At 45.7% G+C, this 1,153,433-nt stretch overlaps 1 protein-coding gene across 4 annotated transcripts; it reads right to left on the bottom strand.

The window, feature by feature from the left end:
* Window positions 1-237,934: 237,934 nt before the first annotated feature.
* Window positions 237,935-920,147, bottom strand: APP (amyloid beta precursor protein). Of its 4 annotated transcripts, XM_069636377.1 has the most exons (17): window positions 919,862-920,147; window positions 737,751-737,918; window positions 668,375-668,504; window positions 603,881-603,993; window positions 595,594-595,787; window positions 547,909-548,096; window positions 507,603-507,770; window positions 463,648-463,781; window positions 449,647-449,721; window positions 432,968-433,126; window positions 429,954-430,082; window positions 414,485-414,584; window positions 383,260-383,481; window positions 315,612-315,665; window positions 280,590-280,690; window positions 272,817-272,963; window positions 237,935-238,940 (listed from the first exon to the last, which is right to left on the bottom strand). In XM_069636377.1, the coding sequence occupies exons 1-17, from the start codon at window positions 919,919-919,921 to the stop codon at window positions 238,839-238,841; spliced, it is 2,244 nt and encodes a 747-aa protein (XP_069492478.1). In that variant the 5' UTR covers window positions 919,922-920,147; the 3' UTR covers window positions 237,935-238,838. The 4 variants fall into 4 exon arrangements, with proteins under 4 accessions (XP_069492478.1, XP_069492480.1, XP_069492479.1 ...); XM_069636379.1 differs by lacking the exon at window positions 507,603-507,770; XM_069636378.1 differs by lacking the exon at window positions 315,612-315,665 and having other exon boundaries at window positions 919,862-920,120.
* Window positions 920,148-1,153,433: the final 233,286 nt, after the last annotated feature.

The raw sequence follows: 1,153,433 nt of genomic DNA, 5'->3' as shown, positions 1-1,153,433 counted from the left end.
CGAAAAGGCGTTCGATTCTGTGGAATGGCCCTTCTGGTTCAGCGACCCCCAGGCTACCATACTGGTGGGATCGGCGAGGTCCTCCCCCATCAGGTTACAACGAGGCACTAGACAAGGGTGCCCGCTCTCGGCGTTGATCTTTGCCCTAATAATGGAACCATTAGCGTCAAATCTACGGTCCCAGCAACTCCACAGGGGCCTCACCATTGGCCCACATAGGCTGATTATATCTTTATACGCCGATAATGTGGCGCTATTTGTACGAGATCCCCAGGAAAATCTTAATCCAGTTATGAGAGAAGTCATCAAATTCGGGGCAATATCGGGCCTAAAAATTAATCATACAAAATCAATTATATTCCCACTCACTCCCGGTACTAAACCATTCACTGACGATTACAACTTCGCTTGGGAGACCTCAAAGGTGAACTACCTGGGGATACTGATGTCGCTAAACTACCATGAGGTATTTCAAGATAACTATGAAGCAGTAGCGAAAACACTGCAGGAAAAAGTAAACCGTTGGAAAGCACTCCCACTGATCCTATGTGGGAGAGCCTCCCTAATCAAGATGGTGATATTGCTAAAATGACTATACCTATTCTCCAACATCCCAATTTTTATCCCACAATCCTTTATGAAGAAAATTAAAAGCCTAGTTCTCAACCTACTATGGGCGGGCAAACCGGCCAGAGTCGCTCACTCAACACTAACACTCCCAGTGTCCAGTGGCGGACTGGCCCTTTCCGATTTAGAATGATACTTCTGGGCGGCCCAGGCGCAATTCCTCCGCTTTTGGTATGCTACTTATTTTATCAGACCACACGTGCAAGTAGAACGGGCATTAGGAAAGCCCAATTTATTAAGGGCCGTTTTCATTAGTCAGCTCCCAGTGCCTATTAACATTATAAACGTGGTTCTAGCGACATACAGGGTATGGAAAAAACTTGCACGAAAATACAATGTTCAAGTGAGATACTCTCTCCTCCTTCCAATCAAATTTATTCCAGGGATCCCCTTAACCTCTGAAAAGGTCTTCCACCAATGGGTGGAAAAGCTACAAATAAAATCGCTTGGAGACCTGCTCAGTGAAGACTCCTTCATCACACCCCAACAAGCAACTGAAAGACGGAGTAACACGCCCCTGGATAAGTTCATCTACTTTAGAACCAGATATACCCTACAGGCTCTATTCCCCACGTTCCCGCAACAACCTCCAACATGGCAGTTACTACACAACGTGGTCCAAGCCCAGGGTGAAGGCAGACTAGTCTCACAAATCTATAAATCCATCCTATCAGACACGGTTTCCATCGATACTCGCATGAAAACTAGATGGGAGAACTCCCTCCAGCTAACAATCCCAGACGAGGAGTGGGCATACATATTGAAACAAACCCAAAACATAGCCCTTAATACACACCTAAAGCAAATACACTTTAACTATCTACATCAGGCGTACTTCACCCCCAAAAAAAAGAATAGACAACAACCGGACCAATCAGCAAAATGTGAAAGGTGCGGATACCCATCTGCAGACTTCGTCCACCTTGCTTGGGACTGCCCCAGACTTACCCCATTGTGGACACAAATCCTCCAGACCACAAAAGCAATAATAGGAGAGGAAGTGCAACCCATCCCAACGGCAGCACTGCTTGGGATGGCGAAACAACTCTCACCCGGAATAAGGAAACTGGCTGGGTTATTACTGACCCTGGCTCGAAGAAGAGTTGCCATGTCATGGGGCAGAGGACCGGCGCCGTCGGTGGCACACTGGCGTAAGGACATCCTGTACTGTCAAGACGTTGAGTCGGAATTTATCAAAACACTTGCATGCCCCCCAACATATGGGGGCCTCTAGTGACCTTTTTGATCAACAAAGCAATCGAGAACTCTTCTACGACTTTGTTGGGTAGATGCAGTCCCCAAAACTCTGCTTTTTGATCCACCGAGGTACAGAAACCGGCGGCGGTTCAGCCAGTCTGCCAGAGGGTGTCATTACAACATTGACATTGGTGGTCCGGGGTGGAGGTGGGGGGGTTTCGGGAAGGCACTGGGGTTGATCACCCCAATAGGGGTGGAATGTTCTGTAACTGTTTCCTTTGTTTGTAAAATCTCCCAAAATAAAGTTCTTAAAAAAAAAAAAATTATTGAATACTTTTTAAGGAACGGAGTTGGACCAAATGCTTATAGGATCTAGGGCATAAACTACAAATGATAAAGAAGTATCTAAGAAGTTAACTGATACTTTTGAACTTAATGTGCATAGTCAGCCAATATCACGTCACCCTCATGCCATGGGTCATTGTTGGTCAAATACGCTATTCATCTTCTGGCTTCCTTTTCCATGAACAGGGCCAGCCACTAACTTTACCTTTATTCGTGCAGTCTGTCCTCTCGGGGCTAGGGGTGCTGAGACAGCCCTCACTAGAGTAGCTGCTGTAGGTTGGCCAAAACGTACGCTAATTCTGCCTAGCTAGCATGGTCTGCTTGCATCTATGAATGGTTTGGGAGTGCACTGGCTTCCTTCAAAATGCCTCCTTCTTTTCCTAAACCTCTTAACCCTTTTGTATAGTACTTCCAGGGAACTGGCCCTCATTAGGGCCCTTTGGATTGGCTAGGATTGTTGTGCTTTTGTGTAAGGGTTTGAGATGAGTTTTCTTTTGGTACCTCCTTAACGGATATTTAAATCATGCTGATGGATTCACTCTACTTTGGTTAATTTGGAGCTGTCCCATACCATGCTTTCTACATCTCCAGGTTATCTGATTTATTCACGGGAGTCTGCAGCATTCCACAGGCACCGGAAGGTTTGTATTGGCGGCTCAATAGCTCTACCCGACTGCGAGGACCACAGCCCTCCAAACTCATCTGATTGTAGTGAACGTGATTTTCTTGTATCCTGATGCGCTTGGCTCTCTGAGTCATAATTAGAATGAGTATCACATTTAATTTGGTAAAGATTTATTTCAAAGCCTTGTGTCAGGGCCAATATCAAAAAGTATCTTCTCTCATTGTGTAGACTGGCTTGCTGTGTCTCTTGTTTTCAATGGTCTAGGTAGAGTATAGGTTATAGATACTCTCATTTATTGAAAATTAATGTTCTACTTTACAGGTGTTCATGTGTCTTTTTTTAAGACTCCCAGTTAGCTGATCTTAGCCTTGGTTGTATTTCTTGTTTGAGTATACTAGTTGGTAGACCTCTTCTGCATGCAATTGTATCATTGGCACTAACAGACCACCAGGATGCGATTACAATATACTACAATATTTTACATAATACATTGTACAATATACACCATATTACAGAATGCTTGTTGGTGCACTGCTTCTGTGTATGATTATAATCACATCCCGGTGGACTGTTTGTTCGGCACTAACTGACCACCAAGATATGTTTACAATATACTACAATATGGTACATAATATTGTGTGCAATATATAATAATTACAATATACTTTCTGGTGCACCACTTGTGTGTGCGATTGTAATTGCATCTTGGTAGTCTGAGTATAGTATAGCCCAACATGAAACACAAGCAAAACTAAGGTTACCTTATTGGACGTCTTGGTCTGATCTTGGTTTTCTGTGATTAATGCACTCCATACAAAAATATGCAGTTCTAATGTCCATAAAGGATTGAGCTACACATGGGTATTGTTTATTATTTTGTCACCCATGTTCGCTGGTTATACATGTGCCATATAACTGTGCAATTAATATGTTCTCGGGGTTACATACATATATTTAGGTAGACTGAGTTTTCAATTATTAGGAACATCCAGACTTTTTTTTAACATATTGCTGTAATTGCCTTTGGACTCCCATTTTTGGGAGTACTCCCATATGGCTAATAGGGACATTGTCATTTTAATGACATTAACCTCACACTTGCCACGGGAATGTCATGATGTCATACATTTTTCAGATACAATGATGTCATCGCATTACCTCAATGACATTACATCATCACGCACAGGGCAGCCACACAATTTTAGTGCTAACTCATATATATGCAGGCAGCTCTTGCCGATAGGTTTCGGCATGTATATTATATGGGCCATTGCAGTATATTTAAAGTAGATTGGTAAGTCATTGAACTTCCATCAAAAACCCTTGGAATACAGTATACCTTTGCAGCCACTAGCATTATACAATATGCACTTGAATGAGACCATTCTAGTTGTACTTTTAGGAGTTAGTGTTTCTTCCTTGCGTTTATAGATTGCAAATGAAGCGTATGGTTTCCCCATTGTATCCAAATGATTTTTTTTTTAATACCTGTATGGTACCTTTGTGTACACATTTTTCTGCAACACATATATGTATGCATTTTCTTTATGTTCTTAGATGTCCACATGTCACATAGGAATGTAGGCATGGAGTCGTTTGGCTCTTGACCTTTTGATGTTTGATGTGCATTACAAATATGGGTTTATGATAGATAATAATTATTTTTCTTTTCTTTTCGGTTTTTCTTCTTAATGATAGTTTGGTTCAGCATCTTTCACACATTATATCCTGAGGACTTTCTCCAAAATGCACTGGCTTTTTTGTTTTGTCATGTGTCTTTCCTTTGTGCTCTGAACTTTACTGTAATAAATTAAAAATCTGAGCGCCATCTGGTCTGGTGCAACATCATTAATGTTTCCAATGCTGATGTTAATTATCGAGAATCAGTTTGATACTAATATGTGAGCTCACAGCATCTAAGATGTTTTCCTCGGTTCATATTACAATTATTTAGTTGGCCAAGTATGTAACAGGCATACTTACTTTTGTGTTCCTTGGAATTCTAGTAATTCTTTTACATGAGATTTTCATTATATTGTAATTTTCTATGTCATGTCCACCCTCCTCTCTTGGATTTTAATGCCTTATAAAATGGACACATGTAAACCTTAAATTAGAAAATGAAGTTTGAATAAATACAAGTACTTATAACCTACAATCTTCCTGAATACAAGAGACATTACAAATCAATCTACACAATAAGATTAAATACTGAATATATTTAATAAAATAAAGTAGTATATCCAGTACGGAACATGATTATTGTCCCAGATGAAGCACCTTTGACTGAAACACGTGTAGTCATTATACATTTTTGAATACTTCTTTAGCAAATTAAATTTGATATTCTGTCCGATTATAACTCAGAAATCAAGTGCATCAGGATACAACAAAATCCATTTTATTGTTCTTCAATTACAATTAGAGTATAAATGCCATTTTGTATCTCATATTGCTGGCAATACATTAAAATCATTTTTTTGCCATAAAGATTTTCTAAACCCAACGCCAAGTCAGTCCTTTTCTCATACCCCATTTCATTAATCTCATTTAATTGTCAGTTTGCAAACTTCTTTGTTTCTTCAACTCATCTCCCAATGATATGCCGGTTGGCTTAGGGATCAGCCGGTTACTAGCCACATAGAGTCTAGCAGGAAGAGTGGTGGGAATATTATGCGCCTGCTTGCTTCCCAGCTGTAAAGCAATATTAGGTGAAGCAGCCTGTGAGCCAGGTCTTAGTGTTTGTAGAGACATCCTTGCTGTCATACTCTTGGGGTTCTTGAAACTTCGTAAGTAACAAACCACTGCATGGAGGAGGTGCATAGCCTGCAGGATCCTACTCCTTCCACCCTCTGAGATGCAAAATGAGTAGTGACCGGACCAAATGAGACCATAGCGGCTCGGCACCACTCACATAACAAGATGGGGAGTTGTTGCAATTCACCACACATTGCACAACCTTTTTGTCTTCTTGAGTCAGTGATTTAATACACCAATACAACCCCTACATATCTTTCTTTGGCATGTTTCTGCTAAGCAAATAACATCACCCCAATAAAATATGAGATTGTAAATCAGAGGGATTCTTATAAAAAGAATGGCCTGGAAAATCATAGATAAGTTTTAATCTCTAATGTGTTCCAGGAAAAAGTGTTCTAAGAAAACCTTAGAAAAGCCATGGCCGTATTGACACTCTGACCGTCTCTGAAAAGGCATGTTTTGGAGTATTCTAAGGAAATACAAAGATTTCTGACATGCCAAATGGTGTTGAAAAGCATGGGGAACCCTGTAGGTCTTGCAGGAATCATATCAAAATCATAGTGCTCTAAAATACTTGCATGTAAACCTGTTCTTAACATAATTGAAAAATCAAAGAATGTCCTATTGAATGTAGGAACAGAATAGGCTATTTCAGTTCACACTGTACACATGTCACAGTGCCTCCTACTATCCTTGCCTGGAAGTTGACTATAGTTCAGAACAAAGGACTGACTACGAGTAGGCAAACCAACTGGAAGCTTGAATTGTTGTGGTCTCCAGCTTGGAGGGCTGCACTATTATATATAGCGCTATTAGCAAAAGACCAACAACTTCTTATTAGAGCGTTGAGGCATGTTTACCAACCACCATCAATGTTATGGTTGGATCAGATAATGAAAGCAAAAACCCTTCAGTATCAGTAATGGGAGAGCACAAAAGGACAATTCAGATAACAATATGCAAACGGCACAGCGCCACCTAACGGCCATCTCAGGAAACTCTCCTCCAGCTCAAAGAAAAGTACTATGAATATGCAAATTAATTGCAAAGCGTTCTTTTTGCTCCACATGAGATGAATGTCATTGCATTGGAAAGTTTGGATTACTTGGGAAGTCTCAATATTTGATTCATTAGATATATTGAAAAGCTTGGAAAATCCCTTGTATTGCTCTCTAATATATTTCAGCCAAAAGCATAGACACACCAGACTTTTAAAGTGAACACACAGCATGGCTTAGCTTAAATTGCTAAACGGGGGAGGAGTGGTGTGCAGTAACTAAAGCATCATATATCGGCCTCCTTTTCCACCTCGCTCTTTTGGTTCTAGCCCAACTCACAGTGGCCATTTCACTGCATTTCGTGAAACTGCCATTCCCCTCATTTCTTAACAGCATTTATTGGGGCTGTGAGGTTAGTGTATATGATAAATGAAATATTAGGAAAGTTGGAGGCTTGGGGAAGCAGTGGGGGGCTGTAGAAGGTTGCATGAACAGGTTGTCCCCCCATAGAAATGCTGCAAACAAATAAAGGGAATGCCAGTGGTGAGTTCGAATCTAGAGGCATGTGCCAGATCCCAAGTGCATCTTTTGTTTCTTCTTGGGTGAAAGTGAATTGTTGAACTTCTTTTCTATTATATTCTATTCTATGCCAGTTTAATCAAGACATTATAAGAAAAAGAGGTTAATGGAAAAGAATCAGCACATTTTGATTGTGTTCAGAGAATTAATTTAACTCTGCTGTCATATTTCCAGACAGCTTGGGATATTAAATGAAGTTTATGAAACATAAATGGTGCCATTGATATAGCAAGCATTTATTAGAAAATGTCTTGTGTACTAAACAATAGTTTTCTGAGAATCTGGATACATTCATTTTGAATGTGAATTGATGCATGTTAAAAGCCCAACACAAAATGACACTTTCAGGTTGGGGGGTTTCAACACTTAAATGTTTAAAGATAAAGGGCCTCATTCTGAGTATGGCGGTAAGGGATAGCGGCCACCGCTAACGAGAGCGGTGGCGGTAATCCCTTACCGCCATACTCCGAGTTCCCTTTGCGCCATGGAGGTTTTAACACCTGCTTTTAGCAGGTGTTAAAAACCATGGCGCTAAGGGACCTTGATGTTAATTACGCCACCGTAATTTACGGTGGCGTAATTAACGCCTTCCCCACTCCCATTATGCCCTATGGGGCAAGAATGGGAATGGGGAAGGGTAAATGGGGATTGGGGAATTACCGCCCCGCCAACCTTGGAATGGGGCGGTAATTCCGCCATCCACCAAGGCGCTGCCGGTCCGGGTACGGCGTCAACCAAGGCGTTAATAGCGCCATTGGTTAGCGCCGTACTCGGAATGAGGCCCAAAGTTTATGATTTACTTCAAGAATTGCATTCTAGATTTTAATTCCAAGCTTCTCTTCACAAGCCTTCTCTGCCTACGGTCCAAGACTATGCAACCGCCTCAGCATCAGACTCGCCCCCAGTTCCTACACTTTAGAAAATAACTCAGTCCTCCTCAACACCTAGGGCATCATGTCACTACCTGACTCACTAGACACTGCCGCCCCTCTCCTCCCCGCCAACCGACAGAGCTGTACCCCTCCTCTGTGCCCCTCTGCACCCTACCACCGCTGTATATCCTTCATGCACCTGTACTGTTGTTTACCTTTGTAAAGTGCTCTGTTATGTATCTGTATTGTTGTATACCTCTGTAAAGCACGCTGTTGCTTCTCAAAGCTAGGTCCAAGCTCAATAAATACCATCTTAATAATAAATAATAATAGCAAGTCCTCTTTGCTCCAGTCCTTTCCAATCCAAACTGTAATTCTGCACATATAAAGATACCATGCCGATATGTGTTTCTCCTGAATGTTCCCACAAATAGCAACCAGCCAGCTATGGATCCAGCACAATTCAACTCTATATTTATGTCCGAGAGCTGGGATGCCAGGGTTATCCAACAAAGATACAAATCTGGGATTTGTGTGCATGGGCAGGAAGGGGGACTATTAGGATTTCCTATGAAGTCACAGCTCGGAATATAAATCTCAGGGCACGTGTTACAAGTGCACAGGCCCAGACATATCTATCCCAAAAAGAAAAACGACTTGATGGAGTAAGAGTCCACCCATGGAGAGGCAGTGAGCATGCACCAAGCATTGTGGCGGGAATCTTTTATTGTACCTTTTCCACTCATTAGTTCCATGATCAGAAAGGGGGTCAGAGCCTGCCATAACTCACAATGTGTCATTTCTCTCTAGTTTGCAAAAATTAGCAAACTGTAGAAGAGGAATACGTTTGTCTAAAATGTGATGTGGTTTTGATGCTTACGTTGGTGCTGATGTATGTGTCCTTTTAATAAGTTCAAAAGGTCCCCACACCAAAGAACCAAAGATTAACCTGCTACCAGGGATTCTTCCTCAACTCTTTTCCAAGAACCCTTCATCATCTCTGCAGCCCTAGTGAAAGCCTTTCCTACAGTACCAGCGTGTGCAACGTTTCAGCTGTTTCACACCAACTCACAATTCATCCCGGCTTGCTGACAGGGAAACACATTCCCATTACATGACAAAGGAGACAAAGCAACCTTGCCCAATTTAGATGAATTAAATTGCTGGGCAATATTTGGCATATTTTAGCAAACCTTTTATTACAGGAATTGGCAGCATGGGGCAATTATCGTAGCCTAATTACATTGTTGCATATGGGCTTCAATATAGCAACAAAAAAAAAAAAACGATCTGGTGCCTTAACCAGGTTGCAATGGCCATGGGGCCATCTTAACATCAGGCCACTGCACAGTTACCATCAGGTTCAGTGCTCATAATGGGTGTTTAATACTATTAACACCCAGAAGCAAACCCTGGGGGTGCTAAGAGCAATACATTTGGCGGGAACAATGGGTCACAAGAGCCCCACTTATATGCCAAATGCAGCCATAGGCATGGAGTGTCGTGAGGAGTGGACCAGTGACGCCACAATCTTGAGAGCTTCAGGTAAGAGCAGGTGAGACGATGGACACAGCAGGGAGTGGGATGGAAATTGGCCGGCGGGATCGCCCTGCACAAAGGTTTTGCCACACCCAGGCTTGGATCATGACATTCAGCTCAGGTTAGAGCAACTGATTGGCTAACGCAAACACAGAGGGTGATAAGGGAAAATCAACATCAATAGATAATAGTGTAGAGTCATTTTCTGTATGTCCCAGAAACCTGTGGAAATATAGAGCAGACCATGATTTGTAGCCTATGTTGATTTTTCAGGCACCCTCAATAGTGCAAACAGAAAGCTATTGTGGAGCATGAGGATTTCCAGTGTCCACTTCAACCTAACTACATCCCTTTATTCCAGCATATAGGCATATATTTAAACAGGTCCCCTTGGGGAACAAACTGTAATGTAATGTAAGCAGACTTGTAGAATGCCCTTCTGTCATGATCAGTGGTCTCGCTGCACATGACTCTGTAAGAAAAAAGGGAGTTGGGTGGTGATTAGTTGGACAGTGAGAGAGGCAGATGCAAAACCTGTTGTTTTGATGGATGCAAGTTGGAAGTGCCTGGTTCCTTTGTTCCAATCTGCTTTCTATTGGTTTGGCGGAGGAACTTGGGAGCATGATATTGATATGGCAAGAAACCAAGATCTGATGGACTACAGCACTTTTTGTCCTGTTAGACACTGATGGTGGAGTGTGTGAAAGGGCTAAAGAGGCGAGATTAGTTGCGTTTCGGTTAGTGTTGATGAGCTACTTGCTAGGCCTGTTGCAACCATCTGTGTGTGGCTTCTGTTTGTAGTGTAAGGTGCAAGGAGATCTTAGCAGTGAGTTGGTTAGTCGGGAGAAGGGGGGACTTCGATTTACAAGGTAAAACAACCTGCAACCCTGCACTCTGACCCCAGGCCACTTGCAGACAGGTTCAATTCCTCTAGCTCACAAAAACCACATGTCAATTCCCTCTCTTGTTCTCTCTCCAACTCAAATGGATACATCGTATCCCATGAAGAACACAAACAAGCATCTACAAGTTGGCAGATGAGGGAAAGGGAAATAATAGATGCTAGACTAGGTGCTTGAAGAGGCTTAAAACAATTATATTTAATACCATGCCTTATAATAATGTAGCATTTAATAATTTAGGTGAAAACTCACAAGCAGCTAGGTGTTTTCCTCAAAATCCAAATCAGTTCTCTATGCCGAGAGAGGCAGTTATCCCCCCACACCCAGCATTGAGGCTCAGTGAGACAGACATGCATGCTGCTTGTACTCTTGCTCAGAGGAGATTTGCGTGGTATTTCTTTCTTAAGTACCCTTTTGGGTTGGGTCAAATTAATATGTAAATACATATCAATTACACATCTGCCTATCCAGTCTCCAACTAACAGTCTCACCTACTCTTCTTCATCTAGAAACCTCTGCATCATCTATGACCTTTATCACACCATCTCTACTTTCATCTTCAAAACTGGAACAGCAGCTCACCTCAAGCACCTTAATATTCGTAAAATCAGGCAACTCCTTCCTTTCAACACTACCAAGCATCTTTAAACCCCTCTTGTCTTCTCTAAACTGGACTACTGTGCCAGCATCCTCTTTGGTCTCCCCAACTATGCTTTCTGCCCTTTAAACAAGATCATTAACTTTGCTACCAAAACTCTCTTTGAACTCTGTCACTTCACACCTACTCCCTCGAACCATCACCTGGCTGGATGGCTGATGATGTAAAACAGGGTCAGATTTAAATGTCTTCTCCTGCTTCACAAATCTATCCATGGTAAGGCACCACTGTATCTATCCTCCCCTATCCAACTCTACAAGCCTTCTTGTAATCGCTGGTGTGTCTCCTCAACTACCCTTGTGGCTCCTCGCCCTCCTGTGATTCCTCTCGCTTCCGCTCTTTCTCTCTTCTTGCTCCACTTGCATGGAATTCTCTTCCCCCGGAAATCTGAGAAACAGTCCAAATGGATTTGTTCAAAACCAAAATAGAAGCCTACCCCCTCACCTCTGAGATACCCTCTTAACCTACCCCTCATATGCCTGCTAGCTAACAGTTTTCCCTCGCCTTTAACCTGTCTCTGTCCCTCACTTCCTCTGCCTCCACTCTAGCACTTCACCCATCATGGTCACATTTGAAAACACAGCTCGCGGTATCGCCTACCCGCACTTAGAAATATCCAATGTTCATTATCCTTAATCTATGTATGTCCACTTATGTATTGCCCCTGGTGACTGTTCTATTTACTCCCCTCCACAACCTGGTCCGAATGGCCCTCAAACTAACCCCATTGTAAGAAGATCACTGCTTCCCGTCAAAACTGATTTATCTATTGTACATTCTTTTGTGATCAAAAGAGCATTGTTCTCTCTGTACATGAATAAATACATAACCTCCTCTAATATGTCAAAAAGAGCTGGAGCAGGTTTTTGGACCATTAGGTCATGCTCGGTAGAGTATGTCTCACATTGTTTCTCCATGTATTGTACGAGTTGGGTAACCAACTTGGCAAACTGCAGCTAAGAAAAAATATAGTTATTACACAGACAACAAAGAAAACTGAAAGGGTCACATTGTCTTTAATTTTTGAAGCAGCTGTGAATATTATTATTCTCCCCTGCATGCAAACATGGTCTCTTGAATACATACACGCTTGTCCTGTCCTTAATGCACGACTGCCAAAAAGGAATTCTCCCTTGTGTCATTTCTGCCCGGTGTGCACATCTAAGCTATTGTGAGGCCTAGAATTTCCACCCCTCTGTGCTGCACCTGAACTTTCTCAGTCAGGCTAAATTGAATTCCATTTCCAAGGCTGCCAAATCAGGAAACAGAAGCTTGAGCTCACCTAGTACTTTCAAGGACCCGCCATTCTCCTGCACGTGAGTTCAAACAGCGGCAACAATCAGAGTGTGCCTAAAAGATGATGCAACAGACAAGCTAAAGGAAAAGACTATGGCCCTCATTACAACACCGGCGCTAAACCATGGCGCTATTAGCACCATGGTTGGTGCCAGTGTTGTAACGGGTCCGCCACGGTTCAATGGGGAATTACCACCCCATTCCAAGGTTGGCGGGGCGGTAATTCCCCATTGAACCATGGCCCTTCCCCATTCCCATTTTTGCCCCATAGGGCTCTATGGGAATGGGTAAAGTGCTAAGTACGTACCGCAAATTGCGGTACCGTACTTAGCACCAAGGTCCCTTTGCGGGTCCCTACTTTAACGGCTGGTGTAAACCAGCCGTTAAGGTCGGGTCCCGCAAAGGGACCTCGTAATCAGGCGCTAATGGGTTAACGGCGCGGCAGCCTTTTACAGCGCCGTTAACCCATTAGCGCCAGGGTCGTAATGAGGCCCTATGAATTGAATTTACCGGCACAGCAAACCTTACTATTCAATGCTGGCGAGGAATACATATAATATTTATTATAAGCATCAGTGACGGAGCCATGGAGTAATCCATCAGTGGGTCCTTCATATACATAGAGACATAGGCCACTCAGATCCTTCTTGTTTAACAAACAAAAAGAATGTGTTTTGATGAGAACATTCAGAGTTGCATGAAATCTACACCAGTGACATAAATCACACCCCTTGATCGGGATTCCTGCTGGCATTTCTCATTATTACATATGGGGCTCACATGTGCAGTGGCTGTGAAGATCCTCAAGGCCTTTAAAGTGTTCAGCCTGTGATAACACCTTTTAACAGACCATTTTAGCCACCAAACTCCCAGTATTGTCTGAGCACCCTCGAGCCCCTGCTGCATCCAAAATGACATTTGGGCCTCATTACACGTAGTGCGGTAAACCATGGTGCTACTAGCACCATGGTTCATGCCGGTAATTTACCGGTACCGACTTAGAGGAAAGGGGAATTACCGCCCTATTCCAAGGTTGGGAAGGCAGTAATTCCGCCTTCCTCCATTGCCCTTCCCCATTCCCATTTTTGACCCATAGGGCTCTATGGGAATGGGGAAGGCGCTAATTACGGTACCGCAAATTGCGGTACCGTAATTAGCACCCTGGTCCCTTTGCAGGTTGGTTTTTAACGCCTGCTAAAGAGCAGGCGTTAAAGTACCAACCCGCAAAGGGACCTCGTAGTAAGGCGGTAAGAGTTTACCGGTACCGGTGCCCTTACCGGTACCGGTAAACCCTTACCGCACTACGTGTAATGAGGCCCATTGTATACTAACTTGGAATTCTCCAAATCTGCTTTGGAAAAAGATCTTAATTATCACAACACTTTGGGGCATATCCACCCACTTCTGGGGCAGGGGCACAATAGGCATCTCCATGGACACGCCTCCATGCTCTGTTACCAGTATTGCAGCGATTAAGGCAGTATCAAGGCACATCAAAATAACATAGCATAACATAAGTAATCCGTCGGAATACCACCCAACTGAATTACCTTTACCGGTACTTGATCCTGCTGACTTACTTCCGGATTACCAGTGGCAGTGGCTGACTAAATCCTCATTTTTTCAGAGTACATTAGACTATATGGGGCTTCTTCGGCAGAATGACCATCAGCGAAATGACAGCCTCAATAATTCTGCTGAGTTTGCCAATTCTTCTGCGGAAAGTGTGAGGATTTACCTCCAGCACAATGCTGGAGGTAAATCCCCCACTGCAGGGCCATGCTCGTAGTAATTGAGTCATTTCACAAATGCACAGTGAGACTTCCGTTGGCAAAACAACATGGATCACATTTCTTTTTGCCTTACACTCAAGAGCCAATCTGCTTTTGAAAGTCCTTCAACTAACCTTAAGTAAAACATGTAGAAACAGCAATACAGATCTATCTACAGGCTCTGGTTGAATCTATTTAAATGCTGGAATTTGAAATCCTGCACCCTCGATTCACCAGTTGCCCACCAAAGTGGGATCGCTACCACTTGCTGAATACCCCATACTCTGAGCCAACAAGGAGCGACAGTTCATGATGTCCTACTGGATCTCTCATTCACCTTCAGCATCCGTACCCAGATCCGAGCTACAGCTGATCTGACGCGAGAATGATTATTTCCATTAAACTATTATGGCAGGACAGCAAAACGGAGGGAATGTGGCACACTATTGGGGGAGGGGAATTAGCTCTCGTTCTTCTATTACGAGAATCAACAGGGCTAGGAAGGGCATAGGAGGTAGACTGCGAATACACAAAAAGTACATGCCTTACTCCGGTCCAAAAGGGTGAAATCATATGGCATGTTCAAAGCAAAGGGCAATGGAAACTGGCTCAATGGATGGGCATTGCTTTAACATTTGCGGGAATGCATGTGGTTGCTAGCTTTTTGTGAGATTGGCGTACCCTGTGTTCATTGATGAACTTTCTGTTGTATATCTCCTTGTCTGAGGCTAAAAGATACTTTAATCTGGGCTTCACATACTTTGATCCAGTCTTCAGTAAGCATTGCCACTTCCTATTCTTATCCACATCATGGCAGTAGACTAGTACTGGTGCATTGGTGAATGTGTAGCTGGGACACATAGAATAGTTCTAACCTAGGAAGCTCTTTTGATTCCTTGTCCAGCAAGGCCTCTGTGGTGAGATACTCATTGTAAGATCTGGGAGAAATCTCTAAATCTGGCTGTATTATACGACCAAGGCACATGCAAGCCAAACCAAGTCTACAATTGTGTACAGTTGTTTAAATTCAGGTGATATTATTAATTTCTCTGGCATTGTGGGATGCTGATGTTTGTGAAGACCCTTTTCTGTGCACCCATAAAAACAATTATAGGTGTTTAATGGGGAAAGCAATATTTCCACGATATGGGTGTGTCCATCTGCTTGCTATACATTGTGCTCTCTACACCAAATGTTGCTCTGAGATCTTTCAGGGTTTGTGCACTCACTGGGTGGTGGGATATCTTCTAGGTGGTGGCTGGGTCTGAATAACGTGATTGCCATATTGAGAAGTTCAAGGTTTCCTCTCATGGCTTTTTCTGGGTCAATACTTGCAATCTCCTCCAGTACCGTTCCCAGCCATGCCCATATTTGTTGCGCTATTTCAGGGAGCTGCAACCTGCAGCTCTCCAGATATTTTGAACTTCAACTCCCATGATCCTTCAATGCTGACTGTGCTGCTTGGGGCTGATGGGAGTTGTAGGAAAAACCTCTGGAGAGTGAAATATTGCTCTTAGGTCAGGTACAGCCATGCCTCCAGTGTCCCTCAGTGTCGCACCATACTTTCTTTTAATTTTTGTCTTTTGCTCTTTTCAGAGTAGTCTGCCAAACTGAGACTCTAGTTTAGGAAACTCCCCCTTTTTAGTTTTGCTACTAGTTGGTGTTTTAGCACCACCTAGAAGCCAAAACAGTTGGACTGGAGGACAGCTAGGTGGGAGATGACATGTGAGAAGGTACGCACAGCTTGTGGGTATTGTTTGGTTATTTACCAATCTGGTTATTTATGCTAATCTCTTTTGCCATTCCTAGCGATTACCTGCCCCTCCCAGACCAAAACCTACCCTCTGGGCATCTCTTTGAGACAGCTTTTTCAATAAGTAAAATCAAACCTTGACCTGCCATTGTCTTTTCTAATGCAGTCTATTGGGAACTAATGGCTTAATTGGAACTTTAAATATTCTACTGGTATAGCATATATTTCTGAACCTAGTGTGCCTTCAGACACTTGATTTACATACGATTCTTGCACTGAAGTCCTGTTAAAAAAATTGACAAAGCCAACCATTTTGGCTTGGTTCCATGTAATAATGTCCCTGCAGAAATGTCGCCTGGCAAAAAAGTCACCAACAAATGGCCATTTGATGCAGGGACATTATTACATTTAACATGCGGGGGGACACCCCTGCAGCCCCCGCCCCCCTGACCCCATATATATGGTCACCAGACATAATGTTGCCACAACCTTTTCCCGGCAACATTATGTATGGTGACCATATGTATGGGGACAATATTACCTGAAACCTTTGGCTTGTGTATAAGTATTAGATAGACATTTGCCAGGCACATCTACCATATGGCCAGGTAGTGAAACCATGTTCTAGCAGTTGCGACTTATGGCCAGGTAGTATCATTATGACAGTGCCTGTCACTATTCCATGTCTACACAAAAGCCAAAACTATGTTGCTATGCCAGTGTGTGTTTGTTTAGGCAGGGAGTTCATTTTCAGTGATGTAAGTCTTCCCAATAGGGTGAGGGGCATCATTCTTCATCTATTGCTATATATTAATAGACTAGAGGCTTTACAAATGTTATTTACGTTATAAATCTGGTCGTGATTGGTGGCTCGTAATCTCTGTATATGCCATATATTAATGGTTGTCTTTTAATCACACACGTATGGCATAAGTTTCATAAATGCAGGTTTAATCCTTGGAAAGGAATCAAATACTATCTAGAGCACCAATATCAATAAAGTGGCAATGCAGGTTGTTCACATTCCTACTGCATGGCTCTCCAGATGTTATGGACTACAACAGTCTCCTTGGACTTTTCTAGCTGGAGTTGTGATACCATCTGGAGAGCCAAAGGTTGGAGACCTTTGGATTAGGGGCACAAGTCAGGGATGCATTTTTTTCCCCAATCACGGTGCCAAAGGCCGTGGCAGTGAAAGCTGCCACCGCTATCTGGAGAATAGAGGAGTTGAGGCTCTGCACTGTATATCTGTGTAGGCAGATGTTGTCCACATATATATGGAAAGATCGCAGACATCACTGGCTCCCCTTCTGCAGATGTGTAATGGTTACAGAGTGATTAGGGTTTCAGGACTACCCAATTGTGTTCCCACAGTAGAATTAAGATATGGACTAGGGTTATTGTCCTTCAATGGAAAACTTTATCATTCTACCAGAATATTTCAGATCCCTTTTTACAGACTTAGGTTTTGAAACAAAAGGGGCGCAATGTCCCTCACTAAATGAATGGGATATGAGCTGTAATGGTTTATTAGATAAACTAAGTCAGAGTAAAAAAGGTCTTCTTGAGAACTCCTGCGAGTTAAACAAAAAAAGCTCAGTGGGACTGGAATCAACCGAGGGGTGCTGCAAGTAAATGTTCCCTATTTTATAATGTGACATGTGAAGAGAGATACTATAATATAGGTGAATACGTTAAGTAATGGCCATGCCCGAAACGAAAAGAGATATCATTTCATCAGATTATAACTTAACCTGCTGCCAGTTTACGAAGTGATTGGGTGAGATCACAAAATCAAAGACAGGATCATATTTGCTGCATACGCAGATATAAAAGCTGTACAGAAGCGCCGGAGCATCTTATTCTAGAATGCCCACTGTCCACCGACCAAAGCACTATAATACTTTTTTTCACAATATGAATCTATGTCCAGCATCACATTTCTTGTTGAACATTTCAATTGGGAAACGATTATCATTAACATTGGGAAGTTTGAGATTTGCCAATGAAATGTTTAATATCGTTGAAAACAACAATAATACACGTGTGCATGGGCGCGATATAAATACAATATCATATCATATCATAACAGTAATGGGAAATTGGCTGCAATGTAATAGGATGATGCACAATATGCAGTGTGAACGCATGCTAATGATTAATTATTCTAGTGGAATGAATGAGGTATTAATGGATTTATGTGATGAATTAGGATATATTAGTCAAGTCTTTATGGCACATGAAATGTTGGATGTTCCAGGTTAAGAAGAACGATTTTAAATGCGGTTACAATGGCACGTTAATTCTATATGATGAATTGGAGTGATTTGGCTACTTATTGTTTCAAAGAAGAATTGCTGAATTGGGTGATGAGTTGTGCTTAATGATTTGTTTAAATGGAGGAATTTGAGGCGTTGCACTGCATATCTGCGTTTGCAGAAGTTGTCCTCATATATGTGAAAAGATCACAGACATCACTGGCTCCCCTTTTGCAGATGCTTACTGATTGCAGAGTGATTTCAGAATACAAAATCGGCTTCGCCGAATCAGTAGTCATGGCCAGGGGAAATGAAGGATTTAAAAGGCCACAATTTAAATTACCATTTAGCAAAATGGAATGCCTACCCGGCATCATGAGACTGGGCTTACAATGGCTGGCATTTTCCTTTGCCTTTTTCTTTCTTGCCCTTCTCTACAATGAACGGTGTTGCACCAGGGGCAGTGCCCCTTTCAAGTCACATAAATATGTACTTGGAAGTACATGTGCATGTTTAAGAGCAGAGAAAAACAAGTTAAAAAGAATGAATCACAAAGTATATCAACATAACATTTCCACAAAATGAATACAGTCAAATGAATGCTGGTCTGTTCATGATGCCCCCAAGGGGCAAGGCACAATTTCTCTTTGAAATGCCAAAACCAAACAGGTTCTAAGCACCTTACATCAAGCTTCTTAGCCCTTATATTCTATCACCAGTAGCTGTTCAGGCCTAAGCCAATTATACTTACTTGCTTTTATGTTTAGGGCAATGCTGACATGAAATCGAATCTCTTGTGCTATTTTACACCCCTCAGGGCAGAATGGGTCCTACCACATGACAGTCCACCTGCTTCCTCTTCCATGTGCAATTCATTGTGGTTTTATGCCTAGTTCCAGGGTTGCACTGCTGCACATCTTTCCGTGTGCTCCTTCCCCATTTGTCATAACATGCCATACTATGACTGTCCTCTAGTTGTCGCTGATGCAGTGTGACAACTCATGTGTCATCCAAAGATGTTCTCTGACTGGTGTAAGGAACTCATGGTGGCAACAGTAAAGACAGACACAAGTGATAACAGTTCAACAGTGTTTATTAAATTGTATGAATGGGTGAGAAAAACCACTAATCTAAACCTAAAACTAGGATGGGAGCAAGCTACGACCATCAAATAATAATAATCAGTCCTAGTGGCGTCTTGTCAAATAAAAAGGGCCTATACTAAAAATAACTATTGCCAATCCTTACCACTAAGTTACAAAAAGAGTGTGTGATAATGTTCTTCAGAAAAGAAAGAAGTGTTCACAAAATGGTAAGTCAGGATGGTAGGGCCGGGGTCTCCCTTCCCCACGTTTTAAGCACGAGATAAGGCGGGACTTCTGAGCACAGCACACTCCTTGGCCTCTCCAGCACGAGGTTCACTATTCCATTCAACGATATCAGGACCATCAGGGGCCAAGTCTCTTGTGACCAAGTCTCTTGCCTTAGAAGGCCTGCTGGGCCAAAATACCAAACAAACAAAAGTTCCTTCAGTGATCTTGCACCATGGGTGATTGCTCTTCGCCCCTTGGATCTCCTGCCACTGGGCTCGGATCCGTCTTGCAACTTGGGCCTCCCGCCAGCGGTTCACTACGGCCTTTCACTCTCAATACAATCATCTCAGGTGTATCAGATCTCACCTTTGTTCGTAGATCTCACTTTGTTTTATCACATTCAGGATTTACTTTTATGTTTTCCACTTTGCTTCCCTCTGTCAGGTTCACTCAGCCATTGTTAACACAGCTCATGAATTTCTAAACACAGTTCACGGTTTACTTCATATTTTCAGAAAGTGTGGTTCCTTTTCCCTAGCTTTCTTTCAGCAATGGGTCAGAGACTTTCGATTGCACAGAGGATTTTATGTGACCTGTCTGGGAACACTCTGCCCTCATGCTGCCCTCTCTTAGGGTCTTCTGGGACTTGTAGTTTCACCACAAAACAAAGGGGCTAGCCAGAGTCCTTCAATTGAGCTCTGCTGTGGCGCCTAACCCCTCTGCAACCACCCCCTTCTCTAGGTTTTCTCAAAAGTTCAAAATACAAGATCTTTGTTCGCATACAATGTTGCCACTTGCAACCTTGGGCTGCAATCAAGATGGTACTACAGTATTACAACGTGATGCCTTTTCAATGCAGAATTTATCGGAGTTGCCTAACCTTATTGTGGAAATTGACTAATGCTTCGGCTGAATCCCTTTTGGCCTTGATATTTATGTCTGCAAGACTAGAGTCATCTTGATGCGATCAGGTAATTTGGTCAAAATCTTTATGCTGGCTAATAAATGGCTAAAATTGGATCTTTCTTGTCAGATATGGCCAAGAACAGTCTCTAGTGAATTTGAGTACAAAAAACTCTGCTACAGAGTATGTGGCCTACATCATGACAAGGAAAGACACACCCACAAAATATCTAAAACAAACATTTAACACCACTAGAACAAGGGAAATTAAGGGGCCTGGCACGAGGGGCAAGAAGGAAATGTCTCTGCAGTGAGGGGAACTGAAAACGGTAAGGCATCTGTTATGCAAATGTGCTAGACTGTCACCTCTAAGGGTGGGTGTGTTACTCTCAGCGGGGTTGATGGTAACCATACCTGGGTCTTGCTATGGAAGGAGTTCATGAGTGGGACTAATCATGCTTGCATTATTTTTCTCATCCGCCTATGGAGGGAAATTGCTATCATTTTTTAAATTGTAAATTGAGGGGATGAATTACGAGGCATTTGTCTAACCTTCTCTTTTATTGTATTTTTTATTTATTACATCCAGGAATGTTTTTTACTGCAATTCTGTATGTGAATTGTTTAATATACTATAACACATTGAAATATTACACGGCCACGGTAGTGGCCGTGTAGTTATGGTTAAGTTGCTAATCCCATAGGAAGAACACTTTTTGGGCGGCTTATAACTTTGCTCTCCATGGACGAATCCTCACCAAACTGCAAAAAAAGTATATGGCCCACTCTGCTCATAGGGGGGGGGGTCCCAAAACATCTTTTTTTCCCATAGACTGAATGGGGGAAAAACTTTGCGCACGCCTACAGCCCAAACCACTGGACGGATTTTCACCAAATTTGCGGCAGGAGCTTGGTCCCGAAAGCATGCTTTTGTAAATTTGGTGCCAATCCGTCCAGTAGTTTTCTTTAAAACGCCCAAAAAGTATGTCTCAAGAAATTAGTGATATCTATGTTCGCTCCACTGTCACACTTCCCTGTTCGCTCTGCGGACAAGATACCGATTGGCTAATCCGTAGCGTCATGTGACGCGCTCACTGATTGGAGGTTGAACAGCGTGAAGTACGTCAGATTCTTTTGCTGCGCCTGCCATCTTTCATTCGTGTTTTGGTGTACGCGGACATCGCCACTAACACATATAAAACAAGACACCATTGCACTTGTTAAATTTATGAAATACTGTTTCAAAAGGTGAGGGTTAATGAGCCAATATGGGATTGGAAGCAGACAGAGCACCATGAACCTACCAATTACCAAGAACCTTCCACTGGTCATAAGGAGCCCATACATCCATGGTCACCCCATCAAAACCAGTTTATGGGATACCTTTGAGAGACAAATAGAAACACATCGCCTCTGCCAGCACAGAGGAAAAGAAACTAGTGGAATATGCAAGAGTCCTTGGATATATCTCGTTCTTGTCCTTTCCAAGGTCTTCAAAATGAAGAACCTAGACAAAGACCAACTATATAAACCTCACATAGGGGAAGAGCATAGGAGAAACCAGAAGGTGTCTGACTCACTAGTCCCTGGGGATCTGTCATCCAGGTGGCCAGGACACAGCCATCTCTTTTGGATCCAGTTCCTGGGGGTGGACCAGTGCAGGAGGATCAACTGGATGAGGGGGTCTTCACAAAGTGGGAGTGGGACACTGTATGGTTAGACGTGGTATCCCCATCCCTGTAACACCTTTTACCCTTCTGACATGGTAGGATATTTAGGAACTCAACCCTCCACCCTTTTACAACGCAAACACTTTCTCACAGACAGCCCGCTATGAGAGAAAATGGACCAGCACCTGAGCCGTATACCTGACGTGTCTCAATTCAATGGTCAGCAAGGTCAGGCAATTACTGACCATTACACACACATGACTTCCATTACCCTTCCACACACAGACAAAAGGCGGAGCACGAGAGCACACTTTGAGCGAGGCAAAGTACAGGAGGAAACAGCAGTACCAAGATGGCAGTTTAAGATGAGGAGAAAGTGAAACAGAAGGGGACCGCAAAGAGGGAAGATCCCTTGACCTTTTCAACAAGGAACTGTTACTTTCACAACGCTACGGGAATAGAAAGCGTAAGACCAGGAAACCAGGCTGCGGGATTCTGCATTGTGTGTCGGAGGTACCCGGGGCCCTTCTGCATCGATTATCAAGGAGGGAAGAATCGCCGGCTGCCGAGGTACTGTCCTTGGCTCCAACAACAAAGTACCATCAGTAAAGTCAACACAGCCGATGAGTTGGGGAGACCGATACAAGAACGGTCTGTGTTAAAGCCAAGGTTGCTATCGTCAGCATTGTATGGCGAGCGCTGGAAAGAACATTTATGAAACACGTGTGATAACCAATGCAAGTAAAGTTGAACTGGAGATGAGTGATTGAACTTTGAAACCAAGATACAATACCTTTAACAGAGTGGTCCAGCAACACGTGTGTGCTCAATTGAAGGTCTCTGTAAGGTATCGAGTTGAGAGTTGACAAAAGTGAAAGAGTGGCAAAGGATTGTGAATCAAAGTGGTCCTGTGATGGGTCAAACAAAATCCTGCGCACAGTCGAAAGTCTTTGATGTTGATACAGTAAAAAAAGTTTGTCCGAGCCCGGAAGAGGCAGTTCAATTGCAAACTTTGGCTTAAAGCAGGTTTTGTGTTGCAATAGATAAATTGGTCCGAGTCCAGCAGAGGTTGACTGATTAAAGATTTTGTGTCAAAGTGGATCTGAGCCTGGCACAGGGGGATCCGAGGTGAATAGTAAATCACCTGAGAAAATTGTGTATATGTGAAACACAAAAAGGAAAGGTACTTTATTGTTTGTTTTTGCATCAGGCCCTCTGAAAGAAGAGATCTTGAGACTTTGGCACAGAAGACCATGATGCTGAAGTTTTGAAATACACCCTCATGCTAGAGAACCGAGAGACTGTGATAAGCTTGAGTGTGCCACCTTGTCTTGTGCTGAAAACATGGGTTAAGGCAAGCTAACGGCTTGAATTTCCTGACATATCTTTTCTTCAACACTTTTCTTTTACATAACATTGTTTCTCAAACTATTTGTATTTAGTGGTAAGGATTGGCAATAGGTTTATTAGTGTAGGCCCATTTATTTTGACAAGACACCACCAGGACTGCGTTATTAGTATTTGATGGTTGTAGCTTGCTCCCATCTTTAGATTTAGGATTAGATAGGCATTTTTCAAACCAAATTGAAGTTCATTAAACACCCTTGAACTGTGGTTACTTGAGTCTGTCTTACTGTTGATACCATGCCTTCCTTACAGTGTGAAAGACGATGAGTGCCAATGCAGATTAGGGGCATGCATGCATGCATACGTGAACAGGATCGGTCTGAAAGGGTGGATACAAGATGTGCATCTTAACTCTGTATGTTCCCCTTTGCATACTATCCCTTTGCAATTTCTACATGATGAAGTCTCTATTAACTATCATTTGTTAAGCAGCAGTGAGGGATGATCAAACAGTCCAGGCATATGGACTGGAGATGACAGACTAAGGAGTCGGGAGTGGTATTAATGAAATTTAAAAGGTTTACACCTGAGTAACTGAATGATGATAAGGGGGTGATGTTGTATGTGTTAAATAATAAATGGTTATCCTACAATATAGGCCTTGTCTTGAAAAAACATTACCAAGAGTAAAGCACGCAGCTACGTGGTGGTATGAAACCAGAAGAGAGGTAGAGGAGAGTAGAGGTTCTATGAATGTAGTTGCAGACTGATGTTGTCCATCGATAATTTCTGGAACCCAAGTACAACGCCATATTGGGCTTGTGCTCTATTGAAGCAAAAGGGGGACGGACGACTGCACAAGGATTTTGTAAGGTTTATTTTATATTGGACAGTAAATGATGCTAACAATTGGTAGATTCAGGCTGGATTATTTCCTTTGGTGGCAGAACCAATGAAGTTTTGCAAATGGCTGTCTCTTTCTGCAATGGCACAGACAGGCTGAACATGGTGGTGAGAAAGTTGGCAAGAGCAATTCCAGTTTACATGATTACATCTAGAACAACAGAGCAGCAAAGACACCACCAGCTACCGACCTCAACCGCACATCGGATGTAGGTAAACTACTCAACAAATGATATTAAATATCACCAAATTACGTGCCCTACCAAAGGCATTATATCAAAAGCATATTTTACTTCATATATCACAAAAAACATATTAATTATATAAAAACACATAAAACACTGATAATTACAGGTGTTAATTGAAGAGAGACACAAAGAAACAAAAAATTAGTAAATCACTTTCACCTGTTTCTATATCAAATGCAGAGTAGTCTGGCTCCGCCTATTTCTTGTCAAACTCGGCACGAATGCACTGGCGCGAAAGCGTGAAGCCGGTCTGTGCCAGTCCGTGACGCCCCGGGGCCGCATGGTCGCTCTGTCACGTTGTTGACCTTTTCCTTCATTAAGGTAAACGGGATGGGCTTCAACAATATACTAACTCTCATAGAAAAAGAGAGACTAGATTCGAAACGAAGGTCTGCTGACTATCTGTCTCAGATGCAAGCTGCTAAACTTAAAGCCAAAATTAACCATTTACACACTGGTCCTTCCCCTACGCAGCCCAGGCCTGAGTCTGCTCTGCAACAGGAGACTGCTATCATTTACTCAAGGCTAGATGCTGATTTTTCCGGCACAAATGGCTCTGTGCCTGAAGTGATTCTTCCATCTAGCAAAATGGTACAAACCAATACTGTGCTGAATATAAATCACACACAACAACAAATTGTGTCGTCACCTGCAGCTGAACATGATGTTCTATGTAATAAAACCCTGAAATGCCTAGTTCTGAACACTTGTTCTCTGCTGAAAAATGCAATAGATGTCCCTTCCTATATATCCTCTAATAACATAGATATGTTGTTCTTTATTTGTTTTGGTTTATAAAAACCTTTACAAAGTTCACACACAAAGATACAACCAATACTTTATCATTTGCGTAATCTCACAAATACAAATAATCAGAGACCAAATTAATTACCATACATAATTAATTAAAAAAAACTTTAAAAAAATATAGATATATGTGCCATCACAGAGACTTGGAATCACCCTGCCTCTGGCCCCACCCTAGCCCTGGCTATACCAAAAGGATATAATATCCTGCTTCAGGACAGGTTGGAAGGGACAGGGGGCGAGTCGCATTGATTTTTAAAGAAAATCTCAAAGTATGAAAAGTCGATGTATGTAATATAGCCAGGTGTGACATACTGCATGCCAAAATCAGCATGCATGCTGAAAACACACTTAACATTATTCTTATATATCGACCTCCTGACCTCATGAAAGATTTTAGTAATCAGTTATCTGAAGTACTGTTAACCTTCTTAAAACCATTATCCAATGTCCTATTACTAGGAGACGTAAACTACTGGTTTGGGGACAAGGCTGACCCACAAGCAAATCAAGTAGACACAGCACTGTCAACTTTAGGTTTTTCTCAAATAATCGATGTGCCGACCCATGTGAAGGGACACTCTCTCAATTGGCTGAGCTGTCTTAACATCACTCCAGCTAACCTGAACGTGAGTCCATGCCCTTGTTCGGACCACTTTTTCATCCACTTTGAATTACTATCAGACAAAGTTATCCACAATAGGAAACCTGTCTCTAGTACTATGTGCAGTAGAAATCTAAAAAAAACTAACACCTGAGGCTCTCAACCCCTGGTTTATCACCTTGAATAGTATGATTAAAGACGACTCCGCGATTGAAGATATCACTGGTGCCTATCAAGATACTCTTCGAGAGGCAGTCAACACCCTAGCTCCCATTACAACTAAAAAAATAATTCAGAGGGAAACCAAATCCTGGTTTTCTCATGACCTACAACAACTAAAAAGTACTAAAACCAAGGCTCTTTATATCGGGAAAAAAATCGCTCTTAGAAGCTGATAGAGACTCATATAATGGTCATGTTAGGGCTTATAAAAAAGCGGTGATTGCTGCCAAAAGAGTCTATCTTGATGACAGGATAGCCAAAGCTCAGTCTACACCTAAGGAGCTGTTCAAAGTGTTTAAAGAGTTGGAAACAACCACTAATACTATAGAGGATCCTATTGTTAAAGACACCAAATGGTGTAATCAAATACAGGAGGCGATGGATGCTAAACTTACCAGAATTAACAGAGGCATTGCCTAAGCCAGAGCCACACTATCGCTTAAGAGCTTCAAAGACCCGGCTACCCCCGTTAAATGTTGGGATAACAAAGAACTGTTCTCATTTAAGCCCATCTCAGAGGCCGACCTTACAGTGATAATTCAGAACCTTAAACCATCTAACTGTAAGGGGGACGTTTGCTTGGCACTCACAATAAAAGCCTGCACCTCCTCTCTGATTCCTACTCTCTGCAGGTTTGTCAATGCATCCTTTAGGGACAGTGTTGTTCCTACCTGTATAAAACATTCCTGGGTAACCCCATTATTAAAACAAAACAGATCTTTCTCCTGTCGATCCACTGAATTATCGTCCTATTTCCAACTCACCATTTTTGCTTAAAATTCTTGATAGAGTTGCGTACACTCAACTACCAACCCATCTAAGAACTACTGACATCCTTAACAAGAGAAAATCTGGTTTTTGGGAAAAGAAACGGCACTGAGACTGCACTGCTGGATTTGAAATCTAGGCTCCTTCGCTATATGGATCAGGGTGGCCCCTGTATGCTGATGTTGCTGGACCTTTCTGCCGCCTTCGACCTGGTAGACCACTCAGTTTTGGTCTCCAGGTTGAAGGAGATGGTGGGTTTCTCAGCTCTGGCGGCCGCATGGGTCGCCTCATTTCTCAAAGAACGTCTATGGCGAGTGAGCAATAACATCGAGGAGGCTAACCCCATGGATCTGACGCAGGGAGTGCCGCAAGGAACCAGTCTTTCACCGATTTTCTACAACATCTTTACGGCTCCCTTCCTTGACCTTTTGGACAGTAATGACATAGAGTTCACCAATTACGCTGACGATACTCAGTGTATCATTTCTATCACAGGTATTTTCTCGGCTGACGAAACTAAAATCAACTGGATAAATGCGCTCATCCAAAGATGGATGTGTGTTAATGGATTGGCCCTTAACACCAACAAGACAGAACTTATGCTTGTGGGCACTGATCCAAAAATTCACAAACTGGAAGACTTATGCTTCCAGCTAGTGATTGATAATTGTGTCATAAAGATTTTTTTAAAAAGTTAAGACACTGGGGAATTACTTGGACTGTAATTTGAGCATGAAAGTGCAGGTCAGTAATATGGTGTCCTCATCCTCTTACTATATTAAACTACTTTCTCATGCACGCGCCTTCCTCTCGCAACTAGTAGAGAGACGTTGGCCTGAGCACTGATTAGCTCTAGGATAAACTACTGTAGTAGTCTTCTGATCGTTTTCCAAAATGTGAAGGGAATAGACTGCAGGTAGTGCAGAACAACGCTGTCAGGGTTGTTATGGACAAAAGGAGATCAGACCATATCTCCCTGTCTAGAAGGGAGCTTCATTGGCTTCCTATTAAGGAACGTATTCTCTTTTGCCTCTTGTCCATTTCCTTCAACTGTCTGAAAAACTCTGGTCCTACTTACCTTAATGACGAATTTAGGCTTAAAGCCAGCAATTATAGCCTCTGATCCAATGGTCTCCTTCACCTAATTGTCCCAAAATGCAGATTATCTCAGACAAAGGTTGGAGCCTTTTATTCTGCAGCGCCCATTGCTTGGAACAACCTTCCATTGAAACTCAGAACTGAAAATTCTAACAGAGTGTTCAGGAAAGGACTTAAAACCTATCTGTTTAATTAACCTCTTCCTCTGGCCTGAGATCTTGCCTTCTGGCACTACTTTTATCATCGCTGGTCATTTCTTCTGGACTTCCTGTTTCTTTGTTTCTATATGTTGTTTAGCCCCCTTAAGCCTTAGGGTCCGTGGATTTGCGCTATATAAATTAAAAATAAATAAAAATAAATAGAGAGAAGCCAAATATGACTGATGTGAATTTGTAGTTACGTGATGTTAGTAACATTGATAGGTGACTTAAGTCATGTATATATTTCTACAGAACATGGATTATCAACGTCAACACTCAATTGTGTTTCTAGGAAAAGGCAAAACACTTCAATGAACTGAATTTTGCTGGTGATATACCAAGACCCATTTTCAGGACGCGGGTAATTAGTAAAGAATTATGCTCAATGTACGGAAGCCTGTACATAGCTGTTAGGACCTAAAAACAATAAAAAAAGAGCTTGATTAGGAGATCATAGGGAATGCCTTGTATGTAGTCACGAGTAGGGATCCTACTAACCTTTTATTCATTTCTTTAGGGTGTGGAGGGAGAAGCAGTTTTGACATTAATGAGCACGATCACATGGGTTCGACATCGGAATGAATCCATTACTACAAATAAACAAAATGAACAGGGTACACATGGGTGTTAATTTAATCTCTTTCCATATGTCCAAAGTCTAAAATGAGTTAATCTTCATGGTATGTTTCAACAATTACCGTCTCTAGTAGATGAATGATACAGTATCCCTTCGATTGGTGATTTCAAGGAATCATATTAATTGTGGCTGAAGTGCTTTGAACTACATCACCCATGATGCATCAGTATCTCCTAAGGGAGCGAGAGAAAGACATAATGTGTACTGTCATAATTCGCTCATTGCAGACAAGTCGTGGCGAAAAGATATTTATCTATATCGCATATTACTTACTTGATGTCCGCGTATAAATGCATGTGCGTTGAGGAAAGGGTCAAGCGATATTTACTTATGAAATCCTCTTGATACGCCAATGAATATGATGTTACGCCCAATTAGTGCAAACCTGCACGAAAGATGTAACACACTTCAGGTCTTCCTATCCAGTTAACAACAAGAAGAAGAAGACGAAATGCGCAGATGGAGCTAATAGGACAAGCCTCTTACCTCCAAAGCCCGCCATCGGTAATCGAATCCGAAAGGGTGTGTAAGAATCGAAACAGGACCACAATGGATAGGGTACCGTATGTGCACACGTCGCTAGTTTCGGAGGCCAGCCGTCTATGAACGTATCCGGAATTGTATGCAAAAAACAACAACGGACCACTAGATATCACGCCTCGCATATAGATAGTGAGCCTTACTAGATCTATGATCTCCAACTATCGCCATCTTGGAAAGATGTGTTGTGTATATGTCGATACCATGGAGGACTATGGAAAATTTCTAGTTGTTATAAAATCATCTGTAACAATCAGTTCACTGGGACTGGGCTATATCTCATATCTTTTGAGAGAACCCACATATGTGTGCGGAAATCAATGTAACCGATAGAATTTCAAAGGACATCAAGGCCGGCAACCATTGTGTCTCATTTGGAAAGATATATACTAAATGCAGTGCAACACGGAGACCTCATGTGACCACATCAGTCAAACAACCCATATCTATCAAGTATATTAATTCAAAGAACACATGGGGGATGAATTTATGGAGACCTATAACTCTCAAGGATCAGTACGATCTGTACAGGGCCCCGGATCCAAAGACCCGTGTCACCAGTGGTACAGAGGTGTATGTCCCTGCTCCTATAGGCCCTGTATTATATTGATGGACACATACTGTAGCTCATATCTTTTAAGAGAATCCGCATAAATGTGCGGAAATTAATATGACCGATAGTATTGTAGGGATGGTGAGAGCCGCAACCATTGTGTCTCATATGAAACAATATACTAAATGCAGTATACCAAGGAGATCCCATGTGACCACATCAATCAAACAGCCCATGTCTATCAGGTGTATTAATTCAAAGAACACTTAGGGGATGAATGTGTGGGATCCTATGTCTCTCAAAGTCCACTGTGATCTGTTGGAGTACTGTACATAGTCCCAGATCTACAGACCCATATCACCAGTGGTGCGTAGGTATATATCCATGCTCCTATAGGCCCCATGGGGTGTTAGTGGACAAATAAATTCCATTCTACTGCTACGTTTAATCCGGTGTGGGGGTAGTTTTGAGGTCATAGATCCATTTCTGTTCTAGCTTTTTGAGTGACAGATTTCTATCTCCCCCTCGTGGATGGGTTCTTGTGGTTTGGATGACAAACCAGTATATGTCCTCACATGTGTGTTTTGCCTCTTTGAAATGGGCAACCAGCGGCTTATCCACTGTCTCATTGCAGATTGCTGAACGATGTTCGCCTATCCGCAATTTGACTAATCTTATCGTTTTGCCGACATATATGAGCCCACAAGGGCATCTTATACCGTAGACTACCAATTTAGTGAGACAGTTGGAAAAGGACTTATATTTCCAAAGACGGCCATTCAAATCAATGTGTTTCATGGTACTGGTAAGGTGCCATACAGAGCATTGTCTGCATTGGAAATGCCCATGTACAGGTGGTAAGTCCCACAGTTGGTGCTGATTTGATGTTACATTCTTGTTCACAGGGTAAGTATGTACCAATTTGTCACAAGATTTGGCATCCTCTTGAATGCAAATCTAGGGCAATTTGGTCTGAAGTCCTCTGTTTGAATAATTTTCCAATTCTTAAGTATGATCATTCTTATGTGATTACTTATAGGTGAAAAGGAGGAGATGCATGTTATTCTCTCTTCTTGTGATCATGTTTTTTTATTCAGACTAGTTTCTCGATTTACGTTACGTGCTCGGTTCATCGATCTTTTTATAATGTTTCGTGGATATTTCCGGTTCCAAAGCTTAAGACTTAGATCTTTACTGTTTGTTTTAAAGTCCTCAACCTCACTACAGTTACGGCGAATCCTAAGAAATTGCCCATAGGGCAAATTTTCCCGGAGACTCTGAGGATGGAAATTGCTATATAATAACAGTGTGCTCTTGTCAGTGGACTTTTTGTATAATGTAGTGTCCAATGTATGGTCTTCTTTTTTAAAGATCTTCAGATCTAGGAAAGCAGTACTGTGTGTGTCAGAGGTCATGGTGAATTTGATAGTAGGCGCTTGTCTATTCAACCATGTCAAAAAAGCCATTAAATCTTCCTTGTTGCCATTCCAAAGCATAAACACATCATCGATATAATGATGCCACAACGTAATTTGTCTGTGAACGGGATTAGGGCCAGCGAAGATGACATTTTCTTCGTAATGGTCTATAAAGAGGTTGGCCAAGTCTGGGGCAAAGGTTGCCCCCATAGATGTTCCATGTAGTTGTTGGTAATAGGTGTTATTACACAAGAAAAAATTCTTGGTGAGGGCCAGTCTAATGCACTCCGAGATAAAGTTAGATGGTACTGAGCGGTCTTCTCTCTTCTCGAGATATTGGTGCATCACCTCCATATATTGTTGTTGTGGGATATTCGTGTATAGAGATTCGACATCGAGGGTAACCAAGATGTCCCCTATACATAGATGTAGGTGCGAGATGATGTGGATCATAGTGGTGGTTTCTTAAATGTAGGACGGCATGTTTGAGACAAAGGGTCTTAAAAAAGTATCTGCATAAAATTATAGGGGTTCCAACCGTGAACCAATAGCTGACATTATCGGTCGTCCAGGTTGGGTTTCTGCAATTTTGTGCATTTTTGGTAATACATACAAAGCCGGTGTCATCGGATTAGGCCTGGTCAAATAGGGAAATTATTCTTTGCAGATCCAATTGTGTTTGTAGGCATGCTTCATGAGACTCATTATTTCCTCCGTCAGTGCCATGGTCAGATTGCCGATTAGTTTTCTATAGAATTTCTGATCTCCCAGTTGTTTATCAACCTCAATGTTATATGCAGCTGTTTCCCATAAAACAATACCACCCCCTTTATCTGCTGGTTTTACCACAAAGGAGGAGTTGTTTTCCAGTTGTTTAAGAGCCGTCCGTTCTGCCGTAGTCAAATTGTCTTTATACTGATTTTTGCTTTTGAGATGATGTTGTAATTCTCTCAATATTTTTTTTTCAAAAGTGAAGATTTCAGGAGAGATCATCACAGATGTAGGTGTAAAATAGGAAGGAAGTCTAAGTCCTGTTTTATTATCATTCAGCCGGGTTCCGTCTTTGGCATTGCGGAAGACATATTTGAGCCTCAAAGATCTGAAGAAATTCTTTATTTCCATTTCAGTAGTGAATTGGTCAGCTATCTTAGTTGGAACAAACGATAAGTCTTTGCTCAAAACACTGATTTCTACATCACTCAAGAAGTGTGAACTTTAATTAAAGATGGGCATTACCAGTTTGTCTGTGGGGGTTGCCACTGCCGAGTTGGCATGGTGTGGTTGCCCCATTGTTTGTTCCTCCCTCATCTCCCTCGTCCTTGAAAAAATCTAGGTTGTGGACCCCTCTGTGCCTGACCACCTCTACTCGTGCAGGGTTGTCCTGCTGTGGAGTCGGAGTCACTACTATTTGAGGAGTTTGAAAAGCTCACATATTTGTTGCTACGGGCTTTGTTATTCACATAGACATTTGCATTGACCTGGTTTGTATTTTCTTGTTGAAAGTAGCCAGGATTCAAATACAAAGAGGTAAATTCCTCTTTATAGTTAAAGATGTCTTTCTTGAGTTTCCAGATATTCTTCTCAAGAGTGAAGTTTTTAAATTGTTTTCATTTCCTCATAAATGTCTTCAAGAAGTATCTTGGTCTCAGGTATTATTGATTCTTCCTGAATTTCCTTTTCCAATATTACAAGATCCTATTTTTGTTTTGTGGAATCTTCCTCTGCCGTCTCAATGACCAGGATTACCCAGTCACGTGAGCATTTGTTTGCCACCCTGCTGAAATTGTCCATACATTTGGAGTTGTCCAACAAGACACGAGGGATATTCCTAACTTGTAGACCCTCCGGAATTATAACGGCTTTTAGGTACTCAACCATTAGTTGGCCATGTGATTCCGTTCTGATGAGCTTTTTCTTTTTTTGGGTAAGCAAATCGAGGTCATTTTTGCTGCTAGGTGCGGGTACAGCAGCTGTAGCTACTGGTGGCGGACCTAGACTGGATGGAAGTTCCAGGCATTTTCTATATACGTCATCGGAGAATGACACATAATTTACATTCTCCATAATATGATTTTTGCTCGACCAACCAACAGGGTAGTCCTAAATAGATATCAAAACATGTTTGAGCAAGGGGGGTCCTCTTTTTTTGGGGGGCTGTGGTGTGTGAGGAATGAACATGAACAACAGAGCAGCAAAGACACCACCTGCTACCCAAAATGCTTGGCCTTGGGTATGACAAGCAAATCGTTTTTCCATTTCCATCTGGAAACCCCCAAAGTCATGTAACAATGGGTTATCCTGGCTTACCAATGGTACCGACCAATCCGCAGCACTGCCACTCAGATATGACAAGACAAAAGCAACCCGTGTTAGGAAAAGCCCTAGGTCTGCAAAGGAAATGAAGACGACACTGGTTCATGAATGTTGCGTACTTCTTGGGGTTCCCGACAAATTGTTCAGGTGGAGCTAAAGGAACTGCCCCAGGAAGGGTTATTTGTACTGGATTGGTGGAAGAAGTTGGTACAGGTGCTGGCGGAATGTTAACAGGCAATGGGGTCTGTCCTGCCGGTGATTGGAGCAATTGTCTACTTATTTTGTCGGTACGATCCTTAGTAACAATCAAATCCCTCCTAAGAGCGTTGGTTTCTTGCCTGGCTGAATGTACTTCGGCGCGTAATTGTCCCAACAGCTGAACTAACTGGTCAGTCTCTGAAGTCTCCATGACGCCCAGGTGGATAATATTTTTGAGGCTTTGCATTCTGTTACGCTCACCTGGTATCCACGGGGACGCCACCCGGCCCTGGTTGGATGATTTGCACTCTCGAACCCTCTCCCGGTTCTTTGGTAAGGCCTCTGGTTAAAGATGGGTCTGCAATATAGGAGAGCTGGATTCAATACCAGATTGTCTTTGTTTTCCCACCTCCCTTGGCCTCAACTCCTTCCTCCCCCTTGGGCCTTCTCCTCACCTTAATATTGTAAAAGGTGGATTCTCCGTTCTGCTCCTCGTGGCAGGGGCGCGCAGATGTAGGGGGTGAGCAGCGACCAAGTTACTTCACTGGTGGCAAGCCCACCTGTGGGAATCCAGGCCTGCTACGACTCCGTAGGTTTGCTGCTTTACAGTCTTTATATGCAGTTCTTATGTTCCTCTTTGTTCGAATAATAATGTCTTGCTTCTTTCCTTTTAGGTATGGAAATTTATTTTGGTGTTGTCATGCAGTTTGAAGATGAGCATAGGCCGGTAGGCGAAAGCGCGGTGTGCGCGATGCTGTCCGGTGAGTAATGCGCAATGGGCGGCGCTGTTTCGCCTTTTATATTGCTAACCTGTGTCTTTTCTCTCCTTGCAGGTTGCGATGTTCCTCGCCGAGCACCGTAATGTTCCAGCAATGATACTGACAAGGAGATGACTACCCAGGTAAGAATTGTGTGGCTTTCTTCATTCGGGAGGAAACGTGAGTAAACTCTTACTAATGCTTTCTTTCTTTCTCCTCTTTCCAGGTTATGGTATTCCAGGATGCATACAGTGCCAGATGATGGAGTTCGTACCTTTAGGTGAGTGGAACTGAAGTCAGCGATGGATTGAAGACAGGATACTGTTCCAGGTAAGTTTTGTAGTGTTCTTTCTCTTTCTGCAGGTCCTTGGTTTCAGGTAAACTGGCATCAAAGAACTGGACACGGTGAGCGGTACGCTGCCCACAGCAGAATAACGCAAAGCATGTTCTGCTGTTTGGGTGTGGTTTAAATAGTCTCAGGTGAAGTAGTCCAGGTAAAATAGTCCCAGGCCTGCCACACCCAAAGTAGTCCAGGTAAAGTAGTCCCAGGCCTGCCACACCCAAAAGACTAGACCGCATAGCTCAGTTCCTTGTAACTGAGCTATGTGTGTGCCTCCATGTTGGCTGAACCCTCCAAGTAAATAGTCCCATTCTAATGTTGGTCTTCATGATGGTTATGAGCCTGGTGCCAAAGGCGCCAGGATTGACTCCAAGGGAGTCTTGGATGAGGTTTTAAGGCCTTTGACCTGGCCCTAACATTAAGGCTGACTTGCCAGTGAGGCCAAGGGCAAGGGTCATGACACTTGACCATTAGCAAGAGGAGCGTTACATGTGCTACTTCACTTATGGCAGGGTTACCTTTCAAGACACGCTCCCAAGTCTTGAAGATGATACATCTTGACTCGGGAGGATAGCTCAGGGGCAGCGTACTCACCTTGGAAGCAAGACGATGTGGAGCACCACAGGTTCGATCCCCAGGACCACGCTTAGAAACCTCTGGGTATTGAGCGCGTTATAAATAACCTATCATATCATATCATACATCTGCTTTGGTTGCCAACCCTAAAGTGTGTACTGTTGCTTGGAGCGTAAAGCATTTTTTTTTCGTTGTTAGTTTATTTGAGTGTACTTTGTTCATGCACTTGTCCTCAATATGTTTTTCACCAAATCTTTTATTTTTTAAGTATATGTTATGTGCGTGAGGCTGGGGGCGAATGAGTTGTGAGTAGGTGGGGATGTTGGCTAGAGGGGGGCTTTGAAACCCTCCCCCCCATTTAAACAAACATATCGAGGAAAAGTGCTAGAACAGAGGGCATACAAAGAACCTAACAATGAAAAATAAACGCAGAACCACTTGGAGGCCGGTTTGGTTCGGAGCCTGTAGCACACTGCGGCTCACAACAAAACCAGGACTCTAAAATCTCTGTAGTTCCATGGCAGTGTCTTAAGAATAGAGTAGGTCCCAAGAAGGCCACTTGAAAGGCCCATCTAACAAATGTAGTTCCTGAAAATTAAACAAAAGGTTGATGAACTTCATAGGTTCTTCTTGCATATTTTGTCAGGCCAAATCTCAGCCTTGCCATGAGACTCCTCTTGACCCTCCCTGCTCCACATTTTCTATGCTTGAGTCCACACATTCTCACACACACACACCCACACAAACATACACACACACAGATACACGCACGCACGCATGCACGCGCGTGCGTCGGGTGTGCGCTAAGTTACCCCCCATTTGGAGTGCAGTCAGAGAAGATGTCACAAGAGTACTCCTTCCCACCAGGAAGTGACCCAGGGGCATGGTGTAGTCAGGTAAGGCAGATGGAAAGCCTGCACCACTGTCATCAGGTATTTCCAACCAGCAACTCTTATTTCCTCTGGCCCATGCATGTTTCAGCCAAGCAGATATCAGAGCAGAGCCCTCCAGAAAGGAGAATATAGGATCTAATTCAATGCATACTCCAAACATTTAGGTAGCATAATGGATAGATATACCTAGTGTGAAGGTATGGGTGACTTTATTTTAGAAGTGAGACATGGAATAGCAGATGGTCCTTCATGGCGTCCGGTAGGTTTAGTATCATGGCTTCAGGCAGATGTGTTGCGGAATCGAGGCGGGTCAGATAAATCGAAGACAAAACTTGTTATTGAAACAGTGCTTCCCTGTTGGTACTCCATATAATCATACTACTTGTTGAAAAAAGTAATTTGGAAATTCCCTAGCTGTAGGAATACGTGTATAAAGAACGAAGTGAGCCATGTATTTATTATAATAATAGAAATAATAGTAATAATAATAATAATAATCAGTACTCTTCTACAGCATTTTTTTGCTGCATTGCTCCCACTTCTAAGCACTGTACTTAACCAACTCACTGGTACTAAAAAAGAATGTAACATCAAATCAGCACCAAATGTGGGACTTACCACCTGTGCATGGGCATTTCAAATGCAGACAATGCTCTGTATGGCACCTTACCAGTAACATGAAACACATTGATTTGAATGGTGTCTTTGGAAATATAAGTCCTTTTCCAACTGTCTCACTAAATGGGTAGTCTACGGTATAAGATGCCCTTGTGGGCTCATATATGTCGGCAAAACGATAAGATTAGTCAAATTGCGGATAGGCGAACATCGTTCAGCAATCCGCAATGAGACAGTGGATAAGCTGCTGGTTGCCCATTTCAAAGAGGCAAAACACACATGTGAGGACATATACTGGTTTGTCATACAAACCATGACAGCCCATCCACGAGGGGAGATAGAAATCTGTCACTCAAAAAGCTAGAACAGAAATGGATCTATGACCTCAAAACTACCCCCAGACCGGATTAAACGTAACGGTAGAATTGAATTTATTTGTCCACTAACACAACATGGGGCCTATAGGAGCATGGATATATACCTATTCACCACTGGTGATATGGGTCTGTAGATCTGGGACTGTGTACAGTACTCCAACAGATCACAGTGGACTTTGAGAGACATAGGTTCCCACAAATTCATCCCCCATGTGTTCTTTGAATTAATACACCTGATAGACATGGGCTGTTTGATTGATGTGGTCACATGGGATCTCCTTGGTATACTGCATTTAGTATATTGTTTCATATGAGACACAATGGTTGCAGCTCTGACCATCCCTACAATACTATCGGTCATATTAATTTCCGCACATTTATGCAGGTTTTCTTAAAAGATATGAGGTACAGTATGTGTCCATCAATATAATACAGGGCCTATAGGAGCAGGCACATACACCTCTGTGCCACTGGTGACACGGGTCTTTGGATCCGGGACCCTGTACAGATCATACTGATCCTTGAGAGGTATAGGTCTCCATAAATTCATCCCCCATGTGTTCTTTGAATTAATATACTTGATAGACATGGGTTGTTTGACTGATGTGGTCACATGAGGTCTCCGTGTTGCACTGCATTTAGTATATATCTTTCCAAATGAGACACAATGGTTGCCGGCCTTGATGTCCTTTGAAATTCTATCGGTTACATTCATTTCCGCACACATATGTGGGTTCTCTCAAAAGATATGAGATGTAGCCCAGTCCCAGTGAACTGATTGTTACAGATGATTTTATAACAACTAGAAATTTTCCATAGGCCTCCATGGTATCGACGTATACACAACACATCTTTCCAAGATGGCGATAGTTGGGGATCATAGATCTAGTAAGGCTCACTATCTATTTGCGAGACCCGATATCTAGTGGTCCGTCTTTGTTTTTTGCATACAATTCCGGATACGTTCATAGACGGCTGGCCTCCGAAACTAGCGAAGTGTGCACATACGGTACCCTATCCATTGTGGTCCTGTTTCGATTCTTACACACCCTTTCGGATTCGATTACCGATGGCGGGCTTTGGAGGTCAGAGGCTTGTCCTATTAGCTCCATCTGCGCATTTCGTCTTCTTCTTCTTGTTGTTAACTGGATAGGAAGACCTGAAGTTTGTTACATCTTTCGTGCAGGTTTGCACTAATTGGGCGTAACATCATATTCATAGGTGTATCAAGAGGATTTCATAAGTAAATATCGCTTCACCCTTTCCTCAACGCACATGCATTTATGCACGGACATCAAGTAAATAATATGCGATATAGATAAATATCTTTTCGCCAACACTTGTCTGCAATGAGCGAATTATGACAGTACACATTATGTCTTCCTCTCGCTCCCTTAGGAGATACTGATGCATCATGGATGATGTAGTTCAACGCACTTCTGCCACAATTAATATGATTCCTTGTAATCACCAATGGAAGGGATACTGTATCATACATCTAACAGAGACGGTAATTGTTGAAACATACCATGAAGATTAAATCATTTTAGACTTTGGACATATGGAAAGAGATTAAATTAACACCCATGTGTACCCTGTTCATTTTGTTTATTTGTAGTAATGGATTCATTCCGATGTCGAACCCATGTGATCGTGCTCATTAATGTCAAAACTGCTTCTCCCTCCACACCCTAAAGAAATGAATAAAAGGTTAGTAGGATCCCTACTCGTCTCTCACGGTGCATCAAGCACTATGTGACTACATACAAGGCATTCCCTATGATCTCCTAATCAAGCTCTTTTTTTATTGTTTTTCGGTCCTAACAGCTATGTACAGGCTTCCGTACATTGAGCATAATTCTTTACTAATTACCCGCGTCCTGAAGACGGGTCTTGGTATATCACCAGCAAAATTCAGTTAATTGAAGTGTTTTGCCTTTTCCCAGAAACACAATTGAGTGTTGATGTTGAAAATCCATGTTCTGTAGAAATATATACATCGCTCAAGTCACCTATCAATGTTACTAACATCACGTAACAACAAATCCACAGAAGTCATATTTGGCTTCTCTGCATTTGATATAGAAAGAGCTGAAAGTGATTTTCTCATTTTTTGTTTCTTTGTGTCTTTCTTCAATTAACGCCTGTAATTATCAGTGTTTTATGTGGGATTCATTTGTTTTGTGATATATGAATTAAAATATGCTTTTGATATCATGCCTTTGGTAGGACACGTAATTTGGTGATATTTAATATCATTTGTTGAGTAGTTTACCTACATCCGATGTGTGGTTGAGGTGGGTAGCTGGTGTTGTCTTTGCTGCTCTGTTGTTCCTGTTCATTCCTCACACACCAGAGACCCCCAAAAAAAGAGGACCCCGCCTTGCTCAAACATTTTATGATATCCATGATTACATCTAGGCCTTCCACTCATCATAATCTTGTATTATAGATCATGGGAATACCACATTTTACACCAGGTTTGGATTACATGAATGCCACTTCATGACCTTAAAGTTATGCAAGCAACGCCACTACACCCTTCCCGCATTTGAAGGATGAAGTGCTCAAGGATTCATAGCTGTGCTCAAAATTGTCAGTACGGATGACATCCTAGCATCTTCCAAAACCAATAAGAACAGAAACAGCACACACCCAAGTACTCCATAAACTATGACAATGCCAATTGCCATCAGAATGAAATGAGAGCTTTCAACTACTGAATGAGGTGTTTTTTCAGACTCTGACTTTAGACATCCATTGGCTTTCTTGCCCTTGCTATACTTTCACAAAGACACCAGAAAGCCATAGTTTTGCTTCCAATGGCTTTTAATTTAAGCTAACAGAATCTAAAACCTATGCTAGGCATCCTTTACTCAGACAAGGCAGTACTATATCGGATAAGATCACTCTCAGGTTGGATGGTGTCCTCTGATATGGGGCCAGCCTGCAATTCCCAAGTTTTAATCCTTCCGCGGGGCTTTGTCAGGAATTCAACATTATGAAGTCTCGAAATTTAGTACCAGTGAGTTGGATAAGTACAGTGCTTAGAAGTGGGACCAATGCAGCAAAAAATGCTGTAGAAGAGTACTGATTATTATTATTATTATTATTATTATTATTATTATTATTATTATTATTATTATTACTATTATTGCTATTATTATAATAAATACATGGCTCACTTCATTCTTTATACACGTATTCCTACAGCTAGGGAATTTCCAAATTACTTTTTTCAACAAGTAGTATGATTATATGGAGTACCAACAGGGAAGCACCGTTTCAATAACATGTTTGGCAAGGTTTTTGTGACCTAATCGACTTGGACCTTGGATTATCAACAAGCTTGCACCCACAGATGGATAGTCAGACAGGAGGCATCAGTCAATCAGTGGAAGTTTTGTCTTCGATTTATCTGACCCGCCTCGATTCCGCAACACATCTGCCTGAAGCCATGATACTAAACCTACCCGACGCCATGAAGGACCATCTGCTATTCCATGTCTCACTTCTAAAATAAAGTCACCCATACCTTCACACTAGGTATATCTATCCATTATGCTACCTAAATGTTTGGAGTATGCATTGAATTAGATCCTGTATTCTCCTTTCTGGAGGGCTCTGCTCTGATATCTGCTTGGCTGAAACATGCATGGGCCAGAGGAAATAAGAGTTACTGGTTGGAAATACCTGATGACAGTGGTGCAGGCTTTCCATCTGCCTTACCTGACTACACCATGCCCCTGGGTCACTTCCTGGTGGGAAGGAGTACTCTTGTGACATCTTCTCTGACTGCACTCCAAATGGGGGGTAACTTAGCGCACACGCGACGCAACGCGCGCGCGTGCATGCGTGCGTGTGTCTGTGTGTGTGTATGTTTGTGTGGGTGTGTGTGTGTGAGAATGTGTGGACTCAAGCATAGAAAATGTGGAGCAGGGAGGGTCAAGAGGAGTCTCATGGCAAGGCTGAGATTTGGCCTTACAAAATATGCAAGAAGAACCTATGAAGTTCATCAACCTTTTGTTTAATTTTCAGGAACTACATTTTGTAGATGGGCATTTCAAGTGGCCTTCTTGGGAGTTACTCTATTCTTAAGACACTGCCATGGGACTACAGAGATTTTAGAGTCCTGGTTTTGTTGTGAGCCGCAGTGTGCTACAAGCTCCGAACCAAACCGGCCTCCAAGTGGTTCTACGTTTATTTTTCATTGTTAGGTTCTTTGTATGCCCTCTGTTCTAGCACTTTTCCTCAATATGTTTGTTTAAATGGGGGGGAGGGTTTCAAAGCCCCCCTCTAGCCAACATCCCCACCTACTCATCTACTCATTCGCGCCCAGCCTCACACACATAACATAAACTTAAAAAATGAAAGATTTGGTGAAAAACATATTGAGGACAAGAACATGAACAAAGTACACTCAAATAAACTAACAATGAAAAAGAAATGCTTTACGCTCCAAGCAAGAGTACACACTTTAGGGTTGGCAACCAAAGCAGATGTATGATATGATATGATAGGTTATTTATAACGCGCTTAATACCCAGAGGTTTCTAAGCGTGGTCCTGGCGATCGAACCTGTGGTGCTCCACATCGTCTTGCTTCCAAGGCGAGTACGCTGCCCCTGAGCTATCCTCCCGAGACAAGATGTATCATCTTCAAGACTTGGGAGCGTGTCTTGAAAGGTAACCCTGCCATAAGTGAAGTAGCACATGTAACGCTCCTCTTGCTAATGGTCAAGTTTCATGACCATTGCCCCTGGCCCTCACTGGCAAGTCAGCCTTACAGTTAGGGCCAGGTCAAAGGCCTTAAAATCTCATCCAAGACTCCCTTGGAGTCAATCCTGGCGCCTTTGGCACCAGGCTCATAACCATCATGAAGACCAACATTAGAATGGGACTATTTACTTGGGACTATTTAACTTGGGGGGGTTCAGCCAACATGGAGGCACACACATAGCTCAGTTACAAGGAACTGAGCTATGCGGTCTAGTCTTTTGGGTGTGGCAGGCCTGGGACTACTTTACCTGGACTACTTTGTGTGTGGCAGGCCTGGGACTATTTTACCTGGACTACTTCACCTGAGACTATTTAAACCACACCCAAACAGCAGAACATGCTTTGCGTTATTCTGCTGTGGGCAGCGTAACGCTCACCGTGTCCAGTTCTTTGATGCCAGCTTACCTGAAATCAAGGACCTGCAGAGAGAGAAAGAACACTACCAAACTTACATTGAACAGTATCCTGTCTTCAATCCATCGCTGACTTCAGTTCCACTCACCTAAAGGTACGAACTCCACCATCTGGCACTGTATGCATCCTGGAATACCATAACCTGGAAAGAGGAGAAAGAAAGAAAGCATTAGTAAGCGTTTACTCACGCTTCCTCCCGAATGAAGAAAGCCACACAATTCTTTCCTGGGTAGTCATCTCCTGGTCAGTATCATTGCTGGAACATTACGGCGCTCGGCGAGGAACATCGCAACCTGCAAGGAGAGAAAAGACACAGGATAGCAATATAAAAGGCGAAACAGTGCTGCACATCGGCCATTGCACACCTGACAGCATCGCGCACAACGCGCTTTTGCCTACCGGCCCATGCTCATCTTCAAACTGCATGACAACACCAAAATAAATTTCCATACCTAAAAGGAAAGAAGCAAGACATTATTATTCGAACTAAGAGGAACATAAGAACTGCATATAAAGACTGTAAAGCAGCAAACCTACGGAGTCGCAGCAGGCCTGGATTCCTATAGGGGGGCTTGCACCAGTGAAGTAACTTGGTCGCTGCTCGCCCCCACATCTACACGCCCCTGCCACAAGGAGCAGGATGAAGGATCCACCTTTTACAATTTTAAGGTGAGGAGAAGGCCCAAGGGGGAGGAAGGAGTTGAGGCCAAGTGGGGTGGGAAAACATAAATACAATCTGGTATTGAATCCAGCTCTCCTATATTGCAGACCCATCTTTAACCAGAAGCCTTACGAAGGGACCGGGAGAGGGTTCAAGAGTGCAAATCATCCAACCAGGGCTGGTTGGCATCCCCGTGGATAGCAGGTGAGCGTAACATCAAGGCAAATATGAAAAGGTTGGTTGTTACATAGGATCCAGGAGGTGGAAGAAATCATATTAATTAATTTCGAAAAATCTTTAAGGGAGATTCGAAGCTGTGTGAATGCCAGCCCAATAATTGAAATTTAGTGCATACAAATCTCTTTTCAATGTCTTACAAATTTCATATCTAATTGGTCTGTTTTGACCACCTCCTCAGAGGTAATCATGGAGTTTACTGAGAGGCAGACAAGCATGGAGTGAACTTTTGGGCACAAGCTAAACTCTATGTCAAATCTTTCAAGATGGTGGTGTTTACATAGGAGACGTAGGAAAAACAAGCTTTTGCACGTCCTACATTTTTGTATTCACATGTTTAGCAAATTAACAATACAGATGAAAAACACATCAATATACACACAAGATTGTGAGCACATAACACATACAACCCCAACCCCTACCTTCTTGACAGTACCTACCCAAACAAGAACATTAGTAATTAGCAGAATTTCCAAAATCTCCCCCAAATCTCATTGTACAGTTTGCCCTTGCTCTGACTCCTGTAAATGCCCCTCTCCATAAGCGAGAGCTTCTGTATTTTTTCCATACATGTATCCACATCCGGATGCGTCATGGATTTCCAGTTTCTCAAAATTAGTTTCTTGGCCATCAAGGCCCCCCTGAACAGTAGTTTTTTCTGTGCACCAGATATATCCTCAATTAGGTTTTGTTCCCCCAATATCAGCGTCTCAAAGTCATAATCCAGTGACAGCCTCAGGACTCTATTGAAAATCACAATGAACTCACTCCAGAAGTATCTCACCATGTTGCAGTCCCAGAGCATGTGCTCTAGAGTACCTGTCCTGCAAGTACACCCCCAGCATGCATCTGTATCAGCAAGGCCCCCGTTTACACAAATGTTCAGGTGTCCAGTAGACTCTATGTAAAATCGTAATCTGCCTTGGTCTCTCACCTAGGCTCAAAGAAAAAAGGGCTACATTCTTACAAATATTCGCCCAAAGCACAAAAGACATCTTTTCAGATAATCTTGCTGTCCAACCATCAAGTAACACACTTTTTAGTTTGTATAATTTGGAAGTTTGATGATAATCACTGTGTGTTCTTAATACAATCTCTGCTATATTGGTGTGGCGTAGATCTCCCATTCTTGAGAACATTCTTTTAATGGTACGATATTCTTGGTTTGTACAGTTAGGGATATTTTTGACATGCTTCAATTCGTTAAGTGTAAACCAATTACCTTTAGCCAATAGGTCTCCAATCCATCTCACATCTCTTAGAAACCTTTCATGCCAGAATAGCATGTTATTCCTTTCCTTGATAACAGGGTTAAACCAGATGGAAGAATCTAGATATCGTTAGGGATCACAACCCAAAGAAACAAAGAGCTTCTTCCAGTTAAGCCTTAGGTATTCTGTCAATGGGGAGGGCATAGAGGCCTCTGGACAGGCGAACATATCCACATTAGATTTTAGGAAAGGTACAGCAAACCTGGTTGCATATGCCAGGTGATATGCTTGTAAGTCTGGCACACTTAGTCCACCACTGTCTGCTGGTAATTTGAGTTTCCAGAGTTTAATGCGTGGTGGTTTATCATCCCAAAGGAAATCCTATATTAGTCTATCTATATCCCCCAAACCTGATTTGCCAGAAACAAAGGAATCATGCTGGGGACATAATTAATGTTGGATGTGCTGTTCATTTTTAAAACATTAACTTTCTCCCACAATGACAGGTTGAGCAATTTCCATCCCTCCAGATCCAATTTCAGGTTTGACGTAACTCTCTTCATATTCTCCTTCATAATTTTGTCCACAGTACGTGTCAGCCAAAAACTTTGAAACTGGCATTGCTCCAGATTTGAACCAGTTAATCTTATATACAGACAATCTCCTGAAGCATTCTATTTGGTTAATCAAAGTTGGTATTGAGCTGTCCAGGTCTCCCAAAATCAACAGCAGATCATCTGCATGTAATTACAATATTATGGCAGACACCTCCATGGTTCACTCCAATAATTGTCTCATCCCTCCTGAGTACAGAGGCTAAGGGTTCCATTGCCAACCCAAACAATAGAGGTGATGGGGTCAGCCTTCTCCGGTCCCCTTCTCCAAGCCAAGGGCATCCGAGCAGAAGCCATTTATCAACACAGCAGCTTTTGGTTTCTGCGTACAATAATTTGATTCAGCCTAAAAAAGTCTTCACCAAAAGCCATAAACATCGAAACCATGAAGAAATAATCCAACTTGGTCCGATGAAACGCCTTCTCAGCATCTAACAAAAGGACCACTGCACCCTGATCCAATCTAATTGCCTCTATAATTGTCTGAAGTAATCTCCACAAATTTGTGGCAGCATGTCTCTTTCATGAACCCTGATTGATTTGGGTGCACCAATCTCGGTAGCACATCTTCCAACCGTCTAGCTACTGTCTTCACCAGGATTTTATCAGCATTTATTAGGCTAATAGGTCTGTAACTCCCTGGCAAGGTGGCACTCTTATCTTTCTTCAGAATGATTGATATTATTACATGACGTGTGGTTTTAGGAAGAGCACCAACTTACTTTGAGGCCTTATAAATATTACCTATAAATTCAAACAGTCTGGCATGATCCTATAAAAGTCCATTAGAAAGCCATCTGGACCTGGACACCTCCCTGTATTCAAGCTATTAGCCAATTTCTTTAACTCTTCACTGGAGAACTCAATATCCAAGGTTGTCGTCCCCTGTTCAGATAAAACGGGTAAGTTCAAACCATGCAGAAACCTGGGTAGCTCATTTAGCTTACTGCCATTTGACTCATAGAGCTTTTTAGGAAATGTACGATACTCCTCATTGATTTCCTTCAGATCAAAAGTAATGTTCCATTGGCCTGTCTCAATCGAAGGGATAAATCGCTCTCTCTCCAAGATGTCAAGTCTATTTACTATTAATCTGTCACATTTCTCCCCTCCTCCGTAATATGTACATCTGATGTGGAACAAGGTATACTCAGCACTCTCAGAGACCATTTTGTTGAAATCATATTTAAGCTGTCTGAGAACTCTCTTTTTGTCTTCATCTGGTGATATCATGACTGCATTTTCCAAATCCTTGATTTTCAACTGCAACGCTTTAATATACACATCCTTTCCTTTTTAGTTTCTTGGTTGAAAGCCCAATCAGCAGTCCCCTCATACTACATTTAAATGCCTCCCACACAATTCTTGTTTCCACTTCACCTGTATTGTTCGTATCGATGAAAAACTGTGCCTGTATTACAATCTTCTCGCTCCAATCTTTTTCAACGAGTAAAGAGGTATTTAATTTCCAGTAGGAGCTCCATTGAATCGGAAATGGCAGGAAGATAATCACCTCAATCGCAGCATGGTCCAATATATGAATGCCTTTAGTACAACTCTCTAAATAAAATGAAAGATCAGGAACCTTAGTTCCCAGTCAAAAATTCTTAATGCAAATAGTAACTGGGTTAAATCCCAACAACATGCAGTAGTAACAGGCTTAAATCCCATGATGCAGTAATAACAGGGTTGAATCCCATATGTTGCAGTTCCAATTCTTCTGTTGATTCTCTCCTCCTAGTACTTTCCTTTCTCAAACATTCTTTAGGGAGGAGCTAACACAATTCCTAGAGACTGCAACAGCAATTATATTGGATTCACCTGAACAGAAAGGCAACTTAGCCTCCCAGATGAGTGTTGGCGACACAAAAGCGCTAGGAGGAGAAAGGCAGTGCAAGAAGACAATCAACCCTGTGAACAATTGGGCAGTAATTGGGATTTGACCCTGTGAATGTACTGGACACTTTGGGATTTAACCCAGTAATCTTTTTTTCAGGTAATATATTGACCAGGAACTGGAGTGTGTGCCTCGCCCTTTTTGTTTTTTCATGTACTTTGTGGAGATCCGGACTCCAGAGGCTGCAGTACCGGGGTCATTATGCCCTACATCGGAGAGCCATAATTATGGTTTTCCCCCCTGCCCCCTGTTAAGGGTGAGATGTGTGTTTTTGGAGGGGAGTCTTTTCCTGGTCACCTGAATTGCCTCCTCCTTCCAGGAGGAGGTGGACCTTGCCTGCTGTCACTTGACTGATCACGTGACCCTTTTCTACCATATAGTGCAGCCCCAACCGCCCGAGTGGCATGTGTTGCAGAAACGGAGAAGAATCGCTTCTACAAAACAAACGTTTGCCTATTTGCTGCCTGATTCCCAGCACTGCGAGCTGCCAAGGGCTCTTGCTAAGCAGCGCTCACTTCCAGGAGGAGGCGGAGCCCTTTTCTACCATATAGTGCAACCCCAACCACCCTTGCGGCGTTAAGCCCGACGGTGTCAAGGGCGCTGACTGTTTTGCAGCTGTTTGGCGCTGGAGGGCTCTGGAGGAGTGTGCATAGAAGGTAACTGGCGGCTGCTTTCCAATAGCACACTTAGCGTTAACAGCTGCTTGACGTTCTACCTTTACAACGGTGGCCCCTTGTATTGGGCACATTTAAAGTGCTCCTACGGACACAGGGTTGCAGGGTGTTTCAGTGACAAGTGAGGACCCCCCACAGAAGTGGGAGATTGAGGAATTAAGGAAGGTTATAATTCATAAATAAACCTCTCATTAAACCCAACTAACTCATCTCGTGCCAGCACCCCTCATCTTGTCCGGCTCATTCCTCTATTTTTCCTCTCTTTTCCATCAGGGCAGCAAATGGGACTCCGCAGTTCTCCCTTCTTAGAAAATATGTCTGATCAGGAAGGCTCATACCTGGGTGGAGGGGAGGAATCAGGGTCAGCCGCCCCCAATACTCCTGACCCAACCCCATTTCAGCCAGCCCCTGTCACCGTACACGCTCTTATTCACACGGATGGTCAGCAAACAATGGGGGAAATTGCTTCTACCTCCCTCATTCAGAAAGTATGGAAGCGGGGGTTGAAATATACAATCACGACAAAGAAGATTCAGAGCAGAACAAATGATCACTTTTCCAGGAAAAAGAAATAAAAGCATAAATGATCTAGCTGACATAATTGATAATACATGGCAGCCCCTTGACTGTGCTCAAGAGGGTGAAGAAAGGGCACCCTCTCTAGAAAGGCTCCAGAAAAAACCCCTACCACTAGAAGCACACCAGCAAAATGAGGCAAGACTGCCTACACCTCAGGACCACTCTGATGGTTCTACCGTTACTCCTACAGACGCCTCCTCTTATGCTAGTGATGGCACGTTGGCAGCTTTAAACTATGTGTTAAATTCTCTGGTCTCAGTCTTCGAACTTCTAAAATCGGAGGTGCAAACTCAAGCAGGATTACTGTTGGAACTGTCCAATGAGATGTCCAAGAATGAATCAGCAGTGGTAGCTATAAGCAACATCATGAACACCATCCTGATACCTACTTTAAAAGAAACACAAGTAGAAGGAGTGAAACAAGGGCCAGACATTGCTCAAATCTTCAGTTTACTGAAGGAAGGGACAAATGGAAATGTCGCTACACAGGAGCTCCTAAAAGATCTTCCATTGAAAGTCCTAAACCTTCAAACTTATGGACAGTCCATCAGTGAAGAAGTCCTTAAGGATAATTCAATCTTCGATGACACTCCGTTATCGGAATCAACTTTGGAAGAATTTAGGAGACTTGCTAATGTAGACATAGACGAAGTTGAAGAGATCCCTGATAGTCCTCCGAAAGCCAAGGCTTAGACCTCTCAAGATCCTTCTTCTAGTGAAGCAAATTGGAACCCAGTGGCCTCTCAAAACTTTAAAGGAAGAAGGCGGCAAAAGCAGAAAAAAGGGCGCAGCGCAAAGCCTATAACTCCACATCCGCAGTTGAAAAGAACTCAGAAAAAGTCAAAAAAACAGAAAAACTTAGTCACAAAGAACACAGGAATAAATTAATTTCTGAAAAATCTGGTACTACCAACTGATGAGAAATTGCCAGAAACCAGTGTACCTGTTATACTAGCTTCTGAATCATCTCAAACTACTTCAATCAAATTAGCCCCTGGGAAAAAAGGAAATAAAAAGGGTTCTCCGCATCAAAATACAGGTCCCAAGGGTGCTAGGGTGCAAACATCAAGTATTGGCATGCAAACAGATCCTGCAATCTCCCCAAGAAAGACCTCAAATAATCAATGTCAAAACATGGGTCAAGTAAATATTAAGATCGCCCCAATATTTCTAAATGCACGAAAGGTTCAGAAAGTATCACAGGTTTCCCCCTTTCTCACCTGTTTTCGTTGCCTGATGACTTCTTTAGGCAGAGTCTTCTTTCGTATGGTTCGGGTCTTATACAAGCCCGCTCGGCCATCCTCGGCTTCCAGACTGCATTCAGCTTCGATGTCCGGGATCAAGGGAAACTCCAGGAATTCAGAAAAGAGGATGAGGTGCACGCGGTAGCGGTGCAGGCATTCTGGGAAAGGCTGCACAAGAAGGAGGGAAGGTAATTGGAAGAAGGGGATCCAGGAACCAGGAAACAGCAGAATAGTACAAGGGAGAGTACAGAGCACACGTCCGGTCACAGCTAGCAGCAGTTTTGAGACGCACGGCGCAGCGGGGGTGTGGTTTTTTTATAGAGCATGCTACGTAGAATGTGAAAACTGGTGAGCAGCGTTCTTAGCTTGCTGCCATGTTGGTAGTACTATGGAGTGTAAACCCCGACGTGTCAGGGACCAGGAGGCCCAGAAGGGGCGAGTTCGATGGTTCATGACAGAAAGATAATGCCAGTCTGGAGACCTCAAAAGTGACCACAAAGATCGCTGTGAAATTCCCTCCCATCTTCTTGAAACCAATAGCAAAACCAGTGTCATCTACAGCCATTAGCATCCCCTGTCATTCCACTCATACCCAAGAGGAAGTTTTATTAAGGTCTAAACCAAGTGAGAACAACTGTTGGAATGGCTCTGGGAAATTCAGAAATCTCGTGTCCCCTCCCCCAGGGGAATGGAAGAGAGGGGCAAGTTGGAGCTTCGCCTATCACACCTGTAAAAAAAGATGAATCTGACGACTTCACAATCCCTAAGGCATGGCTTAGGCTCATTAAACAAAACAAGAACAAATCACTCTGTAGATCAGTGTTATTGACTGAGATCAAAAAAATCATAACCTGTTTCTCTTTACCTCAGAGGATATTGAGTATGTAAAGTTCCTGTTGAAAGAGGATAAGTTATTTGTGGAAATCGGTTTGAACTCAAGAAGAGCCCAACAAGCTTTATTCAACAATAAAAGCGAACTTGCCAGAGATGGTCTGATGGTCTATAAGTCAGGGGAGGAGGGCAGCCTTGAGAATCCCTCCAGTATAAAATGGATGGGGACGGAGCATGCAGTCAAAAACGGTGACTTAGCTGGAACATCAAGAGAGTCAGACAGGATCATGGCTGCTGGGTCAAGCATACATGGGAATCTCATTGCAAAACTCCCAGAGATCATCTCACAAATAATTCTAAAACTAGGAGTGGAGGAAAATAGCCTTCAGACAAAGGGGCTTAAGATTAGTTTCCTGGAAGACGAGAGGCCCAAGCTTCCTGAAAAAGAAAAAACTAAAGGAGGAACTCTTAGGGCAAAATGACATTCTGTTATTCCAGGAAACGTGACTCGTCAATCCCATAGAGATAGAGGGCTTCACAACCTTAAACCTTGGGGCCTCGCAAAAACTAAAAGGGAGACCGGCAGGAGGTCTATTAATTGCACTCAAAAATTCCAGTAATAAAGAGATCATACCACTATGCAATAATGCTGTGGGAATCCAAGCCTGTAAAGTAGAACTGGAAATGGATACCCCACATTTCACTGTGGCAATTATCAATATTTACTGGAACCCTGCCAGCTCAAAACTCCAGTATTTTTTAGAAACTTTGGATTCCGTCCTAACGGCGGTGAAGACTGATTATGAGGGAGCCCATATCCTATTAGCAGGGGACTTAAATGCAGATCATATAAACCCTGGGAGTGGAAAATCTATCCAACTAAAGCTGAGTACATCAAGAAAAGGAAAACAGTGGAGGGACTTTCTGACATCATGAAAAGATCAAGGGTGCTGAAAAGGTGGGAGCAACTTCGCGTCAAGGGACCCTAGATTACATTTTTGTTTCTTCCGGTCTCTCAGTTCACTGTCCCAGCCTCATCTTGAACTGGGACGGGGGAAGCGACTATGCAAGTTTGGAACTCGTGTTCCCCGACATGCAGAAATCCTGTGAGAATAATAATACTCAGGAACTCGAAGGTCACAAGGGAAATCTGAGAGTCGTAAAATATAAATATGGGGGAAAAAAGCTGAACAAACTACTTGAAGCAGTTGCATCCTCAACTTGGAGTGATGAATTCCATCCAGAGAAATTTGGGAATTTTGTTTAGTCTATACACCCTCCAAGCGAAACAAAGGTTGCAGGTAAACAAGAACATCTTCATCTCTTCGATGAAGAAATGCAAAAGAAAAAGAGAATCCTGCGACAAACACTGCGTTATATAAAAAAAGGGTTTGACGATCCCATCACTCGCAAGCAAGAACTAAGATTGGTTAAACAAACCTATCGAAATTGGTTAAAAACCCATAAACATCAGAAACTGCAAGAAGATGGTGAGAGAATGCTCTACTTACTCAACGCAAATAATTGCAGAAATGTTTGGGCTGCGCTGAGCCAACTTGAGACCGGCTACAACAGCTCTTTATGTAATCTGGTCCCAGAGCATCAATGGGTGGCTTATCTGTCAAAAATGTTTAAACCAACTGGGTCCATAGACTTCATTTTGCCATCAGACACTTGTTGGTCTCTCACATTCGATGAACAGGATATAGAGGAACTTATATTATCTTCCTCCACATCGAAAGCAGCAGGCCTCAATGGTCTTAGTCCGGCAAACTATCGCCCAATCGCCCTCCCTGATATTGACAGCAAACGTTTTATGCGGCTGTTGCTAAAGGAACTTACATTATGGGTGGATTCCAGGCAGATCCTCTCTCAGCACCAAACAGGTTTCAGAAAAGGGCTCTCTACCAGCCTTAATGGGCTCATTCTGAACCTACTTAGCGAAAAGACCAATGAGAAAGAGGGCACCCCCCTTTATGGGGCTTGGGTTGATCTGTCCAATGCATTTGATCTAGTGGGCAGATCCCTTCTTTGGCGGAAACTCCATAGTTGGGGGATTCCAGCTCCCCTTTTGGCAATGCTCGTGGAGCTCCACAAGAATACCACCATAAAACTGAGGCTGGACAATCTGGGGCACCTGTCAGACGTAATACAGGTATTCAAAGGGGTACGGCAAGGATGTCTGGGAGCCCCCCTAAGGAAACTTCCTGGCCTCTTCATCATTGGCCAGCCCCAGGATAAATGGGAGGAGAATACATTGGCTGGCTTATGCGGATGATCTAGTTCTGCTGGACAGTTCAGCGATTTGTCTACAGCGGCTTTTGTCTAAACTAGGGGAATATGCCACACTAAACGGGCTTCTATTTAATCCTCTGAAATCCAAGATTCTTATATTTAAACATCTCAAAAAGAACTTAGGCTCTAGAAATTGGGTTTTGGATGGAAAAGTTGTCCCCCGTGTTGAAGAACTCTCTTACCTCGGCTATGAAATTTTAGCCTCTCCTGCTCAGAATAAAGTGATTACAGCCATTTTTGACAAAGCTACCAAGATCATTTCCCAAATGAAGAAACTGAATGGAAAAATTTGTAAATTCTCATTACTTCCACTCATTAAATGTTACATAGCCAAAGCAGTCCCGGTCCTTCTATATGGTCTGGAAGCGAAGCCCCTGCTTTGGCATTTCGACTGGAACAAAATCGAGGGTCCCTTGTGGAAAAAATCCTTAAATCTCCCAATGTGTACTCCACTCGTAAGCCTGGTTTGAACTGGGATTGACCTCTTTGGGTTGTCGAGCAGACTGGAAACTTTTATCTTTATACCGGGAAATAATAACAGCAGGCCAGTCCTCCCTTTATTCTGATGTCAATGAACATCTCAAAAAAAGCAAAATCTAAGCAACTCCTCGGTCTGGAGAAGAAAGTGGGAGCTATCCTGCTTAGGCTTGAACTGACATCAGAAACTCTTGCTCTAAATCCCATGAAAGTGAAAAAGATACTAGAAACAAGAGACTGGATCACCACTGCCGACAGAGTAAGGAACCTTAATCCTCCAAATCTCTTTTTAAAGGTGGACAGAAAGCTTGGTACTCTCCCGCGTTATCTCCAAAAGTTTCCTTAAAAAACTATAAGAAATACATTTTTGAGATTAAGACTCAACATAGCCTATATGGGGGAAATCTTGGTCTGAAGAAACCAGGGGAACAAAGCAAAAAAAACTCTGCAGACAATGTGACTCTCCAAGCCAACAATCCCTTAGACATTTGCTAATGGAGTGCGAAGGCACCTGGGAAACAAGACTGTTGCTACTTGGGAGATTTGTGGCTAAAGAAGAGAGTCTATAGCATGATCTTATTTGGGATAGACCACAATTGTAAAGGTTTTGGAAAAATGTTCCATACTTTCAAGTTTATAAGACCCTGGCCACTTATATGAGCATAAGAGGGCCATGATCGCTCTCCCTTTGCAGCCCCTGGTTTTATTGGCATCTCTTCCCCTCGTTTTATTTCTGTATGTATTCATATATTCTTGCTGGTTTTATATTTTACTGTGGTTTTGTAAAGGTTTTCCATTTAAAACCAAAACAAATAAATAAAAAAAATAAAAAAGAATTGTTAAAATGGTTTCACTACAGCTACCACAATTCCTAGTGACTGCAACAGCAATTATTGGACTCACCTTAACAGAAAGGCAACTTAGCCTGCCTGATGAGTGTTGGCGACACAAAAGCGCTAGGAGGAGAACAGCAGTGCAAGAAGGGAATCAACCCTGTGAACAATTGGGCAGCAATTGGGATTTAACCCTGTGAATGTACTGAACACTTTGGGATTTAACCCAGTAATCTTTTTTCAGGTAATATATTGGCCAGGAACTGGAGTGCGCGCCTCGCCCCTTCTTGTTTTTTCAACTCTCTAAATAGTTTGTCGTGGCCAGCCCGGGCATCAGCATTAAATACACCCTTGAATAAGTATCATGGGCACTGGAGTATTGTATGATATGATATGATATGATATACAATGTGGCATGTGATGTGGAGTAAAAACGGTAGACCCTTTCAGATGGGTGCCCCAACCTCCATACATACACTAAAGTGTGTTCAGATATCAAATACTTCAAGGCCGCACCCTGTTGGGCGCTAGCTCTCAACATGCCATTATTACTTTTGTCTAATAACGGGTCCAGAGCAGCATTAAAATACACTCCAGGATGATGTTCTGAGATCCTCTATCCTGGAAAATATCTTTGGAAAAGGGAACGATTATCCGCTATGGTGCATATATATTGCATAATGTGAACATGTACTCTTGCACACAAGTCCTCAATGCAATCACCCCCCCTTATCTCTCTGCTCAGAACTCATGTTCAATCGGATGTTCTTACGTATTAGTATCACCAGCCCTCTAGAACATGAGTCAAACGATGAACCATACACATGCCCTACCCATCCCCTCGGAAGCTTTGCGGTTTGCATCTCTGTAAAGTGAATCTCTTGTAATAAGGTGATGTCCGCCTTTAGGGTATTTAAATGATACGTCCTTCTACTAGTTTTCCACTAAACCCTGAAAGACTTGGTGCAGGCATAGGACTACTGAAATACTTTTAAAAATCCGCCCAGTCCCTTCTGTGTGGATACTGAAAAGAAAGCTAATGTAATTTCTGAGATGCTGCAGTACCTCCAAAACATGAGTGCCTTGAGTGAGACTTCCTCTAGATTCTGGGATGCATTCTATATCTGCCAATGGAGTTGATGAATCAGTCTCCTCAAAATGTTGGTAAGCCTTTTTTCAGGGGTGGTGGGGCTGTGCTGAAAGCTGAATGCCTGGCCAACCATCACCCGAGCATCTTCCTAAGAAAGCATCTTGGGCTGGGCTCGGATGAATCATCTTGGAGCAGAAGTGAAATTGGTTGAGGGCTAGGATCAATACAGTGAATTTTGCCATTCCGATTCCCTACATTTGCTCCATATGTTATTTGAAGGTTTAAGAGAAGTGCTCCACTTAAATGGGGCTTTTGGAAGTCTACCGGCAACAAGTGCATCAATCTGACTGCCCCACCCTACCTATCAGAAACCATATCAAGAGACACCTCAACACACCCAAAAAGAAGTCACTACACCAACCAACTCCGTGTTCCACCAGTCAAAAGAGTGAAAGCCAGAGGCATTGGCTTTCCACACATAGCACCTAAACTCTGGAATGCCCTACCCAGCACACTCAGTGCTGAACCCTCACTTTCCACATTCCGCAAATCCCTTAAAACCACTCCATTCAACTAGCTCTTCTGCTCCCCCACACAGCATAATATGGTAATTATGATAAATGCATCCCAGGAAACCGCTAAGAAATAATGTAACCTTTGACTGTTATGTAACCACCTTCCTATGTAACTACTGAGATGCAAGGTAACATATGACTACCATGCAACCACCAAGTCTTGTTTATACTCTGTAACCAGCAAGACTCTTTGTAACAGCGCCACAATGCCTGAGGGCTGATACGCGCTTTAAAAATGCTAATAAATAAATAAATAAATATGTGGCTGCTATGGAAAAATCGGATATGAAGTCTTGCAAGAAGTCTATATTTCCAGTCAGACAACACTAAAGCAATATGCCCCAAGCGGAGGGGGGCATTACCGACTCAGGTAATGCCCCGGGACCCATAGTTATAAGCCAGAGTGAAGCGAGGGCCTTAACGAAGGCCCCGGGGCATTACCTGAGTCAGTAATGCCCCCGCCGTGAGGTGCATATGGCTAATAGTACCCCGGCCTGCAAGAACTGGCCTGCAAAGAAAATGGCCACCGGGAAAGCGAAAACGGAGTCCATTTTCCCTTTCCATGGCAGCAATTGGGAGCGGCTGCGCTGGAAACAGAAGTGTTCCCAACGCGTCCGCTCCTGAAAAAAAAGAAGGTAAGTGGGCTTGGGAGGTCAGAAGGGAAGGGAAGGGCATCCATCTTTGCTTCGTAGATCTGCGGCATCCATCTTTGCTTCGTAGATCTGTGTACGACACTGTGATCCGTGAAACATGGTTTCATCAATCTTGGGTGGAAGTAAAAACTGGAGCAAAACCGATCAGGTACTTCCACTCACAGTTAGGCAGAATTTAGCAGAACATTGCATGCAGTAAATACTGCCGGGTCCATCATTTTGCGGGCATTAATATCAGGTATCATTTGCAAATACTACCGGGTTTTATTGTTATAGGCAATCCTGTTCGCTGCCAGGGGAAATGTGACATTAAACATTACACAAAAGCGTGATATTTTTATGAAATATATGCAACTGAGTAATCATTAAAGGGATCGTGGGACCATAAAAAATTCCCATTGTGTTACCTTTTAACGTGGCATGGCTAAAATATAAGCAATTCTAGCTTCTGAATGCAAAGTATTCTGCCAAGAGATGTATTTTATGCGAGTGCTTAGCACACTGATATTGCCGCCCAGAGCATGAAAGCATGCCTCTCGAATAGCGGCGTTGGACTGACCATCACAGAAGGTGAAACCTGTGGATGAACAATTCAAACACATAAACATATGGCACATAACAAAAAAAATCTTTATTAAAGAACGGTCTGTTGTTATTCCATTCCAACACATGTCTTTATCCGCTTGATTTACAAGATGATCCGCTAAGAAATGACAATAATACCCAATGGTTGCATACTTGCCAACACTACTGATTTAGGCAATAGGCTACTGCTTTTTAAATAGTCCTACCACCTACAGATTTGGGTGACAGATTCGACCGTTTTTTAAGAGTCAGGGGATTTATGTAGGTGATTTATGTAACTCTAAAACAGGCTGCTTCAGACTAGGCCCATGACAAAGCATGCAACACATGAATTAGTCTGTGCGATGGGGAGGTGGGTGGCTACGTGACTACTTTGATAACCTCAGATCCATCCACTGGCCTGCAACACATTAATTAGTCTGTGTGATGGGGAGGTGGGTGGCTACGTGACTACTTTGATAACTACTTTGATAACCTCAGATCCATCCACTGGCCTGAGATCCACGTGACTGTCCTGCATTCATGTCATAACATACCTCAGGTGAACCACCTGTGGCAGAGGGTAGTGCTATCATGCAGCATCTGCCTAACAGACTGAGGAGGCTATCAGTGTAAGTCTCCATGTCGTGCATTTTTGCACTGCGGGTATAAATATCTTCTGCCCAGGCTGCTGCTACAAAGCAGTGGCAACCGTTCCCTACAAGCTGTGTGTGATCATCTTCTGTGAAGTTAGGTAATTGAATTCAGTGTTAACTTACATGCAGAATTATAACATCTTTCCATGGTGTGCTGCTCGATTGGTTGTGTATTGTACTTTAGAATGCTGCAGTGGTGCCAACAATGTTTTTCAGAATCAACCCATAAGGCTAGGCAATGAAGTCAAAGATATTTGAAAAACTGTGTTGCAAAATTGAAAACAAAGTGGTGGCAAGGTCCAGAGGGGCCCTCGAGAATCACACTGGACTAGACTCTACAGAGTTCTGCACTACTGCTACTTATTCTGACAGCCCACGCTGCCATGATGAGGTATCATTAATCCATGACAACCCAGCTATAGGTGCCAGCTAATATGGACCCACAGGCCCCTAACCCCACCAATAGCAAATTCTCTGGTGCTCAAGGGCTTGGGGCAAGCAGCCTTGAAGCCCTTGTGCTGGTACTAGTACAATCCCCATGTTTTCAGGGATGCTGATGTGTGCAAAGGTGTTTTAAAACTGTAAATCACTGAGGTCTACCTTTGATTTTCTAATTAAGGATTGATATTTTTTTCATGCCACGAGTTGCTGATCAAGTTCTTTAAAAAGAAACACGTTAAGTCTATGACATTGTCACAGGGCTCCACAGGCAGCCCAGTCTTTTTGCTTCTTTTACACAGCCATTTGGCATCTTTTGATTGCAGGGTGCCGTAGACAGCTGTGAAATGAGAAAATAGCCCATTTGTATATGAAGTCACAACTGACTGAGGTGGGTCCATGATCATTTCATGGCACACGGCTTGGTTGCAAAGAAAACGTGTTCACCTTTTTTGCAGGTTTGTACATGTTATTCACATACTGCATAGCAAGATGCATGCCATTATGAAGCATTAACTGAACGACGTCTGTGGCTGTCTCATTTGAGGCATGAAATAATTAGCCAGTCCTGGCTGATGTTATGGTTAAGTTGCGCTACTAAACACCTATCAAATTCAGTGAAAAAACGTTGTTAAAGGGACGTTATGGTTACAAGTAAAACCGAAAAACCCATGAAATTTGCAAGCTATGGTAGGCTTAGCAGGAGTTTGTTGTGGAGCTACTGAAGGATGTTTTCCCTTTCTATTGGATTGCTGGGCGGAGTCTCTGCAAAAGCTGACTCGCACCACAGAGCGGTCTCTGTGTCTAGCAGAGTCTGTTGAGTCCATTGAGGGAGTGGAGGTGTGGACGTGGAGACCTTGTCCCCCTCCTTCCCTCTTGCCCCTGGGTCCCCAATCATCATCATGATTGGTAGCGTTGCACGAGATGCTTCAACGTCCTTGCTGAAGACGAGAGCGCAATGGAAACGTGAATCACCGGTGGAACAAATTGAGGTATTGCCACGTCGGTCACAAGTAAGTCAATATCTTTCATGCTCTAGTGATCCATGGGCAACCGATGAAACAACCAAGGCTCTAACTAAAGCTCGAGACAACACTCAATTCGGCCAAAATTACCAAAGCGCTCAGAGCGAGCTCATAATTGTGGCACACACGGGGGTGGAAGTGGAGACTGTAGTTGCACACCCCCAGCATTTGCCATGGTCTCCTTTACTCGCATCTGTAAACAGTACGAACAGCGTGTGGCCTAAATGTGGAGACAAAAGGTGCACAACCCCTTCCAATCTGGGGGAACTGTTGCATAATAGTAACAGTATCAATAACAAGATGCGGTCTGAGTGTTGTGAAGACGGGAGTACTGAAGGTGGAAATTTATCAAATGTAACAAACCTAAGTCCAGCCACCTACAGCGCGACCACAAACTCAATCCCTGCATCACAAGTTCTTGCATGGCACGTACATAATGAACATCACAACGTGGACATAGCTGACATTAATCACGAAACCCAAAACGAAGAGATACAGTGTAACATCGAGAGTCGGTGTGATATAACTGCTGAAGAGCAAATGTGCCCTTCCCGCACATTCACACCAAGCAATGAGTCGACCAAGCTGAATACCCCGACAATATGCCAGGCAAGCTCTCATGAGCTTGAATACGACTTCAATGTGCGAAACTCCAAGACTGAGCTGATTAAGCCAACCACTGAGGCCGACAATGTTTGCCTACGAATTACACTGGTGACAGTTGCATGCAAACTGCTAACTCTTTGCTTAAATATTCAATTCCCACAGCTCCATTGCAAATGGTGAATAGACGCAGTTCTTTCGAGGTGGTCAACAAACTATTGCATGACCTCACACAACTGAATAAAACATGCAACTCAAAGATCAAAGCCAATATGCTTATTGAAACGGTCATGTGTGATATAATTAACACAAAGGTGATTGAAAGTCAATGCAGAAAATCTATTACAGACACATGGGCGAGTGGAAAATCCAAATGGAGAAGGATAGAGAGCAGTGTATCACCAAAAATCAACTGCTCGCAACACAAGACTCAGAAAGGACCACGTGTCAGTGTGCCAGAGATGGGCTTCGGAGCCCGAACAAAGAAGAACCAAACCAAATCTTCGGATAGTGAGGGGTCAGAACCTTCTGAAAGTCTATCTTCAGACTCCTCACTTATGGAACACCCTTTTCCAAAAATAAGGAGGGCAAAGGCCCAAATATCAATGAAATCACATGCAAAACATGAAAAAATAAGAGTGGAACCTGGTGGAAAGTTAATTATAAGCAACCTGCAAACATTAATAATGTCATTGATGTCCATTTCCATGATGCCATTCATCAAACTGTACGAAACCATTAATGATAACACCAAGGTCCTATCCACATTGGTAGCCCTAATAAACTCTAAGCTCCTAAAACTTGAGGATTGCCATAATCTGAACAAAGGGGTGCAAACTGATCTTAATAAGAAGATTGAGGCATCTTTAAAAACATTGACTGAGCAAAAAAGAAATGACACTTTAGAGAAGAAATTGTTTGCCGAAGTCGCCAAAGAGGCCTTGGCTCTCTTCAAAAACTGTAAAACCGAGTCAGGAAAGAGCCATAGTCTCGTAACTGCCTTAGTGCATGCATCAGAAATAAAGAAGCAAGACCAGTGTGGAATAATCAGACACCCTGGCTTGCAGCAAAATCCCCCAAGTAATTGCAAGTTCAGAAGATTCCAACCCTCCTTTGCTCCGACATATGGCCGAAGGACAAGAAGGTTTAAGTCTGATGGAAACGGGTTTCAGGAGCAATTGTCCCGAAATGAAGGCTAGTCCACCAAAGCCCTCTGAAGACTTGCATGGAAAGAGGCACCAAAGTGATACTTTGAAAAATCCTAAAAAAACAGAGCAACTACAAAGCATCCTTGTAGTAAATCTTAAAAATGCAAGTGAAGGTATAAAAAGTAACAGGAGGTGTCCCTGCATTGGACAAACCGAGGCAGGACAAAAGAGCAATCTACTACTGAGAGATGCTGAAGTAATCTCATTCAACACCGCTCTAAAGCACATTGGGAGTAAAGATAATCTGCCCCTGTTAAATCTCCAAGCTCCGACGACCTCGGGAGTCTCTAAAACCAGCATCACTGGAGATCCGGTGACAGTTAATGATATGGGTGGATCCCTGAGAAATGATCCCAGAGTATTTCCAATATTGAAATGAAGTAATTCTGTGATAGAAAACAAACCAAAAGTAAAACCTTTGATCCAAACCCTTGCAAAGAAACCCGAAAATCAAACGGTAAAGAAGGCACGATGGGGCAATGGAGCAAGGAAATTGCTGAGGAATATAAAATCTGTGACTGTAACAGTATTGTAACAGAAAATAGTATTGGATCATAAAGTGGCTGATTCCAGTGAAATTGTCTGCATTGATGTTATCTCAGAAGAGCTATTAAATGTCGACATATGAGGACGAGTCGGAGGTTGAGACAACGCCGCAAGAAAGCCACCCTTTAGCAAGTTGCCCGGTGAGGACTGAGACCGCCTTGCTCCTGACCAAACAAGTAAGACGGTGTACCATCCTACCTCCTGTGCTTGATTCAGCACCGCTCACAGAAGGACCTCCAAGTACTGCGTTCATCACTCTGAATGAAAAATAGGAGATACTAGCCCATGGAACGCAGGCACAGAACATAAGTGATTGCAATAAAGATTCAAGACTCGCCGCACTTAACCTTACTATTGAAGATGTAAGATATGGTGTCCATAAAGAAAAGGGATCAGGCATGACGGAACAATGCTGTCAAGCCCCTTCTCCAAAAACGGCGAAGAATAACGGGAAAAGACCAGATAACACCAGCAACCGAGAAGGAAGCATAAAATGTGAAAACAAATACTCTATGCTGCACAAGATAATTTTAGAACGTGTGGCTAGTAGTGATAATCTCATCCTGAATCGAAATAACGTAATGAAACTACTCCATTACGTCCCAAGCTTGAGATCAATTGTGTCTGATGACCTGAAGGTCATTGAGTTCTTTGAAGAAGACAGAAACGACAAGGTGGTGCTACACATTAATTCAAAAATCCTTGTGGACACTATTATGGAAGCAAGCTCAGTACTACTGTCTCCTGGATTTGAGGTTTACAAGGCAAGAGAAACAATTCCATATTCTACTAACGAAGAGGGTAAAGCTCTTTAGGCACACAAAACAGTGCCACAAACAAAGATGTCAGGGCAGTGTGACATCAACACCGACAAAAGGAACCTAAAGCTGATGGACCAAAAGCTAACACATTACGACCGAACAGCAAAACACTCAACAGATGGAAATTGAAATAACGGATTATCGAAACAAGTAAAGATCAGCACTGAAGACATAAAAACTATGGTTTGTCGTAGAGACCAAATTAAAATAACTATAGAAGGAGCAAAAACCAAGGAACAACTGGACAGTGCAAGTGTCCGCAAATCGAAAGAGCCAGTCACTCAAAATGAGTCGCAGTGGTGAGCTGCGACTCTTTGTGATATTGGAACACAATGGGCTTTTTCCATTTGTTCCATACACATTGACTGGAAGGCCTGGGGATAGCATGCTTACAGGAGACTTGGTTATGCAAATGTCTGACAGTTGAAGGGTATGAAATTTCATTTAATCTGGCCATAAAAAAGGGAAAGGCTGCCCCATGGCCGGGCTAGTAACATTAATCAATAAAGAAACAGGCATCAGGATCACTGAAACAAAAAATTTGACTCCTTTCATTCAAGTTACAACCCTGGGGAAACTTAGTGCGAGTGACAATGTCTATGAATCCCTGAAGATTCTTAACCTATATTGGAATCATATGGGAGCTGGTAAAAGAGCCTTTATACACCAGGTAACTGTCATATTAGACGAACTCTACGAAGAGGCAAACCATACAAATGTAATAGTGTGTGGTGATCTAAACATTGACTGCTTAAATAACAGACCAGGGCCAGAGATCCAACGAATAAAAGAGTGGTGTGCAGAGATGGATCAAAGAAAGTTATTTATGCTGAATGAAAACACACAAGGTGACATACCTGCAGCCCCGACGTGAAGAAGACTAAACCAAAAATCTATGATTGACTATATTTTTGTGTCAGAAGGTATCCACACTCGCGTTAAAAGCATGAAGGTGGAACCTATGCTTCACAGTGACCATGACATGTTGCAAATGGAGATAACCAGATACTGTGGAACAAGTTCCTCTGTATGAAATCACAAAGTTGTAGTCAAGTCCAACAGAGTCAGATTAAAGCTGAACAAACAAGCAGTATCGCAAATTTCCCACCAATACCGTATAGAGGGAGAGAGGTTGGAATACCAACATCTCTTATCTCAGTTTGTAGAAAAGAAACTTGGATCAAGACACCGCGACTTTGTACCAAAGCATAACTTTGACCTAGAAAGTCTAAATCAAAAAAGGATGATGCGTTGTGAAATCTGAAATGCTCTGCACACGGATACACAAGTATTTGTACTTCAAAAAATAAGTTGCCAAGCAAAGGTACAAAAACTGTCTGAAAGCTCATAACCATCTGATGATGCAAAACAATGCAGAATGAATTCTTGGCAAGCTGAGAAACAGAAACTCAACTGAGTTTTGGCGACTGATCAACCACACGCAGGCACCTCAGTCTGCACTACAAGGCAACATGGTATTGGAGGCTGACTGGGTATCGCACTATACTGATCTCTACAGTAGGAGTGAAAAACAACATACTGCATCTATGACTGCACTTCCGTGGTGGGATCTCACCTTTGCAAAGGACGACATTCTGAGTGTGTTTAATAAAGCAATTGCACGAGAGCTCCTGGCCCGATGGGCTGACAAACTACTCAATTAAGCAACACACTGAAGTATGGGCCGAAATCTGTAAAATCCTATTTCAAAAGGATTAACTCTCAAAGTTGCACGCCTCAGTCCTGGAAAAGGGCAGTAATGGTAATGATCTTTTTTTTATTATACGAGTATATAATCACCGAAGTGATTTTTACAAGAAGATGAACATAAAGTTTCACAGCGTATTTATCCCAACACGAGAATAAATCTGCAGCAACACAAAATTAAGGTAGAAGACCCTCCCCACTGCCGTCATCTATCTATTTATCTATGTCCAGTCCCCCTAGCTCGTAGGTACATGTGCAAAGATCTGGTCCAAGATTTTAGTCGCTGCGATAGACCAAGATGTTCTCAAGCCTCCTATTAAGCGCTCCCACCAGAGATCTTCTTCCCTTAGGTAGGCATTTTTTAGGTGATGAAGTATGTATGGTGATCTAAATTTCTCAGTGCCTGAGCACAGTAATAAAAGGTGCTGTAAGGTTTCACTTTGTTCAGTGTTATTACAGAAACGGCAAGTATTCGTTGTTGCAAGGCCCCTTGTGTACAGAATCTCGTTTGTGGGTAACAAGTTTAGCCTTGCACGTAGTAGAGTGCTCCGAGTTTTCCTGTTTGGATGCCTTATCAAGAAAGGTTGGATTTCATTCAGTTTTCTGATTGTTGGAGGTAGATGTCTAGCTAGTTTGTACTCAGATGCCTTATCCAGTGTAATTATCCAGTCCATTTCTTCCATTCGTGTTTTGGTTTTTGTCGGGTTACCCAAAAGTACTTCCATGGAGCTTCCGCAGATTTCAAGTTGCTGTAGGCACATTAGCTCCCATTTTGATAGTAACATGGATTTACTTGCGTTCATCTCTGCCTGTACCATCATAAAAATTGCCGAGGAGGAAGGATCTTTTATCTTTCGATATAACATCACTGCCGCTCTTTTCACTATTGACTCTAAAGAAGAGAGGGAAAGTTCACGTCTTATCAAGGCGATCGGAGTGGAAGATGGTAGATTCAAGACTGAACGCCAGAACAGACTCTCCAATCTAGCCCATAAGCTGTCGGGTAAAGACGGCATAGCCTCTGCTCCGTAGGTAATAGTTGGAATAACTTTGCCCCTATAGAATTTAATTAGGGGCAGCAATGAGAAGCGACCATATTTGTTGTCCAATATTTTTGCTTGTGAGGCGAGAGTTTTTATTTTTTCCGAAAGATGGTGTTGCATCGCTGAATCTTTGGCCGTGGAGTCAATAAGGACTCCAAGATATTTAAATTCAGTCACTTGTTCGATTTTGTTTGTGGCCAGGTACCACAAATTCTTCTTTGTCTTTTTTAGGTTTTTTCCAAACACCATTATCTTCGTTTTTAGTTTATTTACCTCTAGGTTGTTGGCGGCTGTGTATGTAGACAGTGCAGACAACTGCCGTTGTAAGCCAATTGGAGTCTGGTCCAATTGGATAAGATCGTCTGCATACAGAAGTCTCGGGATCTTTTCTTTACCCAATTCTGGGGGGAATGCTCGTGTGCTAGTTGAAATATCTTTGTAGTCCCCAAAATAAGACAGGAAGAGGGCTGGAGCTAGTGGACAGCCTTGCTTGACCCCTCTGTCAGTTTTTATGGATGACGAGAGTAGGCCACTGGTGTTCAATCGTACCTGCATTGATGTAGAAGCGTGCAAAGCTTTGATAGGCTTCAGAATCTCCTGGGGACAATCCCAACTGATGAGTTTTTCCCAGAGCTTTCTTCGGTTGACTAAGTCAAATGCCTGGGTCAGGTCTATAAATGCCAGGAATAGGTTCCGATTTGTTTCCCGAGCTTTTGCTTTTAAAAGGCTGAGGATAAAGATGTTTATACTAGTTCCTACTCCCTTTTTAAACCCTGATTGGAGAGGGTCATTACAGGGTGCTCTTTTTGCCCATTGATTAAAGTGATCCAGCAGAAGGGAACCATAAACTTTCCCTATAACATCTAGGAGGGCCACCGGACGAAAGTTTCTAGGGTCGTCCTTCCTTCCTTTTTTGAATATAGGGATAATAACTGCTGAGGTCCAAGTCGGCGGGATTGATCGGGAGATGGTACATTTGTAGAAAATTAAACTCAGCAGGTTTGCCCATTCTTCTGGTGCAGATTTCAAATTCTTCACGAGCTAGGGGGACTGGACATAGATAAATAGATAGATGACGGCAGTGGGGAGGGTCTTCTACCTTAATTTTGTGTTGCTGCAGATTTATTCTCGTGTTGGGATAAATACGCTGTGAAACTTTATGTTCATCTTCTTGTAAAAATCACTTCGGTGATTATGTACTCGTATAATAAAAAAAAAAAATGGTAATGATCTTTAAAAAGGGCAATAGAGCTAACCCAAAAGACTATCGACCGATAGCTCTATTCGACGTATTAGGAAAAGTCTATGCAACACTGCTGCATCAAAAGCTGGTTGACTGGGCGACAACATCCAACCACGTTGCCATGAGACAAGCTGGCTTTGTAAAGAATGTCGGTTGCTCCTTAAACCTCCTAATCTTAAATCTGCTTAAAAAGGAGGCTTTGAGAACCAAAACAAAGGTGTATTTTTGCGCTTATTGACTTTTCACATGCATTTGACAGTATTGACTGTGTCAAACTTTGGGATAAATTGAAGATCAGGGGTTGCCCCCCAAGTTTGTTAGACGTGATTAGAGAACTACACACGAATACTAACATCAGGATACGTCTAGATCAAAAAGGAATGCTCTCGGCACACATGAACACTTACCGGGGTGTGAAGCAAGGTTGCCCATTGGCATCTGCATCTGCAATATTTATCCTCTTCATTTCCGACATGGAAGAGGCTATAGCTGGAGTCCACTCCTTTCCACCGAGAATGAACAGGACTCGTCTTAGTTGGTTATTGTATGCCGACGATTTAATCTTGCTGGATGTCACTCCAATCAGCCTGCAAAGCAAATTAGACGCAGTAGAACGGTACGTGGAAAACAACAGCCTCCAAATAAAAATGAAAATAGTCTCTAGTTCCAGATATCTTGGGATGCAGATAAGTGCGAGCATCAATGACAAACCCTGGGCAGTAATCGCTAAAAGCAAGTGCAGACAACTTGCTAGTCAAGCGTTTGCTCTGAACAGAAAGTATGGAAAGTTTTCCTTAAGGCCGTTAATTTACTTTTACCAACAGAAAGTAGCATCGGCCCTTATATATGGTGCGGAAAATGATTTCAGATGTTCACATGAGCTGTGGGCAAAGCTCGAAAATATATTCTGATTCAAAGTGCTTCAATTGCCAAAAGGCACAATAACAGCCTGCATTCAATATGAACTATCTTTGATTTCCATCCATGCAAGGATAAGTTGGAATCTATTGTCACTCTTTCGAAGAACGAAAGTTGAAAAAGAAATTCCACAATTTGAAATACTGTATGAGTCAGATTCTGATAACAAAAATGATTTTCTATCAACTTGGAACAAGTGCTGTGACGAAATGCTCAAAGAATATGACATTGACAAGGATAAACTGCATGGAAATTCCAATTTGGCAAAAAAGAAAATCAGGCAAACTGTCTGGAGCCAAACTGGTGAGCAGAGAAGGAGCTGCAGACACATGAAAGATATTCCTGGCGGGGCAAATGGTTTCAACAAACCACAACACTACGTAGAGCTCTTTCCTGACCAAACTTCAAGATGTTTGTGTATGTGTTTGCGTCTTAACACATTTCAAACGAAAGTGCGACTTCGAGTGTGGACCAAACATCTGAACCTGAAACCACTCTGCAGGTTCTGCGCCAGAGAAGATGAGACACTGAAACATCTCACCTTGTTTTGCCATAAATTACGGTCCATAAGAATTAGTCATCAAGGCCCTCTAATCTTGAAACAGTCGTCTTTATGTGCAGTAGATTGGTGGATGAAACTTTTTTATGGCGTTGACACAAAGTTGACTTTTGCCTTCACCCACTTTCTGAACGATATGGAAAAGTTATTGGCAGTAAACAGTTGTTATGTGATGTCAAATCAACAAAGGCTTCCTTGTTCAGATTGGGACTTTGTGAGGAGTGTAGAAACTTTCCTTTTGTTTCTGTATTTTAAAGGTTTATGAACAAACCAATAAAATAAAAAATAAAAAAAATAGATGGAGTTATCATGTGAATTTACCCAAAACCGGATGTTTTTAGAAATGAAATAGCTGCCATCTTGTTTTTCTGTAGCTGAGAGCGATAACTGAGCTTATAGCAGAGGATGACGGGAAAAGAAAAGTAATTACAAAGCTATATGCAGGTTAAAATTATTTGTAAATGACTTCAGTCTAGAGGTGGAGAGGTTGGTTGAGGACAGCAAGTGTAATTTGGAAGTTATAGAAGGTCCAGGGACCTAGTTTGCAAGAGGACTTTGTTTTGTAGCCTGGGTTATAGCCGCGAAACAGCGTGTAGTGTGGTGGGCAAGAGAGAGGGTAGGGGAGGTGAAGAGGCCATCTGGGGAGTGGGGGAGCTGGCACAGATGAGGGGGCTGCTTGATGAGGGCTTGAGGGGCCAGGAAAATGTTTTTGTTTTATGGCGGTTCTTCCGTTATTCACAGCTATATTTGAGGATATAGTAGCACTACAGATAACTGTGTGTATGAGTAGTTCTGAGCCTGATGCTATATATTTTGTGGTGTCAGTGTTTGTTTCATTTTTAAAGTTATTTGTATAGGTATAGTGATGTTGGGAGTGAAAAATCATTTGGGAGTCTTTTTTATTTTGGCTGTGTGTTTGCAGACATTCTTACATGTGAGACTTTGGAGAAAAACAGAAGAAAATAGTTTAAAAAAATTTATATAAAAAGGAGCATTCGTACTCTAGTTTTAGATGCCACATACACTGTATTTTAGAGTGTGTAGTCTATTCTCACTTACGGTATTATATTGTGTGGCTGTGAAATGTTTGCCTACCCAGTTTACTGTTATGTGTTCTCTGCTTTCTATATCTTCAGCTACTTTACAAAAGTGCATGAGCAGTGTTGTACTGTATTGATATTTTAAGTTCTAACACCACATATAAGCCAAAAAAGGCTACCTTAACTAAGAATGTGTAACCGCGGTTATAATAAACGTCAATGAACTTTACCTGCGAGTATAATAAAAGAAATGTGGGTTATTATGTTATTGTATTTGTGTATTTATATGTGATAAGTAGTCCTTAAATGGGGTACACTGAGTGTAGTAGTTTAGTATATTTGAAGTACTCTTTTGATGTTATGAAGGCACACCACATTTCGTTCATCAGTTAGGTGTACTCCATCATGTCTATAAAAATTGGCCATGTTGAACTGTATGTTGTTGTTTAAAATCCATAATTGATTGTGGCCTCTCGTTAATGCTGAAACTACTTTATTAACATTTCTCCATGATTTCTCAATTTGACCATTAAATGTGGTTGTCCATCTCCATTATTGCATCTGAGTCAAATTGGAAAAGATAAAGATGGTTAAGGAAATAGTTCCATTAGTTTTCCCATGTCTTGTTTGACCATTAAAGAAAGGGACACAGCTCGTACATTCACCAAATCATTGCCTCCACAATGAATTGGTGTGACATCTGGCTGTCCTTTACTTCTCAGACTTAACAATTTTGGAAACACTTGGAACCAACATATTCCCCGCAATCCAAATAATTTAACTGTAAAATCTCTCAAACCTAGGTCCATGTCAATATTTAGTTTCTCACAAAAAGGCAGTAACCAAAACAGCCAAATGTCTCTGATCAGCCACACAGTTTTAAAACCAGCCATGATATCTGAAGGCTTTCTCTGTTTCCAGGAAAATTATTCCTAGTTGGGATTTCTAGTAGTTTGTATGATCAGGGTATGAATGATGTGCGTGTTTTCAAGATTGCAATTGGTTGATGGTACTGTTGTAATTATCCGCGGCTATCCAGCAGCCATTCAGTGCGCAGTGTTGCTACCCATTTGTAGAAGTGGTACCCTGTGCTGCCGCTGCTATGTTTGGGCACATGGCACGTTGTGTGTTTGTGGACGTGTGGTAGCCACTGCTATCTGACATTTTGGGTGGAGTAGCATCATAGATGCATTGAGTGTTTTGGGGGATTGTGAGAGACCAGGGGAGTGGAGGATGACCATGGAGAGTGGAGGGAGTCTGGTATGTGTGTTAGGGACACTTGTTTGGAGTTTGGGGGAATGTTTTAATTCATAGTTTTTGCAAATAGCCACGCTTATCAGCAAACGTTCATAAATGGATTTGTCTATAACCACATGCATGAAAAGCACGTGCTTAGGTGCGTCAACACTTTTTGTCTTATTGGTTGTGTCCATAGGCACAGTTATATTTATAGCTGCATATATAAACATACATTTTCTGTACAATCATCATATTGTTGTGTGGATGATATTGCACATAATTTTATCTCTGTGTGTTATTTTGTGTGCTTAGGTATTAGTTTGTAGAAAATGTACGTGTAGCTGTGGCTACAAGTTAGCTTTGTAGCCACGTTGAATATCCGTGGCTACTAGTGATGCTGGGCAGGGGTTTGTATGTGTTTCAGTGTTTCTAATTAGCTGGTGTTAATGTTGTATATGTGTACTTCTGTGTGATAGGTTGCAGTAAATATGTGTCAGCCATTTTATTAGTGTTCTTAGGATATTTATTTTATTTATTTATTTGTATTTGTATAGCGCACTTGCAGCCCTGAGGCATCGAGGCGCTGTTACAGGCATTTTGTAGGAACATTTAGCTTTGTATTTAAAATGTTGACCCGAAGGTCTCTTAGTTACAGGTACAATCTACATTGCAGGCATGTCTGATCGGAGTTACAAAGGTGATCAGAGTGATCTTAATCAATATAGAATCACACAAAAAGCTTGGTATTGATTGCTTTGCGGAATGCTTGGTGTGACTCAATCATTCTCAAGTCTGTTGGGAGTGCATTTCAATGGGTGGTTGCAAAAGTAGGAAAACTAGAGCCCCCAGCGCAGACTTTTCGCGTCTTGGGCGTGAGAATCATATTGGAGTATCACTTCCTCAGAGGTCTGATAGTGGTGTGCTTGGTGATTATTTCAGCCAGGTACGGGGGAGCAAGTTTATGGAGGCATTTATGTGTGAGGGCGAGGGTTTTAAAGACAATTCTCTCTTCGACAGGGAGCCAGTGGTCCTCTTTTTCTGGTTTTGATTTTAGAAAGTATGAAACTCCCCATTTGATATACTTTCTCATTTTGACTGCAGAACTCACACTGTGCAGTTCATGTTACCTATGATAAAATATGACTGGCATTAATCAGTTTGCCATTGTTTTGTTGAACGTTTCATTTGTTTTGTTGAACGATTCAACCCAAGGGTTTGGCGCGCATTACCAAATAAATAAACAAACAAACAAACAAATTTGATAATATGTTGATGATGGGCCTGTGTGTGTGTGTGTGTGTGTGTGTTTTTTTACTGTATTTGTTAACAATGAAATGGTCCTGCTGTTTATGTAGAAAATGGGTGGGAATAATTGTTGGATGTTGTTTATTAGGAAAGAAAATAAATGTCAGTGACACGCATGATACAGAATCATTAAGTATACTTCCTGCACTCAAAATAAGACAATGGTCACAGATCAGTAGAAACGTGATTTTATCTACAATGATTTTATAATCACTTATGGAGTGTGTTAAAATTCTTTTTGGGGGGGATATGAAAAGGTGTTTCTTTAAAAGAAAATGTTTTTGCTGCTGTGGGGTGACTTAAAAATGTCTATGCTTTCAAAAAATAGATGTGGTTTGCTGAAGTGCGTTACTGTGTGGTTATCTATAAGAGAAAATGCGTTGTCTTCATTTGGGTATTGTTTTGTGAATCCTAGTGTTGAATTTTATGAACAATGTGTGATTGGTTTTATTTTTAAATATGTATTCATAAATATAGGAATGGTATTAGTTGTGCAAACTGCTATTATGTCAAATAGAAATGGAAGGGATGTTCTGGTGCATATTACGCTAATAAATGCAGGGGCAGTATGTACTTAAACAAGGGGAGTCCTGGAAGTGTCTCTAATGGCCTATATCCCAGGTTAGAACCTCAACCAGAGTCATTAGCTCACCATCCTTTCACAGAAGAGACATTTCCACTGCATATCAGTCTTTGTCCTGCCCAGGAGCAGTCCAGCACCAAAATGCCAGGCAATTCTGTTCATAGTTACAGGTCCAACCAACATGAGGGCTTTAATATAGACTGTGGGGCATTATCTGATGCAGGAATGCCCCCTTTGCTCTGGGCTTATTGCTATTAGGACTGTGGCTGATTATACTGGAGTAGTAATAGTGTCTGTATTTGGTTGGAGAACAGCAGCAGTAGTGATGCTTTTTTACAGTAGATTCCTGTGTGCAGATTATAGGCCATGCTTTAAAAAGGAGGTGCAGGATGGTCAGTGCACATTGTGCAAGAAAACAGTAAGACATGGCCCTTGTCACAAATATTGGGAACATGAATCATACTAAATCATGTGGTGCGAGTCTCCTGGGCTGATGTGGATGATGTGTATTGGAAATTGTATGTGAATCCCAAAATAAAAATGCTTGGAGCTGATGTGTTACGTGCATGGTGATTGGCACCACGTCCAGTAGGTGATTCCACCAGTGCGACACTACCAAGAGTTAATGAACCCTAGACTTTGGAAGTTTTGACAACGCCACATGTTCCAGTTTTACCGTCTGACAATGTCTACATTATGAGAGGTATCTGTTGTTGTGCAGAATCAACCTCCACCCATTAAAGGTGCTGCCAGCAACAGCCAGAGTCTTCAAACACCTGCTGGCAGCACCTTTAATGGGTGGAGGTTGATTCTGCACAACAACTACTCACAACTACAGTGAAGATATAACACCACATATAAGCCAAAAAAGGCTACCGCCCGAGTAAAATCATTACTGAGGTATTAACTTGTCCCAATCCTTACTTACACCACATCCCACAGCTACCCATCGGTGTGTTCCACTCTATTAGAAGAGTCATTAGAAATCCTAGAGAGGCTTCATTTTTGTGGCATTGTCTTTTTAGAGTTGTCATTTTTGTTATTTTATGCTTTCCTCACCAGTAGTACATTTGAACATGGCTAATATTGTGCAAGAAAACACAATGATGTGGCCCTTATGTTCCATCAGAAAGCCTTGGGAACATCAATAATGATAAATCATCTGGTGCAAATTTCTTTGGATGATGTGGATGATGCATATTGGAAATTGCACAAGATGGTCTGGCCCATACTTGGCAGCAGCATTTTTTAGCTTATATGTGGTCTTATATTTTTATTGTAGGTGTGAGCGTTGGTTGTGCAGAATCAACCTACACCTATTAAAGGTGCTGCTATGAACAGCCAGAATCTTCAAACACCTGCAGCATTGGAACATTCTATTTAAAGGGTCATTACAAATGGTAGAGAGGTTCAGAGAGGAGGTTTCATTTTCTGTGGCATTATCTTTTTAGAGTTGTTATTTTTGTGATTTTATGTTTTCCTCACCAGTTGGACATGTCTAAAATTGTGCAAGAAAATACTAAGACGCAGCCCTATGTAATATTCCGACAGAAAGCTTGGGAACATCAATCATGATAAATCATCTGGTGCGAGTCTCCTGGGATGATGTGGATGTTGCATATTGGAAATTGCACGAGTACCACAAAATAAAAACGCTTGGGGCTCATGTATTACGTGCATGGGAATTGGCACCAAATTATGAAGATTATCTGTGATCTATGCCACACATGGGATGCTGTGGAAGGTGGTGCAACTAAGGATTGGAATAGGTTTACCTGAATACCACATTAATTGTCATACTTAATATTTTTGAAGTGCCCATTTTTTCCCATCTTCGTTAAAAAAACAAAATGATTATGTGTATGTAGATAAAACATTTATGGCATTAGATATAATGTTATCTATATGTTTGGCTATAAACATTTTGTACTTCTTAATAATAATGTAGGTATGTTTGCAGAAGTCACACTGTGCAAATGCTTACTGTGTTGTTGATGTAAACATCTGTGGATCTTTTGGATAAGCAGACAGTAAGTGTTAGTAAATATTTAAAGCTTTATTTGCAGCGGAAACCCTGAGAGAGTGCATTTGTTGTGTTATTTAGAGCTTGCTTTTTGATAAAGTATTGTTTACCCTCTTACAGATTTCTATTTGCAGATTTAAGAACATCTATAGTTTAAACCATTTTTTATGCATATTACTATTAAATAAAAAAAACATGTAAACTAATAATTTACACATGGGTTTAGGGAATTACTGTCTTTTCAGTCTAAGTGTGTAATATATTGCACATCTGTGTTGCAGAAAATTATTATTTAACAATAAGCTCTGAGCCGGGTGGGCATTATCGTGTTAGCTAATGCCCCAGGGCCCATAGTTACAAATTCAACCGAGAGGTTCAGAGAGAAGGCTTTATCTTTTGTGGCCTTGTCTTTTTAGAGTTGTCATTTTTGTTATTTTCTATTTTCCTTATCAGTTGGACCTTTAAACATGTCTAACCATGAGAATAGCAGCAGTGATGCTTTTTTTACAGTAGATACCTGTGCAACTTTATAGGTCAGGGGTTTGCACATTTTGATGTACATTAGCCTTTGTATAGGGTTCCTATATATTGACATAAGGGAACTAGATGAGCCAATTAATCAAATTAAAGTTCGAAAAAGTTTGGGATGGTTTAATGTAAGCTTCCATCTGCAACAGTTTACAATATGAAACAAACAGAACTTTTTGAATGTCTTTTTTTTCTCCAATGCTACTTGATATACAAATACTACCAGCTGTTAGTTAAAGGTTTTTGGGCACACAGATTCTTTCATGGAGTTAAGATGAATATTTAGCATACCCAGGCACTTCTTCATAACCTTCTTTAATTGCTTTTTCCTCTTTGTGCTGAGCAGGTTTATTGTAAAGTTTGAGCAAGTTATTTGCAAATTCCCTAAGAAAGTGATTTTGTCCAATGCAATTTAGAGATATCCCTGGTGTTTATTTTATTGATATCATTGGTGAAGGACAAAGTGTATGGTTTATTTATTTATTTATTTATTATTACATTTGTAAGGTGCGCCTAACCATTGGGCATCTGGGCGCAACAATCTTATGAACATGGTTACAGAGACAACAACTTAAGAGATTGGTTACAGGTTTGACTTAAGGAAGTGGTTACATGAAATGCAGATCATAGAAAGGCATGCTTAAAGAATATGGTTACAGGGTAGACCTAGTAGCTTTTTAGTGGCTAGGTAACAGACTTAAGGAAATGGTTGCAGAATCAGAATGCTTGAGAGATTAGTTATGGATTTTGGCAGGCTTAAGAATATGGTTACAGGTAATGCAGAGCATAGTGAGGCATGCTTAAGTATATGGTTGCAGGATAGCGTGGCAGAAATGGGTCTGGGCTTAGTGTTGCCACATTGTGTCACTTTAAGCGTATGGTTGCATGTCTTGTGGAGACTTACTTGGGTGTAGGTCCTGGTGCAGGTAGGTGGGTACCGGTCATAATGGGTTACTTACAGGAGGGAGGGTGTAATTTGATGTCTTGAGTAAAGAAGCAGGTTTTTAGTTTTTTGCGAAAGGAGAGTAGGGCTGGGTCCAGTTTTATCTCCAGTGGCAGGGCGTTCCAGTATTTGGCTGCCATTAAAGGGAAACTTTGTCTTTTGTATCTGGGCATGGTTATTTGCCCGAGGTAGGCAGTGCAGGTGGGTCTGGAGGATTGGTTCCTAGTTATCATGCTGGATAGGTAGTGTGGGGCAGTATTGGTGAGACATTTGTGTGTCAGCGTATTTTAAATTTAATCCGGTCCTTCACTGGTAGCCAGTGAATGTTTCTTCTGGTGGTGGAGATATTTTCTGATTTGGGAATGTTTAAAGCAGCTCTTATGGCATTATTCTGCACTGTTTGGAGTTTCTGGATGTTTTTGGATGAGGAGCCTGCAAGGTTTGGGTAGCAGTAGTCAACTCTGGAAAGGATAAGTGCTCTTGCCAGGATAATTCGATTTTCTACTGTGAGGTAGGGTCTACAGGCCATGATAAGTTTGGCTGTGTAGGCAGATGCTGATGTGATAGCATTGACTTGCCGTGTGAGAGTGAGTGAGGAATCGAGATAGACTCCTAGGGTCTTAACTTCTTTGGCGGTGGGGATAATGTTTCCATCTATGTTAAAGGATTGGTACAGTGGTGAGATATTTTTGAGTTTTGCTTGGCTGCCCAGAATGAAGATCTCTGTTTTGTCGTCATTAAGACATAGCTCATTCTGGGCCATCCATGCTTGGATTGTGTGGTAGATTGCATTTAGGGCATTTGTGTCTGTGACGTAGTCTCCTGTGATTGGAATAAGTATTTGGGTATCGTCCGCATAGTTTGTGTGTGTGACGCCCAAATAGTCCAGTTTGTCAAAGAGAGGCTTCGTAAAAGCATGTATATGGTGGGAGAAACACATGACCCTAGAGGGACTCCACAAGTGACTGGTGCGGGGCTAGCAGCTGCTCTAGAGGAGAAGACTCTCGTTGTTCTGTTAGTGAGGAATGATTTAATCGATGCTATGGCATTGTTGGAGAAGTGGGCATTGCTGGCTAAGTGACGGCATGGGATGTTAGATTTACCAGGTCAAATGCTGCTGAGAGGTCTAGAAGTAGGAGGATGGCTAGATCACCTTTATCTCTGATCAGATCCATTTGTGCTTTGAGGTCAACAGGGGCTGTTTCTGTGCCGCGACCCAGGTGGAAACCTGACTGTCGATGGCCCAGTAGATGGTGTTTTTCTAGGTAATTTTGGATCTGGACATAAGCTACTCTGTCCAAGATTTTTAACAGGAATGGTACCGTTGTGATGGGACGGTAATTAGTAGGTACATTAGGGTCCAAGGAAGGTTTTTTCAAAAGAGGCATTACCCAGGCTTCCTTGAGGTTGTCTGGTACTTTATTAGAGACAAAAGAGTTATTTATAAGAGAGGTGATGAACGGTGCCAGGTTATATGCGCAGTCTTTGATTAGGGTCACAGGGCAGATGTCACCTTGGCAGTGTGTAGGTTTGAGACCTTTGATGATTTTAGTAGTTTCCTCTATGCTAATGGTGGAAAACCCAAACTTTGGGAAGGGTTTGGGTGTTGTACGTTTAGGTGTAAGTTGTTGGGGTGAGTTAAGTTTCAATTTTTTGTTGTTAATTGTGTGCTGGAGAGTTGTGATTTTGTCCATTAAGGCCTTTTGTATGTCCTTGCACCAAGCTTGGTCTTTGATACAAAGATCCGGCACTTGCAAGGGTGTTTCTAGTTTTCTTAGGGCTGAGAAGAGCTCTTTTGAGCTGGGACTGGCATTTTCAATGCGCGGGTTGCATGCATTACATTTGGCTTGATGGGTAGCTTTCTTGTAGTCAGAGGCTAAGGAGATGAATAGTTCTTTGTTAGTGATTGAAGGGTTTGGTGGTGAACCACTGAATAAGATGTATTATTGGTTTAGCTTTACAATTTCCCAGGGGGACTACCGTGTCTAGTGCTGATTTTATGGCTTGATTATAGGTGGAGACCATGGACGTAGGGTCGGCTGTCTTTTGGATGCATGTAGTGAGTTGTGGGATCAATGGGAGAATGCTATCAGGAGTGATGTTACACGAGTTGTGGGCCTTTGTGGCCTGAGCTAACTTTGTTGGAAGAATAGTTGCTGGGCTAGTGCTGATTGAGAAAAGTATGGTGTTATGGTCTGACCAAGGGCAAGGGGTGTTCTTGGAGGTGTCTTTAGAGAAGTTGTGGTCAGCGAGCCAGTCGAACGTACGACCTTTGGCATAGGTAGGGCCAGAGGAGCGTAGGGTGAATCCGTGAAATTCAATGGTTTTCGCTACAGTGGAGGCTTGAGTGTCTGCACTGTCATGAAGGCCTAAATTGAAGTCTCCAAGGATGATTACCTTGGACGTGTGTTTAGTGTCTGTGGTTAGAAGGGTGGCAATGTCCCCGTCAATGGAGGAGATGGGACCTGGGGGTCTATAGATGAGATGTAGGTTGAGTGAGGTAGTGGCAGAGATAGTAATTTTAGTGGATAGAAGTTCTCCTAATGTAAAAGGGATGTTGTAATTTCTCTGATGTTCAGGTTCAGTTTGGAAATGAAGGCTACGCCTCCCCCTTTTGCATTAGTTCTGTCCTTTCTAATGATGGTATAACCACCTGGTAGAGCCAGGGCTAATGATGGGCCAGCTGCAGGGTGCAGCCAAGTTTCTGTTATGGCTATGAAATCTAGGTTGTTTGTTGTGATGAGATCCGAGATGTCTACGGCGTGGGCAGGAATTGATCTGGCGTTGATTAAGGCTCCTTTAATTTGACCAGGGATGTTTCCTGGTTTGTTGCTCATTAGGCATGTGATTGGGCCTCATTACGACCTAGGCGAAGTTACCGCCTGGGTCGTACCTTTACCACCATGGCGTAAACTACGTTTACGCCATGGTGGTTGGCGGACTTACCGCCCCATTCCGAGGTGAGTGGGGCGGTAAGTCCCCATTAACCCATTTACCCTTCCCCATTCCCATTTTTGCCCCATAGGGCATAATGGGAGTGGGGAAGGCGTTAATTACGCCACGGTAAATTACGGTGGCGTAATTAACAACAAGGTCCCTTAGCGCCATGGATTAAAAGCAGGTGTTAAAACCTCCATGGCGCTAAGGGACCTCGGAATCAGGCGGTAAGGGTCGGCGTTGTTTACGCCGCCGTAAACCCCTTACCGCCTGAGTCCTAATGAGGCCCATTGTGTGTGTTGATTCTTATAATCTTGGTCCGGTGTGTAATGGTGGTTTTGTCGGTTAGGTTAGTGGCAGTGGAGCTGCTGGTGAGTTTTGCGAGACCTGTGGGGTGGGACCATAGTGTGGAGTTTTGAGGCAAAGAGTGGTTTTTTGTCCTATTTCTGAGTCTGGTGTTTCTTTGGTCACATGTACGGACCGAGGACGCTGTGATTTTTTAAGGTGAGTATGACTCATTGCTAGTTGTTTGAGGCTTAGGTGCTGTTATTTCTCCTATCGCCTAACATCAAATAACACTGCCTTATAAAGCCAAGTGTGCTCTGTGTGCTTACTATTGTAATCATTTCTAAGGTGAGTTCAACTGACAAATTCTAAGTAAAATATCCAAAATACACAGACAAAAGAAACTGCATGTACACGCTATGCACAATTAACAGAAAGCAATATTACTGCAAAAAGAAATAAATACATGTCTACATTAACAAGAGTGCTGTTAACACACACATGTACTAACTTCTTTCTTTCACATTGCAATGAAGACCACTCTCCTGAAAACCAGCAGCATCTGAAGTACAAAACAGAACTCAGAAGAAATCTACTCTTTGCATCCAAAAATGTAAGTGCAATACTGCCATAATGTTGTGACTGTTACTCAAACACTGTAGAATTCTAGTATTGTAGAACAAACAATTGTATTAATCCTGCAGCATTAGATTCAGTATTACTGATTGCCCCTCAGCAGGTGCACACTTTTCATTGTCATCTGAACACCAGTATAGTAAAACACAAATACGAGAATAGCCTTCCCAACCTGAAGTAACAACCCATTGCACAAACACACACCTCTACATACATGCCTACCATCATACTCAGACATTCATGCAGCATGCACACATACATTGCACAACGTCCCAACCCACACTTTCTTTTTTTCTCCAACAGACCCCAAAGAATGCCTACCAAAAAGCAACTCCATAGAAAACAACACAGAAGTAGAGCAAATCAAAAAAAAGTGTACAAAATAAGCATCCACCTCTAGCAGAATTTATACAAAAAGTTCAAACAAAACAGCTAATGCTATCACTAAGTGAAACAAAAGCAGCTTCCAGTAAAGACATGGTGCCTCCTCTTTCAAAATATAAAACTAAACAGAAAGTTATTAAAAAGACTGCAGCTAACACTGCACCTATAAATCTTGTAGCCACAAGTAAGCATACCAACAAATATATTATACAAAAACTGTTCCACCACAGAGTGCTTCAGAACCTTATAAAAATAGAAAAGAAATCATGGTCAACCCTTAAAATCAACCGCAGAAAACTAATCATGGAAGCTCTCATGGACAGTGCAATCCTTCTCAAAAGGAAATTATTTATTTTAGTTTTAAACAGAATGAAACCACTAACAAAACTAACTACTAAACTACAAAAAAGTCTTCTCAATAAACGGAATATCAACGAAGATATCTTTGCAAACATCTGTGGAGGTCAGTGGAGTCACGCCACCAGCACAGAACCATATTTCAATGAAGAAGCATACAAACAAAAGCAAAGACACCCAATTGTCATACATAGCAGTGGACAAGGGTATGAAAAATGTAATAATACCATTATGGAACAAGAAACACTGCTCATAAAAATATTCCCAGAAAACTATCAACTCTCCATTCCACTGAAGGAATGTGTCCAGTCTACAAATGGCAGTGCGCATCAATGTGTAACAAAAGCAATAAATCTTTCACAAACTATCTTCTACATGGTACAGCCAAAAAACTACTCGAAGAAATAAAGCATATCCAGAGATAATATTTTGGAAGTGAAACCCACTTAAAAAATCCAATAGCTTTACAAGCGACTAGCAACAACTTTAAAGAAGGCAAACTTCTACTACACACATACAAAAAAGAAATACTAAAGTTTAAAAGCACATCTGCTGAAGTACCAAACCATGTGGGTGTGTGTTGCCGCAGGTCATTTTATAAGAATAGCACAAAAACTGTAGACATAATGGACAAAATAGAAGACAATGAAGATTTCAAGTGGTTCCAATAAGCTCTCTAACTTATAACAGAAAACAAATGTGAAATTACTAACCCCTAAATACTTTGCAGTTACTGCACTACAAAACTTGGCAACAACCAAATACCTTCATGTGCTATCACAAATAACTTGGAATTATTCCCACTACAATAACCCCTGCAACAACTTAACTTGTATGAAAGCATCATAATTCAAACAGTGCACCCATTTCAAGCAATAATATGCCTTCATCCAAAAACAGCAAAACTACCTCCCTCTGAATTACTGAAAGGCATTTGTGGCAAAGTAGTTTATTTGCCATTAGATCTCAAAGAAAATGTACACACTCTGGGAGTGCAACATCCAATAGATCAATATTTGATTATCTTAGTAAATGGCATACCTGCAAAAGACAAAAGAATTCGGCAACAACTCGTGGACTTACATAAAGTTAGAGAAGCCCTGCACTATCTAAAAGACAACAATGAATACTACAAAGAAAGAAATATTGAAGAAAACCTGAGGGAAACTTCCGAAATAATTCAAGACTCGTCAGGAACTGGTCAATTTCAACTTCTAGATCCTACTACAGAATCCAATATTTTTAGACCATTATACAATTCACCCAAGACACCATAGATGATGCACTGGAAACTTACCAAATGTGACAAGCCAAAGGATCTCCAATCAGCATATGGGAAAAAAGTATAGAAGCATGAGCCTTTCCTCTACTCTTTCCTACTGGAAAAAGGAGGAAGGTACTATGAAAGACCCACACAAATAACAGCATCAGAATACTGCTCTTTACAAATGTATTCTGAAGACCCCAGATTCAGACAAAACGTGGAATACGACTAGAAACTCTATGCTATGGAGTTGCACACACATTAAAATCAGGTACCAATTTTCAAAATATGTCAGCTACACAATAACTGCAAAAAGTGCAAGAAAAAGATGAAGTTTTCCAGTCAAGTATTACAAATCTTTTAGCAAACATGCGTGGTACAAAAGAATACTGGTTCCGACGTCGCTGTATGATAAGAAACCTTGGCCCACCCACTTGGTTTGTGACATTTAGTTGTGCAGAATATGCATGGGAAGACTTACACGATTTTCTACGCATAGCAAACAAAAACAAAACAAATATAGATATAAAAACACAAGGAAAACTCTGCTCTCTAGATCCTGTAAATGTATCAAGATATTTCCATCATCGCTTCATTGCTATGCTACACTTCATTTGTAATAAAACTGTTCCTCCCCTTGGAGAGGTGCAACACTTCTTTTGGAGAAAAGAATACCAAGCCAGAGGAGCACCACACATCCACATGCTTTTGTGGATTACAGATGCTCCTAACTTTGGTCAGGACAGTGATGCCACTGTTTTGCAGTTCATCCAAAAATATTTCACTTGAAAAATCTCTTCACAAACGACACATAGTGACCTTCATGCACAAATTTTACAATTTCAAAGACACAAATGTGGGAAGTATTGTTGTTGCAAATATAAAAACAAAGGGAAATACTACACCAAATGCTGTATTGGTTTCCCTAGACCACTTTGAACAACAGGTCAAGTAAACAACTTCATGTCTTCAGTTAGACATAGTGTGAAAGGTAAATCACCTAAGAGCACATATTACATAAAAAGAACAGAAGGATCAAAATATATCAATGATTACAATGCAATCATTGCCCTTTTATGGAATGCAAATATAGATGTGCAGTACATTGCAGACTATTCCACTGGGATGACATATCATCTGACAAAACACTATCACAGAAATTGTACAGTTTAGGCATAAAAATGCTCTCCCATGTGACTGCTATGAAGCTACAGACCATTTAACCAGTACTGCCTTGTATGGAAAATCTGAAAATTTGGTATGGCTAAGCCTTGTCCCTGCTAAATCTACAAAAAGAGTTCTCAAATCATATGAAGACATGAACTACTAGCCAAAAATGATCCCAACAGCCAAGACATTTTGAAAAACAATTTACTGGACACATACTACCCGAACAAGACTACCACTTTGGAAACTATGCATCTATACCACATAGCCCAAAACTTCACATACAAAAATACAAAATATATTAAATACAAAAATAATATTAAACCAGATGAGAAGAAAAGTAGGTACAGAGTAGAAAATTGTGAAGGCAGCTTAGTGAAACTTACCAACCGAAGCTTAATTAATCATATCAAAATGTCATTAAAAACTCCTCAACATGAAGAAGGTTTACTAGATATCTATGACTCCTATGAAGATGCTTTCAAAGCAAATAAAAGCACTATAACAGACTAAACTTTACACAGTACAAAACAATGTTGCACAATGCAACAAGATGAAGAACTCCAGGCACAACTAGACGTCGACACTCCTGACAGCAGTCAAGCTTCTGTATCACGAAGCCAAGAACCACTTGGACAGCCAATAATAGCAAATGAGACAGAATTAGCCACGACTGAAGTAGAAAACATCATGTGTCAGTATGAGCAATCTACAGAAGACTTTGCTCTACTAAAATCACAACTAAACAATGAGCAACATAGCATTTTCCTAGAAATAACAAAACAAATTGTACATGGTGTGCAGCATGAAACTAAAAAGTTTACCTGTCAAGACTACAAACCTATACTGCTATACGTGAGTGGTCAAGCTGGTTCAAGCTAAACATTCTTAATCAAAATCATCAGCAAGTTCCTCCAACAATTGACAAACAACAAACTGTCAGCTGTTGTAACTGCCCCCAGAGGTTTAGATGCCTACAACATAGGTGGGGTCACTTTACACCGATTACTACTCCTTCCAGTAGAACACCAAAACAAATTAGACTATTACAAACTTTCTCCAGAAGCTGCAATGGAACTACGCAGAGTTTTCAAACAAATGAAAATGCTGCTAATAGATCACCTCAGATTACAAGAGGTCCTGAAAACACACTATGAAGAACTCTTTCGAGGAAAACACATTATAGTTTTCCGAGATCTTCTTCAATTAACACCAGTTAAAGGTGAATCTATTTTTAAAGCCTTAGGGCACAAACTATGCCATAGAACTCTTGGCAGCATAGGAAATGTCAACTTTTGGCAACATTTCCAATACAAAGAATTAACTGAATACATACGTCAGTCTGCAGACCTCACATACGCCAACATTTTAAAAAGTTTTGTTGGTGTACTATCTCAAGAAGCACAATCTATATTAAAAACCAGGCACATTCATACACTCTATGGCCATAAGTCATGTGCTACTGACGTCATGGAAAAATTAGCACACAAAAATGTAAACTGTATGACCTTGATGCCAGCTCTTGCAAGCTGCTCACAATTCAAAGAAACAATGTTGAAAAAAGAAATGCAACCAATCGTTCAAATTTGCTCCACAGACAAACTGGACGTGCATGGTATGACACTACCCATGTGTGAACAAGCCACAGAAAGGCTAAATACCTTAGAAAACTCTATCTCTAAAACAGCTGGTTTGGAGAAAATATTAAAATTATCTTTAAACTGCTGAGTAATGCTTAAACGTAACCTTGATGTGGACCAAGGACTGTTTAATGGAGCACTTGGTACAGTTGTTGGATTTCAAACATACCCACGTGTCAACAACATTCCGTTTGTCAATATTTTCTTTGACAAACTATCAGAAATTAAAAGGATAGGACGCTCAACAGCCCGCTTCCTTCTTTTCAAAGACATGTATGTACGCAGAGAACAATTTTCTCTAACTCTAGCATACACAGTCACTGTCACAAATCACAAGGTATTACCCTAGATAAAGCATTGATAGATATTGGTAGCACAATCTTTAAAGAAGACATGGGCTATGTAGCACTATCATGCTTACATACACTCAATGGACTATTTCTATTCAACTTTGATGCACGTAAAGTAAACGCTGATATTCCTTGCATTCTAGAATACAATATACTGCGTTCACTCTATGCCCGCCATCTGAAAACCTATCCTGTTCCTCAAAAAGCAAAATTTTGTAAAATAAAATGACTTCAGACTCAAATTATGCAGGATCTCACAGCAATTCCTCAAAAGAAATTAAAATAAGCTAATACTTCATCAAGGACCACAACCAAGAAGGATCTAGTGCACAAACAAAGTCAACTACCTCTTCAAAGAAACAACGCGCACTCCGAACAAATGTCTTGGACACAGATCTGTCAGATCCATTCAAATTTTCAAATACAACTGGTGTAAATTGCTATGCAAATGTAGGAATCAATATTCTATTCCAATTGCCACCAATTATTAAAAACTCAAATGAAGGATACAAACACTATTGCCAGGCGCTCCAAACATAAATGTTTTTAGTAGTAACTGTTATCTTCACAGCTTAGTTGCATTTCTTTCTCAACTTCTTAAGGTTTACACCAAATGAACTAATTCAATTCAAGACAAATATGACAATATAACTACTTCCATAACAAGAGGACAATCACTAAAACAGTAAGCACAACCCTAATTTTCTCTTCTTACTAAAATATGACATTAAACTGTGTACCACATATATATATATATATATACATATATATATATTTATATATTTTTTGCCAAACTGAAATCATGTAGTTTTCAATGTTTCTTCTAAACAGAATGTCTCAATGCTTTTCTTCTCTTAAGAAAAATATGTTTTGGTATAAAATGCATTGAAACTTTAAATGCAGCACTTCTTGTCTATTAGATATATATTTTGAAAATACTAAAGCACAAATATTGTAAATAAGTTTTATTTCTTGTTCACCATTTTTACTTTTCAGCGACTGTACAAATTTACTTTCCCTCCTGATGAACCACTAATGTAAAGTGGGGAAACACGTGTTGAGGGCATTGATGTAAACCTTAAGAAGTTGAGAAAGAAATGCAACTAAGCTGTGAAGATAACAGTAACTACTAAATAAATGTATGTTTGGAGCGCCTGGCAACAGTGTTTGTATCCTTCATTTGAGTACTTCTATTAGCTCTGTGCAGCCCTTAGAGCAGCAAACCACAAATGTAGGCAGCACCAACAAATTTAAGAAGAACTAATAACCACTAAAATCCAATCACTCGCTGCAGCTTGACACACAAAGGCTGCTATCTTCTTGCAATTATCAAAAACATTTACTTAAACAGAACAGACCAATTGTGTTTGCAAATATTAGTCCTTCACAGAAATGAAACCAACAATCCTGACAACACTTACAGTGTTTCAGGAATAAGGCAGGAATTGGACTACTTTGCTGGAATGGTCCAATTCACTATAAACACACACGAAGATCCACAAGAATTACTAATGTACTTACTACAAGTACTGGAAAACAAAAACATACCTATAAATGAAATATTCCAGATTTCATACATGTGGAAACCTACATGCACTCTTTGCAGCCATGTGGCACAAGAACAAGTCCCTAATGAATGCTTTGTGTATGTATCCATACCTAACTGTGAATCCATTCCATTTCTGAAACTTGTACAAAATGAAAACCATAGCAGATTATGTAATACCTGTAATTCAGATAATCTCTCCACCTTACAAATACAGACACATAGTAAATACGTAATAGTAATGCTTTTATGTTACAATGCAGATGGTACCAAAAACAACTGCAAGCTGACTGTATTCACACATGGACAAGTATCATTTGGTAAGAAAACCTTCAGAACAATAGGTATAATCTACCACACAGGAGCCACAACAAATGCAGGCCACTACACTGCATATATAAAAAAGAATTGTTGATGGTTCAAATGTAATGATACTACCATTACTCTAAAACAGATAACCGGCAAATCGTGTAAACGCTTATTTAATATGCTTAAAACCAAAATGTAATAACTAATCTGAGTATGAACATCAACAAAACTTCAACTTCAAAACTATCAACAGTTAGAATACGCCAACAGGTATCTAACTGCCCCAAGATTCTTCAAAAAGCAAACAGATAAATTAATTCCACTACAATGAACAAGAAATAAGCAATTAGGATACACCAACTGGTATCTATTTGCCACATTACTACCACCACATCCAAACCAAAAACCATACACCTATTCAATTCCTCCTATTGAAATCAACCAAAGAAATATATTGTACCATAACGTAGAAAAGGTTTTTTTAATCCAGCATGGATTTTTTTCCCACAGACCCAATGATTTTACGAACAAAAACAGAAACTGGGCAAATTGCACAGTACACTGGTTTGAAGCATAGTGCTTGTAAAGTACTAACTTTGAGGGTCGACAAACTACAGAAATATCTGCTAGGCAATGCAATAAATCATTACAAACTACCTTAACTAACATGTGATCTTTTCTTTTATCACAGAGAATGAAAAAACAATGTCTGCTCCTATTTCCCACACCATGAAAAAACTGCATACAACCTCAACAAAGCAAACAGTAAGTATACAATGATGGGAGTCACAAACACAGCAACATAACACACCCATGAAAGCAAACACCTGACCACTCACCACAACCCAAAATATTTGCTTGCATGGGTATTTTATGCTGCAGTGCTTATTGCCAAACCCTACAATCCTGACTGCAAAGCCTGGCCAAAACTCTACATACAGCCTCAACAAAGGAAACAGTAAGTATATAATGATTGGACTCACAAACACTGCAACAAAACACACCCATACAAACGAACACCTGACCAATAAATGCAACCCAAAATGCCTAGAGTCTTCAATACCAACATTCTGAACACAATCCAACAAACAAACTAACGCACATCATCTCACTATCCTATTAACACTATTACACTACTGCCAATCAGTACACAAACTTTTGAAAACATATCCCCTAAGCAGCCAACATGCCACAATCAAAATGTTTGCTAGCATAGGTGTGTTGTGCTCCAGTGGTTGAGGCCAGGGCCTAGAGTCTTGGGTGCATGGCCGAAAGCCTACGGCCTTACGGCCTTCGGCCATGCACCCAAGACTCTAGGCCCTGGCCACAACCACCACAGCATAACACACCCATGGAAGCAAACACCTGCCAAATGACCACAACCCAAAAAACATAACACAACCACCTCAAAACCTGTCCACTTCAATTAACATTCTAAAACAATAATTACAACCAATGCACAAACTCTTCAATACATACCTTATTCACCCAATGCTCTACTAACTTCCCAAAACCAACATCGTATATATTTCCTCTGTAACTTATGTACTGCTTGTAACTACGGTTTCCTTTGCAACTAAGATGTCTGTAACAAGCGTCACGATGCTTCTGGGCTGATGTGCGCTCAACAAATTTGAATAAATAAAATAAAATAAAAATCATAGTATAGTAAAATAGCCAGAAGGGCGCCCAGTGTTTAGTATGTCCGTGGACAACTGCGGTGACCGCGGACACCGTTGATCACATCACGTTCTTCTCTCACCTAAACAAATACCGCCTTTGACCCATCCCTCACTCCCCCACCCTCTCCAGCTACTCCTACACACCAACACACTCCCCAAAATTGGATTTATGCTCAGTTCCACGCCGCGCTGTCCGTGGATATCCGTGGATCCAACATGGCGGGCACATCGAGAGAATGTGACGCACCTCACGCTTCACCCAAGCCAATCAGCGAACATGTTGAGTGTCTGCAGACATGACATAGGCCCACTGACCAATCAGTGTCCTGTCCGCGGAGCGAACAGGGAAGTGTGTCCGCTGTGCGGACATAGATATCACTAACTTTTTTAGACCTACTTTTTGGTTGTTTTAAAAAAACTACTGGATGGATTTTCACTAAATTTACAAAAGCACGCTTTCGGCTCTAAGCCCCCGCTCATGCCGCAAATTTGGTGAATATCCGTCCAGTGGTTTGGGCTGTAGGCATGAGCAAAGTTTTTTTCTCCATTCAGTCTAAGGGAAAAAATAAATGTTGGGAGCCCCCCTATAACTTTGCCCCCCCAGACCAAACCTCACCAAACTTTGCAAAGAAATTCAGAGAGGGCCATATACTTTTATTGCAGAGTTTGGTGAGATTCGTCCAGGGGTAGCAAAGTTATAAGTCGCCCAAAAAGTGCTCTTCCTATGGGTTTAGCAACTTAACCATAACTAAATGGCCGTTACTGCAGGCATGTAATAAAAACACAAAATACAAGCTTATGTGGGATGTTTTGGAATAGATGAGAACACCGATTCTTTTGCTAAAAGCACAATGTCATTGAGTAACATGGGATTTGTTTATTATGCACTTCATGACCAGAAGGTATTCGGAAAAACTGTCCCATTAGTATTGTCATAGCCAAATGAATGCCTACATCAGGCAGTCGCAATGCAAATGAAGAGGGTGATATGGAGAATATAATAAGCCTGTGTAGATTCAAACCCTTCAGCTTGCTTCACCTGTGAGCAGAAGGATTGGTAAATTACCAGACATTTGATGAGTTTGAATGAATGGCCGGAGTTATATAGCACACTTTACTGTGTACTCAGTCTCTAAGCACTAGGCCAATGTCTTGGAGCCCAAGGTATCCTGTACATCAGCACCTTTGCATTGTTCAGTGCAGTCTGTTATTGTAGGACATAGTGACAGAGATATTGCCAGAGGCATGAAGGCAGACGAATATCATAGACCATTGGTGAATGAATAGCAACGAAAATAGTACATATCCCTCCCTCTATATAATCTGTGTTCGTAATACGAGTTACAACTTCTCGATGATTTTTGTTAGATCTACACACCAGAAGAAAGGCTTAGCCCTCCGCAGTTTTTATATGCGTAAATATTAAACACTCTATACACAGCTCTATATAAGGGCCACGGTTCATAATAGCCAGTGTGTATATGTTCAAGCGGGGCCTGCAAAATCCAAAATGCATGTAGTTGCCAGACATCTGCAGGCTGCTGCCTAACATGACAATTTATAATGTAAAGGAGCGGGTAAAATGCATTTTGCAAATACACAAAGAAACGATGGAAATCGTAAACAGGAATGTACCCTGATCTGTGAGCCCGTGTGTAAACAGCTGAGGACGTGTAATTTATAATTGAGGAAAATTAGTCGCATATAGTATAAATAATGCCGCTAATTTTTTTCTTTTCGCATGAAAAGCTTACGTTAAAGTAATTATATAGAACTACTGTTTATAATTTGTGGAAAAAACTCATGTGATTCATTAGCTTGCAAAGAAGTTTGGCCGCCATAGTAACCATGATATCCATCTATTCAAGCACCTATTTTGTTTAAAATGGCCGACCATCTAAGGACCGTACATATAGGTGCTGAAAGGAAAACACTGTGACTCACTTAGATGGCATAAGAGTAAAAAGGGAGTATTTAGCTTTCCCTTGAGATTTATATTTTAAAGTAATCTAGGAATGTGTCTGCAGCACTAACAACAGAACCATAACTCGTTGATTCAAAAGCTTTAAACTCTGATAAGAAATTGCAGAGTACATGTTCTCTATTTGGAACATTGCTTTCCCTTGAGATTTATATTGTAAAGTAATCTAGGAATATGTCTGCAGCACTAACAAAAGAACCGTAACTCGTTGATTCAAAAGCTTTAAACTCTGATAACAAAATGCAGAGTATATGTTGTCTAGTTGGAATACATTTCCCATAAAGTATATCAAGGTTCCTTGTGGACAAAACAAAAAAGAGCATTGGAGAGGTCCCTGTAAAATGATGCCGTGTCTATTTCTGTGCATGTGGTTTTCTTATTTGGAGTGTACAGCTCCCCACCACCTAACTTAGGTGAAACCCTGATAAGAAGCAATGTCGATCATTGCCTGTGTACACTTGCCTTCCCCAGCACGCGGATGAACATAGATTGGTCGTAGAGCTACTCCGGCAAAAGACCCGAGAATTAAACTGCAGGCAAAAATAGAGAATGTGGAAAGGCAAAGGAATGAGGCATGTGACATGGAGAGATCATGTTTGAACACAGGGGAAAGGAGCATGGTAATTCTATGACAAGACTGGAGGCGAGCATTAGGCTTCAACTTCTTTAATTTACTACTCCTCAGTAGTTTCAACAAACCAATAAAAACCAATAATAAACACTGAAAATGTCTCAACAGACTTTTCTTCTTTGGAACTACAATCCCCACAGTCTCTGTAGTCCATCTCACTCCATGCTCAGCTATCACCACTTCCTGCCCCTGAGCCCCTCCTCTTCTTTTACTGCTCTTCAAGCAGATAAGTACTATTTCTCATCATCTCTCTGTATGAGGGGAATGCTAGAGTTTGTTAACATATTGTTAATTGCATATAACTGTGCAGTGCAATAGAACGAGGGGAGAGGCCCTAGGGGAGCATATACATATTTATTATTGGAGTCATTTTGACTAAAGACAAGCGCAGCGCTGCCACGCCATACGCGACCCGGGTTTAGAACGTTACGAATTGCTTTGCAGATCAATAGATTTAAACCCGCTCAGCGCGGGTCGCACTCCCACAGCGTTCTCACCCCGTGCCATATGACCGGCACAGTGGGGGTGCTGCCCGGTGCCGTGGGAGCATGCAGGGGCTCGCGCTGCAACCAGAGAGCCAAAGTCCTCCGGCCCCCACCGTGGGAGAGGCGGGGCCGCATTCAGCGCTCAGACTCCAGAGCTCTCCGGCCCCCTCCTTTGCGGAGGCATGGCCAGAGCAGAACAAGGCACATACACGGACCAGGCCAGGCGGTGATATAAAATAATTATAAAGACATATATAAGCTCACTACAGGAGCGAGGAAGCTCCTAGGTACACGCCCACCAGGAGACCTAAGTCTGGTCGCGAGCAGTCTTTAACGAAGCGCTGAAGCTCCTGACAACAAAGGCTATCAGCCTTTAACATGAGACACAAAGCCCTCTCGGGCACAGAGCTCGTAGAGAAGTGAGACGAGCAATTGACACCAACAGTCCGGTGCAGCCACAATCAGAAAAAGAAAAAAATATATATATTTGTTTTTAAATATACTAATTGCTATTACCTACCAGTACAGGAAAAGCACTCGGTGTGAGCAGTAGTCTCACCAGAAGCACCATATTAGTAAGAGGGTGGGCTTAGACACCCTGGTAGGGTATACCAGGCACACAACATCCTCCCAGAATGTCGGAATTTGAGTGGAGTGAAGAGGAGCAGTCATTAGACCTAGCTGCCAGCTATAAGGAGGTGCTGGGAAACTCACTAATAGATGCAGTGGCTCAAGGGGTGAAACCCTTGCAAGACAGGTTGGAGACATTGGAAGCAATACTACACCAGCCTGCTGATAGCACCTTAAGGACACCACGCACGCTTACTGAACCCTCAGAAGAAGGTTCTAAGGGGAGTAATAAGGCCCGAAAGAGGAAAGCCTCTTGTGACCCCCAGGGCCTGGCGGATGGGGCGAAAGAAAAGGCCAAGGAGGTAGTCGAAGCCTTCGCAAAGCTCCAAGAAGCATATTTGCAGCATCAGACAGTGCCGAACCTCATGACCCCCACTCCAGGGGAAGAAGAGTATGGAGAAGAGAACCCTGGCTAGGAAGAGGAGCCGATAGAAGGAGACTTCCCCTTCCAGGATGAGGATGAGATAGGAGAGGAGGAGGAGGTGAAACCCAGCAGAGGGAAGAGAATCCGCAAAGAGAAACACCTCGAGGAGGTAGACCAGGATATGTTCGACCCGGACAGCATCCGAAACCCGAGGTCATCAGACTGGCAACCATCACCAAGGGTGGCACAGTACATGACCATGATTCTAAGAAAAGCACTCGATAAAGAGGTCAGGCAGCGCCTTCGAGCAGAGTGCCCGAGACCAGACCTTCCCGGGAAGTTAGCCGAAACACCAGAGCTGGACCCCAAGATGCTCACATTTGTATCCAAGACAAGCAAAGATCCCTGCAAGGGTATAGATAGATCTTGGAGGAGTTGTCAAGAGAAGGTGCTTTGCCTAGCCGGTCCACTCGCTAAAATCATGGACCTGGCAGAAAGGGTCAGAGATACGGGGGAAGAAGTAGATCCCGACGCCCTGGCAGGCTGGGCACAGAGAGCAGTATGCCTTCTAGGCAATGCCAACTGCGTCATCGCCTCAGAACGAAGAAGGGGGCTACTACTGAAGATCAACGCCAAACTCAGTGACCTCGCTTCATACGAGGCAGCGCAAGGACTCCTCTTTGGAGAGACTTTCGGAAAGGAAATGGACCGCTTTGTCGGCACTTACACTTCCCTGGAGAAGGCGCAGGCCTCTATCCGCAAGATCTTCCCTAACCGAGTTCTTGCCAGGACCAGTCGCCACAGGGGCCACATCGCTGGTCGAAACCAGGGAGGAAGAAGACCCCGAATCCCGGGGCCCAATACTGGGACACACAGGCAACAGGATTCCTTCTTCCCAACCAGAGGGCGTTTCCCGAGAGGACGCAGCGGAAGAGGATCTGGGCGAGGACAAGGATTCACACAAGGTGAGAGCAGCGCATTACCCTCCAGTTGGGGGGAGATATGGTATGTTCTGGAGAAACTGGCGCACGCTTTCCATCAATGCCTGGGTGTCTCAAATGGTTCTAGGTATGCACTTAGAGTTCGTAGAGCCGCCGGTGCAAGAGCACAAGCCACACCAACAGTGTTTAGAGCGCGCAGAACAGAGACTGCTAGATCACGAGTTATATCGGCTAGCAAAGAAGAACGCCATAGAGAGGTGTTCGAGAGTCCCCTACTTTATAAGCAACATGTTTCTGGTGCACAGGAAGGAGAAAGTGCTAAAAGAACTGAACGGTTGGGTAGCCTGCCGTCATTTCAAAATGGAGGGCATTCATCAACTCAGAGACTCCCTCAGAGAAGGAGATTGGTTGATGAGACTGGATCTGAAGGATGTCTACTTAACGGTCCCAGTAGCAGAGGAGTTCAGGGACTTCCTAGCTTTTCACTGGAAGGGACAGTTTTGGTGATTCAAGACCATGCCCTTCGGGCTTGCATCGGCTCCCTGGGGGAGGGAAAGGGATAAGGTTGATCATCTATCTAGACGACCTACTGTTATTAGCCGAAGACCGGGATTCCCTCATATATCAGACAAAATGGGTCCAAAACCTGCTGTCATCTCTAGGATTCCTAGTAAACGTAGAGAAGTCGGACACCGAACCAGCACTGAGGCTGGGTTTCCTAGGCTTCGTCCTGGACACCAGGAAAGCGACGCTGGAACTCCCAGCTCGGAAAATACGCAACATCAAGAGGGAATTAAGAGGATGGCTACAGAAAACAAGTAGTATCACTCATGACGTTGGCGAGAATAGTAGGGCTTCTTGCAGCTTCCATTCATGCCATATTTCCCGGTCCATTACACTATTGAGCGCTGCAGAGGCTAAAGATAAGACACTTGCAGCAAGGCTTGCAGTATCATCAGTCGATACCTTTGGATCAAGATTCAAAAACAGAACTGGAATGGTGGTTGAAGAATATGGACGCCTGGAATGGGCGTGCCATTTTCGGAGACCGGCCGGACCTGATTATAGAATCCGACGCCAGCCGGCTGGGCTGAACGCGCAAGGTGCGGAGACCTACAGGCAGGGGGGAAATGGAGCGAAGAGGAACTCCGCCTCCACATAAATTGTCTGGAGTTACTCGCAGGGTCCTTTGTGATCAGAACTTTCACGAAGGGGAAAACGAGACTGTGCGTCTTACTGAAGATGGACAACATATAGGCAGTTCGATATATAAACCATCTAGGCCGCACCAGATCCAAGATGCTAGCAGAGTTGGCGAAGGATTTTTGGCACGTTTGCCTGCAATCAGAGACATCAGTGACAGCGGAATACCTCCCTGGGACACTGAACGTAGTGGCGGATTAGAACTCGTGCTACCTCGCGGACTCCAGCGATTGGAAGCTGGATCCAGCAGTGTTTTAAAAGGTGAATCAGAGATGGGGACCGCTACACATAGACCTCTTCGCATCCCGGTTGAATGCGCAGACAGCGGTGTACTTCAGCTGGAGACTGGATCCGGGTGCTCGAGGGACAGATGCGTTCCCACAGGAGTGGAGCAACAGCCCCCACTACGCTTTTCCCCCATTCATGATGCTGAGCAAAGTTCTAGCGAAGTGTCGGAGGGAGAAAGCAGAGCTCCTGTTGGTAGCACCACTGTAGAAGTCACAAGTGTGGTTTCCAACTCTTATGGAGTTAGCAGCGGATCACCCGAGAATGCTACTAGAAGGAGAACACCTGCTCACGGACCCAATTGGGTCATATCATCCTCTGAGAGTAAGAGGGACACTCCCGCTCATCGCGTGCAGGATATCAGGAGACGCTGGGCGTTGCCAGGCATTTCGACGCAGGCTGCTCGGCTCATCGCAGAATCTTGGGCCCGTCCACTTGAAGGAGCTACGACGCGGCTTGGTCCAAGTGGACTAGCTGGTGCAAAGGGAGAGGTGTCCATCCCATTTCTGCACCTGAAGTAATGATACTAAATTTTCTAGCACAACTGTTGCAAGACGGACGAGCGTTCCGCACAATAGGAGTATACAGGTCCGCGATATACGCAGGACATCTACTGATCGAAGGGGCACCAGCAGGAGAACATCCGGCAGTAGTTAGACTCATTCGAGGAGCTAAATTTAAGGTGCCCCAGAACCTCGATATAAGACAGTTTGGGACGTGTTAGTCGTCCTTACACTTTTGGAGAGTTGGCCGGGAAACAGATACCTATCCCTGAGACAATTATTAGGGAAGCTGGCGATGCTTTTATGTCTAGTTTCTTGTAAACGCGTGTCAGATGTGAAAGCGTTGGAGGTAGATAGGAGGTAATTTGGGCAGAGGGCGTAACCTTCACAATTGTGAAAAGGACAAAGACAGGTACTTCCTCAGTGCACTATCCATATTTTCCAAATAGACCTAAATGGTGCGTAGCAAGTTGCATCAAGGAATATGAAAACAGGACTTCTGAACACAGGGAAGCTAGTACCACGCAATTGCATATAGCGCGTAGGAAGCCTTATCAAGGTGTATCCACAGCTACCTTTGCTAGATGGGTTAAGGAAGTCATGTAAGTAGCCGGCATTGATGTGGGTAAGTAAGGAGCACACTCAGTACGAGGGGCTATGGATTCTAAAGCCTTTACGACAGGAGTGTCGCTGAGAGATATTATGTTAGTGGCAGACTGGTCGAATGATCAAACGTTTAAAGAGTTTGATTTCAAGCCGACCGAGAGCCTAGCGGTCGCTGTGTTGGGAAGCTTTGAACAAGCATAATGCTCGCCTCCAGTCTTGTCATAGAATGAATATTACCCCTGCTAACTGCGCAGGGAGTTTTAATTCTATTAAAGACTAGGAGGCGAGCATTAAATTCCCACCCAAGCTATGTATTGTGTATAACATATTTGCATATTATGATTGATGATAATGTATATGATAGTGGCAATATATGGACACCGCCCTGAATTTCTGCTTTATCTTATTCTTAGGGGAAGAGCAGAAGAACAATTGAATTAGGAGACTAGCAGCTGTAGTTGCCTGGAGACGAGGAGGATCGACATTCGGTTTGGAGTGGTTCAAGTCTTCGCTCAGTTGGCAGGACTTAGTGTGGAGTTTAAAAGTGACATTTCAGGGCGAGTAAAAGAGAGGAGGGGCTCAGGGGCAGGAAGTGGTCCTAGCTGAGCATGGAGTGAGATGGACTACAGAGACTGTGGGGATTGTAGTCCCAAAGAAGAAAAGTCTATTGAGACATTTTCAGTGGTTATTATTGGTTTTTATTAGTTTGTTGAAAATGCTGAGGAGTAGTAAATTAAAGAAGTTGAAGCCTAATGCTCGCCTCCTAGTCTTTAATAGAATTAATACTCCCTGCGCAGTTAGCAGGGGTAATCTTCATTGCACACGCATGAAGGGAGAGTGACAGAAAAGAGAAAATGTAACAAGAAGTTGATTAAACACTTAGGAAGGGAGCCATATAGAGCAGTGTGGAAATTCATGAATGGGATCAAGTGGGAAGAACGAGTGGCAGGATTGTGCAGGAGAGCAACATTTGTATCCCACTGAAGAGGGAGACCCATATGTGGCCCTCGTTGCACCTATCCCACTCTCATCTTGTAGGCATCGAAACGAGAGGTGTACATCGTACCTGGGCCCTTCCTTCCTGTCACTGATGTATCGCAGGTGTAAGAACCGCTACTCAGACAACCATTCATTTCTAACACTATGTCAGGGTGTCTGGTGTAAAGTCATTGGCTTTCTTCGAGGTGACAGTCGACTTGTTCCATTGATTGCAGCTGTATCTCCTCAACACTGTCATCAGGATAGGGTCTGAACGGTTGTCTGAGTGAGTAGCGTCTCTCACACTTGTGATACATCGATGACGAGGAGGAAGGGCCCAGGAATGATGTGCACCTCTCGTTTCTCTGCCACCAAGATGAGAGTGGGATAGGTGCAACGAGGGCCATGTTTAGGTCTCCCTCTCCACCAACAATAAATGAGCATGTTAGCATACACAGAGTTACAACTGACAGAAAGGTAGCATGATATTAAGTGTACACTTATCAAACATTTGAGGGTGGGAAGACTTGGCATCTCTGTAGTGAAGAAGTCAAACACGGTAGGTAAAACACATCCAAAAACGCTATTAGAGGAGATGACCATCAAAGCAATGGAAGCATTACACATGTGACACCACTAAAGTAGATGCGCGCCATATTTGAGAATATGTTTTGATACAAATGCAATCTCTGGGTTGATCTCACACATCCAAAATAGCACGGTCTTTGTGACTTATGCATTGATACTGCATACCTAGAGATGGGCCAATACCTGGTGACCCAACTTCAAATAAAAGAATTCAAGAGCTGCTGCAATGATTTTAATCAGTTGCATTCACTTCTGTTGCTCTTTTTTATAGGGCTAGCTGTCCCCCTCCCCCTTATTGATGTGAACGTTAATGACACACACAGGAACATTATATCAGCAAGTGTAACCCAAAACAAAGAACTCTGGGTCCAAAAGAAAAAGATAAACAGGACTGATAATACGTGGAAAACATGGATATGCCAAGTATAAAGCATAGCACACACACACGAAAACCCCTTTCTGTCCTTTGCCTTGTCATATATAAACATCCATGTATCAAAATGTATGCATCATGATTGATCTTTTAATTTAGAAAATCCAGTTGGATTTCAATTAGTTCTCACCTTACTTGATAGCTCCCTCAAACTGTATAAAACCACTGAATAATATAGATACGCGGGAACCATTACAAACGGAACTCGATTATTTGAGTGTTCGTTTTTCCTCTTCCCTTTATGGCTCCAATAATTTTTTGAAACAGGAATTTAAGATGCAACAAACTATCTGAGGTATTTTTAATTTTGCTCAGAATTCTAAACTTGACCGTGTTACACTAATGTTAAAGGTCTTTCTTGGTAAATCTGCGGCTGTGGGATTATAAAGCGCAGATGTATAGAGATTCCTAAAGGCAGAGCTGTTGCAACACATGGAGAACAGATGGTGAAAGAGTCTTTTAGGCTTGCCAGATTCATCCCTTAACTGCGTTTGACACCAAGAATTAGGGTATGATTATAGTGAAGACCATTTTACCATAGCTGTTTGCTTCTAAACACTATTTCAAACAAGAGAGCAGTTTTATTTCTAACGATCCTGAAAGACATATAGAGCAAAAGGCCCAAGGGCATACTGGGGTTTTCATGTTAGAAACAAGTTATCTAGGGCCAATGCATTTTATGATTTAACTGCGCTGGAAATGCCCATTCCCTTTCAAAATAGTAAGAACCATGAGTTATTTTTAATGCTGTTAGAACAAAGGTAAATTTAAATGAAGAATTGGTCAAATCCTTTAACAGAAGGTATGCCTATATGAACCCCCTAACCAGGTGTTCAACCTTATCTGAAATGGTTCGATTTTTTAAAAACATTGAGTATCTGTTAGAAAGGTTCATTTTAATCGTTTAGATTTAAATTAATCAGTGAGACTAGGGATGGGTAGGGATGAGGACTTGTTTTGCCACCGTTGTATAGGTCAAATAGAAACATTGATAAACTTTTTCTTTTTCATCACGGCTTACAATGAACCTTGATTGCTATTTGTAAACCAATCTTACGTGATGGGAATGTATAACACTATCGTTCTACATTACATTCTCTTAAGTGCATCCTTGATACAGTTGCCTGGTCCTTAAAATCTTATGTTCAACGACGATGAAAGTTAGGAAGTGTTTAATGAATTAAATGATAAACAGCTGATTGTGGTGACATTACTAGAGGTGTGTACCTACATGACAATACATGAATAAATCTAAAGTATTTATAACTGGTCTACTGCATCATGTCTATGGCTCACACTAAGTATCCAACAGGTTTTACTCTTTGATCTTTATACACCTTCCATGGGGGATGGGCTGTGTTCATTCATTGTGGGGTGATGGTCAGGGTTATTGCAAGGAATGGATACCATTATAAGGCCTAAATCAACTGAAGACAAAGGCCCTCATTACGACCCTGGCGGAAATCGAAAAACGATGGCGGAAATGCAATACCGCCATCGAATAGCGCTCGGTGCGATCATGACCCGTCACCGTAAAGTACGATGCCATTAGCGACACCGTAGTGAACGCCAACGCTAACTGCACCAAGTACGCGCACGCGCGCCATGCCAAACCGCAATTACCACCATGGCGCAACGGTACGCGAATTCTGACCCTAGCGGACATGCACCTAACGCCACCAAGCACGGCGGAAAGTACCATTCCGCCATGGTGAGAAGTACGGCATCGTGAACCAACCGTAAACGGCCCTACTGAGTGCCTGCACACCACTCCCTGGCCACATTGCACAACTCCTCGTAGGTGCAATGAAGTCACACAATGCAACCAGTGAAATGTACATGTCACCCATGCCTGCCAACGAACAAATGAACCTCAAGAGGGGCCAACGGGAGCTGCAGGGCACAGATGGCACGAATACAGAAGCTACACAAATGGACATGACCTCAGTCTCCCTCCAAGAAACGCACGCAAACACAGGCACCTGTGACCAGCCATATTCTGATAATCACATCATTCCACCAATCCACCTGGCTGACCGGCATCTGTTACACAAAAGCTAATCCCCCGCCCCTGAGCATGACATCATTAAAACAGTCATAATGGCAGCCCTAATCCCTGACCTCACTGGGCTCCGTAGGCAAACGCGCCCAGCACAGTACCACGCAACTATACTCCGAAGCTGGAACCCAATGCAGATCTCCTCACAATACATCGCTCCCCAAATAGGAATATGCCACATCACTTGCAAAGAAGAACGCTACACGGTTCATATCAGAATAGAAATTTAATGCACAACAAATTCACCAAGCCCATACAGCCATTAGGCCATGAACCCCAAAATATAATTCACCATTGTGGGCTGCATCCGCAATAAATGACCAGCTACTTCTTGTGTGACGCCCTGTTCCCTCATGGTACACAGGGCCTACATTCTCGTACGAAAAGGCAACATGGAAGCGCCTCGAACCGCAGGGCCGTCCCATTAGGGAGGCACTAGTCCAGCTGAAAGGCCGAAATGTTGCTCCTAGCCACTAGTACTGCGTAAGGGCATGTGGCCCATTGGCGATCGTCCCATAAGATCGTAATGGTGCTCCACTGATTAACACGAAGCAGCAGGTGTCGGGAGTAAAATCCATCTGCAGGAGTGGCATACAGATGGCAGTGGCAAAAGGGGAGGAGATACCTGTCACCCAAATGAAATGAAAAAGAATAGTATGGGCATCAGAACTGCATTTGAATTACTCACTTCAATGATCACACAAAATCCACAGCCATATGCATGCTAGCCCACTCCAAGGGATCATCACCACCCAAAAACCACTTGCGAATCATAACTATCTATATCGAGGTGAAAACACTATTACAAACGAGTGTTACTGTGCATGCGTCTGTCAAAACAGAATCCATCAGATGGGATTAGTAACGTGCATAGACACAAGTGTCTGAAGGCGCGTCGAGACAGGGAGGGTTCAACAAGGCCAGATAGACGATGGTCCCACTATGGCAGCCCTGCATCACATAGCGCAGGGGAGGTGGATAGATTCCAAGAAGCCCCGTACATGGCAAACTCTGTATGAAATCATCTGTCCATGCATGCATACATCATTCCCTCATCCCGTAATGAAAACGCCTGATTTCATACTCACATAACATGTGAAATTTCCATTGAGTCTGTGCGTTATGCAGCCTGCTAAATCCACTGTGCTCCAGCCCGTAATTCCAGTGTTGTGAAGTAACATGTATTTGGGAACGTCCGGCCTCATCGTCCACTACGCTATTGCGCATCCCATACCATTCATATCAATCATTGCATTCCGCCATGGCCCCTGTCCCAAGGACATTGAACAATAGAACTTTATATTTGCAGTCAGACCTGTGGGCGTCTCCTCGCCGCTAGCTGAAAACCGAAAGCGCTGTCCTTCGAATTCCTCATTTGCAACATCACGTCGAAAAGGCATCTGTGGCCGCTTGAAATCACAAATTAATCCATCTAGTGCGGCTGTGTGTCACAATGGCAACTGCCTTCACTCACAAATGGGACGCCCCGCCCGTCGGTGAACCTCGGTACAGTGTTGCATGAGGGTCCACCGTAACTCGAGTACTACGTTCCACTGACCCTTCGCAAGTCTGTTCGCGACTGCAAAGATAGTATGTGAACCAATGGGACCATAGCAGAATGAACATATCAACCAATATTACACTGCCATCGGGAACAAATACATGATTGTAATAGCAAGATGCCATTCGTCGAATTGCAGCGTTGTGTGCGGGACGTGCTCGCCCAAAGGGGATTGCAGCTTGCACAGGTGGAATGAATCACCACGGGTGGAGGCTATACAGCCTGAAAACACATAAATTGCACACCCAACCCCCTCACACAACCACACCCACTCCGAAATGCTACCGGCAGGACTAGCGATGTTGGCCCTGGGGGACCTGATAGCACTGCAAGTACTCCAACTTCAAGAAGAAGACGAACCCCAACTACTACAACAACCGGCCGCACGGAGGAGACGCAGGAGGAGGAGGAGGGCAAGGCAGGGCCAGCAAGGGCCGCCAGCACAGCCACTACCACCACGCAGGCAGCCCGCAATCCCACGCCTCCGAGCACATCCGTTCGACCTCACTGATGAGCAGATCCACACCCTCTACCGTTTGGACCGGGACACCATAACCGCCATTGTGGACATGACACAGGCTGACCTTGCCAGCATGATAGATAGCCCAACCGCCATCCCACCCCTACTGAAGGTGGTGTCTGTACTCCACTTCCTGGCCACAGGCACCTACCAGCACACAGTCGGACAGTTGCATGGCATTTCACAGCCACTGTTCTCACGGACACTATTGCAAGTGCTCGATGCCCTCCTGAGGCACGCAGACGACTACATCTCTCTACCGCGCTCGGAGCAGGAAATTACGAACACAGCAGTGGGATTCCATGCACTTGGCGGCATACCGGGTTGCATTGGTGCCATCGACTGCACCCATGTGGAATTGGTCATCCCACATGCCATGGAGGCCCAGTACCACAACCGAAAACAATTTCATTCTCTGAATGTACAAATGGTGTGTGACTCCAACAGGATCATTACACATTGTTGTGCCCGATTCCCTGGATCAACCCATGATTCTATGGTCTTGAGGAACTCTACAATACCACGCTACATGGAGCAACACGCAGGGAACAGATCCTGGCTACTCGGTGAGTCTCATTTCAAGCATGATAATGTGGGGTATGTGATGCGCCAATGACCTAGCAGGAAGGGGGGGGGTGCGTACGTAGCAATGGCATTCCTCAAACATCCTTTATTGTCCACATACAGGTGATGCCGGGTATCCACTGAAGAGATGGCTCCTTACACCACTCCGGAACCCACGGGACCAGCATGAGGAGGACTACAACCATGCCCACTCACGTACCCGTGTAGTCATAGAACAGGCATTCGGCCTACTGAAGACTCGTTTCCGCTGCCTCAGCAGGTCTGGCGGGGCACTCCTGTACCGCCATGAGAAGGTTGCAAAGATGGTCATGGCATGTGTCATGCTACACAACATGTGCGTACGTAGAAATGTGCCCATGCCCCCTGACGCAGAACTGCAAGCACCTGAAGATGGTCATGATGAGGGTGGGGATGTGGCAGCACCTCAAGGAGTCTGCGAGGCACAGGAGGGCCGTGACATTCGTCAGCATATCATAGATGCATGCTTCTAGCACTCACGCCTGGTGGCTGATACATGGACACGGAACTTGTGGCACTGTGTGTGTCCGGAACATGCACAATAGGGACTGTACGCCTATAATGGCCTCGTACACAAAGATCAATGTCCACACATCTCATTGGATAATCGTGCATTGTTTATGGCATATGTGAAATCATGTTACACACCCCATCGACCCGCCACCCAAGTGAGCCCAACACACCCCCTCCACCCTCCTACCTCCCCCCCGAACACCAGTGTCCAGAGATGCTCATTGTCAGTGGGCAGTCGCTATTGCAAGCCCCCTCTCCGGGTATCAGGGGCACCCCTGCCTGTGGAGCGCAGGTTCCTCCCTGATCTACGTTGGGGGCTGCCCTGGACGGAACTTGCAACGGATGATGTCTCTGCCTGCTCACGTCCATGCATGTCCCTAAGGGTTTGTGAGAGCTCAGTGAGCACACGGCGCACAGCGGCAAGTTCGGCACATACGTCTTTGGACGTCGCATGCAGTTCCCCCCTCAGGCTCTCGGTGCTTCTCTCCATTTGTACTCTCAGGCTCTCGGTGCTTCTCTCCATTTCTACTCTCAGGCTCTCGGTGCTACTCTCCATTTGTGCCCTTAGTGTCTCTGTACTTCTCTCCATTTCTGCCCTAAGTGTCTCAGTTGATGTTTCTATGTCTGCCTTAGTGCCCCCACATTCATCGGCATGGTCCTTGAGGAGCGTGGCCAGTTGCTGCTGTTGCACGATTACCTGGTCGAGGGACTGTTGCCTCTGCTGTGCCATGGCCATTTGCGGTGGTGTCACAGAGGGGCTGGTCACCTCATGTTGCCTTGCCACAGGGCTTGTGGGGGATGGCCAGTCGTCGTCTTGTGGGTGCCCCTGCGTGGTATCCTCATGGTGTACGGGATGGAACAGACAGGGGGATTGAGACAGGTCATGGATGGATCTGACTTCGACATCCCCGTTTTCTGTGTCGGAGCATGCTGCCATTAATGCAGTGTCACCTATGGTGCTGCTGCCACCAGAAGCAGTGCCTACTGTGGCATCCATTGGGGGGACCTGTGGTGGTGCTGTTGTGGGCATGCTGGGTGCTGGGGTGCCTGTTGGAGTTCCCTCCTGTGTGCTGCCACTTGATTTGTCCTGCTGCCGTGTCTTGATGCGTGCAGCTGAGGTGGAGGGTCTTTGGCCGTTGGTCTTGGCCCTCTTTGCAGGTGTGCTGGTAGGGGTGTCGTGGAGCTCGTCGTTTGAATCGGACCCTGTGGTGGAGTAGAAGAGGGCGAGCGTTATTGATGGGTCTGTGGGAATTGGAATGGCAATGTATCACATGCATTGGGGTGGTACCTGAGGGTGATTTGGGTTGGGGCCTTGGAGGTGGTTTCTTTTTTGTGTGGAGTGAGGGTGCAGTTGTTTTGCAGCCTGCAGTTAGGGTGTGCCTGCTGCACGTGTAGAGGGTGTTTTTAGGATTTTTAATTATTTATGTATTTAATGTGAGTTTTAAAGTGTGCTATCGGGCCTATGTATGTGGACGTTCTCCTGGACATGTGTTACTGTTGCACTATGTGGACACGTGGTACTTCACATGATTGGACATTGTGGTTTTAGCATTGTTTTATTTGGTGCACCTACCTGATTCTTCGGATGTCTGCACTCCTTTCTCCATCCCTCCGACTCCCTCTATACTCTCCATTCCAATGGTGGAGGCACAGATTTCTTCCCAGGGGGTCAGCTTGATGGGTGATTCCGATCCTCCCCCGGTAGTTGTGGCAATGTTGCGGTTGGCAGAAAGTATGCTACGGACGCGGATCCGCAGGTCGTCCCATCGCTTTCTGCATTGCTGTGGGTTGCGGGGTGCGGTCCCCACCGCACTTACCCGCTGTGCCACCAGGGCCCATATGGCCTTCTTGTTCGCAAGTGCCGTCCTGGTCATTTGCGTGGAGAAGACGACGGCAGCATTCTCCTGGAGGGTCTCTGTGAGCACGGTGAGTTCCTCACGGGAGAAGTGGACCTGCCGCTTGCGGTCGCACGCTTTCTTCGCTACTTTTCCCATTTTTCTTGGTTTCACTAGGGTGGATGTCGGGTTGGGATGTGTCTCAGGGTAGTATTTTTAATGGTTGTGTGGAAATAGTGTTTTTATAGGTGTACGGCGTGATGTTTCCCGTTCCGGGACCATGTTTTTACTTCCGTTTCCGTATATTTACGGTCACCGTACTTTCCGATTGCCGCTCATTGCGGTGACCGCTAAGAGGGGTGGCGGAATTGCACCTAGGGCGCCGTACGGCGGCGGTGTGGGCCGTTTTGGGGTCATTTCCGCCATCGCGGACTTTGCACTTCTGCCATGGCGTGGTGCTCGTGCCCGATGGGTCGGAATGAGCCGCACTTTGCTCCGTCGTGCAATGGCGGAAACGCTATTTACGCTATGGCGGTCCGGTCAGTTGCTTTCCGCCAGGGTCGTAATGAGGGCCAAAGTCATAATTAAAAAACACTGCCCAATCCAGGGTTGTTACCTTATATCGGGAACTTTGGAAGCCAAGGAGGATGGCCTAAAATAAAGTGAGCTGACAAAGGCCTTCCTGAAGAGCAACCGAGTCATGTGTCACCAACTATGTCATTTGCTGGAAATGTCTGCCTCTTGCTCAATGTTAGGACAAAAAGAGAACCACATAAATACAAAACACTGAACACCAATGTATTGTGCCCAATCACATTGTAAATATGGTGAAAGTAACTTTTGAATTGTAATTATTTTCGAGGTTGGATTTCACAATTAAAGCCAATGGTGTAGATTAGATGATTTCTTTCAGCCACTGTGCGACAATTCAAAAGGACAAGACTGAGAACCAAACAAGAACTATGCTCGAACTAAATGATAGGCTAAAAATGTACTTCCACAAACATTCCGAGCGTGCTGAATTATTTTGGGAAGAATGTGACAGATACAGAAAAGTCTGGATATTGTCACACGTGAAGCATTCCTGGATTCAGAGTGTACGAAGACAAGGGAACAATGTGTACTTTATATGTCCTGTATTTATATAAAATGTGTCTGATTTGTATTCAATTACTATCTTTAATGCATTTTGGAGTACAACAGATTGTAAAGCCTGTCACAGCCATGTGTGATTTCCTGAGCATCAAGCACAAGAAATCTAAATGACATTTGTTAACATAGAAAACTGTATACATCAATGACTGTTCTTGCAGATGTTTTATTTAAGTGAAATGGCATTAAGAGTCATAGGGACCAACATGAAAGTGCCAATGTGTTCAATCATACATATATTTTACTTGGAATTCTTGAATTGAGATTAAAAAGATCTGCTTCAGTCTGATGATTGAAAGGAGGGGGCACTTGAAACTTCTAAAAACAGGAATTAGAATGACATTGTATATTCACATAAAACTCCTGTCCCAGCCCAGGGTGCTCATGAAGATCTTGCATACAAAGGGCTTTGACAACCTGTTTGGGCTAGTTCCAAAGATTGTATAAACAACCCCATTGTCAGATATCTTTATTGGATCTGGGTCCTCAGCTTCAAAAGGCTTGTCTTGTCAAAAGTCCAGAAAGTTTCTATGACATTCTGTCATAGAAAACATTAATAGCATACAAAGGGAATATGTAGGTGATGAATTGCCACTGCCACCTTCAGGAAAATGTCATCAACTGCACACTAGAAAACCAGATTCATAGTAATATGAGGAGAATGTCAAATCAAATGTTGAATCAATAAATTGATCATCACATTGTGCGATCAGCCCGAAAGTTGGACAGTTTGTAGCTAAAAGTAATAGCTCTCAGAATATGTAAAAAATATATACTTTATCACATTTTGAATATGCAAAAACAAAAGCACAATTATTCAAAGTCGGTAAAGGTGTGCCCCTATGTACAAAACCTAATATTTGATTTATTAATCTTCTATGCTCACATTCAAGGATGGGTAAACATGAAATTAGCATCTCTTCAATAGGGGTGGTTTTTCCTCCGACCCTTGCTGATCATGGGACTGCAAATAAAAACAGACCTCCGTCACAAGGCAGAGGTGGAGCTAGAAAGATATATATTTGCATGCACAGAGAATATAAGATTATTAAGGAGAAGGGAGGTGATTATGGAAAATGTGGGGAGGAACATGGAGGATTGGTCCCAGGCAGAAAGGAGAGGAGTCCATGAAGAGAAGGATGTCCAGTCTACATGGGAGATTGATTACCAAATAGCAACATGAAGAGAGGGTTTGCTTAAAGGCATGGTCTAGTAAAAATGTTATTTAAAAAATAGATAGGCAACATAAAAGAAAATACTAGCATTCTCTTTTTTAAAACTTCCTATGTAAAATGTTGAGCTATTTAAGCTCAAAATTCGCAAAAGCAAGCACATGGGCGCATCCATTTTGTGAAATGGAAGCCCTCCTGTGCTGGCTTTTGCGGCACTAATGAAGGAAAAGCCAGCCAGCTGTAGTAAACAAAAGCTACCGCTGGGAGGCTTTCCCTTCATTAGTGCCGCAAAAGCCAGCACAGGAGGGCATCCATTTCACAAAATGCACTAGCTGGGTTTTTTTTCTACGTTTTCCGCTTTTGAAGCGACCGCAAACATAAATACAACGTTATTGTGTTGGAAAACGCTGCGGTTTTTCTTTCCAAGTTTCTCAGGCTCCTCCGGCTCGGAGGAGCCTGAGAAACTTGGAAAGAAAAACCGCAGCGTTTTCCAACACAACCGCGTTGTGTTTCTTCCTGAATCTGCTTTCCCATTTGGGGCTCTCGGGGTCCCCACGGGGAGCCCGAGAGCCCCAAATGGGAAAGCAGATTCAGGCAGAAACAACGCAGCATTGCGGAAAACAACCGCGTTGTGTTTCTTCCTGAATCTGCTTTCCCATTTGGGGCTCTCGGGGTCCCCACGGGGAGCCCGAGAGCCCCAAATGGGAAAGCAGATTCAGGCAGAAACAATGCAGCATTGCGGAAAACAACCGCGTTGTTTCTTCCTGAATCTGCTTTCCCATTTGGGGCTCTCGGGGTCCCCATCGGGAGCCCGAGAGCCCCAAATGGGAAAGCAGATTTAGGCAGAAACAACGCAGCATTTAGCATTTCCCATTTGGGGCTCTCCGAGAGCCCCAAATGGGAAATCAGCTGTAGGCAGAAATACTATGCGGCATGTAAACACAACCGCGTTGTGTTTCTGCCTGCTGTGGCTTTCACTTTGGGTCTCCGGTGCTACCCCTGGGAGCACCGGAGACCCAAAGTGATAGCCACAGCAGGCAGAAACACAACGCGGTTGTGTTGGAAAACGCTGCGGTTTTTCTTTCGGAGTTTCTCAGGCTCCTCCGAGCCGAAGGAGCCTGAGAAACTTGGAAAGAAAAACAGCAGCGTTTTCCAACACAATAACATTGTATTTATGTTTGCGGTCGCTTCAAAAGCGACCGCAAACATAAATACAACATTTTTAAAGCTGCGGTTTTATTTCTACGTTTTTCGGGCTCCTCCAGCCCGGAAAACGTAGAAAAAAAAACGCAGCTAGTGCGTATTTCTTTAAAAAAATAAATAGCACTTACCGAGATTCAGCTGCAGCTTTCCTGCTCTGGTCTCCGGTGCCCGTCCTCCGCTTACAGCACTAATGATGGGAAAGCCACCCAGCGGTAGCTTTTGTTTACTACAGCTGGCTGCCTTTTCCTTCATTAGTGCCGCAAAAGCAAAAGCCAGCACAGGAGGGCATCCATTTCACAAAATGGATGCGCCCATGTGCTTGGTTTTGCGAATTTTGAGCTTGAATAGCTCAAAATTTTACATAGGAAGTTTTAAAAAAGAGAATGCTAGTATTTTTTTTTATGTTGCCTATCTATTTTTTAAATAACATTTTTTACTAGACCATGCCTTTAAGGAAAGATTTCAGGCTGGCTGTATCACTGGATGGCTCTTCAAAATCAGAAGCTACATTCAAAAAGCAAATTAAACGCACTTCTACCCCAAACTGTCCATATAGATTCATAAGTGTACAATTTGGGAAGATAAATTAAAAGGGAACTGCTGGGAATGCAATTTGAAAACAGGAACACATGTGCTGATATCTCAATGTCCTGTGTTCCATATCTACATTGAACACAAAGTGAGATGTTTATTTAAGTCCCACTCTGCTTTGTATTGAAATGTAATGTGACAATTTCTTTGCAAAACTAAGTACTATTTGAACATGGTTCCAGCAGGTGTGGAGTCCTTTGAACAATAGTGTGAGCCGCGACATACTAAGGGATATCATAATTACTCTAAAGATATCATAATTACTGTAAGGAATCGTGGTGGTACATATATAGCCCCATGGTGTCTGTCACTGTGCAATCAGTTGGAAAATAACATACCAGCAAAATCAGTTTTATGAGTTTCATTAATAGAGATAACCACCAGATAGTCTTGGTGGTGGTGTATATCTTTAGTCACATTGGCAGAGCTTTCTTCTTTATTGATTCTCTGGAGTGTTTCTGCCAGTGGAAGAGTGGGTTATTCTAACTTGACCTAAGTCTTACTTCTATGGAAGTTAGATTTCATGGACATGGATGAAGAATTCGTGTCCCCTGCACATTTGTGGCCAAGCACAATACTTTAGAGACTTCACAGTTTTCTATGGTTAAAGCAGTGTTGGCTGGATAGACATTTGATTGGAGAGTCCAATGGGCGGTTCTTTCCTCTGTCTACAGCTTTAATGGGTGTGTTCCGTTGGGAATGGTGTCCTTTACACAGCATGTATAAGTGTGTTGCTTCCACAGTGAAGTACCTACAGTTCACTCCAGCGGAGAGGCCACCGCCCAAGGACAGTTGTATCCCAGAAGACATCTCTTGGCAGTTCAGGGATGTGCTCCAGTAGTTGTCTACATCTTCCTAGCATGCCCCCATGCTGCATATTCACCCAGGAGCGAGAATCTGCTGATGCAATGGTGTATCACTGGTAAGAGTCACTTTTGTGTCTACTGGCACATTTAAAAGGCATTGTTTTTTGTCTACTTGTGTATGAAGCCAGGCCCTAAAAGGTTGAAATGGATTTCTTTTTCTTAGGTACCGCAACAATAACCATACATTGTTTACGGTCACTTTGCTTTAGAGAAAGTAACTTTCTATGAGATATTTAATAACATCAGGAACATGCCTTTTTGTGGTCCGATTAAACTGCAAGTTATGAGGATAAAACGTTTTTCCAATAGAATGCCTTCATGGCATAATTCACTACCTTTTTTGCTACATCATAATTTATGGAGCGTCACACATCATTCAATGCACATTTTGTGCACCTATCAATCCATAAATGATGTGAAACAAATAAGAGAAAATATACGTTTTTTTATTTGCTGGAAAGTTTTCAACGGTTTAAATATGTATACTCAAGTCCTGATTTGATCATTTTATTTTTCTAGCCTGGAGCTCTCCCCATGATTGAATCCAAGATATAACGAGGAACTTTGAAAACAGCGTGTCCATCAATAAAAACGCTGCTTGTTACCTTCTGAGGCAGATTCTTAGTACCATATAAAATATGAAAAGTGCCATTCACTGATGGAACGACACTTTTATTTGCTCCACATTATGTGCCTGTATTGATATAGCTTCAGATGATGGAGCGAATAAGAAAATGTCCTTTCATCAGCGAATGACAGTTTTGTATTCTAAAGGGAGTTGAGGATCAGGCCTTCAGTGTGCTGAATTCGGGGCTTCTTTCATGCACGGGGTCCTGGATAAACAGTGGCCCTCATTGTGAGTAAAATGGCAGTGTGGTAAAAAGTGTCATTAACAGAATTGCCACACATTTTTCTGCACTGCCATATTGGAAGGAATCATGGAGCAGAACCCTCCATCACTTGGCTGGCAGTTTTCCCTCCATTTTACCTCCCACAAATGGAGGATTTGTCAGCAGCGGTAATTCCTCCCAACCCCAATGGAGTCACAATGGGCAAAAACACCAATCCGAAAAACGGTAACCCAGTAGATAAATCGGATGGCATTTGATGTTGGTTGATAGGAACTCAATTATCTTGCTTTCATTTTAATTAGATGATGCTAACTACCCAGGTCTTTCTGCCCTGCCCAATATAACACAGTGAATCAGAAATGGGTCTGCAGTTTCATTATGAGAGCTCTCAGGAGGACTGACGTGCAAACACTGAACTGGGAAGCTGTAAGAAATGAAGAAGGCAATACGGTGGAGCAAACAGGGGTATGTTCAACAGAGGAAATTAGCAGAAATGAGACTGCACATTATGTGAAAGAAAACAAAAGCAGGGGCCCTGCCAGCACAGGTCCTGGGAGGGGGGGCGCCACCCGTGACAAATAAAAAAATATTATAATAAACGGTTTGTTTTTGAAATCACTCTTCCTTCATACATAAATTATTTCTGTTACAACGTAGCAGAAATAATTTCGTTATGAAGGCAGAACGACTACAAAAATAAACATGTTTTTTTCAAAGTCCAAGGGCTCCCGCAACCCATGACATGGAGGCCTCCAGACTGGAGGTCTCAATGTCATGGGGGGAGGGAGGGTACATTCTATGACTTCTAAGAGAAATAGTATTTTAAGTCACTCTGTCTTCATAAAAAAATGATTTCCTTTACGGTGCAGTCCTTTAACACACTTAAATATATGGGTGACTTGGTGTGCGTGTATGGTGAAAGGGTGCACACTTAAATGTGGCTGCTTGTGTGAGTATGGTGAAAGGGTGTACACTTAAATGTATGTTTGGCTGGGTGTGCATGTGTGAGTATATGGTGAAAGGATGCCCACTTAAATGTACGGGTGCCTTGTGTTCAGGACGCAACAAAACCTATATTTCAGGGTGGGGTTAACCCTTCAAATGTTGGGATAGGCGCGAACTTCAGGGGTGGTGAGGGAGGGGCAAACTTATTTATGTGGGGGCAATTAACTTCTTTATACATTCTAATGAGATTATTCTAATGCAACTTCAATGTTACAAGCAGTTAACTCTCTCCTTTCAGTCTGAAAGCTACCACTTATGGACTGCTGTGAGAATGAGCGGTCTCCTGTCCCCTCTGTATCCTTCCAATTACTCCCCTGGCATGCAAGTGCTACACCCTATTCTTCCTCGTCCCAGTGCTTGTGTATGAGGCACTTTGCCTCATACACAAGTACTGGGATGAGGTAGAGGGACATGGAGGTGATGCTTGGCTTAGTTATCTGTAATCTTCATTAATCCTAATCTCAATCTTCCTTGTCCCAGTACTTACCTATGAGGCAAGGTGCCTCATACGTAAGCAATGGAACAATGAAGAGGGACGTGGAGATAATTCTGAGCATAGGATTTGATTTTGGGGGTTTAGGCAGGAGGTGGGGGGGGAGGGGATGTGTGGTGAGGGGTGGATTGTGCAATAAATTGTAATGGTCAACCGGGTCCATGTTAAGCAGGCCTGACACGTGGATTAGTGGCTAAAGAGGCATTTTGGTGCAGCCAGTCTAGTCAATTCTTAGTTTGGTTTGATTTTTTTAACTAGGCATCTCTGATAAAGCAGTCCTGCTAATTGTAATTACCTGGCTAGACTGGCATTTGGGTGCTGCCAGTCGAGCCGTTTCTTACTGTGGCATTGTATATTTTTCAGGGCATCTGTGATGAAATATCCATAAGTGTTATTGCTTCGACTGGCATTTTGGTGTAAACAGTCTTGGTATGTCTAAATGTGGCCTGTAATGCTTTACTGTAATATGTTGTATCTTGGCTGGTCTACATTGTGCAGCCAGTTGGACATGTTTTCATTGTGGCATGGTATTTTTTCATTAATGAAAGCATTAGTGTCCCTGTGCACTATTGGTCACTTGCATGTATTGGATTTTTTGATTGGTGTTACCAGTGCTCCAGATAAGATTTTGAGGTGTGAGTATTTTATTCTCTATTTTTAAACTTTGAGAGTAAATGTGATTTTAAGAGAGTAAAAATGACCTTTCTCCTTTGTAAGAGAGTAAAATGTATGTGACATCCAGCCGCCGTATGCAAAAACTGTATGGAAATCATTACTATGTGGCAGCTTTCTGCATTGTGACAGAATACACCTTTCGTTATTGCTGGCCATTTGATCTCTCCTGTATATATTTAAATGTTGAAATCACAAAAACCTAGCTAATTATATAGTAAAACAAACATGAATTGTATTGTGTGTTTTGAGATTCGATAGCAGAATTATTTTTTGATGTTTAATGAAAGTCCTAATTTCATGGAGCTATTACTACCTAATGGTATGCCAGTGTTATGACACAACAGTGCAGAGAGGCAAGGACTCCATGCTAAATTCTATATCTAATCTAGTGGTCAAATGGTTATTTATATAGCTCTTTTGGCAAAGCACTGTACATAGAACATATTTATCACAATTAACACCAAACCGAAGTCGGTATTCCTTTATCGACCTCAAATGGATGAAAGGCTGAGCTGGACTTGCCTAGATTCGAACCCGCAACCTACAGACCATGCAAAGATTGCAGCAACAAGTGCTCAACTGGCTGAGCTATCTTATTGGCTAACATCCTTCAGAGGTTGGTTAACTGAGTATCGACTGAGGTATAATAATCACAGTACTTGGATGTATGACAAACTATTAATGAAGCGCTACATAAAGTTAAATACATATCTGGATTAGCTGAGTTTCTATTTCAATTACCAATGTAACTTTCATTTGTTTGTTTTTTTAACAGCGCTTGCACTTCCTGGAAAGTCAGGTTTTGGATGTTTTAATTGTAGTCCTGAAGATTTGAGAGGCTAGAACACCTGTGATCAGAGTAATGACAATCACTAACCCTTGAGCAAAGACTCTGCTGCCACTGACCATTTATAATAATGTACCCCATTTACTGCAAGGATGAATGGATGTAAACTAGACTGTGCGTAGTCATCATTTTACACACTGTTTTTGTAATTGGAGTATAAATTAAACTATAAGTGTAAAAATGATCTGCCTCTGCATGATTATGCACACAGCACCAGAACTCGGAAAAATACAATTGTGCAATACTGGTTTGCGTTCACTGGAAAAAAAGCATAACTTGTTAAAAAATATTAATTCTCAATTACAAATTAGTTTTGTCTCTTATTAACTGTACAATCCTAAAATTCTAGGAAAACATGCACAGTGCTTCTGAAGCTGATTGGAAAGAAACCATTCCTTTTATCACAGTATACAGTTTATTTTTTTGAAAGGCTTCAGAGGAATACATTCTGTTTCAGATGTGGCTTGCAATTACATCCATGTAGATAAAAATCAAAAGAAGCCTTCTGGTTTCTGTCAAGTAACCTGACCTTTGCACTGCCCTCTGCTCTAACCCTGTGTGTAAATATACCCAGGAAAATAATAAAGTTGTCGTATTTACAAGATTTTCATGCGTAAAAAGGCCTAGTACACACCTTATCTGGAGGCCCGGGTGTTACCTTACAAAACAATTGCAAACGCTCTGGTTTATTAGAAATGTTTTCTACGAAAGTTTGCTGTGTAATGCATTAAAACATATTTATATCTTTCTCCTGGTGCAGTGTGTGGCGTACCCTGCATCAGCATGTTCATGAGTATGCAAGTGTGGTAATCTAGACTGGCCCCGAGTGCGGCGTGACCCTTGATTTGTTTCAGAGCTGGAGGGGGGGTCGCAGGGTGGCCTCCACATTTTGTGTTACGCCACTGGCAGGGGCATGCATTATTAACAAAACTAGGAATGTACCATTGGAGACCAAGGAAGCTAGAATGCCACTGATTGCCACTGAACAACCACCTTGCATCATTGGAACTCTTCATGCTGACATTAATGATTTTAGTCGCTGATTCAATCATTGCTTACGCGTGCTTTACCCTATTCAAGACGATCACTGATACAAGACTGCATTGCATCACTGGACTATCTCGAGCAGACTCAACTGTCTGAACGCCCTTGATTAATTGGGAATAGCCAACTGAAAATGTTTTGACATGGACTCGACCCATTGCAAAGTGCCTAGAAGCCTGGCTAGATGTTGGCAGACCCCAAGAACAAGCCTAAGAGGTATCTGAAGTGTTTCTGTCCCTCTGGCCTGCCTTAAACTGCCGGGTGACTATTAACACCCCGTGTTTAAAATACATCTTCAGTAAACTTGATGTAGCTGCTGAAATTGTTGTATGCGGACCTCTGTCTTCTGACCCAGGGTGCCAACTTTATTTCATAATGTCTGCATATCGTGCCTGGGTGGGTTTTTGATTAGTACGTTTGTATTTTTTGTTTAAAATACCCCATCTTTATAGAACCTTAGTTGGACATAATTTTATTGCGATGCCACATTATTATTGCTGTTTGGACGGCTTCGGTACTACCTCAAGTCCCTTGTCAAGGGTATAACCTGGCCTCGGTCCACACAGACACAAGCAGCAAAGGAGTTATCAGTCATAAAGGTGAGCCCGTACGTATTTACTGCATGAGGTACATAGAAAATACTGTACGGTGTAAATATCCCAGATCATAGGTGACCCATGCAGTAGATACAGCATACAAACACACCTCATATTTAGGTGGTATATTTAAAGCAGCATATTTAAAATAAGAGAAATTGCTTCCGTTGCATCATACTGTGTATGTCTACATTACATGTAAATTCGCTGGCAGATTCATCCTTTCTCGCAAAATGCAAGGTGCACCTGCACCTTAAGCTACCCATGTTCAGATAGCTAGCCTTCACGGGGCCTAGATTCCTAAAGCAAGAGTCTTGTGACTGGCTACATGTGCCTGGCATTGGGCGCATATAGGGTGTAGCCATGCTCCTTATGAACACATTATTGATGGGCACTTACTAATGTATTAATTGGCGGTGGTCTCCCACATGCTTGGGGGGCTCCGGAGCAGCCCTACATCAAAGTATTGACCCCCTTCTGCATTTACACCGATGGGCCTTAGCATAAGCATGTGTTCCCTCCTGTACTGGGAACTCAGAAGAGAAAATCTAATAAAAAACATGAATACACCGCCTGGACGTTTCTGTTCTTTTCATGGGGTTGCTATAGGGGATTTGTACACATCCTATAACAGCACTGCCCTCTCCAGTGTGACTTTGACACCAGAGTGGGGGTGCTGGCCAGTGCTGTCACAACACCGACATTATAGGTTTGTGAATAACACTGGTGCTACTGTTTCACAGAGTTTACACTATTCAGCAAAAACGTTGTTTAGGCATTACCCTTGAAACATTTTGAAAAATGGAATCCAGCGGTGCATTTTAAAGCACATTTGACCAACTGTATGGTTAAAATGTGATATTGGATAGTCATTTTCAGAGAACCTGATCCCCCTTCAGAATTGACTTAGGGCTGAAATGTAACCAGAAACAACCAGTGGGCAGCCAGCGGGCCTTGTTGGACTGGGTAGTAATTCACTTGTTTTTTTAAATACATATGTAACAGTTATCTCAACAATTAATCTAATACTTCCCAATTTCTAAAACGAGACTGTAGGTTTTAACCTGATTAAATGCAATTTTATTTCTTATGCACAAAAAATCCTTGGATAAATGACAAGATAGCATTTCCATGATGTAAGTGCATTTGACCATCTGAAGTATTGAGCTGCTAAAGTGCCAGAGAAATTATGGGGACTAGGGATATGGTAATATATTAGACAAGCATTGACATTGATAAGGTAAGCTGTTTAGGCTGCGTAGTCATCCTACCAGGTCCCACACAAACAGACTGGTGAGGTAGCCTGAGGGCTATGGGATGCAGTGGTTGAGTACAGTTGACCATAGTTGATGATGGTCGATCATTTTTGGCAATGGTTAACCATAGGTGCCAATGGACGATCGTGGTATGTGATCGGGTTGGCAGCGGTGGACTATGGTCAAGGATATTGGCTATGTTTGACCATGGATGGCGATTAGCTATGGTTGACAAAGGATGTCAATTTTTAGGCATGGTCAAACACGGCTGGAAATCAATATCAATTGTTTGTCAATGGTGGTCCGCAGTGACCGACCATAGTTGCTGATGATCTAGTCGTGATGGGACTTGTCAGAGTATATGCTCAGTGCCCAACCTTAAAAAACGATGCCAATATATAGAACATTAACTGCCTAACTCTTAAGGGCCTTCAAAGTTAAACACAAGGCAGTGCAGCCAAACACCCTATCTATAACTGTCTCCGCTACGCCTGCTATCATCTCTATATAGCTATAACATTTAGTTTGGCTAACATGTAGGTGGCACTAAAGGGCCACTTAAATAAGCCAATATTAAAAACACTTCAAGAAATACTGTTCCAGAGTAAATACTACTTAAAGAAACAGTGTGTGTTTAGTGGAATAATTGCCACAAACTAGAACTTTACAAAGGAATAATGTGTTGGAGAATATTTTAGCCAGACATGGCTATAAATGTACGTGCTACAGAATACGACAATGTAATGTTCTGCAGCAGTATAAGGACATTGGGCCTCATGACAAGTATGGTGGTAAGGCAACAATGACGCTGGTATCACTACCAGCACCATTGTACCGTACCGCCATACTAGGAGTTCTGCTTGCGGGTGCCCTTGCAGCCACCAGGTCTGACCTGACCAGGTCTGACAGAACATGATGTTAACACCGGTATCGTTATTAACGCTACCGGTGCTACCACCTTCCCCATTCCCATTGAGCCCCATGGGCCTCAAATGGTAATGGGGAAGAATTTCTTGCGGTGCCCAGAAAAGAGCAATTACCGGGTCCGGCAAGGTCGAAATGACCCTCGTAATGAGGCCACTGTCATAGTTACAGTCCCAAAGAAAGACAATTTAAACACTTCAAGCATAAATGACAACATGGCATCTCTAGACATTCAGGCTAACTGGTAGAGCCACTTACAACTGTGGCTTGATAATGCCCAGAGCCAATCACACTGTGCTCTTCACAACACTGTGATTAAATAAGGCTTGATTGATCTTGAGAATAGCCAAATGCATCCAAGGCTCTGCTGATGAGCGCGCATAGACTTACCCACAGCTAGATACCGCTCCAAATAGTACACACCTCCCTCAGAGCAATTCTCTTGATACCCAGAATCTGTCAAGAGGTAATAATCCTCCAAAATGACGCACAGCTGTGCATGTGAGAACCACTAGATTGGACCTCTCAGAAAGCTGTTTGTGACAATACCCAGGTTTAGTCAGATTTTGGTGCACACCACCAGGTTGGATCACTCACAGTTATTCCCAAACTCTTACAAAACTCTGTTCTTTAAAATAGAACTAAAAAAGAAGCTAGTAGAAGTGCTTCAAAGCTAGACAATGGCAGCTGGTAAATTGGTTGCTTTGGGCCTAGTGGCCAACACACAGCCATGCTTTGCGCTCATGTGCTTTCTTCAAGGCTTAATGAATACATTCATAGTTTAACTGTATGAAAAATATGAACTTTTTTATCTTCCCCACCCTCTCTTCCTCCCCTTCATCTGCAGGTGGTTTCTCTTGTTATCCAACTCGCTGACACATCAATCCCTGAGTGTCTGCCCAGCCCTGATGAATGTGGCTTCCACCTTGATAATGCCACTGAAACCGGTAGGCTTTTGTGGCTTTTTCACCAGCAATATTCCAGACAAGTAGATTACCTGCTCAAAACTTGCTGGTTTACCTGGTTCACGATTCCCTCAAATAAGATGGGAATCATCAAAAACTTCTAACTGGATTCTGGAATAACAATGAAAAGACCAGAACAGAAAAAACATGGGAGATTTGAACTTTTAAGAAACTTCGATAGAATTGGATACTACATAATATGAAAAACGAATATGAACATCCAGCAATATCCTATTTTTACGCCCTGTGGATAGAGAAATTTAATAAAGATCTTTTTTCATCTATGAAGCAGTTTTAAAGGAATACCAAGTACCTCATCAGAGGGCGAACTCTAACTCAAAAATAAAATATTTGATCAAACTACCCCCTACTGAATCGACTAACCTGAGTCGTTTTATGTGCGAATACAAAAGGGTATACTCAGGTACGAAACCTCCCCCCCCCCCGGTCCTTTCGTGTTAAGTGAAAAATATGAACACCATGAAAAGAACATTTAAAAAATGTTGGTGGCATGACATAGATAAGGGATGTGAGAACAACAAGGAAAAGAGGGGAAAGCAGAAAACATGCCTAAAGGAACTGCTTGAGAATATTGTGGCAATTTATTAATATTTTGCTATCCAATTTATATGTATGCTATGCCCGTGAGGTATATCTTGTTATTTGCGTGATTTTGTATCTTATTTCAAATTGCACTCAGTATTGCATGCTTTTAATTATTCAATCCGAATATAAATTGGAGGTGCACGTGTTGCATTAAAAAAAGCACCTAATCTCAACTAAAACTATTGTGTGATGTACTCGTTGGGCTAAAATCAGTATATATCATAATGAAATAAATGAGTTATGTTTTGTATAAAGTACTGTCATATCAAGGTTAAGCAATGTACTTAAAACAGCAGATTGATGGAACCACTTTTGTGAATTTTTCCCGGTGGCCAACTGTTGTACAATATGGATCCATGTTTTACTAATTTTTCGTTGATAGCCAGAAAGATCATAAAATAACAAAAATGAATAATCGTCTAAAATATGAGTGGTCAATCCTTATGCACTTCAAACGTGTATGCAATGGCGATTCCTTTACTTTTGAATTTTCCAAGAGATGCTTGGTTGTATGACTGTTTTCTCGCTTAATTACTTGTTTCTAATTCTGTTTCTTTGTAGATAGCGAATGGAGAACTGGAATTAATCAAAGTTCTGCCTTTCTATCATTATGGCTTCCAAAAGCTAAGTGAAAAAGACCATAAAGAGTTTGAATTTTTATGCTGTATGTAATTAACCATTTAAGAGCCTTGGTTATGGACAATAGAAACTTTATCATCACTAATGTCACGAAACCTTCGCAGAGAGAACCTAGAGATGCTCTTCGCAATAAAGTCTTCGCTTAGCTTCGTGGAAGATCCGGGCACGGGGTGGTTCGTTGTTCCGATTTGAATTTCTTGTGCGGGATAGAAATGGACGATTGGTGCGCCCAGGGGAACAGGGATTGTATTTTGGTGGGGTGCAGAGTTAGTACCTTGCCCCACTACTTGAGTTAATGCAAATATCTGCCCAGGGGCTCCTCGACCCTTGGACTAGTGGATTGATTTCGTCCTGCCACCTGAAACAATGAATCGATGGGTTTTTATTGGGTTTTTTTTACACCGTTTCTTATACTGCGCTTCTTTCCCAAATGGTTTGCTTTTTTCTGTTCTGTTTCTGCTATGCATGCTTGTACTGTTTGTATGTTGTGTTTCTTTGTAAGTGCCTCAAGGCCTATGGGCAAAAGCCGGTCTATAAGAAATTTAAATATATAAATAAATAAATGATGGTTATGTTCCATGTTGAGCATAGAATAACATTGGGGCATAATTTAACATAAAACCTTGATATGGCAATTCATAATCAGTTTGTAAGTTATTTGAGTTTTATACTGCACAGATCACCACCATAGTGGTTTTAATGCACAGAGTAATTGAAAATATGCCATACTAAAGCAATTAAAATAAGGAATATACTCATTTACACAAATAACCTTAAGGTATACCTCACAGGTACAATGCAAATATAAAATAGCTAGCAAAATATTAAAAAGTGCTTATAATAATCTCCGGACATTAATTCACCCTTGTATTTTTGGGACATGTTTTCATTGTTGCTCTCTCATCCCCAGTATATGCTTTTCAATTTAAATTTGATTAAGTATTCTTTTCAGGATGTTCATTTTTTATTTCATACACTGAAATTCTAAATGTATTCAGTATTGATAAAGTGCATGAACCAGGCGTTGGACACATTTCTTTGCCAATACTTTCAAAGGAATTGATAATAGTTCAATTGTTAAATATGGTCATATGTAGTGGTGTAAATTATTTATGTAACAAATTCATCAGTACAAATCTTGAAATAAATTATGTTTTGCAAGAAATACTAAATGACTTGGAACAATGTATGTCGACACTCATTTAAATATTTGAATTTGTATGCCTGGGATTGGAAAGATGCTCCATATTATCAATTACCTGCATCCTTTCTATAAGTCTATAGGCATCACCAAATAACTAGCATTTCAGATCCAGTAAAATAGGAAAAAGCTAACTAGACTAACATTTGTGCCATGCAGCAACACACGCTACATGTATGCATAACCAACAATTGTGCTGGCAAGTCAATCCAACTAGCTACAGCACTTATGGTAGAGCAGTAGTGAAAGAAGCAGAAAGTGATACATTCGGTTCCGATAGGTGGAACAGAATCCTCTGTTGATCCATCCTTTTTTCAGCAAAATGTGCCCTAGCCATCACGGACAGGGCCCTTGCGTTTCTCACCTCCTTCCTTTCAAACAGACCTTCCCAAGTGAAAATTGGTCCTTTTCTCTCCTCCACCACACCCTCTTCCTGTGACGTTCCTGAGGGCTCCAGTCTATGGCCATGGCTCTTCAACATCTACCTGGCCCCTCTGATCTCCACTTCCTCCCCTCATTTTCAGTGCTCTGCAAACGACACAAAGCTCTCGTTCAAGCGGTCATCCTCTACCTCCTCCTCCTCCACCTCCCTCATACCAGAGTGTCTTACTGCTATTCAGGCATGGTGCTCTGCCAATGATCTCTGCCTTAATGCCAGAAAGATAGAGATCCTTCTCATTGGGACGCCTGCTCCCTGTTCGCCCCACTCTCTCGCCAGACTCGTTGGGTCCCCTCCCACAGCCACCTGTGAGGCAAAGATCCTTGGTATCATCTTTGACTCCTCTCTCTCTATCTCTCCACACATCACAGACGTTGCCCAAAAATCAAACTACCAGCTCCACCTTTTCAGGGGCATTCTACCTTTCCTCACCTTCCCGCAGAAGCTCAACGTCTCCAGAGCCCTGGTTCTTTCTAGGATAGACTACTGCAACATTCTTTTCCGCAATCTGCCTCTTTCCTCCCTTCGAGCCCTTCAACTAATCCAGAAGAATACTGCAAGACTTATCCTTGGCCTCAAGCCCATGTGCTGCATTTCTCCAGCCCTAAAATCGTTCCCGTTGGCAGCAGGATCAAAGTCAAGACCCATTGCATCATCCACAAGGCTGTCTGGGGCCTGGGACCTCTTTGCATCCAGCTTCCCCTCCCTAAATACCTCCCGGCCAGAGTCCTTTGGTCCTCTGGCTCCAACTCTCTGTGGGTCAAACATTTCTCCAAGCAGAGAGTGGGAGATAGATACCTTTCCTCGGCTGGTTCCTCCCTCTGAAACGGCCTTCCTGCCATCCTCAGACTTGAGCTGGAGGTTCTTGAGTTCCGGAAACTACTCAAGACTTTCCTTTTCTCCTCTTCCTTCCCTCTCCTCCTCCTGTGCTAACTCTCCTTCTGCTGCTGCGACTCAGGGCCAGAGCACCCCCTACCAGTCCCCCCAGCATCCTTTTCCTGCACTTGCCCTCAGGCTCCCTTTCCTGGACTAGCCCAACTTGGTCCTCCCTGTCCACTGCACTTGCTCCCCCTCCCCCTGACACTTACCTCCCCTCCTTCCCTGGGGGCACCCCACTTCTGCACTTCTGCTCCTACACCCCCCCACCCCCATTGCACTTACCACCTTGTCAAGCACTTGCACAATAAGATTGTCACAAGGCCAATAAAACCGTTTTCTTTTTTTCTATTTTGTCATTCCCATGCCCCCGACCGCCCCCCCCCCCACCATCTTGTCTTGTGGCGGCAAGATACATGGCGCCATACAAATATCCAATAATTAAATATCCATATTTTCTTTAACTATGGTAGCCCTGCTGAGAAGTGTTGGTATTGCCCCATTACATCTATAGTCACCCATAATCTAATAGGGTGACTAACAATCACTCCATTTAAAAGAAGCCGACCGAGCAATAACATGTTAGTTTGTTCAAATAAATGCAGGTGATAAGTCCGCTCTGCTCAAGTCCGATTTGTAACATGCTGCAGGTGCACTACCGCGCCAGGATTGACAACCGGGACTTGCAGTTTAATCATACATCTCTGCACCAGGTGCAATTATCAGCTAGACCCTGACAAAGGCGGCCAACCAGGCGAAAATTCAGCCCTAGCCTAAAATATGTAGGAACAAAATATTAACAAAGTTTTGCAGTTCTGGCTAAAAAAGAACGAGTATGCGCTATTGTAAGTCCATTAAGTGTTGCTAAAATCATGTTGCAATGGGTGTTGTTCTGTTATGAAAAAAAATAAAACCAGGTAAGAATATGCTGCAAGCTGAGAAACCTTCCTACCCCAACATAAAATGTTCCAGGGTCTGATATGCATAAAACATCATCAACATGAAAGAGTTCTGCCAGCTGAAATTATCTTCTGAACTGTAAGGAGAAGGGGTTAACAAAACATTGACCCTTCCCAGGCGATCCAGCCTCTGGCCAGAACTAACGAAACATGACATGTCATGATAAAATGCAGTGTTCAAAAGCTCCTGAAGTCTAGGGTGTCAAATGTCAATTCTCTCCAGAATATATGGGGGTGCTGCAGCCCTTCCAGTACCGGTACTTCCAGCACCACTGGCCAGCCCAAGTCAATGCCCGTCTCCGCCCAGGTAGCCCAACTTGAAGGCCCCGATTCTGAATGTAGTTACATGCTGCAAATGCAATTTTGAGAACCACTGCCATGCAGTTTGCATCTTCGATTTGCATTAGGGAGCACTCATTGCACACCAGGATGCACAGAAACATTTTAAGAATCAGGTCCTATTCTGAATAGTGTACAAGTGGGCTGGCATTAACTGTCAAAGGGAAATGTGGCTGTGTGTGTACCCCAGCATGCAAGTCTGATAGGCCATGCATGGCCATTGGCATGTTGCATCCCCATCCATGCATGACCCATTTAGGATGCAAGCTGGCCAACTGCAGCTCTGAATGCACATAGGGGGTACGCCTGCACCTCCCGCACAATCAGATCACCTTGGGCATCATGTAGGGAGCGCTCCACACAAGCTCTCCCTGTTTCCTGTGTTTGTGATGCACAGGAGCTGGAGAGCCATTGTGGGTGCCTGTCCTGAGGTGGAGCAGATACTGGACCAGGGCTGCAAGTTTGTATGTGTGCATGACTGGTGGGAAGGAATGAGTGTATGTTGTTTGGGTGTGCACACAAATGAAAGTTTACGTTGTGTGGGTGCGCAGGGAATTTTATGAATGGTGCACGAAAGTGTATAAATGCATGTGGCTGTTTGTGTGCACGACGGGAGCGGGCCTATGATTCGTTTGAAAGGGAGTTGTTAATGTTCACATTTGATTATTCTGGCATGCCATTGAATACTGGGAATCAATGTTAAGGGAAACATAAGCGTTATGTAGCTTGACTGGACTACATTTCTGAAACCAGTCTGGTTATGTTTTCTGATTCTGGCATGGTACAGCATTTATCACTAGGCATCAATATTAAAGCAAGCACGATAACAGTTATTATGTAGTTAGACGGGCCTACATTGCTGCAGTCAGTCTGGTTAAATTTACTTAATGTGGTGTTTTTTATTAGCCATCAAGATTAAAGTAAACGCTACTAGTTTTATTACGAGGCTATACTGACCTACATTGGTGCAGCTAGCCTGGCTATATTTTCCAACTGCGGTATAACATTTTCTACTGGCAAAGCCAACAGAGTATGTCCTTATTTATTTCTTTATGCATATGTTGCAGTGCACTGAACCCTTAAGTTTGTAGGTGCTAGTTACATTGGCTGAGGATACAGGTAAAGTACATTGGGGTGGGAAACAAAGGGACTTCGGTATCAAATAGTGCTAACAGACACAAATACAATTGCAGGGGTTGGATAGACCGTTTGGGGGAGTTGCGAGTACCGAGTCTCAGAGTCTTAGCACAGGGCGCTGTAGTTGAAAAGCCAGGTTTTCAGGTTTTTCCTAAAGGTCCAGTAAGAAGGTTCTTGTCTCAGGGCGAAAGGGAAATTGTTCCAGAGCTTTGCGGCCATGACCGGAAAGCTTGATCCTCTCGCAGTCTTTCGAGTGAATTTAGGAATTCAGAGCAGGTGACCATTCGTGGTTCTTAATAGGCCAAGTGGGGTATATTTTTCCACTTGACATGAGAGGTAGGCAGGGCAGTGTTGGTGAGGCACCTGCGTGCGATGGGCAGAGTCTTGAATTTCATCCGCTCATGGATCAGAAGCCAGTGGGCATCTTTTCTGGCTTCTGAGATGTGGTCATGTTTGGAAAAGCATAGGGAGGTCCAGAGGGCATTGTTTTGAATTGCTTGAAGCTTGCACAAGTTACGCTCAGAAATGCCTGCAAAGAGGGTGTTGCAGTAGTCCAGTTTGGCTCTGTGATGGCTCTATGGTGAGGTGCTTGGTTGTGCGGAGGAAGGGGGTGCTGCATAGTTTGGCAGGGTAGGCAGCCGAGGAGGTGATGTTGTTTACTTGACTTGAGAGGTCAAGTGTAGATAGATACCCAGGTTTTTGGCTGCGGTAAGGTTTGGATCAAGGTTACAACAATATTGAAGGCTTTGTAAGCTTGATCCATGTTTCGGAGTGTGGTGTGCGAGCTTACAATGAGGATCTTAGTTTTGTCATCATTTAGACCTAGCTGGTGGGTCGCCATCCAATTCTAGATGATCTCGTAGACAGAATTGATGGCTGTGACATCTTGGCGGTAGGTGCCTGAGAGAGGGAGGAGCATTTGGCCTTCATCAGCATAATTTATGTAGGATATGCAATGGACATCCAAGTGGTTGAAAAGGGGTTTTGTGTAAATGTTATACAAAGTGGGGAAGATGCACGATCCTTGTGGGACACTCCAGGTTATTGGCGTGGGTCAGACAGCAAGATCATCCAAGAAGACAAAGGAGGATCTGTCTGCCAAGAAGGATTTTATCCAGTCCGTGGCTGCAGGGGAGAAGTTGGCAGTTGTGGTGAGGTGGTTGCAGAGTGTCTGGTGGTCGACAAAGTCGAACGCTGCTGATAGGTCCTGCATGAGGAGCAGGGAGAGTTTGCCATTGTCTTTGGTGTCATCTGATTGGTTTTTCAAGTCCAGCAAGGCAGTTTCAGTTCCGTGCCTTAGGCAGAAGCCTGAGTGATGGACACACAGGATGTGGTTGTCTTCCAGGTATTGTTGAACCTGGGTGTATGCAGCGTGGTCGAGGATTTTTAGGATGACGGGTACAGTAGTATTGGGGCTGTAGTTTGTGGGGTCGAGAGATGGATTCTTTAGCAACGGGAGGATCCACGCTTCTTTCAAGGAGACTGGGACAGTTTTTGTGGTGAGGTCTGAGTTGATTATTGCGTTGATGATGGATGTGAATGTCTCAGCAAACGCTTTGATGATGGGTGCAGGACAGGCATCCCCCCCTTTGCAGTGGGAAGGCTTAAGACACTTGATAATGTTGGCAACTTTGAGGTCTGATACAGGGCAGAAGTCAAATGGGGTAGGTCGGCTGTGGGGTGCAGAGGGAGGTGTGGTGGCGGTAGGAGGTGGTTTGGTGCGAATAGCCAGTTGCTTGCCACAGATTTTCTCCTGGAGGGAGAAGATTTGTCCTGTGAGGGCTTCTTGCACCTTGGTGCACCTAGAATTGTCTGCAGTGAGGGGTGACTGGAGACTCAAGTTCACACGGGATCGTGAAGAGTTCATGACTGTTGGACTTTGCATGGTCTCTTCTTGTGTTTTAGCTACTGGCTTTGGCAGTATGTATCATTCTTCTCTAGTCTTCAATGAGGGAGGTGAACTGTGCTTTGATGGCTAAGGGCAGTGGCTAGACTTTTTGCTTGCGTCTCCGCATGATCGTTGAGGTCTCCTAAGATCATGATTTTGGAGCTTGACTTGATGGTGGGGTTAATGGTTTGCATCAGGTCCTCCTCAAGGGATAAAATGGGTCCTGGGGCCGGTAGATGAGGTGTAGACAGACATTGTTGGTTGGTGAAAGAGAATTTCAGTCTTTGTGATTGGGCAGTTGTTTATGACCCTAATGGCAAGTGTGTCTTTATAGATTAGTGCGACTGCTGCCTCTGTTGTGAGTTTTGTCGCTGCACAGGATAGCATATATAGGGGGGAATGGCGATAGATAATGCAGGGCTAGCAGCTGGGTGGAGCTAGGTTTTGGATATGGCGAGCAGGTCAAGGTCGTTGGAGGTAATAAGGCTGTGTATTTCAGGGGCATGAGCAGGGACTCATCTGGTGTTGATCAGAGCACATTTGAGAGGTTTGCTAGAGGCATCCACTGGAAGGGATTGTGGAGAGGAGCGAACCTGGTGCTTCAGGGCCAGGGGTGGGTGGGTAACCAGGTACGCATGTGGAGGAGCTTGTTTCTGGTGTGGATTGGGGTGATGATGTGGCAGGAGGAGCAGGGTGCATGGGTGTGAAAGATCTCCTAGTGCAGAGATGGAGGCAATCGTTTCTGATGTGTAGTGGGGGAGGTACGGAGAAAGAGTGCCAGGGTGTTTGCAGGCATAGGAGGCATGAGTGCTGTGGAGCAAGTTGCGCTGAAGCGCTTACCTCATGCCAGGAGTCATGGGCGTAGGCAGGAGCCATGAGCAACGCAGGGTTTGTTGTGCCACATTACGGCACCTAACACCTGCGGTGCACAACACTGCATTCTTTGCCTGCGCAGGCTTCACTGCACTGGGCTTCAGTGCCTGGTCTTTAAGAGTTCGCTGCAGAAATTGGCATAGATTGCATCTGCGTGGCAGAAGTATAGGCCCGACGTACAATCAGCCAGTGCCTTCCACACCTGTGGGGCACAACACCGTGCGCTTTGCCTGCACAGGCTTTGCAGCAGTGGGCTTTGATATCTTGTCTTTAAGCAATAGTCACCAGATAAAGTTTTATATATTGTAAAACTAGCGTGCATTGGTGAAGATTGCATGGACATGTAAACGAACAGCCAGCATAAAAATGTGTTTTATACTGCCGTATATTGTGCGCAAAAGTATCATGGAAATGAGTTAGAAAATGTTCTTGTGCATAGTTTGTGACTTCCATCTTTTGCATTTTTGGATGCATTACCCTACAAAACCGAATGCAAACTGTAGAGCTTTTGACCCAATTTTCCACAGAAAGTATGTTGTAAAATGCACCATTTTAACCCATTGTTTTACAAATGTGTTTGAGGGGAGAACACCTGAACCCTACGTGTTTGCTTTAGTCTCCCTTGCTACTCTCTATCACTTATTAATTCTCATGGGAAAGATGTATGCATTTTCAATTAAACAATTCACCAACCACCATTACTTGTGCGTCCTTAGACTGGCATTAGCTGAATTTAAAACGATGGCGTAACGTGAACACTTTTCAATGTTGCACAGTGGCTTTCTTTTTGTAGGGTTAGTATTAGCCTAATGTAAACTTGCTGTTTAGTGTGTCCAATTTTATGCTGGTGATATTTCATTACAAGCCAACATGAAAGTCACAAATATATGTTACAATTTGCGAAATAAGGAAATAACACCTTGATAAAGGTGTCACTCCCATTAGAAGTGGTTGCTAATCCTTTAAGTGCCCCACCACCACCTCAATCGAAGATCACTGACGTTTTTCACCAAACAGTCTCTAAACTTTACAGTCAAATAGTCAGTAGATTTCTTCCTTCAGCGTAGGCAAACTGTGATGCAGCAACAAGTGCATCTTTACCTTTGACAGATGGGTCCTCACAAGAAGAGGCTCAACAAAGTCCAATGAATTTCTCATTATTTGATGCTTGTATCAGCTTGGAAGACTAAGTTTCGAGGTTGGGTATACCATTTACTAACGTAAGCTCCTCCCCCTGCCTGTACAGGCCTTCGGGGGAATCCCTCAGATGAATCAGCAAAGATACCCAAGTAAGTGGGTAGGGGTTTATCTCGGCCCGAACCTTGTACTTCAAGCCGTGGTGAGGCTTTATAATATTTGCATAGCAGTTACGTCACATTCACTGGTATTGTTGGACATCAAGACCAGGGATGTCATTTCACCAAAATGCCAGGGGTAGCTGAATTGACATCACATGTCCTTTGACCCCTGATGACCTCACAGGAAGTGATGTCATTTGACCCCCCCCCACCTCTAAAATGACATCAATGGAAGTGATGGCACACCGCCTTTCACCCCTTCACAAAACACAAAGTGGCATCACATAGCACTGTCCCTCAGTACAGTAAGAAAAATATGTTTGCAATATCACTGTAATATGATATACATTTCATACAAGAATCGATTACCATATGTAGCGTTAATATTGGTGTGTATTGCCTCATATTACCACATTACTGTGAATGTTAGCAGACGTCCAACACAAAAACCTGGAACAGTGTTCATCACTTGGGCTAAACTGTAAACAGACAGAGAATCTCTAAAGAGTCCTAAACCCCAAAGCGCACATATCCAGTGCCTGCCAAGTGTCTGACCACTGACTGGAAACAGCAAATGACCAGCACAAGTCCAACCTGAAGACAGACAATCAGACGCTGTACCAGTTCATGCTTTTACACTTGGACAATACGCGCAGGGATTTTCTTGTCAATAGTGCACTTTGAACCGTTGCACAGCAACCCACTCCCACTAGTCACCCAGAGCCTGAATATCCCCCAACCATTTTCACCATGGGCACCCCAACATCCACTCCGAGTCTCTAAGGGCCCTCTGTCCACAGCTTTAAATGTCTGACACCCACTCCCAGCCTCAAACACCTTATACCTCCAATGACTTGCTCCAACATCTTCATGTTTACGCAGTGCCACCCTCCAGCAACGTAAGTCTCCAGCATTCGCCAACACCATCAACCTCAAGCAAACTAGCAACTTTAGTCTCCAGTAACCTCCTTCAACACCCCAACAGAGTGAGTCTCAATTACCCTCCTCAAACATCTTATATCTGCATTCAATGCATATTGTGGGATGTATTGACCCACTCCGCTGTGCGATGCGGCATCACCCTGCCAGTTACGGGGAAAGAAACAGCAACAATGGCGGCAAAACCATTGTGCACACCAAAAACCTACAAAAACCTACCAAAACTGTGTGCTTCAGCACACAAAAAGAGGGATACACAACCTGCCATCCATGGTGCATGTGCGGGGGAATAGAGCACACCCTGCAGGAATGTGCCAGTGGGTCCCATGACCAGCAAACAGATTGCAGACAGAGAAGCAGCACTGAGCAAGTGAACCCCCAAAATCTGCCTACAAATGTAATTTGCTTGTTGCTCAAAACTCCAAAATGCTTATAACACAACACTTTTACATTTAAAATCTCACATGGTGCTAAAATTCATGTATCTAATGAATCATTGTAAATATAAAAAGTCCTAATATGAAGAGCAAAACGTTCATCAGAAAACTGGATTGTCTGTAAACTGACAGCATCCATGCCAAAATCTGGGTGCAGTACCCTGGCCTGCCTGAATGACAGCTATCAGAGGAGTTACTGATGAAACTTTAAAAGTGAGCTAAAACTCAAAAGTCTGCTGGATTAGCAAACAGAAAAAGGATTGTTGCCAAAAAGGAATACAGATCTTAGTTGTGTTTTTATCCCAATGATTTTAAGGCTAAGAAAACAATGTATTATGTTTCATGCAATAAAGTAGGTTTTGCTGGATTTAAAAGTTAATTAGCCTGGTTGGGGCAGCAAGAACTGGAAAAGCAGGTTTTTCTCCTGGAAGGAGGGCCTTCCTCTCAGCAGAAACTCACGGGGAGGTGTTAATTGCTGGTTTAACCCAGGCTCTTGTCTATAGAAAGCTAAGGAACAATGGACATCCTCCAACCCAGGATATGGAAGGTGTGAAAGGCCGTAAAACTGCTGCAGCCCAGGAAACTCCCAAATTCGAAAGGAGGGGGCCACCACATACTTCAAGGAGTGACAAATACTGACTATTTGGTGTTGACAGGATATGTAATGGACATTTTTAAAAGGTGTATAACTTATTATCAAAAGGGCTGCAAATTATGAAAATGGCAGATTAATTAACCTAAATTCTAGCACTACCTTTGAAAACTTAGCACAACTGTGTAGCTTATTCTGAACAGGAATGGCAATACATGTGGATTTATGGGGTCTGTATTTCTGCTAGAACACTCATTCCCATGTTAAACACACACATTTGTGGAAATTTGCTTAAAATGTGGAATTTGTGTTCATAGCGAAAAGGACAAAGTTCTGTAGAAAGGTAAAACAAGATCCTACAGCTGCGAGATTTTGATGAAAAGATGCTACAGAAAATATGGCACCTTTGTGTGTAATTTGTATAAAAGTGACTAATGTAGAAATGTGTGTTTAGTGTAAAATCCGATTTTGAGACCAGTGGCTAAAGGTGGTCTCTGAAGACTGTAAAGCAAATCATAAAAGGTGGCATCAGCCGGCCTTGATCCAATCACCCCAAAAGCAAGGCGGAGATGAAGTGTTGACCCGATCCCAGCTCCTAGGGGCAATGCAAAGGCCTATTGCATAGCTTTACCATTCTCAGCTAGGCCTCACATTCTAGAACAGAACCCCAAAAGCCTAGGGGAAGCATCATCATACAGCCGGGTGTGCTGTGAATTCTGAATTGAAACATCCTCAGAACCAAGAAGGGCAGATCCTGTCCAGTCCTGTGCCGTGCTGTGACCAGAGCGCCTTGCTGACCCGGTCTAGTCCGATGTGCCCAGCTGTCCGTACCTGATAGATCCGATTCAATGGTCCAGAATCCTGACAGTCCAAAATCTTAAATCCAATTGTTTTGTGAGTATTAACAGGAAGCTAGAAACTGTTGATTACTGTGCATTATCTTATCCCCTCCTAACCTCTGAACTATCCTTACTTCCATAATCAGTAATATTGTTTAAATCCGTAGTGAATTCTTATTTTGTCTATCTGTAAAAGCATCCTTTTCCTATTCATCTTGTCAACTTTGATCTATTAATTTCATTCGAGTGACCAGCCTAGCGCTCCAAGGTGGACAGCGAGAAACCAGGACTGAGTCGCGGATCACTCCTGACTCTTACCTTGCCGTCCTGGTGGCTTAGCTTGGATGCTCTAGTCCATAGTGAATAGTTTTCTGATTTTAAAACTAAAGCCTCTGTCCAAATCCGCACCTACCTCGCAAAAATGACCTTTTCTAAAACTTCTATAGCTCCCTCAGTTTTTGTGATAGAAATGTAATTTCAACTCCTAGTTGTATCTAACATCCATAGCTATCCATAGCTATCCATAGAACCCAAAACATTGCGCATGAAAAAGATTGCCGCGAATTCTCATTTTGAGAAATTTTTAGACGTGTGAAATAGCTTCCATTTGTTTCCGACTTGGATTTTAAGATTGCAAATATTTTCTGCTGACTAAATCATTGCTTATGTTTGTGGGCAACTGTGCAAAGTGGCTCCCGTAGGAATTTAGAATAATTTAAGCATTTTTCCACACATTTAGAGTTCTTGCTCAGCCACTTTAAAAGTCAATCTGACAGTTGAAAAGCCCACTTTGTTTTTCTCTTTCTGTGTAAGGGGGGAAAGGGGAAGTGAGACACTGTTTGATCTGTACTATTCCTGAATACCTGCTCTCTCCTTCCATCTCTTTGCATTGCCTTTTGGGGGTTGAGGGGTGTTGCAGGGGGAATTTCTAACCATAGTGCTATCTGATCTGAAACCATAACAAAAGTATTATTTTCTGTGCTGCATTCGTTTTGCTCATTACTTATTCCCAGTGTATTAAAGATATTATTCAGCGTTCTGTCACCCCATTGGTGATTGTTGTTTAACTATTAAAATATATATTGTGATTTTGATCTTAAATAAATAAATAATACCTTTTACAAACCAGCCTGATTCCTGGTCCAGCGTGACCCGGGGTATTTTTAAGTAAGCGGTGTGATACGAGTGGGAAATCTTTCAAATAATTGAATCCATATATCAAATAAGTTTTTCCATTGCGCTGTACACTAGGCCAAGAGCAGAGTGTATTGCCTGATTGAAATCCTTAACAAATCTGGGGGCTCGAGTCCAGGGTTTGATTGATTGCCACCCGTGACAGTCTAACAGAGCAGTCTAACCTGCAGAGAAATAATACTTTGTGTGGTGTGAGTACTGTGCTACACTGTATAAGCGCCCCTAAAATAAATACTCTAGAAATCAGGCCTGTTTGCAAAAAGTAAAGTAACCCTGAGATAAGCCAGAAGGAAGTTAATATTTCCAGAATGGCGACCCCAGTGGAAATCAATATTGCAAGGGATCACCTACTGCACAAATTGTTTGTCATGGGTGAATGGGTAGAACAGGACGAACAGGTATGGCTGCAGGGAATAAAACAAGAAGTCACTGAAACCAACCTTAATATCTGGCAGGACAAGGGGCCATTACATCAAGCACTCAGTGAGCTGTACATGACCCCTAAAATTAAAGAGGAGCAATGCAAAATTGCCAAAATAGCGGCCTACCTGTACCTCCACATAGGAGTCATACAGGAAAAGCATGCAGACCATGTAGACTTCACAAAGAGGCAAGGCGAAGCAATGCAGAAAATCCGGAGATCTGTACTCTGCAGAGCAAAGGATCCACCATAGCAAGGAATCTGAAACAGAGGCTAGGCAGTATGCCAAACTGCAAGAAGAACTGACTCTCTTACGGCAAAAGAATGCAGAGCAAGATGCCCAGGTACTGAAACTGCAAAAAGAGTGTCAGGAAAGGTTGTGTAGAGGAGGTCCCAGATAAGACCTGCACCCATGCCCCCCATTGCAAGTTGCCAGTAAGGTACTCGCCGTGGTACGTGACGTATGAGGAGCAAATGAACCAACAGAGAGTCGCACTGGGACTCTGCCCCTTGTACGTAAGGAGATCAATACCGGTTGAAGCAGCCATAAAGCGACAACCCTGAGCAGACAGCCATACCAGCCACTGATACAAAATGAGCAATACCGGCACACTTACCACGAGGAGACCCCTAAAGCCTTAATGGAAGGCCAATGAAAATAAACCAAGGGCCCGAGCAGCCCTGAGAACAAACAGACATGGCTACTGAAAGCATGAATGCCAGTACTAGTAACTGCAAGGATAATGATAATGGATGCAGGGGAGAGACACTGTTAAAACGTAAGAGAATGGTGCCATAAGACTAGATGTAAGCAACCACCCTGCTGAATGTGTGTAAATAAGCTTAAAATGCTAGAGGCTAAGAAATCGATACTGCTTGCAATGCCTAGTAGAAGAGTAGAGAGGCAAGCGCCAACCATATAACTACCTCAATACTGCCTAATGTACAAGTGCGACTCCATTTTGTGAAAGCAGAAATGTACCCAGGTGGCCAAAGGCATGACAGGCCGAGTTTAGAATCCCAGCATAGACCAGAGAAGGAGCGGAATCGAAACTCAACAAAGAGAGGCTTATGCTGGAGAGATCGAGGTCAACCAGAGAAGGGGAGGTGAGCATGAGCTCACGAGACTCCAACTACAGAGAATACCAGCCCGCCCGTGAAGGTCAAGATAAGAGAGGCCCATGCAGGGGCCAAGCGCACACAGAATTAAATGCACAAAAGGTTGGAAACTGAAGCTGTTGAAACTCAACACGTGACCAGACAGGTGCGAAGATGTACCACTGCCTGATGTCATCCAGAACCAGGGGGTGCCATAACTTTTCCTGATAAGAGACTACAGATCCAAGGCCATACCCAGCCAACTAATTGACACACAGCCCTAAAACACTGATTGATGGAAGGGAGGAAGGGTGAATCTTGGGACACTAGGCACCTGGGTGTCTACTCTAAAGCTGCTAATTAATATGGAGATTTATGTTTAGGGGTGTAACTTACCCAATCACAAGGGACCATGTAATCTAGGGTCCAATAGACACTGTAACCAATGAGACGTTGTACTTGTAGTGACGTCAATCACGTGTGGTGTAAAGGGAAGGGCATAGACGCCCACCCGATAAGAGTTATCCAATCCACTTGCATTATTTCCATATACAGATATAGCACCTATACTTAAGTTACCTTTCCCAACCAATTGTATTTCATGATGATTTTTTGTAGAATTAGACGTCAATAATGATGGATTTAGCCCATAAAAGAGGCTGTTTGACTAATGTTCGAGGAAGTCGGGGTGAAGCAGGTGTTCGTGATGCTGCTGATTTCCATAAGCTGATATATGTATCATTAAACGGACTTCCCTTTGCCAATTTACTGAGTCCTGATTATTGAACCTTGCTGGAGTATGTGAATCCTGCACTCTGTCCTCGCATGGTGCAGCTATCTTGTATTACTAGTTTTTGAGGTGAGTACTGACCAATGGGCCCATCAGTAATTTCCTCTCCTCGTCAACACTTGGTAGCGTGAGGATGGTTACGGCCATCGATTAGTGATAATCGATTAATATAGTTATAAAACACTGTTAAACCGACGACACGAAGTAACTCTAGGCCTTCGGTTGCATCACAAGTCCTTTCGCCCTTCCGGCTGAGTAAGCTGAGGAGCTCCCCGTGGACAATTATAGTGTAAAACTCCAAAATATCTGCAGTGGGTCTGAAGGAACCCGCCTTTCCAAGCACAACCCTTCTCATTCCCACGGGCAGCGGATCGGACGAAAACCCTAAAAGCAGGAAGAGAAAGGGGCGGTGATCCTGAAGCTTCAGAGAGGAAAAGAGGCGATCGGTGAGTGAAACAACAAAAACTTGTTATCCTGGCAAAGGTTTTATAGGCCTTAGAGTAAGAAGGGGAAAGGTAACGGAGGGTAGCGGAGAAAAAATAAAGCAGCTAGAAGCAGAGAAAAACTGTAAACCAGGGGGGCACCTGAAAGTAAAATGTAAAGGATACCGGTGGGGCACCGGAGAGAAAAACTGTAAATCAGGGGGGCACCTGAGATGAAAACTGTAAGGAATACCGGGGGGGCACCCGAGAGAAAACTGTAAAATTCGCCTTGTTCATGCGCTTTAAAGAGTGGTCAGAAGGAACTTGAACCCAGAGCCCACACAGGGGGGACGTAAGGCTACGATGTCGTTTAAAGACGTCATAAAGGGGTTCGTTCAAATCCCATGACGGGGTAACAATTAGAAGGTAGGTACACGTATGACCAGCTGGTGTCTGTCTAGTTTGTCAAGCATCAGTCCTATATGTCTTTTTATGTCCTTTATATGTCAAATGTGAAATTGTTGTACTATTCATTAATTGCAATGCATTTTGGTTTTACGCGATTCCGTAATTGAGAGGGAATCGCCACTGAGTTGAGAAGTGTTGAGCAAAACTGCTGGTGTAGAGCTTGGCGGAAAAGTTGTATTGGAGCTTGCGTATGTGGTGCTCCCTCATAGTAGTAAAAAGTAAAAAACGGTGTGAATATTGTTGGAGACGAAACTAAGAATGGAGGAAGTTACCCCGCTTGCACACTTATGCAAGCAGTTGCCAAAGCACGCAACAAAATTGAAGAGATATAGCCAGGAGTGGGTTAAGGGCACCGCAAATAAAATGTTTATGCCGTGGCCCCAGAATGGGTCATTGTCAAAGACTGTTTTACAGCACATGACCACCTTCCTACATGCCACATATAGCTTGAAGAAGCTCGAAAAATGCCTTGCTGTTCTCGTGCTTTGGAAAATGTTTAAACAAGCAAAACTAGAAGAACCCCCCGCAGACTGGATATTAAATGTATGTACGGAGGGGGGTGAGATGCTTCCGCACCACCTGCCCCGCCGGAACCAGTTGTTGAGGGAAGTAAGTCAGAGGGTCTTTACCCACTAAGAGAGTTTAAGGCAGCCACAGGGTATAGCAACCCTGCATATGAGTCACCTGCGTGTAGCAGTGACGAGACGAAAGAGAAGGAACAGGAAATTGACTCGGCCTCCACAGTCCCATGGGGAAAAGAGAGGCGAGGTGAGGCAAGGAAGGACCAGGCACAAACAAGTGCACCTCTAGATAGGGAGAGAGAGGGAAAGAAGCGGAAAGGAACTGATGAGTTAACATGTACAAAGGACGAATGGATGGGAGGGCAGATACTGTTGAAGTTAGATGGAAGAGGAAGTGATGGTGCAAGGCCGAGTGAACGGTCTGATGAGGCGCAAAGAAAGGAAAGGGAAAAAGAAGTGGACATAAGAAACGAAAGGGCAAGAAAGGAGGATAGGTTGCGGCAAGAACAACTATATCGCGAAGAGCAAAGTATACCACTCAGTCGCCCGCAATATGCAGCCTATGAAAAGTACAGGCAGAACATGCTTAGGTTAAAGGAAGAGAAGAGAGTGCACGAAAGAAAGGTAAAAAAGCGAGAAGATGAGGAAAATAGAAGGACAAAGGAATGTAGAGATGAACGGATGAGGGTTGATAAGGCTAGAAAGGAAGCAAAGAAGCGAAGAGAAATGGATGGGAACGTAAACACAGGCAAAGGGCGCAAGATTTCGAATATTTGCAACGGAAGTGAAAAAACCCAATCCTGTTGTAGACTGCGAAGATATAGAAGAATTCTTCCCTGCAAGCGATACGGTACCAGGTACAAGCGGGACAGTTATTGATGATGACTTCGACACCAGAAGCATCGGGGAAGCGATTGATAAAATATATGATGAGATGGTACTGGAACGAATCTCCCAAGCGGGAAGGGAAGATGAGCGCTTAGAAAGTACTCGGCTACATGACACTGAGGATGTCACCCAAAGTAGTGGGAGTAGGGGACGTTCCCTAGATAGACTAGAAGTTGGGCAGAATGAAGTTTATGCAAGAAGCTTTGTAAACTGGGAGTATTCAGAGTCAGACTCCGATGGAGAAGCGGAGGAAGGGGCGTATGGCGAAGGGAGGGGGTGCGAAAAGCAGCACCCAGGGAACCGAGAGATACGATGGTCAGATGCAAGCGTGTCCATAGATAGGACACCGAAGTCCGCTGGACAGTCCAGCCGACATGAAGAGACACCCCATGGTCAGAGGGGGGCGTCAGTACCTGCCTATACAGATAGGCTAAGGGCATTGCCAGGAAGAAGGCAAGGCCGCAACGCTGCCCAGGCAAGAGACCGAGGAGGGATAGAGAAGGAAAAGGAGGATTGCGCATTCCAATTCCCACTGTTAGAAAAGGGGGGAGCACGACCGCAGTATATTCCATGGCCACACATGGACCTAGAGAATCTTAAAAATAAGCTTTCAATGCTGACCTCTGCAAAGTGGATACATGAGCTAGAGAAAATGACGGGGGCGTCACTCTAGCCATAGGGGACATTAAGGGTCTTCTAATTGTTATACTTGGTGAAAGAGCAAACGACGTGTGGAAAAAGGCAGGATACCCCAGGGTAATCATAACTAACACCTCCCATGACGGAGCGCCATTTAACAACTCTAGAGCAGCAGTGTGGAAAGCGCTGCGTACGCTATATCCAGACACATCTGATATGGGAGCTATAATGACTCGAAAAATGAAGGAGTGAGAGGATCCTTTGCTTTATGTCCAGAATTTTCAAGATGCTTGGGTGCTCGAAACGCATGAGTCTTGGACAAAATCTATCCCTGTATTCTACCATATATTGTGCCAAGAGTTGCCTGAACCAGTGCAGAAACAGCTCAAAAAATTGGTAGGAGTAGAAGCTAAACCATGGGCCCGAAATCCAGTTGATGATTGCCCATTACTGTAGATTGTTGCAAGAAAATAATCGGAAGAAAGAGGCAACACTTAAGGGAGAGGAGGCGAAACTAGTGCAAAGGAAGCTCTCAAAGTATGTTCTCGAGGGAGCCATGCTAACAAACCCAGCTGAATCAAGTGCATAACGTGCAACTAACCCGCCGCAGACCAATCAGGGTAACGCGGGATATTACCCGAGAGGAAGGGGATTTGGAGGAAGAGGATGGCAGAGCAATCAGGGAGGCTTTAGAGGTAACCAAGGAGGTTTTCAAAATGTTCAAGGTGGTATCCAGAGTGCACCAATGGGCAGTCCAACTATGTCAGATGGACAGATGGACAGATGGCCCGACCACCACCAGTGTGCTGGCTATGTGGAGTGACAGGACATGTGGCGCGCATGTGCAGAAGCCAAGGCATGTGGCAGAACAACCAAGGGATGGGGACAGGCATGGTGAATCAACCTATTACCCCACAACAGGGCAGTGCACACAACTATACTGTGTTGCAGCAGCAGGCAGCTAGTTTACAGCAAGATGCACAGCAAGTGGTCCAGCCACAGAAAATGGGGAATGTACCGCAGGGACAACCCCAGCAGACACTGCCACAAGTGGTTCAGGGCACTGATTCAGGTGGAGGAAACCCACAGGTATACAATGGACCGAACCTATATATGAAATAGGACGGCTCACAGGGAACTCTGATGTGTTCTATCCTATCAGTGACACCAGACCCTAACAGGGAACCAAGGGTAAATGTCACCATAGGGGGGAAAGACTATTCCTTCTTAGTTGACACAGGTGCAACGCGCTCGTGTATACGAGAAGGCAAGTTCTCCTTGTCCGGCGTGTCAATAGATACCCAGATTTTTACTGGAGCTCATAGCAGAGTTCCCTTTACTGATGCACTCCCAGTCTCTGTAGGGGAGCGCGAAATGAATGTACCTTTATTGTATTTGCGTCTGTCCCCTGTAAATATCATGGGTTGGGATTTGATGACGAAGTTGAATATGACCATCTCATTCACTGAAGATGGCATAGTGTGCTCAACCCCAGGAATGCATTATTCAAAAGTGTGCGAAATGATCAGAGCATACTCTGGACGTGCAGCTATGAGAGCTGTACCGCTGGAGCCAGAAGTATTCACATGTGGGGCATGAGTGCTCATGGCGGGGTTGCCAGGCCTCGCAGAAAAAACTATGAGAACTCCCGATGAGTTTCTATTCAGACCAAGAATACCCATGCACGAAGAGGAGGGATAAGTATTTCCCTTAATGATACACTTTGCCGCAGTGCGAGGAAAAGTGGTATTGGTTGAGGGATATGACGATGAGGGCAGACCATGGTATGCGATTGTCGCCATCGAAGAAGGGTATCGAGTGACTGACATCACCGATGACGATCTGTTCGAAGAACACCCCGACCTAGAAGAGGCGCGGGTGGAAGTGAGTCTAATATTTTGGGTCAAAATTATCAGGCGGGAGGTACCGCAGAGGATGATGTTAGCTTTAGTACGTCCAGAACACTTTGATAACGACATGGCCCCGGTGCCGGCCAAAGTATGGACTACAGGGCCCTATGATGTAGGTCTCCTGAAGGGAGCCGGCGAAGTAAAAATTAAATTAAAACCAGGAGCATTTCTGCCATGGGTACGACAGTATCCCATGTCCAGAGAAGCGGATGAAGGGATTGCAAAGACAATCTCTGCCGTGATGGAGCAGGGCATCCTTGTGACGTCAGAATCGCTGTGCAACACAGTGATTTATCCTGTCAAGAAATCAAAGGGAGGGTCTTGGCGTTTAATCCAGGATTTACGAGCATTGAACGACATAGTCGAAGCCAAATTCCCTATAGTCCCTAATCCATCCACAATTTTGTGCAACATACCCACTGAATCAAAATACTTCACGGTGATCGATTTGAAAAATGCATTTTTCTCGATTCCATTGCACCGTGACTCACAAGACCTGACGTCAATTACTTTCAGACAAATGCGCCTGAAAAGTATGAGGCTGCCACAGGGGTATTGCAAGTCTCTATCTATTTTCAACAGAGTCCTGCAAATGGACCTAAGCAATATTGCGGTGGACGGTGTTGTTTTGCAGTATGTAGATGACATTCTAATCTGCAGCATCACTGAAGAGCAATGCCGAAAGGACTCTGTCCAGCTATTGACTATATTGGCTGAGAAAGGAGACAAGGATAAGCTGCAGTACTGCCAACAGGAGGTGTTGTACATAGGGCAACTAATCTCACATGAGGGGAAAAAGGTAACCCCAGAAAGGGCAGAGGCTATCATACACACGTCCAAGCCGTGCACAATAAAGCAAATGCATAGCTTCTTAGGCTTGTGCAATTATGCCAGAGCATGGGTCTTTGACTACAGCTCATATACCAAGCCCTTGTTACAGGCCCTTAAAAAGGCCCAGGCAACAAGAGAAAAAAGTGAATGGAATGAAGAAATGGAGAAGGGGTTTAAAGAACTCAAGGGGGCAATTTGTAAGGCCCCAGTTCTCGGGATTCCTAATTATGCGGAGGAATTCTATCTGTTCTCTCATACCGATGGCAATTTTATGACAGCAGTGCTCGCGCAGCGAACCTCATTGGGATATAAACCCCTAGCATATTACAGCAGGAGTCTGGACCCGGTCATGAAGGGCCACTTCCCATGCGAACAAAACCTAGCTGCTGCTGCGTTCGCCACTGAGAAGGCGTCATCCATTGTGATGGGATGCTCCATGACATTATATGTTGAGCACTCAATATTCGCCATACTGGAAAAGCCAAAGGGCACGCTGACTTCATAAAGAGCATCAGCCTATGAGGTGATTATCTATAATCCATCGATCAAAATAGTGCGATGCAAAACTGTGAACACTGCTATGTTTATAGCCGAGCCAGTCATAGAGGGGGAACCTGTGCATGACTGTGCAAATTATGAGGAATTCTATGACGAGATCCCCCGGGTAAAGGAAAATGCCCTGGTAGGTGGAGAGATTGTCTTTATTGACGGGTCTTCTAGAATCGATCAAGAAGATGGGCAAAGGTATACAGGCGTGGCTGTGATCAAATACATGGCAAATGGAGAGTTCCGAGTACTTGTCAGTGCGCGAATACCATCTCACTATTCGGCACAGGCTGCAGAACTAGTGGCACTGATACTCGCCATTGAGAACCATGCAGACCAGGAAGTACCAGTGTACAGCAACTCCGCCTATGTGATGTCAACAGTGCACCAGGATTAGCGCACTGGAAGAGGAGGGGCTACCTGCGAGCAAACGGCACGCCAGTGCAAAACGCAGCCTTGTTGGACAGGCTGATAAAAGCACTACAGCTCCCAGTGGCCATAGTGGTCGTAAAATGCGCCGCTCATACCAAAGGGACAGATTTTGTGTCACGTGGAAATCATGAAGCGGAAACAGAAGCCAAACGTATGGCATCCAAAACTGAAACAATCATGGACTTGGAGGTGGCACGTACCCATGAACGAATGATGGTAGCATGAGCCACTCCAGAAGCCTATAGCAATATGGGGCAGTCTCAATTGATGAAGCTCCAGGGGGAGGCACCTCAGGAAGAGAAAAATGTATGGAAGCATTGAGGGTGTTCTTTAAACCCCTCTGATGGATTGTGGAGGCAAGACAGCACTGGTAAACCAGTAATGCCTGTCGCCCTTTAAAAGTAGCACTAGAAAAGTTTCACAACCCCATTCATATGTCAAAAGAAAATCTTGCTGCAACACTCGCGGAGGTCTGGTTTACACCGAATTTAGCAGAGCATGTTGCATTCTTTATGGTAAACTGCATTGTCTGCCAGCAATTCACTTCTGGGCACACATTAAAAGTAGTGATAGGAGTCATCCCCAGACCAAATGGACCTTTCCAGCACCTACATATTGATTATGTCGATATTGTGTGTCCCTTCTCCAGATGGGTAGACGCAGGCCCCTGTACACACCCTGACGCTGCCTGTGCTGCTAAATTCCTGGTGAGGGAGGTTTTCCCTAGATGGGGGGTGTGCGAGGTAATGAGATCTGATAATGGGGCACATTTTGTAAATGCACTATTTGAGCAGATGTGCTTGGTATAAAGCACAAATTCTCGTCAGCGTATCACCCAGAGGGAAACGGGATATGTGAACGGATCAACGGCTTGCTTAAGGAAAGGATAGCCAAGTTGAAGCTCACATTAAGAAAGGGATGGATGCACTGCCTACCACTGCCATTGTAAGCTCTTCGGAACCAGCCAGGCTCCGACCATCATCTAACGCCATACGAAATAGTCACTGGGAGAAGGATGAGGACCCCTCTCACTCACCGAGCTAGATGTGATGCCCAGTCAACTAGGGAGGTTCTGGGAGAGGAGATGAAGGCCTATCTGGATTGTCTCACATCCAGTTCCACTGTCATTCCAGGCCAGCTGCAGCGACGGCAGAAAAGAGATGACACAGCACAAACCACAACAGACAGTGCTGATGCCGACGCAGCTCATAGCCTATGCGTGCCTCTTGTCTTCCCTGGAGATCATGTCCTCGTGAAGAATTTCACAAGAAAAAGATGGGACGAGCCGAGGTTTAATGGCCCGTTCATCGCAGAGGACTGCACCCTGTCAGCTGTCAAGCTCAAAGGCAGAAGAGCCTGGATCTTCCTGAATGATATAAAACTCTTTATAGGAGAGAGCACTCCTACTACATCTTCTGCCGAGGAATCCACAGACAACGGGGAAGGACCACAGCACGTGCAGACAAGATCTATGGCAAGGAAGAAGGACGCATGAGCAGACAAGTTACAAGAAAGAGGAAAAAAAATATATGAAAGTGAGACTTTCAAAACAAGACAGTTCTTCAAACCAAGTGAAATGTGACAAAAGGACAATTAAATGAACATTTAATGTAGCCAACAAAAGAACTTTTGTGAAAATCTTGTCCACGCTGAACCTTTACTTTAGGCATAAAAAAGACAATAAGAAGCACACAAACACCCTGTGCAGCCAAAGGTGCAGGGGAAAAGAAGAAAATCACATACTCATATCAACAGAAGCGCTAATCTCATGAACATTGAAAGTCACACAAAGCATTTAAAGCCTAAGACTCTGATAAGAAGTAAAAATAAGATCAAGACTTTGTTCATGGACATATGGTTCATCCCAGCAGAAGTCTCAAGTGGGATGTGCTCACATATTTTCAGCTGGTAGTACTGTCCTATCCTTCACTTATAACCAGAGAAGCCAGCGTTAGTGAATTCATTCAAGACCTTGCAAACAAGAAAATAATCCGACAACTACTGACTGTCATAACAGAAACTTTCATTACACTACCCGAACACAGCGGAAAAGACACAGATGCTTCCACCACAAGTAATCATTGACGAGATCACATATACTTTGTTCTTCCGCATCATCGAAGAATTTCCAGGACTTATCGGGAGAACTACAGATACATTGACATTCATTAGAGATCCAAAAACCAATTACTTTCTCAACCAAGTGTGGTACAAGCTGAACCACGTGGTTGCAACTCACTCAGCAGGAAAGTGCAAAACTTGTTCACATCAAAAGAAGGGACTGTGATTTGGACCCAGCAAACGAGGCAAATGTCCTTATCACCTGAGGATGCACGGCTGGCACACAACGTTTTATTTTGATTAGTCACAGACTATCCGGAAATGGTGGGGAGACCTGCAGATGTTGACATCATCACCTTTCTTAGGAATTCGGCCAACACCCCACAAATGGGCGCACTCCTCCAAGTCATCATGCTCCAGGTGGAGCTGTCCAATTTCCAGCAAGAATTCCTGAGGAGATTTCAGTGAGACTAGATCTGATCACACTGCAAGAAAAGGCCTGTGACTTTAGAGCTAAAGAACCAGAACAAATGTCAGTCGTTATGCTTTTTGTGTTTTCTTTCATCTCATTGAAAACTTTCTCATTGAAAACTTTCCAGAACTAGTGGGCAGACCCCGCAACATTGATGTGCCTGCCTTTCTTAATGATCCAGCAAAGAATGCCCAATTGAACAGGCTCCTAAGAGCTATTGCATCACAACTCAGAAGCAACTATGGACATCCACAGCTAAGAAGAGCCTTAGAAGGGGGCGTTCCAAAATAATCTTTTTCATCATCCCCAGCCGGGGACAAGGCAAGAAAATAAAAGACACAGTTCTTCATGCTTCCAACATAGGACAGATCGAAAAGAGGAGAAACAAGGATAACTACATCCGTTCTTATTTTTCTTGTTTTGTGCTTTCCATTTGTTCATCATTATCGCACAGGAGAATAAATGGGTGAGAGAGAGACTGTTCATCAACTCGACCTCGAACGACCAAGTGAAAGGAACAGAGACACGAACTTCACTGCTGTGTTTACCTTCTTTAACCTTTTTCTTATTTTTTCCTACATTTTCATATGTTCACTTTTATTTTTATTGTTATTCTTAGTTTTTCAATATTTTATTTTTGCGTGATTTGTAGCGAATCCATCTTTTCATGGTGTCACTGCAAACATTATCCTGCATATCCTCAGGGCCATTACGAGTAGAAAGAGTGCCCTGGGAATGCGGTTCCCACAACAAATGCAGGATGAATGTGATGTGCTGAAAACGGTAGTCTAACCTTTTCCCATAGTCTAGCAAAGGAACTGTACTCCATACTCAGAGACTATCATCATCACTCGCAAGAGGGGGGTCATTGAACAGCACATGGCACTTTAGTATTTGCTGAACTTTGAACAACGAGATCAGAACGAAGAAATAAATAAATAGTGGACTATGGACTTGATTGAAATGGGGGCCCAAAACAGTAACCTAGTCGTGCCACCAGCGGAAGGACGCCCCCGGTTTCCCGGAAGGAGATGCTGTAAACTGTCCTTCAAGGCCATTATATGTATATGCACAGTGATTATTGTAGTATTTTTGTCTCTAATTATCAGAACTGCATTCTTTTTTTGGTGCACGAAGCGTCCCAATGTATGTGCATCCACCAGGTAATGAACGTCTGGGCCCCACTAAAGCACCCAGACCTTATATTGTCATCCCGGTTCCAAGAAAAATTGATGATAAAGCAAATGATTTACAGTTGAATGTAATTAGCAGTAGTATGGATGCACCTGGAGTCACGAATAACGAGAAAAGCTGGAGACAGGGTCAGCACGGAATGAATGATAACATAGCACTGTCCACAGCATGCACCCACACACTGAGTGCACACGAACAAGGACAAGTGTCAATGGCTGAGAGACCCCAGGCCGTACCGATTGAAAGCGAAAAAGTACCTATGAAGCTAATAGCTCCAGAGAACAGGGAACCAAGTGAGGGACCAAACAGGGGTGGCATAACAAAATCCCTCAATAAAACAGAGGATGCCACGAAAGAACTCACTGCGATAATTGAGTATGTGTTCTCACTCATATTTAGAGCAAAGAAGCTACACAAGGAGCTGAGCAAGACAACCACCACAACTGTGATAATGAGCACGCCAGCTCCAATGCCAGAAGTAACTACCGAGCCTACGACACTGCCGCGTGTCGGAAGGATAGTAAGCCAAATGTGGAAGGAGGTCTATAAAAGAATGCACGAGGGAAGGAAAAGAAACGAAGACCTCCCCCTAGTACTGCAGGGCAGGAGATGAAACCTGCCCCTCCAAGGATAATACCCGAGAGCCTGCCTGAACGAAAGAGCAGGACAGATGCATTCAGAGACATAGTGATAGCTAACTACAGAAACACGCTAAGGATCAAGAGAAGTCCATATAAAACCGATAATGAGCTAAACAATTACTTGGACAGCACAGCCCATCTTGGAAACAACATATGGTACCAGCACATGAAGAAAGTAGGACGAAGGCAGTCAGAAGGAGAGTGCTTCGTCTGTGCGCTGCTGCCATACAGCATGGGAAAATCCAAGATCTTTGTGGCTGTAGAGATCGATGTCCCCACAGCATGTCACACGTGGCAATGTGCAACACCAGAGGACAATTTATGGGAAAAGATGCCTCATTGATATGGGCCAACGAAAATGACTACCCTGATGAAGACAGGTTTGTCCAGGACATCAAAACAAGGAACAGGGCGCACACCAAGAATCATGTGATTAGATCTGAAAACCCTGACGTCAAGGGATCAGGAATAAGGTGGGAAATAAACTCAAGACTGAACATCCAAGGGAAAACGGCAGAAGAAGCTCAAATATGGAAGAACCGAGGACAAATGCAGATCTGGGGATCAGTAGTCTCCCCAGATGGATGGGAAGAAGGAGTAGTAATCTGACGAGCTTGGATGGTCCTGGCCAAAATAGGTAAAGCTGTTGACATGGGTCGAAGACAGAGGAGGACCCTTGCAGATAGTACCACTTGAAAACCCAAAACTATGCTTTAGAAGCAATGGCACAAGGAAAATGGGGGAGAATCAGAACTGTGAACGAATATCTGAAGCCCCAGGGATGATGTAAGGAACAGCAGTCTTAATGGACCATTACTGGGCATGTGGATCCAAAGCATACATAAGGCTACCGATGAACTGGGGAGGCATATGCACACTGGTGAACGTTCACGTTCCAGCACTAGTGATTCCAAAAAATGAACTGAATTTGGTCATTTTTCCGAAAGTGGATGCTCACCTGAGGAAAAGGAGGTCTGTGGGAATAATGTCAAGGATGAAGAGAGAGAATTACTTCTCCGCCAAATCAGAAGACGCATTTGGGGAATTTTCTTACAGGTTCCCAAGATCCCAAGCAAACTCCTGCCCAAATCACCCCTCTGTCAGAGTCCAAAGCAAAGAAAATAACACACCAACTGGCCAAAAATTTGCATTATCTTTGCCCCCTTGAGGAAAAGGAGGGAAGGTGTTATGCCCCAGTCCATATACAAGGGCAATGTACAATTTTGGCACTGGTGGACACTGGATCCCAAGCCACCCTCCTGTCAAAAAGCGCCTTTGATCAGCTGAATTCGTGGACAACTTCAGAACTTCGATGGGAAGGAAATTCCTGTCGAGGGGACTGTGGATTTAGACATTAAAATTGGGGAGACACAAGGTGAAGCACCCGGTCATAGTTGTGACTCCAGAGGGCACACCATGTTTACTAGGGAATGACATCCTGCGTAGATTGTCTCCCCTCATAGATTGTGTAAACAACGCCTCTGGACCCAGACTAACCGACCAATAAAATTGAAACATAGTGTCAACCATGTTAGTTTAAATGGTACATGCCACATGGTTGAACAAAAACCTGACCAAATTGAATTCCACTTCCAGAATAACCAAATCCAAGACGTGACAGTAATTGCAGTAGGACAACAAACTGGTGATGGGGAGTCTTCTCTGTTTGTGAAAATCAACCTTTCTTCCAGTCTAAGGTGGCATTCCACACTGGAAGGGAACACTCTGAAATTCTATACAAATTCACAATCAGAAAATCCTACTCCTATAGTCCAAAATGATGAGAAATCAGCTCAAAGCTTGGCTGATATTCAGAAAATTGGAGATCAGAGGTTCATCTCTATTCAGTTAAATGAAGGGAAGGACTCTGTTCTCGCCCGAGTATGCGTGAACAATGGTAAGAGCTTCATCAGCGAGGCCATGTTCCACAAACTCTCAAATGATCCAGCCATTCCCACATTTAAACTGATAGATAAATGGGAAATGAACCTGGAAACACCCAATTTCAAACATCTCCTGCCTAGCAGGTGTATGCTCAAAATTTCCATAGGTAACAAGAGCATATTCCATAATTGTTGGGTCGTGCGAGGTGTCCCTGCTGCATTTTATTTAGGCAGTGACATTCTCAATAGCTTTGCCATTAGTTTGGACCTAATAAACTTCAAAGCCTGGTCCAGATTCACAGGTAATCCCATGGACTTTGATGACCCACAGAAAGCATTTCGGTCAGCTCAACTGCTGCCATATGCAGTTGAAATTCAGATTGTAGAGGAAATCACCATCCCAGAACGGACCCGACAATTCTCACTGGAAGTATAAAGTAAAAGAGGACAGAAACTGAAAAATCCTGACGCCTATGTGCATCTCAATGCTTATTTCCAACAGCAAGGGTTGGGGGTAAACCCAACACCACTAGTCAATATAGAACATGACACCATTCCAATAGAGGTGGATAACAGCGACCTAAAGAGTATCACTCTGGGTGCAGGCACCATTATTGGAATGGCGGTTGATGACCAACATTTTTCCATAGATTAGGTAACAAACTGTTAGGACCAATCCCTAAGGACTGTTTTGACAGTGATAGCGACGGTGACACAACACCAGACAGGATCTTCACCCGGCATAGGGGGAATTTCCTGGTGTACTCTTCCTGCCCTTATGGTAAGGAAGATGTGACCTGTGATTTTAGGAGGGATGAGGTGATTTTTCATGTCCACCAGGACTGCCTTCCCCACCTGAAGCCATCAATCCAAATCAATACTTTGACCAGGGACTAAGCCTCCCAGTTGGAGGAGGCGGCTGAGATAGCCAAACCAGAAGTCTTTCCGGGCTTCAGACAGATGGTTGAAGAGAGAGAGAACTTAGCTGATACCTGTGAGACTCTGGTGCAAAAGCAAAAATTAAAACAAGTTTTCTTAGATTTTCAAGATCTGTTTGCGGTGGACTCATATGACTGTGGTCGCACCGCATCCACACAATTACAATTCCCACGGACCCTGGCATAACTCCTGAAGGTTTCTGTCTCCAGGGAAAGAAAGTAGAAGCACTCCAGAAAATAAAAGACCCCACAACTCTGCGGGAACTAAGGAGCCTCCTTGGACTAACTAATTACAGCAGAAAGTTCATTGAAGACTACGCAGAGATCACGAGACCCCTGATCCATCTGTTGAAGGGGGGGTCAAGTGGGAGTGGGGTCCAGAAAAAGCTGAGGCAGTAAGACAACTCAAAAGAAGACTCTCACAAGCGCCTTACCTAGCTTACCCTGTCAAAAAAAGGAGTTCTTCTTGGAGACAGGGTTCTCGAATACATGCTTGACTGCAGTATTATATCAAAAGCATGACAAGGTCAATAAAGTAATCTCCTATGTGAGTAAAATGTTATATTCTGTGGAGGAAAAATTCAACGATTGTGAGAAGGCACTCCTGGCAACGGTGTGGGCATTGAAGAATTACCGCCCGTATATCCAGGGGGAACACATCATAGTGGAGACTCCACACCAACCTTTGCAATATCTTCAAGGTGACAGAATCCGGCCTGGAAATGTGAGTAATTCCCAAATCACTTCCTGGATTCTGTCAATGCAAGGCTTTCCTGTGGAGGTCAGATATGGCCAAAACAAGACGATTCCCCTCACGCAAGGTCTGGCTGACTTGCATGATTGTGCCAGAGAAAACTGTCTCGAGGACGAAAGTCTTAAAATCAAGGACAACATGGAGGCATACCTTAATTCCCCACACAAGGTCTATGAAGAAGACAAGGGTGAGGGAATGCCCACTGTCTATGTGGATGGGTGCTCCTACCATGTTGACAACAATGTGGAAAAGGACCTTGTGGCCGGCGTAGGGAATGCATGGGTGAATGATACCCCAGAACCCTCCACGGGGTAGAAAATCGGTCCCCAAAGTAGTCAAGTGGCAGAGTTGATGGATGTGCATCAGCCATCCTCACTGCTGTCCAACACCAACTCCACGAACTGGTCATAATCACTGATTCAGATTATGGACGGAACGGGTTTGTGGAGCACCTGGTTAACGGGAAAACCAGAGGCATGCTATGTGCTAATAATAAACCGTTAAAACCTGGAAAATGAATACAAAATATTGATGATCTGGTCACCACGAATGGGATGACCATCTACTAGAAAAAGATCAAGGGCCATTATAAAGTAGAGGTATCAAACAAAACTGCAAATGACCTAGCTGATCAGCTGGCCAAAACCAGAGCTATCCAAGGGGATCTACTTGAGATCGAGTCCCTGTTGGGGGAATTCCAGGACACTGCTATCACTAGGTCCCAGACAAATGCTCACAATGAACTCTCAACTGCACAATGGAGTAATGAGACCCCAGATGGTGATTTTTGTTACATCTCAAAAAGGGATCCAATAATTGGTACGTTTTATCAGCACATTGAAGACCCTGAGAACTTTCCCCTGACGGATACCGAATACATTGGGAAAGAGGACCTCAAGGTGTTGGTGAAATATCCAAAAATGTTCCGAATCCAAGACGGTTTGTTGGTGAGGAGATCCATAGCTGGCCATGACCGTGGGTGGTCCCTACCTCATTCCGAAGCCTGATGCTAAGTCACGTCCATGATGCAGCCACAGCCGGTCATCGGGGGTTTCATACGACATTAGAAATTTTATGAGAGTTAGCATACTGGCCACACATGGGGCAGGACCTCGACCAATACTTGAATGGGGGTCTTGTGTGTGCACAATTTCAGCCAACATCACTCACACATCGTGCTCCCCTCCAAAAGAGGGGGATGACACTGCCTTGGTCAGATTTACAAGTCGATTTTATCGGGCCCGTGATTCGCTCCTCTATGGGGAATAAGTACATGTTGACCGTAACATGCTTGTTCACTAAATGGGTGGAATGTCTCCCGGCCCCAAATTGCAAGGCAGAAACAGCAGCTGCCCTGATGATCAATCACATCTTCTTGTGTTTTCGACTACCCCAAACAATTGAGTCAGACCGAGGTAGCCACTTCACCAGTGAAGTGATGACGAAGATGTGGGAGATACTTGGGGTAAAAAGGAAACTAAACATTGCCTACCGGCGGTCCTCTAGTGGTGGAGTTGAGAGGTACAACAAAACTATTGTGAGCATTTTAAAGACGTTTGTGCAGATTCTGGGCCAAGTTGGGACATTTGATTACCCCTTGTCCTGATAGCCATCAGATCTACCCCTTCTTCTGCAACTAAAATGTGTCCATTTGAGCTGATGACTGGACGAAGGATGGTGCTACCCCAGCATCTGCTCTACAGAACCCAATAGCAGACCTTGATAAATGCCTCCACAACTCATGAGTATGTTGAGAATATGCAAAAACACCTTCAACATGCTTTTGCCTGTGCTCAGCAGAATCTAGAAAGATCTGCTTACAGTATGAAGACCCACTATGATCTCAAGACAACTAAAAAGCAATATCAAGTAAGAGACCGGGTCTACTTGTACAATTTCCAAAGGAACCAAGCCAAATAGTGCAAATTCCTCCCAAGTTGGCGGGGTCCTTTTGAAATTGTGGACAGAATCTCACCAGTCGCCTACACAATCCGCATCCCCAAGGGCAGTTTGGCAGAAGGGGAAGACAAGTGGGTCCACATAAACCAGCTGAAGAGTTGACATCCCAGGCATACTTTGCGGCAAATAGAGGAGCCAACCTGAAACCCAGAAGGGGAAAATCCAGAAACCTAGAAGAATCACTAAAGGTTCACCATGTATGTGCAAGAAGAGTGTTAAGACCAGTAGTAAATATAGATGGGGAATACTGTCAATTATAATCCATGCACGTGTCTTTCTCACTGCTGACATCCCCAAATGACGTGTGGACACAGGAGTGGGAAAATATCCATAACCATGCTATGTTGTATCTTCTAGCATCTGGACTAAGAATCATCCAAAGGGATTACCAAGGAGGACCACTCGGGGACCGGGAGGAAAGACCCAAGGAGCCTGGAGTGCCGCTCCATACTCCCAACCAGAACTAGCAATACTCCTGACCAGAACGGTCAAGGAGAGCGGGTCGCCTACAGCACCGACGGGAGAAGCAGCTGACTTTCTCCACATGGACAAAAGAAAAGAGCATCCCAATCTCCCGACTTCCCCTTGACGGGCAAAACAAGTTGGGAGGGGGGGCTGTGTGGGATGTATTGACCCACTCCGCTATGCTATGCTATGTAGCATCACCCTGCCAGTTAGAAACAGCAATAATGGCGGCAGAACCATTGTGCGTGCCAAAAACCTACCAAAACCATGTGCTTCAGCACAAAAAAAGAGGAATGCACAACCTGCCACCCATGGTGCATGTGCGGGGGAATAGAGCACACCCTACAGAAATGTGCCAGTGGGTTCCATGACCAGCAAACAGAGTGCAGACAGAGAAGCAGCGCTGTGCAAGTGAAACCCCAAAATCTGCCTACAAATGTCATTTGCTTGTTGCTAAACACTCCAAAATGCCTATAACACAACACTTTTACATTTTAAATCTCGCCTGGTGCTAAAATTCAAGTATCTAATGAAGCATTATAAATATAATAAGTCCTAATATGAAGAGCAAAACATTCATCAGAAAACTGGATTGTCTGTTAACTGACAGCATCTATGCCAAATATCTGGGTGCAGTACCCTGGGCCACCTGAATGACATCTATCAGAGGAGTTACTGATGAAACTTTAAAAGTGAGCTAAAACTGAAAATTCTGCTGGATTAGCAAAAAGAAAAAGGATTGTTGCCAAAAAGGAATACAGATCTTAGTTGTGTTTTTATCCCACTGATTTTAAAGCTAAGAAAACAATGTATTATGTTTGATGCAACAAAGTTGGTTTTGCTGGATTTAAAAGTGAATTACCCTGGCTGGGGCAACAAGAACTGGAAAATCAGATTTTTCTCCTGGAAGGAGGGCCTTCCTCTCAGCAGAAACTCACAGGGAGGTGTTAATTGCTGGTTAGCCCAGACTCTTGTCTATAGAAAGCTAAGGAACAATGGACATCCTCCAACCCAGGATATGGAAGGTGTAAAAGGCAGTAAAACTGCTGCAGCCTAGGAAACTCCTGGCTGACAGAAGCAAATTCCAAAGGAGGGGCCACCACATGCTTCCAGGCGTGACAAATACTGACCATTTGGTGTTGACAGGATATGTAATGGACATTTTTAACAGGTGTATAACTTATTATCAAAAGGGGTGCAAAATCTGAAAATGGTAGATCAATTAACCTAATTCTAGCACTATCTTTGAAAAAATTCTGAACAGGAATGGCAATAAATGTGGGTTTATGGGGTCTGTATTTCAGCTAGAATTGTGAAACTTTATACACTCATTCCCATGTTAAACACACACATTTGTGGAAAGTCGCTTAAAATTTGGAATTTGTGTTCATAGAGAAAAGGACAAAATTCTGTAGAAAGTTAAAACAAGATCCTACAGCTGCGAGATTTTGATGAAAAGGTGGTACACAAAATATGGCATCTTTGTGTGTAATTTGTATAAAAGTGACTAATGTAGAAATGTGTGTTTAGTGTAAAATCCGATTTTGAGACCAGTGGCTAAAGGGAGGTCTCTAAGGACTGTAAAGCAAATCATAAAATGTGACATCAGCCGGACTTGATCCAATCACCCCAAATGCAAGGCGGAGATGAAGTGTTGACCCTATCCCAGCTCAAAGGGGCAAGCTTAGCTAAGCCAGCCCATACACCCCTTTGTGACATCATTTTTAAAGGATAAATAGAGACAGCTGACAGCACATAGGGATAGACAGATCCACGCACTTTCCGGATGCTGGTGGAGCGCCCTGCTGTTGAAATCTACATCTTCCTTTTTCCAAACTCCCGAAACTTGGCAAAGCAAAGGCCTATTGATTAGCTGAACCATTCCCAGCTAGGCCTCAAATTCTAGAACAGAGCCCCAAAAGCCTAGGGGAAGTATCATAATACAGTCGGGCGTGCTGTGAATGCTTGCCAGCTGAATTGAAACATCCTCAGAACCAAGAAGGGCGGATCCCGTCCAGTCCTGTGCCGTGCTGTGACCAGAGTACCTTGCTGACCTTGTCCAGTCTGATGTGCCCAGCTGTCCGTCCCTGATAGATCCGATCCAATGGTCCAGAATCCTGATGGTCCAAAATCTTAAATCCAATTGTTTTGTGAGTATTAACAGGAAGCTAGAAACTGTTGATTCCCATGCATTATCTTGTCCCCTCCTAATCTCTGAACTATCCTTACTTCCATAATCAGTAATACTGTTTAAATCTGTAGTGAATTCTTATTCTGTCTATCTGTAAAAGCATCCTTTTCCTAGTCATCTTGTCAACTTTGATCTATTAATTTCATTCGAGTGACCAGCCTAGCGCTCCATGATGGACAGCGAGGAACCAGGACTGAGTTGCGAATCACTCCCGACACTTACCTGTGCCGTCCTGGTGGCTTAGCTTGGATGCTCTAGTCCATAGTCAATATTTTTCTGATTTTAAAACTAATGCCTCTGTCCAAATCTGCACCTATCTTACAAAAACGACCTTTACTAAAACCTCTATAACTCCCTCAGTTTTTGTGATAGAAACAAAATTTCAACTCCTACTTGTACCTAACATCCAAAGCTATCCATAGAACCCAGTGCGATTCTCCCGTTATCGCAAATATCGCGCACAGAAAAGTTTGCCGCGAATTCCCATTTTGAGAAATTTTTACACGTGTGAAATAGCTTCCATTTGTTTCCAACTTGGATTTTAAGATTGCAAATGTTTTCTGCTGACTAAATCATTGCTTATGTTTGTGGGCAACTGTTCAAAATGGCTCCCGTAGGAATTTAGAATAATTTAAGCATTTTTCCACACATTCAGAGTTCTTGCTCAGCCACTTTAAAAGTGAATCTGACAGTTGAAAAGCCCACTTCGTTTTTCACTTTCTGTGCAAGGGGGGAAGAGGGAAGTGAGACACTGTTTAATCTGTACTATTCCTGAATACCTGCTCTCCCCTTCCATCTCTTTGCATTGCCTATTGGGGGTTGAGGGATATTGCAGGGGGAATTTCTAACCATAGTGCTATCTGATCTGAAACCAACACAAAAGTATTATTTTCTGTGCTGCATTAGTTTTGCTCATTACTTGTTCCCAGTGTATTAAAGATATTTTTCAGCATTCTGTCACCCTATTGGTGATTGCTGTTTACCTATTAAAATATATATTGTGATTTTGATCTTAAATAAATAAATAATACCTTTTACAAACCAGCCTGATTACTGGTCCAGCGTAACCCGGGGTATTTTTAAGTAAGGGGTGTGATACGAGTGGTACATCTTTCAAATAATTGAATCCATATATCAAATAGGTTTTTCCATTGCGCTGTACACTAGGCTGAGAGCAGAGTGTATCGCCTGATTGAAATCCTTAACAATATCAACTCTCTTATAACACATTACATCTCAAACACACTCTCCCAACATCTGTAAGTAACTACTACAACATTGTAAGTCTCCAATACCACCCTATATAACATTGAGCCTCAAGAACACACCTCAAGCCCAGAGCTAGGCCAGTGATTATGAATGATTTGAAACATTCCAGCCATCACCTTTCTGTTTTGCTTATTTTGTAAGTAACTTGCAGTTTTTTTTTTGCCAGGTGGGAGATAGAAGGGAAGGATGTGTTGCAGGTCACAGTAATTGCAGTTTTAATTTTTTTAATGTAAATAGCAGCGGCTCCATGAAATCACCCCTAGAAAAGTCATTTTATTATTTTCTTTGGCCCTTTAAATTTTGCTTAATGCCAGATTCTAAGCACTGAAACAGGAACTGAACCCATGTTGCACTGCACCTTCTTATTCCCAAAGCAAATGTGTTGCCTCTGAGCTATCCTTCCAAATATATACATTTTCTGCTTGAGGAAGCAAGAGATGGTTTACCTTCAAAGGCGTAGGGCAACTTCATGCTAATTATCTGACCTTGCATCTATCTAGAGTGAACCTATGATGCAGCTCTGGCATATCTGGGTCAGGTCACACAGTGCCCAAACAGGATTGTTGGCAGAAGCCACTGGTGCACACCCCTCTCATCAAATGCCCAGTGCAGCAGACAACTAGAAACACTTGTTAGATATGTGTAGATATGTGTTCATGCTGTGCTGTACTTCAGACTGCTCTTACCCATTCCCATCTAGCTAGACCTTGCCCCCTACAACCTTCCTGTTGCTACAGTACTGGGTATGAGCTGCACAGACCGCCCCACCACTGAAACAAACCATTTAGGCATTCCTCACTAATGGACTGCTACCCTGTTAGTGATGGGGGCTTCATGATTTTTTCCTGCATCCCTGTTATTTCTCCAGCTAACGAGATCTAGATTCCAGTTTTTAAAAGCTATGGCACATTTAGCTGCATTTACAAGCAGCTTTTTACAGGTGCAACACAGATATCTGCTCTTGGCACTCCCTCTTTGTTCAGTGGCCCAGGGGTTGCAAGGACAAATCTATGGGGAGCAGAGCGGGAACCAAGAGTAGCAACTGCTACCGGTGGCAACCCCCAAATGACATCCCTGATCAAAACCATTTTAAATGGTATAAGGCATTTAAGTATGTAATCAGCATCAATAAAATCAAACACCATCAACGATTCTGAATTGATGAGAATAGACCTTCGTTCTTCTACCTTGCACCCGCAACCGGAAATAGATGGACAACAGTTGACACTCCAAGGTCCGGCTTTGGAGAAAGTAAGGTTGAAGTGGCTGATAGGCTAAGCCATTTAAAGACAAGAAACCCGAAAGCCAAGAGCCATCATAATTCCAAGAAGAAGAAAAAAGTCAAAAAATTGTCTTCCTTACAGACAATATAGGTCCAGAAAATTCTTGAGCAATACACAAAGATCTACTCAAAATCAAGCCCATCAAGACTTAAACGTGGCTACCAACAGTCAATCTGTCCAGGAAGTGATATTGATAACTGATAGCCTAATTGAGGATAGTTTGCAACCCATAACTCAGAAGGAGTCAAAAACACAGACATTGTACGCAACCTGCAACCTCAAGCTAAAAAAAAGAAATACTCGAAACAAAAAGAATACGCTAAAAAAAGTAAAGGATATAAGAGGATACTTCTCGTCAAAGGATAATTATTAGGAATGGAGTGACCCGCCACTTGACTATCACAGTTTAGACCTACCTAGCAAAGGGGCTGACAGTGTTCCCGTCTTGGATGGAGTACGATCTCATGCTGTGGAGGAAACCAGGGTCCTCCCTTCAAAGACTGCTGTGTGGACAAGAACCATAGAGAGCCAGATGGGGAGGTAGGAGAACTGTTCAGGACAGAGGAAAGGTAATTGGGAATTTGAGAGAGAATGGAGTGGGGCAACATACATGTATTCAGATTGAATCCATTTTTCAAGACAATTTGAACTGTCCTCTAAATAGATCTAAAATTCAGGCAATCCTCAAATGTTTACTCTCCATATATGCTCTCTCCTCTTCAGATCTAAAATTAATTGATTTTCATGGTATGTTATGTAAAGCATATTTGTAAAGTGCACGTACACCGGAGGCATCTTGGCGCTAAGAATTGAACAGAAGTCCAAGAAGAGAGAAAGTGGGGAGGTAGATAAGATGGATCTTAAGGAGACAGCAAACAAAGATGGTCTTTAACAGTCCTGAGTTGAAGCAGGAAAGAATTCAAAATTGTGGCTGCTGCAACTGAAGAGGAGCTGCCACCGCTCCTGGCCAGGCAAAAACGAGGGCCAGAGCTCAAACAAGTCCCTTGCAAGCAAAGAGGTCGCGCAGGGATGTCTAGCGAAACTTAGCCTGCAAATATTCTGCACCATGACCATTAAAGGCAGATTGAATGATGCAGGGGGACTTGAAAGATAAAAGTTTGGAAACAGTTAACCAGTGAACGCAATGAAGCATAGGGGAGATATGTGAACCAAAGGGGGCTTCAGTGGCAACGCTAGCACCCAGATTTTCGAGCAGCTGAAGTGAAGTGAGTGAGATAGAAAGGTTGGACAAGAAACAAGGAATGCAGTAGTAGATATGGCTGAGTACAAGTGCAGCGACCACTGGAGCACAGAGATGAGAAGGAAGAAAGCAAAGGACCCCATGAAGGACCTTAAGCGGAAAATTGCTGGCCTGGCAGATCGCACTGACTTGTGGTGTGGTGGTCAGTGAGGCAGCAATTTTAAAGCCCAGATTTCTCACCACCATCACCGGTGTCAGGAGGAGATCAAGTTCAGGGGGTCCAGAAGGAGTAGGTCCAGAACAAAGATGAGGAAGAAGAAGGAGAAAAAGAGTCAGATGCGGGGGATCCAACCACAAGTACTTCAGTCTTGTCCCCATTCAATTTGAGCCAGTTGCTGCCCATCCATCCTCCGACCGCTGCTAAACAACCCCTAAGGTGAGATGTAGCGTCCACCGAAGATGAAGCAAGATGGACAATTTGCATGTCATAAGCATAGGAGTAGCAGGGGAAGACAAAGGAGTGGTTGAGGAGCACCAGGGGCTGGATGTAAATGTTGAATAGGGTGGGTGACAAGGTCAAACCCTGGCGGACTCCACAAGAAAGACTATGAGCAGAAGAATCGAAAGAGGAAAGTGATAGGACCTCGCCCCAGTCAGCCAGGAAGGAGGTAAACCAGGCCAGGACAGGGCCAGAGAAGCCGATGGAGAATAGACAGCTGGGCTGGAGTGAGTGGTCGACTGTGTTGAATGCTGCAGGAAGATCTAAAAGGATCAGAGCACTGACACCCACCTGATCAATAAGCTGATTAAGGTCATCCACCACTGACACCAGTACACTATCGGCACCCCGGCCTGGATGGAACCCGAACTGAAAGGGGTCAAAAGAGCTTAGAAGAGCGGAAACTAGAGATTCCAGAAGTTCCATGAGGAATGGGAGGAGACAAAATGAAAGTTTGTAGAGATAGTAGGTGTTGCAAGGGAATGAGGGCACAGGCCTTTTAACAAAAGGAATTGAGACTATGGCAGGGAGCTGGAGGCGGGAGGGGACAAGGGAAGTGAAGGGCAGTATTTAACATGGGGGAATAAAGGGAAGGTCGAGAGGAAAGTGGATCCCATGTCGTGTGTGTGGGGCAGGTATGCAGAGGCCCCCACGGTGGTCTAACAACTGGCGACGAGGGGAAACGAGCACCAGCAGTATCAAGAAGGAAGAGCCCGGCAGCAGGAAAGCAGGAAGAGCCCGGTAGAAGACCAGTGACTCCAGCCCATAGAGAACCGCCGTGAAGGTGATGCAGCGTGAAAGGGAGCCGCGGAGGAGGGCAAAGAGTGACTGACGGGCTCAGCCCAGCAGTGAAAGGGAACGTACCCCCGCCAGAGGAGGACCAGTGTGGCCAGCAACAAGTAAAGTGCCCAGCAGCGAGAGGGACGGGAGACTGCTGTACCCAGCAGTACGCCGGCGAGACGGGTACGCCGGACAGACAGAGAGCCCAGCAAGACTGCCGCATACGCAGCAAAGAGGACGAACAGTGCCCAGCAGAAAGGAGGGTTCACAGAATGGCGGCTCGCTGGCACGCAGCAGAAGAAACCACATTGGGGGCAGAGGAGGGTTGCCAGTACCCAGCAGGTAGGCACGTGCACAGCACCCTCAGAGAAGACCCGTGACAAACAGGCCGTGCGGTGGAAGAGGAGCACCCAGCAGCCCACACCACGGAGGAAGAGTGGCCGGTGAGTGGAGCCCAGCAGCGAGCAAGCCCTGCTCAGCTGCTAGACACGGTGAGAGGCGCCAGAGCCCCTCACAGCGCAGTCCCATACCCAGGAGCAACGAGAGACATTGCACACCACCTCCACCCCAGTGGGGTCTAACAGTAGGAGCTAGAGAAGGATTTTTAGGAGAGGAATCACAAATGCCTGCAGGGATATTACCTGTAGTGGAGGACAGGTTAATGGCTTGCACCACCAGAGAAGCAATGAACGGCATGATTTCTTTCAAAATGAATAAAGGTATGGAATCCAGAGAGTAAGCAGATTTACGACGACCAATAGCCAAGATAATATGATTGGGGCTGAAGGTGGGAAATTTGTACCATAGCCTGGAAGGGACCAGTTTGGGATGACTGTCCACATACAAGGGCACAGTGGGGTTTCCAAGCAAAATTGTGTTCCCAATTATTTAGATTTTGTTAATGAAGAAGTCGGCAAGCTAGTCACACATTTCCTGGGAGGGAGTTATCCCTGCTAGGCGTCCAGACTTCATAGAAAGGGACCTCACTAAGGAAAAGAGTTTCTTAGGTTTATTAAGAGCTAGGGTAACCTTATCAGCATAGAATGTACATTTAGCCTCTTTGCCAGAAAGATTTTATTGTTTAGAGGCAGTCTGGACATTTCCTTTGCTTTCATTGGTATAGGTGTCCCGCCACTTATGTCCGGCTTGCCTTTGCCTAAGCCGAAAAGATCTCATATGGTTATTAAATCAGAGATAGGGGGTCCTAGGGCGAGCTCTAAAGGATTTGAGTGGGGCCAGATGGTCAGCCACTGAGGTAAAAGCTAGCAAAAGAGCAGAAAGATCAATAGGACTGGCAAAACTTAATTTGTCAAGCAAAAAGACAGAAATATCCTCCCTTGGGACAGAGAGCCAGCAATGTCTGAGAATAGGCCTGACATTAGAGGCCAGATGGCCACCAGGAATGTGCATTAAGACAGGTACAACCGGGTGATCGGACCAGTTACCGGGAAAAGGAGCAAAGTTGAAGTTAATGCTAATTCTGAAGAGACAAAATCCAGGAGTGGGTGGGTTCCAAGTGTGCTGCACATAGCCGAAAATCTTCATGGACTCAAAACATTGGATGATTGAGGGTGTAAGAGGGGCATTGAATTTGAGATTAAAATCACCAACAATTAATAGTTGGGCGAGACAGTTGTGGAGGCTAGGTATTAGCTCAAGAAAGAGCTCACAGAAGGAAGAATCGGACCGGAGAGGCCGATAAACCAGCAGGATGTGGATTACTATAGACACTGATATAGTAAAACGTAGTAGCAAAGCAACACACTTAATTTTATGAGAAAGTGGAAGCGACACAAGAGTACATTGAGATTTATGATTCAGAGCGATTCCACCTCCATGGTGTCCATTTGAACAGATGCACTGTCCACTTTTATTCACAGCTGACTTTTGAATGAGTTAGGGATGCCCATGCATCCCTTTTACAAAGACGTTATGACTCTTACATATTTAAGCCAAATGTAGTGCCAAGCACGAACAAATCAGTAATTATGATAGAGTTTATTTACATATCGCCTATACACAATGTGTTTCAAAGCGCTTCAAGGCAAGGGAGGGAACAAGGGAGGGAACAAGGGAAATACAATGACATTCTTACAGGCCATGAACAGTAAGGATGAGAAATTAACTATCGTACTCGGCCTGACAACATTTCAGATAGTGCAAGAGCTAAGACATAGATAAGGAAGGGAGGGGGAGAGTGGGAAGGAAATGGAAACAGACAGGCGACTACCGTACTAGGCCTGACGACATTTCTGATAGAGCCAGAGAAAAACAAAATTTGAGGGAGAGGGGTGCAGAAAGGTAGGGGAGGAACAAAACATGCGACTGTCATACTAGGCCTGACGACATTCCAGATAGTGCTGGAGGGCGGGTGGGGAGGAAAAAACCAGTAAGGGGAGGGGGGAGGAAACCGACGAGGTTGCTATCATACTACGTCCAGAGACAATTCTGATAGAGTAAGTGCATAGAAGAAAGTAAGGGGAGGAGATAGGAAAAGGGAGAAGGGAAAAGAGGTGAGAACAGAGAGTTAGCAGTCAAAAGATTGGAGAAGCAAGAGGGAAGAGTGAATAAAATTGCAGAAGTCAGCAGTAAGACATAGGCCCTCATTACAAGTCAGGCGTTAAGGGTTTAACGGCGCCGTTAACCCTTAACGCCTGATTCACACTTTAACGCCTGCTTTTTGCAGGCGTTAAAGTCCAAGGCGCTAAGCGACCTTGGTGCTAATTACGGCACCGTAGTTTACGGTGCCGTAATTAGCGCCTTCCCCATCCCCATTATGCCCTATGGGGCAAAAATGGGAATGGGGAAGGGCAAATGGTGAATGGGGAATTACCGCCCCACTCACCTTGGAATGGGGCGGTAATTCCGCCATCCACCATGGCGGAATCCGGCATGGACCATGGTGCTAATAGCACCATGGTCCACCGCCTGACTTGTAATGAGGGCCATAATGTTGCAAGCCAGGATACAATATGAAGATGGGAACAGCATGATTCAGGGCCACCAGTACAAGATGCAAAGGAAGTTCAGCATGTGAGTTGAGAAAGGGTGACGCACCGTGAATGAATGAAGTCCATAAAAGTCAAATCCAGCATTGGCCTCAAGACAGTGATGGTGAAACCAGAATTTATCAGAACAGACTCCTGCAGAAGTGGGGATGAGGGGGGAACAGGGTAGAAGAATGAAGCAAAACAGGCAACACCTGTGTGCGAGGATGGGGATGGCCTGTGGGGACAGAGGGAGTAACACATGTTGATGCATGCTTACCTGCTGTGTTAGCAGGGGTTCGGATCCTGGAACCTCCTGGTCGGAACAGGAATGGCCATTTTCTTCATCTGCCCTTCGCTTAGGACGCTGGGGCGAGAGACGCCCTTGATCTAATAGTTAAGAACAGGAAGGAAGAGGCAGGGCTAAGAAGGTGGGCGGGGCTTAGGCCAGGTGACCTAGATCCACTTGCACCTGCTCCCCATCTGCAAAGGAAAATAGGCTGGAGGGCTCCTTAAGCAGGGAAAAAGAGCGGCAAGCAGGAAGGCAACAGGTGGGCGGGGCTTGCTAAGTGGTGAAAAAGAGCAGCAGGCAGAAAGGCACCAGGTGGGCAGGGCTTAGGCCAGGTGACCTAGATCCACTTGCACCTGCTCCCCATCTGCAAAGGAAAAGAGGCTGGAGGACTCCTTAAGTAGGGAAAAAGAGTGGCAGGCAGGAAGGCGCCAGGTGGGCGGGTCTTAGGCCAAGTGACCTAGATCCATTTGCACCTGCTCCCCATCTGTAAAGGAAAAGAGGCTGGAGGGCTCCTTAAGTAGGGAAAAAGAGCAGCAAGCAGGAAGGCACCAGGTGGTCAGAGCTTGCTAAGTGGTGAAAAAGAGCGGCACGCAGGAAGGCACCAGGTGGGTGGGGCTTGCTAAGTGGTGAAAAAGAGCAACAAGCAGGAAGGCACCAGGAGGGTGGGGCTTGCTATGTGGTGAAAAAGAGCTGCAGGCAGGAAGGCACCGGGTGGGCGGGGCTTAGGCCAGGTGACCTAGATCCACTTGCACCTGCTCCCCATCTGCAAAGGAAAAGAGGCTGGAGGGCTCCTTAAGTAGGGAAAAAGAGCGGCAGGCAGGAAGGCACCAGGTGGGCGGGGCTTAGGCCAGGTGACCTAGATACACTTGCACCTGCTCCCCATCTGTAAAGGAAAAGAGGCTGGAGGGCTCCTTAAGTAGGGAAAAAGAGCGGCAAGCAGGAAGGCACCAGGTGGGCAGAGCTTGCTAAATGGTGAAAAAGAGCAGCAAGCAGGAAGGCACCAGGTAGGCGGGGCTTGCTAAGTGGTGAAAAAGAGCAACAAGCAAGAAGGCACCAGGTGGGCAGGGCTTGCTAAGTGGTGAAAAAGAGCGGCAGGCAGGAAGGCACCAGGTGGACAGGGGCCTAGATCAGATGACCTAGATCCACTTGCACCTGCTCCCCATCTGCAAAGTAAAAGAGGCTGTAGGGCGCCTTAAGTAGGGAAAAAGAACGGCAAGCAGGAAGGCACCAGATGGGCGGGGCTTGCTAAGTGTTGAAAAACCAGAGAGGTTGAAGGGAAGCTAATGTTGTATATAACATGAGGTGTCATGTAAATAAAGTTTCAGGCGTGTTTCCTTGTTCCCATCCAGATAAGGACCATTACAAAGACTGGCACTGCTTGTCCTCTACCCTCCCTATTGAGCACAGTTTACGCCCAAGCTGGTAATGCCCAAGCTGGTAATGCAGAACCATTATCTTTGCCATGTTGGAACACAAGAGGCTATGCCAGCTGCTTAAAAGTTAATATGATGGAACGTTTTTATGAAACTAGAGGCCCCTATTTTTGATGCTTTTAACATTAATATTAAGAACGCAAAAAAGGGTATTCGAAAAAGACCATGAAGTGTACTAAACTGCAGTCAAAACTAACTTTGGGGGTGTCTGTTGTAATGGTAAAAACTGTTTTGCTAATTAATATGCACTGTAACGGGTGGGTGTGAGGACTCTGAGGACGGAACTAGATAACATTTTGTTAGACTAGGCGTCAGGACACTCCCTTGCCCTCAGTCATATTCATCAATTTTGGCATGAATAACCAAGGGGAAGGAGAGAGGTATAAGGTGGTGTGAGAAACCGGAGGGCATCCTCAAATCTACTCCTTAGGAATCTTCTTCTCAGGTGGCCAGGGAAAGGCCATCACTGTTGGATCCTGACCTTGGGGCCGAGAAGCGAGGGAGGATAACCTGGGTGGAGGGTCCTTTGGGATTTGGGGAGGATGCCCACAGACGAGACATCTTATTCCCCTTTTCTGTGTGATTACAAACTCTACCCTTCCCCTTCCTTTATAAGCTAATCAGTCACTTCCCATTGTTTCCCCTCATGCTGACCACTATAGTACTGGGACAAGCAAGAGGCAACTAGGAGTGGTGCACACTGGCCATTTGACCACTCTGGTACTGAGACGAGGAAGATGCCTGGAGTCTGTTGTGAGGGGTCAGGCATGTCAAAAGAACACCAGTGATGGTCAGGAAACTGAACTTAATGACTCCCACCTGGAGTTATATAGCAATTATCATAACTACAAGAAAGAGTGCCGTTAACACAGAGAAAAGAGCTGCAGCAGAGCAGGAGGAATGGAGACTGCAGCCGAACGTTAGGAGACACAGAGACAGATACCCTGTACCACTGAAGTTGTGTCTTGAGACCGGTAAACAAGCCTATGCACTTCACTGAAGGAGTTGTGCAGAAAGCAACGTTACCGTTATAAAACCATTTTGACTTTATGGAAGACTTCAGAAAATAATTGTTGGCTCTGCCCATTTGAAAGTAACCTATGGAAAGAGAGCAGGAGTGTGAAGAAGTGCAATAGAAAGGTGGGCAGGAACAAGACCACCACAAAGTGAACTTTATGAACAGATGCAGTGTAGCAAGGCCAAAGACGGGCAAGAGGTGTGCAACACGTTATGGCAAAGCCAAGAGGCTAACCAGTAGAAGCCAGGGGAGTGCAGAGCTGCGCACAAAGCCAAGAGGTTGTCAAGGAGAAACTAAGTGAATGTGAATCAATACACTGGGACAAGTATAGAAGAACCTGAGTGGGCTGAAGAGAATAGGGTTCTGGTTGCATGACCTGTGATGGGTCGACCCTGTGGTCTGACAACTGCCCCTAGACCAGTGAGCCCTGAATGGTGAAAGTCAAAGACATTGTGAAATAAACCCCAGAAAGCGCACTGTGGGTGAACTGGTGAGGCAAACCAGAAGGAGGGTCAAGTGGACCTAGATTTAAGTGGAACTTTGAAAGATTGAAGCTAATGCAAGTTGGTACGTTGAAGTCTTGGAGAAGGGAACCCTGAGACTTGGTGAACTGAAACGAGTGTCTTGAGGGTGGAGGCTCAAGACTTTTTTTTGTGTGAACTGTGTTGCTTTGAACTAGGGGAAGGGAACCCCAAGGATTGCGTAGAACTGCATTGCCTTGAGCTGGGAAAAGGTAATCTTCAGCATTTTGTGGAACTTTCTTGAACTTGGGGAAGGGGAGCTGATGAGAAGCTCTTGTGCAAAGTCTTTAGAGGACATCTTAAGGGTCGTAGGGTTTGTCATCTTTGACAACTACCAGAGTACTCTTCAGGATGCAACCAATGCCCTTCCACCTTTAGAAAATAAAGAATTCACCCAGAGGCAGGGCACTCTTGGTTTACGCCAGATTTACAAACTCTCATGAGTGCCAAGATGAAATGCTTATATAGATGGAAAACCTATCTTAATGAGACCGATAAAGAGGGTTATAGGTATGCAGCAAAAACATTTAAGGAAGCTGTGATACTAGCATCAAAAGTCTTCTCTTGATGATAGAATTAACAAAGCGCGATGCCAATCAAGGGAATTGTTCAGAATTCTCAAGAAATTAGAACATCCTGCATACAGTACAACAGAGACCATCACTACGGATGCTAAATGGTGTACATCCATTCAGGAAGCCATGTTTGGAAAATTAAATACGACTAAACTTAACAATGAACTTGCCAAAAAATCCATGGCACTTAGAAGATATTACTGTAAGTACTACCCAGAAACTGTGGGGGCAAGATGAACAGCTCTATTTTAAACCCGTATCTGAGTCGGAACTGGCATTATTAATAGAAAACCTGAAGCTGACTTCCTGAAAGGGGGATTGTACCCTGCAATGGTCTTAAAAACATGTTCCCCTTTGTTGATCAGCATCCTGTGTAAATATGTGAATGCCTCTCCCAGTGAAAGTCATGTGTCGGTGGCCATTAAGAATACATGGAATCACAAGTCTGCTTAAAAAACCAGCTCTATGCCCTTTAAATCCTCTGAACTATAGGCCAATTTCGCACTCTCCGTTTTTGCTGAAGATCCTTGATCGCATAGCCTACACACAAGTCATGACGCACCTTAAGAACAATAAGAGCCTGAACAAATGGAATCAGGATTTAGGGAAAACCATGGCATGGAGACCGCCCTTCTGGATCTGAAGTCCAGACTTCTCTGTACCTTGGACAAGGGGCAGGCAGCCCCCCTGGTGCTGCTGGACCTCTCTGCCGCCTTCGATCTGGTAGATCACGCACTACTGATCTCTCGGCTGAGGAAGGTGGCAGGGTTCTTTGGATCAGCAGCCCGTTGAGTTGAATAATTCCTTACTAACCGATGGTGCAGAGTCAGCAGCGCTTTGGCTGTTGCAAAACCTGCTGTGCTTAGGCATGGGGTATCCCAGGGGGCAGGTTTGTCTCCCACTTTTTATAACATTTTTACTGTCCCATTCCTTCACCTTCTAGAGGAAAATATACTTGATTTCACTAACTACACAGATGATAAACAGTGTTGTGTCCCTCTCTCAGGTAATCATACAGAGGATGAGAAAACCATCAATTGGATTTATGGACTGATCCAATGCTGGATGAGTAATAATGGGCTGGTCAAGAACACAGACAAAACCAAAATGATGATGGTAGGCAGTAGGCACTATGGCTAAAACCTGTAAAATGGGAAATGAGTATGCCCAGTTCCGAATTGATGGTTGAGATATACAAACCAAAAGCAAAGTGAAAACTTTGGGGTCTACTTTGACTGTAATCTCAATATGAAGGCACAGGTGTCCTCAGCTTCATACTACATTAAACTGTTGACGCAAGCACCTCCTTTTATCTCTAGACCAAACAGAGATGTTAACCAGGACCATAATTGGTTCCAGGGTTGATTATTGTGGCAGTCTGCTTTCTGGCCTTGCTAAATCCAACATAGGTCGGCTTCAAGTCATTCAGAATAATGTGTCTGGAGATGTTGTTGGTACTCTTGTTCAGAGGAGAATTGCCTAGCATTTCGGTGCTGGACTGCCCCAGGGCAGGACAAAGACCGATATGTTTGGGATATTTCTTCTCTGTGAAAGATAGTGAGCTAAAGACTCTGGCTAAGTCTCTCGTAACTAGGACTAATGTCTGGCAGAGAGACTCCCAGGACCCCCCTTGACAATTTGCATATTTAAGTAAGTTTGGGTCTCACTCTAATTACTAGGGTTATCCAGACGTGGACCCCTTGCTCACTATTCTTAGAGAGGCACAGTTCCTCCTTACTGATGAGGTCCAACCAGACCGAAACACGTGTCTGGGGATGCTGTTGGTTCTCTTGTTCAGAGGAGAATTGCCTAGCATTTCGGTGCTGGACTGCCCCAGGGCAGGACAAAGACTGATATGTTTGGGATATTTCTTCTCTGTGAAAGATAGTGAGCTAAAGACTCTGGGTAAGTCTCTCGTAACTAGGACTAATGTCTGGCAGAGAGACTCCCAGGACCCCCCTTGATAATTTGCATATTTAAGTAACTTTGGGTCTCACCCTAATTACTAGGGTTATCCAGACGTGGACCCCTTGCTCACTATTCTTAGAGAGGCACAGCTCCTCCCTACTGATGAGGTCCAACCAGACCGAAACATGTGTCTGGGGATGCTGTTGGTACTCTTGTTCAGAGGAGAATTGCCTAGCATTTCGGTGCTGGACTGCCCCAGGGAAGGACAAAGACTGATATGTTTGGGATATTTCTTCTCTGTGAAAGATAGTGAGCTAAAGACTCTGGGTAAGTCTCTCGTAACCAGTACTAATGTCTGGCAGAGAGACTCCCAGGACCCCCCTGGACAATTTGCATATTTAAGTAACTTTGGGTCTCACCCTAAGTTACTAGGGGAATCCAGACGTGGACCCCTTGCTCACTATTCTTAGAGAGGCACAGCTCCTCCCTACTGATGAGGTCCAACCAGACCGAAACACGTGTCTGGGGATGCTGTTGGTACTCTTGTTCAGAGGAGAATTGCCTAGCATTTGGTGCTGGACTGCCCCAGGGCAGGACAAAGACTGATATGTTTGGGATATTTCTTCTCTGTGAAAGATAGTGAGCTAAAGACTCTGAGTAAGTCTCTCGTTACCAAGACTAATGTCTGGCAGAGAGACTCCCAGGACCCCCCTTGTCAATTTGCATATTTATTTAACTTTGGGTCTCACCCTAAATTACTAGGGGAATCCAGACGTGGACCCCTTGCTCACTATTCTTAGAGAGGCACAGCTCCTCCCTACTGATGAGGTCCAACCAGACCGAAACACGTGTCTGGGGATGCTGTTGGTACTCTTGTTCAGAGGAGAATTGCCTAGCATTTTGGTGCTGGACTGCCCCAGGGCAGGACAAAGACTGATATGTTTGGGGTATTTCTTCTCTGTGAAAGATAGTGAGCTAAAGACTCTGGGTAAGTCTCTCGTAACCAGGACTAATGTCGGGCAGAGAGACTCCCAGGACCCCCCTTGTCAATTTGCATATTCAGAATAATGCAGTCAGAACCATCATGGATCTCAAAAGAAGGGATGAATGTCTGAGAAGCAAGAAGGAGCCTGCATTGGCTTCCTATAGAAGCCAGAATTGACTTTCGCCTTCTCCTAATGACACAGAAGTGCTTGACAGGATATCGTTATATCCGAGTGAAGTGCTGGAGACAAAATTAAATGCTTGCAATCTTAGATCATACTACACCAACCAACTTAGAGTCTCAGTACATAGCATGACCAAGGTAAAAAAAAAGCATTTTTTTGTGGCAGCCCACATGGCATGAAATGCTCTTCCCCCTGACAGTAGGGAAGAGAAATCAACAGCCCTGTTTTGGAAAAGGCTGAAAACGTTTGTTTAGATAGTGGCCGATTACTGCACTGTCCTGTGACCAGGATCTGACACATGTTTCTGTATCGCCCTGGAATTGGCTCATGTCTGTTTGGCCCTCATTACAAGTCAGGCGTTAAGGGTTTAACGGCGCAGTCGGCGCCGTTAACCCTTAACGCCTGATTCACACATTAACGCCTGCTTTTTGCAGGCTTTAAAGTCCATGGCGCTAAGCGACCTTGGTGCTAATTACGGCACCGTAATTTACGGTGCCGTAATTAGCGCCTTCCCCATCCCCATTATGCCCTGTGGGGCAAAAATGGGAATGGGCAAGGGTAAATGGTGAATGGGGAATTACTGCCCCACTCACCTTGGAATGGGGCGGTAATTCCACCATCCACCATGCCAGACTCCGGCATGGACCATTGTGCTAATAACACCATGGTCCAGCACCGGAGTCGTAATGAGGACCACTTGTTTATTAGTTTTAGGTTTGCTTGTGTTGTTGCGCCCTTAAACCTCCGGGTCAGTGGTGTGCATTATAAATATAATAAAGTAAAGAGGAATCTAAGAGCTGGAAGAAGCTCAGAACTTTGTGTTGATCACCATTTCTTTCATTACTGACATTCCTAGAACTTGTTTAGCTTTAGTTGTGAGGGCAAGGATAGGTTTTGGACAGAGACAGACTTTTAAATTGGACTTTTTGTCTCCGGCTTTCCTTAGTTTCGCTCAGGTAGGGCACTCCCACCTGAACCTTGAGTAAAACAAAGGGAGATTTAAATGGAGACTGCCCCAGCCATCCCACTTGGTACAGACCGTCATCCCACTCAATCATTGATTTTATCTTTGTCTCAACCTTCCTTATAGCTGAAGTATATTCGCTTATTGTGGCAAAAAAGAAATAGTAGCGATAAAAGATCTTTGGTTCTGAAACGTAATCATGGTTTTGGGAACTTAAACAACTACAGCTATATATGTAAAAAAAATGGTGGTAAAGAACTCATCCAGTAGGCTGAGACAACACCTTATTAATATAAGAGGAATTATTCTAGTAGCAAGCGCTTGTTGGATGAGATGGTCGTTTTCAGAGAGGGCATCAAGTTGTGCACCGGAAGACTTTTCAGAAACTGAGTATCTGGTTATGACATCCCAAAGTAAAGAAGGAATGGAAACAATGTCCCATCGATTTAACTCATAAATATCCCTTTGATTTGGAGGATAGAAGGCGTAAATCTGCAATGTGACAAGAATTAAGGATGGTTAATGAGAATATATCCCTGAGCTCCGAGGATCGATTTGACGAACACAGGCGGATAAGACAAAGATAAGACAAAGATACAAAAATTGGCATACTGGCCCTGATTCATGGAAGTGTTTTATAATGGTGCAATCCTATAGGAAAACGTTCCATGAATCAGGCTGAAAGTGTTTAAGGTTCAAAATTACATATATTATAATCTTGAGACATAACAGACATAGCATAAGGACTTTTTTATGTGCAGGGCAGAGCCCAGCCTCTAAGACAAGCCAACAGTATTTGGAATCGGTCTGGTGTCAGCATTTCGAGCGGCTCTACACTTACACGGAAGGAGAGGGAAAATGAAAGCTTACTGTGCCTGTTGATTCTTAGGCCATTAACTTTGAACTTGTTGACTTAGAAACAGCTACAGTAAAACTAACCAGACAGCATATGCAACATGGTATTATAGGGCAATAACACTATGGGCGAATATTTTGCCAGCAATGTTCGCCCAAGTAGTAAGAGGTGGACGGATACCCGAATCATACCATTAGGCATAGTACTCATTTATTTTAAAAAAAAAGGGGGGAGGGTCATAATTCGCCCACAAGTAATAGACCGATTTCCCCGATTGATACTACAAGTAAGGTATTAGCATCTTTTTTGCTTAAAAGGCGTGACCCAGTGGGCTCAGAGGATGGAGAGGCTTAGTATTTATCAAACAGGCTTTCGCAGAAACATGGGAACTGCCCTAAATGGCTTGGTCTGCACCTTATGTCAACTTAAAGCCCTCAGACCGAAGGGGCCAGGCCCTATTTTCAGCCAGTTTGGATATGTCTGCTGCATTTAACAAAGTGGAGAGAAATCGTCTTGGGGACAACTAGCCAATTGGGGTATCCCCTCGCCTTGTTGAATATGTTGTTACTCTTTGACACTGTCAACAGCCTGAGAATACGTCTAGACTCAGAAGGTGCACTTTCTAGGGAAGTCGAGGTCAGTTTAAGTTTAAGGCAAAGGTGCTTTCTCGTCCCTTCCTCATTCATTTACACATATCAGACCTTCAGGAAGAATTGTCTGAATGCAACCTTTCTCCACCCAAGATAGGTCACCTGGAAGTGGGCTGGATGGCATATGCAGATTATGCGATTCTGCTCAACTCCACCCTTCTTGGGCTACCAAAGGAGTCACACATGGTCTCGATTTGTTCGAAATTAAAGACAGGAAATGGTTACATGCCATCGAAGGGAAACTGTGGAGAGTAGCATTGGGACTATTACAATCCTTGCCCATGGCCCTACTGAGATTAGAGCTGGGTCTAAAATCATGGTGGCACACAGATAAATGGAACACATTGATTTTATATTTAAAAATGAGAGAAAGGGGGAAATTATTTACGAAATTAGGGAAGGTCACAAAAAAAGCTGATTACTCTGTTACAATTTACAGCGTGTTGTGAGTGTTATTTATCTGAAGCGTGAATTGATTTGGAAAAGGTGGAATTCAACATTTTTGTTTAACTCCACGCTCCCATGCTGGACCTGTAATCACAGCAATAGGGCGCCGATGTGAAAGCATCAGTGTCCTACCGTGATGAAAACCGCGCATGAGCGGGGAGGTAATCGTAATAGGGTGCTGATGCAAAAGCATCAGTGCCGTAATGTAATGAACGCCTGCTGCCAGCACGTGAGTGGGTGCATATTAAAATAGGGCACCTGCCGTGCACTCTCACATCACGCTAGCTCGGGGGAGGCCTTGAGACTCCCCTGAGCTGGCATGGGGCTTACGTGGCACCCCAGGCTGTCGCCGCCCTGCCCACCCGTGTATGAAGACGGACCTGCATGTAACTCATCACTTCACTCCTCGTTCTAGTTCAGCGGTATTCAAACTCTGGGGCGCGCCCCTGTAGGTGGCCGTGCCCGCATCCATGTGGGCCGTGAGAGGCCAGCATGAAATGTAAATGTAGATTGGAAGAAATGGGCAAGGGCGGCTCACATGGTCAGACTGAAACATGAAACTGTCTCAGGCACCAAAGAAATGTTGCCCGCAGTTGTAAATGGATATTCATTCCTTTAGTCACAGCCTGTTTGAATAGTACCCAAGGGGGTGCTTTGTGTTAAAATGCAAATAAATTGTGATATTTAAAGAATATTTATTCAGCAACAATGGTCAAAATTACTAACTGCATAGTGAAGTAACTCATCAAACTGGCTGACATTGGGCAAAAAGGTGGCCATTTTTACTGGCCAACACTAGCATGTTGCATTTTTTGTCCAGGCATTGCCCTATTGTACTATAGGCCAGTCTGAGCGGCTCATCCATAATGGCGAGGGGGTGTACGCCCAGTGGCCCCCTCATCCATTATGGAGGAGCTAAGGAGCCAGCCCAGTGAAACAATCAGCACTCCCTCAGCTGCTTCTTCCAGCTGAGGGAGTGCTCCTGCCCTGGCTGAACTGTCAAAGGGAAACACTATTTCCCTTTGACAGTCAGTTCAGTTCCCCAGCCACACATGCTCACTGAGCCATGCAAGGCTGGGGTGTTTTGCTTTGTCAGCATTGGATAGCTTATTCGAAATGCTGGCTGGGGCACTTTGCTGGCTGGGGCACTTCATGTCTGTATGTGCGAGGGGGAGCTCCTGCGCCTGCTCGCACATACGGACAGAGCAGCCTGGAGCAGGGTGTTTCAGCACCCACACGCAGGCCAATGCAGAAGGTACGTTTATGTTCATTTTTATTTTTATTTAAATGTGTGTATGGATGCCTGTATGCTTGTGTCTTGAGTGAGTGTATGGTGAAGGATGCTCGTGTGAATGATACAGTGATTGCTGTATGAATGAGTGTGTGTTAGTTTGTTTTGATCCATTGAGCTGATTTTGGCAAGTGCTGGATGGAGGGGGGAAGCAGGGGTGTACAACAAAGGCATTTTAAAAATGCCTAAATGCCTTTGTTGCACAATCCCCCTACTCACCTGCCAAAATCAGCTCTCCTTCTGAGGCACAGTGGAGGCCAGTGGACAGGGTAGTATTTTTTAACTGGATTTCTATCATAGATGTCCAGTCAAACATACCATGCGTTCTCCCTTGGGACCCCAGCGCCTTGCATACACACATAATCATGTTGATTGTGTTAGGCATAGTGGGGCCCAGGGGACAGGGATGGTATCTTTTTACTGTTCATCTATCATAGATTTCCAGTAGAAAATGTCATGCCTGCTCCCTCAGCCCCTCAGCACCAATTGCAAACTGTTTGGCTATTTACCCATTTTTTTTAAGTATGCTCTACAATGTAACATTTTAACCCATTATTTTAAAATAAATTCACGGGGGAAAAACCTCCCTGATACCCCATTGACTGGTTCGGGCACCCTCGCTGCGCTCAGTCGCTATGGCATTTTTGGGGGAAATAGTTATTCCCCTCCACTTAAAAAATTCACTAGCCACCAATGGCCCTCACCTGTGTTGGGAATGGGATGGGGGAAGCCCAATGACTGGTGGGAGCAGGATGGGCGGGAACCATGGGATAGTGGTGGGAGCATGGTGGGGAGAGCCCAGGGTGTGTGATGGGGTCATCCTCTCCTGAAGCCTTTTTGAGTTCTTTTACCGGCACAGAGTTGGGTGTCGCTGCCTCCACCACGAGCTGTACGTGTTCGTCCGCCTCCTCAGCACATGTGGATGGCACCCCACCAGTTCCTTCTTGCAGGTGTCTTGACAGATAGTATGCCGCGTTGTTGCTTCCAGGCCTATATACTAGCGACACACCATACTCTAACAGTGCCAGCATCCACCGTTCTATTCTGGCCGGGGGTTTGGACGATGATCCCGCCAGTATGGGCAGCAGGGGTTTATGGTCTGTGACCACTGTCACTGGTCGTCCCAGAACAGAGTCAGAAATGGCGGCAACTCCACAAGACAGCCAGAGCCTCCCGCTTGATTTGGGAGTACCATTGTTCGGTCTCCGATAGCGCTTTGCTGGCATACGCAATGGGGCGGACCTCTTGATTGGCGTCTATCTGCGTCAGGACTGCCCCCAGGCCAAACAGGGTGGCGCCCACTACTATTTCCGATTCCAGTGCAGGGTCGAAGAAGGCCATGATGTCTTCCACCGTGAGGGCTCCTTTAATGTCATCAAAAGCCGCCTGCTCGAGAGGGCCCCACTGCCAGGCCATGTCCTTTTTTGTGAAAGCTCTGAGGGGCTCTGATCTTGCTGCCAAGTTTCGGATGTAATGGCCACAATATGTGACCATTCTGAGGAAACTCCTCACCTCAGACGTTTTCGGGGGCCCGGGCCTCCATGATGTCTTTTATCTTGCGTGGATCAGGAGACACCCCACCGGCCCTGAATACAAGGCCAAATAACTCAATGGTGGTTCGGAGAAACTGGCACTTCTCCTGGTGCAGGGTCAGGCCCAGCGACTGAAGGCATTTGAAAGTCTTTGCCAGCTTCACCAGGTGTTCCGACTCCGATTTGGCAAATACAAGGATGTCATCGCTAATCTTTAGGTCACCCTCAAGATCTGCCAGCACCCCACGGATGATATTCTTTAAGACTTCGGCCACAGATGGCACCCCAAAGCTCAGCCTCTTGTATCTGTAGAGACCCCTGTGAGTGGTGAAAGTTGTTATGTACCTCGATTCGGGGTGTAGCACCACCTGATGGTACCCTGCACAGACGTTCAGCTTTGGAAAGAACCGGGCACCCTGTAGTTCAGAGATGTCATCAATTGTGGGCGTGAGGTGCCGCTCCCTCTTAATAGCCTTGCTGGGCAGGCGCATGTCCACGCAAATGCAAACAGAGTCCGGTTGTTTCGGTTTCCCAGCTACTATAATCGGAGACACCCATGGTGTCGGGCCTTTCACCTTCTCTATTATGTCCAACCTGAACAAGTTGTCCAGCTCTTTGTCCACCATATCTCTTAGGTGAAATGGGACCTGTCCATGCTTGAGGGCAATGGGTTGAAACGAGTCGCCTATGTGTAGCTTTACCGAGTCACCACCCATTTGCCCAATCCCTTCAAAGAGAGCAGTGTGTTTCTCCAGGAGTATCTGAAGGTCATCAACGTATACAGAATACACAAAGGTGACAATGCTCAGTGCTTCTGCCGCCACACAGCTCATCAGGGTGATGCTGCTGACAGGCATCACGCAGAACCGGGCCCATTATCACAGACCTGCCATGTTTTACGTCTGCAATGAACGCACCGTCTAGCTGGATGGGGTCTGTGCCTCCAAAGGTGAAAATGCAAGCTTTGGGCTTGGTCAGGATAGGAGGGCATACCATGGCATCATAATGTTCATGAGCCATAATGTTCACCGAAGCCCCAGTGTCTACCAATACGGGGACAGAGGATTCCTTCACCAGCACCTGGCTTCGAGGCTGCCTCCTTGTCTTTGTCCTTGATAAGCCTATGCTGGATACAAAGAACACTTTCTCCTCTTCCTCCTCCTCTTCCTGGGCTGGATTGTCCTCTGCCTGGTCAACTTGAGCAACATTCGATGAGCGCTGCTGCCGGAAGAACCTAGCCCCCACCGGACCTCGGGGAACCACCACGGGGGTAGTGGCTCTGCACATTGTTGCATAGTGGTCAGCACCACCACACCTGCCACATGTCTTTCCCATAGCTGGGCATTCTGCTGGATGGGGAATGTCATATCCACACTTGGAGCACTAGTGTTCAGGAGCCGGCCCCTTTGCTCATTAATTCATCCCTCAGCGTCTGGCTCCCCTGCCACGTCCCACTGCACAGACCGCTTCAGCCTTGCTGGGGCGCACCCCAGCCTCCATTCGGGAAGCCCGCAGGTCGGAAACCTCCTGGCACCTCCCGAGCTCCAGAATGCATGGCAGGGTGATGCCGGGTTCTCTCAGGACTTGTCTTCTCAACTTGCCAGATGTGCATCCCTGGATCAGCTGGTTCCTAATCATAGTCTCTGGATCCACCCATGCACATGGCACTGCCAACCTTCTCAACCTCCAATAGAACATATCAAGTGACTCATCTGTCTGGCGTGCTGCCCCCATAAGGAATCTCTCATAGTCTGCATTTGCAACGGGGAGGAAATAGTCATGGAGAGCCTCCTTCCGGGTCGCATATGAGACATCACGTGGCTGGAGTGACGAAAATAACTCATGCATCACTGGTCCTGCACAGTAAAGCAAGGTGGCTAACTTGCTGTCATCATTAGTCTCCATGGTGGTGCTGAAGTACATCGTCAGTCTATCCATCCACATCTTCCAGCGTGGCCCCAGGCTCGAAGGTGCCCCTGAGATATCAAACTCAGGCATTGGTGGTAATGCACCTGGGGGTCTTGCACCCGGTAGTTGTGTTGCAGCCATTGCGGGGGCTGCGCTGGAGGTTGAAAAGCCGCTGTAGGAGATTGTGCTGGAGATTGAACAGCCTCTTCAAGAGGTTGTACAGCCACTACAGGAGGTTGTGCTGGGGGTTGGATGGCCGCCTGAAGGGGCTGTGCTTGAGGCTGACCTTGATCTGGTTGCTGTTGAGGTGCTGCCTGTCCACCCCCATCCATGGCATTGAGCACACAATCACCTTTGAGATACCAAAGGCCGCAACTCAAACTCCTCCTTCTTGTAGGCAGGAAGGTGTTCACTCCACCCCACCCCTTCTCCATCTGGATCCTGGAATGCACATTCAATCTTGCCAGAAGAATGTGGTCAGCAAGTCTCTTCCATCCTGTGGGAGTCCCAAATATTGAGCTAGGTGGGCCCATAGTCTGTCCTACCAGTTTAGCAGGTCTCCCCTGGATCCACCATTCACTCAATGTAAAACGACAAAAATATACAAAATCTTGATCCAAACCACAGCATGTGGTATAAGCAGCCTTCCGCTGCTAAGCGTTCCAAAAATTGGCCTTTGATGGCCTCTAGATGCTTCAGAAACAAAGCCACGGCCTTCCTAGGCCCAGTCACAAAATGGCCACTGACCATGTGGACTGCATCTTTCCCTGCGGCATGTTCGAACGGTGCGGTTGTTACTTAAAACAAAAAGAAATCACTGCGAATACCATCGCCCGGCCCGGGATGCAGTCCAGCCTCGTCGCCACTGTTGTGGTGCGCCAGACGCGCACCCTGATGTCCATGAACCCCCTCCTGCCACAGACCTCACGCAGATATGTCTGTGTGGTTCGGGCTCCCCGGTCGCTATGATCGGCCGGGAATGCCCCCTTTATTTATACTGCATGTGGCCGAGTGCAACCTCACTCCGCCACGTGCATGCAGCCCTTAAAGGGGCAGCATCACACTCTAGTTGAACGCAAGCACACATACGTCTGCCATTCACAGTATGGCAGCGTTATGCCTCAAATCCCAATCACAGCAAATGGCTTCTTTTGATTGGGGTGGCGAGACAGAATGTTAAAAAGCAGGCAGAGACAAGCCATCTTCCTACTTTCTAGCATCTGTGTGATTTTGGTTAGGCATTTATGGACAGATTGGGGCACAATTTAGAAAATCCTCTGCAAATGTCGCTCCCTCCATGCGCGAAAACCACCAGTGTCACCGCCAACATCTAATTATAAAGCAGGCCGAACGGCTTGATTCCTTACTGGTTCCAGCTGTGAAAGGCAGGCGCAATTTGCACATAATAACATGGGTGTTTGCGTTTCCGCCTCTTTTCTGTTCAGGGCGAAACAACGGCAGACAATCTGGATTCCTGTGCCTTGCAATGCCTTTTGCCCATTTCTTCCAGAAAAGACTCAAACTCACACTGAGAAGCCACTAGAGTCTACTCAGTCAGGGTTGTGGCCCACACTTAAAACGAGCACCCATATATTGTATCTTGCCGTAATTAGGGTGCCTAAGAGGATAACATAGCTCAGTGCGTTAATGTGGCTGCAGCAGGTAAAAGAGTGTAACTGCAGGGTCATTGGTTTGAATCTTGATGGGTTACTTCTTTCCTTCATCCATCTAAAGTGATTGTTTGAATACAGTAAAATCCATTAGTATAGTAGTTGTCACCAGCATAATTATGCTGCGGTATACATAAACGAGGGTTCATTTGACTTTCATTACTGAATTAATAATGTAGTCATCCTAGAAACACCCTTTCATATGAATGTTCCTAAATGCAAGACACCAGTTTTGTTTTCCTTCCTCTGTAGCAAACACGGCAGCCATTCCAAGCCACCTTCCCAGCTCTGGGGGCCATGGTGTAAAACTGCGGAGCAGGAAATTACCAGGCCCCGCCCACATTGATAGGGAGTTAATCTTCTCAAACTGGCAAGCTGTATCGGGCTCTGCCTCCAGCCAAGAGGTTGTAACGTTGTCCTTTTTTTATTTTCCAATTTGACCATTTAGCACTTTTCTCAATCGCCTAATTATTTTACTGTATTTTATTTCTTTCGATACTGTGACTACCATAAAGACATTAATCTTCTAACTCCCTTCCAGTCCCCTTTCAAATTCTCCTATGTCCCTTCTGTAGCAGCGTGTGGGAAAATAACGAAGGCTTTGCCTGTAATACAATGCTTTTAATTGCAATGCTTTAAAACACAATCCAGAGAAACGTCGCTTTATGCATCCAATGACGCAGCAAAAAGGCTGCCTAATTCAAGAACAGCTGTTGCAATGAGCCTGCTGTCAAGCGCAGAACAGAGAGCTGCCCTTTAAATGAGAATACACGTTTGCACGTCACAATGTTGAGTTGGCATCAGGGTCCATGATTAAACACTCCAGAAAAGTACACGGTGGCTACAAACACAAGATTAAACCGCTGCTCCACAACCTAACTACCGTAAACGTGGCACTGTGCATGCGCACAGCAGGGTTTTATCATAACCAAGGAACTTGGAGATAGTGAGCGGGGTAGGCCATACAGTGCGTTCAGACCAGGGTGTAAGCCCACTGTTTCCAGAAGCCTGGAAACACACTCTGTATCTACCATCGTCACCATTTAGATTATCCGAGGCAAAATCGCCCTGTCGTGGGAAACGGCATGGTGACTCCACAAGTTATCAATTTTATCTCTCTGGGGGTCAGAGAGCAAGAGCGCATTTTCCAATGTTTGCTCTTGTATTGAGCACGGCTAATAAGCATTTTGCAGCTACGGAACCTGCCAGTCTTACTTTCGCTCAAGCTATTAATGTAAAACACGTGGACAATAAATATACCTTACGAAGAAGGCCAAAAGTACACGGCTTTCTTATACGATTCATCTGCCTGATCAACAGTACAAAAGCTTTGGTCTGCAAACACAGTCGGTCTACATCTGACCACTTCTATGTAGGAATTGTATTCAACTTCAACAGTCAAAAGACTAGTTCGATAGGCTGACAATGGGTGCATGTTTCTCCAACTTCTCATCTGGAATAAGTTACTTACCTGTAACTCCTGTTCTCCAGCATGGATTCACATGCTCATGAATATTCCCTGTCGTCAGACTGAATCCGCGGTAAAAAAAAGATACCTGAAAATGGAATTTCTGCTCTATAGCCAATCACTGTCCTTTGGGTCATACTGCCCTCATCCAATGACAGTTGTCTCCCCTGGGTGCCATCTTCAGATTTGGTGGAGCGTGTAAAGTGGCAGTATGAGCGAAGAAGAGCCACAGAGGGGAAAGAAGGAGGGTTTGTATGTGAATCCAAGCTGGAGAACAGAAGTTACAGGTAAGTAAACTGTTCCTCCTCCAGCATGGGGTCTGGTATAGATTCACATGCTCATGAACATGATTACATAGCAGTACATATACACAACCACGGGAGGTGGCAAGACTCAACAGAAGCAATAAACGTACCCCTGGAACCAACTCACCTCAAACAAACAGGTTGGGCAACACTGGTCGGCCGACCCAGGACTCCTCCCTGGAATCCCTATCGACACAGTAGAATCTTGTGATGGTGCTGGTCAACCTCCACGCAGCAGCTCTGCAGACTCTGGTGGAGTGGGTGCTCAGCCAGCTTGGAAGAGGTCTGTTAGCCAGACAATGACAGTACATGATATAGCTGTAGAGCCACCTCGATAAGGAAGCCTTAGACAGGGCCTTCCTGTGATTTACAGGTCCAGAATTAGCAGAGTTTTGATGTCTTCCAAATGGCCTTTGTGCGTGCCACATAGAACTTCAAGGCACAAGCAACATCCAGCAAATACCACATCCTTTCTGCCGGTGTAGGAGGAATCGGGAAGAAAACTGGCAGAACCAAATCCTCATTGAGATAGAATTCTGATGGAACCTTCGGCACAAAGCAGGGGTGGGATCGCAACACCACCCTCATAGAATGGAAAGACAAGTACGGCTGCTTGCAAGAGAGGGCCTGGATCTCCCTGACCCGCCTTGCCGAGGTGATGGTCACCAAGAAATCCGTCTTCCATGAGAGAAACTTCAAAGGGGGTTGATGCTTTTGTTGAAACGGGGTCCCCATGAGCTTAGTCAAGATGACGTTGAGCTCCCAAGCTGGAGACGGAGCCTTCACTGGTGGAAAAGTCCCAAAGAGGCCTTTGAGGAACTCCTTGATTAGCATGTTCGACCACAGGGATAGCTGACCCAGTGCCCTGGTGCAACAGGATACGGCAGCCAGATGCACCATGATCGAGGCAAGAGCTTGGCCACCCTTGGCCAGGAAAAGCAGATATAGAAGGAACTGCAGAGCTGTGACTCACAGCAGCGTAATACGAGTCCTGCACCACACTGAGAAGAAATTCTGCTTGTGGCTGTAGCACAATGTAGAGGAAGGTCTGGCCATGGCCAGGATCTTCTTGCATTCCAGTAGCAAGGAATAATGCATTGTGTGAGTGTGTTGATCACATGTCGTAGGAGCAGTATCAGATGGAAGGCGTACAAAAAGAGCCCCTCCCTTGGGACAGAGAAGGCACCCTCCAGGCTCCTTAGCTGAGGAAGCCTGCTGGCGAACCTCTGGCACCTTGAGTTGGCCGCTGTTGCAAAGAAGTCAATCTGCGGTTGACCACCCTTGTGGAATAGAAGGGATCGTTGATCTTGACGAAGCTCCCACACGTGGCAGGACCGCAGCTCCCTGCTGAGCAAGTCTGCAAGGGTGTTCTTGGTCACTGCCATGTGAAATGGGACAAGAAACAAACCCTGAAGAATGGCCCAGTGCCACAGGGACTGGGCTTCCCTGGAGAACGCAAACCGCCCTGCTTCCAGATGTAGAACATGGTGGTGGTGTTGTCCATGAAGATCCTCACCACCTTCCCCGGCAGTTGAGGCAGGAATTAATTGAGGGCCCAGAAGACAGCCCGGAATTCCAGGACGTTGATGTGAAGGTCTTTTTTCTCTGGGAGCCAGCGGCCTCCGGTGTGTGATTATCTGGCGTGGGACTCCCACCCTTCCAGGGAGGCATCTGTTGTGAGAGTGGCCTGGTATGTGGGATCTGAAAAGGAGACCCTTATGTAAGATCTGGGCACATTCCCCACCACTGTAGAGCTTGTCGGAACTCCTAGTTGAGGGTGATCTTGTCCGTCCAAGAGCCCGTGACTTACAGCTTCTGTGCATCCAGGAACTCTTGAAGAGGTCTCACCCGGAGCCTGCCAAATGGAACGAGGTGGATGCAGGAGGACATCATGGCCAACAGCATCTTGATGGTTCACACTGTTGGGGATTGTGCCGACAGTCACTGTACCTTCCCCAGGATGGCCAACACCCTCTCCTCCGAAGGGTGTAGCCAGGCATGCGACCGTGTTAAGACAGGCACCCAGGAACAGATCATTCTGTGATGGCTCCACGCAGGACTTCGGATAGCAGATGGAGAATTGGAACTCCGCTGGAAAGTGAATTGTCTCCACAGTGTGCTGGATTGCCAGCGCATGGAGCGGGAGTAGATACGCCAGTCGTACAGATAAGGGTAGACATGGATGCCCTTTAGACGTAGATGCACCACCACTGGAGCCAAGCACTTCATAAACATCTTCAGAGCTGATTTCAAGCCGAAGGGCAGGGCCTTGAACTGATAGTGCCATCCTAGGACCACAAACCAATGTTTTGGATGAATGGGGACGTGAAAGTAGGTTTCCTCCAGGTCCAAGGTTGCAACAAAATCCCCCTCCTCCAGCTGGTCAAGCACGTACAGCAAAATTACCATCCTGAACTTTTGGGATTTCAAATACTTGTTGAGGGCCTTAAGTCTAGGATTGGCTGCCACCCTCCTGACATTATGCGTACCAGAAAGTATCTGGAGGACACTCCGGAGCCCCGGAAGCACTGAGGGACAGGCTCCATCGCCCCCTTTCTTAATATGGCCTGAACCACCTGCAGCAGTTGGACCATGTGTAGTTTGTGACATGCCACAGGAGGAATACGAGGACACCTGTATTGGAATTCCAGGGTGCACCCCTAATGAACAACATTCAGCACCAGTTTGTCCATGGTGATGGTCTTTCACTTGATGACAAAGTTCACTAACCAAATTGGGAGCCCGATCCACGGCCGGTTCATGTCAGCATGGGTGTCTGCTGTCCTCTGCTGCCATAGGCCTGAGACCCTGTAGGCCCCCGAGGCTGTGGAATGATGATGGCGCGTGTTATACCCCTTGGAGGACCTGTTGGACTTCCCTATCGTGTACCGAAAGGACAACCTGTTCTGCTGCAGCGTGCATGCTGTCTCTGTATCCATCTTAATTGTTTGGTGTCTGGGATATTTCAACCCATGCCAATGCACCACACTACATCCCTTTGCCAACGGGGGAAAGAATCTGCCAGAAATGGAGGCGCTAACTCATGTGCGCACCAAATCTGCAAAACTGTGCATGGTTCAGAAATCACAAAGAGGCTGCACATCCTGCCACACACAGACAAAGTTGATGTCAAAACAAGAACTCCCTGTGAGAAAATGCCAGTGGGTGTTGTTGCCGGTCACATGAATCAAGGCCACAAAAGTGGCCTAAAATCCCAAAACGCCCTTAAATACAGCTTCCTAATCAATGGCAACCTTCAAAGTGCTGTTTTGGCGCTAAATTCGGTCATTTCCCCATTGAGCTATTGAAATGCAAAGTTGCTGAAATCACAGATTCTACAGGTGGCTCAGAGAAGGCCAGGCCTCACTGACTGACAGATGCATCAGAAAATTAGCTGTCAAACCTACTTTAAAGTGTTCTTTTTCCTGAAGAGATTGCAAAATGCACCTATTTAAAGCATGTTTGTGAAGGGCTAATTCTTTTAAAATGTCCAAATCCCTTTCTAAATTGTGCTTATATTTTATGTGTGTGAAATGAAAAGACTTTAATTTAAAGGAACCCAGTCTGGAGCTAATCAACTATTTAATTATGATCCGACAGCCCAGCCTGGGAAAGGTTCACATTTCAGCTTGACACTCAACTGCTATAGGAAGGCTTAAGTGATGCTAATGGTTCCCACATAATGACAACAAGGAGCACAAAGAGGCCACATTAGACATTTGTCTCTGGCTGAGCCAAGAACAAAGGACAGGCTGAGCATTGACCTCTGCAGGGAAGGGACAGGATGCGTCCCTCTACACCTCCCTGATCAAAGGGATCGGACAGCTGTTAGTTGAAAGGAGAGAAGAAAAAAAACTCTGAACTTCTTGGTGTTTAAGTTTGTATTTGTGATTAAGTTTGAAACTATTTAACTGTGCAACCTGAAGGAGTATAAATCTAAAAATTGGTAGATGTTAACCTAATTTTAGGCCAATGCTTTTAAGACATTGATGAAATCTGTACCACTTAAGGAACCAAAGTTACAAAAAAATCCTTATGGTAGCAGAACCATTAATGTTGCAAGCCTAAGATTGTATGTACATGATCCACTGATAAACACCCAGAGGTGTACCGAATTAGAAATTATTAATCCAAACTGTTATGATTAAAATTGATGAAATCCCATAGAATGAGAAAGACATCTCTCACAGCGATGGGAATTGGACGCCAGGATAAACCATAACACATTTAATGCATGTGTCGGATCTTAGTACAGGGCATAATTGTAAAAATGTGTATTTATGGGAAAGCTAAATAGTGGTCAAAACCAATGTGGGAGTTCCTAAATCGTATTATAAAGATGACAGCTCTGTTCAGACCGCCAACCAGGATAAGGCAAGGGCCTGTGGCCACTCAAAGCCGTGGGGGTGTGTTTTTGAAATTCTGCCCACACCATAAACTGGGGGATGCCATTTGATAGTATAAATATAGGAACTTCACAACATATAGCACACTGCTTTCAGAACCCCTCCAGATTTCCACGCAGCACCTTGTTCCAGAACTCCTCATCTTGTAGCTGACTCCAGACTTCTTTGAAGATCCAGATTTCCTTGCAGAATCTAGACTTTAGCATTGCTGAACTCTTGCTACCTAGACCCAATTTCAAAACATCCAAAACTTAAAAGAATAATTCTGATTCAGCTTGGCGTGCTACCATTAAGGCTTGCCCGCTGAAACTTGCATCCTGTAATCTGCTGTGTCCAGTGACCAGAAGAGCCCATCCAAATCCAGTCTGAGGTGCAGTCCAAAATTGACCAGAACCACGCCACTGATCCAATCCCTCCAGAAGTGCCCTGCTGCCGGTAGACCTGATCCGACCCAATGACCAGAGCTGATGGTCCAATTTAATTACAAAGGACTAAGTATTAACAGGAAGAACAGTGACCCATAGTATATCTGCATTGTATTATCCCAATCTCAATCCATCCCATCTTTAAATTCAGAACCCTAGTATCACTAGACTACTTCTTGCGCTGATTTTTCTCATCTGTGTTACAAAACCATAACTCCTTAGTGATTTTGAGTAACTAAAGTAAATCTCATAATGAAATCGAGTATTCACCACGTGAATGGTTGCGCTGGCAATGTAGCTGTGAAGATTCATGTGTGCCCTCTTCTTTTTTATAGTCATTAATATAGTGTAATAAAACATATCTGTCATTTTTAAAACCAAATTCCTGTTCCATTTTAGTGCCTATTTTGCAAAAACACCTCTCACTAAAACCTACATAACTTGTTCGGATAGAAAAGAAATTTCAACTCTCACTGATACCTAAGACCCTTACCTACATCCAGAACTAAGAACCGCATTGCGGCACAGTTTATTTGACCCGTTTTTCTGTAATATTGCATAGTAAAAGTTTGCAGCAAATTCACAGTTTTCAAAAGTTTACACGTGTCTTTATCCCATGTCAAAGTGCTTCTTCCATCCCATCCTGATCTAAAGTGTGTACTGTTGTTTATATTATAGCTCATGTGTGTTAGGTACCATTTAGTGTTGCTTTCCTCAGAATCTTTCTCCATTTAAGCTTTTCTGCACCCTTTGGCATTATTTTACTAAACAATTTTCACCTGTCAGTTTAAAAGTGTTATTTTCCAAAAACGGTTTTCTCTCTTGTTTGGGGAGGGAAGATTGTATCTAAACTAGACCTTGTCTTTCATTCCTGAATACCTGCTGATTACTCACATTGTGTAGGATTGCTCATTTTTATTTAAACAAAACTTTGCAGGGGGGATATTAACCTAAACGCTATCTGTTCACAAATCAAAACTGTTTTTTTTTTCCTGTGTTTTCTATGCTGCATCATTATAAGTGAATTCAATTGCTTGACTTATATTCTGAATTGTATGGTCACCGTTAGGTGATTGCTGTCCCATATATATTTAAACTTGTATGATTTGAATATTAAATAAATACATCTTTACTTACAAACTAGCCTGATTCCTGGTTCAGAGTGACCTGGGGGGTATTTTGAGAAGGGTGTGATATGAGTGGTATATCATTCAGAATATTGAACATAGACAAAAATAAATAAGGGTTTCATTCCGCACTACATGCTAGGCGAGACCTGGGTGTGTGCCTGATTTAAATCCCTTACAGGAGCAACTTGTCCACAGCCTTGCCAAACAGATTGTCTCCATCAAAGGGCATGTCCACCATCCTGGACTGGACGTCCACCCTGAAGTTAGTGGCCTTCAGCCAGCTCTGGTGTCGGAGGGCCACCCCATTGCCCATCTGGTGGAACTGTGAGGAATCTGAGGGCATTCTCACTTCTTTCCCCAATATATCCTCTTCTCAGGTGGTCAGGGAAAGGCCATCGCTATCAGATCCTGACCCTGGTGGTGGATATGCAAGGGAGGATAACCTGGGGAGTGGGGTTGAGGCACCTTTAGGTGAAACACAGTATTCCCCTTTTCTAATGAATCTAATACCCCCAAGGTCTTTGTAGGTTACTGTCATGATGCCTAGCCCCGGGCATCTGGACCAAGCACATCAGCTCCAGGAGCAGGCATCCAGATACTTATTAAAACCCAAACAGCCCCAGCCGGGGGCTGTTTGGGTTCAGTCCTGGCACCTTAGGCGCCAGGCTCATCATGGAAATCAGTCCTGGTGCCATAGGCGCCAGGCTCATAGACTTTACTTACCTGATGCAGACCATGCTGCTAGTGAGTCCAAGCCAACATGAGGCCTGGATGGGACTATTTTTCTACAGGGACTATTTTTTACTTGGGCGTGGTTCTATGGAACTTCTTACCTGGAAATACTTTGGAGGCTATTTAAACCACGCCCAAACAACAGCACACGCTTCGCGTTATTCTGCAACCAGCAGCGTAACACTGTAAGCGGATTCAATTCAACACTTCAGCTAAGTCAATGCCTAGTCTGGGATGCTGAGGGAAACGCTTATTGATATATTTTTATGTCCAGTTCGTTTACTCTGGATGACAACCCTTATATAACACCCCTCTCTTAGAATCCCCCTGACCCCACTGGGCCAAGAAGTAGGTTTGTTTTGCAAATTAAAAGGTTTATTTGAAAATTAAACAATATATATCTATCACACTTTTATAGTAAATTAATATTTGATAGCACACTTGTGAGGATGATAGTGATCAACAATGGATAATGTTACAGTGTTACACTTTTTTGATGGCTTAGAAGTGATATAGAAAGGATAAAGTAGCTGAGAATGCTTTTATGGCTTCAAGGACAATGCAATGATGAATTAAAATGCAGTACAGAAAATAAACTTGATATGGCTTCAACAAAAGACAATGTATTCACTTTTCTTTGACAATTCACCCCCCCCCCTTTATGCAAGGTAAAGAGATGGGAGGAAAGCACACAGTTCTCAGGAATGCAATCAAATATAATTCAGTTCCCCCCTAGCAAGCTTAGAGGAAAACAGGTAGGAGTTTTAAACACAGGCAATATACTTTGATGTGGTATGCAAAGAAGTGAAAAATATGCTAAAATGATTTTAATTCCCTCTAGAGGTTCAGGGTGGGTGACAGCTACTTTGTATTAGTTCAGGATCACTTTAGCAATGCTCTATGAATGATTGTCAGGTTGCAAACGAATTTCAGCAAAGGAAAGCAAGGACAAATCTTTTTACACGTGGCTGAAATTAAGCAAAATGTCAAATCGCGGCAAATTTAGTCTCGTGCATCGAGCGCAATTACGGAGGGAGTATGAGGAGTAGCTTGTTGGAAAGCTTAGAATCCCAGCTTCAAAATAAAAGTTAAATCTCGCTTCTATCACAAACGGTTCCGGAGATACGGCCGATTTAGTAAAGGTAGTTTTTCGGATTTTAAATTTAAAAGCTCAGGATGACAGATGAAGTTTTCAGGTTTAAAGATGACAGAATGACACAATTCTAGGAGGCAGTTCTAAATAGGTTAAAATAGTTTGGATTAGATTATTTGAAACTAAGAGATTGGTTTTGGCACAGTGCTAGCTGGGTACTCACACTAGATTTTGGACAGGAATGCGACTTCGTCACGGATCGGGTCAACCGGTTGGACTGGACTCCTGGCGGTTCTCTCGCCACGGATGATCTCTGCCTGGTTCTGCTCACTGGATAATTCTACCTTCTGGGTCAGCTCTGCTAGCAGCACTGCACAGCGGCCTGGATCTCTGGTTCTGACAAAAGTTCTCGGCACTGCACGGCGGTCTGGTCTCTGGTTCTGACAAAAGTTCTTGGCAAAAATTCAAACACCTCGCCCGGCTGTTGAATAGTTTGCAAATGATTTGGAGGCCTGCTGAAAAAGGATTCAGCTTGTGGATTCAGGCATCTCTGCTAAAAATTCTGGAGTTAATTTCTGGTCTCTGTAGATTGATGGATTTTAAGTCTGGATCTCTGGATGTGAAGTCTGAAGTCAAAATGCTCCGCAGAAAGTGAAAAAGAAAGTCCTATCTGGCTTCCAGTGGCTCTTTTTATGTGTTTAGAAAGTGGGTGGGTCGGCTAATTCTGCATGCCCAACCCTCTCAACTTATCATTGGCCAGTTCCTCCTCTCTTCCTTGATTGGGGGAACTGGGTTTTGAGTCAGAGTGATGAGGTAGGTTTATGGTCAGAGGATCCTCCCCTTGTCAAATTGCACACAAATCTATTTCTGATCCAAATACATTTTTATCTATGTACCATTTTTCTAATATTATACGTCCAGTTAACATTTTCTGTAGCACCAAACCATCCGATCCCCGTCTTTGTAAGATGTCGTGTCCACTTATGACAGAATTCTGCCCTTTTCATCCAGATCACGACCTCTAAACCTTTCCAGATTTTACACAAATGTGCACCAGGGATATGAGTTTCAGATGATAAAGTGTCAGATTTTTAACATGCCTACATTTGGAGTAACAACCTTTTTTTCCGCTACTATCCCCAAGAACATACCACAGGGTCCTAACATCTCTTAAAATGTGCACAGAAAAATCACAAGAATGATATTATTTATATAATTTTTACAAGTCCGCACTAGGAATTATCCATCTTTTTAAAATTATGCTCTGGCCCCAAAGGGGTGTGGTTTTCCAAAGCACATGGTGGAATTTCTGGTTTATCCACTTCCCCCAAGCTCAGCTTGCTCACATATGCAGTGTCCATCCCAGTTTCTCCCAAGAGGAAGCCATTTTACGACCCCAATATAACATTTGCCTGAGTCCAGTACAGGGCTTTGTTCAATTTCCTGCAGTCTGCAGGTACCACTCCCCTAATTCAATCAGAGAGGTGTAATCTCCTTTTGGCAGGGGCAGCAGGATGCAGCCAGGCCTGGGAACACAGCTGCTGAATTCCCTCTCCTGTCGGGGGTAGTTGTCAGGCAGAATCCAGTTTCATTAAGCCAGGCTTCAGCTAAATGTCACTTTTGTTCCCAGTTTTTCTTCATTCAAATCAAACTCACAATTTTTACACATGCAGCTAGAATGCTGATTCTAAGTTCAAAACTATGACATTTAACAGTTGCAAACTATGTGACACTCAAAAGTAGGTCACTCATTTAATTTAAACATTTCGATTTTAGTGGTTTTAAATCCAATTTCAGTTAAGCTGCTGACATCCACAGCTCAGCCAGTTTTGTTATAAACATTGTTTTGAGCTCTTCATCTTTCCAGATTTTGTATGCACACAAAACCTAATTCTGCCAGATGTCTGCTGTTGTTCAGTAAGATTTTTGAATATCCTGCAATGTTTGAAATAGGCATTTTGAGCTTGCATTCAGGGAAACAAAGGTGATTTTAAAGCACCTTTTTAGACAACCGCCACTGCTGTTTTTCCTTTGGCACACATTTCACTCATGGCACTCCTGGCCCATCATGCTTGCACTGGTGGGTGGCAGGTTAGGCAACCATTTTGATGTGCGCACAAACTGCGCTGTTTTCCCGGATTCTGGCGCAACTGTGGGCTTTTCCGCCATCTTGGATTTTCTAAGCCCACAACACCAAATGTTGCAGCTTAATAGTCCAAACGTGGGTCAGGACACCCAACAAGCCCCCCCGCCCGACTGCACTTTGATTTCGAGTCGAGGGAGAGTCGGGTGCAAAGGATGTTTTGATCCAGGCGCTGGTATGTCCGCATCATCTTCTTCCAATTCCGTAGATGGCACAGTTCAGCATCTTTTCCTCCATCTAGTTGGATCGATCGGTTCTCCTCGCCGGTCCTGATGGGAATATTGGGCGGTACCCCGGGCCCCTCGGATCTTTGCTCCCGGTCCCCGGGTCATCCTCCTTGGTCGGTGTCCATGGTTTCATCTCTCCTAGGATGATAAAGCAAAGCGGCAATACACATTCCTAGACATTTTTCCACCACTATTAATGGTGTGGCGAACATATACATTTTATACATCCGAATCCATTTTGCAGTATTATTTTTAAAAAATAAGATATAACAGGAAATATTGACATTTGGTTACTATATTTTTGGTATGTGGAATATTTTAGGGTTGGAGCTTTTATTGATCTGGGGCGGCCCCCTCTGGGATTCCAGAGGATTCCTCCAGTTGTTGCAGAGTGTGCCTAGGATGACAACGCTTTAGCTGATTTATATGGACCCACTTATCTTCCCCCTCTGCCAAACTGCCTTTGGGGATGCGGATCTTGTAGGCTACAGGGGAAATTTTGTCTATAATTTCAAATGGTCCCTTCCAGGTAGGCAAAAAATGTTCGCTGTTTGGCCTGGTTCCTTTGGAAATTGTATAGATAGACCCGGTCTCCCACAGTATATACTTTCCTGGAAGTTTTCTGGTCATAGTGGGTCTTCATGCTCTCGGCTGATCTTTCTAGATTCCGCTGAGCATAGGCAAAAGCATGCTGAAGGTGTTTCCTTAAATTCTCCACATACTCATGAGTTATGGAGGCATTTATCAATGTCTGCTCTTGGGTCCTGTAGAGCAAATGCTGGGGAAGCACCATCTTGCGTCGGGTCATCAACTCAAACGGTGACATTTTAGTTGCAGATGAAGGGGTAGATCTGATGGCCATTAGGACCAGAGGTAATCGGATATTCCAACTTGGCCCAGAGTCTGCCACAAACTTTTTTAAGATGCTCACAATGGTCCAGTTGTAGCGTTCTACTGCCCCAGAAGAGGCTGGCCGGTAAGCAATATGTAACTTCCTTTTGACCCCCAGTATCTCCCACATCTTTGTCATTACTTCACTGGTGAAGTGGCTACCCCTGTCTGACTCAATCCTTTGAGGTAGACCAAAACGGGAAAAGATGTGGTTAATCATCAGGGCAGCTGCTGTTTCTGCCTTGCAGTTTGGGGCCGGGAGACATTCCACCCACTTGGTAAACAAGCATGTGACGGTTAACATGTACTTGTTTCCTCTAGACGAGCGAATTACGGGGCCTACAAAGTCGATTTGTAAATCTGACCATGGCAGTGTCATTCCCCTCTTTTGGAGAGGCGCCCGGTGTGTGAGGGATGTTGGCTGAAATTGTGCACACACAAGACACCCCTTCAAGTATTGGTTGAGGTCCTGGCCCATATGTGGCCAGTAAGCAACCTCTCTTAAGATCTCAAGTGTTGTATGAAACCCCCTATGACCGGCGGTGGCCACATCATGGGCGTGACTTAACATCAGGCTTCGGAATGAGGTAGGAACCACCCACTGATCATGGCCAGCTTGGGATTTCCTTACCAACAAACCGTCTTGGATTCGGAACCTTTTTGGACATTTCATCAACACTCTTAGGTCCTCTTTCCCAATGTAATCGGTATCCGTCAGGGGAAAGTTCTCAGGGTCCTCAATGTATTGGTAAAACTTACCAATTATTGGGTCCCCCTTCTGAGCTGTAATCAAATCAGCATCAGGGGTCTCCTTACTCCATTGTGCAGTTGAAAGATCATTGTGAGCATTTGTCTGGGACCTAGTGATAGCAGTGACCTGGATTTCCCCCAACAGGGACTCTATTTCTATTAGATCCCCCTTGGATGGCCCCGGTTTTGGCCAGCTGATCAGCTAAGTCATTTCCAGTTTTGTCTGGTCCCTCTACTTTGGAATGACCCTTGATCTTTTTCCAGTAGATGTTCATCCCCATTCGATGTGACCAGATCATCAATATTTTGGATTAACTTCCCATGTTTCAAAGGTTTATTAGCACATAGCATGCCTCTGGTTTTCCAATTAACCAGGTGCTCCACAAACCCGTTCCGTACATAATCTGAATCTGTGTTTATGACCAGTTCGTGGAGTTGATGTTGGACAGCAGGGAGGATGGCTTGATGCACAGCCATCAATTCTGCCACCTGACTACTTCGGGGACCAATTTTGTACCCAGCGGAGGGTTCTGGGGACTCATTCACCCATGCATTCCCTACGCCGGCCACCAGTTTTTTTCCCCGTTGTTGTCAACATGGTAAGAGCATCCATCCACATAGACAGTGGGCATTCCCTCACACTTGTCTTCTTCAAAGACTTTGTGTGGAGAATTAAGGTATGCCTCCATATTGTCCTTGATTTTTAGACTTTCGTGCTCGAGACATTTTTCTCTGGCACAATCATGCAAGTCAGCCAGACCTTGCGCGAGGGGACTCTTCTTGTTTTGGCCATATCTGACCTCCACAGGAAAGCCTTGCATTGACAGAATCCAGGAAGTAAATCGGGAATTACTCACATTTTGGCCCGGATTCTGTCACTTTGGAGGTATTCCAGAGGCTGGTGTGGAGTCTTCACTATGATGTGTTCCCCCTGGATGAACAGGTGGTAATTCGTCAATGCCCACACCGTTGCCAGGAGTGCCTTTTCACAATCGTTGAATTTTTCCTCCACAGAGGATAAAGTTTTGCTCGCATAGGACATTACTTTATTGGCCTTGCCATGCTTTTGGTATAATACTGCCGTCAAGCATGTATTAGAGAACCCTGTCTCCAGGAAGAACTCCTTGTTTCTGACAGGGTAAGCTAGGCAAGGCGCTTGTGAGAGGCTTCTTTTGAGTTGTCTTACTGCCTCGGATTGTTCTGGACCCCATTCCCACTTGGCCACCCCTTCAAGAGATGAATCAGGGGTCTGGTGATCTCTGCGTAGCCCTCAATGAACTTTCTGCTGTAATTAGTCAGTCCAAGGAGGCTCCTTAGTTCCTGCAGAGTTGTGGGATCCTTCAGTTTCTGAAGTGCTTCCACTTTCTTTTCCTGGGGACAGAGACCCTGAGGATTAATCTCATGCCTCAAGAAATTAACACGGGTTCTACACCACTGTGCTTTCTGAAAGGAAAGTTTTGCTCCGGCGCCCCTCAACTGCGTCAGAACATAACGGATCTCCGCTATGTGTTCCTCCACAGATGAACTTTTGATGAGGACATCATCTACATAAGCCAGGTTACCCCTCGCACCCAGGTTGGGCATGGCCTTATGTAGGAAAATGTTGAATTCATTGCCGGAGTTGAGGTATCCGAAAGGAGTTTGGGTCCATGTGTACTGCTGGCCCCAAAGGTAAAAGCCAGTTTGTATTGGTCCTCCCTACTGACAGGGACAGTCCAGTATCCATTGGTCAGGTCTATTGCTGTGAATACCCGTGACCCCTGAATCTGGGCCAGCCCTTGGTCAATGTAGGGCAGAGGCCATCGGGAAGTATGGACCCGTTTGTTGAGCTCCCTAAGGTCGGCGCAGAGTCTCCACTGGCCGTTTGGCTTCAATATTCCCAGCACCGGATTATTGAAGGTGCTGTTTACTGGACGGATTATTCCCCGGGACTCAAGGTTCTTAATTATTTCAGTAAGGGACTCCATGGATGCGAGAGGCAAGCGATATTGCTTGGACATGGAGTCATACACTGGAGTCATGCCAGGATCCGTGGGAATTGTTGTTGTGTGGATGTCGGTGCGACCACAGTCATATGAGTCTACCGCAAAGAGATCTTGGAAATCTAAGAAAACTTGTTTCAACTTTTGCTTCTGTACCAGAGTCACACAGGCATCAGCTAGGTTGACTCTCTCTTCCACCATCTGCCTGAAGCCTGGAAAGACTTCTGGTTTGGCTATCTCAGCGGCCTCCTCCAGCTGGGTGGAGAAGTCCCTGGTCAGAGTGCCGATTTGGACTGGAGGCTTCAGGTGGGAAAGGCAGCCCTCATGGACCTGGAAAATCACCTCATCCCTCCTGAAGTCACAAGTCACATCTTCCTTACCATAAGGGCAAGAAGTGTACACCAGGAAGTTCCCCCCATGCCGGGTGAAAATCCTGTCTGGTGTTGTATTGTCCTCACTGTCAAAACAGTCCTTGGGGATTGGTCCTAACAGTTCATTTCCTAAATCAATGGAGAAATGTCGGTCATCAACCGTCATTCCAATAATGGTGCCTGCGGCTAGAGTAATACTCTTTAAGTCGCTGTTATCCACCTCTATTGGAATGGTGTCATCTTCTATGTTGACTAATGGTGTTGAGTTTACCCCTAACCCTTGCTGTTGAAGGAAAGCATTTAGATGAATATAAGCATCAGGGCTTTTCAATTTTTGTCCTCTTAACTTTCACTTCCAGGGAGAATTGTCGGGTCCTTTCCGGGATGGTGACTTCCTCTTTAATCTGAATTTCAACTGCATAAGGTAGCAATTGAGCTGACCTAAATGCTTTTTCTGGATCATCAAAGCCCATGGGATTATCTGCTAATCGGGACCAAGCTTTGAAGTTTATTAGGTCCAAACTAATGGCAAAGCGATTGAGAATGTCACTGCCTAAGTAAAAGGCGGCAGTGACGTCTCGCACGACCCAACAATTATGGACTATGCTCTTGTTGCCAATGGAGATTTTGAGCATACACCTGCTTGGCAAGAGATGTTTGGAATTGGGTGCTTCCAGGTCCATTTCCCATTTGTCTATCAGTTTGAATGTGGGAGTGGCTGGATCTTTTGGGAGTTGGCGGAACATGGCTTCGCTGATGAAGCTCTTACCGTTGTTCACACACACTCGAGCGAGAACAGAGTCCTTCCCATCATTTGACTGAACAGGGATGAACAACTGCTCTCCAATTTGCTGAATATCGGCCAGGCTCTGAGCTGATTTCACATCTTTCTGGACTATAGGAGTGGGAGTTTCTGATTGTGGATTAGTAAAGAATTTCAGAGTGTTTCCTTCCAGTGTGGAATACCACCTCAAACTGGAAGGAAGGTTGATTTTCAGAAATAGAGAGGACCCCCCATCACCAGTCTGTTGTCCTACTGCTATTACTGTCACGTCTGGAATTTGGTTGTTCTGGAAGTGAAATTCTACTTGGTCAGATTTTTGTTCAACCATGTGGCAGGTGCCGTTTAAACTAACATGGTTGACACTCTGTTTTAATTTTATTGGTCGGCTAGTCTGGGTCCAGAGGACCTTGTTCTATTAGGGGTGACAACCTTCTCAGGAGGTCATTCCCTAGTAAACAAGGGGTGCCCTCTGGAGTCACTACTATGACTGGGTGTTTCACCTTGTGTCACCCAATTTTGATGTCCACATCTGCAGTCCCCTCGACGGGAATTTCCTTCCCGTCAAAGTTCTGCAGTTGTCCAGGAAGAGAGGTGAGAGGAATGCGGTAATTCTCCCCCCTTCCTGCATTTAGTTCATCAAAGGCCCTTTTGGACAGAAGGGTAGCTTGGGATCCCAGTGTCCACCAGCGCCAAGATTGTACCCTGCCCCTGTACTTGTACCGGGGCATAGTATCTTCCCTCCTTCTCCCCAAGGGGGCACAGATAATGCACATTTTTGGACAACTGGTGGGCGAATTTTCTGGTTTTGGACATTGCTAGCGAAGAGATTTGGGCAGTATTCTGTGGAGAGCCTGGGGAATCTGAAAGAAAAAGTTGGCAACTGGAAATGGTTTTGGGTTCTGGACCGCCCCCCCCCTTTTTTGGAGGCAGTCATCAGGATGGGATTGACCCATGGGATTTTGGTATTGTTGGTTCTGGCATAGAATGATGGGCAGTGACAGCTCAATCCCCACATCTACCCAGTCTGTTGATTCGATTTTAGGTTCCCCTGGTTCCGGTTCTGGGCCGCCCCTGCCTTTTTGGAGGCAGTCACCAGGATGGGTTTGAACCAGGGAAGTTTGGTTTTGTTGGTTCTGGGATAGGGTGATGGGCGGCAACAGCTCAATCCCCACATCCACCCAGTCTGGATTGGAATCTCTTGGGACCCATTTTTCCTTGGGAGGAGTTCCCCCATCTCTGAAGGAGAAGATCCTTTTCCCAGGATCCTCGGAGGATCCCTCTCCCTCAAATTGGAAGCCCTGTACCTCCTCCACAAAGTGGGTCTGTTTGGGTCCTTTGTTTCTCCTACCCCCCCTCTGCTCCTTGGGAGGCAGGCTTTCAGGGGCAGGAGATTTTGTTTCCGGTCCCTGGTTTTCCAGGGGCTGTTTACAAGTTGGGAAGGAAGCTTCCTCCAAGGCTTTACACCCCTCTTCCTCTTGTGCCTCCTCCCTGGGAACCGGTGGGTTATCGGGGTGCTGCCCCCGTCATTGTTCTGGAGCACCAGGTCCAGAGTTTGGGGCATTCTGCGGTGGCATGCTCATCTGAGGGTTCTGTTGAACCCTCAGTATGTGACCCAGATCCCGTGCCATATTTTGGACCTGGCGCTCAAGTTGGGAAACCCGCTCAGGTTGATACAGGATTCTGTTTTTTCCCCTGGGCTGATCCTGGGAAGGGTAGCTATCCCTTCTCTGGTAATACCCCGGGTTGGGAAGATTTGGGTACCCCTCCACCCTTGGCCTCCCCTCTCCCGGATTAGGTTGTCTGGGCTCAGGGAATTGGGGAAAGAAGGATGGATGAGTTTGGGGCTGGAAACCTTGTGGATACCTGGGGAAAAAGGTTCGGCCCAGGGTTTGGTGAATTTCTGCCCTCCTGTGGGAAGTTTGGAGGGAAGTTCTCTGGGTTAGGTGCTTGACTAGGCCCCCCCTTGGGCTGGAGGAGTCCACACATGACCCAGGATGGGTCGGTTGCCCTTGTAGCGGGTACTTACATAATCAGGGGAGCGAGGGACCCCATTTGTTGGACTACCTCCTTGTCTCCCTGTCTGTGACTGGCCCGAGGGCCTTCTGGAGTTAGATTTATTCTGCGCAGGCAGGTTTTTAGGCCCCCCATCTTCAAATCTAAAACGGGGTCAACCTTTACCTCTGCCACCTTGGCAGCAGCAGGGGTGCTGTTGGTTTCGGGGTTTTTCTGTGCATTACTTTTATTTTCTATGGGCTTCTGCACCTCATAGATCCGGGTGGCTTGCTCAATGACCCAGTCTAAAGATCTTTTCTCATGGAAATCTCTCACGAGCTGGGTCATTATGTACTTGGGAAGAGCATGGAAAAATGTGTTGATGAATTCTCTGCCGTCCGTGCACACCCTTCTGGTGGTCTGCGCAAAGGCACGCTTCAATTCTTGCACAAATTCTTGTGGGGCCTGATCCTCCCCACATTGCAAATTGTAGGCTGCCTTGCGAGCCTCTTGGGGATTTCTATGTACAGAAAAATGTTTCAAGATGACCGCCCTATATGTGGACCATCTTGAATGGTTTTGGTCCTCCAGCCCCGCAAATAAACTGGAGTATTCAGGGGAGAATGTCCATTTGACGTACAGGATGCACTTACTGCTGTCCTTCAAATGGAAAGTCTCCATCATTTGCTCATAGAGCTCCAAGTGTTCCCAAACAGAATACTTGGCGTTCTTATGCTAAAGCGTGATGACACTCCTGATGGCCTTAATCTGTTTTAAGGGGTCTTAAGCAAGGCCCTTTTCACCTTATTGGCCTTTTTGGTTCGGGTAACCCTGGTCCATTCATCCTCTGATTCAGAAGCACTGCTCCCAGAGGTGCCCGTCTGATCTTCCAGGTTTTCCCGGATTCTGCGAGCCTCGGAATAGCTGGCAGAATGTGGGGACCTGGTCTCCTGTGTCCTGTGACGCTCAGGAGTCTTCAGATCCCTCCTTGCTACCAGGATTTGATGGGTACCCCCCCACTGACCTAACTGGCCAGAGGTTTTCAGGATGCCCTTAGTGGGCCTACTCTCCTGGGGTTCCCCAGTAAATTGCACTGTACTTAGGTGCCCATACCCGGATGCCCGCCCATCCATTCCTGGGTGGTACTGGCCTACGAGCCCCATCCTTTTGGCTGGATAGTAATCTGCTATCCCTGTGGCCCTGTGCTCATGTGCGCCAGGGGACATGGGGTTGGCAGAGTCCAGGGACTGGGAGAGATGAAGGCCTCTGGTACTAGGGCTCCTGAGGTTATGCTCAGGCGTTTCCCTTTCCCAGCGAACCTCATCTCTATCAGCCCCTGCTCCCTGTTGCAATGCAAGAGCCTGCACTTTGAGTTCCTCAGTTAAGGTCTTACTAGACTATCAGTCTCTCCTGCATGGCTACCTGTTGGTGGAGCCTATCATTGTGCTGGCAGAGAGCCTCATTCTCTCTCTGTGCCCCCTGATTGGTCCTGGAATACTGGGCCAGTCTTTGCTGCAGGAGGGTTACCTCCTGAGTCCCATCCATACTGGCCTGCTCCTTTCTTGCCAGAGCCTCTTCCACCCTCCTGGTGTGCTCTAACAAGTTCTGATGCTCTTTTTGGAGGTCACCCAGCCCCTGGAGGGCCAAGTGATTTTCTTCTGTTTTTCTTTTTAAATGGCAGACTTCCTAGCCTAAGGTGTCCCTTTCCTGACTAAGAGTCTGCATCTGTGCCGCCAGGTCATCCCTTTGCCTTAGAAAGGCACCAGCTTTCTGGCGCTCCTGATCAAACTCTGCCTGGGTATCCAGGTCTTTCAGGATCAGTTTATTGCTCTCTGCCTTTTCCCTATCTAGGTGGCTTTGCAGGGTAACTACCTGTTCAGCACATGCCATATTGAAATCTAATCCAGCTTTTTCTGGCTCTGCAGTAGGGAGTCCAAACCTTCTTGGTACTCCTTCTGCAAGGCCAGAAATCTGGTATCCTGGTCAGACTTTTCCTGTTGCAGGAATGCAATCAAATATAATTCAGTTCCCCCCCTAGCAAGCTTAGAGGAAAACAGGTAGGAGTTTTAAACATAGGCAATATATTTTGATGTGGTATGCAAAGAAGTGAAAAATATGCTAAAATGATTTTAATTCCCTCTAGAGGTTCAGGGTGGGTGACAGCTACTTTGTATTAGTTCAGGATCACTTTAGCAATGCTCTATGAATGATTGTCAGGTTGCAAACGAATTTCAGCAAAGGAAAGCAAGGACAAATCTTTTTACACGTGGCTGAAATTAAGCAAAATGTCAAATCGCGGCAAATGTAGTCGCATGCGTCGAGCGCAATTACGGAGGGAGTATGAGGAGTAAGTTTAGAGCTTGTTGGAAAGCTTGGAATCCCAGCTTCAAAATAAAAGTTAAATCTCTCTACCACAAACGGTTCCGGAGATACGGCCGATTTAGTAAAGGTAGTTTTTCAGATTTGAAATTTTAAAGCTCAGATGACAGTTTTCAGGTTTAAAGATGACAGAATGACACGATTCTAGGAGGCAGTTCTAAATAGTTTAAAATAATCTAATCCAAACTATTTTAACCTAAGAGATTGGTTTTGGCACAGTGCTAGCTGGGTACTCACACTAGATTTTGGACAGGAATGCGACTTCGTCACGGATCGGGTCAACCGGTTGGACTGGACTCCTGGCGGTTCTCTCGCCACGGACGATCTCTGCCTGGTTCTGCTCACTGGATAATTCTACCTTCTGGGTCAGCTCTGCTAGCGGCACTGCACAGCGGTCTGGATCTCTGGTTCTGACAAAAGTTCTCGGCACTGCACGGCGGTCTGGTCTCTGGTTCTGACAAAAGTTCTTGGCAAAAATTCAAACAGCTCGTCCGGCTGTTGAATAGTTTGCAAATGATTTGGAGGCCTGCTGAAAAAGGATTCAGCTTGTGGATTCAGGCATCTCTGCTACAAATTCTGGAGTTAATTTCTTGTCTCAGTAGATTGATGGATTTGAAGTCTGGATCTCTGGATGTGAAGTCTGAAGTCAAAATGCTCCGCAGAAAGTGAAAAAGAAAGTCCTATCTGGCTTCCAGTGGCTCTTTTTATGTGTTTAGAAAGTGGGTGGGTCGGCTAATTCTGCATGCCCAACCCTCTCAACTTATCATTGGCCAGTTCCTCCTCTCTTCCTTGATTGGGGGAACTGGGTTTTGAGTCAGAGTGATGAGGTAGGTTTATGGTCAGAGGATCCTCCCCTTGTCAAATTGCACACAAATCTATTTCTGATCCAAATACATATTTATCTATGTACCATTTTTCTAATATTATACTTCCAGTTAACATTTTCTGTAGCACCAAACCATCCGATCCCTGTATTTGTAAGATGTTGTGTCCACTTATGACAGAATTCTGCCCTTTTCATCCAGATCACGACCTCTAAACCTTTCCAGATTTTACACAAATGTGCACCAGGGATATGGGTTTCAGATGATAAAGTGTCAGATTTTTAACATGCCTACAAGGTTGGAGTAACAACCTTTTTTTCCCGCTACTATCCCCAAGAACATACCACAGGGTCCTAACACCTCTTAAAATGTGCACAGAAAAATCACAAGAATGATGATATTTATATAATTTTTACAAGTCCGCACTATGAATTATCCATCTTTTTAAAATTATGCTCTGGCCCCAAAGGGGTGTGGTTTTCCAAAGCACATGGTGGAATTTCTGGTTTATCCACTTCCCCCAAGCTCAGCTTGCTCACAGATGCAGTGCCCCTCCCAGTTTCTCCCAAGAGGAAGCCATTTTACGACCCCCCCAATATAACATTTGCCTGAGTCCAGGACAGGGCTTTGTTCAATTTCCTGCAGTCTGCAGGTACCACTCCCCTAATTCAATCAGAGAGGTGTCATCTCCTTTTGGCAGGGGCAGCAGGATGCAGCCAGGCCCGGGAACACAGCTGCTGAATTCCCTCTCCTGTCGGGGGTAGTTGTCAGGCAGAATCCAGTTTCATTAAGCCAGGCTTCAGCTAAATGTCACTTTTGTTCCCAGTTTTTCTTCATTCAAATCAAACTCACAATTTTTACACATGCAGCTAGAATGCTGATTCTAAGTTCAAAACTATGACATTTAACAGTTGCAAACTATGTGACACTCAAAAGTAGGTCACTCATTTAAACATTTCGATTTTAGTGGTTTTAAATCCAATTTCAGTTAAGCTGCCGACATCCACAGCTCAGCCAGTTTTGCTATAAACATTGTTTTGGGCTCTTGATCTTTCCAGATTTTGTATGCGCACAAAACTTCATTCTGCCAGATGTCTGCTGGTGTTCAGTAAGATTTTTGAATATCCTGCAATGTTTGAAATAGGCATTTTGAGCTTGCATTCAGGGAAACAAAGGTGATTTTAAAGCGCCTTTTTAGCCAACTGGCACTGCTGTTTTTCCTTTGGCACACATTTCACTCATGGCACTCCTGGCCCATCATGCTTGCACTGGTGGGTGGCAGGTTAGGCAACCATTTTGGTGTGCGCACAAACTGCACGGTTTTCCCAGATTCTGGTGCAACTATGGGCTTTTCCGCTATCTTGGATTTTCTAAGCCCACAGCACCAAATGTTGCAGCTTAATAGTCCAAACGTGGGTCAGGACACCCAACAACGCTCACCGTGCCTGCAGTCTGCATCCAGTCTTCTGCCACGCCCACCTCGAATCTGGAGCTCCTAAAACCAAGAGGAAAGAAAAGGACAAGATTAGAAAACAAACTATTTCGGATTCCTCACCTAGTTTTCGGATCCATCTCGCCTCCGGACCTGGAAAGAACATCATTTCTGTACGCGTTGCATGTCCAACTGCCGCGCCGCGCCATACTCACCAGTCCTCGCATCATCTTTCGATTCGGCATCATTTCTTCACCGAACTCCGGCACCTGAGGGACAAAAGAAAACAACGTGAGCCGAGAAATCCAACAAATAAAATGCTTATCATCATAGACTTACCTGATTACCAGCAGAGGCATTATTCTATAACTCTCCACATCTTCATGTGCCGCACCTGCAAAGGGAGAGAAAACAACACGTTAAACACTGGCAACATTTACCGGACGGCGTCTGGTAATACAGACTCTTACCTGAGCGCCAACAACTGCCACAAGGGGTATCTTCTCACGATCTTAGTTGCAAGACAAGGAAGGAAGGGGGGACAAGAGTGAATCATCGTACATATTGATCTCTATACCAAACCTTGCCAGGAACCAATACTATCCAGAACTCTCCCACGCCTTCAAACCAGTGAAGTAACTGGCATCAACGCGCCCCTGCAACCCACGCAGGATGGAGAGCTCATCATTTAAATACATAAGGTGAGGTTCCTAAAAGGGGATATCGGAGGTAACAAAAAGGGAGAACGAGAACAGTGGGTGGGAGCTATCACTCATATGCACAGGTGGCTAAATCCCTTTCTCCACTTGCAGGAGAATACTTCTACGGATCAAGCAGACGAGATTAGGCGGGCCAGTCCAGACAGTCATCTCGGCACTACGCATTATGATGGTGGAGACCGCAGCTGTCTGGGTCCGATCGACGCCTCTGTGGGAACCAGGTGAGCGTAACAGTTACTACCAGTCCCATCCTGATCTTTTACATTAATCATCTCCCAATAAACACCAGTCAGGTACAGGGACAAAGAAAAGACACACCAGAGCCATACACCCTCTCTTTATTGAATCTTACACACCCAAAAATCACTTTGGTGCTGGGACGAGGAAGAGGCAAACACTGAGGAAAGACTGAAGAAAGACTGTTGGTTTGACAAGGAGTGGTCTAGTCTTTCTGAAACCTTAATTGTTGGGGGGGAACTTAAATTGAGGAAACAATGGCAAGAGACATACTTCAGTTTTCTCTTGGAAACACAGCAGGACACAGGAGAGGCAGAGACCTAGAGACGCTGCAGCAGCAGAGGAGCGGGAACCAGAGAGGCGCCAGGTTGAGACTAGCAGGTGAGCCGGGAGAAGCAGAACCGACATCTTGGAATGCTACAGAGACGCCGGGAGCAGAGAGAAGCACCGTGGGCATTCACAGCTGCAGGAACACAAGGACAGTGCTTAGCAGTGCTCCAGGGAAGGCAGCGAGATGAAGCAAAGTCGTTTCGAAGGGAATCAGAGGCTGGTGAGGCGACGGACCAGCCCCACACCAAAGCCAACAGAGACACGACTGGAAACCAGCAAGTCTGCCCAGAAGGCAAGGGGGCCCAGGGGCGTGTCAATTGCACAGAGGAAGCTAAGAAAACAAATACATTGTTCCAAGAACAGGGGACAGAGGAATTTTAAAGAAGCATTGCCAAAAGTCAACCAGATATCATTAAGTAATACTGAGAGGAATGAATGGTTGTGATGAACATTGTCAAGAGTCAAACAAGCCTTGCCAAGCCGTAAGCAAGCATTGCCAGATATCAATAAGTATTACTGAAAGAAACTAATTGTTGAGAAACGAAAACCTCTATACAAGAGTAAAATACGAAGAAACCTGTAAAAGGGCGCTAGATGCTTCGGTCAAGTGAATTGTAACAGCGACATTTTCCTGGCAGGAGTGTGTACTGGGAAGTTTATGATGGCTTGCACAAAAGAACTATAACAGAAACTAAGTTTCCCGGCAAGAGAGTGTACTGGGAAGCCTAAGATATTTTTTGCCAGCAAAAATTAGTTAAGTGAATGGTGGCAAAACAAGCAATAATAAAGCATCAAAGGCATGTGTTGAAACTGTGACATGAAGCAGACACAAGTAAGGTTGGTCGGTTGCATGACCTGTAATGTGTGGACCGTGTGGTCCGACAACTGAGCCTAGACAGAGTACACCCAGCTAAGGACAGCCACTTTTTGACTGAACCAAGGATGACATATGTGAACTGAAATTGAGGAACTGAACTTAATTGAAAGATAACCAAACCTGAAGTGCTGTGAAGTATCCCAAGGAATTACGTTTTTTTGGAAACATTTAGAGGGCTGGAATATGCGCTGAACTTTTATTTTGAACACTTCTCATTTGATGCCGGCATCCCTACACATTGTATACACTTATATGTGAGGGCAATAACAGGTTTTGGACAGGCAAACATTTTGCTTTGGACTTCTTCACACAAACTATCAGTTTTATTTAGGTAGGGAAATGCTACTTTAGCATAGGGCAAGTTAGGCCTTTTTCCAACCCTCCTTTTTAGTTAATAAAAGTTTATAGCCCAACTCTAGTCTACTTCATGATGCCTTTACAGAACCCGGAATCCACAATGTCCAATGCCACCATAATGGCATGGTTGGTCCGAGGCCACCTCACCTTTTCAGACAGGGCCAGCACCTGGACCTTCTTGTCCTCCTGCAGGAAGCCTAAAATGGGCCAGAGCTTATACCAGAGCTCCCTGTTGTAGCGAGACAGGATGGCCAAGGCATTGGCGTCCATGACGGTGGAGGCCGCGGTGTAAATGATGCACTTACCCATCACATCAAGCTTCTTCCCCTCCTGGTCCAGGGGCACCATGGAAGACGATGGTGAATACAATGAGTGCTTCCTGGCTGCGGCAGAATACACAGATTGGAGAAGGCTGCAATCTCAAGAACCTAGGAGCAGAGTCTGGGACTCTGTACTTCTTCTCCAGCCTCTCTCTTGTGCGGTGCAGTACTTGACATCTTCATCAGGGCCAAACCTTCGTCCCAGGCATCATCCAACAGAGGGATAGACATGACAGTCTTCCGTGAGGACTCAGCCCTGGAAGAGAAACCCCTCTTTCCTCTTCTCCTCTGGCACCCAATTAAAGATAGCTGAGGTCCTCAAAATCATGGTGTGAAAAGAGCCAACCTCATCTGGGGGCAAGGCCCTGGAGGGGTCGTTGGCATGCAGCAGCTCACCATTTGCCGGGACATAGTCATACTTATCGGTATGAGTCACAGTGGTGTCCGTATCAGTACTGGTGGTGGTGAGTGGCGGTTCCTCCACTGCTGGGGTAAAAGGCCAGTGGGGCCGCTGTGTTGGCACTGGCTGACGCTTTGGTCCTGAAGGGTCCTTCAGCCCAGCAGGGCAGGACTTACACCTTAATCCTAGGTGGGCTCGGCCTGGGAGGACTTCTTGCCAGAGGCCTAGGAGGATTGTGGACTGGGCCAGGCACAGGAGCAGCCGACAAGAAGATGTAGAGGGTTGTTTGAATGTCCAAAACCATGTCCCTAGACACCGGCTAGAATTCTCATGGGACCGGCCGGTCGTGGATGAAGCATTACTGCGCCCGGAGGCCAGAGCAGAGGCCTTCCCCAACTTGAGCCACACCACCAACCTGCGATAACAGTCCTCCATCTTCATTGGAAATCCACAGAAAATTTTGCATCCATTCTTGTCATGGTCTGGATGCAGGCAATAAAGGCACTTGAGGTGATGTAGACTTTCTGCAGTCCGCATTTCATGCAGAGTTTGAAGAGACTACTACTTCTCGGACATGGTCGAGATGCGAAGTAGGCCCAAGCCTGAGCCTTCAAAAATACCAACATACTGGAAAAGCAAGATGAGAGGACTCCCACCACTGACATGTGTGATACAAATCTGAAGATGGCCACCATGGGTGGAGCTTAGGGAGACGACACTCATTGGATGGGGGCAGTATGACCCAAAGGACAGTGATTGGTTATAGAGGAGAAATGCAGTTTCCAGGCTAAACAGAATCTGCTTTTCTTTTTTACCCAGGATTCCCAGCCTGACTGGGATTATTCATGAGCATGCGATTCCATGCCAGACCCCATGCTTGAGAAACATATGCTTAAACGATCTTATGGAAGCCTTAACTACCCAAGATCTGACAGAGATATGCAAACGTAAAATTGGCATTCTGCTTTATGTAGACTATTCTTTCTTGGTCAAGTGCATGCCCATTGTGCTTTATCAACTTTTGACCAAAACACAGGCAACACCAGTGATGGTAAGGGGCAGTAATCTGACACCCAAATTGGTGGACAGTCCAGTTATTAGCCCAAATCTGCATCAGATACACCCAGGGACAACAGCCAATCCAAACCCTGACCCAAAATAATTGCATGTGCAGGCCCCAGCTCTGAGAGAAGACAGCATATCAAAGCAGTCAGTCCCTAAGGCTCAGTGTGGGTTGCAGAATGAAGAGGTTCATGTTTGGGGAAGCCTGGAGAGCAGTGAAGGAAGCAGAGCCTGGAAAGATAAATGCAAGTAGAGAGGTGGCAGCAGGGTAGAGCAGTAAGAAGTGGTGAGAGCAAAGAGGAACAAGAGGAGGTGGTGACAGAGGGTGAATATGGGGAGGAGGCGGTGGTAGAAATTAAGGCAGTGATGGAGAAAGTGGTATCAGAGAGAGGGAGAAGACAGGAGGAGGTGGGGAGGATTAAGGGCATGATAGATAATGTGGTAATATCAGGAAGATGGTATGAGGACCCAGGAGTAAAAGTCAGAAAGAGATGGTAGGATTCAAGGGGCAGGAGGAGGTGCTAAAAACCAAAGGGGAAGATAAGGTCATTACATCAGTCATTGGCAGTGACCCAGAGGAGGTAGCATCAGGTGGAGAGTATGATATAGAGAAGATGGAGGGGAATGAAGGAACACCTGAAGGTGGAGGTCGTAGTGAAGGTGGTACATATGAGGTCAGAGGTTTATTATAGAGGTTTCAGTTGACCTAAATATTGCAGCTTATGTAATATTGCGGAGTACAACCAGCTAGTGTGCTGTGTTCTCCTTAGTTAGACCTATTGCCTTGCTCTACAAGAGCTCTTTGTCCAAAATAAGAGAATCTGCCCCAATCCTACAAACAAAAGTGCAAATACCTTTTAAGAAACCACTATTTGCTGCTGAACATAAATGTGTCCATGAACAAGATGGAGCTCTTGTTCTCCAGCATGGGTATTTTACAATGATGCAGATGCTCATGAAAATTCCCCGTCGTCATGCTGGGAATCCTCAGTCATATAAAAAGTAGTTTTGCTTTAAACCTAAAACTGTTTTTCACTTATACAGCCTATTGCTGTCACTTTGGGTCATACTGCCCAAACCAATGACACTCGTCCTTCTAAGCTCCATTCCTGGTGGCCATCTTCAGATTTAGAGGCACATGTGAAGTGGCAGTTGAAACCAAGAAGAGCCACAGATGGGTGTGAGGGGGTGTCCCATGTGAATCCATGTAAGCTACCCAGGCTGGAGAACAGGAGTTACAGGTATGTAGCTCATTCCTTCTCCAGCATAGGATCTTGCATGGATTTACATGCTCATGAATACGATTACACAGCAGTACATAGACAACCACGGGAGGTGACACAGGCTCAACCGAAGCAAAACAATAGTAATACTGAGTAAGAAGGGGTAATCCTCAAATGTACCAACCAGCTTTGTGCAGTGTTTATTGAATACTGACTCACCCGAATAACACAACCAAGTGTTGACAAAAGTTCAGTTTCCAATTAGTATCTCTGGATTTTATTGTTTTATTTATTGCAGTGAGGTGTTCCTTCACACCATTTTTCAAGAGATAGTTCATTCAAAGGTTAATTTCTCTGATTGCCACACTTTTCTCAACACGTGTTTCCCCATTTTTATTTTCAATGGTTCATCAGGAGAGATTATTTTGTTAAAGTGTTCCTGGTTTCACAACTCCAATTATGGTATTTGCATAGTCTTGAACATATTCTCAGTAGTGGCTATGGTTCCCTGTTAAGTAAATCCTTACAATGACTTATAAGTCAATGTATAGCATGGCCATGGTAAGGCAACTGGTGTCCCGTAATTGAACTTTTGTCAGCACTTTATTGAATACTGACTCACCTGAATAACACAACGAACACTGCACAAATCTGGCTGGCGCATTTGAGGATTACCCCTTCTTACTCAGTATTACTATTTGTTTGTGTGGCAGCCACACAATTCAGGACCAACCTCTGCTTGACAACCAGATAACCTAAAGTCTTTATTTGTGGAATCGCCAAGGGACATCTTTGTCAGGCAGCAAAATCTATTTTCTCGAACAAAACAATAGCTCACCTCTGGAACAAACTCACCTCAAACAAGCTGCACAGCACTGTCTGGCCGACACCAGACAACCCTGGATTCCCTGTCGATGCAGTAGAATCTTGTAAAGGTAGGAGTCGACCCCCACGGATCATCCCTGCACATGTTCAGCAGGGGAACACCAGGTAGGAACGCCGTAGTAGCAACCATGGCTCTCGAGGAATGAGCTCTCGGTCCTCCTGGCAACAGCCTGATTACGAGCCGGTAGCAATACATGATACAACCATAGAGCCATCTGGAAATGGAAGCCTTGGAGAGGACTTTCCCCTGCCCCCAATGTACAAATGTCACAAACAACTGAGTTGTGCGAAAATAGTGCACGTGACAAAGTACTTCAAAGCATGAGCTACGTCCAGCGAATGCAAAGTCCTTTCTTCAGGAGGCACAGGATTGGGGAAGAAAGACGGCCAAAACTAAAGGCTTGTTCAAATGAAAGTCTGATGGAATCTTTGGCATGAACGATGGAGGAGTACGCTCTGCATTGCAAAGGCCATTGAAAATGGCCTAAAACTTAAGCTAAATACAGAATCAGGCTGATTTGTTTGACAAAAAAGAAAAGTAAAGGGGCTTCATCGTATTACCCCCATTAAGTATATGAGATTTAAACCCTGGCGGACTGGACCAAGCGGGCAACAGATTGTAAGGCACTCAGCAGCATAGAGCTAGAGAAAGCTACCTAAATAACAGGGGCAGGCAATAGTTATATCAACTAAGTTCAAAAGTCTTAGGAAGGTTAACTAGCCCCTGATGAAGTTCCACTGATTGTTTCAGGAAAGAAAAGATCAAAACATGTTGAGCAAATAAAGGAATTATAGATCTCCTACAAGATGTACAGATCAGTTTGCACATTCAAGGTGGGTCAGAGTTGGTTGCTTATAGCACAATGGCATTTTTGCACACTGCTCTTTAGAATGTATGTTTTTACCATCATGTGGCTTTCAAATGTACTTATGTATTTTACTCTTTTCTGCATATCTGTAACTAGACCGCCAGGTTAACTGGTGATTGATTATGAAATCATTCTTGATTATTAAACTTTGTAAGTAATTATTTGTTTCTGCAAGTGCTTGACTTGTCCAATACTAGCAGTCCAGGTGGGTTTCGTATATTTAGAAGTGTGTTTCACCAAGGACATCCTACCTGATGCTTACCAAATTCCCTGGTATCTTTCACAGTATAATCAAGTTTCTAGTATGGCTGCTAATTTATGAGCTACTATAGTGCAACTATACTCCTGGAATAACTAAACCACAGCAAACATGGCAGCAGATAAATGCCTAAGCTACAATGACCAGTATGTCACTGAACTACTAGCAAATACCTCACTATTTTGCAACAGTATAGACCCCCAACACACCCACGAGCCTCACAGATTGGGCTAATACAAATGAAAAAGAGATAAGAACCGAGCTTCATGGCTCGATTTTATTAGAATACCTAAGAAATGACACAAGTCCAGATTATTCCTGGATAACTAAGAATTTAGATTACAATGGATCTACATAAACAAATGTGGGCGTGATTGGAAGATCATGATAATCGACACAGCAAATGGAATGTCAGAAGAAATACTGATTGAACTAGTGAAATAAAAAGATGACATCAAGAAACTGGTACCCTTGGAAGTCTTTAAGAAATGGCTGAACGAGATCAAGATTGAAATGACAGAATTTAAAGATTGTACAACAGAAAGGATCTGGAGACATCTAAATAACTTCAGGGATGTCATTTGGGCATTGCCAGGGGTCGCAGCTGCAACCCCTGAGGTCTCCCTTGCTACCCCTAAAACAGAAAAAAAGTTTTTCTAATGGTAGCTCATGGGCTGTGGCCAGTGCCATGTGGCTCTTAGTTTTTGAAGTGGCTGGCATTCCTGTTCAGACCTCTTAAAAAAACAGTGGGTTCCACAAGTGTAACACTTTCAGCAGTGACCCTAAATAAGAAAGAATAGGAATAACATAATTTGTCTTTCTGGAATTCTAATCAAAAGACTATCAAGGGTTTGCCTAGTCTTCCAGTGGTACTCAGGCAATCATAAACATCAACAACCAAGTGTACCTCTGGGATACATATTCAAAAGGCTACCTATGGGACAAGTCATAAATTTAGACTGTCCTTATTTCGTGCTGGGTCTCAAGTCCATAGATCCAAGAGAAATCCACACATCTGCACTCTACGTATCCTTGTAATTCGAACAAAGAAAAATGAGTGCATGTGTGACTTGAAACACTAAAATAGGTGCTGTATGCCAAAGGCTAAGAGGTGATCAAGTGAGTATTGATGGAGAGAGATCCAGTACGAACAGGTAAATGCTCTTTACCTAGACAGTGGTCTGTAAATTTGAAGTGACTTTATTGTTCATCTGTACTCGTATCAATCAGACAATAGCTAACAGAGAAAATTAAGCTTCAGTAAGCTTCGGTAGGCTGGCACTTTAGGAAAAGGGCCAGCCTTTTTTAAAGAAAGGATCATTCAATATATACTGCCAAGATCGTTAAGATCAGAAGCACAGTCTCAGATCAAATGCCGAGTATTCGAACGCTTATTGGCCTGGGCAGATCCTTCCCTGTGAAGGTAGCTCAAAATTGGAACAGCCTTCCAATTGAGCTTAAGCTTGAAAGAAACAACAGTGTCAGGAAAAAAAGCTGAAAACGCACCTTTTTAAATGAATAGCAACAAGAGTAGTTTCAGATTTTTAAAATCTAAATATTTGTCCAGCGTTACGTATAAGAAAAACGTCTTTGTCTCTTTGGGCACCCTGATGTTTGTGGGCTGCGGCGCGGTATAAATACGTAAATAAAATCCTGAAATGCCTCAGGGATATGGTGGGCTCAGTGATCTCCCTTCAGGAGATCCACTTGGTCCCAGCCAATGTCCACTGCCTAAGGAACAAAGCCTTCCTGAAACAGTATCTGGCATCCAGCTGCTCCAAATGAGGGGGCACAGCGATTCTACTGACCAGAGGAGTCCTGTTCACGGAATTGGAGGTTCTCAAGAGCTCCGAAGGGTGCTATATTGCTGTGAAAGGCAAGCTGTTTGGCCAGCTTTACACCTTAGTCTCGGTCTTTAACCACAACGAGAAACTAGAGGCCTTCTACCAAGACTTCAAAACAGACCTCCCATTCCTTCAAGGCCACATAATGACGGGAGGGGACTTCAACGGGGTCCCAGACCCACTGATGGACACATATCACTAACCAGAACCAAGGGACTTCAAAATTGCCCTGGCTCTGCTTCACCCCTTCAAAGCCTGTGGAGTTGTACACGACTGGAGAGTTTTACACCCAGACACAAAAGACTTTTCCTTCTACTCACAGGTACACCACACCTCCTCCTGCATCGACCTACTGCTCGTTAGCCCCCAGCTGCTCTCTTTCACAGATGACAGTAATAGGGGTAAAAGTAATCTCTGACCATGCCCCAGTAATCCTGACATCGCGGGTGTACAACCCAGACCCTCCGGCAAAACCTCAATGGTCCCTCTAAAATCCGCTATTAAGTGATCTGTTACTACGGGATACACTGACTACAGCTATCCCAATTACTTCGTAGAACATCGCATCGGGCCACGACAATAGGCCACGAGATGGGAAGTAATGAAAGCGGTTATAAAGGGGAGCTAATAGCCCACACAGCCTACCAAAAGCTTAAAATTACAAGAATACCTAGAAAAGCTCTACGTCTCACCCGCAGCAAGCTCAAAGCGCACTACACAGAAGGAACAGCTCAAACCCTCAGCAGAACCAAGCAAAGCTACTACGCCAACAGCGACAAAGCCAACAAATTCTTTGTTAGAAAATTGGCAAAAGCCCACGCACAAAAACATATTGCAGGCATGAAGGACACTAAGGGGGCAACTCAATATGCCTCTCAGCGATCAACAGAAACAATACATTGTGAAAGCTGCACTTTCCTTCCTCTCAGAAACAGACAGGCAATCCCTAGACTTGCCGATCTCAAACAAGGAGATAGACACTGTAATACAGTCCCTAAAAACCCAGCGCACAGGCCCTGATGGCTTTTCGCCCACATTTTACAAACTTTTCAAAGCCTCCCTGATAAACCCACTAACTGACCTCTTCAATTCTTTACGAGACAGGAACGACAACGCCATACATGAAAGAATCAACCATCATACTCTTATTGAACCCTAGGAAAGATCAGAGAAACTGCACTTCTTAAAGACCCATCTCGCTCTTCTAAACATAGATGTGAATATATACTCCAGTGTACTTGCAAACAGACTAGCAAAAATTCTCCCGGAATTTATTGACACAGACCAAACAGGTTTTTTACTGGGAAGAAGCACTGGGGACAACATCCGGTGGGCAATTAATCAAGTAGAGGTGATGTCAACGGCACACAGTGAGATGGCACTACTATCCCTGGATGCTACAAAAGCTTTCAACAAAGTAGATTGGTCGTTCATGAGCCTGTTCCTGGAAGCATTCCACTTTGGCACTCCCTTCGCAAAATGATACTAGCCAACTACATATCCCCGAGAACATCCATGAAATTGAACCAGACACGCTCAACCGCAATTCCACTCTCATACGGGACAAGACAAGGATGCCCCCTGCCCCCACTTATCTCCGCCGTAATAATAGAACCTTTACCCCATAGAATCTGCAATATCCCGGCCATCCGAGGAGTGAACATAAGAGGTGAACAATACAAGGTCTCCATCTACGCAGACGACGTAATGCTCTCGCTTGCAGATAGCGTCTCTTCCCTAAACACTGTGGCATGGTCAGTACCCACCCACCCCCACAAAATGGGCAGTCAGAGCAAGCCAGATGCCCTCCTCCATTAAGCTCCATACTACATTCCTCAGGGCCTGCACACAAGCATTTGACGACCATCCTCTCCTTAACTAAAACATCTTGGGCGTGGGCTATGAAAGAAGGACATCCCCCCAGAGGGCTGAGCCCAAACTCTACAGTCCTACAAAACCCAGACTTAACCCCAGGCCTAGTAGCGGCTAACTAACAACTGGAAACGAGGAGGGCTAAAGACAATTTCACAATCATACAAGAGCGGCAACCCTCTAACTTTTGAGGAATGCAAAGCCAAATATACCCTACAGGAAACAGACAGGTTTCCGTACACACAGATTCACCATTGGATTTCCCAACCGCAAATTAAACGGAAGCCACTAGGACACTTCGCCCCATAGAACTAGCACTACAGAAAGACCTTGCAAGAGGCCTCATCTCGAGGCTATATAAACCATTACAAGAAGACATGCTGATCGCACATCCCCGTTACATGGCCTAATGGGAAAAGGACCTGGGTACTCAATAGAAGACCACAAATGGATCAACATCTGGTCAAGGAACGGTAAAGCCACAAGATGCGTTTCAGACAAAGACTGCACTTAAATTGCTCTATTAGTACTACCCTCCGGAGCGCCTGCACCATTTTAGGAGCATGCAGGGTGCTGGAGACAGTTTGGGGCACGAGGAACATACCTTCACATGTGGTGGGACTGTCCAGTGGTGAAAAAAGTCTGGGAAGAGGTGCTCCAGACCATTGAATGAATCACGCACCATAGCCTGCCAATGGATCCAGGGGAGATCTTCCTGGGAGCCCCACAGACAACTTCCTAAAGAAAGGACTAACAGCGCGATTGGTAATCCAGCTCCTCATGGCAGCGCGAAAATCACCTTAGCCTGGAAGTGGAAATCACACGCGGTCCCCCTCATACCCCCTGATACCACTGTGGTGGATAAAGGTCTGGGACATCTTAGTAGCAGAAAAAGTCACAGCAGCAAAAGAAGGCACTCAGCACCACTTTACAGACTGTTGGTCCCCCATGCTGAAATATGACCGTGAATTCCAAGCACTCACCTTTCAAACAAAACTGGCGAAACTAGCCCTGCACCCCTGCACCCCTCAGAGATGTGGGACCCGAATGGCAGACCGACAAGAGAGACGCTTAGGGGACTGGGCGGGGGATTAATTCTGATAAAACTTCAATATTGTCTTATCACACAATTATGTAAGTATTCTGTCGCAACCAGCTTTAAATAAAGTTGTTAAAAAAAACGAACCCTGCACTCGAGAAGTGCAACACTTTTTTTGGAGGAAAGAATATCAATCCAGAGGAGCACCACACATCCACATGCTTTTGTGGATAAAAGAGGCTCCCAAATTTGGCCATGACAGTGACGCCACTGTTTTACAGTTTATTGAAAAATACATAACCTGTAACATCCCCTCAGAAACCATAGACTGTGACCTACGTACACAAATCTTACGCTTCCAAAAACATAAGTGTGACAAATACTGCCAACGTAGATATAATAACAAAGATCAATACTCTACCAAATGGCTCCTTGGCTTCCCAAAAAAGACCAAGTAAATAGCGTCATGTCTCCTGTTATGCACAGTGTAAAAGGCAAATCCCTTAACACATACAACATTAAAAAGGGACAAAGCATCCAAGTACATCAATGATTACAAGGCAATCATTGCCCTCTTGTGGAATGCAAACAGAGCTACAGTAAATTGCAGACAATTCCACTTTAGTTGTAAGTTATGTCACAGGCTCACCAAAGCTGAGAAAACAGAGCTAAAAGACCTCTGGGATGATAGATCTGACAAAACACCATCACAAAACTGTACAGCTTCAGTATCAAAATGCTCTCCCATAGAAAATGCGGGTGCTACAAGGCTGCAGACCGTGTAACAGGTATAGCCTTACATGGCAAATCTGGACACATTGTCCTACTATACATTGGTCCAGCTTCATCCCGAAAAGGAGTACCAAGAGATAGAAACAATAGCCACAAATGATCCCAACAGCTAGGACATTTTCAAAACCATTTAATTGACAATTACTACCCAAACAGAAGTACTGCTTTAGAAAATGTGTGTGTACGATGTATCCCAAAACTACTCTGAAAAAACAATGTCACACCAGATGAGACAAATGGCAAATATTCAGTCTCAACTTGTGAAGGAAACCTAGAAAAACTTTCCAAACCCAGACTAATCATATAAAGTTATCATTTAAAGCTGCACAACATAGAGAACTGTATTACATGGCCCGACTGCAATATTTTAAACCTTGGAGAAAAGAACAATTATTAGGTGATTGAATCATTTGAAACTGCATTCAAAGAAAATGAAAGCAGTATAACAAATGCCAATTTCAAACAATACAAATAAATGTTGGACAATGAACATCAACAAGAGGAAGAAATTGAAGCACAACTAGATAGACACACTCCGGAGTGCAGTCAACCTTCCCTTAAAGGAAGTCAAGAACCACTTGGAGACCCACACATTCTAAATGAAGCAGAAACAGCCCTTACTGAGGTGCCCTTATGGACACATTATTCCAACAGTTTTTCAGAAAGCATTTCAAAACTCATTCCAGAACATTTTTCGAACAACATTACAAGAAGCAATTCAAAAAACATTTGGCATGTGCTGTCCGTGGAGAGAAAGGCTCCCCTACATTTTCAGGGAGCAGCCCACATGGTGTAGAATTGTTGCAGGCCACGCTGCATAATAAGTCAATAAGGCACGCAGGCTGGCGCCTTCCACATAGCCCTGAAGAATGTGTCTATCTACAATTTACCACAGAAACCGGTTGGCTTTAGAACACTCTAACCTAGTGTCAATCAACAACTTCACAGGTTAAGACTGTTCCTGTTTCTTTTAATTCCCCCGAAAAAACTGAGCGAAATATAGTATCTAAACTCTAAAATAGAGGAATCTAACGAAGAATTGTATTTTAAACCTGCACCTGCTAAACCAAGAAACCCTAATAAAGAAATGTCTTCATTTGAATACCAGCTGACACATGCCTAGTACTTTGTTACCTAGCATGTGCCTTTTAACACCACAAAGTCCATCAAAACAAGATTGAGAGAAAGACCACGCACGCTGGCTCTCTTTAAACTTTTACAATCAATTAACCTGTGTGGTTTATTCAGTGTGAAAATATAGTTGGGTAACCCACAGTTGGAAATCCCCGAACAGTCCCTCCTCTCGTGTTTTTGCAACCTATTTTCAAAACATTAGGACACAAACATTGCTGCAATACACTTGGCAGCATGGGAAATGTAAATCTGTCAACATTGTCAGTACAGAGAACTAACTCAAACGGTGAACTCACCTATGTTAACCTATGTTAACATTTTAAAAAGCATTAGAACTGGTCTGCTTACAAAAGATGCGAAATCCATCTTAAATAGAAGACTAATCCATGAACACCTGATGTCATGGAAAAATGAACTCAACAAAATCTAAAATGCATGCAATTCAATGAGACTAATGTTAAAAAAAGAAATGCAATCCATACTGCAAATGGGCTCCACAGACAAACTAGCATGACACTCCCTGTGTGCCATCAAGCGACTGCACGACTAAATACCTTAGAAAAATGTATCTCCAAAACAGCTGGATTGGAGAAAATATTAACTTTGGCCTAAAGAGCAGAGTCATCCTAAAATATAACCTAGATGTGGTACAAGGTTTAGTTAATTAAGCAATTGGTACAGTTGTTAGCTTCCAAACATATTCACATGACAAAACCCACATATCACTAATTAGGTTTTACCTACTTTTTGACCATTTTTAAAAAAATGACTGGACAGATTTACACAAAACTTTACAAAAGCACATTTTTGGGACACTGATCCTGCCGCAAATTTGGCAAAAATCTGTCCAGCAGTTGAGACTGTAGACGTGAGCAAATTTTTTTTCTTTTTTCTCCATTGTGTCTATGGAAAATTACACATTTTGGTACCCCCCTATAACTTTGCCCCCCCTGGACAAAATCTCACTAATCTTTACGGAACCAATCCCAGGGGACCATATACTTTGTTTGCAAAGTTTGATAAGGATTCTTCCAGTGGGGGTAAAGTTATGAATCTTTTGATTCGAGCAACGGTTCTGTCTGAAATTTTGGAAGTGATTAAAAACCTGTGGGCACCCCCCCTAGGCTGCAAAGTTACGTAAGGATTTGTTACAAAATTAGAAAGGGAAGCATAAACAATAATTTTCTTGTTGAAAAGTGCAGCCTACTTCCCTTTCATTTTCCCATAAACAAGGTACATTTTTGCCAAAGTGCACAGCCTCAACAGCTGGATGGATTAGGACCAGGTCCGAAACAATTTGGGCACAAAGCGTGGGCTCGTATCCATTCATGGTTTGGGGTTATTCTGTGCAGCAGTTTTTTAAATATTTGACAGAGAAGGGGGTGCCCCTTGCCCAAAAACAGATATAGATATTTAGGGGATTGAGCCGATATCTGTACTTCTCAGACTTAACAATTTTGGAAAAACTTGGAACCAACGCATTCCCCGCAATCCAAAACCATTTTAATATAAATATAAATTAAATATAAATATAAATTCCACGAAAATGATTCCCATTTTAATATAAAATCTCTCGAACCTAGGTCCATGTTAATATTTAGTTTCTCACAAAAAGACAGCAACCAAAACAGCCAACTGTCTCCAGTTAGACACACAGTTTTCAAACCAGCCATAATATCTTCAGTCTTTCTCAGTTTCCACGAAAATGATTCCTAGTTTGAATATTCTAATAGTTTGTATGAGCAGGGTGTGTTTGATGTGGGCGTTTAGAGGTTATTGATTGGTTAATGTTACTGTTCCACTGTTTCCAACACTGGCAGTACTGGAACACTATTTGAAGAGTTATTAAAAATACTAGCAACGTTTAGAGAGGAGGCTTTTCATGAAGTGTCTACAGATGGGCTGCTCCTATCACTAGCAGTACCATTTGGATGAGCGAGATGCCTTCCCAGGATCTTTTCTTTCAGATGCAATGCATCTACGGGAAGTCTTCATCCACCATCCTGGGGTACTAATAGTGTCTTTATTCGGTTGAAGACACACTGGTATTTCGCAACTGAAAAAAGAAAAGAAATAAAAAGATGTCCGCCATGGAATGGGATAAAAAGTCCATTCATCCTTTCGATGGTGGCCATTTAAAACAGTTTAAAAAAAACCTTAACAATCATGGCCACCATGGACCGGGAGAAGGGACAACATAGTCTTTTCCCTTTCCACTATGGGCATTAAATGGATAAAAAAGAAAACAGCTGCTATGGAAAGGGAGAATGGAGTACATGTAGTTCCTTCCCCCCTTTCCATGGCAGCCACTCACAGAACAAACACCAAAGGATGTAGTGTCCACCAGTGCCTTACCTGGATGCCAAGAACCCGGTGAGGGCCAATTAGATTGCAAGAATCCGATTATCCCTTGTCGGATACTAATTGTACTTTAAACTGTCTACTTGGATAACATTACAAAAATGAACACATTCAAGACAGTGTAAATGCAAAACTGTTATGTTATCCGATTACCTATTACGAACAGGTGCGAAGACGTGTAGCTGCATCAATGCAGCTTTCAGAGTGATTGGGCCCTTCTTCAACTTGGCTACAGCAAGATTGATTTAGGTAATTGGTCAATAATTTAGGTGCGAACATGTCTGCGTTTCGGCATACCTGTGCGTATGGAAAACCCATTCTGGTTCGCTATATTGTGTAACAGCAGTTGAACCCCACTCCCAAGCACCCCATTCCTGTTTTCTGTCACTGCTTTTTGTGTCATGGTGGGGTAACTTCTTTGTAAGCCTTCAGGAACTTTTAAAAGCAGTACCTTGATTTATCATTTTTTTTACCTTTCTTCTTCCTATACCTTTTGTATGTTATCATTTTTGGTATTTTAGCTTGTGTAGATATATATATGGGCAGTAGTATTCTAGAAGTGTATTTTAAGATATATTGAGTATAGTCTTTGTAGACAATTACGGTAACACTTTAATAACTTTCTATTCATTAACATTACATAACAATGCAAGCACTTAAAAGTTAAGCACATAGGTAAACAGTTTGTTATGAACATGTTTATTTAGGGGGAATGTGGTTGCAGTTTCTTTTTATTTTACTATGTAGACATGATACATCGTTTTCATTGACCCAATTGTCTGTATTATTGATGTCAATTATGTATGGAATAACAAAACCCTTGAAATTCAAGGAAAAACGTTAGCTGCAGGGACATCAAGGCGAGAACTTAATGCAACCTAAACCTTACGCCCCTGTTGCACAGCCTATGACCACAATGATCATATCACATCACTGATGACATCACTAATCACATCAATTGAAGGAATGTGTTATCGCATGACCCAATTGTTCAATCATCATTATGCGGGATTTCAATTGTGATTGCTCAGAAAGTCTCAAACTTAATACAGGCTCCATGTCCTGCCCTGCGATTTCTATAAGTAGTCCAATTGGGGTCTGTTTTTTTCTGAATTAACCCTTCAGCAATTGGTGGCAAGCATTGGAGCTACTGCTCCTAGATTTACTTGGCATACAGGCAACCTCCATTCTAGAATTGATTTGTCTATGCATCGTCATCAGTTAAGGCAGTTAAGGCTTTCTCAAATCCGGGCATTTCCTAGAGTATCGCGGTCCAAGCGTCAGACAGGCAGTCTAACTGACTCGACGGTTGGAGCACAAATTGGATTTTTTTCAGCATATGGGATTTGACCCCAATTACTAATTGGACTGCAGTAAAGCAGACTATCGGGACTGTGATACTCTAGGAAATGCCCGGATTTGAGAAAGGCAAAGTAATGCCGAAACATGCGTCATCCAAAAGGGCCTAGAATTATCACAAAAATCAAAAATCTACACGCAGACTGACGAATGCTTTAATTTATTTGTTGGGAATAGCATGAGTCATATATGTCTACTATAAATACAACCATTGAAAGCCCTCACAGTATTATGGAGTCGCATGTTACAGAAGTGTGGGTTACATTGTATGCTGAAATATATAAATTGCTGCAAGCATTTGTTGATGCGACGGATCCATGTGAAGAGATTTTTATACAGGGTCCATGCCCGTGGAAGGAGGATATACCATGGGTCATTGGTAAATTGAACCCATCGAGAATGGCATGTCCAGATGGTATTCCCTCATCGGTTTTGAAAAATGATCCACTCCTTTGGACTCCATTGCTGAAAATTTAATTTGATGCTATATTTACGTCCAATCGTATTCCAATCTCATGGACCCAATCTATTATTCCCATATTCAAAAAAGGTGATCCCCTGGATACTTCCAACTATAGGCCTGTAGCCCTTACTGATGCCTCTTCTAAGGGTTTCACAATATTGGTTCATAGGGACTTGGAAAATGTTATTTAACAGTCACCCCTCCTTTCACGTTTCCAAATCTTTTTCCCGTAAAAGGATGGGGACTCCATTAAATGCGACCATACTGGCCCATCTTTTAAACACAAGCATAGTCAAGCAGGTCCAATCTATATGGCATCTCTTGATACAACATCTGCGTTTGACTGCGCAATCAGATCTGTTTTATGGAAAAAACTATTGAGATATAAAATTCCCTGAATCCGGCACAGCTTGTGGCAGTACTGCATAGCAATACATCTTTTAAAATTCGGATCACTCATCAAGGGGCACTCTGAATGTTCTATGCTCGCGTTCAAAGGGGTTTAGCAGGGATGTACTATGGCATCTACCTTGTTTAACCTATACCTTAGTGATACTGAAACTGTGGAACACTGATAAGATGACACCAGTGAGATAGGGCAGCTTAAGACTGCATTGGTTAGCTTTTGCTGACAACCTTATCTTTTTCAAAGTACAGCATTGGAGCTGCAGGCTAAACCAAATCTCTATTTTCAGTATACAGCAGCAGACAACCTGCAATCAAATAAATCCAAGATCGTAATTTTCTCGAAATCCCACAAAATCAAAACAAATTGGACTATGGGATTGGAGGAAATTGAATGAGTTTAGGAAATGAGGTATCTAAGTTACAACATGTGTAATTCTAAATCCATGGGAATGTGGAAAGACTCCCCATTAGTAAAACTTCAACCTCATCACATATGAAATGTTTATATGCCAGTGTGTGTAAATTATTATTTGTTGAAGATTGAGCCTCTCCTACTACATTGATTAGACATGTGCCTATTAGATCGGGGCGATTATTTGAATTGTTTGCAGGGACTGGTTAGGAAAGAGGTGCTTGGTTTTTTCAAGTTCACTGCTTAATGCCATTTTAGGCATGAAATGGGTTTAAATCATTGGTGATTGCTTCTAAACTTTGAAAAATTTCTAGACCCGCCCCGCAATTCACCATTTGAGGACTTGGGTCTAATGCTGGTGGAATCTTCATCTAAATCTGTTAATTTGTATAGGCAAAGAATGTGTTCTCTCCTTTGTGATATTGATTCAAGTGAGGAGGTACTCATCAACCGTCCCTCTCGTGTAAAAAGTTAAAAACTCTAGTCATGATTGGCTCACTACCATTGAAACCATAGGGACCTATAGTCTATACACGGAATATGCTTTATTCCCTAGGAAGAGGGAACATCTCGGCACATATATAAAGGGATTTCCTTGCAACAATGCACAGGCACTTTACATGCGTTTTCGGCTCAATCAATTCAAAACTAGGAACAGACCAAGAATTGGGCATCATTCAAAGAATCAGGTTTAACTACAAGTTCTCGTTTCTTTAATCACACTGACCATCTGGAAATGCTAAGACATTGGATAATTGACTGGATTAGATTTAGGCTATTTAAATGTGCAGTTCATCTAGAACCAGAGTATGCTCAAAATCGTTTTTGGTCCAGACTTATGTGGGGTAAGAATGTTGCTCAGATTTTAGATTTATCTTGTTTTCTTAGCCTATGCAATGGCAAGATTTGTTTTACTGATGTAATTTTAGGATTCAATGAATTAACTAATGCATCTGTTATTTTGGGTTTATTCTGTGTCTTCTATCTGACATTTTTAAGATGTGTGATTATTAGATGAACTGAAATATTTTTGATGAATTTGTTGCATCTATTTTTTTTTTCTTTTTGCATTTTTTGTAAAGGTTTTAACTAAACCAAATAAAAAAATATAATATAAAAACATTACATTACAACATTAACTGGCATTAAGCATGGCCTTCCAGCCATGGTCAGTGTACATGGCGAAATATATATATATATATATTATATATATTTTAACTTACTTTTATTGGCAGAGGTTTACAGCAAACGCATGTGTCAAAGCAAGTAATACATACACTGAACAACAAAAGTAGAACGGCATTAGTAAGAGCAATGAAGCAAAGTGTGGAAAAAATGTGATCGTCCATGTAGGATAGCAATATTCGAACACTTGACTACTGAGTCGGGGACAAGTCGCTTTCAGAAGTGGTCTCCTCTTGGGCATTGAGGTAACTATTGAATGCTGACCACACAATCCTGGGACGTGAGTGGGCAGGGAGCATAGTGAGGTTCTCTTCCTCGCAATTCCGGGACCATGTGAGCATATTCAACCACTTTTGACAAGTCGGGGGGGGGGGGGTAGGGGGGACTTTTCCAGTTCTGTAGGATACATTTTCTGGTCACTATGCAACTTATGTTCAGAAATTTAGCCATGACTTTATATCGTCGTATCCCCACACACCAAACAGGACCCCCAGAGGGTCGGGGTCGACCACTGCTCCAATGATCTCAGTTAATGTCCCTAGGATTTTCTCCCAAAACTCCCCCAGCACACGGCACGACCAGAACATATGGTGATGGTCAGCATTGTCAGCTTTGCAGCGGGGGCAGGACTGTGTGGTGGTGCGAGCAAACCTAGAGATCCTGAGAAGGGTATAGTACAGCCTGTTCAGCAACTTGTACTGCATGGCCCAGTGGCGAAAATTGAGGGAGACTTTATTGGTATGTGAACACATCTTTCCCACATCCAATCGGTGATCTCGTAACCCAGTTCTGCCACACACTCATCAGATACTCTGGGAGGTTGGGCCGGGGCTCATGCTAGTGCTATTTTATAGAACGAGGAGACCACGCCACGAGTGCCTCCTAAATTGGCAATGTATGCAATCTCCGGGTGTCAGGGGGCTCAACAGGGAAGGTGGGCCACACGGCACAAAACGCAGCGCCCAGCCGGTAGTATTGCAGGGTCTCCAGTGCAGTTCCAGAATGGCTGCGTTTCCAGGTCAGTGGATCTATGAACCTACCCTCAGAGTAAAAGTCTGTCAATGCCTGGTAGCCCAGCGCGCTCCAATGTCGTGCCAAGGCTGTGTCATGTGTTGGTTCAAGTCCAGGAAACCCCCCCTACAGGGAGCCATTTATAGTATGGGTGGGATATCGCCGCAGCATTCAGCAGACGGTCCCAGGCATTCAGAGTAGTTCCAACAGGGTCAACGGGAGAATCGGGTAGATAGTGCAGGTGCAGTATCAGGGAAATTATGTTAACTCTGGCTGCCGCCAGAGTCTTCAACTTGACATGCGGGCGGGCTGAGGAGCCAGGGTACCAGTGAGGGGCATGTTGGGCTTGTGTTGCTATCCAGTATAGTGTTAGATCAGGGGCAGTAAATCCCCCTTTAGCATATGGAAGTGCCATATCTGACCATTTCTTGCGCACCGCAACGGAGTGCCAAACAAACTGTGCACACAATTTATGTAGGTTGGTGAAGTATTTCCCCTCCAGGCCAGATGGAACGTTACTGAAGATGTACAGCAGCTTGGGTAGTAGGACCATCTTGACGAGGGAGAGTTTCCTGGCAAATGACAATGGGAGGGAGCGCCACCGTGCCTTTTTCGACTCGGTCAGCTGTGCTGCGGCCAGATAGTTGTCTGCTAGTAGGGTAGTCTTGGTTAGGGATATCTGGACTCCCAAGTACCTGATCCCATTGGGGGACCAGCAAAGGGGTTATTCAGAGGTTGGTTGGTGAGTAGAGCTGGTCAGCGGAAGGGCCTCAGACTTTGATTGTGAACCCTGAGAAGGACCCTATGTGTGTGACATCTCGTAGTATGGGATTAAGGTGAGTGGAGGGATCTCTTATGTACAATAATACATCATCCGCATAGATAGATATAATCTCAGGGGTGTCGTTCAAACATATTCCCTTGCAAGAATGGCGTGCTCTAATATGGTCTGCCTTAGGCTCGAGCGCCAAGGCGAAAAGGATTGGGGAGAATGGGCAGCCCTGGCGGGTACCTCTGAATGGTGTGAACAGAGTGGAGGTTTGGGAGTTGACCCAGACCCTGGCCACCGGAGAAGTGTACAGTAGTTTAATAGATCGAATCATGTTGGGGCCGATTCCCATTGTTTCCAATACCAGCCACATGCATCTCCATGACACCATATCGAACGCTTTTTGAGCGTTGTGTGACCGCAATGCTGTCAGAGTCCTGGTCAATTCGGGACATCACATTGAACAGCCGCCTAATGATGTGGGAGGTGGATCTTAATTGGACAAAGCCTGCCTGGTCCTCATGAACCAGGTACGGCATGATCGGGAGAAAGCGGTTCGCTATCACCTTAGCAAAGATCTTTGTGTCTAGGTTCATGAGTGAGAGGGGCCTGTCAGAACAGCATTCGTCACTAGGTTTGCCAAGCGTCAGTAGTACCATTCTGACGGATCCCCGGAGGGAGAGAGGGAGGATAGATGTGCGTAGTGACTTATCTCAGACCTCCAACACTTTAGGGGCTAGTGTGGCTATGTATTCCTGATAAAATTCATCTGTGAGCCCATCAGGGTCCGACGCCTTGCTCTTAGGGAGATCAGAGATGGCCTTGACAATCTTAGAATCGGAGAGTCCAGTTGATCTCTGGTCGAGGTTGATATACACGTAGTGGGTATCTGATCAAGGACATCCCTCATCTGTTGTTCACTATGTTCCGGGAGTAAGGAGTACAGGTTTGTGTAGAATTCAGTGAATATATCCAGGATCTGTTGGTCTGCCCATCGTGTGACCCCCTGTTCATCCTTGATGGAAGTGATCTGGGCCTGCCCCCATTCCCTTCTTATTAGAGCTGCCAGTGTTTTCCCGGGTCTGTCCCCCTCGCCATATCTCCGGGCAGCTTGTGGGCGGGTATAGTACTGAATTTCTCTAGTGGCATGTGCGTTCACTAATTAAGGCAAGTTTGGCCAGGTTGGATCCTGCCGAACAGTCTCTCTCTCCAACTCGTGTAATTTGGATTTGGAGCGACTGAGGTCCGCCCTTATGGTTTTCAACACTCCTGCCTCCCTAGATAAGGACATTCCTCTGATATATGCCTTGAAGGCGTCCCACCGGACACCTACACAGATGGCCTGGGATGTGTTGCACTCAAAGAAGGACTCAATATCTGCCAATATGTCCGCCTTGAACACAATGTCCCTAAGGGCCGCAGACTTAAAGCGCCATGTAGAGAAATTCAGGGAGGGTGCTCCTAGTTCTATCGATAGGGTGATTGGGGCATGATCAGATAGTGTACGGGTCAGGATCTGTGCTCCCTCCCCCCGGCCCATTACTTTGGTGGATACTAGGAACAGATCAATTCTGGAGGAGCTATCGTGAATTGAAGAGTAGTGGGCATATTCCCGCAGTTGTGGGTGTAGTGTTCTCCAGGCACCTTGTATATTAAGTGTAATGCTGTGTTTGTGTAGTCTGCACGCTGCCCCCGACAGTGGTCTAGGTGTTGTGCCCGTCCTGTCTAGGCTGGTGTCTAGTATTAGGTTCATGTCGCCCCCACAGATAATCTGGACACCCACGTATCCCAACAGTATCGAGGCCACAGTGTCGAAAAAGTCGGGGGTATTGACATAAAGACCGTAGGTGTTAACAAGAAGGTATTCACCATTTACTATTGTACAGTGCAATACAACATATCTACCTTCGGGATTGATATAGCTCTTATGCAGTATGAATTTAACAGATTTGTGGATCAGTGTCAGCACGCCTCTGGCCTGGGTGTAATAGGAAGTGTATCATCTGTTGGGTCCCCATGTTGGTGCCATGCTCCCGGCCAATCGGCCATCAGAATGTGTTTCTTGCAGCAGCAAAATCTTACTACCATGTCTATGAGCATACGCCATAATTTTGCGAGCTTTAGTGTGGTTACTCAAGCCCCGGACATTCCATGACATTACAGTGGTGGGCATCTCAACTGTCTAGGGTACATCACAGTTCATTTGTCATGGTACATGTTCACAGTTCGTACATTCACTCCTGAAGTGCTCCAACATAATGCAGTAAGCTGGTCTACCTCTGCCTTTTCCAGCATAACTCCCCAAAACAGTACCTCCCCCCTCCCCACCGACAATAACTGACATCTGCTTGCACCAAAATACTTGCAGACCCCCCCCCCCCCAACTTGGTTCGATGGCTCCAATGGCTCAACAGGGGCCAACAATCGAGAACCCTTCCAACTTAACCATTGCAATCGCAGTGGGGCACGCTGTTGCCGCACAATCAACTAAATAGGAGAAATGAAGAACTACAACAAAACCTAGAGCTACGGTGTACATACCCATCAAACTTTACCATATGCCAGCATATACAGAAAGCATAACTGGGTTTGGTCTAAGAGTCTCAACCACCATAAGGGTTAATTGTCAGACCAGGGGTGGAGCCCTGTATCCCCACAGCACGAGGCATGGGGATGTGGTAGTCGATGAGTGGTTTGAAAAGGGGGCTGATATCACAAACCTCAGTCAGTTAGCACCACACAATTTGTCATGGGTAAAGCTGGCATAGTAGGCAGTACCATCACATTAATGAATGAATATTAGTAAGCCTATATTGGCATTGTAGTGAACGAGCAAGGTGTCACTCAGTCACTGTGCATGGGGTCTTCAACTGCAGCATGGGGAGTTATCTGCACCTCTATAAATTTCACTGCCTCTTCTGGGACAGTAAAGTAGTACAGTTTTTCTTATAAGGTGAATTTGAGTCTTGCAGGGAATAGCATTGCATAGGGGATGTTGAGCTCTCTCAACAATTTCTTAACACTGAGAAATTGGCGTCGTTCCTACTGTACTCCGACCGAGAAATCAGGGAAGATCCTAATTATGTGGGAGCCAAGGCGTAGTTCACCTTATTCCCGCGACAGGTGGAGAATCAGATCCCCGTCTCTATAATTAAGGATCCTGGCGATAACAGGTCTCGGGAAGTCACCAGGCTTGGGCCGTGGAGATAGGGCCCGATGGGCTCTCTCAACAATGAAAAAGGGGGATAGGTTGGGATTGTCAAGTAGTTCCTTAAGCAAGTTTTCAAGTGCCAGTTCCATACGACCCTTAATAGCATTCTCTGGGACCCCCCAATGATCCGGACATTGTTCCTGTGGGATCGGGATTCTAAGTCCTCACATTTTGCCTTCACGGCTTTCATGTCACGGGTCAGGGAAGCCACAGTGTCCTGAAGGGCATGTAGCCCGTCCTTGTTGGCGGCAATTCTGGCTTCAGCTACCATGATCCTGGTCCCTGCCTGGTCAACCCTCGACCTTAATGACGCAACATTTGCATTGATGTCCAGTTTTTCATGAAAGGAGGCAAAGTTCTTGGCCATGGATTCCATCAATACAGTGAGGTCCGGGGTCGGTGTGACAGAACGCGAGTCGGGTTCATCTAGATCTGGCGAGGCATGCTCCGGTTCTGGTCTCAAGGCTGCCTAAGCAAACTTATCCATGGCACCCACTTTGCCCACCCCACGGGATTGGTTAGACATGGTGAGGAGCGTGATGTGGAGTGGACAGGCACCAGATATTGGTATATGAATAGCCTCTTGATCCAGAGCGGTGGCGCGATATGGGTGTGCCAGGGGATAATGAAGGACCAGAGCAGGGGGACAGGGTGGCAGCAGGGGCACAGCTGTGCTGGTCAGCAGTGAGGATGAGGTATGGCGTCCGCTGTTTCCAGGTGGTCAAGGCAGCGTCCAAGATTGAATGGATAGAGGCTGATGGAGACAGGGGAAACAGGTGAAACAGAGGTGATCAGGAGGTGGTGTGCATGCTGCCTGTTTGCCGCAGCCAAGGTGCGGTTATTCGAGGTCGTGGTTGATCGGGGTCCGAGAGGCTCGCACCAGGGTGTCAAATCACTGAAGAATTGAGGAAGAGAGTAGTGTAAATAGCACAGAGCAGTTTCCTCCCAGGCTATTCAGCCATATATCAAGAGCTCCAATCAAGAAGTCCGCTAGATCAACTCGGGGGCTAATGTACCATTCAAAGGATACCCCAGCGTGCAGGTAAGTCCTGCAGGGTGACGTGAGGGCCGGTGTCCAAAGGCCCTGGGATCAAGGCCTGTAGTGAGACCAAACATTGTCCATGGAGGCAAGCAGTCCACCAGGGGACACTGTGGCTGGGCACAGGGGAGCCAGAAGGCCCCATAGGAGATGTGTAAGGCCAGTGCATGGCTAGTGTAAAGGCGCCGGCAGCACGCAGGTGCCACCACCCCCCCAGCCCCTCACCTGTGGCAATGATGCAAAAGGATCCAGTCCGGGTCCGGAGCTGCCGCGGGCCTCCAAGAACGTTGGCTGAGACGGGTGCAGCTGCAGGTCCCAGAACAAACAGAGGAGGGGAGGAGGTTCCCCCAGGCGGCTGAAGGGTAGTGGATGGCAGACCAGGGCAGGCGAGCAGCGGAGGGACAGCACGGGTGGACCGCTACCCGGGGTGGAGCAGCCCAGGACTGGCGCAGGCCGCTGGAGCGCCGCGGGTTGGTTGGGTTCACGGTCCTGCGCGGCCGGCTGCAGCCAGATGATGTCTAACGGCAGCAGTGATGATGAGGGGGGGTCCAGCCCTCGACCCCACCAATGCCCCTGACTGCGCTCGCCTGGGGAGCGCAGGAGCAGTCAGTGCAGCCCCGGTCAGCCTGTTGACACAGCGGGCGCAATATGCGCCCCATGGCAGCACCACAGCAGCAGTCCGGGGCCCGTAAACCGGAGTGGCTCGCCAGGGTAGGCCTCAGCCCGGGGAGATCCAGCGGCCGCAGCAGGGCACAGAATGTCCGATTTTCTCCCAAACTGGGGACAGTCCTGCCTGCAGGTGTCCGCTCCACACAGAGCTGGGACCCGCAGATAGGCACCGCAGGAAGCCGCTGATGTGAATAGATAGGCGTTGAGGTCGCAAAAGCACCCCCCATAGCCAAATAGATTTTAGCATATGAATGGGTACTAGTCATGGCCTTCAGTTATGGACAGTGGCAACAACCTTCACCCATGTGCACTGAATAATATAATTTTAAAACATAGGCAAAGGCAAAAACCATAGATTTTTGCCTTTACCAGTGGATGCAGCTTATAACCTTGTCCACTGTATATTATACACACTGGTCAGGCACTAGCCATGGACTTTAGCACAATATTGGCAAGTGGCCACAATCTTTGGCTGTGCCCACTATAAATGTGCCACTAGCCATGGCCTTTGACCATGAGCATCTGGTACATCTTTTGGCCATATCCACTGTATATTTGAAAATAATAAAATGCAATAAGCGATGGCCTTCAGCCATGCCCACTGTGTATTATACAACACTAACCAGCCACTAGCAATGGTCTTCAACACAATACTAGCCAGTGGCCATAGCATAGGCATCATCTTTTACATTGTGTCACAGAGCACCTTCAGTGCAGAGGCACAGGGAAGTCTTTCAGATTTCCCAAAGGTTTAAATATCTTCTCTTGGATAAACTACTTTTTCCAAGAGCAGTAAAGTGAAATTGACTACTTACATTATTACCTTTCTAGACCCAGCACACACTATCTTACAATAGAGTGCTGGAGGGGTTACGTATTATCCCCTTTGTCTAGCTTCTCATGTAGCATTTTTTTATGTTACCCTTTTCTCACTGAATACTGGCGTTCGCAGCTGCAGTAAAGCACTCAAGGGTGCCATTTTTGTCAAATGGCACCAATCTTCTTTTTTCACCATTTCTTTGTGGAAAGGTCCTTCTTGAGATTTACTGTGTGTGCCAAACTAGGTTTGGTCCCATTGTTCGCTTTGCCTTTGGCGGGATTCATGAGTGAAGCCCGCCTCTGGCTCCAGGGTGTCTGGGGTAGGCAGGAAGAGAGGGAGGTGCCCTGAACTCCCTGTGCTTAGGCACCCAGGAGACCCAAATGCACTCTGTAGTGATTGGCTGTCTGACTGTCCAGCAAAGACAGCTACCCTGCTGGGTGACTGACAGCTAGGCTTCTGGCTTGGAAAGCAGAGTCAACCACTGGACAAAGGAACCGAAGAAGAACTTGAAGAGGACGCCTGCTGCAACTCCTGGACCGTTGGGTTTGCCCGGTTAAGCATTGCTGCAGTGTTGAAACTCCAAATTCATATCGACAGAGTAGCCCCTGCAAGGACGACTTCTCCCCTTGAGTTGGTGGACCAATCGACTCCAAAGTAAGGCACCTAGACATCCTGTTCTGAGCTGGTAGAATTTCCACAGAGTTGCTTCTGGAAACCGTATAGCCAGGGAGAGGAACACCAGATTGTGTGCGTTGCTTTTAAGCTGGCCAAGAGCTCCAGGAAGATCCTCCGGACTCCCAGGACGCAGGACTGATCGAGCCTGAGCCCCAACAGAGTGCGGGACCCCAGAAGCAAAGAAATTCCATCTCGACAGCCAAGAACTGCAGTGTTGCTATTTGAGGTAGTCGCGAGGAGCCGAGACTCCGAAGTGCACTTGTTGGAAAGATTGTTGGTTGCGAGCGGTAACCATCCCATTGCAGTGCAGGAGTCCCCAGAAGTCCTCCCTCTTGTCCCCACTTTCTCTTCAATACAAAGGTACTGTAAAGTCTGAGAGAACTTACCTCTCATTGTAGAGTTGCTTGCATCTTCTACTGTTCACAAGTCTAATCAGCTTGTGGCCCTACATTTGATTCCTTTCTTCAAAGACTTGTAAAACATTGTGCAAATACTTTTCTACTTACCAACCAGAAGCGCTTCATCTTATATAAGACTTTTGCCCATTGACCTTGGTTTAGCCTGTACTTAATGACTCTTCTTAGGGGATCCAAAAGTATTTGCCTGCTTAAGAATATTGGTGGTCTCTTGTTGTTCTAATAACCTTTTCCTTTTACCAACTTCAACAGTATTCTAAATGCAAACAGTAAGATATTGTCCCCAGCACCCTAGTTATTGAAGTCACCCGAGGGTGTAGGTTGGGTCTGAGGGCCATCCCAAAATGGTCTTTACTGATTTAGAAAATAAGTATACAGTATGAAGTGTATTTGTGTGTTCATTTTACATTGCTCCCTTCTGAAGAAGGCTTACCCTGACTGACACATTAATACATTTTTTTGTTTAAGTGTATATTTTAATACGTGTCACTGTGAATCTCTAACTCCACTACAGCTCACATTGACCATTCTTGAGATAGGCCAGGCTGCTCAACCCGCTACCAAAACTGTGTAGTACGAGGTTGTGTTTCCTATACCTGTAGTCAGAATTGTGTGTAGTGCACCCAAAAGGGTACTGCATACAAACATTGGCTAACAAACACGGACTACTAGCTTTGGCCGTTGGTGCTGTCCAGTGACCCCAGCCTTTGTCATGGCTAAGTCCATGGCCTAAATTGTAAAGGCAATCAAAGTTTTCATGAGCTAACTTATACATTATGTTATGTCCAATTCCAATATTGATGTAATCCGTTATATACAAAGCAATTAGTGTTGTCACCAGTGATGTGTGATGTTATGAAGGTTCTCATACAACAAGTAATTAGTGATGCCATCAGTGATGTGATCTGTGATGTCATCATTGTGGTCATAGGCTGCTCAACAGGGGCACAAAGTTAAGGTGGCTTTATCTGAATTTCAGGGTTTTTTTGCTTGAAGTTCTTACTTTAACGTCCCAGAAACTAAAGTTTTTCCTTGCGGAAAAAAAAATTATTATCTTTTGAGAAAATATATATATTTTTTTTCAAATCTTTCTCACTCCGACCGAACGGCATGATATTGAGCCGCACTACCAGAGTGAAATTCCAATTATAGGTTCCCAGCTCACATGCCACAAATAGCACCACAGTCCAAAAAATAAAAGTTTATCTTTATTTCCAAATATTTTATTAAAATTCCTAGGAAAACTTCCAACCCTCGCCCAGCCTGACGAAAGGTGCCCCACAGATGACGCGTTTTGCTACATCTTACACAAACACACACACACTACAGTGTACAGACATGGCGGTTATAATTATTATAACATGGGCAGAAATGTAGGTCCGTTGTAGAAGTCAATAAGAATGTTTGAGCATTTACTAATGGGGCCAAGGTCCTTAGACAATTGAGGAGATATGCGCTCCCTTTGCATTTGCTAGGTAGGACAGAGTAGTGAATACATCTACAAGATGGTGCCCACACCACTCCCCTACAGTCCTCCCTGGAAATGTGGTGCGTCTCAGGTCGAGGATGGGCCTCAAACCACCAGACTTTCTCACTAGGAAGTATCTGGAATACACACTGGCGCTCCCCATGTGTTTTGGCACAGTCTCTATTGCCACTTTTTCTAACTGCCTCAACCTCTTGCAAGAGTACAGGCAGGTGTTGCTCTTTTCTCAAGACGGGAGTAATGGAGCAGCATTTTTAAAGGCATTCAAGGGTTTGCCCCTGCCGGACAATGCTGATCACCCACTTGTTGGTGGAGATGTTGTGCCACTTGTTAATAAACTGAATGTCGGACTCCCACTGGGGTGCTAAAATGGGGAACCGCACTCTTGACCTGGTCAAGCCGATTTGTGACTCTGCGTCCTGGAGGATGTTCTATGTTGATGCTGTTTTCCCCCCGTCGGTAGGACACTGCACGTCCTCTGTACAATTCTTGCGTGCCGGAGCGTGAAGGTTGGCGGTATGCTGTCCTGTACGCCTTCGCGGACCTGGTCAAACAGTCCTTGGACTAACGAGAGGACTGTCTCCATTGCTGAAGACTACCCAGCAAGCATGCTGTATCAGTGTCCTCTTTTATGGACTGTAAGGTCTCATCTACAGGCTTGCCAAAAAGGTACAAACCTTCAAAAGGTACATCAATAACTTGATTGACCCTCACGGCGAAGGCTTGTGTCCAACCAGCCTTCTCTTCGGAGCACTGCCCTGTTGCCCATTTGACAGAAAACTGAATCCGCAATGTCCAGATCGACCGTAATCGCATTATCAGAGGCAACCTCCCTTACTTAAGGGAGGAAGTCGAAGATGGGTCCCAGTTTATACCATAGCTTTCTGTTGTATCTGGAAAGTACAGCTAAAATGTTAGCCGCTTTTATGGTAGAGGCAGCTGTGGCGATGATGCGTTTACCAAACTCATCCAACTTCTAACCTCCTTGGTCTGGTAGAACTATGCATGGAGAGTAGAGGCTAGTGGACCTTTTCCTCGCTGCAGCAGAAACCACTGAGTCGTGTGAAGGCTGGGAACAAAGACACTTGGGGGCAGAATCCGATATTCTGTACTTCCTTAGGCAGTCCTGAGGGACCGAGAAGGGAGTTTTCATGACCAACATGTCGTCGAGCAGAGGGATTGACATCCGATTTCCTAGAGGACTCTCCTTTGGAGAATGAAACCCGCCTCCTCTTTATGAACCGGATTGAAAAGTTTCCCTGCATGGGTCAACAGTGCATGTAATGAGCAGATATCTGGTGGAGGGTATCTGGACGACAAATCAACATCAGGGAGTTCGCCAGCAGCCGGAATAAGGTCCTCAAACTCCTCTGTACCTTGAGTACCTTGTGAGGTGTCAGTGTCAGGATTAGTATCTGTGTCTGAATTGTGCAGGTAGCCACAGGGATGGAGAACAGCAGAGGCATAGATGGAGGAGGAGGTACTAAATGTGGCTGAGGGCAATGGTGGACTGCGAGAAAGAGCAGGCCTTGAGGGCAAAGGATTTTTCAAAAAAAGGTAGCAGGCGCCCCTCTCCAGAAACAACATGGCATGATTACTTGTTCTGTGGCTTTTTCCCACTTTCAGAGTTTGCAGCCATTGCTTTTTGCTCACTGTACCTTTCACGGATGGGAAATATCTATTTGCATATCAGTCTTTGTCCCGCCCACATGGGCAGTACAGCACCAACATGCTATGGTCATTCCCTTCTGAACAAGAGTACCACCAGCAACCCCATACACTTGAGCCTAGGGAGTTGTTGGAGGCAAACGCTGCTGCACCTCAGAAAACGAGGTGTGCAGAGTAGAAAGGATGTCCAAAGACAAGTCTCCAAACGCTGTTCCCATGGGAGTCACAGGCAGGGCACAAGTGGTAGAGTTGGTTGAGGATCTGCGGGTGGTTGTGGCTGCTCAGAGCAATGATGCGGTCGAGAGCAATGAGGCCTATGTAGAATGGAGTCAGGAGAATCCTCAACCTCCTTCAGATCAGAGGAGAAAGCCCCTACAGGCCCATTATCAGAGTGCCTGTATGCAGTAGTGGAGCAGGTGGTAACGCTCCAGGAACACTCACTGATGACAACGTGTAGAGTGGTTTTGCGTTGGGAGAAAGGCATGAGCTGGTGCCATCTCCTTGTCCACATTTGCAGCCCTGGGGATGGAGGCGATGACATGCGCCTGTGGTGTGGACGGTACAGCAACTTTGGAGGCTGCCATTTTCGTCTTAGTCGATGAGGTTGACGACGCAGCTGTACACTGGCTAGCCATCGATGCAGCAGTTGCCCTTAATGAGATTGTAGACAGAGGAGCCACTGACAAGGTGGTAGATGAAAATTTGGGTCGATAGGCCGATGACTGTGTATTGGTCATTAACTAATGGAGACTTGAGTTTCGATGACGGGAAACAAATATGAATGTGAGCTGCGGAGTAACCGCTCGTGGACAGTGTTTGGCCAGTTGACGGTGCGCGATTCGTCGACGTGCGTCCCTTTTCTGATGAGGAAACCATTGGAGCTGTGGCAGCAGACCCTGCGGTCGTAGACGGAGCCTTGGGTGCCAGCGACAGAGAAAAAGTTGAGGTGTGGGACTCCTTTTCCTTTTTTAGGTCTCTTGCCAAGGTAAGTGTCCTCAGCTGATCTCGACCTCTTAGTAGAGGGAGTATGCCCAATGGATCTGCTGACCCAGAAAGAGGCATGACTTTGTAATGAGGCCGTGTCAGAGGCATTGGCACCTTCCATGACCTGATCTGCAGTCACTGTAGTGGTTATATTGAGTCCTCAGTAAGGGAATTGCATGTCAAAAATATTTGTTACTGGTGTACACGAGATCCTGACCTGACAGAACAAAGATCAAAACAAAAATGTTGAACTTATTTCCAGAAAAACAAAATAGGCAATGGCTGGAAGGTTTAGAATGAATCTCAACATATGGCATTGCTTTGGTCAACCCTTCAGGCCATCGTTTTTCACCTTTTAAGCCATTATAAAAGGAGAAAGACCATATGCAAATCAGGCGCGTTTCGACTCCAAAAGGGGGGAGTCCAACCAGACAGCAGGCATGGGACCCACACCCGGGTATACCCATCCCACACAGGGTGACTATAGAAAAACAATCAATTAACTCACCACACATCCCAAACATGTTCTACCAGAAGGATTGCACACACAACAGGTAGTGGTGGTGTCATAATTTACATTTGAAACCCTATGGCAGTTGCTTCCACTATCACACCCACAGCCCACATTCATCCACCTCATTTACCAAAGCCAACACACAATCCCAACATTCACATTGAATGGTCTGACTTCTCTACTAACACCCACAGCTCCTCCTGTGCCAACATCTTACCGTGGCGATTTCAATCCAGGTATTTCCCACCCAGAGAACAACCCCATACTGCACAGTATCCTCACTTCTCTCCAACCTCACCTAACACATAACCGGCAACACTCTTGACCTTCCTGTAAAAATGTGGTTTGTGTGCAAAATCTAATCGGGGTACAGTGGTCAGATGACTGCCATCTCCTTCATGATCTCTCTTCCACACATCTCCCCCCACCTGCCACACACCTGGTGCTTTCCAGCCAGGCACATAGAAAAGCATCACAAACAGCACTTGCATCATTCATACCATCACCCTTCCCCCACACACTAGTCTCACCTTACTCAAGAATTACAACACTACAATTACCCAGGCACTCAACCAAATAGTACACCTCAAAACACAAAGCCCACAAGCCAAGGTTCAACCATTACTCCCTTACCATCAACCAAGAAATCAGACACCTAGTAAGAGCCTTGCAAAAGAACCCATACTCTACACAGCCAAAACAAAACGAGCACACTTCCTGGATGGCACCCAGCTCAGGCCACACCTAATTTCATCACCCTCCTGGCTCAATAACTTGTCTTTCAAAGGGCACCACCCCCTACACACTCAAAACAGTAATAATCCGCCGCACAAAAAAATGTATTCCTCAACGCCATGCTCCCTGAAAACTACGGTGCATCACAATACAGTCATACCATGCCCGAATCATGGAATACTTTGTCACAAGTCAACTTCAACAGCACATCACCATAAATAATCTCCTAAAAACTTTCCAATCAGGTTTCCGTCCTGGACACAGCACAGAAACTGGTACACTTCACAACTAGGAGGACCTCTACACAATCACTGACAAAGGACGCATACATTTTAGTCTTCCTCAACAGCTCCACGGTTTTCAACACCATCTACCATACCATTCTACTAAACAACCTATCCCACAGGATGAAACTCAGGCACTGTTCAACTAGTTCATCACCGGTCTGCTGACAAGACACGCTTCATCTCCAGGCCTATGGATCCAATCCAGAGAACCACAAGGATCCTCTCGATCTCCATTGCTGTTCAACCTATACATTCAACCCTTCACACTGACTCATAACAACCCACAATATCCTCTTTCATCAATACACAGACCGCACACAAAAATACTTTCAAGTGTCCTCTACCTCAGAAATTCACACCCTCAGACACCGTCTCTCTGCCATCCAAATGGATGGCCACCCACTTCCTAAAACTCACCCCATCCAAAACTGAATACCTCATCTGCTTTCCCCCTTCCCTACCAAACACAAACCAGACCTCCCCATGGACAACCCACACATATCCCTCTCCACACCATTTGAGTCCCTAAGCTTAACCTTCGATTCCCCCACCTATCCTTCGCAAACCACATAGCTGCAGACGAAACATGCACCCTGAGCTACACCTCCTATGCAACATAAGACTCAGCCTTCCTCCTGACTACTTCTGTACAGCAATCCAGGCACTAGTTTTGCCCAAGCTGAACTACAGAAACCACTGGACCCCTCAACACCACTCTCAGCCACTGAAAGTCATACAGAACACAGTGGTAAGACCCAATCTGCACCGATGAAAACATTCACACATCGCCCAAGCCCTCTCTCAATACACCCAGAGGATTGTTTTCAGTTCACTTCCATCATACAGAAAGCCATGCACTGCAAAACCCCATCACAAACACGAAAAGGCCACCTAAAATCTCCTGCACTCTGCAAACTAACCTGCACCAAAAAACAAGCCTTCGCATAAAGGGCACTCCGAGTCTGGCATGCCCTCCCACCGCACTGCACTTTCCATCATAACCCCAGCCATTCTGTTTCCATCCAAATTTTTCTATCCTGTTCCAAAAACATTGTAGCTCCTTTTTTACCTCCTCCCTTTCCAACGTTGCAAGGCACTCAGATCCTATGGGTAGGGCCATCGTGGGATAAAAATGTATATTAAATAAAAAGAATGCCCATCATATCTAGTCAATATTGACAGGGCATTTAAAGCCGTTTTCATTTTCTGAAGGTTCCAGTTTCCAGGCTCTAAAAGTCCATTGTTTAGACATTACATATAAAAGGGAAAACTCACAAATATCCAACTGGAAACGTAAAAGCGTCACATTAACTCCAGGTCTGGGATTTCTCGCTTTTGCTTTTCTCATCCCTCGTATCATAATTATACACGTAGTCTTCAAAATAATCCGACACCAAAAAAGAAAATATGGAACCGCAGCCAGAGTTTTTTTTAAATTTATTTATGTAACACAGTGTAGAAAGCTATCAGTTCATAAGCAATGATTCTGTACAATCATCCTGCAGAAACATTTTTTTTTTTAATTTAAAGAATCCCTGTTTATTTTAAACCAGCAGAGCACTTTTTTCCCCCATGGGCGTGCTCAGAATGAACAGGGATCGGTTTCAAAAATCAAACATACGCAGAAAATAAAATAGTCGTATTTTAAACCTTTGATGCCTAAGGTGTGCGCATAAAACAGGCACAAAAAAACAAACGCATATTCCCATGATTTTCTACAACACAACACAGCAGAAGCAACAATCTGTACAATAAATGCGACTGCAGAGAAAAATAATCCCAGGAACTCGTATGGAATACTCTTTTAAAAAACCTTGCCTTACTTTAAAATGCATAGTGATGTGAAAAATAAAGGTATGAGGCAAAGAGAAGCGTCTAGAACCCCACATACACAGAATGCACCCCCAATCCATTTTTAACGCATATTTGCATTAGGACTTCATTTGTCACATACCACAAGAATAATATACAACTGGCTAAGGAACTACATGATAAATAATTAGGCAAGAGAATCTAGTCATGCACTACTCTAGCTGAATACAGCTGAACTCTTTACAGTACACAACAAACATTCATTAGTAATGTCATGGAAAGACTGAAATGCAGAAAGAGAAAGAATACATTACTGATTTTATTAATTCAAGTTCAGGCATCTACTTGTGTTACAGCACAGCTGTCAAAAGGCGGTAATGAGTAAATAATAAAACAGTGTTTTTGTTTCTCTCCCCATTATTTCTTCTTATATATATATATAACCGAACACCGATGGGCAGTAACGCAATCATTTGCTGTCCAGCTCCGGAGGGGGAGGGGCTTGCGCAGCTTTAGTTCTGCATTTGCTCGAAGAACTTGTACGTTGGGTTCTCGTAGCCGTTTTGCTGCATCTTGGAAAGGTGGCGCTCCTCTGGAGTCACTGCAGCGTCAACCTATCGCGGAGGAAAAGTCACAAAAACAGGGGTTGTTACAAAGTAGTTTGCAAAAGGATGTCCATTACACAGCTCAAAGACGGATCTCTAAAATGATGGAAAGAAGTTGGAGTGAAAAATGGTAATGTTGCTAAATCTGCAACCCGAAACCGATACAATGCTTTAAGTGTATAGACAAACCGCTATAGCCCCAATTTTCCCAGAAGTATGATGAACCAAGATACGGCATTCTATCAAATGACATTCATAACAGAGTTCGGAAATGGATGCTTCAGTTAGTCACCTTAGTATCTATGACTGTTTTTCAGGGGCAAAGCTCAAGATCTGCCAATTAATGTTTTGGGTTTGAGTCTCTCTTGGACCGCCTTGCGATAACCGACACTCGCACTCAGCATCCTCTAAACATTTGATTTGTTTGCATACAATTTGTTAGTGGTAAATGCAATGTTTCAGCTAATCAAATAAAAAAATATCCATCAATTGTTTTAACCGGATAATCCTGACTGCAGGATAAAGTGCGGCATAGAGAACCAATCTATTTCATTGCTCTGAACATTCCCAAAGGGAATGCAATGTTCCCACAAATCCAAAAGGTAACCAACCAAGAAAGTACATTTAATCAAGCGATCAATACATCGAATGCACCATTTCCCCTTGGAAATTTGCCACCTGGGAAAAAAGTTTAAAAAGATAAAACCCCTGCAAGATTGCCACCATGATGGCCTGCAGCACCTGGGGGCAGATCTTTAACAATCTGATGCCTCTGGAAGTAGGAGACGCCTGGCCAATTAAGCGAGGTTCAGAATAGAACGTGGTATACAAAAACAAAAAAGGACGTGTGTAGTGGAGGAAGGAACAAGTTACTTACCTGTAACTGTTGTTCTCCAGCATGGGTCTGGCATGGATTCACTTGCTCATGAATATTCCCCGTCAGGCTGGGAATCCTCGGTAAAGAAAAAATCAGTATCAGTTTCGTTTCTGATCTGTCTTTCGTAGTAGTAACCAATCACTGATATCTGCGTCATACTGACCACAGCCAATGACTGCCATCTCCATAAGCCCTGCCTCTGGCAGCCATCTTCAGATTTGGTAGCACGTGAAGTGGCAGTATGACCAAGTGAAGAGCCGCAGAGGGGTAGGCGGGAGGGTTCGCATGTGAATCCATGCCAGACCCATGCTGGAGAACAACAGTTACAGGTAAGTAACTTGTTCCTTCTCCAGCATGGGGTCTGGCATGGATTCACATGCTCATGAATATAAAAATACATAGCAGCACACACATGCACAACCACAGGAGGTGGCAAAGGCTCAACATTAAGCAATACAACAGCTCAACATTAAGCATCTCTTACCTCCTCACCAGGCTCACCTTAAGCTAACAGGTTGCGCAGCACTGCTTGGCCGACCCTGGACTCCTCCCTGGAATCCCGATCGACGCAGTAGAATCTCGTGAAGGTGTGCGTCGACCTCCACGTAGCAGCCCTGCAGATGTCCAGCAGGGGCACACCAGATAGGAACGCCGTAGTAGCAGCGATCGCTCTGGTCGAATTGGCTCTCGGACGGCCTGGCAGCGGTCGGTTAGCCAACCGGTGGCAGTGCATGATGCAGCCCGAGAGCCATCTGGAAATAGAAGACTTTGAGAGAGCCTTCCCTTGATTCACAGGTCCAAAGTTCACAAACAGCTGTGATGTCCTCCGAAAACTCTTCGTGCGGTCCACGTAGAACTTCAGCGCTCTAGCCACATCCAGCGAGTGCAAAGTCCTCTCGGCCGGCGACAAAGGAGACGGGAAGAAAACAGGTAACACCAGGGGCTCGTTAAGATGGAAGTCCGACGGCACCTTGGGCATAAAGGAGGGGTGTGTCCTAAGCACCACCCTCGAGGCATGGAAAGTCAAGTACGGTGCTTTGCAGGATAGGGCCTGGATCTCTCCCACTCGTCGTGCGGAGGTAATGGCCACCAGGAATGCAGTCTTCCACGACACAAACTTCATCGGTGCGGAGTGCATCGGCTCGAATGGGGGCCCCATGAGCCTAGTCAGCACCACGTTAAGTTCCCACGCCAGGGCCGGGGCCTTCACCGGCGGGAACGACCGGAACAGTCCTTTCATAAACTCTTTCACCAGTCGATGGGACCACAGGGACGTCCGTCCTGTGGTGCTGGTATATCTGGAGATCGCCGCCAGATGAATCTTAATGGAGGCATGGGCTAGCCCAGCCTTTGCCAGCGATAGCAGGTACGGCAGCACTTGAGGGGCCGTAATCCATAGGGGGTTGATCTTCTGTGCTCGGCACCAGATAGAGAACCTCTTCTTCTTGTGACCGTAGCATTTGAGAGTCGAGGACGCCCTGGCCTTTGCAAGAACCTCTCTGCAGTCGGCCGGTATATCGTACCCTCCAAACTCTAGCGCTGCAGGAGCCAAGCCTGCAGGTTCAGCGACGCCGGGTCGTGGTGGAAGACGGCGCCTCCTTCTCTGGAGAGAAGATCCACGTCCGCCGACAGCTTGATGGATGGGGACGTTGACAAGTCCAGAAGGTCCGGGAAGCAGATCTGCCTCGGCCACGCCGGTGCGACGAGGATCATCCCGCACCGGGACCTCTTGAGCTGGTTGATGAGTCGAAGCAGCAACGGCTCGGAGGGAACGCATACAGGTATAGGCCGTCCCAGTGGAACGAGAACGCATCGCCCATGCTTCTCGGCTGGGGAAACCTGCTGGCGAACCTCTGGCACTTCGAGTTTGTCGCTGTTGCGAACAGGTCGATTTGGGGTTTGCCCCATCGTCGAAAGAGTTGATCCACCTGATCCTGGCGCAGCTCCCACTAGTGACACATGCGCAGCTCCCTGCTGAGCGAGTCGGCGATTGTGTTTCTTTTTCCTGCCAGGTGGAAGGGAAGCAGGAACATCCCCTGGGCGACCGCCCAGTGCCACAGATCCTGTGCCTCCTTGGATAGGGCAGGGGATCTGGTACCTCCCTGCTTCCGTATGTAAAACATTGTCGTGGTGTTGTCCGTGAAGATCCGCAACACCTTGCCCTTGAGCGACGGGAGGAACGATTTGAGAGCCCAGAACACGGCTCGGAGTTCCAGGATGTTGATGTGCAGGAGCTTCTCCTCCGGGAGCCAGAGGCCTCTTGCGTGGAGATCTCCGGTGTGGGCGCCCCAACCTTCCAGGGAAGCGTCCGTCGTCAGTCTCCTGGTACGCCGGCGTCTGAAAGTCCTTGCCCGCCGTGAGGTGCGCTCGAATGCCCCACCACTGAATCGCCCGCCGGAACACCTCGTTGAGGGGGACCCTGTCTTCGAAGGTGCCCGTCGCCTGCAACCAACGGGCGTCGAGAAATTCTTGAAGAGGACGCATCCGTAGTCTGCATAGGCACACCAGGTAGATGCAAGAGGACATCATCCCCAGAAGGGACTTGATGGACCTCACCTTGGCCACGTCCGTGGCTAGCAGGCGCTGCACTTTGCCCAGAATGGTCTTCGTCCGTTCTTCCGACGGTGCCGCCAGGCGCCTCACTGTATCGAGCTTCGCTCCCAGAAACAGGGCCACCTGCGACGGCACCAGGTGAGACTTTGGGTAATTTATGGCGAATCCCAGGTCTGTGAGTAGCTGGACGGTCCTCGCAGTGTGTTTGACGGCGAGTTCCCTCGTCCTTGAGCGGATGAGCCAGTCGTCCAGGTAGGGGTAGACGTGAATCCCCTGCAGGCGCAGCCGCGCCGCCACAGGTGCTAGGCACTTGGTAAAGACCCTGTGGGCCGACTTCAATCCGAACGGCAGTGCTCTGAATTGGTAGTGGCGTCCCTGGATGACGAACCTGAGGAACTTTCGGTGACTTCTGAGGATGGGAACGTGGAAGTATGCATCCTCCAGGTCCAGCGACGATAGAAAGTCGCCTTCCTCCAGCTGTCCCAGCACGTGCTGGAGGGTGACCATCCTGAACTTTTGTGACCTGATGTATTTGTTCAAACGACGAAGGTCCAGGATGGGGCGCCAGCTGCCCATCTTCTTCCTGACGAGGAAGTACCTTGAGTACACCCCGGAGCCCCGGAGCATCTTCGGGACGGGCTCGATGGCGCCTTTCCTGAGCATCGCCCGTACTTCCAACAGCAGTTGCGGGACGTGATTTTCCTTCCTGGCCACAGGTGGAACGTGAGGGCACTTCTTCAGGAATTCGATAGTGTCTCCAGCACCCAACGATCGGTGGAGATGGACTTCCACACGCCGACGAACTTCGTCAGCCGGCCTCCCACCGGGGTGCTTTGGTGGGGGCCCGAGGCCACGGCCGGTTCAGTCCTGCTTGGAGGTGGTGGCCTTGCCGCCCTGGCCACCTTGCCGACGGCGGCGAGGCGCTCCCTGCTTGCTGCGACCCCTGTAGGCCTCCTGAGACGAGGAGCGTGCCGCCTGGCGGTAGGATGACGAGGCACCGCTGGATCCCTTGGAGGCCCCCTGTCTGCCTCCAGAGCTCCGAAAGGGCCGTCGTTGCTGAAGGGCTCCTAGGGCGCGGGCCGTCTCCGTGTCCGTTTTTATGGCTTGGAGGGATTCGTCCACCGCCTTCCCGAACAAGTTGCTGCCGTCGAACGGCATGTCCAACACCCTGGTCTGGACGTCCTGACGGAAGTCGGTCGGCCGGAGCCAACCCCGTCGTCGTAGGCAAACTCCGTTGCCCAGCTGGCGGAACCCGGTATCGGCAATATCGGTTGCCACCGTTATGGCATGGTACAACGCTACCTCGCCTTCTTGAAGTATTTCCAGGGCCTTGGACCTCTTGTCGTCCGGTAGAAGTCCAATATGGGGGCCAGCTTAAACCAGAGCTCCCTGTCGTAACAGGCCACGATCGCCAGGGCGTTGGCCGCTTTGATCGTCGTCGACGAAATGACCCGTCGCCCCATGGTGTCCAACTTCTTTCCCTCGCCGTCCGGAGGGGAATTGGACGTTGAGGCTCCTGACCCTGCCGCTTTCTTCTTCGCCGCCGACGAAACGACCGAGTCTGGCGTTGGCTGGGCCCTGAGGCACAGGGGAGCGGTCACGGGGACCCGGTACTTCTTCTCGTACCGGTCCCATTTGGCTGGTGCCGTGGAGGGGTTCTTGAGTACCCACAGGCCCTCCTCCCAGATGTCATCGATTAGAGGCACCGCGATGACAGTCTTCCTCTTGGCCTGCCGGCGCTGATAGAGGAAACCTTCCTTTTTCTGCTCCTCCGGGCAGAGCTGGAACAATTCGGACGCCCTGGCGATCATGGCGTGGAATGAGCCAATCTCGTCGGGCGGAGATGCCCGTGTGACGGGAGACGGGAGACCCGTTCCGTCGTCGTCACCCTCAGAACCCGTCGTCGAGCCCACCGCATCGTCATCTCCCGACTCGTGGGAGGATGAGGAGGGAACTGCAGGACTTACGGGGGCGAGAGGAGGAGAGGGTTGGGTCCTCCGTCGTTTGTTCTGAGGACTTCCCGACGGGCCAGGTTGCGGGTCCTCCGGCCTGGCCCGTGGTAATCTCGTCCTTATCTCAGAGCATAAGGACTGGATCGCAAACAAAATGGCCGCCGAGCTATCCTGAGGCCTAGGTTCCGGCTGCGCCGGAAGGGAAGGCTGCTCTTCCTCGCTATCGTCGTCTTCCTCGGTTATCTCCCGAGGATCTTCCTTGCGGGACTGAACTTTCTCGAATTGTACTTTGAGATTCCTCGCGACCTCGGTCAGTTCCTCCTCCGAGGCCGACTCCGAGCTCGAGGAGGCTACCATGAAACACGCAGCAAAAGCTCGAGAGCTAAGCACGAGGACTCCCAACACTTGAACGTGCGGTAAAAATCTGAAGATGGCTGCCAGAGGCGGGGCTTAGGGAGATGGCAGTCATTGGCTGTGGCCAGTATGACGCAGAGATCAGTGATTGGTTACTACTACGAAAGACAGATCAGAAACGAAACTGATACTGATTTTTTCTTTACCAAGGATTCCCAGCCTGACGACGGGGAATATTCATGAGCATGGGAATCCATGCCAGACCCCATGCTGGAGAATAGCTGTGCACCCAGAGTGCCTTGGGTGTTGCAGTCAGACACCAGGAACATTTGCGTGTAGGACAATACCAAGTATTATGTGAAAAGGCAAGTTGAGGCTACACAGGTGCTCGCAGCTCATTTGTTTTCCTACGTAGATCTCTGAGCCTCCCCCATCATGATTAAAGCTATGATAAAAAATAAATGATGCCCACACTTTAACAGTGAATGATTACCACCAGGGTTTTGGCTGCATCACAGTGCTGTACATTATTTACCAATTGTTTGAGACCTTGTGTTGCATCTCCTTTGAGCACCCATCCAGTCATCTTCCCTTCTTGGGCTGCTTTTATGCACGATACTGTGCTTAGAATTTGAAATACTTACATAGGACACGTTTAATATCACCTCATGGAAATGTAAGTCCAAGGCACCCATCGAAAAAGTGCTCAAAAGACAACTTGCATTACCAATATAGAGTGAGCAGGCAACCATCTTAACATGCCATTTGCAAAAAAACCTAGTGGACAAAGAAAGTTCTTACTAGAAGTGACTTGGACCTTTTTGTCGGTTGTCACATTTAGATTCCTCCAAATATTTGAGACCGCATGCCAACATTTGAAGGTACGGGAAGCTGTGCAGTAAATGAGATTAATGATGCACAGTGGTCTAATACAGAGGGCCAGACACAATCCACTCCCCACCGAACCTGCGAGTGGGTGGTCTGAACCTCACTGTTTCCTCCCCTAGTTACTTGTAGACCCATTGCTGACAGCTGCTCTCCCTACCCTGTATTAGGGAGAATTGTCATTTCTGTGACAATTCCCTTTAAACCTAGAGACACCCAACTCTCTTGTTGAACTCGGGGCCTTTTAATTTTTACTCCAGAGTAAGACTTTTTTTCTATACTCGGTCGTGTGTTTTTTCTGACTAGGATTTTGTGTTTCTTACTGTTTAATGGAGTCTGGTAAACTCCATGGGCATCTGCATTTTGAATTGTGACAGCACCTTTTCTGCAGTGCCACTGAGAAGTTACCTGGAATTCTCTTAATGTTTAACCACATTTTCTTGGCCGAACTACTGTTCCCAAGAATAGTAAGATTACTTTTGTCTTACCTACCTTTTCTTTTTTGGGTCAAGCACACACCACCCTATGTGGAGTGCTGGGGGGTTACATAGTAACTCCTTGATTCCACTTCTCTTGTAACATTCGGTTATACTAACTAACTTCAATGGCTGGTGGCAGTGGTCTCTTTTACACTACCTTTCAGCCATGTATCTGCAGGCTGATTTCTCAGCTGCAGTACAGCACCGAACGGTGACCATTTCCCCAAAATAACCACCCTCCCCTGACCCTACCCAGTCTTCTTTTTTCACCATTTCTGGTCAGTTTGTTCCTTCTGGTCTTTTACTCTGTTTGAATCTGGTTTGAGTCCGTTGTGCATTTTGCCCTAGTCGGGCTTCAACGCTGAAGCCTTCCCAGGCTCCAGTGTGTCTGGAAAGGTGGGAAGTAAGGAAGGGTCCCAAAACTTCCCTGTTCTTTGTCTCTAGGTGTGCCTGAGTGAAACCAGTTCTGATTGGCCAGGTGGCTGTCCACAAGGAATGAATGGAACCTGCTTAAAAGGCAAGGGTTTTGGTACTAGAGGCAGAGTCGACCACTAGCAGACAACATCCGACAAAGACGACGTGAAGCACCTTCTTGGACCGCAAAGTGCCCGGTGAAGCCCTGCAGTTGTTTTGACCCCGTTTTCATTTCAACTGGGAAGACCCGCAAGGGACAACTTCCTCCCTTGGGCTGGTGGGACCAACTAGCCTTAAGACATTTTGGCACAACCCCTGACTTGCTGTAACTTTCCAAGGCTGCAGAAATCCAATTCCCGGGGACACCTGACCATCGAGTGCATTGTCTTCGGAAGTGCAAATCTGGCCAAATAGTCGTGGGCATCCAGGAACGAGGGATCAAGTAAATTCCAACCGAAGCAGTTTGTTGTTCTTCGGCGATGAGAAAAAGGTGACCAAACCACAAAAGGCCACTGAATCAAGAAGAATCCATTGTTGCAGAGTCCCTCTCTCAAGTGCTGCTGCAGAAGCCCGCCAGAAGTCCTCCCTTTTTTCACCAGGAACAAGGGTCTGCTACACTAACAGTAAGGCATCCAGCAGGAACCAATTCTTCAGTTTTCAGGTACTGTGGGACTTGGGGGACATCTACCTTTTGCCAATTGTGGTGCTTCCTAGCTCAGGGGCGGAGGTGTACTATTCTAAACCCTTTTGAGCGGACCTCAAATCACCTGCACTGGCCTCCCAGCTTGCGCTTCTTGAACATGGTTTCTCCTGAGCTTCTGTGATTTTCTACTGAACTACAGACTATTTTAAAACATTTTCTAAGAAGAGAGCATCAGAACTTTGACTTGGCCCATTGCCTTTGGCTGTCCTGGTTCCCTAAAGGCCCTCTTCTGAACCTATTGGCTTTGGCAGTGCTTGTTCTCTTTCAGGTTTTAATTGTTGAACACTTATTGCTGGGATAATGGACTGCCTACATCCCTCTGACAATCTGTTTTTCTACTTACAAACTATGTTCTGAACTGACTCACTTTTCCCTCCTTAAAACTCAATATTGTAATGGTGATCACAAATAAGTGTTATTGCTGACCTCAAATGACATCACAGTGTGCTGGAATATGCAAAACATAACATTTACTCACCCACTTTATTGCTCTTGGTCAGATGAATCCTAACATTGGCATTAAAGTTACTATAAGTTGCTGCTTTTTAAAGATTATCTAATTATCCTTGTGCATATATAAATAAAAATGTATACCATAACTTTAAGTGTGTAAGTGTTTACTTGGATACCTTCCTTTACTAATTTCATTTTATATATCTACAGCTCACATTACCCCTCTTAAGATAAGCCTGGCTGCTCAGTCACTCTACCAACTTGTGTAGTACAGGTTGTCAAGGGTTTTGACCCATGTTGAATCAATAGACTGGGTAGATGTGGGGATGAGCTGTCGCCGCCCATTATTCTATCCCAGAACAAACTAAATCAATAGACTGGGTGGATGTGGGGATGAGCTATCGCCGCCCACATTCACGCCAGAATAGAAGAACTGCGCAGTTGGCACGAGATCACTCCAAAGATACAACCTTCTTGTGGGATGCCATCAAAACAATGTTAAGCAAGGGTCCTATACTATCAAGCAAAAGACCACTCTATTGAAATGCAGTAATTCAAGACAACTCAAAAATGGATGCAGTACCAACAAATTCCCCAAGGTGGCGCTAGCGGTCTAAACTCTGACAGGGAAACTGTATTTAGGAGTTGCAAGAGTGGCAGGGACTTCAAAGCTTGTTGGTTAATTGAAAATCTTAGCCACCTGCTGTTCCCAGAGGCCAAGAGGCTGAGAACTCAACACCCCAGAGACCCACCACAGGAGGCAGGATATCACATGGCCCTTCTGAGTGAGAGGGAGGGGGTTTCCCCTTCAGCCTGGAGGAGAGAGACAATAGCCCCTTTCTGTTGAATGGGGTATGTTAATTTTGAGTGTTTCCTGTCAACAGCCCTCTGCCAGCAAGGAGAGACATGTGATCACTGACCCAACCAGACTTCTGGAGGCGGACCCAAAAACTTTGGGGAGTTGAATTGCAACAAATATATATTTTATAGAAAAAGTGATAACTTATTGTAACCAAATGACAGGAATGTACAACTTTGAGAGTCTTAGTATGGAAAATGCCCTCACGATTTGAGTCCAAACTCCGATTTGTACCATGTTCTGGGGCAAAACCCCGCTAATTATGATTATTGTACACACTGTATTTAAGCTAGAGACATGGAAAGTTACTGGGATATATGTGGAAGGGAAATGTACCTTTGTATAATTTTTGATGAAAAACCAATGTTGCAAAACCCACTAAAATCGAAAATAAGTTGCCATTTTTGAATGCAAGCTCCTAGAAACGCCAGAGTCGGGACAGGGACTATCTTTAGTAATATATGATGTGTGTATGTGATTCCAAACAACTGTGTACCTGGGAAATATGCATTTGGATCAGGAATAGATTTGTGTGCACATTGACCAGGGGAGTGTCATTTCTGCAGGTCATAAAAATGACATCACTCCGACACACTATCCATTCCCAAATCAGGGACCAAAGAATCTATTGACCTATCAAATCAAGAGAGGGGCAGGCTTAGTGATGCTAGCCTCTCCACCCACTTTTTAAAACACATAAAAAGAGACTGCTGGGACAGGTAGAGACATTCAATTCCATTTTCTGCGGGACGCTCTGCCGGGTGACTCCAGACTTCACATCCATCAATCTTCAGAGACCAGAAATTTACTTCAGACTTAAAGCAAGGGCCTAAACCCACAAACTGAGAACTCTTCTCAGCAGGCCTCAGCATCCTTAAAATCATTTGCAAACTATTCCACAGCCGGGCGAGCTGTCTGAATTCTTTTGCCAAGAACTTTTGCCAGTACCCAGAAAGCAGTGTTACATCCAGAATCCACTTGATCCGGACCGGAAAGCAGAGCAGTATCCAGAACCAGAGGCCGCTGTATCCAGAGAGGCTAGACCAGCAGAGCAGAGCTGACCCAGACCGCTGTGAGCAGAACCGGTGCCTGATTGACCCGCCGAGCAGACAGAACTGCCGCCGGACGTGTTGACCAGATCCGTGACGAGGCCTAGTTCAAATTTATATTGCGAGTACCTAGCAGAACTGTGCAGAACCAATCTCTTAGTTAAAATAATCTCTTTCAAGCTATTTTAACCTAAGTAGAACTGCCTCCTAGAAATCGTGTCATCTGTCATTTTTAAAGCTGCACACCTGTCACCTGTCAATTCTGCAGCTGCAAGCTGTCACCTGTCATTTTGAGTTTTACTTTAAATCCGAAAATCTACCTTTATTAAATCGTCCGTATCTCTGGAACCGTTTGGGCTAGGAACGAAATTTAACTTTCATTTCAAAGCTGTGATTCTAGGCTTTCCAACGAACTTAGAACCGACTACTCCCTATACTTTTTCCGCTATCGTGATTTACGCACTCGCGAAATTTACCGCGATTTGCGATTTTGGCTCAATTTCTCCACTTGTCAAAATAGCAGCTCCATTCTTTCCTTTGTTAAAAATCCGTTTGCAACCAGGTAATAACTCAGAGCATTGCTAAAGTGAGCCTGAACTAATACCAACAAGCATCTCTCACTCACCCTGAATCTCTAGAGGGAATTAAAATCAGTTCGCACATTTTGCCATCCATTGCCATCACATTTAAAAGCATTTTGGGCCTGTGTTTCAAACTTCTACCTGTTTCCTCTAAGCTTGCTGGGGGGGGGGGGGGGACTGAATTCCGTATTGTATTTGATTGTATTCCCGAAGACTGTGTGTGTTACTTCCATCTCCTTGCATTGCATATAGGGGGGGTGAATTGCCACCAGGGGAAAAGTGATTACATTGTCTTTTGTTGAAGCCATATCAAGTTATTTTCTGTACTGCATTTCATTCATCATAGCGTTTCCTTGAACCATATAAAGCATTCTTTCCCACCTTATTCTTCTGTTCCTATTCATAAGTTACCTCTTGCTGATTACTGCTCATATTCACAAGTGTAATATCTATTATCAATTTATTTATAGAAGTGTGATATATATATTTATATAGTTTATATTTCTCAAATAAACCTTTTAATTTGCGAAACAAATCTACTTCTTGGCTCAGTGGGGTCAGGGGGATTCTAAGAGAGGGGTGTTATATAAGGATTGTCATCCAGAGTACATGAACTGGACCTAAAAATATATCAATAAGGGTTTCCCTCAGCATCCCAGACTAGGTATTGACTTAGCTGTAGTGTTGAAGTGAAGCCGCTTAACAAGGTCCATATTAGAAGGTGGGCTACCTAATACCAAGTGATAAGTCTTGTAAAGTCCCACACCAGTTGGACTCTACAAATTCTTAACAACTGTTTGATATATCACCACTCCCTTGTTTTTCTGCTCCCTAAACGTGTTCTCCTTATGATTGTAAAGCACTACTTCCCGAAGCAAGGTCCGCGCTGAAAGAAAACCCAAATAATAATACAATTAAAGCCCTGTAAAAAACATGGTTCTGTAGCAAGAAGATCCTGCCGGTAAGCAACTGGATTAATGAGATGGCCATTTCTGTGGCCATCATCCAGAATAAAAACAGACAGAAGCCATTAGGATCCCACATTGCCAGGATGTTGAAAAGGTTCAAAGACCAATGATGATGTGTTTTCTCACTTGGGATAACATACGAGGAAGCCCACCAATGTACATTTTACTCTTTCATACACTAGGAAGAGTGTAAGTTTAAAAAAAAAAAAAAAAAAAGAATGTTGTGGCCAACCAATGGTTTACCTTCCCCTTCAATGCTTCTCACGAGTGATCAAGTAGTTTAACCAATGCCCCGAAGATGGATATTTAAACATGATGCCATACGGAGGACCCTCTAGACAAAGAAAAAAACATTGAGATGCATGCAGAGCACTATTGGCAGTTGGATGCTAGACCCAACATCACTAGGTTGGAGCTGTGCTTCGCTCAGCACTGCATGTTAAAATTAAAACAAATAAATATTACCTGGTTGATCTGGCCATTTGTGCACTGCTGCTGCCCAGGCTCATGGTATGGTGCTACCCCCCGACAGGGAGGGGAATGCCTAACTTCATTGCTGCTTCCCATGCTGTGGATGCCATGTGTGGCACTCCCATTGATTAGGAAGGGAGTGCTGCATGATTGTGTTGGTCCACACCTGCCAGGCAAGCTGCAAATACCCCCTGGCCACTGATGGAATATGCCTGGGTTGAGGAAGGGGACTGGGCACTGCCACGCTACAATTTAACCATTGTCTATCAGATAAGTAACCCGGCCATACAAACTGCAGGAAACTTCCCTACACTGCAGAGTTGCTGGGCTGCTTCGAGTATGTGCAGCCCAGCTTTTAAGGACTCTGGGGCCAGCCAAACACAGCTGCTGCTGCCCTTCCCGCCAGCAGACCATCTAGAAGCAGACAACCCAAGAAATGCAGCAGGTTTTAGTATATATTTATATATGTTAGGATGGATTTCTAAAGCCATACCCTGGGGGAGGATATGAGGAGGTCACACTATGTATAGCAAACAGGGCAGACACAGAGGTTAGCCAAAACCCAATCACAGTAGGTACGTAAGCAGTCAAAGCTTAGTGTCAGGAAAGGTGCGAGGGTGGTCTAGGGCTACAATGAGTAGTGAGAGAAATGAAATGACTAATTATCAACTAAAGAAACAGTACACCAGCATTTCTTGGTCTACCTTTCCTTGCTGGTGATCAACGTTATTATAACCTAGTGATTCTTCCTTAGGGCACTTAAGCAATCAATAGCCTTGCCTTTGTAGCCCACATTAACTTCCCACAGAGGTTCATCAAGGTGATCTCGAACTCAGGAACTCGGTCAAGTGGGGGATGCTGGAGACGGGCAAGAGGCGGATTGTTTAAAAGTAGGCTATAGTGTCAGAAAAGTATATTACTGTCCACCCTGTTAAGATGGATATGTAAAATCAACCCAAGTGGACAGATTCTAGGACACCATCCTAGTTATGGCGAACAGGGAAGCTCAGTTTAGTCAAATGGGCCCTCAACGAGTCCACACAGAAGTGCAGACAGTTCTAAGAAAACAGTTCTTTTAGGCCTTAAAGAATACACCAAGAAATGAAACTAGCAGGTAATATCACACACTACCTTATAAAACCAATATATACATTCACCAGTAGGCTCACGTACATCATTAAAAAAACATACCAGGTGAAACAGGTAGGTAATGTAGATATCATGATGAGAACCAGTCACAATTTCAATTCCTTATCCTTTAGAAATCCATCCCTAAGATTTATGAGGCCTAGTGCCCACAAGCCACAGGTTCCAACACAAGGCTTCCCACAGGTGAGGGTTCTATAAAGGGATGCAGTGGACGCGTGGTTGGTGATTCAGGATAGTTCCAAACTACTACTCCCCACCCCACCCAACACTCCTGTATGTACACTGGCATGACCTGAATTTACAAGGCTAGTAAAGCTCTGTGCCCTTCCCCCCCTTTCTTGTCCCCCCTCCCTACTTTGTGTTGCGTCTTAATCACCTCATGCACTTGCACTACGAGAAATGCCTTAAGGCCTAGTAAGCTAGTAACTTTTTGTTAGATCATTCGTATACCTCAAGGCCTAAGAATGACTACAATATCCCCTGTCACCCTTCCCACCTTGAAGCTCTTTGAAGCATTTCCCTTGTGTATAAGCGCTGTACAAATAAACAATTACAATTACTTCCAAGTACAGCAACAATTGACCGGAAGACAGGGACGTCCTCCCCTCTTTTCCAGACCCAGGGCCAACCCAGGGGCAGAATACATGACCCAGTTTCAACAACCAAAAGGTAAGTAAGGGGGAGATAGGAAGCAAAATGTTTTGCAACCAATATCATCCTATGGAGCCAGAGGGGGCGGGCACAGGTATGCTTACTTACCGCATTGACTATTTTCCCAAGGATCATGCGTCACCTGGGGGAGGAGTGGCTGGGAGCACGGTCTTCTGTCCTTTCTTCGGGACAGGGGTGTCCAGGGATTTTAGGTTCGAGGCTTCTTCAGGTCTGGTGCAACTGCAAGATGCAAGCCCAGTCTATTAAGAAATAGAGACTTCGATGATGCGGACCGGTTCAGGACACTTCACAGGATGGAGGAAGGTGAGTTCCTCCCAGTTGTGGTCAAAGAAGCAGCTCTAAGATGTTTATGGCACACGCTGGCAGAAAACGCGAGGTTCAGGGTTGAATATGGAACGGCGACTATTCTGGTGAGGTAGCCCACGAGAGAACAGATCAGTCCACTGGTACACCAGGGATACTTCCGAAAGGGTCCAAGGGCAAGCGACCTCAAGAAGACGCAAAGACTAGTTAGTCCCACTAGTCCAAGGAGTGAACCACCCACGACCGACTTCAGATATCAGGCAGAGTAGTAGGGATTCTCAGAGCCAATCGCTGGTCCACTGCAGAAGTTGTCTCCGGTTCATCAACATGCTGCTCTTCTTGGAAGAATCCTTGGCTCCAATGTAGACCTGAGGAAGTGCTGCAGGAGCAGTCCTCTTTGCCAAAACTGGATCTGAAAGTGAGTCCAAGCCCGGAAAGGATCTACACCATTCAACTAGCCAGTAGTTGTACAATCAGGAACTACTGGTTTCACATACACCCCAGTAGTGGACATTCTGGCACCATGGTTGTGGACTGGCACTAGACGGTCCCAAACCCCTTCCTGGGTGCAAGCAAAAACGGTACTAAATTAAATGCTGCCACCAGTTTGTCTTTAGGCCCATATAAAAGTGGCCAAAACTCCCATGTGTAAAACATTAAGGCGATATAAAGGTATCCCCATAGCACTGCATTGTACAGTGCTATGTGCAATTTAAAAATACAAGAATTCAAAAGGGAAACAAGGGTTCCCAGTACTGATAGTCTGAAGGACTAGTCAATTTCCCCATAACTAATAAGCAAAAGGGAAGTGAAGGTGACTGACAGGCACCATCCTCACTGAATGGCTTCAGATAGCTAGATGGGCTGAGGGCATTAAGCTGGAACATTGCATCATGATCGGTGATGTCTCATGGAGCACACCGCTCAATCAAATGCTCCAGTTGACAGAGTCCCTAGAGTCCCTCCCTTCTGTTTCTCATCCACCTCTCGAGCTATTCACTCACATCCCCTCCCTCCCCCCTGATACCTTGTGCTCCCTGATTTTTGGTCTTTCTGTTCTCTTTTTAAATTTTTAAACCCTGGAACCCTCTTCCTCTCGATAGTCACTTTCCTCTCTCGCTTCACATCTTTCGTACCTGCTTAATTATAAACTACAGTTTCTTATTTTGTACGTTTCTTTGCAACCATGTAGAGCGTTTTGGTGAAAGCACTTTATACATATCAATAAAATATATCAAAAACACATTGGCCTCACCACTGCAAAAATAAAGACATTTAAAAAGCAATGAAAATAGGGAGACGTTGGTTAAGTTCTTAAATATTTCTGTCCCCTGCAAAGCTGAACCAGAATTCCCATTTGAATTCCTCGCCTCCTATTTAAGTGAAGTAAGCTGGTTTTGTATATTGGACATCTGCCAGTTTGGTGACCTTGCATGGGACACTGCAAGAAAAAAGGAAGGAAGGGATTGGTAGTTAGTGAGATGGGGAGACGGGGCATATGCAAATCCAGTGGTGATTATCCATGAAATCCTAAAGTACCAGAGTACATGGTCGCTGCGATTCCAAGTGGTTAGTGGCAGAAATACTTGGGTACATGTTGTCCAGAGGGAAGATATAAAGATCTAACAAATGGTAGACTGGGCTGTAAGACCTGGTTAGCCACTAGCATGGCAGGGGAATTAAACTAGAGATGTGCTATTGCTCCCCAAGTGTGATGTTTTGAAGACATCTCTCTGCCGTGTGTCTAGTGTAAGGTGGTAAGAGAGGGACATGAAACAATCAGTGGGGCAGGAGAAGGGAATGTGTAATTAAGGACCCCTGCCGAAGGAGTAAAGGTTGAATGTTCCTTTTAAATTCCAGTGTGTTGAACTGGCTTGGTAGTTTTGTGGAGTTGCTGTTCATCCAGACATCCACATGAGGAGTACTTGTTGTTCCAGCACAGTTTAATTGGGGGATGAGGGGGAACAGGGATGGTGTGGCTGGGCATGGCAACAACAGAAATCATTCAGATCTCCAAAGGTCCTCAGATGAGGTGTCATGTATGTGGCATGTTGGTGAGTAAGCAGAGGGGGCCCCAGTCGGATTTGTCCTGGTTTGCAAGCTTAATCCTTGGGTCAGTCTTTGACCAGAGTATCTTTAGATCCATGTACATGGTGTTTATTCAGGATGTAAAAATAAAATGCCCGAGACGTATGACCTTGTTGGGTACGTATCAATTTGGCTCAAAGCTTACTGTAGATCAACGTCTCAGATGTGGGGCTGTCTGGTTTCAGGGGATTAGGTGTAGCCCGGTATTTATGCCAGTCATGCTTGTGTGTCATTTATATAACCAGGTTTTCATAGATTTTAGAAGGGCTACATCCCTCTCTGAGTAGACATTTGGGGTTGAGCTCCAGAGCTTGGTAGAGAGAAAGGGGAAGGGCAATACTTCATAGCATTTCAGATTGAAACTTGCCACTATTCCTAAAGCCAGGTTATGGATCATAGCGCTCTGCTTGGCTTGCAGTGGGCATCAACTGCATGCAATGGGAAATTAATAGAATTTTTTATTGTATCAGACATTTGATCCGGAGCCAGTGGGGCATTCTGAGGGTTGGGATAATGTGTTTATATCTTTAGAGTGTCAAGGGGAGACTGATACAGAGTAAAGGCTATTGGTGTAGTCTAGTCTGTAGAGTTTAGGTGGTATGGTCTGAGTGGGGAGGTCAGTTAAGGCATGACATGCAGGATAGTTCAGTTGGAAGTAGTGCCATTTTATGATGGCTATCAACTGAGCATGAGGAAGCTGTCCATCAAGTATCTAATGTTTATTATGGCAGACAGCAGGTTCCCATTTCTACACTTAAAGGGATTGGTGGTGTGGGGTTTGAAGTTGTGGAGCAGGAAATAATCATTTTGGCTTTTGTTGGATTAAGTTTGTATATATGTCGGCATCCATTGGTCGACATGTGGTAGCATGTACCGCCACCTGGTTTATTTGATGTAAAGTTAAAAGTTTGAAGATGATGTGTGTTTCGCCTGCATAGTTTACACATGGGTTTGAGTTATTAATGAGGGAGCGAGGGAGGGACATGTAGATATTGAAGACAAGGGGAGAAAAGCTGGATGCTCAGGGTACTTCACAGGTGAGGCATGGGGCATGACCTGAAAGGGCCCCTTCCTGGTGTGTGATTTATGGTAATGATTATTTATATAGCCGTTTCACCAAAGCACTGTACATGGAACCTATGTACATACATTTATCATTCCAACCAAAGTTGGCACTCATTTAACAACCTCGGAAGGATGAAAGGCTGAGTTGACCTTGCCGGGATTCGAACCTGTGACCTGCAGATCAAACCGATTGCAGCAGCGAGCACTCAACCCGTTGAGCTATCTTACTGGCACATGTGTGCTGTCTGGTGAATGATGGGATCTAGAATTTCGTGCCATAAGTCAAATGTGGAGGAAGTGTCTAGTAGGGCACATGTAGTGCTAGTATTGTAGTTTTTCAGCGTTCCAGATATTAGAAATTGTAGATGCCACTCGCATCGGTCTGAATCTGTGTTGTGACTCATGGAGGAGGTTGTCAGTAAGAATTACTTTTAGATGAGGTCTGATTCCAGCCAAAGATGGTTGTAATATAAACTATTTCCATAGTGTACACCTCAAACAAGTGTCACTGGCTACTTTAATAACTGGTTGCATTATTACACAAACACAATTGTACTCCTTCTGGCTTGTCAAGATTTGGGCATGTGCGCAGCTGGCAGACCTATTTCACGGACTCACCACTGCTCTATAGGGTAGCCTTTTGTCTTATGGACATGGGCTGATTTGCATTCAAGACAAGCAGCTAACACTTCGAGACTGCGCTTCAATGCACTGTTCTGCCAGTCTAGGACACAGGAATTCCATCTGAATTCTTAAAAGGTAGATGAGGTCTCCAGTCACTCGCCGCTTGGGCCGGGCCAGATCTAAAGTGCCCCTGCCAAGCAAGGGGCATGCAACCCCTGCAAGGAAGCTGCATGTCCAGCTTTTACCTGCCTTACGCGCATCCACCATTTCTTCCTTCGCTTCAGAACCGCGCAGCACTCTGCGCAGTGCCTCCAGAACATGTTTCCTAGAGGCCAGCAAGCACCAGAACACAGGAAGATTGTCAGCTACGCTCAGTGCAATCTTCTAACGAATCATGCACTGGAATAGTTCTAGGTTGCCCCTCTTTCAAATTCTGAAAAGACCCGACAGAGCCATCTGCTATTCTGTTGGTACATTTCCATTATTTCTTAGGTGCAAGTGGATGGCCTGTGCACTGGACCGCCGACTGCGCGATAAGTTTCAGTGCAGTATTAACTGTTTGCCTCAAACTACTTGTATTTCTTAAGTGTGCCATATGTATTTTGTTTACTCTCCATTAGAATACTGTGACTTTTTAATATTGCTTGTGGCCAGGGTCTGTCAGTTTTTATAATGATGCTTACTAAATTGGTAAAGTTTGTTAAATTCATTTTAAAAAACTGTTTTAAATGCTTTTTTGGCAGCTTTTATGCAATCCCATTTACTCCGGGGAAATGCAACATTGGCTTGAATGCACTATCCATAAACAAGGAGGCTGTGCTAAAGTTTTCTTCTCGTGTGCGACTCTGAACAACTGGTGTGGTTTAGTGCTTCCCTATGTGACTCTGCTAAGGGGACTGAAAGCGCTGCACTGTGAATAACAAACCTGCGGGTCTGTGGTCGCGTAGCAGCAGGGGTTGCAATGTTCGCCCCCGGCCCTACAATTCAGAACCCCTTTAATTTGGATTCATAACTAGTTTGTCAACGAAAAAAATAAGACACTGCGCACACACACAATACACATTCAATGATGCAAACACAAACGCATGCGAAAAAAAATGATTTGGAACAAAATGGGTTAATTGCAGAAAAATAACCCTGGTTTATGTGTGTAGGTCGAAACACATTTATGATGTTCTGCGTTCGAACAGCAGTTACAAATGCATGATGAATATTTGTATAGAGCACCATTCCAACCATTTCAAAGCCGCTCCTAGCAGCAAACACCACACACTTAGTAAAGTGCAAATAAGTGGCCATAAAGCATCTCAGTCGTAAAAGCAAACCCTGATGCTGCTTTTGGTGAGCTGCCACCTGCAGGCAATCAGTCAAGTGCTTCATTTGAAATGGGTCCAAATCAAAGTGATTGCTACGCCTGCGTAGCAAGGCCATAGTTCCTAAGTGTATTTTTAAGCGTGTTGTCCTTAGAAGTCATTTAGAGACTGTACGGTTTTGTTAGGGATGGAAGCATGAACAGTTATTTATGTCAGATGCGAGACTACATGCATTCTTAATGCAGACCGGTTATGCTAAAGTGCATCAGCGGGTCATACTGTAGAGTGAACTTGTGCATAATGGCATCTACAGCTAAAACCAGCAACATGTGGTCGTGTCGGTTAACCCTTCACAGGAATTCATTTTGTCAGAGTGGGCATCTGTCGTACGCTAGAGTGTTGGTACTGTTTTATCATTGCTTAACCAAATCAGTAAAAGCTTATCAATGGGGGTTACCTGCCTTGAAATACATGGTGTCTTTCTTAAAATGTAACATTCGGTTTTGCTTTCCCTGGTCTGCTTCATACAGATTCTAAAACAGTGTTATGGTTTATGCATATCTTTAAGTAGCTGGAGGCTCCTTTCAAAAGTATATGGGTCTTACCTTGATTATCTGATACTCGTCTACACCTGTAGCCCTGGGTTGTGCTTCCCTGAATTGCTTTGGTGCTGTTCTAAAATAGTTTCATGAAGCTCTTACCTTAGAAACTGTATTATACACTTCTTAAAAGTATACTGGGTATAACTACTGTTGTTAGGTAAGAGTTGGTGTAGCAACACAGACTACACAACACTTATCTGCTTGGTATTAGGTTACCTACCTTTTGGTATAGGTCTGTACTACACAAGTGGGTAGTGCGACTGAGTAGCCAGGCCAATCTCAAGAGGGGTAAATGTGAGCAGTAGCAATGAATTGTTCAAATAGAAGTAACCAACTCTTACACTCAAAGTTTCAGTTTGAAATAATGTAATATCAATGTTTAAATAAGCGTTGTTTAAAAAGGGGCATGATATGTAACAATCAAATATACTTTAAAATACTTTTCCAGAATCATCACAAGTTAGTGGATACTCTTTAGAGATGCTGTTTACACACTTCCTACACCCACAGGGGACTTCATTCACAATGACAGTAAGGGCATTTATATATCACTAGTTATACTTTGCAGATGAAAGGTTAAAGGAAGGAAAAAGCTTAAAACAGGTTCTCAGTATAGGTGAGGACAATTAATCTTCCAATGAGATCTAGACAAGCTTTTTCGAGCAATAACAGTCTAAAACAAGTTACCACCGATGAGGGACAGAAATATCAACGTCAATGGAGTCTTCAGGGAGCCAGGACAGCCAAAGTCAATTGGAGCACATTCTATGGAGCTGAGGCACTTCTTAGATAGTAAGGCACAAGAATTTTTCTTGCACAAATTTAGAGAGTTTGGTAGAAATCACTTGTGGGGTCACAAGCCGTTACAATTGTGGAAAGCAGAGTTGGAATCAACTAACAAAAGTAGCCAATGCAAGTCTCAACTGAGATGAGCACAGCTAAAGACACTGAGGTAAGTACCCAAAGTCTAAAAAGTACCTCGGGTTTGAAGAAGAGGGGTCCAGCCGGATTATGTTCTGTTGCACCGATGCAGATCCTGTGTTCCTGAGCCTCAGTCATGGGGAAGAGGGAGGATGTCTGGAGGACTCCTGCGGCAGCGGTTTAGAGGTCGTTGGCAGCTACAGGCTTTTTTCAGATCAGCGGCACTTCGCAGTGTCGGCGCACGGTAAACAGCACCACTGCAGATCTCGGATACCGGATGGGCTTCCTTCACTCCTTGAGTCCTGCACTCTGGTGACGGGACTCGAGCTCTGGTCATCCTGCTTCTGCAGGGTCCTTCAGAGACTCCTGAACTTCAGGCCGGATTGCAAACGTTGCACTAGACTATGGATTTCTCGACCCCTGGCACTCAGTTCCTGCAGCAGGGAAGAGGTACAGCCAGTCTGGGAAGATGTCTAGTGGAGTTAGTCTTGGGGTTAGTTAGTCCCAGTAACCCAAGGGAAGAATTCGTCCCCTCTGGAGCTTCTCTTGTCAATTCGAAAAGGTCCAGGAGGATGCAGCAAGCTTCGTTCACGGTTTCTTCGGTGGGTGTTTCTTCCAGTGGTCATCGACAAATCCGAAAACCCTTGCCTTTTAAGCAGGTTTCTCCCATTCATGCACAGCCTGGCCTGTCATGCAAACAGCAAGGTGGCTGTCCTTAAAGGACAGCCACCCAATCAGGACTGGTTGCATTCATGCACTCCTAGAGACAAAGGACAGGGGAGTTTCAGGGACCTCTCTCACAACCTGCCTTTGCAGACACACTGGGGCCAGAGACGTGTTTCAGGACTGAAGCCTGCCAAAGGTAAAACGAACAAAGCGACCAAACCTGATTTGACACCCATAGTAAAACCCAAGAAAGACCTCACAAACAGAAAATGGTGAAAAAAGAAGACCGGGCCATTTTGACAAAATGGTCACCCATGGGTGCTATATTGCAGCTGAGGATTCAGCCTGTGGTAGAAAAGCACAATGGTAGGAAAGTAAACCCCTGCCACCAGCCATTTAAAGTAGTGATGGTAACAACGTTACATGAGTAGGTAGGATAAGGGGCTATTAAGTAACCCCCGAGCACTCCACATAAGATGTGCTGGACTGACAAAGAGAAAAGGTAAGTAAAGTCAATTTCACTTTACTATTCCTGGGAACGGTAGTTCACACAAGAAAAGGTATTTAAACCATAAGAGAAATCTAAAGGATTTCTCTGTCACACTGCACTGAAGGTGCTGTGCGTCACCATACAAAAAGTAGATGCCTATGGAGTTTGTCAGACTCCAAAAACAAACGAAACACAATCCAACTCAGGTCAAAACACATGAGTGTGAGAAAAAAGGGCTCTTGCACTCCAGGGTTAAAATTAAAAAGTCCTACAGTCCAACAAACGAGCTGGGGGTCTCTAAGGTTCAAGGAAATTAGCACAGAAATGAGAATTCTCCCTAACAGTAATGCGTTGTTTTGCTGAAAAAAAACGAAATATATGGGAGGTTAAAAGAAGTGGGGAGGGGGTTGGTGTAGGGGGAATAACTTGGGGAAAGAGAGGGCTGGGGGAACTCCCAAAAATAAAAATAAGATTGTTTTTTCGATGGAATTATTTCAGCAAACATTCCTTCAAAAAAACGTGTGTTGTCAAAAGAACATAGAACCCTATTTGATGGTACGATAATTGCTTTGCTATGCTGTTTCATTAGGCAGGGAACAAGTTACATACCTGTAACTGTTCTCCAGTAAGGGTCAGGCATGGTTTCACATGCTCATGAATATTCCCAGTCATCAGGCCGGGAATGCCCGGTAAAAGAAAAAACAGTTTAACTTTCGAGAAACTGTTTCTCCTATAAACCAATCACTGAGCTCTGGGTCATACTGCCCCGATTCAATGAGTGCCCTCTCCCTAAGCCCCTCCTCTGGCAGCCATCTTCCGATTTGGTAGCACGTAAAGTGGCAGTATGACCAAGTAGAGCCATAGAGGGGCAGGAGGGAGGGATCACATGTGAATCCATGCCAGATCCATGCTGGAGAACAACAGTTACAGATGGGTAACCTGTTCCTTCTCTGGCATGGGGTCTGGCATGGAGTCACATGCTCATGAATAAAGAATACATAGAAACACATACAAAACCATGGGAGGTGGCAAGGCTCAAAAGAAGCAACACTCATCTCCTCACCAGGCTCAACTTCAAGTGAAAAGGTTGCGTAGCACTGCTTGGTCGACTCTCGACTCCTCCCTGGAATCCGTCGACACAGTAGAATTTTGTGAAGGTGTGCGTAGACGTGCACGAGCAGCCCTGCAGATGTCCAGCAGGGGCACATCAGACAGGAACGCCATCGTCGCAGTGATCACTCTGGTAGAATGGGCTCTCAGACGGCCAGGCAATGGTTGGTTAGCCAACCAGTGACAATGATTGATGCAGCCGGAGAGCCACCTGGAGATGGAAGCCTTGGACAAGGCCTTCCCATGGTTCATAGAACCAAATTTCACAAAAAGCTGAGAAGTCTTCCAGAAACTCTTCGTGCAGACCACATAAAACTTCAGCGCTGGAGCCACATCCAGCAAGTGCAAAGTCCTTTCAGCCAGTGACGAAGGCATCGGACAAAACACAGGTAACACCAAGGGCTCGTTGAGATGAAATTCTGACGGACCCTTGGGCATGAAGGAGGGGTGCGTCCGCAGCGCCACCCTAGTCTTGTGGAAAGTCAAGTAAGATGCTTGCATGACAGGGCCTGGATCTCACCTACTCTCCTGGCAGAGGTGATGGTCACGAGGAAAACGGTCTTCCAAGAAAGGAACTTAAGCAGAGCTTGATGCATCGGCTTGAATGGGGCCCCCATGAGCCTGGTCAACACCACAATGAGTTCCCATGCCGGGGCAGGTACCTAGTCCTTTAACTCCTTCACTAGACGTTGCGACCAAAGAGAAGACCGTCCCAGAGACCTGGTGTAGCGGGAGATCGCCGCCAGATGCAACCTTGATGGAGGCGTGCGCCAGCCCAGACTTAGCCAATGACAACAAGTACGGAAGGACTTGAGGGGGGGGGGGTGATCCTCAGAGGGTTAATCTGCTGTGACCGGCACCAAGTCGCGAAGCGCTTCCATTTGTGTCCGTAACATTTCAGAGTCAAGAACGCCTTAGTGAGGGAGAATTCTCAGTAATGTGCTAATTCCCTCCACCTTAGAGACCCCAAGCAACTTTACTGGATTTTGAGGACTTGATTTCCTTAAAGGAGACCCTTTTTCCCCACTCTCATGTATTTTAATGTGATTTTGAACTCCGTTTCTTTTGGTTGTGGAGTCTGACAAACTCCATAGGCATCATCTTTTACATTGTGTCACACAGCACCTTCAGTGCAGTTACACAGGGAAGTCTTTCAGATTTCCCAAAGGTTTAAATACCTTCTCTTGGATAAATTACTGTTTCTGTTTCCAAGAGGAGTACAGTGAAATTGACTTTACTTACAACTTTAACTTTCTAGACCCAGCACACACTATCTTACAATAGGGTGCTGGAGGGGTTACCTAGTATCCCCTTTGTCTAGCTCCTCATGTAACATTTTTATCTTACTGTTTTCTCACTGAATGGCTGGTGGCAGTGGTTTTTTGTTTTAACTACTGTGGTGTACATTTACCGCGGGCTGCATTCGCAGCTGCAGTAAAGCACCCAATCGTGCCATTTTAGTCAAAATGGCCCCGGTCGTCTTTTTTTGCCGTTTCTTTGTGGATAGGTCCTTGAGATTTACTCTGCGTGCCAAACCAGGTTTGGTCCCATTGTTCGCTTTGCCTTTGGTGGGATTCAAGAGTGAAACCTGCCTCTGGCTCCAGGGTATCTGGGGTAGGCAGGAAGTGAGGAAGGTGCCCGAAACTCCCTGCCTGTAGTCTCCTAGGAGACCCAAATGCACTCTGTAGTGATTGGCCGACTGACTGTCCGGCAAGGACAGCCACCCTGCTGGGTGATTGACAGCTAGGCTGTAATTAACGTGAGAGAACTGAATAAAAGGCGAGTCTTTTGGCTTGGAAGGCAGAGTCGACCACTGGACCAAGGAACCAAAGAGGGCGCCTGCTGCAACTCCTGGTCCGTTGGTTTGCCCGGTGAAGCCCTGCTACTTTGCTGAAACTCCAAATCCGTATCGACAGAGAAGCCCCTGCAAGGACGACTTCTCCCCTTGAGTTGGTGGGACCAATCAACTCCAAAGTAAGCCACCTGGACATCCTTCTTAGAGCTGGTTGAATTTCCACAGAGTTGCTGCTTGAAACCGTATAGCCAGGGAGAGGAACACCAGATTGTGTTTTAAGTTGGCCAAGAGCTCCAGGAAGATCCTCCGGACTGCCAGGAAGCAGGACTGACTGAGCCTGAGCCTCCTCTATAGTCAGGCTGCCAGTGGTCGTGGATCCTCTCGCCAGGGAAGGAGGCGCAATCCTGCACCACGACCCAGGATTGCTGAACCTGAGGTCCTGGCTGCTGCAGCGCTAGAGTTCGGTGGTTACGAGCTGCTTGCGGATTGTAGGGAGTTCCTCGCTGTTAGGCAAAGTTTGCATGCAGTACCCTTTAGGTGCACTACACTCAACTCAGACTACAGGTATAGGAAACCCAACCTTTGGTATAAGCTTGTACTACACAGCTTTGGTAGCGTGTTGAGCAGCCATGCTCATCTCAAGAGGGGTCAATGTGAGCTGTAGGGGAATTACACAGATTCACAGTGCCAAGTATTCAAATAAACCTACACCCAAGGTTTCTTGATTAAACAATTAATTTATTTAACAGTCAGTTTGAGCAAGCCTTCTTCAGAAGGGGCAACACAAATACACTCCAAAATACAGCGCTTATTGGGATGACAAACCTTTGTTAAATGTGGGTGCTGGCTGGAGCCATGGGCCAATATTAGCAGTTCTGCTTTTTGTTAATTTCTAGTCATAGTCCAGTCTTTAGGTTTGTGTGCATATGGTTTTATTGGTGTAAACAACCAACAAAGTCAATGTGGCAATTCTTAGACAGACGTGGTCAGAACAAGAAGCCAGTTTGGCCAGAAGTTGTGAAAACAAACAGCCGACGCGCGTTTCAACCAAAGTCTTTCTCAAGGCGGAGGTGAAGTTTGTTTGTTTATTATTTATAATGTGGCAGCAGACTCGTGTTGGAGTTAGCAGCTGGTCCCCCCAGTTTGGGGTGCCAAGTCGAGGCTAGGTGGCCTGATCTGGTGCCGGGACCGGCGACGTGTCCAGTCGTGGTCAGTGGCTGGAGAGATACAATCCCAGGGCTTGAGGCCAAGGACAAGTCTTGCAGTTCTGTTCTGGATTAGTTGCAGTGGGCCCATTTGGGATGGCACACACACTTCCTACACCCTCAGGCGACTTCAATAACTCTGTGGACATTAAAATATTACTGTCGCATTTAGGGCAATATTTAGGATTATGTCAAAGAAAAAGATTATTAGAATAAAACAAGATCGCGCAAATAATCTGAAGCAGGTAAGTACTTTTGGTAACCCCCAATGCAAAGTAGGTTAACCCCTTCCTGGAAGGAGGGCTAAACACAGAGTCAGAGGGAAGAAGAGTTATTCAGGGAGCCAGGACAAAGTCAATTGGACAAAAGTCAGTGAGCTGAAGCACTTCTTGCAGGTAGGTAAAAAGTCTTGCACAATGTTTTAGAAGTCTTTGTAGAATAATAAGAAATCAAAGTAGGGCCACAAGCTGAATAGGCCTGTGAGGTAAAGAAGCCGTTAGCAACTTTACAGAAGCAACCCAGACAAGTCTCCACTGAGAACAAGTGAGGTTACACAACAAGATGTAAGTTCTCTTGTACTTTAAAGTACCTTTGGTTAGAAGAAAAGGGCTTTGGCTGGCTTCTGTTCCTGTGCAGCTCTGCAGATCCTGGGTTCCTGGGCCTCAGTCGTGGGGACAAGAGGGAGGACGTCTGGAGGACTACTGCACTGCAACAGGACAGTCGGCGACAGAAAAGGACCAACTTCTATTCGGTGGCACTTTGCGGTTTCAGCTCCTCGCGTCTAAGCAAATGGCGACACTGCAGACTCTTGGCTGTTAAGGTGGGCTTTCCTTGCATCTGCAGTCCAGCACTCCGTTGAGGTGGCTCAGGCTCAGTCAGTCCTGCTTCCTGGGAGTGCAGAGGATCTTTCTGGAGCTCTTGGTCAACTTTAAAGCAACGCACACGATCTGGTGTTCCTCTCCCTGGCTCTTTGGTTTCCAGCAGCAACTGCAGTGGAAATGCAACCAGCTTCGAGAAGATGTCCTGGTGGCTTACTTTGGAGTTGATTGGTCCCACCAACTCAAGGGGAGAAGTCGTCCTTACAGGGCTTCTCTAGTCGAGGCGAATTCAGAGCTTCAGTATAGCAGCAGGGCTTCACCAGGCAAACCAACGGTCCAGGAGTTGCAGCAGGCACCTCTTCCAGGTTTTTCTTTAGGGTCGTTCGTCCAGTGGTCTACTTTGCCTTCCAAGCCAAAAAGCCTCGCCTTTTATGTAGGTTTCTCCCATTAATTCCAGCCTAGCTGTCAATCACCCCACCCAGCAGGGTGGCTGTCCTTGCCAGACAGCCAGCCGGCCAATCACCTAAGAGTGCATTTCTGTCTCGTGGGAAAATAAACACAGGGCGTTTCGGGCACCTCCCTCGCTTCCTGCCCCCACCAGACACCCTGGAGCCAGAGGCGGGCTTAACTCGTGAATCCCACCAAAGACAAAATGAACAAAGGGACCAAACCTGGTTTGGCGCACAGAGTAAATCTCAAGAAGGAACTTTCCACAAAGAAATGGTGAAAAAAGAAGATCAGGACCATTTCTACAAAAATGGCACCCTTGGGTGCTTTACTGTAGCTGCAAACGCAGCCATCGGCAAAAGCACACTACGGTAGTTAAAAGTAAACCACTGCCACCAGCCATTCATCGAGGAAAGGGCAACATAAAAATGTTACATGAGGAACTAGACAAAGGGGATACCAAGTAACCCCTCCAGCACCCTATTGGAAGATAGTGTGTGCTGGGTCTAGAATGCTACAAGTGTAAGTAAAGTCAATTTCACTCTACTGCTCTTGGAAACTGCAGTTTATCTAAGAGAAGGTTTTAAACCGTTTGGGAAATCTGAAAGACTTTCCTGTGCCACTGCACTGAAGGTGATGGGTGATCATGTAACAGATGATGCCTATAGAGTTTGTCAGACTCCACAACCAAAGGAAACACTGTTTAAATCACATTAAAATACATGAGAGAGTGGGAAAAAGGGGCCCACTCTCTCCAGGTTAAAAAATCAAGTCCTTAAAATCCAGCAAAGTTGCTGGGGGTCTCTAAGGTAGAGCGGAATTAGCAAATTTCTGAGAATTCTCCCTAACAATGTACTTGAGTCGTCGCAGGTGGAGAATGGACCTTCAGCCCCCTGTCTTCTTTCTTACCAGAAATTATCTAGAGTAAACTCCAGAGCCCCAGTGTCGCTTCGGAACCAGCTCTATCGCCCCTTTTCTTAACATGGTCCGAACCTCCAGCAGCAGTTGAGGGATGTGTTGTTCCTGCCAGGCCACCGGTGGTATACACAGACACTTTTGCTGAAAAGTATGTCTATGGGCGAGAGCGTCCAGCAACCATCGATCGGTGGAGATGTTTTCCGACATGCTGACAAAGTTCGTCAGCTGACCTCCCACCGGGGTGCAGGGGTGGGAGCCCGACATCTTGGCTGGTTCAGTGCTGCTTGGATGCCGGTGTGCCACCCTGGGAGCCTGGTTGACGATGGCGGCCACCCCGAAAAGCCTTGAAACGACCCCTGTAGGCTTCCTGGGTCATGGAAAGGGAGGGTTGGCGGTAAGAGGACGATCCACCACCGAAACTCTAAGACCTCCCCGACTTCCCTCCTAGGGGACGAAAGGACGGATGGTGATGCTGCAGCGTGCACAGTGCACGGGCCGTCTCCGTGTCAGCCTTAATGGCTTGAAAAGATTTGTTGACTGCCTTGTCGAAAAGGTTGTCTCTATCGAACGGCATGTATAGGCCCCTCGTCTGGGGCTCATGTCTGAAATTGGTGGCCTTCAGCCAGTCACGACAATGGAGGCAAAAGCCCTTTCCCATTTGGCGGAACCCTGTGTCCGCAATGTCCAGGGCCACGGTGATGTGGTCCAATGCCACCTCACCTTCCTGAAGAATCTCCATTGCATCTACCCGCTTATCCTCGGGGAGGAAATCCAGGGCCGGACCCATCTTGTACCATAGCTCCCGGTCACACCTGGCCAGGATCGCTAAGGCATTGGCCGCCATGATCGTCATTGCAGCCTAGTAAATGACTTTCCAGCCCACAGTGTCCAATGTCTTCCCCTCGCCGTCTGGGGTAACAGAGTTTAATGACGGGTTGAAGGACTTCTTCCTTGCTGCAGCTAAGACCGCCGAGTCCGGCAATGGTTGCGACCGCAATCATTTGGGCGCAGACTCCGGCACTCAATATTTCTTCTCCAGCCAGTCCCTATTCGCCGGGGCTGAGGAGGGGTTCTTCAGAAGTGCCAGCCCCTCATCCCAGACGTCATCTAGGAGCAGTACCAACAGAATGGTCTTCCGCCTCCCGCCATTGGTACACAAAGCCTTCCTTTTTCTTCTCCTCCGAGATGAGCTGAAAAAGTTGACGCATGGGCGATCATGGAGTGGAAGGATCCCACTTCATCCAGCGCAGAAGCCCTTCGTGGCGGAGAGAGTTTGCTGTCATAGGTGTCCGTCCTAGCTGTGTCCACCCCCATGTCTCTAGGGGTGGGGGCGGAGGGAGGGCAGTGACGGTTGGAGCAGAGGCATAGGGCGCCTCCTCCTTTTCTTCAGCGGTGGTGGCCCCAGTGTAAAAGGGGTTGTCGCTGGTGGCTCCTCGACGTTCTCTTCGCCACCCATCTCCTCCGTGATGGTGGGGACGAAAAGAATGTCTTCCTCATTGCACAAAGAAATATCCATGCCCTGTAACTCTTCCCCACACCTCCACCCCCTTTCCTCAAGTTCTGAGGAGGGAGCGCAACCCTGGCCGCCACCAGGGTACCCTGACTGGGACAGCCCCTTTCGCCCTCGAGCGGGCAGCAGCAACCATCTCAATAGAAGGACATCTTGGCCTGGATCACCTGTGCCTTAGCTGGCAGGACATACACCATGTCCTGCCCGTCTTCTCTGGTTTCTCTTGCAGCTTCCCCGGGTTAGCTGACTTTCTCTTGGATGAAGAGCTGGAGCGATGGCTGGAGATTGAGGCTGATGGAGACGATCAACGTGCCCCGACTGTCGTGGGACTCACTTGCGCTGCGACCCCAGCCCCCTGGCTGTTTTGATCCGGATGAGGCATTACCCCTGTGGACCACACGGGGTAGAGGCATTGGCCTTGAGCCACGGTGTCAGTTGGACATGTCGGTCCTTCATCATGCGCTTGGAGAAGCCACAGCAGATCTCACAATCTTCATCCTTGTGTGTCGGGTGTAGACAATACAGGCACTGGGAATGCTTGTCTGTGAAAACATTCCACAAGCCGCAGCTGGTGCAGAGCTTGAAGCGGGAAGCTCAGTCTTTCTCCTCCGACATGATCTGGCACGGTGAAGGCCTGATGGGCTTCTGGAAACTTCAAAGAAGTAGAACACTCGACGATTTCTGCCCTTGAGGGGCAATGAAAGATGCCAAAAAAAGGATGGATAAACGATGGAGCACACAGAATCTATTGAACAAAAAAGTGTGAAAAACGCAAAAACACAAAGACTCCCAACACTTGAACGTGCAGTAAAAATAGGCTTACGGAGAGGGAAGTCATTGGCTGGGGGAAGTATGACCCAGAACTCAGTGATTGGTTTATAGGAGAAAGAAAGTTTATAAACAAAAGTGAATCTGTTTTTTATTTTACAGAAGATTCCCGGCCTGACCACAGGGAATATTCATTCATGAACATGTGAATCCATGCCAGACAACATGCTGGAGAAGGTCTTGTTATGCTGCACTATTTAAATGGTCATATACTTGCTTTCCTAGGCCGCTTCTTTAGGCAAGGCCTTGTTATGCAGCACTATTTAAGGGATCTGAAGGTTTGTTTCCTATGCTTTGTTAGGCCCGGTCTTATTATTCCATTGTTTATTGCTCATGTTTTACTACACGTCTAGGTCAAGTTACAGGATGTCTGTCATGGTGTGACTGATACAATTGTAGTTCGGCACTGAATTCAATTATTTTGTGCCTGCAGCTGCACTGGGACAGGTAGATGCATTGTCAGCTGGCCTCACACACATCTTTTACATGCGGCGTCACTGAACGACTGGCTGAGTTATGCTTATCCGAGACGCCTCACATCCAATCATCACCATACCCAGGCTATAGGCAAGCACAGTGTCAATCCTAACCCGGAACATAGTAAATGCACATTTTGACAATGCTAAACTAGTCTATTTCTCTATCAGAATGTTTTCGAATACTGGGCCACAGTCATCAGGAATTGCAAATCTCCGTTCGGGAGCATATTCCTAACAGTTGAGCACTAATGGCCACAATGTTTTTTGTTGGCGTAAAATCAAACTGTCTGAAAAGCACACAGCTATACACTGTCTCATTGCATACTCGTGATCTGCCAGCCGTTTGCCTCACAGTATTCTCAGCGGAACCTTGGACTGTACATATTCATTTTTTATTTATTTAGAATGCGCCCAACAGCCCATGAGCATATGGGCACACAAACAAAAAGGTCATAATCAGAAAGACAGGACAAAAACCACCAGGATCAATTGAGCAGAAATTTGCAACCAAAATCAAGAGTCCAAGACTGAACTTTTCAGTTTACGTTTGAACTGATTCAGCCATCTAGTGCCTCTTAACTATGGGGGTAATTTATTCCAAAGCGCTGTGGCTGAGTAATCAAAGGCCATATGGCCAACCTGCTGCAAGCTGAAGCAGGGCACCAGCAACAGACAGGAGTTGTTCGACATCAGTATCCTGTGTTCTGGTAGTCAGCACACGCGGTCCTTAATATATTTTGGGCTAGCCCCATAAGAGGCACTTCTGGGTAATAACCAGAGTTCTAAAAGGGATATGAAATCGGACTGGGAGTCAAATGAGCCGACTCCACGCATTCAAGACATGGTCATTAAGAGCCAGACCCTGTACGATTCGAACAGCTCCATTATGTGTGGTCTGCAATTTGATTAGGTTTCCTTGACTAACTCCCTGCCGCAGAATACAACTGTAATCCAGTTTAAGCAAATAACTGCAAGGGCAATCATGGTACAGCTCTGTGTAGATAAAAAAGGACGTATCTGCCCAAGCAGTCAGGCATTAGGAACAACTGAAAACAGTGTTTCGGACAACTTCATAGTCACGTGCATCTTGGTATATCCCCAAAGTTTTAATTTGATCAGATAGCCCAATGTAAGTACCCGCAATATCAAATCTGCTGTAGTCAAGGACACGTATCAAACTGGAAGAAGTCCCCACTAGAAGCAGCTCTGTTTAGCATCATTCAACGCCAGAGAACTAGGTGCCATCCAGCCTTGGATGATTGTGTAGGTTTGATTAATCAGGGATGCATCAGCAATATAGTCACCTGAAATAGGGAGGACAACTTGCGTGTCATCAGCATAGTTTGTGTACATGATGCCTTTTTCATCCATAAGATCAAATAAGGGTTTGAAGAAAAGATTGTATAAGGTGGGCTAGAGGTAAGAGCCCCTAGGACCCTACACTTTATTTCCACCGGATCAGCAACACCCTACCTATCTGACAGAAAGGAGCGAGTCCAAGCAGCAGACTCAGGAGAGAAGCTGGCCCCTTTCTGGAGCATCTGAACCAACAAGTCACGATCTAGCAGCGCAAAAGCAGCAGAGAGGTCCAGGAGGGAAAGATGACCTCTCCGTTTATCCATATACTCCCAGCCATTGTGTTTGCCTTCTTAGTTTTTTTCCTACTAAGTGCCATCTGCCACATTTTGTTAGTTTGCAATATGGTTTATATCTAGTCGGTGTCCTTTTCAAGGCTGGGCTAGTTTTATCCTCTACTACTGCGTTTGATTAAATACTAATCAAATTAATACAAACATTTTTTAAATCACTGACAGCACACCACTGGTCCCCACTCTGCCCTCTCCCATCATCTTTGATCACATCGGTCTCTCGCTTAGGTCTCTTATTAAGTGAGGTTATCTGTTCTCTGTCCTTGTTTTCTTTATATGCACTATAAAATTTCCTTCTGCCATCGCCACATTTTTCAGCGGTATGGTCCATTACGTATCTATTTACTTCATTTCCTCCACAGCTTGGCACTTCGCTTCTGGCCCATCACGAGAGGGTGAAAAAGGATAGCTCATTTCCCTAGACATGACATGGTCGCTCAGTGGTATATTATAATGATCGCTAGTATACAAGACACTAAGGTAGCCTGTAATGCAGTCCTGCAGTTATCCCTACTGCAAGGTCTTCAGGAATACATTATAGTTACACAGCAAGCACATTTTCTCTAATGAAACCACAGAATATAGTTCACAGCTCTTTACATCCATACCAACAGCTGTGCTCAGCAGGTACCCACCTCGACTACACCATGATGGATGGAGGTGTACTGTTTCTTCTTCAGCATCACCAGAGTGATGACAATCACTGTTGCTATGACTACTCCCCCAACCATAAGTCCAATGATTGCACCTTTATTGGAACCAACTTCCTCAGCAAAGAATACCTAGGAAACAAGACAGAGGATTAAGGTTTATTTGCAGGGCTCCAACTGCAATACATGCCATTGATTGCAATATGTTTACACATAATCCAAATCTGTTCCCACACCTATCCAGGGCTCCATGAATCGAGAGGAAGCCAACCCATGCTCTTATTGCCTTGGTAAATTGGAACCAGAATATCACTGCACATCAAAAGAGAACGTTGGACAGATTCAAACGTAGATGGTTTCCCCGTGATTACATAGGGCCTCATTACACGGTAGGCGGTAACCATGGCGCAATTAGTGCCATGGTTGCTGCCGGTATTTTACCGTGTCCGTCTTGGTGGATGGCGGAATTACCGCCCTACTCCAAGGTGAGCGGGGGCGGTAATTCCCCATTCACCAAGGCACTTCCCCATTCCCATTTTTGCCCCCATAGGGCATAATGGGAATGGGGAAGGCGCTAATTACGGTACCGCATATTGCTGTACCGTAATTATCTCCAAGGTCCCTTTGCGGCACCCTACTTTAACGGCTGGTAAAACCAGCCGTTAAGGTTGGGCCCCGCAAAGGGAACTCGTAGTAAGGCGGTAAGGGTTTACCAGTACCGGTGCCCTTACCGGTACCGGTAAACGCTTACCGCCTAACGTGTAATGAGGCCCATAGACTTCGATTTAAAAGTCTACATTTTGATCTACTCAATTGGATCGACTTGCTTTTGACTTTGATGTGCGGTCACTTCCATCCAACACATCCCCCCGCGTCCCCCCCGATCCAATTGAGTTAAGCAAAATATAGACGTTTTTAAAAACGTCTGAAACTACGGCATACCAAAATGCAATTTTGCAACAAACTCAAATTAGCAAAATGAACAGAAAATGGTGAATAGTAACATTAAACTATTAGTTTGAAATGCCCTGCTCGCATTTTCTAGCCACCTGTAATTACAGAGCTGAAATACACAGCAATGAGCAGGTAGGTAACTACATGTGAGAATTATTTATTTATAAACCTAAAACCGGCAAATCTGACATGCACATATGGGCACTGACATTGCTTGTTCAAGATCATGCTCCTCCGCCACAGCGTGGGTGGATAGCACACCAGTAAAGCGCTTGCCTCAGACATGGGACCAGCCGTCAGTTGACAAGTTCGAATGGCCGACCCAGGCATGCGTTATTCTGAGTTTGATGCATTAAATATCATTAAATTTGATAACAGCTCTTACATAACTTCATCGAAATTAGTGGATTTGAGCATGAAACGCTATATAAAAAGAAATATTTTTCATTTTATCCTGATGAGGAAGCTTAGCATTAGAACTACAAGATTTATCCGAATAAAAGAAACTTGTCCTTTGCATCACCAGGGCAGTTGTCTGCTAGTGTTGGGTGTCACAAACCAAACATGCTGGGATTTGAAACAAAATGTAATTGGCAGTAGCCAGGATGTAAAGTGCAACTAAATCACAAAGAGCAATGCGCAGCATTTCATGCATCTATTAGTTTCGTTGCCATACACAGCCAGTAACTCGCAAAGTAAATCCTAAACCACATGGAGTTCCAGTGGTGCTCGGGGAATCCTAGTGAACGCTTTCAAAGCAATTTCTAATATAATCACTACTCTTCAAAAACCAAACCAATGAATACAAATCTATGCGTTTCCCAAGAGAATGCAGCACTGGTCCTATGTATTTTGGATCCAAAGATCCTTCTTCAGGGAAATGTCTGCCCTGATTAAAACAGTCTTTGCATACAGCTTAGAAGAGGTGCGTCCATTTCTGGCTCTAAATTTCAATGAAAAACTCAGTCTGTTGCAAAAGAACGTCCAGTGATTTATAAAATTCCTCTGCGCAATTGAGGATCATGAGGCTCATTTAGGATCAGAGAATCTCTTCACAGTGATCAAGAGAATACCTCATTTTATGCAGTGGCTGTATGGCCACTACAGGTTATCCCTTTCCATTCTGAAAAGTAGAACCCACAATTGATAATGGGAAGATCCAAAGAACAACTCAAAGAAGGCAAAGATATACATACACTGGACACATCTCGCAAATGGAAATTCCCCTTGCCATGTCAGAATTCCTATTTTGGGGATTGTAGTGACACTGTGTTCCCCAAGCATTAGGCCCACGCCCCCCACACACCTTTTTGGTTGTTTCATCTCTTTTTGGCAGCCAGAGGGAATTCTCATGAAGTCCCCCTTTCATTATTTGCCTTTTTTTAACTTCATATAAAAGAATATGTTATTAGGTTCTGTACCAGGTGTTTTGTTTGACAAAATGGGCACCCCTGGGTGCAATACTGCAGCTGAGGATTCAACCTGCAGTAAAAATACACAATGGTAGGAAAATTAAACCACTGCCACCAGCCATTATTTGTAGTGAGGGTAACAAAAAATGTTACATGAGTAAGTAGGAAAAGGGGCTACTAGGTAACCCCCGCCCAGTACTTCCACATAAAATGGGGTGTACTGGACCTACATAGGAAAAACAGGTAACTAAAGTCAATTTTACTTTGCTACTCTTGGGAACTGTAGTTTACCCAAGCAAAGGCATTTAAACCCTACGAGAAATCCAAGGGACTTCTCTGACACTGCACTGAGGGTGCTGTGTGTCACAATACAAAAGGTGATGCCTATGGAGTTTGTCAGGCTCCAAAACCAAAAGAAACAGAGTCCAAATTAGAACAAAAATACAAGAGGGGGAGAAAAAGGTCTAACTTACTCCAGGATAAAAATGAAAAGTCCTAAAGTCCAGCAAAAGAGCTGGGGGTCTCTAAGGTTGAAGGGAATTAGCACAGAATTGAGAATTGTCCCCAACAATGTGCCAGGAGAAATGGAGAAGGACGCGCAGGGAGAAATTATATCCGCATACTGGGGCTCCCCGAGAAATCTGAAGGACCTAGTATGAGCGTTTTCTAGAACAATGGCTGTTGGACCCAGTGGCTCCCAAAAAAAAAACTTTCAAAATTCGTCTTGGTCAAAAGGACCCACCAAATGCTTACTGAAAGACCCATACCAGGGGCAAACCCATGCACAGTGATTGCGAGATTAAACTATAGGGACAGCAATGCGTTGCTTCAAATGACCCATGCCATGGGACCACTCACTTATAACGGGTCATTTGACCCAGTCAAGAAAAGGCTGCAAACTATCATGGTCAAGTATGGACTACTATTTCCAGCCCAGCTAAAAATATACCATAATGGAACTGCCCGACATTTCAGATCCCAAGGCGGCTTGGGAATGAGTCGAGCTGCATCTCGAAAACAGCAAGGCTCCCTTCCCCCTTTTGCCCCCCCTCCCCAGTATCGAAGGGACAGCCTCCCCTGGCAAAAGAAAAACCTGAAGATCGCCTCTTCCCCACCCAGCGGATGATCTAGACACTGTTGATCTGGCAACTGGCACCAAGGGACAGTTTACGTGTCACACCCACTTAAGATAACCGTCCACCCGGGCATATCGCTGTATGGCCAAGGTGGCAGAAGGGAGCTCAGATGTTAAAGAGGGTGCTTTTCCTCAATGTAGGGTTTTGTTTCTGCTTTTATGTTTGGTTAAACCCCACGGTTGGGTCGAAGATATTCGGGCAAGAGGTATTTCGGGTTGGGGTGGAGTAAGGGGTGGGGGGAGTTGGGTTAGGTTCAACATTGATCACGTCAAATTGGGTTCTCAAACTGATATTCTATGGCTATAACAGGCACTCCCACAGTCTCACACATTACGTCAGTCCCATACATCACTAATGTCATACCCACATACCAATGGCCATTACAAGGAGAAGGATGCTTAAACTAGTAACATGGAACGTTAATGTCTTCGGGTCTGGAATAAAAAGATGTATTCCAGCTCCTTAACAGATATTCCCCGAACACAGTTAGCTACTTGCTCGGCACCACTAGGTTTTTGTGATGTCTGGCGAGAGGAACATCCTTGGGAACGTGGTTACTCATTTCACTATGGAGTACACGCGTCCCTCTCCCGACTCGACAATTTTTTTCTACCAATGGCGGTGGCTTATAGGGTACAAACTGCATCCTACTTGCCACGAGGGATCTCGGACCACTCACCGTTAGTGATAGAGGAACTACGTAAAGCACTACCGCCAATGCTGAATAGGCGACTGAATAGCTACTGTCGAGAGTTTCCAGACTTTCAGGAACACATCCAGACCAGGTCTTCCGAATGCTTCGAAATCAATGATAACTCGGTAGAGAGCCCTGTGACACTATGGGAGGTATACAAACCGGTTCTCTGGGAGGAAATGATCTCGTGGGTGGCGGCTCATAGGAGAGCTCAGCTCCAACGGGTGCAAGAAGCTGAAAGGGAAGCAATGAGATGTGAGACAGACTTCTTCACTTTGAATTCTCTGCAGGCTAGTCAGTTGCTTATAGCAGCCTTGGAGATCCTTCGAAATGTTGTCCTGGACAATGCCAAACAGGCCCAATGGACAGCACAAAGTCGCATTCATGAATAAGGGGACAAAGCAGGCAAAATGCTCGCTTGGATTGAGAAAAGGTACAAGGGCATAGACAAGTTTGAGAAATAAAAATAGGGATGGATGAAGCAGTAAAGACAGAGGAAGTAGCATAAGCCTTCGCCAACTATTATACTACACTCTACCACAGCCCATACGAGAAAGAAACCTGGAAGAGACTCAGTGAGGTAATTGTTAGCCTATTATATAATTTGTTTCAACACAGCAAGAAACCGGGCATTCTCCCTCTGTACCTTCGGAAGGCGAACATAGTGGTCCTCCCCCAACAAGCTAAGCCTCCAAAATTATGTGGGTCCTATAGACCCATCTCGCTGATAAACGGAGAAACAAAAATACTAGCTAAGTTATTGGCGAACTGTTGATTACCGGTCATGTGATCCCTCATCCACCGCGTCCAATGTGGATTAATGGCCAAGAAATTGACTTGCATGAACATTCAACGGCTACAGTTAGCGTTGGAACATGCCCCAATGGTGAACGCACCATTGGCACGGTTAGCGAAAGATTTCAAAAAAGCGTTTGACTCTGTAAGGTGGGATAGCATCTGAGAAATAATGGACAGAATGGGTTTCGGAGACGGCTTCATGGCTTGGGTTCGTGTCCTGTATGAGTGACGGATGGCCGAGATCAGAGTGAATGGTAGGATCTCTAGGACCTATCCACTGGAACGGGGAACACGTCTTGGGTACCTGCTTTCCCCATTACCGTTTACCATTGCCATTGAGCCCTTGGCCACGGGGCTCCACCAGTACACTACATTGCAGGGATTCTTGTAGGTCGCAGGGATGGGAGGAAAAGGTCTCGTTATATGTGGACGATCTATTAATATATCTTAGCACCCGAATCACTCCTGCCCCATACTGCGTGAATATGAAACCTATTGTGAATTGAAGGTGAATTGGAGCAAATCTGTTCTCTTCCCGATCCAGGATGTAGAGCAAGTAATCCCTTTGGAATGCCCGTACCAAGTAGAATATAGTGTCTGTTACCTAGACATCCAAATGAAGGTAGACCACAAGTTATACCTTACAGATAACTTGCACCCGGTCACTGACCGGTTCCTAAGAGATGTGAAGGGCCTGCCGCTGACTTTGATGGGGAGAGCTGCCCTATTCAAGATGTCAACCATCCTGCGCCTAATTTATGATTGGCAGAATGCCTCCTTGCGCATCCGTTAGATAGAAATTACGACGATCGATTCGGCCTTACGGAAGTTATTGTGGGGTGGTAAACACCCACAAATGGCATTGACTACACTGCAGCGATCATGCTGGGAGGGAGGAATTGGGCTCCCAAATGCCTGGAACTATTACTCGGCGACCCACATGGCAGTGATCAACATGTTACACAGGCATCCTAATATGCCTGTGTAACATGCATTGTCCGCAAGCGGAGGGGAGGGGAAGTGCCCTCACTTCATTACCTATACCGAAGTGCAGAAAAGACCGCCTCCTCTCCCACATGACCAAGGTGTGGAGAGCAGCCCACAAGTACATTGGATGGGGGAACAAACCAACACTGACCTAACCCATCTGGGATAATTACTTACTGGCTGAACTGCCGGTTCTGTCCAGGTGGAGGGACACAGGGATCAGAACCATAGGCAACAAAGGGGGTGCAATTTCCTGGGGAAAGTAAGTAATTTCCTCCTGGCATGGAGAAGGAATGCCAAGGGGAAGGCAGACATGCACCTGACATTGCAAACCTTAAGAGAAACTAGGTAAGGGAGACATTCCGCCTGACAACTTTCAAGAAACCTTTAATCCTCTGTCCAGAAGGAAGGAGTAATTCTTCTGGACCCAGCAGAGAGTTTATATCCATAGTTGTTTATAGGTGTATGGGAAGGAAATAAGATTTTGACAGAATAGTGGACATTTATAATTTTGGACATTCTGACAATCTCCTTAGTTTATTATTTGAGATGGGGAAACCCCTCTTCGCACTAGGGATAGGTACGTGTTCCCTTTTCGTTTCAACGAAATAAAAGTGTACAGCAACCACTATGTCACCTTTGTGTCGGTCTCGTACTTCTGCACCCTTACACCCCGCTGAAGTTCGGTGCAGTAAAAGCATTAATGGTTCACTTTCAATACAGAGCTGGAAAACGTGATGACTTGCATCACAGCCCAGTCAGGAATGAGAAAACAAGGAATAATACAGAATACAGGCTGAGGCATCTAAAAGATCTGCTTTCCCTTTCCCACAGAAAGGTTCCTTAACAGCTACACTCTAATGCTTGTAGTCCCCTCCTCCCCTAGTTTAAGGTTATCAAACTGAAATAGGACTCTTCATAAGTTAAGTTAGTGTCGGGAAGATAGCTCAGGGGCAACATGCTCACCTTGGAAGCAAGACGACGTGGAGCAACAGAGGTTCGATCCACAAGTCCGTGCTTAGAAAACTCTGGGTATTAAGCACGTTATAAATAACCAATTACATTGTTAATATGCTTTTATGCTGCATCAAAAACAGCACTGTAGTAGTTTGAGTGAATAGGCTTGTCTGTGGAGGGGTGATCTGTGCGCCCGCCAGGGATAGACTGAATTGATCATTCTGAAGGAAATACAATCTGCAAAGAGGAGGGGATTGGCAAGCAGGAAGTAGATGTTACAAGCACAGGGAAGGAATGCTTGGGGGAAGGATTTCTGATTGCATGTCAGTCCTGTTATGTGGAACCTTAGATCCAGTGCTTTGTGAGAAACCTCAAACTACAGCTAGCAGCATTTCAGCCACTGCTCATGAGGTCATGAATCGGCTTCTTGGGAAGACCTTTAAACCAGGAGCTGCAACCTTTTGAGAATTGTTAAAAATATGCACGAAGATGGTGAATATTGAGAGTGAAAACAATTGAGGATGTACGCATGGACTAGAATACATTTAACAACAAGCACTGGGAATGCCAACACTTGTGTAGGCTGGGGAAATGCATTTGCCAGGCACAATCGTAGTGGTATTACCTATCCATCAATGGTACCAGCTGCAAAATGGTGCAAGTATCTGGGCATATAGTAGCAGTGCCTGTCAAATACCTAATACATACACAAGCCAAAACCATTGGCAAAGCCAATGCTTTTTCTTAACGGGCCTTCTAGAATGATACCATAATATATTGACATACAAAAATGTACATTTGTGAAACCTTGCCCACTTACCAATTTCTGATGATGCACTTCATAACCAGAATCCTGTCGGAACTCCGAGTCCATTTTAACTTCGGAGAACTCTTCTGTTTTCATATTAGTCAGACCAGACCCTGTTTAAGATACAAGTTTTAAAAAACATTCAAAGCTGCACAGGAGCACCAATACACAGTCTATTCAAGACTACAGGCTTCGCACAGAAAAAGACAAAGCAGCACGCTCTTACATGAACCAGTAACAACTAAAATTAAGTCTTTGAAATCTACAATTCCTTTTCCAGAAGTTCAATGCTTGCTCTGTTACTCATTAGAACACTGGCAACCATATATCAAGCGGTTGTGTGGGACCAGCCCTACAGATAAGGGGTGTATCAGACACTTTTACTCCCTAAAAATAGGCAAATACTCCTAAAATAAATTTAAATAGAGAGTCAAAATACTCCAACAAAAAACAGGAAACAGACACTGGACCTTGAGCCCCTCTTTCACCCTCACAGCTCCATGGACATGTTTGAACCAGTAGTGCACGTAGTACGACAGGGAGACACTATTATTACTGCCTGATGGGAAGATCTACATGTGCATCATTTAATGTGTATGAATAACTAGGTGCAAAGGAAAAATCATTACAAAAACATTTCAGGTTTTTGAGTTCACACATTTTTACTTGCTTATAAAATACTCCCATTGGGAATTGGAGTAACATTTTTACTCCCTAAAAAAATCATTTTACTCCCAACTTTAAAAATAGGGAGTTAAACACTCCCACTTCAAAGTCTCATCTGGAGCACTACGTGGGACTGTGCGCAAATCTTTCAGTAACAGATCTGCACACTTCTGCTTGCTTTTTAGCAGGCAGACAGGGGCTAAAATAAGCAATTGTAGCAACATGTATGCCCAAGTCCCTTTCTATCACACTTTTGTGAGATTCTTTAACAGTCGAAAATAGGCAGTAGACCCGAAATCCTAAACTGGCCAAAAAACATTGGCAGGATCATTTGACCAAGTTGGGCATCTTCCCCTTCAAAGGAATCGAGGGACTATGGTTTACAGTGAATGGAGAGGTGCATGTAACTCGCTTGCAATGGACAACTAAAGGCATGCATTTCTGAAACGCAGCACACATCCGTGGCCCTACTTGTATGAGAGGGGGAACACAAACATAGCACCTGCCATTCCTACTTGCAATAAGAAGGACATCACTAAGGAGAAACTGCTCCCTTTAATTATCCCCCTTCTTCATAATATGTCATCTAATTCTGACCCTACAGTCCTAGTGCACACCTATAACCTCACTATCCTAAAAGCTCTAAACACTATAGCCCCACTAAAATTGATTGCATAAACCAAAACCACGCCCACATCTGAATTTGTAGTTTACACCTCATTTCAGAGACCTCCACAAAGCTAAAGGAAATGCAGAGGCACATTGGGAAACCACCCAATCTGGCGCTAATAAAAGTTCCCTGATACTGCACCATCTAACTACAAAGAAGATACATTCCTTGCCAAAAAAGATGTCTACAACAATTGCATCTTGCTGACCAAATCTAATACTAAGGAGCTCTTTAAGATCCTTAAAGAGCTTGAGTCTCCCATAGCCCGTCACACCAATGTAACACAGATTCCACCTGGTGCACCAACATCCAGAAAGCTCTTCTTGATAAAATCTCAACATTACAAACTAAAATTAACATTAAAAAAATATATTTTAGTCCCAGATCCTGTACTCAACTCTGCATTTAACACCACAACTTCATCTTACCCTGCCAAACCATTTAGTTTCTCACCCCTCTCCACATGGGAAGTAGAGAACATTATTAAAACGCTCAAACCTAATTGTCAAGGTGACTACTGCCCAGCACCCATCTGGGATTGTCCCAGACAACCTCAAGGATGCCAGCGTTATCCCTATAATAAAAAAAAACCTACCCTTGATCCTAGTAACCCGGCTAATTACAGACCCATTACCACGGTGCCCTTCCTCCTAAAAATTCTGGACAGGGCAGTCTATCTACAAATTCAGGCTTACCTTGAATTGAACAAACTTGTTGGCCTTCGTCAATTGGGCTTCCATCCAAGACACGGAACAGAAACTGCCCTTATTAACTTAAAAACATAAATTGAGGATTTAAAAGATAAAAGGAAAGCTGGCCCTACTTCTACTGCTTGACCTATGGGCAGCTTTCGATTCGGTTAACCACCAAATTTTGTGCCAACATCTTAAAACTGCTGCTCACTTCTCAGACGAAGCCACCTCCTGGATCAGATCATTCTTGGAAAACAGAATCAGGTGTGTCTTTTCACCGACCGCTTCTGCTGAACCAAAACCAGTCCTGTGTGGGGTCCCACAAGGATCTTGTGTCTCCCCGACACTACACAATGTTTACAAAGCCCCTCTTCGATATTCTCTATCTGGGTGTCATCTATAGCAATTATGCTGATGACACCCAGATACTCATCCTCATCACTGGCAACCATGCTATTGACCCTAAAGCACTTAATGTTTACTCTGTCTTCCAGGCCTGGATGGCAAATCATGGACTGTGTCTAAATGATGAAAAAACTGAGCTACTCAGCCTAGGTTCACAACTGGCCCTCGCCTTCAAATCCTTCATTATTGACGGGAATACCATTAACGTCTCCAATGATACAAAACATTAGGTATCTACCTAGATTCCACCCTGTCGCTCACAAGACAAACCAATGTTGTGGTGTCAGCATGGGCCTACACTTGCAAGCTTATAACACCATGTAGAACTTTCCTAACGGCCCCCAACTGCATCATCCTCGCCAGAACCCTTGTTATGGCAGAAATTGATTATTGTAATGCCCTATATTTAGGTACCAGCCAAAGAAACATCAACAAGCTCCAAATCACCCAGAACAATGCTATAAGGGCAGCGCTTAACATCCCTAGGAAATCTCACATTTCTGACACTCACCCAAGTCTACACTGGCTCACTGTGGCCTCAAGAATATCACTCAAAATTCTTGCTTTCTCACTCAAATCCCAAGCTAACCAGGCACCCATCTATCTTGCAAACCGCTTCACTGTCCGTACTCCTAACAGACCCTTAAGATCTGCTCAAGCCCACTCACTGTCAATACCCAGATTCAAGCTCCAGAAAGCAGGTGGATCCAGCTTCCTAGTTCTTGCCGCCAAACTCAGGAACACATTACCTCCTACACTCAGAGCTGAGTCAAAACTTGGCTCATCGAGCAGGACCACACTACGTCATTTATGTAAACCTCCCGCACTTCTACAAGCATCTCTCTTTACCTCTTGTAAATATACTTTCCTACGTTAGTAACTGTGCCTCTGTTATAAATGTTACTCACTCTAGTTAATATTGCCTCTTGTAATGTATGTACTTGCTGCATTTTGCCATTGATGTAAATCACTTTTATTATATGTACCTTTCCCTGTAACCATTGTACCTTCCTTAAGAAATGCACCCACATGCCTTTGGGCAAGGTGCGCAATACAAATAAAACAAATACAAATACTGGTGCATTCCAAGATGCCCGAAATAAAGTACTAGGCTACCGAAGTCATAGTGGCCTGCATGTACATATCCCAGCTGCCACAGGTAAGAAAACGTGTTAAAAAAGCAGGTACACTTTCTTTGCTAGAGGTAGAATTTCATGGTTTCGCCATCAGAGTATGGGTAAGTGAAGAAAGGAAGTAGCTGCCACCCTTGGTAATATGGAAGTCTGACAGAAGATTAGGCAGAAATGTAGGGGTTTAAGCTGCACCTGCTTGCCTCTCTAAAAGTACATATCAGTAAAAAATGTATAGTTTGTAGGCAGTGTACCTCAAGTTTGTGGACGAGACTGCCACCAAGGTGACGTTTTCATTTTTTCTTTAGCCTCAGGTGCAAACGTGTCTCACAAAAAGTGAAATTACTATGTTCAAGTCCCATGATGGACCCTCCAGAGCGGACAAAGATGTACAAGACCATCAAAGTGTATTTTAACAGGATTAATCAACAAGAGGACCTTAGCTGGCACATTCTAACAACAAACAACGATACATCCGGCATAACAAATTGGAACCCCAGACTTTCCCCAATCTAAAACCTGGGAGCCAACACTAGGTTAATTTGGTGCTCCAGAGCCCAGTGACAAACTCTAAATGACTAGCTGCAAATGAGTGAAAGGTTTACTAGCAGCTTGAAACATTTCAAAATCAACTAGCTGCAAACCAACAAGGCCTCAAGTCATTCAATCGGAAATGAAACTGCTAAACTGAACAATTAGGGGGATGGACAACTTGCTGGCTCTACAGTTGAGCTCTTCCAGTTTAGATCGCAAGACCTGGGCTGAGGGTATGAAGGACTGTTATGAGGGTTGTTCTTCACCTTATGCGGAGAACAAATAAAGACAAACTCACAGTAAAATTGTAGAACTTCTGGCTTGATGCCTGACTTGGTGGTTGGTCATAATTTCGAGAAAAAAAAAGTTGAAAGACAAAAATGTCAAAAAACAAATATCGAAAAAAAAAAGTCAAATTCTTTTTTTTTTAAAGTATATATTTATTTTGGGGTCCAGGAATAAAAACAAAATGGGTAAAACAAAAACAAATAAAAGGGGGGTTGGTGGGAACCCCCCCATTTCGAATAAAAAACGTAAAAAAAAATGTGACTTATTTCCGATGATATTTTTTCGAAAAAATGACTCAACATTTTTGTATTCGAAAAAATTACTATAAAACGCCTGACTTTCCCCAGGCATAAATACGGCAGCACAGTCCAGGCTGCACTGCCAGTAAAGGGAGCACACTGGTAAAGTAACATACATCACTCAGTAAGAGAATCGATGTTAGGGAGAATTCTCAGAAATGTGCCAATTCCTTCAGCACTTTTGCTGAACTCTAGGACTTTTGATTTTTAACCCTGGACAGAGTGAGACCTATTTTTCTGTGATTTGGACTCTGTTTCTGTGACTTTGGAGTCTGACAAACTCCATAGGCATCGTCTTTGCATTGTGACACAGCACCTTCAGTGCAGTGGCACAGGGAAGTCTCTTAGATGTCCCAAAGGTTTAAATACCTCGTCTTGGTAACACTACGGTTTCCAAGACCAGTGAAGTGAAATTGACTTTACTAAAAGGTTTAACTTTCTAGACCCAGCACACACTATATTACCATAGGGTGATGGAGGGGTTACTTAGTATCCCCTTCGTCTAGTTTCTCATGTAACATTTTTATGTTACCCTTACTACAATTAATGGCTGGCGGCAGTGGTTTACTTTTTACTACCATTCTGTGTTTTTCCCGTGGGCTGCGTTTGCAGCTGCAGTAAAGCACCCATGGGTGCCCCATTTGTCAAAATGGCCCTGGTCTACTCTCCATGTCTTGCTGGAAAGGTCCTTCTTGAGATTTACTGTGCACGCCAAACCAGGTTTGGTCCCTTTGTCCGTTTTGTCTTTGGTGGGATTCACGAATGAAGCTTGCCTCTGGCTCCAGCATGTCTGGCAGGGGCTGGAAGTGAGTGAGGTGCCCGAAACTCCCTGTGCTTATTCCCCTTGGTTACAGGAATGCACCCAAAGTTGACTGGCGTCTGGCTGTCCGGCAAGGACAGCCACCCTGCTGTGTGATTGACAGATAGACGGGAATGAATGGGAGAAATATGCATAAAAGGCGAGGCTTTTTGGCTCGGAAGGCAGAGTCGACCACTGGACGAAGGAATCCAAAGAAGATCTTGGAAGAGATGCCTGCTGCAACTCCTGGGTCGTTGGTTTTCCCAGTGAAGCCCTGCTGCTGTGCTGAAGCTCTGTATTTGTTTCGACTAGAGAAGCCCTGCAAGGACGACTTCTCCCCTTGAGTTGGTGGGACCAATCAACTCCAAAGTGAACTTGTTTGGACATCCTCTCAAAGCTGGCTGTAGTTCCACTGCTGCAGCTGCTGGAACCAAAGTGCCAGTGAGAGGAACACCAAATGCAGTGCATCACTTTCAAGTCAGACACGAGCTTGTGGAAGATCCTCCGGACTCCCAGTAAGCAGGACTGACCAAGCCTGAGCCACCTCAACAGAGTGCTATACCACATATGCGAGGAAAGTCCAGAGTGGTATCTGAGAGACCGTAGTGGTGCTATTTGCTGAGACGCAAGGATCTGAAACTGCAAAGTTCTGCTGAATAAAAGTTTGTTCTTTTCTGCCGCTGACCGTTCCACTGCAGTGTAGGAGTCCCCACCAGTCCTCCCTCTTGTTCCCACAACCGAGGCTCAGGAACAACAGGATCTACAGAGCTGTACAGGAAAAGAAGCCAGCTGGAACCATTTCTTCTAACCAAAGTTAAAGAGGACTTAACTCTCGTCGTTGTAGCCTTACTTGATCTCAGTTGAAATTTGTCTTGGTTGCTTCTGTAGAGTTGTTTGCATCGTCTACTTCTCACAAGCCTCCCAGCTTGTGACCCTACATTGATTCTAATTTTCCACAAAGACTACTAAAACATTGTGCAAGATTTTCTTTCACCTACAAGAAGTGCTTCATCTCACCTAGACTTTTGCTCAATTGACATTGGCTGGCCTGGCTCCATGAAAGACTCTTACCTCTGACTTTGTGCTTTAACTATTCCCCAGGAAAGGGTTAATTTCCTTTGCACTGGAGGGTTCAAAAAGTACTTGCCTGCTTAAGAATATTTGTTAACCATTGTTTTATTCCGTCCTCTTTTCCTTTTGACACTAAACTCAGTATTGCTCTAAATGTGCCAGTGATATAACAATGTCCACAGTGTCCTAGTTATTTAAGTGACCACAGGATGTAGGAAGTGTCTGTGTGCCATCCCAAATGAGTATATACGGATTTATTGCAACAGAGTGTGTAGTTTTGAAGTATATTTTTGTGTTACATATATTTGCTCCCTTCTATGGAAGGCTTATTCAACTGACTGTTAAATTAATAAATAATTGTTTAATCAAGAAACCTTGAGTGTAAGTGTTTATATGGATACTTGTCACTGTGAATGTGTGTGTAATAACCCTACAGCTCACATCGACCCCTCTTGAGATAAGCCTGGCTGCTCAGTCACTCTACCAACTTGTGTAGTACATACGTTCACCAAAATCTGGGTTAACTATTGCCAAAAGGACAAGGCTGGTGCAGTCTCCCACAGGATACTGCATACAATCTTGCCTAACAACCGCTATGGGTACACAGACAGTTTGCTGCTACTTCCCTGTGGTGGTGTCGGCATCGCTGGATGGGCAGCATTCCCAACATGATTGCTTTGTGGTCATGCCACCACAGAGTGTTGCACTCCAGCTGTCTCGGTTTCACATTTTTGCCATATGCGGTCTTTCCAGCGTTTCGTTCTCCTGTTCAGAGAAGTTCTGAAACTGGCGGGCTTCACGGCTTGCTTCAGCCCCGCCTCTCAGGTGTTCTGCTTCCCAGGGACCTCCCCTGCCTGCGTCTGCATTCCTCTCTCCCTCCCGTTTGTTTCGGGTGTCCTCCCTCTTCAACCAACTTATCACAGTTAATTGGAGATTTTCATTAAAAGAGACAATTTCTCTTTCTTCCTGGTAATGGTAGAAGTTAAACTTTCTCTTCAGCCCATTCTTGGAACTTGCAATTATTTTGAGTATTAGATAGCCCCATATATGCCATCAAGTGTAGTGGGTTATGGAGTACCTCACAGGAACAGTCCTTGGTCCCACTTGCCTTGTCCCCTAGGGAGGATGCTGCAAAGCAGGCTCCCCTCCCTACCTTAATTTGGGGGGGTGGGCTACTCCGTGCGGAGGCAGGTCGAACTCCCTTGATTCGTCACAAACCAGAGTCCACCATCCATGAGGGAGCAGGAGTTCCATGTTGCAAAATCCTAAAGCTTGCCTCTGACCGACCCCTTGCAACCTTCTAGAAAGTCAGATATAGGAGAATGTATGCCCACCTCTAAACTTTATTCCTCAAGGGTATGAGCTCAAGATAAAAGCTCCCTGCTGTGGCATTCTTTCAGGCATCCATCTTGGGAGTCATGTGCACGTATTTTTAGAAATGGCTGTATGAAGGACATAGAAGCAGTCTTATCTCTAGGCTTTACCACTTAAACCCAAAATGTAGGCACAGAGGGATCATCGGGCTAAACCCTAAAAGTAGGCTGTGTATCACAGATTTTGATCCCCAGTGTAAGCTTCCAAAAAGGTGACATCAGGGCTTTGAAGCTCACTCTAAGATACAGTTAACATTCCTTAAACTGTCCTTTGAATGGGGAGCAACAGCATTAGCCACTGAAAGTGAATCCTTGGGTTTGCACAGTTAAAGCAAAGTTCACCCAACAAAGACCCTTTAGCTCGGCTCCCGGGGTGTGTCTCACAGCTTTGGAGACTTGTTAATCTCAGTGTCCCATGGAACAGCCTGCGGCAGCCTTCCAAGGCGCTCTTCCCAGTGCGTAAGCCTCAAGTCAAGAAAGAAAGGCACACACAGCTACCAGAAATGGTCTCTGTTCAGACAAAGCAGGAACCTGACCAGCATAATGGAATACTCATTTAATGTGCAAACGGCAGAGGGGGGGCAAAGGACGAGGTCAGTGTTAACAAACAAAAAACTTAAATAAGCATGAGCCATGCAAGTGTCTAGCCCACTGGCACTGAACAGGGGCCTAGATGGCAAACCCAGTGGGAGGCCGATGAGAGAACAGAACTGTGCATTACAAAATGGGTTCTATGATGACTGCTTGGGAAAATATGTTTGGGGCCTGCTAGGACAGTTTTTCTAAAGTCCTATCAAGACTTCATAAAAACCATATCTGAGGCAGTACATAAGCTCCACTCTTAGTATAAGGCTATACCACCTGAGAATGTTGGTAGCATGGACAGAGAAGCCAGGCTTTTATTAGGAGGGAGAGAGGGTTACAGCTTGGTACTAAGAAACTGTAGCATACATATGGTCCAAACAAACACTGAAACACTATGTGTTGTAAAAAATAAAAGGTTTAAATAGAAGTAGGCCCATATATATCTTGAGGAAATAAGTACTATAAAATATAACTGTATTGAGAATACAATCAGTAGTCAAGGTGAGTCAAACCTACAACATATTTAGAATGGCAGCTATTATTGGGGGAGTAAAACCAGGATATATATATATATATATATATATATTCAGTGAAAAAACTTTGTTAAAGGGACGTTATGGTTAAGTTGCGCTACTAAAAACCTATGAAATTCAGTGAAAAAACTTTGTTAAAGGGACATTATGGTTCAAAGTAAAACCGAAAAACCCCTGAAATTCGGCAGTTATGATAAGATAAGCAACCATAACTCGCGCCACCGTGCACTGCTAACACTAACACCCAGGACATCAAAGAGGACATCACAAATGTCATTGACGACATCACTGATGACATCACATGTCTGGCTCTCCCTTTTTTTCCTTTACTGACATATCTAGGCCACAGTTTTCTTCCGTAACAGTCAGGAAGTAAAAATTGAAAAGGTACTATATTTGTAGACTTAGGGTCAAGTCACATCATATGAAACATATACATAGCGGAAGACACAGGCTTGAAAGAGCAATCCTTTCTGTGCATGAAGATAATCATTAGGGTTATCAGCACTTTCTCATAGTTTTATTTTTATTACTCTACCTTCCCTGTATATGCTCATATTTGTATACATTATACTCACACTCCTTTCCTTTGGGTGCAGTCACATCATGTGATACACATACATATGGTAAGTAGCAGCTTTGAAACAGAGCAATAGTTTTCTCTGCATAAAGACAATCAGTTAGGTTAAGAACTCTTTCTGCTACTTCTGCTTTTTTGTTTACTTCACTGTCCCTGTATATAGTCATATTTGTATGTGTTGTCTCCTCTTTGTGTTTTGTCTGTAATAATTATGTATTAAGTGGGTTTTATTATCTACTTATTACATGTTTCACAGTACGCAAAACTAATAAGAAAGCAGTTATTTCACTATTCAACATGGCAAGATTATGAATATGGCACCTTCATCATGTATGCTGCACACACTGCCTATGTTTCTGCATGAGTAGGTTAGTATACTGGATAGAACTTCATAATAGAATGCTATTTATATCAATGCATTGCTTACTGCACTAAATATCATCAGTGATGTCATCAATGACATTTGTGATGTCATCTTTGATGTCCTGGGTATTAGTGTTAGCAGTGCACGGTGGCGCGAGTTATGGTTGCTTATCTTACCATAACTGCCGAATTTCAGGGGTTTTTCGGTTTTACTTTGAACCATAATGTCCCTTTAACAAAGTTCTTTCACTGAATTTCATAGGTTTTTAGTAGCACAACTTAACCATAATATCCCTGACTTTAAATACATGTAACATACAACAGACTGAACCCCTAGCTAGTGATTTCGATGTCCGTGGACTACCGCTATGTCCGCGGACATATCGAAAATCTGAGCGTGGTGAATGTAAATTTAAATAGTGTACCCCATTTCCCCTTTGAGGTTGGCTCTGAAAAGAGCCTTTTTTTTGCAGATGCTTGACAGACATCTGTTATTTTGTATTTTCTTCCTTTTTTCTTACTTTACTCCTAAAATCTTCACATAACCTTCTCCAAAGCAACCCTTACATTCCAAAACAGCATGGCATTTCCCATAAAAGATAAGGAAATTCCATCTTCTTTAAAATAAACAGCATTACTGGAATCAATATTCTCATTATTACAGAAGAACATACCAGCTCTAAGTTTTGCTGAGGACAAAAAACTGAACTATTGTCCCATATTGCCCTAGGTAGTAATCCAGAAAAAATTACTTTGGCATTTGGAAGGATGTTCATTACTGCTTGAACCAAGTGTTCCAAATCTGTCAACAAAGTAGGGGCACTGACATAGCCCAAACGGAAAGCACCATTAGTGCAAAACTACCACATGGGGACTGCTGATCCTGCCCATATCTTCACAAACTGGTACAATTCCCTGTACATTGCAATCAGGCACAGTGCTCCACACGACCTCCACTCCTTTAACATCAAAATTCTTTGCAACATGCCTGCATTGAGCATACTGTTGTAAACCATGCACAAACATATCTCCGAGCACCAACACCCTGACTTTCTCCACTTCTGCCATCTTCACTACACACAGTCTCTTTGAGCACAAATCCAAAACCTCAACATCTGATTGGCTGATCCCTACAGTCTTCTTTCCATGCTGGAAAACCCCAGATGTAGCATACCCTGTCCGCAGACCGCATAACTCTTAGACAGCCCTTCTACCATTTCCACTTCATTCTCTGTGCCATTCCCTCATTGGATATATGATAGTTTATTTATATAGCGCCTATACACAATGTGTTTCAAAGCGCTTCAAGGCAAGGGAGGGAACAAGGGAAAATACAATGACATTCTTACAGGCCATGAACAGTAAGGATGTGAAATTATCATACTAGGCCTGACGACATTTCAGATAGTGCAAGAGCTAGGACATAGATAGGGAAGGGAGGGGGAGAGTGGGAAGGAAATGGAAACAGACAGGCGACTACTGTACTAGGCCTGACGACATTTCTGTTAGAGACAGAGAAAACAAAAGGTGAGAGAGAGAGGGGTGCAGGAAGGGAGGGGAGGAACAAAACAAGTGACTGATACTAGGCCCGACGACATTTCAGATAGTGCTGGAGGGGGTGTGGGGAGGAAAAAAACAGTAATGGGAGGGTGGTGGAAACAAACGAGGTTACTATCATATTAGGTCCAGGGACAATTCTGATCGAGTAAGTGCATAGAAGAAAGTAAGGAGAGGAGATAGGAAAAGGGAGAAGGGAAAGGAGGAGAGAACAGAGAGTAAGCAGTCAAAAAGAGTGGAAAAGCAAGAGTGGAGCGCGAACACAATTGCAGAAGTCAGTCATAACACATAATGTTGCAAGCCAGGATACAAGATGAAGATGAGAACAGCATGATTCAGGGTCACCATGAGTACAAGATGCAAAGGAAGTCTAGCATGAGAGTTGAGAAAGGGTGACGCACCGTGAATGAATGAAGTCCATAAAAGTCAAATCGAGCATTGGCCACAAGATGGTGAAACTAGAATGTATCAGGACGGACTCCTGCAGAAGTAGGCTGGAGGAGGTTGAGGGGGAGCAGGGTAGAAGAATCAAGCAAAACAGGCAACACCTGTGTGCGAGAAGGGGGAAGCACAAGGGAACATCACAGGGGGACAAGAGAGGTTACAGCTAAGCAGGCACATAATACCGAGAACGTCGTCAGAACACCCCCATTTTGTTTATTTTCAAACATTTCAGGACACCGCGAGTGTTCTTAGAACACTTTCAGCTTGACAACAAACAATACAGACAACGTCTTCAGGACATCCCCTGCGAACATTCCAGGACCCCACATGTCGTCTTAGAACACTTTCAACTTGACACCGAATCCATTCTGTTTATTTACGAACATTTCAGAACATCCGTGTTGTCCGCAGACAAATCGAACACAACAAAAGCGTCTAGCACATAAAAAAATACAACATTGCACCTATCTCATACTCCCCCACCCTCCCCAAACACTCTTACACCAACACAATCCACTAAATACAATTTTTAATCCAAGTTTCACCACGCTGTCCGCGGTCGTCCAGGAAAGCAAGATGGCGGGCGCCACAGAAAATCTGACGCGCTCCGTGCTCCACGCCGTCCAATCAGCAAACACGTTGGATGTCCGCGGACATCGCGCAAAGCCGCTCGGCCAATCAGGGCACTGTCCGCGGAGCGAACCAGGAAGTATGTCCGCGAAGCGAACCGAGATATCACTAATTTTTTTGCCTTACATTTTGGTCATTTAAAAAAAAAAACTACTGGACGGATTTACACCAATTTTGCAAAAGCACACTTTCTGGACCAAGCCCCCGCTCCTGCCGCAAATTTGGTGTAAATCCGTCCAGCGGTTTGGGCTCCATGTAATATATATATATATATATATATTTAGAATATCATCAGTAATCCAAGGGTTGTTGACCACGTCAGTCATGCAGTGACACTCAGTTAAGAATTCACATAATAAACCGACCATGTTACAAGTATATTCCTTGCAACATTGCTTTTTAGAACTCAGTTCTGAGTTAGTAAAACTCCTCATACTTTCTGGAGGGGCCTTAAGTTACTCTATGATAAGTATGAATAGAATAGCTATTTTAGAATGCACTAAGCAATTCAGGGAAAGCAAACCCCATTTACAGTTTAAGAAAGACAGAATGTATGTCAAGGTAAGTAAATGACCTATTGGTGAATAGCCATCTGCTACCTAATAGCTAGTTATACCCAGTATATGTTTAAGAAGTGTACAATACAGTTTCTAAGGTAAGTAAGAATTTTATGAAACTCTTTTAGAATGCAATTCGGGGAAAGCACAACCCAGTGTTACAAATTTAGAAGAGAAGCATCTATTCAAGGTAAAGACCACCTGTGTACCTTTAAGAGGGGCCACCAGCAACTCATAAAACAAGTATTAACTTCCAGACTGCTTTAAATCTGCAGAAAGCCGATTATGGTAAGCAAAACCCAAGGATACACTTTGACTGACAATCTGTTATTCAAGGTAAATAAACTCTATTGATAAGCTTGTTCACCCATTCAGTGAAGAATAAAACAGTACCAATACTTACTACTTTTCAGAAGGGGGAAACATCATTCAATGTTTTACTTTTTAGAGGGGCAGAATGCAACTCAACGGTAAGCATATTCTTAATGACACTTTGTAACTTCTTTCACAGAGATACAGTTACCACACTAACTTCTCTGGCAAGTAAGGACTTTTTCACTTGTTATACTTTCAAGGCGGAATCCTTATTTTATAAAGTCCTTCCCTAGTAAATAGCATGTGTTTTCACAGAGGCAGAAGGACTGTAGTGGTCTAGGAGTCTGCTGGAGGCAGGTCAGAATAGGCTTCAGTTGCAGGAAAGTCAAAGTTCCAGAGCCTATCTTCTTAAACAAGTATTAGCTTCAGAGTTGAAGTGCTCAGGGACCGAAGGCTCCATTTATGGGGTCCAGCATTGGGCTTGGCAGGTGGTAGGGCAAACTCCCAACACACAAATCACCCATTCAGCCTCACAGGAGACAAACCAGACTTCAGGTAAGTATTACCCCAGCCCACAGAGTACCATAGGAGAAAATAAGAGCTTTTGGTGGATGCCTTCAGGATGCAGCAGCAAAGGACCTGGTCCCTCGATTCTTGGTCTGGAGACGAAAGAACTGGACAGGAACTTGCAGCAGAAGTCATCAGAGGAGGCTTCCAGCAAAGGACTCTTCACAGATTCTCACGGCTCTGTGGATTTGGCACCTTTTTACAGCAGCCAGCTAAAGAATGAATATCGCGGGTCAGATTCCCTTCACTCTCTCGGTCCTGCACTCTGGTGAGCGGACTTCAGGAATTTGAATCTTGTCCCCGAGGATCCAGACGGAGTACAACAAAGTTTCAGGTGGATTCGAACCTCGGACAACCATGCACCACACTCAGGCTCGAATTCCCAGGGTATTGGCAGTTTGCAGCCCAGCAAGGTTACAGCACATCGTGGGATGGATCAAAATGCAGGTCTTCTTGCGACTAGTGGATCTCACCAGCCTCTGGGTAGCAGTTTCACATTCAGGACCCCCAAGCCGATTGGAAAGAAGGGGTACATCAGGCTCCAGTTAATCAGTAGGCTCTTGGTCGCTGGAAATCGCTACACATGTCTTTTCTTCATCTTCCTCTTCGGATTCAGCTCTATTGGTGGACTTGTCAGCAGCTTCCCAGTTCAAAGTATTTATCAGGAACTAGAGCACAACTTCTACAAACTCTCTCAGCAGTTTACAGAACGGGGCGATCTAGCTGTCCAATCAGGAAAGACAGCACCCTCCCACCCCCCCATTGTGACTTGGCTCCTTTCAGGCAAGGTGAAAGACAAAGGGCTGCTCCCTCACTTCCTGCCTTCTCAGACACTCTGGAGACTAGGTGGGGAATACAAAGGATCCCCACTGAAGACATAACTTCCACTGAGGTTGTTCCCACCTAGGATGGCAGAGGAAGACCTCAGAAACGACAAGCAAAAGGGAAATGGTGAATTCTAGCAGAATTGTGGCCGTTCTGTGCATTACTGAGGCTGATTTAACAGCCTGCGAGTAATATGACTAAAAAAGTCACGAAGGTAAAACCACTGCCAGTAGCCATTCAAGTAAACTTGCAATTGTAACAAAGATGTTACCAGTAAGAAAAGGGGCATGTATCCCCCAGCACTACACATAAGGTGGGGGTGTGCTGACTCACTGAAATCAATGTAAAGGGGATGCGAATCCCACTTTAGCTCTTGGGAACAGTAGTTCACCCAAGAAATAAGAGGATTAAAATGAAGCCACCACATGTAAAATGCTGTGTGCTGACATAGATTACGGTCAGTCAAGTCATAGAAAACTATAACTCCAATCACATACTATGGAACGACAAAAACCTCACCCATAAGTAAAAGACTAGGTTAGAGGGGAAAATGATTCCCACTCACCTAGGGACAAGGTAAAATAATTACCAAGTCCAAGTAAAAACTTCTGGGGTTGACACAGGTCAGGAAGATTTATCATAAAGATAAAAATCCCATTTGCTCGAATTTTCTTTCATTTTTTGTTTCACACATTTCACCGCAGAAAAAGTCAGGGGCGGGGAGGAACCCCCTGCAACTAAACCTAACACACCCACAATCTACTTTTGTGGCAAATTTTGAAGAAAAAAACCTTGAGCATCGAACAAATGGGCATGCGAGCAAATGGGTTAGTACCGGAAAATAGTCTGGCCACATCCCTTCAGTGGCAAATATTCAAGGAATACGACAGGACATAAAATTACTTTTCAGTCTATGTGGAGATGAGATGGTATGGTATTGGAGTATCGAGGTGTTGTGTGGAGCACCTCACAAAGGAATGTCAGTGAGACGCAGGAACACAAGGTGTATAAGAAGAGGCATGCATGTATTTGCATCAAATGACTAGGACGGGGCAGAAATAGCACTAGACAATGTCAATAGAAACAATCAACATTAGGGTAAATTACCAGATACACTAATTTGTACAGTGCTTATGTCCATTTTAGCTAAATGTTAACTGCAAGCCTTAATATACATTCATCTAACTAGGATCGCCCAGTAAGGAAGCAAGGACTACAAAAAATACTTTATTTAGCTCAATTGTCTAAATCACACAAAGTAAACGCTGAAGAGTATCCACATGCTTGTGGTGTGTGTACTTGAGCCCGAATGCAACCAAGAAATCTTTGCAAGGAAAGCTCAAGTTGAGGACTGTTAAAGTAGTGGTAAAATGAAGCTGCACCTGGCCCCACTATAATGTAAGGAATCTACGAGGGAGGGAATTAATAGAGAATAGCACTAAACAGACTTTTGTTCGGTCATTAATCTTTTCCGTCTCTTCCCAAACGAGAGGAGCCAAATGACGGGCCTCTGTGTCGAGACCCGTCAGAGATCCACACTGCATCCATTTGCAAGCTCCACCGGAAAGGTTCATCCCAGCCTATTTAAACAGCAAACCTCAGGGGTGAACTATGCAAGCTGTCAAGATGAATCAGTGGTGAAGACTTGATTGTTCAACATGGTAAATGGAGCGTAAATGTGGCAAACCTCAACAGTACCAAGCTTGCTGGCCTCAGAGGTTTCCTGTGCCATGAACCATGAATTACTGAAGGCCCCGCTTGGAAAAGCTGATCAATGCAACATAGCATCTAGTGGATTATTGGAACTTGACGCCAAAGCGAATTAAGTTCTTTGGGGGAAGTAAAACAGTTTACTATAACTTCTGAAAAGCATTGACGACCATTATAGATTTTCATACAGCCACAGTGGCACGAATTTCATAACAAGAACATGGTACACTTTACCACGGGGGTAATGTGGGTTTATGGGCATGTCAGACTCTGAGATGTAAAGGGAGGGCAGTTTTGCACCTTGGCAGATGGGAAAGTCCAGAAGAAATCTCACAGTCCAGCTCTGCTATGCTCCTCCGTGCTTGATCATATTTCGAGTACTGAGAATGAAGTGTGCCATTTAAGTTTCCCAGCACCAGTTCAGAAGACCAGCGAGGTACAGGGAAACGGCAACACAATAACATCCTTGTTTCTGTTCACTTCATACTAAAAGCCACTGAGCTGCTTAAAACAGTGGAGTCAGCCCAGCACAGACTAATTCTGTCCTACACTGGAGTCCACATCTTAATTAGAAATATTTTCGATCGCGATAGTGACTGCAAAAATTGGAGTGCGAGTGCACTCATAGCTGTCAAATTGGGAGAGCTTGAGAAGACAAAATTCCTATGAGATCCAAAGACGTAGCTTTCCCCTCAGGCACAAGACCTTGTGCATTTCTGAAACTGACTAGTTTAAGCAACCTTGTTCCCGTGGAGTCGTCACCTGCAGCATTAACAAAGACCTGAATATTGACAAAAATGCATAAATCCTTAAAATCCCCCTCCCCTGCCCCCAGGGGGGTATACATAAAGAACCCCACTTTACCAGGGCCAGTTTCAGGCTGTTTAGTGTCAATCATTTTAGTGGGATGCAGCCTGGCAAGAAACATGACGTGAATTCAGCACTGCATCTAATGGCCAGACATTGATCCTCATTCAAAGACCGGCGGTAACACGCTGGTGCTACCGCCAGGCTGCACCAGACTTTTACACCAATTCTGCCGCCCGAGATCCCAGAGCCACTGGGACATTACATCCCATAGGACTCCATGGGAATGGGAACTCTGAAGTAACAGTGCTGGTGCTTCCGGGACAACTCTGCTTACCGGGGCTGATGCACCCGGTAGGTGAGGCCTGTTGGGCGCATCTATTCCGGCAGGCACAGTTGTAGTCTGCCGGTCCGGGGGCATCGGTACGTTGCAACCGGCACCCTTGTTCCAGACCGGCAGACTCGTGATGAGGCCCTTTGTTCCTATGAGAGAGTGAACGAGATGATGTGGCCAGCTCTGGTGCGGTGCAGATAGCTTCCCTCTTCCACACTGCCTACCAGCCCGCCAATCAAGATCCTGCTATTAAGATTGATTTCCAGAATCTGGCCTGATGGAAAGATTTTAGGTGGCCTCCCTAGTTAAGAGTGAACTGGGGAGAGGTTAAACAAACCCAATCGATGTAAGTGTGGAAAGTGGTCAAGGCAAGGCTTAGCCTAAGAAGAATGTGAGTGGGGTCAGAGGTCCACAATGAGTGAACACTGAAGCAAACAAGAATTCAATTTAGACAGGCAAGTATGAAAATATTTCATTATAGACCCACAAAACACACGAAATTAAACAAGCAGCTAGTAATATCACACAATACTCCATCATCAAAACATATACACGACCTTTAGGTTTTTAGGAATGCACACAATAACAGACAACTAGAAGAAGGTAAGTGGTGATGCAGTACAATGAAACCAGTTAACGAGAATTATGCTCCGACATTACAAGTCCAATCCCTATGATGTATGTGGCATTGTGCCCAAATGTCAAAGCTTCTTCTTAGGAGTAGGTGTAGGAAGAGTTCTTGTGGTGGTGAAAATGTTGCAGAAGCTATTCAACAAGTAACAGTAAAATATTATTCCTATCTTTCAGATAAAAGCTTTTAGATCTGAGGATCAAAAAAGTTATGGAATGGAATAACCAATGTTTATTCTAAGGAAAACAGGGTGTGGTGAATGTGTTGCAATTACTCCCCCCCACCCCCCTGACTCAGATTATCCCAGGTGACCAGATATGTCAACTGAGGGGTCGCTGGAGGTAGTTTTTTCTGCCATTGTATCCTGTAGAAGGTGCTCAGGAGCTGCAGGTGCAAGGATTGTTCTGGTTGGTTCCATGAGCAGAGTGGATAGGTAGCCAGTGTGCCTGTCTTCTGATCGTGGAGATGTGTTCCCTGCGTGAAAGGCCAGTGGCTGCCCTTAAGGCGTTGTTCTGTGCTATCTGAAGTTTGCCCAGGTTCCTTTGAGATGTGCCAATGAAGAGGGCATTGCAGTAATCCAGTCTAGAGCCGATGAGGGCTCTAGCTATGGTGATACAGTTCTGTTGGGTTAGGAATGGTCTGACAGCGTTAATCAGTTTGCCGTGGTAAACTGCAGAGGATGCGATGGCGTTGACCTGCCTGTCCATGTTGAGGCTTGGTTCAAGGTACACGCCAAGTGTTTTGATCGTTTATGATACTGTGATAGGGATGTTATCAATTGTGAATTATGGTATTCTTTGGCAAGTTTATTTAGAGTGAAGGGGGATCCTATCAGCAGGAGTTCCGTTGTGTCACTGTTTAAGCAAAGCCAATTATCTGCCATCCAGGATTGTATGGTAGAGTAGATGAGGTTGAGGGTGTTAGAGTCAGCTAGATAGTCTTCTCTGAGAGGTATGAGCACCTGGGTATCATCTGCATAAATAGTATATGAGATGCCCAGCGAGTCTAAGATTTTGAATAAGGGTCTGGTGAAAAGGTTATACAGCGTGGGGGATATGCATGAGCCCTGTGGGACCCCACACTTATTAGGGCTCGGGGTGGCATTGGCAAATCCGGAAAAGACCTTCATTACTCTCTCCTGAAGGAAAGAGTTGATCCAGTCGCAGGCCTTAGGAGAGAAGTTTGCCGTGGAAGTGAGATGGTGACATAGGGTTTTGTGCTCAACGAGGTCGAAGGCAGCGGAGAAGTCTAGTAGCAGGAGGAGAGCAGGTTTGTCTACATCTCTACGGTCATCCATTTGGTTTTTCAAATCTAGTAGTGCCGTTTATGTGCCATGGCAAGGACGAAAGCCAGATTGGCGAAGTCCAAGAAGGTGATTGTCCTCAATTTATTTTTGAATTTGCAGGTAGGCTGCTTTGTCCAGGATTTGTAATAGAAACAGAACCGTGGTGATGGGTTTATAGTTCCCTGGTGTCATTGGATCGAGAGAGGGTTTCTTCAGTAGGGGTCTCACCCAGGTTTCTTTAAGGGAAGTAGGTACATGGGCTGTTTGGAAAGACGAATTGATGAAAGCAGTAACAAATGGCGCAAGTGCTGGTGCACATTCTTTAATTATGTGAGCCGGGCATGTGTCCCCTTTGCAGTTGGAAGGCTTAATGGATTTTATGAGGGCTGTGACCTCTGTTTTGTTCATGGCAGTGAATTCAAATTTGGGTGTCCGGCTGTCATTGCAAGTGGGGGGTGCTTTGTGGGAGGCTATGAGGGAGGCGAGAGCTTCTTGATGGGCAAGAATTTTGGTGTGCAAAGTGTCCAGTTTGTCAAGCATGGCAGATTGGATTTGGTTGCACCATGATTGATCTTTAACAATTGTGGTGGGTGGAGATGAGTTCCCTAAAAATCACGAAGATTTCTTTGGTCCCTGATTTTGCATTGTTGATCCTAGTATTGTAGGAATCAGCTTTGGCACGAATGATGGCTGTTTTATATTCCCTCGCAATCGTCTTGAATGTGGTTTTGTTCAGTTCAGTAGGGTTTCTTTTCCATGTGGAAAGTGATACCCTTTTTTTGGCTCGGAGATCCACGAGTGCTTGGGAGAACCAGGCATTTGAATGCTTGGTTTTCTTGGCTTTTTTGGCTGTAAGGGAGGCAATGATGTCTACCGCAGTGGTAATCACCTGGTTGATGGTGTTGGCGAGGAGAACAGGAACATTTAGAAAGGGAGGTTGCAGAGCTGGAGCTAGAAGGTGCGGTAGTAGAGTGTCTTTAGTCAGCTTCTTGGAGCTCCTGGAAAGAGTGGCAGGGAGGAGGATAGAGGGTTTGGAGGGAGCTGAAGACGTGTCAATGTGAAAGTTGATATAGAAGTGGTCTGACCAAGGTAAGGGGGTGGTGGTGGAGAATGGGGATAGGACAGTTGTGATGTGCAACCCAGTCCAGTGTACAACCTTTATGTGAGTGGGCTTGGTGATGCTTTGAAGAAATCCAAGGGTGGCTAGTCCTTTCAGAAGTGTGGAGGCATTGGAATCATGGGTATCACCTTGGCCGAGATTGAGGTCACCGAGTAATACTACTTTGGATGTAGTTTCAAGCTGGGCTGGCCAATGAACAGAAATATGGCATGTTGCGCAGAGGGGCATGGAGTAGCCACTTGCCTCTAGTTATACATGTGATATGGTCCCCTAGACTGGTGAAAATCCAAACCGGATAGTGTTATCCTGGTGGTTGCAATTTTGTACAATTTGTGAAATCACTTGTTGTCTAGGTCACGCACTACAGTGTTGGGACTTGGAGTTCATTTGGAGCGTATCTTTAAAGTATAACATTTGATGTTTTTATTAAAAAGTCTCACTTAAGTAATTTTTTCCATTGTTTTGGGATTTTTGTTAATTGTTTTGTCTCCAAGTTGTAAGATTCTAAAGCTTCCTGAGCCCCCATTTTGTATCATTATTCCAAGAGGGGAAAGTGCCCCATGCCTTAAGAAGTGAAGAGTGGCGAAAGCCAGAGAAATCCCAGTGATTACCAATGGCAAATCAAAATCTCCGATCAACAAAATAAGGGGAGAGACAAGAGCGAGAAAACCCCAGAGAGGGGAAGGTCCCATGGGAACTGGGCATTCTCAAACTAAGAAAGCCTGGGCTACAAGACTCAGCGGCATACCGGTTTAGCCAAGGGTATAAAGAAGTGCATCAAGGAGAACTGTTGAAAACCTATCCCTAATAAGGGAATACAACCCAAGTATGTTCTGAACGAATTACAGCAACTTATCAAGGAGGTGCCAAGAGACTGTTCAAAGAGACTGGCACAAAGACATTTCTATAAGAAACAACCTGTAGAAGAGACAAATTTCACTTGAATTCTAGGCGAAGACAAAAGTTACACAAGGACCTCCCCCACCCAGGATGGCAGAAGGACCAAGAAAGGACAAGCACATGAGAAATGGCAAAATAAATAAAACAATGATGACCCTTCTGTGCATTATCACAGCTGTGAACACATCCTGCGAGTAAAAATCACACAAGTCGGTAGAACACGTCCACTGCCACTCGGATATGCTAGTCGCTTTAACAAATGTTACAGGAGAAGTGAGAAAGGGGATACTGTGTATCCCCTCAGCACTCCACATTAGGAGTTAATAAGGATAAAAAGTACCCCCCCCCCCACCCCTACCCTTAGGAACAGTAGTTCTCACAAGGACAATAGTGAATAAAAAGAAAGCCCAAATGGCTCTCAGAAACACTGCACAAAAGGTGCTGGGTGCTGCAAAAGTAAATTACTGATGCCTTAGGAAATATGGAGGAAGGCATGACTCCATAAAATAAGTAAAAACAATGAACAAGGTTCCCATAGTCTGAGCAAAAGAACGAGTGGGGGAAAAAGGATCCCACTCCCTCAGGAGAAGAGACAAAAAGATTGAGGAGTCTAGCAAAAACAGGCTGGGGGTCTCACAGGTAGAGGAGATTTGGCATAAAAATGAAAAATCTCCCTAAAAAGGTAAGCCCTTTCCCAGGGAAGGCTGTAGCTTTCATGGGCAAATAGGCAGTCTGTGTGTGTGGCTGGATGTTGGGACTGTGTCTGTATGGAGCCAGTCCACAATCCTGCCAGGTGAGTCTTGAGGGGCAGATGCAGTGGCAGAAGCAGCCTGTTATGTCCGTTTTTCTGAAGTCCACCTTGTTAGGCAGGATTGTATGTAGTAACCCTGTGGGAGACTACACCAGCCTTGTCCTCTTGGCAATAGGTAACCAAACCTTTGGTATAAATCTGTACTACACAAGTTGGTAGAGTGACTAAGCAGCCAGGCTTATCTCAAGGTGGGGGCTGAAAGGGGTCAATGTGAGCTGTAGGGTTGCAACAGAGTTTCACAGTGACAGGTATTCAAATAACACATACTCAAGGTTGCTTTTCTTGATAAAATAATTTATTAATTTAACGGCCAGTTTTAAAATAAGCCTTCTTTAGAAGGGAGCAATTGGCAAAAATAAAAATACACTTCCAACATACACTCCTTCAGTTCAATAAAGTAAGTAGATACCCTTTTGGATGGCAAACCTATCCCTACACCCTGAGGCGACTTCAATTGTCAGGTCACTTTTTACACTTAAATGGTAATACTTAAGTTGTGGCAAAAAGGAAAAGGTTTGGGACGGAAACAAGGGGTAAAACAGGTAAGCACTTTTGAACCCCACAATGCAATGTAGGTTAACTCTTTCCCAGCTATACAAGTAAGGTATGTATGACGTTTTGGAGGGATAGTTAAACACAAAGTCAGAGGGTAAGAAGAGTCTTTCAGGGAGCCAGGACAGCCAATGTCACTAGAGCAAAGTCTAGGAGAGCCGAGGGACTTCTTGAAGGTAGGTAAAAGTCTTGCACAATGTTAAAGAGTTTTGTTGTAAAAGAAATCACTGATGGGCCACAAGCTGTGAGGTTTGTGAAAGGCAAAGCTGCAAGTAACTCTGCAAAGGACAGCATATGCAAGTCTTCACTGAGAGCAAGCAAGCTACACACAAGAGGTAAGTACCCCTTAGTTCACAGTACCTTAGGTCTGAAGAAATGGTCCCAGCTGGCTTCTGTTCCTGTTGTAGTTCCTGTTGTTCCAGTGCCTCAGTCGTGGGGAAAAGAGGGAGGACGCCTGGGTCCTGCACTATGATTCGAAGGTCGGTGGCAGCAATGGGCACAATTCAGATCAGCAGCACTTTGTGGTTTCAGCTACTTGCGAATAGCACCACTGCGGTTCTTAGACACCTTGTGGGCTTTCCTTGCCTCTGGGTTCCAGCACTCTGCTGAGATGGCTCAGGCTTTGTCAGCCCTGCTTCGAGGGAGTCTGGAGGATCATCCTGGAGCTCGAGTCCGGTTTAAAACGATGCATTCAATTCTGGGGTTCCTGGCACTCGGTTCCTGCAGCAGCAATGGAAGTACAGCCAGCAGAGAGGCTTTTCAGTCGAGTTCATCTTGGGGTCGATCGTCCTTTCCGGGCTTCTCTAGTCTATGTCAAAATAGGAGCTTCAGCACGGCAGCAGGGCTTCAACAGGCAAACCAACAGTCCAGGAGGTGCAGCAAGCTGCTCTTCAAGTTTCTTTCTTCTGTTCCTTCATCCAGTGGTATCGACTATGCCTTCCTTGCAAAAGACCTTGCCTTTTCCCATTCATTCGCAGCCTAGCTGTCACACACAGCAGGGTGGCTGTCCTCCAAGGACAGCCAGCCGGTCAATCACCTTTGGGTGCATTCCTGTAACCTAGGAGACTAAGCACAGGGAGTTTCGGGAACCTCCCTTGCTTCCTGCCCTGCCTGACATGCTGGAGCCAGATGCGGGCTTCACCAGTGAATTCCGCCAAAGCTAAAATGAACAAAGGAACCAAACCTGGTTTGGCACACTGTTAGGGAGAATTCTCAACAATTTGCTAATTCCCTTCATGTTAGAGACCCCCAGCAACTTTGCTGGATTTTGAGGACTTGATTTTTTTTTACCTGTAAAGAGTGTGAGCCTTTTTCCCACTCTTTCATGTATTTTGATGTGTGTTTTACTCTTGTGTTCTTTGATTACGGAGTTTTAAGATAACTCCATAGGCATCATTTCATATGTGTTACACAGCACTCTCAGTGCAGTGACACAGGGGTGTCTTTTTAGACTTCCCAAAGGTTCAAACACCTTCTCTGGGATAAACTACGGTTTCCCAGAGAATGTTAAGTTAAATTGACTTTACTAGTCTTTTTAAATTCCTAGACCCAGCACACACTATCTCCCTATAGAGTGCTGGAGGGGTTACCTAGTACCCCCTGTGTCTAGAAACTAATGTAGCAGTCAAATGCTACCCTTTTCTATCGAAATGGCTTGTGTCAGTGGTTTTACAACAAACTAACATGATTTTTCCCGACAGCGAACACCGGTAGCTGAAAATCGCGGGAGCCATGTTTTTCAAGATAGAACCTTAAGCCCCTTTGTTTAAACAGGTCCCGGTCTTCTTTTTTCGCCATTTCTTTTTGGAACGGTCCTTCTAGTGTTTGTCTCTGCGCGCCAAACCAGGTTTGGTCCCTTTGTTTCTATGCCTTTGGCCGGCTTCAGGACTGAAGACCGCCTCTGGCATCTGAGTGGGCAGGAAGTAGGGAGATGCCCAAAACTCCCTTTGCCTAGTCTCCTAGGACACCCAAATGCACTCTGGTGTGATTGGCTGGCTTACTGTCCAGTAAGGACAACCACCCTGCTGGGTGAGTGGCAGCTAGGCTGGAATGAACGGGAGAAAACAGTTTAAAAGGCAGTCTCCTGGACTGGAAAGCAGAATCGACCACTGGAAAGAAAGAACGGAAAACGAGCTGGAAGAGGACGGCTGCTGCAACTCCTGATCCGCTGGTTTGCCCTGTGAAGTCCTGCTGCAGGTCCGCATTGCCAAGTTCATCTCGACAGAGAAGCCTCTTCAAGGAAGACTTCTTCCTTTGAGTTGGTGGGACCAATCAACTCGTAAGCCACCTGGATACCATTATGGGAGCGGTTAGGACGACGATCCCGTGCAGGAGTCCCCCAATGTCCTCCCCCTTGTCCCCACGACTGAGGAACAGTGAGATCTGCAGGAACTGCCAGGAACCAACATCTTTAGCTGCATCTTTTTGCTTCATATTAAAGTACTGTGCCAACTCGATTGAGAGAACGCCTCTCTCGCGGTAAAGGTTTGTGGAACTTTCCCAACTTGCAGGCTTTATCAGCGTGTGACCCAACATATGATTCTTTTTCGTACCAATTACTTCTGAGAACTTTGGTAAAGACTTTACTGTTTACTTCAAGAACTGCTCTTTCCTATCCAAGACACTAGTCCATTGACTTTGGCCTAGGCCTATTGAACTGAATCGAGTCCTATAGTGAACTAAAACTATTTGCACTGCCCAAGAAAGTATTTGTGTTCTATTCTGCTAACTAACCATTAATTATAGAAAGGGTAACATAACATTGTTACACGAGAAGTTTGACAATGGGGATACTAAGTAACCACTCCAGCACCCTATTGTAAGATAGTGTGTGCTGGGTCTATAAAGACGAAAACGTAAGTAAAGTCAATTTCACTTCACTACTCTTGGAAACGGTAGTATCCAATAGAAGGTATTTAAACCTTAGCAGAGATCCAAAGGATCTCTGACACTGCACTGGGGGTCTGTGCGTCACAATGTAAACAGATGATGCCTATGGAGTTTGTCAGACTCCAAAACCAAAATAAACACCATATTCAAATCAAGTAAAAATGCATGCAAGAGTGGGAAAAATGTCTCACTCTTTTCAGGATAAAAATTAAAAGTCCTGAAGTCCACCAAATGAGCTGGGGTCTCTAAGGTAGAAGGGAATTAGCACATTTCTGAAAATTCTCCCCAACATACCTAACGAGACTTAATGAACTATACCTTGGGCAATACAGAAACTCCAACTCTTAGTACAGGCCTGTACCAATCAGTAAAGGGGTAGCTATGGCAGAGCAGCCAGGCTTATTTTAGGAGGGAGAGAGGTTGTAGCAAGGTACAAAAGACTTGTAGCATACATATGGTACAAAGAAACCTGTATACACTGGTATATTTAAAAATAATGGATTATTATAAGTTAAATACAATATAAAAACCAACAATACTATTGTTAAGTAAAACAAAGTATTAAACACATTTAGAATAGCAGTATGCAAATCAAATGTGAGTAAAACCACATTAGACTTTTCGAATGGCAGTATGCAATTCAAGATAAGCAAGGTAGTTAAGTAATGTTACACTTATTCTATTTCAAGCAGTAATACAGTTATACCAACAATGTAACTTTCTAGAATAGTGGAACGCAATTCAAAGGTAAGCAATAACTGTTATAGTTTTCAGAATGGCAGTATGCACTTCTAGGGCAAATAATAACTTTGTAACTTAATGTTATAAAACACTAACACATAGCAAGTAAGTACTTTGCAACACTTGTAAGAACTCCTCCACAGATGCCTTATGCTTTAGAGGTACTTCTCTAATCTAGGGAATGATTGTTCACAGAGGCAGAAGGGGTGATACTAGCGGTCCAGTGGCCAACGGTAGGCAGAACAGGCAAACTAGGAAATCAGAGTTCCGGAAAATATCTTCTTAGAACAAGTAAGTACAGTATTTTAGAGTTGGTAAAAGGATTCATGGACTTCGTAGAGGGCTCCCTAGATGTATTCCAATGTTGGGCCTGGTCAAACGGTATGGACGAACTCCCAACTACACAAATCACCACCCTAGCCACACATGAGCGACAAAGACATTGGGTAAATATTACCTCAAGCCACCTAGTACCTGAGCAATGAAGAGGAGCTTGTGAATGGACGCCTTCATGATGCAGCAGCACAGGACTCGATCTCTGGATACTTGGTTGTGGGGACAAAAGAGAGCACTAGATGGGAAATTGCAGAAGCAGCCAAGAGGAAAGGCTCCAGCAAAATATTTTTCGGGGGCTTCCCACGGCTCTGGATTTGGCACCCTTTTCAAGGTACCAGATGAAGAACAGTTGTCATCTGATCGATTCACCTCGCTATCTCGGTCCAGCACTCTGGGGAGGGGACTTCAAGGAGTAGAATCTTCCTTCTGTAGGTCCGGCAGGGGTCCCCCAAAGTTTCAGCGAGATTTGTTCCAGGGAAGATGATGCTCAGCACTCAAAGGTCCCAGGGTATTGGTGGTTTGCAGCCCAGGAAGGTTACAGCTCGTGGTGGGATGGCTCGAAATGCAGGTCTTAAGACTGATTGGTCCCACCAGTTCAAGGCTCTGAGTCCTCGTCTTCAGACTCATGTGTTGCACAGAATAAAGGGCCAGCACAGGCAGCGATTACACAGAATGCACCTCTGGTCGCTGAAATCAGCTACATCCGTCTTCTCTTCTTCCTCATCGGATTTAGAACACATGCGACATTCAACCCAGTTAGGACTTTGTAGTTATGGCAACAGTTGGCGGACACACGCACGACAACGCGTGTTTTGTACCAACACAGCCCCTAAGGGATAACCTAGCTGATAGGTGCTATTTTTTCTTTATACAGTGTAGAGCGGTACAAGCCTTCAGTTAAGAAAGAACTGTGAACATTACTGCCTGGTGAGACCATACTGATCAAAGCCGGGTAAGTGTTTGAACTCTATCTGAGCTTGCCTCTTGAAACAGGTTACCGCTCTGGGGATCATGGGAGAAGAGCCCATTAACGGAGCTTCATTGCTTTATAGGTTAGACATTTGTATGAGCCGTTTAGGAACCATTTAAGGTCAGTCTTAATCATTATCTCTTTTACCATACCGTAACTTGTAATTTAATGCCAGTAGAGGAGCCTAGAAGTAATGTGTGATTGTTTACATGTTATAGGTGAACAGATAGATGAACAGTAGTGGGAATATTTTTACCATGAAAGACAACTCCGAGCCCTGAAGATGGATATTAATGATCTGAAACTCGCTGGCTAATTGGAAAAATTATTTGAGTTGACGGTTTATAAAAAGAACAAATGTGTACTTTTCTTAAGGAAAAGTGACCCGATACTTTTGGATTTGTTTAAAACATTAATCAAGTTTTAAAATTTGGAAATTGTCTAATGCCCAGGAAGATGGCATGAAGGGTTTCGAGAAATAAAAATAAATATATATTTTTTTTAATAAGAGTTTTCTGAACACGAGTCCACTGAACATGAAGATATGTTTTTTTTTTTTAAATGATTGACTGTTCTAGAATTACCAGGACGGACCAGATCTGTCCGTTTAGAGTGCAAATGTGTTACCTGTTGGACACAACAGGTTTTTCTGTGCACTACCCGCAATGCTCACCAGCCAGAGTTGAGCCTTGGGACTTCACAGATCCCCAGCTTATGGAACAAGAGGTTTTGCACTTAGGTTGCAGCCCTCCACTACAAAAAGTGTTTCTTCTCGCCACAAGGGTCGTCTTCCGCCATTGTGCTGAAATTGCCATCTATCATGGGTGCGCAGGTGAATGTAAATGCAGTGTAAATGTTTTGGGTGCTCATGTGAATGATGGAACATGTCTATGGGTGGGTGACTGGTGTTAAGATGGATTTCTGGAATCTGGCCTTTTGGACAGATTTTAGGGAGCCACCCCATTTATAGTGAACAGGGAACTCAGAGGTTAATTAAAATCCAATCAATGTAAACGTGGAGAGCAGTCAAGGCTATTCTCAGGAGAGTCTGAGTGAGGTCAGGGGCCCTCAATGAGTCCACACAATAGAACTGTGGCAAACCATGAGAAGACAGACCTAGGAATGCCCGGTTAGATGTGTTAAATGATAATTAGAAGAAAGGTGCCTCTGTCCCTATTGTTATGAGGGGGATTTCCCTACCTATAAACTAATCAAAGTGTGCTGGTCAGTCATCAACAGAAAAAGGCAGTCCTCAGTCTATAACCTATCTGGCATCGAGCCTACCACTATATTCAAATAAACTTAGCCCAGGTTACTCTCTCAGGCTTTCTTCGGTCAATGTTCAGAGGATTTCACTCTGGAAACACTTTTCTTTTAATTTGAACTGTTTGTGAAAACTTTCCACTCTCCCCTTTTAACTCTTCAGGAAAGTTTGAAACGCTCTTTAAATTAAACGTCTCCAGTCCTTTATGTTTGGGGATAATTTCCTTATTCGTTTCCCCATCACCTTAGCTACTTTCTATTCACATTCCGATTCACTTGCTTGAACCCTCCTGGTTCCATTGGATTTCCAAATGCCCTTTTTGCTAGACTCCTCCAGATTCCCTTTTCTATGGGGTCTCCCTAAATGTCTCATCTCTTGGGCCTTTCAAGCCCCTTTTGCGGTTAGTGCTTTTTATGCGTTGTGATGGTTTCTATCACATATTAACCTCTTGGGTTTTAAAGGCTCTCGTGACCTTTCTCTCTGTTCGTGGAGTTTGGCTCGCCACCGTCCGCCCTGGACAACCCTGGTACCTTCTATATTTCTGGGCTTGCTACAGTGGGGTTGTTGCAGTTTGCCTCCCTTTTCGCCGCTCTTGAGCTAGAAAAATGTCCGCTTCTTTAATGCTGCCTGGCACGGCAGACTCCTTGGTTCTTGTATTCAGAACGGAGGATTCTTTCCTCTGTTCCCTCCTGGTCTCTGCGCAGTTTCTCGGGTCCCTGATCCGCCACGGTTGTCGCACCACCAAGGAAGATGGGTTTCTCGTCTATGTTTCTCGTTCAGCTGCGTCACCTACATAGGCATCTGCTTCTCGGATACTGTCACGGCAAACTCCTTGGAGCTCGTATCCAGACTGGGGAGTTTTTCCTTTGTAGTCTCCAGGTCTTTGCGTGGTTTCTCGGGTCCTTGCCCCACCATGGCTGCAGCATGGTCATGCAGCCAAGTTGGATGGTTCGCCTGTCGTTGCATCTATCAGCGCCGGCCATGCAGTGTGTTTCTCCTCGCTTCTTTTCCACACAACCGCAGGCTCTGCAGTCTAGCGCAGTTCCGCCCCTCCAGGATGTCAGTATGCTAGGAGTTTGCTCTGCATAGGGTTCTCTCTTTCCCATTCATGATTCTTTGTCTCAACAGTCACGCTCAAGTACATCAAAGGGCCGTGTTGCTGTACATCCACAGCTGGCTTCAAATGGCCTCCAGTATTATCTTGAGCCAATAGTCAAAAAATGCTTTCAAAATTGGTTATAGGCCACATAGTCGTACCATTAGCTTCTTCTACTACCATATATGCAGAAACGGCACTGAACTGGTAAACTTTAAGGACATAACTTTCCTGGACAGACTAGAGGGAAGAATACTCAAATATACGCTGGAGCTACCCAAATCTGTCCCCATCAGTGCTATCAGACTGGAATTGGGCCTTACCTCCTGATGTGCACAATACACCAAAAGGAGCATCTCACTCTGCATCTCATCTCAAGGGGGGGTGGGGGGACTGGATTTACAAGGGCTGGTTGGGGGGGGGGGGTTACAGAGGGCCGACGATTCCAGTCTGGATTCACATATAAACAAAGTGCTAAAAAATGGAACACATCCTGCCCTGAAGTTCAAAAGGAGATGCAACACCTTTCTAAAATGGGTGAAGATAGAGGGGTACGAATCCTACTATGCCATAAAGAAAAAGACCAATCGTTGGGATAGGATGGAGGATATACAAGATCTGGGAAGACTGTCCTTATAGAGGGATAAGGAATTTCTGTATTTACTGAGGGCAGGCTGTAGAACATACATAATTAAATTCCCCTTGCAAGTATATCGCCACCAGTACTTCAACTTCCGTCTAAACTGCCTATCAACATTGGAAGTCATTGGAACAAAACTGGGTGTACCAAGGGACATGCGTAGGTGTAGGATGTGTGGCTCAGCAATGGTTGAAACATTATTCCATCTAGTAATGGAGTGTTCGAAGTAGAGTGACAATAGGATTGAGGTTGGGACCCTTCATCCACAGTACGACAGGTTCTACTGTCAAGTTTATGGGAGAGACTTATGCCAACACTGCATCTGTTATTGATTTTAGCGTTGCTAAGTTTGCTGCAAAAATGTTCAGTGATATCAAAATTGTGGGGCAACAAGGGATAGAGGACTTGGTTAGGATTCTGGAAGGTTAACTTGTCCTCTCTCCCTCAAGGTTATCCATAAAATTGATGAGCGTGAGAGAAATGTTAAGCATTGTCGACGATATGAAAGAACAGTTTTGCTTGAATCATACTGTCCATTTCGTTTTTTTCTTTGTGGTCTATTTAATTGTAACTTTAATTTTAATTCAAATGTTGCTGTACTGGACTGGTAATTTTATGTGAAATTGTGTAAGGTGCCTGGTGTACCAAAAACACAAATGAAAATTAAAAAAATTAAAAAATAATATATGCAGAAATTGTGTTTTTTGGTGTGAGTTCCTTACACACAGAGGGAAGTCACTCCAAGTGACGTCCTGATTTCCTTGACCCCCTAGGGAGGGTCTTGCTTAGCAGCTCCCTAGCCTCAAAGGGATTGTCTCTACCCTTTGAAGAAGCCTAGATTTGTCACAATTTACACATTTTGATAGGAATGTATACAAATATTTATTCTAGGCCTTTTACACACACTGATAAATAAAACTAGCAGGTGATATCGCACAATTCACAAAAGTAAACATATATACATTCACCATAGGTTCTTAAAATGCATTAACAAAACTTGACATGGGAGGTAAATTAATGCAGGAAAGATGGAGCCAAGTCATAAGGGAATTTCCCTAACTTCAGCAGTCCAATCCCCAAGAAGAATGGGGCTATTCTCCCCAGACTCAGGTCTCTGTAGACAAGTTCTAATTGACTTGTGTTGATGATAGTTCAACGAAGATAATCAAAAAGGTTACTTTAAGTAATGTGCTCTTAGCTTTCAGGAAATACTACCCAGCTTCAACTACCAAAAGGCAGTGGAACAGAAGATTAGGATACAAAAGGCCTGGTTCCCAATGCTATACTATGGAGGACAGGGGAGACAAATGCTTTGCGTGTACTTAAACCCTGACTCTGATTAGTGTTCGGCTGCGGCTCGGAGACATTGAAGCATGCAGGTTGTCTTAGTGGCATGGCACGTTTACCGGCATATTTGGGCAAAGCCAATTTGAGTGCTATTACATGGAGGCGTTGGAGGCCAGGGGCTGGGGGGTGCACTCCAATGGGGCAGGCAGCCTGGATATTTTCTAATTGTGGAATGGCATCTTTTTCTCGCATTAGGGGCAAATACAACATTAGTATTCTTACATGGGGGCATTTGTGGTGCAGCCACCAAGGACATGTTTTCTTATTTTGGCATGGAATGTTTCACTTGCGTTAAGGGAAGAGACAACATTGTCAGTGTTATTATATGGGGTAGGTGCATTAATGCAGCAAGCAAGAAGATGTATTCTTACTCTTGCATGGCTTTTTTAATGGCATTAAAGGAAAAGTCAACAAGAGTGTCCCTAAATGGGGAGGGAGGATACATTTGTGCAGCCAACAAGGATATGTATTCTACTGTGGCAGAGCATTTTTACTGTCATTAAGGGCACATTCAACAGGAATATGTTTCTTACCTAGTTACACTGGCATATATTGGCAGACCAAGTATGGAAACATTTTCTTATAAGTACTGGCATTATGGGCAAAGTTAACATGAGTAGGTTCTTATTTTGGAATACTGGCATGTATAGGTGCAGCCAGTATGGACAGGTATAGGCACAATCAGCAGGAATATTTTATTTTACACTGGAAGAATACAAGCAAATAGTGGGCAAAAACATAATGCGTTTAGAAATGCTCCTGTTCACTGTTAAGTACTTGCATCCAATAGATTCTTTCATATGTTACCCTACAAATTAAATTTTAAATTGTAGCTTTCTACCAACTTTTTCCACATAAGGTATGCTGTGAAATGCACTATTTATTTTTCTCCATAAAACAACCCCCAATGGTTGGTCTGGTCTCTCTCGCTACTGCTCATTTGGCCAGGGGCTGCTTGTTTGGGGGGGGTGGGGGGGAACAACCTTCACTTTGCAGGCTCCCCTAGGGCTGGGCCCAACTTCAGGAACCTTCTGGGGTGAGAGGAGAGGAAGCCAGATTGCAAAAGGGAGCAAACTAGAGGAGTGTATGAAATGCTGGTCTATGTGACGAGTCGCTTGATTCTATCACTTCTCCTCGGGGGAACCTTTGAGGCTAGGGTAGATGAGTCGGCTCTGCAATATCCTCCCTAAGGGTACAGGCAGGCAGGCAGGACCTCACCAGGAGAGACTCCCCCTCTGGGGACAATGACTTCCTAAGCAACATATCACTACTCCACCTTCAAAAGCATCCAGTGAAGAAAGATATTAAGAACAAACCGGAATATGTTATAGTCTTCCAAACACTCTAATTATACCTTTATATATGGTAATGGGATGAAGAAAATCACTGTAGGATTACATAGAATTAATCAAACTGAGAAGAGGGACTTTGACATTACGCAAGGGAAGTCATATGGCAGTGTCATAAAGCTTAGAGGCCAAGACATTGCGGGTGAGAGAACGCACAAGGTTTCGAACCAGCCGGGAGAGGTATGCTGATAGAAACTTGGACACCCAGCATCTGATGCTAGAGAGAAGCCAAAGTGCAGCTTCCGTGGCATTGGAGAGGAGATGCGAGAAACCAAGGTGGACTCAAGGCATCCTAAGCGTGAGCGATAGATAAGTAGTGGTGTGACCACAAGCAAGTCGTGGTGGACCAGGAGTTCCATGAACAATGTCGATTCCACTTTCATTGAGCTATCGCAGAGCGAACTTTCCGAAGAAAGAACAGAAACCATATGTGACACTACAGAAGAAAGGAGACGCCAACCCGACAAGCAAAGGAGGGGGTCCCAACCGGTAAGGAAACAGAGTGATGTTTATCCCTGAACAATCCAGTTAACAGGGAAAGCAGCAGAGCCAGGGTGTGGAACGAAGAGCATTACCGGAATGCTCATACTCGTCCCAGTCAAGATAAAGTGTCAAGAGTGAATGAAGAGAAAGAAATACACTTGTCCCATGAAAGGAGAGGGGCAAACAACTAGAATAAAACAAGGAGAGCAACAAGCAAAGAAAGCGTAATCGAGTGAAAGGCGGTTGAAACCTCGAAGAACCCAGTATCAGAACTGGGTGATTTGATAAAAGGAGTTACCAAGAACTATTGAACTGGTGAAACACCACCTGAAAGGAGAAGGGAGTACTTCTCCTGTGCTTTTATTGTAATATTGGTAGGGTTAGGATAGGTTAGTTGTGACAGTGGACTCATCTTGATTTGGACCCTCACTGATGACCGATTTTCCATCTCACTGCTGATATTTAATAAATGAAAGGTGAAAACTTCCATCTATTCCTTTGCTAAGGGTGTTCCCTTCCTAACAAAACCAACTAAGGTACTTGTCAGAGTGTTCTTCTTCTGACCCGCCAGAGCTAGAAAAGGATATTTATTTTTAACATTGCATAGATCATATCAGCTTTCAGTGAATATTCATCTAACATCTCTAGGCAAGTCATTTAACCGTTCTTCCAGTTTGTCAAATCAAGAAAAAAAGTATTAGTTTGCAAGGATATGAATGTGAATGTGTAAGACATTTTGAACATGCAATCCCTTTGCTCATCCAATAAGGAACACAGCCGTAGTAGGTCAAAGGAAGCCATTCAAAGAAAACAAGCATCTTGTTCATATCAGAGGTCACAGGCAAGCCAATAAAAGTAGGTTAGGTCAGAGCAAAGCAAGTTATACCTGGTCGTGTGGTAAGTCCTCTGTCTGCGGCTGGACGAGCATCAACTGGTTCAACTGGGCAAAGTCAGCAAAAAAAAAAAGCAAAGAAGAAACAAACGAAAATATGTATAAGTCAATTATTCTCAGGAAAGGGTTTAGCAGGAGTGATGCATGCCATTTACTTTAAAAGGGAAAGTGGTAGCAGGAGACAGCAAGCAAGCACATGGTTATCCACAAGGAAAGATGCAGAACATAACTGCCAATATAAGCGCTAAATCTATATTTATTGGTCATCCTGCTTAGACAAAAAAAAAAGATGTAACGCAGCAAAGTATGCATTAAAGTTGTACAGTCAAGTTTTGCCATGCATACATGCTTAATTCTCTTGGTCAACATTCCTGCTGACAAAATCTACACACTGCCTTGTAGTAATTTGTGTAGAATATATCGACTTCCAATATTTCTCTGCTCAGGAAAAAGGGTCAACACATTTATATAAGGGGCTGCATGGACCAAGAGAGTGTAATTTCAAATCTGACATACTATTTGTACAAAAATCACAGGATTGCATACAAGTTGCTAGAAATCAACTATTACTAATGACTAAGTATTACCCTTATTTGTCCCTCAGATGCGATATGGACATCCCCCTTGATTTAGGTGCTTTGAAAGAGATCAGGATGAAACATGCAACTTTATGACTTTGCGTCCCATAAATATCTCAGCCATGCACTTTCAGATTGTGCCAAACTTTGTATGAAAACTTCTTAGTATGTTGGGAATTAATGGAAACAAACCAGTAAAACATTCAAAACAATTAAATGGAGCATCATGATGGGACTGAATGTATGGAGAAAATCCATGTAAGTGTTTAGGCACGGATTGCCAATCAAGTAGCGTGGATATACAATTACACATTCAGCCTATGCCCATGTCTGTTCCATCAAAAACAGTTTGTGCTATGAGAAACTGACTAAACCTTTTAAAATGCCCATTGATCCACGGTTAGGGAGCTTTTAGTCCCTTTAGGACTTAAAAAGACTATTTGGCAATACAGAGCTCCAACTTCTATTATAGGCCTGTACTACTCAAGGTAATGGTACTATGGCAGAGCAGCCAGGCTTATCTTAGGAGGGAGAGAGGGATGTAGTAAGGTACAAAGAACTTGTAGCATACATATGGTCTAAAGAAACAGTTACACACTCATAAGTTACACCAAAAAAACTGGTTTATTTTATATACATACTGGTTTAATTATATATATATATATACACCAGTGGTCAAAGTGTATGACAAGAAGTAGTGGAACAATGTTCCCCACAAACCCCATTGCCATGCCCCCTCCAAAGCACAATACAACCCCCCCAAACAAAAGCGCACTAAAGCACACGTTAAAACCGCTTCCTAGACTTATTTTAAAACGTAACCATTCCGGAACAGTTTCTTTTTAAAATAAATGTATAGGGACAGTAAAACGTAATTAAAAAAAAAGTAGAGGAGCACTGCTCCCACCCACTTCGACCACCGATATACACAGACAAAGAGCAATCTTGAGAAAGGTAAGTACTATCACAGTTCCTAAACACAATGTAAAAGCAAAATAATACTTCTGGTAAATAAACCACAGTGCAAAAGACTTATTCATTTTTATTTGTGCATTTGGTTATAAAATAGACCTTTCGCACATGGTAAACCCTTAATATCACATTCACTCATCACCACAAATAATTACAATGTATTACGATTATTAAATACTATCCTAGTACAATAAGACAAGTCATCTCATATCGCTGAAAAACCATTAATAAGCATATAATAAAACATTCAGAATACATAAAATGCAGGTGTGCAATTATTACTCAATTGTTAATCTAAAACAGTAAAACGAGGAGTCAATACAAAGGTGCTTCTGCGATAAAGTGACTGTGCCTCCTTCCATGAAATTCGTATGTAGCAAGAACACTGGCGCATAGGGCGCGGCATTGATAGACAAAGATTAAAGTGTGAGTGCAAAAAGTCTCAATGCCTCCTACCAGATGTTCACTGTGGCTGCTGTGATTACCAGCGATTCTGCCCCAAATCTACAGCTCCAAAATTGATGCGTCAGAATGGATTCCTCCTTACCTACCAGTCTATGAAAACCTTTTAGACCTCCTTTCAGAACCGGGCACGAGCTGAGAACATGGCGACTGGTCTCCATCGATAGACTACATAATCTGCATAGGCTTTAATTATGTGGGAGATTCGACTAGCCACCATCCAGTATATTCCTGAGTAGGGGAGATGTTAAATCGAATATAAGCAATACATCTTCTCAAGTTGACCAGACACAGTTTGATCAAGTAGGTACAGGGGAGATTCAACAAATATCCTTGGGTGCAATATTCGTGATAACTTTTCTTAGCCAATATTGTATCCATGTCCGCTTTCTCACAGGCTCCTGCTTTACTTTTTTAATAGCAGATGTGCGGTAGGCGAATCTAAAGCCTGATCCAAAGAAACACCTATATTATTCAGATGTGTCAATGCTGCTATTCACAATTCCAGAAGGAAAGAGTTGGAGCTCTCGCTCGAAAAGTGGGAAGCGACGAGACCCAATAAAGAATGCTGCGCAAGCTGTAAAGATTGTAGGGTAAGAAACCGCTTGCAATGCTGCAGGAGACCAAGAGCAAATTGAAGACTGGCCAAGTTCGCATCTTAGGGCCTCAACCGACACTGTAGTCGGTACACCCAACATAGATCATAGCAACTTTCCCTCGATTTCTTCCAAACAAAATATGTGACGTGTGGAAAGTGCTACCAGAACATAAAGCACACCAGGGATGATACTAGTACGATAAATACTAACAAGACCCTCCACTTTATATCCTCCTTTTTTGACTACCAACCTTTTTATGAGATGCCACTTTAACACTTTAGGTATTACAAAGTCTCCATAAAAAGGGAGTGCAGGACTAGATTTGATAGGCACACCCAGGTAACAGTTATCCACCACGTCAAGGCCCATATAATCTATTTTCCAATTAAATGGCATTCTTTTAGTGGTTCTGCTTCCAATAACTACAATTTCGGATTTAGAGATGTTAGTTTTCCAATAACTACAATTTCGGATTTAGAGATGTTAGTTTTCATGTTGTTGGCAGAGGTATAAGAGGATAGTGCATCGATGGAGTGCTGTAGTCCTATGGGGGTGTAGTTGAGCAGAGCAGGCTCATCGTCCTAGCCTAGCTAGGGTACAGGTACACCTCCCATTAAAGGTGTAAAGTTTCGAGCAAGTTCTCATTTCCTCATCCATATCGGAGGCATACAAGTTGAATAAAAGGGGTGCAAGTACGCACACCTGTTCAAGTTTCTGGTTCGTAGCAATGGACTGGGTATTAGCACCCTCCAGGTTCACTCCTATTATGACAGAGGTGTCAGTGTATATAGTTTTCGTATAATGGAGCAGCAGAGCATGGATTCCCCACCGGCAGAGCTCGCTCAACAATAAAGGGCACAAGACAGTCAAATGCCTTTGAGAAATCGATAAAACAGTTTCCCATTTGCTCGACTTGAAACCTCTGCCATAGCGTGGTGGTGGGCGCAGATGTTGAGAGTGGTACTATGCTCTTTTCTAAATCTTGTTTGAATCTTTAGTATGCCCTTTCCCTCTGCCCATAAGTTTTCAGAATAATATAAGAACAGATTCTAAAGACTTTTACAATGGCAGTATGTAATTTAAGGTAAGTAAAAACCACTTTATCGACACTTTAAGTTCTTCTGTTTCATGAATAAGATGAGGGTACAAGATCAACATAAGCAGGTAAGCACTTCACACTACTTATAATACTTTGTTTCAGGAAAAGGTGGTAATGAAACAATACCAACACATGTCACGTTACTTTGCAATCCTTTTACAGAGCCCAATACTGTAAGTAGTCCATCCCTACCTAGTTATGAAGTCTTTCAGAGTCAGATTGGCGGTCAAAAAGGCAAGGCATAAACTGTAGAAAGTCAAGAGTTCCTGTGGAAATCTTCAGCAGCAAGTAACAGTTTGTGTGGGTCAAAGGGCTCAGGGACTTCGGAGAAGTCTCTATGAATGCACACCAGCGTTAGGCCTGGGCGAACACGCAAACACACCAATAACCCCCAAACAAAACAATTACCCCCTCAACAATACAGGAGTGGCAGAACCACTCTAGCCAAGTATTACCTCGAGTCTCACAGTACCTCAGCAGTGAAGATGATGCAGGTGGACACCCTCACGATGCAGCAGCTGCAGACCCGGTCTCCTGTGTCTTGGTCGTGGTGACGAAAGGAGTGACTCTGGAAGGGATTTCGCAGCAGCAGTCAGGTGCAAAGGCTCCTAGCACAGGATTCTTCATAGCGTCAATTGGTTCTCTAGTTTTGGCTACCTTTTCATGATACCAGATGAACAGTTAGTGCCTGGTCGATTCGCCTCACTTTTTCGTTCCTGCACTCTGGTGAGGGGATTGTGAGGAGTGGAATCTTCCATCTGGTGGTCCGGAAGGAGACTACCAAAGTTTCGGGAGGATTTGTCCTTTGGAAAACTATGCAATGCAGGATAGTCACAGGGTTTTAGCGGTTTGCAGCCCAGGTAGGTTGCAGGTCGTGTGATGGCTTAAATTGCAGGCCATTTTAGGACTGGTTGTGCCCACAAGCACAAGAGGAGTCATACTTCGCATTAAAGAAAGGGTCAGCACACCAGTGGTCACTCAGCAGGCGTCGTTGGAAGCAGCAGCAGGCTTCTTCTCTTCTTCCTTTTTGGATTTAGTTTCATTAGTCGACTCTGTGCACCAGGAATCCAGCCTCCTATCCAGGCACCCAGCCAATCAGCACTCCTGCTACATTTAGACTTGACCGGGTGGATGATCTTACAGGCCAGCCAGCCTCCCAGTTGGAACTGGTTCTGGGCAGGCATGCCAGAAGACAAAACGACAGATTTTCAGGACCCTCCCCAGGCTTCCTGTCCTGACAGACACTCTGGAGTCAAGTCAAACCAGGACCTCCCCCACCCAGCACAGCAGCGGAAGAACCAACTAAGGACATGAATACAAGAAATGGCAAGAAAAAAATACAGGCACCATTTTGGGTCAATGGTGACCCTTCTGTGCATTACCGGGGCTGTGAACAACCTGCAGGTACACATTGATATAACACTTCCACTGCAACCAGCCATTAAGGCATGCGTGTCACTGTAACAAATGTTACAGGTGCAGTGTGAAATGGGATACAGTGTAACTCCTCAGCGCTCCCCATAAGGTGGTATGTGCTGATCTCACAATATAAAATGTAGAAAGGATAAAAAGTATCCTTTTACCCATGGGAACATGAGTTCTCACAAGGAGAATCCAAGAAAATACAAAGGGAAGTCCAAGGGACTCCTCAACAACACTGCACAGAAAGTGTTGTGTGCTGCAAAAGTAAATTACAGATGCCATAGACACTTGGAGGAAAGTAGTACTCCAAGGGAAAAGTATACAAAAGGGGTACAAAAGGTTCCCATAGACAGAGCAAAAGAATGGGTGGGGAAAAAGATTCCCACTCACTCAGGAGACGGACCAAAAAAATGCACAAGTCCAGCAAAAAGTGCTCGGGGACTGGCAGGTGAAGAAGATTTGGCATAGAAATTAAAAATATACCCAACAAGCACAGTCATCTTAAGTATCTCAAATCTTGGCTTTGCAGTGCTTACAACCACAACTGGGCTGGGAGGACAGCTCAGAAGCAAAGCACTTGTCTTGGAAACAAGAAAAAGAAAACAGCAGCATGTGTTTGAAATTGGGTCCTGTGCTTAAAGGTTGAGCTACCACATCAAGGGAGACAAAAAAAAAAAGTGTAAATCAATTTGTTGAACAACTTATTAGTGTAGGTTATGTTCTTCCAGCAAGCAACCGTTAGGGAGAATGTTCATTTCTAGTGCCAATTCCCCTCAAGCTGAGAGACGCCCAGCACTTTTGCTTTGCTTTATTCTTCTGAATGAGTGTGACCTTTTACCACTCAATTCGTTTTACTCTGAGATGGGAACCCTATTTTTCTGCTACTGTATTCTTTTTTAATTTTAATGGAGTCACGTTTTCCTCCATGTTTTTCACCACAGGCATCTGCAATAAATTGTTGCTGCACACAGCACCGTATGTGCAGTGTTGCTGGGGAGCCCGTAGGACTCCCCTTCCTATTTATGACTTTCCTGAGAACTCCTGTTCAAGGATAGTAGGATACTTTTATGTTACTTAGCTTTCTTTTTGTGGGATCAGCACACCCCACCTTATTTTGAGTACTGAGGGGCTATACAGTAACTGCTTTCCCAGTGCACCTGTTACTTTTATAGTTGCAATCACAAACAAACCTAAACGGCTGGTGGTAGTGGATACCTTTTTACCATTTGTGTGTCAAGTTATTCACAGGCTGTTTTCACAGCTGCACTACAGCACCCATGGTTGACAATTATTCCCAAAATGCCCCAAGTCCTCTTTAATCACCACTTTGTGTGTTCCTTCTTGGCCCTTCTTTGACCATTCCAGGTGGGGGTAAGGTTGGGTTCTATGAGTTATGCCTTTGGCAGGATCGCTTTTTGAAGCCCACCAATTCTCTGGTGTCTCTGCTGAGGCAGGAAGTGAGGGAGGAGCCCGAAACATCTCTGGCCTTTGTCTGAAGTTATGCCTGGCCGGAACCAGTTTGAACTACGTGGCTGGCTTTCCTGCAAAAACAGCGATCCCCATGCGATTGACAGGTCCATTTCACTGAATGAATGGGTCCCTGCAGACGGTTAAGTCGACCACTGGAACGAGCACCTCCATTAACCGCAGAAGCACAGCTGAAGTACTGCTGCTGTTCTGACCCTGTGGCAGCACCAACAAGGACGACTTCCTCCTCTGAGCTGGTGGGCATAACCAGCCTCAAGACTCTTCAATTTGAACCGTCCTGCGACCTTCCAGGCAGCAGCATCCCAATACCCAGGCTGCCTGGACCACCTTTGAGTGCATCAACTTGCCGTTGATGGATCTCAGTAGAACTTCGGTGGCATCCAGAACCGCCAGAAGCATAAATCCTCTCTTCCGGGTCCCCTCACCCGAGGGCAGGACCCGAGAAAAGAATAAGATTTGAACCAGCAGTGAACGTCTACTACTGGTGCAGGGAAAAAGCACCAAAACCACAAACCGACGTGGGACTAAGAATTCTTTGCTGGCGAGCACTTGGACTACTGCTTCAGGACCCCATCCAGAATGCCCCCTTTCATCACCATGACCAAGGATCAGGAGACCGGGCTTGCAGCCGTGCATCCAGAAGGTGTTCAGCTGAATCATCAGCTTCACTCAAGGCACTGTGGGGCTGTTGGTAATCTTATCTGAAACCATTTGTATCGCTCCTTTGCTTTGGGAATACAGTTTCTACGGTTTGGGTGTTCACCCATTTGCAGTCGCCCAGACCTAACAGCTTGTGCCTTACAGGAAGGCTTCTCCTAAGCTCCTGTGTACTTTACAAAGATAAACTATCATGTTACATACCTGTGTTAAGGAGATTTGGATCAGATATATTTCTTTCCTTTTGACTTTGGCAATGATTGTTCCCTTACAGTAAATCTTCTGATTGGCTATTATATTGCAGCTATGCAAAATGTTTGATGACAGGGAAGAAGACCCACCCAAGAAGGAGTAGATGCTGAGCCAGCATGATGGGGGGGGGGCAAAGCAACCACGGCTACTCCTCCCCCTCAAACCACTGACCCCACAACAGAAAGCCTGGGATTTTACAGTGAAGGAGCTAAAAGCAGCAGCAGGATATACCAATCCGTTTATGCACCACGCGTGTATAGCAGCGAGGACACGCTTAGTGGCGCAAAGAAGAGTATAGAGGCTATAGGTGATGAACGCAAGGCGTGCAGTGACCTGCCATCGAAACTAGAGGGTTACAACAAAGGGACAAGGGGACGTAATAGGGATAATAAACTGACAGTCAAGCCAAACAAGTGGGTAGGAGGACAGACACTGCTCAAATTAGACGGAAGGGGTGCAGTCTAGCATAAAAGCGCAGAGGAGGAAGCTCAGAGATGCAAGTGGAAAGAAGAAGACAACAGAATGGGCAGAGATAATGAAGGATGTGAGGAAAAGGGATAGGGCAGTGAGAGGAACAGAAGCAGCTGTAAAGGGAGAAAGAAAGCAGAAGAATAGAAAAGGGAAGAAAGAGGAAAAGATAATGATGTAGAGGAAAAGTCGATGATAAAAGCACAAGAGGAAAAAGAGGCAATCGCAGATGAAGAGGAGGAAATTAAGGCCCATTAAAGAGCATCAACATAGAGAAGGAGAGAGGGACAGGAACGGGAACGAGAGAGAAATTAATAGTTACTCACTGTAGTGACCAACGTACTGCTAGTCCATAGTTCCCTTTCCTCCATATTGCATGGGCGATTACATCTGAACATAGCCCCAGGATGGAGAGGTGACCCTCCTTAAGTGAACAGGTTCCTTACAAGCGCCTGTCCGAAGGCCGCGTCTGATTTAGAGCCGGCGTCCAAACAATAGTGCTTACAGATGCCGAAGGGGTGGCCCAGGTGGCTGCCATGCTGACGACCCGCCACGGTCCTGCCGCTGGAATTCGATGACCGTGGCCCTAGCTTTGACAGCATGGGAGTGCAGGTTAGCTGGAAGTGGTTTGTGCTGCCATTCGTAGGCCTCCTTGATGGCCGAAACCATCCAGCTTGCTATAGAGGCCTTGGGTGCCCGATAACCGGGCCTTGGCCCCCCCGAAGGTGACAGAGCGTCCAACTTGCGGAAGCTCTTGGTCCTGTCCAGATAGAATTTTAGGGCATGCCTGACATCCAAACAGTGAGCATCGTGCCTAGGATTGGCAAAAAACGTAGGTGTTAGGACAGTTTTTCTGAAGTGCTACCAACTTCATCAAAACCATTCAACTGAGGCAATACAAGACTCCACTCTTCGTATAAGGCTGTACTACCCGAGTACATGGTAGCGTAGACAGAGCAGCCAGGCTTATCTTAGGAGCGAGAGAGGGCTGTAGAATCAGTACAAATGAAATTGTAATACAAATGGTCAAAAGAAAAACACTGACTTACTATGTATGTAAAAATATATGATTTAACTACAGGTAGGCCCAGATAAATCTAGGGTTATTTATTCATTCGCATTTGTTGAGCATGCAGCAGCCCAGAGGCATAGTAAGTACCATCACACATTATATGAAATCACAATTATAAAAACACAACACTATACTTGAACTTACACAGACTCAAGTATAAATCGTATTTGAAATATTTAACAGTAGTTCTAGGGAAGTCAAAACCTTTTCATACACATTCAGTAAAGGTCACACATATTCTTGGGGCGTAAAAACCAATGGGTACTTTCACAATTACATTCAGTAATGCAAGGGCAGTAGAGCCTACTAGTTGTACAGTGACTCCCGCCGAAGATAAAAATCACAAAAAGGAATTTCCTGCCCTGGATGTCAGGGGAAGGAACAAGAAAGGACAAGAAACACTAACATGGCGAAAAAAGAAGACAGGGCCATTTTGGTAAAATGAGTACCCTTAGGTGCCTTTATTGCAGCTGGGCACACAGCCCGCGGTAAAGGTGCACCAAATTAATACAAGGTATCATTTCCAGCAGCCATTGAAGGCAAGCTTGTCCCTGTAACAGAATTGTTACAGTTTTCGTGTGAAAGAGGATACTCAGCATCTCCCCAGCACGCCACAAGGTGGGGTGTGCTGGCTTCACAGAATAAAATGTAAAAGGGATCCAAAGATCCTTTCTACCCTTGGGAACTGTAGCTCTCACAGTGTTAGCAAAAGAAAGTTAAAAGGGGAGCCCCTAGGGCAACCCAGCAACAAGAGGCACTTATTAGCAATAAGTTGTTAAAAAGGATAACTTTAAAATACACTATGAAGAGTCAAACAAATGACACCCATAAAAAGAGTAAGAGATTCTGTGAGTGTGGAAAAGTTTCCCACTCACAGAGGTATCAAGGAAAAATATCCCACTAGTAAAGCAAAAAGTTTTGCGGTTGACCCAGGTCAGGAAGATTTACCAGTTCTGTGAAAGTCGTACCCAACACTAGGTAAAACTATCTCCTTGTTTAGATGAAAAGCGGAGACGACTAGGTGTTAGGGAGAATTCTCATAAATGTGCTAATCCCATTCACCTTAGAGACTCCAAGCAACTTTGCTGTATTTTGAGGACTTGATTTTATTACCTGGAGAGAGTGTGACCCTTTTACCCACTCTCTCATGTATTTTGAAATGTGTTTTACTCTTGCGTTTTCTTTGGTTATGGCGTCTAACCCACTCCATAGACATCTTTTCATTTGTGTCATACAGCACCCTCAGTGCAGTGGCACAGAGAAACCTTTTCAGGCTTTCCCAAGGTTTAAATACCTTCCCTGGGATAAACTACTGTTTCCCAGAGTAAGTAAAGTGAAATTGACTTTACTAGTCTTCTAAAATCCTAGACCCAGCAAAACCTATCTTCCTATAGAGTGCTGGAGGGGTTACTTAGTATTCCCTGTGTCTAGATACTCATGTAGCAGTCAAATGCTACCCTTTCCTCTCAGAATGGCTGGTGGCAGTGGTTTTACAACAAACTACCATGATCTTTTCCGACCGCCGGTAGCGTTAAATCGCGGGAGCCATATTTTTCAAGATGGTGTCTGAGCCCCCCTCTGTAAAAACAGGTCCTTGTATTTTTTCGCCATTTCTTTGAGGAAAGGTCCTTCTGGAGTTTTGCTCTGTGCGCCAAACCAGGTTTGGTCTCTTTGTTTATTCGCCTTTGGTGTGCTTCAGGACTGAAGACCGCCTCTGGCACCCGAGTGTCTGGGGTGGGCAGGAAGTGAGGGAGGTGCCGGAAACTCCCTGTGCTTAGTCTCCTAGGAAATCCAAATGCACTCTGTGGTGATTGGCTGCCTGACTGTCCGGCAAGGACAGCCACCCGGCTGGGTGAGTGAGAGCTAAGCTGGAATGAATGGGAGAGAACTGAATAAAAGGCGAGTCTCTTGGCTTGGAAGGCAGAGTCGACCACTGGAACGAAGGAACCAAAGAAGAGCTTGAAGGGGACAGCTGCTGCAACTCCTGGACCGTTGGTTTGCCCGGTGAAGCCCTGCTGCAGGTCTGAAACGCCAAGTTCACATCTACAGAGAATCCCCTGAAAGGACGACTTCTCCCTTTGAGTTGGTAGTACCAATCAACTCACAAGTAAGCCACCTGGACACCTATCTCAGAGCTGGTTGAATTTCCTCAGAGTTGCTACAGGAAACCGTAGACCCAGGGAGAGGGACACCAGTTTATGTGCTTTACTCGCAGCCACCGAAATTGAAATTGCCAAGTGCTTACTTTTTGGACCAGTCCCAGTGCAGGAGTGCCCCAACGTCCTCCCTCTTGTCCCCACAACTGAGGCACAGGAATATCGAGATCTGCAGGAACTGCCAGGAACAGGAGTCTTCAGCTGCATCTTTTTCTTCATTGTAAGGTACTGTGAAATAAGACGGAGTACTTGCCTCTCATGGTGCAATTGCTTGAAACTTTGGCAACTCACAGGCCTAATCAGCTTGTGACCCAACATGTGATGATTCTTTTTACAAACTACTTCCAAGAACTTGTGCAGAGACTATCGTTTATTTACCAGAACCGCTTTATCCCATCAAAGACTTTAGCCCATTGACTTTGGCCTAGCCTATTGAATTGACTCTTCTGGTGAACTCAAAGTATTTGCACTGTCTAAGAATAATTTTAACCTTTCATGTTCTAATAATCTTTGCTTTTTACTCCTCTTGAAAGGTATCCTGAAATAGTATTGAAGTATATTTGTGTGTCATTATATTGCCTCCTTCTTATGAATGTTTTATAACTGACAGATAAATAAATTAAATATTTATCAAAGAAACCTTGAGTATAAGAGTTTATTTGAACACCTGTGATTGGAGACCTCTGTGTAACATCATTACTGCTCACATTCCCCTCTTGAGATACGCCCCGCTGCTCAGCTCAGCTACCAAAACTGTGCAATAAAGACTTATACCAAAGGTTGGTTTTTCTTACACCTGTAGTCCTAGTTGTGTATAGTGGTCCCAAAGGGTACTGCATTATAACTTTGCCTAACAGTAGGAACGTGGGGTGCGTTCTTAGGGCCTCCTTACCTTTATGAAAAGTAGTATAGGGTTCTGATACCACCAGAGCCTGGATCTCGCTGACTCTGCAAGTAGAGTTAAGACCCACCAACAAAGCTGTTTTAATGGTGATCAATCTGATGTCTGCGGACGCCATTGGTTCGGAAGGTTTGTGCGCCAGGTTGCCCAACACTACATTGAGATCCCACACGGGGTGTGGCTTTTTGATGGGCGGGTAGAGCCTGGTGAGGCCAGCCAGATGTCATTTAACCACTGGGTTGGATGAGGCGAATTCCTGTAGGCCCCTATGGCTGCCAAGTAGGTGCGGCAGGTGGCTATTTGCACCCCTGGATCAGCGTGGTGTGCAGAAAATGAGAGCACATCGTCCAATGTGCAAGTAAGGGGGTCGATCTCCTTAAGAGTCTGCCCAGTAACAGAACCTGGTCCATTTTCTCTTGTACTGGTTTCTAGAAGCCCTACTCCTAGCGCCCTGAATGATGTCCAGGTTAGACAGAGACAGGTTCAGATGCTTCTTCAGTGTGACCTGTTCACGAACCACGCTGCAAGGGTTAATTTCTGTGGAGCGGGTGGATGACCCTGCCCCCCTGCTGCGAGAGGTGGTGAGCTGGGCCCAGTGGCAGGTGAATGGGTGGCCTGTCCGAGAGGCTGAGGAGCTCCGAGAACCACAGTCTTGCCGGCCACCACAGAGCTATCAGAATGATGCAAAGGTGACAAGATTCTCTTATCTTCCAGATCAGCCTGTGGATCAGGGGTGTGGGAGGGAATGCATACGCTGTCATGCCATTCCACTGTATCTGGATTGGTTCAACAAGGGAGTCTGGGACTTGCCCCTGAGAAGACGCGAACTGCCGGCACTTACTGTTGGACCAGGAGGCAAAGAGGTCCATCTGAGGATGCCCCCATCTGCTGACGACCCCGAGCAGAACCTGATTGTTCAGTTGCCATTTGTAATAGTCCGCTCCCAGTCTGCTGAGCCTGTCTGCTTCCAGGTTCGACTCCCGGGGAGGTGGATTGCTGCTAGGTAGATGCTCTCCAGGGCCCAGTCCCACATACTGACAGCTAGGCTGCACAGCAGAGGGGACCTGGTGCCACCCTGCTTGTTGACATAATACATGCTGGTGGAGTTGTCCGTCTGGATGAGGACGACCTTGCCCCAATGAGCAGAAGGAAAGTTTTGAGAGCTAGCCAGATAGCCCTCAGTTCCAGCCAGTTGATATGAGATGCCTGTTTCTGCAGGGACCAGACTCCATGGACACTGGTTGTCCAGCGTAGCACCCACAGCTTTCCAGGGTAGACGTGCTGGCCCCGAGGAGGGCTGCCACTGCATTCATTAGTCTGAGTTTGAGGCTGAAGGGTAGATCCTTGTATTGGAAATATCAGCCCATGATCCTGAAGAGGAGAAAGGAACGATGTGGCTGCCAAATCGGGACTTGTAGCTAAGAGTCCTTCAGATCCAGGGAAAACATCCAGTCTCCCCTGCACAGTGTCTCTGCAATGAGTGCTGGCGTAACCATCTTGAATTTTTGAAGAAGGGAGAGGTTGAGGTTGGAGCGGTCCAACAACTCTCAAGCCAGCCAGGTGGTTCTTTTATATGGCTAAAATCCTGGATTAAAAGCCCAAGACTCGCTAGGAGTTTTGGACTTCTACTGCCTGGCTCTCGACAAGCATACAAACCTCTGGCGACAGAGTTGCTGTCCCAATCTGTGGGAAGGTTCGTTAAACTGTAACGCGTGGAAACTACGGATAGGATCCAGGGGTCAACGAACCTCTGACGCCAGAACTGTGCGTGAAGGACAAGTCTGCCCCCCACCGGAGACACGTGGACCCGAAGGGGCGCGCCATGCCTTCTTTCCCTCTAAGGCTGGTGCTGAGGAGGGGTACTGAAAGAAGCCCTTGCACCCCCCCAAAACACCCCCCGGTTTAGTTGCTTGCACTGGTACTGACAGTCACACTGTCTGGACCTCTGTTCTTGCAAGCCCCGGAACCCGCCAAACACCCACCCTTTATCAGAGCGTTGATGCAACTGGGTGTACGCCTTGGGCGTGGCCTTCGTGAGGATAGATAAGGACTTCGCAGTTTTGCAAACTATTTTTCTTTTTATCCATCGGTGGTGGATTGAAAGAGGTTGTGATCCTCAAATGGAAGGACCAATATTCGTTCCTGGACATCCGGGTTAAACTTTGTAGCATGAAGCCAGGCAGTCCTTCTCATGTCCGTGGCAATGCAGATGGCCCGGCCTGAGGTGTCAATGTGGGCCACGGTAGACGGATGTCCTGTGCCACTAATTTAGCCTCCACCAGCCCCGCCTTCAAACGTGCCTGGCTCTGCACCGCAAGGTCTGGAAGGAAGTCAGCTATTACCCGCCAAAGCCTCTGGTTAACGGCTGCCAGCACGGCATCCGCGTTGGATTGAGGAAGGTGCAGTGAGGCATTGGAATAAGCTTTCTTTCTGTATGCCTCCAAGATCTTCTCCTTGCCTAGAAGCGTCGTGGACGAAGTGGCCGAGGATGACTGAGGCTTGGAGTAGAGGGTGCGCCGACAGCAAGAGTGGATCCCCCCTCCAATTGCCTATACTTGGCGTAGAGGCGCCCCTTGACATGCTGGGCCGAACAGGGTTTAAAGCATCCCTTTTTGGCTAAGGCAACAATGTCTTTCTGCATCAAAATCCCTGTTCTAGCCGTGGGGCGTAGAGTGAAGACCTCGGCCATAACCCCCACCTCCGGTTATTCAACTTCTAGTTGAGGGAGCCCCAAATAATCTGCAAAACCTGCAAGCCGTTCATGGAAGGCCTTGGCTGACGACGGTGTGTCAGGGTCCTCTTCCTCATCCGTGTCTGTCAGGGTGTCTGGCTGGTCCGGAGCGGGTGGAGGCGTGCTGGGTGCCGTGGGCTGCAGTGTGGAGACGAGAGCCGGTGGCTGCTGTGGAACCTCCTGCACTGTGGGATGCAGGTGAACCAGAAACAAAGGAGCCGGCAAAGGCTGAAGGGGCTGCACTGGGGCCTGTGGCGCTGGAGCCATAGGAGGAATGACTAATGGCGCAGGCGCCAGAGGGAGCGTGTCCCTGATCACATCCCGAAGGATGGCCCCCATCTGAGGCAATCTCAAAAGAGTGAGTAACTTTTCAAAAAACCTGTCCTCACAGGCCGGTGGGGTGGTAGGTGATGTTGATGGGTTAGCAGACGGCAACTGGGGCTGGTGCATACTCTGTCTCGCTGGTTGCCGGGGTAAATATGCCCTGCGGTGCTGATGGATAAGCCGTAGGCCACGTACCTGGTTGACACCAGTTCCACCTTGTAACGCCTCTAAGAAATCCGGACTGCCTTGACATTGTCACCTCCAGAACTATGGGTTAGTTCCCTCCTTCTGGACTCACTCCTACCACCTTTAAGTATTACTGTTCGTGCTGCTTGTTACTCCCATGTTGTCATCCTGATGCGCAGTGCTTCTTAAAACCCTTTGCCAACATCTGAATCCCTGATAGGAAAGTCAAATCTTGCTGTTTTTTGCTAAATTCTCTGTATTTTGCTTGTATACTGTTGCTTCTCTGTAACTTGCCAGCCCAGTGACCTCACCACTCTCTTTTGTCCCACACCTATCTGCCGTAGCCCCCCAGTTTCTCTATCCTCTCCTCGCTTCCACCCCCATGGCACTTTGTTTCTCCTATCTTTTCCAACTGCTTCTCCATTGACTATCCTTCCCTTCTCACTAAGTCTGGTAGGAAGAAGTTAAAAAAGGACATGTTAGCCTCTAACCCTGGTATTCCAATCGCAGACACCTACTCCAATATTTCCTCCTGACAGACCCTCACCGACATCCTCTTTGTCGTTCCTTCACCAGATCTACAGACTCTTCATATGATCTGTGCTCTCGGTCCCATCTCCTCCTCTCCCATTAATGGTGGCACTCGCTGGGAAGTTCTCATGGCTTCCTTCAACTCCTCTAAAGTCATTAATGTCTACCTTAATGGCACTGTCATGGTCCAAGGCCCTCAGACCAATCTCCTCCTTGATGGGCGCTTCCCTCGCCTCATCAATTACCTTTAATCTCCTGCTGTCCCCGGCTCTCCCCCTTGGCTACCTTGCCCTCTGTTAGGAAAGATTTCGTAATTGTAGGTAATTTTCCTTCCATGTGGCAACCCCTAAACTTTTTGCTGTTTTTCACCTTGTTCTTGACTTTGCCAGAGAAGTGCAGCCTTCTGCTGCCCTCCTCTGGGCTTTCGCTCCTTTTCTTATGGGGAAACTGACATGCCCTTAAGACAGTCAGTACCGGGGAACGCTGTTTCCCGTAGTTTCTTTTATCATGTTGCGGCTTTAGTGCAACATGACACAAGAGGGCACTGTAAGCTAAGTTACAGCTCTCTTGGGTCTCTAGCCTTCTACAGGCCCTAGATACTCGTTTAGGATTGTATTTGATCGGTGCAAGTCATTCAGGGACTGGAATGGTGGCAGCGATCGTTTTGTGTATTTTGAGCTCCTTTTGGCGTTCTAAGCGCGTTTTTCGCGCTGAACCCAAAATGGTGGCCTGGCTCCCAAAATGGCCAGACCACGAGGCTCCTTTGTCCTGTCCACTGACCGTCTTGCTCCCTTCACCTTCCCCAGGTCGAGCGACCCGGGGCCTTCCTTATTTGGGCATGTACTTTCCCACGAAACACGGATGCTTTCGCGGGCTTCTACATGTCTTTTGTGTGCCTCCAGGGTGTGGGCTGGGATGTCTGGTCCCAATACACATCCTGGGTGCCAGAGAGTCTAGGGTAGTTTGAATGCCTGGGACCACCGTGGTCCGTGATTGGTCCACGCATGGTGTGTGTGTTGATGAGCGGATCTCCCATTGGCTCCCCTCTGTTTTGGCGCGAGGGGAACCGTGGATAAGAGGGGGCTGGAAACACCACTACCATGTCGATCTCCTGAGTTCTCACGAACAAAGGAATACAGGAGCCAAGTATCCTGCAACCAAGAGGCTGGACCGAGGAATCGCTGGTGACCCGCTGAAGGACTCCTCCTTTGCACTGCTGTCGTCCGGTGAAACCCTTTCCTCCTTTGATCGAACCAGAAGGCCTGTACTGGTGCTTCGACCTTTGGAATAGCAGAAACAGCTATTCTCGGCGACTTCATCATCTCCTGCCAGTAAGCCTTCGGAAGCGTCTCTGGGCCATCCAGTTGACTGACCAGCTTACACGGGAGTCCTGCTCTGTAACCGCCGCCAGGTTGTGTTGTATTTCGAGTCCTGGTCACTCTCACACGCTTCGTACACTTGGCGCTCCCAAGTCTGAAGTGAGTAGTGTACATTTGGCTCAGATACATTCCCCGCTGTGTAAAAACAGCACCCTTTTGTCCGTACTCGCGCTCTGCTTCTGCTCCCTGTGGAGGCTGCGCTTGAGTCGCGGAACTTGTTCTCCTTCATTTGTGCACTGAACTGAACTGCCTGATTTCCTTAGAAGAGACTCTCCTTTTGCCCGTTGGCACCAGCGTGTGCAGGTACTTTTGAGCACAAGGCTCCACTCTTCGCAGGGCTCGGACTTCCATCTAGTTAGGTGGCTCTGAAGGCGAACTGAGTCTAAAGCATTATCGCACTGCCTGTTTTCCTTCCCTTTCAGGTGGACTACACATTTCGTGCACATAATGCTTGCGACTGTTGTGTTTGTATATATATTGTGTTGATATGGTATGTGTTGGCTTAATATTGTGATATTGTGATTTTCTCGCTACGGTCATTATTTTAAAGGCCTTAAAATAAATGTGTATATATTTTTGATATAACAACTGTTTGGAGTAGTTTGTAAGCGCTCTTGCTTTGTGTGCTCATTGCGGGCTTTCAGTCACCCTCACCCCTCTTGAGACCTAGTCTTGACCGCCGTGATCGCTACCTTGATTAGTCTGGCTCGTCCAGAGGTTACCCTGTTCCAAGTAATTAGGTTGGCCTTCTGAACTTCTGCGCCACCAGGACAGAGTTCAGAAATCCGTCTTAACAAATTGGTGTACAGCGGTGGGATACGACTGAAGGTATCCAGTGTTGCGCTCGAACTAGGGCATGTCAGGTTATTCCAACCAGTACACGTAGTGAATTGTTGTAGTATAACTTTAAAAAGGCCATAGTCCTATCAAACAGTATGGAAACAAATACCTTGTTAACTTTAAATGCTTCCAAATCAGAAACATTGAAGAAGATGTGCGCGGAGAGAGGTGTTTCCTCTCAAGGCACTAAATTGGAAATGATCCAAAGAATCGTGGCGTGGCAAGAAGCGCCACGATTGGTGGGTGGGGCTGCTCTCACTGGTAGAACCGACGGTTCTGCCGCTGCACTGATCCATCGCGACCACGAGGACAGGGAGGATGTGATGTCTATTGTTTCCTCTGCCAGTGCTGATGGGGAGGCTATGCTTGAATTCAAGAAGCAAGAGCTGCGGTTTAGGCAGCAGGAGCTTGAATTCAGCATAGCCAAATTAAAAATCGAACAGGCAGAAAAACAAAAAGACAGGGATCACCAGTTGGAACTGGCCAAGCTTCAGTTTGCAAATGGGTCCAAGGGTCCTGGACATGGGTCTGGGGCCTCCTCTCATCCACGGTTTCCGAAAGATCTGCTCAGTGTGTATGAAGAAAGGAATGACATTATGGACTGGCTGAATGCGTTTGAGTATGCATGCGAAGTTCAACAAGTTGACAATGCTGATAAGATTGCATGGTTACTCAGCAGACTGCCCCATTCTGGCTGTAGTGCCATTATGGAAATGTCGAAGGCTGAGCGAGCTGATTTCGCAATGTTAAAGCAAACTCTCATTTTAAAGTTTGGGAAGACTCCGGCCCAATATTTGAAACGTTTCAGAGAGTATAAGAAAAAGGAAGGTGGTACTTGGGTATCTTATGTCACTGAATCCTTGAAAAACTTAACTGGCTGGGTCGAAGGTTATAAGGTTTCTACCTTCGAAGGCATGATAAATCTTGTCATGCTGGAACACATTTTTGCTTCTTCCCCAGAGCTTAAGCAGCATTTGGCCGATTCGAAGGAGATAGATCCTAAGAAGCTGACCATTGCAGCAGACTTATGGGTGTCACATCGAGTGTCCGATAAGGACAAAACTCATCCTGGTAAGCAGGAGGAAGGGAAAAAGTCCAAAGATATGGAGGGTGGAGAATCTGCTAAATCTTCTTCCCATAAGGGCCATAAAAAGAAAAATAAGGCTAAGACACAAGAGAACTCACAGGGTAGTGGAGGTCCGCCTCCGAAACAGAACTCTGGTTACAATAAGCCTCCCTATGTAAACAGACCCACTGGATCTTGTTTTGCTTGTGGAGCAACTGACCATGTGAAGGGGGATCCCCGTTGTAAGGTTAGACCTTTGGGGGTCCACTCCGCTAATCTGGCCTTCTCCTCCTACGAGGAAGAAGAGATTACAGGAGCATCCTTCTCCTCAGACTCATTTCCCAGCGGGATAGAGGCTGAGGTAGTTTTAGTGTCCCTGGGTTCCTGGGAGCCTAAAGTCGCAGAGGCTTATGCTAGGATTCCGGATAATACCAAGCACTACTTTAAAGACAGTGTGCTGATCAATGGAGTGGATACGCTCTTAGGGATAGTGGGTGCAGTCGCACTGTAGTGGATTCTACATTGGTAGACTCAGAGGAAGTTGCCAGAGCTACTCTGATGCCCACTAAGTTGGCTGACGGCCCCCTCCGTATGTTTCCAGTAATACCTGTAAATCTTACTTTAAATGGTACAGCAGTCAGGATTCCAGTGAGCATTCAGAGAAACGTCCCGGGAAAGGTCTTGTTAGGTAATGATCTCAGAGCTTTAGGGCTCGTAGGAGACACTGCCGAAAGACCCTACACACGGTCTCAAGCACGGGCAGCATTGGCCAAGTCCAATACGCCGCCCCAGCCGAAGGGGAAACCCAAGGCGAAAGGAGTCGACAAGTCAAGACGAGGGAAAGAGAATATTCCCCCGAGCTCGCCTACCACTGCGGTGGAGGAAGTTGGTCAATCGCCCGGGCCTGACGAGGAGGTGGCGATGCCTGAAGTATTCGACCCCAACGATCATCCTGAACTAAAAGACTTGTTAGTTGAAGGAGGTCCTGATAGGGACGAATTCAGTAAAGGCCAACGTGAGTGCCCATCTCTGGAAGGCCTAAGGAGACAGGCCTGCTCCCAGCTTGAGGGTGAACCTCCTGGGAAGCATAGGATTTATTGGGAAGGTGGACTCCTGTATAGTGAGCCCACAGAGTCTACAGAAGGAGACTATAGGAGGTTGGTGGTTCCCCTTGCTGTTAGGCCCTTCCTCCTGCAGTTGGCGCATGAAGTTCCCCTTGCTGGTCACCTTGGTATGAAGAGGACCAAGCAAAGGTTATCCAGGCACTTCTACTGGCCCAAGATGGGGGTGCAAGTAGAAAGTCACTGCAGGAGTTGTGCCTCCTGCCAGTTGTCTGGTAAGGTTGGCGCGACAATCCAAGCTCCGTTGGTACCGCTCCCAGTTGTGGGGGTACCATTTGAAAGGGTAGGGATCGACATCGTTGGTCCCCTTGACCCGCAAACATCCTCGGGCAATAGGTTTATCCTGGTGCTGGTCGACCATGCAACCAGGTATCCTGAGGCCATCCCATTGAAAACTTTAACTGCCAAGTCAGTTGCAAAAGCTTTACTCGGCATATTTACTAGGGTTGGCTTCCCTAAAGAAGTTGTGTCAGATCGTGGCAGCAACTTTATGTCGAAGTATATGCAGGCTATGTGGAAAGAATGTGGGGTCACCTACAAGTTCTCTTCTGCATACCACCCCCAGACCAATGGTCTGGTGGAACGTTTCAACAGAACGTTAAAAAGCATGATTGGGGCTCTGGAGGAGCCTCAGAGAAGAAAATGGGATCTTCTTTTACCATGCTTACTGTTTGCCTACCGAGAGGTACCACAGGAGGGTGTTGGCTTCAGCCCCTTCGAACTTCTGTTCGGTCATCCTGTACGGGGACCCTTAGCCATCGTCAAGGAGGGATGGGAGATGCCCACTCCCCCTGTTACTACCAATGTAGTTGATTATGTGCTAGGGCTCAGAAAACGGATGGTACTTCTGATGGGCTTGGCTAGTGATAAATTGAAGGCAGGGCAAGCGCTGGTGAAACATTGGTACGACCAGAAAGCTTCCCTCATCAACTTTACACCTGGTCAGCAAGTCCTGATCATGAATCCCATAAGGCCTCGAGCTTTACAGGACAAATGGTCAGGCCCTTACACAGTGGTGGAGCCCCTGGGTGAGGTTAACTATTTAGTGGACCTTGGAAGGCCTGGACAGGCTCCAAAAGTGTTTCACGTGAATAGGCTGAAGGCTTTCGTCCCAAGAGTCGAAATCGCAGCACTGCTACTGGCTTCAGACGTTGAGGAAGAGGAGTCTGAACCTCTCCCCGACCTGTTCCAGAGCGGTCCTTCAGATAGCTCCTTTGAGGGTGTCCGAGTGGCCCCTCACCTGACTTCTGATCAGCAGGCTGAGGTGAAAAGTTTGCTTAGGCAGTTTTCCCCCCTGTTTTCACAGTCGCCTGGTTTGACACCTTGGTGCAAACATAACATTGACACAGGAGACAGTGTACCTACCAAAAGTAGGGGATACAGGATGTCAGACAAAGTACGGTCTTATATTAAGACCGAGGTCAACAAGATGTTAGACCTTGGGGTGATTGAACCCTCTAGTAGTCCTTGGTCCAGCCCAGTGGTGTTGGTTCCAAAAGCAGGCACTTCTGAATTGAGGTTCTGCGTGGATTACAGGGCTCTGAATGCTGTCACCAAGACAGATGCACACCCCTTGCCTCGAACGGATGAGCTGGTGGATACTTTGGGTGCCTCCAAGTACCTCAGCACGTTTGACCTCACTGCTGGCTATTGGCAAATAGCTTTAGCAGAACATGCCAAGGAGAAGACAGCATTTCCTATTCCAGATGGCCTTTACCAATTCCAGGTAATGCCGTTCAGGTTGAAGAATGCACCTGCCACTTTCCAGAGGCTTGTGAATCATGTGTTGAATGGGTTGGACGAATTCTGTCTTGCATATCTGGACGATATAGCAGTTTTCAGTGCCACCTGGGAAGACCATGTGAAACACCTCGGGATTGTGCTCCAGGCTCTTCAGAAAGCCCACTTGACCATAAAGGCTAGTAAATGCCAGATTGGACAAGGCTCAGTGGTTTACCTTGGACATGAAGTAGGTGGAGGGAGGATACAGCCTCTACCCAGTAAAGTACAAGCAGTACAAGACTGGCCTACCCCCACTACGCAAATCCAAGTGAGAGCCTTCTTAGGACTCACGGGGTATTACCGCAATTTTGTGGCAGACTATGGCACCATAGCTGCCCCTCTGACTGCCCTCACAACTCCGAAGAAACCCAAGTAGGTAACTTGGACCACGAGTGTGAGAAGGCCTTCAATGGCTTAAAAGACTCCTTGTGCCAGGCCCCTGTCCTCAGAGCCCCTGATTATCAAAGACCTTTTATCGTGCAGACGGACGCCTCTGACACTGGGATAGGAGCTGTACTATCACAAGTAGATGAGAAGGGTAAGGAACACCCTATCGGTTTTATTAGTCGCCAGCTTAAGGACAGAGAGCTCAGATGGTCCACGGTAGAGAAAGAATGTTTCTCTGTTGTGTGGGCTCTAAGGAAGCTGAGGCCCTACCTCTATGGGACCCACTTCACTGTGCAAACTGACCATAAGCCGTTAAAGTGGCTAATGAACATGAAGGGGGAGAATCCAAAGTTGCTTAGGTGGTCCATAAGTCTACAAGGCTTCGACTTCACTATTGAGCATAGGCCAGGTGTCCAACATAGCAATGCTGATGGGTTGTCCAGAATGTTTAACCGACCTGAACAAGAGACTCATCCAGGGGTGGATTAGTTCCCCCTGTCCATAGTCTGGGAGGGGCGAGTGTTAGGAAAGATTTCGTAATTGTAGGTAATTTTCCTTCCATGTGGCAACCCCTAAACTTTTTGCTGTTGTTTTTCACCTTGTTCTTGACTTTGCCAGAGAAGTGCAGCCTTCTGCTGCCCTCCTCTGGGCTTTCGCTCCTTTTCTTATGGGGAAACTGACATGCCCTTAAGACAGTCAGTACCGGGGAACGCTGTTTCCCGTAGTTTCTTTTATCATGTTGCGGCTTTAGTGCAACATGACACAAGAGGGCACTGTAAGCTAAGTTACAGCTCTCTTGGGTCTCTAGCCTTCTACAGGCCCTAGATACTCGTTTAGGATTGTATTTGATCGGTGCAAGTCATTCAGGGACTGGAATGGTGGCAGCAATCGTTTTGTGTATTTTGAGCTCCTTTTGGCGTTCTAAGCGCGTTTTTCGCGCTGAACCCAAAATGGTGGCCTGGCTCCCAAAATGGCCAGACCACGAGGCTCCTTTGTCCTGTCCACTGACCGTCTTGCTCCCTTCACCTTCCCCAGGTCGAGCGACCCGGGGCCTTCCTTATTTGGGCATGTACTTTCCCGCGAAACACGGATGCTTTCGCGGGCTTCTACATGTCTTTTGTGTGCCTCCAGGGTGTGGGCTGGGATGTCTGGTCCCAATACACATCCTGGGTGCCAGAGAGTCTAGGGTAGTGTGAATGCCTGGGACCACCGTGGTCCGTGATTGGTCCACGAATGGTGTGTGTGTTGATGAGCGGATCTCCCATTGGCTCCCCTCCGTTTTGGCGCGAAGGGAACCGTGGATAAGAGGGGGCTGGAAACACCACTACCATGTCGATCTCCTGAGTTCTCACGAACAAAGGAATACAGGAGCCAAGTATCCTGCAACCAAGAGGCTGGACCGAGGAATCGCTGGTGACCCGCTGAAGGACTCCTCCTTTGCACTGCTGTCGTCCGGTGAAACCCTTTCCTCCTTTGATCGAACCAGAAGGCCTGTACTGGTGCTTCGACCTTTGGAATAGCAGGAACAGCTATTCTCGGCGACTTCATCATCTCCTGCCAGTAAGCCTTCGGAAGCGTCTCTGGGCCATCCAGTTGACTGACCAGCTTACACGGGAGTCCTGCTCTGTAACCGCCGCCAGGTTGTGTTGTATTTCGAGTCCTGGTCACTCTCACACGCTTCGTACACTTGGCGTTCCCAAGTCTGAAGTGAGTAGTGTACATTTGGCTCAGATACACACGGCCGCTCCGTTGCCCTGCTGTGGTGACAAAACTGTGCAGGTTTCTTCGATTGGGACGTCTTTTTTCTCTACACGACGACGAGGCATTCCCGACTCTTCTGAACCTACCAGCTGCTGAAACTAACGTGGAGAAGCCTGGGTCTGCTTGCATCGGGGACCGGTGAGTAGTATAGCTAGGATCTGGTTGCCCTCCTGCAGTAGCCCATTGCTTTTCCCCGCTGTGTAAAAACAGCACCCTTTTGTCCGTACTCGCGCTCTGCTTCTGCTCCCTGTGGAGGCTGCGCTTGAGTCGCAGAACTTGTTCTCCTTCATTTGTGCACTGAACTGAACTGCCTGATTTCCTTAGAAGAGACTCTCCTTTTGCCCGTTGGCACCAGCGTGTGCAGGTACTTTTGAGCACAAGGCTCCACTCTTCGCAGGGCTCGGACTTCCATCTAGTTAGGTGCCTCTGAAGGCGAACTGAGTCTAAAGCATTATCGCACTGCCTGTTTTCCTTCCCTTTCAGGTGGACTACACATTTCGTGCATAACGCTTGCAACTGTCGTGTTTGTATATATATTGTGTTGATATGGTATGTGTTGGCTTAATATTGTGATATTGTGATTTTCTCGCTACGGTCATTATTTTAAAGGCCTTAAAATAAATGTGTATATATTTTTGATATAACAACTGTTTGGAGTAGTTTGTAAGCGCTCTTGCTTTGTGTGCTCATTGCGGGCTTTCAGTCACCCTCACCCCTCTTGAGACCTAGTCTTGACCGCCGCGATCGCTACCTTGATTGGTCTGGCTCGTCCAGAGGTTACCCTGTTCCAAGTAATTAGGTTGGCCTTCTGAACTTCTGCGCCACCAGGACAGTGTTCAGAAATCCGTCTTAACACCCTCTCTCGCCTCCTCCTCTGCCCCTCCTAGGACTCTTTCTCCTCCACAGGGCATACCTCTGATCTGTACCCCTCCCCGGAAGGTCTTTAAGGCCGACAACCTTCTACATATTGCCACTCTCAACCCTCGCTCCGCTGTCAAACACTCCTCTGACATCTGCCACCTCCTTGAAGAACTAGACCTTGATGTCCTTGGTCTTACTGAGACATGGTTCACGGCCAGCGCTGTCATATGTTTTGACACTCTCCTCCCTGATGGCTACAAGATCCTCTCTGCACCCAGATCCTCCCAGTCCGGTGGGGGGCTAGTCTTGATCTTTCCTGAGTGGATTCCTGCCTCCATCAATCCCACTCAGACCTACTCCTCTTTTGAATGCCTTGTCTGTAGGCGCACTCTCTCTCTCTCTCTCTCTCTCCTACCCATTCTCTTACTGTGGCTACCATCTACCGGCCTCCTGGTCAAATCACCTAATTTCTATGAGTGGGCGGACCTCACCTCCTCCCTCCTGGCCTCTACCACTCAACTCCTAATCAGTAACCTTAATATCCTTTTAGGCCCTCCTTGTTCCTCCTCTGTACTCTTCCTTGACCTCTGCGACTTCCTCTCCTTGTCCATCATCCCCTCTGGCCTGACTCACTCTGCAGGGCACACACTCGATGTCTTGATCTCCTCTGACCTCCCCCTCTCCATCCCTCTGACCACTCCTCTCTCCTGGTGCGATCCCTCCCTCCTCTCCCTCTATCCCCCTCCCCCCCAAGCCAAGCCTACCCAAACACTGCCACCTACCTTCTCGGACATCCGGCACATGAAATGTGTGTCAGTTGAAGCTTTCACCACCACCTTCCCTCTCCCCCTCCACCTCTGGCTGTCTCACATCCTGACACAGCCCCGTCTCTGCTCTACTCTTCAATTTCTGATGCACTTGATGCTCTTGTCCCTGTCATGAGGATCTGTTTGAAGTCCAAAGTCAAGTGCAATTCCTGGTATGACTCCAACCTAGCTAGACTTAAACGCAAGTGTAGGGTGGCTGAGAGGAAATGGAGGGCTTCTTGTTCATCCTCTGACAAACTGGCCTGTCGCCTGCTCCAAAGGCAATACTGACTGTCCTCACCAAGAAGAGAGTCCACATTCAAGCTTGTGTCTCTGCAGCATCTAACAACTCGGCCAAACTCTTTAAAATTTGCTAGGAGCTGGTCAACCCTGCTCTACCCCTCCTGTTGCCTCCCTGGCTCTTTGCAATGCCCTTGCCTCTCACTTTATCTCAAGAACTCAGGACATCCTGTCCACCCTCTCCACCACGCCCCCTCCTCTACCCTCTCTGTCTGTGTTTACTGACCCTGCTTCAGCCACCTCCCCACCCTCCTTCTCGTCCTTTCCTCTTTTCTCCCCTGATGAGGTTGCTAGACAAGTCCGATCTATGAAAGCCTCGTCAAAACAGGTTCATCCCTGTTCCTCTAAAACCATCCAGGACCACACATCCTACTACTAGATCTATCAGCAGCCTTCGACCTCGTCGACCATCAGATCCTCACGGAACATCTGACAACCTCAGCGGCCTTCTCTAACCAGGCCGGATCCAGTCCTTCTTAGCCAACCGAACCACCCGGGTTTTCTCACCGGGGGCCTCAGTACTCCCTGTCCCCATCACCTGCAGTGTCCCTCAAGGCTTGTGCGTCTCGCCGACCCTATACAATATCTTCACTAAGCTATTGTTTGACCACCTAGATAACCTGGGTGTCACATACACAAACTATGCTGACGATACCCAGGTTCTCATCACTCCATCAGGGTGCTACGATGAGGACTCCACCAAAATCAACAACCTACATTTGGAGATCCAAGCCTGGATGGCAGAGCACGGTCTATGCCTCAACGACGAGAAAACTGATCTCCTTCTTGTCGGCTTCCAACCACGGCTAAACAAACTAGACCCCCATTACGCGTCCAACAACATAGACGGTAACCTAATCACAGTAGCCAAAGAAATTAAAACCTTTGGGGTTTATCTAGACTCTACTCTCTCGCTCAAAAGACAGGTGGATGCCATAGCCTCATCCACAGCTTATACAAATAAGCTTATCAATGCCTGCAAACCCTTCCTATCTCCTTCCAGCTGCATTACACTAGCCAGAGCGCTAGTGCTCTCAAAAATTGACTACTGTAACACTCTTTCTCGGCACATCAGAACGCAACCTGAACAAACTACAGGTGCTTCAAAATGATGCCTTCAGAGCCGCCCTCGGTATCCCTCGACACGCTCACATCTCCAGCTTCAGGCAAGACGCTCACTGGCTCCCTGTACGAGACAGAATCACGCTCAGATCCCTCGTCATCATCCATAAATGCCGCTCCAATGACGCACCCAAATAACTGGCAGACAAGTTCCACAATCACATCTACTAGACCAACTAAAACGCCATACTCACATTGCTTCTCCATTCCCAAATTCTCCCTAAAAAAAGCAGGTGGCACCAGCTTCTCGGTCCTAGCTGCCAAACTATGGAACGCTGTGCCTACAACTCTTAGAGCAGAACCCTCTTTTTGGACTTTTAGAGCCAATACTAAAACATGGCTTTCCAACAAAAATTATGCTCAATGTACTTCATCTCTGCATGTCCTTGTCGACCATCTTGTAACCTGGTCCAACACACTTTAATGTTGTTATTTCACAGTCTATTATATATTTTGCCATGTTGTAACTGTCTCTAAGTCGGCGGCGCCCGGTACAAATAAAGAAACTAAACTAAACATTGACACCCTTGCTCCGGCAACCACTCCTTTGTCTCAGGATCCTTTCCCTCCCCTCTAAGGCACTCCCTTGTGCATCCTCTTCTCAAGAAACCCACAGGTGATCCTTCTTGTCCAGCTATCGCCCAATTTCTATTACTTCCTTTCTGGGCAATCTCCTGGAAAAGTTGGCCATCTCTCAGGTTAACCTTCATTCCTATTAAGTTGGCTTTCTCCATGACCACCAGTCTGGCTTCAGAGCTGCCAGAAGCACGGAAACTGCTCTCCTGAACATCCGTGAAGATCTGTTCTCCAACCTTGCACTAACATTCCCTCAGTCCTCATCCTTCTCGATTTCTCTTCTGCCTTCGAAACGGTCAACCATACCATCCTGCTCCACTGTCTCTGTGATAACCTGGGTATCACTGATCAGGCTGTGGCCTGGCTGACCTCTTACCTCTCTGATCGAACCTCCCAGGTTCAACTTGGGTCCTTCCTCTCATCTTCCTCTCTACCTGTGGTGTTCCCCAGGGGTCTAACCTCTCGCCCTGGCTTTTGAACCAATACCTGGCAACTCTGGCCCACTGCATTGCCATTTTCTGCTCCAATTTCCAGTGCTACACTGTTGACAATCAACTCATTTTCAGGCTGCCCTCGGCAACCTCCTCTCCCTCTCTCATCTCGGATTGCCTAACTGCCATTCAAAATTGGTGTGCCGCCAATGATCTTTGTCTGAATGCCACCAAGACTGAGATCCTCCTCATCGGCTCACCTTCAACAACCTTTCCCCCTCACTCTCTTGACAGCCCCCCTTATCCCTCCTCCTACCCCCACCTGTGAGGCTAAGAACCTCAGGGTCATCTTTGACTCCACACTTTCCTTCTCCGCCCACATCTCTGAAGTCTCAAAAAAGTCAAAGATGTCCTACTGCATTTCCTCAGACGTGCTCTGCCTTTCTTCTCCTTCCCCCAGAAGCTCATGGTCTCCCAAGCTCTGGTTCTCTCTAGGTTGGACTATTGTAACAGCCTGTTTCTAAATCTACCTGCCTCTACTCTCCGCCATCTGCAACGAATACAGAACAGGACTGCAAGACTTGTCCTTGGCCTCGGCCTCAAGCCCTGGGATTGTATCTCCCAAGCTCTGAAATCTCTCCATTGGCTCCCAGTGGATGCACTGATTAAATTCAAAACCCTCTGCACTGTCCACAATGCTTTCTGGGGCCTGGGTCCAAAATCCATTCAGCTATCACCTCCCCCATCGAGCTCTTCGCTCCTCCAACTCCCACAGGGTCAGTCGTTTTCAAAGAAACAAGTTGATTTAGATCTCAGTCTTCGGCCTCCCTCTGGAACAGCCTTTGTGCCACTCTAAAACTTGAGCAGAACCATGCCTGGTTCCGGAAGCACCTCAAGACCTTCCTCTTTGCTTCTGCCTTCGCTCCCCCCGTCCCCTGCTTATCTGTTCTCTCTTGGCACTGTGCACCTGGCCACCCTCTGTCCTCCGGGCCCAGGTACCTGCTCACCCTGCCACCCTCCCGCACTGCCTCCAGGCCACCCCTTGCACTGGGGTCTGTATCTGTACCCATACAGCCCCCCCTTTTTCTTCTTGCATTTATCAGACCTACCCTGTCTGCTGCCTTAAACCCAGCACTTGCCAATTGCTGGCTGCACTACCACCGTTTGTTGCCTTTACTATTTATTATTATTTATCTGCATCTCTTTTGCGCCGCACTTTCCACTTCGCCACCCTCCCCCTCTCCCAAGCACTTTGCGCGTTCTCAATGTCACTGGGCCTAGTAAGATTGTTGTTTTGTTCTCCCCAGTTCCCCTGCCTTGTCACGCTCTGAAAACTTGTGTACGAGAGCAATAGAAATAAAATATCAATAACTTGTTCTCCCACCTACTCCACGCCACAGGGCGGTATCGGACAAGCGCCCATTTTGTCAGGCGCGGCAGCCATCTTTTCGAGCTGCATGCCACGTGCCAAAGTCATGGTGCTCAGCTTGCTGGGCCCGGCCTCCTCCAAGACTCTTGGCGGTGGAGCATGCGACCTACCCTGCACCTCAGGGCGGGGCCTGGTAGGCATGTTTCCCTCGGCAATATCGCTGGCACCCCCACTGCCATCTGACCGGTACTGGGGTGTAGCCCCTCGGGTGTACACCCGGTAAAAACCTTGCGGTCACTCAGCACTGTCCCCGGAAGGATCTAATGACCCCTCGGCATGGCAGACGGTAGCTTTAATAGCCTCACTAACAGTGCTGGTGCGAGAGCCTGAAAGGTTCCTCCTGCTCCGGCGTTTCCTTGGAAAGGAGTCGCCCCTGCGGGGTGCGATTGGAAAAAAAAAGCGGCCCAACCTTGGGCTTTGACTTGTGTCTGACGAACGTAGAGCCCCCTCCACTGAGCTAATGTGTTCTTCAGAGCGTGCTGAGTAAGCATGTTGCACGCAGTACAACCCTCCCAGCCGTTGTCGGGGCCAAGGCAGCGGAGGCAAAGCGCGCTGAGGTCAGATGTAGGGAAGAGCCCTGCGCAGGCTGGACACCTGCTGAAGCCCACTGACGTCAACATGCGCCGTGGAGGAGCGTGGTGCCAGAGGACCGAGTGCCTGGTTGATTAAAAGACGATATAAGACAAAAGACCGAAGAATGTATCCGGGGAAGAGCGTGTGGTATTACAAGGCTGAAGCCAAACCAAGGAGAGCTGGTGAAATCTGCCTGTTCCCGTCGACGTGGAAAAGGGGGCTGAGGAGTGGCACCGGTGGGTGGAGTCAGGGGAGCGCAAGGTCCCAGGGCCGCACGCCTCTAAATTTAAAGGAGAAGTATGTTTTTTCTGGTGAAAAAGGTTCAATCTCCCGTCCCTAGCGAGGGACGCCCATGCAGTGTGGAGGAAAGGGGAAGGGACGTAGGAGTAGTAGAGAGACACCTCAAAGAGGTAGAAGACATCATGACAGGACCAACATGTTTAAATGAGGAAGAGGGGATACAAAGGAGAATAGGGATACTGTATAGGAGCATGAGGGATAGCGCCTCTGCCCCTAAAGCAATCAGGAGTACAGCGGGTTCCCCATTGAGGGGGGAGAGCAACTCTCTGGACAGAGTAACAATTAACGACAGGGGAAATGCTTGTTAAGGAGACTCAATTTATTTTTAAAATGAGGAAGATGAGCACAGCGATGACAGCATGGGAACCATGGGGTCAGATGAGGACCTAGGAGGAAAGTGACTATGACAAAGGGAGGAGGCCATGCCGCCACTCCAGGCAAGTAAGCCTTAGCGGGAGACACTGTGGGGTGGAGATGAAGCTATTGAGAAAAGCAAGACTCAAAGGATGCATCAAACGTCCCAAAGGTAGAACGCATAAAGCAGACAAATTTACTTGATATGCGCAGAGGCTGAGAGAGCCTTACTGGGATGAAAAAAAGCAAGCATGATGAAATTCACTATCACCAAAGACATAGGGAAGCATGACAGGAGTAGAATTGACAGTTCCTGTTATTAGAAAAGGGTGGCAGACGACTACAATCTATACCGAGGCAACAGATGGACAGAGATAATTGCAGGAAGACTGACGGCAGGTATGACACTGGCAGTGAGAGACAAAGAGCTTACTCTCAGCCATTCTTGGGGATGTAGCTGACTATGTTTGGAAACAGCAGGGTACCCGGAGTGACAGCACAGAACACGGCTCATGATGCTGCACAGCTTAATAACTGTAGAGCAGCAGTATGGCAGGCTCTTAGAGTACAGTACCCTTACACATTTGACATGAGTGTGATTATGGCATGCAAAATGCTGCAGGACGTAGACCCACCTGAATACCTTCAGGAGATACAAGAGTGTTTCGATACGAGGGAAATGTGGGATAAAACTGTGGGGCTATTTTATCATATTAAGCCAAGGGCTACCAGAGCAAGTACAGAAATAGCTAAAGAAGTTAGTGGGGATGGAAGCGAATCCTTGATCAGAAATCCAGTTGACTTTAGTACATTAAGGTCGATTAATGCAAGAAAACATGAGAAAGAAATGCAAGGGAAGAAAACAAGGGGAGGCGATTTTGGTGCAGAAGAAGCTATCGAAGTATACAATGGAAGAAGCGATTTTAACAAGCAGAGAGGGAGTAGTTACTCAAAACAGACAAAACTGACAGTAAATGGCAAGGGGAAATTTAGCAGAAGAGACGCTATCCATTGGCCACAGAAGAGGATTTGGATATCCAATGCAGCAGGGTGGAGATGGGCTCAACTGTGGACAGCTGAGACCCATGGGGGGGTCCGCCAAAATGTTGGAAGTGCAGTAGAGTAGGTCACATATTGCGACTGTGCAGGAACAGGGGTGGAATACAGCAAAATGGGGGAATGACATTCCATCCAACATACCAGACTGAGCAGCCAGACTATTATCCCCAAGATTACATGCAGACATCTGCGCCGCAAATGGAGACAGCACAGCAGACACTAGGACAGTCACAACAGCCCATTGTGTACACACCATAGACACAAGAAAACATACAGTCACCACAGCTAGCTCAGCAAGCATACAACATAGCACAACGTCGTAGCCACGAGACCCACAGACCCTACAATGCAGACTCCCATACGGAAACTAGGGGAGCCTCTGTGGTGGGGGGCAACCCCTTCATGGGGACATGGATGACTTTAAACCCACAATAGGACAGAGGCCACAGACGCACCTGATGTGTTCAATCCTATCCGTTACACATGACCCAAACGAGGTGCGACCATAGGTGATGAGACATTCTCTTTTCTCGTGGATACGGGGCGACCAGATCCTGTATTAGGAAAAGTAGGTGCCTTAGGTCAGGCATTGACATGAATGTGCAGGGATTCTCTGGGGCTATAGATTTGGTTCCTTTCACTGAAACTTTCTATCTGTATAGGGAAAAATGGACTTACCAAACCACTGCTAAATTTCCAACAGCCACCCATCAACATAATGGGATGGGACATGATGAGCCGACCAAGCATGACCATTTAGTTGACTGAGCAGGGAATAGTATGCCCAACCCCAGGAATTCACTACATTAACATACGAGAATTCATTCAGTAATTTTGTAGTCAAAATGTACAGAGGGTTGTGCCAGTGAACCCTGAGTGAAAGTACTATTAGGATTGCTTCCAGGGATACAGGGCACATTATTTTGTTTACTCAATGAGTTCCTATTCAGACAAGAGATCTCAGACGAAAAGGAGAGACAATGGTTTCCACTAGAACTAGAGACGGTTATAGTGAGGGATGGCAGGATAGTATTGCACTAGACTGACGATACAGGACAGGCAGGGAGAACAGTAATCGCTGTAGGAGAAGGGCACAGACTGACTGACTTGATGGATGAGGAGATGTTCGAAGAGGACTATTCAGATTTGGAAACATTGTTCTTTATGAGCATTACCTGCTGGGTGAGAATTTATCATAGGGAAGTACCACAGAAAATTGCCTTATTGAAAAATACACTAGCGCCATTTCTTGAGGAAGGCCTAGCACAAGTGCCCAGCGTCTTATGGACCAACAGCCTGTATGATGTTGGCTTACTGAAGGGAGTGGGAGCTGTTAAAATGAAGCTCAAACGGGGGCGAACATACCAAGGGAAAAACAATATCCTTTGTCCAGAGAAGAAGACAAGGGCATTTTTGTGACAATTCGGCGTTAGTGCAGCAAAGGATTTTGGTGCCATCAGAGTCACAGTGCAACACAGTGGTATACCCAGTGAAGAAGGGGACAGGGGGATCGTGGTATTTTATTCAGGATTTGCACCCGTCGAATAATATTGTTGAAGCAGTATTCCTGTTAGTTTACAATCCAGCGACAATACTATGTAGCATTCTACTGGAAGCTGCCCATTTTATGGTGATTGATTTTAATAAAGTTTTCTTTTCTATCCCACTTCATGAGGAGTCACAGGATCGGACGTCATTCCTATATAGAAATAAAAAGTGGAAACACAGGAGGCTTCCTGAAGGGTACTTCAAATCACCCTCTATATTCATCTGGCTCCTCCAAATGGACCACGGTAACATACATTTGGACAGTACAGTCATTCAGTACATAGATGACATCTTGGTTTGTAGTAGGTCAACAGAACTCTGTACAGATGCCGACCGTGTTAGCAGAGAAGGGTTACAAGGTGGACAAGGCACAACTGCAATATTGTCGAAGTGAGGTTTTTACATTGGACAGTTAATATCGCAGGAAGGAAACCCCAGAAAGAGCAAAGGCGATCTTTAGAACGCCACCACCACAGACTAAGGGAAATGCAGCAATTCTTGGGCCTCTGTAATTATTGCAGGCCCATGGTGTCCGATTAAAACATATACAGAAGACCTCTTAAGCAGGCTCTAGGAGGCTCAGAGAGGGGAGAGTAAGCTGACATGAACCCAGTATATGAGCGAAGCATTTGAGGAACTAAAAGGGGCACTATGCACAGCCCCAGTGTTAAGGATTCCTGACTGCAGTGAAGAATTCTACTTGTTTTCACACTCCCATGGAGTAGTGATGACGGTGGGACTCGCACAAGAGAACGTCCTTAGGGCACAAACCAATAGCTTAATATAGTGGGCATTTAGACCCAGTAATGATAAGACACTACCCTTACGAACAAGCATTGGTTGCTGCTGCATTTGCAGAGAACAATCAGCAAATGTCACAATGGGCTGGAGTGCCATGCTTTAAGTGGAAGATGTCCTTTTCACTCTCCTAGAAAAGCCCAAGAGTACATTGAAAACACAGAGCGCGTCTGGATAGGTGGTAATGTCGAATCCGGCGATAAAAAAATAGTGAGATGCAGAGTTGTAAACCCGGCGACCTTCATAGCAGAACAAGTAGAGGAGGGAAACTATGCACCCAGCTGTACCATGTACACATAACACTGACATCATCACCAGAGCAGGAGAGGATGCCCTCAAAGGAAGCAAAGTACTCTTTGACGTGTCTTCGACTATAGACCAGACGATAGGAAATATACTGGGACAGCAGTAGTAAAAATAAACTTGAGCTGGATAGTTGAAGTAGTGGCTCGCATTTTTTTGTGCAAGCAGTAGCATTAGCAGCTCTTATAATGGTATTATCAGTGCATAAGGACGAGGAGATCACTGTACTACAACTACGCCTATGTGACGTCAACAGTATATTCAGGACTGTCACATTGCAAAAGAAGGGGCTATCGATCGGACAGCACACCGGTGCATCGCGCACCTCTATTGGCCAGACTCCAACACTATAATTCCCATCAGCCATAGCAATCGTAAAGTTCCAAGCACACAAGAGGGGGGGGTGGACGCCATTGCCTGCGGCAAGAAGTTGCAGACACAGAAGCAAAGCAAGCAGCATAATTCACAGCAAAAAAGGAGTTTGACCCTGACCTTGCACATGCACACTTAACATGATATTGAGAGAAGGGTATAGTTCATTACCCATGAGAAGGAGTTGTGGATGAGAAGAGGGTGCTCAATATCCCCTACAGATGCACTGTGGCGAGAAGAGAATACAGGGAAGATGGCGATTCCTGTGGCATTGTTGCAGATTGCGCTCATGCAACTGCACTACCCTACACACCATAGTAAGGATGTGCTTGCGTCACACATTGGAAAAGATTGGTTCTGTCCCAACTTGGTGGAATATATTGGCTCTTTTATGGACACCGGCATAATATGTAAAAAATGTAACGAAGGCCACACGTTGTGCATAGTGAGAGGAGCAATACTGCGCCCTAATGGGCCCTTCAAACACCTCCACGTAGATTATGTGGATATAATTCAAGTGTGTCAAGGGTATAGATATATGATTGTAGTGGTATGCCCTTTTTTCTGCTGGATCGAAGCTGGTACATTTCACACCTGGATGCCCTCACTGCAGCTAAATTCCTCATCAGAGAGGTGTTTGCACGATGGAGGGTGTTGTGCCTCATTCAGTAAACTATGTTTTTGAGCACATCACAGCCCTGCTGGGGATTGCGCAAAAGCTTTCATGCAATTATCACTCGCAAGCAAATGGGATTTGCGAATCCCTTAATGGCATTCTTAAAGTAAAACCAACACTAAAGAAGGGATGGCTGCATTGCCTGCCCTTAGCCTTGTTCGCATTGCACAATCAACCTGGATCCAATCACCATTTAACCCCTCAAGAGATGGCGACAGGACGCATGTGACTCCCGCTTGCCCCTCCCACTAGAGATTGACCGTTGCCCAAACTACAGTGTTAGGAAAGATTTCATATTTGAATGTAATTCTCCCTCCATGCGTCAACCCCCAAACTTTTTGCTGCCGTTTTACACCCTGATCTAACCTTTGCCAGAGAAGCGCAGCCCTCGGCCGCACTCCTCTGGGCTTTCGCTCACTTCTTATGGGGAAACTGACATGCCCTTAAGACAGTCAGTACTGGAAGACGTCGTTTCCCTTAGTCCTTTCCTCATGTTGCAGCTTTTGTGCAACATGTAACAAAAGTGCAATGTAACTTACTTTACCGCACCCTTGGGTCCCTAGTCATTCCAAAGGCCCTAGAAACTCTTGCTGGACTTATTATGAACTGTGCAGGTGTGTCACGGACAGGACTGGTGGCAGCTATCATTTATCTTATGTTTTGAACACTTGACATGTTATCCGTATTTACCACGTTTGGCATGAATAGGTGGCCTGGCTCCAAAATGGCCATGCCGCAAGGTTCTTTGTCCTGTCCTTTGGCCATCTTGCCCCTTCACCTTCCCCAGGTCGAGCCGACCCGGGTCAGTCCTTATTTGGTCATGCACTTTCCCCCGAAACCCAAAGCTTTTGCGGGCTTCTGCATGACTTGTGTGTGTGCCTCCAGGATGTGGGCTGGGATGTCTGTTCCCAATACACATCCTGGGTGCCAGAGAGTCTGGAGTGTCCTGAATGCCTGGGACCACTGTGGTCAATGATTGGTCCACATATGGAGTGAGTGTTTGTGAGCAGATCTCCCATTGGGTCCTCTCCCTTTTGGCGCGAAGGGAACTTTGGATAAGAGGAAGCTGAAAAAACCACTACCATGTCGATCTCCTGAGTTCACACGAACAAAGGATAAGGAGCCAAGTGTCCTGCAACAAGAAGTCGAGTCGAGGAACCGCTGGTAACCCGCTGGAAGGTTTGGCACCCTGAGCCAGCTGTCGTCCTGCGAACCCCCTCTGCATCTGGTCCTCCAGGTCTGCAAAGGCGCTTCGACCCATTGGAATAGTGGGACCAACTATTCTTGGCACCTTCATCAAACCCTGCAAGTAAGCCTCTTTGGAAGTGTCCCTGGGCCAACCAGTGGGCTGACCAGTTTACGCAGGACATTTTTTCTGTCATCGCCGCGGTTTCGAGGAAGCCCTCGAAACTTGGTATACTGCTTGCTCTGTGTCCACGGCACCCTCACACCGAATTTCGTACACTTGGCATTCCCAGGTCTGAAGTGAGACGAGTGCGCCCGGACCAGAGTAAACGCGGTTACCGTGTTGCCCTGCTGTGGCAACGAGCTGTGCAAGTTTGCTGCACTTGTGACTCTCTTGACCCTGAAGCCTGCTAATGCGGAAACTACACGGTGTCGAGACGTCCCGATTTTCGCATTCGAACCTGCCAGCGAAGTGGACTGACCTGGCGAAGTCTGGGTCTGCCTGCGTCGGGGACGGTGAGTAGTCCATAACCCAACCAGTGGCCCCTAGCGCAGGAGCCCATTTCTTTTCTACCGCTGTTGCGAAATAGCGACTCTATCCCGCACTCTCAACCTGCCTCTGCCCGCAAGTGGAGGTCCTGCTTGAATAGTGGGGACTTGTTCTTCATCGACCGCATCCACCTTCCTGAGCTGCTAGTGACCCTTGAAGAGACCCTATTTTGTCCAGTGGCAAAAGCGTGTGCATGTGCTATTGAGCATAAGACTCCTCTCTTCGTAGGGCTTGGACTGCCTCTTCGGTGTATTCTTGATGTGGAACTGGGTCTAAAGATTACTTGCACTACCTGTTTTCCTCCCCATCTAGGTGGTCTACATATTTCGTGCTTCTTAATCCGTTAGACCCCTCTGGTCTTGTGTATATATTGTGTTGATTGTGATGTGTTGGTTTACTTCAGTATTATTGTGACTCTTTGCTATGGTCTATGTTACAAAGGCCTTGTAATAAATGTGTCTATATTTTTAATATAACACCTGTCTGGAGTAATTTGTAAGTGTCCTTGCTTTGTGTGCTCATTTAGGTCTTTCAGTCACCCTCACCCCTCTTGAGACTTAGTCTTGACCGCCTGCCATAGCTACCCTGATTGGTCTGGCTTGTCCAGAGGTTACCCTGTTCAAAGAAACTAGGTTGGCCTTCTGAACCTCTGCCCCTCCAGGTCAGAGTTCAGAAATCCATCTTAACATACAGCCATTGTCCTAGGTGATGAAACGTGCGAGTATCTCACTTCAATGATGGCTAGTGCTTTGATTATCTCTCAACAGCTTCAATTCCGGCGGGGAGGTCAAAGGAGGATGAGGAAGGTAACGCACCAGTAGGAAACTCAACCCCTTCTTTCTCCGGGAGACCGAGCTCTCCTATTCAGTTTTGTCAGGCCTGGTATAAGCCCTGGTTCAAGGGCCCCTATTGTGTAGCATAAGCAAATGACAAAGCCATCAAGCTAGTGTGACGGAAGGCCTGGGACTATCGGATACGTCAAGCCCTGCAGAGGTGAAACCTTCTCAGCCCAACACGTAGATGATTGGACTCAAGAAGAAGGAACAGTGCAGCAAATACAGACACAAAGACTAGAGCTAGACTAGAACAAAATAAAAAGTTAGATTAGGCACACTGTCCTTTCCTTACAAAAGGTCATCATGAATCGTTGGACTGATTTTGGAAAATGTTTATTTAACTGCACAAACACCGAGAAGGAATTTTCAGAAGTTGTAGCCACAAATTCCGGACAAATGATACCACCTAGGGTGTTCTTTTATGCAGCACTATAGAAACTGGAAGTCGCAGTTCGATCCATTGTGGTGATAGTTTTTGTTTTCTGCGGTCTCTACCTCTTTACCCTCTTTGCATTGCAGAAGATTGTATTGTCCTGTGCATGTGCTGTGGCACCTGTTAACAAAACCTGTATTCCTGCTCTTACCAAAATCCATATCTGGGCAGGTGACCAGCGCTGCACGAGAAGTAAAGAGACTCAGCAGGCGAAGCACAGATCTAGGTTTTGAACACGTAAACGCATACCTAGCAGATTTGGCCCATGTGTCCAAAAACGTGTGGCATCGGCACATGACCAAGGTGGGGAGAGGGAAAATGAAGGAGAGCAGGCTATGTGTGCTCTCTCATCCCCTATGCCATGAGTATTTCCAGAGCATCCATAGCGACAGAAATCCCAACCGTCAGAGCACAATTCCTCATGAACCTAGCACTCTACACAACAAGAGCGTGATTCCAAGGAAGATAGGCTACACTAATATGGATGTTCCAGAAGATGCTCCTGTGTGGAGATGGCTACATCAAGACTCAAGAAATCAAGAAACGCACCTACTCCCGGGGAAAGACCACCAATGGGCTAAGAGCTGGGGATGCCATAGATACTTCTCCTCTTACTCGTCCTTCTCCAGAGGAGTCGCGATCCTTATACACAGGAGGATCAGCTTCCGACTTGTCCACACAGCAAAAGACACCGAAGGGAGAACAGTCCTAGTATGTGGCATTGTTGCGGGCCAGAAAATTACCTTTGTCAACTCCTATGCACCAAACGTAGACGGCCCCCGACAACTTCAGGTGGTACTATCCCATCTCTCATCCCGAGACCCTGCGATCATAATTTGGGGGGGGGGGGGAGACATGAACACAGGGCTAGACCCAGTGAGGGACAGATCCCAATCCACCCCACAACCCCCATCCAAAGCATGTCTCCAAATAAAAGAAATTTGTAAATCATTCGACCTGAAAGATACATGGAGAGCGTCCAAAGGGGAGCTGCGGGAATACACCTTCCACTCCGCGGTACACAACACGAGTTCCAGGATCGACTACCTCTTCACTTCAGCGAACGGCCCATGGACAAACGGCCCGTGCGACATCCAACCAAGAACTCTATCCGACCACTCCCCAGTAATTCTTGTTTTCAACCCATCCAATCCCAAACCCCCACTACAACGGTGGCGTTTCAAGACCGGCTCGATGCGAGACGAGGTATTTGCCTCCGAATTGAGAGAGGAGATCTCTGTGTTCCTCGAGGCAAACACGGGGTCAGTTTCCTCAGCCAGCACACTCTGGGAAACTCTGAAGTGTTTTATCAGAGGGGTCTGCCACGCCAAAGAGAACGGCATACTCAAACTTATTCGGCGGGAACTGACAACCTGCAAAGAGAAGCTAAAACAGCTAGAACTCCAGCGCACAACCAACCCAAGAATACCAGCCGCCCTGAAGGAAGAGCTACAAAAATTCAACAACGCAGCCCATCGCGAAATTAAATTTCTAAACCGCAACAGTCAGGTCAGACAGTATGGCGAAGGTCAAAAACCTGGCGCTCTCCTGGCGAACCTGATCAAGGCTGACAGCAAACTGTCTTCAATAGAAGGGATCCGAACCAAGCAGGGCCAGTTGGTCCACACTGACGAAGGTATAGCAGAAGAATTTAGGCTCTTCTATCAGGATCTCTACAGCGCTAATCACAACAGAGACCCAAATGATCCATTAGAGTACCTTGAAGACACAGTTGTACTGGGTCGAGCACCCCCTGCGTGAACCACTGAATGAACTAATCACACAAGAGGCGATCATGGAAGTCATCAAGACCCTCCCTAACTCCAAAGCCCCTGGCCCAGATGGCTTAACGGGAGAATTCTACAAAGCCTTCGCAACTACCCTTGCCCTTCTCCTGGCAGCAGTATATGAAGAGGCACTGGAAAAGGGGCACCTCCCCCATTCCTCTTGCAAAGCCAATGTAATCCTTTTACACAAACCTGGCAAGCCACCGGAGGACTGCGCATCCTATAGACCCATCTCCCTGCTTAATCTAGACACAAAATACTCGCAAAGGTGCTCGCTAACAGGTTGCTGCCATTGATGCCCGCCCTGGTGCTAGCAGACCAGGCTGGCTTCATACCAGGCCGCAACACAACCTTCGGCATCAGGAGGCTGTTCAGCGTCATCGAAGCACTAGACTCCTCAAATAAAGCAATTGCAGTTCTTCTCAACGCCGAAAAGGCTTTCGACTCAGTGGAGTGGCCGTTCCTGTTCGCGGTACTCACCAGGGTGGGTCTAGGGGCCCGCTTTATCAAACTCGTATCTTTACTGTACAACAAGCCACGATCCAACATTGTAGGCTCGGCAAAATCGGCCCCCATAGAACTCCAACTAGGCACCAGACAAGGCTGCCCGCTTTCAGCACTGATCTTCGCCCTGGTAATGGAACCACTGGCCTCCAACCTAAGAGAACAGCGACAACGAAGAGGTCTCATTATAGGACCTCACAAGCTCATTATATCCCTATACGCGGACGACGTAGTGCTGTTCATACGCGATCCCGAAGCCAACCTGAACCCGGTCATGAGGGAAGTTATTAAATTTGGAATGGCCTCCGGCCTGAAAATCAACCAATCAAAATCCATTATATTCCCGCTGACCCCAGCCACCAAACCATTTGCTGATGACTTCCAATTCACATGGAAAACGTCCAAAGTCCGATACCTGGGAATCCAAATGTTGCTGAACTACCATGAGGTGTTCCGAGATAACTACTAAGAGGTGGTCAAGTCCCTCCAGGAAAAAGTGACACGGTGGAAGACCCTACCACCAACGCTCTGGGGGAGATCTTCCTTGGTCAAGATTGTGATCTTACCAAAACTACCATACCTGTTTACCAACATTCCAATACTGCTACCCCAAACCTTTCTGAAAAGACTGAAAAGCTTGGTCCTTGAGCTACTATGGGTGGGCAAACCAGCTAGAGTGGCACACGTAACACTAACCCTCCCAGTAACGAGCGAAGGTCTCGCCCTTCCAGACCTGGAGAAATACTTTTGGGCAGCGCAAGCACAATTTCTCAGTCACTGGTACGCCACTCACAAAATCAGACCTCACATACAAGTGGAACGAGCCCTGGCAACACCTAACCTGTTAACCGCCGTCAACTTCAGTCAAACCCTCGTCCCCAACTCCACCATGAATGTAATGCTCACGAAAGTCTGGAAGAAACTAGCTCAAAGGTACGGGGTACAAACGCGATACTCCCCCCTTCTACCCATCAAGTTCATACCAGGGGTTCCACTGACGTCCGAGAAAGTGTTCCACCAATGGACTGATAAGCTGCACATAGAGACCGTGGGAGACCTCTTCACGGAGGACGGCTTTATAACGCTGCAACAAGCAAAATTGAAAGGCGGCAATACCGCACTCGACGTATTCTCTACTTCAGGACCCGGTACACTCTGCAAACACTCCTACCAGACTTCCCACGTCAGCCCCCAACCTGGCAACTGCTGCACAACACTATACAGGCACAAGGCGAAGGAAGGCTGGTGTCGCAAATCTATCATCGCTGATACGACTCCCAACCTCAACCATGCAAAGACCAAATGGGAAAAGTCCCTGCACATGACCATATCAGAAGAAGACTGGACCCACATCCTGAAACAGACAAAAAAAATCGCTCTCAAATCACGCTTTAAGCTAATCCACTTCAACTTCTTACACCAGACCTACTACACAGCAGCAAAAGCTAACAAGCATCACCCTGAGGCAGCTGCAAAATGCGAAAGATGTGGGGCACATTCAGCAGACTTCGTCCATCTTGCATGGGACTGCCCCGAACTAACACCGTTCTGGAACCAAGTCTTGGAGACAACGGCGGCAATAGTAGGAGAGGCACTACAGCCGAGCCAAACAGCAGCCCTACTTGGTATGACAAAACTGCTCTCTGCCCCAATAAGGAAACTGGCTGGACTCCTGCTGACACTGGCCCATAGAAGAGTAGCTATGACTTGGGGCCGAGGCCCCCCCAAACAATCGCTGCCTGGCGCAAGGACATTCTTTATTGCCAGGATGTAGAAACAGACTTTGTCAAGCTATTACCCTTAAATGCCCGTCCACCAGACATCTGGGGCCCACTGGTACTATACTTGCTAAATGAAGCAGGGGAGGCTCCTTCCAGCCAAACAGGCACCTCGGACACAGAAGAAAGGCTTCAGTGAAGACACAGACCCAGTATCACCACCTCCATGATGCAATGGACTGGTGCAGGACAGCACAAACACACAAGGATATAATACTGAAAGGGGAAGCAGAGGGAGGGAGAGGGGGGAGGGAGGGAGAGTGGGACACGGCGCAGAGTTAAGTCCACCCTAATGTGGGTGTGTAGTTTTCTGTTTTAAAAAAACAAAAATAAAGGTTTAAAAAAAATAAAAAAGACTCAAGAAATTATAGGACTATTTGACAACTGACAAGACGATAGAGTACATTCCTGACGGTCCAAACAAAGGAGAAGCCAGAATAGTGACACAGAGTAGCAATGACCAAAGACAAGATAAAGGGAGACATGAGGGATGCCAGGATGCTGGGAAACACCTCAGCTGCTAGAATACAGACACATTCACAGGAGAAGGACGGAAGAAGGGGATGATCGGGTGCAAAGCACACACTCTTCACAGTTCCAGTTGCAGTGGTGCAGACGATGGTCTCAAAGAATGGGGAGCAAGTGCAAAACTGGTCACTTGGGTGGAGAATGATGCAGGTCCTATGCCAATCATATCACTCGAGAATGCTTCTTTATGCTTCCAGAATGACGGGTTGGAGAAAATAGAGGATGCAAACGAATAGAGACAATACCAGGCATGAGGGTTGGTACTGAAGTGTTAACGGATCAATGCTGGGCCTGCGGATCCAAAGACTACATGCAACTACCGCCAGACTGTGGAGGGATATGCTCTCAAGTGCTACTGAATTACACCAGCCCTGATGGTGCCTCTAAGAGATATACAGGTAGATGGATTCACCAGGATGAGCACACACCAAAGGAAGAGAAGGTCTATGGAACGGAGAAGAGTAAATGGAGAAAAATATGTGCATTCCAGTATACATACAGTTTAGGGCAGGACCAGGTGGGTATTGCCATTGCCACATCTGGGACATAAATATATCTCATTGGTTTGGAAAAAGTTAAATCTTGCTGGGTGTTAGGCAAAGTTTGTACGCAGTACCCTTTGGGACCACTACACACAACTAGGAATACAGGTGTAAGCAAACCCAACCTTTGGTATAAGTCTGTACTACACAGTTTTTGGTAGCGGAACCAAGCAGTCAGGGTTTATTGGAACACCTTTGATTGTTGACCTCGGTGTAAGACCATTACTGCTCACATTCCCCTCTTGAAATAAGCCTTACACTGAAGGTTTATTGGTTAAACACTTATTAATTTAACAGTCAGTTATAAAACATTCACAGGAAGGAGGCAGTTAAATATACACAAATATGCTTCAGTACTATACACTCTGAGGCATTCAGAATACTTTGAAGGAGGAGCAAAAAGGCATAGGTTATCAGAACATAAAAAGAATACAATTACTTCTTAGACAGTGCAGATATTTTGAGTTCACCAGACAAGTTAATTCAATAGGCGAGGCCAAAGCCAATGGGCTAAAGTCTTAGATAGAATAAAGCAGGTCTGGTAGGTAAACTGAAAAGTCTCTGCCAAAGTTCTCAGAAGTAGTTTGTAAAAAGAAGAATCATATGTTGGGCCACAAGCTGATTAGGCCTGCGAGTTGCAAAGGTTTCAAGCACTTTCACAGCAAGAGGTAAGTACTCTCAGTCTGATTTCACAGTACCTTACGAATGAAGAAAAAGATGCAGCTGAAGACTTCTGTTCCTGGCAGTTCCTGCAGATCTCGCTGTTCATGGGACTCAGTCGTGGGGACAAGGGGGGGGGGGGGTCATCGGGGAACTCCTGCACTGCATTGGGACAGTCAAAGGCTGGCACTTGGCAAACTTCAATTTCGGTTCCTGTGTATAAAGCACACAAACTGGAGTCCCTCTCCCTGGTTATACTGTTTCCTGCAGCACTCTGAGGAAATTCAACCAGCTCCGAGATAAGGTGTCCAGGTGGCTTTCTGTTGACTTGATTGGTCCCACCAACTCAAAGGGAGAAATCGTCCTTGAAGGGGCTTCTCTGTCGAGGTGAACTTGGCGATTCGGACCTGCAGCAAGGCTTCACCGGGCAAACCAACGGTCTAGGAGTTGCAGCATCCGTCCTCTTCAAACTCATCTTCGGTTCTTACATTCCAGTGGTAGACTACCTTCCAAGCCACAAGACTCACCTTTTATTCAGTTCTCTCCCTTTCATTCCAGCCTAGCTGTCATTCACCCAGCAGGGTGGCTGTCCTTGCCAGACAGTCAGCCAGCCAATCACAACAGAGTGCATTTGGGTCTCCTAGGAGACTAAGCACAGGGAGTTTCGGGCACCACCCTCGCTTCCTGCCCACCCCAGACACTCTAGCACCAGAGAGTCTTCAGTCCTGAAGCACGCCTAAGTCGTAGGAACAAAGGGACCAAACCTGGTTTGGCGTGCAGAGGCAAACTCTAGAAGGACCTTTCCAAAAAAAAAAAAAAACAGCAGAAAAAGACCAGGACCTGTTTTTACAGTGGGGGCTCAGACGCCATCTTGAAAAACATGGCTCCTGCGATTTAACGCTACCATTGTTCACGGTCGGGAACAAATCATGGTAGTTCGGTGTAAAACCACTGCCACCAGCCATTTCGATCGGAAAGGGTAGCATTTGACTGCTACATATGTTTCTAGACACGGGATACTAAGTAACCCCTCCAGCACTCTATTGTAAGATAGGGTGTGCTGGGTCTAGGAATTTAGAAAGACTAGTAAAGTCAATTTCACTCTATTTTCTCTGGGAAATAGTAGTTTATCCCAGAGAAGGTATTTAAACCTTGGGACAGCCTAAACGGCTTCCCTGTTTCACTGCACTGAGGGTGCTGTGTAACACAAACAAGATGATGCCTATGGAGTTGGTTACACTCCATAATCAAAAGAAACAAACACAGAAAACACATTGAATGGAAAGGTTCAAAGTCCCAAAGTTTAGCAAAAGAGCTGGACGGCTCTAAAGTGGGAGGAACTGGCATATTTATGAGAATTCTCCCCAACAGCTGGCTTGGTAGTTTGTTATCTTTATACAGGAAGATGCTGAGTATATTGGCCCTGGACTGCATTTTGTCTTCAAATTTTCTTTGATGATTTTCTCCTCAAAGGCAGCCTGCACTGTCCGTGCATCCCGGGTAGTGGGCAGAAAAGTAATTTGGAGGGCGTTTGGTTTCTCCAGTAGTTTGAGTTTCTGGAGCTATTAGCAGCATGCTCGATTTCTAAATTCTAGAAAATTCCCCTTAATCTCCACCATTTTGTTATTATAGGTTTTGTCGCCCTGTTTCCAGATGGATTCTAGTTTACGCTTCTCTTTCTTTAATGCACCCAGTTCGGGACTAAACCATTTTTGGTAACCAGGATCGTCTCTGACAAGTATGCTTTTAAGAGGTGCAACCTTATCAAGCTGAATGGTTAGTGTTGGGGAGAATTCTCACAAATCTGCCAATTCCCTTCTACCTTGGAGACCCCAAGCTCTTTTGCTGGACTTTAGGACTGAATTTTGATCCTTTTATCCTGAGGAGAGTGACGTTTTTCCCCACTCTCTCATGTATTTCTCTTTGATCTGAACACAGTTTCTTTTGGTTTTGGAGTCTGACAAACTCCATAGGCATCAACCTTTTAAAGTGTGACACACAGCACGTTCAGTGCAAGGACACAGCTAAGTCTTCCAGATTTCCCAAAGGTTTAAATACCTTCTCTTGGTTAAACTACTGTTTCCAAGAGCAGTAAAGTGAAATTGACTTTAACGTACCTTTGTGTAACTTTGTAGACCCAGCACACACGATCTTACATAGAGTGCTGGAGGGGTTACTTATTATCCCCTTGGTCTACTTTCTCATGTAGCATTTTTATTTTACTCTTTTTACAATTAATATCTGGTGGCCCCGGTTTAATTTTCCCTACCATTGTGTGATTTTACCGCGGGCTGCGTTCGCAGCTGCAGAATGGCATGGTGCTCATATTGTCAAAATGGCAGCAGTCTTCTTTTTTCGCCATTTCTTGTTGTAAAGGTCCTTCTTGAGATTTACCTTTGTTTCGTCTTTGGCAGGATTCACTGGTGAAGCCCGCCTCTGGCTCCAGCGTGTGTGGCAGAGCAGGAAGCGAAGAAGGTGCCCAAAACTCCCTGTGCTTAGTCTCTTTGGTTACTGGAATGCACCCAAAGGTGATTGGCCGGCTGTGACAGCTAGGCTACGAATGAGTGGGAGAGACTTCCATAAAAGGCTAGGTCTTTTGCAAGGAAGGCAGAGTCGACCACTGGACAAAGGAATCTGAAGAAGAACTTGGAAGAGAAGCTTGCTGCAACTCCTGGACAGTTGGTGTGCCCGGTGAAGCCCTGCTGCAGTGCCGTAGCTCCGAATTCCCCTCGACTAGAGAAGCCCTGCAAAGGATGACTTCACTCCTAGGGTTGGTGGGACCAATCGATCCCAAGACGAACTCGACTGGGAACCCTCTCTCTGCTTGCTGTACTTCTATTGCTGCTGCAGGAACCGAGTGCCAGGGGACAGGAACACCAGAATAGAGTGCATCATTTTTAAGCCAGACCCGAGCTCCAGGAAAATCCTCTGCACTCTCTCGAACCAGAGCTGACCAAGCCTGAGCCACCTCAGAGTGCTGGACCCCAGAAGCAAAGAAAGTCCACAAGGTGTCCAAGAACTACATAAAAATGTTCACAAGAATGAAGGATAAGGGGCTACTAGGTAATCCCCCACCCGCCAGCACTCCACATAAGATGGTGTGTGCTGGACCTACAAGGAGAACAAGTAAAGTCAATTTCACTTCACTATTCTTGGGGTAGTTCACACAAGAAAATCTATTTAAACCTTATGAGAACTCTAAAGGATTTCTCTGTGACACTGCACTGAAGGTGCTGTGTGTCACCATACAAAACTTAGATGCCTATGGAGTTTGTCAGACTCCAAAAACAGTGAAACACAATCCAAATCAGATCAAAACACATGAGTGAGACAAAGGTCTCACTCACTCCACTGTTAAAATTAAAAAGTCCTAAAGTCCAACAAAAGAGCTGGGGGTCCCTAAGGTTGAAGGGAATTAGCACAGAAATGAGAATTCTCCCCAACAGCCTATTCCAGAGTGGTCTTCCCTACCTCAACAGAATAACTCGGGTGCTCGTCAGGAAACAATATACCATCCTCTGTCCAAACAAACTACTCTATCACTACCACTAGGAAATAAACAAAAAAGGGTTCAATTAACTTGTCAAAGCCACCTGGTAAATGACTCCATTCTTCTGGTGAAAAAATGCACACTTAAGGTGACTTAACAGCAGTCTCTTACAACAGGGTGTAATTTACACTTAGACAAAGGAGAAGGACTCCTAGGAAAGCGACAAAAAGACAATCTTTCCTAACTGATGCGTAACTATTTTAACATTAACCTGATTAGAAAAGCAGAGCACTGTCTGACCTTAATTACATTATGTCAAGACCATGCTCATTCCATCTGATTACATGAACCCAGTGTCGCCTGTTGTGAAATTGCTCATTATAGCACCTGATTACCTTACGCGTCATGTAATCCAAGTTGCCTCAATGTGCACAGACACCGAAATTTAATACGATAGAAAGACATTCCTAAAAACACCAGAACACCTTGTAGAGAATCCTTATTTCTAGATCTGCGACAATAGTAAATATGAACACAATATATACACGGCATGAATACGCCTGGCCATTTAAAATAATTGCTTCTTTTAGTATACTAAATTTAATATGATGGATCGATCGTCTGCAAAGGTAATGGTTACTTCAAGATATTTGAAAGTATACCAGACTAGCCTAAATTAATTTGTTACGAAGCGGTTGTAGTGGGCAGAATGGTAATATTGAGCCACGGAATTATGCAGCAAACACTCAGGTCCCTCTCAGCTACAGTATTCCTGTTTAAGTGGGACTATACATCTCCCAGATCAATAATACAAGTCACGGTAATGCAATGGCTGCAATCTTGGCCAACTGCTTTTCATTCTTTTAAATGCAAGGAGGGACAGATTTTAAGTATAGAGGGTGCTATAATACATTACTCTATATAAAGGGGGCAGCCAACCTGTCACCGTCCAAATAGGTTTGCCTACAACTCCCATGATCCCTTTATATGGACTATGGTGCCGATGGGAGGTGTAGGGCAAAATAGCTGGAGGGTGGTCGTTTTGGTACCCCTGCAGACCTGCTAGGGTGCAAAAGCAAGAGACATTTTGTGCAAATACAGCAAACTTTTGCAGGCACAAATCAATTATCTACAAACCAGCTTGCACATCTGTGTCTGAAATAAGCCTCCATTGAACGGCCAGTAATATTTTATACATGATAAATCCTGGCTCCTTTTTCAACTTCACATTTCAAATGCATCAGAAGCTTTGCAGCGACCATTAGAAGGGCGACATGCTAGTCTCATTGCGGGGGGCGCGGCATGAATGTCATGCCAAAGGTAGGCAATGCAAAGCTAGAAGGAAACTACACAGAATGGATGCGCATATAGGAGCTGGGGATCTATGTGATCACTGCAACCCCCATAATTTCGACGGCCGAAAATGCTACTTTTTTTAACCCACTTTACACCACATATGTATGCGAGGGAGACCCGCCCACAACCCCTATATTACTATAATATCACATACCCCCACATATATATGTGGTGTAAGGGGGTGATAAAAAAAAAGCCAGAATTTCGGCCGTCAGAATTATGAGGGCAACATTTTGGGCCATCATCAAAGCTGGTTATGACAGTTATGGTCTACTACCAACCTCTTTAGAACCATCCCAAGGAACTCGGTTGGAGTTAACAAGGTCATCTGGGTTGAGGTGTTATGTCCAGTCGGGTGCGTTTTCAGGCATAACGGGGGAGCAATTTAGGACAGGAATGCTAAAGAGGTCTAGAAAGGTGCTCCGTTATGCAGCTGTACTGTTGTATAACCCTGTAAAGCGTCCTTTGTGCACCTGTATTGTTGTATACGTGCGTAAAGTGCTCCGTTGCTTCTCGAAGCTATATCTGCGCTCAATAAATACAATCATAATAATAACTAAAGAAAGGGGGAAGAATGCAGCAGGGAGAGGAACGTGATGATTCACAAAGGTTCGACGTCAGTCATAGTATGGTGGCTTTACTGACTTGGACTATGGTGTCAATGTTTAGGATTGTAGAGTTTTATGGTGTTCTGCAATGGATGATGGAGTAGGAGGTTCGGAGAGTGGGTGTAAGGGGAGTTTTCCTAAAGTCCACCTCGAGGTAAGACTCTATAAAACTATCCCTTGGTGTACAGGTCCCCAAACTCTTGCTATAGGTCTGTACTGCCCAAAGGATTGGTAGAATGGCAGAGCAGCCAGGCTTATCTTATGCGGAGGATACGAGTTGTAGGTAAGTACAATGAATCCAGTCCATACAATAGTCCAAAAAAACCTCTTATACAAAATTATATTAAAGTATACATCTATCTTATATACCCACAAGGCAGGGTAGGTAAATGATGCACATCGCAAATAGTAACAATACTTTTCATAGGTAGCTACTTCAATAGTAGTTGGTTGCACTTACAATTGTTACAGAAAATTACAGTTATACTGTTTAAATAGTGTTGTGCACCCGCATTTGAGAAATGACAGTTTCATTCATTTACTAAGGTCACTCAGACAGTCTGTAGGAAGGAAAAGAAGGGTTATTCGACACCATCACCAGTGGTGCACTTCTTTTTCAAGTGTTCAAAGTTAATGTAGGATAGGAGCAACAGTCTTATGCAGCAGCAGAAAAGGTTACGTTCCTCAGGATACTCCAGTTACTTAAATATAATAATTAAGAATAACACAAGTTATAAGGACACTGCAAAGAACTCCCTAAAAGCACACAAGCTGTAAAGCCTGGGCAGAGGTATGGGTGGACACCCAAACACCTGGTATTGCACTCCAGTCACACTAGAGCGACTATTCGGCTTGAGTTAAGTTCTATATCCTGAGCCCAACAGTACCTTCGGGTGGTTGAAGAAAATGCAGCTTGATTCTTTCCTGTGCAACATTGACGGGCCCCTCTCCGGATTCCTCAGCTTGGTGACGAAAGTAAGGACTCTAAATGGGATGTCACAGCAGCAGTCGCGAGGAAGGACCCGGAGCAAGGATTTCTTTGGTCTCCTATGTCGGTCTGCAGTTTTGGCGCCCTTTGATCAGCTCCAACAGTGAACAGTTACCGCCCGTCGGTCCACCTCAATTCCGCAGTCATGCATTCTAGTGAGGGGACTTGAATGAGTGGGTTAGTGCTTGTGGAGGTCCAACTGGAGCTCACCAAAGTTCTGGGAGGATTTGTTCACGCATCGTGCACTGCAAATGGGTTGGAGGTCCCCTGATATTCATGGTTTGCAGCATGGGAAGGTCACTGTGCCTCGAGGAACAGCAATTTGTCTTAGGGCAGGTTGGTTCCACCAGCCAAAGGGAAGGAGTCCTCTTCGGAGCTCCTTTGTCGATAAGAAAACAGGGTCAGGGACAGCAGTGGTCGCTTCACGGATACTGGAAGGGTCTGCAGGTGTCTCTGATGGTCTTCTGCTTTAGATCTTCTGTTCCAGTGGTCGACTTGCCTTCTGCCACAGGAACCTCTCCTTTTATTTAGAAATCCCATTAATTACTCTGCAAACTCTCCCTGCAGTTTACAGAAAGAGGTGGGTGGCTGTCCAATCGGTGGCATTTGTGATGTCATCTTTGATGTCCTGGGTGTTAGTCTTAGCAGTTCACGGTGGTGGCGCAAGTTATGGTTGCTTAGCTTACCATAACTGGCGAATTTCTGAGGTTTTTCAGTTTTACCTGTAACCATATCGTCCCTGTAACAATGTTTTTCCATTGAATGTCATAGGTTTTTATTAGTGCAACTTAACCAGAACGTCCCCTTAACTAAATATATATATATATATATGATACATTACTCACCGTAATCGTATTTCTGATGCTTGTATCTCGATGAAGTCCCTACAAGGGGCTGTGTTTATAGTGTTGGTCACATGTCAGGGGTGATTGTGTAATGTTAAACATGTAATAACTAGCTAACAATTCAAGACTTACTACACACTTGTGCTAGTACAAACAATACATATGAAGACCCACAATGCATACAAATCAGAGGCACATACAGAGAAACTAAAGTAAGGAACAAAGAAACAGCATCATCAGAAAATGTTAATAGCATTAATGTTTACCTTCATGTACACAAATGAATTGTGTGTTTGAGGCCTGCCTATTGTCCCATGTACGTGCACCATGAGCTGAGACCAAACCCTAAGGAAAGTACTTTAAGAACATATGACCAGGTTAACGTCTAGCTATACAGCACCTTTTGAATGTTTATATTCAAACGATCAGTGAACAAAGCCACCTGGCCTAGATATTTCAGTGAACAAAAACAAGTGCCAGATATGTAATGTCACCAGTGATGTCAATGACATTTGTGATGTCATCTTTGATGTCCGGGTGTTAGTCTTAGCAGTGCACAGTGGTGGTGCGAGTTATGGTTGCTTAGCTTATCATAAATGGCGAATTTCTGATGTTTTTCGGTTTTACTTGTAACCATAACGTCCCATTAACAACGATTTTCGAGTGAATTGTATAGGTTTTTATTGGTGAAACTTAACCATAACATCTCTCTTTAACAAAGATTTTTCTGAGAATTCCATTGGTTTACTAATATCATACTTAGCCCAATATAACAACGTTTTTGTCCAATTTACAATGTTTCACCTTAAAATTCTGCCATGTCCCACCTTCTAGCATCAATTTGAACACTTCTATACTTTTTCCACTGTTTTTGCTTCCGTCGATGTCTGCGAACATCTGACATCATTGTGGACCTTCCGGACAGCGCCACGTGACCATGTGCTTACGCGAGGCATGATGACTTGTCCATGAACGCATTTGCACTTCGCGTTCGGGTCCTTGCTTCGTGGACAGTTCCGAACTGCATTTTCTACTGATCTACTCAAGCTCAAAATATACCCTTGCACAGCTCCTACACCTATTCTTACTCATTATCCATTAACAATCTAGTACAAAGCACATAGTTGGAAGAATAGTGGCAAAACTGCTTTTCATCTTAAATATGGTATCAGCTATTGCCATCCCTCCTCCCCAAGAGCCACCGCCAACACCAGCTGGAGGACCCACACAACAAAAAAAGTGCAGTATTTCCAAAGACAATGAAGAGGACCAAGAAAAAAATGAGTTAGAGGAAGTGTCTACCTCTAGCACCCAGAGAGAATCATGGGTGTGGCAGTTCTTTAGCACTGTTGGGAATGAACCAAAGGCTAAAGCTCCAAAAGTGAAATGCACTGAGTGCAACTTTGTACTCAGTCGCGGACTACGTGGACATTACAGGACCTCCATGTGCCGCGACACCAAATCCAACTACCGCAACGCTCTCAGAAAGATTGTTCCTTTCTTAGCAAGTAGTAAGCTGTCTTCCTCCACATCATCTTCAACCAATACTGAAACCACACAGCCTATTTCTGTGGGACAAAATCCCACCAGCTACCTTGCAAGCAATAAGAGGCAACAGTTCTCTGTATATACTACAACACAACACTCTGCAGGGGGAAGCAATTTCGACATGCGTTTGAAGCTGTAATCAAGGAGCATGAGAAACACTGGCCACTACCTTAGAAGAGACACACACACACACACACACACACACCTGTCCTGCAAACATTTTATTTTTTTTGAACAACAAAAGAAAGGTTCCTTTAGGAACCACCTTTCACAATTAAAAAAAATAGAACTAAAGAAAATCTTATAGACTCCATTTACTTTACATTTCTCAGTAAAGTACATAGACTCAATACGTTTTTCCAACATTTCCATTAGCATTTTGTGTTATGCTAATGGGAATAATGTGACATTCTTCCCCCGTTCCAGGGACCGGAACGGGGGAGAACAGCCCGGCAGCCTAAGTTATAGGCCCAAGAGAAGTGTGTGTGTGTGTGCGGCCTGATGGCTGCGGGCTTCGGCGTGTTATAAATAAATGAGGACTCCGGACCATTATCCTACATTGCAGCCCCTGCAATGGGGGATAAAGGCCATTAACACCCCTGGCTCCCAAAGTGGGAACCCAGGGTGCCTGTGGCGTCCAGCTGTAGGAAGGAAAATCTTTTTCCAAGATGGCCACCATGGAAAGAGAAGGGCGGCGCCGTACAGAGCCCCTATTCCCTTTCCATGGCAGCCTTCAGAAGGCAAAGTCAGAACCATATGATCATATTACCACAAGCACATTTTTTTGCCCTTTCAAACCTATTCTACTTTCAAATAACTTTACCACATAGCCGGACCCAGGTGGACATGGCCACTTTAACACAATTTTCTCATCCCTCGCAGTCATGGGCCAGTAGCCAGACTGTCCGGTCATGACCTTATACCATGACCCGGACAATGTGGCCGCTGCCCATGGCCACAGGTTATACCTCAGTCACCAAAGGCATATCACAATTTTTTGTACCTACATTATGACAATTGTCAAAAAATAAAACACTGGGACATTTGCAAAACCATGCTTTAAGGTCCTTGCCAATGCACCTTACACGAGTTTGCTTGAAATCCACCCAGGTTTTATTTTTTCAAAAGTGTCAAATTGTATGTACATACAATAGTCATATAACTTAAGCCCCACTTGACAAAATCCATTCAGTCTTTACACAAACATTGAAGGTTGTGTCTATAATCTTTCTGAAAACCTTTGTCCACATTCAAAAAATGACAACTAAGTTTTAAGCCATCTAAAAATGTTGCGACCCCCCCATCCCAATCTAATTTAGCCCCCTCTTCAGAAAATCCCAAACTTTAGAAAAACATTTATATCTAGATTTAAATTTGTTTTTGCAAACTTTTGTGCAGATTCGGCAAATGGCACTACATTTATAAGCCTTTATAATATTTTGGAACCCCGCCTCTAAATGTGTTCCCTCTTGACAAAACTGCTCCATACTTTCCAAAACCATTCAGAATCAAGTCTACAATAAAATTCCAAAATGTCATGCAGTGTCATCAAGCGGCGCCAAAGTCATAAGCCATCCAAGAGCTGCTATTCACCAACCCTGTAATGCAAAAACAGGCACAGATGCCCCCGAACATCTTGTTCGCCAACATCACAGGACTGCTCCTCGAATATCCGGACTGTTCGCAGACTCCCAGGGGTGAAAAACACCTGTTTTTTGGCTTCTTACCACCATATCCCATCCCCTTCTCATCACCCCTCACCTTCCCAAAGATTAAGCTTGACAAGTGCAATGTTGTGTTTTTTTATATGTTTCTATCGCGATGTCCGCGGACACCGGCGGATGTCCACGAATTATGGCAGGCGTTTCCAAAAAAATCTGATTCACTTCACGCGTTTCACAATCCAATCAGTGGACGCGTCCGATGTCCGCGGACATCACGGCACCCTCAGGGCCTATCAGATGCCTGTCCACGGACCGCACAGGCAAAATAGGTGAGCAAAGCGGAACCAGATATCACCAATTTCTTTGAACCTAATATTTGGTCCTTAAATTCTTTCCATTATATCTATGTAAAAAAAATGGTGGACCGCCCCTATAACTCATTTTTAGCCTACTGCACAGTGCACCACATAGGATTTTGAGGTGTGAGTATTTTACTAATTTTTAAACGGAGTAAATGTAATTTCAAGAGTAAAAAAAAAAAAGTCTCCTTTTCAAGAGAGTAAAATGTATGCGACATCCAGCCGACATGTGCAAAACCTGTATGGAAATTATTACCAGGTGGCAGCTTTCTGCACTGTTAATGTTAAAGGGTATTTGTACTGCACACCGTCACCACTCGAGTGGTCCACAGACGCTCTGGTGGATTGGAAGAGCCTAGGAAGGTTAGTAGGATTGAGTGGGAGAAAGGCAAGAGAGCAGTGATGTGCTGTTGGCAACCTCAGTTCGGTTGCACCGTTCGCTGAGCTTGGGTGTGCTTTTCGGTTGGGAGACGTTGTGTGAGGCTATGTGTAGTATATTTTGGTTTTGCAGCGTGGTGAAGTGTGTGCGGTTTGTTGTGCATTCGAGCTATGGTTGTGTTTAGTTAGAGTTTGAGGGGTGTATGCAGAGGGGTGAGATTGTTTAGTTGGTTGGATAGTGGCATCGCGGTTTAGAATTTACATGCTAATCTTTACAATCCTGTCTAGATGTGGCGCAATGCTAATCTTTACAGTTCTATCTAGATGTGATGCGAGCCGACTTCACAATTCTGTCTATGGAACTATTATTACCTAATGGTATGCCAATATTATTATACAACAGTGCAGCGAGGCAAGGATGCCATGCTAAACTCTATACCTAATCTCATGGTCAAATTCTTATTTATATAGCGATTTTGGCAAAGCGCTGTACATAGAACATATTTATCACAATCACCAAACCGAAGTTGGTATTCCTTTAACGACCTAGAAAGGAGGAAAGGCTCAGTTAGCCTTGCCGGGTTTCGAATATGTAACCTACAGATCACGCACAGATCTCGCAATGAGTGCTCAACCGGCTGAGCTATCTTATTGGCTAACATCCTTCAAAGGTCGTTAAAAGGAGTATAGACTGAGATCTAATCATCACAGTGCCTAGATGTTGGACGGACCATGCACAAAGTGCTACATAAAGTTAAATACCCATCTGGATTATCACAGGGACAGGTTTTGCAGAGTTTCCATTTCAATTACAAATGTAACTTTCATTTGTTTGATTTTGAACAGCGCTTTCACTTCCTGGAGAGTCAGGTTTTAATTGTAGTCTTGAAGATTTGAGAGGCTAGAATACCTGTGATTGGTGTAATGACAATCACTCACTGTTGAGAAAGTACTCTGCAGTCACTGTCCATTTATAGTAATGTACCCCACTCAGTGCAAGGTTGAATGGATATAAACTAGACCTAAACGTAAGGACACTTGCGTCGCTTGCACACCACTGTACTGAATAACAGTCAATAGCTCAATCCGTATAAATGAATATCGACGAATATTAAGAACACAGCAAGGTCATAAAGTCCGATATATTGAATACAAAAAGTACAAAGCAAAATTCAGCTCAATGAGTTTTGTGTATAACCCTTCATAAGTAGCAAATAACATAATTCTTCTTCAGATACTTAATGTATTGATCTACAAAGTTAATAATTATTTGCATGCATCCATCCATCTTCTCATCTTCGTGGACTTGTACAAATGTCTGTCTCGTTATTTTAATTGGTATTACACAGGTTTAAACCAGGCTATGAAGTAGGCAGAAGTCAGGAATGCTTATCTGGGGGCGGACCACTAATGACCTCAACCCAAGCAGGCCAACCACCGGAGGAATACCATTGCATTTCGGTGCTGGACTGCCCCTGGGCAGGACAAAGACTGATATGCAAATGGATATTTCCCATCTGTGAAAGGCACAGTGAGAAAAAGCAGTGGCTGCGAACTCTCAAGTGGTTAATAACCACTGAACAGGTTATCAAGCCTTGTTCTATCGAGAGAGGGGCGCCCGCTACCTTTGCACACCGGAGGAAGGAGTGCACGTTTTGTTCATACAGCAGGTTTATTGGACAATTGTCCGGGGAGCAGTTAAATGGCGCTGTAGAACCAAACTAAACCAAACCTCAACAAACCACACATGTTGACACCTTATATACATTTTTGCAACAGTGAAAACACTCAGATACTTTATTACAATCCGTCTGCCACATGTGATCGGACAAAGACCTCTTCAAAGGAATCCCATCTTTCTCAGATTCCTACATTTTCATTGGTAACCGTTCTCAACTACCATCTTCAAATTGTATTCATAGCATACACCTTCTTGGGATTCATCCAGGTTAAGTCAGGACAACCAGTTAAACATTTTTATGCAAACATAATTGATTACTAGCAGTAACTTGCCTAACCCCTTTTAATCTTAACTCATAATTGCACATGGTTCACATAAATACATCAAGCGATATGAAGAAGGCTGGGTAGACAAGTTCTCTTTGAATTGATAATTATCTTGTTCCCTGGCCACCATTGGAACGTTCTAATCCAAATAACTGCAATTTCATCAAATACAGCACATCTAAAAATACAATTGAAACTCCTGGCTTTCAATCATTTTAACCTCAAGCATTGATTCACCCTATGGTTTATTACTGATAAGAACAAATAGCGAAAACTCTGTCAAGCTCCCATGCATTCAAGAGATTACATCTGCTTTCTGCGATACTGATAAGACCATAAAGCCAATGGCCCGCTCCTTTAACTAAGCTGACCATCACGAAGGTCGAAGTTACTTCTTGAACTATATCTGGCCTCTGAAACTCCACAGAACCAGTTTCTCAAAGTTCACCTTCAGAAAAACCCAGACGGCCGTGTTTGAATCCATTTCTAAAAAAGCCCACTACATTTAGATTTAGCAATTCTCTGTGTATTTCTATCAGTGTGCATGCATGTTTAATAACTCATTTATTTTCTTCACAGTGGGTTCTCTATGACCAGTTTTCTTCCTTGCATGCACCTTAAAACCCCCCCCTTTCTCTCAGTTTCCATGTACTTCAGAGCACCCCATGTGTGAATTGTGTTCATGTACATTTAGTGGTTTTAAAACGCTATCTTTCTGCATACGTAGAAATGTACTATGCATCAGTTCTAAACAAAAAGTAACATATCCCATTCACATTTAACTATATGGGATACATATGAAATTGTAACATCGTCCCCGGTTTGCCACAACCCTAGTCTCATCTGGCGCGTGCGAGAAAAACCCCTCTTGATTGCGGTGAACTTTCCTGACCCCCCCCAACAGTTAAAGACATGAGAGTTTGTGTAATCCGACTTGTCATTTTCAAGGAAAGGTCAGCTTTTCCTAGATTGCAATGCATATATATATACTCAAACTATATAGCTATTCGACATTTATCAATACAGTTAGAAGAGAATTGAAGTCATAGCAAATTCCTTTGCTAGTTTGAAGGGATGGAGGTGGAATTCATTTCGTGTTGGCACTTTGTTTTTTATTAACTTCGAGAAATGGAACCAGCAGTAAGTTACTCACTGCAGTGACTACTGTACTCCTAACCCACAGTCCCTCTTACCCCCATAGATATTGTCCCTATGTGAGCAACTTTAACTTACTCTTTCTAAAGTCCAAGTAAGGGCTTCATAAAACTATACATCTGAGGAAGCACATAAATCCACTGTTAGCATAAGGCTGTACCACCACACTGGCGCTAGGGGGCCTATGGCTGCTTGAGGAAGCTAATATTCATTCTGCTTTACAAGCTGTAGAGCGGAACAAGGTACTTTAAAGAGCCATAGGCCCTCACCAACACCATCAGATAATTGAGAAGACCAGACTATTGTTTTCAGATCAAGGGAAGGCCAAGTGACGCCCAACTATTTGGCCTTCCCTTGATATGAAAATAATTGTGTTTCAAAGTTTAGTCTGTGGGGCTAGCACTTGGTCGTTGGGTGAGAGCCCAGCCCCAGCTGAACGGTGTCATAAATATGAAAATCTTACCCAACACCTTCTAGTCGAACCTTGCATCTGTCGGAGGCAGTGTCTAGTGCCTACAAAACCTGAGGCATGGACTAGTAGGCAGCACTACAAATGATTTCTAGTGGGTCATGCCTCTGGAATGCTACGGATGACATTTTGGCAGAACTAAACGTGCATAAAGGCTCTTAAGCACTGGATGCCGCCGATTCTTGCAGTCTTCTATAATGTACAACACCACCACCCTACTGATACCTTTTGCTTCCTGGATACTAATGGAAGCCCCATAAGTGATGAACAGTCTAAGACCTGAAGGACTTTGTATACTATAGGTCAAATATCACAGCTCTTGCCACATCTGTTATGTAAGGCTCTTTGTGATTCATCGCAAGGATCCGAGAAAAAAAAGGGTGGGAGACTATCAGGTTGAAATAGAATTCGGTCACTACCATATAAGAACATGAAGGCTAGGTGTGCAGGTTCTTTGCAGCTGGGCGCTTGCAGCTCCACAATGGCAGATGCCACGAAATAAATCTGTATTCCAGAAGATAAAGCTTATGACCGTAGAGGCCATACGATAGAAATGTTTATGCATGAGGGAAACTACGTTCAAGTCCCGCTAGGGACTAGGCTGTCTAAATGGTGGATATAATCTGGTGAGACTACAAATGCCTCTGGATGACACGATTCTAGTTTCATCCTTAATGTAGACAGGCTCGAAACAAAGGTCAGAATGTTGTCCAGAGAGGGATAAAGCCGATTAGGTCCTCTAACCAGTGACAAACATGTTTGCAGTTACTGCAATATAGCATTCTTAGTGTCCTTTAGAACCACTTGAACAATGGACATGTTTTCATCAGTGAATCCCAAGTGCCCATAGACAAGGTCCTAAGGCACCAGAGAGCTAATTTAAGAGATTGAAGGAGGGATAGATCCTCCCGCTACCTGAGATGATTCAGGATAAGAGGAGGGGCCCGGATAGGACAGATCAACCTGTAAAAGTATCAACAAAAAATCTTGTCTGTGTGGAAAGTAATTCCAGACATTTCCCAATGACCTGTTCTGGAATTGGGGGAGGGGACTTTGAGCATGCTGCAGTATGCATTCTTTTATGATTGGCTATTTGTCACTACCCTGAGGGAGTGCTTTTTAAAGAGGCAGTCTGTGTTATGCTATAACTCTAGAGAATGGGGAATGGGGAATGATACACAGTGCCACTTTGTAGTGTATATTTTGAAAGGTTTCTGGAATGACTGTTACTGGTAGCTCATATCCCTCCTTTTTACAGACTTCTAGAATATCCCAGTAAATAGAACAAGGATTCCATCAAAGCACATGAAAATGGGAAAGTGAATATTTTACATTGAAAAGGATGCTGCCCTGACACATCTGTTTAACATCACACTGCTTTTATCAGTGAGACCATGCCATGCCCATCCATAGTCAGATTGTGCTCCAGCAGAAGAGAGCATTATCCCTGAATGACAGGCTGCGTCACACCAGATCTGGGAAATCAACAGAAGCTTTACTTTCAGCCGCACAGGAAAACGCTTGACTTTTGTGCTACAAAATGTCAAAATAAACCCTTCAAAACAAAAACTCTCTCTGCGCATAGGTCAATTTCAGTGGACCTTTGCCTTGAACATACTGCTGTGTGAGTGAAACTGACTAGGGCTGAAAAACAATATTGGGAACTCAGATGGAAGAGAAAAACCGAATTGAGAGGGACATCCCAGCAGACTTCACCACGTGTCAAAATGTGCTTTTGCAAATAAGAAAAATGCCCGTTTTAAAAGTGCCCTGTCCTTGCCTAGCAATGTAAAGGGGATTTTGCTGGGAAACATATATGGGATGTTTTATTTCAACAGGCTTGCTTCTGATTCAGAACAAAATAAAAAAAGAAATAATTGCATTGGCTGGTCTGGGAAATCAGCCCAAACAGGTTTTCTGCCATGGCTCAAGGGACTGTTGGGTGCCGACAACAGGAGTACCCTACCTCAAGAGAAGCCACAGTAGATTCTGGGACACCTCCGTGTTAATTATGCCCTTTGAAACTTTGAATGGACCAGGAGGCAGAATATCACACGCTCGTCAGACTTCAGTCTGTGCTCAGGGTTGACAATAGATTCTGGGACGCCTACGTGTGAAAACTGAAGCAACACCTCCCCGCAACTTCTACTGGGGAGCTTCAATGCCAACTCCAGAGCAGCCTTGTAAGCTATGCCCTTATTTGGTAGACAATACTGGCCATCTGTCTGAAAAGACTATTTTATTAATAAACTGAAGACTTATCTCTGAAACAGGACTTCGCAGGAATGTAAATGTTTAACAGTTTAAATGTAATTTTTGTGGCTTTTAAACAAGATGTGGTAGCCTTCACTGGCATATTGTGGACAGAAATGGCAGATAATTAGATATTCTGTGGAATGTGTATATGATGCCACTTTGAAATTCAATATTCACATGCCTTATGACAATATATACACATGTATAAAGTTATAGAATGTTAGGTAAAGTAATTTCATTGAAAATGATGAAAAACTATTAGATGGACAAAACAAAGTCCTACAAACTGGAGAGTTGGACTGCCATGCTGTGTGTGAAATATGTAATCTGCCTATGTAATTTTGCCAAAATGCCACAACTGTACAAATGTGTGATTTAAGTTAAGATTGATTTTTGGCAAAAAGGACTGTGCAATGGCATTTCACCTCATAAAACAACCCCCTACCCTGAGTCCCCTCCTGGAGTAGGCGACCAACATACGCTGGCCTATCCTGTTCTTGGGGCTAGGTCTAGCTTAGTTCTGTCCAACAATAAACCCGGCGATGTCACCCGCTTTTATATGAGGGGTGGGAGCTCACAGGGACAAGACTCTCTCCTGAATTTCCAGAGCCTGCGTATCCAGACATTCCAGATCCACCTTTGCAAGATTCCAGACTACTGCCAGCCAGGCCAAAGCATAGCTGACCCCATCCCAGCAAAGCCATTGATCCAGAAATCCCACAAAAATCCCAACAAGGGGAATAGCTGTGGTACCCTTTTGGGAGCATCCGGTGACCAGACCGGCTTTTTGCCCACTATCTGCATGCCCACTGTACCCTTGACATCCAGTGACCAGACTTGCCCAGCTGTCTTTTTGCCAGAAGAGTCCGCCGTGCGGTGACCAGAGCCTTGAGCCCAGAAACCCGCCTGGCTGTCCCAAATCCCAAACTCAAGTGCGGATTGTGAGTATTTTCCCATCCCATAGCCTATCCCATGTTGACCCTTTGTCTTTATCCTATTTTCTAAGTAATCCTATTCATACCCTGATAACTTGTCTAAAACTGTTCTAATTCTCTGTGCATCCTGACCTAGTGTTACCGCCATCCTTTCATTCACCCCATCTTGTAACTCCTTAGCAATATTTTGAATAATTTAATTTCCATATAGAGACACGCGGCGTGAAGGGGGTTAATTCAGCCGCTTAACCTGTTCCATGGGCAGCGATATCTTCTTGATAATATAGTTTAAGTAAAACTTGCCCATTCTTTCCAAACCAATTTTTTTCATCTGAACTGCTTTTATTTTACCAAAACCGAATGTTTTACCATGAAGATCTCATCCAATGATTCAGCTATAGTTACTCTTTCACTTCTATATGGTCCCTGTGATGTGCATCTGTCACCCAGCCTAAAAAACGCATTCCGATTCGGTGCATTTCACCCGTTTTTAAAAAAAAACTTTGACATTTAAAACTGCAAAAAAGCGTGAATTGCAACTTTTCAACGTGAAAATTTGACTGCACTGTGCTTTTTGAACTGTATGCCCTTTGCTGATACCTTGCCTTGTAATTGCCAGTGATATTACATCCCTGATACTGTGATAAAACATATGTACATCATTATTTAACCACACGTATAATTGTCAAATTCCGAGTGTCATTTTATGCCATTGCAAAGGGTTTTGTGAGGGGAAGGTGAGATTTTAATTCTATTTGCTGACTCATATCCAGGACTCCCTGCTGCTTCTTTCTATCCACTCGGAAGTCGATTAATTGGGGTTTGAGGGGACATTGCAGGGTGAAATCCTATCTCGGGTGCTATTTATCCTAATTGAAAAAGTGCTCCTATTCATTTGTGCTTTGGATATGTTCTTGAAGGTTAACCAAGTGTATTTCAGTAGTTTTCATTGTAATTATCACCCCATTGGTGATTGCTGCCCAATATAAAAATTGTGTGATTTACTTTGTAATTAAAATATTGTATTCCCCCAACCGACCTGGTTCATGGCCCATTGTGACCAGGGGTATTTGTAAAAGGGGGTGTGAGACAGGTTGGGTGCTAGCTCAAATCGAATTAGTTGAAAATAAAGAAAAAGTATTCTAATTGAGCGCTACATCCTAGGCTAAGGGCAAGAGTCCTGATCCGGTGTGTGACGCCCGTTTGGAATCCTTTACATAAGCGTATCTACTTTTCTGATCTTCACAATCAATCTGCCTTTCAAACCCTTGTACGCTGTCTCTATCCTGCCACTCCTGACCACTGTCTTAACTCTAGTTTGTCTGCTCTTGACTTCACCCATTTCGTCTCATCGAAGGTTCTCCCTCTTCATCAAAACATTGAAGCCTCCCTTCTTCCAGGCTCATCATCGCCTTTTCCTATTCTTTCTCTCACTTTGCTTCTATCTCCAACACTGATGTTCTTCTCTTACTTAATAAGGCCCACCGTATTACTTCTCCCACCGATCCAATTCCCTCTGCTCTATACCCAGTCTATCCCCTTCTAATACCTTATCATGTCTCTTTAATGCCAGCCTCTCGACGTCTGTCTTTCCTGTCTCCTTTAAAAGCATGCAACTATCATTCCCATTTTTAAAAAACCCACAGCTAATCCTCAGATTGTCTCCAATTTCCGCCCTCTCTCTCTAAACTCCTTGAGTGTCTTGTGTATTCTCAGATCCCATCTTTTGTCACTGATCTCTCTCTTCTTCCTCAATTTCAAATCTGGCTTTCGTCCTGTACACTCTTCTGAAACTGCTCAGATTTCTGTTCTCAATTCCCTTCTCACAGCTCGATATGTCTCATTCTTCTTGATTCATCTGCTGCATTTGACACCGTGGATCACTCCTTGCTTCTGTCTTCGCTCTCTTCCTTTGGTCTTAAGGGTTCTGTTCGATCTTTGCTTAGCTCTCATCTCTCTAATCAGACTTTTTCTGTCTCATGGGCAGGCAAAACCTGTACATCTCTCCCTCTTGACCATCGGGTACCCCAAGGGTCAGTCCTAGGCCCTTTCTCTTCTCAGTGTACATTTCACAACTCGCAGCTATTATCTCCTCCTTTGGTCTCTCCCATCACTTCTATGCAGATGATACACCGCTTTTTCTATCTTTCTCCTCCTTTTCTGCTGAAATCCACCACACCCTCACAGCCCGTCTCACCGCTATTAAGTGTTGGACGTCTTCTCACTTCCTCACCCTTAATGTGGGTAAGACTGAGGTTCTGTTCTTCCCTGCCAAAACTCTTCCCCCCCCATAACCCTGCCCTGTTCGTTTCCTTCCCTCCCTCCAATCTCTACCACTGCTCGTAATCTTGGTCTCATCTTTGACTCAAATTTTTCCGTCTCTCATCACATTTCTCTCTCCTCGAGTTCTTGTCGTTTTCACCTTCATAACATCTGTAAAACTCGCCCCTTCCTCACTTTCCAGTCATCTAAACTCCCAATTTCCTCACTGATTTTGTGTTCTTCTACTCTCTTTGCTCTTCCAAACTCTTGTCTTGCCCCACTAAAGTCAGTCATTAACGCTTCTATTCATTCTTTTTATCTTCTTTCCTATCAAGACTATTTCTGCCTCTCTTGCCACATTTGGTTGGCTTCCTTTCCATTCTCAAGTCAAATTTCACTTTCTTTGTCTTGTTTTTAAATCCCTCTATGGACCTACGCCCAATTATCTCTGTGCTTTTATCTTTCTATATGCCGACCCGCTCTCTTCGGTCCTGTGGTTCCTCGTCCTCCATGTGCCCAGTCCCGCTTCCGATCCTTTCAGGTTCTTGCTCATCTCAACTGGAATGCCCTCCCACTCTCACTTTGATCTATCACTGTTTATTCTCTCTTCTGTGCTTCCCTGAAAACCTATCTTCTTCCACATCCCTGAATGTGTGCTGTCTGGATTGGATTACTTTATTGTCTAATCATTTTTCATTGTACCGTTTTCTGTTTTAAATGTTCAGCACTTTGGATTAAGGTGCTTTATAAAACAAAATACAATAATACAAAAATGTTAGTGTTAGGTTATTCTTTTTACCAGAGTGTGTATGAAATTTGAATGGAACAAAGACATTGCTTTTGGCTAAATTTCACAGAGGCTCCACAAATACTTAAAGCCTGCGGCAGTATGGCCTAAAGAGGCAAAGGAATTCACAAAATGAAAAGCACAAAGTGTTATGAAACTGTATATTAATCAAACTAAATAGTGCTCTTTAATTACCAATTGTCACACCTAGGACAGGCTTGCTGCCTTAATTCATTCCAATTTAAAGGAATGTTTTGAAAAAAAGGGTTCCTTCCTGGCACCTCCCGATTGCAGCCATTAGCCTTCATGTGCATATAGGTCAAAAATCGAATTTGAAAACATTGGGGCAGTATTGTGGGAGACTCTTGAGAATACAAACTGTAGTGGCTGTCAGTAAATGAATTCACTTCAGGGAGGTGCACCCAATATGTATGATAATCTATAATTAAAGGTATTCTTGTTACAAGATGTCAGTGTGATGTATGTTTATGTTATAAGACATCTAGCACAAAGTAAATTAACCCCCCAGACTTGCAAGCAAATAGCTGCTTGGATCAGTGAAGCCAGCCACTATTTCAGAAACTTAAAGACATCCTATTCCGTCACACCAATGTTCCTTTCCCTTTATGTGTTTGAATTAACCTTGGCTGTGCATCTCTCATTCACCTGCTGCGATTTATGTTCCTTTCTTATCCAGCTGTAAACACACACTGACGGCATTAAGACTTCAAAAGGGATGAAAAAAAAATACCTAACTAAATTGACAGTCCCTCTCTGCTTCAAAGGCACTGGCACACGCTCTAGGCTACAGACCACTCCATTTCTGATACGGACACTCCGATACTAGTGAAGAAAGTAAAAACTCCAAGAGTCTTACAAGGAGACAATGATCAATTTTCAGATTTCTTAAACAGTAACGTTTGTGATGTTCCTTAGTTATCGCTTCATAAAGAGAACATGAAATTCCAGCGCAATAGAAGCATACTTTACACCATGATCCGCAACCTTTGGGTCGCCCGATGTTTTGGGCTGCGACTCCCATCAACCCATTCCATTGATTATGCAGCCTAGGACTGATGGAAGTTGTAGTCCAAAACATCTGGAGAGCCAAAGGTTGCAGACCCCCGCTTAACACAATGTTGTACGGTGCTGTGCATCTCTAATGCCAGGTGTGCCAAGCCCCTCAATATTGGAACACGCACTGCACATTTTGCTTTCTTCCAATTGTCTATTTTGGGATGAAAATCTGGATAGATCGAGATTCAAATCTGCAGCTTTTAGCACCTTCAGCATTAAACTATAACAATCCTAAGCACATCCCTTATGTTGAGCGTGCTCACTAGGACAATCTTATCCAGCATACAGCAGCTGCACATTATGCACTTTATTAGAACAATCACCCACTCCTCCTGGAAAGCACACAAGAAAACCGGTCATGCAGGTCAGTCCTGGTGGATTCCTTTATTGAGAAGAAGCACGCCCCAGAAGCAGATTATCATATTGAAAGGTTACTTCATCTTCATGCAAGTCACATATATCACTATTGATAGTATCATTTTAATATTCATCGCTGGTCAAGTTAAGATTTTAGTGAACAAGAGGAACCAACATGTGATCAATAGTTTCTGGGGATTTTAATGATGTTTAGTTGGGACATGATTGCCTATCAATAGAATATTCTCCTAGAGCGGGCTGGATCACGATTAAGGGGTACACCCAGCCTCCCCTTAAGTACGAGGGAGGGTGAACTGCCCAGTGCCTTAAGTTGATACGCAGCTCCAAGTCAGTCACCTGGTATATTCAGGACATGTGGTAATGCTGCCTCTTTGCTGAAACATTGCAATCATTTGTAACAAATAAATACACAAAACAGAACATGTATTGCATTACTTACAATTTTGAGAGCAGGCAGATCGTATATGTAGCACACTAAATCAGTGCATGCCGGTGGCCTTCCTGCCAAAAGCACAGAATATCGAATGGTCCCTACCTTCATTTTCAGTGTTGGCTGGGACAGGGTCGACCCCGAATGGATGCCAAGGTTGAAGGTCATCTACGTTGTATTCGCCATCTACTGGAAGACGTTCTGCGGTTGTCTTAGTCTCAGTCAGTGATGGCATAAGGGCATCGTTGCCGTAGCTGATCCTGGGCTCACTGATCATATTTGCCAGGACATCATCAGAGTAATTCTGTTCTTTTTGAAGTAGTTCATCTACAAAAAGGAAGAAACCTCAATTATCCACCAAATCATTAAAAGAGGAGCAAATGAGCCACCTGCAGTAAAATGTGCACATCACTAGGATTGGACTATTTTGTCAATATTGCTGGACTTTGAAACCACCCTCTAGACAGGATTTTAACAGGTGTTCAGAGAAATAACTGCAAGTCTTTGCGCATCTCATTTTTGCCATTGTTTAAGTGGGTCTACTGAATATAATCTACTGGGATGTTGTTGTAAACTATAGCACAAGAGGAAAATATTTGACAGAACAAAGTGCAGAGGCTATTTTAAGAAAAGAACAAGCGGAGTAATGTCAAAGCAATGGCAACAAATTAAAAAAAGTTCAGGAACAATTCATAACAGTATAGGATAGACCAATAATGCATCTTTTGAAACACCCATGTTCTACTAAAGTCAGTGACTTTCGTTCTCGCCACTTAACGAAGTTGAACAGGTTTTTTCCAAAATTCTGCCATAGGGAATATAAACTCTTAACATTAATTTCGGCGAAAGGGAGACCATTTTAATAGGAGCAGAAAATGGAAATGATGGCCGTTCGTAAAAAGGTGACTGCTGCTTTCCCTCAATAAGACATCAGGGCCCCAACCTTTCTTTTTGCCATTCTTTTGAACCCCTCCTAAATCTGGAGGTATTTGAAGCCTTTTTGCTCCACTGACCCACCATGCTCAATCTGTTTTGAGGGCACTGATCAGTCCCTACGGCTAACCGTTCAGTAAGTTCTTGGTTTATGTTCCTGCACACATCACCTTCAGTGCAGCGACACGGTCTCCCTGTAACTTTGTTTTTAGCTATGTGCATGAGGTTTTCAGGATGGGATGATGGTAGAGGATACTTTTAGTCTTGTGCACTTTTGCATTTTACCGCTTAATGCAATATAGAGCGCCGTATACTTTTAAACAATAATGACACAAGATTTCTCCCCGTTCTTTGGTTTTTGACCTTTTTCCTGCCCTGCAGCAGTTAGATTTACCATTTATGGTAACCCCTTTGCCAGGGAAAGCTCCAGCGTTTGCAGGCAAACAAAGTCTGTGTGTGCTTGCATGTTGGGGGCTAGGCCTGTTGCTGGGCAGATGCACTGGCTAGAGGCTGTCCAGGATTGAACAGCCTTTGCCAGTTTCAATGGTGCAGATCCCCGACATTGGTGGGCTGGGGGTAACGAGCCTGAATCCTGGATCAGATCATTGTTGGAGACAAGACCCCCTACGAAGGAGAGCAGCCCGATGAAGACCCGGAATGCATCGCTGTAAGATTGCCAGCTGCCCTTTCTTCATCTACCCAGTGAAGCTCAGTCTCTGGTGGGAACAAGGACTGAAACCACTGCTCGAAGAAGCGGCCACTGTAAGTTCTCAGAACATTCTTGGTACCATCCAGTGATCTATCCAGATGTCAACCTGGGCTACTTCACTGCACTAGCGGCTATCCCAAATTAAGCCTTGGGACTCTCCTGAAGTTGTTGCTCTCCCCTAAGAGGCGCATTGCAGAACAAGCTTCTTTGTTCTCGACACAAGGGTCCTCTTATGCCATTTTGTCCAAGTGACCATCGCTGCTTGCCATCTGTGTTGTGTCCTGGGGGTCTTCTGAGGTGGTCACCCGAGTGTTGGTTCATGAAGTTGATGTGTCCTCCGTGTCCAGCTGTCCATAATACAGTCCATCGGAGCACAGAACTAGCCAGACCCAATAACCTGACGTCTGAAGGGACGTGTGCACCCAGTACCAACGCACAAATCCAGAAGGCCCAGCACTTTCAGGAACTTCTACGCTAGTCACATGGTGAATCAGAGTACAGGGGGTGCATAAACATACCTGGGTTCTATAGGAGTAAAGATCTAGTTCTAGGTCTCCCCTAAAGTGGTTGAACTGGGAGAGGGTCTTTTAAAGAATTTTTTTTAACAGCACCTTGAAACATTTAAACTACTTGTTCAACTTCCTAAAAGACTCATAGCTCCCCTTTCTTCTATCTAGGTGAGAGCTTTCTAAGGTTAGAAACTTAGTTCTAAGGTTTTGTATGTTTTCCCAACTTCGTTCTGTAAACCCATTTGTTCTTAAAGTCTTGTTTACTTAGCTGGTTCACTATTCACTTACTTCACTACACTAAATTACCTTGAATAGTTTAAAAGCAAGGTGTTAGTGCACTTAACAGGTGATTGTGCGTGTCTGTATATCAGTAGTGAATTTTTTAGTGCTGTGTGTTAAGGAGAATTCTCATTTCTGTGCTAATTCCTTTCAACCATATAGACCGCCCAGCACTTTTGCTGTACTTTAGGACTTTTTAATTTTAACCCTGGATTGATTGAGACCTGAGACTCGTGTGTTTTGACCCGATTTGATTGTGCGTTTTCACTGTTTTTGGAGTCCGACAAACTCCATAGGCATCTTTTTGTATGGTGACGCACAGCACATTCAGTGCAGTGTCACAGAGAAATCCTTTTAGATTTCTCATAAGGTTTAAATGTTACCAAGAATGGTAAAGTGAAATTGACTTTACTTACCTTTTCTCTTTGTAGGTCCAGCACACACCATCTCATGTTGAGTGCTGGTGTGCTGGGGTGGGGGGGCAGGAAGGTGGGGGAAGGGCGGCAGGTTACCTAGTAACCCCTTATCCTACATTCTCATGTAACATTTATATGTTACCCTCCATACTTTAGATGGCTGGTGGCAGTGGTTTAATTTTCCTACCATTGTGCTTTTCTACCGCAGCTGCAGTACAGCACCCACGCGTTACCATTTCGTCAAAATGGCCCCAGTCTTCTTTTTTTGCCATTTTCTGTTTGTGAGGTGTTTCTTGGGTTTTACCCTGTGCGTCGAGTCAGATTTTAGCCCATTTTGCCTTTGGCGGGCTTCAGCCCTGAAGCCCACCTCTGGCCCCAGTGTGTCTGGAAAGGCAGGATGTGCGAGAGGTTCCCGAAACTCCCCTGTCCCTTGTCTCTCGGTGTTAGGCAAGATTGTGTGCAGTACCATTTGGGTGACTACAGCAACCTTGATGACCTAGCATTAGGAACCCAACCAATGGTATAAGTCTGTACTACACAGGTTGGTAGTGTGGCTGAGCAGCCAGGCTTATCTGAAGAGGGGTCAATGTGAGCAGTAGGGGTGTAACAGAGTTTCACAACGACAGTTATTCAAATAAACACTGATACTCAAGGTTTCTTGATTAAACAATTAATTTAACAGCCAGTTATATAAGCCTTCTTCAGAAGGGAGCAAAACATGTAACATTTATAATATACTTCAAAACACAGTCTTCGTGTCTCTAAATCAGACGATACCCATTGGGGATGGCACACAGACACTTCCTATGCCCTCAGGTGACTTAAAATAGCTAGGAAACTGGGGACATAAATGTATCACTGGTACATTTAGAGTAATACAGAGTTTGGTGCAAAGGTTAGATGAGGGACTAAAACAAAGGTTAACAAATACTTCATAAACAGGCAAGTACTTTTTATAACCCTTCCAATGTCAAGTAAATGTAACCTTTTCATGGGGGAACTGTAAAAGGCACAGAGTCGAAGGTATGAAGAGTCTCTCAGGGAGCCAGGACAGCCATTGTTAGTTGAACAATGTCTAGGGGAGTTGGAGATCTTTTTTGCAGGCAAGTAAAAGTGTTGCACAATGTTTTTAGAAATGTTTATAGAAATAAGATTCACTTGAAGGGTTACATGCTGGGCGGCAACTCTGCAAGGTTAGCCAAGACAAGTCTCAACTGAGAGCAAGAAAGGCTACACCACAAGAGGCAATTTCTCTTCGACTTTACAGTACCTTTGGTTAAAAGAAATGGTTCCAGCTGGCTTCTGTTCCTGTACAGCTCTGTAGATCGTGTTGTTCCTGGGCCTCAGTCGTGGGGACAAGTGGGAGGATATCTGGGGACTCCTGTACTGCAATGGGAAGGTCAGCGGCAGCAATGGGCAAACTTCGATTCAGCGGACCTTCGGTGTTTCAGCCCCTCGTGTCCGGCAGCAAATAGCAACATAGCAGTTCTCGATACCACTTCAGACTTTCCTCGCATCTGGGGTCCAGCACTCTGTTGAGGTGGCTCAGCCTTGGTCAGTCCTGCTTCAGGGAAGTCTGGAGGATCTTCCTGGCGCTCAGGTCCGACTTAAAAGCAACGCACACAATCTGGTGATCCTCTCCCTGGTACTTCGGTTCCAGCAGCAGTGGAAGTACAGCCAGCTCTGAGGTGATGTCCAGACGGGCTTACTTTGGAGTTAATTGGCCCCACCCGCTCAAGGGGAGAAGTCGTCCATGCAGGGCTTCTTTAGTCGAGGTGAATTCAGAGCTTCAGCACAGCAGCAGGGCTTCACTGTAAAAACCATCGGTCCATGAGTTGCAGCAGGCATCTCTTCCAAGTTCTTCTTTGGATTCCTTCATCCAGTGGTTGACTGCCTTCCAAGCCAAAAAGCCTCGCCTTTTATGCAGGTTTCTCACATTCATTCCAGCCTAGCTGTCAATCACAGGATGGTGGTTGTACTTGCCGGATAGCCAGCCGGCCAATCACCTTTGGGTGCATTCCTGTAACCAAGGGGGAACAAGCACAGGGAGTTTTGGGCACCTCCCTCACTTCCTGCCCCTGCCAGACATTCTGGCGCCAGAGGCGAGCTTCACTTGTGAATCCTGCCAAAGACAAAACAAAGGGACCAAACCTGGTTTGTCGCACAGAGTAAATCTCAAGAAGGACCTTTCCGACAAATGGCGAAAAAAGAAGACTGGGACATTTTGACAAAATGGCATCCATGGGTGTCTTACTGCAGCTGAGAACGCAGCCCGCGTTAAAGACCCACAATGGTAGTAAAACGTAAACCACTGCCACCAGCCATTATTTGTGGAAAGAGTAACAAAAATGTTACATGGGAAACTAGACAAAGGGGATACCAAGTAATCCCTCCAGCACCCTATGGTAGGATAGTGTGTGCTGGGTCTAGAAAGTTACAAAATGCAAGTAAAGTCAATTTCACTTCACTGCTCTTGGAAACAGTAGTTTCACCAAGGGAAGGTATTTAAACCTTTGGGAAATCTGAAAGACTTCCCTGTGCCACTGCACTGAAAGTGCTGTGCGTCACAATTCAAAGATGATGCCTATGGAGTTTGTCAGACTCCAAAGTCAAAAGAAACGCAGAGTCCAAATCACAATAAAATTACATGAGAGGGTGAGAAAAAGGGCTCACTCTCTCCAGGTTAGAAATTAAAAGCCCTAAAGTCCAGCAAAAGAGCTGGGGGTCTCTAAGGTACAAGGGAATTAGCACATTTTTGAGAATTCTCCCTAACAACTATTAACGGGCTCACAAGCTAAACTACACAAACTGGACATTGCCTTCAATTCCTTCTCCATTGATGGCATTAACATCCCGGTCTCTAAAGGCATCAAGACTCTAGGAGTCCATCTAGACTCCTCCTTAACCCTGATGAAACAAGTGAATGCTGCAGCCTCGGATACAGCCTACACTTGTAAATTGATAAATGCCTGTAGGCCCTTCCTCTCATCAACAAGCTGCTCCACCCTAGCTAGAATGGTGGTCCTTTCCAAATTGGATTAGTGCAATTCACTCAACCTAGTAACTAGCAAAAGAAACCTAAACAAACTTCCGGTCTTGCAAACCAATGCCATCAGAGCAGCCTTCAACATTCCCTGCTCTCACCACATCTCTGAAACTAGACAATGCCGGCTGGCTGTATATCAAACAAATTCCCTCAAAACCTTGGCCCTTACTCATAAGTGCCTATCAAATTCTGCGCCTAAATATTTGCCATGCACAGTCACAAAAAAAATCAATCGTCCAGACCCACTAGATCAGCCCAACTACACTGCCTCAAAGTCCCTAGGCATAACCTCCAGAAATCTGAAGGTAGTATTTTCCCTTTTCTAGCGTCCAAACTCTGGAACTCAAAACCTACAGCCTTAAGAACTATACCTTCTTTTTGCCCAATTCAGGACAAGTGCCAAAAACTGGCTTTCCTCCTTAGAGACTAATTAACCCTCACTGACTTACTTCATCACTACTCACCGTTTGTATATAATGTCATGTACTTAATCCTGCTCATGCAATTTGTTAAATGATGTAAATAATATTGCGAAACAATGTGCCCAGATACCAGAGCGTTTGGCGTGCTACACAAATAAACACCTCTACACATGATACCTAATAAGTGTTGGTACCACCAGGCCGAGGTCAATGCTTGGGTAAGGAAGTGAGCAGTGGCTCTCTTGATGGCCGTGACCTTGATCTCCGAGGGAAAGACTCTCTCGGAGCACATATCCCAGATGAGGCCCAGGACGGTCACGCTCTGCACAGGCTTCAGCTGAGACTTGACGTTGATGGTAAACCCCAGGTCGTGGAGTGTATTCGTAAGTGCGAAGTAAGTGTGGATAACCACCTCTGGAGATCTCTCCCTGACGAGTCAGTCATCTAGGCAGGGGTAGACGTGGTGGCCCTGTACCATGAACATGGCTGCCACTGCATTCCTGAGCCTGGTAAATACCCTCGGGGCTGAGTTGAGGCCAAAGGGTAGCACCTTGTATTGGAAATGGCAGCCCATGATCGTGAAGCGCAGGAAGGAGCGATGTGGTTGCCAAATCGGGACGTGTAGATAAGTGTCCTTCAGATCCAGGGAGCACATCCAGTCTCCCTTGTTTAGTGTCCACAATGAGTGCTGGTGTAACCATCTTGAAGTTTTGAAGAGGGAGAGGTTGATGGTAGATCGGTCGAACACAAATCTCAGGCCAGCCTGGTTCTTTTGTATTGCGAAAATCCTGGAACAGAACCCCAATCCTCTCTGGGAGGCTGGGACTTCTTCCACTGCCTGGCTCTTGATGAGCAACTGAATTTCCGCCAACTGAGTTGCCGTCCCAATCTGCGGGAGTGGAGGGTTGGAGAGGGAGGGACCCGTAGGCGGTACCCAGAGGATACTACAGAGGATCCATTGGTCTGAAAGGTTCTGGCGCCAGAATTGCATGTGGAAGGCAAGCCTGCCCCCACCGGAGACACATGGACCCGAAGGGACACGCCATGCTTTCTTTTCCTCTGAGGCTGCTGCGGAGGAGGGGGGACTGGAAAAAACCTTGCTCTCCCCACTTTGTTTGCGCCGGTGCCGACTCAGAGCGGTCAGGCTGCCTTGACCCCAGTTTCTTGAAGTCCCGGCCTGCCCCTTGTTGAAGCGTTGTTGTGACTGGGTGTATGTCTTGGGCATGGCCTTTGTTAGGATAAAGACTTTGCCGTTTTCAAGCTGTTCTTTTTATCTAAATCCTCATCAGTGGAAGAGTGAAAAAGGTCACTACCCTCGAATGGAAGGTCCAATATGTGTTCCTGGACATCAGGGGTAGTAGCCCAAAGTCAGGCTGTCCTTCTCATGTCCATGGCGATGCATATGGCCCGGCCAGAGGTATCGATGTGGGCCACGTTGGACTCCATGATGTTCTGCGCTACAAGCTTGGCTTCTCCTACCCCCGCCTTGAAGCGTGCTTGGCTCTGCAACGCAAGTTCTGGAAGAAAGTCTGCCATTTCCTGCCAAAGCCTTAGGTTAATGGCTGCCAGCATGGCATCCGCGTTGGATTGACGCAGGTGCAGCGAGGCGTCGAGTACAGCTTCTTCCCGTACACCTCCAAGATCTTCTCCTTGCCTAGAAGCGCTGAAGGCGAGGTGGCCAAGGACGACTGAGGTTTAGAGTAGAGTGAGGATGTAGCAATGACCAAAGAGTGAGGTTGAAGGTGCGCCGACAGCATGAGTGGATCCCCCTCCATCTGTCGAAACTTGCCATTGAGATGCTGATGAGTTGGGCCGAGTGTGGCTTGAGCCACTTCCTTCTTGGCCATGGCAACAACATCTTTCTGCATCGGGATACCCATTCTGGTAAGGGGTCAAAGGGTGAGGACTTCTGCCAAGACCCCCTCCTCGGGCTGCTCGACCTCTGGGTGAGGAAGGCCCAAATAGACTGCCAAACTAGCAAGCTGTTCTTGGAAGGCCTTTGCTGATGACAGCGTGTCAGGGTCCTCCTCCTCTTCTGTGTCCACCAGGGTGTCCAGCTGGTCCAGAGCGGGTGAAGGCGTGCTGGGCACCGTGGGCTGCGGTGTGTAGAACAGAGCCGGAGGCTGCTGCAGAGGCTGGTGTGGAACAGCATGTACTGTGGGAGGAAGGGGAGACGGCTAGGGCAGCGGATGCTGAGCCAGCATCTTTGGCTCCGGAGCCATAGGAGGAATGACTATGGGCGCTGGTCGAGTGACTGGAGGGAGCAAGTCCCTGACTGCATCCCACAGGATGGCCCCCATCTGAGGGGTTCGCATCAGCACAAGGAACCTTTCGAAGAACTGGTCTTCGGAGGCTTAAGAGGTGGCAGGTGATATTGACTGAGTGGCTGGAGGCTGCTGGGGCCAGAGCGCACTCTGTCTTGGTTGCAGGGGGATCCTGCCCTCCGCTGCGGATAAACTGTAGGCCACGTAGCTGGTTGATACCAGTCCCACCTAGAAACTCGTTCTCACGCCTGCTCCGTTCCTAGGAGTGGAATCGGACGAGCGGTGGCCATTTTGTCATATGCGTGCCAAAGTTGTGGTGCTTGGCTCCCTGGGCCCGTCCTCCAAGACACTTGGCGGTGGAGCATGAGACCTACCCCTACACCTCAGGTCGGGGCCTGGAAGGCGGATTGCCCTTGACAGTGTCACTGGTAGTGCCGCGTGCAGGCACCCCCTCGGACTTTAGGCCATTACTAGGATGTTGCCCTCGGGCGTACACCCAGTAAGAGACCCTTGCGGTGCTTCAGCACTGCTTCTGGAAGGATCTACGGACTCCTCGGCCGTGAGGCCGGTAGCTGGACTCCTGCTTGGGCGATTCCTTGGGAAGGAGTCGCCCTTGCATGGTGCGATGGGAAAACAGCGGCCCTCCCTTGGGCCACAATCTCAGTTTAAGTCCTTTAAGTCCTCTGAAGGTGGCCTTTCGAAGGGCTCCCTCCACCTAGCAAGCATGTTCTTCAGTGCATGTGGAGTCAGGGCGTTGCACGCGGTACAACCTTCCCAGCTGTGGTCGGGGCCAAGGCAGCGGAGGCAAAGAGAGTGGGGGTCGGATGTGGGAAAGAGCCCCTCGTAGGCTGAACACCTGCTGAAGCCCGCTGAAGTCATGAGCCGGGGAGGAGCGTGGCGCCGGAGGACTAAGTACCTGATTGACAAAAGGAAGGCAAAAAGAAGTATCCGGGGAAGAGCGCGTGGTAATACATGGCCAAAGCCAAACCCAGGAGTGCTGGTGAAATTGTCCCTTTCCCGTCAACGTGGAAAAGGGGACTGAGGTGTGGCGCCAGTGGGTGGCGTCAGGGTAGCGCATGCTCCCAGGGCCGCACCCCTGCCGCCTCTAAGTTTTAAGGGGGTAAGAAGGTTTTTCTGGGGATAAAAATTTCTGTTTCCCGTCCCTAGGAAGGGATGCACATGCAGTATGGGGGGACGGGACGTAAGAGTACAGTAGTTACTCTAGGATAGCAAAACAAATCTCAGAGGAGGACTGAAAGGGTCTCCAGCAACTCTGCACAGAGGGTGCTGTAAAAGTAAAAAAGAGATGCCTTAAAAGAGATGGAGGAACAGACTGCATAAGAAAGCTGAAACACAGAACAGAGTTCCAAAAAGTCAAAGCACATTTGAATGAATGCGTGGAAAAATACTCCACCCAATCAGGATGTAAGCAAAAACGTACAAACGTCCAGCAAAAAGTGCTGGTGGTATCACTAGGAGGGGATGAAACATAAAATGACCCCCCTCCGCCCCCAGGAGTGGTACTGCTAATAGTGTTTGGTACTAATACCAACGTCATTTGGCCAAACTCATAATGAGGCGCAAAATCCCTTTGTTAAACTAAAAACACCTTCATTGTTTAAGTGCTGCACCATTGAACTCCATTTATTGAAATCGGGACCTAAAATGGACACTACTAAAATAAATAAAAAAAGAAGGGCAATGACATTTTCGGTAGGAAGGACGTCTCCCTCATTACTGAAATAGTAGATGGCCATGTGATTGGTTTCAATGATATTTAAGACTCTGCCCTTTCGGAGCGGTTATTGCAGCAGCTGACATTTGTAGTTTATGTAACCTTAAGAACCCCTGTTGAAGGCATTTCTAAAACTAATAACATTGTAGGTTCAAAGCCTTATTGCCTCAATCTCACTGCTGTGTTGTGGGTCAAGTGTTGGAATGCATCTTTTAAGAAATTGACAATACACAGATGCAGGCTTAAACTAAGACACTATCGCAGCTTTAAAGAGTTACACATGCCACCCACGCTATGGCATTTAATGCACCAATGCTGCAGAGTACCACTCCACAGCGTTTGAAGAGGACAAAAGGTGCAGGGAGACTGAAGGGGGCACACAGAAGGGATGAAAGCGACCAAGGAACGATACTGGGGTAGCGTAACTTTGAATGAACTGCCAATGTTCGCTGCATAGGAAAACAAGGAGCGAGCAGTATTGTGTTTTCACAGGCCCCGTGGACCTCCTAGTAACAGTGCCCCATACCTGAAGAGAAGACATGGACACGTCATGCTGTTACGGGCTCCCGGCGGCTAGTACTGCGCCACACGGGGTCCCCCTTTAATCAACGCGAATGCGCGGGCCTCGTGGCTCGCGCATGCGTTCGGGGAGCTATCACAGCAGATTGAATAATATTCCTAAATCCATAAATTATTACTAGCTGCCATTTCTTTATTACAGAGGTTGCTCCTCCATTGTTAGCATCAGTGAAGCCATATCATCTTTTTATGTCTGGTGCCTCAACATTTATTGGATCCGAGGACTAGCAGAGAACAGCTTAGATCATTTGCCTAAATATCTAAAGCAATTTCCCTCCAGATTCCACCGAAATAAATTCCTGCGTCTACGACTAAACATACCACACAAAAGAGGTGCTGTGGGTCAGACATTGAATAAAACAAGTGATACTTGTAGATTTTGTCAAGTGTCAGTAGACTCCTTAAAGCATTTAATAATGGAATGTGAGGAGTTGGTAGAAGTTCGTTCACTGTTTTTAGGAAAGTATGCTCCTGTAAATGAAAATGTAGATGACTGGTGGTGTAAGATGTTGTCTAGCATCAATGTTCATTTAACATATGCAGTGATTAATTTCCTGGAAAAGATTATACCAAATGAAGTAATGAAAACATCAGTAGAATAGGAAAACAAAGTGTTGCTTTTGCTGCATCATAATTATCTGTTTTCTTCTTTTCTGAGTTCTGTGTTTCGTGTTTTGTGATAAAAGTTTGAATAAACTGCAAATTACAAATACATTTTTTTTTAAAAAATCATCTTTTTATGTCTGGTGCCTCAACATTTAAAGCCCAACAATTAGAAACCTATTTAGACCATCATCATGACATACTGTATATTTTGCTTGTAGGTGAGTGAGCTAAATTGATTAAGCAAATGGATGAGGTTTAAATAAAAGTATGATCAACTCTGCAAACCAGAGGGAGTCAATAGCACATTGCCGGTCTATTTATTTTTAGAATTTTATTTTCAACATTTATTTCAGCGCACAAAGCGCTAGAGGTGCTAGTTGCAGAAAGTGCTTATGAAAGTGAGTTACAGGTAAATTGCATAAGCAGCACAAGGCTGCATAGGTCATATTGGTAGTTACAGGTGCATTGCATAGGCAGCACAAGGCCACGCAGGTCAAAGTTACAGGTGGATTGCATAGTCAGCACAGGGCTGCATATTAAGAAGTCTTTATTGTTTATGGCTCTCCTATCTCTCAGAAAGTACTGTAACTAAGAAAGCAAAATTAAAGCGCGTTATCCACTGCCGAGGCCTCACATGACTGCGACAAGTGTCTGTAAACCAATGTCAAACCACAGTGACGCACAATGTATGCCCCTGCCTGCTGGTAAAACAAGCTGCGCGTGTAGCAGACTACTGCAGAAAAGGTAGGAGCTCTCAGATGCCCTCCCCGCCCCGCCACCTCCCTCTCTAGAGATACGAGAATCCTTTAAAAGGAAGGCCCATGGACAAGCCTTTTCTGCACCCGACCACCGATGAAGGGATTCTGAGAAAACGAATCTTGCAGGATACGAGATGTCGTGTTTGCAGGCAGGAGGAAGGCGTGGAAGCCCACAGAAAATACTTGCCATTTACTTTTCAAATAACATGGCGGAAGTTAGTTACAGAGACATGCGCACACACAGCATGTGCTCCGTGATCGATATGCATAGCTGGCCAGCACATGCGGGGGCAGGGCAAACGTGGAAAGGACGAACAGCTCAACCCTGGGTTTCAAAGTGTTTCATAAATACTATTTATTGGAATAAAGAAAAAAGTGATGTTGCAATGCAATAGTATTCCAAGTCCCATTGACTTCGAATGGAAGTTACAGATTGAAAAGAGCTGTCACTACATTTGTGAACAGTTGTTGTGCATGGCAAAACATGTAATGATTTCTGCCGAAACGGAAACACAATTAACCACTGAGGAAACATGGAGGACTCTTTTCCTAGACGCACCCTCTACACAATGAACAGATTTGTGCAACTAACGTGTGGGCTAGCCACGCACACAGTTTCTACTTTGGAAGCAAAATGATACACAGTAGGGAACTGAGCAAAAGAGTGCCGAAGAAAATGAAATCACTGCATACAGGAAAGGAGCCTCTGCCTAGAACGATACCGTGAAAGGTAAACCGAGATGGAAGGTACCCTCACGGAGCTACCAATATAGAAGCAGCTAGGAAGACCTACCAGCAGCAGAAACAAAACCCGAATCAAACTCACATTGAAACATGAAAAGAGATCAAAAGTGTGCCTGAATAAAATATAGACAAAGATCTCCTTACTGTGTCCAAACCCTGAGCCCACGTCCATTCCCTTCATTAGAGGGGGTTTCATGGAATAGGGCATTAATAGGACACAGGCTAGCTATCAGCTCCGGAAACCTCGGGTTTGGGAGAATTCTCAGAAATTTGCTCATTCTGGATTTTGAGGACTTGAATTTTTAACCTGGAGAGAGAGACTTTTTTTCAACTCATGTATTTTAATGTGATTTTGAACATGTTTTCTTTTGATTGTGGAGTCTGACTAACTCCATAGGCATCATCTTTTATATTGTGTCACACAGCACCTTCAGTGCAGTGGCACAGTGAAGTCCTTTAGAATTCCCAAAGGTTTAAATACCTTCTTTCGGAAAAACTACTGTTTCAAGAGCAGTGAAGCGAAATTGACTTTACTTACATGTGTAACTTTCTAGACCCAGCACACACTATCTGACAATAGGGTGCTGGAGGGGTTACTTAGTATCCCCTTTGTCTAGTTCCTTATTAAACATTTTTGTTTCCCTTTCCTTGATGAATAGCTGGTGGCAGTGGTTTACTTTTAACTACCGTGGTGTTCTTTTACCGCCGGCTACGTTCGCAGCTGCAGTAAAGCACCCAGGGGTGTCATTTTTGTCAAAATGGCCTGGCCTTTTTCACCATCTCTTTGTGGAAAGGTCCATCTTGAGATTTACTCTGCACGCCAAACCAGGTCTAGTGCCTTTTTTCATTTTGCCTGTGGCGGGATTCACGATTGAACCCCCCTCTGGCTCCACGGTGTCTGGTGGGGGCAGGAAGCGAGGGAGGTGCCCCAAACTAGGACACAGGAACGCACTCATAGGTGATTGGCCGGCTGGCTGTCTGGCAAGGACAGCCACCCTGCTAGGTGACTGACAGCTAGGCTGGAATGAATGGTAGAAACCTGCGTAAAAGGCGAGGCTTTTTGGCTTGGAAGGCAGAGTCGACCACTGAATGAAGGAATCCGAAGAAGAACTTGGAAGAAACACCTGCTGCAACTCCTGGGGCGTTGGTATACCCGGTGAAGCCCTGCTGCTGTGCCGAAGTTCTGAATTCGTCTAGACTGGAGAAGCCCTGCAAAGACGACTTCTCCCCTTGAGTTGGTGGGAGCAATGATATGATAGGTTATTTATAACACGCTTAATACCCAGAGGTTTCTAAGCGCAGACCCAGGGATCGAACCTGTGTTGCTCCGTGTCGTCTTGTTTCCAAGTCGAGCACGCTGCCGCTGAGCTATCCTCCTGGGACAATGAACTCCAAAGTAAGCCACCAGGACATCCTCTTGAAGCTGATTGAATTTCCTCTGCAATTGTTGATGGAACTGAATAGCCAGGGAGAGGACCACCAGATCATGTGCGTTGCTTTTAAGATGGACAAGAGATCCAAGAATATCCTCCGGACTTCCAGGAAGCAGGGCCGACCGAGCCTGAGCCACCTCAACAGAGTGCTGCATCCCAGATGCAAGGAAAGCCCATCTCGACAGCCAGGAACCGCGGTGGTACTATTTTTTGGTAGACGCGAGGAGCTGAAACACTGAAGTGCCACTTGTTTGAAGATTTCCGTTTGCAGTCGGTGACCGTCCCATTGCAGTGGAGGAGTGCCAAGAGGTCCTCCCTCGTCACCACGGTCCAGGAACACCAGGATCTGCAGAGCTGCACAGGAACAGAAACCATCTGCTGCACATTTCTTCAACCTAAAGGTACTGCCCAGTCTAAGAGAACTTACCTCTTGTTGTGCCACCTTACTTGTTCTCAGTTGAGATTCGTCTTGGTTGCTCCTGTAGAGTTGCTTGTTTATTCTACTACTCACAGGCCTAACAGCTTGTGACCCTACATTTGATTCTACTTTTTCTACAAAGATTTCTAAAACATTGTGCAAGACTTTTACTTACTTGCAAGAAGTGCTTCAGTTCACCTTGACTTTTGCTAACTTAACATTGACTGGCTTGGCTCCCTGAATGACTTCTCTCCTCTGCTTATTTGTTTTGCCATCCTTCTAGGAAAGAGGTAACTGACTTTGCATTGTGGGGTGGTGAGGGGGTTTGAAAGTACTTGCCCAATTCAGAATAAGGAACAAGTTACTTACCTGTAACTGTTGTTCTCCAGCATGGGTCTGGCATGGATTCACATGCTCATGAATATTCCCCGTCATCAGGCTGGGAATCCTCGGTAAAGAAAAAAATCAGTATCAGTTTAGTTTCTGATCTGTCTTTCTTAGTAGTAACCAATCACTGATCTCTGGGTCATACTGCCCCTAGCCAATGACTGCCCTCTCCCTAAGCCCCGCCTCTGGCAGCCATCCTCAGATTTGGTAGCACGCCAAGTGGCAGTATGACCAAGTGAAGAGCCGCAGAGGGGTAGGTGGGAGGGTTCGCATGTGAATCCATGCCAGACCCATGCTGGACAACAACAGTTACAGGAAAGTAACTTGTTCCTTCTCCAGCATGGGGTCTGGCATGGATTCACATGCTCATGAATAAAGAATACATAGCAGTATACACATGCACAACCACGGGAGGTGGCAAAGGCTCAACATCAAGCATTACATCCAAAACTCAACATTAAGCAATTCTTACCTCCTCACCAGGCTCACCTTAGGCGAACAGGTTGCGCAGCACTGCTTGGCCGACCCTGGACTCCTTCCTGGAGTCCTGATCGACGCAGTAGAATCTTGTGAAGGTGTGTGTCGACCTCCACGTAGCAGCCCTGCAGATGTCCAGCAGGGGCACACCAGACAGGAACGCTGTGGTAGCAGCGATCGCTCTGGTCGAATGTGCTCTCGGACGGCCGGGCAGCAGTCGGTTTGCCAACCGGTGACAGTGCATGATGCAGCCGGAGAGCCATCTGGAAATGGAAGTCTTCGCGAGAGCCTTCCCTTGATTCACAGACCCAAAGTTCACAAACAGTTGTGACGTCTTCCGAAAACTCTTCGTGCGGTCCACGTAGAACGTCAGCGCTCTAGCTACATCCAGCGAGTGCAAAGTCCTCTCGGCCGGCGACGGGGAGAAAACTGGTAACACCAAGGGCTCGTTGAGGTGAAGTCCGACGGCACCTTGGGCATAAAGGAGGGGTGCGTCCTCAGCACCACCCTCGTGTCATGGAAAGTCAAGTATGGAGGCTTGCAAGATAGGGCCTGGATCTCTCCCACTCGTCGTGCGGAGGTGATTGCCACGAGGAAGCTGTCTTCCATGACAGGAACTTCAAAGGTGCCGAATGCATAGGCTCGAATGGGGCCCCCCCATGAGCCTGGTCAGCACCACATTAAGCTCCCACGCCAGGGCAGGAGCCTTCACCGGCGGGAATGATCTGAATAGTCCCTTCATGAATTCCTTCACCAGGCGATGAGACCACAAGGACGCCCGTCCCGTAGTCCTGGTGTATCGGGAGATTGCAGCCAGATGTATTGTGATGGAGGCATGAGCCAGTCCAGCTTTGGCCAGCGACAGTAGGTACAGCAGTACTTGAGGGGCCGTAATCCGCAGAGGGTTAATCTTCTGTGCACGGCACCAGACAGAGAACCTCTTCCATTTATGACCGTAACACTTGAGAGTTGAAGACACGCTGGCGTTTGCAAGAACCTCTCTGCAATCAGCCGGTATATCGTACCCTCCAAACTCTAGTGCCGCAGGAGCCAGGCCTGTAAGTTCAGCGACTGTGGGTCGTGATGGAGAATGGCGCCTCCTTCCCTGGAGAGAAGATACGTGTCCGCCGGCAGCTTGACTGGTGGGGACGTGGACAAGTCCAGAAGGTCTGGGAACCAGATCTGTCTCGGCCACGCCGGTGCGACGAGGATCATCCTGCACCTGGACCTCTTGAGCTGGTTGATGAGGCAGAGCATCAACGGCAACGGAGGGAACGCGTATAGAAACCGGCCGTCCCAGGGAACGAGAAAGCATTGCCCATGCTCCTCAGGTGTGGGAACCTGCTGGCGAACCTCTGGCACTTGGAGTTTGTCGCCGTCGTGAACAGGTCGATCTGGGGTTTGCCCCATCATTGGAAGAGCTGATCCACTTGATCCTGTCGCAGTTCCCACTCGTGGCACGAGTGCAGTTCCCTGCTGAGTGAGTCCGCAATGGTGTTTTTTATTCCTGCCAAGTGGAAGGGAACCAGAAACATCCCCTGGGTGACAGCCCGTGCCACAGATCCTGGGCCTCCTTGGATAGGGCTGGGGATCTGGTGCCCCCTGCTTCCGTATGTAGAACATTGTGGTGGTGTTGTCGGTGAAGATCCTCACAACTTTGTCCTTGAGGGACGGAAGGAACGACTTGAGCGCCCAGAACACTGCTCGGAGCTCCAGGATGTTGATGTGGAGAGACCTCTCCTCCAGGAGCTAAAGGCCTCTTGCATGGAGATCTCCGGTATGGGCCCCCCAACCCTCCAGAGAGGCGTCCGTCATCACAGTCTCCTTAAACGCCGGGGTTCGAAAGTCCGTGCCTGTAGTGAGGTGAGCCCGGGTGCCCCACCACAGGATCGCCCGACGGAACTCCTCGTCGAGAGGGATCCTGTCCTCAAAGCAACCCGTCGGCTAAAAAAAGCGGGCGTCGAGGAACTCCTGTAGCGGACGCACCCGAAGTCTGCAAAGGGGTACAAGGTAGATGCATGAGGACATCATCCCGAGAAGGGACTTTATGGACCTCCCCTGCCACGTCCGTGGCTAACAGGTGCCGAACCTTGCCCAGGATGGTCCTGGTCCTCTCCTCTGAAGGGGAGGCCAATTGCCCCACTGTATTGAGCTTCGCTCCCAGAAACAGTGCTACCTACGATGGAACCAGGTGGGATTTGGGGTAGTTGATGGCGAACACCAGCCCAGTGAGTAACCAGACGGTCCTCGCCGTATGTTCGACGGCGAGTTCCCTTGTCCTTGCCCGGATTAGTCAGTCGTCCAGGTAGGGGTAGACATGGATCCCCTGCAGGCGCCGCCACTGGTGCCAGGCACTTGGTGAAAACCCTGGGTGCCGACTTTAATCCGAACGGTAGGGCTCTGAATTGGTAGCGGCGTCCCTGAACCACGAACCTAAGGAACTTCCTGTGCCTTTTTAGAATGAGGATGTGGAAGTAAGCATCCTCCAGGTCCAACGACGATAGGAAGTCGCCTTCCTCCAGCTGTCCCAGCACGTGCTGGATGGTGACATCCTGATTTTCTGCGCCTTGATGTATTTGTTTAACCGACGCAGGTCCAGGATGGGGCGCCAAGCACCTGTCTTCTTTCTAATGAGGAAGTATCTTGAGTACACTCCGGAGCCCCGGAGCCTCCTGGGGACGAGCTCGATGGCACCTTTCTTGAGCATCGCCCTTACCTCCAACAGCAGTTGAGGGATGTGATTCTCCTTCTTGGCCACAGAAGGAATGCAAGGGCACTTCTTTTGGAATTCCAGCACCCAACGGTCAGTGGAGATGGACTCCCACACGCTGATTAACTTCGTCAGCCGGCCCTCCACCGGGGTGGTTCGGTGGGCGCCCGACGACACGGCCGGGTCAGTCTTGCTTGGAGGCGGCCTTGGCGACGACGGCCGGATCCCCCTTGCTTGCCGCGACCTCTGTAGGCCTCCTGGGAAGACGAGCGGGCCGCCTGGTGGTAAGTGGAGGAGCCACCGCTGGATCCTTTGGAGGCACCCTGTCTGCCTCCGGAGCTCCGAAAGGGCCATCGCTGTTGAAGCACCCCAAGGGCCCGGGTCGTCTCCGAGTCAGTCTTTATGGCTTGTAGAGACACATCCACCGCCTTACCAAAAAGGTTGTTGCCGTCGAACGGCATGTCCAACACCTTGAGCCATCGTCGTCGGAGGCAAACTCCGTTGCCGAGTTGGCGAAATCCGGTATCGGCAATGTCCGTTGCCACCGTTATGGCGTGATCCAACGCCACCTCGCCTTCCTGCAGAATTTCTAGGGCCTCTGCCCTTTTGTCATCAGGCAGGAAATCTAGCAGGGGAGCTATCTTGAACCAGAGGTCCCTGTCGTAGCGGGCCACGATCGCTAAGGCATTGGACGCCTTAATCGTAGTCGCCGCCGACAGATGACTCGTCGTCCCATAGAGTCCAACTTCTTGCCCTCGCTGTCCGGCGGGGAAGTGGAAGTTGAAGCCGTCACGCACGCTGCCTTCTTAGCTGCTGCCGAGACGACCGAGTCCGGCGTGGGCTGGGCCCAGAGGCACAAGGGGGCGACATCGGGGACTCGGTACTTATTCTCGTACCTGTCCCTCTTGGCGGGAGTCGTTGAAGGGTTCTTGAGGACAGCAAGCCCCTCGTCCCAGATGTCGTCGAGTAAAGGCACCGCGAGGATAGTCTTCCTCTTGGCCTCTCGTCGTTGGTACAGAAACCCCTCCTTTTTCTGTTCTTCAGGGCAGAGCTGGAAGCGCTCGGATGCCCTGGTTACCATGGCGTGGGGGGGGGTGACGACGGGCTGTCCGCTGTGTCATCGCCGCCGTCATCGTCCGTCCCCGTCGCTGTATCTGTCGCCGTATCCTCTCTAGGGTCCGGCGAGGCGGATGAGGGGTCCACCGGTCTCGCAGGCACGAAGGGCGGAGCAGGGTGGACTCTCCTCCGCTTGTTCGGAGGGCTTCCCGACGGGCCTGGTTCTGGCTCCTGTCGGGGTGCGTGGTAATCTCATCCTTATCTCGGTACATAAGGATTGGATAGCCAACAAGATGGCCACCGAGCTATCCTGGGGCTCGAGCAATGGCTGCGACGGACGGGATGGCCGCTCCACTGGGCCCTGTTCGTCGTCATCGTCGCCATCTTCGATCACGTCAGCGGGAACCGTCCCCTGGGATCGAACCTTCTCGAACCTCTCGTTGAGGCCTATGGACCTTTCGTTGAGGCCTTTCTCAGTTTCCACCAGTTCCTCCTCAGAGGCTGATTCTGAGTCTGTAATGGCCACCGCCCCCCCCCCCCTTTTTTTCAGCCGGGGGCTTCACGGGGGTCTTAGCGATGGGCTGGAAAGAGGATTCCCTCTGTGGTGGCACGGATACTCTGGGCCCAGAGGCCGTTTCCACTGGCATAGTCTCAGCCGGCTCCGCCAGGGTTGCAGCGACCACTTTGGTAGAGGCCTTAGCCGGGTGGATCAAAGCCCTCACCACCTTAGGTGCGTCCTGGGCCTTCGCCTTGGGGGAGGGTCAGCACCTCGCTCCCCCTTCGAGATCGACCGGGTCCGCTCCAACGGCCAACCCGGGTTCTCGGACTTCCTCTTCCCCGAACCAGAGAGCTGGCTCGTGGTCGAACGTGCCGGGGAAGTAGCGCTCTGCCTGGCAACTGAAGAGCCCGACCTTTCAACGCTTCCGGTGCCCGCAGACCCGCAGTGCTTGGCCTTCTGTTAGGCCCCCGTCGCCGGGGCGCCCTCACAGGACTTAGAAGCCCGCTCAGACTTCTTCTGCGCCTTCTCACCTGCTGTGCCCTTCTCCAGCTAGGTGGCGAGGCGGGAACGACGATCTTGTTTGGTCCGTTCCAAAAGGTTCTTGCAGAACGCACAGTCTTTCTCTTTCTCCACGTGCGTCTTGTCCTCATGAAGGGAATAGAGACATTGCGAATGCTCGTCATCCTTGAAAACGTTATATAATCCGCATGCAGGGCAGTTCCTGAACAGCTTGGATCCGGGCGTCGAGCTTCCCTTGTCCTGGGCCATGTCCGTTGAGGTAGGCCGCAGATCTTCCGGAATCCTCCAAGAAGTGTAAACTCGACGAAAACTTCACCCTTGAGGGGCGTAGAAGAATTCCGAAACGGGTCCCCGTTATCGGAAGTAGAAACGGTGGAGCTTGATGCTCGATTAAACCAAAAAATGAGAAAATCTCCTGAAAAAATTGAAAACGCAGTAAAAAACTCGAGAGCTAAACACGAGGACTCCCAACACTTGAGCGTGCGGTAAAAATCTGAGGATGGCTGCCGGAGGCGGGGCTTAGGGAGAGGGCAGTCATTGGCTGGGGCAGTATGACCCAGAGATCAGTGATTGGTTACTACTAAGAAAGACAGATCAGAAACGAAACTGATACTGATTTTTTCTTTACCGAGGATTCCCAGCCTGACGACAGGGAATATTCATGAGCATGCGAATCCATGCCAGACCCCATGCTGGAGAATTGTGTGAACCCTCGTCTTATTCTAAAACCTCTTGACACTCCTCTCAATAATTATCTAAATGCAAAAATTATATATTAATGTCCCCAGCACCCTAACTATTGAAGTCACCTGAGGGGTGGGTAGTGTCTGTGGGTCATCCCAAATGGGTATTTGCTGATTTAGAAAACAGTGCGTATTTTTAAATATATTTGTTTGTTGCTTTATATCGCTCCCTTCTGAAGGCCAATTCAAACGGACTTAAATAAATTGTGTGTAAGAGTTTATTTGAATACTTGTCACTGTGAATCTCTGCGTTCCTTTCGCCAGGTCAGGGTTGTTGTAGTGCATCCAAAGGGTACTGCATACAATCTTGCCTAACACCTCATCTGGACCTGTATAAGTGGTTTGCTTCACTGCATTTGTACACTATTTATGGGCATGCCTAGAATGTGTGGCTTGTCAGAAGGAGGACACAGACTCTGACATTCCACTTTAAATGATTTATATTCAACAAAAAGAAGCAGACTCCTATATTTCCCCAAGCAATGGATGTTCCCTACCCACCAAAACTAAGGTGCCTGTCAGTGCAAGTCCCAAATCAGATTGAGTCCACTGTCCAAAACTATGCTATTGTCCATATCACTAGAATCATAACTAAAGGACCAGAAAATTACTTCTCCTGTTGTCTGGATCTTCTCAAAGTTCAGTTCAATGCGGCACATATATATTTGCACTGCCCATTAATCTAAACAGATCATCTACTAGACTCTGGTTCTCAACTTGGTTTCTCTTCTTTCTCTCTTGTTCTCCTGTTCTCTCAATTATCATTTTCCTCTCATAGGATCTTTCAAGATTTCTCTTTTTACTTTCACAACAGTCTTTTCTGCTTTCATATATGGCTTTTCCTCTTGTCGAATACCAACTGTAAAATTCCAATGCCCTTCCTCACGTCCTTTTAATACTCCTCCAATACTCAGACGAGTACCAAAATTACAGTAACATTCATGACTTTTCCTCAGTACTCCCCCCCCATCTCCCCATTTCGTCTTGATGGTGGAGAGTAAAAAGGTTGCAATAATGATTGTCTCTTCTTCCTGGTAGTTTTACAACTTGTAGTTGACTGGGCCAAGTAGGCGTGCTGCAGTAACTTATTATTCTTGCTCAGTATCTTTAAATCTTGTGTATTAGGATGAGTATGCGTGTCCCATTAATGTTTATCCTTCCTCGTTCCCATCCCAGGTCTTCTGATCTCCCCCTCACCTCTGGTTTGTCGGGTTAACATTCATGGGGTCCTGCAAGGACTGGGGATGCTTTGCCTGCGTGTCGGGATGGCCTCTCTTGCAAGAAAACGACCAGCGCGCTGCTTGGCTGCACCTTCCTTTGCTTTGTCCATGGTCTGCTTCGTTTCAATGGTCTTAGCACAGTTCATGGACCAAAGGGTTCACTGTAGTTCTCCTGCAGTCGAGCCACCACCCTCTCTCTCGAGACAAGGACGTCTCTCGGTATGCCCTCATTTAGCATTCTCATTCTCTCTCCCATCACAACACAGTGTGTTGGTAACCTGCTTCGGTTCTTTGGTTTCTCTGAACACTCTGTTCCCCCTTTGGTCTGCAGCGTGGCTTCCCTTCCCCAAAGTGACGCTTTGGGCTTCTCTCTCGGTTCTTGTCTCCGTGACAGACGCTGCGCATCTCCGACCTCATCAGCTGGCCAACAGCAGCCAATTGCAAATTTGCGGTCCTCTGCTCACTGATCGGTCCTCGCCTCTGTTTTATGATGCCCAAACAGGACTTCCCTGAGCATTTGCATAAGTCGTTTTCTTTCCCTTGTTCGTTCATTATGAAGCAAACAATCTTGATCATAGTTTCCCTTATAGATCGTAAAGGAGTACTTTTTTGACAATAACAAACTTGGAATTGTTCTTCAGATCTTCTTTCACAAGATCTTGAAAAAGGGTGCATTCTTGGGTTTTGGGAGTTCCTCACTGGAACAGGAGTGCTTGTCCCCAAAGGGGGAGTCGCTCCCGGTGAGGTCCCACTTGCCTCTAACCCTTGGGAGGGTATTGAATAGCCGGCTCGCCTCACAAGTAAAGGCTCCCCCTTGGGCAGAAGTGACAGAACCCGGATATTCATCACACATACCAAACCACATTCATCGACAGGCTGTGCCTCAATCCTACAAATTGTCTCCCCACCCACTGCTGGTCCAGAAAAACAAATGTGGCACGCTGCACTGGGCGACACCAGGTTGCCACAACTATAATCTGTAGAGTGCTTTGAAAACATCACCATTGGCATTCAGGAGCATTTGTGGAGGCCCTCTAAAGAAATGCCAATGCAGCAATGTGGCAGATGGCATTCCTATTTAGGAACGCCTGTGAAGGCACTATGAATAGCAGTACAAGAATTATGCCTTTGGAGGTACATCAAAATATGAAATACAGAACAGTCCGGGAGGCAAGGTTACAAGGCTTCTACCCTGAACACATTAGAAGTATGCAAACTCTACAATGCACCATATAGATACCTACACCAAAGATTACAATGTGGTAAAAATCAAACAGAAAACCTGAGCCATTTGCAGAAAAACACATTACCTCCCTCCTGCTCCAGAGGAAAGGGGGCATTCTCCTTCAATATTCCTAACCAAGTGAATTAAAGCTTTTCAATTAAATATAGATGTCATCCGTTACTCATCTCACTGTACACAGATGGGAAAGCTCAGGGGACATATCGAGGCTAAAATTAAGGTATTCACCTCGCTTGACAGGGGTTTGTTTGCGGTAATCCATACAAATAGAATGTATAGGTGGGCAGGCTCCCTCCCACAACAGAGGGAAGGAAGCTACAGGCATTTCCGAAGGATACCCTCACTAGTCATGGGACAGTATTTGCTGCACTCTCCAGAACCTTTGAGCACCCCAGAGTCCTGCCACCAACACAATCACGGTTCTTTCAGTCTCAACTTTGTTATGAAATGCTCCCTTGCAATATGGCTTAAATAGGGTGCCCTTCACAAATAGGCCCACCCCTCTACTCCACCATTGATACAGGCCGGCTGTGCAGAATGGGTTACCGCAGCCAGCGAAAGCCGACCAATGAAAGGAGCAGATACCATGGCACAACAACAAAAGAAGGAAAAGTGGTCCCTCACTCTCCAGTAGCAGCTCCCACTGTAAAATACACATTTAGACAAAACAAGGGCTCCTCCAAATCCCAGTTTTAGCATAGGGTCAGACTTGGTACTATTGCCACATCGTTTTTGGATGCTATAATAAGGTGACTGAAACCTAAATCAACTAAGTATATGTGAAAATTAACTAACGTTAAGTAGAACATTCTTACTTGAAAATACAAAGGTGGTATTCAAAATCAACTGCTGACCACACTTCATTTGCTTGCTCTTCTTCCAGCACCCCTGCTTGTTTCCTGCAGCCATTCTTTGTTTTGTTGGTTCTATTAGAGTCTCTGCCTGTTTCCTGGATCTGTTGCTTTCTGAGTTAACCTCTCATATCTCGGTTCTTCCCACCAATCTCCTATTAGTGCTTATTCTACCAGTGTCCTACTTCTATATTGCCGGCATTACATCAACCAACAATGTTTGGCACTACTTAGATGAAACCCTGAACTTATAGAACATCTGTTGCCATAACGACACAGATTCAAGGTCTACTAAAGATGTGACACACAATATCTACAGACAGACGGGCTGTTGCATATTAAGCAACTGTCAGTGCTGTGACCAGGAACAAGTGACCAATCCTTCTATAGTGACCCAAAATACTTAACATTTTAAGAGGAAAGGGAAGTCTTTGTCATTAAAGTAGAACAAAATGTTCTATACATCTACATAGGGGAATGACTAGAAATAGAATGCAATATTCCAATTGACATTTAAACAGTGGACACAACACTGTGGATCTTAACATAGCCTGGAAAATACAACACCTTCTAATCAAGAATGCCTGTCCTTTATGTGCTGCATGCATTTGCTTTGGCAGCACCCTCAGATCAAACATGATGAAGTACTCTATAGCTCCATTATGCGGTTTTGCTCAATGTACCACTGTCTGGAGGCACACAGTCTGAAAAGCGGGAGTGAGGGGCCAGGCTGCTGCTGCAGTTAAGACCTGCATTATAACCTGCAGATGGAGTTAGGGTTTCAGCAATGCAACAGGTCTAGCAGCTTTGCAGGAACCCAGTTTCTGGTTTGAAGATTCCACACTCTAGGGTGGAAAGCGTGATTGGAAGTTTAAGGAAAGGAAGGGGTTATTTTTACAGATGGTCAACCAGACACATAGGTTGTGAAGGCACACAAGCCATAATTAATGCACATCTGGCGAGTGAAAATGTTTAATACATTCCTTAGATTTATGGTGCTCGGTTTTATTTTAAAAACCTTGATTTCACATGGGTCAGAACATCTGGCAACCTCCTTACACATAAACATGCCAAGATAGAGGGGTTGGTGTAAAAGGATGGGGTAGAGAGATCTTTATGTTTTTCTCTCTATCGCCATCTCTCGCTCTTCTGGTCTTCCAGCATAGTAAATATGGGTAAGTGGGTCCCACTGCGCTAGCTCAATAGGATTTCATAACAAGAGATGTTCTCAAAAATACATCTAACTACGGCCGGACCCACATAGGGGTAAACAGCTTTCCTACTTGAGTGGGAAAAATTATATATTACACAACCAAAGGAAGGTGCATTATTATGCGTCAACATGTTCCTCATTTCAGAATGCCCCTGATGAAAGTCCGGCAGATTTGAGCTAGTAGGCCAGAAACGTGTACAGGTTGGGCTACTAATATTGCGTGTTAATAGTACTTTTCAAAAACACAAATTATTTTACGCAGTCATACCAAACTGAAGTAATATTGAACATTATGTTGGTATTATGTATTTGTGAGTATTAGTGAACACATTACTGATTTTTGGAGCGTAGATTTTATTCGTGTATTTTTTGTATTTTATATGCTCATTATTGTGAATGGATTGTAGTAATATATTTTTGTAATAAAATGGACAAATCATTTATGTATGTGTAGTGTGGCGGGAAGTGTTATTTACTTTAGACTACCCCATCTCCATCAATGAGTAACATTTGGACACACATGGTTTTGGTTGTGTAATAAACCAAGAGATGGTAACATTGAGAGCTGTTTAAAATCAAAGAAATCTATCCAGTGCAGGGCTTGGGCAAAGAGACACAGGTTGGGTGGGGCCCCAGTGGAACACCCATTCCACCAAAAGGTGGTTAGAAATGGGAGTTCTATGGGGCAGGGAATGTGAATGAAAGCAAATACCAGTCCTTAACAGGGTCCCTGGCAGAGGACATTGCCAGGGCAGGTCCCTCGGTTAAATCAGAGTATTTCATTTATTTATAGGGCGCCGAAGCCCGCAGGCATCGGGGGGCACAAACAAAAACACAGTGGACAAACAAAGGCACAGTATGTGATAGAGGAGCAAGGTTACTCTCGATCAAGAGCGTTGAAATAGGGACACTTCAGGATAATCATAGAACAGCTTTCGTAGCTCTTATAAATTACAAAAAGTATGGGTCCGACCACTCAAAAATTAGCTATGACCACCCAAGCACAGTGTAATGGCAGGCTACCCAGCCAATCCCATGGGGTCCACCCAAAAAAGGCCCCAATAAGTGGAGACTAACAGGTTGGTACAGGCTAGTCGTGGTCTGCCATAATGATAATCAGTTAACAAGGTATATTCTATGTAGGAAGGGACTGAATAATGTATTTGACAAAATCTTCATCCGGTCGGGATTTAATGTTTCAGGGAGTCCTGCTGCTTGAGTGACAGCTAGGATGTGCATGAATGGGATAAACCTTCTTAAAAGGTGAGGATTTTGGGACTGAAGATGGAGTCAACCACTGGGAAGAACAACCCAAAGAAACAGGGAACAAAGCTTGCTGCATATCCTCCTGGACATTTGAATTGACTGGTGAAGCCCTGCTGCTGTGCTGAAACTACTCCTAATCGACAAGAGAAGCTGCAGAAGGGACAACCTCTCTTGGGTTAGTGGGACCAACTAGCCCGAGATGAACTCCACTGGACCACCTTCCCCGAATGGCTGTACTTCTTTGCTGCTGCAGGAACCGAGTGCCAGGGGTCGAGAAATCCATAGTCGAGTGCAGCGTCTGTGAGCCGGCCAGAAGCTCCAGCAGCCTCCCCAGGACACTCCAGAAGTAGGACGACCAGAGCTTGAGACCCCCTCACCAGAGTGCAGGACTCAAGGAGTGAAGGAAACTCAACCGGTATCCAAGATCCACGGTGGTGCCGTTTACCGAGCCCTGAAACTGCAAAGTGCTGCCGTTAACCCGAAAAGCGCCTGTAGCTGCCTCCGACCTCCAAATTGCTACCGCAGGAGTCCTCCCTCTTTTCCCCACGACTGAAGCTCAGGAACCCAGGCTCTGCATCACTGCAACCAGACAGAAGCCAGCTGGACCACTTCCTCTAGCCAAAGGTACTGTTCTGACTCGGGGTACTTAGCTTTGCTCTTCTCAGTTGAGACTTGCAGTAGCTACTTTGCTAGAGCCGATTTCAGCTCTACCCTTTACAAGTGTAACAGCTTGTGACCCTACAGTGATTTTTCTTCAACAAACGCTCTAACTTTGTTGAAGACTTTACTATCTTAGAGGTGCTTCAGCTCCATAGACTGTGCTCCAATTGAGTTTGGCTGTCCTGGCTCCCTGCAGACTCTAATAGCCTATTTGACTTTGATACTTACTGTCCCTCAGAGGTGATAACTTGGTTTTGAACTATTATTGCTGGGAAAGGTTTTTACTTAGACATCATTGGAAGATGTAAGTGCTCACACGCTCTGAAAACCTGTTTAACCCTTTTCCTTCCCTTAACCTTTCTACAAACCTCAGAATCTACAAAGTGTACTAGTGATCTATAAATGCCATTACTGTCCTAGTTAGTCAAGTCACCTCAAGGTGTAGGAAGTGTGTATGAAGCATATTTAAAGGAGTATCTACTAGCTTTGTGTTGATTCTGGAAAAGTATTTTAAAGTGTATTTAAGTGTTACAGACATTGCCCTTTTAAAAGAACGCTTATTTAAAAACTACTGTTAAATAATTATTTATAACAAAAACCTTGAATAAGTGTTACTTGGCTACTTGTATTTGTGGATTTCGTCGCTACAGCTCACATTTACCTCTCTTGAAATAAGCCTGGCTGCTCAGTCACACTACCAACTTGTGTAGTACGGGCCTATACCAAAAGGTGGGTTACCCAGTACCAAGAGGACAAGGGCTGTGTAGTCTGCCACAGGCTTACTACATCAATCCTTGCCTAACAGTGCTTCAATAAATCAATCCCATATTCACAATTGCTTTTCATTGACATCCATAATCAGGAGGATCCTCCCCTCTGCAGTAGATGTATTAACCCAATGCAGCAATCAATTAGTCACGCACTGTGTTGTGGGATGAGAACTTCATCACTATCAAGACAGCTGGGCTTTAAAACAGATTGTGACCAGGTCTGTTCTGATGAAAATATCTGCACAGCATACAATTATCTTTATGCAGGAGAAAAATGCACGAGTTATGGGACAAAATGCATTTTGGTGATTTTGCTTCTATGCCAGAGTTTTACATGTTTTTGTAGAGTTAAGGAAGTTTAGTCATCAAGTTGAATCCAATTTAATCTTGGCTCTGTACTTTTTCTTCTCCATTGAAATATAATTTTGCTGATTTATGTTTTGATGTGGTTTACATGTTATGTCCCTCACGAAAATTAAAAAGAAAAAAGAAAGTTCAAGATTTGGAATGTGTTGACAATTAAAACTTTTAATTAAGAGGTAATATGTAAGAAATGTGGATACCTGATCCCTCTTTGACTTTGTAGCCAAATAAAACAAGGGCGCTGAAAGAGAGACTGGCCACTAAATCTATTCAGCCTTAATCAATGAGTGTGGAAAGTAGATTGGCTGTCTGAATTGCTTGGATGACTCAAGATTAAGGAATTAGCAAGTTTTGGGTATGCAGGAGGACCGAAGTTGAAATCAACAAGGCTCTCTTGAGATGTTGAGTTTTGTTGTTGATTACACCATAAAAGCACCCAAGGGTGGAGGATAGATGAGAACATTTGGTACAGATCTACAACAAAACGTTTGCTTAACAAGGATATCTTCTGTATTTCCTCATTTGTGGATGTAAAATACCAAAATTTCCTCACCTATTGGGCAAATGTATTTTAAGAATTGACTGCCTAGGTAAAGAAGCAGGATGGTCTATTCTGGTGATCAAGAGGTCAGATGAAGTACCTCCCCACCTTCCGCATGCAAATCTCTTTGTGCAATATTAGAGTAGTGCAGCTTAGACCATACATGATTAAGGATTCTGCTAAATTGCATATCTGCATACTCTATGAATAGGGTGCCTGAAGGACACCCTAAACAAGGATCTGCACTAAATAACCAAGTTGTGCAGACACAAAGGTCCCTTTGTATGATTTTACAGATCATTTCCAGAGGAATGTTTATAGGAGAAGGATCACTCTGTTAGAATCCATGCACTGGGAGCCAAGAGCCTGTACGAGCACTGCAAATATGGGTATCCCATCACAAGAAGGCCACCGCGCACTTCACCTACACACACATCTTGATGCTGCCAGTTATGTGCTGCGTATTCCAGGAAGTTGACAGTGCCTGGAACCACGGCTGGTCACGTCTCAATGCTCTGTATTTCTTCGAGAGGACGCATTGCCCCTGCTACCATGTTTTGCCTTTTTCCTGCTCTCAGGTTCCTGCAGACTTTTCCCCGTAGCTTGAACCTTGTTTACTGTACTCTGAGCCTGGTTACCCTTGCTAATTCCTCCTCGTCCCATCTTAATCTCTTCTTCCTGCTGGTCCTCCTTAGCTGGATCCTGTTTTCTGTGGAAGAATCGCCCTTTTCCTGGAATTTGCTTCACACTTAATCTGGAGGTCTCTCCCCATCTCCCTGGAGAAGCTTTACTCTTCATTCCTGGAGTTTTTTTTCTGGTTCTCTGTTTTTCCTCCATATTCCTGCCATCAGAGAGGACACTGACTGAAGTGTTTTGTTTCCTTTGTAGTCAGATTGGCTTTCAGGAGGGAGAGACCTTACCGCAGTCAGACCAACACGGATCGAGGAGGTAAGGTCTGTCGCTGTGAATTTTAGGCACAGCACCTCGGTTAGGTAATTAAGCAGTCTTGTGTGTGAGCAGTGCAGAGTAATTACCTCAAACTAGATCTATAACATCCCACCCACCTACTGCTCACCGACTCTCTAGGGCTAAACGACCCTGGATCATCCATCATCCCACTAGATATTTTTTCCAATATGGGACAAAAAGGCTGTGTTTTGAGAGGATGATGTGCATTAGAGAGCACTGAATCCTTTTTGAGCCCATATTACCACAACATACTTTTCTAGGACCTTGTGCTCTGGGCTCCAAAGAACATTCAAGTCTCGCAATACCGTAAGTGCAACGTTTCTATGAAAGCCTGTGTCAAACCCTCATGTTCGCCCACCCTTACTCATGCATGTATAAAATTACCAACACTGCGTTTAGTCGATCGGGGAAGGGCCTGAAAAGTGTCCTGGCATTAACCATGCACAGAATTCTACACAAATAGACTAACATATGATGCAATGCAGTATCATTCTAACTTTCACTAGATTCCCAAGACATTTTTATTTCCAACAGAAGCTATAGTAGTTTGTATTGTCACTCTCAAGTATAATCCTGCCTTCCAGCATAGGTTTTCCACTCCCTACTGACCAGGGGCGTTGCTAGGGGGGGGGGGGGCTGAGGGGGCTATAGCCCCTGATCTTTTGGTTGTAGCCCCGGATAGAATCTCAGGAGCTACAGCCAAAAGACTAGCTAGCCCCCAGTCCCAACAGTTCTGACATCAGCTTAGCCCCGGGTCTTTTCCAGACCTAGCAACTCCCCTGCTACTGACATTTAGAGGGGAGCCTGGGGATGCACTTACTTGGACAAGCAGTTAAAGCTTATACGGGACATTGCATTGAATTGAAAATCATCCAAAAGTTAAAGAAATGTGAACATTTTTGAGAGGAGACCTTCCCCAATGCTACCTGGATGGCAACAAAAAAAAAGAGGCTGACTTAATAGAGTAATAATATAAAAAGGGGACCGCTCACCAACTTCATCTTGAATTTCCTGAGCCACAGCTGGCACTTTGTAAAGGAGGGAAAGGCTCTGGTTCATTCGCTCATAAATCACACGTAGGTGGGTCATAACCTGCAGGGAGAAAAATAAATCAGAGGTTAGGTTCACCCATGGGTACAGCAAAGGTTTATCAATTAGACATCACAAGAAAGGAACATATCTTCCAATATCTCATCATTAGTAAGGTTTCTATTATTACTGTAGGTAGGGTAGGACTGTACTCCAGAGTTTAACATAAAGGCATTATTCTTTTCCTGGCCTACATTTGCTCATCATTAAGTGCCTTATGTTGTTAGTTTAGCAAAAGCCTTTAGCTTATTGTTTTTATTAAATGGTATTCAGATGGATTCTGAGAGGCCAGCCTATTGTGGCAGGCAGGAAAGACACTTGTGTCTGGACAAACTATCAACATTGTGTGACTGGGAAGTAGGGATTAGACTAGAGTGTGCGGGATCAGTTAGGCACACAAATAGTACTTTTAATTACAGTTAGACAGAACGTATAAAAATACAGTAATATTTATTAGGCCTTGAAATAAAATCTCTGCAATGAAAAATCACAGGTAAGTAAAACTACTAACATTCACTATGCACCCACCATGGTGTGCTCTTGTTAAAGATCAACACTTATTGTTAAGACAATTAGGTTAGATTCAAGAAGGAACACTAGAAAACTATAAATGCAGTACAGCAAGTGAAGAAACAAAAGCATTAATAAACCAGTTAAAATCAGCTAGGTAATTAGAAAACAGTAAGACACGATCACACTGCCATATAAAAATAAGGCCTGTGCATCTTGTGTGTAATGCTCCCCACTTAGTGAGTCTCCCGGCACTTTGTGCTGGACCATTGGTTTTGTCTTGTTTGACTCAGTGGGAACCTTTTTACTCACTCACTCATTCATTCCTTTTCTGACACTCTGGGAACCCTTTTTGGTTAACTGTGATGGGGTCTGCTTTCGTCCATCTTTTTCAATGGCATCTGTATTTTACTACTGCAGCACACCGCATCATCTGTACAGTGTTGCTGGCAGCTCCTTGAGCTTCACTCTTTGGTTTTATTTTTATTTTCCTCTGCTAACCCAATGTTACCAGGATAGGGGGATACTTTTTATTCTACCTGCACTTTTGAAAAATGTTTTAGAGAGATCAGCCCACCCCACCTTATGTGGAGGCCTGAGGGGATACATAGTAATCTCTCACCTATTCCGTGACTTTCTAGTTACAGTGTCAAGTCTGAGTGGCAGTGGATAGTTCCTACCAACGAACAAGTTACTCTCTTACCTGGTAACGTTCTTTCGATGGGATGGTACGACGACGTATTCCATATCTATGACAGGTAATGTCCACAGCTGTGCTGCTTTGGAAAACATTTTGGCGTCTGCGTCCTGCGTCGATGACGTTGATGCACCGTCCCAGAGGACCTCCTCCGACGGCCGACGTCACCCGATGTGATAAGTAGGATGCACGACGCCCGTAGCCTCAGTTGTAGTTTTTTCCCCCCACAACGTGTCACACCAGTTTTCTGCTAGTCAGACACACAAGGCCTTGCGGAACGCAAGCTGCAATCGCATAAGAAATTCTGCAGCGGGGAAGGTAGGGAGGGAGCGATATGGAATACGTTGTTGGACCATCCCATCGAAAGAACGTTACCAGGTAATAGAGTAACTTGTTCTTCGAGGGGATTGGGTCCTCCGACGTATTTCATATCTATGACAGACTCCCAAAGCGCTACCAAGCAAGGAGGTGGGAAAAGAATTTAGAACACAAATTTAGCATGCCCAATCAAATTGCGGAACAAAACTGCCTTGCCAAAGGCCAGATCCTGCCCTTGCATGGAATCGAGGGAGTAGGGACGTACAAAAGTATGTACCGAAGCCCAGGTGGCTGCATCACAGATGTGACGATAGGAACACCCCTCTGCAGAGCAGTAGACGCAGCCACTCCCATGGTAGAATGGGCCCGCAAGCCAGCCGGAGGGTCCTTACCCGCCAAGCGGTAACACTCGGAGATAGCTAAAATAATCCAACGAGAAAGTCTGTTTCGTCACAGCTTGTCCCAAACGCTTTCCAGCGTAACCAATGAAAAGTTGATAGTCCACTCTGACCCGGGACATGCGCGAAATATAAATGCTCAAACCTCTCCTAGGATCAAGCCTATGGAGCCTCTCCTCTTCCTTACCAGGATGTGGAGGAGGATAGAACGCCGGAAGAACAACCTTCTGGCTCAAATGAAATTCCGAAACCACCTTCGGAAGAAAGGACGGACGAACTTTAAGAACAACCCTGTCCTTATGAAACAGTGAAGGGTGGCTTAACTGAAAGTGCCTGTAACTCACTCACTCTGCGAGCGGAAGTAACCGCAACCAAAAACACAGTTTTCAGAGTTAACAGTCTCAAAGGGCAAGAATGCAAAGGCTCAAAAGGAGCACCCATAAGGAACTTAAGAATAAGGTTCAAATCCTAATCGGGCACCAGAAAAGGTGACGGAGGGAACACAGTGAGCCCTTTCAAAAACTGAGAAATTAAAGGAATCTTAAAATAGGAACATTCTTCAGACAAGCGCTTAAATATGGACAGCGCCGCCAGGTAACCTTTAATGGTCCCCACTTGCAAGCCCCTGTGGGCCAAGGAAAGCAAAAAAGACAGAACCATGGGACTGTCACACTCAAAAAGGATCCACATTCTTATCTCTGCACCAGTCGCAGAACTTCCGCCAACGGCAACAGTACAGAGACTTTGTTGCCGGCGGCCTGACCGAGAGCAACACCTCCATCACGTCTTCAGGGAGGTCCGAATCCTTACACCTCAACCTTTCAGAAGCCAAGCGTGAAGGTTGAGGGATCTGACCTCTGGATGGAGAACCTGACCCCCCTCCCGTGAGAGCAGATAGTCTCAGACGGAGCAATGAGGATCATCCGGGAACCGAACCTCCGCAGTACTTGCAGGATGACGGGGACTGGAGGAAACGCGTACAGCAGTGGGAATGACCACTCCACCACGAACGTGTCTCCTAAGGCTCCTTTTGGAGGAAATTCCCGCGAGCAGAATCTTTCGCACTTCCGGTTGACACTGGAGGCAAAGAGATCCACTTGAGCGGTCCCCCAAAGGGCGAAGATCTCCAGGAGAATCTCCTGAGCCAGCTCCCACTCGTGAGAGATCGTGCTCTGCCTGCTCAGAGCGTCCGCCATCTCGTTGTCGTCTCCAGCCAGATGAACAGCCGAGATCGAAACTTCCTGCTGGATGGCCCAGAACTCGAGCTGCATCGCCTCCCTGCACAGAGGAAGTGACCCTGCACCCCCCCCTTTTTGTTGAGGTTGTGCATGGCCACCGTGTTGTCCGTTAGAATCAGGACACTCTTTCCTCGCACAGTCGGCAGAAAAGCCTTCAGGGCTAGCCTGATGGCCCTCAGCTCCAACAGATTGATATGGAGTCTGGACTCCGACGGAGACCAACGACCGCTGACTGTCAACTCGTTGGCACGAACACCCCATCCCGTGAGGGATGCATCCGTCACGATCATCACCTCTGGCCATGGCAGTCAAAATGGGGCCCCCTTCATCAGATTGCCTTCGACGGCCCACCACAGAAGGTCCTGGGCGACCGAGGGCGACACCTGAACAGGGTCCGACATCCTGCCGGAGGACTGAGACCACTGGAGCTTGAGTGCCCATTGCAAAGATCTTATCCGCAACCTGGCCTCTGGCACCAGAAGATTGCAGGATGCCATGAGGCCGAGCAGTCTCAAGAACTCGAATGCTGGGAGAGTCTGGGCAAGTTGAAACTTGTGCAGCATCTGCTGAATGTGAAGAGCCCTCACCTGGGGAGGAAAACACAGCCCCAGGGATATGACTAGCACTGCTCCGATGTACTGGAGCCGCTGTGTTGGCGTCAAATGGGACTGCTTTAAATTGAGAGAGAAGCCCAGCCTGTGAAGGGAGTGGCAGGTGACGGACAGATGATCCAGGACTTGCTCGAGAGCGCTCCCCCTGATCAACCAATCCACCAGGTAGGGGTAGTCGTGAATCCCCCCCTTTCCTGAGATGCACTGCCACCACCACCATGAGCTTGGTGAAAACCCTCGAGGCGGAGGTCAATCTGAACGGCAGGACCCGAAACTGAAAGTGCAAGTCGCCAACCGCGAACCTCAGGTACTTCTTGTGCTTGGGATGGATCAGCACATGAAAGTTAGCGTCCTAGAGTCGAGAGACACCAACCAGTCCTGAAGTTGAAGGGCCTGGAGGACTTGAGAAAGAGTAACCATCTTGAACTAGTCCTTCCTGAGGAGTTTGTTCAAACCGCGCAAGTCCATGATGGGTCTCAATCCCCCGTCTTTCTTCGAAATCAAAAAAGAAAGGGAATACCATCCCTTGTTCCTCTGCGCTACAGGCACCAGTTCTATGGCGCCTTTCTCCAGCAGGGCTTGAATTCCTGCGCAAGGAGCGGATCCGGACTCTTCAAAGAGAGGTTCCCAAGTGGATTGTTGCGAGGCCTCTGCCGAAAAGGAAGACAGTAGCCGTGGGTTATGATCTCCAGAACCCACACATCTGAAGTAATGGCACGCCACTCTACAAGATGCTGCGCCAGCCTTCCCCCAACCGGCGAACCATGGGACCTGGCCTCATGACTGAGTGGTAGCGGCTGCGACGTTGCCTGAGGGCAAAGATGCAACTGCCCGAGCAGCCTTGGCACCTCGAGTACCCTGTTTTCCACCTCTGGCACTCTTACGGTGGTGTCTTTGACTGACAGCTCCTCTCGCTTTACTGAAGGACGAGTAATAGCGAAAGGAACCTCCCCTCCATTGTTGTCCCCTAGGACGAAAAGGCAGAGGTTGTCTAACTGCAGCGCCCAACGACTTCGCTGCAGCTTTAGAGGTCTGCAACCTCTCGTCAGCCTTGCTGCCAAAAAGATGTTCACCGTCAAAGGGCATGTTGAGGAGCCGGGACTGCACATCAGGAGCGAACCCAGAATTCCTCAACCACGCAAACCTGCGTATTACGGTGCTCGCCGCCATGGACCGGCTGACACAATCTGCCATGTTCAAACCCGACTGAACGGCCTCACACATGGCATCCTTGCCATCCTGAACCATAGCAAGGAAACCATCCTGTTCGTCCCCTTCGGGAATATGTTCAGCCGCTAATGCAGCATAGTTCCACAGAGTGTGTGTGAAACGAGACAAGGCACATACGCAGTTGGCTGTCTGAAGCGCCATACCCCCAGAAGAAAACACTTTCTTTGCCCAGCCATCAAAACGTTTGTCGTCCCTATCCGGAGGGATGGTAGGGTACGACGCCTGCTTTGCCGGGGCCGTAGCCGCCTGCACCACCACACTCTCCGGAGTGGGGTGCCTGGACAAGTAGCAGGGGTCGCTACTGGCTGGACGGTATTTTCGCGACAAAGACTTGCCCACTGCCGGGAGACTCTACGGAGCAGTCCAAGCCGCCGCCACCCTTCTCTGCAGAGCCATATAAAATGGCAGTACCGGGTCAGTGGGGGGACAAACATCAAGGATGTCCGTGAGATCATCCTGAACAAACTCCCCTGGGGGAGCCGACCATCCCAAGTACTCGGTGACCCGAGACATAAGGCGCCGGTACGACGAATCGGCATGAGTGCCAGGCTCTGGCCTACAAAGCTCCACCTCCGGAGAGGTGTCCAGTCCACTGGCATCATGCAGTGACTGCCTCAGGTCATCAAACTGGCTCTGGCCCGAGAGAAGCTCATCTGGCACCTTAACCGGAACCAGAGCCTTCCTCACCCTCTGAAATGTACTCCAGGCGGTGAGAGGAAGCCACCTGGGGACCATAGCTATGCCTGACCTTAGCCAGAGCCTTTCTAGGGGCTTCCCCCGTGCCACGGGGCCCCTCTGACACCACCGCCTCGAAAGGCGTCGAGGGCGCCGAGAGAATCGGCATAGACGTTGAGTGAATAGGCGTCGATGTCAGCTGCAGCGCCGCCAGCATCGACACAGGCCTCGAGGCCGGAGCTCTGAGCGTGTCTCTCGACGACCTAGGCGCCGAGGACCCCCTCGGAGGCGGAGCCTCGAGAGAGATCGTCGACGACCTCGGCGCCACAGGCGTCGACGTCTTCCTTGAAGACGGCACAGGATCACGTGGTCTCGAGGGCGTTGAGGACCGGGACCTGGAACGGGCATGGCGAGAACGGCTACCCTTGTCCGAGCGGGACCTCTCCCGCGAGCCGTGCCGACCACCCGAGCCCGAAGGCGTACAAGTGGTGTCTCTCGACCGGTGCCGACCGACCCCACTCGGGAGGCGCGGACGGACCAGTGCCCTGCGATTCGAGAATCGCCAACATTTCCTTCCCAAAAGAAGCCCATTCCTGTGGTGTCGCTTGCATGGTGGGATGAGCAACCCGCCGACGGGCGGAGTCCACAGAAGAGGACGGGGAATGCGACCGATGCCAGCGCTTCCGAGAATGCCTCAAAGAGGCAGAGGAGTGGCGAGACCGACTCCTGGAAGGAGACCCACTGGACTTCTGACGATGACGCGGAGAGTCGCCTCTCGAGTCATCCATCGAAAGCCCCGTAGACCTCGACTTCCGGGGCTTAGACACCCAACCTACCGACAACTTCTTGCGCTCCCGCAAGGCCTTGGCCGTGAGCGACTGGCAGTCGACACAGTCGTCCGTATCGTGGGCCTCCCCGAGGCACCAGAGGCAGGCGTCGTGCGAGTCCGCGACCGACATCTTGGACCCACAGTCCCTGCATTTCTTGAAGCCCGGACGCGGGGTGGAAGACGAGGTAGACATCGTTTCACGAACAGGTTTTCACAAAAACCGAACAGGTTCAAAGGAACCGAGAAGAATACAACAAACTCCAAAGAGTCAAGGCGTACCGAGATTCACGAAGCGAACACGTTCGCGGAAAAAACGGAACTGAGGCTACGGGCGTCGTGCGTCCTACTTATCACATCGGGTGACGTCGGCCGTCGGAGGAGGTGCTCGGGGACGGCGCATCGATGTCATCGACACAGGCGCCGAAAATTTTTCCGAAGCAGAACAGCTGTGGACATTACCTGTCAGAGATATGGAATACGTCGGAGGACCCAATCCCCTCAAATTTTGTTTTTTACACTCAGGCTGCTATTGCAGCTGCGTTAGAGGACACATGGGTTACCATATAGCTAAAATGGTGCCTATCTTTTTTTGCCAACTCATAACAGCTTGCCCTTTCTTGAACCTTCCTCTGCTAATCTTGGTGGGGGAAGTCCTGCTCACTCCTTTGTCTTCAACAGGCTCCAATTGAGAATCCGGCTGGAGGAGCCACTGTGTGGGAGGATAGGAAGCTGGGAAGAAACCAGAACTCCTCAGGTCTTTGTTCTCCAGTGTGTCTGTTCTGATACAGTTCCAATGTGGTGCCTGGCATTCCCCTTGGGACAGCTGCCATCCAAAGTTGGAATATTGCATTCATGTTGATTGGCTGGGTTCCAGCATAAAAAGGTGAGGGTCTTGATCCTGAACCCAGAGTCGACCACTGCAACATTGCAAAGAAAGGGAGGACGTCTGCAGCCACCTACAGCAACCGCCAAGCCGACAATGACCGCTGCAGCTCCAGCCGTTTCTTCTTAGCAACAGAAAAGATCCAGACCAGACGACTTCCTCCCTTGAACTGGTGAGCCTAACCAGTCAAGACCATCTGCAGTTTGAGCCATTCCACCAAGTACTGCGACCTTCCAGACATGCAAACTTCGAATACACTCGGACCCCCGGCAATGCTGGGGTGCATCGTCTCAACCACGGTTCCGGCTGTAAAATTGTGGGCAGCTTTCTGGGCCTTCAGAGACCCCATCCTGATGATAGATGTCCCCTCAAAAGAGTTGGGGACAGAGAGGGAAGAAACTCTGCTGGGTGACAACAGTCGCTGTTCTTAAGCCTGTGTAGAGCCTCCAACAAAGGGCCACAAAGATCATCTGCTGGGCATCCCTGAAAGGTAAGTAATACCCAAGCCAACACAGTACCTCCGAATACAAGAAGAGTTTGCATTTGCAGCAGGATGACTTCAGGATCTGCAGCCAAAAACATGGTCGCTGAATTCCTTGTGAAGAATGAAGTCAGGACCCTGGAAGGACATTTGAAGCAAGGATCAAGGGGGAAGGATCCAGGCAAGGGTTTCTTCGCAGCTGGATGCGGTTTTGTGGTTTTGGTGCCCCTTTCAGGAGCCAGAAGACGACTGAATGTCGCTGGTTGGATTCTTGTTGTTTGCAAGGTCCAGCACTCTAGTGAGGGGACTTTTCAGACTTGATACACGCCTCTGGAGATCCAGCAGGATGCCCACAAAGTTTCAGCAAGATTTGGAAGACCGTGCACAGCAGAACGGCTCAAGGTATTGGGCTAATGATTTATAAACATTGGCACCTTCTACAACTTAATAATCCAGAATTGGAACAACCTTGGTTTGCCTTCAAAAAAGGAAAAAACCTTAAAAACTGGCTGTCACAGGCAGGTCGAGTTAAACCTATCTCTCGACAACCCACATTAACTACACAATGGGGTTTTCAACCCATTATGGGACATTTCCCGTGTGGGTTTTGCAATGCTTGTAAGTCTACTACAGCATGTTCTAAAATATGCCTTAATGATAAAGTCTGGTCCCTTAAACAACATACGACATGCAACTCTTCTAATGTGATCTATGTTATAGTCTGCCCTTGTAATAAATCTTACATAGGTAAGACAGCAAGACCGGTTAAAACGAGAATTTCGGAGCATAAATCAAGAATTCGGACGAACACCCACAATGCTCCACTAGTGGCTCACTTCTTAGAATTGAATCACAACTTTGATGATTTCAAGTGGTGGGCATTGGAACGAGTTGTGGGTACTGATCGTCTCAATACTGCTACAAGATTGGCACAGAGGGAACAGTGGTGGATGTATCAGACCGACAGCTACCACAGTGGACTTAACCATCAGGAAGAATGGCTCCAGTGTGTGACTTGAGTACTATGGTTCATTTGTTCACCACCAATTATAAACTACCTCTTCCCCTCTTTTTGTACTGTCTTCATCTGTACTTAGAGGATGGTTTTCCACCGTTCAATATTGGGGTAGCCATTGATGGGCATATATCATTACACGCATCAGACAGTGATGCTGTAACAATTTAGAGAGTTTTATCAATTGTTTCTCTATCATCTTTTTGTGTTACAGCACCATGGCTGGTCATTTGATGGCTTTTTTCTAATAATGGCACGCTATTGAAGGTTCATGCTTCATATCATTACTTTTGTGTGTGTTGCCCCTGTGGAGGGGATTAACTAATGAAGCACTGTTGCATGACTTTTTGTGGTGGTCTATATGCCAAACTAGAGATCATTTTAGCCTTACTATCGCTTGCCTTTCCCTTTTTTCTGTTTGCTACTTACTTTCTCTTGTTCATTTTGCTTCCCGGCATTGTTTCCGGTGATCTGGGGGCCTCGCTGCAATATCGGTATGACAATTGAGGTCTCTGCTATTAGGTGGCGTAAATATGCGCTTTGCCCCTTTAAAATTCACTAGACTAAGGAAACTAAGTCACATGACAATTTGCGTCAGTCACGTGGCATGATGAGGCGTTATTTCATTTAGCCAAGAGTCCTCCTTGAATTCGGAAGCAGCTGCTTTGAGCTGCGTTTCGTTACGGCGGCCATCCTGCACACGGAATTAGCTGAAGCAACTATTTTGAGCTGCGCTTCGCTATGGCGGCCATCCTGCACACGGAATCAGCGTGAGCAGCTGTTTTGAGCTGCGCTTCGTTACGGCGGCCATTCTGCACACGGAACCGGCGTTAGCCTGAGGAACTTGGCTCCATAACGGCGACAGCTTTGCGACCATCCGTACTACGTCTTATATGCCGACGCGGTAAGATCGTTTTTGTTTTGTTTTGTACCTTTTTTCCTGTCACTGCTTATTTGCCGATTTTATCGGATTCCGTGGTCTGTTCCCTAGTGTTTACTAGTGTAGGAGGAGGAAAGGGAGGGGGCCAGACTCCATTGTGGGCGCCCTTTCTTTTTCCTTTCCATTTTTCTTTCTCTCTCCTTGTCTCCTGGCTTTCCCGCTATATAGTGGCCTCTGGAACTATAGGAGACATATTGCTTGAGTGGAGTAGCCGGCTTCCAGGAAAATCTCCTAGAGTAGATTTGTACTACCTGAGGAGAATGAGATTTAGAGGCTTTTCCAGCATTGTACCTATTGTATCTATTATGTCTATTATTAATGCCGTTGAGACTTAGGGCCCATTTTTAGGAAGGAATGATATGTTTGAGCGCATGTGATTCTCTCATGGCTCCTTTTCATAACCCCTTCCTATTTTTCCTTGTTTATTTCTTTTCCTCTTTTCTATGCAGGATCGGATCTGCACAGGATTACCGGTTGATGGGATATTTTCCCCACTTAGCCTGAACTACTGTGCACCTGGACAAGATTCCAGGGGAGTATCATCAAGAGAAATAATAATATTTCTTCTCTCTACCCTGATGGCTATTTTTCGAATACACCTTATGGAAATTTTTCCCTTTAAAGGTATGGAAATGGTATTTATCTATGTATGGGACTGCCGGGAGGTCCCTCACTCTGCATTCTAGCTTTATTGCCACCGGGATGGTAGTGGATTCTCATATTGACTCTGGTTTCCCTCTCCCTGCTATGCCATGTTGTATTACATAATCTCTTTAGTATATTCACGGCTTTGACATAGGGACTATAAGCCCCTCTGTCACATTTCTTACTAATTCAATTGGGTTCCCCTGGTCTGATTTACGTACAGTTTATGGGGCTTATCCTGGATTATTACTAAGGAACCTAGGATTTTTAACTGCGTGGAGGTTGCTACATGTGGGGTTGTTAGATCGGTTCAAGGAATGTTTTAATCAAAAAAATTTTTGTATACATATTTTGGATTTATGTGTTACCTTACATTTGTTCTTTTCCTTTTTTTCTTTTCCCTCCTCTGGTCTTTTATATATCCACCTTCAATGCAACCCTTGCTTCCGAATATCAACTAGAGGGAATATATTGAACATCTGGGTGAATTAAGGAAGAACTATTTGAAGAAGATTGGCTATATGGAATAAATTCAAAAGACACTGTTTGTACTATGTGGCCCTAGAAAGACATTGTATGTACTAGGTGGCCCCAGATGGCTCTTGACTATTTAAATGCAGAGTATTTGGATGTCTAGATTTTAGAATGTATCACCTAATCTGCCCTGTCCTGAGGAAGACGATTGTCAAGCCTTCTCTCTCCTGCTACGGTGAGACAGACAGCTTAGACATTGTTATTTTTATCGTCGAAACTACCTATGTTCAGATACCAGTACAGCCCACGATACGTTTGGGAGCTGTACTAGGTACCGGTTGTTGACTATTTTGGTCAGATTGGGGACAAGCACAGGTTAGCTGTTTGTTCTCTATAAAGAAATGGTGACTATTTTGGTCAGATTGGGGACAAGCACAGGTTAGCTGTTTGTTCTCTATAAAGAAATGGTGGGCTGGACTAAGGCATAACCCTTTTCATCTCGCAGACAATATTAATTATTGTTGATCTGCGTGACTTTAGTGCCTTACATAACTCCTTAAGCCTCACTAACTAACTCTTACATATATATAGAGATTGGTTATAATACATCCCCCTGGTTAAATACAGTTGGGGGTTCAATTGAGGATCTTTGCTGTCCACGGAAGTTATGTACTTTTGAATTAAGCTAGGCACAATGCACTTATGCTTACATCCTAGGATGTTCAGTAAAATAATATGCACTTTAACTGGATATGCTTAGCATCAATTATGTGTTTTTATGCTGTTTTTAATTGTACGGTAATTGAATATGTGTTTATTAAAGATTGATTGAATATATCTCTATGTTCCTTGACCCGATCTGTCCCCTTATTTAGCTCCCTCACAGTGGGCAGTATATTCCATTGATTGATTCTATGGCTCTATTCCCATGAACTTTTTTTTTCCCCCTTGGTGGGTTTGTCTTACTTTGGTTCTCCCCTGGGTTCACGGTGTTGGGGACGCCTATTCTTTTTGATTACGCGCCACAATGTCGCAGCACGACGTGAGATGGCTCAGAACGCGGTCTTGAGTCTAGTGGATTTCATGAGGTTCGTGGTCGTTTTCGGAGTCCACAAGTCGCTTGGAAGGAAGGGTAACAGAAGGCTCTGGTTACAAAGCAGGCTCTCCAGTCGCTGGAAATCGTCTTAGCTGCGTTTTCTTCATCTTCATCTTCCTCTTCCTCTTCCTCTTCGGATTTGGTTCCAGTGGTCCACTACCTCTTCAGCTTCCAGGATCAGACTTATGCAAGAACCCAGCCAATCAAACAGCCATGCAACATTCAAACTATGGGGGTTCACAGTCTTTTCAGGACAGCCAGCCTCCTAGTTTGAACTAGATCCTCACAGTCAGGCTGGACAAAGGGCTGCAGAGGATTGGACTCCTCCCTCGCTTCCTGCCTTCACAGACACCCTGGAGCCGGGGCAGGCTTGACCGAGGTCTCCTGCCGAAGATAAAATTGACACAAAGGTTTTTCCCAACCTGCGGTCAGGAAATGGACCAAGAAAGGTCAAGGAACAACGAAATGGTGAAAAAATAAGACAGGGGCCATTTTGGTATAATGAGCACCATGGGTGCCTTTACCAGGGCGGTGGAAACAGCCAGCACTAAAGGTGCACCGAATTAGTAAAAAGGTTCACTGCCAATAGCCATTAAATGTAAGCTTGTCTCTGTAACAGAAATGTTACAGTTAGATGGAGAAAGGTGATACATTGCATTTCCCCAGCACACCACATAAGGTGGGGTGTGCTGGTTTCACCTAAAATGAAAAAGGGATCCAAAGATCCTTTCTACCCTTCGGAACTGTAGTTCTCACAAGGTTAGCCAGAGAAAGTTTAAAAGGGAAGCCCGTAGGGCAACCCAGCAACAATAAAAAAAGGTATATACCAAAAGTTGTCAAAGAGGATAAAATGAAAAAGACACTACGGAGAGTCTTAAAAATGACACCCATAAAAAGAGTAAAAGATTCTGTGAGTGTGGAGAAAGGTTCCCACTCACTGAGGTATAGGGGAAAATAATCCACCAGTAAAGCTAAAAGTTCTGGGATTGACACAAGTCAGGAAGATTTATCATTGCTATGAAAATCTTACCCACCAGCATCTTCCAGTGACTACACAAGCTCCTAATTTGCCTGATCTCCAATTTGGGCATCCAGACATTACATACAAGTCAGCGTAGCCCTCGAGAGGGTTATAGCACTTTATTAAACCAGCACACGTATCCAGGCACATTATATATTAAATATAAACTAGGCCGTAGTCACCCCTTGAGGACTTTGACTATGTTCTTGTTATTTAAAATGTAACTTACAAATGTGAATTTCTTCGGTCGCCTTAAGAAAACGGAAGCGCACATTGATCCTAGATAGGATTTATGGTCATCAATGTCTGCACCCATTCATTCTATTAATGGTGGATAGCTTTCAATGTATCCCACTGGCGCCAGTCTCCTTAGTTACAACAAAAAGATCACGTTTTACCTTCAGATGAAGCTACGTTGGAAAATCAAGCATCCACCCTCTCGACTCGTTTCACAAAAATGAGAAACAATTTCTATTTTTCTCATACTGGCTGAGGCTGCACTATCCTCCTGAAATGCTCATACTGGCTGAGGCTGCACTATCCTCCTGAAATGCTCATACTGGCTGAGGCTGCACTATGCACTGACCTCCTGAAATGCTCATGCTGGCTGAGGCTGCACTATGCACTGACCTCCTCAAATGCACATACTGGCTGAGGCTGCACTATGAGCCGACCTCAAATGCTCATACTGGCTGAGGCTGCACTATCCTCCTGAAATGCTCATACTGGCTGAGGCTGCACTATCCCCTCCTGAAATGCTCATACTGGCTGAGGCTGCACTATCCTCCTGAAATGCTCATACTGGCTGAGGCTGCACTATGCACTGACCTCATGAAATGCTCATACTGGCTGAGGCTGCACTATCCTCCTGAAATGCTCATTCTGGCTGAGGCTGCACTATGCACTGACCTCCTGAAATGCTCATACTGGCTGAGGCTGCACTATGCACTGACCTCCTCAAATGCTCATACTGGCTGAGGCTGCACTTTGAGCCGACCTCCTCAAATGCTCATACTGGCTGAGGCTGCACTATGCACTGAGCTCCTGAAATGCTCATACTGGCTGAGGCTGCACTATGCACTGACCTCCTCAAATGCGCATACTGGCTGAGGCTGCACTATGCACTGACCTCCTCAAATGCTCATACTGGCTGAGGCTGCACTATGAGCTGACCTCCTCAAATGCTCATACTGGCTGAGGCTGCACTATGCACCGACCTCCTGAGGCTGCACTATTAAATGACCTCCTGAAATGCTCATACTGCCTGAGGCTGCACTATGCACTGACCTCCTGAAATGCTCATACTGGCTGAGGCTGCACTATCCTCCTGAAATGCTCATACTGGCTGAGGCTGCACTATGCACTGAGCTCCTGAAATGCTCATACTGGCTGAGGCTGCACTATGCACTGAGCTCCTGAAATGCTCATACTGGCTGAGGCTGCACTATGCACTGAGCTCCTGAAATGCTCATACTGGCTGAGGCTGCACTATGCACTGAGCTCCTGAAATGCTCATACTGGCTGAGGCTGCACTATGAACCGACCTCCTGAAATGCACATACTGGATGAGGCCGCTCTATGAACTGACCTCCTGAAATGCTCATACTGGCTGAGGCTGCACTATGCACTGACCTCCTGAAATGCTCATACTGGCAGAGGCTGCACTATGCACTGACCACCTGAAATGCTCTCTGAGCCTCTTAAAAGTTGTGCTGATTCTGAAGCAGGGCCAACTACAGGGAGTAGATGGGACTTCATCTCCCTTATTCTTTTGCCGCTGCAATATTCCCTTCCTGAGCCTGGAATTCCATTCACAATTTGTAGTATAGTCAACAACCAATATTTTATCAAACAACCATGGAATAGACGGTGCAAGTCGTTTTGAGGAGACCTGTGCTCTACCCATAGAATTGCTGTATTCTCTCATCAGTCCCATTGATCAAGAAAGACAATATTGTACTAATATGTGTTCCTTGTTAATGTGCTCAGGCAAGGGACTACGGGGACTCCTCTTCGATTTCTTACTAAATTGGCTATTTTGCAATCTAAAATCCCACTTGCTTGATTTTGCTTTAAGTGTTCTTTGTTATGTACATTTCTCGAATTGTAGGTTTCTGCAATATTCACATTTTGTAAACTAAATGCATCCTCTACTCGTTCGCTCAGCGTCATGCCAGAGTCTTGGCAAGGTCTATAGCCTCTTCACAGGAATGCAAAATGAATGCAAATGCATTTATGACTGAGAAGTGAAGCCATCCGATCATCGATACTGGTTGCAGAAATTCAGAGGGAGAGCATGCAGATCGATTACCTGCGATCGGATTTGTGCAGCCTTCTTTGGGTCCACCATGCGCACGTGGTCGAAGTGCTTCAGAGTGTGCTGTCGGTCCTTCTGTTCAGCTCGTACGTACTTCTTCAGCATGTTAAAAACATGCCGGGACTATGGAAGAGAACACATTCTGTTATAGTTACCACTCACATTTTTCAGTTTGCTCTTACATCCAATTTCATATTTTGTGCATCACCTCCATCTTATGGTTCACATTTTAGCAGGGCTCAAGTCACTGGCAATAATTACACTGAGCCAAAGGATTGCCCTCCACAACCCTCAACCCTGCTCCCGTCTCTTCTGGGCTTGGGCTTGTCCCAGCCAGTGTACTTCTTGCGTAAACATTAACAGGAAGTCCGGGAGGATGGGGTGTGCCCATTCATACTTCCCTTCAGCAAGAGAACCATTTCATTTGGTGAAACAACGTGGATGGCTAAAGAAACCTCACTGAATACCAACGAGGCGGGGGGGAAGTTGGCATAATGACCAACAGTAATGAAACTCGACATTCCCGGAGTCTGTTCTTGCTCACACGAGCTTTATGCCATGATCCCACTGAGTACTTACTAGACGTCTCCCTTTACACAATGAACCCCAAACCATCCAGCAAGAATGTCTTTAAGTATACTCCCGTTTCCCCCCAGTGGTGACCGAAAGGGAGGCCCTCATGGAGTGTCTTTTCTGATATGCACAGAAACGGGTCAGAGGTGTAGACATGGTAAGGCCTGAGGGGAAAGGCCCACCCAAAATCTGTAAAAGCTGACTCGGCAGTGCTGTGTGGGCATTGGGTGGGCCCAATTACATTAGCTCTAGGCCCCATGTGTCACGCCTCTGACAGGGGTCCCATCTCTAGAGCTGGTCAGGAAGGGGTCAAATAAATACAGGCTGCACTAGAGAGGAGGCTGCCCGCAGCCTCACCCTGGCAGCACCTTCTGGGGGTGCAGGAGTTGGCCTGATGCAGAGGAATAATGGCTTAGCAGAGTGGTTAAATGAAGTCCAATTATGTTGGCTCTGGGCGGGCTTGGCTCGCAACTAACCTCTCGTTTGCTCTTCAGCTGCATTATAAATCTAAAAGGGGGGGTGGGAATCCGGACCTACAATCCTGAGTTAGAAACAGAATCGCCCTGGCGGCGGTGGATACATAAGCAACATTACGATATGCACAGGCATAGCCATTATTCAGATCACCTCTTCTCAAGGTAATGTGCACAGGAGAATCAGAAGGAAGAAGGAACACTGCCGTCAGCTGTTTCCACATCTTACAAGCAGTTGATCAAGTGTTGGGTTTCTTCAAGTGAACTGCAGCCTTGGGGGTTACACATCTAATCCTATGGGAGCTTTTGTGGACACGCAGTAATTAAGAAGAAACCTGCGCGACTCAAAGAGTGCGGTTCCAAAGGCACACAGCGAACACAAGAACAGGCAGTTAGGAAGGGGAATGCCCAATATAGAGGTTAGTAGCTTCTCCATCTTCCAAAGGCATTACATGAAAGTGTGTACAGGCAGCGATTGAGTCTTGCGAGCGCTCCTGCAAGGCTTGAGGGAGTCTGAAGATCAAAGAATACCGCATGATGGTCATTGGTATGCAAAGGAAACAAGTTCTAAAAAACCTTTTATGTAATGTTGGCAATGACCCAGTTGGATGTTTTTTCCTTCCTGTTGGCGTGATAGATGCATTTGTAATATACCCACAAGCTGACTATGCTGTTCATTTATTTACCACATTCCTTCCACCCCCTCGCCCCCCAGTAAATGGTACACCTACTTGCAGACCAATTCTGCTGTACGTTAAAGTGTGTCCGACCCGTTCATTAGTTCAGGTATGATTCAGAAGGCAACTTCATGTCCTACCCTCAGGCCTGGAGATGTTGCAGATGTTAGCAAGTGTGTTTGCCATGTGCCAGTTTACTGTAGCATGCCTTCATAATGCAGGAGAATAAAGGGCAGAGTCTCTTCCGGCCAATAACGATCAATATACTTTATGCAACCTGCAGCTGTCCAGATGGTGTGTACTATAGCTCCCATGAACATCACCATTGACTATGCTGGTTAGGTCTGATGGGAGGCGTAGTTCAAAAAACTTGGTGAGCCAAAAATTGCAGCCCTGTTGCTTTAAAGAACCAGGAAAGGCTCTATGCGATAAAGACTTTCTGCTGTTAAGAGGGTGTTGCTGTATGGACCTAAATTGTCTTGACTACTGTGAATCACATGCTTTAAAAAAAAAAAAAAAAAAAAAACGCAAGTATTCATATGACAGCCTCCAGAGCAGGGGTCTGCAATTTACGGTTCTCCAGATATTTTGGACTATAGATCCCATGATCCCACTCCATTGGCTATAATAACTAGGGCTGATGGGCATTGTAGTCCAAAACATTTGGAGAGCTAAAGGTTCTAGACAGCTGCTCTAGAGCCAAGATAAAGACTTAGTATCTAAATCTTTATATACTGAAGTACAGCGGCAACTAAGATACATTTCTGGTCACTGCATTAAGAATGTATCGATTCATAGATTTACGTTTGCTTCTCGAGCCATGGAGAGATTTGGGAAGACTAGTGAATGCGGAGTCTGCATTACTCGTAGTTTATAGGCACAGTCCCCCCTTTCATCATCTTGAAACTGCAAGTAAAGGTGCTTGTGGCATGGGTTTTCATGAAGTAAGGGGAACAGACTGCCTTGTGATAAAACATCCTTCCTCTGGCTCTAAATTTAAACCCAACACGAAAGCAAACTTCCCTTTACACAAAAGAGTCACAGAAAAGCAGACGCTCCCAAATGTGGCTTCATGCGCATTCAGCTAAAATCCCCGGTTCACATTTTTCAAAAACATGTACATACTGCAGCAGATTTGTAAAGGAGTAGAAACAAACGCTAACAGGGGAGATGGCAACGGGGAACGTGCCCCGTAGGGCGTGCAGGAATGAAGGGAGAACGGGAAAGAGTAGAAAGAAGAGAAAACACAGGACAGAGGCAAGGTGTGACACACGGCGCCACGCACCCTGGGAGGGTCCGCCTGCAGAGCTGTGATGTAGTTCTCCAGGGCAACGCGACGGCGGTCATTCAGCATGGCTTCTACTCGCGCCATGTGCGTCTCCACCAGCTGCTGTCGCTCGTTCGCAGCCTCCTGCTCCAGAGACTCCACCTTTTCCTGAAAGTGCTGGGGGACGAAAAGAACAAAACCCATTCAAAACAATGAAAACCATCCATTTCAACTAAACGAGCAGTGAGCACTAAACCAAACATGGCTAAGGGGCCACCAGTTCTGCTCCAAACCCTCTTTCCAGCAGCCATGCTAAGAAAGGCATGACGCTTACCTCTTTTCACATGCGTATGTACCCAATTCATCATACGTGTTGGCCAGGCAAGTGTCGAGGAACGCAGTCAATAAAGCAATACCACTCGGTTTCCTTTCCAGACCATGATTAAGGCAATACATCTCAAAGTGGTCACCATTTCTTACCTCCTCGCTTTGCCCTGAGCTGGAATCATCCATCTACAGAAAAGAACGTGCTCACCTTACTCTGTTCTCAGTGTAGAGGAATGAGCAGTTACAAACCCATTTTAGGCATTCGTCCGAATCGGAAAACCGTACCAGACTAAAAAAAAAAAAAAAAAAAAAAAAGAAAATCTCTCGGCCTGGATTAGTCTATTCAAAGTAGCGCAATGCAAATGGAGCTTTGGTTTTCTAAAATCCCACTGCCCACATCCCACCCCCACCAAAGTCTATGGAGGAGGGGGAAGAGGAGAGGGCTTAGGGAGTGGCAGGGTAATCTATTTTCATGTCCGCTAACAAGCACAAAATAAGCTAAGCAACCCATCACCCGGTGAAAGAGTCGGCCCCATGTCACACTGCCCATGTGCGAGGCCCCTGCTCCCCAATGACCGAACAGCAATCGCTTTGACCAGGTGTGTGCTCGAGCCACTTCCCTCCACCACACGCATGTGGGACACAGCAATTTATCTCACTGCATCTAAGCGTCCATCACCCCGCCACCACGATAAGTTCCTGCCACTACTACCACCACTCATTCAAGCTTCAGCCCCATCACGCCTGCCACTACTCCCACCACTCTTGCAAGCTTCAGCTCCATCACCCCGCCACCACCACACAAGCTCCTGCCACTACTCCCACCACTCATTCAAGCTTCAGCCCCCATCACTCCTGCCACTACTCCCACCACTCTTGCAAGCTTCAGCTTCATCACCCCCGTCACCACCACACAAGCTCCTGCCACTACTCCCACCACTCTGGCAAGCTTCAGCCCCCATCACCCCCGCCACCTGAGATTTTTCCGAAATGTGCCAATTCCCTCCACCTTAGAGACCCCCAGCAACTTTGCAGGATTTTGAGGACTTGATTTTTTTTTTTTACCCTAGAGAGAGAGCAAGACCATTTTCCCCACTCTCTCGTGTTTTAATGTTATTTTGTACACTGTTTCTTTTGGTTGTGGAGTCTGAAACTCCATAGGCATCATCTTTTACATTGTGTCGCACAGCACCTTCAGTGCAGTGACACAGGGAAGTCTTCAGATTTCCCAAATGTTTGAATACCTTCTCTGGGATAAACTACTGTTTGACAGAGCAGTAAAGTGAAATTGACTTTACTTACATTTGTAACTTTCTAGACCCAGCACACCATCTTACTGGAGGGGTTACTTAGTATCCCATTTGTCTAGCTTCTCATGTAACATTTTTAGGTTACCCTTTCCTCACTGAATGGCTGGAAGCAGTGGTTTCGTTTCAACTACCGTGGTGTGCATTTGCCACGGGCTGCGCTCGCAGCTGCAGTAAAGCACCCAAGGGCGCCATTCTTGTCAAAACGGCCCAGGCTTCTTTTTTCGCCATTTCTTTGTGGAAAGGTCCTTCTTGAGACTTACTCTGCGCACCAAACCAGGTTTGGTCCCATTTTTCGCTTTGCCGAGATTCACGAGTGAAGCCAGCCTCTGGCTTCAGGGTGTCCGGGGTAGGCAGGCAGTGAGGAATGTGCCCGAAACTCCCTGTGCTTAGTCTCCTAGGAGACCCAAATGTACTCTGCGGTGATTGGCCGGCTGACTGTCCAGCAAGGACAGCCACCCTGCTGGGTGGCTGACAGCTAGGCTGGAATGAATGGGAGAGAACTGAATAAAAGGTGAGTCTTTTGGCTTGGAAGGCAGAGTCGACTACTGGACGAAGGAACTGAAGAACTTGAAGAGGACGCCTGCTGCAACTCCTGGACCGTTGGTTTGCCTGGTGAAGCCCTGCTGCTGTGCTGAAACTCCAAATATGTATTGACAGAGAAGTCCCTTCAAGGACGACTTCTCCCTTTGAGTTGATGGGACCAATCAACTGCAAAGTAAGCCACCTGAGCATCCATCTCGGAGCTGGTTGAATTGCCACAGAGTTGCTGCTGGAAACCGTATAGCCAGAGAGAGGAACACCAGATAGGTGTGTTGCTTTTAAGCTGGCCTAGAGCTCCAGGAAGATCCTCAGGACTCCCAGGAAGCAGGACTGACCGAGCCTGAGCCCCAACAGAGTGCGGGACCCCAGATGCAAGGAAAGTCCTTCTCAACAGCCAGGAACTGCAGTGTTGCTATTTGCGGTAGACGCGAGGAGCTGAAACACTGAACAGCCACTGAAAGTGAAGAGTGCCAGTTGCGAGTTTTGACCCTCCCAGTGCATGAGTCCCCGACATCCTCCCTCTTGCCCCACGACTGAGGCCCAGGAACAGTGAGATCTGCAGAACTGCACAGGAACAGGAGTCATCTGCTGCATCTTTTCTTCACTTTAAAGGTACTGTACAAAGTCTAAGATAACTTACCTCTTGCTGTAGAGTTGTTTGCATCTTCTACTACTCAAGTCTAAACAGCTTGTGGCCCTACATTTGAATATTCCTTTCTTCAAAGACTTCTAAAACATTGTGCAAAGACTTTTCCATGAACCTACAAGAAGTGCTTCATCCTATACAAGACTTTTTGCCCATTGACTTTGGCCTAACCTATTGTTATTGTACTGAATGACTCTTCCTGGGGGGACCCACAAGTATTTGCCTGCTTAAGAATATTTGTGGTCTCTTGTTTGTTCTAAATAATCTTGTCCTTTGACTTATTACTATATGATCCTAAATGCAACAGTGATATATTAATGTCCCCAGCACCCTAGCAAATGAAGTCACCAGAGGGTGTAGGGAGTGTCTGTGGGCCATCCCAAAGGGGTATCTACTGATTTGGAGATATAAAGAGTGTGTATTTCATGAAGTGTATTTAAGTGGTACTTTATATTGCTCTCTCCCTTCTGAAGAAGGCTTATTCTAACCGACTGATAAAATAATTGTTTATTCAAGAAACCTTGAGTGTAAGAGTTTATTTCAATACTTGTAACTGTAAATCTCTGTAACTCCATTACAGCTCATATTGACCCGTTTTGAGATAAGCCTGGCTGCTTAACACGCTACCAACCTACCAACCTGTGTAGTACAAGCTTAAACCAAAGGTTGGGTTGCCTATACCTGTAGTCAGAGTTGTGTGTAGTGTTCCCAGAGGGTACTGCCTACAAACGTTGCCTAACACCACCACCACCACACAAGCTTCTGCCACTACTCCCACCACTCATGCAAGCTTCAGCTCATTCTCCCACTACCCACAAGTGCCTCAGCCCACTTCACCCATCACATGCGGGAGCCTCCACCTCCCCAGAATTTCTCCTCCCCTGCATTTGCAACCACCAACCTCTCCCTTCTTTTTTGGGAGAGGAAAATCAGTGGGTAAAAAAGATACCGAAGGAATATTTTTTTTTTTAAATGCACATTAACTTTTGAAGACACGAGGCCCAATCCACTATCATCACAGCAGGGTCTAACTAGCTTGAAAGGTCTGGGTGCGGTTAGAGTTACTGCGAAATGTGATAAGCAACCAACTATCTAGGACCTAAAGAAGCAAACTAGTAAAGAAAAGGACAGCATTGTTTGGTGCACTCTCAGAATGCTAAACTTAATCCAAGAGCAGTAGTAAGGAACAAGGTCTCTACCTCGCTTGAAAAACGTCAAGCTCGCTAGGAGTATAACAAGTCATTACTTGTACAATCAATGAATAAGAATGCAAGGCCTGGAGGTTTAAGAAAAAAGCTGCAGTAGATAAAGAAGGAAAGGCATTCTGAGCCGTCTGGCCAGATCCTACAGGGAGAAACACTTTAATAATGCATTGGACAAGTTTACCTTGGCTGCAGAATGGTTAAGACATTTCACGACCATCTATATTGGAAGGCACCTCTGCATCAAACCAGGACCATCATCAGGTAACAAAAACACTTGCTACACCACACATTATGAATTCACCCCAGGTGGTAGGTAGCAATGCCATAGCAGAAGCGATTACCTCAAATGACGTAATCCAAAACCTGAGCAATTTGGCCAATAAGACCTAACTTGTCATGGGGTGCTGGGAGATTTGTTTAAGCTGACCCTGCGGCTCTGGGGCACATTATTATAATGTGTTAAGATCAGTACTGTTACGCTCACCTGGCTCCCACAGTGGCGTCGGACGGACCCGGACTGCTGCGGCCTCCACCAACGTGATTCGTAGTGCAGAGATGACAGCCTGGACTGGCCCTCCTAATCGCGCCTGCTTGACCCGTAGAAGGATTCTCCAAGTGGAGAGAGGAATTTAGCCACCCGTGGATTCTAGTGATGGCACCTCCCTGCTCTCCCCACTAATCCCCACCAAAATCCCCTTCCAGTACTCTCACCTTATATGCTTGAAAGATGAGCTCTCCACCCTGCGTGGATTGCAGGGGCGCGTAGATACCAGTTGCTTCACTGGTTAGAAGGCGTTGGGGAGTTCCAGACGAGAGTTGACTCTGAGGTTCCTGGCGACGAACGGTAAGTACTGAGTTCATAGAGTTAAATATGTCCGATGTTCACTCTTGTCCCATTCCTTTCTTATCTTGCAGTGGAGTTCGAGAAAAGATGGTCTCGTGGCGGTAGATGACATTCAGGTAAGAGTCTGTATTACCCGATGCTGTCCGGTAAATGATGCATGTATTTAACGTGTAGTTTTCTCTCCGTTTTCAGATGCGGTGTTTGAAGATGTGGAGAGTTAAAGAATAATGCCTCCGGTGGTAAATCAGCCAAGTCTATTGTGGTAAGAGAGATTGTATTTGTTGGCTCTCTCGGCTCACCTGGTTATTTCTTTTGTCCCCAGATGCCGGAACCCGGTGAAGAAATGATGGAGGCAGCGCCGGATTGAATGGTGCTGTGAGGACTGGCGAGTATGGCGCGGCGCTGCAGCTGGCGATGCGATGCGTGTAGAAAGAATGTCCTTTCCAGGTGCTGAGACGTGATGGTTCCGGAATCAGGTGAGAAACTGGAATAAAGGTAGTTTTCTAACCTTGCCTCTACTTTCCTTCTTCTCTAGGAGCTCCGGATTCAGGACGAGCGTGGCAGAGGTCTGGATGCTGACCTGCAGGCACGGTGAGCGTTACGCTGCTGGATGCAGAATAACGCGAAGCGTGTGTTGCTGGTCGGGCGTGGTTTAAATAGCCTCAAAAGTAGTCCCAGGTAAGAAGTCCCTAGAACCACACCCGAGTAAAAAATAGTCCCTGTAGTAAAATAGTCCCTTCCAGGCTTCACGTTGGATTGGAGTCATTTGCAGCATGGTCTGCCTGAGGTAAGTAATGACTATGAGCCTGGTGTCTAAGGCGCCAGGACTGAACCCAGACAGCCCCTAGCCAGGGCTGCTGAGGTTTTAATAAATGTCTAGATGCCTGCTCCCGGGGCTGATGGGCTTGATCCAGATGCCTGGGGATAGGCATCATGACAAGTACTCAAATCTTGTAAATTGCCTGCCCTTTGGGCCAAGGACTGTTAAGGAGCACGCTGGTAAAGGTTCAAGACCACAAACTTATGTGAAGTTTCCCCCCAAAGTTTGTCTAAACCCTCACAATGGTAACAAGGCAGTAGTCCGGTTTGACTATTAGGAGGGGAGGGGACTGGTAGATGGCGCAGTTAGACACACACAATTAAGTCTGCATAAAAGGCTTATAGAAAAATATAATCTATTAAAGTTATGCGTCAAGTAATATCTACAGAAGGCAAGTACTTCACAGAATAGACGCATTATAAAAACAAGGGGTCTAATAAAAACTCACATTTGAACCTAGTAGGTGCAAGATCAAACAGATTCATTGAACCGACAACTTTGCAAGGCTTTTAAAATGACTGCAATACACTGATTTGCCAAACAAAAAGGAATTTCACAGGAGGTATTAAAACAGAGTTCTTCAAAAACACTAGGACCACAACGGGAATAAGGTAAATAGGTAGCTTACAGGTAAGTAACTGTCAGTGGTACACTTATGGAATTGTAGAAGTTCAGAAAAGTTTGTCTATGGGCACAAACAGGTTAAGTCAATAGTTCACTCGCAGTTCTAGTTGTAGGAAGTGAAAGATGTGGAAACCATCCTGTCAGGGAGCACCACCATGAGTGATCTTGACCTGTGTCCAACGTCGAGAGGTCAGGGATCGAAAGGCTGCCGAGTGCACCACCTGCCCACTGAAGACAGCCATTGTGGTCAGGAGGGCCTTGAAGGTGGACTGCATACAGAGTGCATAGACTCTGAAGAGAAGGACCAGGGAAAATTGTGATAAGAGGTCATAGACCAAGCTCACTATACTGAAGAATGCGATTAGGAAGGTGCAGTGACGACATATTCAGAGGTCACCTTAGATGCCAGGGCTCGGTCTGGTTAGGAGGAGATTTCATTTGCAGAGTCCAAAGAAGTGGTGGTGGCAGGACCAGAACCCAAGGATTCAAGATTAAGGAACACAATTTCTCAGCGACCCATAATGTGGGAAGCAGGGCATAAGCAGTGACAAGGAGCAAAGTGGTGACCCTTTAAGGCAGGTCACAGATTGGGACAAGGCATAGGTATCAGGAGAGTCCCATGATGAGGAGCAGCTGCAGGGAGGAGAGTCAAGATGCCCCATATTGGAGCAGGAGTTCTGGCGGAACACCAGCAAGCCATTCAGTTCCAGCCAGAAAGCAAGGGGTTGCGCCAGTCTAGTGAAAAACACTAAGATGGCATCAGCAGGGTTCCAGTGTCTGCAGGCCCAGAGGGTCCAGCACACAAGCTCATCAGAACGAGAGGAAGAGCTTAAATCAAGTTTCCCACAGAACAGAGACAGAGGCTCAGCGCGACGGATCAGGAGCGCAGCAGTATGATCCTCTGAGCCATCGCCTTTAACCAGCTTCGTCCAGCTATGTTTTCTCAATGATCTGTGCAATGGCCCGTGGTCTCACCAGTTCAGCAGGTTGCCCTGCCCACCTATCTGCAGCCATGCACCTTTCATAGTTTGGGAAGACAACCTCCAATCCTGCACACTCAGAGATAGACTGAGGTGTCTGACAAACCCTCGGCCAGTTCAGATCAGATACCAGTGGCAGTTAGTCCAGCACTTTATTGGTATACCAAAACGCACCAACATTTATTTACACTGAATTACAAAATGAAAACAACTTGACAATCTAAAAATGCAGCAGTTACTCGAAACATTATATGGAATAAAGCACTATTCTTCATAACCCACGAGTCACAGTTCTATGGCAAAACGCTTATAAAAGGCTTGATCTCTTACAACGATCCTTCTCTAGTACCAGCCGCACCACATATATTGGATCACTGCAAATGAGACCGACAGGTTTCCTGTGGTCATACAGACATGTTACTCAGTTTTTAGTTCTCTAGCTCTCTGATTTGTTAACAGTGGCATGAGCCAATGCAAACTGATTGTTAGTGGGGACACAAATACAAAATTAATAATTCCAAAAGCATCTCAGGGCACAAGTAAACCTCAACATAGGACTATTCAGGTTGGTTCTTTCAGCTGCACTGCAGGAGCAGGATGTTATGTTGAGTAACATTTTCATATTTATGAAGCTTCCTGACCTGTGGTAACCCCAGAACCTTTTGCTTTGACTTGGTAACTATGCTACCTTGTCCCTAGGTGAAGGGGAACCATTTCCCCCGCTCACCTAGACTTTTACTCATTTTATGGGCAGCCTTTTTATGTCTCTACATAGTGTATGGTAGAAGTCATAGGGGGTCATTCCAACCTTGGAGGACCCGGTAAGTCCCCATTCAAAATACCCATCCCCATCCAAGCCCCCATAGGGCTCAATGGGAATGAGGAGGGAGCTAATAACGGTATCGCAAATAACAGGCCTGTTATTAGCTCCCTGGTTCCTTAGCGGCTCCCGCCAAGGGACCTCGTAATGCAGCGGTAAGGGGTTAACGGCACCGGCATACTTACCGGCGCCGTTAACCCCTTACCGCCACACTCGTAATGAGGCCCTTAGTTTCCTACAACTTCTGGGCTTAGGTTGGGTTGCCCCTTTGGGCTCCCCTGTTAATGTATCTTTCATGTACTTGGGTGAACTAATGTTCTCATGTATTAAAGCAGGATTTTCATCCCCTTTACATTTTGTAAAAGTGAGCCAGCACACCCCACCTTATGTGCAGTGCTGGGGGAATAAAATGTATCACCTTTCTTACTTACAAGGCAACATTTTTGTTACATTTATGATTTTATGAGAATGGCTGGTGTCAGAGGTTTTACCTTTACGACTTTTAGTCTTTACTACTCACAGGCTGTTAATTCAACCTCGCTAATGCACAGAAGGGTCACCATTTTGCTAAAATGGTGGGCTCCATTTTTACCATTTCCTGTGTGCTTGCTGTTTTTTGAGGTCTTCCCCTGCCATTTTAGGCAGGATTGGCGTCAGTGGAAGTTTGGTCTTTGGCGCGAATCCCTTGGATTCCCCACCCAGGCTCCATAGTGTCTGATGAGGCAGAAAGCGAGAGGAGTCCAAAACTCTGCAGGCCTTTGTTTTTCACCTTGCAAGAAAGGAACAAACTCTCAGGGGGGGGGGGCGGGGAGAGGGGATGGCTGTCCTGATCTGATTGGACAGCCACACCGCCCCTTTCTGTAAAATTCAAGGGGCGATTACATAAGTTGTACTGTAATTCCAGTTAAATACTCCGAACCTGGAAGCTGCTATCAAGTCCACTCTTCTAGCTGAACCCGAAGAGGAAGATTTAAAACAAAAAAATGGCTGTAGCGATTTCTACCAACAGGAAAGCCTGCTGTGCAACCAGAGCCTGCTGTAACCCTTCCTTCCAATGTAGGTCCCGAACGCGAAGACTCCTATCCGTAAGCTGTGAGATCCACTTGTCTCAAGAAGACCTGCATTTTGAGCCATCCCATGATGTTCTACGACCTTGCTAGGCTATAATACCCCTCCAGAGACTATTTTAAATTCTTGAAGTTCCCTCACCGGAGTGCTGGACCTGATAACTGATGAGAATCCAACCAGCGATATTCAGTCTTCCCCTGGAAACTGAAAAATGGCACCAAAACCACAGTCATGACCAGCCTCGAAGAAACTCTTGCCTGAAGTCTTCCCCGTTGTTCCCTGAAAATTCACTTCCAGTGTCCCATCTTCAGTCACCACAAAAAGGAATTCAAGGATTAGGTTTTGGGATGCAGATCCGGAAGACATCCAGCAGCAAACTCCTCTTCTCTGCTGAGGTACTGTGTGGGTTATTGCTGTGAAGCTTTGTGGTGATTTGTATGACTAGGAGTTCCCTCATCCAGTTTGCGCAGTCCAATGCTGTTATCACTCTGGTGATAACTTCAATGGTGTCTTCTCTGAAGTCCCTGGACCCCTTCTGCAACTCTGAAGTAAAGTACTTACTTGTTTGAAGAGCCTTCCTCAGGAACTCCGACTGTTCAGCATTCTGTGCCTATACCAACCCTGCCAAAAGCTGGCCTCTAGACCACTAGGGTCCCTAGTCTGCCACTGAGAAGACTCATGCTTCAGGATTAGGGAAGGACTTACACGGTCAGGCCTTTGCCTTGGAACTGAATCAAGTGTTGAGTCTTTGACCCATGTATGAGTTGTACTGGTAATTGTCACTCTGAAATATAAATAGCTACAAAAGTTCTTACTTTCCTTAGAATGTGTTCTACCATTCCTAAAAGTATATAGGGTTACTTTACTTAACTGTGATTTGGATACCCCTCTTCTCAAAAGTAATACTGTTGGTTAAACTCGGTTATTTCTTTTAGCGAATAAGTGTATAAGTTCACCAACTGGGTGTTGCTTCCCCAGACTTGCTTCATAGCCTGTCTAGAATAAGCCTGCCTTGGATTTTACCTACCCTGAAAAGGTGTGCCATTCTGAGTAAGTGTACTGTAGGTTTTGCAGACATTTGTCCGATGTGAGCAATCGTAAAAAATAGTGTAAACAGTTATTGCTTAACTTAGTCTGTTTCACTGATCGGAAAAAACAACAGTGTTTTAGAAAATTAGGTCTTACTCACTTTTGTGTAACTGAAGGTTATCAAATGTAGATATGGATTCATCCTTTTCCATGAGTCTGTGTTCCACTATTCAGAAAAGTATCCTGGTAACAGGGTTGGTTTACTATGCGATTTCTTAACTGAGTGTCACTGCATAAATGACAAGGTCTAGTACCCTTGAATTACTGACTGTATGCAAAAAGTACATGTAATCTGGTTCCCAAGAATAGCTGATTGCATTCTATATGTGGTCTAGGTTTACTTAACCTTGCACTGCTGATATTCTTTATAAGGTAATACTTTGGGTTGTATCGTTTAAGTATGGAGTTAGAATTATAACTGTTCTTTTAAAATGCGCTTTATACCGGCGACTGGTTTCTAAGCACAGGATTGGGATGCTAATCTGTGTTGCGCTGGGTTGTCTTGCTTCCAAGATAAACACATTACCCCTGAGCTATCCGCCCTCACCAGTTGGTTTTTATACCTGTATTTATATATAATATGATAATACCTATTTACCCAAGATTCATCTTGGCCTACTTGTATTTAAATAAACCATTTATTGTTTACAATACAAAGTGTTTGTTTGGACCATATGTATGGTACAATTTCTTTGTACCAAGCTACATCCCCCCCTCTCCCTGCAAAGATAAGCCTGACTGCTTGGTCCACACTACCTCATTCTCGGGTGGTACAGCCTTCTACTAAGAGTGGCGCTTACGTACTGTCTTAGAGGTATGGCTTTTGTGAAGTCTAGGTAGGACTTTAGAAGAACTGTACGAACACAGGCCTGAACGATTTGGTAGTCAGAATTTGAGTAAGTGTGCCCTCAAGTTGAGCAGCATACAGATCTAAATACCACACAAAACCAGGGGATAGCTTAATACTAAGGTAATCAGTACTGAAGCAGGTTTGAACAAATTATTGAGCAGAAAACCCCCAATTATTTCCCAGAAAATATATCTGAACAACATACAACTGTTTCAGGATTGGACATAGCCTCACATGGCTGAATTAAGGCAAGATCATGGGCCCATTCATCCACCAGCCTTCATTAGTGTTCTATACGGTTCATCAACTGGTCAGGGTGAGGTAATTCAACCAAAACATGAAGGGTTTGAGGGCAACCCGAGTCCCAGTTTACCGAGAAGCCGAGATGCAGGCGTGGCCGGTGGAACATTGATCAAGACTTTTCAAAGTGTTTTCCTTTGAGAGCAACGATTTCATGTTTGAGTAACCCCTAAAGTGCCCCATAATATGATGGAACAGAAACTGCTTCAGAATGGAAGCAGGCCCATAACGTTGCCCCAGTTTCCTATAAAATCGTCCTAGAGTGCACTTCTCGTCGACCACAGTATTTTCTGCACTTGATAACCCAGGTCCTATTGGCAGAAAAACAAATACATCAGTGGCCATAGAATTCTTCATCCAGTCTGTCACGCCCAACCATAAAACTTTTTTTTTTAAGTTTTAGTGTCCCCGCTTCATTATCTTGGTCTTCCCTGAGTTGATCGATTTTACCCTGCCGTTAATAAAAGCACTATACTCATCTAATAATTTTGCCCGTGCCATTATAACAATGTCATTAGCCTATCGTGATATTAGCCACAAAGGGTACATCAGCATCAGTCTCCACTCGAGCAGCCACCACTGTCCATAAAAAGCCAGAGCGATCACACAGATTTGTCCCATTCCCCTCTCTGTAACCTTGACACCATACCCAAGTGATGTTGTATTGACGGTAAACAGCTGAATGTCCAATAGGAATGTCACTGAGGTTCCAGCTCCCAAGGAAAGCCCACATCATTGGTCACATGACAGAATAGAAGTAGGTCATCACGTCTATAAATGCCAGAAGGAGTGCCCATCTTGAAACAGACATACGTTTGGACGAGCAACAACAAACAGAATGGTTGATCCAATAGATCAAGCCTGCGCCTTAAGCCAGCCTGTGCATCTGAAAGTAGTGTATTCTCTATAATGGCACACCATAGATGGGAGAGTAGAGTTTTGCCCCTGGCATCCAGTTGTGGGATGTATTGACCCACTGTTGCTCTGCTATGCCGCATCACTCTGTTATGGTGGGGCCAGAAACAGAAAAATGGCTGCAAAACCCTTGTGTGCGCCAAAACCCCTGAAAATTGCGCTTTTCAACGCACAAAAAGATTTAACCAATCTGCCACGCCTGTTGTCAGTGGTGTAACAAGAGCTCTCACTACTGAAATGTGTCACTGGGCTCCACAACAATTGAAAGTGGAGTGCAGAATGAAAAAGCAGTGCTTTGCTAAATGAAACTCAAATATTGCTTTAAAATCACCTTTCCTTTTCTGCTGAAACTTCAGAATGCCGGTACAGAACACCATCAAATATTCAAAATTCTCACTGGGTGCTACAATTCACTTAGTTTAAGCAATCACTGTGAACTTACAAGGTCCTGAAAGGCTAAGAGCATAAAGAGATCTCCACAGCAAAAGTGGCCTGTCTGTAGATCTGTAAAAAAAATCTATGTGCAGCAGAGGGCTACCTGTGATGACAGCTGTCAGGGGCCTCCCTGATTAAACTTTAACATGTTATAAACAAAGTCAAATGTTTGCAATACATGAGGCCCGTTACTGATAGCAACCCATATTATAGTTGTTTTTGATCTCATAGGTTTAAAATCTTGAATGAGAATTCTATTTGTTATTTGATACAACAAGTTTGTTTTGTGCTAAGGAAAAGCCAAAATAATTTAACAATTAAATTAAACCTGGCTGAAGCTGCAAAACTGGAATAGCAGTTTTTTCTCACAGAAGGAAAGCGTCCCTCAGCAGGAACTCACAAGGAGGCGTCAATTACAGGGTAGGAAAGAATCTGGTCTACAGAGGCAAAAGGAACAATGACAAGCTGCAGCTCAGGAAACTCAAAGTGTGAAGAGGGTCGTAAATTGCCTCTGCAAGGAACAAACAAGGAGACTGCTCCTGGACTGCAGGGAGATAAAAAGAGGTGGACCCAAGCAACCATCTGTGGCTGAACATTAACAAAGAACACTTTTTAAAAGACTTATGACTTGCTAGTCAAAATGGTGAAAAATATAAAAATGAGAGAATTGTTCATTTAATTTCTGGCTGCACGTTTTAAGAGGCGGCAAAACCGTGCGACATGTTCTGGAAAGGAATGGCAAGAAATGCAATTTTACGCAAAATACACGACTGTTAGAATTGTGAAAATTCACAGGCATGTCCCCATGTTAAACACGCATATTTGTGGAAAGTTGCAGAAAAATCAGAAAGTGTGTTCATAGCGAAAAGGGCAAAATTCTGTGGAAAGGGGAGACATGATCCCACAGCTATGGGGTTTTGAGGAATAGTTTCTATGTAAAATATGGCATCTGTATGTGTAATGTGTATAAAAGTGACTAATGTAGAAATGTGCGTTTAAGTTAAAATCAGATTTTGAGACCATTGGCTAAAGGGAGGTCTCTGAGGATTGTAAAGCAAATCGTAAAACCGGACATCACCCAGCCTTGAGCCAATCACTCAAATTGCAAGGCAGAGATGAAGCACTGACCATATCGCAGCACAAAGGGGCAAGCTTAGATAAGCCGGCCCACACACCCCCTGTATGATGTCATTTCATAGCATAAATAGACAGAGCTCACCAGACATACGGACAGATCCACTCACTCTCCTGATGCTGGCGGAGCAACCTGCTACTGAAATCTACATCTTCCTTGCTCCAGACTCCAGAAACTTGGCAAAGCAAAGGCCAATTGCATAGTTTAACCATTCTCCGCTAGGCCTCAAATTCTAGAACAGAACCCCAAAAGCCTAGGGAAAGCATCATAATACAGCTGGGCTGTGCGGTTACTGCTTGCCTGCTAATTTAAAAAAATGCTCAGAACCAAGAAGGGCAGATCCCATCCAGTCCTGTGTCGTGTGGTGACCAGAGCGCCTTGCTGACCCTGCCCAGTCCAATGTGCCCAGCTGTCAGTCCCCGATAGGTCCAGAATCCTGACAGTCCCATTTAGGAACGTATCCAGTGAGTATAAATAGGACGAACTGTGTCATATATAGCGTATGTACTTTGCATAGTCTTGTCCCTAGCTTATACCCATCCCATCTTTCCCTTAGAACCAGTATTGTTAGAACTATCTTTGCACAGACTTCTCTCACATGTGTTCCTAAACTCTAACTTCCCATTGATTGATTAAGAAAGTAATTCCCAAAGCCAAACAGAAAGAATACTACACCTGAACTGTTATAATCAGCCGTAAATGACCTTCCTTTGTGGCATTCTACTTTTTGGTAGTCTTTAATATAATGGAAGCAAACCCATTTGTCCCTTTTAAAAGTGCATTTCTGTTTTCAATTCTCGCGCCTATTTTACAAAAATGTCCTTCACTAAAACCTCTAACTCCTTCAGTTTTTTTGATAGAAACAAAATTTCAACTCCTACTTGTAGCAACTCAGTGCGATTCTCCCGTTATCGCGAATATCGCGCACTGAATTTTCATTTTGAGAAATGTTTACATGTGTAAAATAGCTCTAAACTGCTTTCAACTTGAATTTTAAGATTTCAAATGTTTTCTTTGCATTAAATCATTGCTTGTGTTAGTGTGCAACTATTCAAAGCGGCTCCCATAAGAATTTAGAGCAATTTTCCACACATTTAGAGTTCTTGCTCAGCCAATTTAAAAGTGACCCTGACAGTTGAAAAGCCCACTTTGTTTTTTCTCTTTCTGTATAAGGGGGCGAAGGGGGAAGTGAGACACTGTTTGACCTGCACTATTCCTGAATACCTGCTCTCTCCTATCTCTTTACATTACCTATTGAGGGGGTTGAGAAGTGTTGCAGCAGGAACTGCTAACCATTGTGCCATCTGATCTAAAACTAACACAAAAGTATTATTTTCTGTGCTGCATTTGTTTTGCTGATTACTTATTCCGAGTGTACCAAAGATATTATTCTGTGTTCTGTCACCCCATTGGTGATTGTTGTTTACCTATTAAAATATATCTTGTGAATTTGATCGTAAGTAAATAAATAATCCCTTTTACAAACCAGCCTGATTTCTGGTCCAGCGTGACCTCGGGTATTCTTAAAGAAAGGGGTGTGATACGAGTGGTACGTCTTTCAAATAATTGAATCCATATATTAAATAAGTTTTTCCATTGCGCTGTACACTAGGCCGAGAGCACAGTGTATCGCCTGATTGAAATCCTTTACACAGTCCAGTAGCTAAATTAGATAATAACTGGGAGGACTTCCATCTCACGGTTAAAATCAGAATGGTATGGCTGACTGACCAGAGGTTAGTACTCACTTACGATCTGATACAGAATACATCATTTCTGTGGATGAAGGGAACCCACAAGTTCAAATCATTGTGGTAAAAATGTCGCTACGGGGCCTTTGGCAATTCATGTAATTAAACAGCTTCCTGAACCTTGATCAGAAGAAAAAAAAACGATAGATTTGCCTAAATTGGAATTTCCTCTTTGCCAGCCAGAGAAACACTGAACATCGAATTTACCCGGGGCACTGAAAAGAGGGGTCCATAGATTCAGATATAGATATATTGCATTAAATATATATATTTGAAAACAAGTTGAACCAAGCCTTTTTACTGATGTTATTAGCTGGTGCAGCGAATGAGGAAGTGCCAAAAAGAAATACATTTCCAGAAGCCCTTCTCTTGATGTTCCTTAACCTGATGCTGCCCTTTCCAGATGGCCAAGTGACTGACTCACTACTGTGCTTGGTAGGCCACTTGTGCGACTGTAATGAGGGACCGAGTAGATTACCACTTCACTTGAACCATGGGATTTTTTTCTCACAAGAGCATTGATCATCAAACCAGCTATTGTACGTGCACAGCCGAGTCCATCTTGGACATGAGCTATAAAGAAAAAAAGGTCTTGTCGGAATTTGTTAAAGGACTTAATGTAAAAATGTCATTTGGGTGAGTCGTAGCCCCCGGAACAGCCCCTACCCCTATGAGGCGGTCTATAGAATTGCAACACTATTAACAATCCAGGAGGACCAATATACGAGATACACAAGGGCGCCTTTATGGAGTCTGGATAGACCCTACAAAGACTGATGCCCAAAGTTTGGCTATTCCTCGAGAGGGTAGAAGTTCTAAAACATCAGTCAAATGGCAACCATATCGTGGCATTTGGGGCAATGCGTCACAAGCGAAAAGCAGAAAATAGCCACAAATAAATCACATAGCTGCCACCAACCTGCCCGTAAAAAGACTTTCTGGGTGAATAAACAAACCCAGGTACAAATCAGAATTATATTTTCAATATTTGATCAAACTTTCAGGCGCTCTCTTTTAGGATTAGGAAGGCACACTTACCTGGATAACAGCTTTCTTATCAGCCTTGGGCAAGTTCTTTGCTTGGCGCTCGGCTTCTTCCCACTCCCTCATGACCTACACAGAGAACATAAGTCAGGCGACAAAGGGTCTGATAATCCCTTCACGGTCCCCACTTCACTTCTGTAATGAACACTGTATGCAACATCCACTGCTTATCACACATAGAACCACTTTCAATATGTACAATAAAACACAAAGGTGAAGTCAGAGCGGTCAATAAATATCACTAGAACCCCAAGATGGCAGTGTAAAGCATGTCCGTTATTTATATTTTTTATAAAGCATAAGCAGATTTTTACAACTTCCCTTTGGTTGTAAATACAAAGGCAGAAATTATATCTTTCTTGTGGATTGCAGTCAAAAATCATTGGTAGGACGTCACTCCTGTAAATTATGGGTTTTGATATTACAAATGTTTAAGCAATAATGACGACAAAACATGGACATTTTAGGCCGACAGACCCCCTCCCAATGTAATACCCCAATGTCAGTTGTGGAATCAAAGAACTGCGATTAAAGCAAAGATCCTGGTAAATCTGTCCGCTTAAAAACAGAACCAAAGTTATGAACATGTTAGGGGAGTTTTCCTTAAGTGTACCTTTGGTAACACTTTATAAAACGATCCCTTGGCATACAGTCCCCAACTTCTAGTACAAGTCTCTACTAATCAAGGTTTATTTAGTATGGCCAAGCAGCCAGGCTCATCGTAGAAGGGCGATTTGAGCTGTAGGTAAGAACAACTAAGTAAATATATAGGCCCAGAGAAACTCTTACACACTTGTAGTTATAGTAAAATAGTTATTTATACACAACTTTTTCTGTACTCACGATGGGCTTTCTTCGCAGGTGCGATAGAGGTAGCTGGGGCGGCCCATACTTGGCAGTGGTACTGCCTGGGTTCGGCTTGTGTGCTCCTGTGACTCTGGGGGCTGCAGATGGCTTGTATCCAACTGCCATTCGGGTCTCCATGGAGTGGCATGCGGGGGGTGGTGGGGGGGGGGGAGGCAGCCCTTTGCACTCTTAGCAGTGGATCTACCTGCCCTTGGATACTAGTCCTTGAGGCATCCTTACCGATGGTCGTCCCGGCCTCCCTGAGACCGCTTGTGGCTACCGAATTTTCTTGAATGCAACTTCGGGTGGATCCCACCTTTTACCTGGTGCTCTGGACGTGGTTTCGCTTCTTTCCGCCTTTTTCTAGCCGGACCCAGCCACTGGTGGCCTGTGCCTCGTCTGAACTTTGGGAGACTCACCCTAGATAAGGTTGGACTGTTGTGATGGGTTTGGTTGTAAATTGTGAGGGGTTAGGGTTTGGAAGGTTTGCATGTGTTTCCGGTTGGTTTGCTATGCGATATGTTACTGCGGGGGCTACTCTAGGGCGATTGCCTGGGTGCATTTTTGGTTTACCAGTGAAAGAGTATTGCGGGTTATCGTGTGCTATGTATATGTTCCATAGCTCCCAACCTTTTTTGTCTCCGGGTGAGTTGAGAGCTACGATATTCGATTTGTAGTGCTTGCCTGAACTTGGAGCTGTAACAGTGTGCCTTTGAGTAACATGGTGGTTGTCTATTTTAGTGTAGCTCTTAAGTGTGTAGGTGTTTTCTTGAGCTAGGGTGTGCTCTGGGGTCTTTGTGCCTGGCTGTGGCCCTCCTCCCTCCTTGGACTGGGCCTGGCTGCTCACCACTCAACTGTGCCCTTGTGTGGTTCAGGCTGATTTAGGGAGGTGTGGCCCTGTGCGCCCAGGGTGCGCTTTCCTGGGTCCTGTCCCAGACATTGACTTTTGCAACAAAGAAAACTAACAGGAAGTAAAGCGGAACGATTTACTTACCTCCAAAAAGTCAGGATATGGCACAAAGCAAAAAAAGGGTGTTCCATTGACGTCTATGGGAGGAAATCCTACTCCAATTCAGGAGGCCTTCAGAACTATGTAAAAACACCTTTTGTTAAGAAGTGGCCTTCAGCAGTGCTCAACTGAGTCGCTACCAGCCTTCAACCACGCTTCCGGCACTAACCTTTTTCAATAGCGCACTATTTTCAGCAGTTCAGCCAGAGGTAAGACATGGGTTTTTGGCACCCTCTCAGTTCCTATTCCCTACCAGTTATCCCCTTTATCCATGAAGAGACTCGTCTGCAAGCGCTATGCAACAAATCACAATACATGCATGAATTGGCCTGCCTTCTAAAACGGCAAGATCTAATCCTTCTATTGAAGTCCTACTAGAGGAGCAGACAAAAGCGGTGTGCTTCTCAAAGAAATTTTTAATTTCCCTAAAACATCACAACTACTTTGTGAGTTGGTCCCGTTTACCGGTCAATTGTTAGCTCATTTAAAGCAGTTTATTGCACAGTGCATTAAACTGGTAAATTGCACTGGTTAATGATGGAAACGCATTGAGCCCGCATTACTCTGCTTCAGCCTTGTATCTATGGTCTGCATGGATATATACACACACACACACGCACCTCTTTTGAAGGAAGGATGTTGCCTTGGAATGAAATGAGGTAGAATAGTGACATGTCTTCAATTTTCTGTAATGGTTTAAACTAGAAACCGTGAAGGAGAAAATTAAAAAACAAGTCCTGAGTAATTCTCTGTCGTGGTAGAAAGCCTGGTTCCCTGTTCCTTGGTGAATGCACCCCCTTGGTATTGCTCAGAGCCAGCAAGGCGCGTGTTACCCAGCATCATTGATCTGCCATCTTCCAATGTTACTTCCCATAACAGAAGGTCACATACAACGTTAACCTTTCCTAAAGATTCATTAATGCGAGCTCCCTCTAATCGGACCAAAGGTCATCACAGATGATCAGTTACATAAGAGCCTTGCATTCTTAGTGCAGGAGAAAAGGTTTTAAACCGCGGATGGGATTGTGTTTCCATTCAGACTGAGGGTTAAAGTTAACCTCTTAAGTGCTCAGGACGACTATGCTCGTCCTTTTTTGCATTGACTTGATTAAAACTCAGCAGGCTTGAAGAAAAACCTTTCCTTTCGAAGATGGAAAGACTGGTTGCATTGTGCATAGCTCGCGCCACCTCTGCTGAAAGAGTTGCACTTCTGTCTTGTGGTGTTCACAGATGCTGCACAGCATGTTCTAGCCCAAAACAGAATCATGGAGAAATAGGGCACGTTGCATTGTGGGACAGAAATGTAGGCTCCCGTTTTCTTCATAGAAAACTACGTCAATGGTTAAACAAATTAATGATTAAATACATGTATATAAAACAGTGGCAGTGATCACCTCTGTTTCAGTTGAGTTGAACTAATTAAAAAGTACATTTTATGGAGGCATTGACTTTGGTGCCCTTGGAAGAAACTGCACAAAACATTCCCCCAAATATCAAGCCCACACTGTTTTGGAAACTTTTGTGAGGTTCTGCCCAGGGGAAGGCAGGGCCGGTGGGCTTGACAAAAATACGGAAACCCTTTTAAATTCCCATATGGAACTTTTGCTTACACAATGACTAAAAAAGCTCGACAGATAACCCTGGATTATTAGTTGGCATCTGGGCCAACAGGAAAAATGCACTAGTTTCTAAAAATGTCAAGGGATCGAAATAAATATTTCACAAACAGGCGTTTGTACACTGCTTTCCACAAATCATGCTCCCACCTGAGATCTACACTAATATTGTGTCCCTTACGTATGATCAATTAGCTTCAAATGTCTCCTAGGTGTGTCCTACTGCTCCTTTAAACAAACTCTCAAACACAGAGATAATGTCAGATAGGCATGTGCCTCAGACACGTTTTGCATATGTAAGTAACTTTGGGTCTTACCTTAAGATACTAGGAGAATCTAGATGTGGACCCCTTGCTCACTATTCTTAGAGAGGCACAGCTCCACCCTACTGCCGAGGTCCAACCAGACTGAAACACGTGTCTGGGGTTTCTGTTGGTACTCTTGCTCAGAGGAGAATTGCTTAGCATTGCGGTGCTGGACTGCCCCAGGGCAGGACAAACACTGATATGTTTGGGATATTTCTTCTCTGTGAAAGATAGTGAGCTAAAGACTCTGGGTAAGTCTCTCGTAACCAGGACTAATGTCCGTCAGAGGGACTCCCAGGTCCCCCCGCCTTCTTGATTTTGGCACTTGATACTGGCCAGGTGGCCACTTCTCTTCCATCCGCCTTACAGATAAAATGCCTCATAATCTATTGACTCCTTATCTATTGTGCCATGTCCTTGGTCTGATCATTTGGCGATTTCTTTCAATCACCCCCTTCCAGGGAAATGGAAAAAAGCCAATTCATTCCCTAGATTTGAATCACAAGTTAGAAATTTGCGTAGGGTTTCCCCAGAGGCTTTTGCGGATTTAGTGCTCCCCACGCCACTACATCTTACTGACACTTCAGCTTGTTAATGTAGCTATTAACACCTTAGCACCTTTGTGTGTAAAAATGCTCACGTGTGAGACGTTTGTGAAGACATGGTTCTCTAAGGACATTCTAGAACAAAGGAGACTCAGAAGATTAGCAGAACGTGAGTGGAGGAGGAATCCATGTGTGAATACCTTCTCTTCTTACCAGCTTGCCGCTACTAAATACAAACAGGCCATTCTTATGGCTAAAAGAACCAACTTTGATAAAAGGATAAACAATGCTAAGTCTAGCCAGAAAGAACTATTTGTTATTTTAAGAGAATTAGAAGGTTAGAAGATGGTGAGTGCTGGGGTACCCAAGAATAATGCTTGGTGTACTGAGATCCAAAGGGGTTTCTCTACAAAATTGAACTCCACCAAGCTACAAGTAATGCTCACATTGTACGTTCAGTGGACTCAGTTGACCGTCATTCTAATAACTGCCTCACAGCTCCCATGAATGGGCATCCAGAAGTCAATTTTGAGCAGATCAATGATGCCAAAATCATAAGAATGGTGAAGGGTTGAAACCATCTGCCTGTCCAAATGATGTATGCCCAGCCAGTGTAGTTTAAAGATTCAATTGCAACTCCACTCACCAGAATTGTGAACTCTTTTGCGACAGCTATGGTTCAGATGTCACTCAAAGAGGTCTCAATATCACCCATCTTGAAAAAAGAATCTCTTGACCCAGTGGTGGTGGGCAATTACCGTCCCTCACTAAGGTCCAATTCCTACTGAAAATTCTTGATGGGTGGCTTATCTACAATTCAAGAGCACAGAGATATGAACTATTGAGTGTCCATCAAATCGGGCTTTCGGACTCGCCATGGAATGGAGACTGCCATGCTGGATTTACAAGCTAATCTTGCTAAAATTGCCGATAATGGTCAAGTTGCGTTGCTTATGTTGTTAGATCTTTCAGCAGAGTTTGATTTGGTGAACCACAAACTCTTGCTTGTAAGATTAAGATATGAATATTGCTTTGAAGCAGCAATTGCTTGGCGGGCCGCATTCAAGTCCACGCCAATCGTGAGTGGCTATTTCACCTCCTGCGCTGTCGACTTGTGACATATCCCAAGGAGCATGCCCTTCACCTATCCTGTTTAATGTTTATATGCAGCCACTATTTGATCTCCTGGATGCCGGCGGCATTGGTTATACCAACGACACCCAGGTGTTCTTTGCACTTATAGGAAAATAGAAGGCTGACACAGCCAGGATTAACCAACTTTATATGATGATTCAGGCTTGGATGGCCTTTAATTTACTGGCCCTTAATGAGAGCAGACCGGAGCTGATGTTGGTGGGCTCCTCCCAGCATATTAGGAGGCTTGATGCAGAATATACAGTTAAAATTGCTAACTGTAGGATTCAGATCAGCCATTGTGTTAAGACCCTGGGGGACCATCTAGATTCTAGCTTGTGCTTACACGACTAAATTGATTAGGCAGATCAAGCCTCATCCATCTACAGCTAATATTTCTATGCTGGACACTGCTTTGGTAAACTCCTGGATCGACTATTGTAAAAGTCTTCCGGTGCGCGGCCGATAAATGTAATAAAATACTTAATTGTTCTAAGAAGATGCCCTTTGGAACTCTGATTCCCTGCAGTTTACCTGTTCTGCCTACTGCTGGCCCCTGGACCACCAGTGCCCCCCCCCCTTCTTTCTCTGAGAAAACCCATGCCCTAGATTAGGGAAGGACTGCTAAAGCATAATGCCACTTTGAAGGAATTCTTAAAAGCGTCATACTTTTTACTGTACTGGTACTGTAACTTTATATTCCTGAAATAGAATAAATTACACAGTTATTACTTACCTTTAAGGTGCATATCGCGATTCTGAAAATTATAACAAAGTTATTGCTTACCTTTGAATTGTGTATCACTATTCTATAAAGTAACATTGTTGGTACAACGGAATTATTCCTGAAACTAAGTGTAATAGTTTACTACAAATAGGTTTTTACTCTCCTTGAATTGAATACTGCTATTCTAAAAGTGTTACATACTATGGTTCACTTACCAGTAGGATTGTGTTTGTTTTTACATCGTGTTTATTGTTTACAATAGTACTTTGCTTTCTAAATAATTCTCTTTGCCTGTGTATATATGAAATAAACCAATATTTCTACAATATACATATGTATAAGTATTTCTTTAGGCCATATGTAACATACAAGTTATTTGTACCTTCCTAGAGCCTGCTCTCCAAGCCCGACTGCTCTGCCACCTACCAGTACCTTGAGTGGCACAGGCCTATGCTAAGAGTTGGAGTTCTGTATATCCCAAGGTATGGTTTTATAAAGACTTCCAAAGATGGACGTTCGAAAAAACTGTCTGAAGTTGGGGTCCCGAGACCACCCGTCTGACCTCCAAAATCATGACGAGGCGAAAGGCCAGAAATGCTTGCAGCCACCCATTTTATTTCGGATGAATCCCGAGTGCACCATTGATTGACAAATACACAGAAAGGTATCCTCTCAGGCAGTTATACAGACCGAATACAATGCAAATCTTAACATGGGTGGGAGAAGAACCTGAGATCATGGACAGAGACGCCTATATGAACAGCCTCGACTGAGCACCAAGCAGCCACGGTGCTGATGTCACTAGTGACACCACGGCGTAGCAGTATTAGACATGAAGCACATTTGCAGTCCTGGACCGCATCACAAACACACACTCGTACATGAAGAACATGCTTACACAGCTCTATAGCTAGAGGACAGATACATGTACATACTGTCTATACTTATTATTTTTGCATTAGCCAAAGCAGTAACGCAGAACCACAAGGCACAAGAGATCCTGAGCAAGCTTGCAGATGCTTAATACGAACCACCCTATGGGACTACAGAAATATATATGGCACCTGATAGGACCCTGTGCGACTAACATATAGAGAACATAGCATAACGTCGACAATGTACAAACTGCATTATAAAAGGTTAGGATAATTACAGCAGGCCTGAAGCCACTGAGCACGAGACGAGCAAAGCTGATTCAGGCTGCATGGAGCAAGAAGTGGGGTCACAGCCAAGGTCAGATATATGATGACACATTCCAATCTTCAGACAAGTGGACCAGCTGCAGAGAAACTAAATAAATCCCCATAATTGCAGACTTAGGAGCTCAAAACACGTGGTTCAGCCAAACGAGACAATGGACAGTCATCTGTGGTGGCAAAGGGGAGCCGATCCCAGCAAGCTAGACAGACTGCAACAAGTGTTGCGACGCAATGACAATATTGTCATAGTGTAAGAGGATTCAATTCAGCACTACAGCTAAGTTAACGCCTAGTCTAGAATACTGAATGAAAACCCTTATTGATATATCTTTAGGTCCAGTTCATGCGTTCTGGATGACTACCCCTATATAACACCCCTCTCTTGGAATCCCCCTGACCCCACTGAGCCAAGAAGTAGTTCTGTTTTGCAAGTTTAAAAGGTTTATTTGATGAATTAAAATAGATATATATATCACGCTTTATAATAAATTAATAATTGAATAGCACACTTCTTTATAATTACTAAGGAGTTGAGATGAAATGGATAAGGTAGCACACTGGTAATTAGGAACAAAAGTATAATGTGGTAGAGGATGCTTTATGTAAGCTCAGGTGGATGCAATATTCAATGAATGCAGTACAGAAAATACGCAATATGATTTCAACCAAACAATGTAATCACTTTTCTCTGGCTACTCCCCTCCCCCCCTTGATGCAAGGCAAGGAAATGGAAGGAAAACACACAGTTCTCAGAAATGCAATCAACTGTAATTCAGTTCAATCCAGCAAGCTTAAACAGAAGTTTGAAAACACAGGCAAATGCTTTGATAGGTGCTAGCAATGAATGAGAAATATGCTGGAAACGCTCTTAATTCCCTTTTAGAGGTTCAGGATGAGTGGTATCTAGTTAATATTAGTCCAGGCTCACACTAGCAATGATGCAGGGATAGTTAGCAGGTTAAACGAATTTCTGGCAAATGAAATCAGGCAGCAGCAGTTTTTTTACATGTGAAGAAATTGCAAATCGCGGCAAAATTCGCGGATGCGCCGAGCGCTATTACAAAGGAACCGCAAGGACTATCTCTACCGTTTTGGGGTCCTAGGAAAGCCTGGGATCTCAGCTTCCAAATGAAAGTTATTGCAAGTCTCTAGCCCAAACGGTTGCGGAGATATGAGTAATTTAGTAAAGGTCGTTTTTGGTTTTGTAAATTTTAAACGCACACTTTTTCAAAATGACAAATTTTACTAGAAATGACAGGTGACAGATAGGAGGCAGTTCTACTTAGGTTAAATAGATTGAATTAGATGAATTTAAACTAAGAGATGTGTTCTGAGTTTTGCTAAGTACTCACAAGAGATTTTGAACAGGAAAGCGACTTGGTCACGATCTTCAGTCTGGTCAGGTCTTTCCGGATTCTGCTCACAGCGCCTGGTCTGGTCTCGGCTAGGCACAGCACTGCTTTCTCTCTGGTCTGGTCTCTGCTAGGCACAGCACTGCTTTCTCTCTGGTCTGGTCTCTGCTAGGCACAGCACTGCTTTCTCTCTGGTCTGGTCTCTGCTCTGGATAGATTGAAGTCTCTAGTTTGGCTTTCTGGAGTTTGATGGAGGTAAGTATGGATTTTTCCGGCAGGGCTTCCAGCGGCAGATGAAATTGAATGTCTCTATGTGTCCTGACTCTCTGCTTTTATCTGTTTCTTGAGAATGGGTGTGTGTGTTGCATCACTAGACTTGCCCCTCTCATTCGTCATTGGTCAGGCTTCCATTCCTCCGCTTGATTGGCAAACTGAACTGTGAGTCAGATTGATGTCATTTTACAGCCTGCAGAAAGTCCACTCCTCCTGTCAACTTACACACAAATCTAGATTTGAAACAAATACATATTTGCAGAGGTACATATTGTTTTAAAATCATATGCACCCATCATGCATTACAGGAGGTATCCCCTGTTCAAACTCTGCTCTTCCTGGGAGCTTGCATTCAGAACTGGCACATATTTCACTTTTTAACTGATTTTGCAATTTCTGACATGGACCCAACTTTACATACATGTGTGCAGGGGGTAGGGACATTAACTGATGAAGTTTCAGATTTTTAACATGCACACATTTAGAGTAATATCCACTTTTCCGCTAAAACCCCCCTGAACATACCACCGGTTCCTACCACGTCTTAAACTGTGGGCAGAAAAATCACAAGAATTATGGTATCATTTATAAAATTTTCACATGTCCGCACTATGAATTATCCCCCTTTTTATAAAACCATATCCTTGCTGCAGGGGTGTGTCTTTTCAGGTCACATGGTACAGAAACCAGTCTTTCCAGTTTCTGCCAAGCCAGCTTGCTTCTCACAGGCAGTGCCCCTCCCAGCTTCTCCAGGAGGAAGCCACTTTTTACGACGTCTGTAATAAAAACCTTTGCCTGAGTGGAGAGGGCTTTGTTCACTCTCTGGCAGAGCACAGGAAATTCAATTATCAGATAGATGGCATATCCTTATTGTGGGCAGCAAAAGGAACATTGGCCTGGGAACATAGTTGTGACTCAAGTTTCACTCCTGATGGGATCCGTTGCTAGGCAAAATCAAGTTCCTTAAGCCAGACCTTCAGCTAACTTTTTGTTGCTTTTAAAATAACTTGTAATTTTACACATGCAGCTAGAATGCTGATTCTAAGTGCAAAACTATGACATTTCAACAGTTACAAAGGCATGTGACACCAAACATAGGTCACTCATTTAATTTAACATTTTCGATTTTGGTGGTTTTAAATCCAGTTGCAGTTAGGCTTAAGCTGCTGACTCCATAGCATTTTTGTTATAAGCATTGTTTTTGGGCTCTTCATTTCCCAGATTTTGTAGGCACACAAAACTCCATTCTGCCAAATGTCTGCTGGTGTTCAGTGAATATTTTGCACATGTTGCAAGGTTTGAAATAGGCATTTTGCTTGCCTTCAGAAAAACAGAGTGGTTTTAAAACGCCGGCTTTTGGATAGTGGTGAGTACTGGTACTGCACCCATTTTTGGGATTTTCTTGGATTAATGCATTCTAAACAGGAATGGTTCTTACATGGTAGTAAATCCTTGCTTAACATTGTTTTGATGGGGCTCCTTACAGTAAGATGGTTATGTGGAACCCCACAAAAAGGGTTGAATCTTTAAAGTGGTCCAATGAGTCACGATTTCAGCAACTTTTTGACATCAGTAAAAGTGGATTTTGTTAACAAAGACCTTTCTTTACCCTGGTGGGTGGCAAGTTAGGTAACCATTTTGGTGTGCGCACAACTGCGCAGCTTTCCTGGATTTCGGCGCACATGTGGGTTTTCCGCCATCTTGAATTTCCTAAGCCCACAGCACCAAATGTTGTAGCAGGGTAGCTTAAACGTGGGTCAGGACACCCTACAAGCGGCAAAGGTGATATACACAAGTTACAATGCAGACGCAATCGTTTCACATCACCTGGAAGAGGTGAACAGCGAGCTGAGAACAGATTCCAATCCCAGGCCTGGGGAGGTCAGCTCTAGCCAATCACAGAATAGAAACCCAGGGGTGGATGGCAACGGGAACAAACCAATTGGAAGCCCATTAATCTACAACAATATAATGGATAGTTTCTTGGGGATAGGAGAGGCCAGCCACCTGACATGCAAGGACCAGTAAAATAACACCTATAGGGTCTACTATAGGTAGTCATACTCTTGACACCCAATACCTCGCACAGATAGGCTTTTTGGGGAAGGACCCAAGTGTGGACGCCAGAGTCACAAAACTGGCCGGCGCGCCATGAAACGCTGAGATTTACCAGAGAATTCCTGTTTTCTTTTATTGATCCCTGTTGGTTGTATTTGCAATATAGCGCAGTTGTACTTGCCACTGGCTGAGTCCTCCATTTGTTCTGGGGATGGTGTTAGGCCCTCGAAGTCAGCAGAACCCCAGCCTGACGGGAGTCCACCCCAACATGTCCAACAACGGTCCAAAGGCTTACTGTAGATAATAGTTTTTAATGTTTAACTACGGTCAATTCAAGACACAAACAGGGCCAATTTAGTATTTCAGCCTTGTAAGTTCATGTGGAAACATGCAAATCGAATGCAAGTATGCTTCAGTGCTCCATAACAGGATTACATATTGTAACAATGTGCTCCCTATTCAATTGTTGTAAATAAAGGCCTTCCTTTGGAATCAAATTTCTTGCCTATGTGCCTCACACACAACAATTTTGCCAGTCAACATCGCCCGAGCGAATCCTCAGAAATGTGCCAATTCCCTCTACCTTAGAGACCAGACCCCCAGCAACTTTGCTGGATTTTGAGGACTTGATTTCTTTTAACCTGGAGAGAGCGAGACCCCCCCCCCCCCCCACCCACACTCATGTATATTAATCTGATGTTGTGCACTGTTTCTCTTTTGGTTGTGGAGTCTGACAAACTCCATAGGGCACAGGGAAGTTTTCAGATTTCCCAAAGGGTTAAATACCTTCTCTGGGATAAACTAATGTTTCCCAGAGCAGTAAAGTGAAATTGACTTTACTTACATGTGTAACTTTTTAGACCCAGCACACACTTACAATATGGTGCTGGAGGGGTTACTTAGTATCCCCGTTGTCTAGTTTCTCATATTTGTAGGTTACCCTTTCCTCACTTAATGGCTGGTGGCAGTGGTTTACTTTTTACTACCATTATGGGATTGTACCACGGGCTGCATTCGCAGCCACGGTAAAGCACCCATGGGTGCCATTTTGTCAAAATGGCCCTGGTCGTCTTTTTTAGCCATTTCTTTGTGGAAAGGTCCTTCTTGAGATTTACTCTGCGCGCCAAACCAGGTTTGGTCCTTTATTCATTTTGCAGGATTCACAAGTGTAGCCCACCTCTGGGTCCAGGGTGTCTGGCGGGGGTAGGAAGCGAGGGAGGTGCCCGAAACTCCCCGTGCTTACTCTCCTAGGTGACAGGAATGCACTTGTAGGCGATTGGCCGGCTGGCATTCCGGCAAGGACAGCCACCCTGCTGGGTGATTGACAGCTAGGCTGGAATGAATGGGAGCAAGCTGCATAAAAGGTGAGGCTTTTTGGCTTGGAAGGCAGAGTCGACCACTGGACGAAGGAATCCGAAGAACTTGAAGACGCCTGCTGCAACTCCTGGACTGTTGGTTTGTCTGGCGAAGCCCTGCTTCTGTGCTGAAACTCCAAATTCGTATTGACAGAGAAGCCCCTGCAAGGACGACTTCTCCCTTTGAGTTGGTGGGACCGATCAACTCCAAAGTAAGCCACTTGGACATCCTTTCAAAGCTGGTCGAGTTTCCACTGCAGTCGCTGCTGGAACCGGATAGCCAAGGAGAGGAGCACCAGTTTGTGTGCGTTGCTTTTAAGCTGGCCATGAGCTCCAGGAAGATCCTCCGGATTCCCAGGAAGTAGGACTGACCGAGCCTGAGCCACCTCAGAGTGCTGGACCCCAGACACAAGGAAAGCCCATCTTGACAGCCAGGAACAATGGTGGTTCTATTTGCGGTAGACGCGAGGAGCTGAAACACCCAAGTGCCACTTGTTTGAAGATAGCCGGTTGCGAGCAGTGACCATTGCAGTGCAGGAGTCCCCAGACGTCCTCCCTTTTGTCCCCAAGACAGAGGCCCCGGAACAGCAGGATCTGCAGAGCTGAACAGGAACTTCTGCTGCACTTTTTTTTCTTCAACCTAAACATACTGTACAGTCTAAGAGAACTTATCTCTTGTTGTGTAACCACTTGTCCTCGTTGGACTTGCTTGGTTAAATTTGTAGAGTTGCTATCAGCTTTACCTCACAAGCATAATCAGCTTGTGGCCCTACTTTCATTTCTTCTATCCTACAAAGACTTTTTAAACATTGTGAAAGACTTTTTACTTACCGGCAAGAAGTGCTTCAGTTCACCTTGACTTTTGCTAACTTAACATTGGCTGGCCTGGCTCCCTGAATGACTCTTCTCTCTTCTGCTTATGTGTTCTGCCTTCCTTCCAGGAAAAGGTTAACTAACTTTGCATTGGGGGCATATTGAAAGTACTTACCTGCTTAAAGACTATTCTAAATGCAAAACAGCGATATATTAATGTCCATAGCACCCTAGCATTTGAAGTCACCTGATGGTGTAAGTAGTATCTGTGAGCCATCCCAAATGGGCATCTACTGATTTAGAAAACTAAGAGTGTGTATTTATTAAGTGTATTTGTGTGTTTTATATTGCTCCCTTCTGAGGAAGGCTTATTCTTACTGACTGATGAATTAATAATTGTTTAATCAAGAAACCTTGTGTGTAAGAGTTTATTTGAATATTTGTCACTGTGAATCTGTGTACCTCCCGTACAACTCACAATGACCCCTCTTGAGAGAAGCCTGGCTACTCGGCCACACTACCAACTTGTGTAGTACAGACTTCTACCAAAGGTGGGTTCCTTGCCAGGAGGTCAGGGTTGTTGTAGTGCACCATAAGGGTATTGCAGAGAATCTTGCCAAACATCAACATTGGCATCCCTTCTCACACAAGCATACATGCTTTTGAAATTAAATACTAAATATTTTTATAATGCCCAGAAACAGCAAAAACCGCAAATAAATAAGAATAAAAATGTAAAATGGTGCTGGTTAGTTTTGCTTACCTGCGACATCCTTTCGCGGTGCTTCCCTTCGAGCCGCTCCTTGGCTTTCTGAAAGTGTGCGTGCTCGTTTTCATCACCAGGGGTTTCCAGGTACTTGTCAACCGCATCTGGCGTGCTGGCAGCTGTGGTGGGAACTGAGAGCGGAAAAGTGTTTCATGCAAGAAGAAGAAACATTTCTAGTCAGTTTTTGAAGGTGTATTGTTTTCAGCTCAACACAAGTGAACAATAAATCCTGTCAGACTACACATTGGTACCGCCACAGCTGGCTTCCAGGCATACCCACTAGAATACCGACTTTTTTTAATCCGTTCAAAACAAAGCCCTTCAAATGTGAGCCAGAAAAACACTGCAGCACCCACATGCACGATTCCTCCCACAATCAAGCCGATTTAAGGGGCTTCCAGACAACAATAGGTACCATTTAGGAACAGTCTCAATGTCTTTTGGACTCACACAGATGCACTGTTCCCGGCAGAGCTCCCACAACCATATTTCTGAAAATAGTCTGAATTTCTGTAAAATATGGCTGTTGACGATTCGAAAGAAAACACGGTCGAGACTCTTTACTAAGAAAACAGCACCTGGATAATCCTGCAGCAACAACAACAACATTGGCTTAACATAGAAGTTAGTGGCACGTTACCAACCCCCCAACTATTTAGTATTTGCACCTTCCAATTACTATGGCAGTATTTTTAACAGATCACATCTGTTTCAGTGCAACGATAACGAGGGGCCTAATCCAGTGCTGGGGACATTGTAGGGGTTCGGATGGAGGAGAGGAAAGAGGAGGTCGTGGAATGGGAAGGGTTGAAGGGAGAATTGTATGCATGTATATGTTATTATGTTATTGGAGGATATGTTGTTGATTTCGAAGTACTGCTAAGATTAACAACACTGCTGGTTTCGATTGGACATGGCGTGTTATGCGCTTGAAAATCAATAAATAATAATTTAATTAAAAAAACAATCACATCTGTGATCTCATTGCCTGGTGGTGCAGTGCTCTCACCCGTTAAAATTCCCGATTTCGCCAACTCAGAGCCTTGCTAGATCACCAAATATTCATGCAGAAATTCTACCACATGATGCACACACCGCTGAGGGAACATGCCCAACCACGTCAAGCATTCCTATTTACTAAAGAAGTGGGGATCGAAACTAAGATTTGATGAGCATGAGTGCAGAGCAGTTCCTATGCATCTGGCATCACGCAGTAAGCAGAAACTGCCCTTGAGGTACAAGGAACCAGCTATGCTGCAAATCTAACTTCGGTTTGAGATACAAACACCCTGCTTCAAAGAGACGTATTGCATTTGACCCTTTAACTGGTTTTTACGTATGCTTTAATTTGTCTCTAAATAACTCCTTTTAAAAGCTGAAACGGATCCAACTCTATAAATGACTGTCGGACCATCTGCAATCTTCGCTGTATTGCAAAGGTCTTGGAAGACAACAGTTTTAGATAAATTGCCTGCTGGATCAAAGCCAAATTTGCTTTCTGGCATATGCATGGTTCAGAATAGATGCTTATGTCAATTCTGGATGACCTAAAAGACCTGGGAGCTATGGGGGGCGGATGGGTATGGGATGAGTTTGGGGGGAAACCACAGTATTATTGCAGAAGGCTGCTGAAACATAATGCAGTCCTGCGGTGCACATCTCTTTTGAATAAGCTGGAAGAGCTCCCTCATGGTTGCTTCGTCAATGGATTGCTTCTTTCTTAGAAAGTTGGTCAGAGGCCATGTCCTTGCCTCCTTGGTCTTCAGATGTTCTGCAGAGGTGCGGGGTGCCTCAAGGCTCTACACTTTCTTCTCTTGCTTGTAATGTATGCGAGCATCCTATTACGATCCAGATTAAAGGTTTCAGGATTCAGTTTTATATTTATGCGGATACTCCAATGCATTTTAAAAACTACCTGCATGCTGGATACTCATCAATGGTTTGATTGTAATCTAAAATCGCACCCGTCGAAAGCAGAGATCCTTTTCATGGGACGTAATCCACATTTCTGCCATCCGGGCTTTTGGCATAATGAACTGGGAACCTGCCCCAATAAGCTAACAGGAGTGGGTAACCATGGCCTTCTATTTGACGAGAAACGGTCTATGGACCCCTAAGTAACTGCAATGATGTATTCTGGCTTATTTTGCCTGTGGAAAATTAAGCAAAGGTTTCCATTTTCGAACGCCTCAAAGAACTTCGTAGTGGTAGCTTTGGGTCCTATCTAGGGTGAACAATCCATTGTCTTACCTTCAGGTTTACCTGCTTATGAAATAAAAAGCCTGCAAGGTTTGCAAAATGATTCAGCAAGGTAAGTGCTTAACTTAAGATAGGCAAACTGTGCGCCTGTCTTAAAGGACCTTTATTGGCTTCCGTTATCTCTTATTCAGTTGAAGAACCTTTGTTTGGCCACTGCATCAACAAGGGCCACTATTTCTTCAAGAGAAGATGTTTGAATGCAGATCATCTCACTTTTAGATTGTCCAACTAGTCACTTGTTGCCACAAGAGGTAATGAGGCTAGTCTAAGTGGGGAAACCTTCGGATACCTGGCTCCTAGTTATTGGAACGCACTACCACCATCATCAAGAATAATCCATCCGTTTTCCATTTACAAACACCTAAAAACCTTTGTTTTGAAATTTTGTTTCAAATAATCTTTTTCTGCTGTTTTCCCCAGTAGCCGTTAACTTTTTCTTCAGGCAACTAAATACTCATGCGCGAAGAGGCCATTGGTTGGTGACATGCACTCTAAAGATAACCCGACGCATTCTTTAAATATCTTCCAGAGGTGTCCTTATGCTCCATAATGTACATCCCAAAACAAAAGGGGTTAGTTAATGTGTAGGTATGTTTGTACAGCTGCAGTTGGCAGGGAAAGTAAAGAGTAGTTCCTTGTTGCAGTTGGCGTCAAGCTAACCAGGTGCTTTTGGCTACCAGTAGGAGTTAAATAGCTCACTGCAATTTGGATCTCTCATTGACAAACCTAATGCCAATAGCTTCGGTTTCATGAATTTAGAACCATTTATTTACTCTGTAGGTTAATAATGGAGGGGATGGAGTAGATTTATGTACACTGAGTGTGTGTCTTTTAGTAGTCAAAACACATGTTTTTTGCTTTGTAGGTTTGATTTCATTTGTTTGAGAGCAAGCTTTGGTGTATGTTGAGAAGTATAATGGAACCCACACAATGACCAGATGAACCCTTTCGAACACCAAGGAGGACACTCCTACCATCAGGACAGGAGATCTTTTGAGGAAGAGAAATAAAGAGAATCTACAGACACATAGCAAATGTGCTCACAGTGACAGAGCAAGCACTAGGAACCATACATGTGCCCGGGTAATGGTTCCCAACTCTAACGAGGCTGCAAGGCAGGGGCAACTGAAATTGAAACTTAAAATACAAACTATTTCCAATTAGGCCATGCCCGTCACTTCATACATCACACTTTCAAAAAGTACACTAAAAGCACTGCTCTCATACTCAAAACATGCCATGTGTAAGAAGTCCTTCATTAAACGAACACTAAAACTACATTGGTGACAATGTGCCTAAATTCTGGACAAGCAACTCACCCATTCGCTCCTTCTCCTATGCGCGGCACATGCCCGAGCCATGCTCCCAAGTCGCTCTCCAGGGCATCCTAAACCAACAGAGTTTGTGTTGGGTGGCTGGGAGAGGCTAGCTCCTCTGCCTTTACTAGGACAGGCACATGCGAGACCCTGCTTCATATATACTGGCATCACGCTTTAGCTTTGGCACTTCAAGACGCTTTTGGAGAGTTGTCCAGACTAGAGTTATGACATGACAATTAGCTGGCCCAAGACCAGGCCGTTCTCTGCAAGTGACGCGCTTCAGTGAGTTAGGATGGATGCAAACACTCACACTGCACATGTCAAGGCTCAGCGCCAATGCAGGTTGTCGCAGCACCACGTGTACACAATTTCTTACTCGGCCACATGAAATTCTAGTGCAATTTGTGCATATTGTTTATAATATCGACTAACAGTTACTTGTGTTATTATTTCGCTACGATGTCTTTAAACAAATGTACTTTTAAATGATTTGCCAATTCCTTTTGAACATCTTAGTGTAAAACCACCTAGATTAACACAACATGCGGGATATATTAAATGGCCAATGTTGATCTTTAAAAACCGCCATGGAGCATTTTAAGTGACAAGGTTACAATATGGATCCATTACTCCCTTTCAATGAAAATAGTAAACGTTTAGAAAACATCATATGTTGTGGTTTTATATCCTATCTGGAGGATTACATATTTGTAGGCTGCTTCCAACTACAATTTCATTTGTTCATCCTAAGTTTACTTAAGCTCTTTATATTTAACGTGCCCTACATCTTTTTTCCCTCACAAGATGGAGGAGGGCATTGTGCAACACTGAAACGAGATCCACAGCCTGCGAACATGATCATGATATACATGACGCCCAAGGCATGTCAAGGAAAGACACCGCTATGTGCAGGGTTGCCCATGGCAAATCGGGCGTGGACTGGTGAGGCCGTTTGCACGCCACAGAGAAGCAAAGCATGTGAACTGCACACATTTTGGGTGCAACCTGTAGCTAATTCACAACTTCAATGATTTGTTTAATGGCAAATGATACAACTGATTTAATAAAGTAGTTCTCTTCTAAATGAGCAAGTGCTGGCATTTCTATTTTCACTGGACAAAATGAAAATCTGAAATGAATAAAATTGGACTGAGGAATTGACAACCTATTGATTGAGACACAGGATAAAGTGGAGTTATAAGGAAGTCTATTTTCAAAGTAAGTCCCTTCACAAAGACACCTGGAAACTTCATACAGTGGCAAATTGCAAAGAGGTTTACCACACACACACACACACACACACCCTCTTGCCCACTGCGCCCCTGCCACGACCACAAACCCCCTCACGCACTACAACCCTCCAAACCCGGGTACTAGGTTCATGAAGGTTTGCATTGATTAAATGCATTTCTATCCAGACTGCGTTGGAAGGGCTTTCAGAAAAATCATGGAAATGGGTTACTAATTGGTTCAAGCCCATTATCAGCAAGAGCACGAGCAATTATTACTCTCTGACCTTTTCCATGCAAATTAGCATCAACCCTACTTTGTGGCTTCACATCAATTTGTCTAGCAATGCCAAAAGTACGACGCTGCAGAGAAGATGCATGCATTATTTTATTTTAATATGATTTGGATACTCATTCGCATACCCTTGACAGAACACTCCTAAAACCGACTATTTCTTTTTTAATAGCTTGATTAGCTATTCACTTCTAGAAAAAGGGACAGATTCGACTTTCATGAAAACATTAAAAGTCAACCCTATCAAAGGACACTGCTACGTTTGGACAACACAAATGTACAATAGAGTCACAGCCGCCCACGAGGAAAATGCATACATGGCAGCAGCAAAAAAGAACGGAAGGGGTGTCAGTACAAAAGCACAATGACTTTGTGGAGGAAATGCATCAGTCCATACAACATTGTACATTCAAGGTACAAGTCAAATGTTTTCTCATAGCTTAAGGAACTGTGGGTACTGTGACTAATCAAGGAATTCATACCTTCTCCCAAAGGGAGAGCACCCCCCTCTGTGAGGCCAAGGTTAGTCCGCTCGGCGACACCCTCCCTAGAGGTCGAGGCAAGTGGGACCTCGCCGGGGGAGAGACTCCCACTTTGGGTACAAGGACTCCTGTTCCTGTGAGGAACTCCCTTCAACAGTAAATATAATAACATACATGGGACTAACAAATCCTGTCAAGTATCATGACTGTGCCTAAGATTAGGCCGAGGGATGCTATTCTTCAGGAGAAAGAAAAGTTCTCTTTCAGGAAATCGGACTAGTGGATGGAAGGAGAACACCAGTCATGTAGAGAACGAGGACGAAGCGAGAGCAAGCAGTATGTCTCTACGCAGGGGCGGTTTGCTACTGACTTGAGCCTTGGAAGAGGAAGAGCCATCGTGGGACATGGAACCCACAAAATCCAAACTTGCTGTGAAGCAAGAGAATGAATTCTGAACAGTCAGGGTACCTGAGAGGAGAAGAATCTGTGGTGGCGTGGCCCCGAGAGATTCAGGGTGGGCAGTTGGCTAGCGCAACAATGCCAACCATTTCAGGGAAGCAAGTGATGCAGCTTCCTGGTGAGATACCGAGGAAACTAGAAGTTGGAGGACTGCAGGCAAGGGACGCAGAGGAATCCGACTCACAGGTACAGTGAAGCAATCCAACAGACGCCAGCCAGACCCGTAAGAGTCCCAGGACCATTTCCTAAGAAGAGTGAAGGTAACAGAGGAACCAGGGAGGCCCGGGAAGAATAACAAAAACTATAATGCAGAACGAATAACTTGTCTCAGTACAAATAAAAAAGAAGTTATTTTAATGGAGCTATGATGAAACAAGCGTGAAACCCATAATGCACATTGATGGAGAGTTGAATACAAGTGAATTATTGTTACATATGAAATGTGATAGTTTGGGGAAAAGAACAAGACTGTTGCCTGGACGGGATGAAAGTAGAAATACAAAATCTTTACTAAAATTAAACTCTGTTAATACAAGGAAAGAAAGAATAACATTCCCAAAGAGGGAGTTGCGTGAAAGTGAGAAGCCCAACCTTAATAGATGTGAATGCCTGGTGTAAAAGAAAGATGCAGAAATCCTCAAAGGAGGGGATGAACCATGAAATATATTCCTATCCTGGTAAGAAAGGAAAACATGTGATATGCCCAAAGTAAAAGAGCGAGATAAGAAGGAATAAGAGGAGTTAAAGGCCGATGTAGCCCATATAACCTAACAAATTGAACAAAACAAAGACCTGCCGAAAGTGGAATGCAAATTGTCTAATGTGAGAAAGGAACTATCTGAACCGATTGCCAAAGAAGAGAATATATACCAAGAAAACGACTGCTAGAAGCACAGAGCCAGGAGTCATTCTCCTGCCTTTATTTTGTTACGAGAAGTGATGGGGTCAGATAGTAATAGTTTGGCCGGTGGAACTATTATTTTTGGACATTGAGAAAAAGACTGATGAGCACCTTAGTTATTCTTTAAGTAGGGAACACCCCATATCCATAGGGATAGCTAGGCCTTTCTGATTTATTTAAAATTTCCTCAAAGAGTCTGTGTCCTCTTCTGACCCATCACCGTACCTTTGAAGCAGAACCCCAGTCATATGAATTATGCACGATTACAAGATCTTCAAACTATATTCCATAACAGAATTGTTATGAATCCAGGGTATTTGTCTCTTCTCCACAAGCAGGAGCCACCCCCATTGAGATTAGGCTGGCGCCCCTGCTATGCAAGTCCCGCCCTAGGGGGTTGGACAATCAGGAACTCAGTGTGAGTAAATCCACCCCCCCCTGCACTTAGGGGACAAAGACTCCCAGTCTTTATTCTTACCCAAATCCTATATTCTCTACCTGTGTGGGCGCCAAAGAGGTTGTCAATAGTAGTAAAACCTTTTTGCCCGTCCAAGGTTAATATGCAGACCCCAACTTAACTCTGAAAACAGTCAACAGAACTTGGTTTCATTCCCGAGACCCCTCTAAAGAACCTTCAATCCTCACCTGGAGGAGGAGAGACCATAACGCAGAGTAAATCAGCATGGGAGGAGACGCACAAAGCAAACGCTGCCGCCTTCGTGCTACGCAAACACAAGCTTGGAGACAGAACCAAAGAGCAGGTGGTTGGATCAGAGCACGCTGAACATCGCAGATTCCCAGGGATGCCGAACAAAGAATGTTTTCGCTCTCGGTCTGAGAACTGTGTATCAAGAAGAGAGAAGACACCAGCGAGCAGTGGAAAGGGCTGCTACTGGAGGAAAGTAGGAAGCAGCAGGCCGGAGAGCCACCTGCCACCAACAGAGCAACCAACCCTCCAGCCACTACACTGCGAAGCAACAGGTACGCAGGCTGCACCTACGGAAGAGGTGAGCAGTCGAGCTCTGCAATGAAGCACGGGATGTTAAAGCCCTGAATAGACTGATAGGCAAAGTGCACAAAGAAAGCCGGTGACCCACAGAAGGGACACCTAAGAAATATAGCAGTAGAGACTCAGAATCAGTCCCAACTACCATCAGAGCCACGATAAGGAGACGCACACATTGGGCAAAAAACAAATGGCACAAAAGGGCCCAATAGCGACCAAACAAACTTCACGAAACCCACAAGTATGAGAGCTACCAAGAGGACTTTGGGAGAAATATGATCATAGAGCAAACACTGAGAAAAATAGTAAATGCTACGCGAAAGAGTCTGAGATATTTTAAGAGGATAAGAAATGTAACTTTCTCCCTGCTTTTCTGAAATGCTCAGGTTTATGGAGGACTACAAGTGAAACCAATTAATTGGGGAATCCTTGAGAAGCAAATTGTGTTTTCCTAAACTATAAGGAACTGTTGGCAAAAGCCAAACAGAGAACTGTGATGAACATTGCTGCTTAAGAATTGTTAACTGAGAAACGTGTCCACTGCTAGATTTCAACCACCTCAGGCAAATCAGGCATTTGCAATGTATGTTATGGTTTGTGTATAGTGGTAGGGGCCAGCCAAAAAGTTACGTTTTTGGACTGGTGACAGGATTTGTTTATGTTGACCCGACCTTCTGGCAAGAACTTTTGGTTTGGAGTTTGAAGATAGGGAATCTCCCCATAACAGTAGAGCTAGCAGAGGCCTTGTCTTTTGATTTAATAAAAGTTTCTGTTCAATCATGTCCACTGCTCCAACTCCTATTTCTGGCATATGATAAAGTGCATGAAGTGGGGGTAACTAGGGAAAAGGAAGATCATCCAGCAGGTTAATCGCACAAAAAAATTAAAATACAATGTCTGCATATTTGCATTGTAAATGTGGTTGAAAGGCTTCCTGTGGGAGGCATGGGGAGATCGCCGTATGAACAGAAAAAAGGGCAACAGAGCTTGCTGAAGCTGATAATATATTTAGAGGCAACCAATACAATTACAGAATGTAGTTTACAATGAACACCACTCCTTTGTTACTGGTCAACAGCTTCTCCAGACGATTGTAGGTCTCAGACCATGACAGATGCGTCGGCATGTTGGGACGGGGGACACAGATGGTAATATGCTTGGTCACAATCCAAAAGCAGTAACACTGGTGCTAGGAATTGATGAATTCCTAGAAGATTAAAAGGGGAGAACAACTTTGTTTTGATACCCTTGCCAAATGGAGATGTTAACTAGTACAAATTAATTACAAAAGACTGAAAACCTGAACATTTGAAGGAGATCGGGGAGGATTTTATGAAGAGGATGTGCATACTGACCCTGCTACCAAGAAAATGATGCTAGCCTATGCAAAAGATGTTCCACTGGGTAGATTGCTGCACCCATCTTCAGGGGAAACTCCACAGGGGAAAGACTGTTTGGGCATGAGAGAATTGGTGCTTAATCCGTTCACAATTGTGGCCGACAAGAACTGTTGTCCTATAGAGAGATCCTTTCATGCAGGTCAAAATTTGGCTTGCCAAACAATATCCCTAGTGAAGCCGAGCCACAAACAGCACAACCACATGCAACTCCGTAGACAAAGACATTGACCTCTGAACTTGGATTGTAATGTGAGCAATTTTGGGCAACTCCATTGCTCGCTGTGCTATGCATTCGGAAATGGGCAATCCAAGCATGGTAAAAAGTAGCCTGTGGTTTGAAATTAAGTACTTTTGGAAATTATACTCCACTGATCACATCTTGGTTTCTGCAATCTGGTCTACTGATTAGCACAAAACCTGCTGGTGTTATGCAAATCACTTCACTCAAGATGCCCCAGCAGCAATAAAGGTTCTCTGTGTAGAACTTTAATGTTCGGTCTGCACCCTCTCCTTGCCCAACGCACATTCTGCAGTTAAGCCATCAGTGGGACTCGTCACTTGCATTGCTGGAAAAGGGCCCTTTGCACTGCCGTAGGCTTCCCCGTCATGGAGGGCAGGTTTAAGTACCACACACTCGCGTTTGGCCATCGGTTTGACCCCGTTTAGATACTAAAGCAGTATGTCAATTTTGTGTTGCCACTTGTTCAATGTGTGTTACTCTTAGCAATCTTAGACAAGAGCGAGCCTCTTCCGAAAACATGGCCTCGTGGATTTCAGCAGAATTTTCTAAAATAAAATCAAGAAAATGCATTCCTGGGCGCAAGGCCAATGAACGTCGGGGAGGTTTAAGAACCAAATAACTGAGCATTCTCACCCTTCTAATGTCATGCTCATCTCGGAAGTGCACTATACAGCTAGCGGTTGCCCGATGATGCTATGTCAGGTTACAACTAGGACAGATCATCCATTAAATTTACTATCAAGCTCTTAGATCATTGGTTCATACATTTGTACCACAATCTGGATTAAGGCAATGTCCTGTACACAAATCTGATTTCAGATAAGCGAGGGGCATCCAGTTTGTTTAGGGCAGGATTGCTCAAATAATTGTTTTACTTTGCTTTTAACAGAAGAACAATTCCTTTCCGTCATTAATATTCTTTCAGGTGAATAGGAGTGTTCCTCCCAAAGATTCATCCTCCTCTTAAATGCACCTGTGACACTGTCAGCTCCATATAGTTCTCTAAGTCACATAAAGTGTGCTGTGTTGCTTCCAGCTAAGTTCCATCAAGTCTCCTCGGCACAGTTATCCATATTTCTACTCAACACCATCAGCACCCTTTTCCTTCCCTTCCCCCTCCCCTCCCCTCTTTCTACCTTCGCCACAGTGAGGCATTGCGGAGCGGCCATGGTATTACAGTTACTTTGCACAAAATCTGAATCAATCACTTCAGCAGGGTCGGTGTAGAATCAGTGTGAGGAATAATCAAACCCACCAGAAAGAACATAGATCAAGGGAAGTCATTTGTTATGTTAATGAATTTCTAAAGCAGCAAAGCCATTCTTCTAAAGATTACATTCTTGCCACAAATTCATCTTCCCGCAGAATCCTCATTTTCTGAAAGACTGCCAAAGCTAAATCAATGGAGGTGGGTGGTGGACAAGGCTGATCCAACAACAGGAAACTTTGAAGTAGCCAACTACCCACTGGCATCCTCACCAGCCATCGAATACAAATGATAGTGCTTGGTGAAAACATGGAGAGGGGTCCAAGTTGCCACCCATGAGGTTGCATCTTGATCCCTCAAGTGAAAACTATTGCCTCCAAGAAAATCCCTGTGGCCGCCTCCTAGTGTGTTGTGGTGCAGAGTACGAGCCAGCTATAGATGGTTTTGAGAAAGCCTTCCTCTTCTTAGGGGCGGAAAAGCCATTGGAGAGCTGACCAACCTACTACAATTCATTCCTTACTGAGACATGTTTCTAAGCTCTCACGGGGTCTGGCCTGAGGATTCTCTCCTCTGTATTAAAAAGGGGAGGTTGTGGGAAGAACACTGGCAAGCAGATTTCTTTCTGGAGATAGAAACTCAAACCACCATCAGTAGGAAAGGAGAACTGACCTGAAGGGTGAACATCTCAACTTACCCGTATCTGTATGCCTGCTTTAGCCCCTTGTACCATGAGGCGTGACTGTACTGGAATATTCATTTACCTTAACTTTGAATTTTTCAATTACCACCTGTAAGCTGTAATGTATGTGTGGGCTTGCACTTACTGTAACTAGCGCCCAGATACTTGTGGGTTGTGTGCGCTGCAATAAATGCTAAATATATTCAAAATAAAGATGGAAATGATTTCCTCCACAATCTCTGCTCCTACTCCTGTGAGACCAACCTCGCCGCAGAGCACACACTGTCCGCCCGAGTGTTCAGACTGACGAGCAAAATGTGATGCTATCTGTCACCTTGTTCTGACTCACCGAGAAACAAAAGGAACGTGTCCTCCATGCAGTTTGATTGATCCCACACTGCCCATCTTGTTGATGTAGCACATAGCAGTGGTGTTGTTGGTGAAGACCTGAACATTCAAACTTCAGATATAAAAAAAAAAAAAAAAAAACATCATTGCCAGATGAACTGCAGGTAGTTCCAGCAAGTTTATGTGAAAGGACTTTTCATAGACAAAGGATCTTGCAAATGAGCTCTCCCATCAAGATTAAGGGTGGCTAGGATGGCCACTATCCAGTTGGAACAAGCCCACTCTACCCCCTAAAGGAGGTTAGTCACAGATGCCCACCTAAGCAGGACCTTGGCAGATTTGCAGGCGCAACTCTGATAATGTTGCTCCTTCATCCATTGAGCTGCAACTACTGGCCCCTCCGGGACCGATTGCAGCAGGAGTATCCAATGTCATGCTTCGGGGGCTACGAAAATGCAGGATGCCAAGAACCCAAGCAACGTCAAAGAAAACCACACAAGAAAGCTGCCAGATTGGTTGGAGGAGTGCTATTGTGGTCTGTATGTGAGGGGGTGGGGGTAGGGGGAGAAAAGCCTTGCTTTAGATTCAGGACTGCCGCTATAAACTGCAAGCATTTGGAAGAGTCAGAAAAGACTTCTTTAGGCTGATGCAGGAACAATTCGCAGAGGGGTTCCCCCATCCCCAGTTCCATCAGATCTGCCTCTTCTGATGCGGCCTGCAGGAGCCACTCTGAGGTTTGGAGAGATGTGCTCTCTCCTCCTGTGCAGATAGGTAGTCACCACCGCGAAGATCTTTGTCAATACTCTTGGAGCCAAGGTGAGGCAGGTTGGGAGTGTGCAAACTGGAAGGGACTACCTCCCACCACAAAATGAATGTATTTCCTATGTTTGGGATGGATACGGACCTCTAAGCACGTACCATGCAGATCTGAATGTACAAACAGCTGGCAGCTCCAAAGTCCAGAGGATCTGTGCCAAGGTGTTAGGGAGAATTCTCATTTCTGGGCTAATTCACTTCAACCTTAGAGACCCCCAGCTCTTCTGCTGAACTTTAGGACTTTTTATTTTTAACGCTGGAAAGTGAGCTTTTTTTCTCACTCTCGTATTTTGATCTGATTTGTATTATCTGTTTCCTTTGTTTTTGGAGTCTGACAAACTCCATAGGCATCTACTTTTTGTATGGTGTTAGGGAGCATTCACAGAAATGTGCTAATTCCCTTCTACCTTAGAGACCCCCAGCTCTTTTGCTGGACGTTAGGACTTTTAATTTTGATCCTGCATAGAGCAAGAGCTTTTTGCCACTCCCTCCGGTATTTTTCTTTGATTTGAACACGGTTTCTTTTGGTTTTGGAGTCTGACAAACTCAATAGGCATCATCTTTCGACATTGTTACAGCACCTTCAGTGCAGTGGCACAGGGAAGTCCTTTAGATTTCCCAAAGGTTTAAATACCTTCTCTTGGTTAAACTACTGTTTCCAAGAGCAGTAAAGTGAAATTGACTTTACTTACCTTTTGCAACTTTGTAGACCCTGCACATACTGACAGAGTGTGGAAGGGGTTACCTAGTATCCCCTTTGTCTACTGTCTCATGTAACATTTTTATGTTACGCTTTCTACAATTAATGGCTGGTGGCAGTGGTTTACATTTTCCTACCATTGAGTGTTTTACAGCAGGCTGCGTTCGCAGCTGCAGCATTGCACCCATGGGTACCCATTTTGTCAAAATGGCCCGGTCTTTTTTTGCCATTTCTTGTTGAAAAGGTCCTTCTTGAGATTTACTCTGTGCTTCAAACCAGGTTTGGACCCTTTGTTCATTTTGTCTTTGGCATGGTTCACTAGTGAAATCCGCCTCTGGCTCCAGCGTGTCTGGCAGGGCAGGAAACGAGCGAGGTGCCCGAAATGCGCTGTGCTTAGTCTGGTTAAAGGAATGCACCCAAAGGTGATTGGCTGCTTTCTGAGCGACAGCTAGGCTACGAATGAATGGGAGAGACTTGCATAAAAGGCAAGGTCTTTTGCAAGGAAGGCAGAGTCGACCACTGGACGAAGGAATCCGAAGAATAACTTGGAATCTTTGGGCGCCATGGAAAAGGCTTTTGCCATCACGTCTGCTGTTGCAGCTTGAATCACTAGAGCTTCAGGGAAGAGAGAAATATAAGAGTAGGGGGGTCCCAGTCAGTGCCCTGTGCTTTTAAACCAGACCTTCATAACTTGAACTGAGGCAGGACTGTGCAATACATGCATCAGTTTGTCGGTATGTGCCTCAGTAAAGGACAGAAGGGGAACTGTAGGCTCTTCGGGTTGGAGCATGTGCAAATGCAGTTTGTGGTAGGAGTGTTGGATTATTTTGCTGCAGAGAGCAGACCACACCAACCTCCATTGTGGTCATCGGTTGCCGTTCTCATTTGGATATTTAAGACACTGGAGCATGCACAGTGCATGCTCTGTTAAGTGCACGGGCAAGTGTGGTTCGTGGCATTTCAGTTGAGTCGGTGAAGTCCGGTGCTGGGATGAGTCTGCGCACCAAATAGCTTGCACTCTTCATCAAAATATTAATATCCCTCTGAAAAGCAGTAATTCATATAATCTAAGCAGTAAAGTTGTTGCACCTTATTTCACAACACCAGTAAAGTCTAATGTGTTTGGGTGGAGAATTATCTCAAACTACTGGCATAGCGGAGGCATTTCTTTTGCACAAGTTAATTGCTGCAGCTTCTAGAACCACGCAGAAGCCAAAGCTAATCACTTCTTTCTTCCTAAATCTCTATTAGATTTGACTGGTGCAAGAGAGTCACCTAACCGAGCAATTACTGCCAGTAATAAGTCTATTATCGTCTGGCTCACAGCAAGTTTTTTCACCATCTCAAACATCCCGAATGGATATACACGGATTTAAAGACATGGGGGTTCTCTAGAGGACTCATTCAAAAATAACAGGACAATTCCAACATTATTTAGTCTGCACACACCATTGTGAAACACTTGTATGTGACCTACTAAATTTCGTGATAAGATCTTTAACAGCGTTGGTCAATACCAAACCAAATGAGCACATAAAAGTCCATACCTCGACATTAGCGAAGCTCGAGCATTCAGTGGGTGAAATCGAAAACTACGAAATTTCCAAATCTAATTTACATGGGGATGATCTATTAACTAATCCAATAAACTAGTATATACCAACGCGAGGAGGGCTATATTCTCAGTCCAAGTGTAAACATTTCTGACAGCAGAACCAAAGCACCCAATTAAAATCAGAGCTTGATTATATCTAATGGGGACACTGAGCAATGTGAAAATAAGCCTGTGGCATTAGACACCAGGCAGGAATCAAACATTGGAGAATAAACCTAATAAGTGGAAACAAATGTCTAATAAAATAATTAAGCAAGCTCCCTCAGGAAAAAGTCTTGAAGAAAATCTCTATGCAGTTTATGTGCACAGACACAAAAAAAGTGGCGAGTTGGAAGACCATTGTGGCAAATAATCACTGCTACAACCTACCAAACAACTAAACAAGGGGGAAAAGATAACAGTCCACTGTAGAGGTGCAGAAGGAGGAGACTGACACAGGTGGCATGCTTGTTGGCATAAACTTATTTAGGCAAAGAGGAAACATATCTTTCCCCCTCTCTGAAGAGGGCATTTCATGCCTACAAGGAACGGGTCAGAATGTTCAAGTAAATATATAGTTCACCATTGTGGAAAAATGACGATTTCTGTACCTCACACATGTAACCATATAAAAGATAGTGGGTGTTCCTGGTCCAGAAGAATAAGGACTCCCTTCTTCTGGGCAATGAGCCACAGTTCCAATCTTAAGTGGGAAATTCACCTGAGAGAATATGACCCTTCCCCAGGTTTCAGTTCCTTTCCCAGGAAACCAAGTTCCTGTCTTTGATGCTGTTAAGTTCTTAGTTCCAATTGAAGGATTCCATTCCCCCAAGCTTTAGGGTGCAGTTCACACTGCCGGCGGGAACACCTCCCTTCCCCTCGCTTCTTTGCCCCTTTTACTTTCACAATTCAAAGTTCAAAATTACCAGGGAGAAATGCCTCCCTTCCCCTGGCTTGGTTTGCACTTCAAAGGATCACAGATAACATGATCTCCCAAACGTATGGGTCCCAAACAGGTGTGTTTCTCAGGTCTTTTTGCCGTAGCCCTGGTTCACTATTCTACCAGGTACTGTGAGCAGGACGATAAGGGTACAGGTCCCTAACCCATGGGATTCTCCCCTTTTGGTGGTGCTGCTAATCTGGTTTACTAGCCTGGCGGGTACTGTGACTATGAAGATGACTGCCATTACTCTTCATAAAAGGGTGCAGGTCCCTGGCCCATGTTCAGGCACTTGCCAGCCCTTCTGAAGGCAAACCAACCGTTCCGGAACACCAGGCATCTCGAAGGGGCCTGCCAGTGTTCTCTGGTCAGTTGTAGGCTCTTCTCTGTGTCCTTTTGGGACACTCATGGCCCCTGCTGCTTTCCTGGGTGCTACGGCAACTCTACAGTGTTTGGTTCCTCACGGGTTGCGCGTCTCCTGTTGACCACGCATTCCAGCTGCTTCTCGTGCCTGGACGCCTGCTTTTGCATGGCTCTGGTGGATCGCTCCACAGCAGACTGGACAGAGATCTCTGCCTGCAAGGCAGCATCCCAAGCTACGCCGACCACTGATCTCGGCTGCGGCCTGCTTTCAGTCTTGCGGTTCCTCCAGGGAGGTCTTCTCTTCTCTTCCTGGTTTCCCTCTTCAGTTTTGAATGGGTTCTGCCAAACGGTTTCGGGAAACAGTAGAGCATTCAAGTTCTCATGAGTGCCCTTTATGCTGCCACACTTCTTCGTGCCCCAGTACTGATCTTGAGGTCTTGCAGTGAGTAAATTAGTCTCCCCTCGTCTCAGTACTTAAGGGATACATGTCTCTTGAGGAGTCTACACTCTTCCTCGTCCCAGCACTTTCTATATGGATGGTATGGCAAAAACAGATGGCAACAATAGGGAAAGTGTTGGTGGGAGGGAGTTGGGTAGGAAGCAGGGTTAGGTGAGCTATGGGGCTATCAGGTTCTCCCCAGGTCGTTGCTAATCTTATAGTGGGTTTCCTTCCCCATGAGATCCACCAGCAGAATAATACCACCCAGAGGGGGACTATAGGGTAGAGGCCTCACCTCCCTGTCCTCAGGAGAATGGGCTCCTCCTACGGGATAAGTAACGGCATCTAGGGATTCATCACACCACCCAAGGAAATAGAAAGCATACTAGGGCTTCTAATGTAGACTTATGTTGAGGATGCAGTGGTGGTAGATGTAATCAGCGAGACAATTATTTCTTCAACACCTCGTGATAACACTGCCTTTGATCAGGGTGCCTCAATAGCATTGATTCATGAGGGATTACCCAAAATAAAGACAAAAACGGAATCTACAGCTACAAATGCTCTCACTGGAGAAAATCCACAAATTGGATAACAAACACATTTGGATATCACGACAAGAGCGGATTCTGTGTCTTTCAGCAGTAACCTCCGGTTGGGTTTAACAGCAGTATTTCCATCTATGGATAAATGGATTGTGAACAGATCAAACATCTTCACTCTACTGGATGATTTCCCATGCCTAAGATCCACTGAATCAAAAGACTATGAACAAATTGCATTTATAGATATTAGACTGGACTATGAAATTATTCATGTTGGCACAGGAATTGTGTACAATGCAACAAACAGAAGTAGAAACGTTCTTGTTGGGTTCTGATCTGTTCCCCAATTAAAAACAAATCCTCTACCTGTAAAACATGATAGCTCTTGAGGTCCACCAATAGGGACATTTATAATTTTTAGGCTTCATCCCCTCTCCTAGCGAGACCCCTAGCACTTTTGCTGGACTTCTGGACCTTTTTCTGAAATCCCGAATGAATTGAGTTTTTCTCCACTCATTCATTCTTATGGGCTCCGTCTTTTGGAACTCTATTCTTTGCATTTTACCTGTACTATGGAGTCGATATGTCTCCCCAACTCCTAAAAGGTATCTGTATTTTACTATTGCAGCATGCGGTTCCTTATGAGCAGTGGTGCTGGGGACCCTTAGGGTACTCCTTTGAGATTCTTTTTATCCTGCAGTAACTAGAGCTCTTACGGATAGAGAGATACTTAGTGTCTCTCCTTAAACTGTATAGTCTAAGAGATTGGCACACCCCACCTTATGTGGAGTGCCAGAAGTATACCCATTATCCCCCTTCTCTCTGCTCCTGTGAGGTTTTATTCACATAGACAATCTCCTAGTTATGGCTGGTAGCAGTGGACGTGTTCTACCAACTATTGTGAAATTATTCTACTGCAGGCTATGTCCATAGCCTCGGTAGTGCACAAAAAGGGACAACTAAGTGCCAAATTGGGGCCTCCCTCTTTTTCGCCATTACTAGCGTGTTGCTCTTTGTTAGCCCTTCTTGTAACATTCTCAGCGGGTGAGGCCTCTGTGTGTGTGTTTTGCCTTTTGCAGCAACTCTTAGGTGTCCCCGCCTAGCCGCCAGAGCGTCTGGGCAGGCAGGAAGAGTGGGAGGAGTTTCCACCTCCCTGTCCTTGATTTGCCAGAGTGCCTGAATGGGACCTGCTCCCACTGGGGGTGTGGCTGTCCAGATTGGACAGCCAAGCGTTCCTTTCTGTAAACTGCTGAGGAAGATTGCAGAGGAGTTAGTGCTGGAACTGTATAAAAGGTAAGGCTCCTGGAGTGAAAAGCAAGTCAACCATTGGAAGCTGAAGCAACAGAAGACTACCATTGACGCCTGCAGACCCTTTGCAACATTTTTAGAGACCACTGCTGTCCTGACTCAACACAGAAACTCCGAAGAGGACTCCTTCCCTTTGACTGGTGGAAGAACCAGTCCTAAGATGAACTCTGATCTGTGCCATCCCCTGATGTCCTCTGAGTTTCCAGAGCCGTGGAAACCCCAATACCAGGAGACCTGCTACACATTTCGAGTGCATCATCGTAGAAGGCCTGAATCAGTCCAAGTCTTTGCTGAGCCCTCAAGGATGCTCCAGAGTCCCAATTCAACTCGTCCAGACCCCCTCAGAGTGTGGGACTGCAGGAACCGAAGTAGATTGACTGGGTGAAATGTGTCCTTTGTTGGTGCTGCAGAAAAGCGGACAAAACCTCAAAGTTGAAAGCCATGCCAGAGGTCCTCCATCGAGACTGCTGCTGAGAGCTCCCGTCCATTGTCCTGCCTTTAGTCATCAGACCAAGGAATCCGGAGGTTGTGCCAGAGCGGCAACATTGTCGAGCAGCCACCCCTTACATGTTCTTCAAACCTAATGTACTGTGTGGAAAAAGGTATTTCTTACCTTATTCCAGAAAGTCGCTCCAGAGCGAGTGCACCTAGAGGTGTCCAGGGCAACCCCCTCTTAACTCCGACTCAAGCCACTGCTTGTGTCCCTTTAGTGAGTCATTTAACAGGGTCTCCAACATTGGTTAAGCCTTCTTATAACTTCCTTCCTAGAGCCTAGAAAGTATCCACAGGAACTTTGACGTCAGCTGCTTTTCAAGACATTAAGCCTTTCCGAACTGCCTTTTAGGTAGGCTTGCGTATATGTACTTTAGAAGACTTTCTGGGCAAGGAACCTGCCTCTAGAACCTGAAGCTCTGCTAGAATAAAACTAACCAACTGTTTTCCATCCCAAAAAATCACCATCTTACATATAAACTAAATGCAATTACTGTATTACTTTGTAGGTGTGCGTTGTTACCGATAGGTACAGTAGATCTGTCAAACTCCTGTAGAAATTGTATGCGTTCAGCAACTACCAACCAAGTAGTAAGCCTTTTGAACGTATTCAATTTAACAGTGACTCATGTGTCAATATAATCAATCTATATTTTGAAACAGGTTTGTGTGTACTAACCTACAGTTCACATCTTCCTCTCAGGTCTCTGAGTAGTACAAACCAATACTAAGAGTTGGGGATATACAATCCACTGGGATAGCTAACGAAAGTCTTACCTCCAAGTGGGTCTTAAGGAAAACTCCCCGAACATCCACAAATTAAATTAGGGGTAGTAAGTTGAAAAATATTTGAATGTGTAGGTATCTTATATTGACATCGAACGGCAATGCTTGCTGATGAAGAAGGTAGACATTCAGTAATGGAAGCCGATTGGTCCTGGCTTCCTCGAACGCCTTAACCTAACAATCTGGAGAGGAAGTATCATATTTTGTGAAAATGTTACCTTCCGGTCTTGGTTATCGTGGTATAGCAGGTGGAGTTAACTAATCTTAAATATTTCTTAAAGGTCATAAATTATCAGCATTTTGAAACTTGTCTCTGCACATTTGTAGCTGATCCCCCAGGAATCTAAGGCGGCTGCAGATTTGGTCTTTCATGGCACTGCCTCATTGAGCACCTTGAATGAAAGAGTGACTAGTGGAAGTGTTAAAATGCTAATTTTGAGCAATGAGCTTGCTGCTCAGTCACAGGTCATCGCTTTGAAAATCGGCCTCGACCTGCATTATTTTGGAACCACATGGCATGGGCATCATGACCTCTCGCTGCGATCAGTCATAAAAGTTTGTTTGATAAAGCTTTATCCCATTAAAGTCTAAAATCCCATGTCATTGTGTTTCTTTTGTAAAAATGTCATAGCCAACACCCACCGAAAGGTTGCATATTGTTCAAATCACTATAGTTGTTTACCATCTGCCTGGTGTATTATGAAGGTCTGATGTTGAAGTTACCACTGACCATGTAATCCTAACAGGACAGCGTTCAGTGGCCGCTGGTGATTTCTTTCAATACATGTTCATTTACCTTCTTAAAGATATTGGCACAAAAACGTTTTGAAAATGACAGTTAAAATACATATCGGTACAAATATCGTCTAGACCACCATCTCACCACAGCCCTATCATTACCATTTCCCCCCAGGTCTGAGCCCATTAGGACCCTTGTCATGTGAGTTGAGCTGGAGGAATGCTTTCATGAATGGTGCCACAAATCAAGGATAGACCTGAGAAATCTCACGCCCATTGCTCTGGATACTTGAATGTAGAATCTGTCCTTCCTGCTTGAATCCAGTGCCATATGCAGAAGGCAGGTGAAGGATCAAGCGAAGCAACACCTCTAGTGCCAATTTGCACATCTACAGGTAGGACAGTGGGGGCAGTTTATATACTAGCACAAAGCACAGATCGGCCCAGTGTTCATAGAGTCTACAGAGCTAATGTTTTTTGTGGACATGCATCAGAAGGGCAACCAGTTCATTCCCCCTTTGAATTCTGGGATGTGTAGTTCCCCATCTTTCAAATTGGTGCCAAAACTACAAATCGGCTGATCTTTAACCAGACTCTACTGATCAGAGAGAGTGGTCAGAGCATCAAAGCTGCATTTACTAATGTGGCCTCACTTACCCTATGCTCTTGTATGACAAACGCCACATCCCAAAGTGCAAGATCCAGCAAGCGCAGCACTTGCTTACTGCAGCCTTTCCAAATCAGATTGAAAAGCTCACTTAATAGCTGCAGGCCTATACCGGTATAAACAACGTGACTGTTATTATGATTCAATTAAGCTGTTCACGGTATCTATAACGGTATACCGCTATACAGTTACACCCCTAATAAGCATAATTCTCAAAGGCAAGAGCATAGCCCAAAAGAAGATCATGTAAAGGTTTTGTATAAGCTGGGGTGTGCCAATTAAGTTTTAAGAGAGATACTAGTATCTCTCCATCCTTAGTATCTCTCTTAAAACTTATTTGGCACACCCCAGCTTATATGAAGCCTTGACATGATCTTTTGGGCTACAGTCTTGCCTTTGAGAATTATGCTGATTAGGGGTGCAACGGTAGAAAAGCATCTCAAAGGAGGACCCTAAGGGTCGAAGGCAACATGGACCATAAGGAGCGGTTTGCGGCAATAGTAAAATGCAGATGCATTTTTAAGAGTTATGGAGAAAAATAGACTCCATAGGACATGTAAAACACAAAGAATAGAGTTCCAAAAGACAGAGCCCATAAGAATGAACGAGTGGGGAAATTTCAGGATTTTAGAAAAAAGACCCGGAAGTCCAGCAAAAAGGGCTGGGGGTCTCTCTAGAAGAGGGGGTGAAGCATAATAATGCTAGATCTCCCTAACAAAGCTAACCAATGGGACTGAGATTCAGGAGGATTAACACATTTCATTGATAAACACGACAAGACTATTTACATCAATGGGGGCGGATGGAATTTCCATTCTTGCTATAAAGGATAATGGGGGTTGACATTAGCGATCCTATTTGGCGAAATAGCTGCAGAAAATAAAATGCCAACTTCAGGGACTAGTTCCATTATATTTCCAGTCTATAGAAGCAATGCAAGGCCATCCCCAAAGACCTTCAGACCAAAAGGTTTAATGGTTTGCACAAGCAAAATATGTTGAGAATACTAGTGTGGCAAAGACTGGAATCCTGGGTCTACCAAAGGGTCTATTGTCAATTTTGGTTTTGCTGGTTAGTGTATGCTGATGATCTAGTCATTTTTTATTCCACCCTGATTGGGTTACAGCACTTCGTTTTTTAATGCATCAAATTACATTTTTGTCCTGGTTGCCAAAACTAATGCAACTAGAATTGTGTTTTACCCAGACGAAAAGGTTCAATTGTTCTTGGCACCTTAATGGTTTGCCATCAGAAGTAAAGCATCCCTTAATATACATTTCGGTTTTCCACTCTATCATAAGACCAAATTTAAGAGGAATCACTGTTTGGCCTGAAATTAAAGAGGTCTATGTTTATTTCTCAAATTTAGAAAGTGATGGCCATATGGAGAAGGTGATTCCGAGCTTATTATATGGTCTAGAAATTATATTGACTATGGATTGGACATTTCTAAACATAATAGAAGGAATTCTATGGAGGAGAGTACTGCCGCTGCCTCCTGGTGTCCCAGTTGTAATTATTATGGTCAAAAGGTTGCATTGTATTTTCAACAGAGATAACAGTACAAAGGGGCGTAGGAGACAAAATATGGGGGGGGACAGGGGACATCTTGGGGACTTTGCTTTATTTATTTATTGTGTTTTAGTCAAAACTCGATTTTTCACTAAATTTGAATTAAAATAGCACGTATTAAATTACAAAAATCACTGTATGAAACAAGAGAAAAGAAGAAACGAAAACAGAAGCACATTAAAGGATGCAGCAGCAAAGAACATGTCTTTGTTGCATTTCTGGATTTTTCATCCGACTGAGCTCATGGTAAGAGGGAGGAAATAACAATGACTTCCAATGAGCCACAGCTTGGACGCCAGCTCGTTAAGAGGCAGGTCACCTGTAAGTGGACTCCTGCCAAATAAAGGAGTTGCTGCCTTTTCTACCAACTGCAAGTTGCAACTTTTTTGTGTGGTGCAAAGAGACGTATGTGTCTTGTGGAATGGAAAGATGGGGGTTTCAAAGAAAGAGGAAATCTTGTTTTTACCTCTGAGTAAGCCCTGTTATGGGAGTAGAGGGACCAGTAGTTCGATGTTGCTGCTTTGACTGTCCTCCAGAGGTGGGAGGGGTACAGCAAACAAGGAGGATGAGCGATCGCAAGCCCACCTTCTTATAAGCACTCCCAAGGTCTGCGGCCGGATGTGTCAGACCCAAGGGATGCCTAGTAGGTGGGGTGTATGTGGAACCAGGGGGGTGGCCAGAGGGGCAGCCTGCTAAGTGCGCTGCCCTTCTAGCGCCCCTGCGAGGACTGGGCCAGCCTATCACAATGAGTGCCGTCTTATTCCATCTCATACTGGCTTCAGAGCCTAGCCTTTCTTTGCCTTTGTTATTCTGAATGCAGAGCTGGACTCTGTTCCTTTCTCGTTTAACATTTGCTGCAAAGCCTGATCTTTTTGATTCTCTCATGTTACTAGGACGGCAGAGCATGGGTCCTCTGCCCTGTTACATTATTCAAAGAGCCCCTCTGGCCTTTCTTTGCCTCTCCCTGGTCTCACTGCTTGCTTGCTTAATACATACCTCCTTGCTTGAACACTCAACATATTCTCCCTAACACAGCAATGGCAGCTGCAGTCTGTCTTAACTTCTATTTGTTCTGTGTCTTGAATTGGCCTCTTATTTCCACTTTTCTGTCTGCAGGGCAAAGGCATTTGCCAGTCATGCCATGATGGTTCTACTTGGCCATAAAAGGGCAACAGCTAGCCAATATTGGAAGAACATGGGCATATTATGCCAGAGGCTGGCAACTGCCTTCCTAATGTCTACACAAGAGACACAACTCTTGCCTTTGTTTCTAACAGTAATTCAGTGGATGAAGAAACGCGAGAACACACATTGTTTATAAATCAAGGGGATGATGTCACACTTGGTTAAGACATTTTGATCACGCCAGGAGCTAATTTCCAGCTGCAATTAAATGATTACCTTTTAGACTTCTGGCTTTAAATAACATTAGTATCACCCGGAAAGCACAGAGGTTGCTCAACAGGGTTCCTGGAGCACAAGGGGTACCCTACTCGTGGGCATGGATGATTGGAGGATATTCTTGCCCTGGTTTGGAGCCTGGCCACTACAGCCATGATGGGGGGGAGGGGCCTATTACTTTTGGTTGTACTTACCCTTTGAGGGTGGGCAGACATTGCCTCCTGCTTTGCCCTGTGGGGAAGACACACACAGCAAGAGCAAGGCACAGTGCCCTTGTGGGTTTTTCACACTTCTTCCTCGGGGGGGGGGGGGCAAAATTCACTCCGCAGAGAAAGTGGCACATGCTGGGCAACATTCTCCCACTTTGACAATGTCACCCAAAGAGCGAAATTGGCCATTTGAAATACCTCTGTCGACTTATAATTGTGCAATCCACACTGATGGGTTTAAGCACCTGCTTAACGCGAGATGGCAATTAAGGGCATTTGCCAAAGCACTCAAGAAGCACAAAGCACTCAAGAAGCACAGGACACCCTCTTACCAGCGACATGCCATGCTCACTCATTCTGATCATGAATTTCCATTTATCTGGGGTCAAGTTAAATGTATTTATTTATTACATGTGTAGCATCACCCAAAAATCCCAAGCATCAAGGCGCAAAGTAAACTGCATGGAGTGGACCACTTCCATTGGCGCACGTTTTTACTCTTCTGCCACAAAATGGAGGATTTTAGCATAAAAGGCAGGTGAAATTGCTTTTCCACTTTGGAAGAGTGTAAATACCTCGTGCAATTAGCGATTGCTGCCGGAATTGACAATGGCTTCTTCTGGACTCCGCCCACTTTTATCAGGTTCAATTTCCAAGCAGATCCCAGAGGAATCCCTTTCCTCATTTCCAGCATGAGAATCCATGCTGGCAGTAAGGCCGCATTTGTCTGGTGGAGCAGGAAATACAGGGGGTCCTGGTGTGTCTACTCGGCTCCTGAACTCCACCCAGAAAATGCATGAAAATCTGGCCAATTAGGAAAAGCGACAGTAATAGTGTTTTCCACTACTTTTTCTGAACCAATTGACCTGGAAAATGCTGTGTTGCATCGGAAGCTGAATGCATTCACTCTGCCTATTATCCCATCGGAAGATTAAGCAAGGTGCTGAACACAGGTGTTACATATTCCTGTGCAGCACTGCATTTGGAGCATTAACTAACTGAGCTACCTTACAAATGATATCTCCTCTGAGGCTTTACCTGCAGACTTGGGGTATTTCCCCCCAGTGCCACGGCCTTTTTTGGCGATTTCGTAATGTCGCCATTCAATCTCTTGTAACTTTTTTGTTACATGAGATATCTCGCCCAAAGTTGGCCCCTTTTTTCCCCACATGTAGCCGGTCATAACACCACCCAGGAATCCCAGTTTGCTGTAGGGGGGTGAGAGAAAATGACCAAAAAGGAGAGCATTTGTTTTTTTTCAGAAAATGCCAATAAAATGTACAAAGAAGTCTGTAGCGTTTTCCTTGTAAGAGCTAGGAACAAATGGGTTGCTGTGCTGGATTTGCCATTTTCCAGGCTTTCAAGAACAGATTGAGTGGAAGCCAAAATAACATATTTTGATATGCTAATCAGCCGTTTTGTGAGAGGTAGGCGATTTTGGCATTTTTTGTCCAATAGGACATGCGTGGACGGAATGGAAGAAAACGGTAGGAAAGCTGAATGGGAAGCCAGAAAGGCATACATTTCTGAAAAGTAGGCAATATTCCAAGTTTAGGAACTGGTGATTTGCGCAGGTCAGGTAACAACTATGCAGGGTAAGAGATTCCATAGTTTGGGGGGAAATTGGGAAAATGACAGAAAAAAAACACAATTTCTGCACATTTCACTCTGGTCACCCACCGAAACACGCAGCCAACAACACATGGCCTACATTCCCGCGTTCCCACAGGTTTCCCAATGAAAACGGTACCTCACATGGGTGGGTGCACCTACCTGGGTGCAAAGGGAAAAGCCTAAAACACTGGTAACCCCAAGTCTTTTCGCAAAGCAGTTTTTCAGGAATTTTGAAAATCTGAAATTTGGTGGAAAAAACACAATTTTCATTTTGTCTGGGAATGTAGGTAATCAATTCTGGGGCGAAGAGACAAGTCAGACCTCTGTGTATTCCCACGGTTGTCTTCTTTTCAGAAATGCATGGGGTACCCCGTTTTCCTTCGTGGCTTCGACAGCCTAGGCCCAAATCTGTAGGTTGTCTCCCCAAACCCTTTAGGGGTTACCAGTGGTTTAGCCTTTTCACTTTGTGCCCAGGTAGGTGCACCCACACATGTGAGGTACCGTTTATGTCAGGACACCTGGGGTAACGTAGGAAGGTAGGACATGTGGTGTTGGCGGCGTGTTTCGGTGGGTGGCAAGGGGGAAATGTCTAAAAATTGTAGTTTTTTTCACCAGATTTCAGACTTTGCCAGGGATTGTGGGTAATACATTCTTGGGCGAGTCGCGCAAGTCAGACCTCTGTTGATTCCCATGGATGTCCTCTTTTTGGAAATGCATGGGGTTCCCTATTTTCCTTGGTGGCTTCGACACCCTATGCCCAAATCTGTAGGTTGTCCACATGAGCAAAATCTGCTCTGCTGAAAGGCTTGGGGTTACCAGTGGGTTAGCCTTTTCCCTTTGCGGCCAGGTAGGTGCACCCACACATGTGAGGTACCGTTTCCATTGGGACACCTGTGGCAACACAGGATGGTAGGACATGTGTTGTTGGCGGCGTGTTTCAGTGGATGGCCAGAGTGAAATGTCTGAAAATTGAGATTTTTTCCATCAAATTTCAGAGACATTTCTCTCTGCCCACCCACCAAAACACGCCGACAACAACAGATGTCCTACATACCTGCGTTCCCACAGGGGTTCCAACAAAAACGGTACCTCCCATGTGTGGATGCACCCACCTCGGCGAAAAGGGAAAGGTTAACCCACTGATAACCCCAAGCCTTTCGGCAAAGCAGATTTTGCTCATGTGGACAACCTACAGATTTGGGCCTAGGGTGTCGAAGCCACCAAGGCAAACGGAGAACCCGATACATTTCTGAAAAGAAGACACCCGTGGGCACCCCCCTTTCCACTAAAGACATCCATGGTGGTTTAGTGACCCCCAGACCCACCCAGAACAAGTTAATTTTTTTTTATTTTTGTTTTGCCTCTTTCCTAGGGGCAGATTGTGCTAACAATCTGCCCCCAGGGAGGGCTACATGAGATCCCCCCACCCCAAATGGATTGGGGGCGCGGGGGAGAGGGCAAACCCCACTTTCCACTAAAAACATCCATGGTGGTTCAGTGGCCCCCCACACCCACCCAAAACAAGTTATAATTTGTTTTATTTTTGTTTTGCCCCTTTCCTAGGGGCAGATGGGCACATGTGTGTGGCCATCTGCCCCCAGGGGGGGGCGTACTGCCCCAGGCTTGGGGGGTGGCTCTGCCAATATTTGCAGTGCCCCCCCACCCCAAATGGATGGGCACATCTCATGTAACCTTTCCTAGGGGCAGAAATCTGCCTTCAGGGAAGGCTACATAAGGTGCCCCCATCCCCTTAGGGTGGGGGAGAGGGCCACCCCCCCCTTTCAATCACAAAAAATCCTGGTGGTCTAGTGGGCCCCCACCTAAAACAAATTATAAAATATATATTTTTGTTTTGCCCTTCCCTAGGGGCAGATGGGCACATGTGTGTGACCATCTGCCCCCGGGGGGTGACAAAATGTACTGCCCCAGGCTTGGGGGTGGGGTGACTACCAATATTTGCAGTGGCCTCTCCCCTCACCCCAAATGGATGTGGGCATGTCATGTACCCCTTCCTAGGGGCAGAAATGTGCCGCCAGGGAGGGCTACATAAGGTGCCCCCCATCCACTTAGGGTGGGGGGAGGGCCACCCCCCCTTTCAAACACAAAAAATCATGGTGGTCTAGTGGACCCCCAGACCCAAAATAAGTTTTATTTTGTTTTGCCCTTCCCTAGGGGCAGATGGGCACATGCGTGTGGCCATCTGCCCCTGGGGGGGGGGGTCAAAACGTACTGCCCCAGGCTTGGGAGGGGTGGCTCTTCCAATATTTGCAGTGGCCTCACTCCCCACCCAAATGGATGGATGGCATCTCATGTACCCCTTCCTAGGGGCAGAAATCCGCCCCAGGGAGGGCTACATAAGTTGCCCCCCATCCAATTAGGGTCGGGGGGAGAGGGCATGCACAAATCCCTGGTGGCTAGTGGTCCCACCCGCACCCACCCCACCCAAAACTACGTTTTAAAACAAAATATATATATTTTTTGTTTGCCCCCCTTCCCTGGGGGCAGATAATCACCCATCTGCCCCCAGGGTATTGCCCCCATGCTTTGGGGGGCAGGGGGGAGAGGGCATCTTACATAGTAAGCAGCCCCTTCCCCCACTTCAAAAACAGATCCCAGCATGACACACCAAACATATTCTGGGGGGGGATAAATGACATTACACCCCCCCCACTTAAAATTGTGGGGTGGATTTGTCCCCCCTGCCCCCTCCCCATGTCCTACGCCCATAACAGTACACATTACATATCTAATGCCAGGGCCCTTACGGAGGGAGAAAATAAGTCAAAATTAAATGACAAGGTAAGACCGTATATAATACTTAAGTAAAGGACAAGGCTGCCGGTACGCAGGGCGGTGCCACACAAAACTAAGAAAATGCATAGAGTGTTAGAAAAAAAGAACACAACTAAAATCAGTTGCACAGGGATGGGCTCTATTGTATAGTGTTGGTAAGGTCAATCAAAATGCATTATTTAACACAGAGAATTGTATTGCTCATTCCAAAAACATTCAAGATACAGTTTATACGTGCGGGTGCGCTCCAGTACATACCAAAACATGGAATGTATATTAAAAGCTCTTCAGTTCAAAGAGTTTTATTGTATTTTTATATCATTAGTCATTAAAAATCTAGTGCCATAGCCATCACAGAGGGAACAGGTCACAAATTAAATGACAAGATGACTAAGTAAATAGAACAGAAGTAAGGGACAAGGCTTCAGTTATGCAGAGGGAGCCACAATATACGATTAAAATGCGTAGAATGACCAGAAGACAAATTCATTGACAATCAATTGAACCATGACAAACTATTACCTGGTGTCGATAACAACAATCCAAATACATTCTTTAATATAGAAAAGTTTATTGTTTATTACAAAAGCATTTGAGAAATTGGTTTTCTGTGCGGGCGCGCTCCATTACGTGCCAAAAATTGAGGGTATAATGGATTGAAATGTTGCTACTGAGAAGAGGCTTACAGAAATAGATGTGAAGAAAGGGTGAAAGTAAGAGTGGGAAGTAAGGTAGGAGAAGGGAACCTATCTTAAGTGAACTACAAAGTGGTTCACTACTGACTCTGAAAGGTTCTTATGCGGTGGTGAAGGTGTGTGTAATATAGATAGGGTACCTGTAGTGTATTTGACCGAGTGTAGCTGTAAGATCCCTGTGGCTGATGTGCCAAGGGGTGCAGCATTGTGAGGGTTGTGTGGAGGGAGGTGAGCCCAGCTAGGGATTGATTACGATGTAGCCTAACTTCTAGAGAAAATTGTGTTTGATGTAGCTGTCCGGGGATCTCTAGATGAGACTCTTACTAGTTTAAGCTACGGAGGTGTGCATACTTCTAGGAATATGCTATTGGATATGGAGGTGGGGGTTGGGGTGCACATAAGAAGTGCCCCAAATGCATCCAGGAACTTCAACGTTTCAATGGTATCTCCACAAATTGCTTTTTACAAACAGAGATAAGCAGAAGGAAAATGGTTTGGGTTTTACTAGCTAATCTGGAGTTTTTCGCTAACCTTAAGTATATTTGTGGCCATTGGTTAATTTCCAGTTCAATGACCAGAGCTTCGTCCCATTTCCTAGTGATTTCCACATTCAGGTTACTGTGATTGTTCGAGAGAGTATTTCTTTTGTAAAAAACACTGGCCTGGTTAAGTGAGCTGAACAATGCTGTTATCTGTACTACAATGCTGTACCAGCAGAGTTTGGTTAGTATTTTAGGATTATTTTGCATATTTGTAATGGAGTTCTGTAAAGCTGAGAGGAGATTCCTCAGCCGATACTTGATGCCTGAAAAAGATTTTACTATCTGCCCAAGAGTACCATTGTAAGGTATGTTTATTAGTTAATATTGAGGGATTGTTCCCGAGTGTTAGGCAAGATTGTGTGCATTATCCTTTGGAAGACTACAGCAACCTTGACCTCCTGGCAATAGGAACCCAACCTTTCGTACAAGTCTGTACTACACAAGTTGATAGTGTGGCTGAGCAGCCAGGCTTATCTGAAGAGGGGTCAATGTGAGCAGTAGGGTTGTAACAGAGTGTCACGGTGACAGTTATTCAAATAAACATGTACACTCAAGGTTTCTTGATTAAACAATTATTCATTTATTTAAGAGTCAGTTATACAAGCCTTCTTTAGAAGGGAGCAAAACATGTAACAATTATAATACACTTCAAAACACACTTTCTATAAATCAGATGATACCTATTGGGGATGGCACACAGACTTCCTACACCCTCAGGTGACTTAAATAGCTAGGACACTGTGGACATTGATTTATCACTGGTACATTTATAGCAATACTGAGTTTGATGTAAAGGTTAGATTGGGGAATAGAACAAAGGTTAACAAATAATTCATAAACAGGCAAGTACTTTTAAAACCTTCCAATGTCAAGTAAATGCAACCCTTTCCTTTGGGGAAGGTAAAAGGCACAGAGTCAAGGGTAAGAAGAGTCTCTAAGGGAACCAGGACAGCCAATGTTAGTTGAGCAAAGTCTAGAGGAGCTGAAGATCTTTGCAGTAAAAGTCTTGCACAATGTTTTTAGAAATGTTTGTAGACATAAGATTCACTTGAAGGGCCACAAGCTGTGAGGGTCAAAGCTGTGAGCAACCACGACAAGTCTCAACAGAGAGCAAGTAAGGCTACACAACAAGAGGCAAGTCCTGTTAGGTTTACAGTACCTTAGGTTAGAAGAAATGGTTCCAGTTGGCATCTGTTCCTGTGCAGCTCTGCAGATCCTTGTGTTCCTGGGCCTCAGTCGTGGGGAAAAGAGGGAGGACATCTGGGGACTCCTGCACTGCAATGAAAAGGTCAGCAGCGGCAATGGGCAAACTTCAATTTTGCAGCACTTTGCGATTTCAGCTCCTCGCATCGGTCAGCAAATAGCAACACTGCGGTTCTTGGATACCACTTCAGACTTTCCTCACATCTGGGGTCCAGCACTCTGTGAGGTGGCTCAGGCTTGGTCAGTCCTGCTTCAGAGAAGTCCGGAGGATCTTCTTGGCGCTCAGGTCCGACTTAAAAGTCATGCACTCGATTTAGTGTTCCTCTCCCTGGCACTTCGGTTCCAGCAGCAGAAGTACCGCCAGCCCTGAGAGGATGTTCAAAGGAGTTCACTTTGGGGTTGATTGGCCCCACCAACCCAAGGAGAGAAGTCGTCCTTGCAAGGCTTCTCTAGTTGAAACTAATTTGGAGCTTCAGCACAGCAGCAAGGCTTCACCGGGCAAACCAATTGTCCAGGAGTTGCAGCAGGCATCTCCTCCAAGTTCTTCTTTGGATTCCATCGTCCAGTGGAAGACACTGCCTTCCAAGCTAAACGCCTTGCCTTTTAGGCAGGTTTCTCCCATTCATTCCAGCCTAGCTATCAATCACACAGCAGGGTGGCTATCCTTGCCAGACAGCCAGCTGTCCAATCACCTTTGGGTGCATTCTTGTAACGAAGGGGATTAAGCACAGGGAGTGTCAGGCACCTCCCTCGCCTCCTGCCCCTGCCAGACATACTGGAGCCAGAGGCGGGCTTCACTTGTGAATCCCACCAATGGCAAAACGAACAAAGGGAACAAACCTGTAAATCTCAAGAAGGACCTTTCTGACAAGAAATTGAAAAAAAGAAGACTGGGGACATTTTGACAAAATGGGCACCCATGGGTGCCATACCGCAGCTGAGAACGCAGCCTGCAGTAAAAACACACAAAGGTAGTAAAATGTAAACCACTTCCAACAGCCATTAATTGTAGAAAGGGTAACAACAATGTTACATGAGAAACTAAACAAAGGGGATGCTAAGTAACCCCTCCAGCACCCTATGGTAAGAGTGTGTGCTGGGTCTAGAAAGTTACAAAATGCAAGTAAAGTCAATTTCACTTCACTGCTCTTGGAAACAGTAGTTTTACCAAGAGAAGGCATCTAAACCTTTGGGAAATCTACGAGACTTCCTTGTGACACTGCACTGAAGGTGCTGTGTGTCACAATGCAAAGATGATATGAGAGTATACCAGTGTTATCTCGGAAACTACGTTAGACCCTTTCAGTATTTTGACCGAAGAGGCCAAGATGTGGATTAAAATGGCAGTTGTAATTATTAGGTACGAACTAGGTCTAGTATCATTACTGACATATTTAGGTTGCAACCACTACTAATGTATTCAAAAGCACCTACAAAGAATAGCTTATTAGAGGACTTAAGCTTCATACTAACTAAAAAGAGCTCAAAAGGTAGAGGAATGTGAACATAAATGTAAAGGCATTCTTAATGATGCGAGTGCTAATGAATCTTTGGTCCTGGCTAACCCGAAGGTTTACTAAGAGTGGCATTGGATAAACTCATAATTCAACAAACAGCTATAGGTTATTTCAAATGATTGCTATATCAGAAGGAAAGCTGGGAATCTTATCCAAGTACTTCATAAAATTCCCAGGGAATAAATATAGATTTAAATATATGATACTTCGATGTAATCTGTCAGACAAATAAAGTAGTGTGTAAAACAAATGGTTAGATTTGTGATGCTTGTATATAGCACTGGCAGCTGTGGAGACGATAATCGTCTCCACCAGAAGAGACTTGTTTTTTTTGGTATGTACTCAACATCAAGCTTTGCACAGTATTTTCATGCAAGCATATTGGCTGGTGAATGTATCTCACCAGGTCTAGCTGTGGTGAGGTTTATTCAAGAAATGTTAATTCCTTCCTAAAAATAGAAAAAGAAAATAATAGGTGTGGAAGTATTCGAACTGTATTTTTAAATTCCGTAGAAGTTTTAAGGAGATTGAACACAGATTATAATTTAACATCACAACTTTGCATATATTCATTTCTGAATTTGTATCTGGCTTTTATGTATCTTGAACTGATCGGTAAGGGTTATATTGTAAACAAAACACAATAAATATGCCTCGAGCTGACAAGGAAGCTCTTCCTATAAAATGGACAAGATGCATCGAGCACACTAACTTGAAGGCACTTCTTTAATTGCAGATCAGAACGTTTAAGATTGTTTATCCATTAGATGTTGGTCCTCCCACTAGAGTCTCAAGGCCACACTATGGATCGTATTTTCCTCTTCCTACTCCTCCAAGATATCCCTGAATCATTTAGTGGCTCTATTGTGGCTTTGGTAAAATAATTGCTCCCAGATTTACAGCTCAATAGCCAAAGGCCCAAGTCTCAGCAGTGTTAATGAAGCTTGTCCCAAGGATACGAGTGCCTCAAACTGCAAATGGTCAGGAAGCAGGGCCGAAGAGAAACTAAATGTAAAGTGATGTACACTCTTCTCAGAACTGTTATTTTGGGCGGGATGAAGGATGGGTGGTTTGACATTCTCAGATAGCTGTTCAAATAACTTTATGGCCAGTCTGAAAGCTTCTCATTCCTAAATAGGAAATATCCAGAGGGAAATGAAGAGCTTTGCACTTAACCGTACTTGCAAGTTGCAGTGCAGAGCAGGCAAACTCTGAATATAGTATCGGAGGCTTTTTTGAAAAGAGGTGGTGTGGGTGTGTGTGGAGAGGACTTGCCCCTGAAAAGTAGCAACTCCTTTTCTTCATCTCTACTAAGTGTGATTGGTGCTCCAATAAAGGAGTCTTAGTCTCATATCTAGGAGGCTCTTTTGGGGTCCCACCAGCAACTGAGAGGTGGTAATAAAAGGCCACCTGACACTATCCATAAATGCCTTCAGGGTCATGATCTGACAGTACACAAATTCTTGGGTGTTGTGATGTTATAGGTAAAAAAGGGACATAATGTGGTTCCATTATCGAAATGTAGCAGTGGCACTGCTGGCAGGCCTTGAAACCAGACTTGGGAGGACAAGAATCAAAATCAAGAGACTTCTAAAGCATTCCTGCGTCTTGCCATGGAAATAACTGAAAGAAAATGGTTGTGGTGGCTATGAGGGAGTGTGGCACAAAACAGTTCAGCGATGCAGACCACTTCAGAGCATCACAGCATCAGCCAATGGCTGAAGAAAATGTTCTGGGGCTGACTGCATCAGGCATTAATTCTGAAGATGAGGAATGTGCAGGAGGAATGCATTTAGACTTTTTGGAATGCTCTCCAATTGCAAAGGCATTCAGGTTAGCTCCGTTTGACATTAAGCCAGGATCAAAATCTGCACTCGCCACTAGCCAATGGTGAGTGATAACCGACTTGTGGGAAAGAAATGGTGTGCCCTTTGCATGTAGAAAATTGAGGGGCCAAGTAGTGATATTTTAGGCTAGGTGGCAACTTTAAATTTGTACCCCTGCTTAAGTTTGCTAAAATGTCCCAAGTAGTTCAGTGTGGTTACATACCGGTCTATCCACAGAGGTGATGTACACAGTAAAGAACAGGCAAGCATTCTCACTTTGAAGCAGTCTCTGCTACTGCATTCTTCAGTATTTACTACATAACATCATAGGGGTTTATCGTGCAGCAAAGCTTGCAAGGTGTAAATTATTTGCTAGATCGCAAGGATCCTTTCATCCAATTTAAAACAACCTATTTATTCTTTTGATCCTTACTTCGCTTTTTATATAATTAATCAACAGGAGAGCAAATGAATGATCAGTAATGTTCAGATGAATTAGTTCTTCCTCCAGCAGATTCCTCATCTTAGAAATCGCCTCAAGGCATCAGACTGGCTATCGAAGCGTGTTGAGTATTTTCGTATTGCAGCTCTGCATCTGCTCAATCCAGTGATGCTGGCGACAGACACCATGAGTGAAATATATGCAGCTGCCTGCATTCTATGACCTCTGCTCGGCCCACATTTCCCTGAACTCTGCTTGGGAAAAGCAAAACTGCAAGAGGTTACAAGCGAACCACATATAAGGGTATGATGGGAGGATGAGGAAGATGATGTGGGTGGAAGGACAAATCCATCAGAAACAACTTTGCCAAAGGTATGTAATTTTTTTTAAGGGATGTTGGGAATAATTCTCACAAATGTGATAATTGCCTTCACCTTAGAGACCCCCAGCAACTAAGCTGGATTTTGAGAACTTGATTCTTTTACCTGGAGAGAGTGAGCCTTTTTTTCCACTTGTGCATTATGAATGCGTTTTACTCTCTTTGATTATGGAGTTTTAAACCACTCCATAGGCATCATCTTTTCATTTGTGTCACACAGCACCCTCAGTGCAGTGACCCAGGGGAAGCCTTTTAGGCTGCCCCAAGGTTTAAATACCTTCTCTGGGATAAACTACTGTTTTCCAGAGAAAGTAAAGTGAAATTGACTTGACTAGTCTTTTCAAATTCCTAGACCCAGCACACCCTATCTTACAATAGAGTGATGGAGGGTTACTTAGTATCCCCCCCATGTCTAGAAACTCATGTAGCAGTCAAATGCTACCCTTTCCTCTCGTAATGGCAGGTGGCAGTGGTTTTAAAACTTACTACCATGATTTTTCCCGACTGTGGACACTGGTAGTGTTAAATCGTGGGAGCCATGTTTTTCAAGATGGTGTCCGAGCCACCTTTGTTTAAACAGGTCCTGTGGTATTTTTTTCGCCATTTCATTTTGCAAAGGTGCTTCTAGAGTTTGGCTCTGCACGCCAAACCAGGTTTGGTTCCTTTGTTCCTACGCCTTTGGCCGAGTGTCTGGGGTGGGCAGGAAGTGAGAGAGGTGCCCGAAACTCCCTGTGCCTACTCTCCTAGGAGACCCAAATGCACTCTGGCATGATTGGCTGGCTGACTGTCAGGCAAAGACAGTCACCCTGCTGGGTTAGTGGCAGCTAGGCTGGAATGAATGGGAGGAAACTGTATAAAAAGGCGAGTCGACCACTGGAACGAAGAACCGAATACGAGCTTGAAGAAGACGGCTACTGCAACTCCTGGACCGTTGGTTTGCCCGGTGAAGCCCTGCTGAAGGTCCGAATCGCCAAGTTCACCTCGACAGGGAAGCCCTTCAAGGACGACTTCTCCCTTTGAGTTCAATTCGAACCTAGAGCCACCTGGATACCATTCTTGGAGCTGGTTGTGCTTTTCCTCAGAGTGCTGCCGGAAACCGAATAACCAGCGAGAGTAACACCAGTTTGTGTGCTTGTCTACAGCTACCGTAATTGAAGATTTGCCTTTTCCAGCTTTTTGACCAGTCGCAGTGCAGGAGTCCCCCGACGTCCTCCCTCTTGTCCCCACGACTGAGGCTCAGGAACAGCAAGAACTGCAGGAAGAGCCAGGAACAGACGTCTTCAGCTGCATCTTTTTCTTCATTGTAAGGTACTGTGAAAACCCGACAGAGAACTTATCTCTCACTGCGAAAGTCCTTGAAACTTTGGCAACTTGTAGGCCTAGTCAGCTTGTGACCCAACATATGAATCTTTCTTTTACAAACTACTCCTGAGAACTTTGGCAAACACTTTTCGGTTTAACTACCAGAACTGCCTATCCTATACAAGACATTAGCCCATTGACTTTGGCCTAACCTACTGCATTGAATTGAATTGACTCCTCTGGTGAACTCAAACTACTTGCACGGTCTACGAATAACTGTATGCTTCTTTTTATTAACCTCTGCCTTTTTGCTCCTACTTCAAACACTCTTAATGCCATTTTGCTCCTCCTTCAAAGTAGTTTAAATGTATCAGAAACTGATAGTGTGAAGTACTGAAGTATATTTTCTGTGCTATATAGATTGCCTCCTTTTAGTGAATATTTTATAACTGACTGTGAAATAAATGAATAAGTGTTTTATCAAGAAACCTCGAGTATAAGAGTCTAGTTGAATACTTGTGATTGTAGACCTCTGTGTAACATCCTTACAGCTCACATTCCCCTCTTGAGATAAACCTGGCTGCTCAGCTCTGCTACCAGAAACTGTAGTACAGACTGTTTTGCTTACACCTGTAGTCCTAGTTGTGTGTAGGGGTCCCAAAGGGTACTGCATACAAACATTGCCTAACAAGGGATTCCTTACTTACATAGATTCCTCACCTTCAAAAGCACCATAGCAATACTGAGCTGGAGGAGAGACGAGGGCAAGGAACCATCGCCTATACCACGAAGCATTGAATATTCGACCAAAGCGTGCATTCACACCAGACAAATGGTAAAAGCAGTAGAAGGGGCGGGAAGGCCTCCTTGTTGGCAGGATCGTAACATTCAGAAATACAAAAGACAATCTACTTGGACAGGGTCTGCTTATTAACATCCCTGCTAGTCCAAGCACCAGCAAAGCAGACAAAAAGCTGGTCATCTTTCTGGATGTCCTTTGTTCAAGGGAGACAGAAGCAACCCACACTGCGGGGTCCACATGATGAAGCCTCTCATTGGTGTTAGAATGCTGAAAAATAGGGACGAAGACCTTAAGATGGAACTTAAAAAGGTGAAAGCATGCAACAGTCTAGGACAGATTGTCTAACCCACAAAATCAGCTTCTTGGAGAAGACAATGCAAAGAGGCTTAACAGAAAGAGCCTGTGTTCACTCATCCACCTACAGGAAGTGATGGCAAGCAGTAAAATCACATTAAGGGTCAGCGGCCTCAGAGGGCTCAGATGCAAAGGCTCAAACTGAGCTTCCATGAAAAACACAATATTCAAATCAGATACAGAAGCAATAAACTGGCATGGAGGGAAACGATTATACTCCACACACACTGTGTAACAATGGGTGATGGAAAGCGAACCTCTCCTTCTGAAGTCCTGTTTAAGACCAACACAATGGTCAGTTACACATTCACAGTACCAATTTAAAAGCTACCTCAGATCAGAGTAAGCAGAGATTTCAAACTGAAGAGGTCAGCCAGAAGAGTAGCTCTAGACTCTTTCTGCGAGATTAGGTGAACCTACACCACCTGCAGGTATAAATCAAATTGGTAGCTAGCACCTGACAGAAAGAAGCACATCAAGGATGCCATCCATCATTGTCACTCTTTGTACCTCAGCCTCTCAGCAATGAAGCAGGGATGCTGATGCGGCTGATGCTTGGATGAATCACTGTGCCCTCAGGCTGGCAGAGCAGACATACCGTTGGGAGCAAGAAGACCGCTGGACATGCTCAGAAAGTTCAGGCACATCATTGTATGGAGTGAGCAGCATAAGGATGTACACAGTCTCCTAAGGCCTTGGAGTATGACAGGAATCTGAGGAAACCAGACTGAAGTTCCACTCTACAGTCGATGCTTCACCGATAGCTCCCCACAGGGGACAGTTACTGCAGCTGAACAATTCACATTCTGTGTGCTCTGGAGGCAAAGACAGGGGTTTGAAGATCTCCAGAACCTCCTGACCAGAGACCGTCTAATGCATGCCCCATGTGTCTGCAACAACCTTATTCTTGGCCAGATTTGTTTCTGAAAGGGGGTCATTCTCCAGAGCCCAGAACCTACCGCATTGCTTTATTGCTTTCCTTAACAGAAGCAGCGACCCAACACCACCTCTCCTTGAAGTAACGAAAGGATACTGTTGTCAGTCAGAAATTGGACACCCTTTCCCTGAACAAAGAAAGAAAATAAAGTACAGCAAGCCTGATGGCATGCCGTTGAATGAGGTTTCATGCCACTCATCGCAATATGGCAGAGTTGAGCTCCTCAACCCTTTAGAGCAGTGTCCATGAGTACAGTCAGAAAGCTGTCCTGGTTGGCCCACCATGGGAGACCCCTTGACACAGAGCAGCAGAATAACTGTTGTGTGACCCCGAAACGGAGAGCGTTGGTGAATGAGTCACTGAAGTGACCTCATCCATAACCAGCCTCATGGAATCAAGAAGATGCATGAGGTCATGAGGTCCAGAAGGTGGAGGAAAGCAGATGTCTGAATTGGATTCTAGGTTTGGAAAGCCTGACCAGCTGAAGAATGTTGCGAGCACTCAAGTGTCTACACCTAGGGCTGCTCCAATGAACTGGAGTCTTTGCAACAGCATAACATGTGACTTTTGGAATTTAAGGGAAAAGCCCAAGCTGTGTAGCCCATTAGAAGTGCAGTGCAGGTGGGCCAATACCTGTTCTAGAGAGCATGATCAAATGAGCCAGCCTTCCAGTTACCCAAGGGAAAGGGCTGCAAGAGCTAGCCGCTTGGTGAAATCCCTGGAATCCGAAGCCAGGCTAAATGGGAGGACAGCAAACTGTTAATGGACATTAACAACGAAGACCCTCAGGTACTTGGATGGATCGGCAGAAAGACGTAGGTGTTCGAAAGGTCCTGGAACATTAATCATTCTTGAAGGTCTGGGGCATTTATGATCTGAGCAACAGGGACCACCTTGAACCTGTCCTCATGCAGGCACAAGTTCATGATCCCCAGAAAGAGGATGGGAGGCAGTCCACCAATCTTTTTGACTAAATCATAATGGTAATAGCAGTCCCCTTCAAGTGGGATTGCAGCCTTTTCCAGGATTTGCAGTTCCCTCCAGCAGGAAGGCATCCAGGGTAGAAGGCAGGGAAGGGGTCGTGGGTCGCTTTGGTTGCAGTGGAGGAAAGGGAGGCAGTATTCCCAGGAATGGACATTCACGGCCTACACATCGCAGGTGGTATTTACTCCAGAGTACACAGCGAAGCCTCGCCTCAATTGAAGCAGAGTGGACTAAGTCAAAATGAAAGGGTTTTAGTCTAGCTTGCAACTGAACTGAACTTGGGTTAGGGTTACACTTATGGGTCTCTATCTGAGAATACGTTTCATCATCAGTCATCTGGTCTATTCGAGATGTACTGTACCAGCAGTTCAAGGTATTCTGATTCTGAATCTGCGTCCTGTCTTCTTACTTCATCGCCACTACAGTAGATATTGCAGGAAAACAATGGTGATAGCTCAAATTGGATGCAACCAAAACGCTCAACAGATTTTATGAAAGTTCTGGTGAAAGCTGTATAGAGGGGTAGACGGGCAATTTACTGCAGTTAGCGTGGTTTTAGTACATTTCTTGTATGCGGTTTCAAAAGGTTCATGCAGACTTGCTTGCTGTGGAAGGAGGCTGGCGTAGCATTCCAAAGGATCAAAGGCTCTGCTGTTGGAGAAGTGCGAGAAGAAAATCCTCTGAGCAGGAGCTTTTTGCTTGCAAAATGCTCATTGTGGAACAGAGGCATCTAATCCATCGAATTTTCATCAAACCTAATCTGCGTTCAGCTATGGCAGCTTTTGTCTGTTTGTACAGGGGTGAAGTTAAGAGGATTTATAATGCAATTAGACTGCTTTTCTGCGAAACGTTTAATGCAAATACTTTGAGGAAACCCTTACTATTAAAAACACTATTGGGGTAAACGTTTACCATAGGTGAAAGTGTGTCGGTGAAAGAAATTTCGATTTTTTTGTGTGAAATGGCACAATAAGAACATGTCATGAAAATGGCATTTGTGATTTAAAAGTTTAAACAAACTGATTGACATCATTTGTTAAAAGTCAAGTTTATTTGGTTGTCAATAAGGCATTATGTGGAAGGCATAATGGTAGCATTTTTAAGTAGCACCCCTCTGCATACATCCTCCAGTGTACATCCTCCCATGTTAATATCTGTGCCCCAGCCATCCTTCCTATTCCTTCCTCACCCTCATTATCATCAGTCTGTTCCCCTGTGTTGGTCCCTAATCAGGCAGACTCAAACTCCCCTTCCACAGTAGGCGCTTGGTACCCTTATGTCTCGTCTTCATTTTCCTCAGTGCCATTTCTGCCAAAACACACCCAAGAAGATCTCTCGGATCCCCACTGTCGAGCAACCCAGTGATTTTAAAAAAAACATTGCTATTGCGGTAAAGGTGCAGATTCAGTGCTGCAGGGGGGGCGCACCTACCAGTTGCAGGACTGATTGCGAGGGAAGAGGGTGGGGCAGTCCTAGAGGAGGGGACATCATTGACAGCTGCAAAGTAACTTATGTGCTGTGTGCGCAGGTGCAGCTAGAGAAATCCATGGGCAAGTGGGAGATCGGGACACCCAGGGGGGCATGTGGCAAAGGAGGGCATGCAAGGTCTAGGGATCAGGGGCAGGGACAATGGGTAGAAATGGTAGTGCACTATAATATGAACCAAACTACGGCCATTTTGCAGCATAGGCCGCAGGTAAGTTAAACCTTTTGTCTCTTCACCGCCAGAGACCATGCGTCTTGGGCAGACCTGAATTTCTCAAGCACTGAGCTACAGCAATTATCAGGGTAAACCGTTACAAATCGCACCTTGGGAGATGGGCCAGGGAGGAGGGCTGTGGGGCGAGGGGGTGAGCCTGGAGGGGACCAATCATTGGGAGAGTTTGTGTCCCTAGGATAAAACAGTGTTGTGTCTAGGGATGTAACGGTATTACGGTATACCGTTAAAGATACCGTAAACCACTTAACTGAACAATAATAACCGTCACATTGTTTATACCGGTATACCGTTCATACCGTTAAGTGTGCTTTTCAATCTGATTTGGAAAGGCTGCAGTAAGCAAGTGCTGCGCAGTCTTGGTCTTGCACTGTTGGATGTGCCGTCTGCCAAGTAGTTTCAGTTGGAGCAGTTTTTAATGCCATTCCATAAACCACACATGCCTGGCACAAAATCAATAAGTTAGCAATAGGAAGAATAAATACAGTGCCAAGAAGGAAAAGGGTTTACTTTGGGTTGGCGGTTTGGGGTTTATATATTTATAATGGATAATGTTTTCTAAACATATGACAATGGGGGATTTCCCTGGTTCCATCATTGAATTTGCATATAATAAGTCACAGTGCAAAATGTACTCATCTCTGTGGGTATTCCCTGCTGCCATACCAAAGTGTAACATGTCTGATTACTGAACACCTTTTGGCCCACAAGTAAACTAAAGGCTGTAACGTAAAGAGAGTGCGTGTGTGTGTATGCACACAAGCGTATACTACCATCAGACCCCATTGATCAGTGGCATGCAGGTTATCAAGATGGCAACATGTTCATCTTCACCAGTAGCCAGTGGGGGGGATAAAAGCCGAAATGACCACTTAAGAAAAGCTATTCATTTTGCTTTGCCAGTCGCAGCAGGGCTCCCCCTGCCCCTCCTCCTCTCCACACGTGTTTTTGTGTTTGGTGGAAGCAAGGGGTGGCATTTCAGTGGAAAGTATGTTGAAAAGCCCAATTCTGGCCCTTGGTTACTGGTTTTGTTGGTGATGATAAACCTGACAATTTATGACCTTTTAGAAAATATTTAAGATTAGTTAACTCCACCTGCTATACCGCGATAACCATGATATACCGTCATTTGGCAAGAAGGTTATTGTACCGTCCTAAAACTAATACCGTGACACCCCTAGTTGTGTCCTTGCCAATGTCTGCAGGTCACCTCATTGGTTGGATGCCGTGTGAATGTCTCCTGTTCGTGAAGCCAGGTCGTCTTGTGCGTCTCATGAGAACTGACAAATGGCAGGATAATATAATAAGTTCCAGTGGTGGACACAATCACAATGTTAATAAATGTTATATTGCGGTGGTGTGTAAAGGATTTGTGATGTCACAAGGGGTAGTGTTGGACAGCGGGGATCAGTATGGTCTGCTCCAATCAGGAGTAGGTAATGTATATTTAGCCATAGGGGACTGACGTGGTCCCGCCAATAAGCTTCGTAGGCGGCACAGACAGCCCTCTTCATTCAGTTTTGTTCCACCGTGCTGTTTGAACCATGCTCCCCCAGCTGCATCTGGGCCCATAATAAACTGCGTTAATTCCTGCTTGGTGTATGCTGCTTTTTGGATTACTTTGGTGCTCTAGTCATTACTTGCCTTTGGAGGACCCCCAATACACTATCCTCAGGTTGTACCTGTGGCTGCGAAGAAGTGCACTGTGCTGTCAAGTCTTTTGAAAAGACTTTTTGGTGACCTTTCCATGGACCCAGTTCTAGATGTTGCGATGTCCTGCTCTGGATTACAATTGTGAAAGCAGGAATCTCACTTTTGATCCTGAAGAAACATGCAACATATAGCCATATTCAAAGGTTGAATTTTTTTTAGAGTGTGAAACACATGTAGGTCGTGGTCGTCTTATATTTCAGACAGCTATGCTACCTTAAACTGATCAAATGTAATCATGAGATCAGACAAGTCACTGGACCTTGACATTTCCAGTTAGACTTCGAATTTGTAACATAAGCTTCATACATGGAATAACCATCTTATTGGTTACCTAGTTGACGTTGTGCATGAGGTATCCTTTCCCATGATATACAGCACCTTCTGGCTAATTTAACAGGTCGTATTTTTGTTGAAGATAAATGTCTTTCTAGTGCACAAACATACCCTTAAAATAGGAAATAAAAAATAACATGCATACATTTCTTCTTCATAGCAAATGTTATTTGGAAAGATACTAGAGACCAAAGATTTCAGGAGAGCTTGAGGTCATTATGGTCATGCTAGGTCAAAAGCAGGTAAGCCATGTTAGCGAAGAAATGCAGATCGAGTCACAGAGCAAATTGAAAGTTCTCAAGTGTTAGTACAGCCCCACTGGCAAGAATCAGAGTGAAATGTGTTATGGACAGGATAGGTAGTAGCAGGCGAAGGGCTGCCACTGGCTAGAGAGGTCCACTTACTGACACTGCCACAGACTGCCATGCAGTATTCCTCAGAGTCAAAGTTGTTTCGGTTGCCACCACATCCGCCGTAAAAGAACGGTGCGCACTTTCCATCGCTCACGTCAAAGTACCAGCGGGAGATCATTGCCCGGCAAGGGCCAGTCTCGGCTTGTTCTGAGCACACCTCTAATGGCAAGGGATGTGGAGGAACTTATGTTTAGAATGAAGATTGCATGGGCTTGCGTATCTACATTTGTCTTTTACATACTGGTGGGTAGATGCGTGCTGAAGATGAGCCTACACAACCACACAACACGCCTTTCAATTACTTGCTGCTATATCTTCAATTTTGTGATCAACTTGACAATTAATCATTGACTATCACAGAAGCAGCCTACTGTGTAGAATGCAAAGCACACGAGAAGACTGGTTCAGTCCCTTACCGTTCAGGCAATGCAATTATTTAAAATACAACATACATAATTTAAAAAGTATGTTACTTTATCAAACACACACAGGGTAATGTGCCTATGGAGCAAGGAAGGAAGACATGTCAAACAAAAGACAAAAGAGCAGGACGTGTGGATATAAAACGTGCAGCTAAACAAGGATCTCTGAATAAAGAATACATTAAAACATTCATTATAGAGTCCAGTACATTTTGGCCAGCAATGTTCCAAACAGCAACACAAACACAATAATTATATTCCAAGACATTTCTTGAACGAAAGCATGCATGCAATACCTCCATCCGATACATTTTAGTTGTTTGAGACTTGAGAAATGCAAATGACAAATGATATATTATTATATGCTTAATGTGGGGTTGTTGATTATTTTGGGGCACTTCGTTTTTACAGTTGTTTAATCTATTCTTTCATTATTCAGATCCCACTTTTTTGTTCTGGTTCACAGTTGTTCTTAAACACTGTTCCCATTTCCTAGCAATGGGCAACATAACTCTGCTGCTACTGTCAGACTATGCCAAGAGAGACCGGCAGCCATCTTGTAATAACTTAAGAGGATTGATGTACGCCAGACAGACCAGCTGTGAGCCACTTTATAGAGACAGGTTACTCTTTACTATACATAAAAACACCACCACACCCCATCATCATGCACTGCAGCTCAGGTACCCAACTGACACATTCAGAACATTAACATACCAAGCAAGTGTGTGTCAACATTCTCCTGAGCTGTCAGTCACAAAGAAACAACTTTCTATGAGGATTCAGGGATAGCCAGCAGAACAGGACAACATTCAGCTTTTCATTATACTCTACTTTCATGTGGTCTTGTCTTTGGGCCATGATGCAGACTAGGGTTTGGCTCACAGGCCCAGATGTTGCGCCCTCTTTCATAGCTTGTACTCCATAGCATGACTTCAAAAGGTTGGCTCATTACGGTTAAGGCATTGAGGAGCAGTTGAGGCGCATGGTGCACCTGCACAGAGAAGCAGCTTGTGGCCAGGAAGGAATACAAAAAGAATTAGAAGTGGGTAAAGGAGGACAGGGAGGGATTACCTTCCAGTCCTCCCACATCTGCAGACTTGGCCCACTTATCATGCCATCATCCTCTGCTTTCCTGACCCTACGTGAATTAAATATTTAAAAAAATATTCAACCTTTGTTTCTTCACCAACCTCTTCCCTATTCCCCATTTCAAATACTTTATACCTGCCCAAGCACTTATTTGAAAAAATGCAGAAAGACCTACACTACTGAACACCTTGCTAAAAACAAGGCATTGCATAACATCTCCACTTTGATTCTCCATTGGATCAAGTTCCCTACTTCCTAACATTCACTTCTTCCTTTCGCTCGAGTCACCACTATCTGAGGGAAGACCCTCCAATTTCTTGTCCATGTCACACAATATCCCCTACTCAAATGTCCAATCTCACACATCAACTAATGTTGCCTTCTAACCAATGTGCACACAAACCTACACCCCCATGCATTCCAGTTTATCAACACCTTATAAATTCCACCACAGAGCTCAATTGCTAATCAGCCTTGATTCCTCATCCAAGTATATTGATTGAATTATTTATAACGTGCCAACTGACCAGAATTACCTGCATCTAGGCAAAGATGGCAGCTAATACATGGGCATCAAGAATGTTACAAGTGAGCACATACTTCCTGCTATCACCCCTCTTGAATTGGTTACTTAATAAGAAAGGTGTTCAAAGCTTAGCTAAATAACATTAAAAAAAAGGTTTTCCTTCATTCCGAGATCTCCGGGAGGATTGTTCCAGAGTTTGGGGCCATAAACCGCAAACCGCCTATCTCCTCGAGAAACACATTTGGATGGTGGAACCACCAACAACAGTTTATCTGCTGAGTGCAGCATTCAGGCTAGTTGGTACCAAAGTCGTTTCTCAGTCAGGTATACTGGAGCCAGATTATTCAAACATTTATATGTCAAGCACAAGAGCTTGAAACTGATTCTTTCGCCTACTGCCAACCAGTGCAAAGAGCGACAGCGCTGAGATTGGCAAATATTTTTGAACTTTGTAAAGCAACCCGGCTTCCACGTTTTGTGCCCTCTGTAACTGTTTAGGTATTTGCATGGAATGCCGGGTAAGATACCATTACTATAGTCCAACTGAGAATTGACCAGTGCTCCCACCACGGCGGCATTAGTCCTCTAACAAAACAGAGGTGCTCTTCTTCCCTGCCAAAAGCTCTCCCATCTCTTCCTTCGTCAATCCAGCTCCCACCTGACACGCTACCCTACTCTTCTTCAGCTAAAAACCTTGGCAACAAACCGTTTCTAATTTCATTTCCAAAACTGGAACAGCAGCTCACCTCAACCTCCTAAATATTAGGAACACCCGGCACCTCCTTCCTTTCAACACTGCCAAGCATCTCTTAACCACTCTTGTCTTGTTAATTATTAACTTCACTACCAGGACTCTGAACTCCCTCACTTCACACATACTTCCTTGTACGGTCACCAGGCTGGATGGCCAACTATGCAAACAAGGGCCAGATTTAAATTTCTTCTCCTGGTTCACAAATCTATCCAAGGTAAGGCACCACTGTATCTATCCTCTATACACTGTACAAGCCTTCTCCTAATCTCTGCTCTGCCTCCCGACTTTCGCTGTGCTGCCTCTCACTTCCGCTCTCTTCTTGCTCCACTTGCATGGAATTCTCTTCCCCCGGAAATCCGAAACAGTCCACATGGATTTGTTCAAAACCAAACTAAAACGCAAACTCCTCACCTCTAAGTTACCCTCTTAACCCATCTCATCTGCCTGCTAGCTAACATTTTTCACTGCCCTCTAACCTGCCTCTGTCCCTCACTTCCTCCACTCTAACACTTTATACCCATCATGGTCACATTCCGCGCACAGCTGGTTATACCGCCTACATGCACTTAATGTCCAATGTTAATCATCAAGTGGGAATTGAATTAAGACTCCTACCAGAGTACCGAGAGCTAGGGTGGGGAGCGATTATGATCGGGAACAGATCACAATGGTCATGGATGTGGTAAGGAGTCGCATCAAGTGGCCTCAGACTATGGCTATTCAATATTTGCCAAAACTCCATGGACACTGGGGCTAATAGGTCGTTGAGCCATATGTTGAAGTCACCAACACAGATCAGTTTGTTGTATTTTATACCTATATTTGAGAGAAATAAGTCTACCTTTTCCAAAAAGGACTTAGCAACAATATCTTGACTGACAAAGTTGGCAAAAGCCAAACAATCAAATGTCCCACCTTAGATTAATCCTCCCCGTTGACGCAATCCAAGCGCGATACCTTCAAACTGGATCTGTATATCACAGCTACACGTCTTCCCCTCTTGGGGTCAAAATATATAACATTGCATGAGATGCCTCATTAAACCATGTTTCTGTAATAAAAAGTCAGATTTTCCTCAATATAATCGTGAATTTCACTTGCATGAAGAACTGCAGACCTGCCGTTAACCAATGCAGCTTTCACATCACAAATTCAATTTAGTGTTCAAAACGTGATTAGACAAACAAGTTACTCTCTTACCTGGTAACGTTCTTTCGATGGGATGGTCCGACGGCATATTCCATATCTATGACAGTAATCACCACAGCTGTGCTGCTTCGGAAAATCTTTCAGCATCTGCGTCCTGCGTCGATACGCCACCCTCGAGGACCTCCTCCGATGGCCGACGTCACTGGATGTTATAAGTAGGACGCACGACGCCCGTAGCCTCAGTTGTAGTTTTTTCCCAGAACGTGTGGCACCAGTCTTCTGCCAGTCTGACCACAGAAAGACTTGCGGAAACGTAAGCTGCAATCGCATAAGAAATTCTTTAGTGGTGAAGGCAGGGAGGGAGCGATATGGAATACGTCGGACCATCCCATCGAAAGAACGTTACCAGGTAAAAGAGTAACTTTTTCTTCGAGGGGATTGGGTCCTCCGACGTATTCCATATCTATGACAGACTCCCAAAGCAGTACCAATGTAAGGAGGAAGGAGGTGGGAAAAGAATTTAGAAGATAGAAATTTAGAATGCCCAATCAAATTGCAGAGTAAAGGACCGCCTTGCCAAAGGCCAGATCCTGCCCACGGATACAATCGAGGGAGTAGTGACGTACAAAAGTATGGACCGAAGCCCAGTGGCTGCATCACAGATGTTACGAATAGGAACACCCCTTTGTAGGGCAGTAGAGGCAGCCATACCCCTGGTAGAATGGGCCCGCAAGCCTATCGGAGGGTCCTTACCCACCAAGCGGTAACATTCAGAAATTGCCAGGAGAATCCATCGAGACAAAGTCTGCTTAGTAACAGCTTGTCCCAAACGCCTTCCAGCATAACCAATAAAGAGTTAATCGTCCACTCTGACCCGGGACATGTGTGAAATATAAAAGCTTAAAGCTCTCCTAGGATACAGCCTATGGAGCCTCTCCTCTTCGTTATCAGGATGCGGAGGAGGATAAACGCCGGAAGAATAACCTTCTGGCTTAAATGAAATTCCGACACCACCTTCGGAAGAAAGGAAGGACGAACTCTAAGGACAACCCTGTCCTTGCGAAATACAGTGAAGGGTGGCTTAACTGAAAGTGCCTGTAACGCACTCACTCTGCGAGCAGAAGTGACCGCAACCAAAAATACATTTTTAAGAGTTAACAGTCTCAAAGGGCAGGAATGTAAAGGCTCAAACAGAGCACCCATTAGAAACTTGAGAACAAGGTTCAAATCCCAACCGGGCACCTGGAAAGGTGACGGAGGTAACACATTAGTGAGCCCTTTTAGAAACTGAGACATTAAAAGGAATTTTAAAATAAGAACACTCTTCAGATGAGCGCTTAAATATGGACAGCGCCGCCAGGTAACCTTTAACGGTACCCACTTGCAGGCCCTTGTGGGCCAAAAGCAAAAAAGACAGAACCACAGGAATGTCACATGAAAAAGGATCCACATTCTTAACCCTGCACCAGTCGCAGAACTTTCTCCAATAGCAACGGTACAGGGACTTTGTTGCCGGCCGTCTGGCCGAAAGCAACACCCCCATCACGTCTTCAGGGAGGTCCCATTCCTTATACCTCAACCTTGCAGAAGCCAAGCGTGAAGGTTGAGGGATCTGCCCTCTGGATGGAGAACCTGACCCCCCTCCCATGAGAGCAGATCGTCTCAGTAGGGAAGACGATGTGGAGGGCAGATGGACAAGTCGAGAAGGTCCGGGTACCATGTCCTCCTGGCCCATGCCGGAGCAATGAGGATCATCCGGGAACCGAACCTCGGTAACCTCTGCAGCACTTGCGGAATGACGGGGACTGAAGGAAATGCGTACAGCAGTGGGAATGACCACTCCACCACGAACGCGTCTCCTAAGCTGCCTCTTGGAGGAAATTCCCGCGAGCAGAACCTTTCGCACTTCCGGTTGACACTGGAGGCGAAGAGATCCACTTGAGGGGTCCCCCAAAGGGCGAAGATCTCCAGGAGAATCTCCTGAGCCAACTCCCACTCATGGGAGATTGCGCTCTGCCTGCTCAGAGCGTCCGCCGTCTCATTTTCGTCTCCGGCCAGATGAACTGCCAAGACTGTAATTTCCTGCTGGATTGCCCAGAACCAGAGCTGCATCGCCTCCCCGCACAGAGGAAGTGACCCCCCCCCGCCACCTTTTTGTGAGGTAGTGCATGGCCACTGTGTTGTCCGTCAGAATCAGGACATTCTTTCCTCTCACAGTCGGCAGAAAAGCCTTCAGGGCAAGCCTGACGGCCCTCAGATCCAACAGATTGATATGGAGTCTGGACTCCGACAGAGACCAACGACCGCTGACTGTCAACTCGTTGGCATGAGCTCCCCATCCCGCGAGGGATGAGTCCGTCACGATCGTCACCTCCGGCCAGAGTAGCCAAAATGGAGCCCCCCTTCAACAGATTGCCTTCGAAGGCCCACCACAGACGGTCCTGGGCGACCGAGGGCGGCACCTGAACAAGGTCCGACATCCTGCCAGAGGACTGTGACCACTGGAGCTTGAGTGCCCATTGCAAAGATCTCATCCGCAACCTGGCCTCTGGCACCAGAAGAATGCAGGATGCCATGAGGCCGAGCAATCTCAAGAACTCGAACGCAGGGAGAGACTGGGCATTTTGGAATCTTTGCACCATCTGCTGAATGTGATGAGCCCTCACCTGGGGAGGAAAACACTGCCCCAGGTACATGTTGAGCACTGTTCCGATGTACTGGAGCCTCTGACTTGACGTCAAGTGGGACTTTAAGTTGAGGGAGAATCCCAGCTTGTGGAGGGAGTGGCAGGTGACAGACAGATGATCCATGATTTGCTCGGGAGAGCGCGCCCTGATCAACCAATCGTCCAGGTAGGGGTAGACGTGAATCCCCCTTTCCTGAGATGCGCTGCCACCACTACCATGAGCTTGGTGAAGACCCTCGGGGCGGAGGTCAATCCGAACACAGCAGCACCCGAAAACTGAAAGTGCGAGTTGCCAACCTCGAACCTCAGGTACTTCTTGTACTTTGGATGGATCGGTACATGAAAATAAGCGTCCTTGAGGTCGAGAGACACCAACCAGTCCTGAAGTTGAAGTGCCTGGAGGACTTCAGAAAGAGTAACCATCTTGAACTTGTCCTTCCTGAGGAGCTTGTTCAAACCGTGCAAGTCCATGATGGGTCTCAATCCCCCGTCTTTCTTTGAAATCAAGAAATAAGGTGAATACAATCCCTTGTTCCTCTCCACCACAGGCACCAGTTCCATGGCGCCTTTCTCCAGCAGGGATTGAATTTCCTGTGCAAGGAGCGAATCCAGACTCTTCAAAGAGGTTCCCTGGTGGATTGTCGTGAGGCCTCTGCCGGAAAGGAAGACAGTAGCCGTGGGCTACGATCTCCAGAACTCTCACATCTGAAGTAATAGCATGCCATTCAACAAGATGCTGCGCCAGGCTTCCCCCGACCGGCGAACCATGGGACATGGCCTCATGACTGAGCTGAAGCGGCGTTGCCTGAGGGCAAAGAGGCAACAGCCCGAGCGGCCTTGGCTCCTCGAGTACCTTGTTTTCCACCTCTGGCACTCCTGCGGTGGCCCCTTTGACTAGCAGTTCCTTTCGCTTTACCAAAGGATGAGTAAGAACAAAAGGAACCTCCCCTCCATTGCTGTCCCCTAGGACGAAAAGGCGGAGGTTGGCAAACTGCAGCGCCCAACGACTTTGCTGCAGCTTTTGAGGTCTGCAACCTCTCAAGGCTCTCGTCAGCCTTGCTGCCAAAAAGATGGACACCATCAAAGGGCATGTTGAGGAGCCGGGCTTGCACATCAAGAGCAAACCCCGACTTCCGCAACCACACAAACCTGCGTATTACGGTGCTCGCCGCCATGAACTGGCTGATGCAATCTGCCATGTCCAAACCCGACTGAACGGCCTCACACATGGCATCCTTGCCATCCTGGACCATAGCAAGAAAACCATCCCATTCGTCCCCTTCGGGAATATGTTCAGCTGCTAAGGAAACACAGTTCCACAGAGTGTGCGTGAAACGTGACAAGGCACATACTGAGTTGGCAGCCTGAAGAGCCATACCCCCTGAAGAAAACACTTTCTTCGCCCAATCATCAAAACGCTTGTAGTCCCCATCAGGAGGGATGGTAGGATACAACGCCTGCTTTGCTGGGGCCGTAGCCGCTTGCACCACCAAACTCTCCGGAGTGGGGTGCTTGGTCAAGTAGCAAGGGTCGCTACTGGCTGGGCGGTATTTTCACGGCAAAGACTTGCCCACTGCCGGGAGACTCTCTGGAGCAGTCCAAGCCGCCGCCACCCTCCTCTTTAGAGCCATATGGAACAGCAGTACCAGGTCAGTTGGTGGACCTTGGTCGAGGATATCCGTGAGGTCATCCTGAAGAAAATCCCCTGGGGCAGCAGACCACCCCAAGTACTCAGTGACCCTTGACATAAGGCACCGGTACGAGGAGTCAGAATGGGTGCCAGGCTCAGGCCTACAAAACTCCACCTCCGTAGAGGTGTCCAGACCACTGGCGTTGTGCAGTGACTGACGCAGGTCCTCAATCTGACTATGTCCCGAGATAATCTCATCTGGCACCGTAACTGGAACCATGACATCATGTGAGCCCTCATCCACCTCCGAAATTTAATCAAGATGGTGGAAAGTGGGCACAGAATGGGGAACAAAGCCATGCTTGGCCTTGGCCAGAGCCTTTCTAGGGGGTTCCACCGTACCCCAGGGTACCCCCATCGAAACAGCCTCGAAAGGCGTCGAGTGAATCGGCGTTGACACCGAACGCAGCGCCGACAGCATTGACGGCGTCGACACAGGCCTCGAGGAAAGAGCCCCGAGCGTGTCCTTCAACAGCCTGGGCGCCGACGACTTCCTCGGAGGCGGAGCCTCGAGAGAGCCCCTAGACGACCTCGGCACCACAGGCGTCGACGTCTTCTTCGAAGACATCACAGGTGTACACGGTCGAGTGCGTCGAGGACCGGGACCTGGAACGGGCATGACTAGAACGATTCTCCTTGTCCGAGCGGGACCTTTCCCGTGAATCGTGCCGACCACCCGAGCCCGAAGGCGTACGAGCGGTGTCTCTAGTACGGTCACGCCCGACCCCACTCGGAAGGGCTGATGGACCGGTGCCCTGCGATTCAAGAATCGCCAGCATTTTCTTACCGAAGGAAGCCCATTTCTCCAGAGTCGCATGCTTGGTGGGATAAACGACCCGCCGACAGCAGTGTCCTCGGACGAGGAAGGCGACCAATGACAGCGCTTCCGGGAGTGCCTCAAAGAGGCAGAGGAGTGGCTGGACCCACTCTGGGACCGAGACCCCCTAGACTTACGACGACGATGCTCAAATTCCGGGGCTTGGACACTTTACCGACCGACAGTTTCTTCTCGCGCTACCGCAAGGCTTTGGACGTAAGCGGCTGGCAGTCGACACAATCATCCGTGTCATGGGCCTCCCCGAGGCACCAGAGGCAGGCGTCATGCGAGTCCGATTTTTTCACCGACATCTTGGACCCACAGTCCCCGCATTTCTTGAAGCCCGGACACGGGGTGGAAGAAGAGGAAGACATCTCGAAAACCTCACAACCAAACAGGTTCGAAGAACTGAAAGAACGGAAACTCCAAAGAGTCGAGGCGTGCCGAGATCTCCGGAGCAAACACGTTTGCGGAAAAAACTGAACTGAGGCTACGGGCGTCGTGCGTCCTACTTCTAACATCCAGTGAAGTCGGCCGTCGGAGGAGGTCCTCGAGGGCGGCGTATCGACGTCATCGAAGCAGAAAGATTTTCCAAAGCAGCACAGCTGTGGTGATTACCGTCACAGATATGGAATACGTCGGAGGACCCAATCCCCTCGAACTGGTTTTACTATCTTATCTAATAGTGCTGTCCTGGAATACCATATCAACCATATCACTGGTTATCTATGCTTTCAGAAACTATTCCCAAATAGATAGCTACTTAGCACCCTGCACTGGGGCGTTAGCCAATCAGGAGGCTCAGAACCTGGGCTGTACTGTATGGTACACACCTGCATTCCAAGCTGCCTGGGCAGCCAGTGCCCCCTTCCCTTCCCCGCTCCCCCTCCCACTTCATCTCTTAGGACCGGTGTCCAGTCAAAGGGCATTCGATTTTTTTTTTCGGTCCTTTTGATTCGAAACATTTTCATTTCGACCCTTTGTATTCAATCCTTTCACCCTAAATCCTTCGGATTTGCATAGTTTCCTTCCAGACGATGACTGTGCATGATGCAGCCTGCGGGACACCTGAATATAGAAGCCTTTGACAGAGCCTTGCTGTGATTGACAGGTCCAAAATGTACAAAGAGTTGAGGCGTCTTCCGAAAATCGTTTGTGCGTACCACATAGAACTTCAAGGCACAAGCAACTTCCAGCGCATTCTGTGAACTTTCATAGTGTGAATAAGGATTCGGAAAGGGGACTGGAAGCACCAAGGGTTTGTTGAGATGGAATTCAGAAGGAACCCTCAGCATGAAGGTGGGTTGGGTGCCGAAGCACCACCCACATAGCATGGCATGGCAAGTATGGGCTCTTGCAGGAAAGAGCCTGAATCTCCCTGACCCACCTGGCTGAGGTGATGGTCCATAGGAAAGCGGTCTTTCATGAAAACTTTCAAGGGGCCTGATGCAATGGTTCAAATGGCGGTCCCATGAGTTTATTAAGATCAATATTGAGCTCCCAAGCCGGGGCAAGAGCCTTCACCAGTGGAAAAGTCCTGAAGAGGCCTTTCAGAAACTTTGACGAGCCTGTGAGACCACAGCGATGGCCTGCCCAGTGACCACATGTACCAGGAAATGGCCGCCAGACGGAGTGGGCCAATCCGGCCTTGGCTAAAGACAACCGGTACGGCATGAGCTGTGGAGCTGTGATGCACAGAGGTAATCTTTTGCGTCCTGCACCACACAGTGAAGCATTTCCATATGTAGCCGTAACGTGATAGTGTAGAGGACGCTTTAGCCTTGGCCAAGACCTCCCTACATTCTATAGTATGTCCTAATGCCCAAACTCTAAGGCTGCAGGAACCAACCGTGAGGTTCAGTGATGCTGAATACCCAGAGGTTTGAAAGTGCGGACCTGGGGATCGAACCTGTGTTGCTTCGGGTCGTCTTGTTTCCAAGACGTGCACGTTGCGCTGAGCTGTCCTGAATGAAGTCACCTTAGGGTGTAGGAATTGTGTAAGAAGCATATCCAAAGAGTATCCACTAGTTCTGATTCTGAAAAGTAATTTTAAAGTATATTTACAGTGTTGCATGAATTGCATTTTTAAAGAACACTTATTTTAAAATTGATGTTAAATAAATAACTATAACAGAAACCTTGAGTGTACATGTTACTTGGCTACTTGTATTTACGAATTTCATTTGTACAGCTCTACAGCTCATTTACCCCTCCTGAGTTAGGCCTGGCTGCTCAGTCACACTACCAACTTGTATAGTCCAGGCCTATACCAACAGGTGGGTTAACTAATACCCAGCAGATAAGTGCTAGAAGTTAGAAGAGTAAAGAAAATTGATGACAAAGTAGATAAAGTTGGTCCGAGCCCAGCAGAGGGAGAGTGACTGAACATTGTGTTGAAACTGATCTGAGCCCGGAGGAGGGGGACCCGAGGTGAATAGTTAATCAACTGAGAAATTGAGTGTGTGTGAAATCCTGAGAGGAAAATAACTTACTGTTTGTTTGTCGCACCAGGCCCTCTGAAAGAAGAGACTTTGAAAGGCATAACATTGGTTCTCACACTATTTGTATTTAGAGGTAAGGAGTGGCAATAGGTTTATTAGTATAGGCCCTTTTATTTTTGACAAGACACCACTAGGACTTCATTATTTGATGGTCGTAGCTTGCTCCCCTCTTTAGATTTAGGATTAGAGCGGCGTTTAACCCCTTGAAGTTCAATAAGCACCCCTGAACTGTGGTCACTCGTGTGTCTTACTGTTGATACCATGCCTTCCTTGCAGTACATAAAGAGGTGCTCCTCAAAATGGAGGCAAAACAGTACACATTTTAGATCTTATTGGCACTATTTGTAAGTCAGATGTTGCAGAGATCTTACCAGAATGGACTAAAGAGTAGTTAAAATAAGGCAAATGATCCATGAAGCAACCAGAAAAATGTCTGGCCTCATTAAGAGTCAAGTGGCTAAATGAAAGCCCCTTGGCTTCAGGGTATTAAGGGCACGTGGAATGCATCCTGGCTTGTAAAAAGAAAGATTTGAGAAATGGCACATGCAAGTGCAAGAAAAGAATAGGAGAGCACTGAAAGGTGTATGCAGTTTCCACAGGTTCACCCAGATAGCTCTCCTAGTTCATTGACATGGTGGCGTTTTTATTCTTTGTTTTTAACAAAAGCAGGAATGTTTTTAAAACCGGAAAAATGCTTAACGCTGCAGAACAGTGACATGTAGGACTTTTTGCTTGTGTGTTCTGTGCAAGACTTTTTAGACCACAAGTAGTACAGACTCCTGTTTTGCTTTCAATCCGCAAAACAAAGATAATATAGTGAAATGATCAGAAATTTTGAAGCCTACTCTACAACACAGGCAGGTGCCAAATTGGGTCATGAAATGCCAGGAAATTAGCTGGGTCGCTATCTACTTAACTAACCATTCTAGCCAAGTTATAAACTTGAGCAAACTTAACTAGCAACATAAAAATGAAGTAGGAATTGTTGCTGTTGCCATTTATGCATTGTCCTATCTGCATTCCTTTTAGTTTTAGCCACTGGTGTGAGTCTGTGGAAGGTGTAACATAGCAATTCTGATCCTCCTTCACATAACTGCAGCCTTTGACACCAAGGAACATTGTGTTCTTCTGGACAGGCTGTTTCAGCTGTACAGGCATCTTGGGCTAAACGTCGAACAGGTTCCAAGATATTCTTTCAACCATCATAGAACATGGGCCAGTTCCCCCAATCACAATATTGATGTGGGAGGAGCCAAAAGAGTCTGCCACTCCCCGAACCCATGTAATTATCAACATCAAACTGAAGTTCTTTGCTTGAGCTCCTGCTTTATCAGGAAAAAATACAATGCCACTGAACATAAAAGTATTACCCAAATAAGGCTGTTTTTACCCTGTAGTTTAATGCTAGAACTCATCTACAATTGAATAGTTGATGGGCTTCACCAGCTACATCTGGTAAAATAAATGGAAAGGTAGGAGCACTGACTAAGTCAGAGGCCCCATAACTTATGGGTAAAACGACAGAAACCCCAAAACAAAAGCTTAAAGACTTGAGAAGCGAGGACGCATGGAGAGAAATCTCGAGACAAATTCAAAATTGGATGTGCGTAATTTAAATACATGCATCGGACTTGACCAGCTGAAATGCAGGTTAAGTGCACCCCCCCACAATCCGGAAGTAAACCCAGTCAGCTGATCACCATCAGACAGCTCGGCTGATATTTCAGACTTAAGCAGGAGATATTCTAGTATCCAAGTAGCATGGGCCTAGAGGACAGTTTTCTCATCTGATTTCCTAGCAGTGTTCCATGCTGGAAGAATGTGTGATGGAGAGACCATTTCTCACGGTAGAGTTTAGAGGGAAAATAATATCGGCACAAAGCATCAAGAAAACCTGTGCCACGGGGCATGAAATAACAGGCTGCTGCTACCTGTCACTCTGCAGTCAAAAATATATTTTTGGAAGATTTATGGGATGCTTGGCTTAGCATATTTAGATGTGACAACACCAGATTAATATTTGCTCTGCTGGTCTGAGATGATGAACGCTTGCACATTTGTTGTGTTAAATTGTGACTTGCTGTCTTGGTGACTGCATTTTCATTAAAGGTAAAAGTGCAGTTTTTGGGTTTCACTTGGGTCCAATCCAAATAAAAACCAAATGTTTCATCTTGTATCTATATGTTTGGTGTCTATTAAACTGCCAACCTGAACTAGTGCTTCAATTTCAATGTGGGAAGTAAAATGTGATGTACCGGAAAGGATTTAATTAAAGGGAAATGGCTAGGCGCATTTATGTACCTCATATTGACCGACTCCATGCTCCCACAACCCCCCAGAGTTATTTATGTCCGACTGTAAATCACGTTTCAGAAATCCATCTACTACAGGAGACCATTACACCCAGGATCGTCACAAATCACCAACATTTGCGGTGGGAAGGAAATCCGACAAGGTTGTGTCCACCAAACCGCATATGAAGGCTATTCTTTGTGCTGCACTGTTTAACGAGAAAGTCCAGAAAGATGTTAAATAGTACAGGTGGACCAGTGCAGGCTTGTTCCTAGAATACAGACCGTTCCTCTCACTCTCCCAAACTTACCTCCAGAATCATCATCTGTTGCCTGGACCCGTCATCCTGGGACTGGAGGTGAATACTTCTTGGCTGCCATAATACTGGCGCAGGCTTCCCTGCTTGGCCTGCTCCCTTGACGTGCTGGAGCGGTCATGTGTCTGCTATTTCAGGAAGTGCCTCTAGGGTGTCCTTAGCTCTGGGCGTCCCACTCAAAGGGTGACCGTCTAAGGGCTTGGTCTTTTTCTCAGTTTGCCCCTGAACATGCACTGTATTGCATTCATGGTTCCTTTATTTCTCATCTCCTTGCTTCTTTCTATGCCTTGCCCTATTCCATCTAGGTCTCCCACTGCTCTTTTCCCCAGCCATTATCTACCCTTTATTCCTCCAACCTGTTTTCCTCCTATTTCTGCAGGTGCTCCACCTTTGTTCAATGCTGGCCCTATTAATGCCCGCTCTGACTGTCAAAAGTACCATTTTATTCTTGATTTCTTTTATCCATTTTAATCTACACTTCCTGTTTTACTGAGACCTGGATCACCCCCGATAGCACTTCTATTCCAGTGTTTTTCATGCCTCCTCTGCCCAATGCTCCCGCATGGCCCACCCGTCTGGGCGCAGTGGTGGTACTGGTATTCTTTTTAACTCTTCCTGGACTCGTCAAAGTCCCCCTTCTGGTCTTCCAATCTTTACTTCTTTTGAGTAGAATTTCTCTTTTTTTTATAAATCTTTTCCTGCCTCACTTCTGGTCATCTATCAACCTCCTATGCCATCTGCTGAATTTAATGATCATCTTGACATGGTTTCATCCCATCCTCCTTCTCGCTTTATTCTACTTGGAGATTTTTTTTTTTTTTAAACATATCTTCATTAGTTTGCATGAATACATCGAGAATTAACCTTGAAACATAGTTAACAAACCCTTCTACCCCCCCCCTCCCTCCCCCCTGTGTCGGAGAGCTCTAATTGTCTCTGGCTTTTATTAGGCATTGAAAATGTCTGAGACTTTAATATTATGGGGGCCACTGTTCCATAAAGTCTGACTGGAGGTATTGCAGGGTCCCTTCCCATTCTTTTCCGAATTTGTCTCCGGAACCTTGTATTTTGTGGGTGATTTTCTCCATTGTAATGTGGGCCCATACTTTTTGCAGCCATGTGAATTTCAGTGGAGTATCCTTGCTCTTCCACTTCTGTGCTATGGTGGTCCATGCCGCGATGAGTAGACCTGTGAATGCTCTCCATTGTGATCTACTGTATAGTCTTGCAGTGTCATCCCTGAGTCCACATAGCCAGACCTCTTCCCCAAGCAGCCCCACATCCCGGAATACTTTGCCCAAATCGTTTCTAATTTCTTCCCAGAATGGTTTAATACCCTCACAGTCCCACCAAATATGTCTCCAGGTACCCACTTCATCACATCCTCTCCAGCATAGATTTGACACATTTGGGTACATGGAGTGGAGTCTCTCTGGGGTGTAGTGCCATTGAGTCATAACTTTGACCCACATCTCCCTGGTTTGTGCCGAGCGGGTCATCTTGGGGATCTGCTTCCATAGGTCCTCCCATTGTCTATCCGTTGGTTCTTTCCCTAATGTTCTGCCCCACTTTATTCTATAGGACCATTTAATGTCTTCCCCTTGTGTGTTTATGAATTTATATAGAGTTGCCACCCACTTTTTTTCCCCCGTGTTGGATATGAGGTATGTCTCAAAGGCAGTGAGATCTCTGGTTGCTGCTTCCGTGATATTCGGGGAACTTAGCCAGTGTTTCAGCTGCTCATATCTATATCTCTCACCTTTTGGGGGGTTTGAGCCCGTAAAACAGGATTCCAGTGGGATAATTTCCTTGTCTGCAAACATTTCCCCTATTTTGGTTATGCCCTCCTCTTCCCATCTGTCAAATGCCCCTAGTTCCGTCCCCGGGGGAAATTGTGGATTTCTACAAATGGGTGTAAAGGGTCCCAGTTCCGTGGTCATAATACCTGTTCGTGTTTGGCGGTCCCATGCTTTTAGCGTGGTCCTCATAATTTCGCTAATCCTCAGGTTTTCATGTCTGTGTTGCCTCTGTTTCCAAAGGAGTTCAACCAGTGGGGTCCTAGCTACCGCCCTATCTTGCTTGGCCCATATCTGCTGCGGGTTCTCCCTTACCCATTCCCTCAGGACTTTGAGCTGTGCCGCCTGATAATATTTTTTAAAATGTGGGAGCGCCATCCCCCCATCCCTGGTTGGGGCCGTTAGGACCATTTTTGCTATCCTGGGGGTTTTCCCTTTCCATATAAAGGATGATATTAATTTGGTCAGGGTCTTGAAAAAGGTGTCGGGGACTCCCACGGGGATAGCCTGGAAATAGTATAGGACCCTTGGGAGGATCGACATTTTGATAGTTTGTATTCTGCCCAACCACGAAATCTGTAGCGGGTTCCATCTTGCTAGTTCCTTTCTAATGTTTGCGATTAGTGATGGGTAGTTTTCCCCGTAGAATAACTCGATGTTATGTGGAACCATAATTCCCAGATATTTTATGCTACTTTTTACTATTTTGAGGTCCTGCAAATTGGCTTCCCTTTCTATGTTTGCGGTGTCTCCTGCCAGGATTAGGATCTCGGATTTTTTCCTATTGATTTTTAGACCCGAGATGGTTCCATAGTGTTCTAATTCCCTCACCGCTACTGCTAAGGTTAATTCGGGGTCCTCTAGGGCTATTAGCATGTCATCCGCGTAGGCGATCACTTTATGTTGCTGTCCCGCCATGTCTATCCCTTTGATGTTGGTTGACTCCCGTATTTTTATTAGGAGTGGTTCCAAAAATAGAGCATAGAGTAAGGGTGAGAGGGGGCATCCCTGTTTCGTGCCTCTTGATATAATTACCTTATCCGTAACCTCGCCGTTAATGATAATTCTACTGGATGGGGAGTTATAGTTCGCTCGGATGCTCGCAATGTACCGTTCACCAAACCCCATGCACTTCAAGATTTTGAACAGGAGAGACCATTCGACTCGGTCAAAGGCCTTCTTGGCGTCTACAGACAGAAGAATCGCAGGGGTGTGGGATATGCCTATTTTTTCCACCAGGTGGGCGAGTCTCCTTGTATTGTCATGCGTTTGTCTGCCGGGAACGAAGCCTGATTGGTCTTCGCCGATTAGTTTCGGGAGTAGCTGGGACAATCTTGTGGCCAGTATCTTAGTGTAGATTTTTGCATCTAAGTTAATCAGGGAGATTGGTCTATATGACGCCGGATTCGTTGGATCCTTACCTGGTTTGAGGAAAACTAATACTTTCGCTTCGTTCATTGTGGGAGTTAAATTGCCATTCTCTCTAGAGGAGTTTAAGAGCCTGGTTAATATCGGGGTCAGAATGTCAGAATATTTTTTATAGAATTGGGCCGTAAACCCATCTGGGCCTGGGGCTTTGTTAACTGGGAGTTCCTTTATTGCTTTCCTGATTTCCTCTTCACTAATAGGGGACTCTAACGTTTGTTTCTCTTCTTCTGAAATTTTCGGTATCTGTAGGGCCTCTAAATATGAGTCTTGGGCGGATGTGTCTGGGCGTTCTGTGGAGTAGAGAGTTTGATAGAATTGTCTCAGTGTTTCCCCCATGTCATGTGTGCGTGTATGAATGTCCCCCTTCGCATCGCGAATGGCCTTGATCGTTGTTTCTTTCTGCTTTGTCCTGAGCTGTCTCGCCAGGAGTCTATCCGCTTTGTTTGCTTTAATGTAATATCTCTGTTTCAGATAGAGTAGGTTTTTTTCTGCGCCTCTCGTCCGTAGCATCTCCAGTTGGCCCTGTGTGTGTTTTAGTGATTTTTTCAGTATCTTCGTGGGGTGTGTTAGCATTTTTTCTTGAATGTCCTCTCTACTTGGAGATTTTAATCTCCCTCTTCTCAACACTTTTATTCATTCCTCGATGTTATCACTTATTGATTCTTATCACTTATATCTTCTTCCCATCAATCTGGCTCTTGTCCCAATCTTATTTTTTCTTGCCTTTCTTCGTCTGACTGCCTATGCTCATCCTTTTTACTCGGACCATTTTCTACTCTTTTTCGATTCCTTCTCCACCCCCACCTTCTACACCCACTTACTCATCGTAATCTGTGCTCTTTCAACTCTGCCTCATTTCTTCCTATACTTTATTCTTCTCTCCCGTCTACTTTTTCTTTTTGTCCCAAGGATGCTGCAAGTACTCCACATTCCACTTTATTATTTACTCTTGACTAGGTTCACCCTACTTGTCTTTTCTTACCTACTCGTAAAACTACTCAAAACTTCCCAAAATGGTTTACTCCTGCTTTACTCTGTTGCCGTCTACGCAAAACCGAAAGTCGCTGTGATCTCTCTATACTTTCTTCTTTACAATCTTCATATGATCTTGCTTTACGTGCTGCCAAATAAATTGTGCTCTTCTGAACTCACAATTTCTCTCTCGTCTCACCCTCGCCGTCTTTCAACTTCATACAATTCTGTCCCCCAACCCTCTGATCCCACTCTTTTCTCAGATCTCTTCTCTTCTGACTTTGCTAACTACTTTACATCCAAAGTAGCCATTTTTTTCTCCTCTTTTAACCACTCCTGCTACCCCGTCTTCTCCAGTTATCCCATCTCTTTACTCATCTTCCTTTTCTTCTCATTCGGACTCTTACACTTCTATACTTCTTGCTCAGCCTTTCCGTATGATCCTCTTCTACTCTCATTCCTCAAATATATCATCTTCTCCCTTATCTTACCTCTCATTAATTCTTTGTTTTCTAATCTTGCTTTCCCACTCTAAGCACACACTCATTCTCCCGATCTTGAAGTCATCCCTGGACCTTTCCATTCCTGCTAATTTCCGACCAACTTCTCTTCTTCCATTCTTATCTGAACTTCTTAAGCATGCTGCTTACGCTCAAGCCTCTTCCCATCTTAACCTTCATTCCCTCTTACCCCCCTCTTCAATATGGATTCTGACCTTTTCACTCTAGAGTTTGGTCGATTACATGTCTCCAATGCTCATCTCACAGCTCATCATTCAAAATCCTCTTCCATTCTCATTCTTCTAAACCCTTCTGCAGCATTGGATACTGTTGATCAACCTTTTTTCTCAAGCCACCTTTCGTTTATCTGGCCCTGTTCTCCAATGCTTCTGCTCATCTTTCTCAGCAGTCTTTCTCAGTAACATGGGCTGGACACACTTAACCTTCTCATCCTGTTAGGGAGGATTCTCATAAATGTGCTAATTCCCTTCAACTTAGAGACCCCCAGCAACTTTACTGGATTTTTGAGGACTTTATTTTCTTACCTAGAAAGAGTGGGAGCCTTTTTTTCCCCACTCTCATGTATTTTGATGTGCGTTTTATATTTGTGTTCTTTGATTTTGGGGTTTCAGCTATCTGCATAGGCATCATCTTTCCATGTGTGTCACACAGTCCCCTCGGGGCAGTAACACAGGGATGTCTTTTAGACATCCCACAGGTTTAAATACCTTCTCTGGGATAAACTACCGATTCCCGGAGAATGTAAAGTGAAATTGACTTTACTAGTCTTTCCAAATTCCTAGACCCAGCACACACCATCTTACAATGTAGTGTTGGAGGGGTTACATAGTATCCCACGTGTCTAAATACTCATGTAGCAGTCAGATGCTACCCTTTCCTATTGAAAATGCTGGTGTCAGTGGTTTTACAACGAACTACCATGATTTATCCCGCGAGCGCTGGTAGCTAAAAATCACGGTAGCCATGTTTTTGAAGATGGAGCTTATGCCCCTTTGTTTAAACAGGTCCACGTCTTTTTTTGCAGGTTTGGTCCTTTTGTTCTTATGCCTTTGGCGGGCTTCAGAACTGAAGACCGCCTCTGGCGTCTGAGTGTCTGGGGTGGGCAGGAAGTGAGGGAGGTGCCCGAAACTCCCTCTGCTTAGTCTCCTAGAGACTCAGATGCACTCCGGCGTGATTGGCTGGCTCATTGTCCGGCAAGGACAGCCACCCTGCTGGGTGAGCGACAGGTAGGCTGGAATGAAAACTGTTTAAAAGGTGAGTCTCCAGGACTGAAAAACAGACGACCACTGGAACAAAAGAACCGGCGAAGAGCTGGAAGAAGACGGCTGCTCCAACTCCTGGACTGTTGGTTTGCCCGGTGAAGCCCTGCTGCAGGTCCGACATTCTCAAGGATGGTTAGGATTAACCAGGGACAGGGATATCGGCTTGTGCGCTTTAATCTACAGCTACTGGAACTGAAGTGACTTCATCTTGTTTGCTTTTTCGACGATCCCGTGCAGTGCAGGAGTCCCCCGGTGTCCTCCCTCTTGTCCCCACGACTGAGGCTCAGGAACAGTGAGATCTGCAGGACCTGCCAGGAACCAATGTCTTCAGCTGCATTTTGTTCTTCATACTAAGGTACTGTGCCAACCAGATTGAGAGAACGCCACTCTCGCAGTGAAAGTTTGTAAAACTTTCCTAACTTGCAGGCCTAATCAGCTTGTGACCCGACAAATTATTCCTCTTCGCCTCAACTACTTGAGAACTTCCACAAAGACTATACCGTTTGATACCAGAACTGCTCTTTCCTATCCAGAATACTAGCCCATTGACTTCGACCTGGCCTATTGACTTTAACTGAACTCTTCTGGTGAACTGAAATTATTTGCACTGTCTACAAAGTATATTTTACTTACCTTGTATCTTTTGCACCTTTCCAAGTAACTGAACTGCCATTTGGCTACTATTTCAGGGGAGCTCAAGCGGTCTTAAAATCTTAGAATTTTGTATTGAAGTGTATATTGGTTTATAATATTAAGTTGCCTCCTACTAGCGATATATATTTATTACACAATTTAGAAAACATAAGTGTTTAACCAAGGAATCTCGAGTATAAGTGTTTACTTGAACCACTGTGATTGAAAGTACTCTGTGTAGCTACTTGTGCTGCCCACATTCACGCTTGAGATAAGCCTGGCTGCTCAGCTCGCTACCAAAAACTGTGCGGTACAGACTTCTACCAAAGGTTGGGTTGGCTAACACGTGTAGTCCTAATTGTGTGTAGTGGTCCCAGAGGGCACTGCCTGCAATTCTGCCTAACATCCTATCCTTTGTGAAGTCGCCCCGAGGGTCTGTCCTTGGTCCCCTTCTTTTCTCACTCCATACGGCCATTTTTTTTCTTAGTTATACCAGATCTTTTGCCAAGAAGTGCTATAAAAATTCAATAAAAATACAAAATACACTCACCCCCCACCCCCAGTGCAAGCCGCAAACTAAAAATCTCTGCTTAGAAGTAAGATGGGACTTGGAAATATGCATTCCTCGTGTCTAGGTCACAGCGATTCAGCTAAAATCTAACACCGGGTCCCCATCTTGAAACAACTTTTCAGTTGAGTCAAGCTGAATAGGTGATGTATCGTAATGGTACCATACTGCTCTTCACCACAGAAGCATGAGTAGACGCCCTCGATCTCCACGTATGACAAATTCGATGTCCCCCAATTCATGGTGTTTCCCAACTTTGGCAAGCAGCTAGTTAGTGCAACAGAAAAGGGTGGGAGAGAGTGGAGCGTGGAAGGAGGCAATGAAGTGAGGAAGAAGGCCAAAAAGGAAGCATTTCCTTGCGGCCACTAACAGATGCCTGGGATTCTGGGTAACCTTCCTACTGGCAAGAGAAACCATTGTTATTTTATTACCTGAAAGCACCAAATTGCAACAGTGCCACTTCGAAGTGCAAGGGGGTGCTCAGAGTGGAATGGGGCACCATGTTTATAAGTGGCATAGAGAACAGTCGTTTCTCCCGGATGGCCATGAAAGTGAACAAGGACCTCGTTGGTAAACAAAAAGAAGACTTTCCACTCTAATTGTGCGCCTAAAAGATTTGCTTCTGGGCTTTTATTGTCAGGTTAAGCATAGTTGGTGCTAAGAGGCCCTCCTCAAACTATTCCTGGACTGATCATTACTTTTTTCAGGACTCACCAGTAAACTAAGGGCCCAGCAGGTCCTAGAGATGTTTCTCATCACTAAACATACAATACCACTGATCTGTCTCTTATGGTTGTGTGGTACTGAATACTCCTCTCAAAAGGGTTGGATGACGCTGGCATTCAAACACTTTAAATGGCTGCTGACCGCCCCAAAGCAAGCAAATGACGCATTATACTCTCTGTATTTTAGAGATGTTTATGACATTATTATTAGCTCCCATAGGCAGCCATATTTTAACTCCCTCTTCTCTGGCAAATTTTAGTGCTTGGGGTGCCACCAAGACAGAATGGACAATCCCATCTGAAGACAACCTAGATACCTACCTAGTGTTCCTTGCCCTAAATCTGCCCCTGTAGCCAAGTATCTGAATGGTCAGCTGAAGAACACAATCTTGGTTGCCATAGTCACATGGTCAGAGGCCCAATTTGGTTTTTAGGTTTAGTTGCAATCATATGGAGAATTAGCTTTGTACAGGTGCTACCTTTCCTCCAAGGGTTGGAACCATTTGTTGCATATGCTTGCTATGGTGGGGCACCACTGGTTCCTTTTTATTATCTTTTTCAGGGACTGTCCCTTGGACAAAGCAGGAAGGCAATCGAGTAGGTTAATCCTCACAGGTGGCCTTGATCCATTCTGAGCCCGTAATCTACTTTGATGAATTGAGGATTTTTGTCTCTTCTCCCCAAGAGGGACCCAGTGCCTTTGAGGCTAGAAATGTGAGTCCGCTTTGCAAGTCCTAAACCCAATACCATATCTGCATATATTGGACTGCCTACGATGAAGATTAATCGGTCACCCTTATGTTTGGCTTCAAGCAATGTGGCAACCAAACAGCCATTCAAGAGAAAGTAGAGGTCTCTTAAAAATGAGACGTGTATGTAACGGAGAGGATTAGCTCTTGTGAGGAGAGAGGGTATGATACAAAGGGGAAGCCCCCTGACGTGATTACGCCTTGGAGAGGCGAAGCAGAATGGAGTTGCAAAGCCTGTAACTTTTGGAAAGGCGAGGAACACCAGAGTGAGACGACAGAGATGATGAATCCTGCAACGGGAGAACCGTTGGCCGAATGGGAAGCTAAGGTCCTGTGCAAGGTGGTGGCATGAACACGGTTGGTTCTAGGTCAAAGGATCGACACCAAAGGGTCGACAGGTCAAAGGGTCGAATTTTTTTTTCCCACATTTTTTGCGGGGGTCCCCCCCGAACCCCTGTTTTTTTGCTAAAAACCACTTTTTTCCCCCAAAAAAATAAAAAAGTGAAAAAACATTTAAAAAAATATTCGATCCTTTGACCTGTCGACCCTTTACATTCGATCGTTTGACTAGACACCAACACGGTTGCATCATGGTGGGTGAGACACTCAACTAACAATGCTGAGACCACAGGAGAAGGGAGTACTGCCAGCTCCCTGCTGCCCGTGTACGTAGACAGCACCCTACATCGGAGTAGCCGAGAACGCTACGCCAGCAGAAGCAGACAAACAACTGAGAAGCAGAATACCCTAGTGCATGCCGAGCCCCGCAAGGTTCCCCAGTATCGGAAAAAGTACCGGGGAGAATAGACGAGGAGGGAGGCTGACATGGCAACTTATTTTGAAGAGAGAAACCTCTCAAAGTTACAAGCATGAAAGTCGAACATTAAATGAGAAGCATTTGCGATATATGAAACCACTACAGAGTGTGACGAAGAACCCTATTTGGGAAATAAAGTGTGGAAGCGAATACCGCGAGAGGAAGGGAGAAGCCCTTGGGTACTAACGCTTGAAGAGAGAGATCACACAGTGAATAAGTAAAACGTATTGTGAAATCAGAATAGATTCTTAAAAGAGAATCCAATAACAGGAACATGGGGGGCTAAGGGGTGGCTCCATTTTGAGAAGGTCCTACAAAACCAAGGAAATGTTAACCCTCAAGCATTTAAGATATTTACAAGTAAAGAACAGAGTGTGAGAAAGTTTATCAAGGTCAAGCTGGTATTAAAGAGAATACAAGGCCCACAGTATATGGGAAAAGCTACAATAAGCTCATGTAGGAAACTTCTAGATACCATCAGGGAAGAACTTGTGTTATGTTATCAAATGCCACAGGAGATGAGATACAAACTCAAAGAGAAAGCTGCTGGGAAGAAAGCAAGAAGAGAGACTTTCTCTTGGCCCATTTTGAGTTATTCATGTTAGTGGTAGGGTCAGCTAGAGTTAGGTTTGTTTGGAACGGAGGACAAATTATACTTTGGACTTCCTGACAGACTAGCACCTTTAGTTAATTTAGATAGGCATGGTGATCCCTTTAGCAATAAGGACAGAGGTATTTTCTTAATATTTTCAATAAAGAAAGCCAACGTGTTCTCAATGTGTTCGGCTCCTTCTGACCCCACACTGCCTGCTCCAATTCTGGGTTACTCGTGGCACTTCATTTCACCACCTTATACAAAGGAGACTTGGCTGATGAGACATACATTCTATAGGACTCTGCTGCTTGACTGGCAGACTAGCAACAGAACTTTGGACACTTTCCTCCACAAGTAAGCACAAATGTGGGAAACCGATATCACACAAAGCTGCTCCATGCAGAGCGGAGTTAACAAGCTAGTCAAAGGACGGGTTATGTAAATTAACTCCCAAAAGTGCCCATCCTCAGAGGATTCCTGCCTCACACACCAATAGAACCATTACCATAAAGGCCCAAGGAGGACTCCGGAACCTCCTGGAAGACCAAACTGTGCTTATGCTAAAAAGCAGCCATGGTCAAAATCCCACCCTCAGTTAATTGTGCCCATATATTCCTTCCAGCTTTCCCATTTGTCGAATCTGGTAGTTTGGGGCCTAGGGCAGCAAGTGGAGCAGCTTTGCAGCCTATGTTGTCTTGGGTATGGTTTTCAACATGTCAGACTTTGAGACACTGGAAGTCTCAAAGTCTGGCCATAAGCATTTTGTGCACAAGCCTAAGATTTTGGTAACCAGGACATAAATGAGGACACCAACAAAACAAATGTTTTTGCTCACTTTTCATGAAGCTTTTGCAAACTTGCCAAATTCGGATTTCTGACATGCAAACCTAAAATGTTATTGGGGCCTAGGGAAGTAAGCACAAGGGCTTTGCTACACGTGTTGGCTCACCATGCAGTGAGTCATGTCCTCTTCAGCCATCTGTCCTCTTGGTGCTGCACCCCATATAACACAGTTGAATCCAACAATACATTCTGTCCAATTGTACACATAGCTCCTATACATTTTCATTCTCAAGCCTTCCTATGCATCTTACCTATCCCTCGCCCCATCCCAACTATCTACCCGCCATTACTTCTCCCACCCACTACTGAATGTTCTATCGTACTCCATCATACTCTTCGTTTGCTTTTCTGACGGCTCAATCGCTTCAAAGCCATCAACTATACTAGGAGGCGCTATACAAATGCAAGATAACATGTTACATGTTATCTATGGCATATTAAGTTGTACTTTACTTCAACTACCTGTGATCCCATAGGCAGCCTTGCTAGACATTCCATTGAGGAAATGTCTTATTCCATGAATATGCTGCAGTGTGTTGTGCTCTTCTCCTAGGAGTTCCCATTTTCTCTATGTGGTTTTGTGTGGACAGAAGGTCTAGTGATAATGATCTAGTCTTGTCTCGGTCCTCCAAGCTCCTATTGGACTCATCAACTCCTTTGGAAAGGGGGTATAGGCCTGTAGGCCTTTGCGCTTGATGGCTGTGCCTCTCCGACCATGGTTTTGGTCTCGTATTTTCCTCAAGGTTAAAGGACCCACCAAGGCATGCTTTGAAAACCTTACTCTAGAATACGGGGATAGGAGCTCCAGGAATTGCATGCCCTCCTTCACATCAAAGTGATATCTCTCCCCACTCTCTATGCACTTTAGGTTACTTCTTCCACAGTTCACATGTAGTAATTTTGCCCTAACTGAGGGGTTAGGCATGTTTCTCTCCTTGAGTGCAGGTTCAGGGATATTTTTATGGGTCGGCGAAGGGGCATGTGGCCTGGACCCCAACCTTTGGGGATGGGGGGCACATGACTGCCTGATTCAAAGAAGTCTGTTCTCCATTTCTTTGTTACAAAACATTAAAATCACATGTCTGAATGTTTTACGATGCACTGCCGAGGTGCTAAATCTGCAGCCTGGCTAGTAACAAGCTCATTCTGCTCTGATCAATTCGTCCTGCAATGCTTTGTTTTCACTGCAGTACACAATTTGTGCATTCACTATAACTCCTGAAGCATTAATTCTTCTGCTTGAAATATATTGATCACACACAAACCTGCAAGTAATACTTACTGATAAATATGAGTGCCACAGTTGTTCAGAAGCACTCATTGCAGGGATTGGTGAACATATGCCAGATCACAGTACCCAATTCCAGAAAGGTGACACATCAATGACTGAGATTAACAAACCTCTGTATTTATACACTTTGATGGTAGAAGCACTTACTGTGCTACAAATCATACCTGCACTAGATAGTGCTAGCTATTAAAAGTTACAGCATCAGTATGGTGAAGGTCTAGGGTTCTGTTCCTAGAGACGGGGGTTGTAAAAACTAGACAGCCACCTCCAGGGAAGAGTATAAAGTGTTAGCCGGGAGAGGGGCCTAGGTAGCCAAATTCAAAACTATGGATCCAAAGCATTGAGGCACATATCCCCGTGTTGGCAGCAGACAATAGAGATCCTGGACAAATCATCTTCTCTCAATGATAGTATTGTGCAGTCGTCCATGGAAACGTTAGCCATCTCACAAACTGGTGGCATGGTTTAGCGCCTTCCCTGATTTTCTTTTTTTTATGCAGGACATTTCAGTGAAAGGGATCCTACATAGAAGAGACAAATGTCAGGGCTTCGATTACCATATTTTCAGGTCTGCTTATTTGACAAACACGGATTGCTTTATTGTACAATTTCAAAGGTACTTCTGCAAATCATAAATAACAGTACACTAGTGCGCGTTAAGTACATTGTGATTAATCAAAGGCATTCGGCCCTTCTCCCCAAGGAGGAGCCTCCCACTTTGAGGCTAGGGAGGTGAGTCTACCCCCACAAGACCCCACCCTAGGGCTCTGGGCAAGTGGGACCTCACTGGGAAAGACTCCTCCTTAGGGGACACGGACTCCTGTTCATGGGAGGAACTTGCTAGCCACACAACCTAGTAGCATACTGTACCATATACTTGTTTGGCTGAAGGTAATGCTGGAACCTATCAGCATGAAGAAGGAAATTACAATATCTCTAAGAGAACATCCATACTTAACTGGGACGAGTGAAGGAAGCTGGAGAGGCAGAGAGTATCCTACGGCAGGGAAACCCACTGACATGAGCATGCCTGAAGGAGGCGGACCAGAGAACAGTCATGTAGCCCATGGGTTTCAAAGAGTGGCTGAACATCAGGCAGATGCTGGAGACGCAGTGCATCAGACAACGGGTGAACCGTTGTACCCAAGGAAAGCAGAGTCCTGCTGCAGGTGGTGGCAAGACCTCATCTCTACCGTGGTGGGCAGGGTTCCCAACCAAACACTCAGACCATCAGAGAAGACAACTGGAAGCTTGAGCACCTTTCAAGCGGTAAAGCCCGTAGACTGAGTAAGGGAAACCGAGAACAGGAAACAAATAAGCACAAAGAGCAAGAGTTATTAGGAATGCGAGCAGCTTCCCAACCGCCTGCTCCGCACATGGCAGAAGGACAACCGACGACGAGGGCGTGGTGAGAAGGAATGACACCCAGTACCAGAGAAGAGACCCTGAGCAAACAAGAGCCTGTGGCATTCCCCATTCTGCAGAGAGGTCACAGGGAAAGGCGGGAGGTCATCAGAAGACAAGAAAAGCAACTCGCCCCAGTACTCACAAGGATTTATGAATGTAAACCTATGTAATTGGAACTGTATAAAGGTGAGACGAGGGCATAAACCCCAGCTAAGATCAATAGACTGTGTGAGGCTTAAAACATCCAACGAACAAGTGAGGAAGTATCACGAAGAAGGTTGGCACAAATACTTCACTAAATAGAATATCAAACCCAAGAATGTTGTAGAGGAATTACAAGAACCAATGCAAGAGACAAGAAGAGACTATTACTGAATATCCCGCTAGATAAATAGCATTAAGATTAAAGAGATTGATACAAAGAGGCCATCATAAAGACTAGCACATCACAAGACTAAAACCAATCTCCTCGGGTGGTTCTTTCCTTGGGACTTCCCGAAGGCAGAAAGCGCCTGTAGTTCCCTTGAATAGGTAGGGGAACCCTTTAGAATAGCGAAAGCTAGGCCATTCTCTTATTTAAATAAAAACTAATTTGGAAATGTCCTCAAAGAGCCATGTTCCTTCTTCCAACTCAGCACAGTATTTAAAGCTTTAAAATACAATAGAAAAAAAAACAGATGAAATCTTTTAAACTAATATCAATTAATAGTCTAGTACGTCTATACTTCTCTTGATGGAGAAAATGAATCTAGAATCCTTCTCCTTTTGCATACATGCTTCTATAAAGTGTTTATAAATATAATACTCTGGTACACATGGTAAAGGTGACCATGCCTCTTCCTGCAAAGTAGCTTGTAATAGGATATCTTAGAACTTTGCCGGTATAAGTAAGCATATGGCTGACCTTAGCTGGTGAGAGTTCATCCAGGGATCTAATTATTTTATTTTTTTCAGGAAACCTGGGCCCGACGAGGGTTGATATGAAGGGCTACCAGTCCATTGTGTGATGAATAATTTGGAGTCATCACTGAACCCCAGCCTAAAGTCTCCTCCCGTGTGGCCAGTGGAAGGCAGCCGCTACCAGATCCTAACCATGGGAATGAGATGGCTGTCGGGGAGATATAGTGACTCCATTAGGAGAGACGTAGTATTCATCTTCTTGTGAGGACGAGTGTCCAGTCATTCCCAAATATCTGATGGTGTGCTGTCATTGCGCAAGTCCCTCATGAATGCCTTGGGAATTCCTGAATCAGTTGTGACACCCTCTAATGACCATGACTGTTTGGGTAGAAATCTTAGCCCCAATACTAAGTCACCCATTACTCGGATAACCTCTTAACTCTAGTGACATCCAGTTCAACAATCAAATAGGAATGAATAGGCCTAAAAGACTCAAACTCATTATGGACATCTAGATCCATAATGCTTGCGGTACTGGGATGAGGAGGAAGGGCCAAGAGTCAATGAGGATCAAAGATTCCACTTAAGGGATACGCAATGTTAGGGAGAATTCTCATTTCTGTGCTAATTCCCTTCAACCTTAGAGACCCCCAGCTCTTTTGCTGGACTTAGGACTTCTTCATTTTAAGCCTGGAGTGAGTGAGACCTTTCTCACTCATGTGTTTTGACCTGATTTGGATTATGGGTTTTCACTGTTTTTGGATTCTGACAAACTCGATAGGCATCTACTTTTGTATATTGACACACAGTACCTTCGGTGCAGTGTCACAGAGAAAGCCTTCTAGATTCCTCACAAGGTTTTAATACCTTTTCTTGGGTGAACTACAGTTCTCAAGAATAGTAGTAAAGTGAAATTGACATTACTTACCTTTTCTCTTTGTAGGTCCAACACACACCATCTTAAGTGTGGGGGTTACCTACTACCCCCTTATCCTACATTCTCATGCAACATTTTTATGTTAGCCTCACTACATTAAATGGCTGGTGGCAGTGGTTTAATTTTCCTACCATTGTGCTTTTCTACCGCAGGCTGAACCCTCAGCTGCAGTACAGCACCGATGGGTGAACATTTTGTCAAAATGGCTCCCTGACTTCTTTTATTCACCATTTTCTGTTTGTGAGGTCTTTCTTGGGTTTTACTCTGTGCTTTGAGCCAGGTTAGAGCCCTTTGTTTGTCTTGCCTTTGGCGGGCTTCTGCCCTGAAGCCAACATCGGGCTCCAGCATGTCTGGAAGGGCAGGATGTGAAGGAGGGTCCCGAAACTCCTGTCCTTTGTCTCTAGGAATTCCTGAACCCAACCAGTCCCGATAGGCTGGCTGGCTGTCCTTTCATGAATTATCGACCAAGTTCAGTATTAGATAGCTAGGGGAAGACATTCACAAAAACAATTTTGAGACATCTCCAGGTTTAGGTTTGACGAGGAAGGGATCAGATCTTCAGGCGGGATTTCAGTCTGGCAAAAGTACTCCGGACCAGGTGCAAAAATATATAATACTCAAGAAAGTGAAATTGTATGCCATCTTTGTGGATTTACCGTTTGACGGGTTCCCCCAGGACTTTCGGTGGCAAGTTTTGGAAAGAAGGAATGCCCCCAAACACCTATTGTCCATTGTGCAGGCCCTCTACATCGACAATCGGGCAGTGGTTCGCTATCTGTTGGCGTCCGAGTCACAGCGCCCTTTGGGGCTGGAAGGTGTATTAGGCAGGGCTGTGTCCTCGGCCCGGCTACTTCTGTATATACATCAATGAGGTTATAGAGCAATTGCTGAAATACTGCTTGGATGCAGCTAAAATGGGTAGTGACGTCTGTGCAGATTTGTTTTTGCCAGATGATGCGTTCCCTCTACTGCTATGTCACCATGGAGCGATTTCTGTTCAGTTGTAAAGAACTGGGTCTGCAATTAAACGCAGGGAAAAGTAAGATTATGACCTTTCGACCCCGGAACACTAAACGTCAAGAGTTCAATATCAGTCGGCGGTAGTAGGCTGGAGAAGAGGTTTTTTCTGCAGACATGGCACAGGCACAGGGTCTCCTGCGCTCGAAATGTACAAAAAGCAGGCGAAAACTTCTGCCCTATATGGAGCAGACATTTGGAGATATGTCAACCCCCAGCCGCTGAATCGAGCAGAAAATAAATTCTTAAATCTGCTTACGTTGCCGCTGGGCTCTCTGAATGCCCTGTTATACATGGAGACTGACCCATGTCCCACTGGGGATGAGGCCAAGTTGAGACCAATAATGTACTGGGTTAGGCTGCGAGGTACGCCGGGTCGGGCTAGAAAGCGTGCGATCCTAGAAACAGGTCTTAATGGCCGAAGGTGGCAAAGTGTTACCATGGCTGGTGCATGTTAAACACACTCTTGCTGCCTGAGATTGGAGCAGCTTGTGGACCGGTCCACTTTCAATTGTCAAAGCACCACCCAATAGGCTGCCCTCAATCAGCTAGAACTAAGAAAGATGGAGGAATCAAGCTTGGGCTTGAATTGGGCTAGGGGGACTTTTGAACAACTTTGAGTTTGAATCCTACCTGGACTTCATGCCCCCTCCCTTCCCACGGACACAATTTGGAATTCAGATTGTAAAGGATGCTACCTTCAAAGTACCCAAAGAATGAAGGGAAATGCCCGCTCTGGGAGAGGGCTGAGGAAACTGTATTGCATTTTATATTAATTTGCGATAAACTGAGTTTTGGGAGCTTTTTGTCCGAAACCGCTTTTTAAATTCATGTTCATTCCCAGTACTACTGATGCCATGAGAGCCTGCATGGTCCACTAACATAGATGGTCTATATGGAGGAGCTACATACATGCACCGCGCATGGCTAGGCAGGCGTCTGGCAATCAGCCCAGCTCCTGTGGTGGTGCTGGAGGTTATGGAGAAGACGCGTCTTCACCTCACGTTCGGCATTATTGTTAGGCATTTGGAAGGCTAACGCCCTTTATTTTACATGTTGCATCTTTCTCCTGCGTCTAATTGCCAAGCACATATCGTAAAGTGTATTCCCTTTGCGACTACGATGTTGCATTTTGCACTTACCTGAAGACTAATGTCGAATGTGTGTTACATGAAATTAACTATATCCATGTTGGATAATTATTGTAACTGTGCTTTCCAAGTCCACTCTACAAAACAGGAGATTATTATGGCTGAAGAAAATCAAACCTTCACAGATCATAGCACCTTGCTCTATGTAAGAACACTGTGGTTAAGAGCAAGAATTAAAGATTGGGCTCAAGTCCCAGCATTATCTCTTACCAACACGTCTGATCCTGTGAAACTCGTTTAATCTCAAACTGCCCGACTTGCAATAATTGCCCGTCCCTAAAGATTTCAAAATTGGGAGCCCCTAAGAGCAATTCATTTCTCAGGTTACACACTTTAAAAAAACAATCTTCACTCGTGGTTTAAGGGGCTAGAGTGTGGATTCATATATGACAATGCATTACTTACCGTAAAAGCATTTCTGATGGTTGTATCTGCTTAGATTCACATGCTGTGCATAGGTCCGACATCCAGTGGTCACTGCGGAGTATTGCATTTTGTTTTTCGTAGTCGAAAAGGGGACGTCGACAAGGCATGTCTGTAACACTATCCCTATAGTGACGTGCGTTGTACCCACAATCCCTCACGCGTCGAGGTCCCTCTGTTTGTATTTTTCTGCCCTGAGGGAGCCTTCTAGACGTGAGTGAGTACATAAAAGAGAAATATATAGAAAAGGATGTCTATGTTCCTTCCATCCGAGCGGGGAGGAAGGGTGGGCGCATGTGAATCTAAGCAGATACAACCATCAGAAATGCTTTTACGGTAAGTAATGCATTGTCTTCTGATGTTTGTTAATCTGCTTAGAATCAGATGCTGTGCATAGACTAGCGAGCAGTACCCGGAGTTGGCGGTGGGTTATGAGAAGGAACAGTAGAGAAAAGATGTCGTAATACTGCCTGTCCCACCTGGGAGTCAGATCTAGAGTGTGTATCTAGACAGTAGTGTTTTGTAAAGGTGTGCACAGAACTCCAGGTAGCCGCTTTGCAGATGGACTCAAGGGGAACATTTGCAATGAATGCTATGGAAGCCCCAGTGCCTCGAGTGGAATGTGCTCTTGGCTTGAAGGGTAGTTCTCTCTTAGCAAGAGAGAAACAGAGTGATGCATTGAACAATCCATCTAGATATAGTGGCCTTTGAAACTGCATCTCCTTCTCTTCCTGCTGCCACCGAGACAAAGAACTGATTAGTCTTTCTCAGTGGTCTGGTTCTTTCCATGTAGAACATGACAGCTCTGCGTACATCCAGTGTATGCAGACTTTTTTCTCCCAAGCTGGAAGGGTTTTGAAAGAACGAAGGTAGTTCTATTGACTGGTTTACATGAAATTTCGATATGAATTTTGGTGCAAACCTTGGGTGTGTGCGTAGAACCACTTTATCTTTGTGAACTGTTACGAAGGGGTCTAGTACAGAAAGAGCCTGTAGTTCACTTACTCTCCTAATGGAGGTGACAGCTATTAGGAAAGCAGTCTTAAGAGTGAGGTCTTTAAGAGTTGCCTTGTGCATGGGTTCGAAAGGAGGGCCCATGAGTCTTGAAAGTACCACATTTAGGTCGCATCCGGGAGCTGGGTTAGCTATTGGAGGATGTATTCTCTTTACCCCCTCCATGAAGGCCTTGATAACTGGTATCTTCCACCACAACACTTTAAGTTGGGAAGTGGTGTATGCAGAAAGTGCCGCTAGGTGGACCTTAATGGAATTGAACACTAGACCTGAATCCAGTAAATGGGTCAAGTATAGGACAATGTTAGTGGGAGAGCAGTCAACTGGGTTGATGCTCTTAATTTTACACCAGATGACAAATCTTTTCCACTTGCTAGAATAGCAGTGGCGAGTATTCGGTTTTCTGGATTCCCTAAGTATGTCCATGCATCTCTGCGGGAGTTGTAAATGTCCAAATTCTACGATCTCAGGAGCCAGGCTGCTAAGTTCATGGTCTGAGGGCATGGGTGCAGTGTCCTGCCCTTGTCCTGGGACAGCATGTTGTACGGGCAGGGAAGTTTCACTGGGGGAGATAGGGACATCTCCATCAAGTGAGCGAACCATGGCTGCCGGGCCCACATTGGGGCCACTAGTATCATGGTAACCTGCTCCTGGTGCATCTTGTGCACCACTTTGTTGAGAAGGGGAGTCGGGGGAAAGGCGTAAACAAATTTCCCTGACCATTGAATCGACAGACCGTTCCCCTTGGACTGGTTCTGGGGGTACCTGGAGGCGTAACTTTGGCATTGTGAGTTTTCTATAGTTGCAAACAGGTCTATTTCCGGGAATCCCCACTCCATGAAGACGTCTAAGACGATGTCTTCGTGCAATTGCCATTCGTACTCTTCGGGCAGGGGGAAGTCTCTGCTGAGCTGTCTGCTAGCAGATTGAGTTCCCCTGGTACATGTTGTGATAGTAGGAACATATTGTGTTTGAGAGCCCACTTCCATATATTCTGGGACAGCTTGGACAGTCCTGGAGAGTGAGTGCCCCCTTGCTTGTTGAGGTAGTACATGGCTGTGGTGCTGTCTGTGAGGACCATCACCGTCTTTCCTTGTAGGTGTTCCTGAAAGGCTTTTAGTGCTTTCAACACCGCTAGAAGTTCCAGCAGGTTTATATGCTTGGATGCTAAGCTCGGAGTCCACGCTCCGTGAGCAGTCTGATGGGATAGGTGAGGCCCCCCATCCTGTGAGGGATGCATCTGTGGTTAGAGTGGCTTCCACTGCGGGTGTGGTAAAAGTCTTCCCTAACAATTGGTTTTCTTTTGTCCACCACCGCAGCGAGAGAACTAAGGCCTGCGAGACCACCACTAGATCGTCCCATTGTCCGCTGGCCTGACACCACTGGCTGTTGAGCCACTCCTGCATTGGGCGCAGGCGCGCGTGAGGTACCAAATAAATACATGACGCCATCATCCCTAGCAAGCGCATAGCCTTGCGTACAGTCACCTCTCGACCTGCTACATAATGGGGGATCTGAAACAGCATGTTTTGGACCCTCTCGTTGGGGAAGACGAGGCCTTCCTTTGTTTGAATTAGAGCCCCTAAAAATTGTTTGACTTGGCTGGGGTCTAAGCTGGACTTCTTTTCGTTGATGGAGAAGCCCAGTTGGTACAAAAGGTCTACGGTCTTTTGGGTATTGGAGAAGCATGTCTCGTAAGAATCCCCGGTTATGAGCCAGTCGTCGAGGTAAGGGTATACTGGGATGGATAGCCTGCGCAGGTGGGCTGCTGCTACTGCCAGTACTTTTGTGAATACCCTCGGTGCAGAAGCTATCCTGAAGGGTAGTACTCTGAATTGGTAGTGTTTGTTCCCTATCTTGAACCTGAGGTATTTTCTGTGTGCTGGCAACATTAAAATATGAAAGTATGCATCTTTCATGTCTAGCGTTGTCATGTAATCCCCTTGTGATAACAGTGGGATTACTTCCTGCAAGGTCACCATACGAAACTTTTGGGGTTTGACAAAGTTGTTCGCTGGGCGCAGATCTAATACAGGGCGCATGGTTAGGTCCTTTTTGGGTACAAGGAAGTACACTGAATAAATACCTTCTGTTACCTGAGATAGGGGGACAGCTTCTATAGCTTCTTTTTTCAGTAGTTCTTCTACTTCTTGAAGAAGAATGGTGAGGTGTTCTGGTGTTATGCGTTGGTTCCGTGGGGGTCTGTACTTCGGGGAACCGTTGAATTCTATGCAGTATCCGCGGGCTATGGTGGATAATACCCAGCGGTCTGACGATATTCCCTCCCATGCTGATAGGAACGATGTTAACCGGCCCCCGACCGGTGATGCATGGGAGGGGACCCGAATCTTTGGGTCATTTGTTGGTATTGGGCGTGGAACCTCTGGGGCTGGAGCCGCGACCTCTTCCTCTGCCACGCCGTTGGCCTCTTTGACTGAACTGGGTGTTACCCTGGTTAGAGGGCCAGTTGGTAGCAGAGTAAAATTGTTGTTGGTTCTGCTGCTGGCGTTGGCCACGAAAGGAGCGTCTATTGCCATAGCCGCGTCTGTTAGGGGGCCTAGAAATTTGGTCAAGAGTCTTGATGGTATCAAACTCTTTCTTCGCATGTTCTAGGGCCTCATCAACTGCTTTCCCAAAAAGATGTGTTTGTTCTATGGGCTTATTTATGAGGGAGGCTTGGGTTTCTGGCTTAAACCCTGAATTGCGTAGCCAGACATGGCGTTTGAGAAGTATTCCCTGAACCAGGGAGCGGCCAGCCGTCTCAGCGGCATCTAGGGAGTTCTTCACGATGCCCTGGTTTACAAGCGTTCCCTCTGATATTACAGCTAACAGGCGTGAACGCAGGGGTTCAGGTGCGTCCTCCGCTTCGCAGCTTGCTCCACTGTGCATCTGCGTAGCTAGCTAGTAGGGAATTGTTATTTGCAATCCTAGTTGAGAAGGCGGCGGAGGTTGTGATTCTTTTCCCAAGTGCGTAGAGCTTCTTGCCCTCCTTGTCAGGTGGTGCTTCACTAGTGGATAGTGGTACCCCCGCTCTTTTTCTTGTATTAGTAACTACAAGAGAGTCCGGAATAGAAAGCCCTCTGCTGTACAAAGGGTCAGAGGATGAAGGGCTGAAGAGCTTTTCTATTCTAGGGTTGACCCCTCTTACTAAGGCTGGATTGGAAAGGGAAGGAGATATTCTTCTCTTAATAGAAGCCAGGAGCGGAATAGACTGGCTAACAGGGGCTTTTTCTTTAATAACTTTTTCTACAAAGTCTATGTCAGGAAGAGTTTCCCCTGTGTCTATCTCAAAATGCGCTGCTGCCTTGCGCAATAGTGCATTGAGTGAAGGTTGGTCATCTATGGGAGAGGAGTTCCCAATATGTGAATCCTTGAGAGGAGAAGGGTGAAAGGCATCAGGGTCTGAGTGCACTGATGGGGATTGCCAAGGCTGCACTGACGGGGATTGCCAGGGCTGCGAGGTAGCTGTATCTTCTTCAAAAGCTCCTGCAGTAGTGTAAAGATCTTCTTCAAACCCCTCTTCCTCATGTTCTTCCTCTCCACCCAAACACTCCTCATCTTCCTGTAGGTATTGCTCCTCCTCAGTGAGGTCATATACATCTGTGGAAGGGGGAAACAGCCTAGGAATCTTGACTCTAGGGTCATCCTGGGGCCATTCTCTTTGTCTTTTGTGAGTGGGTGGGTCTTGGCTTCCCAGAAACCTTTCCATTTTCTCCATACAAGAATGGAGTCTTTCAAGGGTCTCATGGGGTACCCCTGAATAGTCTAAAGGGGGGAAATCGGTGTTTTCACCTTCAAAACGCTTAGAACGCTCCCACAACGTCGAGGAGAGGTTTCCGTCTCCCTCTGAAAAGCCCTCCGGTAGTTCAGAAGTGCCCTTAGATGAAAGGGGCTGTTCCTGGCTACTTTTGTGCTTTTTCGGCACGGTATTCGACGTTTGTTTCGTCGTCCGTGTACGTTTGTCTTCGGAGACAATTCTCGCTAGGCTCTCGACAACGAGTTTGTCAGTCGAGGGCTCTGGTGTCGACGTTGCCTGCGTTGCGCGTTGTTCCTCGACGGCCGCTCTATGGAGCGTTACGTCGGATGATTTTGAGGTAGCGCCCGTGTTTGATGAAAGCCCAATCGCTGGTCGCGGCTGCGTTTGCGGGTGGGGCTTGAGACCTTTACGGTCTGAGGTAGACGCCGGAGTACCCTGCGTCCCCTTCGGCGCTGATGGATCCTTCGTCCTTGACGAAGAAGAGCCGTGGGTTGTGTGTTTAGTTTTATGGGGTCTATGTGCGTCCTTGTCGCCGGGGTGTTCATCCCCATAAGCAGGGCGTGAGCCGAGCCCGTCGGGGCCGGGGACGGACGTCGAGGAGCGCGAGCGCTCCTTCTGGGGGTTCATGACTTCCGTGACGGACGTCGAGTTATCACCCTCCTCGTCACTTTCTGTAACAGCGGCGCCGGGTGAGGAAACTGACTTCGACATAGCGTAGTCCGCCCACCTCTTAACCTTTCGTTCTTTGAGAGTTCTTGGTTTCAAGAGCTTGCAGGCCGCGCAGCTGTCCTCTTTATGATCGAGGGGCAAGCAACGATTACAGAGCTTGTGTTTATCCTTCCAAGTGTATTTGCCCCTACAGCGTGGGCAAAACTTAAAAGGTGTCCTCTCCATAGCTGAGGCAATAATAGCTGGTGATAACAACCCCAAGGGAAAGATAGGGGAGAAAGAAAGACATTCTCAAAGAGAAGATAAAAGTTGGAACCCTCACTCTCCCTACTGTATGTTGGCCGTCGAGGCCAGGCCATGTGTTCGGCAGCGCCGAAGGATCACCTCCGCCTCTTCCCCTCCGTCGAGAACTTGTTCGGCGGAGAAACAGCTTCACAGCTAACTTCGAGGGGAGGGATCGTTAACAATATAATAAGTATAATTAAGGACCGAGGTCCGTGGTAAGTATTAGCAATGTCTCTCTAGGAGCTCCGCGAAAGGCGACCAGAAGCTGGGCGGAAAAAAACAATCTGAGGGACCTCAACGCGTGAGGGATTGTGGGTACAACGCACGTCACTATAGGGATAGTGTTACAGACGCGCCTTGTCGACGTCCCCTTTTCGACTACGAAAAACAAAATGCAATACTCCGCAGTGACCACTGGATGTCGGACCTATGCACAGCATGTGATTCTAAGCAGATTAACAAACATCAGAAATATATATATATATATATATATATATATATATATATATATATATATATATACAAGTGATCCATTACACACCACAAAGGGGTTTGTTTCTTTGCTAATCGCGACAGCACTTGAAAACCACGGCTCTCTCCTAATCGCAGACTGTCAGGAAATGTGCACGGCTGACAGCTCGTAACCCATATCCGCCATCTATGCGGTCGTTGCGCGACTCTCTCACTGCTTCCCAACTGTCCCCATGGCTGGACACCTTCGCGCTCTGTGTGGCAGCTGGTCCTCTGCCAATGCTGGAGTGTGTGTACCTTCTTCACAGGGATGACCCGTCTGCTCTCCCTCGTGGCTACTATTGTTGGAAGGTGTTCTGCAGCTATGCTAGGACACCTGTGGGGGGCAGCCAATGTTGCCTTTAGAATGGCACCTGCATATCATTGTGAATCCAGAAAGTCTGAAGCGGGTAATGTACCCGCGCATCTTTTGATTGCTGTGGGTTGTGATCGTGATGAGAGGAGCCCGCCCAGAGACACCCGATTCCCCCATTTCCTTTGGTTCTGGGTGGCGGAGGTGGGAGAGGGCTAACTGGGCACACAGGCATACCGTGCCGCGGGCCCCAACCTTCCTTAAGATGCCCTGCACAGTTTGACCACCTCCTCGCAATTCATGCTTTTCTTTTTCCTTTTCTCGCATTCCGCACTAAAGCGTTTGTCACGTCTGGCAATTGGGGTGGCAGCCCGGCACTTACCCTGGGGCTCGGCAGTGGGCGCCTAAAAACGCTGCCTGGCAAATAAGCCTCCACCACACAACCATGCACCGACTAAATAGTACCAAAAACAATGTTTGTACCACGTGATGTTTTTGTCCTCTTTCTGGCCAGCATCCCATCTGATAAGTTGCAAATGCATTGCCAAGCCTCCCTGCTTTCACAATCACACACCATCTAGTGCACAGTGTTTTCAGGGTTACTCTACTTTTTAATCACACTACCTCGTCCCTAACCATCTCCTTTTCTTTCCCTTCCGTTCCCCCTGCAGGTTATGGTCCGTGTACACCCCGTGTGGGCAAAGATGCGCAACTTTGGAGGCAAGCTCTAAAAGCCCACTAGGGCGTTAATGGGGGCAGTACACAGGAGTAACTGCAGGTGGCAGTGCGACTCGCAAATGCCAACACTCCAGGGGGAGGGGAGGAGGGGGCCGGCCTTCCTCCTCGGTTTTCCATCCACACTACATCCCGCTACAGCCAAGAGGGCTCGCATCGGGTTAGAGGACTGCTGTGGGCAGGAGTGGACTGGAATTAAAGCGCGCGAGGAACACTATGGGTAATATAGCTTGTGGGTGCAGCAACAGCACCTCGGGTTGCTCAGAACATAGGCCGAGTGTGCACTAGCACCAGAAGTAAAAGCACGCGTTCCAAGCAAACGGACTGGTTGCTGCACCTGCTGCAGAGCCTACGCTTGAAATTCCAGTCCAACTTCACTCGCCTTTAAACTTAATTTTTTATATGATGAAATTTTATGCGGTGGTTTTATCGATTTTAAAATAATTATCTTACGGAACATTGGTTTTGAAATAGTTTTTTTTTTTTTTTTTTTTTTAAATTGGACCGATCTGAGATTTTAGACTTTTGTTAATGATTGTTTATCTGATGTATATATACGCAAAGCCTTGATTGCTGTGAGCATATTACCAATAAATAAATGAATGCAACTACAGATATCACGCGGACATGTTTTGCTGTTTGGAACATTCCTGTGGATGTAACGGTGACACATGGATCCCATAGAGCATGCTTCTGACAGGAACTGATGCTCAAGCAACAGAAGGTGTCCTTACCTCTCACGACCTCTTCAACAGATTCCGTGGTCGTGGTCGTGGTGGTAGCAATGCTGGTTGCTCTTTCTGTGGCTTCTTCGTATTGCTCATCAACCTCTTCCTCCACCTCGTCGCCACCATCTTCATCGTCGTCCACCTCTTCAACCTCCTCTTCTGCTTCTGGCTGCTCCTCTACGACTTTATCATCACTGCAACAAAAGACAGACTGCAGCGTCACTGCCATGGCCATGTGATGGGTAATCATGCAATATACCCAGAGTCACTTGGTGTTACTTTTGCAAGTGTCTGCTCAAGTGAAACATGTGCTTTGAATACCTTGCACCAAATAATTAAATATAAAAAAAAAATCTAAACTATACAGGACTCTCAAATCTAGGCATAGCCTCCATCTTTGTCTACTATATGGTGAAACGCAATGTATTATGCAGCCTTCAGTAAGGCGATCAAAACAAGGCTTTTTGTCTGATATGTTTGTTTTAAACCCGCTTTCACTACTGCAGCACCTGTAACTATGCAACTTTGTCACTCCTATGCTGTACAAACCTTTGCCATGTCTAAGAATCTTCCAAGGGCGCCATTCATGCAACTCAAAATCAAGCCTTCCTAAGCTCATCTTAGTGCCTGGATGCCCAAGGGCTGCAGTGCGCTCTACAAATCCAAATAAATAAAATAAATGAAACATAGCCCTCTCTCCAACTATATAGGACTCTCAAATCTAGGTAGAGCCTCCATCTTTGTCTACAATATGGTGAAACGAAATGTATTATGAAACCTAGGCCTCTCCACGACCTTGCAGAACACTCAAATCTAGGTGCCACCTACATCTTTGTCTATTGTATGGTGGAATGCAGTGTACTGTTAGACCCTGAGCGCCTGGGGACCAATTCCGTTGGTGACGTGTGCGGTACAAATACCTTTAACATTAACTTAAGTAGTTTCTTCCCATTGACGTACATCTAGTAAGGAACGCTTGACAGGGGTACTGAAGCCTTGGGGCATAAGGCTGATAACGCGCACGCCCACACTAGCTGCATGCAGTCACACCCACGCTCTTGTGGTCTAGTACTGACCATTTATGCTGATAGACGAGTGTTATTGCATAGAATATTCATCGCTCCTCCTACAACCTTTGCAATAATTTCAAGGACTGCAATCATTTGGTGCTATTTGGCTCATGCGTCAGGTTAGCTTAACATTAACAGCTACATGGGGCGAACTACCCCCTAAGGAAAACTAGCAAAATGCCTGCTGAACTGTGCCGCATGCATTTGGTGTGCATGCGAGTGTCTGGAGGTTTAGGGCACAGCTAGATGCAGAACTGGTCATAGCTGATGTGAAAGAAGCATAGTTTCCATCCCATAAGTGTTGGAACGTGTGGGCAACACAATGACGACTCCTTTCACACATGTAGTGCCTCACTGGGAGAAGCCTGATACGCAGGAGGTGCTTTTACCTCCAATAATGTGCATGCCCAAGTATTGCTAAGGCTCATTCTGAACCACTGGCACTGCTCTGGGCAACCTTCCACACCACTGTTCTTTAGCCCTACTGCGCCATTGCAAAAGAGGTCCCGCCATATGCAAATCAGTCAGGTACTGCCACAAATGGTAGCAGCCTAGCCCGAACCGCTAGGCCAGTTCTCCTCTGAACGGGAACACAAGAAACCCCCAGACATGTTTCAGCGTTGTTGGGCCTCCTCAGCGAGGGGCAGCTTGGTTTCCTATGGCACAGCGAGCAAGGACGCGGGTCCCGTGCCTGCTGGGCCTAGGGACAAAACTACTCCTCACTGATGAGGCCCAAGAAGGGCGAAACATGTTTGGGGATGCTTATGGTCTCGTGCAGAAGGGATGTGACCAAGTAGTTTGGGCTGGACTGCCCCTTTTTGGGGTGGGACCAAGCATGTTGCATATGGTCTTTCCACTTCTGTAATGGCTTGGCAGGTGAAGAACGAGTGTCTGGGGGGTTGCCCAGAGCAATGCCAGAGGTTGGGATTCATTCCAAACTTCCAGCCATGAACTCCTTTGTTTTGCATAAACTAGTGATTAGGTGATCATTCCTGCACCCAAGTGGAAATAGTCAGGGTGGTGGGGGGGGGGGGTCCCGATTGCATTCGCAAATTGGTGCTAGAACCTGTGGTCAAAATCTTTTGAAACCAGCAGATTCGGGGAAATCAGTCTGCCAACATTAGGAGTCCCTACAGAGGAGCAGGGACCCTACGTCTTCATGGGCACTCCTCCTAATCAAGGAATCTGTCAATCACTTGCACAGGTTGACCAAACCAAGTGCCTCCTCTAGAGGGAAGCAGCATTTCAGTGACATGTTCTCCCTAAAAACGGACAAATACGCATACAAACAAAAATGAAGTACAGATATCAGACATTCCAAAATTCTGCAGCCCCTGAGGGAGATTTCACCACAGAAATCGGGAGAATGTAAATTTCGCATAGGATTACATTGGGGCTCTAAGTATTTTAGGTGGGCCATTAAAAATAAAAAAAGCACTTTTTTTATTGAAAAATCGGGAGTCCCCTGCCTAAATCGAGAGGGTTGTTGGCATGCATGAAATATTGGCAACGCAAAACAGAAAATATAACTGGCAAACAGGAGCCTGTGTCCTGCTTCCACCCATCGAGCTCTTCGGGCACATTCAGACCAGTGGTGGGAGAAGAAATGAGCCACATGTAGGCGCGCCAACATTATTGCTGACGAGTCTGCAGAGGACGTTGAAGGTAAAAATGTAGCATTCCTGGCAAGACTTAAGTGCAAAGAAGTAGGAATTACAAAAAGGAATTTGTATCAGAGTTAAGATATATGCATTGTTACACACCTAAACAATACCCATATGGTTAGTCGGAATCACAGTGTTTCACCCCAAAAATCATTTTACTATCACACTCTCCTCAAAATCATATCTGGGGCACCAAGAAGCCAGACCCTCACCTGCTCCATCCGCATGACTCAACGTATCCGACCACGGGACTACCTTTGCCAAACATCTTAATATTGAAAGCTGGATCAGAGCAAATGACCACCGAGACCGGCCAAACAAACGGGGCTGCATCTTGTACAACCGAGTGCTGAGTGATCAAACACATGCACTAAAGGGCAAACATGTTTGCGCCCTGCTAAAAAAAAAAATGGAGCAACTATGAGCAGCTTAAAATATTGCTAAACATTAAATAAAAATAAAACCCAAACAACCCCTTTGAAGATCACAAGTAGGGGTGGGCGAAATGGCTAAATCTGCCAGCTTCTGAAGTTTCAGCCGTGGAGCGGAGCTGGTCATTGATTTTGGGTCGATTGTGCCCGAATTTTCACCCAATGAGGGAGGAAGGGTGGTTCACAAAATGTTTTGGTACTGTAATTGGCTCCAATTTCAAGCAAAACTACCAAAACGAAATTTCTGCCCGAAAATGAAATTTGGCTGAACGGGGCAAATCGGGAGAAATGTGCTCTGCGGGTGAAACAAACCGAGGCACATTTTGCATCGCTGGTTGAAATTTCACCGAAACCTACTGAGAGGTTCCCATCATTGCAAAGTGGATTCAGCCCATCACCCTTTATTTGATAAAATTCTAACCAGTGGTACAACATGTCAAAACCTGTAATAATGAGCATTGCACATACAAATAAATCTGTCCTTTTATTATTTTGACTACTTTCCTAAAGCTACACGAAACTGTCTGAAAACGCATCACATGAGCAATAAATTGTTCCACAGAATTCAGGGATAGTGAATACAGAGTATGATGCATGCTTTGCAGAGGCGATTTCCTAGAAGGGAACATAGATACAGTACACGGATAACATCACTGACTTGTGGTCCATCTTCCCAGTTGCGGGCATCTGAGCAGTCAAAGATCAGCTCCAAGTCGTAAGCATCTTCACATCTTGTGGCCAAAAATATGACGAGACAGTCTTGCTCACAAATATGATCTGTGCAATCGCTTGATGCTCCATCTAGTTTCAGGCAAAACCCTTGCATGAACTAACCCCACCCCTTTAACTGAAACAGTCCAGGTTGTACTTCAATCAATTGAAGGAATCCTGTTCCAGAGATAAGTGCCGGCTCTTTCGAAAGACCTTGCCAAACCCAATGCATAGCAGATTCACTGCTGGCATTATGCCCAATGAACATATTTCGGCCTGGTAATCGCATTCCTACTCTGAGCTCTCAAAGACAACCCCAAACGGCCGAGCGTCAGCAGAGTTGAACTCTTTTGGTAGCCATGCTCTGAATCTTTTGCAAATCACCCTACTTTTTCAGAGAAGGGCTTCACAGTTAGAAAGACTAACCATCGCCCCGGAATTAAAACTACAGCAAGGTCACTACAGGTTCTGCAAGACCGTGAAGGCTACCTTATTCCTTCATTCCTTGCAACAATCAATAGTTAATATGGAGCATTATAAATCCCGTTAATTGCCCAAGTGTCAATTCCACCAACCAAATGATGGAACACCCACGTGAAGCAATGTGCAAAGGCACATGGGAAAGAACCTTTTGACTGGCTGCCTGGGATGATTGTCTTTTTTTAATTTCTCCATATCTATTAAATGTTTTGTATTTCTAGAGCACGCATCAACCGGAGGGAAACAATGGAGTACTGTGAATTAATATAGGTTAGCAGCATATATGGTTACGAGGGTAGAAGGCTACAGTCCTTACAACACAGCACTTATGAAGCAGGGAATTCTTGACATTTACAGTTTGTAGGGGAAAGGTCAGCATGCTGGAGGATGGAAGGTGGGATGGACTGCAGAAGGTGCCAATCAGGCAGGAGTTTCGGAAGTATGCGTCTTAAAGGATGTAAAGACGGCATTTCTCAAAGAAATGCCTGGATTTCAGGCGGGTGGAATAGAGTCGGTTAATGGTCTGAGGTGCTACGTCTATGGTTAATAGTTGTATGTGCATTTCTGCTATTCTATCCTGGCCAGATCCGAACAGTGATTTACTGATTGCTAAATACTGAATTTACCATCAGGTGGATCAGAGCATGCATGTGCTTGTATGTGCACCACTTCCAAACGCCAAAGCTGTTGAGGGCAAGCAGAGGCAGGAGGAAAGCATGGCCAGCCTTCTTCAAGGTCATCCGACCGATGAAACGAGAGTGTCAGTTGCTGCGTTTCTCTCTACCTTCATCCCTCCTTCCCCTCCTCTCGACTCCCCCACTGACTCCGTCTTTGCCAATCTTTATCTTGCCATCACTAATATTCTTGACCCCCTTGCCCCCCCGTCATGAGGATCAGCCTGAAACCTGCCTCCAAGCGTAACAGCTAGTACGACTCCGATCTAGTTGCTCTAAAAGGTGCAGAGTTGCTGAACTGGCAAACCTCGGGCTCATCTGGCAAACTAGCCTATTGCCTACTCCGAAACAATATAATCTCTCTATCCATTCCAAGAAGAGGGCCAACATCCAGACCGTAGCCTCCAACACAGCTGAACTCCTCAAATTCTGCAAGGAACTAGCCAATCCATCTGCAGTCTCCTTCCTTCTCAGGCCCTCTGTACTGCACTGGCCACCCATTTCACCTCTAAAACTCAGGGCATTCTGACCTCCCTCTCTTCTTCCCCTTCCTCCACACCTACCCCTATCGCACTGCCTCCACTGGCCTCTCTTCCACCCCCCCTACTTTCTCCTCCTCACCTATCACAACGGCTGAGGTCTCTAAAGTAGTCCATTCTATGAAGGTCTCATCCAAACAGGTATCACCCTGCCCTCCCAGAAACATCAAGGACAACATCTGCCTCGCTACGGCCCTTGCTGACTTCTGCAACCACTCCTTAGCCTCTGGCTCTTTCCGTTTCTTTCCCAAGCACTGCCTTGTGCACCCCCTCCTAAAAACCTAAAAAGAAAGTCTGCAGCTGACCCCTCATATGCAGTCAACTACCGTCCTATCTCGACTACACCATTCCTTGGGAAACTCCTGAAGAAGTTGGTCTTCTCTCAACTGATCCAACACACTGATCTTGCTGGTGGTCTACATGACCATCAATCTGTATTCGGAACATCCAGAGGCACGGAAACTGCTCTCCTGAACACCTGTGAAGAACTGCTCACAAACCTGGACTCCAACTCTCCTGCTCCTTGACCTCTCTTCCCGCCCTGGACACGGTCAACCATTCTATTCTCACAAAGCAGCTCCATGATACACACAGTATCTCTGACCTGGCACTGGATTGGTCGACCACCTTTCTCACCGAGCGCCCTTCCCGGGTGCTCCTGGGCTCCTCCACCACCACACTCTCTGCATGTGTTCCCCAGGGCTCCATCCTCTCACCTCTGCTTTTAAACATCTACCTTGCACCTCTTGCACACTGGATCTCTGCCTTCTCTCCTCATTTTCAGTGTTACGCAGATGACCACTCTTCCTAAAGCTTCTCTTTTCCTCATCTATCATCCCCGACTGCTTGTGTGCTCTTCTGTCTTGGTGCGCCTCCAATGATCTCTGTCTCAATGCCAGTAAGACAGAGATTCTTCCTATCGGGACACTTGATCTCCATTTCCCTCCTGCACCCTGGCCGCCCTCTATGGGCTCACCTCCCTCTCCTTCCACTGAAGCCATAAACCTTGGGGTCATCTTCGACTCCTCTCTCTCCTTTACTCACATTTTGGACCTTGCCAAGAAGGCCCACTTTCCACTTTACCTCAGAGGCTACTTTTCCTCACCTTCCCCCAGAAGCTCAATGTCTCTAGAGCTCTAGTCCTCGCCAGGTTGGATTACTTTAACAGCCACTTCCTCAACCTGCCTTTTTCTTCACTCTATCCGTGTCAACTAATCCAGAATAGGGCTGCGAGGCTTATCCTTGGCCTCAGCCCAGGGACCATATCTCTTCAGCTCTAAAATCTCTCCACTGGCAACCGGTTGCTGCAAGGATCAAATTCAAGACCCACTGCATCATCCACAAGGCTGTCTGGGGCCTGGGAACACACTACCTGCAGCTCCCCCTTACTAAATACTCCTAGATCCCTTCGATCCTCTCACTCTCTGCTGGTCAAACGTTTCTGCAAGCAGAGAGCTGGGGGCAGACCGTTCTCCTCAGCTGGCTCCCTCCTATGGAACAGTCTCCCTCTCTGTCTTGAGCTGGACCACCTCAAGTCCCGCAAACAACTCGAGACCTTTCTCTTCTCCTTTTCTGTTCCTCTCCCCCCTCCCGTGCAAATCATCCCCTCTGACGCTGAGATTGGTGGCCTGGTCCCTCAAGAGTACAATATGATTCGGCTGCCCTCAAATGCCACCAGTATCCCGCCCCCCCCCCCCTCCGCACTGCCTTCACAGCTGCCTTTTGGGTGGTTTGCCTTTGCCCTGCACTTACCTGTTGGGCGGTAGACCACCCCCCTTCACCTGGAAGGTCTCTGACCATGTACTTTCCTGCTGCCGCCCCAACAGGCACCCCTGGCACTTCCTCCCCCTCCACCCTGGGGGACCCCAATAGCGCTTGCCCCTACCAGACCCCCTACCCGCTTTTTTTCACTGCACTTGCATGCTCTGAATGTCACAAGGCCATTTTTTCTATTTATTAATTCTCAATTTGTCAATGTTTATTGATCCCTTGTTCTCTTCCCTTTTGCCTTGTGGCACTTTGAAACACTCTTGCTGTATAAGTGCCTTATAAATATACAATAAATAAAATAAAGGAAAGCAGAGGCAGGAATGAAAATACACACCAGATAATGAGCTTGTGAAAGTCTAGCAACAGACTTATTAAACCTGAACTAAAATGTATATATGCACAATGCTGCGACTTCCAACGTTTTGCTTCTAGTCCTAAACAGCAGCTGCAGCTATCTTACTACTTTTGTCCTTTGAGAACATAAAACCAATAAGCACCAGCGTCGAGAGTGGAAAATACATTATGTAGCCAAACCGACAAAATAAAATGCATGGTTTTAAGCGATCAAAAACACCACCAATTCGGACTGTGTAGATCATGCGTGAGGTGAAGCTGTGCATCCAAGTGCTGCGACGCTGGTGAAGAACTACTTCAGAGAGAGGAGAACCAGTGCTCAAGCCAGGCATGGACAACTCTCCAGAACATCAGGCCATGCCAAGAGTTGGAGAAGGGGTGCTCCCGATGCAAACAAGTATTCCCCTCTGCACCCTCGAGCTCTGCTTTTATACAGAGTGCAAGGCTCTGCAGGGAACAAAGGAGACTAGGACGACGAGAGGAGTGCGGCATGTCCGGCCGCCATCACTAGAGCCTACAGGGTATCCCGTGGTTTCTCCGACAGTAATTACTTCGAAAACACAGAATTATATAGGGAGTTGTGGGGTAAGGGGTTAAAAGGAGTGGGGAGGGGATTTGGGCAGGGATACTAGTGATGGGGAAGGTGGGGCTTGAGGGGGAACCGAACCCCCCCCCCCAAAAAAACATGTGCAGTGATTTTCCGCAGTAAATTACTTCAAAGTAATTACCGTTGGATAAGTGACATGGAACCAACCAGGGGAAAATGGGTGGCATGCTGAAAATACCAGCTGCAGAGTAAGAGTCAAGGCTCTCAATTGAGGACTCCAACGTGAAGTGAAAAGTCACCCACTGCAACCGTCGCGAGGAAGTTTATCTGATGCTTTGGCCCCAGTGTAACCTGTATCGGCAGATGGGTATTTTGCCTTCTAATGAACAGCTCCGATCAACATTTCATTTGATCTCCAGTTGCATTGCGGCACTGGCTGCTGGAGTCTAATGGAGCAGGATACCAGTTATTGACTTCATTTAGAGTTTGCTTTTTCTGCTATTACACCTACACTCGACACATTGCCAAACTTCAGCTTCAGGACGTCGATTCTGTAGGAAAATGTTAGAATGCTCCAAGGAGGGGGGCGTTCTGGTCATGGCAAGGCCGGCTTCAGAGCCACAAAGGTGCTATAATGCAAGGTTAGCATGGCACCCTGCAAAATCGGGTCCACTTTTGCACTTCAGAAAAAGACGCGAAACAAAGTCGCAAGCTTTCACAATATCACAAAGGCCCACAATGGCAACATTATCAGAGGAAAAGCAGTGTGGCAACGCGGGAGAGAGCAGGAGACACCCAAGGACCGTCAGTATTTAGATGTCAAAGTTTTTCTCTGAAATACAAATGCACAACAGTTTTAATGTTTATGTTTAGGATAATGTTGGCAATTTGGCTTCAAATCAATTCAGATGCATCTAAAAGCGTGATTAAACGAAGCGTAATAGCACAGTATGTACTAGACTGACACACAGATTGCATTACGCACCCAGCATCGTGCGTCCTAAAGAATGGCAGGGGTAAGATGCCCAATTACCGCCAGCCAGCCCCATACTTCCGCTGAAACGCCACACCACCCCTGCCATGCTTAACGCCGTTATCCAAGCATGTTATGCCCCCATCCAGGAAAAAAAATCTATGTATATAAAAACCACACACACACACACACTTCAATGAATGGTAGTCTTAAGACTGGAATCGGCATTGAGCTTGAACACGTTTCAAAGACGCACATTGCAAAGCTCAATGCTTCTGCCACTGCTTGCTGCCTAAGCAAAGCACAACATGTGTTGCAAGACATTGGTATACACGTCCGTGCTCACAAGCTGATGCACAGCACACTTCTGCGCAGGTGAGACTCTCCGAGAAGCACTTGTGCCTAAATGCCAGAGCGTAGACTGCTTTATAAAGGAGACCTGGGTATGGCAAATAAATACCTCCATACAGGGCCTTAGGGAAGGCTGGGCCGGGGGTGCCATTAGCCCCCCCGCCCACCAGCCAGCTCAGGGAGTCTTTCAAGGGCTCCCCCGAGCTGGCGTAGTGGGAGAAGGTGCGGCAAGTGCCCTTTTGTTATTAAATGCGCCAGTGGCAGCAGGGCCCATTTAATATCAATAGTGTGGCACCCTATACGCATGATTACCTCTCCACTGACGCGGGAGCGAGGCGGTTTGCATTGGAATAGGGTGCTCATGCATTAGCATGAGCGTCCTATTCCTGTGATTGGCTCCCTGCGAGGCGGTAGAAAGAAAATGTGGCGTAACCGCCACTGCCCCTCCGCCGCAGGGGCACGCGGTGGAGGGGGTGGTGGTCACCAATTCGACCTAGGCACTGCTGCTAAGGCCAGCCCTGCCTCCAGAGAACAACCACCAACCCTTTCCCAAAAAGTGTTGTATGGGGCTGTTCTTGTGTAGGGTAAATGCTATGGAGATCGCGCTCCCGGCTTGCTCCCCCAGTCTGCCGCTTTACATTAGAATGCAATTGCAACCCTTCGGGACACATGTGGAATGAATAAGAAAACCATTGCCCTCACAAGTGAAATAGAAGCCGTTCAAGAATCTCGTTGCCTGAAGATGGGGCGTGTTCATGAGGTCTGTCTCTTGAAACCGCCCCCTCCCTCCTCTCCCCCCAGAAAAACTTGCCATCGTTGTTATATCCCATCGAACTGTCAAATGGCTACATCCACAAGTCATCAGAACGCATGTTGACGCGTACCTCATTCTTACTCTTACCAGCTGCTTGAAAATGCGACTCAAGTCACGAATGAGAATGGATAGTGCGACTGGACGGCCACTTCTTTAATCATCAGTGCAGTGCAACCTTGCAGCGACCTACGTCTGTACACACAAGCATCTCGGCCTGCTGCACACACTGCTGCTGTGCTAGAAGTGATCTACCACCTTAGGGTGTGTTGGGAGCTAAACACGAACATGCTTTCATATGGGCTCACTGTATAGATGGAAGCACTGTACACAAGGAAATGCCATTATTGAATAAGCTCCTTCAGACTGAACACAACTGAACCCTTGAACCACAGCATACCCCCCCACACCCTCCCCCTCTCCCTCGGAGCTTTAGAAAGATTCTGTAAGATTTGGGGAATCTTTCCTCCTTGGTTGCTCAACAGTTTCTCACCCCTAAAGCCTCTTTCGTCTGGCTATCTTGCAAACCGCAACTGAGGTGTGGAACGCCGTCTGCCCTCCCCCTCCCCCCTCAAGGCCTCTTTGAACGGCCTGGCTCTCGCATGCTTGCTTCGGGTATCCAGTGTGAGCCCCAACGTGTTCCATGCAAGATGGAAGCCTAATTGTTTCAACACTGTAATGAAAAGACAAAGCATCACAGTCGGTTGTTCATTTCATTTTAAATGACACTTTGGTAAGTTTGTGCCATTCAGCAATGGCCAGCCCTACAGAAGAGCAGCGTTCCAGGCACCTTCACTCCCTAAATAGGCAAATACTCTGCAACAATGAAAAGCGGACAGTAAAAACACTCCCAACAAAAATAGGAAACCGACACATGATACTGTCCCAGCTTCCAACCACACAGTTCCATTGAGATCTTCAGGTCAGCAGTGCCAAAAGAGCAGTGCCAAAGTAGGAGCTTCAGTACTATAGCCTGATCTGAATATGAACTTTAAAGGTAAAAATGCATCTTTTAATGGGAACAAATTACTTTTATTCACCTAGAAATTCTCCTATTGGTAGGAGAAGGACGCCTTTACGGTCTATTTTACTCTCCGCTTAAAAAAATTAAAAAAATAGAAAAGTAGTTCCACTTCAAAATCGCATCTGGAGACTTAGCATTTCATTCTCAACATTTGGAGCTTTGTGTTATGTCCATTTATACTGTGCCCCGCTGCCATTTGCATGGTCTCCAGGCGCTCAAGGCGCCCACCAAAGTTGGTGAGGTTGGTTAGTGAGGGCAGAGGGATAGGATAGAGAGGTTGCGTTCTTCGGTTGGCGCTTGCCGAACCAGGTTAAACTGGCATCTGTGCGTGTCACCTTTCTGAGTGCTTTGTTGTCTGCACTGGGGTTGTTGTGTTGGAGCCAAACGGCTCATGCAGTGAGCAGAACTCGAAGATGCAGAGAAGCTTTCAGACTGGAACATCAGCCGCGAGAACAGCGCTCCTGGGCGTTTGCTGGTGGTAGAACCCAGAAGCTTACCGAGAGGAGAGGAAAAAGCCAGCCAGCACCACGTGAGACATGGAAACCGAGATGACAGATCCCTGGTGACTAGTGCATGAGACACCTGGTTTCTCACAGTGCAGACAAGACGCATATGAATACAAGCAGCCCTGGCAGGAGAGTATACCAAGCAATTACAAGTGTGTGAATAAGACACCATGGTATGAGAGCACACGACCTATCCAGACAACCTAAAGACCAAAGATAACTGTGTATGATTTTTGGTATTGATCAAAAGGAAAGACCAGACCTGTGATGTGTAAAGAAACATGGAGGAGCCAGGGGAAGGGAGATACCCTCTGGAGTAAGGAGCAATATCCTTGAGACGTTTTGTTGGAGTTACTTATTATTTTGCCTATTTGAACATTTCTAAAACTCTGAAGGCCAAAGACATCCTTTTCACTTCAAAATGCATTTCCTTAGAATTTGAGGATCAGAATAGTACTTTGGGCACAGGACTGTTTTGTATATTCTGACACCGACGGATCCTTAGTTTTGAGTTTAGATAGGGAAGCCCCTCTAGTGCAGGGACAGAGGCATTTTCCCACCAATTTTTATTAATCAATTAAAAGTCTACAGCCAAAACCATGTCTAACTTGTATCCGAGTTTAGGGAAATAGGGGCAGGTCCAGGATTGCTCAGGTAGCAGCATCGTAAAGAAGCAGGAATTGAGGAAAAGTAGTTTCCATGAACCCAGGGCTGTCAAGCAAGCGCAATATCAACAGCCTTCAGAAAGGAATCCTGCTGATCAGTAGGAATATTTAAAGTCTGTATCCTTTTGTAGGGTTGATGGGCGGTTAAATTACAGGATATCCTTTGCTCAAGTCTTTCATTGTCAAGCAGGGCAAAGGCCAAAAGAAGGAAAGGGGGCACACTCGTTGCCATCAAACTAAGGAAGGCTTGCATTAAAATCCTATTCAATATTTCAGATGAAATGCCATTGTCGTTGTGCATGGGCCCGTGATCGCACACAGCTGCAGTTTAATACTCAAATTGTTTTCATAGCTGCTAGCGCAGCATTTTTGGCAATTGGCTCAAAGCAAAAGGCTGTTTCATCAATTCCATTCTTAGCCTGCTCGTCCATTATTTGCCGGGGCATGGACGCAGGCTTTCTGGACAACATCGATTGTAATTTATCATCACAAATCAGGTTTTAATTGCTTACAAATGTTTAATCGGCATATACATTGTGAATGGATTCGCTTGGACATCTTAAACAGAAAGACATCGAAATTAAACAGAATTAAGTTGTATAACAATTTTGAAGCACAAGACCATCTAAAGTGTGTTCTATGGTTTTAAGGGATCGTACTCTATTCATTTGTGCACAATTGCTCAAGAATAAAAAAGAAAAGGTCCATTTATTCTTTTTTTTTATTTGTAATAATCCAACATAGCTTCAACACGTTAGAACTCAATAAAAGCTCTTAAGGACAGGCTCCTCCCCTCCTCACCCCCTGATACGAACACCCCATTTATACACATGCCCCCTCCTCTAGTAGGTCTTCCGCGGCATCTTCGTACACCCTGTGCTCAAATGGCATGCCCTCAACTAAGCACTCCTAGAAATGTGGGGAGGAGAGACAGGAAACGCAGTCAGTCAAGGTGAGGAAAAGAAAAAACAAACCGGGGGAGGGGGTGAAGAAAGGGGGTCGCGTCCGCCAGTTACGTCCCTCATTGGTCCCCACCGGCTGTACTACAGCTTCAGTGCCATCCACTTTCCTCATCCTCCTCTCTTGAAGTCCAGTCCTATCCCAATGTATGCATTTGGGGGGGTGGGAAGGATCCCACACTTCAAGCACTGCCTCATCTCATGAGATAGACGTCACCTCCGTCATGCCCCGGTCAGTGCACCAGGGCGGACGTCATTTGCAGGGGTGGGCAGTCATATGGGTGCCTTGCGGTCAAGGACTGCCCACCACTCCTCCATGAAGGTCCCTACATAATCATGTGCCCTACATGTGACTTTATCCATCACCAATATATCCCATACCATAAACAGCCCATCGGCCCTTTATGGATGTATGCGTAACCGCAATCCTCCCCGCCATGAGGTGCCTTTTTTCCAGCCCTTCCCCAGCGATTTCCTTAGTCCAGTTCAGCGGTTCCGTCCAATAAACCTGGATGTGTGGGCAATCCCACCACACGTGGAAGTACATTCTGGTGCCTCCACAGCCTCTCTGGCATCTGGTGGAGCACCCTTGAAAGATGTTTGATACTGGGCGGCCTTGTTGCTACTTACCCGGATCAGGAGTCCATAGCCCCCACCCTCCTTTGGCAATGACAGCATGGGCCTACCTATCCGAGTCTGAGCCTTCTTCCCACCCTAAAAACGATTTATTTCAAAACAGAACAGCCAAAAAAATAAATTGTCTTGGTCTTTCACAGGGAGCATGGTGAACAAAAATAGGGCATGTGGCGACAGGTTCATTTTTTATCACGTTCATGCGTCCCAAGTCTGCAGAACATTAATTTGTTACTTTTTTCAAAGTCTCTCCAAAGTGTGCCAAGAAGGAGCGCAGGGTGAAGGTCACTGTGCTACGCAGATACAAGATATGAAATCTTCTCTTTCTTCAGGCTCCTATCTCTAACATATAACCTGCATCTCCCCCCCCCACCCCCAATCCAGCACCGGGAACACACTATCTTTATTTTGAAAGATTTATAGTAAGCCCTGCCACCCGACCATACTCTCGTAGCTCCTCCAACAGGCGCCATGAGACGCAATCCTTATGCATCAGAGAGAGCAAGATATCATCCGTCAACAGTGACGTGGGAAGCCAGTAAAGCCAGCAGTTAACAGACACCAACAAAAACTAAGTGTGGCATGGGTGGGGTGTAGAGCAATTACTCTACTCCAGAAAGCCCAGCCACTCTACCTTACCTTTCCATAACAGACTGCAAACCAAGGCATATTTAGAAAGATGCGACTATCAGCCTGAATCTATTCATGACAAGATTACAAATGCTGCTGGTCACAGCATAATAACATACGAGTCGATCCTAACAAATGCCACACCTAGAAAGAACTGTATACTTTCGCACGTGCCACACTGAGATGAAACTATGCATGTCCACCATACGTCAGTTAGATGAAACTATGAACTTCAGCCGGCACCACACCTAGACAGAATTGTGAATGACAGCATGTGCCACTCTGATGAAATTGTGAATGATACCATGTGCCACAATTAGATGAATTGTGAACTTTAGCCTGAACCGCACTTCGATAGAAATGTGAATGATAGCATTGCCACCCTAAAATGGAATTGTGAACCTCAGCATGCCCACACCTAGATAGATGTGAACTTAGCCTGTGCCACAGTTAGATGTAACTGAACATTAGCCTGCATCGCATCTAGATGAGATTGTGAATATTGGCAATGTCTTACTTGGTTAGAATTGTGAATACTAGCATATGCCAGACCGAGACAGGATTGTGAATATTTACAATGTCGCACTTGAATAGAACTGTGAACATTATCCTGTGTCGCATCTAGATAGGATTGTGAATGTTAGCAATACCACACCTGGTTAGAATCGTGAACATTAGCCTATGCCAAACCCTGACAGGATTGTGAATATTAGCAATGCCGCACTTGGTTAGAACTGTGAACATTATCCTGTGTCGCATCTAGATAGGATTGTGAATGTTAGCAATACCACACCTGGTTAGAATCGTGAACATTAGCCTATGCCAAACCCTGACAGGATTGCGAATATTAGCAATGCCGCACTTGGTTAGAACTGTGAACATTAGCCTGCGTCGCATCTAGATCAGAAAGTGAATGTTAGCAATGCCACACCCGGTCAAAATTGTGAACATTAGCCTATGCCAGAGCCAGGCAGTACTGAAATACTAGCTATGCCGCACTGGGTTAGAATTGTGAATATTAACCTATGCCAACCCAGACAGGATTGTGAAATGCTAGCAATGCTCCACTTGGTTAGAGTTGTAAATATTAGCCTATGCCAGACCCAGACAAGATTGTGAAATGCTAGCAATGCCACACTTGGTTAGAACTGAACACTAGCCTATGCCAGACCCACACATGTCTCTCACATGGCCCTTCCCATCTCTCACTTGGACATTGCCATCCCTCCCCTGGACATTCCCATCCCTCCCTTGGCCATATCTTGGATATCGAGTGTGCCCTAAAAGTTTCACTGTGTTAAATTCTGCATCTAGATATTATGGTCAAGCGATATTGAATATGACTTAAAAAATGTCACTGTGTTGAATCCTGCATCTAGATATTATGGTCAAGCGCTATTGAGTGTGCCCTAAAGCTTCACTGTGTTGCATTCTACATCTTAAAACTTTATCACCACTAGATAGTATGGCAAAGAGACTATGAATTTGCACTAAAAGTCTATCTCTCTGCACCTGTTCCCCGTGTTGTTGCCATATATCGGTATCTCCCTTATATGCTCTATAGCTGTACATCTGTATCCCCATTTATACCTTTATCGACCCCTGTAGCTACATATCCGTATGTCGCCATGTACGTCCCCACCGTCCTGTTCACGTGCCTGGTCTCAGGCGCTTTACAGATAACCACCTTATCACACCACTACGCATACTCTCTAATATACATCATCATTCAACTAGAACACCGCTATACCCCTGATAATTTGGCCTAGCTGTTCACATACAAATACGACCCCTGTTCACATACGAATAGGTTACTGTTCACCTTATTAAACGTTGCTGCATCTCTTTCCTGGGCTTCCATACCTTGTTCCCCCCACATCTCGTAGCCAGTCTTTTGTGGGATCAAGTACATATTAAAATCCCCGACATACTATCAGGGGTCCTTCCGCGTAGTCGCTGAGCACTTTGCTGACTTCCTCCCAAAACTACACCTGTCCCACATTTGGGCAACAGAGGCCACTGTGGCTGATCTTCACTGCCATTTCCCCTTTAGAAAAATGTACCTTACCCCTGTATCGCTCTTCACATGGCTTATCTCACGCACACATCCTGAACCTAAGAAGATAGTTACCAGCTGCTTTCATACTTTTCCCTGATGCAGGGTATACACCACTAAATGTCTTTCCTCAGATGGCCAGCTCCTCCTCTTTCACAAAGTGTGCTGGTCTCTTGGACTCAGACGACGTCCAATTTGTTTTTTGAAGTCACCCTGAACAATGAGCATTTCATTTGGACGTTTAAGCCCCTTGTGTTAAGGAAGCATACTCTAAGCTGAACTCCATCAGCCTAGCCTAGCCTAGCTCTTTATACGTCTTCCAGCCGACCATGGAACAGGCAGAGAGATCCTGGTATATTCCAATCCTGGACTCATGGCAGTCAACCTGTTGTGCTGGCACGATTCATTGCTTTCTCCAAAAAGTAGTGGAAACATGCAATCATGTCTCTCGGCGATTCCCCCTTCCCCCTCCATCACCCATGTGTGCTCTATCAAGATTTACCTTCTGGTCCACCCTTGTCCGCAAAGAGTATGTTCATTATTTCTTGGATAGCTTGTTCCACCTCTTTACTCGTTTGTCATATCCTCAGGGATTCCCAATAAGCAGAGGTTATGTCGCTCCTGGTTGTCAATGTCGTTAAGCATCAGGTGGTGCTCCTCCTCTGTGTTCCAACTCCGAGATCTAGAAATCCAACTGCGCTGCAAGGACATCCACTGATGTTTGGTTTGATTCCAACCTCTGTGTGTTGGTTCAGTCGAAGTCCCATTTCTGCGGACGTCATTGCCTTAACCTCTGAGAACGTTTTTGGCCACCAAATCATCCTTTGTGCTTTCCTGTGTGTGCGTTGCCACCATTATCAGGGGGATTGCTTGCCTTGTATTTGCTCATTGGTAACTCTGCAGTGTCCGCTCAGCCCATTAATGTATAGTGTAGGGTGAGCGCTCCCCGTTTCTCTCCTCGCACTCTACTCCCCCCCCTCCCTTGCTCTTTCATTCTCCTTTTCTTTCTTACTCCTTTTCTGCCTCCTCCCTTTTCCCCCTTTCTTCACCCGTCCATTTTTCTCATGCCTTCTTATTTAGGACTCTGTGCCCTTATGCCCCTTGGCTCCCGGGTCACCTTCACCCACCTGCAGACTACCTTTCATTCCACACATCTCAGGGCCTCTCTCCCCATGCCATTCGTGCCCCAGGGGACAACCACCTGAGCCACCATGATTTCCACCTCTGCCAGCACCGTCTCCACCAGGCAGGGGTCTGCCATGCCTACCGTGGTCTCACCTGTCCCGGACATGCCCTGTAGTGCTCCAGGTTCCCAACCGGTTACGTCTTCTGACCATGGGTCTCTCCTCCATACAGCCGGTGATCCCCTCAGTGGCACCCGAATGGCCCTATTTTAGGACGCAGTGATGTTCAATTTCCTAGGCTCTGTCTTCCAATGTCCAGGGATCTGCCTCGCCCTCCTGGGCCCCACAGTTGTCACATACACACCAAGTGCTCCGGAGCTAGGATCCGATGGCCCGAGTCAAACCCCCGGCCCTCTAGTCTCCACACCACCTCCACTCTGGGTTAATTCACCACTGAGACAGGGGAGCATCGGCAGATGTCTCAATCCTCTTTTCTCCCCCTCCTGCTACTCTTTCTCTCCCTCAGCATAGGCCTCGGCTGCTTCTCACAGGCCCAACACACGATTTCGGGCAGGGGAGCGGTGTACCCCATGTTTCCCAACCTTCCTCCAGGTTCTTTCTTCTGGTATCACCTAGGGACCGGTTCAGGACCCCATCACCTTGTCGGGATTCTCAGGGGGCCTGGGTAGACTCATCCAATATTTGGTCCGTCCGGCCGCAGACCATCGGAAATCACACAGAGCCGCCATCTATTTCTGCACACACTAGTGGCTTCTTCACAATATTTGATTAGCTTATTCTTTGACAATGGCTACAGATCCAATTATATCGCATGCAGAAATACAGTGAGGAGAGGTGACAGCAAGAGGTAGAACGATATAAATGTAAAGCTCAAAGGCGGAACATCGTTTATGGTGGGAAGAGAAAGAAAACATTTGGAAAGAAGTTACAGATGAGAGTTTATTTCCGAAGATCCATTTACAGAATGGACCTGGATGGATTATTTTTTATCAACACATCTAGGAGCATACACTGTGGACAAGACGATTTTGCATAAACCTCAAATGTAAAATCAAGCAGTCAGATGCTGCATTGGTCCCTACCTATTTCTCTGTGTCCCAGGAGACGTTTGGACTAAGGTGGCACCTTGTAACGAAGAATAACCAGCGACTCTAGACATTCACAAGTACACATTAACTGCTTGGACAATCAGGGTCAAGAAATCACATTTCCTTCAGTTTCACATCTTTTTGGTGCTGGGGCCATGGGGGATAGGGGAGGAGGGGGTGGAGAGACCACGAAGAATCAAACAGAAAGCCCCGCGCAAAACAATGCTGCGAGCCAAGGCAGCAAATGGAAATCTCAGAGAACATATGGTAAAGTAGACAAGACATTACTCATGGCTCCGAAGTTAGACAAATGAACAAGTCTCAAACTGAGGCCGTGAGCAGGTATACCTTGTGAATAACAGGCACACATATTTGCTTAAATACATTGGACCAAAAATAAAAACTATAGAAAATGCATTTGCAACCCGTAAAAGAAACGCTGACGAGTTAGTATGAAGTCGGGATAGAAAAAAGTCTACAAAAATAAAAATAATTAAATCGACAAAGAATTAACATAAGTGTCAATGATTAACGGACTACGCTAACACATTCTATACCATTCACACACAAAATAAAAAAATACAAAATAAATAAAACAAAAAAAAAAAAACACACACAGACCAGACCTCAAGTTTCCCCCTTCCATGTGTGAGAAAGCCATTCAGTCCAATTTTATCTAGGAATTCTGGGATTTTTTTCTTTCTCCAAATTCCTATACAGGGGCAATCACCATGTTGGGTGGGGAAAAGGAAACTGGAACCCACCCAAACTATCAACAAACCAAATCCAAGGACAGACCTCACCCACTAGCCTGCTCATCTTTTGCTCTTCCCATTTTACACTCAATCCACAGACCACCCAGGCGCACTGCAGGTCGAACACTAGCACCCCACAATCCAACTAAATAGACAGGACTGCACAACATTTCCACCCCCCCCCCCCAATCACATACACACATCTTCCAAGCTAGATCCTCTCTTGGTAACATGTGTTAGAAGCAAATCGAACTGTGCTATAAAAATAACCAGGTGTCCTCACCATGAACCAGCAAGGGCCATGTAGGTATACACAAATTGGGTACTTGGTCCTGTACTCAACACCTCAGGATTCACACCTTCCTCTCACTAACCAACCCTCTCCGTCATCTCACAGAAGAGTGCACCACAAGGCTGACAACATAAGACGTTATCCTATAATACATTATGTTGCAGTAAAGTGTGTGGGGTTTCTATTGCCCGTCTACACTCATCTAACATCAATTCTCCATCTTTTGAATATGCCACTATTCAACTTCTCCCTTCTACTCCTCTCATTGTTCTTGCTATATACAGATGCCTGCTCCAACTTCTTCCCCAATCGGACCCTTCTTGTGTCACTTTCTACAGACATCCCTATTGTCGTGCTGTGGGAATGTAACCTCCCCAAACAATCTGCAGCCATCTGCCTTGAATGCCTGAATATCTGATGACTCCATCTACTCCCTCCACAACCAGCCTGCCCCACTCTGGTAGGAACTGTACCTTTTCTTTCTCTCCAATTGATCCTCCTCCTCCGACCTTTCCATTGACCCCCTCTCCCTCTGATCACTTCACTGTTCATTTTAATTTCTCAGTGCCTCCAACCTCTACTAAACTCCCCTCATCAATGATTAAGAGGATATTCAGGCAGGGCCTCTTGCCCCTTACCATGGTGTGAGGATCTCTCCTGTCTCTTTCCACTAATCATGCCCTTTTCACCGACTGCTTTCCCTGACTTTCACTATGCACTTATGACTCGATTGTACCAACACTATCCTACTCAGACTTACACACTTTCCAGACCATGTCCTCAACCTTGAGTCACCTATGAAATTCAGACCCTCAAAATAAACATGCACCATGTAGTAAAACGCTGGTGCAAATTACGAACACTTACCCTACTCCTAGCCTTCATAAATTCTCTTGCTGCCCTAGCCTCTGCACTGGACTGTCAAATCCTCCCAATTCACAAACCCGAACTAATCCCTTCGAATTCAAGCCGCAAACCTTAATCTGCCCCACAATCTTTGCTCATACATCCAAAATCAATATGCATTGCCTCCTCTCTTTGAGCTGATGACTTTGCTTACTAACTTTCCTCTAAAATCTGTGACACTCAAACCCTCCTATCACCCACCCTCCCCCCCAACACTTCTGTCGGTCCACCATCTTGCCCCTACCTATTCTACACTCTACTGCTCCCCTACTGCTGCTATTGAATTAGCACCCATCCTTCTAAGTGCCAACCCATTGTGCGCTCCTATCGACCCTTTTGCTCCCAAATGATCAAAAACGTTATCTCAATCGCTTGTCAATATCTCAGAGCTCTTTAGCCCCCTTCTCCCATCCGCACTCTTGCCTGACTCCTTTAAATCTGCAACTGTGAAAAAACCCTCTGTTGACCCAAACGTCCCAGCAAACAATATCTCAGTTTCTCTCATTCTCCATTATTTAAATGCCGTTGAGAGTGGTCTTCCACCGGATAACTAAGTATGTTGCATAGAATTACTTAAGAGATCCACTTTAATCTGGTTTCCATAGTAAACTCAATCAAGACTACACTCATGCACGTCTCCAACTTTCTTTCTAATGCTCACCCCAACAAACTCTTCTATAGTCCTAATTTTGGACCCTTCTGTTGCTTTCGACACTGCCAATCACTTCTCTCCAGGACCTTGGGTTTCGCAAATCTGCTCATGCCTCGATCATGTCCTACATGGAAGGTTGATCCTTGATAATCTCTTGGAGATCACAAACCTCTGCCCCTACCCCAGCCCGCTTCCTGTTGATGTTCCCCCAAGGATCAGTCCTAGGGCCTCTGCTCTTCACCTCTGCCCTAGGAAGACTTAGCTCACCATCACCTTTTTGCATTGGAATCTCACATTTCCCCAATGTTCCCCCTTCTTCACCCTCGCCATACTCAAACAAATTCTAAACTGTCTCAAAGCAATTGGTCACAGGGTGGCTCTCCACTGTCTCATGTTAAACACCTGAAAAACAATGGTCATTGTTTGCCTGGATTCCAATGCCATCCCTACTCTTCCCTTTCCTTCCCGCCTGATCTTCTCGCTCCCTCACCTAAGGCTCGCAAGTTTGGGGTCCTCTTTGATAGCGACCTATGACTGTATCAATCCATCACTGCCTTTAATGCTTGGATCGTATTAACAGCCAGAAAATGTGTCCTATTCTTACTAATGACTAATCTCTACTCTTGCACTCTGCAAACTCCTTGGCCTTGCACTCTAATTCTTCCTCCCTCTAGACAAAGTCCTAAATATTGCTACCCGCACACAACCTATCCAGATACCCCCCCCCCACTTCTACCTACCGACTGGCAACATGCTGGTTGGCCTCCGTGCACACACTAACTTTTCAAGCTCCTTCTCCTAGAATACAAAGCAATCAAAGGTCTTGCTCGTCATTACTTGTCTGGTTGTATCTCCAGTCACTCACTATCTGTTCCCCAAATATACCACTGCACTCAACCTCACGTCCCATACCCTCCCTGTGCCTCCTCTCACTTCCGCTTTCTCCCTCCTCTCTCCACTGCTGCCCATAATCAAAGCCAGCCAAACTGGATCTTTTCAAAACTCCGATTAAACTTCACTTACATAATGAAAAGGTAGATCCCTCTGCCCACTCCCATCCTTCCTACCCACCATCCCACCACTGCTCCCGGTGGTGGCTAAATAATTTCACTTTGCATATTTAAATAGTACTCTTCTTTAGCATAATGCACTTGCCCCCCTATTTTTTTCCTGTTTGTTTTGTTCTGTTCCTGGTATACGTCCCATTTTTTATACCCTCAAACTGGTACATCACTTGTTGTCGTCTTTGTACTATTGTACAGGCACCCTTTCTGGGAATGCCTCTACCATCTGTAAATGTGTTATTGTAAATAATTTCTGATCGAAAGCAAAATCCTTTCTTCAAATTAATACAAAATACACATAAATGGAGCGTTCTCAGCAGATGCTGGTTTTACATGGTCGAGGGTTATAACTTGCTCTCCTCTTAAGTGAGTTTATATTTGAACCCGGGTGGTGAGGGCGTGGGGTGGAGCGTTTTGCCAATCTAGCAATGTCCACCCTCATTCTCTTAGCCACCCAAGCACCACCACCTGGATACCCACCATTTTTTCCAGGCCCCTGCATCGTCAGCCATATAACGACACCCCCACCCCTCTGCCCCACCACCACACAGGCAAGGGAGTTACCTTTTGTCAAAGCTGGCAGGCCATAACCGAACATGTCCACCCTTGAACGCAGGGATGATTGCTATAATCCATGCCACATGGATTCTTAGAGTTTCAATATTATGCATTTCTGCTTTATGATCAAATGCCCTTTAAATACATCTTAAAATGGGGCAGGGTTACAAAGCAAGCCTGATTGTTTATACCAAGACAGAGTCCTGAACAACTAGGATCTTTTTTGCTTTCTTCATGCTTCTAATTTTGGGGAATGCCAACATGTCTTTCTATGCTCACCACAATGTAGGATAGAGGGAATGACTGTTACAAACTGCATTCACATATCTCAAGCCCAAGTCCCACAAGCCTATATCTGATCTGTTATTTTAGATTAAGTAGGCAACCGTGCGCCAAGAACGTTTTACCACTCCTAGTATAAAACAGATGCATTTGAACAATCTGCAGTCTGACAGGAAGATCCACAGACAGAGCATTGGCATAGTCCAGGTGTGTGAGCAGGTGAGATGATGGCAAGTCTGGTACGCATAGAGGCGCCGTGTTTTTTGGGGAAAACCGACAGGAGCAATATCCGTCATAGTACTTTAAGCTACAGAAATTTCCCATCGCAATGGCCTGCATAGTCCCAGGTCTGGCCTAGTTGCACTTCCAAAGAGACCTTAGACGGGGGCAGGCTTTGCCTGTCGGCTCCCTGTGATAGGCTATATGGTGTTGGTGGATATCCAATACACATGGAGTGTAGGCAGGGCTGATCAGGCCCTGTTGGGGTGGGTGGTCTGGCAGGCGGCCATCTTTCAGATGAGCCGAAGCTCCAATCTCGTGGTCTAAGTTGATGTTGGTCTCTGAAAGATAGGCTCTCTAGCACAAAGGGACCGGCTGCTGAGCATGGATCATGCTGGCTCAGCAATTGTTCTTCCTCTGTGCACGCAGGGTGAATAGTGGCCCAGACAGGGGTCGAGAGCCTTACACAGCAGCCTTCGACGCAGTGGTGAAAGAGCAAGCCCTCTGTGAGGGGAGACTGAGCAAATGCTTTTCCAACCATCATGGAATGGTCGTACACATTCCCCTCTGGTCTCAAGTGCAGGTGAATCTATGTGTAAACAAAAGAACCCAACATTTCTCCCCCCCCCCAATATATGGACACAAGAGAAACAAAAAAAGTACAGCAAGAACGTTGCTTAATACATTACACCATCTTCGAATTTCATAGGGTGTGTTGCCCTCTCAAACAAGATCTGAGGCGAGACTTGTGGGAGGGGGGTGGGGGGGGACGGTTCATACCCGAGCAGGTCATTCAGACACTGGGGTCCTCATCTTGGGGCATGCTCTCAGCCCCTATCTGGGCCTGCCCGGGGCAAAAGGGGCACAAATACCAACCAATGTACATCTCATGTATTATGTTTCTGTATTGCCTGATCTGAGCTTGCTACGGATCACCTGGACACTCACCCAGCCTAGCATGCGACACGCACTCTGCCACCTTATTCTCATAATCGGATTCCCTCTTATACGTTTGTCCCCCATCTCCAATCATCCTGTCACCGTGTACCTCATCACTTGGGGGCATGGCAGAGTTCCGGAGTATGCTCCCATGAAACCCATGACTAACGGCCCTATAACACAATTTTGCTCCACAGGAGTGTGTACGAGTGATCCCTATCTTGACTCATCACAATTACCATCTTGCACTTTATGCTGCAGCTCCAACATAGCCCTCATTACTGATGGTTGTGGCTTTTCCAGAGCATGCATGCTTGAATGTCTTCACACGTACTTCTGTAACCTTTTAGGTACCTTTTATTTATTTATAATGCGCCGGAGCCCGCAGGCATCAGGGTGCAGTGTATAAGAAAAGGATGAGGAGGCAGGGTCTAGGTCGGGGGATCAGGCCTTGATGTCATTTCTGCATTACGCGAGGGCGTTTGTTTTTATCCACCCATGATTCACACTACCATATCTGGCGCTTCATATCGTAGCCGCCATTACAGTTGCAGCTATCCGGGTGTGTGCTCATATTATCCTCATACTATAACTGGCTCTACGACGCTCAGCCTGGCACTGCATTGGTAAGCTGCCTGGGCCCTACTTGATTTGCCTTTTGCCATGCACTGCATTTGTTAGCTGTTTGGCACCCATCTCATCTGACCTATATATTGTTCCCTTTGCCTCGCGCTGTATGTGTGCACTGCCTGGTGCCTTCTTGGTTTGAATCTCGCCTTGCGCTGTATACATAGGTTTCCTGGCACCTACCTGATGATGACCTTCTAGCCTGACTAACGTGTTGCCGCGCGACATGACCTGCAGTCTATTGATGATTAATCATCTTGCTTGTCTGCAACCTACTTGATTCGGTCTCCTACATAACTGTACACCTGATGTACCCCCCCCACCCCCCACCATGAGGCATGGCTTAGCCAGACTCTGCACCTACCCGATTGTCTCATGCGTATCTGTATACCTGATGTAGCCCCCCGCACCATAAGGCATGGCTCTGACAGATTATGCTCATCAAGAATCACCTGCATGTTGTAACCCGTATTTGTCGTCTTGCATTTGAAGAATGTCATTCACACTTACTGTAATTAGCGCCCTGATGCCTGAGGGTTTGGTGCACTGCTATGAATGCAAAAAATAAACAAACATCTTTCTCCCTTTAGAACAGTCAGTAGCTTGACCATGTCAGAGCAGAGCATGGACCACTCCCAACCTGGGGTAGGCAGCCCGCCAGGGCGTGTATGACAAAGCAATCATATCCCAGAGAGGCGATGGGGAGCTGTCCCTTTAAGTGCGCATACCAATGTCTTATCACACCATGTCTTCCAGCCCCGTGTCTGGCCAGAGTTTCCTTTTTTCTTGTAGACCCCCAGGCTCCTGGAACCAGTTCAGCGGAACACCCTTGAACGTATGAAGAGAAAATTCGTCAGTCACTCTCTTTTGATGAACAGGTCCCACCCTCATTTTTTGGGTTGGGTGGATGAACCTGTACCATTGGGCCGGGATAGATTGCTCCAGTCACTGGACTTGGAACCGCTCAAAGTAAAAAGGGCTGTGGAAGATGGGGACTGGATTCGGACCAGCGAGAAAGCGGGAAAGTACATTTTGTTTCAAAATGTATCGACAAATCTAAAATCTCTCTCGGTCCCCAGAGTTACATATCCAGAGGATTCGTTCCCCTCTGTGGAGAATGAAGTTGCTTGGATTCCGTTTGAATTTACTTTCACCCGAGAGATTGAAGAGACTAGGACATTTTTTGAGAGAATGTGTAGGTATTGTGCTGACAAGAATACAATTGAAACGCTGGAACATCTGTGGTTAAGCCATCCACAAACCTTGGCGATTAGATATAAAGACTTATTCTTTTTTTAACAAACTGTAAGTTATATGATGAGTCGTGTTAGGGTGTTTCATAGGGGTCTGTTGTGAATATCAGCTTGAGTGCTTTGTATTCTGTTATTTTTGTTTTGTGACTACTGCTTTTGTGAAATGAGCATGTTTTAACACGTATGTTGATTTCGTATGCTATTTGTTTGTGTAAGTTTTACTGAAATCATTAACACAATAAAAACATTTAAAAAAACATTTGAGATGGAGAAAACCACGAGGAACCGGATATGCCAAACAAAAGTCTTGCTTCTCAGACATCAGACTATTGGCAGGAACACCAACTTCCCAGGGCTAGAGAGAAAAGACACGACACACGCATCATATGTCAACAGGACCAGATCACTGAAACCAACAAATGCCTGCAAGCGGAAAGAGAGCGCGACCAAGTGAGACTTGAAACTATGGCTCAGTGTAATGGAAAGGGGGCAGTAAAGGCACGTGTATAAAAGACACGCCCACAAGCATGGATGAAGGGTGTTTGGGTGAGGTCAGGTGCAGCTTTGGTGGACCTAAAGACCAGGCATAGGGCATACAGTGAAGCGGAGTGCTGAGGAGTCGGCAGTGAGTGGTACCAAGCATGAGCAAGTAGAGCGGTTGGTCCGACAGTAAGTGTTTGAATGAGTGAGAGTAGAGGGTGTGGAAAATGTGAGTAGAGGGTGACGAGGGGGTACAGAGTAAAAGGATGGTTTCTAAAAATGCAAATGAACAAATCTAGACTATTTAGAAACACTGTTCGGAGGACGCTCAAAGCGGTCTTTCTAAATCAAATGGTTATGCCCCTGCCGCACAAGTCCCTCATTTTATGTGCAGCCTGGCAGCACATTTAAGGGGTTACTGATCACTTTGTTTTGCATTGAGGCCAGCTGGGGCATAGGAGAGTCTGGGTCAGGGTGAAGGGAGCCCACGGGAGGTTGAAGGATAGACCAGGGAATCCCCAGTCTGGCCTTCCTGCAGTCCATTGTCAGCTAAGTGGTGAAACCAGACCAAATATCCGAACTGCCCAAGTGAATCCTTCAAGCATGCGACACACTCCCAAGCCCGTGTTTCTATTCATTCGTGCGACACACTCCTAAGCCCGTGTTTCTATTCATTCGTCACACCGCCCAATTTTATTTTTTGCTTCAGTCATTTATTTGGGTCAGCCAAAAAATAGCTGCGTGCATAGGAGTCAATTTTAATGTCTCAAAAAGTAATTCACTTTCTCGATGCATGAAGATTATTTATAACGTTTTCGAAAGGCAAAACGGAAAAGTAAAAACTGAAATGGCGGCCAAAAGAAAAATATACAGCTGCCAGTGAAAGGAGGTTATGAAAAGGGAAAGCCTTTAACCAAACTCCCTTTTCACTAGGATTGGTGACAATTTGCAGTTACCGCGACTGCGATCCAATTCCACCAGAGCAGATTGCGTTGGTATTTGACAGAACCATGATTGAAAAGAACAATTATGAACGACATCTTGTATACTCACCAGGTTGCTACTAGCAACGGCTGTTGGACTGTAGTCATGTACAAGACAACACGGACTGCGCAGCTAAAATTATAACCCACCAGTGAAAGACTTCTTCACAGAAACGTGAATGTAATAAGCGGTTGAAAGCAAAACGGGCTAGGGTGGGTTTTCACTTTTCTAAAATTCTTGTATTATTGCAACTGCCATCGACGGCAATCTCATGGCCGATAACTGACAAAATGGACACCGGCTAGCCACTCCTGGAAGAAAAACAGAGCATCACCCCCCTCAATAAATGATAAAATCTCTGCCAGAAACATTAAACGGTGCATTTTCACAAAAAATATAGGCTGTGCAAACAAACCATGAGCAGCCTTAGTGATGAGCACCGGCATTGGAGCTGACCTCTTCTCCTTTTGAACGATCCATTCTAGGAAGAAGACATTTCTGTGGGGTCAGCCTGACCTCTAGTCCAATACTAACGGCTGTGCCGACCATCTTTTCAGTGACCTAAATATTTGAAGGGTCAAAAGAGCTGTCACGTGCTTCAGTGAACGATAGAGGGGAGGAGACTTTCAACACATCTTAAAACAGAACATCTGTCTTTTTGGGCGCTTTGAAAATAAGTACATTTGCGTACCCCAGGCTAGTCTCAGAGATTGTACTGCTGGCTCTTGCCAAGTAGACAGGATGCCCCTCCCCCCCTTAGGTGGATACAGAGATGGTTGAAGAGATGGGACAGCTAACCAAGAAGGGACTGGTGGTGTAACACGGAATTCTTGGCACCACTATGAAGGCATGAGCGGTGGACGAGTACAACTGTGAAGTAAATACTTTAGTTTGCACAATCTAGTGGGGGGTGAGGGCGTGGCATTGCGTGAGAGCCAGGCCATGATGGCTGCAGATTTTTGCAGCAGAGAGCGAGGTGGCAGAGGCGCAGTGGGTGCACCAGCAACCGGATCTGGGGGGCTGCTAATAAAGTGTGCAATATCCTGGGTACAGTGCAGCCTTCTGCAGCAGCGCTGCTGGGATGTGGCATGAACCAGTGATTCTACATTGTCTCGGCCGGAGGACTATAGCCTTCCTGCTTGCTGCAGGGCTCTCTTATGGATACACGGGGCACCTTGGAGTTCAGCAGATTAACGTTTCTAAGCTTCCTCTGCATTGATGCTGGGGACTGCTTACTGGAGCATGCTGATAGCCACAGAAGGTTAGGCCTAGGCTCCTGGGGATTGCGGGTCTCTGGGGCCCCATCACGAGTTGCCCATTAGACCCATTAGATCACTTTCTATCCAAGGTCATGTTTGTGTTGACAGATCTGCTAGTCTGGATTTTGCCTTGCTCTGTACAGCTCAATTGTGGAGATCTAGTGCCTCTGGGTTGCTTGAATCATCATGGATAAGCCAGGTAGACTCCAGCCCGAAAAAACAGAGGCTTGCGGGTGGTGGGGGAAAAAGTCTTTAAAGAGCGTTCCATGCCCCAGTCGGACTTGCCTTCGGGGAAACAATCTAAATGTTTGTGTATGTGGGAGACCCGCTAGCTTTGCGATGCTGTTTCTGCTGGGTTACCTCATTTGTTTGGGATGCCTAGTGACGGCATGCTTTGCTATGTGCCTGCACTGAGCTATATTATCTATGCCCTGTCCTGAATTGCTACACTCAGTTAGGTTCGGTATGCTACGCCAGGTCAGAAACATGTTGGTTAAATGTCTTGTTCTTCTGGGATCAATGTGCCATCCCTCCCAAGCTAATTGAGCGTGAACTACAATCTACCCTACTACTACTGTATGTACTCCTTTTAGGCACGGGAGAGAATAGGATATTGGATTCCCTTTACATTAGCTGGTTAGGTCATGCTATAGTATGTTCAGGTTTCATTATAATGTTTTTCTTTAAATGTCTAACTTTCAAGCGCCTTTAAAACACTCATAAAACGGTAGGTAGCAAACCCCTAAACATGTAAAAAAAAACACAAACACAACTGCAGGGTAGACCTGGAAAACGAATCTTTTACCTAGATCATACACCCCTGTTTTGACCCCAATATTCGCATGATGCCCTCTATAACGGGGCACAGTGACTGCAGCCCAGGGGGACAAGGTTAGTCCAAGGCTGGATTACTCCCATAAGCGCCCAGCCTAAGAGGACTCCTGCCTCAGACACCAATATAGCCATTATACTAAAGGCCCTTGCAGGGTTCAGGAACCTCCAGGAAGGCCAGACTGGGGCTTCTGGTGCCAAGGAAGCCGTAGTAGACATCCCACCCACAGTGAAATGTGCCCATATTTCCTTCCAGCTTTCACCATCTGTAGAACCTGCCTGTTTAGGGCTTGGGTTCTTAAGTAGAGGGACTGAGACATTACCAGCGAAACAGCACAAGCTCAACTCACGAGCTAGTGCTCCCTTGCCCACATCCTCCTTATACAATCATATTTGGATTCCATTTTGCAATAGCAACTTGCTTTTGAATGTGAATACCAACTGAGATAATGCTGCTCCCAGAGGGTGACGCTACATAGCTCCAATTTACAGGAGGTCTCTGTGTCCAGTCCTAGCATTTGTGAAGTGCAGGGCCGGATTTCGAACCCGTGATGCTCTGCGTGGTCTTGCTTCCAAGAAAAGCATGTTACAGGGTAGGGCCTGAGCAGGCCAGGTCCACCCACATTTTGTAAATGCCCACTCGGCAGACCCATTTGGGCATTTACAGATGTTCACGTCACTGCGGCAGGCCCAACTACATTCGCTTCAGGCACCAGTTGTTGGACAATCCTGGATAAGCATCTGGAAATTGGGTATCATACACAGATACCTTAACACCATAGCTTTCAATATGTAACAGGGCCTTCCTTGCATTGATGGGATGGCCAAGCCCTCTCACATTCTAAGTCATAGCATTGGTGCACAAACATTGTGAGAGGGGCCCATGAAAGGTAAAGAAACACAAATGGGTTGGAGGGCAGGTACTCAAAGCCAGTTCAGCTCAGAGGGCAATTGGCTGAAAATTCCACTTTCATGAGAATATTTAATACGAAAATGCGATATAGTTACACACCGTGATAGATTATGCACACGGGCATTGAAAACTATCACAGTAAACACCTCCACCACACGAACAACCAAAACCGGTCCATGAGATATTTCCTCCTCCTAAAGAACCCTTCTACAAACAAATCCCCCACAGTCTTGCAAGATCAATATACGTGGAACCTTCAGTGCAGTGGGGGGCCTCCAAGCCAACCATGTAATACCCAACCTATATAATGTGCAAATTATATATGGGATACATTACTCACCGTAATCGTATTTCTGATGCTTGTATCTACTTAGATCACATGCTGTGCATAGGCCGACATCTAGTGGAAGCTGCGGAGTATTACAGTTTGTTTTTCGAAACTCGAAAATGGGCGTCGACACAGGGCGTGCCAGTAATACTATCCCTAGTGTGACGTCCACTGTACCCAAGAGCCCTCACGCGTCTAGGATCCTCAGATTGTATTTTTTCTGACATGAGGTAGCATGAGGAGTAGCGCGAGTACAGATAATCCAAGCAGATAGATAGAAAGGTAAGACTACAAGCAACCATGCGCCTTCTCTCAGAGGGGAGGAAGGGTGGGTCGCATGTGAATCTAAGCAGATACAAGCAACAGAAATATGATTACGGTGAGTAATGTATCCCTTCTGAGGCTTGTGGAATCTGCTTAGATCACATGCTGTGCCTGAAGAAGGAGGTGGGATGTGAGAAGGGTCATGAGCAAATAAGTGTCTTAGAACCGCTTGTCCCACTTGTGTATCTGCCTTGGAATGGGTGTCAATGCAGTAATGCTGAGTAAAAGTGTGAATAGAGCTCCAAGTAGCTGCTTTGCAAATGGTGTCAAGGGGTACAGTAGCAATGAAAGCCAGAGTGGCCCCAATGCCTCTAGTAGAGTGGGCTCTTGGCGTGAAAGGCAGAGTTCTTTCAGAGAGTGAGTAACACAGCTGGATACAGTTAATAACCCACTTCGAGATGGCACCTTTAGAGACGCGATCCCCCTCTCTGCCTGTAGCTACGGAGACAAACAGTTGATCTGTCTTTCTTAGCGGTCTGGTTTTATTTACATAGTATAGGACCGCCCTACGCACATCTAGGGTGTGTAGTTTCACCTCAGCCGAGCTTTGAGGGTCCTGGAAGAAAGCCGGAAGCTCGATGGACTGGTTTACATGGAATTTTGATATAAACTTAGTTGAGAACCTAGGGTGTGTGCGTAAAACCAGTTTGTCTTTATGGGCAGTAAAGAAGGGATCCTGCACTGACAGAGCCTGAATTTCACTGACCCTTCTTATAGAAGTATATTCTACTAAGAAGGACGTTTTATAAGTCAGGTGTTTGAGACTGCTTTTATGCATGGGCCCGAAAGGGGGTCCCATGAGCTTGGCTAGCACCACATTAAGGTCCCACCCTGGTGATGGGTTTGAAATAGGAGGGTGAAGTCTCTTTACTCCTTCCATGAAGGCTTTAACTACTGGTACTTTCCACCACGAGACCTTGCTATGGGAAGTGGTGTATGCCGACAGGGCTGCCAGGTGTACTTTCAGTGAGTTAAAAAACCGATCCTGCATCCAGCAGGTGGAGCATGTATGTAACACTAGTGGAAGGAGTGCAATCAACAGGGTTGATTTGTCTACTCTGGCACCAGATAACGAACCTCTTCCACTTGTCAAAGTAACAGTGCCTTGTGTTTGGTTTCCTAGATTCCTTTAGGATGTCCATACACCTCTGTGGTAAATTGAGATGTCCAAACTCTATGACCTCAGGAGCCATGCTGCTAGGTTCATCGAGTTGGGTTGCTGGTGCACTGTTTGACCTTGGTGCTGGGACAGTAGGTTGTACCAGGCTGGAAGTTTGATGGGCTCGCACACCGCCATCCTGCGTAGGTGTGGGAACCACGGTTGTCTTGCCCACATGGGAGCAACTAGGACGAGCGTCATCGATTCTCCGTTCATCTTGTTCACCACTTTCCTGATGAGAGGAGTTGGTGGAAAAGCGTACGCAAACATCCCTGACCAGTTCATCCACAGGGCGTTCACCTGGGAGTCTGCGTTGGGGGAACCTGGATGCAAATCCATGCATTGTCTGTTTTCGCTTGTGGCGAATAAGTCTATAGTGGGGAAACACCACTGAGAGAAGATATCTTCTACACCCTCTCTGTGTAGAACCCATTCTTGTTCCTCTGGGAGGGAGTCTCTGCTCAGAGCATCCGCTAGTGAATTGAGCTCCCCTGGAACATGTTGTGATGACAGGAAGATGTTCCGTCTGAGTGCCCATATCCAGATTTTCTGGGCAAGCTTGGACAGATTTGGCGAACGAGTCCCTCCTTGCTTGTTCAGGTAGAACATGGCTGTTGTGCTGTCCGTCCGGATTTGCACTGACAGGTTTTGTAGGTTGGGCTCGAACGCTTGAAGCGCTCTGAATACTGCCAGAAGCTCTAGCAGGTTGATGTGGTTCTTGGCCACTGAGGGAGACCAGAGACCCTGAGCTGTGTGGTGGAGATGGTGAGCTCCCCACCCCGTCAGACATGCATCGGTAGTGACTACTGCCTGTACTTCGGGATCGTAAAAGGGTTTCCCCTGTGCGAGATTCTCTCTTGTCCACCAGTGAAGGCTTTGTACCAGTGTTGGCGAAATGACCACTAGGTCGTCCCACTGACCACTTGCCTGAGACCACTGTTTCGCCAACCATTCCTGCATGGGACGCAGGCGCGCGTGGGGGACCAGGTAAATACATGACGCCTCATGCCCAGTAAACGCATTGCTTTGCGTACTGTTATTTGGCGACCGGACTGATAATGCGGAATTTGCAGTAGTATATTCCGAATTCTTTCCTCTGAAGGAAAGGTCAACCCCTCTTGAATATCTAGGATTGCTCCTAGGAACTGTTTGGAGGTGCTTGGCACCAGGCTTGACTTTTTCTCGTTGATTGAGAAGCCTAACTCGTGGAGGAGGTCGATAGTCTTTTGAATGTTTGTCCTGCAAATTACTGGGGTTTCCCCCGTTATGAGCCAGTCGTCCAGATAAGGGTACACCGGGATTGCCTCTCTGCGTAGGTGTGCAGCCGCCACCGCCAGTACCTTGGTGAATACCCTTGGTGCTGAGGCTATCCCGAAAGGCAGTACCTTGAATTGGTAGTGTCGACTGTCCACCTTGAAGCGCAAGTACCTTCTGTGCGCTGGGAGCATGGAAATATGAAAATAAGCATCTTTCATATCCAAGGTTGCCATGTAATCCCCCTTTTTTAGGAGGGGGATTACCTCTTGTAGCGTAGTCATACGAAACTTTTGGGGCTTGACATACTTGTTGGCAGGCCGTAAGTCCAATACTGGGCGCATTGTCAAATCTTTCTTTGGCACAAGAAAGTAAGTTGAATAAATACCCTTGTTTACCTGGTGTCCCGGGACGAGTTCTATCGCGTCCTTTTCTAGCAGAATGGCGATCTCCTCGAGGAGAATCTTCTGATGTTCTAAAGAGTGTACTCTTTGTCGTGGAGGATGGTTCCGGGGACGCTGCAGTAGTTCTATACAGTATCCTGCGGATACTGTTGACAGCACCCATCTGTCTGATGTGATCCCTTCCCAAGCCTGGGTGAAGTTGGAAATGCATCCCCCCCTACTGGGGTTGCGTGAGAAGGGACCCTGAACTGAGCGTCACTGCTTTGGTGGAGGCGTGCCGCCTCCCTTGCTGGGGCTGCCTCTGCCTTTACCACGACAACTCCTATTACCCCTGCCGTAACCCTGGGTAGACTGTTGGCTGTGTTCCACTGTGTACCCTGCCCCTGCGAATAGTTAGATCCTCTCTGGGAATTTTAGCCGCGTGGGCGACGAAAATTACTATTCCCTCTCTGGTTAGGGGGTTTATTGGTTAACCGGCCAAGGGACTTGAGTGTCTCGTATTCCTCCTTGGCATTCTTCAGTGCGTCTTCGACCGCCTTACCAAACAGATCGGCTTCCACCGGTTTGTCCAACAATGATGCCTGGGTTTCTGCCTTAAAACCAGACTGTCGTAACCACGCATGTCTCTTGATAACAGTGCCTTCTGCTATCAATCTGCCTGCGTTGTCCGCGGCGTCAAAGGTTGCTTTAAAAATGCAACCAGACACGGCTCTACCCTCTGCGGAAATCCGAGCTAACTGGCCCTTTAAAGGTTCAGGAGCAGAGGCTATGAGTGCTGCGACTTCTTCCCACTGATGGCAGTTGTAGCTGGCCAACAGGGTGGTGGAGTTTGCAATCCTTGCTTGATAGGCGCACGTTGAGGCTACTTTCCTGCCGAAACCATATAGTTTTTTGCTCTCTTTGTCGGGAGGAGCTTCGGACGATGACAAGGGTGTTCCAGCCCTCTTACGAGTGTTAGTGACAACTAGGGAGTCTGGCTTCAGATGTCCTCTTATATAGAGAGGGTCAGACTGGGCTGCCCTGAAAAGCTTTTCAACCCTGGGATTGACTGCTCTGGTGAGGTTCGGGTTCACCAGGGACGGGTCTATTCTTCGCTGAATGGACTTAAGGATCGGGATGGTCTGGGCAACAGGCCTCCTTTCTCCTACTAACTCCTCTGCGAAGTCCCTCTCCTCCTGGACACCGTGGGTGTCAATATGGAAATGTTCTGCTGCACGTGCGAGAACCTCATTTAGGAGGGGTTGGTTATCGACAGGGGAGTCGGTAACCGGGGCTTCGTTTTCTACCGGGGAATCTACCCTGTAGGTTTCAGGGTCTTCCTCTTCCTCTTCTTGGTCCTCATCATCCCCATAGTAGCCCGTCCCGGTTTGCTCTTCTACCATGCCAAATTCTTGGTCCTCACCAAAGGAAGCCTCTCCTTGATACAGTGAGTATGGTCTTGAGTATGGTTGTATCTCGAAGGGGTCTGTAGACCTCATCGGTGTTTCAAACCGGGGCTTCTTACTCGGGGGGATAGGATAATTTGAGCCGAGGGCGTCGCCCCTTGTGGATCATACGAAAGGAAATGGTCTGGATTTTTATCGTAAAAATCAGCCAAAGAAGACATTCTTGACATGACCCTATCTATGTCTTCACTGGACCATATTTTGGAACTGGGAATGACTCTCTCAGCAAGTCTCTGGGATTTATCTTGAGTAGATTTGCTGGTTTTAGACATATCAGCAAACCTGTTTTTTTTTGTCTGTTTAGGGGGAGTGGTGCGTTTCACAGGTGTGGAAGAGTGCAAAGGCTGCTTCTTCTGCTGTTTTCCCCCCTCCCCGTGAGTGGAAAAATGTTTTCCCTGTCCTTTTGTGGCTCCGGAGGTTTTCGACGCCTGGCGTCGAGGATCGGTGGTAGAGTCCCTGTCCTTCGAGCGTGGGGCCTCGCTGATTTTGTCTGCAGGCTCCGACTCCTGGAGCGCGGCCTGGGGGTGGAAGTCGTCTTCATCCTCCGACGATCGAACTTCTGTTAGCCTAGGGAGCGAGGCACTCTTGGCAAGAGTGGATGATTCCCTGGAGTCATGCGGCGATCTCGATCACGAAAGCCCAGAGGACATCGAATCGGACCATTCTGTTTGTGCCTCTTTCCGAGAACTCGACGTCGTCCAGTCTCGGTTGGACTTCATGTGTTTAGTGTGTGAAGCGCTTGTGTCGCCGGGGGTCTTCCCCATAGCTGCCCTGCCGGACGACCTTCCGAGGTCAGGGGACTTGCGCTCGGCTGTCTTTCGACGCCGAAATGCCCTTGCCGTCCGAAAGTGCGGCATCGCTGCCGTCGCTGAAGGCGCCCTCCGCTGCCATGGCCGCTTGCCTGGCGTGGTAGGCCCAACGCTTCGTCGAACAGTCCTTAAGTGTCTTAGGTTTAAACCTACTACACGCTCTGCAGTTCGCTTCAGGGTGATCCCTCGGCAAGCAGAGATTGCACGTGGCGTGCCTGTCGATCCAAGGGTATTTGCGATTGCACTTGGGGCAGAATTGAAAAGGGGTACCCTCCATACGCACCTTGAGGCAGCGGGTTGTTAAGTGTAGGAAATGTATAAGGTGTACCTATATACCAAGAGTGTAGAATATGTACAACCCCCCACTCTCCCTACTTGCAGGGCCGAGGCCAGAGACCTTCTGAGTCCCAAATCCGTCGTGCAGCAGCCGACGGTCGATTTCTTCTCCAGCCGGCATCGAGTGTCGAAGTTGGGATGGGAAAGGATTAAATAAAATAATATTTTAGCAAAAGTATGGCTAAGGCCAGGGGATTCCGCAAAATGCTTCCGACCAGTATGGCGGAAAAAAACAATCTGAGGATCCTAGACGCGCGAGGGATCTTGGGTACAGTGGACGTCACACTAGGGATAGCATTACTGGCACGCCCTGTGTCGACGGCCATTTTCGAGTTTTGAAAAACAAACTGTAATACTCCGCAGCTTCCACTAGATGTCGGCCTATGCACAGCATGTGATCTAAGCAGATTCCACAAGCCTCAGAAAATATATATATATATATATATATATATATATATATATATATATATACATACACCCATGCATATTATGTATATATGTTGACACAGTCTTTGTATCAAGTCCTGAAGGTGTAAAAATCGTGGACTATCGTGGCCATGATATCTGGTTAATCCCAGTCAGGGCAGAACCTTAAGCAACCAGGGTATAAAGCACAACCTATGATGTCCAATAGCACATTGAGGCCTCCAGCTCCTGACACAACAAGAAGAGTGGTGACAGTCACTTGTTTCTTCTGGAGATTAAATGTGTCTTGGCACATTAGACTACAGGAGCTTTAGCTGCATAGAAATTTAGAGTACCTCATATCAAGGTGTATTAGTTTACTCTTGACCACCACAAACGAGGTCCTGGATGCCTGCACAAGTATGACATATGTGCAATGTGTCCTCGTTAAAATAGAGGCTCCACTTTTACCTTGCATCCTGCCATCCAAAGGATCGTGTCCCTATCTTTGAAATTGTTCTGGAAATGATGGGGGCGAGGGGGAGATCAGCAGAACACTGGGCACATGCTTGGGTCTAAGAGGTCTGTGTGCATTTCAATTTAGACATTACAGAAACCATGGTTGCATCAAACAAGTCTCAAGAGTTTCTCAATGAAAGTCTCCATGGAACCCACACCCCTGGATTCGCTCATTCCAGTAATGCCGATAGCGTTCCTCCAGGAACATCCTTCCAAATCCATTTTGCAGTAATAGCCATCAGGAGAGCTTGCTTTACATTAATATCTGCAACCATTGCGGTGGAAGAATACTCCAGGGATATCTGCTCTTCTACAGAGTCCAGCCCGTTACTAGGATTGTCTAGGCGTGCATGCAAGTCATCCGCTTTGCAGGCAAGCATGTCCATTGTGGCATCTGAGGAAATGCCTGCCTTGAGCTGCAAAAACATTGCCTTGGCATTCACATCAGCATTTGTAAATATTAAGTTATCTTGCGTTTGCAAAGCGCCTCCTGCAATAGTTTATGGCATCAAAGCCCTTTTGCCAAACAGAAAGGCAAAGCAGTATGATCGAGCATTCAGTAGCGGTATGAAGGAGCAAAGTGGGAGAGATAGTTGGGATGGGGGTGAGGGATAGATAAGATGCTCAGGAAGGCATGAGAAGGAAAAGGTAGAGGCGCTATACGTACAATTGGATCGAATGTATTGTGGGACACATAGCCCGTCTATGGCTCAGCCGTTGTCAGACTTTTGAGCCTTCCACTGTCATGATGAACCAAGGCATGTAGAAACCATGCCCAAGAAAGCAGAGTACAAAGCCTGTCTCAGAAGAGAGTGCAACGCACACAGCTATAGAGAGCAGTTTGCTGTGTTTAAGACATTCAACAGGATGATCAAGGAGTAAAATATCATCAACAAATGCTAGCTAGTCCGGGGTCCTCATGCAGGCCACATCCCTTCACAAGCGCACCAGAATCGAGCGTAAAGAGACGTAGGCATTGTGAGGCCAAAACAAAGCTTTGCGACTTAAGCCCTCTGTTGAGGTGTGTTCAACCTGCACATACAAAGTTCGAATTCCAGCAGGGCCAACTTGGCCTTTTCATCCATTCGAGATTGATCTACTGAGCATCGGCAAATAGTGACATCTGAATAAGAGCACTACTTTATGGCAAAACGTGAGGTAGCAGGTGGGCCGGACAGATAGTTCAGGGGCAAGGCAATGCAGAGAAACACAGGTTCAATTCTCAGACTCGCGCTTGACTGGTCTCTGGTATTGAGCGCGTTATAACAGGTTTTTTTTTTACTAATTAGCCAACAGTGCACCGCACTCTGCCATTTCATATGTGCCAATTTCTTTTGTTTCATTCCATAGACTGCTTGAAACAAAGCAGGCTATGTAATGAAACAAAAGGAATCCAGTGCCTACGAAACAGCACTGAGCTATTCCATAGGTGCTGGATTTTATCATTCAAAAGACTGCTTGACAGTCTATTAAATGAAACAAACCATATCCAACACCTACAGAATAGCACAGAACATTGTGACACTGACTAGTCACCAGCAGTGCCTGTGTTGAAATCCACGCACGGGAAGGAAAAGGGGAAAGGGGAAAACGTGGCTGTCAGGGGTAATGTGAGCCCTGGCAGAACGCCGGCTGCATTGTGGTTTTGGGAGACTGCTGGGGCTCCGCCCCATCTAACCCTGGCCCACTTAAATCCCTGCTCTTGCCTGTTAATGAGACATTGATGCTGCCTGTTGGAGAGAGCTCTGCTGCTTCCGAGGTAGGTGTGTGCGTGCTCTACAAAATATAGTATTGTAAAGCTAGTGGGTGGTTAGACTTTCTTCTAGGGGGTTTCATTCTCGCTAATGTTGGCATACAGTTTTTAAAAAATACATCACAGAGGCTGCGTTCGTGTGGAGCGGCCATTATCAAGATGAGCACTGCAGCCACTTCAAAACGGGTGGCACTTGACAGCAATTGTAGTCGGATGCCTTTACAGGGGGTCACCTTGAAATCGACATTACACAACATTTAGAGATTTGGTTTGACTCAAGGAAGAGCAGATCTTGCTGCGTGTTCAGCCAAGCAGACAAAAGCTGCGCTGGCACAAGGTGAGCGCGGGGCACGCGCCTCTTGTCTGAGTGCGTTGCTACGCGGAGGACTGAATAAGCAGCAACCTGCAGAAACGAACAGCCAACGTCAGGATTCCTGGAATGATGTGGCACATCTCTGACCATTTCCGTAGAAAAGTGAAGAGGGCAAGGCAGGGTACATTTCTCAAATTGGGCACGACACATCTGACTCTGTGCTGTGGATAGATTTCCGCTTGAAGGAGATGTAAAACTGCATTTAGCATTTCATAACGCCGGTAGAGGTTTGGAAGCAGAGGCTGCGTTACTTGCAGGCGGCCCGTGGCATTTGATTTTGAGCATCCGCACGTGAAAGTCGCGTATGACGGAGCATAGTTGGATTGTCGAGGCCTGCCGTCATCTTGAGCCGAGTTTTAAAATGGCGTCTCTAATCATGGCGATAAAAGTTCTGTTTGATGCGAGAAATGCGGTGGATCACTGGAGCGGCCCACTTAAGGTGAAGGGTAAAGTCATATGGTTGTCTTTCGGTCTGTGAACTTTGCCGTCCAATCGTATCCTATTAAAGGTCGTACTTGATGTCCTCTGAGCTTGCAAGGGTGGTGGAGGTGCGGGGGGAGGACCTTCGGCAAGGGGAAAACCTCCCCTGCTTGAAAGATGTTGCAATCCAGATGTCCAGCGGGAATGGCATGAATCATACTTTTGGGAACTTAAAATAATCTCTCAGATGTAGAAAAGTGGGAGGATGGAGCATCTGTTGTGCCCTTCGTGGAAACACAGTAATCGGATGATGCAAATTGAGGCAACAGCATTAAATCGGTCTTGCATTGGTTTAGTGTCGACGTGCTCGACGTTGAGGGGACAGGATGGAAGATTCTCCCACCACGCCTTCAGATCGCGAATACCACCAATGAAGCTGTGACACGAACAAAGGTATGGCAATGGTGCCCCTTCCTCACACTTCCACCTCACACTTCCATGCATCTTTGAGACTGCGCTGTTCCAGTAGAGCACCTCAAACAGACTACTCTTCCGTTTCTGAATCTAGGCAAAAGGATTCCATATGTGCCCAAGTTAAGGAAGTCCCAAAACTTGAGGCGTTGCAAATGTGAACAGTATCTGGAGAACCAAGAGATCTTCCAGGCAGAGACGTGGTGCATTGAAAACATTCATTTGCACGCTTTCAGAATCTTCCGATCAGCTCATCAGACATAGGAAAAATAAACCCCTTGCAATAACAGGACAGCTTAAGAACTTAAGAATTCACCTCCGGAATGCCTTGCTTGTGGTTCCTTTACTGAGAGGCATACACTTCAGAAGTTACAACCCTATGTAGAGAAGCACACTAGATATGGCATCCTGTTCACACCAGCCTTCACGCGTTTAAGATCCAAAACTGGAGGCACAAGCCCCTAACTCGTGGATAACTGCCACCAACAATATCACTAAGATTGCGAAGTTCAATTATCAAATATTCAACTGTTTAAACGTGGACAGACAACGGTCATTCAAGAGGGACACGCCTAAAACATACCGCCTTCGGTAGGTTTGCATAAGCCATGACTGACGCTACCTCATCCCTCACCGCCTCTCGGAGCAGCCAAGAAGTGCGTCTTTCTCTTGCCCGATTGCTGATACTTTGCAGCGCCCATTTAAATCTTTAGGAATGGAATGCGTGGGGGGGGATCTGAAGTGTATGGCTCTTTGTGAAGGAACCACAGATCAGAAACAGACATGAACAGATAAGGCATTCCAGAGGGGAATTCTTAAGCTGTCCTGTTAATTCAAAAGCTTCATGCTTCCTAAGCTTTTTATTAAGCCATCTGAAGGTTAGGATTACGAAAGGTTTTTAAAAAAAGGACTTCCTTGTCCCAACTAAGGTTTCATCCAGTTGTCTTTATGCAATACAATTGTTGGCTTGTAATCCAGGCAGTCCACAAAGAATGCAACAAATGGAGCTGCTACAGGCCTCTGAGGCTCTTCTAGATCCTAATAGGGTGGTAACCCTTGGGGACAGGCGTGTGTGCTGATCTTGTAGCAGTCCATGGGTTGCCTTTGGGACCCAATGCTTTCTTACATTTAATTTGCAAGATAGGTTGTCTACCTTCAGTAAATCATTTATTGGTGGTTGTTGAAAGTAGGTTCAACAATAGGAGAGTTTAAAAGAATACAGGTCAAGATCCTGGCAGCAATATACCACTCAAACAGATGGCACCTGGGCCCCCAGACATGTGGCCCAGCACGTCCCTGATAGACCAGCCTCTTTCTCAAGTGAGCTAAACCGCAATGGCTTTGGACTACCGGCAGGCTATGGGTATTACTGAAGCAGACAAAGTCCTTGAATGTAGGTTTTGTTTTTAAATGGTTCAGGTTAAAATGAAGCTATGGCCCATATTAGCTAGGGCAGACTACTGTACGCTAACCTTCCTACCAAAACTAAAACCAATAACGAGCCATTACCAGTTTCCATCCGTCATCAGTTTGAGGAACTGCAAGCACTTTTAGAAAAACAAGAATAGATGAATGTCTGGTGAATCCGTGCAGGATGCTAATGTGGAATCTGGTTGCTCCAAACCTGCTCTGAATCGAACCATCCAAGTCTCTGTTAGAAGCATGCCGCGCGCCCCACACATGCCCGCCACATTCCCTTCCACCTCCCTGTCATCCGCCCCCTTCTCCAGCTCCAACTTAACTGTTAAGGTGTCACTTCTCACCAGCCCCTGGGCAGAAATAGTAATAATCAAGGCATGCTGCATGGAGCCCTGCCTTAGATTTCCATGGTGGCCACATTTGAGGGAGTATTTGGATGAAACAGGTTGCGTTCTCAGCTTTGCCTGTTATTCCAAACAAATACATTGCTCTCAGCACCCCAGTTAGAAACCCAGGGTCCTAATAGCAATAATAGCCCCTCCTGCAGGCTTCAACTGCTAACGGCACTGGCCACCCCCCCCCCCCCGCATGATGGCCAGGTGAGAAATTTGACTGCGGAGTGAGTATTATTGGCTTAATTTAAATGTTTACATTAATTTTAGTTTAATATATTGTTCAGGTTAGGCTCCCTCACAGCTAGGACTCAGTTATGCACCCTTTTTACATCAAAGGGAATTACTTTATTTTTGTCGGCTAATCAAGGAGTCAAAACAGGGCAATACTATGGACGAGTATTCATGTCCTAACGCTAGTGTGCACAATACAATACTTCTTTAACTCAACCCTCATTTCTATGAAAAGCCAGAATTATGCATCTTATGACGCAAAACTATTCCGGCCGAACTATTCTGTTCTTAAGTTTGAGTAACAGACTTGTTCTGGCTTAGATACATATCACATAGTAGTAGCCTTTGGACAAAACCAACGACCTTGTAACCTCAATCTGTGGTGGCATTTCCAGGCATGGTACCATATTTCCTAGCAGGTGAAGTTGTACGTGTGCTTTGATATTTTGTATTCAAGGAAGGAAAGACGGACACGTCAGTCAAACATTCCCATTTTTGTGTACTTTTTACACCGAGATTGAATTGATTTATTTACATCGCGCTCGTACACGCGTTTCAGAGCGCGAATAAGAGAGGACACCTATTGCCTGGCCACTAGGATTAGCAGCAGAGATTCCGAGGAAGGTTTTTCAATTTAGTAGTGTGCAGATCTAGATTGTTACTAATCATCCAGTACATAACTTCCAGTAAGCAGTTGAGGATTAGTGGCAACCTGTGCATCCTCTGCACATAGCTGAAAGTTGGAGGAAAATGATTCAATCCTCTCATGTTGTCATTCACAAGACAATGCGATAGGTTGGAATGTGGGGGTATACCAAATTTAAAGGTGAAAATGGACAATCTACAATCGCCTAATCGGACTAGAACTGAGGACCCTTGCAGAAAGGATATCCATCGAGTACTTTAGTCTCTGGGGAAGTTGGTCATGATCCACAGTGTTGTTGGGTGCATACAGGTCAGAAGTACAGAACGGACAGTGGATTTAGTCCAGAGGATTTAGGATCTTTGTGCTTCGGAAAGGTTTTGAATTAATCATAACCACAGGCAGTACTCTGACGAATTCTCCAAACATTAATTTGTTAACCTGCTGTGGCATCACAGAAGGAAAAAGCCATAAGCCACAGGCAAACCGCAGTTGGTCTGATATCTAAGAGCGGGGTTTCAATCTTAGCTGCTAGGAGCTTGCACCCCACTAGTACCAAGTGCCAGATCATATAGCTTCTGCACAAGACCACAAGCATCCCAGATACGGGTTGGCCTATTGAGGAAGCTTGTGACTGAGGGAATAGCAAGAAGGGGGGGGGGGGGTGCAGCCCCACTTTCATAATTTGTGCAACACTGAAGCGTGATGGCTGGAAGAGGTTATCTTAATCATTGACATTGGTGTGAGCAATGTACTTCTTGAGTTAAACAGTTGTTTCTGATAATTAGTGAGGTCAGTTGCAGCCATATCAGGTTTTGGCGGGTTCCTTAAGCGAGGTGGCAATTTTCACGCATTTCAAAGGAGACATTGCAAATTGCTTCTAGAGGGAAGACAAGAATAATTCTTTGAAAAGGAAAGAATCGCTCTGCTCATCCCTACAGACGGTATCCTGCTGTTACATTTCAGTGCAGTATAGAGTGTGGGTTTGGGTATTAGGTGGGGGGGTCCAGAAAGGGGTTTGGGGTGGGGGGGGGGGACGTTTACCTCCCGCTTTTATTGGCCATGAAATGTGCACAAATAAAATTTGATTAAACCGATTTTGCTTTAATGGTTTTGATGTAATCAGATCCCTACAGATAATGGGTGGATCATTCACTAAAAATAGGCAAGTACTCTAAAGAGGCAAAAATGCATCTTTTGATGTGCATGAATAACAAGATACACAGAAATATGCATTAGGAATCATTTCCCTTCTGCATTAAAACACATTTTGGGACTTACTAATTTACTGCCTAAAAATAATTTTACTCCCAACTTTAAAAAAAGTAGGGAGTAAAAAAAAAAAAAAAACTCCCATTTCAAAATATTATCCGGAGCACTGGTTCTGCTGATGCGGCCCACTTCTTACGAGGTCATTGATAGCGGAGGAAGATTATGATCTTCAAACTACTAAATGAGGCACCGTGTTCCTGATGCATTCACCAGTTTGGTGAAAATGGTGCTGTGGATCGTGCAAAAACAAATTTAAAAAAAGACCTCTGAAGGAATTCTTTATAACTCTGAACACATCACAGAACCTGTTACAAATGAATTCACTTGAGTGGCCTGTACATAAAAAGGTACAAGGTGAAATCGTACACATTCCACGACAATTTAGGATAACGTTAAAAGAGTTTCAGGGCCAATTCACATTCCAGGGCTTTCCTTATCTAATCAGCGGCAGGTATTCCGAGCGTATCGCATGCCTGCGCAGAACAATGCTCCCAACTAGCCTCTCGAGTTTCCGCTTTTCAATTCGTTCCACCATATTCACATGCCAGTGTAAAAGCAGTCCAACAAAGGAAAGCTTTGCTGCATATTAAGGGACCGCCTTACCATCAATGACCACAAGACATTGGCGATGGGAACGAGCATGGGAACTCGAAGCACCCACCAGAGAGCATTGGATCCCCAAAAGGCATATAGTCTCAGGGATATTTTCGGCAAGAAAATACAGGTGTTATTTGGGGGTTAACTGGTAGCCTCTGCCAAAGCCATGTGCATTGAAAAAGTGATACTGCTACAGTCTCTCTGCTTCAATGAACTTCCTGGCATGCAGGGCCTTTAGCATGTGCTTGGCCTTAAAAGCAACTACACATCTCTGTAGTCTGTGCAAATTAATGTTTTCATTTATTATTTTTAAAAATTGTACGTCACGCCACCAAGAGTCGCCTCACAGCGCAAATGGAACATGGTACAGGGACAGTAGAGGTAGGCCTAACATCCTACAACCTGGGTAGCGGGCAGATACCCAGTCTCTAGATGCTGTAAGCAGAATAGGACAGCAACGTTTGGAGGTCCGGTCTTGCTGTAGGCGAAGATGGATGGACACCTGGACACATCGGGAGGAATAACGCTAGGTGTTTCGTACCCTCCCCTCGACCACAACAGAGGAACACTTCTGGCAGATGAGATCTAAACCTTTACAGTATTCTAGCAACAGCTGGTCGACAAGATTAAGATCCAACTTCAACACAATGGTGGCAGCAAAGGGGTATCAACAGTAACAAAAGGTGGGAACTGACAAGTGCATTCACATTTAGACATGAGATTCCAATATGAGCCCTGATCCTGACAGGCTATCGGACAGACTTGATACATTAGAGCAAACCCTGAAGGAGACGCGCCATAGGGCCGCTGGGTGGAAACCCACCACCTCAATACTCTGCATAACAGACTTGGGAATGATAAATGTTAAAAGGTATTTGTACCGCGCACCGTCACAAGATTTATTTACATGAAGGCATATATTACATAAAAGTTAGATTGTCATTCAGGAGCGACAACGCATTAAACCTTCAAAATGGAATCGAAAAAAACTGCTAAACACAGTCATCATAACGTGAGGCAGGGGCTCATCTAAGAATATCTGTTGGGCGCATGGGAGTGTTTTAAGAAGGGAGCTAGTACACATGGGTGCAAGTCTATTATGACTACAACCTGCTCGAGGGTCTCTGGCTCGACCGCTTCGGCTCAGCCCCTATTATAGCCTCTAAGAAGTTGCATATTGGTAGGCATATCACCGCGAGCCCCACAGAAACAATCACACCACCTCTACTTCTGTCCCAAATACCCTCCCGGTTATCTTTCCTTCAGGGGAGATTGTGCCCTAAAAGCCTCTTTCCTACCTATGCTCCCACCCCCCCGCCCCAATTGCTCCACCTGAACTCTGCTACCCACTACCCATGTGCTGCAACACCCACTTGCCTGCCCCATTCCTCCTAGACTTTGCCCCTGCCCTGCCAACTCTACCCCATTCCCACATTACAAGCATACCCCATCCACACATTGCATGCATACAAGGATTTGGGGTATCACTACATATTATCCCCACCAAAAATATCACTGTATATATGGTCATCTGGAACGGCCATAGGTGATATTTTTGGGCGGGGGGGATAATTTTGGGGGGTTTTGGGAGCGGGCATTGTAGGGATTGTCACCCACTCCTTTAAAAATAATGCGGGGGTGTCCCCCGTAGGTTCCATGCCATAATATCGCCGCAAAAATATGGCAATATTTTTGTATGGCGATATTTTTGCGGGGATATTAACACATGGAACCGCATTTGGGGGACAAACAGCTAGAATCGAGCAAAAGAACAGGTACTATAGACATCAGTAGAAACCCCAGCTTTCCAGCTGTAGAACCAGGTCACATGGGTTTCAATAGCAGCTTCCCTTTGCACTTGACCAAAATTGTGGGATCCTGAGCCAATAGTTCTCCCCATACCAAGGTCTTCAACTGCTAAAATTAGGAGCACTTCTAAACATAGTAGTACAGTTACACATTGAAACAAACTGAACTCAACTGTTCTGTTAAGCAAATCAACTCTTTCAACAACAAAAAATATCGAGGCCAAAACTTACTTTCCATCTGCATAATCTGCGTCTGCACCGCCCCACCAGACATCGGAATCATCTTCCTCTGCATCTGCTGAATCCACATTGTCGCCTTCATCAGCCATCGGGCAGCAGACAAACTCCACACCACGGAACTGATCGATTCCACAGGGCAGGAGCAGACCGTAGTCATGCAAGTTTGTGCTCTTTTCACTACAGGACTGGAAAAAAGACAGACATGAGTCAGCCATTTGACGTGAAAATCCTGATGCCGACATTTTTAAAAAGACTGATGCAAGTATTTGAATCCTGAAAATGGAATAAACATTAAATGCAATTCACTTTTCTTTATCAATCTAAGAAATAAATACAAGGATAGGTCAACACCACTAAGGACTACAGAGCAATTCTCCAAATGATGTGCCTAATGCTTTTGAAATAGTTAATGGGAACCTGCATCTCCAAATGTAAACCCCAGCTTCACATTTCATTATAAGAAATAATGAAAAATACAATATTTATTCACAGACAATTGTCAAGATCCTTCTTTCAATCATGAAGACTATTTGTTTCAGGACACGTAAAATGTGGCCTTTTCACATGAACTGACCAGAGTCATCTTCGAGGTAGTAAATCCATAAATAAGAAATCTTTTTATTTATTAAAAAGGTATAACTATCATAAGTTTTTAACCTTTACAACAGCAAGAATCTAAGCAAGCTACCCATAAGAGCACTTGAAATAGTATGCCCTTGCTTATATCCAGAACAGCACTGCGAGACTTGTCCTTGGTCTCAAGCCCAGAGATTGCATTTCTCCAGCTCTGAAATCTCTTCATTGGCTTCCTGTGGCTGCAAGGATCACGTTCAAGACCCTCTGCATTGTCCACAAGGCTTTCTGGGGTGTGGGACCGCACTAGTGACGTTCTTTGCCCCCGCATGCAGATCTACCACCAATCATCCATCCTCCAAAGACAACTCCCAACATTGTAGTTCTCTGAATCGTCATTGCTGTGCAGAACAGAACCAGATGTTTCAAAGTTATTTTCTCGTTCTTTTGTTTGCAAAGTCTACAGGTGTTGTTTCTTTGCCCCTCAGCAACAGGGTGACTTCGACAGTTGGAGAATTTGACCAGTCTGGCTTTTTCTTGCGTTAGAATCCAATCCCATCTCCATAGTTTGATTGTTACAGCCACAGGATTGGTCAGGAACTGTTTTTCCAATGTTTCTAGTTCTTACATCACAACATGAACTTCTCCAGACTTGCAGATCCTTGCCGTTCTCACCCATAATTGCTACTAAGATCCCAAAACCTCTAACTGGTCTTTCCAAAGTATAGTTCTTAAAGACAGGCTTTTACAGATGAGCTGGGCATGCATCGAAATCCGGCCAAGCTCTTCCCATATTGTTGCAGCAGGAACACAGTTAAAGATTTTAAATATTTTTTTCCAATAGCCAGCTTCTAATAAGTACCAGATCTTCACTGGGATTGCCCCAAAGGCTTCTGCCCCAAAAGTTAAGGTTGGAACTATCTTCATTTTGTAGAATGTTAGCACTGGGATAATTGAGAATTTGCCATACTTTTTCCCAATAAGCCTCCCCATTCGTTAGGGACTTCATCTTGGCCTGCACATAGTTACATACAGCACCTCTCTCGGTGCTGTATTTATACAACTGCCCAGGCACGTGAATCACGCAATTTCCTGGAGCTTCTCCTCGTCAGTGTACCATGTGTTCTTATCCGTTTTCCTCCCTTTTGCACATTGCAGCGTTAAGATCCTTGATTTGTTCACATTGATTTTTAGGTCGTTCTCTTGGACATTGATATTTAAGGCATTCAATTGGCGTTGCAAACCCACCGAGTTTGGTCAATTAAGACCAAATCATCTGCGTACAGAAATAATACACCATTTTAGACATTCAATAGGGTTTAATGTGTTTTTAGCAGCGTTTTATTCCTGCTGATTTTTTACCTTCCATTAAATACAGATTCTCAGCTGCAAAATGCCTGAGGGGGACCCAGCGCAGCTCCCCTTTAACTCTCAATGTTCCACTACCTCTATAAACTCAATCACTCCCTTTCTCAAACAGTTTCTTCACTTTTATACTTCGTGACTATTATTGAAATTAACATTCCGCTCTGAAAAACGAGCACTCAATATTCTGCAATGAAATCACTGGATATCATTCGAGAGAGATGAGATACATGAGGTTTAAATTGATGCACTTATTCAGAAGTTCGCATTTGTATTCACTTGTTAGAAAGATTTTGGACAAGAAAAAAGGACGCGGCTAAAGCTCTCGAGAATGCTTTATGGGCATGTGCAACCATCATATACCTCACGGCAATATAAATGCGCTACAGCATAAGCAGGTTGGTACAGACCTGAATGAGGAATGTGGGCATAGGGCATGAGAAGGTGCCAACGCGATTAAGGAAACCCAAGGTAACTGGTCTCTCTCTGACACGTAGGGTTCGGATTCACAAAGACTTGGGCACTATTACAAAGTATAAGGAAACTTGGGGCATGCCAAAAGAACACGGTTAGTTCTGGATCTAGGCAAGACATTTCGGGGGGCAAGGCTGGAATGCTATTCCAGAAAGTTCTGCACTTAGTGCATAAGCAATAGGGAGGGTGGGTAATGCCTTACAAAAGGGGCCCTTCCTGAGCAGAAATGTTTCTAGTGAGACTTATGATGTACATCAAATCATGTACATGGGAAATACCGACTGCAGTTGAGATAAAAAAAAAGACCATGTGTGGACTCAGGAAATACACTGCCCGACATCCTAATTCTGAAATCAATAGTTAATTGGTTTGCCCCTGTAGTGAGCAATCAAGAACAAACGTGCAATGTTGTGCTTGAAAAATGAAAATAGAAAACAGACTTTCGCCCCTTTCTATTTTCGGGATGTGAGGCAGCAGACTAGGACAACAGATACCTCATGGGGGAGGCGACTAAATGCAGGAAAGTGAAGAGGGCGCGGAGGGGCTGGCGTGTTCCAGATGGATTTGGTGCATCCTTACGCAGGCCATTGGGGAATGGGAGCAGTTACCGGGGATTCCCAGTCCGATTCAAAGCCATCTGATGGACCGGACCCTCTCTCCAGGTGCTAATGAAAAGAGTAGATGTAAAAAACTAAGCTGTGTGAGGGGCAGTGCAGGTTTCCAAAGCAGAATAAGTCTGTAGTTTGCAAAATAAGGAGAGGGAGAGAATACCACGTAGGAGAAACTGGCTTTTGCTCCCAGGTGTGACAGTAAAAAGAACTATCAAACTTAGACAGCATGACAAATTGTTCTCTGAAATCAGACAAACAAGAGTTAAAAAAAATATTTGTAGGTTTGGATTTAGTGACGCACACTTTAATCCAACTGATATTGCTTATCCTTATAGAGACAAAGGAGGGACACCAGGACTCAGCGGGAGGTGATTGTTCTTGCCACAGGGGTGGATGCTGTACGTGAACAGTGTTCACTGTGGAGGCAACTGTAGCCTTTAGGCCGAGAGCCGAGGCCACAAGATCTAGGACCTGTTGCACAATGACAGCTCAAAAAGGGCTTCGGAGCCATGTGTTTATTTTTCTTTTAAACTCAAGGTGCCCCTAGCAAAGGGAATGTGGAGGGTCATATACCTTATACAAGGAAATCCCTGCAGTACAGGTGGGCTGGGGAAGGCTGTGGTACCGTGCTCCTGTACAGGTTGGTAAATATTCCGACATTTACTGGAGTAAGTATAGAAAGCTAGCAGAGAGCTACAGTCCAGCCTGTTATGGGCAAAGCAATGCCACCAGCCAAATAAAAAGGACGTGCAGAACAGACCAAGGTAGCGGGCTGACCAATTCTACCCAGAATGACCCTAAAGGTTTTGCCCGTCACTCCCAGACAGCAGTGTGAGCAGCTCCTCACTCCTTTGGGGAATAAGAAATCAGCAGAGACATCACCAGCTTCAGGAAGCCAGGAACAGAGCCAAAATCTGGACAAGGACCTATCCAACTTCAACCAAATGCCACACAACCGATGTGTACAGACGAACTATCCCCCCCCCCCCCGCAATAGAGTTGGCTGAACACTTTACACAATGGATGTTTGGGGTCAATTATGTTATAATAGGGATTGACTTTGGGCCTTAACACTAGGCACCACTGGTAACGCATCAGACTGGTTCTCCTACTTCCTTGCACTGGTTTGCTTAGAAATCTGCCCTCAGGTTAGCAACAACCTATACGCCATGCTACGGCCCCTCCTTTGCTCTGACTGAAAAGATGACTCTGGTTCTGTGAGTTTCTGTGGTCGCCACCCGTGAGGCACAGTGGGTTGAATTTGAATATTTTAACATAGCTAGCAGCAGCTAAAAGGAAAATTAGCTCTTTTTGAACAAATCATCCCAGACACACGTGTTCTGCCATTAATTAGAGCAGTCGAATACATCATGGCTGCGGAGGATTTAGGAGATCATGGTATTTTTAAGCATCAGCATCTGAGAATACACTTATGGGATATAAAAGAGAGAAGTTAAAAACATGCCTCTCACCCCCTTGTTGCAAGTACATTGAGCTAGTAGAATACTCATTAGACCAGATACAAATGTGAACAGCCGATTCCAGGACTGTTTGTACTAAACGTGATTTAAGCTGCTGCGAACTACCCCCCCCCCCCCATCTCTTTAACCAGGAGTAAAAGCAGAAGAAGCAGGATCCGGTATCCACTATATCTAGATGGCATATGCGGCAATGTAGGGCTGCAACACAAACTGTACTTCTTGTTCTAAGTACTTGCCCCATCCAGAGCCGGGGCGGGCCGGGCAACCCCGCGGGGCACCATTAGCCCCCAGGGCAGCAACTCGGGGGAGCCTTTGAAGGGTTACCCAGAGCTGGCATGATTGGAGAAGTGTCATTTTGAAATTAAATGCGCTCGCGGGTGCGTTTAACAATAAGAGTGCATTTTAAGGTCAAGCAGCGCAGTTTGGTTTCTGCGTTTGGGTTGGAACCCCGACTGTCTGGCTCGTAGCAGATGGTGGCATTCTAGGAATTGTTGGACTTGAGAATAAGCAATACGATTGAGGATTTTGAGAAGGAAGGGCATGGAGGAAATGGGTAGTTGGTGGTTAGCACAGGATTAATGGATGTGTTTTAAAGCAAGGGAGAGATCCACGCAGATTTGAGACTATTGGGTATACTGCTAGTGCGGGCGGATTTAACAATAGGGTGCTGGCACCTTAAGATAATTACCACCCTGCTTTGGCGCGGGAGTGGGGCGATAATCATCTTAATAGGGTGCTGCAGCACCGTATTGTTTTAAAATGACATTTCTCCCACCACAAAAAGACATTTGGTGCCTCCACACCCTCCCTGCCCCAGTTGACCTGGGGCACGGCGGGAGGGCGCCTAATTGTTATTTTTCTGCCATTGGGCGTTGCTGCCACCAAGGCCAGCACTGGCCCCACACCGTAGCAAAGAAAATATGGCCAAGGTGTATTTTTCGATAAAATGTTAAAATCATTAAATTGGGTATTGAGTGGCTATATATAGCTCCAAACAATCCAATGTGCCACACAATGGAAAGATTTCCGAAATTGGAGAAGCACAAATATTTCTACTGTTGTGAAGTGTTTTGTGTGCATTTGGAATTCACTCACATATACATGGCTGGTATGTTTTTTGTAACCATGTTTACAAATGAAAGATCTAGCACAATTGTATTTCTCCAAAGTATGCTGCACAGTAGTGAACTAAACATCACAATATGAACGCTGCGACAGTCAACCATTTGGGTGTGCTTTCAAAGTATATATGCGCTATAAAGTAAACTAGTCACGATAGGGACAACTAACTCCTGGTGCCTAGACTCCCTCTCCCAGCATCCCTGGTCTGGGGATTACTGGTCCATGAGGGGATTGGACCAGAGCCATTTTCCAGGAGAAAAATTAATTGCAACCAATTTGAATCCAAGGGCGTGCAGAACACCTACGCGCACATGCAACCACATCCATGCAGCCATCGCCCCTGGTCTTGCTCCACCAGTCTGTTTCCATCCGCAAAGGCCATATCCAACTGATGTCTAGTTTTAGGTGGGAAGGGAGGTGGGCATATGGAGGATATGGGACTATCAGCCTGCAATCTGCGGCTCCACAGATGTTTTGGCCTTCATCACCATTAACTAAGCTGGTTTTGGCAGATGGGATGTATAGTCTTACACACGCAGAGAGCCAGGGCGGTTGATGTAGATGTCAGAAGATTGGCACAGAAAAGGCACATTAATGCAGTACGTTTTGGCACAGAGCATTATGGCAAGAGGGTTTGGGGGAATCCGATGAGCAGACCTTTTCAGAAACGATTATCAGGATTCCATCTGGGGGTCATTTAGCTCCTACTTGTAGCCTAGAAGAGTGGGGTTAGCTTGAAACCTACAGCAACCAGGAGATACTTTTGGCTTACCAGGCCAACAATGCTGAACAAACACACCTATGTGAATTTGACCGAGTTTGGGACAAACTATACATAAATATTCAGACACATCTATACAACATTTATAGCATAAGGGGACAAAAGAAAGGGCACAATGATGTCTTTGTATCTTATGTGGAAGTTAGATTTGTGGAACACTATGTACTAGTTCCTCGTTCCCCAGTGGTAGTTCTTTGTCAATGTTTATTTCTGAATACCCAGGAGCTACGTTTAGCTCCTGCTAATCCAATCATATCGATCCCCATTGACTGCATCATTTTATTTAATGTAAATCCAAAAATGCTTGAGCTAGCTCACCCTCACCAGACGGCAGTCTGTCCAAGCCAGCATGTTTTACAGTACCACCGATTCGTGCTGCAGAGTTCCCAGAATTACCAGTAGTCCAAGACTCCACTGATTCTTTCATGGCATGCCTGCCCACCCACCCAGCTGAGCTGCGAAGGAGATGGAGGCAGAGCCAATAGGTCCAGAGGCTGACGCGCTGCATGCGCCAGCTTTAGGGTCAGCCCCAGGGTAACTGCGGGAGCCGCTAAAAGGGGGAGTCTCCAGAATAGTAGACAAAACCATGACTGGGGCGGGAATCGTATACACCATTCGAGTGACTGAATCACGAGGGGCCAAAGGCAGAGAGACCACAGTGGAGGAGAAGACTGGGTTGCATCTCCCTAATTGCCTACGAAGCCAGGGAGGCCGGCGCCCAAGAAGGACCCAGCATAACATCAGCGTCATCTTCCCTAAAACTGACTTCTCCGACTCATGCCAAGAACTACTCATGCACTCTTTACGCCCTCGCTGAAAAGAAAGTAATTCTGTAGTGAAATCCACTGGAATTGCGCAAGTTTAAAATCCTGTCTGACTCGGTTACTCCTTGACAACGACCCTCTGCCACTCTGTCTTACTCAATGTACGTTTCCTCTTATTGGAGCAGGTCCTTCACAGACAAGGGAATAATCCAGACAGCTTCGCGTTCAGGAGACGTTCCATCACTGTGGAGATGCGCAGGTAGCAGCGAAATGCTGGTCAATGGCAATGAAGCAGGAAGCATGGGGCTTCAATCGTGCGGCTGTGGGCAGATTTTTGGAGGGAAGCAGAACCAAATTAAAGACGTGTATGTGATGGTCTAATAACCAGGCAATGTCACATCTCTAATGGGCTTCCTGGTCATAAGGTATGGCTGTCAGAGATGTTGGGCTTCGATCCTGTGGGTTGGGTTGCTTGCTGCTTCCAACCAATGACCCAGAAACACTGGAGCAAAATGGCTAGAGTTCTGCATCCCGCAAAGGACCCCAACCCTCCCGTATCTGACAAAAGGGCCACAGCCCTTATTGGACAATGATGAAAGAGCCCACACTTGAACACCCGGGCTTGACTAATCCAGGGACCTCGCTTTGCAGCCTAGGGAAAATGGGGGGGATATTTCTTGGAGAACCCACACCCCCCAAATAGTCGTTTAAGCTTGGGTATCTCCAGGGGTAGGGTTCACACACCTGTGCTAGACTATGACCAATTTGTCCGGGAGCCAGCAACTTTGTGCACCCTTGCATTTCACTCAGGTGGTAATTGATTTCTCCATCACCCTCAATTTCTTTTCTGGTCAAACCACATTGCTCCATAACTCTCCTAAACGTTCAGTTGATGTCAGGGTTGATCCCATTCAAGGATTCAAAGCCAAGTTGATTCTGCCCACAAGCAAAAGTGAACAACTCTTCCCCTGTTTTACTAATACAATAATGGTTTTGTTTATACACCATGGGTAATCAGTTATTGAAATCATTTTGGTGTACTTGTGTAAAATAGTGATTTACATGCTAGCCTGCCTCCTTTTGTGAAAAGATAAAAGGACACCATACCTCCTTGGCGACAGTATGCCAGTGCAGATGAGTTTCACACATGTCAATTTTTTCCTGGTGCAAAAACTTGCACTTATCTGGAACGAGCAAGGCATCGCTCACAAACTCTCCCACTGAAAGAAAAGCAACATTGCAACTGTAAATAAACATTTTCAAGACTCGGCAAATCAAAAGAAGTCATTTAACAAAGGGTGCAAATGGAGCTATGCCATTGGTCTGTAGAGTGCTCATGCGGTGCTTTACTCTAATGAATATTAACAATGCATCATATATTCACCAAAATGCTTCAACAATTTCAAGTAGATCAGTTCAAAAAACAGTTAAGATATGTTTCAACATTATTTTACTGCAAGGTAAGCAGCACACACTAGCTTCTAGGCACTTGGTGGTGCGTCTTTCTCGGTGCATTCTTCAGCACTTCGTGTTTCACTTACAGGTCAGTGGCACTAGTGTAATTACCACCCGCTCATGCCCCGCCTTCCTGCGATAGGTCGGAAGCATGACATTTCTTGTGTGCATGAACTTTTAAGCAGTGCTGGTCATTGGGTCGGCTGTCGCCGGATCCGAGATCCGGCACCAGATGTGAAGCCGGATCTCGGGATCTAGCCAGAGCCACCCCAAACACCAAACCGATGCTCTGCACCTGGGTGACTTGCGGGGGGGGGAGGAGGGGGGGGGGAAACCTGATTAAGAAAAAAAAAAAAACATGCTGATGCCTTCACTAGTTTAAGTTGCTTTGCTGCCGGGCCTGCGAAGGTGGGGACTGGGCCGCTCGGAGCAGATCTAATCTGCCCTGTGCGAGTACCCTGCAGACAGAGGAGATTACTCTTTGTGCACAGTGCTTGCACAGGGCAGAGAGGGCCGTCCTTGGCGATGGGCGAGGGTCTGATTGGCCCAAAGGCTTCTGCGCGCATGGCCCAGCTGTAATCGTCCCTGGGGTATGGGAGTGGGTGCCGGTTTCTGCCCACGCCAGGGCCTGAACGGCTTGCTCGAGCCAAACACAATGGTATAAACCTAGTGTTCAGAAAAAAAGACGGTTATGTAGCCTAAAAGCTTCTGCACTGCGCCCCCCGAGTTCATCGCCACAGTGCCTTAGGGCTCCCATGCTTGTCCGTATTGTCTTGTACTTAATTTGCCCTCTCCACAGCTCAAGAGCGTGCTCTGTGGCGTGAAGGTCAAAAGGGAGAAGAAAGGTCAAGCGGTATTGGTGCAAAGAAACTGAAGCGCAATTGCCACCTTTGTGACAACGTCTTCTGTGAGTAATTTAAGGGATTATATAAACATCTGCTAGTGCTAACCTATATATGAAAACAATTTCACATTTGCCAACACAGTTGGACATTTCCTTTGATCGGAGGTCACATGCCAGCTCTGCCCCCTCTAAACCCTGCCTCCTCGGACACCACCCGCCCCCATTACTCCGCCCCACCCTCGGGCCTTGTGGGATCCCCACCAGGTTTTTTCCATTTCCACCACTGCTTTTAAGGGGCGTTAAAAGTGCTTGGAGTGAACACCCGATATAAATTACAAAGTATTAAAGGTGCATATGACATCTGGGAATACTTAAGCTCTCTTGATTCGGGAACTGAGTAAGCAAACCGAGGGGCAACATTCACAGCGATGGTTTCTTTCAAACACCGATTTAGTGGTCTGAATAGCAGGGAATCAAGCTAAAGGGCAGCCACTGGTGGATCACGGTGTCACAAGGGTGGCGAGAGGCAGAGGGATTAATCCACTATTTCTAACAGTGTGGCCTTCATAAATAATTTGACGAAAATATTGTAAAAGACAACAGATCGAATAGCTTGCTTCAAACGCATGCGGGAGGGATGCGACCAAGCAGTTAGGCTGGACTCCCCTTTTGGGCTGGCACTAAGCCTGAATTTGATATGGCCCTTACCCTTCCGCAATAGCACAGCCAGCCGAAAAACAAGCATGGTCACTCATTGGGTGGGGTTCCAGAGGTTTTGGACTACCAATCCCATGATGCTTCACCAGTGCTAACCAGGGATAATGGAGGTGGCTATCCAAAACATGGCAGGCCCTATAAAATGGAAAACCATGCGCGTAGCCCTAAGCAATTGATTCATGACCTTCCAGACCTACATTTTCAGTTTTGTTAAACTCCTGTGGGATATACATATAAATTATAGATGGCACAGAGTCTAAAAGAGGGGGCGGGGGGCTATGTTACTATTCCAAAGGCTGGGCTCTTCCTCGCGGAAGTTATTGGTATTTATAGTCTGCCGCCATCAATTAATTTTTAATGAAGAAAAAATAAATCATACTGTTCTGTGCATAACCACCAGATAAGGAAAATGCAAAGGAACAATATTTATATTTTGGTATTTCACCAAGAAGGTGTTAAGTAAACATAGAAAATACACAACATGCCGTCTGCAATTGCAACATTTTGAGCTTTAAAATGCGTCTACTTCAGTAAACACTCTTCCTGCTGGTTCCCAACGAATTAAAATATAAGCGCAAACGGCGGCTCGGCTTCTGGACTGGATATCCAAAGCCAAGAGCCTCCGGAACAGAACATGTGACCAAAGAAACGGCGACTCTGCATACTATAATCTAATAAAACACTGGACGACACCAAACCAACCAATGCCTCCTAAAAAGAGCCCCCATGTGCCTAGCAACGTAATAACGCACCTTTCAAATACCTCCCCCAACCCCCCAACGGCGAATTGATGATTTACAAAGGATACAGGTGCGCAGTTTAGTCGCATTGTTCGATTATTGCTGCGTTACATGCAGCACTCAAAATCTGCTCTGGCCAGTGATGGACTCTGGAGAGCGAGAAACAGTGGGGTGGGTGTATGCAGAGAATTCAGGGGCGCGAGGGCCTTAGGCCTGGCTAGATAGAGACTTGCAGCTTGAAATTGTTGTTCCTGGTTAAACAAATCACTACTTCCAGCACAACCTCTACTGCATTTTCTTTTTTCTACAAATGTGGATCACTGAACGCATCGATCCTTGGTCTATATTCAGCTCATGCTGCTCAACTGCCCGCTGCCCCCTTCTAGTACATGGCATTGGCATCCAGTGCAGGCTTTGCACTGGCGCTTGGAGGACCAGGCTTTTAATGGGAAAAACCCAAGTACATATCCCCAAGTGCAAAGCAGGAATTGCCAGACATGGGGCCACCCAGCGTGTAGATTGCTCACCTTGATGTACCCTATGGAGAGCCACAGGTCTAAATGAAGGGGGCCTTGGGGAAAAAGGACACTTCTACCCTTGAACCCTTGCTGGGCTGTTGGAAGCACAGGTCACGGCCGGGGCCTTCAGTTCTGAAACAGCCCATACAACAATTGGCTAGCAGGCTCGGTGGGGGCTGGGGAATGGGTGAGGACGGGTAGGTAAGTGGTTTTGGCTACACACAGACTTGCAAGGCCTACCATCCAACCTTGTTTTCAGGAGGTTCCTGGAGATCGCCTTGGGGGCAGGACTGCTTTGTGAAGATGAGCACTCCACTGGAAGGAGGTCTATATAGGACAGTCTCTGGTGATGGGGTGGAAAAATGGAATAGGATCTGAAATAAAAGTTATTAGGAGGTACAAGTTAGGGAGTAATAGTTCAGTCTGGTCGCCATGATGCAGACTGCCACACAGAAGTACTATCAGAGCTAAGCGGAAATAAAGGAGGCACGAAGGGAGAGCGAAAAGAAGGGGTAGCACTAGAGGTTCGATTACTTCATGAATTAGTGTAGGTTTTTAGCGACAGATTGGTCAGCAGTTGTGCCTAGGATTTAACCATTTCAGGAATGCCTCCCGTTTCAACAAAGTCCTCTTTGAAAAGTGAGCCCTTTTTCACACTGTAAACCCCAAAGGCGGGGGGGGGGCGGGAATCTGCAATGACTAGGTGGACCCTTTAGCTGGTGCTGTGCACCATCGATCTAGAGAACCCACACTAATCCTCATTCTTGGCTACTTGCTCAACGACGGGTCTCCCGGCCTATGCCTTTTTGTTTAAATGTTGTGTTGTCTAATCTTTTCATGGACAATGCAAGTTAAATCAGACTATGTAAACTACAAATAATATACGTGTATATCGGTTTGCACGGACCATCATGCTTGTCCAGTTGGACTTTTTCAGAGAGCTTACCAGCAAGATAATAAAAGGCAGCAGCAATGGCACATCCCGCGTGTTGCGCCGTCTTACTAGCGAAGCACAACAAAGGTGCAGCAGTAGGTGAACGACATCTAAACCAGCGGAGGACTTGACACGGTACAAGGCAGAGCCCCGCTCCAGCCAACAAGATCGTGCCGGAGCGGTGCTCAGTCTAGACCTGTGGCCCAAACCGCCCTTGTCCCACGTACCAGTTTACCGGATTAAGTTGCCTGCAAAACCGAGCCCGATGGCACAGGTTAAAAGCTCTGAGCTCGATAAAGGACACTGCTCTTCGACAAAGCACCACCAAAATGCAATGATTGGCGGTTTGCTTCTCATCCTTATGATTGGCCAGAAGCAGAATAGCAGCTTTGACTTCCAACCATAAGGACCAACAGAAGCAGCCAATCCAGTGTTTGAAGTCCAGTGAGTATCTACCTACCCGTTACGTGACTTGACATACGAGCATCATCCTCTTAAGCCTCAAAGTAAGCACGCCATCTTGGAGTGCTCTGGCCTGCCGTGTTGATTCTGGTAATAACATGAATAAGCTTTATTGCTTTTGTTTTAATAGGCCGTGCTCACAGCGAGCATTTTCCATTTTTAAAAGGAAAATACTCCTTGCAATCACGGTACGTTAAATTCATTATTTACAAACTTTTTAAAATCCATTTAACGGCCAGTGCTCGCAAGGAGTAAAGGAAAATATTCCTTGCAAGCACCGTCTGTTAAATGGATTTACAAAACCTTTGTAAATCCAGAACACTCATATAATATTAGTACATTGTATAGGTGTGAATTAGAATGTTCACTTTTGCAACTTGTAATCCAGGGCAGCAGAGACTGACGATGTTAAAAAATAATTAAAAAACGCATCTAGGGAATTTTGTAAAATTGAATATTCCGACCCTAAAAACACTGCACAAAGAATTTGCCCTGCCTTCTGCGTTTTGTGTTACTATAACCTGCTGTCGGTGACAAATATCACGCCATATGTAGTAGTATTTACCTTTTTACTGACCACACTCCTTTGGAGAGAGCCCCCCCCTAAAAATGGTGTCCATTTCCAGCACAGATCTAAACCAAGAATAAGTAACGAAACTGTAACGGAGATTGAAACACAAAACGCGCTACCAGAAAGAGGCAAAAACAGCTTCTGCGTGAAGGCAGAAAGAGGGAATTTCCCCTTCAGGAACTTGCTGACGTGCCGTGTACATGCCAGTGACGACGAATGGAGCAGAGCAAAATGAGGAGGCACCCCGATAACCCGGGCAGTGTCCTCCTCCTCCTGGAAGAAGGGGAGGTGCCAGCCAAAAGCGCCGCGGAATAAGGGGAAAGCCTGCGAAAGAAGAAAGCATGGCAAAACATGGGGAAAGCCTGCGAAGGGCAAACAAAAGAAAGGAGGGGCTACCCCTTTATAACAGGGGGCTCCGCTCTGCAGACAGCATCCAGCCGCAGCAGAAGGACGCATGCTCACCTACATGGAAAGGAGGATTTTGTTTGTTTATTGGAGGAGGATCGTCGGCAGCTCTGCCACAGAAGGACACTCGCCCGCTACAGAGAATGCGGAGAGACTGCAGAGAAGGTGGTACGGGCAAGACACATACCAGAGGTTCAAGGCATGCTGGGAACGGTACCTGGAATTAAAACAGGAGGTATTGGAGGAAATCCAGCGGGAGATGCCAGTGAGGGCCTTTGTGGGTTGGGGCTGGCATGAAGGGAAAACCAGGACATGGATGGCATACCACCTGGCAGCCATCACCCATTATTCTAAGCTGGAAGGAGAGTGTGACCCCTACTAAGGAGCACTACATTATTATGGCCATGAAAGGTTGGGCCAAGAAAGGAATGCCTAAAGGTGACGAAAGAAGGCCCATAGACATAGTCAAACTACAGAAGGTAGTGGCGTGCTTGGGGGAAGTCTGCCACGGGGGTTCAAGGTGGCACTGTTCAAAGCAGCCTTTACGTTGGCATTCTTTGGGGCATTCAGGGTGAGTGAACTGGTGCCGGAGAACAAAGGGGCAAAAGGTACAGGATTCCTACAGTGACAGGATGTACAAAGTTCAGAAGAACAGGTGACATTATGGTTAAAAAGGTCAAAGACGGATCAAGAGGGCAAGGGGTGCACAGTTTCCTTCCAACCCATCCCAGGGAGCATAGTATGCCCGGTGAAGGCAGTGTCAGGCTTCCTCAGGCTAAGACCTACCACAGCAGGAGGGGGGACCTCCACTACTCATCCACCTTTACGGGTCAGCACTGAGCCGCTTTCAATTCTGGTGGGTCATGGAGCTGGCACTAGAAAGAATCAGTGAGACGAAGGGAGTATTTGGGACACATTCATTCCGAATTGGGGTGGCTACATCAGCCGCGGCCATGGGCATTCACTGCATCTTCTGAATGTTTTCCACTAATGTGTGCAGTGTGGTTTTATGATATTGTGGAAATAAATCTGCGGCCTTCTTATGCCAAAAAACAAAGCAAGACTCATTCTACACTTTTCTGGGGGGAGAAAGGGAATGAGCAGTTGCTATGTGTTGGGTCCAAAGATGGACGGATGCCAGGGTTATGCACACAAAGAAATTCCAGCCCGAGACTGTAGTTGAGAAACTGAGAACGAAGCAGGCAATGGGAACGACAGACAGCCCGTGAGTGTGAAGCCTGTTCAATGCGCTCATCAGAAGGAAATGTGGGGTTGTTTGCTGGCACACACTGAGGAAGGAAGCCAACCAGACTAAGCAGAACCATCGAGGAAGTAAGCGGGTCTCCTGTGTGATGAAGCAAAGAGCCACTACAAATGGTGCACGTGCAAAAATGGGCAGAGAGGTCCTTTTGCACTCAGGGACAGTCCAATGTTTGCAAACACAGTGGGGTGATATTGCAGAGCAGCTTTCGTGGAAGACAATCAGAAATAGGATTGACCCCCGAGTAGAAATTTAGTGCAATCGGGTGAATCATTCGAAAGTTAGTAGCTGAAGCATCACCTAACAGCGTTAAGTTATCAAAATCATAGGGAGCAACACAAAAAGGCAGTAGAGGCTGCAATGCTCATCTAACCGGAAGAGCATCATGGGGCGCCCCTACGGCAGGTCCTCAAAGTGGCCAATGCATGTGACATTTCTCAGGAGAGAGCAAGAGGGAGGGACTATCAGGAGGCGCGAAGCGAGCGCTGTATCCATTCCAAGAACTGAACGTCTCACTGCTGCGGCAGCCTTAGAGGGTTCATCCACGAGGCGCACCACACCCACCGGTAGGAACGGTGTGCATCCTTCTGCTTCCATTAAGGCACTTCATCTTGCAGAAGCTGCAACCTTGTATGCAGTGCTTTAAGTGGGCCGGTCCTACCCGGCCCAGAGTACCTACACCTCAACGCCTGAAAGAGTACCGACTGGTACTCAGCTAGGTTACAAGGTGAAAATGAAAGCTTTTAATTTCACTTCATCACAACTTAAAGGAATAGCCTTTGCTGAGGAAAGCAGCACCCTCGCCCTCTTCTCTCCACCAACCACAGTGCCCATAATGTAGCTTCACCTGTCAATATTGGTGCCCTTTGACGGAGCAGGGATTGATTTGGAAAGCCTGGGAAATTACAAAGAGGTGTCTTTGGTATTAGTAGTGTCTATTCGAATATGTAAATGTTTAAGTAATTGGAGTGTGGCTTGCAAAGTTTCCGACTTAAAACTCGCACACAGCTCCAGTTACCTACCGCATGTCTTATTAGGCAACGAAAGCGAGCAATAATTTAACTACCCTGGTAAACTGAGTTTACAGGTATGATACGCAAAAAATAAAGTCATTTTATATGGATACTCCAACTTTAACAAAAGGCATAAACTGGAAGTTTGTGTGAAAGGATCTCAGATACGCTGCTTTACCAAAGTGTGTGCTCGTTGGCACATCATTTAGTCTCACTGGACATTGCCTGCAAACAGGGGGTGCCTAAAAGGGACCTGTGCCCAAGGTGCCGTGCTGAAATGGGCGGCGCCGGAATGTCTGGCGAATACCTGCATTTAAAGCACTGCTTGTATGAATACGCCTACTGCACGTCTGCAGCTCAGTCAGCTTCTCTACAAACCCACTCTTCGAGGCCTCTCTGCCCGCATGCACACACCACTCGGCAATATCCCACAGCATTCATGAAATGGCAAGCTACATCTCTCGCCAGCAGTCTCACACACAAAATCTACCGCACTTCAACACATGTGGCTCCCTACTTCCACTTACTACGCGTGGTAAATAGTATATCACGCAGCCCTTAATAGTTGAGCTCCATGCCCACTAGCATAACTACAAGTAGTGTGCATTACACAAGCCCCACCTCACAAACCCCTGCTCACATTTGCACCCCACACAAAATTTAAGAATCCCGGGGACAATCAGCATCCAGCCGTTCATACCACATGAGAACACTTTCTATAGACCACCCGTCTAGCCTTCCAAATTCAGTACACGCCTCAATGCGTAGCATCACTGTCCATCAATCGCACTCGCGCCTATGAAAACACAACAGTCGCATACATCTTTGGTGCTCAAAATGCTCATGTTGAACTCATGTTGAGTGGTTACTTTTCCTCAAATCTGACAGATTAATCAGCATAACAAATTCTCATAGTTGGGACACGCTTCCACATCACTTAGTGACTCCGTGCTTTGGATCTGCACTACATGTGCATTCATTCATGACGTCACAGCAGTCCTTTGTCGCTTTTGGAACACTGTAAAATCAGCCTGCTGGAAGGAAACTCTTTCCCGACAGCCTGATTCTTCGAGAACCAACCCCAGCCCCCCCCCCCCCAGCCAATCTGCTGTCCAGCCAATCTGCTGTCTGATTAGGCGTTTGACTTTTTGATTTCACTAGCAACTCCAGTGCTTTATCAACTCCACTTGCCGCTGCAACTCTACTTGGGGCAAGCACTACTTAACCCCCAAGGTTTCCAATGCAGGGGGAATCGCAACCAATTTACCTCGTGTACTCCTGCGCCTCCTTCTGCAGCCCTCGCAGCTAGCAGAGCAGGTGGACCTGCTCCCCCTACTCCTCTCAATGTCCTCTTGTTCACAGTGTGTTCCTGACAGAAGGCTGTGGTAACAGTATTTTGTATACATTTTACTAGTGGGCACTTATTTTTACAATGCGAATGCCTTTGGCCACTATTGGTTTATGTTTGCTTGTTAGGTGCTTCTACAATAGGAACATACTGTTTCAAAGCGTCCACAGGGCAGGGAGGGAGCAAGGATGGGCAATGCATTAAAAACACAATATTTAAGAGCAGTGGGGGGAAGTGGGAGAGGGACGAACCTACTATGCCTTGGGAGTATTCATAACATGCAAGTGCAGCAGGGAAGAGGGGGGTAAGCACTGGGGACTCTGAGCTTGTGGGGGAGCCACAGATGAAGTGCTAGGAATGTCGCGTGCTACACAGGCTGGTCCACAGGAGGTGTAACTGCGAAACGTCCAAGCGTAGGGTGTGCAGATGCAAGTGCTGTAGATAGACAGGCGCTTGGCAGAATTGGTGTGGGTGGTCAGGCCCCAGGACACCGATTCAGCAACTGAGGGATTAGCAGAGGAGAGAAGGGAAGGAGGAGGAAGAGGAAAGTCTTAAGGAGCTTCCAGAATTTGAGGAGATCCCGCTCAAGGCGCAGGGGGAGGCTGTTCCAAAGGAGGGAGCCAGCAGAGGAACCTGAACGACCCCATGCCCTCTGTTTAGCAAAACGACTGGGGGGTGGGGGGATAGTCGCTTAACTCGTTGGTCATAAAGGCTGCATGGATGTTTAAGCCAGTCTTTTCGAACTTCTGCTTATATGTCCATATATGATCACGCTTCTTTGCAGGCTCTAGAACCCACCCAGGAAGGGGACCTATGTGTTTGCAACTGGCTTTGACTACATGATGGACCTTGAATGATGCCATGGGTGCATCCGGGATGGTTATCCAGGATTGGTTAACAGTTTAAATGCTGACTGTTTCCTGAGAGTTGGGCTGGGTGTTTTGGATCCATTGAACATACACTGGAACTTGTATACAAAGCACTGAGAACAGCTTAAAAGAGGCTGCTTTAACAGCCATTGCCAAAGCCAACTCTTGTAAGAAAAAGCTTTGCCGAACTCAAACAGGGGTGTAGCCTCTAGGTAACTCCCTCCCTTGAACTAGTGGGTACGACTGGTTTCACCTTGCAGCACAATTATTTCATATTGCTTATCGCGCAAATCTAGCTCAAGAGCAGTGCTGCTCTTTACAACAGGACTGTGCCAGAATTGGGCTTGGCATTTTATACAGTAATGCAGTACCGTTGGTGGAGGGGGAGAGGGATTTTTATTTATTTGGTAGGTATTGTTGAAAGATCATCCTTGGTAGCCTCCCGAAGTTCATGAAACCCCTAGATATGCCCCTAGCCAAAAAGGCCTGAATACCCCCGAGTGAGGACTCCTTTGTCTGGACAGAGTGCGTCTTAAGAGCTGCTGCCTCGCTGTCGTCATTGTCATGGACCAATCCTAGCTCATTGTTCTGCAGCAGCTCTTAGTCAGACTGGGTGAGGTTCCTGGAACGGAGCCCAATCATCCTGCAGTGCTGCCCGCCATCGAATTCCGGGTCACAAAAGCACTGCTCACCAACAGTTGCATCTCTGCCCCTCTCCAGCATCCTGGGAGTTTGTCTTTCAAGATCCTGAAGTCCGGCTATAAGCAACTTCCGTGACCGTAAGTCATCTACCAGAGACTGGAATCACTGCAAGCCAGACCCAATGCACACACCTTCATTGCAAGTAGTCATACTGAAGTCTTTTGACGTACCTGAAGTCGTTGGTCTGGCTCCTTGGGGCATATGGGGCTTGCTGTACATGTACACCCTTTCTGCTCTCCCACTATGACCGCATAAATATCCCATAGGGTTTAAAGGAATTCTCTGCAGCCGCCCCTTGCTACATCTATGGTGGTGGGACCAGGTAAGAATGTTGCGTAGGCAAGTACCAACTTAATTGGTCTGTCGCAATAGACACACTCTTGACTATTGACTAGTTCCTGTCTGAATCCCATGGAAGTATATTAGCAATACTGCTACAGGGCCATGAATTGAATGAGCGCATCACTTACCAGACTCTGGTTCTGAACATGCGATAAGGAGCGAGGGCAGGGTTTCAAGCAATATTTGTGCCTGCAAGTTTGGGCTGTTTGCCTTCCTCACTTTAACCCGATACAGCATCCTTGTGTAACACTGAGTTTAACACTGAATTTAGTTTGAAGTGTTCCCCGGTGCCCACGTTGAACCCCATTCCTGCTTTGTGGTTATGTATACACATTCAGCAGTCCAGAACTTAATGTACATTATTAATGTCCAGTACTATCTGTACTACTTTACATCAGCCCTTCACTGAAGAAAGCCTTGCTGTTAAATCATCTCCACCAGTGAATTTGAGTTAATTTGATGGAATACTCCTGCACAGTACCACAGAATGTCTCTCAACCACACACCAGTGGTATTCAGAAAAACACAAGCATGAAATTTGTTTCACTAAAAAGTTAGTGCAACCTCAGTTGGGCGTCTAAAGCAATTTCTGGCACCCTTGTGCCACAAAAAAGATTATTGCAGAAGTTTAAGTTACTTAACCATTGTTCTCCAGAATGGGTCATGCATGTATTCACATGCTCATCAATATTCCTCATCATCAAGCTAGGAATCCTTGGTAAAAGAAAAAACGGTCTCACTTTCACTCACTTTAAAACTATTTCGCCTCTAAACCAAATCACTGTCCTCTGGGTCATACTGCCCCTATCCAATGACAGCCTCTCCCTAAGCCCTGCCTCTGGCAGCCATCTTCAGATATGGTAAGCACGTAAAGTGGTAGTATGACCAAGAAGAGCCGCACAGGGGCCAGAGGAGGGTTCGCATGTGAATCCATGCCAGTCCCATGCTGGAGAATAGTTACAGGTAAGTAACTTAAAACATTTTCCAGCATTGGGTCTGGCATGGATTCACATACTCATAAATAACGAATATACTGCAGTACAAGGCTCTCTGAAGCAATTAACACTTACCCCTGAAACGGACTCACGTCAGGCAAACAGGTTGCGTAGCACTGCTTGGCCAGCTCTGCACTCCTCCCTGGAATCCCTGTCGACGCAGTAGAATCTCGTGAAGATATTGGTGGACCTCCACGATGCAGTACTGCAAATGTCGAGCAGGGGTACACCAGAAAGGAATGCCATTGTCGCAGCAATCGCTCTGGTGGAGTGGGCTCTCGAACTGCCAGGCAGTGGCCAGTTCGCTAGCTGATGACCGTGCATGATGTAGCCGCGGAGCCATCTTGAGATGGAAGCCTTGGACAAGGCCTTCCCATGTTTCACAGGTCCAAAGTTCAGAAACAATTGAGAAATCTTCTGTGCCACGTAGAACTTTAGAGCACTTTAACGTCTAGCGAATGCAAGGACCTCTGTGCCTGGCGACAAAGGTTTTGGGACAAAACCAGGCAAAATTAAAGGCTTGTTGAGGTCGAATTCCAAATGAACCTTCGGCATGGAAGTGGGGTAAGTACGAAGTACCATCCTCGATTCGTGGAAAGTCAGATACGATTGATTGCAGTAATGGGCCTGAATAGCTCCCACACATTTGGCAGAGGAGATGGCCACAAAGAAAGCAGTTTTCCACAAGAAAAACTTGAGTGGGGCTCGATGCATAGGTTGGAAAGGTGCCCCCATGAGCCTTGTTAGAACTACGTTGAGTTCCCTTACCAGTGCGGGTGCCTTCACCGGCAGGAAAGAACTGAAAAGTTCCTTGAACTATTTGGTGGGTCTGGGGACCACATTGAGGACCTTCCGGGAGACCTGGTGTAGTGGGAAATGGCCGCCAGGTGTACCTTGATGAATGTGTGAGGCAGCCCAGCTGTTACCAAGGACAGCAAGTATGGATGGATCTGCAGAGCCATGCCCCTCAGAGGGGTAATCTTCTGTGATGTACACCATGTAGCAAAAAAACGCTTCCACTTATGTCCGTAGCACTTTAGAGTCGACAACGCCCTGCCTTGGCGAGGACTTCCTTGTAGTCCACCTGCAGCTCATAACCTCCAAACTCTAAGGCTGCAGGAGGAATGCCTTTGGGCTCAGCAATCCTGGGATGTGAAGGATTGCGCCTCCCTCAGGTGAGCAGACCTGGGAGTACCGGCAACTTGACTGGCAGCGACGCCGACAGGCTGAGCAGGTCTAGATACCATAGCTGTCTCTGCCATTCCAGGGCCATGGGTATAATCTTGCATTAACACTGTCTGGGTGTGCTGAATACTCATAGAAGGGGAGCAAATGGGGGCGGGGAGAGCGTACAGAAACAGGTACCTACAGGAAGCTGAATGCGTCCCCTAAGCTCCTTGGTTGATGAAATCTGCTGGCAAATGTCTGGCATTTGGAGTCCGCCGCCATGGTGAAAAGATCGATCAGGGTCTGCCCCATTCGATGAACAGGCAGTCCACCTGATCCTGATGAAGTGATCACTCATGGCAGGAGCGCAGTTCCCTGGTGAGGGATTCTGCAATGGTGTTCTTGACACCTGCCAATGGAGGAGGACTAGGAATATCCCATGTCCGATGGCCCAGTGTCACTGGTCCTGAGCTTTCTTGGAGAGGGCTTGGGACAGAGTGCCCCCTTGCTTCCTGATGTAGAACATGGTGTTGTCCGTGAAGATCCTCACCACCTTGAGCTTCAGAGACGGTAAGAAAGACTTTAGGGCCCAGAACACTGCCCATAGGACCAGGATGTTGATGTGCAGATCCTTCTCCTCTGGAAGCCACATACCTCTGGCATGTAGAGGTCTGGTGTGAGCCCCCAAACTTCCAGAGAGCCATCCGTGGTCACGTCTCCTGGTATGGTGGGGTTTGAAATTATGTTCCTTGGGCGAGGTGTGAGCGCACCCCCCACCATGCTATAGCCCGCCGGAACACTGTTGAGGGATCTTGTCCACAAAACACTTGTATCCCATGTGCATCAAGAATTCCTGTAGGGGTCGCATTTGCAACTTGTAGAGACGGACAAGGTAGATGTAGGACATCATGCCCAGCAGCAACTTGATAAGCTGTACCCTTGCTGTCTTCGCAGATGACAGACGTTGAACCTTCCCTTGGATGGCTGCTAGCCTCTAGTCCGAGGGCGACGCCAGACAAGCTACCATGTTGAGTTGGATGCAGAGGATCAGTGCTTTCTGCGATGGTGTCAAGCAGGACTTCAGATATTTCACGGAGAATACCAGCTCCATCAGTAACTGGCTGGTCACCTTCGTCTGCTCATCGGCCAGCTCTCGGGAGCTGGCACATATCAACCAATCGTCCAGGTATGGTTATACGTGTATGCCCTGCAGACGCAGATGGGCCTCCACCGGGGCCAGGCATTTTGTTAACAGCCTTGGGGCCGATTTCAAGCCGAATGGTAGGACCTTCAACTGGTAGTCCTGGCCTTGCACCACGAACCATAGGAACCTTCGATGTTTGTGAATGGGGTCATGGAAGTAAGCGTCCTCCAGGTCCAACAAGGTCAAGAAATCCCCTTCTTCCAATTGGCTAAGCATGTGCTGCAACGTGACTATGCTGAATTTTTGGGACTTCCGGTAGTTGCTCAGGCGGCGTAGGTCCAGGATGAGTCTCCAACCCCCCCCACCCTCCGTGCTTTCTTTCTTACCAGAAAGCATCTGGAATAGATTCGGAGCCCTGGACCAGTTGGGAAATTAACTCCATTGCCCCTTTTCGTAACATGGCTCACATTTCTGCCAGGAGTTAAGGAAACGGGCTGCTACTTTTGGGGAACTAGTGAATACGAGGGCACCCATGTTGGAACTCCAAGGTGTGCCCCTAGGCTAGATCCTCCAGAACCCATCTGTTGGTGGTGATCTTCCTCCACTCGCTGACGAACCTTGTCAGCCGACCTCCCACTGGGGTGCAAGAGTGGGGGCCCGGAGGTCTTGGCCGGTTCAGGCTTGCTTGGGTGCCAGGGCTACAGCCTGCGGGGGATGCTGGCCTCTGCTACTGTAGGCCTGGGAGCAGTCCCTTTAGGCCTCCTGCATGGAGGATTGGGGAGTTTCCCTTTAAGATGCAGAGAAACCTTTGGATGATCTACTCAATTTTCCCCTGACGGAGCGAACAGAAGACGAGCGATGCTGCTGAAGGATGCCCAGGGAACATACCGTCTCTGTTTTTATGGCTTGGATCGACTCGTCAATTGCCTTCCCAAGCAGATTCTTGCTGTCGAAAGGCACGTCCAGCACTTATGCATGAATGTCCTGATGAAAGTTAATGGCCTCCAACCATCCCTGCCAACGATGTCAGACTCCGTTCCCCATCTGCAGGAAACTATCGGCGAGGTCCACTGCCACCGAGCTGGCATGGTCCGACGTCACTTTCCCTTCCTGAAAGGGTGAGAGCGTCAATTTTCTTGTCATCTGGGAGTAACTCCAGGATCGGGCCCAGCTTATACCACAGCTCCCCGTCGTACTGGGCCAAGATAGCCAGGGCATTGGCAGCCTGGATTGTGGATGCTGCCGTGTAAATTACCTTCTTCCCCATAGCGTCCATCTTTTTTCCCTTGCTGTCTGGGGGGCTTATGACGATGAGGCCGGGTTAGCCGAACGTTTCCTTGTAGTAGCCGACCCTACAGAGTCCAGTGACGCTTGAGACTTCGGGCGCGGAGTCCGGCACCCTGTACTTCTCCAACCTGTCTCGCTTGGAACCGTGCAAAGGTTCTTAATGAGGGCCAGGCCCTCCTCCCAAATGTTGTCCAGAAAGGGTACCGCCATGATGTATTCTCGCCACTGATACAAGAACCGTCCTTTATTTCCTCGGTTGTCCGCTGGAACAGCTCGGATGCCCTGGAGATAATGGAGTGGAACAATCCCACCTCTTCCGATAGAGAAACTGAAGAGCATCCAAATTTGGCGATTCATCACCCGCCAGGACGAGTAATCTTAGTCGGTTCCCGTGGAAGTTTCCTCATCAGTGTCCTTATCTGGGTCCGCTGGAGGAGTCGGGTCCCGACATGGTGGCTGAGGCATCGGATGAGGACTGCTCTCGTGGAGGCTGATCAGGAGCGTGTGGCGCCACGGGCATCAATGCTGGAGGCAACCTCTGTTGAATCTCTGACACCAAGGCCTGGAGAGTCGAGAGAAAGTCCACGGAAATGTCTCTTGGCTGAGGACAGAGCACTAGGCCCTATGCAGCCATCATCGCTGTTCTCGTGGACCATATAAACTGACTCTTGGTTGTCATCTGTGGATGTAATGTCCATGAGTTGAACGTCAACCTTTGAGGGCTGATTTGGGGCCTCCTTGCCGCCCCTCCCCCTTTTCCACTCTGAGGCCTTGAACCGGGACCTGGACCAGTGACTTTACCCCTCCAGGGGTACTTGCAACCTTCGCTGATGCCCCTGCGGCGGTGTCTCGCCATGGGGGCAGGGAAACCCTCTGCGCTGCATGAGCCACTCTTGTGGGATCAGCTCTCACCGCCATGGTGGTAGTCACCGTAGCGGTTGATGAATTGGCTGATGAGGACTTTGGCTGAGCCTGTGGAGCCTGTTTGGGATGCGCTGCCTTCTCCTCTGGCCTAGGCCTATCCGACTCCTCCCGTAACTTGGCCAGGGTGGAGGACTTCCTCTTTGAGGAAGAGCTCTATTGGCGGCTGTATATGGAGACTGACTGATCATGGCCTATCCAACCTGAGACCCACAGCAGCAGTGAAACCGCTGGACTCTGACTTGCAGCTCTTGGCCTTATCTTGGACCCCCACAGATGGGGCAATCTCATCAGAAGAGAGCTCTTTGATCTGGCCGTCCTGGGCGAAGCATGTCCCTGCTCGGAGCATGAGGCAGGGGCCTTGTGCGAATTGAGCCATGCTGCCAGATTTCTGTGCCTGTCTTTCATCATCTTCTTCGAGAAGCCCAGGCATCTCGCACTCCACCTCCATGTGGTGCGGGTGCAGGCAGTAAAGACCCTGCACATGTTCGTCTTCCACAAAGACATTCCGTAGCACGCATTTGGTGCAGGGCCTGAAGAGGGTCCTTCCATTCTCCTTCGACATGGTCGGTTGGCCAAAGTAGGCCCAAGGTGGCCTTCTGGAAACTTTGACGAATATTCCCCCTTGAGGGGTGCGAAAACATCAACAATGGATCCCCTTGCCGGCTGATGGGGAAATAGCACACAGGCTCTTAGACACAAAAATGTAACTTTTCCGCGAACAAATCTGGAAAAACCTACTAATAGCTCCGAGAGTAAGCTTGAGGACTAGAAGCGTGTGGTAAAAATCTGAAGATGGCTGCCTTAGGTGGGGCTTAGGGAGAGGACCGTCACTGAATGTGGGACATTATGACCCAGAGGACAGTGATTGGGTTTAGAGGAGAAATTCAGTTTTAAAGTGAAGCTATTTTTTTTTACCGAGGGTTCCTAGCCTGATGACGGGGAATATTCATGAGCATGTGAATCCATGCCAGATCTCATGCTTGAGAACGGGAGATTTTTTTTTTTAATCCTGCTTCTTTGAAATTTGTATTAAACTACTTTAAAAACGAGCAGTGGCTTTTGTTTTCTGCCACCTAACAAACCTTGCTGCCCATCCCCATATTACCGCTCAGCCAAATGAAGCCAGGTGTCCACTGCAGTCCTGTTATTTTGGCTATAGCTTGTATGGGTCTTGCAGAAATCTTAATCCAGCAAGTCTGTCCAGTCAGGTTTAAACAATCAATTTTTGGTTGGGTATCATTTTTACCTGCTTTAAAAAAAAAAAACGGGCACGTCTAAACAAAAGGCAAAGTCTACTAGACATTAAGAAATGTATAGAGTTGGTCACTGGAAGACCCTCCCCCTCATACTTCTGCTAGCGGTATTTTGGAAATTAACCTAAAGTTATGTAAGGTCCAAATCAGCTGCACTATTCTCCATTGGGATCTGCATCTTTTGGCTCTCCAGATGTTTTGGACTACAAGTCCCATTAGTCCTAGTCTGCAGAATTAATGGTGAGGGATCGTGGGTTTTGTAGTCCAAAACCTTTGCTGGGCCACAGGTTGCAGACCCCTTCCATCAAACCACAATAGATCTCTCCTCCCTGGAGATGGCTGTACAGTCATATTGGACCTGTCTATAAATAAGGTGACAAGTGACCTGCATGAACCACTAGTTTCTAGAACACTCAACGACAGGTTAACAGGAAACGCCATAGCTCATATCAAACTTTGGGAAAATGGAACCTTGCATGTGCAACTTACTTTAAATATTTAACCAAAAAACGCTATAACCATACAGACTTTAGAAACATCTCAAGACCCTAGAACGCTTGGCAGCACTTTTCCACCTCCCATTTTACAGCATTGGGTCTTCCAACCAAATAAACCAAAAAAAGTCTTCTTCCCTAAGCGGTTCAATCGCCCCTGCTGTGTAAATGTTCACCGGCACCCCACATCCCTTAAATTCAGTGAAAGATATTCAGAAATCACTATGGGGGAACAAAGACAACCGCCAAGTGCGTGAGTCCGCTGTGGCCCGGCCCACCTACCAACGGGGTCTCTTTTGTTGCATTCCAAACGCTATCTAGTGGCCATAAAACAAGCAACAAACCCTAATATTCAAAGCTTGTCTTGTAAAAGTCCTGCTGTTGGAGAATCCACGAGAACAATGGCTCTGATAAAACGAGCATGCCAGCAGCTGGGCGAAGGAGGGACCCTGGGGGGCGCGTTGCACAGGGAGACTGAACTACCACTGAAAGACCAGGCGGGGGTCACAGGTGCACAAACACGCAACAGCCAAGCGCGGAGGAGTGAGGGCTGGTGGGGGTGAGCAGGGGTTATCGGGGGTGCAATCATTAGCAACGTGGGCACCACCTGCGGCACGAATAGAGGTGGGCGGTGCCATGTTATGCTGAGAGAACAAACGCCTGTCTGTGCAAGCACTGTGGGATGAGCTGGAAGTCGGGGGGAATCAACGCCCTCTTTTACAGCGTGCACTCATGGAAGAGACCTAGTAATCAAGTCATTGCAAACAGGGGATTTAGCAAATAAGGATATAAAGTAATGAACATAGAAACAGGATTCATAAGAAACGTATTCTCGCTCTGTGTGCGTTCCTTTATCTCTCTCTCCTCTCCTGCCCACGCCCCCCAGACCCACCCCCCCTCTCTGTTGTCCCCTCTGGGGTGTCTGGTGTGGTGCTTGAAAACGTTACGTGGGCAACTAGATTTTCCCTTCGATTCCGGAGCTTACTGTAAAATCTGCTCGCCTGGGCTCGCTCCCGTTACGACATCAATACGCTGCTTTGAGGTTTACCTCATCAAAGCTGTGCTCTTTAATCTTTCAAACAATTGAAATATAAAGGGAGAGACCTCATTAGATTTTAAAACAAACCCACACTTGTTTTAAGATGTGTTTGTACACGCTTCTGGGAGGTCACTTGCCAAACGTAAAGTGGTATTTCCTGTAAAGTCGCCAGAGGGAAAAAAAAAAAAAACAAAACACGTGACATTACCACTGCCAACCATGCCCGGCTGTCCACCCGGCAGCTCTGAAAGTTTGAGAGCCAGAGTCTGGTTCATATATGCATATCAAAATGTGGAGTTTAGGCGCTCCCAACTCGGCTCCAAAAAAACAAGGAAAAAAGCAATGCACAAAAACAACTCGAGTGCACTGCCTGCAGGAACTACAACATGTATTGGTACACTACGCCCAGGGACATGCATAAAACAAGCCAACTTCGAACCGTCCCGTGCAGGCCCAACATGTCAGTCACAACAAGGACATTAGCATATTTTAATAAAAGTGTAACAAAGTATCATCCTAGCAAGGTGATGGTCACCAGCCACCTAAACATCTATACATAGTTGAAAAACTACTGGCACCCCACCCTCGATCAGCACAAAAAAGCATCAATCCCATTTCAGGAAAACAATTTGATAAAGGCTTTCATTTCAATTGGGCCACAAGACCTCAGACAAATGGGTCTGCAAAATCCCAACGAAGTGGGCAAATATGCAACAAAGCAACATGGCACAGCACTTCTATTCATTCCCTGTTCCCACCATCTGCTTCTGCTCACCATCTAGCTCCTCATCTTGTTACATGTTGCCAGCCCTGGTACACTGCCTTCTAGCGTTCTTCCTGCAATGAATGGCCTTTGAGAAAAAAGTGACTGTCCACTGCTGATCACAGTTCCTGGACCATCATTTCTGCTTATTTCCCCAACAAAGTGATTTGCAATTGTGGTCAAATGTGTTAGCCATTGGAGCAATTGAGGGTAATGTTGGTGTGCAGGGTTGCAGTGGTCGATTGGACGAGAGGATGAACGGTTACTTAGAGAATTATGCGAGAGATGACGCCTTTCATCTGTCTGGTCCTCCAGTGTCTAAAAATGGACCCCCCACTAAGCAATTGCAGAATGATAAATATTTGCTAGGCTCAGACTGTGCAACATTGCATAGTGAATAGCATAACCAGGAGCATTAAGTAGGCAATCCATTACCAGGGATCCTCAACAAAGTAATGCTACCCTACACCTGTGATATGCATGGTTGGGATGCTCTAGGTTAGATACGAACACATGCTGGGCATGTAAGGATCTGTTGTACTGAGATTACAATACAGGTGGGCTATAAGTCTCGCTATGCCAATAATGGGGAAGCATAAACGTTGCTGGATTTGAGAATTACTCAAACCCCACAGGTTAGGACACCGCACCACCCTGCTTACTGGCTTATGGTGACTAATGAGAATTCTTCCTTTCCACTAGAATGACATAATATCTATTCTAAAGACCTTCACTTTAGAACATTTTAGACCTTTCAGTAATTCAATTGCCATGGCAGCTAATGTGCCATCAGCCTGCCATTTAGTAAATGTCACTGAATCTGCTTTGACTCAACGCATAATGTAGAACCACAATCATTGAGGCCATTCATCAGAAGAACACACAAACCCATGTGTTCTGCAAGGGGTCTGGAGAGGCAATGCCCCTTCAGTCGCGCCACCTGGCTACACTTACTGCTGGTCTGCGTTCAGGTGGGCCTGAAGAATGCACGATACTGGCAAAGAGTTAAGAAAACCAGGGAACAGTATTGCCAATATCCTTGCATAAGATGGCGGGGGGGGGGGGGTCAACAGTTAACACCCTCAAACTAAAAACGTATGATCACTGCCATTTAGAAGGTTACCTTCTGTCATTTTATTAACTAGACAGTACGAATCATCATGTGATAAACCCAGAATTTCTATTTTTAAGAAGATGTTTTTTGGCATTTCAATTCTACATAGTGTAAAACAGGTATCATGTAACTAGAGATTGTTAATTGACAGCGTTCTGTTCACTAGGCTGGGACCCCCACCTAATGCCCTCTGGTATACAGTGCCACCCCACAATGATGGGGTCGGGAAACGGGCTGTGGCATGAATCAAAATATTGACAAAAATATATTGATGCAAAGCTGGTCCCCAAACCTCCTGTAGGGGAGTGGGTGAGGCGAGGGGGGGAAAGGGGGGGTACACCACAAAACATCAAATACACAATTAAACTCAGCCTCCCCGCGGAGACTGCGGAACATATAATGCTCGCAATTCCGCACAACAGCACCATTCATTTTTCACAACTTATACAAATTACACCAGGCCACCTCTAAACAGCGTTTAGTTCAACGACGACGATGCCGCTTCTCGGCCAGCTCATTAAGACTCCTCAATTAACATTTACCAGAAAACAATTCGTCAGTAGATAGCAGATCCAGCACATTTTATTTTCTCTCATACACCGATTGCATAGCCAAAGCGGGAACACAACAGGCGACATCTAACCTAGCCACTGAACAAAACGCTCAACACAAAAGATTGACTAATATGAATCACCTACTCCACCCAAATCACAAAGTCGGAACAATAGTAAAATCAGGGATCCAGGAACTAGAAAAGACATGTAAAATTCATACAGCCACACAACTCAGAGGATATAAACACAAACCAAAATGGCCGCATTCAAGAGAACAACCAAGCTGCAACACACAGGATCAGGTGAGCCTTGTAGGAACGATTTCAAGCACCCAGTTTAGATCTACACACAGTCACACAGGATCACCAACTCCTTTCTATATGTTCACTCACATCAAAAAGAAAACCAACTACACACAGCAAGACAGTATGAAACCGCAAAAGACACTCCTCTCCCCGGAAAACACATGCATGTCAGCCCACAATCACCAGACCAACTCTGACCCAGAACAGCGACCCATCATGCAATGCACCACCTTGCGACCTAGTCTAAAACACCCACTCAACTACTAAACATCAAAGTCAACAGTGCATCCCTCAGCCAGAAAATGAAGCATTGCAAGCCAACAAAATGCCTGCAGCCAAGTCAGGTGCCGTCATCTTCCCAAGGCATGGAGGGCTCTCCAGTGCAGGAAAGCTAGTCTATCGGGGCCATGGGCACATAGCCTTGTGATGCCATGAGGCAGAATAGGGTTGGAGTGGCATTGTCCACAGTCCAGCAGCAGACCCTTTTCAAAGCCTATGCGTTCTCCCTTCTGCAGACCTAGTCTATGGCCAGGTATTCATAGAGGGCACCATAGCAACACAGAGGTCCAGCCCATGGCATTCCCCTCTTTGAAGCAGCTCCCTCTTCCATTGGGGACTCTTGCAGAAACCATCATCACAAAGGCCTTGGCATAATGCAAGAACCCTGGTGTAAGGAGCGCTCCAGGGGGCTGTATGTCACGAGGGATCAGTATGGCAAGATGCAGAGCACACCCAAAAGCTGATAACACCGACACCGCTGCATGGCGTACATTTCAATGTCCTGAGGGATCCATCTAGACTGAACTACTCTTTAGCCCTTAGAGAGAGGAGAGGCCAAGGAAGTTTGAAAGCCGTAAGCAGCTGAAATACCTCAGACTGAAGTAGTGTGAACTGGGCACTATAACCGTGGAGGTCTGTGGAGCACTACATCCATTGGAACAGCAATGAGCCAAGCATTACAGCCCTCGACAGATTGCAAACAGCTAGCCTTGGTGCTCTGCCTAAGAGGGTTTGGAGCAGTGATGCCTAGGAAGACCCGTAACCCAACTATAATTAAAGATAGTTCTAAGAACACCCTTTGTATTTTCAGATAAGCCTCTAGTTCCCATAGGTATCTATCTCAAACTTTTGACACAAACAAATAGTTGGAAAGCATACCGGTTAGGTGTACAGGTTCCCCACTACCCACAAAGACTGCTAGGCCCCCAGACACTACCAGTCTATACACATACATGCATATATCCCAAGACCTTATTCAACACGCATATTGGATTGCCTCCCCATGCTCCCAACTGACAAATCTACTGCATCCAATAAATCTCCCCTGAAGCCTAAGTGTATACTCGCCGGGACAGGCGACAGTTTAGGCTTGATCTGGCTCACCTGTGGGTTCCCACTACAGAAAAACTCACAACTGTAAAAACAGGACTCGCTTCAAATAACCACAACACAGTTGGGAATGCCCTAAAAAGGCCTTTGACAGATTGTATTCTTCCTAATCTGGCACCATGACAACGCTCCAGAGGCAGACTACACTAACATCTCTCACTACAATCCTGGCCATATAAGGGAACATACTTGATAAGCCTACCTCTGGCAGGGAATCTGTACATCTCCTGACACCACTACTCCTCCCACCTAAGCTGCACCATCCAAATCCCATGCAGCGTGCAATAGCCACGATTACCCACAACACCCTTCCAAAAGAAGCCACCACAATACCTCCCACAAAACAGGCAGGCAATCCTCTACCCACCAGGAAGCCAGAAACGTATTCTTGCAGTGCATACACAATGTGTCGGAACAACCAATCAAAAACCCTCCCAGTCTATACTCACTGGTATGAGGATAGGTCAGAAGATGAAGCCCCTAGCAAAGCAGACACCCCCAACTTGCATCTTTGAGACCTTGATCAGTGTCAAGATGCTGTGTAAACTGCAGACATTGTACTCTATAAATGCAACGTAACAGGTTTTGTTTTTAAAAAGGCACACATATAAGGTAATGAATACGAAGATCATTAACTTTTCCTCGTAGTACAGAAAATGTTATTTAATAAAGCCCTTACGTCCAAATAGGTTAATCCCTTGTTGCATTACTGTGCCTTAAATAAAACTGCACCTGAGATGTCACATGATCTAGCCTTCTCTCAAGCCCAAAGTGACGGCCAGCATTGATAAACTGTTAAGGGCCTCAATATTGCAGGCCTTGGCTACATGCCACGGCTGGACCATCTCCATTATTGTCCATACCTGAAAATTATACCATCATTAGATTTGACAGAGTAATCTAAAGGAAGCGGTATTGCCTTGATTGCAAAATCTAATTTAGGGCTCAGAATAGCCAGCCCCCCCTACAGTAAAATCATGTGAAATACTCACCGCCAAACTTGCCACTTCTAACTCTAGCACGCTAACTATTCACTTAATTTATAGACCTCCAGGGCCTACTTTGAGGAGGATATCAGGACCTTACTATCAGACACCAAACTCAACTCTCAAATACTTCTACTAGGTGACTTCAATTTAGGTTTCAGTGACCCTAAATACCAACCAGCCAAAACTCTCTCCGAGACCCTTCCCAAACTAGGTCTCACGCTACGAGTCAACCAACCTACCCATGAGAAAGGTAGAATACTAGACTGGGTCGCAAACTTAAACCGTGAGACAGAAATCACATCTGTTGAACCCCAGTCATGTACTGACCACTATTTACTCTCAACATCTCGGCCACACGCCCACTAATTAAAAATATGCCTATGGCCCCACCACTCGCAACAAGAGAAATATCCCAGTGGATAATATCATGCCGCTCTTATCCCTATACTGAATGCTGCACAGTAGTCCTTAGACCCCACTGCATTAGAAGACCTCTACAACTCGATCACTCAAGCCCTAGATACTATTGCCACTGTCAAATTGCGTAAAGATAAACCTAGAGCACATCTAATTTCTTGGTTTACTCCCCAGCTCAAAATCCTCCAAGCAGAGAAAAGAAGAATGGAGGCCTTGTGTAAAAACTCGCCATCCAAAGAAAACAAAATCTGGCTACAATATCCACTAAATATCCACTAAATATAGAACAGAAATTTTACAAACTAAACGTGAAATGTACATTGAGAGGATCCACAAAGCCAGTTCCCTCAAGATCAGAGTTTCTTGGTACTGGAATTGGAATCCCTGATTCCACCAGAGGATTTGTGCACAAAGGATAAAGTATGGTGTACTAACATCCAAAATGCCTTATCCAACAAAATTACCCCTCTTCAAAATAAGAATGAGGCAAATTGTTGCATCCTCACAAAAAATGATAACCGATAAAAAAACGCCCAGAATTCTGCCGCAATTCCAATTCTCTGAAGTCAGCACACAAGAGGTGGCAAAGATTATTGCCTCACTTAAACCTTCAAGATGCCAGGGAGATATATGCCCAGCACAAATTATCAAAGAGGCAGCCAAAGACCTTGCACCATTCATCACTAGACTAATAAATGCCTCCTTCCTCAACTCGAATGTCCCTAACAACCTTAAGGATGCCTGGGTGTGGCCGCTGTTAAAGAAGGCTTCATTGGAACCAACTATTCCTACGAACTATAGGGCCATAATCACCATCCCATTCCTACATAAAATTATTGACAAAGCAGCATATATCCAAATGCAGTCAATCTACTAGGACTATGCCAATCGGGCGTCAGACTGTTCCATGGCCCAGAAACAGCCCTAATTGAACCAAAAACACAAATTGACCTCCTAAAAGACAACAGACAATGTGCCCTACTGCTCCTTCTGGACTTAACAGCGGCGTTTGACTTGGTGGACCATGAAGTGCTCTGTAATCATCTGTCCGCTGCAGCCAACTCCTCCAAAAAAGCCACTAATTGGATCCAATCTTTCCTTAACACCAGGACTACGAGAGTCTTCTCTCCACTGGCCGCTACTGATCCATCACCTATTACTTATGGCGTACCACAAGGTTCATGTGTGTCACCAACCATGTACAACATATTTACTAAGCCGCTGTTTGACATCCTGGACCATCTGGGTATCACCTACACTAATTATGCAGATGATACCCAGATACTCCTACCCCTTATGGGTGACTAGGACTCAGACCTGGCTCTAGTTAACAGTATTCTCTCCATCATTCAGTCATGGATGGCCAAACACGGCCTCTGCCTGAATGATGACAAAACTGAGATCCTTATCTTAGGTGCCCCATCTAACCTTGACAAATTTGGATGTCAATACAAATCTTTTAATATAGACGGCACTGACATCAAAGTTGCCAAGGAGACAAAAACCTTAGGCTTCTACCTGGACTCAACCTTGAATCTAGGGAAACAAGTTAATGCTACTGCGTCAGCTACAGCATATATGTGCAAGTTGATCCAGGCCTGCAAACCGGTCCTATATAACAATAGTTGCCATACTCTTAAGCAACATCGTCTTTTCAAGATTCCAAAGTCCTGACGACAGTTCAGTGCAATAAGCAGAAGAGCTAAACCCTGCTTTCCAACTATTCACCAAACCAGAGACACCTGAACCTCGTGTGTCGACAATGTTTGCGTATTGCTATATCTTGAGCAATACATGAAATAATAGTCACCCACTATTTACTAACCCACTTACATATTTATTTTGGATTTTATGTTATGCATACCCTTCGTGCCTAATAAGGCACGTGTTCTTTTCAAAAACTATGTTCTATGTATGAAATTTAATTCTTTTTTTTGTTTGGAAACATTTCTATTTTGTGGTGATCTTTTCAAGAGCTTGTATATATGTTGAACTAGCCTCACTGCTAACAGAAGGTGACCACCTGTGCGTCAATGATAAGTGTAGCTTTTGACTCCTCTCTTTCTATAATTACACTAGCAAGGGCCTTAATCTTGTCCAAACTTGATTACTGCAATGCCCTGTATGCAGGTGTTAATAAACAGGTTCTGAAGAAATTGCAAATCTTGCAAAATAATGCTTTAAGAACGGCATTAAGTATCCCAAGAAACCACCACATTTCTGAAGTGAGAGGAAACACTTAAGTGGCCATCAAGTATAGAATCTAGCTCAAAATTGCCTCTATCACACAAATGTCTGAACAATGCTGCTCCACAAAATTTAAGAGAAAATCACAAGAAAATCTTTGGCACGACCAACCAGATCAGCTAACTCAAACTGCATCACAGTCCCCAGATGTAACTTGAAAAAGGCTGGGGGCACCAGTTTTCCTTTGCAAGCTGCCCAATGCTGGAATGCCCTCCCCACACACCTGTGGATGAACCAAACCTTCTTGAACTTGAAGACTAACCTCAAAAGATGGATAGTGTCAAATGACCATTGACTGCCTTTTTACTGCTGTATGCTATATGAACACTGTTGATCCTGTCCAAACTTCTCTGTAGGCTTGTGGACGTACTCTGCATTCATTTATTGTATTAATACTGTTTTGCTGATGTCTATGTAACCCAAGTCCTGTACCTTCATACAAATGTGCCCAGATACCCTTGGGTCAGGAACGCAAGCAATATAAGCAAGACAAACGCTGTGCATTAAAATTAAGTTTGAACCAGAACTTTGATAGAGCCAGGAGAGCCCCTTTTCTTCCAATTTAGCGAGCATAAGGCTCATGCCAACACATGGAGAGGTTATGACGGGCCTCATTGTCTCTTTCGGCATTGACTGAGAATTGTTTTATGTTTAAATGTGCCTAGTTTCACGCACAGGATAAACCAAGCAAAGCATTCAACCCACATTTGGCCCAAGGCACCATCAACTGAATCATCCACTGGCACCATCTCCTTTAAACTCCATGTAGCCACGTATAAAAATCAGGGGCCACAACTGTGAAGAGCCGTGCTCATATCTTTTATGGCAGCATATTTGAATATCTACTGTTCCCAGTGAAAATAAGGTTTAAGTTACTTACCTCTAACTATTGTTCTCCAGCATGGGTCTGGCATGGAATCACGTGCTCATGAATATTCATCGTCAGGCTAGGAATCCCTAGTAAAAGAATAAAACGTTTCACTTTCAATTAAAATGGTTATTTCTCCTCTAAACCAAGCCCTGTTCTCTGGGACATACTGCGCCCATCCAATGACAGTCCCCTCATTGCCCCGCCTCTGGCAGCCATTTTCAGATTTGGAAAGCACGTGAAGTGGTAGTATGATCAAGAAGAGCTGCAGAGGGGCCGGACTGAGGGTTCACATTTGAATCCATGATAGAGCCATGCTGAAGAACAATAGTTACAGTTAAGTAACTTAAATCTTCTCCAGCATGGGGTCTGGCATGGAGTAACATGCTCATGAATAACGAATATACAGCAGTACAACATTACCCAACCACGGGAGGTGGCAAGGCTCAACAGAAGCAATTACACCTAACCCTGGAAATGACTCACCTCAAGCGAACAGGTTGCGTAGCACCGCCTGGCAGACTGTGCATTCCTCCCTGGAATATCCGTCGACGCAGTAAAACGTTGTTAAGGTGTGCATGGACCTCCACATTGCAGCCCTGCAGATGTCAAGTGGGGGCAAACCAGACAGGAATGCTGTCGCATCGATCGCTCTGGTGGAATGCGTCCTCGTACGGCCCGGCAGCGGCCAGTTCATCAGCCAATGACGGTGCATGATGCAGCCGGAGAGCCACCTTGAAATGGAAGCCTTTCCATGGTTCACAGGACCAAAGTTCAAACAATTGGGAAGTCTTCTGAAAACTCTTTGTGCGTGTCACGTAGAACTTCAAGGCACAAGCAACATCCAGCGAGCGCAAGGCCCTCTCAGTCGGCGACAAAGGCTTCGGGAAGAATACACCCAACATTAAAGGCTCGTTGAGGTGGAATTACGACTGAACCTTCGGCATGAAAGAAGGGTGTGTACGCAGCACCACCCTCAATTCGTGGAAAATCTGATACGGTTGCTTGCAGGATAGGGCCTGGATCTGACCCACATGTCTGGCAGAGGTGATGGCCACAAGGAAACCAGTTTTCCATGAGATATACTTGAGTTTGCTTGATTCACAGGTTCAAAAGGCAGCCTCGTCAGAACCATGTTGAGTTCCCATGCCGGGGCAGGAGCCTTCATGCCAGGGTTGCATCAGTGGCTAGCATTGGTAAGGGGCACCAAGTGGATAGCAGTAAGGGTTGGCAGCCCTATGGACACAGAGCTCCATAGAACTAAAACGCCCATATTACGGGACTTTATTGTGGTTTACCTGCAGGAAAGGGGCTGTGTGTGGGCAGAGAACACTGGAGCATACTGAGAACCAAAAGACTATTTCCCGGAAGGCTTGCGTGATCACGAGCCTCCGGACCATTCTGAGACAACGCCCAACAAACTGCCCATGCGCACGCGTGCACAATAATGCCTGCTTGTGCTGGAGGACATGAGACGGAGAGGACGTATGAGCAGAGGGATCCGGCAGGCTGCAAACTGCGGGGCAACAGCCCGCCTGCGAACACTGTAGGCCCTACATGCCGCATCAGGTAAGTGCCTTTAACTTGAATATTCATAGAATGAGACGCAAGTAGCGGTCGGGCAGTCATTCAAAACTCTTGGGAAACACAGAATAATGTCCAACGCACCATATTATGTGTCGGAATATGGGAATGTCAATGACTATATTCGCATGCTTTAGACCGCAAATGGGCCATAACGACAACTTGTTCCGTGCGATGTGACACGTTTGCAACACAAGCTCACACATGCTTTTGGTTTTCTTACAGCAGTGCACCGCCATGTTAATACGGCTAGAACTTTGGGACCGCAGTTCTTGGTAGATGCACCTGCTGCACGAAACAAAGCTAAGTGCTATTTTGGTTTCTTAAGTCAATGTGTATAGGCTGTGCATATTAACAATCACCGCCGTGCATGTACCGATGTTGGTATCAAAGGGGCAATTGTGCTTTAGAACCTATTAAGGGTGCCGGTTGTGAAGTCAAACAACTAGCACTGGGTTACAAATGTGAATGCATGTTAGGAACGCATCAGAGACTTCTAACGTGCCAGGTGTTCAAGCAGTATTACCAGTACCAGAGCCAGAAGTAAGAGATTAGGCAGGGCTTTGGGGGCATAGTATTCAAGTGTGTAAGAGTGTGTGGGCGGAGTAACAGCAATCTCAGGAACCCCAGATGGGGACAACAAGGGGTATCTTTTCCCCGAATTCCCTTCCCTATCCATCACCTCTTCCTGACCCTCTTTTTCCGGTTTTCCTAATCTCCCCTACCTATCCAATCCAGCGGACACTAACCCTCTTTCCCCGGTGGGTCATGGAGGCCTGAGTTACCTAACATCCAGGCACCAAGACCCAACGGGGAAGCAGGTGTACGTGCTACGTCCGCGCAAGGTCGAGAACCTGACACTTCCTCGGCGGGAAAGATTGGAACAGCCCCTTGAGGAACTCCTTGACTAGCCAGTGGGACCACAGCAAGGATTTTCCCAGGGATCTGGCTAGCGTGAGATGATCGGCAGGTGTACCTTGATGGATGCGTGAGCCAGTCCAGCTTTTTCCAAGGATAGCAACTATGGAAGGATCTGTGGGGCAGTGTCCCTCTGAGGTGTAATCTTCAGTGACTGGCACCACGTAGAAAAATGCTTCCACTTAGGACTATAGCACTTTAGTGTCGACGACACCCTGGCTTTGGCGAGGGCATCCTTACAATCTGCTGGCAACTCATAACCCCCAAACCCTAAGGCTGCGGGAGCCATGCCTTCAGTTTCAGAGAGTCTGGGTCGTGATGAAGGATTGCGCCTCTCTGGTGAGCGGGCACGGAAGTAGCAGCAATTTGACCCGAAGCAACACTGACAGGCTGAGTAGGTCCATATACCAAATCTGCCACGGCCATGCCGGGGCGATGAGCATCATCTTGCATCGACACTGTTCAAGTGTGTCGATGACACGTAGCAGGAGAGACAATGGGGGAAACGCATACAGAAACAGGCCTTGCCACAGGAAGGAAAATGTGCCCTCCCAAGCTCCTTGGTTGACGGAATCTGCTGGCAAACATTGAGCATTTGTAGCTTGTCGCCATGGCAAAAATATCGATCAGGGGTCTGCCCCATTTCACAAACTGGCGGTCCACCTCATCCCGACAAAGTTTCCACTGGTGGCAGGAGTGCAGCTCCGTGCTGAGTGAATCTGCAATGGTGTTCTTGACACCTGTCAGGTGGAGAGGTACAAGGAATATCCCCTGTCCGATGGCCCAGTGCCACAAGTCCTGAGCTTCCATGGAGAGCAGTTGAGACAGAGTGCCCCCTTGCTTCCTCATGTAGAACGTGGTGGTGTTGTCCGTCAAGATCCTCACCACCTTGCCCTTGAGAAATGATATGAAAGACTTGGGGTCCCAGAATACTGCCCGTTGGTCCAGGATGATGATGTGCAGATCTTTCTCCTCTGGAAGCCACAGCCCTCTGGCGTGTAGACGTCTGGTGTGAGCCCCTCAACCTTCCCAAGGCATCCGTGGTGACCGTCTCCTGGTATGGCGGGGTTTGCAATCCCATCCCCGGGTAATGAGGGAGCGCATCCCCACCATTTTTTCACCTGCCGGAACTACTCGTTGAGAGGGATCTTGTTCGCAAAACTTCCAGACACTTATCCAACGTGCATCCAAGAATTCCTGTTGGGGTCACAACCGCAGTCTGCAGAGATGATCGAGGTAGATTCAGGACATCATGCCCAGCAACGACTGGATGGCATGCACCATGGCAGTCTTCGAACAGTCGCTGCACCTTTCCTTGAATGGCTGCTAGCCTCTCCTCTGAGGGTGAACCAGGCAAGTCACTATCAAGTCTGGCGCTGAGGAATAGCGCATGCTGTGATGAAAGCATTAAGCAGGACTTCCGATAGTTCACAGAGAACCCCAGCTCCGCCAGCAGTCAGTCTCCTTCGTGTGCTTATTGGCCAGCTCCCAAGAACAGGCGTGTGCCAGCCAATCGTCCAGGTATGCCCTGTAGATGCAGATGGGCTGCCACTGGGGCCAGGCATTTTGTGAACACTCTTTGGGCCGGCGAAGCCAAATGGTGGCCTTGCACCACGAACCATAGAAACTTTGAATGTTTCTTGTGAATGGGGACATGGAAGCATTCATCCTCTAGGTCCAACTTCAAGAAATAGCCTTCCTCCAGTTGGCCGAGCACGTGTTGCAACGGGACCATCCTGAATTTATGGGACTTCAGTTACTTGTTCAGACGGCGTAGGTCCAGGATGGGTCTCCAACCACCCGTCGTCTTTCTTACTAGAACGTTTCTGGAAGAGACTCTGGAGCACCAGAGCCGTTTGGGAACGAGCTCCATTGCCCCCTTCTGTAGCATGGCTATCAATTCTTCTAGGAGCTGAGGGATGTGAAGCTACCGACGGGGAACCGGTGGATCATCTGGGCACTTGCGCTGGAACTCCAAGATGTGCCCCTGTGCGAGAGCATCCAGCACCCATCGGTCGGTGGTGATCTTCATCCAACTGCTGGATAAGTGGACCTAATGAACCATCAAAGTGCTGGAGGGCGATCAACACTGGTCTTTCCAATATAGAACATGGAGGATAAACTCAGCAATAGGTTTAGACAGTGGATCCACACACCCATTATAATCCAAACATAACACCTGTGTTCCAAGCCAAAAGACAGACATTCTCTCACATAGGTGTGGAGCTGATGCAAATATAATTAAGCCTACCATGGGGCAGCTTTTCTGGGCCAGTGTTCGGATGCATATATTATAGGGCGGCAGTCGCCACCGTATAGTTAAGGTGAGTCAGGCTCTCATAGGAACCTCGAACAATTCTATTCTCAATAACGATTTGTATAACGGATTTGGTCAACATTTTTAAGTCAATTGGGGCGGCGCGCCCCCCCAAACTGCAAAGTTTGGGGAAGATTAGTTAAGAAAATGAAAAGAAAAACTGTTGCAGCCTACTTCCCATTCATTTTCCCATACACAAACACGGTCAATTTTTGCAAGACTGCACAGCCCAAGCCACTAGACGGATTTGGACCTGGTCCAAAACAACTTGGGCACAAAGTATTTCCTGGATGCCTTTTTATGGTTTGGGGTTATTCCATGCAATAGCGTTTTTAATATTTGCCAGAGAAGGGGGTGGCCCCTTCTCCAAAATAGATGGCTAGATTTCGGGTAAATTCCGAAAACTTGATGCCTTTAGAAATGAAACAGCCGCCATTTATGTTTTTGCTAGATACAAGAGATAGCCAAGGATATAGCCTAGGTTATCGGAAAATTAAAAGCAGGAAAAAGCCATTTGCAGGTCAAAAAACATGCAAATGCCATCAGTGCAGAGGTGGGGGGAGGATGGGTTGTAGCTAGAGGACGCCAAGTGAAATTTGTGAGTTGGAGGGGGTATAGGGACTGAGTTTGCGTCTGTAACCTCAGCTATAACTTAATAGCCGGCACCTCAAAGCAAACCATCACAGAAACAGTGTGTGTGGTGGGGGAATGGGAGAGGGCAGGAGAGGTGATTAGGCCATCTGGGGGTGGGGGGAGTGGGCACAGATTAGGTGGGCTCTTGCTGAGGGCCTGGGTGGCAAAAAAGCATTTTGATTCTGGCAGTTTCTGATATTCATGGCTAGAAAAACTACAGCTAGTCAGGGCTAGCTGTAATTCTGTACATGCGGCTATAGAAATAGATAGTTTTGCTGCTTGACGTTGGTGGGGGGGCGGTAAAAATAAACACACATTCGGGACTCCCATCCATGCAGTAACCAAACTGACCCTGCTTAGCTTCAAAGCAAGGTAGCCACCCGCACTCTCAGGTCACGTTGCTAAATAAATTAGCACACGTTACAAGACCAGTTAGAGCAGCATGGCCCGAGGGGGCAGGCCCCTTCCTTGTTTTGAAGCAGGTTCGGTCTCAGTTACTGCCCGGATGGAGACACTCCACAGCCCCGGATACTGTGGGTTTTCTTAGTTTTAAATCTCATACCACATACCACTACCACTACCACATCCCATACCACTCAAAACACACAGCATCTGCATTATTATTTTGTTTTAAACCGTGCTACTCTCAGGGCCTCATTACACGGACGGCGGTAAGGGTTAACGGTCACCGTTAATGGCAACGGTGACCGTTAACCCTTACCGCCGTACTACGAGGTCCCTTAGCGGGTTGGTGCTCTAACGCCTGCTTTTTGCAGGCGTTAAAAACCAACCCGCTAAGGGACCTCGGAGCTAATTACGGCATCGCAAAATTGCGGTGCCGTAATTAGCGCCTTCCCCATTCCCATAGAGCCCTATGGGGCAGAAATGGGAATGGGGAAGGGCAATGGCGGAAGGGGGATTTACCGCCCCACCGACCTTGGGATGGGGCGGTAAATCCCCTTACCGCCAAAGCGGTGCCGGTAATTTACCGGCATGGTCCAGGGTGCTAATAGCACCCTGGATCACCGCCTTCCGTGTAATGAGGCCCTCAGTCCTTTAAGGTATTGCATACAGAGACAATTTGTTTGCCTTTTGCCGAGTTGCATTCTGGTATTGGCCGTCTCCCAGTCAAGATGAGGGGAATAATGCCACAATTGTACACTTTATGCCCAACATAGTCCTATAAGGATTTATATATTTGTGAGACACTATGTTTCATTTCCAAGTTATAGTTATAAAGCAGAGGATTGTTGAAAGCCAGACGTAGGAGTGAGGAGGGGCAATTATGAGAGGGCAAGCAAGTATGAGTATTTGTCCACAATGTGGCAAAAGATTTTGCAATTGGACACTGATGCAGTTATTTTCCCCCGATGGTGGTTGCTTTTCAGGGCACAAGTAAAAGACACATGAAGGTGGACAGCGTAAACTTATTTTCAGCGGATGGATGCAACCCCTTGGGGTTTTTTTTAGGTTGGCAAGCTTGCTCAAGTATTTAGCTACCAGGATGTTACTCAGGTTGTCATGTTCCAGTGCAGACCCTTACCCACAAGACTACAAGCACTTGTTTCATATCGGCATTTGGTTTTCCAGGGAATATTTCACAACTGATAGCTGGGTTTAAAAGGTGAACACCTTTTATACTTTCCCAGCATATTTATTGGAACATTTCCTCTGAGGTTATTTTTCTGCTGTTTTTTAAAAGACCAATGCTATTTTGTCTTGCACACTTTCTTCTAAGGGGAAGGTCAATTCAACTATAATTTCTTAAAGTATATTTCACTTTAAGAAGTATGTTAACGTACTGTGCATTTATTCATGGGTGCCAGCTTTTAATTTTCACTATGGAGGCAAAAGTACCTTTGCATATGTTATTCTTGCAGCCGGTCCTTTATTTGCCCTGTTCCGTGCTGCTTAAATGTGGTCAGTGGGTGTCACGTGATGTATCACAACAGTCACCAAGAGACTGGCCATAAAACAAGGGGCTTGCAGCACGATGATTAACCAAAGTGTGTGATCCATGGCAAATCATTTAATCTCACTGCACATTCCCCAAAAGCATTGTGAGTTTTCAAAGGCTGCAATCTTTTATGCCAATACCAATAGCACTATCAGAAGAGGTCAAAATCAGTTTGTGATTATCATGAGCAATGGGTTGCCTGTTTTTGAAAAATGTAGAGTGCCCATGGCTAGCGGTCATGTGTGGAAGAAAATCTATGGAATAGCAAACATTAGTTGCAGGGACGCTAAGGTGAGAACGTAACACAACAAAGACCCTGAAATTCAGATAAAGCCACCAAAACGTCACGCACCCTGTTGAGCAGCTGGTGACATCACCAATATGCACACAATCTATGCATATAGGCATGACCTAAGAGATCAGAGAAGTTAAGGTTATACCGGGGAAACCGGAAACCTTTACTCTAATTCGGGATTTCTAAGTAGTATGCCCACTCTCCTGCTGGTTAGGGCGGGGGATGGGTTGAATATTGTATATTGTCCACAGTTCTGTGTAGGACCACAGGGTGGGGGTGAGGGGTTCAACAGATCCCGTTCTAGGAAGGATGCATCAGGCATAGAAATCACACAGCAGATTAGTGACGTGCCACTATTAACAGCATCCAGTTTGCCCTGCTTATCTGGTTTACTTTGTTTGCCTAAAAAAAGATGTTCTCAACCACCATGTAGCCTCCATCAGATTTTCAATAGCGGCCTTGTGTGCAACACGAATATGGATGATCTACATTTTCTCATGTTACTGTAATCTTGATACGTTAATGAAATTAAGTAGGTCTGGTAAAAAAAATACGGGTTCTCCATACACGAGTTTAAAATTGACAAGCTGGCAAGGGTTTATAAAATGCCACAACGAGGCAGCCTGGGTCTCCTCCAGTTTACCACTTCACCTGGGATGTCTTACAGGCCAGCCCAAAATTTCTCTTCATCGCTTGGGCCTGAGGCCACCTAGCTTGCACATCCTGGAATGACTTCTATACAGGGCAAGGCCGAGTTGCCCCCTGTGCGGCCCCGATTGGGCAGCACCACGCAGGCTGCCTGGACCCTTCAATGCAGATGCTTTGGGCTCGCAGTCTGGGCCCAGGGTTACTAAACCGGGTTGCCCAGCGCTACAAATGTATTTAGACCATGAGGGGACGGGGGTGGGGCGGGTTAGGGCGGGCGAGAGAGGAGGGATTGATGAAGTCAACCCGCTCACCCGTGAGATGTTTTCTTCTCACCTCTCTTATTCCCGCGTCTCTTGCTCTCTCCAACTGTCTTTGTTATCGGTTGGTTTTCTTCGGTTAGAAATCTCCCCTGCCCAGTTCATTCTTGAGGCAGGTGGAACGCTTTTCTGGATTAGTCCAATACACAAACACACACGCATAAATTAAGCACACTATCTATATAAATAAAATACTTCATTCAAACCCCTAGTGCCTATGTCTGTCCTCTAGTTTTCCCTTGGGGCACAGGTAAGCCCATTCTAGCCCAGCCCTATTTGGGCCACATTTAAAGAGTGACACAGGGAAGCACGATCATATTGTGTTATCCAAGTAAACTGCGCAAAAAGTAATCTAAGGGTTCTTGCGCCCCATGTATTCCAGAACTCGGATTTGTTCCCCAATCTGCTATTTACATTGGAGGAGGCTAGACACTCCATGCCGGAGGGAGCTTAAATACATGCGTCTGTCCTTAATGGACCAGTGGGGTTGCGTAAGCATAGCATATCTAGTGAGATCTATTTTTGATTCTATGCTTTGCAGCATCACTTCATCTGGAAAGTCAATATTATGCTCCCAGGCTTTTCCCTGGCTCAGCATTGTGAATCCTGGAAATTTGGGTTCCTGGCGTCAATGTATACAATTGGGAAGCCTCTGGAGCTGCATAGAGTCCAGTGTTGCACTGCCCTAGTGCAGCATATCTTTTGAAATAATGTAAATTGCAGTAATCCCAGCCCAGTGCATCATGGCAGAGGATCTTTCTGGATGGCTGTTAAACCGCATCAGAAAGATTGCCAGGTGCGGATTCCATTTCTAGATCCTCCAGTCGCTGATACCAGAGCATTTTATGAGATACAGCTTCTGGCGGCATTTAATTCATCGTGGCAGCATCCATGATGTTCAATGGAACACGCTCTGCCACATGGACCTCTACAAGATTTCAGCAACAATGAAAACATGAAGGTGACCGATGGGATGTGCATGCGCTTTGTTGGAACAATTAGAACTGCGGGAAAACTGGCAGAGGGAAGGCCTTCATTGCTCAGAACCTAAACCTGGAAGCCAAGGAAGGTAATACAATGAATGATTGAGAAATATGCAACGCGTGGACAGTGACAGCAATTGGTTGCTGTACACAAGCACAGAAGAAATTGAAAAATAAAAAACAGACAATAGTGGGTAGTTCTGAAAATAGATGTTGCTTGCATATTTCAGTTGTGCACAGTAGTGGACAAAAGGGGCAGGTTTTTAGTTTTTAGTTTTGTCTACAGTATCTGGCACCTGCATCTAGAACAAAAACGAATGCAACTCAAATATGTGGATACTTTGTTTCTGATGCAGGAACCCCAATATTGCTCATCTTCCCTGGTCCCCAGTCTCCTTTTCCCGCACTGCCAATCTCCTTCTCCATCATGCGACCGATGAAGCGTGTGTCAGTTGCTGCCTTTGCTTCCTCCTTCATCCCTCCCCCACCCCCCACCCGTCTCCTTCTTTGGATTCTGACTGTCCTAACTAACCTCCATCTCTCAATCACTAACGCCCTGGACATCCTTGCTTCAGTCATGAGGATTCATATGAAGCCTGCCACCAAATGCAACTCTTGGTAGGACTCTGGCTTGGCCGCATTTAAACGAAAGTGCAAAGCGGCAGACATCTAGCTCATCTCTGGACAAATTGGCCTGCCACCTACTCCAAAGGCAATACAGACTCTCCATCTGCTCCAACAAAAAGGAGTTCAAGTCCAAGCTTCTATCTCAGGAGCCACAAACACAGCTGAACTCAAATCTGCAAGGAACTCGCCAATCCTACTGCAGTCTACTCTTCTCCGCTCCCCTCTTCTCCCAGACCTTATGCTCTGCATTGACCTCCCACTTTTCCTCCAAACCTCTGACATCCTGTCCTCGGTCATCTGTTCCCTCTTCACACACCAGTCCTCCTTCCACCTCTTCGCACTCCCCCATACTCTCACCCATTGCACCATATGAAATCTCTAGAGTTGTCCACTCTTTCAAAGTCTCCTCTAAACAGGTGCTTCCGTGCTCCAACAGAACCATCAAGGGCAACATCACCATTTTTGTCCCTCCCTTGCCTGACCTCTGCAACCACTCTTGCAACAGGCTCTTTTCCTCAACCTTTCAAGCATTCCCTTGTGCACCCACTTCTAAAAATAAAGTGGTCTGTTGACCCCTCTTGTCCAGCTAACTATCAACCTATCTCCATCACCCCTTTCTTGGGCAAACTCATGGAGAAGCTGGTCATCCCCCCCCCAGCTGACCCTCCACACCGAAATAGCTGGCTGCCTTCATGACCACCAGTCTGGTTTCAGGGTAGTCAGAGGCACTGAAACCGCTCTCCTGAATCCCTTGAAGACCTACTCTCCCAATCTACACTCAAACTCTCCATCTGTGCTGATCCTCCTTGATCTCACCCCTGCTTTTGACACTGTAAACCACTATCCTCAAACCGTCTGCATGATACCGTAGGCATCATGGGCAGCGCACTGGCATGGCTTAACTCCTTCCTCTCCAACAGACCCTCCCAAGTTCAAATGGGTCTGCCGTCTTCCACCTCATTCTCTACTCATGCCGTCCCTCTGGGCTCTATCCTATCGCCATGGTTTTTCAACATCTATCTGGGCCCTTTGGCCCACCTGATCTCCCACCTACTCTCCTCACTTCCGTATTACGGAGATGACGCACAACTCTTTCCAGCTGCCTTCTCCTACTACCACCACCTCCTTGTCGTCGTCCTCCTCCTTCCTTATACCAGATTGACTGCTATTCATGCGTGGCACTCTGCCAATGATCTCTACCTCAATGCCAGCAAGACTGAGATCTGTCGCATTGGGACACCTGCGCTCAGCTTCCCCCTCACTCTGGCCGGACTCCTTGTGTCCCCTCCCCTCACCCACTGGAGGCAGAAAACCTTGGAATCATCATGGACTCCTCTCTTCCTTTCCTCAACAAATCTCGGACCTTACCAAGAAGTCCAACTTTCAGCTCGATTTCCTTAGGGGGACTCTACCTTTCCTCACCTTCCCCCAGAAGCTCAATGTCAGCATAGCCGTGGTTCTCTCTAAACTTGATTACTGTAACAGTCTCATCCTCAACCTTCCTCTTTCCTCCCTTCGCCCCCTCCAAATAATCCAGAATAGGGCTGCAAGTCTTATCCGTGGCCTCAAGGCCCAGGGACTGCATCTCTCCAGCCCTAAAGTCTCTCCACTGGCCCCCGCTGACTGCAAGGATCAAATTCAAAACCCTCTGCATCATCCATATGGCTGTCTGGGACCTCTCTACAGCCAGCTTTCCATCCCTAAATACCACCTATCCAGAATCCTTCGGTCCCCTGGCTCCAACTCTCTGCAGGTCAGACGTTTCTCCAAGCAGAGTGGGAGGTAGATCCAGAGGGAGCCGCCAGCTGAGCAGATGGAAGAGCCTCCCTCCCTCCATCAGACTTGAGCCAGATCTTCAAGACCTTCCTTTTCTCCTCTGCCTTCCATCTCACCCTCCCTGGTCCCTTCTAAGTCATACAGGGAACAGACCACCCCCCCTACCAGTCCTTCCCAGCACCCTTCACCAGCACTTGCCCTTTGGGCTCCCGTTCCCAGACTATCCCTACCCAGTCCACCTGCCCACTGCACTTTGCCTGCCCCTCCCCCACCGGCACTTGCTGCATTGGCATGTTACAGCACTACCACCATCCCACACCACCATCTGTGAGGACCCCCCCGCTTTTGCTTCCCCCCCCCCCCCCCCCCGGCACTTTTCCTCAATCACTTGCACGGTAGGATTGCCACAAGGCTGTCTTTTTTCCTGTTGCCGTTTTTCATATGATATCCCATGCCCTCCCCCCCACCCCCCTTTTCTGGTCTTGTGGTGCCTGGAAGCACTTGTATAGGCACCATACAAATGTCCAATACAAAATAAATAACATTTAAAAAAATCATTTGTGCTAAATGGCGACCAGTGATAGTGTTTTTTTTCTGCTGCATTCAGACAAGAAATTCTTTGATGTGATTAATTGCACTTTTTTGATTTTGGTTTGATTTATAAACCTCCATTACATTTCTATTCATTGCCAAGTGGCTATTTGGTGTTTGTAGGTTCTTCTGTTGGCATTTATGACGTTGCACAAACCACCAGTCTCTTCAGAGGTTGGAGAAGGAATAGCAAAAAAGGACAAACTGGGAAAACGACACATGGTGAAGTGAGATGGGGTCATGATCACCTTCTCAGATTTGTGCCAGGTGGCATTCTAGTACCCGAGTCTGCTATATATGTTTGTCCGGGATAGAGACAGACACTTGGAGATTACATTCTAGAGGCGAGATGAGTCAGACTAGTATCCAAAGTGCTGCAGACACACATTTTTCCAGTAATGCCACTCAGTTCACAGGCTTGGCAAAAGAGCTTGGTCTTCATCGCCTTGTGGAGTTTGAGATCGTCCATTATGTAACTTTGGAAGAAAAGCAACCCAATGCAAAGCTCACTCAAGCCATTTTAGTTCAGGGGTGTATACTATAATGATTCCTGTTTGCATCAGTTCCTAGGACTGTACTAACATGGGGTGTTTTTAGGAGGGGGGCCTTTGTCATTGGCAGTCGGCAGCATAGCTCATCACGCAGCCTGCAATGGTTCTGCGCTTTCCTGGGGAGGCATGTCAGAGTCAGCCACAGCGATTCTAACGCACCTAACCTTTAATTTTATTTGGTATTGCCAATTAAATACATACTTCCAGCAACTTGTTTTTGCCAGTTCTTTTGTATTCAACATTTAAAATGAAAAACCAGGAGCCCTAATGGTAGGCTTCTTCTACAGTGCTGGTTACAGCAAAAAGGCTACTTCAAAATGTCTAAGGCAACTTTAAACATACGAGTGGGAGACCCCTTAATTGTTTTCTATTGGGATTTCAGTAAGCAATCATGGTATAGCAGTGGATTCAGGGTTCAAAGAAGGGTGGGAATGCAACAGGCAAGTGAACAGCTGGTATTTGTTGTGCTTAATTTCCTTTGTGCCTAGAATATGTATTTTCGGCATAATCCACACCCCACTGACATCAATTAATGTTCTCAGTCTATACAGAGCACAATATTTCTAAATCACCAAGAGCAAATCATCTGGTGGCGATATCTCTGGACTCAGGGTGATCTCATATGGCCCTTGCGACACAGGAGTGCAGCAGCGGATATCTCTCGCTTAGGCCGAGGGATGACTGGCTGCAGGGCAATCCATGCCTTTTTTTTTTTTAAACTCCACCAGCAAGCAGACGAACTGCCGGGCTTTGGACAAGCCCTCACTAGTTAACTTTGCTCCTTGTTGGAGTGCTGGATGGAGGAATTGCTCCCTGAGTGAACGGATGTGATCAATCTAGATAGGATAGGCCTGAAATATCTGTGTGGGCTGTTAGGAGCAGCAGTCCTCTTATATGAAGGTTCCCATGAGTGATCTCACTCTAAAACATGCCTTCCCCCAAAGAAACAGACCCTGGGTTGTACCATTAAGGCTATCCCAGGGGCGGTGGGTGGGCAGCTGAATTGCACCTGTTGCCTCAAAGCGGACACTAGATCTCCCTGCTGGGCCATGCAAAAGCCAGCCATTTGGTCGGTAGAGAAATGTATACAAAAGGAAAACTCGACATTTAAAAATATATGTATGGAATGTATCATGCACATATCTTTTGAAAGAAACAAATGATACTCATTTACAACCTCCAACAATTCCGTAAACATAAAGAGAAATCTATGCTGAAAAGTGGGCTTGCCGTTTACATTCCCCCCAATGATCAACAACTTTCATCAAACAGGTCTTTCATTAAGGATGCAATTCACACTTCCTCAGACATGAAGTCTGGCATTTGTGACCGCACGTTTGCATAATCACTGAGCAACTGAATGAAATGCCAGTAACATTTTGTGAACCTATCTTATAGGAAGGAAAATATGTTTAATTATACATATGGGATCTCATTTTCTTGAATATCGTTTCATAGGACTGTTACAGCAACCATTAGCTGAATGTAAAATGATTTGTTTTGATGTTTGCAAATCATGCAAACTATACAAATGTAAATATTTTCTCCAGTAATTCATACATCCTAGCATCTGTGCTGGCTACACAGGTTTTGAGTTGGGAATAGAAAATGTACGTGAAAGCATCACAGGCTAAAATATAACACACACACCCCACGCCCCCCAAACCCCCCCACACACCCCCCCCCACACCCCCCCACCACCCCCCCACAAACCCCCCCCACCACTCCCCCCACCCCCCCCAAATGAGAGCAGCATCATTTGATTTACCCGAGTGCAATCTGGAAAATGTATTAGTTAACTTGATCACATGTGAAGAACAAAGTTTTTAGAAAATTGTTAAATGTGGAAATCTCCAAGATGACATCACATCAAATGGGAGGGAAACGGAGTTCGAATGTTACTCCTTTTGGTCTGCCCTCGTCATTAATATGCCCAAATGAGCACAATGGCGATGGTTTTATGTGATGTCCCTTTCGGAACGGTCCACTCAAAATACAGAAATGATACAACCTCTAAAGAGAGTGGTTTCTAATCTATAACAGTCCAAACGCACAGATTGATGGGGTCTCGCTCATTGGCCGACGGGAAAAACGAGAGGAAAGGAATAATTGACGATAACAGCAGGGAGGGACTAGAACATCTTGCTTTCCTCTGGAAATCTGTGGAACCTGCATCTCTGTTCCAGTTCTGGCAGGTGACTTGCTTTCACCCTTCACACATTCAATGCAGTAGGTGCCAGTTTTAGTAACATCTTTCACATAAAATGCAATGGAGATGGCCTATAAAATATCAAATATCACTTTGCTGTTGGAGCAGGGAGAAGGAAACGGCAGTTAAATGATCTCCCTTAGTTTATGGCAACCCCTGCCCTAGGCCAACGGGTTAATGGTGTAGGCCCAATCTGTGGTAAAATTCTGGCCACAGGACAGTTGCGCGTTTTATTCCCTAGCTGGTGTATGCTTAGTTATTGTGACGACAGTAGTGTACAACGCAAAACCAGTGGACATGTTTTGAGACCATCGTCTCTACAGGACGCTTAAACACAGTGCATTCTGGTATCGTAAAACGGTCGAGTGCCACTGATCCACGACTCCTGATCTGTATTTAAGAGTTAAGAGATAAGTGCTGCCTCGTCTTCTATTTTGCAAGCTCGGGGGATTTACATTTGCACCACTTTTAGAGCACATGCTGTGTAGTGCTCCTTTGGATGTAAGATGCATGTGCAAATGTGCTTAACCTGGCAAAAAACAAACAATGCAAGTGCAAAAAGAAAAGGAAAGCGCAAGCTAATAAGGGCACACCAACAGGCAAAAACGCACTGTACTAAAGTCTAGAACTGAATTTTCAGAACTTGTGCACTTTTTACTAAAGAAATATTTCATTTTACTTTCCAATTTTGTATTGAAAAAAGTGTGGGTTGGAAATCCTAAGGACTCGGTTGGAGCCGTCTCCTTCATACAGAACCAGGCCCTGGCTTCGCAGGTGACGCCGTGCTTCTTTGAGCGAATGAGTGCATTATGTTATTGTAGATGTCGCTGTGACCCTCTGTGCCGTTCTTAGCAGTGACTTTCTTTAGGAATGTTTTTCGTCTCATCAAACCAAGTCTAAAAAATAACGATGTACTTTGAAGACACAAAAATCTCCCTCAGCCATTTCCATCTGAACTTTGAGAAGTCTCCGGGTGTGAAATCTGAACGTCAAAGTACATCGTTATTTTTTAAAACCTGTGTGTACGGCTTGTAGCATCACGGCATCTGTAAAGTGAAGATGATTCCATCAAGTCTTACCCCGGCGCAGCCTAGTGTTCCTCTGCAAGTTTAGTTCCTGGCTGCAATGTATAAAGTTAGGAGGCTTCTAGTGCAGTATAAAGTTGCTTTAGCTTTGCCGGGGAACTGTTTGGAAATCCCAGCACGTTCAATTAAGCATATTCCGTCGCCACGTCTTCCAGGAGCTCAGGACAATATCTGGGAAGATGCGTTTCAGGGGTCTGCTACTGCGTTGGAGTGTACCTCCCATGATCACTCGCCACTGACTGGGCCGGCTACAGCTGATGGCAGAAGTAGTCTAAACCATCCGACGATGGTATTCACTCTCACGCCAGGAGGATCGTGTGTTACATCTAGCGCGTTAAAATAGGTAAGAGATGACAATGACGCGGATATAAACGAATGCATGACGAACACGGGTTGATATCCGTACAGGGATAAGAGAGGCAGTGTTCATTTACCCTTTTAAACCAGAAGGACGATGGTGTATGTCCATTGTGGCTTTGATTTTTTGGTACCTTCACTAACTAGTTCACCTATTCTAGTACAAGGGATGAGATTAACCGTTACATATTGAGTGAACATAAGAATTTTTCCCCCTTAAACAGAGCGGGATGTGGGGATGGTGAATTTACTGAGGTGTAGAGAGTACATGTGGGTAGACCCCTAGGTCTAGTACATTTAACTTTAAATAGTATATACATTCAATATATACTGATTTTGATTAATGTCAGCTTGTCCTTTAGAAGCAACCGCTCCTGTACGGACCATAGTTAGGAGTGAGATTTCGGCACCCTCTTGGATACGGATGCAGTGACTTCTTTTAACAGCAAGCTCTGCTATTAAGTCTGGGATTAATGATCCCTTCAACAGAAATCTATGAGCACTTGAACAGTTACCTAATGAATAGATGAGTTTTCAATATAACCCTAATGGTGGGTTCTTTTCTGTATTCCGCCTTAGGTTTTGAATGCATGAAAACACACATGTTCTGGCACCAATGGTATCATCTGCCCTGAAGATGGACTGATTGCTAGTCCGAAACGCGTTGGCAACTAATGAAACACAGACTTCGTACTATTTGGGATTGATTAAAAAAAACTCTTTTGTACTTACACTGATACAGTGTCTTGGAGACAGTATGTCCCCACACCAATAATCAGCCAGAGAAAAAGCGAGTTGCATTGTGATTCATGTGAGATCACAAGGAATTGTTTTTTCTGTCATTTTTCTGAATTTCAACAGAGTACCGTCTTTGGCAATACAAATGGTGTAATGTATGTGCTACACAAATTCAGAGTTATTTTTATTTTTGTCTTAATGTATCCGTTAGAAAAAATGTTTATTAAAAATATTTTGTTGAATACTGTTCTTGATATCTACAAATACTAGTAAAAAGGTTGTTTTCCTTTTTTAAGCCTATGCTTCCTTTTGAATTTCTTGGTTGAATATATTGAAAGTATACATTGAAAGTTTGATTTTGATACATGCAAATCAGACAATCTACGTCAATCACTTATTAAACTAATAGACGGGGGGTCCTTCTCCCATTGGATTGCACTGTGGGCAGACAGGTAGCAATACATGTCTCTTTCTCTCTTCTAAACCATCTGACGAGTCAAAGGTTGCAGACCCATGCAAAGTCTGATCTGGCATAAGACCAGACAGCTTGAAAAGGGCCAATTCCGATTTAAGGTCTTACAGCATCTCGGCAAAGTTGAAATGGGATGGATAATGTGATGTTTTGCATTGCACCACTGTCCAAGAAAATGCTTCAGAGTGCAAAAGAGAGAAAGGGCGTGGGGGGGGGCATCTAAAACTGGACTGGGATTACCATAATAGGCTTGGACAACAATAAGAAAGTGGCCCACCAGCACAAAAGGCAATTTATTGATTTGTGTGCCAAACTGATTTAGTGTTACCCAAGGAGCGCATTGTTTGGAAAATAGTTTGCAAATGGTGCCTTTTTAAGCTCATTTGGTTAATAACATTGGTCTCAATTAACAGCCGCACAGCGCAGGAACTGCACACACTGGCCCACTTGGGTCCAAAAACTGACCCACCCTAGCATGTTGGCACAGCTCTTTAGGTTTTGCCCTAAAAGCCAGTCTGGTCCTAAAGTTATCATATCAGGAGCTTTGAAAAAAACACCACATTCCAGACTTTGGAGGGGTGCATTATATATTTTGTAACATTACAGGCAGTGGAGCATGACCTAGTAGAGATTACACACCTTCAAAGGGAGGCCCTTTCATAGAACTAGATAAAGGCTGGTGAAAAGTCTTCCAAGAGGGAGTTTTTTGGATGTGCAGCCAGTTGAGGCTGAAGAAGGCTCCACGACCTGGTCTCTTATTTAGACATAGGACCATGCATGCAGGACCTGCAATATGGGTGTATGGATCGATCCTATGACTGACCAAGTGCAACGGCGCTTAAACCCAATGGGGTAAAACAACTAAAGAGTCGTGGCTTTATTTAGTAAAAAGGGATAATTAAGTGCCTTTGAACAGGCTTTAGAGTAAAAGTGAAGCTACTCTACACTAACCCCAGCTTTTGGCCATCACATCACATTGAACGATACAAGATACAACCAAGTGAGTTCCCCGCGTTCATTAAACAAACCACTTTGTATATATGTGAAATATTCAATAATATTTCCAAAAGACATAAGTCGATTACAATTCCCTTAGAAGCGTGTTTTCTGCAATCGTCACCAGTCATGGCTACTGCGCAATCCTCTCTCCACAGAGGACATCATCTAGTTAATGCCTTTCATATGGAATAATGCACCTTGCAATGCTGCTGGGCAGAAAAGTAGCGCTTGGATTCAGGGCCAGGAGGTGACTGCCGGTGTAATGTTTCTTGCAACAGACACCAGTATGTGAGCAGGGGCACTGGCCTGGGAAGTGGCGACAACATGAACATTTAAAAGGAGAATAGGGAGAAAGTAGCAACTGGCTGTAGTCTCTAGTACTAAAAGTGTCTCAAAAGGAGAGCACAAGCGTGGGAGCCCCTCTGTGGGGAATGAACATGGTTCAAATAGCCAGTTCTGTGGCATTTCTTCCACTCAGGGGGGTCTACAACCAGGTTTTTAGGTCACTGTACCCTTTGCAGAGGAGCAATAGCCATTTGCATATCAGTCTGGTCCCGCCTACCTTGGCCGTCCAGCAGAGAAATGCTAGGCAAATCTCCTCTGATCAAGAGTATCAGCAGCAACCAGAGATACGTTTTTCGGTCTAGTCGGGCCTCATCAGTGAGGTGGAGCTGAGCCCAGAAGGCAAAGTGAGCAAGGGGTCCAAGTCTGGATTACCCTTGGTTACTTATGGTAAACCCCAGGTTTAACAAAGTAAGCAAGACCCTGACTAGACCATTCTTAGTGGAAGAAATTCGATGGAACAGGCTATTTGACCCATTTTCGTTCTCAGTACAGGGGCTCCCACACCCTTGTTTAACTTTGTCAAACTTGGGTTTTCACCCCAAGTAAACCAGGGTAATCCAGACGTGGATCCCTTGCACGCTGCCTATTCAGAGGGAGTAGTCTCAACTCTGGCTTTTTTTTGTTCTTATTCCTCTTCACCCTAAATATATTGTCTCTGGTTACTCTGTATCAATTGTGTATCGTCTATAAAATCTGAATTAAGACATCTGTGAACATCGCCCAGAGTCGAGTCCTACTTCGGGCTTGTTGATGGTACTCTGTTTCCTTGTACGGTCTTCCCTTGTAGAGAAGCCCAGTGTTGCAAAATGTTAACAGAACGGTGACCTTGAACTACTCGTTTTTAGGGTGAATTTGTAAAAATCAGTTCTCAAAGTTTCAACTGGTGATAACTTCAATGCTTAAAAGTAATATATATACCCATGTCTAGGAGTCCTGCTCTGCCCTTTAAGGAATGGGTTTTGGAAAGAGAACGCAAGGAGCAGCTGCTTACTCATTGTGTTCCTTTGACGTCACTTCCGGAGTGCAGGGGTTTATTCCAAGATTAGCATGGGGGACAGAAATGCGCGTCCAGGTTTCAGAAGGCTCCGCTGTGTAACCGAGTCAATTCACCGAGGATCAAGCATGAATGGATGTCTTACTTAATCCACGCGGGAATTTAGCCCATTAGAAACCAATGTGGCACTCTGAGTTATGCCAGCAGGATTACAATAATTCACATGCCAGTGTCTTGGAAGTGAAAAGTGGATGTGTCCATGTTCTCGCACACAAACTTGCTGACAAATGGAAACATTATAGGCAAACTGGCCACGATTGAAAGCAAGAGGCTTGCAACTGGCATTGTGCACTGTGGGCTGGCCCGTCATACCCTTTTCACACCTGTAGGGGCAAAGAGGATATTGTTTTGCGCCTGCGAGAGGTCATCTATTTAGTAAGGTTTGGCTGCCTTATTCGCTGGCGCTCATTTCTTCTATCGCTGCAAGTCCACGCTCATTCTGCATTGTCGAGCAACGCATCTGTTATCTACGCTATGTGCCCCAATAGTATTACCACTGAGCTACCAAAAAGCCAGCCGCCATCTTATTTTTAGTGCACTTTAGGCGTGAAAGGACAGTAGCGAAAACCATTCTAAACTGATCTCAGACTAGCTTTGCCCATCATTCCTCTTAGCAATATTGTGCGAGGGAACACAATAATTCCCATTAGAATTGAGCAAAACACATATGACCTAGTTTTGAAAGCACACTTTGTCAAACTGCAGGATTTGGAAAGCCATTAAGCCGGAACCCCAGTGTTCAGCACAGGAATGCTTTATGTAACTGCGGGGGTATATACTGAAAAGATTCTGCTTCCTTCCAGCAAGCATGCTTGCCAACTACTCCCACCCTAGTCGGAAGCAACAGACCTGATCAGCAAATACAACTGCAACGTCGGGTCATGTCCTTCAGAACAAGGAACCCCAAAAGGGAGTCGCATCATTCCTAGGCATGTTCACATTCCCACAGACCAAATGCAGAAGCGTAAATTAACACCATCACACAACACTGAACGAGGTCCAGTGTCAACTACAAGATAAACATTCCGTCAAGACCATGTCCACACTACAGAGACATGTGTATTTTCCATGTTATGGAGGCTGCTTGGGACTGCATGCCACGTGGCAGAAGTAGACCCAGAGGGTTGTGTCTGCACGCAGAAAACGCACTGCAATGTGCCAGGAACAGCGACGCTAAGGGTATGCAGGCTTTATAACGAAAATGTTATGTAGAATGCACATATACCGCAAATTAGGTACCAATACCTAGAAGAGCAACAATACAAGAGTGGAAAGCGGCTGTTAATAAAAGTGTCCATTAACGAGGTTCCAAAACCACATGGCAATTATGGGAGGGGAGTGGCCCTCAAACTGGAATGGGCATCCAGTGGTTGCTTTGTCTGGCGCTCTGCATGGCCCTAACCGGCACACAGATCAGACAGCAGTAGCCAGTGGACCGGTGTGTTACATGATTGTAGACATGCTGGTGGAGATCGCAACATATGGCACGCAAGGTCAAAGGGAGAAGGGTGGCTAGCCTTCAATGGAAGACCATGGGGGTTGATGGGTAAGAAGTCCTGTTTCAGGCAGTTCGCAAACCGCAGTAACTCCGTTACTTGTGGGAATTAGTCATGGTTGTGGCCCTCCTGGAAAGTCCTGCTCTCGCTTGCAGGGGGTCTGCATCAAACCGTTTTCTCATTGTGGGGGCTTTAACAATGCTTGTTTCAAGGGATGATCTTTCTCGACATGCAGATGAAGAACGAGAGTAGATGGTTCATCAACGAGGAATCTGGGAGTGGGGGGGGGTCGTGCACGGATAGTCTCAGTCAAAGAACAATCCTTTCATACTGCAAAACCCTTGATGTCTAAGAACAAGACTTCCCTTTAGAAGGTACGAGGTGGTATGGTTGAACTCAAACTTTAAACTCCTCTGAGAAACGGAGTAACCACTGTCAATAAATGAAAAAAAGAAGACTTTAATTGATCATCCCTATATTTAAGAGAGTGAGAGCAAACGTTTAACACATGGCATGCAAGATGGAGTAATAATTACACGCGAGGCAAGTGGTGATGTGCATCGGAGAAACCAAATGGTTGATTGGGACTGAAGGCTGAGGTCAAACAGTACTTTGGCCCGATGACCAATGGGCTTGACCCATGCAACAGGCACAAGGAAATGCAGTCTTATCTGAAAAGTTAGAAAATACTCCGAAAGCCATAGAGAGTGATACGGATGGGTGAATTCTTTCAGACAAGTTTTTTTATTTTTATTGGACCTTTGTTACTGGTATCAAAATGAGCAACATGGAGGAATTGAGTTCTTCTGACACACACTTTTCTACATGTAATAATGTTTCAGGATTGCGGCTTTACGGACAAATATGTTTGGGAAGAAAATAGTGGAAGCAGCTTTTGACAGAGTCTGGCCAGGCATTCCTGTCGCTTACACCTGGTGATGACCCGTTCTCATACAACTGGACTCAGATTTGCATCCAAGGGACGGTGCTAGTTTGGACTTTTAAATTCTTTGAACTACCAAACAATCATCCAAACAAGGTAGAAAACTCACAATTTGGACTGCTTTACATTTGACTTATTGGGGGTCTGCCTGATCATTGAGATATGCAGAGAATACCCAGCGGCCACCCACCCCACCCCAATGGAAACATTCTCTTGTGCCAACAGATGGTGAAAACGGGGATTAAAGGATATAGTTTGGATGTGGCGGTGGAGAAACCACTTTGCCAAAGCAAGAGTTCTATATCCTTACGCAGGCACATGACAACATGGCAATGCAGTCAGCAGCGATCTCCCTAAAAATGCTAACCTTCTTGAGCAAGGATGCAGCAGACATCTGGTCCTTGGAGGCTTGTTGAAGGATCAGGCTGCCTGGATAGTCCAAAAGGGTGGGGTATTCTACAAGGACATATACCCTTTTTCCAATAGATCTTGGGTGAGAGGTCTGCTTGCTAGATAAACACCTTGTACCTACCAACTCTTCCGCAAAGCTAAAAGCATATTTGAAAGAGGAAGAAGATGGGTGTATCGCGTAAGCCTCACGCTTCACCATTCAACCAATCTCTTTTACTCCATCATCAAATTGACTCTTTTTGGAAGCCCTGCAATCTCCTGCATGGTAGGACAAGAGGCTGACTAACTGGGAGCTGCTGTGAAAAGGCAGAGGCAGAGGATATCTGGCAATTAGCTGCACAGCGGTGATATGCTGCTCGTACCGCATGCCACGGCTAACATCCAGAAGGGCTACTCTGAGCAATTGTTAACGGTACCCTGCCGACGGTTTACCACCGGAGAGTAGAGATGTAGATCCTTGGTGATCAGGTGACAACATTTATCAATGTAGAATTACTATGTGCACTTCACAAATGAAAATGTGTGAAATGAGGTAATAAACATAGGAAAGCCAAGACAAAAAAAATAAAAAGGCAGGTTTAGGTGTAGTTTTTGCCACTAGGATATCTTTTGCATGATAAAATACATTCAATTAATTAACCGGATGTTGTGTTTTTACTCAGTTGAAATTTGTTTTCTAATGGAGGTTCAACAAATATTACAAATGTTTTGTCTGTTGAAATGCGCTTATGAAGTGAAAATGTCGAATTTGCACGAAAATAAAAAGGGCGATTTAGAAAGACCTCTCTGAGAACACTCAGAGCTGTCTTTCTAATGCTTAACCGTCATGCCTCTGCCACACACGAGTGCGCGCGAAGGCTGACGGGCAGGAGGCAAGGGCAGGGAAGGCGGTTATGAGGTGTATGTCTGCCTGTGTGTATGCTACGTGTTTTTTTAGTGGGGAGGGGGCTGGGGAGAATGTGTTTCTGCCAGGGGTGGACTGGGTTATATATAGGGAACTCTGGAGATTTCCCGGTAGCAGTGGTCGAAGTGAGCAGGAGCGGTGCTTTTCTTTTTAATTAAGTTTTACTGTTCCTATACTTCTATTTTTAAAAAAAATATTATGGAAAGGTTTTGTTTTAAAATAAAAGTACAGAAAGCAGTTGAAACCTGTACTTTCAGTGCACTGCATGGAACGTTCCCTCAAACCACAGGTTCATTTGTTTGGGGGTTTGTATTGTACGTGGATGCAGACGTGGCAATGGGATTTTTAGAGAGCTGGGGCAGGTCAACACTTTGACCACTGCCCGGTAGGCCGCTACACCAGGGGCGTTGCTAGGTCTGGCAAAGATCCAGTGCTACACTGTCGGGACCGCTGGGACTCAGCGCTAGCTAGACTTTTGGGTGTAGCCCCTCATATTCTGTCTGGGGCTACAACCAAAAGAACGGGGCCTACAGCCCCCTTAACACCCCTTTAGCAACGCCTCTGCTCTGAACCCTGGGCCTCTTGTGTGGTAACTGGTTTCATTTCCTTTTTTCTCATAGGGAAAGGGTTGGGCTTGCTGAAAATGTATAATATGGGGCCACTTTGAACATAATTTCCAAGGCCGCTTTTGGTTCCCAGGCCACCCCAGTGTCTTCGTGTGTTTTGGTGTATTTGTGAGTTTGTTTGCTGGGATGAGCGAGTGCATGTGTGTGTGTGTGTGTGTGTGTGTGTGTCCCTTGTTGTCCTGGAGCAAAGGGTAACTTGGGGGGGTGAGGGGCGGGATGCGGTGAAAGCCCCCAAAATAGTGATTACTCTTTTTTTAAAGGCTGCGCAAAAAGGGCCGAAAAAAGTGTGCAACCTTTAAAATGCAGAATAATTATATGGAACCGAAATGCGGATGTCTCTTCGATCACCAACTCCCCAATGAGGTCATTATCTTAGGGTCCCATGTTCCAGGAGAGACATTTTCAAGTCTTGGGCTTTATGTATGCAAGCTGGGGTTGAGGGAGTGGGACTTAAACCCACCTGGGACCAATGATTTATAAAAGGAAAGTCCAGAACTAGAATGGGGCTTCTCTGCGACATGCAGCATTGTGTTAATCCCATTCCACCTCAGTAGGATGCCCTGCGTGTGGGGTTCTGAGCTCACCAGGACTGTCAACTAGACACTGGGATTAGATGGAGGACAGCAAGAATAAATAAATCCAATAAACACACAGCAAACGCATTATAAAACATCTCGGCCAGTTCTGGCTATATCTAGGGTAGGTAGAAGGTCTTTGGAGCAAGTTCAAACTGGTATCCCAGCCATTTCTGCCTGACAATGTTCTGCTACAAACGCCCCCTCCCCAACCATGCTCACTTCCGCACACTCTCCTGGGCCAGCGATCCATGCAGCCTCTCTTCCCAGCCGCATCCCTTCCTTTTCTAGTTTCCGGGCAAACAGCTCCCTGCTCTGCTACAGTTTCTTCCCAACACATCACGCCTAGGCAGCCATCTCGCTGCCGTCGGCTCCTGGACAGCTCGGTTTGCTACCATCCATTGGCTCTTTTAGGTGGGTCCGTGTGCTGGGGTCTTTCTGGCAGTAGCTCAAGCTCAGGTCCGTTTGGGTTCCCAGGCCATTTCTAGGAACTCCACTTTAGTCCTTTGGAGATCAAGCTCCAGGGGTCACCTCAGACTGCCTAACCCAATTCCTGCCTGGGTGTTGGTTTCATCTGCTGGTTCTGTCCATCCAAGAGAGCATCTATATCATTTGAATAGTGGAGGAAAGGGGCATGGGGGGGGGGAAAGTAGGTAGGTTTCGGTTAATTGGAGAACGAGGCAGCAGGAAATACATTAACCTACCTACAACTGATGAACTCGAAACAAAATCCCTATCACATCAAGACATTCCAAGACTTGTGGCTGTGAATACATAGCCAGTGCTTTGGGGAATGGGTTTGGGGTTTGTGGGTTTTATATTGTGAAAGCCTCCGTTGTGGAGGGACATCTGGTTAGTTTGGTCTTTACAGGTTTTATTACATCAAAGAACTAAGCTCCAGCCCGCAGCTCTAATCTCTCCTTTATTGCTCATAAGGCATCGCCGATTTCAGAAAAAAAACTTTAGGGACCCATGTAAACTTTTTCAAACAAATTTCTGTTTAAAAGGATGCAGCTGATGTTTGTTGCTTAGCCATCACCAATATTATCAAAACTGCAGACAAATGTGCACATTTAAAGGAATGCACTAGGTGGCCATGTTCTGCTGCCAGCCTCGCCACATAAACAAGCCTCGTGATAATTCCAGGCAGTTCCGGAATCCATCACATGGTCCCACCTACTTGGCTCAAACTGCAGGTTCGCTGGGGCGTGTCAGCTTAATAGGTTTATCGCGACTGTGTGCCAACAGTTCTGCGATCATTGGGGGAGGGGGCGTGACGTGGAGCTGGGGGGGGGGGGCTGCATAAGGAGTCCCACGTCAAGGAGGAGCAGGCTGATAGAAATCCCACAGATATTTTACAATACACATCGCTTGTTAATTGTCAACATGTTAAGATTCTAAAGCAGACGTGCACAACCTTGACACACATGGAAACACCATCATCAAAAAGTGGCATCACGTTCCGCCATGGTATGTATTGTGGGGCAAGTAAGTGGTAGGACGGTCTGCTCATTCCTTGAAATAAATCAGTGCTTGAATCTAAAGTCGTTTTTTGTTTCGACCTCTTGTGCTGTAGATCAGGAGTGTTGCTAGGTCTGGAAAAGATCCGGGGCTAGATAGATTTTTTGGCTGTAACCCCAGAGCTTCTACCAGGGCAACAAGACCTGGGGCTATAGGCCCCTCAGCCGCCCCCACCCCCTATCCCCAGCAAAGCCTCTGCTGTAGATAGTATCTGCTGGTGTCTATTTAAGGAAAGCACCCATTGGCCACGGTTTAATGACAGGTAACGCCCACTAGAATCGTCAAAAGATAACGATAGGGTCTGACTCTGTTGGCTTCCATCACAAGGAATGCTACTTTCCGCGCGCAATGCGCAACCATTGAGGCTTTCACGTGCTTATTATTGCCAATGATGTGTCTGGAGTGAAAGTACGGAGCACTCACAAAAGGCCAGAGAAAACAAGAAGGTCTCATCTCCTTTTTTCAAAACCGTGGACTGCATTTACTACCAGGGGACAGATAAAAAAAAAAATGTGCAGATCGCACCCCCGAGCCCACAAATTGTTACTGGGGCAGACATTTGTGTAGGAGAACAAGTGTTTGAGCTTAAATGTTTCAGCGAACACTGTACCCGTACGTATGTATACCAAGTGATTGGTTCCTGTGTTTTTCTACATCGTCTTGTATATTTTATGTGTTTTTAATTTTATTAACAAAACATGAAAGAATGTGTCGAACTAAAATTAAAAAAATTGGACACATTATGAAAAATGTAAAAAAGGTGTTAATTTTGCCTTAGATGTGCTTGACAATTCGAGGTCACAGGTTCTTAGAGAGATAAGGCATGACATTTAGAGCACGTTCTGGCATTCTCACACCTTTGAAACTGTGGCAATTGTATTCCTGATGAAATGATTTACCGGGCGAGATAACCTCTGTGATATAAGATTGTGATGTTGCCCCAGTCTCAGAGTAAGGGACTGTCCTTGCGTCGTAAACAGATCGCACATAGCACATGTAATAGCTTTGGGCCCAATGACAGTAAAAATAGGCCAGTCGCCGCAAGCCCACAGCACCCAGGAGTGGCACAGCACCTATTTATGGTGCCGACATCTTTCACTCACGCTGAAACTGTTGAGCGAGTGTCAAAGAATGCACGTGTGCCCCCTCTAGAGATCCCACCTCACCTTGGCATTCTGGTTGGCAGGGTCGGAATGGGGCATAACATTGTCCCGAGAGCCAATGAAAAAGTGGCCCACAGTTGCAAATGGCAATTCATTCCCTTTGTTGTAGACTGCTTCAGTAGTACCCAAGGGAGAGGTTGCTTATAAAATGTGATGCAAATTGAGCATTATAAATAATATTTATTCAGTAACACTGGTCGAAGCTACTAGCAGCAAGGTGAAGTACCTGATCAAACTGGCCCACATGGGTCAAAAAAGTCTCCCACTTTGACCAAACAAAACTCGCCCATATTAGCATTTTGTGTTTTAAGGTTTGGCCATTGCCCTATAGGATAGTCCGAGACTGGAAGGGCAGTGCATGTACCTCCCCTCCAACTCCTGATCCCTCTGCCAACTCCTCCCTCTCTCCCTCCGACTTTGCTAACTTCATCCAAAATTCAATCCCTACACCAAAATATTCTCCTTTCCCCCTCCTATGCTCCTCCTCCCACCACCTCCTCCTCCCCTTCCCCCGCTCGCATTTCCAACTTCTCCGCTTGCACAACCAACTTCTCTGCCTGCATGTCCAACTTCGCTCCTGTCACGCCATCTTGCGTCTCCCTTCTGTCCAAATCTCACCCTACTGCTGCGGTCCCCTTCCCAAATCTCTCATTCCTAAAATCTACCCCAACCCGGTTCCCTACCCAAGTACTTTCTTTAATCCCTGCCTCTCCTCCGTCACCTTTCCTTCTGCATTCAAACATGCCACTATTCCCATCCTGAAGAAACCCTCTGCTAACCCTTTACTCACTTGTAACTTTCGGCCAATCTCGCATCTCCCCTTGCTTTCTAAGATCCTTGAGCGCCTAGTCTACTCTCAACTCTCAGCTTTTGTAACAACTCACTCTCTCCTTCCTCCCTCCCTCTCAATCTGGATTCCACCCTAAACACTCCACAGAGACTGCTCTCACTTCCGTGCCCAATTCCCTCCTTACTGCTCGCTACGCTAAGCAATTCTCCATCCTCATCCTCCTTGACCTGTCCGCTGCCTTTGAAACCGTCGATCACCCCTTAGTCCTCAGTACCCTTTCCTCCTTTGGCTTCAAAGGCTCTGTCCTCACCTGGCTCACTTCTTACCTCTCCAATCGTTCCTACACTGTCTCATGGGGCGGCTGCACCTCTTCCAGCATCCCCTTGGGCTATGGTGTCCCCCAAGGCTCGGTACTAGACTCTTTTCTTTTCACCTCCCTTCTCGTTCCCATCATCTCTTCTTTCGGCATTTCCCAGCACTTCTACGCTGATGACACCCAACTCTCTCTCCTCCTCTAACTCCTGATCTTCATCACTCCCCATCTTCCTGACTTACAGCTATTAAAAACTGGACGTCATCCCATTTTTTTCTCCCTTAAAAGACAAAACGGAAGTCCTCTTCTTTCCTTCTAACACTCTTTCCCCTAACCCTCCTCCTTCTATCCACTTTCCCCTTCCTATCTCCCCCGCTCTACCCATGCTCGCAATCTTGGTATCCCCTTCGACTGCTCCCTTTTCTTCTCCCACCACATTTCTCTTACCTCTCGTTCCTGTCGGCATCAGGCGTACAACATCCGCAAGATCCGATCCTCACCTTCCACGCTTCTAAACTCTTAATCTCCACCCTCATCTTCTCCCATCTCTTCTACAGTTCTTCTCTCCTCTTTGGACTCCCTGCCCCTCATCTGACCTCCCTCAAATCCATCTACCACTCCTCTATCCGTACTCTCTGCCTCCTCGGCCCTCGCAACTATTTCATCTTCACTCTCTTAACTTGGCTTGCTTCCCTTCCAAACTTAAATTTCACTTCCTATTTGGTCTTCAAATCTCTCCATGACCTTGCTCTCCTCTATCTCTCTTCTCTCCTCTCTTTCTACACTCCCTCTCATTCTCTCCGCTCTACTGACCTCTTTTTACTCACTGCACCCCCTACCCCCGTCTCCTTCTGCTGCTTCAGTTCCCTTCAGCTCTTGGCCCCCCCCTAAACTGAAACTCCTAACCTCCCTCCATTCGCTCCATCCCCACATACACCTCCTTCTGCACCTCCTTGAAGACCCTTCTTCACTCCCCCTTGACCTCCTACTTCTCCTCCCCTGTCCCCATAATTTCCCTTCCCCTCACATCCATTTGACCGTATATCACATAATTGAATCTTATTCTCCTTCACTACCCACTCTCCCTTCCTTCTCACCTTTCCCTCACCTCAAATATCCAAGGAAACTGTTCTACATATTGGTTTGGCTCATGATTATTAACTTGCTTCTTCCATTATTATATCTTGTTATATTGTAAAGCGTTTTGGATTAAAGCGCTATATAAACTTAATAAACAAACATAGACCAGGCAAGTGAAGCTCACAAGTGAAGACCTGGCAGGCGAATACACCAGGCAGTTGACATGGCATAAAGGAACCTGGCAGGAGCGTAAACCAGGCAATTTGCAAGCCCCAAGAACTTTAAAAAGGAAAGATTGGTGTTTATTTATTGAACCCTGGAAAGTTTGATGTTAAAGAAAAATATTGCTATCCAAACCACAGCGAAAGTTGCATTTAGTAAAGACTTAGATACTTGGTTGCATAAACAAGAATCTTGTGAGTCCAAACAAGATACCAAAGAACTGTTTACATAAGTGACCATATTTGCAATTGAGAATCCATGGGAAGGTAACCCCGCCCCCCACCAAATCCCCTGGAACCAAAGGCTAATCGCCTTGGAAAACATTTTTGTAATTATACCTATTTTAGTTGTGAACACTTTTTAGCCAATTGAAGATATTATTCCTTACACATTGTAATTTGTTTATAGTATGAAGGTCATGATTGGAAAAAAAACAGTCCTTGTGTCCAAAACGTCCTGTTATTGACATTCCGACCGACAGACAGATCCTTAATTTTTGGTTTATAGGCAGGGAAACTACTCTTTAGCATAGGGACAGAGGCATTTTCCCACCCCTGAGTGATTCAATAAGTGTTAAAAAGTGCATCACTTTCGTATTTAGTGTTCACAGGAGTATTAATCTTCAAACAGGAACATATGGCTGTGGGCAAATCACTACAGTCATGCAGTCGCCATTTCACAAATTGGCCACATTTCAGTTAATAAACATGGCCGTCAATTGTGTGCATTTTTCAAAATAGCACACTCCAATAAACTCAACATAATACCAAGACCTGCAAATTTAATGGGTCACGAAAAGGCTTCCGTTATTTAATACTCAAAAAATGGCTTGTTGTATCTGGATCTTTTTATCCACAGTAAACCCAAATACCTCACCATGGCTGTGGCTACACAAACGTATCGAAAGAGCACAGCGCTATGTTGGTCATTTATGTTGTGAAGTGCAAACATGATGGATTACACTCAACAGAATCTGGGCTGATTGATAACAGTCCTCAGAGTGACTGTCACGGTCCCCCAGCATTATAGGAGCTATGAGTTATTTCCAGGCATTTCAGTCTTGACTCCCTGATTTGATCTGTTCTCCAGGTCAATATATGAGATTGATGGATTGTCCACGATTATTAAATGACAATCCAACAGAGATACATTGACCAATGAAATGTCTACATTACAGACCAATGGAAATGCACCAATGAAGTCAGGCAACCATTTTACCCCCTGACAAACCTCTACATGTTCATCACTGCATGCCATGCATGTACCTCCTTGCACGCCGGTACTGCTGACTGAACAGCAGCAGCCTCACTGGGTGGGGGTGGGGGGATGGTAAGAAGTTATCTACAGTATGTAGCATTTACAGGTGACATTTCTTTTTAAGTCACGAGCCAAAGAAAAATGGAATAGACGTTCGATGCTCGCGGTTTCCAAGGAGTAGCACAAATATTTATTTTCAAATGTTTGAGAAGCATTTTAATGTGAACTTTCAAAATCCTTGGCTAGGGATGAAACTGTTCAAGTATTATGGAAAGGTAAGTCATCTCCCCCTGTAACCAACTGAAAGAGTAGCACTTTGAGGAACTACAGTTGCCATACCAGCAAGCTAGCCACCCGAGGAGTAGCTACACATCTCTGTGATGCAACGCCAAGCATGGCGGCTCCATCGCAATGAGGACACATGTCTTCTGTGATCTTGATGCGCACATAATGGACTGCGAGAAGCCAATTAGAATCAGACAACGGAAATCACGGGCACTAAGCTTCTCAAGCACAGAAATGATATTCTGGTAATTCAATCAGAGATGTTTGCAACAATCAGTTTGGGAGAGAAGGTAAGGAACGAGCCTGACACTCAAGAAGATGCCTTCAAATACAGGCATTAGCATTAATTGGCAGCTTTCACTACACTTATGCTGAATCCTGCATGCCGCATGTCATGCAGAAACACAGAATACATGTATTTAAATTAGCGCCCGATGTACGAGGGAGTGGAAAGGAAACGCAGCTGACCTTCAAATGTCAGCATTTTCATCTTTGCAGCGATGCTGCGTGTTCATGCGGCCGTGAAGCTTCCGAATAGACCTCTGGGAAACGGTCCCACCCGGCTGTGATCATTTGAATATTGCCATCTCAAGGGCTGACTCGCCACAGCACAAGCATCGCATGTGAGGCAGCCAACCGCCTCGCAACTAGCTCCGGGATCAAGTCAACGTGCGCACCACCGATGTGGAGGCAGCCTCCAGAGGTAGTGCACCCTGCGGCAGCAGCCTTGGACAGCTTTCCCGCTACATTAATATGTCCAATAACCAGGCAAAGGACATCTTCGCATTACTTCATGCGAGCTATAAAACACACACGCAAAGACTACAGGAGGCTCAACACGTAGTCTGGGCATAGATCGAGTACCTATCCCTCCAACCACTTGCACTCCCCTCGGTGCCACGCTGTACGGATGCTATTGCACATAGTGCCAATTAGTGCATAAGCACAGTGCAAAGGGCAAATTAGGATTTAGAAATGAAATGAGAATGATTTTATGCAGATTGATTTCATGTTATCCAATGTAACAGGTGAATGGATGTAATTTGTGGTGGGTGGTGAAGGGGTAATACGAAATCCAGTCTTATTACAAAAAAAAAAATCCATGATTATGTTGGTGTTGCTTGATTCAGGTAAATATGCGCAGTGCATACATTGCTAGAGCCATTAAGCACCCACAGAAGGGGTACATTGGTTTGATGGTTGATCGCCTTGTCACAGGACCAGGCCCTTCCTAATCTCAGCAAGCCCCGATGAGGAACCTCAGCTTCAACGGGCGCATTTTGCACAATGCCCCACTTATTGTCATGCGTGCCGCCAGGTTTAGGGGTAAGAACAAATAATAATAATAATAATAATAAGCAAAACCTTGCATCACCGACTCCCGCACCTTGCTCATGTCAGCAGGGAAGGCTCTGCACAGAAACAGAAAAAAATGTGTGCCTCCGGGAAGACGAGCGCTTTGGATGCATAGAATCATGTTGCTTCAGAGCCCTAATAACGTTCAATAGCCCATTTGCCTCGAGAGCTTATGCCACCACTGGCAGCTTCCTTTTCCTACTAACCAGGCAGTGTAAGAATGACTGAAAGGGCAAATCTGAAGAATGACGTCACAGCAGGTCAGAAAATGCAGCCAAATATCAATCAAATCCCTACCGCGAGTGTAAGCCCATTTAAACATGTGGTCACTGAACAGCTCTAGGGAGCCTGCGCGCAGCCGCTGCAGCAGGAGGGCCGCCTCTGGGCAGGCATAAGCAACGGTACGTTAGTACCAAAACATCGAACTGAAACCAGGGGTGGACTCGCCTAGAGGGAACTCTAGAGATTTCCCGGTGGTCCTCTTTTGTGTGGTATTTCCAAATTTTCTCATAGAGAAAGCATTGTTCTTGCTGAAAATGTGTCATATGGGGCCACTTTTGGTCCCCAGTAATTATTTCCAGGGCCTCTTAGTTCCCAGTAATTATTTCCAGGGCCTCTTAGTTCCCAGTAATTATTTCCAGGGCCTCTCAGTTCCCAGTAAATCCCTGACTGAAACATATGCGGTAGGATTCTAAAGGAAGTTGTGAGGTACACAATGGAACAAACAGTACCCTGTAACAGCTCTGGTTAAATGCACCAGGTTATAAAATGTGTAAATAAAGGATTAGGAGAATGGGAGGCAATCTGCCTAATTGAGAACTATTTTGGAATTATGAAGAGCGCACAATCCTGCATTTAAAATGTAATAAATGCAAAGATGTATGGTTTTATCCAATGTATATGGGGAAAGGTGTCGAGCCAGGGTCCCCACCTACACCATTGCTGCTAATGGAACATTCCAAGCTGCCTTACAGGAAGAGTTTCTCTGAGGAGCACTGAAGTTGACAGTTTGTGGCCGAGGCAGAGCTCACGGACAAGAACTGTGTGGCCCTGGGAAACCATCCCAGTATAGATGATTCTTTGACCTCCCAACAGAGGTTCCAGCTGCCCAGCTTCCCCTCTGACTGCCTGTCTAGTCCCATTACAAGGATTTCTTCACTTGCATTCTATGTAATACCAGTGGCCCCGTTAGTGTAGACCGCAATGGACGAGAAGCGCGCGAAGGCGGCACCGCAGCGCTAAGCTTTTGCTGATCTGTAGTCTGGAGCGGGGTCAAGCCTGGAGACATCTGAACAAGTGCCCACCCGGTGAAGGGTGCAGTGAGTCTAGGGCATTCGACTCGGAAGAAACCCGGATAAGCAGCGACTGCCACGATTTCCAGTAGGGTGAACATGCCATTTAATTCTGGATTGGTTCTAACAAAAATGCAAACCATGATTTCTCTAGCCAACTGTACACCCTCCCCGCAGGCTGCCACTGCAAGCTTGCTTTATTTTTGGTACACAGGACTCGGTTAACAACCCCCCCCCCCCCACCGTCTACATCAGTAGTGTTTTCCCGCTACCTGTTGGACCAAGGCCTTTGCCCCCACCCACTTTGTCTGTACCAGTGTAGGTGTACCAGTTTTCAGACCCCTTGCAGGAACAAAGACTCAGGCAGGCACACAGGACAGCACCGCAGAAAGTACGTCTGTGCGTTATATAAAGGGGAGAGGTGCGTATCCATGGTCATCTCAATTGGAACTGTTATAATCGGGGGTTACAATGATGCTCCACTTTGTTTATTGTTGAGGGTATGAATAAGGACATTAGTGTCTGTTTCAAACTGCCATTCTGTGCGAGATTTGTCACTTAGTCTCGTTCACCGGTAATTTGGATAACCCCTAGCACTCATCGTGGTGGTACACCATATATACACACTCAGGTTTGCGAAACATCAAAGGATTCAGGTGGTGTGCAATATTTGGCAGAAACGGACCATCTGCTATGCAGATCCAGCGCCATTACAGGTCCCTCTGGACATCTAGGAACTGCATGCTCTCAGGAAAGCCCGACCCGAGGGGAAAGGGCAGACTGCTCCAGTCTGTACGAGTGGGTAAAGAGCAATTCAATCATGTAAAGAGCACGAGCATGTTGAACTTCGTTTGGACCCAAAGGTGGTTCTAGTTATAAAGACCCAATGCATCATCAGTGGGATTGCTGTGAGCAACAACATTTATTTAAGGAGAGAAAGAGGCACTCGTTTCCTAACAAATCTGTAAAGGTCCCGTAGACGCACATGCATGGTCTACATTCCTTTTGCCCAAAATCACCAGCTTTCAGGACAGCACTGAAGAAGTTCCTTTAGTTTTATACCTTATGGCCATACATGTTATAGCCCTTTGATGAACTCCTGACACGGCAGGAAAGTGCTGATGGTCTTGCTAAGACAAAAGCTAGAAATCTAGCAGCCAAGATTTGAACAAACCTCTCCTTCAGGTTTCTCTTCACAAACTTGTAGAACGGGCTTGTCTCTCAATTCAAGGCTGCACGTCATTTGCTTTCAATGTTTAAAGTCCAGAACGAGCTGTTGCAGATGTATGGCCAAATTAAATTTTCACCATAAGAGCGCCTGGAGGAGGTAGCAGTGGCGATATAAACCAACATCATCAGCAGGCCATCCAGCACAGGTATCACATTGCAGCCTAAGACACAAACTTTCTGGGTACATTATACAACTCTGGCCCAAAGGGGGACAAAACCAGTCTTGTTTGCAGTCCACTTAAAGTGAGATCAGGGTGAGAAAGTCATTAGGCAAAATGAAGAAAAATTCTGTTTAGGGAAGACCCTGCTTATCATGATCATTGATTTTTTTTTAGCTACCTTGAGTATATTTCATACAGAAAATGTACATTGTGTATGGACAGTGGTAAGAGACATTGCTGCATACATCTGGAGCCTAAACATTCTAGACGCTCGCCACAACCGTGCTTGTTTTACAAAATACGCATGGCAAGTATTCTCTTATAATACCTGTATTTTAGGAAACCATTTCCTAGCATGTGAAAGAGATAACCTTTGTACTATGAACTCACCCAGGCATCGGTAGGGGACCACAATATGGGGGTGATTCTTGCACTGCTTGCGCCCTCTCTTGCACCAATTCTGGATGGTGACCGGCTGGTTTGCTTCAACAATATTAGTAATCTCCAAGTCTGGATACACCTAAAATGAAAGGAAAATATTTTCAATTAAATATAATGATATTTCCATATGGCCTAGTCACAGAACAATGCATCACTTCATCTCAACTGACAGATTCTAGGCTCTGGTCAGGATAAAGGCAGTAATGACATTAGCCATGCCTGTATTCAACACAGATGGGTTGAATATACATTTAGAGCACTTCTTGAAAAGCTCTCCAGGATCAGTCATGGTGAAGCACCCTTCAATGGACTATAACCGGAAGGAACAGAGTAAACTTGTGCCCTCATTAAGGGAGTAGTAAGAGCGCAGAAGCCCACCAAACCCCGCAACAGTAAAGTGTTTCTCTGTAGCTTTCAGAAAGTGTAAAAGTTGAACATGTAGATCTGAAAAAAGTGAAAACATTGGGGAGGACTCCAAACTTTGAACACGTGGTAAAGAATCTAAAGATCGCCTCCATGGGTGGAGCTAAGGGAGGCACTGCCTATTGGCTGAAGAATAAGTGACCCAAAACAACAATAAGAATAATAAAGTGAATGCAGTTTCTTTGGTTTTCTATTAATTTTTTAAACTTCTTAAAGTTACTGAGGATTCACAGCATGACACTGAATATTTTGACAGCCTGTGAATCTATGAAAAATCCAAAGCTGGAGAAATGGTAGAGCCCAATTACATGATTTCAGTTTTGGCTGCATTAAGACAAACTGTTACCAAACGTAAGAGCCTGTACATGAGCCAGATGTGACAAAATCAAGTTGGGGGCAAGAGCAGAGTCCCCTCCATGTCTGCAGGTCATTTGTCTATCAGCTTAAGACTGAATGTAAAGCAAGGTTGATAGTTGTCCTGCCAGCGATGAGAGGTAAATGTTATGAACCAAGAAGCTAGAGTAGAGCCTTGGGGGACTCTACATTTAGAGATCAACTTATAAACAAAAGGACCAGACCTGACCTGGGTCCTCTGTGCGAGATCCACCTCAGAACCCTGCCTGACGCTGAAGGATACGTGCAGCCGGTTAAGCAGAGTGGCATGGTTGACCATGCTGAAAGCAAAGGAAAGGTCAAAGAGGATGAGAAAAGCAACAGTTACTGTTTAGAGACTGAAGAAGCTTGTCTAACAGAGGACAACTTTCTTCATTCCTATAGAGAAGTGGTATTCAAACATTTTCATGCAGAGGCCCCCCTAAAGTAAAAATCTTGGTTCCGAGCCGCCCTTGTGTACAAATATTGTCAGGCCCCGCCCACCCCAATGCTATATCTGCTTATATTTTCTATTAAAAGCAGTCGCTATACTTCCTTTTGGAAGAGCCTCGCCCGCCCCCCCCCCCTGCCATCTACCCCTCGGACAGCATTCGGCCCCCCCTGGGTGGGCCAGCCCCACAGTTTGAAGAACACTGCTATAGAGGGATAGAATTCCAAATGTTGGTCATGGAATATGCCATTGACCTTACTGAAGGAAAGAAGTTGTGATGGGCTTCTTTTCCAGGATTTTGCAATGAAAGAGGTGATTGGAATGGGACACTAGGTAATAGAAGGGATTGCCAGGTCATCAGAAGGTTTCATTAAGGATGGGCAGGATCCTTTTGCTGTATCCCCTTGGTCTATGGAGTGAGCAGTTTCTACATCTAGCCAATGTATAATATTGATGCTTATGATAGAGGGAAAATCTGTAAATTTCAATCAATAAATGCAAGATGGTGACCCTACAATACTGAAGTGCCCTGCGAAATGCAAACTATCAATGAAATCGATGCACTCTACATTACTACTTTCCAAGCCCATACTCCATCTGCAACTATCCTCTGCCGACAGTCCCCCTCAGATCATGAATCCGGTCCTGGCACGTGAAATCACACAAGCTTCTTTCAGTTGTGCTCGATCACCGCCTTCGTCAATGCTTTTGTAGTGCTCCCTTTATGTGGGTCTTTAAAGATATGTCTGTCCTCCATCTCATTTGACAACACCTGGCATGTTTTTACTATACCTATTGGTGCTTGAGCAGTTACCATTTGCCTACAAGTGCACAGCAGTTGCATCCTGTTCTGTAGACACTGGAAGTCTTCTGGTATGAGAGTACCCATGTACCCTGACACCTCTGTAAACAGATTAGTTATCCTCTAGAACGAAACCGCCTTAGCTGTAGCTCGCTCACCCACTGCAGGGTTCCAAATTAAGATTAGATAAACAGGAGCTACAAGCAGCTCCTGGATATCCAGCATGTGCCAGTGGACAGGAGCTAGCCACAGGGAGCAAGGAGCCAGTACATAGCGTTCCACGAATCCAACTTCCACAAAAGATGCAGCCATATAATTTTGTCCATTATTTACAACCCCTTAGGATTCAAACATTGTATAGCTAATCCGTAATCTTGATTTATAAATTCTACCAAATGCACAGATTTGGATTCACACAGGTGTGCTTGTTCGGCATCCGTTGGCCTGGGTAGTCCAAAGTAGCTCTTGGTATCAAGCTAACCAGACTCTTCTAGGCTACAAGCAGGAGTTAAAATCGCTCCCAGCTCCCCTCAATTTCAAACCCTGTGCTGCTGCGCGCAGCATCTTCATACTCAGTTCTGCAGCCTCAGATATTGCCACGTAGCTTGCTCAAAATGGTCTGTGCTGCAGCATTACCATGCAATGTCATCACCCTGGGGGTTGCTCATCTGCCTCACCCCCTCCGCTGTTCTTCTAGCTTCTCCCATTTCGGTTGATTAGCCCGGTCTCTCACATTACCTCAAATCAGACTGTACCACTCCCTCCAACTTAGTTCTTGCATTGCCTCCCTCAGCCCGTTAATTGAAGCACCTTCGTAATCTGCTCTTCGCCCAAGCCCCTGTCATTAAGTGCCCCATATATACTTTTGTATTATAGGCCGCAAGAGCACAACTGGCTCTGAAAAAGAAAAGGACCGCCTGGGATGTTTCAAGGAGCGCACACGGACTGCATTCTCCACATATTCAGTCAGGTTGAGGAAGGTGGCACTCATGGGCTTTGTTCCAGTGGCAAGACAATGGGAACCACTGGGAAATCATAGTAAGCCTCATCAGTTGTACCAGGAGGCGTTGGACATTCCATATTTGGCAGCCGATACCTAGGTTATAACTGGCCACTGCTCAATTTCCCAGCATTTCCTTCCGGTTCTCACCCACAGCTTTGCGGGTATGGTCCATAACGGCTCGGATTTTAATAAGGTTTGGTACGCGTGGTAGGTCTTCGTCAGCATCATTAAACACCTTCAATTATAAGTTCACCTGCCACTTTGGCACCAAATGTAGTCCTTAATGTGGAAGAAAGCTGGGGGTGTTTGTAGAAGTAATAATGGCTAGGATGCATAGCGGACTAGATAATTACAGTATTGTACAGGTGCATACCAAGAATTGGCATGAATAAATGGGAATCACAAGAACTAGGTCAACCTGAAAAAAAGCCACATTGTAAGTGGCTAGATTAGATTTAAAGACATCCGTTTACAGCAAATGTAAAATAAGGCTGCAGCATTAATGTGTGCTAACAGGAATGGAGTGAGGGCCATCTGCGTCACTTGTTTTGTCGGACTTCTGTCACCGCGTGTTTTTTAGACATCGCCTGAACCTATGTGAAGAACATTCAATTCCATCTTTATAGCTTGTACTGCCATTTACTTCTCTTTCCGTGTCAGTATTTTTATCCAACCAGTAACATGCCCCCATTATGGAGCATAATTTAAAATGATCAGGAGAGCTTTGTCAAAACAATATTTCACACGGGTCAATTCAAATTTCCACGAGTGGTAAATTCAGATTCTCGACGTGGAACTTAATTGTGTCTACATGCCGAATAACTAGCAAACATGAAAATAGACTTGTTCATGTTCAGTGAACCAGGAAGAGATGTTCACAGTGCAGTGAATTCAAACTATGGGGCTTGTTCGGGCAGAGCTCGTTTTACTTTTCTGGAATGTGCAGGCCAGTCAAAAAGGGTTTAGAGAGGCAGTATTGGATGGTCAGGAATTTCACCCATCAGCACCCCTAAATCTACATAGGGTTTCCCTCACATCACTACTAAACTATACCACGAACAATAATTTAGTTTGTAAGAAAACATGAAGTGCGTTTGGCAAGTGCAGATAATGGAATAATTATTGATGGTCCCCAACTATCGACATCGTCTGCATATTCGCGGGGTGCTTAACGTCGCGCGGGTAACGCGCCACCAACCTGATGCGTCCGCGTTAAGGTGGGTGGGTGGGCGGGAGTTTACTGCAGAACAAGGCAAAGGGTGATTTACCCATTTACGATGCTAGATCCCACTTTCATGAGCAGCCCTCAGAGGCAAGCACTGCTACAGGATTTCCTCGCGCAAACCTTCCGCAGGGCGGACCCAAAACACAAATAAATCACGAATATGGATCCAGGCTCTCAAATACGCACGAGTTACTAAAGCAAGAAGTGCTTCTGGGGCTTTCCGACAGGCCTTGAAAGGTTCATAAAACACTACTCCAACCCCCAGAAGGAAAGTGTAAGCGTGCACACGTGCTGCCTATTTATTTCTTTAATGCGCATGACCAGCAAACACTGGAAAAAGATGCAGAGACATGTTTCAATACAGAAGACACGTGACAGGCCGTTAACATGTCAACGGTTCGATGGGATCGAGATTGACGCAGTCTATTTATCTCGTACCAGTTGTGGCATGTGGCCGACGCAAAATACCTTGCAAGTATGGCCGCTGGGGGAAGAGGCCTGTGAATGCTTATTCTGTTTTCTTTTGCTAGCCTCATATCTCAGACCGGCCTCCTATAAACCTTAACGACTCCCTCCCAGATGCTAGCGATGTGACATGGGTCTGAACGGGTTAGTCCCAGGTCAAAACTGCCACAACAAAATGACGCGAGACCGTGCCCTGCACGGTGATGCAACTTCTCGTGTTCTCCATTCCTGTTAATGACGCACACAGCGTTTTATCCCAGGTTACAGTCTATTTTAACTGAATTGGGTTTGGGAATTTATTGTGACTTAAATTATTGGTTAATGTGCAATTAAATGTCAAGAGGAGTACGTTTTGTTTGATTTTAGCAACAGCTTGCTGCCAACAGACCTGAAAACACTTTTAGTCAAGAAGTCATCTCTTTCCCTCAACTGGCTTCAAAGCATTGCAGACAAATTAAAAGGGGGCCTGTTGAACAGGCTGTGACATATTTCAAAACAATTAGCTCCCTGTGAAAACCCAGTCGCCAAAGAACGTTATTTCTCAATGATCCCATGTTCAGTAAACGTGAACAGTCGTCATCCACTGCCACGTCAATGTTTTGGCGTTTGTTTAAAGGATAGTTCCGGGATTTTTTTTTTTTTTAATTGTCCCTACGGTTCGGCCATGTGTTTTTAAGCATAAATCGGTAGATCGTAGAAAACTTTCCTATGGACCTTACCCGACTTTTCGTCCATTAACGCACTCGAAATCAGCCGCCATTTTCTAATAATCCTATCATTTCCCCCCATCGCCCTGGCTCACCTGCTTTTGCGGCACTAAATCAAATCCCCCGCCCCTGAGCCTGACATCAGCAGACGCGTACCGCCCATTTCCCAACGCCAAAGCACGTTTCGTGTCAACAATCGCTGCGCCTCAGCTAATGAAGTGTCGCCATGGAAATGGCAGGACGCCTCTTTCCTCTATAAGTATAAACACACCGTTTCACAACACACAGCAGCAGATTTTTGATTCCATTACTCTCTCTGTGTTTGAGTATTCTGTGACTCGTTTCTGTGCTCTGGTCAGCTACCTTCGCCGCTTCTAGGCCTTGTGAACACCTGTACCATCTCTGTAAATTATTTTACTTTCTTTACCACACAATGGCTACAATAATGCCGTATATGTACGAGCCCGAGTACACTGAGGAAGAACTACTGGAAAGGCAAGCACGCGAAAACGATGGGGGTTCGGACGGCAGTTGGGAGGACCAGTCAACGGATGAAGAGCCTGGACCATGTCGCATGGACGGCGTCTCCACCTGGTGCACGTGCAATCGGTGCAAGCTAATGCCAACTGAGGAGAACTGCTGCTGCCGTGAAAATTCCGGGTGCTTGGCCTACATTTCGGAAGGCGAGCCAAGTCCGCAATGCATCACCGAGCTGCCAGAGTTCAGGGAAGCCTGCCTCTCACGGACCGTGTTGAGGATGATGATGGTGCTTATGCACGAACTTCGCGGCACTGTTCGTCCGCGTAATCCGAGTAACGAGTAAGTATACTCTGGTTGTGATGTCAGTGATGCCACTACTATTTCATGGTCGTCTCCCACATATAAAATTACATCTACATATCATTCGAATGCATGTAAATTGGTTCCATATTGTGTATTTTCTAGATAGAATTTTTTTCAAAGCAGAATCGACAGTGATAAGAAAGTTTTGTCATTTTAATACAGTTTGCATCTTTCATTTTCACAGGTGGTACAGGCTGGTGGCCTATCGTTGCTTCACTTGGTGGCTTCACGGGAGGCTCGGACACCGCGTTCGGAGAGTAATACCTGCCTGTGCGGTACTTGCCATTAGACCACATTTCCCCAGCGACAGTGGACAATACCGCAGATTTTCCCCGGATGTGCTGCAACCGGAACTTTACAATGTGTAATGTTTATTATTTATGTTCAATTGAAATTAAGATCTAAAATAAAACCCAACATATATTTTAACAATGGTTGTTTTGATTTTTTAAATGAATCTAGTGTGTCTCCATTGACTAGTCTTCCTGTGCCTTGTCTTGTCACACCACATGTCTCCGGCCAGCATCCTCCCTCACGCTGGCCGCCCACCTTCAATCCACATAACCGTTGAACCCATATGCAGCAGACATACATATGTTATTTTGCGGGTTGGCATCAAGCCTCGCGGCCTTGCCTCCTCCCCCAAAAATACTTACCACACCACTTTGTTCAAGCGTTGGCAATAAAAGGAAGGCCGTTGGATTTTATTGATACAAAACATGGTTATAGGTAAATAATCCATATGGTTGATCATAATAAATCATCCTTTTGGGCACCGGGTACAGAGATGACCCCCTCTGGCCCGTGCCGTCTTGCCACCACAGGCCAGCCTGCTGCTGACTAACTGCCTAGGCATCCAGGGTCTCCAGGGTGAACTGCACCCATATATTCTCCTGGGTGGGTGAGGTATTTATAAACTCACCACCCTGCCTTCCATGTACTAGATCCTGCAGCCTGCCTCTTACATGCAGTTAGATGGCCTCTCCTTGGTGAGGCCCTGCGGCAAACGAGTCTTGTTTGCACGACCACCGCCTCAATCCACCCCCCCCGCCCTATCAAAGGCAGAGTTCGCACCGGGGTACTTGTGCTGGCAAGTGGAGCTGTCAGGGAGCGATAAAGGCCAAGAGGTGCCAAAGACCATGTACACTTCAAAGTGGTCTATAGAGCATGGGTTGTTGTTCCCATGTCTACCTCCAGACCCCGTGTCTCCTGCCAAGCATCCCCCCTCACGCTGGACGGCCCCCTGCAAACCGCATAATGCCACGACATATACACGTCATTCATTCACAAGCACACCCCTGTTTCGAATTCTTTATAACCCACTTCATATTCTAATGAGAACTTCTTTGCGCTTTGCTAGTCAACCCATGAAGGTGCTGGTTATCTGCTCTTCGTCTCTGTGAACTTCCGTGACCACTTCGAGGAAACTCGTCAGTTTGCAACCTGTGAACTGCTCCCTGTTCTACGACAAGAAACTACTCTGATCCCTGCATCTAACTGTTTGTTCGTCAAGGTAAGGCCATGTACCATAATCATTTTGCGTCCAATTTCTTTTCGTTCAAGACAGTACATGCAAGGAACTAGTCACATGTTCTGAGTTTAGTCAAATTATCTTTCTATTTTTTTAAAGTTATTCAAATACTTATCCGCATGTGAATAACGTGTATAGTTCCAAGAACCAAAACGAACCTTGCATTGAACCTTTTATGTGTCATTTAATTTTTTAACACATTGGTATTCATAGAGAATTGTTGATCTTTACTTTTCAGAACTTTCCACAATGCCTGCCTGTTCCATTGGCGGTTGCCCTTCGAAGACCCATAATAAATCTGAAGGTACTATAATGCATGTTTTCCCTAAGACAATAATAGATCAGATAAGATAAGAGAATGGGTCCGATATTGCGGATATCCACCGTCTGAGCTTGAAAGTAGAGTCCTAGAAGTCTTTGCGGACAAGAGGGGTGATCGATACCGCATCTGCAGCAGGCACTTTAGCTCAGACATGTACTCCACATCATTGCTAATAAAGAAGAACACACCGCGAGCGAGGCGAAAATTGCTCTCAACCGCTATTCCCACTCTATTCGTCCACATCCCTCCACTGGTGAGTCAAGTTTACGTATTTATCTCTCGGCCTTGCGGTAGTGTGTAGCATTAGCTAACAATAATTTCCCCATTTATGTATCCACTCAATATGAAGGCGGAAGATTCTCCATCCGTGTTGTTATTGCAGTCATCAGCCACTTCAAGCGCCTATCGGGTAATCTTACTTAGCTATTCTGCCACTGACTTGTTTTAGGCATGTAAATCAATAGTTTTAATTTATCGTGTGATTATTTTACCTAATGGTACACCCTTGTACTCGTCCTCTAGTCTTTGTTTTCAGTTATTATTATTGTTATCCAAAATAATGCAAGTACTGTCTTTCAGGGAGATGCTGAGGAGTCCAACGTATTGACGACAACCGTTGATGTCACTCAGATGCTCGAGGTACGTTTCCGGACAGTTCCATCGATGGAGATCATAAGATCTTGCATTCTTGTAGCGTGATTGTTACACACAATGTTTCTTTCGTTTTTAGCCATTGATATGTCCTTCTGACGTCGCCCTCCTATGTGTCTTCTTTTTTCAATATTGTGTTCATTACTAATGAAAGTCCTATGTTTCAGGGAGTCGATGGAGCATTAGTCCAAGAAGAAGGGGGAGCATGCAGTTACGGGTCGGCGCAACAGCTTGCAGAAGTGTGCACCGCAGTTACATCGTCCCTTGATGTTCTTATGCATTTCGAGGTATGGATACTGACAGTTCGATCAAGCGAAATCATATGACGTGATTACATCCGCTATACTTCCTTCTTTATTAACGCAAGTACAATGTTTCAGGGAGATGACGGAGCTTCTTCTACAAGAACATCACCCCTAGTAGTTGATGCAGATATCTGGGTGGTGACACTTCCAACGATCGAGCAAATCGAATCATATTTAGATATCCATTATTTATTTTAGACAACTGATCATTTGTGCAGGTCTATTTAGATGAGCCGTTGACGCCTGCACAAAGTGTATGTTCTTTTTAACAAAATAGAAAACCATACTAATGCAATTACTGTGTTTCAGGGAGTTACTGAAGCATCATCTTCAATAATATCATCAATGGAAGTCTATGAGGAGCCCGAGGTATGGATCTTGACAGTTCCATCTAACTAGATCAACAATGCGTGAATAATTGTCGTTTGAATGTTCTACACAAAGCGTTCATTCGTGTTTTGCTATTGAGATGTACGTGGGTATTGGTCCCCAAGTACATTTTGTGTTTTCAATATTATTATACATACTAATGAAAGTTCTATGTTTCAGGGAGTCGATGGAGCGTCAGTGCGTGATGGATGTGCTTATCATGAAAATATAGTCGTTGCAGCGCAAGAGGAAGTGGAGACATGCACACACGAGTCGGAGCAACAGCGTCCCGATGTTGAAGTTCGAGGCAAGAAAGTTTCAAAGAAAAGAAAGCAAAAGAAGGTTAGTGTCCTGGTCACTATATTATGTTGTTTTTCACTGTTAATAGTTCAATACTGTAAGTTGTGTTTAAACTGAACATCCCTTTTCCAATCTGTCCTCTAGTTGCGAGTGGGTGTACGAACTAGATCTACACAGACAGTGAAGCGAACGAGAGATGTTGCTTGTCAAACCTTTTGGCAGGGACTTGAGACTGGAGATGCATCGTGCCAATGGGAAGAATATGAAGTGATTGACAACGGAGCTATACCACATCCAGCCATTGATAGTGAATGTCCTCCTGGTAGTTCGGATGCAGTCGGGGATCAATTCACAGAATCCACACCCGCAAAAACTAAGACCGCGAGAAAGTTGAAGAAATTGTTTTATTCACCCATCGCCGGAGAAGGAACAGATGTTGCAATGGAAGAGAATGAAGTGGACGACAATGAAACACCATCAATATCACTGAACATAGCGGAAGACGATATCAGAGATTCTACCTTTCATGTGAGTGACATGTCCTCAACGTTACAGGCCGAACCAGCTGGGATGCAGAGTGACAGTATAAGGAAAGAGGCCAAATTCATTGTATTCGATAGTTGTTTGATTGATATTATTATTCGGATGAAATGTGGGCATTCGGTTGGTGGGGAAGTATGTGGGGAGCCATTGATTAATGTGACTCGTGCAATTCGAGGCACTAACCTTAAAATACATGCCACCTGTACAAAATATCATCCTTTCTCATGGTCTGCACAACCCATGCTGGGGCAACTGCCAGCAGGCAATCTACTTTGTGCAGCGGCTGCACTTTTTAGTGGTTCAAGTTTTAAAAAGTTAGAGTCTTTCTTTCAGTTTGTGGGAATCCATTTCATTGCGAAAACTCAGTTCTACAAATACCAAACCGATTATCTATTTCCAGCCATTAGCGAAGCTTGGAGAATGGAAAAAATGTCTATTGATAGTACATTCGCGGGCAAACGGTTCAGGCTAGCCGGTGATGGACAGTGCGACAGCCCAGGATTTTCAGCCAAGTACTGCACCCACCACTTTCAGGACATGGAAAGTAAGAAAATTGTGAGTTCGGTGGTCGTGCAGGTGTCACAAAGTACATCCTCAGTGGCCATGGAGAAAGTTGGCTTTGTAGCATCATTGCAAGAACTACAATCGCAGGGAATGGTGATCGACCTGATAGCCACGGACAGACACGTTTCAATTGCCAAGACAATGAGAGAAGAGTACAAAAATATAAATCACCAATTTGACGTTTGGCATCTTGCAAAAACAATCAATAAAAAAATGTCGGCTGCAGGTAAAAAAAAAGATGTGCAAGGTATTTCACAGTGGTCCAAGTCAATCAGCAACCATCTTTGGTGGAGCTCAAAAACATGTGGAGGGTCGTTGGAAATTCTACTGGAAAAATGGCGGTCAGTAATGCTACACTGTAGCAACGTTCACCGCTGGACCACAAACCAACATTTCCACAATTGTGAACATGGCCATTTGTCCACAGAGGAGGCACGGAAGAAGAAGTGGTTGATTCCTTCATCACCCACTCACAAAGCCATTGAAAAGATTGTATTTGATAAAACTATAACAAGAGATTTGAGGGGACTCACGGAATTCTGCCACACAGGAGATTTGGAGGTGTTCCACAATATGTGCCTAAAGTACAGGCCAAAACGATTGCATTTTGGCATGGAGGGCATGATAAATCGGACTCTTCTAGCGGTCTTGGCACATAACCATAATGTTGGCCGTCAACAAAGTAGGACGACCGGAACTTTAGGGACGCTTCGCTACAATAAGGCCTTCACAAAAAGAAGTAAACAATGGGTTATCAAACCAGTGTTTGAGGATATGCAATATGACTTTATTGAGAGACTTATTGTTGATGTCCTAGATAGGCACATACATGGAGTTGTGAACGAACCTGTGCAGGGGACAACTGCATTGCCACCCAACATTGCCTCTGTTCCATGTCCACCTAAAGAAGAGCTCATTGAGAAATACACATCACGGTTTAAATGATTGTAATTTGATTGTCTGTTCTCTCGAGTCTCCTCATGTCGCAGGCCCATTGAATATGTGTAGCTATGTATTGTGTAAATAAAAGTGATTGCTGTGTGAGTCCTGTGAGATGGCCTTACACTGAATGTAGCTAACTAGGAATGTGTGCTCGTTCAAAGTGAAGGTCAGCTGCTTTGATTGTTTTCTCGGGTGCCGGAATGGCCCACGACTCAGTATAAGGTTCTATTGTTATTTGACCTTGCCAGGCCGGGACCATCCCGAAAGACTTGGGGGTGTGGGGCAATAATGTGAGAAACGATAATGAATATAATTTCAGAAACGAAAGCCATTTAATGTTCGTTCATTAGAAGAAATAACGTCGGCATAGAAGGAGTGGTATTTCGGGGCTGCCCTGCGCACAGACACAATGGAAAATGCAAATATAATGTAAGTAACTCATTAGATGAGTTTATACCGCAATTTAATTACTATACAGTAGCTTTAAAGACGGGTTAAGTTGTACTTGTTCGTTCTATGTGGCATATTGTTTTGTACCGCGCACTATCTTGAGGAGAACCATCTCCTTTTACGGAAGCACCTCAAAACCTTCCTCTTTGCTTCTGCTTTCTCTCTCCCTCTCCCCTGCTACAACTGGTCCACTGTCTGCGACCTCGGTCCTGGGCCCTTCCACTCTCCACCTGCACTGCCTCCCTGTTGACCTCTGCACTGGGGGACTGTCTCAGTATCCTACAGCCCCCCCTTGACGTATAATACCCAGTTGCACTGTCCTAGCTATGAAATAATTTCCCGACCTAATATATAAAATGAATAATTTTAATAAAGATCTGATGGTGAGCCTAATTTCATTTTTTATGTTTTTAAAACAGGTACATCCTTCATTATTGTATGTGTCACAAGTACCAGACACCGGCGGATGGCTTTTATAACCGCCAGTTGCTTCTCCGCGTGAACTTCGTTACCACCCTGACCATTTTATGAGACGATCGGCAAGTACAAGTATGCCCTTACGTGGTACTAACGGCTAGATGCAACATACAGACCATTGTGGTGGCCTAGTGCCTCGTTGTTGGAACAGCCATGCGATTATCAGTGCGACCGAAGAGCTTATTTTATCGTAAACCAACACCCTGTGTACTGCACACGAACATCGCTTGCCTCAAGACGAACTATTTTGGATCGAGAGCAAAGAAAAATGCAAATCGCAGAATATTCTCTAAACATTTGATGTCCAATAAATGTACTTTGCCAAATGGACAATCTTGCCGTTTGCTTTTAAACCACAGTTTCATATTCCGAATTGTGGCGCTGTATTGTGAGATGATCTAAGACCCTGTGTACAGCAAAGGAACATCGCGTGCCTCAAAACGAACTTTTTGGAACGTGAGCAAATAAAAATGCAAATCGCTGAATATGCTCTAAACATTTGATGTCAAATAAATGTACTTTACCAAATTTACAATCTTGCGGTTTGATTTAAAAGTACAGTTTCATATTCCCAATTGTGGCGCGCTGTGTTGTGAGCTGATCTGTGTTGGTTTCCGGGTTCTGTGTGTAGTCGCGTAGAAGACCCCTGGGCGCGTTTGCCTACGCAGCACAGTCACGTCACGGATAGAGGCGGGGAATATGAATGTTTTGATAGTCTGTTTCAGGGGCGGGGGATTTGATTTAGTGCCGCAAAAGCAGGTGAGCCAGGGCGATGGGGGGAAATGATAGGATTATCAGAAAATGGCGGCTGATTTCGAGTGCGTTAATGGACGAAAAGTCGGGTAAGGTCCATATGAAAGTTTTCTACGATCTACCGATTTATGCTTAAAAACACATGGCCGAACCGTAGGGACAATAAAAAAAAGTCCCGGAACTATCCTTTAAGCAAGTGTGAACATGGGAGGCAGGCCAAAATGGGGAAGGTCGTGTGGGAGACAACAGGCAGGGCCACAGTTTTGGACCAGAGAATAAACAAACAGAGGGTGTGTTGTGTATCCAGAAAGACTGGGTTCCCGCTCTGGCATTAACAGGCAGGCTACACCGAATTGTGGGAACACTCATGAATACAACAAAGTCTTTTCAGAACAGATTACAGGACGAGAAGTAGACTTATTGCCAGCAGCGTACATTAGGTGCATTGGACATGGGTGATTGTCAGCACTGGGCTTTGGGCACAAGGGGCTTTGTTGAGAGGCATACTAGCTATGCACGCCCACTGGCCGGGGAGTACCATAGGATGCAGGGGGGGGGCACACCAAGAGAGGAAGGGAAAGGGTTGAAGAGGGAAAGGTTGGAGTGGGGAGGCTGCTGGGAACGTAGCGAGAGAGAGAGAGAGAGAGAGAGAGGGAGAGGGAGAAGGGGGAATGAGAAGAAAACAGGCAGTTGGGGAGCAATGGAGGAAAATAGCTGCTGGGGAGAGACGGGAGCTGGTACAGAGGGTAACGAGCAGGAAAAAAGAGGGAGAAAGCAGAAAAGGAGAGTGGGAGAAAGAGAAAGGAGAGTGGGAGAAAGAGAAAGAAGAGAGTGGGAGAAAGAGAAAGAAGAGAGTGGGAGAAAGAGAAAGGAGAGAGTGGGAGAAAGAGAAAGGAGAGAGTGGGAGAAAGAGAAAGGAGAGAGTGGGAGAAAGAGAAAGGAGAGAGTGGGAGAAAGAAGAGTGGGAGAAAGAAGAGTGGGAGAAAGAAAAGAGTGGGAGAAAGAAAAGAGTGGGAGAAGGAGAAAGGAGGGAGAAGGAGAAAGGAGGGAGAAAGAGAAAGGAGGGAGAAAGAGAAAGGAGGGAGAAGGAGAAAGGAGGGAGAAGGAGAAAGGAGGGAGAAGGAGAAAGGAGGGAGAAGGAGAAAAGAGGGAGAAGGAGAAAAGAGGGAGAAGGAGAAAAGAGGGAGAAGGAGAAAAGAGGGAGAAGGAGAAAAGAGGGAGAAGGAGAAAAGAGACTGGGACAGGGAGAGGGAAGCAGTGGCACAGAGACCAGGAGGCCAACTGATTAAGAGCAGGTTGGGGGCAGCAGGAGAAAAAGGGGAGAGTGGTCAGGGAGAGGGAGAGAAAGGAAGAACAAGGGGGAGAGAGACTCAGGGGAAGCAGGGGCAGAGAGGCCAGGGGGCCTAGTAGCGGAAACAGAGCAGTTGTGGAAGAGGAGTAAAGGGGGAGAGGGGACAGGGAACATGGGTACCTGCAACAAGGGGCCTCCTTAGCTTCTCTGCCCGCAACCCACAGAGCCAGCACACCCAACAGCCATGCACACAAAAAAAAGCACAAGCCCAGGTCCTCTGTCCACTTATAAGGTTGTTGCTTCCCCCTCCAGAGCACACCCCCATGATAATTGGTGACATGACAAAGGGGAGGGTAATTACAGGGCATAGGACAAGTGTTCCTCTAGAACCCGCCCCCACAACAGGGGACGACTAGTTTGTGTGGTTCCCAGGGAAGGCGAGATGGAAATTACTTTTTGTTGCAAATATGCACGGACACACATCCACCTTACTGGTTTGAAGGCTTCTGGTATTGAGGTTTGCTGAAAAGTGAACAATCAGCCGGTGCCTTAGATGGAAATACACTGCTGCTCTCAATGTAATGACAAAGAGCCCTAGAGGGCCAGGCTTCACAGAACAGTGTTTTTCTCCACTTTTCGGGTTTTAAATATATAACTTTAGTATTTTAATTGTTATCACTTCAGATGGTGAAATGTTACTGCTGTACTTTACTCATGGAAAGAAGTTTGAGGCTGCATTTCACAGCAACAAACCTTGGCAAACCGATACACCCTACCCATTATCTTGAACGTCAAATAAAGGTTGTCTCATAGGCAGCTTGCAAGACCAAGGCTTGAGAGGAAAGAGGAGCATCATAAATGGTGTGCAGCTGGCATACAGGTCTTCTGGTTTGGGTGGTGAAAAGCACGTCACTGAGCATCAGGAACCTTCCCCATGTGGGAGAAGGAGCGTTAGGAAGAGGGAGAAGTCCAGCATTTCAAAAGCTTCTAGGGCAACCCGTGCTAATGGCAGGTGATGGACCAGGGCAATAGAGCCAAGGGCTGGGAAATGTCAAGTAGCCCCCCTCCATGTGTATTACCACTGTGCTGTGCGCTTAGGTCATTAGGTGCCATGCCCATCTACAATGTAGTAAGAAACCTATGGCAATTCTGTGGCATTTCCTGGATCCTAACCACAATGGTATTCTTGGATAGTTTATTGTCTAGGGGGTTTTCTTTTTACTTACTTTGAAAAGAAAAAATATGAGTTGAGTCAGCCTCCCATAGGAACGCCTCAAAATTCTATTGTTAATAACTTTTGATTCGAGTAATGGTTCTGGTTGAAATTTGAAAAGTGATTAGAAACCCGCGCCTCCTGCCACCAGACTGCAAAATCCAGCACTTTAAAACGTCGATCATGACAGCATCAAAGAAAACCACATGGTATTCACAGAACTTGCCCAAATCGATTATGCACAATCTATTTGTTTCAGTAGTAAAGAAAAAAAAACACGATTACACAAACAGCAATTACCTTCATATTTATCGTAGTCTGTTTGCCAACATTAATTCTCTGGTAGAATTTCCAATCTACGCAATGTTACACCTGGACCCAGCACATGAATGGCCTCAGCAGGTGGAAGTAATGAATTAACCAGCGTGCACGGGAAGACCACTGTAAGTCAGAAAATAAAAGGCAACCCTTTCATACGGGGTCATGAGGCATTTCCGTGCTGAATCGCATCAGTCAATCCTGGAGGCGGTGTTCCCGGCGGCTGTGTCTTTCTATGGGAATCTAAATGGCGGCGAGAGAACAGCTGGAATTATACAGACGGTGGCTTTTTGACATTATGCTCCCAGTGAATCCGGACGCCAGCATTAGCGCAGCTTTCACTTGCACAGAATACTAACCTTTATCTAATCTGTGTGCACAAACTATGATTACCTAATGCAAATAAATAGCTGCAGGCGGGCAATTAATACACCGGAGCTCAGTGCAGTACCATTTTCCACACAACTAAACACAAAGCGCAAGTGCATCCTTTTATATACTGCATTTTGGTTAAATGGAGTAGAAAATGGCAGCATAAAAAGGTGGAGGATGTGTCCTGAGGTAGGGAGGACGAGGAAGCTTCACGAAGAGCAAACGCTCCACGGCTGCCGGGCGCGGCCTTGCATTCACACATTCAGAGCCGGCCTTAAGGGGGGCAGGCCGGGCGACCATCAGAGGCACCATGCCCCCCCGGGGTGCCATTAGTCCCCCCCACCCCCCCACCACGCCATGGGAGTCTTTTAAGGGCTCCCCCGAGCTGGCGCAGTGAGAGGCGCCCTTTTGCTATTAAATGGCGCAGGCACCCTTTTGCTATTAAATGTGCTGCGGCAGTGGGGCACATTTAACAATAGGGTGGCTATTCACATGAGGATTATCTCCCTGCTCCAACGCAGGCACCAGGAGGTTTTCATTGGAATAGGGCGCTCATGCATTAGCATGCATGACCGTCCTATTCCAGTGATTAACCCCCTGTGAGGAGCCGGAGCAGGGAGGGACAACACAAATGTGGCTCTCCTCCCTCCCACCCCGCCCTGCCTCTCCCCCTGTCAGCTAGGGGCGTGCGTGGGAGGGGGGGCGCCAATTCACCCAGGGTGCTGCTGCCTCTCAGGCGGGCCCTGCACGCATTCACCGGGAAGGCCCACTTGCAAATGCACATGGGCCCCAAACAGAGACAATATAGGGAGTGCACTTGCACGAGAAAGGAATGACCAGTGTAAAAAAAAGTACAGTTTGTAACGCACCACAAAATGTCAGCAATGCAGCTTAATGGGGTTAGACAAGACAACACAACCAGCCCTCCTTTTAATTAGCGATGGGCAGACCCATGACAAGTCTGAGCCCATAGCGTTCCCTATCGTAACATTTCTGAAATCAGTGTGGGGGAAGGGTAGAAAGACAAGACTCTTCCCCCCCCATTAATAATAAAATTAAAACAGAGATCAGAAACCAAACTATTATCAACATCCGCAAGAGCCAATAGAATCTCGAGGCAAAACGTGGGATGGCTGCGGGGTAGAGTAAAAAATGCAGATTATGGTTTCAGTCTGAAGAAACCAATTATTGAAGATCTAAAAAGAAATGTTCTTCTATGCACTGAACCAAACAATTCTGCTGCTCCAATAAGGCTCCGAAAATGGCTGATGGTCTTAACTGTATGGAGACAATATAGCTGCAGCTAGAATTAGAGGGTTTTTTATGGGGTATTGGTTATTTTGCCTGCGATCTATTGATCACATTTAAATACCTGAGCCAGCAAGCTGCCAAACCGGACCCCTCGCTGCACAGAAGTGCACGTAGGGGAAGTTGCAGACGTTGGGACAAAGCAAAAGTGTGTGCTTCTCCATCTCTGGGGGGCTGGTGGCTTGGGTGCAATGTTTGTGGCAGGGAGGAAACCTGCAGACTGAAAAAGTGGGGGAGGGGGTGGGGACAGCTCCCAGAGGGGGGGGGAATCAGGGAAAGGGACCCCAAAGTTGTCATAAACCCATCCGTTCAAGACCCCACAAAATCGGCCTAAAAAGCAGGATTTTTTTTTAGCATGCGGCCTTGAACAGTCGAGATTATGATATAGAACCTTTCTACGGTGTTAATAATTGGAGCAAGGTAGGGACATGTGGACAGGGCAGGGCTCTGGCATGAGCAACCACTCCAGGAACAGGAGTTACAGATCACTGAAGAGGGCCAGTGCACCACAGTCACTGTTCATGCCCCTCTGTGCCCATATTCAATGGCTAGGACAATTGTAATTTGCTGGAGACTGTTAAAACGCACAAAAAGGTTACAACTCTAACAAAATGGTCTCTAAATGTTGGATGTCACAGAAAGGCCACGGAGCAAAAATGCTCAGTCTCCTAAAGGTTTTTGCTAGTTGGGCGGACATGCCTCTGGTTCCTGTTTGCACCACCTTGTATCTTTTATATGGAAATTGACGTGCAGGATTGGTTTCCCAGTCCTCGTAGCAAGACAAGCAAAGATGTTCTTAAATAGCCCAGTGGTGGTAGAGTAGATGGAGGCCACAGAATGAGGGAGCATCCTTTTTGTGTAGCCTTTCAGCTCACACAATAACCCCAGATAAATGTCCTACAGTATTTCAACTGAACACACAAAGGTCTCTCGCGATAAGGGGGAACTATTCACAAGGCTGCACAGCTGATGGCTGAGACTGCAGTCCACTTTTGGGATGGAAGGATTAGTTTACAAGGTGCGTCAGACAGAACACGGGCAATTCCCCCGCTCTTCCATACTCCAGTTTTCCCTTTGTGCTCCCCGCATTCACCTTTACACAGCCATGTCTTGGCGGTCACTTCTGACAGATGGGTCAGCAGTCCCAGATTACATCCATGTGGACTAAGAACAGATGCCAACAAGCGTTAGCCCACTAGCCAGAGCTTCATCTCCAATTCAGAGGTGATCAAAATGCCCACCTGGCAGAGAATATTGCTATACCGGATGCAAGGCTGAAGCGTTTAATACCTGGGCTTATGGCAGGGAAGCTCTTTATCCCCTTGCAAGAATACTGACCCAAGTCCCTCCTCTTCTGCAATAACTAGAACTCCCTTTCACACCGTAGCTTGTAGTATGGTAGACTACTCTAAACCACCCTTTTTAGGAAGCCCTGAAACCTTGCCAGTCTCATTACGGACTTCCATGCAGTCTCTTCATGGATGTGGGAAAAAAAACGCACTTTGCAATATTGGCTTAGCACATGTATGAATTCAGTAAACACATTTTTATGAGATGAGTTTTATATTATGAAATATGTTAATGTTAAAGGATATTTCTACCGTACACTATCACCACCGGAGTGGTACCCTGGCACATTATATGTAAGCAAAATATATATGTACCTCCGGTCTTTAACAATTACTCTGACATACCAATTCTATTTGTAAACGACCTCAGAAGGCTTCAATATCGTTAGCTTTAGTATCTTGTGCCACTGTGGGTTAAATACAAATACATGTATTTATGTAAATATATGCTGGGCCCTATGCATAGCAGAATCCTTGCAGAAAACTATCTAAGTGCTGGTTTCTTTATCGACATGTGTCGGTGATTCTAGGAACAAGTCCAGTCGAAGACCTTTTGCATAACAAGAAGCCACACATGTTCGTTTGGTAATTCAGAAACCAAATCCATAAGAAAGAAATTCAACTCTTTTCTTTTTCACCACAGTTAGCAATTTTTAGGATTCATAGAAGGAAAAGATAAGCACATTGTATTCGTGGATTTCAGCAGTTTCAAAAAGAATCCATCTTTCTGTGCTCGCCCCAACCTGTTTTTCTGCCAACTTGCGTTTTACCTCATCAGTTTCAGGGGAAATTAGAATGCTATTCTCGATTAAAGTGAACAAACTCCCCTCCACGCATTTTACATTTAATATTCTACCGATTCACTGAGGGGATGCTCCCCTCTAACTCCGACATCAGGCCAACATACCCTTGCTTTGGTGTTGGGAGTGTCTGCTACGAAAAGAAAGTGAGCCATTCATTTTTTGAAAAATCACCCCTCATATCGGTACCATCTGATTTTCGATCCACAAATATTAACTGGACCTCCTGTCTATTAACAGTGACATATTGAATTATGTAAGATTAGGTGCAGCGTCATTTCCTCAGGTTCCCAATGTGAACAATGCGAGATTGGACCAAGTCCAAACTATTCTTGGCGGCTAACAACATCCTTTAGCAGGACTCTTATTTCAAAGCTAGACACAGCTCTGAACGTCTTCCAGACACAAACACAGAGGAAGGTGAACGCACATTTCTAGTCACTTGTAAACACTTCCATGGTATCGTAGGCTGAACCCTTTTACACAGTGGGCTCCGGAGGCTTGGCGAGATGCATGGATCCCATAGAGCATCCATCACCCATCTTTTGGAATAGGCCTTCATTCAAAATGGGACATTTATCAAATAAATGCCACACCCCTTTTGATTAAGCCTTTGTAACACAGGAGTAGATTTTCAGGATGCACAGTGGTTCCATGTGCTTGCAAAGCATGGTTTGAGCTTTCAGCTTTGACAGAGATCAAAATGTCCTTGAAAAAGGATTTCAGAATGCGCTTGAAATCGCTCAACCAGCTGAAAAGCCTCCACCACAGTTCTGGGTAGTTAGGTCTGTGGCACGTTGAGATAATTCTCCAATTTTCATTTCTACTAGTCCTTCAAACTATTGTCGATTAACTCAAAGGATGCACTCCTGGTCAGTGGTTATTAAATTACTTGCAATACAGAATTACTGATATCTTTGTCATTGTCCATGAAAAATTGCTCTAACTCCAGCGGTCCGTTATTTGTATTTGTTGATACTCAGCCTGTCAATCAAGCCCCCAAGTCTCAGGAGCTTGAGCACATAACATGCATTGCTTACCGTAAAAGCATTTCTGATGATGGCATCTGCTTAGATTCAAATGCTGTGCATATAGTCCGACATCCAGTGTTACCGCAGAGTATTGCATCTGGTCTTTCGAGAATCGAAAGGAGACGATGACATGGGTGTGCCTGTAACACTATCCCTACTTGACGTGTAGTGTACCCAAAATCCCTCACGTGTCAATGTCCCTCCGATTGCATTTTTTCTGCCGTGAGGGCGCCTTATGACTATTGCGAGTACAGAAAAGAGAAAGTAGTAACCATGCTCTAATTCTAGAGCCATCTTCCGAGTATTCACAGCCGCCTTCACTGGAAAATGGTCTTTACCACAAGATCTTTCATTACCCCTCTTTCTGAGCTGTGTTTGATCTGATCCAACAGCTACGCATGCATCTCTCCTACCCATCTTATTTTTCCCAACTGTTTGTGTGCCCGTTTCTAACACATTCCTGCCTCTCAGTTTCTCCTCACCTTTTACCTTTCCTCCACAAAAGTAGGTCATGTTACCTCACCGGCGGCACAATACGCTGTGTTGCAGAGAAGTCCCTGTGCTGCAAGACCACTTGATCATCTAGAGAACATTTGTATCTCCTCACAGGCTCTGGCCGGTAATGAGGATCATGCAAAGAAACCATTAAACAAAGGTGTACGGAACTTTAGTAATTATTCAGTAGTAAACTTTCATTACACCTTTATTTTTTATTTATAAAGTGCTAGACCAAGGCCTGCAGACAAAGCGCTAGACAAGACGAACAACGGAAACAAAAGCTCCAGGATGGGTCAGTGCAGAGGCCAGGTGTTCAGGGAAGCAGAGGGATCAGTGGAATAAATCAGTTTTCTGACCGTGTTTAAAGCCAGCAAAGGATGGACATGCTCTTAGGTCTGGAGGCAGGGCGATCGATCAACTTGGAGCAGCATGGGTAAAAGATGCCTGGGCGACTAGCGTTAGTTTAGACCTTTGTATTTGCAAGAGACAAGAATTATTGGACCGAGCGAACTCTCCTGGGTGAAGCCAGGAGAGTATGCTCGATACAGAACTTGGGCTTTATTTATTTTGCATTACGTGCCACTTACCCTTAGGCCTCAGGGCGCACATCAAAGACAAGGTTTTGACTGCCCCCCTAAACACAGACAAGGAGCTGGAGGTTCTCATTGTCAGTGGAAGGACGTTCCACTCTGAGCATGCACAGAAATTTAGCACCTCCAAATCTAGCCAAACTAACCCATTGTCACTAGAGCGAAGATGCCTAGAGGGTTCATGGACACTCGATCGCTCTGAGAGGTACAAGGGAGCAACAGAGGTCAAGCACTTGCAGGACAATCCTTTGTCTAACAGGCAGCCAATGCAATGTCCTGAGAGAGTCTGATGTGCTATTGTTTACGAAGACCAGAAACCACCCTCCGAGCACTGTTTTGGGTGGTTTGAAGTGACCGAAGATTCCCCCTTTGCCATAAAAGCACCAGTGCGTAATGCACAACATCCTCATGGCATCCAACACATTGCCCGATCTGCGCAGGACCTTGGTTGCATATTACTGCTACAGGATGCAAACATTTAAGTTGCAAGCTACTACCAAGTCACAATAAATTCACTCACCACCTCGATTCTATACATACACAAAGCACACCATTGCCTATTCGTCAAGAGTCAAATCTCACTAGCCAATGGCTAGTGGTGAGTTCAAGTTTTGGACCCCAACTTGTGAGTTGATAAATATTTTTAGTGCACCTTCCTATAAAGCAATAGAATCCTTTCAGTAGCAACTCCAGTTGTAAAATTTGGGCGAGAACTGCTGAACAAGAGTAATTATTCACGCAGACAGAAAAAAGTTCAGTGTTGAACACTAGATCCTCTGTTTTTCCAGGATCAATTTGTGTTCCCAATAAGGGCCACCGGGAATCCTCTTTTTGGACACAGATAAACATCTTGGGTACTCCCGTTTTGCTTGCACCAAAACCAGGATGTGCTTGTGCATATGCGAAAGGATTCTTTGCAATTCTTGGAAACTCATCCTGGTCCATGGCTTACGATTTACTGACAAGGTTGAGCTCCCTTTGTCAGATGGGTGTACTGCGATTAGGGCACTGTTTACTTCTCTACCAAGATGGAACCAGGGACGTTTTTATGGGAGGGCAAAAGGGGCACTTGCCCAGGGCCCCACCTTGGAGGGGACCCACAAGGCTAGTTGATCTGAAGAAGTAAGATTCCATTTTCCACCAGTCTTAAATAGCACCCTTCCGGATATGTTATGGGGTGCTGCTGAGGCTCTAAACCCATAGCCTTTCTGTTTTGGCAAGTGCATTCTGCCTTGATCAATTAACCATGTATTGCTTTCTGTGTTCACTGTGGTATACATGGTTTGTTCGTTCCTTATGGCACAACTCTGTAGCATTATTTCCTTCCTGTGGGAATTATGTTGATCATGTTCAAATGCAGATTGATAAATTGCGTGCCACGATGGTTCAGAAGTTAGCTCAGTGCCTGAAGCACCCATTGCAGAGATGTGTTCATAAGCAAAATTAGAATATCACATTACAGCAAGACTGGCTGAGCCTTTTCTATATCTGAAGTTTATAAACCTGCCTGCATATGTACTTGGTTTTGCAGAACAACATCTTCTATTATCAGCAATGTACCTGTACCAGATATGGGTTGCTATAAAAATGAACATCTGTATTTATGGTGAAGGTCTAGAAATTGGTTTGTTCAGATGGGGTGTTGTAAAACCATGGCAATCGCGTCCAACAATGGCATAAACTGTTAGTCCAAGAGGTGAATAAGTATCCAAATTCAAGACTATGGAACGACAGCGTTCATGTTTGTATCCTGGAGTTGCCAGCGGACGATACAGTGATCCTGGTCAAATGATCCAATATATCTTACATTACTGTGCTGACTTCTGTGAAGGTTGCCTTCTGGCATGCTGCTGGTATTTATCCCATTACTTGATCTTTCTTCTTATGTAGGCTATTTGGGTGGAAGGGGTAGTAGACAGAACAGAGTGGACCATATGTTGCAGGCCTCAGGCAAGCAGATTTTAAGGTCCGCTTGTTTGACACAAAAAGGGTTTGCTTTTTTGTAAAAGTCAAAGGTTTTTCTGCACGTTCATAAATGAAAATGTCACAAGCCATTGTTTTGGAGGTATGTAAAGCTTTAAATTACAAAAGACAAACTTAGATTACATTTGCTAAATCACATCGATTGGTATGCTGGTTCTTATATACTTCCATTGATGAGAATGAAGCTAGAATCATTCCCATTTTGCATAACACCCTTCTATAATATTTTGTTTGAAAATGGACAAGTTTGATAATGTGATTTGTGTACTTTCGAAGTCCGTTTTTTGTTGTTATAAACGGAGATTGTTTTAGTTCATGGTAAGAACTGGAAAAGAAAGTGTTCAAATGCAGAAATTGCAGAGTTGGAAAAAATCCCAGCTTCACCCCTTCACCAATGTGTGATCCTGGGTATCTCCTTTAATCTTGTATTGCCTAACCTCTCAATATTGAGTCTCGGGATGATAGCTCAGGGGCAAAGTGCTCGCCTTGGAAGCAAAACACGGAGCAACACAGGTTCCCCGGGTCCACGCTTAGAAACCTTTGGGAATTAAGCGTGTTATAAATATCCAATCATATCATTGCCAGTCCCTACACGTTCCGAAATTGTCAGCCCTTCTGAGTGATTTCCTTCGCATGGTATGATCTTCATAAAAGCCTTATTCATGGTTTCACTGTGTTAATAGTGAGCATATTTGTGTCGCACACCACAGGCATTTGTCCCTTTCATATCTAGTGGCAACACTATTTGAAAACCATATCCCACTTTAATCTCAGTCCGTCTGGATGAAGACACCTTCCTGGTAGCTTCTAATCTACTTTCACTATCCATGCTTCGGTAAGTGTAGCGTTCTTCTTCCTTCCAATTGGTGGTCTCTATCCATGCATGAGCACTTTTGCATTCTGTGAGGCAGCTAATGTGAGTTCTCTATTATGGATTACATTTAGCTTTTACATACCTTCCTTGATGTTATTGATAAAAATCATCCTGTGTATACTAGAACAGTAATCCCTTTGTAGACTGCTAATGTTGGTCTTCAAATGTGTTTTATTTATCATTTTGATCAGATTAGAGCAAGAATGAAGAGGGCAAAGTGACTGCAAAGGAGTAAACATGCTTATTATGCTGCAAGACAGCACATCAACCTATTGGTTGGGAGCGCGACGAGTTGGGGGGGGGGTGGCGCAACCAGTTTTATTGATTCCTTTGTTTCGGTGGAGCGGGGCACCCAAAGATGTCCGTGCCCAGGGCCCCAAAAGTGCTTAAGATGGCCCTGGATGGAACACCCGATTTCTCCATTGACTAATCTACCTTTGCAAAGAAACAATTTCTTTCAGAAAGGTTGTCTTCATAATTGAGTTCTAAAAATGTGGAAAGCACGAGGTAAATAAGAGCTGCTTCTGTATAGGACTCACAGGCTAACAATTATTGTATTATTGTATGAGCCAGTCTTGGGAAAAGGGTTTGAAATCGAGGGGCGCTGGGAGCTATTTAGCTCCTGATCTTAGCCTAGATGAGCCGGTTAACTTGACCATAGCTACCAGGAGCTACATTTGGCTCTATTGATGTAGAACAGACACATCCTTGTGAATTTACCTCTGTGCGTTTGGGACAATCTATAAATAAACATGACCACTCATCTAAACATTTAAAGCAAAAGGGGCCATAAATAATGGGCACAAATATATTCTGACATCTTATGTCAGAAGTTTGATTTGTGGAACGCTATGAACTAGCCCTCTGCCCCGGCGTGGAGGCTCCTGATCGCTGGTTAATGCCGGCTACCCAGGAGCCACACTTAGCTCCTGATAATTCACTCTTAATTTCGACCCAATAGCTTGCCATTTTACTAACGCCCTAAAATTAAATTTAAGATAATGTTCTACTGCTGAATGTATAGAATTGGAGTCTTCGACTGAAAGTAGAACCTTTGGGACTTCATTCCGTCATCTTAAGGACACCCATCAATCGCACATACAGGCGTTTCAATTGCCACCAATACAAAATTACACGATAACTAGCAAAGTTAGGGATACAGGGAGTCCTTTGCTGCCTGCCAACATACTCTTTGATTTAGGGAAATAGCTATTTAAGCCCTATCTAAACAGGTTAAGAAAAGCCTGATCCAAAAACGGGCATCGTCTCTTAGACATTATGTGAAGATGGGTCGTGCGTGCAGCTGTCCGGGGCTGCAATGAAAGAGGACAGGCTGCCTTGGCTCTCTGCGTGTATAGAACGTACTTCCGTAGATACTAGCAACCTTCTATAACGCCAGAATAGAAAACTGAAGGCAAATGCTTTGAAGTCTGGATTAAGGGAGACGTGTCCCATGTATACTGAAAAGACAGTCCAAAGCATTGATGGACATGGCCCTATGAAAGTGCAATGTCAACCCTCTTTTGATGCCTATGCAGTACATATTTTATTGATGTGAATTTCCAAAAAAAGGAACAGAGCCCTCACTCAATCAATGTGAAAGCCAAAGGCTTGGAGAAAAGGAAGTGCATACGCAGAGAACCGGCATGTCCCTATGGAATTCATGCAAGGCGCAAATGCATAGTCTGAAGTTACCCTGGAGCAGAGGTGAACACCTCCCTGAAGCAGATAAGCAAGCTTCAACATTAGCATATTGTACTCACTAGGGTCTGATACTTCACAAAACCTGCCTGCCAATACCGTGAGTGGACCTGTCAGGCCCCAAAGATGACGCGTCTAAATTGGAGGGAGAAAATTAAGTAACCGCTAAATGCCATACTTCACTACAGAGGTTTACTGTGGTAATCAACTGTTACATTTACTGTACGTCACTATTCGAGCCAAATAGCACCTGTTTCACACCACTCCTATAGTAGCTGGGTGGTAGTTTAAGTAACTAACATCTATCAAGTTGCACAAAAGAAAACCTATTTGCTCATATTGTCCATATATTTCTGGCTTTCGAGAAGAGTGTTCAGATTATCCTCGGAGACACGCCATTGTTTGAATGTCAACACTTTAGGAACCAAGTGTCCAAGTTTGTGGACTTAAAGTGGGGCTGGGCAGAAAGATCCCTCTTGAAGTCTGGAGTTGGATTAGACTCGAAGGAGAAGATTCCAACATAAGTAATGAACACCAAAACCTGTAGATCCCGCCAGGGTCATGGAACTCGGAGGGGACATTTTCAGTTTTCAGATTACCTTAGGGATGAGAGTTCAGAGAGGGACAGGAATGCACAAAGAAACAATCATCATCAAATCCAAAATGGTATTTTTAACCCAAGTTGTGTTGTCTGTGCACAATGTAAATGGAAGGATCTGAACGTTTCCAGTGGAAATCAACAATGACATTACTGAGATCCATTCGTGCATTATAGAGCCGAGGAAAACCACATGAGTGAGTGATACTCCCATTAAGAGAACTGCTGAAGACGTGAATCAGTTCATCAATAGCCAGAAGCCACAATTCTAGTGCTAGAAAGCACACATCACCATAAACAAGCAGAAAAACTGTTTTGCCAGAAAAATGTCACAAGACTAGAGTGGAAATATTTGCTTAAATGAGCGTTAAAGTTACAAGCACGCCGAACAAATTAATTGGAGCAAGTTTGAAAATAAAAAACTGCCTGTGCCTTAAAGCCTTCTTTCTAGCAGATCTGAATAATTCAGTACGTGAACCATCCCTTCTTAGCCATCCTCCCGTCAGCTCCTTCGCAAAAGGGTGCAGTGGAGCCATATAACAGTCAAAGCAGTGGAAGATCAGCACCTCAGGTTTAATACAGAGCCATCTCTGGGGATGGACAGTGTTAGTTTGCATAAAGATACCATATCAGTTTATGATTCAACGTCAAACAGTGACAAATATTCACTAGAAAACGATCACGGGGCTCCTGCTTCACTGTCATCGCTCCCACATTATGGAACACGCTTTCCCCCTCAATCAGAAACGAACCGTCCTACCTTGCGTTCCGCAAACTAATCAAAACCTCTCTAGTCAACAAATACGCATGATTCCCTCCTGAACCACTGTGAATGCCAAATACTGTTCTTACTTATGCTTTAATATGTATGTAATCTAGCGCCGCGATACCTCAGGGTCCTGGGCACGTATAACAAATTAAATAAATAAAAGAAACATTGAGCTTGACACAAAACTAGGTGATTGAACGAGAACAAAGTAAAGCCGGATTCTTGCAATTATTCGCTACAAAGTCGCATCAACCTTTACATGTTTCTGGCCATACTGCTCTAGCAAGTGGGACTACTTCGCAAATCATGGGAACCACTGGGCGGACCACCCTTACCCTTACCCTTACATTGCTGCTTTATCCAGTGTGACCACAGACCTGTTAAAACGAAGTCTGCCTTTAGCATATGTATGCTAAAGTGGCTGGGTGCATGTGCCTTTATCAACGTTTAATAACATGCCGAAGACGCATGTAAAACAAATACAATCGCCCTTTAACAGGATTATAGATAATGGGAAGTCAAATGTGATGTCTTGCGAGGTACAGGGTAGCGTCGGGTCAATTCTCCTGCCTCTATACTTTTGGTCAATTGTGACCAGTGAAGGAAACAGACCACAAACTAATGCAGCAACATTAAAAAAGGCAATGTGTCTATTTTTTTCCGGAAAAAAAGCAACACTTACTTGCACTTCTAAAATCATGGTTATGGTCTCGGAATTTGCCATATCTGAAATGGAGTCTCTGGCCTTGTAGTCGCATAAAAGGTGATGGCAAGCAACAGGCTTTGAGTTGCATTAACTGAAATCCAAAGGACGCTAGAGCTGAACATGCACGTCTGTAAAAATAATTGAAATTACATCCATGGACCATAGAATTTGACCGCACATGTTTTTCTACGATTGTTGACCTTCAAAAGATAAAAGTTACACTTTTCCAGACGATTACAAGCAAAGGTTACATGTCCAATACATTTCATTAGCATGTTATCTCTGCTCGGCGCGGAGGGGGGGGGGGGGAGGTCGGGGTAGAGTAAATCAAACATTGTGTTTGAATGTAGCATTTCATTTTCTTTCTGTGAATCCTGATTTAGCACAGCTTTCTTTTTATGACTCCAGGCATAACGAAAAGTCTCCCCCGGCTGCTTCACCATGGTCCACGGTGTAGGCGGGACTTAAACAGGTTGATGACTGTGCTGTTGGAATTCAAGCAGCACAGCCCTTGTGAAGCTCGTTGCCCCGTTCTAGGCTTTGCCCCTTTCCTTCCCAATGCTTTCTGGAACGGCGGACATGAATGTAAGCCGAAGGTTGGCGTAGACAAAGTGCACATCCATGGACTGCAGGATTCCTTTTCATTATTTGCACCGAATCATGATATTGGGGCAATTCATGGTCATCTGAAAACACCAATTATGTAAGAATTCTGGTTGACTTTCAATACACAGCAAACAAAGATATGTTGCCATTGGGTGGGGTGTGGCCATCTGCCATGCAGCAAAGGAAGCAACCTCCCAGTTCCCGCCTGATACGATTATACGTTCATAGTTCAGGTGCACTGCTGTTTCGACCTGATCTGGATGTCGGAATATCCCGTGGACGCTATTACTGCAGAGCCGACTCCCATTGGTGTGGCGTGGGCACATGGCGTGATTGAAATGGTTGATGCCTGCAGCAAGATGGTTTTCACCCCACACAGACGCTGCGTAGGATCAGAGGAGCACTGTGTGCTACGGGACGCTGAAGGAAGGTGCCTTGCCAGGTGCAGAAGACCTCCCGCACACTGGTCAGCACTCTGGGTGCAGCGTTGGTGTGAGGCACACCCCGCTGTTGTGTTGCCCGTGAATGCCCACGCGGGCGCGCAGGGGCTGCTGGAGTGCCCGGTGTGGTTGTGCGCCCACAGATGAGCAGGTTTGGTTTCCCCGGGTACGCATGGACTCTGGAATAGTTTCCCCTTGTGGAAACCTGCAGAGGGGTTTGCGCAGACAGCACCCCCTGGAAAGCGGTACACTGGGGTGGGGGTGCTCGGGGCAGCCCTCTGCTTGAAAGACCCTGGTGGAGGGCAATTGCCACGACATATCCTCCTATGCCTTCATAACGGACCATGTGCCCCTGTGCTATATTACGAATCTTGGCAACAGTGCATGCTTAATGCTGTGACTGCAGCTGGGATAGGAGAAAAAGTAGGGCTATACTCCAGTTGTTGCAGAAGCAGGTCCATTCAATCCACATACAAGGCCCAGGTTTATAGTGATGAATGATGCTCGTTTGCTTGCCGCTTCATATCGACCCAGCCTTCATAACTAAGTGGGTGCCCTGCACTGCATTCATAATTTTTGCAAACAGTGCCTCCCTAATGCTGTAAATGCGACGTGGATCACAGACAAAGCCGGTCTGCACTCCATTATGCACAGAAACTGTTGCATCCAATCCAACAGTCTGGTGTAGATGGCCTCTGGGTGGGACTGGCTGACTCTCCAACCAGCTGTAAAAAAAAAAAAAAAATCAGATGGGATCCATTCATCCCCCAATCATCTTGGCTGGATCAGTATGGGATAAATTACTCACTGTAATTGTATTTCTGATGCTTGTATCTGCTTAGATTCACATGCTATGCATAGGCCGACATCTAGTGGAAGCTGCGGAGTATTACAATTGTTTCAAAAAGGGAAAGACATGGCGCGCCAGAAATACTATCCCTAGTGTGCGTGAGATTCTGTTTGGAGGGGGTAGAAGTGGTCTCACGCGGTGCCTTCTGCATGCTGTCATAACAGTACCAACACTACTATAATTCTGGCAGCCTGGGGTCATATCATGCCCTTTTCAGCAGGAGGCTTTGCTAGGAACATAGTGGAACTTGAATGGTTAATAAGAAGCATCTACGTACAAGCAATTTGCAGAATGGACAATAGCCTTCAAAAGCCTGGGTTCCTGAAGCCCTTTGTCATTCGAAAGCCTACATGAAGCTTTGCTGGTTTGCCTTCCACTTGTCCGTGCAGAACTGATCAACTCCCAAGGGGGGGTGCTGAAGCCCGCTCTGTGTGCACTCCAAATCACTGTGGGTCCTGTGAAGGGACCCCTCATGTGGCCAGGGAAAGGCAGGCGCTTTGTGATCCCCTACCCTGAGGGTGGTGTGCTACGGGAGGATCACATGGGGATGTGAAGCGGATGGGGGTTTAAGCAGACCAGCTGGGAAACTGGGAGGAACCTCTAATTTTCCCCGTAATCCCTCCCTTCTGATAGCTGTTTGCCAAATTAAAGAGGTGAAAAAGCCCGATTATGTGAAACTAAAATACATGTCCCAGAATCCCATATGGACTGAGACAAAGAAGAGAGCTAAAGAGGCATGTAGAAGTGGAGGCAGGCTATTGGGCCTAACAGCTTTACAAACGTCAGGAAAATGTTTTAACCTGAAACCAATTGGCCCACCTAAGAGGCATAAAAAGCTGCAGCAGGAGAGGGGAGCAAGGAAGGAGCAGGAGCTGGAAGGCTGGCAGTGGTAGCAGAAGCAGAAATGCACAAAGCTGGCAGTTCATGAGCAAGTGTGATCACTTAGGGATGCCAGGACGTGGAGAAAGCAGATTTCACCTGCAAGTTCCGAGAGGGCCCTCTGTTCACAAACCCTACCTTGCTGTGGCTGAACTGAGAGCAGCATGCTTAGACTGAAGGTCGTCCCAGGTGTTAGAAAAGATTCCTCTTTACTGCACGTTTTCTTCCATTTCTATGGACCCCCAAACATGTTGCTTTTATTTTTGTATCTGCCCTGTTCTTTTTACAGTGCAGTGAAGCCTTAGGCTTCACTACACTGGCTTTTTCTCATCTGTTATGGGGAAATCGACATCTTCAGGCTATGAGTACTGGGAAACATGGGTTCCCTCAGTCTTGTTACTTTGTTACTACTTTTATGAACTATTTACCACTTGTGGTAATTTATCATTATACAATGCATTTTATTCTTATCTGGATTTTAGGATATGAAGAGAACCCCTGCACCCACTCTGGAGTGACCTTGGAAGAAACTGAAGGAGCCAAGACTCCTTTCCAGTTGCACCATCCTATAGCTCAGGGGCAATGTGCTCACCTTGAAGCAAGATGACACGGAGCACCACATGTCAGATCCCCGGGTCCACACTTAGAAACCTCTGTGTATTAAGCGCAGAATAAATAACCTATCATATCATATCATGACCCTCAAGGAGACCTGAGACAAATTGGAAGGAGGCCTGGCGACCAACTCCTGCTGCTGTCCCGGGAGAGCCCTGTCTTGGAGGTAATCAGCAGTCCTGCGAGGGAGCTGCAACCCTTTTGAGTGTAAGGAGCAGCCATTCTCAACATCAGCTGGGAGTCCTAGGTAGAAGAGCCTTTGGTAGTGCACCTGGACCGCTCAGTGGCTGCCCAGCTCGGAGTTTGCGCTACCGTGGTGCAGACGTTGCCGTTCCGATTTGAGTATTGGAACAATTGTGCTCCTAGCATTAAGGGGACCAGAGATATTATGGAAGTTTGACTGTAGCAAGTGAATCCCTTTGCGTGGCCGTCGTCCGAAACTGCTTACCTGCATCCAGTCAAGTCCCTAAAGGTGCCAAGCATCAACCTCTGCTGCATTTCTGAAATGGAAGACCTTGCAACAGCAATAGACACCGACCGGAGAACTGCTCGAACCTGCAACCCCTGGGGATCAAGGTCTCAGCCAGACGGCGGGAAAAGCAACCTGGCACCCTCTTCAACTGTCAAGTCCTGTGAATAATCTGAGTACGGGGGTGAGTTGTAGCGATACTTACCGGAACCCTTAACTTCTGGTAACCTTTGGAATTTTTTTATTACTTTGGCTTTGCCAATGTTTGTTCACACAAGCATTCCAAAAGTTTAGCACATGTTTGTTAGTCAGATTACCTTGTCCCCTACCCTTGAAACTGTTCCCTGGACCCCAGAGACCTTATCCTCATTTTTTTTTTCCAGCTTTACAAAACTGTAAGCAAATTAGCTAAAGTTTTAGGCACAAGGCCTCAGCCATCTTAAGGCGGGACCTCTGAAGTTAGGATTGCATCTCGGTGGACCTGCAGTCCTTCCAATAATATGTACCTACCTTTTTAGGTGTTTGATAAGCATTTTGCCCTACCATAGTAATTGTGTATATGTATCATTTATTTAGTGTTGTGCGATTATTACCCGTTTGTAGTCATTTGTCACCGTCTGATTTGAAGTTGTTAAAAGTCCAGTGTCCTGTGAAACAAGTGTGTTAGTGTTGCCCGAAGGTGGAAGTGTGGCAATACAGCTTCAAGGTAGCTACTGGAACCAAGAAGGTGTGTTTGAAGCAGGGCAAGGGAGCTGGGTGTTTGTAAGAAGATTGAGCAAAATCTGCAATGCCGAGACTGTTGAAGTTGAGAGAAAGTCAGTCTGGAAGCAGAGCTAGGTTATTCCTCTGGCTGTAAGGCCGACAGAAGAGGCTGCCCTTTTCTTGGAGCATAGGCAAGAAGAGTGCTTTGCCTACCTGTAGAGGTCGAAGAGTCTTGTCTTGATGCCTATCAATCCTGAAGTACAAAGTTAAAGCAGAGCTACCAGTAATATGGTTGTGTATAATACTTTCAGTGGATGTTACATTAAAGTTAGTTGAAGTAGTAGCATACAGTGGAACAAAGAAGTCTGTTCCCATGCTAACAGTAGTAAAAGGGTAGTTTGACAAGAGGAAGGCAACAACCCAAGATGAAACACCCTGACAATTATACCAAATGTACTACAGAGGTTGTGAACACTAGTAGAATTATAGAAGGAGAAGTTGTTAATCTATTCTTTAAACTGTGGAAAAACAATCTTGAAAAGAGGATATCCAGGATTACCATTGGTGCCATTTGTTTTGGCTGGAATTGGAAGAGGATCTTTTCAACTGAAAGCTGAAGAAATGTTACCAGTGGATTTTTTCGTTTGATGAACTTTTATTTCATTTGGAACTTACAAGAACTGGTTCAAGACTTTACTTTTAAACATTTGGGGAAATTGACTTTTGGGAAGGGATTTACCCATGACAGGTTACGGTCATCCAAATGATTGGTTATTTGTTGTTCACTCTATGTTGTTTATAATTCACTTTGAAGGTTTTTTTTCTTTAGTGTGAGGGCCAGTTTTCTTATGCTATGAGCTACTCCCTTAGCCTTTAGACTAGGTAGGAAATTCCCTCAGAGTAGGTTTAGCGAGGGTTTATCTCAAACATCTCTAATACAATGTTTATTTCTGATAAAAACACAAGCAGTGGTCCGTCTCGCATTACTGACGCCTCACAGTGGCTAGAGCTGCTCGTTTAGCATCTTTTTCTGAGAGTGAGGCGGAGGCTCTTCCGAGATATACCATGGATGGGTGTCGAGCAGTAGCCCTGCCTGTGACACGGTGCCTTGTTCAAGACCCCCCGTGATGTCCTTGGGAATCGCCTGTCAAGCTACCTTAAAGATTTCATATTGCGGGACCCTGAGTTCCCTGAAACTGTGACTGGTGTTGACACCTTTAGCTCTGCACCCATGCCGTGGAAACAAAGGACATTCCAGACAAACTGATTGGAGGCCTACACATGCAAGGACAGTGGTGACCCCCTGCCCGGTGAACAGCTGGCCACTGTGCCTTACCCCCCAGCCCCCAAACTGACCAAGTTGACTACAGGATGCTGGCTGCAAAGGCAGCCCTGCAGACGGCACTTGAACCAATTCATTCATTGTGGATGTCAGCTTGCTCAGGCTAGATGTACGGACACTGGCTGACAAGTAAATTCGGCGGAAACGCAGATGCGTGAAAATAATTCAAATGTCACGAGTCTGCAGTCTGAAGTGCATGACAGGGTCATGACCCTGGAACTTTGCACAGAGAACTCGGACGGCAGGGCCAGGAGAAACATCGTCTGGATCCTAGACCTGCTGGAGAGTGCAGAGGGAGGTGACCCCCACAGGGTATGTTGAAACTCTGCTGCTACAGGTGGTGGGTCCTGGCACACACTCGCAGGGCTTTGTGGTGGAGCGTGCGCATCGGTACCATGTTTCATCGACAGTCATTTTTTCGGCATTTTGTTTTCATGAAAACACTTTGCCAAAAAAAAACTTTGGGGGTTGAGAAAGGGCAGCTAAGGGTTTGGGAACAGTTAAAAATAGGTGGGGGGACGGGAGCTTGGGGGTTGAATGCCCCCACAAATACAAAATAAATAAATAAATGACTTTTCAGCAGAATGCTTTGGTAAAAACACCAGGCGTAAAAATGACTGTCGATGACATAGAACACGCGGACCGAGCTCTTGCTAAACGCCACCCCAAGTGCCTCCAAGGCTGATAGGGCACATCCTGAATTATAATAGGGAAATAATTCTTGCTTTTGGCCCTGATGGAGGAATCATTGAAGGGGCTTCCTTGAGACTCCATGCCCCCTCAACCCTCTGATTACAAACTGCATGTACCAAAAAAAAAAAAAAAAAAAAAAAACCATGTTTAAACCCAGGAAAGCCTGCTCTTGCGAACCTTGCGATACATACGCATATAGCCAGCTAAACCTAAGGTACTATAGGACGGAAAATCGTTCTTGTACGAGGGTACGACTGAGGCGAACACCTTGCTGGACACAAAAGGAGTGGCACAGCTCCCGGAGAGACAGGGCGCTGGAGTAGGACCGTCAGTACACGGAACACAGACATCCTTGACGAGATGCTGTAGAAGCCACCAGTGGATTGGTTTGGTGCAGGGGAGTGCAGCGCTTGCATTGTGCAGTCCGCCAGCCATGGGAGAATGCATATTCTTCTCTTTTCCCCCCTTTCTTTTTTTCTGCTTGATGGTTTTGTTTTGTGCGCTTTGGCTTACTGGTTTCCAAGCTCTGCCAACGGATCCTTAATCACCACTGCAGAGTGGGTGCCACTGCTATTAACACTGTGTCCCGGGCACACCTGGGAGGCGAATGGCCAGCCCTGGAGGGCCACTGCAGAGTGTCCCCCCGCCCCCATATGCAATATTTAACTCATGGCTGACTTAGTGCGCACAGTCTCATCGGAATGTACGAGGCCTCCATAGTTTTGTCAAACGTAACAGTGTTGAATTATCTACGTAGGAAAAAGATTGAGGTCACCATACTATAGGAAACTAATCTTACTGCCAAACGGCAAAGGGTGCTGGTAGAGAAGGGGGGGGGGACAGGGTGGGATCCGCTGGCTCGACCTACTCTACTTATGCCAGGGGGTACTCATCACATTGTGTGTAGTAATTTCAAGGGCACAGACTTATCCAGGGGAGGGTAGGATGGTGCTGACTCGTGGGTTTTTAGGAAGCATGGAAATATGTATCATTTGTACTTACGCATCCAATCAAGATGCCGCTGCCTTCTTTCACTCTTTCGACCCTCGGTTGACCCGCCCTTATCGGGGGGGAGGGGTTCTGCGGATATGGGGTGGGTACTACAATTGCACGCCTAATTCCACCATAGATAGATCAGACACGAAGTATAGGAGCAGCCTGGCCCTGCCCGCTAAGACCCTGAACACTATTACAACACCTTTGGCAGGCGGACGTCTGAGGTCATTACATTGAGACACTCATGGTTCCTCACTAGAATTGTGTTCACAGGGGATGAACATCTGGGTGAATTCATTGCAGCGGACTATAAGGCCAGGGTCCTCTCGGACCATGAACCACTCTGGGTCATGTGGCAAAAAGTACAATGAAGGCCGCAGATTCCCACATGGAGACCAAGAGCTGAATCACTGAATGAAGATAGGTTTAAGGAATGCATGCATGCCACAATTGTGGGCTACTTTGAAACCAATACTGGCAGTGTGGAAAGGTTCAGTACGTTGTGAGATGCCTTTAAGACTAATCAGGGATGCTACGATCGGGAAGATGGTGTTGGGGCGTGGCGGGGGGGAGGTTTGTGGTCTGGAAGGACCTGATGCGCACCATCTCAGGACCTCACAAAGCTGAAATAGAAGTGTACAGCTGATTGGGAAATTTTGAACATGCTAAATACACATAATTTGCATGACAGGGTGGGGCGACAAGCCAGGGAGGTTGCCGGCATGGCTCTGCCATCAGGACGACAAGAGGGAACTGATACATGCCATAAATGATGAATGTGCCATTACCTAGCGTACTCAGACATCAAGAATATTTTCGTCAGATATCATGGGTCCATGTACCCGGCAGAGGCCGGTGGCGGTGACAGATTTGGACGAGGGGCTCTCCTAGATAGCATTACCACATTTTGACAGCGAGGCGGCTGCAGCCTTGGTTGCCCCACTGGCTGTGGAGTAGCGGCAGTCCACCATAATGTCATTGCCCTCAGGTAAGGTCGCTGGTGCAGGCGTGCCGACAGGCGAATTTTACAAAGAATCTGAAGCAGAATTAGCGCCAAGGCTTCTTGAAACCCAACAGGAAGTTTATGTGGTGGGCCTGCTTCCCCCCCTAGCCCAAGAGAATCCATTATTGTGCCCGTGCTGAAACTGCATTGTTGTCGATGGTCAATCAGGACTGTAAAATCTCACAGCTCTACTTGCGAATGCGCTTAAAACTGAATAGCACCTTGATACAGACAGGCAGGCTAGGTCCCAGGGAGCAGTACTGCCTGGAACCTGCGGAGGTAGCACCATATGGACAGTACTATGCTCGAGCAAACTCTTTGCGGTAGCCTCGTTACACCCAAAGGCATTTGATTCGGTGAGGTGGTACTGGCTGCAAGCAATGCTACACCGATTTGGCATTAGAAAGGGCTTTTTGGAAATGGGTGGAATTAATCTATGCTAAACCCATGGCCAGAGTTAACCCTGGCAGACGTGTCTATGTGCTGGAAATTGAAAAGGGGTACCAAAAAGGGATGCCTGCTGTACCCTATGTTATTCATCGTGGCTATGGAGCCAATCGCAGCGTTTGAGGACTGAGTAAGTGGAGGAGGGCATCCGCATCGACAGTACAGTGCATGTGGCATCAATGCATGCCGATAACATGCTGCTCCACGTGTGGCACCCATAGGTCAACTTCCAATATATGTTGGATGTTCTGGGCTGCTTTGCAGTGCTCTCGGGCATCACTATTCGTCAAAACAAATATAGCTTGTTCCACCTCGCAGGCCTGGGGGGGGGGGGGGCTGAGCCCTGAAAAGCTCCCTAGTCTGGTGGTGAAAAGATCGGTTGACACTTACATACCAGAAGACACAACCCTAAGGCCTTGCACAAACAACACACACAGCTCTTGACCGGATAGGGAAATCTATTGACTTTTGGGCAAGGCTCCATCTGTCGACGATAGGCAGGGCCGGCCCCACTGAAAATGGTGATCCTGGCTCGCTTCCTATACCACTTTGTGAATGTCCTTTTTGTGACATCTAGGCAGTTTTTCAAATGATTGGATTTCGGTTTGCCTGGTATTTCTGTGGGGTGACGCAGGAACAGGATAGCCTGGAGTATGCTTAAGAGGTCCTAGGAGGATGGAGGAATCGGGATAGCCCACTTTGAGCTACATTACCTTGCAGGGCCGTTGCAATTCGTTACGGGGTGGCTAGCCGAAGCATCATTGGACACAGTTCTTGCAGCCTGCTGTTTGGCACTTTTACCTGAGGGAAGCGTTGCTGATGTCGGGAGCCTTACTTGCCCCAGCACCAAACCTACAGTCACTGGGGAAGACGCTGTGGTGCAGGGTCTGGAAATTACTAGGTGTCACTGATGCACACTCCTGCACATACCACTGGTCACGTTCTGGGTGATCAAGGGGCAGGGGAGAGCGCGCAGAACATTAGGAATCACTGGGAGGCCAATGGGGTGGCTACTGTGGGAGATTTGCTACTGGAGGCCAGGACGGCTGGGTTTGATGCATTGGTAGAAAGGTTTGGCATATCTACGGGACAATTATTAATGTACGTACTGTTAATACGGTTCATAGTGAACAGATGGCCTAAGCCTCAACGCAGCACAGAGGGGGACCCAGTGTTGGCAGTCATGTACGACATGTCGGAGGGTGGCCATGTGATAGCCAGACTGAGTGGTTTCTGGATGCTCATTTCAAGTACGTTCTGGCGTAAGAGTTCAGTGGAAAGTAGATCTAGGCTGGAAATTTACAGGCGCCGAGTGGGCATACATACTCCTTTGCGTAAATAAAAAGGTCTCCAGGAACGCCAGGTTTAAATAAATACAATGATCTGTCACGCATAGGGCGTATATGACTTCCCAGAGCATTTCCCTGTTCCAGGGTGCAAACATGCAGGGCTGCCCCAACTGTGCTCATCGGGAGGCCGGCATCATCCATATGTTCCGGTTGTGTCCAGTAATATCGGGGATTCTGGTCAGCGGTTACATCCAGGGTGCTTAAGGGTGGCATAAATGGCGCGTGTGGTCTCCCAAGGCCCGTTTGTTGGGGTTATTCCTGCACGAACATGGGACCATGCAGCTTGCCAAAATGAAAGACCTAATCTGTGTGCTAGCCAAGTGTAGAATTGCAATGGCTTGGAAATCCGGGGGTGGGGAGGTTGGGGGGCCGAGTGTGGATGCGTGTTGGGGGTTTGAGGGGGGGGGGCCTTCAGAGGTGTGTGCTGGCGGAAACTGCTGTGGCATATGGCTATGTATAGGGACATGAAAGGGAATAGTGTGGACGTGGCAGCGTGGAACGCACTGGTGTAGGCAATCTTTGACTCCTCTGGGGGGGCGATGCCCACGGCGGTCTGATCATGTCACATGGGTTGGCATATTTCATAGGGGATCGTTGGATGTAGCTGGGGCGGGATGCATTGACAGTAGTAAGGACACAGGTGTCCTATTAGGGTATGGTTCTTTATTCTTCCTCAGGCTTGGCTGTCGAATAAGCATTGAATGTGCATCATAACACTATTGAATGTTGCTATTGCTCTGCATGTGTTAATAAACGAATACAGTTTTCACATTATTTTCTTAGCTCAGACTTTGGAAACTGTAGATGAAAGGCAGAGTCACAGCCACAGCAATAAGATCCTGTGACGGGGGAATGCTGCAAATCAGAGTCAAAGGGAAGCCAAGTTCACCGGGTCAAGTGACATTACGATTGTGTACATTCAAAGGGGAGCAACTCCCACCGCCCAGGTTTGTGGTATGTGCATGGCAGTAAAACAGGAGGCAACAAAGCACTTTGTAATAGTGTCCGACCAGGTAGGTCTGGACTTCAGGAAGCACTGCAAGAAGATTTGTAGTTCTGAACCGAGGAGGATTCCAAGCCATCACTCGATGAGAGACAAGCAAATATGTGTTTGGGAACCGCTAGCATTCTTGTGTAGAATGCAACACCATAAACCTGTTTTTCAGGTTATTTAGGCACAATGCCATGGATCACGTTATAGGCCAAAGTCAGGAATGTGAAAACAACCCTGTTTATTTCCATTTACAGTGCAGTCTGCAGAATGTGTCGGCAAAGATGGAATAGATTTTGCTCCACCTGCATTCATAGCGAAAAAGGAGTCTGCAGAAATAAACTCATCTTTTCAAGAATTGAAGAAATTAACCAGATATTTCAGGGATAACATTTTCATGAGCTTCTGCAGAAAGAGGTGCAAGGATATTGCCCCCCCCCCTCCGGACTCCTAGGAGAGATACCAGCACCAACAAAAAACGGATCGGGATTTCAATCTGTGCCATTTTGATTGCATCCACTTTTGAACGTAGGAAAGGTCTTTTGAATCGCAATTTCATCAGTCAGGGTTGGCTTGCAAGCTTGAAGAGGTGCTGCGTATCGTATTAAGTATGACACTCCCTCCCTACCTACCTACCCAGTCACCCTGGCTCATGCAGAGGAACATGATTTCGTCAACAGGGCAGATTTGATTTGGACCCCCCACAGCCACTCTGGCAGTTGGAGTCCCCCAGAAAAGAGGAGCCACTGTCTGATCCCTACGACATCACAACCAGTTTGCTCAAATATCTAAGTATCAGAGTCATCAATGGTGTTGAAGCTGCACGGGAAAAAAAAGCAAGTAAAGCACGCAGCAGAATCCTCTTAAATCGACAAAGACAATCATGCATCCCTCAACAGTGTCCTTTGCGGAGTGGATACCCAACTGAAAATCCACCAAAATAAAGTGATTTTACACAAATCAAAGTCAAACTGTTGCTGTCCCCAGCGCGTCGTTTCCGATCTGCGACAGGCCGTCAAGGAAAGAAAAAAGGGACTACATGTAGTCCCTTCTTCCTTTCCATGGCAGACATTTTTTTAGTTAACTTTTTAATGGGTGCCATGGACAGAATGGTCTACATGTAGTCCCTTTCTCTCATTTCCATGGCGGCCATTTTTTTTGTTTCCTTTTGTCAATTGTTTTCACTGCCTGCCATGGAAAGGGAAAAATGACTTCTGTTTTCCCTTCCCCGGTGGCCTTTTTTTTTTTTTACAGTTTTCCTGTTCAGAAACGCTCTAGCATTTCGGAACAGAAAAATCAAACCCGGTGTTGCTCTGCGTTGTCTTGCTTCCAAGACAAACGTGTTGCTCCAGAGCTATCCTCCCAGCCAAAGTCTATGATTTCCTTTGACAGTTTCCATCCGGTGGCATGATATTTTTACCTGTCGGACAGATATAAATCCTGGGCACTGGCACGCAAAGAAATAAACCGTGGACAGCCGCTGCTTTCTGTGAAGGCATCTGCGGGTCAAAGCAATGTTGATGTTGTGCGACTAAGGCATTCCGGCCTCCTACTTTCAGGTAAAGACTTAAATTAATTCACATGGCAAAGAAAGGGAAGAGCAAATAAACTTCTGGGATAGTCAAACATCTCAGATGAAAATAACTGGCACCGCAATCTTGGATCGAAACAAACATGCTAATCATCTTTCATTTGCAATGATCACAAGTGATATAGGGCGCATGCTATGTTCATAAACCTTCAAACTACAGCAGGGCCATAGTCCAGCCATCATATTATTAATGCCTGGTGTTCATTAATAAAGCCCCTGTACAACTAAGTGCACTGGGCAGCAAACAGTAACTAAAGCATGAGATCTCATGTCATTTATAGGCAGCTATAGTTAATGGCCACATCTCCCGCTAGCAGTAATATTGCAAGAGTATATTCCTTCAGACTAAATTTGAGCACGTCTAGATCCTTCCCTGGCGCCTCCGACTCCCAGCTGTCAAAAAAAAAAGTACCATTGAAGTCTGCATACAAATTCCACTATGTGTTTCAACTTACACTAAACCCCTGTCTCTTCATTCAGAAATTCTCCCTGCTCTATCCTCCTTGCTATCCCAATGATTCAGGACTACTGGCTCTGTCCCAGAATGCAGTGCGTGGCAGAATCGCATCACCATAACCTATGCACCAAGCTACAAAAGATAGGATTCCGTTAGTCACATGCCACGCTGCCCAATAGCAGATGCATAGCCTGGGTAGGGCCTGGACAGGCAAGGCCCATCCAAAATCTGTAAATGCCGTCTCAGCAGTGCTGTGTGGGCATTTATAGAGGTTAATGTCACTGCAGTGGGCCCTACTACATTAGCTTCAGGCCCCACTTGTTAGACACTCCCGGCTGCGCCTCTGTCCAATAGAAGACAAAAGAATCCGCGTAAATAATGTGGAAACGGCGCACAGGCATATGCAGGGTGAGAGACAAGCCGTGTGAAAGGCTGAGGTATGCAGGTAGCTTGGTTTATAGCTCCAATGAATTTATTAACTCTCAGAAGCCTGCTTTGAAAAAACACGGGAAGACACGAAGTGCAAAGTTTGATGGTAAGGCTTCTTTGAAGCAAGCACAAAGTTCCCATTGGGTTGGGTTTTGGGCAGGGAGGGGAAGCAACCGGGTGAGAATGAAAGTAGGGATTAGAATGGCCCTGGGCAGTCATTGGGTGGTGTGGTGAACCAAACCAACTCCAACCAATAATGGACATGTTCAAGGGTGTTCATTAAAATTAAAAGAACACCATCTTGGCCCTAGCTCTATTTGGGAATTTTCCCTAACTAGAAACAAACTAATGGTGCTCCTCAAAAGAAAACAGTCCTTGGTCCAAATCCTAGTCCACCAACTGGCCCTACAACTTTAAGAAAATAACAAAAAAAAGAGAGGCCATAGCAATGGTCTCCGTTTGTGGCTTCTGCCTGGCCCCACCACAAGACTTCCTGTTTTGGTACAAAGGTTATCAGTATTTCAAAAGAGAGTTCAAAACCCTTCTGCAGGTTTTGTCAAAAGTCAATGCCTTTCGTATGGTTTCTTCTTCCTCAGGAAAATGCATGTTTTCTTCAAACAAGTTTCCCAGCCTCGACTAGGTGCTTGAAACACTACACATTCTGTTGCTCTATGATTCTTAGGTTTCAAAGTTTTCAGACCCTTTACAGTCCCCTGGTCCTCTATTGGCTTTGTTGCCACTTGTCTTGAATAGGGTGTCCGCCCCCTAGGGTTTGTCAGGCTCCCATAACCTCGCTGGTATCCCCAGCCTGGGCTGACTTAGTTCCTCTGGCACTCTGAAGCCCTGTGGTTCCATGACGGGCTGTTTTTCTTTTTGCTCAGGTTTATCAGGCTCCCATAATTTGGTAGGCTTCTCCAGCCTTGACCGTCAAAGTTCGTACCCCTTACTTGTTGGGTCTTCTTGCCAGGAGTGTTTGCTTCTCTGCTGTAGCCTGTCTCCACGGCAAAAGCATTTGTCGTGTGGTGCTCCTGGATCTGAGTTCCCCTCCAAACTCTGCGTTCGGCTTTGGTTACTAGGCTCCAAGCCCACCACCGCTCACTTTTGGGCACTCCACAAGATGAGATGGTTGCTCTTCTGTCTCTGCCTCATTCCCGACCTGGGCTCTCCGGTCGGTTGGCACACCAGCATTCTAGCTTTTGGCTAGTGGTTTCCTCACCTTCCACGCAAATGCTGGTTCAGTGCTCGTGTGGCTCCACCCCTCCAGGACATGCTCCCTACAGAGGTACAACTCTGCATAGGAGTCACCTTCCTTCCTGCATAAGAGTTCCCCCTCCGATTCACAGTTCCTCCTGTGTTTACGTCATCACAAACAAAAAGGGTGTCCCTCATGGACTGTGGCGCCCAGACAAAATCCAGCATTACCTGAAGGCAAAAGGGACGAAAGGAATGCCACTGGTTGTCAGAGTCAAAAACTGGAGTAAAAACTACTAAGTCCCATATAGGCAGACAATGTATTCCGGACGGGGAGTTGCTTATGGGACTTTCAATGCTTATCCACAAGAAGCAAGTCACTCCCAGTGAGGACCCACTTGCCCAGGCCCCTTGGGCGGGTCTTCTGGAGCGGGCTCACCTTCTTAGCATCACAGGGGGTGGCTCGCCTCTGGGGAAAAGGGACAAATTGATCAGATTCATCAAAGTGCGCAAATAACCGAACACTACCTACAGTTTGTGTGTCCCTCCTCATATGGCATTTCTCCCCAACATTCAGATTGAAGGTGGCACAAGTGCCACCTTATAGCCCAAACAAAAAATCTCTTGGGAATTTATCCACAGGATACATTTCAGTCTCTAGATTAAGGGTTGGTCAGGTGAACACTCCTCGGTTTCCTTATCCAGTCATCTTCATTTCACAGGTCACCTCCAACTGGTATATTGGCCAGTTTAAATAGGCCAGTCTAGTTTATGGAACTTTAGTAGGTCAGGTGAATGCTTTAGTCTATTCACATGCTTATTCCTACTGACACTCATCAACCAAAAGCACTCTCACATCGCCTGTGATTTGGCACCTCTGTGAGCACCTTCAAATATGCACTCAAAACAAGATTCCTTGTCTGCGCTACCAACCAGAGTCTTGGTCATATGCACAAAGGTATCATGGTCACTTCCTGCCCTCAAATGCCTATTTTGTAACTTCGCTGCAGTTATGGCCTTGAAATAATTCACACTTTTACAATATAATGCTTCATAGAACAGGACAATGTTGGCTGAGATGGCACCTCCCTATTGTTGCAATTACTAGTAATCCTGATTGATATCTATATTTAGTCCACACCAGATATCCCAATGCACTGCGGATCTGTAAAAGAATGATCTGCTGTGTACTGGCAAGGTATAGTCAGTGGCTGGGTGAACTCTGAAATGGTAACACTATTTGTAAGTTACTTTAGATAGTAACCATGATAAGTCTCTTTTCTATTGTGAGAAACCACAGCACTTGCAGGTTTTAATTGTATGTGATGGTCCAATGCATATCGGATTTAATCCATTGGGATCTGCCTGCATAACATTAGTTCACCCAGACACTGACAACAGCTAGCCAGTACATAACAGATCATACTTTCTCACAACAGTCATGTTCGTATATACCACTGTGTAACCTTGATGTATAATTACTGTTAAACAAATTCAAATTAATTTTTATAGACATTTTGACAGACAGATGCTTACAATATGGCCTACAGTACCGATACATTTTCCCCAAAAACAACCTCCATGAGAAGGACTATTTAACAAAATTAAATCTACAGAAGACCCAATATCAAAATGTTTGTGAAAAGTATTGGCGAAGGAGGGGTCTTAACGATGTATTGAAATATTTTAAAAAAGAGAAAAATACCACCAACACTTGAGAGCTCTTTCACCCTCTCCCTTAGGCAACTGTCAGACTGATGAACCAGCTTGAAAGATGCCGAAGGACAGCAGTAAAAAGAGACCTTATTGTGAAAGTAATTATCAGGCTACGGAGGTGAGAACTAAAAGCACAAGATCCATCTCATCTTCAGGAAAGCACTCAAAGCCTGGCTTTTCCCCCTCTACATCTTTGCGTATGTAAGCTGAGCCAAGTGTAACACTATAATCAACCCCCGCACCAGCCTCATCCACCCCACCAATTCCCAGCACCCCCTTTCCCCCAGCCCTCACAACCATATCCTTCAGCCTTCCTTCATGCACCCTTGCATACATAAGCCTCTTGCCCCAGGACGACAACCCCCTCATGAACCAATCATACAAATTCCCTGCGCCACATTCCCTCCCCCTCGCACAGCCTACACAGCCATCCATCAGCCTTCCTACCTACTAACTTCAGACCTGGCAGATTCACAAGAGCCAACAAATGAGACTGAAAGGAATCAAGCTCTCACAGTATAACTCTAGCCCTCCCAGAGCGCACCTACTAGCTGAATATAAATGACAACTCAAGATGTTCTAGCACCGCACCAAGCCATCTCGTTCTGTTATTTTATAAACTAGGCTCTCCTAAACATAAGCTACTCTTTCCCCGATGGACCCTCAGGACTTTGAAGCCTTCCCTGACTGGTCACTCTGCTCTAGCATACACCCATAGGTGCTCAGCCTCTACACCAGGTTCCACTACCTAGCCAAGCAATATAGACTAGGCAGTCAGAACCCTCTGACGAATCCTGCAGATCCCTCACTAAACCCCTATCTAGTCTACTCCCAGGTGGCCAGGGAAAAGCAGACGGTTCATGATCCTGACCTTGGGGGTAGTGTACTATGGGAGGATCACCTGGGAGGAGAAAAAGGTATCTGAAGAGTACATTGTGAAGTGGTTGAAGTATCACTGAATTCAAGGGACTAAATATTTAAATGTGAGCTAATAGTGGAACAAGCACTGCCTAAGCCAATCACAGAATGCTCATTCTCTATGGTAAGAGCAAAACAAGCACTTTACCAAAGTCAAGAGTGTTGCAAGTGTTGCCTTAGAACTAAAGGATACCAGCATTGCCCAAGCCAAAAGTTGTGCAAGTACTATCCTCAGCCAAAATATTCTAACACCAAACATACCCGTAATCTACTTTGGGGAGAAACAGAGCGCATGGGCAAATGCAAGGTTGTAAAAAGGTGAAGCCTGGTAATGTGAGCTATATAAATATTTATGGAACATTTACAAAGCCATAATGAAGGACAGCAGAATCAGATCCTTAGTGGCAATAAGGGTTGTGGATGTGGTAGAAAAACAAAGGGGTCAAACAGGCTGTCCTGAAAGGTGAATATTCAGAGGAAGAGTTCCTTGCCTACCTGACGGTGTTGAGGTGCACTAATGTTTAATTTCTTAGAAGCTGATGAGTCACAAAGTTGCAAACTGATGAAATTGTGGTAATACTGGGTTGTCAGATTTGAATCTTCAGAAGCCCAATTGTAGACCCACATGGTGAGTCCTTGCAGAAGTTAACCTGGTATGAGAGTGGTCCATGTTGAGGCAGTGGGGGGTGTGAAGTCATCCTGACAAAGTGATTCCTAATGCTATCAAAGGAAATTAAGAAATGCTGTCAAGAAGCTGCAATTTTACCTTGCCAGAAGTTGTGTCACATTGACATGGAACTCTTTCTTTCTGACATTTGTAAGATGTGGCAAAATATTATGAACCAGAATAACAATTCTGCTGTTTGATGGAGTTGAAATCATTACTTAAAGAAGGAGAGAAAGTTGTTCTGCTGATAAAATATTAGCGAAACTGAACTGGCTTTTGACAAAGCGAATAAGAGAAGCACTGAATTGGAACTGTGTTGCAAACCCGTATTTCCTTGCTTCTTTTTGTTGAACTTTGAAACTATACCCAAACTTGAAACTTGGGGAAGGGAAGTTAACCCAGTTTACAAAGAAGGACTGAATATTGGAAATCCCAGTGTTAAGAAGAGTTGTGAATTGCCATATATTTTTTTGTGTATTTTAGTGTGAAGTGTGAGTGCCAAATATCATGTGTTTGAGTGGGATTTCCTTTATTTTTGATTGGCATTGAAATCCTCGTCAGGGTAGGGATAGTCAGGAGTCTGTTAAAACCTATACTTTAATAAAATGGCACAATTTCAAAAATAGTCAAAAAGTTGTCCGCCTCACATTTCGGACTCCTCACACCTCCCAAGTGGGGAATCAGACACCCAAGGGACTAAGGTAGGAAGAGGGTTGAGGTGGGATTAGCGTGCTGTTTCTCTAGAGGACCAGGTACTCCAGGAGACTGCCAATGGCATGGACAAAAAGCTTGATTTTCGTTAGGTGAGTATGCATCATCACCAACACGCTTGAAGCCAAATATTTTCTACTCAACAAAAATGATGGTGCAGACAAGAGGACCTTTGTTGGTGGTATCTGTGCCTCATGTTACATATGTACATGTGATTTGCATGTTAGCCATCGAGACAGTTGTCCGGTGTATAGTATAACAGAGCTGAGCCCTAAACTATAGACATTTTCCTTGGGAATTGACAATCTTCTTCCTTCACCTGTGCCCTCTCTCAAACGGGAACCCATAGAATACAGCAGAGTACCATGAAAAAAAATGTGGTCCAGCTGTCACATAGCCTACAGCACTCTTCCTATGCCGTTGCAATAGGCACTGCATAAAAACAATTGCTTTAAACCTAATCATTCTTCGCTTATCACTGATTCCACAATAAATGTATTCATGTGTAGTATCACTCCTTTCATTTAGTTTAGTTTATTTGCTTATATAGCGGACCTATTTGAATGTCTGCACAGACTACGTCCCCTGAAGGGTGTACATCCACCACAGCACTTCGAGGCCATACAAATGGCAGTAGGTGCTATACAAATATCAAATTACGCATGCTTTAAATTGTTCAAAAAGACAATATGAAGCATTCAGCTGAAAACTACTGACTTCATGTACAAATGGATGCAGAAATAAAGAATTACTCCAGTAGTGTTTTGCACCATGATACCTGCTACAGACAAATGAGTTTAATCCTGCCATCTAATTTAGCATTAAGTAATCATGGCTTGTGCCTGTAGTTTGTGGATGGCTGCAATAGACTGGTTTCAAAATACTTCCTACGATTACTACAGCAAAGCCCACAGTACCTCACACATCAACACCATTTTAAATTATGTTTCATTTTGCAATAAGTATGCAAGTGTTGATGTGTTAGTAGGGCATCATGATGGAAGCCCTCCAACTGACAGGGAGATTGAGTGCATCACATATTGATCTATCAAATATCAAAGGTTCAGTAACGTTTTGTTTTGACAAGCTATTACAGATGTAGTGTAGTGGCATCATCTTTTATTTAGCGAGTATTGTGACGATGAAATGATTGAAAACATTTAAGAGCCGACCTCTTAAAGAATTCAGTCTAAAAGGAGTCTTACTAGTAAGGCCATGACACAGGCAGGATACATGTTCTTAGTATTAAAGAATAAGCTATGGTCAAATGTGGCATGAAACTTTAGAGATTCTTTTCTTTGTTAGGTTTTGGTGAGTGCCCTAATTGAGTGCTTTTTACAAGTCTGTCAGCCACTAGATTCTACATAGAGTCTTCGGCACAATTGCATAGGTATTGCCAATTGTGCATGTGTTCCAAATATTTTCATGATTTTCAGACTGACGCTCGGTAGAAGGCAGTTTTTAAAGAAAATCACATTTCCTTTGAAGCCCAAGAAAAATAACTAGATTGCCAAGTGTGGATTCTGGCATTAAATAAAATTCCCAATGACATCCATTCGTCCATGTTTGGGTGTCTATGAATCAACTTCCTATTTACTGGAAATACATGCGTGGAGAAAAATCCTCCTAAGGTCGGTCTATGGTTACCTTGAAATCCATTTCTGGCGGCAGACACTAATCATGTATGGTTCTCATGGGAGCCCTTTATCGACATACGAGTTGAGGCGTGTTACTCTGATATTCGATCCAATGAAAGACTCAATTTGGCAGTACTTTTTTATCGTGCTATTGGCTAGTATTGCAATCACCCCTTCTATCAAAATAAAGGGTAACAATTTTGTAAAGCGCTCGCTATAGTGGCCATTTGTTCAGCTTACTTTTGAAGATCTATTGGCCATGATGGTCTGTAGTACCCACTTGTCTGGGGTAATGGTCTGCAGATTTTGTGGATTATTCGTCAGTCTACCCTTTGCTTAGGTGCGAATGGCGTGGGATCGAAACGGAAGTCAAACAAGTCAATTGGGTAAAGTATATTTGCAGGCAAGTATCTTGTTCGATTCAATGTTGACTTAGTGGGTTGCATTGTTTTAATGGACGCATGGCTTCGGACCGTCCTGAAAGACCAACATACAGATCTAGCTGAAGCAATGGTTTCTATATTAGGTCTATGCAGACGTTTTGAACATATTAAGCACGATTTTGGACTCGTCAACCAAAACAGTATAATTTGATCATGACCCAATCAAAATGTATTTAAACAAAGCAATCAGAAAAAAAAAAGCTGAAGGCTACGGGGCCATTAGTGTTCTATCATCCCTGTGCCTTGCAATGGAGATATTGGACAAGTAGAAGTTAAAACTTGGGTTTGTCCACAGTTAAAAGGACAATCCAACCTCTATTCCACTATTTTGCGATCTTGTAGCCATAAAATGAGTGCAATTTGCCCCATCTAAAGAGCCCCTACAAAGGTAGCACTAATTATTCTGTTTAGAACCTCCTAAATAAATAAGTAAGTAAATAAACAGGAGAAAGAAAGCTGGAGTGTTATTTCTACCCTAAAGCAGCACTTGTCTTTAATGAAAGAAGCCAAGTACACAGCAAGACGCGGGATGACCATGAGCATGCCGGTCACTCAGAGAAGGGGTTTGAATGCCAAGAGCAAGTACAAAAGTGCAAGCCTCTGTCTGGAATGCAAGACTACCATGATATGGTATACTGTATATAGTGAAAGTGGCCTGGGCCTGAACTATGAACTGAATGTGGCTATTGTGTGACATTGGTGCAAGTACATAAGGCTTTAGAGGAGGGGACAGCCAACAGGAATTCACAATATCCCTACAGGTTTATTTAATGTGGACAAACAATCTGGGTCCTGTCATGCAACTCTCTCTGAATGCATCCTTGGCACAATATACTTAGAAAGCATCTCTTTGGCTCAGCGGTGGTCAGTTTTTGTGGCCTTCTGGCACACCTAGAGGTCAGAGTTAGTATGTTGAAACAATGCAAAGAGAAAGTAAAATAAATTCTACTCCGTTCCTAAGCTACAAACATCTAGGTTCGATGGACAGAAAAGCAGGGAGGAACTAGGGCAATTCTTAGAGGGATGGCTGTGAACTGTGTCTCTTTTAAGAGAAATGACCTGAACGGGACTTCCTGGCAGACCTGGAGACCTGCTGGGAGCTTCAAAGGTTGGCTATAGTGCTGTGGGATGCTGGACTACTCTGCAGTCGACACTGGGCTCTTCCAAGAGGTACTCTTATGCCATTTCTTTATTAATAGGCCGGCGATCACTTTGTCACAAGATTGTGTCCTACTGAAGCAGAGAGGGGGGAAATAGACCTCCCCCAAGAAAATCTGTACAAGACATTTGAGAATTACTACTAGGCCAAGGTGTTATGTTAAAGGATAGTTGTACCGCACACCATCACCACCGGAGTGGTCCCCTGGCGCTCTAAATTGGTATCGATCAATGTCTCGCAACCGTCACAAAAATCACTTTGGATCAGTGTTGCAAAACAAGCTGCTATGATGGGAGAGGAGTGTTATGAAATGTTAATACCTCTGGACAATGTTTGTCCAGCAAATATCCTCAGACTAGAGGTCAAACGAGTTAGACGTCCTGTAAGCAGCTGAAATTCAGTAATAGATTTTGGTGCAAATAATGACAATGGTACTCACTGTAGTGACTACCTTACTCCTAAGTCCATAGGCCTTTCCTCCATAATTGTGAGACATTCCGTCCATCAGGACTGGACCGGAACACTAAGTTTAAAACATTTTAACGGGGGGCACTGCACGTGACCGCAGCCCCGCCTTCCTTCAGTCCTTTTCTATCAAGCTGTTTAGCTAGACACAAATGACAAAATCGAAGCCATTTGCTCTTTTACTGAGGCCATATAAAAGGCTTAAATGCCGCCTGAATTATGCACATGTTATCCTCTGAAAGGTTGAACTGCACTAAGGATCGGAACTCCGATACCAAGCCGCCAAGCTGAAGGATTGTGGGGAGGGGGGCCACAACTGGTGATTGCCGCAGTTTCCCAACCTTCACCAGAGCAACCTGATGGGATTGAACACTGACAAGTGCTGCAGTTCTGAAAACCAGAACCTGGCTGGCCACCAAGGAGCTATGAAGAGGAGAGTGCAGTTCAAAGCACTCCTGAGTTTCCAGAGCGACCGATGAATCAGCGGTAAAGGAGGGAAGGAATAAGCTTTCATGTTGTCCCAAGGGATCTCGAGAGCGTCCCCAAAGAAGACACGCTGAGACCGTCCCTGGAAGCATAAAGAGGAAGTTCTTTGTTAGTTGAGGTTGCAAAGAGGTCCACCGCTGGAGCACCCAATTGCTGGAAGATCTTGGTGAGAACATCAGTGTTCATCTCCCACTCGCAACTCGCCACAGATTTTCGGCTTAGGGAGTCTGCCGCAACATTGATATGACCGGGAAATGTGCACTGCCTGAAGCCAAAATTTGTGCTGCGTCGCCCAATTCCAAATTTGGATAGCTAGATTCAGAGTAGAACATCGCTGCAGAATGGTCTGTGCAAATTCGAATCACAATGTTCATAATAGAGGGCTGAAAAGCCCTGAGCACCAGAAAAACTACCAGAAGCTCTAGGTAATTGATATGGGACCATCACGCTGGGGTGTCCATAAATTGTACGCCGAGGTGACAGTGTCGCCCACCCACCCTAGAAGGGAGGAATCTTTAGTAACTTATTTGTAGGCAGGGCTCCTTGAAGGAGGTTGTTGGCGAAAGACCACCATTGAAGATGGTCAATGGAGGATGGAACTGGAATCATCTTGCAGTCCAGATCCGTAGCCTGAGACCAGAAGCTCCGAGGAGCAATCTGAGTGCGCCTCATTTTCAGTCGTGCAAGAGGTAGGGCTAACATGCAATAAGGCCCAGGAGTCCCTGGAACCACCAGGCTGACGTGTGGGAGGTCTACAGGAAAATCTGGCATGTGACTGACAGGTCCGCCATCATGTCCTCCATCAGGAACACTGTGGTACTGACAGTATCCCAACGGAAACCTAGAAAGATCAGGTATTGAGAAACTGTCAATTCACCAATGGAACAGGAGCTGGAGGAGTGACTGAAGATTGGCAGTTGCGGCTTGTGGGCAAGGACTGTGCAGGAGCCAATCTTCCAAATATGGATATACATGAACTCCCTGCAGTCTGAGGAATGCTGCGATGACCGCCATCATCTTCGTGAAGACATGCAGCGCCGAGCTGAGACCAAATAGTAGCACTCGACACTGGAAGTGTTCAGTTCCCAGAGAGAACCGCAGATATTTCCTGTGCAGGCTCCAGATCAGGATATGCATGTAGGCGTCCTGAAGGTCTACCACACTGAGCCAATCACCCTTCCAGAGAGAAGACTATCTGGCTGGGCGTAATAATCTTGAATTTCTCTTGGGGTAAAAAGAGATAGAAATTGAAGAAGTTGCGAATAGTGCACCGGCCAGCCTGGTTGGGTTTGGCACTAAGCTGACGGAAGTAACAGCCTTACCCTTGCTCTTGCAAGGGCACAGGCTCCACTGCTCTGAGGCCTAGAAGGTTTTGTAACTCAGCTCTGAGGGAGTGAGACCCAGTCTGCTGAAGAGGAGGGTGAAAGGGTGGGGTAGGAGGGAGGGGCAAGTAGAAGCCCGCCCGGGTGACTGACAAAACCCATCGTCTTCTGTGATGGTCTGCCACGCCTCCAGATGAGACGATATTCGTCCTCCCACTGGAGTCTTGTGAGATCGATTCAATTTAGATGGTTTATCGGCCGGGAGACCCCCAGTTGCTGAAAAGGAGGCTGTTGACAGAAAACCCGGCCACCCTGCCTTTGCTGCTTGCGGTGAGGCACACCAGCAGGAGCTTCTGCTCGGCACATACAGTGGTCCTGGAAGCCTATGAAACCAGAGAAGCACCTCGTTTGGGACCTCAAACTCAGTGCAAGTTGCTTTAGCTCGAGTTTTGGCAAGGACCGACAAAGATTTAGCCGTTTGCGTGCTTGCCTTCTTTTTGGTTAGTTTATCAGTAGGAGTGGCATAGCTCCTTATCTTCAAAGGGAAAAGCAAGTAGTTTGTCATGAACCTCCTTCAAGAACTTTGTAGCATGCACCCACGCTTGGCGGGAGAGGTCTACTCCAACCATAAGGCCCTGAGCAGAAGTGTCAACATGATGGGCCGCAGCCTCCAGCAGGTCCTGAGCCAGAAATTTGGCATCTGATAAGCCGCCCTTAAAATCTTCGAGTCTGTCAGGAGGAATACATTAATGAAACAATGCAAACTTCTTTCACAGCTTGAGATTAGCAGCAGCCAGGATGACCTTGGTATTAGCCTGTCGCAGCTGAAGAGCCCAATTAGTAAATACTTGTTCCCCCATGGCATCAAGAAGCTTGTCCTCCGTGGAAAGGACTTGAGATGCTGCAGTGGAAGATGTAGAGGACTGCTTAGACTGGAGCATAGCTGCTGCTGCCACCACTGTCGATGAGGGGAGCGGACATAGTCAAGGTTAGGTCTTCTGACGCGTGTAGCGAGCATCAATCTTTGTTCATGTGCTGCCCGGAATTAGGTTTTTCCCAGACCTTGCCTCTTCTGTCAGGACATCCTTTTGAAGGAAAAGGTCTGTGCACTCCGGTGTCAACAGAGTAAAGGCTCCAGAAAGTACACCTTCCTGTGGACGCCAGCGGCTCGGGTATTGGACTAACTAGCAACTCCATCATATCCACTATCCACTTCCCGCTCATAAAAGGCTCTGATAGAGCGGGGCGGGTCGTCGCTATCCTGGTCCGCTTGATCTTCATCCAGTGCGGCGGGAACAGAATCTTGATCCACAGCACGTGTTATCTCAGACCTCGTGGGCAGACTTGACTGTGCAAGGGGAGTCTTAAGCACAGGTGAAAGTGGAGGCTCCGTTGGCAGTGAAGGAGGGGGCCCCCCTGGAAGAGGAGGTGAAGGTGGCACTACCGGAACAAGCAGAGTAGCTGGAGCAGGTGGTGGCTCAGGAGGCTTAGGATACATTTCTTTGAACATATCCGATAAAGGCGTACTTTAAGGGTCAGAGTGGATGAGCGTCTGGAACTTGCCAAAAAATGCATCCTCAGAAGAACGCCTAGTCACCGGAGCAGGTAGAGGCCGCTCTGAAGGGGTATACCATGCAAAGGAACTGGATCCACGTAGACCAAGGGAGCGGCCGTAGGAGGGAGAAAGACTGTGGCACTGGAAAATGAGCACGCCAATCCATTGGAGGGCGGAACGGATTCCTACTATCCACATTACGTGGAGAAGGCTGTTCAGCCCCAAAAACAGGCCCCTCGGTACCAGCTGTTGAGAACGTTGGTGTGAGAGGTAGTCAAAATGGCTGCTGCAGACCTCAGGGGTTGGACCACCATTTTGTTATTGCCCGAGGAGAACTGTGTCACAGGCGTCAGTGAGGCCGTTGTCACCACAGGGGTATCAGGGGACTTATCTTCCATTTTAGCCTAAGAGCAGGGAACCTCGGCAAAGCCGGTGCTAGAAGGTCTAGAGCACTTTTGCGACCCCTTCGAGTCTGCTGAAGAATTATCCCTCATTGAGGTGTTTGCCTTCCTTCTTTGCCCCCTCAGCAGGATTGGTTCCCAATGGATTGTGTTTGGGAAGGTTTTGGGTCACCCCCCTGTAGCTAGAGCCCTCATAGTGGGCCCCTCGATCCTGCTGGTTCTAGATATAGCCCCTAGGTCGGGGATCCTCTGGGGTAACCCCAGTGCTTTTAGTCGTTTTATTGGAAACCCGAGACGAGTCGCTGTATACTTGGTTCCAAATTTGAAAACCACAGGAATTACCCCGGTGAAAACAGCTTCAGAAATGTTGGCCTTAACTTTAGCCCCCAGATAGGAAACCTCGGATGAAGATCCAGTCCCGACAGCCTCTACAGGGAACCTCCGAGGAAACTCTGGAGTGCAGGTTAGATCCCTTTCGGGACACCTCAGGGAGAGCCCTGGTACCAGAGCCACTTGGGACCCTCCCAGGACCAGAAGACCGGGGGGCCTAAAAAGGAAGGAACTTACTGGATGCTTCCTTTTTTCTTCAATTAACTGTTGTAAACGCGGAGGAGGAATCCGCTGGAACACCTACTCCCACCTGACAAGATGACGCTGGAGTGCACGGATGGTGAGGGAGTCGCAGAAGCAAGAGTCCCACCAGTGTTCTCGGCCCAAGCACTACAGACAGAGCGGGGATCAGCCCTTGCGAAACTACGTTTGCATGAAGAACAGGACACAAATCCCAGATAGTCGGGCATAGACAGAAGAAAGACGACCGTGGAATCGCAGCAGGAATATGAACGACAAGGGAATAAAAAGAAAAAATTCCTTAAGATGCAAGTGCATCAGACGATGCTTAGAAAAGGACTGAAGGGCAATGCGCGGGGCTGCAGTTTCAAGTAATTTAATTGCTAAAGAATCATTGTACACCCTCACTTTACATGGTTTATAGTACAAGTGTTCCCAGGTTACAATACTGCTGTACAAACTAAAATTACAAATAAAATATTTTTTTATTAACAAAATGACAGACTTTTGGAACCCATAGTGATCAACAAATAATAGCTGAAAACGTGTGCGCCTGCATTTAAAATAGGCATACACACCAAGGCATTTAAATAATCAGTGTTGCAGGGCAATTTGCTATGCAATTCTGAAGGTTTGCCAATCAAACCCTTTGGAATTGTCCCATTGCCAGAACCTTGCGGTAGGATCCTGCAGCCCCCCCACCCCCATCAGCCTGTGAGCCGGTAGATACTCGACCCTTGGGCCCCTGACTGGTACTAGGACCAACAGGATCCCTCCTACTAAGGTGACTCCCATGAAAGGAATCCCCGTTGCAGGGTGTCTTAGTGAACAGGGTGGTTCCCTTCTGTGACTCGAGTCTTTCTGCACATAAAGTCCTTCAGCTGCTCTGGCGATGACCTAGAGGAAAGCTCCCTCCACCTGGCCAGATGATGTGTAAGTGACCGCGGGGTAAGTGCGTCACAAGCTGACCAGCGTTCTAAGCAATGATCCGCTCCTAGGCACTGAAGACCGAGCATGTGGGGATCGGATACCGGGTACGACCTGTGGCACGACTGACAGACTAAACCCTCCTGGACCAACATGTGCCGGGGAGGAGAGGTACCGGAGGCCGGTGAATTTGAAAGAAAAAAAAATAAATAAAGGAAAATAATTCCTGGGGAATGTTGGTGCACATGGAATTACAAGGGGGAAAAGGCCATGGTGAAGTAGGTCTGCTCCAGTCTACATGGAAAAGTAGACTGAGGTGAGGAGCTGGAGGGCAGGGCCTGTGGAGCACATACGCCCATGACCGCAGGCCTTTGAATTTAAAGGGGAAATTTTAAGTGAAAAAAGTTTCAAGTTACTTACCCGTAACTGTTCTCCATCATGTGTCTGGCATGGATTCACATGCTTATGAATATTCCCGGTCGTCAGGCTGGGAATGCTCGGTAAAAGAAAAAACAGTTTCACTTTAAAACTATATTTCTACTCTAAATCAATCACTGTCCTCTATATCAAACTGCCCCCATCCAATGACATTCCTCTCCCCAAGCCCCGACTCTGGCAGCAATCTTCAGATTTGGTAGCATGTTAAGTGGCAGTATGACCAAGAAGAGACGCAGAGAGGCCGGAGGGAGGGTTCGCATGTGAATCCATGCCAGACCCATGCTGGAGAAAAATAGTTGCAGGTAAGTAACTTAAACCTTCTCCAGAATGGGGTCTGGCATGGATTCACATGCTCATTAATAACGAATACACAGCAGTACAACATCAAACAACCACAGGAGGTGGCAAGGCTCAACAGAAGCAATGCACCCTTACCTCTGGAACAGACTTGTCTCAATCGAACAGGTTGCGTAGTACTGCTTGGCTGACTCTGGACTCTTCTATGGAATCCCTGTTGGCACAGTTGAACTTCATGAAGTTGTGTGTGGACCTCCACGTAGCAGCCCTGCAGGGGGATAACAAAAAGGAACGCCGTCATCACAGCAATCGCTCTGGTGGAGTGGGCTCTCAGACACCTGGTAAGCGGTCAGTTCGCCAACTGGTGACAGTGCGTGATGCAGCCGGAGAACCAGCTTCAAATGGAAGCCTTGGACAAGGCCTTACCATCTTTCACAGGACCAAAGTTCACAAATAGTGTAGAAGGCTTGCAAAAAACTCTTCGTGCATGACATATAGAACTTCAGGGCATGCGCAACATCCAGCGAGTGCAAACCCTTCTCCACCAGCGGCTAAGGTTTCGCGAAGAAAAAAGGTAACACCAAAGGCTTGTTGAGGTGGAATTCTGATGGAACCTTCAGCATGAAAGAGGGTTGTGTACGCAGTACCAACCTCGATTCGTGGACAGTCGGGTATGGCTGTTTGCAGTATAGGGCCTGGATCTCACCCACACATCTGGCAGAGGTGATGGCCAAAAGGTAAGCAGTCTTCCACGAGAGAAACCAGAGTGGGGATCTGGTGCATCGGCTCGAAGGGGACACCCATGAGCCTCATCAAAACCTCGCTGAGTTCACATGCCAGGGCAGGAGCCTTCACCGGCGGGAACGATTGGAAGAGTCCTTTGAGAAACTCCTTGACGTGTCTGTGGGACCACACAGATGATCTCCATGGGGACCTGGTGTAGCAGGACATAGCAGCCCTATGTACCTTGAAGGATGCGTGAGCAAGTCTAGCTTTAGCCAAGGTTAGCAGGTCTGGAAGGATCTATGGAGGCAGGACCCTCAGAGGGGTAATCGTCTGTGCCAGGCACCATGTAGCAAAATGCTTCCACTTATGGCCGGAGCACTTCAAAGTCGACGATGGCCTAGCCTTGGCGAGGTCCTCCCTGCAGTCTGCTAGCAACTCATAACTTCCAAACTACAGCTGCAGGAGCCAAACCTTCAGGTTCAGCGATCCTAGTTCGTGATGAAGGATTGCGCCTCCCTCTCTGGTGAGACGATCCGGAACCACCAGCAACTTGACTGGAGGCGACACTGACGGGCTGAGACCGTCCAGATACCAAATCTGCCTTGGCCACGCCGGGGCGATGAGCATCATCCTGCATCGACACCGTCTGAGTGTGTTGATGACTCAGTCGTAAAGAGAATGCGTACAGAAATCGCCCTTCCCACGGGAAGGAAAATGCGTCCTCCAGGCTCCTCTACTGGTAGAATGTGAAAGCAAACATCTGGCATTTGGAGTTTGCTGCCGCCGCAAACGGATTGATCGGGTGTCTGCCCCATTCGAACAGGCCATCCACCTGATCCTGACGAAGCTCCCACTCGTGGAAGGAGCGCAGTTCTCTGCTGAGGGAGTCTGCAATGGTTTTCTTGACTCCCGCCAGTTGAAGAGGGACAAGGAACATCCCCCGTCAGATGACCCGAGTGCCACAAGACCGGAGCTTCCTTGCAGAGCGCCGGGGATCGAGTTCCTGATGTAGAACTTGGTGGTCCGTGAAGATCTTCTCCACCTTGCCTTTCGGAGACGGCAGGAACACTGCCCATAGCTCTTGGATGTTGATATGCAGACCCTCCTCCTCCGGCAGCCACAAGCCTCTGCTGGTATGGGGAATTTTGAAATCCTGTGCCTTGGATGACATGGGAGTAGACCCCCATCCCCCCCTCCCGTCTCCCCCACCACATCGCCCATCAGAACTCCTCGCTGAGAGGGATCTTGTTCGTGAAACTTCCAGACACCTGTATTCAGCGGGCAACCAGGAATTCCTTTAGGGGTTGCATCTGCAGCCTGCAGAGACGGAAGAGATAGATGCAAGACATCAAGCCCAGAAACTACTTGATGGCCTGCACCGTGGCAGTCTTCACAGACGACAGCCATTGCACCTTTCCTTGAATGGCTGCTAGCCTATTGTCCAATGGTGACGCCCGGCAAGACACCATGTTTAGTCTGGCTCCTAGGAAGAGCGCTTTCTGTGATACCGTTAAGCAGGACTTCTGATAGTTGGCGTAGAATCCTAAATCTGTCAATAGTCGGACGGTCACCTTCGAGTGCTCGTCTGCCAGCTCCCACGAGCGGGCACGAATCAGCCAGTCGTCCAGGTATGGTTATACATCTATGACCTGTAGACGTAGATGGACCGCCACTGGTGCCAGGCACTTTGTAAATAACTTGGGGCAGACTTCAAGCTGAATGGTAGGTCCTTGAACTGGCAGTGCTGGCCCTGCACCATGAAACAGATATTTCCGATGCTTCTTGTGAATGGGGACGTGGAAATGTGTGTCCTCCAGGTTCAACGATGTCAAAAAATCTCTTTTCCAGCTGGCCGAGCATGTGCTGCAACGTGACCATCCTGAATTTCTGGGACTTCTTGGTTATACGTTGCAGGTCCAGGATGTGTCTCCAGCCCCTGTCTAGTTTCTAGAAAGTATCTGGAAAACACTCGGAGCCCTGGAGCCATTGCGGGAACTAGCTTTATCGCCCCTTTTCATAGCATGGCTCGTACCTCTTCCAGAAGCGGAGGGATGTGCTGTTCCTGCCTGGGAACCGGCGAATACAAGGACACCTGTGTTGGAACTCCAAGATGTGCCGCTGGGCGAGAGCATCCACACCCATCTGTCGGTGATCTTTCGCCACTCACTGACTAACCTCATCAGCCGGCCTCCCACCGGGGTTCATGAGTGGGGGCTGGACGTCTTGGCCGGTTCAGTCTTGATTGGGAGCCAGCGTCCTACCCTGCAGGCGACAGCCGACGCTGTCCTCCGCTACCGTAGGCCTGAGAGCGGCCCCTGTAGGCTTCTTGCATTGAGGATCAGGAAGGCTGTCTGTACGACGTAGAGAACCCTTTTGATGACCTGCTTGATTTTCCCTTGGAGGAGCGAAAAGTCGAGCACTGCTGCTGGAGAGTGCAGAGGGAGCGGGCCATCTCTTTATCCCCTTTGATTGCCTGGAGGGACTATCAACAGCCTTCCCAAACAGATTTTCCCAAAAGGGCATGTCCAGCACCTTCGCTTGAACCTCCCGACGGAAGTTAGTGGACTTCATCCATCCCTGCTGACGAAGGTCGATACCGTTCCCCATTTTCTGGAACCCTGTATTGGCGACGTCCACTGCCACTGTGATGGCGTGGTCCGATGCCACTTCACCTTCCTGGAAGAGGGCGCCGAACTCCATCTTATCGTTGAGGAAGATCTCAATGATCAGTCCTAGTTTGTACCACAACTCCCTGACTTGGAGCACCAGTGCGTTGGTCGCCTTGATTGTGGATGCTGCGGTGTAAATCATCTACTTCCCCATGGCATCCATCCTTTCCCCACCCCCACGTGGTCCAGAGGGATTGAAGACGAGGTGTTAGCCGACAGTTTCCTGACGACACCACAGAGTCCAGCAATGTTTGCAACCTCAAGCATTTGGGTGCAGAGTCCGGAACCCTATGCTTTTTTCCAGCCTATCCCACTTGGCTGGAGCTGTGCAAGGGTTCTTCATGAGGGCTAGATCATCGTTCCAAAAATCGTCCAGAAAATTCACTGCCATGATAATCTTCCTCTTTGCCTCTCGCCTTTGATACAAGAAGCCCTGCTTCTTGGTTTCCTCAGGCACCAGCTGGAATAACTCTGGCCCTGGCGATCATAGAGGGGAACAAACCCACCTCGTCCTGTGGGAAAACTATGCGGGGCATCCAAATGTGGAGACTCACCATCCGCTTCGATAATGTCCGTCATCATCTGTCATCGTGGCTGTATCTGTTGTTGTGTCTGGGTCTGCTAGGGGTGTTGGGTCCAGACGTGGTGGAGAAGGTTGATATGGGGGCGTCAGATGACGCTTCCGGTTCTTCAGTGGAGGCTGACCGGGGACCTGGGGGACAACAGGTACTGGTGCCAGAGGCATTCTCAGCTGGATCTCCAACACCAAAGTGTGGAAAATTGAAAGAATATCCAACAAACTGTCCATCGGCTGAGAAGGAAAAACAGGAAAACTATGCCCTGCGCCATCATCACAGTCCTCCTCATCGTGGACCGTATGCATGGACTTCTGATCTTTGAGATCTCCATGGCTTGGGCGACGACCTGGGAGGGCAGTTTTGGGGCCTCCTCGCCACCCCCCACTTTTTTTACCCCCTGAGGGTTTTGAACTGGGACATGGGCCAGTATCTTCACCCCTTCTGGTGTTCCTGCAGACTTTTCCAAAGTCTCTGCTGTGGTTTTGTGCCGTGGGGGCAGGGACATTTCTGCACTGTGGGTGCCACCCTCCAAGGATCTGCTACAGTGGTGGTAGTAGTAGCCGTTGAGTCACCAACAAGGTATTTGCCTGTGCCGGTTGGGCTGCGCAACCTCCTCTGTCTGCGGCTTCTCAGATTTCTCCTGTAGCTTAGCCAGGGTAGAGGACTTACTCTTTGAAGAGGAGCTTGATGGTAGCGTGGCAATGGAGGTGGAAGGTGATGCTGTTTGCGCCCCATCCACTTTGGGACCCGCTTCAGCGGCGAAACCCAGTGGACTCAGACTTGCAGATCTTGGCCTTTTCTTGGGCCCCCACGGATGAGGTGCCCTAAAAGGACTTAGAAGACCGCTCCTCGGACCGGCTGGTCCTGGACGAGGCATAATCCTGCTCTGAGCACAGGTCAGGTGTTCGTGTTAAGCCATGCTGCCAGCCTACTATGCCTGTCTGTTTTCTTAGAGCAATTGAGGCATATCTCGCATTCTACTTCCTTATGGTCCGGGTGAAGACAGAGGCATTTTAGGTGCTTGTCCTCCACAAACACATTCCGTAGCCAGCATTTGGTGCAGGGCCTTAAGAGGGAAGTTCCCTCCTTCTCAGTCATGGTCAGCCAACGCGAAGTAGGCCCACGATGGCCTTTAAGAATCTTTGACGAATCATAGCTCTCGAGGGGCATGGAACTTCACCAACAATGGATCACTACAGTCAGCAGATGAAAAAAAAGGGCACAGGCTCTTTGAAGCAAAAATGGTACATCTCATTGAAAAACATGAAAAAATTACAAATAGCTCAGATAGCAACTCTAGGACTCCCAACACTGAAACGTGTGGTAAAAATTTGAAGATTGCTGCCAGAGGCGGGGCATAGGGAGAGGACTCATTGGATGGGGGCAGTATGACCCAGAGGACAGCGATTGGTTTAGAGGAGAAATACAGTTTTAAAGAGAAAGTGAAACTATTTTCTTTTACTGAAGATTGCCAGTAGGAATATTCATGAGCATGTGAATCCATGCCAGACCGCATGCTGGAAAAATGTCTGTTCCCTTCCCTCACGAGGGACACCCAATGCAGTATGGAGGAAAGCGGACGGGACGTAGGAGTAATATAGAGCGCAAAACCACATTTATCAGGGGCGAATTCATTTCACCCAGCACACTATTTCTCACTAACAATACGTTTCATGGTGGCAACGGGTGGATTCTCCAATACCTACAAATGCCATGTATCTATAAAGACTCATTTCATGCTCAAATCTACCTTAAAAATATGTTACTTCTCATTGCAAGGAACAAATTGGCTTCGGCATATGTTTTATTTTAAAAGAAACCTCTCGCCGAGGCATGAAAGCTAGAAAGAAAAATGTCAGACACTATATTCAAAACAAAGTCACAATGGTAACCAGACTTTGCGGCAGATATACAAAACCTTTTGGAGAGAAGAGCTTTTAATTTTGATGACATTTCAATATGGCACGCCCTTTCAGGACAAGCCACTGAAATGCGCTCCCACCGCGCACATGGGAGCAGGCCGACGCTGAAGCACACTGTGGCAGGCCAGGGTATCGCTTGCTCTGCTGCGCACCTTCCAAGAGACACGCAGGTCATCTTTGTGAACAAGGTGACCCGTGCATTTCTTAAAGTGGCTGAATACAATTGTACTTGGGGACACTTGGGCAGATTCCAAAAAGTGGCCCACAGCCAGCTTCACATTAACACAAAGCATTTACCAGAATTAGCAACGCCCTCTCCAAAGTAACCTCAATCCCCATACTCCCTACTTATGCATGCTCCATCTACCCAATGCAGATTTGCTGTTTCTGCCAACTTCGTCATAAAGAGATTCCTTATATTTGTGTACATTTTAGGGTGTTGACAGCGTGCCAGGTCAGGCATTTAAACGTTGCACAAGTTGAAGATTCCCCAGGTTCTTGCAAGGTCTAATGACCTTTAAGCCTGGTTTTGAAACTGCGCTGGTAAGCTTGTGTGACAGGATCACTGGTCAGACCAGTGACAGGGAGGCGATGGACCCCAGAAAAGGTGTGGGGGATTTGGGGTTCCCCAGTCCCAGACTCCAAGGTATGTGTGCTGCCACACATGTACATTGGTGCCTTTGTCCAATAGCCATCAGCCTCTGTCCTGGACAGGTCTCTTCTTTCAAACCGTTCCCAAGACAGAAATGACCAGAATGAACCTCAGAAATGGATGGGATGGATTATGGCTTCCAAGAAGCGGTACAACAAAGGCCTGGGAATGCAAGTTACACAATGTACATGGCAAAAGCAAGGGGTAGACCTAGAGCCAGGAGGACAGCTGGGGGCACAGCCACGGGTATAGGATAGGTTATTCATAAGGTGCGTAGTACCCAGAGGTTTCTATGGGCAGACCTGGGGATCAAACCTGTGGTGCTTCATGTCGTCTTACTTCCAAGGCGAGCATGTTGCCCCTGAGCTATCCTGCCAAGGGTACAGCAAGAGTCTAGTTTAGCGCGACTTATAACCTTTTTCTTGCCACAGCATATGGATCACCAGGTTATGGGTTTACTGCATTCCTATGACCTCTTACTTCTCACAGGAAGGGAAACAGTATTGCAGATCCACTGCCCATTTTGTCTCCCTATGATCGGACTATTATGCATTTTGTTCTGTTCTGCCTAAGAAATGGGGACATTTGCGGGCGGGGAGAGACGAAATGCCACCCCATCTGAGAGAGTTGACATTTTCGACCGTAAAGACCAGCCTTTATTTACTACGGGCCAACTCACTTGCAGTTTCCCGGGCACAGCTTTATTATTTGGCAGGTGCCATTATCCCTTAGTAGGAAGGTGGGAGTTGTTTAAGCTACCAACCTTAGATGGCAAAAACTTGCATCAGGTATGTTTAACAAGGGATTGTAAGATTACTAGGATAAGCTGGTGGAGATGTGCTCCACGAGGTGCACTACAGCCCATACTGTAGGTTTCTATGAGGGAGAACTTTGAACTGTATCTACAGCACCCTTGTTGCACATATGAAGTGTAATATTTGTATCAATACGATATGACTGTATCACACTGTATGTGAAGTCATATCTTTACAGTAAGTCTTTCGGACAGCTTCTCGTTGAAATCATTTAAAAAGTAGGGCGAGCACATGAATCAAGACATTTTATCGAGGCTTAAGAATATTCTATTTGTATGTAATTTGTGTATACTGATGAATTTATATTAGTAATTATATTACGGTTTGTCATTTTTATGGACATTTATATCAGAAATAAACATAATGGATTGACTGGGGAGTCTTATGGTGCTTGCATTGTGTTAATGCAAGACCGAGTCTAATGGAATCAACTTGAGACAGGGTAATACAATTACAGAACAATTTAGTGATTGGAAGGCAGCACCAACATTTACAGCTGAGCGGCCCAAGGAAATGCCAGACGCGCAGCGCTCCGCGCCCTTCCGTTCAAGCAATCCAATAATGAGGGCGGGGGCTTTCTGGGAATTGAGCTGCGTTAGACGGTTGGGGCTCCTCCCTGTGAACCAGCAGGGTCGGATATGCTTCATCTCCATCGTCCCTGGGGTAAAAGACCATGAACGGATAACAAACTTGCAAACTCCATTTACATGAGGGTGTCACCACGGGAGACGAGCAAAGAGTCGGCGTCTTCAAACATGTGCATTTCAGGTGTTGACAACCGTTGCTGAAAAGGAGGCAACAAGCGGAAGGACGCAAGTAAGGGGGAGTGATGAGTGGTATTTATTTGAACCAGTACCCGTAGAAATGTCCATATTAATTAGAATGTTAATTTAAACCTTTGATTTGCAATGAAGATCACACGCCCAAAGGAGTACACAAGTATGAAAACTGGAACGAAGAAAAGCTTCTTCGGTAACCCAAGAAAGTGTACACACACACATATTAAAGGCAGTGTGGGTATGATTGATACTTCTATGATCAGCTAGAAAAATAAAGAAATCCATCTCTGAGAAAGTTTTGAACTCGAGTAACATATATAGGCAACACTACAAATCGAAAATGTGAAGACTCCCCAGAGAAATCAGGAAGTCAGAGAAAAAAAAACACAAGTGTGAGTAAATAGTTACAAATCCGCACCATCCAAAAGGCAGAGAGTATTGATAATGTAAGGGACGAAAACCACTATCCATTTAAACAGGAATGGTCAGCAGCATCTTTCTATAAATGCTCACACCAGTTGCTGTCAAATGTAGGGTGTGAATATCACACCAATCCGTTGAATCTTGTGTGCCTCTGTAGAAGCTCAACATGGGTTTTGGGTGGGGTTAGGTTGAGAATGGAGAGACCAATCATTTCTTGAAAGGAAGGTCTCACTGCCATTGTTTAAAGCTATGCGTTTGCTCACTGTAAGCAAATTCCTTGCAACAATTCTTTTACTTCCCAGCCAAAATGGACACCATAACCCTTTAAATGGCTGAGAAACATGAGTCAATTCTGTTCCATTCCTTTATTTCAAGGCTGGTTTAAACATCTGAAGATGTGAACCTCTGCCCTACTTCTAAAATTATGGGCCGCAGAACGGTGCAAGCGAGGTGTGGGTGGCCTTTGGCTCCCAAGCCTACCAGACAATTACATTGGCAATCTCCCATGCTTTTGGTGAAGAGAAAATAAACAAAATGCACACATGAATGTCTGCTGGTGTAAAGGTTGAAATGGTAACTGCTTTCTTGAAAAGCTCTAGATGACGCAGAGCCACCATCTCCTGAATGCCATGCTTGTCGCAATGAACAACGCTCAGAAGCTTAGGAAACAAGGATTTGGTGAGGTGTTCGCGTTGAGGCCAGTTAAATGACGCTCCAACGCCCCAGACCGTTTTTCTTGCATTAGCCTCGCCCCTTTTTTTGTGCCAGTTGATAGGGCCTGATAGAGCGTCATCGAAGATGGTGCCCGCTTTAATCATGTTCCCCTTAGGCAGGGGATACCTGAAGGGTTACACAGTGGCCTGAGAGAAAGAGCCAATGGGAGCTGGTGACCATATGCATTGTTTTCTATGGTCTGGTCACCAGCTACAGGCCAGTGAACGCAATAAAGGTGTGGATGGGCATGAGGAGTGTCGAGGAGATATATGCCAATGACCACAGATCGGCTCTAAATTGATTGGCCTGTAGACTGCACACTACTGGCTTGACGTTCAACCTCATTCCATCACTAGTGCATAAATGTGGGAGGGGGCTGCTCTGAGCAAGCCAGGTGTAACATGTCCAAGATGAGATTGCATGCCCAGACATGGGTCACTTACTAATTATGTCAAACGAAGCCACGACATGGCTGGGGTTGCTCGAGTTCCCATGCAAACGGGACATGTGCTAGCAGCTGGGGCTGTAGTGCTCCTGTTGTTGACAATATAAAGACAGATTTCAACATGGCTGGTCCCCTTTTGCAAAGGCACATCTGGGCTAAAATACAGTGGTGCGGAAGGGTTCCCCCGAGCAATGCCATAATATTAAAATTAATTAAAGACCTTCAACCATTACATTTTATGGTTAAACTTAGAAAAGTAAACTGGTGACCAAGCAGAGAACTTTCAGCCATTCGTTTGCTCTCTAGGTGTACCTGGCATTAGGGTAGAGGAAGGGGTGGGAATGCTTGGATTAACTAGGAGGCCTCAGCATTCCATGGCATCTCGTAAAACCCTACATACAGAGTACCAGATGATATTAAGTTGAGGATATGTTACTCACTGCTTCTGGACGTTGGAGCTAACTGATGTTAAGTAGTAAAAAAGCAGCTCTTGTTGTCGGTTTTATATTTAGGCAAGTAAAAATACATTTGAATTTCAAAAAACGTAGGTACTTGTTTGCAACACATTTTGTGCCCAATAACTATGTAGGGAAAAACCCTGTGTTATCTTAATGGCCGTCTTCACGCAGTAATGGAGTCAGAAGGGAAGATCTCCTGTTTGTGGCATTTGTTCCCAATGATTCTGATCTGAACACAACACAGCAGTGCGCACGGAAACAACAGGGCAACGCCTATTTATCTGTCACTCACCATTTTTTTATTTTTTTTTATGTTGAGCAGCTGATTTAATTTACTGAACAAAACAGACCAAAAGGTTGCTTAGCTGGAGGGCTGAATACAAAAGTAGGTGGATTATCTCATATGGATTTCATTTTGGCTATCCCCCGAGGACAAGCCTATTGTAGATGGATAAAAAGAGGGAATAACATAGCATTCCCACCACAGCGAAGGTGCAGCTGCAGACCTCCAGATCAGAGTGAGGGAAGACTATGATGGTGATCCTTGAGCAAGACAAACCATTGCTTGCAGGGTCTCCTGGAGTTTGTTGTAGTGGGGGCAGGGGGGCATAATGCATTTACCAGCATGTTTCAGCCTGAAGAAGGCTTGCACATTCCCAAGGGGGACTTTTCCGGACTACAGGGACCCAAGCACTTTAGCGTTTCTATTGGTAGAGGTTCATGCCAATTACGCCGACCCGATGTCGTTTCCATTTGGAGCAAAGAGGACATTCTTTTGGAATCTGTTCTCCGATCAAGGGATTGGATGCAAAGATCATTGTTCATGTGGGGAAAGTTTTATTTTGTTTGGCTGATAAATTAAATACAAAAATTCAAGACAGAAAAAAAGTGTGCATGACTGCTCCTTTAAAAGGACACCTGACCAAAACATGCAAAAGTGGACAACACATTTCGTAAATGGCAAGAAAATAAACTAACATTTGATTTGCTTAAAGTGTTGGTAAAAAGAACAAACCGTGCATACATTATGCAGATTTCAGCTTTTTCTTCAGAGAACATCCGGCCCGACTACACTGGTGGGATGTTTTTCAAATTATATACATATCCATTTGCGACATTCCAAAGTAGTGTTTTTATTTCGATGCGTGTGCCAAATAAACTTTCTTCACACTTTTTGGTTGTTTCGTCAAAATTTTTATAATTTTATTCCATATTTCAACTCTTACTCTCTACACGCGTTTCACCCTTGTTCCCGTCACAAAGGATCATCCGGAGAGATTTTATTTTCAATTTTGTTTTCTATGGGCTTTTTTGCCTACACTGGTGGGATGATTCAGATTGCCAGACTATGGCACACATCGATGATTTAGATTAGTCATCTATGTGTGCCATAGTCTGGCAAAGTGACTCGACGGGACAGAACTATGGCTTAAGCCACAAGACTTGAAGGATGTTCCTGTAGCTCTCAGAATGCTTCACCTACCTCTTGACAGTACTGCAGGATACCTTCCTTAGTTGCAATGCAGCTCTTGGTCCCGATCAGGTCGGATTCCCATTTGCCGTTCTGGACATTCATGTGCATGTTGAGCTTTCCACAAAACATAGCTATCTGGGGCTCTGCCAACAACCCAGAATTTCCATCAGTGGGCACCTGTCAGAAACAGAAGGAAGAGTGATCAGCCAGTCAGGGAAAATGACATGTAATGAAACAATACATGTGATTCTTTCATAGAAGTAGGAAAAACTACTAGTGCGCAATGTGGGCCAGTTCAGGTGGGATTTCAACTAAGTCAATTGGGTTGGGGCAACTGTATGTGGCGCATCTCTAAAACCCTCAAGTATCCCCATTCTTAAGTTTTCTTTGGGCAGAAAGCAGAGTGATCAGACTGTACAGATGCAGACATGTATATCAGTGATAGAACCCCGCCCCCTCTCCTCCAACATATTGGATGAAGGACAAGAAGACGGTGTGCACGACACCAGGTGTCATTCCAATACCTCATCGGGGGTATGAGACGTTGTGCACTCAGACAACCGTACCAAATGTACACTCAAACTGAAGTAGCAGGTGATTTGCAGACACCACTGGATATCGAAGCGCTGCAAAAGAAATCTGAAAGGCGCAAAGCGATTTCATAAGGAGAAGACAAAATGCTGCACTGAAACGATGTTAGAGTACGTAAAGAATGAAGATGTAACAGGAAATAAGAGTAAGCCTACATACAAGTGAGAAGAAACCGTACATACACAGAATATAAGTAACCAGATGAGTAGTACATGTATATACGCATGAATGCAAGGTAGACAAGTCACATACAGGCTTGCTGCATTAGAAAATACAACATGGGTAAATCAGCCCATGTTGAAAAGATGGGCAACAGCTCTGAACAATAGTAAGCCAGGAGCATGAAGAAGAAAGACCAGGGCTGCTGAGAGGCTGGAAATGGATTTCATTTGGTTGAAATGGATTTACAAGTTAACATAATACAGAATAATACACGTTATGCTACCAGACAGACAAGATAATATATGGATCAAAATTAACAATACAACTATATACACTGAGGACATCATTAATACATCATCTCCCAACTGAATCCCTACCACCTCCATAATCTCCCCTGCCAAACACCCACCCCTACAGATACACTTCCTAAAAATACCTAGTTTAGTACAACGCAAGAAATTTTCTCCAGATTTTTTCAAACAACCCTTTTTTCCCCTCTCTCTTGTACAGTACTCTCTCCATTTCTGCTAATGCATGCATGTCTTTTCTCCATGCTTCAATTTTCAGAGTCAAAGCAGATTTCCAATAGCTCAAAATTACTTTCTTACCAAATGGAAATGTATTTGTACACCAACAAAGGATAGCTGTTGGCCAGAGATCAAGGATCCCATTGCAAGAAGCAACTGTAGCGTACAAAGGGAGTCATCGAGCATAAGCAATATACGCAGGCCATATTTCTCTTAGATCAAGTAGATGAACAAATATTTTCAAATGCCAAGTATTGAACTAAAGATGCAGAAAGCATATGTGAGACAGAGCAATCAAGTCTCCAGAGGCCAAAAAGAGCCATGACACCCAGGCGAATTGAATCAAATAGCACTAAATAGAAAAGGTGAAAAGGACAAAAAATCATTGTCTCTTTACACATGGTGCAAGACCAGAAAACAAGGCCTATTCATAAGCTCCAGGCGAAGATAATGTACATTAACTCCCCTTAAAGTTCCAGAGAAGAGAACATCCAACTAGGTCAAGTACAAAGAAGAAGCCTTGGCTGAAGGCTTTGCTGATGAGGGAGGATAGCTCAGTGGCAACGTGCTTGCCTTGGAAGCAAGACAACACAGAGCAACACAGGTTCGATCCCTGTGTCCGCGCTCAGAAACCTCTGGGTATTAAGCGCGTTATAAATAACCCATCATATCATATGAGAGATGGTAGACTAATTGGCCAGTAGTCTGACGTTCTCTACACCTGGGTTCTGTTTTGCTTAAGTGCTGCTAACAAGCCACATGTCCAAGGTTGGGCGAGCATGCCAACCAATCAATCAGAGGGACTATGCAATGGTGAGCATTCATTGTTGCAGGTGCCAAACCACTATTATGCTGTTATAATAAGTATTATACGTAATTAGAGGTATATTCAAGGCATGCCTGCCAGATGAGGGGCAGCCAATGATGTTACGTTCCTTTAACCAATCCCTCCAAACGGTGGGTTTCATTATTTGCCATGTATGATGACGTCATAGCTGACGCGCTTCCAGGTATAAAGCCTTTGTATGAATCAAAGTATTGCAGTGCGTGTGTGAACTAGGATTTGTTGTTCGCCAGGTTTCCCTACTTTATTGAGCTGATAATAAAGTTGTATTTTGCCATATTCAAGCCTGTCCGGTTATTTAGGCTCGAGATCATTTATCATGGTAATTCCATTCTGCGCATAAGAACACTCAAAAGGTGCTACTGCACACACGTCGGTGGAAATGGGCCCAAAAAGTGACTGCTAGGGAAATATCACAGTTGCACTCTACTTCTGTGAAAGGATGCGACTGGGAGGAGTAGAGCAGATTTGGAACATACGTGGCATGCTTGGACATTTAGTGGTAAACTGTAAGTCCAGTAGGTCCCTCATTAAATAAGAATCGTTTCAGAAATGCACAGTCTTAAGGTGCACAGTTTTCTGTACATGTGGCCACTGCAGGGAAGAAAGAAATGGGAAAAGTGCTGATGTAATGGGTTTTTGCAACAACAATAAAATACCTTTGCTGATAGAACATTGCAGCAACTTGAAAAGCTCAAGATCACCATACACCTCTGGCTTTGCATCTCTGAACAAGGGATACAACTGCATTAAACCTATATGGCTACCATTAGGAAAGATTTGGGGGCGATTCAGTCTCTGGTTTTGCGGAGTAAAGAAGTCTGGTCTCCGCCGCAGAAATGCATTCCAAAGCCAAACATAGTTCAAGTAAGTAAAGACTCCCAGGTTCTTTGCTACTGTTGAAAGAGGAGAGCATGACCCAAAGGTGATGGATGCTCTCTTTCTTGTTTGCATGGAGCACTTTACGTCAATCTGGACTAGGTGCGCCCCATTGCTTATAGTGGTCCACACTCTACTTTATAAGTCTCCATGATTAGATTTCATTAAAGCCTGGTCTCTTCTGCCCTGCATTTACATCGCCCTTACCTATCCATAACACGTCTACTACAGATGCTTTCAGCAGGTATTGCTACCAGTAAAGTCAGTCTTTAAGGATTTCATTGCAGCAGATTTAGGCACCTGCTTCTAGGCAGCAGCACTGGAAAACGCCTTAAAAGTCCTTACCGGATGAGGATTTGCCAGATTGCAGTACTGCTGGCATAGAGGAGAAAGACACCAAAGAAAGGCTTCAGGTTAGACAAGGACCACAAAGGCAGTAAATATCAAAGTCAGTGTCCAGAAACAGTACTGGGTCAAGACAAGAAACGTTCTGCTATGAGAGGCAAAGCCACCGACAAAGTGAGATACCTTGAGGTTCTCGAGTTGCTTTTCAAAAGTGAAATGTACACGGTTGTGATGTTTTGAGCTTCTCAGTGAAACCCCAGGGCACTAAGCTGCTCACGTGACCTCCTCTTGCTTTTGCTCATGAAAGGCTGTTGGATCCCTGCAGCAATCGGTCTTTACTATCTGCATTAGGGCGTTCCTGCGCCAGATCTCTCTGAAACAAGTGGAAGCTGGGACCATGAAATGCCAGGGCAAGCGACCGAGCAGCCATTGTGAGCAGATTTGGAAAGTCCTTGGCCACGTACCATGTACTGGGTGGCATTGACTGGAGGGTCTGATTTGTTATAAACAGGAACGTTCTTTGCAGTATGGAATAACAAGACTATCAAAGTCCGTTGGAGGAAGCGGGAAGCTGTCCTTCCAGCCTTTTTAAAAAGGACAACTGGGCCCCAAACTGCTTGGCCCATGAACAAAGTCCATCGAAAAATAAATGTTTCCTTTGCTTCAAACTAATTTTCTTGTGTGTCCGAATGTGCAGCCATACCTGCCTATGGAAACGTTCTTCAGAGAAATACTGACCACATCTCTGTGTGTGGAGTAACTGGTGAGATACGTAGCACTTGGGCCCAGGGAAGCAAACATGTATGACCACCTGTTCTTAAACCCCCCTACACCTCAAAAATAACTCCCCACTCCCTCTCCATCCACTGTTTTCTTCAAGCCCCACCCTTTTTATACTCTGGACACTAGGAGACCCTGCTACCCTGCTGTGTGGGGGGGGAGTGGTGGGGGAGAGAGACCAGCCAAAAAGGTTGAACTTCCAATTTCCTTCTCTAGACCAACCGGTTGGTTCACCTGTTCACCGTGCATGTCCTTTGTCCAGATAACAGCATTGTGTTATGGGGAGAACCACGAAAGCTACCTCACCGGTAGATACTGGATGTGGTTTATAGTGCAAGTACTGCTGCAAGCCTCAAAATGCCAATGGAGCCGCAAAAGCGATCTGAGCCTGGCCAGGAGGGCGTGCATCCTGTGGCTAGGAGGGCGTGCACCCTGTATCGACATAAATGCTGCAGCGCTGCCTGCCATGGGCAAGTCCACCAAGCAAAGACATGGCATTTACACTCTGCTCTAAACGCAGACACTGAGCTTGACTGAACCTTCTCACTGACCAGTTCTCTGCGCTTGTTCCTCACTAGAGCCATGCTTTTGGGGTTTTCAAAATCCATTTTAAACAGTTGAACCAGAGCTGGACTTAATGACTTCAGGGCTCACCCACACGCCTACTGAAAAGAGCCTCATGATGCAGTCGTGGGCCATATCTAGGAAATAAGGCCCCCCCAGACTCAACAGAATGGGATGTTTCGTTAGTGTTACGTGAAAGGGGCACAGAACTGGCACAATGCTTCCAATCACTAAAGCGTCAAATATATACCACCTCACCCACACGTGCTGGAATGCATAGATCAATATATACCCAGATCGAGAATGCTCCGAGAACAGAACGCCTTCCAAGGGAATACATTCCTACATGTCTTTCCTCACACGATACAACGATGCATAACTCTTCCAACACACCGACACAACATGTAACAAATGAAACAACCGGCTCATCATTCACATCCCTTTACAGCATACCTATTGCATGATATGTCATTAAACACAAACGTTAGCAACATTGCACCCATATCGGCACAAGATATTACACATACGCTGGTACAAAGGTATCTTCACCCCCTACCACAATGCTACTACTCAGTATGGCGACCTGGAACACTTAAATGGATACCAATGAAGCCAATTCTAAAACCTAGAGACAACCAAAATTCAACATTTTAGCTGAATTTTACAAGGTTTCATTGTTTCTTTGTGTCACTAAATGTCTGACTAGTGGTAAACCACCTCACTTCAAACTAGAAAAAACATAATATAGGACTATTATCCTTTAGAAAAAGGCAACACCCTACTTCGTTTTCTCATGTTTGATAGTTTTATTAACTGCTAATATTGCTACGGAAATAAATCGGGAACATTTGGCGCAAATATTCATCTCAAATGTAAAGATTGCCTTATAGAGGGTATTTATAGCCTGCCAATTTATTCATGTCAGGTTGGCAGCATTACAGTTATTGCAAGTAAAAAAAAAACACTGGGTTTCCATGGTAACCACAGCCATGGTGATGGATATGCAGATTCAAGGTGACTCTGTACAAGGACTCTGATTCCGCTGCTCCTTTAATGATCTGCCAGATTCAGAGCCAATAGTATTTTTCAATTGTGGCAAAATAGTGATGGAGTAAAAATATATGTAAACTTGTGCATTATGGTCTTGCCAAATGGGTTAATCCATCACAAATGTTCAGAATCGGTGATGGGGCAGGCATTCTAAATGTAGTCACCTGGAGAGGATTTTTTAAAGTTAATGCTGCATTTGAATACCCTTGAGAATGGGCTCGGGGGTACCCATCTGGTGAGAGCCAAAACAAAATGTTCTGTAACGCGGAAAGAGGGAAAAATGGCCTTGACATGTATGCACAACTGCAGTGCGTCAGCAATGCTCTTTCCACACGCATGCATTTGGCTTGGTAGATCAGGGGGCAGTTTTGTGGAAAATACCTACTGTGCTGATCTTGTGTTCCTTGAATGCCCTCAAAACGTGTCGGACGGTTTAGAGACCTCAGCGCCATCCGACAACAGGATGAGAATTTCAGAGATGTTCAAAGGCCTCCGATAATGCACGTGGCACCTTGTAATGGGATATAGGCTTCCACCATGCCGAAGCCCCCTTCTACACAGGAAGCTAAACATCTGAGATGCGTCATCTGTAAGCCTATGAGCCGTCTGAAAATCAGATCTATTTTGTATTGATTACGTATGGGGTCGAAGGAAACCTGCAGGAAAGGTTTTGTTTTGGAGCAACACGCCTTCTTTCAACACCTATGTTCTGGGGAACGTTTTCTCGGTTGGATTATGCTACCGCACTATAGGATGGTCTTCCCAACCCTCTTCTGTAAACACTTCAGCAGACCCAAAATACAGCTATTTGCCTCATCCACTAGCTATCTAAATTCAGTCCCAATGCGGACGTCCTTGACATTGGCTACCTACCCGTCTGGTCTACAGATACATCCATGGGTTGGCACCGCAATATCTTATGCGGAGAATTCAGATGCACCAATCCTTGCGTCGGCTCAGATCAGCACCACTTCCTTGTGTAATCCTGCCTCCGTCCCATTGCCGGACCAAAGGAGGAGTTCTGCATATCCAGTGATTGGAAGCTTGTTCCACAGGTGGGATCCAATCTAAACCCACTCCTTGACTTTGCCGTTAGGCTTCCGTGGACACCTGTTAAAAATATTCCTCTCTAATTTTTCCTCTGTTCGTTATTCCAACTCTGGTTACGATCAGCTAGTCATTGTCATCTGCACCCTGATGCAGTGAGTGTTGAACCTGTTGGACTCTGTCCATACAAATGAATCGATAAAAATTGAAAGCTCTACAAAAACACCATCAAACACTTTGGTCCTCTACTAGATTCAATCCTCTGCACTCTAATAACTAAACCTCCAATACAATGAAACAGAATGATGGGCACTGCTGCTCTTCAAGATAATTTACATTGCTTTACTATAATTGGCAATGATGCTTCTTATTGCACTGTTCCTACTGTTTACCAATGCATGCTTGGGCGACAACGTCCCACGTTGACGCAGTTTTGGTACCACTAAAATGATTGAAAATAATGTGCACCTGAGGCCAGCATTACACAGACGTTTCCCATATACATCGTTGTTTTGCTTTCCACCTAGGTTTGTCCATTATAAATTCTATAATACACATCCAACCAATTAGGTGGAAGACTTGGTGAGTGTCATGTGGACGGACAGTGGCCGGCGGAGCCCAAGTTTCTGCAAGCTTCACTGCATTTAATGCAGTCAAGGCTGTAATACTGAGGGAGACCTCCAAAATGGACACATATTTCAACTATGCTTCACAAGTGTCTTTCTGCTGGTCGAGATCTACCGAGATAGGATCAACACGATTGTTCTGCACAAATGGCTGTGCAACGGCCGCCGTTGCCAATTTAGGAAGGAAACAGTTTTCCTGGGAATAACTAATGCTCATTTATGTTTACAATTGGAATACATGGTATTGTGCTAGATTTTTCTTGGTGCCACTAATATGCAAGAAGACTGTTCGGAGAATAGTATCTTTGATTCACAGCAAACTTCACAACCAAGGGAATTCGTTGCCAATTAGTACATCTACTGCAAAAAAATATATATTTTCCCAAAATGGATGCCTCGAGTGTAGTTCTATCGGTATTCAACGGCTGATCTCATAAATGTGCTCTCAATATAGTATACAGGCATTGGCCAGGTTAATTAGCAACTAAAACTTGCATCACTTAACATTTCCATTAGCACCCACAGGCAACTGAGGGCGGTGTTGCAGTTCGCAATTACTCTCTCGCATGTGGCATAACAAAAATAGTGTTTCATGTGTTAATTTCGAGTGCAATGCTTTTGCTGAGAAAAGGTTTCTTCAAATGTTTTGGAAAACCCCATTTGATTTAAAATATTTTAGGTGGAATTGCCCTCGAATGATCCCCGGTCCTTCCCGCCACAGCATGCCCAGCCTCCCCCTAGCCTCCGTCCCCAAATCCTCATGAAACTTCATCCTTCCACTCGCCCCGGCCCCCGTCCCCTTTGGCTCTCCATATATTGCACAAAATGGACGCCTTTACGGTTGGCTTGGCTTCCCTTTTCCCTCATGCAGTGAAACTATTCTGTCCCCTTCATCATTTCCTCTCATGAGCCATCTGCTAAAACAAATAAATAGGAAGCAAACTTCTAGGGGGGAAATCGGGCTCAGCCAAGGCGGGTATAAGTCAGAACAGAACATAACTAGACTGAAAAACAAATGCATGCTACATTTTCACTGGCTGCAAAAAGCCTGCTTTGTGACATGGACAATTTCATGTTTCATGTTATCCTCCAAGTCTGCAAGATTGTAGTCCCCATCCTACGTCACATTTCACCAACGTGTTTATTGTCATCCATTTCAATCAGTGTATAATAATATTCATCAAGCACACGCCTAATTCTCGCATGTAATTTACAAACACGTGCTATTCGCCTTTGCATAGTTTTCTATTAATCCTATTCAATCTTAAAAATTGCACAAAGTCAGCCATATGCTGCCAACCTACACCTCCCCTCCCGACCCCCCCCCAAAAAAAACTAAAGAGATTCAGCTAAGGATTTATCCGCACTAGAGTTGAAATCCATCCTCACGTGGTCAGATAGCTCAGCGGGTTGAGCGCTCGCTGCTGCAATCTAAGTGTGATCTGCAGGCTCGAATACCCGCAAGGCCAACTCAGCCTTTCATCCTTCCGAGGTCGTTAAAGGAGTACCAATTTCGGTTGGGTGATATAATAAGTAAATATGTGCTTTGGATTAAGGTGCTACATAAATAACACATCATTATACTTACCCGTTTATTTACTTCCGAGGCAACTCACGGTTACGCAACCAGATCTAGAAAGTGTTTTTTGCCCGAGTAGTGACCTCACCCTACTGTGTACTTGCAAGACTTTCCAGTGTCAATTAAATCAGTAAAGGACTTTGCAACGCAACAGAAGTCTTTGTATCAGCATAAACTTGTAGTGTACGTCTACGGTGTCCATAGTTTTTTGGAGGGGGAGGGGTATTGTCAATCTTCCTCTAACGGTCACATTTTGAACCAGAGGCAATTCATTGGAGGCACGGTTTGCATGTTGGCAGAGCTGGTTAGCGGCACAGGTTTAGATGTAGAATGCAGTGTATCAAAATAGGGTTGGACTGTGTCGCAATCGTTCATAATATGCAGACAGGAAGGCACCATTTACAATTATTCAGATCGGTTTCTAATTATGTATGGAGATTGTGCTCTACTTTATTTTTTAGCAAACACTACAGACAACACTATTTTGAACCTAGGCCAAGTCTTCCAGAGCCACGCACACCAACATCCCTTCCATAGACGCCTGCAAACGCATTGGACTCCTACCCGACCCTTGCATAGGACGGGCTATACAACAGGCCCCTTTCTCCGGTATCTGGACTCGAGATTAATCTGTACCAGGTGCAGGCTCCTGCAGACTATTTCCTGCAGAACGTCATTAGTGAGGTAAAGTGTGTACCCCCCAAAGTTAATCTAGATCTTTAAGTTGTCCAATGAAAACCTCGGGTCCTAAAACGAATGGGCCACTGTCTGACCACAGGTGGAATGTGGAAAGAGCGTTAACGTCCAATAAATAGCCTCTTGATTTTAACACCAATTGCATATTTATGTGGCCTTGCACATGCCTTAACTCCCATAATCCACAGCCAGCAGAATCAGGGAGGAATTATCCTGGCAGCTGTTTTTCAAAACATAAGTAACCACTAGACATGGAGGCTTCGGAATGTATTTTCATTGGGTGTCAGAGACCGACATTCCAGAAATCGCCACATAATACTTGTAAAGTTCACAGTACAGTCAGCCTAACATTACAACATATTGAAAATTAAGATTTTTTTTTTTAATCACTGTACAGAGTCAAAGGATTCAGATATATGTCCCAATAATTAGTATACATGAATTTACGAGTTTCTAGTGTGCCTGGACTTGCGTACAACGGGTTTTACAAATGTATAGGAATTTTGGGACTTCGACCTGTGGAAACCACAGTTGACATTAAAAAATTCCTGCCAGCTCTACCTTCACTGCCTAGTACCCAGATCTTTCTTCCTGCAGAGGAGTATCTTCGCTCCATGCTCACTTGGGCCTAACACTATAAAAAAGAGGCTATAGAGACGGCATTGTAAATGCATACATTGAAGCCCCAAGAAAGATTGCAAATGTGACAGTCCTCGCCTGCAGTCCTTGTAGATGCAGTAAACCTCACAAGATTCAAGTGGAAGGTGGGTGTGGGTCAACAACGCCAGTAGCCATCAGTTTTTAAAACCGTAGAATTTCGCGCATTGTGTGAAGGCCACTTCACTCGGAAAGCGGCCTCCATCATAGACTTTAGAAGCACCCGCTGAAGCAATTGAACGCCAAGGCGTGTAACACTATGAATAAGGAAATAAGGGGCCGCTCTGGAAATCAGATTCGATAGGCGTTAAACGCAATTTGATCACCCAAATTCGCACAGATTTGAGCAGCAGCGCAAGAAGCCATCTTTCATTTCCGATCTGTGCAATAAAACATTACATGGAAAACGGCAAATGCGCCATTACATTCTGATGGGCTCAATGGTTCAGGATTAGGACTGATTGAGCAGTACGGTTGTTGGGTGGGTAAAGCGAGATGAGGAATGAATCCTTTTTATGTAAAGGGTTGAAACACTTGAATACAGACTGTCGCCTCCCTGGACATGTAAAAATGCATAGAGCTTTGTGGACTGAAGGTATTCTTGGCATTGTGGTTCTAAAAAATGTAGTGTGTAAACCACAGAATATGAGGCCTCATGGAACATAGAGTTTGTTTAAATTAACTTCATTTTAGAGGGCTCTGGACTAAGTGAGATAAGCAAAGGATCAGTGTAAACTAATTATATCATAATAAAATCCATATTCGTTATTTTGAAATATACATACTTTATACATTTTTATAAAACACAACTAAGTAAGCCTAAACTCTCTCTTAAGCAAACTTCTAGTTTCTAAAACCTAATACATACATCGAAAAAGAAATGTATTCTCTATAATGTGCAACACTAGCCTCCAGATAGGACAGCTTCCACTCTCGGGCGTTACGCAGGAATTATAATATACATTATGGTCAATTCCTAAGGGCTCGACAAAATAGAGGACTTCTCAACTCAGTCTAATATAACACAAAGTAGACTACTGGAAATAGGTCATCCATCAAAACTACTAAAACAGTAAAAAAAAAAAAAAGAAGAAAGAGACTCCAACATAGGGACAACTTTTTGATTAAAAAGACCAATATAGATAATATTAATGATCGCCTAGTATGTGCTACGATACCCACCATAATGAAATTAAAAAAGCAATATCAAAAAATTGGCATTTATTACAACTGAATAATCCTGCTTTGCAATGTCCAAAATATGCTTTAAAAAAAAAAAAAAGAATGGATCTCCAAAGCGGACAGTGGTTCTACAGGCGAAAAACAACCTAAGATTACTTCCGCACGGAGGCTAGACCGGTTATCGGTCATTTCCCATGTGGGGGATGTTGCCATTTAACTCCACCTCAGCATGTACCTCTGTTATTAATCACAAAAGCTGGCTCTTGAAAAATCATTCCACCTGCAACAGCAGTAATGTTATATATGCAATAAACTGGCCATGCGATAAAACATACATAGGAAAAACTTCTAGAGCCATCACATTAAGAATATCAGAGCATACATAAGTCGAAAAGCCGCAATGAAAACATCACTTCACCTTTTTTAGCTCATATTGAAAAAAAAATCTTAATTATGAGGAATTAAAATGGTGGGCCGTTGACAAGATCAGGGGAGATTATGGACCTACCACTGCCGTTAGGTTATTCCAGAGAGAACAGTGGTGCCTTTAGCAAAACACTGAGCTACAGCAATGGCCTTAATCAACAATGAGAATGGACCCAGTGCCTATAGCTATAATACTGCCTGTACATCACTGCAAGAGGTACAATAGTATGGACGGACTATTGCATGGTAATCTCTTGTTAAAATAAAGCCACCGTCACAGACTGTAGATCATTTGTAAATTATTAATACAATTTTATTTTTTATTTTTTTTTGGAGTCGATGCTGACACAAAGAGGTGGCTGTCCTTTCGATCATCCGTAATGCATGGAAGATTTAACATCCTGTTCTGGTGGCATCGATTGAAAGAAATAATACTTTTAGATATAGGTTCTCTAAATAAAGCATGTATTGTTTCATTTATTTGTGGTCTATGGGCCTTTGGGAAATTGTAACTCATGGCACCTTTCAGGCTTCTCGGACGAACTAATTACAGTCTGCTTTCTATGACTAGTCTCTCTACACGTCGAGTTACTGTGAGATGCAAGTAACTCGTTGATGTTGCCAATTACTATGCAGTGATGCGACGTTTGATCACTTGTTCGCTTACGGCAGGAATAATAAAGGCAGGAGTACACTTTTTTTCTTCTTTCCCTCTTGTGTGCTGCAATCTAATGGTTTGTGACTTTCGTGAACGCACAGAATGTGCTTTCCTGGGGATACATCCATATTCGATAGTTTCTAGATTTGACTGGCAGGCATAACCATGCAAAATGTGTATGTGGTTTACGTAGGGAAACGTTTTTTAAAAACGAATTCTTGCTTCACAGATGCATCTTTGAAGCAATGTAAAGGAAGGGAATAGACAGAAGACTGTTTAATCTGGAGGAGACGGATACAAACGAACAAACTTTGTGAGAGGTTAGTGTTGTGGCTGTATGTCGCTGTGCTGTAGTGCTAATGTGGCTTTACCAGTGCTTAAAGTGGGCCGGGGCCTACCGGGGCCAGGCCCCGGCAGTCTCCAAAAAGTGGGACTGAGCCGGGGCCCTGCCGAGGCCCCGTTCTACAGCAACATTGGCAGGAATCGCGGGATGCATTATCCCGTCGCGGCCGCAGCCGCGACGGGAGATGCGCCTGCAATGAAGTCAGGCAAGCTGACAGAAGTGGCAGCGACGCTGTGACTGGCTGCCACTTCCGTCAGTCATAGTAATTGCGTCAGGTGACCCTTCGCACGAGAGGTCACCAGAGGCAGTTACTGACGTTTCCCCAGGTCGCTGAGGCGTCTTTAACCCTCGGCGAACTTAGGGATTCCTCGACATATTTCGAGGTTTATAAAAGATGGTTTTGAAAGTACACATTTCAAGCCATCTTTTATAAAGCTTTGCCGACGGACAATTTTGTCCGTCGGCAAAGCTTTATAAAAGATGGCTTGAAATGTGTACTTTCAAAGCCATCTTTTATAAACCCGAAATGTTTAAAAAAAAGATGGCCTGAAAACTAGTCAAACCGTAGGGTATACACACAAATATATATAAATGTTATATATTTGTGTGCATACCTTACTATGGTTTGTGTACTATGCAAGCCATCTTTTATACATATTTCTAGGTTTATAAAAGATGGCTTGCATAGTACACAAACCATAGTAAGGTATGCACACAAATATATAACATTTATATATATTTGTGTGTATACCCTACGATTTGCGTACTTTAGGCCACGCCCCTCCCACAAGCCACGCCCCCAAATGAGCCCCCCCCCCCTCGATTTCTTACCCCACTTAAAGCCCTGGGCTTTACACAAAAGGAAGAAAGGAGATTTAGTCCCACTTTCTTGTGGTCTGCTTTGCTGATAACTCTTGATTAATTCTGCATTTACATTGGTGGATGGAGAGAGCCTGTCCGCCTGGCTACTAGAGTTGCACAGAAATTGTCACATGTTTCTCTTAATTTAAACAGGAGCTCATTGGACATTGTGAAGATTTAGCAAAGTGTCATTGTTTGATTTTAATTTTGTTTTCATGTATTTTTTGTGTTTAGTACTATTAAGATACACTACGGGACGTTGAGAACAATAAGAGAATATAATTGAAATAATCCTCAAATAGAAGAACATCTCACCCCTTTCAAATCCTGAGAAAGACGGACATCAGCTACGGTCTGGGACATAGATGTTTCCGTCAAAACTACTGATGAGGGAGATTTAGGAATTATAGCGTGGTTTGCCCACGTTCATACTCCTCTTAAATACCTTTTAATTATTAATTTAATGACCCATATATTTTGAGCCTTAAAGTGGTGTGCAAAAAAGCTTTTTAACTTTAGGAAGATTTTCTTCACATTTTTCCAGAGTTGAATGTGTTAGACTGGTGTATTCATTGGCTAGAGAATTGGCTAATTATAAGCATATTTGCACATTTGAACTTTGCGCTTTATCTGGAGACCAGTTTTGCACATTACAATGAATAAATGTCTTTCGATGCATGTATCAGGTTTTAGAAACTAGAAGTTTGCTAAAGAGATAATTTAGGCTTACTCAGTTGTGTTTATAAATTGGTTTTTATAAAGTATGTATTTTCCAAAATAAAGAATATGGATTTTATTAGGATACATTTAGTTTACACTGATCCTCTGCTTATCTCACTTGGTGAAGAGCCCTCTAAAAGGAAGTTAAATTAAAGGCACTCTATGATCCATGAGGCCTCATTCTGTGTGGTTTACGTAATGGGTTATTCCCAGATGCCCCTGAAGAAGGGGATACCCATCCTTTTGCTTGGTCTAAAAAACATAGTGCCACAAATGTCTCAATCGTGAACATGACATTTTTGTAAACCAAATGGGCATCCCAATTACTTTCCGTAGCAGGGGCAATACAAAGATTTTTAGAAGACTACCTTGAGAGGCATCTTATATGGGCTGGCACCAGACATCGGTTTATCCTGCATCACCGGTTCCAAAGCCTGCCAAGTCAGCACTGTCATCCTTCAGGTGAATAACAGTTATTACTACCCAACTTAATTACACTGAATTTCTTGTAGTGATAAGAATCGGGGTGAATCCAGCCTGAGGTGCTATATAAAAACGTAAACATACAATGGGACAAAAAAAAATGCAAACAAATATACGGTGTGTTGGAATTTTAGCACGCCAACATGGCATTCAAATGCATTTTGGGCACCTGAAATCCTAACAGTTGAAGAATGGTGGGATGATACTGCCCTGAAAGTGGATAGGGTGGAGGGGGCAGGATAGTAACTTGGAGCAGAAGTGGGATTTTTAATTACATATTGAGAAGGATTGGCTCTGATGGAGCTCTGAAAACAAGATGTTCAAAAGCAAGGTCCAACAAGTAGCACCTGAGGTGACAGTGGGCCGGTTGCAGGATTAAAGCCACTGACCGCGATAGCATTCTCAAATATGGCCTATATGCCCAGGACACACTAAGCTCACACTACTCTTCAGTACCTCTCACTAAGTAACCAAATCGAATTACAGAGCATCTTCATGGCACACAGAGCGCTCTCCACCACATTAGCCCAACATATCTGACATTAACTGCTCATTGCAAACTCTTGCAAGATCACTGAAATCCTCGAACAAACCTGCTTCAAAGCCGCATGGGTGGACGGCGGTTACCTTTCTAGAGTGTGGAAGGCATCCTCCTTCAATGCACCAAGCAGAGGACTGCTCCACCTTCAAAAATAAATTGGAGGACTGCCCATACTTTTCTCACCTTAACCTCCATGCTACTGTGGACCAATCGCCTGGCACTCAAACTCCAATGTAATGGCACAAGGTACCAATAAACGGTTCCAAAATGTGTCAATGACAGGCAAATGGAATAGCAAACCATCTAGCAAAGGCATGGCACAATGCCCTACTAGAAGTAATGGAAATGAAGGCTAGCAACACATCTAGGGTTGCCAAGTTATTCAAAAGTACACTGCCCACAAAGGATAACAGTCATGACTAGGAAGTATGTGGGAAGAAACAAAACAAAGGGTAAACGTAAAACCGATGGACCGAAGTTTGCCCAGAACAACGGCCAATGGTAGGATTAATGCAATGCTGTCATCTACCAACTTCCAGTGTTAAAAAACCAAAAGAAGCCATGGACCTCGAGGACCCCATCTGCTGTCAAGTTCTGTGTAGCCTCAGACACCAGGGAAGAATAGTATTTGATTTGTAGTTTGTGTAGTGTGTACTTTGTTGTAGCATTCATTCATTTGAACCGAACCATCTAGCGAACCATTGGCTGGATGCAATGTAAAAAAAAGAACAGAAAAAAAAATATGGACAAAGTCTGCTCAACCCAGGAGTAAACTGGACAGGCGGGAGAACGATAAGGAATATACAGTTCCACCCTGAAATTCCTGCGACAAGAAATAGGCTGTGTCATTAGTCAATATATTTATTAAAAATAAATAAATGCAAAGGTAGCCCACAGACTTTATGTAGGGGACGTCACAGCAAAGACATCAAATACACAAATTCTGATTACGGAAAGATTGCTACATATAATAAATGCATTCTGTCACCAAAAGTACCGTGAATAATATTTCTCACAATTCTAGTCCTAAATAACACAAGGTCACTGTAAACAGTGTTGAATTCTATAACCACAATGCCACTTATCTGTCAGCACATCAAAACAAACTTCAGTCAGTAAATGGCACATTAAGCACAATTTATTTTCTGTATTAGTACCAGAGAAAAGTTACAGACATGACATTTATATACACATTCACCTCACTTTAACCTCCTGTATGAGTGCAAGATTTTACATTCCGGAGCTATGGGCATCCGATTTAAATGTAGGCTAGAATGAGATCGTTCATTCATTTGTAAGGTCCCAAGTGTCAGCTTCTTATTTTTTATTGGGAATATTTGTACTCCCCATCTTTCTTTGTTGGCAGCAATTACCGATTTATAGGGAGGAAAAGTGGCCGACACACTCCTTATCTGTAGGGGTGATAACATCCATACATGAAATCATATTGTTCATAAATATGTGGCACAATCTCCTCTTTACCCATCCCCCATGCACACAGCTGGTTTGTACCCAACTAATTCATTTGGGCATCTAAGGGAAGCCCATTTGACCGAATCATCAAATTAATTGGATCAGACTTTTGCAGGTTTGAGTTAGGACAGCACCAAGACTGAACCGAATATTAGTCCACCCATCCCATATAGAAAAATGGATTCCAGAATTGGATTAAACAGGGATGAATACTCCTCCACTTTCACTTATCAAATTGATGGGTTTCACATTAGCATAATTTTGTATGGACTGGAAAGTGGCATACTAATATCCCTGCTCATTCCAAACAGTTTTAACATATCTATGGCTTTCACAGGCTTCCATGTGTTAATATCCCCTCAAAGATATCGCCATACAAAAACATCGCCCTATTTTTGCAGCGATATTAAGGCATGGAACCTGCAGGGGACACCCCCGCAACCTCTGTATTATTTTAAAAGGAGCAGGGGACACCGTTACGCTCACCTTTTATCCACAGGGGTGCCACACGATACTGGATGGATGCCTAAGCGCTATCCCGGACCCCTCTCTGCTTGGTTAGGTGCCAGACCTTGGGTAGCGCCTATAACAGGAGAATGGAGGGTTAGGATACTGGTTCTGTGATGGGTGGCTCCCACCTCCCTCTGGTCCAAATCCCCTCCCTTGTGGTTATTGCTCCCCTTGGTTTTTGTGCGGTGCACTCTCCGTCCTGCGTATCTGTGCAGGGGCATGTGGTCGATGCGGGCGTTCCGTGGACCTAGTTGCTTCACTGGTCCGTATGCCCTTATGTCGGGTCCAGATCGGCTGCGACTCCGACTCTGCTTGCTGTGTTCCAGGTGAGTAATGTCTTTTCAGTCTTTATTTGGTCTCTTCCTTTCCCTTCTTTTTCTGTGTCTTCTTAGCGTCTTTGCTCCACTGTGCCGTTCCCTAACAATGTCTTTGTTTTCACAGGGATTAATGCGATTATCGGAGTTGCCTCGCCGGATGGCGAAAACCACACTGAGTTATTGATGCGCAGAGCGCTGCGCTGTTTGTTAGTGTTAATTGCTAACCTGTGTTCTCTTCCCTTCTTTGTACAGGTTGCGGCAATGTTTCGGAGTGATGAGTGATCGAAGCGCTGCTTGCCCAGGTAAGAATTTTTGTTAATGCTGTCCTTGTTCCTTTACCTTTGCAGGTTGCGCAGAACTCCGGAGATGGGTGAGGTAAGCGAAGCGCAGGATGGATTCAGGACCGGTTACTCATAGGTAAGTGTTCTTTCTCGGTAATGCTGCTCTTATTCTTCCAGGTTAGAAATGGAATCTGGATCGAGGACTCAAGATTGGGCCGCTGGAGAAGCAGATGAGCAGGAGCTGAACACGGTGAGCATTACGCTGCAGGAGTGCAGAATAATGCGAAACGTGTTCTGCTATTTGGGTGTGGTTTAAATAGCCCAGGTAAAGTAGTTCCAGGCAAAGTAGTTCCAGGCCCAGCCACAACAAAAACACTAGACGGCATGGCTTGGTTCTAAAGAACTGAGCTGTGTAATAGGCCTCCATGTTGGATTAAGGTCCAAAACTGATGTTGCTTTATTCCTGATAATGAGCCTGGCGCCTTTGTGTGTTTCTGACCGAGTTTTAAGGCCCTTGAGGCCAGTGTGAAGGGCCTTAGTTCCACTGCTGCCAGCGGGCTGTTATACCTGAGGGGGTCAGGGGCATGGATTGTGACAGCCACCCCTGCAACCCCCGCTCCTAATATTATCCCCATCAAAAATATTGCTTATGGCTGTTCCCGACGACCATATATATGCGGTATTTTTGTTGGGGATAATATTACCCAATGCCCTGTCACAGGCCACAGTGGTTTGTCAGGCTGTGACGCTTCATTTTTCATAGTTTAAGTTGTTGACTAGGCCCATGAAAACAGTTTGAGTACAATTTTAATAGGAAATGCATAAACTGCACTATCTGCACAGAAATGCAGTCTGTGTTACACCACACCCAAGCAAAATGTCCTTCCCTGACGCTCCCATTCATCCCATCGACACTTTGTAACCATGGTCGCCTTGCACTTACTCTCTTCCATTCTCTCGCTCATGTCTTAAATCTATGTAACTTTCTTTTTGTACAAGCATTAAGTCAAGTCTCCACTAGCTTTTTATTGTCTATACTGTATCTAACTGCATGCAAGCAACTTTGTATAAGCCTTGGGCGCTCAGTTACTGCAGGGTTTGGTGCGCGGTACAAATAAAGAAACTAAACTAAATGCAATCCGTTTTCCCCAAATAAAAGCTCACGTGGCACTTAAATATACTAAGCAGCAAACCTGTAATTCACAGGACAATGCTCCAGCTTTCTAATAGAAGCTAGCACACCCTGGTTGCGCCTCCAAACCATTCACTCCTGGGACTTAGTATAGAATAGCTCAAGGGCAAATATGAAGACATTCTTAAAATCACCTTTGTGGCAAATTCCCATTCATTTGCCTTCAAAAAGACCCAGCAAGAGCACAAATGTGCGTGCCCAGGGCATGGAACTTTATTCAAGTAAGAAGTCTGGCCTCTGCTTAGATGCTCCTTCCCGGTAATAATGTCAATCCACAATCCTTGTATGTGGGTTTAATGGGAGGCTGGCACTGCATGTTTTTCAGAGGCAAGTTTTTCCAATGCGACAAATGAGGAAAATGAATGCAAATTTGCCACACATGTGATTTTAAGAAAGAACTCCTCCATTAATTGTATGGTTGAAGGTTCAAACTGTTCGCAGTCCCCCTGAAGAATGTTCTAAACTACAGGAACAGAAACATGATGGGGTAAAAAGGGAGGAGTAGGATATGATCGCTTTATACTGAACATAGAGTTGGAATTTTAATTAACTTTGTAGAGTGTCTTGTGATATGTTTTGGCACATTGGAACTGGGTGAGGTGACGGCATCGAGTTAAAGATTGACATTGTGTCTACTCAATGATGTACTGTTGTGGCGTGTATTTAAAAAGAAAAAATATTTTGTAATGAAATGATTTAAATAAAAAAATCAGTTTAAGGAACAAAAAGAATGCATATTTTAGGCACTTTGTATTGAACTCATTCGAGTGCCAACTCTGGCCATTAATTCACTGAAAAGTAACCTCATTGATTTCACTCACGAGTGTAGGAATTTGTTGCATTTATATGATGCAACAGAATCCAGGAAATAATCTCACACTAATCCGGGTCCCTCTCTTAGGTTTGAGGAGTCATATTTTGCCATACAATTAATCAAATGCACCACATTAGAAAGGAAGCAGCACAGTGTTTCAGCATCACTTTTGCTTTAGGGAAATCGTTCTTGGCTCCATTGATCCGGACCACAGGAATAGTAACGTTTGGTTAGTTAAAAAATGAGTTTTAGTTAATACAGTTTTATGTTTAAAATACAAATTAGTCCCTGTTGGGATCCCATAAAAATAAAAACACACCTCGGCAAGTAGGTTCGACTGAATTGGGTCAATGTTAAATTAAGACCTTAGGGCTTAGCCCAGCTCTTGTTGCAGGAGTGTTTAACATAGATTTTGACTTTCAGGTTGCCCATCACCCCTGTACTTCCAAGCTGATCTGTGGGGAGAGGGTTGGCAAGTTGTCCCTCTCTGGTCTGGGTAAAGGAATGTACGCACTCCAGGCCAGAGCAAGAAGGTACAAGTTACTTATCTGTAACTCCTGTTCTCCAGCATGGGTCTTCCATGGATTCACATGCTCATGAATATTACCCGGTGTCAGGCTGGGAATCCTCAGTAAAAAATAAAGTTTAGTTTTAAACTAAAACTGCTCGTCTCCTCTACAGCCCATCATTGTTCTTCGGGTCATACTGCCCCCAGTCAATATCCTCCTAAACTCCAACCCTGGTGGCCATCTTCAAATTTGATAGCGCACGTAAAGTAGCAGTATGAACCAAGAAGAGCCAGCGAGGGGAAGGGGGGAGGGTTCGCATTTGAATGAATGAAAGAGCCATGCTGGAGGACAAGAGTTACAGGTAAATAACTTGTACCTTCTCTAGCATGTGCTCTTGCATGGACTCACATGCTCATAAATACGATTACACAGCAATATATATACACAACCACAGGAGGTGGCAAGGCTCATGGAAGCACTTACCCCCTGGAACAGACTTGCCTAAAAACAAACAAGTTGCATAGCACCGCTTAGCCAACCCAGGAATCCTTGTTGACATAGAATCTTTTGACGGGATGGGTAGAACTCCCTGTAGCAGCCCTGCAGAAGTCTAGCAGGGGATCAGATAAACGCAGATGTCACTGCAATGGCTCTGGTGGAATCGGCTCTTGGCCGGCCTGGAAGTGGTCTTTTGGCCAGCCAATGGCAATGCATGATTCAGCTGGAGAGCCACCTTGAGATGGAAACCTTAAACTGTGCCTTCCCATTTCTGACAGGTCCAAAACAGATGAAAAGCTGAGAAGTCTTTCGAAAGCCCTTTGTGTGCGCCATGAAAAACCTCTGGGCACGTGCAACCTCCAGCGAATGCAATGCCCGTAGAAGGATTCACAAAGAAAAATGACAGAACGAAAGGCTTGTTGAGATGAACGCCTGACGGAACCTTCAGCGTGAAGGAAGGAAGGATGCATTTGCAGAACCACTTAGGAGGCATGGAAGGACAAATACAGAGGCTACAGGAGAGGGCCGTAATCTCCCCTACCTGCCATGCCAAGGTGATCGGCACCATCAAGGTGGTTTTCCATTACAGAAACTTTGAACCAATGTATTGTGCCCCTTTAAACGGAGGACCCATCACTTTAGTCAGTACTGCGCTCAGTTCCCACGCTGGTGCAGGAGCTCTTACCAGCAGGAATGTTCTGAAGAGACCATTGAGAAACTCCTTAATGAGCCTGCGCGACCACAGGGAAAGCTTGCCTGGAGCCCGTGTATACCGGGATATGGTGGCCCGGTGGACCTTGATAGATGCGTGGGCAAAGCCAGCCTTGGCCAGTGAGAGCAGGTACGGGCGAAGCTGTGGTGCAGTGACAAGCAGCAGTGAAATCACCCGTGGCAAGGCACCACATCGTAAAGCGCTTCCATTTGTGTCTGTAGCAATTCAACGCAGAGGGACCCCTGGCCTGAGCCAAGACCTTCTTGCATTCCAAAGGCAGTGAATACTGTCCATATTCTAAAGCTGCAGGAGCCAGGCCGTGAGGTTCAGCAACGTTGGGTCGTAGTGGAGGATTGAACCTCCTTGGCTGGAAAGGAAGTTGGGAAGTGGAGGCAGTTGGAAGGCCGGAACCACCGGCAGCTGGAGAAGGCTAGAGTACCAGATTTGCCTTGGCCACGCCGGTGCAATGAATATCATCCTGCAGTGGCAACGTCTGTGTGTGTTGATCACACGTAGTAGCAGCGGCATTTGAGGGAAAGCATACAGGAAGAGACCCTCCCAAAGGCACGAGGAGGCCTCCCCCAGGCTCCTCAGCTGAGGCTATCTGCTGGCAAACTGCTGACATTTGCAGTTGGCAACTGTCATGAAGAGGTTGATTTGAGGAAGACCCCATTCACTGAAGAGGCACAACACTTGCGCTTGCTGAAGCTCCCATTCATGGCAGGACCACAGCTCCCTACTGAAAGATTCAGTGAAGGCATTCTTGACGTCTGTCACGTGAAAAGGGATGGGAAACATGCTGAAGAATGGTCCAGTGCCACAGAGACTGGCCTTCCAGGGAGAGGCCGGGGAGCACATCCCACCCAGTTTACAGATGTAAAACATGGTGGTGTCCGTGAAAACCACACCATATTTCCGTGGAGCAGAGGCTGGGAAAGTCTCCGTGCCCAGAAGAGCACCCACAGTTCCAAGGCGTTCATGTGCAACTCCATTTCTTACAGGAGCCACAGGCCTCTGGCATCAAAATGTCCTGTGTGGGCTCCCCAACCTTCCAGAGAGGTGTCTGCCATGACAGTAGCCTGGTACAGAGAGATCTGAAAAGGGAGCTCCCTGTGTGCGATGTGGACGAACTGACCACCATTGCAGGGTGTGACGGAATGCCGATCAAGGGCAATCTCGTCTGTCCATGAGCCCATGACTTGCTGCCAACTGGCATCCAGAAATTCATGAAGGGGTCTCATCCAGGGGACCAGATGGATGCAGGAAGACATTGTACCGCAGCAGGACTTGAATGACCAGATAGTTGCAACTGCCACTATCAGCTGTTGGACCTTTCCCAGGATAGCCTTCACCCTCACTTTTGAGGGAGTCACCAGACACGAGACTGTTGTGTCGGGCACTCAGAACAGAGCGTTCTAAGATGGCACAACACGCAGGAGTTTCGATAGTTGATTGAGAAGCCTAGCAACATCAGAAGTTGGATGGTCTGCGCTGTGTGCTGGGTTGCCAGAGCGGGCCGAATGAGCCAATCGTCCAGGTAAGGGTAGACATGGATTCCCTCGCGGCATAGATGCGCTGCCACCAGGGACAAGCATTTGGTGTATACCCTCGGAGCCGATCTGAGGCCAAAGGGAAGGGCCTTGAATTGGTAATGCCTTCCCCCTGATGACAAAATGCCGGAACTTCCAGTACTAGCAATGAATGGGGATGTGGAAGTGCGCATCCTCAAGTCGAGAGTTGCCATAAAAATACCCTTCCTCCAGCTGGCTGAGCATGTGCTGCAAGGTGATCATCCTTGCCTTTTAGGAACTTGAGGCTATGCAAGTCTAGGATTGGTTGCCACCCTCCCGACTTCTTTACCAGAAAGTATCTGGAGTACACGCCAGAGCCCCAGAGGGACTTGTTCTTTTGCCCCTTTGCGAAGCATGGCTTGGACCTCTTGCAGCAGCTGCGCCATATGCACCTCTTGACATGAGGTGGGAGGTATGCGGGGGCACCTGCCTTGAAATTCCAAAGTGTGGCCCTTCTGCAGAGTGTCCAATACCCATTTGTCTGTGGCGATCTTTTGCCACTGACAAAGTTTGATAGTCGGCCTCCCACTTCGGCGTAGAAGTGGGTGCATGGGTCCTGGGCTGGTTCAGGTCTGCCTCGGCGTCTCTGTCCTGGATGTGGGCGCAACACTGGGTGCCACCGCCATAGGTGTGGGAGCAACCACTATAAGCCTCCTGGGTGGTGGAGTGGGAAGGCCGGCTTCTCTGCTGCAGGGTCCCCAGAGAGCATGCCATCTTCATGCCGATCTTGATGGCCTGGAGTGTGTCATTGTTCACTTTTCCAAATAGGTTGTCCCCATCGAACGGCATGTTGATGACTTTGTTTTGAACATCTGTGCGGAAATTTGTAGCTTTTAGCCAACGTTGGCATCAGAGAGCCACACCATTGCGAGAGCGACAGCGATGGCGCGATCAGAAGCCACTTCCCCTTCCCAGAACAGGGCCAAGGCTTCGGCCTTACAGTCTGGAAGGAAGTCAGTCAAGGATGGGACGCAGCTTGTACCACAGCTCCCAGTTATACCTTTCTTGCAGCGGCCAATACCATAGAGTCTGGAGAAGGCAGAGACCCGAGACACCAATGGGCAGAATCTGGAATCTGGTATTTTTGTTCTCCAACCTGTCACGCTAAGCCATCTTCCTGTATGTCATCCAACAAAGGTACCAATGCGATGGTCTTCTTGGATGACTGCTCCACTCCTTTTTCTTCTGATCCGACACCAAGTTGAAGAGTTTGGCAGCTTTCGAAATGGAGTGGAAAGAGCCAAATTTCGTCCAGGGGAAGAGGCCCTGGCGGGCTCATCAACATCTGGAGGTTCCCCGATCGCGGAACGTAGTCAAGCTCATCTGTATGAGGACCGGCGGTGTCGGTGTCCATTCCAGTGTCATTTTGAACTGGCTCCTCCACCGTGGTAGGCAGAGCCACTGGAGTAGCCCAAGGGGTAACAGAGGCCTTGTCGGCTGATGCCGAGGGGGCCTTTGAGGGCTCATGGCCGGAGCAGGGACAGAAACAGTGGGCAGTCTGTTGAATTTCTGCCACCAGAGTGTGCAAGCGATAGGGGTGTCCAAGGACAGGTCTCTTGGCGCAGGATCAGGTGCAGTCGGTACAGCAGGAGCAGGAACTGCACCCAATGCCCCTTGGAGGGCTAAGTTAATGGGAAGGCCCATGGGTCAGTGACGCCTGATGAGGTATGGGTAGTATGGTGTAGGGTTCCCCATGGCCAGTCTTCCCGATCTGAATACAAAACTTCTGGCAGATCCTATTTAGAACTGGTGTAGTTGACTCAGGACTTTCTGGAGGAGCCAGAGTAAAGAGTGGGACAGCCTTGGTGGGCCTGGGCAGGAATTCCAGAGCCAGAGGTATGTCTCTCACCAGATCTGAGCCCTTTGGAAAGAAGGCAACATCTGGAACAGGTGCTGTTGTCAATGGGGGTCACCATTGGAATTGCTGACGGAGGTCTAGGAGGCAGAGGCACCCTGGAGGTAAAGGGGATGGTCGTTGATGAGCCCTTTGCAGTAGCAGCCAAAAGGAAGACCGAGTTGTCTACTAGCTTTTTTGATGGGACAGTAGTCGACAGGGTGACAGCATGGATGGATTAAGTTGTCGTTGATGAAGCTTGCATCAACGATGCTGGAACCAGCCGGTAGGCTAACCGTAGACGAAGTCAGCGACCAACCCTTATTAGAACTGGGTCCAGCAGCTGCAGAGACTCTTGACAAGGAAGTTGATAGAGCATGTGATTTTGCATTTTTTGGGGATCTTCACTACAGGAGCATCCCCAAAGGACCTCAACCTCTTTCTACCAGAGGGAGTGCGCTCAGTCGACCTGCCGGCCCTGGAAGAGGCATTACTATGCTGGGAGGCCACGTCAGAGGCCTTACCTTCCTTGATCCATGCCACCAACCTCTGGTGAAGGCACACTTGGTTAAGACATTTTTAATACACCAGAAGCTGCTTTGCAGCTGGAATTAGGCAGCTTCTTTTAGAAAGGCTGCTTTGAAATAACACTGGAACCATCTTAATGGAATAGAACTAGCTCAAAGAATTGAAATGATAGGTTATTTATAATGCGCTTAATACCCAGAGGTTTCTAAGCGTGGACCCGGGGATCGAACATGTGTTGCTCCGAGCACGTTGCTGCTGAGCTATCCTCCGGAGACGATAGAGATACGAAGTGAGCTCTGTGTGGGTAGTGGCAAACAGTGGGTGGGAATGGCCCAGGGGCCTTTGCATTCGATCTGTTTTGCATCATCATTTCCCACGCCAATAGTTTTGGTTTATAGGCAAAGCTTGCATCACCGCCTAAAAGCCAAACATTAAAAGACCACATGCCACATCACAGTCGTACATTTTCAGATTGTTCTTCGCTTTCCCAATTAAACCTTGTGTCTCCCATTGCTATCCATATCTTTTATTGTTAACTCCGTCCAAATTCGTTTTCACTGCTGGATTACTTTCAAGTGTCAGTGCAGAGATGAATGCATCACTCAGACCTTCATTAGCAGAGATGATTAATCTGTTTGATTCACATGAATGGCAGTTTTGAGCACTGCCAGAAACTATTCACTGCATCCTAATACATGGTATATATCAGAAGAAAAAGGAAGCCGACAGGATGAGCAGTTTCTGAACCGTTCAGCTAAATTTGTTCAAAGGAATATTCTAGAGCATCTCCAAGTCAACATGCACAGCAGTTGGCACCTGCGTCCTCTAGAAATAATGTGGTAGTCAAACCTACACAGCTGTGCTTCCAAAAAAAAAAAAAAAACTGGTACCAATAAAATGTCGGGAAAGTCATCAATTCTGTGCAAGTCAACGATGCTATGATTGGCCACTTGCTGCACGTGGCGGAAGGACGAAATGGTTGCGACAACGATACGAAGTAATCTGCTGAGTGAACATCAAAGATCATAGACAAGAGTACCAAATAAATGGACATGAGTAAAAACCGATACGTACAGCACTACAAATGGAAAAAAGGTGTTGTCAAGTAATGCATATAAAAGTGAATACTACTAGTTCGTGGCGAATCAGGAGGAGGACACAGAAAATTCCGAAGACATGTTTCACATGGTTTTATTAAATGAAAAATAAGGCCTAACTTTACCCATCACTATGTGTGGTCCCAACCTATGTTACTACGGTGCTCGTCACTCATTCGTGAATGTCCAAGGAAAAAGTCTGCTGTCCAAACTAACCAAACTGACCCTACCACTTTAATAACTAACTTAGGTGAGGAGAATGTCTCCCTTCGCCCGAGGGTACTTCTGGTACCAGTTGTAGGATTTATTTAGCATTCATTTCACCACACCAAAAAGGATTTATTTAGCATTTATTTCACCACGCCAAACCCTGAGGCATCGGGGTACTAGATTACAAAAAGTGCACAGTACAAGTCATAAAGTGCAAACAGGCGTAGGGTTACAGCTGAATAGGTAATCTCCGCTCCGCGCCTCCAAGGCTGAGAAGCTGCCTTCGCTCCCCGCCTGGGACTCAGGTACCTTTTTTTTTTTCTCTTCCCTCCTCCCCCTTCCCTTCTCCCCACTCCACACCCCACTTACCTTTAGCCTGCTTTGCCACTGGTGGGGGGATGATGGCAGCCTCCAGCCATGTGGAGACTCTGGAGCGGTGCCATCCCCGCTCCGGGCCTGCACACGGCTGAAGGCTTCCATCGTCCCCCGCCGGGGAACCAGGTAAGTTATTTTTTTTCTTCCCCCTCCCTGACTCCCACCCACCCGACCCCAACCCCACTTACCTTCTTGTCTTTTTTTTGGGGGGGGGGGGGGGGCAGACATGCTGTGAACAGAAGTGTGTCCACTCCCGATGGCCACCATGGAAAGGGAAAAAGGATTTAGTTTTCCCTTTCCCCGCGGCCATTTTCTTTTTTTTTTTAATTCTTTTTTTTTCTGTCCCGAAACGATTCAGGGCAGAAAAAAAATGCTTTTACTGCCCCGGTCACGCAGATCTGGTGGGCCGGGGTACTAAACGCAATATGATCCTCGTGGCGGGGGCATTACCTGAGTCGGTAATGCCCCCGCCGCGCGGGTCATATTGCTTAAATATTCCCCCAGACAGCTTTTCTGAGCTCTGGCTCATAATATTCTCTTAGGTTACTCTTCTCCTGCATAGAATACTGGGATACTTTCCCCAGGGTATTGTTATGCACCGTTCTTTTTCTTCACACTCACAATTGTCAACACTTCTTTCTTTTATATCAACAATTTAAGTTAATCAGTTTCACGTTCAACTTTTCCTCGTGAATTGTACTGGGACATGTTTCTTGGATGGTAAAATTATTCCTTTTGGCCCTCCCACTATGCCCATTCTCCCAGTTACCTCCGACTGTGAAGGAAAACGTCTTTGGGATTCTGGTTTCTTTGGGAGCTTCCCTCTTGCTCCGTATTGCAATCGGCTTGCTTCCGCTGGCGTTCGTTTGTTTAGGTTTTCTCTTCTCTTTGTGGCATCCCAGTATTCTGCTGAGTGATGGGACACCTTATTGCTTTGCGCATGCAGGTATCAGCGATTGTTCGTGGGCCGTTCATGGTCACACCACCTCGTATCCTGCCCATTCAGCTTCCCATGGTGAGGATTTGCTGGAACTCTGGCATCTCCCTGCTCAGTACAGTGCAAGCTTGAAACTCGGACTGCGTGGCTCATGCCTACTCCAGGTGTTCTGCAGCTCGGGGCATCCCTGGCCTGCATCTGTTTTCCTCTTTGTTGCCAGTCGAGTACTCTCTATTCAACGCACTCCTTCTAGTAACACACACCATGGGTAATAAGCAGCGCTCAGATACCAGTCGAGTACTCTCTATTCATTGTACTCATTCTAGCACCACACACCATGGGTAATAATAAGCAGCGGTCAGATACCTGAGGGTTTGTAGCGCTATATAAAGGCACAATTATTATTATTAGTAGTAGTAGATTGGATACTTCCATTTAAAGGGTAATGTTCTCTTTCAGGGTGATAATGACATCTATTAAGTTTTTCTTCATCCCCAGTCTGGGTTTAAAAGAGTGTCTGGTATTTTAGAGCATCCCACGTGTGGACAACGTTAGGGAGTTCCTCACAGGCACGGGAGTCTGTCCCCCCCTAAGGGGGAGTGTCTCCCCGTGAAGTCCCAGTTGCCTCGACCACTAGGGAGGGTGTTGTGGAGCAGGTCTCACCTCCCTAGCCTCCTGTGGGGAGTGGGGGGAGAAGAGCCCCCCTGAGGAGAAGGGAGGAATTCCCTCTATTCATCACATAGTTCTATGACGACAGCTAAATAGAAAAACAAAAATAAATCAAAATCATACAGAAGGCTCAAAGTAGCAAAGTTATAGTACAAACTAAAAGAAATGTAAAGTAGCGTCCCCTCAAGAACTTGTTTTTTGGGAAATTTAATGAAACTGAATATATAACATGTTATTGAAGCAATAATCTCATTAGATTCAACACAAGCAGAGTAAAGGCTTCACAGTTGTACTCTTATACACTACAGAGGAATGCACCAAAGTTACATTTGTTTGCACCATTTTGCTTTTGAACCCCCAACAAAGTATTACAAATTAGAAAAGGATACCCAGTAGTAAATAATATTATCCAATGTACGATCTCGGGGTTTGGGGGAGGGCAGGGGAGTAACCCGTTCCACACGCATCCCCGGTGTTATCATTTAGACTTTAAATGAGAGAAGGCGTTCTTAATGTTTGAATGCTTCTCGTCTGCTCAAGGCGGTGCAATCTCGCTAAAAAACAAGTGTCTGTCAGCAACAGGCCGAAAGAAAACCTCTCCCTAGTGATCAGACCTTTACCATCAATAGATTGCCTAAACCTTCTCCGCCCAGCGGTTTGAGAGGCGCCAGCCAGTTGGTCCAACTGCTATAGTATGGAGGCAAAACGTTACCATCAAATCGTGACAAGTAGGGGGCTATTGCGTGTCGGGGGCTTGTGTGGGGTACATCCTTTAGCTTTCCACAAGAAATGGTGGCCAGTGGGAAACCATCCATGCCTGCATTATATCACAAACATATTGCAGGCCATTTCAGCAACACAAGACCTGGAAACAGGTCCAAGGATGGCCGATAAATGCCATGCCTAGAAGCTGGAGGCACAACGCTTGACAGAACAGCTAGTCTATAGAGCGGCACGAAGCCTATTCCCGGAGCTGGATCACTCAACAGCAAATAATGAAGAAGGGGCCTTTAGTTCCAAAGAAACAGAATGCCTGTGCATAGTTCCGTTTGGAGGTGGAGATTGGGCGCAGGGGGGAGAAGTGTTCGTTGTTCGGGCTCAAGAAACATTTAAAGGGACCACAGTGCTATCCTACCCGTGCACAGGTGCACATTGCCACTGGAGCGGATCTACACCTGCTCACTGTGGAAGGATATGCCTTTGTGAAGCACTGGATTTCTGCAGTCTGCCCCTTCGTAGGGTCCTCTCTCCTGCTGAACAGCCTTTTGGAAGCAAGTGGGACAAGTATTTCAGGGTGTCCGTTACTCTACAAGGTAGCTGAACAATCCACACCGTCAAGGGGGTGGGGGAATTCTTGCTTCTCTTGCCATACAGTTCTTAAAGGGCAAGGAACCTTGGAAAGGCACAATTTAATGTCACCCGTTTGCTGTAGGGGGGTTTAGTGAGGATGACTTGTGGTTGGGGGGAGGAGGGGAGTGTACCCATTCTGCCGCCGGGATGATCTAGGTTAAGGAGGCACCCGACTCCCTGATTCGCCATACTAGAAGTCCCAAAAACAATGCAGGGACTCGTCCTAGTAGTTACGTCAAAGCTACACGTCACATTGACTACTGAAAACCTATTTCATAGACCTCTTTCCGCCATACAAATAGGGGGCCTCTTTGTGGGGATGGCACCAGAGCCATTTATGCATAGCAAAGAGCCCTCTGATTTTTTTTACATGAACGGACCCTGCGCACGCGCTAGCGCTCCACCATGGCAAGCTCTAGACCACTGCTCCACTCTGCAGTTTTTTTTTCCATCGGCCCAGGCTGAGACTAGAGCCAGAAGTTTAGTCAGAAAGGATTGAGGGTGTATGGAGGAAAGGAGAGTATGGACATGGAGTGCAGAAGTCACTACAGTCATTTCAACTTACTGCTATGCCCGGTTGGCTTTCCCCAACTCCCTAGGAGTGATTGGGACCCAACTGTAAGGGAGGACGGACAAAACCCTAACATACTGCGAAAGACAACAGCAAAACCTCAGCCGTTGACATTCCAGCAATAGAGTTGCGCTCCTAGAAAACTTAAGCAACACCTCATGCAAACGCATTACATATAACATCAATAGCAGCGTGTCTCTGCAAAGGCCACCTTTGCTTTGACCACATGTGCATGGAAAACCTTAGGTGGACCAGGATTTGTCTTCTCTGTACTGCCAGAATGCATGAACCTGGTGATGGAAGAAGTTTGCTGCATGTAGGGCGCAAACGAACTGGGCACTCGCCACCAAGCATTGGTTAGTGATATTTGACTCTTGGAGAGTAGGAAAGGGCGTGCTGTGTGTATGTATAGAGTTGAGTTGGCGTGTGACCTATGGCCGAATAGTAGCATGCAACTTTAATTCATGCCCCCTGGCTGCATCTTTAAAAGGTTGTACACCAGCAAATGGCGAGGACTGTCCGTTTTCCTTCATTTTGTCAAGAAAGTATTTGAAAGCTTGGTTCACTCGCTTCTCTTCACATCAATGGCGAAACCGAAGCAACCTACGGCGGTAATGAACTCACGCCGAAGACTGCTTAGCTGCCTGAATAATGACGGTATCGGCACAAGACGACCACAAGTGCCCGAGAGTGCAGTACTGTGAAGCTGAAGGATTGGGGGGAAGGGTGGGCAACAGACCGCCTAGAGGAGCACTGGAATTGTACAATGTTACTGCAGGACAGAATGTTCCAAAAAACAAATTGCCCGGATGAAGGCGTGTGGGTAGAGTTTGGCCCATCCACAAGTAGTCTATCAAACATATTCAAGTTTGTATTCTTTAGGTTTCATGGTTTGAATAGACACAGTAATGTTACCGATGACCCAGAGCGGTTTCTTTTTTCTGTGATCATATGAAGATCTAGAACCAAAAAAAAAAAAAAGAAAAGTAGGAAAATGGTTTGCCCTTTCTCTCTGGCAGAGGTGACCTTTACCCACAACACATGGGGGAGGTAAATACCTCAGTGTTTGCTTGCGTCTATATTTTGATATGCAGTGTTTTTTGTATCACACATTTATGTGGGGCTGTTTTAGTAAGGATTTGCGTTTTTTTTTTTTTTTTTTTTTAAATATGCCTCACAAATATGGAATCATAAAGGAGTGGTCTGGACTAAGCATGCCGAGAAGAATGTGCGGGGTTGGTGGCCGGGAAACAGCACTCAAAGAAGCGCTCAGAAGTTGCTGGATAAAAAAAGCCATACAAGAAATAAAAAGGAAGGCCATGCTGCAGGAGACGGATTGTAAAACAGAAAAAGGTAAATAAAAACACCAGGTGACTCTGTAGCTCTTCAGAAGGAGCTGGGGTTGGGGGTGGAGCACAGATGCACACTGCCCATGCAACAACAACAAAAGGACTTTTTCGTCTCCAGAAAAGGGTCTGGCCCCGCCCGCACCGACAGTCATCCCACTAGTATTTAATAAACTAGACATTACTCAGGCGTAAGCAATTATCCAGAGCCCATCCTAGATCTGGGGCCTTCTAGATGACATTCTTCACAATCTATAACCACCTGCCATTGTGGAATCCACAGCAAACTACAAGATTGAGGTTTGTCATCAGTCTTGTGTAGCCGGGTCTTTGCTCTGCCCCCTTCACAAAGAAGGGGTTCTTCCACCTGAAAATTCATCATTTATACGGTATATATGCAGGGTTCGAAATTGACATTCAACGAGCAGGAGCTAAAGCCAGTTCCTGGGTGTCGGGCACCAACCTGCAGGCAGGAGCTACCGTAGGGGAACCAGGAGCTTCCGGAGATGCACCCTTCACATTTTGTATGAACCATTGTTTTTAAATGTGTATTCAATGTGTGCCAATTCTTCTCAAATGCTCAAAGTTAATGTCACAGTTGCATGTTTGGAAAGCACCATTTGGCCCTAGAAGACAAAAGTAGCTCCTGGTAGCTGTTGGTTTCAAGCTAACCAGGCTCTACTATACTAGAAGCAGGAGCTAAATAGCCCCCAGCTCGCCTCAATTTTGAACCCTGTATATGCCAAAACCAAATATTGCCAGTTCAAATTCACTATGTTGTACCAGCCTACTATGAACACAGTTTGTTGTATTTTCAAGTGCATGATCGCAGGGTGCAACTATGCAAGCTCTATCCAGCCATAAAGTCACTCACCAGATCACTCCTATAGATGCACACATCACACCATTTCTTATTCGCTAAGAGGCAAACACCACTAGGCCAGTGGCGAGTGCACATTTTGCAACCCAACGACAGTATCGATAGGATCGTTTGTGGGGCACTTCAGTAGCGTTTAAAATTGTTACATTTGATTTTAACGAATGAAATAAACAGAAAAAGTAAGCAAAAATGTTTATTTGGGGGGACCCTCCCAAACCACCGTTTCCAACCCCACTCTGAATCCCCACCACCTTTTACCCCCACCCCATAGCTATATTTTGTTCATTATAATTTCATTTGTTATTTTAAATTAGTTAAAATCACTGAATACCATTTAAAATCACTAAAGAAGAAACTATTGTATGTTTGTATGCCCTATGGAGGACCACACGATAAATGTTCAGGAACTGATAAGAGGGTTAAAAAGGCCAAGTTGCAAGCTACTAGACAGGCATACAAAGTCACTCAGCCTCTCCGTTCTCCACTTGCACAGCGCCAAGAAATCAAGCATCACTCACCAATGGCTAGAAGAATTCAAATTCTGAGGCCTGCTGATATAATTGAAATCCTGCAATGGTATCTGGTAAACCGGCATACAACGGGCAACAGTCAAACACATTCTACATCCGAACATGCCAAAAAAACAGAAATTATAACGAGCTATCAGCCAACAACGATCACCACACAGACTTAGTTGAGGAAACCGTGCGGCATCGGTCTACCGGATGGTGTAAGCCCCTATGCCTTGCAGGCCCGCCCCGAGTGAATTGTGCAGATCATCTGAAGAACCACTTCTGCTCACAATTACACATCTATTAAAAGTCTAATCTGAAGCGGCGCATCTGAAAGTCGTACGCCACCCTTTGTGCTCATTCGTGGGATGCAGTTGAGACGGGCGGCTGGGGAGGAGGAGCGGTGGACTAAAAATAGACATTTGTCTGCCTGCTTTAAAAAAAACAGCTTTCCTTTGCCAAACTGCTTTAAAGTATCCAAGTTTGGCATCTGGAATTTGAATGCACAGATGTGGACCAGATTCAGCGATCTGAGTGGTAAAATGGCCATGGGGCAGTAAGAGCTCCAATCAGATATTTGAGATGTGTTCATTTAATGTCGTGCTCTTGGAAATAAGCAGAGAAATGCCTGAAAACCAGCAGAAAAAAAAGCATTCAGGCAAAATGTCAGAAGTGATGGGAAATCTATAGATCCAAGCATTGCAAAAAGCGCCCCAAGACAGCAGCGCTCCATCCAAGCTCAAACTTCCCCAGGCAATACAACTGGAAGCTAGATGGGCGACCTTGCACTCGCCATAAGCACATTCCATCTGCAGGCTAAGAGTGCAAGGTCGATTTTTTCACAGGTTGAATGCACAGGTCATCGAATCCACCACTGCAGAGGGAGAAAGCTTCACAAGCCTCGGAAAGCATCGGAATTGGGCAGCAGAGGGGAAAATGACTGCATTTTGCTGACTTGAGCTGCCTCATACTGCACCGTCCGCTGTCACCAGCACGCTCCCTTCGAGTGCAAGCAATGCAAACTCTATGTACAGCTTGGGGCTTCGCAGACTATCAGCGACCACTTCATTATGAACCCAATTATACAGGCACATTATATGAATAAATACATTTCTACACTTCAGTGAGATTTTTTCAATGTTCTTTTTAGACCTGCTTGCGTAATCCTTCAGACGATCAAGTGAAAGACCTCCGCTTGAGATTGTACAGGACCAACTAAGCAACCTGAAATATCAGAAGCTTCTCCAGCTCTCATTCCTGACCCGATTTATCCAGGTAAGAAGTAATTGCAACATGCAATTTTATTCAGTGCCTTTCCGCAACGTCACAGATGGCCTCAATAATTCCACAAGTTACGTTCGAGACTGTACTGTGCATTGTTTGTACTGGTTTAAACTGGATTGCAGAAGAGCCAAACTAAGAGGGCTCCTAATGAATCTTCCATGGACTCCCTCCCCTCTAGCCCAGACTTCCCTATTCCCTCAGGAATAGAGAAGGTAACCCCTACGGTCTACTGCTAATATGATCAAATAATGAGGGCCCAAGAGCTGCAGTCTTCCCGGTGTAACTCCCTGTGGGAATTTCCAACGGCAATCTGCTCTGGTCTTCCCCAAACACAATGATGTCAAGGTGTGCCTTCTGCCATCTCTCCTTTCTACAATTACCATCAAGCAATCGCAATTCTACACTTTTACCTATCTTTACCTTCTCCGGTCGCCCCCCCATACCTCCTTCACCCATCTACTCTTTTCTCTCTCCCTTACTACTCGTCTCCCTCTCAAAATTCCTTTCTTCCACCTCCCTGCTCTACTCCTATTCCCTCTTCTGCCCTCTCTCTCTAGTTCCTCTTCTCCCAATCTCTGGCTCCCACTTCCTCCTGATCTCCTTTCTCTCTCCCCAGTCTCACCATTAGGTCTGCCTCAACCTCTTTTCAAACACCTCTCCGGCTCGGGCTGTCCCTCTGGTGTTTCCCACTCTCTTCACTTCCTCTCCCACTACTACTCAATCTGTAACCACTCCCCCTCTACCCAGGTGTTCCCACTACCACCCCGACCCCAACCTTTCCTTCTAAACGCCCTCCACTCTCACGCTCTTCATCACTCGTCCCAGAACTCATTCCCACAATAGTCACACTCACAATAACACACCAGAAGTCTATTCCACAATCTCAAACATAACCTCAGCTCCAGCTTCTGTCCTACTAGTCTTTTTGCCCACCAACTCTCTTCCCAACTTAACACGAACACCCTTCATTGATCACTGGCCCTTCAGCTCTTCCTCCGACAGATTCCTACCCCTAGCTATTGGTCCCCGTCTACAGCTGACCTATCTGACCAATCTCTTGCTTCCTTTTCCACCTGGGTCGAGTCAGCGAATCCCATTGTTCGTATAACCCTCTTTAGCCTCGCACCTTATTCCTGCATAGGTATTCATGGGTTCCCATGGTCGGTCACGTTTGTAGCTGCTTAAAATCGCATTCCTGCTGTCTCGTGGAGTTGGTGCTCTAGTCAGCAATCCAGAGATCAAGAGAGCGACATTCTCGTTCACCATTGGTGACGGTTAGCAGACTTTCCCTCTAGGCATGGACTGCATTCTGGAGGTAGCGGTTATGTAAGAAAGAGGAGAACGCCTACAGATACGAGGCTGCAAGGCGTGGTGCGAGACAGTGGCACCAAGGTTACAGGTAGGCCTGACAATTCGGGGGGCCATGGACTGGGGCCCTCCCAAATCTCTCATCCTGCCTCAGGGTTAGGACTGACACTGGCATACGTCCTGGTAGGCAGCCTACCCCAGGTTGGGAGGGGTCCCCGTCCCCCCTCCTGATGGGGTCAAGTCCCTGACCCCGTCACAGGTCTTTTTAATGAAAAGCTATTAAAAAAGCTTTTTATACTGATAGTAATGGTCCAAATATAAAGGTGGGTAGAAAATAAAAACAGGTAGATCTGGACAGAGGCAACAAGACCCCAAGAACAGGAACCAGGCACTAAATGCCAGCACAAACAAAAAGAGGACGGGGGAAACAAGGCATTGGACCTTTAATACAAACAGAGCAACATAACAAAAGTCAGGACATCAAACCAAAATGAGACATGTGAACAAAACAAAACTCTAGCAGCTAAATATAAAGTGTTGGTGTCTCATGGTCAGTATCACAAACTCTACTCAATAAAGATATTGGGAAGGCCAGACTACGAAGAGGTATGTGGTCTTACGGTCATCCTTCCTGTGGGCACACTGCCACAGACCAGGCATACCTACTCCTCAAGATTTTTCTTTTTTAAAAAGGCACTATGGTGGACAGGTAAACCCTTCTGGCGAGGGAGGGCCTAAAAGACGTAGCTTTATCTACCTTACTTCCTCCAGTACTAAGGTTTCCCCCTACTATGCTAGTTCCCCATATTTCGTTTCAAGCATGGCAGGTTAGTGTTTTCTCAGTCTCTCTCTCTCATGCTCTTCTCCTTGATCTCATCTCTCGCTCTCCTACACTTCATTTCTTCTGCTTCCTGACCTCTTACTCACCTCCCTTTAAATCATCTTGGCTCCCCCTTTCGGTTTGGCTGTCTTCATTTCCTTTAGATCTTCTCACTCCCCTTTCGCATCTCCCCCATCCTGTTCTCCAAACTCCCCTACTTTGCCTACTTCCTCTCTCCTACCACCCTCACCTTTGCTTCACTCACCTTTCTCAATCTGTATTCACCCCTCCTACTCTCACACTTTTCTCCTCACAATTATGTCACTATGGTCTGTTAAACTTGGCACCACTTTCTCTCACGCTCTACTTTACCTGTACTTTTATCCAACACGCCCATAAACTTCCCAGCAGGCCACTCCACCTTCTACTCTGTCTTCTGGTCCCTCAGTCCACCTCCTCCCCTTTTTACCTCCCCCGAACACCCTTCATTCTTGCAATCTACTGTGTGTGGCTTTTATACAGCTACCAGTCTTGGTATTGACCTCCTCCCCCTTCCCATTGGTCCTTATGTTCACCTGTTCTATTTGGCCAAATCTACCCCATCTGCGTTTTCCCCTGTTGGGCTTTCATGGCACGAAGCTTCATAGTCCCTTGTGGGCCCCGCACCCTTTGTTTGCTGGCATCCTTCCCAGTTTCCTGGCTCGGGCGGCCAGAACTCAATGTGTAGCACCTCAGTCTATTGAAGGATGCCTCTTCTTGGGTATAATTTTACGGTCCTCGTTTCAGTGAGACTTAACAGTCATCCTCCTCTCTTTCGGGGCAGTCTGCTGTTGGTGCCGTGGCATCTGGGTACCAGAGTTTTGACAGTGAATCCGGCTAGAAAAACGGCAAGTATGCACAGTGGCATAGACCATGATGCCAGCTGTACAAAAAAATATAAAGGCATGCTAAGTGGGGTCAGGGACTGCCTCTCCCCACTGCCCCCCATTCCCTCACACCAACCTCTGGTGCTTTTTTTTTCTACAGCAGCCAGACAGATGGTGGAGCTACACGTCCGAAACATGATCGCTTTTGGCATTATTGCCGTCAACAGTCAATATCCTTCATATGAAAAACTATATGGTGTCTCCCTGATGAAGGGATATAGCCCGAAACATTGGTCTAGGAAACTAATTGGCTCATTTGGCATGTAAATCCCTGAACAGCTTTTGAATAATTAACCTTCAAAAGCCTGTAACAAGGAGAGAGCAGCTTTCTAAATTTTGGAAAAGGATTCCCGGGCTGAGCCATGCAGGCCTTATAAGTAGGTCCAATTACATGGTTTTACAGAATTGTATATATGCCGTGTGCACATTCAAATTTTTATCTAGCATCACATGTACAGTGGTAGGTATGGCAAAGTATTGCTGATCTTGCTTAAATGTTTTAAACCATTGCTTTAACATCTTCATATCGTCGTCTTCCATAATAACAGTAGAACGCGCCAATGTAACAATATCGTTAACATCCAACGGAACGATCAGAAAATTGCTATTTAAATGCTGGCTTTAAGAAGCATTCCGAATTTACAGTGGAAATCTAAGCTCATTACCATAATTGAGGTCATTTACTTTGCATTAATATTACCATATGTTTGAGTGGCTCCTGCATGCTCCGCAAACCTACGCGCAGCTGTTCATACGGATTCCCTCATGCAGCCAACATGCCCTTGCACACACAACTTGTTTTTGACAAAATTACTGGAAAAGAGGATCTATTTTCACAGTAGCCTCATTCTACAGCCCCAATACCAGTACACGTCGAAGTACACGGCAGAACCTGTGCGAAGAGCGAGCGCGGGAAGCACCGGGGAGTTTGACGCAAGTTCTTTGGTTGAGCCTCTGAACCGTATAGTCCCTTGTCATCTGGCTGGAGTGAAGGAACAGCACACGGGCGGAGTCCCATCCTCCATCACCAGACCAAGGAAATGGACCAGATAATACCAAGCCAGGGAGCTTGCCGGTGGCGGGCACTGGGCATGTTATCAGTTTTGCATGGACCCACTTCCCACAAGCAGATGAAAAGTATATCTGCATGTTCTGAGCTCTCAAAAACTGTTCAATATTCCCCAACAACAAAACGGTACTGACAACACACACGTGTGTCTCCCAGTAATGTGTCGTTCATGACACTACGAGCAGCACCAGTGGCTGAAAGAGGGGCTGCGTTACTGTGTTGAGGGATCTGAACAGAACCTTTAAAGATAAAAAAAAAATGTAATCTTTCTTTAGAGGACTTACTAGCCAGAAGGAAAAAAAATATTGGCCTACAAATACACCAGTCGAGAATGAAAACATACTTGGTGTGCACATAAACTCCTGCCTCAAAATCTCATCTTCCTGTGAACGTATGAATATAACATTGAGTGCATGCCTTTGTAAACGATGACGTGGACTGTGGAATCCATGTTCTAGGTCTGTGCTGGGCAGTTGAGACGGAATCCTGAGGGTGGGGTTGACTGTTACATACCCTGCTCAATAACATTTAAGTCATGTATATTATTCTGAATAAACCCTCACTCAGCCCTTGTGGAAAGAAGAACACAAGGGCCCAAAATACTGCGCGCAACTCCAGAAGCCCGTTATGAAGTGACTTCTCTACCACTGTCCAGAAACCTCTGCCATGCAGATTCTCTGTATGTGCGCGCCATCCTTCCAGAGAGGCAGACAGCTACCCGATGTGGATGTACATAAAAAGTGACACGCTGAACGAGGTGGACACCAACGCAAGGCCTTCCTGAAGTGCTGCGTTGGAAGAATCTGGTCCACCCAGGATCCAGAAACCTGCTGTCAGCATGCATCGAGAAACTCCTGGAGAGGCTGCATGTGAAGCCTTCCATGCCGAAGACTAGCAACACACAAGAACATCAACCCTAGGAGGGATTTCAGGCGACGGGCCAAAGCGATCCGTCATCTGGGCGAGTAAAAGGGCCTTGACAAGAATGGACCGTATCCTTTCCTCTGAGGGAGCGGCTATGCAAGATTGTGTCGACGTGAGCCCCCAAATAAAGCACATGCTGAGATGGGTCCGACAGGATTTTACTAGGTTCACAGAGAACCCTACTGACTACAGGATGGTCCTTTTGGTACAGCGAGCAGCCAGGGGGAGGGAATCTGCTCGCACCAGACAGCCGTCAAGGTACGAGTAGACTTATTTCTGAGCAACAAAGGTGCACATTTGGTGAATACCATCTGGGCTGAGCAAAGACCGAAAGTCAGTGCCTTGAATTGGAAATGCCACAGTGAATCTAAGGTATTTGCAGAGCTTTTGATGAAATGAGACAAAAATACAGATCTTCCAGATCCAAGGAGGCCAGGAAATCCTGCTCCTATAGCGGAGAAACGACATGCAGAAGGGTAACCATCCCTGGTCACAAGGATTCCTGTTTAAACCTTCACAATATAACAAATTCAAACACAAACATTTTAACCTGCCAAATAATTCCTGTATGATGCTATTGTATGCATTAGTAGGAGGGACAGATACTTTTGGACATTAGGTAATTTTCCTTCAGCCTTAGTTTGTTAGGCAGGAGGGAAATCCTGGTTAGGTTAGGGAAAGATGGGCGTTTGGCTCACCCCTTTTTATTTAATAAAATTGCGACTTATGAGAAATCTATACCTGCATGTCTGTCTCACATATCTGACCCCTCATAGAATGGAGGCCAGAGAGAATTAATCCTAGGATTCAGTGCCCATATGTTGTGCACAGGTGGCAGCTGGTTCTTAGAAGGACAAGGAGGTACATCCATTTGCCCAGACTGGTCTTGTGACTGAGATGCAGCCTGTGTTGTATTGTTTGTTTGTTTATTTTATTTTTATAGAACACCCGTCCCTGAGGTATCTGGGCGCGTTAGAACAAGTAGCGAGGTTACAGGCATAGGCAGGTAGTCAAAATTACAATTGTGCCGATAATCATGGTGATAGTACAGTTGTTACATACAACGGCATTGGTGAAGGATACAGGTTGAGTAGGTCTATTGTTACTTGCCGAGTAGCCAAGAGATGGTGTTTCTCCTGAACTTGGTGAAGAGATGAGTTGTCTTAATGGCTGGTGGGAGAGTATTCCAAAGTTGAGCTGCTAGGACAGGGAAGCTGCTCCCTCCTGGTTTTTTCAGCTTGTACCTTGGTACCACAAGGCAGGACATGTTGGCAGACATTTGACCTGTGTGGTGGATCTAATAGTGAATTTTTCCGCTAGGTAGGGAGGAGCTATGTGGTGTAATGATTTGAATGTGAGACCATGTTTTCAGCTCAATCTTTTCCTTGACAGAGAGCCATTTGTGTTTTCTTAAGGCAGAGATATGCTCATTGCTAGGGATGTTTAAGGCAACTCTGAGACCAAGGATTTTAGTGTTGTCAAATCTTGACGATGACGCAGAAGACAAAACAAGTTTCAACACCAAATAAGTGGGTAATACTGCCGGGAAAGTAGTCATCGATGCTTTAGTCTATGCCAGTGCATCCCTGGCAGAGGTCGACTGGACCGTTCTAGCCTTTTTCCCACAGGAAGTATTGTTGTGTGATCTCAAACTCTTGGAAGAGGGAGTAAACTGGAGGGGCCTGCACTATCTGAGGAAGGCTGGACTACGGACGGAAACTGAGTCATAGGCCCCAGTGGCATCGTCGAGTCAAGCCACTAACCTACAATGAAGGTCCAAGAGAGTCTTATACATGATTATCAGAGTTTACCAGTGAAAATGTTCTAGATCAGGAAACCAACTTCTTTGATTAGCAAGTTTGTACTCCTATCTTTAAAGCCACCAGAATGTATTTGCACCCAAGACACAAAATCAGAAATGCAGCATTTGTGCGTCAACTTTTGATGGGCAAGATGGCCCTTGCCTGTCATTCATATCAACTGTTCCCAATATAGTGTTAAATTAAATACCACTTTCGAGGAGGTGGGCAGGGCCGCTAACTGTCTTCATGCCCGAGCCATCTAGGCCCAACTGCATCATCCCAGCCCTTCACACCATGAAAATGGTATTTAATCGCCAATAGCACACAGAACCGCCATATGGGGTGCAGATATTTTTCCTGTTTGTTTTTAGGGAAACCAGGCTTTGCACAATTCATGCTTCCCTTAAAAGACATTATCCATTTGTTCCCTATTGGAAACGACTATTTCCAGGACCGGGAGGGGAAGCAGGAGGTGCGCAAGTAAGCGGCCTTCGAGGTGTGGATTCCAGAGCAGACTCGGCCTGGGGCACCACCTCCAAGGACAGGGTGAGGGCTGAGCAGAGGCTCAGCGGGCCAGCATGCAATGCGGACAGCTACTTACACATTTTGCTTGCTTTCCAGGCCTCTGGATTGGCCAGCTCTTTCCAGTGGGTGCCAAAATATATTGCAGTCATAAAGTAAAGCAAGCTCTGGAGGTAAACTACAGTATGTTATTGCATTAGATCTGTAGATGTACAGATTAAATGGCATTATTGATAACTCCTTGGCATAAAAATCTAGTTAGATATGTGTATTCATTACATAGGAGCAAACAAAGTAAGAGTGGCTGGCCTAGCAGAGAACTAACTGCAAGGCATAAAATAAGCACTGTTGCATAGCAATTTGCTATGCAGTTCTGTAGTTTTGCTATTCAAATGAACACTTGTGTAGCAAAGTTAGCTATTTAAGTTGCCCTTTTCAATGCACAGCTTGCCCTGCATTGCTCTTGCCGTCGGTGCTCTATCCACCATCTGTTCTCTGTTCACTTCAAGTGCTAATGGAGGGAAAGTGCAGCAGTAATCCTCTCCCTCCACTCTTAAGTGGCAAATGCACGTGTAGGAGTACAAGATATTTTTTTACAAATTGTTGCAAACCAGAAGTAATCAGGATGATCCTGTTATTAAGCTTTTTATGTCCTGTCTGGCAAAGACATGTATGCGTCAACTTTATATCTTTTAAAAAAGACAGTCATGCAATTCCATTCCTAAAATGCAAGTCGTTACATAAAACATCATTATAGTATTGAGACTAAAACCTTGCATCAATCCATGCTTTACAGTAATGTTTAGGTTGGTGTATCTGAATTTCATAGGGTCAACTATATTTAATTTTGTTGGGGAAGTTGCATCATGTTGACTAGCAAACTTTTGAAAATGTACATCATCATATGATCAAATGCTTTTGATGGCAAACCTAGTTCTGTAACTTGGGGGTTGCATACATCTTGCAACTGGTGCCCAACCCATGATCAAACACATACTACTTGACATTCTAGATTATCACCATGTTGCTTGTAAGCGATATTCAATCAACACTACAGCTAAGTCAATGCCTAGTCTGGGATGCTGAGGAAAACCCTTATTGATGTATTTTTATATCCAGTTCAGTACTCTGGATGACAACCCTTGTATAACACCCCCCTGACCCCACTGTGCCAAGAAGTAGGTTTGTTTCGCAAATGAAAAGGTTTATTTGAAAATTTAAACAAATCACACTTCTATAAATAAATTGATAATGGATATTACACTTGTGAATATGAGCAGTAGTCAGCAAGAGGTAACTTATGAATAGGAACAGAAGAATAAGGTGGGAAAGAATGCTTTATATGGTTCAAGGAAACGCAAGGTGGAATAAAATGCAGTACAGAAATAACTTATGATTTTAGCAAAAGGTAATATGATCACTTTTTCTTTTGACAATTCACCCCCCCCTATGCAATACAAGAAATTGAAGGAGAGCACACAGTCTTCAAGAATCCCCACAAATCACACTTTATAATGCAATACACAGTTCCAGTTCTCCCAGCAAGCTTAGGGAAAACAGGGATGAGTTTTAAAACACAGGCGAATTACTTTAATGTGGTTTGCAATGGAAGTGAAAAGGTGCTAAAATTGCTTTTAAATCCCTCTAGAGGTTCAGGGTAGGTGATGGCTACTTTATATTAGTTCAGGCTCACTTTAACAATACTCTATGAATGATTAGCAGATTGCAAACAAATTTTAGCAAAGAGAAGCAAAAAGCTGCTGATTTCTACAGATGAAGAAATCGGGCCAAATCGCAAATCGCGGTAAATTTCGCGAGTGCGTGTCTCGCGATTATGGAAAAAGTATAGGGAGTAGGAAGTCAGTTCGTTGGAAAGCCTAGATTCTAAGCTTTCAGATGAAAGTTAAATCTCGTTCCTAGCACAAACAGTTCCGGAGATACGGATGATTTAATAAAGGTAGATTTTCGGATTTAAAGTAAAACTCAAAATGACAGGCGACAGCTTGCAGCTTCAGAATGGACAGGTGACAGTTGTGCAGCTTTACATATGACAGATGACACGATTTCTAGGAGGCTGTTCTAATTAGGTTAAAATAGTTTGAATTAGATTATTTTAACTAAGATTGGGTTCTGCACAGATCTTGCGGATACTCACTCCTAATTTTGAAATGAATGGGCCTCGTCATGGATCTGGTCAACTGGACTGGACTTCGGTTCTCTCTGCTCGGCGGGTCAATCAGGCACCGGTTCTGCTCACAGCGGTCTGGGTCTCTCTGGATCTCTGGTCTGGTCTCTGGCAATTGTTCTTGGCAAAGAATTCAAACAGCTCGCCCGGCTGTGGAATAGTTTGCAAATGATTTTAAGGATGCTGAGGCCTGCTGAGAAGAGTTCTCAGTTTGTGGGTTTAGGCCCTTGCTTTAAGTTCTGAAGTAAAGTTCTGGTCTTTGGAGATTGATGGATGTGAAGTCTGGAGTCTCCCGGCAGAGCGTCCCGCAGAAAATGGAATTGCCTGACTCTCTACCTGTCCCAGCAGTCTCTTTTTATGTGTTTTGAAAATGGGTGTGTGCCTGGGCCTAGCTAAGCCTGCCCCTCTCTACTTGTCATTGGCCCAGCTTTCCTCTCTCCCTTGATTGGGGGGAGGAAATGGAGTGTCAGAGTGATGCTGTAGGTTTTATGGTCAGAGGAACCTCCCCTTGTCAAATTGCACACAAATCTATTTCTGATCCAAATACATATATGTACCATTTCTCTCATATTATAGGTCCAGTTAACATTTTCTGTAGCACCAAACCATCCGATCCCTGTCTTTGTACGATGTCGTGTCCACTGATGACAGAATTCTCCCCTTTTCATCCAGATAACGACCTCTAAACCTTTCCAGATTTTACACAAATCTGCACCAGGGATATGGGTTTCAGATGATAAAGTGTCAGATTTTTAACATGCAGACATTTGGAGTAACAACCTTTTTTCCGCTACTATCCCCAGGAACATACCACAGGGTCCTAACACCTCTTAAAATGTGCACCGAAAAATCACAAGAATAATGGTATTATTTATATAATTTTGACCAGTCCGCACTATGAGCTATCCATCTTTTTAAAATTATGCCCTTGTCAAAAAGGGGTGTGGCTTCCCACATCACAGGGTGGAATAACTGGTTTATCCACTTCCCCCAAGCTCAGCTGCTAGCAGAGGCACTGCCCCTCCCAGTTTCCCCCAAGAGGAAGCCACTTTACGGCCCCGCCAATATAACATTTGCCTGAGTCCATTGTTCAGTTTCCTGCAGTCCCCAGCTGCCACTCCCCCTTTCAATCAACAGGGCCATGTGACCTCCTTTTTGTGGGGCAGCAGAATGCAGCCAGGCCTGGGAACACAGCTGTTGATCCAGTTTCAACTCCTGTCGGGGGTAGTTATCAGACAGAATCCAGTTTCATTAAGCCAGGTTTCAGTTAAATGTCACTTTTTGTTCCCAGTTTTCTACATTCAAATCAAACTGACAATTTTTACACATGCAGCTAGAATGCGGATTCTAAGTTCAAAACTATGACATTCCAACAGTTACAAACTATGTGACACTCAAAAGTAGGTCCCTCATTTAATTTAAACATTTCGATTTTAGTGGTTTTCAGTTCAGTTTAACTTAAGCTGCTGACCTCCACAGCTCAGCCAGTTTTGTTATGAACATTGTTTTGGGCTCTTTTTCTTTCCAGATTTTGTATGCACACAAAACTTCATTCTGCCAAATGTCTGCTGGTGTTCAGTGAGATTTTTGAATATCCTGCAATGTTTGAAAATAGGCATTTTGAGCTTGCATTCAGAGAAACCAAGGTGATTTCAAAGGGCTTTTTAAGCTAACAGGCACTGCTGTTTTTCCTTTGGCACACATTCCACTCATGGCACCCCTGGCCCATCACGCTCGCACTGGTGGGTGGAAGGTTAGGCGACCATTTTGGTGTGTGCACAAACTGCGCGGTTCTCCTGGATTCTGGCGCACATGTGGGCTTTTTAGCCATCTTGGATTTTCTAAGCCCACAGCACCAAATGTTGCAGCTTAATGACTCAAACGTGGGTCAATACACCCGACATGCTTTATACCAGGTACCCATGAAAGTGAGAGGACCACAACCTACAATATTCCACCTCGTTTGGCCAGTTCTCTGCCTGCTACTCAATCCACAGTCTCTCTTCCCTCTTACATAATAAATACACAAAGTGCAGTGGTGATCAATAGATCCATCCAATATGTAGATCTACAGCAATACCAAAACACTGTAGTTAGACTCTAGAGTTTGCTTTGCTTTATAATTGTATTATATATTACCACCTGCAGGAGACAGCTGGACAAACTGTTTTCAGAGCCTTTTTATCATATCTATTTATGTGTGTCCATTCATGCAGCTAACCTTTTACAGACACTCATCTATGGCTCGCAAAGTCATTCCTCCAACTCAGTCGAATAGATTTTATGAAGGGCGAGTAACATTTACAAGAGATGTCTGAAACTTTTATTTAACATCTAGTTTGTTTGCAGTAAATGTCAAATACAACTTTCACTGTGCATGGGTGGACACTGGGTGGCAGCAGTGTGCCAAACATAGTGGGTTTGTAGTGACATGCACCATTTTACAGAAATTGCATTACACATTTGTTGTCCTCCTTTGCTATGGGTCGAGTGCATTTCTCTTAGGTTGAATAGGTAAACTGAGTTACCCGACCTGCAGGTCTAGCTAAAGATTAAAGAATTTGCAAGGCCCGACTTCTCACAAATGTTTTATTTCAGTAGTAAGCAAAACTGCTGTATTGTTGCTCATGTCACGTCTTGGGTACAAATAACATACGGTGACATTAACAAAATTGGTAATCAAAAGGGTCTGTTTGCTAATCAAAAACATTTTAATGAGCAAACTCGGCTAATCAATTTTTGAAAACTAATTTATACCTTGAACTGGGCAAACTAGGTGGACTATTGTGCAAGATTTAACAAGAGTGTAGGAACCCCTCTGCTGAGTACGAACATGGTTCACATAACCTGTTCTATGGAATTTCTTCTACCCTGGAAGGTCTACAACCACGTTTTAGTTCACTAACCCTTCACAAAGGAGAAATATCCAATTGCATATCTGTCTGGTCCCACCCACAAGGGAAGTCCAGTAGTGGAATATTGTAGTTTATAGTCATCTCACTTTCAAGATAGCTGGTGCAAAGCAAAAGGGTTACAAGTTAGAATGTCAAGGAGTTCGGGAGCAGCTCGCACATTGAACACCAGTTGCACACATGTTAACACACTGCTAAAAAGGAGATAGTAGGCTAAGTATCATCCTTTTACTTCTGGTTTGTAATTATTTGGAAAAGAAACCTTTTTGAACCAAGCACACCCCACAAGCTTTGAGCGTTTAAGAGTGGAGGAATTTATTACTGGTGGTATCTCCATTAGCCACTTTGAAATTCCAGTGAACAGCAGAAGAGGGTAGAGCGAGTCCTGAGGGAAAGGGAGGAATTCAGGGCGATATGTGCTTTCCTCGAACAAGGCAATTTAAATAGCTAGCTGTGCTACACAAATATCAAATTAGCAAACCTACAGAATTGCATAAACAAATATTACTATGCAAAACTGCTCATTTTATGCCTTGTTGTATATTGTATGCCGGGTACAGGCAGTCGACACAATCACCTTGGAGATCCTCCATGTAGAAATGTTTTAAGCTACAAGTCGCACAGGCTTTGAAGAGACTTTTCTTTCGGGTGTCCACTTAGTTGAAGGCCTCTACCGCAAAAAGTGAAAATCCGCTCCGAGGAGGTGAAGGCCACCAGAATAGGAGCAACCCCAGGCGGTGCTGCAGTCAAAGGACTTCACAATCGAAGAATATGAAAAAGATGCAATGCGCAGACTAGTACGTCAAAGAATTGACAGATTTCTGAGTACTCCTAAACGTTTGGTAAAAAAATCTGAAGATGGCCTCCAGGGGTGGAGCGAAGGGAGCCCTTTCTATTGGTTGTGGGGCAACTGCTTTCAAAGTCCCTCATAGTATCTTGAGAAGAGGCATTGATCCGAGTTTGGGACAGAGCTGAAAAACCACTCAGTGTCATGGTTTGTCAGACTATTGCACCGGACACCATTATTCTATTGGTTTCTGGAGCCAGCCCTGCAGATAAGGGGTGTATCGGCCACTTTTGCTTCCTAAAAATAGGCAAATACTCCCAAAAAATAAAAACAGGGAGTAAAAGACCGACCCATGTAGACCCTTGCGCCTCTTTTACCCATACAGTTCCATGGATACGTTTGGACCAGTACTGCACGTTGAACCTTAGGAAGAAACTACCATAACTACAGCCTGATCGGACGTCAATCTGGATCTTTCAATGTTTATGAATAACTAGGTGCACATTAATTACAAACCCATTTGGGTTTTACAGTTTAAACAATTTTTACTCGCTTATAAAATATACCCATTAGGCATTGGACTTATATTTTTTCTCCCTAAAAATCTGTTTTACTCCCAACTTGAAAAAAAATAGGGAGTCAAATACTCCTACTTCAAAATCGTACCTGGAGTACAGGCTGGAGCTATAATCACATGGTCAGAGTTGGGGAGGGGCATCTACAACACTGGTTTAAGGTTTATTTCTGTGCACCATTATAACTTAGTACAATGGTACCAAGTGGTTAAAAAAAACAGAAAACGTACCCAAAAAGCAGGACTGTAGCAATTCTGGTCTGAACTAATGGCAAGGGAGCCTCTATCTAGAACAGAGAATAGATCGTCCATCAGCGTATTTCAATAAAAATTGGCGTATGGTGCACCATGGACAGAAAATGTTTAATTACTGAACATTACAGAATGTAGGCTACAGCGACATTGGTTAACAATAGCATATCATGAGGACAACAAGCATCAGCCAAAGTAAAACATCAACACTCGTCATCGTTGGCGAGCCGCATTAGATGACAAAAATACTAATGAAACCTAGACCCGATTGATTCATCGACTCATGAAACAGAAAAAGAACACGAACCCATAGAATGGGCGAAAGTAAACGATAAGGACACTGCTTCCAGAAAGCCAATCAGAGCGGCAGCCCTTCAAATAAGGTGTTACCGGGCAGATATGCTCCCTAAAAAAATGCAAATATTCCAAGGGACTGTGTCTGGAACAGCCTCAATTAATTTAGCTTCTATCCTAAGTGTGCATGGAGAAATAACAGCTTTAGGTTATGGAGAGGAACACCACATTGTATGAAGTCACACAGTAAGAATCAGAAGAAACTTTGTGACCTTAACTCACTGGTATGATTAAAGGAGGAATATGTTCATTTCAGCATATGCAATGAATCAAAATGTGGCATTAAGTCAATATATTGCAAGACTGTGCAGCAAAAGGAGTCCAAAAGCAATGCAGAACTTACTAGGGTGAAGAATTCCAAGCGCAGGTTTCAACAAATCGGCACAGTAATTTAAAAAAAATGCTGTACGAAGCTTAAGTAAATGGCAAACTTGCAATATTCATCAACTACGTCTACTACAGCATATGATTTGAAATTAAAGGGACTGCTGCAAAACCCGTTTGACGACAGGAGATTGCATTTGTCCTCATGCAGAAGTATAATCTCTGTGCCGCTTCCCGTATGAGACCAGAAGCCATAATCACCAACTTCCATACCATTGTACAACCACTTATAAGGTCCAGTAGCACAACCTCTTTGCTGCCGCCATTGCAGTCTTGTGTTGGGTGAAACCAGCAATCAGATCTTAGCCATCATATCTCACAAATGCATACTGAAAAGAGCACTGTCGCCAATGAAATCCGGAAAACATAGGTATAATTGTCCACCATGCTGCAACTTTTTATGCTAATGCTTTCACTACAGGTCTGAAATGTTACACCTGTAAACCTGCATATATGTCCCATCTGGCAGTGACCTTTTAGCCCTGCTTTTACGCAGTTAATTTGCCAAATGATAACTTTTGCCAAACAGACCAGAGGCACCTTTGCCACATAGGGTCTACTCAGGGATGTCATTTCACCAAACTGCCAAGGGTAGCTAAAGTGACATCACACGACCCTTGACCCCCTGGATGACATCACAGCAAGTGATGTCATTTAACCCACCACTAAGTGATATCGAAGGAAGCGATGGAACACAACCTTTCACCCGTTGAAAAAACAGGATCACATAGCATTGTACATTATGAAAAATATGGTTACGATAGCACTATAATGTGATGTACATTTCATACAAGAAAAGATCGCCATATGTATCGTTAAGATCAGTGTGTATAGGCCCATATTACCAAATTACTGCGAATGCAAGCAGACGTCCAAGGCCAAATGATAATGATGTGTTCTTATATAGCACTTACGCTTAAGCGTTTTATATAGAAAAAATATACACACAATATCACCCAACCTGTGTTGGTACTCATTTATCTACCTCAGAATGATGAAAGGCTGAGTTGAGGCGTTTAAGAACAGACTAAATCAATGACTCACCCCCTGAAGTGTGCCTGAAATAAACCTTTAATGAGTGTAGCAATTATTGTATAGAATTCCAGAAAGACATTTGGTATTCCTATTCTTTCTCATTTAGGGTCAATGCTGAAAGTGTTAGACGTGTGGCACTCCTGTTCTTACTTTTCTTCTTTTTAAGGGGCCTGAACAAGAAAACCAGCCGCTCCAGAAGTAAAGTGCCACATGGTGCTGGTCAGAGCATGGGAGTTTTTTTTTTAAAAAAAGAGGTCGCAAGGGAGACCTCAGAGGTCCCAGTTACGACCTCTGGCGACCCCTAAATGACGTTCCTCGGTCTACTGCATGTTACAGATGAGATGTGGAGAATAGGTGGCAAGCGTGCCATACGGAGGAAGCGGGACCTAGGGCAGGGGCCTGCAACTTTTAGTTCTCCAGATCTTTTAGACTACAACTTTTATGATCCCTTGGCCGAATTGCCATTCCCCAAACTCCTAAACCTCTTCGGAAGTGTTCTTTGCTAGACTCCAATCTATGGCCACATTGTTCATATGGAACGGGGGTGCAGCCAGGATGAAGTGCAACACAGGGGGCATTGCAGCACCAGACTGAGCTTTATTGCTTGGTGGCACAGGCCCAATTCCTCAAACACTGGACCACATATCCTGATAGATATGCTGCATCGCCGACCGACCTCCGCTCCATCCTATTCAGTACACGCCATACAGACCCATGCAAATTTGACCCGGTCAGCACCACTGTCCACGCGTGGTCCGTGATCTATAAAAGACTACAGGTAGAGGTACCTTATGACCCAGAGACCCCACTATGGAATTTTTCCGGTATTTCACCCTCCTTTGATAGAGATATGCAGAGAATGTGGCACCACCAATGAAGAAATAAAAATGAGGGACATGTTTCCGAATGGGAAATATTTGACCCTGGTTGACTTTGTAAACACAGTCGGTGGAGGACAGCTTAGAATACTCCAATACCATTGTATGAAGGCAGCGTTTAGCGCTAGATGGCCATTTTTCCCGGACGAACCGCCCTCCCACTAATGTTTGCGCACCATGACCTCTGGGACCGGGTCCGGTATATCCAGACTATATGCCACGATACAAACGCACTCCCCATCCCTAAACACAATTAAAGCAACTTTGGAAGCGGACATGGGAGTGGCGATCACAGCGGAAAAATGGCTTAAGTACTGCCAACTGTCCAAATCCGTATCACTGACTGCTGGCCTCCACTTGATCCAATTCAAGATCCTAAATAAATTACATTATACGCCGACCAAGATGGCCAAGTTCACTGAAAATTGTACTGGGGGATGTCAGAAATGCGGGGCTTCACGAGCAGACTCGTTTCATATGTACTGGGCCTGCCCACTGGTTAATGGGTTCTGGAGGGAGGTGGCCGAGATAACTGAGGCGATAACACAGATTCCAGCCTCACCCCTCAGAAATATCTGTTTGGAGACATTGGGAAAACGGCAGAAAACACAAGAAGATTGCTTAATGTGTCATGTATGATGGCGAAAAAATGTTTACTGCACAGTTGGAAAAGTCCTCATGCATCACAAGTTGAGCAGTTCCTCAGGGAACTAACGTACGTAAATGAATGTGAAGAAAAATATGTGATGACATTGCCCAGGACAAGTCGTCCTAAGGACATTTGGGCCCCATTCAGAATGTACCTATGTGACATACTATCTGAGGAGGAAGCATCTCCTATGCCATCACCTTGATCTTGCACAACCTGACTAAACTATATCTCTGAAAATGCCTTTTTACAACTTTATTTTATTTGAATGTGCTGTATGTAGATGACATGACCAATAAATAAAGTTTACAACAAAAAAAAAAGATTTCCTTTATGATCCTCCCCATTAACTGCATGGGCTAGGGAGGATTTGAGTTGTCCAAAACATCTGGAGAGCCAAAGGTTGCAGACCCCAGGCATAGGGCGGCTGGACGAGTGAAGAAGGCCTGGACAGTCGAGGGAGGGAGGGATGGATGGATGGAGGGAGGGATGGAGGGATGGATGGAGGGATGGATGGATGGAGGGATGGATGGAGGGATGGATGGGGGCATGTGCAAGTATTGTAGAGGTCGCACCCACACACAAACAAATGTATGCAGGGGTCACTGCTGCATTAGAATGCCCATTGCAGTGGAGGAGGGCAGTAAAAGGGGCAAGTACTGCTGAGCCAGCAACATGCCAGACGTCAAGTGAGAAAGGGCACAACAGCATGGAAAGAGGGCTTCAGCATTTGCGGTCTATAACAATAAAACACCACCCTTAATAGTTTCACATTCCAATAGTACAGGGAAGGTAGGATGTCATGGAGTTGACCTATTACCCCACCATAGAAAAGTCTCGGCATGCCCTCCAAAGTGCCTCTTTTACAAAACTGGGCTGCCTCAGGTGTGCCCTTAATCAGGTCAGTGGCATCAGAATCGGTATGCTTAAATCCTTCCTTTGTTTAGAACAGCAACGATTTAAGAGCTTCGACCAGCTCACAAGATGCTAAATGTAAATCAGTGAAAATCATCCATACAAGCTCAAAGTAGAGCCATTAATGGGACCGATAGCCTCTCCTACACTAACGCACACCCCAAAAACATCATTTTGAGCTGACCAAACATGAAAAATGTACATGGGGAGGGAAACTAATGTGCTGCCAATGGGACAGCATTCCAAGAAAGTGATATCATATGTAGAGGTCACCAAAAAGGTAGAGGTTACGTAATACAAGACCACATCAATAACTCAAGAGCTTTTGTGCCCCGTGATATACAGGGTCAGAAAGCGGAATATCGCAGGTGAGGTTTCAGAAAGAGGAGTGTATGGTTTTGTGCTTCAATCAGGGGATCCAACAGGGACATGGGCTCCTATCACCGGGAGTTAGTTCCTTCTGGCCAGGTTGGGCTTTCTGCTGGCTGTATATTACTATCAACAGACATACCTTGAGAATTGAAACAGTGCTATGGATTTCCTGTTTTGACTAGTCTGCAAACAGATCTTAAAGAAAATGTTTTAAACAGGAACCATGTTTAACATACGATTCTCTTTGAACAATTTGGGGATTTAACAGTTACTTTTAATTTCTGTACAAGTTTGAGGGAAAAGAAGGACTGATTTCACAAGACCCATCAAAACTGACTGCCAGATGTTGAAGTCTGAACAAGGGCCTCTATGAACATGAACACTATTGCAGAAGATTTGGGTGGGGGGGGGGATAAAAACTATCTGGCATTCCTTTCACCTTCCCCATAGCATGGTTGATTAATTGCTAATGCAAAAACTAAATCCATAGTAAAATTGATTGTGTAACATTAGTTTACAATATAAGGCTATTATACTGTGCAAAACCACCAGCGGGAAGTCAAGGCGCAGTGGGGCGTTTTGGCTCCTGGCTAGTTGAGGTCCGCCCACGGGGTGTTTCGCGTGGCGGTTTCAGAGCGGTCGCTGTATTGGGATTATGTGGGGGCAGGCAGGGGATTACAGGAGCTCTTCTGGGCGTGGCGGCAGGGCCCTCCCTGCATGTGGCGGTATCGCTGGGGGCTGGTTTGTCTTTGAGTGGCAGATCTGTGTGTGGAGTGCAGTGCCCTCACTGGATAGCCAGGGGGCAGTGCGGCCGCGTTAAAGGGTCCGCACATTGAGGCAATACATATCGCTGGTGTGCAGGAACCTGTGGCCGTTCCTGGTGCTTTGCTTCTGGATGCTGCATAGTGTGCCGGACTGACGCATCCAGCGGGGTAGGGGCTACATTGACAGTACGCTCAGTTACCTGAAGGTGGGGCAACTAGGTATAATAAAATATCTATATTTATATATATATATATATAAATTAACAGTAGACAGGGAGTATGTTTTACATAGATAATTACTGGTTGCAGGTATTTTTGGCAGCGGGGCGATTATATTTCCCCCCTCACTAAGGCAATTAACGAAGGGAGGCAGTTTGCTCGGGGGCCAGTTTATAGCTTGGAGAGCAGCGAGGGGGGGTTTGCGCGCAGCGGAAGCAGTGCTGCTGCTGCAAGATGGTGGGGCAAGGAGTCAAGAGGAAAGGAATGGTCGATGCCCAGGCTCTGAAGGAAGCCCAGGAAATTATTAGCAGGGCAACCAAAGCCCAGCTCCAGGGGGAAGTTATGGGGAGAAAGGGGCCGGTGGGGGTAGGCCGCAGCGGAGAGCAGCGGAAGACGGGGTGCTCGCTGCAGTGGTGGCATGCAGCCCTGCGACCAGTAGAGGAGAGGTTTGGGAGAAAGTGGGAAGGAGGAGCAGGAAGGAGATTACCAAGAGAGCGGCCAGGGGGGAGGGAGAGGTAGGAGAGAGGTCAAGGAGGGTGTTGGGGGACAAAGTCGGTGGAGGACGCTGGTGGAAGGGGATTGCAAAAGGGTGCAAAGCAGGCTGGGGGTGAGGCTACGAGTGCAGGGGACCAGAATGGGGCGGCGGTGGGGAGGGTTAGGGGAGGAAAATACCCGCAGAAGTGTGCAGGTGGGAGGAGGAGGGAGCAGTCCCCATCGAGTAGTGAGGAAAGGGAGAGGTGCGGAACGGTCTCCTCGCCTGGTAGGAGGGCATGGTAGGGCCTCCGCAGTTCGAGGAGGAGGCATGCAGGGGCTTAAGAACGGCCCCTCTGCGGCAATTACGAGGAAAGACTAGAGGACGCAGCACAGCCCCTAGCACGAAGGACTAAAGGGTGGAGGAGAGGACCCCTCGCCCGAGAGAAGAGGACCAGGAAGGGGTTTCGACGGCCCTGCCGAGAAGACGCCGACAGAGTGGTGAGCAGACGGCCCGGGCTCACACGAGGCGGAGCTGCCTGGCACGAGGATGTGCTCTAATGAAGGGGAGGAGGAATATGTAGGACAGTGGGAGAATGAAAGGTACATTGGTGCAAGGAGAAGGGAAGAAGAGTGAGGGGGTTTGTGGTGGGAAGATGAAAGCCAGGAGCGGGGGATGGGGGGCTTGGGTTGCTAGGGGTCAGCGGGGAAGCTGTGTAGGAGAGAATGCTGATATGTTTTGTCCCTGCAGTAGGAGCCTGGTGAGGAAGGAGATGAGGAGCATTGGAGTTGAGGCCAGACTGTGGCTGGGCGATAAGGCAGAAAGAGGTGAGCGGGAAGGGGAGTGGCCAGAGGCTTGGCACAGTAGGGACACAAGGTGGGGGCAAGAAGGGAAGGGATCGGGGCACAGGTGACGGGGAGAAAAGGGTTTATGGGCTGCGGGGATCGTGGAGATGGAGAGGAGGGTATCCTCGGTGGAGGTGCAGACGGACAAGGTAGACGAGCATGTGGCACCAGAGGTAGTGCAGGCCCCGGAGGAGAGGGTGGCGGAAGGTACCAAGAAGGATAAAAGGTTGCCATATATGGGCATTACGAAGCCATTGGGCGCACATCTGATGGGGGCAACAAAGGATAAGATATGGGCAGGAGAATTTGTGGATGTTTTTAAGCTAGGAAAGTGAGGGCTAAGGAGGGGTCTAAGGAGGAGGAGGAGAAGTAGTTGGCCTCGTGTCCGAAGGTGCCGGTTACGATCGAAAATTGGACGTCAGCTTTTATTATTTACGCAAGTGTTTACTGTGAGAAGTTCCCGGAAAGGTGCGTAGCACTGTTGAAATATATGTATGTCATAAGGAAGGCATTCACGAGTTTTGGGGGCTTAGCATGGGTACGTTATGACGGGGAGTTCACGGCAAGGATGGCAGAGGACAGCCAGGCGGTGTGGGGTGAGATCGACATGGATCTCTGGCTGCAGTGGATGGCGCCGACGAGGCCAGCTCCAACATTACACAAAGTGAGCGGTTTACCAGTGCCTTACTGGCCCTTTCTTGGTCGCCCCGCCCTGGAGGGGGTGGGGTGAGGAGGCAGAGGTCAGCCCTCAGCAGCATGTTGGGCTTTCAATAAAGAAGGCTGCACGAGGACGATGTGCAAATTTAAGCACGAGTGCAGCAGATGCGCGGGTGTTAGGCTCACCCGATATCCTCGGGGGCATCTGGAAGGCTCTGAGATCTGGAACCCTGGATGCATGGTTGCCCAGTGCTGAATAATGAATCTTAGTTATTTGTAGGGTGAGCTATCCGTCCTGCGTTTCTTGTGCAGGGGCGCTTGACGTTTGTTGGCGAGATGCCCGAGTTGCTTCACTGGTGCAGTACGCCTTCCTTGGGCCCAGGCCTGCTGTGACCCCAAATCTGCTGGTAGGTAGGTTTGTTAATTTTAAGTATTTGTTCTGTTTATGGTGGGAATTCGTTAATGTCGATCTCCTTTTCTGGTCTTGATGCTGGCGTTCCGGGTGGAGAGGCACATTTCTAGGTAAGAGAAAGCGCGAAGCGCATCGCCTTTATTGTCTTTTGAAGCTAACCTGTTTTCTCTTCTCCTCCTCCTCCTCCTCCTCCTCCTCCTCCTAGGCAACTGTGGTGCTGCGAGTGGATGAGAGCACGATGAAAAACAGGCCCCCAGAATCCGTTAAGGTAGTACATCGCTGTGCGGTTGTTCAATATTGAAAGTGAACCTGAATATGTCTCTCTTCCTTTGCAGATGTTGCTGTGGTGCTCCGGATGGAAGTGTGGTGTAGCGCGATGGAATTCAGGCAAAACTAATGGAATTCAATGTTTTGGAAGCGCGCATTCTAATATTGTTTTTCCCTTTCTCGTTATTGCAGGTCGCAATGTTCGAACAGCAGCTGTGGTAGCGTTTCGCCGCAAGTCCTTAAGCTAGTACTCGCAGGTGAGTGATGTTTCTTCTCTCGCTTTCCACAGATTGGGTTCCAGTTGAGATGCTGAGTGCTGGATGGTGTTTTCTCAGGCAAAACATAATAATCTTGTTATTGCAGGATTACAGGAAGATGCTGAAGACCAGGAGCTGGACACGGTGAGCGTCACACTGCTGGTTGCAGAACACTAAGCATGTTCTGCAGTCAGGGTGTGGTATATATAGCCCAGGGAAAGTAGTTCCAGGCCTGCCACACCCAAAACACTAGACTGCATGTCTTGGTTCTTAGACCTAGACTGTGTGGGTGCTTCCATGTTGGATTTAAAGGCCCATGTACATAAATGGGTCCTAGTTTGAACAGCCCTTCCTTCCTACATATGAGCCTGGTGCCAAAGGTGCCAGGACTGGCTCCAGGAGCCCTTTTGCAGTCGTTTTAAGGCCCTCATGGTTCTGGTGGGAGCCTGCTTGTGGCACAACTTGTGCCCCCTCACAGTGGTCATGACAGCGGGTCGGCATCCGATTTTTCATTGTTTTCAGGCAGGGGACAGAAGGATAAGGGCGAGGAGCAGGGCGAGGAGCGAGGCAAGGAGGTGGGGGGAGGGAGGACTGTATGCCAGTTCAAGTTGGAGGTTCTGGAGGTGGGCCTCAGTTTACCAGAAAGGAGGGGGGGGAAAGGTTGGGGAAAGGTTTCAGAGGGGTTTTAAGCAAGTTATCAAGGTATAGTGGAGAGGGGAGGTAGTTCATAGGTCAAAGTTAGGTGGACAAAGCGTTGCCTAAGGGCTGGGTATTTCCATGGTGCAGGGGCGCATCTTGGCATTGGAAGGTGAAACAAGGTTTAGTGACAGTGTGGGCTAGGTATGGGGGTGGGCATTAGCGGGGCGAGGTTATAACGGAAGAACCGATAGGGGGTGTTGGCCGTTGTAGGGAGGGTGTGGAAAACTGTGGCAAGGCCCTCACGCTTGCTGCAACGCAAGGTGAGCAGGCTTGCGGGGACTCGAGAGGGCGATAACCTCCGTCAGTCTCTCCGTATTGACTCTGCGCCGCTAAGTGGGTATCGCAATTTCGAGTGTACGGTAGTGGCCCCAGTTCGCATGTGGGCAGGAGACATGGCACACGTTAGGGCGGTAATTCAGTACACACATCAGTGGAGGAATTTGGCAGGTGAGGTCGAGGAGTTGCAAGTTCGGCTTGGATTAGTTGAAGTATTTGCTTGGGGGCAAAAGTGATATTAGAGTTGGTGCTCGAGTAGGAGCAGAAGGAGAGAGGCACTCAAGGGGATTAAGGGTGCCGAGAAGCTACGTAAGGGGGCAGGTTATGAGGATTGGACTGCATGGACGGGGTGTGCAAGGGCCCCTGGTTCAGTTGGGAAACATGGTGTAATGGACGCATGGTGCTGGAGGGGGGGCGGTTAAGTGGTTTGGACTGCATGGACGGGGCACAGGTTTGGTCCCTGCTGCAGTGGCGGGGGGTTGAACTGGAGAGATGGGCCTGCATGGACCGGGGTGCACGGGGGCCCCCCTAGTGCAGTGTGGGAAACATGGTGCAATGGAAGATGATGGGGGTTCAAGTGAGAACAGGAGGGGATATAGGATAGCGGAGGTAGGAGGTCTAAGTGGGGGTAGGTGCATTTGCTAGAAGGGGGTTAGAGATGCATGAATTAAAGGCAGATCAGGAAGGAAAGGGTAGGGGGTGCTTCTGTAGCTGGAGTAAGGAGTTGGCCAGGAGAGGATGGGTTGGCTTGGGGAGACATATGAGGGAAAAAGAAGCATTGTTTTATAGCGAAAGGATGGGTCGGCAGAGTTGGCAGCACATGTATTGGGGGGGTCAAGAGGAGGGTTTGGTGGCCGTGGGGGAGTGAGCAGCGGTTGGAAAATATATTGCCTGTAGGAGGTTGGCGGGCAGCATCGGAAGGTAGTAGGATGGGGCTGGCAGAGCGCTGGGATAAGGAAAGTACAGGGGACAATAGCAGAGACTTCCTGGAATTGGGGCAGATTAGGAAGAAGGCAGGAGCCGGGGGGGGGGGGGGGGGCTTGGCAGTGGCGAACAAAGACTCAATTTTCTTTTTCATAACAATTTTCTTTTTCAGATGGGGCATGAAGGAGAGGGGAGTTGCGGTAGACATGGAATTGGGGCCATCGAATTGTTATTCGGCAGGGAATGTCGGGAGGGATCCGATTGTTTGGACACAACTGAGGACGCAGTTATAACAGTGTTTTAGTGAGATAAGGGGCTTAGGTGGGTCCATTTGCTGCCCATGTTAGCCGGAGGAAGAGAACGTCATGGGTTCCAGAGAAAATAGTACACGCAGGGGGGGGGGGGGGATGGCTTAGTAAATGAATGTGTCGCTGTGGTGGTTTGCAGGGGGACGGTAAATGAAGGGGCACTGGGAATGTCTAGGAAGAAGCTTAACAGGTAGTTGGGAATGTTGTTAGTGCAGCAGGGGCACAAGTGCTGGTGCACAGGGAAACAGCTTTTGAGTAACTTTGTTTCAAGAGGAGGGAGTGCATCTATCGGTATATGGGAATAGTTATGAATTAGGGGGCGACGTGGGCAGTACAGGGCATAGTAAAAAGTTGGAAATGGAGGTTTGGTTAGTTGGGGCAGAAACACCACCTCGGGGGTGAGGGGGGTGACATTCTGGTGCCAGGGGCATGGCGCCTTTGGATGAGGGGGGGAGGGAAGCACAATGGGGGAATAGCGCGGGAAAGTATGGGGTGGTGCTGTTTGCATGAACGGGCTTCCCCGAGGGTGCAAAGAGGGGGAACAGGTATTGAAGATGTAGGAGCATGGCCCAGGGAGAAGATGGGAGAAGGCTGGAAGGAAGGCTTCAGAAGATGGTAGGGAGCATGGGATAGGTAGAGAGGAAGTTGAACTGATTTAATTATTTAAATTGTTGGGGAATTGAATGTTTAATTATTAAATTGGTTTGTCAAGTTGTTAAAAACAGTTATGTTGGTCTGTAAGGCCAGGGAGCCAGGTTAGCGTTTGTGAGCTTTGGCCTGTCACATTAAAGCAACCTTTTCCACTGCAAGCAAGTCAGGGTGTTTTTGTGCAGTAAGCCCAAAAGGATGCAAGTTGAATTGGGATGCTTTGAGACATCCGCATGAACTAGAAAATCAAAGCATCTACTTCAAAGCCAGCAAGGTCTGTGCAATATGACAGGTGGCATAAGACAATTTAGGTCATCTTGGAAATTATGCCTGCGTCTCGCGGGTGCCATTCCTTCCTCCAAGATGGTGAACTGCTTTGCTGTATGATTGCGATCAGCCAGCTTTAGCGTTTGCAGGTCAGGCGCTTCTGCCCACCAAACAATAACACAGGACGCCAACTAGTATCCTTGCGTCTCAGCGCTTGGTATGTAGTTGCCCCTACCTTGCTCTGCGCTTCACTCTTCGTGTTTGTGCTGCTTGTGGATGGTTATTCCTTGTCCCTCTTCGTTCTGCCTGAATTCCTTCAGATTTCGGTCCCTCCCTGGCATACCTCGCTTAGCATTTCACCTGCCTTTGCCTACTCAGCCTTACTGTATTCGGCTCCTTTTTTGGATTTATTATCCGCTTGGAATTTTCCCATAGTATTTGTTTTAAGTCAACCAAACTTCTGGACCTCAGCGGATGAAGTGGCTCCCAGAATATCTTCGCTGGAGTCAGGTTTTTTCCTTGCTGTTGGAATTTCTTTTTTCCTGCTTTGGCATTCTGCTCCGAACACCACATCTCCTGGGAACACCTCCACCAGACAGGGTGCCGTCCAGAGAGTCTGGCCCCCAGATACATAGCACCTGCTTTCAAGAGAAGGCACACCAGGAATCATCTGCAACCAAATACGCAAGCAAGAAGATTCAGGTGAGCCAAACCATCGACGATACCGACAGATTGAGACAGCCAGAAACCATCACTGCTGACAGGATGGATCCAGTTCAAGACCTTTTATGTACGATGCAGGACCAGTCTACTGAAATGCAGAAAATGTTGCTTTCCATCAAATGGTTTTGATTTGAGATGTATTCGCTCAAGAAAGCCTGATTAGGGTACTGCATTGGAGAAATCTGAATGCTCCCCACGGAAGCTACAACAGTTCTCAGATTCTCGTCTCATCCATTTTACCTTTAAACCCCATTTTATGCCTCTGATCGGGCAAAGGTTAGGTTTATAGTCCCCCATCTAATAGGAAACGCCTTATCCTGAAGAACTCCTTTGGTGTCTACTGAAGCCCAGTTATTAGATGACTATGAAGCTTTCCTTGGAGCTTTCAAGGCAATGTTTGATCGACTGGAGGTGGGTTTTTTCATCCCACGAAAAACTGGATTTTCAGCAAGATTCCTTTGACCAGTTTTTCCTTGTGAATTTGTTATCAGCTTGGAATTTTCTCCTGGCATTTGTTTTGTCAAACAATCTTCTGGCCCTCAGCGGATGAAGTGGCTCCCAGAATATCTTCGCTGCAGTCAGGCGTTTTCCTTCCTGTTGGAATATTTATTTTTTTCCGGCTTTGGCATTCTGCTCTGGACCCAAACTCTCCTGGGAACACCTGCATCAGGCAGGGTTGCATCCAGAGAGTCTCGGCCCTATTTACACGATACCCGCACTGGACAGAAGGCACACCAGGGATTGTCTGCAAAAGTCAGCACGCAGGAAGGTTCAGGTGAGCCAAACCATTGACAATACGGACAGAAACAAAGTTTTGACTTTCGAGTAGGTTAACACTGAAGGCCAACTAACCTATGTCTCGTTCCCTACCTGGTGCACAACCAAAGAGTTGAAAGAGCAAGCAGGGATGGAGGACATTTGTGTGCCAATCGATCCTCAATAGCAAGGACTGATTTAATAAAAATATTAATTTTTTAGCACTTCAAGTGCAGCCCAGCCAGACATGTCTTTTACACATGGAGACGTGTCGGCATGGTAACGCCAGCACAGATTTCCTCCAGGAAAATACTAGCCACCTCCTACTTGGAGTGCAAAGGCAGTTACTTCTGTCGGGTGTCACAATTTTGCGCTTTTAATTTATGGAACAGTTTAAGTTCATCTTTGGATGCAATGGCTTTAGGTAGCATTTTACATGTTTTTTTTTTAAATAAAGACAGGAGTACATTTTAAGAGCATTTTTTTTTTTTTTTTTTTTTAAATTAGAGTGTTTTGGAGATGGTTCAAGTGTGGGCATGACTGCTAGACCACCCCCCCTAGTTGCTAAACATGAAAAGCCGGTATGTAAATAAGTAATGTCAAAAATATTAGTGCTGTTACTGTATACTAATCAGTATTGCGATATTCGACCACTTCTATTAGGCCGCCATTTGCCCAACACAAAACCGCAAATGCAATTCCACACAAGTGCCAAAAGAAAGATCAACAAAGTCATTGGATTGTATATCAAAAAGGATCCAAGACACCTGCATATTAATATTTAATCATAATGATCGCCCCGAAGCCCAGGGGCTTGTGGCACAAGAGCAGTGTGCCGGTCACAAAGCTTGCTTGGTTTGAGGATCCCCGCTCACATAAGGAGGGGGATTTTAGATTGCAGTGCTCACATCTCAAGCACACAAAAACCTTAAAACCTACGCAGAGAAATCTGTAAAACGCCATCCAGGCACTTGCAGCACCCTGCGGCTTCTGTATATGGGCTGTGTTCTCACTGATCCAAAAAGCTAGCACATGGCCACCTAGACAATGACGAGCAAACCGGCCAGAAGGTCATCAGCAATACCGGCCTTCTGCTATACTCTCTATAGACCTTGGCCACCGCAGAATCCTTGAATGTACAGGAGACCACTATATGGAGTCGCTAGAGAACAAAATAGACGGTATACTAATTTTAGTGGCACTTGGAATAAACAAAAAGGATGCTCCCAGGCAAAACTGAATTGAGTCAACCCGCCGCCAAAAATGCCAGAGAAAAGGTTTCACTGTATACTGGACATCTAAAAATTCTCTTCTGTGCAGGTTTTTTTTTTTTTCTTTAAGCCGCTGCCAAGCTGGCGTGAGAGGTATTGGATTCATAAGCAAATAATTCCCCTCATTTAATTTACCCAGTTTGAGATTTATTAGTGAGCAGGTTCTTGCATGCTAGCGTGATTCTCAAATCTCATTATCGTCTTTCACAGCTCAAATCAATATCCCGGACTTCAAACGGGTTGTCGTGAAGACTTTCAATTAGCAAGTTGAGGAAAAAGCAAGGGATTTGCCAGAACACCAATGACACGACTGGATGGTTTATAACAATCCAATATCTTCCCTAGTAAGTACTTAAAACATATCAAGAATACGAGGGCCTGCAACGGGAGCCTACCGGCGACAAACCTACTGCTGCATTTTACATGGCCCAGCGAGCCGCTGCACAATATGGCTTCAAAAAATAAAGCGAGGGAACTATGGTCCAGTGTCACACATGCATTTGTACGATTACATTCCATTAGACACATGTGCAGCTCAGAACATGTACGGGAATACGAAAAGTAGACGTTAAGATGTTCCATTTCAAAATAAAAGGGAACGTGAAAAGTAAAATGGGTTAAAAAAAAAAAAAGGACTGCTTTATTAAGGTCACTAGCACATTTTTGTACACTAGATCTTCAAAAAAAATGTTTGTAAACTTTCATCATCAGTGGATTATCCTAGTAAAAGATGTCCCAATAGACTGCTTTGGCAGGCCAGCAAACGTGTATACTTTTACAAATATACATGGAAAAGTAGAACTGTAAAATCCCGGATCACTCAAGGGAGAAAAAAAGTCAACTTTGTCTGCAGTCTTTGGGGTTAGGTCTTGACTTCTGAACAGGGGCAGTTCGTCGATAATGGGTGGCAGGGCTTCGAACCACCAATTTGATTAAGCCACCAAGCAAGCCCAATGGGCTATGCAACGTCGGGGGCATTCTGCTTCCCCAGACTTGAATGGCCGAATGGGTATGCAGGCTGGGTAACTGCAGCTCTGAATGTGCATATGGGGCGCTCCTTCATCCAACGACCCCTCCTTATCCGATACATCCCCCGGAAGCCCAAACCCTGTTGCATTCAGAAACTACATCTCCCAGAATCCCTGGTTATGTTTTCCACCCAAATACTACCAATCATGCTTATCCTCGTCCACCTGGTTACTATTTCCCAAATTCCCAATCTGTTTTTTATAAACAATACTCCTTATTCATCTCACCAACCCTTCAAACCTCAGAACCAACTAAAGTCACCACAATGAGACACTATCCCACTGGAGCAGACCCGGCTGTAACAGAGGTACCAGAGTTGCCCTCGGCAGAGGGCAGCAAACGGAAGGAAGCCAGAACAGCTTACAGGAGTCCCAGAAACCAGAGTTCTGAACATCGGCTAGGCCGAAGATCACCCAAGTTAGAGAATCAGAAGGGTCAGGAGAACCCTATTCAAACAAGTGGCAATGTTCATTTTCTGAGTAGAAGCGAACCTGCAGGGTTATAAAAATTAAAACAAGCAAAACAAATGTAAAGAGGGAACGACCAAACTGATGGAAAAGGGCTAAATGACACATCCCTCTGTTAAAAAGATATAAGACTTTGGATTTATATCAAGACTTCCAACTTTATCCTTATGAAGCTAAAGGGGGGAGTTGGACTTTTCTTTGGTGAAATGACATTGAACATTTTATTTGAGACGGAGAAGAACAACCCCAGAGATATTACCGAAACCGGGGACGGACAAAGCCTGAGCCAGAAGCATCGTGCTCTGGTCAAATGTATGTCATTTTTCTAGAGGTCGGTCCAGATAGCAGTTAGGCTTTTGGTATGAGGTCTACTTTTTATATTTTGACATTAGACAAGCAACCTTAACTTGGTTTTATAGGCAGGGAAATCCCTCTTAGCAATAGCGATAGTAGTCCTCCATGAGTCTGACTCCTCCTTCTGGTTTGCCACATATGGTAGCGATGGGTCTCGAACGAGAGGCGCACCAGGTTTATTGCCAGAATGTACACAGTCCAACGTTAAAGGATGGCATATTAGCATAGAAATGCTTGAAGGTATTCTGGGTTGTATTAGTACATCAGAATGCACTCATCAGTGCAAGAGAAAGGAGTAAAAAGGTCAATACCCAGGTCACATTTCAACAGCTGGTGGGAGGTTTCATTGCTGGACGGCAGTTTAATGATACACATGCTCGTACGCCCTGTAGTGGCTGGATCCGGGAAATGTAAAATGTATCAACAAGCCGCGACATTTCGCCATTATAATGGAAAAAAGAATCAATGCACTAGCACAGGCCATGATGGACCAGGACGGGGCGTGTCGACTTCTGAAGTGGTCTTCACAACCTTTTATATTTAAGAACATTTTTCTCCTGCCAATCGTGTATTCTGCATCCCTGGGCGAATCCCTGGCCTCCGCGCCCCCCTTCGGTTTAAAGTAATTTAAGTCATCCTTTAATCTACTTCACTGGGCACAAAGAAGCCATTTTACTAGATCTATAAAGGGCGCATTCTCCAGCGAGCGGCGTTGCTGCGTTCCTTCCTCCTGCAAGGGCGGGGGCGGGAACTGCGAGGTGAAAGAAGCGCGCTATTGTTCCCCAAAGGAAATGCTGCCCACTGCCACAGACCCTTTGCCATCTTGCGTTTCTAAATCCTGTTTTACTTATTTATAGTCGGAAGGGTTGCAAAAGCCAAAATGGCCTCCCCGATGAAACCGTAGGCAGCACCAAATCAAAAATATTAAAATACTTTAACACAAATATGCGTCTATTGCCAACGATGAAAGGCTTATCATTGCATATTATTTTGGCTACTGCGTTGCTACTTCCTTTCATTTTATATTTGGCGCCAAATCATGTACGGAAAAACACAAGAGTGCTCATGTTTTTAAAAACGAATGCATTTCCAGGTCTGACATACACATCCTCAATACAGGTCAGCGTATCAAGTATTTTTGACATTAAAATGATGCACATGAGACGAATAGTTCATGTGTGCACATATGGAGAATAGTTAATGTACATGCCAAACAGAAGAGGCATGATCTGATCTTCTGAAGCAGTTACCAAATAATGTAATGTCCTTCTCCAAGTGGATATACATTACCACATTTCGGTTTCTTTATGGTACATTTTTATGGAACAATTAAGAGTGTCAGTATAGGTGTGCGCTTGCTGCCAACACGTGTTTCGGACATCCTGTGCTTTTTCAAGACACAAACCAGTGCATCTCTTTAATGTTCTACCCAATGTACCGATACACCCATTTGAAGTTTGCAGTTCTGGTATTGGGGATTGTTCCTCTAAAATGAAGGCCAGTCAGCTAAAGCACACAAGGGTGTATGGCCTGCAGGCCCAAGGGGCCACCATGAGTGTTCCAGAAGAGTGCAAATGCAGGTTGAGACATAATGTTCATCTCCTTAGAGGGAGAGAGAACCAATGTCAATGTTCACCAAGGTTTAAAGGACCACCACGACTGCCACTTGTTAGTACAAGGCATTCTAAAATACCCTCTACGCACGTTACTGGCAACCCTATATCCCACTTGATGGATTCTTAACTAACGCATATTTAGTGAGAAACACGCCACCATACTTCTCAGCATCCATGTTGTGATTCATTAGGAATTTAAGGAGTGAAAAAGGAGCATTAACTTCAACAACCAAATCCAAAATCTCACTTAGGCGAACCATCTGAAGGCTAACAGTTGCATTGCCCGGGAGGATAGCTAGGGTGGCAACGTACACGCCTTGGAAGCAAGACGACACAAAGCAACACAGGTTCAATCCCCTGGTCCGCGCTTAGAAACCTCTGGGTGTTTTATGCAACTAAGACACAAAACAATTACGCACCAAAAAAACCAAAAAAACATTTCTGTAACAGCGTCTCGATGCCTGCGGGCTGTGTGAGCGCTTTAAAAATGTAAAATACATTTTAAAAAAAATTGAGTCAATGAAATAGCACATAAGTGCATCCAATCTCGCAGGAATAAACTCTTTCTTTAAATAAATCCCTGAATCCATCAATTCCATAATCTGTTTTCTATTTTCAGTTCAGCAGTAACTCTGTGCTCTACTCCAGTACTCCCTACTCAGTACTGACTGGGTGATATGATCAGCGGTGTATTTCTTAACAGTAAATCCCAGTACGAAGTTAATTTATGTACTCGGTCGAAATCAACATTTCCACAATCTGAAATCCAATCAACTACAAATTGAACCACAACTCATTAGACCCACAACTCATTAACCCACTTTAAATATACTTGTGATGTAAGGTGCCTAATATTTAACCACTTAAGTGCCCAGGAACAGGCCGTCCACCTGCTGGCCTACGCTGCTCTGCCGTCAAGGACGTCAGCAACATCATTGTAGTATGTATTTTAAAAGCAGCTGCAGCACTACAAACACAAAAGCCATGGCACGGCTATGATGAGTCGGCGTAGTTAAGTATTACAGTACGAGACTCCATTTGCAGTCATTAGATATGGCTTTGGAAATGTAGGCTACATTTGTTTGGTGCGGCCTCCACAAAACAAAAAAAGGCCTGCCCTCATGTTGCAATTTCTTTGCACGCCCCATAATGCATACTCTAGAAATCAAGGTCACATTTTTATAGCCCTTAAACCGGGATGGTTGGATTAGGTCATTCTGCTTTCTTCTGGAAGTCGAGCCATATTTTCTCACAGAATCGACTGTACAGGCTTTAGTGACGGGACAGTGGTGTGAGAATAAACAATTCTTACATGGTTTATAAAACACCAGATATTATAAAAACACAATGGGGATAATAATTGCCCCCTCAATTCCCAAAACGCACACAGCGTACCCTCTCCTACTGTAGAGTCAATTAGCAGTAGCCTGTGACTAGTGGACTGTGCACATTTTGAGGCCTGGATGTATATAATACACACACAGTAATAGTGTACACTGATAACTACAAACTCTTCGCACTCCCAGCAGGTTTTTAAAATTACATTACATGGAAACACGCCACTATCTTGCAAAAGCCTTAAAGTTAAAATCGTCTGTAAGATTATACGAGAGATTAATTCAATCGGTTTTGTTACAAACCGTAGCTCAAAGTTGTCGCAGACAAGGGAAATGCATTCCGACTAGAATCATGATAACCAGGTGGACAATGTTGGAAGGTGGTCTGTGAAATTATTGCTTTGGTCATGATGCAATGAAAGGCATACTGAGTTCAAAGAAGAAAAAAAAATCATTGATTTAACAAAAGTGATGCACACCACAACCCCAAACTATAGATGTGAAAACTTCATGGAAAGTAACACTATCTTACCAACGCTACTCTGTAAGCAACAGTGTTCCCAAGTTCTGGACCACTGAAACATTCATTAAAATGTATCGCTGCATGTTAAATCTCAAAGAGGTCACACACACGGAAATTACACACTGAACAGAACCTCACAAGGCTAACACAATTAACATGATCAGGTGTAACCCGATGTTCCATAATGGCACCGGTTTTACTACTTTACTTTTAGATGCAAACGCCCAACGAAAGGCTCCCTCTGCTTCAGGCGTTTCAAAGCTTTACTGAAAGCCAGCAAAGAGGTCTCAAGTCCAAGTGAAAAAGGCAACTTGATCCATAGGGTCGGAGCCATAAAATCTAAAGCACATCTGCCAGCACACTCCAACTTAGCCCGAGGTATCGCAAGATCTCCAAGGCGGAGTAACATGTTTCACAGAAAGTCTCTTTCTAAGATAAGTGGGGCTTTTGCCAAAAAGACAAATGTGTGATCGAAAGAATACGGAACTTGAGATGTTCTTGCATGGGGAGCCAATGAAGGTCCCTCCGCTTCTGTGGTATGCATCGTGCGGCTAATATTAGAGACAATGTGAACTGCGCTATTATATAAAACATGTAGTTTTACCAAGCATTTCTGGGCAGCTCCGAAAAAGGACACTTTCCTCAGAAGTCAAATCGTTGCCCAGATATTGGAACAAGCAAATGTAGCACAGTTATCAATGGATAAGAGGTTTAATCCAAAATAATAACTTTAGATGGAAGGAAGCCGCAGAGATGACGGAATTTACTTGATCTCGCATAGAGAGGGAAGACTCAAGGATGACACCAAGGGTTTTTACCTTAGAAAAAATTGGGATGAGACCACCTGCAATGGTAAAATGTGTGTACGCATCAGACAGTCTGCTTAGTTCTTGCTGAGTACCGACTAACAATATGTTTGAGTCATTAAGTGCCAGGGAGTTATGCGCCATCCAGCATTGTATGAGGGTAACAGTCTCATTTACTCAGTGTGACAGTAGTGTCATCCACAGTACCCAATCAAAATGGGCATGTCATCCACATAATTTTACTGTACAACATGCCATGTTCATCTAAGATGTCAAAAAGAGGCTTCAAAAACAAGTTAAAAGTAGTGGGCGAAAGGCATGGATGCTGAGGAACCCCACAAAGAAGCTTCACAGAGGGAGCACAGTGAGCATTATGGAATACGTTTGCCTCGCGTCCAGAGAATTGATGAAATCCAACTTGCTGATTTAGACGTAAAATTGACTGTCGACTGGACTCTGTCATGCTACATATTAAAAATCAACTAAATCTAAGGCCGGCAATACATTGAATAAAATCAAAAGTGCCATTTTACCCTTATCCATCATCTGGGACATGGAGGCCTTTAGATCTAGGAGGGAAGTTTGTGCCATTTTCAACAAACCCCTCACGGATTAATAATCGCCACCCACATTCATCAATTAAAACAGAACCTCTACGAGTACCACTCTGAAGCAAGGATGCCAATCGAACCTGTGAATGGCACAGCTGTGCATCAAAGTAACATCTAGCAAATAAACCCCATTTTGTTTGAAAACACAGGATTGGCTACAGCAGAACTGCAACTGAATACCTTGATAAACTATACACACAACATTATTCCTGTTCTTATTCGCATCCATAAATGGTCTTTAGCCTTTACCTCTGAGGAGGCCTGAGCAATAAGCACATAACTGCCCATGGTTCCTGCTCAAAGAAACTACACCACGACCCAAGGTTAAATCAAGCTCAACAAATATTCATGTTGAGAGCAGTAGTCGGGGCAACCGGACCGCTCACAGTTTAGGGGTTCCAAGCACTGCACTGGAAGCAGGCCACCAATTATCACACATGTAAACCAGTTTTGGGAGTGCTGTTCAGTTTCATTAATTGGTGTGGCTATTTCAATGTATAATTAGTGATCCTAGATTGTGGATAGGCCTGTTTGTGGAGATAAATGGAACACAAGACTAACTCCCTAAAGCGAGCTGATCCTTACAAAAGAGAACAGGTTCCAGCTTAGAACAGCACCTACAGGGATATGGAGATACCACGCAAACAGAGTCCACGCTCACCAGGAACATTCAAATGAAGGGGTTTGCGGTCAACTTTAATTGCAACAGAAAAAGAAAGCCCCTTTTTGCATTTAAACGAATGAAGGACCAAATGGGTGGGAATGACATTCTAAGACTTGAAGGGCACACGATATGGAGACCGCTTCCATATAAAGGGAGAGGCTGTGCCCCCAAGAGATGTTTTATGCACGATTTCTGCCACCGACTACTGCGATAAGCAGGTGCACCTGCTAGATGCGGGTAACTACTTTCACACCCTACAGACTGGGTTGTCAATGCCAAGGAAACTGGGATATCCAGAACTATTCTTGTTGAGATGGGAAATTGTCACATCTAAAATTGTAGGGCCCGAGGAACTGGAAGTTGATCACCAGCAAGATATTTGCCTAGTTCCCAGATCGTTTATTTAGGAGCTTGGAAACCTAAATGAATAATCCCTGCATGTGCTAGCCTGCTGTCTTGTATATTGTTGTGTAGAAAGCCTGCTGTCTTGTATATTGTTGTGAAGAAAGAAAACTAGATGTGCGATTTTAAGCTAAAATGATAAGGGAGTTGCATTCTGCAAAGCATAATCTTGAAAGAACAAATCAATTATTCATGAAGAAAAGAACTGCACCATAAGTCTATTGAATTATCTAACACTTGTAGTGAACCAGAAGGACTACATTGGGTCATAGTTAATGAAGTTTCTCTAAACAAAAAGAAAAACACCTAACTTGCCCTAGTTATGAGGGAAATTCCCTGACTAGCAAAACTAAAATAAAGGGTGCACGTCGAGTTCAGGAGTAAAAAGGTATTCTGTGCAAATCCCAAACAACTAACTGGCCCTACCACTTAAACGACCAACTAAAAAGGGAAAAAGGAGGCAGCTTGCATACTAGCCTCAGTTATGGGTTTCTGCCTGGCCCAAGTTATGCTGGACTTATTTTCAGTGTTCAAAGTTATTTTCATAGCAGGATGTTCTTCCCAGTCTTTGTATCAAGTTATGTATTTCACTCTCCTTTTAATTAAGAAAATTGTCTCTTGGTGTGAACATTTCTATCCCTCCACAATGGCTTGGAAATCACGTTCGAGGCATTGGGACTCGCCCAAAGTCCTGAAATCCTCAGAAAGGTTGCTTTCCTTTCATCCCAGTTATTTCACATAGGGCGGCTGTTCACCATGATTTGTCAACCTTTTATAGCTACTCTGGCTTCCTCAGCCGTAATTCAAAGTGTTCTCGCCTCTTTTATTCCCCCCTTACAAAGGGCATTCATGTACACTGATATCTCAAGATCCTGTAACCTTGGTATCTTTCAGGCGTTAGTAACAATGTTCACTTCCCTCTCAATCTCTTTCACTGGGTTTTTGCACGTTTCACAGACTCCCATAACCTGGGTAGCTTTCATAGCAGTCACTCGTAATGTTCGTACCTTGTAGCGTAATGCTCTTGGTCGGGTTTCTCAGGCACCCATATCCTTGTCTAGCTTTGCAGCCTACACTCCAGGCATTGGTACCTCTCAGGAGCATGTTCTCTGTTGGGCCTCTCATGCTCCTGTAGCTTTGACAGCTTCTCCCAGGCTTGCTAGCTACGGTTCAACTTATGCAGAGCTCGGTGACCCAGGCTCCCTCATGCGATTTGGTCTTGGCGTCCAGTACTGGCCTACTGGCCCAGAACATCTCCTTTGTGGTCATGCCACCAGGTGCGGTGGGGGGGGGGATTTCCTTCCCAGTCTCTTCTCTGACCCGAGCCTCTCAGTTGGGTAGAACGCCAAGCTTCAGGTGTTCAGTCAGAGTTCGCTCACCTTCCGCACTGGCAGTTCTCCTCCCTCCCTGGAGTGTCTCTCCTTATACACATCAGTGAAACTAATGAACTTGTGCCAGTCTTCCGTGATCACAGCACTGTGGCGACGTTCAGCATTACCTAAAGACAATAGAGTAAGCAAAGGTTCTTTGTGAATTATACTTGTAACAGGAGATGCCAAAGTCTTTCCAACATCCATATATGCAGAAGGGGTGGTTTGGTTTGGGAGGTCTTTGCTGGAATGGCAACTCGTGTTCAAAAGTGAAGTCACTCCTACTGAGGTCCCACTTGCCCAGTCCCCTAGAGATGGTCTTGCATAGTAGGCTCACAGGGGGTTGTTCCCATGTGAGAACGGGCGATTTGTCACTATCACACACACACCTACCCACCCCTAATTCAGCTTGAAAATGGTGCCTGCTTTTACATGTAAAACTAGATTCAACTTGTAGCAGTTAAGCACCCACCTCAGGAATGTGCAACATATGATTCTGATCAGGAGTATGTTTGTCCACAGTAAGACTCACACGCCTGCTCATGTTTAAACCAGTTTTCCATGGTGTAATCAGGAGAGGTTTTGTGCAAATGGAAATTCCATGCTAAAGTAAGTACCAAGCCCCGATAGAACTCCAGATTGCCGTATAGCATTGTCTAAGGTAACTCCCCGGGAGGGAGGGTAGCCTGAGAGAGAACGCATGTTCCAATTGCCAATAGGCACAGGAGCATTTTAAGATACCATACACTTGTTTTTCATTGTGTTAATTCCAAAGTGAAACTTTATTCTAGGAAAACTGATTGCATTTCTGTATGATGTGTAGGGTAACACTGGCTGCATTCCTGTCCAGACAAAGTGCCATTTTTATAAATTAGACTCATGTCCTTCCTGAGACATTCGTCAATTCAGACTACGGGTGAGTCATAAAGGTGCATAGCAGGGCTGGACTGGGAACTAAAAGAGGCCCTGGAAATAAAGCTCAAAGTGGCCCTATATGACACATTTTCAGCAAGCCCAATGCTTTTCCTATGAGAAAATTTGGAAATACCACAGAAAAGAGGCCCAGGGTGCAGAGGCCCACCGGGAAATCTCCAGAGTTCCCCAAAGGCCAGTCCACCTCTGGTGCATAGTCGGATAGAGAACCAGGGCATGATTTTACACCTGTAACAGCGATAGATCATTTAAAAAAGATTTTAAAATGTGTAGTTAGATGAGATGTGTTATTTCCCAGCCCACATAAAATGATGCAAGGTGAAATTCCTCCTGCTCCAAGTTTATTCTACAACCACTCATGTTCACACTCTACACTGCCTCCCTGAGCATGCTCTCTCCTACCTCGTCTTTCACCAGCACCACTTTGCCAATGGCGCCCAGATCTTAACTCCTTCCCTTCTTTCACCCCCTTCCATCCCTCAAAACATTCCAGTTGCCTCGCAGCTTTCTGTCACTGGATGCCACTATGCCTGAAGTTGAACTCTCCCAAAAAAGAAATATTTCTACCTACCTCTTGGGCTCACGTCGACGGTACACACGGGTGGACAGAGTCCACCCTCTTTTTTCAGAGGGTGGACTCGGTCCCCCCCCCCCAGCTAAAATGACACATTGAATGTTTCTTGGAATGTATGAATTAAAGCCGACCTCGGGGTTCGAACCACAGTCATCAAGTTGGTAGGCCCGACACACCACTGCGCTATACAACCTGATGAAGAATAACTAAAGATGAACTGTCCCATTTCGGTACCGCAAGTTCCAGGGAAAACATCTGCACTGGTTCTTGGAGTTTAAAAACATGCACACTTTTTAAACGTTTTCAAAAACATTATCTGAAGACAATATCCTCTCTTGGTTTTGTGTGCATGTGTGTTGATTTTATGAAAAGCAAATGCCATTTGTCTTGTGCAATTTTGGTAATTATGCAAAGCCAATTTAATGAAATGTACATATTGATATGCTCATTTCTGGTGATGTCGCATCTCATTGTGTTGATAACCCTTTACAACCTACCCAGACCTTCCCCCACCTCTGCACTCCACCACCATGCCAGCTGGCTCTTAATGCTAAATCGCTCTAAATTCCTGCTATTCAAATCCATCCACAGTCTTGTCTTGCTGACTGCTTCTCCCTGTACTCTTTCCCTCACAAAGTTCCCACTCCTTCCTTTGTCCCCCGTCCCGGCGCCTCCGCACCTGCTCTTCCTTTTACTCCTTCTTTGCCCCACTCCAATGGAACACACCCCCAGATATCAATCAAACCAGTCCCATCTCTAAAACACTTTAAGGCCGGACTCCAGCACTACCTTCTGTCCTGCATAGGGACCCTCCCCAACTGACACCAGTCCAGCCTGACTTCAAGTCAGCTGTAAATATAGCACTATGTAGAACATGAAATCTACAATGGCGCTATGCCTAGATTACGTTTACCATCTGTGTCCGTCACACTGTCCATGTCCAGGAGGTTTCTCCATCCCATTACCCCCCCCCCCCCGCCCCCGCCTCCACAGCCGGATATGGATTCCCAGATGCACCCAATATGCTGTACGGGCGGCGCGCCATCCTGAGACCGTTTCTTGCACTCTGTCCTATGTACATCATTTTACATCAGAATGTACGCCCACCCCGCCCCAACAATCAATGAGCACTAATATATTATTGGAACACAGTGCTTCAAATGCGCTGGTAATGCCACCCAGTGCTACCTAATACCTCGTATGCATCATTTAGTCTCCAAATGTGATTCACATGTTGCTGGCATGCCATGGGCACAGACTTAAATGTTAAAGCAATAACAGCCGTCTTAAGCATGGTAAAGTTACTAAACGCAAGGTGCATTGCTCATGTGTTTGGTTGCTGCCACTACATGGCAAGCGCAGCTTCAGATGCCGCAATAACACCCCATTTCCAGTTATTGTCTCATTCACATGGTATAGTTTGTTTTCTTAAATAGCACTTCATGTTAGATTACTCCCACTCTAGTCGCTATAAAAGCAGCCGTTATTACACCATTTTATGGGACTCAATTGATCAGTCTTAAAAGGTCGAATGGCTGGATTCAAACTTGCAAACGACAGGTAGGTAGCCAGCCGCCTGTGAAACGCAAGCACTTTACTTCAGAGCTATCGAGTTGGAATCTCAAATACCCACCGAGCCCGAGGTACTCTACGGCCTCACATGTTCACGTCGTACTACAGTAATAACACCCGATAGCAGCCAATTCCTCAACGCATTGTGCCGGCCCAATTTGTCTTATACCTTGCATTTCATAAAAATGTGTTTTGAATGTGTCCAAATCTTGGAGGTTTTTTAAAACCCCAGCAGTGTAGTTTGGCACAGTGTCTTGATCGCAATTATTCCTTCAGGCAGAACTCAAGCCTCCCCACAAAATGAAATATACCCATTTACATGCATTACTAATATTGCTGGACCGTCTGCTTCAAAATACACAAATTGGCAACTAAAATTCCTTAGGTAGGACTGCCAAATCCATCATGATTTGGTATTTAAATCATTTCATGTGTTATCAATACGATTGTGCAGGATTTGTTCGAATCAGAAATGTCAGGACGAGTCATGAAACGAAAATGGCTTTTGTTTTTTTTTCCTCCCGTGGACATTTCTGGCAACCTGCACCCCTCAATCGTCTCTACTTAACTTTTGGCGGCACATTTCGCTGTGTGCCGCCGACTCCTCAATTCCTCTGCAACGCTGATTCCCATGCTGCGGGGTTCTTTTTTTATATATATATTTATACACCTTTGATTAGGTCGAGGAGGACACCCCCGCAACACAGGCTCCCCTTGTTCACAATTATGAAACCCAATGGGATATTTATTCGCAATTTTCGGCTGCTCGTAATTTTCATTCAGCCGAAATTTGACTAAATATCCCACTCGGTTTTTTTTCTTCCCCCGTCATGTCTACGGATTCCATCAATATTTACTCCATGTGACTTTAAGAATGGCAAACTATTAAGGCCTTGCAACCCCCACTATCATTGCAATGGAGGCATCAGTGTTTTGGGGAGCCTTTGTGTTTTTTGCTAAGTGGCCACAGTGATCCACTAGTACCCTCCTAGAAATTGTTTGAGAGTCACCCCATCTTCTATTATCCATCATTTACTGTTAAGCATTATAATGAGGTGCTAAAATAATACATTTGTGATGTGAGAAATCTAATTTAAGTCAGACTAGTTCTATAAAAAATGAACACAAAATATCCACATCCCATAGCACCCCTTTGTGCCTCAGACCACTAAGCGCAGGATCAGAAAAGACGATGGTCCCAGTCACTCGATGGTCCCAGTCACTCGATGGTCTGTCCTTGCAGTTCCCATCACTGCATTTTACAGTTTGCAGGTGCACATCTCTCGGCTCCCAACCAACCAGCTGTCTGGGAAAATGCAGCTAGAAGAAACAAAATGAGTCTTCATAGGAAAGCATAAAATCATGTACAACCAATAAGAATTTCTGAATAATCTTTTTCGAATTGCAATCCACGTCCCAACTTTTAGGTGCAAGAGAGCACCGTTCTGGTTCCACCATTTGCCTAATGGAGCGCTTGCCTCCCTGCGGTGACGCCGCAAGCGGGGTTGGAGACTGGAGGCAAGACCGAACTGCGCAACACTTTGCATAACCACAAGCACTGGAGCTCTTGTGGAAGTGAAATACTGCTGACACATATGCAGCTTTAATGGATGCTTTTAAACAGTTTTACAGTAACACTGATTGTGCATTTTTTTTTTAAATCACTTAGGAAATGCAAGTTGCTGCTGTGCAATCATGCCATTCCCAGAGAGGAGGGCGTAAATCAACGGTTAAAAAACAAACAAAAAAAACAAAAAAAGGGTAAACGCCTATATACGGTCGCGCACTCCAAGGAAAAAGCTGTGCGGCTTTACAGCCCATTCAATGCGGATTTACAGAATGAGACGGAAGAACGCAAAGTCAGATACAATAATCGTGTTCTAGATCTGCATTCTGGGTCCTAGCGCCGATACACTGGATCAGCTCTCCAAATCTAGCCTGCCAGATTGTTCTGCAGGCCACAAAAGGGCGCCCACCGTTGATTTTTTGTTTATCAACTTCCACAACTATTAGCATATCGCTGCCTCCCATTATGTGCACCTTGTAAGACTAGTAATCAGAAAAACCCGGGCCACGTTAATGTAGCAAGACCTGTACATTGAACGACTCAACACCGCCTCTTGCCTCTAAAGAGAAGCAATGAAAAATGTCAGGTAGAACTATGCGACTTCATGTGCTCTTCCTAGGCATTAAAGACACATGATGGCGGTCAGCACATTCCAGAGACCACGTATGTGAAGCGGGTTTGAGTATAGATGCAATCACTGGATTGATCTTCCATATTTGATATAGATTGGATACAAGAAATGGCTTGAGAGCCGAATAGGAATTGTTGGTGAAATAGATTAGACACCACCACCATTTAAATGTCAATGGGAATTTAAAATGTTTACCTATTGCAAAATAAAATAGCTTTTAGCAGAATGTACTGAGGTTGTTGGTTAGAACATAGGGGATAACTTAAGTGTGTGCACACCCCAGTGAATACTTTTGTTGTATACAAGTAATCTTTTAGAACCATACCCCAAGCAGGAGGTCTACAATAGCCTTGGAACGCGTGCAGCCATTGAGAGGGGTATGATAATATTTGTTCAAAAACATCATCTTCCACATCAAATCAGCGCACTTGGAGGATCGATACAAGAGTGACAAAACGCTGATCTTCCTGGTACGTTTATTGCCATTTACTCCTGTAATTTGGTTCAGCTGTGCTATGGAGGCCCCCTTCTTTAAACTCTTGAGTTAATCAGAATAGCAAGGTGGGTCCGGACATTCGTCCATTAAATAGACTTGCATTGATGCACATCTTTACAGGCCTACCAATGTGCTTGTGATTGCATGATTTTAGCGTGCATGTAAAATATTGCAGAACCTAGACGGTAGACAGTTGCCCAGGGATTGATAGACACCCTCATACACTTTCCCTGATCCACCTTATGGCTGGTAACTGTAGAAGATGGACTAATCCCATGAGAAGTTCGGTACAGCGGTTCACATAGTGACTGAGATAGCAATCTATGTTGTGCCCAAACACTCTGCACACCACGCTAATACGTCATTACTTCATGTATCTCTACCAATTGGACATTTGCCGCATATATTAATGGCTACAGTCGCATGCAACGTATGTCTGTTGACGCTTGTGTGTGCTCGCGCTACAGTCTGTTGATGTGCCACATACTCAAAAGCATGAGCAATGGCAGTAGGCGCTAAATAACTATCAAGTAACACGCAAACAAAAAGAATAATAAACAGGCACACAAATTATCAAGGCAGTCATCTTAACAGATTGACTTATTTGACGTCCAGGTATTCACAGATTTCAGGAAGATACTGGCGGATTTTTAGTGCGATGACGTAGGACTTTAGAAGTAAAAACAAGGGGGTGTGTTTTAAATAGGGTGTAAAAAAGTAAAATGAGGAGTGAAGATTGCACAGGGGTAAAATGTTGCAGGCTACCAATGAAACAAAGAATAAAGTTTCCAAGGGAGGGAACTCCTGTCCTCTGCACACTATTAATGGCTCAATAAGGAGTCCTAGTAATTTGAAAAAATGTATTATGTTTGGCTTTCTTCCATGAAATCACATAATTTAGAACATCAAGTAAACACTAAAATATATGAAGTTCAGTTCATATCTGAAAAACAAACACACTGGGAGTTGCGGGCTACTAGCAAGGCATAAAAGGAAGGGCCATTACTTAACTCCCCAAGTGTTACCTATAATCAGCAGCCAATGGCTAGTAGAGAGTGCACTTTGAGGCCTACCTCAAGGGATACCAAATACCAACGAAAGCACCAAAGGTTAACTTAATGTGCATTTGAAAAATTCACTTTGATAAAGAAACCCCACAATTATTTAAGCATTCATTGTGTGCGAATCTTGCTTCGGTATAGTAAGAATATAAAAAAAAAAAAAAAAGTTTAGGTCCGCTTAGACCCCTGGAATAACAGTGTTGCACAAAAATGTTGAAAATAAAGATTTGTGAAAACGACATGCACTATTTAACAGAAGACAAAATTAAATAAAAATATTACAAATTTAAAAAGGTGATCATTCAAGCCTTTCCTAATAATTTGAATGGGGTTCAATTCAAGCATCCATCGACTCTTAAAAGTCAGACGAAAACCTTCTGGGGTTCTCATCCACGATCAGAAGAAACAATCGGAAGATTCAATTTAAGACAATATAAGGACAGCTTGTATGTTAAAAGGACTCATTCCTGTAATTCCAGAAGGTTATAGGTCAAAGGATCGAAATGCAATAGGGTCGAGTCAAAAGGAACGGAAAAAAAAGTTGAATATTTTTTTGAGGGGGGGGGTTCCCCAAAACCCCCGTTTTTGGTGTAAAAAACACTTTTCCTATACGGAAAACCCCAAAAAAAAACATTTAAAAAAAAGGAAATGCATTTAAAAAAAGGCATTCAACTTTTTTTTTTTCGGTCCTTTTGACTCAACCCTATTTTTTCGATCCTTTTGTTTTAGATCCTTTGACTGGACACCTTCCTGAAACATACAATCTACAGTAGATTGCAGAATAGTGGTCTGGAAAGAAATGAGGACGCATGAGCCACTCACATATTCAAAGATGGCATCATGAATAAAACAAAACCGAAGAAAAAACACTTGTTTATGAATGACAATCGGCCGTTCTTCACAGATGCAATGTCACAGAAATATTCCTTTTGTTAGCCATCAAAGAGTTTTTCATGCATGCACGTAATATATAATGCACGCTAGGAAGTAAAGTTGTGCTGTTCAGAATGGACGCCAGTCCACTCCATATTGGTTTATTATAACATCAGTGTTGCAAGGAGTTCCCATCGGGGAAAGTGGAATTCAGCAGGTTACTGGGTGCTACTAGAATTTTTTGGGGTCCCTCTGGGTGAGTTGGTCTCTGTTGGAAAGGTAGGAGGAGAACCACTGCAGAGCTGTTCTGTGTTGGCTCAACTGCCAAAACAAGTGTAATCTGGCTATGGAAGAATTGTCACTAATATACAAAGTGAGGTTCATCCTTAACAAGCTTGGTTGCAAAGAGGGAATGTGTGTACCCCAGTCAATCATTAAAGAACTGAAATAAGAAGTTTCTAACTTTAATCACCAGGTGACAACTTTGTACAGCTGTTCAAGCACTGCTCTCCAGATACATTCACTGATTGCCAGGAGAACCAGCTCATGGAGCGAAGAGAATTGGATTTAAAGAAAAGAAATGGAGACAATAAGGTCTAGATTTCATTTATATAGAAGACAAATGTTGCTATATATATATATATTTTAGTAGGATTGCTCGTCTGAAATCACAATATGGATCGTCAAATTACTGCCTCGATAAAGCACCATGGAGGTGTAACAGGTCGGCACAGAATGTATCTGCAGATGACGGGGCATGCTGTCAAACCGCTCCTGTGTGTAGTGTGGCGGCCTTACATTTGTAAAGATGAAGCTTCAGTAGGTGTTGGTGGTCGCTGGGTGGTTAAGTACACAGCTTGGCATGGATACCAAGTCTAACGAGGAAGCCAAAGTGATAAGGTTTCCTTCAGGCGAGTCCATGGGAAGCTCTTGAAGCAGTGGTAAGGTTTCTTTGTTGGGTTGGCCCCAGGGGTGCAAAGTGCGCGGGTGCTCTGGGGCTCGGACACCCCCCGGGAAAGGCTGTGTAAAAGTCCCTATACTTTAAAATGGGACTTTTTTCCAGGCGCCGTCACCCCCCCGGAAAACCTAACGTCGGTGCCCCTGGTTGGCCCCAAATAGGGAGGTGTGCGTTGGAGCAAGAGGAGTATCGACGAGTGGTCTGTCCACTCCAAAAGCAAGGGTGGGGATGGACAGGACGACATTCAAAAGCTGGAGTGGTAGTAAATGTCAGGAACTGTTTGTTGTCAGATGTGGGTTAATGCTGTGACAAGTTGCTCGAGGTCTATTGTTAAGTCAGATATCCTATTTTGGGGATTCTAAGGAAACTTTTTGGGGCCATTCAGCCTTTGGCCTTTTCCCCAGTCTTATTTGGTTCCCTGATCTCTTTGGTGGTAAGTACGGCTCCTCCTTAAGTACCCCCTGATATTACTTCCATTTTACCCTATATGATGTATATGGCGTTTGTTCTCTCCTAGGGATTCTAGTCTCAGGGGTACCACTCGTGCTCCTCATTTATTGCCCTACGTGGATAACACCCTACACCGGTTTCAGAAAGTAGACTGGTGGCAGCTATACTAAACTCGTTTACCACATTGGTAGCCGAATTATTTAATCCTGCTTTCTGCCATTTTGTGTTTTAGGGCTTACCTTTGTCTAGGTGGCCATAGGACAGGCCTAAAATGGCCTTTCTGACCATGTGGGCTCTTCGTGAACCAATCATGGCAGCCTCCATACTGGTCCTGACTTGTTTAGGAGAGTGTAGTTCCCTGGACTATCCCTCTCACTTTCTGTGGGGGTGGCTTTGGCTAAGAGGCATGTCCAGTGGCCCTTTGTCCCGAGGCCCTTTTAGGGATTGGCTGGCTGGCCTTTAGTCAGCCCCTTCGTACAAAGCTTTTTAGGTTTTTCCCTGCCCCCGTTGCACTCTTGCTTCCCTGTTCCTACACCTTGGATGTGGCAGGTCTGACGACATTTGGCCATTTCTAAAGCCCTTACTTGGCAATGCTTGCTGTGTGCAGTGGCTTAGGCAAATCCCGGTTTGGGTTTTTTGCTATTGGGAGGTGCAATCTGGACGTGAAGATTTTCATGCCTGAGGCGAGAAATAATCCTCGGTGGGTAGTTGCAGATGTAACATTATTTCCCACAAAAACCCCTTGTGCAAAACAGAAAAAAAGAAAAATAAATTGGAAAATGCTTTCAATCTCCAACCTCAGCTACGTTATGGTAGAAACATGTGCATCGCGTGTTGGGAATCCTTGTAACGCCGCCATTTAAATTGCATTACCATGGCTCAAACGATGACACGGCCTTCATGCTGGAAGATAATTTCCATGAAACACGTATTTAACGACTTCAGCAGCATGTTAGACAATTGCATTTTTTTTTCTCCAGTTTATATCAAATATTTCGCCTTGAATACTGGAGGAGGAGGAATGGGGGTGCGGGAGGGGGGGGGGGTAGTACGAGCACAGATATTTCAATGATACAGTCTCTCGCTCGCTCTAACCATGCACAGATGAACACCTGAGCTATAGCACAGGACAGCATGGACTAGGAGTCTGAAAGGAGGAGGAAAGACTGAGAATGAAAGCAGCTGAGATCACAGCATGGTTAAAAACCCAATTCTAAAAATCATATCAATGGCTACTAAATGTACCAATACCATACAAGCCAACCTGCTCTACTCAAGGTTTTAACTTTGCATTCTGGAATCTTCCAGTCCTGGTTTCCCACCATTCCCCACTGTGCTCTTTCAGCAACTAATCTGTGGTGATCCCCTTAGGCCTCCACCAATTCCCCGTCCCATGGCGTCATTGGTGTCACAGCATCCGAGGGTACAGACTGTTCATTGCCAAGCTTGCCTTACTAGGCCATCTGCAGTGTTCTCTGCAGTCACCTGAGGTCTGGGGGCTAGTAAACTGCCCTCTCAATAGCTGGACACCTAACTGGGAACTTTCTACAATGACTCCTCAAGAGAAACAGCTAGATAAAGCCACATTCCTCTCTCAAAAGGTCAGCGATCGATTTCAAAATCATGGTTCTTGGGTGTGGAGACTACCAGCCATTTTAAAGCTTGTGAATGTTACTAACTTTTCGCCCTCACTTTAGATATTTCACAGTACATACCTACGTGTAAGTAAATTGGTAGGTAATCCATTTTGGCGTTACCAAGCTGTGTATGCATTTACGTGATAGTGATTCTACTTACCTAGCAGCGTGTTGAATATAATGCAAACGTGTGTGCCTAGTATCCTTTGTACTTTCCTTTGTGCAACTGTTCTTAACGGACAACTGTACTTCACGCCAACCCTACCTCCTCTTGTGGCTAAGCCTAACTGCTCAGTGAGTTTTGTGAAAGACTTGCACACCCTTGTTGCACCCCTAAGCGGGCTTCCAAGAACCCCTCACTAGAGTATGGTGTGAATAACCCCCTCCCCCTCGTAATAAGCAGCAGTTTTTTGAGTCGCCCATAACACAATGCATAAATCCTGGGCAGATGCCAGATCTTCTGCAAAAACAGTCCAGATATTAAAATACACAACCGGAATTGGAGGACAAACCGACCTACATAAACTCAAAAGGTTTCTAAGCTCCCTACCGGGTGCCCCCTAGACAACAAGCACTTGCATTGGAAATCAACAGTTGAGAAGATCATGTCTGTGTGATAGTCTTGCTTCTCAACCCAATGAATTGTAGGATCCTCATTGTCAGAATGAGGCTTCCCAGACTCATGCCATTGTAGAGGCCGTAACATTGTGTTACTTAGGTTTGCTGCACAATGTAAAAATGAACCTTGGTAGTTTGGGCCACATACCTTGGTTTACCCACCGTTGCTGAATCCCAAGCAATGGCAGGAAGTTAATGAAGGGAGTACTCTCCGTTTGCTAAAATCCTGATTACAACAGATCTATAAATCACACGGGCGATGGAGCCAATGCAATGGCTGACAATGGTCTCCAATATGAGGCAGCGTAAACTCTCGACAAGCTTTAGATTTGGTTTATCACCAATAGAAAACATTTTGGAAAAAGGGAACATCAGCAAAAAGATGCCACTGCAAGTATGGCTTCTCCAAACATTAGAACACTTTGTCCACTGCATGGCGAGAAAGACACATTGTATTTGCCGAGTGCAGACAAAGGGTTTTTATCAACATAGAGCTGCAATGATGCATCTATTGATACTGAAGGATATTTACATTGGTTATGCCCTTGTATACACAATTTCCACACTAGCTACCCAGCTGTTACATGTTAGGTCTCCCATGTTGCTCTTTTTCTTCCCAGCCTAATACCAGAATATTAATTAAATTCAAAAATGGTAATGTGTCAAAAATACATCAACATCTTCATCAACATCTTATTTTATTGAAAAAAATCATCTTAAAAAGACAAATAAAAATGTCACAATCAAAAACAAATAAAACATGTACATCAACACATTTATCCAGTTGAAGCCCATCTCCTCTATCTCTATCGCTACGTGTGGTGTCCCCCAGGGGTCTAACCTCTCTCCCTTGCTGTTCAACCAATACCTGGCACTTCTTGCCCACCGCATTGCCGCTCTCTGCAGCAACTTTCAGTGCTATGCAGATGACACTCAGCTCATTTTTAGGCTACCTTCAGCCACCTCTTAGTCTCCAATCTCTGAATGTCTGTCTGCTATCCAGGAGTGGTGTGCCGCCAATGACCTCTGCCTTAATGCCAGTAAGACTAAGATGTTCCTCATCGGCACACTTGCTCTCTACTTTCCTGTCCCTCTCTGGCCGGCTGTTCTTGGCCCTCTTCCTGCTCCCACCGGCGAGGCTAAAAACCTCGGGTTCATCTTCGACTCACACTCTCCTTACCTCCTCACATCGCTGACATCTCTAAGAAGTCTCACTACCAGCTGCATCTCCTCAAAGGTATTCTTCCTTCCCTCTCCTTCCCCCAGAAGCTCACTGTCTCCAGAGCTCTGGTTCTCTCTAGGCTGGACTACTGCAACAGCCACTTTGTAAATCTGCCTGCTTCTACTCTCCGCCCTCTACAACTCATCCAGAACAGGACTGCAAGACTTGTCCTTGGCCTCAAGCCCAGGGATCGCATCTTTCCAGGACTGAAATCTCTTCACTGGCTCCCATTGGCGGCGAGGATTCAGTTCAAAACCCTCTGCAACCTTCTCCCCCCCTCCCCAAGCTGACTCACCCTGACACAGCCCTCTCTCTTCTCTACACCTCTAATTCTGCTACTCTTGATACTCTTGCCCCCGTTTGAAGTCCAAAGTGCAATTCTTGGTATGACTCTGACCTAGCTACACTTAAATGGAAGTGTAGGGCGGCGGAAAGGAAATGGAGGGCTTCTTGCTCATCCTCTGACAAACTGGCCTGCCGCCTGCTCCAAAATCAATACCGACTTGCTGTCCACACTAAGAAGAGAGTCCACATACAAGCCCGCATCTCTGCGCCATCTAACAACTCGGCCAAACTTTTCAAAATCTGCAAGAAGCTGGCCAACCCTGCTGCAGTCTCCACCCCTCTCTCCTCCCAGGATCTTTGCAATGCCCTTGCCTCTCACTTTATCTCTAAAACCCAGGACATCCTATCCACCCTCTCCCTCCCTCCCTCTCCTTCTCAGCCTGCTGACCCTCCCTCAGCTACCCCTCATCCCCCTTTCTCCTCCTTTCCTGTTTTCTCCCCTGATGAGATATCTAGACAAATGCGATCTATGAAAACCTCATCAAAACAGGTGCATAAGGACCACATCGACACCCTTGCGCCGGCCCTTGCCGATTTCTGCAACCTCTCCTTTTCCTCTGGCTCTTTACCCACCCCGCTTAAAGACTCCCTTGTGCATCCTCTCATCAAGAAATCCACTGCTGATCAGTCATGTCCGGCAAACTACCGCCCAATTTCCATTACTCCCTTTTTGGGCAAATTCCTGGAAAAGCTGGCCATCGCTCAGCTTATTCTCCATTCTGACTGTTGGCTCCACCCATGACCACCAATCTGGCTTCAGAGCTGCCAGAAGTACGGAAACTGCTCTCCTGAACATCTGTGAAAACCTGCTCTCCAACCTCGATTCTAACATTCCCTCTGTCCTCATCCTACTTGACCTCTCCTCTGCGTTTGACACGGTCAACCATACCACCCTGCTCAATCGTCTTCGTGACAACCTCAGCATTGCTGATCAGGCTCTGGCCTGGCTGACCTCTTTTCTCTCCGATCGACCCTCCCAGGTACAACTTGGGTCCTTATCTTCTATCTCCCTCTGCACAGGTGATGTTCCCCAGGGGTCTATCCTCTCGCACTGGCTTTTCAACCAATACCCGGCAACTCTCGATTACTGCATCTCAATGTTCTGCTCAACTTTCCAGAACTATGCTGACGACATCCAACTCATTTTCAGGCTTCCTTCAGCCTCCTCCTCTCCTTCCCTCATCTCCGATTGTCCAATCGCCATTCAAAATTGGTGTGCTGCCAATGATCTATGTCTAAATGCCAACAAGACTGAGATCCTCCTTATTGGTACACCATCTCCATCCTTTCCTGTCACTCTCTGGCTGGCCTCCCTTAGCCCTCCTCCCACCCGCACGGCTAAGAACCTTGGGTTATCTTTGACTCTACACTTTCCTTCTCTGCACACATCTCTGATGTCTCCAAAAAAATCTAACTTTTTACTTCACCTCCTTAGAGGTACTCTACCTTTCCTCTCCTTCCCTCAAAAGCTCACCGTCTCCGAAGCTCTGGTTCTTTCCAGACTGGTTTACTTGAACAGCCTCTTCCTAAATCTACCTGCCTCCACTCTCCGCCCTCTACAACTAAACCAGAACTGCAAGACTTGTCCTTGGCCTCAAGACCTGGGATTGCATCTCTCCAGCCTTGAAATCCCTTCATTGGCTCCCAGTAAATGCAAGGATTAAAATTTAAAACCCTCTATTGTCCACAAGGCTTTCTGGGGCCTGGGTCCAAAATACCTTCAACTATCCCTACGTAAATACCTCCCCTCTCGAGCCCTTCGCTCCATTACTTCCAACTCCCTCAGGGTTAATCGTTTTGCAACAAAACAAGCTGGGGGTAGATCCCTGTCTTCGGCTGGTGCCTCCCTTTGGAACAGCCTCCCGGCCACCTTGAAACTTGAAGAAAAACATCTTCGGATCTGGAAACTTCTCAAGACCTTACTCTTTGGCTCTGCCTTTGCCCCCCTTCTCCCCTGTTGATCTGTTCCTTCTCATGGCATTGTGCACCTGGCCACCCTCTGTTCTTTCGGGCCCAGGTATCTGCTCATCCTGCCACCCTCCTGCACTGCCTCCAGGCCACCATCTGCACTAGGGCTCTGTATCTGTACCCATACAGTCTCCCTCCCACGTTTCTTCTGCACTTATCAGATATACCTTTCAGACCAACTTTCACCTGCCACTTGCTGGCTGCACTACCATGGTTTAAAGCCCTTATTATTTATTCAATTTTAATATTTATATTTTCTCTCCCCTGCTTTGCACTTTCCACTCCCCCCCCTTTCCTTGCACCTTCCCACCCAACCCCCCCCCCATTTTCCTTTCCCATGCACTTGCGCTTTCTTAAATGTCACTGTGCCTAGTACGATCGCCATTTCTTTTTTCTCTCCCTTGTTCCCCTCCCTTTTTGCCTGGTCACGCTCTGAAACACTTGTGTACGAGCGCAATATAAATAAAATATAATTTCATTTCATTTGCATTGTCCACAAGGCATTATGGGGCCCGAGGCCTCAATACCTTCAACTATCTTCATTTGAGCTTTAATAGGTAAATATTTACCTATTAAAATATACTGTGATTACATTTTAAATACATAAATATTTACCTTTGCAAACGCTCCTGATTCCTGGTTCAGTGTGATGGGGGTGGGGGGGTAAGGGTCTCAGGAGAAGGGTGTGATATGCGTGGTATATCGTTCAAACAAAAATAAATAAGGGTTTCAGTTGTGCACTACATGCTGGGCTTTGACTTGGGTGTGTGCCGGATTGAAATCACTTATAGCTTGGGGGCTCGTCCGGGATGTATGGACGACTCCGCTATGCTATGCGGCATCACCCTGCCAGTTATGGTGAAAGAAATGGCAACAATGGCGGCAAAACCCTTGTGTGTGCCGAAAACCTACAAAAACCGTGTGCTTCAGCACACAAAAATGAGGGATGCACAACCTGCCACCCATGGTGCATGTGCGGTGGAATAGAACACACCCTGCAGAAAAAATGACAGTGGGCTCCAGGACCAGCAAGCAGAGTGCAGAGAGAGAAGCAGCACTTTGCAAGTGAAAACCCCAAAATGGACCTACAAATGACATCTGTGTTGTTGCTAAAAACTCCAAAATGCCTATAACACAACGCTTCTCAACATTCACAATCTTGCCTGGTGCTAAAATTCATGCATCTAATGAAGTATTGTGAAACATACAAAGTCCTAATGTGAAGAGCAAAACATTCTTCAGACAAACTGGATTGTCTGAAAACGGACAGCCCATGCCACAATCTGGGCGCTGTACCCAGGGCTACCTGAATGACAGCTGTCAGATAAGTTACTGATGAAACTTTAAAGTGAGCTAAAACTAAAAGTCTGCTGGATTCGCAAAACCTAAAAAGGATTGTTGCCAAAAAGGAATACAGATTTTAGTTGTGTTTTTGATCCCACAGATTTTAAGGCTAAGAAAGTAATGTATTTATGTTTGATGCAACAAATTTGGTTTTGGCTGGATTTAAGAAGTTAATTAGCATGGCGGAGCTGCAAGAACTGGAAAAGCACATTTCCCAGGGGGAAGGCCTTCCTCTCAGCAGAAACTCACAGGGAGATGCAAATTGTGGGTTAGAACAGACTCCTGTCTACAGAGAAAGAAGGAACAATGACAAGCCTTTCAGCCCAGGAAGCGGAGGTGTGAAGGTGGTCGTAAGCTCTCCTGGAAGGAACTTTCCCCCTCCCCCCCCCCCCCCCCCCCCCCCCCCCAAGGATGGGGGATGCACTGGACTCCCAGGAGGGACAAAAGGGTGGAGCCAAGCGACCATCTGCTGTTAAGAATTAACAATTTTTAAAAAGACTCATATCTTGTTATTCAAAGTGGTGAAAAATATAAAAAGGACAGAGTTGTCAATTGAATAAAATTTTGGCTGCACGTTTGACGAGACGGTAGAACAGTGTGACATGTTCTGGACAGGAATGGCAATATGTGGTTTTATGCGAAATTTATTAATGTTAGAATTCTGAAAATGTACACGCACACCCCTATTTTAAACACACATTTGTGGAAAGTTGCATAACATTTGGAAATTGTGTTCATATCGAAAAGGACACGTTCGTAGAACGTCTCCAGTGTTCCTGCACTCGTATGATTCGCGCGCGGGACCGATCGCGCTCCCTGCGAGTGCAGGAACACTGGAGACGTTCTACGAACGCATTCACAGGAGAGGACAACTCACAATTAGCAGATTCTACACTCACTTCAGTACAGCCCTGAAGATGGTCTCAGACCGAAATGCATTGGCATATGTACTATTGTTAATAATTGACCTATCGATTTTGAGTTGCCTCGCAATATCTGAACTAATCAAGAAAGATATAAAACCAGGAAATGTGAATTAAACATTTCTCTTGGAAAAACTTTGTACCATTTGGAAATATATTTTGTCTGACATTTGAATTATTTTACGCAAGAGCTATATATGATTGAGCAACCTTATTTAAGGTCAACTGAGAGCACCAGTCTTAAGTACGGTATTTTTACCTTACTTTTTCTTGGAATTCGTTTAGTGTGATCCGGATGCCACAGGATCAATCATAGACTGGCAGCTCCAGGTTAAAATATTACACAATTTTCCTAAATGAACTTTATCTATATTAAAGGACCTAACTACTGTGGTGCCCACCTTCACATTGTATATCGAAAAGGACAACATTCTGTAGAAAGTTGAAACAAGATCCCACAGCTACAGGATTTTGAGGAATAGCTGCCACATAAAATATGGCATCTTTGTGTGTGATTTGTATCAAGGTGACCAATCTAGAAGTGTACATTTAGTATCAAATCCGATTTTGAGACCAGTGGCTAAAGGGAGGTCTCTGAGGACTGTAAAGCAAACCATAAAATGTGACATCATCCGGCCTTGATCCAATCACTGAAATTGCAAGGCGGAGATGAATTTTAATCCTATCCCAGCTCACAGGGCAAGCTTAGCTAAGCCGGCCCATACACCCCCTTTGTGATGTCATTTTAAAGCATAAATAGAGATGGCTGACAACACAGAGACTCACAGATCCAGTCACTTTTCTGATTCCGGCGAAGCACTCTGATCCAGCATTTTACATCCAGCTTTAATATTCTTCCAGATCCAGAGGCCAAGACTCTTGCCTGCAATAGAGAACTATTGATTTCAGCAAAGTCCAAATCCTCTGAGCTTGCCTGAGGAACTCGCTATCCAGCTGATTCAAATACCCACAGACTAGGAGGGCAGATCCTGTGCAAATCTGGCGACCGGCCTAGCTGAACCAGTACCGTGCCTGATGTGCTGTCTTTCCTAGACGTGACTGTAAGGTCCCTCTGTGGTATTTACTTTTTCATAGTCATCCTCTAGTGTAAGCAAACCCATTTGTCATTTTCAAAAGTGAATTTCTGTTTTCCATTCTCGCGCCTATATCGCAAAAACGACCTTTACTAAAACCTCTAACTCCCTCAGTTTTTGTGATAGAAACGAAATTTCAACTCCTTCGTGTGCCTGACATCTGTAGCTATCCATAAACAGGGTGAGTCTCTCGTTACCGCGACTATCATGCAAGGAAAAGTTTGCCGCGCATTACAATTCCGAAAGGTTTTTACACACGAGAAATAGCTTTGGTTTCCGACTTGGACTAAGATTTCAAATGTTTTCTTTGGACTAAAATCAACTGTGTGCAACTGTTCAAAGCGGCTCCCATAGGAATTTAGAACAATATAAGTATTTTTCACCATATTTGGTGTTTTTGACCAGTCAATTGTAAAGACAATTGTAAAAGCCATTCTGACAGCTGAAAGGTCAATTCTGTTTTTCTCTTGTGTTTTATGGGGGGAAGGTAGGACTGATTATGTTTCATTTGTGCTATTCCTGAATACCTGCTCTCTCCTCCCATCTCTTTACATTGCCTATTGGGGGGTTGAGGAGGGTTGCAGGGGGAACCTCTAACCATAGTGCTATCTGATCTGAACCAACACAAAAGTATTATTTTCTGTGCTGCCTTTGTTTTGCTCATTACTTATTCCGAGTGTATTAAAGATATTATTCTGTGTTCTGTCACCCCATTGGTGATTGTTGTTTATCTATTAAAACATAGTGATTAAATTATAAATGCATAAATAAATATTTACCTTTGCAAACTAGCCCGATTCCTGGTTCAGTGTGATGGGAGGGGAGAGGGGGGGTCCAGGAGAAGGGTGCGATATGAGTGGTATATCTTTCAGGATATTGAACAGACAAAAATAAATAAGGGTTTCAGTGGTGCACTACATGCTGGGCTTTGACTTGGGTGTGTGCCGGATTGAAATCACTTACAGCCTCCCTGCAACTTGAGGAGAACCATCTACGGAAGCACCTCAAAACCTTCTTTGCCTCTGCTTTCTCTCCTCCTCTCCCCTGCTGGATTCCTGGCTGGAGTGTACTGGTTACCTGGCCACCGTATGATCTCGGGCCCAGATCCCCTCCCCCACCAGTTACACACCTGCACTGCCTCCCTGGCAACCCCCGTACTTGGGGACTGTTTTTCTGTATCCCTACAGTCCCCCAGCAGCATTTGACAGCAGATGTCTGCACTTACCCTTGCACTTGTTACCAGCTGGCCCTACTTATATTGTTTATTTATTCTTTCCCCCCACCGCCCCTCATGTACTGCACAGTCCCCACCCCCTCTCACTCTGCACTTTTCCTCTTCCCCCTTCCCCTGCGCGATCTGAATGACACTTGGCCTAGTAGGATTGTTGTCTCCGTCTTCCCTCTGTTCCCCCTCCCTTGCCATGTAGCGCCTTGAACACTTGTGTATAGGCACGTTATAAATGCCATATGATATCAATATCAGACAATATGTTTGAATCGATTTAATCACAATAGTGAGTGTGGTTAGTAACCTTTAGTGAGTGACCAATTTCCCACAGTTAGTTCTCAAAGGAAACATTTGCCCTCACAAATTAGTGCCGACAACTTAGTATGTTTCTGGCCTTGGCCCAATATTCTTAAGCCCCCCACATCGATTTTCTCTAAAGATATAGATTTGGCAATTTAAGTGTAGGGCAGCCATTGCCAGAAAGCCAGTGGAACACTAATGGAATCTTTTCGAAATTAGGTGGAGATTGTCTGAAGGCAATATTTTCCAGCAGCTTTTTGTTACCAATTATGGAACGAGTAAATTAACCGTTTACTTGGGAAGATCGAGGAAACTGTGAAAATAAATGGATGTCTGGAATGAGTGCCTCGGAGTTACTGCTGGAATCCCAGTTAAATTATTGAGACAATGACATATGCCCCAGAGGTAGAAGAGGCTCTGTTCCCGCAATGCAACAAAAGCAATACAAGGTTATGATTTTTATTCCAGCACTCAAACAGCCGTACAACAAAGCGCAGCGGCAGCTCGGAAATCTAGATGGGAAAGACTGCTGTGGTTGCTATGCCAGCATCTGCTCCGCAGCCCTTTTGGGAATTGTGAGCCGGGAAGCACAAAATGGAGCAGCACAGACCAACCCCACACTGGCAGATGGATTTTAACCAATGTCAGCTCTTTGCCGTGATCAAACTAGTAAAGCGTGGCAGAATCAAAGGCAGATTTTGCGCCAGCAGATCGTCTAAAGCAATGCCTCCCGCCCCACCCAATGTATATTCAATGAAGGACTGTGGTCTGCTTCAGCAATCATGCCCGGAGTTGGCTTCCCTTCTCTGAAGGGGTCTGTGGGATTTCGAAGCATGTGCTCTCCATCTCAGCCTTTTTTGCTTGGTCCAATAAAGATCAAATCTTCTAAAATGTGGAAGAGCCAAACTAATCCTCGATGGAAAATAATCCTAGAAATAATGGTTTTCAGCAACGGCCACTATTCTATCAACAGGTACATTTTAGGCATCTTGGAAAAAAATCCTTACCAATCAATACTGCGCTCTTCAGGTCATGCACCGTCAGAGCAACATACGCATGCGAGTCTCTACAGGCCAAGGATGTGTTTGTTGGGGTTTATGGGTCCCCAAAGAAACACAAGGACATCAGCGGAAGGATTGTGCAACTTCTTTATTCAAATACCAAACTGGAAGTGCCTTATTGCTTCCCTCTATACGTCACTACCACCCGTGACGTTCTCCCCTCAAGTGAGCTGCCTTAAAGGGCACTCACCCGTAACAGTGTTCTTACTCCAGCCACTATACTTTTATTGGCAAAGGTCAGTCAGGAGCAGAACATGCATTATCGGATTTGCGGCATTGGACAGAAGACTTAGCTCTTCCTTTAGAAATGGGAGTGGATCCTAAATCCCTGCCCAGCATATATTGGCTGTTTTGAAAGCTATACATAGCGGTGGGTGGGGGAAGAGGAGGGCTTTAGAAACCGTGCCGCTTTCCTTGGGACATACAGGTGATCACAAGGTAGATGGAAAGCATCATTTAAAAAAAAACACACAAAGAAAGCATGAACACAAAATCAAGTCTATGCACCCCCTTTTAAAATTTTCAAATCTTTGCTGCACGGATTTTTATCAACCTTGGTGAGCAGGTAAGGATACAGAATATCCTAACAGGAGAGACATCGAGCTTTGAAAAATGGAGCCACACCAAACCAAATGTCAAGAGGGGAATTTCCAGCAAGCAGCGAATTTGCAAGGAATGCTTCCAGACTAGATTAAAATCGTCTTTTTCGCAACAGCTTTCAATGGATCCATTGGCTGAACCATCACACAACTGACATGGTCAGTAATAAATACATATGTTCTTTGCTTTACATAGCAAGTATAAGTTTGATGGGATATTTATATTATCGAAAAGACTACAATGAGCTTATGACATGTTGCTGGTGGGCTAACCCAAAAGACAGGTTTCTTGCCTGCAATATTCTGCACCAGTGAACACTGCCTGCTTCTCGCACTCGCCCTGTACAGATTTGGGCCCAAGCCTTGCGTTATGGTCAGTCTTCAAATGCAATAATTTCCAGTCTTTGTGAGATGACCAGCGGCTCCAAGGGGTTTAAATTGGTAATAAAAACCACAAAGAATGGCATTTTTCAATTTACCGTAATCTATACATGTCTGAAATTATATAGATTATTTAAGGGATGCTATGGGGTGGGCTATTAATCGCGCATCAGCCAGGTTCATGACCTTGTGCACGGATTGTCATCTCAAGTGATTGCTGAAGGTTTGGACTGGGCTAACTGTGTAGCAGTGGTCTCTGAAGGGGGCTTGGGATTTGGGGAGCGTGCATAATCTTGGTGGAGAGCAGGAGGTAGAGTTTTTCTATATCAGTGCCCAATAATCGACATATTCATATGAGTTGAAGTGATGATTAAGGGATTGCAGATAAATGAAATTGTCATGTGGTAGGGGAATGTCTGGTATCTACGGGAACGTGCTTCCTTCTGCAGGAGTGCAACAGGTCTTCAAGATCTCCTACCAGTCCAGGTTTGATGCAGTAATTTCACATTAGTACCATAGAACTGTGGGCATAGGCCCCTGTAGGTCTTTGTCCGCAGGAGTGTTATATGCTGGTGGGCCCTGCCAAGGAGCGTGGAGGGCATGTGTGCCCATAGCTCACCTCCTCCAGCCCCCCGCATCATCTGCCTGTCTAGATTTGTTACGGTCATGGCCTAAGAGTGTGATCTTGGGTACACATTGTGGCAGGGAGGTTAGATCCCCGTCGACCGCTTCCCTGAGCCTGCCTACTACTAAACTACTAAGATTATTTAGGATATGTAGGGGCGTGCAAATGTGTTGGTTACTGCTGATGTAAAGGCCTGCAGTGTCTACATACAAGCAGAACTTTCATGGCAAGGAAGGCAGGTAGTTATGGGTTTGCCAACCTACCTGCTTTTTACAGACTGTGCGTGTGATGTAGAACTGTGATTCTGGAGAAGTGCTCTTTGTTAATATATTTAATGCTAGGTCAGGTGAACACCCCGATGTACTGCCGCCTTATTTATACAGTTCCACTGCACAATTCTGGGCATGAAACAGGTGATTGGATCAAAACTCTAATTTTGTTAAATAAAGGATTTGGCAGGCGAAATCATGGCAAAGATAGTCTCCAGATTTTTACAGGGAAGTCACCACAAAGTTACACAATCAGAGACAGCAGATCTACAACAAACAAAAAAAGAAAATTACCTGCCCCCATTTATTTCTCACACACAAACACCCATTGGCATAATCAATTATATACCTATATTAATTTCTAAATTACAATACGTTGCTAATTTCACTTTTGGTCGCTTATCGGTCAATATTTTACAGTTCCTCTGCATTAAAACATTTCCGAATTACATTTACAAAGGATGCAAACACGTAGCTCTCCCCGTGCCTCTAAAAGAGGTTTCAGGTCTCGTACTGGTCCTGTGGCCTGCCAACTTGAGTGTGCAGTTTACAATCTACTTATAACAACTTGCATTAGAATTGTGCAGATTTAGAGAAGCAATATTCTCAATTAGTTACGCACAGACTATTTTCACAAACCCATGCAATTCCCATTGTTATGGAAATAAAAATGACTATTAAACTTGCTCCAATTGCTTATTAAACAGTTATGTCCGTCGTAGGATACACATTATCAAACATATCTTCATGATGCCATGGTGCAAGCCCTTGGACCATGCATGGTCGGTCAACTCAATCTGCGATAGCCCTTAGGGTGCTTTTTAAAGATCACTTATTAAATACTAAACTTTCAGCACTACGAAACATTCCGTATTTTACACAGCGCTCCTAACAGAGACAGCTTTTTTATATGCATACAACTAATGATCTCCTTCAGCCTTAAATACAAGGATATCGGAGATAAATTATCTTAGAAAACCACAATATCCTATGCTCTTTCTATGAATAATAAGTCAACCCATCAGTATAGGATTTGAAATTGCTGGCAGCTATTTAGCTCCTGCTTCTAGAGAACCTGGTTAGCTTGACAGCAACATCTACCAAGAGCTACTTTTAGCTCCCGAGGCCGACTGGTGCCATTCAAACATATGTGACATTTTTCTGTATTGGGGAAGGTCGATAAACGCATTAGAGACATCACATTAAAAAAAATCATGGATTATCTATAAAATGGACAAAAAACATTAACATTAGATTGGCGGCACGCTATGTACTAGCTCCTGGTTCTCTAGGGACAGCTTCTGCCTACTAGTTGATGCCTACTAGTTGATGCCCAATATCGGGAGCTAGCTTTAGCTCATGAAACCTTAAAATCTGGACCCCTGCAATTTTCCATATTAAATGTATAGAATAACAAATGGTTCTTTTGAGGCATGGAGCCAGGAGAACCCCTCATCTGTTCCCAGGGAAGTCTCAATCAGCAGGCCCTTCCGTGTCCCTTAGATGAAGTCAGGACTGCCTCAGGTTAAATTGGCTCCAATCTCTCATGATGAAGGCTCAGTTTTTCCAGATGGTCTCCAGATCCAGCACTCATCTGATAGCGACAGATGTTCTTACCCGAGGCGTTTAAAACCATGTCAGAAAGATCTCCTCTGTGCTCGCACTATTTTTAAAGTGTGCCGAATTTCAGATGCAGTTGTCGTAATTGTGTCACTATTTGATTGGCACAACCTTTCTATTGATCTGCCTCATAGTTAGCCACTCCTATTGAATAGATCCTCCATCGACCCCAATCTTAATTGGAGGATTATAATTTTTACATGAGCAAAGGAGGGGGCTTGGTTCAATCCTACCCTGATTAATGTCATTTTGTTTGTTTTTCTTCCATAATTCATGGCAGCAAATTGGCAATTTAATAAAATTGATTTCTGGAATTTGTGTTTGCATACACGCATCTGGGGATGGGACATACTATTTGGTGTATTGCTTCATAGTTCTGAATGGTTCTCATTTTAATAATTGAAGTAAAACATAAAAATCAAATTTCGTGTCAAATCAAAAGAGTTGCTCATCTTTGAAACGCACTCAGCACGTTACTAAGTCTCATAGTTCCAGATTTATTATAAATATTCAATTCTGCATAAAAGGACACTGGGAAATAACACGTTCAGTTTTAAAACCAGCGAAATACAGGATTAGATATGCCCTGTAATTCGCATTTTTAGTGTCGTGGTCAGCAGATGAGTAATGTAAATAGTTTGTAAGGCCTAGATTCATAGCCGTCAATTTCAACAGGCTATATTGTCCTGCTTGCACTAGCTCCAGACAAATGGCAGATTTGTACGAGAGAGGAGTGTCAAAAGGTGACAGCTAATGCATACATTTGCTTTTGTGGCTGGCTCATACAATCGACCATAGGAGATTCTAGATGTTAATCTTGTGTGAAGGCCAAAAATTCTTATTTTCTTGGTAGGTCAGTTAATTGTTTTAAAAAAGAAATATGCCTTGGAGGACTCCCAAAGGTGGGGCGCAGCTTAGGTCAACTTTAAGCCAGCACAACATCAGGATGAATTGAACACCAATGCCATTCAAACAGATACAAAAGGATCACTGTTTTTTTTTTTAACATGTTGACACTTAAAATACATCACAGCCATTATATTATTCTAAGCTTTGTACAATAATCAAACGGTTGTTGAAGAAACAAAATACTACATTAGAAAGACTAAATTCATGTTTAATTTTCTTCACTTGATGTACAGTAGGGAAACTGCTCAAGTGTGCCATTTAGAACACTTGACTCCTACTACTGGACTTTTGTTAAAATGTCTAAGTCTCTCTCTCATATATATATATTTTTTTTTAATTCATATTTGAAGAACATTAGTGCAACGTGACACCTCGGACTGCACTCCAGAAGACTACTGCTGCTAAATCCACGGCTCAACTGCGAATTAATCATATGCACAGAGAGACTCGGATGCAAAACCTTCAATTTCTCAAGTAAAAGACAAAACAGGCCACAGCGTTTCGCATCCCTCCGGCTGCTTGATCACATACAATATGTTAGGAAGGCCAGAAGGCCACTCTATATAACAAAAAATCTCCATGATTGCTGTTTTGTGTTAGAGCCATTTTTTATTTTACTAAATTCCAACCCAAAATATATTCAGGCAGGTTTAGTAGCTGTCGGCCATCTTATCCTGGCTTGCAAAAATCGCAGCAGACAGGGCATTCATGGAATAATTTAATGCGAAATGGTACATAAAGTGCTAGCGCTGCACAGTACTTTTAACCAACAATTAATTCTTAAAAGCAAGTTGATGGATTTCTCCTAAATTTATCACAGTGACATTACAATTTTTGCAAACTTATATGAAATAAAGTGCACGTGAATTACAGTACTAATAAACTGTTCATACAAATTATATGTATACAGTATTCCTCCATTTTTGATAGCAGCATTCGGATATTTGACAATTAGGTCACTAGGTAAAGTGAAAAATGCATTACAGTATCTGGAAAAAAATTCTAATGCATTAGAATGTATTATCGACATTCAGCGGAAGTTTCTCATGTACAAATGTTTTGAGCTAATGCTTCACAATCTTGTGAGTTACTCGCAGTCAAGTTACAAATCTCTCCCACAAGTACAATCACACTTCAACTTATCTACAGACCACCAGGCCCACCTGGAGTCTTTGAAGAAGATATCACGTCGCTCATTGCTGAAAACTCCAAGCCGCTAGCACAATCTATTCTCCTCGGCGACTTTAATCTTGGCTACAACAACCTGAACGACGCCCCAGCTACATCACTAGCAAACGCTCTTACCGAGCACGGTTTCACTCAACACAGTACCCTACCCACTCACCAGAAAGGCAGAATTCTAGATTGGGTGGCAACACTCAACTGCAACACCACATGCAGCAGCCCTCAACCCCTCACATGGTCAGACCATTACCTTACCCCCCTCGAAATCAACATCTATCAGGTAGCTCCCAAAAAATGCCCTATGGCACCTGCCTGCCCGACCAGAAACAAACGTGACATTACGGCCGAGGCCTTGCTACCACTGGTCCTACCAGCCCTAAATGCACTACCGGCCAATGCTGAACTAAACCTACTGGTTGACACCTTCAACAAGTCCATGGCCAATGCCATCGATACCATTGCCCCCCTGAAACTACGCAAAAGTAAACCAATAGCCCATTTAAATTCGTGGTACACCCTAGAACTTAAACTACTCAGGAAACAGAAAGCTAAACTAGAACTCATACGGAAAACTAACCCATCTGTGGAAAACAAATCCAACCTCAGGAATACATCCGCCCTATACAAAAAGGAGATAATTTGCACCAAAAAAGACGCTTACAACGTCAGGATAGATCAGGCAGGCTCTTCCACTAAAGAACTCTTCAAAATCCTAAAGGAACTAGAGAACACCTGCATAAAAGACAAGCCTTGGTGCACCAGCTTCCAGAACACCCTTAACTCCAAAATCGTAGGAGTCCAAACTAAAATTGAGGACAAACGCCAACAACTCTTTAGTAGTAAGTCTACCAGCCCAAGCTCATCCTCACCCACCGACCTTAATACAGGCTTCACCTTTAAAAAAGTCACTACTACAGAAGTCCAAAAAATCATCTCCTCCTTAAAACCATCTAATTGGAAAGGGGACAGCTGTCCCGCCCTGATAATAAAGGATGCAGCCAGAGACCTCTCCCCTTTCATCACTAAACTTAGCAACCTCTCCTTAGCTAATAACTCAGTCCCTAGCAACCTAAAACAATCCTGGGTTTTCCCCCTGCTAAAAAAAACAATCACTCGACCCAGCCATACCCACTAACTATAGACCCATCACAACTGTCCCATTCCTGCTAAAAAATATTGGACAAACTCGCTTACCTCCAAATCCAGGAGCATCTAGAATCCAACCAACTCTTAAGTATACGTCAATCTGGTTTCAGACCTCTAAATGGTACAGAAACTGCCCTTGTGGACCTCAAAAGCCAGATTGATGAAATTAAAGACAAAGGCAAGGCCGCTATCCTACTCCTACTAGACCTCTCGGCAGCCTTCGATTTAGTAGATCATGAAATCCTTTGCGGCCACCCATCTAGCGCAGCACATTTCTCCCCCTCAGCCACCTCCTGGATACAATCCTTCCTAGCGAACAGAACCAGGAGAGTCTTCTTCTCCACCACATCAGCAGCAGACCCCATCACATGCGGAGTCCCAAAAGGCTCTTGTACCTCCCCGACTTTGTACAACATATTTACAAAGCCACTATTCGACAAACTGGACCGTCTGGGTGTCACCTACACTAACTATGCAGACGACACCCAGATACTCCTCACTATCTCAGGCAACTACAACACAGACGCCACCCGAATCAATGACATCTTCTCCATCATTCAGGCATGGATGGCCACTCACGGCCTCTGTCTATATGAGAAGACAGAGCTTCTCCTAGTCTGCTCTCCCAGCAACCTGTCCACACTCAGTCCTCACTACAAAAACATTAGGAAGGAAAAGGGACTTCCTTTCCATGGCAGCCTGTCGCAGATCAGGAGCAGACACGCTGGGGACAGAAGTGTCCCCAGCGCGTCTGTTCTCGAAATGGACAGAAAGGAAGTGAGGGTGGACTGGTGGGAAGGGAATTCTGTGGTTGAGGGGGGGTGGGAGGCAGGAAGATAATTCTATGGTTGGTGGGGGGGGAGAGGGTGGGGAGAGAAGACTTACCCGATTTCCCAGCGAGGGGAGATGGCGGCCGCCGTCATGAGGAGGCACAGGACAGCAGGATTACCACATGGTAATGCCCGCATTCTGAGCCTCCCCATTTGCTGGCAGGCCGCCATACCCCCACCCCTCGCCAGGTACTAGATGACCCAACTTTTCATGTTGCATGTACATATCTATGCAATGTTCCTAAATTTGTCATGGCAGACTCCCTAATTTTTAGCAAGTTGATCTCTAAATAAAGTACAAGTGCATTACAGTGCCTGTAACCTCTTAAGTAAAATGTATAAAGATGCCGATTGATGCACAAAGGCAATTTACCATATACAGAGGTTTCATTCTAAAGAAAGATTAAAATACGCAAATGCCAATTTGGTTGACCAACAATGCCTACAAGTGTATATGTTTTCCAGGAAATTGTCTAAAGTAACTACAAAAGCTTTTCTAACACATACACATTGGTCCCAAGAAAAGAATACCAAGGCATTGTGATACTGGTATATGCTACAAAAGAGTGCAATTACACCAATAAAAACAAAATCCTAAAAAATGAACAGAACACCCAATACTTCACAGGCCATTATAAATGTTGGGCCAAAATTGCCAATAGAGTACATCACTCAGGCAATAGTTGCAGACAGACACTGCCATTGCAGATTTGTATTTGCCTCATCACGATGCGATGAATGTTGCCCTTAGACACCCATTATATTCCTTGGCAAAACCATATCACTTTACAATCCTCATTGCACATAAACAAATAATGCCTCTTTTTTTTAAAAAAAGGATAAACGGCCTTCCCAAATGAAAATATGTGAACAAATGCTGAACAAATTAAATATAAACACTGAGCAAGCAGAGGGAGTAACCCACCTCGTTTTTCAGACAGTGTAACAAACGCATTGCTAAATAGCGGATACAGCAGCATTGAACAACAAAAAGAAATTAATGCATCATGTAAACTATAATGCATATAGAGGAAATGTCAAAAAAAAATCACTAAAAAACTAAAGAAGATCAGAAAAATAAACAAAATCAGATAGGATGAAAAAGATAAGGAATGAAGCAGTATATAAAATAAGCAATCATGTTCCCAAGAATGTGTGCAGTTCCTAGTCTAGATTATGGCCACTGTTTTTTGGTCTCAAAATCCAGGATACACCTACTTTCTAACTGTCACAGCTGTAATGGGAGGTCTCCTCCTCTAGGTGATTTCTTGATATAATGGATGCCGAAAAAGCCAAAGCCTCAGAAGTCAGCCGCCATGTTCATCCTGAAAACATTTGGCCATTGGATAGGATGTGTCTGCATTATTTTATCGCTCTAATATGTTGTAAAATGAGAGTTTCAATTTCCCCAACGGTGCTACCAACATCGCATTTCTCACATGTAAAAGTCAATATATAAACTGTTACATGAAACTCTGGAATCAAAACAACTTCATGTCCAAGATTTGGATGTTTGTAATTGAACCGGGTAGTGGCATATTGACAAGATTTACACCTAAAACACTTATAAAAACTAGAAGTACAATCAGGAGTCCAATCGCTAAGCCAATTTTTGCCATTAATTGATTTCTCTGTATACATGTAGCTAGACACCAAAGAATCTTTAAGTGATGCAGACAGTAATATTCACCATCACTGGTGTCAAGTTTTCTTCGAGTCTTCACACATGCCAGTGGCGATGCAAGATTGGTCTGAAATGTTGCAATGAGAATTAATCAAACTGCTTAATTTTCTTCAATTGCCATGGAGTTTGCCGAGGAGAGTAGTAACAAGCCTCCATTCAGATTGCAGGCTTTAATATAAGCCAGTTCAATTACTCTCTTAGGGTACTGTTGATTGGGAAAAAAAAACTGTGCTGTGATCCTATTCTATTTTGGAGCAATTCCATTGAATATATAATATATATTTTTTTTATATCAGCCTCAGGCCTATGCAATTTCAGAAATGAAGTTTCTCTATAAGCGGGTCTTTCTGCATCTCCTTCAAATTGGTAAACATAAACCCAGTCTTTGGGTGAAATGTACTCAAGGGCCCATTATGGTTCTTGGGATAGGTTAGTTTGTGGCGAGATTCCTCATGTGTGCAGTTCTTACTCTCAGGTGCACCCTTGTCGTGGTAACAAGAGACGGAAATCCAAAATTAAAGGATACATTTTCCTGGCACCTCACTTTAAACAATCTCCATTGTTCTTTGACTCTCAGTACACTGAGCCATCTGCCTTACACTGAAAAGAAACCGCACAGTCCAGTTTTTCAGCATCAGTCTTTGGTTCCATTTACGGTGACCCTGGTAAGTGTGCTGTTACTTTGGCATGTGGACTCCCAAATGTGGACCAAGCTTGGTCTTGAGTCCACCAGAGGTGACAAGTGGGAAGCCAAAGGATATTGAGAGGATGGGGTGTGGCACTTGTGGGAATCTTGTGTGCTAGTTTAGCTATGCTTATGAACGGGCTGACATGTGTTTAGGTCTCTCTGTGGGTCTAATCAATGTAGGATTCCCCGAGATCAGTCATTCCTTCACTTTTGGGTCTGATGTATTCGTGGTTCGCCTCAGGAGGAGACCTTGAGGTCTGATGCTTCTCCTCCAATGGTCTTGTTATGCAGTACCTGGGAGTTGAATTATGTTTTTTCTTTGGATCAGTGCTCAAGTGTTGCTTTGTTCCCCAGCCCAGTTAAATGGCCAAATACACCTTGAGAGGAAGTTATTAATTCGTTCATAAGAAAAGCAAATCTAATTAGACCTTTGCCAGTGTCAAGCGCATGCAGCATTTCTCGCGGTGTAATAACAGGACAAGCATCAGTTGAGAAATGTTCAGTGCCCTGTAGTCGATGGCGAGGTTCCCATTGACCGACAGTGCAGGTTATGTTCTGGCTTGCAGAGTCAGATACAGGTGTGATAGGTTTGTGGAGGGTCTACCAGCTTTACCACCCATGTCAACGAAGGTCTTTCGGTGGCATGCACAACTTCTGGTTTTGGTGCCAGGCTGCTCTGTGGTTGATGGGGTTGTGTGTGCATTTATATGGCGATGTAGAGTTGTGCAGACTTTATCTTGTGAGTACGGAACTGTGAGCTAGCAGAATCCTGCATGAAGGAGGTCCCCCCCTGAGAGGATGGGGGGCACCAGCATGGCTCACCTTGTTCCATCAGTGTGGACTAGTTTTTCCATTTCCATAAAACTTCTCTTATTGTGGCCCTCAGGAGTGAAGAGAAAAGGGACCAGGCCTAATTGTTATCGCTGGGTTTCTAGTTGCAGTTTCAACACTCCCAGAGTTTGCTTTACAAACATGTGACATGTTCGCAAGCCATCCACACTCATGATGAAAAGAAAAGGAGAAAAAAAAAAAAAAGCCATTTTGCAGTATTTTTACTTTTTACTAAAGATATTTTAGGGGGAAAAAACACATCAAACAATGCAAATGTGGATCAGATGCTTGGTCACTATGTGCACTCACTCAAACAAACTTAAGGCTACAGCCAACCAAAATAGTCTGGGGTCATGGACTGCGCTATAAATTCCATAAAGGAATCCGGTATTCTTAGTCTGTGGTTTAACTTCGAGCTCCTGCAGCTAATTTTAAACGGGCGACTGCTTTGCTCAAAAACCAAACTCCCAAAGTTTCTGGAAAGACCATCGTCTAAACAAGAGACATTTGCAATCCCCAGTAGACTCGCGTGCCCAGGAGAAGGGGGCGCGGGCGGGGCAGCTGCTCAGCCTGTCGGTGTTAAGGTGGCCTGCAAGCGTTTGGAAGAGCCCACAGGATGTGGGTGTAACGCGATCGCCGCGCAGACCCAACACTTGATAGGGCGCACTCGGGCCCAGGCAATTAAAGGAAGTGCGGCGGCGGCCCGGCCGCGATAAGCCATCAGACAAGTATGCCCAGCACAGAATCGGAAAACAGGCCCTTCTGGCGGGAAAACCCAACGCGAAAGCCCAAACTGGAAGTGGCAAAAAAGTGCGGCTCTCAGGAGACAATGTAGGTCAGATACATGTCCCGATACGCCAGTCGCCTCCACGTGCTAGAGAGGGATATGTACAAGCTAATCGCACCGAAAACACGTGCAAGGAAAGGGCTATGTATGGTTATTTATATCGCACACCGCCGCCATTTTTACGGCTTCCAGGCGCTCGATATAGTAGAATAAACACTGCATGCAGGGACCCCGTTTTAGGTACTCTGGCACGGTGTTCGTCTCGCCCGTCTGCAAGCAGCAGTGGCCTGGACCGGAGACTTTGAATTACTAGAGTGGCATTTGCAAAGGATGTGCCTTGAGAACCCATGAAGTAAACTACCGGCCTCTCCTGCCATTAACGCAAATCCCATGCGCTCCTCAGCCTGCCACCATCATGCCAACCGGACACGAGCGGCAGGTGAAGCACGTCTGGCCTGCCAATAGCAGCCCTGCCCACGGGGCGCGTGAGTGCCAGGGCAGCTGTTGGCTTTTTTTCACAAAGAACCAGGCCAGCCGTCAAAGCATGCGATGATCTAATGCTTCGCCTCCATCAAGAGGACACATAACGGGACGCTGCTGCAAACAGGAAAAAGCATTGGCAATGGCAACAGTTTGGGCTTTTGTGTGAGCGTGGGAAAGGCACTTGCCAGGCACTGTCATAGTTGTATTAACTGGCCACTGATGGTAGCAGGTGAGCGCTTTGAAACACTTCCTGTGTATAGGCGCTATATAAATACAATACACATGATTTGAATGACTGGGCATGTAATAGCAGTGCTTGACCAACACCTAATGCTTAAACAAGAGGCTAAACTGTTGGCATTGCCAATGCTGGTTTTTTTACACAACTTCAGTGAATGGCCCGCATAGTGCTTATAAATAGAGCGGCTGACGGCAGACCTCGTTAAGACATTTTTATTACACCAGTAGCGTACTTACAGCTCCAATTAAGTCATTAACCCTCAGAAGAACACTTTTAAAAAACACTGGCAGTCACTTTTGGGTGGAAAGTTTGATGGTAAGGCTTCATTAAAGAGAGCTCAAACAGTTCCCACGAGGAGATGTTTTGGGCAGAGAGGGCCACAAACTGTGTGGGAATGGCCAGAGGAATTAGCATGGCCCAGGGCAGTCGATGGGTGGACACAGACAAACACATAAGCTTTGTGTCCCTCTTCATATGCCATTTCTCCCTATTTATACTGTAATGCAATAGTTTCGGCTTACAGGTGGCGCTTGCCCGAATTGTAAAGTAAAAAAAATAAATAAAGGGCAGGCAAAACGGAGGCGAGAAGGGGGGATTCAATGGGCACCCACCACCCCCACAACAGTAACTAAGGTGCGAGAGTTTCAATTTAAACAACTTTATTTAGTGTTAGCGCTGTACATCATTTTCAACCTCGAAAAGAGGATTGGCTGAGTATTCCAAGCCTATTTATTTGTATTTATAAAGCGCACTAGTAGCCCAGGGGCATCGAGGCACTGTTACATGAGATTGACTTGGTTATACAAATTGTCTTAGTTGCATGAAATGGACTTAGTTACACACATTGTCTTCGTTACCTAACAGACAGCACACAACTGACTGAGTCATCAAATAGACAATGGAGATTTAGAATACAGCACAAGCCTAAAAGTGCTAGAGGGAACAGAGAAGGTAGCCGGGGCAAAGAGGACTAGTGTGGGAAAAGTAACGGAGGGTAAACAGAATAAAAACCTAAGCACCATTCCATGATGGTGGTTTGCATGTTGCGCCCACCACCCTTCAACTGCCTCAACGCTCTCCAAGGGAGGAAATGAGTGGCAACAGGAAGCCATGTATAGGAAAGAGAAATGTTGAGCACCAAGATGAGAGAGAGGGCAGTGAAGAGAACCAAAGAATTAAACCAAAGGGCAAAGTCTTCAGAAACGCTCCATAAAAGGATAGGAACAGTGAAAGGAAAAGGTAAGCCTTAAAAGCACGCAGGTAAATGCAACCCAGAATTGTCCTGTGGCCACAACGCCATTTAACAAAGGTTTCAAACCACCATGTGGGAGTTAAACAGCGACCATAGTTGTCAACTACACAAATAATAGCCATATTAACAAAAGTGAGACCCAATTACACAATCGTGAAGAGTCTCTTCCCCTTCATCTGCACCCTGCAACAACAACAAAAACACAACTTTAGGCATTACTCAATTTCCATCGGGTCCCACAGGACGGATAATTGAAGACCCCTTTTATATAGTTTTCAATAACTTCACAGCGCGTTAAAACAGCTTTGTGCACCTAGCCGCAACATAACCATGTCTGCTGGGGCTGTTGGTGGTGCCCTTAAAATATATACGATTCCTTTCCTTCCATTTCAGAGCCCCAAGACCAGGCTAGGGTGTGAAAATTCCAGGCTTTTTTAGCGGCCATCATAGGCTGACCGGCATGTTTTGGCACATTTTGGTGGCGTTGTGTACCAAAAGTCATTGCTACAAGAGAGAAAGAGAAGGAGTGTTGCAAAGCAGAATATCTGGTTGGCACGACAACCAGCATTGCTAATGGCATGCATTAGAAAAAAGCACCCGTTGGTATTTGAGGTCAGCCACAAAAACAACCAGCAACAGCTGGGCTTAGTTTCTCTAACAGGAGCATAGGGTTCTGCAGCAGAGCTTTGCCATGTGCTTTATAGTGGTAGTGCTGGCATATGTATTACATGTTACCGTACTCATAACCCAGTCCCCTTTCCTCCATACTTGAGGTAGAGCCCGCTGGCGGGGACAGGCACCGATAATTTACTGGTGCATTTGAAAAGAAAAGCCCTCGTATTTGATTAGACACATGTGCACACACATTACCACGCCCCTATGGGCACTGCCCCCAGCCGCACTACACTAGCCCCTTTCCATAGAAATGGCCGTACTCGACTGACATCTTGTTTGGTGTGGGAAGTCTAGTACAGTAATCCCCAAGGTGACCAACTTTTACTTAGTCTGGCATTCCATCTGCCTTTTACCATACTTGCAGGAAGTGGCTCCACTACATTCTAGCCAATAAGATTCAACTCTGCATGCCAAACCTGGCATCAGCTCTAGAGCTGGAGTCCAAACACTAATGCAGTAAAAACAAGTGGTGGGCCTGGCAATAATCTCCCAACAAGAGTGAGGGAGAATTTACCCTGCACGGGCGTGGAGGCCTTAATGAGGAGGCAATCTGACATCTGTAACCTACTGCAATGCAAGATACTATCGACTAAGCTATTGTGGACTTGGAAGCCAACTAGCCGCAAGACTTGCCCTCACAGAACAAAGTGCCTATCCATGGGCATGAGCTTCAATGGGGTCACGAGCTCAGGCAGAAAACATCACTGGATGTCACAGGAAGGATTGAAGGGAACCAACAGGCAGGTACTGGGAGTTTGAGTCCTCCAAAATGCCGCTTCACCACGCTGTCAGGGAGGGAGATTGAGTACCGTTCCACATGCTTACATGCCTAAAACACCCAAAAGGTAGGTATTGCAGGATTCCACAGACAACCTCGAAGAATATCGGTGAGAAATGAAGTACAGTAGTGGGTCCAGGCTGCACAACAAGGAATTCACCTGCATGTTGTGGCACTAATGTCAAAAATGTGTGAATGTTCTCATACACTGAGCCCTGGTGGAAGGGCATCGGGCAGCCACGAGGACGCTCAATTTTCCTTGGACAAACGGAGCCCCACGGTCACTTCTTAGGAAAAATGTTGGCAACTGAACCTGGTGGACCACTTGGGAGCCACCAGAATAACTTTGAAAGAGGCAATTTTCATGAATTTGAAAACTCTGTATGAGGGGGTAAGGGAGGGGCCAAATATCAAACTCCACCCATGGGCTTGTGAGACTGAACCTCATGGAGTTCCTGCGTCTGCCCAAATGAAAGGCAAACATAGGGCACTTTGCACTGGGGGGGGGGGCAAATGTGTCCAACAGTGGGCCCCACCTCACAAACTGATCCTGTACCACCTCTGGTGGGGGTTACCACTCATGGACTGTGGCCTCTAGCTTGCTCGGAGTATGCACTTCCAAGTTATCCTCACCCGGCAAATGGAAGACCAGCATATAACTTTTCTGTTTTATGTCCCACACCCACAGCTTTACCCCCATTGCATAGAGAAAGCCCTAGTCCAACACTGCATATTCAGGTACAACACCACAATCAAGCTGTCAGTCAGCAATTGACCACATGAATCCCTAATGGTGGAAAGGAAGGCCTTCAGGCTAGTGATGATGACATGGAATTAAAGCAAGTCGATATGGATAGATTGCTGCATGGAATTCCACAGATTGTGCACTTGCAGTTTGCCCCTCAACTGAAGAGTCTGCAGTGCTGGCCCAGCAAAACTAAGGGTCCACAAACCCCACTCCCCTCAGACGAGCAGTCGCTCCACCATCTCAAATCGGGAATAGGAAACGCAGGAATCCAACACCACCAAATGAGGCTGAGAGGTCTGTGACCAAACCGACACTTGTTAAGGCTGGACCTTCTTCTTTTGAGTCTGGCGTGAGGCACAAATGTTATCCAAAGCCATGAGCCTCTGAAACTACCAGATGCGGCTGCTAAAGTGTACGGGGGGGGTCATGCAAGGCCTGAATAGGTCCTGAACCCCCTCCCCCATAGGAGGAGAATTTATTAGGTTCCCAGGGTTGGACTCAAAAACTCTCAAATACAGGAACCCCATGTCATGTAGTCTTCCTCATTAGGCAAATCCTTCCTTGCCCAATAATTCCAGGAGAGCAAGACGACCAGCTACTGCCCCCCCCATTGAGAGCAAGACTCATTCAGCAAACAGATCCAGTAGCAACACCCCCCATGCCTACAATCTCAGCTTCCCATTTCAATCCAGGTCCAGCCAACCCGAGCAAAACTCCTGCTCCACGTCATGGCAACTATCCATCACCAATGGTGGAACACAAAGAGACCTTGGCAACTGTCAGTGAGCAAAACCATCACTCGGCAGGTTTTTATAATAAAAGGTTTGAAGGTCTTATGATGACATGGCTTATTGAGACATGGACTGGCCACCAAAACGAAGTGTATGATGTGTAGCGAGGATGGTAGAATGCGCGGCGGGCCGACTCAGCCCATCATCTTCCATGGTTCATATTCAACTAGCAAACAGGAACACACATTATTTCCACCACTATGAAACAGTGAAGGGGGTGAAGAAGGGGCAGGGGGGATAACCAACCCGTATATAAAAAAATAAATGACTTTTCGTGATAAAAACGAATACGTCCTAAAAGGGCAATTTATTGGTTTGGGTTATTAGTTGGCACTTTATCGCCAGATATAAGCCAAAACTATTACATAAGAGTCCAGATGCAGAGAAATGGCATATGAGGAGGGACACAAAGCTGATCAGTGTCGTTTGGTCATTTGCCCACCCACGGACTGCCTACGGCTATGCTAATCCCTATGGCATTTAACCCAGTTCCTGCCCCTATCCACCCAGTTCCTGCCCATTCCCTCCCGAAACATCTCCTCATGGGAACTCTTCACAAGCCTTACCAACAAAAATTTGCAAACGAACCACCTGCCATTGCTCTTTCAAAGCAGTCCTCCGAGTGTTAATGCTTTGTTGGAGCTATAAACACGCTACTGTTGTAATACAAATGTCTTTACCAGGTCTGCTTTCAGCCACTATTTAAAAGAAGTGCGTGTCCTTCACTGAAGTCCTGTTCAAAACAAGCATTGGCAAAGCAAACAGTTTTGGCTTGTGTACAAGTATTAGGCATTTTCCAGGAACTTATTAGATGTCCAGGTACTCGCACCTGCCAACATCACGAAGCAGTTATTACCACTATGGCAGTGCCTTTCCCACGCATACATAAAAGGCCAAACTATTGGCAATGCAGATCAGCGGGTTCACGTTCGACTTACACTGCCAGCCCTCTCCATCCATTTCTTTCTGGATAGGCAACACATGGACTGTGTATGTCAACAAACAGTTCCAAAAGCATGCTAATTCAATACAGTGTTCCAACCAAATGAATGGCTATACAATCTATGGGTTTAGAAGTCTGAACTCCAAAAAAGGATGAAATGACTTATTAGTGAGGTTTCTCTTTTGAGAAATGGTTTTAATGGAAAGTGTTCCTTGGTTTGAGAAAGATCAGAAAACAAGACTGACATCTTACATCTTTTCAGGGATTTTGTAGCGACACTTTGATCCTGCTTGTGGGAAGTGTATGTGGAGCACGCTGGTGTGCCACAGACGTTTTGGCCTTTTGGGATTGTTGTACGTTAAACTTTGGAGGGCAACACTGGCGTCTGACTACACCATGGCATCTGATGTAGTCACTGCCGCTGTTCAACATCCAATCAGAATGGCTTTGGGAAATTGTGTATGGTTATGTGCAAATGGAGCACAAGTAGTACAGACAAGCATTCTACTCATTGCTCCATGACGTTTAGGACCCTCCCGGCCACTTACTATTTTCTTAAAATTCGAGATATTCATCAAGGTAGCCATGAACTGCAAACCTAACCTGTGCTCGTCAGAGAGTTGGAAGCATGACTTCTATGGGAGAGAACCAGGGCTCAAGTCGAGGGTAAATGCGGGGGACAGCAAAAAGAGAAACATTGGAAGTCCTCTTTGAATTTTTGAATTAAAGCCGACATCTGGAATCAAACCAGTCATCAGGCTTGTAGGCTGGACACTTCACCGCTGCACTATATAACCTGATGAAAAATTAACTAAAGGTGAAATATCCTATTTCAGTACTGCAAGTCCCAGGGAAAACATTTATATTGGTTTTTGGAGTTTTAAACATGCTTGTGGGATGTTTTTACCCATGCATCCAAGCCCCACAATAAAACTGTGCAGTACTGGCATGGAAAACATCATGATGGCCAGAACTCCCCAGAGAGTGCACAGGGAAAAACACGAAGACTAGGCTGCCACCCATTTTTGCCTATGTTGTGAGCACAGGAGGGCACTGCCTAAAACCACCAGTGGGCTACACACACAGTAGCTTGAAACCATTGGGAATGGCAATGCTGATTGCCAAAAAAAGCAACTCAGAACTGTGGGGAATTCATTTTCTTAATCCCAAAAATGGTTGCATTACCAGTACTCACCACTATCAGAAAGCCGGCGTTTTAAAACCACCAGACATTTGTGTAAAACTGCACAAATGAAACAAAACCAGACCAAGGAAAGACTTGCTAAGAGGTGGATACAATGTAAAACTATATTCTGAAATGACTTGAAGGAAGTAATTATTTAATGTATATGTAAAAATTGTCAGTTTGATTTGAACGTAGCAAACTGGGAACAAAAAGTGACATTTTGCTGAAACCTGGCTTAGTGAAACTGGATTCTGCCTGACAACTACCCCCGACAGGAGAAACCTGTTCAGCCACTCTTCCCAGGCCTAGCTGCATCCTGCTGCCCCTGGCCAAAAGGAGTTGTCACCTCTCTGATTAGATTAGGGGTGGAGCAGCTGGGGACTGCAGGGAGTTGAACAAAGGCCTGTCCTGGACTCGGGCAAATGTTATATTGTGGGGCGTCATAAAAGTGGCTTCCTCTTAGGGGAAACTGGGAGGGGCAGTGCCTCTGCTAGCAGCTGAGCTTGGGGGAAGTGGATAAACCAGTTATTCCACCCTGTGATGTGGGAAGCCACACCCCTTTTTGACCAGGGCATAATTTTAAAAAGATAGATAACTCATAGTGCGGACTTGTCAGAATTATATAAGTAATATTATTTTTGTGATTTTTCTGTGAACATTTTGAGAGGCGTTAGGACACTGTGGTGTATTCTGGGGGGTTGCTAGCGGAAAATAGGGTCTCACTCCAAATGTCTGCATGTTAAAAATCTGACACATCATCAATTAATGTCCATACTCCTTGCGCACATGTGTGTAATTTTGGGTAAATGTCCGATATTGCAAAACCAGTTAAAAAGCACAAAATGTTGTCATTTTTGAATGCAAGCCCCCAGGAAGATCAGAGGCGGACAAGCATGGACCATAAGGAATATATAATGTGCACATGTAATTTCAACAAATTGTATATCTGGGAAAGATGTATTTGAATCAAATATAGATTTGTGGGCAAACTGACCAGGGGAGGATCCTCTGACCCATAAACAGACCTCATCATGCTGACAATCCATTTCCTTCCCCCAATCATGGGAGAGGGGAGAATTTGGCCAATGATAAGTGAGAGGGGCAGGTTTAGTTATGACCAACGCACACACCCACTTTCCAAAACACATAAAAAGAGACTGCTGGGACAGGTAGAGACATTCAATTCCATTTGCTGCGGAGCATGCTGACCGACGACTTCACATCCAGAGATCCAGACTTCAAATCCATCAATCTCCAAAGACCAGAACTTTACTTCAGAACTTAAAGCAAGGGCCTAAACCCACAAACTGAGAACTCTTCTCAGCAGGCCTCAGCAACCTTAAAATCATTAGCGAACTATTCCACAGCCGGGCGAGCTGTTTGAATTCTTTTGCCAAGAACAATTGCCAGAGACCAGACCAGAGATCCAGAGTGACCCAGACCGCTGTGAGCAGAACCAGAGAGCTGACCCAGATCACTGTGAAGTGCCGAGACCAGAACCGGAGTCCAGTCCAAAACCTGACCAGATCCGTGGCGAGGCCCATTTCAAATTTATATTGTGAGTACCTAGCAGAACTGTGCAGAACCAATCTCTTAGTTAAAATAATCTAATCCAAACTATTTTAACCTAAGTAGAACAGCCTCTTAGAAATCGTGTCATCTGTAAAGCTGCACAACTGTCACCTGTCAATTCTGAAGCTGCAAGCTGTCACCTGTCATTTTGAGTTTACTTTAAATCCGAAAAACTACCTTTATTTAATCGTCCGTATCTCTGGAACCGTTTGGGCTAGGAACGAAATTTAACTTCCTCTGAAAGCTTAGAATCTCAGCTTTCCAACAAACCTAGAACTGACTTGCTACTCCTTATACTTTTGCCGTAATCACGATTCACGCACTCGCGAATTTTGCCGCGATTTGGCCCGATTTCTTTACCTGTAAAAAGATAGCAGCTTTTTGCTTTCCTCTGCTAAAAATTTGTTTGCCTCTTAATAACCATCCCTGAATCATTGCTACAGTGAGCCTGAGCTCATCCCAAGTATCTCTCACTCACCCTGAACCTCCTAAAGGGAATTAAAAGCATTTTCAGCATATTTCTCACTTCATTGCCACCACATTCAAAGCACTTGGGCCTGTGTTTTAAAACTCATACCGGTTTTCTCCAAGCTTGCTGGGGTGGGAATTGAATTTCGTATTGTATTTGATTGCATTCCTGAGAACTGTGTGTGTTACTTCCATCTCCTTCCATTTCTTACATTGCATAGGGGAGGGGGGTGAATTGCCAGAGAAAAAGTGATTATCTTATCTTTTGCTAAAATCATATCAAGTATTTCTATACTGCATTTTATTCCTCATTGCTTTTCCCTTGAAACCATAAAAGTATTTTTGCTACTTTATCCATCCTATACTAACTCCTCATTGATTGTAAAGAAGTGTGCTAATGTCAGATTACCCATTGTTGATTAACATTATATTTATAAGGGCGATATCGATTATTAATTTTTTATAAAAGCGCGGTATCTATATTTTGTTTTATTTCTCAAATAAACCTTTTAAACTTGCAAAACAGAACTACTTCTTGGCTCAGTGGGGTCAGGGGGATTCTAAGAGAGGGGTGTTATATAGGGGGTAGTCATCCAGAACTCATGAACTGGACATAAAGATATATCAATAAGGGTTTCCATTCGGTATCCCAGACTTGGACATTGACTTAGCTGTAGTGTTGAATTGAATCCTCTTACAATGCAAACCTTTTAACGTTTTCAAAAACACTATTGGACGAAAATATCCTGTCTTGGTTTTGTGTTGATTTTATGCAGGGTAAAAGCCATTCGTCCTGTACAATTTTGGTGTTTATGCAAAGCCAATATAATGAAATGGGCATATTTCGCCTTGATAGGCACATTTCTGGCGACGTCACATCCCATTGCTTTTGTTGAGTCACCCACTTTAATTTTTAGGACTTGACCCCTGGAGAGAACCTCATTGGCCCTTTATGCCGGAAGAATGTATCAATATCCACTTAGTCTTAGTTGCTAACCCTTCATTAAAGCAGATCAGCCACAAAACCTAACCCGTTCACCCACTCTCCACGAAACCCATCCCAATAGGTGTGGGATCCAACATGTGGAGAACTGATCTGAACGTCCATTAAAAAAATAAATTAAAAAAAAATAGTTCACACACAGGATTACGCTTCTGAGAATATCCGAAATGTATAAGGACACTGACAGCGCCACTGCCTCGCTCATGCAGAAGGATCCCCTTTCACTCACCATCAACACAGATTGGCCCATCATTTTATACTTTTGTACTTCGAAGCCTGCTTTATAATCTTTAAACATGGCCGACTCATCCAGAGAACATCCCACGCGCCAGACATGTTTCAACGTTTTGCATTGGCTCGAATCATTCCGCACTCCTCTTGGTTGTGCATGTAGGCTCAAACTGTGAAGAGTCTGGTTGCGGAATTTATGCCTTCAGGATTCGTAGCACATGTGTAAAATGTTTAGCGAGTGGTGCAAGTGCAAACTTGCAGTCCTTCAGGACAAGATGCAGGAAGCGTGGAATGCCTGAACTAAAGGGTTTCAATCCTCATGCCTGTGAAACAGAGGCCAAGGCGATTTTTAAGAATGTGGCCTTATCTTTGGTACTTCATTGAAGAGTCGAAGAATTTCTCTAAAATAGCGGTAGTAGAAACAAAATAACGTTCGAGGTTACAAATTTGTCGGCATACCAGACGAGAGAGAATGAGAATGGAAATGAAACATGGTTACAAAACTGTGCTGCACCCTGTTGCAAGGTCTACAAGAAAAATTAAAAAATGAAATAGAAGAAAGCATTCCCAAATACACTTTTGATCAGAGTAAAGGGGCTGACAGCAAGTATTTTTAAAACATTGAAGTCTACAGAAAATGAGCCCTCCAGTTGGCTCCTGGGGGTTTCCAGCTTTCCCACTGCCTCGCACGGTGCCACAGTTCGGTTGCAGAGTATCTATAAATGACAACGGACCACTGCGCGACACTTCCTACAGCAAGGAGCGGCAATGAAGGTTATTACAACATGCATAAAAAGGACTTCACTAAAGTAAACATGTAACCAACTATGAAGACCAAGGATACAATTCTGAAATTGACTAATTTTCAAATAGTTTACAAGCTTTCCATCCTTTTCACCAACCTTTCATTCATGCCTCTTTGCAATTTTATTTTCATTATATGCATCTCTTTGCGTCCATGCTTTCCCTTATTCATTTTTCCCAATCTTCCCTTCTCATTCCATCTTTCCATTGCTTCCTCTATCATTTAATTCTTTACTTCATCCCAAGTTCTTTCCACATTTCCCATCAATCGTTGCTGAATTCAACCTTTCCTCCATCTTCTGTCCCCCCCATTCCCATGCATCTTTGTTTCCATGATAGCTAATTTCATTCTATCAATCGTTCATTTATTCGCATCTAACAGCTTTCCCTTTTTCGTAGACTTTCTATAATGCCATCAACCTTTTTCATTTCCCCCCACCTTTTTATTTCACCTTTTTATTTCTCCTTTTCTCCCAGTCTTCGTCTCCATTTCCTTTTGTTTCCTGCTTTCTATTAAACTCGAAGAACAGGTTCGACCACATTCAACATTCTTCCAGTTATTGGTGTAATCTGGTGGAGGATTCATCAACAAAAATCTGATGAATGAAACCGAAAGCTGTTGCCAATTGGGTTTTAAAAAAGGGAGATCAACCTGCCTTCTTGTCCGAAAGCATTACAACGAAATCACTTACGAGACGGTCCTACTTAAAGTAGCAAATCATTCACACTCTCCCGACCTGTAGCAGGAAGAAAGCGGAAGCATTACATCTGAAGGATGCAGGTTTTCTTCCCCCGAGGTCCCAAATATTTGCTGGAGTTTTTGGGGTTCTCGCATAAAATTCAAGTAGTCAATGCCCTTATTTCTAGTTAGCTTGACTATGGTAATGCTCTGTAGTAGGACTTGCCAAAGACAGCCATTGGTCAACTACAAAGAATTTAAAAATGCCGCTGCAAGGGTGCTGGTGAAAGCGGCCGTAGAGAAGGCATATCTCATCCATTTGGCGCTCTCTTCACTGGTTGCTGGTGGCAAAACGAAAAAAGTTCTAGACACTGCGCATCGGGCGCTGTGTGGTTCTGCGACCAACTTCATTACCTCCAAGCTGCTCCGTTGTACACCTGGCAGATTCAGTCCCTGCCGTCTGAGGGGTGAAATGGGGAGGTCACTCCTTTTCTGCTCAGGCAGGACGGCTGTGGAATTCCCTAGCCATGAATTTGTGAGGGATGGAGGCGCATTTAGAGTTTTGCCATCATTTAAAGATGTTCTTATTTCCTCCGTGAGCTGAAGTATGGTGGGATTGAGGGTTGGCGGGGACCTTTCTTTCTCTTTTGTTCTAGTGGCAGGGTCTGCTGGCCACTCGTTTCAGCGCCTTGATGCCTCCTTGTTGGGGTGATAGGTTTTACACTTAAGTGCTAGACCAGACCATACCTGGAAGACTAATTGGTCGCAGAATGGCCCACACTGTAACAAAACCCTTAACTATTGGTGGTATACCTCTTTCCATTCAGCCTCAGGGGATGGGCATACGTTTTACCTTTTTGTAGCAGCGTAGGCTCTTCGCTAAATGCAGCATAGGCCTGGATCTCCAGCCACGGTCAGTTCAGTAGCAACGTGGGCGGTTTGGGGCAAACACTCCATTCACATCTGTATGTTGCTTCAGCATCATATATAAGCAGCTTATAACGTAACTTGAAAGCAACCAAACCCCTAAAAGGCCAATAAAAAATCTCGATCATGCTCACCTGGTGAAGCAACAGTGGCCAGATGCATAACTCAGGCTGCAAAGTAAATATTTCTTGATGCTTAAATGAGAGAAAGAAGTCTGAGAAATAAATAAAAGAGGTGGGCATAATCACTAATAGGACATTATAGTGTTACAGTGTGAACTGCTGCCCCATAGGATTGATGTTATGTTAGTCCAGGTTCGAGGAGCGTAAAGGCTTTACTGCGAGTCACACAAAGGGCCAATGCGTTAGTACCCAGATTATGCCATTGTGTGACAGGAAGGGAAGTGCTCTACCTTTGAAGAAAGATTGGAAAATATTTTAGTTAGAATTAGTCTGATCTTCTAATTATCATCCACTAAAACAAATTGCAAAGTTCACAACAGGAAGAAAGTTCATGGTACCGCGTGTGTTGTGTATCATTTGAGAAAGAAAAAAAAAAGAAAAAACAGTGAAGACAAAGATGGAATGAAGGGCAAAGAAAGAGGGGCAAACAAAGTTAGATGGAAAGAAAGGATTGAAAGAAAAAGAAGCAAGAAAAGAACGAGCGAAGGAATGATGAAAGATAGATTAAAATGTAAAGGATGACAAAGAAGAAAAACATTGAAAGAAATCTGGATTAAATTAAAGCATGTAATTAAAAAGAAAGTCAGCATGAGAAGGAAACTAAAAAATAAGAGAATGTGACGGAAAGTTGGGAAGAAAACAAAATGACAACGCAACGAAATGAAGATGGGAAAAAAAAGAAGAAAACGCAATAACGAAAAGTGGAAAGTGGACCAAAATATATTGCAAAATAGCGTTAAATATGTAAGGGCTTGTACATTACTCCATTTCAGATAGTCTAACATCAGCCACTGCCTCATTGTTGTGGAAAGCGGGCTGCAGGGATCAGTAGAGCATTAATGATGCTTTGACACTGGAGTCCTGACACATTGCGAAGCAGTGGGAAAGTTAGCAGATAGAAGCCAAGAACATTTTCAACATAGCGCTATGTGCCAATGGCAGTTCTTCAATGTATTAATTCAAGCTATTTAATCACAGACCCCCCCCCCTTAAAAACGCCACACGTCAAATTGGAAAAAAAGTAGAACAAAACAAACTCCGTTCTGTCAATACTGAATCTCTCAAACTGTAAGCAGAGGCAACCGATTACAACTAAAGAGCAAACAGAATGTCACCCACCAGCAAATCACAATCCAGGACCTTAAAAGAATGGAGGAATGGCACATCACCAAGCAGATTTATACTTAAACACAATCGCATTTACCACACGATTCTTAGCAATAGTTTGTGGCTAGCCTAGGTGTAGCCAAAATGGACACCTTATGAGCTAAAATCTGAAGAAACTAAACATGGTGGCAGAAATTAACCTGATCTGAAGAATAGTTCATTTTGACCCCCAAAAGACCCATCCACACATCTTCTAGATTGACGGAGGGATAGTGACTCTGCAGCTACTTGCAATCATTAATCAGGAGGAAATTAATGCGTAATTAATTCGACAAGTTTGATGCTCATCCGTCCAGAAGCCATGTGCTGGGTTCTACAAGTGGAGTTCCATAGTTAAACTACCAACTGGATTATATTTGGAGAGCAAGAGTGCAAAACCTAACTTGGCAAGGGGAATGCGGTACTATAGGTTGAGTTTACAGTTCAGAACGTGTTTTCTTATAGAACTCCAATCGGGCACCTTGCATATGCCGAATCCATGTATGAAGCAGGATTAGATTGCCAAAGGCCATGCTCAGAGCGCCCACACACATTCCAACACTGGGAGTCCGTGCACAGAAGTTCATGCTGTGGTGAAGTGTTCTCCTTTGCTACAGATATGCAGAAGATATGCTGTCCCACTCCAAGAGCACAGAAGTCTCTTTGTTGTTAAGAAAAAGACTGGACCGCATTCACATGGTCCCCTATGGTATCCACCTGTGGCCGCATCAAAGTCATGGGGGAACAAAATGGAGACATTGATGAAGACTTGGAGCAGGGAATTATTTCAAAGAACCTTAGGCCAGAGAGTTTAAAAATGCAAAAAATGTAATAAGGAGAAAAAAAGTGAAAGCGCTGCAGACAAGATTGCCTTCCATTCCATTAGATTTGCATAGCTGGAAGCCGCTAAAAAATTGAACAACATTCACAAAAAATAATCATACAAAAGACCATGTTCATAAATGCATTCTTAAACAGAATTTTGCCCAAGCAGAATTATTCAAGATAAACATCAAAAGTGCGAATTGGGATGTACATAATCAACCCTCATCCCCCACCAATCAAGTATATGATGCGGAAGAGGAACCAAAGGTATCGTGACCGTCCATACGATTTTGCTCCAATATTCAGGATAATTCAGAGCTCAGAAGGGGCTCAAACACGTCTCTAAACGCATGACTCACCAAGCCTGGATGATGAATCGAAACAGTCACTGGGAAGAGACGTGGTCTCATGCCGCCAGCTTGCAACAAAGTCTTTACACGAGAAGACAAGACTCGCATGATATGAACGGCACTCTCAGACAGTGGTGGTGCAAACACGTCACAATGCAGACACAGTTATACGTATTACCTTGAAAAGGTACACCTCGAGCTGAAAACCATTTCAAATCCCAGGCCTGGGGAGACCAGCTCTAGCCAATCACAGCTCAGGACCCTAGGGATGGGTAGCAACGGGCAAGAACCAATGGTAAGACCCTCATACTGCAACATTGGTTAGAATTAGATAAATCTGGGATGGGCCAGGCCAGCCACCTGACATGCAAGAGCCAGTAAACATGTATAGTCACCACTATAGGTGGACTACCACTCCATGCCCAATCCCAGACAATAGGTTTTAGGGGCTCAGGTTGCAATGTCATTCTGACGTCAGGAAGTAACAAAACTGGCCTGCGAGCCAAGGCTCGACGAGAGGTTCCAAGATTATCCTGTTATCTTTGTACTGATCCCTGTTTGCCGCGTTGAACTTGCCGTCTGTTTGGGCCTGCGTTCCTTTTGGGAAGGGAAGGTGTTGGGCCTTCCATGAGTTCTGAATCCACGAACTCCTAATAGCCCTCCAACCTACCTGGGAGTTTGACACAATAAGCGTACTAGATAATACACCAGTAAGCTAGACGGGAGGGTGTAAAATATTCTTTAACCAGCTCCAAATACTTCGATCTAAGTGCCATCATCCAACCATACAGCAATTCCAGGAACATTAAGCTTAGACCTTCCAAACAGAAAATGTAAAATAAGCTACAATTTGAGAGAAAGGAATTCCTGTGTCCCAGGTTTGCACATTGGGTGCTCTGTGGATCCCGATGGGCAACTGCTGCCCAGGGATAGAACGATAACAATCACAGATCCACGCTGTGCTAGCCTCCTCTTCGGTTTTGTGATGAAGTACTCTCTGAACCTTGCAGAGAGGACTCTACCCCCTGTATATTTTTAGCCGATAGAGCTGGTGACAAAGTCCAGCAATGAGGAAAGGATTTGTGGAAGTGGGAGCAAGGCCAAAATAAGGGAGGCTGTGGGGGAGACCCCAGCCAGGGCCACAGCTTTGGACCAAGTAGTCAACAGACCCAGTAAGGGTGTGTTGTGTACGCAGACAAACTGGGTCCCACCCCCTCTGGCAAGAACAGGCAGGCTACACTAATAAGTGGGAACATAATGAAGGCCCTTTGTAAGCGACTTCAATTCAACACTACAGCTAAGTCGATGCCTAATCTGGGATGCTGAGGGAAACCCTTATTGATATATTTTTATGTCCAGTTCGTTACTCTGGATGACTACCCTTATATAACGCCCCTCTCTTAGAATCCCCCTGACCCCACTGAGCCAAGAAGTAGGTTTGTTTTGCAAATTTAAAAGGTTCATTTGAAAATTAAACTATATATATATATATATATATATATATATATATATATCACTTTTATAATAAATTAATGTTTGATAGCACACTTGTGAAGATGATTGATCAACAATGGATAATGTTACAGTGGTACACTCTTTTTGATGGCTTAGAAGTGACATAGAGAGGATAAAGTAGCTGAGAATGCTTTTATGGCTTCAAGGACAATGCAATGATGAATGAAAATGCAGTACAGAAAATAAACTTGATATGACGTCAACAAAAAAGACAATGTAATCACTTTTCTTTGACAATTCACCCCCCCCTTATGCAAAGTAAAGAGATGGAAGGAAAGCACACAGTTTTCAGGAATGCAATCAAATATATTTCAGTTCCCCCCTAGCAAGCTTAGAGGAAAACAGGTAGGAGTTTTAAACCAGGCCCAAAATGCTTTGATTGTGATTGCAATTAAGTGAAAAATATGCTAAAAATGCTTTAAACTCCCTCTCGATGTTCTGGGTGGTTGACAGCTACTTTGTATTAGTTCAGGATCACTTTAGCAATGCTCTATGAATGATTGTCAGGTTGCAAACGGATTTCAGCAAAGGAAAGCAAGGACAAATCTTTTTACACGTGGCTGAAATTAAGCAAAATGTCAAATCGCAGCAAATTTAGTCGCGTGCGTCGAGCGCGATTACGGAGCCACTATAAGGAGTAGGAAGTCGGTTCAAGGCTTCTTGGAAAGCTTAGGATCTTAGCTTTAAGATGACAGTTAAAACCTAGCACAAACGGTTCCGGAGATACGGCCGATTTAGTCAAGGTAGTTTTTCGGATTTGAAATTTTAAAGCTCAGAATGACAGATGACAGTTTTCAGTTTTAAAAATGACAGAATGACACGATTTTAGGAGGCAGTTCTAATAGGCTAAAATAGTTGGATTAGATTATTTTAAACTAAGATATTGGTTTTGGCACAGTGCTAGCTGGGTACTCACACTAGATTTTGGACAGGAATGGGCCTCGTCACGGATCTGGTGAACAGGTTGGACTTCTGCTAGCGGTTCTTCACAGCGATCTGGTCTCTGGGTCTCCGGTTCGGTTATCGGTTCTGCTAGCGGCACTGCACAGCGGTCTGGTCTCTGGTTCCGGATACAGCACTGCTTTCCGGATACTGCTACAGGTTCTTGCAAAAGTTCTTGGCAAAGAATTCAAACAGCTCGCCCGGCTGTTGAATAGTTTGGTTGGTTTTGAGGCCTGCTGAAGAGGATTCAGCTTGTGGATTCAGGCCTCTCTGCTACAAATTCTGGAGTTAATTTCTGGTCTCTGGAGATTGATGGATTTGAAGTCTGGATCTCTGGATGTGAAGTCTGAAGTCTCCCGGCAAAGCGTCCCGCAAGAAAATGGAAAGTGAATCTCCCTACCTGTCCTGCACTGTCTGCTTTTATGTGTTTAGAAAGTGGGTGTGTGTGTGGCATAACTGAGCCTGCCCCTCTCTACTTGTCATTGGCCCAATTCTCCCCTCTCCCATGATTGGGGGAAGGAAAAAGTGTGTCATCATGGTGAGGTCTGTTTATGGGTCAGAGGATCCTCCCCTGGTCAATTTGCCCACACACACCCACTTATTTCCCAGATACACAAGTGGTTGACATTACATGTACATATTACAGATGAATTAAGACAGGTCTCTGTTCAAGCCCCATGTTCCTGCGAGCTGGGATTCAGAAATCCCAACATTTTGCGCTTTTTGGTCGATTTACCAATATCGGACATTTACCAAAAATTACACAAATGTGCGCAAGGAGTATGGACATTACTTGATGAAGTGTCAGATTTTTAACATGCAGACATTTGGAGTAAGACCCTATTTTCCGCTAGCAACCCCCCAGAATACACCACAGGGTCCTAACACCTCTTAAAACGTGCACAGAAAAATCACAAGAATAATGATATTACTTATATAATTCTGACAAGTCCGTACTATGAATTATCCATCTTTTTTAAAATCATGCTCTGGCCCAAAGGGGTGTGGTTTCCCCCCAAGCACATGGTGGAGTTTCTGGTTTGTCCACTTCCCCCAAGCTCAGCTTGCTAGCAGAGGCACTGCCCCTCCCATTTCCTTCCAAGAGGAAGCCATTTTACGACCCCCCTAATTTAACAATTGCCTGAGCCAAAGAAGGCCCATTGTTCAGTTCCCTGCAGTCCCCAGGTGCCACTCCCCTTTCAATCAACAGGGCCATGTGATCTCCTTTTGGCAGGGGCAGCAGGAGGCAGCCAGGCCTGGGAATGCAGTTGTGCAAGTCTCAACTCCTGCCGGGAGTAGCTGGTGGTCAGAGTTTAATCTCTTTAAGCCAGGCTTCAGCTGAATGCCACTTTTGTTCCAGTTTTCTACATTCAAATCAAACTTACAATTTTTACACATGCAGCTAGAACGCTGATTTTAAGTTCAACACTATGCCATTTAAACAATTGCAACCTATGTGACACTCAAAGTAGGTCACTCATTTATTTTAAACATTTAGATTTTAGTGTCTTTCAGTCCAATTTAACTTAGGCTGCTGACATCCTCAGCTCAGCCAGTTTCATTATGAACATTGTTTTAGGCTCTTTCTCTTCCCAGATTTGTATGCATGCAAGACTTCATTCTGCCACATGTCTGCTGGTGTTCAGTGAGATTTTTGGATATCTCGCAATGTTTGGAATGGGCATTTTGAGCTTGCATTCAGAGAAACAAAGGGTGATTTTTAAAGTGATTTTTAGCTAACAGGCACTGCTGTTTTTCTCTTTGGCACCCCATTTCACCCATGGCTCTTCTGACCAAGCACGCTCGCACTGGTGGGTGGCAGGTCAGCAGATTATTTTGGTGTGCGCACAACTGCGCAGTTCTCCTGGACTCTGGGATGGAATGATGGGCGGCGACAGCTCATCCCCACATCTACCCAGTCTATTGGTTCAACATGGGTCAAAACCCTTGACACCTCTCCCCCCCCTCCCCCCCCCCCCCCCCCCAAGTCTTTGTAGAAATCAGAAACATATTTATTACATTCAGGGAAGTAAACTCATTGCGAGCAGAGTAAATTAGACAATCCGGGTGATTGTCTGCATTGCACTGCAGGCACAAAGCAGGGCATTGGTGGCAGGCATACTAGCTAGGCACACCCAGTGGCATGGAACCCAGGGGCCTGGTTAATAAACTTGGATGCAGGGGGAATGGTAGGAGAGGCAGGCAAGAGGGAGCAGGCACAAAGGAGAGGGACAAAGAAAAAAGAGAAATGAAAAAGAGAAAGAAAAAATAGAAAGAAAAAAGAAAGAAAAAAAAGCGGGAAGCACTGGTGAAACACGTCGGATCTACCTTTGCATATAAATCCAACTGTGGAGTTTCACAAGCAACAGACCGTGCAACACGGCATGTAACACCAAGCAATAATTCCCAATAGGAGTTGAACTCCCTGGGTGACCACTGGGACATGCAACTGGGGCCTTCGCTTCAGAGTAGATGAGTGCTTAAATATTTGCATCGCATCACCTTAATCAGTATTTACGCAGTTCGAGGGTAACTACAGACCGGTACTGCTCCGACAGAGGCATGGGAATGGCCATAAATAAACCTCTGTGGGCTAAATTCACTCTGGTTTCGTCCTCTTGGTGCAAGTGCAGGTAAATAGCTCGAGTCCAGGTAGGCTAACCTAGGCGTTTAAGCTTCTATATCCAGGACACATGATTGGCCTCATCACGAGCCATTAGTGAGAGAACATTCACACTTGCCGAGTAAGAAACTTACTCCGAGCATGTGAATAACTGGCATTCAATTCCATTAGGCAAGTGACTTATGCCCACCTAGCCGCCTGGTACATGAGATTTGAACTATATCTTACCGACACACACACACACACACACACACACACACACACTTCATCACCATTTCTTAGAAGAAACATTCCCGTATAACTGAAAGGTTTAGTAATAGGAGACAGAAGTGAATAAGCACCTTCCTAAAATAAAAAAATAAAAATAAAAAAAAATTAAAACATTTTTTTAAAAAAAACACATTTTATTTAACTTCTTGTCCAGGTATATTGGTGTGCTGTCAGGCTGCAGTTCTGCCAATACAAGTATCAATGCAATCAGTGGATTGCCATAAAAAGTGTTGCCCTCTCTGAAATCAGTGCCTTCCACTAGAACATCAGTATCCCAATTGGAACCATGTACTCGAGTGCACAGTAGATGTCAGTAGCCATATGGACCACTACAAAATTAGCAGAATAAATCAACAGTGGGAGCAGCACAATGATTAGTTTTTTTGCAGAAGATGCAAAAAAATAAAATAATAACTCAGTGCATTGACAACACGTCTAAGAATGTATAAACTGAATAACACAAAGTGCAGGACTTCGTAGAAACGCAGAGTGGGGATATCATGCATGCATGCATGCATGCATCAATTAAATAGTGCTGGGGTTACTTGCCTACACATCCCCAAACAGCAACTCCTGATCACAAGTTATACATTAGTGAGCAGATCTTGTAAAAGTCCGAGTATTGCAATTGAAAATTGTTCATAAATCAAGTGCCTTAAAAAATGTAAAAGTGTTTCAGTAAAACTGACACCCCCATGAAAAAAAGACATTTCTTGCTGTCCTTCAATTGTCACCCCCCTCCCCCCCCCCCGCCCCCTTCTGCAAGACGAAATTGATCAAGACATGTTACTTCATCAGAGGGAAGTGAAGTGGTACATCACGTGACACTCGAGTAGGTTTACTACTCACAGTTTGCTTCCAGAGTTAAGATGTATGATCTTAAAACCGCATCTGCCCCATAGACCAGGAAAGCATTGGCCGACGCTTGCAGCGTATTTGGGTTTACTTGAGGCCGCGGTGTGCAAAGAGAAGTCACGGGATAAAGAGGCTAAGCCTAAGGATTAAACAGTCACAATAGACATCTGGCAGCAGAAAAACACCCCCCACGCCCCATTTCAGATCTACCGATGCAGAGGCACAAGGCAAAAATGTAGACATCAGGGGACATCTTTTCCGATGTAGCAACATTGAACTATCACTCGACAAGGGCTTGGGGGCTGCTGGGAAGCTCCTGCACGGGTGGCACAAGCAAAGGAGGTCCCAGACACGGTTCACATTCTCCCTCTCCATTTCAGCCACACAAAGGTCTTCACCTACACTCCTGCGCATGGTTTTAAAAGTTGGTGGATGTCAACTTCTCACATAATATGTCTATTGCTATACTTTCAAAACACCCTGCATACTGGCCTCAAAAGCAAAATCTTACACAAATAAATTAATGGACCCTTCTAGGAAAACGAAGGCGGTCAGTTTCGTGAAAAAAAGGCACAACCTCCCTTGAATGATGAATTGGAGGTCTATCGGCACAGGTCCAACCCTGCAAAGGTCATTACACGGAGCACCATTAAACTGAGTAACAGAATATCTCCCATAGGGTGGACATGGAGATTTGATGTGCAGGAGCTGTAAGCAGCTCCCGGGTATTGGGCATCACCCGGTAGGCAGGTTCTAGTACACATCACACCACAAATCCCACTTGACCATGAGATGCGAACACTAACATTTCTGTCCATGATGTATATTCCATTCTGCCTTAGAGGTTTCCATTATTAGCTTACATTCATATTATTAAACATTCCTAGCAAGTCATAAAATAAGTAGTGTTGCATAGCATTTTGCTTCGCAATTCTGTAGGTTTGCTAATCAATTGACACTTATGTAGCAAAGCTCGCTATTTCAGTTTCCCTGTTCAATGAAAGCACACCTCGCTCTGCATTCCTCTTGGTCCCGGTGCGCTCTTCACCTTTTCTCTGTTCACTGCAAGTGCTAATGGATAGAAAGTGCAGAAGTAATCATCTGCTCCACTCATAAATGTCAATGACCTGTGCGCTAGACAATTTAATTTTCTTTTTCAAATAATTGCAAACCAGAAATTATCGGGATTATACTGTGAGAGATACTTTTATTAAAGCTTTATATATCCTGTCAGGCAAGACCAGTATGCGTTAACTCTATATTTTTTAAAGACAGACCTGGAATTCCATACCTGAAAATGTAAATTGTTACACGGTGCATAGTTACAGTATTGATACTGTAAGACATTGCACCATCTCCATGCTTTACAGTAAAGTTTAGGTTAGTGTATCTAAATCTCAGTGTCAACTAGATTTCATTTTGTTGGTAACAATGCATCAAATTCACAAGTGAAAACTTTTGAAAATGTACATGATCAAACAATCAGATGCTTCTGATGACAAATCTAGTTCTGTAACTTGCAGATTGCAAACATTTGTGCAACTGGTGCTCAACCCATGAGCAATCCCATATATTATCAACCTGTTGCTTTATACCAGCTACCCTGAAAGTCAGAGGACAACAAACAATATTCTGCCTAGTTTTCCCAGTTCTCCACTTGCTATGCCATCCACTCTGCTTAGTCTCTTTCTTTCCTCTTACATAATGAACACACAAAGCTAACTAGTGGTTTACGCAAAGTAGTGATCAATAGTTCCATCCAGTCTCTACATCTACAGATCTACTGCACTACCATAGACTGTAGTTAGCCCCCAGAGGTTGCTTTGTATGATATATATTAGCACCTGTAGGAGGCAGCTGGCCAAACTGTTTTCAGAGACTTTTTATCATTTCTATTTGTGTTGCTTCATGCACCTAACAGTTATTCATTTTACAGACACTCATCCAGGGCTCGCAAAGTATTTTTGCCCACTCACATAGTCAAATTGATTTGCAGGGGTGAGTACCATTTGCATGGAATGTTTGAAACTTTTATTTAACATCAACTTTGTTTGGAGTAAATGTCAATAAAAGTTTCACTGTGTATGGCTGGCCTCTGGTAGCAGCAGTGTTTCGAAATTAAAGCAGGTTTGTTGTGACATGCGCCATTTTACAGAACTTTTCAGTTAAACTTTGTCATCCATTGCCATGAGTCAAGTGCATTTCTCCTAGGTTGAATAGGTAAACTAAGTTACCCAACCTGCAGGTCTAGCTGAATTTTAAAAGAATTTGCAAGACCCGACTCTTCGCACGAATGTCTTACTTCAACGGTATGCAAAATTTCTGTATTGTTGCTCATTTCAGGTCTTGGTTACAAATAACTTCTGGTGACATTGATAATAGTACAACATTGCTAATCAAATGGGTTGGTTTGCTAATCAAGAACATTTTAATTAGCAAACTCTGCTAATAATTTCTTGAAAACAAAATTTTGCCTTGCAGAGTTACTTGCGAGTCAAATGTAGCTCCTGGTAACGGATGGGTTCACGCCAACGAGGCTCTCTTAAGCTAAAGCAGGAGCTAAGTTCTGAACCCTGTAATACAACAGCACAACACACTGTATATAAACATTCCATTATGGTCTAGCACCTACTAAGATTGGTGAATGTAGTACCAGGTTACCTCTAAATCCTTGTAGCTTTAACAATTTTTGTACATGCATTTTGTCCAGCAGTTCACTTGCTTTGAGGTTTACTGCAGGATCAAAACTGTGGGGAGCTGGGAGGTGCTTCGCTCTTGCTAGTAGCCTAGAAGGGCCTGGTTAGCCTGGCAATTACCAGGGGTGGATATTTATGACTCCTATGGTCAGCTGGTGCCATACACAGCATCATCTCAGCCACCGTTACTTTCTTACCCTTTAGATATAAATCATAACGGCATACAAAACACTGGGGAACTAACAGAAGAAAAAAAAAACTATATTCGAACTCTTACACAAATGTTTATTACATCTCGAAACGTCATCACATACAATCTAAAAATAACGGGAGTATTGGTAGTTTCGTACTGTTGGTTAATTTGGGATTTTTCGCTTTGTATATTTTGGAGACAAAGTATATGGGTTCTGGGCCCTCTTTTGACGTTTACGAGCCATACAAAAACAAGTGTACGGGCCGTGAACGCGGTGGGTATTGCAAACAAGTGAAAAGGAGCATTAGGACAGATTAAGACGTTTAAAGTAGAATGGGTCCTATAAACATAGGAAAGGTTGATTGCAAGTTACTGCTGTGGAACTGTGTCCTAGTGCCTCAATCCCTAGAAGTGGCTCCCGCTTACTTGGACATGCCAGGCCATCCTGCTCACCGAATCTTTAATGCGATTCAGGTTGTGTTCCAGAGAAAAAGCAGGAAGATCTATCTAGCGATGTGCGCAGTCGCCAGGCAATAGCTGCTTAGAAATATAGGCACAAAAAAAACGGAAGCAGAGAAAGTTGGAAAATACAGACGGGTTATGCGTGTGGCGAGGCTGGTGGGTATATATGAATAGAGCGCCCTGTGAACAAGCACATCACTTCGCGCCAATTCAAGTCTTGCTGGAGAAACCTGCTTACATTGCAAGTGGGGAATTTTAGAAAATTCTATTTATTTTCAGACTCTAAAGTATTGTCACCAGTTCTGAGCGTTCTATGTCAGGCGCGATGGCGCAGAGCGCCCCGCACAGTCACAATGCACCATAAACATCTAACCTCCAAAATGACACTTCCGAAATAGCTCTATTATCCATGCTGCTTATATGAATAAAAGGCAGAACGCGCGCCCAGAACGACGCATGTGCAAGCCAGCAGCTTCTTGGCACGATATAATCGAGCATGAAATGCAAGAGGTGGGACCAGCACGCATGGCAGCCAGGCATTGCCTGGCACGCCTGCCCGCATTTGCTCAAGACAAACAAGGGGCAACAATATCTAACGTGGCAAAGGCAGCGAGTAACTCCAGGCTCCGAACGTGGGCACGTTTCCATCTTGTTCTTGGCAACATTCATATCCCATGGACGATCTGCAGACCACAGAAACATCTCCATCCTTCCAGGTTCCGCTTGGCTACTTGGAGCAGGTTCTCCTGCTTCCCCGGGCTGCCGATGCAGTGCCCAGTACACAGGCTCGAAGCATACCTTCCCGACCTCCACACCCCACTCACAAGTGTGACAAAGTGAAAACACACAGGCTTTACACACAACGCCCCCACTTACTTTTCCCAGACAGAAGAGGAGCCCTATTCCAGAGCTAGCACTCTCAAGCCCTTCCGATGGGATTGTAGCATTTTAACCATTTAGATGAATGGGTAGCAAGTACTACACACATAGGATGGTGGTGTAACACAAAGTGAAGGGGTAAACAGCCCTACAAATAAGGGGTGTACTGGCCATTTTTACTCCCTAAAAATAGGCAAATACTCACCAAAAAATAAAAATGGGGAGTACAAATACTAAAACAAAATGGCAAATAGACACATGACCTGGTACAGATCCATGGATAGGTTTGGACCAGCAGTGCACATAGTACCACAGGAAAAAAAAACTGCGATTACAGTGTGATCAGAAGTAAACGTGTACCTTATAATTTGCATGCATAACTAGGTGCAACAAATACATTATAACAAAAAAATCTCCATTTCTGAGTTACAAGATATATTTATCTTGTTTATAAAAATACTCCCATTGGGAATCGGACTTACGTTTTTACTCCCTAAACATGTTTTCTCCTCACAATTTAAAAAAAAAAAATAGGGAGTAAAATACTCCCACTTCAAAATCTTACCTGGAGCGCGGAGGGTAACCCTTGCAAAATGTAGTCGGCGCCCTCCAGCTCTGCATGTGCTGCTGAACCTGATGGCTGGTGGAGAGGGGTGGGCGGGGTACTGCAGAGGTTGCAGCATGGTCCATTAAACCCCTGATCTAACAGTAGGTGCAAGCTCTGCAGGTCCTGCATTAAAGTCTGCCTTACTACACAAAGACTGACTCTGGAACATAAAGAATGACCCCCGCTGAACAGAAACAGGAAGTGACGTTCTACTGTCCTGACACTGCAGAGGGTGGGCATCTCAGAGCACATTTCTACTACACTTTCCCATTACCGCATCGAAGCACTTGTTCCTAAATGCTACTTGTTCAATTCAACACTACTTGTGTTGGGATCATTGTTACAGCAAACATCTGAACTCCATTAAAGATAAAGCACAATCTATGGACGGTCTGGGAGCCAAGGCAGGTGCTCATAAGCTTGGAAACCAAGTGACAGCATTGCAGATGGACCTATTGGTCGTTTGATGCCAAACATGTGCAACTTGGAAAAGGTAAATCGTAAACACATACATTCCTGGCACATCATAAGGGAATAGGAATGTCCGTGATTAATTGTAACCAACTAATTGGTGGCCAAATACTATTCATTTCATGTTCAATAAAAATAAATACAAAAAATAAATGAAGTCAGTACTCTTCCCTTTGGTTACATCCAAATGAAGATTCTGTTGTCTGGTAGAGTAACCAGATAAGCAGTAGCCGTGGATAGTTAGACTCAACCATCTAGGAGGTGCAGTGTAATAACCCGAGCAATATGCTTCAGTCGCTGCTGTTCGAGCAGTGGATACTCACTCGAGGTCAGCCGACTAGTTCATTTTTCGGGTGTCTTCTCAAGAATACATATCCTGGTTTTACAGTCTGGCATGATTCAGTGAACCCAAGAAGCCGAGATCCTGGATTACCAATGATCCACCTGTTGGTGGTCCAATGAATGATCCTGGCAGGCTCATAATGTTCTAAACGCACTGAGAACATTTTACCATCAAACTCTTACATTCGATCCCTGGCTCAACTGGAAGCCAGCTGAGAGCTTCCAGACTCCCGCTTATTCTCGGTCGGTTTTCAAATGAAGACACACTTTGGAAACGGAACTTTATTCTTTGTATACCCTTCTTGCATTTTTTGCAGCCTCAGGGTAGATTATATTATTCAAGGAACACACAATTCCAATCCGAGGGTCACAAACCGGGCCTCAAGAACATTTGGCATTAATTCACAACCCAATAAAATCGATCCAAATTACACCCCCTTTACATACTCAGTGATGAACCTGAACACGACCGGCGAGTAGCAATGAAGGCCCGAATCCTGCACCATTGTCTTGCAGTGATCCACGAGATCCATCGCACCCAGGATCTCTTCAGCGCCATGTGCATCGCTGGTTGGAGTTCCATAGACGGAATAGAAGTAGTGCACACCTCCACTCTTGACCAGGTTTCAACGCAGCAGTCCAACATCCCAGCTAGATCCTTCTATGTTCTACCACCTATGACTCTGGAGATTTGACCAACAAAATACATCCGCGTTCCATAGCTCTGTGTATAGGACTGTTAGCTGGGGTACACAGCACCCTCCACACCTTCAAGTTCTTGCCCTTCACTTTAGCCATCCTCAGCTACTCTTAACAGTCTGGGCTAAAGAAAAGTCCACGGAATTAAGCCAATTATTAGAGTAAAACTGAATAAAAACCTTCAGAGCCTCATGATCCAACACATGACAAAATGCTTGAGCACCAGCCTACACAATCCGAATCTGCTGCAGATTACACATTCCTCTAAAAATTCTGCTACATTACATGTATCCACACTACCTACTTTTGCACTCCACATAGCATGTCTTTGCAAGCTAATAGAACACACCCAGATGTAACAATTTAAAAAGCAATACAAAAACACTTAAAAATTTAGCTAGGAACATGGTGGAATGCAATCTGTAAAGTCAAGTCATACTGTGTTTCAACCATTGCCATCTGTACCGACACTTGCATTTGAGAACCGGCTGATCCACCAAGACTTGCAGTCATCCTTTATTGAGAATATAAACAAGCGTTGTCACAGATGGCCTCAAGAACGCACTAACTCTCAAAGGCAGTGCAAGAGAGTAGTGAAGAGGCTCGCAAAGGGCCGTCCCTCCCTCTCTAGTCTAGCGCAAGCCGGACCCTACCTAACCCAGGAGTCCCTCAACAACAGATCTGTCACTAGAGCTTGGTAACCCCCTACTAACTAAAAGCTGCGTCTGATCGAGATGGCCCAAACACAAAAACCTTCTTGCTCCATCGCATTCTGGAAACTCTAGATGGCCTCAGATCCAAGTACCCCAATACAGTATAACAGAACAGTTCAACCTCACCTAGTCCTTATGCCGTGGTATTCTCTCCCCTCACATGTCCTCTATCCCTCAGATGTTCCTATTAGCAACCTCCCATCTTACCCTTCTGCTACTCTCCCACTCCATCCTACTACTCTCCACCCACACCTTCCCCTCACACTCCTTTGCAGTCATCAGTCACCACCATATTCAATTCCTACTCTCCACGTTCCACTCACACACCTTGTATAGACACTCAAAATCGAAGTACCACTTCTAGCACGCAATACTACCTCACATTTCACACTCTTTCAGCAATTCTCTATGCTCTCCTAAATCTTCCTTACTCCACTTGGATTGTTGATCGTCCTTTGATCTCACCAGAATAACCCCCCCACCCACTCCCCATCTTCCAGTTTCTTGCCCCCTCTTATCCTCTCCTCCCCCCCGCCCGCCATTGGTTGGTTCCTCTGGCCAACTGCTCTTTTTCCTTTCCCATCTGGAGGTGTTACAGGTAATCAAAAGCACAAAAAGGGATCTTATGCCTCGCCACTTCCTTGTACGTGGGTCCACCAGCTTTAGTCAATGGCGTTCCACTTCAGTGAGTATCAATTTCAATGTTCCAGTTCATGAGAGGGCTTTCCAGTGTGTGTGGAATGCCGATTTGACAGTGGGACCACCCAGCAGCCCCACTGAGAGTAAGCACATAGGCCTTGTGGGGAAAAAACATGAAAAAAAAAAGAAATCGCACTGTTGTAAAGATGTGTGGTGCACACTGCAGTCTTGTGGTGGGTTGTTTAAGTCAGAGTTACATGGAGCACTGGGCATGCTTAAGTGTATGGATCGTCCTACAATCTCCTTGTTGGACCACTTGCTTGTTCTTCCACCGCTGGCTCTTCTGGGAATTGTAGTTTCCTATGGGAAACAGACTGGCCAGCTGTGTGCACAAAAGGTATGGTGCAAGAATAGGTGGTACTCTTCTTAAAGATACAAGTGCATGGAGAAGGGACAGAGCCTGGGACCCACCCAGCTACAACACCTCGCCTCTGGGTATGAGGGGCTTGCTCTGGTGGAAACCCAGATAGGATGCTCCACCCCATGCTGAGTAGGGTCCCCTACCCTCTTGACAGGGTCAGGGCCTAGACCCGGTCACAGCATACACATACCATGACAAAATATTGACCATTGCATCATCTTGGGAACCAATATTTTAAATAATTGTTTATATGAGCACACAAATTTACTTCTTCATTCATAACATAAATCGCCCAATTACAGGGCATTAAGAAAAGCACAACCGCCAGGGGGCCAAATAAATTTAGCACCAGTCTAGCGCTTCACCAGTCAGAGACTACAGGGTAATCCACCTACTGCATACCTGGTTCCTTTTTAACTCAAATACGTGCATGCCGGCAAAATGTGGTAACTGTGCTAAGAGGCCTAGAGACCCCTCTTGGGTATTCTTCCGAGATTAGCAATTATTCGACCAACAAAAGCTGTGCTCAATTGAGCCTCCATTAAAATCTCCACCCCTGGCACCTTTTTGTAATTCTAAATAAGGATGGAATAGTCGGCTATTGATGACCTGCTGGAGCCACCTTAAAGAACCTGCAGAGAATCCCATTCAAGTCTACCCCCGAGTTCCCCCCACACCAGCCAGCTGCCCCTACCACACACATGTACACACACACACACACACACACACACCTCATTTATCCTATCACACACAAACTAGCACTTCAGCTGGTGAGCAGAGAAATGACATTATGCAAGTAGTATGTACTTTAAGTATCATGGTCAACAAACATGCATCAAAACAACTGTCACAGTACCATCACAAAAACACCAAATGTGCTACAAATGGAAAGCCAACACAAAAGTAGCCTCATTTCCCCTACCAACTCTTTAATGCATCCTTGCATTTTCAGTTCTGAAGTCTAGAAGTAAGCCGCAAGTTTAAGAGAAACAAGAGCAGCCAACAGGGTTTTTTTACTGAAAAAAAGGGTCACTTCAAAACTCTCCAAGACCAAACAACGAGTGAACCGCCACCTTTTAGAATATAAACGGACAGCATTTCTCGGGGATATCTCTGTAGAAAGGTTAAACTCAGTCTGCGCATCACCATCCCAGGGTGTGCCATCTCAAACTTAAAAATCGGATAAAGTGGATACCTCACTGAGCCCTTAGGCACCCTCAGTCAGTGAGAGAGCAACACAGGGGTGGTTTCCAGAGGCCTGCCTGGGCGCCCTGGGGGGCATTAGAAGTACACACACTTTTGCAAGCAGCCCAATGGTGGCAGAAGCCCTACACAAGAAAGTAAGCAGACTGGACGCATGCTTTCCTGTCGTGCGTAAGTCGATCCTAGCAATGAGCACATTAGCAGTGTGGACGCTAGCACGGTCTGCCCAAGTGCTTCAAACACTTGGGAAGCCCCCACCTGGCTATTTACTCAAATTATTCTTAGAAATTAAACAGGTTTTTCCTTTTTGTTCAGAGGCACAATTGTGCTAGTGTCCAAATGTCTACTGCCCCATTCCACGATCACCCTTTCAGAATTGAAACGGCATTAGCAAGTGTATACACGATAGAAAGCACTTGAGTGGCGAGCAAACAATGCCAGTCTGCCTGAATTATATCCTAAACGTGCATAGTTCCCTACAAACCATGAAACTGGTCACTAAACAAATAGTGTAAAACAGAAGATCCTAACTGAAGTACCCACTTCACAGCACAAAAAACAAACGAATTTACAACGTGGTATGGTGGTTTGGGTGGAGGGGGGATGACTTCGGGCCTAGCTGGCGTGTCTGCATTCCCCAACAAGAACACACAGCCCGCAGCGCTTCTGGCATACCACAAGTCCCAAGAGATTAATGGGCAAGAGGATTCCACGAGCACACTGGCTTCGGGATCACAGAAACAAGCCACCTTTCGAAGAACTTGCAAGGGCCATAGGGGAGTGCCAGATTCACGATTTCACAAGCATAATATCTAAAATCCTGGGCAACGTTTATTGGGCTACAGTCAGTACAAGGAAGAACGAGGATTCGGTTATGAACAAACACTCCCACACTTCAGCAAATATAGATTCAAACCGAAATAAGATCCTCTATACCAAATAGGATTGGTTTGCTCCAACAGTGACTAGCTCTAGCAGGTGGAACATTCCAGTGTTTAGGTACTTTGTAATGATCGGTCATTGAAGGTGGCTGAAGAAGCAGGATGCTTGAGGCGGGTCACTAAACAGTAAAAGAAGGATACTCATAAAAAGCAAATTTTAAATAAATCTTCAATTATGCACCAGCGGGGCTACTGGGAAAGGATCACAGGAGAAGGGCGATGGGATTTGACACCAAGTGTTACTACAACTCATTTCATGGAGTAGGGTTTCCAGGGGGAACGATAAACCATGGTAAAGAAGTGGAGCTGGGGTCAATTCAGAGTGCACGGGGAACACAAGTGGAGCAGGGACAAAGTTAACTGGCTGCAAAGAGGAGCGCACTGCGATACGGAGTTCGCTAGGTAGGGGCAGGGGGTATGCAAGACATGAAGAGATTTATAGATAAAAATGAATGTCAAGAGGCATGACTGGTGATTGGAGAGCGATCACACATGGAGGCAGTAAATAGAGGTGGATGAAGAACGCAAGGCTGACAATAGTTTGTGTGGCATAGTTCACTGCTTTAAGTGTCCAGGGAAGAACATAAAGTAAGTCCCATGGAGAAACTGGAGTAGAAGTCTAGCTCACGGAGGGAAACACTTAATATCATGGTCCTCGTGGAGACAGGACGCGGGGAGGCGTATCGGAAAGGATCAGTAGGTGCAGTCTAAACTAAACACCTTGGAGTTATAGGTGATCGGATGGAACACCCATAATAAACCAAGTCCCTCACCTGAAATGTAACCCATTACAAATGAATAACTGATTAACCAATCATCTCAGCTGAACAAAATCCTGACTCATGGCGGGCCACCTTGATCAGGAAAGAATAGCTAACCTGGTGGAACCACTGACAAATGTTATAATCCTTCACTAAAAGCTTTCATCATGACACCCCTCCTACAAAATGTTGAGTGCAGACAGATCACCAAAAATTACAGACCCATATGTAGCATTTCTTTCATAGATAAAATCCTAGAAACGATAACCACCACCAGCTGGTCCTTCCCACTTCATGAAAATAATCCCGTTTTCACTCATAGAATAAAGAAGTAAGTCTCCTTTTCATGAAGGAGGACATTCTGAAAGCACTTTACAAGGAAAACAGCAACAGTTCTCCTTGATCCATCAGCTGCCTAAAATACAATCAAGACAGCAATATAAAGGTACATTCAGATGGGACTAGAAGGTTCTGCCTTGGAGTGGATCACCAACTGTCATGACGATCGCACCCCGAGAGTTAAAATGGGAGGCCTGAACTGCACCATTTCCCCGTTACAGCGTGGAGCTCCACTTATCCCATGCCTTAAATGTTTACATTAAATACCGATAAGACCATACCCTACACAAAAGATTGCAAGGGACTATGATAACACCAATCGGCATATAACTGAACTCCTCCTGAGAATCCAGGATAGGATCATAGATGGCTTTAAGACGGATCACCTTCTTTGGGGTCCCAACCCGAGCAACACGCCTCATGCGTGTGGCATCCACCCACCATACCAGATAAAGAATCTAGGTATAATTATTTTTACATCACTCACTACAACCACAAAATAGTCTTGCTTGCTAATACACAAACTGCACATTCAGCTTCACATCCTTGGAATGGTTACCCAATCGGAAAGAATACAGAAAAAGGAGGGGACCATAGCCCTTGTCCTCTCTTACCTAGACGACTGCGTCCACCCAAGTTTAAACAAATTAACTGCATCTTAATCAAAGTAAAGCAGCAAGACTTCTTTAAGCGCTCCAGACCTCAGACCATATCTCACCAGGCTGAAAAAAACCCACAGCTAGCTCTGTGTTGCAAACAGAACACCACACAAAATCAACAATTAATTTCCAAAGTCTCCATAACATTGCTCCTAAATACCTGAACTCTTAAATATGTACCTTCAGGGCCGCTAATATCCCCACAGGTTACCAAACTAACTAGAACTTGTTTATATATAAAAAAAGTGGGGGAAAAAAAACAAAAAACACACGCACAGGAAGATCACTACAGCATTAGGTAAGAATATCTGGAACAACCTCCCCAAAAACCTGAGCGGCTCAAAAGAAAGGGACATTCTCAATCTGTGAACCGAATATTGAACTACGATATGCCTGAATTGAATTTATAAAGCACCTTTCACCAAAAGCACCATTACAAAAATGGTACAATGGACAGGATAACTAAAAACAGATGGAGGGGGGGGAGAGAAACAGAAAGTCACCAAGTAGAAAGAAGGGAGAGAAGATGAGCTTTGAGGTTAGATTGAAAAATGTGAAGAGATGAAGAGCGGATAGAGAGAGGGAGAGAATTCCAGTGTTTAGGGGGTAAGAGGGCAAAAGATCGGAAATGGGAAGAAGCACAGGGAGGTTTGGGGCAGTGACTCTCCGATTACAGAATCTGCTCCTCAGAGAGGGAGAACAGAATGAGATTAGCAAAGATAGATGAGGAGAAGCCAAGCCGCAAGCACATTGAAAAACAATGGAAAGAAAATGGTAGAGAAGATCTGATTCCAAGGGAAGCAGTGAAATAGACAGTAAAGATGTGATAGAGGAGCGAAAAGGTAAAGAGAAGACAAACTAAAGACTTAACAGATCAGAGAGGAAAATGTGAAGCAGGGCAAGAAGAAGAGAAGAGCAATATTCAATATGCGAAAAGACCAGGCAGAACAGAAGACGTTTAGTAGCATGAAATGAGAGATGGGGGCGAGCACGACAGATGTTAAAAAGGGCATAGCGACAGGAGTGAGCAATAGAAGAGATCTGCAGTTTAAAGGAAAGCGAGGGATCAAAGATAACCCCCAAATTGCATGCAGAAGAGGAAACGGCCAGAGAAGGAAGAGGAAAAAAAGACTAGGGAATAGGTGAAGCCAGAAAAAAAATCAGAACCTCAGTCTTAGAAAGATTGAGGTGTCGAAAATGGAAGACATCCAGTTTTGGACAGCAGAAAGGCAAGTTGATACAGGGGGGTGCAGAATAGAGTCAAAGGAAGAAAATTAATCCCATAATGGACTGCCACACATACTTTCAACCAGTACTTCCTCCCCACTGCCACATTTAACCATTACCTAACCACAAATGTGCCTGCCACGGCCCTGTTAAAAGTTACCAGTCTTGCTCCTATGTCCATTTGTTTTAGGTTTGTTGTAATATGAATAACCAGCAAGCACCAGAATTTCTTTAAAACAAATACAGAATTAACAAAATTGATCAACTAAACTGATATCCAACGTCAGCTCAGATCTCAGATACAGACCATAAGTAAGCAGACTACTTGGGCATGTAACCTCATCCCATGCTTCCTATTCTTAATATGCAAGTCACACATTTATACTGTACCCCATTTGCCATTTTATTTTTCCAGATAATTTGAAGGGGTACCTCTGCAAATAAGGGTGTTGTGGAAATGGCAGTTTCTATGTCCCTTTTCATTTGCAATGAAAAACAGGACTTAATTTCCCCACTGTATGCAATGTATTGCACAACTTCCTTTTCCAAAGTATTGGGTGACTCATTTTTCCCACATGTATTTTCCTCTGTATCCCCTGCACTGTTGGGGGTGGGGCAGTTGTTCTACCTGTTGCTCCGCTGCAGCCTGGAACCCCTTTCAACACTTATTCCCATTCGCCCCACACTATACTTTCCATCTGCCCTTTGTCTTGGCATGAAGCCTAGCTGAACCATGCATGCAAAACGTGTTCCACTTGTTGGATCCATCATGGTGTGGGGGCTCTGGAAAGCCACTTGTTCCACGCCATGTAATTATCCCAAATCATTAAGCTAGCCCGACCTCCTGCACCCATTCTGGGAACCTCCTCCATTCCCCAGTCCCGCAATTAATCCCAAACGGCACACTATAATTTTAATCACACAATCTAGTTTCCCCAGGGTTCGAAATTGAGGGGAGCTGGGAGCTATTTAGCTCCTGCTTCTAGCACAGTAGAGCCGGGATAGCTTGAAACCAAAAGCTACCAGGAGCTACGTTTGGCTCCTACAGCCAAGTGAGGCCTTCCAAACATGTAAATGTGACATTAACTACAAGTATTTGACAATGTTAATGAAGAAGAATTGGAACACATCTAATACACATTTAAAAACACAATGATTCATACAAAATGGACAAAAAGTTAAAGGAGCTTCTCTGGTACCTCCTGGATCCCTTGTGGTAGATCCTGCCAACAGGGTGATGCCCGACGCCCAGGAGCTGGTTTTAGCTCCTGCTTATCGAATCTCAAATAACTCAGTATCCCCATTGTGTGAATGGGTGGGCTCTAGAAGTACCCTTGTCCTGCACCTTGCAATTACCTGAAAATGAGTGCCCATCTCCCCTCCCCTGGAAACCACAAACTTGTCCCTGGCAACAACCAAACCAGTTAACTGGTCTCCCCTTCCTGGGAGACCACACAAAAACAGATCCCTGGCAACCAAATATGTTCCTGGGTGGGAGAGACAGCCTTATATAAGACCTGTGGAGAGAGACAGGGCTCTTGTTGACTGCTGACGGTATGGTGTGCAGAGCGTGTGGGTTGGAGGCAGAGGCCCTTGCCATTCTAGCTGGTACCCTTTCCGCCCCCGCCTGGAGTTATCCTCCTCCCCTGGTTCCGTTCCTCCCCGACCTGCTCCGTTTTTCCACCAGTGAGTCACCTGGCCTCTCAGCCTCTGCCGCCACCCCCCTAGAGCCCCCACCCACCTGCCTCTCTGCACCGTGTCCCCCCAGTCTCTCCCTGTGTCTCTGTGCCTGCCTCTCTGTCTTCCCCCCCCCCCTCACCAGCTCTAGCAGCCCCTCCTCCAACTCTCTCCAACCCTTCCTTCGCACTCCACTGCATCCAAGGGTGCTTCCCCCAGCCCCAGGTTCCATGCCAGTGGGTGTGTCTAGCTAGTCCAGTGTGTCTATTTTATCCTGCTGGCAATGAGTTTACTTCTCTTCCTGTAAACAATCTGTTCCTGGTTTCAACAAAGACATTGGTGCCTTCATTGTGTTGCCACTTTTCAGTGCAGCAGCTGGTTATTAACAGAGAGCGTACCCAGTCCGTCTGCGTACACAACACACCCGCACCAGATCTGTCGACTCCCTGGTCCAAAAAAGGTGGCTTTGACTGGGGTCAACCCACAAGGCTTCCTCCATTTTGGCCTGCCTCCCACTTACACAGCATTATACAACTCAGAAATAAGTAATTGTTGAAATGTATGGTCCCCATCACAGAAGTCTTACACTGTAAAGCTTCAGGGATGACGAGAGGAAATTGTTGGATGGATACAGGTGAGGGAAGAGGCAATAAAAAACAGAATGGGGAAGGTCACTTCCGTTTTGGAAGAGTCATGCTTCAGTGAGCATAGCACCATCTAGTGATGGTTGGCGAGCAACAGTTAGGAATGAGAGACGATAGCTCAGGATTTGTGACATTACCAATTAAGTGATAAGAGAAGCTGAAAGGGAAGATGAGTTTGCCAAAGGAGATGATGTATTGTGAGTAGAGGGCTAAGGCTTGTTAACTACTAGGAAAAGTGTGGAAATTGAAGTGTCAGAATGCCAGGTAAAGGAAGGAGCACTCAGACCAGTAGTAGACAATCCAGTCATGGACGTCGTCCAGGAAGCAGAGGCAAGAGACTACAGAGCAGAAAGAAATGGTCACTTAGGTGGCAGAGAAAGATTGTTTTCTATTCTCATTCTCAATTTACAGCAATGATCATTAGTGAGAATGGTGGAGATGTGAAACTAGTAACCAGCAGAACGCAGATTGGACGGGGTACAGTGCATTATCTTGTAGGCAGACCGTTATCCAGCTGAACACCACAAATTCCAGAAACTAAGAGCAGTGAGAGCGAAGGATAACAAACTAACGTTTGATGGGTAATTAGGATCATAGTTTTAGGCTTTCAATCATCTGAGGGCCACACTTGGTGGCAATGGTTGCTGCCACTTAGGTTACACATTGGTCATGCAGGTAGAAGGCGCACCAGTTAGCGGGCACAGTATTTGCTCCTTAGTACATCTTTTACTTGTAATTGTGGCTTATAAGTAAGCCACGATGAACTGTATAGTTTAAACATGGCATGATGGTAGCCAACTTTAAGCAATCGGGGAAGGTCCCAGAGGCATGCGATAGGATGGAGAGAGGAAAAAGTGAAGAGTGGTGCCCTATAATGGACCAATCACATACAGCTGGATTCCAGGGAGTGGAGAATACACTAGTCAAAGATCAGAACATGGGGAGAAGCAGATGGGTAGGGCAGATAAACGGTGCCCACCAATTCATATCTAACCATGCAAAATAGACCAGGAGGGAAAATCTTAAAGTGCACAGAGACAGTCCACTGCACTCTGCCCCAGCCCAGAGCCCATGACATACTGGTGGGAAGAAACCATTTCACTTTGATCAGATAGAAACCATGAGTCACAGTTAAATGGTAAATCCCTGTAATCCCCCCCCCCAAAATGATTTTAAAAAACAAAAAACGCACACACACACACAAACACACACCACACAGACACGCAGGCCACATGAACTAGACTCAATTAACATGTTTGTCGAAGCATGTCCAAGACCAAAATTGATCATTTGCGTCGAATAATACAGTCCCTTTTGGCAAATGGCACTGGTAATCAGATTATTTATATTATTTCAGGTATTCGAGTGTGAATCGAGCTTTGGCAAGTAGCGGATCACTGTATCGGTAGGGGAGAGAGACCAATGTTTAAAGGGCGGGTCAGCGCACACAACATAACTGATGGAATGCCATTTGCAAGGGTGAAAGCACACACTGCGATTTGGACCCCACTTTCATAATGCTTCATACCAAAAAGCATAGAGCACACATGTAGCTTGCTGCGACCGTCTCCCAACATCCCAACCAGCTGCCCTACAATGGCATCAGGGCATGCTGAAAGGTTACATGTGCATTCCTGAACACAGCTCCTGGAACTCATGGGGGTTGCTTTTTAACCGCCTGTACCTCTGGTTCAAAATACTACAGAAGCCTGATGGCAGTTATTAATATCCAACTATAAGATATGTCTACTAACAGTGGGGAATGCGATTACAAAATTGAACAGCTACAAGCATTAGGTGTCAGTCAGCTTGATGAGCAGCAACTCATTTATGACAGGGCATCGTGTGTGTTAGAGGTGTGGCATGGGTGTACCCAGAGCCATGCTGGATCCAGGAAGCTTCTCTTCGATTCTCGCCCACCCGGCCTCCAAATCCCAAACCTCAGGGCTCTCTACACCTTCCTCCCTGTAACAAGAAGCCTTATTGGGAGGTCCTCTAGGTACCAGTGCTTCAATGACAAAAATAGGACCTTTGCTTGGGCACTCTATTTGGTACCTCAATATTACTGTTACATGGATTGCTTCTGTGCCAGTTGACAACCACCCTGAAGAGTATGCGCTGACCCAAGTCAATGTGATCAAAAGTTGCGAAGGAAGTAGTCCTGTCGGACTGTGCACATTTCACATTTATGATTGGGATCACCACTGGTTTAGTAATAGCATGGGGCGGAGTAGACACAGTAGCCAGTACGTAATCCCACTTAATCCATGTACACTTGCAGAGCAGTGGTCAATCGTCACAGTAGCAGATTGCCAGCATGCCATTTAGGGTAACATGGCGTAGTCAGGGAACATGTAACAGTGCAAATAAGGAGAGTGTGGATGGAACAGGGATAGGACTGTAAGTGGTGTTCGTAGGCAGGGATAGTGGACCAAGGTGTATACTCTACAGGGTGGGAAGAAGGTGCTCAATGAAGAGGAGTGGGGTGAAAAGGAGTCAGATGTCAATGGGTGGTAGGTTGCCCAGTCTGGGCAGTTGATAAAGGCGGCATGTTTACCGGTTTCTGCTGCTCTAGTCTGTCCAGATACAGACTTCTGGAAGTGCAGGAAGGAGAACGCCTTTGCACAGATTTTGATATACACCTACGGAAACAACATCTGGCAATGTGAACACAAAGGTAACGGGATGGTGCACACAAGACAGGCTTTAAAAAAGAAAACATAATTCTCTCAAAATAAAAATTGTTTAGAAAATGGAAAAAGACTCAGCCATATTAAACCTGTTAAAAGGATGTGTAAATTAGTTTGAAAGTGCGATATCCTTTTGCATTTGCTACATGAGCGGCAAGACAACCACACTTGTAATGTGTCTCGCTTGTTCCTTTGGTCAGGCACTATTATGGCAGACACGGTACAGCATAGAGGCAATATAGGACACAGTCCAAAACTAAGCAATATGGAAAATTGCAGTAAAAATTAAATAAATTACACAAATACAAATCAGCAGTAGTTGTTAGTGCTCGTCAGGGCACGAACACGCAAAAACACTGGATGCTTTGATTAATTTACATTTTAGAAATCTGGTATAGGAATCAGAACTGGATCGATCAATGCATTTTAAAAAGGTAAGGATCCAATGTCAGACCCAAGAGAATAAAGAGGACGGGGGTGCCAAAAACAGGTGGTGCCCAATGGCTCCCCCCCCCTTTATCCAGGAAAGTCAAATCAAAGTGTTTTTGCATTTCCCTCTCTGGTGAAAATTAGGCTTTTCCCCTCTATGCTGCTATCAAGGCTCTCCTCCCTCTATCCAGAACACTAGATTCTAGGTGTCTTGCTTTTTCTGTTTGCTGAAACCTCGGCTTTCCCCTTATCTTGGGCAACTGATTCTAGATTGTGGCTCTGCCTTGTGTTGTAGCATGGTCTCGTGCACTGCAGTTTCTCCCCATCTCTCCCCCCCACCCCACCCTACTCTGTGCACCCTCCCTCCATGGTGCTTTGAATCTCCCCTTCTGATCTGCAACTCTGTCACCTATCCTATGTCTCTTTCGAGTCTGGAAGGAAAAATGTTTAAGGCAGCTCTCCTGGTCTCCAATCCAGGACTTCCCACCGCCAACACCTAGGACAACGCTTCTTCCAGGCAGACCGCCACCGACATCCTCGGTCGTTACCTCTCTCGACCTTTGGATTCCCCATATGGTCTCAGTGCTCTCCTCTTTCTCTTCCTCTCCCATTAATGGTGGCACCCATTGGGAAGTACTCTAGGCATACTTCCTTTCCGCTAAGGCCATCATTAATGCACACCAAAATGGCAGGGTCATAGTCCAGGGCCCTCAATCAAACCTTGATAGGAGTCTTTCATCTCTCATCAACTTCCTCCCTTCTCCGGCCACTCATTCTTCTGCCTCCCCTCTGGCACCACCGACGGGTGTACCACATTCCTGTACCCCTCCTCGGAAGACCTTAAAAAGTGGCAACCAGCTCCACCTAGCTATTGAACTCTCGCTCTGCCGTGAAACACTCCTCCGACATCTGCCACCTCCTTGAGGATCTCAACTTCCTCACTGAGACGTGGTTCACGGCCAGCTCTGTCACAGGTTTTGAGACTCTCCTCCCAGAGGACTACAAGATCCTCTCCAAGCACAGGACTACCCGGTCCAGGGGCCGAATGGTCTGGATCCTCCCTGTATGGGTCTCTGCTACTAGGATACCCACTCAGTCCTACTACTCCTTCGAGTGCATCGACTGCAGGCTTGGTGTCTTAGCTATCCTCTTGCTATTATGTACAGGCCACCTGGCCCAGTCTCCCTCTTCTTTACCTCTCCGTGTGCTCTGACCTCACCTCTTCTTTCCTGGCCTCCACCTCTAAGATTTTCCTGCTCTGAGACTTATATATTCACCTGGACTCCCCTGATGCCGCCTCTGGACTCTTTCGCAAACCTCTGACACGTCTCCCCCCCCCCCTCTATTCTTCCGTCCGGGCCAACACTCAGCAAGACACCTTGGATGCTCATCTCTGCTGACATACCCATCTCCAAACCTCTCACTACTCCTCGCTACTGGCCTGATCATACTCTCCGGTCCTCTCACCTGGAACTTCTGGGTCACCCAGCTAAGCCCCCGCCTGCACTTCCTATCTCCTTCTCCGTCATTCGACCAATGAAGGGAGTGTCAGTTGCTGCTTTTGTTGCCACATTCATTCCCTCAAACTCCGTCCTCTGACTCTAACACAGCCCTTACTAACCTTCAACTCTCCGAACACCCTTGCCCCAGTTATTAGGATCTGCATGAAGCCTGCCTCCAAGCACAACTCCTTTATTACTCCAACCTGGCCTCTCTGAAACAGAAGTGGTAAGTTTCGAGCACATCCTCTGACAAACTGGCCTGCTCCCTGCTCCAAAAGGGTAATACAGACTCAATCTGCTTGAAAAGGGTCTTATCCATATCCAAGCCCGCATCTCTGGGGTCACTAACAACTCAGCTGAACTTTTCAAAATCTGCAAGGAACTACTGAAGTCTCCATTTCTCCTCTGCCTTCCCTGGCCCACTGCACTGGCCTCTCACTTAATCACCAAAACAGGGAATCCTGTCCTAGCTCTCATCTACACCACTCCCCGCCCTCATCCGCCATCAGGCCTCCCTTGGCCCCCTCCTCTCTCTCTCCCATACCACCTGATGAGGTTACTAGACGAGGCTGCTCTATGAAAGTCTCATTCAAAGAGGTGCTCCCCTGCTCCTCTAGAGCTATCAAGGACAACATTGGCTCCCTTGCTCCAGCCTTGGCTGATTTCTGCCATCACTCCTTTGCCACTGGATCCTTCCCCCCTCACGCACTTCCTTGTGCACACTCTTCTCAAAAAGCCTTCAGAAGACCCTTCCTGTCCCGCTAACAACCGCCCTATGTCCATTACCCCATTCCTGCGCAAACACTTGGAAAAACTGGCCATCTCCCAGCTTATTCACCACACTGAATCTGTTGGCTGTCTCCACGACCACCAGTCTGGCTACAGAGCAGCCAGAGGTACGGAAACTGCACTGCTGAACACCTGCGAAGACTTGCTCTCCAATCTGGACTCAAACTCTGCTTCAGTTCCCATCCTTCTTGACCTTTCCTCTGCCTTTGATATAGGCAATCATGCCACCCTTATAAATCAGCTGTGATACCATTGGCATCACATACCAGGCTCTGGATTGGTTTGCCTCCTTCCTCTCTCACCAACCTTCCCAAGTTCAACTGGGTCCTTTTCTCTTCTACATCTCACTCTCCACCTGTGGTATACCTCAAGACGATCCTTGCGCCTTGGCTTTTCAACATTTACCTATCCCCCTCAACCTGCACTCGCCCTTTCAGACCCCCTACCCCTGCACTTGGCTGGTGGACCTTCCTTCCCCTGCACCCTCTGCATTCCCCTGGCTCTGTCCACATGGCCTCCCCTGGCACTCACTTTCTCACGGGCACTTCTGCCCCGATTGGCACTCCCACCCCCTGCACTTCTTGTTACTGCACTTGCACGATCCGAATGTCACATGGCCTAATAGGGCTGTTTTTGTCATCCCTGCCCCCCCCCCTTTTGTCTTGTTGCACCGTGAAACACATTGTACATAAGCGCATTATAAATGCCCAATAAAATAAATACAAATAAAAAGATAGCTAACCCAGACTAACAATTCTTGCTGTGTGCCTGCCTGGTAAATAGGCATTGCATAGTGAACAGCATCACACAAAATAAAGTCACTGAAACAAGGGGCTGGTTGCAACAATGCTGCCACACACCATGTGATGTATTATCCGAGATGCCATAGAACCAGTTACCTTGTGAATGCTCCTACCAGACTCACTCATTAAAGAGTATTTAACATGTACACAAAAAGGAGGGCAGAATACCAGAAAGTCCTGATGGAGTACTTGAAATTGGCAGGTGAACTGTAGTTGCATCCAGGCTGCTGGGCCAGCAGCCACTGATAACGCGTTCAAGAGTACCCTGTGCTGGAAACCCACCTGGTGCGCACCCACAAAGGCCAGGCACGAGGAAAAACTGTGCTCCAGAGTCCACTGCTGCCTGTCCACACCTTCCACTCCGAATACAGGCAGTTGTCTGAATTGGGGACACAGCAGTGGAAGAGAAAACTGAGCCCAGTAAGGCGGGCTCAAGGTGGGGCTACAAGGGGGTGTAAAATGTGGCCCAGTTTGCAATACATTATCCAGTTTTGTACAATCGTTGCAGTTTTTAATCACAGACTGTACATGTTATAGAGAGTCTTTTATTTAGATTATGATGATTAAATAAGACTTCATGAATTCCTTATGAATAGCCTTCAACTGCGATCTTGCACAATGTGCGGACTCCAGTTGCCAAATGGCTATGAAAGGAAGGGCACAAGCCTCAGAAACGTCGTCCTTCTAGATCCAAGGCGGAGCACTCTGGCACCACAACCCCATAGGGCACAGCCTGCAATCTGCACCCACCAACTCCTTAGCAGACCATATGGGTTATACAGCCACGCAGGCAAGACCTCTGCTGACCAGACTAGCCGGGATTCTCAGCTACCCACCATATGGGCCAGTTGGCACTCCCAGGTCACCGAAAAGAAACCAGCACTACACATGGCAGTCCAGCAGATTGGAACCCACAACTAATAGCAATTACAACTAGCTGCTCTACTGAAAAAATTATTGTCAAAAACCAACCAACCATTTGGGCTTGGCTAAAGGGACTCTTTGGCCACACAGACTGCCTGCTCTGTTCCAGGAAGGGAGACCAGGAAGGCGACTGGAATGGAAGAAAGAAATTGTGCAACACACAGAAACGCCCTCCCTGGCTCTGGAGCACGCCACATCCCATTTCTAACAATATCCTTGGAATCTCTGGCGCTTAATCGCCATGCAGGAGAAAACCCCTTGTATGTGCCAAAACTACGTAAACGCTAAAGCGTACACTATAAGCCAAAGCTATGTTCCCTCACAGAGAGAAAAATGTATTGCAGTGTTTAAGTGCCATCCATCCGCGCTTAGAAACCTCTGGGTATTAAGCGCGTTATAAATAACCGATCAGATCCACATAGCAATCTATTTTTGGCAATGGTCACAATGTTCATGGTTGGGGGACTAGTTGGCAATGAAGGAAGCCAGAGTGTAAGCTCACTGCCTGTCCCCCAACCCCAAAAAGCCTAAATATGAATACTACCTCTAACATTGCTGATGACACACGGAAGTAAATCCAAACACTATAAAAGGATCTGTAGCTGCTTCTGATGTGGTGGGGAGGGCAATTACTGAGTCAGATGACCAATGCATCTTCTGGCATGGCTACCAGACGCAAAGACCCACCAGTGGCTGAACTTACCCAAAGCCACCAAGACTCTACTAGGTGGCCTCAGATAATTGGAATCCCAAAGCCAATAAATATACTCTGACCTTAAAGACCACAACCGCTGCTTAATCAACATTGTTGAGCCAACCCGTCTCGTGGCAGGTCAAAGGAATTCCACTATATAGGACGTTCACCCTCAAGGAATTGCATGTGCTTCTGCTAGAAATCACTCTGCATCACCTACAAGGCCATGACCAGCAAATGCGCATTCATAGCTGGGTGTAAACTCGCCATTGTGAGAGACCAACATACCACAAAGGAGCAATAGCCGCAGCCTGGACTCCAATAAGTGCAGTAAAGAAACACAAGAAAACTACCAGGTGCCAGGAATACAAATAAAAAAAAATCATTGGAGCGGGCTGGCATGCACGCTACAGTACTTCAGAAAAAAACTAAAGACCTTGCCCTTCAAAGACCTTGTCAGACAGAGCGCTGGTGTATGGGCAACCCCCATGCTTCAATCATTAATACCTCTCGCGTAACCCCTTGCAGTAACCCTGTAGAGCGCTTTTTCCATAGCACTCAACTACTAGCCAATAGGCTCTCACTATGGAGATCCGCTGAGCAAGGTAAAGCCCTCCAAAATCATTCTACCTCCTACATTAACCAACACCACATCTCCACACACAATGTCAGCACCAAATAACACACCACGCGAAGACCCAGATCTTGACACAAACATTTCCGAAGCGCTACACCAACCCACAATAAAGGTCAACCGAACTCTCCATGCTCTGCCAGACGCAGCAGAGAGCCACACCAACCAAGTACATACTCAATATGGGGCGCACAATCACCACTGCTGCCGACAACTCACAAAACTTGTACACACACACACACACACACACACACACACACACACACACAAACACGTCCTTTCAGGTCTACACTGAAAAGAAGAATCTGTGACCTGCTCCCTCTACTCCTATGGTAATCCCCACCCCGCCTCTCGAAAATTGTACAAAGACTCAACCTAGCGTGGTAGGGCAAAGAACTTCACTCATTTGCCTGGGAGGTAAAGCTCTGGGTGGCCCAATCAACTCTCCTGGATGACAACAGCAGAGCATATTAATACTGGCTTGCTGCAGATAGTACACTTCACTCGAAGTTCTGATGCAGTGAATAGGCTGGTGAGAATACATTAACTGCCCGTCAAACCAGAAACTGTGGGACTGAAATGAGGCCTGTGCTACAATGGAGAAACTAGGTTTTCCATAAAAGCATTAATGCTAAGCCACTGCAAGTCCCTCCCCTCCAGTAACCCCCGCCTCCCAACTATTGCTTATCTCTTCAAAGACCTCCTATTTTTCCAATTAAGTCACACTGAGATCAAATTATTTGCCCAGGATCACATACAATGGTTAGGCCGTGAAGCCAGGACTTGAACCCAGCAATTTCGGTAACTGGCCAAATACCTTCTGGGCTCTGGCTAGTTACCTAGTACAAATATTAGTTTGGGCGTTCAAGAACTACAATAACATGATCATACAGAGTTTACTTGCAAAGTATACAAATCACCTCACGTAATCTTAAATATGTGAAGCCTTATATAAACGTGGTAAGGTAAAAAGGAGCGTCATTGTAGTTCTATTTGACATACACACTGAACTGAACACTGCAAGTCCCAGAATGCAAACAAACTTTTTGAATACATTTTCTCCATACTCCTCATCTTTCCGTGAATATTCCTGACCAAATGTGGCGTTTAGGGCAGGGTGTAAAGAAAAACAATTAAAGAAAATAAAGTTGCAAGCCAGCCACATTTATTTTTAAACCTTTGCCACCTCAATTCTGCACATGCACTCACCAGTTCATAGCAAAACCCAAATACCACTAGGCAAAGGCCAGTAGCAAGTGCAAGGTTTGCACCCTGGTTTGGGTATTTAACATTCCAGTGAGACTCATCTGAAGCTTCAATGTTAAAAGCTGTCCTTCACGTCTGAAGCCAGACACTTGAGGACCGCCTGGAGCCGTCTCCTGCCCTCCCAATGTTCTTCCTGCCATTCAAGTGCTGGCATTCTGTTTACCTAACTAAGACCTTACTTCTTGCCTTTCTTAATTTATTACATGTTTATCTGTTTCCCTCCTGAAGGTTCTGCCGATGACTCACTTGGAAGAGGGCAGATTTTTTCGGTAACTGCTGCATGGCGGGCTTTCAGTGCGTAAAGTCCCATCACGATTTCAATTGCGTAAAATAGGCTAACATTAGAAAGCAATTGCAAGGACTGAACAGTGCCGCCCTAGGTGCAGTTTCATCAGCTGCATCCGGTCTGCCGATGGCTCTGCGGTTGAGCAAAGTCAAGTCGGCATACCCCAGAATTTCAGGGTAGCTAAAGCCCCAATAGTTGTGGTGCCCCAGATAGTGGGTTGGGTAGGTGTGTGTTATTAAAACTATGAATACTAGTTAATCGTTTTACTTTTTGATCCCTCTCCCCCACCCTTAGAGCTCAAGTGAATGTGATAGACAAATATTATGCTGACGTACTGGGGGAGTGTTTAGGGGAAAAAAAAAAGAAGAAATACCACCCAACAACAACTAGTGGCAACCTTTTTCATTTTGGAAACATCACAGTTGGTCACATTCATTTGTTCATATCCCTGCCTTCATGCTATATATTGTGATGTTCAGCCAAGTCATGCTAGGTCACGTATCGCTATGCCACGGCATAACTTCAGGGCCAACAATTAGTACGTTTACTGGGGCCTCCTTTCTGACACCTCAAAAACACTCAGCTGCAGCGACACTCGCCTTAAATAGGATTATGGTACAATGCAGCCAGGCACACAGAAGGAACCAGCAGCTGACAAAGCCAAGCACATCACAACCACAGCATTACCATACTGGCAAGTAGCAACAGAAACTTGCATTTGGTCCGTCACCGACATCATTCTTAGAGGCAGTGTCAGTGGCTAACTTGCACAATTTTCTGCAAACTTGACATCAGTTTCCACTAACATTCCTTGGTGGGGAACTCCATCCCCACCACAATGACTCAAGTCCTCTCTTGATAAGAGTGTGAAAACACATTTCTACTGCACCCTCATTGAATCTCCTGGTCAGCTACCGGGCACCCTAAATTCGCAACTCACTCCTCCTAAACATAGGACTATAAACTCCTCTCTCGCAGTTAATAAACAAGCTGAATACTTTGCTGCAAAATGTTCCAAAATCAGAGATTCGCTCCTGACCTTCCTCACACTCCTTCCTCTTATATTTTACACTCTGCATACTCTACCATGATCCTGTGCCTCCATCTACCACTTTAGTCTCACTAATACTGAAGAAGTCCTATCTCTATAATCCCTTGTGACCCATCAGACCCTCTTGCTCTTCAGCTAGTGAAGTGTATTGCCCCTCGAGCGACTTCTCACCTCAGACTGCTAGCTTTCCCTGAATTTTCAAAACGGCCACAACAGCCCTCTCCTAAAAAAGGCAAATAGCAGACCTGAATCTACTGGCCAACTTTCGCCCTGTCTCTCTCCTTCAGCACAACCCTCAAGTTCTCAAAAGGGTTGTGTTCAACCATCTTACCCATTTCTTAGACATCCACAACCTTCGAATTCCACTACAGGCAGGTTTCCAATTCTGTCACTTCACGGAAACTGCTCTCATTAATGTCTCCAAAGTGGTGATCTCTGCTAAGCACTCCAACCATTCCCCTATCCAAATTCTCCTTGAACCGTCTGCCAACTTTGACACTGTTGATTTTAATACTCTTTCGGCTTGGGATTCGCAATCGAACCCTTGAATTGATTGAATTCTACCTGCCACCTCGCCAATTTTTGGTCTCCTGGAGCAACACCTCAACTCGTGTTGTGTTCCACAGCGCTCTCTCTTTGGTCATCTCCCCATTACACTCTACACCTCTACTCTGGGGGCAATAATCCCTTCCTTTGGATTCTCGTATCAACTCTTCACAGATGACACCCAAATATTCTACTCTTTTCTTGAACTCTTCTCCAATCTCTATCGAAATTTGAAACTTTCTCTGCCTTCAAATATTGGCTGGCTTTGCACTTTCCAATGTTAAACTCTACAAAAATAGAGGTGCTCCCTGCCAAATTCTCCCTCTCTTCGCTTCCCCCGTCTATCCAGTTCCCACCAGACACTCTCCCCAACTCTTCGTCAGCTAGAAATCTTGGTGTCATCAATAACCCTTCTCAGACCTTCTCTTTCATCTCCAAAACTACAGCTCGCCACAACCTCCTAAATAATAGGAAAATCAGGCAACTCCGTCCTGTCAACATTGCTAAACGACTAAGGACTTCTCTAATCTGCACTACTGCGTCAGCATCCTCTTTGGTGTCCCCAACTATGGTTTCTGTCCACTCGATAAGATCATTAACTCTGCTACCAGGAGTCTGAACTCCCTCACTTCACACATACTTCCTTGTGCAGTCACCAGTCTAGATGGCCGACCATGTAAAACAGGGCCAGATTTTAAGTTTTATGTACCTGGTTCACAAATCTATACACGGAAAGGCACCACCCCATCTATCCCCATATATCCAATTCTACAAGCCTCCTCTGCTGTGCCTCCATGATTACAGTTGTGGCTCTGCTCTTCCCCCGGACATTCGATTAACAGTCCACACCGACTTGGTCAAAACCAAACAAATTCCTTGCCTCAGAATGGTCATATCCTTAACACAGCTGGAAAAAAGAAACAAGAAAAAAATCAAAAGGTTTTGGGGGTTGCGGGGGTGTTCCCCACATGTTAATTATGTCTCTGCAAAACAAGGCCATTTTTTTGGTGACTTTTTAGCAGGGACATTATTACATGGAACTTTTTATTGTAGGTAATCATTTAAGTCAATGGATGGCAAGGTCTTATGCAGCTTATTTGAGTGAGGCCCTTTGGCTGGATCTGGCTAGATTAGTAGCACACTGTCTAGCAGCAAAGGTGTGTCATATGGGATTTATATTGACTTTGGAAGATCATTAGAGCGACAACCAAAATGTAATTCAATATATTTGGATGGCTGTACTCCATGGCAGCTTCTATTTGCAGGCTTAGACTCGGCGGGGGGGGGGGGAGCATGTCCTGCGCTATGGCTTGATAAAGGGCTCCTTGGAACATGTAGGACTACTGCTAAATCCCTCACCCGTTATATTTATCAGATGGGCATCCCACAATTGCCTAGAGGCTGGTTGCTACAGTGCTCAAATCAGTTATGTCCCAACTGTCTTCCACCCATTCTCCTGCCTAAAGTACTAAAGTATAGAGCCATTGCCCGGATGATGAATTCATATACAAACAATAGAGACAGTTTTAGGTGAGATAGCCAAATAGGAACTTGAGCTACAGGGTGGGAAGTAGGTTATTTTTCGATCGTCCCGGGAGTCAATTAATTTCACAGAAACAAAAAGGTAAAGAAAAATATTTTAGCAGAGGCCTCCAAGATCGATTCATGCAGTGCACACAAACCCAACAAAATCGACTCAGCAGGGCTGGTTGAAGTGAACTAAAAAAGGACATCTTTTAGACTACCTTCTTAAATATGTTCATATCAGAATTAAGTTTTACCAATTATCCTTTAAATAAGTAATGTTTCTGCTTTTACAAATAGAAATGTGGATTTCATATCTAAAAGCCATAAACAAGGAGGAAGCCTCTTGGTTTAATAAAAATAAAAAAAGGAATAAAAAAAAATAAGTGGGTGAAGGATTTTTTATTTTTAAAAAAAGCAGCAATGAAACATTTGTATTGGAAGCTGTGGTAACATGTAACTGTATTATATGAAAGGAGTCCGACTGCTTCCAGATTTTTCCTCTAATGAAATTTGTTGTAAATAAACTTGCCACTACTTCTTAAAAGAATAGATAAAAGCTTGCGACAAGCAGAGAGTTAGATGTTTATCTGAAGAGGGAAGCACTGTTGAGTTTCAATGCAGGGTTCGAAATGGAGGGGAGCTTGGTACAAGTTATCTCCGACTCCTAGCATAGTAGAGGCTGGTTAGCTTGAAAATCTGGAAGAAAAAAAAAGGGGCGACTGGTCCTACCAATGCACACAGAAACACATGCACCAAGAGGTAATTAAGACCACTAGGCACGCCTACAGAGACCATTTTATATTACTTGACAAACTGCATCACTGAAACGTGAGCTGAAAAAGGGAAAAATAAATAATCAGGTGGCTGAATACATTATATACACACACACACACACCTTGTGTGCCCTAGAATTCCAAATATACATCCAATCAAGGGCAGCCAAACCAAATGAGATCGGATGCCTTGCAACAGGTTACGAATTATCAACTCGAAAATGACAAACAGTGCACGAGCAAGCCCTTGGATTTTTGGTGGAGGAGACAGACTGGGCTATGCCATCAGAGTCGCCCTCTCCCTTTGGTATAGGAAATCTAAACAGTGACCTTCCTTAAAAACGTATAACATTAATATGCTCTGTTCAAGAAAAATTTGCTTTTGCAGGCCACCGAGTAGCAGAAAGGGGCGAAGATTTAAAAAAAAAATAATAATAATAATCAATTGCAGGACTTTTAAATGTGGCCTTTGAAGGAAAGAAGACAAATGCGTGCTCATGGGAAAAGCAGCAAGAGGTTCACGGACTGACCAGCTTGTGATTTGGCATTAAGAGACAGTGTGCGCCGCTTAGCTCCCGGAATCAGCCCGGAAACAGAAGATCGCCAAGTCACCAATTAGCAAATCAAAAGGGCCAAGTGGACGCATTACAACTACAAGCAACACACCAAACAGGAAGAAGAATGACAGCCATTTTGAGTGACGGCACAGGCTTCACATTCTGTAACTATCGCGCATGTAACAACAACAAAAAGAACACTTGGTAAATACCAGAATGTGACAAGTGTTCTGGCAACATGTCATCGCATTGAGGCGTGTGGAATTGGTCTAATCCCAGGGCCAAGGATAGAAAGGCATTAGTAATGTCAGGCAGGCCAAAAGCAGACTTTGTCCAACTCTTAACCAAATGGCGTACAGTGGAGCATCTGCCTGCACTTAAAACATGAACTGCTTTATTAAGAACAGGGATATAAAAGGAAGGCCATCCTAATGATCATATTGATGGGAATCAAAGAATATGTGGGATTGTACAATACTAGAAGGATAAAAAATAAATAAAGAACACATAAAAAATATAATACGCCATCATGCTTGTCGGTTCTCGGTTTTGTTCAAAAGACGGCTAATCCTCTGGGCACACAAATTAACATGAAAAATGGAAAAAAAATGCCACTTCTCCAACATGCCTCCAACAGGCGTTTACCAGAGTAGCACAGCTGATCCAATTGGGACAAGACCCACGTATATTTGGTAAAAAAAAAAAGATGTCATTTTTCCCACCAGGTGAGTAATCAACGCATTGACCATCCTGATCAATACCCATGATTTGACACGAGTCAGGTGATCAGTACAAATGCCCGTCTGCAAACTAGGACGTGTAACTTGCACCTTGTGTTAGGTTACCAGTATTCATACAGCGTGCATGTGATATTGGTATAGCCTCTGAGCAGTATGCAACGCTGCATTAATAAATAATTTCAAACGTGCAATGCACTCACAGGGACCGAAATTAAGGTTGGAGAGCGGGAGCTAAACATACCTCCTGGACATCCAGCATTAACCAGCCAACAGGAGCTACCACTGGGGAACGCAAACCAGCAAAAGAATTACGCAAACCTAACTTCCACATAAGATGCAAACATATCATGTCCATGATTTAGAGCCCCCTTAGGCATTATGTGTTGTATAGAGGTGCCCGTATGTGTGTTCTGCATCCTTTAGCCATAGGGAACCAAAAGTAGCTCCTGGTGGCCATTGGTGCCAAGCTAACCAGGCTCTTCTAGGCTACAGGCAGGAGTTAGACAGCTCCCAACTCCCCTCAATTTCGAACCCTGCCCTCATCTCACGCATTCACCGGCGCATGCAGCCCACCTCTTGACAACTGGAGGACGTTGGCAATTGCTGACAAACATGGAACCCCACCCCCCCTCCCCCAACACTCGCTTCATAGCAGCAACACTGCACGCACCAGCATTACACTGGGGAGCTATTTTCAAACACATAGTTGACGAATGGGCCTTTTATATTTAGGGCACAGCAAGTGCTTTTTTGAGCCATATGAATACATCACTCCAGGGGAGCCCGTCAGACGCCCTTGTCGCAGGGCATACATGCCATCATGTCTGGTGGTGGGACTGCCCGCGCTCGCCATGGAGGAACGGTCGCTGATCAACAGAAAATTCTTCATTGGTCAGCTGTTGAGTGGCTGCAAGAACTACGCGTTTGGGCACAAACGCTGATTAGGTAGACAAGGACAATGGCCTAAGGGTTAACGTTTAAAACCAACATGTGCTGATATTTTAATAGCGATTGTGTGCTACTTATAGGGCTCATGGAGAATTAGTCCTCAAGTGTAAACACGGAGAACAAACCCTTGCACGTGTGCTTACAGAAAGGCCCGGGTGGCAAACGGGGTTTACACCAACTAGCGCACGCTCCTGCCCACCAACCTCTATCACATTAATCAAGATTTCCAGTACCAGGTCAACATCGTCAAACAGGATATCTGCAAACCATTCCTGGAGGGAAAGAAGGATCCATTGGAAAGGTATGTGTAGTCCTAGCGAAGTTGCAGCAACGCCCGTTATTTCATAGAGAGAAAAAAAAGCTACTTTTTAACCAAGCTCGACAGTTCCATGTAGAAAAGAACATGGTTGGATGCCGATTCACAAATAAGTAACTGGGTGTAATAAGTAACTGGGTGTACTCGTGGACAGAAACTCCTCAATTCGCAAAGAAGATACCAGGAGTAACTCAGACTTGGTCTAAGGTGATCTCCTTCTAGTCTGTTTTGCCCACTGGGTCAAGAGACAGATCATCAGTTCTCAGTTCCCTATGGCTGGTCTGGTTTCTGCAGATACTGGGCCGAACTTCACATTAGAGCAGGTCTGGTTTCTGCAGATACTGGGCCGAACTTCACATTAGAGCAGTTTATTTATTTTTATTTATTTACATTTATAAAGCGCTCACACAGCCCGCAGGCATCGAGGCGCTGTTACAGTAATTGTTTGTTTTTTCTTAGTTGCGTAATTGTGTTTTTTTTTGTCTTAGTTGCGTATTTTTAACGCGCTTAAACACCCGGAGGTTTCTAAGCGCGGACCCGGGGATCGAACCTGTTGCTGCTTCGTGTCGTCTTGCTTCCAAGACGCGCACGCTGCCGCTGAGCTATCCTCCCGGGACAGGAGTGCACACACAGGTTCTGGAGTGCACAGATTAGCAGAACTTTCTCTTGATTGCTCATCAATTGGGTGTCTTCTTTGATCCTTTGGGCTCATCCCTATGTCCAGCAAGGCAAGGATGCAAAGGTTATATGGGAGATTAGGGGGCAAACGCATTAATCAGCACCCAATTGCAGGGTTACCTTGCTTCAAAACTTGTGCCGGCCACCCAATCAATGACTGCTACAGTCCAGCTTTGCAGCCTCTTTCCCAGGTGTGGATTCAAACGTGAATCCAAACTATCATTCATAAACTGGTCACATCTGTATTTTGAAGTTCTAGCCGCTGAACTCCGGCGCAGAAAGTAGTCCTGTAATTGTTTTATGTAGCACAGCTGCTATGACCCAACATGCCAATATCCATAGCCCACCCATCTTTCATAAGAACAATGTCTAGCCTTCGGACTGCTAGATTTTTCCAGGTTTTCCCTGTAGAGACCCTACATGTGTGGCGCAGATTGGACAGCAGCAAGAATATTAACCTCCGAAACCAGTTACTAGCTCGAATGCTGAAGAAAGCAGCTTTGAAATACCCCATTCTGGATATTCCTGGCACTCCACCGAGGTGATAATCACATAACAGGAAAGCAAATGTTCCATCACTGGAGAAGTGGAAACAGACATCCCCAATTCTCTTAAGCTTCTCTGACTCTTCCAATACAATTTATTGGGAGTTGCTTCTGACACGCAATTGTTATCATAAGTCAATCGTGCCCACTCAAAGAGTTGCTCTCTTTCTAACAGTACAGATCTAAAAAAAGTGACTTTCTTCTGCCTCCCCCCACAACAGAGTTCCCCGGGGATCATCCTTGTTTGATTTAAAGACAATATACAACCAATGGCAGAGACGAATCCTCACTTGGAGTCACACAATCGAAGTAACCTAATTACACCCAGCCTAACAAAGAAATGCCTCCTGTAGGTGATTGGATGCAATACCAAACCCACCACAGTGGTGATGCGCACTGCATAATATGCTAATGACATAGAATGTCAAAACAATAAACACAATAGCCAGGGACCAGAAGAGTACAAAACCATTAACTGGTGAAACATTTTAATGCCCAATTTCTGCACCACAACACCAGCCCTAATTAATGAAAGTGGTTTGGCAACTCACTGTCATCCTGTCCACTGACAGGTTTTTGCAAGGTTTCCTATGACACTTGGCTGAAGTCAAAAGGGAACACCATGCCCTAGGTAAGAGCCTGACCTCCAAATGTTTCTAGTGTTTCTACAAAGCTATACGATCCGGCTTTCGTTATTTATATGCAAATACTCCTGCAAAGTGGAGGTCCTCTTTGACCGGTTAAGATAAACACACCTTACCTTGAAAGCTAGGAAGTCTCCCAACATGGCGCCCATGAAAGCACTAGCTATTTGTATACATGTGCGGTCTAGTGCTGTGCTGCGATTACATTACTAGCTATAACTCAAAATGTTCAATGGGAAACTACCCTGGCTTTTGAGCTGGTGTGCTTCGTATGAATCCTGAAACAGGAAAAAATTGGGGTTGCCAACAGATAATGGAGAAAAAAAAACTAAGAACAAAACCCTCATAACACACAAACACCCTTACCTTAACCTATATCTTGATAAAGTTAGTAATTGAAACTCCACAGATTAGTCAATGAGGAACTCGATTGGAACATCTATGACAAAGTTTGAAAGTTGCTTCCATACTGTTTTAAGTCATCAAGCGGTAGCTTCAGATCCACTGTAAGGGAATACACATGTGAAAATTGGAGGCCTTTAGGCTGAAACTTAAGTTGACAAATTCCCTGTGAAGTTAAAGTGGTTTTTATGTTCTCCGAGGTACTATAGAATGTGGAAAACCTCAATGCTGCAAAAAAGCATGGGTGTGCGCATCTCAATAAAACATTGTGTCCATTGTATAATAGATTGATGTCTTTCTGGGATACGCTGCATCAAGGATCTGGTGACCTGTATTTGTACATTTTTTTCATGCCAAATTCTCACAAAACATCAAATTGTTAACACTTGTAGAAAATGTTTTTGATAACAATACGGTTTGCTGATTTATACATTTTTAAACAAGGTACCTCATTTGATTTTTAGGTTTATTTAAGAATGCCAGGATGTTGCCTCCTGGCGCAAAATAAGGAAACACCCCAATCATCTCGATTACACGGCATGGCAAGTTTAGCGCTGCTTGAGCATAAAACTACTAACCACTACATTGAAGCAAATACTAGGGTGACCAGACCTTCCGGTTTTGCCTGGATCGTCCTGGAATTAGGACTCCTAAATACATGTCCCGTTGTGGGAAAGGGAGGGTTGCTGCAATGCAACAATCCAAGCTGACAAACATTTTTAGAATTCCCAGGGTAGCCTAGAACCTCCTACCTCTTTGTCCATAACCATATACATCGACTGATTAAAGAAAATAAATAAATAAAAATACAAAAAGCTAAACCTTCTCAAAGCGCTATAGCAACGTATAATTTTACAACCATCCAGTATATAAGACGTGCTGAAAATACTTATTTGACTGCATGATCCCATAGTGAAGGGATGCCATGGACGGGGGGGGGGGGAGGGGGGACGTGACAGAGGTGGAGGGGTTGAATGTGCATAGGGTGCTAGTCCTACTTTTAGGTTTCTAACCTGTCCCGTTTATTCAATTTTCAAAATCTGGTCACCCTTGCAAACTCAGATGTGTGTTGGAACTGTCCTGAAATCCAAGTATTTTGGAAGTACATTTTATCTGGAATTAAAGACAGAACAGGGATGTTGAATACATTATTAACTCTAGTGGTCCTTTTATGCGACAAGGCTTACCTTACCAGGGTGTACGCAACTCAACTAATCAACTTTCTATTTGCTATATGCTCAATTCCATGGATAGTCCAATTATCACCAAATAGTTGGGGAAGATTCGGGACGTCACTGCTAGTGGGGGAGGAAGACACAACAAGGTGCTCACTAACCAGGCACACAAAACAATGGAAACAGCTGGCCCGGTTTACAGGTTAACAAATGTGAACTGCACATAAACTGCCTAAACCCTAATCACTTTTCCCTGTTCCCCTGGGGATATCTGCACCTCTCCACGTCCGACGTATGACACAAGACAGGGCTTGGGGAGAGAGGGGGGGTTCCGTAATGAGGAAAAAGATGCTATACAAGCAAAGTTCATTTTGAAGCAATACGCACCTATAGCCTCAAGGTAAAGTTCAGCCAATAAATGTCAAAGAAACCTTCGAGCAGAACAGATCCAGACATCGGACCAGCTCAACGGACGAGTCTCCCTCGGCTACAGAAGGCCTTACACCGCTCTTGACCTCAAGCCACAAGAAAGGGTCACAGAGGAATCTGCTGAAAACGAAGAGGAGCACTCAAGCATTCACTAAAACAGCGTCTGAAATTAAAAAATGGAGGGGAGGGGGTGGGTGAACCATCGCCTTACTAAATAATCCCATCCCTAAACCCAAACTAATTTAAACCAATATTTGACTGAAATATGCACTCGTCTTCATCTACACCTCACTCCGAGTTGTAGGTCAACCCAAACACATTAAAAAAATATAATACGTTACCAGCAAACTCTTGATGCCGGTAAATCAATTTACACATCAATCAAAAACAATAACAAGCCAACGGTGGAATAATGTGTGAACAAAGCAGTCAAGTGGGATCATAGAGAAGAAAGAACAACCCCATTGCGTCACATCCTGTTGCGCCCAACATGTTATGGCACGTTTAATACTGCACCAAACCACCACTCTAGTGATCCCAGAGTCCGCAGGCATGTCTGGACGTTGGCGTATTGTGCCCCCACTATGTGGTACACGGTTTCACCATCTCCGACCTGTTGCCTACGCTTGGATTGGACTTTATGGACACATGGACTTGGTGCTTCACCTTCTCGACTCCCATGCTGGACCTCCCTGGATCTCGTACTCAGGCTGGCCCTGATTCATGCTGTGCCCAATGTCTTCTTGAATCCCTGCCTAAATGTTTTGTTCCCAGCAATATTTTGTGTTTTATTGACCTCTGCAACTGTATTTCGTTCTCCCTTCCGATTCTCAGCTCTTTTTCACTGTTTTATTCTCTGTTCTCTCCTCCTCACCCTTCTCACTCTCTCCCCTACTTTTTCCTTTGCACTTACTCCACCAGACTTGTACAAAAGCAACAATGGTTTGCCTCCTGCTAGCCTCCCCGCCAGCACCATCTGAAATGTCGTCAGGCATAGTACAATAGTCCCTTGTTTTGTTCCGCTCCCTTCTTTGTCCTCCCCTCTCCCTCACCTCTTGTTACATTTCGACTCTACCAGAAATGTCGTCAGGCCTAGTACAGGGTATCAGGTAATATTATCCCCATATATATGGTCACCGTACATAATATCGCCGGGAAAAGGTTGATGCGATATTATATGGGTGACCATATATATGGGGATAGGGGCAGCAAAAAAATAAAGGTTTAGGGGTTGAGGGGGTGTCCCCGGCATGTTTATTTTATTATTTATTCATATTTATTTAAAGCGCACGTCAGCCCGGGGGCATCGTGGCGCTGTTACATGAAGACATACATAATCTGGTTACAGTGGAAGGAAGATGGTTACAAAGCAATTTTCATTACAAGACACATTTTGTATCCGACGTATGCGAGCTAGTGTGGGTGAAGGAAGGATGAAGTTAGTTGAATAGAGTGGTTTTGAGAGATTTGCAAAAGGAATACAGAGATGGTTCTGCTCCGAGTGAGTTGGGGAGGGCATACCAGAGCTTAGGTGCTATGTGTGGGAAGCCATGTTCCATGCTCTCACCTTCTCGCAACACATTTCGCTCATCTCCCGCTCCTGCACATACCACCTTTACAATATTCGCAAAATCCGTCCCTCCCTCACATTCCATGCTACCAAGATCCTAATCTCCTCACTCATCTTTTCCCGCCTCTTCTACTGTTCCTCTATAATTCATCTCAGCTTGCCCCTCTTAAATCTATATGCCACTCTGCCTTTCGAACCCTCAAGCTCCTTACCTCCCGTGACTCCATTTCCTCTTTGCTCTCTCGACTAGGCTGGCTACCTTTCCACCTACAACTAAAATTCCACTTTCTCTGCCTTGTTTTCAAATCCCTTCATGGTCTTGCCCCTCCTTATCTCTCCTCCCTTCTCTCCTTCTACTCCCCCTCTCGCTCTCTTCGTTCTGCTGACCACTTCCTGCTCTCTGTACCTCCTTCCCCTTGCGATTCCTCCCGGTTCCGCTCTTTCCAACTTCTTGCTTCTCTGCATTGGAACTCTCTCCCCCTCTCAATCCGCTATTCAACTACCCTTATCTCATTTCGCACTTCCCTTAAATCCTTCCTCCTCCATTCCCCACCTTGAAGCCCCCCTGCCCTCTACTCCCCCCCCGTCTTTCCCCTCTTCTAATCCCTCCCCTCCCTTTCCACCTTCCCTTTTCTATTTTACACTCTCTCTCCCTTCCTTCTACGCTCACTCGATCCTTCCCCGCCCCTCCCTTCACTCTCCTGTTCGCACTCCATTTCTCCCCCCTCTCAGTCAATTGCTCTTTGCACTGTTTTGTTGTTGAATGATTCAAGTTGCCACTTTGCTCACATTGTTATTTGTTGTGATTACTCTGTATTTTGTTGTTCCATTGTACAGCGCCTTGGTGTAAAGCGTTCTATAAATAAATAAATGTCCCCACAAAAACGGCCATTTTCTGGCGACATTTTTGCATGGCGATATTTTTGAGGGGACATTACTACATGGAACCTAGTACAGTAGTCGCCCGTCTGTTTCCCATTTCCTTCCTATCTGTGTTTTAGCTCTTGCACTATCGGAAATGCTGCCAGGCAGAGTACGGTAGTTAATTTCACATTCTTGTTGTTCATGGACTGTAAGAATGTCATTGTATTTTCCCCTTGTTCCCTCCCTGGCCTTGAAGCGCTTTGAAACACATTTGTGTGTAGGCGCTATATAATAAACACTATCATATCATATACAGAAAGTGGTCAGAGGTGCTAAAGGAATAGAAAAAACTTGAGTAGATGTGAGGCTAATGGTTTACTGGCATGCTAACGCAGCCAAAATGGATTCTGATCCCACACTGCAGAAAAATGTCATGGTTAAAGGCGTCTATAGGCGCACGGTGTATTTACTTGAAGGCAGTTTTAAGAATGATAAATAACAGTGCACGCAGGGAGGGTGTAGGGTTCCACAGTGAGGCGCTGAATGCCTTATGGCCATGCAAACTGTTGCTGCTATGGCCACTGAGGATGGAGGGCAACCAGCCATGCCGGCGAAAAAGTTCACACGAGGGGCCCCATGGTGGCAGAGGTGGAACACAAGAGTCAAAGTATCCTGAGAAACGCAAGATGTCCACGTATACATCACATTCAGCTTCCAAGACCCTTGCCGCTAATCAGAAGAGCTTAGAGCCAGGGATAAATGTTCTCATTTGGACCAATTACGGTAATCCTCTTATGAGCCGAATGCGCAGCGAGGGCAGCACTTGTGTCACAGAGTGTATACGTGGTGTCGATGTATAGCAAAAGCGATAAAACGCAAGATTATTATCTGAAGTAGCCATGAAACGGCACACCGCAAATTAACCAGCTGCTTGAAAGGGCGACAATGGACTGAAATAATGCTCCAAACGGATCATGCGACAAAGCCCTGGTCAAATGCGAGCCTCGTTCAGTGTGCGGTGTAAACATTCTGGCCACACAACTCACACTAGGAACAGAAAAGCAGGTTCACACTTCGAAAGACCAGAAACCCCCTCAACTTAAAATGAAAGCCCTTTCTCAAGCTGTGTTTTAGCAAGCAAAATGCTTTACATAATAAGCCGCACCCAAGCATGCATGGCTTGTATGCAGATTTGAAAACGTCAAGAAACGCTTAAAGCAGATTGTAAACTTTTTTTTTTTTTTACAAGTGCTATGCCAGTAAACATTTATTAAGACCATGTCATTTTAGAACTGAACATGTTTGCGACTATTTAGCAAACACTAATTAATAGTGGACATTTTATAAGCAGTTCACTCAATGCTTAAAGAATATATTAATCAAATGTTAGAGAGAAATGCTTACCGCTGTTTGGGAACTCTTTCTTAAAATTCTTTGGGGCCAGAAACGCACCCAATGAAGCGGCATACATTCACCCGCAACATAGGGACTTGTATTTAAAGGAAACACCACTATTTTCCGGAAATTTGATAAAGGTTTTGGCAATTGGGCGAAAGAATGCAGGTTTAGACAGCAATGCAGCAGGTGCGGCGCTGAACACAGCAGTACCAAGTACACAACAATCATCCCGGCAGGAGGCTTTCCCAAAACCTCGGATATCAAAAACGCAGGGAGCATTTAAATGAGGGCAATCGCTTGTAAAAATACTCTCACTGGTGAAATGGTTGAGCCCCTCCCCCCCTCCACCCCGACAGAGAAGAGGCAAGTTCACTTGAGGAAGATTTCAAACACGATTTTAACATCCCTTTCTTGAGCCGCAGCTCAGCAGCGACAACCCCAAGTCAGCTTTAGAAAGACCAAAGGCAGCGCAGACAAAGACCGAGAGGCATCAAGGTGCTAGAAAGGAGTGAGAGAAAGAGCCACTTCAAACAAATGAGTTTTCTTTAAAAAAACAGAATATATTCCGAAATATTACGATGCTCGGGCGTCAAAGCATTCCAGAGCAAGAGAGCAAGCACAGTAAAGGATCTTCCTTCACCTCTGGCACACCGAAATCTGGGAATGCATAGCAGAAATTCATTAGCCTAAGAAGCCTGCTGGGCTTATAGGACAGGCCTGGATCGCAAAAAGTCCGCCCCAACCTCATATGGATGGCACAATGAACAAGACAGAGAATTTTAAACTTGACTCGGCTCCTTATCGAGAGTCAGTGTAGTTGGCGTACTAAGTCCCGGGAGTGTTAGTCTGGGAGGTCCCAGAGCAAGGCACGCGGCTGCATTCTGGAGAGTCTGTAGGTGTTGTAATAGAGCCTCATGTTGGCCAAGGTAGATGCCATTGCAGTAGTCTAGGGATCCCATGATGGACACTGTCCCAATTTTTGTCCTAGACTCTGGCAGCTGGAATGGTAAGACTTTCTTCAGTTCTTTTAGTTTAGCCTAGTTGGCAAACTGCAGAAATGTGGGTTTCTCTAGAGACCGTGGTCATTTGTTTGATCCCTAGGTTCTTCACTACCGGAGTGGGTTCTGGACATTGGCCAAGGGAAGTAGGCTAACACTCACAGGTCCAGGGCTGTCCCATGTTGACCCAACCAGCAAGACACCTATTTTTTTTTATCTCCATTGAGATTAAGCCAAGTGATGGCCATCCAATCCCCGACCGCCGATACAGTCTTTCAGTTTAGGGGGGGGGGGTCAGTTTCAACCCAGTTCGACAGAAAGGAGGGAAACCACCTTGGCGGAATGCCTGAAATTCCTGCCCCCTGAAGACACCGAAGCAGGTTCTCATGGTCAACAGTATCTAAGGCCGGAGAGAGGTCAAGGAGAATCAGCTCTCCCACCTATGCGTGATCCTGCAGCAGAGCAATGTCGTCCTTGAGAGCAACCATCACAGACTCAGTTCCCATACCGGGGCGGAAGCTGGACTGAAAGGAATGGAGAAGGTGGTTAGATTCCAGAAAGGCGGAAAACTTTAGGGGTAACAATCAACTCCATCAGTTTTATGATAACTGGGAGCAGTGAAACAGGGCGATGGTTCTCTGCTATTGTTGGATCAAGATGTGCCTTTTTCAGTCGAGGAGAGATCACTGCATGTTTAAGGGGCTCTGGAATGTCCACCGTCGAAAAAAGAATGTTGAAGAGCTGCAGTAAACAGAGAAATCGATTTGTTAGAAGCAGTAAGGAAGAAAACAATGAAAAAGGTTAAGTTAGGAAGGGTATGGGGCCCCATTTGATTGAATCCTACGATTTAATGTGCTCAGCATTAGGACTGGTCGACAAAAAAGTGTAAGGAGAATTTAGGATGATGCATCATCTGTCATACCGCTGGGCAGATCAGTTAATGATGGCATTGCCAATATTGAATCTGCAGCGTCTTAAGACAGCTTCCTGAAAACTAGTGTATTTAATAAAGAAAGCAAACAAATGCCTGGTTGGCTAGGCAGACATAGAATCAGCATTTCGGCTACTCCCATACAGAGCGTCTACCCACGGCTAGGTTTCCAATTCAAAGAAAATGTTATTTCGACAAGTATCAACCAGCCATTTCTTGTATACATTTTGAAAAAATGAGCTAATTCCTGCAGTGGTCTTTCCAAACTCTTGCAAGCAAAACGGGTCACTTACACCTGGGCATGAAGAGGAAATGGGAAACAAGAAGAAGCGTAGGGAACAAAGGGCTGCGGGGGTGTGGTGATGGGAGGAGGGGACACAGATGAAATGGGAGGCCGCCAACCAGACGGTGTCTCCAAGCACATCTTGCCTGGTGCTCTAGAGGTGCTTGCCCCAGGCAATATTCGCCCTATAAGAGCATGGCAAAGCAAACTCAACTGCAGAAGCCATATTGATAATACTTAGCAGAAGGCAACAGAAAAGATGGCAGCGATGTACCCACTCCTGAAGACCAAGTCCATGCCCCCTATGACAAAGATCAACATCTACAAGACAATCATCAGACCTACTCTAACATATGCCTCCCCAGCATGGATGACCTGCCATGAGTGGCAGCGGAAAAGTCTTCAGATAGTCCAGAACAAGGCCCTGCAGATTGCGTCTGAAGCTCCACTCTTCACAAGGATAGCTGACCTTCACAGAGAACGTGACATTGAGATGTTGGACAAACATCTAGCAAAGCCTAGTAAGATCTTCTGCCAAGGACTGGATCAGAACCCTCTAATGAGAAGACTCATTGCCACCACTGCAAACCCTTTCGACCGCTATGCGAGAACCATCATGGCGAAGACCCTATGAAACCAGCCCTACCGTGACTAGTCCCGACAGAACATGAAGAATCCTAACCCACGACTACATACTCAACCAACGAAGATTGAGTAATGAGGCTCAAACCTCGATATCCAAGAATCACTGCTGATGGATAAAAATCTATCAGCAAGAAGAAGAAAGACAGCTAGCATGCAAGATTGTTGATCACACTCAGATTGTGCGCGGAATTGGAAGCAGCTGCTTTTGAAAACCACCCTAACCTCTCTCAAAAAAAAAAAAAACGCAAAGCCTCCTAAGAACGCCACATCAGCGACAAATGTTCAAAATAAAAAAATAAAAATACATGCTCGTAATAGAGCAGAGTGCAGTAAGAAGTTGTGGGCAGCAGAATACTGCCCAACAGTCGTAGATTCCTGGCTGTATGGGTCTTGGGAGCGCATACCCACCATGGAAAACATGGCACGCAAGCGCAAGGGGGGCCCCAGGGAGCACGCGGTACGCGTTGCTCTCCGGAGAGGTTTTGGGCGCTGCACCCGTCCAGTGAGTTGGGCGGGGGGACAGATTGTCCCTCTTAACTGATATAAACAGGTGCCGGAACCTTTGGCGGTTAGCGCCATTTGTGTTGCCTGCGCCTTCACCGGCACCTGCTGCTGTGGGGAGCATGGCCTGAGGTGCACTGGCAGAGATCTGGCGGGAGCTGGGAGCCGGCTACTGGGGAGAACACTCTGCGCTGCCCATTGCTCACCACCAGGTGGCAGTATGGTGCGTGGCCCTCCCGGTTCCCTGCTGGCAAGGGGACAATGCATATGGCCGTGGGTGGTTTCGGTAGGGGGGATAATAATACAAAATGTAAAAAAGAAACATAAGGACATGGACATTGTATAAACAGTTGGCTTTTAGGTATGTCGGGGGACCTGCATCACAGGGCCCTTCCATGTCCCTGTATGGGCACCTTCCCCCTCAGGTTTTTCAGGGGGAGTTTGGTGTGGGGGTGATCCTGGGGAGCGCTTTTGGTGTTGGGAGAAGGGGGGGGTCATCCATAGGGTGGGGGGCCAGATTGGCCCTTCCCCCAGTTTTGCATTCTCAGTTAGCAGAAGGGGGGGCTGCAGTTAGTTGGGAGCGGGGAGGGAGCAGCTAGCAGGCAGGGCTAGGGGGGGCACTGCCTGAGAGGAGCATCAGGGGTAAAGGGCAGTACCTCTGGCAGTGTGGTCGTGGGAGGGTGGATAACGTAAGTAAAAAGGGCTGGTGGGCTAGTTAGGATAGGGAGGGGGTGAGCCAGGGGGCATGCCAGGGTGGTGTTTATGGAGTCAGTACAGCCACAGCTGATCCATGAGTCTGTAGGGGGTTGGCGAATGCCATAATCCCTGGGTGCAGGGGGAGGCGCAACGACACCCCCCCCTTACAACAGGAGCAGAAGGGAATTGCACGTCCCTGGGACTGACAGCCTGGTGTAGGGAGATGGCTGGAACGCAGACACCGGCACAGAGTGGGGATGGATTTTGTACGCCCCCCCCCCCCCATCAGCAGTGTTGGAGTTTGCAGTCAATGGGGAGAGATCTGGATGGTCCCCCCTCCCTGCAGCAGTGCAGCGGCAGTGGGGTGTACGCTTCACGCTACAACAATCTTGAACAAAGAGGTGAGCGGAATTTGAACTGAAGGCGCTTTGGCATTTTGGAAGGGTAAGGTAGGTTGTGTGAAGGTGATGCAGAAGGTTTATTTTTGGTTAAAGGATGCAATTAAATAAATATACGCATTAAATGAATAAATGAAAATAAAGAATAATTATGAAGGAAGACTAGATATCCCAGGAGGAACAGGATTGGGGGTAATAAGAAATGGTTGGAGAACTGGAGGGCCAAGAAGGGTGTTTTGAAAAGGACGAGGAGTACAGAAAGTGGAACAGTGGTACCAGCCAGGGGGGAGGAGGTTAGGATGTCATACGTCTTGTATAGCGCGCCCGTACGCAAATGCGAGCGGTAGTACAATAGGGGCAGCTATGCTTGGTTTAAGCACAGGTAGAGCAAGGAAGCTCGGTGTAAAGTGCAAGGAGGAAGGGGACTGTTAAGGTTCCAGATACACCCCCTAGCAATGTTCCCTCTAAGCTGTGCGCATGTGCGCTTGCCTAGCTTCCTTCTGGGTGCCGCTCAGAAGAATTTTAGCAGAGCACACAGGTAATTCTCACCTATGCAAAAAAATGTAATGAGGCTCAAGCCACAGCAGTTACCTGACATTTGCTTTCTCTTAAAATAACTAACGAGTCGTAATATTATGTTGTAGCTCCTTTACGTTACCCTACTTTGCAAGCGTGATCTTAAAAACCTAAAAACAAAAAACACAGCCACAAGAGGTCAACGCTAATATGAAAAAGTGGCTCCATGAACAGAACAATCTGACTAAGGTATGCTTGCACACAATAAACTACTGTTCTCTCCCCGCCCATGCCTCCTATGCTTTAGTCTACCACACGCTTACTCCATCTTCCCCAAAACATATTTAGATATTACCAGACAACCTTGACTCTTCCTCTCTTGGCTCTGTGAAAGGTTACCAGACATGTACCTACATCAATTTATTTTATGTTTTTTGGAATTTTAATAATATTCAAATACCATAAGTTCTTTTATTCCTTGTGCCTTATAAAAAGGTCCTTCCAGCGATTACCCTGGCACCCCCGAGATGTGCCCGGCATGCTGCAGCACGACTCATGAAAGGACTCTGGAAATCAACCCTGACCCTCCTCAAACTGTGCTGGCTCCCGCTGCAATCCTATATCATCTTAAAATCCTGTTGCATCATCTAAAAGGCTGCCACCCTGAAGTCCCCAAGCTACCTCACTAAGAAACCCAACATCTCCGGAGGACTGCAATCCACCAGAAGTGAGGAAATGTGAAGTCTTGAACTCCGACGGTGCAGGAAGTTAAAAACTAAAAGTACATCCTTATCTGTCTATGCTCCAATACTCTGGAACCTCCTACCGTCAACACCAGACTTACCCCATTGCTGCTACAGTTCAGAAAAGAGCTCAAGACCTTCCTCTTCAAGGAATGGCTCCTCCGTAACACATAGGTCCACAAACCGTCCACTCTCCACAGTACCCGAGACTCTGATCTGCCCCACATTGTCTCCTCCCCTGGTTGCTTGTAGATCCCTTGCTGCAAATTGCCCACCATTGCCCTCCACTGTTAGCTCCCACTCCTTTTTTCTCTGCTTCCCTTACTGTGTTATTCCCCCTAGGATTTCAAAGCACTCTTGATTCCCAAAGCCAGGTCCGCGCTCAATAAATGCACCAATAATATTAATTATAAAAGCATCACTCACACTATCTAACCTAATTATCATCTCAAATATCGGATACTAACTGTAGGTAAACAGGCTACTTGGATGTATAACCTCACCCCATGCGTCCTATGCTTAGTACGTATGTCACAAAAGCGCTTTGAAGTGGTCCATTGCACGTTAACACATAAAACTCTAATATTAATTTGCCCTCTAAGGAATTTGAGAAGACCAATGTCATACTCAAAGTCTCCTACTTTAGCATTGCTAACATTAGTCTATAAGTGGAGAGCAACATTGCAATATCATTTACTTGGCCTGCAAGGGATAATCGGCATGGACTACGCCAGGTATTACTTGTCTATAGTATTAGGGCAATGGATATTCAGACAGTAGAATGCTTTTCACACAATCTGAATCCTTTCTAAGTGTTCAGAGTTCATTGGGCATAAACCTTAACACATTATATTGTAACTCGATGCTATACAACAATGATTTCACTTATCAGTTGCATAATCCTACCCAACATTATAAGGGTGGAATAAGTTGCAAATGACCTTGTCTGCACTGCAAAATAATTGTTTACCTGCAGATTAATGCCATTTTCTTAAAATGCATATAATATGGAGAGGCACAAAATATGTTTTGCTTGCAAAGTATTATGAGTATGCAAATAGCCCAGAGAGGGTTTCACTGCTACAATCTCTCACGTTTTACAGTGCCCTGTCAACTAGTATTGGAGGAGAACACAGGAGCTGGGGAAAGGTACGGGTGAAAGGGCACAGGAGAACACTCTTTGCAGGTGATGAACAAATCCGTAACTTTCAAAAACGAAGTCAATTGTTTAGGCAGTACAATACAGTGTAGAAAATGTGTGTTTGCTGAAGGAAAGGAAACTAGTAACAGTCTACAGAACTGTACTCCGTTTCTTTCTAAGCTCAGCTGCTGAGGAAATTTCAATATAAACATGTGTTCTGTGTTTACTGACTGTAGCACCCCCCTGCATCTTGTTTAACTGATAACAATGAATTACAGAGGGAACCCTAGTTACAGAAGAAGTCTCTCAAGCTGTTGTACCACTGAGCATTGATGCTGTTAACCTAAAAGGCATACATTATACGAGTCACTTCAACCGGGCTCTATAAGAAACCTCAGTAAATCTCTGGTTGAGTTTTGTCTAGGCTGTGGTGAGGAAAAGTGGGCAAAACTATAGGCTGGATTATATGCCCTATCATTTTACTTCCTATGTCAGAGAAGTAAGGCGCTGGTAAGAATAATTTGCTTCCTACTTAGAGTGAAATGATTTTTCAGGGAGTTGAAAAGGTGATTATCTCTGTTGGCAAAGCTACTTCATTCTTATTAAAAGATGTTCTTTGCCCTTAAAATTTGTCTTGAGATCGGTCAGAAATATTATTAGAGTGCCGTCCTATGCCACTGCTCTACTGGTCACTGATAGGAAAAAATATCAATGGGGCTTTTAGGGCAGAAGCCAGGGATTTGTTCCTGCGCATTCATCGTTTCCCATTTTTATTGGGCAAATGTTTCTGTTTTTAGGATTAAAAATGGATGGCGTATATGTCTCTTAGCTGTAAGGCTGGTTTTTAATAACTCACAGGACAACATAATGTGGATAGTAAGCAGAAGCCAGGGAATGTTGATCATCATATTCTGTGGTTCAGTTATTCTGATGAAATTATCATCCTTACACAAATTATGAGAGGCACGTTCTCATGGCCCTTGAATTACTTCATTAAAGTTGCACATGAACTGCTATTGGCATGTTTTCAGAAACATTCCTTTTAGTTGCCTTTATTCCATATGCAAATATTGTATCCAGTCTGATTTATTTTTGATAGCCACACCAGTTATGAAAATCATTTTTTTTTGTAATATACATGAGTGTTTTTCCAGTGGCATATCTTAAGGTCTTGAACTGGTATAATCACATAAAATATTTGTTTTTAACCTATGTGTTTGTAAAAAAGTGTTGTAAAATGCACATTTTATGCTGATTAGTAAAGAATTGCAGTGGTTTGGAAGTTTCAATTCCTCTCTAAACTCTCTTTGGAGATGGTAGCTCACTAACTAAGCATGCTCACAAAATGGCTTACCTTGTGAGTCAGTTGCGCACATGGAAAATAAAGTGCACACAAAAGGCAACCAGTTCCGCACTTAGAGAAAAATAATTAGAGGGAACATTGCCCCCTAGGGTCTGGTAGAAGGGGGGGGACGGTGCAGGGGATACAGAGAAAAGGGGGCGGGCCTGGTACCCGTGAGACTCTGAGGGTAGCCAGTCAGTGCAATATACTGATGGTTAGCAGGGGAGAGCGACGAGAGAGTTGAAGGGAAGAGGATGATTTTGGGGCTGCTTCGAACTCGGGGTGGCACAGCAAGTTTGAGGGGGCAAGGAGGTCATCCCAGAGGGAGCCAACTGCAGAAGGGGGAGCAATACCCCCCATATCTGCCTGGCGAAGAGTATGACCATCGAAAATTGGCGTTGACCGAGCGGAGTGCTCAAGATGGAGGGAAGTCGATAAGTGTGGTTTTATTTTAAAGTGAATATAGGGTTGTTGAGGTTAAGGTAAGGGGTGATTGGTTAAGTGAGAGAAGAGTGTAGGGGCTAAATGGAAATTGGGGGGTGGGGGGGAGTCGGCCTACCCGGGCATGGGGTGTAAGACGTGGCACAGAGCAAGGCAGGGATGGAGTGGTTGAATGGTCCCTCTGGGCCTTGTGGTTTAGGAGCTCTTGAAAGGGTAGGCTGGCTGGTGCCCCTTTTTTTACTGCCTCAGTTATCGGCTGTCCCACCCGGGACAGGGCTGGGGGGAGAGACAAGAGGAAGGAGGGAGCCAGCCATTTTCTGGAGGAAGGGATGCCGTGGGAGGGGTAGAGGTGACCGCGTGGAAAGGGTTCCTATATGAAGGAATGGGGGGGGAGAGAACATTGTCGGGGCAAGAAGTTGGTGGGTTTGCGTGAACGGCATCACATTATTTAGTTTTCGTACAGCGTTGGTTTGTGGGCTTAAGGGGAAGTGGGTGGGGGCATCAGCAGAGTTTGGTGACAGTTAAGATGGGTGAATACAGGTCAACAAAACGTTTTAGACTAATGGGGGAACTGGCATGATCAAAGTCTGGGAGAAAATGTCAGCTTAAGGGGGGGGAGTTTGGAGGAGGTTAAGGAGAGTGGAATGGGAGGAGATTAACATTGTACAGTGGGGAGTTATACTTTTTCAACACAGGGACAGAGAAGATGGTTTGGGGAAACAAAGAAATAATAAAAAGGGAAAAGGTAAAAGGAAGAAGGGAAAGGAAATGAGGATCTACAAAATTAAAAGAACTAAACAGTGGTGCAAAAGGGCTAGAACAGGTTTTGTGCTCGTGTTGAGGAGCAGAGTTAGAGCGACACACAAGGGTAAGGGGAGAAAAGGGGCAGTGATGGTAAGTGAAGTAGCAGGGCGGTGGTTTGAATGGCATAGACGGGGGTGCATGGTTGGCCCCTGGTGCTGTGGAGGGGAATAGTAGTGAGATAGTAGCACATTGACGGGGGTACATGGATGGCCCCTGCATGGACAGGGGTACACGGGCGGCCTCAGGTGCAGTGGGAGGAATGGCATTGAGATGGAACTGCACGGCCAGGGGTGCACAGATGGGCCCCGGTGCAGTGGGGAGGGGGGGGTCGACACAGCAATGATAATGGAAAATTTGCAAGGGTGAACATGGAACTGCATGGACGGAGGGAGCCGGTACGGCCCCTGGTGCAGTGGGAGCGAGAAGGAAGGTTGCAGGGTAGGAGCGGGGAGCAGTTGGTATGGTCTGGCGGGGCAGGGGGCTACCCATACAAGGGTGGATAGCCATGAGATTCTGTTCAGTAAGCCAGCCCCATATAGGAGGAGGCTGGGTTTGGATTACGGTTACAGGGTAGGAGAGGAGAAAGTTTGTGGTTGAAGTGAGGAATATTGGGAAGAAAAGGGTTGAGGCATTAGTTGGGGCTACTAGATGGGAGAGCACACGATGGACAGGAGGAGGCCCGGGTCCTGTCCGCAAGAATACTTAATGCTGGCATACCACACAGGTTAGGGCTTTAGTGGGTAAGGAAATTAAATACATAAGAGAAATAATGACATGGGGAACATCAGAGGAGTTTCAGGTTTTCAGAACAAAATGGTGGGGGCAGCAGTGGGCAGGTGGTTCGGAGTGTAGTCGGCTGGTGGTGTTTCAGAAAAAAAAAAAGAAAAATGAATAAGGAAATAAAAACATAAATGGGGGAAATAGGAAAGAAAGGTTAAAGGGGCCTAGGTGTTGAAAAAAACCCATTAGGGCTCTGCGGAAGTGTTGGCGGGGAAGAGAATGTATTGGACGGGTTCAAAGTAGATGAAAGGGCGTTGGGGGGAGAGTTTGGACGTAGTGGGATGAAAAAGGTTTGGTGGTGTAGGGTCAAAAAAGGGAGGGTGCATAATAAGGATGCTGTTGCAGATTAACGAAAGTTTAATTAAGGAGGTTTGGGGCATAGAAGTGGTCATGAATATAATTAGTATTGAACTCAATAAATAAGGGGGGGGAAGGTAGGTATGTGGCTGCTAGGGGAGGTGCATTGGTGCTCGGTTTAGGAAACAGAACATGGGGCAGACCAGTAAAGAATGAGAACAGGTTTTCAGTATCTGGATAGCGGGCGAATTTGGATACCAAGATAAGTGGTAAGGGGTTGGAGAGTATGAGCAGTACAAGGAAAGGTACGGGGTGAGGGATTGGCCAGAAAGGAGAGGTAGTGAGTGAAGAGGAGGAGAAAGGTTTCTGTAGGGCAAGGAATTATTGGGGGCGAAAGGAATATTGAGGTTTACATTGTGAGGTCTTGGATATGAGGGAGGATTAGCAGCGGAGTGCAGTAAGGTGGATTGAGTTCAACTACGCATGGTGTTTCTTGTCTTTTCTTTCACAGATGCGGCTGGAGAGATGATTTGAAGACAATTGTAAAGGACTGGTCAATGTATGCAGGGTGTCTATTAATGTAGGAGTATAAAGTTTAGGGCAGTTGGGTATAGTGTTTTCTCCCAAGAGAATGTTTTGATGGTGGGGATTAAGGGCATGAGGGTTATTAGGGTGATGTAGAGAAGTGAGTTGGCCATAGCAGGGGAGGGAGTTTTAGTTATAAGTTACAGAAGTGGTTAGATGGCTTCGACCGGTATGAAGAGTTGCTATCGTTTGAAGATAGAGCAAAGAAAAGGTGATGTTGGCATGGCAAGCAACGTGAAGGGGTGGTGTTGGAGGAAAGGAAGTGGGGCGAGTTCCAGAGAAGGGGAAATAAAGAATGGTTCTCTCAGTTTTGTGGTATAGGAGCAAGGTTGTGGGGACTGCTTAAATAAATAAATAACAGAGAAAGGGAAGGATGGAGAAGGACCTATTAAACAAGAAATAAATAGGAAGGTTATGGGGGGTGGGGCAGAAAGAACACCCCTGGGGAGGGTTTTTCTGGTGCCGGGGACGCGGTTGGTTAAAGGATGGTTGGTTGAAGCCAAAGGATTATTTTTGCGGTAAGGAGGGTGGGGAGTGCCATTTGCACAAACAGGATCCCGGGGGTACAAAGAGGGGCAAGAGGTATTGAAGGAGGGGCGTGGCCTCAGGGAGAAGATGGGAGAAAGCGGGAATGAAGGTTGAGAGGAATTAAGGGGAGGGAGCAAGGGACAGGAAGTGATGAATTTGAATTGTTTATTTATTTCGTTGTTTTGGCGATTGTTAATTGATCCGTTAGGCTGTAAGGCCTGGGAGCCAGGTTAACGTGTTTTTTGTAAGACATGGCCTTCACATTAAAGCGACCTTTTCCACTAACGACGAGTATGGGTATTTTGTGCAGTCAGCCCAAAAGTCATAATAGAACAATACATGAACCAGTCCTGCTTGCTAAACGAAAAACGGGAACTGGGACTGCAAAATATGGAATAGGCATCACTCCTACCAGGGCACCTGAATGCGAAATTACCAAAAGCACACACAGATCCCGAGATCTTTTTGTCATCTATAGATTGTATATTTCCACCTTATAACACTTTTTTTTTTTTATTGTGTAGCACATTAGGTCACTACTAGGCTTAAAAGGTATGACTTAATAATTTAGCATTTATATAGCGCTACGAACCGTCAGGTATTCGAGCGCTGCTTATTGTTACCCACGGTGTGTGATGCTCATTTATCAGCCTCACAAGGATGAAAGGCCCTACCGGGATTCAAACCTGCGTCAGCAGGCTCTACACAATGTGCTATCTGACCGGCATACCTGCCTAACCTCCGGGTTTTCCCCAGAGAATCTGGGTTTTCAGCCTCTTCTCTGGGGGAAGACCATGGAGTCCCCTGGTGTTTGTGGGCGGGACCAAAAAGAATGCTGACGGGAGCAACATAAACGTAGAATACTGCTTTGGTGTTGAATGCAGCATTACCGCGTTTTAATTTTGCTTAAGCTTTCATTCTTTTTGGCCAGTATGACAGGGCTCAAGTCGAGGGTACACTATATATAAGCTGATGAAAAAACAACAAACAACTATGGTAAAATGTCCAATTTCAGTATTGCAAGTTCCAGGGAAAACCTTTGTACTGGTTCATGGAGTTTCACACATGTTAACGTTTTCAAAAACACTAATGGAAGAAAATATCCTCGGTTTTGTGCGTGTGTATTGGTTTTATGGCAGACGTGTGCCATGCGTCCTACGCAATTTAGTTGGTTATGAATAGCCAATTTAATGACATTTATTGCATTCCACTGTAAAGTGCAAACTGCAAATTTTGAGGTGTGTGCAAAGGGGCGGAGTCTTGTTTGGTTGTGGGCGGGGCATACATCTCCGGGTTTTTGATTTTCAAATGTAGGCAGGTATAAGGTATGGGCACGACGCATCTTTCACTTAGGAGGTGGGAGAGACGGGAGGATGGGAAGCACTGCACTCGAGAGAACGCGCCATGGAGGACTCGCGACAGCATCGCTCCCTTCCACTGGCAGTGAAACATTGTCCATATGAAGCATTATTGAGCGAGACGGGTCTCCTGGAGGAGCGGGGGAGGGGGGACTGCTGCCGCCGCCGGTGGCAGGACGCCTCCTCGTTCCCGAGCCTTCCTTCCAGCTCTTCCCTCCTGCACTGCAGAGACGCCATCTTCGCGGCTCCGTCTGCGAGCAGCCGAAGCCTTTTTCCCTCTGGTGGGGCCCAGGCTCGCTCCCCACGCACCACCACCCTTGGCACAGCTGCACAGGGCGGGGGTAGGGTCAGCGCGAGTCCACATTCCCGGACAAATGCTCATATCCGCCCCTCTGTTTACCTTCCTGCCAATCCCCCTCCCACCCACCACCTGCCCAAGTGGAACCCAGCAAAAACCCTGTCCACCAAAATGCGTCTGCCTTTGCATGTGAAAGCCGGCTCCTTTTTCCAGCGCATCCCCACATGAAACTAATCGAGCATGCACCCCCCCCCCCAAACGGTTCCCCCATACACTCGGCATGTGTGCAAAGTGGATGCACCCACGGTATTGGGTGCAATTCAAAAGACGATGTGCCAGGCCTTCATTTTATTATGCGCATGTTCAGAGGTGCCCCCCACACCGTTACCTCCTAAAGGGGGTGGGGGGCTGCCCACCTTCATCTCCCTCCGCTGATGTAAAGAAATGTGCAGCAGGTAGGCCCGGGGAGAGGTTTTACGACTGTCACATTCCAGCTGTGCGGGTGCATCGACCCAGAGGTACATCTCACAACCCTATGCAGGCAGATTAGCAAGGAGTGCATTGCACCCCATCCCACTGCCAGGTTTTGGCAGGAGAGCCGGTTGTGGGGGCGGCTCACATCGAAAGGCAGCTACGGCAACAGGGACAGCCACCCGAGACCCTGCACTGCCGATTAATGGCGGAGGGGGGGGGGGTTCATCCCAGGTAGTTCCATTGCTGCCAGGTTCCAGTGCCGCGGAGCGTCATGCTAGGAAAGGCACCCTTCCATCCCAAACCAAAGGCGCCGACAGGCGTGCAGAAAGTCATACCAGGTGGTTCTAGCCATGTTGGTACACGTAGAACGGGGGGAGGGGGCTCAGAGATCAGGGGATGGTGCAACGTGCACACAGGAGCTTGGGCGTGTGTGCGTTGAGAATTTACGCCACTGACGTGGTCCTCAGATTCCAGTAGGAAAATTCCAGGAAGACAGTAACATACGTGGGCATCATAGGCCGCCAGCGCTCAGTATGGCCCGGATATCGATAGATGATCAAGGGAAATGGGTGGGGGCGGGGGCAGTGTGCCCTCCTCGTTTCTCAGCACCTACAGAGGAGAAACGGGGGTGGATCTCTGTTCGGCTGCTGCAAATGACATCCGTGAAACTTAGGCCAAATGCTTAATTCGTGTACCTAAATGTGCCAGTCTGTGGACAGTGCACCCTCTTGCCTCTCGTACGCCTTCATGTGGTGGGTGAGAGGGCTTCCAACAAAACAACCGAGCCTTCTGGTGCCGAGGTGTACGCTGGCGATGAGAGGCGCCACAGCCAATTCTGACAGCGCTGTTACTGGGCGAGGGCAGGATTCAGAGATGTTTCCGCCTCCTCCCAGTTCTGCCCAAACCACCATCAAACATGCAAGACCCCGTGTGAGCAAAGTGAACCATTTTCACAGACTATAAATTAAATGGGCATCACATCAGCAAAACCAGCTCGACAGCGGCAGGAAAGGGCCCGATTTGTCTTTCAAAATCACGAAAAGGTCAGTGCAATTTAGTAGCCACGCTGGGAAGCCAACATGCGATATATCAGAAAGAGGGTGCACACGATGGGAAGACCCCCGTCCAGGGCACCCCCCAAAGAAAACACACCAGCAACAACCACCAAGCGCACAGATGATCCCACGACCACACATTTCCAAAAGAGAAGCAGCCATCGATGTTTCCATCGCCCCAGGGAAAGGAAGCTCCTACGGTACACCGGGAGGCTCGCTATACACACACACACGACCGCCTATGGCGACGCAGCAGGAGTACCACCACACACTGACGGGAGAAAGATAGCCCGGGGAGAGCGTCCACTCCCTACAAAGCAACCCTGGCACCGCGGAGATCCACCGGGACATTACGCCAGTGCCCGTAGAACCATACAGTGCCCGCAAACCGCACTCACATACACCCAGTACTCGCGAAAGGGATGTGTACACACAGCTATAACCTAGCAAACGAAGCAGAGGGCATGCACACCGTGGGTCACAACAACCACAACACGTACAAGCAAATCGCACACACCGAATATGCTGGGCGAGAGGAAAAGGCACAAGCGAACGCCCCAGGAGCACACACGAAGTTAACAATTGGCAAGGGGCACACAGATGTGGGCAGCCACGGCCGGGAGCAGGCACATCATTGCTGTTGGAATTTCACACCAGGCTTGGTTTGGAACGAGCCACATTGGATAAACGGTGCACGAGCACACATCCAGCCGATCAGGCACCAGTAGGGGGGGAAGAGTGTGTCAGAAGGAGAATGCAGCCGCCCGCAAGGCATGCAGACTGCGTACCAAGCTTTACCCACAACACAGCCTTAGGGGGCTAGTAATGTGGTTAACAACAACATTGCCATAGGAAAAAATAGAAGCCTCAGGTACTACATTTGCCAACACAGGGTCGGACCCGGTTCTATGGCGACGAAACAAGGGGCATCCGCGCAGAAATGTAAAGGGCTGACCCGCCCGCGCTAGGGAACGACCTAGGGGGCGCGGAGTCCGAGAGCGTGGCATCCTACCTCCAGCGCCCGGGCGGCGCAGGCGAGCAGCAGAAGCAATGGTGGCAGGTGGGGCAGCATCGCGCTGCACAGCGTTCCGGGGATCCGGACTCCTCGCGTCGATGCACCGGGGGCTACGGCGGGTCTCTCCTGGACTTAGGGCTGTTCCGGGCGCGAGGACCGGGCACGATGGGACCGGGGCAGCGACCTAGAGGCGGAAAGGCAGCGGCAAGGCGCAGGCGGTCACGGCTCTCTCTCTCCAGCCCTGGCGGCGTCAGCTGATCTCCGACCAGCAGCAGCCGGAACTAGCGACCTCCGGCGGCCAGAGGCGGCGTTGCAGGCAGCGAGCGGGGGCGGAGCGGGTCTGCCAGCACACGCCCTGCACCTCGGAGGAGGGGTGCGCCCCGCGTACAGCCGCTCACCCAGCCAGTGCAGACAGCCACACAATAGGCGCGGACCACACCCTGTCTAAAGGGTGGCTGCCGGGCGGGTGCAATTCAGATAATTCCCTCACCTACACTGCCCACGTGCCACACAGTGCAAGTGCAGAGCCCAGCCCAGGTAGGTGCAGAATGTGATAAGAAGGCACCAAGCGAGGGGGGAGTTAAACGTGATTATCTGCTGGGTTTTCATGTGCTCAGTGGTAGTAATTATGTGTTTTGGACCTTTACTTAGGAGCTGGACTAGTAATGACAATTAGAAGGGGAAAAAATGTCAATTATACATTTTAATAAAATGCTCTACTAATGTACAGGTAGTTTTGGTTACACCTTGTGATTCTCTCCACTGTGGTGCTGGCCCCTCTAATGTACAGGTAGTTTTGGTTACACCCTGTGATTCTTTCCACTGTGGTGCTGGCCCCTTTAAGGGCATACACACGGGTGACTGATACAACTCCACTGCATGTGCACGTAATAAATGGCGGGTGCCACGACTAGCTAGTGCGACTGCAGAGCTCGCATACAGAGCACCGTGTGTTCTGTATGCTGGGGGGTTGATGGGGCACACTGTCAACCGTCAACAGTGGCGACAGGGTCGCATAGTCATTCCAACGCACGGAATCCGCAGGGCCAAGGCAGTGAGAATTCTGGGGGCATTTTCTCTGAATTTCCATGCCACTGAATCGGCGAGTTCCATGTGGCTGGCCGCCATTTTTCCTGCAGTGGTGGTGAGGGTTGCGGCGGCCGTTGGCAGTGCTCCTGCACCTCCCATGTGAATTTTTGGACCCCCCTCATGCATGGGGCAATGTTCTGTTGCTGGACACTTTTCTCTCCAGGATGGAGGAGAGGGGTGAGGCCTAAGGATTTTTTTTTTGTTCTCCGTTGTCCCACACAGCTCGATTTTTGGGAACTTTGGCCTGCATGCTTGGGTGTTTTATTCCTTATTCTTGGCGGTTTGGATAGTATGGGCGGGGCAATCACTACAGCAAGCTCGAGGGTGGAGTGTTGGCCATTTGGGGCACGCTCAAATTTGGAATCCTTGGCCTGTGCGGTGGGAAGCATATTTCTGGCTGTTTGGACACTAGTTGTGGGGCAATCACCACAACAAGCACGGGGTGGAGTGTGGGCCAGTAGCTGCACGCTCAATTTGTTCGGTGTATTCTGCCTGGAGGAGGGCGGTCATGAGTTGCGGCGCCAGTTTCCAGTTGGGATGCTCGTTAGCTCACCACCATGGGGGACCAGGAAGATGGTGCAGGAGCACAGACGCCAGTAGGACCAGTCGGTGCACATGTGCCAAGACAGCAAGGGGCGTTTACAACAATGCCTGAATTTGATATTTCTGGGGCCCAGTCAAACCTTGTACCGAGGTGGAGGCTCTGGTTAGACGGGCTGGACATGTACTTCCGGGCCACGGGAGAGACGGATGAGGATAGCAAAGTGGCCATGCTTCTATACTTTGCAGGACCAGCAGTGCACAAAATCTTTCAATCATTACAGCCAGTGGATGCATCAAACACAGCAGCCTAGAATGTGTTGCGCAAACATTTCATGCAATTGACCAACGCAGACTATAAGCGTTTCATCACGTGTAGCTCCAGACAGAAAGATGATGCGTCTCTGGACACATTCTATGGCTGCCTGCGCTGGATGTCTATGTCGTGTGCCTGGGAAAACCTACAGACCATGGTCAGGAACCAGCTCATACAGGGCTATTTATCTGGAAAGATGAGAAGACAGGTGCTGCAGCTACCATGACTCACGCTGGCATGCATACTGGAGCTAGGCCGGTGCCATGAACTGTCCGAAGTGACGGCGTCAAAAATGGATGCAGCCATTCGGACAGGGAAGATGGAGGAGGTGTGTGCTGAAAGCCGAGGTCAAGGAGGGAGAGGTGCCCGACGACCGAGTGGTGGCCAGCGTGATAGAGGAGGCAGGCCCCTGGAGTCATGCCTCAAGTGTGGTTATGATCTTCCCCACGCAGCAGAATGCACTGCACAGGGGAAGGCGTGTGGATGCTGTGGGAAGATAGATCACTGTGCCCGGATGTTCAGGTCACTGTGGCCAGTCGTGGTGCAGAGTTGGCTGGTAAGGGCAGGCTACTTTAGAGAACAGCGCCCACCCAACGTCTCCCAGGTGGATCAGGGGTAAGATGGCCTTACTCATGAAGAGGAGGAAGAGGACGAGGAGAAACCCATCTTCATATCCAGCGTCAGTGCGCTGCGCGCCACCACCAGGAGGCAGCCACAGTGTCTCGTACATGTCAATGAGTCGACGGTACCTCTGCTGGTGGACACCGTCGCTTCAGTGAACGTGATGGCTCGGGTGCACTATGATGCCATGGTGGCGCCACCCCCGTTGCAGAAGCAGAGGGCACGGATATTCACATTTGGCAGTGAGGAGACCATTCCTTTGGCCGGGGCATTTGTGGAAAATGTCAAGCATGGAGGGACATTCATCAAAGCTCGATTCTATGTGACAAGTTGTCAGCAGTAACCCTCTCCTGGGCTATGCAGCAGCAGAAGCATTGGTCATCGTAAGCTTCGCATATGCAGTTTTCGTGGAAGACGTAGAGGGTCTTCTCACAAAGGACAGCCAGCTCTTTGAGGGAATAGGCCGCATGGCCGGTGAACCTGTGAGGTTGCATATCGATGAGTACATACAGCCGATTGCGCACTCAAGCACCGCATAATGCCATTCTATCTGAGTAACATGGTGGACAAAGAACTGGATAATCTGGTGGCACTGGACATCATCGAGAAGGTGGATGGACCTACCCCGTGGGTGTCTCCCATATTGATTGCACGGAAGCCGAAGCAAACTGACTCGGTGAGGATCTGTGTTGATGTGTGGCTCCCGAACAATGCCATCAAGAGAGACCAACACCTCATGCCCACGAACAATGACATCATCGCAGAACTGCAAGGGGCTCGGTTCTTTTCAAAACTTGACCTGCTTTCAGGCTATCATCAGGTGTTGTTACACCCAGACTCGAGAGACATCACCACCTTTACCACGCACCGGGGCCTGTACCGCTACAAGCACCTAAGCTTTGGGTTGTCATCTGCGGTGGAAGTGTTCCACAATATTATCCGTGGGGTCCTGGCGGACCTTGAGCGTGTTCCCAACATCAGCAATGACATTATGACATTCTGGTGTTTGCAAATACGGAGGTTGAAAACATGGAACGGTTGATAAAGACTCTGGAACGGCTGCAGGGGCTGAGACTGACCTTGCACAAAGAAAAGTGAGTTCCTGAAAAGAAAAATAGAATTTTTCGTATTGGTATTCAAGGAAGGAGGTGTCACCCAATCCCCAGAAGGTCAAGGACATTGTGGAGGCAAGGCTCCCAGAGAATGTGACTGAAGTCCGAAGATTCATGGGAATGATCACCTATTGTGGCTTTTTCATCTGGAACCTAGCATCAAGGTCAGAGCCCCTGAGAATCCTCACCAGGAAGGACACAAAGTGGCAGTGGGGCCCGCTAGAGCAAGCTGCCTTTGAGGATGTGAAAGGGGCGCTAACGGCAGAAGACACCATGGCGTTTTTTTATCCATCATTGTCATCAGGGGTGGTGGTCGACATCCAGCCCGTTTGGCCTCGGTGCGGTCCTCACTCAAACTGACGCACAAGTAGAGGTTAGACCAATCGCCTATGCGGGCAGGGCACTGTCGGAAACAGAGCAGCGTTACTCGCAGATTGAATGGGAGGCCCTGGTGGTCTTGTGGGGGTGTCGGCACTTCAGACTGTATGTGCTTGGACGGCCGGTGACTGACCACAAGCCTCTGCTGCCGATCATGGCTGGCTCGTCATCAAAGCTCCCAGCCCGGATCGAAAGGTGGGTACTGGCGCTCGTGGAGTATGGGGTTTCGCCGGTGTATCGGCCAGGCAATAGCAACACATCTGACTATCTCTCTAGGCATTCTAGAGGTGTGGTTGAAAAATGTGAAGACATCAATGGGGAGGAAGCCGACGAGCTTGTGCAGCTAATTGTGGAATTGGCAACCCCAAACTCAGTGCCACCCCAATAGTTTGAAAAGGCGGTGGCAGAGGATGAATGTTTCCTGATACTGATGGCGGCCCTTCAGCAGGAGTCGTGGAAGTCTGTAGTGGATACCCTGGCCCAGAGGACCCAAGAGGTGCAGTTGGCGCTGGAATAGCTGTGGAGAGTGAAGGAGTAGCTGACGTTTGTCGAGTCAGGGCTCTTACTCAGGGGAGACTGCATATTGGTACCAATGTGTAAGAACCCACAGGTCATTGAAATGGTGCACCAGGGTCATCAAGGGACTGTGAAGACTAAAGCAAGGTTACGCCAGAAAGTATGGTTCTCTTACCTTGAGAAATGGGTCGAAGAGTTTGTGTCGGCCGGTGTGTGGTATCAGGCTGCTGCTCCAGCACAAAGAGAGCCCCTAGTTGAGACGATGTCCCGAGGAACAAGGCCCTGGGAGAGTATACATAACGACTTTGGGTCAACTGGCAGAGACACTCACTTCTTGGTGGTGATGGATGAGTGGGCATGGTACCCTGATGTTGAGTTTATCGAGTCAGTGTCATTTGATAAGGTGGCCGTCGCTCTGGAAAAGGTCATTGCCACTCATGGTTTACCTCAGAGTCTGTGCTCCGATAATGGCCCACCATTGCAGGGGGACAGCTTTGCTCAGTTAATGGAGGAGTATGGCATACAACAGCTTAAGATAACACAGTCTGGCCCCGAGCCAATAGCGAGCTGAGAGGTTCATGAGGACCCTTAGCAAGGTGTTCTGCATTGCTAATGGACAGGGCCATTGCTTACATCGTGCGCTATACCAGTTCCTGAGGGAGTTTAGGGCCACCCTTCATGCATCGACTGGAATGGCACCAGTGGAAGCAATGTTTTGACAGTGCCTGAGGGGGTTAATACCTGAAGTGAGGGAGCGAGAGCCAGCCATGATTGACGATGATCAGGTGGACCGGAAAAGGAGACTGAGGACTGAAGGAGAGAACATCAGAAGAGAACTCTGCCCCATCATCTGATTCCCGGTGATGAAGTTCTAGTGAAGAACTGTCATCCACAAGGCAAACTGTCACTGACTTATGATCCTAGTCCCATGGACATGGTGGCAGTGTGCAGCTCTATGGTGACTGCGTCGGATGGAACTGCTACTGTGACCTGCAATGCCAGTTTTTTCAAGAAGGTGGGAGAGACCAGGCTGGAGGAAACTCTGCGGAGAGACTGTGTCGAGATACAGGACGAGGCCGTGGCCTGGCCCATCCGCTGAGTCCCCCAGGTCGGGGGGACATAGGCGAGGAGGGCACGATCCGAGAGGTGGGCAGGAGGTATCCCCAGACAGCAGGTAGGGGGAAGCCTGCCCATCTCAGTGACTATGTGTTGGACCCCTGAACTGGTGTGCCCTGCCCATGGGCTGAGCGTAGACTTGTGGGCCTGAGAGGGAAGCAAATAAAGGAGGGTTGTTAAGTCTGCAGTGAAATGTTTAAGTTGTATTTGTGTGCCACCTGTTGTATCTTGTTCGTTATGAAAAGGGGGCATGACACGGATCACTAGTGCGACTATGGAGCCCAGACAGAGAGCATTGTGTGCTGTGAGCTATGTAGGCTTGGGGGGGGGGCTCACGGTGCAACCGTCAATATCCACCAAGTGATGGTCCTCCAAATGTCCAGTAGCTAAAAGCCCTTGGACTCAGTCCTGGAAGTGATCATTCCTCATGTTGGTCTCCTGAGGATACCCTTGGGGTCTGTGGGATCCCCACCAGGGATCTGGGTGCCGGCCGGACAGAAAGACACGACCAGACAGGTAGGGTATTAAACATGGATTGATTTATTTGTGTGTTTCGTGCGCCTACCTTGATGCTGGTCATGTGACCAGACCTGGCGCACTGCAGCGTGTCCCCTGGGGCAGGTGGTCACGTGCAACGCTACATCTTCCACAAAATTATATTGTCCTGCCCCATTTCTCTGATCCATCTTCTCGGCTTTCGGATGGTGTGGCAGCATCTGTTCTCAGTGTGTGGTTGTTCCTCTTCTTCACCTCGTCCTCCTTCCAACGCTACTTCTCTCTCTGTTTCCGACTCCTCTTCATCACCTGAGTATCCAGATGTGTCTCGCAATTCTTCTTCACTTCCAAATTGGTGAACCTGAGGTGCGCCATGATCTACTTTCCTGAAGAATAAACTGTCCCTTGTCACTGTCCAGCCTGCTCTTTCAGTGGTGACCATCGATCCTTTGTCTGTGATTGTCAATGGTATGGGGTCAAAAGGCGGTGTGTCCTTGAGGAACTGAGTCTGCTACACGAGGACCTTATCTCCTATACTTAAATTTGTTTGCCGAGCCCGGTTCCTGTGGTCAGCGTATGTCATGATGCCTACCTCCAAGGAGCCAGGTCCGACCCAGCAACCCCAGAGGCAGGCATCATTTCCCCCAGGGGAGTGCCAGCGGGCCCAAGCTGGGGCCCTTTGGACTCAGTCCTGGCGCCTTAGGCGCCAGGCTCATGTTGGACCTCTGTCCTGGCGCCTCAGGCGCCAGGCTCATAAAGCTAGACATGTGTTCAAGTGTTTTAATGTGCACTTACCTGATGCAGACCATGCTGCCACATCCAGGCCCTCTTGAGGCCTGAATAGGAACTACTTTACCTGTGGGACTACTTTCCACCCGGGTGTGGTCGGGGAAGGATACATACCTGATCGGAGGAAGGATACACACTTGGAACTTCTTCCAAAGCTATTTAAACCACACCCGATCAGCAACTCACGCTTCGCATTGTTCTGCTCCTCGTAGCTGGACGCTCACCGTGTCAGCTCCTGCATCTGGACTTCAGCCACGCCTGTCAGCATCCTGGGTCACCTGCAAAGGGAGACAAGGGACCTACCAGCTAATCTGCACCACGGAGACATCACCGACGATCCTGAAAGGGAAGACATCATTTTTAAAAGCATTTTGTTACGATCGCTGCAGCGCTGCATTTCACTCACCTTTCCTGGGTTCCTCCATCTTCAGCAGCGATCATCCGGATACACAGCCACTTCCCAGAGCCTAGAGAAAAAGACAAGAATAAGAGGTGAGAGAAGGAAGGGAATAGGAAAAGCCCAGTTTCCTTCTAAGACTTACCTGTTGGGTCATTCCCATTTCATTTCGGGTCTTGCTGCTTCCAAGCAGGACCCCGGCCCCTATGGGGAAAAAAGACAAAGACATTAGATGAGCGAATGCAAAAACATTACCTGAGCGCTCATCTAGGACTTATCAGATCTTTACTGGAACTGCACGTTTCACTTCGGGTCGGCGCCATATCTCCGGCATTCCGAACCCCGGCCCCTATGGGGCAAAGACATCAGCGCTTTGTTGCAAGAAGTCTCCAAAGGAATCTTCATTCATCACCTGAAAAAAGACAATGAACATTATTATTTAAAGCTTGAACTTTTGAACTTGCAACAGAACTTTTACAGCGCCTTACCAGTATAATCAAGCTTACCTGAACTCCCATCCAACCTCAATCCAGTGAATTAACTGGGTTCAACGCGCCCCTGCGTCAGAAGCAGGATGGAGAGCTCGTCCTTTCAGACCCTAAGGTGAGACTTCACGGGGAATCGTGGAAGGGTATCGTGGAGGGTTGGAAGAGAGTGGGAGACTTGAGCATAACTCAGTCAGTAGGTAATACTCCCTTTTCACGCACAGGGGAATATTCCTGCGTGCCAGAGAAGCCAGAGTAGAGGGCCCTTCCTGTCCATCTTCAGAGTCCTGCGCTTCACCATTGAAGAAGCATCAGCACTCGAAGCCAGACCTGCGCCTCCGTGGGAATCAGGTGAGCGTTACAGCGTATTCCTTCATCTTGCTTTTGGACCTGTAGTCCTTGCTCCATATTTCCTGCTTTTTTAGGCTCACCTCTTTCTGCTGGTTCTTGTTAGGTAATCTTGAGCGCATTGGCCAGCCAAACATTAATTCTGCCGGGGATGCTCCTGGGGAGTCTTGGGGCATGTTCCTGTAATCCCGTAATAGCTGGTAAAATGATTGCTCAATGGCCTTGTGAGTGATGTTTGCTATCCTGATGGACCTGAAGAGAAGGTCCCAACAATGTCCCTCCTCACCCCAGTTTCATGTTGAGACGAAAGGCCAGAAATGCTCGCAGCCACCCATGTTATTTTGGACGAATCCCGAGTGCACCAATGAGTGACAAGTACACCGAAAGATATCCTCTCATGCAGCCATACAGATTGACTACAATGCAAATCTTCACAGGTATAGGAGAAGAACCAGTGATCGTGGACAGAGGCACCTATATGGATAGCCTTGACTAAGCACCAAGAAGACACAGTGCTGATGTCATAAATGAAACCATGACGTAGCAGCGTTAGACATGAAGCACATTTGCAGTTTTGCACCGGACCACATAAACACACACCTGTATACACGAAGAACATGCGTGCACAGTTCTACAGCTAGAGGACAGATGCAAATGTATACTGTCAATACTTTTATTATTTTTTCATTAGCCAAATGCAGTAAGACAGAACCGCAAGGCACAAGAGATCTTGAGCAAGCTTGCAGATGCTTAAATGCAAATAACTCTATGGGACTACAGGGATATATATATGGAACCTGGTACAATCCTTTGTGACTGACATATAGAGAACCTAGCATAACATGGACAATGTAGAAACCACATTATAAAGGTTAGGAAAATTACAGCAGGCCTCAAGCCACTGGGCATGAGACGAGCAAAGCTGATTCAGGCTGCATGGAGCAAGAAGCAGACTCACAGCCAAGGTCAGGGATACGCAGGCACATTCCAATCTCAGATGACAAGGGGACCAGCTGCAGAGAAACTGAATAAATTCTCATAATTGTGAGCTGAAGAGCTCGATTTTGTGGTCCCTAAACACGGAGTATAGCCGATCGAGACAATGGACCGTTATCCGTGGTGGGAAAGGGGAGACGATCCCTGCAAGCCAGACACATACTGCAACACGTTTTGCGACGTGAGGCGCTCATTCTCATATGCAAAGGTGGTACATACAAGTTACAATACAGACACATAATTGTCCACATCTCCTTGAAGAGGTGCACAGCAAGCTGAGAACTCAATCGAGTCCCAGGCCTAGGGAGACCAGCTTTAACCAATCACAGTCTAAAAACCCAGGGGTGGATGGCAAGGGGCATGAACTAATGGTAAGCTCACTACTCTGCAACAATGTAATAGATAGTTTTGTGGGGATGGGACAGGCCAGCCACCTCACATGCAAGGACCCGTACAATAACACCTATAAGGTCCTCTATAGGTAGCGGTACTCTCAATACCCAATCCCTTGTGCTGATAGGTTGTTTAGGGAAGGGCCCAAGTGATGGCGACAGAGTCATACAAAATCATATCGCACGCCATGGAGAGCTGATACGTACCAGAGAATTCTTAGTTTTCTTCTATTGATCCCTGTTGGTTTTATTTCCAATACACCAGTGGTCTCTGGGAACTTTTAAACAATGGAGGATCATTTAGAGTAGATAAAATGCTCGCACAAGTCAGTGAAGTAAGATTGCTTGAGCATTATACAAACCTGTTCGCTGATCCTAACGATATCCCCCCAAAACAAAACATAAAATTACAAAAAGAGGGGGCTATTGACATAGATAAAGCTGATGTAGAAGCAAGAATTAAGAAACTTAGCTCATCAAGAGCAGCAGGCCCTGACAGGATATCAAATCATCTATTAAAAGAAAACCCAGAAGAATGGAGTAAGGTCCTTACTCAAATCTATAAACAAGTACTGAGTACAAGACAAGTGCCGACATCATGGTGCGATGCTATAGTGGTCCCGATATAAAAAAAAGGGGACGGAGGGGATCCTCATAACTCGACCCATAGCGTTGTTAGATTCAATGGGAAAACTGTTTGCCACAATACTACTTAGAGACTTGACAAAAAATGGGCCATGAATTCCAAAATCCTGGATCCGCACCAAACAGGGTTCATAAAAGGTGTTGAAACAGTGTTGAACATATTTATAGTAGGAATTCTAAAATGTAGAGTATGGGAGACCAGATCAAGAATCTATATGGCTTTTCTAGATTTAGAAAAAGCCTTCGATTGTGTGAATCGGGCAAAACTATACGCCAAATTAAAACATTTGAATTGCCCTGGTGATCTGATTGGAGCGATCAATGCACTTTATACAAACACTTCAGTACAGGTCAGTTTATCTGGTTCAGGTGTGCTCTCAGAGAAAATTCCAACATACAGAGGCCTGAAACAAGGGTGTGCACTCGCTGTGTTTCTCTTCAGCCTTTACATCGCAGATCTGGGAGTTTCACAAGAGGAAATTAGCGGTTTCCCACCCAAAATAAATGGAAAATTAACACCATGGGTACTTTATGCAGACAACATTGTTTTTATGGACTTAACTCAAGTGGTCCTACAAAGGAGACTGAATTGCTTCCAACAATACCTAAAAAAATGATTTGAAAATCAATGCTCCTAAATCAAAAATTCTGCAGATGACATCAGCCCGAACACCGAAGCAAAAGAACCAAAATTGGTGGATAAATTAGGTGAAAATGAAGGACGTAGATGCCACACTGTATTTAGGGGTCGTGATTAATAAGAACTGCGACAAGAGTGCTCACTATCAAGCTCTCTGAATAAAAACAAATGTTTAGCAGCACAGGGAATAAGAATTCTTCAGAAATATGGAAGATACTTCCTTGTGCCCCTTGTTTCATTTTATCGGCAAAAAGTCGCTGCTCTCTTGACATATGGCGCAGAGGGAATGTTATGTCTAACATCGAAAATCTGGTCACTGCTAGAGGGGCTATTCTGGAGGAAATGTTTATGATTACCCAATTCTCTCCGTATGGCGGTTATCCGCCAGTAACGTGAACTACAATCCTTAGAGAGCTTGGTGTTATGGAAATCTATCACACTCTACCGGAAAACTAAATTAGCAGAAGCAGACTCTCTTCTGGAAATCATCACCTGCAAAGAGAAAACTAAAGATCTTACGCTCCAGAAATGGTGGACTAAGATCGCAAACATGATGAAAGACAGCGATCTGTGTGAAGAAGAACTCCTTTTAAACCCTATAAAAATCAAAAAGAAGTTAGTAGAGCAAGATTGGATTGAAACAGTACAGATCAGAAACCAAGACTTGCGAAGACCAGCTCAAGAAAAGGAAAAAAAGGGCTTAACAAACTGCCCCTATATTTGAAAGAATTCCCCTCGCCAATATACAGAGATCTCTTAAGAGGGAGATTAAACATATTAGACACAAAAGAGATAGCCTTAGAGAGGAAATTAATATCTCTGACTGATGCTAACTGCAGATTCTGCGTAACAGAAGATATTGTTGAAACCCTTGTTCACTGGGTCACCACTTGTCCCAAGTTGGCAAGCCTACGCACCTTATATCTAAAGGAAACTCAAAAGATCGACTATATTGAACTCAATCAAAACTGGTGAAGTGGATGATTAGGGGAGAGCGCACTAGCCTATGTCTTGAAGCTCTTAAGTTTATTGAAGCAATTTTACAAAAGGCCAGAGTTGTGTAGCCATTCGTAAAATAAGGCCAAACTGATGTAAATGAATTTGCTTCCTCCTTTTTTTTTAAACATCCAAATCTAAATTTGATTCCTCCATCTTTTTTTGCCTCTACTTTCATCTTATGTTTTCCGTTTCGTCTTTTCTCTTTCCTGGATTTACTTTGGTTTCGGTAACCTTTTTAGTAAAAAAAAAAAAAGAAAATGATTTGTTTTGGAATTAAATGTAAATGGTTAATTTAATTTGTTTTACTATGTTCAGTTTGCTTATGTAAAACCAATAAAAAATGTTTTTTAAAAATACACCATAGTATTATTTGCCGTTGGCTGAGTCCTGCATGTGTTCTCGGGAGGGTGTTGAGCCATTGAAGTCGGCGGACCCCAAGCCAGACTCTGGCATACCTGGAAGTCCCTCCCAACAAGTTGGTAGCAGAGTTGATAGTTGACTGCACCAGCACGGCACTAAGTCGAATCCTCCACTGCAGAACCTGAGAGGCTGCATGACCCTCGCATTTTTAAAGGACAGGGTTGTGGAAAGACCGTCAGGAGCCAGCGTGGGAATATCCTGCCCGAGGTCAGCGAGGCGTCCAGCAGACCAGGATGGGGAAGTGTCAGCTTTTGGGGGGGATGTGGGAGCCAAGCTGTATCAGCAGACCACAGAGTATACTGACCCAGCCACATGGTAACTGGGGCATGAGATGGGTATTGAGTATTGTGAAATATCAGTTAGCATTGTTTAGCATTATGAAGTATTGTCGAGTATTGTCAAAGTACTGTTTAGCATTGTCAAATTTAGTAGGGATAGGAGCGGAGGTAGATGTCATTATATGTGGATTGGGCACGTTCGAGTTCAGAGGTAAGCGGTTCTGGTGAACACCTTAGACTATTGACTCGAAGGCATGGATGACAGAAGTATGTAAATAGTGGTTTCCTGTGGGGTGGGCATTTTAGCTCGGGTCATAGATGACCCTATTCCCGTAAGGTTTAGCAAGGGATCTGACCTAGATTGCGGAAGGTGATTCGACTGTGTAAGTCTTGAGGAGGCGTAATATTTGGTAGGCGACACAGCAGATACAGATCGAACACAAGAGAATGTTGGTATACTCTGTAGGAGGCAGGAAGACAGCTGTGGGGGTTTGTGTTAGGGTTGTGTGTATTTGTGGGTAACGGGCTCTAGCACTGTGTCCAGTATTTGAATTTTTTACATTAGCTTGTTTACTAAAGTAGTGACATCACCCGTAGGTGTACTGTGGGATGTTCTGACCCACTAGGCTCTACCTTGCAACATCACTGTGTGCTGCTTTCATCAAAAACAACAGAATGGCCGCCAAAAAGCCCTATGCGCACTAAAAATCTCTGAAAGGTACGCAAGGAAACCTGAAAAATAGGCTGCCAATCCATTTTGCCTATGTCAGTGGTAAAACAGGAGACCACACTGCCAAAACCTGTCATTGGGCTGTCCATAGAGTGAAATGGAAGTACCTGAAAAGGCAGTGCTGCATTGCCAGGAAAACCCAGAAGTGCTTTAAAATCCGTTTTTCCTTGGCTGTTGAAATTGCAAAATCATGTTCCCCAAACAGCAGAGAAGATCCAACATCCTTGTGGAGTTTTCACCATCACCTTATTTAAGGAATCCCCATAAGCAGAATGTCAGGAGAAGCACCTTTCATCACAAAAATATCCTCATTCAAAAAGGTGCTTGCCTGGAAAAACCTGTCAGATATGGGCACAGTACCGCCGCTCGCCTGTGTCAAAGCTATCATTTACTTACACTGTAGTTTAAACTTGTACATTGAGATCAAATTGTGGAAAAGAAGAGATGTGCCATCAAAAGCAATATAGGTTGCTACAATTCAGTTTCTATGTTTTAAAAAGACTGGAATTAAGAGATCTGTGTGTATATTTGTTGAAAATGTAAGGTTTATTTTAGCAAAATACAATTTTGAACAAAATGTTTTACAGTGAACTGAGGCCAGCCACACTGGACTTCAAAGGCACATTCCACAGTTTGCCCCAAACAAAGGTGCCTTCCCTTTTGCTCTCTGCCCAGGAACTATAATTTAGATGCTAATGAAAGAAGGAGGGGATTTTGCTCTGCTTCTCTGGTGGAGACAATAGGCTTCCTGGACTGAATGGGAATGCAAATTCAGGTGTCAACAGAAACCAACTGCCAGCAGGAAGAGAGCCCTGGACTGCTCTGGGCCCAGCAAACCATGGAGGCGGTACCGACAGATTTGTGTATCTCAAACTGCAGAAAATATCTTTTTGGAAAAAGACTCAGAGAACTGTACAAAATGTCTAAAAATCTGTAATTTATGGGTTGTTAATATGAAAATGCTGCTCACTGTTTGAAACTACTGTGAACTCTGTGCGATGTTCAGAGACAGGACCACCGACATTTTGATGTTGTAGCAATTGTGATAATGCTCGGAATATGAAATTTCACAGGATTATGCCCAGATGTCATGCGCATGTATGGAGAAAAATGTGGACAGATCTGACACTGGGTACCCAATCAAAAGCGCGAAAAACTGTCAATTTTGAACCGAAGCTCTCACTGAGTTGGGACTCGGACTGATACGTGCTCTACTAAATCCGTGGTGTGAATATGTATTATTAGTAAGTTGGTGATATTGTAAATATGATTTATGTGAAAAATAGATTTACTGTACTGAAACAAAGGGGAGGTACTCCCTGGATTGTAAAATGCCACATCATCACGAAACCAGGTGTTCCTTCTCAAATCAAGAGTGAGGACAGACCCTGGCCTATAGGATTCTTAGAGGGTGCGCCTAGTATAATTTAGCCTACCCACCCCTTAGGGAATACATAAATAGGGACAGTTTAGGACCTAGAGACACATAGATTCACCCATCAACTGATTTACTGGCGAAGCGCTCTGCAGGAGAACCCTGAACCAAGACTCCAGAACTCCGAAAGCAGAAGGCCCAATTCCAAAGCTGAACCCTTCTCAGCTGGCCTTTAAGATCTTGAAACCTGATTTTACCCCAGACTTCCAAGGGGTACAACAAAAAGAACAGCCTGGCCGTGCTGATTCTGCTTTCTTGCCAAAAACTCTTGCTAGAACCCAGAGATCCAAACCAGTAGAGCAGAGGAGTAACCTGATAGCTGCGACCCAGAACCAACCCGTCAGATCCAGTCCAGAGGCCTTGCAGTGTCCAGAGTGCCGTGCTGAGTGCAGAACCGGGCGCCTGAATCCTGTCTGGTGGGCTAGCAGAATTCTAGTCCAAACATTTGACCAGATCTTTGAAGGGCCTGTTCCAAACCATAGTTGTGAGTATCTATAGCATAGAATTGTCCATAGCCAATCTCTTATCCTTAAGTAATCCAATCCGAAACCTTTCTATCATATCCAGACTGCATTGTAGAATCTCTTTTGTCTTCTCTGAATCTTTCCCGTACCCATATAGTCCTTTGTTAATTGTAGTGTTAATTGTAGTGATAAAATCATCTTTGCGCTAATATATTTGCTGAAGAAAGACCAGCGTCTCGGCAGGTAGAAACCATCCGGGGGTGTCACTGGATCGGTGGCTGTGCTGTTGTGTAGCTTGTGGCTTCACAAACTCCCTAGTGTAAAGAAATCCTTGTTTTTAAATTCAAAAGCACATCTTTCATTTGAAAATCTTGACTCTTTGTGAGAAAAATCGACCTCCACTAAAACCTTCATAACTTCCATACCGTGCATGCTAGGAACGAAATTTAAGTGTCAAATTGAAGCTAACATCCCCAGCTTTCCAACAAACCCACATTCCTATAGTTTATATGGTTTTGCTGCAATCGCGTTTCTCGCGCACTGAAAAGTTTGCTGCAAATCTTTTGTTTGGCTCAATTTCCTCACGTGTAAAATAGCTATTCTTTGCATTTGACCTCAGAATTCAGTTCCCAATCTGCTAGTTATTCAATCATCATTGCCAGTGTTTACCTGAAAATATACAAAGCGGCTCCCACTGGTTTTGAATCCAATTTAGAGAACTGAATACATTTTTCAGTGTTTTTCAGCAAACTTTTCAATGCATCCAGTATGGTGTGAAAGTCCCACGATGTCATGCCGGGAGTAACATTGTGGGACGTGTTTTTGGTCAGTGCATCTGAGCCCATACGCATTGGAATTTCTTTCCATTAACAAGGTTGTTTACTTTGAAAGAACCCAGGCAACATGGGAGAAAACAATTACTAGGACCGTGGAAAGAACAACGATCATTTACCCTGCGGTTTTACATCTACCGCATAGGAGCATTGGCCAGGACCCGGGTTATTAAAGAACCATTAAGAAAAATTTGAAGGACTTGACAATAGAAGTCTGAGGTTACTCGAGTGTGTATTAACACACCAGCACTACGAACATCCCATTAGGAGGAGCACTATTTGAAATCTCTTTGTGTGGCTCTGGATTGCATGGTGGAGAATAAGGAAATAGAGTTCTTCCCCTGAAGAAAGTTCATGCATTCAGCGCAATGAAGAACTGAAACATGTCGGGATTGCTTTGCCTGAGTCAATAATACTCAGATTGCTGAAGAAGTGTTAAAATCATTTTTTGTATGTTTTTGTACTGTGTTGTATTTTTATAGGAATATATGTGTGTGGAATTAGTGATTTGTACTGTATTTACATCCACCTTGTCTTGTGTTGTTGGGTCATTTTTAGGAAAAATCTTTTTAGGAGTTTTAAAAAAATTCATGATAAACTTTATTAAAATAAACTGTTTTGATATTGTGCAAAATTATCAGGTACTAAGTCTATTTTTTCAAGACTAATTGTACAGGTAGGGACTTTCACACCATACTGGATGTATAGATCAGCATTTAGAAATGTGATTTCTGTCTCCTTTATATATATAAAAATTTGTGGTCGCCCCCTGACCGTGTGAGAGAGGGAGTATTCCAAAAGGGGTACTATGTGCCTTTAATAAGGTAGAACATTATTTTTCTTATCCATACTCCTTCGGATTAAAGAGATTGTTGATTGTAAAATCACCCATTGGTGATTATTGCATAAATATTAAATAGTGTGATATATATATTGTTCAAATCCATAAAATACATCTTTTAACTTTGCAAAACAACCTGCTTCTTGGTTCAGTGAGAACGGGGGGATTCAAAGAGAGGGGCGTGATATAAGGGTACATCATTCAGAAATAAAAGAATTTATAGACACAAATATATAATTAAGGGTTCCAGCTGTGCATCACACGTTAGGCATTGACTTAGGTGAAGTGCCGGGTTGAAATCACTTACAAGATTGGGCGCTCGTCGCGGGATTTCATAATTAGATATACCAATTGTGACAGTCTAATACAGTGGGCCTGATCACGACTTTGGCGGTAACGCCGGCGGTATTACCGCCGATGGTATTAGCCATACCGCCGAACACCCCGGCGTTAATAGCGCCGGATCACGAGTTTGGCCGTAATGTAATTCCCCATTCCCCATTGAGCCCATTCGGGAATGCCCCATTCCCCATTGGCCTCAATGGGGAAAATGTGCGCTCTTACCACCAGCGGATTTCCCGCCGGCGGTAATAGCGCAAATTTTTGGCAGATTTCCCCCCAGCTCAGAGCTGGGGCGAAATCCGCCGAAGTCCTGATTTGGCGGACCCTTAAATCCGGTGGTAATAGCGCTACCGCCGGATTTAAGGGTTACCGCCAAAGTCGTGATCAGGCCCAGTGTGCTAACTGATGGGGTACATATCCCTGTTGGGCTACCACATTGTGTTACACTGTGAAAAGCACTCACCAATAGGAACACTCTAAGGAATTGGTCTGTTTTGCAAAAATAAAATAAACTTCTGTAAGGCAGGAAGGAAATTAATATTTCCAGAATGGCAACTGTGTTAGAGATGAATATGGCGCAAGAACACCTATTGCATAAATTATTTGTAAGGGGTGAATGGACAGAGCAGGATCAGAATGTGTGGTTGCAGGCAATCACAGAACAGATCACTGCAACAAGGTTAGACATATGGCAAGACCAGGGTCCATTACATATGGCCCTGAGTGAACTATATATGGCCCCTAAGGCAAAGGAAGAGCAAAACAAGATTGAAAAAATAGCGCATATCTATACTTATATATGGGAGCAATACAGGACAAATATGTCGAGGGTTAAGATCTGGCAAACAGCAGGCATCAGGAAATGCCCAAACTGATCTGGACTCTGCTGAGCAAAGGCTGCAGAGGAGCCAGGAGTCAGAAAATGAAAGTAGGCAGTACCTAATCAAAATAAAAGAGCACATGGGTATCCTGCCGCAGGAAAAGGCAGAACAGGATACCAGAATGCTGGCCTTGCAGAAGGAGTACCAAGAAAGTTTGGACTCTCTACTGCAGAGCCAGAAAAAGCTGGAGCAACAAATACATTTCAACTGGGCATGCGCAGAGCAGGTAGTCACCCTGCAAAGCCACCTAGATAGAGAGAAGGAAGAGAGTACTACATTAATCCTAGAAGACCTGGACACCTAGGCAGAATTTGATGAAGAGCGCCAGAAAGCAGGTGCGCTCCAGAGACAGAGGGACGACCTGGCTGCACAGAGGCAGACTCTTGCTCAGGAAAGGGACACCTTAGGCCAGGAAGTCTGTCATTTAAAACAGAAAATACATGAAAATCACCTGGCCCTTCAGGGACTGGGTGACCTCCAAAAAGAGCATGACAGATTGTTAGAGCACACCAGGAGGGTCGAGGAGGCTCTAGCAAGGAAGGACCAGGCCAGTATGGACAGGACTCAGGTGGTAACCCTCCTGCAGCAAAGACTTGCCCAGTACTCTAAAACAACACAGGAAGCACAGAGAGAAAATGAGGCTCTCTGTGAGAACAATGACAGGCTCCACAGACAGGTAGCCATGCAAGAGAGACTGATAAAAACTAGCAAGGCCTTGATAGAGGAACAGAAAGCTCAGATTATTGCATGGCAACAAGGAGCAGGGGCTGACAGAGATGAGGTTCGCTGGGAAAGGGAAACACCTGAGCATAACCTTAGGAACCCTAGTACCAGAGGCCTTCATCTCTCCCAATCCCTGAACTCTGCCAACCCCATGTCCACTGGCACGCATGAGCCAAGGGCCACGTGGATGGCAGATTTCAATCCAATCAGGAATATGGGGCTCATAGACCAGTACCTCCCAGGAATGGATGGGCGGGCATCTGGGTATGGGTTCCCAAGTACTGTGAAATTTAGTGGGGAACTCCATGAGAGTAGGCCCACTAAGGGCATCCTGAAAACCTCTGCCCAGCTAGGACAGTGGGGGGGGGGGTACTCATCAAATCATGGGAGCAAGGAGGAATCATAAGACTCCTCTGAGCGCCCCAGGGCACAGAAGACTAGGTTCCCACATTCTGCCAGCCATTCCCAGGCTTGCAGAATCCGGGAGATCCTAGAAAACCAGACGAGCACCTCTGGGAGCAGTGCCTCTGAGTCAGAGGAGGTGTGGACCAGGGTTACCCGAACCAAGAAGGCCAATAAGGCAAAAAGGGCCTTGCTTAAGCACCCCTTCAAGCAAATCAAAGCGATAAGGAGCGTCATCACGCCCTATCATAAGAACGCAAAGTATTCTGTTTGGGAGTACTTAGAGCTCTTTGAGCAGATTATGTAAACGTTCCATTTGAAGGACAGCCAAAGCTGTATTCAATTTGAGAAATGGACCTTCTCACCAGAATACTCCAGCTTCTTTGCGGGGCTGGAGGACCAAAATCATTCTAGATGGTCCACCTACAGGGCGGCCATCTTGAAGCATTTTTCTGTGCACCGAAATCCTCAGGAGGCTCGCAAGGCAGCCTACAACTTGCAATGTGAGGAGGATCAGGCCCCACGAGAATTTGTGCAGGAATTAAAGCGAGCCTTTGCGCAGACCACCAGAAGGGTGCGCACGGACAGCAAAGAATTTTGTGAATACTTTTTTCCACGCTCTCCCCAAGTACATCATGACCCAGCTAATGAGGGATTTTCATGAGAAAAGATCACTAGACTGGGTCATTGAACAGGCCACACAAATTTATGAGGTGCAAAAGCCCATAGAAAACATAATGCAAAAAGCCCCAAACCAACCAACACCCCTGCTACTGTTAAGGTGGTAGAGGTGAAGGTTGCCCCCATTTTAGATTTGGAGATGGGGGGCCTAAAAACCTTCCTGCACAAAATCAGCAATCCCAAGCCCAGAAGGCCCTCGGGCCAGTCACAAACAGGGAGCCAAGGAGGGAGTCCCACAAATGGGATCCCTCACTCCCCTGACTACATAAGGCCCTGCTACAAGGGGAACAGACCCATCCTGGGTTATGTGTGGCCTCCTCCAGCCCAAGGCGGGGGGTCCAACCAACAGCAGCTAACCCAGGGAACTTTCCTCCTCACTTCCCCCAGGAGGGCAGAAATTCCTCTAATCGTGGACAGAACTTCTTCCCCAGGTACCAGAAAAACCTTCAACCCCAAAACCATCCATCCTTCTTTCCCCAATTTCCTGAGCCCAGACAACCTAATCCAGGAGAGGGGAGGCCAAGGGTGGAGGGGTACCCACATTTTCCAAACCCAGGGTACTTTCGGAGAATGGATAGTTAACCTTCCCGGGAACAGCCCAGGGGAAACAACAGAACCCTGTATCAGCCTGAGCGGGGTCACAACTAGAGTGCCAGGTCCAAAACATGGCACAGGATCTGGGTTTCATGCTGAGGGATCAACAGAACCCTCAGATGAGCATGCCAGTGCAGAATGCCTCAAACTCCGGACCTGGCGCTCCAGAGCAATGACAGGGGAAGAACCTCGATAACCCACCGGTTCCCAGGGAGGAGGCACAAAGGGAAGGGGGGTGTAAATCCTGGGAGGAAGCTTCCTTCCCCACTTGTAAAAAGCCCCTGGAAACCCAGGAACCGGAAACCAAAATCTCCTGCCCCTGAAAGTCTTCAACCCAAGGAGCAGAGGGGAGCAGGGGGTAGGAGAAACAAAGAGCCCAAACAGACCCATTTTGAGGAGGAGGTACAAATCCTCCAATTTGAAGGAGAGGGGTCCTCAGAGGATTCTGGGAAAAGGATCTTCTCCTTCAGAGACGGGGGAACTCCTCCCAAAGAGATATGGGTCCCAAAAGATCCAAATCCAGACTGGGTAGATGTGGGGACTGAGCTAACGCCACCCATCATCCAACCCCAGAACCAACAACATGAAAATCCCCTGGTTCAAACCCATCCTGGTGAATGCCTCCAAAAATGGGGGCGGCACAGAACCAGGGAAACCCAAAACGTCTCCCATATCTAGCTGTCACCTTTTCTTTTCAGATTCCCTAGACTCCCAACAGAGTGCTGCCCAAATCTCTTCTCTATCAGTGTCCAAAACTAGATAACTAACCCACCATTTGTCCAAAAATGTACATTATCTGTGCCCCCTTGAGGAGAAGGAGGGAAGATTCTATGCCCCGGTCCAAATACAGGGGCAGGGTACAATTTTGGCACTGGTGGACACTGGATCCCAAGCTACCCTTCTGTCCAAAAAGGCCTTTGATAAACTGAATTCGGGAAGGGGGGAGAATTACCAAATTCCTCTCACCCTTCTTCCTGGACAACTTCTGAACTTCGATGGGAAGGAAATTCCTGTCGAGGGGACTGCAGATTTGGACATTAAAATTGGGCGACACAAGGCGACACAAGGTGAAGCACCCGGTCATAGTTGTAACTCCAGAGGGCACCCCTTGTTTACTAGGGAATGACCTCCTGCGAAGGTTATCACCCCTAATAGATTGCGTGAACAAGGTCCTCTGGACCCAGACTAGCCGACCAATAAAATTAAAACAGACCAAGTAGAATTTCACTTCCAGAACAACCAAATCCCAGACGTGACAGTCATAGCAGTAGGACAACAAACTGGTGATGGGGGGTCCTCTCTATTTCTGAAAATCAACCTTCCTTCCAGTCTAAGGTGGCATTCAACACTGGAAGGAAATACTCTGAAATTCTTTACCAATCCACAATCAGACATTCCCACTCCTATAGTCCAGAAAGATGTGAAATCAGCTCAGAGCCTGGCTGATATTCAGCAAATTGGAGAGGAGTTGTTCATCCCTGTTCAGTTAAATGAAGGGAAGGACTCTGTTCTCGTCCAAGTCTGTGTGAACAATGGTAAGAGCTTCATCAGCGAAGCCATGTTCCTCAAACTCCCAGAAGATCCAGCCGTTCCCACATTCAAACTGATAGACAAATGGGAAATGGACCTGGAAACACCTAATTCCAAACGTTTCCTGCCAAGCAGGTGTATGCTCAAAATATCCATAGGCACAAGAGCATAGTCCATAATTGTTGGGTCGTGCAAGACGTCACTGCAGACTTTTACTTAGGCAGTGACATTCTCAATCACTTTGCCATTAGTTTGGACCTAATAAACTTCAAAGCTTGGTCCCGATTAGCGGATAATCCCATGGGCTTTGATGATCCAGAGAAAGCATTTAGGTCAGCTCAATTGCTGCCTTATGCAGTTTGAAATTCAGATTGGAGAGGAAGTCACCATCCCAGAAAGGACCCGACAATTCTCCCTGGAAGTGAAAGTTAAAAGAGGACAGAAATTGAAAAACCCTGATGCTTACATTCGTCTAAATGCTTATTTCCAACAGCAAGGGTTGGGGGTAAACCCAACACCACTAGTCAATATAGAACATGACACCATTCCAATAGAGGTGGATAACAGCGACTTAAAGAGTATCACTCTAGCCGCAGGCACCATTATTGGAATGGCGGTTGATGACCGTCCGTAGATTTAGGCAATTAACTGTTAGGACCAATCCCCACGGACTGTTTTGACAGTGATAGTGATGACAACACAACACCAGACAGGATCTTTACCCGGCATGGGGGAAATTTCCTGGTGTACACTTCCTGCTCTTATGGCAAGGAAGATGTGACTTGTGACTTCAGGAGGGATGAGGTGATTTTCCAAGTCCGCGAGGACTGCTTTCCCGACCTGAAGCCACCAGTCCAAATCAGCACTTTGACCAGGGACTATTCCACCCAGCTGGAGGAGGCCGCTGAGATAGCGAAACCAGAAGTCTTTCCAGGCTTCATGCAGATTGTTGAAGAGAGAGTCAACCTAGCTGATGCCTGTGAGACTCTGGAGCAGAAGCAAAAGTTGAAACAAGTTTTCTTGGATTTTCAAGATCTCTTTGCGGTGCACCGACATACACACAACAACAATTTCTATGGACCCTGCATGACTCCAGTGTTTGTGAAGCAATATCACTTGCCTCTCGCATCAATGGAGTCCCTTACTGAAATAATTAAGAACCTTGAGACCCGTGGGATAATCCGTCCAGTCCATAGCACCTTCAATAATCCGGTGCTGGAGATTTTGAAGCCAAACGGCCAGTGGAGACACTGCGCCGACCTTAGGGAGCTCAACAAATGTGTCATACTTCCCGATGGCCTCTTCCCTACATTGACCAAGGGCCAGCCCAGATCCAGTGGTCGCAGGTATTCACTGCAATAGACCTGACCAATGGATACTGGACTGTACCTGTCAGTAGGGAGGACCAATACAAGCTGGCTTTCACCTTCGGGGGCAGCAGTACACATGCACCCAGACTCCCTTCGGATACATCAACTCAGGCAATAAATTCAACATTTTTCTACATAAGGCCATGCCCGACCTGGGTGAAAGGGGTAACCTGACCTATGTAGATGATGTTCTCATCAAAAGCTCGACTGTGGAGGGACACATAGCAGAGATCCGTTATCTTCTGACACAGTTGAGGACTGCCGGAGAAAAACTTTCCTTTCAAAAGGCACAGTGGTGTAGAACCCGTGTCAATTTCTTGGGGCATGAGATTACTCCTCAGGGTCTATGTCCCCAGGAAAAGAAAGTGGAAGCACTCCAGAAATTGAAAGACCCCACAACTCTGCAGGAACTAAGGAGCCTCCTTGGACTGACTAATTACAGCAGAAAGTTCATTGAGGACTACGCAGCGATCACAAAACCCCTGATTCATCTTTTGAAGGGGGGGGTCAAGTGGGAGTGGGATCCGGAACAAGCCGAGGCAGTAAGACAACTCAAAAGAAGACCCTCACAAGCGCCTTGCCTAGCTTACCTTGTCAAAAACAAGGAGTTCTTCTTGGAGACAGGGTTCTCAAATACATGCTTGACTGCAGTATTATACCAAAAGCATGACATGGTCAATAAAGTAATCTCCTATGCGAGTAAAACTTTATCCTCTGTGGGGGAAAAATTCAACGATTGTGAGAAGGCACTCCTGGCAACCGTGTGGGTATTGAAGAATTACTGCCCGTTTATCCAGGGGGAACACATCATAGTGGAGACTCCACACCAGCCTCTGCAATATCTCCAAAGTGACAGAATCAGGGCCGGAAATGTAAGTAATTCCCAAATTACTTCCTGGATTCTGTCCATGCAAGGCTTTCCTGTAGAGGTCAGATATGGCCAAAACAAGAAGAGTCCCCTCGCGCAAGGTCTGGCTGACTTGCATGATTGTGCCAGAGAAAACTGTCTCGAGGACGAGAGTCTAAAAATCAAGGACAACATAGAGGCATACCTTAACTCCCCACACAAAGTCTTTGAAGAAGACAAGTGTGAGGGAATGCCCACTGTCTATGTGGATGGATGTTCCTACCATGTTGACAACAACGGGGAAAAGAACTTGTGGCCGGCATAGGGAATGCATGGGTGAATGAGACCCCAGAACCTTTGCTGGGTACAAGATTGGTCCCCGATGTAGTCAAGTGGCAGAGTTGATGGCTGTGCATCAAGCCATCCTCACTGCTGTCCAATATCAACTCCACAAACTGGTCATAATCACTGATTCGGATTAGGTATGGAACGGGTTCGTGGAGCACCTGGTTAACTGGAAAACCAGAGGCATGCTATGTGCTAATAATAAACCGTTGAAACATGGGAAATTAATTCAAAACATTGATGATCTGGTCACCTCGAATGGGATGACCATCTACTGGAAAAAGATCAAGGGTCATTCCAAAGTAGAGGGACCAGACAAAACTGGAAATGACCTAGCTGATCAGCTGGCCAAAACTGGAGCCATCCAAGGGGATCTACTTGAGATTGAGTCCCTGTTGGGGGAAATCCAGGTCGCTGCTATCACTACGTCCCAGACAAATGCTCACAATGAACTCTCAACTGCACAATGGAGTAAGGAGGCCGCAGATGCTGATTTGATTATGGCTCAAAAAGGGGATCCAATAATTGGTAAGTTTTATCAACACATTGAGGACCCTGAGAACTTTCCCCTGATGAATACCGATTACATTGGGAAAGAGGACCTCAGAGTGTTGATGAAATGTCCAAAAATGTTCCGAATCCAAGACGGTTTGTTGGTAAGGAGATCCCTAGCTGGCCATGATCAGTGGGTAGTCCCTACTTCATTCCGAAGCCTGATGTTAAGTCACACCCATGATGCGGCCACAGCCGGTCATAGGGAGTTTCATACAACACTTGAAAACTTAAGAGAGGTTGAATACTGGCCACACATAGGGCAGGACCTCGACCAATACTTGAAGGGGTGTATTGTGTGTGCACAATTTCAGCCAACATCCCTCACACACCATGCGCCTCTCCAAAAGAGGGGGATGACACTGCCATGGTCAGATTAGCAAGTCGATTATATCGGGCCCATGATTCGCTCCTCTAGGGGGAATAAGTACATGTTGACCGTGACATGCTTGTTTACTAAGTGGGTAGAATGTCTCCCGGCCCCAAACTGCAAGTCAGAAACAGCAGCTGCCCTGATGATCAACCACATCTTCTCGTGTTTTGGACTACCCCAAAGTATCGAGTCAGACCGAGGTAGCCACTTTACTAGCGAAGTAATGACAAAGATGTGGGAGATACTTTGGGTAAAAAGGAAATTACACATTGCCTACCGGACAGCCTCTAGTGGTGCAGTAGAGAGATACAATAAAACAATTGTGAACATATTAAAAAAGTTTGTGGCAGATTCTGGGCCAAGTTGGAATATTCGATTACCTCTTGTCCTGATGGCCATCAGATCTACCCCTTCAGCTACAACTAAAATGTCACAGTTTGAGCTGATGACTGGACGGATGATGGTACTTCCCCAGCATCTGCTCTACAGAACCCAAGAACAGACATTGATCAATGCCTCCACAACTCATGAGTATGTTGAAAATCTAAGAAAACACCTTCAACATGCTTTTGCCTATGCTCAGCAAAATCTAGAAAGATCTGCAGGCAGCATGAAGACCCACTATGACTTAAAAACTACTATAATAGAATACCATGTAGGAGACCGGGTCTACTTATACAATTTCCAAAGTAACCAGGCCAAACAGCCAACATTTATGCCTACCTGGAGGGGTCCTTTTGAAATTGTAGACAAAATCCCACCAGTCACCTACAAAATCCACATCCCCAAAGGCAGTTTGGCAGAGGGGGAAGATAAATGGGTCAATATTAATCAACTAAAGTGTTGCCATCCTAGGCATGCTCTGCAGCAACTGGAGGAGTCTTCTGGAACCCCAGAGGCGGTCACTCCAGCTCCCTAGAATTCCCACTATAAAATATTCCATCTATATAGTCAATAAATTGCCAATAGAAAAATGTGTCCTGATTTGTCAAAATGTATGTGTCCGCCCCAATACATCAATAGTGGTGGGGAAATGTCTACAAATATGTTTTTGCTTTGTCATCCTAGGATTGGAAACAATGGAGACTAACACCGACGAGGACCACCCAGGGACCGGGAGGAAAGATCCAAGGGACCCGGGGCATCATTCCATACTCACATCAGGACTGGGCGAGGAGAACTGGTCGATCCACCCATGAGGGGAGAAGCTGAAGAAGTTTGCCATTTGAACCAAAAGAAAAGATGATGAATTTTGCCATTGGAACCAAAAGAAAAGAGACTGATCATCCCAGTCTTGCGACTTTGCATTGATGGACGTCAACGCCAAATCGCAAGGGGGGCTTGTGGGATGTTCTGACCCACTAGCCTCTGCCCTGCAACATCACTGTGTGCTGCTTTCCTCAAAAACAACAGAATGGCTGCCAAAAAGCCCTATGCGCACTAAAAATCTCTAAGTAGTGCGCAGGGAAACCGGAAAAATAGGCTGCCAATCCGTTTTACCTATGTCAGTGGTAAAACAGGAGACCACACTGCCAAAACCTGTCATTGGGCTGCCCATGGAGTGAAATGGAATTACCTGAAAAGGCAGTGCTGCATTGCCAGGAAAACCCAGAAGTGCTTTAAAATCCGTTTTTCCTTGGCTGTTGAAATTGCAAAATCATGTTCCCCAAACAGCAGAGAAGATCGAACATCCTTGTGGAGTGTTCACCATCACCTTATTTAAGGAATCCCCATAAGCACAATGTCAGGAGAAGCATCTTTCATCACAAAAATATCCCCATTCAAAAAGGTGCTTGCCTGGAAAAACCTGTCAGATATGGGCGCAGTACCACCGCTCGCCTGTGTCAAAGCTGTCATTTACTTACCCTGTAGTTTAAACTTGTACATTAAGATCAAATTGTGGAAAAGAAGAGACTTGCCATCAAAAGCAATATAGGTTGCTACAATTAAATTTCTATGTTTTAAAAAGACTGGAATTAAGAGATCTGTGTGTATATTTGTTGAAAATGTAAGGTTTATTTTAGCAAAAGAAAATTTTGAACAAAGTGTTTTACAGTGAACTGAGGCCAGCCACACTGGACTTCAAAGGCACATTCCACAGTTTGCCCCAAACAAAGGTGCCTCCCCTTTTACTCTCTGCCCAGGAACTATCATTTAGATGCTAATGAAAGAAGGAGGGGATTTTGCTCTGCTTCTCTGGGAGAGACAATAGGCTTCCAGGACTGAATGGGAATGCAAATTCAGGTGTCAACAGAAACCAATTTCCAGCAGGAAGAGGGCGCTGGACTGCTCTGGGCCCAGCAAACTATGGAGGCGGGACCAGACAGATTTGTGTATCTGAAACTGTAGAAAATATCTTTTTGGAAAAAGACTCATAGAGACCTGTGCAAAATTTGTAAAAATCTGTAATTTATAGGTTGTTAATATGAAAATGCTGCTCACTGTTTGAAACTACTCTGAACTCTGTGCGATGTTCAGAGACAGGACTGCCGAAATTTTAATGTTTTAGTAATTGTGATAATGATAGGAATATGAAATTTCACAGGATTATGCCCAGATGTCATGCGCATGTATGGAGAAAAATGTGGACAGATCTGACACTGGGTACCCAATCAAATGCACGAAAAACGGTGAATTTTGAACCGAAGCTCTCACTGAGTTGGGACTCAGACCGATATGTGCTCTACTAAATCTGTGATGTGAATATGTATTATTAGCAAGTTGGTGATATTGTAAATATGATTTATGTGAAAAATAGGTTTACTGTACTGAAACAAAGGGGAGGTACTCCCTGGATTGTAAAATGCCACATCATAATGAAACCATGTGTTCCTTCTCAAATCAGGAGAGAGGACAGACCCTGACCAATCGGATTCTTAGAGGGTGTGCCTAGTATAATTTAGCCTACCCACCCCTTAGGGAAATACATAAATAGGGACAGTTTAGGACCTAGAGACACACAGATTCACCCATCAACTGATTTACTGGCATAGCACTCTGCAGGAGAACCCAGATCCAAGACTCCACAACCCTGAAAGCAGAAGGCCCAATTCCAAAGCTGAACCCTTCTCAGCTGGCCTTTAAAATCTTGAAACCTGATTTTACCCCAGACTTCCAAGGAGCACAACAAAAAGAACAGCCTAGCCGTGCTGATTCTGCTTTCTTGCCAAGAACTCTTGCTAGAACCCAGAGATCCAAACCAGTAGAGCAGAGCTGTAACCTGATAGCTGCGACCCAGAACCAACCCGTCAGAACCAGTCCAGAGGCCGTGCAGTGTCCAGAGTACCGTGCTGAGTGCAGAACCGGGCGCCTGAATCCTGTCCAGTGGGCTAGCAGAATTCCAATCCAAAACCTTTGACCAGATCTTTGACGGGCCTGTTCCAAACCATACTTGTGAGTATCTATAGCATAGAATTGTCCAAAGCCAATCTCTTATCCTTAAGTAATCAATCCAAAACCATTCTATCCTATCGAGAACTGCATTGTAGAATCTCTTTTGTCTTTTCTGAATCTTTCCCGTACCCATATAGTCCTTTGTTAATTGTAGTGATAATATCATCTTTGCGCTAATATATTTGCTGAAGAAAGACAAGCGTCTCGGCAGGTAGAAACCATCCGGGGGCGTCACTGGATTGGTGGCTGTGCTGTTGTGTAGCTTGTGGCTTCATAGACTCCCTAGTGTAAAGAAATCCTTGTTTGTAAATTCAAAAGCGCATCTTTCATTTGAAAATGTTGACTCTTTGTGAGAAAAATCGACCTCCACTAAAACCTTCATAACTTCCATACCGTGCATGCTAGGAACGAAATGTAAGTGTCAAATTGAAGCTAACATCCCCAGCTTTCCAACAAACCCAAATTCCTATAGTTTATATGGTTGTGCTGCAATCGCGTTTCTCGCGCACTGAAAAGTTTGCCGCAAATCTTTCGTTTGGCTCAATTTCCTCACGTGTAAAATAGCTATTCTTTGCATTTGACCTCAGAATTCAGTTTCCAATCTGCTAGTTGTTCAATCATCATTGCCAGTGTTTACATGAAACTATACAAAGCGGCTCCCACTAGTTTTTAATCCAATTTAGAGAATTGAATACATTTTTCAGTGTTTTTCCCATTCATTCAAGCCACATTCAAAAGCATTTGATCTGTTTGAAATCATTCCTGTTTCTCTCTATGCTTGCTGGCGCGAATTGGGATTGAAACTGTATTTGTTGAGTGTGTATTTCCAGATACCTGTGTTCACTCCTTCCATCTCTATCTTGCATATTGGGGGGAATTGAGTAGTGTGCAGGAGGAAAGAGTGACATTGCATTTGACTGAACCCACACAAAGTTTTATTCTGTGCTACATTATTTCTCTTAGCCATACTCCTTCTGATTAAAGAGATTGTTGATTGTAACATCACCCATTGGTGATTATTGTATGAATATTAAATAGTGTGATATATATATATATATATATATATATATTGTTCAAATCCATAAAATAAATCTTTTAACTTTGCAAAACAACCTGCTTCTTGGTTCGGTGAGACCGGGGGGATTCAAAGAGGATTCAAAGAGAGGGGTGTGATATAAGGGTACATCATTCAGAAATAAAAGAACTTATAGACACAAATATATAATTAAGGGTTCCAGCTGTGCATCACACGCTAGGCATTGACTTAGGTGGAGTACCGGGTTGAAATCACTTACAGTACATAGGACACAGAGAGCACGGGACAGTGAGGAACTAGTGGGGAACTAGCATTGGAAAATTGGGATTGGGAGACGAGGTGGACCAGTGGCAGTGTGCGGAAGGCGCATGTGCAAGATTGTGGGTGTGCCTGAGGAGGCAGCGACTGCAAGGGACGGCGGTGCGCAGAGCATGCCTGGCAGGTTGTAGAGCCAGAGAGGCCCGTAGTAAATTTAAAGCATTGTGATTACATTGTGTTCCTTCCTTAACAGCAGACTATCGAAACCCTCATTTGAGGTCAGGTAAATGCAACAGCAATCTATCAAGGGAGGTCTGGGGTGACACGCCTCTACAGCACCTGTGTAAGATGCTCCCACCCTATAAGGTCAAGATATGCAAATATAGCATATAATGGTCACAAGGCACAGAAGGGAAGTTAACGAAACCATGGCCACCTTGCAGATGTTTCTCCAATGATGTGCAGCAATCACTACTGACACACACAGAGGGTACCTATAAGGGGAAGAAGCAAGCCAGCCGCATGGCTATATTTGAGCTCTGGAGAATGTTCCCAGAGGGAGACAGAGACACAGCAAGGTATCAGTGGATGCTGAGTCAGCAGGAGGTGCAAGGGCCGGTGGCCTCCCCCTATGCTCCCCCACACGTCCCTCCGAGTGTGGTCTCAGATGATACAGATGATGAGCAGGGGATGTACCCCTTACAAGAATTAAGAGCTGCAGATGGGTATTCAAATCTGACATATAAACCACCTCCATATACTAGGTAAGAGGGACGGAAAGGCACAAGGCAGCGGAACACTGGGCGAGGAGCAAACAGAGAGGCAGGGAAGGAGGGGCTAGGGAGCATAGCCATAAATGAGTGGATAGTAGGACAGATACTCCTGAGGCTGGAAGGGAAGACTGAAGAGGAGACAAAGGGGGCAATCAAGGCAATGGAAGGCTTAAGGGGGAGCAGCGATGCTGCAGATTGGGCTGAGATAATGGAGGAAACGGACAGGAAGGAGAAGGAAAGAGAAGAGGGGTTGAGAGAGAGGACAGGCAGAGGAGAAGAGAGGAAGAGAAAGAGCAGGTGCAGAAAGAACAGGGAAGAGAGGATAGAAAGGGAGCACAGACAGAGGAAGAGAGGAGCGGAACAGCGGGACAGGAGGATAAGAGAACTAGAGGAGATCGAGAGATGCAGGGAGGCAGCAGAGCAGGAAAAACGCAAGTTAATAGAGAGCGAACCGAGAAAGTATCAGGTGGAGAGACTGGCAAGAGAATGCGCACGCAAGGAGGACGATGTGTATGCAATAAGGGAAATAAAGACACTATGGACACTGGATCGGGGAGATGACAGAGCTGGAAGGGGTGGACGAGCAGAGCCAGACAGCACAACCACACAGAGTAGGACTGCCAAGGTGCCAGGCGGAGCGGGCCTGGGGAGGAGAAAGTAGGTATAACTTGCGCGACATCAACATCACCATGAAGCCCAGCACAGACACAACCACTAGAAGGCTGAGCTTCGTGATTACTTTTGCAGTAACATGGGGGCTTGGGATCTGACAATGAGGGACGAAACAGTGGGGACAAGAGGTGGGAACTACGTAGGTCCCAGTCCAAAGGAACAGGTACAGACAAAAGGGTGACATGGGAGAGATAGACAGGTGCAGGAGACGAGGACGAGCGGACACCACAGTCGGTAGATGAGTTATGCAACATCGATGACATAGTGCCATACGTACAAAGACTTAGAGACCTTCCTAGACAAAGAAAGGGGGAGACCGCTATAGTATGTTCAAGAGAAAGGTTAATGAGGGAGCAAGACGACAGTGTTTGAATACCAATAACAGAACCAATAGATGTGTACACCGACATTAGAGTAGCAGACAGGTCAGACTGACTAGAAGCGCAAATGGGGAGATAGGGTACACTCAGATGCCCCTACTGGAAAAGGGAGGTGGGCGTTCTCAGTATATACCATGGACGCACACCGACAAGGAAAATGTGAGATGCAGGTTACCATCATTGTCAGCGGGTGCTCAGAAATGGATATAGGAGATGAGAAGGATGATAGCAGGCCAGAGGTTAGCATTGGGGGAAGTAAAAGGACTTCTAGTGGCGATCCTTGGGGAAGCAGCTGAGGATGTATGGAAGAAGGCAGGGTTCGCCGGAGTGACCACCCAGAACATGGCACACAATGGTTAGCTGTTTGCAAATTGCAGGGCTGTCGTATGTCAAGCATTAAGGACACAATATCCGGACACAGCAGACATCGAAGCAATTATGTCTCGCAAAATGGAGATAGACAAAGATCCCCTGCACTACATTCAGGCAATCCAAGAGATCTGGTGCCTTGAAACTCAAGAACTGTGGGACAAAACAGTAGCAGTATTTTACTGCTTATTATGTGAGGGGTTGCCAGAACCCCTTCAGAAGCAGCTAAGGAAGTTGGTAGGCATGGAAGCAAAGTCTTGGCCAGAAATACAGCTTACAATAGTTCATCATTGTAGGCTATTGCAAGAGAAACGAAAGAAGAAAGCAGAGGAAAGGAAGTTAGAAGAAGCGAAACTAGTGCAAAATAACAATTCAAGTAGGCCATGAATGTAATGGAATGTTATGACCGCAAGCCTTATTGGTGTTGACAAGCACGAGTGCACAGGGAGCACAGCTGCAGCAGTACAAACAGCTGCCCACGGGGGGAGGATTCATGTGGCGGGGTAATATGCAGCAAGGGTTTTGAGGGAGAGAGGGGCCATCGAGAGGACCTGGGTGCGGATTGCAGATACATCAAAACCAATGGGGTTTTCCAGGGGGGTTTCGGGGCTATGGGCCGCAGGTGTAGTAGGACCCAGGGGATTACGCAGGGGGTTTCCAGGAGAAAGGGTGAGAGCCACCACAGTGTTGGACATGCGGGCAGATAGGGCACATATCGAGAGCTTGTAGAAGCAGGGGGATGCAGCAGAATTGGGGAACGCAATACCAGCAAACATATCAGGGGACCAGGGTGACTATTACACAGAGGACCAACCACAGCAACAGCAGGGACACAGGATCCACACCAACCCATGACACAGATACACCAGATACAAGCAGCCATACCACATTATTTGCAAGCATTGTGGATTAGAGATAACACACAGCAGGTGCTACAGATACAGAACAGCATGCAACCAAACAACGATGTGATGCCACACATGGACTCCATGGCAACAGTCCCTGTCAGGAAACTAGGGGGGTAACCATGGTGGGGAACAACCCATTCACAGGGAACGGGATGTCCTTATACCCTCAATAGGACAGCCCACAGAGGGACTTGATGTGCTCCATCTTGTCGATCACACCCAACCCTGCAGAGGAACCTCGCATAGGGGTGGCAATAGGTGACACAACATTTTCCTTGCTTGTGGACAAAGGGGCGACTAGATCCTGCTTTCAAGATGGAACATTTAGATTGTCAGGCGATGCCATGAATACTCTAGGATTATTCTGGGGCTTGAGAAGTGGTTCCTTTCACAGAGGATATTTCTCTTCCTATAGGGGAACACGATTTATCTCTACAGAGATACCATTGGATGAGGCAGAAGGGACAATAGTGCCAATAGAAATTGAGGCAGTGGGTGTGAGAGATGAATGGATAGCAGTACATGGGATGGACAACACAGGACAATCGCGGCGAGTAGTGATTGCCGTGGCAGAAGGGTACAGACTAACCACAGTGACAGGCAAATAACTATTAACGGACAAAAGGTCAGAGCACCAGATGGTGTTCGAGATGAGAGAGGCCTATTGGTTGAGAAAACACAACAGAGAGGTACCACAGAGGATGGCAATGGTTCTGGAATCACCACCATCCTTCTGCGAGGAGGATCTGGTCAAGGTAACCAGCATCCTATGGACCACAAGTCCCTATGATGTGGGGAATTGTGATGATGGAAATGCATTGGAGGGACAGGTGCTCCCTGTCCTTGTCCTGTAGTCCTTTTTCATTTGTGTTCTGTATTGTATTCTGCCCAGAAGTCCATATGGGACTCCTGGCAGTGCAGCTCTTCCTGTGTTTGATTTGGTGTACAGACCCATGGGATACCCTTATGGCACCCATGGGTGGGGGTGCAACCCTGTGCCCCTAGTGTATGTGTTTGGGCACCGGTGTGTGGCCCACAGAGTAGGGTATGGGCTGGTGGCAGCTCCATGCTGAATTTGACAGGTGCTCTGAGTATCCTCCATTTTGGGATATCCAGGCCCTGCCATTGGAATCAGTTGATTCCTGATAGGAAACAAGATGGCCCCAGTGGCCTGTTGCTTTCCATTGCCTGTTACCTTGTTGTCCCAAAGTCCTGGGAAGCCCTGACTCTGTCCCTTCCCCCTGACTGGCTGTTGGGTGGAAGTTCCATATATGGTGTTGTTTTGAAGTCCAGGCCAGACTGGCTGGAGCCTTCCCAGTGACAGTATGTTGTGGGTACACCCTGTGGGTGGGACCTGGGTGAATGGGGCGTGTGACCAATATGCATTTCTTTTTGTGGATGTCTGGTTTCTGGTGCATGACACAATGACTGAGACAGCCCTGCCCGAAACTGGTATGAATGCATTGTGGAGTGTTGAATGGCTGGGTACTGGGAGATCAACTAGTATATCTTGGGGCCTTTCATTGCTAGAATTCATGTTCAGAAGCTGAAGAGAAACTGGGGTTGAAACTGAAGCTTAACCTTGAAGCCCTGCTGGAAGAGAAGTCTTGATGCTGCTCTACTTCATCAATCTGAAAGCTGCAGTTTCTCCAAGGACTGACCCAGAGAGGACCTGGTAAGGTACCCTCTTCCTGAGCTACGAGGGACCATCGTGCACCAGCTTATCTTTGCCAAAGCTCCCTGGTAGACAGACCTATGACAGGCTGCCGACCGGAGACAGGGACCGCCGCGGAATCACAAGGAGAAGCGCCCAGGCATTGTTGTCCATCGTCGTCGAAGACCGCCATCGCCGACCGGAGCCACCGTGCTCCCTTTGCCTAAGACTTTTGATTCACGGACGTGCTTGTCTGCACCTCCGCCCGCCTTATCCCGCCGGAGAAGGCCAGGCTGTTGACGCGCTGAGGAGCATCTGCTGGTGGGTTTCCCGCCACCCGAAGACCACACAGACTTCGAAGACTCGACGCCCTTGTCAGGCCAAAGTTCTTCAGAAACTCTTTGCGGTCCTGAACTATCAAACACCGAGGTGCCCCGCACCCCTCATCCTCGCAGGACGTCGCTGACGAGGACCGCCTGGATTGACGCCGTGGTCTCGACACCATCAAACTTTTCATCGACGCCATCAATGCCAAGTTCACCTTCTTCGACACCTCTTGACGATCCATGGCTGCTGCTTTAAAGGGAGTCACTCAAGAAGGATCCATCGACGCCTCATCGAAGAACTCTGCTCTACAAGGTACATTGGGGGTAGAAACCTTATAGAATGAAATTAAACTTTTAGAGCAATATATGGACTGGGCTTATGATATATCTTTAATTTACAGGTTGCCCAGGTGGGGGGATCTCCACATAGAATTGTGCCTAGTTGGTAGGGGTCAATATTCTGCCCATTGTTCTAACCAACTGCTTTCCTCCTATATCTATTGTTGGTTACTTTTATTCCTTGATCAGTGTGACATTTGACCAGAGTATAGTTGATGCACTTTAATGAGATCTGATAATAATTGTGGTACCACTTTAGAACTGTACATATTTGCCATTGTGGATTTTCTGAGCACAAAGTGAGTTATTGTGATAGTGTACATAACCTTGAATATTAATTCTATAAAGACTGTGTTTTAACTAATACAGTGTGTGGACATTCCTTTGTGGGTGCTTGGGGACTACACTGTACGTAAGAACCAGCCTGCATCACATCCTGAGAAACTAGGCCTTGATTGCTCGACTACGTTACCAATAATAGGGAATCTTGGCTGGGGTCCTCTGTGCCTCTCCTCTACCATATAGAGAGCAGGAGTACAGACACCCCCCTCCAGTGCGTTTTTTGTCTGTACAGAAACATACCAGATAATTCTTGTTTTTCTTGTATTGATCCCTGTTGGTTTTATTTGCAGTAATCCGCAGTATTACTTGCTTTTAGCTGAGTCCTCTGTTTGTTATAGGGATAGTGTTGGGCCCTCGAAGTTGGCGGACCCCCAGCCAGACTCTGACATACCTGGGAGTCCCACCCAACAGCCCTTTTGACATTTGCCATTAATTGTTCAACCACCCAATTCGCCTGGGGCCATAGCGGCGTAACTTTCCTGTGATGGAACCTCATGTAACCAGCAAAATTGCGAAAGTCTCTTCCAGTGAACGGTGGCCCATTGTCAGATTTGACTACTTTGGGCACCCCCATATGCTGAGAATATTCAGTCGAGTGCTCGGATCACTGATGTCGAAGCCGTGGACTGTACTATTTCTATTACACGGTATCTTGAGTGCTCGTCAAGTACTACTAGCATGTATTCACCATATCTCAGTGGACCATAAAAGTCAATAGCAACCTCTTCCCACACACAGACTGAGGCATATATGACATGACTTCAGTGTTGACTCAACAATTTGTCCATGCCAGGGAACCACACCTTCCCCCGGAGCATACATACTGTAGACACAATGCCCCTGTGGTTTTCATGTGCTATTTTTATTAGCCGTTGGTGGAGGGGAGCTGGTATCACAATCCAATCTCCTTTGAGTATTAGCAAAGAGAGAAACAGCAGCAGTTCATCTTTCAACCTTCACAAGTATTTTGAAAAGTGCCCCGTCAAGTGCTTGGTTACTCCCCACCGACGCCTGTGCTGATTTCCACCATCCATTGAGGATGCACAACTTTGCAAGGGCCAATGTCGCATCCTCTGCAGTTGCCCTTGTGAGTTCAGCCATTTTGATGGCTTGGGGCACCGCGTGATGGACGACATAGTTGATGTGATGGTCTGCCCTGTTGTTCGTCACTTGATGCCCGTCAAGGGGATACGCCCAAAAGAAAATCATCTTTTCCTAGTTTGTGCGTGATGACACCAGGACTAGGAATGATCTCCCCTTTGCGATGTCCGTCAGGCGAGGGGCCTCTGTCAGTGATCTGATCTTGTTTGGATCTGGTTGGATGCCCTTCTCTGAGAAGATGTGACCAAAAAACGTGAGTGTGATCTTGTTGAAGGCACACTGTTCTTGTTCAACGTTAGGTTAGCGTTGTTGAGGGCTACACAAACTTTCAGCAGTGTTACATCATGGGGCTCCTGAGATTGACCGAAAATCATAATGTTGTCGCTGTATTTGATACAGTGTGGTATATGACAGATGATTTTACGTATCTCTACTTGGAATGTCCCCGCAGCTGAAGATATACCAAAATATAGACGGTTGTAGCGGAATAATCCCAGGTGGGTGGTGAAAGTCGTGATATATCACGATTCCTCGCAGAGTTCTATCTGGTGATAGCCTTTATTCAGGTCCAGATGGGAGAAGATATTTGCTCCATTGAGTAAGTGCATCAAGTCTGTGATGCGCAGAGATTGATGGTGTTCTCTGCATATGGCCTGGTTGGGTGCTCGCATCTCTATGCACAACCTTATTTATCCTTCTGGTCCCTCCTTGGGCACTGGTACCACCGGGGACACCAATGGTGTTGGGCCAGAGGTTGATTCAATTATGTCGGCCTCTACGAGAGCGAGAAGTTCTTTTTCCACCAGGTGTTGGATATTAAAAGGAATTCCCCAGAAATCTTACGCAATTGGTTTGACTGTCTTGTCTATATATAGTTGTATCGTTCATCCTTTACCTTTCCAACTCCCTTGCAGAGTCCGGGCACCCATGCCACTATCTTGGCAGCTGGCGATATGCACAGCTCGCCCTACTGATGAGACCATGGGTAAAGCTCTCGTAACCGGGACTAATGTCCGGCAGAGGGATTCCCAAGACCCCCCTTTTTTTGCACATTTTAAGTAACTTTGGGTCTCTTACTAGGGGAATCCAGACGTGGACATCTTGCTCACTATTCTTGGAAAGGCACAGCTCCACCCTACTCATGAGGTCCAACCAGACCGAAACATGTGTCTGGGGTTGCTGTTGGTTGTTCAGAGGAGAATTGCGTAGCATTTTGGTGCTGGACTGCCCCAGGGAAGGACAAAGACTGACATATTTGGGATATTTCTCCTCTGCGAGAGATAGTGAGCTGAAGACTCTGGGTAAGACTTTCGTAACCGGGACTAATGTCCGGCAGAGGGTCGCCCAAGACCCCCCTTGTTTTTTATATATATATCTGTCCACCATCACGTGATCTAGTAGTGAATGAGTCCTATTTGTACAGCTGATTTAAAACTTAGTATGCACCCACTGGTTACTTCCGTAGCAAGAAAGTGTATTAGTATGCAGCCCTGCTTGTCCTTGTGTCTACATTAGGTTGTAAAAGCTTTGAGGCCTGGAAGGGGCTGCTTCGCTCTATATGCGTAAATTGCGACACATGCTTTCTTGAGTTTTGGAGACTGGTTGAGTTTTTGATATTCACACTCAGGCATTGCATTGATCGTGGCCTCTGAATCCACAAGGAAATCAAAGTCTTTTCCCTGGATCGATAGCGATAGTGTAGGGCTGTGTTCTGAGGCGGTCGGGTTGCCAAGTACATGCAGGCCTCTCTTTCTGCTTTCTGTGCTAGACTGTGATTCAGACTCACTTGTGGTGAATCCGCTGTCTCCCTTTGGGATGACCTTCCGGTAACGGTGTGTTACTTTGTCGAGTGTAACGCCTCTCCTTGTGGTATCTTCGCTCTGAGAACCTGAGTCTCTCTTCCCTGTATTGGCGAGGGGGGAGATTTGTATCAGTGCTGTTTCTGATCTGACGGGCCTGGTCTGGAGACCTTGGGATTTTTGCACATCACCCGGAAATGTCTTCTCCCCCACAAGCCGAACAAACTTGGCCAATAGCTGGACAAGCTCCTTCATGTGGTAGATCGTAGCCACAATCAAAACATGTGGCCTCATTACGAGTGTGGCGGTCTGGAAAAAAAGGGTGCTGTTAAGCTTACCTGCACCCTTGTTTCCGGACCACGACACTGCGAGTTTGCCTGCCAGGGCCATCGCAGCCCAGGTAAGCAGACTTTTATGGACTATTCTTTTACCCAACACGGTCTGTTCCTTCCTGTGTCGTGGAGGGCAGGTGACTGGCCAAAATACTTCCACTGACTCTTTACCTTTTTATTTTCTCTTCTTATTTGGGCTTGTGCAGTGTCTGGGCCTCCCTCTGAGCTTATGGGTGCTCTTCACTTCCAAGGGCTCTCACTGTACCTTTATGCATGCATGTGTTTTTCTTGGTACGCTGGGCCAAAGTCTCTCTTCACGATCTGCACTCTGTGGCTCCCACCTGCTGCAACTGGATAATTTCCATCCAGCCAGCTGTCATAGCAGTGAGTCGTCAATGCCCATGATCCAATGTCTCAATGTGGAGCATAGCGGGTGGGCTGAACGCTCTCTCGCTCAGGCCCCACCCCTTTTTTGAGGTTTCTTTCCTGTTTGCTGGTGAGGGACACAACCACCTCACGGATATGTCGGCGCACCAGGTAGTGCTCTCGTGAGATGCCTGGGTGGCGGCTGCGAATCCCTCCTCGTGGCCAGTTTGGGATTGGCACGCGGAGCTACGCGTCGGCGGGACAGAACGACACGACAACACAGGTAGGGTATTAACTATGGACTGATTTATTTGCACGCCTACATTGATGCTGGTCATGTGATCAGACCTGGCATGCCGCAGTGTGTCCCTTGAGACAGTTGGTCATGGGCAACGCTATAGGGTCGACCTGAGGGACCCCACTAAGGAGTTTTTGAGGGAAATGGGTACTCAAAAGATTACTTTGGAAGGGATGGGAGCTTTGTGACCCCTGTTACCTTCCCCTGATGAATACGCTGTTGGTTTCGGGGTGTTATCCAGGCAAGTGTGAATGACAGGACCTCCAGTGAAGGTAGAGGAACTCTTCCCCCCTTCCCCAATGCCAACAGAGAGGAAAGTAAGAATGATGGATGTCCTGTGACATGTGCATACATGCCAAGATGCCGAAGCACCTGCGTGGGAGACTTCGTCAGTGAAATCGGAAGAAATTAATGTTCCAATAGGTATTAATTGGGGTTAGTATTATTTTAGGCAAGAGAACGTGGAAAAATAGCAATATTTAGTCTCCTGCCTAAATCAGGAGTGTTGGCATTTATTAGTATTTGTATTTATTAACATTTATATAGCGCTTTACACCAAAGCGCTTTACATTAAACAACAGGAATATAATAGAAGTAGTGGAATACAATTCACAAGTCAAATAAACAAGAACAGTATGTAGAACAATTTTCCAAGATCATTAGGTGGAATCCAGGGAAGGGGAGGAGTGGGGGAGGAAGTAGAGAAGGGGTGTCAGGAGGGGAATTAAAGAAGGTGGGATTTTAGGGAGGAATGGAAAGAAGAGTAAGAGGAGATGGAACTTATAGCGAGAGGTAAGGAATTCCATTGGAGGGGGGCCAGGAGCTGAAAGGAACGGAAGTGAGAAGGAGCGCAAGGGGGGGACAGAGAGAAGGAAGAGGTCAGCTGAGTGAAGGGGGTGAGGGGGATAGTAGAAAGAGAGGAGGGAGGAGACGTAGGGAGCGGCAAGATCATAAAGAGATTTAAAGACAACACAAATGAAGTTGAATTTAAGTTGCGAGTGAAAGGAGAGCCAGCCAAGCGAGGAGAGCGAAGAGGAGGTGGAGTCAAAAGGAGAGAGGGAGCAGAGGGTGCGGATAGCAGAATGGTAGAGGGATTTCAGGGGGATAAGTTGAGAGATGGGGAGGCCAAAGAGGAGAGCTGAGCAGTAGAAGAGACAGGAAAAGATAAGGGAGGAAATTAAGAGTTTGGTGGCGTGGAAGCTGAGGGAGGAACGGATTTTACGAACATTATAAAGATGGTAGAGACAGGTGTGAGAGGTAAGAGAAATATGGTGAGTAAAGGAGAGGTTAGAGTCAAAATGGAGGCCGAGATTATGAGCAGAGGAAGAGATGGGGAGAGGAGTAGGGGGGAAGAGGATGGAAGGAGAGGGGAGGGAGGAGAGAGAGTGTTGGCAGGAAGGAATAAGATTTCAGTTTTGTCAGAGTTTAAGGTGAGAAAATGGGAGGACATCCAAGTCTTGATTGCAGTGAGACAAGAAGAGAGTTTGAGGTGAATGTCAGGAGTGAAGGAAACGAAGAGCTGGGTAACATCTGCGTAAAAGTGGTGAGAGATACCAAAGGAAGAGATGATTGGGGTGAGGAGCGAGGTGTAAAGTGAGAAGAGGAATGGGCCAAGTACAGAGCCTTGGGGAACACCAAAGTCGAGAGAGTGAGAAGGGGAGGAATGGCCGCCCAGGAGATGGCAAAGGAGCGATTGGATAGATAGGAGGAGAACCAGTTGAGAACAGAGCCTTTGAGACCAAATTGTCAATCTGGAAAAGTGATTACCCTTTTCATTTGAATGACAGACGTAACTTGATGGCCGAAGGCCAACTGTCTTATGCACAGTATTATAGAAATACAGACTGCTATGCTTGACGAACAAGCGGCCATTTTAAAGGTAGCAAGAATCGCCATTTTGCTTGTTAACCATTGCTCATTGCTTTCTGTCTAAAACTGCTTTGCAGCTTGCAATTCTTGCGAATTCTGCTTACTCTGCTCAACTGTTAACATTGTTGTCTGAATATGAAAGGGCAAGGTCGCGGGACTGAGGAGTTCGTTGAAACTCCTCATGAGTAGCCCAGAAAGGAATGCCCACGCTCCCTCTCTGTAGCCTTGAGGGAGAGCTGCAGGGCATTTAATCATTACACAGCTACCAGCCAGTCTCGTACTGTGGTAGGATATGTTAGAATAAAGCAGCTAAAGGCTTGAATTATGCTCTTCTTTCGCAAAACCCTTTAGAGCGTGTCGGCTCCCAGGACACAAATAGTACCTCATAGATAGCAAAGCTTGGAATGTGACTCTTCCCCCGTGTGCAGCTTGCTTCCAAGAACAGAACCACCGTGTTCTGTTCAACAACTAGAAGATGCCTCCGCACCTTCTAATTGCATATTGTTACTAGAATAGACATCGAAAGTGTCATAATTGTCATACCCCTCGGAAATGTCCATCGTCATCCCGAGTTCAAAGAAACTTAATAAAGGGGGGGTGTTAAACATGACATAGCTGATTGTATGATATGCATTTTGTATATATGTAACTCATGTACGTAATTCGCTCTCTTGCGTCCCTCGAGGTCTAGAAAACTCACGTTGGGGGGCGTGGGACCACAGTTGGCCAATTGGGACTATTTCTGCTTGCAATAAACCCTAGCAGTGGGAATTTGAACCTCGTGTCTGGCGCATCCTTTCGTGTATGGTTATTGCCTTGTTTCCATATCGCGAGGGACCCCTAGGGGCCCCTTTCAAAATGAGGATAGAGTGTCAAGGAGTAAAGGGTGATCGGCGGTGTCAAAGGCAGCAGAGAGATCAAGAAGAATGAGTATAGAGCAGTGTTTGGAATAGCGAGCATTGAGAAGGGAATTAAGAACAGATATAAGAGCAGATTCGGTGGAATGCTTAGGGCAAAAACCAGATTGAGTAGGGGGAGGAGGTTAGAGACAAAAGCTGAGAGTTGGGAATAGACTAGCCGTTCAAGAAGCTTGGAGAGAAAGGGTAAAAGAGAGATGGGGTCGAAAGTTGGATGCGAGGAGAGGATTAGCTGAGGTTTTTTTCAGGCTGGGGATGATAGTAGCGTGTTTGAAGGCTGTAGGAAAGGTAGCAGTAGAAAGACATACGTTGAAGAAGGCGGTGAGGTAAGGAATGAGAGGAGGGTAGATTTTGGGAATTAGAGGAGTGGGTAGAGGATCAGAGGGTGCAGCAGCAGGGGGAGTTTTGGACAGGAGGAGGGAGATATCAGCATTAGAAACAGGGATGAATTTGGAAATGACGGAGGAGGGGCTAGAGTGAGATGGAGAGGGGGAGAGTAGGAAGGGGAGAGTAGAATGTTTTGGCTCAAGGAGAGAATTTTAGAGGAGAAGTCAGTGAAATCAGAGGGAGAGAGAGGAGAAGTGATAGAGTGGTCAGAGGTAGGAGAGGAGAGAAGGTGAGTTAGGGTTTGGAAGATTCATATAGGATGGGAAGCTTGAGAGTGGAGAAGGTTGGAGAAATGGAAACGTTTGGCAGAACTAATGCAGGAGTCGTAAAGGGAGTGGTAAGAGAAGTAAGAGGCTTAGTTGGCTGGTGAGCGATGTTTTAGCCAGTGTCTTTCAAGGCATCGGAGGAAACGGCGCATTGCCAGAAGGTGAGAGGAAAGCTAGGGTTGGGCGGGCTTGCAAGAGGGGCTGAAGGGGGAGTGAGGGTAAAGCTGGTCAAGACAGGAGGAGAGAGAAGAAGATAGAGTAGAAAGAGCATCATTAGCAGGGAGAGAAGATAATTGAGAGAGAGGGGGGAGGGGGTAGGAGCAGGTGTCATAGAAGTGGGAGGGGTTAAAGTTGCAGAGGTCACGTCTGGAGAATGAAGAAGGAGGTGAGGGGGAGGAGGGAGAGAAAAGGGGGAGTGAGGGAGAAGGAGAGTAGAGCATTGTCAGATAGGTAGGTTGGGAGGGTAGAGACCGAAGAGGGGGTGAAAGAGGATATAAAAATGAGATAGAGGGTGGAGCCAGAAGAGTGTGTGAGTGGGTGAAGTAGGAAGGGGGGTAAGTAGATAGGAGTCGAGTATAGAAAAAAGGGGGGAGGATTGGTGGGAAGTGGAGAGATGGAGATTAAAGTCGTCAAGAACGGTTAGGGGAGTATGGGTAGGAGAGATGAGGGTGAGGAGGTGGTCGAAATCATCATAGAAGGAGGTAAGAGGGTCGGGAGGGTGGTAGATAATTAGAAAGGAAATGGCATGGGGATAGATGAAGGTTTTGAACAAGTATTCGAAAGAGGCGAAGACAGGGAGAGGAGCAGGACAAGGGGAGGAAAGGTATTTGGGGTGATAGAGAAGACTGAGGCTGCCACTGCGGCCAAAGGGGCGAGAGACATGAGTAAAGGAGGAGGAGGAAGAGGTGAGAGAGGCAGGTACAGTAGAATTAAAGGGTTGTATCCAAGTTTCAGAAATACATAGGAAATGAAGATTTAGTTGAAGAAACAGGTCCATTACAGCAGCAGTCTTATTGCAGAGGGATCGTGCATTCCAGAGGGCAATGTGATGATGTTATAGGGTTCGACAACAGGGGGATAGATGAGGTTGGGGCGGTGAGATAGGGTGATGTGTAGAATGGGGGTGGGCGGGAGGGTGGGATGAGAAGATGACCATGGTGAAGAGATAGAGGGTTAAGATGAGGGCCTAGTAGAGGAATGGGGGGAGGGGGAGAAAGCGGAGGAAAAGAGAGCGGAGGGAAGTGAGAGTTAGGATCTTGCGTGCCTGAAAGGGCAATTGGGTCAGGTGGAGGTGCAGTAGAAGAGTGGGAGTATAATGCAGGGAACAGCATGAAACAGGTTTAAAGGGAGGATACAAGTGAATACTGCTGTGAAGAGGGAGGTAGGGGGGCTTCATAGGAAAGAGGGAAGAGGGCACAGTGAGATTGGCAGGTGAGCTTAGGCCTACGTTCCAAGTACCAGTGCAAATAGAGGTTACTGTGGGAAGGGGCAAAGCAGGCAGAGAAGGGGGAGCACTGGAGACAGTTTCGCAGGCAAGGAGCTCGGACTCAGCCAGTGGCAGGTCGAGACTTGACTGGGGGCAGTGATAGGTAGGCTGCAAAGTCCACAGTAGTCAGCAGGTAAGGCCGGGTTACTACACTACACAAGCAAAGTGAAGAGTTTGTGGTATAGTGCATAGTCGGGGAGCTGTAGAAGGGGGTCACAGGAGACAGGGGAAGGCTGGAGTATGGTGAAGACACAAGTAGAAAGAATATTCCAAGGCACAGAGTACAGGTGAGGAGCCGTGGATGGAAGAGTCATCAGAGGATAATCGTTCAGTTAGAGAGCCCGATTGTACAATTTTGGCTGGAGAGGGATCGATGACCTAGGGAACCACGCGGAGTAGACACAAGGTGGCAGGCAGGCAGGGACTCAACCGTTGCAGGCTATGGAAAGTCACACAGTCAGGATCGTAGTGGTGCAGAGGTGGGCTCATGAAGGGATGGAGCGCAGAAGCACCAGCAGCCCAGAAGCTCAGGAGGAGGGGCCAGATGGACTGAGCTTAAGCGTAGATCGGGCAAGGAGCAGCAAGGACTTGAAAGAAGCCGTTGGAAGGGAGAAGGGCAGGCCACCAGCAGCAGATATTGTGCGGACAAGGCAGTGAAAGGCAGGAGCAGTGGGCACACTCAGTCATGGGTGCAGGTGGGAGCTGTTCTGTGAGATGTGAATCTGGCTGGAGGCAATCCAGTGCTGGAAGCGACAGGAGCAGCTCAGTAAGGTAAGGAGCTGGCTGGGTACGCCACAAGGCAGAATGCGGGCAGGAGCCGCACAGTCAGGGACGGAGCTCGGTGGAGTAGGGACCCTGAGCATGTGGAGTGACGGTTACACCAGCTGGGTGTGAGATCAGGGGAAGGGGGCCAGGCGGCACAGTCCAGCGCGATGATCAGGATGGGGTACAAAGGTCCAAGAGAGCCAGGTGATACAGAGCGATGACAGATGAGCCACAGCCGTACCCAGAGCAGGTTAGGTGGAGAGTCACAGGAGGTGGCAGGGAATTCACAAGAGCAGGAGGTGGGCTGATGACTTGCTGACAGGTCCGGAGCTGGTAGAAGGAGAGAACCTGGCGGCAGAGCGCACGCTCGTCGGCGGCAGCGTAAGAGCACCGGTGGAGGAGGCCGGGTAGCCCAGTTAGTGCACCGAACAGGCACAGTGCCATTCCCGGAGGTATGGAGCGCGGGCACGCATGCGGTGTGAGAGCTCCGGTGGAAGATGCAGGGCAGCCCAGTTAGTGCACTGATCGGGCAAAGAGCAGATCCTGGAGGTGAGGAGCGCAGGCAGGCGAGCTGCGTGAGAGCTCCGGTGGAGGAGGCAGGGCAGCCCCAGATAGTGCACCGATCAAGAACAGTGCCGTAGGGGCTGGAGGCAGTCGGTCACTGTGTAGGCACAGAGAGCTGCAGCAGGAACTAGTGCAGGCAAAGTAGTGGGACACAGGGACAGTGGAAAGCAGGCCAACTCTTACGGGCTCTGCGGCGTGGGAGTTAGGGTAGACTGGTGGCCACAATGGCGCACACTCGGTGAAGAGCCATGAGAGGCGTTCGCGCAGAAAGAGATAGCGGATATTGAAGAAACTTGGTGCGGAGGTGCCTGAAGAGAAAGCGAGCAGAATCATTCACGGAGGACTCGGAAAATCGTTGTAAATATTGATCTTCGTTAATTTGAAACAGGCAGATGGAGGAGATGGTGGTGTGATAAATATGCATAAACATATTTATGCATATGTTATATCTTGTTACTATCAGTGGTGGTGTGGAATAGCCTATGGGGAACTCTAGAGTTATCCCAGCAGGCCTCTGCACCTCTGGGCCTCTTTTGTGTGATAACCTATTTTATTTTCAAATGTTCTCATAGGAAAAGGGTTGGGCTTGCTGAAAATGTGTAATATGGGGCTACTTTGTAAAGTATTTCCAGAGGCTCCTTTGGTTCCCAGTCCACTCCTGGTTACTACGCTTTTGTACTGTGCCAAATTACTCCTGGTTACTATGCTTTTGTACTGCACCAAATCATGACCGTAGTAGTTTCAGAGATCAAATCCTTATCCAAGGTGTATTGTGCACCCCAATCGAGGTTACCAGACCAGACCATAGTCCTGTCAGCGCCCTAACACAGTCAACCATGAAACGCTCATCAAAAGATTAAAAGGTATAAGAATCGGCAGCACAGCATTCCTCTGGCTGAAATCCTTCTTGACTGAAAGAGCGGAAAGAACTTGGACAGCATCATTCTAGTCAGCACCTCGTAAAACAAAATGTGGAGTCCCACAAGGCTCAATGCTCTCACCACTGCTTTTCAATATCTACATGATCCCTCTGATTAACCTCATCAAACAACATGGGCTCACCAACTACAACAACGCAGATGACACATAAATCGTTTACAAACTCAATCACAGCAAAGAACAAAACCTACTCTTACCAGTGGCCTCACAGAAATAAACCATTGGATGAGCACCAACAGCCTTAATCTCATTCTGGACAAAACAGAAATCATGATCAAACCCAACGACCCGTCAAACAATCACCACATTCCATGGCCTACCAAACTGAGAAACCCACAAGAACCATCCAAAGGGTTAGAAAATCTCAGAATATAACGGATAACGAACAAACACTAAAACCACAAGTCAACCCCGTAGTTAAAACATTTTTCTTGCGCTTGCACACAAACAAGAGGCTACTCTCCTTCACCTTTGCGCACAGAACACTCACTGTTATCTCCCTAGTCATGTAAAGAATAGTCTACACCAATGGCATCTATCATGGAATGCCAGAAAACCTTATGAGAAAAATACAGAGAATACAGAACATAGCAGCAAGACTACTTCTCATACTCACTAAGAGTGAGCACATCATACCAGCACTGAGAACACTACATTGACTACCAGTTAAAAAACAAATCTTCTTCCAAATACTCAGCATAACACGCATAGCAATCCATGGCCAAGGAGCAGAATTTGCACTGGCAAAAACCACCAGCTACAAACTGACACAAACAATAAGGACTATCAATGATATATTCCTCGAACCAAAACAATACTCAAAGCACACATTCGGGGTTCAGCATTCTCCTGCATAGCGATGAAACTTGAGAACTCACTCACAAAGGAAATACAAACAACAGAAGACCACTTAAAATTCAGGAAAATGTTAACAACATGGCTCTTTTCAGGGGGCTCTGCATGTTAACCTCTCTTTTCTTGCTAATGTTCCTCCATTCCCCCAGGATCTCCAGTATCTCCCTCTGTCCCTAGTCCGAATAGATCTTGCACCATGGAGTTCCACGCCGTTATCTTCTGACCGCTTTCTCCCGCCCACCTCTGCACCGCATTAGTCCATACCACTGTTTTGGCCACCGCCCACTTCTGGAGATCAAGCCACCATGAGTCTATACTTGGGCCCTCCTTGGAGTTCCATGTCTTTGCTATCGGACGTTTGGCCAATATGCATACCAGAGCTTTCTTTTTGGTGAGGTGCGCCCTTTGTCTGCCTCCTCTGGGGAAGAGGCATAGCAGATAGAGCTTGGGGTCCCCTGCTTGCATTTGGAGTCCCCCCCTCACCACTTTCCCCTTGATTCCCTCCCAGAAAGTCTGAATTACTGGGCAGGTCCAAAACATATGTAATATGTCGTCTTCTTCCTTGCAGCAATGGGGGCATTTACAGGGTTCACCCTGTCTCATCATGGTCATCCTTTTGGGCGTGAGGTATGGCTGTGCGTAAGGTATAACTGTGCTTGCCTGAACCTTGCGTTCCTGGACACCTTTTTTGGATATCTCAGCACTCTCGCCCATTCCTGTTCACTAAAGGGTCTCTGAATCTCTCCTTTCCAGCCTCCTCTCATTTGTAACTCTAGCCAGTTGCTGGGTCGTAGCAATTGTTCATATAATCTTGAAGCTGTATGCCCCCCTTCTGAAATGTTATGCAATGCATCCAGCCCCCTTCCGTATCCTCTTCCTCCGGCCATTCTGCCCATCTTTTCTTAATTGACATTACCATTCTAGCTTGTAGAATAAACTGGCCTTCGTGTATATCTTGGTCCTCTATAATGTCCTGGAATTCCGCCCATTGTCCCTCTTTCCTCAGGTCTCCCACCTGGGCCACTCCTTTGACCTCCCACTGGGATCTGTATATTGCTACAGTTCCTGTATCTGGGCCTACGAATCCTGCCAGGGGATCTGTGTTGAGCATGGATCCTTCGTCCCCTGAAGTTTCCAAGCCCTGCCCCACAGTGTTATTGCAAGTCTGACCATGTTTGGTAAGGTCTTGATCAAGGAATTATCGATCCATGGCAGTTTTCCCTCAAAAAGTATGCTTTTTGCGCTGACTAGAAGAGCATAGTGTCTATTGTTGTGTCCTCTCCCAGCCATTTGACCACAAATTGGAGGTGCCCCGCCAGGTAGTATTTTTCAAAGTCTGGCAATCGAATGCCTCCTGCGGCATAGTCTCTTTGCAGTGTCGTCATGGTGATCCTGCACCTCCCTACCCCCCACAGGAACTGTCGTGCTATTGTGTTCAGTTTTGTGAAGGAGGTCCTGGATATGTTGTACGGGATGTTCGTAAAGAGGTATAACAGACATGGGAGTACCACCATCTTCCAGAGGGCCGCCCTCCCCTTCATACCTAGCGGAAGTTTTCCCCAGAATCCCATTACTTTTTGCGTTCTGTCAAGGGCTGCTTGTGTGTTGATTTTGTGTGTATCTGCAGTGTCATGGTGTTTCTCTATCCCCAGATATGGGAAGAAGCGCGGAGCCCACCTGAGGCCTAGATCCGGGAGCTGTACCAAAGGGACCCACCTCAAGTCTGCCAGGGGAAATAGTAGGGACTTCTCTTTATGAATAGCTATGCCCGAAAGTCTGGTGTACGCGTCAATTGCTTCCAGTAGACAGGACAGGTTTTCTCGCGGATTCTCCACAAATAGGAGCATGTAATCCGCATACAGCGAGACTTGATGCATTACTCCATCTTTGTCTATTCATGTGTCTCCATACTAAAGAAATCCGCCAGCGGTTCTAGAGCCAATATATACAACATCGGCGATAATGGGCAACCCTGCTTCGCCCCTCTATATATCCTCCAGACCTCTGAGATATGCTGTCCAGTTTTCACTCTAGCCCTGGGATCCTTATATAGCAACCTAATCCACCTAAGGAATCCCTCCCCTATTCCAAAGTGGGCAAGAACCTCCAGCAGCCACCGCCAATTCACAGAATCGAAGGCCTTCACCCCGTCTAGGATTTGTGCGATCCACGACGTGATAAAGCCTTCTGAGATTTCACATTGTATTCCTCCCCGGGACATAGCCCGTCTGGTCCATGTAGATCAGCGCGGTTATCACTCGTTTTAGGCCGTTGGCTAGCACAGCCGTGAGGATTTTGGCATCTTGATTGATGAGGGAGATTGGCCTGTATGAGGTGCACTCCGGAGGTGATATCCCAGGTTTAAGGATCGGTATGATTACTGACTCTGACATGCTGTCTGGCAACTGTTCCTTCTCATACGCCTCTTGGAATATTTCAAGCAGTCTCGATGCTAAAGTGCTCTTATATACCTTGTAGAATTCCCCTGGGAGCCCGTCTGGACCCGGGGACTTATCTGATGGGAGTTCAGTGATTACTGTCTCTATTTCTTCCACTGTAAGGGGATCATCTTATAGTTGTGCCTGGTCTTCTGCTAGCTTCGGCAAACTTATTTCTGCTAGTGCATCTGCAATATCCCCTGGCTCCACCTCTGGGTTGGGGGCATGCAATCGCTCATAAAAGTGAGAAAATAGTGTGTCAATGCCCTCTTGACTGCGGACCTCCCTCCCCGCCTCATCGGTTATCGCATCAATCGGTTCTTTTTTACTTTCCTGATTGGTGAGCCATGCAAGGAGCCTGCTTGGTTTGTCCCCCTCCATGTGTAGGCGCTGTATATATTGCCCATAGCTCAGCCTTCCCAGTTTCTCCCAGAGTTCTACATATCTTAGTCTCAGCGCCATTAGCTCTCCCGGTTCCTCTCCCATTCTACCCGCTCTGCCTTCCTCCCGTTCTTTCTCCCTTTCCAAGTTGCCCATTGCTGCCAGGGTTTCCCCTCTTAGCCCCCCCGTTTGCCTATTGCTGCCCCCCTTATCACAGCTTTGAACGCATCCCAGAGCGTGCCATTGTTCTCAACGCTTCCCACATTATGTTCAAAGAAGTCTTCTATCACCTCACGCAAGAATTCCCCAAACTCCCCTTCCTTTAATGCCTCCGCCCTCAGCCGCCAAGTTGGTATCGGGGCCCTCCTGTGGGTATGTACCCATGTTGCTACTATTGGTGCGTGGTCAGATAATGTGCGTGCTTTAATATTTATCCCTGGAAATTCTATCAGGGATTCTGTGCCCGTGAATAGGTAATCTATGCATGTAAATATCCCATGGGGGTCACTATAATGTGTATAACCCCGCTCCTCATTGTGTACCTTCCACCATACGTCCGTCAGCTGCAATCAGGTCAGGGTCATTTGCAACGCTTTGGCTGGAGGGGCCTGCTTCCTGTATTTGTCGTCCGATCTGTCGAGAAGTGGATCTAGAGTCCAATTGAAGTCCCCGCCCAGATGAATGTTGCTTCTCTGTACTGCGCCAATCTTGGCGCAAGTCCCCTAAAGAATTTGCTTGCTTCATGGTTCGGTGCGTATGTGTTCACTAAGCAAATGTCCTTATTTTCCAGCATTCCATGTACTAGGATCATTCTTCCTTCTGAGTCACGCTCTTACTTTATTAGTTGAGATGGAACCCCTGGGGCCACCCAGATTAGTACTCCCCTAGCATAGTTGAAATATGTGGAACTGTATACCTGTCCTCCCTATTTCTTGTCCACCTTGGTTTGCTTTTCTTGTGTCAGGTGAGTCTCTTGCAACATCGCTATCTTGATCTTCATCCTATTTAGCCAAGCATATACTCTGAGTCTTTTAACATAGGCGTTGAGCCCCCTTACATTCCAAGTTGCGATCATTATCTCTTCCATGCCCATATGTCACGCCTTCCCCTTTACACGTTCCTCTGTTCAACAGGTCCCTCTCTGTTCTTTCTTCGCTGGTGCATCCTCCATCTTGGTCCTTGGCAGTGAGATCTGAGGACGCTGAATGCGTCCGTCACCCTCTCTGGTTTTTGACGGGGAGGTGCTCCAGTCGCTCTGTCGGTGTTCCGACGCTTGTTGTTTTAATTTGGCTGTAATATCTGTTCTAGAAAGCCAGTGTTTCTCAGGATCTCGCCAGAGCTCTTGAGTTACACCACCTACAGCATGGCTTCCAAGCCACGCCCCCTGTAGATAAAGTTAAAGGGAGAGATTTGCAATACAAAGAAACATGAACAATGAGCCAAACTGCTTCTGAGTGCTTTGGATCAGACATTTATTGACAGCCTGGGATAGTATGTAAGTTGGAGCTGGAGAAGTAGAATTCAAGAACTCCTTTAGACTACCCTGCCTAGTATACCAATATTTTATCCACCTATTTACTTTTATTTATATTTATGAAATGTGAAAACCACTTTTGGCCTGAAAGTCTGGCTGGACCAAAGAGTAACCGCTACATGCATGACCCCCACGTCTGGGGTATTGAGAAAACAGGCTCACATGATATATTTTAGAGATTAGTGAAGACAGAGAAGTTTATTGCATTGTGACACAATAGAGACAACATCATTCCATGTACCCTGAAGCAGCAGCCAAACCTCTGCCCCGCAAAACACCAGCTTTTACATAGAAACAAGCAGTGACAATTTAAAACCAGAACCCTGATAAACAAAACAGTGAAGGCCTTGTCAGCCAGAAACAGTCCTTCTTCAATATCTACACTAATCTTTACCTGCCACATGTGTCCTCGTCATACCCATCACCTGGTCCAGAACCTTCTAGAACTCCTAGACCCATGGAGGCCACTAGTGACTACTAGCCATCCACTAGTGACCACTAGCCATCCACTTCTGCGCGTTCGGTTATCTTTCCTTTCAACCATGAATTACAGATGATTCTTCATAGTCTGAGTTTCCCAATCATGTGGGACCACCTGGCAACTAGGTTTTGAAACGCAATGTCAGCAGTTCTAGTTACAGCCAACTAATGCTGTGCTGGCTCTTCAAATATTATACAGGCCATTCAGAAACAGAGGTCCTGTAAGCCATAATACAACTCCGACTAAAGCAGCTTTTTTGACAATAATAAAACACATTCATATTCTCTATTGTTCCAAATACCCGCTGAAATAGAAAAAGGACAGAAAGAGAAATCAACAGCACATGACAATACATAAGATATTCAGTCATGTTTATACTTTTGGAATATGCCACCACAATTCCATCTTTTTCACATTGTTATGTTATGTCGATTTATACCACATATCAATACCACCCAAGAGCAGACTCCAGGCACTCACATGGCTCTGCAAGAAAGAGGGCGTGGTTGGTAAGTGAGGGAAGAACGATAGGATAGGTCCAGAACTAGGAGAAACTGGCATCTGCACGTGTTGGCTTGCAGATGGTAGGTTGCATGCACTGTCTTGTATCATTAAAGGTAAGGTCCAATGTCTGGGATGTTTTCTGGGTGGCTGTTGTTTGTGTTGGGGTGTGTCTGTGTGTTATATGTGTAGATTGCTGGTATTTATGGTCGTGCGCACTGCCTCGTTGTATTCGTATGGGTAAGGCCCAATGCCTGGGATGTTTCTATGTGACTGTTAAGTTGCTGGGGTGTGTATATGTTTTATGTGTAGAGTGACAGGTGTTAAAGTTTGTGCACACTGGCTTGTGTCCGTACGGGTAAGTTCCAGTGTCTGGGTTTGATTGTTTTAAGTGTGTGTTGCTTGTGTTGGGTGTGTGTTAGGGGATAGGTTGGCTAGCCCAGTGGGCATGTATTGTGTTTAGGTGGTGTGTTTGAGGAAATAGAAGTGGAGTGATTAGTGCTTTGGCTACTCGCAAAATTGTTCTATGTGGCAAATCTACACAGTCCTATCTGTTGTGAAAAATGACTAATCTGCATAATTCTATCTAAGTGTGACTCATGGTTAATCTTCTCAATTATATCCAAGTGTGATGCAGATGCATGGTTAATCTTCACATTTCAGTCTAAGTGTGACGCGTGGCTAAACTTCACAATTGTAACTAGCCGTAATGCATGGCTAAACTTGTGATGCATGGCTAAACTTCACAATTCTAAGTGCGATGCATGGCTAAACTTCACAATTCAATCTAAGTGTGACACATGTAATCTTCACATTTCACTCTAATTGTGACACATGGCTAAACTTCACAAACTTCACAATTCTATCTAAGTGTGACGCATGGTTAATGTTCATATTTCACTCTGTGTAAGTGTGATGCATGGCTAAACTTCACAATTATATCTAAGTGTGATGCATGCATAATCTTCATAATTCACTCCGTGTGACACATGGTTAATCTTCACATTTCACTGTAAGTGTGACGCATGGTTAATCTTCAAAGTTCCATCTGGATGGGACGCGTGACTACAAATCACAATTCTCTCTAAATTTGACGCATGGCTAAACTTCACCTGGACAGAGGGTGAACTCCTAAATTGGAGGCACAGCAGTAAGTGCAAAACACCTAGATTTGAGATATCTGGATAGAGGGAGAACGCCTAAGTATGGGACAGAACTGTAAAATAAAACCACCTGAAGGTTGGTAGACAGCAGTGATAAGAATACTATTTACTAGCTGGCTAATTTTAGTATGCTATGTCATGTAGGTCAGAAGAGTTGCAGTCCTTTTTGTAATACAGTGATTGCTGTGCTCCCACCCAGACCACACTTTCCTTGTCAGTCGCTGCTGGTTCACGGCTGGTTACTGGCTTCACAGGCGAACACTGGCAACCGTGGCCTGGAGCTGGTTCTTCAGTAGATGCCCTTTGCCTTGGGGCTGGCCTGTGGGTTGTTTTCAAAAGGGTTACTCAGGCCAATCAGGGCTCCGGGATGAGCGGCTACAGGAACAGGAAGCGGGTTGGTGTGCCACCTGGGACGGGGTCAGTGCACAAAGGGACACCTGACTGCCTCTGCTAATTGCTAAAGGGCTGGGTGTGGATGGTAAAAAAGCCAGAACCAAACAAAGGACTACAGCACCCAGCCAGGCCAGTCCACAGGCATGACAGCGCAGATAACGGGCTGGGATACAGAAGGTAACAACTAATAAATATGTCTAAAAATCAGCAAATAGACCCAAAAAAAGATTGCAATATACTCACAAATCCATCCAAAAAGGCATGCATATTCTATCCAAGATTGGCCTGGAATCAAAGGAAAGCCCTCACAAGGCACCAATCAGGCCCTACAACTGCTGACCATAATGTCTCTGTACAGGAAGGCTGAACATTACAATGTGTAACTAACCGTAATAAATCATCCTGCATCCCTTGCCCTGTTACATTGCTGTACATTTTATGGGGACAGGACCAATGAAGACTTGGCCAATTAAACACCTAAATTCCAATCTAAATATTTATTCTCATCAGGGCGTCACTCTCATTTTTAAATTAGTCATCAACATCATGTTCATCACATAACCTGAAATAAAACATTATTTTATGCTGTGATGGGAGGCTCTATGGAGAATCTTAGGCCCCATCTCTCCTAACATATCCATAATTTACTGACTAGATACTCATTTCCTGATGCATTCCTGCTGTGGAAGCTCGAGGGGGAACACAAGTCAATCCATTCCCAAACCTAACCAGATGTGGGCAGTTATCTCTGGGGAACTGATTAGGAATCTTGTTGGTTTTCCTGGTATCTTCACTTGACATAAATCACAGTGCACAACCCAGTCCCATATAAATCCTGCTGGTGGTGGCCGGGAGTCTGTGGATGAGGCTGAAACTTGAAAGAAGCTCTGGGATCTCTAGCAGCCGCAGCTTCTATATTTCCCGAGTATTCTCTATGACCACAATTCATGAGGAATTCCAACATCTTTAGTCAGGTCCTGAGGCCAGGCCTGATATTGTACATCTTCACAACTCCTCGGCAGCCGCTCATTCAGGAAGTCTTGAACTTCTGCACTGGTGAGGTTCCACTCCACAGCTTCTCCTTCTTCCTTGGCTTTCCAGAACACATTGGTCAGGAGTGCTTTCATAACCATGGTCAGGGTAGGCATTATTTTTTAGCTCTCCGAGGATTCTGTCAATGTTTGGTATTTGTGCCCCAGTTACAACCCATAGCCCTTTCTGTACACTGTAAACAGTTACTAGTCAACTGGTTTCTGAGGCATTGCAAGCTCAAAGAGCAATATTTACCCCATTCCATACCCGCTCCTTCACATGGACAACGATGCCGTTTTATGTACCTACTGCATAGTCACATCTTTGGAACAATTTAGACATTATTATTCGATCTAAAAAGTCGACAAAGGTAATAAGAAGCTGATACTTCCTAAAAAACATTTACAACAGTATATCTATACCCTGAGCTATCTAAACTAGCTATCATTTCATACCAGAATTCATGGCTTGATATCATGGTAACATTATTGAATCCCTATAACATGAGATATAGAGTAGTGTGCACTTTTACAAATACATCACCTGGTCCATGTTCATGCTTCCACCACAAAACAAGGCCTATTAAAAACACTCGTTCATTGACCATTTTATTTTCTCAGTCAGATGGCTAACTAGGAAACAGGAAGCCCATGTGAATTCCCAGGATAGTCCAGAACAGTGAAGATGACCACCGCTTCAGATAATGGGACCCTACACCAGAAAACACTCCTGTGTATAACATGAGGAATAACATCATCCCATGTTACCCGTACTGTGAAGGTACTGAATAGACCTCATGCAACAGCATTAATTCTTTGCAAAATAAAAATTAGTGACATAGTATGAGAAAATGTCAGTAACATGCGATTGTTGCGGCCACGTCAACTCAACAGGGATAACAAGGACAACAGATAGTACATGTTTATTAACAGAAACAGTTTGAGAAGGGGGTGTAGCTGAGGTAGTCAGTCCCTTAGAATACTCATCAGAAATCCAGTTCAGCGGGGATTGACAAGAAACCTGGCCCTCTTACACTCGTCCGCAGAAGGAAAGAACCATGTGTTAAGTCTTGCCACAATTGGCATGACCCACCATAAGTACAGTTTTCCTATTGCCAAGCAAGGACTGTCCCCAAAGCCAACTTTTTACATTGGCAGCAGCAACCATATTACACAAGTTAATATTGGCAAATCTCCTGATTAAGCGCTTCAGTTGAGTGTGCCTTTCCCACTATTCCTTATCATTAATCAGAGTCACAAAATAGAGAGAGTTCCATCAGATATCTAAATTAACTAGGATCAGCCTGCTCCCAAACATTTGACGCAGCACTGCATTTGCAGTGCATCACCTGCAATGACACACGTATTCCTTTAAATTTTCTGGCTTTGTTGGAAGCAAACAGTATATGGTATGGCCCCTGACACCAGGGGGCCAGCACACTTGTTCTTTGCTGCACCATGATGAAAATAAAGTCCCTGGGTTCCAAAGAGTGGCAGTCTTTCTCTGGTTCCTTTGGTAAGGCCTCTCATAACTGCATGTGAAAAGGCTTTAAGGAGGAAACCTTATTGCAATATGCCAGAAAAACATTGTCGGCTTAATGTATGTTACAATATGCACCTTTGATGGGTGTTGATGAGGGAAGATGCATAGCATGCCTCATAAGCACCTCATGAGGGCTCAAACAGGTAATCCTGCTCACTGTTCTAGCAATATTAAAAGCACTAGGTGCAAGGCATTAGGGCACTCCAGCCCTGTTTCTACTCAAACCTTTGTTAATTCACTTTTAATGTTCCCATTTTGTCTTTCCACTGTCCCTGCAGATTGTCGATGATGTGGGAAGTGGTGTTTCCAAATTGTGCGCCCATGTCACTGTTAATTCTGACCGGCACCCCAAATTGAGCCACATAATATCTAAAAAGGAGTTTAACAACTGTTGTGTGTGCCTTACAGCATACCTCCATCCTTCCCGACAAGGTATCTACCAGCCCTAACACATACTGGTATCAGTTGTATTGTTAGCATTTGATGCAATCAACTTGAATGTTTAAGAAGGGCATAAAAGACAGTCCATGTGCTTGTCAGGTTGCTTTAAAAAGTCTTCCTAACATTATTTTGCTGGAAAATTATGCATTGTTTGCAATAGACTTAATCTATAGCTGGAATATCAGGCCCATACCAGTCTTCATCCACCCCGTTTCCTACGTGGGTGAGTCCATGGTAAGTAAGAGCCATGAAAGATCCCAATGCCTTTGTGGTGATAACATGATCACATGCACCCCACCTATCAGAGTGCATGAAGAATCCCATCCTAGACCAATACACTTTTTTTGATTATGTAGTAGCTTCTTGAATAAGCTTCTTGAATAAGGGATAACTCATCTAGGGATGAGAAAGGAGGGTTCTGTGCCTTACTCTTTACCCCTAATACATTTTGAGCCTGTGAAACAGAAATGACTAGCTGGTTAGCAGCATCATTTGCTAATGTGTTGAAAGCAAGCGTCCCCAAAAGGCAGTACCCTCCCCACAATGAGAGGCAATAAGGACACACCCCAGGAGGGAATGAGACCAAGATCAAGTGCGGGTGATGTAAAAGGTTTTTATATAATCAAAGTAGAGCATGCAAAGGACTCTGCAAGCTCCGAGAGTGCTCTGTCCGACAATAGCAAAGACAGTCATATTTATTGCAAAACCACGTCACAAATCCTGCAAGCTATAGGGGGCACATTGTCTCGGGGATTGGATGGCGTTGACTAAGCTACAGATGGTACAATGATGAGCCACTCCAGGATTGGTGGACATCAACGTGGGGTGGACGGGTCAGCTGGGCTCGTCGGGGTGGAGCTGCCAAGCCAGGCACGGTCTGTGTCGATGATTGATGGCTGCATTAACACTTTGCCCTTGTGGCCACACACACAAACACTCATCCCTTAGACGATTCCAGTTGTCCTGTAAATCCTACAATATGTTACTCTAAGAAATAATAGGAGACCGGAGAAACAACATGCAATGTGAAGCTTCACTAATACATCAGTGTACAATTACTTTTGACCTGTTGACCAGGTGTCATAAGTCTGGGGGTCTTGTCAGAGGGCACAAGGCGAGCTACCTTGTCGTTCTGTTCTGTTAGATGTGGTGAGGAATTGCTTTATGATATGTTAGTACAGGGTTGAATACCTATCTCCAAGGCCCATTAACTTGGGGTGAACTGGAGTACTACTGGATCAGCAACGGCACATCTCTGGCCCCTCAAGGCGGTGGGGTTTAGGACCAGGTTGTAAATAATTTGTTTGGCCGACTATGGCGGCCTCGAACATGGGGGAGGTGAATACTCGAAGCGGGTCCAGCAGAATGAGGGGAGGTGAGGCTGTGCTGCTCGAACACCAGCAAGCCGTGGCGGACCTTGGCAGGAGGAGGGGAGATGGCCTTGTGGCTCTAAGTGATTCTCTGTGCCCGGGCTGCACAATATATCATACGGGGAAACAGTTAGTAAAGTTAGCATCATTAGGATGAGTACATATTTCTATCATCTATAAATCCGTTTACTTCTTCATACATGGCTATGAGAGTCTGGCAGTGCACATGCATTGCATAAAAATAGTTGCACACGTATTGTTAATTCATAAGGCAACAGATAGATAACACGTGAGGTAGCATCAGGTTGGATCGTGTACTCGGGAGCGGTGTCCGGTTAAAGGATCGAATACAAAAGGATCGAATGCAAAAGGTGAGAGTCAATAGGATCGAAAACAAAAGGTTCGAATTTTATTTTAAATTATATCTTTTTTTGGGGGTTTTTGTTTAGGTAAAAAAAGTGGTTTTTACCACAAAAACCCCCAAAAAATAATTTTTTTAAAAAAAAACATTTTTTCAAACCTTTTGTTTTCGGTCCTTTTGATTCAACCCTTTTGTCATTCGATCCTTTTGATTCGATACTTTGACCTATAACCCTCAGGAGCATAGAAGCAATACGTTCATATACAATTGTGCATTTGCATTCTCGGTTATAACAACTTAAACGTGTTTCACTGTATTACACACAAGTATTCTTAATAATGCTTTTTTGCCTTCCTTTGTACACTAGCAGCAATCATTAGTTAGCATTAGGTGGGGCTCTATCAAGCCCTTTGATTAAGTCTTCAAGGCACATGGTATCTTGCAATGGGCTGAGGTCATTCTTGCTATATTAACGTTATAAGCTTCATCCCTTCCCAACACCCGTATTATAATTTACAAGCAGCCCTGTGAATCGGTGGGCTTTGGTATGTAGTCAACACTTTGTCTGGGGGATGTGGGCAGGGGTTCATACAGGAAGGTTATTGACACCATATATTTTAACTGTTAGGGGTTAGATGCCAGGTCGAGGCCTGTTCAATTGGGATGGTTCTTGTTATTTTCCAGACTCAAACCACGACTCAGGTCACTTTGGGGACAGTGATGTACTGCGGAAGGTAAATGATACAGTGCTTGTTCTGATACTCGTTGGTGTCTGGTTGCTCGTGAGAACGGGCCTTTAGCGGATCTGCCATGGGGTGGAGGCGCAGGGGGAGTGCATGGCTCCCTGTGCGCAGTGAGCGGGGGTCAAGCTGCAGCTCTCGCAGGCAGGCTGTTTCATTGGGGTTTTGGTAGTTTATATCTAAAATGGAGTCTTGAAGCTTTCAAAATGGTGTCTGTGGTATGTTACAGTACGAGTCGATTGGCCTTGCGTATTGATCAGCAGCCCTCCTGCCTCCCGAGCATAGGTGCATGGAGGGCCGCCGACAAGCCACGAGCCTCACGTAGGTGGGGTATGCCGGGGAGGGGGTCCTATAGACCTGTCCTCCCATACAGTGTGTCGGCAGGAATTTTCTCCTTATCTGCCTCATGTGCTGCATATTTCATGATCTCAAACTGTTTGTGTAGTATATGGCATCTAAAATGCTGCACATAATTATGATTCTTTGATGAGGAACCTGATGAAGTGTTAAATCCTCTCTGTTTGCACAACTGACCAAAGTCTTGTGTCACACTGAAGGCAATCTGCTGCTGTGTGAATTTATATGTTCATGTTAGGGCTATTATTTCTGCAACCTGGGTTTTAGGGAGATTTTCTTTTTGCAAATCCTATCTTCTCTGCTCTGAACCTCACAGCACTCCTGCTGGACTCGCTGTGATTTTTTACATTGACTTTGAAGATGAGTGAGAATTGTTTATCTCACTCAACCTCTGCATTTACTTTTGTTTTGGGAACACTAGATCCTTCTTTTAAGGGTGTGGTTTGGGGAGACATCATCCCTTAGTTTTGTCTCTCATGCTTTCCTATTGCAGCACCCGCACCTTATGTAGTTTGCTGCCAGTGACCAATCGGTGCACCTTTTGCAATGTTATTTTGGGTCCACTGGTTAGTCCCTGGACCTACCAGTACAGGAGCGGTCTTCTTCCTTTTATGACTTTTGTATTTTACTGTTTGCAGCACAAGCCAACTTACATTTTGCTAATTTCCAGGTATCCTCTGAAAAGGCTAGTGGCAGTTCTTACTTTCTGATTTATTTTTCTTGATATATTATCACAGGCTGCCCTCCATCAGGAGTTCAGCCTGCAGGAAGTCTGACTACATGTGTGGTCAATGCAAGAAGTACATCTGTTAAGATCTCTGTGAGGCTCCCCCCTTCCTTGTGGAATTGAATCTGGGTGCCCCTCATACAGTCTGAGATCTCCAGAGGAACATAAAGACAACTAGTGGCAAACTCTCTCTAACCTGCAATCCCACGACTCTGCATGATGATCACAATGATAAAGCTTGTCTTCCCCACCAATTTACTGTTGCCTGGGAACATGTATACCTTTGCAGAGTTTCTGGGGCCTGAGATCCCTTATTTCTCTTGAACCACCCACCTAACCTTTGGGTCTGCACTGTGCACAACATCCTGCTTACTGTAGCACTATATATGGCTTAGCAAGGGCGTTAGTGGCTTGGACATCACTTTTGTGAGCCATCCTTGCCCCCAATGGTGGTAGCCGCTTCTCCTTTCTCTGGAACTCAGTTTAAGACCCCTAAGTACATCCCTGTTTCACTTGGTGCATTGGCCCTGCAATAACTAACATCAGTACATTTCTTCCACTAGCTGATGGGGCTGTCCTGGACTACTCAACTTTCCCATCTGGAACTTTGTATGACACCTAAAGGACTACCAGAGACTTGGAACAGGCTAGGGCTGGACTTATGAAGTTTTAGTATATGATGCTCAGTGTTTTGTAATTATAAGGCCTATATTTTAATATGTACTTAGCATCTCCCCTCCCTACATTGGCAAACACATTTATTGTCCAGATAGCTGCCTGTGATTCTAAAGTAGTGTATATCCCATAGTTGTATATATCTACCAAAGTATTTTTAATTACCTTGAAATATTTAAAGTGTTCCTTAGTGTAGTATTGTAATAATGTATTGTTTTAATAATGTGTCTGTGTGGGTCTTGTCCTTATCAAGTCTGTTAAGTGCTAACTATCCTACACAACATTGCCAGCTTCCTCTTTACTTCAGCCTGGCTTCTTGATCAATGCTACTTAAATGAGTGGCTTTGTGGGTTTGTGAATAACCTTGCTAACCCTAGGTTGTTTTTTCTAATTCCATCCCTTGGTAGTAACTTTGAAAAACCCTCCTCACACTATGCAGAAAATACATTCGATAACCTGCCATTCTCTTCTACCTTCTGGGATGAACAAACTGCATATTGTGTTATCATGTTCCCTGTTTCATCGTTAGAACACGATCTGTCGACAAAATATACCAAGTCAGGTTTTTGTAAAAGAGTTTTGTGACAGTATTTCCTTATTTTCAAAAGTTAATCCGTGATTACTATACAGTCATGGGTGTTCACCATCAGAGGAACAAGGTGGCAAAGTTGCTGGTCTCAGGACCAGACAATGGACCTTATGACAAGTACAGTGGTAAGTGGAAAAAGTGCCAGTAACAGAATTACCTCCTTTACCACTCTGCCAAATTAAGAGTCAGAAAAATGGGTGTTGTTTAGCACCAGAATAATTACTTTCACTGGAATTACCGCTGTAACTTGCGCTAATTCTGCTGGTGGAATTAGCACCAGAAATTAAAATGGTAATTCTACTGCATTACAAGTGGAAACACAGCTGAAATAACACCAAAAAGGGCGGTAATTCCACATAAAAATTGGTGTAGTTACCACAACCAAACAGGTGGGGGTAAATGCATGCAGGTGAAGAAAATTAAGCCACACGTGCACACAATAGACCCAAACAGGGTTTGTAAGGGACACACCTTCCCCAAACTCACTTCCAAGCACCATGCAGCCCAGGGAAGTTGCTAACCTTGACTCCAGGGATTCCTACTCTGCATTGACCTATAGCGGCTAGTACACCAGTGGCAACAAAGGAACCCACCAGGGCCAAGGCGAAGGAGACGTGGCAAGGAGGGCGCTGTAGGAAAGATTTCAGTTATGTGCAATTTTCCGTCCATTTATGGACGCCCCCAAACCTTTTGCTTTTGTTTGGCTATCCTAACCTGACTTTTTCCAGTGGAGTCCAGCATTCAGCTGAACTCCCCTGGGCTTTTGCTCGCTTGTTATGGGGAAACTAACACGTACTTCAGATTGTCAGTACTGGGAAACTATGTTTCCCATAGTCTTTGTCTATGTTGCCATTTCTTGGTAACTTTTTAACTGCACAGTGTACCTTCCAGCACCGTGCTCTGGGGTCCCATTTTGTTTTATGGCCCTAGACACACTTGAAGGATTTTTTTTGGTGATTGTACGAGAGTGCCCGGGACGAGCTGTTGGCAGCAGTTACTTTTAATAATGTTTTACTTCATTTGACTCAGTTAAACTGGGTTTACTGCGTTTGGCTCAAGACTGTGGCCTGGTCCGAAAATGACTGAGCCACAAAGCATTTTATTCTGTCCCATGGCCATTTTGTCCCTTGCCTTTAGCCAGGTCGAGTAACCCGGATTTTCCTTATTTGGGCATGCAGCCTCCCGTAAAAACCAATCTCTTTCGCAGGCTTCTGCCTGTCACGTATCTGTGACAGGCACTGATACGTGACAGCCCACACCACTGGTGCCAGGATGTCTGGAGTGCCTGAATGACTGAGACCACTGTGGGCCGTGATTGGTCCACGTCTGGGATGCCTGCAAGAGAGCACATGCATGAAGCTAATCTTGAATAAGAGAAGGGGCTCTGCAGCCATTGCAGGTCAATCACCTGTGTTCCCACCGAACTACAGAAGGAGCCAAGTCTCCTACATGACATGAAGAAACAGACTTGTGAAACCACCGGAGATGCTTTGGAAGGTTTTGGCACCCTTGCCCTCTGCTGTCCCATCGGATTCCTGCTTTCTTCTCCGATCATGAAGGCCTGCCAAGGCGCTTTGGCCCTTTGGAGTAGTGGAACAAGCCCCTTCGGAAGTGTGCCAGGGCCATACAGCAAACTGTCCATCTCTACCTCAGGGTAACCCGCAGCCATCTCAAGTGCAGACCCGAGTCTTGGGTCAGCGATTTCCTGTGGTCCCTTGCATTCTCCCACCAAATTTCACAGGCCTAGCTCCTCTAGTGCCCGAATTAGGAAGGTGCATAATTCTGTCCCCGATTCCCACATCACTATCTGGTTGTGTCGGTCGCTATAGTTCCCTTGATGTTCTGCTCTCCTGTGCCCTAAAGCCAGCTGCACTGGAATTTTGTTCATACCTCCTTCGGAAGCTGAGAAAAGGCAACTGTCCCGTCATGGACAACTGCTCTCCACCGCAGCCGCTGAGAGGTAGAGCATCGCGAAACTGCAGGACTCAAACCTACTAGCGACCTCGACTAAACTGGCGAAGTTTGGTCTGGACTGTGCCGAGGGTCAGTGAGTACATGTATAACTTACTAGTGGCCCCCTGGGACAGCCAAGTGTTTTTACGGACGAGTATCCCTTAAAGTTATTCAAAATTGGCTGAGTTAGCCTGCGTTCCCTAGCTATTCTCACCACTTGAATACCACTTTGCCGCCAAGGGCAGGTCCTACTCGAATAGTGGTAACTTATTCTTCATTGCCTCAAGCCCCTTCCTGGCTTGCTTCAGCCCTACAAAGAAGATCCACTTTTTGTTCATCTGCACGATCGTGCGTTTTACTTACAACATTACTGTTGAGCATAAGGCTCCACTCTTCTTAGGGTTGGACTCGAAAGTTAGTTAACAAACTCTGAAGGATTTCATATTGCCATTTGTGTACTAAACTTAACCCTTTTTTTGCTGGTTGTGGTTGTAGCTTATAACTAAATCGCACTAGGAAATGTGATTTATATATACTGTATAGTTTAATAGTTTAAGGATTTGTGTGTTATCTGTTTTACTCATTGCTAAAGTTACTTGCGTCTATTTGGTCCGGCTGACAGTAAATGTATAGATATTTTTCATATACACTTGTCTAAGAGTAATTTGTGGTTCGTTGCTGTGTGTGCTCATTGTGGGCTTTCATCACGAGTTGGGCGGTAATGCTGCGGTTTTTCTGTCGAGCGTAATTAGCGCTATCGCCAAGCCCCCCGGCGGATAGTCTGCCAGATCACGAGTTTGCGTGCACGCGCACAGAGTAATGGCAGTAGCACAAATAGCGGTCGATGTAAAAAAGGCCCAAGAACCCGTAAATCCAGCGCACCGTTTGCTACCGCCATACCGCGCTAAAAGCACGCGCCATAAGCACGCGCGGGAAACGCATCACTGCCGGAACAGGAAATAAGGCGGTGGCCATCTTGGAAATCACAAACCGTCGGATATCACAGCCCTTGCAAGCCATCCACCCCTGGGAAGAGTGAATCATGTCACGGGAGCGCACTAGGGGCAGGTCAGCCCTGGACAGGGTCAGGAAACCTAAATTCAGTGACCAGGAGCTGGCTGTACTGGTGGAGGAGGCAGAGATCCACCATAATGAACTGCAGCAGTGCAAGACAAGTGGGCAGCGTTCTGCACAGATCTGGCGGAACATCAGCCAAAGGGTGTCTGCAGTGGGGCGCGTGCCCCGGGATGGCGAGGACTGTCGCAAGCGCCTCAATGACTTGCGTGTCCGAGTCCGCGGCATACTCTCACAGCACAGGATTGCAAGCAGGGGCACTGGAGGAGGGCCACCACCCGAACTCACACCCTGGGAGGAGAAGATGACTGCCCTAATCGACATGGGCACTATAGAGGGAATAGGTGGAGCGGAGGCAGACACTGGCATCGAGCCGACTGCAGGTGAGTTCCCACCCCATATGCAAGCATCTGAAAGGACCACACATGCAGACCCTAAGTGAATGAATGTGATGAAATGTGTGTGAGGCACTGTAGACACCCATAACTGAGCCCTTGAACCACTGAACTGTAGTGCCGCCTGGACTCCCCTGCATGTGCAGTGCATCAATACAAGGAGCAGGGGACAGACATCCATATCCATGGGACAGCTACGTAGAATGTGAGTGTGCATGAATACACCCCCTTGATCTTGAGCATGGTGCATCCCAATCCCGCATGTGATGATGGCACACAAACATTTCCATGCAGTGTTCCTCCACACTCACACATTCCACCAATCACTACATGGGGATTGAACAAAATGCAAGTGTCATGCATAATTGCTACTTCCTACAATCCCACTTGATGGCATGAACTGCTTGATACTTATGTAGGTTGCCCTGAACTCAATCCACACCCTATGTACCCCACAGGCACACAGTGATCTTCACGGGATGACAATGACGGTGAGGAGGCCACACCATCACAGCGCCTGAGGCAGTGTACCTCGACCAGCACCACCACCCCGCTCAAAGGGGCCGTGCGGAAGGGAACCGACGCCGGAGCCATCCCACATCACCACACCGCAGCCCAACCAGACCGCTGCAACACCCACATGGCCGCAGGGTGTCAGCGCCTAGCTCACCACAAGCCACCATGCAGACATCCGATGCAGAGGGAGTCACCTGTGGGTCAGAGCCCGATGTGGGACTGACACCTCCAGCTGCGCCTCAGGCAGGACATTTGCATTCCCCCAGAAGCAGCGACGCCGAAGGGATGGGCACACCACAGGGGATCCCTGGGCCAGTCACACAGGGAGCACAAACCCCACATGTGCGTCGTGTCCACACGCCAGAGCCGGATGTAGACACACCATCATATGGCAGCACTGAAGACCGGCACTCAGAGCCCGGCAGCCCCATCCAAGCCGCCAACATGTCCCCATGCAGCCCCCCCCAACAGCGCACAACTGGCAGGCCCGTACCTGCCACACCAGGTGTACCTTTCGTCACAGGAGCAGCTGTGATGGGATGTCTGGACATAATTGAGGCCAAACAGGCAAAAGTGGAATCCATGGCCAAAGTGCACAGCTGGCACATGCCATCAGCACAGCCGGCAATGCCATCAGCGCGTCCATACGGTATGGCTGCAAGTACATTGCCCGAGACAACACCCGCACACGGAGAGTGGTGGAGCAATGCCCCTCAGCCCTGACAGGTTTTGGCCAAAGGGTATGGGAGTTGAGCGAGGCAGTATCTGCACTAGCTGAGCAGAAAAGAGAATCAGACAACCTTCTCCGTCAGCATCTGCAGGGAACCGGGTCAATCCCATCAACCTCCACTACACCCACGGAGGGATCCCTTGAGCCTTCACCTAGGCGCCGTTCATTGCATCACCCGAGATCCCGCACACCAGAGGGGCCAGGACATGGAAAGCGCCCGCGACCATCATAGTTGGACATGACATTGTTGTGGGTGTCCTGAGAACATGCACCTCCCTGCACTGTTGTGGGGAGTTAACTGGGGGAGGGGGGGATTGTGTGCTGGGTGTTCTTTGGGGGGAGGGGGGATTGTGTGCTGGATGTTCATTGGGGAGGGGGGATTGTGTGCTGGGTGTTCATTGGGGGGAGTGGGGATTGACAATCTTCAAATAAATCACGTTTAAAATTCATACGATGCATGGACAGTTCTGATTGTGATTAAGTGCTCCTTACTCTCCAAGTCACATGTGCAGAATGTAGCCATCACCTGTATCAAAAATAATTCTCAATCAAGCCCTGTCCGGCCAACCTCCCCTCCCTCACCCCATTCCTGTCTGCACGTGCAGCACCTTCTGGCACATCATCATCTTCACTCCCATCCTCAGGTGGCAGCACATGAGCATCGGGGGGCAGTGGCACATTCCTGGGACAGCAAATGTTGTACAGCATGGCACATGTAAGTATAATTTTACCAATTATTTCAGGTGCATACATCAATGCCCCTCCCATACGGTCTAGGCACCGGAAGCGTGCCTTCAGTAGTCCAAATGCCCTCTCCACGCAGATGCGCATACGTCCATTGGCGATGTTGTATGCCCGCTCAGCTGCAGTGTGTGGATGGCGCACAGGGGTCATGAGCCATGTGTACTGGGGATATCTAGAATCACCTGCAGGGGAGAGAATGCAGGTATGAGTACAAGGTAGGTTCAGTGGGTGCACACGGCCCAGTCATCACTGACATTGTCAGAAGGATCAAGTTTGTGTTGAAAAGGTCATGCTATTTCATTGCAATGTTGGCATACACCCCTTTGACTTCCAGGACATGCATGGTGTGAGGTTGCCAGACAGCAGTGTATCTATGTATATGTGAGTTGTTATGTGCATCACACTCATGTATTTCATGTGGCCTACTTATCATTTGGTCTCTTGCATTGTGGAGTGTGCTGTGCTAGGGAGGGTGTTGATTCAATGGAGTACCTACAACTTGCAACGCCTCTGTTTCTCAATGTGACAGTGCTCTGTCCCTTGTCACTGGAGGAGGGGATCCTTCTATCTGTTTATGCATGCGACATGTGGTTAGCCCATGTGTCATTGGCATTCCCTTTGGCTGCTGTTGCATTTGGTGGTTGACACTGTTGTGTACAGTTATCCAGGCATGTGATTGGCCAATCAGGGGTCAGTTTTTCAGGGATGTACATTGTCGTTAATCAGACTAGTTTTGTGTAGTGCTTTTGTTGATGTGCCTACTTTCGTGTAACATTGGCATGGCTGTCGGGTGGCCAGGGTGGGATGTCTGTGCTGTGTCAGTGTGGGAAGCTATACTGCAACACACATAGGAGGCTTTGTGGTAGTAGGGCTTCCATACGTGACTGTGCTGTCGCATGTCTTTGCCATCCAGACTGGGTGTGTTCTGCTGTGTTGGACATGTTGAAGGGCTCTTGTGCAAGGTACATGCATGGGTATGTTGCAGGGCTGGTGCTGCCTATTGGCATGCAGGGATTTCACTGTGTGTGTCCAGCCCCATCAGATGTTATTCAACATTCATTACGGACTGCATGTGTACTCACCCAGCATCCATGTGTTTTGGCCTCGATGCCTTTCCATGTACGATGGCAGGGTACTGTTGCGCAGGACCATGGAGTCGTGGGTGGATCCTGGGTAGCGGGCGCAGTAGTGGCTGAAGGTGAGGTCAGGGCTACATGTCATCTGCACATTGAGGGAATGGTAATATTTCCGGTTTCTGTAGGCTGCCTCATGTGCCTGGGGTGGTACGAGTGCTACAGGTGTGCAGTCCAGGGCTGCTATTACATTCGGAACTTGGGCAATGGCATGGAATTGACCCTTCAGATGGTGCTCATTCACATGGATCAACAGTGCATCCAGCACCTGTCCCAGCATGGCACTGAAGGTGGACTGGGCCATGCCATGCTTCATGGCAACAGTGTGTTGGTAGCTGCCAGTCCCGAGGAATTGTAGCACGGACACAAGCTTCATGAGCGGGGGCACTGCAGTGCTGATTGCTATGCGGCTGCCAATGTCAGCCTGGATTGTGTCCAGCAACTGGGTGATGGTTGCCCTGTCCAGCCTAAACTCGGTCACCAACTGCCCATCAGTCAGGGCCAGGGTGTTGGCCTGACCCTGCGGGGCCGCCTTGCTGGTGCTGCTCTCCTCCTCCTTCTCCTCATCCCCACCACCCCCTACGCTCCCAGGTCCTGGCCTGGTTGGCTGGCCTCTGTAGCTCCTGATGGTAGGTAGATGTCCACATCAAGGCTTCTAGCTCCAAATGGCAGTATGGTGTTGGGGAGGGTGTGTCGTGCATGGCTGGGTCTTTTGTAGGCCTCTAATTTGCATTGATTTCACCTGGCCCCTTATTGCTGTCTCCTCCCTCCTCCTGCTGGTGTAATGGTGTTGGCGAGGGTGTGTTGTGCATGGGTGGGTCCGCCTCTGATTTGCATTGATTTCACCTGGGCCCTTATTGCTGTCTCCTCCCTGCTGGTGTAATGGTGTTGGGGATTGTGTGTTGTGCATGGGTGGGTCCTTTGTAGGCCTCTGATTTGCATTGATTTCACCTGGGCCCTTATTGCTGTCTCCTCCCTGCTCCTGCTGGTGTAATGGTGTTGGGGAGGGTGTGTTGTGCATGGGTGGGTCCTTTGTAGGCCTCTGATTTGCATTGGTTTCACCTGGGCCCTTATTGCTGTGCCCTGTGTTGTTTTACCTACAGCTTTTTGCTAGGGGTATTTTCGGCGGATTATCCACTGCTTTTCTGGCGCTAATGGCGCCTACGCCAGGCTCATGATTGCTATGTTTTAGCGCGAATGGATACTGGCGCTTATACGGCCGACGCTTTTACAGCCGGCTGTTCTTGCGCCGGCTGTAATGGCGCCGGTGGTATTTGTACTTGTGATCCGACGGACCCTTAAATCCGGCACTGATAGCGATACCGCCGGATTTAAGGGCTACCGCCCAACTCGTGATGAGGCCCTTAGTCTTGACCACCTGCCAAGCTACCTAGATTGGTCTGGCTTGTCCAGAAGGTTCCCATGTTTCACTAAACCGAGGGTGGCCTCCTAAACCTCTGCCCATCAGGTGAGAGTTTAGAAATCTATCTTAACAACTCTGTGTACAACGGTGGGATAAGATGGAAGGTACCCAATGTTGCACACTGGTAAGGCGTCCAGGTTACACTTAAACGAGAGACACAGTGCCCTTAGCTTAAAGTTAACTGTAAGCCATATGCCTTCACTTATAGTATTGAAGGAATTACAGACATTGCTTTAAGTGCCTCTAAGTTTGAGACACTAAGGAAGATTTGTACCGAAAGGGGCCTCTCAGCCACTGGTATTAAATCCGAAATGATTCAAAGGATCACAGATTGGCAGGAAATGCAAGTTCTGGCTTTGCCTTCTTATGATAATACTGAAGGTACTGGAGCAATCCCAAGTACCAGTAATGTGTTTACGAGTGCTACCATAGAGAGAGGCCTGGATGTTGATGTTGATGTTGATGAATATGTGTCCTCTGTCTCACTGACCGGCTCTGGGGCTGAAGCATGCTGGAATTCAAGAAGCAAGAGCTGCTGTTTAAGCAGAAAGAGCTTGCATTTCACATGGCTAAGCTGGATTTGGAGAAGTCAGAGAAGCAGAAGGACAGGGACCACCAGTTAGAGCTTTCTAGATTGCAGGGCTCCAATGGTTCCAATAACAGGTTTGTTAATGGGTCTGGCCCTTCCTCTCATCCAAGATTTCCAAAAGATCTGCTTAGTGTGTATGATGACAAGAATGACACCATGGACTGGGTGACTGCGTTTGAGTATGCATGTGAGGTGCAAGAGGTAGTGGATGCTGATAAGATTGCATGGTTGCTCAGTTGACTACCCCATTCTGGCTGCAGTGCTATTATGGATATGTCAAAGGCTGACAGAAAAGACTTTGCAAAATTGAAGCAAACTCAGGTTTTAAAGTTTGGGAAGACTCCTGCCCAATACTTGAAATGTTTCAGAGATTACAAAAATAAAGAAGGTAATACTTGGGTTTCTTATGTTGCTGATTCTTTTAAAAACCTGACTGGTTGGGTAAAAGGATACACGGTCACCACCTTTGAGGGTATGAGGTATTTAGTCATGCTTGAACATATTTTTGCTTCTTGTTCCCCTGAGCTTAAGCAGCATTTGGCTGACTCTAAGGAGATTGATCCTAAGAAGGTAGCCTTTACAGAAGATTTATGGGTGTCACATGGAGTGTCCCATAAGGACAAGCCTACCTCTGGTAGGCAGGAGGAGGGAAAAAAGAACAAAGATAAGGAGGGTGGGGGTCTGAAAAATCTTCTTCCCAAAAGGGCCAGAAAAAAGTTTTAAAAGGGTAAGTCAACTGAGAACAGTCAGAGTAGTGGGAGTAACCCTCGCAAGCATAGCTCAGGTTACAGTAAGCCTCCCTATGTGCACAGACCCAGTGATGCTTGTGTGGCTTGTGGAGCAAGTGACCATGTGAAGGGGGACCCCAGATGTATGGTCAAAACCTTGGGGGTCCACTCTGTGAGTCTGACCTTCCCCTCATATGAGGAGGATGACATTATCACAGGGGCATTCTTCTCTGCAGTTTCCTTCCCCAGTGTGATAGAAACTGAGGTAGTCTCAGTTTCCCTGTGTTCCTGGGAGCCAAGAGTTTCAGAAGCTTATGCTAGGATACCTGGCAACAACAAGCACTACGTTAAAGAAAGTGTGCCTATCAATGTCGTAGACACTTCAGTCCTTAGGGATAGCGGAGCCAACAGAACAGTGGTGGATGCCACTCCGGTCAACCAGGAGGAGCTTGCCAGAGCTCACCTGATGCCCACCAAGTTAGCTGATTGCCCCTCCCCCCCAAGGTTCCAGTAATGCATGTCAATCTGACTATTAATGGTACAGTAGTAAGGATTCCTGTGAGTGAGAGTCCTTGGGAAAGGTCTCCTGGGAAATGACCTCAGAGACTTAGGTCTTGTGGGGGATACAGAAAAAAGACCATGCACAAGGTCACAGACATGAGCTGCCCCAACCAGGTACAAGGCTGAGCCAAAGCCAAAGGGGAAACCCAAGGCTAAGGGAGTCAGAAAACCAAAAAGAGGGAAAGAAAATATTCCCTCAAACGTACATGCTACTGAGGTGGAGGTAGTTGGCCAAGCACCTGAACCTGATGAGGAAGAGGCGCTGCCTGAAAAACTCAACCCACATGAAAAACTCAACCCACATGACCATCCTCAACTCAAAAGTTTATTGGTTGAAGATGGTCCCGGTAGGGAAGAGTTTAGTAAGGGCCAATGTGAGTGCCCATCTTTAGAAGGCCTTAGGAGACAGGCCTGCTCCCAGCTTGAGGGTGAACCTCTTGGGAAGCATAGGATTCATTGGGAAGGTAGGCTCCTGTACAGTGAGCCCACAGAGTCTATTGAAGGAGACCAAAGGTGGTTGTTGCCCTTGACCCTGAGAAATCCTCTGGCAATAGTTTTATCTTGGTGCTGGTCGACCATGCCACCAGATATCCATAAGCCATCCTATTGAAGACAGTGACTGCCTAGTCAGTTGCTAAAGCTTTACTGGCATATATACTAGGGTTGGCTTCCCTAAAGAAGTTGTGTCTGACAGAGGCAGCAACTTTATGTCCAAGTATATGTAAGCTATGTGGAAGGAGTGTGGGGTCACTTATATGTTTTCATCAGCTTATCATCCACAAACCAATGGCTTAGTTGAGAGGTTTAATAGAGCTCTCAAAAGGATGATTGGGGCTGTGGAAGAACCTCAAAGGAGAAAACGGGATCCCCTGTTGACATGCTTACTCTTTGCCTACAGAGAGGTGCCTCAAGAGGTGAGTTGTCTTTAGCCCATTCAAGCTCCTTTTTGGTCTCCCTGTAAGGGGGCCACTGGCCATAGTAAAGGAAGGGTGGGAGCTCCCTACTCCTCCTGTCACTATGTGTTGGGTTTAAGGAAGAGAATAGCCCTCCTGATGGCTCAGGCCAGTGACATGTTGAAGGCTAGTCAGGCATTGGTCAAACATTGGTATGACCAGAAAGCTTCATTTGTTCACTTTACCCCAGGTCAGGAAGTCCTGATCATGAATCCCATAAGGCCTCAAGTCTACAGGATAAATGGTCAGGTCCGTACACAGTTGTGGAGCAGCTGGGTGAAATCAACTATTTGGAGGACTTTGAAGGCCTGGAGAGGCCCCAAAAGTGTTTAACATAAATAGACTGAAGGCTTTCATCCCTAGGGTTGAAATAGCTGCACTGCTACCGGCTTCAGATATGGAAGAGGAGGAATCAGAGCCTCTACCTGACCTGTTCCAGAATGGTCCTTCAGATGGCTCCATTGAGGGTGTCCAGGTGGCCCCACATGTGACTTCTGACCAACAAGGGGAAGTAAGAACTTTGCTGAGGCAGTTCTCCTCCTTGTTCTCACTGACTTCAGGTTTGACACCTTGGTGCAAACATGAGATTGACAATGGAGATAGTGTACCTACCAAAGGTTACAACACCAACACAACACCATTTCCAGAATGCAGAGACAAACTGAGTTCCTCGGCATGATATCAATATTGATGGGAACCTGTGTAGCCGGACAATCTGTTCCAAAAACACGTTAGCCAGAGTAGAAGCTGTTGGGAGACCTTTGAGGGGAATAAAGTCAGCCATTTTTGAAAACAGATCTACGACAACTAAGATGGTATTGTATCCGTTACAGGAGGGAAGGTCTGTAACAAAATCCATTGATAGCGTATGCAAAGGTGCTGGGGGTACTTCTAAAGGACGTAGCAGACTTGCGGGACTTTGTTTTTGGGACTTGTGTTGTGCACAGGTGCCACAGGTTGCTATGAACTGGACAATGTCCTTTCGCCAAGTTGGCCACCAATAATTTTTCTTTATTTTAGCTAGGGTTTTGACTATTCCCGGATGCCCTTCTACTAATGAATCGTGATAGTTTGCAATGATTTGATTCTATAATTTTTTATCCGGGATGTACAATCATCCTTGGTAGTATGGTAGGTTGTCCACTATCGTATACCGGTCTGCCTTCCCTAGCCATTCCTGTTGTGCTGGTGGACTCATCAAGTGTTGCAGGTCAGATTTTAAGTTGTCTAGAGTGGTGGTTGTGGCAACCATGCCTTGGATTTGTCCTTCCGGGATGATGGCCACGGGTTTGGTGTAGTGAATGCCTCTTTTCCCTCATTCATGCGAGACAGGGCGTCCGCTTTTCCATTGCGTACTCCGGGTCTATAGGTGATGACAAAGTCATATTCCACAAAGAAGAGAGCCCAGCGGAGTTGGCGTGATGATTGCGGTTTAGCGGTCTTTAGATATTGTAGATTGCGATGATCTGTGACGACGGTGACTGTATGTCTAGCTTCAAGAAGATAATGGGCCTCATTCCGAGTATGGCGGTAAGGGATAGCGGCCACCGGTAACGAGACCGGTGGCGGTGATCCCTTACCGCCATACTCCGAGTTCCCTTTGCGCCCTCGTCCTTAACACCTGCTTTGAGCAGGTGTTAAAGTCGAGGGCGCAAAGGGGCCTCCAAGCCAATAACGGTGACCGTAATGAACGGTCACCGTTATTTGTATCTTCCCCATTCCCATTGAGCCCTATTGGGGCTCATTTGGGAATGGGGAAGAGCCTTGGTGAATGGGGAATTACCGCCCCGGCAACCTTGGAATGGGGCGGTAATTCCGCCATCCACCAAGGCGCTGCCGATCCGGGTACGGCGTCAACCAAGGCGTTCATAGCGCCATTGGTTAGCGCCGTACTCGGAATGAGGCCCAATGTCTCCAGGCTTTGAACGCTGCCTTAATTGCTAGCAGTTCTTTATCAGTGATTGCATAATTCAATTCAGGGGCTGAAAACTTGTGAGACCAGAATGCCACAGGATGCAACTGACCTGTTTCAGGGTCTCGTTGTGACAGGACTGCTCCCATTGCTATGTTGTAAGCATCAGTTTCGACCAAGTATGGTATTTTTGGTCGAGCATGCTGTGGAATTGGTGCTGTGTTAAATGCTTGTTTTAGCTCCTGGAAGGCTTTTTCTGCCTCTGTGGACCAATTCAATTGTTTATTTTTCCATAGCAATGAGGTGATTGGGTGGACGATCTGGGAGAACCCTGGAATTAACTCCTTCTTGAAGACGACACTGGCCTCGACATTCACGCTCTTACTGAGACTTGGTTCAATGCCAGCTCAGTCACTGCTTTTCACTCCATTCTTCCTAGTGGCTTCAAGATTGTTTCCAAGCCACAACCCCATCGTGCTGGCAGAGGGGTTGCCTTAATCTTCCCGGAGTGGGTGCCTTCCTCCCTCATACCCACTGAGCACTACTCTTCCTTTGAGATCCTGGTCTGTGAGTTGGTCATCCCTCCCTCCTCCTCTCTGACCATTGTCACTGTTTATAGAACCCCCGGCACTACCACCCTGTTCCTCTCTGAATGCGCTGATTTCTGCTCCTCTATCCTCTCAACCGCTCCCAATCTCCTCCTTCTGGGTGACTTCAACATCCAATTGGACTCCCCTGGCACAGTGTCCAATCTCTTTTCTTTCAGCTCTGCACTTCCCTATCTCTCGCCATTCTCTGCTCTGGTCCAACCCACTCAGCTGGACACACTCTGGATGCCATTATACACTCTGACCTCTCTCCCCGCTCTGGTTACACCATTCTCTTGGTCCAACTACTCACTCCTTTCTTCTCACCTGGGTCCCCTCGGCCTCCTGACTGCACCTCCACCAGCCCTGCCAACCTTGTTCATGAATATCTGTCTGATGAAACGAGTGTCAGCTGCAGCCTTCGCATCTAACTTCATCCCGCTCGCCCCCACCCCTGACTCTTTCACTGACTATGCTCCCAGCAACCTCTACATGGCCATTACTAACACTCTGGATATCCTTGTTCCAGTCATGAGGATCGACCTCAAATCTGCCTCTAACCATAATACCTGGTACGACTCCGAACTGGCAACCCTGAAATGCAAGCGCAGAGCTATGGAAAGGAAGTGGCAAACCTCAGGCACACCATCTGGTAAACTGGCTTGTTGTCTTCTCCAAAGGCAATACAGCCTCTTCATCCATGATATGAAATGATATATGATATGATAGTTTATTTATATAGCGCCTATATACAATGTGTTTCAAAGCGCTTTCAGGCAAGGGAGGGAACAAGGGAAAATACAATGACATTCTTACAGGCCATGCACATATTAAGGATGTGAAATTAACTATTGTACTCGGCCTGACGGCATTTCAGATAGTGCAAGAGCTAAGACATAGATAAGAAAGGGACGGGGAGAGTGGGAAGGAAATGGAAACAGACAGGCGACTACCGTACTAGGCCTGATGACATTTCTGGTAGAGCCAGAGAAAAGCAAAAAGGCGAGGGAGAGGGGTGCAGAAGGGGAGGGGAGGAACAAAACAATCGACTATCATACTAGGCCTGATGACATTTCAGATAGTGCTGGAGAGGGGGTGGGGAGGAAACAACCAGTAAGGGGAGGGTGGAGGAGACAGACGAGGTTGCTATCATATTAGGTCCATGGACAATTCTGATAGAGTAAGTGCATAGAAGAAAGTAAGGGGAGGAGATAGGAAAAGGGAGAAGGGAAAGGAGGACAGAACAGAGAGTAAGCAGTCAAAAAGAGTGGAGAAGCAAGAGTGGAGAGCGAATACAATTGCAGAAGTCCGTAGTAACACATAATGTTGCAACCCAGGATACAAGATGAAGATGGGAACAGCATGATTCAGGGCCACCATGAGTGCAAGATGCAAAGGAAGTCCAGCATGAGAGTTGAGAAAGGGTGACGCACAGTGAATGAATGAATGAATGAAGTCCATGAAAGTTAAATCCAGCATTGGCCACAAGACGGTGATGGTGAAACCAGAATATATCAGGACAGATTCCTGCAGAAGTAGGCTGGTGGGGGTTGAGGGGGAGCAGGGTAGAAGAATCAAGCAAAACAGGCAACGCCTGTTTGTGAGAAGGGGGGGTACAAGGGAACATCACAGGGGGATCAGAGTGGGTGGGGATGGCCCGTGGGGACAGAGGGAGCAACACATGTTGGTGCAGGCTTGCCTGCTGTCTGAGCAGGTAAGCATGCATCCATGCTAAGAAAAGGGCCCACATCCAGACTCAGGTATCGGGTGCTTCCAACAGCATGGTTGAACTCTTTAAAATCTGCAGGGTACTAGCCAAACCTTCTGCAGTGTACTCCTACCTTCTTCCTTCCCAAGCCCTCTGCAACGCACTACCCACACACTTGACCACAAAAACGCTGGACATCCTGAGCACCATTGCTTCCCGCTCCCCCAACCCCTCTCCCACTCCCCTGCCTCCTATGGCCTATCACCCTCCTTACTCCCTCTCCCCTGTCACACCTGATGAGGTAACCAGAGTTGTCCGCTGTCACGAAGTCCAGAATCCAAGGCGCAGGAGCGACGTAGTACCAACCACCCCCACTTTGTTCGTGGAGCCCGCAAGTCAGGGCTTACACGGGTTTCCTGGACCAGAGCAGGGAAGGAGGGTTAGGGTCTCGATGGTTGGATAGGTAGAGGGAGTTAGGTAAACCGGATTGAGGGTGAGGTAGAGGTTATGGGTGGGAATGGGGTATTTTGCAGGGAAAGATTGGTTGCTGCGCACTTTTGTTCTGGTGTCCTCAGCCCTTACTAACTACTTATACATAAGCACCATTTTGCACATAAGAACATTCTTATACTGCCTAACCCTAAGTCATCAGATCGGTACAGGAATTAGCATGCAACTTAGCTCTGGTTCTGTGTCTCGTCCATGAAGAGCGGTCGCGTCCTTGGCACGTCTGAAGGGTTGTTTTCAAAAGGTCCAAGCTAAAGAAATTAACAAGCATTAAAACATGCCCACTGTCATTGTCTGCATTCACCTCATGCAACTTCCACTCACACAGACACACACTAAAATGCCCCCCTCAAGACCTGTATAGTGCTTTCGCACTATGCTACGCAAGCGATCTTCTTGCAGACCCCTGCAAACGTGATAAATGCACAAGCGGTCTTCCTGCAGACCCTCGTGACCAATTGGTGCTTTAAATCTGTGGTAGGTATCTCTAGTGCTGTGTTTTCGCCTCACGGGTTTACTATGGTCTCCAAGAGGCGGAAACATCCCAAATGACAAATCGCCCGTGCACAGGTTAATTTAACCCAAAAGAATGCCGCCGGCGCATTTAGCACCGAAGTTAGGCCACTTAGCTTTTCGTAGCGGTGCAGGGGCTCTGGGTGGGCAAGCGATCGCCCCCTGCACTTCCCCCTCGATCCCCTTGGGCTCTTAGCAAGGAGGAGTACTTATCTCGTGTGGGCGAGGGGCCGGGCTGCTGCTCGGGTGGGGCTGGGCCCCTCGCGTGTAGTTTTGCTGGAGCTCCGGTCCAAACGTCTTGTCGGCATGGAGTCTCAAGCGCAAGCCCCGTGCTCGGGGCTCTGCGCATGCGCGATGGGGCGGCCGCGCCCTTCCTGGTCCCCGATTGGTCCAAAACGTCCCTGGGCATGCTGGGGATTGTAGTCCTTTGGCACCGGCTGCTGGGAAATGCAGTCTTTAACCTCTTTCTCCTGCACATGGGGCAAAGCAGCCTTTTGTATGGTTGCAGCTTTGTTTGTCTCTCCCCACCAGTGCCCACAACAGTACCCACAACACCCCTGTGGCCAGCCTGTCCTTGTCTCTGCCTACCTGAGTCCCTGACAGTACTCCCCCTCCCACAGAAGGCAGTTGTTCTGGGTTTACTAGGGTAAGTCTTGTGAAAAGCACGCAGCAACCTGGGGGCATATACATGCTGTGAGGGTTCCCAAGTGCGTTCCTCAGGGCCAAACCCCACCCAGTCAACGAGGTAAAACACTTGGCCCTTTTTATCTCGTTTAGAATTCAATATTGCTCGAACCTCATACTCAGGCTCCCCTTGCACCATAACGGGAGGTGGTTTCCTAGCAATCGTCCCATGTGGAGCGGGTTTCAGGAGGGAGGTGTGGAAAGTGGGATGTACCTTCATTTGGGGAGGTAAGGTCAATTTTACTGCAACAGGGTTCACAATTTTAACTATTGGGAATGGACCCAAATATCGGGGTTGTAATTTCCTGGGCCCATCCATGCGAAGGTTGCGGGTGGATAGCCACACTTTATCTCCTACACTGTAAAGGGGACTGGGTCGACGACGCCTATCTGCATAGCGCTTATATGCGTCCTTGGCTTTTGTGAGACTTCCCTGCACCTCCTTCCAAACTTGCTCTATGCCCACCCGTTGTCCAGCCAACGTTGGCAATTCTAATCCTGAAGCTGGAATGGCCACTGGGAGAATCCGTGGGTGTCGCCCATAAAGGCAGTAGAACGGAGTCTTTTTGGTGGAGGCATGTGTGGCGTTATTATATGCCAATTCTGCCAACCAAGTATGCTGGACCCAGGTTGTCTCCCTACTCGTGGCAAAACACCGTAAATACTGCTCCAGGCATTGATTCACGCGTTCTGTCTGGCCATCTGTCTCGGGATGGTAACCGGACGACAAGCGGACTTCCATTCCTAGAATCTTGCAAAACTCACGCCAAAAGCGAGAGGTGAACTGTGGGCCCCTATCGGTGACCACACAAAAGGGAAGGCCATGGAGGCGGACTATGTTTTGCAGAACTAATTCGGAAATTGCACCAGCAGTTGGGACTCCCTTACATGGGATGAAGTGGGCCATTTTCGAAAAGGTATCCACTATTACCAATACAGAAGTGTATTCCTGAATCTCGGGAAGATCCACAATAAGGTCCATGGTGATCGTATGCCATGGTATCGAAGGAGTCGGTAGGGGATGAAGGAGCCCAGCAGGCTTTTGGTGACTAGCTTTATTTCGAGCACACACCTCGCATTTAGACACATGCTGCAGAACGTCTTGCCGCCACTTGGGCCACCAGAAATGTCTGGCCACCAACTCCTGAGTTTTTGACTTTCCCGGGTGTCCCGCCAATGACGAATCGTGGCACCATGATAAGGCCTTTTCCCGTAGTTGCTTGGTGGGCAAGTACAAGGCTGACCCATGGTAGGGGAGTCCTTCAACTAATGTATTTTGAGGATCTTGTTTGCACCACTGATGGATATCCTGCATAGTGAGGTCTTTTAATACAGCCTCAAAGAAATCAGAAGTGGCTCCAACGATACGTGTTGGGGAAATAATAGGTTGAGGTGTAATGCCTGCCTCTCACTCTGCTGACTCGGGATATCGTGACAATATATCTGCCTTTCGATTGTTGGCTCCGGGTCTATATGTTATGATGAAATCAAACTCGGCAAAGTATTGAGCCCATCGCAACTGGCGCGGGCTCAACGTCTTGGCGGTTCTTATAAACTGGAGGTCACGATGGTCCGTTATGATCGTGGTGGTATGACGTGCCCCCATCGGGTAGTGTCGCCACTCACCAAGAGCTGCCTTAATTGCCAACAATTCCCGATCGGCAATGATATAGTTCTGTTCAGCTGGGAGTAGTTTCCTTGAAAAGTAAGCCACAGGATGTAGCAGGCCTGTCTGAGGGTCCCGCTGGGACAGGATAGCACCTAGAGCATAGCTAGAGGCGTCCGTTTCCACTACAAATGGTCTGGACAAATCCGGGTGTTTCAGTACCGGGGCGTCGGTGAAGGCCTTTTTGAGCTGTTGAAACCCCTGGTCGGCCGATGTGTCCCACACAAAAGGGCAGCCTTTACGAAGAAGCTTCGTGATTGGAGTGACCAATGCAGAAAAGTTCTTTACGAAGCGTCTGTAGAAGTTTGCAAACCCCAGGAATGACTGTATCTCTTTCACACTGTTAGGGGGAGCCCAATCCAAGATTGCCTGCACCTTTTTCTTGTCCATTTGTACGCCGGTTGGGGTCAGGAAGTAGCCTAGAAATTCCACGGTGGTACAATGGAATTCGCACTTCTCCAGTTTTGCATAAAGGTGGTATTCTCGCAGCTTTTGCAAAACTGCGCGTACATGTCGGACATGTTCCTGGAGGTTATGAGAATATATTAGGATGTCATCTATGTACACTACCGCACATACGTCTAAATATTCTCTAAGGACCTCATCCAAGAAATGTTGGAAGGCTGCGGGGGCGTTACAGAGACCGAATGGCATAACCTGATATTCGTACAATCCGAACTTGGTCCGGAAGGCGGTTTTCCATTCGTCTCCCTCGCGCACCCGCACAAGATGGTAAGCGCCTCGAAGGTCCAACTTGGTGTAGATTGTCGCGTCCCTAACTTGATCCAGAAGAACTGGGATGAGAGGAAGCGGATAACGGTTCTTAATGGTTATCTGGTTCACTCTGCGGTAATCTATACAAGTCCGGAGCTCTCCAGACTTCTTCGGTACGAAGAACAAAGGTGATGACACTGGCGAATTAGAGTGGCGAATAAAACCATTCTTTAAATTCGCAGCTATGTACTCCTGGAGGTGATTATTTTCAGCCTCCGTTAGGGCATATATACGACTACACGGTAGAGTAGCCCCAGGCTCCAGATCAATTCTGCAGTCAAATGGCCGATGTGAGGGTAACGATTCTGCAGCTTGTTTGTTAAACACGTCCACTAAATCTGCGTATTCTTGAGGTATACTTTCGGGACGCATTTCTTTTTGCTTAACCGAGACGTTGAGGGCACACACTGAAGGTGTACTTTCTTGCCGGCAATGTTCTAGACAATGCGGTGAGTCCAGACTGATTGAACCTGTGGTCCAATGAATTTGGGGGTTATGCATTTTTAGCCATGGTAATCCCAAAATCAGCCCGAATTGTGGGGCAGCAATGATATCAAAGGCAATGTTTTCTCTATGCCAAACTCCGCATTGTAAAGCCACCAAACAGGTGTTATGCGTTATGGGCCCTGAGCTGAGGGGAGTGCCGTCTACAGCACGTACAGGTTCCGGGTTTGCCTTTTGTTGTACTGGGATACCTTGGTAACCACGTACTGGGCATCAATAAAATTACCTGTCGCTCCCGAGTCCACAAACATAGTGACCTGTTTCTTCTGTGTTTGGAACTCCAAACAACCCGTCAAGGTGACATGCGTAGCATAGTTCGAAATGCCTGCCATTGGGGACCTGCTACTCAACAGGCTCGATCGGGTGACCCCCACTACCGACGAGCCGAAGCGTTTCCCTGGGTCTTGGGCTTGCTCGGGCATTCACGTACAAAATGTCCATCCTTGCCACAGTACATACAGAGGCCGTCCTTCCTCCTTTGTTCTTTTTCCTCTTTAGTGAGGGGACCTCGAACAGAACCTATCTGCATTGGTTCATCCCCCTCTGAATTGGCCGCCACCTCCCGGGATCCCTTATGCAGATCCAATCGAGGCACAGGTCGTGAATCTCCTTTTCGTCTATCGCCCTGCCTTTCAGCCATTCGATGGTCAAGCCGTAAGGCCAGGTCAATCATCTCTGAGCATTCCCTTGGCTGTGGATCAACCTGGGCAATAAGGTCTTTGATGTCATCCCTCAAACCTTGATAAAAGAGGGACATCCTTTTATCATGGGGCCAGTCGGCTTCGGCTACCAGCCGATTGAAATGAGTGACGTATGTCACTAGTTCCTTAGACCCCTGCTTGAGGCTTAACAGTTCCCGATCCTTGCAAAGGGTGGCAGCTCGCCGGTTAAATATTTTCTCAAACTCCGCCAGGAACTCATCCCAGTCATAAAGAATGGCATGGTCCTTTTGGACTAATGGATTTGCCCGTGCCGCAGCGTCCCCCGTGAGGTACGATATTACAAACGCCGTTCGGGACTGAACGGACCGAAAGGCTGCAGTCTTGGTCAGAAAATGGAGACGACACTGAGTAATAAAAGTGGTAAACTTTTGTGGGTCTCCGGCGTAGCGCTCTGGGGGGGCCAACCGAACTATTGCCTCCGGACTTACGTGTACCTGCACCGGGGTAGGTGGTTGGCCAGGTAAGGGCGCTGTCTGAGCTGCTAAACTGCGCACCTGTGCGGACAGTGTGGCATAGTCCTGTCTAGACGCTGCCAGTTCACCTTGTAAGTCTTGCAGGGCTTTGGCTATTTCTTCCATGGTTTCAATGGGGGGCTGGCCACGCCACTCGGGCGCCTGAATACTACGTGGGCTTGCGCTTCTGTCACGAAGTCCAGAATCCAAGGCGCAGGAGCGACGTAGTACCAACCACCCCCACTTTGGTCGTGGAGCCCGCAAGTCAGGGCTTACACGGGTTTCCTGGACCAGAGCAGGGAAGGAGGGTTAGGGTCTCGATGGTTGGATAGGTAGAGGGAGTTAGGTAAACCGGATTGAGGGTGAGGTAGAGGTTATGGGTGGGAATGGGGTATTTTGCAGGGAAAGATTGGTTGCTGCGCACTTTTGTTCTGGTGTCCTCAGCCCTTACTAACTACTTATACATAAGCACCATTTTGCACATAAGAACATTCTTATACTGCCTAACCCTAAGTCATCAGATCGGTACAGGAATTAGCATGCAACTTAGCTCTGGTTCTGTGTCTCGTCCATGAAGAGCGGTCGCGTCCTTGGCACGTCTGAAGGGTTGTTTTCAAAAGGTCCAAGCTAAAAGAAATTAACAAGCATTAAAACATGCCCACTGTCATTGTCTGCATTCACCTCATGCAACTTCCACTCACGCAGACGCACACTAAAATGCCCCCCTCAAGACCTGTATAGTGCTTTCGCACTATGCTACGCAAGCGATCTTCTTGCAGACCCCTGCAAACGTGATAAATGCACAAGCGGTCTTCCTGCAGACCCTCGTGACCAATTGGTGCTTTAAATCTGTGGTAGGTATCTCTAGTGCTGTGTTTTCGCCTCACGGGTTTACTATGGTCTCCAAGAGGCGGAAACATCCCAAATGACAAATCGCCCGTGCACAGGTTAATTTAACCCAAAAGAATGCCGCCGGCGCATTTAGCGCCGAAGTTAGGCCACTTAGCTTTTCGTAGCGGTGCAGGGGCTCTGGGTGGGCAAGCGATCGCCCCCTGCACTTCCCCCTCGATCCCCTTGGGCTCTTAGCAAGGAGGAGTACTTATCTCGTGTGGGCGAGGGGCCGGGCTGCTGCTCGGGTGGGGCTGGGCCCCTCGCGTGTAGTTTTGCTGGAGCTCCGGTCCAAACGTCTTGTCGGCATGCAGTCTCAAGCGCAAGCCCCGTGCTCGGGGCTCTGCGCATGCGCGATGGGGCGGCTGCGCCCTTCCTGGTCCCCGATTGGTCCAAAACGTCCCTGGGCATGCTGGGGATTGTAGTCTTTTGGCGCCGGCTGCTGGGAAATGCAGTCTTTAACCTCTTTCTCCTGCACATGGGGCAAAGCAGCCTTTTGTATGGTTGCAGCTTTGTTTGTCTCTCCCCACCAGTGCCCACAACAGTACCCACAACACCCCTGCGGCCAGCCTGTCCTTGTCTCTGCCTACCTGAGTCCCTGACATCCGCTCTATAAAAGTTTCCTCCAAACAGGTCTTCCCTTGCTCCTCCGGAACCATCAAGGACAATATTGGCTCTCTTGCACCCACTCTTGTTGATTTCTGCAAGCATTCTTTTTCTGCTGGTTCCTGCCCCTCCCTCAAGCACTCCCTTGTGCGCCCCTCCTGAAAAAGCCTTCAGTAGATACTACATGTACAGCTAAATACCGCCCTATTTCTATCACTCCCTTTTTTGGGAAACTCCTGGAGAAGCTGGCCTTCCCCCAATTTACCTAACACACTGAACTTGTTGGCGGACTCCACAACCATCAATCTGGATTCAGAGCTCCAGAGGCATGGAAACTGCTCTTCTGAACACCTGTGAAAAACTACTCGCATCCATTGACTCCAACTCTCTAGCTGTACTCATTCTAATTGATCTATCCTCTGCCTTTGACACTGTCAACCACTCTATCCTCATAAAACGACTCCGCGATACCCTGGGTATCTCGGAGCGGGTACTGGACTGGCTGCCCTCTTTCCTATCTAATTGACCATCCCAGGTTATTCTGGGCACCTTCTCCTACCCTACCTCCCTCTCCACATGTGGTGTCCCCCAGGGCTCCAACCTCTCCCACTGGCTCTTTAACACTTAACTTGCTCCACTAGCATGCATAATTTCCTCCCTCTCCCCCAATTTACAGTGCTACGCAGAAAACACTCAACTCTTCTTTAAACTCCCTGCCGACTCTTGCCTCTTCCATCATCCCGGACTGCCTATCTGCCTTCTAGTCCTGGTGCACTTCCAATGATCTCTGCCTTAATGCTAGCAATACTGAGATCCTTCCTATTGGGACCTCTACTCCCTCCATCTTCCCCTCACTCTGGCCATCTTCTATGGGCACTCCCCCTTCTCCTTCCTCTGAAGCCAGAAACCTTGGAGTGATCTTCGAATCCTCTCTATCCTTCCTCCCTTACATCCAGCACACTGCCAAGAAGTCAACTTTCAGCTCTTCCTTCACAAATTAATTCTCCCTTTTCTCACTTTCTCCCAGAGGCTCAATGTCACCAGAGCTCTGGTTCTTTCTAGGCTAGCCTACTGCACCCGCCTTCTCTTGAATCTACCCTGTTCCTCTCTTTGACTACTCCAGCTAATCCAGAATAGGGCAGCAAGATTTATCCTTGGCCTCAAGCCCACGGACAGCATCTCTCCTTCCCTAAAAACTCTCCACTGGCTCCTGGTTGCTGTACAGATTAAATTGAAATCTCTCTGCATCATCCACATGCCTGTCTGGGGCCGTGGGCCACCCTATCTGCAACTTGCTATTACTAAATATTCTCCCTCCAGACCTCTACACTCCTCCAGAACAAATTCTCTGTGTGTGAAGCATTTTGCTAAACAGAGGGCCAGAGGCCAATCTCTTGCTGCTGCTGGTTCCCTCCTGTGGAACATCCTCCCCCTTCCTCTTCATCTTGAGCCAGACCACCTCAAATTCCAGAAGCTCCTCAAGACGTTCCTTTTCACTTCCTCCTTCCCTTCTTCCATCAACTAACCGCACAATCGCACAATGTGTCCTTGGGGCCCTGGCCTCCCACACCCAATCGACTCAGCTTCTGCCCTCATGCAGCACTTGCCTCAGCACCCACTGGCCTACACCATTGTAGGATTGCACTTATTTCAGCTGTATGCTCCCTTGCACTTACTTTATTCGGCACTTACATCCGCTGCTTACCCACGAGGATGGACACTCCAGCACTTACCCCCAGTCCCTCTTACCCCCTTCTCTCTGCACTTGCACGTTCTGAATACTCACAAGGCATAGTAAGTTTGCCTCTTTTAACTCTTGTGTACACATAATGTTTTTTTAATCCCATGTTCCCTCCCTGTTGCCATGTGGGTGCTTTGAACACATTTACTTGTTCTATAAGCACCTAACAAATTAACAATAAATAAACAAGTACATTTTAAAGAAACTAGTTGAAGCTGATGGAAAAAACTGGGATGTTATGATACCATAGGCCCTTTTTGCCATTAGAAGGACCCCACAGTCTTCAACATGATTCTCCCCATTTTAGCTTTTATATGGTAGAGACCCGTGAAATGTCCTTGATATGTTGCGTGAGACTTGGGAGGAATGGAAAAAGGGCATTTCACCACTTTCTCAGACAGCCCAGAGATTGAAAGAGCATATGATCACGGGTCGAACCATAGTACAAACTAACATGATTAAGACCCAAGAACACCACAAAGGTCACCATGAAAGAAAAGCTGTATTGAGGTCCTTTTCTACTGGACAAGAGGTTATGGCTCTCCTTCATTCATCTGAAAATACTCTCTAAATGGCATGGCCCCTGTGAAATAATAGAGCAGACGAGGCCTTATGATTACCAGGTCTCATAACCTGACAGAAAGATCAAGACTCACATCTATCATGTAAATGTTCTTAAAGAAGGAGAGAAAATACCATTGAAGATACGACAGTGGTACTAACCAGTTTGATATATGATGCATCAAGTAGAAATAATTTCATCCCTTCCGACCTGCCTCAAAACCAACATGAGGATTTAATGGATCCTCTAGAACAGTTCCCTAATGTCTTTACAACTGAAACGGGCTGGGTAAAGTGAATGTACCATTACATCCGTACACCCCCAGGCAAGGTAGTCCATTTAAAACTGTACCAGATACCTGAATCTAGAAAATACATCATCGTAGAGGAGATACGAATATGCCAAGGGCTGATATCATCAAGCCCACTCAAAGCCCTGTAAGGAAGGCACGGTATCAAACAGGGAAGACATACACAAGCGATCAGAGTTCAAGGGTGTCTATTGAACTTTCAAAATGGGTAGGAAAAACGCCTGTCTAATCATAAATCTAAAGAAGGGATCAAGCTTCGACCATCAAATAATAATAATGCAGTCCTAGTAGAGTCTTGCCAAAATTAAAGGGCCTATACAAATAAACCTTTTGTCAATCCTTACTTCTAAATACAAATGGTGCGGGAAACACTGTTATGCAAAAGAAAAGTGTTCGAGAAATGATATGTCAGGATAGTTGAGCTGTTGGCTTCCTTTCCCCACGTTTTCAGCACTGGACAAGGCGGCACACTCGAGCTTAGCACACACTCTGGCTTCTCTAGAACGAGGTTGGTGTTCAAAACTTCAGTATCAGGACCTTCTGTGCCAAAGTCTCCTTGCCATTCAAAGTCTCTTATTATAGATGGCCTGATGCGACAAACAAACATTTACTTTCTTCTCAGGATTTGCACATGTACAATTCCTCTGGTGATTCACTGTTCACCGCAGGTCCCCCTCTGTTGGGCACAGACCCACTTTAACAGTTCCTTTCTTCTCAATTGGCTCCCTCGATCTGGCCTGGACTAGTTCATCTCTTTTTGCAATCTTTCCTTTCTATGACAAAAGATTGAATACTGTGCGCAGGGTTTTGCTTGATCCGTCGCAGGACCACTTGGATTCACAAACTCATTCTCCTTACATTTTTTTAACTTTCATTTCTGCCACTTCTCAGCTGGCTACCTTACAGAGACCTTCGATTGAGCACGCACTCCGTGCCGGACCACTTTGTCAACGGTATCGCATCTTCCCTTTCAAAGTTCAAGCATCCTTCATTACGCACGTTTTAAACAATGTTCGTTTCAGCGCACGTTATACAATGTTGCTGATTGCAACCTTGGCTTCAACACAGATGGGTCTGGTATCGGTCTCTCCAACTCACTGACTGTGTTGATTTCTTTGTTGCTACTTTGTTCTTGGAGCCAAGGACGGTACCACAGTGGCTGCTGCTTCTGCCCGACTCAATTAGTCATGTAGGAGGAGCACGGATACGTCAGACACACAATGCAGGATTCTTTGGACTGTTTTGTGGCCTTAAACTGTCCATTCTCGAGGTCTCATGAAAACAATGGTTTGTTGCCAGAAAGGTCAAGGGAATTTCCCTTCTTGCAAATCCCTCATCTCACCGTTTTTCCTCCCCCGTTCAGCTGCCGTCTTGAAACTGCTATTTGCTCATGTGTTTTGCCTCACTCGGAGTGTGCTCTCGTGCCCCGTCTTTTATCTGTGTGGGGAAGTTTAATGGAAGTCAGGTGTGTGTGATAGTCAGCAATTGCCTGACCTCGCCTTCCCATTGTATTGGGACACATCAGGTATACTGCTCAGGTGTTAGTCTGTTTTCTCCCAGAGTAGGCTGTCCATGTGAAAGTGTTTGTGTAGGAAAAGGGGTGGGGGGAATAGAGTCCCTACTTATCCTACCTGGTAGAATGTGGTAACGGTGTTAAAGGGAAGGGGATACAGTGTCTCACCATCATGTTTCCCACTCCCACTCCTGGAAGACTCCTCACCAAGGTGATCCTCCCGCACTGGTCCACCCCCAGGAGCTGGATCCAAAAGCAATGTATGTGTCCTGTCTACCTGGATGACAGATCCCCGGGACCAGTGGGTGAGTCACCTTCTGGTTTCTCATAGCCCCATGTCCTCTCCAATAGTATTAGTTGTCAAGCCAGATCAATCGTGGAGCTTCTGCATTGACTTTAGAAAGGTGAACTCAGTCTCCCAATTTGACAGCTAACCAATGCCAAGAATCGAGGATCTAATTGATCAATTGGGGGCTGCACTTTTCCTCTCCATGAATGATATGACAAAATGATACTGTCAAGTCCCTGTTAATCCAGAGGATAAGGAGAAAACAGAATTTTTCACTCCCATTGAACTTTTTCAGTTTAATGTTTTCCCTTTTGGATTGCATGGGGCAGCAGCTTCCTTTCAAAGGTAAATGGACCAAATCCTCCCACCCTATGCCTCTTTATGTGGAGCGAACATTGATGATATAATCATCCACAGTAGATCCTGGAAAGAGCATCTACACCATCTGTACCTAGTTACCTGAGCATTAAGAAAAGCCGGACACACAGCAAATCCAAAGAAATGGCACTTGGCATGATCAGTAGTCAAATATCTTGGATTTCTCGTATGTAAAGGGCTGGTTCAACCCCAAACTGCGGAAGTCAAGGCAGTCAAAGAAACCCCAGTGCCCAAGACAAATAAAGACCTAACAGCCTTTTTGGGTTTAGTAGGATATTACAAATGCTTAATTGCCGGTTTCTAATCCATCACGTCTTGTCATACTGATAAACTAAAAAATGCCAAACCGCTAAAAGTCAAATGGCAGAAGAAGATCAATTGTGTTTTTGACAAGCTTAAGCACAATCTGTGTAGTGAACTTGTGTTGAAAGGGGCAGATTTCAACAGGGAATTATTTCTGCAGACAGATGCTACACACATTGGCTTGCAGAGAGTTCTTTCACAGGATCATGATGCTATGGAAAATCCTATTCTCATCAGTAGGAAATTGTTCCCACAAGAGAAAAAGGATGCCACTATTGAATTAGAGTCCCGAACGAAAAAATGGGCTATAACCTACCTCAAATACTACCTAACAAATAGGAAGTTCAGGATGGTCACTGATGGCGCTCAATTAAGATGGATGAGCCTCTGCAAAGACACAAATCCAAGAAGTATTCGCTGGTTCTTAGATTTACAGCTCTATTGTTTTACAGTAGAACACAGGGTAACATGGACTTCATTTCCTGTGTTCCAATAGGTGCTGTGAAAACGAGAGACATTAGGGGATGGGTATGTGATGAATCAAATGGAGTTATCACTGATTCCCTAGTTGTAACCTCCTCCCGTGTGGCCAGGGGATGACAGCCACTACCTGATCCTGGGCCTGGAAGTGGCTATATGAGGGAAGATCACATGGGAGTAGACAGCCACTGGGAGATGTCCTGGCTTCGTTGGATGAGCCATGGAATCCCCATTTGCCCATGAAGAAAGCCCCTTGATACCCAATACTCCAATGACTTACTGCTATGCATCTATTCTCCCCTTTAGGCAAAAGAGAGGAAACCTTTCCCAGAACCCTTTAGGCCAAATTTCCATCCCTGGTCTAAAAAGTAAAACCTCCAAGAATAACTTGTTTTTAGTTCTAATTCACCATCATATGGAACCAATGAGAGAGATTTCCCAAGCATCAGTTAACATCAGTGGACTTCAACTCCCACAACCACCCAAGTAATGGGACGAGGAGGAAGAAGGTAACGAAGCAGAGCAGAAGATGTCTGAAGCTCAATGAGCATGCTGGTTGTTTTCAGAAGGCACTTGTGCCCAGGATATTTAAAGATGGAAAACAAACAATTCAAAGCCTCTGCCCTGGAGAAAACCTTGCATCTTTCTCCTAGGCGTATGGAAGACGGAAGCACAACCCTGTGTTGCAGAGCCAAGGAGCTTGCCAGCAGAAAGGAAGAGGACTGTTGCCCAAGCAAGATACCAGGAACCAAGGGAAGATTCCTGGCCATTTGGCAGCTCGAGAAAGCAACGTTACACTTACTGCGACCTGAAGGAAGGCAGTCATGCGAAAGTGGAGCCATGAGACAAACTGGAAAGACATGAAAGCAGTCCAGAGTGGAAAGCAGGCAGCGAAGCGTGAATGGGACTAAAGATGCCCCACAGAGCTGATGAGTCAACCCAAGCAAAGTAGGGACCCTGGGGCATTTCAGCAACCTCGCCAAACACAGTTTGCAAGCGTTAAAGTCTCAAAGACAGAAACCGTAAGAAGATTGTTTTCATATCAAGAAGGCATATTGCAAACACGACCCCCAGACATATAGGAGTGCATGAAATGCTGCTTTGGGGAAAACTTAAAGTGAATGTTGAAGCCAGATATACAGAACCAAGGAAGATATATGCAATTGTGGATGTAAAACAGAGAATGTTAAATATTGAAATAAGAAGTCCTGGCAGGCGAGTTAAGCAGTAAAGTACATGAGCAGTATTGGCTGGGGAGTACAAGGTCCAACTTGGAGGCAAAATAGCTGTACGGTCTATTCTTTCCCCCATGTTCCTGCGTTAATACAGCCAAAGCACAACCATCTTTTTCATGCACAAATAACCCAAATTCTTTAGTATAATTTGGTGTGCCCAATACTGGAGCGGAACACAAAGCAGTTTTGAGCATATAAAAAGCATCTTGGCAAGCTGCATTCCATCTGAGAGGTGACACTACATCTTTTTTCATTATTGCAAAAAAAAAAAAGGCTTAGTAAAAATTGAAAAATTCGGAATCCATTGCCTGCAATAGGATGTCATACTGATAAAAGTTATGACTTCAGTTTGTGTGTTTGGGACCGCCATGTCAGCCTGTATTCTTTCTGGTGCGAGACGCCTACCCTCCTTCGACAGGAGGTATCCTAAGTAGGCAACCTCCTTTTGACAATATTGGAATTTCTTTAAAGAAGTCTTGTGACTTTTGTTAGCCAAATGTGTTCAGAACAACACAGTGCCCTCCTTGAATGATTCTTCAGAATTTACAGCAATAAGTAGGTTGTCAATCTACTGTATAAATATGCAAGATGAAGGTAATTCTAGATTATCAAGTTGTTCATTAAGGGCTCTACTATAAATGCTGGGGCTTTTAGTGTATCATTGTAGTGTTCTAGTGAAGGTAAATGACAATACCCCAAGAGTAAAGGCGAACAAGTACCTACTGTCAGCTTGTATTGGTATGCTGAAGAACGCGTTATTTAAATCCACTACAGAAAAATGAGTGTCCTAGGCAGGAATCAAAGTCAAAATAGTTGTAATGTCAGGCACAATGGGAAATTCGGGGACAAACAATTTTATTGATAGCCCGTAAATCAATTACAAAGCGGTAAGGCAAGGTGTTGTCACGCTTCTTGTATACAGGAAGTGTGGGACTGTTACAACTGCACCCCAAAATCTGTTCAATGACACCTAGATGTACAAGATCTGAAATATTCACTTTTGGTGCAGCTTCTCCATCCACTGAAACCTTGTATTGGGGTATGCAAGCTAATGTGACATTTGGCTTTAACTGGATGCGTACTGGTTCAGCACTGAGTCTTCACATGTCATTATCGCTCAGGGCCCATAAATGAATGGTTCCACTTTGCAATTCACTGGTTAGTGAGAGTGCCAACAATTGAGATGTAGGAGCATGTTGGGGTGTAATAGTCAAATATACACCATCGGGTGAGCAGTAAATAACAGCATGTAATCTTTTCAATAAATTCAATCCTAACATGTTTCACCAAAGTTAAATGTGAATAGGAAAGGACATGCATCAGTAAATCATCCCAGAGATATAGGTACTGGTTGGGAGACCGAACTTATTACAGTTGTGCCAGCGAACCCTACAGAAACATTCTATTGCCCTGACAGGAGGATGTCTGGAACCGATGATTGATCAATGGAGCATTTTTGCGCACCAGTATCAGCTAAAAAGGTGTGTGGCCTATCCTCAACTTTCATTGTCACGTAGGGCTCTTTTCGATTGACCGCGATAGGGGTGGGTTCCAACCCCTGTTTCAGGCTGTCCTAGCCAAATAATATGTTGTCAGATGCGTAGCCTGCTGAAAAATAATATTGTGAGGGGGTTTTATCAAAAATTTTGGTGGGCTTAGTCATGTGCTGCACGTCTGTATTTGCAGAATTGTTGTTGAACAGCTGGGGCTGGGAAAATTGGCTTCTATTCAGCCCCTGCATGCTTCTATGTCCTCTTCCCTGTCTTGTGTACATACTGTTTTCCTTCTGCTGGAGGATTGGGCACTGTGCCCTCCAATGGCCTTCCTGTTTGCATTAGGTGCACTGGTTTTCATTCAACATCGCATAGTGTTGCACAACCTGTCCCCTGTTTTGGGCATATCCTCCTCTTTGTCCGCTAGCCACTTGCTGTAACAGCACCCAAGTCTTTAAATCCACTTTCTTAATTTCTATCTTTTCCTTCTCATTATTAACTCTGTTCTCATAATAATGAACCATATGTAGTATTTCGGATTGGTGTCTTGGTTTGCCAGGCACTTTCCAAAGCCGTGATTTCAGACTGAATTTCAGGCAAAAGAGCACGTACAAACTTGTCAACAAACAACCTTTTTCACGATTCAGTGGTGAAATCTTGTCTGCTGTAGTCAGCAAATGCCTGCTCACATCTGTTAAAATGCTCTGTTTCCCCCGCAGATTTCCCTTGGATGAAGGCCGTTAAGTTGTCCCATGTTATCCTTTTCTTGGGTACTAAAGTCTTAAGTTTGGTCAGGATGGCATTAGGTAATGCTAGTATTTTCTCTGGCGGTTTCTCGCGCGCTTTTCTCTGTATGTCGGCAGCCAGGAGTTCTGGCCACGTGCGACCAAATACGTTGTTATCATTTATGTTCCCGATTTGTTTCCATAAATCGAAAAGGTAAAATGACTGGAAATAAATCTATGGGCCTCATTACAAGTCTGGCGGTAGCCATGCCAGTAAAACCAGCAGGCTGATGCCAGACTTACAAATTCTTCCAGCCCCTGGCTTGCCGATAATATCAGGGGATTCTAACCCTGCTGGTCCGGGAAGTCAGGCGCTGGAAAAATGGTATTGCCCATTCCCATTGAGTCCCAAAGGACTCAATGGGAATGGGGAACACAGAGGCACCAGCACCGCTCAGTTACAGTCTGCTTATCTTGGTTGCTGTGCACGGCAAGGCCGACCTGCCTGCACAGTGACTCCGGCAGGCAGACTCGTAGTGTGCCGGTCCGGTAACAACAGTGCCGGTAGACTTACCGGCACCGTTGTTACCGGACCGGCACACTCGTAATGAGACCGTATGTCTTTTAAAGTAAATACTAAAGAAGCCAAAACGGAATGTACTTCCTTATAGAATTCTCTGGGGTTCTTTCTGATGTCTGCGATAGATAGCTTAATGGTGTCAACTTCTTGTCTTGAAAAGGGGACATATACAAATTGTTCAATGTAGTGTGCATCAAATGTTCTAGTAGGTACAACAACGTTGGCTGGTTCCTCTTTCTGTAGTATGAGTGTCGGGGGCACCTCTTTCATGGGCATCTCAGTGGTGAGTTTTCGAGTCTATTGTTCAGGAGTAAATTTAAGTCGAGGGACAGGTAAGTGGGCGGAGTGTCATTGGTGTAGGTGCGCTTATGTATTTTCATAACATTTGCTGTACAACACAATTTCCTTTTGAGGTATTTGTCTTGCAGGTATTGAGCCATTATCTGTAATACCTGTTTCTGAATGGATGGGGAGTAGTGCATGAAGGTGACAGGAATCTCTATAGGGGATTGCAGGCATTAGAAATCCATCTAAGAGCATCTTTACTGATGACGTAGATTTCCTCAGTGATTGTACAGAGGTTGGGGAGGGTACTCTTTTGCATATATATTGCATTCATTGTGGGCGAGATATCCCCAAAGCAGCTAATCTTGCTATATTTAAGTCATCCATTTCCTGCTTGTGAGTGAACAGGTCAGATATGTTGCTGGCAGACCTCCTCTAGTGTATTGCGGGTGCATGCTAAATAGTTCAAATCTTGTAGCTTTCAGGGTACCACGGTATCAGTGAATTCACTCCAAAGTATCTTTCCCATGTGTCCCAACAAATATTTTCGTTCCAAAGCCCCGCCCACTGACTACTGAGGGAACGGATATATTGTAATAGATGAGTGCTGGATTTGGAAGTGGCAGGGGAGCTAGGTGACATACTCTTAAATAACTCCTGTGTGGGAGGTGCACCAGGCCAAGAGTCAGTGTCGGGCACAGGTGTTGTTGGTCGAGGTGGCGGTGGTGGTGGTGGTGGCGGTACATACGGAGCAGGTGCAGTGGAAGGTTCTCGTCTTTTACTCAATAATGCATCTATTAACTGATCAGATGTATGCAAGTCTTTGGATGGGTATATTTTGCATATGTCCAACTGAAGGTGTCTGTATACCTCCCGAATACACTCTTCCTGTTTCTTTTGGTCATGTACTAAAGCCTTTTCTGCTTGAGTCATGTGTCTGAAAGCTTGCTTTTCCCTACTTTTGGTGCATTGGGGGACTTCTTTGCACCAATCCCGAACCACATAAAAAACAGCAGGCCTTGCCTTTTTCTGCAATAAAACTGACTCCAAATGCTGTATCCTTGCAAATTAAAATGAACCATTTTCTGGCCGCTGTAAATTAGGTACATGCCGGTCTGGCGGTGTCAAAGACTGTTAAAAACAATTGCGCCTAACCTATTTTTAATATACATATCATAAGCGGGGGAACCATCAGGTGTGGCACGCTTACCATATTCTAAACCAGTGGGTCATTTTCTACTGCAACAAAGTGCTGCCCAACAAATGTGCATTTTACTAAAACCAGACATTTTTACTCAAAACGGTATCTCACCTGTCAAAATATTTTGCTAAATATGTTTATCCAACCAGCTCGATACAGACCCACCTGATTTCAATCAAAATCAAATATCCACCATCAAAGGAAATCCGTGGCTGGTGGTCTTCAAAAGAGCGAAACACAGTTGCAGCTACGGTTCAGGACCCTTGTTGGGATGATCACTGGGGGAAGGGGTTGACGCGGATCATGAATAGCAGCTGCGAGAAACTTTTTCTCAGATTTGCAGGGATCCCCAGTACTCAGTGGTCCCAACGCTCGGTCACTCCGTCTTCGAAATGTGAGGATCATCCTCAAAAGGGCCCCACATTCCGGGTGCCAATTGGAAGACCAAAAAGAGGTAACTGCAAATAAAATAAAGATCATCAGACACGGAGAAAAAGTACAACCGACATTCTTTTATTCGCTTAAGCGGACCCAGGCTCAACCACAACCATAGTCGCAGTGAAGTGAGCAATTTACAGAAAGGAAACCTTGGGCCTCATTACGAGTCTGGCGGTGGACGGGTCCGGGCGGTGGATGGATCATCCTTGAAAGGGCCCCACATTCCAGACGCCAATTGTAAGACCAAAAACTGGTAACTGCAAATAAAATAAAGATCATCAGACACGGACGAAAAGTACGAACAACAGTCTTTTATTCGCTTAAGCAAACCCAGGTTCAACCACTACCATAGTCGCAGTGAAGTGAGAAATTTATAGAAAGGAAAACTTGGGCCTCATTACGGGTCTGGCGGTTGCCGCTTGACCCGTAATACTTTACCAGCACCTGACTTCCCGGTGCCACTGTCTCATTACGAGTCCAGCGGCTCAGGAATCAGGCGCCGGCAAATTGTAAGTCCCCATTCCCATAGAGTCCCATAGAGTCCTATTAGCAACGGTGCCAGTACTTCCATGAACAGTCTGCCTATCGTGGCTGCGGCGCCTGCGAGGGTCAGACCTGTCGGGCACAGCGGCCACAGAAGGCAGACTCAGTGTTTGTCGATCCGGAAACAAGGGTGCCAGTGAGCTTACCAGAACCCTTGTTTCCGGACCGGCAAACTCATAATGAAGCCCCTTGTCTTTTACACATATTAGCTTGTTGAGGTTGTCATTTACCAGACAGTTTATGGCTTCCTGCTACGTATAGATTTTCGGAGAAAGCATACACTTGTCAGCGGTTCTGTGCTTACAGACCGTAACCTTACAAAATAACTGACCATTCACAAAGTGAAGAGTCAGTCCCACTGCCCTTATCTTTGTTTGCACGACCGAAGGTTACTCTGCATCTGCAGTTTTAGAATAGCCCTTTCCTGGTATGTACAGAATGTCTCCTGTGTCATCAATCATTAGCACATACATTGTGAGACCCACACAATTAGCATCTACAGATGGGAAGGCATTCTTCACATCTCATCTTATTTGCACCCGGCTGTTTAAGGCCCAAGGCCAAGGCTGAACAAACACTGAGCTAACCATTCTTTGCAAACAACATGTATTTCTGTAAAGCTCAGCATTTTTGTGCCGCAAACATATTTCTTCGAGCTCTAAATAGGCGATCACAAAATGGAGTCTGTTTCTGGACAAAATGGAGGAGCTTGAGGCTCACTTGAATATATGCAATTTAACACCTTAAGGTGCCTGGTCGGCCTGCATCGCTGTCAGATGATGTGCGTGTGGGTTGAAGAAAGGCATGAGCTTGGGGACCAGTGAGGCTTCCAAATGCCCTGATACGTGCAATATGTTGATCATGTGGTGTGCTGTTGAGGGGACATGCCGTGGTACATGGCATGGTGCACTCATGCACGTGTTGTGTGGCCTCAGCTGCAAGGTCTGAGATGTTTGCACATGCAACACAACTCTACTGGAACTAATGTGGTGGTGACTGTGTATTTGCTGGGGACGGTGACATGTGGGTCTGTCGGGAGTGGGGTGTTGGGATGTGAAGTGGGGATTGTGGGAGGGGGTCATAAGGTGTAATGCACAAGTTGATAGATGACCCAGTTGCAGGTCCACCATGGGAATGGGGGCTTGTGGTAGGTCTGGCAGGGACAAGGAAGATCCATGCCCTCGCCATTCAATGCGAGGGTGGCCATGTGTGGGTGCAGGTGAGGGCTGCCATTGTGGTGGTGGTAGTTGTGGCACGGCAGGCACACATGCAGTACGTGGTGACAGGGTACCTTGTGTCTGTGCGGCATGCATGTTCACTTGGCTGTACAGGGTGCCGGTGGGATGCTCATCATGAATTTCAGGCATGGATCATAGTCAGGAGGCCTGGGTGTATGCCCAAAACAGTGCCATGGGTGTTTATCCTGGTGTGTGAGTGTGCTGGCAGGGTGTGGGTGTGACATAGTGTGCAGGTGACACAGTGATGCGGCCTGTCATGTTGTTGGGTATGTGTCCAGGATGTGGGCTCAGTCATGGGACTTTGTTGCCAACATTTGGACATGTTGGGGAGGGGAGGCTTGGCTACTACTGGGCTTGATTTGGGGGATGGGGACAGTGCAATTTCCATTTAAGTGCTTTAGTTATGGAGCAGTGGTGGTGTGCATTGCCATGGGACAATGTACAGGGCTGCTGTACCGGTTTTGTGTGTATTGATCAGTGCAGACCGGGAAAGTGCTTATGTGCAACCATGTGCATTGTTTCATGTGTGCCTCCACGCCTGGCTGGACTGGGGTTTCACAGTGACTGACATCAGAGGCCACATGGGCTGGTGAAGTCCCCAGACAATTGTGGTTGCAGGCACTGGGAATGTGGTGCGTGTTGGGCACACACTCCATAGTAGCAAGGGGGTGCCTGGCACTCAAGTGTGTTGTTGATATTGGGTTTCATGTATACACTGCCCTCAACAGATGTCCTGGCCTCCGCAGCACCCACTCCTTCAATTCCCTGCATGTGCAGCACACTGCTGTACTTTGCCTCCCAGGGCAAGAGTCGGATTGGGGAGGAGAGTCCACCAACTGTTGCCAAGCACTGTCTGAGGTGTGTAGACAGGAGGTTCCTAACCCTCAGTCGAACGTCGTCTCATCGCTTGTGGCAGTCCTTCACTGTGCGTGGGTCGTCCCCACTGCAGATACCTTTTGTGCCACTTCCTGCAATATTTCCTTCTTCTGCTGCTGGTTTCTGCGGCGCTGGTCTGTAAAAACCAGCTCCCCAGCATGCTCGCCTATGGTGTTGGTGAGCATGCGCAGCTGTGCCGCTGTTTCCTGGATGACGGTGCCTCCTGCAATGGCCTTTTCCCCGGTGTTACCATGATGCCGGTGTAAACATTTCCGGCATGCCAGAATGTGCGCGGCCAACAAACTGTAATCAGCCATTGATTCCGGTGTTATTGACCCTCTCAAGGCCTGCTTTGGCGCTGGCGTCTCTCGTGCAATCCTGCTCAGCACGGCTTCTCTCCAGCGGGTTCCTCTACAGCCCGATCTGCGTCTGCAAGCTGTGTCCTTCTCTCGAGGACGTTTCTCTCTCTCTGCTGGGCAGTCACCCATTTTATACACATCAGACTTGTTTAATGAGTCCAGGTGCAAGTCCTTCATTTCAGTTTCCTGACCATAGTTAAGCCTATTAGCTGGACATGCCTAGTTATTACAGTGGAACTCCTCTACAGCCCTCTTCCTCGTCTCAGTAACAAAGTGGTGTAAATTAATGGAAGTGTGCATAGCTCCCAGTTGCTTCCTCCTCATTCCAGTCTTAAAGTGAAATGGCTGTGGGACATTTTGGGTGGAAGAAATGGGTAAAGACTGATAATAGTCTACGAAGGCAGGGGGAATACAGGGTTTAGTTTGACAAGGTAAAAGGGGAAACCATGTCTCACCCAAAGATATCCTCTCCCCACTCAAGTTTCCTCCACCCAGGTGATCCTCCCTCTCACATCCACCTCCAGGTCGGGATCCAAGAGTGATGGCCTTTTCCTGGCCACCTGTGAGGATGACCATAGGGGAGAAGAATTGAAGATGCCCTCGGGTTCCTCACAAGACACAAAAGACCCAGCGTGTCATGCTTACTGATGCCTCCTAGGTGCATGGTGAGTGGTAACATCAGGCTCATCAATACTGGGGGTGCTCCAACTTTTTTACTAAATATCCCATGCCTAGGGAACAAGGTTACAACTACCCTTTTTGGGAAAAAACCTGCCCTTATCACTTTAAACACAGCCACGGCTTGTAACATACCGCAAGAGTGCTCGTGTCACAATGAGATTGATGTAGGACATGCTGCAGGAATGCCCCATAATGCAGCCGATCATTCATTGATATCTCACCCTGCACAAATAGCTCGTGGTCCAATACATTGATCTGACTGACACTTATGCTAGTGATGAATTAATGTTAAAAATTCCCCTTTGTTGAGACCAACAGCCATGATCACGAAGAAATGATGGAGTGACTTCCTAGTTGACATAGGGACCATAGATTCTGTAACAAGCAGAAAGAGGGCTTCTGACATTCAGACCCCCATAGTCACAGCTGTTGATGCCACTCCCTTAATCACAGAGGGGCCCTTCATTATTCAGGAACCCCTACACAGCATTTTTGACACTTCACGTGTGTCTACAGCTGCAGCAGAGGTTGGGGAAAAGTCAGACCATGAACCCCTCCTATAGACGTGCGATGGGTTGTCCAGAGTTGAAACAGAGGAAGGGGATGCTCACTCGGAATCACAAGTAGGGGGTCCAGATGTGTACATACCACAGATGCCTGAGGCCTGTAGTGAACAGCAGTGGACTGTGGAGGATATACTCCGCGCCCGGGTACATCGCACGAACCAATAGACCCAATTTGTACAGATAAATAACCTTGGCAACTACTGTATTATAAAAAGAGAAATAGTAAAAACATTTCAGAAGGTTGCAAAACTGCTTGCATGTTTAAAATGTTATGGTCCATTTGTGGACCCGGTCTGCGGTACACGTTGTTTCTTAGACCTCTTGCAGTACACAGACATTAGTAGTAGGCACAGCCATCTGCAAGACCTGTTGATAGATTTAGAAGGTTTCAACAATGACAACCAGTGTTGGCTAGAGAAACACGATGGTTCCTTATACAGAAGCAAAATATTTAAATATAACTGAAGATGAAGGCCTCAGGAGGGACAGCGAACAGCTCCCCAAAGGTCCTAAAAAGGTTATTGGTCCAGAGTCAGATAAACAATTAGAGCCTAGATTTCGAGTCAAACACTTTATTGCAGCTGCCCTTAAAGTGAATGTTAATGCGCAGTAACCACATGGAAAGAGACAGGACTGCTAAAACATGGGCAGACGCACATATAGTAAGTCAAAATGTAGGTTCCAAGTTAAAGAGACGAAGAGCAACATTTAGGAAAAAATCTAAAAAATAACTTCAAGCTTACTAACAGATTTATACTATCTCTACCCGCTATTGCCTCTGTAGCATCATCACCGGGAGCCCAGGAGACAGTAGCCTAACTGGGGCTGAAGAATAGGATGACCATCTTGTATTTTCAGAAAGTGTCAACAGTTTCCAACACGTTAAAGGAATGGTTCACCCAAAAATTTGTATTGGCCAAAAAAGATGGGCAATAATAAAAAAAAATATACTGGCACTTTTTTTTTAAAGTTCCTATGTAAAATTTTGAGCAATTGAAGCTCACAATTTACAAAAGCAAGCACATGGGGGCATCCATGTTGTGAAATGGATGCCCGCCTGTGCTCGCTTTTGCGGCACTAATGAAGGAAAAGCCAGCCAGCTGTAGCAGCTTCAATTGCTCAAATTTTTACATAGGAACTTTAAAAAAAAGTGCCAGTATATTTTTTTTATTATTGCCCATCTTTTTGGGCAATAAAATGTTTTGGGCGAACCATTCCTTTAATAAGTGATGCCGGGCAATCGAAAACTTTGGAGAGTTCTGTTTTTTGTTAATTTAAATAAGATAACCATTTTCTATTATATTAATGCTGTAATGCAAGGTCTCTTAAACAGACTTCTATTGGAAATTTGTTCCAATGATTTTGTACAGCTAGGCTTGAGCGGAGGGAACTCCTCTTTTCATCAAGCGTCATTCTAAAATGCTTTCAGATGCTGATAGCTTTCTCAGCCAAATTCAGGACCTGTTACAGAGTAACATGAAGATCCTTGTTTGCAGAACTCAAGGTCCACAGTCCTGATTGTGAAAGCTAAAGGGGGTGGAGTTTACAGGCATCTAAGCATGCTGATATTTAGCAAGATCATTAGAAATAAACAAAAATTCCTGCTGCGTTTTCTCAGGGAGACAGGTAATTTATATATGACTGCTAGTGTAGCGGGCCTTTTGGAATCCCTGATACCATCAGATGCCCTTTTAGTAGCTTCTGCTAGAACAGCACAGGCTGCGCTAAATATAGAGGGTGATCGATTAGTGTCTTTTGCTGACATTGCAGCTTTTGAAACTTATTTTGATGCCACCATTAAAGTGCTGTATTTCGACCACAAGTCGAGAACATTTGAGAGTGAGAGCCACCGGGGGGCTACAATTGGTGCACATGCTACCTTAGAAGAAACATTTCTATGGCATACTCAATTTAAAAGGTTTGCTTGGCATTAAATATGCCTGTGATGTTTGTAATCATGTTTCTAATAGTAAGAACAGGCATCAGTGTCAAAATTGTTGCACCCATTGCCAATCAAGCAGTAGCAGGGAAAACTCCACAGAAAGAGTTAAGTGTATGAGTTGGAGTATTTTCTGCAGAACCACAGCATACCTAGAAGGACACATTCAGAAGGCGGCCATCAGGGAGGTTATTTGCAAACTCCACTTAGACTGTGGCTGTAGATGATTGTAAATGATGGAAATGTAACATTTGCGATGTAGCAATCATTGATGTAGTGACACACATGTGTTATATAACCTGCATAAAACTTCCTCCAAAAACAGAATCATATAAATCGTCTTTGACATTGAATGGTCTCATGCATCCCCAACTACATTTATCCATGACATGTGAAGACATCAGACAGTAGACACAGACAACTGAGTAATGTTTAGGCTACAAACGTTTATTAAATTCACAATAAGGTTGGGAAAAGGCCTAACTTGCCCTATGCCAATTTGGGATTTCCCTACCTAACTGAAACTAATGGTAGTCTTTGTCAGGATGTCCAAAACCTACACTTGCTCTCACATCTACTTGTTCAAAACGTGTAGGGGTGTCAGTCACAAAATAAAAAGTGTTCAAACAAAAGTTCAGAGCTTCTTCCAGCTCTTGGTCAGGATTTAAGGCAGTTCACTTTCAAATAAAAAGGGGGTTCCCTTCCCAAGCTTTCAGGTCTCAATGTTTCAAAGCAACACAATTCCTTGGAATACTTCCCAGCTTTCCAGGCTTCTGTGTCTTTCACCAATATCAGTTCTTTAAGTTCAAAATACTCAAGCTTCCCTTGACATTTAATCACAAACATTTAGATGAGTTAAGTGGCTTTTCTTTAGTTGGGTGTACTCAGTCTAGGCACAGTTGTCGGACCACACGGTCCAACCATTACAGATCAAGCAACCGACACACCATATGTGCCTCTTTTCCACAGTTACACTGCTACTTCTTCAGCTTAACTGTGTTATTGGACGTATACTCTTGCAGCTTTCTCAATACTTGTTTTGCCACCATTCACTTGTTAGATCATCAAACATTCTGATAGCTTTGCCACTGCTTCAGCTTTCAACATATACAGTTCCTCTTATTCTTATGGCGCTTGCCAATGCTTGTTTTCCTCAGTTCACACAATTCACAGTTCATTATATTCTGTATGGTACTTGCCAATGCTGGTTTTCTTCAGTTTACACAATTCACAGTTCCTTTGTATCAGGTAACATTATCCACTGTTTTGCTCCAAGAGGCATTCAATTATTGTTACTTTCTCTCAGTTCGGGATTCAAAACTTCACATCAGTCACATCACATTAAGCAACCTCAAATTCCCAGTTTACTCTCCTGCTGGGAATTTGCACCCTGTTCACAGGCTTATTCACACTTTCACAGTTCACTGCTTTTCTGGCCCTTCTTGTCAATTTCATTGCAATTCGGTATTCACAATATTGGTACATTCATTTCTTTGAGCCATCAGGTTAGTGTAGTTATCAATCATCTGTAATTTAAGTTGGACCAGCATTTTTATTGCTTACACTGCCCTTCGCTCACTCGCAAGCGATCCGACCTGCATAAACCATGCAGGTTCACACCACAGCGTTCCAGAGTCATTCATCCTCCTCTGACTCACTGAGTACGCTGTCTCTGTGTGCTGCTCTTTGCTTCGGCAGGCTCTCTGCAGCTGTTGCTGCTCCCCCCCTGGCACGCCTCTCTTCCAGGGTCTCCTACTGCCTCAGGTTACTGGAACAGTCCTCCTGACTCCAGGAGGTCGGCAAACCAATCCTGAAACAGTAGACCTTCCGAATATGCCAGCCACAATCTGCTTCTGCTGCAGCGACACTTCAGCTCTTTTGTGCTTTGGATCCTTTTCTCCCTATCTTCACCTCTGTCTTCTCCTACAAGCGTTTCACATGTGATCTCATTAGCCTTATCTGAGCGGGCCATTTATACCACCCCTTTGGCCTCAGGTGCAGGCAATATTCTTTAACTGCATAACGGTCTTGGTACTGAGCATCCCTCATCCTTGTCCCAGTACCAGAGTGGTGTTTCTGTATGTCTGAGTTAATAAAGGAAGGATGTATGTTTCTATGTTGCCTCTTCCTCGTCTCAGTACCAGATTGGTGTGTATTGGGAGATGGGTTTCTAACCAAATAGAGAAGGGATTGACAATACCCCTTAAACGCCTGGGGGACATTTGACACTTTATCAAAGGGAAATGGGGTACACTGTGTCTCACCCAAGGGTCCCTCCTCCCCACTCCACCCAAGTGATCCTCCCTTGCATATGCACCCCCAGGGTCAGGATCTGAAAGCAACAGCCTTTTCCTGGCCACCTGGGAGGAGGATATATTGGAGAAAGAAGTGAGGACACCTTGAGATTCCTCACAGACATCTGTCAACAACTCTTCTTGGGAGTTTAAAAGAGAAAGTTGCATAACCAATTTCATCAGCACCTTGATAAACACCCCTTCTCAGGGTTACACTTTACTAGCGCACGATTCTAAAGGCTATGATGGGTAGTTTATCATGAACCAGCTGAATAAGGAAAACACTGAGATATCCCCTTTAACACAGGGCTTTAAGATCATGATGTTGACAGTGGTGCCTTTAAAAATCAGGTTTATTAATTCTCTAAACTTTCTGCCTCTGTGCTTGATCAACCTACCAGAGGTTCAAGGCTTTCAAGAAGCCAGGGGTACATCCCCCATATTTTCTAACACCATGCATATCCAGACTTACACAGGAGCAATGCCCGCTAAACATTTTTATGGCATGGGCGTTATGATGCCTGATGTAAAATCAGATTTCCTCGAATGGTACTCAGTCAACATCAGTAATGTATTTGACATTCAAAGGGAGCTACGTTCGTATGGTCAACAGGACGTTCACATGTTAAGCAGACTTGCACCCTCTTTAGGAACGGTATAAAAGAGATTACTTTACACAAAGGCTTTGCAACAAACCGTGACGCCCTAGAGGACATGGCTTTTGAGGTAATCTAGACCCCTTTCATCTTTGTGTGTGGCTATACACTGGTAAATGTTTTTAAAACCTGAGACTATCGCCTTAATGCCTATGGATCTCTACCACAGTACTCAAAAATGTTATTCCATCCTGTCCATACAGTGGCTAATGTATGTAGCAGAACATGAGGGTATTGTCATGCAACGCCATTACAGGGTGTCTGCGAGCATAAGGTGGTCCTGTATTATTTAGATGGGTACGCTGTAATTCACGGGGTACTCATTGTCTTTGAGTTCAATGGCTGCTTTTTTCACGGTTGCCCCCAATGCTACCCTGAAAATGATTAAAACCCAATAATAAAAACAACTCACAGGCACCTGTACTGTAGAACTATGACAAAGCATAATTCTCTGGAAGACCTTGGAATGACAGTACACACATTGTGGGAAACTGAGTGGGTGTTGTGGCGGGTCAGAAGAAGAACACAGACTCCGATTTTCCACCTCACTGATGATATGTATTAAATGAAAGGTGAAAACTCCTGTCTTTCCCTATGCTAAGGATTTTCCCTCCCTAAAAAAATGAACTAAGCTGCTTGTCATTCGTCAATGAGTATCCAAATCAAGATCACTACAGTGTCCAAACTAACCTATCCTAACCCTAAAACTAAAACTATTAGAACAACAATAACACGGGAGAATGCCTGCCTTCTCCTGTGAGCTAGTTCTTTGTCAAGTTCCCTTCAGTAAAGTATCCTTGGGTAGTTCTTGGTAACTACTTTGATTAAGTCACACAGTTCTGATGCTGGGTTCTTCAAGGTTTCATCTGTCTCTTTCAATTGATTACTCTTTCTTTCCTTCTTGTTCTCTTCTTGCCTGTGTCTGCCCCTTTCCTTTTATGGGATACATGTATTCATTTTTTCACTCCGATTTAAGGTTCTCCCATTATTCAATGTCAACTATTTTTCTTGACTGGGATGTGTTTGAGTGTTCCAGTATTGATTATCTTGTCCTTCATTCACTCTTAATACTTTGTCTCGACTGGGACGAGTAGAAGATTTCCATTAATAAACTTTGCTCCCCCTCCCGGGTCTCACTCTTTCCCTGTTATCTGGATTGTTCAGGGATAACGTAATCGGGATTTCTAATTGGCTGGGACCCTCTCTTTTGCTTCTTAGGTTGGCTTCTCATAACATCTGTTGTCTCACATATGGTTTCTCCATCCTTTCTTCGGTTGGTCTGGTTTGGGTTAAATCAAAGGAAGCGGTATCAGCGTTGATCACGGACCCAGTGGTCCATCTCAACTTGCTAGTGGTCATACCACCACTTATCTCTCGCTCTGGATCAGGACGCCTTGCGGCCATCTTGGTTTCTCGCATCTCTCGCGTCTCCTCTGCTTTCCAATGTCATGTGTAGGAAGCCACACTTGGGCTTCTCTTTGGCATAGGAAGCTGCACGTCCAGGTTTCGTTTCCAGCAGCGTACCTTGAGCAGATTCGAAACTCACAGGGTCTTTCTCTCATAATGTCTCCACCTCTATCCTTTATTACACTGTCGTGGGACTTCCCTGGCACAATGTCATAGTCCTTCCTCTCTGTTTGGATCAAGCTCTTTATTCTTCCAGAGGTTTTCTTCGACTGCAATATACATTTTACTTCATAGGCACAATTAGAGCGGTTTGATGACAACATATTTTGGTTTGTTCTGCATATCTTTCTTCACTGGATGTTTTTGAAGGTAGGTTAGTGGTATGTTGCTTAGTGAGTTCCTCATCCGAACAGGAGTCATTGTTCCTAGAGGGAGAGTCTGTACCAGTGAGGTCCCGCTTGCCCCTACCCCTAATGTGGGTATTGCAGAGCGGGCTAACCACCCTGGCCTCACAGGAAAAGGCTCCCCACTGGGGAATAGTGAAAGATTTCTGTGCTTCGTCACAGTGTCCATGCTAAAATGTGACATCACGTTGTAACAGTGCATCGAGCAACATCCTTTTCCGCAGCCTCTGGAGTGGTGAGATGCCTTGTACGGGGGCTACACTAAAATGGTGAAATTGCACCACCATCTGCTGGTGATGAAAAAATACCTTGCTATTACTTCACAAGCCTCTATCCATTTGTGAACAAAACAAATTGGTACCAGGTAGGCCACTCTCAATTTATCTACAAGAATTTTAAAGATGTTGATTAGTACTTTGGTCTAGAGAAATGCTGCGTGTTTCTACCGAGACAGCTTTACTACGCGGTTCTACCAGTGCAAGCGGATAGAAATTACCTTTTCCATTGTGTCATACCTGTAGCAGGAGTAAGGTAACAGGTAATTGTGGACATACAGATGATGAGAGTGCTCTCAGCGGTACATGGTAAACTGAGCTATGAAAAAGGTATCACATTGATAAGGTTGATGAAATCTGCCATTTTGAGAAAATCTCTTTTTTTAACTGTTTTGTCAGTATATCAAGGTGCACATTTGTTACAAACAGGAAGCCTCTGGGTACCCTGATTGGTGAGATGACACCACAAAATCTCTGTACATTCAAAGATACTATGAAAAACACACCCGGAAAAATAGCATGGAACCCCGCCAGGCATATGCTAGCTAAAATGTGTGTTAATTCTCTCTGGGGAAAATGTGCACAAAGAACTAACTTACAAAACACATCCATTATTATTGAACCCGATGTGCGGTACAAATACCTTATGATATGGCCTTTGATGTGTATATCATAGACAATGAGACAGTGTGTGTGTGTTAGAAATATTCTAAATAAATACCCACAACATTGACTAAAATCCACATATTAATTGCATGTTTTACAACCGTCTACTCATTCCTCGGGCTGTACAATGTTATGTATCAACTGCAGGACAGGTGGCTATATCACAATACTGACTGGGATTTTTGTGGCCGCCGAGGGTGACTTTATGCCCTGTTTAGAAGACTATCCTGGTGAGTTAATGAGTGACTTGCCCTCCTCCAGTTAGCACATTGTTGAATTTGTCTCGGCAGGTTCAAAGACCTATGCCTATTGCACTTCTATGCGTGAGACATGTATGAAGGTTAAAGGGTTTACTTTAAATGTCTGTGAAGCATTCAGATAAAGTTTGACAGCTTAAAACCGATGGTCGGCGAATATGCGGAACCTGGGACCCCGGGACTTGCAAACTCCATAACTATTGAAAAACCTAACATCGTCACAGTTAAGAAACAGTGGCACATAACAACACAACTCTCACACAAGACTCTATGTGATGTATTTGATAAAAGTGTTTTATACCCGGCCATAAAATGCTCCCTTATGTTGTCAGTATCAGCCCACTCTTCACTCTCTTAACATGGACTGTTGTTTCCAGCACCCATTCTCATGCATTCTCGGGGAGCATCTAACTGCGGAAAAAAATATGTTATCAAAAATATATTAGAAAATGCGGTGAGCACGCTGTCACAATAGACGCCAGCATTGTCTGGATATACTTGTGTTGGCAAAAAATGTGTAGGAATCTTTGAGGAAGATAAAGTTTACGTCTCCCACATTTAATGATGACCGTCCTTTCGCCGTGACCTTGAGAACCTAGTGATAGTAGATTACCTCATGGTTGAGGCCTGCGATAACTCTGAGATTGAGAAGGTGTTCACACAATATGTACACCATAGAAACATGTACCAGCTCTACGTCATAACACGTATTCCAGAAGGGCCGTTGCTCTACATCTATGTACCTTAATGCCTCCTACATTTTATTATGTAAAAATACCTGTATTAAATTACAGATGAATGAATTGGGTAGACAAATGTACCCTTCTAAACTTCAATTCCTTCTAGAACCCTTTGAGAATGCCACCAAAATGCCCTATGATTATCTTTTAGTTGATTTAAAAGCCAACACTCGATAGGATTATAGGCTGCGTACAGGGCTTTACCCTCCTGACATTCCGGCAATGTACATTTTAGAGAAGCAGGGGGCTGGTTATAAAAATCCACACATATGCACACAAACCCCTTATTCCCGAGTGATGCCTGCCTTTCACTAACATGTCGGTACGTTTTCTCTGCGCAGCCTCAGATGATTTGGTGAATGCCATTGCAGAGTTCTCCCTCAATGTCCTAAAGGCAATGTGCCATAATCCCCCAAACACTTGCAGACTTTGAAAAGGCAAATAGCCGTCATTAAGAAGCTCAGTAATAATCAATTTAAAATCTAAAAAGAAATTGGTAAAACAGTCGGGGGCTTTAAACAATGCCTGTTGGCCATAGCTATTCCACTAATCACAGACCTTTTTCTTTCTCAACATGATGTTTTTATTTAACTGTCACAGCATTACACGACAGGCAAGAGACATAACACCACATATATCATTTCATGGCTCCCACATGAGCCCATACCTTTAAAACTCCTTCATAAATATGCACATCATGCAGTGAGATCCCAGCGTCCCTGTGTGCTCCTTTTCCCTGCACTACCCTCCAGCGTCTATCCGTATACTTTATCCCTCTCTGGTCAAGAACAACACAACAGAGAAAATCTTCTGATCAGGGCAGGTTCACTGTCACCAGTGGCACTTTGTCAGAATATTCTATAAATGTCATCCATACATTTCTGTATCTCTCATATTTCCCCTTGCTTAAAGCCATAATCTTCTCCACTATTAAGATATCCCAGATCTTCATCCACCACATCTGCATAATTGGGCCTTCTGGAATTTTCCAGTTACGAGGAATAGTGATCTTTGCCACTACCAGGAGGTGTACCATTAGGACATCTAAATATTCAGTCACAGAAAGAACCCCTTCCCCCGTATCTCACAGTAATATTACTCGAGAATACCTGTGATTTCTTTTATTTGCACCAAAACCACCTTCCGAAAACGTTGCACCTTATCACATGTCCACAAGATATGTATCAAGGAGCCTTCCTCAGCACACCCTCTCCACCAAATGGGGGAGTATGTCCCATTCATCTTATGTAGCCTCTGCGGAGTCAAATACTACTGGTAGCAAATATTCCCCAAACATTCTTTGTCAGACTCCTATCTAGATGCTCTGTGAGTGCAAGCCCAAATCATATAGCAGGCATCACTGTCTATCTTCACACCCAGGTGCTGCTCCCATTTGACCATATAGCGTAGATGTTCCCAGGGTCGGACTGGGACAAGAAATAGGCCCGGACAACAAAAAAAAAGTGGCCCACCCCTCGCCTCAAAAAAGTGGCCCACCCCTCGAAAAAGTGGCCCACCCCTCGCCTCAAAAAAAGTTGCCCTCAAACCATCATCCGTGAATCACGTCAATTCATGACTTTTACAGAAAATGCTACATATTGAGGTCCACAGCTCCGAGGCACAGGAGTGGCATGAACCAACCACCCCCACTGCGGTTTTGGGACCTGCTGCAAGTCAATGCTTATACAGGGCTCCGCAACCCCAGCAGGGAAGGAGGGTGGGGGTGACGATGGTTGGATAGATGGGGAGGTGGGTAGGGAAACCGGAATGAGGTTTAGGGAGAGGTCAGAAAATGCTACGTATGGAGGCTTCATGTGTCTGTTACATTACAACACAACTCATAAAATAACATTACTTTGCATACAGTTCTGTGGGCTTGTATGAATTTGTTGCCCTGGTGTAATGGATGTGCCAGTGGTTTTTGCTCTTGGCACCCTATTTTAATTGTGTGCCCCAACAATTCACGTCCAATCACACTCTTCGAAGAACAACTACTGCATCTCACAGAGTAACATCAGACCCCTCCCTCCAGACAGCGCCTCTACAGCCAACTTACACATCACCGCCTATCCCTGGCCCCTTTCGGGATACCAATGCCCCTATGCCCTCGACAAAGACACTGTGGGGTGCTTCCGAACTGCCCACAGTCAGCAACAAAGGCTAGCTATCAACCGGGGTCAGACTGGGCCATGCAATTGTCTCAGGCACCAAAGAAAAAGTGTCCCGCACTTGCAAATGGCTTTTCATTCCTTTTGTGATACTGTTTGAATAGTACCCGGGGGGAGCTTTTTTGATAAAGTGACATGCAAATTGTATATTTTAAAGAATATTTATTCAGCAACACTGGTCAAAACTACTAGTCGCAGTGTGAATTAACTCATCAAACTGGCCCACATGGGCCAATAAGGGTCCCACTTTGGCCAAAAAAAGGTCCCACACCAGCATTTTGTGTTTTTGGTTGGCCCTGGGCCTATTGTCCTACAGGCCAGTCCGAGGCTGCTCCCAGCTCAACTGACTTTTCAGTACTGACACTTTTTCTCTCATCTTTTCCCCCAGTTGCAACCCCTCCCCACAGAAAAAAAGTCATGTTTTACCATGGGCAGGTGAAGTGACCAGTGTGTATGTACTCTCGGCTTTACTACACAATATGTTTTGAGAAAAGTTCACAAAAGACACGCACCACAGTAAATGATGACCAAAGAAAGTGTTAGTTATTAGCAGTAATTAGTGATTGCCAATGATTCCATGTATCTGTATTCATCGAAGCATTTTTCCGAGGCATCACATTAAATATTCTGAAACATGCTCTCAGAGCATGTTTCAGAATATTTAATCTGACGCCTCGGACTCTGCATGAAAGTTGCACAAAAAGTTAAATTTTAAAAACACATACCAGTTAAGATGCACACAAACCCGTTGCTCGCAAACATTGTCAGACAGTTAAGAATTTAAAGAGTGCAACAAGCGGAGAAAGGCTCATCTGTACAAACGCTGTGGGAAAAATAAAGTTGTCCTTTGGATTCTGGGCTTATTTTACGAACTTCAAAGGGAAGTGTTCCTTTTCCAGGTGGCAGGAAGCTTTTGGGCGGGCTGGTGAAAGGATTATAACACGATCTGTCAGGCTGCATGCAAAACTATTTTTTTCCAGTCAGTCTGAGATAAACTGTTCTGTTAAGCAGGAGCGGGCTGCTAGTCTTAAGCCGTAAAAAGGAAACAGGCCTATCAGTGCCTTTAACGTTCACTGATGCACGGGTGAAAGTGCACTCTAAAGTTATAAGCACGCTGATGGCAGGTCAATTGATTGTGACCTAGAATTGTGCTCTGCAGTTAATAATTGCATAGCAGCCCAGACATGTGCTTATCACCTATGTTTACTTTACACGTACGTGTTGCCACGAGAAAACACTTTGGAGCTGGTGGCCGCTTGCCGACGCTAAATGGTAAATGCTTTCCAGCATAGCCTGCAAACAGAGCCAGGTGCGAGATAGCGCCATTGCTCAAATGAGACCATACGTCGCCCGGTGTTACTGTCTAACGTCAAGGCAAGGTCATGTGAAACCGGAGACACTGCAGAAAAAGGCTTCTCTTACTCACGATCGACAAACTGCGTATTAATGTTATACACTTTCAGAATCCACGCATTTGTATTTCAGATGAACCAAACATTGTAAAACTACAATTTCAATAGGAAACGTGCCCTGTAATACGTTCAATACCGTGTCTGCATTCCCAACTTTAGGATTTCATAATAAATGCAAGATAACATTAGGCCATCTGAAACATGTATTGTGATCATTTGAAGGATATTAATTTAACATTTACAAAACGGCACAGGAAGATTTTTCTATTCACGTATCACTGTAGGAGTATCTCAGTACAGCCTCTGTCCTTGTGAACTCGAAACAAAACACGCTAAGCAGTAGGCAGTGGTGGTACTCACAGAACTTCACAAGCAGGTACTTGTTTTCTTTCAGGGCCCTTGCAAAGTTTTCACTCGTCAACCCGAGGACACCGGCCTCCTCTTTGATTTTGGGCGCTTTGCTTTTCTTGACCCTTGCAGGCTTTGGTGCCTGCCATCAAAGACCCATCCTGCACTGTAAAAAAAAGAGCCACTGGGAGCAAGGCGGCACTCGCAGTTCACGCGGCCCACCCCCACCCACACCCACAACAATTTGTTTTGGAGAGAGAGAGCGCTCTGCCTGAGCTGGGCTCAGGCTGCCTCCTGACTGGCGCCACGCCGGCCTGCCGGGCCCGGCAGGTGGCTGGAGCACTGACAGCAGAGAGCCTCATTCATCACAGAAAGTTAACACTTAATTGTTAACTTTCTTTGATGAGTGCATTCTCTATCTCCGCAGCAAGCCGTGATTAAGGGCAGCTGCAGAGGGGAGTGCCGGTGCCGAAAAAACACTTCCGGTGTCGGGGACCGGCAACCACCGGCACAAATTAAGCACTGAGGCCGGGCCCGGGGGCCTGCCAATAATAAAAAAAAAAAATTTGATTTTTTTTTTTTTTTTTTACAAAAAAAAAACAGCCCAGAGGTGGCTGCCGGAAAACCGGCCCCAGGGGACCCCAAAGTCGTTCGGCCACGGGCCGAAAGACCGAAAGGGCCAGTCCGACCCTGGATGTTCCTGCGGGCCAGATGTATCTAATCATCTATATAGTATTGAAACCCTAGCCTTTTGTACACCTGAATGATACGTTACATTCAGCGCAGTCAGTTCCTACGTATCCCTAGCTTTGGTCTGTGGATGAGAAGCCCAGTGACGCAGCTGCATGTAGACAACAGTCTTCCCCTGCATATAGTTGGTGAAGATGTGTCAGTTCCCGAGCTACCCAACTCCTAAAGCTTTCTTCAGCTCTGTCTGGTTAAAAGTATGGGTTATCCCATACAGGGGTCAGCGGACCCATCTCCACTGGAGCCCCCCCATCTCCTGGCCACCCTATTCCAGTTATGTATTGTATTTTTCGGCGATGTCAACAAGGAAAACTCCTCCCTATGAATTTCCATTTCCCAGAAGGGAATTTGAGAGAGGGGACACCGGGAGCATGATTGTTCAATTTGTATCAACTTAAGCTTCAGGTCTCCCCTCCTCAAAGTCAGCATTTGTGATATCTGTGCTGCCAAACTATACTTATGAGCATCAGGGAGCTTATCCATCTCAACAGAACTGTCCTTGGTATGAATGCTTTTTTCTTCCCCCACATGAATTTGAGCATCTTTGCTTGAAGCAACTGTAAATCAGAATCAGGGACTGGCAAGCATTGGTATAAAAATCTGGGTATCAGGTTCATCTTGACCACCGCTATCCTTGCAACCCAAGAGATTTCCTGCTTATTCTACCTATATAGGTGCTCAGCAAATTCTTTAAAAAGCAGCTGGAAGTTGCATTCAAATATATGAGATGCAGTTTTGGGAATATAAACCCCCCAGGTCATCTATGGCCATCTGGGCCCACTTTAATGGGCATATCTCAGAGACCCTGTCCCTCCCCCGGTTCAACAGTGACACACCAAGGCCACTTGTCTTGGAATAGTTGACTGGGAATCCTGAGGCCAGCTCAAAAGATGTTTTTAGCTCTGATACTGTGTCCATAACGTCATCTGCATAGAGGGATATTTTTTATTCATCACCTTCAATCTTGATCACCCGAATCCTGCTGTCAGCTCGGAACCTAATTGCGAAAGCTTCCATAGACAAAGCAAATATCAAGAGGGACAAGAGGCATGCCTGTCTAGTACCTCTTGTAATTGCTAAATTGCTATTTTTGGTGTAAGAACCCCATTCATTCTTATTGTCATATAGGGTAGCTGGTAGTTAGCCAGTAACAATTTTCTAATAGTCCGGCCGAATCCGAATGACTCCAGCGTAAAAAGAATGTAATCCCAATCCACCTCATCAAAAGCCTTTTGGGCATCCAGGGATATAATCCACATTTCAATCTATAATCTATAATAATATTCAAAAAGTCTGCAAATCTTATCCTGGGTGCTTCTTTCAGTTATGAACCCCTTTTGATCCTCGTTGATCAATAACAAGAGGGTAGACATCACCCTACATGCCAGGATCTTGGAATACATTTTTGCATCACTATTCATTAAAGTAATTGGTCTGTATGATTCACAGCATGCAGGATCTTTGTCCGGTTTCGGTATTAATAATGCTACAGACTCCTACATCAATGGTGTAATCATACCCATGTCTGAGAAGTAGTTATACAGTTGTGTCAGGTGAGGGACCAGTTGGATTTGAAATTTTGTATAAAATGCTGATGTAAAGCCTTCGGGCCCTGGGGCTTTTTACTTCACGGTTTTAATAGCCCATTCCACCTCTGATGCCAAAATCAGAGCATCCAGGTCTCGTTTAAGATCCACCAATAAACATGGCAGACCTGTGCCTGACACATAGCGCACCTGGTCCTCTGCATGACAGGCCTTTTTGGACTTCAGTGCCGCAAAATATGTATGGAGTTCTTCCAGCTTCCTTGCCTCATCATAATGCATAGTGCCTCATTTCTAATCCCTAGTACACTATTCTGCGTTCAAATCCTTTTTAGTTTATAGACTAAAAGGCAGTTTGCCTTATTGCCATTAACATAATAATGTTGTTTAGTTTTAAGTAAGGTCTGCAATGATCTATCTGCTAGATGTGCTTCCATCTAAGCCCTAGCCAGTTTAATTTTCCAAAATGCTGGCCGAGTTCTGTTTGCTTTATGTTCGGCCTCAACTGCCCGGATTCGCCTTCTCTAGTTGTGTCTGGATTATTGTTTGGGCCCTTGCACATGCCACCATGGAACTCATTATCTCCCTCCTTATTACCTCCTTCATGGGACTCATATGGTCGCCAAAGATCGATCTGGTGTAGTGCTATCGCGAAAGTAGTTCAAGATCACTTCAGCTATTTCCTGACACAGAACGTTGTCGTTTAGTATTGGACAGTACAATTTCCAGCAATAGCGGCTCTGGTTAGGTTGTTGGGACACCCTCAGTGTTGCGATTACTAGAGCATGGTCAGAGATTAGTCAGGGTACTACATAGATCTCATCTATACAGGGGTACCTGATAACAGTATTTGGTCTATCCTGGATAGCCCCTCATGACCATGAGAATAAAACTTGAAATCTCGGGGCTCATCATTAAACACTCCATGTGTCCACCTCACCTAGCTCCCAAAGAATTCTGGTGAATGTGATTGCATTCCTATAGTCCAATCCTGAGCCCGTCACTGTTCTTCTGCAGTCCGTTCAGAGCCTGTGGGTCCACACCGAGCACCCTGGCACTGCACAGCCTATTCGCTCTCTCCCAGCTCTGTAGTGCTCATCCGGAAGATTGTGCTGCACCATTTTCTTCACACATCAGTTTCCACCTGGCCAGGATCCTACTGATCCTCGTTCTTCTATGCAGCAGGGTAACGAGGCATGGGTGCCATCTTGGCTCAGTGCTGGCTGCCTCCGAGACACTCCATATCTCAGCACCTGCAGATGCTCAGGGGTCCAAAGTCGCCACATCGGTGCAACATCATTAGCAGTCTCATCCGCTGTCATCAACATTGGGATCTGTGTTTAAAGAGGGTGTCTATCAGACCCCATGCCCCTCTTCATGTCGGAGGCATTCACAGGGCCATCAGTCTTAATGGCGCTCCAGGCCACACCCCAGTCAGAGGTCTTTTAACCAGGCAGTGTTGTGGAAAAGCACTACCTGGTCCCAAGACTGTGATGCTGGAACTGCGTTGGAGGGACAAGGCCTCCATGTCCTTGTACTGTACTCCCTTATCATGTGTGTTCTGGGCTGTTTTCTGCACAGGAGTCCAGTTGGGAATACTTGCAGTGCAGCTCTTATTCTTTTTGTTGTGGTGAACAGAGACCCTTGGGATACCTTTATGGCACCCATGGGTGGGGGTACAACCTGTGTGTTGTTCGCAGAGCAGGGTATGGGCTGGTGGCAGCTCCATGCTGAATGTGACAGGAGCTCTCGAGTATCCTCCATGTTGGGATATGCAGGCCCTGCCATAGGAATCAGTTGATTCTTGATAAAAGGCAAGATGGCCCTTGGTGGCACTTGGTTTATATTGCCTATTACCTTGTTTTCCCAAAGTCCTGGGAAGCCCTGACTCTGTCCTTCCCCTGACTGGCTGTTGTGTGGAAGAACCATATATGGTATTGTGGGGAAGTCCAGGCCAGACTTGCTGGAGCCTTCACAGTGACTGCATGTTGTGGGTACACCCTTGGGCTGGGACCTGTATGAATAGAGTGTGTGACCAATATGCATTCTTTGTTATGGGTGTCTGGTTTCTGTGTGTGTGACGCAATGAATGAGACACCCCTGTCTGAAACTGACATGAATGCAGTGTGGTGTGCCTAAAGCCTGGGTGTTTGCCCCAGTCTTCATTCCTTGTTATGGGTGAATGGGTGGAAGTGAATAGCCTGAATGCCTGTGAGCCTGATTGGCTGCCTGCCTGCATGAATGTCCTTCTGTATGATTGGCTGATTGAGCCTGGCTCAGCCAGAGTGAATAAGGGACAGCTGTGTATATCTGGGTACCTCTCACTTACCAATTTGTTCAGAAGCTAAGGTTGAAACTTGAAGCTCATCCTTGAAGCCCAGTTGGAAGAAGAAGAATTGCTGCTGCATTTCCTTCAATGAAATCTAAAAGCTGTCGAGTCTGTCGAAGACTGATCCGAGAGAGGACCTGGCTAGGAGACCTCTCCCTGAGCTACAAGGGACCATCGCGCAAAAAACTGCTGTTCTTCATCGAAGCACCCTGGAAGCCAGTCCCGAAAGGCTGTTGACCGGAGAAGGGGTCCGCTGAAAATCCTGAAGAGAAGCACCGGGACATCGAGGCCATCGAAGTCCATTGCCCTCGACCGGGGATCAGAAGATTTCCGTGCCCGCTGGAAGCCAGCCAAGCCATGTCACCCAGAAGTGGGGACACTTTGACGCTGTGCTGCTCGAAGACCAGAGCCGCAAAGGTTACACCTTTGCCTAAGAACATTTGACAGAGGGCTCCCTTGCTATCACTATTGACAACTTTGTCCCACCAGAGAAAGTCAAGGTCACCGGCTAGAAAGGAAATCCACCGGTCGGTTTCCCGCCACTCGAAGCCGACAAAGACATCCTGAGGACACTGACGGAGTGACGATCCAAGGTCCAGGCCGTGTTTGAGTCCAGATCGCCAAAGCTATCCTGAGGTACGTGCTGCGACTGCAGCACCGACAGGCCAGAGGACCGCCGAAGAAACTGCCGACACCCGACGCCAGCTGCCGGTTCTACATCCATCACAAGAGTCTTCTTTGTGGCACCGAAAACTTTGCATCGAGGCGGACCACATGCCTCATCTTTCCAGGACTTCCACGAACGATCATTGAAGAGCACAACAAAGTCGAAACTGCTGTTTCGATTTCCACATTTCTTCGAGGATCTCAACGCCATGTGGCTCCTGCTGTGAAGGTAGTCCACACTCAAGGGACCCGTCAACGAACCATGAAGAAATTCCATCCATTCCATCTCAGGTACATTAGGGTGATTGAACTTTTTCACTAGGAAGCAAGACATTAATGGACTGGGCTTGTTAATACTTTATTACAGGTTGCCCAGGTGGGGGCATCCTCACTTAGAATTGTGTCTCTATAGCTAAAGAAAGCATTCTGCCATTATTTAATTTAACCTGCCTTCCTTCCTTATGTTCTATGTTGATACATCGTGCTGCATGATTTGTATGCTACATAATAACTGTCAGCAGTTGATGCATTTTAATAGAATTAATAGATAAGGAAGGTACCACATAGACATTGTATATATTTGTCATATTAGAAATACCAGAGTGCAAAGTGTGATATTGACTTGCGTATATATATCTGAACTTTATTTTTATTTATAGTACTCTGTTAGCACATAACATAGTGTGTGGACATTCCTTTGTGGGGGGCTTGTGGACTCACTGTACTTAAGAACCAGCCTGCATCACCTCCTGAGAGCTTAATCCTTGGTTGTTTGTCCATAGCTACCATAGAGAGAACCTTGTCTGGGGTGCTCTGTGCCTCTACTCTGCCATATAGAGGGCAGAAGTACAGATACCCCCCTCCAGTCTTTACAAAGACACCAGCTGGAAAATCTACGTTATTCAAACCCTGATGATGAGCGTGACATACTTAAAACGACTATAAATGCAAGATTGTTTGCCAAACGTTTGTGACTAGATGTATAGGTGGGTAAATTAAAGGAGCAGCTTTGCTTTGGAGACCTCAGCACGCAACTCATTGCTGATGTATATTGTAGCAAGATTACGTGGGCTCCCGTGCAAGGACTCCAAAGCCTGCTTAAACACATCTGCTTGCAACAGCACAGATATCAGTGGGTGAAACTGATGTCCATGCAGTTGGTCTGTTTGTAAAGGCCCGTTTGTAAACACACACAACAGTGTACTTATCAGACTCAACTAATGGTACAAGAATTGTTTTGTTCATGAGAATCCATGCAACAGCGTTTCTAGATCATTTATGTGATCCGATGTGTAGATTTATATACGTGTGTGTACTGCAATATTAGATTATTAGGATAGCTTGTAAAGTAACAGTATTCTCATTAGTGAAGTAAAAAAGCATTCTCGTTAAACATGAATATCTTCATCAGGTTCAATTTCGTTTATTTAAGGAGCGCTTTCATAGGAGCCCACACAATCCTCATACTTAAAACGACGACTAACGGTCTGGACAGCAGAGACATGTCAGAACGCGACAAGCTAGCCCTACATAACACCATTCTACATAAATATCTGGCCTACTTACACTAAGGTGAGCAGGAGCGCAGCACCTTCGCTCTTGTCAACACTGTGCTTGAAGCTGCCCCTATAATACTGCCACCACTGCCAAACACAAACGTTGATGCACATGTTCAAGAAGTACTCGTGAACAGTAACCAATGCTACAGGAAGAATGCTGAGCCGCTGGGGAGGGAAAGATGTAATTTCCTGAACAGCTATGGGAGTGGCCGCTGAACTGAAGGTCATCATCATCTTCATCATCATCAACACAACTTTATTCAGAAATGAATTCCATAACAGTTACAAAACATCAGAGAAGGAAAAACGAAGCTGGAGAAAAATAGTACACCAAACACGATAATATCACATTCCACATTACAGATAAATACACTATTGCATAATTCTCCGTAAAAAATCTCCTCTTCTTCCATGCACTTAACACATAAGTAGAAAGAGCAAATAGGACATCCGCTGTTTTTTAAACTTTTACAAAGATGTTCAACAACAATCATAGATGACATGTCCCAGTTCTGCATACAAGCTTTTAAGTTCCTTTTCCTAATTGTATCATATTGGGGGCAAATAGAAAGGAAATGTTGCAAAGACTCTCTCTCATCAGGAGAGAAAGGGCACATAGGTCCCACATTTTCATCCCACTTGGCAACCACTGGTGCTAAAGGTAAGTTAACAAGCCGAATCTTGATTAATAAACAGCATTCCAGGATCATCCAAGAGCGATGGATATTCTTCCATTACGAAATCCTCTTTGCATGACAAATATCCATAGCCCATGGCTAAGTTTACGCTTTTCTAAACATATTCACCATAAACAATTTGGGTATACTTCTCAACGTCTCGGGAGGATAGCTCGGAGCAATGCGCTCGCCTTGGAAGCAAGATGACGCAGGGCAACACAGGTTCGATCCCCGAGTCCCCGCTTAGAAACCTCTGGGTATTAAGCATGTTACAAATAACCAATTACAATAACTACTATTTTACAAGAGCATTAATTATCTTGGGGTGGTACCAAGCATCTCCAGGCCCAACCTAAGGCCAAGCTCTTTCATATTCTTGAACTACTGGAGCATATGCAGCAGTATATCTCTCAGTGCTTCTCGAAATTTCTGGTGGCTTTCCCACACCTAAATGCGTATACACAAAACAATAGGCTTAAGCGCAATCAAATCTGCTGTACAAAGAAGGCCTAATTCCTAATCCATTTGTAAATTTGGAGTTCTCCTCAGTACCCTCAAATGTTTTTTCAAAATGTTATTTTTTGTTACTGCCAGCATTTTAGTCATACTTGCCCGTCACACTTTTGTGCCATAGAGGGCACTTGGGCTCTATAGATTTCAGAAGCAGGTGGCACAGAGCTACATTTTGCCCTGTTGGAAAAAGCCAAGATTCCAGAACATTATCCCCGCGGACACATCAACTTTTATGATATGCTGTTCCCACATTCCATTAGAGTAATGTTTTACACCGAGATACTCAAAGCGAGAAACCTCTTTAATCTGGGCACCATTAAATTCAGGGATCATATGTGAACGCCACCCTGAACATCTTCTACACCTCATATATTTGGTTTTGAAGGTGTTTACCACCAAACCTTTTTTTGAGCAAAACTGAACAATTTGGCCAAACCACTTTTTTAAACCCATGGGGGGTGCAATATCATCAGAAAATAATCGGATTCCTATTTTCTCTCCTGCCAACGTTGGGGCGTCTGATAGCCCCATTGGTTCTAACACATTGCAGAGATATTGGACGATAGTTTTTGTGGGTCAGCACTATTGCCCTTTTTAAATATCTGAGCAATTTCAGCAAGGCTCCATGCAGTGATTTAAGGCTGGTCCACATGATTACATTAAGCAATTTATACAAGTATAGCACCCATATTTCTGATCTATTGTTTTATATGTCTACCAGCATATGATCGGGTCCCGGGCTTTGACCCTGACCAGACAGTTTACAGCCTGGGTGACTTCATCCAGGGTCATTGAAAGCTGTGTTATATCCAAACCCCAAAGTGGAGAATCATGAAGTACTTCCTGATTATGTAAGAAATCAAGTCTGTCTTTGTGATACAATCCTGAAAAGTGTCAAACCACATAATTTCAGGGATTACAGATTGGAGAGGATTTTGCTGCTTGTTGCACCCATCGTCACGATTTTCCAACATTTCCCGGCATCATGGTCAGCGAGGGAGCATTTTAAAGATTCCCACATATTTAAATAATAAGCTGCTTTCTTCCTATAAATGGTTTTATTCTAATCTTTTCTAAGAGCTTGAATTTCTTTCCTCCCCTTCGGAGAACAATTGTTTAGAGCATCCAGTAACTTGGATTTGGAAGACCTACGTTCCTGGTCATACCAGCCTTCTTTTCTTAGCTGAAGATCCTTTATATCTTTAACCGCTTAGTGAGCCATTTGCTAAATATAGTGATAATCCTACCCAATGACTCAAATATGGCATGATCATTTTCGGGCCCGCACCCTTACAAGCTCAATATCTGGCATCGCCTGTGAGTATGCTTCATCTAAACAATTTCCGAGTTCTGGTTGTAACCCATTTCAATCTCCATCTATTGTTCAATATGGCATGCACTAGGGCTTCATTTGACTGCTCTCCTTGTTGTATCTGCACAAATTAAGTCAAAACAAGCAGGTTATGGTCACTATGACTTTTTCCCCTGTCCCTCAAAAGATTTAACCAAGGCCCATGTATCCAAGGTATCCAGGTTTACCATAGCATAGTCAACATGACTAAGCTTCTTACTGCTATGGTACGCTGGGACAGGGGGAACATCTGTGGGAACCTGGCCATTACATGCTTGCAGTCCCATACATAATAATATTTCTGCAGTTTGAACTGCGTATATATAGACTGGTTTTATTATAGGGGCGTTGAATTCATGAATCCACCAAACTGCGTCCTCCTCATTCATAAATTCATGCAATTCCACAAGCGGCTGGAATTGCAGATTCATATCCCTACAACGGCCAATTTCAATTGACCCCCACACTCTTGGTCAATTTCTGATGTCAATCCCTCTAGGATGTTCAAGGTTGCCAGTGCCCTTTTGCCATACGATCTGTTATAGATGTTAGAAATGCAGAATTGAATTTCATATTCGAGCTCCACTATCAGGCATTGCAAATCATGAGGATGGGTCTCTAACTCAGTAACCTCAGCATTTAGTGATGTATTAATCCAAACACATAGCCCTTCACTCAGACTCCCTACTCCACTCGTTGATCTAGTTGCTGTGATTTGGAATGTGGAAAATCCTTCCAACATGGGTAAATCAAGAGCCCAAGTTTCCTGGAAACATAACATGTCAAACCTGCTCATAATTTGTATTCAATTTGGATCAACCAAGTGCCCCAGAACCCCTGCCACATTCCATGATGCTAGCTTCACCTCATTAGGTGACAACCCAATCTCCTCTTGGGCAATATTTCCAACCTGACAATTGGGTGGGAAGGGCGAGGAGTATCAAAACAAAGCAGGGGCCTGTGCAGTAGTCATCAGCAAGAGGGTTTGGGTTTGCCTTGAACTATGAATTGGGGATCTGCCTCTTAACTCAGTCTTTAAGCCACTTGCTTGAATAACTCTCACATCTATTGACAACAAACCAGACCTTAAATGATCATTCCTCAGACTTAATTTACTAACATATAACCCCAGCTGTGTAGCTTGACAAAAACGTTCTGCTATCAGGATATCAGATCTTATAACAGAGAAACATTGTTTTCCAGGTCTTAACCAATTAATACATTTGTTAATGAGGCTATCCGGTCTTCTCTCCCCCCATGCCTCAGTTTTGAGGCATTTATTAGATATATGAAATTTTCCCCAGGCCCTGCACTCCTACATAATGGTTGGTTACTAGTAACAAAACCACTCTGTCTTGGTGTAGCTCAACCAAACCCCACTCTGCTAGCCTGTTGCATTTGAGGGTCCCTTTAAACAAACGGCCTGGGTGGTATTCCTTGGATTGGGCTTGGATTATTTGTGATGTGGTACTCAATTACTTTACTAACAGTGTTTAAGTCTGCGTTTTTCCTGCAGGGAGATCCCCAATTTGTTTTATTTGACTTGGGGGTAATACCCTCCCCGTGCCCATAGTTCGCTTCGTATCCCTTATTTCTTCTTTCACTTCATTTACCAATAATTTGAGGGCCAGAATTTCACTTTTAGCCCAATGACAACCTTCATGCCTAGTTTTCGCACAACCCAAAGTTTTGCACTGCCACTGGTGTTGTAAATTCGCTTTTACATAGGGGCCAACACACAGGGGAAGGTATTTATTACATTGCTCAACAACCTCTGTTTCCGCCCCCACCAATGGCAGAAATCGGTTTGAAATTGGAACTTGTTTGCAGATTATCACAGTGGGTGGGCGTGACATGGCTGCTTGTCCCTTATCTGGGCTAATCACTGTATTGGCATACCCTTCCACCAGCTCTCCCAGTGGGGGACAGTCCAATTTATCAGGTGCGGAGTGTCTCTCAATAGGAAATGTGTAATTCAACCCCCCCACTGTTTGTCTAGTTTGCAGTCATGAAATTGTCCATAACTCTCACACCATCTCCCACTTTGGGTTTGGGCTTTGGGTTAGGAAAATTACAATTTGCTCTGCGATAGTTTACCTTGTGCGAGCTTCCCTTTTAACCCACCCTTAACACCCTCAAACACCCCACCCTCTCGATTTCCTTTCACTCAATGGGCATGAGTTTGCCCCTTTCTCTACTTTATCTTCTTGGTCAGTGTCATCGAGTAGTACCCCTTTATCTTCAATCAAGAGATTGGCTTCTTTAATTGGAGCCATCACTCTTAAATACTTTTTCAGATCTTGGGCTGTGGAAATCTGGGAAATGGCTTTCCTTTTTGACATGTTAGTTTTCACCGGGCGGCCCAAGCCCTGTTTTCCACTAAATGTGAATACTCAGTAAATATTAAACTATTTAAAATATTTTACATTTCTCAATATTTAAAATTGCTCAAAGAAGTATGCAATGGTTTCCCATAAAGTGCTATAAGTGCAATAAAGTGCAATGAAGTTCAAGCTGAACTGTATGTACCCTCCACAGTGGGCCACCAATCGTGAACATTTGGATGAACTAAAACTGGACTTGTTAGATCCTTGGACACCAACAACTCTATCAGACTGTCGCCCGAGACTCTACACCTCGCCGTTCTTTCCACAGATGTCACCCTTACAGGTTGATTCTGACACCCTACAACCCCTCAAGAGGAAAAAGGTTAAAACATGTGTGGTTGGCTCCTGTTATAATATCATGACTGTCATTGTGTGTAATAAAGAAGGGTCTTCACCAACTGTCCATTAAGTTTTAAAAGATGTGAAACTGCAAATAAAAAATAAAAATGTGTTTTCAACATGTATTCTGATTCGTCTACGTATCTTAAAAATAAGTCTTTCTGTAATGATGATTACTGTGTTAAAATAAACAAAATGATCACCACCTATTAACTCACACATATTAAAAATGTAACAGTGTTTTGTGTAACAGTATCCCGTGTTGTGTTATAAAGATGGATGAACACTGATCTCTATTTCGGGGTTAAAGATGCCCTATTGTTAGGACTAGGCTCCGTCGTTGTTCTCTACTGGATAAATGGTGGGTCTTCCACCAACCACGAACAACTCGCCAATCAAGACATGGTGCCCGCCGCACTTTGCCAACCATCCAGGTAACTCTAAGTGGCCAAACACAACATGGAGCAAACCGTGAAACAACAACCAACGGATCGGACCAGATCTGCCCTCCACAACATGGCCTCGGATCTCCAGTCTGCACCGGAGCCCTCGGGAGAGGATGAGCTTCAACCCGGCATCCTACAAAGCACTCCTTCACGAACAGCACCTTGCATTGCAATTTCGACCCTATGCGGTAACGCTCCCTTGTCCCCTGTGACTACCTTTTTCCTGTTGTTATCATTTTCTTTGCCTTCGTGCACTGCGTGTCCTCTCCTCTCTGACTTACCTCTCTTGCTTCCCGGATTCCTGCTGTAATTCGTGGGTTCCCCAGCCTGCATTTGCCTTCCTTCCGTGTTTTCTGGATTTCTGTTCTGTGGCTAATCTCCATCCATGCTACAATTATGGCTTCTGCATATCCTGTGGAACTCCTATCTGCTCATACTTCCGGCTTCACTACACATCCAACCCTGCCAAGGTTTTTTTCACTCCTACAGGAGTTTTTCCTTGTGTGTTTCCTTCTCAGTGCCAGCTTTGTCTGTGTTTATCCAGAAAGAGTCGGGTAAGCAAAAGTCTAAAACCTATTTGCTGATTACATGTTGTGCGCTGGCTATTACAGGCTGTGCATTTTTAATACATATTTATTTATAAAATAATCTTTATCACATTTAATGATCTTCTTTGTAACCAAATCTTTGGGATGCCCTTTATATAGGCCCCATGATCCCTGCAGTGGCCCGACTTACCGCACAAGGTTCACCCGGGTCATAAACTGCATGGTTTCCGGATAGGCCTGGCCATGCCCAGTGGTGAAGCAACTGTTCGGACCATTAGGAACTTGTCTGGGCATGCCCACCCGCGTAGCAGCTGCTCAAACCATTAGGAACAGCCCACCCGCGTAGCAGCTGCTCAAACCATTAGGAACAGCCCACCAACCTTTCTCCCGCACTGCACCGCCTGGATGGGCCTACCATTATGGCATATGTCTTGGGGCAATACAAGTATCTTGATCCAAAAAACAATTGTTATATAAAAAAGAAATTAAATACATTCATATAAAAAAGGAAATTAAAAACAATATTAAAAAGAAATACACAATTCTTAATTTTTTACCTTGGGCTCAACCACCTATGGACTACCTGTCACTTTGGATGAATGGTGTCCATATTTACTACTGACTGAGACACTACGAGCGGTAATCCAGAAATGTTGCACTATAGCAAGTGAAAACAGCCTAGGCCAAAAAGTGCCCAAACGCAAAAAACATTACATTTAAACACATTTTTTGCACCAGGGAAAAGGACTACGGCTTGGGCAAACATTGCCATGCTCCCAAACGGCACTAAAAGAATATGTTTATTATACATGGGCAAGTTTTGCCCTAGTGTTAATTGCACTTGTGCAAGGTTACTGTAATACCAGAGGATAAAGGGGTAGAAATTGGGTTATAGATATTGAACACTCATGTGCTGAGCTCTGTGTTCGGTTTTGCTGTTTTCAATTGTTCTCTGCAAAGTCACAGGTTGGAAGAGGTAAACCCAAAACCTCTTGTGGGAAAATTGCAGAAAGTCAGGTTTGCAAACCTGTTTTAAGACGGCAGCAGCCCTAGAAACACCTAGAACACCTACATCAATCCTACTAGAACCTTCTTCCACCGGCATCCTTGACTTCTCTGGGGCAACCTCCCGTAGATCTACCTATTTACACCTGTCTTGGGAAAGACCCTCCGGGGTCGAAATACGTGTCGGATGACCACACTTTTAGACCATGTGTCTGCACTACGGACAATAAAAGCACACAATAAGACACAGCAACCTGCGTGAGATCCTTCTAATTTACAAGGGTCAAACATAAAACCTATAGTTGCAAGTTAACCAGGACTTTCTGCAATTTACTGTAATACCACCCTAGGTCCTCTTTAAAGCATTCCACGTTTCTGTTACTCCTCCATCCAGATACTGTTTGCCATAGTGTCCCTATTGTTGGCCAAGCCAGCCCTCAATCACGTCCAGTTTGCAGCATACAGCTCAGTAGATTAGTATCTAGTTGGTCGCCCCTGCACCACCAACCCTCCTTGGTGACTATTATCCAATCCCTCTAGGAATTAAGCCCATGAGCCCCCTTTTTTCTCCGGTGTGCTAATGTGTCCAGTGTTCTGCTCCTGCTTCACCGTGACAGGCATAAGGAAAGGTTTTACAGCTGGTCAAATCCAAAGAAAGGTCATGCTTTTGGTCTCCGCCCAGTGGCAACCCACACTACCAGACACAAGTCAACATAGAGCGCGCGCCACAGGACTCATGTATTGCCTTATTTTTCACAGAACAATTGCCTTTCTTACCATTGCCATGTGCAAAATCTACTGTTAATTCCCTGTGTAAGACTGAAAGTAAACAAGAATGCGACAACAAAAGAAACGTTAGCGATTTTAAATACCTCATACTTGTCATGGGAGGATAGCCCGAGCAGCAACGTGCTCGCCTTGGAAACGAGACCACACGAAGCAACATAGGTTCGATCCCCGTTTCCGCGCTTAGAAATCTCTGGTTATTAAGCGCGTTATAAACACGCAACTAAGACATATTCCTGTGACAGCGCCTCGATGCCCCCTGGCTGTGTGAGCGCTTTAAAAATGCAAATAAATAAATACGATGTTTGGCTGAAGCACATGCAGAGCTGTGTGTTTTCAATATTTTAATGAGATCGTCCCTCGCTTGCATTTATGTGTTTGTGCATCATTTATACTTAATGTCAGCTGTGAATAGGCCTTTAAAACATTAAAACACGAGAAGGCCTCTTTTATGAGGAACGCACTGAAAAATGTGTAATGAAACATCTAGCCGCGGGAAGCTGCGTCCATCCATCACTGTGTGCATTACACACATAATAAAATGCTTTCATAAGCTCCCCGAAATAACACGGAGATCAATAATGTGGATTTAAACGTGAGTAATGGTTTCGTACACTTGAGCAAAGTAAAAAACACGGAAGTTTGTGTGACGGATTAATAAGGCATGGCTTTTGCCTTTCACGTTGTAGGAGAGGCGACAAAAACGCATTGTTTTTTCGAGCTTTTCAATGCAAGCCAGTGAATGATTTATGTTTTCAAATCATTGTAACTGCTTTGATAGGAACACTCGCTCGTCATCATTAGCACACCACGCACCACGCAGGCTGCATGTTTCCCATGTATTAGAATGCGAGGAAGCGCACACTTGTGGAAACGCGATCTTTTATTTAAGAACGGCAGTGCAGCTTTTTATTCAAACCTCCATTCTGAGATATCTGTTCTAAAATGCACCCTGGCGGTATTGCTAAAGGGTTGCCAACAAAAAGCGAATATCTGATGGCCCATGAGAAAGGCGTGAGTCCCACCAGATGTGTAGGAGACCCGAGCTATCGGCCTGGTATTTAGGTTGAGTTTCATTCCCTGTAGGCGAGTTTTTAAAGGGCTCTCACCGTTAGAAAAGAAATATCGAGTGGATAAGCTGCACCCAGAGATGCAGTGTTGGAGAACAGATGGAGTATGTTAAGTCAATCTAATAGACAGGGGCGCAGGAGACCCATAAAATCTGGGGGGGACAGGGGACACCTTGGGGACTTGGGCGGGGTACAGGCAGGAATTGCCTGCTCGCAGATACCCCTTTACATCTTCCCCAGTCACTGACATAATGCAGATACTTCCAGACAGAAATGGTGGCGCTACCACCACAATCCAACGTATACCGTTAACCGATGTACGCCCCTACCACAGACGTACCCATACCATACTTAAAACTATGCTGAGATCAACCCATCTCAGCATATGGTAGGTTAAGCATGTCGGCTAGGTACACTCACCATCAGCCAATCTGTGCTTCTAACATGTATGTCATCACCATCCATAACCAGGATTAAAGGCACTCATAACCACTCCCAACCCAACCAAACATCACACATTAGAATATGCAAATTACATAACATTGTTGTTTGCGTTTCCATTAATGTGTTCCTTAAAAAAACATACATTATCATGAAGGCAAAAGCATATAATCTACAAAAACATTATATGCCCCCGATCCACCCCAAATCACGACCTAAAAGTCTATGTCACTATGAGACCTAAGCTGCAAATCCTCAAATTAGAGGGGCCGTCTGTGTTCCAGTCTGTCTGGTGTCACCCGTCCAGGTGTCGTGTGAGTTACCCTCTCGGTCGGGGATGTCTGTCTCCTTTCCGGTTTAGTTACCCTTTTTTTTGGTTTTGGTTTCCAGATTTAGTCTGTGGTGTTGAAGAGCCAGGTATTTAGTGATTTCCTGAATTGTAGGTGATCTTCAGTGTTTCTTATTTCTTTTGGGATGTTGTTCCAGGTTTTTGCGGCTAAGTGGTAGAAGGAGGTGCCTCCAAGTTTTTTCTTAAGGTATGGTTTGAGTTCCAGGCGGATTTCGTTGCTTGATCGGAGGGGTCTCGTTGGCTTGTAGACTGTTATTTTCTTTTGTAGGAATTCTGCTCCTTGTCCGCTGATTGCCCTGTGCGTTATGCACATTGTTTTGAAGGTGATGCAATGTTTTACTGGGAGCCAGTGTAGTGTTTTTAGCGCTGGAGTGATGTGTTCTCTTCTGGATAGTTTGAGGAGTAGTCTTGCTGCTGCCTTTTGGATCCGTTGCAGTTTCTTCAGGAGGTATTCTGGTATTCCGAGGTAGAGGCTATTTTGTAGTCGATTTTTGACATGATTAGGGCGACGATAGTGAGTGTTTTGTGCGTGAAGGAGAGGAAAGGTAGAATTCTTCTCGCTGTGTGGAGGAGGAAATAGCATCTCTTCACTGTTGCATTTATTTGTGGTTCCAGGGTTAGGGTGTTGTCCATTAGGACTCCCAGATTTTTTACTACCTTCGATGGTGTTGGTGCGTTTCCCATTTCCGTGGGCCATGGGATGGTAGTTTTGTTCTCTTGGTCTGTGGATATGATCATGATTTCTGTCTTTCCTGGGTTGATTTTCAGGTTGTTGGCATCCATCCAGTTGAAGACTTCTTTTAGACAGTCGGTTAGGGTTGAGTGGTTGGCATCAGTGTCTTTGATTTTGTAGATGATCTGAGTGTCATCTGCGTAATTGTAACATGTAATGTTGTATTTTTTGAAGATTCTGATGACCGGAGTCTGATAGATGTTGAAATATAGTGGAGATAGTGAGGATCCTTGTGGGACTCCACAGTCGTTAACTCGCGAGGTTGATTTAAAAGGTTTTATCCATACTGTTTCTGTTCTGTCTGCTAGGAATGATTTGGTCCAGCGTAGTGCTGTGTCTGTTATGCCTATGTCTTCTAGTCTTTTGGTCAGGGTGTCGTGGTTAACTGTGTCAAAGGCTGCGGAGAGGTGGAGCAGAATAAGGGCTGAGGTAGTGTTTGAGTCTGCGTTAGTTTTGAGATCGTCCCAGATGGATAGTAATGCTGTTTCCGTTCCTCTCGCTGGTCTGAAACCGATTTGAACTTGGTCCATCAGGTGGTGTGTTTCTACGTGTTCTTGAGTTAGTTTATATACATAGGTTTCTAGAAGTTTTGCTGGGTAGGAGATCTTAGAGATCGGCCTGTAGTTGGAAAGGTCATCTACGTCACCACTTGTGTTTTTCAAGAGTGGCCTGATGTATGCTGATTTGAAGATCTTCGGTACAGTCCCTGTTGATAGTGAAAGATTTAGAAGGTTTCTGTAGTGTTCTGCCTGCCATCCTTGCACGAGGATTGATTTGTATATGTCTGGGGGACAGGGGTCCATGGGTGATCCCGCTTTCTTGCTTCGTTTTACCAGCATTGCGAATGCCTCTGCTGATATTTCAGGGAAGCTTTGGAGTTTGTGCTTTGGTTCCGTGTTAGGTCCATTGGGTTTTGTGTTATGGTTGGTTGGTCGCTTTTGTATGGTTTGTCGGATGTCATTGATTTTATTTTTTTTGAAGTGGTCTGCCAGGTCGTTGCAGAGTTTTTCTGAGGGCGTTGGGGTGTTATCGCAGCCTGGTGGGTTTCTCATTTCTTTAATGATGCTAAACATTTCTTTTTGTGTGTTGGTGGCATTGTTGATTCTGTCATCGTAGTGTCTTCTCTTTGCTTTTTGAATTTCCTTCATGTATGCGCGGATTTGTTTCTGGTAAAGTGTTTTTTTCCTTGGGTTGTATTCTTTCCTCCATTCCAATTTCCTCTTTTTGTTTTCCTTTTTCATGTCGTTTAATAGTGAAGTGAACCATTTTGCCATTGCTCTTTTTTTTTGATGGGGTGAACGGTTTTTCTGGGGCGATCTTGTCTATTGTATTTGCGATCCATTTGTGCAGTATCTCTGTTTTCCCGTCTAGGTCCGCTAGCTCCAATTCTGTATTTGAGGGTTTTGTTAATTCCAGTTGTTCGAATAGGTTGCTTTCTTTGACGTGTTTCCAGTTTCTTTTGGTGGTGGTAGTGAGTTTTGGATGTTGGATGTAGGCTTGGGTAGGCAGAGTGATCACATTTGTCCTACACCAGTAGTATGTTCCCAGCTCCAATTAAGTCATTAACTACACAGGGCTTTGTAGTATGATATGATATGGTATGGCATTTATAGCACGCCTATACACAAATGTTTCAAGGCACGACGAGGCAAGGGAGGGGGAACAGAGGGAAGACAGACAACAATCCTACTAGGCCAGGTGTCATTCAGATTGCGCAAGTGCATGGGAAGGGGAAGGAGGAAAGTGCAGAGGGCGTGGTGGGAGGGGACAGTGCAGTACATGGGATAATAAGATAAATAAACAAAGTAAAAGTAAGGCCAGCATGTGGCAAATGCAAGGGTAAGTGCAGACAACAGGTGTCAAGTGCTGGTAGTGGGAATGCAGGGATATAGAAAATAGTCTCCAAGTGCAGGGGTTGCCAGGAAGGCAGTGCAGGAGTGCAACTGGCGGGGGAGGTGACCTGGGTCCGAGATCAGAGGGTGGCCAGGTAACCAGTGCAGTTTCAGTATCAGCCAGGAAGTCAGCAGGGGAGAGGAGGAGAAAAAGCAGAAGCAAAGAGAAAGATTTTGAGGTGCTTCCGGAACCGGAGATGATTCTCTTCAAGTTTCAGGGAGGCAGGGAGGCTGTTCCAGAGGGAGGCCCCAGCCAAAGAAAGAGATCTACCACCAACTTGTTACTTGAGGAGCGTCTGATCCTGAGGGAGTTGGAGACGGATGAGCAAAGAGCTTGAGAAGGAAGATATTTAGGAAGAGACAGTTGAAGGTATTGAGGCCCCAGAAGGCCTTATGGACAATGCAGAGGGTTTTGAACTTAATCCTCACAGCCACTGGGAGCCAATGCATAGATTTCAGCCCTGGAGAGATACAATCCCTGGGCTTGAGGCCAAGGACAAGTCTTGCAGTCCTGTTCTGGATGAGTTGCAGAGGGCGGAGAATAGCAGGCAGATTTAGAAAGAGGCTGTCTAGAGAGAACCAGAGCTCTGGAGACAGTGAGCTTCTGGGGAAAGGAGAGAAATGGAAGAATATCTCTGACGAGGTGCAGCTGGTAGTGAGACGAGAGAAGGAGAGTGTGGAGTCAAAGATGACGCTGAGGTTTTTGGCCTCATGGGTGGGAGCTGGAAGAGGGCCAAGAGTGACAGCTAAGGACGGAGCGGGTGTGCCAATGAGGCAAATCTCGTTTCTTACTGGCATTAAGGCAGAGATCATTGGCGGCACACCACTCCTGTACGGAGGGCAGACAGCCAGAGATGAGAGAGGGAGAAGAGGTGGATCACGGAAGCCTGAAAGTGAGCTGAGTGTCATCCGCATAGCACTGGAAGTTGGGGCAGAGTGCGGCAATGAGGTGGGCAAGAAGTGCCAGGTATTGGTTGAACAGCCAGGGAGAGCGGTTAGACCCCTGGAGAACACCACATGTAGAGATATAGATAGAGGAGAGGAAAGACCCAAGTGGAACCTGGGAGGGACAATCAGAGAGGAAAGAAGTCAGCCACGCCAGGGCTTGAGCGGTGATCCCCAGGTTATCATGGAGACGGTTGAGCAGGATGGCATGGTTTTTTTTTAATCAAACAATTTTATTGATTTTATTACATAATACACAAAAGGAACAGTGACCCTGAGGGGGTCCAACCACCAGTAACATCATCAAAGAAAATAAGGTCCGTCTTTCAACAACTTAAGGATATGTTAACAATTACTTATACACTCTTGCTTTGCCATTACATACTGGCCACTGGCCTGTGTCATGCAATAGTTTTATTGTGCGTTCTCCCACTTTTCCCATATTTTCCCCGCTTTCCCAGGGCATCCTCTGGCCGCATATACTCTTCGCTCCATCGCAATGCATGCTTCTACATCAACTATCCATTGAGCATGCTCAGGGGTTACATCCGAGCCCCATAGCTTGGCAATGTTGCGCTTGATCAGTGCCGTGGTGGTTGCAAACAGTAGCTTGTCGGTGCGAGACATCTCACCCTCTTCCTCGACACCCAGCAACATCAATTTCGGATCTCTGGGCACAGTCCGACCCAGTACCTTACTAAGTGTGTCACAGCAGCGTTGCCAGTATAGCGTGATGTGTGGACAGCCCCATATGATGTGGAAAAAGGTGCCCTCTTCCTGGTGGCAGCGCAGGCAATTTGGGTCTGTGATTTTACCCCATCTATACAATGCAACCCGTGGATAGTAGACTCTGTGCAGTATTTTGAGCTGGACAAGGCGTAACCTGGCCGAAATGGCAGTTTCCCTCGGGTACATTAGGATTGTTATCCAGTCTTCAGGCAGTATTTCTCCCACATCCCTTTCCCATTTAGATTTTAGACTCGATAGCTCCAGTGTGGCAAACGAGGTGAGAACATTATACATCACAGAGGTGATTTTGGCGTCCATGCTATCTAGTACCAGGTTCCTCTCTATGGGGGTGCAGTCTGCCATGTCCCGTAGGTTAGGCAAATACCGCTGTAGAGCATGACTTAGTTGCATATGCCGGTATCGGTCAGTGACAGGGAGGTTGAATTCCTCCACCAACCTCTCGAATGTCACGATTCCCCCGTCCCGAATCACATCTCCCACTTTTGTTATTCCTGCAGTTATCCAGTTCCGCCATTTTGGGAGCCTGTCCAGCTCAGGGATGTGTTTATTTACCCACAGTGGCTGTACCGGCATGGTTTTCCCTTCCCAGTTTATGTGTTTATGCGCCTCTGCCCAGATTAATGCTGGTGAGCAACCATTGTTTTGGTAGTGTTGCTATTAGTTTTCTGGTATAGGGACTCTAGTGGGGTTATGCTTGCTCCATCCAGGGTATCAGATTTAATATGAGGTAGCGAGGGGTTGCCATGTAATAGGTCATTTATCACTGCCATCTGACTCGCCCAATAGTACGTCTGTATACGCGGCAATCCTATGCCTCCCTCCCAAATGGAGCGTTGCAGGATGTGGAGCGCTATTCTCGGGTGCCCATTGTTCCACAGGAGTTTCCGGAGGATTCTGTTGATTCTGTGAAACTCCCGTCTGGGGATGTGTAACGGGGCGTTTTGGAGTATGTACAGGAATCTAGGTAGTGCCATCATCTTAAATAGTGCTGCTCTCCCCAGTAGGGTCAGTGGCAGAGCGTTCCAGTGTTTGACGTCCTCTGCAAAGCGGTTTATGATTGGGTGGAGGTTTTTTTCTACGTACTCGTTTAGATTCGTTGTTATCTGAACCCCCAGGTAGCGAAACTGGTCAGCCTCTATACGAAAGGGGCAGTTCTGTATCTCTACGCTACCCATCTCTCTCAGTGGGAAGAATGTGGATTTCGATCAGTTTACCTTCAAACCGCTAAAGGATTCATATTCCTTCAGTAAGCGTATCACTGCAGGACAAGAGGTTATGGGGTCCGATAGATACAGGAGCAGGTCATCCGCATACAGTGAGACCTTATCCTCCCAATCTTCTGTCCACCAGAAGCCCTTCCACATTTGTGATTCTCTTAACAGAATCGCCAACGGCTCTATGGCAAGCGCAAAAAGCATTACAGACAAGGGGCATCCCTGTCGTGTCCCCTTGCCCAGTTTGAGCAGGATGGCATGGTTGATTGTGTCAAAGGCAGAACAGAGATGAAGTAAGATGAGGACGCAGGGGGTGTTGGAATCAAGGTTGGAGAGCAGGTCTTCACGGATGTTCAGGAGAGCAGTTTCTGTTCTTCTGGCAGCTCGAAACCAGACTGATGATCATGGAGACAACCAACACATTCAGTATGAAGATTGAGCTGGGAGATGGCCAGCTTTTCCAAGAGTTTGCCCAGGAAAGGAGTGATGGAGATTGGGCGATAGTTAGCCAGGCAAGACGGGTCGGCAGAGGGTTTCTTAAGGAGAGGGTGCACAAGGGAGTGCTTCAGGGTTGAAGGGAAGACTCCCGTGGCGCAGGAGTGGTAGCAGAAGTCGGCCAGGGCAGGAGCCAGGGAGTCAATGTGGTCCTTGATGGCTTTGGAGGAACAGGGATGAACCTGTTTTGATGAGACTTTCATAGATCAGACTTGTCTCAAAACCTTGTCTGGGGAGAACTGGGCAAAGACAGAGAAGGAGGGGGAGAGGTGGCCAAAGAAGGGTCAGAGGAAGAGCAGGGAGTAGAAGGAGGAAGGGGAGAGGAGGAGAGAGGGGATGTCCTGAGTTTTAGAGATGAAATGAGAAGCCGGTGCCGTGTCAACGGCTTTATCTAAACCCGAAGCACATCCTATGCCTTTTCTGCCCTAGACCACTCTCCCTGTGTTCTGGTCTTTCCTGAACCCCTCTCTCCCCTGCACACACTGGTCACCCCGTGCTGCAAACCATCCCCATCTTTCATGTGCACTCCGTTCTTGTTCCCATCTCTCCCCTCCCTTGCTCCTCTTTTTCCATCCTCTGCGCCCTTTCCACCATTTTCACTTTGCATTCCCCCACTCTACTGCACCCCAGTCCCTCACTTCCCATTCCCCCATGGCCAGAAAACCACAACTCTCATCTGTACACTTACTCCGCACTTTCTCCTCAGTCTTCAGAGCACCCTCAATAACCTTGGGCGCTTTTCTACAACTATTATTCATGCTCCATTGTCATACCTCATTTTGGGGTCTTCTCCAGGTCACTGACGAGGTAAGGCCAAGCCAGTGCTGTGCACATATGCTTGTATTTATTATTTACACTATAATGCTACTTGCCGCTTGCTGGATGCTGCCCCCCCCATACCGGCCTGCACCGCACTGATCTGAGACCACATGTTTGCCTCACCTGCACTGTATGCATTGTCAGTATACATACACTCATCGCTCTGTGGTGATGAAGTCCAGGTATGGATGCAGCAGGGGGATGAGTGGGGCAAGTGGGTAATGGGGATTATAAGCCACTTGAACTTCCATAAGCTAGTGCACTGTTCTGGATGTGCTGAGGGAACAGAAGGGAAGATGGCAACAGGCTTCTTCTCACAGCAACATCATTAATACTGCATATACCACAGGGACCCCTGGGAGCTCTGGGAGGCAAACACACAACACAAGGGAAAGGAAACTGCAACGGAGCATGGAGAGGAATGTGCAGGTCCATGGGGGAAAGAGGCCCGCTAACAAGGCCATACAGGGCTGTCTCGGATCACTGTCACCAGGTAAGTAGCATGATGTAAGTGACTGGCCGGCACTTATTTTCAGGGTGTTGAGCTGTGGGGTCAGGTCTTTGTAGTATTTACACATTAGCCTGCAGTGCAGGTCTAAGTAATTTCTCATTTCTGCATTCATGTAATACAGACTATTCTTTGTAGTCGACACGATTTCCAAACTGTCATTTCCCTATCATGGCTTTTTAATTCCCACAAGGCGTAGGTGGCGTGGCGGTGGCTGTGCTCTGACCTCACACTACACTTATGGTTCCTAAATCTGAATTCGAGCTCTGCAGAGCCTAAACAAGCTCCCCCCTGGACCTGGGCCAATCGCTCCCTGCAACGCACACCTCCCCTCAGCCACAGCCACCATAGTACCATAGTTAGGTTCAACTGCTTCAAATGAATACACAGACGTGTGAGCACATCCCTTTGCTCTGGATACAGGCTGAGGCAACTTGCATTTCACGCCCACTTTTGTGGTCTCAAGAATACTCTCATTATCGGGAAGACCACACTGCACAATGCACCCCATTATGAGCTTCAACATAAACAAATAGCTTAACAATGGAGACCTTCCCAGATTAGCGCTGTGGTGTATGTGCTCCAGGCATGTCACCACAAACCAGTTTGCCTGCGGCGACCTACAAAGTGTTCCACCAGTGGGTAAAAATTGGTAAATATTGAATCCATATGAGCTGGGGGCTTTTTATGAAGTCGCGTAGGTTTGTAATGCACTAGTGAGCACGTTGCACAACACAGGGGTCTTGGGTGTTGATATTTTCATTTCTGTTTAGTAATGGGGCCATGCAAAACCTGAACAGTGCAGGCAACACATCAGGGACGTATGTATTTTTCTCATCATTTAAAAGTGCACATTGCATGCACAGAACAGCCCAATTTAGTGCTTGTGTGCTGTTGGGTCACCTGCATGCAATTTGAAACCTTCACGAGGCATGGGGCAAAGCCTGTCTTTTCCTCTTATCATGAAATAAAATGAGGGTTCGATCCTCAGGTTTTTCAATTCATGATGAAACATTAAGAGGCCAGGATTCCCTGATCAGTTTGCAACGCGCTGCACGTGTTTAGAAACTGTATAAATATGACGTTGACACATTCCCCCTAATAAATCCTCCCTATGCCGGCCTGCACTGCACCTGGGCGAGGGGGGCAATTTGACTTACCTCAAGTACGGTAGCTGAGGTCTCAGGAGGTCGAGTCACAGTCAGAGTCTCACTCTGTCTCCCTCGATATTAACACACGCTGTCAGTTAGTCACTCCCAGAATCCGTATTGATTTGTGCAGGACTTCCATGCAGTTAATGCACTCGTGTAACCATCTTTCAAAGTGGTCCTTAATCCTGCTACTATATTGCTGTGCATTCCACCCTCAGCTATTTTTCTCTATTGCAGATCTCGGATCCGCTTTCTTTTCCATTACAAAAAAAATTAGGAGCACGCATCGCTGCCTGGCTTCTCCTTCGTTCTGGAAGCTGAGGCTGGGCAGCAGTGCACTGCGCAGGGGCACATGCAGTTCCCCAGCCTGGGCACGTTCCAAATGCACAGGCACGGGGCACGCATGGGCAAGCAGCAGAAGTTCTTGTTTTCGCACGCTGCTGCAGACAGTCTGAAGTTAACTTGTACTTTTGCACGCATGACCAGGGATGTCATTGCACCAAAATGCCAGGGGTAGCGGAAGTGACATAACACGACCCTTCAGCTCTGATCACATCACAGGAGGTGATGTCATTTGACCCCCCCCCCGAAGTGATATCGCGGGAAGCGATGGAAGTCAACCTTTCACCCCTTGACAAAACAGGAAGTGGCATCACATAGCATTGTTCCTAAGTACACTACGAAAAATATGTTTACGATATCACTATAATGTGATGTACATTTCATACAAGAATGGATCGCCATATGTATCATTAGGATCAGTGTGTATAGACCCATATTACCAAATTACTGTGAATGCAAGCAGACGTCCATGGCCAAATGATAAGGGTGTGTTATCATATAGCACTTACGCTTAAGCCCTTTATATAGAAAAAATATACACCCAATATCACCCAACCTATGTCTGTTCCATTTACTTCACTCCACAACCTGGTCAGAATGTCCCTCAAACTCACCCGACTGTAAGACACTCACTGCATCCCATCAAATCTGATTTCTTATCTACTGCATGTTCTTTTGTGATAAATAGAAAATACAAACATATTTCAGCAAGTTAAAATAGTTCTGATGAGCTGCCCTTGTAATACCTCTATCCTCCCTTTGAAGAAGCCTGGGAAGAATCCGTATTGATTTGTGCAGGACTCCCATGCAGTTAATGCACTCGTGTAACCATCTTTCAAAGTGGTCCTTAATCCTGCTACTATATTGCTGTGCATTCCACCCTCAGCTATTTTTCTCTATTGCAGATCTCGGTTCCACTTTCTTTTCCATTACAAAAACAAAAATACCAAAATAGTCAATATATAGGCTTCCACAAGGGTGCACAAAGCCCCCGATTTTGTTTTCTCAATTGTGGGAAAAGTATTTAGATGATATAAAGTTCTCAAGAACATCTGTGTTGAAAACGTACATGGAAGACCTTCTGTTAGCCTCATGCCCTTCTGGCGCCGCAAGACACGTTTGTGTTGTTTACTGAATTGGCTCAGAAAGGTCAGAAAGCCTCCAAACAGAAGCTACAGAAAGAGTTTGTTTTCTAGGGCATGACCTTGTTGCAGGACACTGTTTGTTAACAAACACTTGCACTGAACCAATATTAAAGATCCTGGGTGGAACCAGGAATGAGACACGGATGCAGAGAACTCATGTTTGTGGTTAAAGACTTTTATCAAATGATAAAGGGGTTGGAGAATGCCTCACTGTCCCTAATCTAGAAGGCATTTCCCTATGTCAACCAAAACAAAGGGTCTGTCCTGCATCAAGTTGTCCAAAGCAAAACTGTCCTGTGTCCGAAATCCTATCCTAGCCCTCTGATTCTAAAAGTGGTGTTAATGGTTTTGTCTTTGGCTTGAAAAGTGCACAAACGTTAAATTTCAACAGAAAGGTATGACTCCATGTGACCCGGGGTCACTGGAACAGATGTCCCAAACATTCAACACAAATCTAACAAATAACCGGGTGTAATGCTGTTGGAAGACTGTCAGGGTATCAAGCCCCACTGAAGAAAAGAGACACATCCCTGATGGCATTCATGAGGTGGAATGCTCCGTTTCACCACTGGAAGGTTGGCGGGAAGCTGACCGCACAGCCGAACCAAGCTGGGCCACAATTCTGGGGGTTATGCAATGGACTACACCATCAGGGTAAACGCTGATACCAGGATGCTTGCAATGCTACTTGGAGCCCCCACGATGCAGGGAGCATACGCGTCTGGACAAACAGTTTTAACACTACACTCACCTGAATATCGTAGAACCTCTAATGCCGATCACAAAGAAAGGGGACTCCGGAGCCTTTAGGAAGGAAGGTATCATGGCAGCCATGGGCCGGGTGACAGAGTAGGAGGGAGGGGCTTACACTTTAACCTCACGTTGGGCGTGGGATATCCAGGAAGGTGATTGGCGCATGAAGGGAGAGAGAAGTATAAAGGACAATGTGAATGTTACAATGTGTCCATCCAGATTGTTTCCATATAGGAGCCAGAGTTCGATGGACCCGATCCTGTTGAGTACTACTGGGCATATTAGACACATGAGAAGAGTTTACACTTCCAGAACTCATTTATATAGAAGACAAATCCAATCACAAGGAATTCATGCCTCAAGGTGCTAGTTTCTTTGTTTAAGAACACGCTGACTGCTTTATTTTTTAACTTAATTAATCACCAGTCTTTTTGGTCACAATCCCAGTCTCCTGTCTACTCATTCCCACAAGTGGTGGAAGAGTCATGATTTGAGGAACGCCATGGAGAGCCTCATCAAGCCCTTAGCCGAGGGACAACAACAGCCCCAGCAGTTAATACAAGTGCAGAGCCACCAAGCTCAGGCCGACAGACAAGCTTTACAACAATCCATTCAGTTACAGGGTGCTGCTCAAGAGAAAAACCAGGAAGAAATGAGGCAGCTGGGGGAGGCAGTCAGTGTGTCAAGAGTACATCCAGTAGTACCTCTGGCTATTCTACAAAAATATCAATCAGGGGAGGACCCCAGTTTCTTTTCACAAACTTTGAATGCATCGCCAGAAATGCCCAATGACCACCAGAGCGATGGGGATATTATGTAGCACCACTCCTTACAGGCACCATACAGGCGGTATACTAGGCTGCTAACCCCACTGGAGATACCACCTATGGGGAACAGAAGAGATCCATACTGGAACGCTTGGGCATGAACGAGGGATCATATGGTGTCCACCTTAGTGAAACTAATTTAAAAGTGGGTGAGACTTCACAACAACTATATTACCGCATACCAGATTTTTATTTTCTTATTTTATTAAAATTTATTTTTATTTAGCTTGGCAGCAAAGGTACAGGGGAGCAACACACAGGGCATGTATAATCAAAGCAAAGCAGGCAGTACAGATACATAGAGCGAATACAAAGATCAGTTTATACACATGGGGGATACATACAAGGTGGGTGCAGGGCTAAAGGGGAGGCTAATCAGGAGGTAGAAGGGGAGAGGCGAGAGGAGAGGGCTGGAGATGCAGGATCTGAATCCGCATCAGCAGGAGACATAAATGAGCGAAACTTTAACCAGATATCTCTAGGTCTGGAGTGGGCGGGCTGTTGTACCGCCCAGGATTCCTCTGTGTCCGAAGCCCATGTGACCGTCCTGAGCCACTGTGCATGAGTAGGCGTGGTAGGCCGGAGCCAGCAGAGTAGCATAGAGCATACTGCAAGTAGCATACAGAGGACAGCCAGTTTTCGGTGGAGTTCTGGGAAGTCATGAAAAAGACACTTCATTGGGGATGGTGTGATAGGGTGTTCAAGGGTAGCTGGCATAGTAGAGCATATTGCACCCCAGAATTGAGTGAGGCGGGGACAGGACCAGATCATGTGGATATAGCCAGCGTCGTCGCAGCCGCACCTGGAGCATCTCGGGGAGAGGTCATTCGAGATACGGTGCAGTCTGGTCGGGGTGTAGTGGTACCTGTGGAGTAACTTGAATTGGAGCAGTTTGAAGCGGGAGTTGAAGGAAACCCCATGGATGCGTGCGCACATATGTTCGTCGGTCATTTCCAGTCCGAGGTCGGCCTCCCAAGTATGTTTTAATTTGGAAAGTATGGGGGGTGATCTGGTCTGCACCAAAGTATAAAGTCTGGAGACTTTGCCCCTCATGGGGGAGGGTGAGGACAGTTCCGTAATTGCAGACTCATCAGGTGGTAACGCCGGGAAGCTTGGGTATTTGTGTTTAAGGATTTTCCGGAGGGATGAGTATTGAAGCCAAATGGAAGGTCTCTGCCTCAGGGACAGCGGGATGTCAGGCCACTCTATGAAATTGCCCTGTTCAAAAATGTCCGGTGCAATTCGTATCCCGCCTCAGCCCACCGGCGAACAAAAGAGGGAGGCACTTGTGGGACCTCTGGGAGGAAATTCCAAAGTGGTAGATTACCATGAAAGGGATGGGTGATGCCCAATAGTTGCCACGTTTTGGATAGGGCCAGTGACGTGCAGGTCACCGGGTCGAGTGAGTCAAACACCATCGGCACAGGTGAAATCACCAGGGAATGGATGTTACGGTCGTTTACTGATAACTTTTCGAGCCTGACGTGGGGTGGGCTGGTCTGATGTGTTGAACCAATATGCGGTATATATTGGAGTTGTGCCACCAGCCAGTACTTGAGGAAATCAGGAGCCCCGAAGCCGCCAACCTCCATCGGGGCAGCTAGGGTCTTGAGTTTAAGCCGGACATTGCCCGAGTGCCAGAGGAAGGTGTTAAGGGTACGAGTCAACGACTGGAAGAACCCGCTACCCGGCCACTGTGGAATGTTGGCAAATCTGTACAGGAGCTGGGGCAGTACTACCATCTTCAGTATCCCTATCCTGCCCGCCAGTGAGAGCGGAAGTTTGCTCCAGCCCAGTGACTTTACTGTAAGATTTGTGAGGTATTTTTGGTAATTCTCTTCAAAGACCCGTTCAGTTTGACGTGACACTATGTTATGTTATGTTATTTTGCATTTATATAGCGCCTTATGTACCATTGGTATGGTCTGAAGGCGCTGGTAGGTTGAACGCCCTTGGGAACTGAAGTTCAGGTCAGTAGATAGAGTAGGGAGAGTCAACGGTGCGTGTGCGCACCGGGTATGTGTGCAGCTGGTGCGGTATTCGTGAAATAGCTGCTGCTTAGCGGTAGATGTGGTGGTTGAGATCAGGGGTATGTGTTTGTTCTGGCAAGATTTATCCAGACCGACTGTGGCTGCGTTAGGCCTGAGGAGAATGCCTGGCTGGGGGATGTGTAACCAGCAGTGATTACTTAGAATGTTGGGGCGTGAGCGGGAGATGTTAGTATGAGAACAGTTATACCGAATGGTGTCATAGTATCTCTGTGTTCTAGTTGAGTGGTGGTGTACAGAAGAGAGTAAGCGTGGGGTGTGATATGATGCGTTACATGCTCTTTCAAACGTTCCCTGCATTCCAGACCATACTATATACGTCATGCAGTTCTATCAAAGAAATGCAACTTTCTCAGAGAGGCTATTGGGCACAACTTCTAAATACACACATATGCTATTGGGTACACTTCTAGATGCAACTTTCCTCAGAGAGGCCATTGGGAACAACTTCTAAATACACACATATGCTATTGGATACACTTCTAGATGCAACTTGTTACGGAGAGGCTATTGGGCACAACTTCTAAATACACACATATGCTATTGGGTACACTTCTAAGTGCAACTTTTCTCAGAGAGGCTATTGGGCACAACTTCTAAATACACACATATGCTATTGGGTACACTTCTAAGTGCAACTTTTCTCAGAGAGGCTATTGGGCACAACTTCTAAATACACACATATGCTATTGGGTACACTTCTAAGTGCAACTTTTCTCAGAGAGGCTATTGGGCACAACTTCTAAATGCAACCTTTACATGTATTGGACAGAGTTTCCAATGCAAATATACTGCAGATATAATTAATTTACAGTGGCAATGTTTTGTTAGATGAGTGGTAGGGTAGTATGGCTTGAAGTAGTTGCTTCTGGCCCCGCCCTTGCCACACTTACTTGTTGTTGGCTTCTTGCTTCTCCTGCGGATACCTGCAGATACGATCTGGAGTCGTCACTGAAGGAGTCGTCCTTTGCCTCAGGTCCTTAGCCGATGGGCTGCCGGGCAGAAGGCTGCCCTAGGAGAGCTGGTAATGGAGGGGAATCGTCTCGGCTGGACCAATCGGCGAGGGGTGGGCGGGTCGGGAGGTGGGAGGGAGCGGGACCAGGAAGAGGGTGCGGGGTGGGGAAGGGAAAGCAAACGGGCCATGGGGGGGCCTGGAAAAGTTTTTAGAGAGGGCCCGGAGGGCTAATGGGGCGCTACAGGTGCGCAGGATACTCACCGGCGTAGGACCTAAACTCACCTGCAGGTGGGTTTGCTAAGGTACTAAACGCTTGCAGAGCAAGGTCGGCGGCCAATGGGGGGAGGGCTATAGGGAGGGAAGAAAGACACAGGGAAAAGCGGGCAGAGGAGGGGGAGAAAGACAAGCACAGGAGCACAAAATACAAAAAAAGGAGAAGAAAGAAAAGTACATCAGCAAAGCAGAGACTGCAACAACAGGGTGGAATGGGGACATGAGGAACATGGGGCCTCAACTCACCTGCACTCCAGGATGGTAAATGGGGTGCAGGTGGGTGTGCTAAGGTACTAAACACTCGCAGAGCGAGGTCGGCGGCCAATGGGGGGAGGGCTATAGGGAGGGAAGAAAGACACAGGGAAAAGCGGGCAGAGGAGGGGGAGAAAGACAAGCACAGGAGCACAAAATACAAAAAAAGGAGAAGAAAAAAACGTACATCAGCAAAGCAGAGACTGCAACAACAGGGTGGAATGGGGACCTGAGGAACATGGGGCCTCAACTCATCTGCACTCCAGGATGGTAAATGGGGTGCAGGTGGGTGTGCTAAGGTACTAAACACTCGCAGAGCGAGGTCGGCGGCCAATGTGGGGAGGGCTATAGGGAGGGAAGAAAGACACAGGGAAAAGCGGGCAGAGGAGGGGGAGAAAGACAAGCACAGGAGCACAAAATACAAAAAAAAGGAGAAGAAAAAAACGTACATTTGCAAGGCAGAGGCTGCAACAACAGGGTGGAATGGGGACATGAGGAAAATGGGGTCTCAACTCACCTGCACTCCAGGATGGTAAATGGGGTGCAGGTGGTTTTGCTCACACACTAAACGCTCGCAGAGCGCGGTCGGTGGCCAATGGGGGGGGTGCTATAGGGAGGGAAGAAAGACACAGGGAAAAGTGGGCAGAGGAGGGGGAGAAAGACAAGCACAGGAGCACAAAATACAAAAAACAAGGAAGAAAAGGAACGTGCATCTGCAAGGCAGAGGCTGCAACAACTGGGTGGGATGGGGACATGAGGAAAATGGGGCTTACACTCACCTGCACTCCAGGATGGTAAATGGGGTGCAGGTGGGTTTGCTAAGGTACTAAACGCTCGCAGAGCGAGATCGGCGGCCAATGCGGGAGGGCTATAGGGAGGGAAGAAAGACACAGGGAAAAGCGGGCAGAGGAGGGGGGCGAAAGACAAGCACAGGAGCACAAAATACAAAAAACGAGGAAGAAAAAAACGTACATCTGCAAGGCAGAGGCTGCAACAACGGGGTGGAATGGGGACATGAGGAAAATGGGGCCTCAACTCACCTGCACTCCAGGATGGTAAATGGGGTGCAGGTGGGTTTGCTCACACACTAAACGCATGCAGAGCGAGGTCGGTGGCCAATGGGGGGAGGGCTATAGGGAGGGAAGAAAGACAGAGGGAAAAGCAGGCAGAGGAGGGGGAGAAAGACAAGCGCAGGAGCACAAAATACAAAAAACGAGGAAGAAAAGGAACGTACATCTGCAAGGCAGAGGCTGCAACAACAGGGTGGAAGGGGGACATGAGGAAAATGGGGCCTACACTCACCTGCATTCCAGGATTGTAAAACACTACAATGCCTAGATAGGTAAAGACAGATTGGGCCCATGTGAATCCCAGGGTGTCAGGAGGAGGGGTGTGCTGGCAGTGAGCGGAAAGAGGGTGGATTTAGAACAATTCACTTTGAGACCGGAGATTCGACCAAAGAGGACAATATCTTCCAAAATCGGGGCCAGATTAGTATCAGGGGAGAGGATGAAGAGAAGGGCGTCATCGGCATATAGGGAAACTATATCCGAGGAACCAGCAGTACGCAGGCATCTGTGTGCATTGACATTGGCAAAGCATGTCCGCAAATGGCTCCATCACCACAGCGAAGATTAGGGGGGAAAAGGGACAGTCCTGTCTCGTGCCCCTAGCTATTTGAAAGAGGGGGGAGCATCGGTCTTCAGTGCAAACTCTGGCTACCGGGTTGGAGTAGAGCAACCTGACCCAGGAGAGGAAGGTGGGGCCGAATTTACATTTGTCAAGCACCCGCCACAGATACTTCCACGAGACGGAGTCGAAAGCTTTTTGCATGTCGAGTGTCGCAGCTACCGCGTGGACATTTGGGCTCACCCTGCTTATAATGTTGAAGAGGCGCCTCAGGTTCAAGGAGGTGGAGGGTCCCGGAATAAATCCCGCTTGGTCTGGGTGAATGATGTGTGGCATGTAGGACGCAAGACGTAAGGCAAGTAATTTGGCATAGATCTTGATGTCGTAGTTGATGAGCGAAAGTGGACGGTAGGAGCCACATTGAGTGGGGGGTTTACCAGGTTTTAGCAAGACGGTTATTATGGCTTCACGGAGTGAGGGGTGGAACTGACCTACTTCCACTGACTCTTCCCAAAGGGCCATTAAGCGAGGGAGTAGGAGTGATTTGAAGTGTTTGTAAAATTTGACGGGAATTCCGTCTGATCCTGGGGATTTACCTGAAGAGAGCGAATCTATAGCTTCCGAGAACTCCTGGGGTGAATGGATTCTCGAGGGAGCCGATGGTCTCGTGGGAAAGGATCGAGAGGGGGAGATTATGTAAGTAGGTGTCAATTTCCGATGTCGTGGCGCTGTCCACTTGGACATATAGGGATTCATGGAAGGAGAGGAATTCGGAGTTACTATCTTGGGGTGAAGTGGCCAGGGTTCTGTCAGGTCTTTCTATTCCGGGGATGGGTGGGGCACCAAACTCTCGGCAGAGAAGTCTAGCCAGGAGGCGGCTTGGGCGTTCACCCTCGCCGTATTTCCTCGTGAGGCCCGGGCTGTCCAAAAACCTCAGTTTGCGATCCTCAAGGGAGCAGAAGGTAATCAGTTCTGTACCGATTGACGCAAGGATTTCAGGGGTTTGGTGTAGCGTGCATTGGGCTTCCAGTGCGGACAGCATAGCCTCGCTTTCGGCAATTTCCCTTCGAATAGTTTTAAGGATGCCGTTTTCCTTGGACAGGGCAATACCTTTGATATAGGCTTTGAAGGACTCCCAAAGGGTGACCTGTGAGGACACCCTGTTGGTGTTTATCTCGAAGAACACCTCGATCGCCGACTCCAACTCGGAGCTGAAAACAGGGTCGAGGAGAGAGTGTGGTTTCATTCTCCAGTGCCTGGTTCGACTGCGGTCTGGGCCCCAACACAGGGTGATAGTCACCGGTGAATGGTCAGAGAGAGGTCTGGGTAGGATCGCTAGGCAAGATACACTCCTTATGAGTATATCAGACACTAGGCATCTGTCGATTCGGGAATAGGAATCGTGTACCGAGGAGTAGAAGGAGTAAGAGCTAGAGTCGGGATAGAGAAGTCTCCATGCATCCACAAGGGCCAGGCGGGGGAGAGACAAAGTGTAGTATAAGAAGCTTTGGAAAGTTGACGGGGTCTGGAGTCAGATCTGTCAAGGTCTACGTAGAATATTGTGTTAAAATCACCTCCCCAGAGGATTGGTAACAATGGGAAACTATTGAGGAGAGACGCGAGGTGTAAATTTGGGATCGTCGATGTTGGGACCGAAAATGTTTAACAGGACCACCTCCTTATTTTGCAGGATACCATGGAGTAGTACATATCTGCCCTGGGGGTTGATCAGCGTAGCTATGGGGTTAAACTTAAGGCTCCTGTGAATTAGGGTCATAACCCCACGACTTTAGGTAGAGTAGTTAGTATAATACCTCATGTTTTGGCAAAATTTTCACAATACTCAGTGCAGGCATGTGTTTCCTGCAGGAACAGGACTTTAACCCCATGGCGCTCGGCCTGGAGCTGTAGTAGCCTCATTTCCTTATGGTTTCCTAGACCCTGCACATTCCAACTCATTAATGTCAAGGTGTCCTCACTCATCAACAGATCAGGGGTAGTCATTGGAGGTTGAAAATAAATGGAACAGTGCCCCCCATGGTCGGTGCACAGCATAGTTAGGTCTGCAATACCATCGGCTCCATAATGCCCTATACTCTACCTCCTCTGTGGAAACCAAGCCTTTTTTAACATGGAACCCAACTCCCCCCACCCCCTCCCACATCCCTCCCCCAAACAGATGAATGATAACCCTGTAACCAAACAACCAAATCGAAACCAATGGCATCAACGCCTGGGGGGCCCGTGAACTGGCCTGGCGGCGATGCTTCGAACCGGGAGGCAATGTAAGGGTGAACATGGTGCCTAGTGATGGTATCAGGGGCCACCCGGGCAGGGACCTTTCCGGGTAGGCAAGCCACGGTCACGTAATAGGGAAACAGTTTGCACAAGATCAGGATGAATAGTTTCTCAATCGGATCATGACAATATGTGGGTTCAACAACACATATTAAAGGGATATTATAATAGTGGATGAGCGCTAGAAAGGCAGAGCCGGACAGGATCGCTCTTATTAATGGGCCCGGAAGCCCACCCTGAGGCCGTGCGGCCATGCAACAGATTGTTGATTGCAAATTACTGGAACCGGGAGCGACCCCTGCAGTATACAATTGTCAAAAGGGCATTTCAGTGGCGACTGGGGCCTCCCACAAGGAGGAAACTGTGTTTAACAATAACATGCCAAACAATATACCAATAGTGGATAAGTGCTGCTGAGGGGAATCTAATTTGAGAAGCAGTCAGCATTGAATCCGAGGGGCTCCCACGGGATTGCAAGGGCGACCCAGGGAACAAAAAGCGCCTGTCATGGGCAGCTGAGATGCAACGGTCCCCACCAACATCCACTCGACAGTTAGTCTATGCTTTAGTAAATCAATGACTCAGTTCGTAAACAAAAATGACAAGGAACAAAACATTAACAATGTATGTTGCAAATGTGTTTCAGCCAGGGAAGTGTTCATCGATGAACCTGGAGGCCTCCTCTGGAATCTGAAAAAGTACACCCGGTTCGAATATTCAATTCTCAATTTGGCAGGATATAGCATGGCGTATTTGACCTGCAGATCTCGCAGTCTCCTCTTCACCGCCAGGATGGTTTTGCGCTCCCGCTGGACCGCCACCGAGAAGTCCGGGTATAGGTGGATCCTGGCCGCGCCCAAAAGAAGTTCTCCCTTGGCTCTCGCCGCCCTAAGGAGGGTGTCACGGTCGCGGAAATTTAGGACTCTGGCTATAATAGGTCATGGTGGTGCACCCGGTCTGGGCTTTGCCGTGAGTGCACGGTGGGCTCTCTCAATTGCGAACTGTGGGGAGAGTTTTGGGGTATCTAGCAATTGTAATAGCATGCCCTCTACACAGTCCTCCATGGGTTCCTGTATGCCATCCTCCGGTACACCGATAATGCGGAGGTTGTTGCGCCTCGAGCGAGATTCGAGGTCCTCGTTTTTCTTCTCAACCTCGGTAACTCGGGCAGAGAGTGTAGAGACCTCTGCCCGGAGGGAACTCAAGTCATCTTCGGTGGTGCTCACTTGTGTCTCGATTTCGGCAACCCGACCGTCGGTCCTTTCCATATGCGCCTTGATGGAGGATATCGTGCCGTTTGTCGTCCAGTTTGCCATGGAGTTTGGTGAACCCCTCCCGGATGTATTCCATCATTTTTTGGGAATCGGGCGGTTCTGACGTTGAGGAATTGGATGGTTCCTGTCCTGATGCCTCCACCACCGGTCCCACCGGGGTCTTTGTGAACATGTTGATCGAGGATTGTTTCTTTCCAGTTCCCTTTGTCATGATGCCAATGAAGGGTGGGCTTAAGGCCCAGGAGGTGGCCGGGGCGCCGGGGCCGGACGGGGGAGAGGACAGGCCACAACGGGAGGTCAATCGAGTTGTCGGAGGTGCTGTGGACGCACAGAGGCCTCAGTATCGAGGTAGAATGCAGTGTTGCAGGTTAAAGGGGCTCTGGTCGCCGACGACCAACAGATCAAGGACCGGAGGGGGCCACCTCGGCCAACAGGAGCGTGTGGGGACAAGTGGTCATTGAGTGAGCCCACCAGTGCAGACGGCCCCAATAATATTGGGTGAGGGCCGGGGCCCAGGGATCAGTGTTCCGCAGCTGAGATGGAAGAAGCAGAGGCCATGGGCACTGATGCAATTGAATGGATTGAGGATACACTCCCTGTGTCGAGCAACGGGGCGGCCAAAACATCCAGCACAGTAGGCGCTCAGGTGGAGCAGAGGATCCAGTTGACGAGTGGCACGATAAAGGGGGCCAACGCAGAGTACTCCTGATCTGATTTATTAGGGTTTAGGGGTCCGGAGGATCAGACGGTGGATGGGGGGACTGGGGACAAAGGGTGCAGCGCCGCAGTGGAGGCCTCCTGCTAGTGTTGTATAAAAGATAACAAGATCCGTGGCTGAGGGGAGGCCACGCCGGGGGCAAGCACTGGGTATGGTACGCCGGCACCCAGAGAGTGCGAGGGAGGAGGGACCCAGCACCCAAGGAGATCCAGTCCACCCAGCAGTGTCCGCAGTTCACGTTGGGGAAGAGCTCAGTATAACTGGCAGAGTAGATGGGCAACAGAGTCTGAATTCCACCGTTGCAAACGCCGGTGTGAGAGGGCCAAGACGTCGTTCGTGTCTTCCGGAAGAGAGGCAGTGCAAGCCCGGACCAACGTCACTGCAGGGCGGGTGGGGAAGTGACCGGGGGACTCTGACCGACTCACCGCGGCCGCCCAAAGTGGGGACGACCAAGGGGCAGGTCTCCAGGCGAGGTCCTCGGGGGTTGCAGGAGGCATCACGCAGGCCCGGGGGGGCAGAGCGGGCCGCTCTGGGATCTGGTGATGGCTCCCGGGTCCCAGTCAGAGGGCCGAAGTCGCAGCGCGAGTTGCTGCAGTCCCAAGACAGGCGGGGGAGGGCAGCACAGCGCCCCTCCCCCACAGCAGGCCACGAAGCCGCGGGTCGCATGCACGCTCCCCTGTAGTTGAGAGACGGGACGGAGCAGCGCCAGCTCCCGGCCCGATTTTAGCAGACTGTAGCTCCGCAGCAGGGCCGATCCGAAGGGCGGCGCTCAGGCAGCACACACCCGAGACCTCCAGCAGTCAGAACGGGTGGTCGGGTTCGGGTTTAAGCGGGCACCAAGGCAGGATTATGGAAAGAAGGCACCTCATGGAATGGAGCACAACATCAGGTGGCCATCTTCTCCGGGCACCACAGCGCCCCCCCTGCATACCAGATTTAACAGAAAAGTGGCTGAAAACCCATACTACTACTGGAGCACAAATCAGAGATAAGATATTGCTGGAACAGTTTATTGAAGCCCTTACACCGCCCATGCAATGATGGGTGAGACAACACCATTGGCCCTCACTACCGGAAGCCATTGATATAGCAACATCCTTTCAAAAGGCTGTTACCTCATGGATGCAAGGGTGACCCTTCTGCAGCAGACTGCTATCCGAACATACAGCCATAAAAAGCCTAGTGCCTCAATGGCAAACCATGGAGAACAAATCTGTGAAGCCAGATCCTGGATCTTCCTTGAGTGGATTCCTGCCTCTGTTATTCCTAAGCAGGTCTACTCCTCTTTCGTATGCCTTGTCTGCAGGCTCTTTCTCTCCCTTGGCCATTCCCTTACTGTGGTTACCATCTATCAGCCACCTGGTCAGATCTCCTCCTTCCTCTCTGAGTGGGCAGACCTCTCTTCTTCCTTCCTGGTCTCAACCTCTCAACTCCACCTTCTTGGAGACTTCAACATCCATGTGGATGCTTCCTGTCCTTCCACTGGACTCTTGCGTGACCTCTGTGAGTCTCTCTCTCTCGCTATTCTCCCCTCTGGTCAACTCACTCTGCAGGGCACACCCTGGATGTTCTGATCTCTTCAGACCTTCCCCTTTCGATCCCTCTAACCACTCCTCTCTCCTGGAGTGATCAATTTCTCCTTTCCTCCCATCTCACCCTCTCTACCCCTCAGGCCAAGCCAACTCCAGCACTGCCACCTACCTTCTCAGTTATCCGACCCATGAAGCGTGTGTCAGTTGAGGCTTTTGCCGTCACCTTCTCACCTCCTCCTCCTCCTCTGGCTGACTCACATCCTGACGCAGCCCTTTGCATGCTCCACTCTGCTACATCTGATACTCTTGATGTTCTTGCCCCTGTCATGAGGATCCGCTTGAAACCCAAAGCTAAGTGCAACTCGTGGTACGACTCTGACCTTGTCACCCTTAAACGCAAGTGCAGGGTGTTCGAGAGGAGATGGCGTGCTTCCGGTACATCCACTGACAAACTGGCCTGCTGCCTGCTCCAAAGGCAATACCAGCTCTCTGTCCACACAAAGAAGAGAGCCCACATCTCTGTGGCATCTAACAACTCTGCTGAACTCTTTAAAATCTGCGAGGAGCTGGCCAATCCTGCTGTAGTCACTACCTCTCCTGTCCCCTACGAGGTCCTCTGCACAGCCTTGGCATCTTATTTCTTCTCAAAAACTCAGGCGATCCTGTCTTCTCTCTCTTCCACTCCCCCTCCTCCCTCTACTCCCTGCTCTTCCTGTGGCCCTTCTTTGGCCATATCTCCCCCCTCTGCATTTCCCCTGTTCTCCTCTGACAAGTTTTCTAGAAAATTCTGATCTATGAAAGTCTCGTCAAAACAGGTTCACCCCTGTTCCTCCAAAACCATTAAGTATCACATTGAAACCCTGGCTCCTGCTCTGGTTGATTTCAGCACTCCCTTGTGCACCATCTTCTTAGATGCCCCCTGCCGACCCTTCCTGCCTGGCGAACTATCGTCCAATCTCCATCACTCCTTTCCTGGGCAAACTTCTGGAAAAGTTGGCCATATCCCAGCTTAACTTTCACACTGAATCTGTTGGTTGTCTCCATGACCATCAGTCTAGCTTCAGAGCTGCAAGAAGCATGGAAACTGCTCTCCTGAACATCAGTGAAGTCTCCAACCTTGACTCCAAACACCCTCTGCGTCCTCATCTTACTTGATCTATGTTCTGTCTTTAACATGATAAACCATGCCATCCGGCTCAACCGTCTCTGTGATAACCTGGATATCACTGACCAGGCCTTGGCTTGGCTGACCTCCTTCCTCTCCGATCAACCCTCCCAGGTCCAACTTGGGTCCTTCCTCTCCTCTATTTCTACCTGTGGTGTTCCCCAGGGGTCTAACCTCTCTCCCTGGCTATTCAACCAATTCCTGGCACTTCTTGCCCACTGCATTGCTGCTCTCTGCCCCAACTTTCAGTACTATGCAGATTACACTCAACTCATTTTCAGACTCCCTTTCTTCCTCCTCTTCTCCTTCTCTCATCTCTGACTGTCTGTCCGCCATCCAGGAGTGGTGTGTCGCCAATGATCTCTGCCTTAATGCCAGAAAGACCGAGATTCTCCTCATTGGCACACCTGCTCCCTCCTTTCCTGTCGCTCTCTGGCCGGCCTCTCTTGACCCTCTTCCTGCTCCCACTTGTGAGGCTAAAAACCTCAGGGTCATCTTCGACTCCACACTTTCCTTCTCTCCTCACATCTCTGACGTCTCTAAGAAGTCACACTAGCAGCTGCACCTCCTCAGAGGTATTCTTCCTTTCCTCTCCTTCCCCCAAAGGCTCACTGGCTCTAGAGCTCTGGTTCTCTCTAGGCTGGACTACTGCATCAGACTCTTTCTAAATCTGCCTGCCTCAACTCTCCGTCCTCTGCAACTCATTCTAAACAGGACTTTGAGACTTGACCTTGGCATCAAGCCCAGGGATCGTATCTCTCCAGGACTGAAATTTCTTCACTGGCTCCCTGTGGCAGCGAGGATTAAGTTCAAAACTGTCTGCATTGTCCACAAGGTCTTCTGGGGCCTGGGACCTCAATACCTTCAACTCTCTCTTCCTAAATATCTGTCCTCTCAAACTCTTCGCTCATCCGCCTCCAACTCAGGGTCATTTGCTTCTCCAACCAGCGAGTTGGTGTTAGATCTCTTTCTTCTGCTGGGGCCTCCCTCTGGAACAGCCTCCCTGCCTCTATGAAACTAGAGCAGAACCATCTCTGGTTCTGGAATCACCTCAAGACCTTCCTCTTTGCTTCTGCTTTCTCTCCTCCTCTCCCCTGCTGATCTCCTGGCTAAATCTGAATCTGCACTGGTTACCTGGCTACCCTCTGATCTCGTGCCCAAGTCCCCTGCCCGCCAGTTGCAGCCCTGCCCTGCCCCATGGCAACCCTTGCACTTGGGGACTGTATCTGTATCCCTACAGCCCCCACTTGCACTTCACCTCTGATGTCTGCTCTTACCCTTGCACTTGCCATTAGCTGGCTGCACTTTTAATTATTGTCTTTATTTTTTTTACTGTTATCCTATGTACTGCACTGCCCCCTCCCCTTTCCCCCTGTACATTTCCCCTTCCCCTCCCCCCTGAACTTGTGCCATAGCAATGTCACCGGGCCTAGTAGGGTCGCTGTCCATCTTCCCTCGGATTCCCTTCCCTTGCCTCGTAGCGCCTTGAAACACTTGTGTATAGGCATGTTATAAATGCCATATTATATCATAACCTCGAGTTATGATATGATATATGCCAGGACCAAATCCCAGACAGCCCCAATGCTTCAACTGTGGTGTGTGGGGGCATATCACCGGGTCCTGCCCAAGAGGACCAAAGTCGAGCCTGTGGAAATCAGGGTGATTCAAACTGAGGATTACAGGAGAAGACAACCTCCCTATATGGGAGAGGTGACAGTGGATGGGAAACAAACTCAGGTATTGATTGACAGCAGGACCCAGTAGATAGCTGCTACTCCACAAGTAAGTGGCGCAAGCGAATATCCAACCATACATATCCCTATAACGTGTGTACATGGGGATGTTAAGTCCTACCCTTCTACACTGATAGAACTGGGTGTAAATGATAAAGCCACAGACAAAAGGGCCACCATAATGCATGAACTACCTGCTCCAGTCCTCATAGGAACAGATTACCTTGAAGTTTCAAAAAGTAATCTCAGTGAAGGCAAGCGCCCATTCTATATTGAGGAATTACCTTTACCATCAGTATGTGAAAAGAAATCATGCAGTAAGATACAGGAAGAAAATCGAGATGGAACAATACCTTTGAAACAGTGGCCCTCATTAGGACCCTGGCGGATTTTTACCGCCATCCACGGACTTTCCGGCCATGGCGCAAAGTCCCTTTACGCCATGGCGGATGGCGGACTTACCGCCCCATTCCGAGGTCGGCGGGGCGGTAAGTCCCCATTGTCCCATTTACCCTTCCCCATTCCCATTTCGGCCCCATAGGGCTCAATGGGAGTGGGGAAGGAGTTAATTACGCCACCGTAAAATACGGTGGCGTAATTAACACCAAGGTCCCAGAGCGCCATGGATTTTTCCGCCCGCAAAAAGCGGGCGGAAAAGTGTCCATGGCGCTCTGGAAACTCGTAGTTGGCGGTAAGGGGTCGGCGCAGCTAACGCTGGCGCAAACCCCTTACCGCCAGGGTCCTAATGAGGCCCAGTGTGTTTAACGATGTGGAATGTAGATGATCAATTACCATCTTTCAGGACTGAAAGCCAGACAGATGAGACGCTAAAATGAGCCAGAGGACAAGCACATATGGGACAAGGTCCTATGGATACAGGGACCCCCTGGTTTCGAAAGAAGGTTGGTTTATATTATAGAGTTACCAGAGATGCAACTCAGAAGGAAAAGGAGCCACTATTGGTTCCAAAATCTTACCGAGAGACCATTATGCAACTGGCCCATGACCATGCCATAGGGGGCCATTTGGCAAGTGAGAAAACACAACAAAAGATACTTCAAAGATTTAACTGGCAAGGAATGTACCAGATTACTAAATGCTGTCAGAGTTGTAAAGCATGTCAGTCAAACAGTCCACACATTCCACCAAGTGCTCCTTTTCAGAAGATGCCACGTATCAAGGAACCATTCCAATGAATAGGCATTGATGTTGTAGGACCTATAGAACCTAGCAGCCGGGGATACTGTTAACTCCTAGTGGTCATCCACTATGCAACTCGCCATCCTGAAGTGTTCCCAATGAGAGGTACTTCAGCCACACAGGTATGCAAACTACTTCTACCTTACTTGACCAGAGTTGGAATACCTGAGGAAATCATCTCTGATCAAGGGTTTAATTTAATGCCCACATTGATGAGGCAAGTATGTCAAACGCGAAAAAGTCACCCACCTGCACAAGACTGTATATCACCCCAAATGGACGGGCTTGTGGAAAGGTACAATAAACTATTAATGCTGAAGAAGGCACCTGACCCTATCGGTCAGTATTGGGATAGGGCACTACCTTAGGTGCTTATGGTACTACGTGATACATCTCAATCCTCCACAGGTTATTCCCCATGCAAATTGTTGTTCAGCAAACACCCTCAAACTATTCTGGATATAGCAAGGGAAGAATGGGAAACCCAGGAGGAGAAAACATTAACAGAATACTTGAAAGAGCTAAATATACATTATAACAATTATAATTATAATCTTCATCATTTACGAGATCTGAATATGGAAAACCTAGGACGGCCCAACAAAAACAGGAAGAACAGTACAATAAGGGGAGCTGACTGAGACATTTTCAAAGAAATTAAAAGGTTCTCGTATTGTTACCCACAAGTGACAATAAAATGCTTGCTAGGTGGAGAGGACCATATACACTAAAGGAGAAACTCAGTACAGTGAACTATCTCATCCACCAACCAGACTGTAAACAAAAGGAGAAGAATTACCATGTCAATCTGCTCAGAGTGGAAGGAACCATCAATATCCATGACATTAATCTCAGAACCAGAAACCCAGTTGGAGAACAACCACTTATGGGTGACGCTACAGGGATTTGAAATGTTCAATGGGGAACCGACCTACCAATGGAAAAAAATGAAGATATTCTAAGCACATTAAATCCTCTTGCACGTGTTTTTCCAGTACAACTGGAAATACTGACCTAGTAACACATGCCATCAAGACTGAACCCATAGTCCTGAGTCCTTTAAGACGAGGTAGAAATACTTTGAGATTGATGGGGATGCAAAATGTACTCAAACATCAATAATCAAAACTGACTCAGGAAGTTGGTAAAACATTGCTCTGTTTTATTTGCAATTATGTAGAACAGGGAGGTTAAAATAGACACCATCTGACGTTCACTCGAGCTCTCAATACATTTCATAAAAAACATAACTTTTATAGTCAAAATTCGTCATCATTGATGTCACACTACGTGGCAAACTACATAAACCTACTTGGGTGATTGACATGATAGGCTTACAGGGAACATCTAAGTATACGTTCCATATTAACGGGGGTAGTGATTGTGTCTCTAACAACAGGTGGACAACTAATCCCTTCCTATACTGCAAGTCATCTTCATAAAATACACAACAATTCATTGGTTACACAGACTATAGGGCTCCCTTGATCCGTGGCCCTCTACTATTGGTGGGAACACGTTTACCTTCTGGAATATTCCACACGCTAGCAGCCCACAGTACTACCCCAGGTGCTGGGAGGGTCGGCTTGGTCATGCCTCCCCACCCAATTAGCCCAACATCTATTATCACTCTTGCGGTTTGCCATTCAATTAAGGCTTTGAACTTGGCCTTGCAGAAGCTTTCTGTGTCTGAGAATTAAAGGGAGTGTGGCATGGTCTTATCTTCTGGTTTTGGTGTAGCTCAACCCAAATCTATTTTCATCTGGCCATGTGACTGGAGACCACGTTTTCAAGCTCTTCGCTCCATATAATACTATTAAATGATGAACTCTTGATGCCTTCAGTGTTTTTCATCCTGCTTCAAACAGAAGTTTGTTTCTTTCTCACATTCATGTAACTACTTGATGGACAACCAGGCTCACAGTGGCCTTGACTCTTGGTGCTGGGCCAGCCAAGCCTTTCTTGAATTTCTCCTTCGCCATTTTCCAACTGCGCCACACTGATAGCCCTTTCCAATCATGGGGTTTCAAACCTTGCTGAAGCGCATCGTGGAATATCCACGTTCTATACATTCCTATGTATATACATTGGCACATCGCCGCAATCTGTTCACTATGTAGCCAGCCTCAGGATCCATTTGTCTACTTGCGTTACTGCATCTGTACAAGTGTAAAAAGAATTTGCATTTTCTTCAGCGTTTCTTTACATTAGCATCTTCCTTTCGATCCCAAAATGTTGCTGATCTTCGACACCTCCTTCAGATCTTATAGACTGTCTTATGTTTCTTCAGTCTTGTTTCTCTTCCAGGTATGTCAGTTCTACTTCGCATGATGTCACCAATCTTCTTTCTTGCTCATTTTCATACTTCTTCCGGAACCTCTTCCAGAAGAATGTTATTTCTTCGTGCATGCATGTAGGTATTTCTCAATGAATACCTTGTTTCAAGAATTCTTTGCGGTACAGGCATTCTTACTGGAACTGCACGTGTTGCAATTTCGCATTCCCAACATATTGGCAACATGGGGGCAGAGCTTCTGGTAGGGGTATTTGGCTCCTCCTCTACAAGATGTCTCCAGGCAAAATAGTCTGCCTCTGGCCATAACGTAATCTGGAGGCCAAAAGAAATGATGTTAAGAAATACATTGAAGGCATGTTGAATTGGGGATGATAGAACCTTCCAAGAGCCCATGGTGTTCCCCTATTGTGCTGTTCCAAAACCGGATGGGTCACCCTGGTTCTGCATGGATTTAAGGCAGTGTAATGCCAAATCTACCTATGACGCATGTCCTATGCCAAGAATAGATGAGCTCCCTAGAAAAACATGGGTCGGCTCATATTGTTAGTATGATAGACCTAACAAAAGGATATTGGCAGATTCCCCTGAGAGAAGAGGATAAGGAGAAAACAGCATTTGCCAGTGCCCAAGGTCTTTACCACTTCACAGTTCTTCCATTTGGTCTACACGGAGCCCCAGCCACTTTCCAAGCCTTGATGGACCAGATACTGAGACCATACTTGGAATATGCCTCTTCAAACTTAGACGATATAGTGGTTATCAGTATCAATTGGGAAAGCCATCTTAAACATCTCAACCCGATAGTGAAAGCCCTCGGGAATGCTGGATTACATATCAACCTGAAGAAATCAGTCCTAGGAGCAAGCCAAACTAAATATCTTGGTTGTACAGTAGGAAGAGGAGTCATGAAACTTTAAGTGGACAAGATTCAAGCAATTTGTGAACTAACTTTGTTCAACACAAAGAAAGGCATCAAGCATTTTTGGGTTTTATTGGCTACTATCAATGCTTTATTCTGCATTTCTCATCCATTGCTTCCCCGTTGACTGATGCCTTGAAGGCCGGACATGATGGAGTGCTTAACAAAGATCAACCTGCCATCTCCGTATTCCAACAACTAATCAACATTATCTCGACCTGTGCAGTGGTCCTTCAATGTGCTGAATTCACTAGACCTTTTCTCTTGCAGACTGATGCTTCTGGGAATGGCCTAGGGGCCATCCTATCCCAGGGTTCCGAGGAGAATCTTCGTCCAGTGGCCTTCATAAGCCAAAACCATTGAGAAAGAATGTCTGGCTATCAAATGGTCAGTTTAATTTATTTCATTTATTTATTTTATTGAGCATTTGCTAGGCGCTCATACAACTGAATTGTGTTTCAAAGCACCAATACTAGCATTCCGATACTACTTGTTGGGATGGAGCTTCACCTTATACACTGATCATGCGCCGCTAAAGTGGCTAGCCATTCAGAAGGATTCAAATCACTGTGTCTTACAGTGGTTTCTCACTTTTTAACCCTTCGATTTCCAAACCATTATTAAGCCCAGATGCTTCCAGATCATTACAGATTATCTGTCTCGTGTTTCCGGATCCACCCAAACTGCTTGATCCCTCAGTCGGGGTTTTTGAATAGGGGGTCATGGGAACAGACGTTCCAAAAACTCAACACAGATCTGACAAACAACGGGGTGTAGTGCCGTGGTGGGGTATCGAGCACCACTGAAGAAAAGAGACTCATATCCCTGATGGCATTCACAAGGTGGAATGCTCAATTTTACCACTGGAAGGTTGGCAGAGAATCATACCACACAGCGGAACCAAGATGCACCACCATTCAGGTGGTCACGCAGCAGACTACACCATCTGGGTCAACGCTGACACCAAGACGCTTGCAACGCTCCTATGAGATGCCATGATGCAGGGAGCATAAGCGTCCGAACAAACAGTTTAAACACCACACTCACTTGAATATCGGAGAACCTCTAACACCCAATCACAAGGTAAAAAGGACTCTGGAGCCTATAGGAAGTAAGGCATCATGGCAGCGGTACCCCGGGGTGATAGAGAAGGAAGGGCGGGCTTACACTTTAACCTGACGGTGGGCATGGGATATCTAAGAGGGTGATTGGCGCATTAAGGGAGAGGGAAGTATAAAGGACGCTGTGAATGTTACAATGTGTCCATCCGGTTTGTTTCCATATAGTAGCCAGAGTGCAACAGACCCGATCTTGGCGAGTACTATTGGGCATATTAGACACGTGAAAAGAGTTTACACTGACAGAACTCAACCATATAGAACACAAATCCAGTCACAAGGAATTCGTGACTCAAGCAGCTATTTTCTTAGTTTGTGAACCTTCTGACTACATTTATTTTAAATGTAATAAATCACTAGGTTTTTTTGGTCACAATACCAGTCTCCTGTTGCCTCATTCCCACACACCAACAAAAGTTCCAAAAGGATAATGTTCACAGTTCCAGGAAATGGCTCCCTTCCCCAGGTTTCTCTCCACCAAAACAAAAGTTAAAAAAATAACCAAGTTCCTTATAGTCTAAGAGGATAAACCCTCCTTCTGGTGTTGCAATCCACTCCAAGGGAAATTACTCCCTTCGCCAGGTCTTTTCCACATTCAATTTAACCAATTCAAACATCCTAAGGGCATGACTCTTCCTTGGGATTCTGTTTCCAAGGTATCACAAATTGGGTGCGTGTCCCAAACACCTGGTATACTCTCCTGTCCGGTTTTCCCATGAAGTTCCTTTATACAAACAGCTGGTATACTCTCCCTGCAGGTTTTCTCACATAGTTCCTTTATACAAACCCATGGTATACTCCTGCCAGGTTCTCTTATATGTTCATCTACTTTTAAGTTCTGATGTTATATGCTTTTCTCCCTAATATTTTTGAATCACTGTTGTATTTGTATCTTTATAAAAATCAGTTTGTGATATAAGCCGTAGGAAATTTGCCTCCCGTAGGGAATGCTATCTCCAGCTCCCTCCCGGGGGCCCGACCTTCCACTCTGGGTTCACCAGCTTTAGAGCGGCTCCTTTGGCTTCTCTGGCCCTGCTCGGATCCTTCTCTGCTTCCACTCTCTGTCTCTGCTCCAGGCGTCACATCTCTGCGGCTGGTAGCAGTCTGTGTGTCATTCTGGCTTCCCTCACTGGCGCAAACCTCTTCCTTTGCTTTGCGCTCCGCATCTCTCCTTCCTGCACAAATGCATCTCTGGTCCAGATGCTGACTCCCCCTTTTCTTGTGCCGCTTCTCTGCCTCGCTCACCGCCTCCTGGATTCCCAGCCAAAGTTGGGAAGTCTTCTCCATGGCTCTCCTGTGTCTTCTTGCTCACCCACACACCTGGCTGCTTGGCTTCCATAGCAGTAACTAGCCACTCGGATGTCCCTGTTGCTCTTTGCCATTTTATCTTTGAAATCCCGCTTTACAGAAGGGAGTTGCTCAGAGCCAAGCAGCTTCCTCTGAGCAGTAGACTTCTCCTCCTGGTTCAGGGTGGTAATCCTTATTTGGGCAGTCCACTTTCTGGTCTTAGTTTTTGTCATGTTGTTTGTTGCAGAATTGTGGAATATATTGAACCACTTGACGCATTGCCCCACATCACTCTGCTGCATTGGTGCAAGAAACAGCAAAATGGCTGCGCTGACTCCTGTGCGCGCCAGGATCTCAAAATTGCATTTTTACAACCACCAGAAAAATGGCTCCACCACCCTGCCACACATATTTCAGGCGGGGGGAACATAGTACACATTGCAGGAATGTGCCAGTGTCCTCTGCAACATTTAACATGGAATTAAGTGAAAGAGGCAACATTGCCTTGCTGAAAGCCCCCAAAATTCCCTTTAAAATGACCTTTTTCTCTCTTTAAAAGTGCTGTGTGACGCTAATTCCATCCATTCATTTTGTAACCACTGTGATTAATTTACCCTATCAGGCCCATGACCATCCATTGTGTCTCAGCAAAACCGGTCATAGTTCCTGGATGGCAGGCCCAGTCATCTTAGCTTGGAAATAAATCAACCAGGAGCTTTGTTTTCATTTTACACAGGAAACACGTCTATTTGCTTTGCAAAAGTATGTAAAAATCAGCTGTTGAGAGAAAGACTGTAAATAGCTGAGCCATGCCTGTTTCAAGGTATCCATGCAGCAGAACAACTCCAGCATTCAAGAGAATAACTATAGCTGCATGGCAGTGTGTGAATCTGCTGGAGATGAAAACCAAATTTAAAAGAAAGAAATGCTTACAGTTTTTAACACATGTGGTAAAATGGCTTTTGCTGACTAAAGAAAAAATGGTCTATTTAAAAGTAAATTATTGAGTGAAGGCCTGCTTATTTAGCAATGTAAAAGGATTATGTGGCTGGTGATAATACATACATAGGCTATTTTGATTCCCCAGGTTTGTTTAATTCAAGACTTAAAAGGAGAGAATAAAGGTTAAAACACATATGCTGAGTTTGCAAGCTCTCAAGAAATACCAGTTGTTCAGGTTCCAACCCTGTAACATCCTTCAGGAAGAGAGGCACACCATACACTTCCAGGACACCAAAAGTGTTAATTGCCAGCTTCAAAAATGTTTTATGGGACAGGACAAAGGGAGTTCACAAGCTCATCAGACATTCGTCTGTGCTCCAGGCTGGGACAATAGCAGTCCTGGGACACTCACCTGTCAAGTGGGAAGGGACAACAAAACCTTCAATTAAGAGAGAGGCCCCCATCCTGCTTGAAAGAAACTGCCAGTTGGTGTCAGTGGGGAAGAAAAAAAATGACAGACAATGACTCCCATTTGTCTTAAAACTATTTTATAACAAACTTTAAAAGACTTGTATGTCAGCTGTCAAAAAATAGAAAAAATGTTGAATTTTCACAGCGTAAAAGTGGAATTCCGGCCTGTATTTTAAAACTTAGTAGAATGTCTTGACACACTCTGGACAGAAATGGTGATATATGTTGTATTACAAGAAGAGCATCCATGTTGCAAACATAACATCCCTGGGGATAACTCGCATCTGTGTATAAAATTGGGGAATTTTAGGCCAAATCTTTCATGTTTAAAATTACCAAAATGTATCAGAAAGGCAAAGCAAGGTCCCACAGACTTGAGGATTGGACAGATCTGTGCAGCACTGCAGAGGTATGTGTTTTTGGCAAAATCGTATTTTCATTAAAGTAAATGTGGGAGTTTCTAGATACAGTAAAAATCACCTCATAAACATGACATCCTTTTCCTGAAATCCAATCAGCGAAGAGCTAGGCAGAGACTTCTACCCTTGTCCTATCCTACCTTTAGGGGCACGGGTAGTGAATCCTGCCCCTGTCATATACTGTAATGATGTCATCTGGCATTATAAATAAGGGTCCCTGACTAGGCTCAAGACACACACTGATTCCTGACCGATTCCTGATTTCCTGCCCGGCGTCCTGTCCTGTTCCTGTCTTCATCTTACCATATTCATCTAGATTCCAGATGCCAACCACAAGGTCAAAACTTTGCTGATCCTGCTTCAGCTAGGCCTCAACTCTAAAAATCCCAAGAACCAAGGAACATGCTGTGGTGTTTTGGGAAGCATCCAGAACTAACCTGGCTTGCTACTCACTGCATGCTGCTGCCATCCTGCTACCCTGATGCCCCATATTATCTAGTAACCAGAAGAACTATCCTTTGGTATCCAGTCCATGCCCAGATGACCCTGTCCCGCTGATTTTGTCAAGCTGTCCTGTGTTAGACCAGATCCGTGTGGTGATCCAGAGCACTGACTGTCCAGAAACCAAACTAAAAGTGGACTGTGAGTATCAGTAGGAACCATAGAAACATAGTATACCTTGTTGTACCTTGTCATTAGTTCCAATCTATAAGCTATCCTATTCTGACCCCAATAACATATAATATGGTCACAATCATTCTTGCTACCCTGCCTTTGATTCCTTGTGCTAACACCAACAACTGTAATAATTTTGTCTTGTGAAATCCTAAGCCCTTAGTCCTCCCTCGGTCGATCAGACTTGGTCCCCCAGGGCAGGCGCGGAGGTGCAAGGGTTGATTCCGCGGATCGACCCCGGAGCTTACTGTGTCTCAATCTGGTAGCCTAGCCTGAATGCCCTAGTGTAGAGTAAAAGTGTTCCTTGTCAAAACTGATTTCTTTGCCTTTTCACGCCTTCATTTTCTCAAAAACGCACCTCACTAGATCTTACATAACTCTTTCAATTTAATAGCTAGAGACCTCATTCCACTTCCAGATTGTGCCTAAGACCTTTAGCTACACCCCAACTAAACACACTCCAAATCAGTGAATTTCACCTGTTTTCATTAAAAAACGTTAATTGCAGGCGGGAATTGCAACGTTTACTAAATTTCCAACGTACCTTTTTTAGTGCAAACTGTTTTAAATCTGCCTTTCAATTTCGACTTGTATGCTTTTGCTCAATCTATTGCTTATGATTGCCAGTATCTTTCCAGTGTTGCTCCAGTAAAGAATTGTACTTGTTTAAGGATTTTTGACCCCATTCATTGTTTTATTCAGCCATTTCCGAATGTCATTTTAACATTGCCAGGGTTTCAAATCCGTTTTTCTCTCTTGTTTGGGGAGGGAAGGTTGGATTTGAATTTTGTTTCTTATTCGTCATTCCTGATTACCTGCTGCTTCCTTATATCTATTTAGAATTGATTATTTGTGGGTTGAGGAATATTGCGGGGGGAAATCCTAACTTGAGTGCTATCTTTCCAAAAATTCAAAAGTATCTCTATTCTCTGGTGTTTTCGATCTGTGTTGCCAAAGGATTAATGTAAGTGCATTGTTCACATCCCTATTTGTTATAGTCACCCCATTGGTGATTGCTGACCCATATATTAAAAAGTGTATGATTTTCTTGAAGTTCTAAATAAATAAATAAATATTGCCTTTACCACCCAGCCTGGTTCCTGGTCCATCGTGTCCCAGGGTATTTGAATAAGGGGTATGATATGAGTGGTGTATCTCTCAAATATTGAACCTATGTAAAACATAATAAGCATTTCAGTTGTTCGATGCATACTAGGCTGAGACCAGGGTGTATCGCCAGATTGAAATCCTTAACAAATTTGGGGGCTCGAGTCCGGGGATTGAGTTTGGTTGCCACCCGTGACAGTCTAAAACAGCAGACGAACTTGCAAGGTAGTAATACTTTGTGTGGTTGGAATACTGTGATACACTGTACAAGCGCCTGCCAAAACAAATACTCCAAACCCAGGCCTGTCTGTAAAAGTAAAATTAAATCAACCCACAAATAATTAATGAAGAAAGAACATCTCCAAAATGGCTGTTCCAGTAGAAATCAATATGGCTAGGGAGCACCTTCTACACAAGCTTTTTGTCAGGGGTGAGTGGCCAGAACAGAATGAACATGCCTGGCTACAGGAAATCACAGAACATGTCACTGCCATGGACCTAGATACATGGTAGGACAATGGCCCATTACACCAAGTTCTTAGTAAATTGTACATGGCCCCAAAAATCAAAGAGGAGCAAAGCAAAATTGCCAGAATTGCGGCCTACATATACCTCCACATCGGAGTGATACGGGAACAGCCTGCTGAAAACACAGTTTTGGCACAGAACCAAATTCAATTATTAGAGAATATCCAGAATAATCTAGACTCAGCAGAACAAAGATTACTGGAGACCCAAGAATTGGAGGTAACATCTAGGGATTATGGTACAAGATTAAAAGAGGATCTGGCCCTCCTACAGCAAGAGAAGGCAGAGCAAGACACCCAATTACAGGCACTAAAAGAGGAGTTTCAGGAAAGGGTTGACTCTCTGTAAGAGAGTCAACACAAGCTGGTGCAACAATTAAATTATAATAGAGTCTGCGCAGAACAGATAGTTACCTTACAAAACCAGATAGAAACATTGAAAGAGGAAAATAATAAATTAATTGTGAAAGACCTACACTCTCAAGAGGAATTCGATCAGGAGCGCCAGAAATCCCACACTATTAAAAAACAAAGAGATGACCTGGCGTAGCAGAGGGGCACCCTAAATCAAGAGAAAGACACCCTAGGCCAGGAAATAGTTACAAACCGAGTTACAGGAAAGTAAGTTGGCCCTCCAGGAGTTAAAAGAACTAAGAACTGAGCATGGAAAGCTGCTAGAGCACACCAGACAGGTAGAAGGTGCTCTGAAAGAGAACACCTAAGCCAAAGACACACAAACCGAGGAGATGAATCACTTGCAACAGAGAATGTCCCAGTACTCCCAAAACATGCAGGAAGCGCAGAGGGACAATGAGGCCCTTTGTGAAAAGATTGATGGACTCCACCAACAAGTAGCAGTGCAAGAGCGAATCATTGAGACCAGTAGGGCCTTGATAGATGAACAAAAGGCCCAGATTTGTGCTTATCACCAGGAAATAGGGGCTGAAAAAGTAAAGGTAGAAAGATTAGAGAAAGAGGGTGCTAGACTAAACCCTAACTGGAGGAACCCTGAACAGGTAGAGAGGGACAGGGGAACCCCTAATCATAACATAAGGACCTCTGTACTCAGGGACTCAAACCCCTTCAATACCATGAACACTGCCAGCTTCATGTCTACTGGCTCATATGAACCAGGGGCCATGGGGATGGCAGAATTCAATAGGGTTGGTAAAATGGGACTGACAGATCAGCGCCCCACAGAAATTGATGGGCGGGTGTCCCTGTACAGATACCCACATGTTAGGGCTGATATCTCTGACAAGGAAGCGTCCTATGAGGGGAGGGTCAGGGAATTAGATCCACCAAAATACTGACTTCCAAGGGAACATTTTGTGAGATTTGGGGAGGAACTAAAGGAAATAAAACCCCAAAAGAGTATCCTGAAGACCTCTACCCAGTTAGGGCAGTGGGGGGGGTACTCCGCCAATCCTGGGAGCAGGGAAGAGGAAAAGAGAAACTAGGCCCCAACATTCTGCGAGCCCTTCTCAAGCTCGCAGAATCAGGGAGTGCCTAGAGGATCAAGAAGCCACCTCCAGTAGCAGGGCCTCTGAGGACGAGTGGACTAGGGTGACTAAAACAAAGAAGGCAAACAAACTTAAGAGAGCCATGAACAAAGATCCCATTAGGCAGTTCAAGGCCATTAGGAGTGTTATAACTCCATATCATAAAAATGCTAAGTATTCTGTCTGGGAACACCTAGAATTACATGAGCAAATGATGGATACCTTTCATATGAAGGACAACCAGAATCGCATAGAGTATGTGAAATGGATATTCTTCCCTGAATACTCCAGCTTCTTCACAGGACTGGAGGATCAGAACATCTCAAGATGGTCCACCTACAGGGCGGCCATCTTCAAACATTTCTCTGCCCACAGAATCTCCCAAGAGGCCCGCAAGGCGGCCTACAATCTGAAGTGCAGGGAAGATCAGGCCCCACAAGAATGTGTGCAGGAGCTCAAACACGCCTTTGCACAGACCACAAGGAGGGTGCACACAGATAGTTGGGAGTTCATCACCACCTTCTTTCATGTCCTCCAAAAATATATAATGACCCAGCTGGTGAGGGACTTTCATGAGAAAAGATCACTGGACTGGGTCATAGAACAGGTGACCCGCATTTATGAGGTACAAAAACTAGCGGATAATAAAAATCCAAACAAAAATATTAAACCAGCCAACACCCCTGCTACTGCTAAGATGGCGGAGGTGAAGGTTGCCCCATTCGAGATCTGGAGATGGGGGGGCCTAAAAATATACTTGTACCAAATCTATCCAATCAAAGAACCAGAGGTTCCTCAGGCCAGTCCCACACAGATGGTAGTCAGGGAGGTAATCCCACAAATGGGACCCCTAACTCCCCTGATTACATCAGCCCTGATACAAGAGTAACAGACCCATCCTGGGGTATGTGTAGACTCCCCCAGCCCAAGGGGGGGATCCAACCAGGTAGGTACCACCCCAGGAATCTTCCCTCCTAACTTTCCCTAGGAGGGCAGTAATCCTCCAAATGCCGGGTTGAGTTTGTTTCCCCGGTACCCACAAAACCCCAACATGCAGGACAACCCTCCTTTCCTTCCCTGCTTTCAGGAGCCCAGACAGCCCAATCCGGGAGAGGGGAGGCCAAGGTTGGAGGATTACCAAAATTATCAATACCCAGGGTACTATGGGAGAAGGGATAGTTACCCTTCCCGTGGCTCACCTAAGGTTGACCAGAGACCCCCGTACCAGCCACAACAGGTGTTACAACAGGAGCATCAGGTCCAGAACCTGTCGCAGGATCTGGGTCGCATGTTGAGGGCTCAACAGAACCCTCAGATGAACATGGCGTCTCAGAACCCCACCAATCAAGGGTCTGGTACTCCAGAACAATGACTGGGAGAGCACCCTGACAACTCACCGGTTCCAGAGGAGGAGGCACAGGGGGAAAGGAGGTATAAAGCCCTAGAGGAAGCTTCCTTCCTCACTCGTGAAAATGCCCTGGACACCCAGGAACCAGAACCAAAATCTCCTGCCCCCGAAAACCTGCCACCCAAGGAACAGAGGGTGGGTAGGAGAAATAAAGAACGCAAAAAGACCCATTTTGTGGAGGAGGTTAGTGTCCTCCAATTTGAAAGAGAGGAATCCTCAGAGGATTCTGGGAAGAAAATCTACTCCTTCAGGGACAGGGGAACTCCTCCCAAAGAAAAATGGGTTCCAAGAGATCCAAATGAAGACTGGGTGAATGTGCTGACTGAGTCAGAATCGCCCGTCATTGAACCCCAGAATGAGCATCAAGGAAACCACACTGTCCAAACCAAGTCTGGGGACTGCCCCCAAAAAGGGGGGGTGGCCCAGAATCAGAAAAAGGGGATTCCTCAGCTCCCCAAAGCCATTCTGGTGACTGTCTCCAAAAAGGGGGGGCAGCCCAGAATCAGCACAAGAACCCCAAACCTCACCAACCACTCCTGTTGACTGCCTCCAAAAAGGGGGGGCAGCCCAGAATCAGAAAAAGGGGAGCCCGAATCTTCCCAAATAGCGGTGTGTCAAAGTTTTCTGTCAGATTCCCCAACTCCAACACCGAATCATGACCAAACTATCCCTGTGTCGGAGTCAAAAATAAGGACATTGACTACACAACCTGCCCAGAATGCCTAGTACCTTTGCTCATTGGAGGAGAAAGAAGGCAGATTCTACGCCTCCGTCCAAGTGCAAGGGCAATGTGCAATTCCAGCACTGGTGGACACTGGATCCTAAGCCACTTTTCTGTCAAAGAGGGCCTTTGAGCAGCTAAATTCAGGAAGGGGGGAGAGATACCAGATCCCTCTCGCCCCTCTTCCTGGACAACTCCAGAACTTCGACAGGAAGGAAATTCCTGTCGAGGGGTCTGCAGAGCTGGAAATTAAAATAGGTCAACACAAGATGAAGCACCCGGTCATAGTCGTGGCTCCAGAGGGGACCCTGCCTATTAGGGAATGACATCCTCCATAGGTTGTCTCCCCTAATAGACTGTGTGAATAAGGTATTCTGGACCCAGACTCACAGGCCAATCAAATTAAAACAGTGTCAACCATGTTAGTCTAAATGGCACATGCCGCATGGTTGAACAAAAACCAGATCAAATTAAGTTTCATCTTCAAAATAATGAAATACCCGATGTCACAATAATTGCTGTGGGACAACAAACTGGTGATGGGAACTCCTCTCCATTTCTGAAAATCAACCTTCCTTCCAGTTTCAAGTGGCATTCCAGACTGGAAGGAAACACTTTGAAATTCTATACTAATTCACAATCTGAAAATCCCAATTCTATAGCCAAAATTGATCACAAACCAGCACAAAGTGTAGCTGGCATTCAGAAGAAGGGCGAACAGCTCTTCTTCCCGATTCAGTTAAATGACAGGAAGGAGTCTGTTCTCCCCAAGTTGACTTGAATAGCGAAGAAAGCTTAATCAGCAAAGTATTATTCAAGAAACTCCCAAAAGACCAGACCCCGCCCGCTGTTGAGTCCGTTTATCAATGGGTATGGAGCCTGGAAATTCCCTGTTCCAAACATCTTCTGCTTAGCAGTTGTATGATCAAAATTTCTAGAGGTGACAAAAGCATAGAACACAATTGTTGGGTCGTACGAGGTGTTCCTTCCGCCTTTTACATGGGCAGTCACATCATCAACCGACTTGAGATTAATTTGGATCCCAGTTATTGCCAAGCCCGGTCCCAACTGGAGAGGAAATCTCAGGGCCCTGGCAATCCTAAACAAAGCCTTCCGGTCAGCCCCAGTGCTACGGTAGGAAATTGAAGTTCAGAAATGGAGGAGAGGTCACCATCCCAGGCATCGCCTACAGAATCCGCATCCCCAAAAGGTGGCTTGACAGATGCGAAGTGGGTCCACATCAATCAGCTGAAGAGTTGCCACCCCAGGCACACTTTGCAGCAAATAGAGGAGTCTACAGAAAACTCAGTGGGGAATTCATCTGAAACCTGGGAATCGTTTAATCATAACTGAATGCCTGTGTCTCCCACTGCTGTCAATCCAATTCGTGGGCAGTTAGTGGGAAAATTGTACTTACCAGTTTGTTCTCCATTTCTAGATTTGTATTGATTGCCCCGTCATTATCACGGAGGACCTCCTCGGGGACCCGGAAGGAGAAACACAAGGAAATCCGGGGTGTCGCTCCACACCAGAAAAGAAAACCCAAGAGAAGGCTGGGGGTATCGTTCCACGTTCCGACCAGAGATAACAGGATGGAAGAGGGACTCAGCCCTGCCAGATGCTGCTGTGACCCATGGAGAAATCCCACTTGCCCTTTTTCGCGCTTGACTTGAAAAGCCCATGAGAAGTTGTGGGGGGGTGTGGGATATATTGACCCACTCAACGTATTGCCCCACATCACTGTGCTGCATTGGTGCAAGAAACAGCAAAATGGCTGCGCTGACTCCTGTGCGCGCCAGGATCTCAAAATTGCGTTTTTACAACCATAAGAAAAATGGCTGCACCACACACATTTCAGGCGGGGGGAACAGAGTACACACTGCAGGAATGTGCCAGTGTGGTGCTCTGCAACATTTATCATGGAATTAAGTGAAATAGGCAACATTGCCTTGCTGAAAAACCCCAAAATTCCCTTTAAAATGACACCTTTTTCTCTCTTAAAAGTGCTGTGGGACGCTAATTCCATCCATTCATTTTGAAACCACTGTGATTAATAAACCCTACCAGGCCCAGGACCATTCATTGTGTCTCAGCAAAACCGGGCCTAGTTCCTGGATGACAGGCCCAGTCATCTTAGATTGGAAAGAAATCCACCAGGGGCTTTGTTTCCATTTTACACGGGAAACACGTCTATTTGCTTTGCAAAAATGTCTAAAAATCAGCTGTTCAGAGTAAGACTCTAAATAGCTGAGCCATGCCTGTTTCAAGGTATCCATGCTGCAGAACAACTCCAGCATTCAAGAGACACAAGTGGTAAAATGGGTTTTGCTGACTGAAGAAAAAATGGCCTATTTAAAAGTCAATTATTGAGTGAAGGCCTGCTTATTTAGCAATGTAAAAGGATTATGTGGCTGGTGATAATACATACATAGGCTATTTTGATTCCCCAAGTTTGTTTAATTCAAGACTTAACAGGAGAGAATAAAACTTAAAACACATAGGGCCTCATCACGAGTTGGGCGGTAACGCCGGCGCTAATAGCCCTACCGCCAAACCCCCGGCGCTATTAGCGCCAAATCACAAGTTTGGCGGAAGGGTTATTGCCCATTCCCCATTGGGCCCATTCGGGAATTCCTCATTCCCCATTGGGCCCAATGGCGGTAATCGCGCCGAAAATCGGCAGTTTTGCCGCAGATTTCCCCCCAGCTCATAGCTGGGGGGAAATCCGCCAAAGCCATGATCTGGTGGACCCTTAAATGCGGCGGTAATAGCGCTACCGCCACATTTAAGGGTTACTGCCAGACTCGTGATGAGGCCCATAGGCTGAGTTTGCAAGCTCTCAAGAAATACCAGTTGTTTAGGTTCCAGCCCTGTAACTTACTTCAGGAAGAGAGGCACACCATAATCTTCCAGGACACCAAAAGTGCTAATTGCCAGCTTCAAAAACTTTATATGGGACAGGACAAAGGGAGTTCACAAGCTGATCAGACATTCGTCTGCGCTCCAGGCTGGGACAATAGCAGTCCTGAGACACTCACCTGTCAAGTGGGAAGGGACCATAAAACCTTCAATTAAGAGAGAGGCCCCCATCCTGCTTGAAAGAAACTGCCAGTAGGTGTCAGCGGGGAAGAAAGAAAAATGACAATGACTCCAATTTGTCTTAATACTATTTTATAAAGAACTTTAAAAGACTTGTATCTTAGCTGTCAAAATTGGTAAAAATGTTGAATTTTCACAGCATAAAAGTGGAATTCCGGCCCCTATTTTAAAACTTGGTAGAATGTCTTGACACACTCTGGACAGAAATGATGATATATGTGGTATTACAAGAAAAGCATCCATGTTGCGAACATAACATTTTGTACATACATAACTGGGGATAACTCGCATCTGTGTATAAAATTTGGGAATTTTAGGCCAAATCTTTCATGTTTAGAATTACTAAAATGTATCAGAAAGGTGAAGCAAGGTCCCACAGACTTGAAGATTGGATTGATCTGTGCAGCACAAAATATGCAACCTGTGTATCTGACAACTGCAGAAGTATGTGTTTTTGGCAAAATCAGATTTTCAGTAAAGTAAATGTGGGAGTTTCTAGATACAGTAAAAATCACCTCATAAACATGACATCCTTTTCCTGAAATCCAATCAGCGAAGAGCTAGGCGGAAACTTCTACCCTTGTCCTATCCTATCTTTAGGTGTGTAGGTAGTGAATCCTGCCCCTGTCATATACTGTAATGATGTAATCTGGCATTATAAATAAGGACCCCTGACTGGGCTCAAGACACACACTGATTCCTGACCGATTCCTGATTTCCTGCCCGGCGTCCTGTCCTGTTCCGATCTTCATCTTACCTTATTCATCTAGATTCCAGATCACAACCACAAGGCCAAAACTTTGCTGATCCTGCTTCAACTAGGCCTTAACTCTAAAAATCTCAAGAACCAAGGGAAATGCTGTGGTGTTTTGGGAAGCATCCGGAACTAACCTGGCTTGCCACTCACTGCATGCTGCTGCCATCCTGCTACCGTGAGGCCCCATCGTATCCAGTAACCAGAAGAACTATTCTTTGGTATCCAGTCCATGCCCAGATGACCCTGTCCCGCTGATTTTGTCCGGCTGTCCTGTATTAGACCAGATCTGTGTGGTGATCCAGAGCGCTGACTGTCCAGAAATCAAACTAAAAGTGGACTGTGAGTATCAATAGGAACCATTGCAACATAGTATACCTTGTTGTACCTTGTCCTTGTGCTAGTGCCAACATCTGTAATAATTTTGTCTTGTGAAATCCTAAGCCCTTAGTCCTCCCTCGGGTGATCAGACTAGGTCCGCCAGGGCGGGCGCGCAGGTGCTAGGGTTGATTTTGCAGATCAACCCCTGAGCTTATTGTGTCTCAATCTGGTAGCCTAGCCTGAATGCCCTAGTGTAGAGTAAAAGTGTTCCTTGTCAAAACTGATTTCTTTGCCTTTTCACGCCTTCATTTTCTCAAAAACGCACCTCACTAGATCTTACATAACTCCCTTAATTTAATAGCTAGAGACCTCAACCCACTTCCAGATTGTACCTACGACCTACAGCTACACCCCAACTAAATCAGCGCACTCCAAATCAGTGAATTTCACCCATTATCATTAAAAACCATTTGGTTAATTTCATGCGGGAATTGCAAAGTTTGCTAAATTTCCAACATGTCTTTTTGAGTGCAAACTGTTTTAAATCTGCCATTCAATTTCGACTTGTATGCTTTTGCTCAATCTATTGCTTATGATTGCTAGTATCTTTCCAGTGTTGCTCCAGTAAGGAATTGTACTTATTTAAGGATTTTTGCCCCCATTCATTGTTTTATTCAGCCATTTCCGAGTGTCATTTTAACATTGCAAGGGTTTCAAATCCGTTCTTCCCTCTTGTTTGGGGAGGGAAGGTTGGATTTCAATTTTGTTTCTTATTCCTCATTCCTGATTACCTGTTGCTACCTTGTATCTAATTAGAATTGATTATTTGTGGGTTGAGGAATATTGCAGGCACAGGGCTAACTTGAGTGCTATCTTTTCAAAACTTCAAAAGTATCTCTATTTTCTGGTGTTTTCTATCTGTGTTGCCAAAGGATTAATTTAAGTGCATTGCTCACATTCCTTTTTGTTATTGTTACCCCATTGGTGATTGCTGCCCCATATATTAAAAAGAAAGTGTATGATTTTCTTGAATTTCTAAATAAATAAATAAATAAATAAATAAATAAATAAAATATTGCCTTTATCACCCAGTCTGGTTCCTGGTCCATCATGACCCGGGGTATTTGAATAAGAGGTGTGATATGAGTGGTGCATCTCTCAAATATTGAACATATATAAAACAAAATAAGCATTTCAGTTGTGCCCTGCATACTAGGGCGAGACCAGGGTGTATCGCCTGACTGAAATCCTTAACAGAATATTGAAGGATACTGTTAGCAGGTTTTGCAGGTTGTTGAAGGGGATTATCACATTATGCCATACAGGCATGAGGAATGGAGGCGATATCCCTAAGTGGGAAAGAGGGATACCATGTCTCACCTGATGATGCCTGTCCCTCCACTTGAGGGTTGCATCCTCTCTTGTGATCCTCCCTCACATAGCCACCCCCAGGGTCAGGGTCAGGTAGTGGCTGCTGTCCCCTGGCCACATGAGGAGAGTCTACCTCCAGGAAAGGAGTGATGCCATTATCAGCTTCATCACAGTACTCTGACCTACCATCATTACAAGCAGTTGTACTGAAGCAATATTAAACGTACTCTGACCTACCATCATTACACAGATTAAAACATGTTTCTGTATGGCAAGATATTTTCACCAATCAATACTGGGTTATGCAGCACTGGTCAAACCCTTACAAGAATGAACTAAATTATACAAATCTGTGCCAATGCTATGATCAGCAAAAGCAGAACAGGCACCCATCACAGTAAAATACATGCCCTTGAATGTGCTTGCTGCAGGATTTCCAGATAAAACAAGAAATTAATTTTGTACAGCTAAAGGTGGAATGGGTTTGCAGTGGCTATTCACACTCAGAAAGATGGTCATAAGCAAAGTCCACTAGCATACTACAGCACTGCACAAGGCCCGATGGTTGCATTGGTTACCCCTGGTCTCAGGTCTGTTGCTGCAGCCACACTGTCAGTGCAGCAATGAGAATATCTTGTGCTGGGTTCTCCTCTTTAGATTGCAATTACTACATTCTATAATTCCACTCTTTAAGAAACACACAACCATTCACTTTTTTGCCTTACAAAGTATGAAACGCTATTATTGAATTAATCCTTTATCACTCTGACGCAGTGACATTTTAAATCCTGCATCTTTGCTACCTATTTCATGAGATGGAGAGCCCCACATTACACAATGCTGCTTTGATTTCTTTTGTTGATGCACCATGTTATGGTATGATGAAAGATGAAGAGAAATTAATTGCTGGGTATGCGGTATGGTCCTCCTAAACTGTGATAGAAAGTGCCAGACTGTCCAGTGCGTAATCTGCCCAGGTTGTTGAATTTGTAGTTCTGACCAGAACATGTGTATTAGCTGATTAACAAAGTGTTACAATATGCACAGATTGACTGTATGCTTTTGGGGTTAACCATGACTTTGATCAGCTTTGGAAGCAAATAAGATTTCTCACATCATCAGATTTCCCTATTAAAACAATACCTATGTTCCAGATGCATGGACGTAATCATGTAACAAAAGAAAAACAATTGTTAACTGTGCAGCGCACCAACCCTTTTGTGATGAGGTATCAAAAGAAAATGCTTTAGCAGATGTTTCTGCCAAAGAGGTGGCTGTTTCTTTCTCTCAGGCTGAATTTTCAGGCTGAATTTATATTAAGACATGCAAGTCAGGTGCAGAAATCCTCCCTGCAAGTGTGTGCAACTGATGAAAAAACAGAGCTTCTCCTCATTGCCCCACCTGGCCAAACTCAGCCAAGCCTACACGTCATTCATAATTGATGGTCACAATATCTGTGTCGCCGCCTCTGTAAAAACTGTGCGTATACCTAGTCTCTGCTCTAAGCATGATTCGTTAGGTAAATCACATTGCTTCCTCACCAGGTTACCCCACAAAGATCATATATGTTAGTAAAGCCTTTCGGTCTGCCAAGAATTGTCTGAAAGCATCTCACACCCCCATCGGCTCAAAATTAAACTATTGTAACTCACTTCTCTGCGGCACGTCCGAAAAAAACCTGAACAAGTTACAAGTAACACAGAGCAATGTTCTCCGGACTGCACTTGACATTGGCAAGCATGACCACATCTCAGCAGCCAGGACGTCTGCCCATTGGCTTGTGGTTAAGGGCATAACTCAAGTTCAAGATATTGTCCATCGCCCACCACTGCCTGCTGAACGACGCAGCCTCCTACCTCACTCAGAAAATCAAGAGGCATACCCCAACAAGGCCTTTAAGAACGGCCCATAAGCATTGCTTCATCACCACCAAATTTAAACGCGAAAGGTCGGGGGGGATCCAGCTTCTCTGTCCGGCAGTCACCCTCTGGAACGACCCCCGTCCGCCCTCCGTCCACTCCTGCAAAGTGAACCATCCTACAACGACTTCAGAAAAAAGCTAAAAACTCATCTTTTTAACCAACTTTTCCCCCCTCATTGCCCACTCCCCTCCTCACCCTCTGTAACTTTCTCTGGACTTTCACAACGAGTGCCTAGATGCCCATGGGCTTTGCATGCTATTTTAAATATTGAAATAAATAAAAAATAAATACTATACAGAACACTGCCCCATAGTCATAATATAGTCTTTGGTCTAAGGTGAGATGTTGCTTGCACCTTGATAACCCTTGGGATCAAGATGGTTTTTTTTTTAAAAAACTTTATTTTTAACTTTTTGCTGTATCAAATAGGCAGTGCTCCAACAGGGAGCTGCCTAATGCAAGCCCCAACAACAGTCCTCCCCCCCTCCGCCCCCCAGCCCCGCGCCCACCATGACTTTGAATGCCGCTATCCATTGTCTAAGTCAAATAGAAAGTCTTCCACGTTGTCCCTGTATATCTCCATCCTATGGTCTCTCGCTCTGGGGGCTTGGATTGTTCGAATCTGAAGCTTCAGCATTGTTCATCAGGTAAGTGATGTATGGGCCCCAGATGTCGTGAGGGCGCGCATGTAAGGGCAGGGTCCGGATAAATTCGGTGTCCATATCTTGGCAATATGTTATATCCTTTTCCCAGTCAGCTATCTTGGGGAGTGGGCCACGACCCCACGACATAGCAATTCTCCTTCGTGCCAGCACCATGAGGAGCGCTGCTAACTTGCGTGACGCTGGCTGTAGATATTTTGTGAGGCCGAGAAGCGGACTCAACGGTAGGGAGGTCACCTGCTCACCTATAATGTCGGATGTTATTTGTATAACGGAAGTCCAGAAGCGTTGGATACCAGGACATCCCCATGCCAGATGAAGAAAATCAGCGCTGGCAGATGTGCATCTCTCGCACTGGGCTGACACTTCAGGGTGGTGTCTGTTTCCTGACTGGAGTGTAGTATGTTTGGTGCACAAAGTTAAAGTGTATTAGCTTGAGTCGGGAATTTAACGCTACCTTCTGAGTCTGACGAAGAATGTAGGCCCAGTCTTCCTCACTAATCGGTTCTTGTAACGCTGATTCCCACCTTTGTTGCACTTTAGGTTGGAGTTTCCGAGTGTCTCCCACCAGGGTTTTGTATAGAGTTGACACCAGTCTGCCCTCACCCTGCGCTAAAATGGTATTATGTAGCAGATCCCAGGTGGGGGGTTGTTTAGGGAATGTGGGGAATAGCCCCTGGAGGGTGTGGCGAAGTCTGAAATAAAGGAAGACGTCTAGGGATGTGTTCCCTCCCCGGTCTTTTGCCATTTGGGGGGTCAGAAAGGTGCCCTCTGGGAAGAGGTCTCCCAACGATTTAATCCCTATTTTATCTATCCATAACAGGAATACTCTTTCGTTCGTGAGGGAGATGCCGGGGATGAATTTTATCGGCAGTAGGGGGGAAAATCGTATAGCCAACCGTATTCGCCAGCAATCTTCTTCCATATCGCATATGTGGATAGGACTGTATTCAGTGTTTTATGCGGCACAGGAATGTGGCTTATTATGACTGCAGCAAGCAGGTCGGGGGAAGCCAGGGCTCTTTCCACTTGCACATGTGGTCTAATGTAGTGGGTTGAGTACCAATGGCTTAGGAATTGGGCCTGTGCCGCCCAGTAGTATTTTTCTATATCGGGGAGAGCCAGGCCCCCTTTTGATATTGGTAGAGTGAGTGTGTTGTACGCCACCTGTGTTGTACGCCACCCGCGCTGGTTTCCCCGCCCATAATAATTCAAGGATCGCGCTCTTGATTTTTAATAAAAAGGATTTGGGGAGAAGTAGCGGGATATTTGTGAAAAGGTATAGAAGTTTGGGGAGAATGACCATTTTTGTCAGTGAGGTTCTGCCCCACAGCGTTAGTGGTAGAGATTTCCATCTTTGAATACGTTCTTGTAGTAACTGCAGTGTAACTACATAATTGTCTCTAAATATATCGTGGTGGCTTCGTGACATCTTAATCCCCAAATAGCGCACCTTCGAGTTTTCCCACTTGAACCCGTGGTCATCTGCAAACTCCAAAGTGCAAGGGGTCAGAGGGAACACTATCGATTTGGAATGATTGGTTTTGAGGCCTGACATTAACCCGAATTTTATCACCTCTCGCATTACGGGATTAAGATTAGTTTGGGGATCGCTGATGAACAACATGACGTCGTCAGCGTATAGGGAGACAATTAGCCTGTGCGGACCCAGCTTTATCCTTCGACCCAACTGCTCGGCTCGCAGCCTTGACGCCAGGGGTTCCATCACCAGGGCAAAGATAAGGGCCGAAAGTGGGCAACCCTGTCTCGTTCCACGTTCCAGTGTGATCCCTGCGGATTTGGTGTTCCCAAGTGTGATGTATGAGCGTGGTTTGTTGTATAACAGGGCTACTAGCTTCAGGAAGAAGTTACCCAAACCCATCTGCCTTAGTTTAGCGAACATGAAGGGCCACTCGACTGAGTCAAACGCCTTCTCGGCATCCAATAATACCGCTATTGCCTGCTGCGTCGGGTCCAAGACCTCAATGACGCCAAACAGTCTCCTGATGCCATATGTTGTACTCCGCCCCGGGATGAACCCGGCCTGGTCACCCAGCACCAATGCCGGCATCAAGGGGAGCAATCTGGTTGCCAGGATTTTAGCTAGGATTTTGTTGTCTAGGTTGATCAATGAGATCGGCCTGTACGAAGCGCAGTTCTCTGTAGGCTTTCCAGCTTTGTGCAGCATCATTACGTTAGCCTCGCGCATCGTGGGAGGGAGTGTCCCCCGTTCCACCGCCTCCTCGTAGACTTGTAGAAGAAGGGGGGCCACCACCTCCACGTGCGCTTTGTAAAATTCGCCATTGAGTCCATCGGGACCGGGAGCCTTGGTGTTAGACAGGGATTTGATTGCTGTCTGAATTTCTTCGAGCGATATGGGCGCGTTCAAGGGTTCGCGCAGGTCCTGGCTCACCCAGTACAGTTCCGTGTCATTAAGGTACTCTTGTATCGCTACGGGATCTGCTGCTCCTTTTGAACTGTACAGGTTTTGATAGAAGTCTCGGAAAACACTGGAGATCTCCTCCTCTGTGTAAACCCTCTGGCCTTGCGCATCTGCAATACATTCAATGCGGGGTGGGACTTTGTCTATGGCTAGTAGCCTGGCCAGCAGTGCACCTGGCTTTTGCCCCTCTCCGTATTGCCTGATCTGTTGCCTGCGGCCCAGGAGCTTTAGTTCGCGGTCCGCTGTCTCCCTGAACCCCAAGAGTTCTTTTTTGAGCTCGGCTTGGGTGCGTGGGTCTGGAGCATTGGAGAGGTTTCGTTCTAGTTCTTTCAGACAACGCTCTTTGTTGGATAATTCGCCTCGGATCAATTTCAACAAGTCATTTTCTTTAGTCAGGCAAATTCCTCGTATGTAGCACTTGAGTGTTTCCCAGGTGGTGCATGCGGAGTCGACAGAGTCTTGGTTGATCTCCAGGAAAGAGACTATCTCGTTACGTAGTTCTGCAGCAAATACGGCGTCCGTGAGCGAACCGGGCTTGAATCTCCAGTTGAGGCCAGGCACTGTTACGCCCGCTAGGGTGGCCTCCAATACAACCATCGAGTGGTCGGAGTAGGACCTTGGCAGGATATGGCACGCTCCCCATCTGAAAGGGCTATGGGAGGATGCCAGGATTTAATCGATTCTGGAACTGGTGTTGTGTACCGCTGATCAGAAGGTGCAGTCCCTGCTGTCCCTGTTGTGTCTTCTCCACATATCAGATAGATTGAAGGCCTGACAAATCTCTCGAACCTGAGTGCTGGCCTTGGATGGGACTCCCGATGTGTTATGGGACCTGTCGAGCCAGGGATCAAGTGTGGTATTGAGGTCTGCACCCCACACCACAGTCGTCGCGTTGGTCGCGTCCAAGTGGGACATTAACCAGTTGAAATTATCAGGTCCGTCTGTGTTCGGTGCGTATGAGTTCACCACCACCACCTCCTTTCCTGCGATTATCCCCTTCACCATTAGGGCCCTCCCCTCCGTGTCTTTCTTTAACTCGATAAAGCTGAAATTAGTTCTTCTGTCGATCAGGATCGCAACACCCCTGGCGAATGAGGAATAGGATGAGAAGTACCGATGACATCCCCATGATCTGGCCCAGTGTTGTTCTGACGCGGGCAACAGATGAGTCTCCTGGAGTATCGCTATGTTGATTTTGTGTCTCCGAAGATATTGAAGAATTCTCCTCATTTTCGTAGGCTGATTGCCACCACGGATGTTCCAGGTGGCGATTTTCAACGTTGCCGCTGCCATCCGGAGGGGTCCAGATCTTCATGTCGAGACGAGGCTCGCGGGATTGCTGGAGTCGCTTTTCATAGAGGAGCAGGGAGGACGTGGCAAGCGTTAGATGCATAGTTCTTCTTGTGACTGTCGTGGAACTGGGGTGTGTGGGTTGTGGCGGTTTTGCTAAACTAACTTCCCTCCCCTGCACGGGCAACCCCCAACAAGCCCGTGAAAAACAAACCCATTTTAACCGTACAACCAGCATTGCTGTGCTCGGGGCGCAGGTGGCCCTCCAAGAGGGGGCTGGCTCCCTTCTTCGGATGCACTGTTGAACTGTGGTGGCCGCTTCTAGGCAACCTTGAAGTCTCATGCAGCCGTTTTGGGTGTCCTAGGGGCAAATCTTACGGCGGGTTTCTTCTTGGTCTGTCGCCCCTTTGCGGTCTTCCGTTGGCAGTAGCGGGTCTACATCCAGAGCGGTCCAGATAGTCGCTTGTCTCTTCTGGTGTATTAAAGAACTGGGTCCTGCCCTCGTGTTGAATACGGAGTTTGGCTGGGAAGAGCATGGAATATTGTATCTGGTTCTCTTGCAGTCTGCGCTTCACTGCCATAAACGATCTTCTCTGCACTTGGGCCGCTTGGGAGAAGTCCGGGAAAACCTGGATCTTGTCGCCGTCGTACTGGAGGTCCCCTTTTTCCCTAGCCGCCCGTAGAATGGCATCTCGGTCCTTATAGTTAAGCAATCTCGCTATGATTGGGCGGGGATTAGCCCAGGGGATCGGTCTGGTGTTAGGGACTCGATGAGCTCTCTCCACGACGAACAGTTTGGACAGGATTTCTGTACCGAAAAGGTCCATGCATAACTTCTCAACGTAGTCTTCCATTTTCACGGTAAGTTGTTGTTCCCTGGCTCCCACAATCCTGATGTTGTTGCGCCGCGAGCGGCCTTCCAAGTCTTCGTTTTTGGCGCTTACTGCTTTCATTTGTACTTCTAGGGAGGCCACTCGGGATGTTAGGGCCGCTGCACCGTCGTCGAGGTCGGACACCCTCTGCTCGACTGTGTCCAGTCTGTCAGCGTGTTTGTCCATCCGGTGCTGGAGTAGGTCGACCTTGGAGGAGAGTGTGTCAAGTTTGCTTCCAAGACCTCCGATCCCGGCCTTAAGGTCAAGGAGGATTTCCCTGATGTCGAACCCGTGGGCCTCCTCTCCATCTTGGGCTGCGGCCTGGACGGGAGACTGCGCTCTGCTGTTCGAGGTGGTTGCTTTGGTCGCGGAGCTACCCTCGAAGTTCAGCTTTTTTTGAGATCTGCCCGTTTTCCTCGAGGACGCCATTGGCGCTCGCGTTGCAGGGGCCAGGAGGCACCGGGAGGCGGACCAGGGGTCCCGGGGCGCTCGGTTTGTCGCTGAGCCGGTTCGGACCGAGCTGTACCACGCCTCCCCCGGCGAGGGAGCCGGGGATCCACCCAGGGCGCGCGAGCGAGGGCGCACGGGGTGCGCGTACCTGATCCTCGGCGGCGCTCAGGGAGCCCCTCGGCGTCCGTCTATGGTGGCCCCTCCAGGGCTCTGCAGGATTTCTTTTTCCGTGTTCGCCAGCTCCGAGTGGCTCCCCCGGGTCCCAGGCCTCCTCTGCCGTCGGTCTTCCGCGTCTGGCCTGCACCCGCGTCCCGTCCGCACGGGGAAGGGGGGGGGCTCTTCACCGTCGAGGAGGGATCAAGATGGTTGCCTAGCTGCACCAAGGGTACTGTTGCCCTGCTTGGCCTGTATATATCATAGACTCAGATGTAGGAAAGGGGGTATGTTTGCTTCTCTCACTTAAGAATGGATTTTACCACATTTTCCTCAATAGTCCAAACGTATTGAAGATACTGTATTCTTTGCCACCGCCATAATGTGGTTAAGTCAGCATAAGCGGATCCAGGAGTGCACCTGTGTCCTTAGGGCCCCTTTACAAACATCTAAATGCATTCATGGAATTACAAAGGCTCCTGTGGTTTTTAATTTGCATTAGTCGTAGTGCACACTTTTTCAGGATGGGTCTAGGCCTAACCTGGTCATAGGCTGACAAAAGGACAACAGTGAAGTTATTAATAATGGATTCTGTGCCCCAGTTTAGCAGGTTAGAGTTCCTGTGAGTATTAACAGTGACTGGGGTTCCCACTTTATCAGCCAGGTGGTGAAGGCTCTAGGTACAGCTCTTCAAATATAGCAGAGATTGCACTGCACGCACCACCGTCAATGAGAAGAGGCAGTCGAGACAGAATGGAGATACAAAGGACAAAGTGACTAAGCTATGGGCTGAGACACGTCTTTAATGGGCTGATGACCTTCTACTGGTACTTTGTAGCATTTTTAGTAACATTAACAGAGGAACAGGGTTGAGGCCACATGAGGGTATAATGGGCCATCCAATGCGTCTTCTTTCATCAGCGCTATTATCTGCATCTCGCATGAATGTTCATCTGACAGATGACATGATGCTGGAATTCGGCAAAAGGCTCATCAAATCTATTAGGCCTATCCACTCACAGGTCAAAGAGATACTACACAGAGCACCTGCTGGTGTGCCACTCACTGGAGCCTAGAGAGAACGTCATCATGAAGGTACACCGACTGAAGCCATCATTGGCCCTGAGCTGGAAGGTGCCCTTTCAGGTACTCTTGACTAATAACACTGCAACGGGGTAAAGTGCCATTTCCTTGCAGCTTTCAGGTGTGTACTTGCACCTTTAGGGCATTCTGCAAGCATTTTTAGATCTCAATTACACATTTTGTGATGACCTCTGAATGTCTTACACATATTAAACATCGCATTTCAACACGTGTCAGCTTAAAAAATGTATATAATGAAACATGGAGGGGTCGATATTTCAAGTAGGCACAGTTCAGTTATTATATTCTGCAAATATTGCAGTGAAAGATAATATGCAGTTCAAATAAATTTTAAGCGCTAAAGAAAGTTTGAACTGCATCTTATTTTTCAGTGCAATATTTTACTACATTTTAGCAGAATATAACTGAATTCTGTGTACCCCATGCAGATGCTGCATTATGCACAGAACATTAAGGAAACACTTTCAGATTTTCGTTTTTCCGCAAGCAGTGAGTTCATTCTTCATTCGTCTTAATGTTGAAACATTTAAAATCGCGCATATCCACTGGCCTATGTGGTCAAAGTAGACCATTCCCTTTCAGAAATCGACATCCTCATATTAATAAAGGAATCAGCTTTTTCCAATGCTCAGTTTCATAGCAAGCTACATATAGGGAGCTAGTGAAGTCCCACCATGTTTTTTTAAAAAAAAATCAACATCATGAATCTCAAACAACATAGCTTTCTGCCAACATGGAGGGTTTATAGTCATAATGTAGAAACCAATAATGTCGAAAGTCATTTTTTCAAGAATAAAATGTCGGAAAAAAAAATGTCGCATTTTTTTTTAATGCATTTTCTTTTTGAAATGGGGGGTTCCCCTCCAACCCCCCTTTTTTAATTTTAATTTTTGTTTTACCCCTTTTTTTATCCCAAACCCCAAAATAAATATATAATTTTTAAAAAACAGAATTCAACATTTTTTTTTTTACATTATTTTTTCGAAAAAATTGTCATTCGACATTATTTTTTCGAAAAAATGACCGACCACCACATAACATACATCAAAACATTAAATGCACTGGATATGCTAGGGCTTTGAAATCACATGAAATTGATTTTGAAAATCCACTGTTTTTATATACATGTATCATGCAATGTAAGGGCAGAGTGGGGCTGAAGAAATCACCCTGACAGCCAGTGAACACAGACTGCGAGATTGTGCAGGTAATGTTTTATACTGATAAACTGATCCTTGTAGTTACATGGATGTTTTATTTATGCACACAGTTGTCTTGCGGTGCAGTGTTCAACAAATAATTCCAATAGGAATCATTCATGCGCTGTTTACATTGCTTTGTATATCATTTTAGTGAAAACCTCTGTGTAACCATGCGTGCACATGGGTGTTTAAATACGTGTGCAAAGAAAAAGCTTTGCAAGCATATTCTCTCAGCCACTTGATTGTGTTGAGGACAGGACTCATAATAATCCGTTGACATTCCCACAAAGAATGGTCCTGGTTTCATATTGAGCTAAATGTGTGATCAACATAATATAGAGGCAAATGTGCTGTCCAGTCATTTGGTCGACAGACAAATGGTCGATTTTTTTAAAATTTATATATATATTTTTCAGGTTTTCGTTTAGAAAAAAAAAGGGTTTTTTAGCAAAAAAAGGGGGTTGGCGGCCCCCCCCACAAAAAAAAAGTGAAAATACCAACAAAAAAAAAATTTGACCATTTGTCTTTCGACCAAATTGTGTCGACCATTTGTCCTGTCGACCATTTATTTTTGACCAAATGACCTGTAACCGATCGGCAAATGTGCATGTTCTTTCTTGCATGCTGACCCTCAGCATTGAGACATGACTTACGTTCTGCATTGTTCCAATATTGCAACCACCTACCTATCTAGAACACTGGGTTGAGTGGCGGAGATCATTGGCCAGCAGGGATGTGGGTATACCGGCAACAAAAGGAGCTACCTACCTTCGTACATGTTTCCTTATATAAGAAAGGTGAAGTTTCAAGGGATGAACCACCACCTGCCACTAATCTTTCACCATTGCTCCTTTATCTGCTGATGTTATTTGAGAACAACTACTTAAGGTTCTGGAACAAAAACACTGGGTTTAAACAAGCAAATTATCTGAGCAGTGTGTATCGAGCTGTCAATCTGTGTAATGTTATCACCGTGCAGAGGTGAGGAGCAGCGAGCAGGCCTTGGTGATATTTTGCACTAGACCATTTAGTGTATTTTATCCCATCTGCAGCTGAGTGCATGATGGGACAGAGTCCCCCTTCATGTGTTGGATGGCAGCTGAAGAGCAACAAAAAGCAAGCTCAACCAACGCTGTTAAACCTCAAACACTGACCCAGGCTACCCCCACAGTTTCTGTTATTGTGACCACCCAAATAGACCAGATGAAACTGGATGAATCCATGTGGCCATGTGGACCAGGCCAGCGCGTATGAGTTATCGTGCTTGTTGTTGTGCCAACACTTTGTAATTTTTTAATCACGAAAGACTGATATAATTGTGCATGTATGGACACCTCAGACAACTGTCTAAGAAATATTGCATTTTATTGTTCATGGAGGAGACACCCAACTTAAAGTCTGTGACGATTCCAACCACTTGCCACCCAGCACTGGTATATGTGCACATTCAGAGACTCGGTTTATGTCATAATTGCAAAGTTAAAGCCTACAAACTGCCCCTGCATTCATTTACTTATTTTATTGCTGCAGTTCTTGACCAATCTAATTTCAAGTCCCATTTTGGATTTGGGGTTAACCAGCAGATGCATTCGGGTATATGTATGCTGTCTAAGAGGCAGAGGGCTGTAGGAGGCATACAAAGTACCTTGGTTTGCAGCAAGCTACTAAGAGCTGGAGAGGCCCTGATTGCATTCACCTGTTCCAAAGTACTACAGGCTAGGCTGTCAAGAGCCAGAGAGACCTTAATTGCAATCCACTGTTGCAGTATACTGAAGCTGGGACTGGGCTTGATTGAACACAGCTGACTGAGACTGCAATCAGCTCCACCTTGTTGGCCCGTGGGCTTCGAGGGCCTTTATGAGCTCAAATCGAACAAAAATAGTTCTTCAGTGAACTGCTTACACTGGGAGTTTGTGCTTCTGTGACCAGTTATTGAACCTTTTCTGAACATCCTGATTTTGGCTTGTGAATCATGTTTGTTGCTGCTTTGCTGCGCCTTTTCCAGTCTGTTTTGCAGCCTGCTTGTTATTATTCTCTTTCCTTGAAATCCTGCTTTTGGCTTGTGAACACTGTCTGTCCTTGCTGCTGTGTTACAGCCCCTGTCCTGTTTCACTGTTAAGGCCATCCAGTTCTGTTCGGATATCTCTGCTGCTTTTCTGACTTTCTGCAAACACCCTGTTTTCTGTAAGAATTTCCGCATCTCTGATTTGTCCTATTTCTGCCTAAACTATTTTCCCCATTTCTCTCTGCAATCCCAGTCCTGTGCTCTTCTGTCCTTTGTTCCTGTTATTCTATGCCACGAATTTGCTAAATTAGTAGCTATCTCCAGTATTTAGCTTTCCAGTTTGTTCCTTGCTTGCCTAATTCCCAGACTTCAGTCCATAGTTCTGGTTCCTGTTCTTAGTGCTCTGAGTTTCCTGAAGTCCTCATATGTGCTGTGTTATCAGCGTCCAGTCTTGTCTGAGACCATTGCTTTGTGTGTCATGATATTTCAGTCTCTGATTTGTACTTTATTCTCTACCTGTCCTGTATCAGGTTATTTCTTTCAATGCTGCTTTATGCATGGATTACATCTTGGCCCAGTGCTATGCCTCCGCTCTGCATCCATTTACAGTGTAACACTGGGTTGGTCTCTGTTCTGATCAGAAAAGGGAAATACTTCTGTTGCCTTCATCTAGTCTGTTGGAGTCTTATACGCCTCTGTATATGGTCTCCAGTTTCACCATTACACAGAGTACAACAGTGTCTTCAGCATGCCCAACACATGATGCTGCTGTATGACAGTTGTTAAGAGTAATATGCTGGTAGTGCTCCAAAGGGTTTTTCCTAATCCCTGGAGGCCCCTTATATTATTGTACACCCTTTATTCTGATCAATCCGTGTTGCCCAGCAAATTTGCTTGCCTTTGCCTTCTCTGTGTTTATTTGCTTACAGCCAGCTCCTTCCCCTGTAGTTCCTGTTACAACTCAGATCAGCCTGGTATGTGCCCCGTTTGTGTTATATGCTAGCATTACCTCATGCATCTCTCCTAATCGACAGTGCATACTCTAAGGTATAGCCTTTGCCCTGTGCCTGTCGGCCAGACTACTGACAAAGTCCCTGTTCCTGAAACAGTAAATATGGAGGATGCCCCTAGTTTTTGCAATGAACATTATGATACATACAATGAAAAGGTTTCATATTGCTTCATGGTAACACACCTGTCAGTAAAGAATGAAACTCCTAACAAAAGGGTATGCTCAAAGAGATTTCGCCTACTTTGTATGCAGACATATTAAGCACATGAAGTATATTGTACTGTAATCCAATATTCCTTTCCCCATATCAAGAATGTTACAACATTTTAAAATTTCACTGTAGTGCACCAGCAACTGTGGTACCAGACTCCAGTTCAGGTCATAGATGGTCACTTTTACATGTCATATTGGGACTATCAGATTCTCGTTACCTTTGTCTGCCCTTTGGGTGAATTCTTAGTTTTCAAACTGTTCCAAAGGTGCTGCCATATATCTATCACAGCAGTCAGCATTGTTCATCGCAAGAATACGCAGGATATGGTGGAATCAGTTTATAAGGGTGTAGAAGGAGTAGACTGACACACAGGTGACATAGTGATTGCTATAGACTTTCATTACCCACTAAAATAAAGAGTAAACCTCAACTAAACACTAGGGGGTCTGTCAGGATGTCTGTGTAAATCAATAGTCCACCGCCGTGTATCAAAAACCCTACTTCGGTCCATTACATTTAAAACTAAACTAGACATAAAGTAGACCTGCTTGGTCCAGAATAATGACTCCCTTCTTCTGGACTGGTGATAGAAGTTCACTTCTATGCTGTGATTTCTTCTTAGGGGAATGACTTCCTTCGTCGGGTCAAAATTGTATTCCAACGCAAAATGGCAAAGTTCAAGCACTTTTCCTTGGTAGACCCAATGTCTATCTTTTAACACTCTGTAGAACTTTGGTTACCAGGAGAATGACTCCCTTCTCCAGGTATCTTGATTTGATAGTTCAACACAGCCAGGGCAAATGACTCCCTTCCCATGGTCTTGGTTACCAGGAGAATGACTCACTTCCCCTGGTATCTTGGCTCCAGAGTTCCATACAATCAGGGGGAACGACTCCCTTCCCCTGGTCTATTTGCACTTAGTTACACAGGTCAACACCACCAGTGGAATGACTCTCGTCCCCTGGTCTACATATCATGTAGCTTCAAACACACTTCTCAAATTTTAGAAAGGTCCACGACCCCGGCTTCTCCTCTTCTTTGATTGGCCTCACTTGGTATCCGTCTCTACTAAGTACTGTGACGAGGAAGATGACTTGTGTTATTTTCTGATTTCGGGTCCCAGACCCTGGTTTCTCTCTTTATTTGGTTTGGCCCACTTAGTTCACTCTCCTGTCACGTATGACCACGAGGAAGATAACTTGCTTGTCGATTTGGGTCCTAGATCCTGGTTTCTCTCACTCTTTGGTTCGGCCCACTTGGCTTCCTCTCTCGCCAAGAACTGCTACGAGGAAGATGACACATATGATTCTGATATGGGTCCCAGACCTCTCTGGGTTGGTAGTGAATGGTTTTCCCTTCTCCACTGATCCTCAATCTTCACATTCGGATCCCAGACTCTTCTCTATGGGGCCAGTGGTTTTTGTTATGCCGCTGGGTCGAGGAATCATTCTTCAAAATGCAGAACCCTCTCGCCTCCTGCCTCGCGTCCCTACCGGGCTTCCTGAACTTCCCTGTACCCATCACTGGGATTGGGTAGCACACAGGTTCTTCCTGCGATCAGGCGTCTTGACTGTCGTCCTTCTGCTGCTTGGGTTTGCGATCGGCTTGTCTGCTTCACGGTCTTGGTGCTGTCACCAACCAAAAAACATAAAGGGCTCCTTTGCCTACGGAAGGTTTGGTTTCACAGTGCCCTGGATAGTTCAAGGTTTGCCACACTGTCAAGCCAGTTCAAACAATGTCAAAACAAAGTGCATGGAAAATACAACCAGACGTCTATGGTTCATCATTTAAAATAAATACAATTTAATTTAGATAAAGGAAAAAATTCATCGTAAAAAACAAACACCTAAAAAGGCATACAAAGTGACTAGTGCTTCAGAAAAGTGCTAAGTGCTAGTCACCAAAAGACTGACAATGTGCAAAATAGTACAAATTGTATCTCTCCTAGATATTACGATCACATTGAGTATACAGATATAAACACATACACAATATTTCAGGGTTATTCAGACCTTGATATCTGAGTACATAAAACCACACAATACAAAAACAGTGAATATTGGTAAAAGGAAAGTCAATTGTTCTCTATTGTTGATGCCTTGGTCCAGAAGTACCTATAGTGCATTTCTTTCAGAGTCCTTATACTCTCCTTGATACTTAGCAGTAGCACCTGTCGATACCCTACATGTTTTGTTCCTATATTATATGAAATTGCTGTAAGGAACTTCTTCAGGGGAGCTAGTGGGCTGGTGCCGAAAAGCACTCAAAACCCAGTTCGTGGTGGTGAAAACAAGAGAAGCTTGACATGTCGGTACTGGCGTGGCTGGATGGGATCTTGAGGATAAAGTCCCAAGGGGCAGTAGAGCGAGGTAAGAAGAATATCCTCGCGACCTTGTCTTAAGTACAAGTGGTCAAATCCAGGCCAAACCTAAGTTCAAAAAGCAGACCACGTACTAATTAATAGGGGGTCATTATATGGGTACACCATACATCATTAAAAATAGTCAGATGTACATAGGTGTGCTTACCGTCTATTGATGGCGGTAGCTGATCCTAGAGAGGCTGCAGTTATTCTCAGTATAGCAGTCTTGTCGTTTCCTAATAGCATACAAAACACAAAGCCACACAATACTATGAGCCCAGCAAAGAGGTGAATATGCTATTCTTGAATAGTCGGTAGAACAACCCTAAGCGGGCACTTACGTGGCGAAAGGTTAGGGGGTGTACAGGAACGTCTTCTTCTCATCTAAATAGGTTAGGGGGTGTACAGGAACGTCTTCTTCTCATCTAAATTGTTGAGATGGAGGCAGAAGGCTGTCACCCGAGATGTAGAAAGAGTCCTGAAAGATGAGTGATAACGGAGTCAATGGACAGGTCTAAAGGCAGAGTCATTAAGTCAGTTATATGGGTATTAGGTACACATGCAATGGCTGCAGGGTTAACTCCCCTAGGCTGTAGCGGTGTGTATTAATATCAGTGGAAGGAGAACGGTGAAGGTCTAAATACCAAGGGTATGAAACGAAAAAATACAAAGAATCAAAGAGCTTGTGTGTTTAAAGAAGCGCCTGTCAATTACATGACATGAATCGCAACCTTGCACTACGTTTCAAAACATCAAAGTTGCAACGAGCATGGAAGAATATGCACAGGGTGTACGATCCAAAAATAATGGCCAAACTTGATGTGGTCATAAGGACCTCTAAGGGTATGCTGGCTTACCTGTATGTCTCCTACGGATCTAGCGTGGGCCAGGAAATGCCTGCTACCGCTCTCTTCATGCTGCCGTGCAAGAGAAACCGTTACTATTGTAACTCGGTTTATTTGTAGTCAGAGGAGACGTTAGTAAGAGCGCATGCTTGCAAGTCATGAAGTTAGTCTTTTTCGAGTCGGGGCAAATGGTCCCGTTAATCAGAGTCCCGAATCAGCGCATGCGTTTAGAATTGTATTGAGTCCAACGTTAGGAGAAGGTAATCGGGAAAATCGCTAACGCCAGTCTGCAATAATGCTGATGATAAACAATGTCTCATGATATCTTGTATGTTTGAAAGGTGTCGTTAGTGATCGACACAAAGAAATGGTGAAGGTCATTATTGTGACTGATCGTCATGAAATGATCAGTTACGATGTGCGATGTGCAATGCGCATGCGTATGAATAAAAACAGTAATTACGTATCGTTAGAAAAATGAGGAAGCGCCCATATCATTGGTTCAGTGGCCATTGGGTATGGCCTGATAACAGTTACACGTACAATGCATGGAATCAAGGACCCCTAGGCACCAGCAACGGTAGCCAAGCGGTTATAGCAGAGAGGGGTTGCAGAAAAGTTCCTGAAAACGCACGAGCCTAGCACAGTTATAGCCCGGGTGCCGAAAAATGGTACTATTGTAAGATAAATATGTACAAGGTGGCTGTGTAGCTAAAGAGGGTCAGTCATGCTATCTGTAGCTGCCCTCAATCAATGGGCTTAAATATAATGTAAGTAGCACTAACGTCCAACCGGTATCACAGTGTCATACTAGACTATACTGTAAGGAGAGGATAGGAGGTACTGCTTCTAAGTACTCTAATTGACTCGCGATTTAGCCTATTCTGGCCAGAGAATGGATCCCAAGTTCCACGAACTTAGTAAGGTAGGAAAATGACTAATTTAAGAATATAAAGTACACAATACAACTGGAAAGTCACCCAAATGCTTATAAATGAGAGATACTGGGATCTCAATTAATGAATACACTCCAGTCGATACTCTCATTCAGTCCCTCAGGATAACTTTTTGTCACCAGTCCACATGGTCACGATTGCTCCACTGTACTGTTTGCCAGGACTGGTGGGGATGTTGCTTCTAGCTCAATCTCCTCTGGACTTCCAAGGCTGCTCGACTGCGTCCGTCACTACGCCTGGTTCTTCTCTGGACATGATTCAAAACGCATGGGTTTGTCACGGGCTGAAGACAAGTAGTCCTTGTGTTTCGCTTTTATGGCACAGGCTCCAACATGGTGCAACGTCAACACCTGTAGCTGTAGTTGTCATGTCAGTGATTATTCCCTCTATGGGCCAATCGTCCCAGCACTTGGGTCAGGCACACCCTCAGGGTTCTCAAAGATCTTCTTCGTTCCCAGTACATTTGGTTATGTCAGTCTCACATATGTTGAAGAAGTACATGGGCCTACTCTCAATATAAGAGTTTGTGATGGAAGGGGGGCTTAAGGAGTGAAGGGTGTATAGAGCATAATGGAGGGTGGGTATACCATGTTCTCCTGAGAGGTTCTCCTTTGTCCCCACAGGCAAGGTCTTTTCCCAGGAGAGCCTCTCGCTGAGTACCACCCCCAGGGGGACTATCGGGTAGTGGGATCACCACCCTGGCCTCATGGGAAGGGTCTCCCCCCTGGGGAGAAGTGATGCCGTCTCTGGATTAATTACAGTGTAGAATAGAGCAAATTCTGCAATTGAAACACTGAATATTTACAAGGGTCAAGCACTCAATTCCTGATTTGTTTAACTAAAAAGCAACCAGGCTTATAACTTGGGAACAGCTGACAAACATCAATGCCAGTGTCCAGGGAGCTGCACGCCATTTCTGTAGTGACCACAACCCTGCTGACAATTCTGATCTGCAATGTCATGACCGGAGGTAAAGAAATGGAATGGGATATTGGCTGGTATGAAGTTCAAGATTTCCTCAATGAACAACTGCTTAGGATCAGTGATAAAGTGAAATGCCAGGTCTGTCCCAGAGGGCTCAAAGAAGAGTCAGGGATCCCTCCTGGACAGTGGCAATGTCAATTGCTCTGGAAATATCCAGTCTTGATCTGCCAGCACTCTTAGTGTTCCTTTCAGGCTTGTGGGCCCATCAAAGGAGTTTGAGTTCTTAATAGCATTGTATTGTCTTGACTTAAAGCGCCCGATATCCTCAGACGCACTTTTCTGCTTACCCGCCCTCAGCCAGCAATACGGTTCCACATATAGCTTATATCCCTGCCCCTAAAGCCGCTCGAGCGCGTTACCGCTTGCTCCTGCTACAGGCACCTTTTTATCGATCCTCCCTTCATATGCTGTGATCCTAGTTCCGCTGTAACGATCTCCAAACCGCAGACATGCTCCGCGTTAGCAGGTAACAACCACACCTCTGTCAGTAACATTGTCTGTATTTCCAACATTCATTTTTGCTCACTAATTGTTCTCTGAGCATACTGTCCCCTGTTTTCATGTTTCATGTGCTCACTGTGATGGCGCACTACCACTGATGCACATAATGCTTAGCTAGCCCATTACTGCTCACAGTCTCTACTGTGCCGCGCTAAGTGCCTAACACGCACTCGCTTTAGAATTCCTGCATACTGCCGCTCCTCAGCTGCCTGCCTATTAGGTCAACTCTGCAATTGTACAAATAACTGTTCTCTATGCTGTGCTTCATGACTGCCTCCTGTCACTGCCAACCTCGAACAGCATGTCTGGTTCCGTATCGCTGCCACTATACTGGCGCATACAAACAGTTTGCTCAGCATTGTTGTTGCCTCTGAACAAAAGCCTACTGTCTACGTTTTATTTGCCCGCCTCCTGCCCCTCCATTGCGAGTAGCCTGCTCTGTACTGTATCTCTGTACTGTATTCCACTGTACTGTATGCCACCATTCTAACTAAAAAGGGTAGTTTGCTTTTCATTGTTTTTACCACTGTACAAATGTTTTTTGCATAAACCCTGCTTCCTGCCTGCCTTCTGCCACTGCCCTATCGATCAGTCTGACCAACATTGTTTCCCTATCACTATACCAATGTTTATCACTATTGCTCAACATTCTTCCCACCTGATGCCACTGAAGAGCACACAATTCATCACCTTACCCTTGCCACTGATTTTGTGTCTACTGCCTTGCCTAGCTGTCCAGCCCAATACTGCATCATTGCGAATGCTTGATTATTGTACCGTGTTCACGCCCCGCTTTCCCCTATGGGAGTTAGTAACCACTATACCTTACCCGCACAACATCTTCCCTACCATCGCTGCCTCTTCCATGTGCACTACTGCCACAACCTGCTCCCCTGTCTACCTGGTGTGCAGACTATTCCGGCTAAGGTCCCGCACCAAACCGGAACAACACCTTAGTCATCCTAGGCCAACGGCCATAAGGAACATTAGCCTGGGCACACGCTCACCATGCCTCTATGCCTTTACCCGCACAAGAGCCAAATACACCACCACCTCTCCCGCAAAATCGACTATAATACCCCCCTAAGGCCTACCACTTTCTTCAACAACACCCACACTACACCAAACGTTCTTCCCATGAAGCCTTCAGCTATGCCATGCCCACCTGGAATCCCTCCCCATCCTTCCACAGCACCACCAGCCATACCTCAACTAAAAATAGCACTCCTCTCCCCCCACTCAAATGCGCCCTCATAAATTCACGCTCCCCCATCACCCATGCCATGGAGATCCATAACCTCCTCACTTACCTCGATCTTGACATAATAGCCATCACTGAGACTTGGCTTCATGAAGCATCCGGTCCTGCAATTTCATTAGCTCTCCCACCAGGATACTCCATTCTCCGACAAGACAGACAGGTAATGAAAGAGAGGAGTAGCCATTTTAACCAAAGAAGTTCTCTCTCTCAGAATGGTTAACCTCCCTTAGGAAGGTAACACGGATACCATCTCTGCCAAACTATCCATTTCCCCCAACTGCACTATTACGATGCACCTGGTCTACCGACCTCCAGGCCCAACCTCAAACTTTCAGGGGCACCTACTCCACCTACTAGGGGATAACCTCAAGCTCAACACGAAACTCTGCCCAACTTGGACCCTCCTCTTTCGCCCAGCCATATCACCACTCACCATGATAACAGCCTCTTCTCCTTCCGAGACGTCACTGAATCAGAAGTCCTAGACCTCGTCCAACACTTAAAACCATCCATTTGCAAAAGGGTCACCTGTACAGCCAACATGATTAAAAAATGTGCTGATTCTCTTGCACCATTTTTGACAGCCGTCATTAATGCTTCATTCACTTTGGGTACTGTCCCACCTAGCCTCAAAGAAACATGGGTGTGCCCTCTTTTAAAAAGAAACTCCCTACACCCTATCTCCCCCAATAATTAGCAACCTATCACTACAGTCCCGTTTCTCCTAAAAATCCTTGACAAGGTGGCTCACAACCAAATACAACACTTGAGTCCAATTGCATCCTCGGCAAGAGGCAATTTGCTTTCCGCAAAGGTCACGGCACTGAATCTGCCCTTCTCGATCTTCAAAACCAAATAACAGAAATTATGGACAAAGGCAAACCAGCTGTTCTCCTACTTCTGGACCTGTCGGCTGCATTTGATCTTGTGGACCACAAGACTTTCACTAGACATCTTACCAATGCAGCCCAATTCTCCATAGAAGCCACCACTTGGATCACTTCTTACCTGGAAGGGAGAGCCATGAAGGTTCTTCTCCAACCAGGCGAGTGGAGTTCCAACAACAGTTCATTGTGGAGTCCCAGAGGACTCTTGCACGGCACATACTCTTTACAATCTATTCCCCAAACCTCTTTTTTCGACAAACTGGACACGCGCGGCATAGCATACACAAACTATGGCGATGACACTCAGATCTTCATGCCACTCTCGGGCTCCTATGATCAAGATGCCAAAGCTCTCCATAAGATATACACCACCATTCAAGCCTGGATGTCAGCAAATGGGCTCTCTCTCAATGGAGACAAAACTGAGATCCTCTTAGTCGTCCCTAAAGAAACTCTGAGCAAACTTGGTAAACAATATAGCGATTTCACTATCGATAATACCAGTATCCCTGTCTCTCCCTCAGTAAAGACACTAGGGGGGGGTCTATTTAGACTCCACACTCTCCATGTCACGTCAGGTAAGCCCGATTGCCTCCACCTCCACACTTACTACCAAACTAATAAATGCAGTTAAACCCTATTTGTCTAAAAAGAACTGCCTCTCAATAGCTAGATCCACCACTGGGGCCAAACCAGACTATTGTAATGTCCTTCTAGCAGGCACCTCGGCCAAAAATTTGAATAGATTTCAAGTCATTCATAACAATGCTCTCAGAGCAGCATTAAACATTTCCAAAAGAGACCACATCTCATATGCCAGGCGCGCAGCCCATTGGCTCCCTGTCAAGGAACGGATTACTTTCAAGACGCTTACCTTGACTCACAAGTGCCTAGCGCTCACTGCCCCTCCGTACCAGAGAAAATTGTCAGAGCCAGCTCCACACGTCCCAAAAGAGCTTGTCACGCCAACCAACTGCTTATCCCCTCAATTAAGATGGTCAAAGTGGGTGGCAATGGCTTCCCACACATCGCCCCCAAACCTTGGAATGCCTTACCGAACCCAGTCAGAGCTGAGTCCTCTCTCTTGTCCTTTCGGAGAATGCTAAAAACTATGCTATTCAACTAAATGATCTCCCTTCCTACAGACCCTCCTCACCTTGATTCCTTGTAACTGTTGTATTCATAGTGTACATTGGCCTGAACACTTGTTACATTACTGTCAGTAGGTTCACCATGACCACTGACCACTATCAGGCTCCTTCTTTGTCTCTCTCCTGTTGCCTCCCCGTTTCTTGTCTTTGTCATGTAACTAAGTATGCATTCTTGTAACAGCTCCACAATGCCCTTGGGCTGTTGCACGCTTTATAAATGTTAAATAAATAAATCAATAAAATTGTATTGTATTGTTTATTACATAGCGCCTATACACAGGAAAGTGTTTGAAAGTGTTCAAGGAGGGTGGAACATGGGGGAAAAACTGTTCCTCAGAGCCCTTGAAATTCTGAGACGATAATAGTCTGCACAGGCAGAGTAAGTGCGTAAAATACATTTCACAGTTGAGATACAGCAAATAGGTCTGACGGCGATTCTGCAGTTTTACCAGTGCAATTAAGGGGAAAAAACAAGGGTGAACAGACAGACGATCTTCAGGCACGTTGCATTTAGGTCGTGCAAGAGCATGATTCTATATTGGACTTTGGCAGAGTGTCTTTTTAACTGGATTTTCTACAGGGATATCTGCCAGATAAAGATTGTCGGGGAGCCCAACATTCATGGTCAATGCCCTAGGGATAACGCTGGATGTCTGGTTTGGTCTTGGAAAGGATTTACAACTTTGGACATTAGAGCCTCCACAACTGTACCGTACCGGCAAAAAGAAGGCTGGTCTGATAGTATTAGTATGTGATAGGGTAGGTTATCATGGAGTTAGCTCCTAACTTTACCATAGGTGTGAAGGAGCTCTTGTGACAGCTGCATTTGGGTAAGTGGTTTACCTTCCTGTGGCATTAACCTTATACTACATACATGTACTAGGACAAACATCTTTCATTGGCTAACTGAGAGGAAGCAGTTGAAAAGTCTTGATTATGAAATATCATTTATCTGGACAACCCTTTAGCCACATCATTTTCTGAATCTACTCAACATTATTAGCCCAGTACAGCAGATGTAGACAGGCAAACTCACATTATACTGTATACAACAAACAAAACACTTTTAAAACTGCATACCAAACTACTACCATGTGCACTGCTTCTGACTTAGTATGTGTTACAATAAAAGAAATCAAGAAAAAGTAATTTTACTACTTAGGAGTTGTTCTGATAATAATGCTTATAATAACAGTTATTGGGCCTCATTACAAGTTTGGCGGAATTCCAGTGGTAAATCCACCGGAATATCGCCAAATGGAATTACTGCTACTGCCACTTGGTCTCGTGGATTTACTGCTGGATTACAAGTGGCGGGGTTAGTTCTCATTTATTGGAGTTCATAGGATTCCATGTGGATTTCGGCATAATTACCGCCAACAGTAATTCTGCTGATTTAGCCGATTTTCAGCTTTTTGCGGGAGGTGAATCCTCTACTTGACTGCCTAACGTGTAGTACAGTGGTGTGGTAATGCAACAGTAACCACTCTGTTACCGCTGATTTGTACCACACTGCTGTACTCATAATGAGCGCCATTGTAATTTATTGTTCCATATTTTTATCTATCTGCTGATTTTAAATAAAGGGTCAGGTCATGCATACACTGCTGGGAAGCAACCTGACAGTCCTTAGAATAAAGTCTTCTATGATCACGTTGAAAATCCTGATGATAATGAATTTGACATAGAAATAGATGCCTACATGTGAATAAATGTAATTGTATTAAGGGATCAATAAATGACAGTCTGCATTCACCTGATTCCTACGGTCAAAACATTACTGTAACAAGGCATAAAAATGAATAGATAAATGCAATTTAATTGCAGAATATTTAGTTCACACATGTTTCAGTGCAGAATATAAATCACAAAGAAATTCACTAACAATATAAATTTTAAACAAAGGTACAGATAGTATGTTTAGGAAAATTGAATAATTTCTTTAGGGGTAGGTGTAATTGTTGTGGATTAACTTGAAGGCTGTACCAGAGTATCCCTCAACATTGTTCTTTTGCTCTATATTTAGAAATGGTGACATTTTAAAAGTGAAGCATTCAGGGATGAAAGATTCAGGAGTAAAACATATGAAACCTGCAATATTCACAAAAGGGGGAATGTGAGGAGACAAAATAATTCTTGCTGTTTTAACAGCAGTAGTTCACAATGTTACAAAAACACCCCAGCCACCATAGATGTTGGCACAATGTAGTGGTTGCTTATTCTGGAAGGTTACCCCTGGCATTAATAGATGGGGCTAGGAGAACCTTGGCACTAACAAGCAATACTGGGTGGACATTTGCATCAATAAGCAGACAAAAGCTGGATCAGTATTTTTAGATGGAACTATCCAGCATGCACTGTATATGATAAGGCTAGTTGCAAGGCTACCTCTGGGATGGCACTTTCCAATAGGTAACGGGTTTAGAAGAAATGGCATGTTTGCTGGATATGCACATTGTACAAGTGGCAGCACGACCCCCTGAAGCGAGAGAATGCCTCTTGCCAGGAACTTTAACATTCTTCAAAGTCAGATGAAGTAGTTCTGATAACAGACACATTGCCTACACTGGAAAGGGAATAAAAGATACTCTGCCTCATTACGAGTTTGCCGGTCCGGAAACAACTGAAGAGGAAGAATGGGAGTGTCCCTTCCCTCAAGCCACACCTAAACTTTGGAAGATTACGTCATGGCCAAAGAACAACCGACCGCACGAGTTCACACCACTGCCCACTGCCCCGAATTCCAACACACACCGTGACCATGCTCCATCCCTCACAAGATACGCGGCGGGAACCAAGACGGAGCTGGGATTGATCGCATGGACCAGCTCGACTAAACGCTTTGCAACCTAAGCTGCCATCGTTAGAGATTAAAACAAAGAATAGGCGTCCCCGACCACATGAACCCAGGGGAGAACCAAAATAATATGTACCAAGAAGGAAGAGGGGTTCACATGTATGCAACCGGAGAGGAAATCGCCGGGATAAACTGCAATAAGCACAGGAATCAAGTCGGGGGATAGATCAGGTCAAGGAAAGTAAAATTTCATCAATCTTTAATGGACACATATTCAATTATATCGTACATAGTGCTGAAATGACAATAAAAGCAGCATAAAAACATACCATCAATACTCCACATTTCCTATTAAAGTGCATATAAGCTTGATAGTATTCCTAACATATTGGAATAAATACACTGGGAAAATTATAATGGTAGTTTGAATTAACTAGAGAAAACAAAAAGGAAAAATTATATATTCAAAAAGAAAAAACCAAAAAGAAAAAGAAAAAACAGAAAAAACAGAAAAACAAGGGCACTCATCCAGGCAAGACTGAACATTCAGTATCTCCTGCGAGGTGAACAAGTTGTCCCCTATTCAATCCAATAAATTGTTATGGGAAACAGACAAGTGTAGTCGCGTCGTAGCTTAATAGAACAGAAGCAATTACTTGTCTCCAATCTGACCATGATAGTCAACAACCAGTACCTCGTACAGCGACCGACCATTTCATGGGCTGTACTGGTATCATACACGGGTGGTTTCGACGACTAATTAGCACAGTCTAGGCAGTCTATCTCCTGCCCTAGCAGGAGAGAGAAGGCCTGACAGTCGTCTTCCTCAGGACAGGACAGATTAGATAATTTAGTAATACAATTTGAACATTTCATTTCTTCACATATCTCAAGGCACAAAGCACTTGGTTACAGGCAATATGGAAATAATTTTGAAATTCTTCCATGCAGACATTTATCTTCATGTAGATCTTCCGTGATTCACAACGATGAGATACTTCTCCATCTTAGTGATACTCAAAACTGTTAGTGGTCCCTTCATCAAATGTCTTAGTTAACTTGGTGTCTTTTTCTTTTTTCAAAGTAAACAACAGAATCAGGTTAAATGCATATTGTAAAGAATAAGGCACTGTCGCTTCCGTGCTGCAATTCGGTTTTCAGTTCTGTAGCTGCTTCTCATTAGCCGCTTCAATGCGTGTCTGAGTGCTGTCTGCATTTAACCTGATTCTGTTGTTTACTTTGAAAAAAGAAAAAGACACCAAGTTAACTAAGACATTTGATGAAGGGACCACTAACAGTTTTGAGTATCACTAAGATGGAGAAGTATCTCATCGTTGTGAATCACGGAAGATCTACATGAAGATAAATGTCTGCATGGAAGAATTTCAAAATTATTTCCATATTGCCTGTAACCAAGTGCTTTGTGCCTTGAGATATGTGAAGAAATGAAATGTTCAAATTGTATTACTAAATTATCTAATCTGTCCTGTCCTGAGGAAGACGACTGTCAGGCCTTCTCTCTCCTGCTAGGGCAGGAGATAGACTGCCTAGACTGTGCTAATTAGTCGTCGAAACCACCCGTGTATGATACCAGTACAGCCCATGAAATGGTCGGTCGCTGTACGAGGTACTGGTTGTTGACTATCATGGTCAGATTGGAGACAAGTAATTGCTTCTGTTCTATTAAGCTACGACGCGACTACACTTGTCTGTTTCCCATAACAATTTATTGGATTGAATAGGGGACAACTTGTTCACCTCGCAGGAGATACTGAATGTTCAGTCTTGCCTGGATGAGTGCCCTTGTTTTTCTGTTTTTTCTGTTTTTTCTTTTTCTTTTTGGTTTTTTCTTTTTGAATATATAATTTTTCCTTTTTGTTTTCTCTAGTTAATTCAAACTACCATTATAATTTTCCCAGTGTATTTATTCCAATATGTTAGGAATACTATCAAGCTTATATGCACTTTAATAGGAAATGTGGAGTATTGATGGTATGTTTTTATGCTGCTTTCATTGTCATTTCAGCACTATGTACGATATAATTGAATATGTGTCCATTAAAGATTGATGAAATTTTACTTTCCTTGACCTGATCTATCCCCCGACTTGATTCCTGTGCTTATTGCAGTTTATCCCGGCGATTTGCTCTCCGGTTGCATACATGTGAACCCCTCTTCCTTCTTGGTACATATTATTTTGCCATCGTTAGAGATGACATGACGATATAGCCACGACAGACAGAAAACACATGTGCTGTCGCACACCTGGATCATTCACACACCAATCTACACGAAGAACATGTTTAGTGCTATGACTTAGCAGATCACGCACACTCACAGACGTGCATCGTTATTATTTTCGACATAGGTCAGTAACCGCATCGCAGAAACGCAAGACGCCAGAAGGGTTTGTGTATATGCTTGCAGAGGCTTCATGCTACTAACCCTGAGGACAAGACCCTATAGATGGACCGATGCACAAGGAATCACACTACGCATCACACCTCCTTGGCCTATGGACATTATGCCATGACATACAGCCCAAGCCGAAGTAGGCCTCAGAACAGAGCCGACAGGCAAGAAGCAGCTCATAGAAACTACAGAGCGATAAGATGCTGAGCACGCAGAACAGCCCCTGGCTGGAGCCACCGCAGCCAAGGTCGCAATGTTGCAAGCCACATTCCACACTCTCCAAGCCAAGGTGACACCCGCCACCGCAGTGACTATCTGAAGCAAAATACAAATTAAACCCCTGTAATTTTGCCTCAGCCATGGTCTCCCAACACGTGACCAGGCCGACCTGATACAATTTTATACCACATAAGTGACAGAAGGCTAATTTATTAACAAAGTTATTCCTAACGCTAAGTCCCTAGCAGAAGCTAATTAGCCCTATATGTAAAAAATCTCATGTCCATTTGTTTCCGGCCCTAGTTAGTGCTGGTGTTCCGACTACAAAGGAATGTCGAGATCGTGACCCTATCCTCTCTAAACCACTTTCCTAGTGTCTAGAAGTAAGTCCACACAAGGTGGGTTATATATATATATTGAATGTCTCCGCCTCCAGAGCGTGTGTTTTATCACTAAAAACAAAAAAAAGACTATGGCCCTCATTACACGTTGCGCGCTAAAAATCGCAAATTACCGGCATGGCGCCCTTAACGTGTCCACCCTCGCAGGAGGGCGCTAATAGCGTACCATTACGAGTACACGGACACGAGCATTGCGCCATGCCGGTAATGTCCCTACTGCCATGCTGCTAAACTCCCCCAAAAGTCTCTTACCAGCTTCGACGACAGTGCAGATAGCAACTCCGCCTTGACACAGCATGCAAATAGCAGTCACCGCTAATAGCGGTGACAGTTAAATAGCGGAACCGGAAACAGCGTCATCGCACAGGAACGGGAAAGAGCACAGCGGCCATCTTTAAAAACACAATCCATTGCCAACCTCTGCCCCTTGGACCTGTTTGTAGTACTTTGCTGTTGGAGATTTCCTGGAACACCCTTACCATGCCCAAGGCACTTAAAAAAACAACTGACCGTCAGGGGAAAGAAAAGTTTTCAACTGAGGAGCTACTTATGCTGACCCAGACCTTATCTGACAATGCTGCAGTGGTCTTCTCAAACGACATGCGGCGGGAGACACTCCTATAAAAAAAGGCTATCTGGACCAAGGTGGCACTGAAAGTAAGTGCTGTGGGCACCAACATCCGCAATGTATGTGAGTGCCGGAAAAGATGGGATGACCTGAGACTCGGGGTCAGAATGGTCCTGGCAGAAAATCATAACATTGCCACCGCATGTGGATCTGGGTCGCCAATTAAACTAAAGGAATGGGAGGAGACATGCGCCAACCTCATCGGAGTTGAATGCATAGAGGGAGTCGGGAGGATGGAGCATGGCGTGGCAAACACTTCGGATGGAGGTAAGTGTACTGATGAAAGCATGCAATGTGAATCTACTGGTCCCCACAAATGTCAGCCCAGAATCACCTCATGGATGGCCAAACATCCACACATGCATCCCACCCTGCCCATGTCAGTGCCAGACCCAAACACACACACATGCACACATCAACAGAGCCAAGTGCCACACACAACACTGCATGGATGAGCCACTGAACTGACACATCACCTGCATCCTTCACAATGAAGTCCAAATGCCCACAACTGCATTGATGATGTATCCTGCATTAAGTACATAGAACCGTAAACAATGCCACCCCCCTTCTTGTCCCCGACAGGGTCACATACAGACAGTGAGGATGCATCCCAGCACCCCCTGCCCAGAAGAAAAAAAGGCCACAGTCGACTGAGGACACCCCCACGACGTCAAGGGGAAAAGGCACAAGGCTCCATTTGCAGAGTCTCAAACATTGGTCGAGCGCCACTGCCAAGGCCACACCCAACCCAACTGCCCCACCTCCGGAGGTTCACTCACCACCACCAATCACAGCTACCGAGGGACCACCCTCAGCTGAAGCTAGTTCGGCAGAAGAGGCCACTGCACCATTATCTGATGTGGAGGACCCAACAGAATTCGACCTGGGCATGCACACCCCAAGCCCCCCTGGAACCCCAGAGCCATCACCCCAGTACACACCTGGCTCCAACATCACTGGTGACGAGACCATGGGAGCCTTCAGTAGCCCCCCGGTGCCTCCATCTGTACACCTGCCAGCATCACAACGCACAGCAGCCACACCACCACAGCCCGACACTGCCCTTGACCTGGCCAGCATCAGCCAGCGGCAACAGGGTCTCACTGTGCTAGTTGGTCAGCATGTCGAGGAGGCTGCCCGTCTCAGGGCGGAGATTGGGGAGACATCCAGGCACTCCAGGGAGGGGATGGAGGCATGCACAGAAAGGCTGTGTGGGGAGCTCATCCGAGTTCTGGAGGTGCTCACACATATTGCGGACGCAATGGACCGCCAATTCCCACGACCACCAGCACCAGGACAGTCTGCCACTTCTTCGTCCACCAGTTCGCGGCAGACAAGCCCACTCCGACGCTCCGCGCGCACCACCAGGCGCACCTCTAGGCAGCCTCCAAATGCTGGTTTTGGCAATGACCAATAGGGAGTGAATGTCCATGCTTCCGCGTGCATGCCTGGATGCAAACATTGTGGAAGACAATTGAGGGACTGTTGTGGGGGGTGGCGGGAAGGGTGTGATGGGACAGTTGTGGGAGGTGGGGTGAAGGGTGTGATGGGACTGTTGTGGGGGGTGGGGGGAAGGGTGTGATGGGACAGTTGTGGGTGGGTGGGGGGAAGGGTGTGATGGGACAGTTGTGGAGGGTAGGGTGGTGGGATGTTCAGGGACATGCACATTTTCCTGTTTAAGTTCATAAATACACTGGTGTTTGAGCAAAACACAGGCCTGGACTTCCTCATTGTGTATGTGTAATTTATTGATGCCAGGGTCCATTGTGAGCTAACAAACAGACACCAGTGAATCACTAGCCATATCCAGGTGACAGTACGAGAACATATTACTCAGAAGATTTGGTTGATCAGATGCTGTCTCACAGCACGTCCCTCCTGGCCATCTCCTCTTGCATGACCTGCATCCCCTTCACCTCCATCCTCATCACCATCATCATCCTCATCAGGTGCTTCTATTTCAACGTCAGGGGGCAGTGGCACATTCCGTCTGATACACATATTGTGCAGCATGACACATGCCATGGTGATCTTGGCGCCCTTCTCATGGCCATACAGGAGAGCGCCACAAGACCTGCTAATGCACCTAAACCGTGACTTCAAAAGTCCAAAAGTCTGCTCGATCACGATGCGGGTACGGGTATGTGCACGATTGTATTCCTCTTCGTGCCTGTTCTGTGGGTTCCGTACAGGTGTGAGGAGCCACCTCTTCAGTGGATAGCCGGCATCACCTATATAGGGGAAGTAATGGGGTCCTGTTACTTTTCACCACAAGTGTGGCCGTTTCATAACACAAACATTGACTTGGCATTGAGATTCAAGTACACACTTAACAGCATACATGCAAATGGTCTGTGTAACTGCAATGTGCAAAGGTGAGCACAACCCTGCAAGTAGACATGCCCCATTGATGCCTCCAACAGTAATTGACATGTCCTGGGTGAGGCCAGGTCTTCGGTGTCCCTGTGCCCAGGCAAATTTGGTACCACACTAGTGGTTTACTGCCCTTCCAACATTGATGTTGCCATGCTGAGAGGCATCACTTCAGTGGTGCTATGGGTTCGTGGTGCATTGCTATGGCTAGGGGGTATCCCTTAGCATGCATTGAAGGGCACAATTCATTATTGATGTCGTGCTGGACGAATTCTGCATGACTATGTTGACGGCATGGATGACATTTGTGTATTTTGTGGCGTGGAATGTTGTGCAATGTGGATGTGGATTGATGTTTGATGTTTCTAGACTTGGATTGTCATCTGTGTTGTGTAGCATATACTTGCATGTCGGTTCATCTAAAGTACGTTGCAGCCCTCGCAGATGGACATTGGCGTACATCTGTATGTGCGTTTGGAAGACAGACTGCAGGCTACACCCAGTTGGAGTATCTATCTCTCCCCCCCCAAGCAGACCCAGTTGGAGTATCTATCTCTCCCCCCTCAAGCACACCCAGTTGGAGTATCTATCTCTCCCCACCCAAGCACACCCAGTTGGAGTATCTATCTCTCCCCCCCAAGCACACCCAGTTGGAGTATCTATCCCCCCCCAAGCACACCCAGTTGGAATATCTATCTCCCCCCCCAAGCACACCCAGTTGGAGTATCTATCTCTCCCCCCCAAGCACACCCAGTTGTAGTATCTATCTCTCCCCCCCAAGCACACCCAGTTGGAGTATCTATCTCACCCCCCCCCCATCACACTGCCATGTGCTTGGCCTGCTACTCACCAAGTAGCCACGAACGTTGTCCCGTTTCTCGCTCCATGTAGCGGGGGATAGTTGAGTTACGCAGGACCATGGAATCATGGGTAGATCCGGGAAATCGGGCACAGTAATGTGTGATTATCTTGTTGGCGTCACATACCATTTGGACATTGATGGAGTGGAATTGCTTCCTGTTTCGGTACACTACTTCATTGTGATGTGGGACAACCAATTCCACTTGTGTACAGTCGATGGCCCCAATGCAACTTGGGATGCCTGCCAGTGAATAGAAGCCAACTTTGGTGTTTGCAATCTCCTGGCCAGTCCGTGGCATGGATATGTGTTGGGGTGCATGCTTCAGGAGGGCATCGAGTACCTGGTTCAGTGTGCGTGAGAATACTGGTTGGGAGATGCCATGCATCTGCCCCACTGTATGCTGGTAGGTGCCTGTGGCCAGGAAGTGGAGCACAGTCACCACCTTCAGTAGAGGGGGGATGGCAGTTCTCATGGCTATGAGGCTCACAATGTCGTTGTGTATAATGTCCACGATGCTGGTGATGGTATCCCGGTCCAGACGGTACAGGGTGTGTATCTGCTCTGGTGTTAGGTTAAATGGACTGGCTCTGATCCTGGGAATTGGTGGGTGCCTCTGTGGTATGATTAGGTGCCGTGGTGCTGCTTGCCTTGCCTGTCTTGCCCTCCTCCTGCATCTCCTCTGTGCTGCCTGTTGTTGTTGCAGCTGCGCTGCAATCAGGTCCTCCAGGCCATGTAATGCTGCCAGTATTGGAACCATCTTGGTGTGGGAAGGGGTGTGGGAAGGGGTGTGGTGTGCTTCTTTTGAGCAGCCACAGTCTCCATTGCCTCCACCTGTGCTGATTTTGGCCACCTGTGGCAGGTGGTAACACTGCACAGTTCTTTTAACGGGTGGTTCGCGATGGCGGTATTAGCGCCATGCCGGTAAGGGGTTTTGGGGGATTTACCATGCCGCTATTGGCATGTACACTTGCCTTGTGATGATGTGCTATTGGCGGCATGTCGTTATTTACGGGATGGAGGGTTGCGCGCATGCGGATTGACCGCTATTAGTGGCACCGTACTTAGCGGTGCCGCTAATGGCAGTGAGCCGGGTCGTAATCCGCATGGACATTTAACGTTACCGGTATTCCATTACCGGTAACGTTAAATCCCTAACGCCTACCGTGTAATGAAGCCCAATGACCTATGGTCAGTAGAATAATATAAAAGACTTATTTTCTCACCACCGTACTATGTTGAGGAGAAAATGAGTGGTGATAACTTAATACATTTCTTTACTAAGTTATCAAGCTCCACTTGTCTCTCTTGTCTTTTTTTTATCCTTTAGGATTAGGGATTGATTCAAGAAGCCGATTGGACACCGGAACATATCCTCAAAACTTCACAGAATTGAAAACCATCCATATAATACTAGATCCACAAGTATTCGTCCTGAAGAAAGCGGCCACTTATGAATCCTGCTGAAACCGGTTGACTGTTTCTAGAGTAGTACTGGTAGATAACCCAGACTCCGATACCCTTACACATAGAGAAAAGGGCTCGTATAAAGAAATGTACTAAGTTATCACCACTCATTTTCTCCTCAACATAGTACAGTGGTGAGAAAATAAGTCTGATTAATGGATACTCCACTCCAGGCATAGTGGGAAGACAGCTGTGGGGATTGTGGGGTTTTCTTACGGGGAAAGTGGTGCGTATTACATGTCCAAACTGTGTGTAAATAGTTGTTTTTTCTGGCCAGCTGGTGACGTCACCCATAGAGTATTGCATAGGACATTGCGTTTTTTTATGAAGGATAGGAGCCGCAACCAAGTGCTACGACGAGGCGCAGGTGAGCAGGCGGCTGCGCACGGAGAATGCCGGCACGTCCTCGAGGGGGGGTGGCGGTAGCGGTATCACCCGTGTGGGCGGGACGGTCTGAAAATACACAGCGCAGGTTGTGAGGTAGTAGAAGAGAAGAGGGTCTCGAACAGTAACAAGGGTGTGCCGAGCAGTCGCTAACCCGGAAGGGCGGGAGGCATAAGAGCATGCCACGCAGGGTGTGGGGTCACAGTGGACCTCGCACGCCAGGGGCCAAAGGGGGCCCTAGAAGCACAAAGGGGCGTGTCGGAGGATGGCAGCCCAGTGCAAGACAACAGAGAAATGGACACTGAAGCAATTAAGAGAATTTTAACCCACATTTTTCTTTCTTGCTGACAGCGGAAAGTCCACAATTAGGGGCCAGGTAAAAGTGGTACGAATTGAAAATGACATATTTTGCAGGATGGACCCACACGTTGACAGCACCACTCCAATATATTTGTAAAACTTTGCCCACCTACAGAGATAAAATAGTAAAGTACAGTGTAGAATGGACTAAAGGTACGTATGAAAGAATAAGTATTGTTTGGCTGCCTAATGGTAGTTTTTGCAAGGAAACTCAACATTCATTGCTAGCATACTTACACAACACATACAAGGGGAAGAAGTTGGCGAACCATTGAGAAATGTTTCAGCTTTGGAGAACATTTCAAGGATATGGCCCAGGGATGATGAGTGTACAAGAAGTAAAAGATGGTGAGGGAGAGGTGTGCGCTCTGCCTCAGGCCCCTCCCAGTGGTGTCGCAGACAGCGCTGAGGAGAGCGAGGAAGAGAACGAGGGTTTGCACCCGATGAGAGAATTAAAGGAAGCAGCCCAGCCCCGAGAGTTGACAGCCGCATAGGGATATTCGAACCCTGCCTGCAACCCACCACCGTATGCTTCGGCAGAGCACTACCAAAACATACCATTTAAAGAGGGCACGGTAGGTATGGAGGAGACACAGGTAGATGATGGCGGCATAAGGAAAGCACAGCTTGAGTTAGCAGGGATAGGGCCAGATGGATGGATAGCAGCACAGGTACTCTTAAAGCTACAGGGGACGACCACGGGGGAGGAGGAGGGTGCAACCAAGGCAATAGAAAGAGTGGAAGCAGAACAAACTGGAAAGGCGGAGGAGGTAAGCAACAGAGAGGAAGGGAACTCAACGAGGGAGGAAGAAGCAAGATTGGAAGAGAAGATAGCAGAACTAAAGAGAAAAAGAAACATACTCCTAAGCAGCTTGAGCTAAAGGAACTAGAGAGGCAGGTGCAGCTGGGGAGGGAAAGAGGAGAGAGGATGGAATTAGAGCAAAACAAGAAATAAGAAAGGGAGCGGGCGGTGGCACTCATATGGGGCATCACAGAACGGGCAGCGCGTATGGAACAGTGGGAGAATAGGAGACAGGAAGAAGAGAGGGAGGAGGCTGACAGAGAAATGACACTGCAAGAAAGTGATCATATCACAGAGCGCACGTAAGTATGAAGAAGGCCGGATAATAGACAGCATACTAGCAAGAGGTAGCAGAATACAGAGCACGAGGGATCGGGATGCGAAGGCATTAAGCGAAGTGAATGATGTGATAATGAGGGAACTGAGCAGGCTCAACGTGGGCGCGGAAAATCAGGACAAGCGGGCAGGTGAATGAGTGCAAAAGGAGAATGAAAGGGAAACGAGGAGTAAGTTGAGTACACACAGTAGTGAATTGGTGGCAGCAAAACAGGAAGGGCCGGATAATTAAGATGCAGGTAAGTGCGTGGATATAGATTTAGAAATGGTAGCAGGTCGGTACCCACGCCCACGCACAAAGCTCACATTCTCAAGGGGGTTTTGCAGTTATAAAGATGAGGAAGAAACATACGGAGGACAGGGCGATGTAAACGGAAAGGGGCTCAGCAAACTCTAAATCACACGTATAGGCACAGGGTTGTCATGGGAATGCATAACACAAGAGGGGAACACAGCAGGACAGGTAGGTACAAGCGCGCGTAGGGAGGATACACTACAGCCAGTAACATCGTCAGCAACACACGCCATATGTCAACAGGCTCAGAGATCCCCCGGGACGCAAAAGGGAGGGGTCAGTGATAGCGCACAACAAAGGTCATTTATGCCAATGGGAAGGACACAGGGGAACAAGGGATATGCCTCATGCACACATCATTATAGACCACCCTGACTAATTGTCCGACATGGAGGATGACACGGAAGACGTACATACAAGGGAGCATAGGCGCACACAGGAGGAGATAGCCAAAAACACGCAGATGCCCTTATTGGAAAGGGGAGGGACAAGGCCACAATATGTACCCTGGAAGCATGCAGACAGGGAAAACATCAAGTGCAGGCTGTCCTCCTTGAGTGGAGGGGCAGGGAAATGGAGATATGAAATGGAAAAATTGACAGCAGGGCACAGGCTAGCGGTTGGCGACGTCAAGGGGCTCTTGATTTCAATTTTGGGCGATGCTGCAGATGACATATGGAAGAGGGCGGGGTGCCCTGGGGTGACCATCAGCAACACATCGCACGACGGGTCGCCATTTGCAAACTGCAGGCACGCGGTGTAGCAGGCATTAAGGGTACGATACCCCAACACATTACATATTGGGGCGATTACATCAAGCAAAATGCGTGAAAATGAGGATCCTGTTGATTACATCCAAGAGATTCAGGAGAAGTGGCGCCTCGAAATGGGGGAGCCGTGGGACAAAACATTAGCTATCTTCTACCATACATGAAAACAGGTTCTGCCCGAACCCATACAACTAAAAAAGCTGGTGGGGATGGAAGCAAAGCTGTGGCCAGATATTCAACTGACTATAGTTCACCATTGTAGACTATGGAAAGAAAAGATGCAACAGAAAGAGGAAGACAGGAAGGCAGACGAGGCAAAGTTGGTTCAGAAAAAACTATCAAAATTCGCCCTAGAGGGAGCGCTCATAACAAGCCCCGCCCCACAGGCGCAACCACTCGCACAGCAACAACCAACCATAGGGCAACCACAACTACAGCCCATGCCCCAACAACTACCACCTCCGCCCCAATACACTGTACCAAAACAAAATACACAACCCAACAGCAACCACACATAATGCCGAAGACAGAACAGATGCCACACCAACTGTAACGCTCACCTGATTCTCGCAGAGGCGCCGGTCTTGACTGGGCGACTACCATATCTTCAAAGGTGATGTGCAGCACCCGGTTGGCTCTTTGGGCTGGACCTCTGTGCACTGTATGCCTGACGTGCAGAGTAAGATGTCTGCAGATAGAAAATACGGGGTTAATGAACTGGGGTTATTGGGGTGTCCCTATCTCTTTCCTCTTCTCCTCTCCTGTAGACCCCCACAGGTTAACGCTCTCACCTTAGGTAAGTGAATGCCGAGCTCTCCATCTGCCTCGGGGCAGGTTGCTGTAAACAGTTTCTTCACTGGATAGGTAGTGCAGGCCTCTTGACTTCAGAGGACTGCTGTCCGTCGTTTACTGCACGAACGGTAAGTTTCGAGTAACTCAAATGTCTTTAAAGTCTTTAATAATGATGTCTCTTGTTTTGCAGGGTTCCGGCGATGGCGGATGACGGGCTGAAGTGAGTTGAAGATGGAGCCCGTGTGATGAATAGAAGCGCCTGGAAGCACGTAAGTAAGCGCATGTTGCCAGCTTCACGATGCGCTCTAACTGTCTTTTTATTTTGCAGGTACAAGTTCGGAGCGGCTGCAGGGTGCCGGGATACCCACTGGGTTAGATGTGGAAAGGAGTAATGGCACGTGAGTATTAAAGTTCCCCAATGTCTTTAAACGCACCTTGTTTTGTCTTTCAGATGCGGGATGCAGTGCCGACGGCCTCCGGAGCGTGCGAAGAGTTGGTAAGCTTTTGTCTTTCAGATGCCGGAATGCAGTGTGAAGACCTCCGGAGCGCACGAAGAGTAGGTAAGCCTTTGCCTTTCAGATGCTGGAATGCTAACCTGTTCTTTCTTGTCTTTATAGGTGTTGCTGAAGACTGGATTCAGGATGGTAAGCCTTTTTCCTTAGGCCCAGGACCGGATGCAGAAGACACGATGAGCGTTCTACTGCAGAGGGTGCAGAATAACGCAAAGCAAGATTCATCCACCGGGTGTGGTTTAAATAGCCTCCTGTAGTGCTTAGGTGTCTCCTTCCACAGCCACGCCTAGGTAAGAAAAGAGTCCCTGGTAAGAAAAGAGTTCCTGCCTTCCAGAAGAGTTCCAGTGTTCTGAATCTAGGGAGTGGCTCCAGCCCCACCCAACAGGAAAAGTAGTTCCAAACAGAAGAGGATCAGAGGCTCAACTGGCAGGCAAGTAAGCAGCATGGTCTGCTGCAGGTAAGTCCACCCAAGCATTATGAGCCCGGCGCTTCCAGCGCTGGGACTGGGCATATTTATGAGCCTGGTGCCACTGGCGCCAGGACTGGGTCCAAAAGGTCCCAATTGGGACTGGTTGGCACTCGGAACCTGGGTTATGGATCTGCTTCCAAGGGAGTTGGGCAAACCCTGACCTTTTGGAAGCAGAGATCATGACAGTACCCCCCCTCAAGGCCCCTCCCAAACTGGGCTTCTCCGGGGGTTTTGGCTTGTCAGGAAATGTTCGGTGAAATCTTTTGATTAGGCGAGGAGCGTGGACATATTCAGCAGGTTCCCAGGATCTCTCTTGGGGGCCGTAGCCTTTCCAGTCAATTAGGTAGAATAGTTTAGATTTGGAGATCTTGGAGTCCAGAATGCTTTTGACTTCAAACTCGAGTTCTCCATCAACTAGGATAGGTTTTGGAGATTGGTTAGTCGGGTTTGAGGTTGCACGGGTTTTAATAGAGAGACGTGGAAGACCGGATGTATCTTCATGTGCGGGGGCAAGTCCAACTTGACCGCTACTGGGTTTACTATGGTAGTGATGGAATAGGGACCAAGGTATCTTGGGTTGAATGTGCGTGGCCCTTTTAGAGATAGATATTTGGTGGATAACCAGACTTGATCCCCTACTTGATAGTGAGGGGCTTCCTTCCGATGTTGATCTGCTCCTTTCTTGTATTGTTCTTTAGCCCTTTGAAGGTGAGAAACAGCTTCCTTAAAGGCTTGGGTGATTGTAGAATGCAGTTAGTCTACTGCTGGTGTTTCAAGATCTTGGAGGGGATCCAACTCCGAGGTTCGAGGGTGACTGCCGTACAAAAGAAAAAACGGGGTTTTCCCAGTTCCCGAATGGACAGAGTTATTGTAGGCATACTCGGCTATCCAAAGGATATCTTTCCAAGTTTTTTCAGTTTGTTGCAGCATGCAGCGTAAATACTGTTCCAGAGTTTGATTGGTCCTCTCGGTTTGTCCGTCGGTCTGAGGGTGGTGACTGGTCGATAGTCTCACATCAATTTGAGCCGACCGACAGCAACTTCGCCAAAAATGAGAAATAAATTGACTACCTCGATCCGAAATTAGAACCGAAGGAAAACCGTGCAGTCGGACGATGTTTTCGAGAAATTCTCGGGCCAGAGTTGCTGCTGTTGGCAAGCCTTTGAGCGGAATGAAATGCGCCATCTTGGAGAATAAGTCCACGATTACTAGAATCGTATTGTATCCGGAGCATGGAGGTAGATCGGTGATGAAGTCCATAGAAAGCGTATGCCAAGGGCGAGGTGGGATGTCAATAGGGCGTAAGAGGCCTGCTGGTCTTTCCTTTTGACTCTTGTTTTGGGCGCATACTCCACAGGACATTATAAAGTCTCTGATATCTTTTTTCCGAGACGGCCACCAGAAGTAGCGCTTGATCTTTTCTGAGGTCTTGGCTATACCGGGATGACCTTCCATTAAAGAGTCGTGATAACAAGAGATTACTTTTTTCTGTAAATCTGTGCTGGGTAGGTATAATCGTTCTTGGAAATACAATAAGTTGTCCTTTACTGCAAAGTCCTTTCCCTGCAGATGCCAATTCTGTATGTCTGCTGGAGTTACAAGTTGCCTGGCTTTATCCTTAACTTCCTCTATGGATTCTGTGGCGATTACACCCAGAATTCTTTGTTCGGGAATGATTGGTACAGGTTTAGGGTTGATCAAGTGTTCTTCCACTCCCATCCGAGAAAGGGCATCGGCTTTACCGTTCTTCGTACCAGGTCGATAGGTAATTATGAAGTCAAACTCGGCAAAGAATAATGCCCAACGGAGTTGTCTAGAGGATTGGGCTTTTGCGGTTTTCAAATATTGCAGGTTTCGGTGATCCGTAATCACAGTAACGGTGTGTCGGGCCCCCAGCAGATAATGCCACCAAGCCTTAAAGGCAGACTTGATAGCCAGAAGTTCCTTGTCAGTAATCGTGTAATTGACTTCAGGAGGCGAGAATTTGCGGGACCAAAATGCCACGGGATGCAACTGATTGGTTACCGGGTCCTTTTGTGATAGAACTGCCCCCATGGCAAGGCTTGAAGCATCAGTTTCCACGATGTAGGGGAGTTCGGGGCGAGGGTGTTTTAAGATTGGTGCAGAGATAAATTTAGTCTTCAAATCCTGGAAAGCTTGTTCCGCCTCGGTAGACCATTCAAAACGTTTGTTTTTCTTTAACAAGGCAGTGATGGGCTGGACTATTCGAGAGAACTCGGGGATAAACCTGCGGTAAAAGATAGCGAAGCCTAACATGCTTTGCACACCTTTTACGGAGGATGGTGATGGCCATTGAGAACTGTATCGACCTTCTTTGAATCCATACGCACTCCGCCAGGTGATAATATGAATCCCAAGAATTCAACTTCAGTTACGTTGAAAACACATTTTTCCAACTTAGCGAAAAGTTTGTGTTGACGCAATCTTTCGAGGACCATTTTCACGTGTTTCCGATGTTCAGATTCCGATGAAGAATAAACGAGAATGTCGTCGATGTAAACAACAACACACACATCTATGAGCTCTCTGAGGACATCGTTCATAAAATATTGAAAGGCGGCCGGGGCATTGCAAAGTCCGAAGGGCATGACCTGATATTCAAATAGCCCATACTTGGTGCGGAAGGCCGTCTTCCACTCATCGCCCTCTTTTACTCGTACCAAGTGGTAAGCTCCTCTAAGATCCAGCTTTGTATATATGCATGCTTTTCTGACTTGGTCCAGGAGTTCAGGGATCAAAGGTAACGGATATCTATTCTTAACGGTGATCTGGTTCAGGGAGCGATAATCGATACAAGTTCTAAGGTCTCCTTCCTTTTTTGGAACGAAGAACAAAGCTGAAGAGGCAGGGGACTTGGAAGGACGAATAAACCCATTTGCCAGGTATTGATCCAGGTATTGTCGAAGGTGAAGGTTCTCAGGCTCGGTGAGGGCATAAATTCTACTACAAGGAGGAGTAGATCCAGGTATCAGGTCTATCTGGCAGTCATAAGACCTATGAGGAGGTAGAGAGTTAGCCTGCTCCTTCCGGAAAACATCTTGGTATTCTAGGTATTCGGGAGGTAACTGGGGAGTCTCTGAAGAAATTGCTGCCAGTGCAACACCAGGTGGAGGGTGACAAGTAGAGACACATTCTGGAAACTGGACCGTCCTTGCTCGCCAATCGATCAGAGGATTGTGTTTCTCTAACCAAGGTATTCCTAGAATAATCTGGAACTGAGGGGCCTTGATCACATCGAACACGATCTTCTCATGGTGTCCATCTTGACTTACTAGCGTCACCTCTTGAGTGGTATGCGTTACTGGCCCGGAGGCTATCTCCGTACCATCCACCGTAGTAATGACGTCCTTTACAGCCTTGGGACAAAGAGTTAGAGTCATCCTCAAAACCATTTCATGATCCACATAATTGCCGATGGCACCGCTGTCGACGTAAGCTTCAATTGCATGTAATCGATCCGGATTATCAGGGCTAATGAGGACCATAGGTATCACGAAATGCGAGGTCACGGAACTGGTTTTCACGCTCGGCAAGAGGACCTCTATTCTTGTCGAGCGAGGTCGTTTCCCTGCTCAGAGTTTGTAACTGTGGTAACTGCAGCTCCTACTGCCTTCTTGGCCGGTTTCACCGGACAGTCTCGAAGAAAGTGCCCTGAGTTTCCGCAATATAGGCATAATTGCAACTGTTTTCTCCTTTCCCGCTCCCTTTGTGTTAGAGGACCTTTCAGACCCCCTATTTGCATGGGTTCCCCGGAGTCTACTCCTTTGGGAGGAGTTGGCGGTTTGGAAAATACTCGAGCATCAAACTTGGAACGATCGGCCTTCCTGTTCTGCAGTCTGTGATCTATTTGAACGACCAAGTCTATATAATCCGAACAGTCTTGTGGGGGATTCACTACTTGGGCTAAAACGTCTTTGAGCTCTCCACGTAGACCTCTATAAAACAGCGTAATCCTTTTGTCCTCAGGCCATTGAGTTTCCACTATTAGTCTATTGAAAGATGCAATATAAGCCAAAAGGTCTTGATTACCCTGTCACAACGAAAGAAGCTCATTGTCCAAGGCCTGCCCCTGTGCATGTCTTGCGAACAGTTTTTCCATACTAAGCTGAAAGGCTTGAAAATCATGGAGAACCGGATCATCTTGATTAACTAGAGGGATAGACCAGTCTGCCGCATTGCCACTAAGGTACGAAAGTACAAAAGCTACTTTAGCTTGATCAGTTGGAAAGGCTGCTGGCCGGCATAAGAAGTGCAACCGGCACTGATTGATAAATACCGCAAACCTCTTTGGGTCACCAGAAAATCGTTCGGGCGGAGCCAGAGGTACATTCCCAGGTAGGTTGATCTGCACTGGATTCATAGAGGATGTTGAAGGAAGATTTGCCCCTGATGCGGGTAGCGGGGTCTGTCCGGCTTGTGACTGTAGCAATTGTCTAGCAAGATCATCTGTTCTCTCCTTGGAAATAATTAGTTCCCTTCTTAGAGCGTTCGTTTCCTGACGAGCTCCATGCACTTCTGCCCTTAGTTCCCCAAGTAACCGGGCTAGGTGGTCAGTATCCGAGGTTTCCATAGCGCCCGGGCGAGAGTTTTGCGGTAGGCTTTGCGTTCTGTAACGCTCACCTGATTCTCGCAGAGGCGCCGGTCTTGACTGGGCGACTACCGTATCTTCAAAGGTGATGTGCAGCACCCGGTTGGCTCTTTGGGCTGGACCTCTGTGCACTGTATGCCTGACGTGCAGAGTAAGATGTCTGCAGATAGAAAATACGGGGTTAATGAACTGGGGTTATTGGGGTGTCCCTATCTCTTTCCTCTTCTCCTCTCCTGTAGACCCCCACAGGTTAACGCTCTCACCTTAGGTAAGTGAATGCCGAGCTCTCCATCTGCCTCGGGGCAGGGTGCTGTAAACAGTTTCTTCACTGGAGAGGTAGCGCAGGCCTCTTGACTTCAGAGGACTGCTGTCTGTCGTTTACTGCACGAACGGTAAGTTTCGAGTAACTCAAATGTCTTTAAAGTCTTTAATAATGATGTCTCTTGTTTTGCAGGGTTCCGGCGATGGCGGATGACGGGCTGAAGTGAGTTGAAGATGGAGCCCGTGTGATGAATAGAAGCGCCTGGAAGCACGTAAGTAAGCGCTTGTTGCCAGCTTCACGATGCGCTCTGTCTTTTTATTTTGCAGGTACAAGTTCGGAGCGGCTGCAGGGTGCCGGGATACCCACTGGGTTAGATGTGGAAAGGAGTAATGGCACGTGAGTATTAAAGTTCCCCAATGTCTTTAAACGCACCTTGTTTTGTCTTTCAGATGCGGGATGCAGCGCCGACGGCCTCCGGAGCATGCGAAGAGTTGGTAAGCTTTTGTCTTTCAGATGCTGGAATGCAGTGTGAAGACCTCCGGAGCGCACGAAGAGTAGGTAAGCCTTTGCCTTTCAGATGCTGGAATGCTAACCTGTTCTTTCTTGTCTTTATAGGTGTTGCTGAAGACTGGATTCAGATGGTAAGCCTTTTTCCTTAGGCCCAGGACCGGATGCAGAAGACACGATGAGCGTTCTGCTGCAGAGGGTGCAGAATAACGCAAAGCAAGATTCATCCACCGGGTGTGGTTTAAATAGCCTCCTGTAGTGCTTAGGTGTCTCCTTCCACAGCCACGCCTAGGTAAGAAAAGAGTCCCTGGTAAGAAAAGAGTTCCTGCCTTCCAGAAGAGTTCCAGTGTTCTGAATCTAGGGAGTGGCTCCAGCCCCACCCAACAGGAAAAGTAGTTCCAAACAGAAGAGGATCAGAGGCTCAACTGGCAGGCAAGTAAGCAGCATGGTCTGCTGCAGGTAAGTCCACCCAAGCATTATGAGCCCGGCGCTTCCAGCGCTGGGACTGGGCATATTTATGAGCCTGGTGCCACTGGCGCCAGGACTGGGTCCAAAAGGTCCCAATTGGGACTGGTTGGCACTCGGAACCTGGGTTATGGATCTGCTTCCAAGGGAGTTGGGAAAACCCTGACCTTTTGGAAGCAGAGATCATGACACCAACCTGCTCAACAACAGGCACAGCAGCAAATGGTAAAAGCACAACAACAACAACATGTCCACACAGTGCAGCAACTAACACAATTACAAGACAATTCACAACAACCCATGGACACCACGGTACTGATGACGCAGATGGGGGGAGTGACAATCATGGGACCTAACCCCTACACGGGTAACGGACAATCATTATACCCCCAATAGGACAGCCCACAGACTTCCTTGTTGTGTCCCATCCTGTCGGTAACACCTAACCCACTAGAGGAATCACGCTTAAAGGTGGCGATAGGTGACAAGACATTCTCCTTCCAAGATGATACAGGGGCCACCAAGTCTTGCATAAGGGAGGGAAAGTTCAAATCGTCAGGCGATGCCATGCACACTCAAGGTTTTTCTGGGGCTCGAGGGGTGATCCTATTTACTGATAATACCTTCTTATCTGTCGGAGATCACAAGCTATCTCTGCCATTGTTATATTCAAAACAAGCACCAGTGAATATACTTGGGTGTGCAATCATGAGCAGATTGAACATGACTATTTCCTTCACTGACAAAGGCATAATATGCTCTACACCAGGCATACCCATGCTCACGGCGAGGCAAATACTTCAGGCAAATTGTGGCAAGACAGTCCTAAGAGCAGATCCAGTGGACCCCGAAGTCTTCCAATATGGAACAGACATGGCAATAGCATGGCTGCCAGGTATTGCGGGTAAAGTGTGGAGGAGACCAGCCGCCTATCTATTTAGACTAGAGACGCCCGCAGGTGAGGGAGAAGGGACAATAATATCAGTGGATATCGAAGGAATAGTGGCTAGGCAGGACTGGATTGCCGTTCACGGTGTGGATGAAGGGGGTAAGGCATGGAGAGAAGTGATAGCACTGGCAGAAGGTTGTTGGTTAAAGCAGGTGTCAGACGAGGAACTGTTCTCAGATGAGGAAGGAGATGGTGAGATGGTGTTCGGAATGACTGTCTATGTCTGGTTAAAAGTGACATACAAAGAGGTAGCACAGAAAATGGCAATGGCACTAGATGCACCCCTCCCAGCACCACCTGATTTTTGCCAGGAAGATTTGACTACTGTACCTGCCTCACTATGGACGACTAGTCCCTATGATGTAGGATGCATAAAAAGCATCGGTGGTATGAAGATAAAATTAAAAAAGGGAGCAATACTACCAAGAGTCAGACAATACCCACTGTCAAAAGAAGCTGATGAAGGGATGTATGAGACAATAAGTGCCTTAATAGAGAGGTTTATATTGGTACCATCAGAATCACCATGCAATACTGCGGTGTACCCTGTGCACAAGGCAAAGGGCGGGTCTTGGCATTTCATTCAAGATTTTAGACCTCTCAACCACATTGTAGAGGCAGCGTACCCAGTGGCAGCTAACCCGGCCACGATACTGTGCGGGATACCAGCAGAAGTCTCACTATTCACCATCATTGACCTAAAACATGCATTCTTCTCAATACCACTAAAATCCAGAATCACAAGATCTGACAAGTTTCACATAACGCAACACAAAATGACAGACTAGGTTACCCCAGGGATACTGCGAGTCACTGTGCATTTTTAACAGGGTTATACAGATGGACCTGGGAAATGTCGAGCTTGAGAGCACGGTTTTGCAATATGTAGATGACATTCTCATCTGCAGAACTACCGAAGAGGAGTGCAGGAAAGACTCTCTGAAGATGCTCACAGTGTTGGTCGAGAAAGGGTATAAGGTTGACAAAGCAAAATTACAAAACTGCCAGGAACAAGTTGTATACATAGGTCAGATCACATCTCAAAAAGGGTGGAACATCGCACCACAAAGAGCACAGACAATAATGAATACACCACAGCCACAAACGGTGCAAGAGTTACAGTAATTCCTCGGCCTTTGCATTTATTGCTGAGCATCGGTATTTGACTAGAGCATATACATAGGGCCCCTACTGGCAGCCCTCAGAGAAGCGCAATGAGGGGGGAGATAGTTGGGATGGACAAGAGAAATGATTGATGCATTCAATGAATTAAAGGAGGCCATATCAACTGCACCAGTACTGGGCACTCCCAATGACAAACTTGAATTCTACATCTTTTCGTATTGTGATGGTGCAGTAATGAAAGCAGTGCTCACCCAAAAAACAAGCATGGAACACAAGCCTCTTGCATTCTACAGTGGGCACCTAGACCCAGCAATGATGAGACACTTCCTGTGCAAACAAAACCTGGCAGCTGCAGCGTTCGCAGTAGAAAAATCATCATCAATAAAAATGGGATGCTCTACAACACTGTATGTGGAGCACGCCCTCTTTTCAATTCTGCACAAGCCCAAAAGTACACTCACTACACAAAGGGCGACATGATATGAGATAATACTATCAAGACCAGAACTGAAAATAGTGAGATGCAACAATGTTAACCCAGCACACTTCATAGCAGAAGAGGTAACAGAGCGGGAACACGCTCACAATTGTGCACATGCCATTGAGTACTACTCATCCACTGGTAAAGTAGAGGAAGACGCACTAAAATGGGGTGATGTTTTGTACATTGATGGTTCCTCAACAATTGATCAGAGTGATGGCATAAGAAGAACAGGTGCAGCTGTAGTGCGATTAAGGAAGGACTGGACAAGCGAGCCAGTGTGATGTGTCAAATTACCCCCACAACACTCGGCACAAGCAGCAGAACTAGTGGCCCTCATACTAGCCCTAGAAGAAAGCAACGGCAAAAGAGTAACAATCTATTCAAACAGTGCCTATGTCACGTCAACAGTACACTCAAGATTAATAAGATGGCTATGAAGGGGATTTAGGAGAGCAGATGGTACCCCGGTGCAACATGCTCTCCTCCTGGGTGAATTAATAGAAGTAATAATATACCCACATGAACTAGCACTGGTGAAATGTCAGGCACATACAAATGGTGAAGATCCAATATCTAGAGGTAATGAAGCAGCAGACTCCCATGCAAAGCATGCTGCATACTTCGGCGAGATGTGGGACCTCCAAGAAAAACAAAAAGAGAGGGGGAGGGCAAGACAGATGATAATGAAAGAAGGCTACACACACCTCCCAGAAACACAGACTATGGAGCTGCAGGCGGCAGCACCAACGGCAGAGAAAGAATTGTGGGTAAAAGGAGGATGCACAATGTCCCCAACAGATGCACTATGGAGACAAAATAACACAGGGAAAGTTGTTATGCCCTTGGTACTACTAGACAGCCCTAGCCCAACTGCACCACCCCACTCATACAGGGAAGGAGGTCATTACAGCACAAGTAAAAGAGTCATGATTCTGCCCCGAATTAAAGGCACACATAGCAAAGTTCATTAGCAATTGCCTCACCTGCTAATAATTTACGGCCGGTCACATGTTACAACTGATCAAAGGTGTAATACCACAGTTGAAGGAACCTTCCTGCACATCGACTATGTCAATATGATTAATGTATGCCAAGGCTACCGATACATGATTGTGGTAGTGTGCCCCTTCTGAAGGTGGATCGAGGCTAGCCCGTGCTCCCATGCTGACGCACTTTGGGCAGCAACATTTCTGGTGAGGGAGGTCTTGGTGAGATGGGGGTTTGCGGGGAACTAAGATCAGACAATGGTCCCCATTTCCCAAATCAACTATTCCAGCACATCACTGCGTTGCTTGGAATAAAACATAAGTTTGCCTGTGCGTACCACCCACAGGCCAATGGCATCTGTGAACGGCTCAACGGCCTCTTAAAAGAATCCATTGCAAAAAGGCAGCAGGCTACTAAGAAGAAGTGGCTCTACTGCCTTCTTCTAGCCTTGTTCGAGTTGCGAAACAAGCCTGGATCAGATCACCACCTCACGCTCCACAAGGTGGTGACAGGTACCAAATACACCTCACATTAACGCCACCCACAAGGGCCTTGTACGACTGTGAAGGAGCTAATTATGTATATGGACGAGAAATGTATCACTATGTTACTTCCCTGGTTATTAGTGCCTCTTTATCTCTCAACAGATCCAATGGACACAGGGCAGGAGAGAGAACGATCAACAAGAAACAACTAACAGTGAGAACCAAACAGGACAGTGTACGGTGAAAGAGGGGGATAGTGTGCTACTAAGAAGTTCCAACCGTAAGTGGAACACTCCCAGGTTTACTTTGCCACATGTAGTAGGAAGAGTGGCACCCAGGGCTGTGAAACTAGTAGGTAAAGACGTTTGGACACATATCCACGATATCAAGCCCTACAAAGCACCAAACTCGCCCCACCACAGCAGCGACAAGGCCAACGCATCAGCAACCGTGATGACAGATGATGAAAACGACACAATACAAGCATCAGATACCCCTAAGGACACAAGCGAGTCACAGGCTGCAGTCCACCCCACGCTCAGGAGATTGCAGGCACAAACTTTCCCCACAGAACAACTGATTCACATTTGATATGAAGATGCTATTGGAATAATGCAGAATGCAATAAAATAAGCAACTGACACTAGTTAATAAACAACACATTTTGGCAAGGGTATCAGCAATACGCACCACACTGTGTAACACATGCATGTTCTCTTCTGCTTTTTATCTCGCACATGCAGGTCTTGTGCATTACATGGTATATGTGAATATATTATGAAAACACACTAATCACTGCCCAGGCTTAAATCTTACCTCCCATCGACCACCCAGAAGCATTGTCACACCAGTTCATATACGGGATTAGAAGGACAACCCATTCAAGACCTAGACCGCCATGCATTTATTATAATGCCTTTGTTCAATTTATAGGACAGTCATTCCCACACCTCCACAATGCCCTACCCGCTCTGAGAAACAGGGCGGTTAGGAGGGCGTGGGAGGAACTTTTCGGATGGGCATTGAATGATTATTTGATCCACAGGGCTTAAATAAGTAACAACTATTAACAATAATAACGCACCATTTTAGAAAATTTCAGGCAGGCACCTATATCATCTGGACCATACAGCTGCAGGACAGTAGCATAGGTAAGATCAAAATGCCAGTGGTTGCAACAATTGTGATTAAGATATTATGGGTATTGTTGACCACTGGCCTGATAACTGTCACTGTCTGGCAGGCCTACTGCGCTTTGCATGTACCTGCATCACCCAACACTAATATTTCCCCTACCCGTGCTGCCAGGAGCACTGTGTCAGGTGGTACGGATAGCCCAGGACAAAAAGTAAGGAGAAGTAAATGTAGTGTTCCCACTGATGTAAATGGGATTGACACATATCTCACAGAATCCGCGCACAACTCAAACAACATGTGGTAATAAGACATGTTTAAAATTGGCAAGGATACAACAAAGGACAGCTGTTACGTTTGCTCGTTGATCCTGTATGCCATGAGTGCCTCCCGAACATTTGTTGCCACAGAAGTACCAGCGCCCACAGCACAGTGCCTCCTGTATTTAGCACTGTTTCAGACACGAGGACGGGTCCAAGGTAAAACAGCAATGCTTAGATGGAAATCAAGGTCAACATACCCAAACGAAGATAACTTCATCAAAACACTACCTATGTTTGACAACTATTGGCAGCTCACAGGAGGACTGCAGTACATAACAGACGGACCAGAAAAAGGGGAGACAAAGAAGTGACACTGAACTATCTGCCATGCAAATGGAGCGCAAGAGGGATAGGAGGAGAACCTGGATGCTGGGAAAGACCGCTGATACTGATTTTCAGCCAGGTGTACACGAAGAATGGATGGGTGGATGGAGAGGAAAACGACAAATGCTATAAGGAGTGGGCAAAGAGTGCAGGCCTGCTCACCTGGTTGGATAAGGAAGAGGAGCCATTAACAATAATTCCTGTGGCATCCCCCACACTATGTTACCAACACGATGGAGAGATTGCTGTAGGAGTGAACGAAGGATGCAAAAGAATAGTAAAGCTTCCAGAGGGGGGTGCGGGAACAGCAGTACTAATGGATCACTATTGGGCCTGCAGAGCCAAAGTGTATCACAGCCTACCACAATACTGCGGAGGAGTATGTACTCTGGTATACGTCAATGTACCCTCCCTAGTAGTACCACAGAAACACATCAAAATGGAAGACTTCTCCAAAATGGATGAAGGGAACAGGAGGAGAAGAAGGTTACTGGGACAAACTGCCAGCGCATCCCAGGATGACCGCCCCCCCCAGAAAAGACACTGAAGAGAGTAAAAAGACAAGGAGAACCTCTCACCAGAAACTACCTCTGGGGCAAATCAGAAACAGCCCCCAGCGAAATCCCAGCGCCTCACAGACTGTTTAGTAGAACGGTTATGTTCTTCTCGTCGATAATACATCCGGGGATACAAGCATATGCGAATGCGAAAGGGCTGCAGATAACCAGGTGGGAGCTGATGATGACAATAAACTCCACGGTGAACGGATTCAACGCCATGAAAGAAGAACTCAGAGCTATACGAATGGTGGCCTTACAGAACAGATACGTGTTGGATCTCCTCACTGCAATGGAAGGAGGAGTTTCCCGCGAATGACGAATATAATGGTACACTATCAGAAGCGGTATCGCAATTGGCAAAGATACACGTGACGATGGAGGAAGAAGCTAAGGGAACAAAAAAGGATGGAAGCTGGTTCTCGTACCTTTGGTCATGGATGCCATCATGGCTAGCAGATGTCTCAAGGTGTTAGCAAGATGTATAATACTGGGACTGGCATTGTTGCTGGGAATAAGAGTATGGATGGCAAGATCAAAACAGACAGCAGAAGAAATTATCGGAATGCATGTCATTATGCCTGCAGATGAAGAATTACACATGGACGTGATCATCAAGGAATGTGAAAGACTACGCCAGCAGATAATAGAAGCAGACTTGTACCCACCATCAATAAAAGTTGAAAATCCGTGAAATATGAAGACATATGTTGGGAAATGGGTTTATTGTAAACCCAGTGGTGGATGTGTATACATGTATTGGCCGTTTGAAGATCATGTTAACCACTATGGACATCTGGCAGGAATAACAAAGGTGTGGCACTTACGAGACGATAAAAGAGTGGACAATTTTGTGGTCGACAAATCGACCAGAGGGGGAACTGAAGAGGAAAAATGGGAGTGTCCCTTCCCTCAATCCACGCCTAAACTTTGGACGATGATGTCATGGCCAAAGAACAACCGACCACACAAGTTCACACCTCTGCCCACCGCCCCGAATGCCAACACACACCATGACCATGCTCCGCCTGCGAACTCAGACTGCCTCCCGCACAAGATACGCGGCGGGAACCAAGACGGAGCTGGGAATGATCGCATGGACCAGCTTGACTAAACGCTTCGCAACCTAAGCCGCCATCATTAGAGATGACATGATGACATAGCCACGACAGACAGAAAACACATGTGCTGTTGCACACCTGGATCATTCACACACCAATCTACACGAAGAACACGTTCAGTGCTATGACTTAGCGGACCACGCACCCTCACAGACGTGCATCGTTATTATTTTCCACATAGACCAGTAACCGCATCGCAGAAATGCAAGATGCCGGAAGAGTTTATGTATACGCTTGCAGAGGCTTCATGCTACTAAACCTGAGAACAAGACCCTATAGATGGACCGATGCACAAGGAATCACACTACACACCACACCTCCTTGCCCTATGGACATTATGTCACGACATACAGCCCAAGCCGAAGTAGGCCTCAGAAGAGAGCCGACAGGCCAGAAGCAGCTCGTAGAAACTATGGAGCTACAAGATGCTGAGCATGCAGAACAGCTCCTTGCTGGAGCCACCGCAGCCAAAGTTGCGATGTTGCAATCCACATTCCGCACTCTCCAAGCCAAGGTGATACCCGCCACCGCCGTGACTATCTGAAGCAAAATACAAATTAAAGCCCCGTAATTCTGCCTCAGCCAGGGTCTCCCAACACGTGACCAGGCCGACCTGATACAATGCCAATTCCTGAAGACTGAAGAAGCACTGGTGTCCCATGTCTGGGACCCCTCTTGCAACAAAGTCGTAACAACTCAGGCACAGGCGGCGATGGGAAAGGAGTGCTCTAATGGCAGTAGCAGAACCTGTCCATTGTTTCTCACTGATATATAGTCCTACATTCTTGCCAGCAGCAGGTACATAGCTGGCTGGGAACGCCGATGGTCCCAGGCTTGGGGGCTCACTGTTGGACCAATCAGGACACAGAGTGCTAACCACTGATGACAGTACCACATAACCAATCACTAACCCTCTCCATGTATCATTTTCAAAGTAACAATATCTAGGGACGAACCAAGCGTACCACCTGACCTCTGATCCACCAATAACTCTTTTCACTATATGGTCCTATACCAACCCGGAGAGTCGATAGGTTTGGGGATGAGTTTACGCAGGTGACGCAAACTGTTACATCACACAGGTATAAAATGGGCTTGCGGGCCCGACTCGGTTGAGAAGTTGCCTGTAACCTACCCTCCATGTATTTGTCCCTGCTTGTTTCTTCTAATAAACAGCAGTAACTAATTGCTCGTGTGTGGCCCCTCTACTTCTTCGGGACGCAGAAGGAGTTAGGGCCTTCCGAGAACTGGAGGCTCTGCCGACCACCAGAAATTACCCTAACACAGTGGTACCAGTAAGCTTGCCAGTACCGTTATTTCCAGACCGGCAAACTATGAGTTTCTTGCGAGCAGGTGCCTTTCAGCACGCCAGGGTCTCACCTAGCAGGCGGAATGGCACCTGCTCGCAGAACTGGACGGATGCGCCAGCACCATTCACGAATGGTGCTGGAGCATCTGTCCTCCCCATTGAGTCCAATGGGACTCAAATGGGAATGGTGAGTAATAATTTCCAGCAACCGGCAATGGGGAATTACCGGGACTGCCAGGGCTGTAATGCCCCGGTAAGTCCTCATTGCCGCGTGCCAGTAAATTCATGACTCCGGCAGCAGCCATGCTGGTATTTACTGGCACGTCTACTGCCAACCTCGTAATGACACTCTCTGCCTTGTTCATTGACTGTCTAAGTTTAGAAGGAGACATGTTGCTTTTTATTTTATTGCGTTGCAATTTTATAAATTAACCCTGGCTCTTCCTGCCTGTCCAAATTCAGTGTGTGGGATTTGTTTTCTACCACATCTGTATTATTCTATATAAAAATATACGTGATTCTTTTTTAAAGACAGTATGAACATTTCATGAAAGACAAGAGTAAACATCACCACAGAATACAATTAATCAAGTATTAAAGCACATCTTCAGTCATCATACATAAACCATATGAGCAAAAATTGTTCTGTGCTGTGGTTGTGGACAAATTGATTCCTATAAGCTGTATTATTGCCTAACCTTTAAAATCGGAGTATAGGGGGGAAAACTATATTCTTCAGTGTGTAAGAAGTATGCAGAAAAATGACAAGCCAAAAGAATGGTAAAACCTCAGGGCCAGACAGTATTCCTGGTATATCTATAAAGATGAAATGAGGACTTGGAGCCTGGTAGTTTGCAGAATTTTCAATGCTCATTCGGAAATGGGTATTGTGCCTCCCTCCTAGCAAGATGCTATCATTGTCCCAATTTTTAGAAAGGGATGGAGCGACTCACCCACTAATTATCGTCTGATCTAACTCCTAGAAATCGCGTGCTAGCATTTTTGCAAAAGCTGTTAATCCCACCTCCAGTCTTGGCTGATGAAAATTAAATTAATAGCTACCTTCAGGAGGGCTTCTGAAAACAACAGAGCACAGTCGATCAAAGCTTTCGCCTGTATTTGTAAATTCAGAAATATACTGCGTTGTTTAAGATGAAGCTTTATGCTTGAAAAGTGTCTCAAGGGATATCCTCTGGCAAATCAGGAGGAAAAAGGGAGTCCCGCCTAAACTGTTGTCTGCAATACAACTTCTGTACTCCAAGAATAGGGCAATTGTGTGCTTTGGTATGGCGGTGGAGTTATAAGACCCATTTGAAGGTTCAAGGGGGCCAGAAAAGGATGTGTCCTTGCCCCCTTCTACTCAACATGTATATTGAGGAAATTATTGAGACACTGCCCTATAGTGCTCTAGACTGCCCTACAATGGGTCACAACATCTACCCAGCATTATTTTATGCAGATGATGCTGTAATCCTGTACACTTCCCAGTCCGGTCTGGAAGTAAACTTGAAATTATTCCTCAATAAATTTGAGGATTTGGAGTTACAGTTAAACATTGACAAAACAAAGACAATGATCTTTAAAGTCCAATTTGCTTAACCAAGTATATTGAATATTTCTGTTGACAATTGTAAACCAGAGAAGACAGTGTTTTATGAATTTCTAGGCATCCGTTTTCATGAAAATGGTGGATGGATCTCGCAGTTAGATAAAGCTTGTATTAACCGTGGAAAATTTTCCAGGGCACAAAATAATTTTTTAGGAGACATGGTAGTGGGGCAATTTCACCCGCCATTGAACTTTATAGCAGGAAGGCTGTCCCGGCCTGTACTTTTGTGCTGATATTTGGTGGTATGGGTCTTTAAAAACATTTAAAAGAATTGAAATTAGCTTTTAAAGGAATATACTTTTATTACCATTGAGTACACATCTGCTCTATTATATCTAGAATTGAATATAAGACTAATTGATGAGCTACTTCCTTTAACCCCTGTATACTACTGTGAATTCTCATATATGTGCTAATTCCCTTCACCTTAGAGACCCCCAGCAAATTTGCTCGATTTTGAGGACTTGATTTTTTATCTGGAAAGAGTTTGAGCCTTTTTCCCTGTCTTTCATGTATTTTGAGGTGTGTTTTACTCTTGTGTTCTTTGAATATGGAGTTTTAGATAACTCCAAAGGCATCAACGTTTCATGTGTGTTACACAGCACCTTCAGTGCAGTAACACAGGAATGTCTTTTAGACTTCTCAAAGGTTTAAATACCTTCTCTGGGATGAACTACTGTTTCCCAGAGAATGTAAAGTGAAATTGACTTTACTAGTCCTTCCAAATTCCTAGACCCAGCGCACACACTATCTTACAATACAGTGCTGGAGGGGTTACATAATATCCCGTGTCTAAATACTCATGTAGCAGTCAAACGCTACCCTTTCCTATTGAAATGGCTGGTGGCAGTGGTTTTACAACGAACTAGCATGATTTTTCCTGACCGCGAACACCGGTAGCTGAAAATTGCAGGAGCCATGTTTTTCAAGATGGCGCCTTAAGCCCCTTTGTTTAAATGGGTCCCGGTCTTCTTTTTTCACTGTTTCTTTTTGGAAAGGTCCTTTTAGAGTTTGTCTCTGCGCGCCAAACCAGGTTTGGTCCCTTTGTTCGTATGCCTTTGGCGGGCTTCAGGACTGAAGAACCCCTCTGGCGTCTGAGTGTCTGGGGTGGGCAGAAAGTGAGGGAGGTGCCTGAAACTCCCTGTGCTTAGTCTTCTAGGAGACCCAAATGCACTCTGGCGTGATTGGCTGGCTGACTGTCCGGCAAGGACAGCCACCCTGCTGGGTGAGTGACAGCTAGGCTGGAATAAAAGGGAGAAAACTGTTTAAAAGACGAGTCTCTTGGACTGGAAAGCAGAGTCGACCACTGGAACTAAAGAACTGAAGACGAGCTGGAAGAGGACGGCTGCTGCAACTCCTGGACCGTTGGTTTGCTCGGTGAAGCCCTGCTGCAGGCCCGAATTGCCAAGCTCATCTCGACAGAGAAGCCCTTCAAGGACAACTTCTTCCTTTGAGTTGGTGGGACCAATCAACTCGTAAGCCACCTGGATACCATTCTCTGAGCTGGTTAGGTTTAACCATGGAGAGGGACACCAGCTTGTGTGCTTGAACTACAGCTACTGGAACTGAAGTGACTCCATTTTGTCAGCGTTTTCTGACACTCCCGTGCAGTGCAGCAGTCCCCTGACGTCCTCCCTCTTGTCCCCATGACTGATTCTCAGGAACAGTGAGATCTGCAGGAACTGCCAGGAACCAACGTCTTCAGCTGCATCTTGTTCTTCATATAAAGGTACTGTGGCAACACGATTGAGAGAACCTACCTCTCGCAGTGAAAGTTTGTGGAACTTTCCGAACTTGCTGGCCTAATCAGCTTGTGACCCAACATATGATTCTTTTTTGTACAAACTACTTCTGAGAACTTTTGCAAAGACTTTACTATTTACTCCAAGAACTGCTCTTTCCTATCCAAGACACTAGTCCATTGACTTTGGCCTAGGCCTATTGAACTGAATCGAGTCCTCTAGTGAACAGAAACTATTTGCACTGCCTACGAAAGTATTTGTGTGTCACACCACTTCCTAGACCACGGACACACCTCCCCACTCGCCCCTCCTTGTCTACCCATTCCCGCACTCCCAGACACTCGTGCATCATGCCCCCCACTCACGTCGCACACATCAGGGCACGGCATGGCATGTTTGGGGGAGCGGGTGTTTATCGCCCTTCACGGCGGTGGCAGATCAACTGGAAGCTCCGTCACTTCAGGAACTCACATCCTTTGCGGAGACCGGCGCTTCCCGGCGCTTCACGGATCACGTGACTTTGGTTGCCTAGCAGCATTGCAACGCTTTTGGTTCACATCACACGTGACTATACGTGCGTCCCTTCCGAGGATAAAAGGAGTCATTGAACCGAAGGCGTTGCTTCACAGCTGTTTAGTTTTGGATCACGTGACGCTCTCTCTTCGTTCAAGGACCTGCTCTGATTCTGACCTCGGCTTGCTCCACGGATTCCTCTTGCTTAACCCTTCAAGTACTTTTTGGATTTGCCTGTTACCGACTCACGCTTGCTCCACGGATTCCTCTTGCTTAACCCTTCAAGTACTTTTTGGATTTGCCTGTTACCGACTCACGCCTGCTCCACGGACTCCTCTTGCTTAACCCTTCAAGTACTTTTTGGATTTGCCTGTTACCGACTCACGCCTGCTCCACGGATTCCTCTTGCCTAACCCTTCAAGTACTTTTGGATTTACCTGTTACCTACCCACGATTGCTCTTGCTTTAGCACTTCATTGGCTAGGACCTCGGTCCTACAAATAGGTGGCTGCCTGTTCTACCCTACAGCACGTTTCCAGCCTAAGCTAGGAGACCCACGCCTTGACCCAAGTACTCACAGGTATTCTGGGAATTTTGGGGTTTATGTACATGGAGGTATTCGGGCCCTGTTTCTTTGCTTAACCACTGTATCTTGCTTTGCAGCGCTCAAGGGGTTCTTCCGGCTGTTCCTGCGTCCTGGTTTTCCGGACTTCCACCTGTGGCCTTAATATTCACACTGACCATATAACTAAATCGGTCAGGGTGTTTCTTGGGGACAGAGGGGTTGTCCATACTCTACACGACCAACGAACTTCGTAACAGACTGTGAAGCCTATTTTTTTTGGTTGTCCAGAGTATGAATCCCTCCGCCGGGGATCCAGTGACCGCCTTGTTACAAGCAGTAGCGGCTCTTAGGACTGACATGACAGCAATACACCACCGTCTGGAATGCCCTACAAAGCACACGTTTTCCGTTACCCACGGATGCGGAATTCGGTGACACAGTCCCCTCAGACCAACCAGCCCCAGCCATGGCCCCTGCACCCACTCCTATACTGCTTCCTACGCCTGTTCCCCTTGCTGCCCCCGAACGTTATCAGGGGGATCCTCGGAAGTATCGCACTTTCATTAATCAATGTAGGTTACATTTTTTGTGCAGACCCCTAGCGTTCCCCGACTCTTGTACTAAGGCTGCGTTTCTTCTATCCCATTTGTCCGGGGTAGCGGCCACCTGGGCCAACCC

Source organism: Ambystoma mexicanum, chromosome 7p, assembly GCF_040938575.1.
Source record: "Ambystoma mexicanum isolate Mex_15411 chromosome 7p, UKY_AmexF1_1, whole genome shotgun sequence".
Taxonomy (NCBI): domain Eukaryota; kingdom Metazoa; phylum Chordata; class Amphibia; order Caudata; family Ambystomatidae; genus Ambystoma; species Ambystoma mexicanum.
Note: the sequence above shows the minus strand (reverse complement) of the source record. Positions and strands in the feature narration are given on the sequence as shown.

Bases quoted from the DNA above. Each gene is read 5' to 3' on its own strand.
- APP (XM_069636377.1), bottom strand. From the start codon at position 919,921: ATGCTGCCCCACCTGCCACCATTGCTTCTGCTGCTCGCCTGCGCCGCC. The intron at 737,919-919,861 runs GTAGGATGCCAC...TGTTTCTGACAG, and splicing joins GCGCCGCCCGGGCGCTGGAG to GTGCCCACTGATGGAAATTC. The intron at 315,666-383,259 runs GTAGGGACCATT...GACTTTGCCCAG, and splicing joins AGCCAACACTGAAAATGAAG to TTGAACCAGTTGATGCTCGT.